This window comes from Panthera onca, chromosome D2 (genome assembly GCF_046562875.1).
Source record: "Panthera onca isolate mPanOnc1 chromosome D2, mPanOnc1 haplotype 2, whole genome shotgun sequence".
NCBI classification, from domain to species: domain Eukaryota; kingdom Metazoa; phylum Chordata; class Mammalia; order Carnivora; family Felidae; genus Panthera; species Panthera onca.
The window spans coordinates 44,902,429-46,055,861 of record NC_138349.1 but is presented as its reverse complement, the minus strand read 5'-3'; the positions used below and the strand labels follow the sequence as shown (position 1 = coordinate 46,055,861).

The window sequence follows — 1,153,433 nt, the reverse complement described above, 5'->3', positions numbered from 1 at the left end:
ATGCTTTTTTTCTGCATTTGCCTATCTTAATGCCTGGGAGGCCTGAGTGCCTAGAAGTTCATAAATTTCATGCCTTGAGCTTCCTTGGACCACTCAGGCGGAATTTGAACTGTATACGTGGAAAAGATTTGAGGCTATGACTTTTCCAGGACTTTTATTTTCTCCTTTGCTAATCAGCACCATTGCAGTTTTTCCTGTTACTTCCTGAGGGTAGAGAGTGGCAATTTTGTTTTATTTTCCTTCTTAACCTTTACCTAAAATTTGTAGTTATTTAAAGATTCAGCTTTCGGGGCGCCTGGGTGGCTCAGTCGGTTAAGCCTCTGACTTCGGCTCAGGTCATGATCTCGAGGTCCGTGAGTTTGAGCCCCGCGTCGGGCTCTGTGCTGACAGCTCAGAGCCTGGAGCCTGTTTCAGATTCTGTGTCTTCCTCTCTCTCTGACCCTCCCCCATTCATGCTCTGTCTCTCTCTGTCTCAAAAATAAATAAACGTTAAAAAAAAAATAAATAAAGATTCAGCTTTCTTGTGGAGAGATTGCACTAAAGTCCTAAACTTGGGTAAGCCTTGGCTATCCAGGGCAAAGTTCGGTTTTGCTCTGATTGATGAAATTCATTAGGCCAGAAATGGCTTTGATGTTCTGTTTACCATTTTAGATAATCTTGTTTATCTAGATATTGGCCTGATAAATCCCTGTTATCATTTCCACTCTATAATGCTTCTGAAAAAGATTTTTAAAATATATCTCAATTAATTTAATATTAATCATTTATCTTAGTATTATCAATGAGAGAGTTGGTCCAAATTGTGTAGCTCACAGTAACCCCCAAAACAGATGTTCCCTAGATAAATTTTCATGTGATATAGCATCTCCTTTAAGAGCTATACCTTTATACTTTTGACAAATAAATTAGGTGACATCTCTTGCTATAAATAGTTTTCAGCAAATAGCTATTTTAATGATTGGGGGTAAAGACTGTTGGGCAGATAACTTCATTAAAATTTCCTTTGACACTATATATTTTTCAGGATGCTTGTATCAACAACAACTTAGTATGCAAATAAATTTCTTTCTAATCAGATAATGAATATTGTTTCCTTTTTATTTTTTTTCCTTAAACTTTGGCTTTAGAAGATCACTCCTGTGTTATATGAAAACTCAAATTTATGTTTAAATTAACTCTGTAAAGCAGATGCATATAAGTGCAACTAGTAAGTACAATAATGAATTTAGATTATTCAGACCCGTTTTCCTACAGAAGAAGGCTCAGGCCTCATCTGTCCTCAAAAGATTAAGCCATTCAGTGTCAGACATGAGGTTAATGGCAGTTTTCAATTTCTATGAAAACCCATGTTCACCAAGATATTCCAAAGTCAGTGTACTTATTGAAATGGTTAGACTTATTGAGGAAGGTCAGTTTCAGCCCCTAACCGCCCACTGTTATATCCTGTAGTTGTCAATAGCATCCTGTTTAAACATTTTGTCTTCCTCCCTTGATTGAGAGAGACAATATTATTGATGATGTAGGTGGTAAATAGAATAGTGCTTAACTAAGCCCAGATAATGGAGTACCTACCTACAGGGTTTTGTGAAGGAAACTACCTGCTGAAGTCTAAGCTAAACTCTGATTGCTGAGTCTTTGGAGAACAACAAAGACTGGATCCTTGCCTTAATATTACTTTCATTCCAGTGGGGAAAAGGCGATAAGCTAATAGGTAACATATAAAATGTGAACTAGTTTCACTAGCACAATGGATAAAATAACAAGAAATTGTGCAAGAGGATAACAAAGGGGGGATTCCCATGAAGGCTCACCTATGTGATGAAACGTAGGCTGAGATGCAAGCATGAGAAAGACCAGAAGCATGAGAACCTGGGGAGCAGGAGAACTTCTACCTACATCTGTTGTAGAAAAGAGAGGAACCTGTCCTAGGAGTGAATGGGAGGGAAATGTATTTGGAGGATAATGAGTGAGAAGCAAATTGGCTTGAAGATTTTCCAGTACTGGGTCACACAGGTCCTTTCCGACCCTGGTATGAAATCCGCTGGAAGGTAGAGAGGTATCTGGAGAACAGAAACAAACACACTGATGAAAAGCTAATATATTGGGGCGTGAAAAAGTTGGTGTGGTTTTGAACAAGGGTAGTCTCCATAGAGATGCATCTGGTGAGCTTGAGCTCTTGGGACTCACGGCCTTCCTCTAAAATTACCGATGCTGCTCTGATTTCAGTGAACTGTATGCCAGTGGGCACAGGCCTGTTCCAAGGAGTTCTGACTTTGGATCAAATGTTTTAACGTGTTGCTGCTACTTCTAATGATTTTTATTCTCAAATTTGTCTTGGTATATCAGTGAGGATAAAGGGAAAAGCTGGCTCTAGTGGAGATTTTTTTTTTTTTTTGTAATCTTAGTATTAATAACTCTTCAGTGATTCTTTTTTTTAAAGTTTATTTATTTATTTTGGGTGAGAGAGAGAGAGAGTAAGCAAGGGAAGGGCAGAGAGGGACAAGCAGAATCCCAAGCAGGATTCCTGCTGTCAGTGCAGAGCCCAATGAAGAGCTTGAACCCACAAACCACAAGATCATGACCTGAGCTGAGGTAGAGTTGGACACTTAACCAACAAGCCACCCAGGCACCCCTTCTTCAGTGATCCTTAAAAATAGTTCAAAAAAATCAAACTCCTTTCTATTCTTTTGCTAGAGAACTGTTTATTTTGTTGGGTCCTGTTATGTTCTTCAGAAGGCTGGTTGCATCACAGGAAAACATCAAATGGAGGCTTCAAGCAGGTATGAGACCCAAGAAGTCTGAGATGCTCACAATGGCTCATTGCCACCTCCTTTTATAAACATGACTTTTAAGTATTTGCAGCAATGGTGATGACTGTCAAGGCCTGGAATTATGCCAGGTTGTCTGAATATTTTGACAAAACAACATTATTTTTTATCACCTTTTCTCTTTTATTTGTATTGGGTTAAATAATTGAATCTTTATTTAGTTTTTTCTGGTTTTATAAAAATTTTTACTGGAGACAGAAATTCCTGAGCTTATTCCCACATTACGCATTAGCAAAGGATGGGTGAGTTTGTGGACAGTAAACCAGGCTTCTCCTGAGGGACCCACAATGACGCGAAGAATTGCAGCTAAAAGAGGCCCCCCCTTCAGTTTAAACCTGATGATTAATTAAGACCCTTCAAAGCGCCTCTTCTTAGAGAAGGCATAAATTTGAAGATGCTGTTGGTTCACATTTCTGGAATGGGTTTTGGAGCTGTCATGTGCCACTGGTCCATAAACCCAGATTAGCTAAACAGGAGGAGAAAGGAGAATAATTAAGGAATGGCAACTGGGAATCTAAAAATAAATGATGCAACTGGGAATCTGACGGGGGTTCCAGAGCCAGGGCACAAAACTGGACGAGTTTATGTTCCTCCTTAGTTGATCATCAGTATTTCTGATACAGTCTGTTGTAGAAAGACTTAACGCATCAGGTAGAGAACCTCTGAGCCACTATTTGCTTATAACCCATTCAGTTCCTACTTGGCATACTCTCTAATCATTTTACTTATGAAACATTTCTACTCATATTCTACATACACTTGAGAGACTCAAACTCCCATTTTACTTTCAACCCTTCCTGCTTTAATGTGATGGAATTATAGCTCTCCAGAGCACCATTTGCTGCCAAGGCCCTAATTGGTTGTCAGACAAAAATGTCATGGGAGGAAGTCACCATCTCAAAATGTGTTTTGGCCTCTTGTTTTCACAAATGTTTGCAACACCTTAGCAACATTTTTTCCCCTGTAATCATGTTCAGCTTATAAATGAGATGTCTGTCAAAGCACGTGAAATGAGAAAGGTTAAAAAAAATGACATCTAATTTTTTGACTTACTTAGGTGGCATCTTGACCTATTTATTTTCATTATACTTGATATATAATAATTGCATTTTCAATAACATCAATTTGAACAAATAAAGTTTCAAGCACTCAGGAAAGGGAACTGACAGTTGTTTGTGTCTGGAGATTTACTGACATCACCTTAATACCTCAAAGAGAATAAGCAAAGTATTATTAGCTATATCTACTTAAATAAGGCTCACACACTGCCATACATTCTAGTGACATAATTATATGCAGCTAAGATTTGAACATGAATCTGTGGGACTGCAATGTAGTTTTCTCTACCCTTGGAACTTTAAATCTGCTTTAAGGGTAGCAACATCAGCATTGCCCAGGAGCTTGTTAGAGATGCAGAACCTTGAGTGCCATCCCAGACCAAACTACATCAGAATCTTTATTTTAACAAGATCCCCTGATGAACCCTATGCACGTTAAAGACTGAGAAGTACTGATTTATACACCATGTCTCCAAAACAAGGTGGATTTCTTTTCCCATTTCCTATTTCTTCTGCCAGTGCAAAGGCAGTCATGTGGCATACTTTAAACAAATTCATTTTTACTGCCCGACAAAACACATCTAATTTTTGTAGGAATAGTCTGGGATCTCATCGCACTATTCAAATTCTTCTTCTTTTTTTGCTTAAATAATCTCTTCTCACAGACCATTCCTTTTCCTCTTCATCTCCTAACATCTATTACAAGTTCCTTAAGCAAACTGACTCCCGTTATTATAAGGTGGCAGTGCAGCTGGTGTTTCCTTGTTTGTACTGTGAAGGAAGAACATTCATATGTTACTTTATAGATTCTGCACATATTTCCAATTCATTTTTCATGTACCTTGAGTAATTGCTTTTATACCTGCCTTTTGAATGTGATTATCTGTGTATATGTAGTGGGGAACAAAGCACAATATCAACTGGTTATTTTGAATAAATATATTAGAGTCTCTCTTCTCACTTTGGTGGTTTCTAGTTTGTAAAACACACTTTCTATTTACACCATTCACACTATCACAAACGTAGATCTGAATGATACAAGACTACATTAGGATCATTTTACCAAATATCACAGGAAATAAATATATGGATTTTACTTAAATCCAGCAAAGAAAATGACTCATTCCACTTTGCTATCATAAATTATTATTTTTTGGTGCTCCACATGTTATTATATGATTAAATATATGTGTATGATTAAATATATTGATTAAATATATATGATTAAATATATTATATGATTAAATACATATGATTATATATATGTGTATGTATATGTATATTTCTGTTTGGTCCAGTTGTATGATGTTCTTAGGGAAGGTATAGATGGGTGTATTATTGCATAGATGACTACGTATGTCATTTTATTAATTAATTAATTTTTTTTGAGAGAGACAGACCGAGAGAGAGCGCGTGAGCAAGTGAGCAGGCGAAGGGCAGAAGGAGGGGGAAAGAGAGAATCTTCACTAGGCTCCATGCCCAGTGCAGAGACTGACATGGCACTGGCTGTCACAACTGACTGTGAGATCATAAACTTGAACCAAAATCAAGAGTCGAACACTGAACCGACTGAGCCACCCAGGCATCCATATGTGGTTTTATATTTTCAGATAGGCTTAGAATAAGAAAATATTTAAAATTGAGCTACTAATTAAACTACTTTCTTTTTTTAAGAAATACTAATTTTTCTGCAGCAAAACCTTCACCTACTTGTGATTAATAAAATTACACATGCTTCATTTTTAAGTTTTAATTTTTTTTAAATGTTTACTTATTTATTTTTGATAGAGCAAGCACAAGCTGTGGAGGGGAAGAGAGAGAGGAGATAGAGAGAGAGAGAGAGAGAGACAGAATCTGAAGCAGGCTCCGGACTCCGAGCTGTCAGCACAGAGCTCAACATGGAGCTCAAACACACAGACCGTGAGATCATGACCTGAGCCGAAGTCAGTCGCTTAACTGACTGTGCCACCCAGGTGCCCCCACATGCTTCATCTTTAAAAGTTCAACCCAGAATTTAGCAAACTAAGGTTATTTCAAAATTATGACTTCATCCATTCAATAGATACTTGTTGATTATTATAATTTTTTTTAAATGTGTTTCTGGTCTTGTGATTCAATGATGAAAAAAATATGGTTCCTGCACTCGTGTAATTGACACTATGGTAAGTCAGACATATAAACACCAAATTACGACATGAGGAGTCAGTGGTACAATGATTTCTACTTTACAGTATAGATGTGATTTGGCTTGAGATCTGAGGGATAATGGCCCATGAATGGGCTTGGTTGTAAAGGCAAATAGTTAAGGGATGATGGTATTGGCTGGAGCAGTAACGAGAAGAAGCAATGGTGGGAGTTGAAGCAGGACAAGCAGGTTGGTGTCAGTTCAAGATAACATCCACCATGCTTGGGGCACCTGGGTGGCTCAGTCAGTTAAGCTATGGACCGTGGCTCAGGTCATGATCTCACAGTCCATGAGTTCGAACCCCACGTCAGGCTCTGTGCTGACAGCTCATAGCCTGTAGCCTGCTTTGGATTCTGTATCTCCCTCTCTCTATGCCCCTCCCCAGCTTGCACTCTTTCTCTCTCTCTCTCCCTCTCTCTCAAAAATAAGTAAACATTAAAAAAATTAAAACACACACACGCACACATACACACACACCATGCAAAGAAGAGGACAAACTATGATAAGCCATCAGAGAACCCTCAGCCTACAATACTCAATATTTATTCAATACTCCCCATTGTGCTGGTGATTGTATATATAGTCTCTAACTTTCTATTTCAATTTTATACGTGATGGGGGGATAATGGTGAATTTCATAGAGTGTTACACAAAGAATATCTGGGATGTGACCCAAGATGTGCTATTCCTGACACTTTTTCCCTTTTTAAATATGCAATGCATCATTTATTCAAAAGATACAAATTATACATATATATAAAATGTGACAAAAAGCAATAGCCTGTTTCCACCTACTCAGTTTAAAGAATTATAACATTGGTAACACTATTGAGGCTACCTTTGTGCCCGTCTGAAATCTAAACATGCTCCAGAGCTAAATAATATTCTTTAATTTGTATCTGTCTCCACAATATATGGTGTATTTATTTAATTTTGTTTTATTTCATTGAGCTAAGAACACTTAACATGAGATGTACCCTCTTAACAAATTTTTAAGTGCACAATACTGTATTGTGAATAACAGGCACTATGTTGCATAGCAGATCTCTAGAACTTGCGCCTCTTGCATAATGAAAACTTTATGCCTGTTGTTTAGCACCTCTCCATTTCAGAAACTTACTTAAATAGTATAATATTCCACATGTATTTTGGTGACTTTCTAAAATTCAATCTTATGTTTGTGAGATTTTTCTCTGTTGATAAATGTAGGTGGAGGGAGTTTGCTTTCCCAATCCATGTATGTTTTAACCTTAAAATGGCTGTTGGGTGTTCTAAATTATTGCTTTTACTGTCAGTGCTATTATAAAATCTTTATCTCTGTCTCCTCATGCACTTGTGTAAGAAGTTTTCTAGTGTATTGACTACATCTAGGGTGTTATTTCTGGGTGGTGGGAAGTATTCATATTTAATTTTAGAAGATAACATTGAATAGTTTTTCCAGTTGGCTTCACTGATTTATACTCTCATCCATACCATCTTCTTTCTATGACCTTGTCAAAAAGTACTTCTTAAAAAAAAAAATTGGGGTTAATCTATTGGGTTGCAAATGGCATTTCAAGAATCCAATTACAAGGCAGATTTTTTTTCTTATAATGTATTCACTTTTATATTTCTTCTGTGAAAAGCCCAGTCAAGCTTTTGCAAGTTTTTCTTATTGATGTATAGGTGGTCTTTTCATATTCTGGATGCTAATTCTTTGTCAGCTATGTGTATTGCAAATTATATATTTTCCCAGTTTATGGTTTATTTTATTGATTACTTTTGATAAACAGAAGTTTGTACTGTAGTTAGGGTTGCCAGACCCTCCCTCTCTTCTTTGTGTGCTTTGTGTCTTGCTTAAGGAAAGTAGCCCTAGCTTAAGTTAATGGATATGTTCTGCTCTACTTTCTTTGAAAAGTTTTAAAGATCTGCTTTTTAGATTTAGATATCCAATCCATTAAGAACTGATTTTTGTGAATGAGTGTGAGTTTGAACTCCAATGTTGTTTTTCTCCCTGTGGATATTTTGGAATATCTCTTTAGGCAGAGATGTTGCACGAGTACAATTTCGCTTGAGGATGGACTTGGTTTACATACAACTAAAGACAAACAGACCAGTAAAGAAGCTACTGCTATCATTCCAGCAAAAGATGATGAGGGCCTGAATTAGGAGGGTGCACGGGAAGATACAAAAGATAATTTGGAGCCACAAACAACAAGACTTGATATCTGATTTTAATGGGCATAAATAACATTTTGATCTTTAGAGATTTTATGATAATTCTTAAAATGAAATATTCTATTGCTCTACCATGGTATGGGGTCCTTGCGTGTCCTCTGCTTGCTCTGCTACCCATTTAGACATGTGCACTGTCTTCAAGTCTGCTGAAATTCACTTTTTAAATGTGGACTCCTTCAAGTACCCTTTACAAAATAGCAATCGTGTTATCCTGAGCTTTGGTATATGCAAATACCTGGCAGTCTCCAGTTCCTCATGATTTATTACCATCTTTGCATGATTATTTTTATAGTGCCTGTATATTTTCACTAGATTATAAGCTCTGTGAGGGAAGAAGTTTTCATCTGTTTGTTTACTGCCATATCACCAGGACCTATGTCAGTGTCTATTAAATTATTATAGTCATTGAGTACACAAACAGGCAGAAAGTAATTACAATTGACCCATGAACAATTGGGGACTTGGGAGTGCCAATACCCACGCAGTTGAAAATCCACCTATAACTTTTGATTCCTCAAAAATTGAATAACTAATTGCCTACCGTTGACAGAAACCTTATGGATGTTATAAACAGTTGATTAACACATATTTTGTGCCTGGAGGTGCACCACCTTCCCAAGGTCAAGGGAGGCTGCAGCCCCATGTGAGTGTGTGGGCTTCTTGGAAGCCATGGGGTCTGATCCCCGCTGTGGGGAACAGTGTACACCCAGCCCAGGAGGAGCCCAAGGCCTCCAGCCACTCTGGCACAGCCCTGGAGCCTGGTAGGGAGGATTTGGAGGACAGGGATGTGGAGCTCCCTAAGCAGCACTCCCTACAGTCTGGGCACTTCCTTTGCTTTAGCCCAGCCTCCTGCCCACCAGCACTGGCAGCTACACCTGACAGCCCTGCCATCACACCGGACACCTGCAGCCCTGCCTGGTCCCAGGCTCCCTGTGGGATGCTGACTGCCTTGGCAGGCCTCCCAGGGTGCTCAGAAGGCAACGGGCACCACCGTGGTGCCAGTAGCCTTGGATTTGGTCCCATGGAGACTGGGGTGGGCAGTTATAAACAAATGCCTTGTGGGTTTTGCTGTCAACTCTTTAACAAAAAAATTGCATAAAAGTGGACCTGGACAGTTCAAACCCATGTTGTTCGAGGATCAGTTGCATATGCCAATGAAATGTGTTGTCTTTTTAAAAAGAGAGACTTGTTGGGGCGCCTGGGTGGCTTGGTTGGTTAAGCGTCCGACTTCGGCTCAGGTCATGATCTTACGGTCCGTGAGTTCGAGCCCCGCGTCGGGCTCTGTGCTGACAGCTCAGAGCCTGGAGCCTGTTTCAGATTCTGTGTCTCCCTCTCTCTCTGCTCCTCCCCTGTTCATGCTCTGTCTCTCTCTGTCTCAAAAATAAATAAACGTTAAAAAAAAAAAAAGAGAGACTTGTAAAAACCTAGTGTTTTTAGAGTTGTAACAAATTTTTGCTTTTCTACAATGGTAAAATTCTGGGGAAGTGGCAGAATGAACCAGTGTGCTTAAAGCCATCTTCCTATCAGATCTCACTGTAGTACTTATAAAACAATTTAAGAATAAAAATGACAAGCAGAAGGAACCATTGTGAATACCCCAGTTTGGCCTGCACATGTCTGGGTAAGCCCATTCATCATCTTTATTTCACATTGACAGTAAAAGCAATGGCTTCTAAATTAACTGAACCTTTAGAGATAAAATGAAATAAAACTGTGAAAATTAATTGGCCTGTGTCTCAGCACCTGCCTAGATTGAGGCAATACTTCCTCCTCAGCCCTGCCCCCACCCCCCTGCCACAGGGTTGCATTTAACTGGCAGTGCTCCACTGGGCTGGCTTTGAAATGTTCAGAGTTAGATTGCCTTGTCTGTCTTCATCCATGCTTTTGAGAAGAAAACCATGATAGATGATTAAAGAAACTTGTACAACTCGTGGGCTGGAGTTTGCATAGTCTTTGGTCACATTAGAGTTTGACAAGCATCTTTTCCCCAATCCACACCTTAGAGACAGAAAATTTAAAAACTTCTCACCTGGCTTAGGGGTTGGCATCTATCCTGATATCACAGCTGGCTTAGATGACCCCCAATGTGACCAGGTTTTTCTCAAATATGTAATGTGAATATGTTTTACCTGGCAGTTTTGTAGATTTTGATTCAGTAGTGCTGGGTGAGGGTCTATGATATTGCATTTCTTACAAGGTCCCAGTTGATGTTGACATACACCGTACCAGTACCATATTTTGAAAAGCAAGGCACACTGGGAGAACTGGACAACAACATGCAGAAGAATGAAACTGGGTCACTTTTTTACACCACACACAAAAATGAACTCAAAATGGATGAAAGGCCTAAATGTGAGACAGGAAACCATCAAAACCCTAGAGGAGAAAACAGGCAACAACCTTGTTGACCTCCACTGCAGCAACTTCTTTCTTGACACGATTCCAAAGACAAGGGAGATAAAAGCAAAAATGAACTATTGGGACCTCATCAAGATAAAAAGCTTCTGCACAGCAAAGGAAATAATCAACAAAACTAAAAGGCAATTGAGGAATGGGAGAAGATATTTGCAAATGGCATACCGGATAAAGGGTTAGTATCTAAAATCCGTAAAGAACTTACCAAACTCAACACCCAAAAACCAAATAATCCAGTGAAGAAATGGGCAGAAGTCATGAATAGACACTTCTCCAAAGAAGACATCCAGATGACAAACAGACCATGAAAAGATGCTCAACATCACTCATCATCAGGGAAATACAAATCAAAACCACATTGAGATACTACCTCACACCTGTCAGAGTGACTAAAATTAACAACTTAGGAAACAACACATGTTGACGAGTTTATGGAGAAACAGGAACCCTCTTGTACTTTTGGTGGGAATGCAAACTGGTGCAGCTGCTCTGGAAAACAGTGTGGAGGTTCCTCAAACAATTAAAAATAGAATTACCCTACTATCCAGGATTAGCACGACTAGAAATTTATCCAAAGGGTACAGGAGTGCTGATGCATAGGGGCACATGTACCCCAATGTTTATAGCAGCACTATCAACAATAGCCAAATTATGGAAAGAGCTCAGTTGTCCATCAACTGATGAATAAACAAGATATGGTTTATATATATAATGGAATACTACTTGGCAATGAGAAAGAATGAAATCTTGCCATTTGCAACAATGTGGATGGAACTGGAGGATATTGTGCTAAGTGAAATAAGTCAGTCAGAGAAGGACAGATATCATATGTTTTCACTCCTATGTGGATCCTGAGAAACTTACCAGAAGACCATGGGGGAAAGGATGGGGGAAAAAGTTTCAAACAGAGGGAGGCAAACCATAAGAGACTCTTAAATATAGAGAACAAACTGAGGGTTGATGGGGCAGGGCGAGGGGAAAATGGGTGATGGGCATTGAGGTGGGCACTTGTTGGGATGAGCACTGGGTGTTGTATGTAAGCGATGAATCATGAGAATCTACTCCCGAAGCCAAGTGCACACTGTATACACTGTATGTTAGCTAACTTGACAATAAATTATATTTAAAAAAAGAAAAGAAAAGAAAATCAAGGCACACAGAACTCTGGTTACAATACTGAATATTATCAACCTAAAGCTAAAGATGAGATTTTTTAAGACAAATTATTAGAAAAAACTAAATGATGAAGATGCTTGAGTTCAGAGTAAAATCTTATTTGAAATATATTTTATATGAAATAAAATTAAATATTAGGATGAGGTATTTTTTTGTTTTAATACTATATTGGATGAAAAACCATTGATTGTGCTTAAAGCTATAGTAAAATGTGGGCAAAATAAAAATAAGATCTTTATTGTGTATGGAAAAAAGCAGAATCAGCATTGCAAAAAATCAAATCAGAGAACCAATAGGTGAATTAAAAAGAAAACATAATCAGGATGCAGAAGAGATGTCTCAGGAGATAAAATGAATACAAGAATACATGAACTATACCAAACTCAGCCCATGGAAATTCTCGTAAACCTGCCCCAGGGGGAGGGAAATGATTAGAATCAGTAATTATGTAACAAAAGAAAATCTTCCAACTATAAAGGTTTTTAAGGGCAAGAAGGCTTACTATAAGCCGGTAGAACTACTAAGCAAAAACTAACATATACACATTCCCTGGTAAGTTTTTAAACCTCAAAGCAAAAATAAGGAGCTTAATGCTAAGTACAAAATTAGTTCATTTTGAAAGAAGAGAAACCAGACTAGATTCGAAATTCTCCTCTGCAACAGTCAAAAACAAAAAGCAATGAGGAAACATCTATAAAACCATCAGAAAATTAAAATGTAAAGCAAGATTTTACATCTTGACATGTTGTCCTAAATGTGATGCAAAAGAAAGTTGCAAGAACTTGAGGAATTTATCACCAAGCACCAATCACTGAAACCTGTGTTCATATCATAAAAGGCAGACCACAGAATGAACTCCTGGATCCAAGATGTTTAAGGTGTTTCATGGCTTAGTCATTGTAATGACTAAGTGTTCTAAGAAATAGAAACACGAAGTACATTGTTCATACCTCTTTTATAATCCTCAGCACACTGCATTATAGTGTAATAGTTGCTTCCTTGATTGAGACCTTTGCTCCATAGCATGATCATCTTGAGAGCAAAGAAATTTATTTGTATCATCTAGTGTATGCTCTGAAAGTATTTGTCAGTTATGTTTGTTGTCTCTTGTGGCATAATCTCTTTTAAATCCATTCTCGTTTCCTAGAGCTGATCATGTTTAGAGCTTTTGTGGTGGGAATCATAGAAGTCACTAACAACTCCTATTTAGAGATTCTGTATTTTGGCAATCTTTTCCAAACCCAATTTTAATTTTTACAGCAACTTTGGACAGTGGAGCTCCAAGCTATGTCTGAAATATAACTTGAAATGTACACACACACACATATTGTGACAAAGGAACAGAGCTTTTGAGGGAGATGGGAAATGGCTCTGGCCCAGGGAGAGACTCCCCAGTCCCAGACACATGGAACTATACAGGTCTGCCATCTAGGAGAAGAAACTGGTACTCTGTGCAGGGGGCATGGTTTACTCCTAGGAATGCTCTTTTCATGGCAAACGATTGCTTACTACCCTCTCTATAGTCTTATCAGGATCTCCTTTGATGTAATTTGTAATATAATTCAATTGTAGCAGATGCAAGCATTTCGTACCAAGCATGCATAGGCAAGTGGTTTTCAATTATATCAATATGTAACTTTAAAGCTGGTCTTTTCAGGGCACCTGGGTGGATGGCTTAGTCAATTGAGTGTCCAACTCTTGATTTTGGCTCAGATCATGATCCCAGATCATGGAGCCTGCTTAACGATCTCTCTCTCTCCCTCTGCCCCTCTCTCTCTCTCTCTAAAATAAAAAATAATAATAAATAAAATAAGATAAAATTGGTCTTTTCATTGGATAAACTTTGGCAAACATACTAATTCACAGAATATTGTGAACTATAATTATACTGAAATACAGAATAATAAATAAAATGAGCATCCTTTAATATATTAAAGAGTAGAACTGGGAAAGTGTTTTCCCAGGATTAATTTTATAAATATTAATTACTATCATTATTAGTAAATAGTAATGTATATTATAAAAACTGGAGGCCACATGGGGCTGCTCCTTCAAGAATATTCCTAATGAGGAGGGCTGAGAAGCCAAGCTGGAAACGTCTGAATCTTTGTGCTAAATATTTCAGTGCTTTCTTGATGCCATTAAAGTTGATCGACCAGGACTGCTTCTGACCCATGAGGAAACATCTCACCCTATAAAAGCCTGAGAGAGAATTATCTTCTGAGTTTTAGGTCCAAATATTCAGGAATTTTATTTTGTGTCTTTTTCTTTCATTCTTTGACATTCCTATTTCATATTAATCCACAAGAACACAAGTCTATTTCCTTAAACTTTACAAAGCAGTATCATATATATCATTTCATTTCTTTCTTCGCAAGAAGCCTGGTTAGATTGTGATGAGTACTTAGGAGCAGTGTCATGGTTGGCTGTCTGCTAATCCCTTTACATGGGCAGCCTCCTTGGATCCTTGCAACTCTGTAGTGTGGCGTTTATGCCTTGACCCATTTCACAGAGAGGTAGCAAGGCACAGAAAGGTAAGAAAAAGTCTTGCAAATCACACAGCTAATAAATGCTGGAGCAAAAGATCAAACCCACCTTACTGATCTATTTATGGATAAGGATTTTTATTACCATTGCTCTAAGATTCTACATTACGGTCATCCTTTCCCTCCTGATTTAATTAAGGGTCTTATGAAACTCATGTAAATGAGTTGTTGGCTTCAGTCATACTATGCTTTTGATTTTTTTTCTTAATTGCTATAACATTTTGAAGAAGTTCATCACGCTTTCCTCTGAGGTTCAACAAAATGCCCAGGTGCTTCTTGCTTTATTTCCAATCTATTTGAACTCAGCCCCTCCCCTTGCATCCTGCCTTACATGACTGCACTTCATTGATTTCCCCACCATTTGAGGAGATAGTGGTGTTTATATAACAGATTACTGTAACAAAAAAGTTACAGTTAAAGACTTGACATTTTTCTTAACTCTGTGTGTGTGTGTGTGAGTGTGTGTGTGTGTGTGTGTGTGTGTGTGTGTGTGTGTGTCTATCTGACCAACCAAAATTTTCCCAGTATCTGACTTTTATGTTGGGCTCTCTGCCTGCCCCTATGTGGCTGGAACCCTCTTCCTGCTCCTTCTGATGCCCTGAGCATCTGAGTTTCATTCTCTGTGCCCTAGAAATTTCAATATTCTTCTCACTATAACATGTAGATAAATGTAATCTCTTCAATGCAGTTCTTACTCTCCCAGACCAGCCCTGAGAGGAGTGCCCCATTTTGTAAGGCATCCTGTCTAGTTTCACAGATGAAGACCCCTCTGATGGAAAGTAACAAAGTATTTTCCTGAGTGAAATTGTGCTTTTTTATGGAGTGGAAGGAATTGTATCAGGTTTGGTTTTAAACACCAAATGTTCTCCCTTTTTCCATACTGATGAGATGATCACCCCAGCTTTGGGTCTCGTATTGTGCTTTTGTCTCTTCCCCATTAATTTAACAATTCCATGAATGGCTTTCCAAGTAATAGTCCCTCCTGCATTAAGAAAGAAGGTCTCTGGAACTCTTTGCTTCTTTCTTTTCTATAGACCTTTTCTCCGCCTTTCTATTACCTCTACTTCAGCATATTGTGCTCAAATTGGCCCAAGTTTGATTCACTTAAACCTGAACCTTAACTTCATCCCAGGAAGAATTAAGATTTATGTCCCACAACACTGGGTGAAAAGGAACTAAAATGAGATGAATAGACCTGCTCTTGCTAAAAAAGAGGACCAGGATAGTAAACTAGAAGTTCAGGTTACCACCCATCCAGGGGTCTATTTCCTGGGGACTTCCAATATGAACAGACTTCCCCACTGAACTGCTTTAAGTGCCTCTCCTTTGTTCTACTCTATGCCTCAGCACATGCAGGGTTCTCTCCCGGAAACAGAGCAGGGCTGGTCCCTGGGAAGAACTACTGTAGACCTAGCTTACTCAGGTTAGGAAGACAGAGCTGTGTTAACATTCAAAGAGTAAGGACCATTTATGACGAGCAAAAAAGGCCCTGGGAAAGGGCAGTGCATCCCTTTCCCAGAGAGATAAGACAGTGTAAGACAGGATCCCTGTGAAAGAGAAACCAGATGAGATGTCCTAGTTTATCTTCTTTTAGACATATGAGTTACAACTCTTCACTATTTCCACCTCAAGAAAAGTCTACATACTGAGACCAGACCTGACATATAACTCTTGATTCCAATTTTTTAATTTTTTTAAATTTATTTGATTTATTTTAAGAGAGAGAGAGCAGAGGAGGGGCAGAGAAAGAGAGAATAGAATTCCAAGCAGAGTCCACGTTGTGAGTGCCATCCAATGTGCGGCTAAATGTCATGAACCAGGAGATCATGACCTGAGCCAAAATCAAGAGTTGGATACTTACCCAACTGAGCCACCCTGGTACCCCATCAATTATTTTATTTTAAAACATATTTATATGTATGTGTTGTATTTTACAGGGACTCTCATTTTTTCCCTCCATAAAGCTTCAAATTAATATTCTCTAGCCATTGTTTTGTGTGTGCGTGTGCATGTGCTTGTGTGTGTGTGTGTGTGTGTGTGTGTGTGTGTGTGTGTGTATTGCTGGCCTACATAGATCTATCTGAATGTTTCTGAAGGGGAAACTATACAACTCTTACTTTCCTCTTTCACCTTATCTTGCCTTGTCCTGACCCACCTACCCTTTAGAAAAGCATGCTTCCTTTAGACCAGCTTAGTGCTCTAAGTGTTAAATATGCTTCATTGTTTGTACACATTTATTTGAAATTCATTTTCTTCTTTGGACAAAAACTGCCATTGACCTGCTCTAATCACATGTCATTAGTTTACTTTGAAGAAAGTGTATATATTTCCATAATCCTTTTTTTTTACCCTTAAGTAATCATGAGAATGCCTTTATGAAAAGTTTTCAAAAGCATAATTAAGAAATTTTTTGTAATTGGGATCATTCAGACTGCCAATCTTTCAAGCTCAGACATGTTTGAAGTCACTAGGAATTTTTTTATTATCATTAATGGAGAATTTAGTCCTATTAAAATTAAACTCGCTCTTGTTTTCTCTCTCTGACTCAGCTAATGAGTTTGGTATTCACTAGAATTTATTGTGAGCTGTTGCAAAGCCCAAGCTATGTAAACTACACTGGAAGAAGACTTTATGAGGAAAACATAAACAAGCATACACTGTCAAATAAATCATCCTTAATGGTGTGGTAGAAAGTTTGGGGTTAGATGGCCTAATTTGAATTCTAGCTTATTCATTTCCTCATTCCTCCACATGTGGAGTGATAACCCTAAGTGAGGCATCAGAGAGAGGTACAAGTTCCTAACTAATTGTGCCAACTATTATATCCTCTCTGATCCTTCACTAGTTCCACCTCACAGCTCTTCCCTTACTGTTCCCTTAACAGTAACATGAAGGAAATAATATCTATTATAATATAATAATTACATTAAACTGTAATAATTTATCCAGGGTTCTTATGAGTATTTAATGAGGTGATATATTAAAATAGCTGAGACAACAGAAATGAAGGCATTTTTTAAATCCTAAGGTAATTACTGTAATTATGGTTGCTTGTGCTAATAATGAAAAACATTTTACTCTGTGTTCTGTACTGAGTTACGTAGGAAGGAAAAAACTATGTAAGACCTTGTACTAGCATTACGTGCTGGCAACATTTAGAAAATAGAAAGTGGCATGGAAGTGTATTCCCAAGGTTGAGGTCAAGAACAATAACTGGCAAATAAGGTCATTAGTGAAAAGAGCCATCCGTGGATGTAGAGGAGGGAGCATGTGAAGGCAGCAGGACCCTGGGAGGACATCTAAGGGAGGGATGTACAGAACCAAACCTGGAAAGGTGGAGAAATTCAGTGAACAAGGTGGGGCAGTTCCAGAAATGCATACAGGATATCAGTCTAGTTAGAACATGGCTTTGAGTGTAATAAGGTGAGTGGTAAAATTGAGGAGAGTTTTGAAGAGCAGAGAGAAAACATGGAACGGTTCTATTCAAAGAGTGGATCTCACTTAACATCAAATGAATGGCTTAGAATCTTGATTTATCAATTTTGCTTTCCAGTAAGAACAGGGTACAAATTGAGGCTTAGACGCCCCATCTGTGAATATCTGTTCTCAGCACTGCTTTGAGGACTAGATGAGATAAAATCCATTACAGTGTCTGGCATATATTAGAATCTTAATAAACTTTAGCTCTTTTCTTCTACTTTCCTTTTCCTTCTCTTCATCATTGCAATTTGGGCTTTTATCCTTAGATGAGAGTGTAAATGCCTCATGATGGTGTCCCTGCACATTTTATACCTTAGATGTATTTTATATTTATATCATCTGCTTCCTAGAGTCTAAGACCTGAAAGTTTATCTTCAGAACTTATCTAGCAGGATATACAGGTAAGTTCATGTTTAACTGTAGCCCTCGAATTTTTCCCTAATCAATTGCAATTGCTTCTTAATCTAAATCAAATTTCGTTAAAGCATTTGGACTAGGGGTGCCTGGGTGGCTCAGTCGGTTAAGTGTCTGACTTTGACTAGGGCCATGATCTCACAGTTTATGAGTTCGCGCCCGCGTTGGGCTCTGTGCTGACAGCTCAGAGCCTGGAACCTGCTTCAGATCCTGTGTCTCCTTCTCTGCCCCTTCTCTCTCTCTCTCTCTCTCTCTCTCTCTCTCTTATATAAATAAACATTAAAAAATTTTTACAAAATCATCTGGATTATATTAATAACCTCCAGGAGAGAAAATTTACTATCAGTTAAGTATCCTCCACTATCTGTTGCTTGTTGTCTGCTTACTGTTAAGAAACAAGCTATTTCTGAGTGTTGATGATTCCAGATTTGAGTTCATTTCGTTAAGTAGCTCAGAACATCACCTATCAGCATGTATTTCTTTTTCCTAAATAAAAGGTGACCTTTCTTTTAATCTTTTTCTTTGGTTTCTCATTAGAGAATAGATCAAGATGACAAAATAGGAAGAGTCTCCCCTTGCTTTAGTCGAGCTTTGTGCTATTGTTTTGCTCCAGTTCTTGGTTAGCCACAATATCAAAAACAGTTTTTCAATGAATGTTTAAGAACAGAGGCAATTTTTAATACTTTCAAAGAATGAGAAAATCTTAAAAATGGCTCCAATTCTACTGTCTTATTCAAGTAAGGCATTTGTTTCTTAGTCCTTTTCCATTCCTTGTGTCATGACCTCATTTTCTTTCAGTACCATCACAGTCTTGATGAGCCCAGAACTCACCTGAGCAAAGGAGACATGGATTAGCTGCCCCCTCCCCTTTTTTGTCCTCCATCTGCTCTACGGTATCCGTACCACCCACCACCCCCTTTCCAGCCCTACCACCCTTCCTTATGTGTGAGGCCTCATTTCCTCTTAACTCCATGCTGGAGACATTCTCTGAAGAGGTATGATTTCTTACATCTCCCATTCATCCTGCACACTATTCCTAATATCATCTTGCCTCTGCTCTCAGGATTTAAAAACAACTTCTGAATTATGAAGCCCTGTCACTGGGAGGGTAAGGGACGGTGGCATGGTCTGGTTAAGCAAAGTGTTCCCCATACTTAACCTGGAAAAAAAGGTCACAGACTCCTGGGCTCCCTCCAAGACTTGCTGAATCTGCGTTGATGAATGAATAATCCTGGAAATCTATATACTTAGTAAGCATAGCAGGTGATACCCGTGCATAGGCTTGTCTAGAAATCCAGCCCTGCAGAGTGCACAGAATACAAATTCGAGAGTCTGAGAATTGCAATACCACATTTAATATCTGCATAGAACTGGGAAAGGAAAGTCTTTTAACTTCCTGATGTTTTCCCCTTCAAAAATGAAGACTTTAACAACTTATGGTCATCAGTGTAGCAAGGCTAAAATATGACAAAATACATACGAAGGCTGGCGCTGTATAAGAGCTCCTTCTGCTTCCCTTTCTCATCCAAACAATTACTTTCCAGAAACTTGGTAAAAAGAATGAATGATGCTTTCTTTCCATCTCACCAAATAGGCTTGTGAGAGGCAGATCTGAGATTCCAAAACCATAGCTCTGGCTTTGGTTTCCCTGTACACATGAGTCCGTGGAGATCTGCAGGACCAAACATAAAGGGTGTCAGTGCCCTGTGAGAAGTTACAAAACTGGTAGAAACAGCTTTCCCTCACAGAGACTAGGATAGTCTGGACTTATAATGGAAAGTCACTACGACATGCCCAGGAATGACAAGGGACCTTGATTCAGCACCCCAAGTTATCTACCTAGACATAGTCCAAAAGTCTAAATCCAAATGGACCCAGAGCACAGCTCTGGAAAGATACAGTGTCCAAAGTGAGGCAGGCTCAGGAATAGAGAAGGCTAGACCTGACTGAGTGGACCAGTCAGGCTCGGCCATGAGCAGCAGTACAACAGAGATGGAGGCATGAAGCCAGTGGGTCAGTATCCCAGATCTGCCACAAAATTGCAAATGTTTCCTGGTACTGCAGTGCTCTGCCCTGTGCCCACCTTGATTTCTCAGAGGATTTGTGGGGTCAGAATGTGCCGTACAGAGTTGGTTTGCAGGCAGATTGCAGGTGAGATTTGGGAAGTGACCTGTGGCCAGCTGAGGTGATCCAGCACTAGATTCAGCCCTAGAAATGAGAGGCTGGTGCTCTGGTTATATTGGCAGAGGTCTAATGTGGAATCCAGCCTGGGGTGTGGTGAGTAGACCACAGGGCTCTCTGTCATGCCTAGCCAGGTTTGTGAAAGTCATTTCCAGCTGTCCCTTCATTAACCTGACCTGGAGTCTGGATAGCTTGATTAGGATTTGGGGGCACGGGGACCAGGGCAACTGGAATTTGACCACAGTCCTTTCTGGGAATCTGTTTCCCTGCAAACCCCAGCCTCACTGCAGTGGCTCGAAGTTCCTCTTTCCCTTGCTCTATGCCCCTAGGCTTCATGATAGTCATGGAAGGTTGAATAAGCCATTTAATTCTCCCTGGTGCTCAGTACTTTCAACTGTATAATGGGGCTGTCTGGCTGGCTGGGCAATGTAAGTGCCTAGTGCACCGGGCACATAGTGTGAGCCTCGTGAATGTTAGTTTTCCCTTCACTTTTCCTCCCTTTGCCAGAGAGATCCTCTGAATATATTTGTTTGTGTTCATTCTTCTGACACTCAGATTTTCATAATAAACTGTCACTCTGGCGTATTTCGATCCTCCGAGAGCCATGACGAGTAAAACCTTCCTTAAGGTAATCTCAACTATGGGCTGGAGGATAAGAACAAATAGATTTTCTCTGGTACCTGAAGGAGTGGTAGCTCAGAGGATGTAAAAGCACTGAAATGAAAAAGTGAGCATCCCTGCAGCCGGGTCTTTTTGAGAGGAAGGCAGTGGTTTGTAAGGTTTAGAGAAACTCTCGGAACATAGCAGCGGCAGGTTTTCAGGGCAGGGATTTGGGATCCTGACGTGGGAACAAACCAAAGAAGTATCATTCACTCATTTAACATATTTAACCAGGCACTAAATGCCAGAACGTTATGGTGAATGTGCTGGATTTGGTTCTTGGGCTCGCCTAGCTGCCACAGTAGTGAAGGAGACGGATGATAGGTGGACAGTATGTGCATCATCGTGTCCTCCACATTAGGGGACATTATGTCTGCTGATGGCTGGCAGCTGACTACCTCTCCGAGACTTGTCTTTGGCTGTGGAGCACTACCAGAGGAGTCAGCTGTAGTCCTGCAGCTGATAGATGCAGGGGCCCAGCCCTCTCGCCTCATCTCAGAGCAGTTCTATCTTCAGAGCAACCCGAGAACTTGGCTGAGGTCTTAGTTATGACCACATTATCGTACAGTCAATTCTTCTGCTCCATTCTTCTGTTAGTTATGTATTGATGTATAATTCACATATCCCAAAATACACTCCCTAAAGTGTAAAATTTAATATTTTTTAGTGTATTCACCAAGTCATGCAACTATCACCCCTGTCTACTTCCAGAACTTCTTCATCACCCTCTTCAGCCTCATGTCAGGCCCTGTGATGATAGCTCAGAGCCTGGAGCCTGCTTCGGATTCTCTGTCTCCCTCTCTCTCTACTTCTTCCCAACTTGTGCTCTGTCTCTCGCTCTCTCTCAAAAATGAATAAACATTAAAAACAATTTTTTCTTAAGGATTTACTCCTATGGTTTTTCTAAGAGTTTTATAGTTTCAGTTCTTACATTTAGGTCTGTGGTCCATTTTATATAAATCTCTGCCTCAGTGCAGTTCTGCTTATGCCGTTTCTTTCAGGTATGGTTCCCAAGTGCATCTTCTGTATACCCTCTGCAAACCTCAGGTTTGCTTCCCAGGAATCAGGTAGTTGACTCAAAAACATTAAAATAAAATAGGATGATTGAGGAAATCATGGAATCTATGAACATGGCTGTCCCAAGTGGGTTTCTGAGGGTTGACATACCTCCCAAGAGGGAGGCCAGCTGGTAGAAACTCCTAATTAGACTTCCAGGGAAGACTTCTCCATCTCCCGTTGTCTTAGTCCATTCAGGCTGCTCTAACAAAGATACTATAGACAAGTGGCTTATAAGAAACAAAGATTTATTTCTTCCAGTTCTAGAAGCTGACAAGTCCAAGATCGAAACCTCCGCAGATTTGGTGTCTGATGAGAGCTTGCTCCCTAGCTCAAAGATAGCCTTCTTTTCTCTGTGTCCTCATAGAACACAAAGAGCGAGGGAATTCTCTGATGTCTCTTTCGTAAGGGCAGTAATCCCATTTATGAAGGGTCTGCCTTCATGGACTAAACACATCTCAAGGCCACGTCTTTTAATACCACAGCATTAGGTGTTAGGATTCAGCATATGAATTTTAGCAGGAAATAAACATTCAGTCTATATAGCACTTAACTTTGCTCCAAGCCTACATTACTCCAAAGAAGAAATTTTCAATCACAGAGATCAAAGTGCAGGCAAGTAAATATTCAAAACTTGTCATCAGATCAAGTTACATATCTGTTTATTTATGTAATGGAGCAAGAGAAAGATAATAGATATTGTGTAGCAATTGTTATCGTGTAACATATAATTAAATGTTATAAAGATGGGCCCATTATATGTGGGAAAAAAACCACAATTATGTTTGGTCCAAGCTGTAAAAATGCTCACTTCCTATATATTATATGCTAATATGCAATATGGAGTGGATTTGTGCTTATTTATTTAAAAAGAAAATCCAATTCGTGTATTTAGCATACATTATGTGGTCTAGATGTTTGCAGCTTGCTGGCCACTTTGGAGATATTTTAGCTTATTGTACTGAATCATAGAATAAACTTTATGCTCAGAAAGTCTAAAGGGAAAAGGATAAGAAAGGGTAGGATTTGTTCAACAGTTTATTGAAATTGAGTATTTTTGCATTTATATATTTAAATTAAATTTTTTAATTCCAAGTTTTTTCAAGTCTTAGGATCTCATGTCAAACCATAGGCAGTTTGACATGAAGGACACTGCAATTAGCTAGTCTATGCCCTCACTTAACCTAAAAGGAAACTGAGTCTCAAAGGAGGAGTGATTGGCCCTAGGTTGTCGGTGCATTAACAGTAAGACTTTGCCTGAGCTCAGATTCTGACCACTCCCAGCGCTGAGACTTTGTTCTTACAACAAGCTGTCTGAGCATTTTCCAATGTGGCTTCATACTGTTCATTTAAAACGTGTGGGAGTTTCTGTTAAGACATCTGTGAGTGCGGACAAGCAAGAAAGAGGGCATGCAGCCCTACCCCCAGCAAGTTGTGTCAGGATCATCTAGGTATTAGCACCACAAAGACCTCTCACTCGGTTGCAGACATTATAGCGTTGGCAGTCAGAGCCAAGTGTTTCTCATACTAACTGAGGACCTGACCCAGAGCAACTCCTGGGAAGGTAGAGGATCCCAGGACTACTTGGCAGCATTGTTCAACTCCAGTTAGGAGCAGCAACCCAAGGAAAAACCCTGTAAGGTATTTTAGCAATTGCAGAAATGAAAGGAGATCCCTGTTTTGAAGCAGAGTGTGGGGTTTATTTTATTTTAAATGTAATTCTCCAAAATATTTATTATACTGACACACAAAAGGCATAGAGAACATCCATAGGCCCATTGTTACAATGAGCATCCATATACCCATTGTCCAACTAAAGAGAAACAAAATGCGGCTTTAAAATTTTTAATAGTAACTAATTTTCTGTGTCTGTGATAATTCTGCAATTCTGATGCTTTGAAAGATTTAAAAACAAAAATTCAAAATAGCTTTCATAAATCACTTTGACCTTGCCCTGAAACCAAAACAATAGTTAATTCACTTGAAGCAGAGATATAATAAGTTCGAAAATAATCTCCCAGAGTCAATTTTAACAAGATAAATAAAAAATAAAGTACTTCATATTTTCATATTAAAAGTCATTTTATGGGAGCCCCTTTGTTTCATTGAATTTAAATATGTCATTATAAACTCAGTATGTTCCCAATAGTGTTGCCCTGCAATGACAACCACTATTAATATTTTCACATGTGTTCTTTGAGCTTTTAAAAATTCTTTGCATGAGTTTTTTTAAAGGGTGTTTTAGATTCTGCCGCACAGATGAAGAGCACCTCATTGCCTGCCCCCCTGTAAAGGAGTATTTCCAACAGTTTCCCTGAGACTCTGTTACCTTGATAAAGAGAAGACTGGCTATCTTCTACATAAGGTGTCCTGAAACCAACCACAGTTGGCCAAGGTGATAGGTACAGCCATGTGAGGGATCAGCTTAGCCAAGACCTTGGCCAGTGCAAATATGACATTAAAGAAGGAAGCTTTTATAAAATGCATTTGATTATGAAACAAAAATCCTACTAGGAATGTACAAAGTTCATTGCCCATCCAGAAATGCAGAAACAAGTGAGAGATATGTACTCATTAGTGTTTTCTGACATTTTCTACTACTGCAACTGCCTAATCACAGGATGAGGAAAGAATGTAACAAGAAGCTTCTTAGATGTCAAATCCATCTTAAATCCATTTTAAGGATTGGGAAACAAGTCAGAGAATAAGCCACATGTCCTAGGTTCCCTGGTGACAGAGTGGCTGCACCTCATCTGCCTTCCTGGGTACTCTCTTGTCCTGTCTTTTTTTTTTTTTTTTTAATGTTTATTTATTATTGAGAGACAGAGAGACACAGAGCATGAGCAGGGGAGAGGTACAGAGACAGGGAGACACAGACTCTGAAGTAGGCTCCAGGCTCTGAGCTGTCAGCACAGAGCCTGATGCAGGGCTCGAACTCACAAACTGAGAGATCATGACCTGGGCTGAAGTTAGTCGTCTAACCAACTGAGCCACCCAGGCGCCCCTCTCTTGTCCTGTCTTTAGAGCAACTGCATGGGTTTCCCCCCTGGTTTTTAGTACCTTGAGTAGACGTGATGTCCCAGTAACTCATGCAATTATACCAAGGTGAATATTCTATTATGAGTTACAGACATTTGTTTGCATGTTGCCAACGCTCCATTTTTTTTTAAATCACAGGTAAGATTTTTCACTTGGCTGAAATGTTAATTTTACAAATCATGGAAACTTGTAGGGGGCTGCAAAATAAGACTGTGAGCAGTTATCTAAGGGAAAAACAGATGCAAAATTTGACTGGCAAAGGAATAAAATTAAATCCGATGCCAGCATAACCCAGGTTCTTCCTTGTCTCTTCAGATGACAGTCGTGCAGCAGCTATGCTGAGTATTTGATGGGAAGTGAAAGGCATTCACACTCTACAAAACATGACAAGGAATACATTGGATAAACAGTTCCCCCTGTAGATGAAAATTTACCGTCAGGTATAGTTCAACAGGGAAAATGAGATTTTTTTCTTTTTTTAGTAAATTTTATAAGGCACTTTTTTTTTTTTTTTAAGTTTTAGGATGTGTGCTGCAGACTTTGGGTTTTAAGCATGTGTTCATGATTTCCCTGATAATAGGATTTCAGACTCCATTTTTTCCTTGCCTTTGGTATATAGTTCTTTGATGGCCTGTATGGCTAGAAAGTCTTATGTAGTTTTCATTGACTACAGCTTCAGTGACTTTTTAAATTTTGTTTAATGTTTATTTATTTTGAGATAGAGAGACCAAGCACGAGCAAGGGAGGCGCAGAGAGAGAGAGAGGGAGACACAGAATCTGAAGCAGGCTCCAGGCTGTCAGCACAGAGCCTGACGCAAGGCTCCAACTCACAAGCCGTGAGATCATGACCTGAGCCGAAGTTCGACACTTAACAGACTAAGCCACCCAGGCACGCCTTCAGTGACATTTTAAACAGTTTTTTTTTTTTTAACGTTTATTTTTTATTTTTGAGACAGAGACAGAGCATGAACAGGGGAGGGGCAGAGAGAGAGGGAGACACAGAATCGGAAACAGGCTCCAGGCTCTGAGCTGTCAGCACAGAGCCCGACGCGGGGCTCGAACTCACGGACCGCGAGATCGTGACCTGAGCTGAAGTCGGTCGCTTAACCGACTGAGCCACCCAGGCGCCCCTTCAGTGACATTTTAAAAGGTGGAGCTGATAGCACAGTCCAGAGGGATAGAGCAAGATTTTGGAGCTCTGCACCATTTCTTTACCGTATGTCAGGTCTTTGACCTTGAACAAATCATTGAACTTATTCGAGTCACCATTTTCTTATCTGCCAGAGTAGGTCTGAATTAGTCAGAAACGTCTCATTGGGGTTTGTATTATCAGAGAAAAGAAGACACTGGATCCTACACTGGGGGAAGAACATAATCCAAACCGTAAAGATGCCTAGCAATGAGACCAGCTTGACTGATCAGATATTTTGAGGCACAGTAGATTATAAAGCTGAACAGATAAAGTGAAGTCAAGTTAAGGCGAGTCTTAAAGCAAAGTTAAAGTGCCTGGTGTCTATATGGTAAGGATTGACTCAGGAACCATGAAAGGCATTTGAGTCATGGTTTGAGAAGTAAAGAAACAGCTGATGGAACAGGTCTGGTAAACGGATAAGAGGAATTCGATTGGATTATATTCTGGAGTCTAGATAGTAACCTAGAGATTGATACCTTTAGATACTGTGGGGTGTATGTGTGATTATAACTAACACTGACTGAATTAATAACTTTGGCAGATCAGACTACTTACAGGTTACTAAATTATCCTAGTGTCAAAGCTACTCAAAAGCTGCATTTTGGTTGGTTTGTCTACAGGGTTGTGGCAAATTATAAGCAATGGGTGATTGCTATGCCCAACCAATGAGAGATTCACCTATGGGTGCACAAGTGAAGGCAGTTGGCCATAAATAAAACCGAGCCCTTCATCCACAAACCCACAAATGTGTTTGCATTTCATATCAGGCAACCTCATTCCATATTATATCATGGTGATCTTTGATCAAAATTTAAGGTGGCATAAATGTTAACAGGGTATTTTCCCAACTTTATCACATGACTTGTTTTTGAGTTGTAGGTGAGCCAGAAACTAGAACCTCTATTCTTTGGAGAGCCATAACTCACATAAAAGTATTAGAAACTGAGAATAATCCTATGGTAAGAAACCATTTAACTTTGTATCAACACTCAGCTTTCTTAACCTTCTTTGTCTACAGACTCATTTCTCTTGTAATTTCCATTAACATCTACTGGAACTGGAGATGTCCAAAACAGTGTAGAAGATCACTATGTCTAGGATATTAAGCTTTAACCAAAATTATTAACAAAGCATTTTTCCCTCTTAGGACACAGTGGCTCAATATTTAATTTTAGTGGAAATCACAGAATAAGTCTCAACATATTTGTGACCTAGACTTCGAGGTGCACAGAAAATTGACAACACGATAGTTGAGAAGAAGTACAAAATTTGGAGTTAGACATTCAAAGTTAAAATCCTTGCTTGACTCCAGGTCAGATAGTCTTTTTACTTATCCAATGTGGTTTCTTTACCTACAAATATAATATTATCCATCTATAAGCAATTATGAGAAAAAGACAATGCACATGAGGATCTAGTAAAATTGCAAAGCCTCAGTTGAATCTATATTCTGGTTCCAAATGTGCTTGTGCCTACTTATTCATGTTGTCACAAAAGTTAAAGCAATTCCTACCATGTAAGCAGAGTAGAAGGGACCCATTTAAGCAAACTGTCATGTGAAGGCTGGGTCCCTAAAGCTGTGGTATGGTTCATATTAGAATATAGGAAAAGTCAGAACAGTACTATAGAAGAAGGAATCCACATTTGTATTCAAATCTGTCAGAAGTTGCAAATGGATAGGCCCCTAGGATGACTCTGCCTGTTGACATACTCTGAGTGGAAGAGTTTTGTAAATAAATAGGATTTGAATGCCCTGTGTTATGTTAGCCATAGGACCCGTTGCTTATTTTTCTGTCTTATATCTATCCTGAGACTTACATTTATATCCCTGCCCCTCACTGGAAGATTTTGGAGGTTGCTAACCCTGCTCTAAGCTGTATGCTTAGTTAACCTCATCACTTACTAAGATCATGAGGCCATGGAGACCACATCTAAGCATTAGGTCTTAACTGACCTAGCCAGGTCTCCCTAAGCATCCCTGAGCCAAGGGATTTAACAACATTTTAGGTAAGCAAGGAGCCTATTTAAATAATAGGCGGATCTTAACTCAAGACTGCATAGCCTATAAGGGAAAACATAACCAAAAAGAAATCACTTCCACTTGAAGTGAACCTATTCTCCAGATTGATGTCCAGATAATGATTTAATTAGAAATAATAATGGAAGACATCTTAATGTATATAGCATCTTATAGAATACAGAGTTCATTTTTTTAGCATACTTTATATACTAACTCTATTAAGAAATTATTACTATCAGAATGAGAGAAGTCTCTCTAAGAGAAGTGATTTGCCTAAGGTCATGCAGACAGAATGATGTGCACGCAGGACTTGAACCAACATTGCTGTTCAAAAGCCTCATGTACACTCCATATTTCCTTGGGATAAGATGAGATTACTAATGCCATGACCTTCTTTAAGAGGGACCTATATGCACTTGTGGATATCCAAATTATGTTGTTTCCCAGTCAATGTCCAGAAAGTCTTGCCTCCTGGATGTTGCCTGACAGTTCCTATTTTTCTCCCTTTGCAATGCATTACTAGGAACAGGTGCTGGAGAGGTTCATAAGGAACATTCTGTTACAAATATGTCAATTTGGATCACTAATATTGGGGATGTAAAAACTAAACTAAACTAAACTAAGCTAAACAACTAAATTCTTTTAAAAATTGGTCCTGCTCAAGGTACAGATCCTCTGACCCTCTTTCAGCCTAATCTAGGGAGAGCTAGTCTAACCACGGAGACTTTTGTGGCAGTGCAACTGGAAACTTGAGCCAAGGTCTCAAACTCATAACTGAAATCATTTGAGCCTAAATATCCTTCTACCTCAATGCTGAGCTACCCAAGCACCCTGTTTCCCTTACACCCTGTTGAAAATTCATTCTCCTCTAGGTGCTCTCAGTTATAGGCATACCAACTGGCATACCTTTTTGGAAAGCAAATGGGCAACTTATAGCAATATTCACATACGGTAATATTAAAGGAGTTTATATCCATGATTCAGTAACTCCCATGCTGGGAAATGGAAATGTGGTCATTGATTTATATGGAAGGGGTAATAACATTGAATAGTTATTTATTATATCAACCCTTGCAAAAAGTGTGCTGAGAGGGTTTTTTTAAATATAAATAACTGTGCAGCCATATGATGGACTATTATTCTACTGTGATAAAATTATACATTTGGAAAGTGTATTTAATGATGTGAGAAAGTGCTAGAGACATGCTGTTAAGACAGAAATTAAAATGTATGTATGTAATTGTGTTTGTGTGTTGAACATTGCAGTTCTCATTAGCCTGTGGGTAAAAAGAGGTTGCATCAAAGTCCACGTTACAATGGCCTTACAACTTTATAACCTTCTCACAAAGCAAATAACAGTCTGTGCTCAGCACCAAATCCAAAGAGGCCTTTTTCCCTGTTCCCTGGCTTCCTTGTCAAGGCTCCCTCCATTGACCTAGTGTAGATGTATTTCATTACAACTCTAATATTAGCTGGAATACTTGGACTTCAAAGACACCATTTGATTTGAAAGAAGATGCTCGTCATTCTAAAACTGTGCTTAGACTTTAACCTTTTATTTTATTTTATTTTTAATGTTTATTTATTTTTGAGAAAGAAAGAGAGCACAAGCAGGGGAGGGGCAGAGAGAGAAAGGAGACACAGAATCTGAAGCAGCCTCCAGGCTCTGAGCTGTCAGCAGACCGACGCGGGGCTCGAACTCACAAACCATGAGATCATGACCTGAGCCAAAGTCAGAAGCTCAACTGACTGAGTCACCCAGGTGCCCCTAGGCTTTAACCTTTTATGCTAAAGTTGAGGTAAGAAAGTCAGGAAACAAAACAAAACAATGAAAACAAAAATGTATATAATGCTAGTATTTTATAGATAAGTACTGCACCATTCATTCAAGTTATCTATTGATTCTCAGCTATCCCCACTCTCTCTTTTTAATACGAAACTTGAACGGATCTAGATAGCATTCTGCACATTTTAGACCTGAGGTGCTATTTTGCTCCCATTGACCCTAGAAAAATAAGAGACCCTTAATCCTGACCCAGACCCAGTACCTGAGCAGGGTACTGTTGCCTACTGACAGATGCCACTAACATTGCCTGCCTGCCCAGATTTCTAAATACTGCTGCTCCTAGCGGTAATCCATCTTGCCACCTGTTTGGAAACTTCTCTGAGGCCGACTGGTCTCCTGGCCTCCCACCAGTTTCCTAATCACACTCCACTTGCTAGAACCCATGTTCCACCCACCCTTCTGGATAGCTTCCCATCCACAGCAGCTGCAGTGGAAACCCCGACACCAATCCCACCACAGCAGGCAAGTCTAATTCCAAGTCCAAAGGCTTCCCAGCCTACTGGTCCACCACTGCAGTTACACTTCCCAGCCACTGCGGTTACACTCGCTAGTTCTTACAACATTATGTGCCCTGGCATACATATGGTAAGATTTTTCAAGATTATTCCATTTTCTGTCTCTTAGCTCTTCCTGTTTCTTCAAATTAAGTCATTTGGAAGGAGTGAACAGTTGAAATTTGAGTGTATTTTTTGGAAGATTGAGGACTGACAAGAGAAAAAATATAGCTGATTTAATATTCCTGTCTTTCAGTCCACTTCACACTGGAGAATGGAGGTGAAGCCAGGTTGTGAAAAATAATAAAGCCAATTACTTTGTCTGTTCCTCTGTGTGATATACTGCACCTTTTTTTAAAAGAAAGCATAGATCAGTGAGTACAAATTGGTAGTTCTATTGCCCTGGGTCTACCATGCCCAGATCATCAATTATTATTACAGCATTGTATATTTGCTATTTAGAGAATGAAAGCTATCCTGTCCTGAATGAGATGATGTGGCTCTCAGGCTATGCTTACTTTACTGGTGTCAGCCCTGCCCATTCCTAAAAACTGAGTCCACTGATGTCTTCATCTGTCCTTAGTCTTGGAACAATTTAGGCTTATGGAAGAAAGACTTTAAATTACTAAGTTGTTTACTGGTGAAACGTACATTGAGTCTTCTTCTCACCTTTGGCCTTTTTCTTTTTCCCACCTTGGTCCCAAGGGGTACTCCCATGGAGACAATTGCTGCCCCCTCAGGTCACCACTCTCCATAACTGTCACAGGATGAATAACAGTGAATTGCAAATAAAGACAGCCAAGAATCTTTTGGCATTTGAGGAAAACCACAAGCATAAAACAGGGTCACTGAACTTAACAAAATGTAAAAGTTAAGAGAGCAAAAGAAACATCATTAATAGTCTAGCCTTCTCAGTATGGATGGTCTTTACCCCTCCTGAAGATCATCAACCACCCAAGATGCTGCCATGCTCCTCTGGTCAGATGGCCATGCTCACTTCTACCTCAAAAGAAACTCACTTGTTGCTTACCACTCTAAGGGGATGGGGTGGGCAGGGTGGTTAGAAGATGCTGAGCACTCATTTCCTCCTAGCTGCCTCTACTCAGTATCCCCCTTACTGACTTGGTCATTTTTTCTTGGGCCCCACCTGTGTTGGCCTGGTTATGTTGAAAACATCCTTGAAGTCACTGCTATGTTTTGAAGTTCTTTTCTGGTAGGTTTGAACTATCACTTTTATCTTCTGTATGATCCTGCTTCATTTTGAGGTGTTAATGATTTTTTTTAAGTGTGTGTGTGTGTGTGTGTGTGTGTGTGTGTGTGTGTGTGTTATGTTATTAAGAAGGATTTGCAGCAGAAGAGAGAAGCTGTCGCTTTTTCTCAGGAAGAGATTTTGTTCTGAAACTTGGACTCCTTCACCATCAGTGTCATTTTCACCTGATTCCCTGGAGGCCATCCTTGGCAGTCACAGTTAGAAAGAACATCTCACACAGTTAGAAAGAATATTATTTGTATCACAGTAAAATACGGTCTTGATGTACAGTTGTGCAAAGATGTTCAGAAGACATCTTCCAGTCCCCTGTGCTTTGATGTGCCCTATGCTTACTTAATGGCTTCCCTCCCAGGCAGCTGAACACAGGAAATTTGATATACCTGGATTGTCTCTGAATGGAATTAGCACATTCCAAGTTGACATGCTCCATATTCATGTTTCGTGTATTCTATTTCCATTTATTTTCAACTTCTATATTAAAAATGTAGGCTTTGAATTGAGTATAGAAGAGTATGAAATATTTGAATATTACCAAAAGAAACAGAATGAGGAGACTTAAAAACAATAAGGTTGGGGTGGCAGGGTGGCTCAGTCCGTTAAGAATTCAGCTCTTGGTTTGGGCTCAGGTAAAATGGTTTGATCTCACAGTACATGCGTCCTAGCCCCACATCGGGCTCTGCGCTCACAAGTGAGGATCCTGCTTGGGATTCTGTCTCCCTCTCTCGCTGCCCTTCTTGCTCTCTCTCTCAAAATAAACAAATAAACTTTAAAAAAAAAAAACATGGTGCTGACCTGGTATCAGAATACTGGGGTAATGTCTTAGTTCTGAATGATTAAACATTTTGCCCAGCATTGCAGAGCCACGCAGATCTGGGAGCTTCCTTCCCTCCAGAGGATGAGAGAACCTGACTAGATTTCATATATACAGAAATGCCCAAATATATTAAGTTATATACTTGGTAACGTGGGTTTCCTCAGGGAGGTTCTGCAGAGACAGAAAGAAGAGATTTTGCAGCATTCATGATGATATTTAAAGAGGACATTTTAGGGGCACCTGGTGGCTCAGTCAGTTGAGCGTCTGACTTCCGCTCAGGTCATTATCTCGTGGTTTCTGAGTTCAAGTCCCAGATCGGGCTCTGTGCTGACAGCTCAGAGCCTGGAGCCTGCTTCAGATTCAGTGTCTCCCTCTCTCTCTGCCTCTCCCCTGCTCACGCTCTGTCTCTGTGTCTCTCTCTCAAAAATAAATGAACATTTAAAAAATTAAAAAATGATAATAGTCTTGAGTTCATACTGATTTCTCTAATGCCATTCCTATGTCATAGGATTCTTTCTAGCCTTCCCCATTTCTTTATACATAACTTCTTTGTCCATCAATGAAAAACTCAGCTTTTGTTATCCACAACATATTTACTTATTTGTTTGATTCTAATATACACAAAGAATTTCAGAATCATTAACCCATACCCATATGAAAAACAAGTTTACTAGCTGGAGTACAGTGCTGGTGCACAATGGGATTGGCATAGCCTTCTATAAAGGGTCAGATAGTAACTGCAGAAAACTGGCCAACATGTGACAAAGACCGAGTTTTCCCTCAGATGCCCACATAGCTATATCCCTGACTTCCTTGGTGGCACCTTGGAGGTCTGTTAAGATTATAACCCCCTCCCTACCCCACCTAGATCCTCCTGCTCCCTCTTTTCCTACTTTTTTCCTGTAGCACTTACCACACTGTAACACACGCCTAGTTTATCCACTCTAATACACTTTACACATACACGTTTTAAATATAGACTGAAACATCTCTAAAATGTGAATATTTCTTAATCAATAACAGCTGATTTAAATGGGAGCTTAAATTATGTCAGCATTTGCAATTAGTAGTGTTTTAGATTTAATAAAGCATGGTATATAATTTACTTATTTCTTTTGTTTCCCTTTTATCTTGCCCTTTCAGAATGTGAAAGGCACAAAGCCAGAGTTACTAAAGAGGATATTCTAACTACTGTAAATCTCAGTGGATTAACAGATCAAGGGTTTATTCTTCTCTATGTCATTAGGCTTCTCTGTTTCACCAGGGCCTGAGTGTCCTCTGTTGGATCCTTTACCTCCAGCCAGTTTAAAGCAGTGAGGGTTGAGGATCACTTAAGCATATAGGAGCAAGCCTGAAATTAGTGTTTATCACTTCTGCCTGGTAGCTATTCGTGTATTAATCAGAGTGTGTTAATGGCTATGTTATTATGGGTTGAATTGTGTTTCCTAAAAGGCATATGGAAGCTCTGCTCTCTGTGAATGTAACCTTATTTAAATATAAGATCTTTGCAGATGTGATCAAGTTAAGATGAGATCACTCAGAATTAGGGTGAACCCTAAGGCCACTGAATGATATCCTCCTAGAAAAGAGAGATTTGAACAGACAAAGGAGACACAGGGGAAAAGTCCAGATGATAATAGAGGTAAGGGTTGGAGACATGCTGCCACAAACCAAGGAATACCAAGGATTTGTGGCAACAGCCCAGAAGCTAGAAGAAGCAAGGAAAGATTCTTCCCCAGAAATTTTGTAGGGAGCATGGCCCCTTTTGACACCTTGATTTTGGACTTCTAGCCCTTAGAACTGAGAAAAAATTAATTTCTATTGTTTTAAGCCACTTGGGTTTATAATTTGTTACAGCTGTCCTAAGAAACTAGTAACCCACCCCTGTACCAAAATCTGTATCAGTAAATGTTCTGCAGACAAATAGGGCCAAGAGGATATGTGTGTGTGTGTGTGTGTGTGTGTGTGTGTGTGTGTGTGTGTTACATACAGGGTCTTAGCATCCTCTGTTAGATCCTCTATCTCTAGTCAGCTTAAAAAGTAAGGGTTAAAGGGGTGCCTGGCTGGCTCATTTGGTAAGGTCTAAAGCATGCAACTCTTGAACTCAGGGTTGTAGGCTTGAGCCCTATGGTGGTAGAGAGATTACTTAAAAATTAAAAAATAAAACTAAAATGTGAGGGTTGAAGATCACATAAGTATTTAGAAATAATAAGAGATTCTATCTATTCTATATTACTGCATAGAATAATATAATAATTCTATAATATATTATTATATATAATCTCCTGTGGGTTCTGTGTGTTTCTTCTGTTTCTATATAATTAACATAATTACAAATATGTATGTAATATTAATCATATATTAATAATATATTAATCATAATCACGATTATTAATCATTAGTCATTTATATACATGATTTATTATACACACACACACACACACACACACACACACACACACATATATATGATTTATTTTAGGGAGTTGGCTCCCATGATCGTTGGAACTGGCAAGTCTGAAATCTAGGGCACGTGGCAGATTGGGAATTCCCTCAGGAGTTGATGCTGCAGTCTTGAGGAAGAATTTTTCTTCTCTGGGAAATCTCAGGTTTTGGTCTTAAGACCTTTAACTGACGGTAGGATAAGGCTCATCTTTTTATTAAGGAAAATCTCCTTTATTTAAAGTTAACTGAGAGTAGCTGTTTACTTTATCTACAAGATCCCTTCACAGCAACACCTAGATTAGCGTTTGATTAAGTAGCTGGGTACCATAGCCTAGCCACACTAATACAGAAAACAATCACATAGAGCAAAGTGAATTGAAATTGCTGCTGCTTGCCACACAAAAAAGGCTTCTCTCATGATAGTCAAACCTTGAGATTGTTGGCAGGGTGGGAAGAGTGCTGGCCTCCACATGATCATGGAGAAGATAGGGAACCCATCTAGGAATTCAGAACCCATCTAGCAGTTCCCCCCCAGAGCTGTCAGAGAGTTGTTTAAAACAGGCCAGGGGGGCACCTGGGTGGCTCAGTCAGTTAAGCATTAGACTTTAACCCGGGTTATAATCTGCATTTTGTGGTTTCGAGCCCCGCATCAGGCTCTGTGCTGAGAGCTTGGAGCCTGGAGTCTGCTTCAGATTCTGTATCTCTCTCTCTCTGCCCCTTCGCTGCTTGCACTCTGTCTCTCTGTCTCCTCCAAAAAAATAAATATTAAAAAATTTTTTAATAAAAAAAAAAAAAAGGCCAGGAACTAGAATATATTCCTTGTTTTACATTGGCCAGAGCTCAGCAGCATGGCTCTGCTTACTTAGCTGCAAGGGTGACTGGGAAATGTAGTTTTACAGTGTGACTAAGAGGAAAATTGGTTTTGAGGAACACAAAACTTTGTGTTTGTTCATTGATAAATCCCAAGAATCTAGAAAATTACACTCTGAAACATATTTAGTGAAGCACTAGTTAAAAAAGAAAATCTCAATATAAAATAAATGATAAGAATAAGACATGCCAAATGATTAGGCTTTAACATATTAGTTATTAAAATAGACATGAACCACTGAATTTTCCCACTGAAGGAGAGAGATTAGGTGAGAAGGCAAAGTGCAACTATGTGTTATTTCAAGGAAACATTTTAATGATAACTGAAGGTAGAAAATAAAGGGATGGGGAGGAGCTACTGGTCAAATACATTTTTTAGAAAAAAGAAAGCATAAAGTTAAAGAAGAGTTGCAGTATTAATGAGAGGTGAGGTGTTAAGTAAGGTTAATGGGATGAATCAGGATAAAGAGGGACATTAAGTAATGATAAAAGCATAATTTATCAATATGATAACCAGCCATTAACCAATATAAATGAATTTATATAGCAACTAAATATAAAAAGTAAAATACATTGGATTAAAAAATGTTTGGTATAATACAATTATATATTATAATGAAAACCTCCAATATATTTTTCGTCATAGTTGAAGAGATCTTAGAGAGAGATATATATAAGACACAGACCATCAGTACCATAAATGACTGAGAGTTTAGGTGCAATTTTTACATATTATTGAAGTAAAATAAATCACAGTGGCGAAAATTATAAAAGCAAGCTAGCTGGCTAATATGTTCTGGTAAGTGACTCTTTTTATGTGCCTCATTTGTTTGCTTCAGAAACATTTCCTTAAGTGTCTCTTCCTAATTAAAGCCCATTATACGCAATGATGGACTCGTGTTTAGCCTCTATTGACATAGCACTGCTACAGTTTATTCATCCGAATATAAAGAGGTCCTTGGGTGTCAGAGATCTGTTTTGGGAAAAGTGCTGTCTCTGGAGACCAAAGACTGGGTTTGAGTTCTGACCTTGTCATCACTAAAGTAATTTAATGCTTCTGATACATGAGTTATTTATATCTGGAATCACAAACTTAAGTTTAAATTCACACTGTTATTTATCAGTTATGTCATCTTGAACAATCACTTATGCTCATCAAGATTCAGTGTTCTCATCTAGAAAATGGCGAAACCATTTCAAGATGTAGTTCTGTCTATAAATAAGTTCAACAACCTGTGAAGTAATAGTGCAAATAGTTTCATCTCTTATGATCCAAAAGGCCTCTGCAATCCCCATTTGGAACAAGGAATTGTATTTATAATAGAATAACTAAAAAACCAATTGAGACATATTATGCAAAATAAATTGCAACTGTTTCCCCCTGAAGAATAACAAGGGTTAATTAAGGCAGTGTTAAATAATAGTCTGTTGCATTTGTTTATCAAATTTCCAAAACACAGGTTGGAAATTTTAAATGCTGCAAGTGATACAGGCTTTTTTTGAGTTTTGTACACACCAGTGGTAGTGTTTCATGCAGACCTTGGCTTCATAGGTGATCTTCTTCCTTTGATTCCTGAAAATAAAATTAAGGTGATGGAGCTGCATCATTGTTCCTACTGCCACAAACTGACAGTAGTCCATTGGGAGGTTCCTATTCAACGAATGTCTTCCTGATGAGGCCAAATGATTTCTCCTCCGAATGATTCCATGTAAAATGATTAAAAATGGTAAATTGCTGATCTACAAAATAAGTTGTGATGCTGAAATAAAGTGTCAGTGTGTGCTTATACATGTAAGGCACAAAGGAGAATTAAAACATTCCTCAGGAGGCAAAAAAAGAAAATGGATGTTAAAAACTGTAATAAATATAAAGGGCACCTGGGTGACTCAGTCGGTTAAGCAGTCAGCTCTTGATCTTGGCTCAGGTCATGATTTCATGGTTCATGAGTTTGACCCCCATATTGAGCTGTGCACTGACAGCATGGAAACTGCTTAGTATTCTCTTTCCCTCTCTCTTTCTGCCTCTCAACCCATTCACATATGCTTTCTCTTTCAAAATAAGTAAATAAACATTTTTAAAAATTCTAATGGATATGTAATAGAAGGACAGAAATTGGGGGAAATGGATAAACTGGGGAAAGGCAAAAGCAATAAAAGAGTAAGGAAATAATCATTTGTCTCACGTCTTTGCCATATGCAGGAAAGAAAAACTAAAAAAAGAAGGAGAGAAATTGACATGGAAAAGTATAAATATTTTAGCAAAAGGAAAGAAATAAATGCTTGAAATGACAAAAACACAACATAGTAGATGCTGTTTTAGCCATCGTGAATGTTTCTATGAAAGCCAACCACATAAAGTACTGAGAAATAATATTGATGTACCTAAACTTTTATGCTACCATAAATACATGCACCCATGCATATACACACTGAGAATTTAACATCCATAAGAAAGAATAACCCTGGAAGCTTATTAAAAATACAGCTCATAGAATTTGCATTTTTAGCATGCACTTCAGCTGATTCTAATACAGATATTCAACAGTTCACAGTTGGGAGACACCTCGTAGTTGTTCTAAACTTCATCATTACCCCTAGAGAAATGAATTTTCTACTAACATTTTTATCTTGTGTCCTTGGTGGGATTAGAACAGCTTGGAGAATTGAAAATCACTTTTTTTAGTTATGTGGCAGAACCCACTAAGATCTGAATGACTCTGGACTGAGGAGAATATTAATAAGACTTATTCTAACCAATGGATTGTGGTTACAACAGAAGAAAGAGAACAGCAGTTAAGCTTGTCACAAGATCCAGAAGGAAAGAGATGATGCATTCTGAAAAAGAAGTTAATACAGCCCACAATGAAAAGAAAATATTCAATTTCAGCATTCTGAAAATTGGGAAATTATAGCAGATGATGCTGTTGCCTTCCAAAGATCTATTAAAATGCATTTGTATGAAACAAATAGAGCTCACTTTGAAGGATTCCTGTATGAGGATTATTCTTCATTATCAAGTGGAATTAGAAGAGGAAAGCTGTTTAATGTTCGTGGGTTTTTTTTTTTTTTTCATGTTTATTCATTTTTGAGATGGAGGGACAGAGAAAGAGGTAAACAGAATCCCAAGCAGGCTCCACACTGTCAGCACAGAGCCTGACATGGGGCTCAATCTCACAAACTGTGAGATCATGACCTGAGCCAAAATCAAGAGTCAGTCAGAAGCTTACATGAGCCAACTAGGCACCCCTGTGTAATGTTAATTTATGGAGGACTGCTAAAAATTCAAAGGTAGAAGATTCTCTACTTAAAAAAAAGCAGAACAACTAGCAGAATTGAATATTAGAAAAATGTCAAAATGGTGATGATGATGATGATGACAAAGACAACTGTGTGTACGTTTATATGCACATACCATATATATAAAGATAAGGCAATAAATACTTGCTAGAAGAATTGCATATATAGGGTTGTTATGGGTTGGGTTGTGTCTCCAAGATTCATACGTTGTATGTGAACTTATTTGGAAATTGAGTCTTTACAGGGGTAATCAAGTCAAAATAAGATCCCAAGGGTGAGCCCTAATCCAATATGACAAAAATGGCCTTATTAAAAAGGAAAATTTGGACACACACATACACACAGAATATCGTGAAAAGATGAAGGCAGAGATTGGGGTGATGCATTCATAAGCTAAGGAAGGTCAAAAATTGCCAGCCAACCACAAGAAGCTAACAGGAAGGCATGAACATATTCTCCTTCACAGCCCTTAGAAGGAATTTACCACACCAACACCCTGATCCTGGACTTCTAGCCTCCAAAACTGTGAGATAGTAACTTTCTGTTGTTTAAGACATCCAGTTTGTGGTACTTTGTTATAGCTGCCCTAGAAAGCTAATACACAGGTGAAACCCTTCCCTCATTGAACATTTTAGTTTGGAGCAGGAAATGAGATAGAAAATTACCAAATAGATATGATAATACTTCATATGGTAATAGATTCTAAGGAGTAAAGGAAAGTTGGGTGAGGGAGATCAGAAGTGCTATTTTTATATAATATGATCTCTGATAAAAAGCCACTAGAATTGAAAGGAGGTGAGAGATTGAGTCATGTTGCTATCTGGAGGAAAAGCATTAAGACAGAATCAGCAGCCAATCCATGGCTCTAAGGAAGAAGAATGATCCTGGGTTAGAAGAGCTACAAGGAGGTAAGGGTGGTTGACCTGGAGTAAGAGAGAGGGAAAGTGGTATAGTATGGTCAAAGAGGAACATCGGAGAAATCAGGGAAGATAATCTCTGTACATCTATGGAGGATGCTGCAAGAAGTTCCCACTGAAGAGAAGCAGTTTAAGAAGGGGGCCATTGAATGTTAGTGCTGGAAGGAAAGATGAAGTTGATCTAGAGGAGAATTTGGCTTGCTGCAGTTGTGTAACCTTTGGGAGTCATGGGGTCAACAGCTCTCACACGATTCACTCCTCTTACTCATATCTTTGAGTGACATTTTTGGACCCCCATGACCCATTGTTACAATTTAGTCCCTACAATGAGCAAATGAATTTCATTTCTTCTAGAGAGGGCTCAATTTGAACAAGGGAGGAAATGTCATTATTTAAATCTCATATGGCCTTGAACCTTTTATCTAGGATTTACCATCCATCTATTAACATGAAGAAAAGGAAAATTACTGAAAACAAAATTCAAGCTGGTTTGACACTAAGTAAAATTGTTTGGTTTAGTAATATGAAATGCTCATAGCAAGAACATTTCAATAATAAGGGCTTAACAGCTGGAAATCCCACTACATTTGTTGAAAATTTCTTTGCACCTAGCTGCTTAAATATTTTGTTTTGTTACCATACAAATTACCTTATTTTATATTCCAATTTTTTTCAAGGGCAAGAAATACCAATTTAAAAGAAAAAAAAATTTTAAATACAGTAAAATTCATGCATAACATGGTGATATTGAGCTCAGGGCAATTGCGTCTAATTTTGCAGTACAATTAGTTAATCAATCAGCTTCTTAATCTTGTAGCAGTAACAAATGATAGTCTACAGAATATGGAGCAGATATGGATAAAAGGCCATTTGTATAGTGGGTTCAAAGAATGAATATTTGAAACCTGGGTTTGAATCCCAGCATAGTTGGTTACAGGTTGAGGAACCTAGCTAACTTCTGTGTGCCTCAGTTTCATCTCTGATGTGGAAATAAAAATAGCTGTAGATTTTCATAAAATTGTTGTAGGTTTTTAATGAATTAAGACATGTAAAGTACACAGAGGAATGACTGCCTACATTAAGCCTTCACAAAATTTAAGCTATGATGTCTATATCATTTCACTTTCCTCATTTTCTTTGTAAGTTCCATTGGGTTAGAGAAAGGCAGAATCACAGTCTACGACTGACTCCTATTCCTTGAGGTTTGTGTCGAAGCTCTGGGAAGAGGCTTGGCTCACACAGGTCCCAGACATTGGTGCAGCTGGAGGAGGGCTGAGGTTGTGGCTTCAGTGAATCCTTTGTACCCTTGCCTATCCATGCTGGCGTCTGCTGAGATGTCCTCATTACCATCATATTTTTTCAGTCCACAGACGTCTTTGCTGCATCCTATAGTCTTGCCAACTTCATAGTTCATTGATAACAAGCTCTCAGTGACGGTACCTGTCAGGTATGTGGGGAATAAACTGGTCTGTGTAGCTCTTCCTACCTGGCACATCTGAGGCACATCTGTCTGGAACCTGTAGGCATCCCATCCTTCAGTGTGAAGCTGAAGTTGGGAGAGCAATGGGTATGGGCGGCTCTGTGGTCTTGCTGCCTCCAGGGCCTATACTTAGGAAGCTCAAGACAGCTCTGTTTCTGGAACCTGTCTTACTTCCTGTAACCAGAACAGTGGGTATAGTAAGAACGGTATGATTTACAGAAGCAATGTGCATGTTTCTTTCTGAATGTCATCTCCTAGGCATTTTGGCTTTCTTCCATCTCTTCCCTTCCTAGAAAATCTTTAACATACCAAACTGTGGGAGGAGCCTGACTCTTTGTCTATAATGTGAGATCTACCAGTTTATATTTCAGTTCCTTCCAGACCAAGAATTTACAACTCAAAAACTTTCCTTTTTCCTTTTTTATTGCTAAGGCTTTTCTCCATGAAACAATGGAGGAAGGGATACAAGATAAAAAGAACTACCAGTAACAGAGACCACACTGCGTAAAACTTCAAAAATCCATGCAGTGGTATAGTTTTCCTTTATTTAACCAAATGCTCTCTCTGTGCCAGGAACTGGCCCAAAATCTATAATATAAAAAGAAATTAAACATGGTCTTTTTATTAAGTTGTGTGTAGTCATTTGGGGGAAGATGGGCAAGTAAACAACTACAGTAATAGAGTAGAGTGTGATGAAACTTAAGAACACATAAATATAAAAAAAATCTGTGAAGGACTATCTCTACTGGGGACATTATGTGGGGAAAGATAATGCTTTCCAGAGTTCACCAGAGTGTGCATGCAAGTTGAGGCATTGGAATTGGAGAGTGAGTGTGAGGGTAGGGCTGGAGAAGCAGCCTGGGGTGGGATCATTAATGTTTGATTTGCATGGCCTGCAAGACAAGGCAGAAAGGTTTTTGTGAGAGACAGAAGCATGATTTAATAAAATGAGATGTTTCCCAACTTGAGCAGATTAACCCACGTCTGAATCTTAGTTTCCTCAACTATAAAATGCGATCTCTAGGAAGGATGCTATCAGGATGAGTCAGAAGGATATCATATAGATTCTCAAGTATACATTTGTAGATGGTAGTTTAAAGGAATTATGCTGTAGATTCTGTTCATTTGCCTTGTTAATGTCTAAGGGGTGTAAAATTAGAATTTTCTAGATTCATCCATACTCGGCTTCTGACATCTGCACACCGTTTTGAAAAAAGTAATCTTACTAATAAGATGCCCAGCAGAATGATTATTTCCACTAAGTATCTAGGAAATACATATAGAAAGTTACCAAGTCTATGGAAGAAGGTAGTGGGAGGATGAGGGTAAGAACTTAGAAGTAGGTAGATTTGACTGAGATCTCAGCTAATGGTAGGCAAAATTAGATAATGGTTTCTTTCATTATTTTAATAAAGGAGCTTCCCTTGATTTTCCTACTCTACTAAGAATAATCCAGCTACTCTGGGGGAAGCCATTATTGTAAGAAGGCTCTGCCAGTTTAAATTCTATTTCTTTATTTCTATTAAATAAAGGAAGCTTACATTAGTCCTTATGTTATTAACTACTTAATGGATTTAGGAAGCAGGTAGCAAAAAAAAAAAAAAAAAAAAAGAATTGTTCTTTGCATTTAAATGAGACAAATAACACTCTCAGCTGATTATGCATTTAGGGAAAAAAGTTTCATCCTATTGCTACATTTTAAGTCTGCAAAAGTAATAAATTAATCCATTAGTGAGCCCAAGTGTGTCATATGTTGTGCTCATTATCAAGTATTCCCAGGTGTTCAGGGGTTTATAAGTATAAATTGATGTGACTTTTAAATTTGGTAACAGAAATATTCAGCATAAGGATCATAAGCTATGAAACTATTCCCATAGCATTGCTTTTTATAAAAAAAACTTATAGAATTAAATATGAAATTAAGATGTTCCCCAATATTTTAATGTGTCATCTTGTCAGAATGAAGCAATGAAACATAATTAACAAAGAACCCATAGGGTTGCCACATTGTCTTCCCAGTTGCCTGATTTTATGTATCATTTTAGAAGCACAATACCAAATATTAGGCACCATGAATTTGTACATTTAAATAAATGGATTGATTTATTCAGATGCTTATTTCCATTCATTTGTGTATTCAGTCAACAAAAATGCTTTGAGCAGTTCCTACCTGCTAGAAGATAGTCCAAAGGAAGATAAGATTGCTGGATAAATGACCACAAGGTAGAACTAAAGAACAGAGTGTTACTGGAAGGGACACCGTTGGAGGTATTGTCTGAGCTGAGTCTAAAAAGATGACCAAGAGAAAATAGGTCTTCCAACTCTCCAGAGCTCTAAAGGGCCTACTGTGTTGAAACACATTCATCCATTCCATAGGTGGAGCTTAGTTTGTGTATGGGAAAGAGGCAGGGGATGAGCACGGGAGTGCAGAACAGGATTGTCATGCATGGCTCTGGATAAGCACCTTGTGGAGGCTTTTCTCTGCAATTCTAGTGGCTATCAAATGCTTCTCTGTTTTTCAAGAGACATTAAAATAAGAAATTATATGAGTGTAAAGACCTCAATTGACTAATATGGTAAAATGGGGGGAAAAAACTACCTGTTTTTTTTTCTTTTTCCTTCCCTGAAGTTGACTCATGATTCAATGAGGAATAAACCATGTAATTCTAAATAGAGAGAGAGAGTGTGTGTGTGTGTGTGTTGGAAAATCTGGAAGGCAAAGAGAGCAAATACAGCCCAAGAGAAAGCACTATAATTTTACTTTTGTGATTTACTCTTTTTTTTTTCTTTTTTGCTTATGTGATTTACTTTTAAAAATCTCACGAAAGTATACCTTCAATAGGAAAGATAACTGGTGGAATTATGAAAAAGGAGTCAATAAATGTTTACCCTCCCTAGAAAAGCACTAAGAGAAGTGAAGGGGCCAGTTTACTTTAATAGTTATGATATAGGTATATCCCTACTAGTTACAACTTAGGGTGTAATAATCCTACTTTCTAAATACAGATCTCATTATCATTCATAGAAAAATGGAGCAGGTGATGTTATTTCTGGTAATCAGAGATGGCTTCAGGAGGAGTTGGGCCTTGAAAGGTGGAATGCGTTTGCAGGAGGAAGATTTGAGTCCATCAGTAAGGATACTCAAGGCGAGTGTCATGGCTACCACAAGACCATGTGTGTGAGTATGGGGCCTATTTGAGAAGTCCCAGCAGAACAGACTGCTTAAAGAGTTAAGGGAAAGGGGTGACTTTTTCTCTTATTTTTTTTTAGTGATTCAGTTATTTTTAGTGATTCTCTACAAAAAATGCCAGCTACCCTTTGCATTTGAAGAAATATCTATAATACTGTTTTCCATACAAGTGAACTTTGCATAAAACAAAACAAAGCCAGTCATTGACAATGGACAAGTCTGCCATCCAGAGGCCACAGTTATCTGCTACTAATTATGAGTCCAACCTAAAAAGTAGTTATCAAAAGAAAAAAACTAAGTTTCAGGTCTGTTTTGTGTTGTCCCACACCATTTCTCAGGGTATCAGGCATCACTTAAGACTATGCCTCCAACATACTTGCTTGTTTTGGCCTTAGTCCTGAAACTGTTACTCCACTTATGATAAATTGCACTTACTTTCTCAGTACTGACCATTTTCCTGAGTCCTAACATAAAAGTACCTCTTCTAGGTTATGACCTTGACTTGCCTGCTTAGAATGAATTATCTTTGCTACTTTTTTGACATGGGCTTACTCTTTTCTTACTTCATATGAATGAGACTTTTTGCCAGCCCCATTACATCACTGCATTTGGATGCTTCAGATAAATACCTTGGGAAATCGTTTCAGGACCAGGAATCTTCTACCTCACACAGGTCCCTTGGGTGTTGTTTCTCTTTGGTTCCTCTGTCTTTGGCAGGTGAGAAGCAGAAGATCCCTTTTTTGGGGATCTCCATTTTACCACAGTGGTCATATCTGTTGGGAGCTGGTTGTTAGTTGTATTCAGGAGAGTATTTCTTTTTTTTTTTTTTAAGTTTATTTACTTATTTTGAGAGAGACAGAGACAGCACAAGTGGGTGTGGGGCAGAGGGACAAGGAGAGAGAGAGAACCCTAAGCAGGGTCTGTGCTGCTAGTGCGGAACACAATGTGGGGCTTGAACTCATGAAAGCATGAGATCATGACCTGAGCCTAAACCAATACTCAGATTCTTAACTGACTGAGCCACCCAGACGTCCCAGAGCAATATTTCTTAAAATGTGTTCATTATTTTCTGAGTTACTATCCACCATGAAGATATTATACTTTTGAATTTGGGAACGATTAAAAACATAGTATTAAAACAATTACAAAGGCTTTAATTAATTAGTGTGGCAGTTATAAAAACTTGGAATACTGATTGCCATGTATGCCTTTCTTTCTTTCTTTTCCTTTCTTTTGTTTATTTCTGTCTTTTGAGTAACACTTTTCCCCATTTTACAATAATCCTTTTACCTATTAACCATAATCTCTTCTGTATGTCTTTACTGATAAATAAAATGGATTGAAGTTGAAAAGTTAGAACTCATAAGAGTGCACACAATAGCTATTTCAAAGAATGCATAAATGTTTTGAAATTATTAAGAGGTAAATCCTTAAATAGAATATAAAATAATATTTTAATTACCATCAAAAACTTGGTATCTTTTTCCTGTTAATTGATTCAAGTGAATCCTAAGTTACATACAAAAATCATGTGACAAAGATGTTGGCCTTTTTCAGAAAATAACCTGCTAATTTGGGATTTCAGATTTATATACTCATGTAATTGGTAATTAAATGTACTTTGAGTTGGGGAAATGTTCTAAAAACATTTGTGGATGTTTTTCTGGTATTGGAAGAGTTGCCACCAAAGATGTCATGTTTGTTGGAATCCTCAAAAACTGAAGTGACAGAAAACAGGCTAGGTATGCTCTGACAGAGTATGAATTTCATATTCAATGGGCAAAGGGGCTGACCCAGATAGCATTTCATTCACTCAATAAATATTTATTGAGCATCTACAAAATGTCAGACTCTATGATAGGCTGAAGTGATAAATCAGTGAGGAAAAGAAGCCACTGGCCTTCACTCCTGGGATTTAAGATACTTTTCCACCCTAAGAATCTAGGAGTCTACAAATATGATCTTTAGTCCTTCAAAGAAGCTTATGTTCTTCCGCTGTTAAAAGGGGCTCAGTAGCACTACTTTACAGGCTTATTTTTAAACAATAGGAAATAGTGTGTGTGGAAGTACCCGTGAGAAAATATGAGAAGTTGAGAAAGTCAATAAAACATGAGAAGATGCTGGGGGAATTATTGTGAGTTCAGGAGCAGGAGCCCTTCGTGCATTTAGCTGTACAAATTTACTATCATTAATCATAGAATCAAAAAAAGTAGTATGTTTTTGAATGGAGATTTCTTCTATATGATGCTAATTCTTATTCTCTGCTCAATAACTGTGAACATGGAATCAGACTTGTCTAATACTCCAAGATGTGTTCACTGGAAAATTCTACAAGCTACTTAGGCAAGATTCATCTTTGAGGAGCAAGCTAGGCAGGTGGTCACTTGTAAACCTCTTTTGTAATCCTATTTCGAGATTTCATTTTATGGAGCAGGCTGCTCATCTTGAGTTTGCCCTGGTTGAACATGCAGCACAGTCTCCACGGCCACCTTTGCTACAAATGGACTTGCTTATGCAGAGAATGAGAAGGGGGTGTGAAATGCAGGTGTCTCTTTGCTTAGCAGGAATCAGCAATAGAGCTTTTGAGAAGAAAAATAGGCCATGTTTTATAACAAGGCCCATGGAAAGGAGAATGGGTCTGTGTGCTTTTCTAGAAAAGTGATTTTGCTTCTTTATGATTGATGACCTGTCTGGTGTGAGGCTGGCCACAGTAATAATGTCAGGGCTTACTCTCAACAGTAGAAAAAGCTGTCAGTTCTGATATGATGGAGGGGAGAGGGGCATTGGGATTATAGAGCTAAAATGGCCACAGGATGTCCTCTGACATAGGCACATCATGCAGGGTGATTTTGTGTAAAATTTATCTTAACTTTATTTTACATGGACAGAAGAACTAAAAAAAAATAAACCAAAATATAACGGGAATTACTTTTTGGAGGTAGTGAGAGAGGTGTCGATTTATCATTACCATGATGTTTTACTTTCTAAACTTTATTTATGAACATGTATAGATTTTTAAAATCAAATATATAGTGCTAAAGTATAATTTAGCAAAGGCAGCATAGAGTTCAGAACTCGACCTGCATTCATCTCCTAACTTGCACTAAATAACTGGGAAAAAAGGTAATATGAGAATACCCTCTTCTTTCAGGACACCAGTGCCTAGAGAGGGAATTTCCTGCCTCACCCCGCAGCGCTGTGCTCACACTCTTGCCTGCTTGCCTCCCTCCCCACTGTAGGAACTCAGGCCTGAATGATTCGGGTCAGGCTGCCACTCTTCTCCCAGTTGTGCATTCTCTCAGTGACTGCCAAGTATCACTTCCCCCTAATGATACAGGTATATGCTCTGGGAGCCTGTGGTGAACCCTGTTCCCCTATCCTTTGACCCCTGAACCTTCTTGAAAGGTATATATGTATTCTGTGGATCCCAAGTATTGCTTCCAAACTGAAGCTTCCCTCAGCAACCACCACCAGGTCCACCCACAGCCCTCACTGTTGCCCTAAGCAGAAACCTTCAAGCCTGTCCCAGCTTTTCTTGCTTTGTCCATCTTACAATAATAAACTGGGGCATACATACCTCTGTCTCAAGATATGACATCTCATAACCATGTCCATGATCTGGGAGTAAGCAGAATACACGGACTCACTGTTGAAGTGTGAGGCAATTATATCTCTTTACAGCGATTCTAGAAATTACTAGAGAATGATAAGCCCAGGTGTTGGGGGTCAGTAAATATTCAAGACCCAGTTTACCATCTTCGTAAATCCAATTTAGTGTCACCAGTGAAGAGTCATTTGACAAGGATCTGTGGGCGGGATCCACACAGTGACAGATTTGGGTTCTGTTATTAGGAAAAAAAAAACATTTATAACCAACATGGTTTATAGTTGAGTGGCTGTTTTCCTGGACCCTTCTATGGCATCTATTTCCCTGAGAGTAGATGCCTCAGTCATTAATTCTACAGGTTGCTTCATGGTGAAGTGGTTGACATCCAGGTGGGAAATACGTTCGACTGAACCACTGCTGGGAGAGTCTCAGCACACATTTGAAGGTCTTTAGACATGTTTGCAATGCAGAAACCTGTTGAACTTGAAACCAGTATCCTAACTTTTTTAAACACAGAACAATAATTTCGTGTGGCACGTTTTTCCACATCCCATGTGACATGGTTTTAAACAATCACATTTGGGACTATTCTGTGATAGAATTGCCTTGTTCAGTTACTTGTAACACAAAAATGACACCAAAACCCTACATTCATGTCGCAGTGCCCCAGTGCTGCATTGCACTGAGTCGCTCATGGCGAGTTGGGTAACATCTTGCCTTGCCTCGCCCTGGGATTGGAATCCAGTTAAGGATTGTCTTTGCTTGTTCTTCCTCACCCTGTCCACACTGAGGAAACTGTCGGTAGCCTCTGTCTGTCACCATATGAAAAAAAAAAAAGACATTGAATTCCTTGCACATAAGGAACTGTGGACAGTTTGGAAATATGTGGGCCTTGAATTTCCGGGAGTTTTTGACTTTCCAGAATATTACGTTTGTCTCTCCAGTCACCTGCCTCGCCCTCAAATCTCGAGAATATTTCAGGTCTGCAGTGGGTTGCAGTCACTTATTAAGTGTACTGCCAATTATGAGATTATTTGGTTCAATGTTTGGCACAGATTCAGACACAACTCTTTATATACCCCTTGCTGTATGTACAAGCAAATCACTTCAATTAGAGCAGCCTCATCATGAAGAAGTCTCCCTAGTAACCAATGAAGAATATTGATGATTTGCCAATTTGGTCCCTTGGAGTGAAGGAACCCCCCTCCACCTAGCTTATATTGGTCACTTTATGAATATACTACGGGTGAGCACATAGATAAGCTGTGCTCCTACAGTGCCTGAGGATACATGAAAATAATTTGTTCTCTTTGGTAGATTAAATAACTCCTCCCTGAACATTTTATTACCTGATAGTTTCATAAATATTAGCTTTTCCTTCATAGGGAAGGCAAATGTAAACCCTGAGTGTCACTCATTGGTGGCTATGCTTAGTCTCAATTGCATTTCTGCCATTTACAGCAATGTAGTTTAGAAGTTTGTGCCCCTCCCCATGCCTCTGTCCCTCATCTGTAAAATGAGGGTAGTGACAATCTTATATGTTTCTGCAAGATAATGTTGAAAGCAGTTCCTGGCAATCATAAATGCTCAGTGTTAGGCACCATTATATCATCATAAGGGGTGACTATTCCAAAAGAATTGTAATGTTTACATAGAAAAGTTAATCAAGCTCAGCCATAAAAAGTTAATATTGCTCAGCCATAAGGAAGAATGAGATCTTGTCATTTGCAACAACACGGATGGACCTACAGGATATTATGCCAAGTGAAATAAGTCAGACGGAGAAATAAATGCCATAAGATTTCACTCATATGTGGAATTTAAACAAGACAAAACAAACAAACAAACAGAAACAGACTCATAAATACAGAAAACAAACCAGTGGTTGCCAGGGGGTTGGGGGGTGGAGGGATGGACATAATAGGTGAAGGGGGTTAAGAACAGAAAAAAAGCTAATCAAACTGTTAAAAAGATAGAAATTACACATTCTAGTACATGCCATAGCAGAAATCAAACTGTTTTTGCTTAAGCTTATATGCTTTCTCTTCCACCCCAGTATCTGTGTAATTCTTGGCATGTACTTTGTTGAGTGAATGAATAAATGAAAACTTAATTGATTAATTCTACCATATCCCTCTTGATGTTTTCATGCAGGCTTGAATATGCCCAAAAAGGCTGTTTGCTTTAAGAAATAGCCAGTGAAGGGTTATGAGAAATATTTTGGTTTATGTTCTGTGTATGACTCAATAGACAAAATTAATTGTTTTTCTATCACGTTTTTCATGGATTTTCATTGATCCTTTTGTATGAAAACAAAGCTTATCAGTAGCTTTAGACCTATAATAAGGATCACAGTTTTTAGTGCTTTAATAAAAGAAGTGTGTGTGTGTGTGTGTGTGTGTGTGTGTGTGTGTGTGTGTTTGCGTTGTTTATATGTGCACGTGAGAGAGATTTTAAATAATCTCTTTATATGTTTCAGTGGCATCAGTTTTCATGAATTTCATTATAGAAATTAATAAATAATTTCTCTTTAAAGTTCAAGAATAAAGGGGTGCCTGAGTGACTCAGGTGATTGAATGTCTGACTTCGGCTCTGGTCATGATCTCATGGTTCGTGAGTTCGAGCCCTGCGTCAGGCTCTGTGCTGACATCTCAGAGCCTGCAGCCTGCTTGAGATTCTGTGTCTCCCTTTCTCTCTGCCCCTCCCCAACTTGCACTCTGTCTCTCAAAACTAAATAAACATTAAAAAGAAATAATAAAAAAAAGAAAAATCAAGAATATCAATGCCACCTTGCTCCATAGTAATTCTGGGAATTCCAACTCTTATAATCAGATGTCACTTTTCTGCTATGTTAAGAGAAGAGAGATTTTCTTTCCTTAATATTCTACTTACCTTTCAGTGTTTAGATAAATTTCAAATTCTGATTTGTCCCTTCTACTGGTCCTGAATTCATTGTGGCTTAAAGAATTCAGATTGCCCTCAAATTTATTAAGCATGCCACTCAGTTCTTGGTGCAGTCTCCAGACTCACAAAGCCTGATTCTCCATATTCCCTGTCACATATAGGAGTGGAGCAGCCAAGGCTTTGGGAACAATTAAGAGTGACGACCATTGGTTCTATTGCCAGCAAAACAGACAACAGACAAAGCGCCATTTCTGAGCCATCTCAGCTCCACTAGAAAGTTATTGTTCAACTAGGCTGGGAGGCTGGTGGCCTTCTAACTGCCCAGTCATATCACTGACATTCTGGCCCACTATTTGAGGTGCTCTGTTCCCATATTTCTATATACTTTCTTATCCTGATCTCTTTCTTATGCATTCTATTCCGACTGTATGCAAAAAGGTTTTTTTAATCATGTGTATTTTTTTCTTACCTTTAGTCCCATGATAAGTAATCTCACTGAAATCCCCGTTTTTAAATACCACAATTCTACTCTCTCTCCAGGGACCCGAGTGCACATAATTGAGAAGTTTCTTATTCACACAAGAACCCAGACACGGTGTTACCAACTTTTCTACAACCTCTTTTCTTTCACTAGCATATTCTGTTTCTCCCAGGAATAAGCCTAGGGGTCCTTGGCCTCTCCCTCCAATGCATATGTTCTGGTTTCCATTATAGTGCTATTACAAAGAATTAAGAGACCTTTGTCTCTGTGGGCTCCTTCTGATGTCTGAATTACTTGAGAACAAAAATCCTGTCTTTCCATGAAAGTGTGCTAAGTATCTGTCATACTATATAGTAAGCAGTCAAAATTACCATATGAAGTAATGCATCTACTTTGAAAAAACTTTATTATAATCTTTCTTTACATAAAAGACATTTCTTAATTAATTACTTAAAAAATAAACTATTTATGGGCAAATTCATTATGACAGAAAGTAGATTAGAGGTTATCAGAGGATGCAAGGAGAAAGAAATGAGAAACTATTGCTTGGTGGGTGCAGTTTCTCTTTGGGGTGATGGAAAACTTTTGGAAATACAGTGGTGATGGTGCACAACATCGTGAATGTAATTAATGCCACTAAAATGTATACTTGAAATGGTTAAAATGATGCATATATATATATATATATATATATTACCACAATAAAATTAAAAAATAAATTATTTACAAAAAGGAAAGACACTAAAATACTCAAGATAACTGAGTGCATATTTTCTAAAAAGAAAAGCTTCTTTGCTAAATAGAAAATTCATAAAAGGAAGCCTAGTAATTAGTCTTAGAAACAAATACAATTGTAGCCATATTTTTTCATGTATTCTCATTTAAGAAATATGTTACTGCAACAAGAACTATCATTAAATAAAACAATGAATTTTAAAAGTGAATAAGTGAATAACTGAATGATTAAAAGGAAGCACCATTTAAATAAACCGACCTCAATAGTTGAATGCCTGGGCACAGTGGGGCCCAGTTTCTCACTCTGCTTATCACAGACAGACATTAGCACTAACGGGTCCAAATGGTCAGCTGTGCACATGCACGTAGAACAGACATGGACACATCTGTCATGCATTTTTGATAGGTAGGAAGCACTGTCAAGTTTCATCATCCTAAGACTCAAGGGTCAGACGGGGGGGGGGGGGGAGTGCGGGGGCGTGAATCAGGACCAGGTTTGTGAAGATGAAGAGGGCCTGGTTAAGGTATCATGCATTATTAACATAGAGGTCCAGGTAAATTTATATTGAACAAGTATTCTACCTAAAATATCATGAGTTCTGAAAATAAATTTAGATATTCTTTGTGTAAATGTTTGTTTTCCTCCCTTTTCTTTTTTTTTGCCAAATTTATACTTAGCATATTTGGTAATTGATGCAATATTATTTCATCTGAAGCTCCAGGCTGTTGGGAAATGCCAATCAGTGTTCAGTTTGTTGACAATCTTTAAATTATCTGTCTCAAAAAATGGTTGTTAAAGTAAAGATATATTCTTTGCCTTGAAAGGTCAATCTTATAACCATTGGCTTCCATGTGGAATTTTTTCTAATCTTTTTCTCTTTTTCTGTTTCTCTTTCTTACATGCTGACTTTGGTGTAGCAGACCACTTGGGGATTGAATTCATGGGTAAGACTACACAATTTGCTCCTTAAATATCCAGAAAAAGCTAAGTTTCATAATGTATACAGTGTATTCCTTCCCCATCTGATTATAATTGAAATGTCTCATCATCAGATGCTGTCAGTAGTAAAAAGTGTTTTTGTTGATTTTTCACTAAGTAGTGGCTCAAAATGAAAGACTTGACTACTTATTGGGAACGCAATTGAATGTTAAGTGCATCTCTGGAACCATACAGAGGTTGGACTTGGCTCCTGGTTTGTTTGCTCTATTTCTCCATTTTCTTAAAATAGGGATGACAGTAGTTCCTATTTTACTGAACATGTGAATTGCTTAGCACAATGTCTACAAGATGGCAAACAATAAATGATTGAAAATAATAGGGATGATTTTTAAATGCTGGTTTTTTTTTAATTTCTGCTCTGATTCCCTTTCCTTTTGCATGATGACTACTTTGTATACATTATAGTATCAATAAATTTTGAATAGGGGCTATATAAACACTTCCATTTACAAAATTAAAATATTTCTTGTGAAAGTACTTACAGTGAATTGTATGTTTTTAAAAGCACTGGAATGCCTTCCACAGGAATTACTATTATGTTCATAGATAATTACATTAAGAATTGAACATACTTTCTGAGTGTATATTTTATGTAAAAAAAAAAAAAAAGAAAGAAATCCATAGGGTTGATATACGCCATGGTGCTAAAATGGAAGGATACTCAGGAGTTAAAGTTAGTGAAGTTGAGAAGACCTAAACTTGAAATCCAAATTAATAATTCTTTGCTTATTTGGCTTTTGTTGAACTTTGGATTTTTGTCTTATATGATATAGATATTAATACTTCCTTCATACATGAGTATGGTTATTGCGATAATAGTTACAAATTTAATTGTATTCATTTATCTATTCATCCATTCATTCAGAAAATAATTATAAAGTGCTCAATGTAAACAAAGGAAAATAATGCAAAATATTGCAAATAAAATAGCAAAAATAGACCAAAAAACTGGTCCAATGGCACTTACAGTCTAGTAAGCTTACAGATAATAGGTAATAAACTAATAGATATACAGTTGAGGTTCTGAAGACCTATTTCAGGCAAGATGATATTAGCTTGGACTAGTGTGATTGTGGAGGATATGGGAAAAAATGATACACATTTAGGATGTGGTATCAGCAAGTATTTGAGAGGAATTAATGTTGAAGGTTAGGAAAGAGAGATTATCAAGGATAATACAGGGTATATAGTTTGCATATTTAGATAAAAGGGGGGTCCGTTTACTGAAAAAGAACACTGGAAGAAGAATAGATTTATGGGAGATGTTTTACTAGATTAGGTTTGGAAATGGTGAGTTCCAGGTACCTCTGATATATTGAGAGAACATGTCACATTTACAATTGTATTGCTGGAAGTTTTTAGCGTTAATTAGAGCTTAATGATTTAATATTTATACTAGAATTGATCTCCCCTGTTGTGTAGTATTTTTCATTAGTGCTCTATTTTCTGGGTATTATATCATAGAAGAAACAGTTCAATTCCTGCTGGTTTGGGGTTTTGGTAGAGAAATGACATGAAAAATAAGGGCAATGAAATTCAGGATAAAATTCAAATGAAACATCATGGAATGTAAAGTTGGTGTGGAAGGAAGTGACAAAAGGGTGGCTACCTGAATATAATCAATGAACACTTATGATGGGAGCACTCAAACACGTTGTTGTCATGGAAAGGAGACTGTAGTCATATGGGTCAGAAATTATAGAAAATTACAGACAGGTTTGTGTAGAAGAGTATAAATTGTTGAGAAGGATATATGGCTTGTACTTTCCTCTTTTACTAGATAGTGGGGATTAGTAGCATGGAAGTCTGAGTATTAACAGTCACTTTGAAGATAATAGGTCCTGGGCCTAATGAATAGAGAAAATTGCCCCGGTGGATTGCGGTCATTGCAGGCTTTGAGAATAGAGGCTTCAGAAGTTGGTTATGCAGAATGACTGCATATATAGGAAACACCATGTAGCTGATAGGTAGGGCTGGACTAACTTCAGACCCCACAAATGGTGTAGCCATGGTTATAGCAAACTAAATTGGTGCATCAGCGTCGACTATAATTGTTTAAAAAAAAAAAAATCCACCCGTCACCCTCCTATTGGGCTTTTCCTGAGGAGCTCCAATGACACAGTTACTTTATGGTAACAATTTGCTATGGAACCAAGATATGTATTAAAAAGTTTGTGTTAAAACATATAAAAGACTTCAGGATACTGGTAGGTGAAATATAATAGGTAATTATGTAGTTCATCTATATAAATGTCAAGACTAAGGTTATAGTGGGTCATGCAAAACTGGGTGTCAAATCAGAGGAATGAAGCCTTATAGGAAATAAGTTCTCAGTGTGTGAACATTTGACTCCAGCAATAGAGATTGCCTTAAATGGAAGGGGGTGGGCAAACAATCAGAAATGAATATGTAGTATGTATACAGGTGACAACTAATGAAGGCTTGTTTGAAATGGTGAATAGGTTAATGAATAAACTGTTTCCACTGACCTTACTAGTTCTGGACACTGTTCACTCCCACGCATTTCCTAACTGAATATGTGAAATTCTGTGTGTTGCTTTGGGAACAAATATTTTCAGATTTAACTTGTGATTTTAGAGTCCATATGGGTAAAATTATTTGTACTGAAGGTGGTATCATCCCAGTAATATGACATCTCTAGCATAAATACAGCTGGGAAGCGGAAATGTAGGCATAGTCTCTATAAACTTAATCATGTCAGTATATTGGAGTACCTACAGTGCTAAGTGCCAGTTGTGTTTTAATGAGTTCTAGAATACCTTTCTTCTCAACTTTCATCATTCTTACTTTGGGAAATGTTAATTTCATCTTTCTTGAGTTGGAACACAGATCACAAAATGATGATCTGAAGCACACAGCTCTTTCCCTAAGCCTTTGTATTCCCAGTGGCCAAGTCTATGTTATTGATCAGACTCAAAAGCTGAATACTTTATGCAGCTTAATAAATTCCTATTTAAAGCAGGAACTTCAAATCGTATGATTTGAATCATATGATTCAAGAATCCTATTATTATTTAATCAACCTATATTTCTCACACTCACTATATGCCAGATGTATGAGATATTGAAGATGCAGATATATAAGCCATATCCTTTAATACCCAAGGGCTCTGAAACGAAAAAGAGAGAAAAACTACACATAATGGAGGTGATATAACATATCAAAATGACATAGGCAAGGTACAATGAAGGAACAAAATGAATTTTAAGAAAACATCTAAATGGGTTTGGGAAATTCAGAGACAGCTTCCTGGGGGAGGAGACATGTAATCTGAGTACCAGCCAAAGTGGATAAACTGTACTGAGTGATGCCATAGTCGAGATAGTACCAGCTCTGTATTACTGCTACATTACAGTGAGCCTTGATGTTTCAGTCTATCTGGATCTATAAGCTCCTTAGTGTCACTACTCTAGGACCGGAGAAAGAATGTCAACTTCAGTAAAAACGTCTTAACCAAAAAAACTGTTCTGAGTTGATTTAATAATTTTAAGGAATAATTATCTTATCACATAAGCCATGCTAAACCTAAAGTCCATAAAGCTGTCAGCATTCAACAGGATTTGTCCTTAATTATATTCGTGAATTTTTCTTATTGATGCTTCTGGGACTGGCACAATGAAAATATCAACAATAAATACTGTCCTGGAATACACTATCAGTTAAAAAAAAGAAAGTTAACTGACGTAAATAGGGCAGGCATTTGAAGGTACGTGAAAACACAAAATTGTGTTTGTGAAAAAAATGTAAAATCCGAGTTTGTATTAAGTCAGTCATGAAAAATATTTCTGGAATTAATGACTTAACCTACTCACCATGCACGCATGAGGGAAAATTGAGATTTTTAAGGTAAGATGTCCACAGTTTTCCTCACAGGGTGAACAGATCAGGAGATAGAATAGACAAAACTTCATTGTAAGCATAAATACTCATTGAGAAACCCACCCAAACATCCAGAGAAGACAGATGGCCAAAGGGCATGTCAAATTGGCCAAAGCTTGGAAGGCACATTGATCACGAAGAGGGATTTCTCATCTGAGAAATATCTGGCTACAGTGTCAGGTGCTCAATCATGGAGCATATCTCATTATATCCATTTGAGCTATTTGTTATGCAGCTATTTCTTTGACAATGCCCTGATGCATTGGATGCTGTAGGCATCAAAGATGTTTGTATAAAAGCAGGTGCAATGCCATTTGCAAACATATTAGCAAACCACAGGGAGAGCTGAAGATTGTGTGGGAGATATTTCATGCAAATCTCTTCCATTCTCATATGGAAAAACAAAATGAACTCTCTGAGTTAAATGTCTTATTTGTGATTTGACATTGTTTTAAAGATAACAATGTATTTATGCAAATTTTGATTGAGTAAGCCCTAGTACAATTTTTTTTAAATCAAAAGACTTATAGAACTTGGGAAAAGCAGAATTTTAACTAAAATCTGAAAAAGTTATTCTAGAATGATTTGCATTTTGAAGTTGAAAAAAGAAAAAAGAATGAAATGCTGAGTTTGCTATAAGGAGAGCATTAGAAATGTGTTATAGTGAAACTGTATGGTCTAAAATATGTGTATAGTTTTAGAATTGATAAGGTCATACTTCATCATATATTGAGTATCTCTTTATTCTGTCATGTAAAAAACACTGTTTTAGGATATTTTAGTAAGTGCTGAAGACTGGTTTCTAATTCTGTCAGGATGATATAAAATGGGGATATTTTCCTAAAAGCTACACTACTTATTATAAATGATTTGGTGTGTGTTCCTTTAAAGCTAACAGGCTCATATGTCAGTCAATGAGTTCATACATAGGCCAAATTTGTGACTTGGCATTAGAGATACAGAAGTGATGATTCTTTTTCTTTATGCTGAAATTTCTGAATTAGATTTATGTAGAACAAAAATGTTTTCATTCATTTAAATATATCATGTTTTCTTATAAAACAAAAGAGCAATTTATGGATTAATGTGTCTGTATTTGTATGCGAAGAGTGTTTGCCTGTTCATGTGCCCTTCTTTGCCATATTAAGCTACACAAGAAATTAGATGTTTCAGAGTAATAAAAGTTAACATTATTTAATGTTAAATGTCATTTAATGTCAAATTTATATCATCCAATTGAACTTTTTTTTTTTTTTTGAGAGAGAGAGGGAGGGGCAGAGGGACAGGGAGAAAGAGAATTTTAAGCAGGGCTTTACCTCACAACCTGAGATCATGACCTGAGCCAAAATCAAAGTCAGATGCTTAACTGACTGAACCACCCAGGCACTTCATATATCATCTCATTGAACTTTAGAAAACAATGAATGAGGTAGGAATTCTGTAAATCCTTATCTTGTAAATGACAAAACTGAGGCCTGTTTAGCTGAAATATCTCATCTAAAGAGCCAGGAAATTGCAGGTATACAGGATTTGAACTTAAGTCTGTCTTCCTTTCGAGCTCTTGAATTCTACTGGTGACTAACTGCTGGGCATGTCACACAATGAGGGCTTCAGGATTACTCAAAGAGGTTGTACTCTGGCAGTGTTTCAAATGGTAGTGAACTTCAGTATCTAATCCTAGGGTTTAAAGGTTATGTTTTCCAAGTACCATGAGGGTACAAAAATCTTGGGTGGTAACCCATGTTATCCAAGCTACAAGAAAATGAAAACTGAACCAGATGCCAGTCTTTAGCTTTACGTGCAGAATTATAACTGCCAGGTGCACAAAAAGGCTCCCATTGGCTGATCACTGCAATGTGTTATGTAGGGTAATCTATGGAAATGTGTTGTATTTGAAGATTTCTTGGTAATTACAGACTGTGTTGAGTGACATTAATCAGGTGGTCTTAACTGTTGAATGCCATTGGGGTATAAAGGCATTACACATTCATCTCCTCTGATAAGAGACATTTGCCAAATGGAATAGTGAGTTGAACCATCTCTCCAATGATTTCCCAAGATTCTGCTTAACAAACATTTACACAATCTTACTTTCTAAGTTATTTTTCTCTTAGTAGTATGGCTACTCCCTCTCTCATTACACTATCATTTTTTATTAACATAGGTCTCAGTACAAGTGCTAATAATTCAGCTCCCTTAATCACAAACACCTCCAAGTGTTTTTCTCTTTTTCTCTTTCTTTCTTTCTTTCTTTCTCTTTTTTTTTTTTTTTTTTTTTTTTTTGAATGAAGCAATATCTCAACTTGGTTTGGTTCTTTTTTTTAAGTTTATTTTATTTGTTTATTTGGGGAGACAGGGGCAGAGATAGAGGGAGAGAGAAAATCCCAAGTTGGCTCTGCACTGCCAGTGCAGAGCCTGATGCAAGGCTTGAACTCACAAACTGTGAGATCATGACCTGAGCTGAAGTCAAGAGTCAGACACTTCACTGACTGGGCGACCAGGTGTCCCTAGTTTGGTTGTTCTAAAGTTGCCTCACCACACATTTAGAATAATATTTTGATATCATAACATTAATATAATATAATATAATATAATATAATATAATATAATATAATAAATACTATAATATAATAAATACTATAATATAATAAATACTATAATATAATATATATGATTAATCTAATAGTAGTTATTAGCATATATTTGTACCTCCAGTAGTTAGCAGAAAAGTCTCTAAAGGTCATGACTATAAGTGAAATAAGTTTAAATCTGACAGAATTTTCAGGTAAGAATGAAAACTTTCAGTGGTCTTCTTTGAGGAATGGCTACAACCAAGAGATGTACTGGAAAATATGCAGATATAATCATTTTGATTTCTACAAAGGAGAAAATGGACATTTATGTAAATACTTTTATAGATCAGATCCAAAATTGGTTAATAAAAATTCATTTGCAGACACTGATAAAAGTATTTTTTTGTGAACAAGTTGGAAATAAAGTATTGTTCACTGAAAGCAGACATAGGACTATCATATTTTTGCTAAATTAACATTATAATCTTTTAGAAAGCTGCTAAATGATTCAATTGGGAGTTTCTGTGTAGACTACAGCAAAGCCTGGATAGACTTCCATGAACTTCTTTTATAATGTGATGAAGCATAGATTATATCAATTTAGTGATAGGTGAATTTGGGGCAATGAAATCCTGTATGTAGGATCAAGATCAACCATGATTGGAGCTTCCCGTTGCTTCTAGGGCAACATTTTATTAATATAATGAATAAAGCCATAGCTTAAACACTTAAAAAATTATGGGATGCCTGGGTGGCTCAGTCTGTTAAGCATCCAGCTCTTGATTTCAGCTCAGGTTCAAGATTTCACAGTTCATAAGTTTGAGCCCTACATCAGGCTCTGTGCTTCTTGGGATTCTCTCTCCCCTTCTCTTTCTGTCCCTCCCCTGCTTGTGCATGCTCTCTCTATCTCTCAGAATAAATAAACATTTTTAAATAAATAAAAAATAAACAATTAAAAAACACTTGAACTTTTTTTGAACTTTTTATAAGAGGTGACTGCTATTTTATTAGATAAAATTAAGATCTAACAGAAAGAACTGGATTTTTGGATTGTCAAATTGGACTCCAAAGAATGTGAGATCTTAACCAGTATCAAGTTGATTACATACTTATGCCAATTAATCTAAAATATACTTACGTTCATAGTAGATTCCAAAGACCTTCTTAAGTATGTTAGGAAAAAAAAGAGTAACAAAGATGTTCAGCTTATTGGAAAGTAATTCCCAATGAGGTTAAAAAAAAAAAAAAAAAAAAAAAAAAAAGGACTGTTATATCCAGTTCTCCCTGATAACTGCTTCTGAAGTCAGATGAATTTTTGCATTGGAGAGATTGACAAAAAAAAAAAAAAAAGAATGATGAATTAAATTGTTACGGAACCTGGTCTGGATCACCTGGCCGAAGCACCAAGTGGCACTCCGAGATCTTGGAAGGTAGGCGGTTTATTTCACACCAGCAGGCTGAAAGGAGATCACTCTCCAGAGGTCTGAATTCGAGCGTCCGCAGAGGAAACAATTTATAGGCTGTTAGTTCCGCATTCCGCATTAGTAGTAATTTGGCGCCATGCAAAGGGGGTAGGGAGGCTATGGTTGGGGACTGGAATTTCCTTATCAGTCCTGTGGGTCATCTTATAACAGATTTTTCCCTATCAGAATATCTAAAGATGCAGCAAAGATAATACTGGTTCTCCCCAATAGGCAGAGAGGCTGCTTTATGGGTTCACAGTAGTGCAGTTAAAGTCAGACTGTGTGGAGCCCCTTTGGGAGTTCACCCTTGCCAAGCCACAGCCGCAGCTCAAGACAGGTAAGACAGATTCTCAAGGAGTTCACAACTCAGTGTAGGGGACAGAATCATAAACCAATTATTCCAATTCAATGCAAAAAAAAAAAAAAAAAGACTTTAATTGAAGGGTTTTTGTTCCTTTTTCTTTTACAAAAGGCCAGATGAGGGTTCCTAACCAGCTGCAGGATATCGACATGCGTTTCATACGCACAGAAATAGTTCACATCCTTGCGGGAAGTACTAGGTTCTGCAGTTTTCTGCTGAATGATTTTACAAAGCCTTCAGTATACTTCTGTCCATTCATAAAGCTTGGAGAGAAAGCTATAGTAAGCAATATCTTATGAATATTTTTTCCAGAGAAGCATATGTCACAGAACTAGGATTTCAGAAACTGTACTCTCATAAATGCTGGGAGAAAGTAACACAGAGGAAGGAGCATCCACATCTGCTTAGAACAGTCGGGGACATCTTTATGTGGAAGAATAAATAAAATGTATTCCTAAAATTGCGGGATGGCAGAAGGAAACAGGGAAGGGGACAAGGAAGAACACAGGTAAATAAGAGCCGGAAGAGAATAGAGGTTTTAGGAATGGTGAGGAGTCCCAAGTAATTGGAGAAGCATAATACACCTGCAAGGGAGTGTGGTAGGTAATGTGGTTGGTCAATTAGGTCAGAACAAATTATGATGACACTATGCCCTTGGAAAAATGTGTGATTTTATCTCCTTGTGAGAGAAAGCCTTCAGAGGTTTCAAGCAGATAATGATCAGATTAGCTTATTCTGGGCAGTGGCTGTGTGTAGAAGTTGCCTGGAGGCATTGTGTGCAAAACCCCAGCTAATGGGCCAAGCTCAAAGTTTACTTCAAATAGTCACCAAATGCTTGCTCTTTGAATAACACTGTGGGCATTATAAAGATGAATTGCCATTTAGTCTGTGTCAGGCACAGAGAAAGAGGCAAGGGCAGAACACCTGGGAGGGTGTGGGGATGAGGAACAATGAGCAGAACCAGGGGCACAGGGGACCTTGATCTGATCTTTGAGAAAAGGGTAGGATTTCCATGGGCAGAGGAAGAAACATCCTAATGAGGATGTTAAAATAAACAGGACCAGGATGAGATGATGGGGGGGGGGGGGGGGGTGGATATTGGTCCTTATCAACAAAGGCAATTTGCATTATAATTTAATTTAAATAACATTTAACTTTTTATTTAAAATTTAAATCCTGTCATTCCCCAGCATGAAACTTTCTAATGGATTTAGAATTAAATACAGACACCATATGTTGTCATGCCAAGTCTTCCATGATCTGGTACTGCCTACCTCCCTGACTTCACTTCCTACCACTGTGGTTCCAACTCACTTTTCCTGCCCTATGAGCCTTCTCTTTGTCCCTCTGTCTACCCCAGCTACAGTACTCATCTGCACATGCTTCCTTCTCATTATAAAGCCTTCAGTTCAAATCCACTTTCTAATAAACTTTCCATTGCATTTCCCATGTCATTCATATTAGCCCCTTCTGTTTCTTCCATATCCTTTATTACTAACTGGTTCATTTGTCTACTTTTTATTATGAGTCTCCCTACTAGAAAAGCTCTAGTGGGAACAAGACTTATTCGCTGTTGCATTTTTACTCCAGTGTTTAGCATAATTATAAGAACTCAATAAATATTTCTTGAGTTGATTTTAAAATGAATTTAAATGATGTATGGTTTTCTTAACTCTTAATGTAATTAAATGCTTTTTTAAAAATTCTATAAGCAAAATATCAATGAAACCCAAGGCCATATGGTTTAGTTCCAGATAACTCTCAGTCAGTCACCAATATTCTTTCTGGAGATTTCCCTCTGTTTAAACAGTGGGTGGCATCTGAGGACTTCTCAAAAGTGTAGCTTCTGGCTTACTCAGGTGTTCTATGTAGCCCTCGATGTGGTCCAGTAATCATAGAAGATCTTGACTGACCAGGTAGGTTCTTAAGGAATAATAGCTCATGAACTATTTGTTCTCACTCCTAGGTCCATGTTTTCTGTTTGTGTCATAGTTGCAGTTTGAGATACTGAGAGTAATGGGATATTCTCAAGCGGATAGAATAACAATTCAAGAGCTCTCAGCTTTTTCAATCCCAGACACGGGGCAGCTTGTTGCAAATGTCAGTTCCTATTTTTAGCCTCAGATATCTGATTAGGTCGTTCTGAGATGGATCAGGCTCCTAGTATTTAACATGATTTTGATGTAGGAAGTCTCTTCCTCTGTGGTGAGAAGGTTGGACATAAAGGGACAGAGAGACTTGGTTTAATTCTGGCTCCACTAGTTAGTGTATGTATAACATGGGACAAGGGATTTATCATCTCTAATCCTATAGTTACCAGTCTGTGTAAGAGGGATGATGGCATCACCAATTTCATCAGGTTGTCGTGCAGATCTAAACACATGAAGCATATAAAGTGCTTAGCACAAAGCCTGGTGCTTATTAAGTGCTAATCAAAATGAGCTGTTCTAACTCCTGTTCCTCCAGGGAACAACTTCACTGATGAGGATTTCTGACCCATATGCTCGCCAAGGTTTGTTTTCAGGTTGTCTACATCACTCTGATTCTTCTGGAAAAGGGAAATTGAATACTGATGTTCTCTTTACTGTGTGCTAATTTTTACACCTTAGAAAGTAAGGACTCTAGAGTTTCCTTATAGAATTTTCCAGGGCATTCCATGTAATGTCCGCTATGTTTTCATAGGGTCAGCTCTCTGCAGAGTAATGTCAGTGAAAGCTAGAGATCTCTTTTCAGAATTTGTTTCTGAAGATGTGTCTTTATATCTTCTACTGGGTTGTGTAGGCTGGCTACTTTCCCTTCATGAATATTTCCAACGAATCAGACACAGGTGAAGGGGGTCAAGTCAACTTTTCTTGTCCAGAGAAGCTGCCCACTTGGATGTTGTACTCACTCTTCTCTGGGGGATTTCATTCACTTTATTTCCTTGGATGAGTCTTGAAGCAGAAGACTGTACTGTGTTGAAAACATATCAAATATAGACTCTTTTTACTGATAAAGCTTGCTAACATTTATGAGAAATATAAAGAAGAATTCACACTTGCTAATATTAGTGTGACTTATTGGCACAGTAGGTAATTTCACATGAGTTATCTCATTTTATCTTTCGAAGTTATCAGAAATCTCAAATATGTGATATAGAAAATCACCATCATCTGGGGGCGCCTGGGTGGCGCAGTCGGTTAAGCGTCCGACTTCAGCCAGGTCACGATCTTGCGGTCCGTGAGTTCGAGCCCCGCGTCAGGCTCTGGGCTGATGGCTCGGAGCCTGGAGCCTGTTTCCGATTCTGTGTCTCCCTCTCTCTCTGCCCCTCCCCCATTCATGCTCTGTCTCTCTCTGTCCCAAAAATAAATTAAAAACGTTGAAAAAAAAAATTAAAAAAAAAAAGAAAATCACCATCATCTGAATGACTGGAATTTTTTGGTCCAGGAAAAATTGATCCTGTATTTTAGTATCCTGTGGAAATACCAGATTTGAAGAGCCACTTGGTATGTATTCAAGGAATGTATTAATTTGATAGGTGAATGGATGAAGAAGTTGTGGTGTATTACTCAGCCAGAAAAAAATGATGAGATCTCGCCATTTGTGACAATGTGAATGGACCTAGAGGATATTCGGACTAGTGCATCAATGTGAGGTTGCCATTATGAGAAACAAAGATAGGCACGCAGGGCAAAGAAAGTTAGTATACAAAAAAACCAGCACAGCAATTTGTTCTCATTGTTTCATGAAACAAGGCCAGTGGAGGTAAAAGCAATATGCTCAAGTGATACATAGTAAAGATGAATTTATAACTCAAATCAAATATCTCCAGAGCTTAAATTCCTCCCATAGTTCTGCCCACCAGCAAAATGGAAGAAGGTATGTTCTCTGCAAATGTGATCACACTCTCTTCACTGCACCTGTGCTGGGCTTCATGCATACTGAGTCAGGGAGACACATGTACTCAACTAGGGCCTCAGCTGTAGGACATGCATTGTGGTCAGGGTTGCCAGATTGAGCAAATAAAAATCCAGAATCCCAAACTGAAATTTGAATTTCAGATATACAACAAATAACCATTTAGTGTGGATATGTTGGATAAATTACAGGTGACATACTGTATAAAAATTATTTGTTGCTTACATAAAATTCAAACTAGTTCAGTCTTGAGTATTTTACCTGGTAACCCTGACTTTGGGACCATGAGCACGGTGAAGGGTAGCCCCCTTCTGACCCATTTCTATCTCACACTTCACTCCCCATGAAAACCAAATGAAAGGTGATTTGAGAAATACAGCAAGATAAGCAGAATTAATGGGGAAGATAAGCAGGAAGGACTGGAGTCAGAATGTTTTGCGTGTCTCAGGGTAACTCTGCTTGTTATGGAGAATTAGGCAAAAATAATACTAAGCTGTTCCCAAATTATCTCTTGGTAGCTGTGGATATTTAACATAGCAAATGCAGCCTCTAAACTCAGTGGTTCTGGGCTTTATAAGTCCTGCTATTACAGCAATTGATGAAGTATTTTCAAGTCAAGTTCTTGTTATGAGTGACATAATTTAACACCTCAAATATGGATGCTTCGGAAAACAAATGGTAACAGGCTAACTTAGCTTTGAGAAAGAGAGGAGCATTTAACTTACCAAACGATGCATTTCAAGGCAATATTAATGAAGTAATAACAGCTGTGTCTTTATCTGTTCACCACCCATTCATTTCCGCATTATGTTCAAACTGCTAATTTCAGTTACAAACATTTTTATGAGAATATGGGGCTTTTTGCTCCTACCAGAAAAAATCAAGGTATCTATTCTCTGGAGTCATACTATGGAATCAGAGTTGTGGTTCAATGATTCCACTTTTCTATTGTTGTGAGGAAAAGAGATGCTATGAGAGGCAAGCAGTGTGATGGAAAGCAAGTATATATTCTGCAGCCAGGCAGATATGCATCAAATGTTGACTTCACCTTTTATCTATTATGAGCTATCTGTCTACCTTCCTACCTACCTATCTATTCATGTGTGTGTAGACTAATATCTCTCACTCATGATTCATTAATATAAAAATTGATGATATAACACATAATATATGCATTTATTGGCATATATTAGGCCTTCAGATTATGTCTTCCCTTTTTGCATTCCCTTACGTGTTGCATTGTATTTGCCTAGGGTAAACTAATCTGTGTATCTGTGTGTGTGTGTGTGTGTGTGTGTGTGTGTGATTGTAAACCCTCAAGGACAGATTGTGCACCAGCTTTGTGCTTAGGCAGCCCTCTCCAACACTTTCTTGAAGACTTCCCCTCTTGCTTCCTCTGTTGCCTTCTGGGGATATTTCCCAAGGAGATACAGTCGAGAGGGGCAGAAGCTCCTCCAGATATGTCCCCCCAATCTGTCCTAAGCCCCCCATGCAAGCAAACCTTCTGCCTTTCATAGCCCTGGAAAATTAGGAATCTTCTACATAGAGAGAACAGGTGTTTGTGTGTGTGGTATTAATTCCAGGGTCGTGCAAGCTCTGTCTAAGGAACTCTCACCTTATTCTCTGATCCTTTTGTCACATTCCTCCAGGGGAGTTTTTGACTCCTGGAATGGTACCAAATACCAGAGCATCTTAGGCCCATCTTGACTCACTACTTAGCTTCATCTCCTCTGCTCAGTGCCCTTCACAACCATTCAAACTCACATTTGCTTCTTTGAACACATCTCTCTGACTTCACTGCATGTGATTTCTTTATGCCACAGAATTAAGGCCCACCACCCGTGTCTAACACGTCCTCGTGTGGATATCTGCACATCCTTTTCCTAAAGTCATTTTTACTTATATAATTATATGATGCTCCAGGATGTAGAAGACATAGTTTAAAAACTAGTTAGATGACAACATTAATTATCAGGGAAATGCAAATTGAAACCACAGTGAGGTACAACATTACACCTGTCAGGATGGCTAGAATCAAAAAGACAAGAAAAGCATGTGGATAAATAGTAACCCTCATGCACTGTTGGTGGAAATGTAAATTGGTACAGCCAGCCACTGTGGAAAACACTATGGAGGTTCTTCCAAAAAGTAAAAATAGAAATACCATATGATCCAGTAATTCCACTACTGGGTATTTACCCAAAGAAAATGAAAATACTAATTTAAAAAGACATATGCACCCCTATGTTTATTGCAGCATTATTCACAATAGCTAAGTCATGGAAGCAGTCCAAATGTTCATTGATAGATGAATGGATAAAGAAGTTGTGGTGTATTACTCAGCCAGAAAAAAATGATGAGATCTCACCATTTGTGACAATGTGAACGGACCTAGAGGATGTAATGCTAAGTGAAATAAGTCAGACAGAGAGAAATAAATACCATATGATCTCAATTATGCGGGGAATCTAAAAAATAAAAAAAAAAAACAACAAAAAGCAGAAACAGAACCACGAGTACAGAGAACATACTAATGGTTGTCAGAAGGGAGGTGGGGTAGAGGATGTGCAAAAATGCGTGAAGGGGGTGAGAGATACAGGATTTCAATTACAGAATGAATAACTCACAGGAATACAAGGTACAGAATGGGGAATACAGTCAATGGTATTGTAATAGCATTGTATGGTGACACATGGGATTTGATGAATATAGCATGATGTATACACACTTCTGGAATCCCTATGTTGTATACTTGTGTGCCAATGTAGCATTGTGTGTCAATTATACTTAAGTAAAAAAAGGAGGGGGAATCTAGTTGGATGATAGGTTGATTTATTTGGAATGTGTTATGTAAGAAGACTTGCTTTTTTTTTTCTTATTCAAAAGCAAAACCCTTGGAAATTACATAATTATAAAAAGGAAATTTTTTATGATTAATATCAAAATTATGTATTTATAGGTAAGTTTTCCAACAATTACCCAAACTCTTATTCTATGAACAAGTGATGTATTAATATTAATTATAAACTTGAAAGAGGCCTCAGAGGTCTGCTGGTTGAACCTGTCCCTTTAACAGGTCCCTTTTAACGTGGATGGTAGCCTGGTTCCCTGTGTGGCAGAGTGCTGTAAAGTATTAGATTCCTGGTATTGAATCTTCTTTTAATTACTGGTATTTCAACTTCTGGGTACATTAATTTCCTTGGGCTGCAGTTTTCTTGTAGACAATACAGGGATAATAGGAATACATACTCCAACTACTCTTGGAATCATTGAAAACAGTTTCTCTAGTCAACCTATATCTATTCTTTGATGTATTCCTTCACCCGATATTCCTTCTCATATCTCAAAGATAATTGTCATGGCCTATCTTATCAGTATCTTACTTGTTATGATATTATTTTAAACTATTTATTTCCGGTGTACTTTTTCTGGGAAAAAGCCAACAACTGTGGTTGGTCAGTATCTCTTCAGAAGTCTAAACCTATTTCCCAAGGTATTTTCAAATTTATATGAGATAAGTTATGTCTTACACTTGGAGTAGCCTATGTGCACAGTAAATTTTCCAAAATATTTTGATTATCTACTTTTATTCTTTGCACACTGTAATTTTGATACTTTAGTTGATAATATAATTTGCTTATGTTATCTCCATCCAGGGGCCATTTTTGTAGTGTGTGTGTATGTGTATGTGTGTTTCCCAGTGACTTTCCCAAATATGCACATTTTATATGGTAGAGACTATAGTGTAGAGTCCTTTTATATGTTGTTGTGTTATATTGGTATTTATTTGTTGGGATGCTCACTGGGTGTTATACATAAGCAATGAATCATGGGAATCTACCCCTCAAAACCAAGAGCACACTGTATATACACTGTATGTTAGCTAACTTGACGATAAATTATATATATATATATATAAATAAAATTTTGTTTGGATTTACCTTGCAATTTGTTTTGACTTTACATTTAAAAAAAAAATTTGTGTTTATTTATTTTTGAGAGAGAGAGACAGAGTGTGAGCAGTGGAGGGGCAAAGAGAAAGGGAGACACAGAATCGAAGCAGGGTCCAGACTCTGAGCTCTCAGCACAGAGCCTGATGCAGGGCTTGAACCCACGAACTGTGAGATCATGACCTGAGCTGAAGTCGGACACTTAACCAACTGAGCCACCCAGGCGCCTTGACTTTCCATTTGTATAAGAGACAGAAACACAATGGGTCTATGTCTAGTTTTAGACATTAACCTTTTAAAAAGCCCCTTAAAGTAACAAAAAAGGACATTTGTGTCATAAAACCACAATTGTGTAATATAGTCTTTAATCAAACAAGGCCATTTTTAGGGAACTAGTCTAAGGCTACCTTTTACCATTCTCTACTTACAGAACAGATGTACAAGGATATCCTTTCACAATGTAAGACTTCACATTTACTCCTAGCATTTGCACCTTTGTTTTAACCCATTTTTCTGTCTCACGGTTAGAAAATGCATAGCAATTTTTGTGTATTGATTGTGTCCTGTAATAATGTAGACTTTTTTGGCTCTTCTGTATTTTAGACAGGCACACTGACAAGTGAGGGCACACTGAGACAGATGGGGACATTGTCTCATATTTATTGTTAGTTGTAATAGTTGTAAAAATGGGATTGCCACCTTAGAACTACAGTGACAGATTTCAAAATCTGTCTTTGGCTTGATGTTATGACAGGAAAATGTCTTAGATTTGGTAAAACGAAGCCTCTGTCCAAGATAATGTTTTACTCATAACTTTTTCTGAAGTTTTTTTTTCCCTTCACATGTGGCACTATATGTATATATACACTGAAAATCACTGAGTTTTCAAATAGAATTATGACAAAGGATGCAAAGGATGATGTTCTAGTAGCTGAAGCATGAGTATTAAAGGAACTAACCTTGGAAAAGCTGGAGTTTTCTCTGAGGGTTGCCGCATGTCTCCCCTGGGCTACAATGGTAGCACAGTGCAGGGAGAGATTGCCTTATTATACTCAATATCGTAGGAGACTGACATTGCTGTCAATGAAACAGCAATTGAAACTGCAGTAGAATATGAGTAACATCATTCATTAAATATATTATGAACACATTGCAATTTCTGTCAGCTTATAAAGCTACTTCCACCTATGTAAAAATGAGACTCAGGATACGAACACTAAATATGAATTGTGTAGTTTCTCAAACAGTTTTTTTCATGAAATGTATATTGGAAGCCAATCGCAAGATGATCACTGAAGCATTCAGACTTTCAAGCAATAAGGAATTAGAGAACATTTTTAGGGAAAATTGACTGGATGTCACTTGGAAATGGATCCTCCTTTTAAACTTTGAAAGTGCTTAAGATCTGCTTCAGTTTGAGATTCTGTCACACACAGATGCTAACTCGTATGTATGAACATCTATTATTGAAAATGCCATAAAAGCTTTTCTATCCCTCTATATTTTTCTATCAAAGATATTTTTTTTCATGAAATAAAGATGATTTCATTTCCTTGGTTTCAAGGAAAACATTGTTTCATAGAAGAGTGGACTTTTTTTCTTCTATTATCTGTCTTCTTTTCATATGCCCTCAATTTCCCTTACCCATTTATCTTAAAAAAAAAAAAAAAAAAAACACCTCTTTTCTTTCCTTGGATCTCAACTCACCAGCAACACTTTTCATAGATAAAAATTTGAAAGCCCTTTTACAGGAAGGGGGATGTATTTTTGTAAGTCTGAACATTTTTTTAAAGTTCAAATTGGGTCAATATGTTTTGAGGTTTTTTTCCATGAAATGAAAACCATTTTATATACTTCGTATTCTTTTTTCCAACTGACCTACCGAACTGAAGTAATAATCAGACCAATGCACTGAGGGGACTTTGAGGTTTACTACTGTTAGTGCCATCAATTTATTCAGAATATTTGCATGAATATTTATAAGATCATAGTGTATCGTGGGTCAAATGGATCCTTGAGACTTTTGAGTCTGGAGTCCACATTCCTATTTATCATGAACTGAGACACAGTGATGTTAAAACTTGATGATGTTTACTCAGGCAAAGACAAAACTGGAATCAACATCAAGCATTTATTGACTACATGCTATGAAAAGCACTCTTACAATTCGGTCCTTTGTGCTTTTACCTTTCCATGGCAGGCAATTCAGATTTTCCATTCTTTTAATTCAGTGTTATTTACATGTAGGTAGCTATATAGTTGTTATCTCTTCTTCAGTGAGGATTCCGTACAACCGACCTTGAGACTTGTTAACACCTCTGTAAAACTGTCCTAATTAACAAAAAATGCTTTAGCACAGAAACTGTCACTACCTTTCAGAAATGTCTTGGAAAATGTCTCATGCACTCGGTTTTGTTCCGGCTGAAGATATGAGGTAGCAACGGTCAGTTTTTTCTACTCATAGACGCTGTTGTTGTATTCTGGCTTTCATGGAGAGTCTGTAAGCTCCACACTGCTGTGCTGCATTCATCTGTGGGTCCCCTGTGCTCAGCTCAGCGGCAAGGATACGGCACGTTCTTATTAAATGTTGTTGGAAGGTTGGGTTTTTATAAGTAACCTTTAATGCCTTTAATACCCTAGCATCATCTTCTATTACACCGGAAGTGTTATTCTACAATTACAAAGGTGATGTTTAAAATTCCTTCATATTGAAAAACAAAACTAAACAGAAAGTGTGGTTGAAAGAGTTTCCACAAATTAGAAATTGGCTCTGAATTAAGTTTTCCCGTCCCTGTTGTATAGAGCAAATCGTTCGACGCGGCGTTCGTAATTGCACTTCAACTAAAGGCTTTGTTTTACGATTTGCTCTAAGGTAATTAGAAAAATGTGCATGAAAGCATGGCACATAGAAATCACAGGTATATTCATCTGGATGTATTTTGTGTACTTTATAGCTCATTTTATAAAGCCAGATTTACTGTTTTGAAACAGACAAAGGGAAAGGGACTAGTATTTTCCCAGCATCTGCAAAGGGCTAGGCAATGTGCCAGCCACAGCGCCAGCTCTCGGTTAATCTGTGATGTAAATATTGCCACCCTTTCACAAATGAGGACACTGGACTATGTGGAAAACTGAGCATGTGGGGAATCAATAAATATATTCTTTTTGTTGAACATATGCAGGTCTAATCAAAGTAATTACAACTTATATTCAAGTTAATTTGCAGTAGAGACACAAGTTGAACCCCGTTCACCTGGCTGGCAGTGCAGTTATTTTTATAAGGGGAGTTTGCATTGTTGAGGTATTTTGAATAAGGCATGTTTATTTAGGTTACAATTTAATTTGCAATGATAATTTACAGATAATTTTTATTTATTTGTTTTTTTTACAGATAATTTGTTTAAAAAATACAAGCACACCACGGCATCATTATAAAGCAAACCAAGACTTTTTATAAAAGATCTTTTTTTGTGCTATGTTCCTTTACAAAATGAAGCCAGATGACTAGAAATTATGAAAAGGCATAGGCTGGTTCAATGAAACTGAACTTGGGAGACAAATTTAATTTTATATTCTAATATAACATTTCCTAAATTGTGTTCTCTAGAGAAATTAGGAGGACTTTTATACACACACACACACACACACACACATTCACCTTTATTCTAATATAAAAAAATAAATAAATGGTTGCATATGTACATAATGAATTCCATGATCAAATATGTTGAGGAAATGGGTTAAAGAAAATTAAACATTTGCTTTTAAATTCTATAAATTCTTATATCCATTAATACCATAATATGTGTTGTGAAACTCCAAGGTGAAATGGAATTTATTTATTTATTTGTTTATTTTTTAATATGAAATTTATTGTCAAATTGGTTTCCATACAACACCCAGTGCTCATCCTAACAGGCCCTCCTCAATACCCATCACCCACCCACCCCTCCCTCCCTCCCACCCCCATAAACCCTCAGTTTGTTCTCAGTTTTTAGGAGTCTCTTATGTTTTGGCTCCCTCCCTCTCTAACCATTTTTTTTTTCCTTCCCCTCCCCCCATGGTCTTCTGTTAAGTTTCTCCGGATCCACATAGGAGTGAAAACATATGGAATGTGTCCTTATCTGTATGACTTATTTCACTTAGCATCACACTCTCCAGTTCCATCCACGTTGCTACAAAAGGCCATATTTCATTCTTTCTCATTGCCACATAGTATTCCATTGTGTATATAAACCACAATTTCTTTATCCATTCATCAGTTGATAGACATTTAGGCTCTTTCCATAATTTAGCTATTGTTGAGAGTTCTGCTGTAAACATTGGGGTACAAGTGCCCCTATGCATCAGCACTCCTGTATCCCTTGGGTAAATTCCTAGCAGTGCTATTGCTGGGTCATAGGGTAGGTCTATTTTTAATTTTTTGAGGAACCTCCACACTGTTTTCCAGAGTGGCTGCACCAGTTTGCATTCCCACCAACAGTGCAAGAGGGTTCCCGTTTCTCCACATCCTCTCCAGCATCTATAGTCTCCTGTTTTGTTCATTTTAGCCACTCTGACTGGTGTGAGGTGATATCTGAGTGTGGTTTTGATTTGTATTTCCCTGATGAGGAGTGACATTGAGCATCTTTTAATGTGCCTGTTGGCCATCCAGATGTCTTCCTTAGAGAAGTGTCTATTCATGTTTTCTGCCCATTTCTTCACTGGATTATTTGTTTTTTGGGTGTGGAGTTTGGGGAGCTCTATATAGATTTTGGATACTGGCCCTTTGTCCAATATGTCATTTTCAAATATCTTTTCCCATTCCGTTGGTTGCCTTTTAGTTTTGTTGATTGTTTCCTTTGCTGTGCAGAAGCTTTTTATCTTCATGAGGTCCCAATAGTTCATTTTTGCTTTTAATTCCCTTGCCTTTGGGGATGTGTCAAGTAAGAAATTGCTACGGCTGAGGTCAGAGAGGTCTTTTCCTGCTTTCTCCTCTAGGGTTTTGATGGTTTCCTGTCTCACATTCAGGTTCTTTATCCATTTTGAGTTTATTTTTGTGAATGGTGTAAGAAAGTGGTCTAGTTTCATCCTTCTGCATGTTGCTGTCCAGTTCTCCCAGCACTATTTGTTAAAGAGACTGTCTTTTTTCCATTGGATATTCTTTCCTGCTTTGTCAAAGATTAGTTGGCCATACGTTTGTGGGTCTAGTTCTGGGGTTTCTATTCTATTCCATTGGTCTATGTGTCTGTTTTTGTGCCAATACCATGCTGTCTTGATGATTACAGCTTTGTGTAGAGGCTAAAGTCTGGGATTGTGATGTCTCCTGCTTTGGTCTTCTTCTTCAAAATTACTTTGGCTATTCGGGGTCTCTTGTGGTTCCATACAAATTTTAGGATTGCTTGTTCTAGCTTTGAAAAGAATGTTGGTGTAATTTTGATTGGGACTGCAATGAATGTGTAGATAGCTTTGGGTAATATTGACATTTTAACAATAGTTATTCTTCCAATCCATGAGCATGGAATGTTTTTCCATTTCTTTATATCTTCTTCAATTTCCTTCATGAGCTTTCTATAGTTTTCAGCATACAGATCTTAATTTACAAGGTCCCCAAATCTTGATCACAAAATCCTTTTCCAAGGCACATTTAACTCTCAACCCTTGGAGTGTAAGTACATTCAGGGAGATGTTTATTCATTTATTTATTTAACAAAAATGTATAAGTATTTACTATATGTCATTCATGGGATAAGCATGGGGAATGAAGAATGATTAAAACAGACAAAGATTCCTGCCTTTGTGGAGCTAATAGTCTGGTAATGGGGGCAGAATATAAACAAAACAAATAAGTAAAACAGGTAGGACTCTAATGAGTCCTGAAGAGAAAAAGCAAGTGGGAAAGAGGGTAAAGAGTATCTGGACAAGGAGTTGAACATCTAAATAGAGTCCCAGAGAAAGCCTCACTGAGAAAGTAGCATTAAAGATTGAGTGAATCAGCATGGGAGGTGGTTTTCTGGGGAGGAGTTTTCCAGGCAGAGGAGGCTCTAATTCAGGAACAACACGTCTGTGTGGCTGGATCAGAGGGAGCACGTGGAATAGTTGTAGGATAGGAGGTCAGAGAAATGTATGCAACCCAGATCAGGTAGGTCCTTGTAAGTTATAGAAGGAATTTGGTTATGAATGAATCCTTTGGAGAATTTTGAGCACTCAAAGGACCAAATCTGTCTTACGATTGATTTTTTGAGAAAAGCCAGCTGTCAAGGAGGAAAGTAGGACAACCAGGTAGGAGGTTGGTGCATGGATCCACAGGTGACATGATGGTGACCTGCACAAAGATTTCAGCAGTGGAGTAGGTGAACTTGAGTCAGATTCTGGATCTATATTGAAGGGAGAGAGTATGCTGGGTTTGTTGATAAACTGATATTGGATTTGAAAGAGCAATCGATGATTCCAGAGCCATAGACTCAGTAACCATAACAATAGTTGCCACTTCTTGGAATGAAGAAGATCTTGAGAGAAGAAAGTTTGAGGAAGGAAGGTTGGATATTAAAAGTTCATTTTTAGATGTAATTTTGAGCTGTTTTTCAGATATTCATGTGCAGGGCTTGGTTTGGCACATAGAATACTGAAGTACATAGTCAGTGGTACCCAGTGGCAAATTGTTTACATAGAGCACATGGGAATTCTAGAATTAGAATGGTCTAGATTTAAGGGAACCATCCTAATTTACAGAACCTTCAACAGAAACTAAAATCCTATAAGCTAACTTAGTGTTGTGCTTCTGACAGAAACAAACAAACACATAGAAAAAAAGGAAGGTTGGTTGAGGAGGTTGCAAAATCACTAAAGCAGTTCTCATTCATTGCTTCTTGGGAACTAGAAGGTGTAGTTAACAGCAAAACAGCAGCGATGTTGCTGGGTGCTTTGAGATGGCTCAACAATCCCTCCGATGGAATCTCAATGGGAGCTTTTCTCAAGAGTCCTGTTGAGGAGCAGTACTCTGCCCTCAACATCTCCAATTAATACAGACTTAGAAGAGTTGTTGCTGGTCTCTAGATCTCTGCTTGACAAAGATAGCTTGTGACTTCACTGTCAGTCTGAAGTACTTCTATTTTGAGACTGGTGACAGCTACTCTAAGTGAACTTAATAGACTATTGGAATGTGACCTAGGTTGCTATGGAAATCTTTATTAGAAAATACAGGGAATATATATGATCTCCCTTGTAGGCTATTTTTTTTCCTAAATCTCAGTGCCTTTATGTGTAGGAAAAACAATTTTTAATTGTGAACATATAAAATACATAAAACGTAAATGTGAAGCTTCATCATTTTATTATAAAGTACAAAGTCATGTAACCAGTCAGCTCATTTAGAAGCCAGTCATTTGCCCCTCCCAAATCACAGTCATGCTAGCCCCTCAAAAACAAAAACAAAACAAAAACAGTCAATATCCTATTATGTTTTCCATTTTCTAGCTTGCATTTGGCATTTTACCACCTGAACACTGTTGTTTAGTTTAGCCTGATTCATTGCGTATTATATATACATACTTGAATATATGCTCATTGTGTGAATATATTATTTATCCATTTGCTGTTTATCGGCCTTTGTTTTTTTCTAGTTTTAGAATATTATAAATAATTCTGCCTCAAACATTTCAGTAGCCATCTTTACATAAATGTGTATTCATTTCTGTTTAATGTTGGGACATAGGATGTGCTTATGTTCATATTTAATAGATAACACAAACTTATTTTCTTATAGTGGCATTGTTGTTTTGTCACTTATTTTCATGAAGAGGTTGAACCAATTTATACTCCAATCTGAATTGTGTAAGAATTTCTATTATTCTTTATTCTATCCCACATCTGAAATGGTCCCTAGTTTTAACAATTTGTCATTCTATTTTTATATATAATAGTATCTTGTTTGTGTTACCCAGTTGAGAATTTGAGCACATTTTGAGCATATCATGTTTTTTTGACATTTGGATAACCTGTTTGTGAAGTATTTGTTGGATCTTTTATTCATTTTTTAATGGATTTTCTTATTTTCTTATTAGTTTATTGGACTCTTTATATAACATGTATTTTGTGGCTTTATAATAAATCTGTATTTCTCATAGACCAAGTAAACCAACTTGTACTTACCCTGGAATGTCCTGGTTATCCTTGGCCATTTGCATTTCCATATATACTTTGCAATCTAGTCAGCTTTTATGGAGGAAAAAAAATAACTTGTTTTGACTTTTATTGAAATTACATTAAATCTACAGATAGGTTTGGAAAGTATTGGTAAATCTTTAGATATTAAATTTTCTAACACATGGTCATAGTATAGCTTTCCATTAGTTTGCCTTTCTTTAATTTCTCTCAGTAATGTTATAGATTTCTGTTTTGCCCATTTTTGTTAGATTTATCCTTTAACATTTAAATTTTTGATGCTATTGAAAATGACGTCGTTTTTTAAGTTTTATTTTCTCATTTTCTTGCTACGAATTCAGTTGATTTTTATATATTCACTTTATATCTGGCAACCTTGCTATACTTACTTTTTACATCTAATAATTTATCTAATAATAAATTATATTTTAAGTTTATTTATTCATTTATTTATTGAGAGAGAGCATGAGCGAGACAGGGGCAGAGAAAGAGGGAGAGAGAGTATCCCAGACAGGCTCCGCATCATTTGTGCAGTGCCCAATGCAGGGCTTGAACCTGCGAACCATGAGACCATGACTCGAGCTGAAGTCAGGCACTTAACCAACTGAGTCACCCAAGTGCCCCTATAATAATAAATTATTTTTTAATAATTTTGGATTGTCTACTAAATTATATCACTTCAACATGCACTGTTAGCGTGGAGCCTGCTTTAGATCCTCTCTCCCTCTATCTCTGGCCCTCCCCTGCTTGTACTCTCTCCCCAGATAAATAAATAAATAAGGAAAGAGAAAACAATAGAAAAAGCAAAAGAGATTCAAAAAGAAACCACAGTTAAAAAGATGTTAAAATTATAAGTAATCATATTTAATGAAAATGCACACACATGCATATATCTGTCAAATAATAACCAAAATAATGCTAATGAAGTGCTATTAATATTAGATAAAGTAAAATTTGAAGGAACTTTACTAGGTAGAAGATTCTCACTGGTTAATAATAACGTGCTCTTTTTTTTTTTTTTTAATTTTTTTTTTAACATTTATTTATTTTTGAGACAGAGAGAGACAGAACATGAACAGGGGAGGGGCAGAGAGAGAGGGAGACACAGAATCTGAAACAGGCTCCAGGCTCTGAGCTGTCAGCACAGAGCCCGACGCGGGGCTTGAACTCATGAACCGTGAGACCATGACCCAAGCCTAAGTCAGACGCTTAACCGACCAAGGCACCCAGGCGCCCATAACATGCTCTCTTAACTAAGAAGGTATAAATTTTAAAGTTATTTGTAACTCATTATACCATCTCAAAATACATGAAGGGAAAAATGTGTATATCTATATATCTATAATATTGATAGATTATAAGACAAATTTAAATATTTATACCATAAAAGGAAGTCTTAAGACACCTTCTTTGTTTCTTACATCAAAGAAACAAACAAAAAATCCAAACACTTAGAATACAATATAAGAAGTGCAATTTAAAAACTTGATTTAATGGATACATAATGGATATTATACTCAACATTTGGAAAATACAAATCTAAAAACATTAATTTTTGAAAAAGAAAATATAGCCTAGTCTCAACAAATTTAAAGATTTAATATTATGAATATTATATAGTCTAATCACAATGCAAACAAGTCAAAAATCAGTAACAAAAGAGGACCAGTTATATCTCTCATAATTAAAGATTTAACGCACTTATAATTAATTTTAGATAAAGGAAGAAAATAAAAATATTCCACGTCAGGGGCTCCTGGGTGGCTCAGTGGGTTAGGCGCCGGACTTCACTTCAGATCTCATGGTTCGTGGATTTGAGCCCTGTGTCAGGCTCTGTGCTGGCAGCTCAGAGCCTGGAGCCTGCTTCAGATTCTGTGTCTCCCTCTCTCTCTACCCCTCCCACTCACTCTCTATTTCTCTCTCTCAGAAATAAATAAACATTAAAAAATTTTTAAAAAATAAAAATTCCACATCAAAATACATAAGCTGAAGCTAATGCCAAGTTGAGAAGTAAATATATTGATCTTTCTTAATATTGGAAATCCAAAGGTTCTGTGTAATAAGCCAAACATTTGTCCATTAGAAGTTAGAAAAAACAAGCCATAATAAATCTAAAAAGGAGACATAAAGGACAGAAGAAATAAATGATATTTAAAATTATCACACAAAAGAGAGGATTGAAAGAGCCAAAAGTTTGTTATTAAAAATCTATCCTGAATAAAAATAAAAAAAAACAGCATGCTCAGCTGACTTTGGAACTGAGTTCTTTGTAATGTACCAATGACAGTTTCAACTCAGTTTCTTCGAGAATTGAAAAGAGAAAATACTCCAAAATTTAAGTGGCTAGCATAGCATTAAAGCCAAAACCTAACAAAATCAGTGCAAATAAGGAAAGCACAAACTAAACTCAGCAAACTATACAAAAAGTCCTAGTACTTGACCAATTTTTATTTCTGGAATGCAAGTTTGCTTTAATATTAGTAAATGCACTACCATAATTGACCATATTAAAAGAACAAAGAAAAACTGATAATTTTGAAAGTAACAAAACCGATCATTAAGCCTATCATGGTAAAAAACAAACAAACAAAACAAAAACAAAAACAAAAACAAAAAACACTTTTCAAACTAAGAGTGGATGGGAACTTTCTTTTTGATAGAGGGCATTTAAAAATTCTTAACATATACTGTAACTGATGGGAACTCTTGCAAAATGTCCCTTTGGCATCAGAAACAAGACAAGATGCCCATGACTTTCATTCTTTAATATTGTATTAGAGACTTATTGTCAGTGTAGTAAGAAGAGAAAAGGAATAATAAGGAAGGTTAGAGATTTGTCATTACTTGACAATGATACCATTACCCAAAATAATCTGCATATGATTATTAGAATTATTGAAAACATTTAGCAAATTTGTTGGATAAAAACATCAACATAAAAAATCAGTTACATTTATACATAATTTAAAAAACATATTTACTCTACAAGCAAATAACATAAATTACAAATAAATCTAACAAAAGATATAAAAAGATGCAATTTTTGTTTTGGGGTTTTTTTTTGTTTGTATTTTAAAGGATAGAAATGACAAGAGTGCAAAAGTAGACATAGCATATGTGAAGAACAAGTTAGGGCATTTATCCCTACCCCCACCCCTGCCAGGTATCAAGATTTAGCTGTAGAAGTTAAAACAACAGCATATTAGTGCATGGATATACATATAGGTCAATGAAAGGAAGAAAGAATATAAGCACTGACTCCAACACATATAGAAATTTGAATCCTGACAAAGAGACAACTACAGATCAGTTGGCTAAGGAAGGACTATAAAATAAATAATAGGGCAATTGGATATTTGTATGGAAAAATATTTAAATTGGACATCTCTCTCTTTCCATACCCCCAAATAACTTCATACTAGTATTAAATACTTAAATGCGAAAAAAAATTTATAATTTTTTAAATGTTTATATTTTGAGAGAGAGAATACACAAGTGTTTACGTGTGCACACATGGGAATGAAGGAGGGGCAGAAAGAGAGGGGGACAGAGGATCCAAGCAGGCTCCTTGCCAACAGCAGAGAGCCCAAGGTGGGGGCTCGAACTCATGAACCCATGATAGCATGACCTAAGTTGAAGTCAGACGCTTAACTGACTGAGCTACCAAGGTGCCCCTAAATTTATAAATTTAAAAAAATTAAATGACTGAGCCACCCACAGGCACCCAAATTTATAAACTAAAAAACAAAAACAAAAAACAAAAACAAACAAACAAAAAAACCCAAAAACACATGGAAACAAAAAATTAATGATCTGGGTAAGAAATTATTTCTTAAACAGGGCACAAAAAATCATATCCATTGATATCCTAATAAAAATTATTGCATTAAAATTAAGACCTTGTTAATGTCAAAAGACACCATAAAAGAGCAAAATCAAAAGTCAAAAACTAGGATGAGACATTTTCATTACATATAACAAATATCAGTATTCTACAGATCAATATAAAAATGGCAGAAAGTCCAATACGAAATGAACATTGATATAAAGAGAAAGTACAAATAGCCTGTAAATATATGAAAAGATGCTCAACATCATCTCATTGAAGAAATGTGCATTCAAGTCAGAATGAGATATTTCACCATCAGCCAATAAGCAAGGTAGAATAGAATAGACTTAACTAGACTCAAGTAGACTCGACTAGACTAGAATAGAATATAAATTTGGATATATTCTGGTGTTGACTAGATTTGGAACAACAGGAATCTCACACACTGCTGGCAATGTAATGTCATTCCTACTCATATACCATAAAAAAACTCTTGCATATGTGCATTAGGAGATGTACATGAAAGTTCATGATATTGTTCATAGCAATCAAAACATAAAAAGAATCCAAACGGCCATAATTTAAAAAATGGATGAATAAATTTTGGTATAATCAACTATATAATAGAGTATCATGCAGCAACCAGAATAAAGAATTGCAAAAAAGTGAGTCATCATGGATACATTTCACAGAAATGAAGTAAATGGAGTAAATAACACACTGAGAAATGTAAATATTTTATTTATTTTATTTTATTTTATTTCTTTAACTGTAGCAGTATTTTTCTAGACATGCCTCCCAAGGCAAGGGAAACAAAAGCAAAAATAAACTATTGGGAATACATCAAGATAAAAAGCTTCCTGCACAGTGAAGAAAACAACCAACAAAACTAAAAGGCAGTTCTATAGAATGAGAGAAGGTATTAGCAAATGTCTTATCTGATAAAGGGTTAGTATCCAAAATATATAAAGAACTTACACAACTCAACACCCATAAGATAAATAATCCAATTTAAAAAATGGGGAGAAGACATAGACATTTTTCCAAAGACATCATCCAGATGGCCAACAGACATGTGAAAAGATGCTTAACATCCCTCCTCATCAGGGAAATGCAAATCAAAACTGCAGTGAGATACCACCTAACATCTGTCAAAATGGCTAAAATAAAAAACACAAGAAACAACAAGTGTTGGTGAGGATGTGGAGAAGGAGAAACCCTCTTACACTGCCAGTGGGAATGCAAACTGGTGCAGCCGCTGTGGAAAACAGTATGGAGGTTTCTCAAATAGTTAAAAATAGGTCTAGTCTATGATCCAGCAATCACACTACTGGGTATTTACCCAAAGAATATAAAAACACTAATTCGAAGGGATACATGCACCTCTATGTTTACAGCAGCATTATTTACAATAGCCAAGATATGAAAGTAGACCAAGTATCCATCGGTTGATGAATGGATAAAGATGTGGTATATATATATGCAAAGGAATATTATTCAGCCATAAGAAAGAACAAAATCTTGCCACTTGCAACAACATGGATGGAGCTAGAGAGTATAATGCTAAGCAACATAGAGAAAGACAAATAACGTATGGTTTCACTCATATGTGGAATTTAAGAAACAAGCAAATGAGCCAAGGGGAAAAAGAGGGGGAGAGAAAGAAATTTAGAAACAGACTCTTGATTATAGAGAACAAACTAGTGGTTACCAGAGGGGAGTTAGGTAGGAGGATGGATTAAGTCTGTGATGGAAATTAAGGACTGCACTTGTCATGATGAGCACTGGATGATGTATGGAACTGTTGAATCACTATATTGTACACCTGAAACTACTATAACACTTGAAGTTACCTAATAAGTTAAAATAAAAACTTAAAAAAAAAAAACGTTATTTGTTTAGTTGCTTATTTATTTATTCATATATATAATGTAATTATGCATGTATAGTTTATAAAAAGGGAAAAATGAACAATATATATTTGAGGTGTAATTTCCTGGGGCTATTTGCATAGGTGGTTATTTTCTATTGATGATTGCCTGGTAAAACATACCTGGCCATGATTTATACAAATTTCAAGAAAGTGATTATCTCTGTGAGGCAGGAAAGCAGATAATATCCAATAAGAAACTAGTGATACTAAATTTCTTAAACGGGTTGTGTATGCAGTTGTTAATTTTATGTATTTTATTAACTTCATGCTTATCTTTTATATATCTTCACGTGTATAATACATTTCACAGTAAATATTTTAAGTAACTTGAAAAAAGAGAAAGATGTTTAAATTACACAATTCCTTTAGACCAATGGGGGAAGAAAGGCTAAAATCCAAGGTGCTAAATATACACATAAGCCCATTTTTGTCAACAATTCCAGTTTCCTTTGTGCTCAGCAGTAAGTTGATTTTGGCTCTCAGATTAATACGCCATTTTTCTCCTTTGGGATTTTTAATTTTTTTAATGTTTATTTATTTTTGAGAGGGAGAGAGAGAAACAGAGCGAGAGTATGGGAGGGGCAGAGAGAGAGAGGACACAAAATCCAAAGCAGCCTCCAGGCTCTGAGCCATCAGCACAGAGCCAGATGTGGGGCTCAAACTCAGGAACCGTGAGATTATGACCTGAGCTGAAGTCAGACACTAAACTTACTGAGCCACACAGGAACCCCTCTCACTTGGGATTTTTGTCCTTTACATTCTACTTGAAGCCATCTAACTTCTGTGCCGCCTCTCATCTCTTTTGTATTTTCCTTTCAGACTCCGTTTACCTATTGCCTCCCTAGAGAAAGATTCTTGAGAAGTCCATCCCCTGGGTTGCCACAACTTTTTCTCAGGCTCCACCAGTATCCTGACCTATTTCTATCATTGCATTTTCTATATAGTATTGTTCCTACTGTGTGGATATTTTTCCCAATTGACTGTGAACAGTTTGAGGAAGCCATGTCACTTGTTTCTGGACTCCCAGCTCTGAGCACTATCCTCTCACAACCTGTGGGTGGCAAATATGTCTTTGTCCAATGAAGGAAGGAAGGAAGGTGGCTATTTACTTTCTTTGTTCCTGAGAAGCTTAACCGTGAAGATGGCATAAACTTGAAAGGTTACATAAGATATTTTAATAATAGTTTAAGACAGTGTGAGACAAATATAGAAGGAAATTCAGCACTGTAAAGTTTAATTCTCAAATGAGTGCCATAAAATTAAAACTATGGATTTTTAGAGGACAAGGTGAGTGACAGCCAAGGTTTGCACCTCAGCTCAGTTATTTACTGGCTGGATGAACTTAATTTCCTTATCTGTAAAGTACAGATAATTACTGTACTATACCATAGAGTTGTTGGGAGGACTAAATGTGATAATGCTGTTAAGTGCTCAGCACAGTGCCTGACACATGGACGTGCTCCCATGCTCCAACGGTATTCTTTTTTCCAAGCTTCGGTGTCAGTAGAAGGCTATAAAGAGATGGAGTTTAAGCAAGGTTTAAGAAATGAGAACTATTTGGATAGGAAACAGTTGGGAACTTTGCAAGTATGCGAGAAGGTAAGAAAAGAATGAGGCTGGTATTTGCTACACCTTTTCAACATGCCAATTGCTGACCAGGTAACTTGCTGAGCTCCTACGACTTAATGCTCATAACCAGCCCCTAGTGAGGTCTTAACCATCCCCATTTTACAGGGAAGAAAACAACCTCAGAGAGTGTGGAGCACGTGCTTAAGATCACCCAGTTGGAGGAACCAGGCTCCAAGCTGGAGTGGTCAGGGATCTGTAGAAACTTCCCTGTGCCTGACAAAAGATGAGGCTTGGATTGTGAATGGATCTGTGAGTGTGCACGTCTTATTTCCCACGAGATGCCTGTTTACAGTTGCAGGATATCTAAAAGTAGATTTTAATGAGAGGAATGATGTTTTGATTTCCTACATAGAAATACACATGAACTTTCATATACTTAAAATATGTAACAGAAAACAGCTGCTTTTCCAAAAATCAAAAAAAATACCTCTAAATGTGGCTTGTAAGCCGGCTAAAAACCTCAAACTCGATTTAATGTCATGTTTTTACAACAAACTGTATGGGTAGTAATCAGTATGGAAGGTTGTCTCTTTCTTCCCAAAGGATTGTAGCAGGAATGAAATTCATTAAGTTTGAGAAACCATCCCTGCTGGGAGCTGAGTCGGGAGTCCCTGCCTCGGAGTGGCAAATGGAATTGCATTTTAAAGAAACCTGGAGTCTTTATTCTTCTTGGCACTAAGTCCCGCGCTTATGATTAGCAGGTGTCAGTCATCAGCTGAAATCATCCTGGTCCTTCGCTGACACTGGTTTGGTCCATTTCCATCCATCTGCTCATTCGAGATGCAATTTGCTTTAGTGAAGGGCAAATGCAAAGATCACCAGCTTGGGCAGCTTTTACCATCACAATGCGCTGTTTACATCTTTGAAAAAGGACTTGATTAAAATGCAGCAAAATAGAGTCTTTAAATGTGAGTAAATGTATACTTGTATGAATGTGTCAGTGCTTATAGAAGCAGCGCCATGTGGAAGTTCTGAATAGTTTCTTCAGAATTTTTAATTAGGCTTGAGTTAAAAAGCTTTCGAGAAACAAATGGATGTTCTTAAACCATAATCTGATGCTTGAGAGAACTGAATAATTTTTGATACAAGTAAGTTTAAGTGCTAAATGACATAAGATGGTTAAACGTCCAGATGAAAGATAAAATATATTGCTCCATGACTGAATTCACAGCATTACACAAAAGATCCATCTGGACTATAACTGGCAAGTTGCAGAAACAAACCTGAGGCTTCCTTGTTTCTGATCTCTTTATTTCTCGAATGAGTGGTGCTTTTAAGTGACTAAGATGCCTTAATGTGTAAGGTAATGATAGAAATATTTCATTCTCTAATTTTAAGCGATATAGTGATTTAAAGTATATTACCAATATTGTAATGATAGATTGTAGAGTATATTCACTCAACACTTACTATAAAAAGGGAGATCCGGTAGAGGCTTTATAGCCAGCAACCAGAGCCCTCTCCCTGGCACCACACGTCAAGGCTTCTAATCTTGTGTAGTGGACTTGCTTAGCCTTCTGAATGGGAGCCCAGAACTGCCAGACGGTGAAATAGCCAAGAGGGATCCTCGACCAATAAGAAGTGATAATTGGCAGTAAGCACCCCAACCTCTTGCCCAACAATGGGACAATCCTGAGATGCATTCCACATAGTCTGTGCCCTGGGTGTCCGCAATGGTAAACCACTTGTTAACTCCTCTCTACTTATTTCCTCTTTTCCCTTGCTCACTTCTGCACATCTTACAATACTTATAAGGTCAGCTCTCAAATCCTTCTCTCAGAGTCCAGCTAAAACATGGAGGCAAGAGGGTGTGTCTAGTAGAGCTCAGGTTTTTCTTGCAAGACTACCCTTCAGGTGTCAAGAAGCCCAAGAATCTCTATTCTGATGGCTTCAGGATGCAGGCGACCTTCTCTGTCAGGTCTGACTTCCTGAGGGCAGACTATGCACACCTCTAGGACTGAAATTCGGAGTGAACTTGGACATGCAGACTGATTGTCCATATGCTTCTGTAAGGAAGCAGGATGAGAAGAGAAAAGGGGTGGGTTCTGGGCCTGGAGTCTCCATTTACGCTCTTGTCTTAGAATTCTCAAATGTTACAGGTGGTCCTGAATAGAAGGAGCACTGAGGGAGTCATAGACCATGAGTTTTACTTTGGATTTCACCAGTTGGATGCAGTAAATTATTGGCAGGTGATCTAAGTCTTCCGGTCTTTACTTCATGAGTGAAATGAGGGACATATATAAATTTACATATAATATCTCTTCAAGATTGTGGGTTCTAGTAGTCAAAACCATTAGGAGAGCAATTCTGCCACTCATAAGGGACACTTAAAGTTCCTCATTAATTTCTGGCTAGAAACACTGAATGCTCACTCTGGATGAATTACGGTTCTCATAACACCTGCTAGGCCTCTTTCTGCTCTTGGTTTAAAGAGCACAGAGTCTGGAAGAGCATGGATAAGGTCTCTTATAATTTAGGTAAAATGATGGCAATAACAATTGTATTTGCAATATGAGCACCCATAAAAACAAAAACAAAATATATGATCAGGGAAAGTGACCTAGAAGGAAATATGTCAATATATAAATAGTGGTTTTCCTTTGATTGTAGAAATGTGGATGACAGTTTTGTCTCTGTTTTACCTTTTTCCTACTTCTGCTTTTCTTAGGATCAATAGCTTTGTTAGCACACATTTAGATAGAGCATGCAAGAGTATTCAAAAATAAAATCATCACTCTTGTAGTCATATGTATTTGTTCAGAAATTAGCATGGTACTTTTATTCTAAACAACAGCTTCAGTCATTGACAATGACTACTATTTAAAAGTGTGTATGAAATATCTGGGGAATTATCTTTATAAGTTGGGGAACTTCTATACATTTCAAAGTATCTTCAAAAAATCTTTTCAGAGGATCTGAACAAATCAGACAAACCCTCAAATCCTAACAGACAGGCCATTGCTATAATAATATAGGATGGAAGAAATTACTGAGGTCATAGGAGGGTAAATTAAAGGTAATAACCAAGCATATGAAGAATTTGATTGTATCTATAATATAACTTCTAATGATCCCAATACAGCATAACTATTTTTATTAAATGCATGCACACTTTATAGTTCACAAATATTTTTCTCAAATGTTATCCCATTTAATATGCCATTACTATACATATTATAAATGTCTTAATGATTATTAATTTTAGAATGTATGCTGTAATCTCTTTGAAAATAAACATGGGCTTCCTTTAACTGATATTATATAGATATGGGGAAAAATAAAATCTAATTCCCAGCCAAATATTAATAATAATTATTATCGAGAATATAATGAATAGTACCAATACAATACCAGATAATCTGTTAAATCTTTTACATGAGTTACCTCATTTTTTAATCACAGTGAACTTATAGGGTTGGTATATTTATTTTCCATTTTACAAATGAAGACATGAGAACCAGAAACATTATACAACTTGCCCAAGGTCACTCTCATAATAACAGCAGAATATCTAGTCATATCATAAAGGCTAATGCCTTTATTATGATAAGACTCTGAGGTTACAAGCCTTTTGATGACTGGATTTGTTTAAAGGAGTTTGTTTTTATGGATTTTGCCTTTGTTTTGCTTTTATTGCTAATGAATTGGTGTCACTGACCATGATAACTCAAAATGAGACCTTAGGTCTGAAACTAAGAGTTCTGTAATCACCAAACCAATCTAATGAGGAAAATCCAGATTTCACAAAACTTTATGGGAGTTGGTTAATGTAAATGTTGGAGATAATAAACACTACCAGAACTGTCTCTAAGCATGAATTGTAAAGTTTGTTTCCATTTGTTTACAATGAATGTATAAGTTTTTCATTCTCTCTTTCACAAAGAGCACTTACTTTTGGACACTTTGATATGTCAGAGATCTTTTACAATCTCCAGAAAATATTGTACATTTATTTAGCTTTCTTCTTTATCTTTCAAACAAGTTTTAAATATTTATAATTACCTAAAATTTGTATTTTTTGTCTTTAGCATGCCTTTCTAAAGGCTTTGAAAATCAGGGTGTGTGTGTGTGTGAGTGATGGGTTCACTGTCGTGCTGTCACTGCCAGCAACCATACCCTCTGGGATCGGTTCAGGCTCTCAGAACTGGACCTCATTTCATCTTACTTTTTTGACATCCAGCTGGTGCTGGAGCTGGGAAAAGATAAGTAAATGTGAAACTAGTGTTTGTGGTGTCTGTATGTATGTGCCTTTTACTGGCTGCTCATCCAATGCTCTCAGACTTCAGAGTGGCTACAATGTGGGATGGTAAGAGGCTAGAAAGAGGAAAGCAAAAAAGACAATTCACTAAAGATCCTGGACTCCTTCCTACACAAATGCCCAGAGGCCTCCTTATTTTCAGAAATGCCCACACTTCTCTCTATATGATGAACCTTTCACCTCTACTCCCGCCGAGCACTTGGAGTGTTCCTCAAGAAGAATAATGGGGCCTTTCATGATTCCCTGTAGCTGATAAACAGCAGCAGAGTGGTACCTATAGGACAGGTGAAAATTTCTTAAGCTCCAGCAGTGAACTGAATACAGTGAGATAAGGTCAAACAGAACAGCAGATGGCTAAAATTGTGTGTGAAAGTCACGTATAATTTTGAAGGCACTTGGCTCTGGTACACATACCCATATTTAAGTTACTCAGATAATCTAGTGTCAGTTGGCCCAGTTTGGAAGACTTGCGATTTCATGGTCAATTTAGTAACCACCAATTTTTAAAAATAGTACTTACGTTTTTTTAGAGACACTGTCATAAAGATGACTCCTAATTCGATTTTAAAGTGGACTGGTTTGTATTAGCTTTTTCATTTCACTTCAGGTCCTAACATTTGTTAGTATAGCTGAATACATAGATGGGTAGGTGAAGATATAGACAGACAGATGTAACCAACTGAAAGACACGTATAAGACCAATTCTAGTAACATTATTCTGTTAGCATATATATTTTATATATTATGTCTATTATCAAGTATTTACAAAAGGGGAGTTCTATTTTATTATTCATTATTATACGATAATATGTAAGTGTATCTAAATATATGTTATAAAGATAAACAAGATTTCAGACAAATGGAGTGAAATCTATAGTTACATATTTGTTGGCTTTGGTTTTCACACATACCTTGTCATTCCTATCCACTCAAGTTTGTCATTTTACATTGTCAGCTTGTGTTTTACTACTTTCTTTTCCACATGCAAAGCAGAATTTCTGGAATTCCAGATATGGTTTCACTGATGGTGGCATGTTGATTGTTAATCATTCAACACAGGATATGGCTGCCCTCCCTGAACTGGGACACAGAGGATGAGTAGCTCTTAAATGTGAAAGAAAGGGAGCAGGGTGCATAAGAGGTTTCATGCGAAACACATCAAAGTGATATTCTAGAGGTAGGAAAGTATGTGGAAGCAGTGTTCCTGAGACATTTTTTCATGTCAGAGGAAACAGAAAATAATATTTGTAAGGTGTGAAGGGAGACACGTTGAAGGATATTTGAGGCATATGAATGGAGCTTTCTAACAATATTCTTTTTTTTAAGTTTATTTATTTTGAGGGAGAGAGAGAGAGAGAGAGAGAGCACACAAGTGGGGAAGGGTCAGAGAGAGAGAGAGGGAGAGAGAGAGAATCCCAAGCAGGCTCCAAACTGTCAGCACAAAGCCCAGCGTGAAGCTCAACCCCCAAACCATGAGATCGTGACTTGAGCCAAAGTCAAGAGCCGGACACTTAACTGACTGGGCCACTCAGATGCCCCTGTAATAATATTCTATATATGAGCTTTATAGTATATAATTATATGAAGTAAAATGTGAAATATTAGGATGATATTAATTCCTTAGTTTATATAAAGCGTTTACCTTAATTTATTTTTAAAATGTGTAATGAGAAACTTAAGCTTGCTAATATGAATTGCTAATGAAAAATATTTTTATATTTTATTTTATGATTGACATGATTACATGCAATTCCTCATAAATACCCCTTAATGGTAATCTCTTCAAACTTTGGAATGCCACCATAGATAAGAAAGTAGTATAGGAGCACCTGGGTGGGCCAGCCAGTTGTGTCTTACCTCGGCCCAGGCCATGATCTCACGGTTCGTGAGTTTGAGCCCCACGTCGGGCTCTGTGCTGACAGCTCAGAGCCTGGAGCCTGCTTCAGATTCTGTGTCTCCCTCTCTCTCTTCCCCTGTGCACTCTGTCACTCTCTCTCTCAAAAATAAATAAACATTAAAATTTTTTTTTAAAAGAAAGTAGTATAAATTTAAATTCCATTTACAACCATTAAACAATTTATGGTAGTTGCAATTATAGTTAGGGAACTAAAAGCCCTTTCCTTTTTGTCATTGACAAATTTGGTGTTGAAATTTCCTTGAAAATATAAACTTGTCTGTAACTCAGTAAAACTTTTTCTCTATCAACTATTCTGAATTAATGATGAGGCTCCATTTTGTACAATAATTGGATTGTTAGACAATTACATAGTTAGCTTGGATGCCACTAAAAATGATTATCAGCCACAGGCAGACATGCCCCATATGTGTGAAGCCAATATAAGCCACTCCGCCTTGCTTTCCTGACTTTCCCTGACTTACCTGACTACCAGCAGTCTCATCATGGTAGCCCTTGGGGCTTCTTTTTACCTGAATTATGAACTCCTGAAACCCTTTCCCATGATTGGCTGGTGGAACATCTACTTGGGCAAGCTTATAGACCACATGTTGCTTATCATGCCAGCTCTCACAGAGCCCATAGGCATGACCCCAGTCTGATCAGGGCTCTTTCCAAGGTATCGCTAGTAATTTTGTTCATCTCAAGGCTGGAGGTGATAGGCCAGGGAGATTTAAACAACTCTCAAATCTCACCCAAGACTTTCCTATGACTTAGGTGATCAATATCTTTTGATTTGCCTGTAACAATAGTTGAGAAGCTCTGTTAGACAATAAATGAACAAAAATACTAGGGAATCAGAAAAGTAAATGGTAAAAAAAAATCTCAGAGAGTGTTGGGTGCCTGGGTAGCTCAGTTGGTTAAGCATCCAACTCTTGATCTTGGCTCAGGTCATGATACCATGGTTTGTGAGTTCGAGCACCACTGTCAGCACAGAACCTGCTTGGGATTCTGTCTCTCTATTTGCCCCTCCTCCTCCAACTCTCTCTATCTCTCTCTCAAAATAAATAAGTCAACTTAAAAAAAAATCTCAGAGAGTGTCAGTTGTGACAATGATATTAATAAAAACATCTGACCTGTTTTTCTCCTCAGGGGCCCAAAGTATTTCTGACATGTGACTCTAGGCATGGATGGAACTGATTGGGCATAGCCTAATTCTAACAGACACAAAAACAATATATGAGAACTTGAGCAATCCAAAATTTTTCAAGACAATTTTTCCTATTACATGGAAAGTAGATTTAAATTTATAGTGTGCATAACAAGTATGTGTTTGTCATTATTCTCCAGAACATAGAAAATGCATGTAATTGTGTCCCAAGCCTGAATCCTCACTTTGACTGGCTTGAATTCATTAGTGAGTAACATTTTTAAAGTTAGGATATAGATATTTATTCCCTTTGGAAATACCCACCTGCTGTCTTTCTACTAAAATATTTTTGATCTGCAATATCTAGAAATGATCTATATCATGTATTTATGTTAAATTTATTGCATTCATAACATTGATTGCATTGGCCTTATATTTTGTCACCTGTTCATATATTACTTTATTTTCTTTCCTTTAATCCATTGCTTATCCATTCTCTCCAATGCTTTAATGCCGTCTTCTTCCTTTACCCTGACAGTGATTATTGAAAGGTTTTCCTTCATTGCAACAGAATGAATAAATTTGTTCAAAAATTTGGCTTCTAAAATAGGTCTTTGGCACCAAAATTTCCATTTTTATTTAAACCTACTGTTTTATGTTTTTATTGTTTCATTTGTTCAATCGTTTTATGTTTTTATTGAATTATTGTTCCTATTAAATTCTCCCATAGTGCAAATATCTGGGGGAGAGTTCACTTCTCTTCTTTTGATTACATTTTCTTTCATAATTGGCTCTCACTTTACCTTCTTAATTTTGATTTCCCTCATTCCTCTGACACTACTCTCCTTTCTTTTTTGTATAGAATTTGAATAGTTGTTGTCTTAGGCTATTTGGACTGCTGTAACAAGTATACACTGGGTGCCCAACAACAAACATTTATTGCTTATAGTTTTGTAGGCTAGGAAATCCAAGATCAAAGCACTGGCAGATTTGGTGTCTGGTGACAGCCCACTTCCTGGTTCATAGATGGCCGTCCTCTGTCTATATTCTTACACAGGGAAAGGCACACTGGAGTTTTCTGGTATCTCTTTTCTAAGGACACTAATCCCATTCATGAGTGTTAGGGCATTCATGATCTAATCACTTCCCAAAGGCCCCCGCTTACAAATACCATCACATTGGGGGTTAAGATTTCAACATGAATTTGAGCGGAACACAAACAGTCCATAACAGTTGTCATTTTTATTTGCATGTTTAGTCATTCTGTCTGAAACTTCTGTTGTCCTGAAGCACTGAAGAAATGCTCTCCTGACCCCATCCAAGGCAGCAATAATGTCTCTGCCTTTTCCAGGAGCTGCCTTTAGAGGTTAATTTTCTTATATCCACATTCCTGTATTCCATTTCTGTATCCCAGTGGAATGGAGTAGAGGAGAGCTTAACTATGGCCTCTTGTAGCCCATGTTGGGAGTCATGACTAGACTAACTTTGCCAAAATCTTCTCAAAATTAAGCATGGCTGATAACACCAACCATGTGCTTGTCCTGCTCCTGAGGCTTCACCTCATTTCTCAAATTCAGTATATTGCTCTGGTAATTTCTGCTTGTGTTGAACTCCTCTATGTCAGGACTTCTATTCTTAAAAGCATTTCCTCGGATGTTCTCTGGAACACTTGAGTGGAGTAACTAGTACAAATCCTCAGGTTTTTAGTATTTTCTTTCATCAGTAGTGACTCTAATGGGAGGGCATGGGGTTTGAAATGTAGCACATCATGCCATATTCCGTCTTTCTTTTCTCAGCAACAATATTTAAAAATCTTGTGGCCTAAGACTTGTTCTGTGTGCAGTCCCTATATCTTGTTCAGTTGCTGCTAGTGAACTTTTGGCGTTATTAAAATATTAATTTCAATAGGTTTTGAGGAATGGGATTTACAATATGGCTTCTACTCAACCATCTTTATCAAAAAATTTGATATATTTTAAAATAGCTGAACATCTGGGGCGCCTGGGTGGCTCAGTCAGTTAAGCATCTGACTTCGGCTCAGGTCATGATACACGGTCTGTGAGTTTGAGCCCTGCGTTGGGCTCTGTGCTGACAACTCAGAGCCTGGAGCCTGCTTCAGATTCTGTGTCTCCCTCGCTCTCTGCACCTCCCCTGCTCGCACTCTGTCTTTCTGAAAAATAAGTAAACATTAAAAATTTTTAAAAAAATAGCTGAACATCTTGAAATAAATGTAGCATCAGAGTTTTAAACATTAGCATAAATATAGCACAAATTTTGTTTGTTTCTATATTAACAACCAAAATTTTGAGACTATAAGAAATCCATGAAATTTAAAGGGAAACGTATTCAGTAGGAAACATGGCTTTATCACTTAGCATATTATCAATTCTTCTAATATGCATTCTCACATTTTTATACACAAGGCAAAGCATTAATCAAATAAAACCCAAGCCTTTCCTTATCCTTAAATGCCTCTCTTCTAGAAAGGGTGAAGCACATAAAACCACCTTGTTATCAGAGGAGCTTAGTAAGAATCCTGTGGAAATCAACTTGGAAAACTGTGGGGTCTTATGCTTTGTTCTTTCATAGAATCTTTGAAAGACATGGTGGTGATTATACATGTAAAAAAAAAGCAGGAAAATAAAGAATGACTTTATTATGTCTCAGTTACAATGCAGGCAAAAATAATATAAATGAATGGTTCCTAACATTGCCCTGCGTAGAAAATTGTCAACTGAAATCAATACAAAGTCATCTGTGTCAACAATTCCATTCTTCTCAATTATTTAGAGAACTAAGAAAATGTGCTTGATCTCATTACTGAGAACAACAAGGAGTCTTCTTTGTGGGTGTCGTCCACCCTTCATGCCCAGCACCACGGGGCTTCTTTGTCTGCTTTGAGTTCCTGTCTACTAGGAGATACATTCTTAACGTGACTTCTTGTAGGGTTTGAAGTAATACCTGCCTGTATTTATATTACATTAAACAGAAAGATTTTGGAAAATCTCCTTATGTAAAATTCATATTTTGCAGAGGTGGGGCTGCATTCTGATTCCTCGATTTTCTAGAACATTTAATTAAATCCCACTTTTAACACTTTGAGGATCATGGATTCTATTATAGTTTTCTCCCTTCTGAAGTCAGTTCACATCTTGATAAATCTTGTATTAATCGGGAGATATAATGTTGATGTAGTCTGTCTGCAGGCTATTGCGAAGCATTAATGGAATAAAAGAGATATTAATTTATCATGATTTATTTAAATTATGTCTCCACTGCTTAAACCAAAGTCTGTATTTTAATATAATGGGCTTATAGAATCTTTGTAGCTGCTTTTGAATAAGAAATATGTGTGATGTATATTATACAATATACAATATATAGTATGACATGAGTCATTTCTAGACTATTCATTTTTTTCTCAGCACAGAAAGCTTCCTATTTAATTGCACAAACACTGTTTAAACACTAACTATATGTGCTGTATATATATGAATACAAAGCAAGCAGAACGGTAGCCCTTGCTGTGGAGGGCATGCAGTCTAATGTGTGGAGAAAATATATAAAACTATGAAACCATCAAACATGTGTTGATCAAACTGTGCGAGCAATGTTATACTTACAGCTTTAAATCTTAGCCTGACTTCTGACATTTATTAGACATGGTACATGTCTTTGGCCAGCCATAACCCTTCCTTGGGCTAGATTTCTCAACCTTAATGGGCTCATAAAAAGAGCTCCCTTCAGGAAGACTGTAGATATAAAGTGTCTACATGGCACCTGGTTTGGAGTAGCTTCTCAGTAACAAAGGTACCTATCTCCCTTTTTTCCCCAGTCCTGCTAAAGCATCACAAAAGAAACTTTTGAGTGTCTGTGTAGTTCACTGGAAAGCGAATTCACATTTCTGTGCAAGGCCAGAGGCAGAAACTGCAGTGAGGAGGCTGTCTCAGCTTGGCTGGGATAGGTAGGCTGTTCACAACTCACTCGGGAGGAACAAGTTGCCAAATGATGCAGGACAAAATCTCAATGATGACCAAGACATTGGCCGTTAAGTTCACAAGTGTGCCTGTCTTTATGCCCGTGATTCATATCAAAGAGTCACGAATGTTTCCTCTGAATAGAGATGCCCCCTTGCTCCCCTGCATATTCCAGTTTACCTTGACCTGTAGGGAAGATACACTGAGACCTGCCTTGTTTTATTCATTGTGTTAAATGGTAAAGCCAAGTAACTGGTGATTTATGCTGTAGATTATCATGTTATTCATTAGTGGTAATTACTGTTCAACCCTGAAAAAAAAAAAAAAACGGTAATCAATGCACTAAAAAGAGGAACATACACACTGGCTCCTTGCTGTTTGCCTGCAAAACCTTTCAGCCTGCCTCACTTTCTGGGGAAGAAGAAAAAGCCAGATGAGTGTATTGTGGAGAGAGATTATAAACTTCCAGTCCTGCTGAACCATGGCAGCATCTACTGTGAGGCAGAGGAGCTCAGCTACAATCCTAGACACCCTCTGTTCCCAAGAAGATAAGAGGGCTGTGTTTGGACTCTCTCCCAGAATATTCAGACTGTTTTCAGGCACAGGAGCTGTGGCAGCCAGGAGGAGGAGAAAAGCGGTGGAGGCAGCATGGTATGCCACATCCTGAAGGATGGCACCCCCAGTGGCTGCTCAGAGTCCCCACACCTGGCTGAGTCGCAGAAATGGAGGCCCACTGCCTGCCTCCTGAGACTTGACTTCTCACTCTGGAACAAGTAGCCAGATCATTATGAAATTTCAGCTTCTCTGTTAATGCCACACCAAATATCTGTGAAGTGTAAACTACCAGGCAAATGGATCTCCATTTCATTCTGTCTCAAGCATTGCCTGCTAGAGACAACCTCTCCTGCCAAGAAATGGATCCTTGATTTTGACATAATGGTCTCTGGTCACATTGCACACAGGCCTTCTGAAGAACGGCAGCAACAGTAGGCTTACTGGCAAGTTTGTTTTTGTTTTTGCAATGCCACGATCACTCAAGTGCTGGTGATGACAATGACATTTCCTTGCCATTTTATCGCAGGAAAAGAGAAAGAAACGCAACAAGAGTTTCAATGCCTCCTGGACAGATGGGCTGACTTTAAAATTCCTATTAGTGACAGCAGAATTAAATCCTGCTACAGCAGTGATTGTCATCCTTTTGTTAGGATGGTGGATCTCCCTACTGAATTTTCCATTTGGCATGAATTAGAGAGGTTAACTGAGATGTACGCATTATTGCTATGGTGAAAGAAATCACAGACAATTAAGATTTCTTGATGTCCAACTAATTTAGAGTTATGAATCTTTAAATAGCTCTAATGCTTAGGATATGAACCTTTTATTAATAGTCTCTAGTTTTCAGAGCACGTTTAGGTTAAGAGTAAAACTAGCAGAAAGAAAAGAGTTCTCATGTAATCCTTCCTCCACCCCCACCACCTAACCACCCCCCGCCCCCTTACACACACACAGTTTGTCCTCTGAAAACATCTAACATTGGTGTGGTACATTTGTTACAACTGATGAACCAGTATCAAATAAAATCATTATGGATCAGTCTTTGCAATGTACATTCTATGGGTTATGCCATATGCACAATGTCACCTATCTCCTATCATAATTATAATATAATATATAAGTTACTATAAACATTCACAGCAGGTTTTTGTGTGGACATAGTTTTCAACAAGTTTGGGTACTACCTAGGAGCAAAATCTCTGCATCATACAGTTAGGTTATATTTAGCTTTGTGAGCTACCAAACTTTCTTCTAAAGTGGTCATACCAGGGGCGCCTGTGTGACTCAGTGGGTTAAGCGTCGGACTTCAGCTCATGTCAGGATCTCGCGGTGTTATGGGTTCAAGCCTTGCATTGGGCTCTGTGCTCACAGCTCAGAGTCTGGAGCCTGCTTCAGATTCTGTGTCTCCGTCTCTCTCTGCCCCTAGCCCCACCCATGCTCTCTCTCTTTCTCAAAAATAAATAACCATTAAAAATTTTAAAAAATAATAAAGTAGCCATACCATTTTGCATTTCTGAAAATGAATGAGAGCTCTTGTTGCTGCACACCCTCGCCAGCCTTTGGAGTTGTTAACCTTTTGGATTTTAACAATTTCAATAGGAGTGTAGTGGTAGTTCGTTGTTGTTGTAAAATGCAGCTCCCTAATGACACATGATTTAGGGCAACTTTTTATATGCTTTTTGCGTAAATAAGTACTTTTATTTGATGAGATAGGTCTTCATATTTTTGTTCCTTTTTAATATAAAGTTGTTTGCTTTTTTATTGCTGAGTTGTAAGCTTTTTTGGAGTATATTTTGGTTCCAACTCCTTTGTCAAATAGGCGTTTTGCAAATATTTGTTTTGTTTTGCAAATGTCTTTGGTGTGACATCTCAGTCTCTTTACAATGTCTTTCACAGAGCAGATATCTTTAATTGTAATAAAGCCAAAATTTCCTATTTTTTTCTTATGGATTGTGTTTTTAGTGTTTTAGCTAAAAACTACCAAACTTGAGGTCACAGGGATTCTCTTTTGAAAAGCTGCTTGCTATTGACCCAATCTCTTCAATAGATGTAGACTTAGTCAGATTGTCTGTTTTTCCTTGTGAGAGTTTTCATAGATCATATCAAGGATTTGATCAATTTCATATGAATTATCAAATTTGTGGGCAAAGACTTCCTCATACTATCCTTCATTATCTTTTTAATGTTCAGGGGATCTGCAGTAATGGTCCCTCTTTCATTTTTTTATTATCAATCTGTGTGTTTTCTCTTTTTTTCTTAGCTAACCTGGTAGAGGTTACCAATTTTATTGATCTTTTCAAAGAACCAGCTTTTAATTTCATTGATTTTATATATTGACTTCTTATTTTCAATTTTATTGATTTCTCCTCTGATTTTTCTTTTTTTCTTCCACTTAGGTTGGATGTAATTTGTTTTTCTTTTGTGGTTTTCTAAGGTGGAGGCTTAGGTCAATTGATCTTTACATTGTTTGTCTTTTCTAATATGTGCATTTTAATGCTATAAATTTTCCTCTAAGAACTGCTTTTCGGCACCCCACAAGTTTTGATTAGTTGAATTTTCACTTTCTTTTAGTTCAAAATATTTTTTAGAATTTCTCTTGATTCTCCTTTGATCTATGTGTTATTTAAAAGTGTTGTTTAATCTCTAAATATGTTGGAATTTTCCACCAATCTTTGATTGATTTATATTTTAATTCCATTATGAACTGAGAGCATACTTTGTATGATTTTTGTTATTTTAAATGTACTATGGCATGTTTTATAACCCCGAATATAGACTATCATGGTGCATATTTTATGTGAACGTGAGAAGAATGTATATTCTCTTGTTCTTGGATGGAGTCTTCAATAAATGTCGATTGGATACAGTTCGTTCATGTGTTATTCATCTAATCTCTACTGATTTTCTGCCTGCTGGATCTTTCTGTTTCTGATAGAGGGGTATTCATGTCTTCAAGTATAATAGTGGTCTTATTTATTGCCTCATGTATTTTCATGTTGTTTCAATAGGTATATAGATATTAAAAATTATTGTCTTTTGGGAGAATTGACCTCTTTAGCATACACAGTGCCCCTGAGAATTCCTGATAATTTTTTCTTGCTCTGAAGTCTGTTGGTCTAAAATTAATTCTTTTCTTTTTTCCAGGAGTGAAATATGGGGGTGGAGTAAACAAGGAAGGAGTAAGAGTCTATGCTAAGAATTGAAAGTTTATACTAAGGATTGTTAGGTAGTTGGGCACCTCTATGGACAATAAATAATCCCATAGGATATTTTGAGAAGCCATATGCTGGAGTGCCAGAACTATCCACCTAAGAGTTGAAAAGGGAAAACATTTATTCTAATTAACTCAATTCCTTATTGTCAAGAATGGTTTCACTAGCATTAACTTCTTGCATTACAAACTTTGAAATGAGTGTATGAGGAGTCAGAGAAGACCCAAGGCAGGAAGAGGAAGCAAATGGCCCAGGGCCAACACCCAAAGGAGATGCATTGTCAGGCTATACCTACATGAAGCTGTTTGAAGCCTGGATTGACCTCATTGGCTTTATAGCAATTACAGTTAAAGGTTAAAATAAAAGGACATAAAGTGGTATATGAGAAGGATCTAGTGTAGTAAGAAATTATTCTATAGTTGGGGCACCTGAGTGGCTCAGTCAGTTAAGTGTCTAACTCTTGGTTTTGGCTCAGGTCATGATCTCATGGCTTCGTGGGTTCAAGTCCCACATCAGGCTCTGTGCTGGCAGCATGGAGCCTGCTTGGGACTCGGACTCTCTCTCTCTCTGTCTCTCTCTCTCTCTCCCCCCTTCTCATGCTATCTCTGTCCCTCTCAAAACACATAAAATTTAAAAAAGAAGAAAGAAAGAAAGAAAGAAGAAAGAAAGAAAACTTATCCTATAGTTCTAAATAAATTTGTGACTATTGCATGGGTCCACTATCTTCCCAAGGACCTCAGAAGGGCTGCCCATATAGTTCCATGAAATTGTTGACACAGAGTAAAATGTCAGGGGATCAAAGAAATACTTCTCATAAGAAAATAGTTTTTGTTTCTTTGATTTATAAGTTTGACCCTTGTAAACCACAGTGAATAAAAAAACTAATAAATTTTATTCTTTCCATCATCCCTGTATCCAAACCGGGATTCTTTTCCCAGAATTTTCACTTGTTTCTAAAATTACAAGTACCCATGGGGCACCCGGGTGGCACAGTCAGTTAAGTGTCCAACTTTGTTTCAGGTCATGATCTCACAGTTTGTGTGTTCAAGCCCCAAGTCGGGCTCTCTACTGACAGTTCGGAGGCTGGAGCCTGTTTCGGATTCTGTGTCTCCCTCTCTCTCTGCTCCTCCTCAGCTTGTACTCTGTCTCTGTCTCTGTCTCTCTCTCTCTCTCAAAGATAAATAAACATTAAAAGCATCTTTAAAAATAATAAAATTAGAAGTACCCATTTGCCCAGCATGGCTGCAAACTTTACCTCAGAGGTTCTCAAAGTGTGGTCCCAAACTAACAGCATCAGCATCACCTGGAAACTTGTTAGAAACCCAGTCCAGACTTCCTAAATCAGAAACTCTGGAGGCAGGGCCCAGCAATTAGGTTTTTTCTAGTTTATTTTGAAACAATTGACAAAAAACATAATGATTTTATATAGATGGGAATAATTATCACTATAAGTTTAGTTAACATCCATCACTACATAGTTAAAAATTTTTTGCTTATGATGAGAACTTTTAAGATCTACTCTCTGAGCAACTTTCAAATATACAATAGTTGTAGCTATTTATTTATTTTATAACTGGAAGTTTGTACCTTTTTACCTCTTCACCTGTTCCCCACCCACCCACCCCTGCCTCTGGCAATCACCAGTATGTTCTCTGTATCTGTGAGTTGTTTTTGTTTTGTTTTGTTTTTTTAAGATTACACATATACATGAGATCATACAGTATTTTTCTTAGTCTCTCTGACTTATTTCACTTAGCAAAACATCCTCAAGTTCCACTCATGTTGTCACAAATGACAGGATTTCCTCCTTTTTTATGGCCGAACTGTATGTATATATATGGTATGTATGTGTGTGAGTGTATGTATGTATATGTATATATATGATGTATATGTCATATATACATATATATGTCATACATATCACATTTCTTTGTCCACTCATCCACTAATGGACATCTAGGCAGTTTTCATGTCCTGGCTATTGCACATAGTACTACAATGAACATGGAGGTGTGGATGTTTCTTCAAGATAGTGGTTTTGTTTCCTTCAGATATTTGCCCAAAAGTGGAATTGCTGGATCACATTGTAGTTCTATTTTTAACTTTTTGAAGAATCTCCATACTATCTTCCATAGTAACTGTGTTCCCACCAACAGTGCACAAGGGTTGCCTTTTCTCTATATCCTTGTCAGCATTTGTTATCTCTTGTCTCTTTGATAGCAGCCATTCTAACAGGTGTGAAATAGTATCTCATTTGTGGTTTTGATCTGCATGTCCTTGATGATTAGTGATATTGAACACCTTTTCATGTACCTGTTCACCATTTATATATCTTCTTTGGAAAAATGTCCATTCAGTTTTCTGCACATCTTTTAGTAGGATTTGTTGTTGTTGCTGAGTTGCATAAATTCCTTCTATATTTTGGATATTAACTCCTTATCAGATATATGATTTTTTTAATGTTTTATTTTTTATTTTTTATTTTGGGAAGGGCAGAAAGAGAGGGAGACAAGGATCTGAAGCAGGCTCTGCACGAGAGCCTGATGAGGGGCTGGAACTCATGAACTGCAAGATCATGACCTAAGCCCAAGTGTGATGCTTAACTGACTAAGCCACCCAGGTGCCCCAGATTTGCAAACATTTTCTTCATAAGTTGCCTTCAAGTTTATCTATGATGTCCTTTGCTGTGCAGGAACATTTCAGTTTGATACAGTCCAACTTGTTTATTTTTGCTTTTATTTTCTCTGCTTTTGGTGTCAAATCTAAAATTTTATTTCCAAACCTGCCATCAAAGAGTTTATGATTTGTTTTATTCCAGGATCTTTATGGTTTCAGTTTTATGTTTAAGAATTTAATACATTTTGAGGGTTTTTGCTTTGTGTATGATGTAAAATAGTCCGGTTTTCCCAAATCCTTCATTAAGAGATTGTTTTTTCCCCATTCTATATTAATGGCTCCTTTGTTATAAATTAATTCACTATATATATGCATGGGTTTATTTTTTTGGCTTCCCATTCTGTTCCATTGATCTATGAGTTTGTTTTTATGTTAATACTATATTGTCGTGATTACTGTAGCTTTGTAGTATAGTTTGAAATGAAGAAGTGTGATGCCTCCAGCTTTGTTCTTCTTACTGAAGATTGCTTTGTGATTCAGGGTCTTCCTTAGTTCCATACAAATGTTATAAGTGATTTTTTTCTATTTCTGTGAAAAAAATGGCCCTGGAACTTGGTAAGTATTACATTAAATCTGTATATTGCTTTGGGTAGGCATTTTAATATTGATTCCTCTAATCTGTGAGCATGGAATATCTTTCCATTTTTTTGTGTCTCCTTCAATTTCTTTCATCACTGTCTTGTAGTTTTCAGAGTACAGATTTTTCACCTCTTTCGTTAGATTTATACTAAGGTATTTTATTCTCTTTGATGTAATTGTAAATGGGATCATTTTTTAAATTCTTCTTTCTGGTGGTTCATTGTTAGTTTATAGAAACATAACTCCTTGTTGCGTGTTGATTTTTTAACCTGAAACTTTACTGAATTTTTTCAGTTTTTGCTGGGGTTTTTAGTGTTGTCTATACATCATATCATATTATCTGCAAATAATGACAGTTTTTCTTCCTTATTTCAAATTTGGATGCTTTTTTGTTTGTTTTGTTTTGTTTTATTTTTGGTTTTTGCCCAATTGCTGTGGCTAGGACTTCCAATACAATATTGAATAAAAGTCATAAGACTAGATATCCTTGTTTGGTATACCAGATTACTTTTGATTGGTGTTACCATGGTATATCCTACTCCATCCTTTTACTTTTAAGCTGTGTCTTTATATTTAAAGTGGATTTTTAAATAAACTATGTATACTTGCGTCTTGTTTTTTTATATGTGTACTCATCATTTCTGTATTTTAATTGGTATATTGACTCCATAATATATAAAGAGATTTTTGACATTTTTAGATGAATATTTACTCTGTTTTTTGTTTCTATTCATTGGCCACCTCTCTTCCCCCCGCCCCTTTCTGCTTTGCATTCTATATTTTTCCTTCTCTGGTTCTAATTAAGTATTTTATGTGATAGCATTTTGTCTTCTTTCAGCACATTGATTATAATTCCTTGTTAATTTTGTTAGTCATTGCTCTAGAGTGCAATATACATTTACAACTAGTCTAAGTCCACTTTCACGCAACACTTTACTGCTTCATGAGTAGTACACTTCAGTTAGAGTATTCCCAATTACTCCTTCTCGTGTCTTATGATATTGCTTTCATTCTTTCATTTATTCATAAGCTATAATTACTTAAAATGCTGTTGCTATTATTTTTTAACAGATATCCATTAGTTCAATTAAGAATAAGACAAAAATGTATTTCATCTTCATTTGTTCTTTCTCTGGAGCCTCTTCTTTTTCTTATATATATCCAATTTTTTACTTCTGTTGTTTTCTTTTTCTCTGAAGAACTTTTAACATTTCTTGCAAGGGACATCTACTGAATTTCCTAAATGTTTGTCTGAGAAAGTATTTCTTCTTCATTTTGGAAGGATAATTTCACTGGATACAGAATTCTTGGTTGGTGGTGGTTTGGTTTTGTTGTTCTTTCACATTTTATTTTTTTAATTTTTTTTATTGTTTATTTATTATTGAGGGACAGAGAGACACAGAGTGTGAGCAGAGGGGGGTCAAGAGAGGGGGAGACACAGAATCTGAAGCAGGCTCCAGGCTCTGAGCTGTCAGCACAGAGCCCGATGCGGGGCTTGAACTCCACAAACTGTGAGATCATGACCTGAGCCAAAGTTGGACACCTAACCAACTGAGCCACCCAGGAGCCCCTGTTTTTCTTTCACATTTTAAATATTTGATCCATTCTCCCCTTGCTTTTATGATTTCTGAAGAAAAGAATGATAGAATTCTTATCCTTATTTCTCTGTAGGTAAGGGGTTTCCCCTTCCTCAGGCTTCTTTCAAGAGTTTCTCTTTGTCTTTGATTTTGTGTAGATTGAATATGATATACCTAGTGTAGATTTTTTTGTTTTTTATTTTCCCTACTTGATTCTCTCTGTGCTTTCCAGATATTTGATTCTCTTTGTCTTTGGTGTCCATCATTACTTTTTGAAAATTCTTAGCCATTAGGACTTTAATTTTTTTGCATTCCCTTCCTTCCTTCCCTCCTTCCTTCCTTCTTGTATTCTCATTACATGTGCTACACCTTTTAAAAATTGTTCCCCATTTTTTGGATATTCTATTCTTTTAAACATTCTTCTTCTCTCTCCCTTTCAGTTTGTGAAATTCCTATTGATAGTCCTCAAGCTTATTGATATTTTTCCTTGAACTTGGTAAGTTCAAGACATTTTTTTTTCATTTTTTTAACGTGGATTAATTTGTTTTTGAGACAGAGAGAGAGAGCAAATGGGGGTGGGGCAGAGAGGGAGACACAGAATCCAAAGCAGGCTCTGCACTGTCAGTGTAGAGCCGAACATGAGGCTTGAACTCAGGAACCCTGAGAGATCATGACCTGAACCAAAGGTCGGATGCTTAACTGACTGAGCCACCTGGGTGCCCCTATTTTCATTTTTTTTTTTTTAATTTTTAACTTTATTCATTTGTTTTGGGAGAAAGCACAAGAGAGAGAGAGTGCACACAAGATTGGGGAAGGGGCAGAGAGAGAAGGGAGAGAGAGAATCCCAAACAGACCCTACATTGGCAGCTGGGAGTCTGACATGGGGCTTGAACTTATGAACCCTAATACAGGACTCAAACCCAGGACCTTGAGATCATGACATGAGCCAAAATCAAGAGTCAGATGCTCAACCTACTAAGCCACCCAGGTGCCAAGTTCCAGGCATTTTAGATCTGTACTTTAGTGTTTTTGTTTCACAATACTTCCTTTTGATTCTTTCTTACAGTTTTCATCTTTCTGCATACATTACCATTTTTGTGCATATTGTCTATTTTTTTCATTAGATTCATTAGCATATTAATCCATTAAATTACCAATATTTCAAAAATGTCTGTCAAATCTAAGTCTGGTTCTGATGCCTGATTTGTCCCTTCAGATTGTTCTTTTTTTTCCTTTTAGCATACCTTGTAATTTTTGTGTGTGTGAAAGCTTTACAAGATGTATTAGTTAATAGAAACTGAGGTAAATAGGACTTCAGTGTGAGTTTTTATGTTTATCTGGGTACAAGTCAGGCTGTTTTTAATATTTGCTATGGTTGTGGGTGTCAAAAGCTAAAATTTCCTCTGGTTCCTTTACTTTTTGTCTCCCCTTGTTACCTTTGGGCTTCCCTATAGACTTCTTCCTAAATAAAGTCTGGCATATGTAGTACTTTCAGCTGTATTCCTCTCTTACTGTACAGGAGCCATTTATGAGTGGTAAAGTATGGGGGGAATATGCTATAATTCTGTGATAAGATCCTCCTCTTTTATTGGGTCTGTGCCTCTGGACTGAGGCCTTCATAAGTTCATTTCACCCTGAAGTGAGACAGGAAGACTGGAAGAGTCCATAATTGAATATTACTTTTCCCCATGTTAAAGGCTGGAGGGGACTGGAGTTGGGTGTTTCTCATGGTGGTTAGGCCCTCATACAATAGTTTTCTCTGAAGATGGCCTTTGTTAAGGATAACAGAACACAATAGGAATATTTAAAATGGTAACTTTTCTTTTCAGATCTATGAAAGGATTTTTCTCCAATGTGCATCATTAGAACCTGGAGGGACCCCTGGAGAGCTATCTCACAAAATTGTTCAGGGATCTCTCCAAGGATATGTTCACTAGGAGTTTTTAATCTCTCAGGCTAGTCTACATTCAGTCTCCAGCTATTAATCAATTACTGCTTAAGTGTTCTTACAGTTTCTGGCCCCAGCGTGTGGCTTTTGATCCCAGTAAGCTGTGAGTCTCTGTACTCACCCATCTCTCCCGTTTTCAAGGCAGCCCCATGACCTCAACTCTCTGATGGCTCTAAGAAGAGCTGTTCACTTTCATTTTGTCCAGGTTTTTTGTCTGTTTGAGGATGAAAGCAATGACTTCCAAGTCTTTTACACATCAGAGAGGAAGCTGAAGTTCTATGCTCATGTTTCTGATAACCAGATATTAATCAATAAAAATTAGGAAAAATGTGTTTGACAATGAGGGAGTGAAATGTCATTCACAAAATTTCAGATTTTAAATAAATATAATATAATTTTTTAAATGTTTATATCTTTTTAAATAAACTATATTCCTAGCACACAGTGATATTGCATTTGTGTATTCTCTTAAGATTTAAATACAGGCTGAAACTTCTAATTCCTATGATGCTAATTCAACTGAATGAATTTCTTTGCACTTCAAATTAAAAAAAAAAAAAAAAAACAAAAACAAAAAAACACAAAATCTCCCTGGTGGGATTTTGGCTAATCTTATAACCCTATATGTAAATATGTTATATAAAGATCTTAATACTTTTATTTTTTTTAATGTTTATTTATTTTTGAGAGAAAGAGAGACAGAGTGTGAGCAGGGGAGGGGCAGAGAGAGAGAGACAGAGACACAGAATCCAAAGCAGGCTCCAGAGTCTGAGCTGTCAGCATAGCACCCAACGTGGGGCTCGAACCCACAAATCGTGAGATTGTGACCTGAGCCAAAGTCCTACGCTTAACCAACTGAGTCACACAGGCACCCCAAGATCTGAATACTTTTAAATAATGAACGTATGAAGTCCATTTTAGGCTGCTTCTACAACTTAAATGATATTCTCTGAACCTAAAATGGAAGAATGATCATTTTTTTCATAAATATTGGCAAATATATAAATACATTTCTAATTTTTCTCATATTTCAATTTCTGCCATCTTGTATCTGTGATTAAGAAACGTTTATCTTATTGTTGTGATATAAATACATTTTTAGTAAGAAAGATAGTCATAAAATTGTAATATTCAAGATCCCTTGAATAAAGAATTTCTAATTCTAGATTACAGTGGCCCTTTTTTTTTTAAATAAAGATAAAGAAGCAAAAGAATATATAGTCTTGGTTCTATTTGCATAAGTCTTTACAACGGATAAAAAATCATTCCTAATATTTGAGCAGATCTGTTATAGTTTATTTGTTGTTATTCTCATTGTTTTTTTTTAAGAATAGGACATAAATTAGAACTTTGTGCAGCACTGTGACAATGTTCCTATAGATCTTATCTCAAATCACCCACCTTTGCAGTCAGGAAAAATTCTCCTCCACTCAGAGATAGGAGTAAACAGATGATATTTATTAAACATGATTGAACAACGTAAGGATATTGCATGACATTTTTTTAAAAAAGACTGTTAAACCATAAAAACTAACAGCACAATTGTAAATTCTCCCCCTCAAATCACTGTTGAAATTTCTCCTGTTCAAGGATCCTTTCTAACAGTGGAGCATGCTGAGGAAGTCTCCATTTCTACACAGCAGTAATGCTTATATGTTCCTCAGGGAATGTAATCATATTGCTGAATTAATTGAGCTTTAAAGGACTTTGTCAGTAAGGAATTTGATAAGGTGGGAGAAAATTAAATGTCGGCCTAATATTAGCCCACTGGAGGAGAACGGAAATAATTACGGTGCAGCTCCTGATTTTGTAATATAGTACCCGGGTGGCTGAACCAACTCACAAAGCTATCATTTCCTAACTCAGGCTAAGGTCTTAGTAACTCTCCTGAGATTATGACTTCTTGACCAAAACAGGTACCAGTGACTATGAAGACTGTTTCACAAGGAAGGCACAGAAATTAAATAGAGATGACAGTTTCAAGTAGGAATGCCACACTTGCCAGGCTCTCATTAAGAAGAGTACTTTCCAGAGGTGCCTGGGTGGCTCAGTAGGTTAAGCTTCTGACTTTGGCTCAGGTCATGATCTCGCAGTTCTTGAGTTTCAGCCCACATCTGTGCTGAAAGCTCAGAGCCTGAAGCCTGCTTTCGATTCGTGTGTCCCTCTCTCTCTTTCCTCCCCTGCTCATGCTCTGTCTGTCTCTCTCAAAAATAAATAAAGATTTTTTTTTTAATTTTTAAAAAGAAGAGTACTTTCCAGGTGCACCTGGGTGGCTCAGTCAGTTGAGTGTCTGACTTCTGCTCAGGTCTTGAACTCAGGATTGGTGAGTTGGAGCCCCACATTGGGCTCACTGCTGTCAGCCTGTCAACAGAGCCCACTTTGCATCCTCTGTCCCCCTCTCACTGCCCCCTCCCCTGCTTGTACTCTCCCCAAAATAAATATTTTTTTAAAAAGAGTACTTTCACACCCCAGTACAGAGCCTACATCAGAGCTAGATGGCTGACTTCCTAGTTAATCTCCAACAGGTAATACGTCTAACCTGCATCTACCGTAATTATGCTACCTTTCTGGTACCTGTTCCTTTCCCCTGCCTCCGATTCCTCTGATAGTCCTGGAACCCCAACTTCTTTTCTGGTGCTTAAGGTCATGGTGAGGCCATTTCTGCTGTGTTTCATAACGTCTTGGATATCCCTGAATAGCTTCCTAAATAAGCTACTGTTTATAAGCTATGGCTGAAGCCTCCCGCTGCCTGGAAGTCTCAGAGCTGAGCACTAACACTCTCAAAGCGACATTCAGACATTGGTGTTGTCTCAGACTGAGTATAACACACCTAATCCCCTACTTCTGCCTCTGGGCTAGGCTGTAAACTGGGCCTAGAGTCATAACCTTGACATTCATGCAGCTTAACTCTGTCTTGGATTGAAATTAAAGAATATATACATACATTTTTCCCTTAATTTTTTTAACGTCAAAGCAAAGTAAGCAACTGAAATTTGACATTTTCCCCCCTGCAATATACTCTAATCACCAGTGACAGAGGTGAAAATAAATGGCTAAGCTACTTAACTTGGCAAGAGTACACACTCAAAAGGAGGCTTCATTAATATTTAACTTTTCATTTCCATATGTTATACGTGGGAAACATTCACAGAAGCAGTGCAGTCCATGTGGAAAGAGCAAGGGCTTTGTATTCAGACAGCCCATGAGTGTGAATCTCAGTTCAAAACCCTCTTCGCCAGAAGACTGTCAGCAAGTATTTTCATCTTTTTGAGCCTTGTTTTCTGGTAAAGTGTGCAACAAATTCCCAAACCATAAGCTTATTTTGAAGGTTAAATAAAATATCAAATAAATACCACTTATGACAGATCCTGACATGTGAGGGTTGCTGGGAAAGGAAGTTATCTTCCTTTTTAAGGATCTTCCAGAAACTCTAGAGATCTTTCACATCCTGAATGATGCTGAGATGCCAACTCCGTTGCTGCTGAGACCTGGGCACTGAGATTTTCGTGTTACCTTTTTCCTTTTTTTTTTTTTTTTTTTTCTGAACTGAGGACACTGTCTTCATGAGGTCTGGCCCCCCTGCCTCGATGACCCCCACCCATGGGGTAGGGTGATCTGTCTGATGGTCCAGGCCTTGATTTCTGTGTAAATGATTATACACAACTGAACTCTGGGAAGGAAGTGAACTCGAACTTACCCCCCATGAAGTTGTGTAACTGCGTGGCTTTCCTTGACTGTGCGGAAGCTTCATTTCACAGATGGAAGAGGAGATAGTGAGACAAATCTGCATTGTTGTGGCAATTAATTGGAGTAGTATCATTGAAGTGCCTAGTATGGTATTTGGCACATAGTTCTCTGCAAGAGGACATTTATTTTCCACGCTTCTAAAATGCTATCCAGACTTGGCCAATAGTATTAATATAGTCTCCTAACTCACGTGCAAGTTGATTAATGAATGTGACCATTATGGCCTGCTGTTAGAGAGGGCTTTAAGCCTGGTTTTGACTGTGACCAAAGCCTTCCCCATGTGTTCATGACCCTCAGGAAAAGCCCTGTGACGCATCAGTGATTGTTTTTCAACTCCTGAGGGTCTTTTCCACAAGGGGATACTGTATCTTGATCTCTTGATATGGTAAGAAAAGCTGAATTCTTAAGAGAGGAAAACCTTACCCCCTCAGGTGGAATTGATTTACGCAAAAGAGGGCGCAGTCAGATTTAGCAGACTTCTACTAAAAAATATTCACTGTTTACTTGTAATTCAAATTTAACTGGACATCCTATATTTTATCAAGCATCCCTACCTATCCTCAGTCTCTGAAGTCACTACATTCACACAGACATGAGCCACTCAAGCCCTCGCTGGGCCCCAGTAAGCCTCATTATAGTATATGTGTGTGTTTGTGTCTGTTCCTGTTAAGAGGGAAAAATGAGAAAGCCATCTCCCTTTACTTAAAGCAGCATCAACACTTGGAATGGGAAAGCTAGCTAATTGACATAAACTACCACTGTCCTTCAGGCCCGGGTAATACACATCCAAGGTTGTACACACCCGTGTGCTGGATTGCAGTAAACCCTGAGGCTGGTAATCCACAGAGACCAGCTCCAGGAAAGCAAATCAATTTCTTCTTAAGGCTACTTCTAATCCGATCTGCTGGCTGCCCGTTAATGTTCTTCTGAATTTTTTAACTGAGTGGTACGAGAGTCAAGTACACAATGATTTAGTATATAGAGAATGTAGAGCGTATTGGAAACGTGGGAGTGATAACGGAGACCACTCCTCCCAGGCACAGTCACTGAACTGCCGCTGTATATAAACAAAACTTCTAAAGCTGTCTCTCTTAACTTTGAAATATAGTTTTCAGACCGTCTTTAGGAAAAACTGTCTAGAAGCACGAGCCATTATGAAATCCTCATTATATGTACATGTAGGAAAGAAAAGGAACCACTAAGGGCACCTGGGTGGTTCAGTCGGTTGAGCGCCCGACTTTGGCTCAGGTCATGATCTCCTGGTTCCTGGATTCAAGCCCCACGCCTGAGTTCTGTGCCCACAGCTCAGAGCTTAGAGCCTGCTTCCAATTCTGTGTCTCCCTCTCTCCCTGCCCTTTTGCTGCTCGTGCTCTCTCTGTCTCAAAAATAAATAAAACATTTTAAAAAAATGTTTTAAAAAGAAAAGACACCATCAGTATATTTGATGCTGATGTGTCTCTGGCTCTGAATGACTTTGAAATAAAGTGAAAAATATAATTTGTATTAATACCCCTTCTAGCACATTTGACTATGCTTTGGCTAGCTGAGAACCTCTTGATGTTTGCTCAGTTAGAAATGAAATTAACTTCTGGGGAATTCTAAAGTTTGCAGAATGCAAACACAAATTTCTGCAATTGCTGCCTTGAGATACTGGAATGAAAAAAAAAATGTGCAGCTAAGTACTAGATGTGCATATAAGTATGAAAGCCAAAGATGGGTCTGAATAGAAAATATAGAATTTTCTTTGAATATAGAATTTTCTTTGAAAATGGAAATAGGGAAGCTTCTCTCGTTTCAGATTCCACATGTAAAGGATTTGGAAGTTGTCACTCCTTCTAACAAGTGAAAACTAGATAAACTGCAACTCAGTGACTTTTCTGGGCTTCACTAGCCAATGGGGTGTGCAGGGCCATCACACTAAGAACTGGGGAGACTGGTAAACCCAGAGATGTGCTTCCTTGGAACCGAAGCCACTGGGCTTTGAAATACACTGGTGCATTTGATCAATTGCTGGAGGGTGAGTGTGGATTAGCATGAGAATGAGAAACTCCTGGGGGCCTGTAGTTTTAGGGAAGCCTTCAGACCTTTCCTGGGCTTTACTTCCAGAAAGCCAAGAAGGATCTGCTCCTCACAGTTCTGGTGGGGTTAGGAGAGTAATCTTTGGGGAGTCAGAGCCTTCTCCTTAACAAAGGCCTGCACCTGAGGGAGGGGAAGCTTTTACCTGACCTTTGTTTTCCAGTCTCTGAAGAGGGCTGAGGGAGAAGGGAGGGATCTTTATAAGGATGTTTGTGATGGCCATAGGCCCATTAAGAGGCTGAAATGTTAACTATTCACTTAGGAAACACTTCTCTTACCCTACACTTTACCAGGTAAACAGGGCCCCAATATAATAATAGATTACAGCTGAAGGATATGGATTTGTTTTGTGAAGAGACCTACTTAGGAAAACCCCTAATCAAGAGGGGAGACAAACAGGACACTGAAGAGATTTAAAAACCCTGGCACCTTTAATGAAAGTATTAAACAAAGTTCAATTTCTAGCTAGGGGAACACAAATTTTCACATGGAGTCCTATTTATGCATTTCTTAATATATAAGACAAAAAATTAGAAAAAATAGAAACAAAAATTAGAAAATGTGACAAAAGGCAATAAAAAAATATAATCTGAAGAGACAAAGCAAACACAAGAGCCAGACCCAGATATGACACAAATGTTGGCATTATCGGACGGGAAATTTAAAATAGTTATGATTAAAATTTTAAGGACTTTAAGTAAAAAAGTATGCAACATGCAAAAACAGATATATAATACAGGAAGAGAGAGGGCAACTCTAAGAAAAAAATCAAAAGGAAATACCAGAAAATAAACACATTGTAACAAATTTGAAGTGTGCCTTTGATAAGCTCATCAGTAGACTTGATATGACTGAGAAGAGAATCAGTGAGCTTCAAAATAAATCCACCAAAAGTTCTCAGGCTGAAATGCAAAAGAAGAAATTTCAAAACAAATAATAAAAACTTAAAAAGTATGGAATATATTTCAAAACTTGTAACATACACACATAGTTGGAATACCAGAACCCAACAGGAAACTGGAGCAGAAGAAATATTTGGAATAATAATGGCTGAGAACTTTCCAAATTTAATGACAGGCACCCAGCAAGCAGACTTGACGATTCCAATTATCTGACATTCTGGAAAAGGCAAAACTGTAAAGACAGGAAAAAACTATCATTGGTTGCCAGGGTTTCTGAGGAGAGGGAGGAACAGATAAATTGTTAGAGCATAGAGGACTTTTAGATCCATGTAACTATTCTGTATGATGCTGTAATGTTGAACATATGAAATTATGCATTTGTCCAGACCCGTAGAACTTTATTTCATAAAGAGTGTACTTTAATATACACAAATTAAAAATAATCATTTAGGAGGTTGGAGGGTCCCCAGAAAGGATGAAAATGTGAGACAGGAAACAAAACGTGTTACGAATGTGTGGAAACAATGTCATGGAAGGATGTAGGGAAATCAGGTGCAGATCTAAATAGCTGGAATTGAATAGAGTTTGTAAAACTAAAGACTAAGGAACTGTCTATGTGTAATATATATAGGTTGTGTATAGAAACCTATATATATATATATATATGGTTGTGTATAGAAATACTAATTTATTCATTCATACACACACATGCATGGGACAGTGTATACACACATATATATCTTTACTGCTTTACTGTCAGTTGAGAGAACCTAGAAGCAATGACACCCCAGTAACCATAAGCATACCCAGAACCCAGATTTTGGTTTATAATACTCTTCTCCAATTTTTATTGGAAACGGCTCCTTGGAGAAATGGCTGACTATAGGACTGAGGCAGAAAATATACCAGATGGGCCTGGAGCATCTTGTAGTACCAGGAAGTAAAGGAGGACTCAGGAAAAAAAAATCCCTGCAACAATATGAGTGTATCAAAGTGTTTCAAAAGCCTGAAAGAGTTCCCAGCTGCCAAAGCTGGACAAAGTATATAGACAAAATAAACTTGTATTGGACTATAATTCAATGTATAAAATAAAAATCTATGTGTCTACAGTGATATAAAAAAATAACTAAGTAAATCAATGTGGAAAATAGGCAACTATTCCTGGCAGAAAAATTACAAATAATTTATGCAGCCACTCTGTCTTTAAAGAAATGGAACAAAACTCCCTGCTACTTAAATGTTAGCTGCACATAATAACTTTCTTCCGATTACTGTATAGACGGGAAAAAAATAGAGTAACTTCAAAGTTGAAAAACCTGACAAACTACCCAAGTCAGGTATCAAGGTTAACATTAACGGTGATAAGTCATTTGATGTGACATGATTATAATGGTACGGTAGCTCTACAGTTTCCTCCCAGAAATAAATTTCCCCAGTGTAATCATGACAAAATCATCAGACTCATCCCAACTGAGGGACATTCTACGAAATACCTGGCCAGTAATCCTCAAACTGTCAGTCATTTAAAAATAAGGAAAATCTGAAAAACTGTCATAACCAAAGGGAACCTGAGGTAACATGACCACATGGCCTCCTGAATGGGATCTGGGAAGTGAAAAAGAGAGTTAGGGAAAAATTGAGGAAATCTGAGTGAAGTATTGTCTTTAGTGAGTAGCATTACATCAATATCAGCTCATTAATTATTGACAAATGTACTATATTAATGTAAGATAGGTAAAACTGTGTATGGAGAATACATGAACTCTGTATTACTTCATAATAATCCTGTAAATCTAAAACTGTTACAAAGTAAAATATTTATTTAAAAATTACCATTAGGATAAAGAAAAAACATAAATCATTATTTCATTCTTTTGTTGTTGTTGTTTTGTCCAGAATTCAGTTTCTTTCATCTCTTTCATTTTTTTTTTTTTAATTTTTTTTTCAATGTTTTTTTTTTTTTTTTTTTTTTATTTTTGGGACAGAGAGAGACAGAGCATGAAAGGGGGAGGGGCAGAGAGAGAGGGAGACACAGAATCGGAAACAGGCTCCAGGCTCTGAGCCATCAGCCCAGAGCCCGACGCGGGGCTCGAACTCACGGACCGCGAGATCGTGACCTGGCTGAAGTCGGACGCTTAACCGACTGCGCCACCCAGGCGCCCCCATCTCTTTCATTTTACCAAAAATAAATATAGGAAGAAAATTTAACAGTGCTCAACCAGTTTGGATGGGAAGATATTTTACTCTCCATCTTCTTTAGCTCCCAACAGAAGTAATTGTTTAGTGTAGTTTCAGAGAATGTGGTTTAGTTGAGGTGAAAGATATTATGAATGTTGATAAGCTGATTGCACATGTATATGGGATTCCCTAACATTTGCCCAAATGATCTGGAAAATAGCAACTGCTTTTGAAGTCCTATGATTCAAATATTTAAATAATTTCATGGGCATGAAGGTATTTTTTGAACTTTGGATTTCAGTACAAATGTAAAACATTATCATTATTTGTGGACTTACCAATTTATCAATTCATTAAACTTTCTATGTATTAACCAAGGTGCTATGCCTTGGTTAAAACTATACTTTTAGTTTTAAAAGTATCCTGCTGAACTATTTTATTCTTAATCCTCAGGCAGCATCATAGGGTTTTTACTGTGTTATTTTTACGTGATATTTTTCCAAATAGATAGCCTGAGAGGAGTATAGAGTGGCTCTGAAATTTCATAGACTTTAAAACCATCTGAACTGGGGTGCCTGGGTGGCTCAGTCGGTTAAACGGCTGATTTCGGCTCAGGTCATGATCTCGCCGTCCGTGAGTTCGAGCCCCGCGTCCGGCTCTGTGCTGACAGCTCAGAGCCTGGAGCCTGTTTCAGATTCTGTGTCTCCCTCTCGCTGACCCTCCCCTGTTCATGCTCTGTCTCTCTCTGTCTCAAAAATAAATAAAACGTTAAAAAAAATTAAAAATAAATAAAAATAAAACCATCTGAACTGATGAGATATTTCAATTCTTTGAACTCTTTTGGTGTTGGACTCTCTAGCATTCGATAAGTTTTGAGAAACTGTTTCTTTTTTTAAGGTTTATTTATTTATTTTGAGAGAGAGAGAGAGAAAAAAAAATGCAAGAATGGGGGGAGGGGCAGAGAGAGAGGGAGAGAGAGAATCCCCAGCCGGCTCCCTGCTGGAGCCTGACTCAGGACTTGATCTCACGAACCATGAGATCGTGACCTGAGCTGAAATCAAGAGTCAGACACCTAACTGACTGAGCCACCCAGTTGCCCCATGAGAAATTGTTTCTTTATTTGTGAAATGGTTATAGGTCCTGTGTATCAAGTTCCTGCCCAGAAGTATGACATCCACCCTTAGCTTGATGACCACATCCCGGGGATTTAGATCTAATTACAGGTGATAGAGATGATGCAGTCTTACAGACAGAGTGTGTTGTCTGGAGAACATAATCATAAACAAATCTGACCCACCTGTGTACTTGGTGTCTTGGGGAACTATTGAAGGACAGGAGGTCCTGGAATGTCACCACAGTAAAGAGTGCCATGTATAAGGGCATGCCACTTTAAAAAAAAATTTTTTTTAAAGCAAGCTATTTTTTTATGTTTGTTTCTGCAAGAGAGAGAGAACAAGCAGGGGAGGGGCAGAGAGAGAGGGAAAGGGAAATCCCAAGCAGGCTCTGAGCTGTCAACACAGAGTAGGGCATGTCACTCTCTAAGACATCTACATTCAGGTGTCCCCTAAACACCTCAAAGTCACTATGGACAAACCGAACTCACGGTTTCCCTTCCATCTTGAGCCATCCCCCTTGTTCTTAGTAAATGGAACCACCATCCATTTATTTGCTCAAATCACAATCCAAAAATGCATCTTTGACTCCTCCCTCTCTCTTCCATCCAACTTGCACATCCACTGATTCATTTGTTCTTAAACCTCTATTGAAGTTTCCGTTCTGCTTTACCTTGAAACCACTTGTCTAAACGGAGAAATGTCACTTAGCGACTGTAGCAGCTTACTAAATTTATCTCTAGTCGGTCTCCTTCTAATCCATTCTCCACAGAACAAAATTATTCTAAAATACAAATATAGTCTTTTCACTTGCTTCCACTCTAGTCATGCTCCTTGTATGCCTGCTGTGCCGAATGACTTTCAATTCTTTTAATATTGCATGCTCTCTTTCTCACGGTGGGCCTTACAGATGCTGTTTTCCTACGTCTAGAACACCCTACTGTTCCTTTTTTCACTTACCAGCTGCCCCTTCTAGTTTTCATCTTCCACCTAATCTCTACTCTCCTTTCAGAATCATCAGAAGATTGTTACTTCCTACAGAAAGTTTTCCCAGTCTTCCAAACCCTGTCTCCAAAGTTTGAATTGTATACTTAGTACAGGTCTTCACATTACACCAAATATTTTGTCTCTACCTGCTATTAGCCTGGAAAAATCTGTGAAAGCAGGGACTCTATTACTGTTACAGTTACCATTAATGCCTAACAATTCATGGCACAGAGTAGGTGCTCAAAAATAATTTTTGAATGAATGAATGAATGAACAAATAAGAAACAAATATGTAAATGAATACATACAGGTATTGGGGGGGAGGGATTGGGGGGGGGGCTCAGTCAGTTAAGCATCCAATTTCAGCTCAGGTCATGATCTCATGGTTTATGAGTTCGAGCCCTGCATCAGGCTCTGTGCTGATAGCTCAAGAGCCTGGAGACTGCCTCAAATTCTGTGTCTCCCTTTCTCTCAAAAATAAATAAATGTTAAAAAAAATTTTTTTAAAGAATGGGGGAGAAAGCAAAGGAAATATTCCTAAGTCCAGAAGATCAGGCAGTTAACATCCTGATCAGGCAGTTTTTTGTTTTTTAATTTAAGTGGGTTTTAACAGGTTTTAAAAGGCAAAAATGGATTGAGGATTAAGATGTCTCTCTTTCTCTCTCTCTCTTTCTCTTTCTGTCTATCTCCCTCTCCCTCTCTCCTCATTCACTCCCTATCTGTGTGTGTGTGCATGTGTGTGTGCACACATGCACATGCATGCTTTTTAATGTTTCAGGGAGATGGTGAGCAAAAAGTATGGGGAAAATATCAGTTTCTCTTGACTGGAAGGTAAAACATGCTGAATAAATGTCAGACAGGGACTCTGCTGAGCAAAACTAGAGAGGAACATTTGGACTTTGTCACTAACATCTCAATGGCATGGTCCAAGGCCTGGGCTGGACTATTAGCATTCTGACTCAATATATAAGCAATCAATAACTTGAGTACCTCCTAAATGCTTCCATGTGCCCTTACAAGTTTAGTTAGCATTGGTTCCCAAGCCTCAGTCAGAATTGGCCCATCACTTGTGGTAGTGAGCATGTTGTGGGGGCCTTGGGATCCAGCAGGTTCAACAGAAGGCAAAAAATGGGGAAGATCAGGCACATGTAATGTATACCAGACCCATGTCTGATCTTTAAGGTCTTCTATGTACCGAAATAGAATATCTCATACTTTAAAAATAGCTATTCAACATTCTAGGTTGAGGGGCACCTGGGTGGCTCAGTCAGATGAGTGTCCGACTTCAGCTCAGGTCATGATCTCATGGTTGGTGAGTTGGAGCCATGCATTGGGCTCTCTGCTGTCAGCATGGAGCCCACTTTAGATTCTCTGTCCCCCCTCTCTCTCTTCCCCTCCTCTGCTCACTCACGTTCTCTCTCTCAAGAATAAATAAACATTAAAAAAAAATTCTAGATTGACACTACATAGAATATTCCTTCCTTCTTCCAGACCACTAACATTCAAAGCTGCCTAGTAGCATAATTAAGATTTTAAATAATTTAAGCTTCTTCACTTTAACTCAAGACAGTTTGAAAGATAGGATTATGACTTATGAAACTAATATCCATCTTGACGGGTTCAAGCTGTTCTTTGTGGTCATGAGCACCTCAGGTTTTCAAGAGGGAATTCTTAGCTATTTAGAATGAGATTGTTTTTTCTGTGTTAGATAATAGAAAAAAAAATCTTCTATAAGAATAGAGTTAAAAGAGCTCCATTAGAGCAGAAAGGAAGAAGAAAAGCTTTACTTTTTTGAATGATTACCCGTTAAACATCAGACACTGTTTTGCAGACTCTGAATCGATTATTTTATTATGCTCACAAAACCATGCATGGAAGGCCTTAGTATCCTTATTTTACAGATGAGGTCCTGAGACTAGGAGAAGACAGGGATTTCCTTAATATTACCTTGCTTAATCCAATATAGGATTGGTATTTGAACCCAGGTCTGTCTGACTCCAGAGTATGACCTCTTTTACCATCCCACACTACTGCTACATCATTGTTTTGTTTTTGTTTTTGTTTTTGATTAACGACTGATTTTAGAATTACAGAGGTACAGGACAAAGGTGTTTCTTCTCCCCCTAGGCAGTAGCATAGGAGCCTAAAAGAATGCGCTCTAGTGCCAGACAGTCTGTGATCACTCACTTTTTATTTGAACCTAAATGCATAATTCAGTTTCTCAGTGCTTCAATTTCTTCAAGTGCCAATAGGGTTGATAATGGCCCCAGAACCTTGAAGAAGTCTAAATGACTTTGAACCTATACAGAGCTGTGTATTGTAAGTACTTAATAAATGTTCATGTTATAGTTGTCATTGCTATTGTTAGGGGGCCTTTTCACAGAGGCACCACTACATAGAATAGGGACATGGCACAAAGCATGCTTTGAACCCACATCGTTAAGTTTCAATAATGGAGAAATAAGAAGATTCCCTACCCAAAAGTTGTTATGTCTTGCCAATCTACAAAGGGATCAACCACAGTCCGAGGCTGAGAAAGGCGGGGGGAGTTATTCACAATCTGTGAGTCATTAGGAAAATGAATTCATTCCTTGCTTGGTCAGAGCAGTGAGAATGCACCTATGTGGAGCTCCATGGGTGCAGAACCAGCAGCTTGAAATGGGAATATGCCCTATTGCTTTATGCTTTCCCAGAGAGATGGCTGGTATGTGCCCCCTTTTGGAGCCAAGGTAACAAAAACATTGAGGGGGCCAAGACAGCAGGAGCAGGCTGCCAGAGCATTTCAAGGGATTCAAGCATTCAGGCAGAAATTTTAAAAATTTCTAGCTAAAAGCCATTCATCCATTTATATTTCAAGCATAGTATTGACCCCAAAGTACCATATTACAACCAAATTGCAACAGCCAGCTGTATAGCTGAGGTCTACAGGCTCTAAATACCTTACGGAACATTCTGGTAACCAAAGAAACAAAAGCTTGTTAAAAAGTGGTAGTAGCTTGCATGGCCATGAAGTATGGCACCCCTGACATCAGTCTGTGCTTTTCTTTATGTTCTTTAGGGTGAGCCATTGTGCCTTGGATACAGTTTGTGTGTCCAGTAATTATTTCCTGATAGAATGTTTTTCCCATTTCAATCTCTATGTGTTAAGCTCCTTTGATTAAAACAAACAAGCAAATGAACAGAGAGACAGAAAAACAAATCAAAATAAAAAACCTCAGGGACATTGATGAATGCAGTAAGAGGAAAATAAGAAATAAAAAAATTAAAATTAACAAAGATTTTACCTTGAGACTTTTCTTTCACAGAGACTGGGATAACATTACGGTGTCAAAACACACACACACACACACACACACACACACACACACACACACACACCATTAAGGTGTGGCTCTAGAAGTCAGAAAATACCTATTGCATGACTCGTGAAGAATTGTAGGCAGATCTACCTTTGGACTAGACATCCATTTAACATCTCAGCTGCCCTTTGTCTCTCTTTTATCCTTACTTTCTTTGTCTTTTCCATTTTTCCCCCACTTCCAATTGATCTCCATCCTCCTTCTGGTCTCTAATTTAAAGTTTTCTGGGAAAGACCTTGGTCGTCCCAACTCCTCAGCAGCATCACTACTGTAACAGAGCCTTTGTGCGTGAACAGCTGACGAGATTCCCAACTACACCTGCTCAGATGCCTTGCCAGGACCTCAAGGTTCTTGCCTCAGACACCGAGTCCCCGAGCTCTAGTCACAGAAGCCACATTGGCCTTGTCTGTTAGCAGATGCTGACGGAGTTGACTTCCACCTGGCTGGCAACCTCCATGTTTACTCAGCACAGTAAATGAACTACAATTATTCTTGTAACAATTTAAGGGGTTGTTTTCAAAATTTTAAAAATTTTTAAAAATGTTAATTGAAGACCTTATTTAAATTTTTACTGTACATCTCAGGACAAAGTGATTTTTATTCATTGAATTTCTTTTTACTTATCTGGGGATCAGCACATTTTTCCTGTTAAAGGCCAAATAGTAAATATTTGGGCTTGGCATTCTTTGCGGCTACCACGCAACTCTGCCACTGTAGTACAAAAGAAGCCACAGACAATATGTCAACAAATGGACTTTGCTGGGTTCCCCTAAACCTTTTTTTACAAAACCAAACCCGCCAGCTATATCTGGCCTGTAGACTATATTTTGCTGACCCCTGATTTTTCCCAGTGCATGCATGCATGCTCACACCCTCCAAACCCCTGCTCATTTCACAAATCCACATTTCCTTGTTAGCCATACAGCAGAGCTTGCTTATCTTGAGAAGGACTTATTTCACTGAATTGCATGGGGGTTCCTCGGTTGCGAAGGCTCGTGGGATCTCTTAAGTGGAGACAAAGCATAAATTGCCTAAAAGAGAACTGATGCCCCAGAATCATCAACAAATGCATGTATTTGGGGGAAATTTTTAGCATTATAAAATGGAATGTTTTCTCCCAGAAATGATGAGAATGGCACTTCTGTCACACAAACATGCATATCTGCTTAGGCACAGACATTTTGCTGAAAATCAGAATTATAATATTCTCTCTTGCCAACCCTGTGAGATGCTCCAATGATAATGGAGGAGGGGGGGACATGTAGGAAACATAATACGTTCTGCTTTTGACAACTCTCTTAACTGTGTTTCTCTCTCCTAAAATGGAGTTGTTTTTTGAACCATTCTATCCAATACCTGGCTGTCATGTCTTTATACTAGGGGGACACTGGTACCATTTTACCTTTCAGAAAACAAGCCCTAAAATAATCCCCAGGTAGGAGATTTCTCTTCCCAGATGGTAGGTCTATAAACAGTGCCTATGGGGTTGTTTACTGGATGAATTATATTCCAGCCATGAGCTACTTATTCTAAGTCTTCCAAAAATTATTCTTCTTCACAAGTTTGACTTCCTTCTTTGGTTACTATATGTTTTCTGTCTGTCGTAAGTGATGAGTGTGGTATTTCATTCTAGCAGAAATGAACCTTTCCTGTGTGTGAGACAACAAGATTTTGATGTATTTCAGCTCATGCAGACCTCCTCCCTGAGCTGTCTCAACCCACAGAGGCAACAGAAGATCCAGAATTTCTGTGCCTCTCTTCCTTGGGGGCATGAGCTTCCCTTTATTCTTAGATTTTTTCGTAATTGGTAGTTTCAACCAGGAATATCACTGTGTGAACTTTTTTGAAGGTAATTACATGTGTGAGTGGCAGGGACACTGAGGGAAAGAAGAAAGAGGAGAGCATCCTTATATCTCTTCAGTATTATTGTTAGAACCTGTATGTCCCTTTTTCTTTTGTTTCCTCACGTACAACAACTTCCTCGTGATATTCCAGGTAATGTTGGTTACATGGAATAGGTTCATGACACATCTACCATAAGTAGAAAGGACAGTAAAATTTAAGAAGGGGTAACTTAACAGAACATTTTAAACAGAATCATCCATCTAAGAGTAAACAGGAATACTAAGAATTCCAGGGTAATCTCTGTCCAGATATGTAAGTTTGTGTTTGGATCGGAACAAACCTAGTAATGGGGTGGGGTAACCTGCCTTTGTTGATTGTGTATGTTGCCTGTAGTTTCAAGAATACACAGTCCTGGGACATCTGGGTGGCTCAGTCGGTTAAGCATCTGACTTTGGCCCAGGTCATGATCTCACAGTTTGTGGGTTCAAGCTTCGCATCCATAGGTCTCTGTGCTGACAGTTCAGAGCCTGAAGCCTGCTTTGGATTCTGTGTGTGTCTCTCTCTCTGCCCCTCCTCCGCATCCTCTCTCTTTCTCCCCAAAAAATGAATAAACATTTAAAAATATAATATTAAAAAAAATAAAAGAATATACAGTCCTCATTTCTCAGATGCCCTGACAATCTATTGTGTGTGCCAGTTCAGAGTCCACACCGAGTACATTCACATTATGTTATTTTTCCAGATTATCTAGAACAACAAAGAACAAAACAGGAGCAAAAGAATCATCAAAGTCCAAGAGCTTGCAGATTAAAGTGAAGATAAATAGGTACCAGAGGGATTGCAATACAATGTGATAATTGATACAAGGGAGATTACTCCATTGCCTCACTCATGAAATCTGTCCAGGGTAGGAGTTATGGGAAAGCTTCCTCCTCGTGGAAATCTGAGAAATCTAAATGATGTACTTCTAGCTTGGAGGATGATATGGGAGAGGCAAAGAGGACATTCCAGGCAGAAGGAACAACATTTATAGTTACCTGGAGTTAAGGAGAACATTTATAGTTATCTGGAGTTGAGGAGTTGCTGGGGAACTGAGAGCAGGCATGGAGCAGAGCATGTACAAGGCAAAGAGAAAAGACATTAGTTCATATAGGCCTAGATCATGAAGGATGAGCACCCACCACCCTATGATCTCCTGCACTCACTGGTTTGTTCTTTCTCCTCCTGAAATGGCAATGTCATCCAGTTTTCGTTCTGACTAAAAATTCTGAAGCCATGCCTAATCTCCTATTTCTTTTCATATCCCACACCTGTTCCATCAGCAGGGATAGAAATCGTAGTGACTTGCCTTTACATATTCATCCATCCTTTATTTTATAAAACAAAGTTATTTTTGAGATACTTGCCATTCATGACTTTAAGATTTTAGTTCAATAAATGTTAACGGAGCAGATAAGGAAGCAAGACATACTTGAACTTTGGAGCCAGACACAGTTGGGTTGGATTCTTGCTTCTACCTTTCACCTTCTAACTTCATAACCTTGGGAAAGTCCCTTGAGCTCCCAGACCTTTGAACATGGGCAGAGAGAAGCTAATAATGTGTTCCTCAGAGTACCTGCCACAGGATCATTAAATATTAAGAAGAACTTTCTATCTCCTCACTTTCCATCCTAGTTTCCATTTCTCTTTTGAAACTTCTTTTACTGCATTTTTAAACATACATTGCCTCTTCTATTTGATTTTGTGCTCTTGTGGGCCAAAACTACATGTTAGGTGATTTTTTTTTTAATCTTTCAATAAAATACTTTCTTGGTTTATAATTCTACTTTTGCTTAGTTTTGGCTTGCTTGGGAGTCCTGTCCAGTCAGCTTTTGGGTGTTAGAGAGAGGAGGTATGGTTTCCCTTTCAGCTTTCTGGAGAGTGAGGATGATTAAGGCAGGTGGGCAGTGATCCAAAGTGTGAGAGCCTAATAAAGGAGGTGCCTGGGGGTGTGAGCTCTGGATTGGTTGGTTTGTATTTGAAAACCATGTTCATGAGGTACTTGCTTACTATCTCTGGGAATTGACTAACTGTGGGAGGCGAGTCCCTCAGGATGAGCAAGGTTCTAGATGTCAGAGCATGAGAAACAGAAATAGAAGAGGCGCCTGGGTGGCTCAGTCTGTTAAGTGTCCCACTTTGGCTCCAGTCATGATCTCACAGCTCGTGGGTTCAAGCCCTGCATCGGGCTCTGTGCTGACAGCTCAGAGCCTGGAGCCTGCTTCAGATTCTGTGTCTCCCTCTCTGTCTCTCTGCCCCTCCCCTGCTGGCTCTCTCTCTCTCTCTCTCTCTCTCAAAAATAAATAAGCATTAAAAAAATAAAAATAAATAAATAAATAAAAAGACATGGTTATTACAGCATATGATGCTAAACATGAATGGGTATGTGGATGAGATGACAGCATGCAGCTATCTGAATACAATTGCTGTTATAAGACAAGAACTATTCCTATGGTGTGGCTATAGGATGTAGAATAAATCTAAATACTCCACATACTTTGGGGCACCTGGGTGGCTTAGTCGGTTAAGTGTGCGACTTTGGCTTAGGTCATGATCTTACGGTTGGTGGGTTTGAGCCCTGAGTCAGGCTCTGTGCTGACAGCTCAGAGCCTGGAGCCTGCTTCAGATTCTGTGTATCCCTCTCTCTGCCCCTCCCCCATTCATGCTCTGTCCCTATCAAAAATAAATAAGCATTAAACAAATTTATAAAATAAATTAAATATTCTACATACTTTTATTGAAGATGATATGCACAGACATCACAGAGACTTAAGAATTCTCTGGAGACTTAAAAATTCTATTTAATTCGGCTATAATCAGATGCTTAAATCACTTCCCTTATGGGTCATATGTGGTTCATCTTGCTTCTGGATATATTTTTCAGAGATTCTTTGCTTGTATTTCTGAAAGAGGCAAGTATCCTCTGTTACTTCTGCCTCATTTGAACTATTATTGTCTTATCTCTTGGTACTAACCCTGTCATCTTCTTGGATCCTGTAGCTCACTCCTTGCTTGGTACACTTGTCCCCAAACCCCTGTTGGTATCACTACAGAGTAGGAAACAAATTTCTTTCATTGCTGGATGGCAACTTATTTCTCTTATGTGGGAAGGAAAGAATTCACTAACTGCAGTAAGATTATCATGTATTAATAATTATTCCCTACTGTCCTTTGTTTAGGTAAAAGAGATGAGATTTAAAAGTCACATTTTGAAATGACTAAAAGATTACCTGACCCAAGTCTTGCTGAGATTAGAGCTTAGGAACTTTTTAGGGCCCCGCAATTTCCGGTATTCAATGCTGGAAATCACAATGTGTCTATAAAAACAGGTCAGTGGTGTTTTTTTTTTGTTTTTGTTTTTTGTTTGTTTTTGTTCTTTTAAAAGTACTTCTAAGGTCCATCTTAGAGACTTAGTAATGTGAACACTTCATATTTCACTCTGGGAATTTGTCACTATGGGGTGTGTGTGTGTGTGTGTGTGTGTGTGTGTGTGTGTTGATAGGCCTGATGAGTCAGGATTTCCCATTCATATTTGTGAATTAAGAACACCTGGGGTATCTTCTGTCACTGAATAAAGCAGTATGTGTGTCAGTTAGACCTCTCCTTTCCTTGAGAAAGCTGACTGGCACTGTTTCTTTAGATGAGGCTTGTTGATAAGATTTGCACTGGGTCAAGAATTAGAGAGCTGTCAGGCTGAGGAACCCCAAATCTCAGAATGAGGAATGACAGCATCTGCTAGAACCCTTAGTTCTCCACAGGCATATACTTTTATTTATTTAATCTAACTTTCCTTTCCTTCTTCATGATCTTCTCTACATACCATGCAGTTGATCAATATTCTCTTTAAACCGTAGTCACTACAAGTACACGCAGCTGTTCATTATAGCATTGATTGTAATTAGATAAAATTGGAAAAAATATGAATGTCCATGAGACTTCACTATAATATAGGCTACCATGCAGCCATGAAAAAATGCCCACGATTTTGACTTTATTGTAAGTTTTATAAAGCAGGTCAACAAATGGTAATAGAGCCATCACAACAGGCAATTGCTTGATTGAATCTCACTAACATAGTAACTGAAAAACAAAAGCTATGTATAAAAAGGACATATAGTCTGATTTCACTCATACGAAGGCCAAAAACAAGTACAGCTAAACTTTGGTGTTAGAAATGAGGTTAGTGGTTATGTTAGTGATTAGACAAAGCAGTTAGTGATTAGGAGGGTGTATATAGGCTTCTTCTTGGGTACTTGTTATGTTCCCTTTCTTGATTTGGGTGTTTACCTAGGCATGTTCATTTTGTAAAATGTCCTCATGCTATAAATTTATGGATTATGCATTTTTATGTGTGTGTTACACTTTGATACAGATTTTATTTTATTTTATTTTAAGGTTTATTCATTTCTCAGAGACAGAGAGACAGACCATGAGTGGGGGAGGGGCAGAGAGAGAGAGAGGGAGACACAGAATCTGAAACAGGCTCCAGTCTCTGAGCTGTCAGCACAGAGCCCGATGCGGGGCTTGAACTCATGGACCGCGAGATCATGACCTGAGCCGAGGTCGGATGTTTAACTGACTGAGCCACCCAGATGCCCCAATACACATTTTATTTTAAAGGACGAGAATTTGAATTTTGCAAAAATGTGAGAGTGGGTCATTTAGCAACAGGGTCAGAAAGTGAAAGGACATTCTGAGATGGAATAAGAGATGTGGCCGGCCAAGAGCATGAGCAGCCTAGATTTCTAGGGGACCAGAAACTGTGAGCAAGTAGAGGAAGCCAACTGGTGACAGTAGGTCACCAAAGCAGAATGTCGTGGGAGGGGGGGAGCAGAGTGTCCAAAGGGAAGGCTGAGCCATGCTATTTTATTTCCAGTTCTAGTTTGCATGTGTGTATCCTTTTTTTCGGTAAAATTTTCACAGACTAAATTTAAATCAAATATTATCGGCACGAATGTTGATAAAGGAGCATGCATACTTATTATTGTTCTCATTATTTTAATTCAAGGATCTTCAGCATGTCTGTGTTCCTGAAACCAATGAGCTTGACTACAGTGATTGTTTTAATATTCCTCTTTCTGTTTTCATATGAGCACTTGGAGAAATCACTTCTTTTCAGATGGTTTAAATGCCACCTCTCAAACCCAGGTTTCTCTGTGGATTTTGCCAGCAGTCTCTCTCATGGTATATTAAAATCATAACAACAACAGCAATAATAATAATAGAAACCACATCAATTTTATAAACACTTTCAGTGAGGCAAACACTGTGTGCAGTAAAGACATTATACAAAGCATTTCCTTTAATCTTCCAGTAATCAGGTGAGGGAGGTATTATGATCATTGCCACTTTTTCACATTAACAACTGAGTCACAGATAGGTTCAATAAAACTGCTCAAATTCACATAAACAGTTAGGGAAGGAGCCTGGGAATTGATCCCTGTTGTCTGCCTTTTGACTTGTACTGTCTCATGTGCTAACCAATAACCACATGTAACCATTGAGCACTCAGAATTTGGCTAGCCTGAAATGAGGTGAGCTGCAAGTATAAAATATACACTGGGTTTCAAAGACTTAGTACCAAAAAAAAAAAAAAAAAAAAAAAATATATATATATATATACACACACACATATATTTTAATTATATTATATACTATGTATAATATTTTATTAATATTTTTATAGAGATTCCATGTTGAAATGATGCTGATCCATATGTTGGATGAAATAAAAGTTATGTCTAAGGTTAACTTTGCTTTTGTGTGTGTGTGCTCCTTTTCCTGTGTCTTGGCCATGTTAGGTAGATTTGAACAGATACCAATCTAGAGTCCCAGTGCTAGAAATTCAGATCTCCCACTCTGGGGTGGGGCTCACTTGTAGGTAAATTTGAAAAGATTCCCAGGTATTTATTTATTCATTTAATGTTTTTATATTTATTTTGGGAGACAGCACAAGTGGGGGAGGGGCAGAGAGCGAGAATCCCAAGCAGGCTCTGTACTGTCAGCACAGAGCCCAACACGGGGCTCCATCTTACGAATGTTGAGATCATGACCTGAGCTGAAACTAAGAGTTGGACGCTTAACCCATTGAGCCATCCAGGTACCCCCAAGAAAAGATTCTCAGGTGTTTCTAATGTATAGCCAGGGCAGAGAACCACTGCCTCAAGTCTAGAAACCTGTGCTGTGCCATCTGATACCCAACCTGACTCAGGGCAGCCCCTGATGGGATAGTTACAACATGGGCACGAGAAGTCCCAATGCTACAAAGCAAGCAGCCTGAGCAGCTGATCAGCAAGCAGCTAGCTGACTCTGTAGATGATGCTTATAGATCACAGTGGGTCACCCCTAAAATCTAGGGCAAAAGGAATTAGATTCCTTTAGCTTACATCTTACCTAGCTGAGGAAGGTGGAGATCCATTAGACAAACCTGGGAAGGGCTGAGTGTCACCTCCAGCCTGGATGCTTACCTGGGTGGCAGCTTGAAATGATTTAAGAGGATTAGGCTTCTACTTTATCAAAACAGGTCAAACACTCAAAGATTCCTATAAACCATTGGGCCAAATTCTCCCCATTGCCAAGAAAATAAGATTTTATCATTTTGAGTCACATGTCCTGCTGGTAGAGTGTGACTTTGCCAATGAACAGTGTATCCTAAGGGACAAAAACTGGGGTTAAAGGTAAGGATTGGGGGACAGTTATTATAAGTTCAGGAAAAATGGAATTCGCAGACCCTTTAATAATGAAGCCAAAAGCCAAAGACCAGCTTTACCTTAGCATTGAACACTCACCGATAGATTTATTTTGATGCAATTTGCTTTTTACTTATAATTTATTTGCGGGGAGAAATAGCATTTGGAAGCCCAGTGCATGTTAGAGATACCAATGAGAAGACCTAGGGCCTTTCATTTTTTTCAAAATGTGTTTTATAGCATTCACTTATCTATAGTCAGCCAGAGCTGACTGTTTGGGAAAGGAGGGCGAGAGATAAGGGATTATTACAGAGAAGGTTTATTTGGTGGAGAGCGTGGGGGAAGAACAGGAAATTACAGGTTGAGAATAAATGTGTTTATGATTTTAAACTGTTATATTCCCTTAAATATCAAATTTTATGGATAATGCACATCTAAAAGCATTTTGCATGGAAATAAGATAAAATATAATTTTGAATATCAACATTTTATGATGAAGTAATTATTTTACTTTCTCAAAGTAGTTTAAAAGATGCCCTTGCCACAGTGGACTGCACAGAACAACAGAATAAATCTTTTGGGTAAGAGGACCTCCCTCCAAGAAAGCATAGCCTCTGTTTTATTCCTCCACCAGGCAAAGAGCCCAACTGGTAAAATGCTATCAGATGTCCAGCCCAGAAGCTATTGCCTTTCACCAAGGCCTGCTGAGTACCTGTCCCTGTGCAGAGCAAGCATGAGCCAGGGACAGGGATCCAGGAATGAAGATCGTATTCCTGCCCTTGAGGGGCTCTCAGTCTGGAAGGACTGTTCCCTTTGAGGAAACAGCTACTCTGATTTTTGGTACAAGGCAATGCAGTTATGGGAAGATACAAAAGAGATATAGAAGGGAAATCTTGAGAAGAAATCTCAGACCTAACAACGTGTGTATTCTGAGTTTTTATGGATCACTGGGTATGTTATTTTGTTATGGGCACATAACAAAGGACCACAAACTGGCAGAGATGGTATTGTCTCACAGTTCTGCAGGCTAGAAGTATAAATCAAGTTTGCAGGGTTGATGCCTTCTGAAGGGTGTAGGATGAACGTGCGAGAACTTGTGACGTGCTTCTCTCTTAGCTTCTTGTGGTTTTCTCGCAATCTTTGGCCTTCTTTGACATGTGGATGCAATACCCCTGATCTACCCTCATCCTCACATGGTATTCCCCCTGTGTGCATGTCTGTCTGTGTCCAAGGTTCTCCTTTTGATAAGGATACAGTGAAATTGGATTGGGGTCCATCCTAATGACTTCACCCTAACTTGATCATCTACAAAAGCTCTAAATCCAAAGATCATATTCACAGCTATGTTGGTTAGTGCTTCAACATCCTTTGGGGGGCACAGTTCAACCCTTATGGGTGTGGGGCTTTCCAAGCAGAGGAGGGAAGGGGGCTTCCAAGGAGAAATGACACAGTGTTGAAGATATAGAGCATTTCGGTACCTCCTGGTCATTTCACTCCTTTGTACGCAAGTGGTTTGGCTGCAGGCACCCAAACAGCACTCTTGGGGTTCTTTGCAGCAAGGCTCAGGGAGTTGTTTGATCTTTCTGATATTTTTATCATATACTCTCTTGGTGCCCCACCCTGCCAGTGTATGTTTGATTTCACTGATCTCCTGGTGAATATCCATTTCATTCTCCTTCAGGGCCCCCTTTACTTTGATGAAATAATTCTTTTTTTCTTCAATAGTGTAGTTATAAGACCATTTAAGTCTTTGTTCATTTTTGTCTTCAAGTTAAAAAAGTGCACATCCCAGGTTCCAACAGTCTAAATATTCTTCTCTTTCCTGATCAAAGTTCATTTGCAGTTCCTTGTAAACTGGTAATATTTTAATCTATCTTCAGCATTTGTTGATTTTTAAGAACAAAATTCAGGAAGCCCTCTTGTTCCAAGGATAATTAATGCTGGAATAAATCCATTTAACCTTAATCCAGTTAAAATGGGGACAAAAAAAATGTCATTGGCTACAATCAGGGAGAGACTGACCTACCCAGATTATAAGGTTGACTTGATGAATAGACTCTTAACCACGGGGCCTCAGATAATGAATAGTTAGATAAGAAGGAGCCCTGATGGTATTGTCAGGTGTACTTTTAGAATGAACTATCAGAGTGATCTTGCTTTCATTTGAAACCTAGTAGTGGCACCACATAGTGTCTGATTTGCATATGTTGAATATGAGGTGGTCCAGGTAGAAAAGCTTTTGCTCTTGTATATGACTTACAGATGTGTGTGTGTGTGTGTGTGTGTGTGCGCCCGCCTGTGTTTAAGCCTCACATTACTTGGATACCCACACATTTGGGGAAATCATGCTTAAGTCTTACAGACTTAAATCATGCTTAAATCTTACAGATTTAATTTAAACTGGCGGTACAAAGAAAAATTTCCTAAGAGCCAGTGGAATCCTAGGGCCCCACACTTGGAGGGGACATGGAACTGCCTTTTAGAATATTCTCCATGCCCTCACATATACAGAAATAGTTCATCAAGGTCACCCACTCCTCTATCCTTAATATAGAGATCTCTTAAAGGAAATGGCAGAAGAAAGCTGCAACTATGATTTTCTTTTGATATTATATATTTTTTCTATGTAGTAAAGCTTAGCAAGTTTTTGTGAAGGGACTTCTAGAATTCTGAAGACAATTGCAGTTTCCAAAAGCATTCTTGCAAGTAGTTTTGCACAGTGGGACCTAAACTGTGAGCTGTTGAGTTTAGCAGACAATGCTGTAACCTACAAGTTTTCCAAGGAATCTTTGTTTCTGGGAACAAAGAGCACACTTTTCTTCTCAAAGGGTATATGTGAGGGAGATTATGAAAGGCAGCCCATGCCCCAGGGAGGATAACTTGCATTATATCCCCTAAAACATCTGGGTAGGAGATTCAGTAACACTAGCTGAAAAATTCAGTTACCAAGAGTAAAAGTACAAGGAACCAGGAGTAAAGAAAATGACATAAAAGTAAATTCATTCAGTACTGGTCTCAGGGCACAGGCAGTGGGGGCCAGAGACAGCAAGTCACTGACTGCCTATAGATAAGGCTAGTTTTCCATAAGAGAAGCAAGAATGTTTTCAGGTCCTATTTTTAACTTGAACATTGGCTTCAGAAAAAAAAGGGCAGGGGATGGAGCTAGCATTTTTTTTGTTATCAATTGTATGCCATCCACTATCCTAGAAACTTTATCTGTGCTGTCCTACTGAATCCCTAAACAAAAATGGGAGGTATGTAATATTTTCCCCATTTTATTTGTAAAGACAACGAATGAGAGAGAGTGAGAACAGTTGTAGCTGGTGTTTACAGCTAGGCATACACACCAGCCCACCATACTGCTCCCTGAGTGAGATGGGCTCAGGGAAGAGTGAGTTCGGCAAAAGGCAGCATTAATCTTCAGAGTCTTAGGCCAGGCTGCCTGCCAAAAGAATTTTTTTCCATTGGGCCAATGTCAGTTTCTGAAATCTCACCATAACATTACCTTCTTTAGTTCCACCTTTATACCTTGAAATATGATCCTATAAAAAGAGAAGAGTGAGTTCTATGCATGACAGCAAAGGAACAGAGTTGGGACCTGGAGAACAATGGAAATACCCTTACCGATTTCTTATTTAACCAAAAGTTGGTTTTGCCCTCCAAAATGACTTTTATAATCTGGCTTTTTAAAGATGGGAGTGCAGCAGTGTTGACATCCCATAGAATAATAATAACAGTTACCATGTATTAGGTAGAACCAAATTAAACTGCCAGTTACTGCCACCTATTGCCCGAGCCTCCCATGGCAATTTTGTATGGTTCAGCCTAATACTGAGTCCTCAGAGTTAATAAGTGAGGTATGGCAATGCCCTGTATATCTTAACTCATTCAGTCTTCACAACTTCTCTATAATGAAGTTAATGGGAGCCTCGAGTTACAAGTAAGGCATTTGCTGCTTTCTGGAATTAGGCTGGAATTGTAGCTTCTATATCCAAGCTGAAGTGGTGCAAGACAGGACAGGTATGGGGAAAGTACATTTGCGTTGGAGTACTTGAAAGATAAAGACAGAGACTCCAGAGAGGTAAGGGGCTACCTTCATGATTTCACCAAAAGAGCTCATTCAGTTCCTCAGTGACCTCTAACGTCACCAACTTACAGGACGTTACTTTATTTGGCCTCTCAGAAGCACTCAATAGCCTGTACTTTTAGAAGAGCTTTCTGGGGTTCCTGAATGGCTCAGTCAGTGAAGCATCTGACTCTTAATTTTGGCTGACGTCGTGATCTCATGGTTTGTGAGTTCAAGCCCCACATAGGGCTCTGTGCTGACAGTGGGGGACTGCTGGGGATTCTTTCTGCCTCCCTCCCAGCTCGTGCTCTCTCTCCAACTAAATAAACTTAAAAAAAAAATACAAAAAAAAAAAAAAAAAGAAAAGAAAAGAAAAGAAAAGTGCTTTATGTTTTCTTCCATGCTGCTATCATGTTTAGTTAATGTGGCTGTGTGGAGTAGTTTAGGTTTTTTGGGGGGTTTTTTTGTTGCTCTTTGGTTGGGGTTTTGTTGTTTTTTTGTTTTATTTTGTTTTGTTTTCATTTTGTTGTTGTTATTATTGTTGTTGTTTTTGCCTTTTTTGCCTTGCTTGCTTGGCTGCTCTTTTCTCATCAAAGCTCCCCATCTTAGACATGCTTCTCTTTTCACTCTGTATTTTCTCGTGGAGTTGTCTTATCAAAACATTCAGTTGCTGTATATGCTGAACCCCTGAATATTTATATACAGAGCCCTGTCACCTCCTGTTAGCCTAGATCTATGTATTTAAATATCTACTTTGCACCTCTACTTAGATACCTTATAGGCTTTCAAAATTCACCCAAGTCCAAAACCGAGTTTGTTACCTTTCCTTTCAGTTTTGAACCTCCTCCGATATATGCTGTCATAGTTAAGAGCATTATTGTCTAGTTCCTGAAGTATTTTCAACCTAAGTGCTTTCAACTTTTGTTTATTCCTCTCTCTATCATGATTGTTACTACTGTCATACAAACATCCATCACATCTTACCTGAGCTGATTTAATAGCCTCCTAACAGGACTCTGCATTTGTTGTATCCCTTCAGATATTTCCCACATATTGCAGAAAAAAGAAACATAAATATTATCACATCACATTCCTCTCCTTTCAAATCCTTCTGTACCTTCCCGCTGTTGTAATGACACGCTCATTGTACACCACATCCGTATTACCTCTGTGTTGCTCTGCTAAGCTCCTAAGGAAAATGACTTGTACAAAGGCCCTATGGTAGTAGATAGCTTCCAGATTCCCGACCATGCCATTCTATCTCCTACCACAGGGCCTTCTCCCTGGACCACTCTCCCCATCCCCAGGAGCCTAACTGGCTTATAATGTTATACTTCAGATCTCTGATCTCTGGTTTCTATGAATATGTCAGTTTTCCATACTATATGCTTTTGTAACATTACATACGTCCCTGTTATAACATTTATTACAGTCGGCATTTCATATCGTTGCCTTTATTCAGATTGGGATAGGAAATTGAAGTTTATCAAGGTAAAGTAACATATCTGTGGTTACCCATATTAAAAGTGGCTAAAATTAAAATCAAATCCAAAATTGCCAGACTCCTACCTAGCCCTTTGCTTCTTGCACCTTACTATGCTAGTTCTTGTGTGACACTCTATGAATCAAGCGCATTGATAGTGCCATCACTGTAACTACACCTGGGTCTATAAATTCACTCACAGTCTTTGGAGTTTTAATTTCACTCTTGATTTAAACTCAGAATTGATTTTGTGCATTTCCCCAGGCAATATTTGACTAGCTTCAAATAAGAACAAAAACAGTACATAGATTTTATGTGGAAATCATTCAGTTTGTAGATAGTCTGATTTTTTTTTTTTTGTTTTAACGGGTATAATTATCCATCATTTCCATAATTCTTTTTATTGGCAGAGGCAGGGTGGGGTAGCTCATCATATACAAGTCATGCTTATTCCATTACAGTCATCAACTCACAACAATTAAAGGAGGTGAAATTCTCTATAGTTGGTACAATTACTTATTTGTTTCCAAGTTCAATTGGAAAATTTAATGAGCTTATAAACGTGGGGATGGAAAGGATGACATTCTTTAAGATGGCAGTATGCCCAAACAAGGTCTCAGTGACACATTTTTTTATTTCTTTAATTTGAATTTTTCCAAATTAAAAATGTCAACTAAGGTTTGCCAGGGCCACAAAATTGACCCTCTCCATTTATTCAGAAATTATATTTAATTTCTGATTTTGATACTTCAGTCTGAATAAAATGGAATTAGAGCCTAAGACCAGAGCGAAGAGGGGATCATTCTTCTAAATCATTGTTTCCTAGTACACTTCTGCAGGAAAAAGGACTAAAAAATGTACATCTATATTTAAAGGGAGGATATAGTGTATGGTCTCAGGAAAGAAAAAGAAAAAGAAGAAAGAAAGTAAGTCCTCGAAATCAGACTCTGTGTATATAGGCTTTCATCCAGGTCTGGTGTGTCTGATATCCATTTGCCTAATTAAAGATGAATTACTGCAATTGACTTTGCTGTTAGAGGAACATTACAAGTCATGGGTTCATTTCATCTGGCTCTGGAAGCTTCTGGGTCATTTTGGAAGAACCCCAGAAAGTCATGGTATGGGGAATTCAGCCTAGTTTTCTGGCTGTGAATTGGCATCAGCACTGAGTGAAGCTAGGCCAGAACATAAAACCAGGCAGTGCACCAGTATAGGCAGGGGGTGTGGTGAGAACAATACTCAAATCCAACATACAGAGTGTCTTCCTGGAGCCTGACCAGACAACCTGAAAACCACCCAAAATGCCAGGGACTGGCAAATAGATGGTATGGAAAAGAAAATGAACCAATAAGAGTATCTACATGTCAGTACATCATGCTACAGTATTTTCTGAGGCCTTGGAATGCATGGCTTCACCATTTTTCCTTATGGTACTTTGCCCTCTGGAAAGGACTTTGTGAGTCTAGAGTCACAGTGAGAAGGCCAGGTTTGAATGGGGAGCCCCACTGAAAGGAGCCAGGTATAGATTTCAGGAATGCATAGTGTCAGTTACTGGTGGTCAATTTAGGGAAGGAGGATGTGTGGGAAGGCTGAGAGGACATGGTGTGGATAAAGGAGAAGTAGTAAACTTGAAAAGCATCCCCAGGTGACAGTTGATGTATCAGTTGATGCACAGCTGAAAGCAGAAAATCCCTATAAAGACAGAAATATCTACTTATTCACTAGACAATAAGTCTTGTGGTGTCAACTGTGTAAGAAGCACTGCACTAGGTGATGGGGAAATAGCAGTGAATCAAACAAATAGGTCAACAAAAACATGGTCCCTTGAACCAATGAAGCTTAAAGTACAGTGCAAGAGTTTTTGAGCCAATGACACAAAATTTGAGACCAAAAAGGTAAGTAGACATTTAAAGGAGAAATACAAGAATAATATTAAGGAGGGAGAAAGAGAATATTACATATCAAGACTCTAAAAAGTTGAATGTTAGGCATGGTAGAAGAAAGAGACTAGGTAGTATGGGTGGACAACATTGTATCAGTCATACATATCTTTTGATATTATGTACACACTTATATATTCTCTGTATTCTTTTGTCCCTCAGGATTAATATTTTGCTATTGTACTTGACATAAAAGAAACACTTATTTAAAATTTATCATTTGCTACATTTTGACATAAATATTCGTCATGAAAACCTCATCCTTGAGACAATGAACATATCTATAACTCTCCAAAGTTTCTTCCTATCACTTTGTAGTCTCTTTCCTCCACTCCTCCCTACTCCTGACTCCAGGTGTACAGTTACATGCTTTCTGCTACTACGTGTTAGTTTAAAATTTCCAGAGGTTTATATAACTGCAGTAACACAACATGCACCTTTTTCTTGTCTGACTTATTGCACTCAACCTAGTTATTCTGAGATTCAGGTATAGAATTTCTTATATCACTAACCCATTCCTTTTTATTGCTAAGTAAGATTCCCTTATATGGCTATACCACAGTTTTTTTTTTTTATTATTTTCCTTGTAGTGGGCCTTTGGATTATTCCAGATTTTTTTTTTTTTTTTTTGCTATTGCAAATAAAGCCACTATGAATTCTTATGTACATAATGAACATATGCTTTCATTAGTCTTGGGTAAATACCCAAGAATGGAATGGCTGTGTCATAAGGTAGATATGTGTTTAACTTTATATGAAACTATTTTTTTGGTGGTCATACCATTTTTCATTTCTACCAGAAGTACATGAGAATAGAAATTGTTCACACCCTTGGTATGGCCAGCCTTTAATATTAGTCATTCTATTAGTGATGCCTTATATCTCATTATAGTTCATTTTTCAATTCTATAATGACTAATGATGTTAGGTGTCTTTTTTATGTATTTACCATCTATATATCTTTGAAGAAGTGTTCATTCAAATATTTTGTCTATTCTTAAATTGTGTTGTTTGTCTTCTTCTTATTGAACAATAAGAGATCCTTACATATTATAGACACAACTCTATTGTTGAGTACATATTTTGCAGAGTTTTTTTTTTTCCCAGAATTTCCCTGTTTTTTTTTCCTTTCATTTTCATTTTTTTTCCTTTTCATAATGGTCTTGAAGATTAAAGATTGTGAATTTGGACATAGTTCATTTTATTGATTTAAAAATTTTTATAGCTCCTATCTTTTGTGTTATAGTTAAGAAATCTTTGTCAAACCCATGATTACTAAGATTTTCTTGTACATTTTCTTCTAAAAGTATCATAGTATGAAATATTATATTAAGGTCTGTTTTTCATCATGAATTTATATTTGAAGAAGCTATGAAGTCAGGGTCAAGGTTCATTTTAGTGGCTATGGGTATACTATTATGACAATATCATTTTTTGAAAATATCCTTTCCCATTGAATGCCTTGGCATCTATATCAAAAATCAACTGGCCACAAATGTTCGCATACATTTCTGGACTCTTTTGTTTGTTCCATTGATTTATCTGTCTATAAATAGGCCAACACTATATTGCCCTGATTACTATAGCTTTATAAAATGTCTTGGGATAAAGTAGTTTGGCACCTTCAGTGTTCTCTTGGTTATATATTAAAAAAATTGTTTTGGCTACTCTAGATCTTTTGTATTTCCACAGAACATTTAGAATCATCTTATTGGTTTTTACAACAGCAAAATGCCTCCTGAGATTTTAAATAGAATTTCACTCAATCTATCCATCAAATTGAGAAGGATTGACATTTTAATAATATCGAGTCTTTTAACTCATGACCATGTTTTTATCTTTCCATTGATTTCGGTTTTAAATTATTTCAATAACATAATGGCAAAGTGTATAGACCTTGTGTATCTTTTGTCAGATTTATCTCTGTGTACTTTATATATTTTTGATGCTTCTGTAAATGATACTTTAATTTCAATTTCTGATTATTTGTGGCTTTTAAATGGGCATACATTTAATTTTTATTGTTTATCCTGCAACTTTGTATCCTGAAAGTTTGCTAAGCTTACTTATTAGTTACACTAGCTCTTTGTAGATTCCATAAGCTTTTCTGCATAGATGATCATGTTGTCTGAGAACAAAGATCATGTTCCTTCTACTTTCCCAAACTGAATGACTTTAATTTCTATTTTTGCCTAATTCCATTAACTAAACCTCCAGTACAATGTTGAATAGAAATAGTAAGAGTGGATATTTTTGCTGTACCTTCCCCTGATCTTAGCAGAAAAGCATTCAGTCTATTACAATTAGGTATAGATGCTGTATAGATACTCTTCATCAGGGTGAAGAAGTTCCTTTCTAAGTTTTTGAGAGTTTTAATAAGAAATAAATGTTAGATTTTGTTAAGTAATTTTCCCCTGTATTCTGATAATTAAACAATTTTTTTTCTTGACTGTTAAAATTGTGAACACATTGATCGATTTTACAATATTAAACCAACCTTATATTCCTTGTATAAACCCCACTTGGTCACAGTGTATTACTTTTAACATCTTATTGGATTTTATTTTCTAAAATTTGTTAAGAATTTTTGCATATCAATGTAGGATATATGTCAATAAGTTACTTTCTTTTTATGTCTTTGGTTTTGGTATAAAGATAATGCTGGTATCACAAAAACAATTGTAATGTTTTCCCTTTCCTTCAATTTTAAGTGATGAGAAGACCCCGGGATGAGAGAAGAGAGTGGGATCCAAGGAATCAGTCTTTAACAAAAAATATAGTACTTTTTAAAATTAAGTCATTCTCTCTCAGGGTGCATGAGAAACACCTGAAACTTTCATTTAAGTAAAGATTTTCATTTAGAAGGTCCAATATGGATACCATACCATGTTGGCATTAACAACAACAAAGAAATCTCCCTTGTTCTTACATGGTTGATCCGTGTTCCAAAGATTTTTAGTTATTCAGTGGTTCTCAAATATGTTTCACAGGCCAGCGTCAGAATCACGTTGGAACTTTCAAGAAACTGCAAATGTTCCGTCCCCAGTTCATGCCTGCTAAATCAGTAACTCTGGGAGAGAAAGTAGGTGGCCATCTGTCCTTCAGTAGCTCTTAAGGGGACTCCAATATATAGTAAAGTTTGAGAGGTACCGCACTATGTAAAGAAACAAAAGGAATAGATACAGATGCACTTAATTTTGTATATTTTGTGTTATAAATAGAGATGATTTATACTATGCTGACTTCCTTTTCTTTATATGTATGGAAAATCTGAAAGTGAGAGAAGGGAGAGTAAGTCAAATGTTTGAATAGTATGCTGAAGTTATGGGTAATCAGGAAAATGCAGAAGCAGGCTGATGCGATCGTTAGTCACTATCAGCTATCTACTTAAGCAATGCTCTTGTCAACTATACTAATGTCCTTCTTCCCAACTGTACAATCTTCTCTCCCAATTCTGAGCTGCTCAAGGGAGAGGTATGAAGAAGGCAGTTTCTTGGATTTGTATGCAGTTATTTTGCCAAATGGGTAAAAGGGAAGAAAAAAGAGATATAGTAGCTGGGCATATTTGCAAGAGAGTGAATGACTGTAATCATGGATCATAGTCTCTATGCCGTATAAAGAAAGAAAATGAAGACAAGAGGAGGATAATTAACAGAAAGTTCTGAGATCTATAGATAAAAAGGTCTGATGAGCTGGAAGATCTGTTTCAGTAGACGTATTTCAGAAATGATCTGGGATTGTAAATGGTAATGGCTAAAAAGTAGCATGCTTATATTTGAATTCTTGTGTGTGTGTGTGTGTGTGTGTGTGTGTGTGCATGTGTGTGTGATAAGAAGCTATCAGATATGACCTTGGTAATAGAGGTTGAGATTACTGTGCCAGATCATTGGTATTGAGGAAGTCAAGAATTGGGTGAATAAATATTCACATACATATTGAAGTTGTCTGTCATTAGTGATGTGAATCATAGTAGTGAATGGATGAATGGGAGACAGACAGAGAAGGACCAAATCAGAAAATACAGTGGCATCAGTATCACATAAAATAAATTGGAAGCCATCACTGACACAGGAAAATTCTGATGGACACATATTTGTTTCTCTAGAAGATTATTTTAGGCTCCACTATAATTTCAAAAATGTATGTCCCAGTATGGGCTAAATTTGTAGAATGTCTCTTCATAATAAGATTCATAGTTATGATATCTGTACTTGATCAAAAATATACATGCATATTCAAAAAATAACCAGCTAGCCTGTAGACAATTGCAAAGAAATTGAATCATAATAACTTCCTTATGTTTTTCTATTCATGACAGGGACAAAAACGTTTGCTCTGAAAAGCTCCTACCAACTCAGAAGTACAAGGATGAAAATTATCTCTGCCGTACCCTGCTAACATCCATTCTAATTCTGTTTTTCAAATTCACAGAGAGTGAAGAAGTTTATCAAAGGCAGGTGCTGTCAATTTCATGTATCATCTTTGGAATTGTCATCGTGGGCATGTTCTGCGCAGCATTCTACTTCAAAAGCAAGTAAGACCATTTCTCTCAAGTGTTAAAAGGTTACGTCTCAGAGAAAGTACTTTGTCTTTCTTTAACTTCACAGTCTCTGCTCCAGGCAGAGGCATCTTGTGCAAATGGGCCCATCAAACATCTATAAATGACTTAGAGTCTTTTACAGACTGTGGGGAAAATATGCAGCATGTGCATACATGCATGTGTGTGGTTTGTCTTTGGTGCATATAGCAATTATTCCTTTCTGTGATCATGAACATTCTGTGTTCTTTGCATTTTTTGATGGTCTGTCAGAAGTAAAGGCTTGGTGTCTTCCTGCCACTAAGGGGTTAACACTTCTGAACAGAGAACTCACTGGTGTAGACCTAAATATTATCAACAAATATCTGTCCTTTACTGCAAAAATACTCCACACTTTCCTTTCATAGTATTTTTACCTGATACCCATAAAGATTTCAGCCAAATGTGAAGTATGAATACTGTAAGATCTACCTTGGTTCACTAGTTGGTAAGCATATCTCAAATATGCCCTATACTTCCCCTGTTAAGAAACTAAAATTTCTGGGGCACCTACCTGCTCAGTTAGAAGACCATGTGGCTCTTCATCACAAGGTGGTGTGTTCAGGCCCTACATTTGGTGCTAAGATTAGTTAAGTCAATAAATACATAAACTTAAAAAAAAAAAGAAACCAAAACTTCTGCTTAAGGTGCTTATTTTCTTATTTTTGACTAATAACATATAATAAAATATATACATGCTTAAATAGGCATACAAATATATTTATTCCGGGGGTGCCTGGACGGCTCAGTCGGTTAAGCGTCTAACTTCGGCTCAGGTCATGATCTCACAGCTGGTGAGTTTGAGTCCCGTGTCGGGCTCTCTCTCAAAAATAAACATTAAAAAAATTGAAAATATATATATTTATTCCAAACGAACTTTGATAAAGGTATTTTATTTATGGAAATTTTATTTAAGTCATGCAAGCCTTAAGAAGTTGGCACAGATTCTGTTCCTACAGCTTGTCTGAAATGCAAGCCAATGTGTAATTGCTTTTCATTGGACCTATATTTGTCTGCCCATTTGCTCTTCTAAAAATGGATCCATTTCCAGATATAGTCTCTGACACCTGTCTGCATGTTGTATATGTTGATCTTTAAAAAGAACAGAAATTATGATTTTTAAAAATAATAGAAACTCGGGTATGAATCCATAGTTAGTAACTATTATTTTTTAATAAACTATTTCAGAATAGGCTTAGATTTTTAGAATTACTGTGAAAATAGGACAGGCAGATCCTACATATCCCAGACCCAGTTTCCCCTAATATTAATGTCTTAATGTTGCATTGGTCACAATTAATGAAATAGTATTGATACTATATTACTAACTGAAGTTCATACTTTCAGATTTCCTTAGTTTTTACTTAATGTGCTTTGTTCCAGGCCCCCATCCAGGATACCATATTTAATTGTCACATCTCCTAGGCAACTCTTGGCTGTGACAGTTACTAGTGTTCATTTTTGAGAACTTACTCTTTGTCAGGGACACTGGGCTTTTCATGTATTATCTCCCAATTCTCACAACAATTCAAATTGTTCATTATTGCTGCATTGTTCAAATAATAACAGAATTTAATTTTAAAATATTAATTTGTCAAAGCCACACAGTAGGAAATTACAGATGGGGTCTTTGCATTTCTGCAGTTCTGGGTGAAATTGTATGCTCTAAGCCACTCTACCACATTGGGCCCCACAGTCCTCCCACTAGATGGTGGAAGGTGAAACTGCTAAGGGTGAATCAGGAATGTCATGCCCTGGTGCAGCCCATCATGCTTTATGTTCTCTAGGGAGCTTACATGGTGTTTGGTCAGGATTTTAACATGTGTTCACTCAGACCTGTATTCAAGTCATCAGGTTGCCACTTGCTTGTTATATATTATTGGGCAAATTGCATCTAGTCCCTTAGCCTCAGGTTCCTTGTTTTGGTAAAATATGGCCAAAAATAATATTTACCTTGTAGAATTTGTCAGGGATTCACGGGATAACACCACAAGGAGCACAGCACAGTGTTCAAAAGAGTAAGTGCTCAGTGAAGGCTTGCTATTGTTAACACCTGCAGTTTCCCACACTGGAACTTAGAGGCTGGGTAACTACAAAATGAAGAGTAGGCAGTGGCCCAAGACAGGTAATCACACTCAGCAGGGCGTTAGATAGAAGGGTCTCCTCGAAAGTGCTGCGCAGGGGAAGGAAGTTGTGTATTTAACAAGCAAATTGCCATCAAGTGGTAGTTAATCACTTATTTTTATGATTTGTATCTGCAACACATTTAGTCAAAAAAACTGATGATAGTCACAAGAACGGAGAGCAGCTGGGTAACGAGGGGACCTCCATCTTCATGGCTGTCATGTCAATCTCTCCCTCTTTAGGCAGCACGTGGGCTCTGACACAACACCTCCTCCCGGAGCTCCGAGCAGTGTCAGGGTTTAATGGAAACACTGTTCAACATCATTCATTATGGGGGACTCAGAGAACTGGCCCAGTGGAGGAACACTAATTAGAATGTTGTCTTCCTGCCTGCCCAGCTGGGACACATTTTTTATTAAAAATTAAATAAATAAGAAACTGTGAGAATAATAAAGTAATAATAAGAATTGAAGCCTTTTCCAAGTGGAGTTATATTTCTCATTAGAGACCTAGACTGGATTTCCTTCTAGCACAATTTCCAGGCAGGGTCTGCCTTTATTTTTCTTTGCCTGAGAGGAATACTATACCTCACACCAAGCATCTAATCTATATAGCTGAAAGCAATGTAAATTTTTATAACACATTGGCACATGTTTCTTTGCACTCATTCCTGAAATTCTAATTCTCATCCCTAGATCTTGGAGATAACAACACAGACTCTACTCAAAATTTTCTTACTTTCACACATACTGTAACTTTGTTGACATGTGTGTCATTTGTTTGACTTCATCTTGGACATGCCAAGTCTTCTATGATTTTATGATCTCTCCATCATTGGTTTCTAAATAAATTCACTTAAACCAGCTTTCTATATACTGGGATATACAGGTCCCAGCCAGATAAAGTCAAGAGTTACCCAAAAGCTCACATTCTCTTGGTCATTGATGTTTTAGCTCCCATAATCTCTCAGATCCCACCACTCTGGTCCTTTGTCCATTGTCTTGTGAACCCTTGGTTTGGCATGACCTCGCCACATTGAATATTACAGCAAATTGTTAGCGGATGAAAGCTTGAAGGCGGTTAACATCATGAGGTCAAAGTGATGAACACCTTGGATTTAGAGGATTTTCTGAGTTAATTGAACCACAACGACTCTAAAGGACATAATGAAAGAAATTCTCTTCTCATCACACCTAATAAGTCCATATATTCCCATAAGTGATTAATGGAACTATTAGTTGACCTATTCAACTAACAGCCAGCCCTATCTGGCTGATAGGGCTCACATGGTAACTATAAATTCCTCTAGGTTTCTTTTTATGTTCAACTCATATGGGTAAGAAGAGTGAGGCTGCCTGTAGGAGTCCTTAGTACACTTTGGAAGTACAAAACACAATTTAACTCGAAAGAACAGAATTGGGATAGGAGAGGAGATGTTCCAGCAGACAGAAGCTGAGACAAATAATGATAACAACTGAGAAACACAGAAGGAAAAAAGAGAACCGGTGCTCCCAGTAAAACCCAGCCCTAACTGTAGGTTATTGCCCTCTGAGGTCAAAGATTTTACCAACAAGGGAAGCCCATTAAGGACAGGCAGTGGATGCTCTGATATGCAGCTTCGATTCTCTTCGGCAGTGAAGATCTTTGTCCTCCAGTTGCTAAAACAAATATAATCAAAGTTGCCTTGCTCTGACCCGAGAGAGCCCACCTCCAATGACAGGCCAGTGTAAGGCTCTGAAGGCCTAGACCTTTGCCCCAATTTGGGGTACAAGGCCATGCCAATTTCAGACCCTCTCCCCCCGCCCTCCCCCCTGCCGTGGGATTTGCTGAGCTCTTCACGGAGACTGCATTATGTTCCAATCTCTCCCTCGGCCCAGTCCTGCATCCCTCCTTTTGCTTCCACAGGTGTGGATCCAAAGAGCCCCCCCCCCAATAAAAATCCTACATGCTATCTCCATCTCAGTGCCTGCTTCCCTGGGAGCCCATTCTGCAACATTACAAACAATGCCTAGACTTGTGATACCTGACATTCCACAACTTACATCTCATTGCTGAATGAACTGGACCAGAGAAACTTAAAACTCAATGAACTATAAAATGTTAACACTGACATTGTTAGGCTAGCAGGGTCCCAGTGTGCAATGCCCATATCTTGTCTTTCCCAGAGCACTGACTCTTGTGAAGAGAGCTAATGGAATTGTGGTTAGACGCTTCTCATCTCCCAGTTCCCATTTGTTGGGTGAAGGAGAAAAGAGCAGAAATATGTGTGTTTGGGGCAGAGTAGGGATGATGGAGAAGGAAGCCAGTTCAGAAAGGAAAGAAAGTCTGTGTGTCCTGGAATATTAGTGAGTCAAGAGTGAATGAGTGAGAAGCCAGTACAGAAAAGCAAATTATGAAAGGATTTAGGAAATTGCAGTCAGATATTTTTATAAGGAAAATTCCTTTTCAAGTTGGTGTTTCCCAGACACTGAATTATAGAATTACTGAAAAGATTGTTAATGTTTCTACTATTTCATCCTTAGGAGAGTAACTGAGTCCTTCCTCTGTGCCAAGCCCCCTTTTACTGCCTCACCAATGATTTACTTAGGTAGAATCACCTGATCTGTTTCCTTCATCAATGAATCCCTGGTGGGATTTTGTGGCTATAACATGCTTCATAAAATGCTGATATGATACATTTATTTTGAACAATAGGCTACAGATTAGCTGTCAGGAAATAGGTAGATTGTTACAACTAGATTAAAGCAACTAGAAGTACTGGAGAAAAAAGTCCCGCAAACAATTGAAAATAAAAAAGAAAGATTTAAACAAACAGAGCTACATCACACTGGTGTTGTAAATTCAGAAGAGTTAATGATGCTCAGAGCCTCCAATTCGGGTAGCCAATACTGTCAACTTGCTTGTGAGTGACGCAATTAATACAATCCTTTCTTTTATCTTTGAGTCAGTGTTCTAATTCCCCTGTAGGATCTGTCCATCCAACTAAGCTTGCTAAATATGAGAAGGGGAGCAGATCAGCACTTTACAGGTGTTCTCACATTTAGTTTCCACAGTGTCCGTGGAAGTTGACTTTTACAACTGCATGCACAGATGAGGGAACCAAGGCTCAGAGAAGTTTAGGGAAACAGTCAGTTTGATTTAGGAAATCAAAGCAAAAGTGGTGGGTGGCAGAGGGTCCCACCCCTGGGACAGCCAAGGTGGGGGGTCCCACCCCTCTGGCAGCCAAGCCCATTCTCTGTAGAGTGCTGCCTGCCAGGACAAGCTCACTGCAGGAGACAGTGCTCACACTCCACCAAAGGCTCTATCCTTCTCAGGGATCTTGGGAAGAGGAAAAAGTTCGGGGTGGGAGAGGGGATGATTCTGCAAAGTGTTTGTGTGTGTGTGTGTGTGTGTGTGTGTGTGTGTGTGCGTGTGTGTTGTGGATACTGAGTCTTCTGCTGATAGATAGTTGCTGTAAAGCCCTTGGAAGAGAGCAGCTAACAAGGCAGGAAATTGCTGCATCCTTCTGATGCAGCCACTGCCTGACTTAAACAACAGTCACCCCACATATGCAGGCAGGAGTACCTCACTCAGAGTCCAGAGATCGAGAGCAATCTCAGCCTTCCCACTGAGAAGCTGTGGGACCATGGCAAATGGTTTGACAGTCCCAAGTGGTGGTTGAGGTTACACAGTATGCAACCAGCTGGGCTGGACTCACATCCAGCTCCAACACTTACTAGCGATATGACTCTGGGAAAATGATTTCACTTCTCTGTGCCTCAGTTTTCTCATCTGTTGAATGAGTATAGGTTCCTGCCTCATCACACAGAATTACTATGAAGAGTAAGTGGGTTCATACACGGAAAGCACTTAAAATGATGCGTGGCACATAGTAGGTGGTCTTTCAAGAGTTAACTATTTTTGCTGTGATTTACCAGCTGGAAATAAAAATCTTCACATTTGGGACTAATGGTAACAATAAATGAGCTGTTTCTGAACTGCAAGAGAAAACATACACAATACAGTATATAAGTAAGCTATGCAATTAAGCTATGCATGCTTATAAATGTAAATATAACAAATATAAATGTAACTCTGCAAGTATGTTATATGTGGCTGGTAGCTCTAAGCTTCAAATTTTTCCCCTAGTTACTTCTTCAGAGCATTTCTAATTCTTTACAGCTGAGCACCAAGGGTTAGGGACCTCTGCATCCATGCGGCCCAGAAAAATTCATTATGCTTATCCCAGGCTTTGGAGTGCCATTGGGTGTGAATCTCCGGGTGTTTATGGATAATACCAGTTTCTTTCCAGATTAGAAGCTATCTAATGGGGTTGGCGTGTTGAAAATGAAGGAAGGCTTTCCTTTATTAACTGAGTTCATCCAGCTTTAACAAATGACAAACATACATGTTGGGAACAAATGAACCCCCCAAATACAAACAGAATAAATTTGGGTAACTATTTATGCATCTATTTATTCAAACCTGCAGGAAACAAGCTAAACAAATTCAAGAGCAGCTGAAAGAACCACAAAATGGTAAAAACTACAGTCTCAAAGCATCCAGCACAATGGCGAAGTCAGAGAACTTGGTGAAGAATCATGTCCAGCTGCAGAGTGTAAGTTACCTGTCTATACATCTGTTCCTACAACCCGTCTCAGTGTTTCCAGTTCAGGGGGGATGGGATGCTTGGGATCAGATGTGTGTGTTCTTTTCGGTATTTGTAGATTTTTCTTTAAGTCACTTTGCAGTTCTGTGTGTGTACATGTCCACATGTACAGGCTGAAACAGAGAAAACTTAAATCTCAGCCCTTGATTATATTCTGCAATATAAATTCATCTCTGAAAGCAAAAAGAGCTCCAGTTGTTTGTTCCATAATGACTTATTACATTCCTACTGTGTCAGAAATTGTGCTGGGCACCAGGGATACAATGCTCCCTACCTTATGGGAACTTATCTGTGGTAAGGGGCACAGACGCCAGAACAGAGGAGGTATGTGGGCTGAGATGGTTGATATTGCAGTAGGTTGGAGAGTAGACCAAAGAGAGGGAGGGAGATGGGTGGGTGCAATGTTCATCGTATAGTCAAAGAGCAAAGGACAAGAGACTAGAAAAAAACAGAAAAAGTAAAACCATGGAATCCCAAGAACGTGTAGTATATTCCAGCAACTCCAAGGTAAGGGGTGCAAGAGAGGTCAAAGGTAAGACAGGTGGGAAGTGAGACTTGTATTCCCACAGTCAGTGCTTCCTAATACCAAGGCTTAAATGGATACCAGAATTTGAAATACAAGCTCTTTGAATCTTACATTCTTTCTAATGTTATTATAATCATTTCTGAGATATATTGCAAAACACTTAATTAATGACAAGCACATATCATCTAAGACATACTGAAATATTCCTCTCAGGGTAGCAAATTCTTTGCCCCTGTATAAAATTGCACGTCCAGATTCCGAGACACAAAAAGAACAAAAGCCATGGTATAAACCTAGGATTTGAGTATAATAAGCAATCACCCAGGACACATTCATGCCCCTCCTAATGCATAAATCACTGAGAATTTATACATCATTTGTGATTCTAAAAAATCATTACCCAAAAGTCACCATTATGTTATGCATAACAGATGTACTTAGATGTTTAATGTGGAATTCATAAATCGGAATTGCTTCCCAGCCAAATTTTGTTAAACTTGTAATCATATTTATGTGGGGACTGTTCTCTGAAACAGAGGGAATGTTTCTGCTAATGATTTTTGAGTATTATCTCACTGCCCTAAAACAAATGCAGGAGCGGAGGCTTTCAAGTCCTTTGCAACTGGACCTGCTGAAGATAAACAAAGCCAGCCACTGGTTAAAATAGTAAGGGCAGGTTTTAATCAGGAATAGACTATTGCATTATGAAAGAAGGTCCAGCATGAACTGAACTCAACTTCAGTTTGTACAGAGGTGACTGGTTGTTTCAAAGGGAGAATGAGGGAACAGGGTGGGGAGCAGAAACCGTGGGGTCTTGGCAGAGTCAGGGAAGTGAAACAGTACAGAGATGATCAGTGTGCATGCCAGTTTCGTCTGTTAGCTGGCAGTTAATTGAGCTTAGGATTCTGTACTTTCACAGAGCGGAAGGCCAACATGCTATCCTTCCTAATGATTACATTTCAAAGATATGGCTTTCAGGTCCCTGAGAAAGAAACTCCCTTAGGAGTTAGTAGGAGATGCACACACATCTCAGAATGACAAAGGGCGGTTTACAATTTTAAGTCCTTTTAAGGGAGGTCAGTGGCCTTTCCTCCAGCATTGGCTAGAGCTACCAGCAAATTCTTTTGGAGGCTTTGAGTTTTTGTTTTTGTTTTTGTTTTTGTTTCTTAGGAAGACTTTTTAAGGAAGGTTAGGGCTATTCCAGGGGCAAAGCCTTGAACCTTTAGAGACTATATGAGAGTTTACTCAAGACTTTTGGTGCGGGGATGATTGAGTGAAGTCATTTGTGCTGGGAATCTGCAGTTTTGATAGGCCAAAGTTAAGGCCTAGTAGAAAAGAGGGCTCAGAGGAGCCTGTCTAGAGTTTGGTTGGGAATAGTCTCGGTCAGTCCTGATGGATTTTACAGGGTTGCAGCCAGAGCACACACACAATTTTGTATCCTCTGTTTTCACCAAACAGATGATCAATAGCATTTTCTGTCTGCTTTATGCTCTCCATAAACTCATTTGGGAGCAGCATAATTGTCCACAAAGTGGCCACGTCACAATGTCCTCATCCTTCCCTCCTTGTAGACATTCGTGTTCTTTCCTGTGGTTTACTATTAAAGGAATATTAAGATAAACTCCTCACTCATATGCTCCACCACCCCTCGTTTGACTGCAACTATTAGGATTAGAATAACAAGAAATTACAAAGTGTAGAGGTTCCAAAACTTAAAAGATCTTTGGGCGCATTGGCTTTTAATTTCTTTTTTTCTCCCTCTTCTCCCTTCTCCAGCCCACCCATATCCACAATTTTGTATGTTGGCACAGGGAAGCAGACCGTGGGCTCAACTGGATCATTCTCACAGGGCCTAAGATAAGATGTGGGAAAGTGTCTTTTTATATTCATCCTGTTTTGGATACAGAGAATATATATAGGACATTTTTTCCCTGAGTTGCAGTGTGGTCAGCTAGGACAATACATTTCAAGGGATCATGAGTTTTAGATTGGGCTGGGAGTGCAGGCAGAGAATAGGTAGGAGAAGGAGGCATTTAAGGACTCTGAAAAAGGAGAGTGAGGTGCATTGAAGAGACACAGGAATGCTAGCCACAGCATTCTACGCTTTGCCAGCTTGGGCCCAAGGGACTGCCTGAGAAGGTCCCTTTAACCAGACTAGACTAGAATGAATAAGTTGCTTTCCCAAAGGCACATATCAGTTTCAGTGCTAGAAAGTAACATGGGTCACTAGCAGCTTTGTTATACTTTGGTCAACATTTCTTTTGCTAACTTAATAGGAGAAAATGTTTTTTGTTTTTTGTTTTTTTTCTAATTTACATTTAACTATTTGAGAGTATAGTACAATCTCAGTCCATATATTTCTAGTCAAATTTCCAGTTTGATGAATTATGTCCATACTGATACTCTTGCTCATAATTTTGTTGTAAGAATCAAATAGCAATTTGTAGTTTTTCTTGTCATACGTTATGGGAGAAAACAGTAATGGAGAGTATATATCAATAGTATGTTGAAAAGGAACAGAAACTTTTAAGATTTGCTTTCCTTCAATGTTATGCTCAAGATATACAAGGAGAAGTATACAAGGACATCTATACAGCTGGAGGCCAGGTAACTCTAGTCTTAGAGCAAGCAGTAATCTGATGTGTGGCTCAAAATTTCTACATGAATAGTAACAAGCAAATGTATTGAGGAAAACTTAATAAAGCAGTTTTTCTTTGTAGGTCCATATTTTTTTCTTCTGGCAAGATCTAGGAGGCAATACCAATGTCGATGTTAAAAACAAACAATGATAAATGAAATAGTGACAATCATAATAGCAAATAACATGTATTGAGTACATACACAGAATAATACTAAATAATAGAGAAACATTGACTCACTTAGTCCCAACAACGACTACTTAATTTACACCCACTATGTGCAGAAGAGGAAAATGGGACTCAAAGCTTAAGAAAGTCCGTCTCTATCAGACATCCAGTGAGTAGCAGAAAGCCCATCTCACATCTTTATAACTCAGTGCTTTAACAGGGGGCAGTGTTGCCCCAGAGAACTTTTGGCAAAGACCGGAAAGACTTTGGGTGTTAAAACGTGAGAAGCATCTCTGAGCAGAGGGCAAAAGTGCTGATAAATATCCCACAATGCCCAGAAAATTATCCTTCCCAAATGTCAAGGGCAGTGAGGAAATCCAGAGTCCAAGGTCCAAGCTGCATGGTGTGTCCATTAGGAAATTCTGAACACCTAGCATAGGAATTCTATGGTTATTTCTACTACACAGAGGGTGGATGGGTTATCCAGGTACACTATAATCCTTGGGGGGAAAATTTCAGAGTAGGACACCATATCAGGCAAATCTGTCTTTATTTTATCTTGAATCCCAAGTTAACTACTTGAAATTCTTTGCAAATTGCAGTGTTTAACAAATGAATAGTCTGCGTCTGGCATTCCCTTAAGTTCATTAAACATTCATGGGGAAGGGTTTCACTTTACAGTCATTTAACAAGATGTGAAACACCTAGTCCAGTGAAGCAGCATCATACTCTGGAAACACTCGACTCAGAGGCTGCAGAACTAGACCTGGCAATGCCTCACAAGCACCTAGCGCCTTACCATCATTTACAAAATGAAGTATTTGTGACTCAGAGATGAACTGACCTCATTTAACTGTGTCCTGGAGAAGAGAGAGAGAGAGAGAGAGAGAGAGCGAGCGAGCGCAAGCGAGCTGGGGCTAGCATTATAATCTCTAGACTGGCCAAGGGAGTGACACTTCTCAGCCTGATTCAGGGATCAGAAAGAGAAGTCATTAAAAGAGAGATGATCTAGTCTTCTCTCTTAAAATCAAGAGAAAATATATGTAAGTGAAAAGTTAGGGACTAAAATTATATACCCCTTCCCACCTTTCTTTCAATAACCATCTTAGGAAAGATAGGTTTATATAGGAGGAACATTCAGTGAGGAAGAATTGGAAGATAATATTTGCATCCATAAGGAGAATAATAAGAATTTAATGCCCAACACAGCCTTGATAATTGGTAGAGAGAGGCATCCATTTATTCTGTAATACTTATTGAACACTTCTCTATGCTGTGCACTGAATGAAGCGCTTGAAAAATACAAACAGAAGAGATGGATCTTGGCCTCGAGGAGCTCACAGGATAGTGGTAGAAACAAGAGCGTAAGCATACACAGCAGTTTTTCTATGATGTAGACACATTAAGTCAATGTGCTATTAGAGAATGGAAAAGGACATCCAGAATTGTCTGGGGGAATAATACATCCTGCCCAAAATATGTAACATAGGAACAGAGTCTTGGGAGTGAGTTGAAGTTCATCAGATAGTTTCAAGGATGTTGGTCAGAAGAGGTAATTTCTTTATAGCATGAATCAAAGTTAACTTTGAATAGTTCTAGTCTAAAACCTGATGTCTTGTTTTAAATATCAAATTTTAACTTGTTGATTCATTATAGATTCATACATTCACCTATTCAAATATACATTAAATATTTAGTAAGGACTAGGCACTATATTAATAACAAGGTATACAATGATAACTCTAAATGACAATGTCCTTACTGATTACGATAAGTGATAGAATCCCACAAAAAAATGTGCCAAGGCTTCCAGTCAATAGTGAACAGTCCCATCAGAGCTTATGGAAGGCGGGTCTGAGAGCTGATCTGACAATATGGTAATAGCAAAGAGCTCTCTCAGAAGACAGAATGATAATGACACATGCTCAATTCACCTAGCTGAACAAGGCACTTGGTTGAGGTGGGATGGTGGGTTGTAGGTGGTAGGGGTGAGGAGGAGTATTTGCTGTGCCCAGTGTGTGGAAAGAGTGTTTCCATGGAAATGGGTTGAAGTTTGACTGCAATTGTATAGCTCTTCCTGCTTGGGATATGGTGCAGAAATTCCCAGCATAACAGCTGGAGTCAAATTGTTTTTAATTACTTGCATAAGAAATCACACTTTGAATTATCCCATAACTGCTGATTTTCACCATGCTCTGGGCTCCTAAGTCAGACTTCTAGTAAAGAACTTTTTGAGACAGACATAGATGACCTGGGAGCAATGTAGAGAGACAGACATTTAAAACCATTTAAAAATAACCTCCTTCCTGCCTTTATTGCCTGGGGTTCCAGACCAGGTGATTATCAGCTCTGTCATCATTGCTTTCCAACACAGACATGCTTTTATTTAACCTTCTGACTCCTGCTGCGTGCATTGGGCAGACCTGGAAACAACATCGTTGCTCTACTTCCAACATGCACCTGCTTCATTTGACAGGTCTATTGATTTCAGCGCACCATCAACAATGTGTTAGGAGCAAGGCAGGTGATGGTGCAAACAACAGTGGATGTCCTCAGCACCCAGAAGCAGCCACAAGGTGGGCTTTCAGGAAAGCCAGTCGGGTTGAGTGCTTCCCTAAGAGATAACCGTATTGACCAGGGCCTCTGTGCATGATTAAAAGGAAATTGTTTCAGCTCATGTTGAAAGGGCTAGTGAAAGGACTGAGGCATCTCCTTATGAGGTATTAAAGTGACATTTTGTACATTATACTGAATGAGATTTTAACAAAACATGTATACACACAAAAAGTCAAGATCTGCATGAGTGCCAGGAAAGAACATGGAATCAACTACCATCTTTGTAACATTGTACAGAAATGTTAATGGAAAGAACCAGACAGGTAGCTTTTTGGAGATATTATCTGATGGATAAAATTGTGCAGCCCATAACTCCTTCCAGGGATGGAAATGTATAAATTTTGGAAGGGGCCATAATAAATGCTTTCAGCATAGAGCATAAAATGTCCAAAGGCTATAATCCTGGTCAGTTAAGCTACTTTTAAGGAGGTTGGTGCAGACTAGCTGTTTTGCTGAGTGGATTATACACCTTCAGAGCCTATGGCTGAAAAAAAAGGGAGGCTCAGTCTCTAAATAATAATTCTTCTCTTCCTCCTCCTCCACCCCTTCCTCCTCCTCCCCACTCCTTCTTCTTGTTCTCATGTGTGTCTTCTGCTTTTTAAAAATTCTTTTATTTTTTTATTTTTAAAGTAGATTTTCTTTTTGGGAAAGTTTTAGATTTACAGAAAAGTTGCAGAAATAGTACAATAAGTTCTCATATACCCTGTACTCGGATTTTCCTATTAACATTGTACACCCGCATGGTACATTTGTTAAAATTAAAACCCACAGACACGCGTTGTTAACTCATATCCATAGTCTATTCAGATGTCCTCAGTTTTTACCTAATTGCTTCTGTTCCAAGATTTCATCCAGAATGCCATGTTACATTTAGTTGTCATTTCTTGTTAGGTTCCTCTTGGCTGTGACTGTCAGATTTTCCTTGTTTTAGCAGCTTTGACAGTTTTTAGGATTACTGGTCAAGTATTGTGTAGGATGCTCCTCTACTGGCATTAGTTTGATGTTTTCCTCATGATTAGATTGGGGTTATGGGGTGCAGGGAGAAAGACAACAGAGAAAAGGGCCAAATCATTTGCTCATATCAAAATCATACATTATCAGTTTGACTTAATCACTGTTGGTGATTCCGTTGTCCTCTGAGGTAATAATTGCTAGGAGTCTCCAGTGTGATGTTACTCTCCCTCCCCTTTCTATAGAGTTCTCTTTGGAAGGAAGTGACTCTGTGTAGCCCACACTTAAAGAGTAGTGCTCCCCGTTTGTGAAGGCAGATTGTCTACATACATTATGTGGAATGCTACTGCAAAGAGTTTATCTCTTGTTCCTCATTTATTTATTCCATTATTTATCTAAGAGTCTGAACTTAAGGATATTTATTTTATACTTTGAGTTATAATTCAATAAATACTTTTTTCTTATTTTATATCAACTTCTTTCAGATTTGGCTTTGGTGTCTCTTTCAGTTGGTCTTTGTCTCCTTTTGATATGTTTAATCAATTCAGTGTAGGTTTTTTGGAGGTTTTGGTTTTGAGTATGTCCTTTCTTCTAGGCCCTCTCAGCAGACAGATCAAAGATATATCTAGCAACCAGATAGTGCTTATGTGCAGTGCTTTTTACCTTTAGTCTACAGATTCTACTCATTTCCAAAGTTACTTGGAACAGCACATCCCTGATACCCACCTCCCATTAATGTTCTTTCATATGTTTGTAATACAGTTCATTTCTCTTAGTAGTCGGTATGCCTTCCTGGGATCTCCAGATCTCCTAAATGATACTTATTTTGTTAAGAGATAGATTTCTTTAATAGATATAAGGCAATTAAATTTGCCTATTTCCCCTTGTGTGAAATTTGATGACACGTGTCTTTCAAAGAACTGGTCCATTTCAACAATAGATCATGTTTGAGGGCATAGAGTTGTTCATAGAGTTCCTTTATATTAACCTTTTTCTGTCTGTGGGAATAGTAGTGACGGCCTCTCTTTCACTTCTGTTATTGAAAATCTTTTCTTTTTGTTTTTTATAGTATACTTATTTATTTATATATATAGAGAGAGAAAGCAAGTGAGGAAGGGGCAGAGAGGAATAGAGAGAACCCCAAGCAGGTTCCACACCACCAGCGCATAGCCTGATGTGGGGCTCAAACCCATGAACCGTGAGGTCACAACAAAAGCCAAAGTCTGATGCTTAAACGACTGAGCTACCCAGGCACCCCTCTTTCCTTTTTTTCTTTTTTTTTTTCTTTTTTCTTGTGTTAGACTGACCAGAGGTTTATCAATGTTACTGATCATTTCAAAGAATCAGCTTTGCTTTTATGGATTTTCTCTATTCTTTTCCTGTTTTCAATTTATTAATTTCTTCTCTAACTTTTATTACTTCTCTTCTGTTTGTTTCAGTTTTAAATTACTCTTCTTCTTCTGGCTTTTTTCAGTGGAAATTCAGATTACTGATTTTAGATATTTCTCCTTTTCAAATATAAGACTTTAATGTTGCAAATTTATCTCTAATCACTGCTTCCTTTACCTCCCACAACTTTTGATATGTTGTATTTTCATTTTCAATTAGTTAAAAATATTTTAAAATTTCTCTTGTGACATTTTCTTTGATCTTTCTGTTATTTACAAGTATGTGGTTTAATCTCCAAATAGTTTTTTGGATTTTCTGTCTTTTCCCTATTGATTTCTAGCTTAATTTCAATATGGTCTGAGAATATACTTTTTATGATTTCAATTTTTTTTAATTTCTTAAGATGTATTTGATGGCCAAGAATGCGATTTATCTGGATGAATGTGAGCTCAAAAAACGTGTAGTCTGCTGTTTTAGAAGTATTTTATGAATATCAATTAGATACAGTTGATTGAACATGCCATGTGGCCCAACTATATCCTTAATGATTTTATGCCTGCTAAATCTCTGTTACTGATAGATGTATGTTGAGCTCTCCAAGTATAACAGAGGATTTGTCGGTTTCTCCTTGAGCTTCTACCAGTTTTTGCCTTATGTATTTTGATGCTCTGTGGCTAGGTGTATAAATATTAAGAACGGTTTTATCTTTTTTGGAGAACTGGCCCCCTTATCATTAGGTAAATGATACTTTTTAAATATTTCTTTATCCCTAATACTTTTCCTTGTTCTGAAGTCTTCTTTGTCTGAAATTAGTATACCTACTCTAGCTTTCTTTTGATCATTATAACATGTTTTTATCTCCTCTGTTACTTTTACCTGACCTATATATTTAAAGTGGGTTTCTTGTAGACCACAGATAGTTGGGTTTTGTTTTCTCATACAGGCTTTTAATCTGTTTTTTTTTGTTTTGTTTTTTAATGTTTATTTATTTTTGAGACAGAGAGAGGGAGACACAGAATCTGAAGCAGGCTCCAGGCTCTGAGCTGTCAGCACAGAGCCTGACGCGGGGCTTGAACTCACAGACCGTGAGATCATGACCTGAGCCGAAGTCTGACGCTTAACCAACTGAGCCACCCAGGCGCCCCTAATGTCTGTTTTTTAATTGATGTATTTAGACCATTCATATTTAAAGTGATTAATGATATAGTTCAATTAATATCTTCCATATTGATAACTTTTAAATTCTTTGCACCTGTTTTTGGTTTCTTTTGCTCTTTCTGTTTCTTCCTTCTCTGGTTTTAGTTATTTAGTATGATTCCATTTGTTTTCCTCTCCTAACATCCCAATTATACTTCTTTTTATAATTTGTTAGTGGTTACCCAAGATTTGACAATATGGATTTACAATTAATCTAAGTCCACTTTCAAATAGCACCTTACCACTTCATGGTTCATCCAGGTATTTTATAACAGTGTATCCTCAATTCCTTTCTCCTGTTCTTTATAAAATTGCTGTCAATCATTTAATTTGTGTACATACTATATCAAAAATATATTATTATTTTGAACATTTTTCTATTTGATCTATTAATAAGAAAAATAAAATATTTTAATGTACTTTTTTTATTACTTCTCGGCATTTTTCCTTCTTTATGTAGATTTGAGTTTCTGATCTATATCATTTTGTTTCCCCTTGAAGAGCTTCTATTAAGGTCTGCTGGTGACGAAATGCCTCAGTTTTTTGTTTGTTGGTTGGTCTAGAAAATCTATATTTCTCCTTTATTTTTGAAAGATAATTAAACCAGAGATATATTTTCAGTTTGGTGTTTTTTGTTTTGTTTTGTTTTTAATTTGAGAGAGAGAGAGAGAAAGCACAAGCAGGGGAGAGGTAGAGAGGGTTGGGGAGAGAGAGAATCCCAAGCAGGCTCCATATGGAGTCCAGCTTGGGGCTCATTCCCATGACCCAGGGATCATGACCTGAGTCAAAATCAAAGAGTCAGACATTCAACTGATTGAGCCAACCATAACCCCCTATTTCTTTCTTTTAACACTTTTAGTATTTTACTATTGTCTTTTCTTGTTTGAATGATTTCTGGTTAGAATTCCACTGTATTTGTTTATCTTTTTCTTCTATAAACAAGGTTTTTATTTATTTTTTAATTTTTGACTTTGTTTTCAGCATTTTATCTTTGTGTTATTTTTTTTCTTTCTTTACTTCTTTTTTCCTTTTAAAAATACAGTTTGAATATGATATGCTATGATATAGATTTTTTTTTTGGTATTTATTCTGTTTGGTCTTTTGGTATTCTGTGAGCTTCTTGTATCTATGGTTTGATGTCTGTCAATAATTTTGGAAAGTTCTCAGTCACTATTCCTTCAAATCTTTTTCCTGCTCCATTTTTTTTCTTTTCTTTTAGGAACTCCAATTATGCTTATGTTATACCATATAAAATTACTCAACAGTTTTCAGTATTATCATTCATTGTTTCCTTTCTTTCTTCCTTTTTTTTTAATATTCAGTATTTGTTTTGTGTTTCATTTCAGGAAGTTTCTATTGATTAATAGTCAAGCTCCCCTGATTCTTTCCTCGATTGTGTCCAATCTAATGATGAGCCTATCGAGTGCATTCATTAGTTATGTTACAGTATTTTTTATTTATTTCTAGATTTCTAGATTTACTTTTGAATATTTCATAGAGTTTCCATCTCTCCACTTACATTACTCATCTGTTCTTGCATGCTGTCTACCTTTCCCTTCACAGCCCTAAGCATAGTTATCATGCTTTTTTTTTTTTTAACATTTTTATTTTTGAGACAGAGAGAGACAAAGCATGAACGGGGGAGGGTCAGAGAGAGGGAGACACAGAATCCGAAACAGGCTCCCGGCTCTGAGCTGTCAGCACAGAGCCCGACGCGGGGCTTGAACTCATGGACTGCGAGATCATGACCTGAGCCGAAGTCGGCCGCTTAACCAACTGAGCCACCCAGGCGCCCCATATCATGCTTATTTTAAATACCATGTCTGATCATGCCAACACTTTTATGGTACCTGATTCAAGTTCTGGTGCTTACTTTGTCTCTTCAGACTTCATTTTTTAAATATACGTATATTCTAGTATGCTTTTAGATTTTTTGGTTAAAAGGTAAACATGATACGTTGAGTAGACCTCAGGTAAATACATGTTTAGTGTAGGTTCTATGTTAATCTGGATAGCAGCTGGGTTTCATTTAATGTTTGCTTTAGCTATAGATGCCAGGGGCTTTAAAATCAGCTAATGTCTTTTATTTGTTTTATTTATTTGTTGTCTTGTTTTGTTTTTAGTTGTGTCTTTGGGTTCTCCTAAGAACTCCTTCTTAAATAGAGTGTGTGTCTTATAATTTGTCAGCTGTAATCTACTGTTATTATAGAGGAGTCCTACTGATGTGGTGTTAAGGAGTAGTGGAGGGGAACTCATCTATAATCTTATGATTATATTTCACTCTTTTACTGGCGTATGACCATGAGAAGTGTTTCTTCACTTTTTTCCCACTTATGTGAGACAGGAAGGGTACAGGAGCAGGGACTCAGGGGGGAAACTTCCCTCAGGTAATATAATGCTTTGATAATGTCTTTTTTCATGTAGAAACAGCCATTTCAAAATGGTTACTTTCACCCTACCCATGTCAGATATGAGATGATTTTTTTTTTCTCTTTTTTGGTTCTTTGTTCTGCTCTAGGTAAGCTGATCTTGACCATAGTTCTTGTATTGTCTTGTCTGTCCAGATTTCAGAGTGGTGGTTTGTCATGCAACTTCAATTACTGAATGGATATAAGAACAGTCATTGATTTTCAGTTTGTTCAGCTTTTTTCTTATTGTAGGGACAGGAATGACAATTTTTAAGCTCTTTATTTGTCAGAACTGTAAACTGGAATATATCTCTAAATTCATTTGAACCAATATGTATAGAATATTAGTTTGAACGATTACCAAGTGATTTGTATATTTTTAGTGTTCCATATGTCTCAACCAACCCTGGATAGGAATACAGCAACTTAAACCTGAATCTCATGTTAAGCACAGCCACTAATGAAAGATTCTCATAAGGTCTGTGTGAGAGAGGAAAAATCCAAAATAATAAATTTTGAAAATAAATTTGTGTTAATTGACCAAAATAGTATAATTGAAAGCAACTGTATGACAACAATGCAAGCATTTGAAAGAAAAGATTTAGAACATATTATCTATTATAGATACTATAAATAAGCAAACCAAGAGGTTGAGTCTATTCAAAACTTTCATCCAGGGTTTTGAAAAAGAGCCTTTTAGCTTTCATGATCAAAAATCTCATTCAAAGCAGAGGCTATATGCACCTCATATGTTTACTGCAGCATTATTTACAATAAGCAAATTATGGAAGCAGCCCAAGTGTCTGTCCATAGAATGGATAAAGAAAATGTGAGGTATGTACACACACACACACACACACACACACACACACACACACTGGAATATTATTCAGCCATAAAAAAGAATGAAGTCTTGCCATTCACAATTACATGGATAGAGCTAGAGAGTATAATGCTAATCAAAATAAGTCAGAGAATGACGTATACAATGTGATTTTTCTCACATGTGGAATTTATGAAACAAAATACATAAACAAAGGAAATAAAGGAGATAAACCAGAAAACAGATTCTCTAGAACAAACAGAGAGGAGGTTGGTTACCAGAGGGGAGGTTGGTGCCTTATGGATGAAACAGGTGATGGGATTAGGAGCACACTTATCTTGATGAGCTCTGAGTAATGCATGGAACTGTTGGATCACCATATTGCACACCTGAAACTAATATAACACTGTATTTTAACTACACTGGAAAATAAAATAAAAACCAATTGGAATTTCACACACACCCCCTAAAGGCAGAGGCTCTGAACTAATGGCCCCAACACATAATTAGTCTGTTTGGCATACATTGCTTTAAAAAAAAAAATGAATGGCTTGCTGACTTTCAATGATTCAGTGATTTCTCTAGAAAATCTAGATGCTCCGGAAACACTTGGTTGATATTGCCCCCACAGACCTCTGGAGGAGCACAGACTTACCTCCTTCCATTTGCCACAGATACCTCTAGATTATATCACTTGTTTCTGTAGCTGAGCCTTCCAAGCAAGTTTGTCTTCTAAATGAATTTATTAAAAGTTGGGATTAAAGGGGCGCCTGGGTGACTCAGTCGGTTGAGCATCCGACTTCGGCTCAGGTCATGATCTCGTGGTTTGTGAATTCGGGCCCTGCGTCCGGCTCTGGGCTGACAGCTTAGAGCCTGCAGCCTGCTTCAAATTCTGTGTCTCCCTCTCTCTCTGCCCCTCCCCTGTCATACTCTGCTTCTCTCTGTCTCTCAAAAATAAATAAATGTTAAAGAAGTTGGGATTAAAAACCAAACAATCAAACAAACCCCTAGTCAGTCTTTTATAAAACCTGAAAGTCAGGGGCGCCTGGGTGGCTCAGTTGGCTAAGCGGCTGACTTCGGCTCAGGTCATGATCTCGCGGTCCGCGAGTTCGAGCCCCGCGTCGGGCTCTGGGCTGATGGCTCAGAGCCTGGAGCCTGCTTCCGATTCTGTGTCTCCCTCTCTCTCTGCCCCTCCCCATTCATGCTCTGTCTCTCTCTGTCCCAAAAATAAATAAACGTTAAAAAAAAAAAAAAAAAAAAATTAAAACCTGAAAGTCAAATAGAAGGTCACAATGTTGGTTACATTCCAGTAACATGTCCATTCAATTCACTTTTCCCATGGTGGTTTGTAATAATTGACATTAATCAGTCAAAAAAAAAAAGCACACATGAAGGTATTTACATCATTTTTGGATCTTTAAAATTTTGGATTATTGACAATAACCATCTTTTCCAAATTATTTCCATATCTTCTTTTTTATTCTGTGTCAACTTACTCCATTTTGCAAGAAGTCTGACCAACTTCTCTAAATCCATTTTGTAGATTATGATTCAAGACATGGTTATTACTGCCACTATGTGGTTTGTTTTGGAAGTACTTAAAAAAGCAAACATTTAGAGATTGCCATCTTAAGGTTAGTTACATAACCTTGACATTTTGCCTAGTCTCAATAGCCCATATCCACTGATACACTTTTCCCCAAGGAAAACATCCAGTTAATAGTGTATTTTCCTTTTTTTATTTCATCTGTGTCCTGTGTGGTTGCATGGGAAACACACAGACATGCAAACACACACAGAAATATATATGCACATACAAAATCTATATATGTTTTCGTGTGTGTATACACACACACACACACACACACATATATATAAAGCTAAATATATGTGTGTGTTTCCATATATATATACACACATATGTGTATATATATAGATAGGTAGATACACACAACATGTGTGTATCTGCTGCATTTTTCTTATTTATGCAAATTCCTTCATATTATGCAAACTTTTTTTAATGTTTACTTTTGAAAAAAAGAGAGAGACAAAGCATGACTGGGGAGGGGCAGAGAGAGGAGGAGACACAGAATCTGAAGCAGGCTCCAGACTCTGAGCTGTCAGCATAGAGCCCAACACAGGGCTTGAACTCATGAACCACAAGATCATGACCTGAGCCGAAGTCAGATACTTAATCAACTGAGCGACCCAGGTGCCCTAGGCATACTTTTTTATACCTTGATTTTATTCTTTTCAATAGTTGTATAGTTTTTATTTGTGGGTATTTCTATTGTTTCTAACTGTTTTTATGGTTGTTTTCTGTTTTGTTATTAAAAATTGCACACACACAAAAAAAAAAAAAACAAAAAAGAAAGAAAGAAAAATGGGGCACCTGGGCGGCTCAGTCATTAAGCATCCAACTTTGATTTTGGCTCATGTCATGGTCTCATGGTTTATGAAATCAAGCCCCACAACCAGGCTCTGTGCTAACAGCCTGCTTGGGATTCTCTCTCTCCTCTCTCTATACCCCTACCCTAGCCCTCCCTTCTCTCTCAAAATAAATAAATACACTTAAAAAAAAGAGAAAATAAATAAACTTTAAAAAAGGAAAAATTGTACCACTGACATACGGTAGTGATGATATCATTTTGAACTTTTATAATTTTACTAATAATGATAAGTCTTAGGAGTAATATTCTGGATCAAAGAGTGTGTATATTCAATATTTTGGAACATATTGAAAATTTGTACCCCAACATATTTGCACCAGGTCTACTTTTCTTGGATCTGTAACTTTACTAGATCTTCTTGAAATTTAATTTCTCTATTCTGAATTTTATCCCTTTGCAAAATATGTGCAGTTGTATACCTTTTCATATGTATATTGCACATCTGTGTTAATTGTTCTTTGAAATTCTTGTTCATACATTAGATATGAATATACAGACTTTGAAATTTTCCCTGGATTGGTTAGCACTCTAAAAATGTCATTTCTTGGGATAGTTTTTATGTGGAGTTTCTGGAAAAGAAACTCACTAGCCTTTGTTGCTTGTTCAAATGCTGTGTGTCCAGAGAGTATTAAACTTGACAACGTGCTGCCTGGTTGAGATGCCATGTGATGCTTTCCTTGGGACAAAGTTTTTCTTAATGTGTCACCTCTATAGGTTTTCCGAAAGTCTCCTGAGCCTTGTATGTCAAAGGTGAAACCAAGGCTTAATAAATATAAAGAGTGAAATGCTTACAAATTTCTCTTGTTAAACACAGTAATTACTTGGTAAATGCTGAAGGAGGGGAATGGTGGAGGTTGGTGGACAGAAACTCTGAATCAATATTTTCCATAATTCTGAGAATTTTCTGGGGTTCACTCAATCAGCATTTATTGAATCCCTACTACTAGTAGTCCAGGTACTAGTTAATTTTTTTTGTGTATAAAATGTACATTGAATAAAAAATATTTGTGTTCTTGCCTGTCAGGCACAGTGTGCCATGGGTGTAGACTGAAATGAGAAGACATATTTAAAATTCTAAGTGAAGAACCCTCCTGGATGGACCTTTATCTAAGCACAGAATGTTTGGAGGGAGGGCAGAGACTACTCAGTGTGTGAGAAATGGGGTGCAAATGATTTCTCTATCATTCTCCTGCTCAGGTGCCCAGTGGACAAGTTACTGGCAAGTTCGGCAACTTTTTCATATCTAGCTATGGTGTGATAGACCCTCCTCTCACAACTTATCCTCCAGCTCAACTCTGTGCATGTGGTTTCCCACAGTATTCAAAGGCGGAAAGGCATCCAGTGACTGCATTGGAGAAAATGATGGAGTCAAGTTTTGCCGGCCCCCAGTCATTCCCAGAGGTCCCTTCTCCTGACAGAGGAAGCCAATCTGTCAAACACCACAGGTACAGGTAGTTACTCATGGTGGGAATGGGCACGTTCACACTATATATTATGCTGGACAACACATGCCAAGGAATGGCAATCTTATTCAGAAGAGATGATTGTTCTTGCTTCCCCTATAGTTCTCCATGGAGTGGATGCTCAAACAGCTCACAGCAAGTAAACCAAAGATAACAGCAGGCAGCAATGTCCCTATAAGAAGCCTGAAGGAATTATTAACAACACCCATCAAAGCTGCAGACACAGACCAGTGAATTAAACAATTGCATTCTGAAAAACTATTAAAAACATGACTTTTCCTAGCCTGCCTTATCACCGTCTGCAAATTTAATGACGAATTCTTCCCTAGGTAGCTGATGTGACACCCTCCAGGTCTTCTAACATGGTTCTCACACAAGGAAAACTTTTCAGGGAGAGGAAGCTTGGCAGATCTTAACCTTGGGTTTATAAGATCTGTTACCAATGGGGTGGCACTCTTTTGCAAGCTGACCATAGAAATCGGGCTGTTTGGGGGAGAAAGCCCAAAATAAAGTTCTCTTATCAATTATGTAACATTCTGAGGCCAAACAAGTTCTTCAGCATCTTCCAGTCACATGCTGCATTTTACATACAAGAATCTGAAAATGGAAAGTCTTTGTTCCATACCAAGTGCCCAAGTTTGGGACTAATGCTATGTTTACATGCAACTGAATCTATAGCCCAAGTCTTTGTGGACGTTGTGGAATGATTTAAGAATCCTTTTCTTAGTGAGACATATGGTATTTAAAAATTTTTTAAAACATATATGAAAAGATTTAAGAAAAGGATAAGGTAAAAAAATAATATTGATTTATTGTGGTGAGCATTGAGTAATGTATAGAATTGTCGAATCACTATGTTGTATTCCTGAAATCGATATAACATTGCATATCAAGTATACATTTAAAAAGAACCTAAAAAAAAAAGTTGTTCCCAGCAATGACAGATAAATATTGTTGACCCTTAGTTTTCACATATCTAGCCAATGTTTTGAAAACCTCCATGACAGAAACACGCATTATACAAGGAAACTATCTTCTTCCTTGACTCTCAATGAGTCCTCTAAAAAAGGATTTTTCTTGAAGCTGACCACATTTACTGGGAGTTTTTCAGTCACTCTCGATACTAATCCTCATTATTGGATGGTGATTTTTTTTTCTTATTGTACAAGAGTAGATACTGAAATACCAAAGTTTTGCTAGGTTTTTTTTTTTAATGGTTTAAATATTTTCAACTTGGAATTGCAATATGTTTGGCTATTGGATAATTGCTTTTATTAACCACCAGTTCTGGCTTATATCAATTGAGGCATTTACAGATATTTGCCTGTTAAGAGAGCATTTTAGTTCACTGGATCTAATGGAAGTTCTTTAATTAAAAAAATAAGTCCAAAATTACCAGCCTTTTATAAGATGGATATTTTCTCCAAAACAACATTTCTCCTGCTGATTATAATACATGTTGAAGTGGTGTTCCAGCCAGCCGAGTAAAATAATTATGTATAATATTACTCTAGTACTATATGATGCCATCAATGTTTTAAAGTTGAAATGAAAAAGAATTACAGTTTCTAAAAAAAAAAAAAAAAAGAATTACAGTTTCTAATGTATTTGAGCTGCAAATACCCTACCCCTACTCCTTGTCTGTTGGCATACTCTCATCTTCAACTTGGCTTCTACTATATTTCTAGGAAAGACTCACAAATTAAATAAGGTCATCTTTAAGAAGTGTTCCTTTTTGTTTGGTTCAATGGCACTGCAGTATTTGTTGTCATACATTGTGTCCTGATAGATAGGCGAGGGTTGATTTATAAAGCGCTTTTAGAACTTTGTAAATTATAGTTTAATATATCATAGCTTTTGTTTTGTAAAACATGCAGTAGACTTAAACATTTTCATGATTGATAACCTGGTCACTGATTTATATATCCTGCAAACTGCTCTATAACTTCCCAAAAGCCACTGGGTTAGAAGGCTTGAACAGTTGATTGATCAATAGGTGAGGAACTGTTTTTTAAGATGGGTCACTAGTTCATACTGGAAGACGTTGTTGTGACAGTTTGGCTGGCTCTGCATAATTAATTTCTTTTTGTGCACTGCAAATATGACTTATTTGGATAACTCATAACAAAGCTATTAATTCAAAGCCATTATTTCTCATGTTTAGTTCAAAGGAAAAAAAATCCTCTTTCTTCTTAAAGAAAAATCTATTATGCCATGGCATACGTACTACATTATATTTTAGCAATATAACTCTTTTATAGAGAGCACATGTGCAGATTTTTTTTAGAGTGAAATAAGACCAGGGTTTTCAGTGATTAGTACGAGCCTTTGAGTTGTCACTTGTGGTGGAGAGATCAGGAGAACTCATGGCTTAAGCACCTACTACGCACCAGGCTCCATGCTAAACACGTTGTATAATTTCTCTCTTTTAGCCCTATAGCAGTCTTATGAAAATACTTAAGCATGATGCTGATACCCTTCTTTTGCACCTCTCCTACCCATATCTATTTTTTACTTTTTTTTGCCTTGTCCTGTGCCCTGAAAGAGCAGCAGTTTCCCTTGTCCTCTGGCTTCTACTGGCTTGATTTGAGGCACAGACAAGAGATGGGAGAGTGGAAGGGTACAGCAGCCCCGGCCCTTATTCACCCTCCCTCGCTGATTGGTTCCCTCAGCTGCATCCCTGGTCCCTCTTCCTGGGCCACAGTGCCTGCAAAGTGGCCCTCTCCTTAGAACTCTCCTTCTCTGTCCATTCGGGTAGTCCCCCCTCCCTTTGTCCCTTCAGTTATAGGGATAGTAACAGCTTCCCGTTGTTATTTGCCCGGACATACAGAATGTATCCCATGTTGGCTCCCCCCCACCCCTTACACACTGAAGACATGTCTGTAAGTTGTAAAATCTCCCCAAATGACCCAAATTAGAGTACCATCTCTTTCCCTTCAAAATTCTGGTAGAAATTCCTCCCCCAGTATCACACTGCTGGTAATGTACAGACCTGAGAGGACCCCCAGATGCAGCTAATTCCAGTGCCACAGCCTAAGTACCCCACAGATTCCATAGTAGCTTGTGGATAATACAGATAGAGGCCGAAAGGGAGGGGGGAAATAGCTATTATAACTCTTTGAACTTGTTGGCTTGGAGACCTAACTAGAGGTCCCATGCTGTCAACATATAGGAAATATTATGATAATGAATGAAGGTATAATATGTTGCAAGGTATGACCTGGTATTTGCACAAACTCAGGAAGCTAATGTTGGCTTGAAGAGTGTCAACTTTGATCAGTCACCTTGCCTAAACTAGGAAAGGGTCGATGGGGACTCAAATGTCAGGCCTCAAACTGATCTCAAATAATATTTGAGATGTTTTGTTTTGTATCTGTACAAAACTGTTAGTAGAACTAACAGTAATGTTGCTGGATGGAAAGTTACAGAACTCCAAATCACGTAGTGATATGGGTAAAATTACTTTGGGAGTCTGGTCCCTTTAGAACTTGATAGGTTTGCTGAAATTTTGAAAATATTTTTCATCTTTTTCTGTAGGGTTTTACTGGTATTTTTAGAAGGGCTTTTTTTTGTTTTGTTTTGTTTTGTTTAGAGTTAAATGAGAATGCAGCAAGAAATTCTAAGTTCACTTACTATCTGAACACTGCAGAACCAGTTTGACCACATAAACTGGCATCTCATGAAATGTCTACAACAGAGTTTCTCTTACTGTCCCCATGGTTGCAGGGTAAATTCAGTGGGGGTGGTGATGGGAATGGGTATGGGATACATAATTGGTCAAATTAGCCACTGATTTTTATAGAGTCTAGTGCTTTTGTTTAGCATGATCTATGTAGGAATCTCACGTAAGATGTATCCCATTTATGCCTTTTGCCCTTTGAAGGCATCTGAAACGTGGCTATTTGGGTATTTGGATGTATGAGTCAAATAAAATATGTAATCAGATGTTTATTAAAAGCCAGTTCAAAAGAAAACCAATGTAGTTTCTCAAGACTGAGGAGAATCTGAGGTAGTGAACTGGGAATTTAGCACATATGGTAAAGAAACAATGCCAACTCAAATGAGGTTTACTTATTCTACCATTAACACTTTTCCCTGTGAACTTTTCCCTGTGAATCCCTTTGAGGGTTCCTGTGTTTAATTTTTGTCAGTGTCTAATAACAAAACCATTTTTATTTTTATTAGAGAGGCAGCTACTATATCCTGGATAATGAGGGTGGCTGAGAATCAGGAGCTTGAGAACTCCTTAAGCCCACCTCTTATCTTTGGCTGGAAAGCTGCAATGGTTTTAGTCCATTGTACTTCAACCTAGAAAGCCAGAAACATGGGAATTTCTCTTTGTGTCAGTTTCTGCGAGGGTGAATGGATTCACCAACTTCTGATCTCCTCCTAGCAGATATTCTACAGTCATGAATGGAACCTAGAGTTTTGAGTGTCTGGGGTGAAAAAGCAGTGTCAGAAAAGTTTGAGCAGCCACCTGTAAGGTTATTGCTATGTTGGTTTTCTTTCATCCCAGCAGGAGTCTCTCCTCTTGCTGCAGCCCAGGGCAAAGGAGTGGTATGCTCCATAGAAATGCCTTCAGGAGGACACCCCCCTCGCCCCGAAGTAGGCTGGGTGGCATCGTGGGACCAGCATATCAGCAACTTGAGGAATCAAGGATCCCGGACCAGGATATGATACCTTGTCAAGGGTAGGTCTTAAAAGCAATGGAATTTAGGGAGGGTATCATTAATGCTCTAACTTTAAACTGAGTTATTGTGTTCCTTGGGGTTATATTGATTGATTTTGTCATTAATTGTCTCTTTATGCTTACTTCTGTATTTGTTCCATAAAAGGTAATCTAACTTAAAAGAATAGGTACAACTAAAATAGATATTAGGGAAATGTTAGAAAAATAACACTGGGAGCAAGTAAGTGTATAGATACCTAGACACATGTTATATAGTTGCTAAAACAACTGGAAATTTGTCTTTGATTTTAAAAAATAGAGATTTCTTAAGAGGATTAATGTATTCCTTCATTCTTAGGTTTGAAAAAAAAATAGTTAATTCTCTAATCAACATTGTCGGGCAATACTCCATTACAGTAACCTGTAATGTATTTATATATAGTATGTGCTTCCATCCAGAGAATTCTTGAGTGTGTCTCACTCAAAGTTGGCAGCGTATTGTCAAAGCACAACCTGCTGAACTCAGATCTCTAGGTTCATTTATGGTGTAGGTGTGGAAAGATGGGCTCCAGATACCATGGCTTACTACTCATTCTTGCAGTGCAAAAGGTGCCCTTTCCTCCGAGTGGACACTGACCTCATAGGGTTCATAGCATGGTGAGTGGAGGAGGATGAATTTTAGCCCCCATTCACCTAATTGGCATAAATTGTTCAGTCAAACATGGTAGCCCTTACTTAAACTTACTGGATTTTAAATCTCATCCTTGAAAAAATTTTATCTTTTGAGCTTAAGTTTTCTCATCTATAAATTGAGCAAAATCGTACCAGCCTTCCTATGGGTTGTTGGACAGATTTTTAAACATTACATGTGTAGAGGGCTTGTACCTGACACATAAGCAGAAAAGTAGTACTAGCATTTATTGTCACAGGAACTGCTCTAGAATTATTAATTTCAAAAGCCATGCAATCAGGGTTTATTCCAGAAATTTCAGGAATCCATTCCCTCACTCAAGCCAGGTTCTTGTCGTATCTAGTTTGTATCACTCTGGATAAGGCAGACCAGGTTTCTATGCTGCTTCGGACTGGCTGATCTTTCCAGGCTGCCCATATCAAACTGAAGGCCAAAGCAGGCAGGAGACTTCTATCAGAGAGACTTTTCTTCTCGGCAAGATACACATAAAGGAGTGCCTTGTCTGAACAAACTCAGCAACAGATTTCCTTGGGAAGACATTTGTAATTTTGAAGCAATTCCCAATGAACTGTAAAATACATTTGGTACAGATCTGGGGTGACAGTTGCAAATTCAACATAACAGCCAAGTTGTCCAAAATGTGTAATGCAAGTCAAGAAGCAGTTTGCATTTCTCTTTGCCTTATATCTAGAAAGGGAGTTTGCATTTAGCCTATAATTGTAATTAATCATGTTTCATAATTACTTTTCCTCTTGAATCACTTATCACTGGTAGTGATTTTTAAGTCACTAATAACGTTTGTCACTTAAGAATGAGAACAAGTGAGGGGAAATCAAGTTCAGAGATTTTTTAGGGTAGAGACAGAACCCAGCCTGTGGTGTCTTTCTTTCCATTCATCACTGTTACAGCTATCATCCCATATGTCCCGGGTATAAGGATGCTCTGAGCCTATGCCAGGCACAGGCTCGAAACATACATATACGAATCTTCAGAGATTTCCACGCAAGTTCAGGTATTGCTTTGTCTTCCACCTCCTGGGAGACTTACACTTACTGTCTGCATAGTGGTAGTTCTGTTTTGGTTCAATCATCATTGGGTTTGGAATATTCTCTCCAGCTGGCTGGCCACATGTATTTTCCTGTGTGTGATATGCACCTGATGTTGATAAATGGTGACTCTAAGTCACTGTGTGCTCAGCACAATGAATCTCAGGGAGCAATCTTATTCTCAGTTCTTGAAAACAGCTATTTTCCACTCCTGGGGGACTGACCGTCTCTCCGGACTGGAAATGGGATTGGTAATAGAATTTCACAGCTAAAGGCCCTCTTCAAATCTGGCCCTAGCCCAGAGGGGGAGTGAATGAATTTACAAGAGCTATCAGCCATCTGCTGCTTGTTTATCAAGTGTGTGGGCACTGTCTGCTAGTTAAGACTCCTGGTATATATGACTTCCCTCCTTGGTACTTACTTCAGCCCTGCTTGAACCCAGCACATATCTTAGGGAAGCCTGATGAAGGAATGAGGTGGAGAGGACATTCTTCAGGAGCTTCCCTCCCCCTCTCTGCCCCCATCAATGGACCCCTGACGACCATGGCAATGGCTTACAGAGCTTTGAACTAGTCTTTGTCAGGCAAATCAAACTAATGTATTCATATGCTAGACAGAAAGAAATGGAATCACAAAACTTGAATCGCCACCTTCAAAGTAGAAGGAGCCAAACTGTACTGCGTACCCACCTCACTTAGCTAGCAACTTGACAGACTTAAGTTATCCTTCGGGAATTTTAAAACTGAACACACTAAGGATAGCAGAGTTTAAATGACTAACGCAAGGTAGCATATCCCATGTAAAAGAACTGAGGTTGAATACTTAGCATTTCTGACTAAATGAACCCCCGAACCTGGAAAGAAATGTGCAGAAAATCACATTCATGGATGATGTGTACATGGAATCTCTTAAGTGTATGGCCCTGGAGGGAGAAGTGGGTTTCTTCAGTTTCGCCAGTTGATTCTCATGCCATGTGCTCCAGGAACCAGGGCTTGGAGTCCCCTACAGAAACACAGATTCCTTGGCCTGGCTTCTGAAGCCCTGGGAATCAAACCAAGTGACTAACTGTTGGATTTTTTCACCTTTAAAAGGATGCTTTGGCTCACGTAGTTACAAATGAAATGCACTGTGATTTCTTTGGTGAGGGATCTGAGGAAGGGCGACTCAAACTAGTATTTTATAGTCAATGAATGACAAGCTCATGGATCAAAACTGTGAAAGAGTCTGTGACTCTTAAGGGACACAGAACTCTGAAGTGTCTTCTGATCCAGAATCACATTAGAAATTTTGCTCTTGCTTAAACTTCTGGAGAGTAGTGTAGCTTCTCTCAAATACCAGCCCTGGGACCCTCACAGCAACTCTGAGAAGGAGGAGAGGATTTAATAGTGTGGATCTGGCTGAATAGCCCAGGGGCATTACTTCAGGTAGTCTCCAGAGGAATCCCCCTAGGGATTCCCACCTCCTTTAATTAATGAAAGAAATTAAAGTGCGACTACCATTGATTTAAGATTCCAGAGCTTGTAATGGTGTTGGGACTTAAAATCATGTCAGATCTACATTTTTGGAAAGTTCTAATTGTTTGTGGTGCCATCTCCATGTTATGGTAACATTCTAGATTTCAGTTATTGCCAGCTTGTGTCCCATACCTGACTTGTGAGGTGACACATAAGTCAATTGCAATTCCTCTTTTTCACCTAAATCCTTAATTTAGAAGGCTGCCCCAGTTTGGCTCAAAGTGCCTTTGATTATTTCATCGTCATGCCAACGTAGTCATGAAGCTACAGTTTACTAAAATCCTCTGAGATATTTATGCCTTTACCCAACAAGTTTAACAAGCAATGTTTAGATGCGGGTATAAGAATTTGCACCTATCACCATCACATTTCAACCTGTTAGATTCTACCCATTGATATATCCAGAAGATTATCTATATGGAATACAGTTGTATCTCAATTCTATTTCTTGGCTCTGTGAATGCAGTAACCAGACATTCTATATCTTCATACGTATTAATGATGCTAACAGGATGGTGCTGAGGACAGAACACAAAGCCCTGAAATCTGCCCCCTTTTTTCTTGTTGAAATTAAGTCATGGATCAGAAACTTTAGGGTCAGAGTTTCAGCCATATAACACTTATGTGAAAGGAATAAGACCACCCAGGGAATTGCCTTGTACATGGCTATACAATTAGATCGTAATTGTAAGAAAGATTATACATCCCTAAAAAGGTGTCCTAGTGCATCGTGGGATGCCCACTCATTTCTGGCTTTGCTAGGAAGAATTTCAATAAGACAATTTAGGATTAACTTGTTCCTCTGCCACTTACCAAAGGTATAATTTGAGGAAAGTCATTTGAGTGCCCCTTAATTTAGTTTATTTATTCATCACTGCATGGTAATAATAATAAATAAACCCATGTTTTAAAAAATTAAATGAGGTAATTAGACATAAGCATGCTTTTTAAAAACATTTTGCAAATGTCAGCCATTATTATGTTTGAAATGGACATTAACTGGGATATAAAGGGAGCATTTACCTTGAAGGTTTGTTCATGTATTCATGCATCCCTTCGATCAGGATTTATTGATTGCCAAGTCTGTATTAGGCATAGTAAAAGAGGATGGAGCTGCAAAGACACCTAAATGTGTTCCTCATGTATTTTCACTGTCTGGTGGAGAGACAGATTTCTGAGTTGCTCTAACTTGTGTCCTTACAATAAAGACCTCTGTTTAGTATGCAAGACACTTCATTGCAATTATTCTTTCCATTTATAAACATGATTTTTATTTACATTGTGGTGTAAGACAAGGGGAATAAGATTTATTATATAAAGGGTGGATATGTTTAGATTATGCTTAAATTTTAATGTTTAATTTAACATTTAAATTAAGGACAAATAAACCAAGAGAATGGAGACTACTGTTCAAGATCCCAGACCACATTTCTGTGAATCTACAACATACCTGCCCCCACTTTCTGGCACTGGAAAATTCACTAGCTGTGAACAGGCAATTAGGGGACTAGCCAGATTCTGGCATATTATTCAAAGGACTTGGAATGGCACGTTGGCATTCTTGTCAAGCTGTTGCCCTGCACCAACATAATACCTAAATTGGCTCCAGAAACCATGTGAAGAAAGCTGCTCTATAATCTGTCTAATGGATCTCACTTCACGTTCATCCCCAGAGAGGAATCATATGCCTCCATTCCCATTTGTAGGCTCAGCAGTCTGACAGTGAGGCATTTCTATAGAGTGCCAATGAAAATTGATTTGGTCCCCCTAAAGTCAGTGTGAAGCAGTAAAACTCAGGATGAGTTTTACTCATCCTTGATGAGTAAACCTTGATGCTTGATGTCGGGCTTCCTGATTGCCTCCAACTAGTGTGGCCACAAGTCTACAGACTAAACCAGGGCTGAGAGGGTGGTCACATGGATGGAGTGGAGTAATGCCGTTATGGGTTTCCTGTTTGTCACTATGGAAAGGCCACACTTACCTGCTCAATCCCCATTTACTTTGTATTCTAGGATAGAGGTCAGGAAGACTATACCCCACCTGCCTATACAGCTGTGGTGTGTTGAAAGATCCCTGGACTTCAAGTAAGAAGATCTGGGTTTGAGTCTCAGTCTGTCACTTATTTTCTGTGTGACCTTGGGCAAGTCACTTCACCTATCTGAGCTTCAGTTTACTTCTCTGTTTAACTGGGAGCATATTATCCGTCTCATGGGGTTGCTGTGAGAATTCAGTGAGATGGTGCATGTGGAAGTGCTTTGTTGACTGAATATTGCTCTAAGAAGCACAGCCGAAAGCAGAATATGTAACACTCGGTTTCTTTTTCAGGTATTCGTCCAATGGTTTAAAAACCCAACAAAATGCATCCATAAATATGCAACTGCCTTCAAGAGAGACAAATTCCTATTTTAATAGCTTGGATCAAAAGGACCTGATGGGATATTCATCTACAAGGGCCAGTTCCGTGCCCATCATCCCTTCAGTGGGTCTAGAGGAAACCTGCATGCAAATGCCAGGGATTTCTGAAGTCAAAAGCATCAAATGGTGCAAAAACTCCTACTCTGCTGATATTGTCAATGTGAGTATTCCAGTCAGCGATTGTCTTATAGCAGAACAGCAAGAAGTGAAAATATTGCTAGAAACTGTCCAGGAGCAGATCCGAATTCTGACTGATGCCAGGCGGTCAGAAGACTACGAACTGGCCAGCGTAGAAACCGAGGACAGTGCAAGTGAAAACACAGCCTTTCTCCCCCTGAGTCCCACGGCCAAATCAGAAAGAGAGGCACAATTTGTCTTAAGAAATGAAATACAAAGAGACTCCGCATTGACCAAGTGACTTGAGATGGAGGAATCTGTGCATTCTATGCTTTGCTCAACAGGAAAGAGAGGAAATTAAATACAAATTATTTATATGCATTAATTTAAGAGCATCTACTTAGAAGAAACCAAATAGTCTATCGCCCTCATATCATACTGTTTTTTAACAAAATATTTTTTTAAAGGGAAAGAAACGTTTCAGGAGGGATAAAGCTTACAACGAAAGCTTTTGGGTAGAATTCTGAATACAATTTCAGTTAGTCCCAACACCGGCCTCGTTGGCTCTTAGTAGATGTGGGTAATTCAGACCCTTAGCCCCACAGCACCAGTGTCCTCATAAAAAAGCATTGGCAGTTACCTGGTTTTAAAGAGATGAGCTGTATCCTGAGGGCGGACGTGCCAGTGAGCAAGTGGCCCTTGCCATTTGGCTTGCCAGTCCCAACCCCTAAATTTCTATTCACTCGACAGCCTCATCACAGGTTATGTCCTGTCAACAAATGTAGTGTTTTCTATTTCATTTTTGAAGAATGGCACAAAAACTCTGTAAGGGGGAGGGTAGGAGATAGAAGGACTAATTGGGGGACAATCTTCACTACTCTTATGTGCCAGCTTCCTCTGAAATTTGAAGGCACAGAATCTCAGAGGGAGGTGTGAAATTATTATAGAAAAAGAGACGAGAAAAATCACAATGTCGTGTCACTAAAATCATGCTAATAGAAAGAAGTGTTTTTCTTTGAGATTGTTTAGGGGCTCCAAAGGAGCATTTCTCAGTGTGTGCGTGCCCTTTGTGCGTGCGTGTGTGTGTGTGTGTGTCTGTGTGTGTGCGTGCACGTGCGCACAGGTGTGTGTCTGTATGTGCTTGCTCACTTGAGCACAGGTATGCTGTATGCACATGTGTTCATTGTGTGTATGTGTGTGCATGTGTGTGCATATTAAGCTTGCTAAAATTTGTTCTGAAACATCAGGGAATTTAATATTCAGAAAAGAAATTTCCCTCTCAGATCTGTTCACTTTGAATTTATACATTAAGTGTAAAATTCAGTTAGTAAGTTCTTAAATCAAGGTCACTTGCATGGCGGGGTCCTTTAAAACTCTTGACAATGTCAAGATCATTTTCTGGTGTGAATACTTTTGAGAGGAACAACTATTGGCTCATTAATGGTATCAGTATCACAAGGCAAGTTGAGGATGTGTGTTTACTTTGAATCATGCGTACTTAAATTATTTACACAGGCCAATTATCAAACTGAAAGTTACCCTTTGCTTTCTCATCATCCTCATTATTATTTATTTTGTAGCAAGTCTACTATTTGTGGACCAAGACATTGGCTTCTGTGGTTAATATGGAAAGAATAAATTGTTGAAATCACAAAGCCCAGACTTTTCAGTTCACAGGAAGCCCCCAAAAGAACAGTAAATTGTGTTGTATGTTCATTTGGAATAAAGCAATATTTTTACCACTGCTGAGGTGAACTGAAACTTCTCCTGAAGATTCGTCTGTTTTATTTACCCTTATTTTCATGGGGCATTCAAGGAAATTAGTGTTCACCTAACCAGTCTTTTCCAATTATTGGTGGTGTTGAGTTGTTATGTTTACACTGTTTTAAATAAAAAGGCACAGTATTTGAAAGTATATAAAAGATTTCTTTTACTGCAGTCTGGGAAGACTTTGGTTACATTTCCTTGTGGAAGATTCACATTACCTTGAAAGGGAATGTAATTTCTGAAACAAATATTGAATATATACAATTCTTTCTTGAGTTTATGTTGTTTCTGTTTAAAATACATAGCAAATTGCTCTTTGAGAACGTTCTTTAATAATAGACATATGCCATGTAGGGAAAAAAATCATTGTTTTCTTATCAACACTGTTTAGTGAAACTTCAAGGTCTCAAATATTGAAAAAACACTTTGGTAGAAATGCATTTTATATTTAACAAAAGATTTTGGTATTCATTAACTGTCCTATTATACTTACATTATTTTAAATATAGAGGTAATGCTGTTAGACTCTTAAAAGATTATTACAAATTTTTAATGTCTAGATCATCTAGGTTCCCATTTAAAAAATTGTATCTTTGGGAATATTTCAGAAAGGTGGTCTTCATTTACAAGTATATAAAAAAAATCCCATAAGCTGCGTATTCAATATGTTGGGTTGAAATTTATCACTCTTATCAAACACTAACTGGAAGGCCTCACAAGTCTTTTGAAGTCAACCTTGTTTCTTCGGTTTTTCATCAAAATGTTACCTGTTGCATAACTAAAGGATTCATACAGATTTCACCTAGTTAGCAGGTTATAATTACGTGGCCTGCAGCAGTCAAGTCAAATATTATTTTCTCTGAAAAGACTGAATATTTTCAATCAAATTTGAGTCCTAATCCAGCCCCCTACTCATTTTTTTTTAAGTGGAACCATACATTATATGATTATAAACACCTTCGTGCATCCTGATGAACATGAATATCAGGCATATCCACTGGCGGTCTGATGTAGTTTAGAGATATAGTTACTTCCTAATTGATAATCAAGACAAAATATTCCATGAAGAACAGGTATTAATGGTTATTTCATTAGTTATTTGTCTCCTTTTGGAATATGAAGCTCTCCTGTATAAAGGGTCCAAGACCAAAATGCACATATTTGGGCACCACCTGACAAGTGCTGATAGCATCAAGACTCAAAGTTGATATAACATGACAAACACCTGGAGCCATCGGTACCTTGTCCTTCAAGCTCATGTGCCTACAGAGAGGTGCTTATTTCTACAAGACACCCTTGATTTTGCTTCATGTTCCTTGACTTTGTTATGTGAAGATATTCGGAGATTTGTGATTAAGTAAGTTGCGGATTAGTTATTTACTGAATAATGAATGTCACTCATTATTTTTTTACTCTGAATCATTTTCTGATTAGTCTTCTTTTGATACATAAAGTATATGTTATTCTAAGTTGCCAGTGACTGCTGTGGAACGCTGTTGTGCAAAATATATGACCAATTTTATGCTAATGAGAAATAATAGAAATGATGTTGAATTGGCCTCCAAATTTTCTTTCTGACTTTTTTGGTACGTTATTAAATGCTCTGTTTTACACTCTAATCCAAAATTTACCTTGCTGTGAGTTAAGGACTTAATATTTGTCCATTTATTCCATCTCCAGCGATTCACATCATTTCTAAGTAGCAGTAGGTCTTCTGCAAGAGGAACAGCACTGATTTTAAAACTCCACAAATTAATCTCTTTTGATAATAATAATAGCATATCAGACCTACCAAAAAGAGAAAAGGAGGGCCAAGCAGACTTCAAGAGCGTGTACACTGGCTTCCGGATTAAATGATGGCTGCAATTTAAGTGAGCCCTCTGGCGACCACGGTGAAGGCTGTCAACAATCAGGTCTCCACCAGAGTCCGCTTGTTGTATGCAGCAGTCACACACACCCATCTGCTGTATGGTGCTACAGGAAACCCTGGCTCCCTAAGTGAGGGGAGATGGTGGTTCCTTTGATTCCAGCCCTGTAAGCCAGAAAATATCGCCCTGAGACAAGAGCTGTGAAACATTTCCCAAATGAGGAAATAGTATACTTAGAAGCAGAGCAGGAGGGGCGGGATTTTTATTTGATCTTTTGGTATCTGGGAAACATTTTCTATATAAAGAATACTTTTTTATTATTATTCGATTGTATAGATTCAGTATCGTGTATTCGATGATAGCACATCTCTACTGTGTTTGTACTTTAGTCTTCAGAAATTCAGATTTCATCCAGGAAAGATCAGCACAGTGTTTCTGGGCTGTTCTCAATTTTAGATGCATCCCAATATGTCAAGGGAAATGATGCCTTTAAATAAGCTTTATCTCTTCCTCTTTTATTTTTTCTTTCCCTTTTAAAGAAATAGTGAGGGTAAAGGAAGAAATTCATTCCTTAAGATCTACATTGTTTTCTTATAATAATCTATTTTCTACTGTGACTATACACACATATAACATACATACATATCTAACATATATGTATATATAAAATATGTATATGAAACTTACATGTTTGATTATTTTGCTAGCTTTATTTTTGCTTAATTTGACAAATATTAAGGTGAAATCCAATGAAATCAAACTATGTAGAGGTCGGCCAACTTTGCAATATTTAGGTGACACACGCATTTTCCAGATCTTTCTCTTTCTGAGGTAAGCAGAAATATCCTTGGGTTGGAAAATTCACAAGACCCTGAAATAAAATCTCTGCTAGATTATCTCTTAGACCTAAAGATTAAACTATGGGTGTATATGATTGCTGTCCCTATGGCTATAATGATCTCAAATATATTTTTTACAAATATAAACATAAGTTCTCCCAAAGGTGCCTACACAGGTACCTTTGACTTCTAATGCCCACAGGCTCTAGTGAGGAGTTGAGTTGAAGACACAGTGTAGGGGGGTGGGGCAGGAAGGGTCGGATATTACACGTTAATATTGGATTCCCAGTGAAGTTATGAAGTTAATAGCAGACGTGACCAGACACAATCTTGATAAAATAGAGAGTAGGCTTCTAGTACTTTCAAAACTTCTTGTCCTAAACATCTATATCAATTGCATAGGTATTGTTGCCTACGAAATAATTGTGCGGTAGCAAACAATTTATGTTGAGAGTCATCTTTGTGAAAGCTTGTGACTTATACATACTAGTAGCTCCATGACCCCATCTGTCAAATAGGGAGGATGATCTAGTTCATCTTTGATCTCCTTCCAAATTGAATAATACCTGTTATCCAACCATTCTAACTTAGACTTTACTTAGTCATTTTTCATGCAATCATTTCAACACAACCCCTAGGGAAGTTAATAGATATGTCTTGTAAGGCTCAAAAATTATTGGAACCTGTATATCAATCTATAAATAAGACTTACATTTATAATATTCCATTTAATTTCCATAGAGAATAGACAGGATCACCTTTGTCATTTTTAAAGTATATTTCCCTAGGACAGGTAAGAAAGTAGAAAGAGGATGGCCACAAGAACACCTAACTTCAAACCTTGAGCATCAAAATTTGCCCCAGATTTCTGGAATAAATTTTGCTGCAGCTTTTTTTTTAAAGAAAGTGTATCCTTTGTGAACCTTTATCAAACCCTGAGTAAAGGGTGCTTCAGAGAAGGCATGAGACTTTGAACACGTTCTCTTCTCACAGACGCAGTGACACTCACTAGATACACAGGATAGATGTTGATATACTCAATTATTTTTGCATCTCAAACTCCTTAAGATAAACCCTCCAATTAATAATGAATAAATTATCTGGGGACACTTCCACATTATAGTTGGAAATAATCTTCCCTTTGGGGCACAATAGACCAAAAAATGCAGAGTTTACTTATTTAATTTTGGTTTTAATTACTGTTTCTGACAAATCAATATCCATTTGCTCTTCCATAGCATCCTGACTAGGACTAACATTCTTCCATATAATTTTTCTTCATCAATATCCCAAAGTCTGAATTTCTTAGTCTTCAGTAAAACAATGTAGAATTTTAAACTATGTGAATCAAAAACAATACATCTCTTTGTGTTGTTTTTAAAGTCATAAGGATTCCATTTAATTGTTTATAAAATCCAGAAGAAAATGCACTTTTTTAAACTTTTTGACGTTATTTAGACATCTGATGAACTATTCACACAACCTTGTTCCACATTACATTGATACAGTCCTTTCTGAATTCAACTTAAATTGAAGGGCTTAAACAATCACACACACACACACACACACACACACACACACACCACAACACAAACACACAGCATTTTAAAAGTCAACGTGTCCTCCTTTTCCGTAGAGTTTTCTCTTACAGCTCACCCAAATGTGTCCAAACTCTCATGACATGGATGTCCTTGGATTCAAATATGTTCCATAGGAAATGCACACAGCAAAAATATATAGTGATTCTCTTTTAAGGTTTGTCCTATACACCTGATTTTGAATCCTATCTTTATCAAAAATGTCTGCAGAGTAGATACATTTGTTCAAACTGAAATAAAGGGAAGAACATACTACTCACCCTAAAATCATTACACATTTAAGTGTCCACTGTATATTTCAAAGATAATTTGAGGGAAATACCTTGACTCCCTCTTATTTTTTCAAGTATCCAATTATACATATTAAATCTAAATGAAAAATGAATTCCCTAGTTCTTCATAATTAATATATTTTATTAACTGATTTAACCATATTTTAAATATAGTATGTAAGTCACACACAGAAGAATACATACAAAATGGTCAGCAGAATATCTTTAGTAGTTATTTAAAATTAAAAAAAAAAAACAGGAACAATCTCTTGTGCCTATGATAGTGATTTTGTTTCAAGGAGTATACATGTTTCTTTTTCCAAGAAATTACTTCAAAATGCTATTCTCTACTCTGTGAAGTAGATATGAAGGCTTTCGGAAATAATGTAGATTTTTGTCCCTTGACACCCCAGTAAAGTTTGGTTACATTTTGTGGCACTTTTTTCAAGGGAGATACACCATACTGCTTATTAAAAACATAATATTAATGATCAATTTAAAAATAATCTTGACTTTATCATGTAAGTTTTCATCTGTGGAGTGACTCCTTGACTACCATTTCCCTGTTGTATCTTCTTAAAGAATAGTCTTTGATGAATCTGGACACTTAGATTCCCTTAGGTTGGGTTTTTACTGCATGTTCCTTTTATCTCACTTCTCATTTATTAAACTGGAAATTTTCAGCTAAAATGAGAGACTAATGTGATTTTGTAGAGAAAATAGCTTTGTTCTTTTGAGTTGTGTTAGTGGAGGAATAAACTAGTAATGTTTCAAATGTAAGTGATAATAAGGTTCATGACTTTAGCCAATATCTTCTCAAATACAGACATAGCCTAGGGCCCTTTCATTTTCCAAATATCGTTAACAGACTTTTCAACCTTCTTATTGTTGTTTTTTTTACAATATTTTCTATTTTGTAAGAGAGAAAGATAAAATCATCCATTTATGTAAAATAACAAAACAATAAATAAAAGAAAATGATCATCTTTTAACATTGAATAAAAAATAAACCAATAACATTTTTAAAGGCTTCAAGTAAAATACTAACAACTAAAAATCAAATCTAAGGCTAAAATAATGTAAATAAATATTAGGTAACTGGTTTGCAAAATAAGATGGGTTTCTGTTTCATAATTCTCTGTAAACTGGACTCTCCCCATAATAATATTTCATTTTTTAGAATTTCTGTTGGGCATTAATTATGCCTACTGAGCTCAAACATTAAATATACTAAAATCTACACTTTTGCCATTTCTTCCAACTTGACACAAATTTATGAAAATCTATGTTTAAGATGGGAAAAAATGCACAGATTTGTAGAACGAATTGTTAAATATTAATCCATTCTTATTTTCTCATTGACAGTTTTCTCCAAATGTTCCATATTCTAAGCTGAACATAGATGAAGCTACTGAATCAAATACGGAGACAGATGCCAACACATTCTGAAAATTAAAATGTGTGGCATAGATATATGGAGTGGCAGAATAGGAAAAGGCAAGCTCACTTGGAATACCGGAGGGAAGTTAGAAATTCAGGTACTCATAGGATCTAAGAGTCTACTGCAGTAAGTTAATGATTAAGGCTAAGCCAAACCAACCAACAAACAAAGCCGAGTACAAAGTATGACCAGTCTTGTTTATGTGAGTCATCCTCCACTTTTTTCTTTCCTGCAGTATCATTTTTAAAGCAAAATCTTTCTTAGATCAAAAACCTAAACAGCTGAAAAGTATACCAGAGAGATTGAGAAATGGGGTATTCCTATGTTTAAAAAAAAAAAACAACATAGTTTGACTTTCAGTAAAAAAGTAGCTTGTCCTGCAAATTCCATCCATTCTAGCTGAAAATAATAATCATAATCATAATCATAATCATAAAGCATTACCATGGGTCCTTTCTGCAGTGAAAAAGGAGAGACAGGCACCTGGTGCTATGAACATTTGCACAACAGTTAATCAGATTTAACTGATTTTCTTTTGGCTTTGCTATTTTTTTCCACCTTATTTTAAAATTAATGTCACTGAAAGTGTGAAAAATAAAATAATCAGCATGTATTCAACAATACTAAGACCATGCTAAGCAATGTTTTTGTATATTTTCCACATGTGTGCATATTTCACAGTTATTTTCCTACTATGTTGCATTATAATTTTTAAAATAATACATCATACTGTACTATGGTAGTACACTGTCTTTGTAAAGATTTAATTTAAAGGCTACTTAAATTCCAGTTTATTCCTATGTTATGATTTATTTAGAAACCTTATTATTATTTGACATTTAAATTGCTTTGATTTATTTACTACCATAAGGAACTCCACAATTAATATCATAGAATACACATTAACTTTTTCTTTTTTTTGGAAGGAGAAACTGTAGGTTCATGAACAATTTTCATACGGCCTGTAAACACTCAAAACTGTAAGCTGTGCTGGTGTATAGGTCAGTATGTGTGTATTTTTGGCGGGGTGGAAAGGTCTCTGACTAAAAATGTCATAAGGTTAGTAAAGAAAATGTGTGAACTTTAATACTTAAGAAAAACTCCTTTAAGTTATTCCCCAGTTAATATTGCAAGAAGTTTATATGGCTGGAGTCAATGAATGGGAGGGTTTTTTTGTTTTTGTTTTTGTTTTACTTTATTATTTATTTTATTATGTTTTAAATAAGACTTTGTTTTTAGAGCAGCTTTAAATTCACAGCAAAATCGAGGGGAAAGTACAGAGATTTGCCATATCCTCTTCACTCCCACACATGCCTAGCCTCTGCCTGATCAACATCCCCTATGAGAGTGGTACATTTCAAACAACTGAAGGACCTATGTAGACAGACGATAATCACCAAAAATCCATAGTTATTACATGACAGTTCACTCTTGTTATTGTACCTTCTATGAGTTTTGACAAATGTATCCAGACATGTATTCATCATTATGGCATTATGCAGAGTATTTTCACTGCCCTAAAATTCCCCTGGACTCCACCTACCCATACTCTCTGTTCCTCCACCCCCAGCAACCACTGATATTTTTACTCTCTCCATATGATCACTTTGGAAATTTGTTTTAGACATTACTCAACTGATTTCTGGAAGTGGCTAATATGGACAGTTTTGACATTACTTGAACTTTCCTTTGTTTGCTTATTTACTTTGCATAGCAATATAACACATTGTCACTAGCATGAATTAGGTCTCATCAGAAATGTGCCATTTTCATGAATCTTAATTTTAATTTGTAATTAGAAAAAAATTTACATGCTTACACATAAAATATATAAGAAGAAATATTAAAGCCACCACCAGGAGATAACCACTATTAATATTTGAGTATATTACCTTCCAATATTTTTAACTGAACAAATATATAGACACCATATGTCATTTACAAAATTGGAGTCATCTAGCATTTAAAACATTTTATCCTGCTTTATTAACTTTACATATGGTCTCTGATAATTTCCTCAATTAGTAAAGTATCTTTACACATATTTTTAATTGCTACATAAGTCATTGTCTAGATGAAACACATTGATATTTTCAAAGAGCTCTTTAAATATTCGTCACATATGTTATTCAAATGATTTTTAAATACCTACATTTGATTTGTGTCAATGTTTAAATATTGTATGTACCCATATATACATTAATGTTTTTTTGGTGTAAGCATATTTCTGTGTATAGGTAGACAAAGATATTAGGTTCCCCCACAGTATTAACTGTCTTTTGGAGCAGCTCCCTTGAGGGATTTTGATCATCAAAATCATGGTATTTACTAATGTAGACAGGTGGATAAAAAGACATAAGCCCTAGAGAAACCTTTATACAGCTTACTAAATTCACCTCTTCAATCTACATTAAAAAAAAAAAATAACTGTGTGTTACAAAATAAAGAAGATGATGATTTAAAAAGTGCCATCAGCTTTGGAACCCAGGAGACATGACATTAATATAAAACAAACCATTATAATGAACTGAGAATATGCCCAGCACTAGACGTTTTACATATAACTTATTTAATCATCATAGTAACCTTATGAAGTAGGTATGCATATTGTTCCCATTTTAAAGATGAGGAAATCAAGGCATAGAGAAGTTAAGAAATTTGCCTGAGATTTTGACAGATAACAAACTGTAAGGAGCTGTATTTCAAATCAGAATTCGTGCAGACTTACCTTTATTTTCTAAGCTATAACATTATCTATCTTGAGGAATTTATTATAATTATAGTTAAAATGTCCACCATAAGGTAGAATCTCCAAAGCTAAGTGAAGATGATCCTGACCTCAGTTAACTAAACCCAACAAATGAATATAACAAGTGTTCAAAAGGAGGGCAGAGCATAGAACTATGCATCCAATTTTGTGGGTTATTTGAAATTCTCACACATGAAATATAACAATCAGATAGCTACCAAAATGACTATTTCCTCTCCCAAATATGACAGGTAGCAGTATCAGGAAGAAGATGAGAGAGACCATACCTATGGCCTTGGCTACATCCACTGTTTCCATTAAGAGAAGAATGGGTACACAATGGTGGTCCTCAGATCATCTGCTTCAGCAAAGCAAGAGTTAGTTCTTTGTTTGGCTGTATACTTCCCTATTCATTCACTTCAAGGTGCCACATCACTGAAATCTTAGTATAAATCTATGTCAGCTGTCCCTCAAGCCTATGATCTGAAATAAGGATTTTGTGTGTGCACGTACATGGTAAATAGAATAAATAAAGAAGATTCATTCAATCTCTCCCACACTCACCATTATTAGACAGACACAAGCCCTAGAGGAATCTCTGTAGAGTCAAGGCAAAGAGATTACAAAATACTCCAGCAGGAGCATAGCGAAGCCACTTGCAGGCAAGAGCAAAGGCCAAACAGAGCTTTCAATCTGTAGAGGTCATGACTTTTTTCATAATGACATTTGCTATAATGTTGCACCTTAGAAATTATCAGCTATTATATCAAGAAAATGTATATTCAGAAATGAGATAAAAGACTAAGGACAATGGGTGAGACTCAGTAAAAGAGCAAACAGTATATAAAGAAGAAAGTCAGGAAATTTTTTCTAAAGAAGAAGAAATAATGAAGGCAGAACTAAAATTTGACAGAACTAGTAAACAGGAGAACTGGATAAATGTAAATTTATGCTCCAACAGTATTGCAGCTAGAAACAGCCATCTAATTTCTTACTCTTCCTCCCTGCTGTTCCAAAATTTAAAAAAATTAATAACAAATAGAAAATGTTTTAAATGTTAAAAAAGCAAACAAATGTAATTTTCTTCTAAGGAGGAAATAAAAAATCCAGTTAAGGGAAAATTTTAAAATATGAAGCAAGACATAAAAGAAAAATACTTAAACCAGCAAAAGTTGTACTCAGTGGCACCCTCAGAGTCTTAAACAAATTCAACATTAAAAAGAAGAGACGTGTTGAATTAAGAATTCAACTGAGAAAGTTAGAGATAATATAATCCATTTTTTAAAATAAGAGAAATGAAAGGGGAGAAACTAGATATTTGGAATAAGGAAAAGTGTGGAAGCAGTAATACTCTGAAAAAAAAAAGAAGTCCATGAAGTTAGGAAAACAATTTTAAAATGAGAAATAAAAATAAATACAGAAAGTAAAAAGAAAGTACATAAATCACAAATATACGACATTTTTAAAATTATTATTGAACAGCATAAATAAGTTTCTGTTCATTGCTATGAAAATCCCAATGACACTTAGGACTTTTCAGGGAAAATAAAATGTACCAAATGGCTTAAAAACAGAAAATTTGAGTTACAGAAATATTCATGGGAAAATAAATAGGAAAAAAAATATTTTCCTTCCAAGAATTACTAAACTATTTGCAATGGGTGTCCAGGTCCAGATAGATTTGTATGTAAGTCTGTTGTACCTATATACTGTGTATATGTGTATATATGTGTGTGTATGTATATATATATATACATACACACACATATATATGTAGTATATATATAGTACAAATACACACATATAAATATGTATTAATTACATATTATATACTTAACATGTAATTAATTAATACACACACACACACACACACACACACACACACACACAAGACGTTAAAATGAGAGTCTCTCCAAATTTTGACTGAGAGGCAAGTGCAATAGGTGCCTGGTGCCTCTACTTCCTACAGTAATCTTTACATCACCTCAGAAGAATGTGCCATTAAATGTTACAGCCATTTCTGCCATGGTAGACATCATTTACTTCTGCCTATAAAAATGTGAGTTCTGAAAGGAGAGATAGCTCTTTCTGAGAGAATTGTCAGAATTCTGTGCTGTTTCATTTTTTAAATGGAGAAAGGATGGATTCCTCTCACATCAAGCCAAGTGAGAGGGCATTCAAAGAGCCTCATGTGTGGGGCGCCTGGGTGGCTTAGTTGGTTGAGTGCCTAACTCTTGTTTTTGGTTCAGGTCATGATCCCAGGGTCGTGGGATTGAGCCCCGTGTTGGGCTCTGCACTGAGTATCGAGCCTCCTTAAGATTCTCCCTCTCTCTCTTTCTCTCTCTCTCTCTCTCTGTCTCTCCCTCTCCCCAGCTCTCTCTCTCTCTCTCTCTCTCTCTCAAAAAAAAAAAAAAAAAAAAAAAAAAAGAGCCTCATGTGATCCCGAGTATGGGACCCCTTGGAAGTTCTAGCCTAGGTAACTGAAAGAACAAAATTCTGGCTGAAGGTTGCTTGCCAATTGCCAGATTGAGGAAACACAGAGACATGAGGAGAGGAGATCCATGTGTTTGTCTCAGGGTAAAGATACATGGTCCCTCTGCCCCTACCCCTGTGAAGGTCTATGGCAAGAAGGACTGCCTGAGGCAGCAATGTGACCCAACAGATTCCATGCAGTTGGTCCAGGGATAAGGAGAGGGCATAGCCAGGAGGAAGCATCAGCTCTGTCAGGTAGAGGATCTCCAGCAACCCCAAAAAAGTACTGCACAAAATAAAGCATTTGTATTTTTCCATCTGCCTCATTGAAAGGGTGGAAACTATACTTGTTCATTTTCTTTGTCCTTTTTTATTTCCTCACCATCAGGTTCTATCAGGTCAGATAACAAGTGAGAAAGATGAGCAAAGAAGAGGGAGGTCAGCCAATCTTTCCCTTTAGGCATCCAGCTCTATTTCTTATAAATATTTGAAACTCAAAATCTTTTATCAAGTACTATTGTTCGGCAGAACTATCTTTGGGAAATCTATATTGTCCAATGTCACTTACAAGTATGTGTGAAAACTGCTAAGTGAAATACTTGCAAATGAATTATACTAGTATTAATAAAAAAGAAATCGCCATGACAGTATAAAGTTTACTTCAGCAATTTATGATGTTTCAATATTAGTGTATTGTAACACAATTTATCTCCATAAATAGCAAAAATCAGATATGATTCCATTTCTAATTCGGAATAAAGCATTTATTTAATAGAGGGAAAAATTCACTTCCTTAACAAAAGTCAATCATCAGCATTAGGTATATCAATTAAACATTAGGCTCATCTCCCTCCCTTTTGAGTAAAGAACAAGGCCAGTCTTTCACTATTAATACTGTTAACTAAGTTAACAGGATGACCAATATCTAGCAATAAGAAAGGAATAAAAGAATAGGTATAACTATAGAAAATGTAGAATCAAAATGATCGAACAGAAAATTCAAGAGTTAACAGAATGATACTGTAAACGCTTTCAGTGATAAGCCTATCAACAAAATGGAGTAAATGGCTAGAGAAAAAATATGCTAAATATGATCCAATTTGCAGCATTAACATAAATATACATTACCTTGAAATAAACCTAAAGGAACTACCAAATAAAATAGCATTAATGAAGATTTAAATAAAGGAGAATATAATTTTCCTTTTAGTGGGAAAACTCCCTATTTTAAACTTATCAAGGGTCTGTAGTTTCATTCATTAATATAATGCAATTAAATAAAAGACATATTAACAATATTTTGGAGAATACATGAATGAGAACAGTCAAAATCAGCTTGAAAAATAAAATTATATGGAAAAAAAGAGGGAGAGTTTAGTGTATCATCAAAGATGTTATAATGCTTCAATTATGAAATCTTACTGAGTTGATGCAGGTCCTGAAAGCAGAGAAACATAAGTGACAGCCCAGAAACATACTGGAAAAAAAATTTAATAGAAATTCAAGACATTTAAAATTAGAATTAAAAATAAAATAAAATAAATTATAAGTTAAGTTTGCCTTATTTAAGGAAAGTTGCTAGAAAATTGGCTAACTTAAAAAAGAGAAATAAAGGTTACTACCTCATACTATATACTATGATAAATATCGATGAACTAAAGAGTTAAATGAAATAGATAAAACCATAAAAGACCTAGAAGAAATAGAGTTGGCAAGAACTTTCTAGAAAAAGAAACAAAGAGAACACTCAAAATTGAACTATATTTAGAGGAATAAATTTTACATTGATATTTACAAAAATATAAAGTACATAATGACATTAGAACAATGTTTATAGAATAGATTATTAAAGCTTACTGTCTTAAGAGGTCTTAAAAATAATTATATATGTATATATATATAATTATTTGTGGCTGGAATGTTTCATAATAGAAGTTATATATAGAAAATCACACAGGAATTCATGTATAAGAATATTTATTACACCTTTATTTATAAGAGAAAAAAGCCCAATGTTTAAAAAAATCATATTTTATGTAATGATAAAATTCTATTAAATCCTGTGAAGTTAAAATATTCTTAGATATTGTTCTTAGTATTACAGTGAATTTAAGATATAGGATAAAATTGAATTACAATTATATAACATAAGTAATACATATATATAGCGTGTGTTCCTTCCTGTCTTTTTCCTACGTGTCTATATATATATATGTATATATATACATGAGTATATATATATATATACATGAGTAAAACAAACCTAATAGCAATTGAAAGATATCAAAAAATGCAACTACAGATAAACAATCATAACAAGAAGATGGAATAATATTGAATACCATGCTTTGAGAGAATAATGATTGCTTTAGAAAACATTCTCAGTATAAGCTATTGGAAGGAAATATTAAAATATTAACAATGGTTATTTATGTGTGGTAAGATGTTGAGAATTTTAGAGCATTTTCAACATGTTCTATTTTTTTATGGTAGATATATTTTACTTTTATATTAAGAAAATTTGTTAAATATAATTTTCAACAGTCCAATGTGGGGAACCCATTTCAATTGTCCATTAAAAGTAATGGCTTTGTTCCCATCCTTACAAATCCTGATTAGTACATTGTTTTATGGTGTTTTCTTTGAAGGGATTTGCCTTTTAGTTTTTGGCATGCCTCTTTGGTTTGATTAACTGGGGCCTCTGTTCCGCTCCTCTGCATTGCAATTGAGTGTTTGTTATAGAGGAAGCAACAAGAAGCAGGACAATATTATTGTATTCTCCCTCGAGGCTTCCTATTTTCCAGAGATTAGACTATTTGCTCAACAGCACCAAGTTGCTGTAACAATTTCTTTCCCATTTCCCTTACACCCAGGGGCAAATGGCAACTTTCTTGTCTGTCACTTTCCAACTCAGGAAGCTGGTGCATAATTTTGTCTGTTATTTAATACTTGACAGATAGCCCCCAGCATCAAACCATCCATGAAAACCATTGGCCCCTGGCACGCAGAAGAGATGCATAAGCTTTTGACATTCAAGTAGCTAAGAATGGATTGGGGTGGTTCAAAAAAATTATTTTAAGTCATATGTGATACTGAGCTCGTTCATAGAATTCCATTCGTCATCAGTAAAATGACATTAATTATTGCTGCTCCTTGAAGCAAAGCTAAAATGTGTATTTATGCCCTTTGACAATGTGAAGTCTGACTCCAGAGAGGGCAGGGAGGAATCAGTCACCGAGTAGCAGAGCCCCTGTGACGGGGAGAAAAATTTTGCTCTACTAACCATGGTGCTTTCTGTGGGGTGAGAAAGAGCCCTGGCCTCACCCCATAAGCTTACTCATTTCTCCCATACAAACTGTTGTCATCAAGTTATTCCCGTGATGGGGCTGGATGGACAGAGCAGGTGAAATAATTCTCCACACATATGTCTCCCACACATTAAGAGGTCCGTGTGTTTTCTTCCTCCCTTCTCTCCCTCCCTTCCATAGGTATCTACTGGGTGCTTACTATATGTGAGATCAAGTTCTAAGAGCAGTAGATACAGTGGCAAACAAAACTGATGAGCTCCTTAGCTTCATTGGGCTAAAGTTCTTTGTGAGAGACCACCAATAAATGAACAAGCAACTAAACAATATGAATTTCAGCTTATTATTGAAAAACTTGATTAAATGGAGAGTAGCTGGGTGGGAATGGAGAGAAAGGAGCTATTTTAGATAAGGTAATTGGAAAAACCACCTCTGAGGAGTTCCACATGTGACAAAATAGGCCTGAATAGTGAAAGGAGTCATGTAAGGACAACCCAAATAGAAGAAATAGCAAGTGTGAGGCCCTGAGGTGGGGGGGAAGTCAGCATACTGGAGTAGGAACAAGGAGGCCAGAATGTCTGCAACGGTTAACTAGAATGGGTTTTTAATTTAAGTGCAATGAGGCATCTTGAGAGAGGTTGAAGGAGAGGAGGAATCAACTCACATTTTCTTTAAAGAGATGACTCTGCCTTCTGTGTAGAAAATGGCTTCTGGGTGGTGAGAGAAGATGCAAGAGAACCTGAGAGGCAGATGGAGTCACACAGATGAGAGATGGTAGTTCGTGGGGCTGGGGCATAGAAAAACAATTAGACAAGGACAGAAGAAAATGATTCACTTAGTAGCTTATATTCACAGAGGAATTTCTCATGCTTTATCTCAAATTATCTTTAAGGTCCTTTCCAACTCCCCAAATCTGGATGTTAATCATTTATGACCTTAAGGGATTTCAACAATAACTTTTTCATTCTCCAAAATCATCATAACACATGTGATAGTAGAATTGCACTACCCATACCTTTCTCAGTATATATCTATTTAAAAATGTTGCTTTCAAATTTACACTATCAGAGAATTGAGACATATTATTCATCTTTGCTGTTTGACATGTTGGAGATCAATTTTTAGACTGGAATTCATGGTTTTAACATAGTTCAAATTGTGTTTTTAATCCCATACTCTCTGGAGCTAGAATGCATGGGTGGCTTCTCAGCCAGGATAACTCTGAAGTGATGGTAATCTATGTATGATAGCTGACATGTTGTTATATGGGTAATAAAGATAATATTGAGGAGCAGAATTTAAGAATTCCTCCCTTATTGTTCTAAACAATTAATGCTTTGCAAGAATTATATGATGATCTTTGAAATTGTGACCAACATTTATTCATTCAACAACTTGGTAAGATATTGGTTAATAAAATAGAAATGGTCCCAACCTTCACTGCTTACAGTAAATTTCTAAGATAACAAAATTAATAAAGAAACAAGTGTGTGTGTGTACGTGTGTGTATGTGTGGTGTTAAGTGTCATGAAGGATATGAATAGGTCACAATAACACAGAACAGAGGTGATATGGAACCCGTTCATGAAGATGGTTATGAAAGGTACCCCCGGGAAAGAAGCATTTAAGCCCATGCATACTTCAACCATATGAAGAGTAAAGGTAACATCATCCAAGTAGAGGAAATTTCACACACAAAAGCTCTTAGATAGGTATGTACTTCAGCAGTTGGGGAAAGATAAAGGAGGCCGATAAGGCTGTAGACAAATAAGTAAGTGAATCTGAAGAACAGGCAGGAGTTAGATAACAGTAGAGTTATACATCTATGGTAAGGGGTTTGGATTTTAGTTCAAGGCATGTAAAAGACACAAAAGGCCTAAGAAGAAAACACCATGACAGATTTATGTTTGTTTGTTTGTTTGTCTTCCAATCACTCTGGCTGCTACATAAATAATACAGTGGAAGAAGACAAAAGTTGGAAAGAACTAGACCAAAAAAGAGATTCTTTCATGTTCAGAGGAGTAATGATGGTTGCTTGATTCACACTAGACATGGAATATATGAGAGAAGTTGACAAATTGAAGGTATTTTTTGGATAGAATAAGACATTTTTTTATTAATATGAAGCAAGGGAAAGAAAGGGAAAGTGGATAACTCAGGCTTCTCACTTAAGGGATGGTAGATAAGATTGTCACTTTACAAGAAAATAAAACCTGATAGAAAAGATCTAGTAGAAAAAATCAACAGTGCTTTATCATAAAAGACCTAGACTAATAATTCCAAGGTCTCATTGAATGCTATTAAGAGAAAGTGCAGTTTAATTTAAGAACCTCTTATTGTTAGCCAATGATGGTAAGAAGAGGGATCAAAGCAGGGAGAAGAAAATAAAGTATCCAATATTAGAACCTTAAATGTAAAACAGTATCAATCAGGAAAATGGACAGAGATTGCCATGGCTGAGGCAGGGAGAAGAGATAAGAGAGACAAGAGGTACTAAGAGTATACAAAGAAGAGAACAGCAGAAAGAGGGCATCACCATGAGGATGATGTGGATGAGATGATGACGATGGAGATTAGGATGATGATATAGATGGTGATGATATTGACGAGGATGATGACAACTATAACAACAACAATATCTCAAAAAATTTTTAGCCATTTTGCACTAGTTGCATGTGCTAGGTTGTGCACTAGTAATAAAGTCACCAAAATTTCAGTGGCTTAAAACAACATTGGCATATTTCTCACTCATGCTTCATGTGTGTTTTAGATCAACTGGGGGCTCTAAACTTGTCTGCCTCTGATACCCTTGATAATAGAGCAGCCACCATTTGGGGCATTGCCAATCATCATGGCAGTGGACAAGGGGGCATGACAAATTGCACCCTAGTTCTTAAAGCTTTTGACAAATCATTAACACATACGACTTCAACCACTTTTATTGACCTAAGCAAGCCACATGGCCACACCTAACACCTAATTACAGGGTACTTCAGTTATGCTTCCAGGAGAACTGAAAATTTTTGGTGAATCACACTAATTATTTGTGTACTTGCCATATATATATATATATATATATATATATATATATATATATGTATGTATTTTAATGTTTATTTTTGAGAGACAGAGTGCAAGCAGGGGAGGGGCAGAGAGAGAGGGAGACACAGAATCTGAAGCAGGCTCTGGGCTCTGAGCTGTCAGCACAGAGCCCAACGCAGGACTCAGACTCACAAACCATGTCATCATGACCTGAGCGAAAGTTGGCCACTTAACCAACTGAGCCACGCAGGCACCCCTACTTGCTATATTTTAATTGGATTATCTTATTCAATCTTTTCATAATGCTGTGAGGTTGGTACTCTTCATCCCCACTTTACAAGAAATTGACATTTAGAGTGTTAAAGGATATCTGGTTTAGACAGGGTAGAGGACACACATATTAATGGTGAGGCCATAATTTAAACTCAGAGCTTATGTGCTAAACTCTTAGCTATGCCACCTATACTGGCCATGTCAGCAGTCTTAACTGTACTCCAAAGGAATGAGGACATCCCTTAAAAATTTTTTAAAGAGTGGGATTATTAGATTTCCATTTTAAGAAATAGTAGGTACATATTTCAGTTCAAACCTCAGATAATCCCCAAAATTTGCCTTATAATTATTTCTGCCTTATAAATCAAATGTAATTTTTGGTTTGAGCCACCATTCCACTGGTAAAGTGAAAGATGAAAACTTAATCTTGGTCAATTTTGAGGTCTTATGTTCATTGGTGAGAGTTTGGTCATGAGCAATCACTGGCTTGAAAAGATTACAAGTGATTGATGTTTGCATTTGCATATTCTTAATTTTGTTGGTTCCTCTCCAAACAGTATAGGTAGGTTCCCAACAAGAATGCTCTTTTGGTCTGGGATTATCTTAGCTAACTCTAGAGTATCCACTGGCTCAGTGGATAGATATGCTGCTATCAGAAGACACTGTCACAGTGATCTCTTCATTTACATTTGTGCACCAGTCAGAAACTGCATATAGATTTTTGAAATAGGAGCAATGCATCCACAGCCACAACCACTACCACCAAATATTGCCTACATCAGGGCGGTTTTGGAAGCCTTCGTGGTGTCAGCAAATCTGATGCCTTACAGTTTTCTTCTGTATATTTAGGGTCAGATTCTTATCCTCATGCTTCCTACTCTATGAAATAATAATAATAAAAAAAACACTCCATATTGGTTAAGTCGCTTTTATTTGATATTTTGTTATTGAAGTCAAAAGCATGTTAACTAATTTAGCTTATATATGTAGATAAAAATTATCTGAGAATTTTTGCTAGCCAAGAGAAGAGACTGTAGGAAGAGAGAAGGTTGAAGATAAAAGAAATAAAAAGGAAAGCTAATGCAAAGCAAAGTCCCAGAGTAGGTGAAAAGATGGGCTTATTGGGAACAGTGGAAGTGGTGGCCTGCAGTGAGAGAATAGACACATCATTCTCCATGACTGATGAAAAGGAAGAGAGAGTGAATGTGAATGTAGATGTTAGAATGTGTTGTGGTGGTAAAATTATCTTCATAGTGAATCTAAATGCATTGATTTGTGGAAAGTTAAGTAGTTTGCTTGGGCAGAGGCCTGAAGAAATGTAGGAAACATTTCACACAGAAATTGAGGGTAATGCTGGTCAACTAAAATGATTTAAAGGCAATTCTAGGAACCAAGCTGAGTTTGTAGACCACGGACATGGGGTGGCTGTCAATTTGAACCTTCCATGGGACAGCAGTAGAAGAGAAGATAGTTGGAAAATGCATCCCATGTCTGGGTTTTCTCTCATAATTAAGACAGAAGGACTGGACTGCAAAAGAGTGGATGTTAAGACTATGAGTTATGTGAACAACTGGTGCACCCACAATTGGCTGGGGAGGGAAGAAAAACAGGAAGACTGAAGAAAAACGGAGAGAGCAATAACAACATGAGAACTGCATAGATGACTCTGTGGAGTGTCTACTATGTGCCAGGTGCTCTGCTACGTAAAGCATCATCTCACTGAATATGCTTTCCAAACCCAGAGACTGGTATGATTCCCCTTGTCTAGATGGATCAATTTAGCATTAAGACATTGACTAGCTTTATTTTAAAATCATTACATTTACACCTAAGATTAAATCCCAGATCTGTCTGACTTCAGTGTCTAAGTTTTCAACCTCTCAAGGGTCTGCAACTTACTAAGAAGGCAAAAGCTGTAGAAGTGGATGCAACACACATGGACAGGTAGGAGGTGGTGGTCTCAAGGTAGGATACTGGAAGTCAAAGCTTCATAATTTAAGGTGTTAATGCTAATGCTTAGATTAACGATGTGTGTAACTGAAGTTGAACAGAGGTGAAGGTTACTTGATAATCAATTATTGGTCTGAAGTTCTTGTTCTCACTTTACTACAAGAGTTACATGAGGGGCGCCTGGATGGCTCAGTCCATTGAGCGTCTGACTTTGGCTCAGGTCATGATCTCTCTGTACGTGAGTTTGAGCCCTGTGTCGGGCTCTGTGCTGATGGCTCGGAGCCTGGAGCCTGCTTCGGATTCTGTGTCTCCCTCTCTCTCTGCGCCTCCCCCACTCGTACTCTGTCTCTCTCTGTCTCAAAAATAAAATAAAAACATTAAAAAAATTTTTTTACAAAGAGTTACACATATTAGTCAGGACTCTTTTACTTTCAGATTCTAACTCAAACACTGTTGAACAAAAAATAATTTACTATAATCATGTCTCATGAGCCCAAGAGCATTAATGCAACTCGGCCGTAGGAAAGACTGGAACAAGGGGCAGAAGGCATGTAGGGAATATCAGTAGGGCTATCAAGCCATCTTTGAATACCCTTCCCTTTTCTCTCTGCTAAAAACTTCATCTGCTCTGGAGGGTACGACAGCTGAAAATGGCTTACCTCCATTTCTGAGATTATACACCTGTTCCATTTAGTATACTAACCTATCTTGAAATTTCCAAATTCTTGGAAAATGGAGTAATTGGGAATTAGATGCTCACCATCAAATTATATCATACAAAATGTTTGCTATAAAGGAGGCAGTGGTTATGAGAATAGTTTCCTCAGAAGAGAGAATGAGCAGATAACCCTCACATTGTTCTTCTTCCTGTGGATCTATGCTTATTATCTGGAAGAAATATCCTTCCAATTTCTAACCTCTAATTTCAGTGAGAATTTATCTCCTCATACTCTCAGCCTACTGCCTTTTATATTTTTGTGATGGTGTTCTTGCAAAATAACTTGAAGGCAGAAATTAACAAAATAAACTGGTGTCTACCAGGAAACTAAAATGAACATACTCAAGAATCTCAAACAAGTTATAATTGATATTAAAAGTTTCTAGATCTTGTGTTTGTTCCTAGAATTCCTTTTGCAGTTCCCGATTCTGATAACATCTCAATTACCTGGGGATTACAGGGTGTTAGGAAGTCATTATTTTCCTTTGAGTATTTATACAGAGATGGATTACCAAACAGGGAAATTGTTTATATGCCATGTTAGAATGGGTGGTAAATTCAAATGGAATTGATAAGTCTTTTAAATAAAGGATCACCATAAGTGGCTGCATTAATTATTACATACTATCAGTGCCATTAAGGTGACTAAATACTTGTTCTCACTAATGAATATAGAGAGAGCATTTTTTCTTTCCTAAGTATCTCCTCATTAGTCAGTTCTCAGAGGAAGCAGAAATACTTCTGGATATGTTTTATGTGCAGGGGTTGGAAAGAAAAAGCTACTAAAATTGTGTTGAATATCGACTTTATAACAGTACTAAAAGTAGAGGATAAATTATTCATAAATTATTAATTTGAGTCACTCTTGGGGGAGCAGCTATAAACTCATCAGCAAAATATGTGCTTATAGCATATAAAATTGCCCTGTCAAGAGACCATCAGACCATTTTCCCTTGGAGTTCTGGGTTTCCTTTTTCACTTGAGTAGAATTTTCAGAATCCTGGCTCCTGAAGGGATTAGGACAATCTTCCAATGGTGAGTTGGTAAGTGTTGGCAGCTTTGCCGCTAGGGGAGGAGCCAAGGTGATAAAAGGCTCTCTGAAGAAGGAAAGCAGGATTTTGGGGGTGCCACAAGAGGCAGCAGTGTACTTTTCTGCCACAGAGCACCCCACAGGAGCCAGGATTTTGGCTGAATGAAAGCTGTTTCGTTATCTATGAGGTTTCAACTTTTAACCTGGCTGTCCAGTGCTCCACATAAGGTCAGCAGAGAGGGCCTTGGTAAGGATCAGTGCTTTGAGAACACCTGAAGATCTGGCATAATGTTCTCCATGAAATCACGTAACAAGAAGCAATAGTAATTTCAGAAGTCTAAAGCCTCACCTTTCTCATGATCTCATAGATTTAATACACAGCAGGTTTCATGTATAATCCAAACAAGAGAAGGAAAACACGGAAGAGTTGCTGTGGATGGACTTCTCTTTGACCTTGGCAACAAATGATATGGAATGAATTTGGTATATTAAATATAGACATACATATGTATATATAGATAATAGAAAATATATATTATAAAAATGTCCTTGTGCTTTGTGTGTTATATAATTAATAGTTAGTATACACATATTATATTTAACATTTACTGTAATCCTATAAAGAAAATAATACTATACTCACTATACAGATAGAGAAACCAAGGTTCAGGGATAAGTCATGACTTGCCAAAGATGATAAAATGTCAAAGTAAGAATTGAAACCCACATCATTCTATCCTTCTCTTTTTCCTCTTCTTCTTTTTTTAAATGTTTATTTTTGAGACAGAGAGAGATAGAGAGCATGTGTAAATGGAGGAGGGGCAGAGAAAGAGGAAAGAGAGAATCCCAGTAGGTTCCAAGCTCAGTGCAGAGCCCAACGTGGGGCTCAAACCCACAAACTGTGAGATCATGACCTGAGCTGAAATCAAGAGTCTGACTCTTAACCAAGTGAGCTACCCAGGTGCCCCTCTTTCCTCTTTTAAAATATTTACACACACATAGAGAGATAAATGTATAAATATATCCATAGAAAGATACATACATGCAAACATAAACAAATATATGTGGCCTTTACATATGTACGACTCTTTCCTTCTCTCCCTATAATTCTCTCTTACCTTTTCCTTTTATCTTTCTCAGTATATGCCTTTCTTCTTCTCTCTATTCACATACACAGGCAAACGAGGACAGTTGATTACCCTAGTAGTGTGTACATTCACCCATGCTACATTCCTCTGGCATATTTGTAACATGAGGTGGTTATGTATATGGTTCATGTCTATTTAGAATTTGAGGGTAACGATGAGCAATTTCAATGAAGAGTAGAAAGGAAGTTTGGATTAAGTCTTGGATATTTCTAATCTAAAACCATATTAGCCATTGCTGCCACAGTAATGTTCTCCAGTGATTAAGACTCTTCTTGGCTTCCATTCCCTTCACATACTTTCAGTCCCTGCTGTCTCACTTTCTCTGTCTCTCTTTTCCCTCTTTCAATTCTTATCACATTTTTAAATCCTCCTTTACAAAACCTTTCTCTTTAATCCAAGGCTGTCTTCACAAAACTCAAAAATATTTTTCTTCATTATGCAGAGAAATTCATCCATCCTCTAGAATCTTTACTTCATATATATATATATATATATATATATATATATATATATATATAGACTATGTATTTTTCCCCAAGACAATAAAACCACCTGACTTCAACATGAATTATTCCACTTTCCTAGAAGACCAAAATTTGATATTTGTTGTTTATTTTAAGTAGCATTTTCCTTCACATCACATTCTTGAATCAATGTATAGATTACAGAGGATATTTCTTTTTTTAAGTTTATCTTTATTTATTTTGAAAGAGAGAGAACAAGCAGTGGAGGGGCAGGGAAAGAGGAGAGACAGAATCCCAAACTGACTCTGCGCTGTCAGTGCAGAGCCCAATGTAGAGTTTGAATTCATGAACTGTGAGATCATGACCTGAAAAGAAACCAAGAGTTGGATGCTTAACCCACTGATCCACCCACGGGCCCCATGGAGGATATTTCTTGAGCCCAGTTGAAAAATATATTCCCTGCAGGGGAATGTAATTTCCTCACTTCATGAACATGTAGATTTTCTTGGGAAATAGCTTTTATAGAACAAGCTCTGTGCACTTGTCTACTTATTAGCAGGCATCCAACAATAGAAAGAGCATAAAGGGCATTCTGGAACTCTACTACATTTGTAGAATGGACATTGTAGCATGCCCCTTATGGCTAGAGAGAATCTTTCCTTATTTGTGAGTCATGCTAAAATCATATTAGACCAGGGAAAGAAAAAATCATGTGACTCATGTTCCACGCTATTGCATCTTCTGCCTGATGCCAAGCCATTAGATCATTGGAATGTGGTAAGATGCCAGGTTCAGAGCCACACTCAGAAGTACACTTTGAAACTCAAGGATGCACCAGGTACCTGGGTCTTTGTTTCCTCTCACTTGTGTCTGTGGCATACTCTCCTGGCCCATTTTTTTTTTTTTTTTTTTTTTTTTAATCCAGACTCATTGCCTCCTTCCCAGGCATTATGATTCTTGGTATTTACTCCATTTCTGCCCTCCCCTCATTCAGAACTTCACTTTTACTTCACATATACATATCTTTTATGACTTAATTATGTCCTTGAAGTCAGATTTGGAATTGCATCTTGTTTTTATGTTTGCCCTGCCTTTGTTGCCTTGAGATCCCTATTCCATAAAGCATCACTGGCAGAGGCACCTAAACCTTACATGGCCACTCACATGCTAGTCCTTAAGAGTAGTACAGTATTTTGGAAAGAAGAAGTTAGGTTATATTTCTACATAAGCAATTCTGACAAATTATTTAAAGGAATCCCAAAAGAAAGGAATGTGGATATCTGAAACTCCAGTAAATTTTCTTTTTTCTCATTCAAAATGAATATTATATTTAATACCAAATTTTGCACTTGTAATTTCGTATTCCCTTTCTTAAAGAGATCCCCTTAAATTGCATAACTTTAGTATGGCTGCTGACAAAAGATCTTTAAGGACTTACATCCCTAGAATAGACTGGGTTCCCATTTTTCAAGAGACTATCACTAAACAATATCAAAATATATGAATAAAGGTGAAATGTTAAGGAGAAACAGGATTATTTGCAGAGCTTGAAGATTCTTCTCCCATGATATTTATTAATTACTTTGGTGCTTTATCATATTTTTACACATTATTTGACACTCCTCCATCTAGGAGGTAGTACTTAATTATCTTCTCTTTAGTGTGGGTGCTGGACTTAGTGACTCAGTTCTGATTAATTGATTATAGAAAGGGGAAAAAACTAATTTTAGAGTGAGATATCTGACAGATATCACCTTAATAAGTGATCAGGGTCAACATTATAAGTCATGTTAATTTCATGTGCCCTCACCCCAGGGATGTGATGAGAAAGGTACAATACCTCTATAGTATTCTTTTTCCACACCATTAACTCCAGGGAGTGGGGAAGAGGGGAGCCTGAAAAACTGTCACAGATTAGATGAAATTAAAGAGATATGATGATGAAATAAAACCTTGTGTTATGGGTTGAAATATGTCCCCACAAAATACATATGTTGAAGTCCTAATCTCCATCACTTCAGAATGTGGCTGTTTTAGAAGATAGCACTTTAAAGAGGTAATTAACATTAAATGAAGTTAGAGGCAGGAAGATGGTGGCATGGTAGGAGGACCTAGGTTCACCTTGTCCCACAAATACAACTAGATAGCAATCAAATCATCCTAAATACCCCCAGAAATCTATAACTCCATCAGAACAAACTCCACAACTAAAGGGAGAGAAGAGGCCACACCAAAGAAGATAGGAAGTGCAGAGACATGGTTCAGGGTAGAAAATGGTCCCAGGTGCTTTGGAAGGGAGTGGGGGAGCCATGGTTGCAGAGAAGCACAGGCAAGAGAGGAGCCCACAGGGGACTGCACAAGAAGGATGTTTCCCCAAAGACACTGGCTCGAAAAATGAGAGAGGCTAAATTTTGTGAGTTCTTGCAACCAGTGGGGCTTAAAGCCTAGAGTTTTAAAAGTCAGCAGGCTTGGCTGAGATAGAGCCCAGGAGGCACTGTGCTGCTCTTGCAGAGAAGGCAGGCAAATAATCCAGGGGCAGACAGTGTGGCAACAGTGATCTGATGAGTCCCTGGGGCACACAGTGAGGAGATTATTTGCTCTTCTCTGAGGGTGTCCTTGAGAGGCAGCATTCACTGAGACATCTCTCCAGGAAAAAGGGAGCAGGCCATTGTCATTTCTCTCCCTCACACCTCAGCACAAACACAGAGCCAACTGTGGGAAGCATCACATTGGGGGTCTAACTTGCTTATACCAAACCACATCTCCCTGTGCTCTGGTGGGATTGCCTTTCTCAGTCAAGTCTGCCTCTGTCCCAGAACTTCAGAATCCCCCCCCTAGAAGTCCAACTCAAACCTCTGTCCACACCACGTCTCCTGATCAGAGTTTTCCAGTTCCTCAGTTCCAGTGAAGGTGGTGATTTAACAAGCAGAACAGAGCACACTTTGATAAAACTTGCCACATTCTGGCCAAGGACTAAACACTTCCCACAGTAGGGAAGGAGAACCTCTGTAGATGACTGGCCTGAAGGACAGAACAACCAGAACACAACAGCAAAGTGCACTCTGGAGACATTCCCTTCAGCACCAGACCCTGGGCACTACATGACCTTTTCTTCAGAAGGCCATTACTCTCAGGAGCAGGAAATAAAACTGGCTTTTCTAACAAAGAGAAGCAGATAGAGACTTAGACAAAATGAGAAGACAGAAGAATTTATCCCAAATAAAAGAACAAGATAAGGCCATGGCCAGAGAATGAAACAGATATGAGTAACATGCCTGACGAAGAATTTAAAGCAGTAATAATAAGGACACTCACTGGACTTGAGAAAAGAATGGGAGGCATCAGTGAGTCCCTTACCACAGAGATAAAAGAATTTTAAAAGAACCAATCAGAGTTGAAGAGTGCAGTAAGTGAGAGCAGAAGCACATGTGATACAATGAGCAGAAGGCTGGAATAAACAGAGAAATGAATTAATGTCCTGGAAGACAAATTAATGGAAAGCAATGAAGCTGAACAAAAGAGAGAAAGAATTATGCAACACAAAAATAGACTTAGGGAGCTCAGTGACTCCATCAAATGTAATAACATTTGTATTACAGGAGTCCCAGAAGAAGAAGAGATAGAAAAGGGGCAAAACATTCATTTCAGAAAATAATAGCTGAAAACTTGACTAATCAAGGGGAAAGGAACAGACATCCAGATCCAGGAGGCACATAGAACTCCTATTAAAATCAACAAAAGGCCAATACCAAGACATATTGTAATTAAGTTTGCAAAATATAGTGATAAAAAAAAAAATCTTAAAAGCTGCAAGACAAAAGAAGTCCTTAACTTACCAGGGAAAATCCATAAGGCTAGAAGGAGATTTTTCAACAGAAAATTTGCAAGCCAGACAGGAGTGGCATGATATATTCAAAGTTTGAATAGGAAAATGTGCAGCCAAGAATACTCTATCCAGCAAGGCTATAATTCAGAATAGGAGAGATAGAGATCTTCCCCAGACAAACAAAAACTAAAGAAGTTCATGACCACTAGGCCAGCCCTGCAAGAAATATTAAAGGTAACATTTGAGTGGAAAGGAGAGATCAAAAGTGACAGTATAAAGGTAGGAAACACAAAGGCACTAAATGTAAATATTTCTGTAAAAAAATAAATCAAGGAACTGATTTAAAAAAAGATTATAAAACATAATAACACATACCTAAAACATGGGGAGGAAAGGAGAAAAGAATGGTTTTAAATGTGAATGACCATCAACTCAAGGTAGACTGCTATCTGTGAAAGAAATTATATACACGCCTAATGGTAATCATATATCAAAAAACACTAATAAACATGCAAAGAATAAAGAGAAACAAATCCAAATATATCTCTAAGGAAAATCAACAAAACATGAGAGAAAGACAAGAAAGAATCAGAGAAAATCTTCAGAAACAACAAAACAGTAATAAAATGACAATAAATACATATTTAACAATAATTACTTTGAATGTAAATTGACTAAATGTTCCAATCAAAAGACATAGGTGTCAGAATGGATTAAAAAACAAGACCTGTCTATGTGCTGCCTACAAGAGACTCATTTTAGACCTAAACCAACTGCAGATTAAAAGTGAGGGGATGGAGAAACATTTATAATGCAAATGGATATCAAAAGAAATCCAGAGTGTCCAAATATATGTTGGACAAAATATACTTTAAATTTTTAAAAAAATTTTAAAGTTTATTTATTTTGAGAAAGAGGCAGAGTGTGTGGGTGAGAGGCAGAGAGAGAGAGAGAGAGAGAGAGAGAGAGAGAGAGAGAGAATCCCAAGGAGGCTCCTGATGTGGGGCTCGAACCCACAAAACTGTGAGATCATGACCAGAGCCAAAACCAAGAGCCATATGCTTAACCAATTGAGCAACCCAGGCGCCCCAACAAAATATGCTTTAAAACAAAGACTGTAACATATATATATATATATATATATATATATATATATACTATATAATAATAAAGGGCAAAATCCAACAAGAGGATATAATAATTATACATAATTATGCAATCCACATGGAAGCATCAAAATATAGAAAACAATAACAAACACAAAGGAAATAATTGATAATAAAATAATAGTAGGGGACTTTAATACATCAATGAACAGATTATCTAAACAGAAAATCAACAAGGAAACAATGGCTTTGAATGACACACTGGACCAGTTGCACTTACCAGATATATTCAGAACATTCCATCCTAAAAAGCAGAATACACATTATTTTCAAATGCACATGGAACCTTCTCCAAAATAGATTATATAGCAGGCAATAAAACAGGCCTCAACAAGTTCAAGAAGACTGAAGTCATACCAGGCACACTTTCTGACCAGAATGCTGTGAAACTAGAAATGAATCACAAGAAAAATTCTGGAAAGTCCATAAATACATGAAGATTAAATAACATGCCACTAAACAATGAATGGGTCAGCTGGAAAATAAAAAAGGAATAAAAAATGCATGCAAACAAATGAAAATGGAAACCACAGTCCAAAACTTTGGGATGCAGCAAAAGTGGTCCTAAGAGGGAAGTATAAAGCAATACAGATCTACCTCAAGAAGCAAAAAAAAAAAAAAAAAAAAAAAAAAATCAAACAAACAACCTAACTTTACACCTAAAGGATCCATAGAAAGAACAAATTAAGCCTAGAGCCAGCAGAAGGAAGGAAATAATAAAGATTACATCAGGAATAAATGATATAGAAATGAAAGAAAAAAATAGAACAAATCAATGAAACCAGGAGATGGTTCTTTGAAAATCAACAAAATTGATAAAACTCTAGTCAGATTTATCAAGTAAGGAAAGAGAAAGGACCAAAATAAATAAAATTACAAATGAGAGAGGAGAAATAGCAACCAATAACACAGAAATATGAACAATTATAAAAGTATATTACAAAAAGTTATATGCCAAAAAACTGGAAACCTAGAAGAAATAAATAAATTCCTCAAAACATATAAATTACCAAAACTGAAATAGGAAGAAACAGAAAATTTGAACGGACCCCAAAACAGCAAAGAAATCAACTCAGTAATTAAAAAACAACAACAACAACAACAAACTAACAAACAAAAGTCCAGGACCAATGGCTTCCCAGATGAATTCTACCAAATATTTAAAAAAAGAGTTAATACCTATTCTTCTCAAACTATTCCAAAAAGTATAAAAGGAAGTAAAACTTCCAAATTCATTCTATAAGGCCAGCATTACCCTGAAACCAAAACCAGATACAGACACTGTAAAAAAAAAAAAAAAAAAAGAGAGAGAGAGAGAGAGAGAGAACTACAGGCCAATATCTCTGCTGCATATAGATACAAAAACCCTCAACAAAATGCTAGCAAACCAAATCCAACAATACATTTAAAAAATCATTTACCATGACCAAGTGGGATTTATTCCTGGGTTGCAAGAGTAATTCACTATTAGCAAATCAATCAATATGATACATCACTTTAATAAAAGAAAGGATAAGAACTATATGATCATTTCAATAGGTGCAGAAAGAGCATTTGACAAAGTACAACCTGGGTTCATGATAAAAACCTTCAATAAAGTAGGTTTAGAGGAAACATATCTCAACATAATAGAGACCATATATGAGAAACCAATTGCTAGTATCATCCTAAATAGGGAAACACTCTCAGCTTTTCCTCTTTAGTCAGGAATAAGACAGGGATATCCACTCTCACCAGTTTTATTTCACATAGTACTGGACGTCCTGGCCATAGTAATCAGACAACAAAAAGAATAAAAGGCATTCAAATTAGCAAGGAAGAAGTAAAACTTTCACTACTTGCAGATGACATGATACTATATATAGAAAACCTGAAAGAGCCCACCAAGAAACTGCTAGAACAGATAAAATAATTCAGTAAAGTCGCAGAATACAAAATCAGTGTACAGAAATCTGTTGCATTTCCATACAACAATAAAGAAGCAGCAGAAAAAGAAATTAAGAAATCAATCCTGTTTACAATTGCACCAAAAATAATAAGATATCTAGAAATAAACCTAACCAAAGAAGTGAAAGACTTGTACTCTGAAAACAATAAAACACTTAAGAAATTGAAGATAACACAAAGAAATGGAAAGACATTCCATGCTCATGGATGGGAAGAACAAATATTGTTAAAGTGTCTACACTAACCAAAGCAATCTACACATTTAATGCAATCCCTATCAAAATACCAACAGCATTTTTCACAGAGCTAGAACAAACAATCCTAAAATTTATATGGAACCACAAAGACTCTGAATAGCCAAAGCAATTCTGAAAAAGAAAAACAAAGCTAGAGGCATCACAGTTCTGGACTTTAAGTTATATTACAAAGCTGTAGTAATCAAACAGTTTGGTAATGGCAGAAAAATAGGCACACAGATTAATAGAATAAAACAGAAAACCCAGAAATGGACCCACAATTATATGGTCATTAACCTTTGACAAAGCAGGAAAGAACACCCAATGTGAAACAGACTGTCTCTTCAATAAATAGTGTTGGGAAAACTGAACAGCAAAAGAATGAAATGGGACCACTTTCTTATACCATACACAAAAATAAATTCAAAATGTGTTAAAGATCTAAATGTGAGACTTGAAACCATAAAAATCCTAGAAGAGAACATAGGCAGTAACTCCTTTGACATCAGCTGTAGCAACTTCTTTCTAGTTAGGTCTCCTGAAGCAAGGAAAACAGAAGCAAAAATGAACTATTGGGACTACATCAAAATAAAAAGCTTCTGCACAGTAAAGACAACAAGCAACAGAGCTAAAAGTTAACCTATGGAATGAAAGAAGAAATTTGCAAATGATATATCCAATAAAGGGTTAGTATCCAAAATATATAAGGATCTTATAAAACTCAACACACACAAAATGAATAATCCAATTAAAAATGGCAGAAGACATGAACAGATATTTTTCCAGAGACACAGATGGTCAACAGACACATGAAAAGATGCTCAACATCACTTTTCATCAGGGAAAGGCAAATCAAAACTACAATGAGATATCACTTCTTACCTGTCAGAATGACTAAAATCAACAACACAAGAAATGACAGATGTTGGCATGGACGTGGAGAGAGGAGAACCCTCTTGAACTATTGGTGGGAATGCAAACTGGTACAGCCACTCTGGAAAAAAGTACAGATGTTTCTCAAAAAGATGAAAAATGGAACTACCCTGCAATCTAGCAATTACCTACTAGGTATTTACCCAAAGAATACAAAAATACTAATTCAAAGAGACACATGCACCCTGATGTTTACAGCAGCATTATCTATAATAGCCAAGTTATAGAAAACATCCCAGTGTCCATCAATTGATGAATAAAGAAAAGGTATGTGTATATATATACGTATATATATATATATACATATATATATGTATATATATATATGTATATATATAATATACTTTCTAAAATGTATATATATTTATACATATAATTTAAATATATATGTATAAAATAAATATAATATATTATAATTTAAATATAATAATTTAATAATATAATTATAATTTAAATATAATAATAGTATAAATAATAAATAATATTTATTTATAATATATTTATAAATAAATTTATAAAAATTTAAATATATAGTCAAAAATTTTTTTAATTTAAATATATATATGTACTATATATAGTCAATTTTTTTTAATTTAAATATATACATACTATATATATATATAATCAAAAATTTTTTTTTAATTTTAATTAAAAAATATTACACATAGAGGTGCCTGGGTGTCTCAGTGGTTAAGCATCCAACTTCGACTCAGGTCATGTTCACACAGTTCATGAGTTCGAGCCTCACATCAGGCTTGTGCTGACAGCTCAGAGCCTGAAGCCTGCTTGGGATTCTGTGTCTCCCTCTCTCTCTCTGCCCCTCCCCGCTCACCCTCTCTTTCTCTATCAAAAATAAATAAACATTAAAAAAATTTTAATGTTATATATAATATATATGTATAGACCTGTCTATATACACACATATGTAATGGTATATTAGCAATAAAAAATGAAAACTTGCCATTTGCAACAACATGGATGGAGCTAAAGAGTATTATGATAAGCAAAAATAATAAGCGAGTCAGAGAAAGACAAATACCATATGATTTTACTCATATGTGGAATTTAAGAAACAAAACAAATGAGCCAAGGGGGAAAATAAAGAGAGAGGGAGGCAAACCAAGAATCAAGACTTTTAACTGTAGAGAACAAATAGATGGTTACCAGCAAGGAGCTGGATGGGGACAGGTGAAATAGGTGGTGGGGATTAAGTAGTGCATTTGTCATGATGAGCACGGGGTATTGTATGGAAGTGTTGAATCACTGTGTTGCACACCTGAAACTAATATTACACTGTATGTTAACTAAGTGGAATTTAAATTAAAACTTTTAAAAAGATTAAATGAGGTCACTGGGGTGAGTCTTAACCCAATATGACTAGTGTCCTTATGAAAAGACGAGATTTGAATGTTGGTCTTGGGGAGTGCCGGAAGATGGCGGCGTAGGAGGACGCGGGGCTCACAGCGCGTCCTGCCGATCACTTAGATTCCACCTACACCTGCCTAAAGAACCCAGAAAACCGCCAGAGGATTAGCAGAAGGGAGTCTCCGGAGTCAAGCGCAGACCAGAGGCCCACGGAAGAGGGTAGGAAGGGCGGCGAGGCGGTGCGCGCTCCACGGACTGGCGGGAGGGAGCCGGGGCGGAGGGGCGGCTCGCCGGCCAAGCAGAGCCCCCGAGTCTGGCTGGCAAAAGCGGAGGGGCCGGACAGACTGTGTTCCGACAGCAAGCGCGACTTAGCGTCTGGGAGGTCATAAGTTAACAGCTCTGCTCGGAAAGCGGGAAGGCTAGAGGACAAAGGGAGGGAGAGCTGCTGAGCCCCCGGACGGCAGAGCTCAGCTTGGCGGGGAACAAAGGCGCCAGCGCCATCTCCCCCGCCCATCCCCCAGCCAAAATCCCAAAGGGAACCAGTTCCTGCCAGGGAACTTGCTCCCTCCGCGCAAACACCCAACTCTGTGCTTCTGCGGAGCCAAACCTCCGGCAGTGGATCTGACTCCCTCCCGCTGCCACAGGGCTCCTCCTGAAGTGGATCACCTAAGGAGAAGCGAGCTAAGCCTGCCCCTCCAGCCCCCGTGCACCTTGCCTACCCACCCCAGCTAATACGCCAGATCCCCAGCAACACAAGCCTGGCAGTGTGCAAGTAGCCCAGACGGGACACGCCACCACACAGTGAATCCCGCCCCTAGGAGAGGGGAAGAGAAGGCACACACCAGTCTGACTGTGGCCCCAGCAGTGGGCTGGGGGCAGACATCGGGTCGGACTGCGGCCCCGCCCACTAACTCCAGTTATACACCACAGCACAGGGGAAGTGCACTGCAGGTCCTCACCACGCCAGGGACTCTCCAAAATGACCAAACGGAAGAATTCCCCTCAGAAGAATCTCCAGGAAATAACAACAGCTAATGAACTGATCAAAAAGGATTTAAATAATATAACAGAAAGTGAATTTAGAATAATAGTCATAAAATTAATCGCTGGGCTTGAAAACAGTATACAGGACAGCAGAGAATCTCTTGCCACAAAGATCGAGGGACTAAGGAACAGTCACGAGGAGCTGAAAAACGCTTTAAACGAAATGCAAAACAAAATGGAAACCACGATGGCTCAGCTTGAAGAGGCAGAGGAGAGAATAGGTGAACTAGAAGATAAAGTTATGGAGAAAGAGGAAGCTGAAAGAAAGAGAGATAAAAAAATCTAGGAGTATGAGGGGAAAATTAGAGAACTAAGTGATACACTAAAAAAAAATAATATACGCATAATTGGTATCCCAGAGGAGGAAGAGAGAGGGAAAGGTGCTGAAGGGGTACTTGAACAAATTATAGCTGAGAACTTCCCTGAACTGGGGAAGGAAAAAGGCATTGAAATCCAAGAGGCACAGAGAACTCCCTTCAGACGTAACTTGAATCGATCTTCTGCACGACATATCATAGTGAAACTGGCAAAATACAAGGATAAAGAGAAAATTCTGAAAGCAGCAAGGGATAAACGTGCCCTCACATATAAAGGGAGACCTATAAGACTCGTGACTGATCTCTCCTTTGAAACTTGGCAGGCCAGAAAGGCTTGGCACGATATCTACAGTGTGCTAAACAGAAAAAATATGCAGCCGAGAATCCTTTATCCAGCAAGTCTGTCATTTAGAATAGAAGGAGAGATAAAGGTCTTCCCAAACAAACAAAAACTGAAGGAATTTGTCACCACGAAACCAGCCCTACAAGAGATCCTAAGGGGGATCCTGTGAGACAAAGTACCAGAGACATCACTACAAGCATAAAACATACAGACATCACAATGACTCTAAACCCATATCTTTCTATAATAACACTGAATGTAAATGGATTAAATGCGCCAACTAAAAGACATAGGGTATCAGAATGGATAAAAAAACAAGACCCATCTATTTGCTGTCTACAAGAGACTCATTTTAGATCTGAGGACACCTTTAGATTGAGAGTGAGGGGATGGAGAACTATTTATCATGCTCCTGGAAGCCAAAAGAAAGCTGGAGTAGCCATACTTATATCAGACAAACTAGACTTTAAATTAAAGGCTGTAACAAGAGATGAAGAAGGGCATTATATAATAATCACAGGGTCTATCCACCAGGAAGAGCTAACTATTATAAATGTCTATGCGCCAAATACCCGAGCCCCCAGATATATAAAACAATTACTCATAAACATAAGCAACCTTATTGATAAGAATGTGGTCATTGCAGGGGAATTTAACACCCCACTTACAGAAATGGATAGATCATCTAGACACACAGTCAATAAAGAAACAAGGGCCCTGAATGATACATTGGATCAGATGGACTTGACAGATATATTTAGAACTCTGCATCCCAAAGCAACAGAATATACTTTCTTCTCGAGTGCACATGGAACATTCTCCAAGATAGATCATATACTGGGTCACAAAACAGCCCTTCATAAGTTTACAAGAATTGAAATTATACCATGCATACTTTCAGACCACAATGCTATGAAGCTTGAAATCAACCACAGGAAAAAGTCTGGAAAACCTCCAAAAGCATGGAGGTTAAAGAACACCCTACTAACGAATGAGTGGGTCAACCAGGCAATTAGAGAAGAAATTAAAACATATATGGAAACAAACGAAAATGAAAATACAACAATCCAAACGCTTTGGGACGCAGCGAAGGCAGTCCTGAGAGGAAAATACATTGCAATCCAGGCCTATCTCAAGAAACAAGAAAAATCCCAAATACAAAATCTAACAGCACACCTAAAGGAAATAGAAGCAGAACAGCAAAGGCAGCCTAAACCCAGCAGAAGAAGAGAAATAATAAAGATCAGAGCAGAAATAAACAATATAGAATCTAAAAAAACTGTAGAGCAGATCAACGAAACCAAGAGTTGGTTTTTTGAAAAAATAAACAAAATTGACAAACCTCTAGCCAGGCTTCTCAAAAAGAAAAGGGAGATGACCCAAATAGATAAAATCATGAATGAAAATGGAATGATTACAACCAATCCCTCAGAGATACAAACAATTATCAGGGAATACTATGAAAAATTATATGCCAGCAAATTGGACAACCTGGAAGAAATGGACAAATTTCTAAACACCCACACTCTTCCAAAACTCAATCAGGAGGAAATAGAAAGCTTGAACAGACCCATAACCAGCGAAGAAATTGAATCGGTTATCAAAAATCTCCCAACAGGGGCGCCTGGGTGGCGCAGTCGGTTAAGCGTCCGACTTCAGCCAGGTCACGATCTCGCGGTCCGTGAGTTCGAGCCCCGCGTCAGGCTCTGGGCTGATGGCTCGGAGCCTGGAGCCTGTTTCCGATTCTGTGTCTCCCTCTCTCTCTGCCCCTCCCCCGTTCATGCTATGTCTCTCTCTGTCCCAAAAATAAATTAAAAAAAAAAAAAAAAAAAAAAAAAAAATCTCCCAACAAATAAGAGTCCAGGACCAGATGGCTTCCCAGGGGAGTTCTACCAGACGTTTAAAGCAGAGATAATACCTATCCTTCTCAAGCTATTCCAAGAAATAGAAAGGGAAGGAAAACTTCCAGACTCATTCTATGAAGCCAGTATTACTTTGATTCCTAAACCAGACAGAGACCCAGTAAAAAAAGAGAACTACAGGCCAATATCCCTGATGAATATGGATGCAAAAATTCTTAATAAGATACTAGCTAATCGAATTCAACAGCATATAAAAAGAATTATTCACCATGATCAAGTGGGATTCATTCCTGGGATGCAGGGCTGGTTCAACATTCGCAAATCGATCAACGTGATACATCACATTAACAAAAAAAAAGAGAAGAACCATATGATCCTGTCAATCGATGCAGAAAAGGCCTTTGACAAAATCCAGCACCCTTTCTTAATAAAAACCCTTGAGAAAGTCGGGATAGAAGGAACATACTTAAAGATCATAAAGGCCATTTATGAAAAGCCCACAGCTAACATCATCCTCAACGGGGAAAAACTGAGAGCTTTTTCCCTGAGATCAGGAACACGACAGGGATGCCCACTGTCACCGCTGCTGTTTAATATAGTGCTGGAAGTTCTAGCATCAGCAATCAGACAACAAAAGGAAATCAAAGGCATCAAAATTGGCAAAGATGAAGTCAAGCTTTCGCTTTTTGCAGATGACATGATATTATACATGGAAAATCCGATAGACTCCACCAAAAGTCTGCTAGAACTGATACATGAATTCAGCAAAGTTGCAGGATACAAAATCAATGTGCAGAAATCAGTTGCATTCTTATACACTAACAATGAAGCAACAGAAAGACAAATGAAGAAACTGATCCCATTCACAATAGCACCAAGAAGCATAAAATACCTAGGAATAAATCTAACCAAAGATGTAAAAGATCTGTATGCTGAAAACTATAGAAAGCTTATGCAGGTAATTGAAGAAGATATAAAGAGATGGAAAGACATTCCCTGCTCATGGATTGGAAGAATAAATATTGTCAAAATGTCAATACTACCCAAAGCTATCTACACATTCAATGCAATCCCAATCAAAATTGCACCAGCATTCTTCTCAAAACTAGAACAAGCAATCCTAAAATTCATATGGAACCACAAAAGGCCCCGAATAGCCAAAGTAATTTTGAAGAAGAAGACCAAAGCAGGAGGCATCACAATCCCAGACTTTAGCCTCTACTACAAAGCTGTCATCATCAAGACAGCATGGTATTGGCATAAAAACAGACACATAGACCAATGGAATAGAATAGAAACCCCAGAACTAGACCCACAAACGTATGGCCAACTCATCTTTGACAAAGCAGGAAAGAACATCCAATGGAAAAAAGACAGTCTCTTTAACAAATGGTGCTGGGAGAACTGGACAGCAACATGCAGAAGGTTGAAACTAGACCACTTTCTCACACCATTCACAAAAATAAACTCAAAATGGATAAAGGACCTGAATGTGAGACAGGAAACCATCAAAACCTTAGAGGAGAAAGCAGGAAAAGACCTCTCTGACCTCAGCCGTAGCAATCTCTTACTCGGCACATCCCCAAAGGCAAGGGAATTAAAAGCAAAAGTGAATTACTGGGACCTTATGAAGATAAAAAGCTTCTGCACAGCAAAGGAAACAACCAACAAAACTAAAAGGCAACCAACGGAATGGGAAAAGATATTTGCAAATGACACATCGGACAAAGGGCTAGTATCCAAAATCTATAAAGAGCTCATCAAACTCCACACCCGAAAAACAAATAACCCAGTGAAGAAATGGGCAGAAAACATGAATAGACACTTCTCTAAAGAAGACATCCGGATGGCCAACAGGCACATGAAAAGATGTTCAACGTCGCTCCTTATCAGGGAAATACAAATCAAAACCACCTCACACCAGTCAGAGTGGCCAAAATGAAGAAATCAGGAGACTATAGATGCTGGAGAGGATGTGGAGAAACAGGAACCCTCTTGCACTGTTGGTGGGAATGCAAACTGGTGCAGCCGCTCTGGAAAACAGTGTGGAGGTTCCTCAGAAAATTAAAAATAGACCTACCCTATGACCCAGCAATAGCACTGCTAGGAATTTATCCAAGGGATACAGGAGTACTGATGCATAGGGGCACCTGTACCCCAATGTTTATAGCGGCACTCTCAACAATAGCCAAATTATGGAAAGAGCCTAAATGTCCATCAACTGATGAATGGATAAAGAAATTGTGGTTTATATACACAATGGAATACTACGTGGCAATGAGAAAAAATGAAATATGGCCTTTTGTAGCAACATGGATGGAACTGGAGAGTGTGATGCTAAGTGAAATAAGCCATACAGAGAAAGACAGATACCATATGGTTTCACTCTTATGTGGATCCTGAGAAACATAACAGAAACCCATGGGGGAGGGGAAGGAAAAAAAAAAAAAAAAAAAAGAGGTTAGAGTGGGAGAGAGCCAAAGCATTAGAGACTGTTAAAAACTGAGAACAAACTGAGGGTTGATGGGGGGTGGGAGGGAGGGCAGGGTGGGAGGGAGGGCAGGGTGGGTGATGGGTATTGAGGAGGGCACTTTCTGGGATGAGCACTGGGTGTTGTATGGAAACCAATTTGACAGTAAATTTCATATATTAAAAAATTAAAAAAAATAAAAAAAAATAAAAAAAAAATAAAACAAAAAAAAAAAAAAGTCTTTCAAAAAAAAAAAAAAAAAAAAGAAAAGACGAGATTTTAAGACACAGGCACACAGAAAGGGAAGGCCATGTGAGGACACAGGGAGAAGGTGGCCATCCACAAGGCAAGAAGAGAGGCCTCAGAAAAAAATCAACCCTGTTTACACCTTGATATTGGACTTGTAGCCTCTAGAACTGTGAGAAAACAAGTATCTGCTACTTAAGCCACTCAGCCTGTGGTACTTTGTTACGGCCACCCTAGAAAATTAATATACAAAGTGTTCTGGATTAGATTTTAAAACCAAAAAGATCATTAGTTGAAAAAACCTAGTTAATGCTATTGTGCACATGTTAATTTCTTAGTTTTGGTAAATGTACTAGATGTTAAGATGGAAGATGTTAACATTAGAGGAAACTAAGTAAAGAGTATATGAGAGCTCTCTCTAGCATCTTCAATTATTTTGCAAAGACATAATTCTTTCTTAAAAAGTAATTTTTAAAAAAAATCTAAGGACAAAGGTTTTTAAAAATGCACAAGATAGGACAATCCGGGGGAGGAGGGGACACCTAGCTTCCCTATGAAAATGTAAAATAAAAGGGGCACTTTGAGGTAAAATCAGGGAGGAGATAGGCATAGAGAAGGGTGCCAAGTAGCTATTTCACTTTTATTAAGCATTCTCTGCATGCTTAGGTGGGTGCTTTTTGTACAGCACTTTAGTTAAGCCTCAAGTAACCTTAGTTATAATTATTGGAAACTCTCCTCATTTCAGCCTTGAGAAAATGAAATCTGATTCCCAATTTTTCAAAGGATTGGTGAACAAGGGATTCATAAGGCACTTCATCTTGAGGGATCAACACATTGAACACTGATGCCAGGGTTCTTCGATTATATTTCCTTTATCATTAAAGCGACCACTCCTCCATTTTTATGCACATCCCATTCATCACCAATAAGGGTCACTACAGACTTCTAAATGTTTCTCTTGCACAAGTATTTCCCCTTTTATATTGCTACCAAGATGATGATACAGGTAGCCTCTAATCCAGAAGGCTCAGAAGGTCTGTGGAGCCTCAAGATGTGAACTCACATTTTTCAAGAAAACTAACAATAGTTTCATATTTCCGTTCTTAGAAAATGGCTTCTATTGTACTTTGGAAAAGAAAAAGCACCCCATATCCTTGACAGGGCTTGACTGCTTCTCCATTCTCATCATGGGATACACTTGCTCTCAGTTTCTAATCAAAATACATGCTCTATAGGTAAGTGTTAAACAAGTAAATAAATGAAAAATTCATAAGAGGAAGTATTTGAATGCACAGTTTAAGTTTCTACCATCACCTAGTGAGATAGACAAGTGACAGATAGTTAAGTACAACATTCTGAGTCCTATGAGAGGCATGTGAAGAGAGTCAAGGGTGAGGTTTAATTGCAGAGGTCAGGCAAGGCATGAAGAGTTTATGACTTTACACCTGAGTTTTGAAGGACATTTAGGAATTCACTTTTCATGCAAAGGGAAGAATAACGTTTCAGACTCAGGAAGTAGCACACATAGCTGTGCAGAGAGATACAAGATAAACCAAGACTTGTAGAGAACTCTGAGCCCTTGCCCTTGTTTGATGTGAGCTAATCACACTTATAACTTGCCGGCTAACTCAGCATACTGTCTTGAACCTACTGTTACTTGAACACAACACTTGAATACACAAAGTGTGCTTAAAATATAGTCTTCATACATAGCTCTGGATGTTCAGAATCTTAAAAGATATTTTCGAGATACATATATATATATATATATATATATATATATATATATATAACAATAAATTGTATATTGTATATTGTAATAACAATAAATTGTAGCTGTTATTCACCTGCCAATATTAAATCTTAAGCTCGGGTGACATTTATCTTTTACCAGAAATAGGATTGTATAAGTCTGTAGTCATAACTGTATACAAACAAAGCAAAACTCTGTATTTTGGAACTTGAACTCTAGGAGGAAAGGTGGATAAAAAGTCTGATGTATTTAACTGAGACAGCACTTACAAGATTTTTTTACTAAAGCATGAAGAGAGAACATTTAGATAGTGCATGACTTTTAAAAAAAGGATATTTTAATAGACAAAAATATCTGCTAAAGGGCATTCATGAGGCTCAGTAGGGACTCTGAACTCATGTTACCAGTAAAGAAAAGTAAAAATTGTTTTATATCTCCATTCTTAAATAGTGCAAGTGTCATTAATTGCCATAATTTAAATGTCCAATCTGACAGACATGTTCCAGAAAAAGCATGTGTGTCTTAACCATTTCAGAAATCTTCTCTGGCCCTGGGTTGATAACCACTTATCTCCATGAATAATCTTACCCTTCACAAAGTACGAATTCTGGATATTAGTAATCTTAGTGAGAATTTACATAACATCCTCTTTTGTAGAAATCCTCCCATAAGATGCCTTACAAGAATACATTATATATGACTTTAGCCCCATTATGTAGACAGGGAACAAATCAATATTGAGTTCATTTAAGAAGCAGACTCTGAGGAATTAATTTGGAGACTGTAATATGCAGGCTGAAGAAACCCAGACCTGGGGAGCACAGGGTAATGCATGGAGCAGGCCCTTTGTTATCAGGCTGACCTGATTGTCAATCAAAACTCTACCCTGGATACACTGTAAGACTTCCTCAATTATAAAATTAATACTGTAATTCCTGTAGTATACAGTTAGTGTAAAGACTAAACGATCTTAAAAATATGTGGCAAACTGTATCTTTAAATGCTAGCAGTTTTCCCCCTGCCCCCAGTATTTTATTTTATCCATCGTCTTTCTATTGCAGACAGCTAGGACATTCCACTTTTAACAAGTCAGAGAAGAATGACAGTGTAGAACATGATAAAGATACAAATACAGCCTTCCATCAGAGGGGATGTCAGGCATGGAAGAATACAGATGATATTAAGAGGAGAATTAGTTCCAGTGAAGTTAGAGAAGGTCCTCTTTACTGGGAGGAGAGAAAAGAGCTAGGAAGCAAAGGGTAATTATGACCAAAGGGTTTCTTAAGGGAATCCTGTGCCCTCCCCCATAGCTGACTCGCCATGTATGGCGGGTGGAGGAGGGGTGATAAAGCCTGAGTGAGGTGATGAGGGCACCCTATAGAGGCAACAGAGCAGGAGGATGGAGCCCAAGAGTGGGCAGAAGGGCAACTCTATGGGAGGCAGTGTTGAAGTAATGCAGGGTACAGGGTCAGAGCCTGAGAGAGGACAGGAAGCTGCAAAACAGTGGACTCATTACATACAAGGGGGACTGACTAAACAAGTAACTATTTCAGTATATTGGGAGCCAGATTCCTTACTGTTTCAAAGAGGAGGTGCATTCATGAAAAGAGAGAAAACTAGAATCAATTCTACTGTGTAGAATAGGAGCTAGAAGTATCAGTGTGAGCTCATGGTTTTCAATTGAAATAGAAATAGAAATAAATTGAGCTGTGGGCTTGGGAGTAGCCACACGCCAACAATGATGACACACTCACAGCCCAGGTTTTGGTTTCAGGGCAGCAAGAACTTGTATGATTCTTCAAGGATAGCAGATCCTGCAGTCCTGAAGCAGGAGATTGCCCTAAATTGAGTTTTGGGAAGCCGCTGCAAAGCCTCATCTGTGCAGGCTGCCCAAGCCCATGCCTGGCAGTGATGTTACAGGTGTAAGGATTCTGCCACTTCCTACTTCCAAATCTCATGGCGTTAACTCTCACTGATGGGCTGCAAGCGAGAAGGTATTGGCAATAAATTCCTGGAAATGTACTTCTTTGACTTTCATGCCAGTCCCTGAAACACACACAGGAGGGTAGAAGCAAGCGGAGAACATTGCTGGTGTCAAATAGAAACTAAATGTGCGCATACATGCATGCATGTGTGACTGATATATAATTGCTTGTGGTTGTATTTTGGCTTTGGCTTCCAGGAAATTCAGGAATTTCCTCCTTTGTTTCTTAATCTTATTTATTACATTCTATGATTATTAATAAAACCCACTGTGCTTTGAAGAGCAGAACAGTTTGTAGCATTTAAATTATTTTATAGCTAAAATGCTACCATTGTAATTTTATATGCTTGTTTGTCAATATTTAAAATTCTCATCTGTAAAATGCAAATGTTCAATTTTAGGTACAGTTTCATGATCAGTCTGCATTGACAAACTCCAGTATATGCTAAAGAAAATCATTCCCATTTTAAGGCAAGTCCTGATGCCTATATCTCTGAACTAAATGTTATAAAAACATAAATAGGAAGTTAAATGCCTAATAAAATATTTATGACATTTGAATAGGCTTTATATTACCCTTATTATGAAGTTGTGTTTGATTTTGGCTTATAATCATAGTATTTTATGAACAAGAAGTAATAGGATATGGCTGTGAAAATAATAATCTTTCCATTGTTAAAAGGCTACCCTTTAAATTTGGAATTTTCTTGAACAATTAATATACAATGTGATATTTATGAGAAAAAATGATTCCCTTTGTATGGCAACCAAAAATATAAAGTGACTGGGGATTCACTTACCAAAAATGCACAAGACCTATATGAAAAAAATTTTAACATGCTACTGGTCACAAAGAACTTAATTGGAAAGTGTGTGTGTGTGTGTGTGTGTGTGTGTGTGTGTGTCTGTGTCCTACTATGTCTCCCTTTTAAAGAAACGGTAACAATGTAAGAAAGCAAGTGGCAAACTGGCAAGTGGACAAGGGGGTGCCAATAGCTTGCAGATCTGATTTGTGGAAAGCAACACAACAATGGAGTAACTGTAGATATAGCAGGTTAGTTCTGGGAGATGAGACCACCACAGTGGGCTTGTGAAGTTCCAATAGATATCCCAGGTTGACTGAGGGCAATACACACGTGTAGCGTAGATCAGACAGGGCCCAGAGCGCTGACACATCCTTGCTGACAAAACTTGAATGTATATGTAGACAAAAAGTGAGAGAAACTGGTGCAAAGTTTTGACTGATCAAAGGTTATGATGACCCATAGAAAAATACATCTTATTATATATAATAGACTATATCACTATATATATGGTAATATACATAGCAAGCTACTGTTATGCAGGAAAAGCAGTCGAATCAGAAGTAGAATTCTAAGGACATTAAAGAATACATACTTTATGATCCATTTATATGAAATTATAGAAAAAGTAAAACTGTAGGGACAGGAATCAGATCTGTGGTTGCCAGGTGCCAGAGGAAATGATAAGGGAGTGGCTGTATCACAAGGAAACTTTGGGGATGATGGAAATGATCTATACTAAGACCATGGCGGTGGTTTTACATGACAATGCACATCCGTCAAAACTCACTCAACTGTATACATTGCATAATGAATTTTGTGGTATGTAAATAAAGCTGCCAATAATAATGTGCTAGATATATTTACAAAAGTATGCTGAGTTATTGAAACATGGATTTTCACTAAGTATTATTTATAGTAACAAAAATCTGAAAACCTAACTTTCCATAAGTAGGAAATTGCTTAAATTTAGTATGACACATTCTTAGAATGAAATATCATGCAAATATATCTTTAGGTTTGTATGTGTTCATTCAGGGAGACATCTCTTCAACATATTAAAAGAAAGCAATTGCACAGAGGAATGTTATTAAAATAGGAATACACAAGTACCTATATTTTCTTATGTATTCCCACATGTGCATAAAAAATACTTACATTTTTACTCCTAGACCTGTTTCTTTTCCAGATTTTTCCATTTCAGTTAATGGTACCACTTCCTACTAATTGCTCATTGAGTTTGCTTTGCGCATCATAAGACTTTATTGATTTTTTAAAGAGACTAGCTTTTCCTCTGGTCAAAGAAATATGTTGTGGCGAAAATGTGAAAGATTTGTATTTTAAAGTCAGGTACTAGTCTAGACTTCACCATCAATTTTTTTAGGATATTAAATCAATTTCTCTCTCTTGATTTTAGAATCTTGTCTACTATGGATTATAGATAATGGATTTAATGATTTGAGTTATCTGAGAGTTGTTATAACAAAAGAAATTAGTATTCTGTTTGGATACTTCATGAGTTGTAAAGCTGAATCAAAAAAAATTAAGTTCTGGGGCGCCTGGATGGCTTAGTCAGTTAAACATCTGACTTCGGCTCAAGTCGTGATCTCACGGTTCACGGGTTCAAGTCCCACGTTAGGTTCTGTGCCGACAGCTCAGAGCCTGGAGCTTGTTTCGTATTCTGGGTCTCCCTCTCTCTATGCCTCCCCTGCTTGTGCTCTCTTTCTCTCTCAAAATAACAAACATTTTTTTAAAAATATTTTTAAAAAATTTAAGTTCTAACTTCCTAGAAGAGCATTCAATAGTGAGTTTTTGTGTCACCGTAAATAGAATTCTTTGTTATTATATCTTCAGTGTATCTTGCACTGTACCATTTCTTCAAAGTAGATAATGAAAGTTGCGTGTGTAATATTTCTTCCACAGGTTTCTGAATAAGAGGCTGAATTTGTATTTTATTGCTTGTTGTTTGCCCTTGAGCAAATTACCTACGTTTCCTGAGTCTCAGTTTTCTCACTTCTAAAATGTGAAAAATTCTGTCTTATCTTCCTAAATTTATAAGATGTATATTTATATATATTTACACGTATAATATATACACATATATTTGGTATATGGGGTTATAGCTAATAGAATTAGCCTCTAAAATGTGGAAAATTCTGTCTTGTCTTCCTAAATTTACACCATATATATTTATATATATTTACACATATAACATACACACATATATTTAATATATGGGGTTATAGCTAATAGAATTATGTTAAAATGAACATTATTAAATTTGGAGTCAGATTCATGATTTTTCCATAACCATGAAACACTGTGCTGTTTTCTCACTTGTAAATTGACCAAAGTAATAGTTGTGCTACCCTCTGTATGGGAAGATTTTAAGCATCAAATTGAGAGGGAAATATAGTCAGTGTGAAGTTACTTAGAGGACCGAGAAACATATACAGCCTACTCTAGGAATCATACCATTGCTGCTGCTACCGTGTGGTAGCAGCATACCTTGGTACGTATGTTGCATAAAAATAGCTATGCACAGGGGCGCCTGGGTGGCGCAGTCGGTTAAGCGTCCGACTTCAGCCAGGTCACGCGGTCCGTGAGTTCGAGCCCCGCGACAGGCTCTGGGCTGATGGCTTGGAGACTGGAGCCTGTTTCCGATTCTGTGTCTCCCTCTCTCTCTGCCCCATCCCCGTTCATGCTATGTCTCTCTCTGTCCCAAAAATAAATAAAAAACGTTAAAAAAAAATTTAAAAAAAAATAGCTATGCACAAAATGTTCATCTGTAACCTGACTTTTTTTTGATAATATATTTTTCTAAGTGTGAATTTATTCAGACAATAGCATGATATAAATGCTTTGAGTGATTAAAAGGTGAGAATGATATATACTGTATCAAAACCTGGAAATATTAAAGGGAAATGAGAAAAGATATGGTTATGCTTCAATGTGAGAAGGGAAAATTCTGGAGGAAAAAGGCAACAAAATAGCCCTGAGAGACTGAGGGCCACTTGGAATTTATTGAAGAGGAAAAGGACATACCGATGCTTTTGCAGAAAACTGCTAGGTAGCACCAACAGGGAAGGTAGAAGCAACATCATAGGAATTAGACTGCAAGGCAGTGAGAGAGAAAATTAATGTATCTAGGCAAATTCATAAAGTCAGCAGGAGGTTTTACAAGAAATATTAAATAAAAACATGAGCTCACAAAGAAAAATCTCCTCTAAACTCCTCGCTTCCCTGAGATCGTTGTGTTTCGTCCACCTTCACATCATCCCTTGCAAATATATTTTAAGTACCTAAATCCTTGAAATATTTTCCTGAGCAAACCACGATTCATGAGTATTTGGTACCAGAATAGGTTCAGTAAACAGTCACCAAAAACTTAGAACCAAAGATCAATTATGTGGCAGACACATTTACTGTTCAACTACTGTTCAACTACTATCCATGTGGTCCTACATATTTCCTAGCTTCCTTTTAATTAAGAGCCCTAATAGGTTCTGACAGAAAGTTACTGATACAGTTCTTTTGGTCCGAAAGCCAGGATATTAAATGCACATTAAATCATTTTGTTCTCCAGTTCCGGTGTTCCTATAGGCAACACAGGGTGTTTTCCTCAGGGGTCAGTTGTCTTCCTGTTCCAGTACTTGAAACAACACTACAGTGAGGCCCTGATGTTAGAGCCCAGTGTGTGTCAAGGATGATTCTTTACTCTTATTTTACCTTACTTAGATGTTGAATGCAACACAAATGCAACACAAATGCAAAATTTACTCTTCATAATTACATAAGCATAGCTACACATTTAACAAAACTCAAATGTGCACAGTTTACAAAACAGCATAAGGTGGCATTTGTTAGATGTTTATGGACATGTCCTTGAGATGTGAAGTTGAGACAACTGTAGTTGTATTGACTATTGAAAACTCTCTGTGTTTATTCCTTTATTCAATGAATAATGTTTTTAGCACTTTCTTTGTATCAGGGATTGTTCTGTACCCATTAATGTATATCCACATGTATTAGTGAGCTTGGGCTGCCATAACCCTGACTGAGTGGCTTAAACAACAGAATTCTTTTTCTCTCACAGTTCTGAGGTTGTAAATTCAAGATCTAGGTGTGAGCAAGGTTTGTTTCTGGTGAGACCTTTCTCCCAGATCCTTCCAAGGTCTTCTCTCTGTGTTTTCAGAAAGAGTGAATTCTGGTGTTTCTTCCTCTCCTTATAAGGATGCCAATCCTATAAGATTAGGGCCCCACCCTCATGCCTCACTTTTTTTTTTTTTTCTTTTTTTTCTTTTTTTTTTACCTCCTTACAGGCCCTATCTCCAAATACATTCACATTGGGAGCTAAGTCTCCAACATATAATTTTGGGACAGGAATACAATTCAGTCTGTAACACCACACACGCAAAGTTATCATAGAGTTATATTTTCTCAAAAGTGGTCTATATTAAAGAAGTTTTAAAATATTTGTTTTCCAGAATAAAGCAAGTTTAGGAAGAGCACTAGTTTCTAATTTTTAAAAATCTGGTTGTCTGGGTGGCTCAGTTAGTTATGTGTCTGACTTTAGCTCATGTCATGATCTCACAGTTTGTGAGTTCAAGCCCCACGTCAGGATCTGTGCTGACAGCGCTGAGCCTGCTTCAGAGTCTCTGTCTCCCTCTCTCTGTCTCTACTCTGCTCACACTATTGCTCTCTCTCTCAAAAATAATACATATTTTTTTAAAAAAATATTCAATGCTACAGAAGGAATTTCAAACGCAGGGCTTCTGATTTTTAATATTAAAAAAGTACTTATATAAATTCTAAAAGGTAGTTTTATGAACTCAATGATACAAGGTTTTTCCAGTTTTTACTTTCCAATACTTGCTTAACTTTATTCCCAGCATTTGACCCCTAATTTCAAGATTTCAGAATGTATCTTCTAAACTGATTGTCTTTAAAATGTGAGAAGCATTCAACATATTGAAAAGCAAAAATCAGCACTTAAAAGTTATCTGAGAGGTCAGATACTTGTAATCTTTGATATTAAGCAAGTACTGAAACAAAGTGAATCTGACATTTTCTTGGACAGGCATGTGTGAAAGAAGTATCCACTCTTTTGACTTTACATATTGTATCAGTTGGATTCATTAATTACGCCTGCAGTTTGGGAAGTTTCTAGTCCACTGTTATTCTGGCACACATCAACAAATATATGGTTATTTAACTACAGTGTCAAATAGAAATTTTCAGAATAAAAATTTCAGGTCCCAAGAGAACAGTGATATTTTAAAGCAGAAAGATTTGTTACAACATGAAATGCTCCTGGCTCTAGGTGAATAAAAATAAAAATGGTTGCTTTCTATATTATCCAATGACTTTATGGCCATGTGACATTAAAACAAAATAAAAGTTTAATATTTCTCCATATTCTTTTTTTGTAAATTTTGATTCATTTATGAACCAGTTCCCTTTACTTCTTAGTCAATTTGGACTACTACAAGAGAACACTAGGGCCTGCTTGACTTAAAGAATAAATCTTTACGGGGTGACTGTGTGCTCAGTCTGTTAAGGTCTGACTTCGACTTCAGCTCAGGTCATGATCTCATGGTTTGTGGCTTCGAGCCCCATGTCGGGCTCTGTGCTGACAGCTCAGAGCCTGGAGCCTGCTTCGGATTTTGTGTCTCCCTCTTTCTCTGCTCCTCCCTGCTCACTCTCTCTCAAAAATAAGCAAATATTAAAAAATATATATTGTTTAAAGAACAAATCTTTACTTCTCCCAGTTTAGAGGCTGGACGTCCAAGATCAGGGTGCCAGCACGGTCAGGTTCTTGGTGAGGGTTGACAGCCTTGTCCAGTTTACAGACATCTTTTTGTTGTATGCTCACATGTTGGGGAAAGGGATAACTTCCTTTCATTTCTTATAAGCACATAATCCGATCATAGGGGCTCTATTCCAATGACCTACTTAACTCCCAAAGGCTCATCTCCAAATAACATCACATTAAGGCTTCAGCCTGTGAACTTGGGAGGGATAGGAGCATTTAGTCCACAACTTCTAATACAGTTTTAGTTGTGCTCATATTTTCTATGCTATACTAAATGAACATACATCATTTTCTTTTTTTTTTTAATTTATTTTTATTTTTTTTTATTTTTTATTTTATTATTATTATTTTTTATTTTATTTTTGGGACAGAGAGAGACAGAGCATGAACGGGGGAGGGGCAGAGAGAGAGGGAGACACAGAATCGGAAACAGGCTCCAGGCTCCGAGCCATCAGCCCAGAGCCTGACGCGGGGCTCGAACTCACGGACCGCGAGATCGTGACCTGGCTGAAGTTGGACGCTTAACCAACTGCGCCACCCAGGCGCCCCTTTAATTTTTTTTTAATGTTTATTTATTTTTGAGACAGAGAGAGACAGAGCATGAACGGGGGAGGGGCAGAGAGAGAGGGAGACACAGAATCCGGAGCAGGCTCCAGGCTCCGAGCTGTCAGCACAGACCCTGACGCGGGGCTCGATCTCACGGACCGTGAGATCATGACCTGAGCCAAAGCCGGACGCTCAACCGACTGAGCCACCCAGGCGCCCCATCTTTTTTCTTTTTTATATTGTTGCCAAAAGAGAAGAGAATAATAAAATTGTTTTCATCACCTATTATTTTTTCAAGTCAAAATGTGTTCCTTTTACTTCTTTTCATCTTTATCAGTATTTTGCAAACTGTACTGTACATTAGATTCAGTTGCAGGGACAGCAGATTGCTACACCCCTACCCCACAGTTTCTGATTCACAGGTCTAGAGTGAGAAGTATGTTTTCACCTATCTTCAATATTTTCCATCTTCTCTTCTTTTTCTGCCTCATTCTGCATAATGTCTTCAGATCTCTCTTCAAGCTCATTTATTCTCCATCAATTACTTATGTCATTAGTAAATATTTCTGAATGAACAAATGTCCAGCTCCTTTGGGCCTGTTTTACTATTAATCTGTACCCATTCCTTGTGCCCTTGTGCAGATAACTCAAGTTCTACATTGTTCTCGAGTCATTTATATAGAGTGTCTAGCACTAAAGTCCTTCCAGGAAAGGAGTCCCATCCATTGCCATCTTCCCGTCATGTTACTCTGTAACTGGGCCTCCTCGGTGCCCCCTGCTTCACAAATTGTATCAGTTTTCTACTGCTGTGTAATAAGTCACCACAAACTTTATGTATTCAAACGATCCATATTTATTATTTCACAGTTTCCTTGGGTCTGGAGTCCAGGCATGCCTTAGATGTCCGATTCAAGATTTTATAAGGCTGCAGTCAAGATGTAGTCTGGACTGTGTTCTCATCTAGATGCTCAATTGCATAAAATATCTGCTTCCAAGCTCATACAGGTTGTAGGAAGAATTCATTTTTTGTGTGCTACAGTACTAAGGCCCTCAGATCTTAGAAGCCACCTACAGTTCCCTGCTACATGGCCTTCTCCATAGGCATTTCACAGCACAGCAGCTGACTTCTTCAAGGCAGGAAGCTCTCCTTTTCTTGCCGCAGTCTCTTCAGAGTCTTATATAACTTAGCATAATCATGGAATTGACATCCCTTCACCTTAGCTATATAATGTAACCTAGCCAAGGCAGTGGCATCCCATCACCTTTGCTATATTCTATAGTTAGAAGAAAATAACAGGTTCTTACCAGAAGTTCAAGGGGAGAGGATTATCCAGGCTGTAACACCAGAGGTTGGAGATCATGGTGGCCATCTGAGAACTTGGCCTGTCACACAAGATTTCCTCTGATAGCATCTTTCACATATTTGGCTCACCTAATAAAATCCTTCCTCACAACAGTATGTATGACCCCTCTCTTGCTTCCTGCCCCACCTCAGGGTACATATCTAGTTCTTGTCCTCAGCCCCACCAAAAAGTGCCAGTTTACCGTTAATCCTAGCAATATGTCACAGTCTTTCTCCTACATAATAAATCTGAAGGAGTGGAAATAACTAATTGTACTTTTAAATTAGAGAAAATTGCTTTCTCATTCCAGTTTCAAAATTATGATATGTGTAAAAATTTAGAAGTGATTTGATCTCTCAATCTTGGTAAAATAATCTATATAGAGAGGAAAATAACCTAACTCATAAGGATGTGTTGATGCAATAAAAGCATTTACATATGGCACGCAGTCAATCACTGATGATGATCTTCCCTTTTATTAATATGCCATCTTCTGTGTATTAAGAAGGTTTTACCTGTGCCTAAAGCAAAAGTAGAAAAAAAAATCACATGAATACCGAGAGTTGCTTTTACATCAGTGACTTGATAATATGTTCTTTGCTCTTCACAGGATGAAATGAAAATTTGAACCCCCAACACTATGTGAAAAACATTTTACCCAATCAAATTTACCTATTATTCCTTGGTTTGTCTCTGTCTCTCATGCTCATTTGTTTTATTTCTTAAATTCCACATATGAGTGAAATCATATGGTATTTGTCTTTCTCTGACTGATGTATTTTGTTTCATTCTCTATTTCAGGAACATACAAATCCATTTTTACTAATAGATTAATAACTTAATAGGTTAATTAGTATATTTGTGGCAATGTTTTTCAAGGTAGGAACAGATGTGTATCTGGATGTTAAAAATTAATGTTAAACAAGAAAACTGCACAGGGAATTATGACCATTCAGTTGTTATTTTCATATACTTATAAGGATGGTTGAATATGAAAACTTGCTCTAGATTTAAAGAATACTGGATGCAGATTTAGTATCAGTAAGCAAATGATTTCAGTTGTTAGTAACTGAAGAGAAAGTTAAAAGTGGCTTCTCTTTTTGTATACATGAAAAATTGTCTACTGTTGGGCAGCCCCAGTGATGGCAAGATGGATTTGTTGTCTTCAGGGATCAGAGTTCTATTAAAAAGGTAACAAGAAATAATGTGTATGGTAAACTAAAGGCAAAGTTTGCCATAGTCTGTGCCTTTGGTGAAATTCTTTCTTCATACATAGACAACCTCAAAATTATATCTCCTCAATATCTGTGTTGTCTTCATTAATTTCAGTGACCCAGTGACCTGTAAGTTAAGATATAAATTATCTCTGTGCAACACGCTTTATGTACAATGATGGGGGGAAGCTAGAATTACCATATTAAAAAATGCCCTTGGAGAAAGAGAAATTGGAAAACATTCCTAGTCACTGGTCATCCAGTAATCATAGCCTGCTGGTAGACTGTGTAGACACTGCCTGAGCTAGCCCAAAGTGTGGCCTCATGCTCTACTCTCTTGAGATACTCTCTTGTTAATCATTCCCTGAATCCTCTGTGTTTGCTTTCTGGAAGTCTATATGTACGCATGCATGCATGTATATGTCAGGCATGTCCATTATCCTTTAAGCTGTCTAACCCAGTTTCTCTTCCCACTTATGAACCCTCTCTGAAGTCAAAACCACCTCATATCCTCTTATCTCTCAGGGGCTAGAATTCAAGCACATGGATATGCCTGCCTGCAATGGGGGCTAGGAAATGTAATCTTTTAGTTGGGCATATCACTACCTTCAACTCAAAACCCATTATTAAGGAAAGAACTTATTAAGAAAAGGTTAGATACTCGGAAATAATCATTGCCATAAAGCTCATTATGTCATCAAAAGTCCTTGATAAGTATAAATGGGATGTGATGTAATGCTGTGACTACAACAGGAAGTTGATTGAGACAATCAGTGTAGTTGGAATTTCCCCACCCCCCAGAACAAACTGGCTTTATTTGGAAGAATTATAAAGCTATTATGATAGTACAGAATTCCATACAATATCATAACTAAATGTCACCCTAGTGTGTATGGACCATAGTAAAACTTCATTGACATTCTTAGGGAGAGAAGAGAATCAGATTAGGAACCAGTAACTAATGTTCAAGTGGAGATCCAAGTTGGGGGACCAACACGAATCAAATTAAAATGTCTAATATATGTTGATAAAATTAAAGTTGATGCAGGTGAGTTGTGATCTTTGTATTTTTGTGAATATGTTTCACTTATATAGTAGGCTCATACTAATTCAAGTGGGGCTACTGACTGCCAGGTGATTCTGGAGATTTATCATTGAAGTCACCAGAGGTTCAAAAATGTTGAGTAAAGATTGACAAAATTGAACTAGGGTTAGCACCCAGATCAGTCAGGCAGACTGATGTCCCTGCAAAAATCTGGAATAGGCTCTGAAAGTCAAAGTTAAATCTAAGCCATGAGAACATACAAAATGAGAGTGGGAGTGGGGTATCAGCTCAGTGGTGTTACATATTTCTAGTGGCTTACCACTCAAAGACCACATATTCCATATATAATGCTAATAAAATTCAAGTCCTCTACTCTCTATGTTTCCTGCAAAGCCACCTCATAGAGGTAATATTATTTATAATACTGTTTATTTGTTTCAGAAGCATAGATGGTCTTTTTTTTTTCTTTTTTTTTTTGCCTACAGCCTTTATCCATGGTTTAGCACTCACCTAGAAAGGGAAACTATCCTAACATAATGGTAGGAAAAAAAGTAAAACCAGGAGAGAGCCAGATGTTAGGATACTTGGTTTTCCTGCTAACTATTAACTAATTTCTAATATGATTTATGTTATTACTTCTTCTCATTAGACTCTTTACTTTTTATTTGTAAAACGAAGACTTTGAATTTATGAGTTCTAATATCTCTTCTCATTCGAAACTTCCATAAATCTAGGTATTCAAAAGCCAGAAAATTTATTTTCAGTTCTTTTTTAAAAATGAGATCCCTTTACATTGCACTGTTTATATTGTACTTATGTGGTGACAGTCCATGAATAAATCCTGTGTTGGATCATGATCTCCAGGTAGGAGCCCCAGAGGCCACTTCTTCTGTGATTATATAACTGTGGTCACATCTGAAGTTTCAATGACCATGTGCACAGAGCACCCCCACACAGAGATCTTAAGGTCAACACATCCAGGCAGAAAGCCATATGGTTCTTGCTTCCTGAGCCACCCTCATTTCCATATAAATGCTGCCTACTACAAAAGACAATATGACTTTTGTACCTCTAAGAAGATAATGATGAAGTCATTTGGGGATGTCATTTATGTTTCTCTTTTGATTCAGTTACTTACAAATTAATGGAGTTCAGCCAAAGCTTCTCTGATTCTTTGACCCTTCCCCTTTTCCCATTTGAATGAACAATGGAAAACTTAAGTACTAGTCATAGCTCAAAATTCATGAGTTCAGTCACCAACTTCACATTTATTTCTACCGGTACAAAAGGGAAAAAATACTCTATAAATGTTCTCTTTTAATCTTTAAAATAGCAGTGAGATAGGACTGTTTCCCACCATTTAAAAAACGTTTTTAATGTATATTTAATTTTGAGAGAGAGAGAAAGAGAAAACACGTGTGGGGGAGGGGAAGAGACAGAGGGAGACAGAATCTAAAGCAGGCTCCAGGTTCTGAACTGTCAGCACAGAGCCCCACATGGAGCTTGAACCCACAAACTGTGAGATTATGACGAGAGTTGAAGTTGGACACTTAACTGACTGAGTCACCCAGGTGCCCCTCTTTCGTGCCATTTTAGACAGAAGTAAACTATGGCACAAGGGATAAAAGAATATGTGTCAAATCACCATTGAATCAGATTTAATTTTTCTGAGTCCAAACACACATAATGAAATGAAGAAGGGTGATAAGGGGAGGGGGGGGGGGGAAGAAAGAAACAGTTATCTGACAAAATCTGGGATTTTCAAGTTGTTGTGGAACAAAAAGTAAATTTTAAATTAAAACATGACCTCATCCTGCAAAATGTGATTACTATGAAAATCAAGAGTTAACAAAAGTTCTCTCTGAGAGCTTTTTCATTTCCTGAGCTCATTGAGAAAGTTCACAGAAACTCAATAAATGTATATACTGAATTGGGGATATACAGGATAGGTTCCATGTAGAGGGATTGTATAGATTAAGTAGCTATTCAGTGGATAAAACTGTTTGAAATGTGTAGTCAAGAAAATCACTGTTACCTTAGTGGGTATGTCTTTTTTTTTTTTTAATATAGACTTCTGGATTATTTTAAGGGTTTCTGAATAATCACATGGATTTATTGTGATTTTGTGTCTATAACACTTTAAATTTATTTGATCTTCCAAAAATTAACCAGGATGATTCCATAATTTTAATAGGGACTCTGTAATTCAGAAATTCTCTTCTGCTGGTTGCAAATAACCAAAAATAGCTCCAGTAACTTAAATAAACAGAGAGTTGCTTATCTTAAATAATAATTCTACAGTTTTGTGGCTCATGATAATACTCCAGCAGCTTCTGTTTATCAAGATTAGTGCTTATTTTAAACTCTTGGATTTTATTATATTTTTTTCCTCATGGTCACAAAACAGCATCTGCTTCTATAGGGATCATATCTACATTCTAGGAAGAAGAAAAGGGAAAAGGAAAATACGCTTTCCAAGTAATATGCCTCATTTGTCAAGAAAGCAAAATATTTTTGGAATTCTTGCCCAGAGAGGTTTTTTTTTAACGTCTCCTGGGCCAGAGACAATATTGCACATGGACTTCTCTAGTTAGAATGTGCTTTGGTAGAAGTGGGTCATAGATAGTGAGGTAACATAAAGCATCAGATATCAAATGAGACTCATATGAATAAGAAATTGTACCCCATACATAACCTTGTTAATATCAACAGTTCAGTCAAGCAGCTCAGAAGAAGCATAAAAGGAATAAGAAGTCCAAGCAACTCTTCAGCTATTTTCTTTTCTTTTCTTTTTTCTTTTCTTTTCTTTTCTTTTCTTTTCTTTTCTTTTCTTTTCTTTTCTTTTTTTCTTTTCCTTTCCTTTCCTTTCCTTTCCTTTCCTTTCCTTTCCTTTCCTTTCCTTTTTAATGTCTTCACTGGACACACACTCACTGGTCCAGAATACATAAAGTCTCTAAATTAGTTACAGAAATAGCATTTAGTCTATGAATCATCTCCATTTCATACCCTGGCTTCTTCTTCCTCTTCTTTTTCTCCCCCACCTCTTCCTCCCTGTTCTTCTATCACAAGCAATCCTTAACAAGAGACCTTCTTAGTCAATAGATAAGATTCCCTTTCCTAACAAATATTATTAGTCCATTTGCTCACAGTCCAGTTTTTGGGCTGTTACAAATATTAGTAAATTTTTAATTTACTAATTAAATTAAAGGGAGTAAACAGATTATAAGCTTTAACTTCGTCTCAGACAGAGTCTCACACAGAGACAATAAGTTAATTATATTGACTGATATGGAAGCTCTCCATAGTATTTTTTCCAGTAAAGCAGCTTTACTGCAGTAAAGCAGTTCGGATTTAATATGATTTTTTTCACTGCCTTTTAGGTTGAATAAAAATCGTGACACATGAGTGTCCCTAAGTCCCCAAGTCCCTAAAGACTTGACTTATCCCATATACTTTGTCCCTTTCCTCCCATTATTATTAAAAATATTCATTTTGCCAGCAGCTCAGTTGAAAGTCTTCATGTGTTCCCCTCTAAAAGGCTATTTACTTATAATTAATAAACTTTTTCATTCATGCAATAAATATTTACAGGGCACCTAAATGTAAAATAAATGTGACAGATGCAAGAAATGCAATAGTTAGGCCAGCAGATACAGTCTTAGCCCATCATGGGCTTTACAGTATAGTAGAGGAGAGATGAAAACATAAGTAATCACAAAATTATATACTCATGTATTTTGATCAGGTCTATAAGGAAAACATATGGTGTAATGGTAGAGCTTAATACGGTAGAGACCTCTAACTGAAAAGGTTAGGAAAATTTATTTCAAGGGATTTTTTTAAAGCCAAGATATATGGGATGAAAAGGGGTAGCCATAGGAAAAGCAATCCACGTCAAGACAATGGGGAAAGTACTGATTTATTACCTCAGGCACTTTTCTTATTTCATCTGCATAATGACTCTGCAAGTCATGTGTAATTATCCCATTTTGCAGGTGAATAATCAAAGTTTAAATAATTGGTCAATGTCAATTGGATAGCTGATCAAGGTTGCAAGTCCTTGTTTGCATACCTTCCTCAGGAATTTTGGCACATGATCACATAGGAGGAAGGTGGGATTTATATGCATAGTTTTTGCCCCTCTTACCTGAAATCATAAACAGGTTCAACCCCCACCCCATCTCTCAAGAATGGTTGTGCCTCACTTACTGAAGAAGCATAATTCAATCTCCATGTGTGTGGTAAAATACACATGACAAAATTTACCATTTATTATTTTTAATTTTTATTTTTTTTAAGTTACATCCAAGTTAGTTAGCATGTAGTGCAACAATGATTTCAGGAGTAGATTCTTTAATGCCTCTTACCCATTTAGCCCATCCCCCCTTCCACAACCCCTCCAGTAACCCTCTGTTTGTTCTCCATATTTAAGAGTCTCTTATGTTTTTGTCCCTGTCCCTGTTTTTATATTATTTTTTTCTTCCCTTCCCTTATGTCCATCTGTTTTGTATCTTAAAGTCCTCCTATGAGTAAAGTCATATGATATTTGTCTTTCTCTGACTAATTTCGCTTAGCATAATACCCTCTCGTTCCATCCATGTAGCTGCGAATGGCAAGATTTCATTCTTTTCGATTGCCAAGTAATATATATATATATATATATATATATATATATATATACATACCACATCTTCTTTATCCATTCATCCATCGATGAACATTTGGGTTTTTGGGTTTTTTCCATACTTTGGCTATTGTTGATAGTGCTGCTATAAACATTGGGGTGTATGTGCCCCTTCGAAACAGCATCCCTGTATCCCTTGGATAAATACCTAGTAGTGCAATTGCTGGGTCATAGGGTAGTTCTATTTTTAACTTTTCTGATGAACTTCCATACTGTTCTCCAGAGTGGCTGCACCTGTTTAGTATATTCACAATATGAATGCAAACATCACCACCATCAAGTTTCCGAACTTTTTAATCACCCTCAAAGCAAACCCTGTACCCATTAAGCAGTCAGTCTGCAACCCTTGGCAACCCCCAATCTGATTTCTGTTCCATGGACTTGTCTATTCTGGATATTTCATATAAGAAAAATCATATAAGGTGTGGCCTTTTGTGTCTGGCTTCTTTTGCTTAGCATAATGATATCAAGGTTCATCCATATTGTCGCATGTAGGAGTATTTCATTCCTTTTTATGGTCACAGTTTCAACATATGGATATATGGTATTTTGTTTATTCATTCATCAATTGACAGACAGCTGGGTTGTTTCCACCTTCCTTTAGTTAATAGTCCTGCTGTGAACGTTAGCGTCAAGTTTTGGTTTGAACACCTGTTTCCCATTTTTGAAGATAAATACCCAAAGGTGAACTTGTTGTGTTGTATGGTAATTCTATATTTAACTTTTTGAGGAGCTGCCAGACTGTTTTCTACAGTAGAGCTACCATTTTACATTCCCACCAGCAATTTATGGAGCTCCCAATTACTCTACATGCTAGCCAACACTTGTTAAATATTGTTAAAATTATTATTAATGCCATCCCAGATGGTTTGAAGTGGCATCTCATTGTAGTTTGATTTGCACTTCTCCCATGACTAATGATGTTACCATCTTTTCATGTGATTATTGGTCATTTGTATATATCCTTTGGAGAAATGGCTATCGAAGTCATTTGCCCATTTTTTCTATTGGTTTCTTTTGTTGTTGAGTTATTAGAGTTCTTTACATTCTGAATACTAGAGCTTTATCAGATATGTGATTTGTATATGCTTTCTCCAATTCTGTGGGTTATCTTTTTGCTTTCTTTATAGTGTCCTTTAATGAATAAATTGTTTTTCATTTTTATAAAATCCAATTTCTCTATTTTTATGTTGCTTGTGTTTTTAAAGTTTATTTATTTTGAGAGAAAGAGAGAGAGAGAGTAGGGGAGGGACAAAGAGAAGGAGAGACAGAACTGCAAGCAGGATCCACAGTGTCAGCGAGGAGCCCGACGTAGGGCTCCAATTCACGAACTTGAGATCATGACATGAGCCGAGATACTTAAATGACTGAGCCACCCAGGTGCGCCATGTTGGTTGTGCTTTTGGCATCATATTTAAGAAACTATTGGTAAATACAAGGTAATTAAAAAGAACCAGATGGCCCTTAAGGAATTTTGTTTTGTTTTTAATTTTTTTAATCTTTATTTTTAAGAGAGAGAGAGAGAGAGAGAGAGACAGAGTGTGAGTGGGGGAGGAACAGAGAAAGAGCCCTTAGGGAGTTTTTTTAATCTCCATGTTTTCTCTCCACTTTCATCGGTTTCCTCCAATTTTCTGAAGCAGAATCCCTACACCAGAGATAAATGATACTGGGGCAAAAAGCTCCCAGAGTCAAACAGAATGCCTAAGGACTGGTCTGCAATCTGAGATTAGATTACTCCACCAGGGCTATGGCATATCGTTTCCAAAGGAAACACAGACCAAATTCACTTTGTAATTGACCTCTGTTTAACTCCTGTGGCCATCTTCTTTAACTGTTTTACCACTATGTTATGTTGCCTTCCATTCTCAAAACACAGACTTCTCCTGGACAAGTCAGGATTTTTTATTTTATTTTATGTATTGTATTGTATTGTATTTTTGCCTTTTCCTAAGTTTTAGTTCTAAGAAACTGGGTTGGAAAATTATGAAGAAAACTGAGACGTCTTTGACAACTCTGCTGTTGGTTCCTTGCACTTTCACCCCTGAGCTTTATCTTGGTCTTTCAAGAACCACTGAATCAAAAGTACCTTCCAAAACACCACTCTGATCCTGTCCAATGGAGAGAATGCAGAGCTTATAGGTTTAAAAAATCAAAGCTCCAGCAACCCATTCCTCCTCTCCAAAAAAGATCTAACCAAAAGAAGAGAGCACTCTTTTCATTTAGTAATTCAGTAATTTGTTTATTTCTTTGGTTAGCGGCTGGAGGCACTTAAACTGGTCTCTTGTCCTGGACTGTGGTGTCTTTCTATCTGTTTAGTCGGAATGGTCTTTTCCAAATACAAATCGGGTCATGTTATATCTATTCTATCCCACCCACATTCTCTATATCCTTGATGTATAACACCCAGTAACTATCTTCTTAACCTGCTCTACAAGGCCTGACTTTCTGTGCTCTTATTCTGGTACTTCAAAGTGCATTTATGTTAGAATTTTTATCATATCATGTACCATTGGTAACCTGGAATGCAGTGAGGTTGCAGAGAATATAGATGCAAGAAGTGTTCTCCTGGGCATTATCCACATCTGCAAAATTGGTATTTTATTCTACATAACACATATCTAAAATTTCCTTGAGCAAATGAAATACAACTCCAAATAAGGAACATCTCAATGCTATGAAGATATATATACGTACAATGGTAATATAACGCATCTTGTTCCAGGGAGATTAACCAAAAATTTATTGCCTCAAACTGAAAAGGTCCCTTATATCTGTGACCCAAACCACTTTATATCAAAATACAATTTATATGTTATATTAAGAATTAATAATAAAATTGTTTTTCTCTCAGAAATAGAGAATGGCTCATGTATCATCTTGAACCAATTCTGTTAGGTTGGTATTGCCTGATGGAAGTACTTCATTGGGAAGGACTATGAGGGTCATTTATTTAGGAGTGACTGTCATGAGTGTAGAAGAGTGACAGCTCAAGTATTTATTACCTCTAGTTATCTTGTATTCTGCAAGTTCTTTGAAATTAGAAAGCTTCTCGTTTATTTCTCATTCTCAGCATCTAGAGACTGTAGGTGCCAAGAGCTTAGTCCATCTTGTCAAATGAGCCAGTAAAGGTATGAATGGCACACTTAAATTGGGAACAGACTCTTTTTGTTTAGATAGATAGACATATAGATACAGATATGGATGTAGAGATAGGGTATAGATATAGGGTATACATGAGATTAAAAAAAGCAAATGAAGTGCAGCAATTCATGTAACCCAGGGTGCTCAAACTTCAGCAGGTAGCAAAATCCCCCGGAGGGCTAGTTCAGACACGATTTTTGTGCCCTGGCCCCAGAGAATCTGAGTCAACAGTTTTTTGGTTAGGGTCTGAGCATTTGCATTTCTAACAAGCTTCCAGGTGATGTTGCTGTTGCTCTGGGGACACACTGTGAAAATCATTGACACAGCCAAATGGTCTGTAGATGAGTTAGGTACAACAGCTGGCTCCAGGAGGTCAAATGTTTAATGACATATCATTTCACTTTATCCATCTTTGGCTCTGCTTTCATCTGTGGTGAACTCATTTTCAGGCAAAGATCACCAGAAGCATCTTTTAGCTTATGTAGTTGCAACAGGCTGTATATCTCAGAGAAGGAGGACCTCCTTTCATATGGTTTAAGCAAAATCCCAGGGCTGATTCTGCCTTGTTTCTGTTTAGGTCAGATATTTGTTTACCTCAGTTGATTGAGATCCTCATCAGATGAAAGAGAAGCAGTACTGAAATGCTGTTGGATAAGAAGTAACATACCTAGCCTCCTCTACCCACTTTGAAAATGAGAACTTTAGAGACAGCATGTGGGACAATAACCGTAACCAACTGTGTAAGACCGGAGCTAAACACTGAATCCACAGTGCTTCTCTCCAAGCCCAGAAAGTCTCACCACTCCCCATTTACCTCATTTTCTTCTGATTCTTCTGGTTTTTTTAATTTTTTTAATGTTTATTTATTTTTGAGAGAGAGAGAGAGAGAGAGAGAGAGAGAGAGACAGAGTGTGAGTGGGGGAGGGGCAGAGAGAGAGAGGGAGACACAGAATCCCAAACAGGCTCCAGGCTCTGGGCTGTCTGCACAGAGCCTGATGCAGGGCTCAAACTCACGAGCTGTGGGATCATGACCTGAACTGAAGTCGGACACTCAATCCACTGAGCCACCCAGGCGCCCTGATTCTTCTCTAACTCTTGAATCTGTAAGAGTTTCTGGTTCTTATAAGGAAAACTTGTCATAACAAGATCTAAATAGCCAGGAGGATATTCCTTAGAAACACTTAGAATGATTTCAAATTAAAATGAGAAATATAAAAATTTCATTGACTTCCCAGAACCAAGATGACTCAGATAAATGCTGTCAAAGTGGTTAACAGAAAATTTCTTAAAGTGCTTTGCTTCCTTATATAAAAATTAATAAGTGAGAGCACAATAGAACACTTATGTTTTATGCACCTAAGGTTACTTTTGAGGAAATAAGTGTAAAATAAATCTATGTAATTATTATGAGGCAGTCCAACATTTATTTCAAGATGGATGTTAAATGTTCTTCCTGATAATCACACCTGCCATGGCAATAGTGGATAATACCATAGACATATCATGAGTGCTCAATTATCTGACTAGTGGAAATGGGTATAATAATGTCCATACATGTTGGTCCCCCCAACAATATCTCCAGTTCATTTACCCTGATAAGGTAAGGGAAGAAATAGCATGGGTTGCTGCTGTACCTTGCGGATTCCTGTGACACCTCAATTCTCTCCCTTTCCTGAAGGATTCTGGATTTCATGTTTTCTCTTCATGGCTTTGCTGCTGCTACTGCTGAGGCAATTTTTCCTCTTCTCCTTGAACTCCTTCCCTTTGATTTCTTTTTCTCTCAGCTGCTATTTGTATTACCTCCTTCACAACAACTTGTGACTCTCCAGGTATTGTGGGGAGTTTATTCCCCATGGAAAGGTATAACCACATCAGACCATCTTTGAAATACAGAGATCCACAGTGAATTGAGAATTTTACAGTGTCTAATGAGGAGGTTGGTATATTGACAACTTTCTTACCAGAGGGCATGTTCATGATCCTACACCTCTTTTATATGTCCCACCTCCTCTAGCCAACCTGCCTGAGACTGTCAGAGATTTTACTTCACATTGTGTAACATCATGAGTCCCCTTTAGCTTTCTTCTTAGATTCTTAAGGATCCTCTGAGAAATAGTAATAAAAATAGCCAACCCTCTTTACATATTTACTAGAGCCTGGCTTAATCCCTGTACATGTGTAAATGCCTTTGTTCTTTTCAACAACCATATGTGGTGCCTATCTTTATTAGCCTCATGTTCTGATGAGGTAAATCAGAGAAATCACACAACTGTCCAAAGTAACAGAAAGCATAAGTGGAGGGCAGGTTTTTGTTTTTGTTTTTCCATATAACAAAAGTGGGATTCTTCTTGTTGGTGAGATGTCCACTTCTCAATGATTAAAGATCCAGTACCCTTCATTTCCCAGGACTTATTATCTGTATCCAATTGTTAGAGAAGAAAGAACATGAAGCTTTCATGGGCCAGGCATAATCACGGCCATTCACACTCCACTGTCCAGATCTCAGGGTCTTGGTCACATCTAACTACAGGGAGAATGGAAAATGTAGTCCAGGTGCATGCTGAGAAGAGGAGACACAGCTGGCAGTCTCTATCACAGTGACATCCTGAGATCCCATATTTTCCAAAATAAGTACAAAAAAATTGAACTCTACCAGTAAAAAAAGAAAAAAAAAAGCTTTCAAGGAGGCAGAGACTACATAGTATAGTACATGATACATGTGTTGATCGATAAATATTTGTTGAATTAATGAGGGAATACAATTTTCTACCTATCTCTAAAATGATATGGGATCATGTGTCATTTCCACATGTGCTCCATTTTTAGTTTTGGTTTGAAATAAACAATATTTTAGTATTTGTGATTAGACAATGTGTCCTCAAATGTCTTGTCAATTGCAAATTCAGTGTATTCATCAACGTAGCTGTTCCCATGGGTGACAAATCAGGCTTCATAAAACAACACCCTACCTTTTTTTCACTTCGTATACCCAGAGAATTAAAAAAAAACATATTTGTGGGGATAATCTGCTTCTTCATTAAGAGATATGTTATGTTGCAAAATGAAATAATAATTTGATTTATATTTTGCAATATTACATACATTGAGCACACCAAAAGTACCATATATATTTTTTCTTCTGTGCAGTGGCCTTTCTCTTTAAATAGCTCTTAGTTTGCTGTAATAAAGGAATATTATGATTTCACAGGCACTGCCTAAGAAAGAAATTTAATTAGCACAAGTAATTTCAAAATTCATTTAAGATCTTGCAATGAAATATTTTATGGACAGTTAAGGTAGTAAATTATTGATTGGCTAATCAAATTCTCAATTACTGACTAACTGATAAGTTGTCATCTCTCCAATAACAGATATTCTCTGAATGCAATTACCCAGGCTAACTGACTCCCTCAGCATCTATCACACTCCCTTACAAATTAGGGATTTCTTAAATCTCTGCCATTCATTTCTATTCATAGCCCTGGTTTATAAGTTTCTGTTCACAGTCACACCCACCCCAGATCAAGCTGCTTTTCATGGATGTCTAACATGCCTAGAGTGTCAGCAAGATAGCATCAACAATTGCAAAGACTCTGAGACTAATTATCAACAGAGTGGTTGTTTTTCTGTCTCAGTCTCCACCACATGTTTAGTATGACAGGCTTCTTAGTGACTCTGTTCCACCAAACCTTGAGTTTCCAGACTCTCAGGCTGATGGACTACTGTGAATCCCCTTCCAGCTAGTAAGTCAAGCCTGGAATTAGCCTCCTTCTTTTATGCCCACTGTTTAATAAGTCTAGAGTTACAACCTCTTTATCTCAAGAGTGATTGATTGTAAGCATTTTTTTTTCCTTAAAGGAAGAACTAAGTCTTGTGGGGGCAGGGGGAGATTCCATGTTTTAGAAAACAAATCATGACAATTCCACCCTTTTAACTGCCTAAGTGCTTATTCATCTAAGTTCTGTATTTAATGACTCAACAAATATTTACCATATGACATTTTGAATGACATCTACCTTCACCCAACTTGATATAGGGGATAAAGATAAGTTGAGAAAGATAGGGAGACCTCCCTGCCAAAAAAGAGGCAATGGAACCAGATTTTAGAGAGAGTCAATGTTGTCTTTCTGCCAAAAATGATATTTTAGATGAGAACTGAAGACATAGAAAGGGGGAAGTATATTCTATGTCAAGATTTCTAAAACTTTACTTATATACCTACCGAGTTCATGACTTTTGCCATATTATTCATATCCATTAATATTATCTACTGACTACTTATTTTTAATCATTTTTAGAATTTAAGTTAAAATTGTCTTCAAAGACAAGATTATTTCATTTTCATAAGAATAACATTAAAATCATGTATTATAGGCAGAAGATATCTCTGAAAACAAATACACTGATATAAAACATGTAATTCAATTTTAGCTAATTACTGCCTCCTGCAGAAAGTTCTGAGCCTAAGACTTTCCATCCCACTTAAAAGAGGATATTAGCAATCTTAAGGTTAAGCAAACAAATACATTCACTTAGTATAAAAATGAGACTTTCTCATTGATGTAACCTAATCAGAAGATAAATAACTCTTCTTAACCTGTGATAGAATGATATTCAAAGCTCTGAGGATCAGTCTAAAATGGCTTCTCATACCACTTATGATACATGCCTCACATCTACAGAGACACAGGCTCGACATAAAGGACAAGCAGAGAATAGAGCCCAGAAGCAGAGCAGAAAAAGAAACATCTGAGAAGCTTGTAATCACTGTTTATAACTTGAGCATGACTGTGAGAGAACAAAATGCCAGGACTGTCCATAGAGATGTAAAAAGTGATCTGATCATATAGGGCTTTCTAAGTTATATTCCAATACCTCTTGAGGACCAATGGTGCATAGATTCATACCCCTCTGGTTGAGAACATGGTTTGGACTAAAGAGGAAGACATTTTTCCATTGCTTTTCAATGTGCCTATCACCACTCTTCCTGTTTTCGTCATGACTTGGGCCTTTGATTAATGAGCATAACTTTTGCAATCCATTTATTATGTGTCAGATGCTCAAGTTAACAATGCAGAATTATTGTATTTTAAGCCTGTTCCTAAGCAAAGAAGGATTATTAGCATCAAATCATTGAAAAATTAATGGTCTCATTTAAATATAAATTAGGACTATCAATAGGAAGATACATCCTTTCCAAGGGCAAGATGCTCACAATTCTAACTCCTAAATTGATTAAGAATGTAAATTTTAAAGAACAGTATTAACTAGAAAAACGAGTGGAGATGTGTATATAATTATCTTAAGAATATGGAATATTTATGACATATATACTCAAGCATCTCGAAATTACTGAGACACCTGTTCTTTGATCTTTGTTTAAGAATATCCTCCTACAAACAAGATAAAAGCCTTGGACTTAAGGAGAATTCTGCTAGTTTGGTTCTTGTGAATAGTGAATAGGTGCATCCCATCTGGAGGGTCAATGGTACACAAGAGACTTGCCAGCTTCAATTTATGTCTGTGAGCAGATGGCTGTTATGGAATGCATAATCCTATCCTCACAACCTTTAGGTAAAGCCGGACTGAATAGAAATTTGATTTTTTTCAAAGAGCATGTAGTGAAGCCCTAAGTTCAGGAGGGACCCCCTATTTGTAGAAGTCATCAGTGCTGAAGCCCTCAGGAGAGGTTTGTTATACATATATCAGAAGGCATATTTTCTTTTTTTTTTAATATGAAATTTATTGTCAAATTGGTTTCCATACAACACCCAGTGCTCATCCCAACAGGTGCCCTCCTCAATACTCATCACACACCCTCCCCTCCCTCCCATTCCCCCCCACCCTGCAACCCTCAGTTTCTTCTCAGTTTTTAAGAGTCTCTTATGTTTTGGCTCCCTCCCTCTCTAACCTTTTTTTTTTTTTCCCTTCCACTCCCCCATGGTCTTCTGTTAAGTTTCTCAGGATCCACATAGGAGTGAAAACATATGGTATCTGTCTTTCTCTGTATGACTTATTTCACTTAGCATAACACTCTCCAGTCCCATCCACATTGCTACAAAAGGCCATATTTCATTCTTTCTCATTGCCACATTGTATTCCATTGTATATATAAACCACAATTTCTTTATCCAGTCATCAGTTGATAGACATTTAGGCTCTTTCCATAATTTGGCTATTGTTGAGAGTGCTGCTATAAACATTGGGGTACAAGTGCCCCTATGCATCAGCACTCCTGTATCCCTTGGGTAAATTCCTAGCAGTGCTACTGCTGGGTCATAGGGTAGGTCTATTTTTATATTTTGAGGAACCTCCACACTGTTTTCCAGAGTGGCTGCACCAGTTTGCATTCCCACCAACAGTGCAAGAGGGTTTCCGTTTCTCCACATCCTCGCCAGCATCTATAGCCTCCTGATTTGTTCATTTTGGCCACTCTGACTGGCGTGAGGTGATATCTGAGTGTGGTTTTGATTTGTATTTCCCTGATGAGGAGCGACATTGACCATCTTTTCATGTGCCTGTTGGCCATCTGGATGTCAGAAGGCGTATTTTCATTGAAAAGTCTTACATTTCCCTGAATATGACATATACACAAATGCATGTGTGTAATGATCATAATTGTTTAAAAAAATTAGGTACCGAATAAGTACTGTATGCCAGGTGTTACACAAGGCTCACTACATGCATTAGCACATTTACTGCTACCTATTGTTTATATCAGTGGCTTTCAAACTTTTTTTTATCACAGTTCACAGTAAGAAACACATTTTATATACTACTAAAGAAACATACACTCATAGATCTATTTTGTTCTGTTCTAGTATATGGTGTTGGGGAAAATGTTTATCTTGATCTCCTAAATTCATTACACAAACCACTTATGGACTTGAAAACAGACTGAAAAACACTGCTTTATGTGGGTGATACTATTATTTAGGAGTTAGACATCTACCTACTTGAGTTTTTAAGTGATCACTGAATTGAAACGTGTGCTTGTGTGTGTGTTTATTCAATGCACAGGAAATATTATGTGTTCTGAGTACATGTGTATTTGTGCATACCATACTATGTTGTTATAGTTTCATTTTCAACTGGTTTAATCAACAATGCCATGAAGACACTGGCTACATTTTTTGGCAAAAATAAAGTTATTAAACAATTTCACACCTTATTGTGAAATGAAAATTAAAATAACAATGAGATACTTTTTTTTTACAACCACTGTGTCTCTGCTGGAGTGAATTTAAATGTGTACAAGCTATCTGCAGGGTAATTTGATAATGTGTATCAAAAGCCTCAACAATATGTATAAACAATGAAGCAAATATTCAATTACTAGAAATTTATCCTAAGGAAGTAATTAAGCGTATGGTCAAACTTTTAGCATAATTAACTTGCAAGGCTGCTTGCTTTACAGTTGGTTGTAGTAGTGAAAAACTTAAAACAACCAAAATTTTCAACAACTGAGAATTGGCTAGATGTAATAGTAAATATTCATGCAATGGAGGGTCCCTATGCCATTACGATGGCATTTGACAGATGATTTTGACGTTGAAATACGCTTCTAGTTTTTATTCAAAAAAGAAGAGAGAGAGATAAGTATGTAATGGTAAGAACTAGGTAGTACTTACCAGACTTAGGGATTGAAAGTGGGAAAACAGTAGGGAGGGTTTGCCAATTATATCTATAGATACTATCAGAGCAAGTATCAGAATGTGTCTCTGGGGTATTGGAAATGTGTTGAGCACAGTGATGCCAGGGAGAAAAAACGTAGGCAATGAGGAGAAAGTGTGGTCATGAGAGGTTTGACAGAAGGAAGATGAGTGGAGAAGGGAACATGGGAAGAAGAGGCTTAAGATGTTCTCTATACAATTTTGGTCTCTGATGTGTTTGCTCATAGACTTCTTAAGAAAAACTATAGGACAGCTGACATTATCCACCAAGGCTTGATGGGTTGTATTGCTGTTTACTGGACTAAAACTCTGGGCTAAGCCTGATTCATGAGGTGTCCAGGTTTTTTTTTTTTTTTGTATTACTTGCAAAATATCTAATAAAATAAATATATAATAAATGTGTAATATATTATTGAAATTTACTATTTCATAATTTTTTTTTTTTTTTTTTTTTTTTTTTTTTTTTTTTTTTTTTTTTTTGCCCATTGTAAAGACACAGCTGAAAATGAGCTATGGAATCACCTTGTTTTGTTCTGTGTTCTCTTCTGTAAAATGTGATAGTAACAAATTACTTACCATATTGTGTTGGTGCATGCTGGTTAAAAGTCTACTGGAATAACTGATATGTATCAAGCCTTAAATCTATGGCAATTGATATTACTATTATTTTAATTAATCTTCACTATTATTATATTTCTATTAATACTTCGAGTATCTTGGGGCGCCTGGGTGGCTCAGTCAGTTAAGTGTCCGACTTCGGCTGAGGTCATGATCTTGCAGTTTGTGAGTTTGAGCCCCACGTCGGGGTTCAGAGCCCCATGTCCAGCTCAGAGCCTGGAGCCTGCTTCCGATTCTGTGTCTCCCCCTCTCTCTATGCCCCTCCCCTGTTCACGCTCTCTCAATAATAAATAAACGTTAAAAAAAAAATACTTCCAGTATCTTACCATTACATCTAACTTTGCATTTAACAACTTATAATGATAGACATACCTGGCTGTTTATTCCACATTATTCTTATTATTCATGCTCATTTTTAATTTATTTGATTTTTAAAATTATAATTTTGAATTTCAAGGAAAACCCTTTTAGGTTTGATTGTGAATGTTGGCCTTAGGCTTGGGTTTTATTTGCAAAAGATTAAAATTTTCACATTTTATGTACAATATGAGTGACTGACACATTCATTGCATTACTATATTTTATGCAGCATTTTATGTCCACTGTAGTAACTCATTCAAACCTTATAAAACTCTATGAAATAGTTATTACTAACATCCAGAACTTAAAATTGAGAAATAGTTATTATTAACATCCAGAACTTAAAACTGAGAAAACTGAGGGTCACAATGGCTAAGCAATTTGTCTAACATCATAGAGCTGATAACTGGCAGAGCTGGTATTTGAACCCAGGAAATATGACCCTATGTCTGCTCTCCCATTATACTTATGCTTTCCCGCTTTCATGACCCTGATTTACTATCTTAGTAAGTATGTGTGTATTTTTCTATTCAGTTAATCACTTATATCTCAGTATGGACATTTAATTGGTATTATAGCTATTATAATTTCTTTCACTTACTTTCATTTATATGCTAGCTGTTTATTGCTGGGACACATAGTATAAACAATCATGATTCCCACATTTTTCTTCTATCCAGACACTAAATCCCTTTGATACAACCATGTTCTTAAATAATGCTTTTGCTTTTTTAGACATATAACCATATAATAAGTGAATAATGAAATTATTGCCCATTTCCCATATAACCAATAAGGAATTTATTATCTGTTTAGATATAACTGTTTCCTTTTGATCGAATTGATTAAGCAAAGTTTTGATTAATATTAAGTTATACAGATTTTGATAATTTATTTTATTAGCAATTTTAATGGGTATTCCCTGGGTTGAATTTTCCTAATTTTTTTTTTAAAGAGAGAGAGACAGAGACAGAGAGAGAGAGAATAGGTGAGAGGCAAGAAAGGGGGGGAGGCGGAGAATCCCAAGCAGGTTCCATGCCTACTGTGGAGCCCAGTGTGGGGCTTGATTCAATGACCCTGAAAATCAAGACCTGAGACAAAATCAACAGTCCAACCCTCAACCAACTGAGCCACCCAGGTGCCCCAAACTTTTCCTAACTTTAACATAAAATATGCAACTGATGATTTTGGAGGGGAAAAAAAAACTTTCTTTGTTGATGGTATGTTATATTTTATATTTATTTATATTTCCTTTTGAAATTTTATATTTTTGTGATATTATTCTTAATTTCAATGCAATTATTTCCTTTTAAGTTGTATTTATTTATTATTTTCACTTAAGTAATCTCTACACCCAACCTGGGGCTTGAACTAATGACCCCAAGATCAAAGTTGCACACTACTGAGTCAGCCAGACAGCCCCAATTATGTGTTCATGGATAACTTTTCTTTCTTTTGTAATCGTTCTATAATATTACTTTTAAAAATACAAGGACAAGCAAATTAAATTGGGGAAATCTTGAGCATAATGAATAGAGAATTTTTGTATTTATATTTTAATGGTGGTGCATACATTTTGTAAAGGCAGAAATCTTCCGTATTCCATTACTCTTTTTGCAAAACCATCATTAAGAATTAATGAGAGTACACTACACATTACTTTCCAATGGTCAATGAGACTTTTAAATGCGAATTTTGGGGCTTGAAAATCATTAAGGGGCAATTTGCTCATCATAATTAAGATGAAATTAAACTTTAAAGCACTGCATCAAAGTTTGGAGACTGTAGTCAATTACAACAGCTATAGAAAAATCACCACAAATGAAAATATGCTGAATAAATGTAACATGGAAAGAGGCTATTATACAGTTTTAGATAATTGGCTATATTTCATATTAAGTCATGTGTTCTTTGACATATATCAGTAAGGTAATTAATATTAATCCAAACAAATTTAAACTGAACTTGATAATGATAATATAAGAATTATATATTCAGTTGGTTCTCTTCTTTTTGCCAGAAAGAAGTTCACAATACAAAATATTGTTTCAGCCAACACTAACAAGGTCAACATAGCAATTTACATGTTGAAAAGTATCACCAAGGGAGAAAAATTGTCATAGATTATGAATGAGTACTTATGGTTTTCTTTGACATTTTTCAAGAGAATATACAAGGAAACATGGGACATGAAATACTGAGATCATATTATACAATCAATCCTCATTAAGTATGAATTCCATATTTGTGAATTCATCTACTTGCTGAATTTATTTGTCAACCCAAAATCAATATTCACAGAACATTTGAGATCATCCATGGGCATGCAGAGCAGAGAAAAGGAGTGAGCAAAAGAAAGAAAATGAGAGAATGAGAGAATGAAAATAAGCTAAGTTTCCCTCCCCATTTTCAGTTCTTGGATCTGTTTCCTTTGGAGGCCTATTGAACATGCTAGCTCTTGAGTTTCATGAAACACCCTAGCATCGTTGGAATAAATGCTCATTGTTTGCTTAGGATAGAGCATGTGTGCTTTTGTTACTTGTAATCAAACTGTCTGCTTTTATGCATAGACACAAAAAAGATTCCCAAATCTCTAAAAAAAATTATTGCCTTTCTTGGTATTTTCAGGCTATTATTTCCATTTATTGGTTTCTAATGTGGCTATTGAGAAGTTAGGTGTGTCTGTACTAAATTCATTTCGCTGTGATTGCTTTAACAACTTTGTCTTTGGAATTCTACAGTTTTATTATAATATATCCATTTATTTATTTACTTTTATGTACTTATTTTCATTTATTCTGACCAGTACTCACTGGTGACTTTCAATAAAGATAATTTTCATTCATTTTATTTTCAAAGAGTTATATATACTCTGTTCTTTCTATTTTGTCTCTCTGAAAATCATATTAGTGCTATGCATGCTAATTAGTGCTGAGAGAATTTATCATCCTCTCATTTATATATCCTAATTTCTATTTGAGATTTATAGGTTTTTCTTGTTGTAATCTGGATAATAAATCCAGCTCTCTGGATTTCTAATTTCTCTCTCCTTATGTTTAATCTGCTGCAAAATAGTCATTGAAAATATAATTACAACTTTAATAATTTTTTTCATTCCAAGGAAATGTGTATTTTTTTAAAAGACGTACTTTTTTCAAAGTCAACAGTGTCTCATTCATTAATCATATTTCCAATCCTTTTTTTTTCCACTATGGTTTGAATATTTATGTCTCCTCAAAATTCATATTTTGAAATCCTAATGCCCAATATGATAGTATCAGGGGGTGGGGCCTTTGTGAAGTGCTTAAGTCATGAGGGTGAGGCCCTATGAATAGGATAACTGCTCTTATAAAAGACACCCCACAGAGCTCTCCAGATCTTCTACCTTGTGAAAATAGTCTGCAACTCTGACTGGGTAGGGACCTTCACCAGAACCTGACTATGCTGGCACTCTGGTCTTGAAATTCCAGCCTCGAGATCTCTGAGAAATCTGTTTTTGTTGCTTTTAATCCTGTCCAGTCTGTGGTATTTTGTTATAGCAGCCTGCATAAACTCAATTTCTTTATATATATTAAATTCCATTGTTTTATATTTTAAATCTGATAAAGTCAATGATTCAAAATTTTGCAGGCACAATTCAGCAGGTGTGTTTTTGTTTTGTTTTTTGGTTTTTTGTTTTGTTTTGTTTTTTTGCTGACTCTTGCTTATGGGACCATGTTTTCTCAGGGGCCTTGGAATTTCCTTAAATTTTTAGCTCATTCCAATTGGTATTTTACTTAATGAAATTCAAAGAAGGCCCTGAGTATAAAGTCTGTCCTTCCATATAGTATTTGTTTGTGCTTCTGTCAGAGACATTGCCAAGTACACTGGGTCACCACATATTTGGACTTGGCTTTTCTTTCCTCATTTACCAAAAACTAAAAATGAAGCAGGTGTTTTCAAGCATTTCACTCTGATAAAAGACCTCCAATTTAAAATGCCACTCTGTAGATAGACCTAACACATTTGTCAGCCCTCTTTCTGTACATGTTAAAACTTGACTGTAGCCATCATTGATTAGCTTACATCTGCAGGGTTATTCACAGCAGAAATATTATCTCTCCAGATACAATCTCTCTGTTTCTAGCCACTGAGGAATTTCTATCTACAGATACAAATTTCTGTGCATAGACTGGATATGGAAATGATATTGATATAGATATTCTTTTATATTTTGTACAGAATTTTTATGTGTTCTCTAGCATGAATATTTCTCTGGATATATTGTCATCAACATTTCCAGAAACGGAAATAAGATTTAAGAATAAATTGTTTTATAGAGGAGGAAGCTACCAATCTTACCACCTTTGTTTTTCATGTCGCTATGATAAAAATAATTTCATTATTAAATATATACCATAGACTGAAAAATACATACATATTTGTAGAAAATACAAATACAAGTAAAATGTTATCAAAGCCTTGATGATGTTGAACTTAATTAACAAAACTTACCTGCTTGCCATAATTCCCTAGTAATTATTGGAATACATGTGTGTGTGTGTGTGTGTGTGTGTGTGTGTGCATATATATGAAAATATATATGATAAGAGTATTTAGGAGTAGAAATGTTTAAAACTTTGGTTTAAAATATTAAGGTAAAGAAGTGGGAATTTCTTTTCTTCCCCATTTTTAGTAAGCAGGAAGCAGCTGAGATTGCTTTAGGAAAAATAATACTTTGTGAACACCAGACTATAATGGCAGAAAATAACACACAAATAGAATGGGGATTTTTCACAGCAAATAAATAAGGCAACAGAAGTTAATCAGTATAAGCCACATATTGATTCCTCAAGATTACTGTGGGTAGGGTTGGAAAAAAATATACAATTTGAACACAGGGGAAACAGGAATACCAAATAAAAGATAAATACACAACAAAAAAATCATAAAATATTACAGAAAAATTATAAAATGAAAGAAAGGTGACAACCTTAGCAATCAAAACTGATATTTGAGAAAATGCAGTTAAAATGGCAGGTTACATGTATTTATAAAAGAATAAAATTATTATTGTAGATGAGGATATCACATGAAGGAAATAAAAAACTGTATTGTTCAAGTTTTCTTAAAAATGAAAAGTAAGAATCAAAGTTAACCCAGGAATGAAGTAATGGATTAATATTAGATAGGTGTAATAGTAAGCCAATGCAATTGAAGAGATTACATATTTTTAAAGCTTAAGTTACTATTTTCCTGGAGTCAGTTCTCCACTGGTCTCTCATGTTTCTGCACTCTTATGAGCAGAGACACTGACAGCTTTCATCCCAACACCTTTTCAACCATGCCAACATAGATATCACATAGAAACACAATATCTACCAGTAGAATTGCTTGCTATTCACTATATTAAAAACATAGTCTCTATCTAGGGTAAAGGTTGAGCCATTTGTTTCACATCTCATTATAAAAGATTGAATTTTCTGAGCTTAAGATTCTTTAACTGTTATATAAACTCACTACATGCATTGCATTCATCTGAGCAGCTCTATGTGCCTGGATGACACCTGGGATCAAGAGGAACCAAAGAGAATGAAGCTTCATGATGACTGCTGTGTCATGGCTAATGAAATCCTTTGTCTTTGAACCAGGACTCTTAGATCTTCTGCCAGCATCCATGAAAATGTGGCATTCTAGCTTATTAGCATGCAGGTAAGATGAAAACTATTCACCTCATGTGGATATACCACAGTTTGCTTGTTCATTCACCTATAGAAGGTCATATTGGATATATTCAATTTTTGATAATCATGAATAAAGCTGCTATAAGTATTTAGATTCAAGTATCTGCATATTTTCAATCAGTTGAGTAAATACTTAGGAACAAAACTGCCAGATCATGTAGTAAGACAATGTTTAGCTTCATAAGAAACTGTTTACTGTCTTCCAAAATGTCTGTACCATTTTTCATTCCCACCAGCATTAAATGAGAGTTCCTACCACTGCTCATCTTTGCGAGCAACTGAAGTTGTCAGGTTTTTGGAGTTTAGTCATTTATTCTTTTTTTTTATTTGAGAGAGAAAGAGAGAGAGAGAGCGTGTGCATGTAAGAGGGGAAGACTGGCAGAGAGATAGAAAGAGAGAATCTTAAGCAGGCTCCACATTCAGCACAGAGCTCTATCCCATGACCCTGGGGCTCTAACCCACAACCCTGGGATAATGACCTGAGCTGACATCAAGAGTCAGTCACTCAACCAACTAAGCCACCCAGACACCCTGGAGTTTAGTCATTTTACTAGGCTTGTGCAGGTATATATCTCTTCCATGGTGAAGTATATGTTCAAATCTTTTGTGTATTCTTAAATGAAATTGCTGTTTTCCTATTTTTGAGTCTCAAGGATTATTTATATATTTTGTATACAAGGCCTTAAACAGATATATGTTTTGCATATAATTTCTTCCATTGTGTGGCTTATCTCTTCAACTTCCCAACTGTTTTTTGTAAAGATGAAGTTTTTAATTTTTATACAGTCCAAATTACTACTTTTTTCTTGTATGTATTATGTTATTGATGTTTTACCTAAACTTCCATTGCCAAATATGAGGTCGTTTGGATTTTTTCCCCATGTTTCCTTTTAGAAGTTTTATATTTAAGTCTATGACCAGTTGAAATAAGTAATAGAATTTTATTTTATTTTCTTTATTTCAAATGTTTGTTTATTTTGAGAGAGTGCATGAGCAGGGGAGAGGCAGAGAGAGAGAGGGAGAAAGAATCCCAAGAAGGCTCCATGCTGTCAGAGTAGAGCCCTAATGTGGGACTTGATCTCACAAACCATGAGATCAGGACCTGAAATCAGGGTTGGACACTTAACTGACTGAGCCACCCAGGCATCCCAGTAATAGAATTTTAAATTCATCAGTTGCAAACAATTGGAGAGCTGGAAAGTACAAAGTATTGCCTGGATATGGAATATAGGAACACTTCTACTCTATATTTTTCACCACAGTTTTAAAAAATTATTTCTTAAAAAAATATTTTATTCAATTTTTATAAAGTCATTATATTAAAATGGGGAAAAAAGTAGGTGCTATTACCACCACTATTTTAGAAAGGAAAAAGAAAAAGAAAAATGATAAATATCAAAAAGATAAGAAAAATTACATTATTTGAAGATAAAATGATTACATTTATAGAAAATTATAATTATTAAAATGGGATGCCTGGATACTATATAGAATATATGTATCTATAATATACATTAGCAATGACCTACTTAAAAATGTGAAAGAAAAAAAAAGATTATAGCTACAATAAAAATTTAAGTAAGAGTAAATTAAAAAGAACTGTGTAAAAACGGGGCATCTGAATGCTTCAGCTGGTTGAATGTCTGACTATTGGTTTCAGCTCAGGTCATGATCCTAGGGTCATGGTATTTAAGGCTTGATCCCGTCCTTCATGTGGAGCCTGCTTAAGATTCTCTCTCATCCTCTCTGCCCCTCTCCCCCACTCTCTCTCTCTCACTCTCTCTCTCTCTCAAAAAGAAAAAACCAAAAACCAAAAACCAAAACAAAACAAAAACTATGTAAAACCTTAACAGAGAAAACTATGCTAGTCTGGTAAACAATATTATTTCAATCTCAATAAGAATCTCAACTAAATAGTTAAGAAATTAAGGAGTGCACCTGTTGGGATGAGCCCTGGGTGTTATATGTAAATGATGAATCACTGGGTTCTACTCCTGAAACCAAGACTACACAGTATGTTAACCAACTTGATTTAATCAATTAATTTAAAAAAAACCCTCAATAGATTCAATTTTTAAAAAAAGAAATTTACATGGTAATACATATGCTATATATAAAATTCTATAGATGCTATAATAATCAAGAACAATGAGGTCAGACAAGTACCATGACGTAAAAACATGTTAAGAGCTGGAGTAATTTTAACCTTCTAGTACTGGCACAAGAATGGAAAAATATATGAGTAGTACTGAACAAAAAGTAGAGAAACATAGGTGCTGACACCGAAGAATACATTATATGACAAAACTTGTAGTTCACTTCTTTGGGGGAAAATGCTCTAGTAAATGAATGACTTTGGGCAAACTTGTTAGCCATGTTATTTCCACTGTTAATAAATCTTATTAAGAATAATCAATAGGAATGAAAGAAAGTTTCACAGAAAATGATTAATATGTCCAGTAAGCTATAAGGTCAACTTCATTAGTAACCAGGAAAAAGCAAAAATGAAGGTGTATCTTTTTTTTTCTCATCAGTTTGGAAAAATAAATTATCACAATGCTGATGAATGTGATTATAGTAGGATACTCCAACATTTAGCTGGTGGGAATATAAATTATATTGTCCATGTATATAAGAAATAAAACCATAATAACATTATTTATTCTTTTACATTATTATGGCTGGATACAGCCATACAAATGGTATGGATAATGTTTGAAAAAATATACACTTTCTGCAGACACTTACATATCTAGTACCATGAAACATAAATGTGAAATTTATTAGAGAAAACAAACAGAGCATCCCAAAGAAAGGTACATTTAACCCTGGCATTGATGCCTCAGGGGAAGGAATCCAGGAGAGAGAACTATTCCCCATAACACCATAAATCTGTAGGAAAGTTGGAAGGGGTTGCATGGAATATCTAGTCAAATAATAGATCACAGTGAAAGAGTCCCAGTGAAGCAACAGTCTTGTTAGATGGGAAATTTTGGGGGTTCATCAGCTGCTGTTAATTACTTCTCTTGGGGCTGGCTAAAACCTGCTGAGCTAAAAAATAAACCTTAAGGAGGAAGGAAGCAAGTTTTCAGAGCTATCCAGATCCTCTCTACTCACATCAAAATGATAATGGTGGCCACCACTGGAGAAAGATGAGGGATAATACGTGGGGAGGTATGTGAAGATAACTTGGCTTTGTACATTATGTATTCTCTGTGGTTGGAATTTGTTTACCAGAAAATTAATATAAAATAAGACATTGCTTTTGCCTTGAAGTAGTAGAAGGGCTAAAAGCATGCTATTCTTTCTAATGATAAATGGTATGAGTTTAAAGGTATTCTAATGTCTGGGTAGATAAGGAATGTTTAAATATGAGGAAATGCATAAAGAATAAATTTAAAAACTTTCCTCAGGGCACTATACAAGAATTCTTTCAGTTGCTCTCAGCTGAAGTCACTCAGCAAACAAAAAACAAAACAAAACAAAACAAAACAAAAAATACAAAAACCCAGAACAACCTCACTTTGCTTCTTTAAGGGAGCAATCACAGTCATTGTGTTAACAGGCCAGGCCTTTTGTAACTGTTTTGTCCTACAAATAAATGCATGCTGAATATTTGGATTCTTGCCAATGGAGACCCACAACAGCTGAGAGAAGATGATGGAAAATAGCCCCTAAGCAGATAAGCAATTCACTGCTTTTTTGCATCTGACCACAGACACTAGACAGAAGTGTTCATTAAATCAGGCAGAATGTAGAACCTTTATGGCTTTTAATGGAAGCTGCATGTAAACTGAGGTATTTGCAAACACAGATCTACTTCTTCCTACCTTTGGCTCAACAAAGTAGGCATCTCCTGTTGTGTTCTGCCACATCACTACCCTGGTGCAGAAAAACATTTTTCTTCTAACTTTTATCTTTTGAAAGGGAATCTAATTAAATTGTGATTGCTGCATTCATTTTACAGATGTAATATCTGTTTTGCTTCATGGGCTCAGCAGTTGTGACAGTGGACCTGCCATCCTGCTCAGTAAATGGATCTCATGAATACTATGAAAGAGACCCAACAAAAAACCCATCACAAGTGCTGCTCTGTGGGAAAGATCCAGAATAATAAATTGTTCCCCAATTCCTACCTGGATCTCTGATCATAGTACTAACTTTCTCTTCCATTGAATCCTGCTGCTTTTTCTTTCCTTTTTATAAATGTTGATTTACAAACAAACCATTTATAAACACGAAGAAGATAAAATAAATGTGTGAATATCTGAGCAAGAGCAAGAGTGTCCCCAAGTGATTCCATTTGTTGAAACTCAAGCTTTGAAAATATCGATTACATGACATATGGGATGTGGTAGACTGTTGAAAAACTGACACTTAACTATTTCATCAATAAGTGGTTTAGCAACAAACAAAAATAATAATGGTGTGTTGTGGTAAATGCTATTGCTAATTGCTCTGCTCTAATTACCCAGAACTATAATAAAATATGGCATCTTTACTTTTTTTCCACGGGTTTTCCTGCTCTTCTCTTTTTATAAATTGTCTCTTCCTTTATTCTTCACTTATAGAACTCTTACCAATCTTTCAAGCAACAGTTCCTCAAGAAAGCACACTGAATTTCCAATCCTAGAGATGCATTCATTGATCTTTAGTGTCTACACATCTTGTGTCTGTCTCTATCACAGTAGGGATTACAGCTGGGCTAGATATCTTCTCTACGCTTCCTCCACCAGGTCTACTACTCATGCATTTCCACCAGACTTTCTGCCCCAGAAGGCTGACTTGTATAAATTACAAGGAACTGTCATAATCTGTACTTTCTGGAGCTTTGACCAATCAGAAGCCATGGCAAGAGATCAGAGGGAGAAAAGAGAATAAGGTCAGGGGTTTCAACCCCATAATTCCTTCTTGGACTGACCATATTTTTCAATCCCAAATCAGTACTTCATTCAAGATGGTCTCCTATAAACAACCACATACGACAGGGCTATACTAAATCTTCCTTCTTGTAACTCTTTAGCATAGTATTTCTATAAGTCTGCAGGTTACCAGCTTTGGGTTATGGCTTTAAATCTTATTTCTTATTTCTTATACCTTCTTATTTCTGTAAATAGCAGCCTCCTCCCTTCAAGATATCCATTCTACATAACAAACTTCTCCCAAATTTAGTGACTTTATCAATAAACATTGTACTTTTTCTCATAGTGTTTTCAGGTAGGAATTCTGGCAGGGCTTGGCCAGCCAATTCTTCTGCATCATGTAACATTGACTGGCTTTATTGGAGTATCCAAGAGGGCTTCACTAATATCCCTGGAACATTGGTAACGTCAGCTGGAAGGCTAGGCAAGGCTAGGCACTTTTCCTTTCCATGTGGTCTCAGTGCATTTCCACTTTGTCTTTCCAGTGAGGTAATCAGATTTCTTTACATGGCTTGAAGAGATCCTCTGTTATACAGCTTGATTAGTGCAAGAAAAAAGCTACTAGTCCTCTTAAAAGTGATGTTATTACCTGGCTTTATTAGTTTTCTATGGCTACATAGCAAATACCCCATCATATTCATGTGTCCTAGTCACATTCAAGGGGATGAGATTATAAGCAGCATGTACACCAAGGGACAGGAATCTTAGGGACTACATTACAAGTTTGCTTGTTACAGTCTTCCCAAGGTCCCCAGTGATTCATATCCCACTAAAATGAGAAATACATTCACTCCACTCCAAAGGTTCTCAAAAGTCTCATTATAGATCAGCTCAAAGTCCAAGAACTCATCATCCAAAACATCTAAATCAGATAAATATGAAACTCCAGGTAATAAAGAATCCACTATATTCAGCTTTGGGGGCAAAATTTCTCCCCACATGAGGACATGTGAAACTAAAGGGACACATTCTGTAGCCCCAACATTCTCAACATATAATGGAGAGACAAGTTTTTGATAAGACTTACAGATATTCCAGTTCAAATGGGGGGGAAAAAGGTGCCAAGGAGAAACTGGTTCCTGGGAGTTCTATAATACAGCTGGGCAAATAGTGAGATTTTTCTGGACTCAGTTTCAAAGATTCAGAATAATTCTCTGGGTCCCTAAGCTCTGCCCTCTGGGCTACTGTTTCCACGCTGAGTCATCCTTTCTTTTCCATGAGAAGTAGCAAGTGTTGGAAATGGAGTAGTTTTATCCACCTGCTTACTGCCAATACAATTTTGGTGATCTGGAAACCCCCTTCATTTCAAGTTCTCTCTGTCCCTTTCAGTCCAAGCTAGCAGTATGCTGCTGGAGGAAAAAAAAAAAATTCTTGAGAACATCAGAATCTTCAATGGATTTTACTGGGTTTCATTTCTTTAGGCTAAAGCGAAACCCACCGATCTTTATCTTTCTGAGACTTAGCTGAAGGTTGTAAAGTCACACTTTCAGTGTACTGTTTATATTTTTTAGTTTCTATATATTATGATGTTTTGACATCTTAAAAACCTTTCTTTGTGGGGAGAGACTTCCCTTCTTAGGGCCTGCCAATTCTTAGGGATAGCAAAGGAGCCTGCCTTTCATACGCAAACTAACCAATCCAGACCTATGACTCCTCCATCTGGCTCTTACACCCCAGGAGACAATATTCCTCTGCCTTATCATCCCGGGGCTGTGTACCAGTCAACTAGAGACCACCCCAGATAGTCCAAAGTCCACTGGACTTACTCAAGTAGCCACTCCTAAGATGTTAATTCTGTCTTGCCTTACCTATCTTTCCTGCAGAAATCCCAGTGAAGGCTCTAGCCTATTCTTTCCCCTTGCTCTTCTGTTCTGCGTCCTGACCCAAACCTGGTGCTTCCCCTGTGACTCTGTGTGGCAATGTGGTGACCCCCTTTCTAGGACCTGTGAATATAATAAACTTTGTTTTCCTGAGCCTCTTGACTCCTCTTGGGACCACACCTGATCGACCATCTTATAAAAGAGCACAGAACATTCAGCCCTTTCTTTATGCCATTGGCATATGCTATTGGCAATATTATTTTCCTTTTACATTTTATTTTTAGCGTTTTTATTATCTAGAGAGGCTGAGAATCTTCAAAATCATTAAGTTCTGTTTCTTTTTTGTTTAATAACTTTTTATGTTTATGTTTCTCACATTAACTCTAAGCAGAAAGACGAAACCAGGCAGAATTTTCCACAATTCACTTAGAAATGTCCTTAGCTATATGTTTACATCCATCACTTCTGAGTTCTGTTGTCAACATAACTGCAGGAACAATTCTGCTGAGCTTTCTGATGCTACACAACAAAAGCCCCTTTCCTTCAGTTTCCAGTAATGTTCTCATTTCCTTCTGAACTCTTACTGGTAACATGCTTACTGTCCATATTTCTATTCAATGTCTGTTCAAGGCAACTGAGAATTTCTCTCATTTGCTTCAATATTCTTCCAGTCTCTGCCCATTGCCTACCTGCAAAGCCACTAACATATTTTAGGTATTTGTTACAACAGTAACGTATTTTGATATCAAAATCTGTATTCATTTTTGACTGCTGTGTAATCAATTACTGCAAATTTATGCTGAAACAACCCAAACTTACTATTTCAGAGATCTGTAGTTCAGAAGTCCAGGCACAGCATGGCCCACTCTCTGCTTAGGGTCTCAAAATGCTGAAATCAAGATATTGGCTGGGCTGGGGTCTTATTTGAGACTCAGGGTGGTGTTCAAAGTTCATTAAGGTTTTTGGCAGAATTCACTCCTTTGTGGAGATAGAACCAAGGTTCTTGTTCTCCTGTTGACTTTCACTCAGGGACTATTCTCTCTTCCTAAAGGCTTCCAGTACTATGCCCCGTGTTTCATGCTATAGGCCCACTGACAACAGAGCTCTGTATAACTTCAAGACCAGCAAGATAATTTCTCAAATGATTTGCATCTCTTTCTGTATGAAAGACCTCTCCCTTTTCAGATTTATCTGGTTAGTGCAGGCTCACTCAGGATGGGGTCCTTTTGATTAACTCAAAATCAACTTATTTGGTGTATTAATTGCATATGCAAAATCCCTTCCCCTCAAGATGGAACATAATCGTGGGAGTGATAGCCCATCGTATTTACAGCCCTACTCACACTTACAGGAGGGAGATTACATATGGTGCATATAGAAGGAGATGCCTCTATGTCTCCTTAACCTACCAACTGACAACATAAAATGTTTATTGTGCTCTTTCAGTCAAACCAATCCCAGGGTTCAGAGGTTCAAGGGGAGAGGGAAACACCTCACCTCTCAAATGGCAGTTGTCTCAGAGGATGTGTGGCCATTTCTAATCTACCTCAGTCCATGTTCTAGCCACAATTTATTCATATTCCTACAATCTGCCAAATGTTCTTACCCTGTTCTAAGAGCCCCAGAGTTCATCCCATTCTGGCATTGGCTTAAATAGATCTCATCACCTCAATCAGGCCCAGGTAAAGGAAGCTCTTTGAGTGTAGTTCTTTGAATATGCTTCCTCCTAGGAGGAAAAATAGGTATTTTCTTCTCACATGTCAAAACTTAGAATGGGATGACAAAACAAGGATAACCATAATCAACACCTCTATTCCAAAAGGGAGGAACTGGACGGCATAAACAGTTACTGATCCATAATAATTTTAAAACCCAGCAGGGCACATCTGGTCAATTCTTAATTAGGGCCCAGTCCTGCTCCCTGGTGATGATTCTCTGTGGCTTTTGTCTCCACCCTGTGAATCATCCATCATTTTGTTGCAGCATTGTTTTTTTCCACAATACCCAGGATTCGTTGTCTCACAGCTTTGAAGAATGAAGAGGTGGACACAGAATGAGCAGCAGGCAAAATTTTATTAGAATATAAGATTAGAAAGGAAGAATAGTAGGGAAGTTCTCCTTACAGAGAGGGAATATTCAAAAATGAATGCCTGCAAACTATAGGCAAGGGTCCTTGTTTTATAAGGTTCTGGTCCCACCCCACCCCCAACCCCTGCCTTCTGCTTCCCCTTTGTTCCTTCTGAGATTCTACCCTTATTGGCTGGATAACTCTGGGTACTGGGTTGTCCATTCCTGCTTGGTTTGTTTCCATTGTATGAGGGGCAGTCAGTCTATGGCCACACTTAGATCTTTCATCAAATTCCCAAGGGAAAACTGAGGGGGAGTAGGTGGGCCTGTTACATTCTTAAGAGGAACCTTAAGTCTGAGGGAGTTTGCTGTGGTCAGACACTCCCAGCATTATTCCAAAATATGTGTTTTTCCCCACCCAGGGACCGTAGGTCCTATCCTTCCCTCTCTGCCTATTTTATCCTATCTTTTCCTATTATATTTTCCCATAAGACATGGCTGGTGTTTGTAGCTGAGTAGGTTTCTCAGCTTATTACCTGCCCCAGTAGACTGAGTGTCTCTCTTTTCATTTTGTTCTGTCTCTGTCCCTTTCAATCTAAGCCATTTAAAAAAGGTTTTGTCTTCCTTTTCTTTGTCAAATTGTAATTCACTTCATTAGACACAACCACACTCCCAAATCTCTTATAGATAACCTTTTCTATCCCTGGGTTCCCTGCGAGGGTGATGTGGGACCGTATTAATTTACTCATGCTGTCATTACAAAGTACCACAGACAAGGTAGCTTAAACAACAAACATTTATTGTCCGCTGTTCTGGAGGCCAGAAGTCCAAGATCAAGGCAGGGTTGGTACCTTCCATAGGCTGTCAGGAAAAGTCTATTCCCTGCCTCTCCCCTCACTTCCAATCTTTGGTGTTCCTGTGTGTAGGCAATCTTTGGTGTTCATGGCTTATACGTGCAGCACTCTAATCTCTGCCTTGACATTCACATGTCTGTGAGTCTGTCTTCAAATTACCCATTTTATGAGGACTCCAGCCATAATAGATTAGGGCCCACCCTACCCACATCATTTTACTTGATAAAAAGGAATCTCCAAATAAAGGCGCACTGTTGAAGTACTGCTTCAACATATGAATTTGAGGGGAACACAATTCAACCCAGAGCAGTAATACTGTGATTAGTATTCTTAGAAACCCTTAGAAACCCTCATTTATAACTGAAACCACCTACAAGGCATAACTTTAATACTCTTAAAAGCTAAGTCTTTTTAAGCTTTTAATAAGGGCCTTATAGCCACACCCTGACTTTATCTTTACTCTGGGGTCATACTTTAATGTCCTAAATTTGAACTTTGCCTTGAGGTCAGTTCTTACTTTAAGAGCCTTTTGCAAGCTAGAAAGACCACCCCTGGCTTTTATATGCTTTCTAAATTCAGCTTAAAAATGAAAACTAGGGGCACCTGGGCAGCTCAGTCAGTTAAGCCTCCCACTTCCTCTCAGGTCATGATCTCGCTGTCTGTGAGTTCCAGCCCACATTGGGCTCTGTGCTGACAGCTCAGAGCCTGGAGCCTGGTTCAGAATCCCTGTCTCCTTCTCTCCCTGCCCCTCCCCTGCTCTAGCTCTGTCTCTCTCTCTCTCAAAAAATAAACATTAAAAAAAATTAAAAACTAAAAATTCCTTTCAGTTTTTCTCTCTTCTTATATCTCTCTCTTTTCATAGGTAGCAAGAAAACACAAGTTACAATTTTCTAGAAATATTTCCAACCTCCACAAGTATGTGAAATACCTTGCACATTTTCCATGTCTCCATAGGCAAGAGTGTTACCTACTGTCACGACATAAAAATAGTCTTTTTTCCTCCAGCCTTTAATAACATTTTCTTATGTCCTCTAAGTCTTCATCAATAGGCTCCATGAAGCCCTTCTAACTTGCACAGAATCTATTGAGTTACTCTTAGCTTCCATTGGCTTGTAACTTGTTCCAAGCCAAGGCCACATAGCCATATTTTTTGCCAAGACAGCAACTAATTTCCTGGTACTAAATCTGTTCCTCTCATCTGTTGCTGCATAACAAACCACCCAGAAAATTAGTGGATTCAAACATCTGTGATGTTATACTGTATAATTTGTGGGTCAGGAATTTGGGCAGGGCTTAGCTGGCTAGTTCTGCCCCACACAACTTTAACCAGTGGCATTAACCTGGTACCTGTGGTCATCTGGAATGTCTAAGAAGGTTCCACTAACATTTCCAGCACTTTTGTTGGGATCTTTGGAAAGCTGGGCTGACTGAGCCCCCCTCTCTTTCAACATGGCCTCAGAGCATCTATGTGGTCTTTCCTGCAGGTTAGGCTTACTTCTTACACAGTGGTTTGGGGTTTGGATAAAATAAGAGGAAGCTGCTGCTTTTCTTAAAGGCTAGGCCCAGAACTCAAATAGCATCATTTTTGCCCTATTCTCTTGATCAAAGTAGTCACAGGCTAGTCCAAATTCAAAGAGAGTGGGAATTCTCTCAATGGAGTTTCAAAGAATCGATAACCCTCTCATTAAAGAGCCACCACAGCCTCTTGTAAACAGACTTTAAAAAAAATGATCTTAATTTGAATATGCCATCTGTTTTCTGTTGAGACCTTAACTGACATAGTAATGGGTATCATAAGAGGCTTCAGGAAACAGATCTCTAAAATGAGATTGTGAATTTTAATTAATCATATATTCTAGGGTACAAAGTTAATCTACTTTTTTACAGGGGGAAATGGGATATTAATTATTCAGTTCATATAATTACATCATGATTAATCACAATATCAGTGGTAGGGATACTAGATGCAAAGCAGGTGGAAGGCAAGGTGTTGGAGGATTGTTGAATATGATCATTAGTTGCTATGGCAAGAAGAGCAACTGTAAACTTGTGGAATCATACGTTTTCCAAGAACACTAGGGAGGATCCATAAGAGCAAAGAGAAAATAAAATCCATGAATAACTAAAAATATGTATGAAAACTTTAGGGCTCCATAATCACTTTGACAAAGTCCCTTAGTTTTTGCAGTCACATGACAGAAATAACTTAGATCAAGCCCAGGGTCCGGGGATAAGAGTTGCAGACAATAAGACAATAATGACGAAAGCTGCCCAATTCAATCTCATCAAGTCTCTTACACTTACTCCTTGACACAAGTCAAGGAAAAATATGAGATCCTGAAGAAAGAGATGGAAATATTTGGGCAGACATAGATAAGGCTGAAAGCTTGAGTCTCACAATTTCTTTGTAAATCCCTTGCTGGCAGAAACAGCTCTTTCTTCATTTGAGGAAAGCAGCTCTCTCTTGCAACAGAGCCTTCCAAAATCTATGACTCAGAAGTTGCATCACAAATTCACCGGTATCATCTTTTTTGTTTTTCCTTATAAAAAGAGTTTAGAACCCAAATATAACTTAGATCAAGCAGTATAGGAAGAAATAGCCTATCCACTATAAAGGTGATAATATCTGACTTAAAGAAAGTTAGCAGTAATTTTAGTTTTAATGACAGAGACAGTAGTATATGATTTTTGTCATGACACAGAGCTATTTCAACATTCCAACCTCTATGTCATACTATAGTCTGCAATGACTTTAATTTTCTTGATATCCCATAGAATTTAATGCTGGCCCAAGTTACGGATGACATTACAAACCATTTGGATCCTTGTTGTAGATTACATTATTGGCCCAAATTTTTATCCCTCCCTTTTTCTAAGCCTTTTGCCCTGAGATTTTTGTGTTCTTTCCATGAAGGTGGAATATTTTTTGCTACCTGTTGACATTAGACTCAACCATGACTCTTACCCTACTAGCATGGAGGCAGAAATGACAGAATATCTGTTCTGACCTGTGGCTTAAGAGGTCTCTTGTGCCTCTCCTTGTTATCTAGCCCATCTGCCATCACCGGAACATGCTCACACCAGCACACTAGATATCAGGCAAAGGATGAGATACCAGTGTAGCAAAAGCTGTACTACAAAGCTGACACCTTCAAGATGACACAGACTAAAGCAGAGCCACCCCAGCTGATCCATATACTTAGTAAGAGGTATTTATGGTTTTATGACCTGATAGTTTGTGGTCATTTGTTCTGTAGTGTTACTAGGCAATATTTTACTGATGGACTCAGTAGACCCAGAAAAAGTTAAGGGTGCTGTCATATTGATAACATTTCTAAGGAGGCAGTAGTCTGGAAAAAGATGGAATGTTCCTTTCAAAGTGACTGATAAATTGCCAAACCCTGCTCTGTACACCATAAAGAAAGAGATATAAATATGTGGTGGACCTCTTAATATTTTAGCAGCAACATACACGATGTTTCTGACATATGGTGGTGTATGTGATCCCAATAAAATATATGTTCTACAGAACTGTGTCCTAAATACAGCAGATGCATTTTATGTTACTTGGTGTTTCTATTCCACTTTTCTCCCACTTCTATCCCCATGACTTTTTGCCAAGAGCACCAGTAGTAGATGATTTAGGTTTCAGATATTAGCAGGACCAAACTGATCCATCTTGTAATATAGAGGCCGATGTAGGGGCAGACAACTTTTTTCTTTTCTTTCTTTTTTTCCCCCCTTCTAGGTTCTTTAGCTGATCTAATAATTAATTTGACATAAGACAGATTAGCAAGAGAGAAATTTAATTTCCTAAGTACAGGAGCCACAAAGACAGGAGGTAATCGAGGCTTTTCTGCCATCCTTAGCTAAGGAGGAGAGGGGAGAGGACTGGGGTTTCAGAGGGGAGGAAGCCAATTCACAGAAAGATGAGAAGAAAGAAATGTTTGGTAAACAAATGTTTGCCACGCAATGCAGAGAAGTTTCTGATAGAAACGTTATCTCTAGTTTTAGCCCTCTATTTAAATTCTTTCAGCCTTAAAGAGGTTAAAAAAGGAAAAAAACAAAACAAACCTAAACAAACAACAAACAAAACAAAAAAAAAACAGAAAACAAAAAAATAACAACAACCAAAAAAACCTTTTCTGAGTCTGCTGGGTCCTAATTGCCTTCAGCTCAAAAACATCCACACGCCAAGGTGGTAAAATTTGGGGTGACCACATTCTCCCTCACTGGAGTGGAAACTTATTTTCTCATTATAAACTTTTCCCAGCCAAAAGGAAAGACAGGGTGGTAAGCAGTATAAGGTCAATTATAAAAGACGTCTTGGTTCACACTGCAAATCTACTCTTCTATTTCCCACTCTTCAAGCTCATTTCCAGAGTGCTTGACATGCACAGACATATGAATGGACTCTCTTATTTTCTGTGTTCTGGTTTGCTTCAGCCAATGGGAGTCATTCCAGGAGATCAGAGGAAGAATGACATCGTTTTTATTCCTTGGCTTCCCTTCAAAGTCCTTATGGACTGTTTTGTTTGTTGCATTTGTTTTGTTTTGTCTTACTTGACCAAAGGTATTTTTTTACTGGCTGCCTCCTCTGTGGAATTATTATTACCTTCTGTTTCTGTTCCCCATTCACCTTTCTCATCTTTTTGGGTGATAACAACTATCCTGGCTGCAGGATGCTGAACTATCAGTGTTGTTTTCCCCCTCACTGCACCTTCATAAATAGTCCCTTTGTAAATTAACCCTCTTCAAATTACCCTAAACTGACTGTGCCATTTTTTTCTTACAGTAATTGGCTGACTCAACAGTCTACTCTATGTGTTTGATAAAGTGGTTGTTTGATGCCTTGACTGTAAGCTTTTTATAGAAAGTGATCCTATCCTTATGTCCTTAGTATGGAGTTAGCATTTAATAAATTATGACTAAATAAATGAAAGAAGGAATACATGATCAAAATCATCCAAAGACATTTGAAATCAATGACAGAGGGAAAATTTACATAAAAGATTACAAGCTTCTTATCTAGGGCTCTGGCTGGCATTGGCATCATCCAAATAAATATCTTTCTCTATGGTGTTTCTCTTTGGATCCCTGGTCCTGCTGGATAATCCTTAGCTACACTGTTTGAATTGCAGGAACTTACACATCAGTTGTAACCTCACAAAGGAGTGAGATGCAAACCTGAGGGGAAAATCTGGATCATTGTAATTCTAGAGTCTGCAAAAATTTCAACATTTAAGACCCCCCCCAGGTAGAAGCTTTAGCAGACCATAATGTGCCATGTGAAGTCCTTCTGGAGGATGTTAGATATAACCTTGCTTGCATTTTTGCCAAATCTTTGGAAAATAGAGAATATGTTTCCAAGCAAAGAGACTCATGTGAGGATGGAAATCAGCCAACATCTTTGGGGAGCCTAAGATATACTTAGGATGAACTGTTTAGGAGCTAGACTTTTATGCATAATGACAATGAAAAATTGGCATGATAGAAGAACAGGACATTTGCCCCAAGAAATCTCCCCTTTCTCCCTTCAAGGAGAGTGATCTTTTGTGGGCTTCTGGCATTGAGCAAGTTGACTCTAGACAACTCATCAGGCACTCAAAGATTTCATACTCTCTCTTCTAGATGGAATGCACAGAACCCATATTACCTGAATGAGGCTGTAAGAGTACAACTTTGCTCCATCCAAAACATCTTAGGAGGTGCTTCCACATTTTTTCCTTTTTTTATTTTGTCATCATTAGAGTTCAGTAAGAACAGAACAACTCCTTAGGAACTTCCCAGGTGCTTTAGAGTGCTACACAGACCCAAAACATTTTGGATCAATACTTGAGCTATTTGGGATTAAAAACCAAAAACCATCATAGAGGTCTTACAGAGTCCTTGAAATAACAGCACATATATAGTACCCCTTGTGATATGCCACATTTGTTTTCAAACACCACACAAGTACAACTTTGTGTTGGCTTTGCTTCAGAGCATGCAGAAAGAACAATAAAAGCTTTTGAGATGGTAGTGCATTCATACTACACCTTTTAATGCCTGAACAGACTAAAATCAAATCAGAATTTAAAAATCCAGAGGAAAGGGATGGTGTGGAATTAGAGAGAGAAGTAGAAAAATCTGTTAACAACAACAAAGAGAGAGAGAGACAGGAAAAAGATCTTCTCTTCCCAAGTAAGAGAAATCCAAGGAGAAAGACTTCACCAGACTCATACATTACATAATTAAGCAGTTTCAATAGCCTTTTAAAAGATCTAACGGAGTAGAGGATAAATATCAATGGAGCAACAAAGCAGCACAGCTGGGGACAGGAATTGATGGTGGGAATTCAGATGGCAGCTTGCTTGAGGGGACACAGTTAGACTGTCCCTTGTTCTCTCATTCTCTATTGATTATGTAGAGACTCTCATCTCCTTTCTTCTTTTTTTCCTGTTTAATGTGTGTGTTGCTTACATGAAATCTTTAATGGTCTCAGGTATGACTCTGATAGATAATCTCCTACTGGAATGGCAAAGTCCAAGGAACCAGCATTAGAAAATTACTAATACTCCAAGAAGATGGCCCTTATTAACAGGATAATGTGGTCTACACATGAGGGTATTCAGGTCCCCAAATAAAGACCCAAGAACACAAGATATTCAAGTCCCTAAATAAAGACTCAAGAACAGGCAATCAACCTCATAGCCAACAACAAAAAGCAATTTGTATGGAGCTTGGAGGCCTTAAGTGTACAAATTAAATTAATAAGGAACAATTCTCTCTTCTTTACAACTGTATTCTCCAACCAGAATAGGTTATTAAGTGTGGGATAGTTTAGATTGGAGATGGGAAAAGCTATGGAAAGAGGAAGAGGCAGAGGAACACAGGTGAGTTGAGGGGTTCACTGGTTGAAACATGGGAAACTGGGAAGTTGTTAATGTAGATTCCTCTAAGAAAGTTGAATGAACATAAAAGCCCAAATTTATACATGATAGTGCCTGAATTTATATGTGAGAGTATATATAAGATCATCAGAAAAGAGCTCAGGCAGTCACCTGGGAGGAGAGGAAACCAGAGGGCAATTTTGCTTGTTTATTTCAGTAATCAGGAAGGTAAATGAAGGTGTGCATATATTGAGATAGAATCAGTAAGGAAAAGATGCTGATTGCGGTGCTGAGACCATGAAAACCAGCTATCCGAATTATTTTAATAACATCTGGGAAATTTTGAAGTCTCTTGGTGGAAATGCTCTGCATATGGATGCTTTGTTGTCCTTTCATTTTTTTAAATAGATTTTTATTGGCTTCAGTTTTCAAAGAGGGCATTTTCTGACTTTGTCTTTATTTCTGCTTTAGCCTGTGGTCAAGCATAAAAGAGAAAATACCTGATTTATCCCTGTATAATTAGAATGACATTTAAAGAAAATTTAAATCACACCTGTAATTTAGTTAGAAAAACCATAATTATTAGTGGACTTTGGTTACAGATTAGTACATGTGCTGACAAAAAATATTGAATAAAAAGTATATATTTATTTACTTTTAACCAGGTAATATATAAAACACATTTTACTATGTTATCTATCTATATAACATGGTTAAAAGTAAAAGTGGTATTGCCATACTTAAAAAATAAACTTAAAAAATCATCCTGTAACTTGTTTTGACAATATTCTGCTTTTAGCCTTATATCATCTTCAATAAGCATTTCATTTACCTAATGAAAAACATATTTAAAGTAATGAGTACACAGTGTTTTAATTTGCATATGCAAATATGTTTAATCAGTAGGAATAGCTGGCAGAAGGAAAGTGTATGCATGTAATTATTTCAGTGACTGCCCACTCCTTCAAGTTTATGGGAATACTTTATAGAGAGGATTAGAGATTAATACTTTTTAAGGGAAAGAGACTAAATTCTTCAATGTGGAAAATGACATAATGATAATAATAGCTACCAATTACTGAATAATTAGTGTTATGTGCGGTCCATATATTATTTCCATTCCACACAATATCCAAACAAGGAAGACATTATTATCCTTATTTCAGAGATGAAGAAAATGAAATGAAGTGAAATAATCTGCTGAAGGTCATATATTAAGTAACAAACCTGGGATTCAAAACCAGATCTGTTTGACTCTACAGGCTGACCTCCTCCCACTATTCAAGGAAAACCTTCAATTACCAATTCATGCTACCACATGCAAAAAAGTTTTCATTTTCTAATGCTTTATATTTAGTTTGCAGGTGGGGAGATGAGAATGCCAGTGGAGAATGACATTTCAAAGAATAAGTGAATGTTGATAATACCACCTGTTTACATGGATACTAGGAGTAATTGTTTTAGATCCAATGAAATATGTAGAAAATGCCACATATGACTTCCAAATGGAACTTAAAATATGAATGCATCTTCAAAAGGGTGTTCCTCAACTTCTAGAATTTTGCTTCCTATCAGTCCAATGGAAGGAAATGAGAATCTTTAATTTTTTTTTAATGTTTATTTATTTTTGAGAGAGACAGAGACAGAATGGGAGTAGTTTAGGGGCAGAAAGAGAGGGAGACACAGAATCCAAAGTAGGGTCCAGGCTCCCAGCTGTCAGCACAGAGCCCAACGCGGGGCTCAAACTCACGAGCTGTGAGATCATGTCTGAGCTGAAGTCGGACGCTCAACCAACTGAGCCACTCAGGTGCCTTGGAAATGAAAATCTTTATGGCTCAAGATGCAACTTTTGATCCAAGACAATGCAGAAGGTACTCTGAGGATTAAAAGAATGTGCTAGTGAGCTTATCTCCCATTTGAGGAGCTACAGGGAGCCAGAAGGAGACACACGCCATGGCTCCAATACTCAGCAACTGTTTTCCTTTTGATATTTTTACGTATTATAAAAATGGGTAGTTAATATTAAAGAAAATAATTCAAAACGTGTTGTAAACATATCCTATATGGTTTCTACTTGCCTGAGAGTGTCATTTTGCCAAACCTCACCACAGAGTCTTTTCCAATCATCCTCAACGAGAAACATTCTCCCAAATTTATCTTGATGCTTTTTCTGCATCTAGTTAGATTATCACATGATTTTTTCTTAACCTATTAATGTGGTTAACGACACTGGATAACTTTCCAATGTTAATTATATTCCTGGCAATTCATGTCTAGCCATTCACCCTACCGCTCCTTCCTAATTCTGTGTCTGACAAATGCTTTAGTCTCTTTCATTGTATCTACTCTGTGCCCCTATTCAACAGTGATGTTCTTATCCTCACCCTTCTTTTTCCATGTATACACAGGTTTTATTCATGTCAACACTTTTCAGTGATCACATATACAACTATACGTTTTAACTTTAGCTCAGTGCTTTTGCCAAAGCTATAGGTTAAAACTTTTAACTGACTATATAGCACTTCTTCCTCTTTTTTAGTCTACAGGCACCTCACATTTGGCCCATCTAAAATGATGCCCATGATCACCTCCCAAACCATCACTCCTACTGTTTTCCTAATCTAAATTAATAGCATTTCCCTAGCTGTCAAAAATATGCATCTCAACATTCATCCTTCTCTCCCACCTCCTACAGGTCATTAAGTTCTGATCTTTTCATCTATTTACCTCTTAAGTCATTGATTGAATCCATGATATCGGCACACTTTAAAACAGACTCTCACCTGGTCTCTGCCTCATAGTCACTAATTCTCAAAATGTGATGCCTGAGTCAGCAGCAGCAGCTTCACCTGAGAATTTTGCTAGACCACCCGCCACCCCCCCCCCCCACTAGCCCCCAGCCACCAAATCAGAAACTCTGAGCATTGAGCCTAGTAAGCTGGGTGTCAGCTCCAGGTGATTCTGATTCATGCTACTTTCAAGTACAAGCGAGGTAGGGACTAGCAGCCTAGTATCTCAGTGTCCTTAGGATGCAGGCAACCTGGATTTAGTGCATGTGAGTATGCATAAAGATTTCACCATCTGTATTTTCATTTCTTCATCTATCAGTTAAATGGGTTCAATCAGATAATCTCTAGGATGGCCAAAAGAATGTTTCTGAATGCCTTCTAGGTAATAAGCCCTGGGCTAAGGGTTTACTATGCATTAACTCACTTAGAATTGAGCAAGAATACATGGAGTTAATTGTTATTTCATCTCCACCATATATATGAATAAACTGAAGTATAGAGAGATCACTTCCCCAAGTCATACAACCACCAAATGAATGCATGACTCAAATGAAAGCTAACACCAGTGAGGATTCCCTTAACTTTACACTCTCCTACTTCCAAGGCTCTCTGCTGTATGGAAGAGGCAAAAGGAAAGAATTGCTGAGACCAACGAACATTGAATATAATGTAGAGATCTCATATAATATATAACATGATAATTAGTATCATATATTAAAGATAATGTTACACTAATATTATTAATATACATCATATCATTTTATTTTATATATAATGTTGTATATAATAAAATGTATATATTAATTATATAATACAGAATATATTATAATAATGTTGTCACTACTATATTGTTGTCATATTATAAGCCAAACAAGCCACACCAAGCGAAATAGTCTCACGTTTTGATAGACACTAAACTGTTCAACTCAGAAGATTGGAAAATTGGACCATGGATAATGCACAGCACGAGGGGCTTGATTCCCATTACACTTCTTACAAATAGATGTACTTGGGGAGAATTTCGTCAGATAAATATATCATCCTGAATATTTAAAAAGAACATTTAATCTCTCCTAGTAATTAGTCTGCAGATATGTATTTCCAGATTAAGTAAATGAATTTAAAGAGTTTGCTAATTTTTGTGGAGAAACAGGGCAAATTTGTGATTTTCAGAGGTTGAAATATAACACAGGCATTGGAACATTTTTGTAGCTCAAAATAAAAAAAAATATTGGGTGAACAGCTCAGGAGAAGTATATTTGCAAAGTTAAATGGGTATATTTTTTTCCCACTAGCACAGCATTGTGTGTGTGTGTGTGTGTGTGTGTGTGTGTGTGTGTGTGTGTGTGTGTAATTAGTCAGTCATTTGAATGGCAGAAAATCTTTCCCTCTCAGCCTGTGCACCCTAGAGGGTACCTCTCTTCTTGGCTGACAACAGCATTCACCAGCTTCTTAAGCCTGATACCAAAGACTAATTGTGGACATGTCACTTTTCCTCTCCTAGAATATCTGATCCACCACCAGCTTAGAAGCTCTTACTTCCCAATGTTCAAATTCAGACAATTTTCTCTTTCTCTACTTCTACTACACTAATCCAAAATACTGTTACCATTGGTTCAGGCTTTTGCTATATTCCCTAATTTGCTCCCATTGAGAATTACATTATTTTTTTGAAAACACAAATTTTCCTACATAAAACGAGACAATAGCATATTCTCTATTGCTGTTTTAACACATTCTGCAGGTTAAAACTGTACAAATTTATTCTCTTACAATTTCTGTTGGACAGAATTCCTGAATTACTCAGTGTTAGTCCTCTCGTTACGGTATCTCAAGGCTGAAATCAAGGTGCTGACAGAGGCAGAAGATGCTCACAGTTATCCAGGTAAAAAACGATAGGAATTTGAATAGGGACATTGTTATAAAGTAAAGGTAAGGACTATTTTACAGGAGATAGATAGAATTCTATCGAACTTGTAATAAAATTGTTCATTACAGGTAAATGAGGCAACCAAGCAATGATGCTCAGTTTCCAAAAAAGTAGGTATGGTCTAACTAGATTCAACCATACCCCATATTCCTTATGGAATATGATATTGTCCTTTCACTTTGCCAATGCCCCATGCATCTTTCTGATATTTCCCCATACAGTATAAAATCTAACCATTCTGCACCTCTCATCATTCCTTGAAGAAATGGATAAAATGAATGACTCATATATTGGTGTGTGGTACATAGTATCCCACCTTCTCTGCCTAGAAAAATCAGAAAAAAGAGTCAACTCAGTGTCACCACCTCTATGAATCCTTCCCTGCTGATCCCTCAAAATAGAGCATCCACTTCCATTGATGGCCTCCCAAGGCACTCTGTTTATATATTTTATCACATGACTCACCAATAACAATTGATGTAGGTTTATGATTGTGTACATCTGTACTTTTCTATTGTATTAGTCAGGGTTCTCTAGAGGAATAGAGCAAATACAGTAGGTAGGTAGGTAGGTAGGTAGATAGATAATTTATTATAAGAAATTGGTTCATCTAATTATGGAAGTTGAGCAGTCCCACGGCCTGTGGTCTGCAAGCTGGAGTTCTCATCCAAGACTGATGACCTGAGAATTATGAGCGCCAATGGTGTAACTACCAGTCTGAGTTCAAGGAAAGACAAAAGTCCCAATTTGAATAGATGGAAAGAGAGAATTCCTTCTTACCTGAGTAACTGATTGGATGAGACCTACCCACACTGGGAAAGGCAATCTGCTTTACTCAGTCTACCCATGTAAGTATTAATCTCATGCAGAAACACCCTCAAAGACACACTCAGGATGATTCTTAACCAAATATCTGGGCACCCCATGTCCCAAGCAAGCTGATGTATAAAATTTGCCATCACATCTATCAACACTGATTTTCAAGTTACAGATAACTTCATTCCCTAACAGTGCAAAGTATGTAGGAGATGTTCATTAAATATTTACTAAATACATAATTTTATTAATACTATCAGCTCTCCAGCCATTTTGAGTAGAAAAAAAAAAGTACCATAAAACATGAACTTCCTAGAAAATCATCTAGCCCTGATCTCTTGCTGGTTTCAAGGCTGCACATGTTTCTCAAATATACCACAGGTGACAATCTTAAAAGTGAACAAGGAGAATAGCTACTTTTCCCCATAATATACATTTATGGAATGAAAAAATAAAACCTCCATTAAGGAAAGATCTATTAATATGCATGCTGACCTCACACTGGATTCAACTTCAGCTTCTTCATTAACCTAGTTTTGTTGTTCTCTAGAATGGTAGGTCCTTGGTGTGCAAAACCCCTTCGGAGGGTTCTAGAATCCCTCAGGAGTTTCAGTTAAGCTATCTTCTAGTTTACTCATTTACAAGGAACTTTTGAGAAAATAATAAGCCTTCTTGTTCTTGTCCTCCTCCTCCTCTTCCATTTCCTTCCTCCTCTTCTTCCTCCTTCTCCTCCTCCTCTCTCCTTCCCTTCCAACTTCCCCTTACTTCCTCCCTCCCTCTCTTATAGAGATGATTATTATAGGGTGTTATGGCAACCAAATAAGTGACAACAGAAAAAATTAAGAAACCTTTTGAGACCAACCATTACCCATAGTTCCATATTGTGCCATCTAAATACTCTCAGGAAGGTATTTCCAAGCTGCAAAGCCCTCCTTAAACAAAACTAGCTTTTGTAGATTTGATTTATAGTACGGCAATTGGTGTGCATTATGATCTTGAGATTTAGGGACATAATTATAATCTGGAATAGACATTCAAGAGTATAAATAAAATGGAAAGAGAGAGGTATGAACTGCCTCTCTATGAACTGTACATTAATATGCTAAGTTAATACACTGCTATATAAGGGAACTGCCAGCCAGGACTGTACTGAGCCCCAAACAATGAGCCTTGCATCTTCCTATACATTTGTGGAACAGAAATGTTATAATGTCCCCATAAAGCCACATCAAAATAACAAAGCTACAAAATAGACCTTGTTTGAACAATATAAAACACTGAGTTTATTGTATTGAGCAAATAATGCTAATGAATTGTCAGAATGAACTGCCTCTTCAGCAATTGGTGGCTTTCATGAAATATTTACATATACCATGTCAATGTAGCAAAGGAAGTAAAGCATCTACAGCTTTCTCACAATGTACTGAGCTGGATAGAACTTCATTTCTTGGTTGCTGAAAAAAAGTAATACTTTACCATTATGTACAGAACCATAGAACTTAGATCTAGAAGATGACTGGTAATAAATTGGTCCAAGTAGTACATTCCATATATGAGGAATCTGAGGACTAGAGCTAGACTAAAGTCCTTCTAGGTTAAAAAAATTATATATATGATATGTATATAATACATATGATCTAGAATGAATTTATATTCATATATAATATATCCATATTATATATGTGTATATATTTGTATAAATTATACTATTCACATATAATTTGTGTATGTTATTTATTCATATATATGTAGAGAAAGAGGAACTAATATGAGAGTTGGTCCTTTTGGTAAAAACCTAATGTTTTTATTCCTATACTTTTAATCACTCAATTGCCACCTTAATTTTGCTTTTCTAGTAAAAGGATGGCTATTATAGTACATCCAGAAACAAGGAATCAGTACATAGACGCTCAGGAAATTCAGGACTCCATTTCTGATAGGTTGTACCATGTTATATCTCACAGAACAGTGGTAAGGAGAAGGGCTTATTGGTATTGGTCCATTCAGAGTTGGATAAAAGAAGAATGGAGAAATCTGCTCGTATCATGTCTATTATGATAAGCAAAATAAACATCTGGTCCAACAGTAGACTGAATATGTACTACATTTTTATGCAGTATAGGAAATACACATAACAACTAAAAGTCACAAAGAGTATTCATATGCTATGTTCTTAAGGTGAACACAGTCCCGATTTCTTAGCCAGAGCTATCAAGAAAATCAGATTCATTTGATGCTCTGTTGTGATCCCCTACCTCAGTGCACAAGTTGATAGGAGTCAATAACTCATATTTAAACATTTAGGATTATAGAAACCAAAAGCAGATTATTTCTCTGTAATTTCTCTTCCTCTAACTCGTACATGACTTGGGTAGGTATTCACATAGGCTAGTTCCCTCTCAAGTATTATTACTGATCTAGGTCAATTAGTTCTTTCCTACTGTTTACAATTCCAGTATATGCATCTCTTACCTCTTTCTTCACTTCAGGACTTTGTCAGCTATTTAAAAATCTGGAAGAATGAAGATTCTGTACCATCTGTGGTGGAAGAATATGGGAAAGGATCATAAACCCTAACAATTGAGCTATTCAAAAAATTGCCTTAGCATGGGGCAGAGAACTGTGGAGCCTGAATTTACATTATAAGTATGAATGAATGGCTCATTTCGCACACCACACTGTATCATTGCTGACACTCATCCCTCTAAGGCTACATGATGGAGCCTTCCTTCTCATAGAGACAAAGCACCATTCAGTGCAATGTTCCTACGTACTGCAAGGCTAAAACAGCCTTGCTCTGGGAAGGAGATCATTTAGATAGTCAGATAGGCACAATGAGATAGAACTTTTTCCATCCCTTGTTCCAGGAGAGAGAGAGAAAGACTAGTCAAACTTCTAAAAACTACCAATATAAATTTATAAAAGGAAGGACTAAAAGAAGGCATATGAAAAGGAAAGCAGTGTAGAATCTTGGCTGTTTGTCCTCACTGGACTAAAGTGCCAATCATGGTTATAGAAGAAATACAGGAGGAACCCATCAAAGTTTGCAGGTACACACATATATGAGGGGTCTGCAGTACTGGTTACCAGTTAAGGTATGAGATTAGCAGTTTTACAGATACCATTCATACCTTTGGGCAAGAGTGACTAAGAAATGACAGCTTATACTTACATAGTATTTACTGTGCCAGGCACTGTTCAATTACCTTATACATATTAACTAATTTAGTCCTCACAACACCATATGTATGAAATTGTTATTTTGACTTTATAAATAATGGACTGGAGATACAGTTAAGTAACTCCCTTAAGGTCTCATAGCTAGTAAATGGAAAAGTTAGGAATTGGAAGCTAACCATCTTTAGAGTGAGTCCCCAAACAACTGTCCCTGTCCTTCACAGGTCTATAGAAGGGGATACCAAAGGTACCCATGAGTTGCAATTGTGAATAGCAGCGGAGAATGTGGATCTATAGTCTTTCCAGAAATGACCAGGGTATTGGCAGGACTAATACCTAGCTGGTGTGCCCAGTATGGCTCAACTGGTTGTTAAAAATGAAATCTTTCCGACTGACAGAAAAACAGCAGTTTCCCTAGGCCCTTAGTGCCTCCCATCCCCCAGCCCTTCTCTTAGCATCATTCTGAGATTTCCCATGAACCATTAAATAAGGATTAAAATGGACATAGACTCCATTCCACTGCTCTGGCCAGAATCTGCTCTGGTTGTCAGTAGCTGTACCATACCAGTTAGAGTACTGATCTGAATACAGTTCTGGGTACCAAACAAGGTGAGATTCTTTAGGGAAATGCTATGACAGGCTGCTTGTCTTGAGCTGCACTGAAGTTTCATCTCACTCAGAGGATCCCCAAAGTAGAGGTAGCTGGAAATACGTTGCTCCTGAAGAGCCTACCATTACTCATTCATCTCCACCAGCACCAACGATCTCTTGTGCTATGGACGCATGAGCTGTGGGCTAGCGCAGGGCATGATACCAGCTCTTAGGGAGCTACTCCCTCTAGAGAGCCAATCCTGTAAGCTAATGTTCCATTTCTAGTGCTCACTGTTATGACTGGCAGTGGTGGACACTTGATGGCTGGGAGGATGGGTGACTAGTGAAAAGGGAAGGATCAAGTAAGGGGAAGCATAGAACTGAAACTGATTTATACAACCCAAGTTGATATTCACTGGATTAGATCACATTACCTGGCAGTTTCAATACTAAATATCTTGACAGGAAGCAGGTGGGGTGCTAATAGAAAGAGATTACATTTGTTTCATGTTCAAGAGTCTAATTGTTGAAATAGTATTTCTCCCACTTATGTTATAATATATTGTGAAATATCAAGGGTGGAAAGAATAATGGATGTGATTTAGGCAGACCTCTGACCCTTCAAGGAAATTTTTCTATGGCATTCTTAAAACATGGCCATCTAGACACATTAAGTAATTCCATAAAGTAGGAGTCACAATTTTACAAAGAAATACTAATTTTTAGAGATAGGTATGCATTAAAAGGTCTTTCTTGTATTTGCACAATGTACTATACTTCACAAAATGCTTTCACCCACATTATCTCATTGCCTCATCATTACAGCCCATGTTGGGGCTCAGGGTCATCATTTAGGACATCTATTCCCATTGTTGGAACTTGGGAAATAGCAAATGTAGACAATTAAGTGAATTTATTCTGACCTCAGTAGAATACTCCCAAGAATTAAAAAAGGATATTCCTGTGATTATTTTCTTCCCTTGAATTTCTCACTTTGGAATAAAAGCAAGATGTACCAAAACTTGCTCCTCACCACGAACAATCCAGTTAATTGAAGGTTCAATTAAGATTTTTCTCTATTACCAGCCATTATCAGTCCATGACCTCTCATTGCCTTTTAATCCTTATTCATGTTTCAGACTTTGCTAATGGAGGAAGAGAAATATCTGTCCCCTAGACGGTGAGCGCACGCGCGCGCGCGCGCACACACACACACACACACACACACACACACACACATTCACCACACCATCAAAAAATGTTTGAAAACTATCAAGTCCCAGTACTTGAAAATCTACTGTATAGACAAGTATCTGGTTTCACAAATCTACTGTATAGACAAGTGGTCTTTTAGAAATGAAAATCATTCCAGGTATGTCATTAACCTTGCTGTGAACTTTGAAAATTTAATTAAATTTGTCTACTTTTTTTTGGTAGCGATTAGAATTTAAATAAGAATTTGGGTTAGGGAGTAGACTGGGGGGAAAAAGTAGAGAGGTGAGCTTTCACCATATAGTCCTTTGGGCAAGGGGAGACCTAATTTGGGATATTTTTAGGCTAGGAAAAATGAAAGGAGTGACAGTCAGAGTACAACATGGGAGGGGGAGAATCAGACATAATCTGCCATCTTAGCAATGATAACAGAAACAAATTCAGGGATAAAGCTTCTAAATATAGGCATTTCTCAGATATATTGGGTGTTTGGTTCCAGACCATTGCAATAAAGTGAATATCACAATAAAGCAAATCAAAAGATTTTTTTTTTGTTTTACTAGTATATATAAAAGCTATGTTACCCTATAGTGTAGTCTATTAAATGTGCAATAGCATTATGTATAAAAAAACAAGGTACGGGGGCGCCTGGGTGGCGCAGTCGGTTAAGCGTCCGACTTCAGCCAGGTCACGATCTCGCGGTCTGTGAGTTCGAGCCCCGCGTCAGGCTCTGGGCTGATGGCTCGGAGCCTGGAGCCTGTTTCCGATTCTGTGTCTCCCTCTCTCTCTGCCCCTCCCCCGTTCATGCTCTGTCTCTCTCTGTCCCAAAAATAAATAAAAAACGTTGAAAAAAAAAAATTTAAAAAAAAAAACAAAAAACAAGGTACGTACCTTAATAAAAATACTTCCTTGCAAAAAATGCTAACCATCATTAACATTTCAGGGAGTCATAATCTTTTTGGTGGTGGAGGGTCTTGCCTCAATGTTGATGGCTGCTGACTAACCAGGATGGTGGTTGCTGAGGTTGGGATGGCTGTGGCGATTTTTTAAAATAAGACAACAGTGAACTTGGCCACATTGACTGACTCTTCCTTTCATGAATGATTTCTCTGTAGCTTAAGATGTCATTTGATGGCATTTTATCCACAGTAGAACTTCTTTGAAAATTGGAGTCAATCTTTTTAAACCCTGATGGTATTTTTTATCAACTAAGTTTATGGAATAGTCTAAATCCTTTGTTGTCATTTCAATAATCTTCATAGAGTCTTTACCAGAACTAGATTTCATCTCAAGAAACCACTTTTTTTGCTCATCCAAAGATGCAACTCCTTTATTATGAGGCTGCAGCAATTCAGTCACATTCTCAGGCTCACTTCTAATTCTAGTTCTCTTGCTATTTCCACCACATCTGCAGTTACTTCCTCCATGAAGTGTTGAATCCCTCAAAGTCACTCATGAGTGTTGAAATAAAATTCTCAAACTCCTTTTGATGTTGATATCTGACATTTCTTATAAATCATGAATGTTCTCAATGGTATCTAGAACAGTTAATCCTTTCCAGAAAGTTTTCAATTCATTGAGCCCGGATCCATCAGAGGAATCACAATGTATGGAGTTTTGCCTTATAAAATATACTTCTTAATAATAAGACTTGAAAGTCAAAATGACTCCTTTTGTCCATAGGTTGCAAAGTGGATGTTGTGTTAGTAGCCATGAAAACATTAATCTCATTGTATATCTCCATCAGAGCTCTTGTGTGACCAGGTACATTGTCAGTGAGCAGTAATATTTTGAAAGAAATCTTTTTATTTTTGACAGGTTTCAATAGTGGGCTTAAAATACTCAGTAAACTATATTGTAAACAAATGTGCTGTCATCCAGGCTTTGTTGTTCCATTTATAGAGTACAGGCAGAGATTAACATAGTTCTTAAGGGCCTTAGGATTTTCAGAATGGTAATTGAGCATTGGCTTCAACTTCAAGTCACCAGCTACATGACCCTACCAAGAGAGTTAGCCTGTCCTTTGAAGATTTGAAGATAGACACTGGGTTCTCTCTAGTTATGAAAGCCATAGATGATATCTTTTTCTACTATAAGGCTGTCTCACCTACATTGAAAATCCATTGTCTAATATAGCCACCTTTATTAATTATCTTAGATCTTCCAGAAAATTTACTATAACTTCTACATTAGCACTTGCTGCTTCACTTGGTACTTTTATACTATGAAGACAGCTTCTTTCCTTAAACTTTATGAACCAACCTCTGCTAGCTTCAAACTTTCCTTCTACAGCTTCCTCACCTCTCTCAGCATTCATAGAATTGAAGAGAGTTAGGGGCATTTGAGTGGCTCCATCAGAAGAGTGTCTGACTTTGGCTCAGGTCATGATCTTGTGGTTGATGAATTTGAGCCCTGCATCAGGCTCTGTGCTGACAGCTCTGAGCTTGGAGCCTGCTTCAGATTTCTCTGCCCCTTACCCACTCATGTTCTGTCTCTCTCTGTCTCAAAAATAAATAAACATTAAAAAAAATTTTAATTAAAAAAAAAAAAGAATTGAAGAGAGTTAGGGTCTTGCTCTGGATTAGGCTTTGGCTTAAGGGAATATTGTGACTGGTTTGATCTCTCCAGACCACTAAAGCTTTCTCCATTTTTGCCGTAAGACTGTTTTGCTTTCTTATCATTCATGTGTTCACATGAAAAGTAGTACTTTTAATTTCATTCACAAACTTTTCCCTTGTCTTCATGATTTGGCTAGTTGTTGGGCCTAGCTTTTGGCCTATCTCAGCTTTTGACATGCCTTTCTGACTAAGAATCATTTCTAGCTTTTGATGTAAAATGAAAGACATGTGACTTTCCCTTTCTCTTGAACCCTTAGTGGCCATTGTAGGGTTAAGAATTGGCCTAATCAATATTGTTGTGTCTCAGGAAATAGGGAGGCCTGAAAAGAGGGATAGAGAAGGGGTAATAGCTGGCTGGCAGAACAGTCAGAACACACATATATATTGATTAAGTTTGTTATCTTATATGGGAACAGTTCATGGGACCCAAAACAATGACAATAGTAGCATCAAAGATCACAGATCACACATCTCTATAATGCTCTTGAAAAAGCTTGAAATATTGTGAGAATTACCAAAATGTGACACAAAGACATTAAATGAGCAGATACTGTTGGGAAAATGGTGCTTTTAGACTTGCTTGACTTGGGGTTGCCACAAAACCTCCATTTGTTAAAAAAAAAACCCACAATATCTACAAAGCCCCTTAAAGTGCAATAAAACAAGATATGCATATATTCAGCAGCACTCACTGGACATATCCCCCAAGGAGCTTAAGGTCTGAATGGGGAGGGGGGGTGCTAGAAGTATGAATAAAAGTAATTAAAAAGCACACAGCCTATACCATATGTAAGAACACATGAAGCAATAGTTTGTTAAAACATAACATGTTTGAATTGAAAGACATCAGAGAAGTTCTAGTCAAAAATATGAGCATATATGAACAAAAAATATATTTTGTATAAGCAACAATTCAGCAGTAAAAACTTAACTCCAATTATTCCTCCATCCTTTATTCATCCATCCAATCTATATTTGTTGAGTTCTTACTATGTGTAAGACACAGTGCTGTTAGTGTCTGAAGACGAATTGTAGATCCACCAGGAAGAAATGGAGAAAGTTTCCAGGGAGATAGTGAAAAGTCTTTGGGATCATTATTTCCACACCACCTTTGAAAACTAGACTAAACACTTTGAATTTCATCCATTACGCATTTGGAAGCCATTCCATATTTTTTCCCTCTCTTTTGAGAACAGACTCTGTACCTAAACTTCTCTTAAAAGAGACCTATTTTGAAAATACAGACTTAAGGTGGAGGCATTTTTGAAGGAACCATATTATTTCCTTCTAAAAATTTAATGTTCCACTCTTTAAATGGCATTTTCTGAGAAGATTTCAGTAAAATGAATGTTGCCAAAAGGAACCTATAATTCCCGAAAGAAGCAATATTAATTAGAGAAATATGTGCTTCTGAATTCATCCAATTTGCATTTCATTTTATGGTTTATTTTTTGCAAACAGTTTACTAAATGATTGCAGTTGCAGATGGTTAAATTATTACCATCAGATGGCTGCCATGGCTGATATTACAGAAAAGGATAGAATCTGGTTCTTCATAAATAGAAGAAAATAAATCTTCAGCTTAAAAAAAAGTGTGTCTTTCCATGATGGCTGGCCTTTGATGGCAATAAGTCCAACAAAAAGTAACAAGGAATCAATCTGTTGGAAGGTCCAGACTGGCCAAGAATGCCTGCCAAATCAAATTTCTCTTTTGTATCTAGAAAGCAGCTACCCCAGCTTTTGTGACTTCCTTAACAGGCCTGGTTGTTACAGGCTTTGCAGTTAGTTGGGTCTTATAAGAAGATTCTAGATCCCAGATCCAGCGAACACTGGCTATTGTGGCCAACCATTCCAGTTTGCCCAAGACTATCCTGGTTTTAGCATCAAAAGTCCCTTATTCTAAGAAGCCCCTAAGTCTTGGGCAGACTGGCATAGTGGATCACCTTACTCCTGGCTCACAGTCTTCAGGGACAACTAGTGACAGCATTTAGCACATTATTTTTTTTTCTCTTTTTCTTTTTCTTCTCCTCCCCCTCCCCCTCCCCCTTCCCCTCCTCCTCCTCCTCTTCTTCTTCTTCTTTTTGCGAGAGCAAAGATAAATCATTTCCAGAAAATTATGTAGATCATCTATCCTCCATGCATCAATAAAAACTGGGTTTCAGCATAATCTTTTAAAATCTAGAGTATACTGGGCTGTGATTATTATTTTATTTTTGTAGTTATGAGCAAGTGAAAGATTTTATATGTGAATGCTATCCATTAACACTATTCAGGTTAAAACATCATTTAAAAAGATATCACATATTAACAGAAAAAGCCATTTTTAACAATCTCCACTTATAGAAAAGTATTTATAACTGCAAAATGATTGTTGTGATAAGCGACTAAAGTTAGGCTTCATTCCAAATGAATGTTAATGCAATTCACCTAGACACAGACAGGACTAAATCAAGCACAGGTTTTCTCAATATTTATTAAACATTCAATAGATTCTTGTTAGACCTTTTCTCTGTTCTAGATTCTGATGGTCTTGGCAGTGACAGTGGAAAATGAAAATGTATAAAGCTTCTATAATCATAAGTATGCTACAATTAAGAGAGAAGAAGCATGTGTAACTCTGAGGGAACTCAGCAAAAGGAGCCAACTGGTTGGATGCTGATGTGGTTGTAGATGTGGGTGCTAAGGAAGAAGAGGGAGGTTCCTTGGAGAAAGCAATCTTTAACCTAATATCTGCAGCATATATAATACTACAAGCTAGTTAGGAAGTATTATCATCAGTCATTGGCAATAAATTCATTGACTAAGGATATGATGTGGAGGTAAATATTAAGTACCTTGTAAATGTTTGGTCTTGAGCACTTGGCTGTATTGTGTTGCTTGGAGATAGCATATCAATGCAGGAAGATAGTGAAGTTTGCCTTAAAATTTGAAGACTGATTGACACTAATGGCAAAGCAAGCAGGTTGGTTAAAAGGTTTCCCGGAGTAATGAAGGAGGGTGAGCTCTATTTACCTGAATAGTAATGTTCCTGAGAACATACAATATGGCTAAAACAAAATGAAAGGGTAAATGAAAAACTACTCTTGACAGATTACAGGAAAGGTGTTGGGGCTCCTTCACATGCATAAACAACTTTGTTTCTTACACTGCACTGACAGATGAATAGTGCTCAGAATGAGGAAATTAATAATATACTTTACTCTGCATTCTTAGACTACTGCTATACAAATAGTTGTTGGCTAACTAGCAGCTTTGGCATCTCAGGGCAGCTGATTAGAAATGAAGCATCTAGGGCCTCACCCTACCTAATGAATCAGAATCTGCATCCTAACAAGACCTTCCAGTGATTGGAACATTGAAAGTTAAGAAGCACTGTTTCAAGCTGTCCTTAAAATACTTCTTGTGCTTCAGAGGATGACTCTCTTAAGAAAATCACAGCCACCTGGAAAAATTTGAAGAGAATACAGTCAGAACAGTAAGGAAACTTGACATAGGAATAGAAATGTTTAGCCAAGAGAGAAGTTGATTTTTCTCCGGAGTACTAGGAATATGGGATTTTTTCCTGCAAACTACTTACGTGAACTCCAGGATTAAAAATAGGACCAATGAATAAGATAAAAACAAAAAACAGGGAATGTTTTAGCTCAATATAAAGCAGAATCCTAAGAGAAAAGTGAATCTAAAAGTGTAAATGAGAGGATGGTTGGTGATATCTATAAATTCTCTAATACGAGGGATAAACAGAAAAGGAAGGAAGAACAAATAATTAGTATTTACTTTGTCAACTAATATGACCCAGGTATTCTATTGTGCTTTGATATTTCTCATTTTACTGGATGTCTGCCTTCATAATCATCACAGAAGATAAAAAGCAGATAAAACATAATACAAACCAGAAAAGTCAAAACACTGAAAGCTTGGGTTGGTTTCATTAATCCTATTGGCTTGATTCCATGGCAATTAGAATGGCCACAGAGAGCTTTTCCCTTTCATTTTACTGCTTGTATCTGGTGCTTTGTCTTGGGCTCTCCATCCCCTCCTCCCAATGCTAATCAACACATTTTTCACCCAATTTTTATCTTTATTTCTTACATGTGGATGCACAGGTTCTCTTCCATTTTATTGGCTGGCAATTTTGAAATCCTTAAGTGGTATCGGGATTTGAGCATGGTTTATGTTGGCCATTAGGCCTTGTCTGAGTTGGAAACTATGCAAGCAAGGTGTGGGGATATCTGCAAGGTCAAGCTTCAGAGCTTTTATTAGTCTCAGGTCTCATTTGGTTTCAACCTGTTCACTGATAGTGCTTTCTTCTCTGTAATATTTCCTTTTGAAAGAAGATGCTTTCCATATTTCAGACCTCAAAACTGTATTGCATGAAATAACACAGAGAAATGAATCACTGGTTGCTGTTTTATTACCAAGACTCATTGCGTAAATAATATGGGTATTACATAGTAATATGTACAATCATGTTTACAGTGAGTTGACCAGTAAGCATGTGGACTTCTAAGTTACAAATATTCATAAATGCCATTAAAGAAGTAATGACCTTGTAAAAATCAAATGAAAAATAGAATAAGTACTGATTTTTTTTCCTTCTGCTAATACATGTTTCTGACTCTGGAACTGGGTGTATAAATTTTTACTACAGCCTGACTGAGCTAATACAACTCACGAGTGACATCTTGTCACAATTAAACAGCAAAAGAACTCAGCTCTAGGGATCCAGCATTTATTTAAGTTCCATTGCTTTGTTTTGTTTTTTTCCTCAGTAACTGCTTAATTACCTAATCACCTAAGAGGATCAAAGTTCTATCTTTTGAAGATTGAGAAGAGAAGAAAGAAAGCAACTGATACTTAATATTACCTACTGTGTACTGGGAACCTTAAGCATATTGTGTTTAATCCTCAAGTGACATTACATTGAAGCATGATCCTCATGTTATTTTATTGTTGAAGAAATTGAGCCACAGTGATGTGGACTGTTAGCTTGCTCTGGCATGTTGTATACATGTTGGATTTTTAATCTTGTCAACAGTGCTTAAGGAAAGAATCATTATCTCCATTTTATAGACAAAAAAAAAGATAATTGATATAGATGGGTAAAAAAATGTCCATTTTTTTAACCTATTTGAGTCTCAGTTACCCACATAAAAGAGTTTTTCAGTGTGCCATACAGAAGCAGAATGGCAGGTTCACAGTAAACACACACTATTTACTTTGAGTAAAGTATATAACCTAATTGGCTACACTAGGCTTCATGACCACAAACGTGCACGAGGGTTCTTAAATCTCCATATCCTTGCCAACATTTGGTAGTATGCAGCATTGAAATTTTTGTCAAGCTATTAATACTGAAATATGTTAATCTGTTTATATTTCCATTTTTCTAATTACTAATAAATTTGAGCATTCTTCCTATGATTCATAATGGGATTACTTCTAAGACTTTATTACTTGAAATAACCCAGAACATCCCCTCCTTTCTAAAGATGCATACCATTTTCATTCTACACAGTGACCAAGTGGGAAAATTCTTTCATATGCTAAGTATCAATAGCTTATTTGTAAGCAATAAATAGATGAGGCAGATTTGATGGCAAAAAAAATTACAGATTAAAGATAACTTCCATTTTGTTGTTTTGGCTTGCATAGTAAAGAGAAAATACAGAAAAAGGAACAGGTATTTCATTTCTGGGAGCATGTGCTAAGATTCTTCTGGTCATTGTTGTGGCTAAGATTCTTTAGTCATTTGCATCTCATTTATTTCCCTAACCCTATTTGAAAATGTACTCTATACCCCTGCATGGGATATGGAAGAGCCTGTGTTCTCAAATCATTCAGCCTAACAAAATTATAATGCAATAATATAAGTAAAGATAAATGAACTCCAAACTGAGACATCTAATCCAAATGGGAGACTAGGGTTCAGGGGTATTCTTGAGAGGATGGTGCTTCATATTGTCACTTCATCTTGTGCTTAATTGAAAGAAATTTAAGAAAGAACTCTTAAATCTACATTTCTATCCCTGCCTATAAACACATACTCACACTCAATCCATTTCATCATTGCCACTGACACCTGAGAAAACTACAGATGCAAGATCCAGCCTTGCGTACCATGGTCAGGAGGCTGGAATTTACTGTGTTGCTCATGGCAAGCCAGTGAAAGGTTTTAAAGGGAAGGGATTTGGTCAGAATTGCAGTTCAGTGGATGATGGATTTCAAGGAGATGGATTAGAAAAAGAAAGTGACAAGAGTAATTCAAATGACCAACAATAAAGTCCTAAATAGAATAGTGGCAAAAAGCATAGAAAAGGAAGATTGACTGAGGAAATAACATCAGCAGGATACGTGCTTGGAAGTATGAGGAGCCTAAGTAGAGACAGAGGGAAAGGGAAGAGTCCAAAATGGTCTCTAGGTTCTAGAAATCACAAATTATAGTGAGAAGAAAAAATACAAGGAGGTTGATTTTCTAAGACAGTTCAGTATTCTCCTGGGCCCATCAATCATGAAGCAAAGAAGGCTGATGCCACGGAAATAAGAGCCAAAGCTTTTAACAGCTGAACATGTCCAGGCACTGTTATAAATGCTTTACATAGAGTAACTCATTTAATCCCTGAAACAACCCTATGACATAGGTCCTATATTAACCCGTATCTTAGAAATGAGACGACCAAAGCTCATAGTTTAGATAACCTGCCAAAAATCACACAGCAGAGATGGTAGCTGAGTAGAAGCAGTGTGGTTTCAGAGTCTGGGTTCCAGAGTTTGTGCTCTTACTGACTATTTCTGCTAGGAGGAATTCTGTCCTGGTAGGCCTTGCTGAATAAGCATTAACCCCATCTCTCCACACACACCCTGGGCAAGCCTCTAGCACTTTCATCCACCTCTCCTTGATGCTTGTTTCTACTATGGAATGAGCAGCGACCTCTAAGACTGGCAGAGTGGAGAGGGTAGAAGGAGAGAGCCTCTGGGCTATGGTCCAAACATAAATGCCTCCTTGCTCTGTCACTGAAGCCTTGACTACAGTCCTCAGAACAACCATGAATGCTGAAACCGCATCTGCTGGACATGTTTTTATGGGTGCTTCCAGTGCAGTGAGTTGGTACCGACCTGCTAACTGGTCACCAACCAGGTGATGGGAGAGAGACTCAAAATCTCCTCTTTCTTCTTAGAAGAATGGAAAATGTAATTCAGAGAACTTGCCGCTGTCTGGTAAAATCTATTCTTGTATATTAGCTCAGGTGGCAGTGAAGTATGAGATATAGAGGCTGTTGCCAGTAGTCTTCTAATGTGACAAGACTGTGTACACTTCTACAACCTACTCTGTGGGGCCAGCAGATGGCATTGGGTAGCACAGGTAGAGGAACATGACCAGAGTGAGGCCCTCAGACGGTGGTACCTTCATTCCCTCAGGAGGCTAGTAGTGAGTTATGTTAATAGAATTGACTAAAAACACCTGGTGGCCACCACTTACAAGAAAGAGAAGAGGATGCAAGGGGTTATGGGGATATGATGAGAAGTCAAATTTGGATATGTGAGAACATCTGGGATGTTTATATATATTTATATTTACATTTATTTTATTATATATTATTTATATTTATATTTATTTATATTTATATACAAGTATTTGTATTTATATTTATATATTGATATAGCATATCAATGACAGATTAACCATGTTCAACAAAGACATTTGCAAAGTAAGAAAAAGCACATTGATACAGTGAAAGGGCAGGGGTGCATGGGCAGAGACCTGCATAAAAACAATGTGTGAAGGTTGCAAATGGAAAAGGAGTGAACTCTGTAGGCTACAAAAGTGTTGCTAGAGGGTCTTCCTAGATAAAAGAATGTAGAGGTTCAAGAATAAAAAAGTGGTCACAAATGTGTATTAAAGCATGGAGAACCAGTAAGATTATGACCAAAAAAAGAAAAGTCCCATTGAATGTAGAAATATTAGGATGACAGGTTTCCTTAAGCATAGCAGTTGACTGCTGATTGCTGTGGGTTGGGAAATGAAGGAGAGATGAGGAAGTGACATAATGTTTGATTAAATTAGGAGGAACAGTTTGACATTATTAACATAATTTAACATTCTTCTGTAGTTTCTCCAGTGCAATGAAATAAAACAGACATTTTAAAAGCCTGACTACTGGGTTAGCCAGGAGAAAATATAATAGTCTCTTATCAATAGAAAAAAAAGATATTCCCAGGATATCTTAGAAAGTTAAGGAAATCCTACTGAAACTATCAGGGTTGAGTAAGATGGTCGAATACACATTGTCATGTGTATGTCAACGTCATGTCAAAACTGTGTCAATAGTTTTCCTATTTAGAATAATTCATTGTGTGATATTCTGGAAAATTAGCCAAATCAGAATGGCACCATAAATATAAATTATCAAGTATTATCGTAATTAGAAACTGATCAATGAAGATATTTCAAAAAACATATGAAACTTCCATTTTCAAGATGGTATAGGCATACTTTTCCATATTCCTCATGATAAATACAATTAAAACCCTGGACATTCTTTAAAACAGACATAAGAAGACTCATAAAGGTCGAAGGAAGGAAGGCAAACCAGCTAGAAACCTCAGGACATGGAAAGTGACATGCTGGTGAATTCCCTGTATTTTCTTTTTGCCTCATATAGCCCAGACTTGGAGCTGAAAGATGCAAGCCAGAAATGTCAATGGGAAAACAAACAAACAAACCCACAAAAACAACACCTCAGCTGAAGCCTGTTTTGTCCACCTAAATAACATGAAAGGGACCACCTAGTCCTTTTTAGACAACAACTGATCTTCCTCAACCAAACCCTACAAAACTGGTTTCTCCACCCTTGCCCCCACAAGCTAAGGACATGGGGGAGCTTTGGTTTCCACCACTGTGAAGATCTGATGAGGTACCCTAATAACAGCAGCGCAGGCTCAAAGAAGACCAAACGGCAATCCAGGACTTTTATCTCCATCAGCTGGCAATAACTCCTCCCTCATACAGGTGGCAAAATAATTAGAAGCATAAATAGTGAGCTCCTTTTTGTACATTTGCTGCAGAGAAGGACTTATTTATTTTTTCTCTTTAATTTTGAATAGATAACAGATTAACATTATTCTTGATTTTAAATGCATAAAAGGGCATATATCGAGAAGTTTCTTTTCCTCTTACACTTAGTCCAATTCTCTTTCCCATAAATACCAGGGTTAATGGCTCTCTGAATAACTTCCAAAATGTATCACATGGAACGTAAGTAAAATTATACCCTTGTATTCCCATTTTTACATAAACAGAAGCATACCATTCACATGGTTTTGACCTCCTGGGTCCCCAGCCACTTAACATTTATATAGCACTAACCTATGTGTCAGCTCCTACTCTCAGACCCTTTCAATTATTTACTCATACAATCCTCACAACAATCCTATGAGAACAGTATCCTCATCTTTATTTTCCAATTAGAAAAATGATGTGCAGAGAGGTTAAGTTTCCCTTGTTCAATATCCAGCTTCGAAGTCCAAACTTTTAAAAATGTTAATGTCTTGACACCACTCCACATTAGTGTTTGAAGAACTTTTTCCATTTCTATGACTACAAAGTACTATATGGATGTACATTTATTTATAAAAATAAATAAATTTTTATTTATTTATTTTTTTCTTGAGAGAGAGAGAGAGAGACATGTGTGTGCAGGGAAGGGCTGAGGAAGAGAGAGAGAATCTTAAGCAGCCTCCAAGCCCAGTATAGAGCCAAAGCAGGCCTCGATCTCATGACCATCCAATTATGACCTGAGAGGAAATCAAGAGTCAGATGCTTAACTGAGCCACCCAGGTGCCCGGGAAAGCAGGTTCCTATTTTCAAATTATTCTTGGGGTGCCTGGGTGCCTCTGTTGGTTAAGCATCTGACTCTTGATTTTGGCTCAGGTCATGATCCCAGGGTCGTAGGATCCAGCCCAGTGTCAGGCTCTGTATTGAGTATGGAACATGCTTAAGATTCTCTCTCTGCCCCTCTCCCCCACTTGCACTCTTCCTCTCCCTTCTCTCTCAAAAATAAAAATAAACATTTAAATTATTCTTATCTTGCTCTTTTTTTTCAAGATGGAAGAGGAGACACTTTGTAGTCAATACACATTCCTACTGTTGTAAAAGCCTATGTTCAATGAAGAGATTGATACTTATCAAGGAGATAGTTCTTTTAAGCAAAACAGGGACCAAGTGGCTCTTGGCTGTAATAAAATGAGGCAAATGCCGCTGAGGGCATCCCACTACAGGGAAGGCTCACAAACTATTTGGTGGCAGCTCTATGGTAAGGGAGCAAGATTTCAGAGTCAATGACTGTATGATGGTCAGGGAGAGGTAGATCCAAGGCACAGGGAGTCCTCACATCTCCAAAGGATCCTGTAACACAAACATGGTTCAAAAAGGCAGGCAGCAGAGGCACACACTGACACAATATATACCTCAAGAGTTTCCAATAAGGAAGAGTAACCACAAAAACAGGGGCAATTCTCCAAAGTGTTGATGGTCTATTAGACCCCAGGGCATTTTCAGATCTTGGGAGGGTCTCCCCAGTAATGACAAAAAACGTTAATTTGCATTTGTTTAGTGGCTTGTAGGGGGAGCTCAGAGTTGTACTTAAAGTATTTTGCAAAGTTGCTTCATACCTGAAAGGCAGAAAACTCACTAAAAGCAGGTATTACTGCCTGCCTCTCTTTCACCCCTCCCTCTCCCCCCTCTCCCCAACAAGTGACCATTGGAGTTTTCTACCAACAGAAGACTGCATGTATGTCTAATGAAGAAACCACTGCACCTAGTATCAATTAATGATTAGACTGGTAAAAAAGGCACAAAAGGGAAAAGCTCTATTTGGAAATTATCTTCAGAGGTCGATAATTTTAATGAATAACACTTTAAGAATCTTATTTCCTGATTCTGAAATTGCTCCCTTTTATCAGTGCCATCCAAGTTGTGTTTGCACTGAGCATATAAGCTTTGTCCTGTGGGGACAGTGACAGAGTTAAGATCTTTCTTTGCTCTAGGATATTGTTCTTTTATTACCCAAAGAGAGTATTCACCAAGATAGTAAAGATTTTCCTGAAGATGTGGGGGAAATACTGAATGTGAAGATATTGAACCATTTCTCTCACCCTCTCAATGGTTAATGTGATTATCAAACCCCAGGACATGTTCCAGGGAAATCCATGTGAATTTTGTTTTCATCAACCAATAGATATTTGAGGAAGATGATTCATCTCCTCTTAGTTTAGTGCCTTAGGTCTGTCTTTAAAAAGGCATATCATCTAGTGAAATTGGAATCACTTGTGTCCTATTCGATCTTGGTTGAATTTTACCAGGAACTGCTGTGAGATAATCTTATGAAAACACAACTATTCATTCTTTGAAAAATGCTGTAAATGGATTATTTATTTTTGGTTGGAAAACAAAATGCAATGTGTCTAAAGCACTTTAAAAGGCAGAATTCCATTTAGCGAGAGGATATTAATTGAGAAAATATGTATTTTTCTAAAACACAAATAAAAAATGCTGATCTGTGACTAAATAAGTACTTTCAAGTAATGGCCATCCATGGTAGCTTCATTTAAACATCTTTATAAAAACAACAAAAAGAAAACTAACATGGTTCCAAGTCTGATTTCTGTTCCTTTTCTTTTTCTGCATTAACTTTTTCCTTGTATTTGCTTGTATCACAGTATCACATGTATGATAGACCAGAGCAAGCACACAAGACACTGTTAGTGTCCTACCCAGAGCCTGCTGACCAGGCTGGTGCACCATCTGACAGCTGCTATCAGTATTTGTTGCTAAGGACTCATAACTGTCCCCTTTCTCTGGAGAATTTCCCTCAGGCTATGGGCCTCAATGTATGCTTGAGGCATCCCACAGCTGCAGGCTGACTGCTCAGAGAATAAAAAACACCAGACCTCTTGCCTCAAGTGGAAACACAGCTCCAGGGTCCCTGTGCATCAGGATATTCTAGATTACCAGAGACCGTACCCTTGCTCAAATCCTTCCCCTTCACTCCACCACTCTTCTCACTTCCTAGCCGATTTTCCCTAAAAAGCACCCCTTTAGTAAATGATGTGCAACAAATCCTTTTCTCAGGCTGTAGTTCTAGGCTATCAGAGCGGTCATGTTGTATGTTCAAGATGAGTAGGTATTTCAGAGAACAAACTGGTGATTGCCAGAGGGCTGGGGAGTAGGGGGGGCAGGCAAAATAGGTAAAGGGGATAAAGAGGTATAAACTTCCAGTTATAAAATTAAGTCATGAAGATGAAAAGTACAGCATAGGAAACATATGATTTATATGTCAATAATGTTACAATAACTTTGTATGGTGATAGTTGGTAGCTACCCTTATCGTGGTGAACATTTCATAATGTATATAATTGTCAAATCACTATGTTGTACACCTAAAACTACTATAATATTGTAATGTCAACTACACTGCAGTAAAAAAATATTTCAAAAAAATCGTTTAAAGGAAGATTTTAGCCCACTGTCTATTTACAATAAATATTGCCATTATCAAAAAAAAAAAAAAAAAAAAAGGTGAGTAGGTATTTCAAAAAACAACAAGATGGAAAAAACATTTTGTGTAGAGGAACAGTATATACATAAATACCCACCCCCAAACTACCCCCCACTCCCCACAAAAAGAAAAAGCTTAAAGCTGCCATGCTCAAAAGTTGCTATTTGGAACTTCTTTTGTTAAATGGAAGAAGACAGAAAGTAGGGACCAGATGAGAAATAAATCTGTAAATGGATTCCAGTCAGCTTACGAGGAACCATCTATACTTCATCCTCCCTAAAAGACCATAGAGGCCTGTTCTAGGGTCTGGACTCCAAATACCCTATATCAAGGCTAAATCCTCCATTCTTTGTGATTCCCTGTGCTTTTCCCTCTTTCCTGTGTGGGTTTCAGTGAGTAACAGCAACAGTCACAGGTGTTATAGCCCGACATTTTGATATCCTAAGGCACAAGGGGTTTTTCACTTTTTTTGTGTGATATGTACAACTGAGAACAAACGCATCACTCTCCACCATTTGCTCAGATTATTTTGACACCTGTGTCTGATAGTAACATGCATGTACACAAGACAACACCAGAGTGCTGGATATAAATATAAGACAGAGGAGTCACTGTCCAGGATGTAAACAGTAAATTCTGCAAAGTACCTAAGACACCTGATTCTCACTGAACAATCCCCCAATCCGCAGTGTCTGAGCTTTCATGTTACCTGCAATGTACCCCACTCAGCGAAATTTCATGTGCTTCTCATAACCATTTCTCAAACTTGTCCTCCTGGGAGCTCTCTGTGGAGCCTGAATGAAGAATTGTAAGAGAAGCAGACCTGTGACCCTCTCCTCACATCCGAGCAATTGCCACATGTCCAGTTTGAGAACTGGCTAGAAGATTCTGTGATAGAGGCAATGAGTTTTGGAATCCTAGATGAGACCAAATTACAAAGCTTATATACTTCAACTGTCCACAGCGGTTGGGAATTGGAGGTAACAAATACTAGCCTGCATGCTAGCTTAGTCAACCTGAAGTCTCTACAATCCCCCAGTCAGCCCTATTCCAAAGAGATATTTAGGTGAATAGAGCCAGATTTGTCTCCAATTTACTTGAGTAGGTCACCCTTCAGAGTGGGGTGGGTAGGTGCTGGGGCTGCAGAGGTCATAACTCACCAGTGGTTATTCAACTATGGTATCTCTAAACTTTGTCTTCACAATCTTGCAATTTTGTGATGCATTTTTTCTAATTATGATATTAATACATGATGAAAACAAAAAAACACAAAGCACAGTACATCATAGAGGAAAGAACATCCATAATAAATGCTAACACCAACAGAGCAACTATTTACATTGACAAACTAGGACACTTTGATGTAGCTGACTTGATGCAGCAGACATTTCTGCAGGGCTTTTTTTTTTTTCTTTTTTCTTTTTTTTGGTGGAGACATTGTGAAGAACACTCTTGAAGCAAGTGTTTTGCTATAGCCTCATGAAAATAGCTACTTTAAAAATGTAAAAGTCAGGGGCGCCTGGGTGGCTCAGTCGGTTAAGCGTCCGACTTCAGCCCAGGTCACGATCTAGCGGTCCGTGAGTTCGAGCCCCGCGTTGGGCTCTGTGCTGACAGCTCAGAGCCTGGAGCCTGTTTCCGATTCTGTGTCTCCCTCTCTCTCTCTGCCCCTCCCCCGTTCATGCTCTGTCTCTCTCTGTCTCAAAAATAAATTAAAAAAAAAAAAACACGTTAAAAAAAATGTAAAAGTCAGGGTGCCTGCGTGGCTCAGTCAGTTAGCATCCAACTTCAGCTCGGGTCACGATCTCACGGTTCATGAGTTCAAGCCCCACTTCGGGCTCTGTGCTGACAGCTCAGAGCCAGGAGCCTGCTTCAGATTCTGTGTCTCCATCTGTCTCTGCCCTTCCCCTGCTTGTGCTCTCTCTCTCTCTCCCTCAAAATAAACAAACATTAAAAAATTAAAAAATTTTTCTAAAATGTAAGTCATACGTGCCATAGATAGTGCCATATAGAGATGCTATCTAGGTCACTGTTCTAAACTCCAGTTCCTCATACACACTCATTCCGAGAGATTAAGAGAGGACTGGAAAAGAAATGGGACCAGTTATAAATAGTTCTGTTTCCTACATTTCTTCAAAATACAATGTTTCTTAGGGGCAATGTGGCACTAAGTATCCATGTTCTTAATCCTATCAATTTGAAATGTGAATTCTGAGAAGAAGCATTTTTTTCTGATGGGAATGAGTCCCTAGAACTAAACTGACACTTCCTGTATATGTGGGTGTGTGTACACATACACATTTACACATTCACACACACAACCGTTTCTGTTCAGCTAGAATGTTCATAATAGTATAATGTTGTAAGACACTTAAATGGCAATCAAGTGGGGATCAATTTAACAAATTTATTGTAAAATCACATCAAGTCTGTAATAAACAAAAATATTTATACATATGAATGTGTGTATCCGTGTTATGTATGAAAAGGGAAAAAAGTTAAACATATATGCTATGATTATAATTTGTTATTTCACTTTTTCATTTAAAACTTTTATGAGACTTAGTGATACCTAATATAATAGCTAATATTTAATAGAGATTAAACAGACTTTATGAAAACACCTAAATCAAACAGAAAAAGCTTTCACTAAAAAGTATGAAACAAATTTGAATAAGACCTTTCAAATTTTGAAAGGTAATGTTCCTAAATTAAAAAAAAATTAAACTTTGTGAAAAAATAAATGATCCACCAATTGATATTGAAATTGAAATTATCTGCCATGTAATTTTTCTAAAAAATCACAATGTGTATTTTTGATTTTAACCAAATGAGTGTAAATTTCACTTAAAAACCTTAAAATAAAACCTTAAACGTATAAACATTAAAACTTTTCGGTGGCTCAGTCGGTTGGGCATCTGACTTCGGCTCAGGTCATGATCTCACAGTCCATGGGTTCGAGCCCTATGTCAAGCTCTGTGCTGACAGCTCAGAGCCTGGAGCCTGCTTCGGATTCTGTGTCTCCCTCTCTCTGCCCCTCCCCTGCTCATGCTCTGTCTCTCTCTGTTTCAAAAGTAAATAAAAACATTAAAAAAAAAACTTTTTAAATAAAATAAATAAAATAAAAAAATAAAATGTGTGTAGAATATTTACAAGTTTGGCCAAATGATAAGCCACAAATAAAGCCTCCACAAATTTCAAAGTAGAAATAATATAATATTCTCTGATCCAACTGAACTGCAACATGAATGTAATAACACAACAGAATATCAAAAAGTCCCTAAAACCTGGGGCTTATGAAAAGTTTTTTGAAACGATTTAAGGAAAAAATGTAAAGCCAAATTTTGGAATGCCTAAAAACATCAACCATGAAAGGCACTCCTATCAAAAAAAGACACTAGGTTTTAACTGAAGATAGGGAAAAGAAAACAGCAAAAAACCAGGGGAAAGCAGAAGGATGGGTTTAATAAAGATAAAAGCAAAATGTAACCAATTAGAAATAAGAAAAATGAATCTTTGAGCAAACCTTATTGGTTAGTAGAAAACACAAAATAAAAAAATAATAAATGATAAGGAGGATATCATCACTTTTGGAGGAAATTAAAACTTTGATAAGAAAGTTTATTGTTCAACTGTGCAAAAGCAAGTGAAATTCTAGGAAAAAAAAAAACCCAGAACACTTTTTAGGAATGTTCACTAGATTAAATTGATCCTAACATAAACAGAATATCTATAAACCAATCACTAAGAAAAAAATGAAGTTGTGAAAATGTTGCCTCTCTATATTAAGTCACCAAACTCATACCTATCTCAGGGTAATTTTACCAAACCTTTTATAGATCAGAAACCTACAAAACTATTAAAAAATCTTCAATTACATAAAGAAAGAAATCAAGTAAGTCTCTTTTATGAAGCTAGTCTTACCATGACAACAAAATTCAGCAAAGGATTTATAAACAGACCAAACCAAACATTGTTATGATGTTGATGAAAATGCTAAATGAATATTATCAAACACAATTCAGCCACAAATTAAAATAATAATACTATGGCATCACCAAGTGAAATTTATTCCATTACAGCAAGAATATTTCAGCATTAAGAAACCTATTAACTTTATCATATTAATGGATGATGAGAGAAAGACATAGATCATTTCATAGATGTTGAAAGGCCTTTGATAAAATTTAGTATCCTTTTTTTATTAGAAAAATAAGGATACAGAGGTGCCTAGGTAGCTCAGTCAGTTAAGTGTCTGATTCTTGATTTCAGCTCAGGTCATGATCTCACTGTTTATGGGATCAAGCCCAGCACCTGGCTCTGCACTGACAGCAGGCAGCCTGCTTGGGATTCTCTCTCTCTCTCTCTCTCTCTCTCTCTCTCTTCCTCTCTCCCTCTCTCTCTGCCCCTCCCCCATTCACATGTGCATGTGCATGATCTCTTTCTCTCTCAAAAATAAAGAAACATTAAAAAAAAATAAGGATACATGGATATTCTTTAAACATGATGAAATACAGTGATCTCAACACCAAAGTCTTTTTTTTGAAATCATTGAACAATTAGAATCATTCTCCTGAGAATTTTAAGACAAAGATGGCCACCATTACCATAATTATGATATCATTTTGAAAGTATTAGCCATTGTAGGTAGAGTACCTACCTTTACTGTAGGTAATAAAATACAAGTGCAAAAACATAAGAAAGTCAAAACATAAGTGGTCAACTACAATACATTTCACAAATCATATGACAAAGAATTAAAGGCCTAATTAAGAAAAGAATTTCTATGACTCAATAAGGAAATAACAACTAAATGGAAAAATGGATAAAGGTTTAGACAGTTTCACTCAAAGTAAAATTTAGGTGGCTTAATCCCACTGCAGACACAAGTGAAGCAAAGACTCAAAACCAATGAGGCCATGTTGAAAGGCCACAAGGACTAGAGCGAAGAAGCTCTGAAACTCCAAATGTGGGGTGATTTGAACAACAAAAGAAATAGTGGGAAGAATGAATTACTAACCATAGGATAATGTAACATTCCATGGGTCCAGACTGATATGAACAAGAGAGTCAATCAATCAGTAAGCAATGCATAATAGGAGGGGAAAGAACACTCTTCTTTAGAGCAGAATTCTACCTACTCAACGTAGAATGAATGTTGGCAATCACCGTTTATTTTCACCAACAGATTCTGAAATTAGTGACTGAATATGTGGTTTAAAATGTCTACACAGTCTCAAAGTATCTCCCAGAAAATACTCAATAATGAGAAAGGGGAAATTCCAGTACCATAGAAAACCTATCAGGTACCATCTGAAGCAAGTGATCAAATTTGACATCATAAGTAGTGGAACCAAATCTAAACCATGCACCTTGTGATACAATGAAAGACACAATGTTACTTCTGTTGTATTCTTATCACAGAATTTAGTGTTAAGGAGACATAGGCAAGCCAAAATCAGAGACATTATACAAGAAATCTGGCTAGTCCTCTCAAAAAAAAAAAAAAAAAAAAAAAAGTAAAGGTAATAAAAGGAGGGGGAAAAAGAGAAAATCCCAGATTCAAGGAGACTAAGGTATAACAGCAGCTATGAACAATGTATGATCCCAAATTTAATCCTAGGCCATTATAAACACATTAGTGGAATATTTAGTGAAATTTTGAAAAGGTATGTAAGTGCCAGTTTTGTATCAATGTTAATTTCCTGATGTTTGTAATTGTACTGTGTTTATGTAAAATGTTAATATTGGAGGGATACTCTTGATGTGTATATATCAGATACTTAGTAAATTTTTGCAAGACCTTGTGTCTATCTTTTTTAAATGAAAAGTTAAATTTTAATAATTAAAAATACCATAAAATATTTTTTTATTATAACACTAGTAAAAAGACAATACTTTTATAACACAGTGTGGGTTAGTGTGTGGAAAACAGAAACCTTAATATATTATTTGTGGGGGTAAAATAATCTCTATGGAGTGCATCAAAATTTATGGAGTGCATCTCTATGGAATGCAAATTAAAAATTAAAACGCATGTATCTTTTGACTAAGCTTTTCTATATCTGGCAACTTTTCTTCCAGTTATACTTGCCTGCATGCAAAATGGTAAGTGTACAGAGGTAGTCACTGCAGCCTAGTCACTGCAGCCTCCTTTGCAACAGGAACAGACTAGAGACCACATGCATTTCCACCCATAGAGGACTAGTTGATTCAAACAATAAAGTACATAAAACAATAAATGAAACCAAATTCAATTAAATACTTAAAAAATAAAAGAATAAGGGAATATTTTAGGCAATAATATTGAATATCTAATAATAGTTATAGGCAAAAGGCAAAGTTCATAAAACTGTAGCATTTATAACTACTCCTATATATATTTCTTTGAAAGGAGAGGTAAGAAACATTGTTTGCATTGATAGTATCTTAAGAGGTAGGTAGTTAAGAATATAGGCATTTTACTGTTGTACTCAGACTTCCTGAGTTCCAATTCTAACTCTGTCAGTAATAGTTGTAAAGTACTACAGTAAATTATGTAACCACACAGAGCCTCAGTTTCCTTATCTGGGAAATGGGCAAATAACTGTTGCTACCTTAGAGTTGTTTTGAGGATTAACGGAGTCATTTGATTCAAAAGACATATGACAGTATCCAGCACTTAAAAACAGTTCAACAAATGGTTTTTATCACTACCTTTAGGGACAGAAAGTTTGTGAGTGTGATGACAGGGTAGGAGCAAGACTTTCATTGTATAGATGTGCACATTTAAAAAAAAAATATTTTATTTAGTCTTGAGAGAGAGAGAGAGAGAGAGAGAGCGAGCATAAGTGGGGGAAGGGCAGAGAGAGAGGAGGTAGACACAGAATATGAAGCAGGCTCCAGGCTCTGAGCTGTATGCACAGAGCCCAACTTGGGGCTCAAACTCACGAACTGTAAGATCATGACCTGAGCTTAAACAGAACGCTTAACTGACTGAGCTACCCAGGCACTCCTAGATGTGCACATTTTAAATTTTGAGGTATGTGACTGTATTAGCTCTTTAAATATAGGAAAGAAGTGATGAGAAAAAATACATTCAAATCAAAAATAAAATTTTATTATTCTTTATTAAGAAAAAAATCTCAAAAAATCATGCTTGTTATCCAGTTGTGCCCCATTGGTAACTTCATTAAAAATATCTATTCCACTGGAGATGAGTTTATACTTTAATATTATATCAAATTATTTTTTTCAATATTTATTTTCATTATTGGCTTTATGTTTTCATTTTAGTTATTGTGACACTAATATTGTCTTTATGGAATGATCTAAATTTTAGACACATATTGGCTGCATTTGTTCAAAGTGAAATGCATTTCTATTTGTTTTTGTTTTGTTTGAAACTTTTATTGGCAAAAATATTTCATATTTTTATTAACTAACAAAAATAAGATTTTGTTTCAGTATTCATTCTAGTGTAAGCATATGGACTTAAGTACATTGATGGTTACAGGTGAGACATAGGCTCACAATTTTATTAAAACTGTAATTTTAATTTAGAATCATGTCTTCATATTTTCTGCACAAATTTCATTAAATTATTATCTTGTGAACAATTATTTAACATGAAGAGAATTTGCCAAGTCTGGCCTATAATAAAGTATGGCTTGATGTAATAAAATGCATTTAACTAATTTTGCTAAGTTAAAAAGCTTTATTATCCTCAATCTCTGATTCTAGAACTGGAAAATGAAGCAGGGATTTCAATTTGCACAAAAAGCTATATGAGTATGTGCATATACTCATGGGGCTTTAATCTCATAAATTCTGTACTCTCTGCCAAGACCAACACTATCACTGAAAATTAATTTGATATCAAAAGCTCTAATTGTGGTGCAATTAAAACCCATCATTACCTCCCTTTTTAGGAAGGGAAAGTATCCAAGCCCTTCTTGCCAAATTTGAGTTCTACAAGACTTTGTATTAGACTGAGTGCTAGAGACACTTAATAATATCTGAAAATAAGAGTCGCAGCCTGAAGCAACATACTATGTCTCTTTAGTTGTATTTTTAATACCCTCTCTTTGCTGCAGAACTATAAAACCACAAAACATGCTCTTAAACTTTGATGATAAGGAAATAGAATATGGCATTAATGAGATCTTATCTCCTATATGTTATGTACATTTCCACATGTTTACATATATTATTGCATTTAATACTCAAAATATTCACACGATATGGGGATTACTAACCCCTTTTGTAACATTTACATATAAGGTAGCTATCAAACAAAGAAACTGTATAACCAGGCTAGGTTAGAAGTTTAACCCAAGTCTCCTATGACTCATTTATATTCCCTAGTTCTATATGTTACATCCTCTTTTTTTCCCAAGTCTTTCCTCTGTATGCCTCCTCAAATTCAGTGATTTGATGTGAATAGGATTCATGCTTTGGCTGAGAATAGTGATTCTTAAACTGTAATGTGTGTATGAAACACGTAGAGATCTTGTTACTAAAAGGCAGATTCTGAGGGGGAGCTGGCTGGCTCAGTTGGTGGAGCATGCAACTCTTGATCTTGGGGTTGTGAGTTTGAGCCCCACGTTGAGTGTAGAGATTGCTTAAAAATAAAATCTTTTAAAAAAGAAAGGCAGTTTTTGATTTGGTAGGACTGAGTTAAGAAATTGTGCATTTCTATCGAACCCCTGGGAAGTAGTCATGCTATTATTATTCTGTGGACCACACTTTGAGCAGCAAAGTACTAGTGTCTTCTCTCCTCTCCGTGGAACATTCTAGTTGCAAGCAAAGCCTTATTAAACGTTAGCCATACAAATTACTTTTCCAGTTTCATACTGCAGACTCATTGGGCTGGCCAGTCTAACCTAATTTATAAAGTTGGCTAATATTATGGGAGATAAAGAATACCAATATCCAGGGGCACCGGGGTGGCTCAGTCGGATGAGCATCCAACTTCGGCTCAGGTCATGATCTCACACTTTGTGAGTTCGAGCTCCGCGTCAGGCTCTGTGCTGACAGCTCAGAGCCTGGAGACTGCTTCAGATTCTGTCTCCCTCTCTCACTGCTCCTCCCCTGCTCACATGTTGTCTCTCTCTCTCAGAAATAAATAATGATTAAAAAAAATTTTTTTTAAGAATACCAATATCCAAATATATTTGTCTTCCTCCATTACACAAGTAATGCATATTTGTTACTAACAATCAAAATTGAACAATAAATTGTAAAATATTTACCTGAAAACCCATTCAAAAGAATAAAGGACTCTGAAAAAGATTCTGGTATATAACTTTCCACGATTATGATGAACATACCACTTTCAATTTCTGTGGAAATTATTTTTGTGTTAATAAATATACATCTACCCATGATTAAATGATTAGAGGAACTGGCTATTTTCCATGTATGCCCACAATCTGTAAGTTACTTTCTCTCTCTGGGCCTCACTTTTCCCCCTTGTAAAATGAGTTGAACCAGGTGATCTGATAGATCCTTTTGCAGACCACTGGTGGAAACTACTATTCTTTACATCTTTATCTCAGTGTTTTAAATTGCTGTACACTCATGATTATATCCCATTTCTCGTGAGCTTTCACAAGAATAAGGTTAAGAAAATAGCAGGCATGCAATCTTCACAACCTCAAAAGGCTTACTTAGTCTTAAAGAAATCTGCATACAGCAGCAATCCGCATTTAAACCTGCAGAGTGTGAATGGTGTTCAGTATTTCCCTGCCTCAGCAGTAGGTCAGCTGTGCCTTCTACTGGAGAACACTTCTTTCTTGGTTTACACGGGTTTTGCAGAGGAACATACAAAATGTACAAACTACCACGATGAGTTTTTACTTCTGCAAAATATCTGTAGATATTCATGTACTCTTTTAGAGTTATTGCAATGGTATTTTGCACATAAACGTAGAGTGTTTCCTGTCAGAAGTTTTTCTTGTTAAACACTATTAAACCCCATGTAATGAAAAAGTGACAAGTTCTCATGTGTACTTGCATGAAGCTAATACAATCAACATTAGCAGGAAATTAACTGAAATTTGGAACAAGGGGTGAGAACAAGTAGCTGAGTGTATCTCTACCTCTCTGTGGATATTGTAGGACTCCCACGTCTAAGAGTGTGCATTGAAAGAACTTGAGTTTTCTGCAGTCTCATTTGAGAAGACATGCTTTTTGCCCATTTTTTATTTGTTTGTTTTAGAACCTCTCTCCATCATGTACCTGACTAATACTCAGAACTTTTACTTGCCATTTGAACACCAACTGCCCCAACCAACCCCATCTGGAACTACCTTCTGATGGGGTGGATTTATTATAAAACATTCAGGTGTTCATCAAAACTTAGAGATTGAAAGGAGGAGATTTCTTTTTGTCCTTCCTTCCTTCCTTCCTTCCTTCCTACCTTCTTTCCTTCCTTCCTTCCTTCCTTCATCCCTTCCTCCCTTCCTCCCTCCCTCCCTTCCTTTAATTTACTTATTAAATTTACTATTAAAACTTCTAAAATTTAGGGGCACCTGGGTGGCTCAGTCATTTAAGTGGCTGACTTTGGCTCAGGTCATGATCTCACGATTTGTGAATTCGAGCCCCACATCGGGCTCTGTACTGACATCTCAGACCCTGGAGCCTGCTTGGGATTCTGTGTCTCCCTCTCTCTCTGCCCCTCCCCCGCTCACACTCTGTCTGTCTGTCTCTCTCAAAAATAAACATTTAAAAAATTTAAAAAAAACTTCTAAAATTTCTGCCAAGCCTTGCAATTTTATAATACTAGGAATCTCTTTATTTCCTATCTAATATGCATTAGAGGCAGAATACATATCTTATGACACGGTCACTGTGCTCATGATATAAATAAAGCATCTTGTTTTCTCTTTGATGCTCTTCTACAGGGAGCCAGCAGGACATGCAGAAGCCATGACATCCATCTTATTGTTCTTCTCACATTTAGAAAATGTGGCCCCTTGTTTTTTTGAGAGATGACCTCAATCACACATTTCTGAGCATGTCCATGTGTTGCAGTAGAATTTGTGATGCTTTAGTAAAAATGTCATGCTTTTGTCTCTTCCACTACCTCAAAAATCACACCTTGTACAAGAAGAGGGAAGGCCAACCTCTGACTCTGGATACATTGCCAGGGTTCAAATCCCAGATCTCTGTGACCTTTGGTAAATTACTTAACTTCTCTGTACCTCAATTTCCTCATCTTAAAATGGGGCTAATCATACCACCAACCTCAAAGGGTTGAGTTGAGTATAAAATAAGGTAATATGTGTTAGTGCTGGAACACTTTCTGGCTCATAGTAAGCCAAATATTGGTGTGTTTTCTTTTATTGTTATCTTCACAATTTTATGAGAGAGAAATAAAGTTTCTATAAAGTTTACTGTGATGTGAGGCTATTCCTGTTCACAAAATTTAATCCTAAAGATTACCTCATTGCTTCAAGTCTATCTTTGACATTACCTTCTTTGTGAACTACTTCCAGATCCCAGAAGACTGAATTAAACTATGACTTCATTAAGCTGAAAGAGTATATTAAAATATCTCCATTAGAACTCTTAGCATAATTGTACTTTTTTCTTCTTTCTTTGCTTTTCTTTGCTTCATTTGACCCTTGCCCCATGCATACTAGTGTTCCTTTGTAATAAGTACCAGCTTACCCCTTTTGTGATCCCAGCACCAATGATAGGGTTTGGTTTATCACTGCCATTCATAAATGTTCATTACATGAGTGAGTGAATAAATGAATGCACAAAGAAATCTGTGGTCATCTAAAGAAGTACATAATCCCAGATCCATTTCTATTCAGTGTTTCTTTCTTTAATGGCTTGTTTACCTGTTTCTACTCTATGTTTACTGTTGATTAAGCGGCTCGCTCACTGAGATGTTGCTGCAGCAAAGCTAATCAGAAGCAGCAGATCACAAAATGCAGAGTGTCCATGACTGCTCATTTCTTCTTCTTGAGGTGGTAAAATGGTAGTGACCATGGCATTCTGGAGGCTTATACAATGAGGATCACTGAGAAACAAATTCTGAAAACTTTCCCCTTCTCCTTTTGAGCATGCTTAGGAGAGAGCTGATAGGCCAAGTTATTTTATTAAGCTAGATAAGCTCCACTTTTCTATATTTGTCTCTTCCTCTGAATTTCCCAATTCTCAGCCCGAGGTTGCTTACCAAATGAAGAAAGACCAGAACCTAATTTCTTTAAAATATTAAATCACTAATCCTTGCCCCCAGGGAGAGGACTTGAGATATTTATTGGCGGGGGGGGGGGGGGGGGGGGGCAAAATTACACAATTAAGGGGCAGTTAACCTTTTTGAGCCTCAATTAGGGAACAACACGAACATTAGAAATATAATGCAGGAAATCAAATATCACTTTACTTACATTCATCAATGCATTTACCTCTGCTTATGTTTCCCATATACTTATTTTATCATTTCCAATGATTCTCTCACTAATAAGGATGCCTTCGAAGATATATATTAAAGGATTTTCTTCTTGCAGTTAATGTACTATAGAAAGCTAATGATGATTGATCACCTGACATGTGCTAACTATTCTGCTAAATTTTTTCACAGGATGTTTCATTTGCGAGTCACACGGACTCTGTTACACTTTTTATGGACTAACCACTCCTTATTTTACAGCTTGAAGAAGTTAAATTACTTTTCCAAGGTCACATAATTTATTAGGTGGAGAGCCAGAATTCAAAACTATATCTGAGTTCAAATTAATGTGGCCTCATATAAAAAACACTGGCCTTACTCCCTGCATGAAATTTATCACTTTCCATCTATGCCCAAGGTCCTCCTACTAGAAATTTTCTTCTTTGGTTTGTTCCTTTTATGACTTGTCCGGGTACATTTTTATCAAGTAGATTTTACAAAACACCAACATCTTTATACCACCAAAGATTCTGTGGTCATCATATGAGCCATATAGAATGTTTAAATGTACCAAGTAGTCAAGGTGTGGGCTTTGAAATAGCAGCTTCTTTTCCCTGACAATGACTTAAAGTTCTTATAAGTGCTGCTCTTTAAGAATATAAGTGGCATATATTTATATCCTAGCCAGCTTTTGAAACATTACTGTGTTGGTATTCTGGGAATCAAAGAACAAGTTGTTCAGGGAGACATTTTACAGAGCAACAGTTGATATTTCAGGGGTAGAACGGAATATGAATATGTGACTAAGTCCATTGAGTCCCAGAGGAGGTCCATCTGAATGTAAAAAGCAAAAGCCAAATAATTCAAGAAGGGATTGAGGAAAATATGATCTGTAGCTCAGGGAGTATAAAGGAACAATTTTATTAGCTAGAATGGTTTATCAGTGTATATGCTGTTTTTTCATGTGATATATACATGGGAAGGTGTATATACACACACACATATACATACATACATACATATATATACATATACATACATACACATACCACAATATTATTCTTTGCCAAATACTATGCAGAGAGCAAAAAAAATGTGTCATATACAGATGTCATCGTAAATAAAATATGTCAGTAAACTGATGACAAATCAGGCTACTGTTCATAGATGCCCTCCTAGGGTGATGAAAGAGCTAACTTAAAGAGATTCCAGATTGCATCTGCCAGAGTTGGAAAATAAAGGTGGATATCGCAACAGGGTAGCAAGGGGTTCGTCTCCTTGGACCACACTGTAGAAACCATCAGCTCCATCCTGCAGAGTGGACTAGGGCAATAGTAATGGTCAGTGTCTGGCTAGGAAGTTGCAAGCAAGGTACAGCTGTGAATGTGGGTGTGAAAACTGCTCATTTGGAAATGAAACTAAGACCTTACTTTTCTTCTTAGTTTTCTCCAGGACAAATGATTGGACAGACCTTGTGTGGTCAGGGATATGTCAAGAAAATTGAAATACTTATTGCCATATCTTTACAGGAAATGAGTGATGATGGTATCTCATCTGAGAAGACAGCAACAGACAGTAGATCAGGCTCCTTGTGCCTTTCTTTATTTAAATAGCTTTAATTTAGATGTGCCTGATTTGATTTAATTTGATTAATTTAAGTTGACTCACAGCAGCTTAAGACAAAATTATAAATAAGAGTTAATGCTGAATTTTAAGATTTTAACTGAAATTCAGTTTAAACCAGGTCCATTAGTATCAAGATAAGTTTCAAGTAACGTAGACATGGTTTGAAATCTATGGGTCATTGGAAGGAAGGGATGCTTCAGAGGTCTGACTTTATCAACAGTAAACTTTGGTAGGCACTCGTGACTTTACAAGGATTGAACAAGGACTGAACTCAACATTGAATAAGCAGATGTAGGGAATGGAGCAAGGGAAAATTGAGAGTTATTGTAAGAGTCTGAGAGGAGTTATGTGGATTTGGGAAGATCTCAAAGGATCAGTGAAATTGAGGAAGATACCTAACAGTCTTTATAAGCCAAATTTATTAATAAGGGGCCATCTTTGTTGGTTATTCATCCAGCACCAAATTAGAACACAAACATCCCATAAATACGATTTTAGGATCAAGTGATCTGTGTATTGATTGATAGAATGGGTGCCCCAGTACTGGAGTTGGGATGTGATAACATACCAGGTTGGTGGGGTTAGTAGGTAGCAATTTTGAAGGTCTCCCCACAGTGGTCCAAGATGGCAAAAAGTCTCTAGTTTACTTGGTTCTATGTCCTCTCTAAGCAGAATGAACAGTTATCCACCTAAATATTCTCCCTTAACCCACCTTGTCAAGAGTGATAGCTCACCCTTGACAGAACACAGAACTTGAACCAGGAACAAGGAAATTAATGGAATAAAAAAAGACTCATGTACAATGATGAGCTATCTGACAAATATAAATAAGCAAAATCGGGGCACCTGGGTGGCTTAATTTGTTAATTGTCTGACTCTTGATTTCAGCTCAGGTCGTGATCTCACAGCTGGTGAATTCGAGCCCCACATCGGTCTCCACACTGTCAGTGAGAAGCCTGTTTGGAATTCTCTCTCTGCCCTTCCCCCACTTGTGCACTCTCTCTCTCTCTCTCTCTCTCTCTCTCTCTGTCTCTTCAAATAAATAAATAAACTTAAAAAAATAAGCAAAAGGCCAGCAAATACAGCAGCCAATAGTAATTAGAATGCTTTATGGAGATCTGAGGATTCCTGGTGAAAAATAACAACATTAATGATGTTTGAGATGGAGCCCCAGATCTTATTGCCTTGTACCCTATAATCATTCAGTTATTCAACAAATGATTTACTAGAGTAAAACTGGCTGCAGGCATTGTGCCAAATATGAGGGTATAACAATAAAAAAAAGATAGTAATTACTCTCAGGGAGCTACACTCTACTAAGGGATATACACAAATGGATTGAGAACCATATGCTGATTCATTCTTGGAAAATTACAAGGTTCTATGAGAATACATTGAAAGAGCTCCTACTTCAGCCTCCGAGGATGGGCATGGATGAAGGAAGAAAAGACCAGGAGAAGTAGACTGGAGTGAACAGTTGACCTCAATACAAGAGGGAGCCACTGCTCCAGTAGGCTGGAGGGAACCTCACGCAGTAGACAGTATTACATAATGTGAAGAAAAAGGTGGTCAAGAAATATGGCACAATGGATGAAGATGCCAAACTCACTTCTCTATTCCAAATGATTGCAGGTGTGTCTATTTGCGAGCACAAGAGATCTATTTGCGAGTGCATGAGATCTATTTGCAAGAGCAGGAGAAGGATGGCATCTTCCTGGAAGATCTTTTCTAAAGGCAGGGAGTTAGGGAAACAATTCTATGAGAGACTGAAAACACCAGGGAATGTTTTTGCCACATAGTAGTGGGTTCTAGGAGTAGAAGTGATGGGTATAATAGTTAGATGACAAGAAAGAATTATCAAGCATAATGAAGCTGAGGTCATCAGAGAGAATATCTGAACCAAGATACTTTTGACTCAGAGCAGTAAATAATAATGATGAAAATCTGCATAATCATAGGTTAACTAATTATAAAATTTCTAGATACATTTGCTCCTACCGACTGTTATACTGTGGGATTGTACCCTCTCTGGAAGAAGTCATCCATGCCCTGAATATACTATGCCTCTGAGGGACTATAATCCTCATGCTAGGCTAGCATATTACAAACCTTGGAAGCTGCCTATGAGTTGTAAAAACCCAATGTTTTTCATAAAGTGTCTTTTGAGACTTGGCCCTAGGGCCCTTGATTAATTTCTCTTTAAGAACCACTTTCTCTATGCAAAAACAGGAGCAATGGGAGAGGAAGAAAATTGCATGAAAGAGTTAAAGACAATTTATACACATTTACTTTTAAATAGGCTAGCTGTTCTAAGCAGATTCTTTTCACTTCTTCTCCTATTACATTTTTGGGAGGATATTTCAGGCTTGACCTTCATACACATTTTTTGGGTTCCTTCTATATTTTTTCTCTTCTTTTTCCAGAATTTCACATAGCTTTTCTTGAGCATCTGTTACACGGCAGGCATAGTGGTAAGTAATGCAGATGTGAACAAATCAGGGACAATCCCGGCCACTGAGGGATGTTTCAACAAATGATTCTAATGTATTATGATAATTATCCATTGATCCTATGAGAACACATATTTATCCACCCATCCACCCACTAGGAACTCAACACACATTTATTTATTTATTCATTCATTCATTTAAAAAATTTTAATTTTTTATTTTGAGAGAGAGAAAGAGTGCAAATACAGGTTGGGGGGGGGCAGTGCAGAGAGAGAGGGGAGAGAGAATCCCAAGCAGGCTCCGCTCTGTCACCACAGAGCCCTACATGGGGCTCAAACTCACCAACCGTGAGATCATGACCTGAGCTGAAATCAAGAGTCGACTGGTTAACCAACTAAACCACCCAGGTGCTCCACAACACACATTTATTTAATTCCATCTGTGTGCTACTGGAAGCCACTGAGTGAACAGGACAAATAGTGACCCAGCCTTCAAGGAGCTTAGATTCTAATTAACTAAGGATCTTCTGTAGTAGACAAGGGTCTGCTTGCTTTTCCTAGGCCACACAGTGGAGGTGACAAATTGTTTTAGAAGGACAAGAAGCACTGTATTGGGTAGATAAAAAAATATATAACATGTGGGGCACCTGGATGGCTCTGTCTGTTGAGTGACCTACTCTTGATTTCAGCTCAGGTCATGATCCCAGTGTTGTGGGATCGAGCCCCAGTCGGGCTCTGTGCTGAGCATGGAGGCTGCTTGGTATTCTCTCTCTCCCTCTCCCTCTGCCCCTCTTTCACTCTCTCTCAGTGCCCCTCTTGCACTCTGTGTCTCTCTCAAATAAATTAAAACGACAAGAATGACAACAAACAAACAAACAAACAAACAAACAAAACACCCATATCAGCAAGGGCAAAACATGAAGACACAATAATTCATGAAATGTTTGAGGATGGACAATGAGCAGGCAAAATATAACCAGAGTGGTGATTGTGGAGTGGGTTCAGAGCATGCCAGTTCTGTGGGTACTTTATTAGGAGCTCTGAAGTAAAAAAAAATCATGAAAGAAGAAAATTGGGAAATAGTTAAATAAAAATGGAAGAGGTTTACTTACTGCAGAATTTCTTGCCACATTTCATAGGAAGAATGCACATATAAGAGAGGCCTATAAGTTACATAGTTATCAAGTTATTTGACCAGGAATAACTTTGCTATTGAACCTTTTTCAGGACTCCCTTCTATGGAATATAAGGCCAATGGTGGGCCAGAGCAGGGCCAGCAGGGCCGTGTGTGGCTGCAGATGTAGCTAGATATGGAAATTTGAGTCACACCACAGAAGGCTTTGGGCACTATGAATTGGACTCCATTGACTAGACAGGAATTGAGGAGGGACACAGATTTTTGTATTATTTGTCTCTGAATTAAATCAATTCATTTTATAAAAATGTTGAGTCCTCAAGCATTTAATATAAAGAAATATATAGGAAATAATATACCAGATATGCATGTGCTTTCATTTCAAATTCATCAGCTGTCAATATTTTGACGTAGTTGCTTTAGATCACATTGTAAAGAGCTAATTATCTCAGCAAATACAAATCTCAAAAAAACAATTTTCAGTACAAACAGCAATCAAGTTGCACTGTGTATTCTATGGTACCACATATAGAGCTTAAATACCTGTACAAATTACCACGTAATGTTTATGAATTCGTAACTATATACTAAAATACCAAAATGTTCCTGGGAATTATAAACACTGAATTAAAGATGAGGATTTCTGTAGAGATGATGAGAGGGAAGAGTTTTCAATTATGGCTAAAATATTTAATTCCTCAATGAAAACAAAAATCCTATCTACACAAACAAGAAATAATGCTAATTTATAAAGCTGGGTGAATGATTGTCTTAGGTACAGCTCCATGAATATAGAATTTGAGACAGTGATTGGTGGATACTTGAGAACAATTCCTAGAAGAAATGAAAGAAGGATTGGACAAAGGGAAAAACTGACCTGCAGTTCAGTTACAACGGGATGTCATCTGATCCCATTGGGAACTGTGGAACTGAGATGACTGTTGAGAGATTTTTCAAATTAGGACAAAGGTGTTGGGTGTTAGAACCTTCTAGCTGGAACATGACTGTTTCCCCTGAAGTATCAATATGAAGTGATTCTCAAGAAAAAAATGGTTATTCTCATTATTGGATTATAGTATTCTTTTCTATAATCATCTACATTTTCCCTCTCTCTACTCCAGGATAAAAAGCTTCAATTCCATACAAAATTGTGTCTTTTCAATTTAATTTTTTTTAAGTTAGTACCATAAAGTCCATATATTTGCTAAATCAGGGTCAGCAAACTATGGTCCAAGGGACAAATCTGGATCACTGCCTGTTTCTGTCACCCAGCAGTGCTCATTCATTTACACATTTAATGGTAGTTTTGTCCTACAAAAGCAGAGTTAGTAGTTGTGACACAAGCTATGTAACCCACAAAGCCTAAAGTATGTACTGTCTAACCCTTTACATAAAAAGACTGCCAATCCTACTTTAAAAGCATCAGCCATTTTTAGATTTTGCTTTGAGAAAATCCATACGTGGTAACATAGCAGTGGATAGGGGCTAACATATCTGGCTGCTTGACCTTTCTTTACTGTTTTTCTAACAGAAAATTAAAAAAACTAAAGCCAGTTGACAGGGGCAGTGCTTTCTTGCATCTCTGCAAGGAAAATAAAAGTCCCCTGTGGTGAAGTCATTTCTTGCCCTAAAATATGTCTCCACAACAACACGGAACAAGTCAAGGAAAAAATAGTGTTAAGATCTACTTTTATAGTTTGTAGGCAACTGCAAATTACTGACTTGGGCAATAAGTAACAGTGGTCTTTCTGTCTGTTTATCTATCTATCTATCCATCCATCTACACACATGTACATACAAACACATGCATGACATTTTTCCTTCATGTGAGCTAGCTGCTTGCCTTCTTCCCATTGGAATGTCATCCAGGAACAACTTGTTTGATACTGACATGTATTTGTCTCCGTATTTTTTATTTATAGTCTTCAAATTGTGTTTCATAACTTCTCTAATACAGGCTAGTTTGATAAATCTTATCAGCACACAAAATCTGTATAAGGCAACCAATGTTTATATATATATATATATATATATATATATATATATATATATTTATAGATCTACATATATATGAAAATATACAAGTAAACATAAATATGGATGTGGGAACAGAGATGCATATATGCATATGCATTCTTTTGAATCTTGCTAGTTATATATTTCACCTTCCAAACTGATGTTGACTTTTCCATGGGTGTAATGCCAGTTTTTGTTTATCTGATCACTCTGAATGAGGGGATATCCAACCAGGTCACCTATGTGTTTGTCCATAAATTGAGTGGATTTGTTTCCTTTATTATTTTTTTCTCTCAGTACAACTTGGTTTCTGTTAGTATCCTTTGATCAGACCTTAAGCTCAACAGCAAGCTGTTGCAAATTTATGTGGTGAGTTCTGAGGTCCAGAAACAGTGTCTGTAGGCTATGTGGGCAGCCCAGTTGGGACATTTGCCTCTATTGTTATGGAAAAAGTCTCTGGGCTGGAATGATTCCTCTACATGCCTTTTTTGTTTGACTAGAAACAGTGTCTCTCCTGGTCTGTTGCCAGCACTAGAGAGAGAAAATCCCCATCTGAGGACTGTTTCCTGCAGCTGAGACTACAGCATGAACCCTGGGCTGCCCCAGAGTAAGGACGTGCCAATATTATCCATCAGCAGTGCCAAGAGGAATTTCAAGTTCTTTTCTTTTCCACCGGCCCTCTCCTTTGGCCTCTTGCCTTTCTAGATTAAAAACCATACCAAGATTCTTTGAGAATCTCCTCTATTTAGTTCTTGGTAAGTTGAAGGTGTAAATTAGCCCTTGGTTAAAGTTATCCCTCCATTAGATCTCTGCTGTTGGGAAAATATTTGAAGTCTTGGCATGTACAATATATCCAGTGATGGGATAATTTTTTTCCTTTAACTGTAAGTGGAGTTTAATGGGGGTAGGGTAGGGAGGCACGTGGTTAGATGGTTTCTTTATATTGCCATCTGTAATACAGATTTTAATTGGGAAGTTTCCTCCTGTTTGTGCCATGTAAGCCCAGTAATTTTCAAAGAAATAATCTCAGATGAGAACACAAAATTAAACACTCACAACTTACATTTTGCTAAAGGAAACAAGAAAGAAAGAAAGAAAGAAAGAAAGAAAGAAAGAAAGAAAGAAAGAAAGAAAAGGAGGAAAGAAAGAAGAGAAAGAAAAGGAGAGAGAGAGGGAGAGAGAGGGGAAGGAAGGAAGGAAGGAAGGAAGGAAGGAAGGAAGGAAATGACCCTTTAAAGCCTTTTTCTAATTTCTAATGATAATATAAAATATGGTGGCCCCTTTTTGATAGTCAGTTTGTGGGCGGATGGTTTGAATATGTGATGGACTGGGAGACATAAATAGAAAATATATTTTCTTGTGATTCATCAATTCCCTGCGCTATTTTAAAAACTCACATTTTTTATTTTGTGTTCTCTTAATTTCTTGGTGTGACAAATAACTCATTCATGGTCTTTTACACTGATTTTAATAAATTATGAATAAAATGTTTGCAGTATGAACATTTCATCTTCCATAGTCTCGATATTCAGATGTTTGTTCTTACTTAGACACAGCCTTTATTTTCTATTTAGATCTAGGTGACGCAAATGAGTATTTGCTTATGAATACGAAACATCCATTAACACTTATTAACAAACAAAAGTATTCTGCCCCACCAGATGAACATCTGAAAACTGAGCAGGCACATCCTTCTGGTTTTCAGGTAAAATTTAAAGATTATCGTATTCATGATTATAAAAATTTGAATTCTACTTCTTAAGCATTTGTTCTGTGCCAGCACCACTCTAGATGCATTGGATGTATTTTATGCTATCTTTAACTTATCTTGTTAGATAATGTTTATCTTCTCCATTTTCGTGGAAAATAATTGAGATTTAGAGAGCTTATATGACTATTCCAAGGTCACTTAAATGGAAAATGGCAGAACTAGGATTTCAGTTAAGGTCAATGATATTCCAAGTCCGAAACTCTTAATTACTAGAATACATGATATTACTCAGGGAAAATATGCTTAAATTTACCACAAAGAGATTCCCTTCAAGATTTCCAGGTGTTAACTCCTCTATAAACACCAAAAAACCTATAGCTTCTTCATATTACAACCATCATGAGATGTCAATAATGCCCAAACCTGGCCATTTCAGATGTTTATCTCAAATATGAGTTGCATTTTATTTACATTCATTTCAATCTCTTTTTCTTTCATTTACCAAAAAAACTTTCAGAATTTCATATTATATGATGCCCTATAAATGCCATTTGACTTTAAAATTCCTAATTACCCTTTACATGGTATTCATCTGTGAGCATGGACTCTTGCATATAAGGAATGTCAGACAGAAGTTGGATCTCCCTCAACCTAAGATATTATTTTTGATTTTTAATTTAATATTTGTTACAGAATACTAGGTCGATAAAATGTCAGTGTCAGTAAGCACATTTGAGCACAAACACACTCACAAAGCAGGCAGGTCCATCAGGACTTTTGTCACTGCAATTTGGAAATGTCATTTTGCTCAGTGTTCTCAGGCAAGGAGTAGTGGGGATAGGAAAACTCATTCTTTGCGTGGATGCGGACACTTAGAGCATCTCTCATCTAACAATAAGATCAAAATATGAACATGAGGGGAGTGGTCTTGACCTTAACAGACATTTACTACAACTGTTAGAGCTGGATAAAATCTAAAAAAGAAATTAGTAGACACCAGCCACTTTTGAGTCCTCCATGGGAAATTACATAGAATTACTAGCTCTAAGAGCATGAGCTTCCTTGGGAACCTGGAAGAAAAGTCTGTGTAGTGTTCAGGGAGGCAGAGAAGCAGTGCTTTTGGCCAATCTCTTTTGTTGTGCTCCAATTGTTAATTCCTTAAGGCCTATTAAAGTTTCTTATGAAATACTCTAACTTTAAGGGATGAAAATCTAATCAATAAGTGTGCGATAATACATCTTTCTTTGCTTTTTCCTTTTTTTTTTTTTTTTGGTCAGGTTTATTATGTTATAATTTACATAATAAAATTCACCTTTATATTCAATTTTAATTTGGCAAATTTGACAAATACACTTGATCTTAGCCAAAAGGCCGAGAAGCGATACAAATTTGACAAATATATACAGTCATGTAAATACCACCACCACAGTAAAAATATAAAATATTCATCACTCCCCAAAATTCCCTCCTCCCTTTTTCAGTCAGTCCCCTTTCCCAACCTCTTGTTCATAGTATCCACTGTTCTAATGTCTGTTCCAATGGTTTGGTCTTTCTTGGAATGCTGTCTAAATGGAATTGTATAATATGTATTGTTTGTATAAGAATTTTAAGATTAGGTCATGTTTATTCATGCACTAGTAGATCACTGTGTAGTATGACTGAGCAGTATCTTGTTATATTGATGTAACACCATTTGTTTGTCCTTTCAATAGTTGCTGGACATTTTGAGTTGTTTCCAATTTGGGGCTATTATAAACATTCCAGGACAAGTTTTGTGTGGTCATATATTTTCATATTTCTAGGAGTTAGATTTCTGGGTAATGTGCTTATCTTCATAAGAAACTGCCAAACTGCCTTCCAAAGTTGTTGTGCCATTTTGCATTTTTGCAGGGGTGTATTAGAATTCCAGTTGCTCTACGTTCTTTTCAACACTTGGTATTGTCAGAATTTTTTTTTCGATTTTAGCCATTCTATAAGGCATGTGTTCATCAACTTGTGGCTTTAATTTGCATAAGGTGACCTGACACCTAAATGCAATGTGGTATGTTGTATTGGATTCTGGAAAAACAACACAGGAAAAATACATTATTTAAAGATCTTATGAAATCTGAATAAAGTCTGTCATTGAGTAATAGTTTTGTACCAATGTTAATTCTTAGCTTTGATAAATGTTATGAAATATAGTGATATGATTATGTAAATTAGATGAGTTATAATTAGGGAATTAGTTATTATAGGGAAATTTCTACGCTATATTGCAATAGTACCATGTGTGTAAAAGGTGCAGTTAATAAAGGTGTCATATGACATTTATTAAATTCACCAATAGAAAAATCACAGACCCTTTGGGATCTGCAGCAAGTTCCTGTTCTGCAGAGAACTATACACAATTTGAGAAACAGCTGCTGCTCTGCTACTACACCCTGGTAAAATGTCTGACCATGGACATCATTTGACCACATGGCCATAGCTGCATGCTGTCAAATTCATGAAGCCCTAAGCTGAATGAGCTCAATAGTAATTCACTGCAATATGAAAGTGGTATATCCAGGTATAACATAAGTAAAGTGGCATAGCTACCAGAGCAGATAGGCCAGATCCCAGTATCACTTGCTGATGTTGCACCTGTGCTTCTTCCCTAGCATCTATCTGCAACCGTATGAGGGAATTCCTTTTGATCATCTGTTAGAAGTAGAAAAAGACCAAACCTCAGACATCTGGCTGACCACTTCGTGTGGAAAGAAAAGCAGTCCAAGATAAGAATGCAAATGGACTAACGGGCAATGGCAATGACTAGCTGGATTTCTGTAGGCCAAGAAGAAATTTGGAAGATTATTGTTGAAGACTTTATACTGTATACTGATGCCCACTAGAAAACAAACTCAATAGAATAAGTGCTGAACCACCAAGCAGTCAGGGAATCAGTCGGTCCTTGCCATCCACCACCTCACTCCTAATACCATGACTTTGTGAGTAGAGTATTACATTAGAAATGCAAGACACATATGGTCCCAATAGCATGTATTGCAACTCACTAAGACTGAATTAACTACTGCTTCTGCTAAACGTTGAACTTGCCACAACATAAACCCACATTAGACCTTAATAAAATATCTGCCAAGAAGGCTTTTTGGTGGCAGGTTTATTACATTGGATCCCTGCTACCTTGAAGACAGCCATTCATTCTGACTAGAATCAGTATATATTTTGGGTATGGATTATTCTTTCTTGCCTTTAGGGCCTCAGCTAATACACTATCGAAAGGATCGTGTCAGAATATCTGACACAGCAACACAGACCAAAAGACCAAGCTATCAACTTCACACCAAAAGAGATATGTCAGTGGACACATGACCATTGATGTCATATTACATATGAAACTACCCCGAGGCTGATGTCCTGACAGAGCTGCAGTACCAGCTTGGAGACGTGAGCACATGAGGTTTTTTTTAGTAAGTAGAATTAATAAGTATAGGAACTAAGGGGATACAAACAGGAGTAGCTAGTTTTAATTACTATAATTTGCGATTACTCACGTAGGTTATTTGTACTTCTATTTTATATTACCTTAGACTTTGAGAATCTAGAGCACTTAGTTCCCAGAGGAGTAATACTTCCACCAGAGGACACAGATAAAGTCCCATTCGAATCTATTTTCAGACTTTCAGCCACTCTCTTCTGGTCCTTTGTGCCATGAGAACAGAGGCAAAGAAAAGAGTCAACAGTCTGCCAGGGGTAATTTACCATGACTATCAGTAGGTGATAAATTTATTCATCCATCAGTAGGGATAAATTTATTTATCCCCGAGGGCAGGGATAAATAAATTTAGTGTCTAGGTGATCCATTTGGGAATCATTTAGTATTCCATTACCTAATTCTGATGGTAAATGGAAGTATAGCAGCCATGCATGGAAAGAGCTCTCTGTTATGGAAATATGCCTCTTCCCATCAGTCATGCCTCCTAGACCATCAGGCATAAGGGGAATTTACAAGGGATTATAAAAGAGAAAGGGAAGAAGATGAGATGTACAGTTTGTGGCTTCAAAGTCTACTTAACTAACCTTTATTTTCTAAGTTACTCAAGGGAAAAAGACCACCCAGAATTCTGAAGACATCTCTCCTGTGGTATGAATTTACTACAGAAAGCACATGACTCTGGGTGACAAATGCTGTAAACCACAGTGTATGTCATGCCGCACTGCTCAAATCTCCCCTTTCATGACTGGAATACTCATTTCCTGGCTTCTGGGATTGTTGCTTGCTAATGGCTCATAGCTGAGTACTTCTCTGGACATTACTTTCTGCTAAAGAAAACCACCTTGCCCAAGGATACACCCAGTATTGTGCTGGTAAACTGGTGCTCCAAAAGCAAAGCCTTGAAATAAATATTCACATGATGGCCAATTTTAAGGTATCAACAGTTCAATAACCAGCTTGCAAAATTCTTGGACATTTAGCAATTTGCTCTCTGGAGGCACTACAAACAGATTCCATCACTCTTATGGCTTACAGGCTGACATACCCTTCTTTGGAGGCAGCTTGCCTCTGATGACTAGTCAATGAAAGGTTATTAGGACAAATAGGAAGAACCAATCCAACTCCAGAATGCCTCTGCTACCCTGCTTTGCAGTTTAACCTCCCTTTAACCTCCCTATCCTGATTTGCAGTTTCCCTTCCCCTTCGGGTAAGTTCCTGGAAAACCTCTAGTAAACTTCTTGATGTCTTCAACACAAAATCTGTTTTCAGGGACTAAACCTGGGTCATGTAGAAACACTGTAAAGGTATTCATTCTTTTCTCTTGTTAAACATCTTTTTCTTAACAATGAAATTTATATTTTAGGAAGCAAAAGTGAATGATCATAATATATTTTCCACAAGCTTAAAGTACCAGTGGAAAGTAGAAGAGAATGGATTAGAAAAGCAATAGGCATAAAGGAGAATAAAAAGTAACTCCAACATCCATGTTAGAGGTGCGAAGGAGCCATCCTCACACGGTGGACACACTTGCCATTTCAGATTCAGAATGTTACCCTGACAAGGTGATATTTCTCTTTCTATGAAAGCTGGTATGAGAAAGATTTAAACATTTTTTTGAGCCCACTTTTTTGAAAATGTAAGCATCCCTGTCTAAAATGGAATTTGTGATGTGGCTGTAATGTTTACTTCACAACAACATAAGAGACAGTTTTATAGAAATCTCATTCCAAAATTCTAAGGGAGTCAAACAAGAATAATTTCCCTGCATTCTCCACTCAGCAACAGGAACCTAATTTTGCCAGCACGCTATGAAACGTGAGATCGTTTAGTCTTTTTGAAGCATTTGACTGGCAGATAAGGATGAAAATTGTCAGATGCCTGGTGGTCAATCTCAGATTTCAGCTAGACAGTATTTCTAAATGTGACATTAAATAATTTCTGAGGAAAATACATTTTTTACCCATCTGCTCTGAATAGATATCTTCTAACTTCTCATTACTTAAAAAAATTCCCATGATGTTATACTTAGAAAAAAAATATACCACTGAATAGAAATTTTTCAACAGTCAGACAGAATAATAATGTACATGAATAATACTAAAAGTAAAACCTAAATCATTCTGTAGCTAAGTCTTTCATATGCCCCTTCATTAGTAACATTTCTTGCATATAATTTTAATAGATGCATATTTTGATAAGAATCTTTTATTGTCCTTGGAAAATGGGCTTTGTAACATACCGCTTTAAAGGGAAAAGTAAATATGTAAAAAGAGCAGAGTCAACCTAATTCAAATTTAATTCTGAAAATTTTATACTCTTCACAATGCTTCTCTGAACATCTGAGATCCTGTCCTGCTAATGAAAATGAAAACCAAAAACTATGGTAAGTAGGGTATAAGGAAGGGAAATACTAATTAAGACTCTATAATGTTTCAGACACTATATTAAATACATTGCAAATGTTATTCATTAATCTTCACTCACATCACCGTAAGCTGTTCCATCTCCATTTGATGGATTGGGAAAATAAATGCCAGTAATTTTCCAAAATTATGTAGTTCTATCTTCTCCTCCCTGTTCCTGATAAACACCAGGAGGCTTCAGGTATCACTTTTCTGAAAACATTACTTCTCTACCCACCTTTACTTTCTAGGAGTAATCCCCAGAGCAATGGCTTTGAATACCACTGTAGTAGATATCTATTGCTGTGTAACAAATTATCCCAAATTTAGCAGCTTAAAATGAGAACTATCTACTATCTTTCTGAGAATGAGGAATTCATCAGTGGCTTAGGGGGATGGTTTTGATTCAAGGTCTGTCATGAAGTTGTAGTCCAGCTGCCAACTATGCTGGAGTTTATCTGAAGTCTTGACTAACATTAGCAGATCTGCTTCCAAGATGGCTGTCTCATGTGATTCTTGGAAATAGGCCTCAGTTGCTTCCTGGATGGTAGAAGAAGCCTCAGTTCCTCTTGACTAGGACTACTACACAATGCTGCCTGAGTGTTGTCATGACATGACATCTGCATTTCCCCAGATCAAAGACCCTAAGAGAACTAAGCAGAAGCCACAATGTCATATAACATAGTCTTGGAAGTGACATACCAAGACTTTTGCCATTTTGTATTGTTCAAGCAGACTAATCTCAAAATAATGTGTGAGAGGTCTAAACAAGGCTGTGAATACCAGGAGACAGGAATTTGGCTCAGGTATAAATGGTGGTCTTTGAATTTAATTCTTTAAGTACATCTCCTCAGGTACAATTTCTTTCTAAATCTGAAGACTTGTGAAACTAAAGAGATAAAGAGATCCTGTCACACATTAGACAAAAGATACACCTAAACACCTCTTTGAGGTGAGATAAGCTCTTTACATTGGGCTTATCCTGAGCCATCTGAGGAACAAGTGGTATCTCTAATACTTGGGCTTCTTTACATCACCCTTCTTTACATCACCCAATTCATTAGATACATCTCCCACTTTCTTCCGTATTGTAGGGAATGGTGTTGCAAAATATTCTGCCACTATACAAAAGGATCTCCTTTATTCTCATTTCCCAGATTTTCCTCACTTTTGTCAATCACAGCCTCCTCAAGGGCAATGATGTTTCTACAAAACTTCCTTAAGGCTCTTTAGGCTTTTACAGACACCCTCATCAGCCCTCCTCACTTCTATTCACGGACTTACTCCACAACCACTGCCACATTTTTAAGTAAAATCTCCATTAGTTATGAAGTGCTACATAAAAAAACTGTCCCAGAATGTTGCAGCTTGAAAACAACATTTATTATATTACACATTTTCTGATGGTTAGGAATCCAGGAGCCTCTCAGCTGCTTGGTTTTAGTCAGGCTCTCTCAAGTGGTTGTAGTCAAGTTCTGGACTACAGCTGACCTATCTGAGTGTTTGAAGGATGTGCTCTGAAGAGGCTCACTTATATGGCAAAAGGCTCTGTACCTCACCACATACGTTCTTCCATAGGACCGTCAGGTGTCCTCATAACATGGCAGCTGGATTCCTGGAAAGAAAGTGGCCAGAGAGAGCAGAGAACCAATATGGTTTTTATAATTGTGATGGTTAACTTTATGGATCAACTTGGCTGGGCTACAGGGCCCAGATATTTGATCAAATGTTATGCAAGATTTTTTGTGTTTGAGGGTGTTTTCGGATGAGATTAACATTTAAATCAGTACATTCTGAGTAAATCAGACTGCTGTCTAAAATGTGGGTGGTCTCAACCAATCAGCTGAAGGGCTGAATATAAGAAAAATACTAACCTCACTAAACAAGAAGGAATTAATGCCAGCAGACAGCGTCGGACTTCAACGGCAACATTAGCTCTTCTCTGGGTCTCCAGCCTACTGGGGCTCACTATTCAGATTTTAGACTTGCCAGTTTCTATAACTGCATGAGCCAATTCCTTAAATGAATTTCTCTCTCTCACCTATTTCTCTAAAGAACTCTGACTAATACAACAACCTAATCTCAGAAGTGACATGCCATCCTTCTGTATATTCTACTAGTCACTCAGATCAACCTTGATAAAATGAAGAAGGGAACCAAACAAGGCCAGGAACTATTTGGGGTTGTTTTGGAGGTTGGCTACCACAACCATCTGCAATTTAATGATACCCAAATTTATATTTTCAATGACAACATCTCCTTTGAATTATGGATTTAAAAATCCAACTGCACGGCTGACATCTATACTTAGGTGTAAAGTCATAAAATTTCATAGAACTCTTGACTCACTGCCCATCACCATCACTTAATCTGTTCATCTGTCAGTGTTCTCAGTTACAGTTAATAGCATTAGTGATCATTGTTCCTCAGGTGAAACTTTGAGTTCAATCTTGGTTCTGTCTGCCTCACACTCCACATCTGATCATGAGTGTGTCAACTACTTTCAAAAACACCCTGGTATCAATGATTTTTCACTTTCACAGCCTTTATAACTATTGCTGTCATCCAAAACACTATTATTACATGGAAATGGAATCACAGAAAAATAAATACTTTCTCTTCTTCCTTCTATCATTAAGGACCTAAATTTGCCAATCCACTTTGAAATACAATATTTTTAAGATATAAAAAAAATTTGTCTATGGCTGCATACATACAATGCATATTGCCTACGGTCTGTGGTGAGGGGGAGGGGGGAAAACCCTGATTTGTATTGCTTGGTAAGAGTTTCTGAAAATGGCCCCAGCATGTTCTGATGGGGCATCAGAAATATTTTTACAGACTTTTTCCTTTTGCTTTCAGTCCCACTTGAACTCTTTGTCAACTACTACTTGGCATTTTGAATGGGAAGGTGTCACCATTCATCAAATTAACATGCACATACAAATGCATTTTAATGTGCAATGTACACTAAAAGGCCTCCCTCAGATATTATATGAGCCAGCTTTACAATGTAATTTTAGCATTAAGACATTTTATCACAATAGAATTACCATCTCTAATTTGTTTATTTCTTTTCCCCTATCAATGAGTCTTCTCCCAGACCAGCAAGTACTTTTTTCCTTTATTAATGGCACAATGGGAAAATAATTACTAAGATGAGTATGGTTTGGGCCTCTGAGTTTTCAGTAAATAGAGTAAATGGAGTAGAAAATGTGTCTTATGTACCCATATCAAACTCTGTATGGGGCATGGATAAAGATACTCCCGGGGGGTCTTTATGTAATTGCAGACTGATAAGGACCTCTTCTAGGAAGTGAATGTTCATACTTTGTGATAAGACTAAACTGATCAAGGAGGTGAAAAAAATCAATATTACAAAAAATGCTGCCTTCTTTCAGTTCCTGTTACACATTTCCTTTCCTGGATAACTTAGGTCAGTATATTAGTTGTCTATAGATATGTAAAAATTACTCCCAATCTTAGCATCTTAATACAATATTGATTATCTCACAGATTCTATAGGTTAGGGTCTGAGAGCAGCTTAGATGGACAGCTCTGGCTCAGGATTGCTCAGCGGTCATAGTCCAGCTTCTGGCCAGCCCTACAGTCATGTGGAGCCGGAGGACCTGCTACAAAGCTCACTCATGTTGTTGCAGGAAGGCCTTGGTTCTTCACCATCTGTTGGCTGAATATCTAAGTTCCTTGTCTTGCAGGTCACTCCACTGGGCTATTCACAACATGGCAGCTTGCCTCCCTGAGAGCCAGTGATTGGAGAGAGAGCCCAAAACATGAGCCACAAAAGTACAAATTCATCTCTTAGGTGATAGACCATGATCAGTGCTCTGGGTTCCGTCTGTAGAAGTGATTCACTAAGTCCAAACCACACTCCAGTTGAGCACAGTAAAGCTCCACCTCTTGAAGGGAGAAGCACCAAATAATTGCTGATTCGCTTAAAGCCATCACAGCCAGATAATTAATCACTCATTTCAGGTCATCCCTGGCCCAGATCTGTTTTTAGTACTGATGCACTTGCCAAGCCCTTCTCCCAGAGACTGGCACCCATGCTGGAAGCAGACAACCTTCTTCTTCTGGCTGTACTGTCCCTATAAAACTTGCATAATCTCATGCATTGTCTTATTCTGAAGGAACAGAAAACCTGTAGAAAGGAAATGAAACTTCAGACTTTGTCTTGGACTCATTTTCTAGTGGTTTTGAGAGCAAATTCTAGAGCCAGACTCTTTCATTCCCATACTAACACTGCCACTCAATCGCCATGCAACATTGAAAAATGATTTAAACTATATGCCCTTAAAGTTTTCATCTGTAAAATGCAGAGTATCAATGCCTACCCAGTAGGTCCACTCAGATGATTAAATGAGGCATTATATATAAAGTGCTTAGAATATTGCTGGGCATATATTTATTATAAGTATTATTTTCATTAATATCATTATTTTTATTACCATTATTTTAATTGAAATCATATCCATCCCCTAGTCCCATTCATAGTCTATAAAAAGGGCATGCATTCCATAAACATAAGAACTTGGTAATGAGCCAGACTTTGTTTTAGGCATTGGAGATTCAGTAGTGAAAAAAATAAGACAAAAATCCTGCTTTGTGGGAGCTTCTATTTTTGTGACTTTTGCTCACATCACTCATGATCTTCTCCATAGCTTTTCTAAAGGTTTATTTATTTTTGAGAAACCAAGTACACGTAGGGGAGGGGCAGAGAGAGAGAGGGACACAGAGGGTCTGAAGCAGGCTCCTCTCTGACAGCAGCAAGCCCAACATGGGTTCTGAACCCACAAGCCGGAAGATCATGACCTGAGAAAGTAGATGCTCAACTGACTGAGCCACCCAGACACTCCTACTCCATAGCTTTACTAAGATGAAATGGGGACAACGGCAATTAGAGGGTATGTAGAGCAAAGCTGAAGATGGAGAGAAGATGCTGGTTGAAGGCGTATACCTTAGTTATCAGAAGAATATTCTGCTACCCTGCACTATGTGTTTCCAAGAAAAAAACAGAACAAGCCTTGGCTTTGTCAGTAACTTGTCAATCTGACCAAGTCATTTATCCTTTCCCAAGGTGTTTCTCACTTGCAAATGAGGGTGATGGAGTTTTTACTGCATTCATGTCTTTAAAAAAAATTTTTTTTAATAATGGTCTTTCAGACAAGATCAAAATTCCTCAGAAATGCTTCTAGGATTCTGCAGCATTGTACTGTAATTTGACCTAATTTATTCCTCGATATTTTATTCTTAAAAACTTCAATACAAACCTCATGCAATCAAATGGGCCATACCAAATATAGTATGCTAGAGTCCATATGGATTAAGATTTTTCTGAAGTAATTTACTCACTAATAAAAAAATCATAATCTGAACTTACAAAATAGAAACTAAGTTTTACTTGGTTTTACCTATTGCAATACTGTATAGGAGATGAATTGAAAATAGGGTATCATAAAATGACTGAAATTTGTTTGCCTACATAATGACTAAAATTCTGAGCCACTATCATTTGCCAGAATCTTCCCTTGTGTGTTCCACATTTTTCATTTAAATTTAAGAACAATTCTATGTTGTTTGCATTCATATCTTCTTTTCAAAGAGTGAAGAAACAGGCTAGAAAGATTAAGTAACTTGCCTAAGGTATGATTGTGGTGGCATGGCCAGAATTTTAATTTAATTTTAATTGTAATGTGCTTTTAACTACCACAGTATAATTATTTTTAGGATCTCTGATTACGATCACCACCATATTTGTCTACCTTTCCATTCTGTTACATGGAAAACCAGCTCTGAATATTGAAGGGTGAGTGTCAACAGACAAGTCTGATGGTAAAAGTTTCAATGTAAATAACTTCCCAGGAGACATGTGGTATGTATGACTGTGATTCCAAACAATAATATATTCATCTGTTTCTGTTGCAGTGTAATAATCAGTTGCAAAACCATTTCGCTTTCATGTTGGTGATGGCTCACCAAACACACGGTCACTGTTTCTGTGCTATGCCCCCACTGTAGCCATGTACTTCTGCCTCCCATCTATCCAGTCTCATCCCATACCACTGCGGCATCATTCAAATTACATCCAGAATGACATTTCTAGGGGCGCCTGGGTGGCTCAGTCACTTAAGCGTCTGACTTCGGCTCTGGTCACGATCTCACCATTCATGGGTTCAAGCCCCGCGTGGGTCTGTGTGCTGAAAGCACAGAGCCTGGAGCCTGCTTTGGATTCTGTGTTTCTCTCTCTCTCTACCCCTCCCCCACTCACGGTCTGTCTGTCTCTCTCAAAAATTAATGCACATTTAAAAAGTTTTCAAAATGACATTTCTAAAGCATAGATTATCATGCCCCTCTCCTGGGTGTTGTCTACAGTGTCTCCTTCTATATTTACATCCCTCGGCTTTACATTTAAGGTTTCTCACAATCTAGTCCCAGTCTACTTTTCTAGAAAATTTTACCATTATACTTCTTGCAGCTTAAATTCTGGTCTTGCTTTAAAACATATACACAGAATTCTGAAATTACCATTTGGTATTTCATAGTGCCTAGAACAGCACTGACATGGCAAAAGCACCAATCAATACTTGTTGATGAAAACTGTCCATGACTAAGTCCAGTCATTGTAAAATATTGAATCGTATTCCCTACTTTAACATACATTTATTTATTTATTTATTTATTCATTTATTTCAAGCTCCACTGTCAGCATGGAACCCTATGTGAGGCTCACAAGCCATGTGACTCACAAGCCATGAGATCATGACCTGTGCCAAAATCAAGAGCTAGCTGCATAACCTACTAAGCCACCCAAGTGCCCTCTTAATTTAATTTTTAATACATTAAATGAGGGTACAAAAACACAACATTATAATGATAATGTTTTAATGATATACTTTATAATGATATAATACGTTATAATGATAATAAATCTCAGTCAGTGGCCTCAAACCTCTTTAGAAGTTTACTTCATTGACGTGCAATAAGTAAACATTCAGTAAATCAGGAGAATAAAAGAATTTCGCAAATATTCCTACGTCCAAGATTTCAACTGAATCAATGACCAAAAATCTGAGGGAAGTGGATTCCTAAATTGTAAATGCCACATTTCTTGTTTTCTCCAGCTTGATAAGTTTATGGTTGAGCAGCACAATTAATAGCTACTATTTTTGTAAAGCACATGGAAAGCAGTATTTTGTCTAGCTCTGTGGGTGGCATTAAGCTAGCAAAACATTCTACTTGGCATTATCCTGACACCAGTCAATGAAGCCATCAGGCAAATGAAACTGCTTTTGTGATAAGCAACGCAGTAATTGAAAATTGTCATTTTTTTTTCCCCAGGAAAATTTGAAACTTTCATTTCAACATTTTTCAAATCACCAGGAAGGAAGGAATATTTATAAAATGAGAAAAAAGGGCACAGTCAGGGTGTCATTTTTCTCGGTGAATTATACACAATGAAGGAAGATAGTAAAACAATAATTCAAATTTAAACCCGAGTTGGTGCAGTAGCTTAATTGCACAGGCATTTATTCAGTGCTATAGGTAAATGTGTAGGCAATGATTTGCCACAACATAGATGGAGCTAGAGAATATTATGCTAAGTGAAATAAGTCAGCCAGAGAAAGACAAATACCATGTGCTTTCACTCCTATGTGGAATTTAAGAAACAAAACAAACAGGGGTGCCTGGGTGGCTAGTTGGTTAAGCGTCTGAATCCTGCCCAGGTCATGATCTCACAGCTAGTGGGTTTGAGCTCCTCTGTGCTGACAGCCTGGAGACTGCTTCAGATTCTGTGTCTCCCTCTTCCACTGCCCCTCCCCCGCTCACACTCTGTCTCTCTGTCTCTCAAAAATGAATAAACATTAAAAAATTAAAAAAAAAAAGAAACCAAACAAAGGGAAAAACAAAGAGGAGGCAAAGCAAGAAACAGACTTAACTACAGAGAACAAACTGATGGTTACCAGAGGGGAGGTGAATGCAAGGGAGGGTGAAATAGGTGATGGGGATTAAGGAGGGCACATGTCAGGATGAGCACCAGGTGTTGTATAGAAGTGTTGAATCATTATATTGTACACCTGAAACTAACATTATGCTGTATGTTAATTAACTGGAATTTAAATAAAAGCTTTAAAAAACTATTACCAAATATTTCAATTATTAAAAAAATGTGTTGGCAATGATGTCAGAGCAAAACGCATCCTGGTACAATTGGTGGTGCTAGAGGTGATGAGGTTTTGAAATGGTGGGGGTTCAAAGCTGATGGCCTAGAAAGAATTCTTGAAGATGCCTTTGGTGCAAACATGTGATTTTATTAAAGCACAGGGACAGGACCTGTGGGCAGAAAGAGCTGCACTGGGGTTGTGAAGAGTGACTGGTTATATACTCTGGAGTTGGGGGAGGTAAAGTCAAAAGGGAGGCCTCCAGAAGGACTTTGATATGCTAAAGAGGACTCCTAAGAGAGTGAGGCTTGCTATTATCCAGCTAAGGTTGTGTTTCCTCTAGTAAGGCATTAACATTAGGACAGTAGGGGGTTCCTAGAGAAATACAGAGAAATACTCTGTAATTGCCTCAAGTATTTGTCAATGGCGCAGATTATAAGGAAATTTAATTTTACCTGCTATTTCCTTCTTGCCTTTCTTCCCCACATCACTATGGAGGAGAGGGTGATGTTAGGGGATCCAGGAAATTGAGTCTACAGGTTTCTGGGGATTAGGCTATTGACAGGATTACCTTTTTCTTGTAATTTACTAAGATATTTGGAAACTGAAGGACACTCATGTCCTGCATGACTGTGATCTCTATCAGTTAACCATTTGTTTTCTTTCATTTCCTTTGTTCTTGGGCAGCCAGGAGTGCCTGAGGAATATCACCCATATCCCACAGGAGGTGGGGAGGTGGGGTGTACTAGCTTGTACTTTGTCCTCAGCTTTCCTTACTCCCTCATCAGTGGGGCATCACTAAATTGAACTGGTAGGTGCTCTCTTTTCATTAGAATCCAGCAGTTAACTGGTTAGAGATGATAACTGAGGATCAGGTGTAAGGTCTGGACCAATGAGCTGGAACCATCAATCAGTTGAGGATAACCCTAGGTTACAAAACAGGATTAATTTCACCTCAAAGGAGTCAAAAGCAAAATTCTACATCAAGATAGTAAACTGAGCAAACAAGTTGAACTTTGTTCTCTCCCGACATCACACTGGATCAAAACAACAACAACATACTATTGGAAGAAGAATAAATTCCCAATTGTGTCAAAAACAGGAGAAGGTAACATTGAAAGACCAAAAGAAAAAAAAAAGTTGAAGAATTTCTATATGATATAAATCAGATGATACTGATTAGTGAAAAAATAAATCAAAGATCAATTGATATTTAAGAAAAGCATAAATGAACAAACACCTGAGTCTGGAGGACACAAGAAATTCTGCTAAGAACAAATGGGATTTTAAATAAGTCTGATTAGTGTCCTTGATGAAGGAGAGTAGGGCAAGCTGAGGGCAAAGTATAGGTTAACAGCACCACATCCCCCCCCCCACTCCCATCCCGGGATATGTGTGATATTCCTCAGACACTCCTGGCTGCCCAAGAACAGGGGAAAGGAAGGAAAGATGATTAACTGATAGAGATTACAGTCATGCAGGACAGGAGTCTCCTTCACTTTACGGATAATTTAGTAAACTGCAAGAAAAAGGCAATCTTATCCATAGCCTAATCTCCAGAAACCTATAGAATCCATTTCCTAGAGCCCTAATATCACCCTCATCAAGATGTAAGGGGGTTTAAGTGCTTGCCATGGTGATGTGGGAAACAAAGGCAAATGAAAAATTAAATTCCCTTACTGCCTACAGCACAGTGACAAGTCCTTGAAACAAGCAATGTGACCTTCCTCTAGGAGCTCAGCTGCCTCCATGATGACGCTTTGCTAGGGGCAAAAGGGAATTATCCTGATCCCCCCAGGATCCTGTGAGTCTCCTTAAACACATAGAAATTCCTTTGCAAACCTCCTTTATCTTTAACCCCCAAGTATATGCTGGCAATTATAATCCAAGCATATGGCTCCTGATATACATCTGAAGGGTCTCATGACTGAGGTTTTACTAAACAGTAATACATGATGTTTTCCTAATAACAGCTAGCCCCTCAAGGCCCTGGAAACTTTGCTTCCAAAATTCCTTAGAGACTTACACTGTCCCTAACCCCCTCCCAACCTGAAGGTATGTAATCAGTCACTCTTCACAACCCCAGTGCAGCTCTTGCTGCCCAAGGGTCCTGTCCCTAGGCTTTAATAAAATCACCTTTTTGCACCAAAGATATCTTCAAGAATTCTTTCTTGGCCATCAGCTCCAAACCCCACCATCACCCCAAAATCCCATCATCCTCAGAGAAATTACAAAAGGTATTAAATTCACAAAATGTAGTAATAGTCTGTTAAAAAATAAGAGGGGGTAATAATAAAAAGAAAAAAAAAATTAGTTCGTGGAATTTAAAAAACCTCTATCAAAATTTTGAAATCAATAAAAATATGTATTTATAGTTTGAAAGTGAGTTTATTTTTTTTAAATGTTTATTTTTGGGAGAGAGAGAGAGAAAGAGAGAGAGAGCACATGAGCAAGCGGGGGAAGGGCAGACAGAAGGGAGACACAGAACTGGAAGCAGGCTCCAGGCTCTGAGATGTCAGCACAGAGCCCGGATGCGGGGCTCCAACTCACTAACGGAGTGATCATGACTTGAGCCGAAGTCAGACACTTAACCCACTGAGCCACCACGTGCCCTGAGAGTGAGTTTAGATCCAATTAATAAGCTCATAGAAAGTCAAGGAAATTTTCACATTGTAGATAGAAAATATAGGAGGAAATATTAGAGACCTGGCAATCAGATTCTGAATAGTCTATTTATATGCTAGGCTAAAATCCTACATACAATTTATTTCTACTTTCTCTTTAACAGAATAGGGACTGTGTTTGAGATTAAATTTGTTGCCTTTGATTTTAAATTTCTAGGTAGTTTTTTTTTTTTATTTTTTTAATGTTTATTTATTTTTGACAAAGAGAGAGAGAGACAGAGCATGAGTGGGGGAGGGGCAGAGAGAGAGGGAGACACGGAATCCGAAGAAGGTTCCAGGCTGTGAGCTGTCAGCACAGAGCCCGATGTGGGGCTCGAACTCACAGACCGTGAGATCATGACCTGAGCCAAAGTCAGACGCTCAACAGACTGAGCCACGCAGGTGCCCCTGTAGGTAGTTTTTTTTTTTCTTCCTGGGCTTGTGAAGTTGTCCTTTTCTATTCATTTGTTTACTTTTTCATTATGGTCAGATGATATTTCACAGATATTTATAATGTAAGTTATATTTTGCACATCCAAATCTGTCTGATAGGCAGATAGATAATAAAGCTTATGCTGTTTTATTCAAATAGTTTTTCAATTCTGAGAGCAGGAAGTGTCTTAGCATTAAGCTAAGCTATGGTGAGGTAATAATTTCTTACTATTTTCTTTCTTATTCATGCCACATATTTAATATATGCTATATGTGGGAAGGATTGTGTCTCAGTTCCACACAGCCGCTCAAGCCCCAGACTGAGAGGCCCTGCCTTCTTGTGGCCACTCCATCTAGAACATGTGGCCTTCTCGGTTGGTGGAATAAAGAAGACATTGCTGAAGAATGATGTGCAGCTCTTCCATACTTCACCCTGGAAGTGACATCCAATACTTCTGCCCTCTTCGAGTTTGCTGGAACTAGTTACACAGTTCCACCTAACTGAAAGAGGTCTAAAGAAGGTAAGGGAACAGAAGAGATCTTTGGTGAGCCCTACTGTTTTCTACCGCAGTGTGTTGAAGGGTTATGCAATGACTGGAGCATAACACAGTGGCTAAGACAGCAAGTTCTGAAGTCAGACTGGCTGTTGTCAAAATCCTACAGTCATCAATTACGTTACCATCTCTGTGCCTTATACTGAAAATAGGAATAAGAAAGATCCTTACTTCATGGGATTGTTGGGAAGACAAAATAAGTTTACAAACTTAGTACTTAGAATGGGGTCCAGCATTTAGTAAGCACTCTATAAATATTAGCCGTTGGCACAATTATCATCTTTTTTGTACGTCAGGCAGTGTAGGTGTAGTAGAGTCCCCTCCCTAAGGAATGTGGTGAGAGAGAGAAAAAAAAAACCCTCAAGATAAGAGAAGGCAACCTGGCTATACGCATATGTGACATTCTTCAGGACTCTGTATATCTGTACAGAGACATTCAGGACTCTGAATGTCATGACATTCCTCATGACCCTGTAACATGAGACCACCAAATCAGAAGGCATGTCTGCGTGTTACCATGTATGAGAGACAAAGAAGTAGAAATTTATAAAAGTCTACACCTCACTGTGCTTGGGGCTCAGTTTTTCAGGTATAAACCCAATTGAGCCTGTGCCAGCACAAATAAAGCTGCTTCCTGGAAAGAAAAGCCTCGGTGTCACGACTCATTGTGCGATCCTAGATCCCGTTACATAGGCTTTCAATGTTGTTATAGATGATGTTGTTAATTACATTAAGGTTTATGACTGTCATATTCTTGGTGTGGGTGATCAAAATAGAAATTTCAAATAAATCCCTTACTTATCAGTTGAACTGAGGGAGGGGGATGCCAGAGAAGTGTCCATTTCAATAAAAGATTGAGGAGTCTCTGGAGAAACAACTTTACCCAGCAGTAAAGAGAGCCAGGCGTGATGACCTTGACACCATAACTATGCCTAGAGAGGACAGGGGAATTCCAAATACAGCATGACAATACTTGACAATCAGCTTTGCCTCCTCATTGATCTCCCTCAGATTCATGTACCAACTGTATGCATGCATAAGGGGATTTTAACTTGAATATTAAAATACTGCTTTGCTAAGTATTCAACACTGTAGCACAATGGTAACATATTTCCAAATACGACACACAAAAAGCAGAGCATCAGTTCACAAAACAACATATTCCGGCTTTGCTCCCTTGGGTACTTGCTAGTTCCAGAGGAGGCATTCCCAGTGCGATACCTGGAAGCGTGGTGGCCACTGAAAGTGTTTTGTGTATTTACATATTTGTCTGCTAAATTGGTTCTTTTCCTATTCATTCTCTGGCTATGATTTTGTACTGAAAACAATAAAATAATAGGTAATATTTAGTGTCTCTCTATTGGGTGCCAGGCACCTGGTTTGACACATTCCATAAATTACAACATTTTCAGATACTTTTACCCTACCTATAAATTTTTTTTTTCTATTTTAAGGTTGAGAACACTGAGATTTGATTTTATCTTACAATTACATTTTATATCATGATTTGGAATGAGTTTTGATGCCAAAGTCTTCATCTTTCTCTCTAGGCTGCTTTGCCCCAGGTGTATTCAGGTAGTACCTATAGCCAAAAACAAAGTGCCATATAAAAAGTATTTCAATGTTTTGAACTCATAGAATCCATTCTTTAATTTTAGTTGTTCTTAAGGGTTCATTTTGATTATTTTTTAAAAATTTCTGATTATAAGAGAAAACAAATGAATAAAACCCAATGTGGATTGTCTTTATGAATTTAGAGAACATTCTTCTTGGAGCCATATCTATATTTTGATCTATCTAGATTTCCTCAGTTAAATACCAGTAAGAGTCTTCTCTGGTTTCCTCACTCCGGGTGCTTGTCTTTGAGATTAAGTTTTACCTCTATTGGCAGCAAGCCCAACATCCCAACATTATCATATTGTTTATTTTACTTTGTTTGCTAATGCACTGTCACTGCGAAGAAGACTTCACAACTTTGAATATGAATGTAACATCTGGTTTAGTTTTAATAACATTTCATGCTGCAAATGCTAATATGATTTTTTTTGTTTGTACTTCAACAACAACAACAACAACAAAAGTCTCAGATTGTCATTCTAATGAAGGCTGATTTACACATTCCACATTCCTAAATGCTATGGTTTTGCAGTATTTTTTCTTTTCTTTCTTTCCCTTTCCTTACTTTTCTTTTTTCTTTTCTTTTCTTTCAATTTGGAAAGACACATGAACCTAAGTTGCAAGTGTATCCCATACTGCTATCTCTATTTTGTCATGACTTTAATCTGCAACTTGCCACGTCCTTCATTTGTCAGATTTGGGGCATTCTAGGCAATAGGTAAAATACCTCCTTTTCCTGATCTTATATATCCTACCTGATCTTATATATTAAGACAATTCTGTGAAATTTTATAGCATATGATTCACTTCTTATCCAGAAAATCAAAACCACACATTCTGAATCAAAGTCATACTGGAAAAAACTTTTGATCACTCATGTACACTAAACATTTTCAGCAGATAGAAATTTTAAAAAGCCCCTTGTGATGTTTATTGGAACAAGGATTGAGGGCAGGGTTGGTATCCACATATGTAGTCTAGACCAGTTACTTCCATTTACAAGTAATGATGCAATGATTCATTGAAATATTCTTCACACACAGCTATAAATTCAAGGTCATGAGATTCTATTTAAAATAACATTCTCAGGGTGCCTGGGTGGCTCAGTGAGTTGAGAATCTGACCCTTGATTTCGGCTCAGGTAACAATCCCAGGTTTGTGGGATCCCACTTTGGGCTCAGTGCTGAGCGTGAAGCCTGCTTAAGATTCTCTCTCCCTCCCTTTCCTTCTTATCTTCTCCCCTGCTTGCACACTCTCTCTCTCTCAAAATAAAATAAATCTCAATAAATAAATAACATTCTTAAAAAATTTTTATGTCTGCTATAGGCTAAGGTTCTATGAAGAAGTCAAAGATGTGTAAGCACAAGCTTTCTTTTCCTCCAAGAATTTTATTTTGTTGGGAAAAACAAAATATGTATAAAGAAGATAAATAAAAACTTAAGTCAAGATATGAGAGTTAATTAGTGATATGTTTGCAAATACTGTGGAAATTTAGAAAATGAAGAAGGCATGCATGTTTAAGTATTCAGGTAGAAACACAAAAAGATGAAAATTGGAGTTGGGATTGTGGATATTAAATCGATAGGCCGTGGGTGGAGGGGGACAGTGTAGGTAGAGAATAAAGTGATCAAAGGCTTCCGGGAGGAGAATTTCAAGGTATTCAGAGTGCAGTTTTCTATCTGGCCTGCCTCAACCTGCTAGAAACCAGATTTTCAGGTGTGCCCTGATCCTATTTACATCTACTTGGGCTTGGCCTGGGGCATCAAGGCTCTAGGTCCTTCAGGACAATGGAAGCCTTGTGTATGTATCCTAATATGCCTGGAATATTAGCGCTATACCGTCTTCTAGGTATGCCATGGTTCTAATAATATTTTGAAACAATGTTTTAGGTTATAGCTTCTAGATCATTTTCACTAGAGTAGAGTTTCAAGAAAGATAGTAATTAAAGAGATTCCAAAGCTAGATTCTCTTCTTATTGTTTACCATGTATACACTATATATGAATACACTTGAATATATATGATATATATGAATATATTTTATGTATATACTATATATGATACATATATATTATGTATATATGATATTCATTTCATCCTCAAAACAAGCTTACGTGATAGCAGGAACAAAATATTTTTCTTGACTAACAGCCATGAAACTATGTTGACCAGCCTTACACTACTTGTTCATGGCAGGATGTAGGTAGATTTCGCTAATATTCTTTGGAAGGAAAGGAAATGCAACAATAACAATGTAATAACTTTATAGTCATATTAGACTTTCTCAAAATCCCATTTCTGGAACTTTCTAGCCATGAGCCTAGTAATTCCAAATCTCTGAAGTAAGATAGATAAATATCAAGCAAGGACTTGGTATAAATTAGGTAATTAGGGGCTAAATTATAAAAAAGGTTTATTTACTTTTCATCTGTCAATCTTCTATCCATCTATCCATAAAATGCATACATATACTTATATATGTGTGTATTATATATGCTCGCTAGCTATTTTAACAAACTATTCTTGGTAATCTTTATTTCTCTCTTTAAGAAAAATGCACAGGATTCCCAACCTTTTTAAAAGCTTCCTTCCACATAATTTGATTTTCAAAAAAATCTTGAATTCTAGAAATATTTATTAGAATGTGTTTCACTTAATTTCTCCAAATATATTTTGTATATACTTTTTAACACCTGTGTCAGAAAATACAAATTCTTTTGTTATTGAAATATTTGAGCACTTGAAATTTCATATGCTTGTGGGAATTGGTTATAATTCTTTTTTCAAAGAGTTTTAGATTTCTAGAAAAATTGAGAAGATAGTACAGGGAGATTTCATATACCCTGTACCCAGTTTCTTCTATTATTAGCATCTTTTAGTAATAAAATACATTTGTTATCATTAAAAACCAATATTGATATATGATTAGCCAGAATCCCTACTTTATTTAGATTTTCTTAGTTTTTATCTAATGTCCTTTTTCTATTCTTTCCTGCCATTACATTTACTTGTCATGTCTCCTTAGGCAACTCTAGACTGTGACAGTTTCTTTCAAGATTTTCCTTGTTTTTAGTAACCTTGAAAAATTTGAGAAACTTTGATCAGGTATTTTGTAGAAATGTCCCTCTATTGGGATTTGTCTGATGATTTTCTTATGATTAGATGGGGGTTATGGTTTACCATAAGACTACAGAGGTAACATGCCATTTACATCACATCAAGAATAGATACTCTCAGTTTGACTTATGGATATTGATGTTAACCTTGATCACTGAGCTTGAGATAGTATTTGTCAGATTTCTTCATTGTAAACTCACTCTTTCTTCCCTTTTTATATTGTATGTACATACTGTCACTATGTAGGTCTCACAGTTAAGGAATGAAGAGTTATGCTCCATCTCTGAGCAGGTGCAATACCTATATAAATTATTTGGGATTCTTTTGCATGTGAAATTTGTCTCTTTTCTTCAATGTATTTTTATGTCATCACTTACTTATACCTATATGGGCCAATGGATATATAGTTTATACTTTGGATTATATCTCATTCTCCTTTTACATTTTGTTACTTAAATTGTCCTAACTTTTCCAATGGGAACTCTTTAATTTGGTCCCTGTGTCCTTTTGAAAAATTCACCTCATCATGGATTTTTTTCTTTTTGAACACTTCTTTAATTTCACGCACTACAAAATATCCAGGTTTGTATTGCATATTTCCTGCCTCAATGCCAGAAGAGTCATTTACCCAATGATCCTTAGTTACTTTTATTGGGCAAGGGTATTAGAAACCAAGATCTGGGCAACAGGTATGCTTGTTGCTACTAGGCCCTCTCAGTAACAGAGCAAGGAAATATATGCGTGCATACTAACTTGTGTATCTACTCATATCTATAACATTTTTATATGTAACTGTAATCATATTTAGCTAGACATAAGTTCATATTGATTATAACTCTAATCCATTAATAAATGGACCAGTCTAGCCTCCTCCCCTTGCTTATCTGTAAACTCCTATTCCAACAGTGAGAGCCTGGCTCCCACCTTATTCATCCACTTACTTAATTGTTCAATTCCAATATACATTTATAGCAATATAGAATTGTTAACCCATATCCCTATGGGAAACAACTCTATCAACTAGGGTACAGTCTTCACCTACAGTTACTTTTGCCTTTAGTTGTATAGACTCCATCATTTCCAAAGTTAGGTCAGCAACAAACCTCCCTACTCCAACATACACCTCCTTAAGTAGGATTGTTTCATAAATGTGTAACACAGATTATTTTGTCAAATTTTCCCTGAAGTCCGAAATGGTTTTTTCATATTTGTACACATTAAGATTTGCTCTTTGTACTCTACAGCCCTATAGATTCTCATAAATTCATGAGACCAGGTATCTGCAATTATAATATCATAGAGAATAGTTTTATTGCCCTAAAAAAATCCACTATGCTTCACCTATTCAACTATAACTCCTACTTCCAAACATCTGGCAACTACTGATATTCTTACTATCTCTATACCTTTGTGTTTTCCAAAGCGTCGTATAATTTGAAATACATAGCATATGTGAAATACATAGTTTCACACTGGGTTCCTTCACTTAGTAATATATATCAAAGGTTGATCTGCTTTTTTGTGCCTCAAGAGCTCATTTCTTTTTATTTCTGAATAATATGTCATTATATGGATATATAACAGTTTTCCTATTCATCAATTCAAAAGCATCTTGGTTTTCAAGTTTTTGGCAATTATAAATAAAGCTGTTATAAATATTCATGTACAGGTTTTCATGTGTGCAGGGTTTTTCAAATCAGTGGTGTAAATACCTAGGAGTACATTTGGTGAGTCAGATGGCAGTATTATGGTTTGCTATGTAAGAGACTGCCAAACTGCCTTTCAAAGTTGCTGTATCATTGTGCAATTCTACCAGCAATCAATGAGAGGTGCTGTTGCTTTTCATTCTTGGCAGTAATTGGTATTGTTAGATTCTTTTATTTTAGCCATTCTAATAAATGTGTGGTCATATCTCATTGTTGTTTTAATTTGCAATTCCCCAATGACAAATTATATTGAGAATGTTTTCATATGGTTATTTGCCATCTATGTATCTTCTTTTGCAAGGTGTCTGTTCATATCTTTTGCCTACTTTTTTTAATGGAGTGGTTTATTTTCTTACTGTTGAGTTTTATGAGGGCTTTGCATATTTGGAGCATAATCAGATCTGTGTTTTGCAAATATTTTTTTGCCCTTTATATAGCTGGTTGTTTCATTCTCTTAATGGGGACCTTCTCTGAGTAGAAGTACTGACTTTTAATAAAATCCAATTTATCAATTTTTAAAAATTTCATGTGTCATGCTTTTGATGTTAAATATAAAAACTCATCACAAAGCTAAGTGTCACCTAGATTTTATCTTATGTTTTCTTCCTGATTTTTCATATTTTGTGTTTTGCATTTAGGCCCATAGACCATTTAAGTTAATTTTTGTGGAAGATAAAGGTTTTGTTACAAGGTTAATGTTTTGTTTGATTTTTCAAGTGAACGTTCAATGATTCCAGCAATAGTTGTTAAAAAAAACTACCCTTTCTCCATTGGATTACTTTTATTCCTTTGTTAAAGGTCATTTGGCTGTATTTTTGTGGGTCTGTTTCTGGGCTGTGTATCTGCCAATACCACATCATCTCAGTTACTGTAACTTCAGAGTAAGTTTTGATATCAGTTCGTGTGATTTCTCCAACTTTATTATTCTCTTCAGTATTATGCTGACAATTCTAGGTCCTTTGCCTTCCCAAATAAACTTTAGAATCAGTTTGACAGTCAGGTTAGTAAAAATTAGCTTACAGAGATATTGAGATTGCTCTGTGGATCAAGTTGGGAAGAAATGAAATGTTAACAATAGTCTTCCACTCCATGAAAACAGATTACTGTTCACTGTTCACTGTAGTTTTGACTGTCAGTGTTTTGTAGTTTTTTGAATATAGATTCTATACCTGTTTTATGAGATTTATAGCTATATATGACATTATTTTTGTGCTCTTTTAAGTGGCATTGATATTTTTTATTAGTCTCCAAAGCCAGCTTTTCATTGCAGATATGAGAAAGCAAAGGATTTTTGTATGCTGATGATTTATCTTGTGACTTTGCTATAGTCACTTACCAATTCCAAGTATTTTGTTATTGTTGTTGATTCTTTGGAGTTTTCCACATTGACAATCATTCCATCTATAAGCAAAGCCATTCTTATTACTTTCTTCCCTGCCGATATAACTTTTATTTTTCTTGTATTATTCCAGTAGCTACAACATCCCACACATTATTGAAAAAGACTTGTAAAGGAGGTCATCTTGCTTGTTCCTGATCTCAGGAAGAAAGCACCCAGTTTCTCAGCATTAAGTGTGTGTTAGCTATAGATGTTTTGTACATGTTCATTATCAAGACGAGGAAGTTCCTCTCTATCCCTACCTTACTGAAGTTTTCACTGTGAATAGATGTGATCCATGTTTTTGGTATTTCGTTAAATTACATGATTTTAGCTATTTGATATGGTGGATTATATCAACTTTTATTATTATTTTTTAATGTTGAACCAGCCTGGCATGCCAGAAATAATTTTCACTTGATCATGGCATATAATTATTTTTAAATATCCTTGATTCTATTTGATAATATTTTTTTGAAGATCTTTTATATTAATGTTTGTGAGAAATAATGGTTTTTATCTTATTTTCTTATAATATTGTTATCTAGTTTTGGCATTAGTATGCTGACCTCATCATTAAAAAGTACATAGAAAGTACTGTCCTTGCTTTTATTTTCTGGACAACATTTTAGACAAATTGCATTTTTTTTTTCATTAAAAGTTTGATAGAAATCATCAGTGAAACCATCTGGGCCTGGTGCTTTCTTTTCTGGAAAGTTATTATTGATTGATTCAATTTATTTCATAGATAGAGGTCTATTTTGGTATTTACTTATCTTCGTGCGAGTTTTGGTAGTTTTGTATATTTTAATGAATTGGTTCATTTCATCTAATTATTAAATTTGTGGGCATAGCATTCTTCATACTATTTATTAGCCTTGATATGCACAAGATCAGTAATAAAGATTCTTCTTTAATTTCTGATACTGGTAATTGTGTTTTCTCTCTTTGTTTTTGATTAGCCTGACTAAAAGCTATCAAATTTGTTGGTATTTTCAAAGGATCACCTTTCAGTTTCATTGTATTTCTCTTTTGTTTTCTTGTTTACAATTTAACTAATTTCTAATATTATTTCTTTTTTATCTGTTTGCTTTATGCTGAAATCATCTCCTTTCTCTAGTTCCCAAAAGTAGACATTTAAGACATTGATTTTAGATCTTTCTCTTTTCCCCTAATATACACATTTAATCCATTTAATTGCTAACCACTCCTTTAGCTGCATGCCACAAATTTTGATAAGGTTCATTGTCATTTACATTTGGCTCAAAATGTTTTTTTTAATGTTTATTTATTTTTGAGAGAGAGAGAGAGAGAGAGAGAGAGGGAGGGAGGGAGGGAGCATGTAAGTGGGTAAGGGGCAGAAAGAAAGGGACAGCGAGAAACCTAATCAGTTTCCATACCATCAGCACAGAGCCCGACATGGGGCTCATTCCCACAAACCAAGAGACCATAACCTGAGCAGAAATCAAGAGTTGGAAGCCCAAAGACTGAGCCAGCCAGGTGCCCCTGGCTCAAAATATGTTAAAAATTTCTCTTGAGATTTTTTTTTCTTGCCAAATTGTGTTATTCACATATGTACTGTTTCATCTGGGGATTTTATAATCATCATGTTACTGGTTTCTAGTTTAATCTTCTTGTAGCCTGTGGGTTTATACTGTATATATGTTATTCTAATACAAAATTTAAAAATTTTGTTAAGGTGTTTTTTTTTTAACCTAGAAAGTGGTCTAATTTGGTATGTTTTATGTGAGCCTGAAACAAGAATGTGTATTTTTCTAATGTTGGATACAGTTTCTATAAATATAAATTAGATCATGTTGATTGATAGTGCTGTTTATCTATTTATATATAGATATGTATATAGATATAGACATATCCTTAGGTGATTTTCTGCTGCTTGAACTGTCAATTACTGAAAGAGGAGAGTTGAACTCTCCAACTAATCTGTTTAGGAGACAGTCTATGGTTAGTGTTTTCTGTATCTGGAGGAACTAGAAAATTCAAATTTCCCTAGGGTCTTTGTATTTCTCTTCCCTGTTAACTTCAGGATCCCCAAAGAACACCTTTTAAATAGAGTTTGCACCTTGAAGCAATTTGGCTATAATCCACCATTATTATGCTAGAGGCTTGTTGTTGTGATGGTTACATGTGGGGGAGGAGATGTTCTATAACTTAATGACTTAAACTCCATCTTTTAGTGAGCTGGTGTCCCTGGGCTGCGATCTTTGCAAGTGTCTTTCCCTCCTTCCCTCTTAGGTGCCTAGGAAGGCTAGAGGGGGATAGAGTCATATAAATGCCCTTTGCCCCAGTGGGATAAGTTTCTGTGAAGTGTTTTTCCATACAGAATAAGTTTTTACTATGAAGAATATTCTGGCTTATTTCACAATGATTGTTGTGAAACAATGATTCTCCTCTCCCTATCAGATCCAAGAAGGGATCTTCTTCAAATCACTGTGAGAACAGGGTGGGAGTCCTGGAAATAGAGCCCATAAACCCCTCCTAGGACTGCAGTTCTCATGAGTTTCTCATGGTCACATTAGTTTACACTCAGTATCCAGAAATCCATTAAATGTAATATTTAAGTGTTCCTGTCGGTTTATAGCTCCAGCAGCTCTTGCTCTAAAAAAGTATATCTCACTTGTGTCCCTTTGGATGAAATTGTCTCTCCAGATTTCAGGGTAGCCATTTGCCCTGCAATGGCAGTTTTCCAATGGATCTAAGAAAGTCATTGGTTTTCAGTTTATCCAGCTTTTCTTGTAAGGACAGGAGTGATGACTTCTAAGCTTCTTACAAATCAAAGGTAGGACTGGGAGTCTCCAGTCAGAAACGTTTTTTTTTTTTTTTAAATCTTTTTAATGTTTATTTCTGAGACAGAGAGAGACAGGGCATTAGTGGGGGAGGGGCAGAGAGAGAGGGAGACACAGAAACCAAAGCAGGCTCCAGGCTCTGAGCTGTCAGCACAGAGCCCGACACGGGCTCGAACTCACAAACCGTGAGATCATGACCTGAGCTGAAGTTGGTTGCTCAACTGACTGAGCCACCCAGGCGCCCCCAGAAACGTTTTTTTATAATCCTTTCCCCTAGACTTAGTCTAGGAGTCAGGAAAAATATGTTAATTAAAACAATGTCTCTGGAATTCAGCTGTGGTGCCACAAAGATAGGACAGACATAGAGGAAGACTGTTCTTCAAGAGCTGGTAGAGTTTGACCACCATCATATGAAATGTTCTCATGGTTGTCAGTTCCACCCAGCAGATATACCATCTACATGAATCCTATCTCCAGTCTTTTCTTTTTCCTGGTTTGGAATCTAGTCTTATTAGATGTCATTTACAGTGATTGAAAGCAATTACCTGCTGTCAAGTACCAGAGGCAGACCAGCACTATCTGTTTTGCTAAGACCTGTATGCATCACCATCAATGCTTTCAATAGTTAGAAAATCCAAGCTTCATATTAGAAGGGGGAAAAAAAGTATGATATTTTATTTTTTTTTTTTTATTTTTTTTTTTCAACGTTTATTTTATTTTTGGGACAGAGAGAGACAGAGCATGAACGGGGGAGGGACAGAGAGAGAGGGAGACACAGAATCGGAAACAGGCTCCAGGCTCCGAGCCATCAGCCCAGAGCCCGACGCGGGGCTCGAACTCACGGACCGTGAGATCGTGACCTGGCTGAAGTCGGACGCTTAACCGACTGCGCCACCCAGGTGCCCCAAAAGTATGATATTTTAAATGGAGTGTGAGTCAGCTTTGAGGTGTGGGTAAGGATATGTTATATGCTAGTTACTTGCCCACTGTCCAGAAAAAACAGACCTGTATTAGAAAGTCCTGAACTCCTCCCATGACATACTCTTGACATAAGATTGTAAGATAAAGCTTTGGTTCAATTACTCTTCTATTTCATTGGATTAGGGCTGTCACTGTCTTAAATAGTTCCTCCTTTTATAACTGTCACCTAGGCACTGCAAAAATTCTTAACCACATCCTCACTCTCAGGAAAGGGGTCCTCTTCAGCTCCCTTCCTTATTATGTTCCCATTGTGTCCACAGATAGAAGAAAGTATCTCTTGCCACGTGCATTTCTTCTCTCCAATTCCTAGTTCTCAAACAAATTTGAGCCAGAGGAGGGAAGTTCTTTGAAGCATTTCTAAGTTTCAGGTGTAGGGACAGAGCCCTCACAATGATATTTCAAGAATTCTGGTTTGGTTTTGTTTCGTTTTTTTTGAGAATAGATTCATCTTCCTCACCTTAGGTCCCTTATTCCAACAGCAAGGTCATTGTTCATAGTAAAAAAATCAATCATCCAATCACTATGAATGAAATAATTTATGATAGAGACAAAGCTGGCATCAGAGGTCATGGTGTGCCAGTCATACTGGTATAGATTCCTGCCAGGCTGTCAAACCCTCATTGTGTCAGTCATGGCATATGCTGTATGTTGAAGTGTTTGCCCCCTCTTTTCCTTCTAACCTATAATTATGTTGCCAGGAGCAATTTCTTCCCGGCAATAAATTTATATGGTAAAGCACAGTGCACTTGAGAACACCATTCATAAAGCTTTTCCTACTGTCTGATGCCATGAACCATGTAGTTAACCTACAACTGACAGGAAGTATGTATTTAATTATAACTGGCCTGGTGTGCATCACTAATTAAGAACCAGGATGAGTCCTCATTTGCTCACAAGAGCTCAGACTGCTGTTTTATAAGACGATATAAATTTCAGTAAGGAGGAGGACTCCCCTTGATTTAAATGGCAAAAAAGAAAAAGAAAATATTTTGTTTGCATTATGCAAAGCAAGTTCTAGGTACTTTTATACATTTTTATTCAAATTAACTTTACATGTCATAATAATATTCTAAGATATGTATTATTATCTCCATTTTACAGATGTAAAGAACAATGAATGAGACAAAAGAAAGAAGCAATATATAAATGATAAGATATAGTTAGCAAGCTTGCTGTCATATATAGTGGAGAAAACAGAATATGTTGTCAAGGGCATGTTCTGGGGAACGAAATCATTTGCTCATGTGTTCCCCATCTTTACTCAGCAGATACATAGCTTTCTGTTTCATAAGAAAAGAACAACTTTGAGAACTTCCACAGGTCCACCTCTACTCCTCCTCAGTCACAGGGGTCTGTGCTCATGCCCTCAGCTTTCATTCGGGTTACTATCAACATCTTTACAAAAGGTTCCCAAAGGTCAACTTCTCAACTTGCACATTAGGTGTCATTCCGTGTAGATTTTCTCCTTTCTTCCGTACCACCATTTATGTCTTCTCCACTTTTTACTTCCCATCAACACATGCGTGCTATTGTTTTCTCATCTAAGTTTTTAAAGCAAAACCCTTTCTTGGGCACCTATCTGTTTAGCTACTTCCTCACATTGTTTCCTCTCCTTTACAGTAAAACTCTTGAAAATTGTCTTTATTCTCTTAAATTTGTCTCTCCTTCTCTCTGAAATCTACTCTGGATGGGCTTTCATATCCAACCCTCCCCTGAAAGTGTGCTGATTCAGGCCACCAATGATTTCCACTTTGTTATACTATAATCAGTTTTCTCTGTTGTTATCTTACTTACCATTTGACATGTTTCATGACTTCCTCTGTTTTAAAACACTTTCTTTATGTGGCTTGAATCCTAGCTCCAAGCTCCCTAGTTTGCCTTCTGCCTCAATGGCCACTCTTTCCCAATTTCCTTTGCTCCTTCCTCTCTTCTTCCTGATTTATACATGTTGGCATGGAGCAGAGTTTCCACTTGAAACTTTTTCTTCCTATATATTCTTTCTGAGGTGATTTTTTTCTATTATCAAGGCTTTACATACTATTTTTATGGTGATGGTTCCAAAGTTTATGTCACCACCTCAATGTGAGATCCTTATATCCAAAACCTACAACATGCCTACTCAGAGGTCTAATAGACATCTCAAATTAATAGATGTAAAACTGAAATTCTGACTTTCTCGCAAAACCTGCTCTCTTTTATCATTCACCATCTCACATACTGGCAAACCCATTCTTTTATTTGCTTAGGAAAACATAATTTTAGATTTATCTTTAATCTTTTACCTCAGAAACTAAATCCAATCTATCAATAAATCCTATTGGCCCTACCTTCAAAACATAAATTCTTTTTTTTAATTGATTATTTAATTGATGTATTTAAATTTACATCCAAGTTAGTTAGCATGTAGTGCAATAATGATTTCAGGAGTAGAATCCAGTGATTCATCACCTACATATAACATCCAGTGCTCATCCCAACAAGCGCCCTCCTCAATGCCCCTTGCCCATTTAGCCCATGTCCCCACCCAAAACCCTTCCAGCAACCCTTAGTTTGTTCTCTGTATTTGTCTCTTATGGTTTGTTCCTCTCCCTGTTTTTATATTATTTTCCTTCCCTTGCCTTATGCTAACTTGTTTTGTATCTTAAATTCCACATATGAGTGAAGTCATATATTTGTCTTTCTCTAATTTCTCTTAGCGTAATACACTCTAGTTCTATCCACATTGTTGCAAATGGCAGGATTTCATTCTTTTTGATTGCCAAGTAATATTCCATTATATACATATGTACCACATCCTCTTTATCCAGTCATCTGTCGGTGGACATTTGGGCTGTTTCCATACTTTGGCTATTGTTGATAGCAGCTGACTGCTATAAACATTGGGGTACATGTGCCCCTTCAAAACAGTATTCCTATATCCTTTGGATAAATACTTAGTAGTGAAATTGCTGGGTTGTAGGGTAGTTCTATTTTTAATTATTTGAGGAAACTCCATACTGTTTTCCAGAGTGGCTGCACCAGTTTCCATTCCTGCCAGCAGTGCAAAAGGGTTCCTCTTTCTCCACATCCTTGCCAACATCTGTTGTTGCCTGAGTTGTTAATTTTAGCCATTCTGACTGGTGTAAGGTGGTACCTCATTGCGGTTTTGATTTGTGTTTCCCTGATAATGAGTAATGTTGAGCATTTTTTCATGTGTCTGTAAGCCATCTTTGGAAAAGTGTCTATTCATGCCTTTTGCCCATTTCTTCATTGGATTGTTTTTTGGGGTGTTGAGTTTGATAAGTTATTTGTAGATTTTGGATACTAACCCTTTATCTGATATGTCATTTGCAAATACCTCCTCCCATTCCGTCAGTTGCCTTTTAGTTTTGCTGATTGTTTCCTTCACCGTGCAGAAGATTTTTATCTTGATGAGGTCTCAATAGTTGATTTTGCTTTTGTTTCCCTTGTCTCTGGAGACATGTTGAGTAAGAAGTTGCTGCAGCCGAGGTCCAGGAGGTTTTTGCCTGCTTTCTCCTTGAGGATTTTTATGGCTTCCTCTCTTACATTTAGGTCTTTCATCCATTTTGAGTTCATTTTTGTGTATGGTATAATAAAGTGGTCCAAGTTCATTCTCCTGCATGTCGCTATCCAGTTTTCTCAACACAATTTGCTGAAAAGCCTGTCTTTATTCCATTGGGTATTCTTTCCTGCTTTGTAAATGTTAGTTGGCCATACATTTGTGGGTCCATTTCTGGGTTCTCTATTCTGTTCCAATGATCTATGTGTTTGTTTTTGTGCCAGTACCATACTGCCTTGATGACTCCAGCTTTGTAATACAGCTTGAAGTATAGAATTGTGATGTCTCCAGCTTTGGTTTCTTTTTCAGGATTGCTTTGGCTATTCGGGGTCTTTTCCGGTTCCATACAAATTTTAGGATTGTTTGTTCTAGCTCTGTGAAGAATGCTGGTGTTATTTTGATAGGGATTGCTCAAAACATAAATTCTAAATACTTTCACAAATCACCCTTTTTGAGTGATCTCTTTGTAGTCAGGATACTGGCCAATTCAAATTTAGTTTTGAATATTTCAGGGATCATAGAGGGAAAAGAAAGTAACATTTGAAAATATTTAGAATTTAGTAAAATTGAAATAACTCCAAATTTTAATTTTTCTTATGCAGATATATTTCATATATTAAAGTTATCAATAGCTATACAGTCCTCTGTAAAAGGCAATTACTATATACATATTCCCCAACATTCTAGAGTCAGCACTATTACCTCCCTATATTTTGTTGTTATTGTTTACAGTTTGGCCTGGTTTGCTATGGATATACTTTATATCAATTCTGAAAACATGATATAAATTATAAGACCAACTGCTGTTTTATCTCCTAAAATTTTTAAAATGTTTTTTATTTTGAGTAAGGGAGAGAGAGGAGAGAGAAAAAAGCTGGGGAGGACCAGAGAGAAACAGGGACAGAGGATCCGAAGCAGGCTCTGTGCTGACAGCAGCAAGTCATGACCTGAGCCAAATTTGGACATTTAACTGATTGAGCCACCCAGACACCCCTCCTTCTAAAAAATGTTTAAAAAGTGCTTCCAATTAATCTACAACAGTACCTTTGAATAAATGTTCCATGTGCCTCTTAGATTTGAAATTTCTTACAACATTTTGAGGGAACTGATAATCTCTCAAGCCTCATTTGCACTCTTATATAGTCAATACTTATGAATGCAACTCAGTAACAAAAAATAATAAAATTCTGTTAAAAAAGTCTTAACAATAATTTAAAAAATAATATAGTTCCATCTACTAGTGAACAACTTCCTTTCTTATGTCCTGTATAGCTCTACCTTGCTGCTTTGAAATAGGGAAATATGAGATGGCTATCACTCTTCCAGTGACAAATATTGGCTTTAAGGCCATCCAATTTTTAAGTTAATGCTGTATTTCTACACCTTTCCGCATAAAACTTTTCACTTTGTCTTCAAATCATATTAGTCGTTCTCAAAGACATTTCACACAACAATTTAACTCCACTTATGTATCACTAACAGCGCACTTAGCTAACTGATATGATGATGGCATGAACAGCTATGTTCAAGTTGAGCAAAACCTAGCAGGGACAACTACATCATGGCTGTTTCCTGGCTAAAAACAGTTATGAGATTCATTTAAATTTCACAAGTTTTGATACGTGGAAAACATGGAGGTTGTAGTCCATAAAATATGGTACTTTTCCTTATTTCTTTCCTTCTTATTTCTTATAGACCATTAATTTACTGTTTGATCACCAATAATTCCTAAATCTTTTCTAGCACTCGTAATTGCAATCTCTTTATTGGAGTCATTCATCTAATAATATTTTTAATTTTGGTCTCTATGTGACAAAATTTATGTAGTATTATATGTATATGTACAAAGGATACGTTTGTTGTTCCCCCATATTGAGACAATATGTTTCTTATTCAAAGAATAATATATAATATATGTTATAATGTTATATATAATATATATTATATATAATATCATATATAATATAATTCTGGATGTTTAAATTTCACTGTAATTGATCTAGGGTTTTTTGTTTGTTTGTTTTTATTGTATCATTTGGCATTCTGAATAGGATGACCACAAAACCTATTATAGCTTTTGAGTAAACGTTCCCATGGATTTTAAAGAAATCGCAGCCACAGTATGGAGGGCCGATGTACAGAAAATGGTTCAATGCTATTTAAAGAGATTTAGATTGATTTAAAAAGTTGAGTTTTAAAGGTTCAACTGATTTTAACAATCTGGTGATAATGGGCAGCACAGACAGAAATCATGTACTGCCATGCTAATGTACATTTGTATATTCATCATTTATATCATCATGAATGCTTATGGTTACTCTAAATGTGTGCATATAAAACATATGTAAATTTCTACAATTATACCTTATATTTGGATTGGTACAAGTTTGAAAATTGATTGGATACCAATTATGAATTATATGTGTCCCATAGCTCATTCCAAAAATGGTTCTGCTGTGAAGGTTTCTTTATTAGGTATCAGATTTCTCTGTACCATAACACTGTGCTCCACCAAAATTTGTGTCTGTATCATCATGACAAAAAACAATAATCTTCAAAGGAGGGCTATTTAACCTTCATTTGCAATGGCATAAACAATAACGTCAGATGTTTCCTATTTAACGGAATGGAATTCCAGACCTTCCTTTGATACAGCATACTGAATGACAAATCAAACCATCATTAGAATTAACCTAATTTTTTATTCTAAGTGGCTGCTGACAGTGCTACTGTCACCATTATTGCCAAGATCCCATTCTGTTAAAGGAACCAACCCCAGAAACACCCTCCCCCCCACCATTTGTTGGCATCTTACTAATAACTCACCCCTTAGGAAATCTCCTTTGCACTCTTTAATCAAAACAGCACTGGAGATCATCAGCTTAAATTATGGTCCATTAGCCCTTGGGATGTGGGTAGGAGAGGAAAGAGGAAAGGGTGCCCTAGCAATCTATTAGTCTACTCATTTTTTCCCTCATAATGATAGAAAGCATTTCTGTCTTGAATTCTAGTAGGAATTCATGAAATATTTTATCATTAATTATGTTAGTGGCTATTGGCAGAGTTACAGATCTTTTATCATTGTGAGGAAATATTCTTTTCCTGGCCCATCAAGTATTTTTTATTCTTCACATGGGCATCAAATTTCATCAAAATGTTATCAGAATACATGGATATGATACTGTAGTCTTCCTTGGCTCTTGAACTATATTGTTTATTTTAAATTTTTTTAACATTTATTTATTTTTGAGATAGAGAGAGACAGAGCATAAATGGGGGAGGGGCAGAGAGAGAGAGAGGGAGACACACAATCGGAAGCAGGCTCCAGGCTCTGAGCCATCAGCCCAGAGCCCGACGTGGGTCTCGAACTCACAGACTGCGAGATCGTGACCTGAGCTGAAGTCGGGCGCTTAACCGACTGAGCCACCCAGGCGCCCCTATATCGTTTATTTTAAAACTGTTGCTTCAATTATTCCCCTCCTTGTGTGTATCCATCTTTTAATGTAACAATGTGAGTGTAAGCACAAGGAAGAGTCTGGACCAGACTGGAGCTGGGCAATCTCCAAACATGCAAGAAAGTCCCACCAAGTTCAGCAGAGCCCACCCTACTGTCATTCCTCATTGACATTACTCATTGATTCCCGAGCAATATTAAATGCATATTACTTTAAACAACAAAGTTTTGGAGTGGTTTGTTGCACAGTAAAAGCTAAATAGAGAATAATTGACCATATACTGTTATAGACACATGTACACATGTGGATAGATGTATGTTGCACAGAAAATTATCTAAAAATATAAAAGCAAATTGATGTCAGTAGTTACCCCCAGGATAACATATAGATGTTTTAAATGTGTATGTACCGAAGTCTCTTAATATCTTCAGGTGTGATTTATTTTTAATCTGATGCTTACTTCTTTTGGATACCAGGTTTATATAAATAGCTTTAGTTTCTTTAACCCTAAACTGTGATAAATTATATTACAATAATAGACTAACCAGTATCAAATCATATGTTCATTCTCTGTATATTTCTCACTATTCTTTCAATATAATGCTGGATTATGTTTGATATTTTCTTTTTTAAGATTTAGGGTCTTGATATTAAAGGATACTGGTCTTGGGTTTTCTTATTTTATGCTACCTTTGTCCCCTTTTGGGTTTTAGAGTTCTTTAGAAAGGAACTGGGAAATGTTGCATCATCGTGTGTTTTACGTCTGCTTACTCCTCCTCCTTAGGGCATTTATATTTCTCTTTTTTGTTGTTCTTTGTTTTGAAATGATTGCTACAGATCTGTATTATTCAATTTTGCAAATGAATAATTTGCAATAATAAAAATATATCTGTAACTTTCACTACAATTTTCTTTTATGATAGTCTGCATTTAAAATGTATAATTTCCTCCAACTTTGTTTAGGCTACTTTTATTGCTCTCAGATTTATGAGGATATGTTGCAGTTTTGTGTTCAGAGAGAAGACCTGAGTAGGAAGGCCTGAAATTTCACACAGAATAAATGCCTTAAAATCTTTTTTATTAAATTTTTTTAATGTTTATTTATTTTTGAGAGAGACAGAGACAGAATGCGAGTGGATTAGGGACAGAGAGAGAGGGAGACACAGAATCCGAAGCAGGCTCCAGGCCCTGAGTTGTCAGCACAGAGCTCGACGCGGGGGTCAAACTCACGAGCTATGAGATCATGACCTGAGCCGAAGTCAGATGCTTAACCGACTGAGCCACCCAGACGCCCCTTAAAATCTTTATGCACATATGAAGGTGGATGACCCAGGAAGGAATAATCAGAATATCTTGTAATCTAAGCAGATGATGTTGTGTAGGAGTGCACCCAATGTGCAGGGGTGATTATTAACACTAAGAACAGCCATAACACTAATAAAATGATCAATGTATACCCATTATACAAATACATGTCAACTACCTAATATGTTTTAGTCTTTTTCATAGCACCAATGATAAAATTCCAAGATAAAAAAGTAGTCTCATTCAAGAAATATATATTTCAGTAAGGCAATTAAAAGTTACCTTGTCACAAATTTTCCTATGAATATGTACTCTACTTATACACAGATAAAACCTAGCATGAAATGTTTATAAACCGCATTCTAATAGGAGTTTCCATTTAAAGAAGCTGAAGTCCCAGCAGTTGGTCTCGGTTGAAATAACAAAATCTTAGTATCTGTCACTGATATTTAGGAATGCTATATGAGGTTTTGAACCCTCAAAATATACTACTTAGAGGTTGATGGTGTCAGTAGTAATTGTAAAAGATTCGTGTATGCAATATCTCCGTGGGATCCTTTCAGCAAAGAAGGATTTTCCTAAAGAGGGAAGATGCAGAGGCAGGAGGTAAGGCTTCATATCAACAGGTTCTGTGCCTGGGTGATAAGCATTAAAGCAGGATCGGGTGTTCTGAGGAGGTATACAAAGCTATGCATAAGCAAGGCCATGATTTTCACTCATGTGGTGATTTGTAGGCTGGGTTTCACCACAGTATCAGTGAGGGCATCATGTCTGGTCCAGGTGCTGATCCCACCAGGCCTGGTCCAGGCTCCACCTGGGTTCCATCCACGTATCCTATTAGTCATGCAGAGCTTGCTCCTCTGCAGTTCCCCAAGCCCACTTCCTACTATCAGAAGCTGCATTGCCAGCATCTCCATGTGAAATGTGACAACATATCTCCACAGAAGACCTGCCAAGCTTGAACCTCGTAAATACAAAAATCAGAAGGGGCCTATAACAAAGTCTAAAACGAGATGGTTTCACAGGTGAATTTTACCCTTTATTTATTTTCATTATTAAAACATTTTTTTTAATCTTTTATTTATTTTTGAGAGAGAGACTGAGTGAGCAGAGGAGGGTCAGAGAAGGAGACATGGACTCTGCAGCAGGCTCCAGGCTCTGAGCTATCAGCACAGAGCCCAATGCAGGGCTCAAACCCATGAACCAGTAGATCATGACCTGAGCTGAAGTTGGATGCTTAAGTGACTGAGCCACCAAGGCACCCCAAATTTTACCAAACATTTAAAGAAGAGTTATTCCCTATTATTCTCAAACTATTCCAAAAGGACAGAAGAGAGAGGAAAGCTTCCAAATGTATTCTATGTGGCCAGCGTTATCCTGATATCAAAACCAGATAAAGACACTACCAAAAAAAAGAACTACAGGCCAGTATCTCTAATGAATATAGATCCAAAAATTCTCAACAAAATATTGGCCGGCAAACCAAATGGAACACTATTTTAAAAAATCATTCACCGCAATCAAGTGGGATTTATTCCTGGGATACAAGGGTGGTTCAATATTTGCAAATCTGTCAACATGATATATCACATCAATGAGAGAGAGGATAAAATTCACATGATCATTTCACTAGATGCAGAAAAATCTTTAAGTAGGTTTATATGAAACATAGGTCAACATAATAAAGGCTATATAGGAAAAACCAACAGTGAACATCATACTCAATGGAGAAAAACTGAGAGCTTTCTCCTAAGGTCAGAAACAAGACAAGGATGTGCACTCTCATCACTTTAATTCAACATCATACAGGATAGGCATCCAAATCAGCAAGGATGAAGAAAAACTCACTATTTGCAGATGGCATGGTACTATATATAGAAAACCTGAAAGACTCCGCCAAGAAAACTGCTAGAACTGATAAATGAATTTAGTGAAGTCACAGATTACAAAATCAATGTGCAGATCTGTTGCACTTGTATAGCAATAATGAAGCAGCAAAAAGATAAATTAAGGAATCAATCCCATTTACAACTGCACCAAAAATAATAAGATACCTAGGAATAAACCTAACATAAGAGGCAAAAGACCTTTATTCTGAAAGCTATACAACAGTGATGAAAGAAATTGATGACGACACAAAGAAATGGAAAGATATTCCATGCTCATGGACTAGAAGAACAAATATTATTAAAATGTCTATACTATCCAAAGTAATCTACACATTTGATGAAATCCCTATCAAAATACCAACAGCATTTTTCACAGAGCTAGAACAAACAATATTAAAATTTGTATGGAAACACAGATGACCCCAAATAATGAAAGCAGCCTTGATAAAGAAAAGCAAAGTTGGAGGCCTTACAATTTAGGACTTTGAGTTATATTAGAAAGCTGTAGTGATCAAAACAATATGGTATGGGCATAAAAATAGATACATAGGTCAAAGGACAGAATAGAAAACCCAGGATTGAACCCATAACTGCATGGTCATTTAATCTTCAATAAAGCAGGAAAGAATATCCAATGGGAAAAAGATAACAAATGGTATTGGGAAAACTGGACAAAAGAATGAAACTGGATCACTTTCTTACACCATACACAAAAATAAACTCAGAATGGATTAAAGACCTAAATATGAGCCTTGAAACCATAAAAATCCTAGAAGAGAACACAGACAGTAACTTCTTTGACACAGCCATAGCAACTTCTTAGTAAATATGCCTATGGAGGCAAGGGAAACAAAAGCAAAAATAAACTATTGGGACTACATAAAAATAAAAACTTCTGCACAGCAAAAGTGAAAGACAAAACTGCACAACAAAACTGAAAGACAACTCAACGAATGAGAGATGTTTGCAAATGACATATCTGATAAAGGTTAGTATCCAAAACCTATAAAGAACTGATTCAAGTCAACACACACAAATAATTCAATTAAAAAATGGGCCAAAGACACGAACAGACATTTCTCCAAAGAAGATGTCCAGATGGTCAAGAGACACATGAAAAGATGCTCAATGTCACCAATCATCAGGGAAATAGAAATCAAAACCACAATGAGATATCTCCTCATACCTGTCAGATGGCTAAAATCAAAAACACAAGAAACGAGTGTTGGTGAGGATGTGGAGAAAAAAGAACCTTCTTAGATTCTTGGTTGGAATGCAAACAGGGGCAACCACTGTGGAAAATAGTATGGAGGTTCCTCAAATAATTAAAAATAGAATTACTATTTGATCCAGTAATTCCAGTAGTGGGCATTTATCCAAAGATTTCAAAACACTAATGCAAGAAGATATATGATCCTCTATATTTAATGTAATATTATTTACAATAGCCAAAATATGGGAGCAACTCAAGCGTCCATGGATAGATAAATGAATAAAGAAGATGTGGTATATATATGTACGATGAAATATTACTCAGCCATTAAAAATAATGAAATCTTGCCATTTGCAACAACATGGATGGATCTATAAGGTATAATGCTAAGAGAAGTCAGTCACAGAAAGACAAATACCATATGATTTCACTCAAATGTGGAATTTAAGTAACAAACAAGCAAAGGGGAATAAAAGGAGAGGGAGAGGCAAACTAAGAAACACTCTTAACTGAAGAGAACAAACTGATGGTTACCAGAAGGGAGGCGGGTGGGTGGGGATAGGTGAAACAGGCGAAGGGGATTAAGAGTATACTCACCTTGATGAGAACTGAGTAATATATGGAATTGTTGAATCACTAAACTGTACACCTGAAATTAATATAACACTGTTAACTACACTGAAATTTTTTTAAAAAAAGCTTATTATGAGCTTTCAGAGGAAAGGAAAAATGAATTACTGGTGTATTTAGCAGTCTATGAAACACAATGTACTCTGTACCCTCAATCTCCTTCTAAGCAGAGTCCCTCAGAGGGATTCTTATACATAACTTCCCATGCTTTCCGTCACATGAATCTGTTAATCCGCTGGGATGGATTGTACCATCTACATCTGGGTCAAAGAGGACTAGTGATGGGTCAGTTGGAAGGGAAAGTTTAAGAAATAGTTTGGCACAAGAATGCCCAGTGGGGTGTGCTTTGAAAATGGATAGTGAATAATGTGCCTCATCAGATTCTCTTAAGGAATGGTGGTCGGAAATGAGTGGGAGAAGGAGAAGAGGGTGTGTGTGTGTGTGTGTGTGTGTGTGTGAGAGAGAGAGAGAGACAGAGAAAGAGACAGAGACAGAGACAGAGAGAGAAAGATCAGTCAGAGTAGAGAGAAAGGAAGAAAAGCAGTAGAAACTAGGACAGGGTCTGAGAAAATAAAGTTATAAATATAGATACATTCTTCTAATAGTATGCCAAAATGAATGACAAGGTCAACAAAACTGCTTTTAAATTCCTAGAATTTCTGTAGTTAGTAGTATAATGCCAGCTATTGTTTACTGAGTTCTTTCTCTGTGCCAGGCACAGTGCTATGTTTTGACATACATCATTATTAAATTCTATAGCAGTCACTAGTTTTGCTGTTGTTGGAGCTGTTTTGGTACTTGAAAGGTGATGAGCACCATTTCCATTAATATAAGGCCTGACCTTGACACTATTGAAAGAGATCCCTGAGCTTGACGACTTCCTAGGGCATTCTTACAAGTCTCCATCATCTGAAGGACAGAAGGGTGTCTCCACTCCTAAAACCTGAAATCTCCTAACATACTGGAAATTGATGTTTTGAAAGAAAAGTAAGCCAAGGCACAGGATGCTGAATTGGTTGTTATCACTGTTCCTTACATGAGTAATGAATCAGTTAAATCCTTCACTGTCTCAAGAAATCACCATCTGTTCATTAGTCTTTAATTGATGTAAGAGATGTTTCAAGAAATCTCCAATGGGAAACAATTCTGGCATTCACAAAAACTCGATGTCAGATTAGTGGGTCAGCTGAGCAGACGGTGCCAGGGCTATTCAGCATCCAGGGCAGCTGCTGTCCTATCTGGGCAAGGTGGCCATTCCCTCCACTGTACGAATCACAAATCTGCCAGGAGCACTCAAGCTCCTGATGTCTCTGCATCAGATAGTTTATTCTGGAGAGGAGGTTTGGGAGGTGGGAGCTGAATGTAGCAGAAGGCACAATACATCTTTCAACTTCCACAGTACTCAGCGGGCACAGGCAAGGGTGGAAAAAGGTTTTGGTAAAACAAAATAAAATCCCATCAACTAGCTACAAATTCCAGATGGCAAGTTTATACCTCTTTGTAGGCATTTAGGTAAAGTCAAAAGGCCAGAGACTTGATTACCATGTGTAGAAATATTTTATTTTTGTCAAGAAATTTTACTTCTTGAGGGGAAGATCTAGGTCCTGTTTACTTCATCTCATTTCTTGGTTCTATGGAGCAGTGGAGGACATTTCTTGATTCCCTATTGATTGTTGCTCAGGAATTTCAGAGTCCATGCTGAAAGCACTAAAGCAATTCTTAGAGTAGTTTTGACCCCAGGCAAAACTGTGAAGTAAATAAAGCTGGGTTTAAAGCTGTTTATATTCCCTGTTCGGCTGCCTCATTATGAACGTGTATGTGACTGTCGGCATGTGGGCATCATGGTTATTACAAGGTGGTACCATGGGCCCTTGCTCTCTCTCACCCTGCCTCCATCAACATGTAAACTGCATGCCAATAAATTTCATATATTGAAAAGATAAATAAATAAATAAATAAATAAAAATTAAAAAAATATAAAAAAAAAAAACGAAAATAAACTGCATGCCAGTCATTGTTCTACAATCTGTGGATAAAGGTGCGGCAAAACCCAGACACTGCCCCTTCCCCTCGGACAGCATGGATTCTAGTGTGGGGACAACACATATTAAATAATTGATCTTACACTGAATGGGTAACTCTAAACAGAGATGAGTCCTCTGAAAGAAAGAATTACAGCTCAGGGAAATAACAAGACACTGGGAATTGCCTTCTGGCAACAGAAAGGGGGGCAGGAGGGATGGAAAGGTAGAGGCTAAAGGAAGGCTTACCTGAGGAAATGAAAAAAAAATGACACTTAAGCTGAAATAATGCAAGGCAAATAGGGAAAAAAAAAAGTAGGTAAAGCTTTGCACAAAACGTCATTCCAAGCAGAGGAATGGACATTTTCAGAGTGCCCTGAGAAAGCAGCATGGTATAGAAAGGTTCAAGTAAAACTGTGCAGAGTAACAGTACAGTTAGAAATTGGAGATTCCAGAAAATGTCCTAATGCACCTGTCCCATACCCTTAAAAAGCAAGCAGGCTGAGGCGCAAACTAGCTATATTGACTTACTAGTGTGCAAAGCATTTTTACATACTTATATTATGCCCTCTATGTATTGGTGGTCAGAAGAAAGGGAAAGGATGAAGCATTTATGAAGCAACTACTACATGCTTGGACTTGATGTGCATGCCCTCATTTAATCTTAACAGCAATGTGAGAGGAGAGTGCTATTCTTTGTTTCCACATGGGAAGGCATAGCCAAGGCAGTGTTCCCAAGGTCTTGTCTAGGAATTTTGCACATGTATCTATATGATGGTGAAGATTCTTGCAATATCTAGTGCTAGAAGGAGGAAGAAGATATACAGCAGTGGGGACTTGTCAGTGAGTCTGAGAGATCTTGCCATGAGCTTGAAAGAACTTCTACTTTAAGCAGGATTAAAAATAAAGGCAAGAAACAGCACAGGAGTAAATATGTGTTATGTTCTCTGTTCAATACATAGAAATACTGAAGCTCATAGCATAACATTTCTGTTCTGGGAAATGAAAACAAAGCAAACAAAACAAATCCTTTGAGCAGCAAGGAGAGATGCGTGCAGAAGAAACCGTCCATTTCACAAATGTCCTGGAGGGAGGCGGCTGGGGGATGAACGAGCTGGAAGGTGCATGCTGGAAACACTGCCTCTGCCTTGTGAGTTCAGAAGTGACACTGTAGCCCTAACCCACCACACATTGACGGTCAACAGTCACATTCCAAGATGTGTTAAGGAGCAGGACTTCGGGTGGTAAGCCAGTATCCTAGAGTAAGCCCAGAATGAACACGTTCTAGGCAGCAAGGGGCATGTTTTTAGGTAGCTCTCAAACACAAACATTTTCTTCCTGAGAAAGAGCAGAAAGGTCTAGGCGACTTGTTCCCTCCACAGTGCTACAGCCCACAGTCAGGGACACAAACCCTGACAGTGACAATGACCTACCTGCTCTGTACAACCAACATTTGCATTTGCTTAGTGTCCAGATCCCAGAAGTGTTTGGGGAGAGCAGTGGCTAAGTGCTATAGAAAGGGGGTTATTTTATAGTTTGGGTTGCCAGATTTGGCAAATAAGAAAATACAACTAAATTTGAAATTCAGGTAAGCACCTCATCATTTTTGAACAGTGAATTCTGTTTTCGTTTTTTAATCTGAAATTCACATTTAAATGGGTATCTTTGTGAGTTTGGGCTACTATAAGAGAACACCAGAGACTAGGTGGCTGAAACAACAGAAATGTATTTCTCATAGCTCTGGAGGCTGGAAAGTCTGAGATCAGAGTGCCGAGGGTTGGGTTCTTTTGATGTCTCTCTTCCTGGTTTGCAGATAGCCAGCCACCTTTTTGCTGTCTCCTCACATGGCCAAAAGCAGAGAGAAGAGATGCAAGCCGTCTTCTGTCTCTTTATATAAGAACACTCGTCCCATCAATGAGGGATGAGTTTGGCCCAAAGGCCTTATCTCCAAACACCATCATACTGGAAATCAGAGTTTCAACATAGGAACTTTTGGAGGATGAAAACATTCAGTCCATAGCACTGGCATCCTGGTTTTCCTTTGCAACTCTATGTATAGTTCACTCGGAGGCAGACTGAGAAACCTCTGTACAGGAGTGAAAAACCTCCCATGGATCAATCCAGAATACGGAATGGCAGAGGCTACAGCTGATGGAAGATGGGAGGGTATCTTCCCATTTGGTGCCAGCAAGAGGCAAAGCCCTATGTGGTGGTTTTCAGGGAAGAGATTAAGGGGGGAGAGCATGACATATATTGAGGAGTGTGGAAAGGGGGACCAAAGGCTAAATCTAGGCCTTAAGTTGGCCAGGTGGCAGGGCAAAGCTTGACTCTGCAAGAATGAGAGGGCAGCAGAGAACAAGAACGGGATCCACAAAAAGGCATTTGGGAGCCAGAACCTGGGAAGTGCCTGGATGGAAATCGACATGTAGGATGGGGAAATTTTAAAATCAGCCTGTTATCTAGCCCTGAGGTGTCCTCGACATTCACTGAAGTTTTGACAAGAAAACCCGAATGTGATCATTATAAAGGAATTTCCCTGCAGTATTCCACAATCTCTAAGTGAGGAGGGATCAGAGCTAACACTTAGCATCACCTGTGTTTAATGATTCATTGTTAAAGCAGCAGTTAACTGAAATTCATTGCAGCCACTGAAGTAGATTGCATCCATTTCATCTCATTACTTTGGACTCAGGCATTAAACAACTCATGCCTGGTTTGTCATTCTAGAGTTTCTAGACACGAGGGTACTTCCTGGTGTGGCCGAGGAAAGGAATCTAGAACATGTGCAACTCAGAAGCCAAAACTGTTCTGCCAAATTGGTCAAGCAGCTAAGGGATTTCCGTACTGAATATGCCCAGAGTGCAGAGTGTGTGGTCTGTCTGTTGCATACCACCTCTACTTCCTTGTCTGTTCAATGAGGCGCAGGCAGAGGGACTTTTATTTGGTGACTTGTGACACGTGTGTCATGGAAGGAAGATTTGGGATCCTAACGCCATGATTTTTTTAAAGCAAAATTTATATGTGGATGACAAGAGCTTATTGAGTATTCAGGGGATTTGGAGGATAAGGATAATAAATTTCATCACTCAAAACAATTATATGGGTAATATCTCGCCTGTTGAGAGCAAAAATTATTTTACTTCTATTAATGCTGGCATTACTCTAACTGGACATCTGTCTACTTGTTAGCTATAGTCTTAAGGCCACTGGAGAATAACTTTTAGGAAATTCATTAACAAAACCTGCTAGATGTGGAGACATCCTCGCAGCAGCAAAGGTGACATTCAGAGGCTGTCTAAAGTTTTCGAAGAAGACAAAAGCTCTCTGTAGAGTGCTTTGTCCTTAGTGAGAAGTATCTGATTTAAATGAAAATGAGTTCTGCTAGAAAAAAATATATATACATGTAGGGCAGGGTCCAAACAAATGTTGTGACAACAGCAAGGTTGTCACCTCCTACACTATCGTTCAACATTTACCCATGTAGCACACTCCACAGCTTATAAAACGAATTAAAAATGTTCTTTATTTCCATTTACTTCCAAAGTAAATCCAAATATCAAAGTAAGGTGAAAGGTTAGAAGAAGAGAACCAGACTTTGGATCAGAACCTGGAGTCTTAGTTCTAAGAACACTTGTTAGTTGGCCAGGCAGTTCCAATGCATTACACAGGACTTCAGTAACTGAACCCCTCTCACAGTCCTATAGGTTAGACACTATAATGTTCCTCATTTTAGAGGTAAGGAAACGGATCTTCAGAGAGGTCACATTGCTGATAGATATTAGAACTAGGAAGGTTTCTCATCCTTTCTGAACCTCATCTCCTTTATCTATATCTAGATAAGAATAATGCAAATAATAACGACAGACTTTCTTGCATAGCAATTTAAAGGTTTCGATTTGCTGCAATGGGGGTAATGAGAGGTACGTATTATTCCTTGATTCTGAAGAAATTCAAGGGAAGTCACTAGGTCGCAAACTAAATGACACAGCTCAAAATCAACTGCAAGAGACACAGACATGGAGAGAGATACATGGAACTCAAAGAAGAAACTGTGCTCAGAGACCACCACTGCAGCACCAACCTTCACACTATACAAGGTTCTCTGAGGCTCAAAAAGAAATCAAAAGGAAACACAAAGCGAAGTTTCTAACTTGTCCTCATTGTATCATTTTCTTTTTATTCCATCTGCACGTTATGTAACAGAATATTTCTAAAATGTGTGGGACATTACTGGTGCCTTTCATTAGATCTAGTGCCAATGAAGATTTTCTCATTTTTCTATGTATTACAATAATTTTAGTATACGTAATTTATTCTCTTACAGAATTGGGGGTGGTAAAGCCATCAGATAAAGAACACCAGAAACAGAGCGGGGTTTAAGTTGCTGCTACAAGAGAGAATGGACAAGAGGAGCCATGGGGCCTCTCATTAGGAAGGAGGAAGATTTTTATGGGGTTTGAGCTTGTTCTGGGTGATTCTAAAAAAAGGTAAGTGAGGATCAGCTCTGAATTGGTACATTCCTAAAGGAATTTTACAGCTACAGTGTGGCCTTGGAAGAAAGTTCTTTTTACGTTGGCTTTGCCAGTGGCCTGTCTTTGCTACAGTCTGATTATCAACAGGGCTGATTTTTCTCTTGGCAATTCTGGATGGATTTTACTCTTTCAGGTAAGGGTATTGTTATTGAACTTGTTACCATGTTGGTCATGGCTCCACCTTTTTAGGTATATTTCAATGTCCTGTTGCATATGTAACACTAATTCCATATTAGGGCACAAATAAAATCTCAATCTATATAATTAAATAGGACTTTTAAAGCCATAGTCAATAATCGAAATGTAATGAAGTTAGGAATATGTATAATAATTTAAATAAACCGATTGCAATGATTGTTGTCAGCAGATGTATCACAAAGAAATTTTGAAAAAGACAAAAATTATAACTTTTTCAGAAAATGAAGACAAGAGGAACACCATGTATCACAATATATTTATGCCAAATTTTCTTAGGTGGGTAATCCATATGTATAAATGATTTATGATTAAATGAGAAAAATAAATTAAAATTGACTAGAAATTTGATGCAAATTTTTTTTTAAATTTTTTTTAACGTTTATTTATTTTTGAGACAGAGAGAGGCAGAGCATGAACAGGGGAGGGGCAGAGAGGGAGGGAGACACAGAATCTGAAACAGGCTCCAGGCTCCAAGCTGTCAGCACAGAGCCCGACGCAGGGCTCAAACTCACAGACCGTGAGATCATGACCTGAGTCGAAGTCAGACGCTTAACCGACCGAGCCACCCAGGCGCCCCGATGCAAATCTTTTTATAAAATAAAAATAATTTTATGAAAACCAGAAGAAAGGGATCCATAAGATAACAGCAGAACGTAATGAGTAAGAAAATAAATATTGAGTAGCAAAATATGAAGGTCCAAGAGTAAGTTCTTTGGATAAACAATAATTAAAAAAATTAACTTGCAAGCCTACTTAAAGGAAAAGATAAGATTATACAAACTTTGAACATTAGAAAATTCATTAACTGATAATAAAAGAAAATGTTCCTAATATTATAGAGAATCTATAAATATTCTCTTAACATGGAGGAAAAATTTAGATCCTCAGAACTGCCTTGTACTTGAGATACTCTTCTGGAAAGTTGATTTAAATTTTATAGTTCAAGCCTATATTTAGGAACTGAAATGTTTACTGTTTATTTTATTCATTTATTTTTAAATGTGTATTTATTTTGAAGGAAAGAGAGAAAGACAGAGCGTGAACAGGGAAGGGGCAGACAGAGAGGGAGACACAGAATCCAAAGCAGGCTCCAGGCTCTGAGCTGTTAGGACAGAGCCTGATGCAGGGCTTGAGCTCAGAAATGTGAGATCATGACCTGAGCTGAAGTCAGATGCTTAACTGAACGAGCCATCCAGGCACCCCTATTTATTTTATTTTATATGTCAACATACATGTATATGTATTTGATATATATATGTTTGTATATGTGTTGTTTCAAATAGGAATTAAATTGTATGCTTTACAACCTGCTTATCTCATGAACGTGAAAAGATGTTCATTGGGTATAAAAGCAGGATGTAAACTGTACAACTTACACTTTACAATTCAGTATATTGTAAACCCACCCTCTACCTAGGGCTGATTCCCATGCCACCCTTTTTTTTCTTTCCTTTTTTGAAGTTTTTATTTGAATTCCAGTTAGTTAACATACAGTCCAGTATTAGTTTCAGGTGTAGAATTTAGTGATTCATCACTTACATATAACACCCAGTGCTCATCACAAAAAGTACCCTCCTTAATCCCCATCACCCATTTAGCCTGTCCCTGTCCACCTCCCCTCCAGCAACCCTCAGTTTGTTCTCTATAAAGGTCTGTTTTCTGGTTTGTCCCCTCCCTTCCTCCCTCCCTCTCCCCCTCTCCCTCTCTCTCTCCCTCTCTTCTCTCTCTCTCTCTCCCTCTCTTCTCTCTCTCTCTCTCCCTCTCTTCTCTCTCTCTCTCTGCCCCGCTCTCTTCTCCCCCCCGCTCTTTCCCCCTCTCCCACTCTCTCTCCTCTCCCTCTCTCTCGCTTTTTTCCCCTAAGTTCATACTCATGTCACCCTCTTAAGACACCTGAATGATCTAACATGACGGTGCTAGTCACCCAGCATTTGCCAATCACTGACAAGATACTCCTGAGTTGCTGAAATGAGATTTGGCTTCACAATGTCAGAGGTGGGGTCAGGCTGGATAAATTGCTAGGTGTTGTAGTCAACTTTAAACAAAGAGCCAACATGAAAGTAACAGCGAAGCCTTTAATGACCACCATACTATAAATTATTGGCTGAACCTGGAGAAAGTAACAACTTCCCCCATTTTAGTTTCCTCTATGTTAAGGGCTCACTAGTAGAGGGTCAAGGGGCGTCAACTAACTGTTGAGAGAGTCCCAAACATAAGCACCTGCAGTTTTCTGGACCAGAGGCCAGGGTTTGCGGGGGAAGGGGATGGACTTGGAGTAAAAAAGTGCTGGGTTTCCTCTTCCTCGCTCTCATAAGGAGATCTCAGCAGAGGCACCTGAAGAGACTCTCTGCCCAACGTCTCACATGAAGGGTCCTGGGAATCCCTGTGGCAGGGATGCAGACAGAAGAAGAGCCTGACAAGGCAGAAGGATCTGGGTCCTTGACTGCACCTCCCTTCAAGGACTGCATTGCACTGGTGTGCAAGTGCACAAGCCTGGGGTCAGAGAGCAGCTGGTCCCCGAGGCCTGCCAGATAAAACTTTTGTGTAGCCTACAGTCAGGCCTGAACAAAATCACACATAGGCTTTTCACAGGAGCTGGGCTTCTCAAACACAGCACTGCAGGAAGTGGGGGCTAAACCATCAGGGTTGGCACAAAAAGCGAAACTTCTCTACCACCCTGTCCCAAGGAAAATTCATATATGAGGGAAGTTGCAGTCTTCACAATCTCATATTTTGTCTCATTTTAGACCCACATTAATGTGTGCTCTTGTCGAATTCTTCCTTCCTCGTAGACATTTCTGTCATGGTTTTAGGCTTATTTAATTATTAGGTACTGTCTTGATGAATTTCACTTTTTAAATTAATCTGTGTGGTTTATAATGTCCCTGATGATTCTAGTTACTGAATATGATGGTTGGCATAAATAAATAACTTGTGTATGAGACTGTGGTATAATTAGGCTTTTTTTTTTACTTCATAGTGCTTGAATTTTCATAAGGTTCGATTGGAACGCATCTGCCCTTGACACAATGTTCCCACAAGAGTGGATGGTAGAAACTGCTGGCACAGTGATGCAGAATTGTCACCAACCACTATATTAAATATATTACATACTTCTTTATTTTCTGTCTCCCACCATTAAAATTTAAGTTCCTTAGGGGCAGAGTTGGGGTGTGTGTGTGTGTGTGTGTGTGTGTGTGTGTGTGTGTGTGTGTTTTGTCTTGTTTTAACCATTGCAGTATCTCTAGTATCTAGAATAACATTTGGCACATTGTAGGGATTACATTCATGTTTGGTGAATGAATAAATGAACAAAGTTGGCCTTATATAGGAAAAAAAATTTTTTTTGCTTTCCATAAATATCTAAAGCAACTTTTAAATAGACATCACAGTTTAAGTGAGACATATATCACACTCGTATTGTAGAGTGGTGTTTAAATGCAGAAGAAACAAATTCTCTGAGAAAGAGTCATTTACGAAACAGCCTGCACATCACTGGTTCTTTTAGATTTCCAATGGGTTTGGTTTTCCTGGGTTCTTGCCTTTGAAAGCTGCTCATGAAATTCCTAGGATAGATCTTATTCTAATCAAAATTTCCATTTAATGTGTTTGATTCTAGGGCCAAACCCCTTTTCCTCCATTACTTTCTAGCGGACTCTATCTTAGCCCAAACTATTCTGTATTCAGCATCCAGAAGCTCAAGCTGTGACCATGGCTCCCAGTCCTGCTGGAAGTCAGTCCCTTCCCTAGATTTGGTCATCCTCCTCCCCTGGACATGCATCTAGGTTTATCACCAGATTTCTTTCTCTTACAGCATAGGAGAATCTTATCTTTCTTAGAAATTAAACCTCCTTCAAAGTCACAAGCTCCAAACATCTGATAAGAAGACTTTTTAAAAGGCCCATAAAATTTTGACATAAAATATACTTTATTTTGGATAAAGTATAAAATTAAATATCCATATATTTCATATTAAAAATGAAAGGTACTTTTTAATTGAATCTAGGATCCAGGAACCTCTATAAGAATTTTATTAAGGTTATTATACAGCCCCATCTGTTTTAAGATGTGAGACTCACATGATGAAAACATAAAAATGATAATGAGAAAACTATAAAAAAAATTGGTAACCCTAACATTTCTTTACCTTTCATTTTAAACCCTTTTTCTATAAACCTCAAACATTATTCTGGAGGAAAAAGATTTAATCAATTAGGTACTTGTCACTAGTGGGGAAAAAAAGGTTTCAGTTATAATTTGGTAGATTTAGGAATCTACAAAGATGTGAAAATATCTGTGCTCAATTTAGTACAGAAACAGAAAAGTACAGAGATTTATCCAGGAAAACATGCAGATTGCAGCATATAAATTTTCTTGATTCACCAGTTCTATTTTTTTAAGTTTCTGTTCCAGAGACAGGAGTTTAACAACAAAAAAAGTTTCCCTTTTAAAATTCACAGAAAACACATGCATGTATGTATATATTAGCCTGGGCACATGCTGACTCGTATAGAATGGGAGCACGTAGCCCTATCCTCAACCTGAAACGTGAATGCATCTACCCACTCCATTAAGAGCCTGGAGTTTCTTTTTATTAGCTATTAATTGTAATACCTTCTAGGCTTTAGCTATTTCTTCAACAATGGTTTAATAATCTTGACAATAAGTTGGTCTAAAGATATTTTATTTGGTCATGTGGTATAATAAAAAAATATTTGGGGCACCTGGATGGCTCAGGTTGAATGTCTAACTCTTGGTTTCAGCTCAGGTCATGATCTCATGCTCCGTGAGTTCAAGCCCCAAGTCAGCTCCATGCCGACAGTGCACAGCCTGCATGGAATTCTCTCTCTCTCCTACTTTCTCTGCCCCTTCACCCCACCTCTCTCTCAAAATAAATAAATAAACTTAAAAGAATATTTGCTATTTGTCCCTGGTCCCTGGTATAGAGCTCCTTGAAAGCCCTTGGAATTTCCTGAGGAAAAGGATTTTTGCTATATAATGAGTACCTTCCAACCATACCTGAGTTTTTGCTAATGAAGTGATCATTGATGGACCCTGGGTAGCTCAAGATGGGGACTAGTTCCAGAGGAATCAACCATGTGATTACAGGGTTGGAATTTTCATCCCCACCCCTGGCCTCCCGAGAGGGAAGAGGGACTAGAAGTTGAGTTCATCACAACATCAGTAATTTAATCAAGCATGGCTATGTAATGAAACTTCCATAAGAACACTTATGGGATGAGGTTCAGATTGTTTCTGGGGTAGTGAATACATCAAGGTGCTGGGAGGGTAGTGTGTCCAACAATGGCATGGAAGCTTTACATCCCTTCCCCCACCAACCTATACCTTGCCCTAGGCATCTTCTTCATCTGGCTGTTGTATCCTTTAAAATAAATGGAATTGTATCCTTTATGATAAATAGTAATTGCAAATAAAGGTCTTCCCTAAGTTCTGTGAGTTGTGCTAGCGAATTATCAAACCTGAGAGGTGTTGTTGTGGAAACTCCTATATTTGTAGTTGGCCAGACAGTAATGTGGACAGCTTGGACACCTCATTTGTAGGATGTCCAAATTAGGGACAGTCTTGTGGGACCGAATCCTTAACCCATGGGGACTGGGCTAACCTCAGATAGTTAGCGTTAGTCTTGAACTGAATTGTTGAACACCCAAGCTGGTGTAGGAGAATCAGAGAATTTGCTGGTGTAAGAAAAAAACAAAAACAAAACAAAAACCTCAAATCAACAACTGCTAAATATTTCTAAAGCACATAGCTGAATAGCAATATTATTTTCTACTCTTTCCAAAGGAAACTACTTCCACTATTTTTTTAAATTTAATGTTTATTTATTTTGAGAGAGAGAGGGAGACAGATCATAAGCAGGGGAGGGACAGACAGAGAGGGAAACACAGAATCCAAAGCAGGCTCCAAGCCCAATGCAGGGCTTGAACTCACACACTGTGAGATCATGACCTGAACTGAAGTTGGATGCTTAACCAATTGAGCCACCCAGGTGCCCCTCTATTATTCAGGGTTGATCATTTAGCTTACTTTGCCTCTGCACAAATTTTAATTTTTTCCCCATAATTTGTTGTTACATTAGCTAACATATAGTGTATACAGTATAGTCTTGGCTTCAGAAGTAGATTCCCATGATTCATTACTTATATACAACACCCAGTGCTCATCCCAACAAATGCCCTCCTAATTGTAAATAATTTTTAATGTTTATTCATTTTTGAAAGAGAGAGAGAGAGGGAGAGGGAGAGAAAAGGGGGGGGGGGAGGGGCAGAGAGAGAGGGAGACACAGAATCAGAAGCAGGCTCCAGACTCTGAGCTGTCAGCACAGAGCCTGACACGGGGCTCAAGCCCATGAACCATGATTTCATGACCTGAGCTGGAGTTGGACATTTAACCAACTGAGCCACCAAGGCACCCCTCAAATTTTATAAAATCTGTTGACATAGAAAAGAACAAGTGATGTGAAAAGTTTATTTTCAGTGGGAAATTGGTAAAATATCTAATTGAGCATATAGCATTTATGTCCAAATTACTTTATCATGCTGTGAAATATTAACTTGTTTATTGGTCTTTACTCAAAAGATCATGTATATACTCCTTGAGGTCACAGATAGTGTTTTTATATCTTTGCCATCCACTAAGGAGCTTACCCTTGTCCTAGAGTACAGTAGAAATGCAGTACATATTTATTGATTGACTTCTTATGGGATTTATATAATGGAAAGTGTTGTCTTCTCTTATTGTCCTGTTTTCTATAGTCTTAAAATGAGTTTCATCTTCTGGATCACATTGCACTGAAACTCTTAAGGTTTCATTTCCATCCTCAGCTACAGCTGGATTTAGAACATTTTCCTGATGGTGGGTTGAGGAGAAAGGGATCCCTGAGAGCTAAGAGACCTTGGTTAAGTTACTTAACCCCCTGGAAACTCAGTTTCCTCACCTGTCACTATGATATTCCTTAATAATGTCAAATTCATGAGCTCTCATTAGAGCAAAATAAAAATCGAAAAATAAATCTTCTGAAATATTTGGTAGGTATTAACTACACCTCTCTTTTCCCATTGGGAAAAGAAGTCAATCTTAATGCTGTGGAGGTGTGCTGATGACCAGCAAGATATAAATTAAATAATAAATTTCCAATGCTTTTCTATATTTATACTGCATAATCATTGCATTATTCAGGTAAATAGGTATATTTACAAATATTAAACAACTCTAGAAAACATAAACCCTCAAATTTCTTTCCAAAGTTCTTCATGAGAGGATTAAAAATAAAGTTTATCTCACAATCAGTATTTGTTTTTTCCCTCTTATGGTTAAAACATTGCAGAAGAGACATAAAAACAAATTATAATGATGCAAATAAGGAAGTTGTAAATGCTGCTAAAGTTAGGCAGATCAGTTTTGGAAGAACAAAGGTTGTAAAGAAAGAACTTCCAAAGGGGTGAAGTAAGTGTAGTGGTTAGTCTTCTAAAAACTTACTCATACTTTTCAGACTTTAATTTCTGAAATCAAACGTACTTTGTATAACATATCAAACACCAAGGACAATAGTTATTTAGAATTACTATGAGGGATATGTAGAATATAAGCTCTGTGAAGTTGATAGAGGTCGTGTGTGGCTTACTGAAAAGACTGAAATATTTACCATCTGGCCCTTTACAGAGAGTTTGCTAGCCCTCCTTTTAGAAAATAACATGTCAAAAATTTGCAAAGACCTCCCACATTTGTAATATATAAATTTTTCTGTCTTTAAAGTTATGACACTATACATTTGGCATAGTTCCAAACAAAACAAGGGAACTTAGGTCCTTAATTTTATGTCATCTTAAATAGCAATGTTTAGATGTTCCAAAATAGCCTGGTAATGTTGGCATTACACTGGGACTTGATTAAATCTCTTGCATCCCCTAGAATTGTGTTGAGATTTGTTCTCTGTGACATGCATTGTACTCTATCAAATGAGCCTACCACATTGCATTTACCTTTTGAAGAATATTAAGGAGCAATGATTGTTGTTGTGCATAGGTTTTAGGGTATGTAATTTTCAATTTTAAGATAATCACTAAATTATTTTACAAAGTGAAATAGTTCTATAGTCTCAAAATTAAGCATAAAATTTATTACAGATTTTTCATAGTCATTATTATGCCAAGGGAATTCCGTTCCTACTTAAGGTAGAAATTTGATTATTATGCCTTTTCTAGGCAAGTTGAGATAGCTACATACTTTTTATTTATTTTAAATTCCATTAATTTATTACTGAGATAAACCATATTAATTAATTTCTAATTTTAAATAATTCTTTCATATCTTAATAAATTAAATTTGGTCATAAAACCCCAATACAAACAAATCTCTAATTCATGGGTCATATATATTTTATTCTATTGGTCATAATTTATTTTACATGTGATATAGGTTTCATCTAGTAGTCATGATGTTTAAACGTTTTTTTATTGTAAGTAACAAAAGTATAATTACTATTTGGATCCATGTATTAATTTAGATCTGATTATATGTCAATGAAATATTTCTTGAGAACATGGTTTTTATTTTGTAATACCCATCTTCACTACATATACCCATATTTCATTTGCTGCCTTTATCTCTAGCTTACCTTCATCTGTCTATTTCAGTATGTATCCTAAAGTTAAGCTGGATGTATTTTTTTACATAATCACCTTAGCTATTGGTCATATGTCCTGTTGAAATCTAAACACAGGAAATCCTTTATAGATATTCCTAATATAAGAGTCTATTCTGTGCATGAGGACAATTAATATACACAACAGTCCTTTGATTAAGTTCCATTATCATTTTATCATTCCCATTATACTGAAATGATAGCTGAAGCTCCAATAAACTATACTAGCAGTAAGTAGTATTATAGCTCTGGGTCCATATCCATGATCAGGAGGCACAGTGTTGTAACAAGCTAACATGAAAGATACAATGGACTAGAGGTTGGAGAAGGTTGTTGCCTGGACATCAGGGTCCAGTGGCCTCTAAACTGAAGTTGGGCTGCTGTGTGTGAGAAGGTGAAGGAGTTCTGATACCCAAGACTCAGGAGATCTTGGCTGTTGTCTGGATGGTGTCTAGTCTTCTTTAAGTGGGTAGCTGGACCTCTATCCCCCACCCATTGGTTAACCTGGATGGGTGGACAGAGCAGCAGATATTTCATATTTGGCCTATTTAGGCATATTTGTCTGCTGATGGAAATGACTTAGTAGCAGGGCAGAAGCTAGTAATCTGGCAGAAGACTGCATAATTGAGGAGCAATGTGTTTAAATGGGCTTAAGCATGAGAGACAAGGTGGCCTTAGATGTGAATGGTTGCAGATAAGCAGGATTCAGATTTTACCTCACAGTGAGTATTCCTAAAGACAATATATATTGGGAGTCTTTATAGTAAGTAAGTAAGAAGTATGGTGTCTTATGTTAGAAAAAGAAAAAGATATACCATGAGGTTGATAGCATGAAATTTATAACTCCTGACAACATTGAAACTTTTCAAAGTGGGGTACTTGGTAAACTTGAACCAGTAAAGTTGAAAAATAAGATAGTTACCAGAGTATGGCATACCTAAAATCCAGATTCTGGAAATTATGTATTTATTGGTGATGACAGGCCCAGGAAATATCTGTGGGAGGTGACTGAAGTGTAATGGAGATACAGATGATTGCAGCTGAAAAGTTCAAGGATCTGTAAAGCCTGATTTCATATTGCTTCTTCTCTTGGTTAAGACTACTCCATCATCTCAACTGCTCAGGTCAAAACCCCTGGTGTCATCATTTTCTCCTCTTTATTGCACACTACACATCATCCCATCAATAAATCCTGTCTTTTCTATCTTTGAAAAATATCTTGATTTCTACCACTTTCTCCATTTGGTTAAAGCCAACATTTTCTCTTAACTGAATTACTTCATAAACAAATAGTAGATTTCTCTCTATCCCTACCCTTTATCCTTTTCTGTCTATTATTAATAGTGTAACAAGAGTGAACCTGCTAAAACAGGATCATTCAGATCATGTCATCTTGTATTTCCAATTCTCCAATGGCTTTACATCTAACTTAGAAAAAAGGACAAAATTCTACTGTGTATCAATTAGGTTGTTCTCACAATAATGCTACATAATAACCTATGCTAAATCTCAATGGTCTAAAACTACAATATTTTATCTATGCTCATATCTGTGGAATGGTTGGTAGTGGTTTGAGGTGGTACTCCAGTCTTGGTTGTGCTTGGTTCAAGCTACCTTGGGCTACCTTGGGTCCAGGTCTGCTCATGTACCCCTCATCTTTGGTCAATGCATGCCATATGACAAGCTAAAATCAAAGTGAAGAAAGTACAATATAATAATATGAAGCCAAGTCAAGTGTGTTTGTTCAGACCCCCTAAAAGCAGATGGTACAAAGGGATTCGACATGCAAGAGACTCAGCGGGGGAAGGCCAGTGAAGGACAAGAGAGAGTGGATAGTAATAGGCAGGAGGAACTTTCAGTGCAGAACTGCAATGCATGACTGACAACTGTATAAGGAGAGGGGGAAGGAAGAAGAAACAGGTAGGGTGAATCTCAGATCACATTGCAGTACTAAGAAAGTTTCAGCTAAACTAATGTGGAATCCTGGAGCCAAAGTTCGTGTGCAAGGGGCCTTACATTCCACAAAAAGGTACCAGTGTAGACGCAATGTAATGCTCAGTTATTGGCTGAGAAGACCTCTGTAGAAGTACAGCTTCTGGGTGAACATGGTGACATATCAAAGAGACAGTGCTGGAAGCTCTAGGTCCAATCATGATGTCCAGAGTAGCTTTTTTGAAGGAGATCTGAGTAGCATATTTACTTGGATATAAGGTCAGTTACACTGGCAAGTTGACAAAATTGGGGCAAGGAAGTGTATCCCTCCCATGGAAGTATGAACGAGAGTATGAGTGAAAAATAATCTAACACCAACAAGACCTACAAGTCTATATGAATCAGGCCTCTTTTTATCTCTCTGTCCTCATTTTTCACCAGTCTCCTCTCATTAATTCCCCTCCAGCTACACTACTTTGTTTTCACCAGAGTGAAAGAGCCATGCTCCCCCATCAGAGGAACTTTTCCTGGAATGCTTTCTGCCCAGATGTATACATGACTTTCCTTCTCATTTCCTTCTGATGTTTATTCAAATGTCAACTTGTCAGTAAGACTTTTTCTGATCACCTTTTCTAAAATCTCAGTCTCCATCAACATAAGGCATGCTCCACAAAATGCTTTCAGAGCTGATCCTATTTCTATTCCCAAATACAGTCTAGTTTAGTCAAGGAAAAATGCACAAAAAATGTTGTAAGTTCTCAAATGTTGGTACTATAGTCTCCTAGCTGATGTAGGCAGAAGGTAATCTAATTATTCTCACAAAGTAGCACTATGAATAATTTAACAAGTGTTTTGCCTTTAAGAAAATATTGAATTCAGGGCATTTTGTAAATAATTCAATAAGAAAAAACAAATACTACAATAGTTACTTTTTAGGGAAAATGTGCAGACACAAGGAAAAGCAGTGCCTCTACCCCCATTGGTTCCCCGAACCCCCTAAAGATAATCTACAAAATACTAAGAGGCTGGGTCTTTGATTATCAAATATGATAAAATGATTCAGGCAAGTTTCCAGCTGCTGCACAGTTTAACAAATACGTGTGATGGATAGTTTTGTGTGTCAGTTTGGGTAGGTAATAGTACCCATTATTTAACCAAATGCTAATCTAGGTGTTGCTGCAAAGGTATTTTGTACATGTGGTTAATATGTGCAATCAGTTGACTTTAATGAAGATTATCCTCGATAAGCGGGGTTGACCTCATACAACCAGATGACAGACATTAAGGGAAAAAGCCAAGTACCCTAAAGAAGAGGAAATTCTGCCTATAGACTGTAGATCACACACACACACACACACACACACACACACACACACACGTGTCTCTTTTGTACAACCCTGACTGGTACATGCACCAATTAAAACCTTTAAGTTTAAAAAATATATATATTTAAACTCTCTACTTTCCAATGTTAAGTGACCATTGGGAACTTTGATGGTCTGCTCCTCAGCACTTTGGTTAGGTAATTGTGTAAAACAGAAACAAGGATTCTCAGTAAAGAACAACAAGAGAAAACTTCCTAAAATATGCCAGGCGCTATACTAGATATTTTATACATGTTATTTAAAATCAATCCTTTTATGTAGTCCCATTTTACAGAGACGTTAGTGGAGGGTTATGATGCTAGGAGGGGGCACTGCAATATAAGAGCCATCAGTAGGAGTCATGTGGATGTGAGTTTATATCCCACCAACTCCCCGGATATTAGATATGTATTTTAAAATCTTCAGTTCTCTGACCCTCTGTTTCTTCATCTCTGATGGTTTTAAGGATTAAATTGGCAAACATAAATGTTTAGTGAGGCATCTGGGTGGCTTAGTTGGTTAAATGTCCAAGTCTTGACTTTGGCTCTTGACTTTGGCTCAGGTCATGATCTCACAGTTGTGAGATGCTGAACATGGAGACTGCTTGGGATTCTTTCCTCTGGCTCATGCTCTCTCTGTATTGCAAAATAAATCAATAAACATTTTTTAAAAAGGCTTAGTCATGTGTCAGGCACATCAAGGACATTCAAGACATCATACCCCAACTGTATTCAGCATCTTGTCTATTCCCTTTACAGCCTTTCCCATGATGCTGCAGAAGGCACAAAAATAACTGGGTAGCTGAATTTCACCCTCAGAATAAATGGATTCTCCATCTTAAATGAGCAAGGACAGTTGGAAGAAGTTCTGTCCACTGCTATGTCAAGAATTGCCTTACCCTCTGCCTTTCTAAATGCAGGTTTATGAAGGACTGAATTAATTCCTTTGAGATTTTGACCAAATCATGACAAGAAAATAACCTACAAGGTCTCTGAAAAAAGCATTCAGTTGAATTCATATTGGGACTTCATAACAACTGAGGTTGAATTGAAACAAAAGGAAACCAATCTATCACCGTTATTTGATAATAAATCACTTTTGTCTTCTTTGTTATGCTCTAAACGCAATCAGATTTTACCTTTGACATAGTTAGCAATGTTTTTTTCTTTTCTTTCTTTCTTTCTTTTTTTCTTTTTTGGCTTTCATTTCTCTGAGTGGGGAAAAGAATCCAACAAGAGCCAGATTTTTATTTGTTTGCTTTTTTTCCTCTCACCAAAATAATTGGATTTGCTGGTGAAAGGAGAGTACTTATGAATTGCAAAAGCATGCCTTCTGATAAATACTTCATCATTTCTGGAAAATAAAAGCAATGAAAAAATGCAATACATTTTGTTTTTAGAAAAAGAAACAGACTAAAACCTTATCATATTAACCCCAGAGACCCATGCTGGGGAGCTCAAGTGGCCAGCCCCTGCTTATTGTTCTAGTTATCTTAGAGGTGGGCAGGTATGTGGTGTTCCTCAGAGCTTTGGGGGTTCTAATAAGAATCTCCACATTCAGCTTCCCCTACCATTACTCCCCCTTCCCCACCAGCAGCAGGGAATACACACTGAATCCCTTAGTAAGGAGAGGCCTCTTGGCATTAGTCAAACAGACAATTTTGTGTAGTGTTGACCCAAGTTTTAAGATGGGTTCCAGGTGTGCTAGTTGATGGATTAACTTGTATGGATGAGCTGCTTAACCTCTCTGAACCTCTACTGTCTCATTTGTAAAATAAAGATAATACATGAATCTAGTAGGGAGTTACAAAAATGAACAGAAATAATGTATGTGAGACATTAAACAAAAGGCTTGGCATGCTGTACAATGTTAGTTATTTGTATTATTAAGATAATGATTGTTTTTGCAGTTGTTAATATACTCCTTGGGGACCTGGGCCATGGTGTCACGCAGACCTGGTTTCAAATCCCAGATCTAGTTCTGTGTGACCTTGAACTAATTCTGTAATCTCTTCATGTTTTAGTTTCCTCATCCATATGATGGGGATAACGTCACTTCCCTTACAGTGTTGCTGTGAAAATTAAGAGGTCAAGAGAGTTTAGTACAGTTATGATTATTACTTAATTTGAACCCTGAGGATACACTATGTGTTAAAATATAATTATCACTAATGTACCTTTAGAAAAAGCAAGGCTCATAACCTTGAAGAAAATCATCCATGGCCACTCAACTTCTAGAATAATTTGAATCCGGTTCTCTCTTTTTCCCCAGCCTGAGATGGTTCCATGATAAAGCTCAAGGCAATGGTCTATAGAAGAAAACTGAGAATCTTAATTTCTTTATTTTTTTTCATACCATACCCAATCCATAAGGGGATGTCTCAGTTCTATCTCAGGATGAGTCCAGAATCTGACTAGTGATATCTCTACCACACTTCTCTAAGCCAACCCATCATCATCTCTCATTTAAACCGTATAAAAGGCCTCCCACCTGGTTCCTCTGCCCCAAAGTTTGCTTGTGAAGCTCATTCTCATCATAGAAGCCAGACTGATCTTTTGAAAATGAGAAATGAGGTAGTTCAATAACCTTGAATGACTTTCAGAATAAACAGCAAAGCTCTTACCGTGGTCTACTGGGCCCTAATGACCTACCCCTTATTGATCATCTGACCTTCTCTTCTGAAATCCTGGTTCTTCATCATTCTGTTCCAGCCATACCAGCTTTCTTGCTGTTCCCCAAATATATCAAAGACACAGCTGCCTCAGGGCCTTTGTACTCTGTGTTACCGCTGCCTTGAAAACTTTTCCCCAGATACCAGCCTGATTGATTTCTTTGTTTCTTTCAAGTACTGCTCAAATGTCATGTACCAGAGAGAAATTCCCTGTCTATTGTATATATGAAATAGCACTTTCTCCCTCCCTCTCTGTTTCTACAACCCCAACTGCTACATGCACCAAATATTTTCTTTATTTTCTTCGATGGTACTTGGTACCATTTGATCTTTATCAATGGAATTGCAGAAGCAAAGTCTTTGTTTGGTTAATTTCTCATTCCTAGGACCTGTGACAGTACCTGACACAGAGTAGGCACTCATAAATATTTGTTGATTAAATGAAAGAGTGAATGTGATAATTATCTGATACTCTGTGTGATCCTATAACCAGGAGAAAGGACAGACATATTGGATTTTCCCTGACTCCCCAAAGAAACACTGGAGGGAGATTGAGGCAATAAAAATGTGAACTTCTCAAGGGGATGACCAGACAGAATTCTATTCTCCTTCCAAGTAATTCAGATAGTTAATGAAAGTAACTTTGTCCTTCCTGGAAACTTCCCAGAGGCACAGAAACAATGTAAGTCTGTCTCCACTTAACACTTAGCTGGTACTGACAGTGTAGTTCCACCAGTCTAATTCCCAATTATGACTAAAAAGGAATTGCAAAGAATGAGAAATGTGATGCATAGAATTAAGGAATTTGTAATCAGTTGATTAATTTAGGGTTATTCATTCTAGGCTGTAAAAAGATAAATGAAGTAGATGATGACCGGTTGCAGTAAATTTGGTAAAGTCAAGCAAAAATAAATAACAAAGAGAGTTCTTTATTAGAGTTTTTATCTACAAGAATTTTATAAGCAATGACACAGAAAAAAAATCCATCCACCAGGTGTCAATTTGAGCACATCAGATAGCAATGTTTTATCCACCAATCACAGCTTCCCTACAATTTGCTAATCTCCTGAGATGCATGCTGAAAGTTGCATTAATCCAGACTGTCAACTCAGACTCTTGCCATCAGAATATAAAATGGTATATGCCCCAGGATTTCTTTAGTAGGAGAAATTGAGAAATCTCTTGTATGTGGAGCCTGTGGTCTTCATCGGCACAGTTCACAAATAGTCCAGTATAACCCAAGTCATTTATTTTAATTTTTTTTAAGTTTATCTATTTGAGAGAGAGAGAGAAGAGAGAGAGAGAGAGAGAGAGAGAGAGAGAGAGAGAGAGAGAGAGAGAAAGCATGAGTCAGGGAGGGACAGAGAGAGGGGACAGGGAATCCCAAACAGGCCCAGTGCTGTTAGCACAGGTGTAGAGCTCGAACTCACAAACCACGAGATCATGACCTGGGCCGAAGTCAGATGTTTAACCAACTGAGCCACCCAGGCTCCCCAAAGTCATTTATTTTTAAAAGTAAAAGAAAGAATTGTAGACATTTTTCAACAGGAAATATGTTCTACCAAATAGTATTCTTTTCCTCCTGAAGAATTCCTTTCATCAGAAGACTTAGAAAATGGGCAAATGAAAGCCGTGTCTATCCCATCCCATTTGCCAGATAGTCATGTTCTCCCTTCCCCCTCCCCCCACCCGCCACCCCCACCCCTCGCCAAGACTAAAATCAGTTCTGGAAACTGAAGGGACTTCAGCACTGTGTCTTTATATGAGGAAAATATTGCTTTTAAAATGTTACCTGATTTTACCAGTATATATAGGTTGATATTGCCACATATCATGAAAATGAGTTAAAACATTAGGATATGGTTTGGTAACAAGTCAAATTAGAAGGAAATAAGAAAGTAAGTGAAGGGTAAAATAAAAGTGCGGGTGGAAAGAAATAAAAGTTGAATAAAGACCATTTGCACTGAATTGCATGGAAAGGCTCTTGGGAATTGGCCAGAGTAGTAGTATTAATCCTGGCTTCAATTAGAACACCCTGGGGGATACTTAAAAAATACGTACTTAGGCCTCTCCCACAGAGATTCTTACCGAATAACCTGGGATTGGGCAGGTAATAGCATATTTCACAGACTTTTATGGTGATTGTGATATACAGCCAGAACACAGAGTTCCTACATCAACCCAGCTTTGGAAATCCAGAGAATTTGAAAGAAAGTCCAGAGTAATACAAAGTCAAGACTAAAACCCAGTTTTAATCTATTAATTTAAGGTTCTTTTTCCCTATTCAATGTCACTATCTCTCTAGATCTAACCTGAAATCTTGATTAGGATTATATAGTAAAGTTAGGCTGCCATGACATTTACTCTGTCCTCTGAAATCTGGAAGAAAGCCCCAAAGAACAAGTACACCTGGGTACATCATTCAATCATGAGGGGCATCATTCCTAAGTTGGCAAACTGCAGGTACTCTAAATACAAAGATAAACCCATCAAAAATCTTAGTCTTAAGGACATGAGGCCATGTTATTCTAATCATCAATATATAGTGCCAGTCACTTCTTTCTATAAATTCCCACAACGCTAGGCCTGTGTGTTGCACCTAACAGTAACTCAGTAGAAAAACACAAAATACAGGCCAACTGACAGTGAGAATAATCCTAAGAGAGGGCAGGCACTTTCTGTTATAGCCCTGGACTTGTACTGCCATGGTCCTGAGCTTTATTTGAAATGAATTATAAATCCTCATTGGTATGCACCTACGCACCCCCAAATCTGTTTGGAAAGTCAGATGATTCAAGTCACAGTCAATCTTAAAATGTTAACTCAGAAGCAGAAATGTGTTGGAAACAAATTTGATCTGCTTGCAAAGGCACAACAGAAGATAGGGTTGGAACATTAGTCAAGGGAGCAGACAGGCAGCTCCCCCATGCCTCCCACCTGTGACTTCTCTTATCTTACATTGATAAACACATTTTTGTTCTTTTACCGTAGTAACATAGGATTTTCTTCTCTACACAACCATGGTAATAGGGCATTATTGTTATGTGATTTCCCCCCTTTATAAATGCAGTCATTTTCCATGGGCTATCTATTTACAATAACATGTATTTATATTCATGACAATTTAGAGTATAAAGAAATACTTTTTTTCTTATTAACTAATATATAAGGTGCTCAGAGGAAATTTTAATGGGAGAGTTTATGTAAGTGTTGCTCTAGAGGAATGAATATTGAATCCAACTATAATGTTAGTCATTTATCTTCTTTAAGTATTTCACAAGATTTGTTTTAACCTCTCTTTACAAATCCTGACTTTAACATTACCTTACAAATGTATTCCTGAGGGGTACTGATTAGCTATCTTTACACACGTTAAAGAAAATGTGCACTAAACTCAAGGACTTTGAGTAAACAAAAATATCAGACCACTAAATTTAGGTAATAGTTGCCAGGGATATAATGCCAGATGAGATATATCTTGACAGCACTTTGGTAACATGTGTATTCTCTGTGCTGACAATGTGAACCACTCTGCATGTGATACTCCATAAAAGGTATGACTTAGCAATACAGAAATCAGTATCCCCATTTTACAGGGGAGAAACCAAAACAGAGATACTCTGACTTCAGTGTTGTCCACCTAATAATTGAGTTTGTGGTTTTAATTTTATGAAATCATATGTTTAACTTTTGGCAAAACATTAATTAACTAAAACAATACCTTAGCTACCTGTAAAAGGGCCTAATAAGATGTATCTAAAAGACAAAAACAATAACAAACAAAAAACACTGCTCCCCATAGTTATCCACCTACCAAAACACTGAATATTCAGGCTAGAAAATAGGTCAACTGCTTTATGTTACAGTGAGGGCCAGGAAACATCATAATTTACTCAAGACTTCACAATTATTTAGTACTAAATTAATGTTGATGACGACTTATCAGTGTAATGTTATGCTTACCTAACACTTTCTCAGTTTAGATATACTTTCTAAACTGACTCATGGTTTGCTTTAATAGGTAATTCGAAAGTTGACTTTGGACGTTTCACTAAGAGGCAAAAAGATAAATTACAGTTGGATGTTATTTTCACTAATATTCATTACAAATTATAACGTGTGCAATGAATACTATCAATTGTTTTATCTCTTTGTACAGTCCTCTACCTCCTTTTTTCATTTTTTTTATTATTTTTTTTAAGTTTACTTATTTTGAGAGAGAATGTGCACAAGTGGGGAGGGGCAGAGAGATGTGGGGTTTAATCTCAAAAACTGCAAGACCGTGACCTGAACTGACATCAAGAGTTGGACGCAGGGCGCCTGAGTGGCTCAGTTGGTTACGTGTCCGACTTTGGCTCAGGTCACGATCTCACTGCTCCTGAGGTTGAGCCCCACCTCGGGCTCTGTGCTGACAGTTCGGAGCCTGGAGCCTGCTTCAGATTCTGTCTCCCTCTCTCTGTGCCCCTTCCCTCCTTGTACTCTGTCTCTCTCTCTCTCTCTCTCAAAAATAAATAAAAACATTAAAAATAATTTTTAAAAAAAGGAAGAGTTGGACGCTTAACCTACCCAGGCACCCCTCCTTTTTTTGTTTTTATTGTTTAATTTTAATTTCAGTGTACTTGACATACAGTGTTATATTAATTTCAGGTATATAATATACTGATTCAACAATTCCATATATTACTCAGTATTCATCAAGCTAAGTGTATTCGTAATCCCTTTCATCTGTTTCACTCCTCCTCCCCACCTCCCTTCTGGTAACAATCTGTTTGTTCTGTATAGTTAAGAATCTGATTCTTGGTTTGTTTTTCTCTTTTTTTCTTTTATTCATTTGTTTGTTTCTTTTTTTTTTTCAATTTTATTTTTTAAATGTTTATTTATTTTTGAGAGAGAGATACAGCATAAGCAGGGGAGGGGCAGAGAGAGAGGGAGACATAGAATCTGAAACAGGCTCCAGGCTCTGAGCTGTCAGCACAGAGCCTGGAGGCTCCAACTCACAAACCATGAGATCATGACCTGAGCCGAAGTTGGATGCTTAACCAACTGAGCCACCCAGGCGCCCCCAATTGTTTGTTTCTTAAATTCCACACATAAGGGAGATCATATGGTATTTGTCTTTCTCTGACTTACTTTACTTAGCATTACACCCTCTAGGTCCATCCATGTTGCTGAAAATGGCAAGATTTCATTCCTTTTTATGGCTGAAAAATATTGTACTGTGTATATATGTATATATGTATATATGTATATGTATACACACACACACACATATATACATACACACACACATACCAAATTTTCTTTAAATTCTCTGCCATTTTCAAAAATTTTTTAATAGTTTATTTATTTTTGAGAGAGACAGAGACAGAGTGTGAGTGGGGGAGGGGCAGAGAGAGAGGGAGACACAGAATCTGAAGCAGGCTCCAGGCTCCAGGTTCTGAGCTGTCAGCACAGAGCCTGATGCAGGGCTCGAACCCACAAAATGTGAGATCATGACCTGATATGAGGTCAGACACTTAACCAACTGAGCAACCCAGGAGCCCCTCCTCTCCCTCTTTTTAACTTTCTTGTCCTCTCTGTAAGTGAATAAAGGAATGTATTCATGAAACCATTGATACAAATGCTCTACAGTTTCATTATATGTACAGGTAGAATAGTTGGTTTCCCAGTGTTGGTTATACAGGCTAAGAGGCTCAAAGAACCAACATAGCACCACAAGGAAAAAGAGTTGCAAAGACTGCACAGCCACTAAGATCACAGATATGAGTTTAAATCCCACTCCCCCTACCATACACATGGACCACCCTCAAATGTGTGAACTTGGGTTGTTTCACCTTTTGCTATCTTGGTGCCATTTCTGAAAAACGTAGATGATACACCTCATAGGATAAGGGTGATCCAAATGGAATAATGTAAATAGAGCAATTATCACAGTAATGGGCATATAGGATTGAGAATAACTATTTAGTGTGTGTTTATTATATGCCAAATATCCTCCTAAATGTTTTCACTCATTACTTCATTTAACTATAGATTCTGTGCCCATATTTTTTACCACTATATTAAAATGTCCCCAATTGCTATCAACTGTAGCTCAAGAGTCTACTAGGTAGATTCTTATATGTGTAATGATGTGAGAAAGGGGCTTCTGATCCTTACTTATATCTGCAAAATGTAATTATCTACACTTCCAAGAGTTCTTCTGAATTTACTGCCTACCATAGCATAAGTACATAATGAGCATTTAACGTGTGTTGTCAAACCTATACAACATCAACAGCAAGAGACTATTATTTCATGTTCCACAGGAATAAAAAATGCCAATTAAAATATAATACAACACTTTATTATCACATTGATCATAAAACACATTGGAACTTCAGAGATGTTAGAATGTGAAAAAGAAGTATGCATCTTAGAATCAATGATATGTAGTAATAATCACTAGTTTCCTTTATAGGAATTGAAGGCCATAACCATTTCCCATGAAAGATTTTTCTACATTATTTGAAAGGAATTTTTAATTTATTATACACTGATGATCAAATTATGCATCCAATTCTTCACTACCTTGTGACAGTATTATACATCTACACCCTTCCCACCAGACTACTGGTGGGTCTTTCCTAACCCCTCGACATTGGGCTTGTCCATGGGATTTGATCAGATTAATGCAAAACTCTTCAATGTCAGCACTACATTGAATTTTGGCTGGATAGTTCTTTGTTGGGATGGGCTGATATTTAGCAGCATTCACAGACTCTACCCACTAGAGATCAATAGCACCCTGCCTCCCCTCAAGTTGCAACAACCAAAAACATCTCCAGATTTTGTAAAATGTCTGCTGGGCTGGGGACAAAATAGACCCTGCTGAGAACCACTGGGTTAACAGGATGTTAGCTGACCTGACTTAAATAGAAGATTGAAACATGTTTATATGATGGATTTTTCCTCTTGCACTATGGTGCATGAGGTTTTCTTCCTTCCAACTGCTCTCCCTTCACCCTGATCTCCTGCCTGAGGCAAAGTCAGCTTGCTGAGCCCAGCCTAGGTCAGCCAATCCTACTGCTTTCAGTTTCTTGGGTTTTCCCCTTGTTTGTTGAGAATATATCCTCTGGTAATATTTTAAGAAAGGCTATGTTCATACTTTCATCACCAGCTATTTTTTCATTCTAATTCTAGGTAGGAAATCATTTTCATCTAGCATTTTGAAGGTACTGAGCCATCATCTCCTTTTCTGTGTTAGGAAACAGACATGTCCAGTGCTGAGCAGCCTTCCACAACCTCCGAGCCTTTTCCTTCCTGTTCTGGGACTTCTTGAGGACGTTTCATACCCAGGTGTCTGAAATATCATGATAATAGGCCTGGGGTGCTATTTGTACCTTTACTGAGCTAGACAATTTTTGAGTCTTTTCATGGTAATCATGAAAAGACATGATTGTGGGACATAATTTTGTCTTTTTGTGGTACATATTTTGTCTTTTTGTTCCATTCTCTATGCAACTTTTCCACTTACTTTTCAATCTTTCCACTGCATTTAAACATTTTGCATATCTGTATATATTAATTTGCAATTAGTATTCTTTGGTTTTTTAGTATTCTGTAGTTTTAGTATTTTTAGTGTTTTTTTAGTATTCTTTAGTTTACTTCATGGATTAAATATATTTTATCATCTCTCTGAGGATAATTTACATAGTTATATGATAGAAATAGATATATACTTAAAGCCCTCTTGTGTTTTCTGCTTTCTTCCAGTTACTTTTATTTCATTTTATGTATGTATATATGTATTTTACATTTATTGGTCTCTGTCTTTCACATTGTTGATTTCTTTATATTCTTGTTCAGGCTTGGCTGTTTCCTCATATCTGAGTGAGGCATTAGAAAGGTCAATGGACACTTTATGTTTCACAGTCTCTAAACTTTTTCTTCTGTGGTAGTCAATGTTCTAGAGAGGAACCTCCTAATCTTCTGGAGGGGATAGAAATCTTGCTACAACATTCTGAATCTGAGCAAAAAAGTGGTGATGGTGGGTATGGTTTCACCATTCACTCTGACAATTTTAACTGTATCCTTCTGCTTTTAGTATGGCACCTCACCTGCACACTGAATTTTCACTGGTATTCCCAAATCCAGGACCTCTCTGATTCAAGTTTGGAACCCTTATTTAATTTGGAATTGGAATTTTCTCGGTCATTTACTTTAGTAAGTTACTGATAAACTGGAGTATATACAGGGGAGGAAGAGGACAAAATGGCTTTAGAACCACATATACCATACAGGGTTAACCATTGGGATGGATAAGATGAGGAAGAGAATCCAAAGGTCAAAATCATCCTTTTGTAGAATTTACATGATACCCCTGTTTTCCAGCCCTAAGCCTGACCACAGCTTCTCAGGGCACCTGGTACTTCCAGAGCCTAAGATTCTACACAGGAATAAGACTGTTTCTTATTGGCAGCCATCTCTGTAAATAGTTAACTTTTTTTCACTTAACTGTCATTTGAACAGATTTTCAGAAAGGAGCAGAAATAAATAATTCTGTTTAATTCATCAGATATAACTGGAAGTTGAGAACAACCTTTATATAAACAACATAATAAAGAGACCTGGTATGCTTATAACTTTTGATGATGACACAAAGGTGGGGAAACTATATAATACCGAACGATCAAATTAGGGATCCAAAATTTCTCAGCAGGTTTAAAGATAGTGGAGCTGAATATAATAAATGCAATTGAGCTAAGTATAAATCCAGTACGTAACTTCAAAAAAATCAATTGCCCAAATGCAAGATATACAAGAATACTTTAGAAGTTTAGGTAACTTAAATCTCATCATCAGTATACCAGGAGTGCTGAAAGGTCTATATGCTTTTAGAGCACATTAATGGAAGCAGAAGTTCAATCACATTGTGTATTTTTTAATTAAAAAACAATTTTTTAATTTATTTTTATTTTTTGAGAGAGAAAGACAGCATGTGTGCAAGCAGCAGAGGGACAGAGAGAGAGAAGGAGGGAGAGAATCTTAAGCAGGCTCCATGCTCAGCGAGATCTTGACTTGGGGCTCAATCTCACAATGGGGAAATCATGATCAGAGCTGAAATCAAGAGTCGGTCACTTAACCGACTGAGCCTCCCAGGCACTCCACATTGTGTATTGTTAAGCATGTTTAGAATAGTCTGGATGATCCACTTTAATAAGGTACTGATAAACTAGAGTATAGATAGAGGAGGAAGAGGACAATACAGCTTTAGAACTTGCTGTTTTTTGAATAGCAGGTTAATTTACCATGGAAGGATGAAAGTTCATGGGGAAAAGGATAATTGCCTTCAGATATTTTGAAAGCCAATATGTGGAAGAGAGTAAACCCTTACCAACCATGACAACTGAGGGCAGAGTTCATGAATGAACTTAATGAAAGGCAATGTTTGGTCCATGACAAAAGAGAAATATTGGCCAAATCTAAATTGTGGATGGATTAATGATGGTTAAAATAGAGGCATACTTCTTATCACACACACACACACACACACACACACACACACACACACACACACAATTTTGTAACTACATATGATGACAAATGTTAGATTTATTGTGGTGATCATTTTGCAATATATACAAATATCAAATCATTATTTTGTACACCTGAAACTAATGTGCTATATGTCCATTTTACCTCAATAAAAAAACAGAGGTATGCCATTATTACTGTATTTGACATACATTAGAAAGTTATATGACAAGAGACTTTCCAAGAGTGCTTACTTTTACCAATAACAAGGCTAAGTCTTTCCAATAAGGCCATCAGGCAGGAACTTTAATTATTCACATTTTACATTTGAGGAAAAAAGAGGTTAAATAATTTACCCAAGGTTATATAACTAGTTAATTAGAATTAAAACCAAGACACGTGATTCTGTGTTTTTTGCTTTTAATCCTAGCTTGCAGAGATCTCAGCTTACTATAGAGCTTTCCTGACCATTCTCTGTCCAGCCCAGACCCCTACTTGGCCCCAGCATTATCATCCCTTCTCCCTAATGCCTGTGAGCTTTGAGTGCTCAACAGCTCTCTGATAAGAAACTTCTTCTAAATGTTGCTCATTAAAACAATATCTGGAAAGGTGGAAAGCAGATAGCCAACTGTTAATGCCAGCCAGAGAGGATGGAGGGAATCAGTCTCAAAGAGCACAGGCGGCAGCCTGAAACACCAGAGTCACAGCCTCCAACAGAGCCAAAGGGTGAACAGAGCCACAGGCACCAGAGTAACAGAGAGATCCCCATCTGTGGTAGACCTGAGAACATCTGGGAACCCTACAAAGGTAAACATCTGCCCTACCATCACACACATTTCCTCTAGAGGGAAACATGAGGGAACAGGGTCTAGGAAAAGATTGGATTTCTTGCTAATCAAACAGAAAGGCATTGGAGCATTTACATGTAGAGCTTTGCAGCAATTTTGATATATTCATTCTCATTGGTGACAAGGGCCATCAGATATGTATTTATATGTTGCAGCTTTAGTCGACAGAGAGATTCAAATTTTCTTTTACCGAGAAAGAACTTGAAACAGATCAAAATTTGTGCTGTGGAAGCTTCTGCTGCAGTCCTGTTGCATTCCATAAAGTTAAGAAATGTTTGCATATTCTGCATTTAGAGCTGATCCTCCCAGGACACCAGAAGTTCTCTGAGGCAAATGTTCCTTAACCCTACACTCCAGCCTGCGGCTCATCTCTGCCCTAGGCCAAAACAGTTCTGTTAAAAATGTATGATGACCACAATCCAAGCAATAGTTCTTTCCCATAACCATTTTCAAATCTACTGAATCTTTTCTGCTCATAATGAAATGTTTATATATTTTGTGAAATACCAGTTCGACATATAGTATCTTCTGCCATTTTCTAATCACTAGAAAGGAGACCTCGGTGAATTAATGTCTTTTTTAAAAAAAAATTTTTTTAACGTTTATTTCTTTTTGAGACAGAGAGAGACAGAGCATGAACGGGGGAGGGTCAGAGAGAGAGGGAGACACAGAATCTGAAACAGGCTCCAGGCTCTGAGCGGTCAGCACAGAGCCCGACGTGGGGCTTGAACTCACGGACCGCAAGATCATGACCTGAGCCGAAGTCGGCTGCTTAACCGACTGAGCCACCCAGGCGCCCCAATGTCTTTTTAAATTCATGACATGGTTGCAAATAGTAACCCAAGATTCATGTTTTTCTTAGTCATATCCTGCCACTCTCACAACCTGACGTATTTTATAAATCACTGCGTGCCTTTGTTTGGCATGAAATGGTTAATCTCTAGCTTTTGCTACATGAGGATAATTAAAATTATGACATAAGAAAGTATCATTGGTATTCAGTGACAACTGCCTGGTGGCATGTAAGGTAGAGTTCCTTTCCACTGAAAGCTAGAGCAGCCCAAGTGACCTTCCTGACAGCCACATAGCAGAAGAAAAGCAAAAAAGGTGCCCTAGCTAGTCTCTGCTGTCTCAGGAGATTGTTCTTTTCACGCTGAAATAGAATATACGGTTCTTACAGGCTGCCTCATCAGCATTTATTCGCTGCCTTCTGGAAAAGGCAATGTTAGAGATACTGAAATACAGGCCTGTGTGACAAACCCCTCCCTGCCCCCACAAAAACACAGTCTCCCTCTACACACACCCCTGAGGCTATGACTTGCATGAAAATTTGGAGAGGCCAGCCTGTGGTGTGGGAGCGGTGGCATGCAAGGAGAGAAAATGAAGCCAGATGGAAAAGGCTTTGGGTATCATATGGAAGACCAGGCCCTATGTGGGGATCCCCTGCAGGGTGCAGCACAGATAAACAGCATGCTTAATGTCAGATCTTAGAAGCATCGCACTAGCTTTTTGTCCCATGCTACAGACTGTCAAGCCTGCATGCGATCAATTGTAAAATGGTTACTTAAGAGTCTCAAGAGCTCCCTGGGTTAACTCCATGCCAAGTAAGAATTCCATTTGATACGTGGGGCATTGCTTCTTGATTCTGGGATCATTATGAGGGATAGTTTTGTCACAGCCTCTAACTGCAAAGAAATGAGCAGGTGTTTTACAACAGCCACCTCAGTGCCTTTCTTCCATTAGCAATTCTGAAGTACTCTTAGGTCATTCACATGTCAATGGAGAAAGTGAGACTGAGTGATGAAAAAACATGGGTGGCTAATTATGTGCTTTAACTTTCCCCTCCTCCTCCAAAGAGCAGCACTTTGACTTTGTCTTATTAGGACTATTTTTCCAGAGGACAGTATCAATAATCCACTGGGAAGTTTTCTTGGGTTCATTTGATTTCAAATTATGGTATTTGCAAACATGCTTTGGATTTTATTTCCATGCATTTATTCCTTAAACCAACTGTTGGTTGGTTATGTGTGATTATTTAGATTTTACAAAAGGTGGAGGCACAGTGCTTCCAGGGATAAATTCCTCTTTATTAGATAAATGTAACTAGTCAACAGAAATTGGACTTGAACAAACCTATCTACTGACCACAGGGCCCATACTCTTTCTTCTAAAACTCAGTGGCAAAAAGCACACTTTCTATACCAGGTGTTTATATTCGTATGCAAGGAAATGATGTTTCATGTTAATTGGCAAGTACACATGTTTTCTGAGACACCAAGCCCTGTCTGCTGTTTTCATTGGCTTAGTTTCTATTTTTTATCTGATAAATCCTTGGCAGTACAGTCGCACAAAGACACTGAGGTATCCAAAAGTGGGAAATAAACAGACACTTTCCAAGGACAAACACATCTCTGTAATAGGAGGCAGTGTACAGGAACAGCATGAGGCATTCCATGGCCTTGTCAGGCCCCTGGTGTGTTTATCCAATTCTCTCTGCTGCCTCTGAACTCCAAGTGAGGATATAAATATATCACCCTCACCAAAGTGGAAGCAGGAGGAAAATGCACAAATGAGCAAAAGATAAGAGTTTGAAACATAAAATTACACAGATATAATTTTACAGCAAGGAATGATTTTAGGAAGCAGATAGGAAGATTTTTATTTATAAATGTGGAACATTCTGGGTGCAGAGGGACCTGTCACACATAGTATATTGTGATGTGGTCTCTAAACACTTAATGGTGTTCATTTTATTACCATTTTCCTCTGGAGTAGAATGACATAGTAAACTGATCAATAGAAGGCTTTGGCTTCCTCAAGATGTTTACAGAGATTGTTGAAATTGAATCACATGGAATGTTCTTTTATTTTTCTGTTGACTGTTGCACTGTCTGTTTTAAGACTTGACCAGAGTTTACTTCCCAGTTCTGAACTGCGAAGTCATGAGAAGCAGATTAATCGCTTGTAGATCTGCACAATGTCACAGACATTAAGAAAAGGTATGTAGTTGTTCAAAGGGGGGAAATGTATGGACTTTCAGACCAGGAAAATAATCTAAAAGACTTGATTTTCTATTTTTCTTTAACAGCGTAGGGCCTGATTCAGGTGAAATTCTATTAGATCCCAAATTAGGACATACACAACAGACCCTTTCATGGAGCACTAAAGGCAAAACAGGCACTTTGCTTAGCGGGTCTGGGGTTTCACTTTGCTGCCTTTTTAGCAGGTGGGTGGAGAGAAGTGAGGAGAAAAAGGGAGGAGGTAAGTCATTTCTAAATGCTATTACAGTCTATAATTATACATCAAGCCAAGAATTTTTCTCATCTTTTCTCTAATGTGCTGGTGTTGTTATTATCATTTCACAGGAATGCCTATATATAAATCCCCAGGGTGAGAAGCAGGTCTCAAATTCATCTTCTGATTACAACTTGGATGCCATTATTACTTGGGACTCTGGTTTTGAAGTCACATAAACCAAATTCAAACCATTTTCAGCAAAAGGGAATTGATTTGCTACACAAGAGATGGAAATCTGTATGTAACTAGGTGGCTGGGACTCAGAAACCTGAACAGATGCAGGACATTACTTGAGTCTCATCCCTTCTCCTGGCTTGATGGCATTAGTTGTCAACTGGATCCATCCACAGAGCAGGCAGTGAGGCCACTGATAACTCCTGTGCCTCACATTTCCAAGTTTCATCGCTAAAGAGACTGGGGTTGAAGCTCTGCCTTGAATGTCCTGAGCAGTTTCTGACTGGTCTTGCTTAGACTGTCCATGCAGTAATGAACTGTGCATATCAGGTGAATTATTATGACTGGCCGAGCTTGCTTACAAGATGCCCAATGATGTAGAAAAGGCAATGTCTGCTGCATGAAACAATTGGGACCACACGATGGCAGGGGATGGGAGTGGAAGTTCCATCTCCTATGGTATACATGTATGTAATCTGACAAGGCTGCCACCATTTGAAGCTTAGAAGAGCCAATACTCTTGGAATGAAACCATGACTTCTGGCTTTACTGATAATGTACCACATCCCACTAGAGTGCTCTGACCAAACTGCTCCATCAAAAATCACTAACCACAGGGCACCTGCATGGCTCAGTCGGTTAAGCATCTGACTCTTGATTTCAGCTCAGGTCGTGGTCTCACAGTTCATGAGATCAAGCCCCACGTTGGGCTCTGAGATGACAGCTCGAAGCCTGCTTGGTATTCTCTCCTTCCCCTTTCTCTACCCCTTCCCTGCTTGCTCATACACATGCTCCTCTCTCTCTTGCTCTCTCTCTCAAGATAAATAAATAAACATTAAAAAAAATCACTAATCACAGTTTTCTTAGACTTTGTGAGAGCAACCACAGCTATTTGCTGACTCCCAGGCTGGCACTAAAGTGAAAAAGATGGGAGTGAAAGAGAGGAGCCTTCAATGGCATTAGCAAAGAGGAAATCTTAGCAGCCATGTACCATAAACTTAAAGAATGTTGACTAACAAGTGCAGGCAGATTAAATTGAAGAACGTTCCGCAACTTTCCCTAAAACCATAATTACAGTCTGGAACAGCTTCTCCAAAGCAGCCCAAGATAAACACTTGAGGTTAATAACCACGCCACACACACTCTATACAAGAAGACATAAGAAAGGGGCTCCAGTGCCCTTCCAGTAGAATGGGTGTCTTAAGCTTTTCCCAAAGCAAAAATGTGGAACCATCTCGGCCTCAAATTATCAAAGAATTAAGTGGCTACGGGCCTGGTAAAACTCATACTTTGCAGTCTGGAAGAGATACCTGATAGATAATAAAGAGGAAGTGAGAGGGGGAGGTGATGGTAGACTTGGGGAGGGGGAAGCATAAAGAAACAACTGTTTGTGATCTGTCTAGACTTAGAATCAATTCTTATGCCCATAGCAGTGACAACAGAAAGCCCCTGGTTTCCTTGCGCTTAGGGTGGCAGTGCCACGCAATGGGCTGGTGGTATGTACACATCCTTGTGGAAGGCAAAGTGACAGTAGGTGAGACCTGGCCACACTGACAAAGAGCTAAAAACATGCAACTTCCTGCTTTCACAGAAAGCACAAGAGAAAGTAACTCTTTGGAAAAGAAACAGAGCCCCCTATTGAGACTACACTGTGAAATTTATATACATCCTTTTTCCTTCTTTCTCATAATGTGAAAGATTCAAACAAGAGCAGATCAAAGTCCAATAGAATCCACCTGAATTCCTAGGTTTAGCATTAGCTGCACATTCAAATCACCTGGGAAGTTTTCAAATTCCCAGGGCCCAGGCCACCTCCCAGTCCAATTAAATCAGAATCCCTGGAGGTGAGACACAGGCCTCTGCAATGTCTTTAAAGCACCCTGGACTCCAGTATGTGGTCATGGTTGAGAACTACTGTCCTAAATAAACACCAGGTAAATAAATCTCTCCTTCTATAGGAATAAACAGAGCAAGAAAAGTCACCAAATTAAAAAAAGCTACTGCAACACCAAACTATAGAGACACCTGGAGGAAACACAGAAAAAGGTTACTGAGAAGGAGTTCTTAAAAAAAAAATATGTTTAACTTTTATTATAGCATTCTTTAAAAAATTAACGCATTGTTTGCTCTGAAATGCCATTCTCAAGGCAATTATGGTTTTCATTCTTCATCTGATGATAAAAACATGGAAATATTTCAAAGTGAAATCGCCTGTTTGCCAAACATACATTTTAGCAGCAGCACTGTTGTCTTTATCTGAAGAATAATATTTTTTTCAGTTATTTGAGAAATTATTTTCATTTGGACCTGATTAATTTAAAAAGTGGAAAGAGAAAAACATAAAGTTACCAAGTCATAGGCAGCACAACTCTATGGAATGAAACTCAGGCCAAGATGGAACCATTAATTGTGTTTAAAGAGATGAGTCGTTAGCCTCAACTAATGATTAGATAAACACAGTCAACTGTGTGAGAAACCGTGAAGAAAAATAAGTTTAAAAATTAAAAATAAGTTTAAATATTTAAAATATGCTTTTGAGTTAGTGAGTTAAGGCTAATGTCAGGAGAAATTTTAAATGATATATTTGGTTCTCTGAGAACTTATAAAATGTAAGCCTATCTTCTCAAATTATACATATTTAACTTGTACATGTTTTCAGGAATGCATTATGTATGACATTAACAAACTGGGTAAAATTCAAGGAAGCAGAAAAAAAATAGAAGATAGCATTCTAAAGACTATTTTAGGCAATGACACATGAATTGAGAGTAAGGAATTTATTTGAGAGATAATACCAGGAAAACACTGAGAGGGAGCAGGGAAGTGAGACGGGGAACAAAAGGAAGCTGTAAAGTATGTACTATCTGGTCGCCTGGGTGGCTCAGTGGGTTAAGCATCTGACTCCTGATTTCAGCTCAGGTCATGATCTCACAGTTCATGAGTAAAAGCCCGGCATCAGGCTCTATGTCGAGAGTGTGGAGCCTGCATGGGATTCTCTGTCTCCTGCTTTCTCCTCCTCTCCCTGCTCGTGCTCTTTGTCTCTCTGTGTCTCAAAAATAAATTAACATTAGTAGTATCAAGTATGTCACTGCTGTAGTCAACTGAGGTTGATCACTTTGGGGACTCTGGTATAGAATATATCCTTAGAGCTTTCCCACCTGAGGAGCAAGGGGGTGGATGTTTATTTACTAGTAAGGGCTGCTGCCGGGGGCATTCATGCCTTTGCACTCAGATCCTGCTCCAGCCACTGGGCAAGGAGAATGGAACCACTCTCCCTAAATCAAAGAGCCACATGTACGGGCCTTGGATAAGCACAGAGAGAACATAAGTGGGCTGTGACAGCATCTGCTAAAAGTGTGTTTGGAGATAAAACAGAGCAGGGGTCAGCAAACTTTTTTGTAAAGTACCAGACGGTAGATATTTTAAGTCTTGTGTGCTACATATGGTCATTCTCGCATATTTTTCTTTTTCCGATTTTGTCTAACTAGTTAAAAATGTAAAAACATTCTAGCTCATACAAAAACAGGTGTTGGACCACATTTGGCCCACAGGTTATAGATTGCAGACTTTTGAAATAGAGAATAATTTTTTTAAGACCAAAACTAAATGAATAAATTTTCTAAGATGAAGACAATCTTTGCATGAAAACATTTATTTTGTGTTGTTTATATAATACACTTAAATAAAATGACTACCTTAGAAAAACAGTTGTGCAGACCTATCAATCAAAAACAGATCTAGGACAAGAAAGAACAAACAAAGTAGAGTTTAAGGCATTAAAGATGATGAGTTATTTTATATTTGTAATGCAGTAAAGTAATGTAAATGTAAAATCCTCAGTGAAGACATCGTAGGCGCAGTCTTTAATTTGACAAGTAAGATAATAGCAAAGGACAAAACAAGACAAAAAACAAAACTGTTGAAAATACAGATGAACAAAAATACATTAATGTAGTGGAATTTAATTCATTATTCCAAATCTTCAATATATCAAGTATTAACAAAATTCAAAAGAGTATGAAAGGAACAGGGTTATTAAGTTATAAGAAAATAGTGGTTCAGTGCATAGCTTCAAATTTTCAAAAAATATTAACCCAGTTTCAGTGAATTAACCACCTGTGATCCCTGGCCCTAGTCTGCATAGTGAATGACACAGGCAACCTCCAATTCCCACTGGGCACCTGCCTCTCAGGGCACAGTATTCTGGGAACTTACCTACACTCACTAAATTAAGAAGACTTCTCTGGTCCTGAGGTGTCAGTGGGCCTGGCAACCATGACATGTAAAATTTCCCTAGGTCTAATTTTTCACTGAAGCCTCTAGGTTCTCTGCTTGAGGCAAGAGGCTATTTAGTCAAAGCCAGAAAACTCATAGCTATCCTTTTCTTTAGGTCTTTTTACCTTTTTTAGCATCAGACAGACAGCGGGATATACTTCCCCGTTTGAGGAATCCAGGGACTTCTCTTTCCCCCTTCACCCAGGCTCCAATTATCTCTTTCATCTAGAGGAATCTGTCCACATCTATTCCAGCCTCCTTACAGACACTCACTCTGTCCTGAATCACACCTGGATATTCAACATAATCTGATCAGGTTTAAGATTTTGAAACAAAAACAAATAAGCAAAAGAAGCATTCTCACAGGCAAATTCTGCTCTCTGCCCAAAACTGTTTTTTGTGCTGCACGAATTCTTCCCTATTGTTCATACTCCATTAAATACACAAAGGCAAAACTGTATAGACCATTCTCTCTAAGGACAGTTACATTGAATTAGAAGTAAAATACAAAAGAAATAAAGCAAAATCAAAACATTCAACCCCTCATATTTTTTCCTGAGTTAAGAATCCTAACTGCAGTTATTATTTTCAAAATAATGATTCTGAGAAAACTACATATTAAAATATAGAGGATGTGTCCAATGAGGTACTCTGAGAAAAATGGAGAGACTTATTCTGTGGTTTTGACATAGCCATTCTTCTACATGTTACATGACCTATTGTGACCTATTGTGGAGTTAGGGAAAAACTTGAAGGATAGGCTTCTAAACAATTCTGTAAGTAATATAAAGGCTGGGGGGGGGGGGAGGGGGAATGGCAGGACTAGCAATCTTTTCTTTTAAATATGAGTCTTTTAATTAATCAAAAAATATTCCACATGGAATAACGTGTGTGCAATATTGCATAAAAAAACAGAAAGAATAACAGTTCTCCATTAATCAGAGACCTGAGAAATTGCTAAATTCACCATACTAGAAATTAGGTTGCTCTTTTAAAGCTTTCTGCTAATTCTAGTTAAAAAGAAAAATAAATATCAACTAACAAAGTGGGAAATCGCAAATGACAGATGAGAAAGAGTTTCATCTAAACTAGAAAACTATCCATTACAAGCCTACAAGAATAAGACTGGCAAGTTCGATGTAAATATGCAAAATAATAATTACAAATCAGTAATCAAATAATTTTAAGATTTCTCACACTCATTTGTAATTATATTTCAGCAAATTCAAACATTAACAATTTGCAATTTTTCCCGCCAAATAAAAATATTTTTTAAAAATTCTGAGAATTTTCCATCATAGGATACTGACACTCTCATACATTTATAGTGATAATAAATAATGTTATACTTTTCAGAGGCCCAAATGGTAAGATATATTAATATCTTTCAAGTATTCATCCTCATACTTATGATTATTATACTCAACCCAAGGAAATAGTCAATGTTTCAGGTGAAGACATATGAACAAGTATATTCTTTATGAAATAGTGAAAAGAAGGAAATAAATTAAAATTATTGGAATTTAGTATTAATAAAATAATTTTCAGGCAACAGAGGATCACATATAGAGGCTAAATAAGAATTGTGGGTATTGTGATAGTTAATTTATATGTCAACTTGGCTAGGCTATAGTGCTCAGTTGTTTGGCCACACACCAGTCTAGATGCTACTATGAAGGTATTTTTTACATGTGATTAACATTTAAATGAGTAGACTATGAATAAAACAGATTACTTTCCATAATGTGGGTGGGCCACATCCAATCAACTGAAAGCCTTAAAAGACTAAGGGTTCCCAAACAAATTTGGCTTCAACATTGCAATATAGAATCCTTGCCTGAGCTTTCAGTCTGCCTGGCCTGCCCTTCAGATTTCTAACTACAGACTGTAACATTAATTCTTACCTGAATTTCTACCCTTTAGGATTGCTCTACAGATTTAGGTCTTGCCAGCCCCCACCATCACAGGAGTCAAATCTCTCTCTCTCCCTCTCTTTGCTATTGGTTCTGTTTCTCTGGAATACCTGGTAGCACACTAAACAACAATGATAAACAAATGGAACCTAGACAAAAAAAAAAAATTATGGCACAATCACTTGCAGGCATTGGACAACAGGCAGTGCAGAAATTCAATCCTGAGCAAAGGCAGACTCACGAGCTGAACCGCATGAGGGCCCTAACTCTCAGCCTGAGGACATTTTGTTACCTAATGCAGTGAGCAGAAGAGGCAGAGATCAAGGTTGAGGCAGAGAATAGGACTATGAAGGATGGGTCATTGGGATACTGCTACTCCCCTTTGTCTCCCCTCCCCCCCGACACACACTCTTCCTCTCTCTCTCAGAAATAAACATTAAAGAAAGAAATTGAATCAGTAATCCAAACACTCCCCCCCAAAAAAACAGAAGTCCAGGACCAAATGGCTTCACAGGCAAATTCTACCAAACATTTAAAGAACAGTTAATGTCCATTCTTCTCAAACCATTCCAAAAAAAAAGAAGAGAAAGGAAAACTTTCAAAATCATTCTATGGGGCCAGTATCACTCTGATACCAAAACCAGATAAGACACCAGGAAAAAAAAAAGAGAGAGAGAGAGAACGAACTCCAGGTCAGTATCTCTCATGAATATAGATGCAAAAAGCCTCAACAAAATATTAGCAAACTGAATCCAACAATATATTTTTAAAAAATCATACACCACAATCAAGTGAGACTTATTCCTGGGATGCAAGGGTATTTTAATAATCCCCAAACCATCATTGTGATATGTCACATCAATAAGAGAAAGAATAAAAACCACATAATCATTTAGATAGATGCAGAAAAAGCATTTGACCAACAACAACATCCGTTCATGATAAAAAACCCTCTGCAAAGTAGGTCTAGCAGGAATATATCTCAACATAATAAAGTACTTACATGAAAAGCCCACAGCCAATATCATACTCAATGGTGAAAAATTGAGAGCTTAAGGTCAGGAACAAGACAAGGATGTCCATTCTCACCACTTTTTTTCAACATAGTACTAGGAAGTCCTAGCCACAGCAATTAGACAACATAAAGAAATGAAAGGCATCCAAACTGGTAAGGAAAAAGTAAAACTTCCACTATCTGCAGATGGCATGCTATATACGGAAAACCCAAAAGACCCCACCACAACACTACTAGGACTGATAAATGAATTCAGTAAAGTCACAGGATACATAATCAATGTACAGAAATCTGTTGCATTCCTATACACTAATCATGAAGTGGCAGAATGTAAAATTAAGAAAACAATGTCATTTACAATTGCACAAACAGTAAAATACCTGGGACTAAGCCTAACCAAAGAGGTAAAAGGCCTGTACTCTGAAAACTATAAAGCACCAATGAAATAAATTCAAGACAATGCAAAGAAATGGAAAGACATTCCATGCTCATGGGTTGACAAAACAAATATTGTTAAAATGTCTATACTATCCAAAGCAATCCAAACATGTAATGCAATCCCTAGCAAAATATCAACAGCATTTTCCACAGAGCTAGAACAAACAACCCTAAAATTTAGATGGAACCCCAAATAGCCAAAGAAATCTTGAAAAAGAAAAACAAATGGAGGTATCACAATTCCCTATTTCAAGTAATTAAAACAGTTTGGTACTGGCAAAAATATAGACACATAGGTCAATAGAACAGGACAGAAAACTCAGGAATAAACCTACAATTACATGGTTAATTAATCTTTGACAAAGGAGGAATGAATATGCAATGGGAAAAAGACAGTCTCTTCAACAAATGGTGGTGAGAAAATGAACAGCCACATGCAAAAGAATGAAACTGGACCACTTTCTTTCACCATACACAAAAATAAACTCAATATGGATTAAAGACCCAAATGTGAGACCAGAAACTATAAAAATCCTTGAGGAGCACACAGGCAGTAATCTCCGACATTGGCTGTAGCAACATCTTTCTAGACATGTCTCCTGAGGCAAGGAAAATAAAACAAAATAAAAACAAAAATAAACATTGGGGATTACATCAAAATAAAGAGTTTCTGTACATAGTGAGAAACAACCAACAAAACTAAAAGGCCACCTACTGAAAGGAAGAAAATATTTGCAAATTACATATCTGATAAAGGGTTAGTATACAAAATACGTAACGAATGAATACAACTTGACACCCAAAAAACTAACAATCCACTTAAGAAAATGGGCAAAAGATACTTACAGACATTTCTCCAAAGAAGACAGACAGATGGCTAACAGACTTGAAAAGCTGAACATCACTCATTGTCAGGGAAATGTAAATCAAAACTACAATGAAATATCACCTCATACCTGTCAGAATGGCTGATATCAACAACACAAGAAACAAGTGTGGTAAGGACGTGAAGAAAAAGGAACCCTCTCATACTGTTAGTAGGGATACAAACTGGTGCAGCATTGTGGAAAACAAAATGGAAGTTCCTCAAAAAGTTAAAATTAGAAGTACCCTAAGATTCAGGCATTGCACTACTGGGTATTTACCCAAAAAATACAAAAACACTAACTGAAAGGGATACATGCAAACCTATGTTTAGCAGCATTATTTACAATAGCCAAACCAGGAAGCAGCCCAAGTGCCCACTGATAGATGAATGGATAAAGAAGATGAATATTATTCAGCTACGAAAAAGAATGAAATCTTGTCATATGCAACAACTTGGGTAGAGTTAGAGATTATAATGCTGAACAAAATATGAGTCAGTCAGAGAAAGACAAGTACCATTCGATCTCACTACTATGTGGAATTTAAGAAACAAAACAAATGAGCAAAGAAAAAAAAAAGACAAACCAAGAAACAAACTCTTAACCATAGAGGACAAACATGCTTACCAGAGGGGAAATGGGTAGGAGGATGGGGAGAGTGGGGGATGGGGATTAAAGTGGGGATTAAAAACATTTATGGGGGGGATAGGCTAAATGGGTGAAGGGTATTAAAGAAGGCACCTGTTGGGATGAGCACTGGATGTTATACGTAAGTGATGAATCATTTTTTTAATGTTTACTTTTGAGAGAGAGAGACAGAGCATGAGCAGGGGAGGGGCAGAAAGAGGGGGACACAGAGAATCTGAAGCAGGTTCCAGGCTCTGAGCTGTCAGCACAGAGCCCAACATGGGGCTCAGACCCATGAACCATGAGACCATGACCTGAGCTGAAGTCAGACGCTTAACCAACCGACTGAGGCACCCAGGTGCCCCATGAATCATTGCATTCTACTCCTGAAACCATTATTACACTATATGTTAAACAACTTGGATTTAAATAAAATTAAAAAAACAGCCAAACCGAAATCAAACAAACAATAACAAAACATTGCATCAGCTTGTACAATGTTATTAATATTTTCAATAAAATGTTATTGTCACAAATCTCTCTTTTGTTCTTATTGAGCAGTGAATTTAACAAAATAATATGAAACCTGAAATTTCACTGCTTTTTCATTGCAAATATACATGTTTACTATGAAAACGAATACAGATAAACAAAAAAGTACACTTATAATGAAAAATGAATAACATTCAAAAAATAATAAATGTTGAAGCAGCTATAACAAACCTATTGAAGGAACTAAAGGAAGATATGGCTAAAGAACAAAACAAAAATATATTCAAAATTTAATGAATGAACAGAGACTCCACAAAAAGAAAACTGTATATTTATACAAAAATGTTTTAAAAACTACATACATATATAAAACATAGAACTAATGGAAATTATAGAACTAAAAATTATAATAACAAAATGAAAAACTCACTGAACGGCCTTAAGAGCTGTTTTGATATGATGAAGAAATAGTAAATCAAACTCAAGGGCAGAATGAGTCAATTTGAAACATGGAGAATAAAATGAAGAAAAATGAATAGAGTTTATCAGGGAATGGAAACACAACATCAGATGGTCTAACATGTTTGTAAAAAGAGTTCTAGAATTTTAAAAGATGTTGGTGAAGGGCATAATGAGGTAAATAAAGGTTTGAAAAAATAATGGCTGAAAATTCCTAAATTTGATGAGAAACATTTATTTATATATCCAAGAATCTCAGAATACATCAAGAAGGATAAATGCACAAAACCCACACATAGCCACATTGAGGTCACAGTGGTTATAACCAAAAGAAAGAGAAAATATTGACAGGATTCAGTGGAAAACAACACATTATATATAGGGATCAGTGATAAGAATAAATGCTGACTTCTCATCATAAATAATGGAAGCTAAAAGATATTGGAACAATTTTCAACTGCTAAAAGAATAGAGAAAAAGAAATCTCTACTGACAGTACCCTTCAAAAAGGAAGGATGAGATAAAGCTAATTTTTTATAAGAGCTGTTTTTAGATAAGTACCTGCAAACCCAAGTTATAAGATAACCTAAAGGATATTTGCCAGGTTTAAGGTGAACGATACCAAATGGAAACTCTGACCCATAGGAAGTAACAAAGACAATCAGAAATGGTAAATGAGAGTATAAATATAAACTATTTTTTATCTCTTAATTCTCTCAAGGTACCACTCACTGTAAAATACAAAAATAGTAACACTTTAAGGTGGGTATTATAATAATACAAGAGTAAAATATATGACAACAATAACATAAATGAAGAAGAGTTAACAAATGCAAATATAATGTAGTAAAATGATTACATCCATGAAATAGGAACTGTCAAGTATAAAGTGAGAAGTGGAAAGTGTTGATATAAAGTGTTTAGAGTCAGGTGTTAATTGGTATAGTATTGACTGTAAATAGACTTTAATAAGATAAGAATGCATATTTTTAGCCCTAGAGACAATATTTAGAACCATAAAAATTGTTATGGCTAAGAACCCAATAAAGAAATTAAAATGGTATGCCAGACGTAGTCAGTTAACCCAAAATAAAGAAGGAAAGGAGCAAGAGAGATACAAACACAAAAAGGAAACAGGGGAAACACAAAGAAAGATGGCAGACATAAACTCAACCATACCAATAATTACGTGTAAATGTCTTGTAAATGTTGACTAGATGTACCATTTACATGCAAATGTTATCTAAACCACAGTAATGAAAACACAAGGCTCGATATTTGCTGTCTACGAAGGCCCAACTTCAAAATTAAGACAAATAGTTGGAAAGTAGGACAATAAAAAAGGTATAATATTATGTAAACAATATGCCTATGAAAGCTGGTATGGTATATCAATGCCATACAATCAAGGCAAAGAGATATATGAAAGCTAAAGAAAATCTACATAATGATAAAAAGTACAAAAAAAAAAAAAAAGAGGGGCACCTGGATGGTTCAGTTGGTTAAGAATCTGACTGTGGCTCAGGTCATGATCTCATGGTTCCTGAGTTTGAGCCCCATGTCAGGTTTTGTGCTGACAGCACGACACCTGCTGCAGATCCTCTGTCCCCCTCTCTCTCTACCCTTCCTCTACTTGCATTTTCTCTCTCTCAAAAATGAATGAGCATTAAAAAAAAAAAATAATGACCAAAAAGATGCAGCAATTCTAAATGTGTATGCACCTAATAGCAGACTATGTTTTCTTTCTTTCTTTCTTTCTTTCTTTCTTTCTTTCTTTCTTTCTTTCTTTCTTAATATGAAATTTATTGTCAAATTGGTTTCCATACAACACTCAGTGCTTATCCCTACAGGTGCCCTCCTCAATGACAATCACCCACTTTCCCCTTCCTCCCACCCCCCCATCAACCTTCAGTTTATTCTCAGTTTTTAAGAGTCTTTTATGGTTTGGCTCCCTCCCTCTCTAACTTCTTTTTCTTTTTCTTCCCCTCCCCCATGGTCTTGTGTTAAATTTCTCAGGATTATGTTTTCTGACCATAATAAAAATTCATTAGAAACCATTAATAATGAACATAAATAAAATCATAAAATATTGAGAAATTTATTAATACTGATATGAAAATAAGTTTTCATAGAATAAACTACGACAATTAGAGCAATCTTTAAATAATGGCAATGAAAAGGTAGCATATAAAAATTAATTTGATACAGTAAAAGCAAACCCTATTTTTAAATATTAAATTCTTAGATTTAAAATCAATAGTGTAGGTTTCTCTATTAAAAGACTAAGAGGAAAAATAAACAAATTAAAACCAAGATTTAAAAAGGGAAGAATTCATAATGATCAGAGTATAAACTGATGAAATAGAAAACAGACTGGCAGAAGAAAAAAAATCAACAGAGTCCACAATTTTTTTAAAAGATTAATAATATTGATCAAAATCTAGGAGAAATAATCAAGAAAATAAGAGACGAAAAAATACAAAATACAAATGTTAAAAATAAAAAGAGGACTATTACTATAGGTCCTATAAGTATTATTAAGAGGATAATAAAGAATATTATTTAAAAATTTGAAAATGTTACAAAATGAAACAAATTCCTTAAAAAATGCAACTTGCCAAAATTAACACATGAAGCAACAGAAAATCAGAACAGCTTTATATCCATTAAAGAAATCATAATAAATAAATCTCACAAAGAAAACTCCAGACCCTGGTGGTTTACTGATTAATTTTACTACATAATTAAGGAAGATATATTATCAGTGTTACTCAAACATTTTTAGAAAATAGCGAAAGGGAGAATGCTTTCCTAATCATTTTATGAAGCCAGTACAACACTGATACCACAAGCTAACAAAGAATTTCTGGATTTTTTTTTTTTTTTTGGAAAGTTTAAATTAGACCACTATTAGTCATGATCATAGATTCAAAACTCCAGATCAAATATTAGCAAATGCAATCAAGACATATACATAAAATAATCTGGAATGATCAAATACAGTTATCTCTGTAATGCAAGGTTGGTTCAACATTTGGAAATGAAATATGTTTTGCCATGTTAACATATAAAAGAGGAAAAATTGCATGATCCTCCTCACATCTCAGTTATCTCAGTAGAGACAGAAAAAAAAAATCTGGAAAAATTCAACTCATTCATGGTAAAATGTAAGGAAGGAAAAAAAAAAACTTTGAGCAAACTAGAAATAAAAGGCATCTTTCTCAAATTAGTAAAGATATCTACAAAATACCTATAAATAATATATTTAATGGTGAAAAATAGAATAGTTTATTCAGAGTATCCGTAAGTAAACCATAAGCAGATGAATGGATAAAGAAATGGTGGTATATCCATACAATTAAATATTACTCTGCAGCAAAAAGAATGAACACATGTACACACACACACACACACAAATTCATCTCAAAAACAGAATCAGAACAAATGAAATCAGACATAAAGAAATACTTACAATATGGTTTAATTTATATGAAATAGAACCTGTAAAACTAATGTTTAACACTAATGTATAATTGATATACAAAACTAATGCATAGTTTCAGTTTTGCAAACCAGTAGTTGCCTGAAGCAAGTAGTTAGAGATGATTGTATGCAAAAGCCACAAGGGAACTTTCTGGATGGAAATGCTCCATATCTTGAATGGGCTATGCTTCACAAGTGCATAAATCTATCAGTACTCAACTGTCAATTTCAATGAATTTTTAAAAAATATAAATTATACCTCAGTAAAGTTGTTTAAAATGTATACTATTAAAGAAAGCCTAAGGTACAGAACAACTCTTTCTGATCTATATTGTGGTAAGTTGTGACAGACTGATTGATCAATACGTAGGTAGATAGGTAGGTAAGAGAGATATCAAAGAAACAGTGAAAAGCAATACATAATATTAGTTATGCTTTGGCAGGGATCTCAAGTAATTTTTGTCTTTGCAATTATAATGACAAATGCTATAATATATAAACTTGCTAAAAATGAGCAAGTATTACATTTGCTGTACGTTTTTTAAAAAGGTTATGAAAAGGAAAAAAATATCTAAAATATATATGGTAGATTTTCAGGATACATTTGGGACTTCCTTTCAGCTCTTTCTTTCCTTTTTTATCCTCTTTTACCACCTCACTCTACTTCCAGTCTCTTGTGCATTTACTGGCTTTCCTTTATTCACACTGTATTACACATTCCTCTATATCCAGATCTGATGATGTTTGATGAAAACTTTTTCCTCAGTTTAATTCAAGTCAGTACCAGAAATCTCCAAGGGACTAATTATCAAGTTTGCACAATACTGAAGCCAACACAGGTATACACAAACATAAGATGATAAGAAAATAGAATGTGACTCCAAAGTAATTGCACGTTTTCATTTCTCCAGACCTTGGCCAGCCAAGATCAGTTTTTTCACACACCTCCAGGAATATCAAAGTCAGTAAGCCTCCAGAGAAACTCTGGTTATGAACTCAGTGGTTAACTTACATTCCAGGGGCCCTCTCAGAAGCAGGCCCGAAAGAAAGCACTGTTTACACAAACTTGCAGTCATTGGCCAAATCTATCTGTTGTGTTCTCTTCTAGAGGCCAGCTGGGAAAGCTCCCTTTTTCTCAGCTGCCCTCTAATAAAGGAAAATCTTTGCAATCCTACCTTTGGCAATCCAGGAAACCAGTCCATCCATCGTATCAGACACTTTGGTCCCTACGAGGTAAAAGACAACAATGGGCATGCTCATTGACCACAGTCACTGTTGGTTGATATGGAAAAGCAGCTAAAAATGCAACAGCAATAAAATACTTGCTTCTTACTTTTAACGTTATGAAGTGGTTTTCACTTAAATTTTTATAACCCTTCCCTCAGGAGGATATTGCACAAAGATTGGAAAGCATGTTGCCTTTATTTGCAGACACATGATGGTTTAGATTTAAAATCCTAAAGAACCCATCAGAAAGAAACTGCCGGAATTACGGGACACCTGGGTGGCTCAGTTGGCCATGGTCTCACGGTTCACGAGTTTGAGCCCCACATCAGGCTCTGTGCTAACAGTACAGAGTCTGCTTGGGATTCTCTCCCTCTTTTTCTTGCCTTTCCCCTTCACTTTCTCTCTCTTTCTCTCAAAATAAATAAATACACGTTAAAAAAAATGCCAGCATTATCATTGAAATGCCAAAAGTTACAATGTCAATATAGTCATATTAATTGTATTTCTATATACTAACAACAAACAATTGGAAAATATAATAAAAATGCCACTTTTTAAGGTGTAAGAAAACTGAAATTCTTATTGAGGAATGAATTTAATAAAAAAGGTAAAATATTTGCACACCAAAAGCCAGAAGACATTGCCAGAGAAATTAAAGAAGACCTAAATAAATGGAGAAACATATCAAATGCATGGAACAGAAGACTAAATATTTTTAAGGTTCTCTCCACAATGATCTAAAGCATGTATTCTCAACAGGGGCAGAATCACCCACAAATAGATAAAAATTGCTTCCTGGGGGGAAAAATATTCTTACATACACAATGGCTTATTACCTTCCAAAGCTCAACCCTATCTAATAGAATCTTATTATTTATATATAATATTTCTTATTTGAGAAAATTTAAGTAGATTTCTTTTTTCTCCTTGTGTTTGGGAGGGTAAGAATAAAAAAAAAAAAAGGTTGAGAAACAGTGATCTAAAAATTCAAGAGAGGGGTGACTGGCTAGTTCAGTCAGAAGAGTATGCAACTCTTGATCTCAAAAGTCCTAAAATTGAGCCCCACGTTAAATGTAGAGATTACTTAAATAAATAAAACTAAAAAAATAAAATAAAATAAAAATTCAAGATAGTCCTAATCAAAACACCAACAAGTTTTTAATAAATTGACAAGATAACTCTAAAGCTTATATGGAAATTCAAAGACCTTAGAATAGTTAATAATTCTGTGAAAGAATAAAAGACTAAGGACAGGGTTGTGCTGGATTAAGATAAAAAATATAGACTAAAAGAACATATTAGAGAAATAAATTCACAAAAATAAGGCCAAATGATTTTTGATGAAGCTCTCAAAGTAGTTCCATGAGGATAGTTAGTTTTTAAAGAATGGTGCTGAAATTACTAGGTATCTTTATGAAAAAAAAAAAAAAAAAAAAACAAAACAAGTTGACCTGTACATGACATAAACAATAAGTAATTTGAGATTTATAATATAAATAAACATAAAAGCTAAAGCAATCAAAATTTTAGAAAAAAACATCAGTGACTATTTTTGTGAGCAGGGAGTAGATAATGATTTTTGGAATGGACAAAAATGCCTAAATACCCATGAAAAAAAAGTCAATGAATTAAACATTATTAAAATTAAATAGTCTCTTCAAAGACACCATTAAGAAAACATAGGCAAACCACAGATTTGGAGAAAATATTCTCAATACATACATTTGACATCCACACACCATTACACCCACTCGTATGTATGTGTATGTGTGTACATACATACTTATGTGTATATACGAGCTTTATGTATGTCTGCACATATGTGTGCAGACACAAGAGTGTAGAAAGCACTCCAATATAAAAATAAAAATATCCAGTATCCAATTAAATAGGAGAAAACTTGAACAGACAAATACATGTCCCCAAAAGGTACGTGAGAAGATGTTTAACAGAAGGAGTCACCAAAGAAATAAAATAAACCACAATATGATAACACCACACATTCACCAGAGTGCTTGCTATAGCTGACAATTCAGTTGTTGGCAAAGATATGAAGCGATTGTTATGTTCGTGTATTATTGGTTGAAATGTCAAATGGTACAAATGTTTTGCAAAACAATGTGTTTCTCATAAAGTTTAACATACGTTTACTATATAATCCATCAGTACCATTTTTAGGAACTTTCTCAAAAGAAATGAGAACATATTCGCAGAAAGACTGGTATAAGTATGTCCATATATACATTTTTTTAAGTTTATTTATTTATTTAGAGAGGGAGCATGAGCAAGCAGGGGAGAAGCAGAGAGAGAGGGAGGCAGGGAATCCCAAGCAGACTCTGTGCTCTTTAGGCGCAGAGCCTGAAAACTGCATGTCTGTGAACAACAGAATGGATTCAAAAATAATACAGCATATTCAAAAAAGGAATTCAGCAGTAAAAGAAAACAAATGACTACTACATAAAACAGCATTATGCCGAGCGAAAGAACCTAGAGACAAGAGTACACATTGGATAATTATCTTTCTATGACATTCAAGAGCAAGAAAAACTACGGTGATAAAGATCAGAACAATGGTTTTCTCTGGGAGATAGAACTGACAGAAAAAAACTTGTTCTGATGATGACAGGGATAGATACATTTGAGGCAATGTATTGAATTGTACATTTAAAATCGGTCTTTTATTTTACGTGTTATACTTCAATTAAAAGTAAAACATAAGGAGAAAAGGACAGAAATAGAAGCTATATATCAAAATCTATTGGAAAGATATAAACAAAGGAAAAACAAATGGACAAGGCTGAGGCAAAGGGTTTAGGAAGCTACACTTGCATGATAAGATTAAAGCAATGCCAGGAAGTGATTGCTGAAACTTGGAAGAATATTTGCTTCAGGGGAATGGAAGAGATTTTGCTGGGAACGAGGCATTGTGAGCAGCTTCTAATGTGTCAGGCAATATTTCTTGACCTGATCGGTCACGTGTTAATAAAGATGTTGGCCTCATAATAATTAATTAGCTGCACATTTATTTTATAGCAATTGTCTGTATCTTTATTTTATTTTACAAGTAAGGGATTAAAGAAGTCTTAAAATAAATGAAAGGACTTCGCTTTTCATAACATGTTTGAAGAAGACCCAAAGAGTGTAAGATTTAAGTTGAGATATGCCGAGTGAGAAGGAGCAGGCTCTGTGAAGAGTATGGAAAGACAGAGTTAATGTAGGTGGGAAACCTGAAAGCAGGTCCCTGTAACAGCAGCATGATGGACTTGGAACACAGAGTCGTGAAGTTACATTGGTGAGGAAAGCATGAGCCACAGCATGCCGGACTTAGAGGCTAAAATAAGGAGCTTGAGTTTTATTCTACATGAAGAAAGAAATTATTAAAGAGTTGAGGTGCACAAAAACACTTCCACTGACATTTATAGGACACTGCTATGGTTTCTGTGTTAGAGGACAAGAATGAAATTAGCAAGAAAAGTTAGGATGATAAAATCTAGATCGGGTTAGAGACGCAGACCTGGCTTTGGGCGGTGACAGTGGATGGAGATACAGAGAAGTGAATGGCTTAGCGGGTAACAAGAAGGGAGACACTAATGCTACTGGATTGGTTCCCACCAGGACTGACTGAGTAGGTAAAAATGTCACACAATGAAATGGTAGTAGTTTAATACAGGGAAACGTTTTGGGGAGGAAAATTCATAGCTAATTTTAGGGGTTTGCAAATCAACGCTCCTACCAAAAACCTGAAAGCTCATGTCCACTCCCTGCTACCCCATCCCTCACTGTGACAAGAGCTCATCTGCTTAACTATTAACTCTCACTTCCCAGACTAACTTTTGTTCCAGCCACACTATCCTTGTTCCTTCTCCTTCCTGTCACCTACACTAACATTGGTCCCCTTAAAATACACTTTGTTTTTCCAGTAGAGAAAAACTTTCTCTACCATACACACATGATTAAATTTTTATTCATCTGCTAAGGCCCACCTCAAACTTTACTATTTTCTTAAAAGCTTACTAGGAGAATTCTTTTCTGTATAAGGTGCAAACCTTGAGAAAATCTATGTGCTTCAAGTTACCTGGTATAATATGTACCGATTCAATTCACCAAATATATGTTGATCACCTATTATGTTCCAGAGTTAAATATTAGGACTAGAAAAACGAATAATCAATGGTGCTCTGTTTCATATACTCTCAGCTTACTTGGAGTATAGCATTTGAACAGGAAATTAAAATAGATGTGGCAAATGTCATAATGTAATGAGCAAAATGTTAGAAGAATGCAAATGAAGGATAATACTATTCTGCTCGATGGGGTTTACCTTAAAAAGTCACCTTTGATCTGACCCATGTAGTAGTCATTTTATTGAGTATTATTAAAAATTAAATATATCCACGAACTGAGTTTCTCTCAATGCCTTCAGGCTTTGCAACATGCAGTCACTGTTTTTACCTTACACACACCTTGCTCAGGCACACTGTGAGTCTCGGGAAGCTTGTTGGAGCCACAAACAAACCCTCCTACACTCAATCATTCCCCTCTTATTTGTCTCAGAGAAAAATACCTGGATGGGAAGAATCCTCAGTGTGCTTCAGCCCTGCATACATCACTGCTCTTCGTGGTTTCCTAGTTTCTTCACCTGGAAAACAAGAGGAATAAACTAAATCTGTGCTATCCTTTTTTGGCATCAAACTCCAGTAAAATGGTGGATATAAAAACTGTATTATAAGAAATATAGGTAAATATTTATTAGAGGGAATTAGTTTCAAAAAAGGTATAAAGTTATAAATAGGAATTCTGGTTTCTATTTCCACGCATAAGGAGCTTAGATGTTGTCACTCCATCCTAACAACAAGTATAAAGCTGAACAGACTGAATAATGCTTCTTGGATCCACCAGAGAGGGGAAGACACAGGTCAAACCACTGTCCCCAAGATTAGAAAGACAGCCAGCAAGACGTGGGGTACCTCAGCAGAGCCTCAGCAGCAAAAACCACTGCAGAAACCAGTGCCACAATGGGAAAATCTGAACTGTAACTGACAAATTGCTGGAGGCTCAGTACAGGCAAAACTGAGAGTTTAAAACTCTGGGAGGAAACTGTCATAGGAGAACCACCACAATATTGTGAGATTTATCTCCAGGAGGTCAAACACATTTACAAAATAAACATCAGAGGAAAATCCCTTCCAGCTTCTGGCAGTGGGAGGGGAAAGAAACCATATTAAAATATAGCAGATCACTCTGTTTTTCTTTACAAGGCCGGCCTTCAGGGGAAACTAGTCAACTAGAACCTGAAATGCTGCATTACTATCAGAGTCTAACTAACCAGGAAAGGGAAATACCCAACTCCAACCCATTCTACCCAATCTTTTGCAACTTAAAGAAAAAAAAAAAAATGCTAGAAATAAAAAACACTCTAATAAAAATGAAGAATTCTTTTGATGATCATATTAGCATACTAGACACAGTTGAGGAAAGAATCTCTGAGCTAGAGAATATATTAATAGAATCCTCAAAACCTGAAAAGCAATGAGAAAAAACACTAAAAGAATATCCAAGGACTGTAGTACAATTATAAAACGTGTAACATACACAGAATGAAAATACAAGAAAAAGAGAAAGAAAAAAACAGAAGAAATATTTGAAACAATAACTGAGAATTTCATCAAATTAATGCCAGACACCTACCTTAGATTCATGAGGCTCAGATAATAGTGAGAAAAATGCCAAAAAAAAAAAAAAGGCTACATGTAGGCATATAATTTTTAAACTACAGAAAATCAAAGAAAAAGACAAAATCCTAAAGGATTCCAGTGGGAAAAAAGCACCTTATCTATAAAGGAAGATAAAAATTATATGTGATATCTGATTTCTCCTCAGAAACCATGCAATAGAAAAGAGCAGAATAAAATATTTAAAGTGTTGAGAGAAAAATACCCATTAACCTAGAATTCTATACTCTGCAACATTATCCTTCAAAAGTAAAAGATAAATACTTTCTCAGATAAATAAAAAATGAGGAAATTTATTTCTTTGAAAGAATGCTAAAAGAAGTTCTTTAGAGGGAAAGAATATGGGTCAGAAACTCAGATACCCATAAAGAATGGGGGACTAGTGAAAACGGAATAAGTAAAACAACAACCAAAAAAAAACCCTTTTTTCTTACTAATGATCTAATAAATAACAGTTTGTTCAAAATAATACCAACATAATTTTAGATTATGTGTACACATGCATATATCATATATATTTATTTATATATACACACATATATACTTACAACTAAGGAAATGAATTGCAGTAATGATATGAGAAATGGAAAGAAAGAATTAGGATTATTTTGTTATTGTAAGGTATCCATAATACTTGTACAGTGGTATAGTGGTAACTGAAAGTGGACTTGATTAGTTGTGTGTGTATATTGCAAACTCAAGGTCAATCACTAAAAAAAGGAAAAATAAAGTATTATTGATATTCTAAGAAAGGAGAGACAATGAAATTATATATGTTCAATTAAAACCACAAAGGCAGAAAAAAGAAGAGACAAAAATAACAAAGAACAAGGACAAATAACAGAGAACAGTAAATAGGGTAAATATTAATCCAACTAGATCAATAATGCCAATTGAATGCCAATGCTCTAAATGCACCAATTAAAAGACAGATGTCAGGGTAGATTAAAAAACAAGACAGAACTACATGTTGCTTATATGAAACTTGCTTTAAATATAAAGAAATATATAGATTAAAAGTAAACGAAGAAAAATATACCATGCTAACACTAATTAAAACAAAGCAGAAGTAGCTATATTGATTTCAGACCGAGCAGGAATCAAACCAAGGAAAATTATCAGGTATATACTTACTGATAGAAGGATCAACTCTCCAGGAAGACATAATTCTTAAAGGGCATGAACCTAACAAGAGAGCATCAAACTGTGTGAGGCAAAAAAATTGAGAGAACTGTGAGGAGAAATAGATGAATCCATTCTCAGTGTTGGTGACCTTAACATTCCTCTATCAGAAATGAACAGGATCATGAAGTAAAAAATCAGTAAGGATATATTTGAACTCCACACCACCATCACTCAACTGGATGTAATGAACATCTGTAGACTAATCAGTCCAACAACAGCAGAGTAAACAGTTTACTCAAGCTCACATAGAACTCAGCAATACAGACCACATCCTGGGCCATAAAACACCCCTTAACAAATTTAAAACTATAGAAATCATACAATGTCTGATCTTAGACCACAAGAAAAGTAAACTAGAAATCAGTAACAGAAGAAGACTGAAAAATCTTAAAATGCATGGGCTACTTCTAACTAACACATAGATCAAATAAGAAATCTCAAGAGAAATTTAAAATATTTTGAACTAAATGAAAATGAAAATACAACTTATTAAAATTTGTGGAATGTAGCCAAAGCAGTGCTTAGAGGGAAATTTACAGCATTGAATGCATATGTTAGAAAAGAAGAAATTTTTCAAATCAGTCATCTAAATTTCTGCCTTCAGAAACTAGAAAAGGAAGAGCAACTTAAAACCAAAATAAGCAGAAGAAAAGAAATAATAAAAATTAGAAAAGAAATAAGTGAAACAGAAAACAGGAAACCAGTAGAGGAAATCAATGAAACCAAATACTAATTTTTTGAAGAGACTAATAAGGTTGATAAGCTATCTAGCCAAGATAACTAAGAAAAAAAGAGGACACAAATTACTTATATCCGAAATGACAAAAGGGCTATCACTAAAGTTCCCATGGAAATTAGAAAGATAACAAAAAATAGTGTGAATAACTATAAGCCAACAAATTTGATAATCTAGACAGATCAATTCCTTGAAAGGCATAATTTGCCAAAGATCATATAAAAAGAAATAAGGCAATCTGATTGGGTCTTAAATCTATTACAGAAATTGAAACAGTAATTAATAATCTTCCAAAACAGAAAGTATGAGGCCCAGGTGGGTTCACTGGTGAATTTTACCAAATACGTAAGGAAGAGATTTTATCAATTCTCTACTATCTCCTTCAGAGAATAGAAACAGAGGGAATACTTTCTAACTCATTTTATGAGGCCATTATAATCCTCATAATAAGACCAAAGACATTATGAGAAGAGAAGACTATAGGCCAAGATCTCTCACGAACATAGATGCAAAAATCCTCAACAACAGCAAGTCAAATCCAAAAAGGATAGAAATAATTGTAATCCATAACCAAGCACAATTTAATCTGGGTTTGCAAGATTAGTTCAATATGCAAAAATTCAATTAATAGTAATTCATCCCATCAATAGTCTAAAAAAGAAAAAAAAAACATTTAAATCAGCCTCCAAAAAGCTGAAATACTTGAGTACAAATCTAAGAAAATTTGTACAAGATCTATGTGACATAAACTACAAAACTGTGACAAACAAAATTGAAGGGTCAAATAGATAATCCACATTCATGGATAAGAAAACTCAATATTCTCAAGAAGTCAGTTCTTATCAAATTGTTTTACAGATTTGATGCAATCCCAATCGAAATCCCTTCAAATGATTTTATGTATATCAACAAAATGATTCTGAAGCAAAAGCATAAAACTCCTAAAAGATACCATAGGAGAGGGGTATCTGGGTGGCTCAGTTGGTTAGGCGGCGGACTTTGGCTCAGGTCATGATCTCATGGTTTGTGAGTTCGAGCCCCACATCAGGCTCTGCGCTGGCAGCTCAGAGCCTGGAGCCTGCTTCAGATTTTGTGTCTCCCTGTCTCTCTGCCCCTCCCCTGCTCATGCTCTCTGTCTCTCAATGATAAATAAATGTTAAAAAAAATTTTTTTAAAAGATAGCATAGGAGAAAATCTACATAATCTTGGGTATGGTAGTGCCTTTTTAGATATAACATTAAAGACATAATTCATGAAAAAAATAACTGAGAAGCTGAAGTCCATTAAAATTAAAAATGTCTGCTTCTGTTAAGACAAAGCAAGGAAATTGAGAAGACAAAGCACAAACACACCTAATTAAGGACGGTTATCCAAAATAGACACTTTTAACACTCAACAATAAATGTATATAATAGTTTACTTTTATGATCCAGAAATCAACAAAATAAAATTCACCATGATGTAAGAAAAGTTGGAACAGGTGATAGAGTAGCAACAGTTTTCCTTCCTTTTTGCAATTACCTAAATTACTTGAAAGTGTTACACCACATGGTATAAAAATCAAATTTAATGGGCACCTGTGTGGCTCAGTACATTGAGCACCCAACTCTTGGTTTCGGATCAGGTCATAATCTCAGGGTTCATGGGATCGAGCCCCACATGGGGCTCTTATTCTCTCTCTTTCCCTCTCTCTCTCTCAAAATAATAAACATTAAAATTTTTTTTAACTTTTTAAATTCTGCCCTAATATCCTATAAATCAACTCCCCTTTGTTGGCTTATTATGCTAACATTCTAAAAGAAGACTTTACAAAAACCCTTCCCCTCCATGTGTTAACAAGGATGGTGAGACAGGAGAAAGTGCTTCTGGAGCTAACCAGCTGGTGCAGAACATAAAGGAACCCAGGCAGAAACTGCACCCCTGTAGTTCGAAATCTCTTCCTAGTAGGAAAGCCCTTCTACCAATTTGAATGTATATTCAGTCTTTGAATGGAGCTCAGCAGGGCCAGCCCAGAGTGTGATAATGACATATTTGCAGGTCTTAATCTTGAGAGCCTGTCTCAGCCTGCTCTTGCCTTCACCCTAGAGGATTTCCTCTGCATTCTTCTCAGATGTGTACTCTGAACTCTAATTTGTAGTGAATGTTCCCACACATTCATTTACACACAGCTTGCTTGGAGAAAAACTTGCTGAGACATTTTGAAATGGAAACTGAGAAGAGGAAAACAAGCTGGAAATTTCCCTACAAATGTAGACTCTGAAGCCTAAAGGGAACTGTATTTCCATTTGTAAAGCAGAAAAAAAATGGCCAGCTCTAGGGAAGCATAACAGGTGCTTTCCTAGGCTAGAGAAGTTGGGAGGAACAATTTTTTATAAAAGCAGAAAAATCAGAAACTTTCTAAACCTTGCCCCTTCGGCCAGATAAAGTGCTGGCTTTCTGTTTCCAGCCCTTCCCAATCACAGCAGAACTCTCAGGTGAAGTCACAAATACACACAGACATAACCTCTGTCAGCAGGAATCACAAGACTACAGGCTACAGGGCACTGAGCCATGCTCCATGGGCAGGGAATCCCCCCCTCCCCCAATGCCTTCATGTGGCCACAACCAGTAGCTGGCAGGAAGAGATACTGGATGTTGTGATTTGTTGTGAATGCTCCAGAATTGCTTTTGATGATTGCCTTGAAGCTGTGATGCTCTATGTTAGTAAGCAGCCTCTTGACCAACTTCCAGGTTTTCCTGTGGGTGCTGCTTTCCTGTCCTTGATCCAGGAAAAGGGACAAGACTGAGAGAGCTGATATGTCCCCTTTCACAGAGAAGGACTTCAATGCCCCTTCTTCTCACCTACTCATTTGCCTCTCCCTTCCACCTCCATTTTCACATCATTACCAGATCTGGGCATGCTGTGGTACCATGTGAGATATATGAGAAATGTGTGCTCCTTTTCCCATATCCCTGCATGTATTCAGTAAGCACATTCTGTGTGTCTGGCATCGATATAGGAGCCATCTTATGTATGTATGTATTTATTTAGAGAGCATGCAAGCAGGGGAGGGGCAGAGAGACAGGGAGAGAGAGAATCCCAAGCAGGTCCTGTGTGCTGTCAGTATGGAGCCCAACACAGGGCTCCTGTCTCACAAACCAGAAAATCATGACCTGAACTGAAATCAAGAGTCTGACGCTCAACCGAGTGAGCCACCCAGGCACTCTGATCTACGAGCATCTTAAAGAAAGATGTAGATAAAAAAAGGTGACTATTCTCAATGAGCTTATCTTGTATTGTAGAAGATAAGCAAGTGAAAAGGCACCAGAAGTGAGAGAGCTATGAAACCCAGCTTTATCTTAACTTCCAGAGCTCAGGATATGCAAAGACCCCTTCCAGAAATTTGTTCTTGAATTTGGATCTTTATGAAAAAATGGTACATCGAGCTAAATACCAGGAGTATGAGATGTCCAGGTTTCACAAGGTCAAAGAATATTTATTTTCTCTACATCCAGTGATTTAAGGTTTTGAGACAGAACTTTTTGCACTTCATGTAAGTTTTTTAAATAATGCAAGAAATCAACTAAATTATCCTAATAACTGCACAAACACTACTGTCCAAGAGGTTGATACTGGTAGAGTTTGTTTAATAGATATCTCTGCATAGTGGACCATGGCTTTAGTTAGACCACTGTTACAGCAGTGTGAATTTGGCCCTTGAAATGCAGTTTAAGGGTAACAGTATGTGGGGGGAATCAATATGCTGAAAGTATACAAGACCAGAAAATCCCGATGGGGTTTAAAATCTGTGAGAACAGCTCACACTTCATTATTATATTATTAATTTGATATATGATTATTCTACAGCATTTATTTTTAAAAATGAACTTTAGAACTGTTGGTTCCTAAAAAAGAAAAAAGAATCCTGATATAGTTTTCATAGATAAGTTTGATTAGAATTTATATCTTACATTATGTTTTCTAAGTCTACATCTTTTCATTACATGAGTTAGCAATTTGTTTGCTTTCTTCATATAGTCATTATGATTGTCTTTTCTTTTCATTTTTTTATCACTTATTACTGGTACACACAGAAAGTGGTTTTGTGTTCTTCACTTATAAGCTGACATCTTACTGAAATTTCTTATTGTGGTTAATAATTTTTGTCATTTTAGGACACCTGCGTGGCTCAATCAGGTAAGCATCCAACTCTTGATCTCAGCTCAGGTCTTGATCTCAGGGTTGTGAGTTCAAGCTCTGTGTTGGGCTCTACGCTGGGTGTGGAGCATACTTAAACAATAATAGGAATCATAATAAATAATAATAATAAAATAATAATTTTTTCATTTTATGCTCTTAGGTTTCCATGGCAGAGCCATATAATCTGTAAATAACGATGAATTTCCTAGTCTTTTCCAATTATATACTTTCATTTCCTACTACTTTGTAAAGTGGATTGATTACAATTTCTAGAAATCTCTTAAAGAGTGGTTTACGTAAGACATGTTATGGACCTGATTTAATGGAGATGTTTCCAGCATTAAAGTGATGATATAATTTTTATCTTTATTATTATTATGGTTTCAGAGTGACATTTATTGTCTAAAAGGAGTGTCATTCTAATCTTAGTAGTATTTGCAGAAATAGATATTTTACTTTGGGTAAAATATCTTTATCTTTACTTTGGTGTTTTCACTGCAAAACCATATATTTATTTTCTTCTAGATATATTAAAATATGATTAGTTGTTACCAGATTTCCAAGTTAAACCATCTGCAAATTTCTTATTTATTGGATAAACACTACTTGGTTATGGTGTTTTAAAAAAAATCTTTGGCTCACTGTTATACAGAAACTTGATCTATAAAATAATGAGAAATGTTTTATTCATGACTATTTTGTGTTATTTTTGTATTATTTAAAGCAGTATGCTATTTCCTTAAAATTAATTGATAAGTATTCCTTTTTGTGTAATCTATAATATCTATAAAAGTATTAGAATCTTTGTTCATCAAAGTTAAAGGCAACTTTGTCTGAATTAATTATTCGGACTGGGTCATTTTTAAAAAATGGCCTTATTTTGAAAATTTTAAGATTTACTCTCATGGATTCCTGGTAAATTTGAAAAAAAAAAATGAGCTGGTTGTTCATCCTTCTGTCTCCAAACATGTAATACTTCTGCATAATTAGAATAAGGTATTTTGGTGTAGAAAGTAGCATCAAGAATTAAAAGTTGGATGTGCCCAGTGTTATAAATGAAGAGGAATCTCAGAACAAAATTTAAAAGCTGAAGCCACACTGGTTCACAGACTTATAAAATTTGAAACTACAGAAACTACGGGGATTGATTTGCGGAGAAAAATTAAATAAATTTAGATAATCAAAAATGTTAAAGAATAAACACATTTTTCAAAGACAAATGTAACATTAAAAAATGTTGACTTATCAGGTTACCAATAAAGTCTCAACCAATTTCAAAGAATCAACACTATACTGACTACATTTAAAAAATTTTTGTTTAAATTTTATTTATTTATTTTGAGAGAGAGAGAGACAGCACAAGTCAGGGAAGGGCAGGGAGAGAGGGAGAGAGGGAGAGAGAGAGAAACTCAAGCAGGCTTCACGCTGCCAGCTCAGAGCCTGATGTAGGGCTCAAACTCACAAACTGTGGGATCATGATCTGAGCCAAAACCAAGAGATGGATGTTTAACCTACTGAGCCACCCAGGTGCCCCCTGACTACATTTTTTATCATAATTAAATTAGTTAGAAATCTTCAATTAAATGATAAGCTAATCCCTATATTATAGAAACGGACTAAAAAAAGGAAACCTTGGGGATTCCATGGTTTAAGAAGTGTAACAGAAGCTATAAAATACTCCTTTTTAAACAGTCACAAAAGTAACATGTGCTAAAACATGCAACTTGCTGCTAAAGCAACACAGAAATTTCAGCATTAAATTCAGTAATAATAAGAAAAAAGGAAACAGTACAGCATTTAAAACAAATCAGTTAAAGAAGACTGAAAAAGAGGTACATTCATCACCCACCTTATCTCCAATTCAAAAAGTAGAAAGAAAATAATAAAGAAAAGAGGAGGACTTATAATACAAAATAGAAAAAAATTGTAGGAATCAAATAAAATCATAAAAATAAAAAATGGAAGTGAACACAAGGAGAAAATATGGTTTGTGAAAAAGACTGAAAATTACAAACACCGAGCAAGTCTAAAGAAACAGAATTGATATAAAGAAAATATTGTGAATGAAAATGGAATCCAAAACTGTGTAGAATGACCACTGCATAGATTCTGAAATATAAAAGTAGCGTAATAAGTTTAAAAATAGATTGAACAGAACAGGTTTTATGAAAACATAAAGAGCAAAAATTGAATTAAATTAATAAAAAATGTGAAAATTATTTTAATAGTTATTTTATTTTCAAAAATCCTTTCTCATTCTCCTATAACTCAATGTGCAGGTGGGCAGACACACACATAGACATAGAGGAATGTCATTGTGTTCAAATAATATTTTATTGAATCTTCGTAAGTAAAAATGATCTAAGGGTAGAAAAATAAGGAAACTGTCCATCTCATTTCACAAGCTGGTATATTTGATGTCAGAAGAGGTTAAGGACTATAATAGAAATGGATATTTTCATTATAACAGAATAATTGTACTTATTAACAAAGTTGAAACAAATCTAAATAAAACATTAACAAATGAGATTCAGTAGTGTATTTGAAATAAAGTATTATGACCAAGTTAAATTCATAACAGAATTATAAGGATGGTACAATACCAGAAAAATTGATGTAATTCACCTCACTAAAATTTAAGAAAATAAATTATGATAACCACAGAAAGAGAACAGGATGTTAAGATATAAGAAAAAAACAATTTTACGGGACAAATTCATGTTCACATAAAAAGAATCAATTTTATCCCTTGTCTCACACTACACACAAAAATTAACTCAAACTGTATCATAAACTTAAATGTAATAGTAAAGCTATAAAACTTTTAGAAGAATATGAAGGAGTAAATCATGATTTTATTCATTAGATAAGGATATCTTCATTGTAACACCAATAGCAAAAGTTCTAAGATTGTTAAGTTGGACTTAATTAAAATTTAAAAATATGCTTTATGTTTTTAAATGTTTATTTTGAGAGAGAGAGAGAGAGAGAGAGAGAGAGAGAGAGAGAGAGCGCGCGCACACGCACACGCACAAGAGGAGGAGAAGGGCATAGGGAGAGAAAGAGAATCCCAAACAGGCTCCATGCTGTCGGCACAGAGCCCAACATGAGGCTCAATCCCAGGCACTGTGAGATCATGACCTGAGCCCAAATCAAAAGTCAGACACTTAACAGACTGAGCCCACTCAGGTCCTGAAAATGTTTGTGCTTTAAAGAATACCATCAAGAAAGTGAAAAGACAACCCACAGAATGGGAAAATTATTTGCAAATCATATACCTAATAAAATAATTACATCTAGGATATATTTATTTTTAAAAAATCAATAATAAAAATCATTCAATTAAAAATCGTCAAAGGATTTGAATAGACATTTCTGCAAAGAAGATTTTAAAATGACAAATGAGCACATGAAGATACTCAATACCATCAGTCATTAGAGAAAAACAAAATGAGATACTCCTGCACAAATACGAAGATGGCTCCTAATAAAAAAAGACAGACAACGATAAGTTTTGATAAGGATGGGGAGAAATTGGAACACTCATACATTGTTGGTAGGAATGTAAACTGGTGCAGCCTTTTGGAAAACAGTTTGACCATTCCTCAAAATGTTAAACATAGAGTTACCATATGACCCTCCAATTCCACTAACTCCCTACTCAAAAGCATTGAAGATATATGTCCATGCAAAAACCTATACACAAATGTTCACAGCAACCTTAATGACAACAGAAAAAAGGGAGAAACAACCCAAATGTTCATGAATGGATGAATAAATACACAACATGTGGCATGTCATAATAATGGGCAGATGATGAAGTACCGAGACATGCCCCAACAGGAATGAATCTCAAAAACATAAAATGTGATAGGCAAAAAAGACAATCACAATTACATGTTATATGATACTGTTTATGTGAAATGTCCAGAATGGACAGATTTATAGAAACAAAGTATATTAGTGGTTGCTTAGGGCTGGGTGGGAATTGTGTGGGTGGAAGAGGAAGAACTTGTTTAATTTAAACAAATTAAAATGTTTGTTATTGGATACAAAATGACTAGGGGAGTGATAAAAATGATCTAAAATTACTATAGTGATGGTTATACACAACTCTGTAAATATATTAAAAAGCATTTAAAATCACTTTAAATGAGTGAACTTTATGGTATGTAAATTATATCTCAAAATGCTATTTATTTTTAATTAAGATATATTTGGGGAAATGTGTTACATAAAGATAGTACTTATTAATAATTTTTGGTATAGGAGACTGAAAATGACCATTAATGGTGCTTGTATTTGAGCTAACTTCTGGTTTTCTTTGTTACAATAATAAAGTAACATAATTTAAAAAGCCCAAAACTGGATGTGTGTGTGTACATATATGTGTGTGTGTGTGTATGTGCGTATACATAAATTTAAGGGACGCTTATGATTGCAAACTACTCTCAGAAAAATAGGAATAGGAGAGTAATTCCTCAACCTGATGAAATATTTCTTGCAAAACACACTGCAAACCTAACTGGCAAAAGGAACATCAATGCAGGAACAGGTAAATGTGCTATATTCATAAAGTGAATAAACCTAACAATTTAAATACACTAACGCCTTGATTGTAACTTGTTCTGCAATTGTTCCGCATCACAAGCAAACATTTCTAATACACTTTAACTTGATAAATGAGCAACGTGTTGCAATACAAGTAGTACATGATGCTGAAAGTCACATGATCACAACTGAGCCAATGGCTCCCCTCCCTCCCTCTCTCTCCCTTTCTCTCTCTCTCTGAGGGATTGTGGGTGATCATCTCCCATGCTAGGATGCTCAGGTTGCAGTGTTTGGCAGAAACCAGTGATTTTTCAGAACTCTGGAAGGTGTCCACACCGGCACTAGTGTATTTTTTGGCACTTCAAAGCACCTGTGGACAGTCCTTTGCTTTGCCATACAAGAGTAAGTTTAGGAAGGCTTTGCTTCATTCCAGGTCACGCTGCCTGCAGATATAGACCCTTTCCTCTGCTGCCTTATTGCCAGTTATATTAAAAAGAATATATGACAAGAGTTCAATATGGTACTGTAGTCAATATCAGTGTGAGCGCATACAATGGCCCCATGCAGAAAAAGGTTGAAAAGAAAGGCATTAAGATAAAGGAAATTATTATGGTGGAAGTTAAGAAGGAAGTCATTAGGAAGTACGAACAAGGTATGCAAGTGGCCAAAACTGCAAGATTTTATAGGAAGTCTATGTCTGCATCTCATCTGCAGAGGAGGAGAAAAAGGCAGAGGAATCCCTCAGTTCAAATGAGAATAGGGAGATGTGTAAAATGTGGGAAACAGTGCAAAATTTTGTAGAAAAGCACCACCTGAATAAGGCTATAGCAGTGTGAGAGATGAATCTGTTTAAGGACAATGCAATGTCACATCTCTGCAAAATCCTCAAAAGGAGGCAAAAGCAAGCATCATTGGATAGGTTCCTTGTTAAAGGTGCATGAAAAGAAAAAGATTCCATTGAGCCAATAGATGGCAATGATTCCATTAGTGATAGTGAGAGTCATCCTACACAATAACCCTCCTCTCTCTTGTCTGCCTCACAAGTGAGGGAGCCATGAAGGTTTTCAAAGGTAAGTACAGGTTAATTTATTTTTCTTTATATTTTGTATTTTATTATTTTGTATCATATTGCAGTATTTCAGTATTGTAATCATTTTTACATGAATATTTCTGGGTTGTGGAATGAATTATCTGGGTTTCCACTGTTTCTTATGGGGAGATTCGCTTGGATATACAAGAGGTTTGGATTACAGGCATGTTTCTGGAACGAAATTATGCTCGCAAACCAAGGTTTTACTGAAATTGAAATACAAGTGTTGCATTAACCTGAATGTATCTCAAAAACATACGATTAAATGAAAAAGGGAAGTTATAAAAATTACATGAATTAAAACATACAGACAAGTTTTTGTGGATAAAAAGTGTACAGTAATGGCTTTAAAACATGGACCGAAATTATGCAAAACAAGTACACAATTTTATTTTGAGGAAGAAAAGGAAGGGGGGACTAAAGAGAATAACAAAGAGGATTTAGATTTATCAGCAATATTTTATTTTTTTAAATGTTTGTTTATTCTGAGGGGCACCTGGGTGGCTTAGTCGGTTAAGCATGTAACTTTCGGTTCAGGTCAACATCTCACAGTTTGCAAGTTCAAGCCCCGCGTTAGGCTCTGTGTTGACAGCTTGGAGCCTGGAGCCTTCTTCAGATTCTGTGTCTCCCTCTCTCTCTTCCCCTCCCCTGCTTGTGCTCTCTCTTAAAGTAAAAAAAAAAAACAAAAAACCTTTAAAAAATGTTTATTTAAGAGAGAGAGAGAGAGACAGAATATGTGTGCACATGAGTGGGTGAGGGGCAAAGAGAGGGAAAGAGAGAATCCTAAGCAGGCTTTCTGCTACCAATGCAGAGCCTGACACAGGGCTCAATCTCACAAATCACGAGACCATGACTCGAGCAGAAATCAAGAGTCAGACACTCAACCAACTGAGTCACTCAGGTGCACCCATCTGCAATATTCTATTTATTTACTTAAAAAAATTTAAGATACAAAGATAAAAAGTCAACATTTGTCAATTTTTGCTGTGGATATGTGATTATTATCTGTAAGTCATTGTGGTTTAAAATTTACATATTAATTTCTGGGTGATTTTAATATTATTAAAATGTCCTCTCAGATTGCTAAATTATATTTTTAAAGAATAATGTTATTTAAAATTATTAAATTTCTATGTTGGGTGAAACAGGTGATGGGGATTAAAGAGTACACTTACCATGATGAGCACTGAGTAATGTAGAAAATTGCTGAATCACTATATTGCACATAGGAAACTAATATAACACTTTATGTTAATTATACCAGAATTAAAATGTTAAAGTTTTATTGATCAGTACTACAAAGTAAGTTCATTATCCATTTCCTCCTATAAAATCTAAAATTCATACACATGCTATTTGTTAACATGAAAGTGCTTTCTCAAAAAATACACCAAATGGACACTCTTCTTACATAGATCTTGATGTGTTCTTATAATGCAAAATTGACCTCATTTTCAGGTTATGCATTAAAAAAAAATTTTTAATGTTTACTCATTTTTGAGAGAGAGAGAAAGAGACAGAGAGATACAGAGACAGAGACAGAGTGAGTGAGTGGAGGAGGGGCAGAGAGAGGGAGACACAGAATCTGAAAGAGGATCCAGGCTCTGAGCTGTCAGCACAGAACCCAACATGGGGATGGAACTCACAGACTGTGAGAAATTGGATGCTTAACGGATTGAGCCACACAGGCGTCCCTCAGGTTATGCATTTTAAAACTTTAAAACACCGGTCTAGGAAGGCTAATGCTAATCGTGCTAAAACTATTTCATTTCCTGCAAGGAGGGCTCTAATACAATATCCAATGTAAAGGATACATCTGTATAGAATCTTAACATTTGTTTTCTGTGAAAGTAGAAAAGGTTTCCTTTTTTCTTGGCGATGATTCTTTGTTCAACCTGGATGTATCAGCTTTTAAAGTTTTATGTAATATGTAAGTCCTATTTTAGAACAATGGGAGGAACCAGGAGTAATTTTTAAAAATCAGTTAACATGTGCTTGGAGCGGCACATATTTTTATTTTAGCTTTATCACAATAAGTCACAAAAATATTCAGAAATTATAGAATATTGTGCCACAAGGGACACTGATGACACAGCTCTGTTAAATCATGGGAAATTAAGTACACCGTGTTTATTAAAGAGAATTTTTTTCATGGCTGTTACCCTGCCAAGTGTTCTATTTTTTTCCTGAGAAAATGTCCTCATATTATACATTTGAAATTTACATAGTGTTCTACTATTATTATCATTTAATTCCAATCTTGTATTAAAATGTCTTCCGTATAAGTAATATTTTTTCTTCATTCAATTCTGTATCCAAAAGATACACAAGAGAACCTAAAGCAGGTGTAAGGTGCAGAAGCCTTAATAAGTATCTGTTAAATTGATGAATTAATAGAGTCCTAGAAGCAATTTCTTTCTTGTTATTATGCATTTTTATCGGTATATAGAGAAATTAAGCTGTTCAATGCAAAGTCCTCCCTCTCTGCTATATTCCAGGCATGCTTGCCTTTCCATCATACCCTTCTAAATTTGGCATTGTTTACTAACATTATTTGTTCAGGATGTTTTCTACCACTTCCCCCAATCTCTGTTGTTTTGCACAGACGTGAAAATGCATGAGCCCTGGGTCTATCCCAACATATTCCCCACAAAAGCACTATTTCAGACAAAAACATTTTGATACTTGTGTCATATGCAGGCTTTAAAAAAAACAAGATAATGCAAGAAAGCATTTTCTAAGCACTCGGCCTATAATAAACCATCAACGAAAAGTTTGTTGCTATTACCTTACTAGTTGTCTAGTGAAGATCAGGGAGGGGGAACAATATTCCATGTAGTCCACGTTCGTTTGGAGGGAACTCTATACATTATTTTAAGGTAACATCCATAGCATTGGTTATGTGTGGTTGTTCAAGTTTTAAACCTTGTTCGTCTAAAAAATGTAGATAATGCATACTTACTTTATATACTTGATCAGAGCTAAACTATAGGTAGATACAGATTAAAAACTGAAATTCACATAGTATTAGGAGTAAGACTGGAGACTGGATTATATGGAGACTGGAACTGGTTTCCAAATACCTTAGGATTTAGGAATAAGTAATTTTTTTTTTAATTTTTTTTAACATTTATTTATTTTTGAGACACAGAGAGAGAGAGAGAGAGAGAGCATGAACAGGGGAGGGTCAGAGAAAGAGGGAGACACAGAATCTGAAACAGGCTCCAGGCTCTGAGCTGTCAGCACAGAGCCCGACGCGGGGCTCGAACTCGCGGACCGCGAGATCATGACCTGAGCCGAAGTCGGCCGCTCAACCGACTGAGCCACCCAGGCGCCCCAATAAGTAATTTGTATTTATACAGAAATTTCATATTTTAAATAATGCCTACATGTAATTAATCTCCAATAAAGTATATAAAGTATAGTTGATCACATAAACCTAGGTCTTCTGGTACCTTCCATTACATCTCACTGGCTCCAAATATAACTACATTCTTTCATTCTCCAAAAGAATCCAAAATGATCCTCCAGAAAGACTAGAAAACTCAGGCTCTGTTGTTTTACTTACCGCTTTGTACTTGCCTTTGTACTTTTTACTTACTACTGCAGTACTTTGTACTGTATTGTGGATATTTATTAGGTAAATCAATGAAAAAATAGAATTTTGCAAAGAGTATTAGATTTGGGATTTAAATATTTTTTTTGAAGTTTATTTATTTATTTTGAGACAGAGAGCAAGCAGGGGCAGAGCAGAGAGAGAGAGGGGGAGAGAAAGAATCCCAAGCAGGCTCCATGCTGTCAGCGCAGAGCCTGATGCGGGGCTCTAACTCACGAACTGTGAGATTGTGACCTGATCCAAAATCAAGAGTTGGAAGCTCAACTGCTCAACGGGCTGAGCCATCCAGGGGCCCCGAGGACTTAAATACTTTTAATTTTTTTTAATGTTTATTTATTTCTGAGACAGAGAGAGACAGAGCATGAGTGGGGGAGGGGCAGAGAGAGAGGGAGACACAGAATCAGAAGCAGGTTTCAGGCTCTGAGCTGTCAGCACAGAGCCCGACGTGGGGCTCAAACTCACACACCGTGAGAGTAAGACCTGAGCCGAAGTCAGTCGCTCAACCGACTGAGCCACCCAGGCGCCCCAGGACTTAAATACTTTTAAAATTGCAACTCTGTGTTTAAAAACGTTGCTGGAATGTCAGCAGCTCAGTTGAGAGTTTCTAGGGAAGAGGTTTTACAAAACACACTCAGCTATGTGCAGCCATGTCCAATTTGACTTCTGTCCAACTGCTGTATGTTGAATATAAAAATCCCAGTGTGTCACTAACATATCTTTAAAAATAAAAGATATTCTGCATATGTTGAGTATATTGTTCCTGAAGTCAAGTCATCAAGAGAGGCCCTAGTTATTTCTGAGTCCTGTTGTGGAGGCCTTTTCAAAATCCTTATGTAAAATTAACGAAATGACTGAGGTAAAGGTACACACAAATGGAATTAAATCATGTGCCAAGAAAGGGAAGAGGTTTGATTACTCATTTTTACAAGCACTTCTTAGGGTTCTTCGCATTTTCCCTTTTATGTCCATTTCCAAGATATACTCACAGAAGGCTTGTAATGCAATACAAAGCAAAGTGATTGAAAGCAAAACCCCTTCCTGCCTTTTGTTTTACTAAATCTGAATTCTTACACGAAATTATGTATGGTGGGGAGGTAGGAAGAGACAAAAGCATCGAGGAAAAATGGCAGGCTAACCTTGACCAAAAAGAGAAGCCTTGGGGTCCTTGCCCATGAGGTGTCTGAGCTCCACAAATTGTGGGGTGGTATACATTCTCCTGCACAGACCAAACAGGGTGTGTGGCTGCATGTGCACCAAGGGAGAAAATAACTGCCAGGGCAACACGGGAGCCACAAAGAGCTGTGCTCGTAATTCTTCTTGTTAATTACTTACGCATAGAAACATTAACGTTCATGTTAAGCTAAACCGAACAACTGTTGAGAATAATTATTTAAAAGGTGAATTTAGAGTTGATTTTGTGGGGGAAACCAGAGACAACAGAAAAGGAATAAAGCTTATGCAATGCAGTCATGGAAAAGGCACAGAAAACTGAACCAAAACTCAACCAAACACTGGAGATTTGAGTTCAGGTGTATGTGAAGACTGATTGACCCAGGTTGGTGTATCTTGCTGAGGTCTAATGGGCCAGAACAGCACATGTTGATGTGGAAGTAAGATCCGTCTGTGTATAGAGAATCTCCAGATATGGGCTGAGCTAAGAAGGTTAAATTAAGTTTTCCTAAACCTCTTTTCCCCTGTCAAGGACTCAATGTACTCTGCATTTCTTAACCAAAGAGTGCCTAGAACGCAGGCAAGAAAAAAAAAATAGTACAATACAATAATTAAAATTTGAGGTCAAAAGAACCTCTCAATAAATTTACTCATACCCCTACCCAAACTGAGAGCCAAAGCTTATTTTCCAACTCTTTGAAAGTTTGTTCTGCGTTGCTGTTTGGGCTGGTTTTTCTTGACCTCTTATGGTCATAGCGATGAGGAAAGTGGTGATGATATCCTAGAATCAACTTAAGTGGGGCTTAACAGAGGCCCTGAAGGCATTTCTTTTTCAGTTCTGAAAAGTCTCTGCATTAAACCTCTATATTTCCCCAAATCATATTGCCCCCTTACCTTCTTCCCTGTCAAAGCCACACTTTATCAGCAGTATCACTCGCTTGGGAACTGGCAGCTGAAACCAGAAAAGCAGGAGACTCTAAGCCCCATTAGCTAGAGCAGCCAGACATTTAATAAATATGTCATTCTACCTTTGTTCTGTGATTCTCAACATGTCAGACTTAAGAATATAGTGGTGGGATGGAATTGTAACATAGACAAGTATGATGTTTGGTACAGATACTGTGGAAGTACAGTGCACCTGGCTTGATTTCTCCTGTAAAATTTCACTTGACTTTGTAAAGTCTGACCTAAAAAACCCAGCATCACCACCAACAGAGCATCAAGAATGCACCATTACACATGCAGAGTTCGATTTTGCAGTTTGGTTTGCACTGCCTGATCTTTAAGAAGAAAATGATAACACTTATTAACTGAGAATTAAAAATGTTGAATAAAAACACAGATGACAATAAACTCAAAAGAAAAGGAAGAAAAATAGAATAATTTGTCTAAAGCCCCAAGGAATTTATATGAATGTGTCAAATGATTATTTTAAAAATCGTTAACTACATGACTACATGACTTATAAACACTTAAAAAGTGCATGAGTGCTATTGTATGTGAGAAATTAGCATACAATGAATGGCAAAATATATTGTTGTTATATGTAAGAAGTTTGTACCCATCAATGCACTATTTTCACCATCACAAACTTTCATAAGGAAATAATCAGAGATACTCACAGATTCAACATTTAAAAATGATACTTATAATAGAAAAACAATCATAAACTTTTAAAATTCCAAGTTAAAACAGTATGATTATATCTTGTAAACACATAAACATATGCACATATGTTAAACATTGGAAGCACACTAAAGTTAAGGGTACTGATTGCTAGATGATAAATTACACGTTGTTCATTATATTCTTTACACTTTTAAGTATTAAAAAAAATTTTTTTTTAAAGTTTACTTATTTTGAGAGGCAGGGAAGGGGCAGAGAGAGAGAGAGACAGAATCCCAAGCAGGTTCCACGTTGTCAGCAAAGGGCCTGACACGGGACTCAAACTCACAAAGTGTGATATCATAACCTGAGCTGAAATCAAGAGTCAGACGCTTAACCAAGCCACCCAGGCATCCCTAAAAATTACTTTTTTTTTTTTTTGAGACTTCCATGTGTTTTATTGGATAATATTAACATCAAATGCATTGGCAGCCCAAAAGTTCACTAGACTCTCCACAACACAGGTGCTTCCTCTATAAAGACAGATAAAATTTCCCACCCTACTTTTTTTTTTTTTAATATATGAAATTTCCTAAAAATTACTTTTAATGAGCATAAAAAAATCTATAATCAGAAAACAACGCAAAACAGAAAATGCACCATATAGGTAATGAAAAGACATTTGAGTGGGTTTTAAAGAATATATTCTATTTCTTAATTGGGTGGTTGTTACTTGGGTCTTTGTTTTTATTTTGCTACTGATAATGATTTTTATGATGTACATGTATTTTATAGTGTGCTTGAGGCAATTTATAATATTTTTCAGAAAAAATAATTTCATGAAAGTTATCATTCTTTTCTTATTTAAGTATATGTCCTAAAGTGATTATGAAAATTAATATATTAAGTATTATTTTTATACTATTAACTACTTTTTAAAATAATAAATTATGTAGGCTCTCATTCTAAAAACAAGTTCAGAAGAACAAACAAGAATGACTATTGTCTTCACTAATATTTCACATTGATCACCATTTCAAGCAGATAAAAATAAAAAATGAAAAATAAAAATATTGAAAAGGGGAAAATGTTCATTACCACAAATGCTACTGATATGTATCTTAGAAATTCAAGAGAATCGGTTGAAAACTTCTTAGAAAAGAAAAACTGTATGAAAGTTGAATATGTTGGTTAAAATTCTAATATCATAATATTGATGGCCTCTCTGTATATCAACACTACCCAGTTAGAAAATCTGGTACAAGGTAGCAGACTTCTTGATATTTGAAATTGATCATGACAAACACGGTGCTAATTTTTCTGAGTTTCTTGGTTTGCCTTGACTTCTGAGAGAGGAATGGCAAGAAAGCAAATGCAACTGAAATTTTAGCTGCTGGAAAGTCCAGAGACAGGCAAAAAGGGAAGACACTTTTTTAAACATGCAGGTAACAAAAAAATTTTTGTTCACTTTTAGAAAATCATAAGGCATTTTTCCTTCTTTTACTACCTCTACTGAATTAGTACGCCACACTACATTTGCATTGTGCATTTCTTTACTTATTTCTATATCTGAAAGAAAATTTCAATTATATGCAAAATTAGATCTTCTGGTCTAATAAACATCCATGCACCCATCACCTAGTTTTATAATAATTAAGTCCTGGCCAGTTTTGTTTCTTTTATACCTCTATTTATTTTTCTATGAAATGATTTTGAAACAAATTCCAGATATCATGACATTTTGTTTTTATTTTAGTAAAAGATAAGAACTCTTTTAACATATTCTCCAGACCACTACTCAACTAAAATTAAAATAATCCCTTTATTTCATCAAATATCCAGTTAATTTGTCCTATTGACTCATGTCCTAATTTCTGTAGTAATTTGAGTAAGAATCTAAATAACAAAAATAGCATTACTCAATTGGTTAATAGAGTTCTCATATCTCTTTGAATCTACAGGTGCTCCTCTCCAAACTTTTCATTCTCTTGCAACTTTTTAAAAAAATTTTATTGTAGAGATTGTCAAGTGATTGTATCATGAAGGTGTTATTGGATATGTTCCTCTTCATCTGTGCTTCCTCTAAGCTAACAGGTTTAGAGGTTTGTCCTGACTCAATTTTGATGTTTCGAGAAGGAAAAATATTTCATATTCATAGAGAGTACTATACTCCTCCATCAAAGCATATACAACATCTAGTTATGTCTATTTTTGTGATGTTACCAGCCACTGAGAAATAATGCTTACATCCATGAATTAAGTGTGACAAAAATAGCAATAATCCAGTTCTATTATTTTTCTTCCTGTATTACTTGGAATGCTTGTATGAATAAAAACTTCCCCTAAACTTCTACTTGGTTATCCACTGGTATATTTTTAATAGAAAAAAGTAGACAATTTTTATTTTTTCCCATCAATTACTTGTCTTTTCAGAATAATAATTTGATTCACGAATGTCTTCCCAAACTGACCAGTTGGTTTTCATTTATATTTATAACAATACTTTTCAAACTCTAATGAATTGTGTCTATAATTATTAATATTCTTAATCTGAGTTAATAGTTGGAAGTTACCATTTCATGTCCTACCCTTTTCCTTTAATATGTTGCAACTGTTTGTCATTATTTATTGAAACCAAGTATCACTATAAAATCTTCACCGAAGTAGATTTAGTAAATCTATCCATGTTGAATATTTTCACAAGTTTTCAAGATTTAATTATTAAAAGTAATGTTGTAATAAAAATGATTTAACACAAATCCCTTTGGTCATTTCTTATCATTTCTTTAGAATTAATGAGAAGAATCTGTTTCTGAACCAAATAGTATAAGCAATTTACACAAATGTAGTATAAATAGCCACATTTCCCTTAAGAATGTTTGTACTTTTTGAAATTCTTAGCTGTAGTGTCCAGGAATTCCATGCTTCCCAGTACCATGATTATGGTATGAAAAATCCTATCACATAGTTAATAAAAACTTTGATTACTCAACTAGCTATTTTTTCTCAGTCTAAGGATCTGAGCTCTGATTCTCTTCTGTCCAGAAATGTCTGTAAACATTCAAGACAATTAAGACACATTCAAGTTGTTACTAGAGAAATTTTAGGTTTTCCAGCCCCAAATTTCTTTATGCCACATCATGACATGGCTTTTTGAAGAAATGTTCTCTGTTCCTTCTTGTGTCTTGCCAATGGAGAAGTAGCTATTGGAGGAATTTTCAGGTAGTTCCCAGATCAGATACAGATGGAGAAGGAACAATAACAGAATGTTATTAATCATAGTGGGAATTATCAGCTGGTCTAACAAGTTATGTATTTATTTTATTGGAAAGTATGAATGGTGGACGCCTTTCCCTAGATCTCTGTCAACATACATCTTCGTAGTATAAGGTTCTTCTTGCCTGGTTCACTCTAGTTGGGTTACTGATTAATTTAAGGACTGGATCAATCCATTGGTGCTGACACAAAGTGCTCATTAGCTGCAGACAGACAAAAGCCAGAGAAGATTGATTCTTGCTACATATTCTAATCCCCTTTGTAAGCAACTACTCTCTAGCACATTCTATCTGTTATTGTCCCAGTAGAATGCAGATGGCAAAGTCAAATTGGATACTTGAAGAGTATCTAATAAAAAGATGGTTAGCAAAGGTGTCACAGAGTTTTAGGGAAAACCAGTAAAAAATGGTGTGATATCCCAGGGCTAGTGACAGCAAAGACCTACTATCATTTCCTAAACCTGAGGGAGTTTCCTTTTCTCAGTAATAGGAGTTAGCAGTTCTGAAACTAATTTGCATATATTCTGAGATTGGACAAACAAATAAATATATTCTAAGAATAATGACAACGAGGTGTCTGATGCTTCAGGAAGGGAATTGAACATATGGAAAGGAGAATATTAGAAGGAATCCTTCAGTGTTAGATGAGATATGCAGCTACCAAGATAAACTGGTAGACCTTCCCTTGGTCTGTTTGCTGAGAGGTCCCAGAAGCAGCATCACAAGCGAAATGAGCATACCTTAAGCCACGAAGAGGAACCAGAGCTCTAGGAAGAAATGACTGATTCTAGTGCTGGGGCAGTAAAAGTATGAGAGGAGCCTAGAATATTGTGTTGAACCTCAAATGAAAGAATTGGTCAAGGAATGACGGGACATGTCAAGAGGACATTAGAGCCAACTTGAAGTGCCCTCTATAGTCAAGACTGACAATTTACTTGAAAATATGTGATAGTAGCAGATTATAACCCCATCGAAAAAAACTAAAATGCTTGAGTCCATGCTAACGTAAACAGAGAATAAATAAATAAACGGGAGAGAAGGAAAAGGAAGAACCGATCACCCGAACCTAAAGAAAGCCACACAGTGGGAGCTGTGTGACCTTTGATACAAGGATGCAATTCACCAATGGTGACGCACTAGGGAGAGATCTGGAAGACAAAGAATAGCCCAGTCTCCTGTCTTCTACCCCTCAGGTCTCTTACTGGTGCCTCCCATTGATGGAGCCTTACTGGAAGCTAGAGGTCAAGGAAGCACATTGATGCAATCTATGCAGGTCATAGTCCTGAAAAATAGAGAGTAGGATTACGGAATGGTTTGTGAACCTGGAGAAGTAAAAGGTGACAAGGAGCAAACTCTTTTTGCCACAGAGATTTTTCCAAAATAACAATTTGGTCTTTTTGTTTGTTTTGATGAAACATTTATTGCCGGAAAAGCAGGGCTTCATGAAATTCAAAGCTCTTTACAAGTTGGTCTCAACATATCTTTTTGTATTTTTCCACCACTGTCTTCCTCTCCTTCATAAACTAAACTCTAATAAAATCAGACTGTATGATATCTTTGAAGCCACTCACTCATACCACTGTGGCTTTACCCACCTGTTTTTTCCCTCGATTGGAGCACTCTCTTATTTCACTTATATATGAGCTTATAAATAAGCTCACTTATAAATAAGCTCACTTATTTCACACAAAATTGCCTACAAATTCTTAAAGGTCTAGATCAAATATAACCTCACTTCTATTCTCTAGAACCATCATTAGGCAAATAGAGTTTCCCTTACTTTCATTAGGCAGATAGAATTGATAAGAACTTTGTGATCCAAGAGCACAAAGCTCCCGAATTTAAAATTGGAATATCTACAAAAATCAATTAGCAATACTATATAGTATTACATCCATTTTTATTTTTTAAATTTATTTTTAAAAGTTTATTCATTTATTTTGAGAGAGAGAGAGAGAGAGAGAGAGAGACAGACAGACAGACAGACAGTATGTGAGCAGGGGAGGGGCAGAGAGAGAGGGAGAGAGAATCCCAACAGGCTCTTGCTCTCCATGCAGAGCCTGATGTGGGGCTTGAGCTCAGAAACCATGAGATCATGACCTGAGCCAAAATCAAGAGTCAGCTGCTTAACCGATTAAGCCACCCAGGCACTCTTACACCTATTTTTTAAAAAACTCCCACTTAAACTGAGATCTTCTGACAGAAATCTGATTTTCACACTCTTCTTCAGGAACCCCCACATTTAGTATTAATTTTTGAAGAGTCCATTTTCTTTAAAAAGTTCATTTACTTTGAGAGAGAGGAGAGAGAGAGAACACAAGTGGGGAACGGGCAGAGAGAGAGGGTGAGAGAGAATCCCAAGCAGACTCTGCACTATTAGTGCTGAGCCCAAGGTGGGGCTTGATCTCACAAACCATGAGATCATGAGCTAAGCTGAAATCAAGAGTCAAATGCTTAACCAGCTGAGCCACTCAGGCACCTCAAAGAGTTAATTTCTTGTATCATCAGGTACCTTCACCACCACATACCTATTTCAACTATTCCACCAGTTCTTTTATTCATTTAATATGTATTTTTTTTCTTTTAGAGAGAAGAGAGAGAGAGAAAGATAGAGTGCATGCAAGCTGGGGGTAGGGGCAAAGGGAAATAGAGAAACTTTTTTTATTGTTTTTAATGTTTATTTATTTTTGAGAGCAAGAAAGACAGAAAGAGTGCAAGCAGGGGAGGGGCAGAGAAAGCAGGAGACACAGAATCCAAAGCAAGTTCCAGGTTCTGAGCTGACAGGAGAGAGTCCAATGCGGGGCTTGAACTCACAAACTATGAGATCATGTCCTGAGATGAAGTCACATGCTTAAACAACTGAGCCACCCAGGCACCCCAAGAGAGAGAGAATCCATGCTGAGCATGGAGCCCTAGGCAGGTCTCTATCCCAGGACATTGGGATCATGACCTGAGCTGAAATCAAGAGTAGGATGCTCAACCGAGTCACCGAGGCGTTCCTGTAATATTTTCTTTAAACAAAAAATATCACTGTTAAAAAATATTGACAAAGCACTAAGATACCACAGAAACGTTTAGGAATATCTTGCATATGTGTGTGACACATATTGTACACATATGTAATTACTGATATAAATATAAAAAATATATATACATATACATACATATAAGATTTGTTTGGATTTGATTATGGCATAACATCATATAGGAGGAATAACAGGGCTTCTATGTTCCCTGATCATAAAGCAATGGAGAAGCAGCAAGGTTAAATAACTAGCTCAAGGTCAAATATCTTGCAATGGGTCAAGACAGAATATTCACCGTAGATGCTACTTTCTTTGAAGTTATGCAAACAAAAGATAGAGGAAATGTCAATATAAAGGGAGATTTTTGTGGAAAGGTTTTGGGAAAAAGCCAAACCTCCTGGATTTAAAATTGGAATATTTACATTAGACTGTCTTTTCCCTAGAGAAGAACCAGCAAAGATTGTTGATTCTGATTATAAAAAACGTGGACAATTTTCTCTTGACAGGTCTTCTTTCTTTCTTTCAGGTCATGAGTAAATGTCCCTTTTCTGCATAAGGAATGCCATCCTGCTAGCCTAAGGAGATTAATGCATGTCCTAAATGAGAGTGATCTACTTTTTCCTCACTGACCAGCCCTAGCTGCAGGAAATGAATTGTGGCTAATTTTATGCACAAGAGAAATTGTTGCTCTGACTAGAATTACTGGATTGGAGATTTGTTCATGTTAACTCCTTGGTGATTGCTACTACAAGAAGTGTTTTATTTGGCAATGTTTGTTGTAGGAAACAAAGAATCTAAAGCTGGTTCCAAGATAAGGACAGTTTATTATGAATATCTACATGAAAGACTTGAATTTTATAAAAATTTAAGAACAGAAACATTACAGAAGGGATCTAAATACTTGGAACTGGAGGGTGAGTCTACACATGGGATAGCTCCCAGGTACTTTTAGTAACAGAAGTCACGACGTTTCCATTAAGTAATTGGCTATGAAAATGAACACAGTTATCCCCTATCAGTGTTTCTAGTCTGACAATAACTCCTGTATTTTCAGGGTTTCTTAACTTAAAATCTTCATGAATCAGACCTGCTGGGCTAGAGTTGTGCTTCTTAAAATGCAATACAAATATGAGTCACCTGGGAATCATGGTAAAATGCATATTGATTCAGGAGGTCTTAGATAGAGTCTGAGAGTTTGCATTTCTAATAAGCTACCTGGTAATGCCAAAGATGGTTGTCCATAGACCCTGATTTTGTGGCTAAAAGTAGAGTATCTTACCAAGTTAGGCAGTAGGTGTACTAAGTCAGTTTAATGGCTTGATTGTCCTTAGGTCATGTGCCCATCATTGGTCCAATCACCTGCAGCCAGAGTTTGGGAACAGATTCCTTATAGTATCGAATAAATAGGGGTTATGAGAGGGAAAGTTCACTAAAGACAGGCCTGAGATTGGATTGGCATTCCAGTTATGCCTCCTATAAGCAGTTATTTTCCACTGAGTATTGGTTTTAGTTCAGTATCTTTTTCTACTGGCAATCACTGAAGATCAAAGGAGAGTCAGACACTCAGAGTCTCTGTACTCACCATATTATCTCCTCCTTTAATTCTAAAACATTTAGAAATAACTTCATTTTCCTATAGCCTACTGGATAGTGGGGATAATTGTATTTACCAGTAATTTCATTAAAAATGTGTCCCTCTTTTTAAAAGCAACAACTTTGGTAATTGATATATTTTAGCAAAAACTGTGGTCTCAAACATTTTTTCTACATATTGTGGAAAAATCTAGAAGCTGGAATATTTAATGCAGATTCTCCATCCTGAAACAGGAATGATCGTCCTAAAATGTACATTTCATCTGATCACAGTCACTGATGATTCACTTCCAGGATAAAGACCAATCTCTTCAGGGGTCTTCAAAATCTGATCTCAATTTATCCTCCTCTATCATCTGCCACAATTTCTGCCACATGTTATACCTATGTCTTTCCTGTGTCATACTCAATTGTTTGACATTACCTATTTCAGAGAACCTTCTAGACTCCGTGACTTTATGCCAAGTCTGTCTTCCTAAAATGTGGTTCCATATATATTTGCAGCTCATATTTCTGCTCATCCATTGGTTATTCTACCCACAAATAATTATACCATTCTCTGTTTCAACAGCTATCAGTAGTTACCCTAAAATAGTTCTTAGCACAGTATATTTACTTATGCATTTGCCTAGTATAAATTAAATACTGTGTCTCCATAGATGAGCACAGTACTCAGTAGCCACTAAGCAAATTTTAAATATTTATTAGATGATTGAAGAGAATGAAGGAATCACCACTTGATCTGAAGAGGCAGAGTTGGAAAGGCAGGGGTGGAAGGAGTTGTGGGGAAAGTGGGGGAAGAACAAAGCAGATAACCTAGAGGCAAGCCACAGATCCGCCACAGGCTCTGTATACCCAGGGGCTGGACTCACACAGGCATTGCTGCCATTTGCTTCTCACTTGACTGTATGCTAGGTCTGTTTGCTCTCAGCAAATTGGAATGATTTTTAAATCCCGAGTTCACAGCTACTGAATATTTACTTCTCCTAAGTGAAACCATTCTTTTATTTCCTCATCATTCAGGATTCTGGAGCTACAACAGCAGCTGAATTGAAGATCAACACCAAAAGGTGACTCATTGGAACAGTAGGGAAAGTAAATCAAATATCAAATAAAGTCAATTCCTTTACTCTCCCAATCTGATTATTGTTCCTTTGAAGATAAAAATATTTAATCCATCCTAGAGGTTTGGAATCCACGGGCCCTTGCCACTGAAGAGCTTTATTGGAATATGTTAGATATGCTCATCTTAACACTTTATAGTGTTTGCCTGGAGAGCATTTATGCTCATGAGGTCATTTGGCTGAGCTTTATTGGCTTATATTTATTCCAGAGAAAAGAAATTTCTTTTCCTTTGCAGAAGTAACTAAGTGCTTTCCTGTCTTCTCATGCCACCCTTGATTTTAAGTGATTACCATTTAAACCATCTGACCCAGAGATTTTTGTATCTATATGCTTCCTTTTTGCACCAGAGGGCATGATGTAAATGCATTTACTATGTAACCTGTAGTCTATTATAAAGAATGGTTTATTCTAGTCAGCTCAAAGAAATGCTAATAGATATTAGGACTTAAAAGCAGGATGTGAGGAGAGAGAAGAGAGATTATTTCAACAGAACCATCTCCACATTCCCGCAAAAAAAAAAAAAAAAAAAAAAAGCAAAAGAGAAGGAGAGAGAGAGAGTCAGGGGAGCATAGGGGTTCCCAGGGGAAGCATACTAGTCCAATCTCTGCGGTCTCTCCCAGGTCCGGGCAGAGTGGCTGGCCTGACATCTACGGCCACCCTACCTCTCATCTCCCTGGTGGCTCCATGGCTTTAACTCCGTGGTTATTTTAGAGGCAATGTTTCTGAAGGCCATGGAAGTGCTAGATATCCACATAAGTGGAAAGCTTTGAGAGACCTTTGTGGCACTTTGCATGCCTCCATCTTCCCCTCCAAGTAGTCCTTGTGGCCCTGGGAGCTGTGAATGCCGAGCAGCCTGCCTTTTTCCTTTAGCTGGCAGGGTAGCTGTTTGCATCCAAGACCTTATACATGTCCCAACAGACTCCATGGAGCTTGTGATCTTCATACTCCATGTAAAGTAAAGTACAGTGAGCACTACCTGGCCTTTAGAAATTATTTTATCATTGCCTCTGCTGCCCACCACATGAGGTTTCAGCCTCTCCACTAGGTCTTTACTTTCAGGCTCATTCAGGTTCCTGAATATGCCTGAAACACTGATGTCTCTGTAAACTTGAAACTGAACTTGCCGAAGCAGTTACCGCTAGTTCCCTGGTAGCCCTGACTGTTGCCCTATGGAGAATCTGAGTTCTTCCCACAGGGCAAATGCTGCTGGTTATGAACATGTCAGAGCTGCTTGGTGTGGAAGGAGTTTCCTGTCTGGGGCTCTAGCAACTGTTGCTGATATGTGGGCAGAGCAGGAAGGCACAGGGACATGCTGACAGGGCTGTGCTAAGGCACTCCACCATTAATATCTGTGGAGCACAAGAAGCCTGACTGGGCTGTACCAAGGCTGTCACAGGTTTCTAGGATAGGTGGGGACAAGTCTGGCCAACTGTAGCAGAAGCAGAAGCCATGGAAGCCCCAGACCCTGGCAGAGTCACTTTGCATTCGGGATAGAGGCCTGGCCAAGGATAGCACTGTGCAAAAGTGGGGAACTCATGCTTTGATTTGTGCTGGTGGAAGGGTTCCTATTTGTGAATGGAACAGGAGTGATCTTCTTCTTCAGAACAAGGAGGGAGGGAGGTAGCAGGCACACTCCTGGCCTCTCTTCTTTTTTTTATATAATTTTATTTTTTATTTTTTTTAAATTTACATACAGGAGTACTGATGCATAGGGGCACTTGTACCCCAATGTTTATAGCAGCACTCTCCACAATAGCCAAATTATGGAAAGAGCCTAAGTGTCCATCAACTGATGAATGGATAAAGAAATTGTGGTTTATATACACAATGGAGTACTACGTGGCAATGAGAAAGAATGAAATATGGTCCTTTGTAGCAATGTGGATGGAACTGGAGAGTGTGATGCTAAGTGAAATAAGCCATACAGAGAAAGACAGATACCATATGTTTCCACTCTTATGTGGATCCTGAGAAACTTAACAGAAACCCATGGGGAAGGGGAAGGAAAAAAAAAAAAAGAGGTTAGAGTGGGAGAGAGCCAAAGCATAAGAGACTCTTAAAAACTAAGAACAAACTGAGGGTTGATGGCGGGTGGGAGAGAGGGGAGGGTGGGTGATGAGTATTGAAGAGGGCATCTTTTGGGATGAGCACTGGGTGCTGTATGGAAACCAATTTGACAATAAATTTCATATATTAAAAAAAATAAAATAAAAAAATAAAATGAAATTTACATCCAAATTAGCATATAGTGCAATAATGATTTCAGGAGTAGATTCCTTAATGCCCTTTCCCATTTAGCCTATCCCCCTTCCCATAATCCCTCCAGTAACCCTCAGTTTGTTCTCCATATTTATGAATCTCTTCTGTTTTGTTCCCCTCCCTGTTTTTATATTATTTTTGTTTCCCTTCCTTCATGTTCATCTGTTTTGTCTCTTAAAGTCCTCATATGAGTGAAGTTATATGGTATTTGTCTTTCTCTGACTAATTTCACTTAGCATAATACCCTCCAGTTCCATCCACATAGTTGCAAATGGCAAGATTTCATTTTGATTGCCGAGTAATACTCCATTGTGTATATATATACCACATCTTCTTTATCCATTCATCCATTGATGGACATTTGGGCTCTTTCCATACTTGGGCTATTGTTGGTAGTGCTGCTATAAACATGGGGGTGCACGTGTCCCTTTGAAACAGCACACCTGTATCCCTTGGATAAATGCCTAGTAGTGCAATTGCTGGGTCGTAGGGTAGTTCTATTTTTAGTTTTTGAGGAACCTCCATACTGTTTTCCAGAGTGGCTGCACCAGCTTGCATTCCCACCAACAATGCAAAAGATACCCTCTTTCTCCGCATCCTTGCCAACATCTGTTGTTGCCCGAGTTGTTAATGTTAGCCATTCTGACAGGTGTAAGGTCATATCTCCTTGTGGTTTTGATTTGTATTTCCCTGATGATGTGTGATGGGCATTTTTTCATGTGCCAGTTGGCCATCTGGATGTCTTCCTTGGAGAAGTGTCTATTTATGTCTTTTGCCCATTTCTTCACTGGATTATTTGTTTTTTGGGTGTTGAGTTTGATAAGTTCTTTACAGACTTTGGATACTAACCCTTTATCTGATATGCCATTTGCAAATATCTTCTGCCATTCTGTCAGTTGTCCTGGCCTCTCTTCTGATTCCTAGGCCTCCTTCTAATACCCTGAGCATTCTGAGAATTAGAGATGGGAATGGCAGGAACAGCATGATCTCTGAAAGCCCACTGGCTGAGGTTGGCAAAGAGGCTATACTATACAACGTGGGACGGGGAAGGAGTGTTAAAGACTGGGGCTTTACAGTGATTGTGTAGCCCTCCAGCTCTGATCCCTTGTGTACAAGGAGTGGATAAGTGATCACCACCTCATAAGTCTGGCCCATCAGTGAATCCTGATCTCTTTCTTTACTTAACCTACTGATAGCATCAACTCAATCCTCTAGGGGTCATTATAGTCAGACAGTAGCTCCAGACAGGCTTTAGTTCATCTTCATGAACTACACCCTCCATAAGATTTGTCTGAGAATAGTTCTGTGGCAGCAAAAGAGGAACTGCTACAGAGAATATCCAGGTGGTTGCCAAAGGTGAATTTGTTGCTAAAGTTAGTCTACACACTTGATATTCATGTCAGCATCCAAGAGCAGGTGCCCTTAAGTCTTTATAAACAATCCACTTCTGGTGGCAGTACTACACAGCAGACACTTCCTAATGTAATTTGCTTGAGGACTTTTTCCTTTCATAAGCTATCTCCTCGACATTAATTCTGACTCTGAAGATACTTCATTCTGTGGGTACTGTACTGTATTTATCCATCCATTGATGGACATTTGGTTTATTTTCACCTTTTGGCTATTTTGAATAATGCTACTATAATTATCCTAGCACAGGTTTCTGTGGGAGCATATGTTCAGATTTCTCCCAGGTATACACCTAAGAGTAGAATTACTGGATCATATGGTAACTCTGTGTTTAAGCTTTTGAGAAACTACCAGACTGTTTTCTAAGGCAGCTGAACCATTTTACATTCCCTCAGGAAGTGTGAGTGTTCCAAATTTTCCACATCCTTGGCAACACTTGTTATTATCTGACTTTTGGATCCGAGCTATCTTAGTGTAAAATAACATCCAATTGGGGATGTGATTCACTCTTCTATAATGACTAATGATGTCAAGCATTTTTTCATGTGCATGTTGGCCATTTGCACCTCTTCTTTGGAGAAATGTCTATTCGGATCCTTTGCCCACTTTTTAATAGGGTTATTTGTCTTTTTATTATTGAATTATAAGAGTTCTTTATATATTCTGAATACAAGCTCCTTAACAGATACAAGATTTGTCAATAGTTTCTCCCATTCTGTTTTCACTTTTTTGATGATGTCTTTTAAACAATAAGAATTTAATTTTGGTCAATTCCAATGAACACCCCCCCCCCCCGCCCCAATTTGGCTTCATCTAATTTGGTATTATGTCTAAGAACACCTTGTTAAACCCAAAGCAATCAATGCTTACCTCTCTGTTCTCTTTTAACAATTGTTAGTTTAACCTCTTACATTCAGATTTTTGATACTTTTTGAGGTAAGTTAAGTATATGGTGTGAGACAGGATTCTAACTTCATTTTTTTTTTACATGTGGTTATGCAATTGTCTAGGCATCCTTTGTTTAAATAATTATTCTCTTCTCCACCTTATGGTCTTTGGCATCCCTGTAAAAAGTCAGTTGATCATAGATGTATGGGTTTATTTTTGGACTTTCAAATTAATTCCATTGATCTGTATGTTTACCCTTGTGCCTGTACCACACTGTTTTTGATTATTGCTTTGTATAAGTTTTGAGGACAGGAAGTGGGAATCCCCTACTCTCTACTTCTTTTTCAAGATTCTTTTGATTAGTCTGGGGCTCTTAAAATTTCATATGAATTTTAAAAACAGCTTTTCAGGGGCGCCTGGGTGGCTTAGTCAGTTAAGTGTCCAACCTTGGCACAGATCATGATCTCACAGTTCATGGATTTGAGCCCCGTGTGGGACTCTGTGCTGACAGCTCAGAACCTGGAGCTTGCTTCAGATTCTGTGTCTCCCCCCACTCTCCCTCTGCCCCTCCCCGGCTTATGCTTTCTTTCAAAAATAAATAAACATTAAAAATTTTTAAAAAATACTAAAAAGAGCTTTTCAATTTATATAAGCAAATCAGCTGAGATTCTGATAGAGATTATATCTGAAACTGTAGATCAGTTGAGGAATATTTCATCTTAATATTAAATTTTCTAATTCATGAACATGGGATATTATCCCATTTATTTAGATCTTAATTTCTTTTAACAATGTTTTGTAGGTTTAGAATATAAGTTTTGCACTATTTTTTAAAAGTTAATTGTAAGTATTTTATTCTTTTGGATGCTATTATAATTGAAAATTTTTCTTAATTCCATTTTCAGATTGTTCATTGCCAGTGTATGGAAATACAATGTATTTTTGTACATTGTTCTCATACCCTTATTTTATTCTTGATCTAAGGGGGAAAACCATATATCTTTCACTATGAAATATGTTGCTAGACTTTTGTAGATGCCCTATATCAGATTGATAAAGGTTCCCTCTATTTCTAGTTTGTTGAGGGTCATTTTTTTTAATGGTTATTTATTTTTGGGAGAGAGACAGAGAGAGTGTGAGTGCAGAGGGTCCAAGAGAGGGGGACACAGAATCTGAAGCAGGCTCCATGTTTCCGAGCTATGAGCACAGAGCCCAGTGTGGGGCTCAAACTCACAAACAGTGAGATCATGACCTGAGCTGAAATGGGCCGCTTAACCCACTGAGCCACCCAGATGCTCCTGTTTGAGTTGAGAGTCATTTTATTATGAAAAAGTACTGAGTTACATCATGTCATTTTCCTGCATTTTTGAGATGATCATGTTTGTTTTATTCTACTGATATGATAATTTGTAGTGATTGATTTTTGGATCTTAAACCAACCTTTCCTTCCTGGCATAAACTTCCACTTGGTCATAGAGTCTAATTCTTTTATCTGTTACTAGAATCAATTTGTCTGTATTTTGTTGAAGTTTTTACATTCATATTCATAAGAAATAATGGTCTGTAATTTTATTTTTTAGTTATATCTTTATTTAGTTTTGGTACAAGTGCGATAATGGCCTTATAAAATGAGTTGGGAGATTTTCAGGGTGGCAGTATCATAGACTAAGAGGTTTATTCAAGGTGTGATTATTGCTAATTGAAATTAAGTAGAAAGTGTTTACTTCTATATTTTTTGAAGCATTTTTGAAGAACTGTCATTAATCCTTCTTAAAATGTTTTGGATAATAGAATTCATTAGTGAAGCTATCTGGGTTTAGGCTTTTCTTTGTGGGTAGTTTTTGATTACTAAACTAATCTCTTCAGTTGTTACAGATTTATTTAGAGGTCTTTTTATTCTTAAGTCAATTAAGGTGATTTGTGTCCTTCTAGGAATTTGTCCATTTCACCTAACATATCTAATTTATTGGCATACAATTTTTTATATTTTTGGTTTATAGTACTTTTTTTATTTTTGTAAGTTTAGTAGTAGTGTCCTTTCATTTCGTATTCCAAGTATTAGAATGTTTCTTTTTTTCTTAGTCTAAATAAAGGTTTATCAATTTTGATGCTCTTCTCAAAGAACCAGTTTTTGGTTTCATTGATATTCTCTGTTGTTTTTACATTTTCCATTTCAAATATTTCAACTCTCTTATTCTCCTCCTTCTGTCTACTTTACAGTTTGTTCTTCTTTACCCTGAATTATTGATGTGATACCTTCTTTCTTAATATACACATTTATAGCTACACATTTCCTTCTAAGCACTGATTTAGCTGTATCTCATACATTGTAGCATGCTGTCTGTTCATTTTCTCTAATCTCAAAGTATTTCCTATTTGCCTTTTGATTTCACCCTTGGCTCACTGATTATTAGAAGTGTATAGTTTAATATGTATGTATGTGCACTTCCAAAATATTTCCCTGTTAATTTCTAATTTCATTTTGTAGAGAAGATATTTTGTATTTTGTCATTTCAAATTTATTGAAATTCATGACCTAAGAATATAGTCTATCCTGGAGAACATCTCATGGGTACTTGAGAAAAATAAATATTCTGGTGTTTGGTAGAGTTTTCTCTAGGTGTCTATGAGGACAAGTTGCTTTATAGTGCTGTTCTAATCTTCTATTTGATGTTGATCATCTATGTAATTGTTTTATCAATTATTGAGATGGTGTATCAAAGTCTCTAACTACTGTTGAATTATTTCTTCATTCCTGTCCATTTTTGTTTCATGTATTTTGTTTCATGTAGGTGATCATATGGTTATCATTATTCTATCTTCCTAATGGATTGACATTTTTTTTTAATTTTTTTTTTAACATTTATTTATTTTTGAGACAGAGAGAGACAGAGCATGAACGGGGGAGGGGCAGAGAGAGAGGGAGACACAGAATCGGAAGCAGGCTCCAGGCTCTGAGCCATCAGCCCAGAGCCTGACGTGGGGCTCGAACTCACGGACCGCGAGATCGTGACCTGAGCCGAAGTCGGACGCTCAACCGACTGAGCCATCCAGGCGCCCCTTGGATTGACATTTTTATCATTATAAAATGTTATTTTACGTTACGTAATATTTTTTTGTTTTAAAGCCTATTTCATCTGGTGTATGTAGAATCAATCATTACAGTTTTCTTACAGTTGCTATTTACACAATATATGTTTCTCATCCTTTTACCTTTAGTCCGTTTATATGTTTGAATGCAAGATGTGTCTCCTCTAGAGGAAGATGAACTGACTTATTTAGATAGATTGACAACTATGAAGATGCTCTCAGTCTCTCAGCCATTTAGATGGGCTCCCTTAGAAAGTGGCACTAATGTAAATTTTAGAAAGATATTAAGATAGACATATTAAGTGAAGGATGTAAGGCAAGTAAGTTTTTGAGGCAATGGAAATGTACAGTGCAAAAGCAATGAATTATGAGTGGACTGAATGAAGATTGACACGGCTAGAGCATAGAAGGCAAAGTAGGTGAAGTGAAATGAGATGGCAGACCTCAGAAGGCCACATAAGCAAATTTTCTGAGGGCGTTAAAAGGTTCTAAGGAAGTACATCCCATGATCACATATGCTTTTGTTGTTTTTATTGAAGTATAGTTGACACACAATGTTATATTCGTTTGAAGTGTACAACATAGTGATTTTAAAAAATCTACATGTTATACTATACTCACCATTAACTGTAGCTATCATCTGCCACCATACAATGCTATTATAATACAATTGACTATACTCCCGATGCTGTACTTTTTTTCCCTGTGACTTCTTTATTCCATAACTGGCAGCCCGTCATCTCCAACTTCCCTCACCTATTTTGCCCATCTTCCCACCCTCTTCTCCTCTGGCAACCATCTGTCTGTTTTCTGCATTTGTGGGTCTGCTTCTGCTATTTGTTTGCTTATTCATTTGTTTTGCTTTTTAGTTTTCACAGAAGTGAAATCATATGGTATTTGTCTTTCTCTGACTTATTTCACTTAGCCTAATACCCTCTAGGTCCATCCATATTATCACAAATGGCAAGATCTCATCCTTTATATGGCTAATATTCCCCTTTGTGTGTGTGTGTGTGTGTGTGTGTGTGTGTGTTGCATTTTCCTTATCTATTCATCTATCAGTGGACACTTGGGTTGTTTCAATATCTTGGCTATTGATAATCACACATTTTTAAGAGAATATACTGGTGGGATCCTTCCCAACCTAGGGAAATACCCACATTTTTAGAGCCCCACCAAGCCTTGTTCATATTTCTTCAGAGGTATCTTGAGTTTGTATTTTAATGTTACAACTGCTAGTAAAAAGGCAAGTTTCATAACAATATGAATAGTTTGATATAATTTATACAAAACTTAAAATTTGTGTATATGAATGTAAAAACCATCATAGAAGATATATACAAAAGTGTTAACATTGATTTACCCCTGGAGTAGTAGGCAACAGGAAAAGGAAACTCTTTTGCTTTTGTGAGGATATTTTTCTTTAATTAAAATTTTAACAAATAATTGAAAAATACTTTTCAAAGCCCATAAACTAAAAACTTCTAGAAAGAACATATAAAGAAAAACAAAGAAGTGCTTCTCAACCACTCACTCTCAAACATGCTGGTACCAACTACACCTGCATTGACTGGTGTCATCTCTACCGTGAAGCCAGTAGAGAATCATGACTGCTTCTGATAGAAAGCCAAAGTTGCACAGTGACCTCCCAACTCACAAATGCCTAATTGATGAACACCTGGCATATAAAGAGAAAGGTTACTGGCCCAAGCTAACTTGCCAGGGGATAGTATTGCAGAGTGAAAAATAGTTGAGCTTTGCATTTTGAATTCTGCTTCTCTATTTACCAGCTATAGAATATCAGATGGGTTATTTAGCCTTACTGCACCTTAGCTCCTCATCAATAAAATGTGCTAGCAATGATTCTTAACTCCTAAGATTGCCCTGAAGTTTAGTAGCAACAATACCCAACAAAGTCTGGCACACAGGATGAACTCTACCTATGCAGGTGTTAGCCATCAGTATTATTAGAGGGTAGCTTGTCTTCTAGGTGCTCAAGATTTCACTACATAACTGTAATCTTTCTCTAATGGCAAGCTTGGTATCCGTTACCAGGTACAGACAGCAAATCCCTGGGAGCAATGATTTTCCTGTCATGTTGACAAATTTCAACATGTTAGAATCAATTTTCTCAGAATTAATTCTTCTCCCAATATCTACACATCATTTGATTGGAGCAAAGCTACCCTATGTTTATTAAGTTCTTAACAATAAAAACAGAAAGGTTGGTCTAATTTATCAATGCTCTTTCAAAAATTCTAAGATGCATATTTTCCATATAGCACAAATCCCTGAAGTTTGATATCCCTTAGAGTGGATGGAGCGTCTTAGTATGCACCAGTCAGGCAGCAGGCCAGGAGCTACTTGTATTGTAGGTTGTTACTGCCTGATAGGGGCAAGCTCATCTGTAGCTGTTCATAGTATCATGGCTTTGACTATGTATTATTTGCACTGTAGGTACTAGATGTGTTGAATTTGGTTGCCATTTAAAATGTCTTCAAAAATAACATGCCATGGCCAAGTAGTAAAACAGAAGGTACTGTGTGTTCAGCAAGTTATAGAATAGATCAGCCTGCTCCATATTAAAACTGTGTATCTAAATACATTTAAAATAAGATTTCTACATGAGAAAGCATGTCTTGAAAGCAGACTACACTTTTTCCTCCTTTGTAGTTCGTAAAATAATGGGACTGTAATAGAAGGTAACTTAGATTCAAATAAATATAGTAATTCACATCAAGAAATATGTAGCCCTCTTCACCCTCAGGGTTTCTCATTTTGCTCTGGCCAATGGTCCTGCAAGGCGGTATCTACTGACCATACACTATGTGCCAGGCCTAGTGGTGGGTACTGTTTTTCTTCTGACAGAGGTCAAAGCCTTTCCTACTGTACTTTGTCTAACACAAAGACCTTTCTCCCACCATCATTTTCAGTGGCTGTAGTTATAACAGTGAGAAACTTAGCATGTCTGACTCCATATTGCTTCTATTTCCCTTGCTGCTGTGACCTATACGTTAGAAACTTCTGCTTAGCCCTGCACATAGCCACGCTAACCATTGAAGGAATTTTGCTTACAGCTGAGATTTGCAAAAACTGCTTTCTTACCCAAAAATTACCTGACCCAAGGAGGAAAAGAAGTATGTACAGAAATGACAATGTTATGTTTAAGATTTACAGGAACAACATGATCAGATTCCTGTACACTTAGATTCACTTGACCAAGGACAAAAAAGTTACACGACCTTCCTCAATGTCTATAAATGTCAGTCAACTTTTGATTCCACCCTGCTTCTGCTTCCCCTTTTTGCTAACATACAAGAAGCTCAAATTTTGTTCCTGGGGGAGATGGTTCTTTGGGACGTTAGTCTGCCATCCCCTCGGTTTTCTGGCTTTCCAAATAAATTATATTTCATACCCTGACATCTTGGCTCTTGACTCCTTGGCTTATCATGTGGTGAGAAGAACGAGGTTAGGGTTGGTTACAAAATGTTTGCTTGTAATCCCTAGACTTTTGCTGCTGTTATGAGCAAAGGGATTCAGTTATCAAGTTAGAGGTCTGCTTTCAATACGAAGGCATTTGCAAGGAGATCCGGCCACTGAGGTAGAGGAGTTGATTTCTAATGTTTATTTACTTATTTTTGAGGCAGAGAGAGCATGAGTGTGGGAGGGGCAGAGAGAAAGGGAGACAGAGAATCCCAAGCAGGCTCCTTGCTGTCGGCTCTGAGCCTATTAAAGAGCTTGAACTCACCGGTCCTGAGATCATGACCTGATCCGAAATCAATAGTCAGACACTTAACCGACTGAGCTACCCAGGCACCCCTAGGAGAGTTGATTTCTGAGGACCAATGCATTTACTCTTAGCAAGGATGTTACTTATTGTGAGTTATAAACTTCATCCAGTCCTCAAATATCCTTTAAACTCACAATATAGATGCAGTGCTAATATCAAATCTGCAGTTTTAAGATAGTATCAATTGGGGTGTATTGGTAGAAGAAAGCACAGAGGAAAGAATGGGAGAAAGAAAGAATGCCCGCTGGCTGCTGTCGCTGAGAGGGGAGGTACAGGCAGGACCTCTCAGGGTTGCCACCGCATTTCAGTTGGACTAAGAATCCAGAGTTGGGAGTCCAGGCATTTGGATCATTGAGGAGGGAAGTGAGAGTCTTCAGGGAGAAACAGAGAGATATTCTCATCTCATCCCATTATCACTAGAGAAGAAACCAATAATTTTCAAGAGCTAAATCTTAAAGACAAAATCAGCTCCTAAGAGATGGAAGCGTTGTGGCTACCATAGAGAGATCCCCCCATGCTCCCAACTCAAAAAGCCTTCTTTGTACCTTTAACTGGAGAACCCCTTTTTAGCAGAGATTTTAGCATAATCACATTATTAAAGGCAGCTCTCTGAGAATGAAACCCACTGAAGGCACCACCCTCTCATGCCAACACCTCATGTTCACTCTTGGACATAATCTTTTTGAGCGAAATGTCAGATGGGACCGACATTCGCTATTTAAGGCGTTTCTATTTCTGCCCCATTCCAACTTTTCTCCTACTGTTGTTTAGTTGAACTTCCACAGTTAAATGCACCTTCACTATAATCCAATTAAGGCAGTATTTCTAAGCCAGAGCCCTTGGGACATCACGGGAAGATTCATTGCCTACCCATAGTAGCACTGGTAGTTTTATTCCCTGCCACATTGGGGATTAATGAGGTATTTATGGAGAAAACATTGGAACTATTTACCATGCATAGCATTGTGTTTTTGAGAAAACATGATTTAAGTTTCACAGAATTTATAACCCAGCTTTGTAATTGATCCTTATTTTAAAGTGAGTTCTACCTGTGTGAAAACAGTACACCTGGGGAAGCTTAAGAACCTTAGTGACGTCACATCCAGGGACATCTGAAAATAGATTCAAATTCCTGAATTTCCCACATTTGTGTCAGGCCTTTCCTCTCACACTAGAATTTTGTCTTTCCCCATTCCTATTTTTCCTATCACCCAACGCCTAACAAAAATTTTTGAAATATCTATGAGTTTGCATAAAATCGATTTTCAAATTTTATTTGTTGATTAAACAAAGAGATGCATGAGCACGTGAATAAATGAAGGAAAAAAAACCAAAGAGTTAAAATTGTGATTTTCTGATAATTTAAAATCTAGTCTCTTAATTCTAAGCACTGACAGAGTTATAATGACCCCCTTGTGGTCAATGGGTGACATTTCTTCTCCCTTCATCTCTTTGAAATGCGCAGTCACACCCTCCCCACCAGCTTCCAGGATTCCTCCTTCCTAAAGTTTTGTCTCCAGAAAACTGAAATCAGGTCACCCTTCTGTCAGTCCCTCCTCCACTGGCTTCTGGATAAACATGATTTTGCATCTTTCCCTAGAAAAAGAAGGCATGGAGCATGACTAAATCTGGCAAAATCAAAGTCTCCTCTCTCACTCTCCCTCTCTCTTTTTCTGCCTCCCACACTCCCCATCTTTCATCTTTCTCCTAATTCCTCAATACAGGTCCTGAATCCTACTGCTGACTTCTCAACTACAGCCTCATTACCTCCTGGTGATTAAATCACCCACCTCTCTGGCAACTTCTTCCTGAATTCTGGGGATGTCCTCCACATCCTCCTAAATCTCCTGGCTACATTTCAAAATCTATTTGTATAATATTCTGTGTTACAAATGAACTTGCACTTAATGCCATTAAAACACAGGAAGCCTTGGCCACTCACTTGGCTGTTTATTGTTATTCAACTGTTTTCATTTCCCTGGTGAGATGCCCAACTCCCAAGGGGAAGGCACTGCTGGGAGACAATTGCTGGAGACTTAATGTCCAACCTGCTTACCAATTCCACTTTAGGCTTCAGGCGCAGAGCCTAGTAGCTGAAATGAACCGACAGAGACGAAACACCCATTTTGTGGTAAATGATACACTCACACACATAGTTTGATTTTATCATCATGACAACCCTATAATTTTGATACTATTATCTCATTTTCCAGTGTGAAATTAAGCCTTGAGAGATGTCATATGCAGGGAGCAGATCTCAAGCTTAGAAGGGTAGGGTTAGATCTCAAGCCTCTTCACTTCTACTTTACCTTGCTCTTTCTCAAGACAAACCTTTGTCTAACACACACACACACACACACACACACACACACACACACACACACAATTACCTAGTTCCAGAACATTTTTGCATGCCAAATGGAAACCCTGAACCACCATTTAGTATACGCGCTGCTGAAGCTAACACAATCCTGTAACCATTTAGTAGTTCCTTCCCATAGTGGGGTTGGTTACATACTGTGAATATAATTAATGCCATTGAACATACACTTCAGAGTGGTTAAAATGGTAGATTGCATGTTATTTGTATTCACCTCAATAAACCCCCACACACACACACACATTTAAACAGCCTTCTACTTTTTCTTACAACTCCCTTTCTTTAAAGGTTATGTCAATAATTACAGAGTCCAGGATGAAATACCTAAGTCAGTTTCATTAAGTTAAAATATTGTATACTGTTTTTTTATTATCTCCATTATGACTTTTCCTGGTTAAATATAGATTTTATGGCACAGGGACAGAGATAGTATTATCACTTATCAAAAGCTACACTTCACGGGGGACTGTAGTGAGTACTAAAACACTAAAGTTTTCCTACTATAGGAATGGCATTCTTCAGAGAGAAATGCACCGTCTGCACAAAGAATTTCCTGGTACTTTATTGGTCTGATGGATATAAAATGAATCTTGGAGCTTTCACTTGAGTTTCCACTTGACAAGCCCTTGACATGATGTTGATGACTTCCAAATCTCTTTTCCAGCCCACACCTCCCTCCTGAGCACTAGACCATACATCCAACTGCCTACTGGACATCACCTTGATATCCCTCCGACACCTGAAACTTAACTTGTTCGAAGACGTACTCATTATTTTGCACTCTCAGACAGGCTGCTTCTCCTGTATTTTTGATTTTGCTGAAAGACAGAACTGTCCACTCAGATGTCCAAACAAGACATCTAGGCATCATTCTCAAATTCTCCTTCCCCATCCATAGCTCATCAATCATCACACCCTTTAGAGTCTATCATAGTTCCTCTCAAGGCCTGTTCCAAAGGATCAGCCTACACACACCTACACAGGCATGTTCAAGCAAAGCCTCCCATTTTGATTATTCACTATGACACACTGAGCTATCTGTTTGCTCTGGTAATATGATCTCTGTAGTCACTGAAGTGACCTTGCATTTCAGTCCAAAGAAAACTTGGGAATACAAATCAACAGGAGATAAAAAAGAAAAATGCATCACTTCTCCGGAGCCCTTCTACAAATTTTAATTCTCTAATTTGTTTTTTTGCTCTTGTGATGCCAATGAATGTTTAAATGGCAGCAGCCAACCTGGTGGTCTTTCTGCCCTAGATCAGGCCTAGACAGATTGCTTCTCCTCAACACTCTTGTTCATCTCCTTTTGGAGAAGCAATTATAGACCACATGGAGAAATTATTTTAAAGTACAAACAGATGTGTTTATCTGATATCACATTCGCTTTCACCCATAGGCTGAAGGACCATTCCATGCCTTTTCGTAGCATAGGCAGGATATTCAGAGAATCCAGAATACAACAGTATCAAAATCTTGACTTTTCCATTGCACAACCTGTGGTATGAGTGTATTTGTAAGAATACAGGATCTTCCCCCAGATTTGTAAATTATCTTTAAGAACTTTTAACTTAAAGTTGGACATGTGAAAGATAGCCTTCCTTTATGGTCTAATGGGAAATCATGCAAAAATAAGAAGATTGATGAGAAATAGCAACAATATCTTCCAAAAATGTTGACATTTGTGGAAATGATACCAAGAAAAATGGATAAACGGGCAAGAGTTCATGACCAGTTCCCAACTTCCTGCCTATCGCCATTTTCTAGTGAGATACAGAAGCCAAAAGTAGCCACATGTATTATCTTCATTCTAAAGGAACAATGACACATAGGCCTGGCTTCTCTTCCAATGAACTTTGCTGAAAGTTGTTTCAGAAAACAAATTGCTTAATTCAGAAATATTTAATCACAAACAAAACTCCACCAGTTCAAAGATGACATGAGAAACAAACATGAGTAAACCAAAGAGCATAGGAAGCATACTCACCATAAGTAATATTAACAATAACAACAACAACAGTAACAACAACAGCACAGAGAGTCTTAGGTATCTCACTATGAATTTAAAAATGTAACAGTAAAAATGATGAGACAGGCAAAGGTATGTAAGTTTAGATAAAATGATAAGACTGGAATATGATGAAATGCTAAGAAAAGAGGTGAGAGGACAATACAAACCACAGAAATGAAGGTGAAATTGTCAGAGATAATAGGAGACTACACGTTGCTAAATATTTGATAAAGGTCATGAAGTCCTAAAAAGGAAGCAAAATGAAATGGATACAAATAAGTCTTCTGAAAAAGATTATGAGAAAATAAAAGGCTAGGGAGATACAAAAATTGTGTAAGTTGGGTAATTAAAAAAATATTGGAAAAGAATCTATCTTTAAAGATATTATTCAAGGGGCACCTGGGTGGTTCAGTCAGTTAAGCATCCAACTTTGGCTCAAGTCATGATCTCACAGTTCATAAGTTCGAGCCCCACATCAGTCCCTGTGCTGATAGCTCAGAGCCTGGAGCCTGTTTCAGATTCTGTATCTTCCTCTCTCTCTCTGCCCCTCCCCTGCTTGCACTCTGTTTCTCTCTCTCTCTCAAAAATAAACATTAAAACCAAAATTAAAAAAAAAGATATTATTCAAGAAAACTTCCCAGAAAAAAGGTCTTAATATAGAGACTAAAATTTACTCTGTGTCCAATGGAAATGTGACACAGAATGTCAATGCTAATAAATGTCCTATTACCTCTGGCTCTGGACAACTAGATAAAGATCAGGTCCCTTCAACACAGAAAAATTATGTTGACCTCAAACTTCTCCACAGCCATATTCAATGCTAGAGGACAATTGAACACTTAAAAATTCAAAAAACCAAATTTGGACTCAAGAGTTGTGTACACAGTCATTCAAACATAAAGGAAACAGAGACAATATTTGAAATGTACAAAAATTCTGGAAATAATACTTTTAGCCTTTCCAAAATAAATCACTAGAAGATGTATTTTAGTTGACCAGGAAAATTAAGGAAAAATAGTAGCAAAAAGATAGGTAGAGAGCATTAATATATTTAGTTACAGAGAAAATATTTTTTTAAATGTGGAAATAATGTTTGCAAAATAGAATGAAATGTTATAAATACTGAGAGTGCAAAAATAATAAAACTAGCATTAATTTGGATGTTTCTGGGCCATTATTTTTCAAAAATGTTTCTATGTCCACCCTTTGTCCCCTCTCCTTCAGGAAGTCCTATAATATATAATTTACATGATATATATATATATATATATATATATATATATATACACACACACACATATATATATTACATAAATTATATATAGTATTATATATTATATATCAGGACTTCTGTGAGTCTCTTAACTGATATTCTGTTCATTTCAAACTTTTTCTCAAGTCTCATTTTAGTGTTTCTATCACCATTTTTCTCCATTGCTCTTTTTTTCTCTTCCTTCTGCTGTTAATGTATCCAGTGTACTTCTAATCTAAGACATTGTAGTTCTTACTTCTACAAGTTCTATTTCAGCTTTTGATTTACTTCCTATGTCATTACTTAATTCTTTGAAAATACAGGGGCGCCTGGGTGGCTCAGTTGGTTGAACTGACTCTTGATTTCAGATCAGGTCATGATCTCACTGGTGTGAGATGGAGCTTGGCTGTCAGTGCAGAGCCTACTTGGGATTCTCTCTTTCCCATTCTCTCTGTGCCTGCCTCTCTCTCTCTCTCTCTCTCTCTCTCTCTCTCTCTCTCTCTCTCTCTATATATATATATATATATATATATATATATATATATATGGCTATAAAAATTGCTTTAATGGCTTTGTCTTCTAATTCTAACATTTAGGTCAGTGCTGGGTCCATTTTAATTAATTGCTTGTTCTTACTATGGATCACATTTGCCTGCTTCTTTTTATGCCAGGTAAATGTTTTCTCTATTTAAATTATATTTATTCTTCTAAGTTATATAACATTTTATTTAAAATAATCAAGTTAATATATATAAAATAGAATGCAAGGGCAGGCATAAAGAATAAAAGATTTCTGAAATGCCAGAGTTTTATATTTATATACTTTAAAACAGCAGGAATATACCAACAGCCATTTTAAAAGTAAGCTGGCCATTGATGACTATTTTTATAAATTAAAAAACTGCATCTTCCTGGGGCGCCTCGGTGGCTCAGTCGGTTGAGCATCCTACTTCGGCTCAGGTCATGATCTCATGGTTTGTGAGTTCAAGCCCCATGTCAGGCTCCGTGCTGACAGGTCAGAGCCTAGAGGCTGCTTTAGATTCTGTGACTCCCTCTCCCTCTGCTCCTCCCCCACTCATGCTCTGCCTCTGTCTCTCAAAAAATAAACATTAAAAAAAATTAAAAAATAATTTAAAAACTGCATTTTCCTAAATTATTTAGGAACATCAGTGGTACTTAAATAATAATCTTAGATGCACACAGTTCAACTTTTAGCTTTTGTCTTAATTTCATGTCAAATTACTTTTCACTTTTTGTAGTAGAAATGGAACCACTGAATTTTAGAATCCTTAAGTGACAAGATAATACTTAGAAGTCATAGACTGTCAACTATTAATTTGCCTCATAGGGACCTCTAGCTCTACATGCGTATTTATTCTACACAATTTTATCACATATGTAGTCTCATGTATCTATCATGACAATCAAGATAGTGAACTTTTCTTTTACTGCAAGGATCTGTTGCATTGCCCTTTTATAATTGCACCTGTCCCCCTCCCCATTGTCTCTAAACTCTGGCAACCTTCAATCTGTTCTCCATTTTAAAAATATTTCTAATTCTAATTCTGCATGGAAGGAGTTTCAAAGCCAACACTCCATCCTAACAAACAAGTAAAAAGCTAAACAAAAATTGACTACTCCTCTAGGTTCCTTAAGGGAGGTAAAAATACAGGGAAAACTGATGCTACCAAAACTGGGAAGATAGACAAGTAGAATACAGGGAGTCATGACCTACCTGAGCACAGATTCATCAGCAGAAACTGCCGTGGGAACTGGTGCCAGGGTAGAAAAACCTGAGCTGTAACTGACAAATTGCTGCAGGCTCATCACAGACAACTCTGAGTTAGAAACTCCCGGGTGACCCATCCATAGTGGGGCCTACACAATATTGTGAGATTTATCTCTAGAAATCTGACCAGGTTCCCAAGGTAAATATCAGAGAAAAAAAAATTCCCTCCTGCTTCCACAAGCTGGGGGGGGGGGGGGGAGTAAATTATTTTGAAATACACCAGAGAACTCTGTTCATGAATAGGTCTGTCCTGAGAGGAAACTAGTTAACAAGAGCCTCACTGGCTGAGATATCATCAGAGCCTAATGGACTTGAAAAGGGAAATACCAAACTGCAGCCCACTCTAGCCATCTTGTGTCATCTACCAGGGGGGGAGAAAAAAACTGAGAAACACTTGTGAGGTTAACAACCCAGAAACATAGGGTAACTAAAATACTGAAACCCAATCAAAGGACTATAGATCACTTCCGCCCACATCTCACTACCACAATACTAAAGATCTGTTTATAACAGTTCTTTCTACTCCAAACATCATGTCCAGCCATCAAGAAAAAATCACAAGGCTTATCAAAAGACAAAAACAAAAACCATGATTTGAAGAGACAGAGCAAACATCAGAACCAGACATAGAAGGGATGGCAGAATTATCAGACTTGGAGTTTAAAACAACTATGATTAGGGGTGCCTGGGTGGTTCAGTCAGTTAAGTGTCTGATGTTGGCTCAGGTCATGCTCTCACAGTTTGTGGGTTTGAGCCCCACATTGGGCTCTCTGCTGTCAGCACAAAGTCTGTTTTGGATCCTCTCTACCTCTCTCTCTCTCTCTCTGTCTGTTTCTCTCTCTCTCTTGAATATAAACATTAAAAAAATAAAAACAACAACTATGATTAATATGCTAAGGGCTCTAATGGAAAAAATAGGCAGCATGCATGAACACATAGGCAATGTAAGCAGAGAGATGGAAATACTAAAAAAAAACAACCAAATAAAAATGCTAGAGATAAAAAGACAATAACACTGTAACAGAAATGAAGAATGCCTCTGATGGATGTATTGTAAGACTGGATATGGCTAAGGAAAGAATCTTGGAGCCAGAGGATATATCAACAGAATTCTTAAAAACCAAAAAGCAAAGAGAACAAAGACTGGGGGGGAAAAGCAGACAATCTAAGGTTTGTGAGACAACTACAAAAGGTGTAACACACTCCTAATGGGAATACCATGAGAAAAAGGAACAGAAGAAATATTTGAAACAATAATGACTGATACATTCCCCGTATTAATGTTAGACACTGAATCACAGACCCAAGAAGCTAAGAGAACACCAAGCAATATCAACAAAATTACACCTAGGCATATAATTTACAAATTACAGAAAATCAAACACAAAAAAAATCTTGAAGGAAGCTAAGCTTTCCTACGGAGGAACAAAAATACTAATTATATCTGACTTCTCAGCAACCACGTAAGTAAGAAGAGAATGAAGTGAAATACTTAAAGTGTTAATATACAATATAGAAAAGTTGACATAAAAGTTAACATACAAAAGTGTTTCTTTCCTATACACTGGCAATGAACAAGTGGAGTTTGAAATTATAAACATAACTGATTTTAAGTTAGCATCAAAATATGAAATACTTTGGTATAATTCTAACAAATTATATGCAAGATCTATATGATGAAAATGACAAAAGTCTGATGAACAATATCAAAGAACACTTAATAAATGGAGAGATACTCCATGTTCATGAATAAAAAGACTCAATATTGTCAGGATCTCAGTTCCTCTCAACTTAATCATAGCCTGTTTGATGACCTATGAACTTCATGAACTTGAATATCTGAATTTCTCCCGATATTTGGGAATTTCTCAGACTTTAATTTTCGCAATAAGCTTTCTGCCCTATTCTCCATTTATTCTCCTTCTGAGAGTCTAATAATTATTTCTCTTGATGGATTTCTCTAGGTCATGTTAGCTTTCTTCATTCTTTCTAATTTTTTCTCTTCTGACTGGGTAATTTCAAAGGTCCTGTGGTCACTTCTTCTTTCCTCTGCTTGACCCATTCTGTTGCTGGTGCTCTCTATTACAGTTTTCATCTCATTTATTGTATTCTTCAGCTCCAGAATTATTGCTTGGTTCTTTCTAATTATTTCTTTTTGTTAAACCTCTCATTTTTGTCTTTATTTATTTATTTATTGGTCTTATTTATTTATTTATTTTCATCTTGCATTATTTTTCTAATATTTTGAATTATCTTTCTCTTTTTCCTGGTAGCTCATAGACCCTCCTTGAAACAACTCTTTTGAAATATTTATTAGATAAATTGTAGAACTCCATGTCTTTGTAATCAGTCACTGGCAGGCCAATGTGATCCTTTGTTGATGTCATGATTCTTTGGTTTTTCATGTTGCTTGAAGTCTTGTATTGCTCTCTTCACATTGAAGATGTAGTCACCTTTCCAGTTTTTACTAGCTGACCTCAGGAAAGCAATATCTTCTGTCAGCCCTGCTAGGGTTTCTAAGGCTTTCTCAGACCTGCTATGGATATACCTGTGCCAAGCTTCTTGCTCTTGCCTGTGTCAGAATTTTAAAGCTTGTACCCCTTCGTTTGCCCTGCAACCACCCATGCCATGTGCTGACAGCCTCCTTTTTGCTTTCCCAAGGGTAGAGCTAAAGCTAAATTTTGTGATCTCTTCTTGGCCTTTACATTCAAGCTGGTTTTCTGCACAAGCTTACTAGCCATCTGCTAAGGATGCTTTTGCCACTGTTCAAAGTGCCCAGGGGTGCCTGAGTGGCTTATTAAGTAGAGCATGTGATTCTTGATCTCAGGGTCCTGACTCTGAGGCCCATGTTGGGCACAGAGCTCACTTAAAAAAGTTTTTTTTTAAAGTGCTCACAGAGAGCTAGCCTAGAGAGGGGTGGAGGTATATATTAGTGAGGTACATGGAGCATCAGGGGTTCCCATGGGCCAGTTGGAGGGATCTGTAGGTAAGGCATCCTCAGCAGCTCACGGGTGGGCTTCATAATGGAATATGTGACACAGTAAGATCCATGTCCCTTTAATGCCCTCTCAGAGTCCTGTCACTTTCCTAGTTTCTTCCCAAATCCAGTCATGCAGATCATGACTCAGGACTCTGGGTAGACTGAGAGTGAAATAGGCCTCTTTGACATCCTCTTGCACATCTCCTTGCTGGAGAAGCCAGGCACTCACTGACATGCTCCCTTTCCCCTGAGGGAGAAATCATGGGCTGAGAAGATCTCTGTTGGCACTGAATGTACCACTTTAGGGAAGTAGTGACATAGATAAAGCCATGTATTTTTCACACCCTCTCTATGCATCCAAATTCAACTTTTTGTGCCCCAGTGGAGTACTAGAACTTTTCTTTTGGAGACCAGGACCTCCACAAAGGCTTTCTCATCCATGGGATGAGAGTCAGTGTTTTCCAGGAGCTTCCAGACCATAGTTTAGAGGGTAAAAGAACCAGTTCATAAGCCACAGCAGGACCCATGGCCAGACCTCCCCCAGATTTCTTGGCATATGGTGCTGGATGCCACAGCTGTCACAAAAGCAGCATCATTCACAGATGGATGCCCAACTATTATTGTTGAAGGGGGGGGATACAAACATGGGAAATCATATGCACCCATGCTGCTGACACCACTCAAAAAATAAAATCTTCATAAAAATGAAAAGAAAGCGATACCTTGGTGTAGAGAAAATTAATAACTTTGCAATGTGTTCATTGTTTACTTATTTAAACATAATATATATGAAAATCAAGCAGTATTCTATTTCTTTGATTGTTTATTAAACAGGTTTACCTTTGGTGATAAATCATTAAGTTCTATACTTAAACTTGTGCATTTCTCTGAAGGTATGTTTCACCTAAATAAAATATTACTTTAGAAAAAGGCACTGGGAGTAATGTCAGAAAGAGGGGAGAATATGCAGCCTCAAGGTCTCATTCCCCACCACCCCCAGAAATATCACTAAAACAAAAAAAAATCAGTAAAGGAGTTCATTAGCTAATTGGAATAGGCAGAAAGATTCAGTGAATTAGAAGATAGGACAATCGAAATTATCGAATCTCAGGAACAGAAAGAAAAAAAATGAAGGAAAGTGAACGGAGCCTGAGGGACTCATGTGATACCAGAAGTGGAACAACATTTGCAGTATCAGAGAAAGAGTATTTAAAATAATGACGAGAAACATTTTAATTTTGATGAATTACATAGGTCCAAAATCCAAGAAACTCAATGAACTACAAATATGTCTAAGAGAGTCATATCAAGACACATTATAATCAAACTAGCTAAAGCCAAAGACAAAAACAGAATCTTAAAAGCAGCAAGAAAAAAAGAAGAAACTTATCAAGCTATCAAGTGCAAGAGATCCTCAGTCAAATTAACAGCCAATTTTCTCATCAGAAGCCTTGAAGACAGGAAGGCTGTATGATGATATATTTAAAGTGTTGAAAGAAAAAACTGTCAAAAAATAATTCTATATCTATCCTCCAAAATCTATCCTCCAAAAATGAAGGAGAAAATAAAACATTCCTAGACAAACATAAATAAATAAAAAGCTAAAGGAGTCCATTGCTACTATACTTGCCCTATAAGAAATCCTAAAGGGAGTCCTTTAATTTTTAAATTTATTTATTTATTTATTTATTTATTTATTTATTTATTTATTTATGTGATAGAGAGAGTGCACAAGCAGGGGAGGAGCAGAGGGAGAGGGAGAGAATCTTAAGCAGGCTCCATGTTCAGCACAGGGCCTGACATCGCAGGGCTTGATCCCAAAACCCTGGGATCATGACCTAAGCCGAAATCAAAAGTTGGAGGCTCTGTCAACTGAGCCACCCAGGTGCCCCACTTCCCTTTAGGGAATCCTTTAGATTGCCTTTAGTTTCCCTTTAGGGAATCCTTTAGATTGAAATAAAAGGACACTAGACTTGCAGCCATATGAATAAAAATCTCCAGTAAAGGCAATAACATGGGCAAATATAAGTTTTTATCACTGTATTGTTTGTAACTCTATTTTTTATTTCCCACATGATTTAAAACACAAATGCATAAAAATACATTATGCATACTCACATTATTGAGCATACAATGTATAAACAAGCATTTATTCAAAGAAGATACACAAATGGATATCACAAGAAATGATAATCTCAATAAATATGATAATCTCAGTAATCTTTAGAAAAATGCAAATCAAGATCACGTGAGATAATACTTCACACCTGCTTGGATAGTTATAATTAAAAAAAAATAACAGTAAGTTTTGGTGAGGCTGTTGGCAAATCTACAAAGAAGAAAAGTCAAACCCCATGGAGTGGAAATGAAGGAATGGCCAGATACAAAGTATCACCTGTAAATGATCAGGCAATGAAATCTGGACTGTAAAGGTCTATGAACACACACCCACAGTTGAATTATTCTTTCCTTGTCTATTATGAAGACTGAATTAAGCCATTATCATCTCATGCCTGCAATGTTGCCAATATCCTTCTATTCTCCCTGCAGCCAGGCTCCCTTCCTTCTACTCTTTGACACTACATCAAGAAGAATTTCTCTAAAAAACAAGTCTCATCATGTCACCTCTCTGTCATATATGTTCATATATCTGTTCGTATCTCTCTGAAACAACAGTAGCTTTCAGTGTCACAGCATGACCAACAAACAAACAAAAAAACCCTTCCATGACTTGGCCCATCCAAGAACGATCCACATGGTTGGTGCTTAGTAAATAAAAACTTACTCAGTGGAGGATCAGTGGTTTTCACCAAGGGAAAGAAAAGAAACAGCAAGCATAATGGAGGTAGTAAATTCCATTACTTTATCCTTATCTTCTGAGCATTGCCTCTGCGCAGGACATTGAGAGGGGTAAAGGGAACATTTTCAAACCTCACATATGTGCCTTCTCTGCCATGTCTCTTGCCTCAACCTTTAAGGACCTGAGAATCTATCTGGAAATACTAGGCTTGTACAGAAACTTCTGTGTGGCCAGGACTTGATAAATGTGCTGAGGGAATTCAGTAGGAAGAGATTCGTTTTTCACCTTGGGGACTCGGAAAGCTACAGACAAGTGATCTGGGCCTTGATGAAGGAGTCGGGCAGGTGAGAGGAGACACATCTCCAGACCCCGGAGAAAGGCTCTCTGGCATCTGAAGGTCAGCGAAGACACCTATTTTCATGTTACTTGGCTAGGACACGGGGTATGTGAGATTTAGCAATAAGGCTGGAATATCAGTGTGGCTAGCGTTAGAGGGTCTTAAATGCTAGTAAAAGAAAAGTAAGTTGAGCCTTTTCTATGAAGACTCTTAGGCCCCAGCTAATTCTCTGCAAAGCCTGATCCCTGGCTGCCTTCTCCTCCCAGCCTGCCCTCCCTGCCTGTAACTCATTCAGACTCACCCTCTGCTCCTTGTCCACGCTCCTGCCTCCAACCATGACAACAGGTTTCAGTCAGCTGCTTGCTCCCATAGGAAACTGACTCCCCACGTTATTCTTCATGTTTCTTTCTACTTCCCTACGCCTGGGTTTTTCTCCCCAGCAGGCTAGGAAACAGGAAAAAGATCACTGGCCTATAGACAGATACACATTCTAATCATGGCTCTTCTCATAGATATGTGACCCTGGGCAAATTACTTAACCTCTCTGAGCCATCTGTGAAATGCTGATAATAATTCTTATCTTGGAGAGATGCCAGGAGGGTAAAATAAAATGTTTAAGCCTCTAGTTCTTAGAGGCTTCCTGAAGTGTTTCTTGTCTTCCTCACTACAATCTCCAGGCTCAAGCAGGTCAAATCTGGGGCCCTAACTTCCCTCTCACCCCAGCCCTCAATTAAGGCAGCTTAATGAATTCTCTGCTGTGATCAGTACCAACTCTCTTGGTTTCTTGCTCAGAGGCCAGGAGACAGCATTATGCAGCAAGGCTTAAAGGCTCCTTTTTAAACTTAAACTAGGCTCCTTGGGGGAGACTAAAAGCTAAAGATTTGACCTGGTCTGGCATTTGAGCTGATTCACATTAAAACGGCCTGTGTAACAAGTGGAGGGGAAAGAAGAATGCTCTAATCAGTCCAAGCCTGGAGGAAAAGTAATTGCAAATTTACAGAGACAAAAACAGGTGTGTGAAATGGTGTGTAACAGAGCTTGCCACAATCTCTCAGGATATAGTTCCTGGTTGGGAGCCCTCATGCTAGAAAAGAATTAGGAGTATCTTGGCAAGTCTGTGTCACAGGAAGTGCAATATTTACTCAGCACAGAGGTAGCCCTCGGATGCCCTGACAATGCAATCCAGGCTTTCTGATTGCATTGCGGCTGCGGTGTTACATAGAGTCTTAACCACGTACCGCCCAGTGGCACCAAGTACCCATGTGCATCTGACTGAAGTCTTTGCTCCTGGTCTTTTCAGGGTGCAATGACTGAGAGCAGCTGGCAAGAGAGCATGAGCTTCCTCGAATCAGGAAAAGGTGTCAGTTCTTGGCTGGTGAGATTCAAACCACAACGCGAACCTCCTTGCAACCAGGCACAGAAAAGTTGCTGGACCCTGCAGATCTCATCATCCCTTGTGGCAACCGGGTATGGACCAGCCAGAGCCTAGGATGACACCACTCTTTCCTGCCAGGGTTCGCTGGAATCCGCACTATTTCACAAACTCTCAGAATGTGAGAATTGAAAAAAAAAATGTGTCCAATCTCACTTTGGAGATGAGAAAAATGAGACCCCAAAAGGTGTAGCTTATCAAGACAGTTATAAAAAAAAAAAAAGGGCCTGTGTGAGAACATAGGTCTCCTGATTCCCAGAGTTTATAATTAATGAAATACAGTAGACAATAATGCCAAATTTATTCATTTTTCTTCCACTGAAATATTTTCCTATTTACTCTAAAGTGCTAAATCAGGTGTGCATAAAGCCATATTGTCACTTTCTAAATTCTGCCTGTACTTGAAAATTTCAATCCTTCAATGGTTATTTGGTCCTTTATAGCTTAACTTTAACAGTTAATAAGAATTAAAGGACATGAGAGGGTTTTGATATTTACTGAGGAAATAAGCATAGGACTCTGTCACCGACCCACCTTAATTCATAAAATGGTTAAGAGGAGGCCCAGAAATATGACTAAATTCTCAGCACAATAAAATATATAAGAAATCAATTTTAATTATTTTTCAAGTAATTGAAATTCAAAGTCTTTGGTTATATCCCTAATCATCTACTTCCAAACTATATTCAAGCTTTCAAAAGGTAAGGGGCTCTTATGGGTCTATTCTGATGAACAGACAATTGTTTTTAATGATTCTTTAGTCAGATAACTCTGAAATCCTTCCTTTTACATTCATCAAATGCTTCTGGCTTGCCCGAGCTTATCTCTCCTCAAATTACTTTTTAGTATAGCCAAAGAAAAATCCAATAGCTTTGAATATGCTTAGGTATGAAGAACTTGAGGTATTACAATCTCACATGGCTTCAGAGATGGGTAGAAAACTGGGAGTAGGGTGAGGGAGGCAGAGGGCAGCAGTATGATTCCAATCCTCCTTTCTCCTTGATGTCTGCTCAGTAAGTATACATCTGTGTGTCCAATTAGCTACTCATCACTATTTATTTTGCTAATATATTTCCATCTAACAAGAAACTATGGACAGAGAAGGAAGAAAGTAGCCCATTTCTTGTAGTCATGTCCATCCACGGTCCCAAGAAAGGATATTCCCAAATACCAGGCACTTGCACTTAGTGTGAACGCAATATAGTGACTACTTGTAGATCATTGGTTGCCGATCTTTCGGCTCAATTGCTTTCACAAGACAAGCTGCTGAGACAGATATTATTGCTTATTTCAGATGAGCTGGATATATGACAGGAGTCCTGTCTTTGAGAAATCTGTCTTATTGTGTTCTCACCCTTCCATTTCGCCCCACCCATCATGAGAAGCAAAGAACTGGTCCATACTGGTTCAACTTTTCCATGGAGGTAATGCTCTGCTTGCTTAGCTATCCCCTCATAACATTGCTACATCACAACTGGAAGCTTATTTCTCCTGAATTTTAGCAAACTGCAATTAGAAATCAACACAATTTGTAGTTCTGTGAGACTTACTTTTGCTTCGAATGTTACTTTTATAACTTTTGTATAAATACACCCTGTGTCTTCCTAGGTGCCTCACAAATGTTAAGTGCTCATTCACTGAGTGAAGGCCTGCTATGTGCTCACATGGTCCCATTTGCCAGGTTGAGGTCACTGCAGAAGAATTCAATAACTTGCCTTAATGAAAATTACGTTATTTTATAACTTCTGATTAATAATATCACTTTGTATTCCCACTAGAAGTTTTCTGGCAGCACTTCCTCACCCAGGGTCATGGCATTCACTCTCATTTCTATGACATTTAGGTCTTTATCTTGAGCTAAAACGTCAGTCTTCATCTCCATGACTGTGTATCAAGCTGCCTGTTGTTCATCTCTGCCCAAAGGATCCATAGGTATCTAAAGCTAACATGTGCAAAGGGGAACTCATCACCGTATACCTTCTCCTTCACAAACACATACCCACGCTCTCAACTGTTCCTTGTCTGATGTGTCCCATCTCAAAGTATGCCACCATAATCCATCTAGCTGAACAGCTTAGAAATCAGAAAGCTTTCCTATCCTCCATCTCTCTCTCTCAAAATCTAGTGGAGGCTCTTCTCCTAGTGGCCCCAGTCTCTCCTTTTAGAAGATGCCTATCTCTCTGTCTTTAAGCTAATGTGTCTCTTGAGGCATTTCCTCCAAAAATCAATTCCATTTCCTAAGTATATTATGTTCTAGTACATCACTTCCTTCCACAAATGTTTTCTTTCTGCCATCCAAGTGTTGCCCTGTGAACACAGAAGATTTAACTCAAACATCGTTTGCTCTGAGACTTTCCATTTTCAATTGTCCTGGTTTCTTGCATGTATCTCTCTTGTAGCACTTTCACATGTTATGTAGTGATCACGCATTACTTTTTCTTTCTCTTGAATACATGCAAGATGTGGAATCATGTAATCATGTCCCTTCCCTCCAACCCTATTTCTCCAAGCCTAGCATGTTTGTAGTAGGTATTCAGTAAACATTTACTGATAATCAAATGAATAGATAATGTCAGGTAAAAAGAGAGCCCTTGGAAAAATAGTCTAGTGGGCTATCCCTGGGACAAAGAGTAGGGAGCCGTCTCCTTAGGATGAAAGCTCTGATAGACAGACTGAGGGGCAGAATTAATTGGAAGCAATATGCCCGAGAGGATCACTCACTCATGCAGTCACCTAATAAATACTAGATATGCCCTACTTAAATGAAAGTTGGCTCCATGATTCTAGTATAAGAAAAATTTGACACCAATATGTGGATTAAAATAATATGCGCTGGTAAGTTGTAAATTAATATGTTGCATCAAATATGTGTTTAATCTATGACATGAACATGATTTAAAGGAAAGCTTGCCTTTGATCCAGGGAATTTAAGATGCTAAGTGATAGATACCCAATGACCTCTTTCCCTTTAAGATCCCATAATATTAATATCCATGAGTTCATATAAACTCTTTAAAATGTACCTCTATTTAAAATTTTTTTGTTTATTTTCCTTAAGTGTAATGTGTAATTCTCTCAAGTTTCAAAGCTGTGGGTTGGGAAGAGTTCATACTAGTTTATTATTCTGGGATTGGGCAAACTAGTCACACCATTCACCTCATTCACATAATTATGATTTTATGACTTACATCATATGGCCCTTCCAATTAAATGCTGGGCCCAGTGGTTTCTCAATTTCATCCCTGAGTACCTTCTTAATTCTTGGGTGGATGCTACTTTATTTTCCCCAGTAATTTTTTGATAATTTCTTTATTAGTTAGATCCAGGATATCTGGAATGCTAACATCAGGTGAACAAGTATTATTTGAAAAATCAAAACAAGGGTGAAAATCTTATGTAAAAGTGATGAGTCATCCATTTAATTCCTGCTTATTCTTTTATTACCCTTGTGCAATTTTTATTTGTTGTTCCTTGTTTTAATTACATATTGATGTGTTCTATAATTTTTGTTTTCCTCTAAGGAATAGGTTGTTTAAATGTTTTGCAACTTTTGGAGGAAGAAATTGGGGAGACAGTAATAAGCGTGTTTAGGAAGGATGGAAAAGTTGAATCCTTGACTTTGCTACTTAATTCATTTCTACTCTCTGCAAGTAACTGTGTGAAAATATGGATATAAAGTGGGGAAAAAAAACACATGTGGACCCTTCCCTCACTAAAAAACACAATAAACATGTACAGAAATGTATAACTACTAATTATATTAAGTATAATGAAAAAAGCAGGGAATCCAGAAAAAGAATTAAATGTGTCTACTTGAGACTCGGTATTCCAGGAAAGCCTCCATGCAGAAATGACATTAATTAGAGATATGCAATGGAATAACAAATTTAAGGATAGAAAGGATAGAAAACAGAAATCTCATGAAGAATTTAATTAATTCTCCTTTTTTTGGGTAATGTTTATTTGTTTGAGAGAGAGTGAGTGAGTGGGAGGAGGGCAGAGAGAAAAAGAGACAGAGGGTCCAAGCAGACTCTGCTCTATGCTGACAACAGCGAGCCTGATGCGACACTTGACCTCAAGAACCACAAGATCATGACCTGAGCCGAAGTTGGACACTCAACCAACTGAGCCACCCAGGCGACCCTCATGAAGAATTTAAACATGAGAATGACATAATTATATTTACGTTTTAAAAGATCAATCCAGATGCTTTGTAGGCTGATACGCTGGTAAATAAGGGCAGAAAAAGACCAGTCAAAAGACTATTGCAGTAATGAGGAAATAAGTGATGGTAGCCTGGACCAAAAACAAAAACAAAAACAAAAAATTAGGTATAGGGGTGCCTGGGTGGCTCAGTCGGTTGAGCATCTGACTTCGGCTCAGGTCATGATCTCACAGTTGGTGGGTTTGAGACCCGCATCCGGCTCTGTGCTGACAGCTCGGAGCCTGGAGCCTGCTTTGTGTTCTGTGTCTCCCTCTCTCTCTGCTCCTCCCCTGCTCACATGCTGTCTCTGTCTCAAAAATAAAGATTAAAAAAAATTTTTTTTTGATTAGGTATAGAAGAGATGGAGGTGAGGCCTTTAGCAAATCACTCCACTGTTGAACATGGATATTAAAAGTATCTACCTCATGAGATTAAAAAAAATCACATAAAATTATGCCTTTAAAGCACAAAGAACAGTTCTAGCACATAAAACATTTGTTATGAATAAAACCACTAATATGACTGTAAGTGTTATTTGGTTATTTGGTTTGATTTTAGGGTGGTGTTTGGATGGCAGTGAGGGACAATTGATTCATTCGGTGTGTTATGATTCACTGACTTAAAAAGAAATTTGGTAGACAAGTACATTATGGTATGCTGTCTAAGGGGATGTTATTTAGAGTAATGATAGGTGATGTTTAATGGGTAGTAAAGAGGAAAATAACACGTCTGACTTTTTTTTTAATCTAATGATTAACTGTTCCAGGGTCCAATAGGGCCTCACCATCTTTCTCTTTACCTCTCTTCCCTCCAAGAAGTTTCTTCAGTACTTCTAAGTCTTGAAGCCTCATTCCCTAAGAATAGTACAAATATAGTGATAAATCTCCACTGATGTTAGAACCATCCCTTTCATGGAAAGTGTCCTAGAACCTCTTAGAATATCAGAGCTAGAAGGGAACTGGGAGGTAATTTGGCCTAATTCTCTTGGTTACACATGTCGAGGCAGACAATGAGAGAGGAGGAGTTGCCCTGACTCTTCAGAGATACCAGGGGGTGTGTTGAAAATGCCCTGGACTGGTTATCCAGGTGAACGAAATTCAAGCTCTGTATCTATCTTCACCGTGGGCAAACAGCTTAACCTTCTGAAGCTTGATTTCCTCACTGTAAAAGTTAGATCCTAATATGTGTTCTGCCTAGCTAATGAGTCAGCATGAAGAGTGAATAAAATAATGCACATAGAAACATATCATGAACTATAAAGTATATTTGTTCCCATCACTTTGCCATGTTTACAATCACCAAAACAACAGATGGGCATATTGATTCAATTGTTTGCTTAGATGTAGTTAGTGTAGTGCATGGTTCTAATGCTCAAAAATTCCTGAGGCCAATTTATCGTCAGACTATGTTCTGGGTTTATGTGTAACTTACAAAGGTAAGCTGAAAATCTTCGCGTACTTACTGAATAAATTATTAAGATGTTGAAACCTCAACACAACCTTGGGATATAGTATCATGATTTACATTTTTCTATAAAAAAAAAAAAATAGGCCCTGTTTAAGTAATCAGAGTAATCAACAAAACCAATATAAGGATACACAACCACTAGGCAACAGAGCCTGATTTCAAACCTTGATCTGCCGTGTTCAAAAAGCCATAAAATTTTAAGTACTAACAGGGAGGCTATACCACAGTCACACAGATAAATTGATATCGCTTCTGTAAAAAAAGAATCCTTCAATCGACCAAACTTGATTAGGAAACCAAAGGCACATTTTTGTTCTCCAGCATGTATCGAAACACAGCTGATTTGATATTGCAATTGAGCAACTGGGTGTAAAAATCACTGGTGAAAACACACTGCAGATGGCAATTAATTACCACACAGTCCCTGCTCTATTACGCAGCGAAAGATTGACAAAGATACTGCAGCAAGACTGAACCAGGAAATGACAACATACATAAGAAACTGCCCTCTGCTGGTCAAGCCAGTGCCCTGTCCTTGTTAAACAGGGACGTTATTCAAAGATGCAAATGAGATATTTTGAGCACTTTTATATTTATGACTTTATTACTCTGAGATGGTTGGGAGTTTTAATTTTGTGGTTAGCCCACCTGCTGTTTCTTTATTAAAATCTTAGTTCTGATTAATCAAAAATGCTTTTTGCAGTCAGGTCACATAGATTCCATAAAACAGGATGCACTTGTTCGCCCTGGATTTGGTGTGAGATTTATCTCTTAAAGATGCACACTGATTTATATATGTGCTCACAAGTATGGCAGCGAATTAAAATATGATAGTAAGTGGGAAAGGTTCATGGCTTTCTGAATGTGATTATAAATAAGGGGTTTCATGACCAAGTTGCTCTGTGTCATAGTCATGTCTCTCCTCACCCATGGGTGTAATGGGGACACTCTATTGGTGGCAAACATGGGGAACTAGCATTGGTTTTGCCGAGCTTAATGAAATTGGCATCAAAATCCACAATTCAATTAGCTGCTACAGTTTTTTATATACACGGCACTAAAACATGAGAATTCTCTGAAGCAACAGAAATGATAATTATCTTGCCATCATCACCCAGATTTTTGTCCTCTGGCAGTGTCCGAGAAAGCCAGCTTTGAGCTTTCTTCTATGGAGCTTCAAAAAGCAGCAGAAACATCGCCTGCTATGAGATTCAGACACAGGACAGCACAGCATTCAAGCTGTTTAATAGAGAGAAGGGGAGAGAGTATCTAAAGGTGATTTAAGTAGTATTCTGCTATATATATATATATATATATATATATATATATATATATACACATTTCTATATGTATACATACATATATATATACACATAGACACACACATATATATATACACATGTATGTGTATATATGTATGTGTATATATATATATATATATACACACACAGAATCTTTGGATTCTATTTTATATATACATACGCATATGTAGATGTATATAATCTTTGTATTCTATTTTATCCTCAAATATTATTTATTAAAGACCCACATGAAAATGATATTCTCTTAGAGATTGACCTGCCAATTTAATACACAGTCCCTTTCTTTGGCAGCTTCTAATAACCCCCCAAAAACTAATATTATTTCAGACATATACATAACGAAATATAATTTAATATCTAGAAGTATGAAACAGATGAGACAGCCAAGGTCAAAAGAGTGCTGCTATTTACACTGAATGTAAGAATTTCTTTATGAAATAACCTTCACTGCCAAGATGCCAAGAGACTCTCTTAGGGAAGGGACTTCTGTAATTACAGACAGCAGCAAAGCAAAGTAGACTAATATTGTTCAGGAATGAGATCTCTGTCTACAGTGTATCTTTGGGCAACTTCTTGACCTGTCTGACCTCGGGGTGTTATAGGGATAGGACCTACCTCAATGGATTCTTTAGAAAATTAAACTTCATATGTAAAATGTCTCTCACACAATAGGCATCACAAAATGTCAGTTCAAGTCTCCATTCCTGAACAAACTTAGCTGGCACTACGGACTTCATTTCTTCATTATCCCTTTCCCAAACATATGCATCCTTAAGAACCTCTGGTGTCAAATGGTTAACCATACAGCCTCTCCATGTAAACGTCCCCTGGCTTCAGGTCCCTCACATAACTTGATTCCTGAGTGTCCAAATCCCTGAAAAAACTACCACTGTCTCAAATAGTCCATTAGGCCCCTGGGAATGTTTCCCATGTGCTCTGACAAAGTTTGTCTTAATGGAGTTGCTAGCACTATCCTGGGGACCCGCACTGGCCTGCTCTCACTGTGCTTTCTCAGCAGGGGCCCCACTGCCACACTCTCTTTCTCTCTCTCTCTCTCTGAGTGTGTCCCTGCATAGAGTAGAGCCCTCACTTACCAAAGCTTCAAGGCACTTATGGGGTAGAAGAGGCTGAAGAGACTTAATAATAAATGGCCCTCTTATCTTCGGTTCATACTGGGTGAGTAGGTCCCAAAACATGGCTTTTTGTGCCCCTATCTTCTGCAGAAGCTCCTGGGTATCTTGGATTAATCTTAAATTCTTCTCCCTTCTCTGAATGAAAACTGGGTTGGAGTGTCAGGCTTCATGCTGTGTTACTGTAATACATGGAATTAACAACCAGTAATCTTTTAATGAAAGGCACTTCTTTCTTTCTGGCCCAGCCCACTGTGCCTATGATAGGGCTTTTCCTTAGAGATTTCTTGAGCCTAATACTGCCCTGATACCCTGGCAGAAAGGGCCTCGACCCTCAACCTCATATTTTAGGGGTCCACACTCTGGTCCTTGGCTGGGCAACCACATTCCTTAGCCATGGTGCTAAAGGGATGTGCATACCCAAAGCCTACCATGACTGTCTAAACTAGCCTTTGGGTAGCTCGCTACCCAGAACTCACTGTCCACATGTCCCAAGACTACTCCATTGTCCTGTTTGGTCCTCTCCCCATGTCTGCCTGCCTGAGATACTATCAGCTATGACTGCATGCACCCTGAGGCCCTAGTAGAGTCTGAGGGGCAGTTGCTATGAGCAAAGTAAATGGATATGCTCTCTAAGTTGTCTACAAGCTCAAGACCCTGTCACATGGGAGAGAGCTGGTACTGAGAATAAAAAGAGGAAAGCCATTGATTTTTTTCTCCATTTGCTTGTGCCCACAGAATTCTGAGGAGTCCGGTTGAAATCTGCCCTTTCAAGTCATTGTGAAGGAGTATTTGTCAAGATGGAAGGAAAGATCCTATTTCATTTAGCAGTTTTTTTAGTTGGATTTATAGCTTCAGATATTTAGACCCAGGGTCTATGGACCTTTATATAGTATAAGAGAGTCTAAGGGGCAAGTCTGCCCTTAAGCCCTAAGTAGAGATTGGTCTGACTTCTCCTGACAATTTTGCAAGCATACCAAGGCCATATATAACAAATTTTTTGGTGATTGAGAATCTCTTGAGTTTTGTGTTTTTTTCTGTAGCTAAGTTGAGGTGCTTTAATGCAAGCACAGGGAAGAACAAGCTAATGAAGGACTTGTAAAAATATGATTGTGATGATGAGCCATGGATTCTAAACTGTGTGAGTGAACCCAAGAGCCATCCTGTGGAAAGCAGAGACATTAAAGGAGGAGTTGCTATGAAGTTAAAGCAGAGTTTGATACAGCACATTGCAGCAACTGAGCTGGAAGGCAGGAGTTTGTGGGATGAAACTGTAGTTTAGAATTGGGGATAATGCAGTTGGTGGCTGAGATGCGCACGAAAAGGAGGATATTGTTGACAATCTGCACCAGAGTTCCAGGTTTCTAGAGTGACTCTAAAACCGTCTGTTGAAATCACCCTGGGTGAGGATAAAGGTTAGGGCTAAGAGGAAGCTGGTGAGCTAGTTGATAACGTGTAAGAAAAAATGAGAAGCAACCATAAGGAGCTTGGTAAGTGACAACTATCTAAGGAAAAAAAAAAAAGAGAATGATGCAGTCAGAGATGTGAGCTACAAAGGAGCAAAACTATTTATGACATGGGAGGAGGGATGCTTTGGAAGCATCCTAGGACAGTCACACTCCACCTTTCTGGTTTTTTTTTTTCTTCCTATGTTTTTGGGACACCTTTTCCACCCAAAAGTCCACTTTTCCTTCAAGTCCAAATCAAATCCCCATTTCTCATAGTCTTCCTTTCCTTCTTCAGCTTACTCTGGTTTCAGTTTCCTGACTCTTTAAAATGGTTATTTTCTGTAAAATCTGGTTTGGCCCTCTGTGGTAAAGCTTGCCTCCTGCCTGGGTAGTTCCCATTTAATCCTGTCTTCCCAAATAGGCTACCAGCTCCACGAGGATGGCAGTCTTAGCTTCCTGTCCATTTATATCTCAGAGTTCTAAGCACAATTTTTTTCTTTTTCTTTTCTTTTCCTTTTCTGAGACAGAGAAAAAGAGAGAGAGTGTGTATGTGTGTGTGTGTGTGTGTGTGTGTGTGTGTGTGTGTGTGTATGCACACACATGCATGAGCAGGGGAGAGTCAGAGAGAATCTGAAGCAGGCTCCAAGCTCTGCACGGAGCCCAGCACACGGTTTGATCTCACCACTGTGAGATCATGACACGAGCTGAAATTGAGAGTCTGACGCTTAACCAACTGAGTCACCCAGTTGCCCCCTAAGCATAATTTAAAGTATGTTTGTGATATCACAAACGCAATTCAATTACATTACCAAATTATCTTTTTTTATGAAAGATCACCCTTAATTATGAATGTGACCTGTATAGCCACCACCAGTTTGGAGTGTACAGTATAAAGGTGATTGAGTTAAGCTTTTGAGGGCCTCCTTTCTAAAGTAGGAAGCAGTGCAAGAGCTGCGGTGTCTTCTCCTCGCATTCTAAGTTGCCCTTCACAATTTGTCCTAAAACCTTCAAGGTAAAACCTCAGTTGGCAAAATCTGAAAAAATTAGAAGCCTTAGGTTTTTCTAGTTTGTAAAATCTAAAATTCTAAAATTATGGCACCAACCTTAAAATTCTGATTCTGAGATGAAGAGGATAAAAATGTAATAAACCAAATGATATAACATGAAATCTTTATCTTCCTCTCTTCTTTGTCAAGGGGTGTTAGATACATTGCAAGTATATTTAAAACAAGTTTTTCTTTGTTCAACATACAGCAAGAAACGCTCCTGAAGCAGAGCATGCAACAGGAGCACAAGCTTACTTTCTTCTGACTTTCATTACTCCCTGTATCTGAGAACTCTTTTGGTCAAGCAAATGCACATAACAATGCCTGGTCTTTGAATGTTAGGTTGTGTGTGAAACTACATTTCAACTATGCCTTAACTAACATTCAGAAATCAATTTATGCAATCCATCATACCCACAGGCTAAAAATGAAAATAATCATGATTATATTGTTAACTGTAGAAAAAGCATTTGACAAATTCCAACACTCATTCATGATAAAAAAAAAAAAAACAAAACCTCAGCAAACTAGGAATAGAGGGAAAGTTCCTCAAATGGATAATATCCACAAAAATGTATAGGTAATATACTTAATGGTGAGAAATCAGATGCCATAACACTAAGATCAGGAATAAGGTAGGGATGTACTCTCTCACCAGTGCTATTTGACATCATACTTAAAGTTTTGACTAGGACAATTAAGTAAACAAAAAGCATATAGATTGGGAAGGAAGAAATAAAATCATCTTTTTTATAGATTACCTGAAACGAGTAGGTGATTATAGTAATTTATAGGATGTATGTTAATATATAGGAGACAATTACTTTTCTATGCACCAGCAATGAACAATTGGAATTTAAAACTAAAAACATAATACAATTTATATCAGTACCAAAAATTAAAAACTTAGGTATAAGTCTGAAAAAATATGTACAGGATCTATATGAAGAAAATAATAATACTCTGAATAAAGAAAGAAATCAAAAAAGACCTAAATAAACAGAGGGATATTCCATATTCATGGATGGGAAGACTCAATATTGTTAACATATCAGTTCTTTCCAACTTGGTCTAACAAAATACTAATCAAAATCCACCAAGAACAACAAACACAACAACAAAGAAGAAGAAACTCAGAGGAATGACATGTTCAGCTTCAAGACTTCCTATAAAGCTACAGTAATCAAGGCAGTATGGTACTGGTGAAAGAACAGGCAAAGAGATCAAAGCAACAGAATACAGAGTTTAGAAACAGACCCATGGAAATCCAGTCAACTGATGTTTGACAGAGGAACAAAGGCAATTCAATGGAGAAAATATAATATTTTCAACAAATGGTGCTGGAACAACTGGACATCCACTTGCAAAAACATGGATCTAAACAAAGATTTTACACCTTTTACAAAAATTAACTCCAAATAAATCAGACCTAAGTGTAAAATACAAAACTTCTAGAAAATAACATAGGAGAATATCTAGGCAAGTTGGTGTTTAGCAATGAGTTTTAAAATACAACACCAAAAGCATGATTCAGGAGAGAAAAAAAAAATTAGTAAGTTGGATGTCATTAGAATTTTAACATTCCAGGGGCACCTGGGTGGCTCAGTCAGTTAAGCATCCAACTTCGGCTCAGGTCACGATCTTGTGGCTCGTGAGTTCGAGCCCTGCATCGGGCTCTGTGCTGACAGCTCAGAGTCTGGAGCCTGCTTCAGATTCTGTGTCTCCCTCTCTCTCTGTCCTTCCCCTGCTCATGCTGTCTGTCTGTCTGTCTCTGTCTCTCTCTCTCAAAAATAAATAAAACATTAAAATGGAAGATACACCTAAGGGAAACAAAAGACAAACCACAGAGTAGGAAATAATATTTGTGAAATACTTATCAAATAAAAAACTTACCCAAACTCAACAATAAGAATAAAAACAACCCAACAAAATAATAGGCAAAAGATCTGGACACTTCACCAGAGGAGATATACAGGTAACAAAAATGAGAAGTAGGCAACTGCAAAGTAAAACAGCAATGAGATACCATTACATACCTATTAGAGGGGCTAAAATGCAAGTCACTGACAACACCAAATACTGATGAGGATGTAAAGCCATAGAAACTGCAATTCATTGCTAATGGTGAGTGCAAAATGACACTGCCATTTTGGAAGTCATTTTGGCAATTTTTACAAAACTAAACATGGGCTTACTATATCTATAATCATGCTCTGAGGTATTTGTCCGTGTGAGTTGAAAACTTATGCCCACAGAAAAATATGTACATGAATATTTATAGTAGTTATTTTTTTCATTATTTTCAAGAACTGGAAGTAACCAAGATGTCCTTCACTAACTGAAATCATGAACAACCTATGGTACATCCAGATAATAGAATATTTTTCAGCAATAAAAATAAATAAGCTATCAAGAAATGAAAAGTCATGGAGAATCTTAAATGCCTATTGCTAAAGGAAAGAAGCCAGTCCAAATATGCTCCATTTTATATAATTATAACAATAGGACATTCTGAAAAAGGCAAAACAATAGAAACGGTAAGAAGATCAGTGATTTCTAGGGGTTGCGTGGGGAGGAGGGATAAAGAGGCAAAACACAGAAGATTTTAGGGCAGTAAAACTTCTGTATGATACTGTACTAAGTGAATGTGTGACATTATGTATTTGTGAAAACTGAAAGAAATGTACAACACAAAAAATGAAATTTAATATAAAGTATGGATTTTGGTTAAGAATAATGTATTATTATTGGCTCATCATTTGTAACAAATTACCACACCAATGGAGATCCTAATAATAGAGAAAATTGGGGAAGGGTGGTAATTAGGAGAGAGTATATGCATTGCCTGCTCAATTTTTCTTTAAACCTAAAACTACTTTAAAAATGTAGCCTATTTAAAAATGAAAATGTCTTATCTCAAATGATCCTTTGAAAATCTCTGGCAAATAAGGTTTATAATATCATATTACAGATGGTGATACTGAACTAAAGCTCAGTAATAGAAGGAAGAAATGAATGTCTAAGTTGTGCTGAAGTACCCATTTGAGCTATAATGTCTTACAGATGGTCATCTAGTAAAGGATAAAAGCCTTTTAGTGTACGGGCAAGCATGTTCTGAGATTCCAGAGATATTTTCTCCAATATAATAGCTACTAGTCACATCTTTATGACCTGTCCTAAGGTGGTATCAGAATGCAGAGGTCAGACAGGCCTCTTAGGAATATAGTTGAAAGGAAGAAACTTATAAAAGAGTTAAGAACATAGATGGAGGATACTAGCTACAAGGCTGTGAAAGATTAAGAGCATTTGTAACTTTCCCATTATGCTATTTCTGTTATCCCTCTAATTGCAGTATTTCTCAGTTCTGAAAATAACTTGAATTAAATCTTTCCACAGTACTGTAAAATATGTATATTTCTGAGTCTCAAATGAAGACCAACATAGTCTCATTCTCTAGGAGCAGATTCTAGGAATCAGTTGTATTAACAAGTTCCTCAAGTGATATTTACATATAGTTTAAAATTTTCTCCTTTAAGTGGAGACAAAAAAAAACTTTAAAATGTGTACATTTGTTTTCAAAGTCATTTTGGCAATGAAAGGATGCCCATACACCAATGGGTATACAGTAGATGATAGCAGCAGTAATGAGATAAAAAATGCCCGGGTCGCTAGAACCTGCCATAACGAAAGAGAATGTTCCATTTTGCAATTGTGGGGATAAGCGGGGATGTATGAAACAGAAAAGTGAAAAAGGACAAAAGCCTTTGGAATTATATGATAATATATGCTAATGGGTTGCCCAACATTTCTTTATAACGTATTATTTTTCACAGTGACTTCTATACTCATCATAAGGTGGAGGAAAAAACAGGAAAGAATCCTGTTTTTATTACTGTTCTGTCCCTTCAAAGTCAGGTAATAATGGCCCAATTATTTAACCTCACTACATGTCGACCTGAAATGTGAAATCAGTAAGGGACACCTTCACTAACTCACTGGGTTAGACTACTGAGTTCAGGTTAGGTAAGTGGTGGGATACCATCTTAAGAAGTGTAAAGTGATACCTGAAGATACCATGTGAAAGCTATTTTCAGTGCTGAAATAATGCCTTGGGTTGGGAAATGGCAGTGAAGAATTTGAAAGTGGATGGTGAGTAAATTTTCAGCATTAACTACATCCTTCAATCCTTGGTGTTGTTGGTGACTTCTAACTTAATAGCCATATTACAGGGAATAAAATTATGTCTCTAATTACCTAAGACTTAATAATGCAATCAAATCATCTGCCTCCATTCCTAATTACCATTTGTTTCCAAGGCAATGACTCTACCGTGTCATAATGCCTGCAGTACAGTGGGGTAAATGAAGCCTGGAGAAGACATCCTACAGAGTTGCTTTTCTTTCCAAACTTTCCATGGGTCTGAAGCTTTCTAAGGATTCAACAGAAAGCATCTAATCAGTGCTGCTCACAAAATTGTGGATTTCATCTAAATGACCCATGAAGCTGGCTTTACATTAAATGCTCTCTTATGTAGAATCTGTTAGAGGACACATGATGGGACCATTTACATCGCAGTTATTTCTAGTCAGGTGCAAATAGTAACTTCTTGTCTACTTTAGGAAATTGTTATGAAATTCATTGCTTCCCCCAACCACCCATACCCTTCAATATGAGTTAGTACCTCAATACATGGATACTTTGTACTGATAAAATCTTGGAGGACTATGACTGTCTTTGGAGGAAAAAAGAAATGGTATTCCCAGATAGGAGGCTGCTAGAATTTGCATTGTGGGTCAGGTGGTATTCTCAAATATTTTTCAGACATACTAGCATTTATCCTCCCTGGGCTTCAGAGCAGACACTGAATATTTTCATTGAATATTTTTCATTGTACTTTTTCTCACTGGGATGAAGTGTGGCCTCAGAATCCTCCTCAAGACTATATTTTATAATGTAGTCACTAATAGCCATTAATAGTCAATCAACATTGGCATGATAGGTGAAACCTCCTTCCTATTTAGGATTGTGGAAATATCACAGGATTTAGAATTAGGCAAATCTCTTTTAAACAATGGCTTTGAATGTCTATATAACTACTTTTATTTCCAAAATGGATAATACTATCTATAATATGAGGATTTTGTAAGGAGATGAGTGTGTACCATGCATGTACATACACACAAACCCATGCGCACACACACACATGCCCACACAGAAACAGACTCATACATGTTGAACCACATGTAATAGTAGGTACTTAGATATTACTTCATTTAAACTATGCACATCAGCATAACTCCACTGTCAGTATGGTCATTGGAGAAGAAGAATCCAATACATTCCTAACATACTCAATAAAATCAGGCCCTGGTACTAATCACTGTGATGGTTACCAAAGACAACCTTACATTTTAAAATGTTATCCATTCTATTTAAGGGTAAAGAATCAACACCATTTTTTAAAATGACTGTTTCCTGGGTAAATGATTCAACTCGTGGAGCCTAAAGAAGAGGAAAAGGGACATAGATAAAACCCAGGCTTTATAGAGGACCCATTTACACAACACCCTGAGAAAATGAGACAAATCCAGAATGTGGGAAATTCAATAAAACAACTGGCATGACTGCTTCTAAAATTCAATATTGTGAGATAAGAAAAAAAGATGGGAAATTTTTCTGTTTAAAAAAAGACTAAGGAGACATAAGATCTAACATGATGTGTGAACCTTCACTGAATCTTGATAAGAAAACAAAACAGCTATAAAATATATTTTTAAAAGCAGTTGGGAAATTTTGGATATGGACTGAATATTGGTTATGAGATACAGTCTTAATTTTCTTTCTGCCAATGATATTGGCATCATCATTCTATTGTAGAATACCCTCATATTTAGAGGTGAAATGTCATTATGGGTGACATTTATTTTCAAAATTTTCAACAGAATTACCCACAAAATAACTACCTGTGGGTATGGATGTTCACTGTATGATCCCTTCATTTTTTCTAAGTGAAATTTCCCATGACAAAGTTAAAAAATAGTATTAGACTTATACCGCCCTAATTTGAATGCTGGATTTACATCTTCTTATGTTACATGGCCTTTGCCAAATGACTTCACCATTTTGTGTCTCTTACTCATCATCTTTAAAGTAGAAATAATAATGGTACCTTCCTCAGATAATTACAAATGTCAATGATCTAGTACATGTGTAGTTCTTAGAACAGTACCTGACACACAGTGAGTACTTAAGAAATGTTAGCTGTTACTGAAGCACAGAGAAAGCTTCAAGATGTTCTGATCTAGAGTGGAAAAGTAGACAGGGCACATTGGGAATACCATAGCTTCCCCTTCCTCTCTACCCTGTTTACCCTGAATCCCAAGCAATTATGCTATCCACCCCAATCTACATTTTTCAAAATTTGCTAGTAATGCCTTAGTTAAATTCAGTTCCAACTCACCTCTTTATAAAAAAGGCCTTCTCCTATCCACATGAGACTGTTAGAATGCCAGCACCTTTGTTACTGAGATTGGCAACACTCTCCCCAGCTCCATATTGCCAGATGTGTTGCCTGCTCCTGCACTGCTCTAGTTTTCTATGTCTTCTTTGCTTTTTACCCATGAAGTTTTTCATCTTATTGGGAATTCAACTATGCATTTAAAATTTTGTTACAGTTTACAAAGCTTTACAATGTGTTTGTAGTGGAAGCATATCTCACCTGCCATGTTGCTAGAAATGGAATATAGTAAACATCAAATAACAGAAAACTTTTCCAATATCTCTTTATTTGGGACATTAAAGATAAAAACAGGAACCCCACATGTATGTAATCAAAGTCATATCAAGTCTCAAAACAGGATAAACCAGAAGCTTTTGCTGTCAAAAGAATAAGAATATTAAGGAAAATATTCCTGAACTGGGAAAATACTAATTTAAAGGAAACGTGGAGATAAATATCAGAACAGTATCAGAGTATAAAACATAAAAAATGCCAAAAGGATGGATAAATTAGTCTGGGAAAACCTTCTAGAGAGGAAAAGAAAACATGGGGACAATTTTGGAAAATTCCAAATTTAATTAGCAGGAAGGGGAGCTACTATTGAGACTGGAAAAGAAATACATATACGCATATATGTATATATATACACATATGTACATAAATGCATTATACAGAGTAAACCTCAATATAGAAGAGGAAATTTAATGTTAAAGCCAAAAGAGTTTTGTGTTTCATAAAGAAGGGACACCTCAACATTTCCAAATGCAAAATAGATGTTAAGGTAAAACTTGAGAAGCAGTCACTGAATTTAATTTAGGAATTGATAACCTCGATAAAATGGATTTCACTAGAGTGATGAGAGAATCCAGAATGTAGTAGATTGATGTGAGTAGGAATATAATGTTACAGAAATTGTGGGTTTCTCACCTGTTCTTTCCTGTAACCTAGAAACATGTATACAAATCTTACTGCATATATCACCTTTGGAATTCACATAAACACCTCAAAAGTCAATATATCCCCAAATAAACTCGCTGTCTCTGCCTTTCTCCCCTCCTCTCCTACCAAATTTCCTTTCCCTCATATTCCATATCTTAGTTAATATCACTACTATCACATTCAGCTTTTTATATAAAAACTGTTCAGTCAGAGGTGAAACTAGGTGGTGAGGTTTTGATAACCTTTAAAGCTATCATTCATGCAAGTAGAGAAACAGCTGTTCCATTTTCTAGTTGGTACAAGCTTCAGGTTTCTGGAAATAAAACAACTTGTGGGGACAGAGAAGAGGCAACACATTATTTTGTTCCATTTTTCAAGCTAGCATTGTTGCCACACAAAACTGGTATGAGACAGTGATTGCAAACCTCATCTTAGTTTCACAACCTATAGAGTCAATACTCTGCCCAGATTTAGGCAAGCAGTTAGGTCGTGGGGACTGTTTTGTTTTTATCTTTCTCTGGTGTTTCCTAAATTTTGGACTAAAATGTACATCTATGGTCAGCTAGCTAAACTAGAAGTCGTATCTCTGATTTATTTTTTTTTTCTCCAAATAGAATTGTTATTTTTTTTAATGTTTCCAAATAGAGTAATTGGGGTATTGATTGGGATTGTACTATATCATAATTTTGGAATGTGCGGTTATCAAAATAAACTGATGATGTCTTTGAAAAAAATCAACAGCCCATATTATAATGCCATTTTCTTAATGGTAATAGGATAAAGAAACGTACGGAAGCAATTGCATAAAGCATAGCGTGGTCTACAAAAGGATACGGTTTCCCAGGTCCCCACCTATAGAATGGCCACTGTACATTTGGCCACTCTCCTTGCTGACTGTTCTGGTGACTCAATAGCTGCCTGTCTGCTCAGCAGTTGTAAAAAATAGGTTCACAGCAACCCCAGCCAGTAATCCCTCAGGGCTCCCTGGGAACCAAAAAGGGAAGGTTAACTCCTTGGGAGCACCTTCAACAGCCCAAACTCCAGTTCAAGCGAAGATCCATTCCTGAAGGTATCATGTCCACTTTAAAATATCTAGTTTTCCTCTCAAATCTGTGCATAAACTTTCTCCTTAAGAAAGTTTGTTTTTGCCTTCTTGTAGGCTCTTTATTTCTCACTATAATTGTAACTGGAGAATGCATGTTTTTGTTGCAATTTCCAAGGGATTATCTTTTTCTAAATATCTCATAAGAGAATACTGATTTTGTTTATAAATGCTTACCAGGTGTAAATACCCCCTTTCCTATCATTATATGACACATGAAATTATTAACAACTGACTCTCCCCTCTGTCAAAAATCTTCACTGTAATTGTTTTTACTATCTCTCCTCCCAACATTGGAGGTAAGACAGAGACTAGAATAAGCAGTAAAAATGGGAATTGTTTCTTGATTAAAAATGGAATCCAGATGGTTTAAATAATTGGATGACAGTGGCAGTGAGGTATTCAAAGAGGAGGTAAAATGATAAAGGAAGAAGCTTGAGTACTGTTAAAATTTATGTTTTTTTTTCCTTAAGTTTGCTGTCACGAATTTTTTTTGTCATGAATTTTTAACACTGAGGTGTACTTTTTTTTTAAACAACAGCTATCAAATATTTTGAAGAGTTTAATTACCTTAGAGTCTCATATAAACTGAATCTTTCCAATTATACACAATAATCTGATTCTAGAAATACTTCAGAATTCTGTCTAAACCCAAATGAAGAACACTTGGTTTAAAACTTTACCTTCTTGGGGTGCCTGGCTGACTCATTTGGTGGAGACTCTTAAATCTCAGGGCTGTGAGTTCAAGCCCCACCTTGGCTGCAGAGCCCACTTAAAATAAAAATAAATAAATAAAAAGTAATAAAACTTTACCTCCTCTTTGTCCTGTTACAGATAACTTCTAGCCAATCTTTCTGGTTCTGCCCTCTCAAACTACTAAGAGAAATTTGACTTATTTTTTTCTAGCATTAATATATTCTGAGGCAATGATCATGTCTTATGAGGCCTCCCATATCCCAGTGACACCCCTGCAGTTTAAATGTTCTTAACAACACTTTGGCTTGAGTTTCTGCCTTGCAAATGTTTAAGGATGTTAAATGGACAATAAAAAGCTATTTTAATATGTTCAAAGAGCTAAAGACAATGATGTCTAAAGAGGTAATGGAAAGGGTGAGAAAGTTGTCTCACCACTTAGAGAAAAAAATGACGCAATAGAAATAGAAGAGGACGAGGAGGAGAAGAGGAGGAAAAGAAGAAGAAGAAACAAATTTTGGAGTTGAAAAAAACAATAACTGAAAATAAGAAATCACTATAGGGACTTGTTATGTAGAGTGACTACATTAAGAATCAGCAGTTCCAAATGATAAGAGAGGGAAAAACAAACCACAAAACGACCAATGTGAGGATACTGAAATTTAGTTAGGTAACTAAGGATGAAGATACTAAATTTCCAAGCATTAACAGTCAGAATTTGGACATACGGATATATCAATGACTAAAATTGGACAAGTATTATGTAAAATTGCTAAGGTCCATAGGCAGATTTATCTGCACGTGAGAGGTGTACATGAGCAGTAGATGTAGTGTTTCCAAGGCGAGAGAATGGTAGCGGAGCTTATATGTGGAGCTGCCTAGTCAAATCTTCGGTATCTCAAAATCAGTGAATGTATGCCACAACAGCCACACTTATGGGGGCTGCCACTGAAGCCTGGAGGCTATGACCAACAAAAATGACGTCCTGAGGTTAACTGTACGTCCATTGCTAGCACATCCTCCAACAGAGGTTTCAAAACACTTGCTTGGGGATTAATTAGTGAAGTAGGTGATCTATTAGTATCTATAGCTTATCATTATGTCCTAATACATGGGTCTTAACACATGGTCAAATTTTATCATTTACATATTAAAGTTCTCTTCAATACTTGAAACAAATATTAGAGCAATGTACATAGTTATAAAGAAAATCTGGAAAACACACTGAATAGCCTTCAACTTTAAAACTGTTGCTGGCTAAAGCAGCTAGGAATATGTCATCCGCCCTGCCTTTAAAACACCTGGTAAATTAAAGATGGTATTGGAAGCTCAGAGCAAAATCAGGAATACTGAGACTGTCCATGTCAGAATCTGGGAGGAATTTCCACTAAATTTAGACAATGAAGTTGAATTCAGGAAAAAATACTGGCTTTTTTCCAGGGTATAATTAGGATTTACTTCACAAGAACTAAATTTAAAAATTAGGAAGGTAACATGTTTTTAATTATCTTCCTTTCATGTATTAATTTTTTTTAAAGTTAACATTTTTATTTCAAAATTATTTTAAATTTATAGAAAAAGCATTTTTAAATGTTTGTTTATTTTTGATAGAGACAGAGTGCAAGTGGGGGGAAGGGCAGAGAGAGAGGGAGACACAGAATCTGAAGCAGGCTCCAGGGTCTGAGTTGTCAGCACAGAGTCCAACACAGGGCTTGAACTCAGAGTACGAGATCATGACCTGATCAGAAGTCAGACGCTTAAACAAGTGAGCCACACAGACACCATGGTATCTGACTATTCGAGGATACGGATATGCACAATAAAAACGGTCCCACCCATTCCTTCTATTCCCAAATTCCAAAGGGTAAACACCCAAATTCTCACTGTGTGTGTGTGTGTGTGTGTGTGTGTGTGTGTGTGTGTGTGTGTGTGAAAGAGACAGAGACAGAGAAACAGAGAGAGAGAGAGAGATGGCGAGACAGAGTTAGAGAAGAAATCCAAGAAATTATGTTATTCGTTGTTATTAGAAATATTTCCTAAAGTCTGTACTTTCAAAAATAAATGTAACAATATATTAAAGTACTTCCTTGTAGGAGTTAGGGATCCATGTTATTTATCTGACTAATTTTATATCATTCATCACATGAACATATTTAATTAAACAGTACCATTGATTTTTATTATCAATATTAATGCAGTGCTGTCTATGCACATAAAGTCTGAAACTGCACTTTTAAATCTTGAGATGTAGCACAAAATTGCTTTCTAAACCAGTTTCCATTTCCACCTATACGTATGATCCACATCCTCACCTACAGTGAGTATTGTGGCTTGAAAAAAGTTTTTAAAAATTGCCAATATTGGAAGATTTCCTTGATACTAGGAATTGGAAAAGAATGCTTGTTCGACTATGTTTATTTAACATAGCACTAGAGATCCTGGCTGCTGTAGTAAAGCTTGAGAAATAAATACAAGGCAGTGGAAAATAAAAGGAAGAATAAGACTATCATTATCAGCAGATATCATGATTTTATCATAACAAATCCGTAAAAATCTACAGAAAACTTAATAGAATACGTGAATGTAGCAAAGGTCCCTGAAGACAATGTCAACATAAAACAAAGTATATCAATATAGCAGATAATTTAAAAAACTAAACTTACACTTTTAAGAAGCATCCTGGAAAAAAAAATGTCTAAGATTAAATCTAACAAAGCTATGCCACATATCAACATTAAACAATGTAAAATATAATTGAGAAAAGTTCAAGAAGCCATGAATAAATGGAGGAATGTACTATTTTTGTCATTGGAAAACTGTATGTCTTCAAATTCTCAATTCTCGTCAATTTGATTTGTAAATTCAACATAATTACAATCAAAATCCCGGGACACATTTTAAAGTCAAATTGACAATTAATTCTAAAATTTACATGGAAATGTAAGGTCCTAGAATAGCCTAAACAGTATCTTGAATGGAAGGAGCAAATTTGGAGAATTTATACTACACCACTACTATCAAGATGTTCATAAAGCTATGAATGAAGATTCTATGGGACTGGAGAACAAAGGACAAAAGACCAATGGAAAAGAATAGTCTGAAAACACACACACATATAGTTACCCGACAATGAAACACAATGGGGAAAGGTCAGGTTTTTCAATAACTGGTGCTTGGTCAACTGGCCACGCGTATATATTTTTTTATCTCAACCTCACACCTAAACGTAAATCATTTGCAATGGGATTGCAGAGTAAAGTATGAAAGGCAGTACAATATTGCTTTTAGAAGAAAATATAGAAATCACTTTTAAATGGGTACATATTTCATTTTCAGGACACAAAAGTACAAACTACTAAAAAAATTATAAATTGTACTGTATCAAGTTTAAGAACTTGTGTTCATCAAGGACACAATAAGAGATTAAAAAAGCAGGCCACCGTGCATATAGTGCAAAGGGAATGCATCCATGATTTAAAAGTCCTGATGCCAATAGGAAAAAGAGAAGATAGAAAAATGGACAAAGAACTTCAAGTATTGACTGAAAAATGGATAGGGAGGAGATGAGTGTAGTATTGTGTTTTGAATAGGGTGCAGTTGACATCTGTGTGTTCACTTTGAGAAAACTGAAGCCTGCAAACTTGCCATTTGTGCTCTTTTATGTATATGCTTCATTTCAATATAATGTTTATATAAAAATATAAACAGAAATGAACTTTGCCTCTTCTGAAAAAGAACATGAAAGCTACATAAATGCCCATTTGTTTTTTTTGTGTGTGTTTTTGGTTTTTTTTTTAGTGTTTACTTATTTTTGAGAGAGAGACAGAGACAGATGCAGAGACAGAGACAGAGTGTGAGTAGGGGAGGGGCATAGACAGAAGGCAGAAGGAGACACAGAATCTGAAGGAGGGCCCAGGCTCCGAGCTGTCAGCACAGAGCCGGACGTGGGGCTCAAACTCAGGAACTGTGAGATCATGACCCAAGCTGAAGTCGGTCGCTTAACCAACTGTGCCACACAGGCGCCCTCACCCATTTGGTTGTCATTTGCCATTATCTGACCAAGCTGAAGTAGAATGTATTTTCATATTTTTCTTAATAAATTTATATTTCTTCTAGAGCATAACTATGTTCTTTATCCATGGAATAATTATCCTTCTCCTATGGATTTGCATAAGTTATGGATGGATATATATATAATAAGTATATATATCCATAAGCATAAGATTAGTACTTTCCTTTGAGAGCTGCTATGAAGCTAAATTGAGAAAAATTTGTTGAATTGAGAAAATTTTGTTAAGCACTTAGCATTTGTATTGTCCTTGATAATAATAAATGGTAACTGTTACTGTTACTATTACTGCTTTAAAAAATACTATACATATATACAAAAATCAGTCTGAAATGCTGTACACATTTAAGTGTTAAAATGGAAGTCTCAAGGAGATATTCACATGAGATTATATCTTTTTGTTCATCCACATTTTCTTCTCATTTTAAGTATATCCTGCATGAATTTATAAAGATATAAACATCCTAAAAAATAAGGCTCCATAAAAATAAAGCAGATTTTAACAAAGTTAATATGAGAAGGGTACAATGATTTTGTTTATACTTTAATATTTTTCCTTTTGCAATTATAGTGCATAAGATGGATATATATGTCTATTTCCAAAAATATGTTTGATATAGCATTGTATAATTAAGAAAACACTGTTATTGTACTTATGTATAGAAAAGAGTGGGGGCGCCTGGGTGGCTCAGTCGGTTAGGCATCCGGCTTCGGCTCAGGTCATGATCTCGCGGTCCATGAGTTCAAGCCCCGCGTCGGGCTCTGTGCTGACAGCTCAGAGCCTGGAGCCTGTTTCAGATTCTGTGTCTCCCTCTCTCTCTGCCCCTCCCCTGTTCATACTCTGTCTCTCTCTGTCTCAAAAATAAATAAACGTTAAAAAAAAAATTAAAAAAAAAAAAAGAAAAAAGAGTGTAAACCATCCTCTTCAAATTTGTTGCTACGTTAATCATGATTCCAATCTCCCAAATGAACCATTTTATGAAACTCGACAATGTAATTATAAAATCTGTCTGAAAGAAAATACTGTTTAATTTGGTCAAGAAAACAAATTTTAAAATATACAATAAAAAAAGAATTTTCCGCATCACATATGGAATGGAAATAAAACAGCTATGAAAATAAGAACAGAAATAGCAATACATCAGTGGAACAGAATAGAGATTTTGAAAACAGATCCTTTCTATGTGGGGTTCAGTATATGACACAGAGGCTTTTCAATGCAAGAATAGAGACATTTTTCAGTAAGTAGTTGGAGACAACTAGATAAACATTTGGAAAGTACAAAATTAGATAATCCATAACATAAAAAAGCTTTTAGAAATATTTAAAATATCTATGTAAAAAATTAAACATAATGATTGGGGTAAAAAGGACCATCTGAATCAAGAAAACCCAGAAACCAGGAAAGTGAAGACTGATAAATTAATTGTGCTAACATTTCAAAATTTCCAGAATAAAGTCTATTTTAACAGAATTATAAAATTAAGCAACCAATTTGGAGAAAACATGTGAATCATCTAACTGGTAATCCCAAGTTTGTGTATCATAATGAAAAACGCGCATACACAAATAATAGAAAAAAAGGGACAATTATATAAATGTTCAACTCAGGGAGTAAAACGAGTGGTTCATAAACCTAACAAAAGATGCTGAATCTACTTAGCAATCAAGTAATTAAAGTTAAAATAGTCTGGCAAAAATTAAAAAGTGATTGATATTACTCATGGGAAGAACAGCTATCAGTATTTAAGATATACATATGATTCTCTAGTATAAGTGCTGTTCAAACTTTAATATGAATCACTGAATTTCTTGATAAAATGCAAATTCTGAAACAGCAGGTCTAGACTGTGGCATGGAACTTTTTACTTCCAGAAACTCCCACGTGATGTCAATGCCACTAAGTCCACAAACCACAATTTGGTAAAACTCTAAGATATACTTCTAAACACATGTCCTGGAATGTCAATTTTGACATGTACATAAATATATATTTGCTAGGATGTCTATAGTGGGATTTTTTTTAATTGTGAAAAACTGGAAACCACTCAAAGATTTATCAAAAAGGAATGTCTCTGTAAACTAAGGTATAATCTCATTCTACTGGGATATTATACCAAAGTATAAGAAGATGAAAATCTTCTACCTATACTGATATGAAAAGAGATTTTCATTATGAGAAAGGACAAAGTTGCATAATCCCACTTATATATTTTCTGCTTAAGACGGGGAGATGCAAATTTGTATAAATCAGGAAGGATACCTATGTTGTATGTGAGTGTTGAGGAAAAAGGTAGTAAGTTCTGAGGGAAGCTTCTCTGACCATGGCTGTCAAGTTCCAAGTCAGGAAACACAGTTGATGGTATAAGGAACTCACTCATTTGGAACAATATTAATAGTTACAAAAATCACTTGAGTGTCTCTATTTCCCCCGGTCCCAGAGTTTATATTTGATGCCTCCCTCCCCTTTTTTTCTTGGTTTAGTTTTTGGTTGTTGTTAATAAATCTTGCCATAAAGTAAATATGTGTGATATAGAATTGGTCTTGAAATTTAAAAATTTTCTTGCAGCTAAGTAATTATTATAAAAATATTGACTTCACTCAGACTGCGTTAGAACTTAATCACACTCATACAAGCTCTGTGATGAATCAAATGTCAAGTTGAACATTCTAAGAAATCAGAGGAAGAAGTGAAACTGAATAAAAGTTAGTATTTTCCTTATTCTAAAAGATAATCATTTTTAGAATCTCAAAATATTGGTCTCTCAAAACTAAAGGGGAGCTTGAGGATTTCCATAGTAGTCCTATATAGGGTCTGACTTCCTTCTATAATATTATGACCAACGAAAACAACACAACACTGTTCCTGCATTTCTAAACAGGTGATGGGTGAGAATTTATGGTCATTAAGATATTTGAATGCCTGGTGGTTAATAATAGCACTGTGCAATAATCGGACTATACATATATCAAAATTTCACATATAAGGTATATTATGTATAGAAATATATTCAAGATATATATGGCAAAGAGAGGAAAGAATGCATTAAAACTGCAAGATTGGAGAGTCATTCTAAAGGTGATATTAACAGAAATTAATGGCTTACATTTGTCCTGATAAAGAAGCACATGTAATGTTATATTTAGTGTAAAATTGAGTCTAATAATGTGGATACTTAAGTTAGCGCTCTCTTATGTTCTTCAATGATCTGTTTACTAGCTTCTAATAAGAAAAGCAACAAATGAACGAGACATGTGGGGGAGGCCATAATGTTGGCAAATATCTTTGAAGTACTAGACTACACAAAGTACTTAAAAGTACTTTAAGGGATGGTAATCTAGTTTATATTCAATTTATTTCATTCCCCTACAAAGCCCTGAGGAACATATTCCATTTGTTGCACAAAAGCCAATTACAGTAATGGGCTGTTCATAAGAGTTTCCAGCTTTCAGAATTAGTTCTTACTATTTAACAGTACATTTTCAGATGGCTGTGAGGCTAATCATTTCTAATTCTTCAGTAACTATGTTTACAGGATTGACATAAAAACTACACCATTCTTTTAGTATTCAGTGTAGACTAACTTGAACAAACTAACAGCAAAGGAGAATAAAAAGACCGGTGTATCATGAAAACAGAATCACAAAGAATAATTTCGTGGTAATAAGGTCCCCTGGCAGGAATATAAATTGGTCAAATGCTTTTATAACATTTCCATTGGTAGAACAGCTCTACTTCAAAGCTAGTTCTAATAGTCAAGAAACACGGTCCAATGATAAGTTCCCTTTATACTCTGGGGTTCCCTTTTTACTTCTTTAAATGAAACTCACCTAGAAATTAAGTGTTAAGTAGGGCTGCTCTGGTTGAAAGGGGATGGGAAGGTTCCAAAACTCTGCCCATAGGTCTCACCCTTTCATCACCCTAGGTATGATAGTATGCCTTTGTTTTGTACAGGATTCAAGCCTTTGTTTTATATTTCTTTTATCCAAAACATTTAGGCATCTGACATTTTTTAAAAAAACTTTCAGTTATATATTATAATTTTTATTTGGTGCACCACATTAAAATTTCAGAGGTAATTTGGGACTCAAAAGCTAGAATTTCTAAGTTATTCTGTGCATTTCACATAATAAAGCTGTTAACTGGGAGCAAAGTATTGTATACTAACTAATATTTTCCATATCTGTCTAGTATATGTATTTTGGGGTATCGAGATTATATCAAGTTTTGTGTCAAACATGCACTTAACGGGTATTTTTAAAGGACTTTATTGCAACTAAAATATTTGGAAACAAGCGAACCACATTTCAACTTGTAAAGATTAAAAAACAAAACAAAACAAGCAAACAAACAGAGGGCTTGAACTCATGACCCTGAGATCAAGACCTGAGCTGAGATCAAGAGTCAGATGCTTAAGCGACTGGCACCCCACCCTCTTTTTTTGTAAAGATCTTTTTAACTCTGTTATGTCATGAAGATGTTTTGAATAATGTCAAACCATAGCTACAGAAGCTAAGTTTAATAAATATCAAATAGGGAAAAAAAAGAGGTATCTATTAGGTCTCTGCCCTTGGGCAAGTTACTCTCTTTTGGCTTCAGTTTTCTTGACTGTAAAAGAGGACTATCTCCCTTTTCTCATAAAGTCATTGAACAGATGGAATTATTCAAAGTGGAAAAGTCACTCAATATATGTCCAGGGGATGTTCATTAGATGTTCCTTTCTTTTCCTGAAGTCTGGGTTCCTGAAGCCCTAGATATAGAAGGTATTTTACTCTCTGGGCCCAATAATTTCTCGTCCTGGTCTTTGGGCCATAATTTTCTATTATGATTTGATCGAACGAAGCACTCCTTTGGCCCGTGAGTTTTCTTAAAACTCCCAGTTTTTCTCCATGCGGGCACTATGGGCATTTGAGGCAGAAAAATTAACTATGTAGAGCTGTCCCAAACACACAGGATGCATGCATATCTAAATGCTTCCCACGAAATGCGAAAAGCAAATCATCATTGTAATGACCCCAAAATAAGCAAATCAACAAAATGCACCTACATATTTCCAGCAATCCACAACTTCTCCCATAAAAGACCACTGGACCCTTCAAACTCCTACAAGAGTCTTTTCGACTTTATCCATGCTGTCACACAGTTGAATAAAATATATTTATTAGCTAGTTTTTGTAGGCTGGATTCACTTTAAGTTTTAAGATAAAACGAATCTTCTTCACCTATTATTATAATCAAGATTTGGTCCAGGTTAACTTGAACGTGTGTGAACCCGTACGCATCATCAACTCTTCCAGCTGTTGATATTTAATTAGCTTTGAGAAAAAAATAATTTAAAAAAATCACATGATGCACACCTGGGAGAAAGCTGTAAATTCTTCTCTAGCAGGATGTGATCCACCTGTATACTTGAAGTTTCAAAACTGAAAACAGAAACCCCACATCCACATCTCTTTGAAATGTCTGTCAAATTTAACCAATCAGCTTTTTTAAAATTAGAATATAATCAGAACTCTTTTTTAATTATAGTGACTAAATTTTACACTCCCTCATCCCAAATATCCCTGCACTTCATTTTATTTAAAGGTTGCCTGCTGTCCCCCCCCCCCACCCCCCACTAAATCTCTCAATTCCTGCAGCTAGAAACTGGAATAAATTCAGTTTTGGGCTCTTCAGATTGAGTAATTAGTGCTTTCCTTTTAGCAGCTCCCTCCTCCTTGCTGAAGCTGATTCCGGTGTCTTTCTGTTTCACAGTCCAAGTGACCTATTTTGCTGGTGCCTAATTTTCTATTTCTGATCTTGTGAGGCCTCTATTTCCCAGCTAGTCTGAAGAGTGGATGACTGACAAACTTCTCTGAAAGCAGTGAAATAAGCACAACTTCCTGACTTAGTTTATCAGCCCTGCCACCTCCCCTTGTTGTCTCTGAACACATATGGGCCCCATCCCCCAAGGACTTTAATACTCCTGAACTGAACTCTTTGTATTAGAATAACTATATGTCTTCACATACCTTGGCAATCATAATGGAAATTTTCACCTATAAGATGTGGGTGGTTGGTACATGGAAAGTTTATTGTATCCTCACTTGACAAAGGAGTCTGCCTCTCTCCTTGTACCGCCAAATCAGAAGAGTGGGCAGTCCCACTCTGGAGAAACCTCACCGCTAGGGCGCAACAGCCTGAGGCAATCACCAAGCAGCTGTCAGAGGTAATCACAAGTGCTTTCTCTTTGTTGCTCTGGTGATAGTGGATGTTCTCTGATTTGGCTTTTGGTAATACAGAGCCACTGAGAGCTTTTAGACAGATCTCCAAACCTCCACAAATGAGTCCCTGCTGACTCAAGTAGGATAAATTGCTACAGTTCCTAACCTAGACAGACAGAAAATGAAGAAGCCCCATGGCTGGCAGGCTGGTCCAGCAATTCCATGGACCCAAAGAATGGTATTCCCTTCCTCCATCATCTGGCTCCCACTTCTCAAGGAAAAAGAGGGAGGCTGTTATTGAAACAAAGTAATGTAAATAGGCAAACCAAAAACCCAAAACAAAACCAACCACATAGACTATAATGTTAAATAATTTCTAACCTGGGTTAGGACAAGGACATATAAATTTCCCTCTCTACCATGATTCATGATCAGATAAAGTGTGTTGATAACTGGGTTCTCAAAGAGAAATTTTGTGGCCTTTTGCCGCAAACAAAGGGGGGAAAATATCAATATGCCTCATGTCATTCTCCAGGCTTTTATGTTTATTAATGAATTTCCCATTTGCATGAATTGTCTTTCTCCTTCATGAGAGGGTTTTATTTTTTAAACCTGGAGGATGTGATGTTGATCCATTTAGAAGGTAACAAGTGAGACGAGTCCCATGATCCATGGGAAGATACAAGTCAATATGGTCCTTTCAACCATTTGAATAACTGCTCCTCTCATCCAATGAACCTGTCACAAAAAATGCAGATTCTTGCCCCACACCAGCAGGCCCTTGCCCTATAAAAGAGGTTGGGCAGGTATTATGGGCATTATTAGTCTGATAGGAAGCCAAGGATCAGCGAGAGGGAGTAATGTGGTGTTTTCAACCATAGACGTCACAGCACTCCATCTCTTGTCCCAGCCCATGCAAACAGTAGCAATACAGCCTCTAACCTTGGGGCTCATGAAAAGTGATTATGCAAATCTAACAAGTATCAACAGAATTAGCAGTTGACCATTCAGACCCCTTTTGGTCTCCGGTCTCCAGGTTCCCAGCGCTACTCAATGTCCAGCATGTCCTTGGAGCAGAATACATTCCCAGCAAGAATATCACTCTCCTGGCTGCTAATCTATTGCCTTAATCTTCCAGACTCTTCAACTATTGTTTACCCCCTCCCCACTTTAGCACTAATTCTTGCCAAATTCTTGTCACAAATTCTTATCAGAATGATAACATTCCTTTGAGTTCTCCCTCATCTCTATACCTGTCACACCTATAGCATCTCCATGAGCAGCCCTGATGGGGCATATTTCCACCATGCATTCCAATCTCAAACAATTATTGTGCAGAGAGGTGTGTAATAACTCACATATGAACAGAAAGCTACTGACTTTACATTTAGAGAGATTCTGAATTATATTCCTAACAGGAAGAAGGATTTTCATTCAATCATCAACTTTGCCAGTCTTGTTTCCTCTTGTTATGAAGAGATTATATGTGAAAAATGGTAAAGGAAAGACAGAGAAATTATATACATTTATCCATAACACAGTATTTTACTACACTTGGGGTTTTCCACCTTTGTTCTTATTCCAAGACCCAGCCCTGTGGAAGAGAGACAAATATATCTTGAAAAAGCTACTCTAGGTTTCTAATAGACCCTACCCATTCCTGTGTGAAAATCATTCTAGTTCATCATGTTGCCGTTGGTTGACGTTTTGCTCTGCAGACTATAAAAATATGATTTAACGTTTTGATGAAACAGAAATATGTTGTGTTTTTCTAAAATTATCCTTGGAGAGGTTTTGTCATAATTGACCAAAATGTGATTATTCCTAATTTAAAATGTACATGAGATTGGGTCAACGTTGAAATCAAAATGATTTTGAAACTCAAAAATTATCTTCAATTGTTAGAGTAACACCAAAGAACCAGCTTGTAAAATTCATATCATTTCTATTGCTACCTTTTTAATGATTTATAGATTATTTTAAGAAAATATTTTAATGTATCACCATGACATTTTACAAAAATACACAGGGAAGGGAAGTGTTAATTTTTATATAATATAAAGTTATACTGTCACCGAATTTTAAGGGACTAAATTGAAAGGAGAAACAAAATATCATCATCTTTCAACTTAACACTCTCCAGCACATAGCAGGTATTTAAAAACAATTTTTAAAATTTGCCTAAACTAGGCTGTGTGTGTGTGCGCACGCGCACACATGCATATGCGTATGTATTGTTCTGCTTCTGGCTATACTTTTTGAGAAACTTAATATTTTTCTGGAACAGTCTCTCCAGCAGCTCTTGAGGGATATTAACCCCATAAACTAAATATTCTCATACATAAAACATGTTTTCCCTAAAACTCAACAGAAAAGCTGGCTCTATCGCTTAATTGTTTCTAACTCCACAGTTCAGTTAACTTTGACCTCCTCCGTAATTCCCACCTAATTTCATCTCATTAGCTCTAATTATGTTGCCATATACAATGCCACCCACTTTCATCCACTTGTTGTTTATATCAACATAGTGTTTTGGATCCCTTAACAGGTTCCTCTTTTAGTTGATTCTTAGGCAAGTGTTTGTTTTGATTATATTAAATGTTGTTCATAGCTCATTTTGTACTCTATTGACCAAGGCCTCCCTTCCCTTCTTTCTTTTTTCTTTTTCTTAATCTATGAAAACTCTGAAATGCTAAAAGCATTAATTTCTATACATATCTTTGATAAATGGTTCAATATTAGCTTCCTTATCCTAATACAGGGAAAATATTTTCTATCTTACAAATGTTTTTGTCGCAAAAGGGTGTAATAATGCACTTGAAGTAACTTTATAAATGTCACTGCCACAAACAATGCAAAATATTAATATCATGATCATTCTGGCTTCTGATAGAAATTCAAAGTATATAAACAATAATCTAGTTCCTTGAATGTTAAAAACTTGTGGCAACCTCTAATCTTCGTGTAAGCCACTCCAGCGACATTGTCCAAAGCCCTATGAGCAGAGAATCAAGGTGGATTCTTAAATTTGCAGTCATTTCAGCCTGAAACTTTGGCCCAGTCCTCAGAGCCATCTCCTGCCTATTGAGCTGATTTGTACTATTAAGAGTAAAGAACACAGTTTCTTCCCAACATCCTAAAAGCATCCTTAAGCACTTATCGTACTACTTCTTTGTATTCTTGTTATGTTTCCTGTGTAGAGGAGTGGACTAACACGACCAGATTTCAAGAAAATATAAATCAACAGTAATCAAGAATGTGTTGTATTGGAGAGAAAATAATAAAGAAGAAAATTCCCAAGTAAAATCACACAAACATGGTAGATTAACTTTTGACAAGGTGGCAATGTGAATACAATGGAGAAAGAATAATCTTTTCAACAAATGGTGCTGAAACAATTTGACATTCATCAGAAAAAAAGCAATTAATAAACCTCCTCATATACCCCTTACCTTACATAAATATAGTTCTAAATGTATCACAGGCCTAAATATAAACCCTTAAACTATACAACTTTATAAAAGCTTTTCTCAATTTTTGTACTGCTGATTTTTTTAGTAGGAATAATTCCTTGTTCTGTGGAACTATCCTGTGCACATGAATCCATGTGCCTATACCCACTAGATGCCAGTAGAACCCCTAAATTTTGCCCTCTTTTGAAAATGACTATTCTGAATCTGTGTGACCTTGCATTATACAGAGTTCTTAGATAAAACATCAAAAGCATAATCTATTTGAAAATAAGTTGAACTTCATTGAAATTAAAATGTTTGTAATTAAAATGTTTGCCCTTGTAAAGACTCTTTTTTATAGAGGTAAAAAGATAAAAACACATACTACAGACTATGAGAAAATAGTTGAAAATAACACATGTGGGAAAGATTTGCATCCAGAATGTATAAAGACCTCTCAAAACGAAACAGAAGAAAATATCCACATATTAAAAATAAGAACCTCATAGTGTCTAAAGCACAAGAAGCAAAAGACAGAAGATTAGTTTTGGAGAACTAGCTGGAGGCAGATAATACAGAGTCTTATCATCCTTGGTTTAGGTTTTCATTGTGTTTAAGAACAATGAGAAATTGTTTATGAACTTTAAAGAAGGGAACGTAACATGAAATTTGGGTTTTAGAAATAGGTCTCCAGTTTCATGGGACTAAAGAGGGAAAAATATATATGTTGGAGACCAAATAGAAAACGATGCCGCAGTTCTAAAGAGAGATGATGGCTTGTGCTAACAGTGAGGTGGTTGCAGTAGATATTGAGACAAATGGACTGAACAAAGGTGCATTTGGGAAGAGAAATTCATGAAGTGTGAGTATAGTGAAGTGGTTAAGAGTTCTGTGGCTCCAGTAAAACAGAGTTCGGTTTTCTTTCATGTGTGGGTCCTGATACTTGGAAGAGTACATTAGAATCTCTCCCTGATGAAACAAACATTTTCCTGCTGGAAATTACTATTTTTAAAATTTAATTCACTAGCAATTCTCCTTAGGGCATACAGCAAATGGAAAACTATTCAAGAAATCTAGCAAGTCTTTGAAAAAACGTTGACAGCATGTGTTATGTGAGCCACAATCCACACTTAATCTCCTCTGTCAGCCAATTCGTTGTGATTGATATTATACAACTATAATTTCACCCTGATGGCGATAGGCCACCTGTATCTTTCAACCACCACCTCGGCTTATTATTACAGAAGCTTTATTCTAGGAAAGTTCCAAGAGGACTGGTCTACCTTTTCCTACCAAGCCCTCACTCATAGAGTGGAAATTCAACCTTCAGCATGGTAGGCCTAGAATACTGGTTTGGAAGCCTCCAAACAAGCTCACTTGTAGAACAGAGGTTTCACACTAGGAAGAGCAAACAAAGAAGAGGAGCAGCTACCATCCCCACCCAGGGTCTTGTTTGTAGAGAAGGGGTGTCACTCTAGAAGAAGCCATCTGCTGTCCTCACCTTGAGAAACTCTCAGTGGCAGTTTCTTCCCAGGGAAGGAACAAGACTTAAAACAAACTGCTCCACGTTGGTTCCTGAGGAGACTAACTTTCTTTGAAACAGACTGTGAGGAAGTTCATGCCTAAGGATTTTGTCAAAAACAATGGAGCTTTAGATGTGGGACAATGAAAAGGAGACTGGTAGGTCTATGGCACTCATAGCAAGCGAAATGGTAGGCCAACTAGAAGTTTAACAGAGAGAACCAAGGAAAGAGACAGCTATGAAAAGACCTCTAGGTGTTGAGCCAACTTCAATATTGGTAATATTCTACCTCTGCAAAAGGAATCTACTTTAATCAGATGAGGCTAAGGGACAATTTATGTCCAAGGTCATTGCTGAAAACAATAGACTGAGTGGAGGCTAACATCTGGGTGTGATACCAACAGAGATAGACCAACTCATGCCCTCTGGGAGACTGAGCTCATGCTGTAGGATATGTCCTCTGAGTAATGGCATTAGAGGCTAGGCACTGCAGGGTAAACAGACTTCAATGAACTTGTCACTAAAAAAATATAAAAGCAAATAACAACAACAAATCCCAAAGGAGAATCAGTTTCTATGGTTGCTACAATGTATTATCTAAAATGTATAGTTTTTAACAAATAAATATGATATCCAAAGACACACTAATATGTAACCCATACACAGGAAAAAGATCAGAAAATAAGGCCAGAATTTGAGAAGCCAAAATGTTGGACTTAGCAGACAAAGAGTTCAAACTAGACATTATAAACATTTAAAAAAACTAATGGAAGCCATTGCAAAGAATTAAGAAAAGGCATGATAAATACCTCATCAAATAGGTAATATTAATAAACATATAGATATTATAAACATAACATAGATATTATAAATAGAACCAAATAGAAATCCTGGAGTTGAAAAGTACATAACTGAAATGATAAATTCACTACAGGTCCTCAACAGAAGATTTGAGTTGACAGAAGTACTCAGCACATCTGAAGATACATCAAAAGAAATTATGCAATCAGAATAAAAGAAGGGAGATAAATGAACAGATACTGAGAAATACATGGGACGTTAAACATATAAAGACATGTAAAATGGGGATATCAGAAGGAGAGAAAGGAGCAGGAAAAAATATATTTAAAAAAAAAAAAAGGGCTGAGGGGTGCCTGGGCGTCTTAGTCTGTTGAGCATCCGACTTCAGCTCAGGTCATGATCTCGCAGATTATGGATTCGAGCCCCACATCGGGTTCTGCGATGACAGCTAAGAGCCTGGAGCCTGCTTCAGATTCTGTGTCCCTCTCTCTCTCTGTCCCTCCCCCACTCACACTCTGACTGTCTGTCTCTCTCTCTCAAAAATAAACAAACATTAAAAAATAATGTCTAAAATTCTCAAGTTGGATTAAACTATTAGTCCACACTTTTGAGAATCTCAGTGAACTCCAATGAGGAAAAATGCATAGACAGCTACAGCCAGACACATCAGAGTCCAAATACTGAAAGAGAAAGAAAATATTGTGAATGAGATATGTATAAGAGAACTTGAATAAGATTAACAGCTTACTCCACATCAGAACAATCAAGGCCAGAAGGCGGTGATATAAAATGTTCAAAGTGCTGGGGAAAAAAACACGACTATCAAGCAAGAATCTTATATCCAACAAAACTCTCTTTCTAAAATAAAGATATAATAAGGACATTTCCAGATAAATAAAAACTGAGATAATTTGTCACAAGTAGGACCTCCTTTCAAAAATATTAAAGGCAGTTTTTCAAGCTGAAAGCAAGTGACACCAGACAGTAATTTTAATCTGTATGAAAAAGTAAAGAGTACCAGTAAGGTAATTTTGTAGAGAATTATATACCTCTTTCCTTTTCTCTTAACTAATTAAAAAAGCAATAGCATAACATAATATGCATGCAGTTGTATTGCTGGGACTAAAACATACAACAGTGTAATATGTTTAAATTTTTTTTAAAGTTTATTTATTTTTGACAGAGAAAGAGTGCGAGCATGAGCTGGGGAGGGGCAGAGAGAGAGGGAGACACAGAATCTGAAGCAGGCTCCAGGCTCCGAGCTGTCAGAACAGAGCCTGATGTAGGGCTGGAACTCACGAACTGTGATATCATAACCTGAGCTGAAGTCAGATGCTTAACCGACTGAGCCACCCAGGCGCCCCTAATATGTTTAAAATTAGCAGCATAGAAGGTAGCCGGGAACAAAGCTGTCCTGCAGTAAGGAAATGACATCAGATAGTAATCCAAATCCAGAGGAAGAAATCAACCAGAAATAGAAAATAATAAGGTTAATAAAACAAACTCTGTAAGTATATACTATTTCTGTTTTCTTCCCTTCTCTTCTATAAAACAACAACAACAACACAAAAATAATAATTATCAGAATTGCATGGTTAGGTTTATAATATAGATATATGTAATACTTATAACAATAATAGCAAAAACAAGAAGGGAAAGATGTTAATATAGAAATGTGAAAATTTCTATATTTCACTGTATTTAAGTTAGTATAAATCTGAAGTAGATCTGATAGACTAATATTAATATCATAAGCTCTAGAGAAACCATAAAAAACCTGTTTAAACATTAAAGTTATTCAAGTTAAATTATTAAATGTTACACTAGAAAATACCTATTTAGTGTAAAAGAAGGTAATAAAGGACAACAGAGGAACCAGACAGGAAACATATGAAATGTAACAAAGAAGAAATACAAATTCAACAACATCAATAATAACAGTAAATGTGAATGAGTTAAACAATCTAATCAAAAGGAAGATACTGTTAACGTAATTTTTAAAATATCCAACTAAATACTGTCTAAAGGAGAAACACTTCAATTTCAAAGATACATGCAGACTGAAAATAAAAGGACAGAAAAAGGATATACCATACAAACATCAACCTTAAAAGAGCTGGAGCAGCTAAGAAATATATATTAAAGGGGCTCCTGGGTGGCTCAGTCGGTTAAGCGTCCGGCTTCAGCTCAGGTCACGATCTCGGGGTCTGTGAGTTCGAGCCCCGTGTCAGGCTCTGTGTTGACAGCTCAGAGCCTGAAGCCTGTTTCAGATTCTGTGTCTCCCTCTCTCTCTGCCCCTCCCCCGTTCATGCTCTGTCTCTCTCTGTCTCTCTCTGTCTCAAAAATAAATAAACGTTAAAAAAAAAAATTTAGAAATATATATTTAAAAAAAAAAGATTCTACAACAACAAAAAACATGTACCTAGACATAAAGAGGGACATTTTATAATGATAAAAGTATCAATCCATCAGGAAAACATAAGAGTTATAAGCAGATATGTAACATAACTCTAATATATATATATATATATATATATATATATATATATATATATATGTCAAACTAAAAGCAGAAATAGAAATGTCAACAATAGTAGTTGGAGACTTTAATACCCCACATTTAATAATGGATAGAACAATGAGACAAAAGATTAACAAGGATATAGAAGATGTGAACAACAGCATAAACAAACTAAACCTAAAATATAAAACATTCGAGCTGACAATAGAAGAGAATACGTATTCTCCATGGTAGGCCATAAAATAAGGCTCAGGAAATTTAAAAGGACTGAAATCAATAACAGTATGTTTTCTGACCACAGTTAAATTAGCTATTCATATGTAATTAGTAATGAAATTACCAATGATAAAATAGTAATGATAGACCTGTCAATCAATAGAATAGAATTGAGAGTTCAGAAATAAATTCATACATTTGTGGTAAATTTATTTCAACAAGAGTGTTAAGACAATTCAATCAGGAAAGGATTTTCACTCCCCCCAAATGGCACTGAGACATTCTATATCCACTTGCAAAAGAATTAATTTGTGCCCTTCCTCACATCTTATCCACCTTGCAAAATGTAAAATAGATCACAGACCAGTGTAAGAGCTAAAATTTTAAAACTCCTAGAAAAAAAATTACAGCAGTAAAATCTTGTGACTTTGAGTTAGGCAACAGTTTCTTTTTTTACATCAAAAGTACAAGTTACAAACTAAAAAAGAGATACATTGGACTTAATTAAATTTAAAACCTTTTGTGCTTCAAAGTATTCCATGAAGGACATGAAAGACAACCTGTGCTTTTTGCATAATATCAGGAACAAAGCTTAATGTTCTCTCTTACTGCCTCTAGTTAACATTGTACTAGAGATCCTAATGTGTACAATAAAGCAGGGAAACTAAATAAAAGGCATACAGAAAGTAAAACAACGACAACAACAACAACAAAACCTCTTTAGTTAATGACATGATTATATACACAGGCATTCCTAAAGAATCTATCAAGAAGCCATTAAAACTAGGGGCTTCTAGATGGCTCAGTTGGTTAACCGTCTGACTCCTGATCTCAGCTCAGGTCATGATCTCATGGTGAAGTTAGCAGGACCTCAGGATACAAAGACAATATCAAAAGTTTAAGTGTATTTTTATTTGTTTTTAAACAAATGGAAAATGACACATTTAAGACTGTATTTTCAACAGCATGCAAAAAAAATGCTCAAGGATAATTTTTTTTTTTTTAATGTGTAAGGCCTGTACCCTGAAATGCAGAAAACACAGAAAAAAGAGATTAGAGAGGGCCTAAATAAACAGAGAGATATAAAGTTATCATGAATTGGAAGACTGGGTGTGATTAAGATGGCAATTGTCCCCAAATTGATTTATTGATTGATTGAATGTTATCCCAAACAACATATTAGCCAGCTTTCTTGAAAAAATTGACAAGATCATGCTAAAATATATATGTTAAGGCAAAAGGCCTAGAATAACCAATGGTGCAAAATAAAAGCAGCTTGAAGGACTTACACTATCTTATTTTAAGACTTACTGTAACACTTCAATTGTCAAGAAAGTATAGTGTTACTACAAGAATAGACATATAGAACAATGTAGCATAATGAACAATTCAGAAATAGCGTTTAAAATTTTTTTGAGTATTTATTTTTGAGAGACAGAATGTGAGCAGGGGAGGGAGGGAAAGGGGAGACAGAGGGAGAGGGAGAGGGAGAGTCCAAAGCAGGATCCAGGCTCCGAGCTGTCAGTGCAGAGCCTGATGTAGGGCTCAAACTCATGAACCATGAGATCATGACCCAAGCCAAAGTTGGATGCTTAACTAACTGAACCACCCAGGCACCCCACAAAATAGACTTAAAAAATGTTCACTTATTTATTTACACCCAAAAAACAAATAAACCAGGGAAGAAGTGGGCAAAAGACAGGAATAGGCACTTTTCCAAAGAAGACATCTGATGACTAACAGACACACGAAAAGATGTTCAACATCACTCCTCTTCAGGGAAATACAAATGAAAACCACAATGAGCTACCACCTCACACCTGTCAGAATGGCTAAAATCAAAAACTCAGGCAATGACACATCATGGTGAGAATGTGGAGAAAGGGGAACACTTTTGCACTGTCGGTGGGAATGCAAACTGGAACAGCCACTCTGGAAAACAGAATGGAGATTCCTCAAAAAATTAAAAATAGAGCTACCCTATGACCTAGCAACTGCTAGGTATTTATCAAATACCTAGCAACATGCTAGGTATTTATCAAATACCTAGCAACATGCTAGGTATTTATCAAATACCTAGCAACATGCTAGGTATTTATCAAATACCTAGCAACATGCTAGGTATTTATCAAATACCTAGCAACATGCTAGGTATTTATCAAATACCTAGCAACATGCTAGGTATTTATCAAATACCTAGCAACATGCTAGGTATTTATCAAATACCTAGCAACATGCTAGGTATTTATCAAATACCTAGCAACATGCTAGGTATTTATCAAATACCTAGCAACATGCTAGGTATTTATCAAATACCTAGCAACATGCTAGGTATTTATCAAATACCTAGCAACATGCTAGGTATTTATCAAATACCTAGCAACATGCTAGGTATTTATCAAATACCTAGCAACATGCTAGGTATTTATCAAATACCTAGCAACATGCTAGGTATTTATCAAATACCTAGCAACATGCTAGGTATTTATCAAAAGGATACAAAAATGATGATTTTCAGGAGCACATGCACCCCAATGTTTATAGCAGCACTATTAACAATAGCTAAATTATGGAAAAAGCCCAAATGTCCATAGACTAACAAATGGATAAAGAAGATGTAGTGTGTGTACAATAGAATATTACTCAGTGATCAAAAAGAATGAAATCTTGCCATTTGCAACAATGTGGATGGAACTAGATAGAATATATTATGCTAAGCAAAATAAGTCAGAGAAAGAAAAATATCATATGATTTCACTTATATGCAGAATTTAAGAAACAAAACAGATGAACATACGTGGAAGGGAAAAATAAGATAAAAACAGAGAGGGGGACAAACCATAAGAGACTCTTAAATACAGAGAACAAACGGGGGGTTCCTGGTAGAGTGTTCTATGGGGAGATGGACTAAATGGGTAATGGGCATTAAGGAGGACACTTGTTGGGATGAGCACTGGGTGTTACACGTAAGTGATGGCTCGCTAAATTCTACTCCTGTAACCATTACTACACTATATGTTAACTAACTTGGATTTAAATAAAATTAAAAATAATAAAATGTTCATTTATTTATTTTGAGAGAGAGTGAGCACACACATATACAAGTGGGGGAGGGGTAGAGAGAGAAGGAGAAAGAAAATCCCAAGCAGGCTCCATGCTGTCAACGCACACCCTGATGCAGGGTTTGATCTCATGAACTGTGACATCATGACCTGAGTTGAAATCAAGAGTCAGAAGCTTAACTGATTGAGCCACCCAGGTGCCCCAAGAAATAGACTTTTCACTTAAATGATCACTTGCTTTCCTAGAAAGGCATTAAGATAATTCATAGCGGGGTGGGGGGTGGGGGTGAAGAAGATATATTTAACAAACAATGTTAGAGCAAATAGCAACCCATATAGGAAGAGTAAACATTGACACTTACCTCATACCAAAGATAAAATTAACTTGTAATGGATAGTAGACCTAAATGTAATTGCTTAAGTTTGTAGAAGAAGAGAGATGATTTCTAGACACTGAATTAGGAAAGTATTTTTAATCAGGATTCAACAAGCATGGAAGGACCATAAAGTCTTTTTAAAATGACAAAAATAAACATCAAAATTTAAACCTTTTTACTTTGAAAGACACTTCAGTCACAAAAGTGAAAAGTCAAGCTACAGACTGGGAGAATTACATATATTTCTTCCCCTCCCTCACTCACACTGTCTCTCTCTCTTAAAATAAATATTTTTTAAAAAGTACTAAATAATGTTGAAAAATGAACACATAAAACCCTCCAATATTCACAATTTCATTACACATGAATATAACATTTTAGCATTTTAATTCAGGCTTCTTTAGGATTTTCAGTGCTTACATATGCGCAACTGCATTTCTCTTTATAAAAATGTTATATAAAACATAATATTTTAAAACGTACTTAAAAGCAAGGAATACTCACTAAAAAATCCAAAATTGCAAAAATAGATAAATGAAATAAAGATAATTTTCCTATGATTTATTTCAGCTACCTGACTAATTCATTAAAATTAATAATTCAAGTATATGGAATTCATGGTATACCCACCCTTTCTTTGCCAATCCTGGAACGCTAGAAACAGTGTGGTTTGTAGCATAATCTTCACTACTCAATTATACTTCTTGCTCAGCTATATGGCCACTTAAAACAATACATGCTGTCTCTGTCTTCGGCATTTATTAAAAAATTCAAACTGTTTATGTACTTAGCAGATTGTGCCAGTAAAATGACCAACTCTAAAGAAATGTGTTTTCCCAGCAGAAACAACTATGCAAAACAAAATAATGGACATCATCATTCACAAGAAATTGAAAAAGTGGTTAAACTTCAGATTGAGTGACCTGGATTAATTTTACTTTTACGTTGTAAATTTATCATCTGTCAGCAGACTCCTTTTTCGAAATTTTTCTTTAAAGGACTGTGATATAGTAAGTTTTAACTATGAATGTAAGAATGAGACAGTTTGTATGATATATTTCCAACTACTATATTAAACAAAATGATTGCATGGTGGGGCACCTGGGTGGCTCAGTCGGTTAAGCGTCCAACTTGGGCTCAGGTCATGATCTCACAGTTTGTGAGTTCGAGCCCCGCGCTGGACTCTGTGCTGACAGCTTTGATCTGCAGCCTGCTTCAGATTCTGTGTCTCCCCTTCTCTCTGCCCCTCCCATGCTCACGCTCTGTTTCTCAATAATAAACAAATATTAAAAAATGTTTTTTTTTACAAACGATTGCATGGAAAGTATCCAATTAAAAAAATCTTGAGTTTCCCGGATGACATGTTAAATGCCAATGAAGTATGAATCAACTCTATTACATGTTGGAATGTACATTTTACTTAGTAAGAATGTGTGTCAGTAATTCTGAACTTTAAGGAGCTCTTTAAAAGTTTTTTTGTATGTAAGGAGCTCTTTAAAATACCACTATTGAGGTATTTCATGTAAAGTCTATCAGAAACCAAAATACATTTTTCTTCCACTACCAGAACTGTCCATATCAATAATTCTGCCTAATCTTTCAAGAGAGAGCATTGTCTAAAGTGGCTGTCAGTTGGCTCTCTGACAAATGGCCTATGCCCATACAGAGCAATATACTGCAAAATACCCGACTGTTCATTCACCGTTCAAAAAATCTCCCTGACAGGTAGCACCAAAACAGCATCAGAGGCCAAACAGGAATAGACATGTCTTTAATAAGCTGAGGGAGAAGCCATGATTCACATCCAAGGTCTTTCCGCATCTTGCCTCTTTCTCTAACAAGGCCTAGGACTTGAGCTACTCCTCAGGAATACCAAATACATGAGGATGGGGACCCTGCTGCACCTCTCATCCCTGTGCTTAGATTAAAGCTGATCTCAGTTGTCTGGACGTATTTATACAGGATGGTCAGCTGCAAGGCAGCCTACCTGGTAGAGGTCAAATAGGCACCTTTAAACATCTATTCCAAAGGAAGAAAAAAATCTTCCATACTACAGCCAATGAAGGAGAAACTGCATCTTTGTAAAACTGTTGTTTAAACAGGTACCTCTCCTGAGCCTGGATGGCCACTCTGGAGCAAAGGTAAAAGCTAGACAAAAGCAGGTGTTACCATCTGGGCCTAGAGACCCCGTCTAAAATTTGATGTTTGGTCAATGGAGTGATTTCAGAAATGTTACTTTTTAGTTCTTCCAAGACTGAGTTTCCCACTGGATTGGGGAATTTTTTTTGTTGCTATATCACTTTATATTCATCCCATGCTGTGTGGGAAATGTCCGTGAGCTACATCGGTGGCAGAAATGGGAAGTCATCATATTCATGGGTTGGAGAAATAGCTTGTAGTGAGGTTCAAATCCTGATCCTAAAACCTTGGAGTCTTCTCAAAGATTTAGATTTCTCCCTCTTCAAAATGAATTTAAATATTGAATTTACACACTGATCTTAGAAGGCTGTTGGAGGAATTAAATAAAAGATTTGGTGTAACATCTTTATCAAATACTCTCACACACCCTCAGTGTTAGGCCATTTCTCTTCTCCTTTTCTTTTTCTGAGTAGAACAGACTCTAAGCCCCAGATAGTCAAGTTGCAGTTCTTCTTCCTTGGTTACATAATTTAGCACCACTTTTTGCTTTTGTCTCATCTACTTGATCTATTTAATCTTTTATATCCTTTTTTTTTTAATCCCATTTCCATACACAAAAACAAATGCACCCATCACACACATACCAACACATATACTCCTACCAACACATAACAACATGCAAATCTATCTAGGATACTTGACTTAACGGTTCATCTTTCCTGGAGTGCCTGGCTGGCTCAGTTGGTAGAGCATGCAACTCTTGGTCTTGAGGTTGTGAGTTTAAGCCCCATGTTGGGTGAAAAGATTACTTAAAAATAACATCTTTAAAAAAAAAATTTCATCTTTCCCATTTTCTAGCCAAAAGCCTACCATAGTCAGGAAGTAAATAAAGAGTTCATGCCTGACTAGTTCCTACATTCTATTGGCTCAGAATCAAGTTATATCATAACCAGTTGCAGTAAACTCCATCATTTTTCACATCCCTCCAGTTCTACTTTCTTTATGATAATTCTATGTCCCCCATCCTGTTGAACTTAGGTCTGCTGTTTGATACGCCCTGACTAATGACATTTGAGAAGGAATGATATATTTCACTTTCTGGAAGAGGTTTTAAAAGCCAATGCTTATGTCATGCTTTTTTTTCTTTCCTCCTTATGACTAAAAATGTTCCAGAAGGTAGCTGCTCTGTTAGCCTGGGTCCCAAAAAGAGGACAATCATCATAATAAAGATCATGGTTCCCAGCCAACTTTCAGTGGAAATGGGGTAGGCAGTTAGAGAGTTGGGTGAGGCCTGGGTCCCATAGGAAGGAGCAGGGGGAGGGAGGGCAAATCTTGGGTGGGAGATAGCTAAGACTTGCAATTAGGCATATGCTGCCCAGATGGCCAAGGGGTATTCCAACACAGAAGCCACCAGATGCACATTAGCATTGTGGTTTGGCCTGCCCCCAGGGGCTTTCTTTGCAGATGGTAGGTAATAAGTAAGACAAAAGAACTTCACACAGGGGGCACCGCAACAAGGAAGGAACCTTCCTACTTGGCCAGCTATCAGGAAGGAAGGTCAGAGGCCAATCCTGGCAATGCTCCACAAAAAGCTGGATCAAACCAGATGGGCCCAAGGTGGTGAATGCCATTTGTTCAGGAACCCCCTACCAAATTAAAAATAAAAGGTGTGAAACCCTGCTTCCAACCCCCCAAGTTATGAATATTCCACCCGCCTAGTTCATAAAAACCCAGGAGCCAAATCTGTTCAGGGCACTTGAATCTCTTTCTCTCAAGCTGCCCACTCACTCCTCTCATGAGTGTACTCAATAAACTCTGCTTGCTTGTGCTTTCTGGTCTCTTGACTGAATTATTTCCCATGAGAAGACGAAGGACCTAGATCATATCATTCCAGGCGGTAACAGAAATGTATCATAAACAAGAAATAAGTATTTCTAATGAGGTTTGGGAGATTTTATTACTACAGCTTAATCTACCCTCTCATGGCTAATATACTACTACAGCCTGAACTAGATTATTTTAAGAAATAGACTTCAGCCTTATTTTTTGTTCTTGAATATAATTTTTGTAAACCTATTTAATATGATAGTAATTTCATTTGACTGGATTAGTTTATATACTCCAACACCACATTAAGAGACTATAGCTCTGTGCTCGATTCTCTAGTACCTACTCACATTACTTGATAATTTCTTGGATTTCCATATAGCATTTTCCCTTTCTCCTCTGTTGCAAAACCGATTTTTTATCTTTAGTCCCTTACTGATGATTGCTTTCATGAATTGTGATCTGATAATTGCCATGGCTCCTTGTACACCAAACTTTATATCCTTAGTGTCTTTTATCGGTACCAGTGCTTGGATACAGTCCCTTTGTTGTCTACTCAGCTGTGGCGAAATTTGGTTTCTACGTTACTCTCAGTCTATAATATTAATAATTTTGATGAAGCCACACTTTGATCAATAATGAAATACCCACTCTGTGAGCTACTGACTTTGTGGCATTATTGTTTTAAGTTTTAATTCTGACTCCTCTTACGATTTTTTGTGAAAATTTAATAAAACACGTTACCAAAGACAGTTTGACTAATTGTGTGTGCCAAGTTCATTTACCTATGGGACAGAGAAAATTATTCAGAAAAGTAAATTTGAATTTTCTACCACTCCTGTGTGTATGCATACACACATACATACATTCATTGCTTAGAGCTAAGTGAATTGCCTTGTACATTTTTTCATAGATCCTGAAGTTGTTAAAAAATAAAATATTCCTTTTTTTTTTTTTCAAAGAATGCTGTCACATGGAACTCACCATTAGTTCTCTAGGGAGCAAGCTTGGACAGGGGCCTTGGCACAAATTTAAAGTGAGCAATAGAATGTTAGGGGAATATTTGGCCTAGGATACGGGTTAGGCTTGGAATTAATTTAAATGTTGGCTGTCTGACATATTTCATATTTCCCCATCTGACTAGTTGCAGAAGATATAAAATGAACAAGTGACACGCTCACACGGGGGAAACAGCCTTACTTCTGATCTCTCCACCTCAGTGGTCACCTGCTACATCGACTGATCAGACTTTGATGATGACACCAGTGAGCTAAGAGAGAACAAATCAACAACATAGGGTAACACATAAAAAAGGAGAAGTTTTGGGGGGTGCCTGACTGGCTCAGTTGGTAGAGCATGTGACTCTTAATCTCAGGGTTGTGAGTTTGAGCCCCATGTTGGGTGTAGAGATTACTTAAAAAAATAAAACCTTAAACAGAAGAAAAGGATGAGGTTTTTTAAAGGACCACTTGGGTTCAAACATTTCCTTCCTGTTTATCAGCCGTGTGACCTTGAGTAAATCACTTAATCTTGGTAAATCACATTTTACAACCTTTACAACAGTGATGTATAGTAGCACTTAACTCAAAGGATGGTTGCAAGAGTAAAACGGCATAAGATATGAACAGTATTTATCCTAGTGTCTGATCCATAGTACAAGCAAAGTGAACTGTCACCGCCATTATTATTAAGTCAGTATACAGTTGTAAATTTTACTCTTGCTACTCGTACCTCCTCTCACTCTCCTTACAACCAAATCATCCCAGCTATCCCAAGTTTCGGCATAGCATACTCAGGATTCTCTGTTTATTCCTGTTCCTCCATTCCTTCAAAGGTTTTCAGCTCTGTTTGTCTGTGTTTTTGTATGAAAACGGCACTCTGCGAGTGTAAACTCCTCACCTCTTCCCTCCTCCGTGCCGCCTTTGCCTCGCCAGATGGCTTATCCCTTCAATGCCCAGCAGGTCATTAATTACCGAGTAAGGAGTGTGCCACACTAACCTACCTCTCAGATAACTATAATAAAATATTAATACCAAAGCTAATGAAAAATTAAACTGTGTGATCTTCCTGAGAATTATGCAGCAGTAACTCCGAGAGTAAACTGTTGTTGCCCAAACAAACTGTTCAAGTAAACTGTTGTGGCAGCTCAGAGAGGCAAGAGGCAGCCATAGTGAGGGTACATATTCTTCTTGTCCCTCCCTTTTTGTTATTTGGCAGGAGATGCTCTTAGCAGCTAGCTCTGGCTGGTGAAAAAAAAAATGGCAGGAACTTGTTGAAGGATTTCTTTCTCCCTGTGAGAGGGGAGGACAGGGTCTGAATGAGGTCAGTTTTAAGGCAGGGTGCATCACGTGATGTTCCTACCCCCTTTGCTTGCTCTTTTACAGATGAGAAAACCGAATCCCAGAAGTATATCTGCTTGGCCCAAATCTTGTATTGAATGGCATATTAGCCTGTTTCTCTACATCATCCATTTCCTCTTTATTCTTGAGTTTCCCCAAGTGTTCCTCCTGCCAGGCACTAGCCCCTGGCATACAAAGTGTTCCTCTAGTATCTCTTTTTCTTTCTTATTTTATTTTCTGTTGCATGCTTTCTCTCTTTTTTTTTTTTTGTTTTTTTTTTCAGTATATGAAGTTTATTGTCAAATTGGTTTCCATACAACACCCAGTGCTCGTCCCAAAAGGTGCCCTCCTCAATACCCATGCATGCTTTCTCTTATATTCCTTCTGAAAACCCACAATGTCAGAATCACAGTGAAACCTTCCCTCTAACTCACTAACCAGACTTCCCTTTATCAATGCCAATACAAAAGCATATATTTTGTATTTGTCATTCTTGGGTTCCACGCTTTTATTTCCAAATATATTATGCACTCTTTGATGAAAAGGCCCACATCTTTTTTAAAGGAGATTTTTGAAATTATGAAGTAATTCCTGTGTCTACGTCCATTGTGTGTCAGTCTAGAAGGTATACAGAAGGATAAAGTGAAGTTGGGTGCTCAGGGCTAGCTTACAGAATAGAATATTACCAGCCTCGTAAAGCTCCCATTGACCTCTCACAGACTGAATATTCTTATCCACAGGCTTAATTACTCCTAAGTGTTTATTTTTCCCTTGATTTTGACTGTATTTTCATTATGGATTTGCATTATCCTTAAACATCCTATTGTTGATCTGACTGGTATCACACTGAATAGGCCCCTTGTCTTTTTTATTATTCTGCTGTTAGGATTCAGCACAAGGCCTGAGAAAGCAGAAATAGTGGTTTTGTTTGTTTTGTTTTTAGTATTATCTGGATAAGCAAAAGAAGTCCCTGTCTCACTGAATATCCATAGCTTCCCTGTGAGGTGTCTGTGAAGGAACAGTATGATCTCCATTTGATGGATGGGGGACATGAGGCTCTGGGAAGCTTCGCTGATGCAGTTTTACCCCTGAGTTGGTAAACAGAGGGTCAGAGATGTTTTATTCCTGATTCTTCCTCCACTGCCATTGCTGGCACAGTAGGCAGCCTTGCAGTGTCACTTTGGTTTTACACCTGTAAGAACCATTTTTGAGATTTCTTGAAATTTGACCATTTCCACACGTTTATTTTTCTCACCCCCCACCATGACTGTCATGCTGAATTCACGTTTGCTAGAGGAAACAGAGAATCCAGATGCTGATGAGGGTTGCCTCTTTCCCCTTTTCAAGTGGTCATTTTCAAATTACCCCACTGGTGTAAGATTAAAAAAGTTGTGGTGGGGGACGGGGAGAGGCTGGTATCATAAGGGCAACAAGACGTGGCTAAAGCACTGTCCGCTTAATTTAAATTAGTGCCCTATGAACTTCAGCTAATGGCTGATGGTGTTTGCCTTTATCTTTGTGACTGGGCAGAGTGATCTCCTGTTTTCCCTCATCTTTGCTGTGGTGGAATCCTCTCTCATGATTTTGTTTTGCTAACATGTAATTCCATTCAGATCCAAACTACACTTTGTTGCTACTGTCTAGTTTTTCCTCTTGTAAGATCAAGGCTAGAACGGTCTCTCTGCTTGACATTTTGTATCCCACTTTTCTAGACTTTTCTATTTTATCATCTTCCCAAATGGTTATGACATTAGTCAAAAATCCTAGGTGATAATAAGTGGAAAGAAAGAGAAAAAACAGTCCATTTAAAAAGTGTGATTTTAGAACTTAGAAAAGGGATTTTAACATCTAGTTGCTATCTATTAGGGGCTGTGTTTTCTTGATCAAATATTTACCATCTGTGTAATGGAAGACAGATAATATTTGCTTCCCATGGTTACTGTTATTTTTTTCTTTTTCTATGATGACATGGTTGAGTGATCTGTTTGAGCTCTAAAGGCCTAAATGATTATAAGTTTTTAAAAAAATAATTCTTAGAACCTGAAAAAGATGAGAAAAGTGTGTAATCAAGCAGTAGTTATAGTGAGGTTGTTGACACTATCATTTTAATAATTTTCTTGTAAAAATGAATGTATATATAAGTGAATAATACATCCTAAATATGGAGAAACAAAATATATTAAAAGGATCTGAGAAGCAGTGAAAACAGAATAAATACATTTGTAAAATTTGCCTTTAGGCTTCAGGTAGGCAATAAAAAGAGGAAATATACTAGGTTCTTTGTCTTTTTTGGTAACAAAGCAGTCTTACAATTATGTCTAGAGAGATTTCATTGAGGGACAGACATCAAAATTTCCAGTAGTTATAAAATCTCCCTTTTTGTTAATGTCATAATTGTGCTTCATGTAAAGGTACTCATTTCCTACTCATCTCTGTTATACTTCCTGTAGATTTCTACACATTTAAATATATATAGCAATATGCAAATATTTGAAAGTGTCTCTGACATTGAGATCAACTGTCTACTGTTTTACAATGGCAAATTACAATGGAGGAGAAACCCAAATGTCAAAATCGTGAATTCTTACAGCTGGGATCTTGACTATTCCAATGCCACTGGGAACAAATTCACTCTAATAAAATTGTTCAACAAGACCAGGAGGAGCATGGTGTTGACTAACCATGTTATGTAAATAAAAATGACTATTTTGTCTCAGTCCAATGACTTCATCATATAATTTTTATTTGAAAATACTGAATTATTCCTGGAGTATTTATCAGGGGTAAATCATAGTCATTTTATTTTTCTGATTCAGAAGCTATTTTTTTCCTGTCACTCTAATGATACCTATGTGAGTTCACCTTACATTTGTCAAAATACTTTGAAAGTGTTGCCAAAAAGATGCCTCCTCTAATGAAGCATCATATTCTACTGAAATGTTTGCTCCTCGTGACTTTATAGTCTCTTTCTCCTTCTGCTCCCTGAAACTCTTATCTTCTTCTACATTTAAGTTTCTTTTTAAGCCTATGATTCTAAAAATAATTTATAGCACACTTGGTTTAAATATCTTCTTGGGACTACTGTTTTGAAGTAGATTTAATGGAATTTATTCTTTCCCTTGAGAAATCTTATCTTCCTACCAAGTGCTTAATTTATTCTCTGTGTGTGTGCGCATGTGTGCACACACACAATTTATCTATTTTATATTCCCAGAAAATTAAAGCATTTTTACTCATGGAAAAAAATGAATTCAACAAATGCAGCCTGCTAGTAATTCTTGATTCAGCTTTCCCTGCTTTTCATGTAATGATGGCAAGAGAAAAATACACGAAGTTATCTAATATTACTGGAAACGGAGAGGCATTTGTTTCCACTAACTGAAAGATTATGGAACACACTAAGGAACTCCTTGTGCAGCCTATATGTGCAAAGACATGGGAAAGAACATGGCCTGGTCTAAAGGAACACAAGAAGATGTTTCATCCTGTCTTCAGTCTTTTCCCTACGCTCAGAAATGCAAGATCCCATTGAAGAGAAAACATGGTGGCTAGAACCATACTGCAAGGCTGATCCTCTGTGAGGTGGACAGAGTACTGTTCTCCCTTGAGTACCTCTCTATATATATCCATATAGTGACCATGATATCCAAAAACAAACCAGAGCAGTGGGAACTGGTGGTGGCACATCTAATGCCGGGAGACATAGTCTCTCTATCAGTAAAATGTGGCAAAATAGCATAGACAGAAAGAGCCTCAGATGCTGCAAGCTAGGAGTTTTAGTTTTCTTATGCATTTAAAATGAATTCAGAAAGCCAGAGAACTAAGCACAAAAGGCAGCAGAAATCTCTCCTCAGTCCAACAGAGCCACGTATTGTGAAAATACAATACAAATCTGCTTATATGCAGAAGAAAGGAGTTCATTAATGAGTTAACTGACCTCTAGATTTGTAAAGGGGAGTTGGCCATCCCTCTAGTGAATTATACAGACAAAAGTAATTCACTCAGGTATCAGAGGGAAGTTATCTAGGTTTATTTTTTATCTTTCAAAATGACTAACTGAAACAAAAGCAACATTTGACATATATAAAATTTATGCATCTACTGTGTGTTGTGCCAATATTTGTTCTTGGCTCTCAGGATGCCTTTAAGGAAACAGGAGGCAAAAATGACAAGGCAAGAGAGATTAAGAAAGGGTGACCCAGAATAAAAATTTTAAAAAGCATTAACAAGAAGAGGATCTTCATGAAAGGAATAGGGTCTTTATCAAAGACAATAAATAGAAGGTGTGACATGACCCTCTGCTCTATTATTCCTTCCAGATACTCTTTTGCTTGTCTACTCATTTGCTATCTTTCTTCCAACCAAGTTGGTCCTGTGGAAAACTCTCCCCAACTCTCATTTCTGGAGAGAGCATTAACCCCACCAATGACACCTTGTCAAGACTACCAACTCTGATGCTTATCTCCATTCTAGATCAGCAGCGAAATACTTCTGCTTTCTGATCAGCTTGTTAAGTGGATTTCCTTCAGCAGAATTGGTGGGGTCTTAGCAATGAAGGGGAAGTTTTCCTTTCTGTGATGGGTTGGATTACATCCTCCTCAAAACGGATATGTTGGAATTCTAACCCCAAATACTTCACAACATGACCCTTACTTGGAAATAAGGCCAACATAGATGTAATAAGTTAAGATAAATTCATACTGGAGTAGATCCTGTCCTTAATCCAATATGAGTGGTGTCCTTATAAGAAGCAGAATGAGACACAGAAGGAAGATGGGTATGTGAAACAAGGAAAAAGCCATGGGAGGATGGAGGCAGAGATTGGAGGTTCTTAAAGCCTCCAGGACTTTAAGAAAATTTCTGTTACTTTAAGCCACCCAGTTTGTGGTGCTTTGTTACAGAAACCCTAGGAAACAAATAAGGATCTATACCTGGAACAATGGCTCCTTCCTACCTAAAGTCCCTAGTGATCAGTCTTCACCACTGTTCCAAGTTTCTTGTTCACAGTAATCTCCTTCCAAGGACTCCAGTGTCTTTTCTTCTGATCTATTCCCCTCTAGGCACCCTTAATCATATATATGCTTCAAGTTCTTCTCCATAAGAACAGAGACCTCATTGAAAAGCAAACCTTATTTGGACAACAGTTTCAATATTCATGACAATAAGGAGCTACAGTGTCCAGAGCAGACAAATATCTTCTGAGTGCACATGCTTAATACCACATAGCAGTTTAACAGAGACACATCCCTGATTCAGCCAAAGGATTTACTATATGTATTCTTTTTTTTTTTTTTTAACATAGAGAGAGAATGCACGCAGAGGAGAGAGGTAAAAGGAGAAGGGGGGGAGAGAGAGAGAATCTCAAGCAGGCTCCACATGCAGCGTGGAGCCTGACACAGGGCTCGATCCCATGATCCTGAGATCATGACCTGATCAAAATCAAGAGTCAGATGGGTGGGACGACTGAGCCACCCAGGCGCTCCTATTATATGTATTCTTAAAATATGTATACATATAATATGCATAATACTTTTTATATATTTTCACTACAACATATATTCAAAGATAATATTTTTTTATTTCTGTTTTCCATAATGCTTAGAAAAAGAAAATTATGATAACTTAACATCCCAGAAATGAAAGAAAGTTTCATGGTCTCATGTATAAGAGTTTAAATAATTTCTTTCTTACCTTTTACATTTACTTTTGGATCTGTGTTCAGTTTTCTTAAGTATCCCAAATATTGAGACAGGTAATCTTATTCTTTTTCTCCCAAAGTGATATCTGAACATGACATGATATGAAAAATTATAGATTATCCCTCCAAAAATTTATTTCAGTTGAAATTGGGTTCAGCACACTGACCCCACAAATGTTAATATTTCATGGCAGCAGCAAGGAGGGAGAAGTGTTAGCAACAAGGCTGCAGATGTGAGCCATGACCCAGGTGATAGAATCTCTTACTAGATGTGTAACCTAACAAGTTTCATTTGTATCCTGGCTCTTTCTTTGTTTCAGCTTTGTCTCCTGTTCTACCTCATATAATTAATTCTGCATAAGCCAATGGTATTTATTATGATTTCTATCACAAATTTATGGGCTCAAATATAGAAGCCCAACAGTATATTCTGGCACCTACATGTCACTTTTAGAAATTGGGTTGCATGTAAAAAAGAAATGCTAAAATACTAAAAAGTAGTCTTTAGTGTTAAAAGATGTGTGTGTGTGTGTGTGTGTGTGTGTGTGTGTTAAGTGTCTTGCTTACATGCCAAGATACTCAAATTTTATCTTAAAGATGCTGAATATTCATTAAGGATTTTGTAGTACAAAATAAAATAATATCAGATGTCTAGTTTTAAAAAAGTCTTTGGCGAATGGGGACAAAGAGTATGAATCACAGACAGAGGATTCTAGCTGTTAGCTATGAATAATTGCAGTTAGTTTCAAAGTAAAAATTACAGTGGACAAAGTGAATCGGGCAAAGACGACTTTATTCAAGACCATCGCAATAAAGGGAGAGAGACTAAGCTACGCTACGGTGAAAGAAGTTGGGAGGCTTTTAAAGCACTGGGGTGAGCTAGTGAAAAAGTTCTAGTGCATGCTAGGGTGGACGTTGATCAATGGAATGTGTCAAACACATTGTATTATTCCTGAGTTTGTGATCTTTTCTCTGTGATTAGGCCATCTGTGTTTGCTAATTGGTGTGTCCGTCAAAGTAAGCCTCCTAGCCTCCCCTCCCACGGAGGCTGCAAAATAGAGGTGCTATCTCCTTCATGTTCTCATTTAAAAGAGATGGTTTCCAGGTCCGTGCAAAATACGTTTCCTGGGTTGTAAAACTGGCAAGAGGCTAGGAGAAGATTTAAATATTTCAAAAGGGCAGAAAAAGAATTTACATTTTGCAAATTTTCTAAAGTAAATGCTTTAAGCAAAGAGAGGTCTGGGAGCTAGGTGGGGCAGAAAGAAGCCTGTTTAAAGTTTGTCAAGCTGAGGAAGTCATTAAGGACATCTTGGTCATCAATCATTAACCTTAATTATATTCTTGTAATTGTGTTAAATTCTTCATTCAATAATCCCATTAAACTTTCACAGCAGCATTATAAAGAAAGTATATACTTATCCTCATTTCAAAGATGAAAGAACTAAATCCCACCTGGGTTAAGTCTTGTGCACAAGGTCATTCAGCTGATAAAGAGCACAGCTATGATTTCAAGTCATATCCATCTGTCCATCTGAAGTTCATACTCTTCATCACTAAGATATATTGTCTCAAGACATGAAGACCACTATGGTTCTATTGTTGTGTGTAAGTTGAACAACAACAAAGTCCTGAGGTTGTGGCAATGAAGATGAAGAGATGAGAAAAGATTTAAGGGCCATTTGGTACTTAGATTCAATAGTCTTTGTTATCATCTATATGTACTAGATGAAGCCTATATTCAATACCAGGTTTCTGATTTAAAAAATGAATAGATAATGGTAACTTTCATGAAGACAGCAAAGACCTAAACAGTAGTCTGGAATATCAGATGAATTAGGTTTGGGACAAGGTGAATCCAGTAATATTGAGGATTAAAAAAACAAAACCACGGGGTGCCTGGGTGGCTCAGTCGGTTAAGCGTTGGGCTTCGGCTCAGGTCATGATCTCAGGGTTCGTGAGTTCGAGTCCCACATCAGGCTCTGTGTTGACAGCTCAGAGCCTGGAGCCTGTTTTGGATTCTGCGTCTCCCTCTGTCTCTGCCCCTCCCCTGCTCATGCTTTCCCTCCCCTTCAAAAATAAACAAACATTAAAAAAATTAAAACAAAAAAAGAACAGAGGATTAAAATGTGGTATAGGCTCTATGGTCACTGACAAGGAGTTGAACTGAAGCCATTAGGATAGGAGAAATTGTTCAGGAATAGTGAGTAGTGAGAAGATGAAAGGATGAGCCAGGGTATTTCAATCAGGAACAAGAGATGCTTGAATTAGGTTAGCTCTGAAGAAGCATGCTATCAACTATGGAAAGTGCCATAGAGATCACAGTGCCATGACTCCACATAAGTGGAGTCTGTAAAGTGTGACCCAGCTTTGCACTAAGAGGGAATAAAATGGGTTCTCTGTGTCAAACAACTTCTAGAGAAATTCAAATACATGTGCAGAAGAAAATCTATGTAAGATTTTTGTTGCAACATGGTTTATGTAAGAAAACTAACAAGAAAAAAAAGAAACTATCAACAGGGGTACGGATTTAAAAACTTATGGTTTAGCCACAGGTTGAAATATTACATGTATTTTCAAATGAATGACTAACTTTTCAGAAAAATACAAGGTATGTAAGAAAAAAGTATATTACAAAATTATAGGGAGAGTTTTATAACATTTGTGTAAACAAAAAGCATAATTAAACCCTATGTATATGTTCAAAATGGACGACTAAAAAGCATAAAGATATAGATGGGAAGGACACACATATAAGTTGTTCATGAGATGGGAGGCAAAAAAATGATTGGGGAAGGTTAAAAGAACACTTGTACTCGCACTGAGATATTACTGCTGATAATGGGAAATTATTACTTCAAACCAAATCTGAGGCCGATGATAAAAAAAAAAAAAATGTCCGGAGGAAACTGACAAAGTTTACAAAGCATCACACAGCTACCAAGATAATGAGGCATGACAAGACAACGATCTGAGATGATACAAGTACAACAGATGATGGGGAATGAATGGCTACCACTCGGAGCTGCTCTTGCTCTGAGAGCATTTCCCAATAAGGAAGAAGTGGTAGAGAGGCTGAGTTGTAATGCTGGTAATGCATGAAGGCAGCAAGACAAAAGTCAGAATCCAGGGCCTGCCAAGGTTAACAACGCTGGTAAACACCTACCTCAATGAGCAGCACTCAGGAGGGTGAACTGAATGAACTCTGAATTCAGTTATCAATCTGAATGGGACAGATTTTAAAAATACTAGACTTATATTGTCCAAGGAAATTAGAGCCAATCCTACCAGGAGGCAATAGGAAATATTAATATCTTAAAAAAAAATAAACAGAAATTTTAGAAACAAACAGTAAGCAATATAAGATTTCAATAGATGAGTTAAATCAGGAGTTAGCAAATGATGGCCTGTAGTATAAATGCAGACAACAATTTGTTTTTGTGTGGCACATGAGCTAAGAATGGTACTTACATATTAAATGACTTACATCTTAAATGTTTATATGATAATCTATACAGTAGACTTGATTTGCTCCTTGACTGGCAAAGCCTAAAACATTTACTACTTGGGCCCTTAAGACAAGGTTTCTCAGCTCACGGAAATGAATTATCTCCAGATATATCTAATTTGGGTTAAACTTAGAATTAAAAATGTATTTTGGGACACCTGGGTGGCTCAGTTGGTTGAGCATCCAACTTCTGCTCAGGTCATGATCTCCCGGTTCATGGGTTCAAGCCCTGAGCCGGGCTCTGTGCTGACAGCTCAGAGCCTAGGGCCTGCTTCATTCCTGTGTCTCCCTCTCTCTCTGCCCCTCCCCTACTCGTGTTCTCTCTCTCTCTCAGTAAATAAATAAATAAACAAACAAACATTTTTAAAAATGTATATATTTTAAGGACAGAAAGTTCAAAAATACTCTCTGGAGTATGAACTTATCTGGAATGAAGCCAGGAGGATAAAAAGAGAATAAAGAATAGAAGAAACACAAAGAAAAGCTTAGGGGAAAAAAATGAGTAGCAAATAGGAAATATTTAATTGGAATTTTAGAAAGATAGGCAAGAGAGAACAGGTAATGTTTCAAATGATTATAGATAAAAAACTTTCCACAGCTTATGAATGACAGCAATACACAGATTCAAAAACCACAATGAATCCAAATCCATATTTAAAAAAAAAAGAAGTCCACACCTAGATGCAGCATAGTAAAACTTCATTAAAACAACTTTATAAAACCAAAGATAAAAGCAAAAATCTACAAGTCAGGCAGAGGGAAAAAATAAATAATTTTCCCTTCAAAATAAATGTTAAGGCTGACAATTGACTTTGAAAAGCAATACAGGTGATAGTGTGGACTTAATTGTGCCCCCAAACTTTATATGTTGAAGAAACTAACCTGAGTGTGACTCTATCTGGAGATAGGGTTGTTAAGGACATAATTAAGGTTAAATGAGGATGTAAGAGTGGGGCCTAAGAAAAGAGACACCAGAGACCTATCCCCCACCTCTGAGCATGCAAAGAAGGTCATCTGAGGACACAGCAAGAAGGCAATAGTCCACAACCCAGGAAGAGTCTGTCTCTGCAGAAACCAACCCTGATGGTATCTTGATTTTGTATTACTTGCCTTTGGAACTGTGAGAAAATAAGTTTCTGTTGTATAAGCTATACGGTGTGTGGTACATTGTTATGGCAATCCTAGTAGACTAACACAGTAACCAAAAGGTAGAGAACTTCAGTCAATAAATTGAGGAAAATATTTTCCAAACTAGAATTCTATTATTTCTATTATTAGCAACACCGTTCTTCAAAAATAAAGATAAAAATATAAAAAAATGTTTTCACCTGGAGATCCACATTACAGGGGATTTTAAATAGTGAGACAGCAAAGAAGATTAGCTAACCAACAAAAAGACGCTCTCCTCTAAAATGAAGAGCTGTGAATGAAAATCACTTCTCAAGTCAGAGTCTATTTTTGGTCCCTTTTCATCTGATGGGATGAAGTTGACTAGATATAAGCATTGTGAAATTTAAACAAATTATTCACACCAAGATTGTTAAGTATCTGTAACAGCTTCTGCAATTTCTATTTCCCTTCTTTGGTGACTCACAGGTTATGTTTTGAAGATGCAACTATCATCAATTGGAATGATTCTGGACCCCAGAGTCGTCAATTTTATAACTTGATGTTTAGGGTCTCCCCAAATAACCATGGACTCATGAAGATTTTCATATTTACATGAGCAAAATCTAAAATCGCATTGTTAAGAATAGGTGTTCAGATTGTTTGCCACACCATTAAACCTATGCTAATTAACTAGGTTCTTGATTAAGCAAAAAAGAAATAATCCGAAAGTCAGGTTAAAGAATACAGGAAGAAAGTTTGAAAAATGGGAGCAAAATAAATGAGCAGATTCCAGTGAGACAGAAAGAAAAGAAACAATAGAGAATATTTTTAAAAGACAAACATTGCTTCTTTGACAATGTTTTTAATATTAAAAAATTCTTGAAGAGCTGAATCAAGAAAAAAAGTGAAAAGATCAATAATATCAAGAATGAAAATGTGGGGGCACCTAAGTGGCTCAGTTGATTGGGCTTCCGACTTCGGCTCAGGTCATGATCTCACGGTTTGTGAGTTCAAACCCCACGTTGGACTCTGTGCTGACAGCTCAAAGCCTGGAGCCTGCTTCGGATTCTGTGTCTCCCCCTCTCTCTGCCCCTCCCCTGCTCATGCTCTGTCTCTATCTCTCAATAATGAGTAAACGTTAAAAAAAATAAAAAGAATGAAAATGTGACTATCACTATAGATTGACAGACATTAAAAAGGATGGTAAAAAGATTGGAAATACAGAAATTCCAAAGAATCCACAAAGAATTAATGAAACAAATGAATTTAGCAAGATTGCAGGATACAAGGTCAATATTCAAATATAAACTTTATATCTATATATGGCAATAAGCAATCATAAAATAAAGTTTAAAAATATCATGTACAATAGCACAAAATACATCAGATATTCAGAAATATGTTACGCAAAATATATGACAATTATCTACAAAATATAGCTTTCAGAAATTAAATGAGACCTAAATAATAATACAAGATATTGCTATAAAAAATGTAAAAGACATAAAATAAATGGAGAGCTCATAGATTGAGGAATTCAAAAATTTTAAGATTTCCATATTCCCTTAATTCATCTAGCAAGTCAATGCAATGTGAGTAAAAATCCCACTGGGATATTTTGTAGAAATTGACAAGTTTATTCTAATATCCCTTTAAAAGCACAAAAGACTTATATAATTGTGAAATGAAGGAAAAAAGTTAAAGATATTACCCTACCCAATTTCAAAAGCTAGTATACTATAAAGCTACAGTAATTAAATGTGACATTGACATAAAGATAGACAAAAATATCAGTGGAACAGAAAAGAGTTCAGAAATAGACCCAAACATATATGCTACCTTGATTTTTGACCAAGGTCTCAGTTCAATTCAAGAGGAAGCGGTACTAGAACAATTAGATATCTGTATGGAAGAGTATGAACCTTGAATTCCAACTCACATAATAGAAAAATTAATTCACATCATACTAAAATTAATTCACATTGTACCATGAACCAGAGATCTAAATGTGAAAACCAAATTTTAAGCATCTTGAAGAAAAATATACAGAAATTGGGGCACCTGGGTGGCTCAGTTCGTTAAGCGTCTGGCTCTTGACTTCAGCTCAGGTCAGGATCTCACAGTTTGTGGGTTCCAGACCCCCATCAGGTTCTGTGCTGGCAGTGCACAGCTGGCTTGGGATTTTCTCTCTCTGCCCCTCCCCGACTCATGCACACACACGTACACACACACACACACACACACACACACACACACACACACACACACACTTTCTCTCTCAAAATAAGTAGACATATACACATGTTCTATATATATATATATATATATATAACATATATATATATACAATATACACACACACAGGAATATTTCTGTGACTTTTGTCAATAATTTCTTAAGGACACTAACCTTAAAAAATAGATATCATGAAAATTTAATTTTTCTTCTGAATAAAAATAATTTTAGGGAAATAAAAAAGCAAATTAAACACATGGAAAAAATAATAGCAATACATATTTCCACACAGAAATCATTTCCATATATTATGAAGAACTCTTTCAAGTCAGTGGTAAAAGGACAATCAAGCCAATAAAAACACACACTTCACCAACAATCATCATAATGGCTCTTAACAATATGAAAATCATTATTAGGGTAATACAAATTAAAAGTGCAATGAAATAATATATCCTCAGAATGGCTTTAACAAATAGGTAGTATCAAGGGTTAGCAAGGATATGGAACCAGTCACGTTCTCACGCATGGCTAATGGAACTATCACAACCAATATAGAAAATGATTTGACAATTTCATAAAAGGTTAAATACTCATTAACTTATGATCTTCATATTCTTCACTTATGTAATCAACAAGATACTAAAAGACAGATCTAAATTAAGTATTCATATGACTTTTAAAAGGTCTGACATATTAACTGGAGTAACAAACAAGAATAGGAAAAAATAGGAAGAAAAAATATTGGCAAAGATAATGAAAGTGAATTTTCTAAGTGTGTTAAGAGATATTAAACAACAGATTCAAGAAGTCCTTTTAAGCTCCAATGGAATACATTGAAAAGAAGCTACAATGTGCACATCATGGTACAAAAGCTTAAAATCACCCTATGAAATCATCTTACTTTTAAATAGGTTAAAATGAGAGAAACATCTGATTTATTAACAGAAAATAAATGAATCTTTAGACTGCTAAAATAAATTAATTTCCAAGCAGATTCTATACCTACCTAAATGCCCTTCCAAAATATAGCTTTAGAATAAGCCTCAAAAGGATCAAACACATTTCAAATAACTACATTGCCTTCCAGAGCAATGTCTGACACTCTTTCAAGGAATGCCAAAAAATGCAGCCCTAATAAATGTAAAATGTCTGGCATCTAATCAAACATCACTAGTTACAAAAAGGGCAAGGAAATTTGGCCCGAAATGAGAAAAAAATAAAGTAGAAATAGGGTCCAGAAATAACAGATAGTGGGATTTTTAGAGGCGAACACTAGAAAGGTTATCACAAACATGTTCAATATATACAAAGGTTGAAAGGAAAACATGAATATAAATTAAAAACGAAGGCTGTAAAAAGGAACTACCTTGAATATTTAGATATTTTTAAGTGCAATTTTTGAAATAAAAATTTTAGCAGATTAGATACCCCAGAAGAAAATAAGTGTACCAAAAATATAGCTATATATACATGAAGACAGAGACTGAAAAAAGGACTGAAAAATAATTAAAAAGGGCCTTGGAAATCTGGAGAGACATAACAAGCAGTCTAATGCATGGGAACTCCAGTAGAAGAGGAATAAAGGTCACAGAAAAAAATACTTGAAGAAAAAAATACTGAAAACTTTCCAAATTAGACAGAAGCTCTAAAGCAGCAGGTCCAGAAAGCTTCACAAATTTCAACTAGAATAGTTACACAGCACACATCAAGGTACATTGTACATCATACATTGCTGAACATTAAATATAGAGGGAAGATCTTAAAAGATAAGAAGGGCATGGGGGCGCCTGGGTGGCTCAGTTGGTTGAGCTTCCAGCTTCAGCTCAGGTCATGATCTCCCCATTTGCGCTTCCAACCCCGTGGGGCGCTTTGTACTGATCGCTCAGAGCCTGGAGCTCGCTTTGGATTCTGTGTCTCCCTCTCTCTCTGCCTCCTCCCCTGCTCATGCACTCTCTCTTTCTCTCTCTCTTTCTCTCCCTCCCTCTCTCAAAAATAAACATTAAAAAAATTTAAAAGATAAGAAAGGCATCATATGTACAGAGAAATAAAGAATGTGAGCATATTTTATATCAGAATTATGAAAGCCATAGTTTAATGGAATGCCACGTTTAAAAAGCTAAAAAGGAAAAAAAAAGTATTTATATCTAGTGAAAATATCCTTCAAAAAAAGTATTACAGAGACCTTTCTAGATGAGAAAAAGCTTCCTGATGATAAGGAAACTTGGACGTATCCCCCAAAAAAGCAGAGAACCAGTAATGGTAAATAAATGGGTCATGAGATATGTTAAAAAATTTTAGAAGGTAATTTAGGGTGTGCAGAAAAGGTAATAATAATCTATTGCATGGATTAAAACATGAAAGAATAAATAACAATGAGCATAAGAAAGGAAAGGGTAGCAGAAGGAAGTAAACTATTGTAAGGTTCTTACTTTATTTGTGAAAGTGCTATAATGCTATTTGAACATAAACTGTGCTAAGGGCACACATTCTAAACACTACACATTGAGATACCTAATATGTCAAACATGGAGACAGAATGGAACTCTAAACTAATTAATTAAAAGAAAGCACGTGGGATGTCTGGGTGGCTTGGTCGGTTGAGCATCCAACTTCGGCTCAGGTCATGATCTCATGGTTTGTGGGTTCGAGCCCCACATCGGGCTCTGCGCTGACAGCTCAGAGCCTGGAGCCTGTTTCAGATTCTGTGTCTCCCTCTCTCTCTCTGCCCCTAACCCATTCGCATTCTGTCTCTCTCTCAAAAATAAATAAACATTTAAAAAAAAAAAGAAAGAAAGCACGAGGATGGGGGGAAGGTCACTAGAAACGATACAAAAAGCAAAACAAAACAAATGGTAAGAAAATAGACTTCCACTCAAATCTCACAAGCTTTATGTTTAATATGAATGGTAAAAACCTTCCAATTAAATGGCAGATAAAGCCAGACCAGCTAAAAAACAAAAATCAATTATGTGCTATGTATATACAATTGGCTTTAAATATGAAGGCTCAGATAGGCTAAAACCATAAGAAACTCTTAGACAAAGAGAACAAACTGAGGGTTGCTGGAGGAGAGGTGGATAGGGGGATGGGCTAAATGGGTGATGAGCATTAAGGAGGGCACATCTTGGGATGAGCCCTGGGTGTTATATGTTAAGTGATGAATCACTGGATTCTACTCCTGAAACCAGTACTACACTGTATATTAACAAACTTGAATTTAAATACATTAATTAAAAATAAAATCTTATAAAAAAGTAAATGGATAGAAAAATAAGTAACATGAAAATCCTAATCATAAGAAAGTTGGAGTTACTGTATTAATGAGACAAAGAGATAAAGAGTGTTATTTCTTAATGATGAATGAAGACATAAAATTCCTAAATGCCCATCTTATAGCTAAAAAATAGACCATTAAAATACATGAGGGAAAAACCTCATAGAACTAATAGGAGAAACATACAAATCCACAATTACAGCTAGAGATTTCAATAGCTGTCTCTCAGTAACTTAGAGAAATAGTCAGAAAATCAATAGGTATATAGAAGACTCTATAGTATCTAATTGATATTTTCAAGGTCTGTCCAACAAGAGGGAGCTACACATTTTTCCAATTTCACATGGAACACTCAACAAGTTATACTCTATGTTAACCTCTAAAATGAGTACTAATTAATTATAGAAAGGATGTTTCTGACCTTAAAAAATAAATTAGAAGTAAAATATAAAGAGATACCTAGAAAATCCTGAAATAATTGAAAATTAAACAAAACACAGCTAATATAATTACTGTTTAATTAAGAAATAATACATGAGAGGCGCCTGGGTAGCTCAGTCGGTTAAGCGTCCAACTTCGACTCAGGTCATGATCTCGTGGTCCGGGAGTTCGAGCCCCATGTAGGACTCTGTGCTGACAGCTCAGAGCCTGGAGCCTGTTTCGGATTCTGTGTCTCCCTCTCTCTCTGACCCTCCCCCCATTCATGCTCTGTCTCTCTCTGTCCCAAAAATAAATAAACGTTAAAAAAATTTTTTACATAAAAAAAAAAGAAATAACACATGTGAACTGATGAAAATCAAGGCATAATACATCAAAGTTTGTATAAGTTACAATAAATAGTCAAGACAATCTGGTATTGGCATAACGATAATAGGCTAATATTACATAAGGGAGTTCAAGAATAAACTCATATAAATAGTTGCTTGATATTTTAAAAAGGTGCCAAGGTAATTCAATAAGTAAGAGATGGACTTTTTAACAAATGGTGTAGCAATAGCTGAATATACATAAGGAGAAAATCTGACCTTTATCTTATCGCTTACACAAAAATTAATCCTAAATATTTCAAAGGTCAAAATGTAAAAGATAAATGTCTAAAACTTCTAAAAGAAAACGTAAGAGGGAAATTTCTGCAGTTTTGAAGTTGACTTTGTAGGTCACCAAAAGCAAGACACTAAAAGAAATATGCTGATAAATCGTACTTCATTAGAACATCTGGTCTTCAAAAGACTATTATAAAAATGTCCACCTCAGGATAATTTGTTAAGTTTTACTTTTATGTTTTAAGAACATAAAAGTTCTGTTATGTTTCTGTGTTTTTCCCAAAATTAGAGTAAGGGGTAATTTCTATTTTATGTCCAAAGGTTATTTAATATTTATCTGAAGCAACATTATAAAAAATCTTACTATGCGTCAACACTATCTCAGCATGTTTGTGGTTACATTATCACTAATTTTACTGGCATTCTCGAAATGTTTCATAATCAAAACACATATGAAAATCATGTGGCATAATTAATTCCATGTGAAATTATTAAGAAATTAGTATAGTATAGTATAGTAATTGCCCATATAATTGTGGGTGTATTTCTGGGCTCTCTATTTTGGTCTATTGATCTATGTCTCTGTGTGCCAGTACCATACTGCTTTGATTACTACAGCTTTGTAATATATCTTGAAATCTGGGATTGTGATACTTCCAGGTTTTTCTTTCTTTTTTTTTTTTTAAGTTTATTTATTTATTTTGAGACAGAGGAAGAGAGAGAGCAGGGCAGGCCAGAAAGAGAGAGAGAATACCAAGCAGGCTCTGTGCTGTCAGCGTGGAGCCTAATGCTGGGCTTGATTTCACAAACTGCAACATCATGACCTGAAACAAAATCAAGAGTCAGATGCTTAATTGACTGAGCCACCCAGGTGTCCCCAGCTTTGTTTTTCTTTTTCAAGACTGCTTTGGCTATTTGGGGTCTTTTGTGGTTCCATACAAATTTTAGGATTGTTTGCTCCAGTTCTGTGAAAAATGCTTGTTGGTATTCTGATAGGGATTGTATTAAATCTGTAGATTGCTTTGGATAATATGGATATATTTAACAAAAATTTTTTTGCAATCCATTTATGTAATCTTTCCTTCATCAGTGTTTTATAGATTTTAGAGGATAAGTCTTTCACCTCCTTGGTTAAGTTTATTCCTAGGTATTCTATTATTGTTGGTGCAATTGTAAATAAGACTGTTTTCTTAACTTCTTTTTCTATTACTTCATTGTTAGTATATAGAAATACAATGGGTTTCTGTGCATTGATTTTGTATTCTGCAACCTTACTAAATTCATTCATTAGCTCCAGCAGTTTTTTGTAGTCTTTTGCGTTTTCTATATATACTATCATGCCATCTGCAAAGAGTTGAAGTTTTACTTCTTCCTTAGTAATCTGGATGCCTTTTATTTCTTTTTGTTGTCTGTGGCTAGGACTCCCAGTACTATGTTGAATAAAAGTGGTGAAAGTGGAAATCCTGGTCTTGTCTCTGGCATTAGGGGAAAGCTCTCAGTTTTTCACCATTCAGTAATAGGTTATCTGTATGTTTTTCATATATGGCCTTTATTATGTTGTGGTATATTCTCTCTGAACCTACTTTGTTGAGGGTTTTTATCATGAATGGATGTTGTACTTTGTCAAATGCTTTCGCTTTGTCTACTGAAATGATCATGTGGTTTTTATCCTTTCTCTTGATGATGCCATGTATCATGTTGACTGATTTGCAAATATTGAGGCACATTTGCATCCCAAGAATACATGAAAAGACACTCAACATCACTGATCATCAGGGAAATGCAAGTCAAAACCACACTGAGATATCACGTCATAGCCATCAGAATGGCTAAAATAAAAAAAAAAAAAAACGTAAGAAAGAACAAGTGTTGCCGAGGATGCAGAGCAAAAGGAAATGCCATGCACCGTTGGTAGGGCAGCTACTGGGGAAAGCAGTATGGAGGTTCCTCAAAAAGTTAAAAATAGAACTGCCATATGATCTAGTTATTCCACTACTTAATATTTACCTGAAGAATATAAAAACACTAATTCAAAAGGATGTATGCATCCCTATGTTTCTTACAGCATTATTTACAATAGCCAAATTATGGAAGCAACCCAAGTGTGTCCACTGATACATGAATGGGTAAAGATGCGGGGGAGATTTATATATATATATATATATATATATATATATATATATATATATATATATATATAATGGAATATTATTCATATAAAAAAGAATGAAGTCTTGCCATTTGCAACAATATGGATGGAGCTAGAAAGTATAATGCTAAGTGAACTCAGTCAGAGAAAGACAAATACCATATGATTTCATTCATATGTCAATTTTTTTTTTTGAGAGAGAGAGAGCGAGATCTCAAGCAGGGGAGGGGCAGAGGGAGAAGAGAGAGCTCCATGCCCACCAGGCTCCATGCCCATCACACAGCCTGACCTCATGACATGAGATCATGACCTGAGCCAAAATCAAGAGTCAGATGCTTAACCGACTGAGCCACCCAGGAGCCCGTTCTATGTGAAATTTAAGAAACAAAGAAAATAGGAGACAAAAACAAAACAAAACAAAAACCCAAAAAACAAAAATTAAAAAAAAAAAACCCAGACTCTTAATTATGAAGAACAAACTGACAATTACCAGAGGGGAGGTGGGTGGGGGTGGGGATAGGTGAAACAGGTGAAGGGGATTAAGAGGACACTTATCGTGAGGTACATTGAGTAATGCATAGAATTGGTGAATCACTATATTGTACACCTGAAACTAATAACACTGTATGTTAACTATACTGGAATTAAAATTAAAAGCCAGAAAAAATATTTCAAAAAGAAATATGGCATTTAAAATTATTTCTATGCTATTATTACCAGCTTCATAAAAACAAGAGATGTATATAAAAAGATCTAGAAATGAAAACACTACCAGTTTATTTTTTCTGATGGTAGGAGACTACATAATTTTTCTTTAAAACGCCTGTTAATTTTTTGATAACAGTTTATGTAATTAGTACATATTACATTTGACATACTCAGAAAAAAATAATCTAATGAGCATCATAATTATGGTATTTCAGATGTGTTCAGAGTAGTGACCCATCCTTAAGAAAACCAGCCCTATGCATTTCAGAAAAGGCCATCTTAGAGTTTCTAAAGCAATGGCCTGTCTTTGGGATTGAGACAGGCAAACAAGAAACTCCTGTTAAGACAGAGTCAGGCTAAGGAACTGTTCTCATCAGCAGATCTGCATGTTGCTAACAGTCAATTAATTCAGTGCTCACTGGTGGCACAGCGTGGGTGTTATTGAACTATTTTTAATGTTTCATACAGATGGCTTTAAATCAACAGGTTTAAATATAGTGGGACTCATATTTATGTTTGAGTGGCAGGTTGTCACCTACTTCTAATACTATTCTCATATTTTTTTATTCAAGTGTCAATTCATAAAATGCACAGATGAATAAAATCTACTTAAAAATTTTATTAAGATACTCACTACGGATGTCAAGTTGAAACAAAACAAAAGCTGTGGTCAAACAAAAAGAAGGAGCCCATTTAATTTACTATAAAATATGGGTTTGGGTTACAAAACAATACCTACCAACCTGTCTCACAAGGAAATTTCATTTAATGCAATACAAGGTTTTACCAGTACCGATGATTTAGCAGCTACTGTGACAGGAGTTGTGCTTTGTGGTGGAGATTCGGAGAGAGAAAATAAATGGCCCTTCCCTTGGAACACACCCCTGCACTTGCATTCTTTGTCATCTGTGATGAGTTCCTATTGGAACTACCAAATTTACATCAAGTACCCATGCCATTTATCCAAAATGAAATCCATTTCAGCCCAGTTTAGCTTCAGGCACACACCAATCTGAGCTGGGTTAAATTTCCCAACCCATGCAGAAAGGACTCCAAAGTCACCTGTCCTTGCTTGACATTAACAGGCTCTTTGAGGAACAATCAGGGACCGATATCCATTACCAAATCTAGTTTGTTGAATTGATGGACAAACCGTCTGACTGCTGGGACAATAGGGTTCTATAAATTGAAGAAGGTGAGGGGAAAAGATTGAATCAAAATCTTTTGCACTATAATTAGTTAAAAACAAACAGGAAGTTTGTATTTCTGGAAGGATGGAGTAGACATATTTTCCCTGTTCCTTCCACTAAATACAACTAAAACAAACATAAAGACTCTGAAAGATGGAGAGAAGGAAGACAGGCTAAAGGACTTTGAACTTGAGGAAAAACATGGTGGTGAGTTTTCTGGGTTTTCTTTTGCCTTATGTGTCCCAAACTCAGAGCCTGAAGAGGCTGCAGAAGCCAGCAACCAGAATATGCCAACAAGTTCAGAACAAAATGAAACAAAAACAAAAGGCTGCTCTCTGTGTCCAAAGGGCCCAAACAAATCCAACACAGCAAGATAGAAAACTTTGAGGCAGTAACTACTCTACTCCAGCCAAATGCCACAGAAATAACTCTGGTTTCTCCTCCATCCATTCCCGCCAAGACTAAGTGAAGAGCCTAGACTTCCACCCTCTGATGACTGTAATAAGGTCCACTTCCCCGCCAGAGTAAGGTTAGACAAAGATGAGAAGAGAGTACTTTCATCCTTGATGGGTGGTAACAAGCCACTAATCCCTGAGGAGATGTCAATGAAAACCATCTGAGGAGCCTGGACCTCCGCCACCTCCCAACAGTCATAAGGACCCCTTAATTTCTCTCTTGGGGTGGTGTCAGAGGAGGCCAAATGGGGGCAAGGGCTTTCACTACCATTCAGCTACAAGACAAAGCCACCCACCACACTGTCAGTAACAAGGCACCTGCATCCATGGAGGTATCAGAGGAGGACTACTGGGAACCAGCATTCCCACCCCCACCTAGCTTTAATAAGGATCCCTGCTTGGGCGTTGATAGAGGATAAATGGGGAACATGGTCTTTTATCCCCACCTGGTAGTACTGAGGTAGTGCCCTTCCTTTCCCAAAGCAAGGCTACTACAGAAAACAGAATAATTTTCCCCAGAAAATTAAAATAGAACTAGCATATGACCCAGCAATCCTACTTCTGGGGACATATCCAAAGAAAATAAAAACAATATTGAAAAGATATCTGCACTCCCATGTTTATTATAGCATTATTTATAATAGCCAAGATATGTAAATAACCTAAATGTCCATCAGAAGATGAATAAAGAAGATGTCACTGACATACAATTCTTGGAATCAAGAATATACATATCCCCAATGGAATCTGAATCTTAATTCATCCATGAGAAAGAAGGAAATCCTGCCATTTATGACAACATGGACGGATCTGGAGGGCATTATACTAAGTGAGAAAAACAAGGAAAGACAAATACTGTATGTTATCACCTAATATGTAGAATCTAAAAAGCCGAACTCATTGAAACAGAGTAGAATGGTGGTTACCAAAAGCTGGGCAAGGGGAGGAACAGGGAAGATGTTGATGAAGAACACAAATCTGCACTAGAAGATGAGTAAGTTCTGGAGAGCCAATGCACAGCACAGTGACTATAGTCAACAATACTGTATTATATACTTCAAAGTTGTTAAGAGACTAAATCTTAAATATGTTTACCACGAAAAAGAAATTATAATTATGTGACATGGTAAAAGTTTTAGCTAATGCCATGGTGGTAATCATATTGAAATACTTAAATGTATCAAACCAACATACTGTACACTGTAAACTTACACAATGTTATATGTCAATTATATCTCAATAAGAAAATTAAAAATTAAAAAAAATTAATAAAGAATCAAGTGGGAGGACCCGTATACACCAGATCCTTAGATGTATTATATAGCAAAAGCAGTCAAGACAATGTGACAAAAACATAGATAAATGCAGAATTGAGAATCCAGAAACAGACCCATATTAAGTATCTGCAATTAATTTTTGACAAAGGTGTAAAAGAAATTCAATGGAAGAAAGATACTTTTTAAGTAAATGGTTCTTGATCCATTTGATATCCATAGGAAAATAAACAATGTTGACCTAAGTCTTTCACCTTACATAAAATTTAACTTAAGATATATAACAAACTTCAATGTGAAGTGCAAAACTATTTCACTATTAAGGAAAAAAGATACGAGTGGGGTGCCTGGGTGGCTCAGTTGGTTAAGCATCTGACTTCAGCTCAGGTCATGATCTCACAGTCTGTGAGTTTGAGCCTGCATCCGGCTCTCTGCTGTCAGCAGAGAGCCTACTTTGGATCCTCTGTCCCTCTCTCTCTGCCCCTTCCCTGCTTGTGCTAGCTCTCTTTCTGTCCCAAAAATAAATAAAACATTAAAAATTAAAAAAAAAAAACAAAAAAAAAAAAACAGGATAAAGTCTTTGGGATCTAGGACTAGGCCAAAAATTCATTGTTTTGATACGAAAACCATGATTTGTAAAAGGAAAAACTGATAGATTGGGCCCTGTGAAAATTAAAAACTTGGTTCTGCAAAAGACCCTGTTAAAAGGATGAAAAGACATACTACAGATTGACAGAAAATGTTTGTAAACTACATATACAAGAAAGTCTAACATCTAGAGTATATAAAGAATTCTGAAAATAGTTTAAAAAATGTAATTAGAAAATGGGCAAAATACATGAATAGATATTTCTCTGAAGAAGATAGATGGCAAATAAGAACATGAAAGGACACTCATCCTCATTAGGCATTCAGAACATGCAAATATAAACCACAGTAAGTTATCATTACCCAGCTATGAGAATGCCTAAAATAAAAAAAACATAATAATGATACCAACAAATGCTGAGGAAGATGTGGAAAGGCTGGATCTCTCATACTTTGACAGTGAGCATATAAAATGGTACATTGTGACAACACTTTGGTAGTTCATTAAAAAACAAAACACACTACTACAATAAGACCAGATAATTGCGCTCTTGGACATTTATCCCAGAGAAGGAAACTTATGTTCTCTTCAAAACCTTGACATTAGTATTTAGAACAGCTTTATTCATAAAAGCCCCCAAATGGGTAATTGCCCTTGAATGGATGAATGATCACATACACTGTGGTATATCCATACATAGATACTGCTCAAGGAAAAAGAAAAAGAATAGAGTACTCCTACACACAACCACCACAACCTAGATGAATTTCCAGAGAATCAGGCTCAGTCAGGAAAAAATCCCCCCAAATTACATACAGCACGATTCTGCTTATACAGCATTCTTAAAATGACAAGGTTACAGACATGAGAAAAGATTAGTGTTTGCCAGGGGTTAGGAAGGGGTTGGGGGTGAAAGGCAAGTATGGCAACACAAAGTATCTTTGTGACAACTGAAATATTGTGCATCTTAACTATGTCAATGACCATATCCTAGTTGTGATGTTGTATTATAGTTTTAGTAGACTTCACTATTGGAGAAAAGTGGATAAAGGGTACACGGGAATTCTATGTATTATTTCTTACAACAGTGTGGAAATCTACAATTACGTCAAAATAAAAAGTTTAATGAAAAAAATAATCGGGACAGCCCACGTAATAAATTAGAAGGCAATGTGTGGTGGTGAGGTGACTATATAGGCAAAGCATTGATGGGCTGAGGAATACAGTTACACACAATAGATGAGGCTTGGGGATGGCGTCTCGGAACAGCTGGTGTACAGCTAGGCCCATGGAATTAATAGGGTCCTGAGAGTCCTGAGAGACTCGTGGCCAAGTGATGCCGAGAGCAGCATCAGAGGAACCTAAGGACTGTTGGAGACGTGAAATGGTAGGGGTGGAATGGGGATACTGTCTGGAGGCAATATGGCATGGAGGGGGAGAATAGAAGGGGGATTTCTGGGATGTGGCTTCCACAGGATCAGAAAGGACAAAAACTGGACATTTCACAAGAAGAACGTGTTCAGTGTTGAAAGATGCATCAGAACTATGATTTGTGAATTCCTTGAGGACAAGGACATCACTTACTCAATACTTTGTCACCAAACCGCTGTGTCATACCGGGTACCCAACAAATGCTTCATTAAATGTTGTTGCTGATCATACTGAAAGCAATTTTGGTACCAAGATGGGAATAGGAGACTTACTTCTGTGGGCAAAAGGGTCAAAGGGAAGTGAGAAAATAACTCTTTTAAAAGACTTGGTTCTGAAGAGCAAAAAATTTTTTTAAAAATGATAAGGCAAGGGCACATTTAATATTATGTGCTTCCTGTGGTTTTTAGATGTAAGAAACTGGAATATACACCTTTATTGGAAAAAAGAGCCAAAGAAATGGTGAGAAATGGAAAATCCAGGAGAGAAGATGCAAGGTAGATATGGAAATGAACCTCAAGGAAGTAAAACAGATGCAGATGTTAGTAGGTGGAGAGGTAGGAAAGCATATGCCAGATGGCCTCTATTTTTCACTTAAGTGGGAGGTTCACTGTGCTCTGCTAGGAGGGTAGGGAAAGAATGCAGGCTGAAAGAAAGCTTCAGGTTTGGAATACATGGAAAATAAGAGCAAAACTGAACTATGAACATAAACTCACATCTCACAGACATTTGTCTCCACTTGAGCCACACCTTTGTTCAACAATGTATGCTTCTGCACTTTGAAACTAATAACCCCAACCCCAAATGATGCATGTCTCTTCTGAACCAGTTTTCTGCTCACAATAACTGAAGACCAAATGGGCTATGTATAAATGTCTGGAACTATATAAACATGTTGTTTTTTTCCAAGACCTATTTAAGCATTATGTTATGTTCAAGGACAAAATAAATGGAGGAACCTAGAGATAGATTTGGTCACTTACCTTTGTAAGTGCCCTCTATTGAACCCAAAATATCTTATGAGTCATAGGACAGCATGAGCTATTTTTGGACAAATACTTTTGCAAATTTCATATGCAATGGCAGAAGAGTATTTTAACTCCTAATTGAACTAAGCCATCTCATTACCTGGCTATACTGACCGATGAGCGTTGCCATGGTGATGAGGCAATCAAGTTAGCAGGCCCTACTGTGAGAATTTTCAATTCCAGATGCTTTATCAAGTTCCATCTTGCTCATCTCTAAACACTTTATAATCAGCAGGGATAGAAAGAAAATGATTCAGTCATATGGAAACAGGCACCAGAAACGAAAAGATGGTTTTTTTGAACAAATGTAACGCCAAAGTATGTTGACATATAATTTACAAAGAATTTTTTTTAAGTTCTAATGCTTTAGGCTTCTCAACAAATTAAAACTTTTCAAGATATATGTATCAATTTTGACATAACTTACCTATATAATTCCAGGTAAAAATCAAAGCTTAAACAATCAAATGTTTTACTGTCTGCACAATCGATGTCAAAGATAATTATAGCTTGTGTTATCTACTGAATTGTGTCCTCTCCAAATTCATACAATGAAACCCTAACTCCTAGTATAATGGTATTTTGGAGATGGGGGGATCTAACTGGGGGATAATTAGGTTGAGATGAGGTCATGAGGGTGGGGCCCCATAATGGGATTATTGCCCTTAAAAGAAGAGGAGGACCAGGGGCGCCTGGGCGGCTCAGTCAGGTAAGCATCTGACTTCAGCTCACATCATGATCTCATGGTTCGTGAGTTCCAGCCCCACATCGGGCTCTGTGCTGACAGTTCAGAGCCTGGAGCCTGTTTCAGATTCTGCGTCTCCCTCGCTCTCTGCCCCTCTGATGCTCACGTTCTATCTCCCTCTCTAAAAACCAAATAAACATTAAAAATTAAAAAAAAAAGAAGAGCAGGACCAGATGATTTCCCCCACACCCCCCCTCTCTGTTTCTCTTCCCCTTTCTCCCTTCATACTGTGAGAACACAAGACATCCGCTCTCTGCAAGCCAGAAATAGGGCCCTTACCAGGGAAGTGAAGTGGGTAGCACTTTCATTTTGGACTGTCCAGTTTCTAGAATTGTGAGAAATAAACCCCTAATATTTAAGTTACCAAATCTACGGTATTTTGTTAGGGCAGCCACAGATGAACAATATGGATTCTTTAAATGAGAGTTTTGGGACCCAAATACATCTTACAAATTGGTGGAGGTCGGATATTGACAAAGGATAAGTAACTTCCATGCTCAAAAATAAAATCCAAGAGCAAGAGTTCAGAGTGATTTCAGTTTTATCTCGAAAAGGGAGTAGAGAACTATAAATCTGTGTTTGAAACAATAAAATTTTTTTAAAATTTTATCACTTCTATATGTTTGCTACTGTTAAGTTCTTAGTCTAAGTGGCAATAAAAAATTTCAAATCCTCAAGTATTATAAAATTGTGTTTAGAAGAAAGAGGAGGAAGAACCCAAAAAACTATATTCTTTTTTTTCTCATTTGCATTATGGAAGGAAAATGACATGGAATAAAATCCTTATGACAGGAATTAATATGAAAAATTCCAGATAAAAAAGGCAATGGACTAACCATGCCAGTAAGTGTCCTCTAAATATCTCATTAAAATTTCAGTAAGGGCATAATAAAATATAAGACAATGATAAACAATTACACTGTAAACCAAAAGTAATACAGGACAATATGCCTAAATCTGGAGTTCATTTATACTAACTGGATTTTATGTGCCACAAAGGTAAGTATCATCTCTGTTTTATTTCACCAGTGGATGCCCAGAATCTAGGATGGAACCTCGGCATGAGGTTCTCCATAAACATTTGTCATCATCATTGCTAACTAGACAGTCACTGGGAACTGGTTGAGAAGAATCTTTTGAACCACATACTATAGGCTTCTCCCTTAGAAAGACAGCATCATGGGCAGCTTCTAAAGAAAGTAGGCAAACCCAAATTTCCCCATCTCAGTCATCTTCAGTGACAAGGTGGTTACACTGACCAGAGGAAAACCCACTACATAAGTGCAGTCATCCAAGCCATTCACAAGAATAACCTCCATATATCCTTTTAACAATGATTCTTACATATATTTGGCTCCATAACTCCCAGGACTTCATAGTGCAGTAACAAGAGAGGTGTGTGAGGCAGTATGCTGCGGTATGGTAAATACAGATACCTAGGGGAGCAGAGTTTGAGATAACAAAATTTAGGAGCAATTAATTCTGGGTTATTTAGATTTTCACATCCTACATGATACAATAGGAACGATAAACAACATTTGCTTCTTTGGCTTATGCCCAGAATTGAACTGTCAGAGGAAGGTAGGTTCCATTGGAATTCATTCCAACACACACACACACACACACACACACGCACCCACAAATACCCATTGACATGGCAAACCAGAATGTAGGGGAATGCTTACTCATGTAACCTTCTCATCTAGATGTGAGTGGAAAAGGTGACAGCATGAACACTGAAGCTAAGGTCACTCCATCCATGCCTTCTGGAGGCCAACATCAGAACAGCAAAGTATGAATTAAACAGAACATTGACCAAAGCAAAGTTAAAGGGGACTTGTGATACGCTATTTTGAAACTTGGGAAGAGTCTCAGGGAAAACATGTTTGAAAGTAATTGTTCTCAAAGGAAAAGAAGAAACTATAATGACTTCACATTATTTTCTTCATTCATGCACTAAACATAGATGGGTTTATTCAGTATTAAAATTATAAGCTCTAATATAAAACTGAACCTTCCTCAAAATATGTTAGCAAAATAATGTAGTATAAATGTGCAAAACACAGGTTCATTGGTCAGTGATGAAACACCTCATCACTGTCTAATTAGCAATGCTTTTATTCTAGGGGATTCTGATAACTTTTTACAGCTTTTGACAATCTTTTAAATTTGTTTTGCTCATTTCAACAAAACACCTTTAGAAAAATGTGGTATGTCTTAAACAAAGAGAAGCAGAGGTCTCGGTAAGAAACTGAAGTTGGTAAAAACGTTTGTATCACTAATGTATGTTGCCAACAACTGGCCCGTGGCCCTGAGTGGTACATATTAACCCCCATAGCCCAACTGATTTTCCATTCCCTTTCTCTATGACAGTAACTGTGTCATGTTCTTTCTCCTCTTCTTCTCCCTTCATTTCCTATCTCACCAACCAAACAGAAAGCCCATTTATAGTTTGGATTAGGAAATATTGATATAACTCATGTAAAGACGAATGGAATGTTAATTAACCAAGTGATTCAATAGACTCTTTGTTCTCTGATCTTTTCTATTTGAGCTCCCTTTCTTCCCCCTTCAACTCATACCTCCTCCAAAATTATTATACTGTAAATTCTTATCAACTAATTGGTTTTTTTTTTCCTTATTCTTTTCTCTACCTCCTCATAAATCTCTATAACCTGGTTTTCTATTAGGCTTGCTAGTGTTTTCATTTGGACGGCCATATTAACACTTGAAGTAACCTTTTCCAAAAATTCCTATAAAGAGAAACCAATTTACTAAATTTTCTTAGGATATGGGATAAGACTGTTTTATTTTTCTTGTTACACTCTATTAAGTATCAAAAGATTCCTGCAAAAAATGTGAGAAACAGCTAAGTTATAGAAAGTTCCATTTTTCTACTTTTCTTTATTCTTTTCCCCTATATTCAACAATCTATTAGGCTGAGTATCTCTTACAACAACAGATACTAATACTGAAGTAAATAAAATTTTGAAAATATTTCTGGAATTAGTTTTAGGAGACATAAAATTTGGGGCTAAGTGCTTCTTTAGAATCACTATGGCTAGTCAATATTTCTGATTTAAGTCTCATGATTTAAAGTAGTAACTTTGCAGTAAGAGCTGACAAATACCCAATTATCCCACTTGTCATAAATGTGTTCTGTGGACAATCAAGCATGTCAACTTTACACAGACTTACAGAGATAGAGGATAGGACTTTAAGGTATGTGAATCCATGGAGGAATTACTTATGAGACTGCCCATTGCGTTAGAAAAATGCAAACAAATCTTGCTTATGACCCAATAAAATCTGTGAAGCCATATTTCTGACTTGCAATAAAATCCTTAATTCTCACACTTCTTGTTTTCCTATGAATACTCTTCTTTCATTCCTGGTATTAGCAAACTTTCCACTATATCACAGGGTGGCCTGTACCAGGCAGAGCTTTTTCAAAGCTGTCTCCTTGCTGATTTGTCTACCATGAGTAGATTCAGTTGGCTTTATAAAACACTCTCTGTACAGTTTTGAACTTGATCAATTTCCTTAAGACACAAGTTCATATTAGAAATGCATTTTTCCAGATGCTGAAGCACATGCTTTCTCTTTCTGGATCCCTGTGAGGCATGAACTTTGGTGACCCAGTTTTGCAGTTGGAGTTTCTGAAGCAATATATCACTAGTTTCCATCAAATCATGGCAGTGTGAAAATGCTTAAGCATTTGTTTACCAGAGCAAATGAAGAAATTTCCTTAGACCCACCTCTATGCTATGATGTCACTCACCAATGATACTTTTTCTATGGACAGAAAGAATAGTCTAAGTCCCATACTGGGCCTCTGGTCATCACGGAACCGCACGTGATCATGGCAATTTTCTTCCATCAGCAACAGCAATTTTCTTCAGGATCGCCATTGTTTATTAAACTTGATACATCCTAGTATTAGCAACTTGGCAATTATCAACATATGGATGATGGAAAGAACATGATTTTTTTTCTTCCATATATATTATACTTTCAGTATAGTATATAAGCCATATATCCATGTCAATACATTAACATCAATGACTTTTGGGAAAAATTATGATTTTTTTTTTACAAGTAAAATCTCAAGGTTTAATAGGGCTGATAACTTACTCATGACTATACCACTCCTCACTCTGAATATAATTTCATTAGGTTTTTACCATTTTTAATGCTCCATCATCCTCTCCCAACATTCATTAGGGACTTTAGAACCCCATTAACAGTTTTCATTTCTACCTCGATCCCTGCCATCTTCTTAGAAATTCATTAGTTGTGTCACACCTGGAGGTGTCCCACTTTCAAATTTCAAATTCTGTTCACATTTGGCCTTGACCTCCTATCCTGCCCATTCTCTTTTTTCTTCACTCAGAAACATGTGCTCATAACTGCATTGAGCCCTCCAATACATCAAGTCTTCTACTGTCTCCTAGTCTTCACAGTTCTAGAATGGCCTCACGTTTTTAGCTGTCTCTCCCTAGAACTGCCCCTTCTTGAGCCCTGTCACCTTCTTTACACACCTACACCTGTAATGCCCCTGCCATAGACCCCATAAATCAGTCCTGTTTAACCCACAGGCTCACTCTTAATCTGAGGTATAGAGACTTAACTAGGCAGCTAGCCGCCAGTTATGAATCCATGGTTTTCAAGTCTCTTGAATCTTAAAGTTAGATTATCTTGTTCTTTCTTTTGTAAATTTATCTTCTCTCCTTTAATACACCATTCCAACTGGCATGTAAATATGTTCGTGTCTCTCCCTTTTAAAAAAACACCCACAAAAATATCAGGATCCTATAATACCTTCTAGTCTCTGCTATTTCTCTCCTCTGTTTTGCATCTAAACTTCTTGACTAGTTATCCATACATAATGTATTCACTTGTATTCTGGATTTCACTCTCATTAAAACAGCTCCTGATAATGCCACTTTATTGCTGAATCCAGCAGAAATTTTCTATCCTCATCTTGCTTGACTCGTCTGGAGAATTGTATACAATGAACTATTCCTTTTAAAGTACTCCTTTGGGCATCATTCTATCTGAGTTTCTTCTTAGCCTTCAAGCTTTTCCTTCTCTATGTCATTTTAGGCTAACTCTATTTCTCCTAGCCATCAAATATTTGCATTTCTCAAAATAAGGCCATCTTCTAACTATACTTTCTCCTAGCAAGCTCATCAATGACCAGGTTTCAATTTCCGCTTTTATGTACTTGACTGATAAATGAAACCACTATTCCAGAACAGTTCAACAGAACATTTTGCAGTATTGGAAATTTTTAAAAATCTGTACCATTTGTACCATCTAATATGGGAGCCACATAGCATAAACCTTTCAGTTTCCCATAGTGCTTCTAAGATGAGCACCTTAGCATATATCCAAGACTCCGCAATGTCACCTCTGTTAGGTCGTTCCTTCTTGCTCTATCATCTGATGCATCTTGTAGAATCTTAACCTTTTTATTCTGCATTATCACATTCAATTCTCCCACTACAAGACTTCAAACACTTACTCAGAAAAGCTTTCCTGGACTTCCATTATTTTATCATTTCTCTCAATTGACTTCTGGAAATTTGTGTTAATTTGTGTGATTCTTTGATTAATATTTGACTCTCTAACAAGGGTCTTTACTTTTTGTAAATGTTTTATATACCATTTTATTTCAAGTGCCTAGTAAATTTACCAGAACATAATAGGTATTCACTAAATATATACTGAATGAGTACATGAATAAACTGTCACTAAGTTCAAGATTTTCAAGATGTCTCAAATTCTTCCAAGATATCCTGAACTGTATGCCCCCAAAGGCATCTGAAAATGATGTCAGTGCTTTCTTTCACTGCTATACACACACACACACACACACACACACACACACACACACACACACGACAGCATCTTGGACCTTGTCATTCAAAACCAAGATCTGGAAGTTTACTTTAAATCTGCTTTTGCTTTCCCTTTAGGTCTCTACAGAGAAAATTATAAGACATTATTGAGAATTAATGAGAATTATTAAGTAAAGAATTATTAATGAGAATTATTAATGAGAATTATTAAATAAAGAAGTGAAAAAATATACTGTATATGATTTAGAAGACCCTTGACGTGCCTGGGTGGCTCAGTCAACTAAGCGCCCTACTTCAGCTCAGGTCATGATCTCACAGTCTGTGAGTTCAAGCCCCACATTGGGCTCTGTGCTGACAGCTCAGAGCCTGGAGTAAGCTTCAGATTCTGTGTCTCCCTGTCTCTCTGCTCCTCCCCTGCTCACTCTCTCTCTCTTTCTCTCAAAAATGAATGAACATTAAAAAAAATTAAATAAAAAAAGAAGACCCCAAATATAAATAATGCTGTATAATTTTTCCTAAGTTTATCCATAGATTCAATGCAATTTTCCCTCCCCCAATTATAATAGTTCTGTATTATGTTTGGAATTGCATTGAATCTATAGATCAATTTGGGGGTTTATACAGTATTATTTACAATACTGGGTCTTCTAAATCATGTAGATAGTACATGATGCTGGGGGAGGATTTTGGCAAGATAATACCCAAATTAACACTGGAATACAAAAGCCAAAAAAATATTCAGAAAAAAATCTTGAAGAACAAGTTTACAGGAATTACATAAGCAATTAGGTAATTCAGATATAAGCTTCTAGAAATTAAGACAGTGTAGTATTGGCACATGGGTTGGCAAGTCATTCAATGGAAGGAAAAGACAGTCCAGAAATATACCTACATACACTCAATCCCCTGATGTGTGACAAAGATGTCATTGCAGAGCAGTGGGAAAGCATTGCCTTTCCAATATATCATTTTGGGCAGGTGGTTATGCATATTAAAAATCTGTGACCCTATACACACAAATCAATTCAAGGTGGACTGTACATTTAAATGTAAAAGTTGAAACAATAATTTCTGGAAGAAAATAGAAGAGCTTCATGACCTTGGGGATAGGGAAAGACAGTTTAAGCAAAGCACAAAAAGCAATAACCTTAGGGGTAATAACTGATATATTGGTCTACATTAAAACTGTTTATCAAAACATACCAGCAAAGAATGGAGAAGCAGATCAAAAAATGGGAGAGGGTATTTGCAATGTTGTAACTGACCAAGGGATTCTATACAGAAAATACAGAAAGAAATAAGAAAAAAAGAGACATGCAGTGGAAGAATGGGCTAGATACTTAAGCCTTTAAGTAAAGAAGATATTCAACTCATAAACATATCAAAAGAGGTTCAACTTCATTGGTCATCAGTAAATGCAAATTGAAAGCACAATGAGATACCACTATACTTCCCTCCTAATCAGAATGGCTAAAATGAACAAGATTGAGGACATCAAGGGCTGGTGACCATGTGAGGCAACCCAATTCTCATAGAATGCTGAAGGGTGGTGGAGGGATATACTGATAAAACTTGAGAAAGATCTCACTGTATATAATGCAGCATATACACACTCTAGGACCTACCACTTCTATTTATTGCTATGTATTTTCTAAAACTGCACATTTATACCAAAAGACATATATAAGAATATACATATCAGTACTTTTAGTAAGAGCTCCTCAAATGAAAAGTACCAAATATGTGTATCAAAAGTAGAATGGTTATCTATGTTGTGATGTATACAACAGGAGCGACTATAAGTGGAAACTATAACAATGCAGAACAAAATGCTTGTGTTTGTCAAACATAATTCTGAGTCAAAGAGGTCAGACACAAAGAGTATAATATGACTGTCTTCAGACAAGCACAAAAACAGTGAAATCTATGATTTCAGATGGTGAATTTATGGATAGTGACCAGTGGGAGGCATGAAAACACTGCTAGGCAGCTGGAATCTTCTATTTCTTGGTCTTGGTGTTATTTACAGGAGACTGTGCTCACTTTGTGAACATTTATTAAGCTATTCACTTAGGATTTGTGTGCTTTTTACTATATATGTATTACTAAAATAGCACAGTTTATTAAAAGAAAAAATTCAATCCTATTTTTCTCAATTTTATTGCATAAGTATCAATTGAGCCCACAATTTTTCATCCTTCTCTCATTGCCTTAGTTCAGTCCTTCATCAGCTCTCATTTTAGAAATGGCAATAGCTTGCATGGTCTTGCTCCACCCAAAACTATCTCTACTCAATCATCTGTGAAAAGCCTCTAATGGACTCCAATGGCCTATTTGAAACGCTTTAGTGTCTACCTATTTACAGAATCTAGGATTCAAGCACCTTGCTGGAAAATCTCCTGTTATTTCTATTTGCCTCAAACTGCATCTTTGTCCAGAGCTCACTCTCCTGTTTGTATCCTCAGTGTCCACTAAGAATTGACAATATACTATTTTATAGTGTTCAATAGATAATAATAGCCAAGTGGTGTCTGAAACCAGGTCTGCATGGCTCCATAATCCATAACATCAGAATACCCACTACTGCATGTATGGGGAACGACTTGCTTATTACAGAGTAAATGTTCTCTAATAACATCTAGCTTGGACGAAGGAAGAAAGGAAGGAAGGAAAGGAGAGAGAGGAAGGAAATAGAAAAAGAGAGAGAGAGAAAGGAAAGAATGGAGAGAGAGAGGAAGGAAAGAAAGGAAGGAAGAAAGAAAGGAGAGAGAGGAAGGAAGGAAGGAAAAGAGAAAGAAAGAAGGGAAGGGAGGAATATAAAGGGAATATAAAGAATCAAAACTATTACAATTTATTTTTATGGTTTTCCCCAGCTGTTCTTCCATCTCATAGTGTACTTAAAATGGCAAAAATTTTGACATTGCCATTTATCCTAACGGAAATGACAAACAAATGAAGAAATTTATCGGGGCAGAAAAATAACAATCATATGACATTTTTCAAAACTCACAGTGAAAGTCATGGTGAGGTAAATTAGAAGGCGCAAGACTGAAAGTTAGAGAGAACAAGTGGAATCTATTTCATTAACACAGATAAAAGCCACTGACAGCTTGAAGACAAATTAAATTAGACACAAATGATATAACATTTCAAAGATCATGAAATTTACATTCTTAGAGGTGATGAGAATACTAGTAAATCTAAAGGATATTAAATAATCACTTCCTAAAAATGATCTTTTGAGCTATATCATTCAAGTGTAAGATTATAAAAAAAAATCCTTCAGGATCTCATAATCAGGAATCTATCACACCCATGAATGATGACTGAAAATACTATTCCTAGATGCTTTGCAACTGACTAGTAACTTAAAATATTTATGGATTGGGAACTTAGGGTAAAAAAGAAATAGTGGAGAATCATAAAATGGGAGAAATCAATATTCATAATATATGATTGTTAATATGGTGAATGTGTTGATTAAAATATACAACATAATAGTTATTTATTATGAATAATTATAATCCACCCGTAAAATCCCACCTTATTAAAACTTCAGGCCAAGGGGAGGAAGGAAATAACATGCTCTCCCCTACTATGCAGTTAGTGTACATCACATACCGTCATAAATAGATATTGTTCTTCCTTAAGGTGATAAGGAAATAAAAATTTCAAACATGTTTACTTTTTAAAGTAAAGATAATCATACTTGGTATAATTAGTATGTGTAAGATGCAAGTCACTGAAGAAAAAAAGCATAAAGAACTTGTTTGATACAGACTAATCTTGAGCAAGAGGAGTAATAAAGCCAAAATTAGAAAGCATAAAGAGGGCAACATTATAATAAAAAATACCAGTTATTACAATTATTCTAAAAGAATTAAATTCCTCTTGTATTGATAAAATAACCAAACCAATTATATGATGTTCACAACATATACAATTAAATGAAAACAGAAAAACTAAACATAAAAAGATGGACAGTTATATACCAGGCAATTACAAGTGAAAGGAAAGCAGCCTTGGCAATATCAGTATTACAGATGTTAAGGCAGAATCATCAAGTGGGAAAATGACTATGCTCTATATGAATAATGAATGAATGAAGAATATGCATATATATGGCAATTATTAATATTTATGTTTTAAATAATTTGACATGAAAATATTTAAAGTAAAAATGTAGAAATACAAGATAGAGTTGATAAAATTACAGTCATAGTGAAGGAGTTGAGTATACCTCAATATTTAACACAGAAAACAGAAAATAATTAATAAAGATCAATTACCTGGTGATAGTACAATGAAAACTAATACCTATAGTGTTCACTATACGTTAGGCACTGTTATATTTATTATTATACTTATTAGCTCACTTACTACTCCTAACAACTCCCTAGGAAGATATTATTATAATTTCATTTACAGATGAGGGAATTAATGCAATCACGACTCAGTAGCCACTATTACACAGCTGAGATTGGTTGAGTTAAATAATGAACACAAGCAACCTGTCTCCAGAGTGCTAGCTCTTAACCACGTGGCTATAGTTTCCTAACTAGTAAGTCAAACTGAAAAGGCATAAATAGGTTTTGGGCCTAGATACAGATTGTATGCATTCTTTTAAGTATTTATAATGCATTTATATACGCAAACAATAAATTACAAAACACAGACAATATGTAAACTTAATTCTTTTGCCTCAAAGTAATAAGGATGAAATACAATGAAACTAAAAATATAAAATAGAATAAAAATATGCTTTGATAAATAAGTTTGGGGCAAAAATGAAATTAATACTGGTATTACAGGCATTTTACAATAAGAAACCAAAAAAACTTTGGGGAGTTTGTCAAAAGTGTACACAGAAAAATGAATAAACTTAAATAAATATATTATGAGATGAGAGAATGCCAAGAAAGAGAGTGAAATACAAATAGTATATGTGTAGGAAAAGAAAAAAAAAAAAACAGAACAAGGCTTAAAGAAGGAGTATTTAATGATTTAGAAAATACAGAATAATAATCAGGTAAATTTGAAGAATATACATAAGTCTATAAATTCATGATCCTGGCTGTGTTTTTTAGATTTAAATTTTTTCTTTAATGTTTATTTTTGAGAGAGAGAGAGAGAGAGAGAAAAGCATGAGCAGGAGAGGGGCAGAGGGAGAGAGATGGGGACAGAAGATCTGAAGTAGGCTCTATGCTGACAGCAGAGAGCCTGATAGGGGGCTCCAATTCATGAACCGTGAGATCATGACCCAAGCTGAAGTCAGATGCTTAACCGACTGAGCCACCCAGGTGCCCCTGGCTGTGTCTTCATAAGTAAATAATATAAAGAGATTATTTTTTTAATGAGATAAAAACATACTAAATTCACTGTGGTGATAAATACTATTAGTGGAAGTATCAGTAATTTTCATTTTTATGCTTTAAAAGACATTTCACATGTTCTACCATGAACATTGTCATTTCATTTGTATGTAGAGTAACTACTACTTACAGAAACAGTGATTGGCACTGAGATATACAACGATAAACAAAAAGGACAACCAAAGCTAGAATTCAAAGAAACAAGAAAACCAATAAACTTTTTAAAAAGTACACCTGCAACAGTATGGATCACCCAGAAAAACAGACAAAAGAGGCAGAAATTAATTTATGATTCTAGCCAAAAATATACTAAAATGATTTACAGTGCTAAGCATCAGAATATGGCTTCTTGAAGGAATGTAGAGTGGTAGGAAAGAGAATCAACAAGAAAGGGACACAGGAAAATTTTCTGGATTGATGGAAATGTTTTATACCTTGTTTGAAAGAGGACTGCCAGAGAGTATACAATTTTGGGCAGAACATTTAAGAAGTCTATTTTCCCAGTCTTTGAATCTGAATAGGCTTTGTTATTTGCTTTGGCCAATAAAATAAGATAGAAGTGATACTGTGCTACTTCTGAGCCTATGCTTCAAGAGGTATTGCTTGTGTCTTCCTCTCACAACTGTGTTGCTGCCATCTGAACAAGCCTAGATTAATCTTTTGGACAGCGAAAGATCATTTGAAGCAGAACCTAGTTTTCTCAACCTTTCAAATAGTGGCCTTCCTACACTAAATTGCCTTCAGTCAACTCCAAGCCTACTATTATTGCTGAGACCAGAACTATGCAGAAAACTAATACGCTAGTGAACAGTAATAAATGCTTATTGTTTTCAGCCACTTAACTCTAGGTTGGCTTGTTATGCAGCAAAAGCTAGCTGATACATATGAGAACAAAATATCTTGTTTTTTCCAGTTTTCTTGTGAAGAAAAGGTGACTTAACAGACTTAAAGGAGCACTGAAAATTGAAAAATACTATAAAATATAACAAACTGATCACTTGTCTCTTTTACAATTTTCTCTGGGCCAACAAAGGCACTAAGAAAAATAATCATAAAATATTACAGCTATATTTAAGATCTATTCACATGCTATTCAGAGATGAGACATGGACTTTATGTCTTATGTAAAAGCTCATTGAGTAGCAATCAATGACTGAGTGCTGAGGCATGAAAGATTGTATAGTTATATATGTATTCAGGAGGAAAAAGGACTTACTAATGCCTGCATTAGGCATGGGACTCACAACTGGTTTCTATCCCTGATTTGTCCAATCTCCTCATTTTGAGATGAGAAACTGAGACCTTGACAGGAAAAACATCTTAAAAAGTCGTTAGTGGCATACGTAAGTTTTAACCCATGTCTTTTTTTAAGTGTTTATTTATTTTTGAGAGAGAAAGAGCACAACTGGGGGAGGAACAGAGACAGAGACACAGAACCAGAAGCAGGCTCCAGGCTCTGAGCTGTCAGCACAGAGCCTGATGCAGGGCTTGAACCCACAAACTGTGAGATCATGACCTGAGCTGAAGTCAGACGTTTAACTGACTGAGCCACCCAGGCGCCCCAACCCATGCCTTTTGAGTAGGTCAATCCAAACTTCACCTCACCCATGTGTAGTTCTGAAATACTGCAGTCCAAACAATGGTTAACTAATTATCTAATAATTTTAACAAGAATTCTTGGGTAGTAAAGATACCATTACAAAGAGATTGAAGTTTTGTCAAGTAATCAATAAGCTCTCCTATGACTTCTCAACTCTATGAGTTAAGGCTTTGATAGAAAAAGATAAGTAGAAATAAGGAATGACCATGCCCTCTTCCCTCCCCAAGTTGATTGCATCAATACTATGCTGTTTCCGAATACTATTAACCTAAGATCTACTATAATAAATACATTGTTAAAAAGATGGAATATGTTTTCTTATCTCTGATGAATTCATTTGAAAGGAATACTGGGTTACCACAATGTCCCAGCTGCAGACTGAGCCAAGTTTTGACCCTGTAAGTAGTAGGGTCCACAGCAAGCAGTAACGAGAGTGACATGTGAAAAATCATGGACTCTGGAGTAAGTGGAAACCGAGGAGAGTCCTATGGGGAAATTCAGTCAGAAAAATCAAGCTAATTTGGGGAGAGACAGTTTTACATTTGGAGGAAGATGTCAATTGTACATGCATCCTTTGTGGTGTCCTCAAAAGATATGCAATAGAAAATATCCTTGTTTGGCCAAAAGACTATGTTATTCAAGCTCCAGAGTTACAATAGTTGATATAACATACTACCCTACTCAACAAATTGGATATTATCAAGGACATACCATCTCATTTATTTTGAATGTGAACAACTTTTCACATTAGGGGTGACCAGAGAAAACAGTGGCAGGGCTCAGTGAAGGGCTCTTCATATCAGAGAACACAATGTCCTGTTGGGCTTCCAAATCTGGACAGAATGAACTCAGGAGTAAAACATTTGGGCACATTATTCTCAGCTTTCATTTTAATCACAGGTGAGAAGGATCAGGACTTTTGACCCTTTATGTAGTCTCACATGGGGATACCTCATTCATCAAAGTTATAGATTTCATATATGAAGATATCAAAGGGAATTTGTAGGCAGAGCCATTAACATATTGTGTCTAATGGATCTGCCAATAGGTGACAGATGTGTCCAGTGTCCAGCCCTGGCTTTCTTGCTTGGGCCCTAACAGGTGTTATATGCTTCTCCAGAATGATGTGATACAACACTATCGACTTGGGATCAAACAGATGTGGATTTAATTCCGGCTCTGACACAAACTGTGTGACTTTGCTCAAGTGTATTAATCTCTTAGAACTTCAGTTTCCTCATTTTTACAATATGGAAAGTACTTCATGGGTTGCTTTAAATGTCAACCTTACAATTAATGTATATGTATAAGGAAAGTGTCTAACCTGTATCATGGGCTCAGCAAAGTCGGTGCTCTTCCACCTAGAAGGCAAGGATCATGCCTCCTTCCTTATTGTCCTCACCGATTGATAGAATGAAAAATATCCAAAAAATGATAGTAAAACTGCTATCTCTATTTCCAACATTGACACATTCATTTGAACATGGGAGGTTTTTAACTTTCATCTTCCTGAATCTCTTACTAATTATAAAATCCGTTGGATAGAGTTTCACCTTTAACTCTAATTTGGTGGCCAAACCTCTGGACCTTAATCACGCTTTATGTAGCCAGGGTATTTGTTTCCATTGAATACTAAAGTTGTCAACTTACAAAAACACTATGTATGTTTGGGGTGTAAATCAGATATCATCTTGTAGTTTCCAGGGCAGACAAGCAAAGGCAGAAAGAAATGATTTACAAAACTAAAGGGAGTGAATTTTTATTTCATTAGCAATCTTCTGCATGCTGTGAAAAAACAAACAGGATTCACCCTGTCATACAGTCTCACATTGTGACAGTCTCGTTTATCAAAGTTACAGATTTTGGATACGAAGACATCGAAGAGAATTTGCAGGCTTCTCAGTAGAAGCCAACGGTATGTTATGTAGTCACGTGTATATGGTAGAAGAAAACCTCAGTCCAGCTTCAGGAAAAGAAGCAGAGCTGAAGAGCAGCTGAGCTAACCCCCTGCTAAGACCCAGGCCCCCAGAGACCTAGCATCTTCCTTTCCTTCCCACCATTATAACCTCCCCTGACTCCTGGCCCTATCCTCTTTTAATAATAGCTTGGAGTATAGCTGCTTCTTTCTGACAACCACAGACCTTTGGCAATTCTTATTAATCTTCCATTGTTATAATGATTTCAGAGAGAAGGAAGGGTGATTTTAAGCACAAAAGTCAGGCTAGATTTAAGATTTACTGACCCCTCTTCTCAATTCTGTAACTTTTGGGGTCACAATGAGTAAATCAGCTCATGGGACCTAGAGCATATCAATTCGCTTCTCTGAGCCTCAGTTTCCCCAATGTAAAGAAAGGGAGGAGACTAGATGAACTCTTTAGTGTTGGGTCAATTCTAAGGCCTTTTCTCATTTATTCTAAACTCCTTTCATAGCTCCACATTCTTCAAATGGAACCAATTCATTTATCTACTAGAGCAGCCACAGCTTCTGGCCATGGACAAACAGCTGGGGGTACAGCACAGAAAAGCAGTTCTAAGACTATTTCTCCTTGTTATTGGCTAGTCAGTCACATAGCAAGAACTCCCAGCTACCGCATTTTCAGAACCTAGATACTCTTCTTCCCTTTGGTACTTTGGTACCTCCTGTGGGTAAGTTCAGTCTCCACTCTGAAACTCTGGATTTTGTTCACACTTTCATTGTCACTTCGGTTGGCCACGATTTTTGCCCCATGCTCTTTACTCCAGGTTGTGCTTTAAAACTCTTGTGAGAGGGCTCCTGCCTGGCTTAGTCAGAAGAACATGTGACTCTTGATTTTGGGGTTGGAAGTTAGTGCCCCATGTTGGGTGGAGACATTGCTTAAAATAAAAACTAAAACAGACCCCAAAAAAACTATTGTAGGCCATGTTTCAGGAACAGCTGTTCTAAGTCAAGGTGGTTTCTGTTCCACGGCAGTGATTCAGCTCTGAGTAACTTTTCTCCCTGTGATAATGGGCTTGCTTCAGTCATCCTGTGGGACCTATGTCTGGCAGGGGATAGTAAGTAGGCAGAACGAGGAAAGGATATGGAACCATGCGGCAGCCCTGGATGACAGGTCTCCCCAAGAGAGCATCCCCCAGCTGGAGCCAGCCAAGCCTAGCCTTTCTGCTGACAGATGTTCCTGCTTCCAGCCATGTGTCTGTCGACATGTTGTTTGAAAAGGTCTGCAAGGTAGCTCTGTGGCCTCATTTCTCTGAGGATCTCCAGGGAAGCCAGCTTTCTTGATGACTACATAATTTATACCAAAGTCCCTTGCTTAAAAGCTCTCACAGGCTATCCTCTAACGAATAATATGTAAACTTTTTGGCATGACTCATAAAGCTAGCTTTCTCATCTGTAAAATGGGGATAATCATATCGTACTCACAGGGTTGTTCTGAAAATTACATAATCTCCTAATATGCCCCAGTTATTGCATGGTAAGTGGGGGTAGTCAAAACTACCAGTTTTCTTCCCTTTCCTACTTCCTGATCTGCTCCTGATCGATTTTATAGATACATCTCCTATTATGTTCATCCCTCACTTTAGTTAAAGAAACTACTTGAATTCTTTAAACTTTTGAAATTCTGGGTCTTTTCACATACAACCAATCTTGAAACTGACACTGACCTTTTTTTGCTTGGGAAAACCCCCCTCGCACTCCAGCACTTTAGTGAAACCCTCCTTCACACTCCCTCTCAAAGAACACTCACTCTCCCTACCCCTCCCAGGCCACCACTGCCTTGATATAGTTCCACTACTGCACTTAGCATTTTGTCATTAATGGTAATGATAATTATAATCTTTTAAGTATCTATTATTTACCAGAAACTGTATGGTACAGTTTATAAACTATCTTTACTCTTCAAAATAATCCTATAATTGTTGCTATGTAGCCCATATTTTAGATAAGGAAAATGAAATTGAAAGGAGATTGTGTTGGCCTCATATACAGCCTAGTTGCTTATGTGTCTTCTTGATTGGACTGTATTTAAATAATTGTGTAAGAGAGTTAGCCCTCAATAAATGAAGACCAGCAAAGATAGGAAGGAGTCTGAAAAGACTACCCCTTGGCCTTTGATTCTTTTCTTACTCATATCAGGGGCTTCTCTTTTCCATTGAAGACATTTTTCTTTAACCCAGTTTTGTTTCAGTATATGCTGTCAAAGAATTCCAGAGGAATTTGATAGATCAAGCAAAACATTTCTTGTTTTACAGATGTGGAAAAGCCTTGGAGATGATGTGCAAACAGCCTTAGAAACATTCAAACCTTTCCTGAGGTCAAAATGGAAGTAGTGAGGGAACGGGAATTCTAATGACACGCTCCTGTTTTCAAGCAGGTTTTTTCTGCCCAGCACTGTTTAGCAGGTTTGCGGAAATGATTTCCTTTCAAATCTATAAACTAGAAATTGTGGGCTTCAAAACCCAACATAAACATCACTTCCTCTGTGCAGATCTGTTGAGAGCTAATCTAAGTCAGGTTGGCCATTTATAGTTAGAATCTTTGGTAAATATTGGCACCTTCCCCCAAATTAGAGGTGGGTAGAAATTATATGTCTGCTCTCCCCACAAGCGCAGCTGGGTGGTATACAATGAAAGCAAGTTCCAGACTAAATACTGCCACCCGAAGGACATTTACTAGCTAAGCAGGCATATAACAATATTACTACCAATGCTTTAAGCTTGGTGAAGTCCTCTGTCAAGCACAGAGGGTTTACATGAAGTCACTGTATTAAAGGCTTGTCTGAAAGGCTCACCCCAAGGCAAATGTGACAAATATGATGAGAGCATAGTCAACTATTATAATTTCCAGTGGCAGGATATCTTGTCACTTGGAAAACACCAAATAGAATTCTAGTTCCAGGGTAATATAGTGTGAGGGGTTAAATTATGTAAGAGTGGATATAAGCACACAAAGTTTTCTAGCCAAATAACCAAGTACATATATTAAACACTGTAAGTTTTCACTAATAAAATTTTTTCTAATGTATTTGTATATTGTAATAATTATAATTATATTACATATTGTATTATAACTATATATTATACATAATTATAATTATATAATTAACTATTATATAATTGGAAACTCCCCTAAACATAGTCTGATACTAGTATTAGAAACACACATTTCTAGAGTGCCAACCTCTCTGGGTAAAGGTAACTCACCACACCTAGAACCTGAAGTTCTTATTAGAAATCTTTGGGTGTTAACCAACCTTCCTAGCTCCTAACTTAAAGTGATTTACATACGTATGGGTCACCTTGTCTACAGACAACTAAACTGTAGACAATATAACACTACCTCCTTTGTGATTCTACTGGAAACTTCATACGTCTCTGTTGGAATCTTTAGTGCATGAAGTAATTGTTCTAGGTAATATGCCTGCCTCTGCAGACATGCCAGCAGAAACTTTAGTTATTTCTATCCTAACGACCCATGTGGCATCATGATTGGCATAAAATAAACATGCAATGAATGCAAAGGATCTTTGAATGAATGACTGAAATAATGAATCATACAGTGAATAAATTAGAATAAGTAGCTTTTGGAATAACTGCTTGTATTCATCAGCTCAGGCTGCTATAACACAATACCATAGATCAGGTGGCTTAAACAATGGACATCTATTCCTCACAGTTCTAGAGGCTGAAAGTCCAAGACCATGGGGCTAAGCAGATTCAATTCCTGGGAGAACCCTTTTCCTGGCTTGCAGAGGGCTATTTCCCTGTCCTCATGTGGCAAAGTCCAAGAGAGAGAGAGCTCTGGTCTCTTTTCCTCTCATAAGGACACTAATCCCATCATGGAAGCCTCACTCTCATTGATCCCATGTAAGCCTAGCTATCTTCCAAAAGTCCCACCTTCAAATACTGTCACATGAGGATAGGGCTTCTCCATCTGAATTTGGGGGTGGACACAAACATTCAGTCCATAAAGGCACTCTAGTCTGCCTCCTCCATTGTGATAATTCTGAAAAAAACAGCAAAAATGGTAGGGAAGGCACTCTTCTCTCTGAAACAATGACAGCCAATGACACAGAACTGGATGAAAAGAACTAGAGTTCTGTATCAAATTAAAATCCAACTGTACCTGAACTTCTCATCCATCTGAGGGGCCAATATGTTCCTTGGACAGCCAGTGTTTTAAGGCAGGCTGGCCTCACTAGGGAAAGCAGAATCTTTGGGGTCAGGTGTGATATGCTGTGGGTATGCAGGGGCAGAAAGAAGTTCCAGGTTAGGAGACAATTTACCATTCTAAAACCTGCTTTGTTCACTCCTTCTCTGTTTGCTTTACTTCAAGAGGCTTGATTCTAACGTCACCCATTTGAAAATGGCCTTCAGACTTTACCGCATATACTGAAATGAAGGGTTCTCACTGTCTAATTTCCAATCAAATAGGCGCAAAATCGATTGACACAACCTTGGTGCTGCTTAACAGGACAAGTGAATCATTTGCTTCCCAAATTACAGGGAACTCTGCAGTCAGGCCACCTGGGTAACCACAGAGCCTCTCCCTCAAAGACAGAGGAATGCAGACAAACAGTCCGAGTTTGGGAGCCATCTCCACTCCGAGTGGTCAGTGTCTTCATCCTCAGGGGATCAGGGTATTAGCATGCCCAAGCCAGCATATGGTGCACATCTTACTAACTTAATCATGGGACACAAGCAAGCTGTTTTCAAGATAATTTGGGGCCCTGTGAGTAGTCATTCCTCTTCCCAGCCCCCGTTCAGCTCTGAAAGGGATGATGCATCCCCATCTCCTTTGCCCAAAAGATTTCAAAGAAATCCTGCCAGTGTTTGTAATATCCGCAAAACCCCTCTGTAAGTAACACCCAGGCCACACTGAGCAGACTGAGGCCAAGAAGCTCAGTTCTGCCTGACAGCTTTCCCCCCAAGTTGTTATTTTTGCATTGTGGAAGCGAAGAAAGACCCCTCAACAGAAGATTCACAGCAGCCCTAACTTAGACTTTTTAAGGCTGCTTTATGGAAGGTCAATTTTCATATATTTGAAAGATAAAAGTAAATTCAGCCTCTCTATCTGGAAGCCTCTTTTTATGCTGATCAAAGACAAGGTGATTTTTTGTTGGTTGGTTGGTTGATTTGCTTGTTTTATAAAACATACATGAGACTTGGTCTCTACTCAGGCAAGGACCTCTCTCTTCAACATCCATCCCTGTCTCTTCAATCCTTCCAACCATGATTACCAAGGTTTGCAGGGGATTCTTTAGCAAACAGTGTCCTGGGAAATATCTGGAAAATGAGAAATTATTAGAGATAGATCTTTAAGATGAAATGAGAGACTTTGTTCAACCTTCAGAAGTATTTGTAACTGATTCCTTGAAGTAAAAGGGAAGATCAATATGGATATTTCAGTACCCACAGATAGAAGAGAAAGGGGGACACAAGGGAAGAAATGAATATTTATTGCCTACTTAGGGAGATAAACAATGACCACCGAAGTGAAAAGAAGTCCAGGCTATTTATTCAGAGCTTGTTAAAGCAAAGCGAATTAGCCAACATCTCTTGTGGTCAGTACAGATTCAAAGGCAGGCAGAGGAGTGGGAAAGATTCACAGTGAGGGAAAAGGGAAGGTCTCAGGTGGGCCCTGATTGAAAGCTATTGGTGTGGAAACTGGAGATTGCTACCTAGAAGGGGGTGCATCCTATGGGATTGGATTGGAAAGCTTATTTGGCTTTCTCCAGTTGGTTCTGTGTTAGAAGCAGAGGAAACAAGGAGGGAGTCATTCAGCAAGCCCCCACCCTTCTGGGCAGATGACTACGAAGGCTATGGCTTGGCTTCCTGAACTAGTTGCTAAAGAGCTTCTGAGTCAGTGTTCAATTGTTTTGTATTTTGTCCACTTGTCACATTGTGTCAAGTCACATTTTCTAATTGTTTATTTAATTTCTCAGATGGTAGGTACCCTAATTTAATCTCCACAACATTCCTGTAAAAAAAGACCTTGTTTCACTATCTCCCAAAAGAAAAAACTGAGGCAAGTTGTTCAAGGTTACAGAGCTGGTAAATGGCAAGTCTAGGTCTTGGATGTTGGGAAGTCTGACTCAGAAGCCAATGTTCTTTCTGTAATTCTATGCAGCCTTAGAGATGCAGATGTCCACTCCTAGAGGCCACTACTGAGAGCATCTGTAATCTGGGAGATTTAGGATGTAACCAGTTTTTCTTTTTCTATGATGTTAGGTCCAGCCTGGCTTTAATATGGCCTTTCCTTCCATCAGCTAATAACTAGAGACTGTACTCCAAAGATTATGCTAAGGTATCTTTCTAAATTATAAGGAATCTATAGCCAAGTAGAGGCCTGAGGTCATTATCCCAAGTAACATGGGCCATTACATTTTTTTTAATTGAACTTTTATAAACCAAATCATGCTTTATGGTGTGTTAAGAGAAAACAATATTGAAAAACGGTGTCCCCTACTCAAGATTAAGGGAACTTAAAGTGAAGTCCCTTGACATTCTAATTGCATACCTGGGGGACTAGAAGATACACCTTAAAGATACGAAAAATATGGTGGTTATAAACATGTGTGCATCTTGATCCCTGGGTAAACTGTTGCACTTTTAGAACATTTTGGCAATGTTCGTTGACCTCCAAAAACAAAAGTCCTAACATCTGTAATTTAAACAAACCACAACAAAAGCATTCCCATCTGTGGTGATGTGCAGTCAGGACTGAGAACTGCTCTGAAGAGAGAAGACTTTTGTTTTAAATATGGTTAACTTTACCATGTCTCTGCTTTGTTCATATTCTGAGTAGAGTGTGTTCACCTCCAAGATGCCCATGGGAGAACACCAGCCATACACTGCTGTGGGCACTGCTGAAAAAGAAGCAGCTTCTTCCTGCCTCCTGTTAGTATTCTTTTCTTAGATACCAGGAATATTTATTGGTCTCATGATCTCATGTAAGATTTCTTTTGAAAATGGGCTACAGTGCAAATAAAAATTTTAAAAACTACTAAATGAAATGAACTTTAAGGACTCTTTTAACTCTAAAGCATATTACATTTTATAGGTAACTCTTCTTCAGTGTCACCCATGAAAGGATCGGATAAAAGGCATTCCCAGAAAAGAATACGCATGGCATGCCCATCCATCCTCTCTCCTCCGAATGGTTTCCACAGCTAACCTAGTCCCATGATTAGAAAGGGGAAGTTGAGGGTTAGACTCTGCCACTGGATCCTTTTGGTTTAACAAATGTCATGTAACTATGGTTCTCATGGACAGAACCAGTCTTAAAATTAGGGAAAAGCAAATTATGCCTTTTATGAATTTACCTCTTTTCCCCACATACTTCCCAAACCAGAACCACCTGCCTTCCCAATATGCAGATTATCAGTTAGATGTGATAACCTCCTGGGAGGTGTAAGGGTATCATAGGACCCCTCCTCCAAACCCCATTACTTTACACATAGTTTCCACAGCTGCTATTAGACCTACACGACCAACACTTAATACTTACTTTAAGGTTTCTTTTATTTATTTATTTATTTACTTACTTACTTATTTACTTATTTACTTACTTAATTTTAGGGAGAGAGAGTGAGTCTGCATGGCAGAGAAGGGCAAAGGGATAAAGGGACAGAATCTTAAGTAGGCTCCGTGCTCAGCATGGAGCCTGATGCAGGACTCTATTCCACAACCCTGGGATAATGACCTGAGCTGAAATCAAGAGTTGGTACTTGACCAACTGAGCCACCCAGGCACCTCTGTTTTATGATTTTATCTTGATGTTTTGACATCAGACTACATGACCTTTAAACACTGGTGTTTCTCAGGACTTTTCTCTGGACTTTCCCTGGGTCCTCTTTCTCTTCCTCTCTCCCTCCTTCTCCTCCTCTTCTTCCTTCTTCAACAGATTGAGTGAGATATAATTCAAATACCATACAATTTTCCCACTTAAACTATACAATCAAAAGGTTTTTACTATACTCACAAATATATGCAACCATCACCACACTCAATGTTAGAACATTTCATCACCTCAAAAACAAATTTGATACCCTCTAGCTATTAACCTCCCTCCCTCACTCCCACCCACAACCCCAGATCTGAGCAACCACTAATCTACTTAACGTATCTATAGATTTCCCTATTCTGGACGTTATACAAACAGAATCATATAATATGTGCTCTTCTGTGACTTACTCCTTTCATGTAAAATGTTTTCAAAGTTCATCCATGTTGTAGCATGTACTGACTACTAGATTCCCTTTTTATGGACAAATAATATCCCACTGTATGTATTGGCATATTTTGTCTATTCATTTGTGAGTTGATGGGCATTCGCACTATTTCCATCTTTGGGCTATTAAGGACAATGCTGCCATGAGCAAATGATTCTGTGTGGACACAGGTTTTATCTTGGGTATAAACCTAGGAGTGTATTTGCTGGGTCATACTCTATGTTTAACAGATTGTTAATAGCCAGACTGATTTCCAGAGCAGCTGCATCATTTTAAGATTCCCACTAGCAGTGTGAGCTCAGAGCCTGGAGCCTGTTTCGGATTCTGTGTCTCCCTCTCTCTCTGCCCCTAACCCACTCGCATCTTGTCTCTGTCTTTCTCAAAAATAAATAAACATTAAAAAATTTTTTAAATAAAATAAAAAAAATGTTTTTATAAAAAAATAGAAGTGTGAGTCTTCCCATTCATTGTTAGTTTTAATAATTATTTTGGTTATTCTGGGTCCTTTGCAAGTCTTCAAAAATTTTAGAGTCAGCTTTTAAATTTACCCAAAGAAGTCAGTTGGGACTCTGTTAGAGATTGTGTTCAATTTGTGAACTGATTGATGGAGTAGTGCCATCTTACAATACTAAGTCTTCCAATCCATGAGCATGAATGTTTTCCACTTACTTAAACCTTCTTTAATTTCTTTCAAAGTCTTGTAGTGTTCAGAGTACAAGTTTGGCACAACTCTTGTTAATTTAATCCTAAGTATTTTGTACATTTTGATGCTATTTAAAATGTAATTGCTTTCTTATTTTCAGATTGAATATTGCAAATGCACAGAAATACAAATGACAATTGATTTTATGTATTAATCTTACATCATGTAACCTTGCTAAACTCATTTTTTTTTTTTTTAAATTTTTTTTTTTCAACGTTTTTTATTTATTTTTGGGACAGAGAGAGACAGAGCATGAACGGGGGAGGGGCAGAGAGAGAGGGAGACACAGAATCGGAAACAGGCTCCAGGCTCCGAGCCATCAGCCCAGAGCCTGACGCGGGGCTCGAACTCACAGACCGCGAGATCGTGACCTGGCTGAAGTCGGACGCTTAACCGACTGCGCCACCCAGGCGCCCCGCTAAACTCATTTTTTAATTCTAGAAGTTTTTCAGCAGCTTCCTTGGGCTTTTCTATGTATAAAAATCATGTGATTTTAGTTCTTCAATTCCTCCTTTACTGATATTTCAATTTCATCAAGTTTTCTAATGTAGTGTGTAACTTAATTACTGCTATTACCATTATAGTTTTTCAGTTCTTTTTCAGTGTTTGCTCTAGGATTTACCATATACATCTATCAGACTCAGCTTCAGATTTATACTAGTTCAATTCAAATGATATAAAGAAATGCTACTCTGATATAGTTCAGTTCCCTTCTCTACCTCTTGTGGTATTATTTTTATACACATGATATCTATTAATATTACTAGTTCACTTGGGCTGCCATAACAGAGTACATGAATTAGGTGGCTTAAACAACAGAAATTTACTTGCTCACACTTCTGGAGGCTAGAAGTCGACTATCAAGGTGTCTTCAGTTTGGTCTCTCCTAAGGCTCTCTCCTTGGCTTGCAGATGGCCACCTTGTCACTCTGTCTTCACATGGTCTTCCCTTCTGGCTGTGCATACAAATTCCTAGTATTCTCACAAGCACTTGGGGTTTAGTTTGTATTTCTTTAATGACTTATGATGTCAAGCATCTTTTAATATGCTCATTTGCCACTTATATACCTTTTTTGGCATATAAATATACCATCAAATATCTTTTCTATGTTATAAATCATGTTGTTGCCTCATTTTTGAGATTTGAGAGTTCTTTACGTAATCTGATATATGTTGCAAGAATCTTTCGCAGCCTGTGACTTATCTTTTTTTTTCTCTTAACAGGGTCTTTAAAAGAGCAAAGGTTTTTGTAATTTTGATAAGATCCATTTTATTGAATTTTTTCTTTTATCCATCATGAGTTTGGTTTTGTATCTAAGAACATTTTGTTCACCCAAGGTCATGAAGTACTTTTGCCTGTTTTCTTCTAAGAGTCTAATTATTTTTAAATTCTACTCTTTTATTTTTCAGATCTTAGGTCACTCTTTCAAATTAGCCTTCTCTGACTGCCCAGACAAGATCAGATCCCTGTGTTGTTCATCTTTAGAGCATTTTATACATTTTCCCATATCCATCCAAATTTATAATTATATATGTTGCATGATTATTTGCTAAATGTCTGCCAATCCTCTTGATTGTAGCTCATGGGTTCTATTTTTGCTTATAGTTATATCCTTGAGTCTAGTACAACTTACTCCATAGAAATTGAATAAACTAATGAATGAAGAATAAGCAAATGTATAGGTGCCACTATACACCATGGAAGACTATATTAAGAGAAAGTGTTGTTGTTCTAAGTCCACTTGATCTCAACAATTTGTCGTGAAGGAATGAGGTCAAGGTGAAGTTATTAGAACACTTCTGCCCCAGGGCCCATTGTAGAGGGGGAAAAAAAAAAACATATAGGGAGATCACAAAAGTAAAGGAAAAGGGCTAACAATATTTTAAGGTTTATTAGGTCTCAGGCACTTTGTATAAAAATACATCAGGCTCAAGGGTGTTAACCTTGACCTTGACCAAGGTTACTCTTCTAATAAATTCAGAAATTGGGACACGGCTTGAAGCCTTAATCCAAACTCCAAACTCAATGCTTTCTTCCTATTCTTGTGCTACTTTCCAAAATAAAAACTTAAGAGTTATCCTTTAAAAGTCTATCGGCTAGATGGGTGATGGGAATTAAGGAGGGTACCTGTGGTAATGATCACTGAGTGTTGTATGTAAGTGATGAACCACTGAATTTACTCCTGAAACCAATATTGCACTGTATATTAACTAAAATTTAAATTTAAAAATGAGGTCTATGTAGTTGTCAGAATGTACCAATATGAAGCATCTTGATAATATCGATTTCTTTTTTTAGATATTCCTTGAGAGAACAACAAAGCATCTTAAAACAAAAATCACAGCCTTCTCTACCTTGTAGGCAGAATGCTACTGTAGTCACCCTGGGTTGTCTAATGACGAAAGAACCTGCAAGTCATATCAGAAGATGAGGGAGCCTAGAAAACCTGCTCCTACTGGTGGGAACAAGGAAGATCCCTTCAATCCTTTATAATTAAATCAGGTAAAGAAAGCATAATTCCTTACACATAATAGAGTGCAGCAAATGGGAGTTTCCTGTTCCCTTTTCCCACCACAACAGGGACTGCCATTACTGATAAAAGCTCACAAGAGGGGAAAAAAGGCATTGCCCTGACTTGCTAGCCTCTCAGTCAACTCCTAAAGATCTTGTGGAGAATCTTTGTTAAGAAGACTCACCTACAACCTCAGGAGTATAGCTGAGTCTAGCAACAAGGAGCCTTTTCTCTCTGACTGGAATGAAATTAGTGCTCGGGAGTCTTTAGGCCATTCCAGTGTTCCATGCCAGGTTTATATCCTAGGAACGAGTAGGATTTATAGCCTAGGAATGAACAGGGTTTGTAGGTCTTTCCAGGTAAGGTTTTTAGGCTGGAGGCTCAAGCACCAGCTCAACAAGGGCTCAGTTTTGTTCAGGGCCACGACTTCCTCAGGTGGGAATACATCCAGGTTCTCCATATTGTTGATTCTGCAAATACTTCATGCTTGAAGGTACTACCTATAGTCTGACATGAACATTCTAAGCCAATGCTTCTCAAACATTAGGTACACAGGATTCATCTGCGGATACTGTCAAGCAGATTCTGATTCAGGCCAAGTCTGCATTTTTAACAAACTCCACAGATCGCACTTTGAGTAACAAATTTCTAAGCCACTGGTTCTCAAATTTTAATGAGCATCAGAATCACTTAAAGGCTTGTTAAGCTCTGGCCCCACCCCTGGAGTATGTGATTCAGTTAGCTTAGGGTATAGCCCCAAATCTTGCATGTCTAGTAAGTTCCTAGGTAATGCAGATACTGTTATCTTGAGAACCTGATGCAGAACCTCATATCCATGTGATTCACTAGAACCAATAGGCCAACACTTGTGCATTGATCTGGCTTCCTGAGACCACTGAGCTTTCAGTCCCACACTTTTTCTTATATGACCTTTGTCTTCTGTTTTAGTGCTTCAATTTCCTGACTACTTCAGCTTCTGACTGAGAGCTTCATTCCCTTGCCCCATATCAACAAAGTGGGAAAGACTACACAGAACATGGAGACTGGATGGTGTGGTCCACTGGAAGGCTGTCTTTGCGGACCAGCCACCATATTGTTCCTTTATCTCAACAAACTAGACCTGACAATGTAATTCAGAAGAGACACTTCTTAGAGAAAGCACCACCTCACTGTTCTAAAGGAGTGATGGAAAAAACTCCTACAAAAGGGAACAGAAAGTTAATTCCATCTACCACCCACTAAACACTCTATCTTATGTCCCATCACCACCAGGGTGGCCCAGTTTTTACATTTTTTTTCCTTCATTGTATCAGTAATCCCTGAGGGAGGTGGAATGTGAATATCTCATGTCCATTCATTGAATTGAAGCAAAATTCTTTCCCTTTAACCTTGTCCATTCTCTGACCTAGAAGGGCCCCTCTTGAGCCCAGTCTACAGCTCAACTCAGAAATGCCCAGAGACATGTCATTGCAGCACCAGACAGCTGCTGGCAACTATTGAGAGAAGTGACAGACATTTCCCCCCTAGGCTTTTAATGTGGAATCACTCTTTTCTGTCAAATCTGTCTGTCTGCACTTGACCTTTCGGTGAAAAGCATGTAGCTGTTAACAAGCCTCTTCAGGATAAGAAGCAATAAATCCACTCACACTGCTCCAACTTCTTCCTGTCCTGTGGGTGCTCTACTTAGGATACTTCAAGATATCATACTGGGTTCCATTTCAGGCATACTAGGAGGCCAGCTTTCTTCACACTTCCACGTGTAAATTCAACTGGAGGTGGAGTTCTCCATATGAGAAGTATTTCAAAGTGTCATATTCAGTTCTCTGCTACCTCTTAACAATATTAATATGTTCCCTGAAGAGCCAAATGGAGTTGATAATTATAGAAAAGAAAACGATAAAGATCAACTATTTTCCCAACAAACTTTCTCAGATGACCAATTAAATCTTTACTGGGATCTTAGACTCATAGTGTCATCTCATCAATTTTGAAGGGATTATAGATTAATAAAATATATGCTAATAATTTCTATGATTTATTAACATTTTGTAATAAAATGGCAAATGCCTGTATCTCACCTTTTATGTGCCAGGTAATGTTCTTAGTGTTGTATGTATAATAATCTAATTTTCACAAGAAAGAACGAAATTTCGCATTAGTCTTAGTTCGATTTTACAGAAAGATGAAGTATTCTACCAGGGTTTATTGAGTGCTAAAGGCAGGATTCAAACTCAGGCTCTCTGATTTTCTGCTTTCTGCATTTTACATTTCCCAAATCACTTGCATATAATATGCCTGCTTTGGAAAGCAGGAACTAGTTTTACATTTTGCAGACAAAGATGGTGAGATTGGAAAAGGTTATGCGACATCTCTGAGTTTTGTGCAGGGCATTTCTGGAATTAATTTCAACCCTGTCTTTAAGAGCCATTTTAAGGCAGCTCAGATTTTTTTTCAGTACATGTTCCCTCTCCTTTCCAGTATAGAAGTCATGAGACATAAGACCCGACCAAAGCACAGAGCTTGCTGTGAGGGCTGTACACAGTCCCGTGCACAATTGGACCCAGGGAAGCTCAGCAGAGTAACAGGAGTTTACCTGATAGCTTTAAACTTTTGATCATCCAAGGTGGGTGGATAAATCCATCAGTGAGAGTTTCTCTGCATCCTGCCACACCAGGCTCCTGGTCCCTGGATCTCTAGCCACTCATTCATAATGTGATTCCACACAAAGTTTCAGAAGTCTAACTTCACCATTATATTCTACTGGGTGATGTCAGTGAAAAGCACTAGGAGAGAGTGTGGCCTCCTTGCCTCCTCCCGTCTGCCTGCCTGCCCTCACTTCCAAATAGCTCACTAATAACCCTTCAACACTGTAGGCAGCTTTCCTGGAGGACCAGAAAAACCAGTGGGAGCCAGCAGCGTCTGGTCTCAGAGCCCACTCAGCTGAGCCCACTCAGCTGAGTGGGCACGTCTGCCAGGGTCAGGCCCCATGGCACAAAGGCCCTACTTTCCATAGCACTAGCTGCTGCTAACCTACCAGATAATTTACTGACTATGTTTGTTGTTTATTTTCTCCCCTCCAGCTAGAATGCAGGCTCCACAAAGGCTGGGGTTTGGCCTTTTTTGTAATTAATGCTCTGACTTAGAAGAGTCCTTATCCCATCCCAGAGGCTAAATAAATACAGGAAACTGATGAGCAAATGAAGTGCCTTCTCAATATTACCTGAATCCTCCATAAGCATCTCATACTATTAAAAATTAAACTGATTTCGTTTTTGCAAAACTACTCACGTCCACTTATCCAAATCAGATGGTAGAACAGGCCTGTATTATTGTAGTCTTCCACTTAGCCTCCCTCTCATTTTACATCCTCGCCATACCCACTGTCATCTCCTCTAGACCAGCAACTCATTGTCTGGTCTTTGCTCGAGTCAATGCAAAGTTTCCCACGTGCTTCTTTGCCCCTGTTCTGGCACCTATTCAATGCTTACACCCAGCCGCAGGGACATTTCTACAACCTAGATATCTCTTCACAGTTTTGCTTACAACCCTTTCATGATAACTTACACTTTCAGAATCATGGACACCTCCCCCTCCTCCCCCCTTGCAATATAACTTTGTCTATCACCTGCACCCATTCTCCCTGCAGCTGCACTTTTCAGCTTTGGTTTCTCTCTCCAGCCACACTGGACCACCTGCCTGGTGTCCCATGAGTTCATGACTGACCTTTGTTTTCTGCCTTCCACACTTTTTCCTTGACCTGGAAAATAGCCCTTCTCCACCAGGCTGCTTCCTCTTCTTAAAGGCACAATTCCTGTTTTATCTCCTCAGACTTAGTTTTATGTCCTCCTTACCTGCTCCCATAAACCTATCGTGTATGCCTGCACTTATAAATTTTGGTTATTCATCTGTCTCCTCTACTATATTGTAAATTCCTCAGGGGCAAGAGATGTGTTTCAAGTCTATGTTACTAGAGTCCAGCTCAGGGTCAGGGGTAGAGTCTTCACTGGAGAAATGTTTAATAAGATAATTCAGAAGGAGCAAAGGGAAATGCTTGTGCTGGTCTCTTCCCCCATCTTAGGATGATTCTCATGGGTTGTGAAATAGCTTAGAAAAGAAGTGCTTTCAGAAATTAGCCCCAGTGGAGACACAGACTAACTCTAGGGTCAGCTATAACTGGGTGAAATTGTAACTCTTGCAGTTTGATATTTTAGTGATTTGCACTAGAGCCAGACAGGTGTTTGAGTTTTTTATTTTTGTTCTTATTTTTTTTCCAGCTAGGCCTTAACCACTTATTTTCAGACATATTATGGAAAATAACTTCTAGGTAACATGGAACATCCTAGACTTAAATTTTTCAATCATTACAGAACAGGTATGAGCTCTTTCTTCTTCTGTCCCTCCAGGCCCAAGAGCCTGGATGCAAAGCCCATTCTCTCTTGCTAAGGTGGGAATGTGGAGGCATTGATCTAAGCTTAACCCAGTAAAAAGGCAACATAAATATATTTAAACATTTTACAAAGACTAAAGTTGCGACTTATGGTTTCCTAACCCACATCAGGAATGGTCTGGACTAGAGGAGGTCAGAATGGTGAGAGTCAGAGGAGAAAGTCAAGGGTGACTACCTCTTCTCTCCCTCCTCTGGACTCATGTCCTCCTGCGCTGTCATCCCTATACTTGGAAACAGAGGCCACAGAAGTCAGCATGCATAGTCATAAAGTGTAGGGGCTTCCGCATCCTAGTCATGGGCCCAGGAAATTTCGTACAGTTCATTCTGACTCAGCACATCAACACTCAGACAAGTCAATTCTTTCTCCAGTTGAGTCAAAGAGCAAAGGACATGTGAACAGAGGACAAGTTAATAAAGATTTACGTATTTACAACTGGGGATAGATAAGAGCTCATTGAGGCAAATGGGAAAGGGACAGCTACAGGCAGCAGTGGGTGTCTTGCTGCTTCTGACCCAGACCTTGGATCTGCCAGGCTAACAGTCAAAGCCAGGGAGGGCTTGATTAACGATACGTACAGAGCTCTTTCCTACTTGAGTCTGGCGGAACTTCTCAAGTCTAGTGTGTTGACACGTGGCTGGCCTCGTCTGCTCCATTCCCTCTAACACTTGCATATACACACACACACTCTGAGGTGTTCAACCTCCAGCTTACTTTAGGAAGACAAGGAGAGGTTAGGTTTGTTTCACATAGCCAAAAGATATTGAGCCTCTGACCAGCAAAGCAAGGTCCATTCATGGGGTATTGTGGTGGCCTGCCATTCCTAGAGGAAACCTTTCCTGCTTAGTTGCTGAGATCCCGGATCTTGCACTAGAGGAATACGAATGGAGGCCTAACAGCTGTCTCCAGTGAAGCCCTGGGCTGGTGATATGGGTGGCCTAAAAGCAAGACAACTGCTTGCTGTGCTCATATCAGAGGCACAGTCACTCTGACCTAAAGTATTTCCAAGCACAGGTACTTTCTCAGTAATGCTGGCTCCCCCAAAGTCAAAGGGGGTACCCTGAATGGATGGATCGCTGGCATTCTGACAGAATGTGAGACTGGAAGTGTCCCCCTAAAACTGTAGGGTTTGGTGTGCTCTGAACACAAACCCCACACACGTTCCAAATATTGGTGGGAATGGTAGTGTTTCCAGACACAGATATCATATCGGCCCCTCCTCTTATATCACTTGTTCTCCGGACAAGGGGGCCCCAGGTGTTCTGACAGAGACAGGAATACAGGGGCCTCCAGTCATAGGTACAAATCTGTCAATTCCCACTGTACCGTGAGTGCTCTGGACAGGTGGGCCTTAGGTACTGTGAATGAAGACGGGAGCAGAAGTAGCTTCAAGCCCAGGTGTGGTGCCATCCCCCCATACTGCAACACCTGTGCTCTGAACAGGTAGGCCCCAGGGGCTCTGACTACAGGCAGGAACAATACTGGCTGTAAGTGCAGGTATGGCACCAGGCCCTGCATTGCAGTACACATGCAGTGGTCAGAGAGCCCCAAGATGTTCTGGGAAAAAGGCAGAAGTATCTCCAAACACTGATATGCTATTGGCCCTTCTGCCTACAGATGTGTTCTAATCAGAAGGGCCTCAGGTGATGTGACCACAAGGAGTAACTGTCTCCTGGCACATGTCTCTTCTCAGCAGTGCTGTCTCCTCTGTTAGTAGCAGGAGTGCTCTGGATGGTCATGGATTGATGAGAAGGAAGACCCAAGCACCTGACCACTGGCAGGAAGGAAGGTGTCTCCTAAGACAGGTTTGTTTCCATCGAGCTGGCCTCTCCAGCTGCAACCGGGCCATGACTTTGGTGCTCGGTTAGGCCTTCGCCAACACCAGGGTATCACAAAAGGCCAGCTGAGTACCGACAGGGATGCCAAAGATCTAACAGAGGGAGGTCAAACTGACAAAAACTGATAGGGCCACACTTCCACTGGGTGGCTGGGCTACAAGAGAGGCTAAGTCTGGAGCCAGTGCTGGGGCTGCAAAGATTCCAAAGGGGAGAGAGCTGTCGCAGTTGGTGGCTTTAGGCTCTAGCCCACCAGGAGAACAAATGTTGGCTGTGTGATTTCTCCCACGTCAAAGGAAAGGTGGAAGTTTGTACGTGGGTCGCTGACTGAGGGTGTAGTCAGCTGGTGAATATCAGAGCTGAAGCAGTGCTGCCACTGGGCGGAATGTTCTCGGAACAAGGAAGGGCCATAAAAAATGGAAAATGGAAAACTCTCATTGGAGATAGGGAAGATGGGGAGATGGCAGCCAGGGAAGGAGTCATGGCGTCCATATCAATTTCATCAGAGTCAAAGGTGGGTTTGGATGCTGAGCCTGCAGATGTGCTGGCTACTGGAGGGGAAGCGGCTATGGTAACAGTGAGACAGAAGCCAGTATGTACCGGGGCACTGAGGAGAGCAGCTCCTGGCTACTGCTCAGCAGGGGCCCAAAATGGGGGTTGAGAGGTGACCCATGGGCCAAAGAGGAGGTTGTGAGTTGGAGTGAAGCTGCTAACCATAAATGTAGGTAGGCTGGGGATATCTGCTGCATACTGCAATGTGCCTGGACAAGCAGGAGGAAGCTTATCTCTGAGTCTGGGGGAGACCTGAAGATGAAAGCCTGGGATAGGGACGTGGTGTCCAGATTAGCTCCACCCAGGTACAAAGCAGGCAGGCTGCCTTTCTGCCCGTGGACGCCACCGAGTAAGCATCGTGAAAGTCTCCCCTCCCACAGCCGTCATGTCTAAGTCAGAGTCTCCCAAAGAGCCTGAACAGCTGTGGAAGCTTTTCATTGGAGGTTTGAGCTTTGAAACAACTGATGAGAGTCTGAGGAGCCATTCTGAGCAATGGGGAACGCTTACGGACTGTGTGGTAATGAGAGATCCAAACACCAAGCGCTCCAGAGGCTTTGGGTTTGTCACCTATGCCACTGTGGAAGAGGTGGATGCAGCCATGAATGCAAGGCCACACAAGGTGCATGGAAGAGTTGTGGAACCAAAGAGGGCTGTCTCGAGAGAAGATTCTCAAAGACCTGGTGCCCACTTAACTGTGAAAAAGATTTTTGTCGGTGGCATTAAAGAAGACACTAAAGAACATCATCTAAGAGATTATTTTGAACAGTATGGGAAAATTGAAGTGATTGAAATCATGACTGACCGAGGCAGTGGCAAAAAGAGAGGCTTTGCTTTTGTGACCTTTGACGACCATGACTCTGTAGACAAGATTGTCATTCAAAAATACCATACTGTGAACAGCCATAACTGTGAAGTAAGGAAAGCTTTATCTTAGCAAGAGATGGCTAGTGCTTCTTCCAGCCAAAGAGGTCGAAGTGGTTCTGGGAACTTCAGTGGTGGTCGTGGAGGTGGTTTTGGTGGGAATGACAACTTTGGCCATGGAGGAAACTTCAGTGGGCGAGGTGGCTTTGGCGGCAGACGAGGTGGTGGTGGATATGGTGGCAGTGGGGATGGCTATAACGGATTTGGTAACGATAGAAGCAACTTTGGAGGTGGTGGAAGCTATAATGATTTCGGCAATTACAACAATCAATCTTCAAATTTTGGACCCATGAAAGGAGGAAATTTTGGAGGCAGAAGCTCTGGCCCCTATGGTGGTAGAGGCCAATACTTTGCCAAACCACGAAACCAAGGTGGCTATGGCGGTTCCAGCAGCAGCAGCAGCTATGGCAGTGGCAGAAGGTTTTAATTACTGCCAGGAAACAAAGCTTAGCAGGAGAGGAGAGCCAGAGAAGTGACAGGGAAGCTACAGGTTACAACAGATTTGTGAACTCAGCCAAGCACAGTGGTGGCAGGGCCTAGCTGCTACAAAGAAGACATGTTTTAGACAATACTCATGTGTATGGGCAAAAAACTCGAGGACTGTATTTGTGACTAATTGTATAACAGGTTATTTTAGTTTCTGTTCTGTGGAAAGTGTAAAGCATTCCAACAAAGGGTTTTAATGTAGATTTTTTTTTTTGCACCCATGCTGTTGATTGCTAAATGTAACAGTCTGATCATGACGCTGAATAAATGTGTCTTTAAAAAAAAAAAAAAAAACAAAGCAGGCAGGCTGGTTGAGTCACATGTGCTGGCTGCAACAGTGGAAGTGACTGGCAAAGAGATGAGCTTGAGGGCAAAGAATGGAGGAGGGGTCCACAAGAACAAGGGAAGAGAATCCACACACATAGGAAGAGGTGACTCCATTCTGCAGGGGGAAGGCCTGGAGGGGAGGGTTGAGATGCTAGCAGGTGAGAGTATTCAGAAGTATAAAATGCTACAGCTATGACTGGGGGGAAAAGAAGGGGAGTAGGCACTGTACATCTCATTTCATAATAAATATCTGGTGTGGGGAAGGTGCAGGGAGGCAAACAGGACCTGTTGCGTGGGCCAGTCAATGGCAACCAATAACACGGTTGTGGCCAGCTTCTACAAAGCAAGTGGGTGAGGGCTGGGAGCCTGCAGACCCCTGCACAGGCCAAGAGAAAGAGCAGGCAGGCTGAGTGGCACTTTAGTCTGAAGGGGCTTTAGTTTGCTCCTCCAAGACCTCGTGGTTCCACTGGAGTTCAGCTTTCTTCTCAAGCCTAGAACTCCACCAATGGCTATACAAGGAAGCTTGGAGGGAGTGGGGCAAGGAAGGAGAGAGGGCTAGTTCACCTTGACCCTACAAAGCGGCACTGGCAGGCAAGGAAGCTTTGGTGACATTGAACTTTTCCATTTTGCGGGTGGAGAATTTTCACTGCACAGTGTCTTTGGAAACTTCTCTCCTTGTGTCTTTTTTCCTGACATCAGGGAGGCTGGAGAACTGGGCCAATGGCCTGATTTTCACCCAGCACTTTCCGCCTCTTTTACAGCAGGGATCAGGATGTGGCTGGCTAGAGAGACCTGCTTCATCTGGTTCACTCCTGCAAACAGGCAGGACACCTCTGGCTGTAACGAGCTACTGATGGCAAGGACTTCAGGGAAGCAGCTAAGAGACACCTGGGATTTCTTACCTCAGTTGTCTTCTGGGAGCTTGAACTGAGGTTTCCTTTCACAGGCCCCAGACTGCATGAAAGGCAGTGAAGACTCCAGAGGTCTGCAGGAGCCTAGATGCTGGTGATACATTCTCACTGCTCTGGGGGTGGGGGATGAGACGCAGTGGTGGCAGGGCTACTTCTCTGGTTGTCTTCCTCTTGTGCTCTGCCTTTCTGGCACTTTGCTAAAGCCCTGGGCTCCGTCTCTTATAGTAAAGGAAAGTGTGGGGGGGGGGGGGAGGGTTGTGACTGGATAGCACTGGCCCGCCTCCTAAAGAAGTCTAGCAGCTCACAAGGCAGAGGAAGCCTGCCTGGGCCCCTGTTGGAAGACTCCACCATTCCCAAGGGGCTGAACATCATGCAGTTGCCAAGAGAGGGAACCAGCTTCTTCAAAGAGTCCAGCCAGGACAGGAGCAGGGGGCTCCCCCAAGAGGGGCTCTGAGTTGTGGGATGGCACACAGCCTTTCAAGGGTGATGTCAAACAGAGGGGTAAAGACAGCCCTCTCGGTACAACAATGGCTTGTGAACAAGACCGAGGAGAGGTTCAGGGCCAGCAAATGACCCCAGAGCGGATGAATGGGCGAGTGGGTGAAAGGGCTGGCGATGTCCAGGCCGGAGTGCAGCCGGCTGTAGGAGTGGCCCTTGAAGCTCAGTTTGTACATTATTACTACATGTTCAGAAGCCTGCAGAGGCCTCCTAGCTGCCTCCTCCTCAGAGGCCAAGCACTCACTGATTTGTCGCATGCTTGTGACACATCCTTGGACGTACGACTTGAAAAGCGCACGAGTGAAGGGCATGACAAAAATGCGCCAAAAGGCAAGCTCAAGGTCAGCGGCCCAACCTCCGCTGAACTCACCAGTGCTGCCAACTTCCGGCTCTCACAGGTGTCTGGCACTGGATGGGCCCTGCACTGAGTGGCGAATGTTCAAGACCCCTGATGCCCAAGTGGGCAGGTTTGGCACCAGCAGGGTCTGCCCACTCCCTGGCCACCGGCCCTGCAAGGTATCTTTGCTGGTCTGTGTCTGTGCATCAGATGGTCCTTTCCCCCCAGAGGTCATGAGAGGGTAGACAACGCAAAGCCAGGCCACTCAAGCAACTTGGAACTTATGGAGGGACAGGGCTCTTGGCAGAGCCATCTGGGACAGGCAGTGTCTGGAGAGGGGAGTGAAGAGGTGCCAGGATGGCCACAGCAGGGCAAGTGCTAAGGTGCGAAGGGAGGTCAAGCAGCACAGGGTCATGAGATTCCTCAGCCTCTTCCCTTCTGAAGCCACCTGGGATGTCACTGATCCCCTTCTAGGATAATAGCAACGGTTATATCTTAATTACATTGGTGGGTACTTGAGTATGTACACTTGTCAAAACCTACAGAACTGTATACTGTATATACAGAACTGTATATAAATGGATGCCTTTATTTTATGTAAATTTTACCTTAAAGTTGATTTGAAAACCATTTCATGTAAGAATATACAAAGCATCATTTCAAAGCCATTGTTTTATGAGTAGATCTTGCTACACAGATGAAATAGACAAAAACGATGGCAAAGGCTGTTTGTTCATAACCGTTGTAAGAATTTATAATACATTTTAGAAAACTGAGTCAGAAAAGATCGTGTTAATGTAGTAGAATGGCAAGCAATGGGAAGGCAAGACCAGTGAGGGTGAGGAGTGAGGGGGGAGGGGAAGCAAAACAAGTCAAGGAGGGAAGCAAGGCATCAGCAAGCTGGTGCAGAAGAGGCTTGCTGAACATATGCACAGGAGTAGCTATCCCTTCTTATGGTGTCCATTCCAGCATCCACCGATGAGAAGACCATAGGCTGTGGGTTCTCAACTCCTGAGATACATGCCTAGACTGTGAGACCCTAAGTCAAGCTGTTCTAGTCAGACCTTCTCTGCCTGGATCAAGGCAATCAGCACAAGGAAAGAATAGCTCAGCCCTTAGAACCTAAGTGAATCATTTCTGAGTGGGGCTGTCCTGGTTCCTATCAGCTAACAAATCGCTGGATACCCTTTGACCTATGTAACACTATCCCCTTCTACCAATACTGGTGGGTCAGAACTTGGGACACTGACATCTCCAGATTGACAATCTGTTGACCTCAAACGAGAATCAGTATTCTCAAGAAGATTTTTTAATTTTTTAAAGTTTTTATTTATTTTTGAGGGAGACAGAGACGGAGACAGAGACAGAGACAGAGTACTAGCGAGGGAGGGGCAGAGAGAGAGGGAGACACCAAATCCAAACCAGGCTCGAGGCTTTGAGTGGTCAGCACACAGCCTGACACAGGGCTTGAATTCATGAAGCCCGAGATTATCACCTGAGCCAAAGTTGGAAGCTTAACTGAGCCACCCATGTGCCCCTCCAAAAGATTTTTAAAGGACTCGGGATCTCATAGCATATTCAAAATGTCCAAGACATAATCTAAAATTACCACGAAAAGAAGAACCAAGACCTGACACTCAGCAGGTGCAAACCCTGAAAGGACACGATTGTTGGTATTATCAAAGTCTATAGTGAAGCTACCATAACCATTTCCGAGATGTAAGGGCAACCACTTTCGAATACAATAGAAAGACACAATTTCACAACTACAAAAAAAGAGCCATATTTGAGAAGCATAATAAAATAAACTTTAAAATTCCTAGTGGTTCAGCAACAAAATGGAGATGCCAAAAAAAGAAGAGTTATTGAACTTGAAGATAAATTAACAGAAACCATTCAATATAAAGAGAGGAAAAAGGAAAAGAAAAAAATTAACAGACTCAGAGACCTATAGAAAAATACCAGAATGGCTAATAATCAAGCTATCAGAGTGTCATAATGAGAGGAAAAGGAGGCATTGACAAATAGGGAAAAGTGGAAACTTAACAGGAACCAATGGGGGAGGGGAAGGAAAAAAAAAAAAAAAAAGAGAGAGGTTAGAGTGGGAGAGAGCCAAAGCATAAGAGACTCTTAAAAACTGAGAACTGAGGGCAGATGGGGGGTGGGAGGGAGGGGAGGGTGGGTGATGGGTATTGAAGAGGGCATCTTTTGGGATGAGCACTGGGTATTGTATGGAATCCAATTTGACAATAAATGTATTTTTAAAAATTAATATATTTTAATTAAATTAATTTTATATTAAATATATTTTAAATTAATATATTAATATATTTTAATATATTAAAAAATTAGACCTATAATGTTGTATTAGAAATGGAGGTAAATATTTAGAAATTTAATATAGATAGCTAACATGTATGGAAATAGAAAAGTGTATTTGCGCATGGGTTTATGTATTTACCATTTCTGCATACTAAAGAGGGTTTAGCAGCAAGGACACCCTAACAGTAATGAGTATATTTAGCACCCAGTTCTTAGTTTCTAAATGCCATTCTGCAATATACGGACCCTGCAATCCTCACTAAAAATGGTTGCTTTCAGACTGGGCTGGAAACTCATGGATGAATCTGAAACACCTTGTGCCATAAAGTAAGGAAATGCTCAGAGAACAGAGAGGTGTGTCAACATAACAACAGAAGCCAGAGTGAAGGGGCGCCCACTGGACAAACCAGTAAAAATGTGACGATTAGAGTAACAGTTATAGATTCTTACTCATTAGATAAAACAATCCAGCAGTCTGTGGTGATATAAGCAAATAAATACAGAAAAACAGAAATGAATTAAATAGAAGGGAGATCTATTCCTTTCACTAGAATGCCAACGAATAAATGTAGAGGAAACGATGACACTAGAAAATCATCATTTCATAACAATAATATAATTAACTTAGGCATGAATCATGAATAAATTCTAAAATCCGTGGGTGATAGTGATTAGGATTAGAATATTTACATCATTTCAAAGCTTATTAATTATCAAAGGAAAAAAGATACTATTCTTACAGTAAGAAATCTAGCAGACATGCACACTAATCAGGTATCTAAGTTATGTTCAGTAGTGGGACAAGTTGACAGCACGTCCTCACTGGTATGACATACTGAAAAGTATACTCACTACATCACCACTATGATGTTCCTGCCAAAACTGTGTAATTTTAACCTAGTCATGACAAAATCACAAAATGAAAATGAAAGATGTTCCAGAAAATAAATGGCTTGAACTTTTAAAAATGCCAACCTCATGAAAATCAAGGAAAAATTAAGGACCTGTTCTAGATTAAACAAATCAAAAGGAATATGACAACTAAATACTAAATGCAATGTGCGCTTCTGGAATGAGTGTAGGACCAGAAAAAAATTAATCTTCCCCCATCTTTGACTATAAAGTGTATTATTAGGACAGCTGGTAAGATTTGAGCAAGATCAATAGGAAATCATAATAGTATCCACCAATGTAAAATTTGTAAACTTTCAATTTCACTGTGATTATGAAAGAGCATGACCTTGATTTGTAAGACAGACACGGAAGTGTTAAATAAAAGGGACATCATATCAGCATTATCAAATAACAACTACAGAATGTAACGGAGAAAAATATACCACTTACAATTGCAAAAAACTCTAAGATATCAAGAAATAAATGTATATGTGTTATAAAACGTAATAGGAAAGAATATCTGAATAAATAGGTAGATTCACTGTTTTCCTAAGTAGGAAAAATCAATATCCGAAAATTTTAATTCTTCACACAGTAATCTCTAACACCAATAGAATTCCAACAAACATTTTGATGGGATTGTAGACAAACTTATGTTAAAATCAATTTATACCAATAAGGAGAAAAAAATAGATAATCTAAAAAGAAAGGAACAGAATGGGGTCTTCCTTCACAATTATTAGCATGGTAATTAAGACAATTGGGTGTTAACACAGCAAACAAAAAAGAGATTGTATTAGTCTGCTAGAGCTACCATAAAAAAATACCATAGGTTGGATGGCTTACACAAGAGATTTTATTTTCTCACAGTTTTGGAGTTAGAAGTCCCAGACCAGGGTGCCAACCAATTTAATTCCTGGTGAGAGCAATCCTTCCAGCTGGAAGAGAACTGTCTACTTAATATAGCTTTACATGGCCTTTCCTCTGTCAAAAACATGGAAAGGGGATGGTGGGGAACCAAGAGTTCTGGTGACTCTTCCTCTTCTTATAAGGATATCAGTTCTTTTGGATTAGGGCTCACCTGTATGACCACACTTTTCTTTTCTCCCAATCTCCATCCCGTGGCATAGGGAGCTAGGACTTCAACATATGAATTTGTTGGGGGGGGGGGGGTACACAACTCAGTCCACAACAAAGATCAATACCATAACACGGCCCAGAAACAGGCACACATGTATGAGAAGTTGGTTTGGGGTGACAAAGACCCTTTGACCAGTATTTAGCCAGACTCCTTTGAACCCTCTTCATCAGGCCGCTGATACCCTCTTCTTCAGACTGCTGAGCCATTTTAGCAAAGATCTTGCACGGCCAGTTATGGAGCATCTCCTCACCCTTGATAGTTAATCCCACTGCTGTTCCTACAACATTAATGTCTAACCAAATTCTTCTTCCCTCCCACCCTTAATACCTAAACAAGTTGCTCTTTTTTTTTTTTTTTTTTTTAAGTAATCTCTATGCCCAACGTGGGGCTTGAACTCATCACCCTGAGACCAAGATTCACATGCTCCACTGACTAAGCCAGCCAGACACCCCCTAACCAAGTTATTCTTACTAATGTTCCATTCTCTCCCTTTCTCTCTGTTCCCTGGCTATAAATTTCTACTGTTCTCTGTTGTATACGGAATTGAGTTCAGTCTCTCTCCCCTACAACAACAGTCAATTCCCCCTTCTATTCAATAAAGTCTGTCCTGCTATTTTTAACAAATGTTAGAATAATTCTCAGATTTAAATGGAAACTTAAATCTTGGGGGAAATGGAATATTGAAAAACCAGAGGGGATGTAGACAAATGGCATCACACATTCACACCACAAATGATGATGATGATGACAAAAAAATTAAATGCCTTTTATTTTATACCATAGATTAAAAATAAATTTCAGATGAAATAATTACATGAAAAATACAAACTTCAATATTTTAAATTCAGTACTAATTAAAACCTGGTTGAGCAGAGAGCAAAAGTTTTGATATTAGGAGCCTTGAAAGGCTGTAACACTGTAGAGAATGTAAAGCCCTGGGTTAAGTATTAGCCTCTGCCTGAGTAGATAAGAATATCAGTAATCATTTCCATACCAGTTACCATGAAATATACTATAACTTGTTACAATAAAATTTAGTTTCTGCTTAAGCCTACTTCTTAAAAGAGGCAAAGTACTTTCCTAATATCAAAAAATTCATTTTTAAAATGCCAAGGACTGATGAATTCTGACTTTACCATTATGAATATTTACTGTAATAAACTATGTGTCAGAATGTTTCTTATATAAAAATATGTTTGTCCTCCTAGAATTATAAATTACTTTCCTTGGGAGCCTACTCTTATACATCTTCTGATAAGTTGGCTGATTATAGACTCACTTATCTTGATAAGAGTATCTCAACCAGTATAAAAAATACTGTGGGTGCTTATAAAATCAAAAAAGTGTATAAAGACATTTCTCCTTTAAAATATCCTTTTACAAGTAAATTCTAAACAGATTAACTCCAAAATACAATGCAAAAACTTGATTTTTCATGACAACCAAAAATAAAACCTTTTGAAACTCTTAGAATGTATAGAACATTTTTGTATCCTACAAGAAACACACACACACACACACACACACACACACACACGTACACACACACACACACACACAACCTTGAAGAAAAATATGATAAAACAAAAAAAATCTTCCTTTTAACAAAGGCATCATAAACAATTATATTTGAAGAAGGTATTTATAACATATACAACAGTTATTGAGAAGATATAGAGAATGCTTAAATTTCAATGTAAAAAGACAAACATCATATAGATTTTTTTCATATTACTTGAAGAAGCTCAGCATGTGAAATTAAAAGGAGGAAACCAAATCACCAAAGTGAAAAAATCTTGACTGCATCTTCAAGGTAACCCTTCAATCCTACAACTGGTATATGCTTTTGAGAAATTCTTGTACGTGAATGATAGCAGACATGTCAGGAATGTTTGTTGTATCAGGGTAACAATAAAAAATTCAATTGCAGTTAAATGTCCATCAATAAAATAAATAAACTGTGGACTATTTATATGCTGAAATATCATATAGCATTTAAAACGAATGGATTTGATTTATATACAGCAGTATGGAAAGAACTTAAAAACCTAATGTTAAGTTAAAAAATACAAGTTGCATGGGGCGCCTGGGTGGCTCAGTCGGTTAAGCGTCCGACTTCAACTCAGGTCACGATCTCGCGGTCTGTGAGTTCGAGCCCCTCATCGGGCTCTGGGCTGATGGCTCAGAGCCTGGAGCCTGCTTCGGATTCTGTGTCTCCCTCTCTCTCTGCCACCCCCCCGCCGCCCCGTTCATGCTCTGTCTCTGTCTCAAAAATAAACGTTAAAAAAATTTTTTTAAAAATACAAGTTGCATAAAAAATAATTTCTGGGAAATTTAAAAATAGAAATACAGAAAGCAATTTATATATTAATTCTTCCCAAATATAAAATTATACAGCATATGTGCTGATTAATTTTATGTGTCAACTTGGCTAGACTATGATACCCAGCCAGATGTATATATATCTATATATAGAGAGGGAGAAGGAGGGGGAAAGGGTAGGAGAGAGAAAGGGAGGGAGGGAGAGAGAAACAGAACCCTGGTAAATATAATATTCAAGTCTCAAACATTCACAGGGAATGTGTGAAGCCAACTTCAGGTTGGTAGGTATGTCTAAGGAGGGAGAGAGACAAATGGTTTGGGGACAAGAATTAAAACTTTGCCTTTACCTATGAGGTTTCATTAAAATATATACCGTTATATATAATTTCATATAAATGTGTGGATTCATATCTCACACAAAAATAGCAAAATGTTAAAATTAGTTTCCAAAGGGAGGAACTAAAGGTGATTTCTATTATTCTCTCTGCTTTCCTATACCTTTAAGCACAAAATAAACAAACAAATAAGCACTGCATGAAAGAACAGTTTTATCCCAATCATTAAAATGGCGCTGTTTGGAATGGAGTTGATTCACATGGCCTGTTTGAGTGTTGCCTCAGTGAAATGTCCCTGACACTTCCCTGCAACTGTGCTTTCATTTTATTTTAGTCAGCGACATTAAGCCTCCTAACCCAGTCTCTAACACTGAGGGAAACATGCCCTGGATTGGGGAGAAAAAGTTTTGACAACTAAAATTAAGATATGCCATTGCAAATCAATAACTTAACTCTAAGTCATTCCTCGATCTCTACCACCATCTAATTGATGAATCAGTCTCCTAGGCTAAAAAATTTTCAGTTTTTTAATATGAAGAAAATTAATTCGTTTTTGATCCAACAATGCTAAGAGAAAAGCAGAGGCTAGGCTACTTCCCTTCTAACCTACAAGTTCAGAGCTGGAGTTACAAACCAGGTTTCCTCCACCCCCTGAGCACATATACAGGAGAGTGTCTCACACAGCTTGTTTCCTACATTAAACAAGTGCTATGTACAATGGGATACAAATCCAAGTAAGTGTGGGAATTATTGACTAAACAAAACTAAATGGATTCTCTTACAGCACAGCAGTTTGCATATGAATATACTTGATAAATTTCCTAAAGGAGGATATAACACACAATGTGTCACCTTTCACCCATGCCATTTTAGTTCATAAAATGTGTCATGGGACTACTAACTAATGTTATCAGAAATGCCAATATAAAGACCATCAGTATCACTGGGGGCTGAAGCATTGTAAAACATAATTGTCTCTACATATACGAAGGAAGGATTTTAAATATGTGCAATTTTCCCTTATTTCTTGGGGCAGGGGGAAGAAATCAGGTCTACCTGACATAATGACAGAAGCCAGACACCATTCTCTGTTTGACAAGCTGTCAAGAATTTGAGGTCACTATTAAGTCCCTCACTCTCCTCCTCTATTGGGTAAGTGATTCAGTGGACGTTCTCAGAGAAAGATGAGCCAAAGACAAGTAGAATATACTGGAAATTCCGGCTTCATAGAAAAACATGTGTGACAGGCATTTTTAGAAGCACGTTTTTTTTTCCCTTCTGACAACACTAAGACAACACAGTTTTTCATATTTGTGGAAATAATGAGCTGTGTCCTCCTCCACAACTACAACACATACACACATACACTTGCACACACACCCCTCCTCACCCCATCGTAACATACAATAAAGTTATGAGCTTCCCAAAGAGTTATCTATTTTGTGAAAGACAGCAAGTTACCATTTATTCCCCTGAGCAGCTGATTTTCATGCTTTAATAGCATTACAGAAAATCCATTCCTCACTCTCTATAATACAAGGGCATCTGACGAGTTCATCAGTCCTGTCTTTGTTTGATGCCAGTCAGCATCTCCCTAGCTCAGTACAGCTGCAAAGAGCTTTCCAATCTGACCTTCTGCATGCCAGCACATAACAAGCTAGTGAGTGGCAGGAACAGGAAGAAAAGGGCTAAGAAAAATAAAAGTTCTTTTCAAGTAAGCTTCTCACTAGGTTTTGAATAGGAAGCAATGGTGAAAAAGAAAAAAATAATTTTGGAATGTTTGAAAAAAGTTTCATTTTTCTTTGCCAAGCTTATTCACAGGTGGTTTTCATTACCAACACGCAAGAAAATCAGAGGCAACTACGATGCTGTCGGATGGTGAACCTGAATTTAATTTCTGATCCCCAAATGCCTCATGTCGAACCTCAGGAGAGCCACAGATTCTCTGAATTCAATTTCTTCATTTTCAAAAGGAGGAAATAACTGTGGCAGATTCCATGAGTTTAGTTCATTTAATGCCCGCTCTAAATCTCTCTCTTGGATCATCTTTTATAGCCTGGAATGCCCAAACTAGACCTTCCAATAGTGTACCTTTGTGCAGAGGTGGCCATATGATATGATTCTGGACAAGATATAAGAGGATTTCTGCAGAGTTTGTAAGAAAGGCTATGCTTTTCTGACCTAGATTTGAGATTCAGTATGTCTAACAATCTCCCAGGTGATGCCAGTGTTTCCATGGATTATACTTCAGCAAGGGTCCTGAAGGCAATGTAGTAGGACAGGTGCATCAGAGGGATGGTGTGCAAAGCAAGTAGGGTAATGAATTACTATATATACATAATTTATATAAAAAATGAAAATATGGGTTATGTTAATTATATTTCTTTTGCTTCCATAAAGGGAGGGGAGAGAGAAGAATGGAAGTGGACCTAGTCACTTGGCTGAAGTCTAGAACTCTAGTTGGTGTCAATTACTTAGAAACTTTTTGAAAGACCAGAAATGCCTAATATTGTTAGTAGCTTTCAAGTGGTCTCTAAACATTACTAAAATTGTCTACACACCAAAAGGTCTTTGGTTGATAGAGAACATCTGCGTATTTGTTTTAATGTAATAAATGGGACCACACGCACAGATTTTGAGTGGACTCATACATTAACCTAATAGAAGAATCAAAAGGTGTGAGCTAAAGGCCATGAAACATGATTCCCTTAAAAATTTCAAAATCTTTCAATGGACACTGGACTTTTCACAAGTTGTGTATGTAGTATGGGCACTTGAACCAATAATATTTATGCATGCATTAAGGGACAGAAAGGCCCCCTGCTCACTCGGAAGTTACATTTGTACCCAATGCACATGCGAGAAGAAACAAACACTAGAAACAACTAAATAAAAGTACTATAAGCGTGTTTTCCAGTCTGGCATGCAAAGAGTTTGGAAGTATTTACTTTCATCCAGCAACAAAAGCTAAGCAAACTGAAAATCAACAACTCTTCTTTGATTCACCAGATAATGGGGCTCACGGGGAAAACCAATGCCCCCCACCCAGAATTGGAGATACAGACAAGCAGATTCCAAGAATTACAACTTACTAGAGCAGAAACCCAGGAGAAGAAAACTCTGTGGGAACCAATAACAGGGAAAGAAAAATATAACTTATAACTGAAGAGTTGCTGGTAGTTCAATGTGTTCAAATCTGAGAGTTAAAATCTCTAGCAGCATCCAGACTTGGGGGCCCTACAGTTTGTGTTTTACTTCCAAGAACACTACCAAGTTCTCACAGTAAAGATCAGAGAAAAATTCCCTCTTGCTTCCTTCCAGCAGAGGAAGGGAAAAGCAGCCATTATGAAATAAGCCTGAAGCATTCTGCTCTTCTTAACAGGCCTGCCCTCAAGAGTCTATTTTATGAAAGCCTAACTCTCTAGGGTTTTGTCAGAGTCTAAATGTTCTGAGTTGGGGGAGGAAATACCCAACTCCAGCTGTCTCTGGACTTCCACAAGAGTGAAGGAAAATACCCAACTCTAGCTCCCTTTAGCCTTCTTGTCTTACCTAACTGTAGCAAAGCAAAACAAAACTGAGAAGCACTTGTAAAGGCCACAGCTGATGGCACAGGCTCCCTGAAAGACTGATGCATAGTCACAGTACTTTAGAATGCTTTCCCTCCATCACTTCAATAGGGCTTCTGTATAATAACAATAGAATCCAATCAGAAGAACTGCATGATTCAGACTCTATTTAAGAAGGAGTCCCTAGGGAAACTGAAAGCCAAGAGATGAGAGGGAAACAAGGACATCAGAGGAAATGTTAACCTGTGATACCTACAGCTACCATAGGCAGTAAACATAGCCTAACCCCAATCCAGAAATACAAAAAAACCTTACACTAAAGGACTACTTAACCAGTACATCACGTCAAATTTTCAAAAAAAAAAAAATTACAACTCATACTAAAACAAACAAAATTTTGAAAAGAACCAATATCAGAACCACACTCAGATATAGCAGAGATGTTGGGATTGTCAGGCTAGAAATTTAAAAACAACTATGATTCCTAAGCTAACATGCTAATGGAAAACGTGGGTAACATGCAAGCATAAATAGGTAATATTAGCAGATAGATAAAAGCCTAAGAATGAATCAAAAGAAAATGCTAGAAACTAAAGACAAAGTAATAGAAATGAAGAATGCCTTTAAATGACTCACCAATAGAAAGGAAAGAATCATCCAGAAAAGGATAAGTAAGCTTGAAGAAATGTCAATAGAAACTTCCATAATTGAAATTCAAAAAGGAAAAAAAAGGATGAAAGGAGCGGAAATCAAAGAACTACTGACAATTATAAAAGGTATTAAAACACACACACACACACACACACACACACACACACACACACACACAATGGAAGCACCATAAGGAGAAGAAAGAGTAAGAAACAGAAGAAAAATTTGAAGCAACAGTAATAGAATTCTCCAAATTAATGATATACACCAAATCACATATGCAGGAAGCTTAGAGAACATAAACCAAGATAAATATTAAAAAATTGATACCTGTGCATATCATATTCAAGCTGCAGAAAATAAACTCAAAGAAAAAATATTTAAGGAAGCCACAGAAAAAAATACCTTACCTATAGAAGAGGAGAAATAAGAATTACATCAGACTTCTCTGCAGAAATCATACAAGTAAGAAGGGAATAGAATAAAATATTTAAAGTGTTTACAGAATCGCCGACACGGAATATTTTGTTCAGCAAATATCCTTCAAAAGTAAAGGAGAAATAAAGACTTTATCAAGCAAATAAAAATTCTTAAGAAGTAAATGAGAGAGATCAGAAATTCAGATCTACATAAAGAAAGGAAGATGTCTATAAAAAGAATAAATGAAGATAAAATATTTTTTTTCTTATTCTTGGTTGACCTAACAGGTAGCAGTTTGTTAATAATAGTAACAATGTGTTAAGAGACTAGTGCTTAGATGGGTGAAATGAATAATGGCAATGCTGTAAGAGATGGGAGAGAGGAGTTACATATATTCTGTTAAAAGGTACTTGCACTACATATGAAGTAATATAGGGTTCCTTAAAAGTGACTTGTGTTAGTTGTAAATGTATATTGCAAACATAAGAGTACCACTAAAAAAGAACATACTTTGCCACCTAATGATCACCGCTTTATTTTTATTAGGCTCGCTCTCTCTTGCGTGCATGCATGCTCTCGCTCGCTCTCTCTCTCTCTCTCTCTCTCTCTCTATATATATATATATATATATAAACACACACACACACACACACTGTATATACGCACTCTATATATACATACATACATACATATATATCATATATATATACACATATATATGTATACATACATATATATATATATATATATATATATACACACATACATACATACATACATACACACACGCACAAACACTGGTTTTATTTGAGCATTTTGTAGGATTCCATTTGTTTTTCTTGTCTTAGCATACATCTGTGTGTGTGTGTGTGTGTGTGTGTGTATAAACACACTATACCATATAGTATACACACACACACACACACGTATGCTAAGACAAGAAAAACAAATGGAATCCTACAAAATGCTCAAATAAAACCAGAGAAGGCAGAAAATAAAGACCAAAAACAAAACAAAATAAAACAAAACAAAAAAAAACCCCACAAAAGCAAAGAATAAGGACAATGAACACTAAACAGTAAAAATATGGTAGCCATCAATCCAAATATACCAATAGTCCTTTAAAATGTCAGTGGTATAAATACCCATAAATACCCCCACTAAGGGACTATAACAGTGGAGTGGGGGGGGGGGGGGACAAAACACCATGATCCAAATATATGTTGTCAATAAGAAACCCATTTTAAATATAAAGACACAGATTCACAGGAAAGGAATGAAGGAAGATACACCACATTTTTTCTGTTTGCCTACTAGAGAAAAGATTAGACTCAAATCAGCAATGTTCTTTCTCCCAGTAGACATGATATGTTTAAGATTAGGGGTGTTCTGTGTTTCTTGTTTTAAGGTACATACGTATGTACATAAAGTCTTAAATGTTTTATTAGTATACGTCTAATCAGTTTATTATAATTGTATGTACTATGAGATGGATGTTTTTTATATTTTCATCCTTTGTGAGTTAAAACTGTCACTTGTTTTGAGGCGCCTGGGTGGCTCAGTCAAGTTAAGCAACCATCTTCAGCTCAGGTCATGATCTCATGGTTCATGGGTCTGAGCCCCACATCAAACTCTGTACTGATAGCTCAGAGTCTGGAGCCTACTTTGGATTCTGTGTCTCCCCTCTCTCTCTGCCCCTCCCCTGCTTGTGCTCTGTCTCTCTCTCTCAAAAATAAACATTTAAAAAAATTTTTTTAAATAAAATAAAATTGTTACTTGTTTTTGTTTTTAACAAAACCAGTACCATTGTCCTGTCTTGAGAACTTGATTTTTAGTAGAAAATATACATTAGTAGAAATAAATTGTCAAAAATGGAAATACATGATCCATGATAGAAAAAAAACTGATAAATTGGGCTTCATCAAAATTAAAGACTTCTGATCTGCAAAAGACACGTTAAGAGAATGAAAAGCCACAGACTGAGAAACTACCTTTGCAAAACATGTATTTGATAAAGGGCTGATACTCAAAATATACAGATTTCTTAAAACTCAATAATAAACAACCCAATTAAAAATGGACAGAAGATCCAAAAGACACTTCACCAAAGCAGATGTAATGATGGTAAGTTAGCATATGAAAAGATATTAAACATCATATGTCACTAGGGAAATGAAAATTAAAACAATGAGACATCACTACACACCTACTAGAACTGCTAAAATCTGAAACATTGATAACACTAAATGTGGGAAAGGATGTGAAGCAACAGAAAATCTCATTCAATGATTATGAGAATGCAAAATGGTACAGTCACTTTGGAAGAAAGTTTGGCACTTTCTAGCAAAACTAAACATGCTCTTACCCAGAAAGGGGCATATGTTCCAATTTATCATTTGAACAAGTAGTCTTTCAGAGTGTGAGAGAGGCACTAAAAACATGAAAATAATATAATTTTTTAAATGATTGGCCATTGATAATTTGATGCATTAATTTAGAAAACACACTATGGAAAAAATATCATCTCTGTGTGTTGAATTTTTGGTCATTCTTTCCCTTCCGGATTTAAGGATCATCATTGCTTTGAATTGGCTTCTACAATTTGCTTTGAGAAGTCAGCTCTCCAGTGAATCACTGCTCCTTTCAAATCTAGTGTCTATACTGGAGAAACACTGCATAGATCCACATGGAGACACATACAAACTGTTCAAGGCAGCACTGTTTATAACAGGACAATTTTGAACTTTTACATAAAAGTTTTATAAAAATCTACTGAAGAAACAATATTGAATAAACTATGGTATATTTTTATCATGTTCTGCTTCACAAGATATGGAAAGTTATGATTTCTATATAATCACATGAACACATTTTTTTTTCAATATATGAAATTTATTGTCAAATTGGTTTCCACACAACACCCAGTGCCTATCCCAAAAGGTGCCCTCCTCAACACCCATCCCCCTCTCCCCTCCCTCCCACCCCCCATCAACCCTCAGTTTGTTCTCAGTTTTTAACAGTCTCTTATGCTTTAGCTCTCTCCCACTCTAACCTCTTTTTTTTTTCTTCCCCTCCCCCATGGGTTTCTGTTAAGTTTCTCAGGATCCACATAAGAGTGAAAACATACAGTATCTGTCTTTCTCTGTATGGCTTATTTCACTTAGCATCACACTCTCCAGTTCCATCCACGTTGCTACCAAGGGCCATATTTCGTTCTTTCTCATTGCCATGTAGTACTCCATTGTGTATATAAACCACAATTTCTTTATCCATTCATCCGTTGATGGACTTTTAGGCTCTTTCCATAATTTGGCTATTGTTGAGAGTGCTGCTATAAACATTGGGGTACAAGTGCCCCTATGCATCAGTACTCCTGTATCCCTTGGGTAAATTCCTAGCAGTGCTATTGCTGGGTCATAGGGTAGGTCTATTTTTAATTTTCTGAGGAACCTCCACACTGTTTTCCAGAGTGGCTGTACCAGTTTGCATTCCAACCAACAGTGCAAGAGGGTTCCCGTTTCTCCACATCCTCTCCAGCATCTATAGTCTCCTGATTTGTTCATTTTGGCCACTCTGACTGGCGTGAGGTGATATCTGAGTGTGGTTTTGATTTGTATTTCCCTGATGAGGAGCGACGTTGAGCATCTTTTCATGTGCCTGTTGGCCATCCGGATGTCTTCCAGATAGAGAAGTGTCTATTCATGTTTTCTGCCCATTTCTTCACTGGATTATTTGTTTTTTGGGTGTGGAGTTTGGTGAGCTCTTTATAGATTTTGGATACTAGCCCTTTGTCTGATATGTCATTTGCAAATATCTTTTCCCATTCCGTTGGTTGCCTTTTAGTTTTGTTGGTTGTTTCCTTTGCTGTGCAGAAGCTTTTAATCTTCATAAGGTCCCAGTAATTCATTTTTGCTTTTAATTCCCTTGCCTTTGGGGATGTGTCGAGTAAGAGATCGCTACCGATGAGGTCAGAGAGGTCTTTTCCTGCTTTCTCCTCTAGGGTTTTGATGGTTTCCTGTCTCACATTCAGGTCCTTTATCCATGTTGAGTTTATTTTTGTGAATGGTGTGACAAAGTGGTCTAGTCTCAACCTTCTGCATGTTGCTGTGCAGTTATCCCAGCACCATTTGTTTAAGAGACTGTCTTTTTTTCCACTGGATGTTCTTTCCTGCTTTGTCAAAGATTAGTTGGCCATACGTTTGTGGGTCTAGCTCTGGGGTTTCTATTCTATTCCATTGGTCTATGTGTCTGTTTTTGTGCCAATACCATGCTGTCTTGATGATTACAGCTTTGTAGTAGAGGCTAAGTCTGGGATTGTGATGCCTCCTGCTTTGTCTTCTTCTTCAAAATTACTTTGGCTATTCGGGGCCTTTTGTGTTTTCATATGAATTTTAGAATTACTTGTTCTAGTTTTGAGAAGAATGCTGGTGCAATTTTGATTGGGATTGCATTGAATGTGTAGATAGCTTTGGGTAGTATTGACATTTTGACAATATTTATTCTTCCAATCCATGAGCAGGGAATGTCTTTCCATTTCTTTATATCTTCATCAATTACCTGCATAAGCTTTCTATAGTTTTCAGCATACATATCTTTTACATCTTTGGTTAGATTTATTCCTAGGTATTTTATGCTTCTTGGTGCAATTGTGAATGGGATCAGTTTCTTCATTTGTCTTTCTGTTGCTTCATTGTTAGTGTATAAGAATGCAACTGATTTCTGTACATTGATTTTGTATCCTGCAACTTTGCTGAATTCATGTATCAGTTCTAGCAGACTTTTGGTGGAGTCTATCAGATTTTCCATGTATAATATCATGTCATCTGCAAAAAGCGAAAGCTTGACTTCATCTTTGCCAATTTTGATGCCTTTGATTTCCTTTTGTTGTCGGATTGCTGATGCTAGAACTTCCAACACTATGTTAAACAACAGAGGTGAGAGTGGGCATCCCTGTCGTGTTCCTGATTTCAGGGAAAAAGCTCTCAGTTTTTCTCCATTGAGGATGATGTTAGCTGTGGGCTTTTCATAAATGGCTTTTATGATGTTTAAGTGTGTTCATTCTATCCTGACTTTCTCAAGGGTTTTTATTAAGAAAGGGTGATGGATTTTGTCAAAGGCCTTTTCTGCATCGATTGACAGGATCATATGGTTCTTATCTTTTCTTCTATTAATGTGATGTATCACGTTGATTGATTTGCGAATGTTGAACCAGCCCTGCGTCCCAGGAATGAATCCCACTTGATCATGGTGAATAATTCTTTTTATATGCTGTTGGATTCGATTTGCTAGTATCTTATTGAGAATTTTTGCATCCATATTCATCAGGGATATTGGCCTGTAGTTCTCTTTTTTTACTGGGTCTCTGTCTGGTTTAGGAATCAAAGTAATACTGGCTTCACAGAATGAGTCTGGAAGTTTTCCTTCCCTTTGTATTTCTTGGAATAGCTTGAGAAGGATAGGTATTATCTCTGCTTTAAACGTCTGGTAGAACTCCCCTGGGAAGCCATCTGGTCCTGGACTCTTATTTGTTGGGAGATTTTTGATAACCAATTCAATTTCTTCGCTGGTTATGGGTCTGTTCAAGCTTTCTATTTCCTCCTGATTGAGTTTTGGAAGAGTGTGGGTGTTTTGGAATTTGTCCATTTCTTCCAGGTTGTCCAATTTGTTGGCATATAATTTTTCATAGTATTCCCTGATAATTGTTTGTATCTCTGAGGGATTGGTTGTAATAATTCCATTTTCATTCATGATTTTATCTATTTGGGTCATCTCCCTTTTCTTTTTGAGAAGCCTGGCTAGAGGTTTGTCAATTTTGTTTATTTTTTCAAAAACCCAACTCTTGGTTTCGTTGATCTGCTCTACAGTTTTTTTAGATTCTATATTGTTTATTTCTGCTCTGATCTTTATTATTTCTCTTCTTCTGCTGGGTTTAGGCTGCCTTTGCTGTTCTGCTTCTATTTCCTTTAGGTGTGCTGTTAGACTTTGTATTTGGGATTTTTCTTGTTTCTTGAGATAGGCCTGGATTGCAATGTATTTTCCTCTCAGGACTGCCTTCGCTGCATCCCAAAACGTTTGGATTGTTGTATTTTCACTTTAGTTTGTTTCCATATATTTTTTAATTTCTTCTCTAATTGCCTGGTTGACCCACTCATTCTTTAGTAGGGCGTTCTTTAACCTCCATGCTTTTGTAGGTTTTCCAGACTTTTTCCTGTGGTTGATTTCAAGCTTCATAGCATTGTGGTCTGAAAGTATGCATGGTATAATTTCAATTCTTGTAAACTTATGAAGGGCTGTTTTGTGACCCAGTATATGATCTATCTTGGAGAATGTTCCATGTGCACTCGAGAAGAAAGTATATTCTGTTGCTTTGGGATGCAGAGTTCTAAATATATCTGTCAAGTCCATCTTATCCAATGTATCATTCAGGGCCCTTGTTTCTTTATTGACTGTGTGTCTTAGATGACCTATCCATTTCTGTAAGTGGGGTGTTAAAGTCCCCTGCAATGACCACATTCTTATCAATAAGGTTGCTTATGTTTGTGAGTAATTGTTTTATATATTTGGGGGCTCCGGTATTCGACACATAGACATTTATAATTGTTAGCTCTTCCTGATGGATAGACCCTGTAATTATCATATAATGCCCTTCTTCATCTCTTGTTACAGCCTTTAAAGTCTAGTTTGTCTGACATAAGTATGGCTACTCCAGCTTTCTTTTGGCTTCCAGTAGCATGATAAATAGTTCTCCATCCCCTCACTCTCAATCTAAAGGTGTCCTCAGATCTAAAATGAGTCTCTTGTAGACAGCAAATAGATGGGTCTTGTTTTTTTATCCATTCTGATACCCTATTTCTTTTGGTTGGCGCATTTAATCCATTTACATTCAGTGCACATGAACACATTTTTAAACGAAATATGGTAAGTGGCATATTGTCTCTCCCTTCTGAAAACGTTCTGTTCCTCCCTAAGACTGGATTATGCATGATTGCTATATAACACCTCTTCTTAGCTCTATCCTATCTTGAAGTTAATTGTCTAGTTATTCATATCTTCCAATAGATGTTAAACTCCACAACTGCAAACAGTAGTTTACACTTAGCTTATGAAGACTTGACTTTCCGTCCTATTCAGTCCTTCTTCTATCAGTTTCAGTTTCTTCCCTCCTGATCTGTTTTCTTCATAGCCCAGCCACTTAGGTACCACAAGTCACCATGGGAATCATCAAGAGATCATTAGTTGGGGCCTCAGTTTCCTTCCTAATATGGACACTGATCATAGCAACCACAGATTTAACATGCACAGAGCTTTGAGCACTCACAGAGTTGCTCCAATAGTGGGGTACCTGTGCTCCTTATCAGAGGAAAAAATTCTTCTCTCCTGGGAAGCTCACCTTGTGTCCTGAACCACATAGCATCACCTGGTCTAAGTCCACCTTCTAATCAGGCCACTGAGATCTCAGCCCAGTCAGATAAAGAGTAAGCATTTTCCCTCAAGGAAATTTTACCACCTAATGATCACCAATTTATTTTTAGCAGGCTCCAGGCTTGACCAAGGACAGGAAATTAAGGTTTCTGAGTCTTTACAGTACAGCAGATGCTGAGTGTGCATTTTACTTACTTTGTATAATTTAAGATCCCCATGAGATAGGCCATCCCCATTTTAAAGAGCAGGTGATCGCAGCACAGAGGTTAAATGGTTTGTCCATAGACACATTACTATTATTGATCAGATCCATGATTTAAACTTAGAGCTGTCCAATTCCAAAGCCTATGTTTTCTCTACCAAGCCACTAAGATCTATGTATGACTAAAAGACAAGTAAGTTTAAAGCCTTGTTACGCAAAGTATGATCTAAGGATGTGTTGTGTGGCACCACATGAAAGGTTGTTAGAAATGTAAACTGTCCAACCCCAAGGCAACTTAATTATCAGTTTAAAAAGAATCCCCACCCAAGTGATTTTTACGAACATTAAAGTTGAAAGAGCATCCTTCAATGATATATGACAGATTTGCAGAGTAAGTGATCAAATTGATGGCGATTGGGTATACAGTGTGTAACCACCACTGAAACAGGGCAAAAAGATGAAAGAGCAATTTGGGAGAGGGGAAGAGCAACCCATTTTGGGATACTGGGAATTTATATAAAAGACATTCAAGTACAGGTATTCAGGGTGTGTGGGGGGGGGATCGGATATTCAGGCTGGATTTGATAGTTGTCATGCAGTGTGGGATGTAGGGCCATGAATGTGTGTGAGGCTGAAGAGGGAGAACATATCGATAGAAAAGAATCAAGGATAAAAGTAGCCCAGATGCTATCATGTGAAAGTCTGAACTGTTTTTCTCCAAGATTTAAAACTACAAACCTTGTATTGGGATATCTTGTTAAAAGTTAAAATTTTTCAGTATGAGGAAGAGCTCTTCCATGAATGAATGGACTTCCTGGAGAAATAAAGAGGAACCTTCCTGTATCTCATCCAACAGACATACACACACACACACACACACACACACACACACACACACACACACGTCAAGGGTGCTACAGAAATCATTTAAAGGGACTCTTCAGTGGTTCAGTCGATTAGGTGCCCAACTCTTGATTTTGGCTCAGGTCGTGATCTCACAATTCATGAGACTGAGCCCCACAATGGGCTCTGTGCTGACAGCATGGAGCCTGCTTGGAATACTCCCTTTCTCTCTGCCCCTCCCCTGCTCGCTCGCTCTCTCTCTCTCAAAATAAATAAACATCTTTTTTAAAAAGAAAGAATTTAAATACTGAAGCTCTGTAACTATTGCAACACTCCACCATTACCCCATTACCAAGGCTAAATAGTTATGTGAATAGTAAATGTCACAGTGAGTTCAAATTCCAGCATGGTTAACTGAAACTGCAATAAAAGGCCATCAAGTTTTGATGTTAAGAGTGTGTGTGTGTGTGTGTGTGTGTGTATGTATGTATGTATGTATGTATAAAAATAGCTGCCTCAAGTTTTATATATCACAAGGATTTCTTACAGCCCTTGAAAATTGCTGTTGTAATTTTTCTGGCACTGTCACAATGCAGACTAGGGTTATATTAGGAAAATATAATGCAAAATACAGTAAACTGAAACTCTTTGAAGTCTATATAATCCCTTTTCTCCATTTTCTCCCAATATATCATCTTTCCACTACTCCACTGCTAGAATTGTCCAAAAGCAAGATCTGAACATGCCAGGTCTTAGGTGGAATAGTGGAAAAGGTATTACTTTCAAGGAAAACCTGTTGTCTTCAATAAAGAATCCAACTTCTTGGGCTTTATGAATGGTATTTCACAGACTGACCCAGACCCATCTCTAGGCATCTACTGTTCACAGTTTTCTAAAATGGTTTTTATTCTTCACCTGGAAGATTATTCTCATCTTTCAAGATCCAATTTAAATGTTCTTTTCTCACTAATGCTTTCTCAAGTAGATTGAATCATTCCAAAGCAACCTGCACATACTTGTAACAGAGCAATTAAGACACTTTTCTAGTGATGGTGGTCAGCTGTGTTCCCCAGACCACTGAATTTAGAAGTTTCTGTTCTTTTCATCTAGTATCCACAGCATTGACTGGCTCTAGAATTCCCTAAGGCCTTAAATGTTTATCAAAGAAGTGCCACCCTGATAATGTGCAGGTCTGCAAAACTGTGTGCATGCATTTGTACACAAATTTGCACACACACAAATAAATCCCAAATTGCCTTTCTCTCTCTCTCCCTCTTTTTTTTTTTTTTTTGAGTGTGCAAAATTGTAATTCTAGTCTGTAAATCGCTTAAGTGGACTCTTATAAAGTATACAAACAAAATAAAGGTCTGCTTCCCAACATTAAAGAGATTCAGGTAAGTTCTAGTATATGTGCTGCCGAAGCGAGCACAGGTAAGTTCTAAAAGATATATGTAAAAGGGACTTGTCTTGATCACCTACTCATTGGATGATATGTGTTTCTCCACTGTCTTTATTTCCCTCATCTCCACCAGGCTTATATGTTGACCAAGGATACTGAAGGACAAAAATAGTAGCCAAAGCCTATAAGGGAAGACTAATTGATAACTAAATTTGCCCCTTTCATTACCTGTTCACAACTCAAACTGGGGATTTGGAGGCCATTTGTGAGTAGAATTGGTAAAAGAAATCAGAGGGCTATTTTTGGATTAGCAGTTAGTGATGAGGCAGCAAAATACAATCCCTAGACAACGACTTGAAACTTAAGTCTTGGGGCGCCTGGGTGGCGTAGTCGGTTAAGCGTCCGACTTCAGCCAGGTCACGATCTCGCGGTCCGTGAGTTCGAGCCCCGCATCAGGCTCTGGGCTGATGGCTCGGAGCCTGGAGCCTGTTTCCGATTCTGTGTCTCCCTCTCTCTCTGCCCCTCCCCTGTTCATGCTCTGTCTCTCTCTGTCCCAAAAATAAAAAACGTTGAAAAAAAAAAATTAAAAAAAAAAAAAAAAAGAAACTTAAGTCTTAGTTAATAGATATCTGGTTCTGGAAAGTCAATCCCTTAGATTTCTAGTTTCCCCATTTGTAAGTGACAACGTCTCCCATCATGGTTGTAAAGATTATGAAGTTTCTTATATGTAACCCAACAGTATGTGAAGAAAGGATAGCATGGTAAAAAAAAAAAAAAAATGATCTTAGTATTGGCTTTAATATAGGTAATCCTAGGAATCTCTCTGTATTAGTCTGAGTTCTCCAAAAAAAAAAAAAAAAAAAAAAGAACCAATAGGAGATACAGTAAAACCTTGGTTTGTGAACATAATTCGTTACAGAAACATGCGTGTAATCCAAAGCACTTGTATATCAAAGTGAATTTCCCCATAAGAAATAATGGAAACTCAGATGATCCATTCCACAACCCAAAAATATTCATATTTTTGAATATAATATTTTTGTATTATATATATTATATATTATATATTAATATATAATATATATTATATATTATATAATTATAATTATAAAATTATATATTTTATATAATTATATAAATTTATATAATTATATAATTTATTTATATAATTATATAATTATAATAATATATAATATATATTAGTATATATTATATATATATAAATTTTTGTAATATTAAAGTATTACAATAATTTAATATAAATAATAAAGAAAATACAAAATATAAAGAAATATAAATTATCCTGCACTCACCTTTGAAAACCTTCATGGTTGGTGTGAAGGAGACCAAAGCGAGGAGGGTTATTGTGTAGGGCGACTTGCTCTATCACTAACAGAATCACTGCTAATTACTGGCTCAATGGAATCTTTTCTGCGTGGAGGCCACTGTACACACTCACACAGATGTTAATTACAGTACCGTATTAACAAACTCTTGTCATATACTTTATTTAATATAACTGGCAATAAGGCAGCAGAGGCAATAGGGTGGTCTATATCTGCAGGCAGCCTGATCTAGAATGAAGCAAAGCATTCCTAAGCTTACTCTTGTATGGAAAAGCAAAGGACTGTCCATAGGTGCTTTGAAGTGACAAAAAAAAAAAAAAAAAAAATTCACTGGTGCCCATGGCGGGCACCTTCCAACGTTCTGAAAAATCACTGATTTCTGCCAAACACCACAGCCTGAGACCGAGCTTCTGAGCATGGGAGATGATCACCCACAATCCTGGAGAGAGAGAGAGAGAGAAGAGAGAAAGAGAGAGAGAGAGAGAGAGAGAAGAGAAGAGAAGAGAAGAGAAGAGAGAAGAGAAGAGAGAGAGAACACGCCACTGGCTCAGTTGTGATCATGTGACATTCAGCATCACCTACTACTTGTATTGCAAGACATCGTTCATTTATCAAGGTAAAATTTATTAGAAATGTTTGCTCTTCTTGTAGCACACTCACAGAACAAGTTACTCACAATCTAAGATTTTACTGTTTATCTATCTATACATAACTCATGCATGACATTTATAAGATACAGGTTCATGTAATTATAGAAGTTAAGAAGTCCTGCAATCTGCAGTCTATAAACTGGAGGCCCAAGAAAGCTGACAGTGTAGCTCCAGTCTGAATCCTAAGGCCTAAGAACTAGAAGAACTGTTGGTATAACTTACAATCAAAAGACAGCAAGCTGAAGACTCAAAAAGGGCCAATGTTTAAATTTAAGTCCTAAAGTAGGAAGAGACCAATGTCCTCGCTCAAAGCAGCAGACAGAAGTTCTCTCTTCTCAGTCTTTTTGTTCTATTTGGGACTTCCACTGACTAGAGGAAGCCCACCCTAATTAGTGACGGAAATCACTTTAGTCTGTCTACTGATCCAAAGGTTTATCTCATTCAGAAGCATCCTCAAAAACATACTCAGAATAATGCTTGACCAAATATCTGGGCTCCCTATGCCCCAAAGTGACACATACAATTAACCATCACACACTTATTACTCCAAATTCAAACACTGTATTACAATGCTTCAGGAGTTCCTATCATAGCAACCATTCAGGTGTGTATCTCTAATCAGTTACTCTAGTCTCCATGACCCATCTGTTGGCATTAAACCCTGAGTTCACCAGGCAACCACCCATTTCTGTTCATATCAGCATAGTCTTGGGGAAATGTCATACAGAACAACCCCTTGTCCTGTTACTATGCTTTTGGTCTACTTATTCAACATGCTGCTAGACACAGTGTGATCATCCTTAATATCTAGCCTCATGAGCATTTGGACAGACTTTTTCAAATCCTAAGGGTAAATGAGAGGAAGAACAGAGATCCTCATGGTAGAGAATTACAAATAAAACCATTATCTTTGGCCCTTTAAGCATGAACTGCCTTCTAATCTTTCCCTGTACCTTGATGAACTGGGATGGGTGAATAAGAGGATTGGGGAGGGAGTGTGTTTCTTCTCAATGGCCAATAAAATAAAACCTTTGTCATTATCCAGGCATTTTTAGGGATCAGGCTCCCAGGGTTCTTCCCACCACACTAACCGGAAAGGCTCAGTGATTGTTGGGTATCTGCCCAGTTTGTTTGAAAGTAACCATTCACCTCTTAAAGACCTTGAGCTTTTGGCATCACAGACTCTAAACTGTGTTACACAATTCATTTGAAGAGGCCCGTTGGCCAATAATGCTGATCTATTTTTTTCCACTCAGCAAATAGATGATTTGATTTTCTCCTCCTCCCAATTAGTATCAATGGTAGATTTCCTAACGGTGTGATTTGAGCTTGAAGGTTAAACACGGCATGCCTGTCTGTTGTTCAAATCAATACTGCTCTGACATTGCTATTCCTCACCTTAACTTCCATCAATGATTTGATTTAAACCAGCTGCTTTTGCTAATTCAGTAATTAGTGACTTGGCAAAGCACTAATCATATTGGGAGGTAGAAAAAAAAAAACCCTCAGATTTACATATGTAATGAAATTTCAGCATGAAAAGGTTGTTCCAAAGAATGATACTATCTAATATGAAACCCGAATTTAGGAAAAAAAAAAAAAAAAAAGGGAAAAAAATTACTAAATTCTCTAGCACCTAAGATCCATACAGTTGTATTTCTCCATTCTGTGAATACCAAATGTGTGCCAGGCATTGTGCCAAATGCTTTACATACATTACTATAATCCCCACATCGACCTTAAAAGATAGTTATTATCAGCTCCACTCTGCAGATGAGACACTGAAGCCCAGAGACACTCAAAGTTTTTCCCAATATCACTCAGCCAGGAAATGAAAGAGGAGAAATTCAAAGTTCTAACTCCAAATTCCATGTTCTTTAACCTTTTGTCACAACTCTTAGATATTTTCTTGTATTCTCAATGGGTAAAATTCTGTGAAAACCACACCCATACCAATTCAAGGAAACTGAATGTGCTGTCCTGATTGTTTATTTGAATGGCTTGGATGTTGTATTCAGTGGCTCTACAAAAGGAGCTGGGTATATGGAAGTTAGGTCTCCATTCAAAGAGCCCAAATTGTCTGTGTTTGGTCCTGTGTTAGAATTACTTAGCAATGTTGGCATTTCTGCTATTAACTGTCTATATACACCAGCTTATATTATAGGTCCAGAAGTGTCGATCTGTATGCACTGACCTAATGGTAGGCATGAATGTGTATTCCTTTGTCCTCAGGCCTACTGGCATTGTCTGGATTTTATCCCAAGAAAAACTTCTAGACATTAGGAAAAAAAGTGACTTTTTTTTCTATTATCCTATGCAAGCTTTGGAAATAAACAGCTAGGTGATGACTAGATCTATGATATTCTACATAGAAAATTGCTTAAAACAAACAGGTCAATCCAACAAAAGAAAAAAAGTATGTTTATTGAACGAACTATTCTCAGACAGTATGGTTTTACATGCATTATCTCTATCTAGGAACTCTGTCAGATAGGGTTTTACAAAATGAGGAAATTGGGGCTGGAGAAGATCAAGTGCCTCGCCCATTGTCGCAGTGTTGGTGAGGATGAATGCTTGTACATCAGAGCCCCTGTATTCTATACCCATGAAAAACACAGCTATGTTTATCTAATTAACCAGCACTCTCTTTTGCGCTAAGCCTGAAAAGTTTTCAGAACCCCCTCTTGGCAGTGGGTGCCCCCCACCGAACACACAGACATCTCAGTAGTCACCAATGGATTGATAAGAAGTAACACACTTTTAAACCTGGTTCTAACCTTACTGCTAAGATATTAATATACAGGTAGAGCCATGCAGACATTTTAAGGAATGAGAGGCAGGCACCCACATCCCGCTGCTGCCTCGCTTTGGTCAGTTAATACATCACGTGTGGTGGATCTGTGTGCCAGCCTCTCTCATAGGTCACTGAGGCTCATAGGAAGGAGGTGATTACTTAGGCCAACTGCCTTCCCCAGAGACAAATGCCAACTCACCCAACACCTTATCATTCTGGGAGGTGACTGTTTACAGAGTTCAAGTTTCATTTAACTAAGAAAACACATTTTAAAATTGATTTTCTCTCAAAATGCACTTGGGTTTTGTAAATGAACACAGAAAACAGTTTTCTAAAGTTCAACAATTCCCTAGGGAGAGTTTGTAGAGCAGCCTCCAAGTTAAACATACATATATAAACTCTCTTCCTTTCCACACCAGGCAACCAGGACTCTATCATTTAAATTAGGTGAATTGAAGCATACATAGAGCCTACACAGTGCTGGGACAGGGTGTAGACACTCAAAACTTCCCTTTTTATTCTGACCTCCTTTCTAAGTGTTTCTTCCCTCAAGTGCCTCCAAAAGATAGTCAAGGAAGATTTTGACCCCATATAATCCAATCTTCTAATTAAATTACAGGTAACATAGTGAAAAATATTTTTAACAGAAAGTCCAAAAATGGCAAACATCATGATTTAAGTTATCTGAAAGTAATCCTTCATTAGAAGGAAAAAAAAAAAAAAGCAAACTCTTTGGCTATTCACTAATAGATTAAAAACAAGAATTTACAAAGGAAATATATTCTTTTCAGAGTGGCAAAATGTTGAGAAAGACTACAGAAAAAGAAAAAGAAGGTAGAGTCCATAGAAGGTAGATTTCTGTAATTCTATTTGTAAAAAATTAGAAGTTAAGGGCAGTAAAGAAATGGTGAAACTGACCAAATCATTCTTTTACAGAAATAAATGTTTGCTACATAATTTTTAGTAGAAAATTTAAGGTTAAGAATATAACTTTGCCTGCTTATTTAATATCCAAATCTCCCTAGATTTGAGTGTTTCACCTTTATAATTCTTAATTTTTGACTTAATGCATTCAATACAGCTAAATATTTGATAATATTCATGCAATAGATGTATACTAGAATTTTTGAGACTTCCTTTGATATGATGAATTTTAAGTGAATTATTTCTGGTGTCTTTAGAAAAATAACTTTATTCTCTATGTTTTTGCTATAAGGCACTATTTTATCTATTAGATAAGTCTTAACAGCTATGTTATTTAAGTCCTCCATATTCTTATTTTTGTCTGTATAACCTATCCATTCTGAGGAAAGTGTGCTTTTAAAAATCCACTCTAATCATTAGTTTACTTTTTAACATTTCTAACAAATTCTGCAATATACATCGCATCCCTATGATATTAAGTCTAAAATCTTGATAGATTGTATATTTTGTCACTATAAAATGTCTCTTTGTTCTTTTTTCTGTTTTTTGGTTAGCTTTGGAAATACCCTTCTTTTTCCTGTCTTTTAGTTAGCTTTGGATTTAAATATGTTGTTCAGTTTCTCAGATTTTTAAAACAGCTTTATGGGTGGGAGGGACTTGCTAGACTAGTATTTGATAGTGTCTCACAGGCGTCTTTACTTACTGTTCAGATTGGATAATTTTTACTGATCTACTTTCAAGTGCAATATTTTCCTCTGCCATCTTGTAAGGGAATATAACCCTTTCAATGAATTTTTAAAATTTAAATTATTGTACTTATGAATTCCACTTTAAAGTTATTCGGTTCTTTTAAAAATAATTTCTATTTATGAATAGTTTCTCTTTTATGATCATTATTGTACTTTAATTCCTTATTGTGGTTTTCTTTAGTGCTTGGAACATATTTATAATAGCTGCTTTAAAACATGCATCTGCTATGTCAACTATACTAAAAATAGAGCATAAACAACAACAACAAAAAACCACAGGCATCTGCTAGGCACATCTAATCTCTGAACTCCCTCAGCTTTTACTGACTGTTTTTTTCCTGTGTATGAATTAAACCTGTTGCACTTTTTTGTTACTTTTTATGTCTCACAAGTTATTTTGTGGAAAATGCATCTTCAGATCATATAGCAATTCTAGATTTTGATCCCCCTTGGGTATTTATATTGATGCTCTTTATGGGATTTTTTTTTTCCTGTGACTTGCCTAGTCTGATGCTATACGGTCTCACACTGTACAGATACTGAGTACTCAGGTCATTCATATTTATTTTCATTTTTATTTTTTTATTTTTTTTTAAGTTTACTTATTCACTTGAGAGAGAGAAAGTGTGAGCGCGCACACAAGCCAGTGGGGGACAAAGAAATAGAGGGAGACACAGAATCTGAAGCAGGCTCCAGGCTTTGAGCTGTCAGCACAGAGCCCAGAGCCGATGTGGGGCTCGAATCCATGAACCATGAGATCATGACCTGAACCAAAGTCGGACACTCAACCAATTGAGCCACCAGGCTCATTTTTATTTTTATTTTTATGCATAGCTTCCTAGGGCTCACACATAGGCAAATCCTAGTGGTAAGCCAATGACTAGTCAGATGTTTTACTCAAAAACCTTGAGTCAATGAGCCTTACGGAACACTAAGTGCTCCATAAAATATTCACATTTTGGGAAGTTTAAGAACATGCCCCAGGTTGTTCTTTTTCCCATGGGCTTTCTTGTATCTCTTGGGCACATGTGCAGGACCTCATACTCAGCCAAGGGTATGTATATAGGTATAGCCCTCTCTAATTTCTCCTGTACATGCACACAGTCTTGCAAATGCACGCTGTCTTCCAGACAGCTGGGCTTTGTGGGAATTTACACACAGGCACTATGACTGTTTCAATCCTTGGCATGTCTGCCAGTCTGCTTGACCCAACCAGTATTATAACTCTACACCAATGTTGACCTTGCACATTCTTTTGCCACCAAGATCATTACTGTTTCAGACTCAGAGATACATGGGGTTTTTCTAACTTCCAAATCAAGTCAGCATCCTCCAAAAAAGAAAAAAAATGGATCTACTGTTTTTCAAAACTTTCCTGGCTCTTGTAGAACTATCACATCTAATGAAGATGGGAGAACAGAAATATGAAACTAGTGTTCCCTTTATTTCATGCATTCAGTATTGTATTCTGTGGATTCTGGTGTCAATACCATTATTTATTGCTTTGAGATAATTTTTTTTTCTTTTTCTTTTATTGTACATTTTGTGTAGGTAGTCCCTACAGGCTCATTCTGAAATTTTTCACAACTTTCCCAGGGTGAGGTTAGATATTTTTTTCAGTCTTCTCATCACTCAGTGAGGCCTGTCAACTTAAAGATCTGTATTTATCACAGTCCATGAAATATTCTGCCAATTCTTTAATTATTTCCTTCCTGTATGTTCTCTAGACATTTCTTCGGGAACTCACAATAGAGGAGTGTGGAAACATCATGTTCCTCAAATTTTTATTTAAAGTTTCCAGATCTTTTTTTATTGTTGTTTTTCTTTATTCTGGAAGAATTTCTCAATCCATCTTTCTGTTTTAGTGATTTGCTCTTCAGCAGTGCTTTGCTATTTGTTATAACTATTGATTTTGTAATGTTTATAATTATAGTTTTCCTGTACAAAGTCACTACTTTACTGCATTTAATGACAAGATAAACATTTTATGACAAAATATCATTTCTTAAATTTCTTTACTTTTTGAAACTCTCCTTTTCATTATTGTACTAAATCTGCTTGTCTCTGTTTAATTATATCAGTTTTTCTCACGTTTTGTGTGGGTTCTCATCTTTGGTTTTTAGATCCACTAAAGGCATGTATGTGAATGTTGTAACTTAGTGTAACTATCTCCTTTAGTAGCCATGAAGAAGTCAATATTCAGCAATATACAGAAATACCTAGTTTTCATTGAGTAGTGAGGACCATACATCTGTAATTTCCAGCCTTCCAGGAAACCCCCAATCTTTCTTTGTCACTGCCCGGTACAAATGCGTCTAAACTCTGGGGCTTTGCACAAAAGGCATTAGAGGCAAGAGAACAGGTAGTCTGGACAATCATGTATGGTATTGCAACCACCCAGCTCTGAGTGCTTCCATTTGATCCCCCCATTTCTTAGCTTGGAAAACCTTGCCTATCCTTTCGGGTTTTTATCTAATCCTTTCCTGAGTCTGTTATGGGCTATTTTTTACATCAGTAAAATCTTATCTGCCTCTGTCCTTCAGGTAAGTCTCACAATATCTGGTCTACTAAAGCCACATTTTATCACTGTAACATAACTGTCATAAATTAAAAAAAAAAAAAAAAACATTTTCCATCAGTTCAAGTGTTGGCACGGATATGGAGACAAAGAAACTCTCATGCACTGTTGAGAATGTAAAGTGATACAGCCATTGTAGGAAACAGTATATAGTATCCTCAAAAAATTAAAAACAGAAATACCATATGATCCAATAATTCTAATACTAGGTATTTACCCAAGGAAAATGCAAATATTAATTCAAATATATACATATATATATATATATATATATATATATATATATATATATACACACATACATACACACACACACACACGCCCCTATGTTTATTGCAGCACTATTTACAATAGCTAATATACGGAAGCAACCTGAGTGTCTATAAATAGATGAAATAGAGAAGTTGTGGCCCATATATACAATGGAATATTATACAGCCATAAAAACTGAGATCTTGCCATTTGTGACATGAATGGATGTATTCTGCTAGCAGGTATTCTGCTAAGTGAAATATGTCAGACTGAGAAGGACAAATATCATATGATTTCACTTACATGGGGAAATCTAAAAAGTAAAACAAATGAATAAATATTCCTATATCATTCCTATATACACAGAGAACTAATGGTTACCAAAGGGAAGGGTTTGGGGAATGGGAAAAATGGGAGAAGGGGAGTGGAAGTTACAGGCTTCCAGTTATGAAATGAATAACCCAGTTATGAAATGAATAACCCAGTTATGAAATGAATAACCCAGTTATGAAATGAATAAAAGTTACAGCATAGGGAATATAGTCAATGGTATTATAGCAGTGTTGTACGTGGAGAGGTGCTACACATGTGGTGAGCATAGCATCAGGTAGGGCTGTTGAACCACTATGCTGGACACCTGAAACTACTGTAACACTGTGCCAACTATACTCAAAAAATATTTTAATAAACTTAAGATTGTATGAAGTAAAAAAAAATTCTGTCAATTCAAAGCATGATATCTGTCCCAACTACTTTTTTTTTTTTAATTTTTTTAAACATTTATTCATTTTGGAGAGTGAGAGAGAGCATGAGCAGGGGAGGAACAGAGAGGGAGACACAGAATCTGAAGTAGGCTCCAGGCTCTGAGCTGTCAGCACAGAGCCCGACGCGGGGCTCGAACTCACAGACTGAGAGATCATGACCTGAGCTGAGCTGAAGTCGGACGCTCAACCGACTGAGCCACCCAGGCGCCCCTCCAACTACTTTCTATTAAATAGCCATTTTTCCCCCACAGGATTACTGTGGAAAGGGTTTTTTTTTTCCCATTGTTATACCACACTGATGTGGAGTTAATAAATGTTGAATGAATTATTTCTGGGAATGAGTCATTTTAGAGATTGCCTAACTCTTATATGTATTTAAAATATAATATTTTATAATTTGACATTTATTTAACTTTTTTAAAAATTTCATTTTTTTTCTTAAATTTCAGTATAATGCTCCAGTCAGTGCTTTCTCTTTGTCTCTCTGTGTTGCCTTTTAAATAATTTCTTTTTAACTTTTTCCAATCACTAACTCTGTTTGCAACTTTGCCTAATCAGCTATTTCTTTTTCTTTTCAATATTTAATTGTTTATGTCCAAGAGTTATTTTTTACTCTAATTTTTCCTTTTCATAGTCTTTTGCTTGTATAGTCTTTACTGTCTTTTTAAGTTATTTAAAAAATAGGAAGAATATTTGTGTCTATTACACCTATTCCTGAGCCTTTGAGGGTGTGATTCTACCCCCTGTTGATTTTTCTCATTTTTAGCTACCCATTTGTGTTATTTTTTTTTAATGGGCTTCGAATTATGAGCTACTACATCCTTAAAACTTTGCTTGTAGGGATTCTTGGGGTATTGGATGAAGGTGGATTATTCTTGAGAGTGTTTACATGTGCCTCTTCCAGGCTTTTGGGGACAATACTAACTCAGAAGCACTTTAACCTAAATTATTAGTTTACAGTTTTAATTACTTCCCATGCAGTGTAAATGTGGGCTGTAAACTCATGTGAGTATTGGCTTATGTCTACCAAGTCCAAAGAAAAATTACTTTCTGCTATATCCAGCACAAAATGACCTAGATACAAATTCCTTCTCTGATTTAAACATAGTAGAAGTATGTGTAATTAACTATCCTATTCCTGAAGTCCTTCAGGGAGCAGGCAAAGCTGACTTATTTCTAGTCCATTTTGACAACCTTATGTCAGCTCTCCTATTAAACTCTCATTTGAGACTGAGAATAGGCTTTTGTCTGTTTCTTCAAGCCCTTACTCTAGACCATAAGGTCACCAATACTAAACCCAAGGTCACTAGGATTCAGCAGATGATTTATATGTAAAAGTTGCTTATTGCTATGGATTTCCACTCTGACATTGTTTTTGACCTCTACAACTTATTTGTCTACTAAACATTTTTTTTTAATCCAGCATTTTTAACTATTTTTATTAGAAGGGTCTGCCAAGGTATTTACTTTGCCATACCACTAGAAAGAGAAGTTACCATTAGTCTAATCTGCAAAAGACAAAACAGTATTAAAATCAATTATATAATAAGGAGCCTGGATGGCTCAATTGGTTAAGTGTCTGACTCTTGATTTCAGCTTAGGTCATTTTATGGTTATGAGATGGAGCCCCACATCAGGCTGGTTGTGGAGCCTGCTTAAGATTCTCTCCCTCTCCCTCTCCCTCTACTCCTCCTCCCTGCTCACACTCTCTCAAAAAATAAATAAAATAAAATCAATTAAATGACATGCTTCTAATGTACAACACAGTTCACGAAATACAGCATCAGTGCACCAACTCGTATATTGTTTTTCTGCTCTTCCATTCAAACCATCCTTTTCATGCCTTCTTCCTTAGTTTAAATAGCATCTTCAGTGTTCAAGTTCAACCTCCAACTTAAAACCTGTCTGAATATTCTAGCCAGTATTAATCTGAAATGCTTCCTTCTCACATATCAGAAACATAAATATGTTATATTCCAAATTAAATGATGAATTATCTCTATTTTCTATACTGGGAAACTGAGCTTAAGACTACATAAGTCAGGAAGCACTGAAATTGGTGTTTCAATCTTTCTGCTGATTCATCACCTTGAGGCTGCCAATAACAGAGAACACCAAATATTACTCCTTCACAGCTTGCAACTGTATTCCCAGAATGTGAGCAGTTGTTGCTCTTAAGGGTAGCTTGGGATGGAGGCCGTTTTAACCACCAGATTGTATTTATTAGTAGCTCCATCAAAAGGAATCCCAAAACATGCAATCTAAGTAAAAAGTAGGCCTGTCTCACATCCTACTACAACTGTGGAAAAGAAACAAGTGTTACCCAAAGGGATCATAACAGGCCCTTGGCACTTTATGGTTCTGAACAGCCTGTCCTTTAACTACCAAGGCTGATTTTTTTTTTTTTTTTTTAAATCTGTGCCTCACCTTCAGGAACAGCAGCTACAACTCAGCTCCATCCTCCCTCTATCTCCCATCCTTGTTCCCTGAGAGTCTCAGCAGAGCTGAGATGATATACCAGCTCATGGTATAGTCTGGTTTTGGGAACCCTGCTCACAGTCCTATTAGTACCAGTGATACTGTTTTTAAAAATCAAGAGCATGAAAAGCATCTTTTTAAAGACTTAACAATATGTACATTGTAATACAATTCCACATGTCTCCCTACGATAAGCAAGATGCTACTGTTTTACCAAATTACCTTGTACCAATTGAAAATTCCTCTTGAACCCTTCCTCTCTCTAGGTTCACATCTGCGCTGTACCATGAAAAGATTATCACTCATAACCCCAGAAATCTCCTCCAACTTAATACCTTATCGCCAAGTCATTTCCTTTCCCCTGTCCACACATACTTGGTTGAGTTGTAGCTTGATTTTGTCTTTTTCAGGTCTGTTCCTTCCATTACCCTAACATATGTCTGCAACTTGAGAACAGAGAGTCTGTCCCTTGAGTCTGTCCCTTGCTTGCCATTCATTCCCCATGGCAACTATAACAATAACAGCACACGACAGGCACGAAGGGATTGTGTGTCGAACCAACTTCCATGATGGGCCTGAGTTGTGGGCCACTGTTCCCTTGAGCCCCTCACTCAACCTCAGACCCCATATTTCAGTGTTCCTTGGGAAGGTAGACCACATCTGGCTCTCTTGTCACATGTGCCCTGTACTGCCAGAGCTGTGACTTCACCTAGTGCGGTGAACTCTGACAACATGTGTGGTGGGGCTCCATATTCACATGCCATCCACAACAACCAACAAAACAGCACAAAACTAACAAATACCCACCTCCATTCCTTCTTTTCCATAAACCCACTCTACTAATTGCGCTGCTTAAAATTAGTTAAGTATCATCTATATACCCTGTTACAGCTTACAATTCACTTAACCTCACTTAATAACAAAGCTGTGTTTAATATTTATGTGGGAACTGGGGCACAGGAAAGATGAATCGATTCCCGAGGTCACACAGCTATTTAATAGCTGAGTCAGCTCTGGCATCCCATGCACTCCTAATGATCAAAACATCACATTACTGTCTGGAATACTGGGCAACTCATAGGGTCTTGCTCAGGAGAAGGATGAAGAGTAGGTTTCCACATCTTCCCCCAGAGCAGCCCTAGCAGCAGGTCTGTGATTTCTGTGGATGATGAGGATTTGGCATCTTAATTCATAGGCTTCTGTGGGAAACAAGGAAACTCATGTGGCTGTATCTATACTTATGTCATGGTTTCAGGTATGGTCGTGGTTCAGAAGACATGTTGTAAATGATGAAATAGAAATTTGTCTGTTCTGGGGCACCTGAATGGCTCAGTCAGTTAAGCATCCAACTTCGGCTCAGATCATGATCTCACAGTTCATGAGTTCAAACTCTGCATGAGGCTCTGTGGTGACCACTCAGAGCCTGAAGCCTGCTTTGGATTCTGTGTCTCCCTCTCTCTCTGCCTCTCCCCTGCTCACACTGTCTCTCTCTAATAAATATTTAAAAAATTTTAAAAAAAGAATTTTTTTCTGTACTCAAGGATCTCACGATACAAGCTTGACTTCCAGGTATTTTTGTTCAAGATTCAATTTAGATACAGTCAGAGCCCTTGTCTCTAATAACTTCCCCACATTCTGATCCCCAAGAAATTACCCCAAGTAATATTTGGAGCCAAAGGAATCTCAAATTTGCTTGTTTGGAAATTTAAAAAGGGCCAGAAAAATTTTTTAAATACATTTTTTTTCATATTAAAAAAATCTCGGGGCTCCTGGGTGGCTCAGTTGGTTAAGCATCCGACTTCGGCTCAGGTCATGATCTCACAGTTTGTGAGTTCGAGGCCCGCATCAGGCTCTGTGCTGACAGGTCAGAGCCTGCAGCCTGCTTTAGATTCTGTGTCCCTGTCTGTCTCTCTCTGCCCCTCTCCTGTTCATGCTCTGTCTCTCAAAAATAAACAAACATTAAAAAACAATTTAAAAAAGTCTCTCTAATGACCTCCTGTCTTAGCCTGTTTGGGTTGCTACAATAGGATACCACAGACGTGGTCATTTAAAAGCAAAAGAAATTTACCTCTCACAGTTCTGGAGACTGGGAAGTCTAAGGTCAAGGTGCTAGTAGAAAAACCACTGGTAAAAAACCACTTCGTGCTTCAAAGACACCCATCTTGTGTCCTTACCTGGTAGAAGGAGCAAGGGAGCTCTCTAGGGTCTCTTATTGTAAGATCACTAACCCCATTTATGAGAGTTCACTCTTATGACCTAATCCTTTCCTAAAGGCCCCACCTCCAAACACCAGCTCATTGGGGATCAGGCTTCAACATATGAATTTGGGGGTAGGAGGGGAACACAAACATTCATTCTGTAGCACCTGCCTTATTTGGAAAAACAACAAGAAAAACTTAACACAAAATATATTATGAAAACCAAAGACACAATTATTTTGTCATTGGCATTGCTGAGAAAGGCAATTTAGTGGGACTAAGAACTAACTAGAAAATCACAGAGTGACAGCACGGCTTCATTTTCTGGAGTTTGTCTTATTACCTTGTCTTCAGCCTATTTGGTTTAAGGAGGTTTCTTATATGTTATTTCTCATCTCCCCCTATCCTAATAATCTTGAGTTAGCCCAGGAATATTTTTGTACATTTACTAGAGGCCATGTATTATGTCAGGGACTCGGCAGTCAGTTACCGAATTTATTTGTCCCAATTCCAATGAGGCAGGTGTTATCTCCAATGAGAAAGCAGAGGCTCAGAGAGGCCAAATTATTTGCCTAGGGTCATGGAAACAGTAAACAAGAGAAATGAACTCTACCACACTGAACCAGAGTGCCTCTCCAAGACATCAAGCTATGCCAGTTGTCAAACGGTACCCACTCCAGCTCTCACAAACTAGAAATTTTAGGAAAATTAATGGGCAACAATCAGTTGTGCTTCCTGTTTGCTTTCATCATATTTACTTCTGAACTATTTTTAGGTACCTCCGTTCTAAATATCAAAAGAATATTATGCCTCAATTTAGCTGATTGCAAGTTAATCCTTACCTATGAGGTATGCATGCATACACACAAAGTACTTTTGATGAGAATGTAAATCAGGTCAAAGAAGGTTCAATATCACTTGTTCATACTCTTTCAATTTAATGAAACCAAGAGCTCACATTTGTTAGGCATTTACTATGAAAGACAGCAAGCAGGATGATAAACATCTTTTGCGTGTTTTGCCTCATTCAAGTCTCCCAACAACACTACCATTATCTACATTTGACAGATAAGAAAGTTTAAGGGTAGAGCAAGACACAAATTAGCTTCAATCCAACTAGAAGGTCTCCATATAACATTCACCTCCTTGCAAACAGTGGTGATCAGGATTCATAGAACATGCACATATTTTATTACTGACCTGGGATAAGAACTCAGGCCTCTATATGCCCACCACCAAGTATGCTGTGCCTTCAGGTATCTTAAGGTTCCTAGGTATATCTTTATGGTTAATGTGCCAAGTGCAAAGAACTAGCCTATAAAAGAGGCGCTTCAAACTTACTCGTTTTCAGATTCTGACATTTCCACAAGCCTCTTGGGCTAGTTATTGTTTAGAATGACCTCTTCACAATTTCTGGGCTAAATACTAATAGTAATGAATAATAAAATGATTGATGATAATGATGATGATGCTATCACTGCAATTTCCATTATAAGAAGCCTCCTTTGTCAAAGAATGAGTCACAGGGAAGAACAAATCTGAAATCTGCAATGAAGAGACTTAGCTGGTAAATTACCATATATGAATCTGCTTTGATTTTTGCATTTGCTGTAAGACAATATGAATTATAAATGGCACTTCAACCCAGAAGGTGTGAAATCTGAAATCTGCACTGTTAAAGTCATATAACTGAGCTCTGATAAATAGCCTCGAGTAATTGGAGACTTAATGCACCATTAAGACTGTTTCTGTTCCCGTCGACCTGTGTGGCCAATTTTACTTTTAGTAAAGCCTGGGACCATCTTCCAGCCCTCAATGACAGGCCTAGACTGTGAGATGCCAAAGCAAATGCCATCTAGCAGCAGTAGAATGGTGACCATTTTTAAAAACAGTATTAATGGAGCTCCTCATTTGATCTTATTTAACTGCCACGTTTTGTAAATCAGTTAACTGTGCTAACACATGGTGGTGGAGAGTAGCTATGTGCAAGTTCCCTCTGCTTTCTGTACCCTTTCTCAGGCTAAATTTCCATAAGGGATGAATATTTATTCTCTGGGACATTTTATAAGCAAAATAGTCCTGCCTCAGAAGAAGGAATTAATCCTAAGAAAAAAAAAGCTAATCTCTGATAAAGAGGATTGAGACCGAGGGGTATGATCCTAGGCATTGAGTCAGATATCGTATATGGAATATTGTCACAGCTGAAAAAAAAGCAAAATGTCTTTTCATAAAGGGATATTTCTTATCTCCAATTTCATATCACTGCTTAAAAAAGGCAGTATCCATGTGGCATGAAATAGCTCTTACACGTGCAAATTTTCAGAGGATAAAATGTTATTTTTTTTCTTTCCAAATTTTTAAATTCCAGCTAGTTAACAGAGTGTAATATTAGTTTCATGTGTAGAATTTAGCAATTCATTACTTACATACACACCCACACCCGGTGGGCGTCACAAGTGCCCTAAATAATCCCCTATTTAACCTATTTCACCCATCCTCCCTGCCCACTTCCCCTCTGATAACCATCAGTTTGCTCTCTATAGTTAAGAGTATGTTTCTTGGTTTGCCTCTTTTTCTCCCCTTTTGCTCATTTATTACTTAAATTCCACATATAAGTGAAATCATATGGTATTTGTCTTTCTCTGACTTATTTCACTTAGCATAATCCTCTCTAGCTCCATTTAAAATGTTATTTTTAATCATGATCCAAAGCTACACCTTATAATAAGTATAAGGTTTCACTGAGTAAATGTATATAAAATAATTAGTGCAGGCTCTGGTATACCTAAGAAGTGTTATCCTAAGTGTCTTTACCCTTCTGTTCCAGGCGAGACACTACTGATTTCCTGAGACAACACACAGGGATTCTATACTATATGTCAGAGCAGAGCATGTGGCTGCTGGGGCAGGACACAGATCAACATAAACCTATGTATGGGTGGAAGAATTCTTCAGGGCTCATACTCCAGCCAGGCTCCAAGTATATGAACAGCATCTGTATCACATATACACCAACTTCTATTCATGTCTCTCCGAAATCCAGAGCTTACACTCACGCGAGGTCAATGTATATGACTAATAGATTAGCTAAAACACATCAGTACTAAACTTCCCAGAGGTGACCCACTACTACCTCTTAAAACCACACATAGAAAGCCCAGTCCTTCATTTATATATGGAAGACTCTAAAAGGTTACTTAGACATTTGCCACCTGAGATAACTTCTGGTACTGTCAGTTACTATGGTCTGAAGATTCAGGAATAGGAAGGTCCACACTGGAAGCTTTGACCATATCATTCATTCCTTGGGCAGCTGATCAATGAAATGGCTACTTCTCTTAAGACTTTAAATGAGACTCTTTTCTAAATGATCCTCTTAGTTATAACTAATATTTGTAGGTATTCTAGGCTTTGACATAACTCATTACAACCTATACAACTTACAGCTCATTAAATTATAATTTAATCTTCACAACAACCCTATAAAGATGACATTCCCCATTTTACATGTGAAGGAATAGTGGGTTATCGTTTACTAACTTTCTCAAGATCACTTAATTATTAAGTTTCAAACACACTCTTGACTAACTGCAAATATATCCACAATAATACTATTTTACTAGAGCCTAAAATTCCCCTTCTTTTCTCATCTATTTTTGAATCAGTCATGCTCTCTAAAAAGCCCTTGTTCATTTGAACATATGCTATCATTTATCCAACAGTCCATTAATGGACTCATTAGAAATGGATCCTCAAAACAAGGTTCAGTGAAATAAGGCCCAAGACAAGGGATGAGGAAAGAAGATGACAGCAGTGATGCTAAGGCAACTGCGGATGCCAAAGCACCCAGAGATAAAGGTACTCTTTGTAGGACATCATAAAATGCTCACAATTCTACCATACGGACAAAGAATCATTTTAGAGGCTTAAAAGTTGACTTCTGCATTTGCAACATAAAACTGGCCACCAACATAGATTGGCTTTCATTAAAATTTACTTCATATATACATATATTTATTCACTTGAAAATATTTTTGACCATTCTCCATGTATCAGGCATTGCTCCAGAAGCTATGGGGATAGCTAGAAAAGGTAAAGAGGAAAGTCATGGCCCATATTCTCACAGCACTTAGGAAGATAGAAAACTTAATAGCTATGTTAAAATGTGGTAGGTAGTAGGATAGCTTCTATTGGAGAAGTAGCAGAGTCCCTAAGATAGTCTAGGAGAGTCAGGATGGCTGTTCTCTGATGATGACTAAGAACTAAGAATTTTCCACATGAGCGGGAAAGGGCACATTCGGGAGTAAGCATCTATCCTATGACTGAAGGTCAGAAACTAATGGGGAAAAGGCGACATATGAGGCTAGGGAGGTTAGCAGGGAGGGGACAGACTAGGAAATATTTCAGTCACATCCAGTCAAGACAACAAAAATCACTCTAAATACTTCCAATTGAACAGAATGTGACACAAGGAACTGATTTTACTGGGGATGAAGAGCTGGAAACAGAAGACATGGAGGGAACCTACAGCTTCAATAACAAGGAGGCTCCGTGCCCTCTAGGCTGAAGGAGCATATGGAGGTGGTGGTGTCATAGAAGCCCAGGTATTAGGGCCAGCACTTCCTGGCAAGAGCTAGAACCACACAGCTGCTACCAGAAATGCCTCAGGAGGCAGGAAGAGAGAAGTATCCTGGCTTCTCCCCTTCTTTTACTTTTCAGTCAACCCTAGCTTGAAGCCCAGTGGTAAGGAAGCCTGGGAGATGCAGTCTTGCGGAACAAAGAGAAGGATTGGGAAGAGGAGCAGTCTGAGAACAAATGGAATGGGTAGCCCTTGCCTTTGTGCAAGAAAAGTCTTTGAAGGGTCATCCTTTTTCTGCACTGCAAGTACTCCTAACAGAAATTAGGTCCAAGAATCAATGTTTAAGCACAGTTACAAATGAAAAAATTTAAATTGAGACAATTATATCCATTACCCTGCTTTCATTAAATGAAAAGTAAAGATGATCTTTGCTCAATGGAACTCTGTGGCAAACCCGAGTAATAAATTGTATTCCCTGGGAGGGGAAACATATCACTGGACCAGAGTGTGGGTCCTGAATGCAGAACTCAAGATGGTTGTCATGGAAAGCAGGGAGGAGATAATCAGGACTCAGGGTACTTGGTGAGGAACGAGGATTAGAAAAAGAATTTGAAAGAAGAGAAAGAGATACTGAAAATAAAGATTACTTCCCCTTAACCTGGCTGATTCTTACTTTCTCCATCGTAAGGTGTTTTCTAACCACCCCACAATGGAGAAAGTAAGAATTAAAGTCCGTGAATCTCTAGACTTGCAGTGTTGTCCAACGGAAACTTCTGAGATGATGCAAATGTGCAACATTTGCACAGTCTACTACTTCAGCTACTAGCCACATGTGACCACAGAGCACTTGAAATGTTGCTAGTATGACTAGTTTCTAGTTGTATTCATTTTAAATGGACTTGAAATTTAAAGTTACATGTGACCAATGTCTAGTGCATTGGCCAGTACAGCTGAAGCACCTACTATTGATTTTGTGGTAAAGATTTGGACAGTTTTAAAGTTATATAGACCTGGAGCATCTGGGTGGCTCAGTCAGTTAAGCGCCCAACTCCTGGTTTAGGCTCAGGTCATGATCTTAAGGTTCGTGAATTCAAGCCCCACATTGGGTTCCACGCTGACGGTGTGAAGCCTGCTTGGGATTCTTTCTCTCTCCCACTCTCTGCCCCTACCCTGTTCCCTCGATCAAATTAAATAAACTTTAAAGAAATTTAAAAATAATAAAGTTAGACAGACCCTTCCATTCCTTCTCTTCCTCATCCTAACTGCATACTTTAGCTAAATTACAGAACATTGCTGAACCAGAGTTTCCTTATCTTTAAATACTGGAATAACAGTAGATTCCCTGCCAGGATTGGAAGAATAAAACAGAAAAGTAAGTAAAGTAGCCAGCAGTAAAGCATTCTAAGAAGTTTCCTATAAAGATATGTACCCTTTTCCCCAGAATTCATGCCCCACCCCCCTTCCTCATACATTGCTGAGAGTGTCTTTAGATCAATAAAATGACAAGATAAAATTAAAATAAAACAAAATATGAATTTTTATCTCAAAACTAGAAGAACTACTGAAATCACTGTTGTACTATATGCTAACTAATTTGGATGTAAATTAAAAAAAAAAAAAAAAAACTAGAAGAACTCCTGTGTGTAAATGACTTTGACTCTTCCAGTTTAGCTACGTTGTTTAAATACCACTGGCATTGCTTAAATAACTCCAGGCCAACTCTTTCTCAAAATTGTTTCCAGAGTCATTTTCCAAGCCATGCAAGAAAAACACTTCATTGGCACTTAGTTGCATTTCCAGTTTTTGAATCATTTTTATATTACCCTCTTTTTAAAACTATACATTTTGTATTAAAGCATAGAAGATATAGGAAAATAAAAATGCCCTACAAACCCACTGACAGGAATTAAGAAGTATTAATATGTTTCTATAAATCATTATAAGTTTTGTGTTTCTTTAAAAATAAAAAAATCATATTTTATATACCATTTAGTATTTTCACAATATTCTCACAGAAGTATGTGTCATTAATCATTAAAATATGTTTTTTAATGGTTGCAAAATATTCTTTCATTTGGCTATATCAAGCTATATCAACTATTCCTATGTGGCTGCTATTTGTTTTAAAATAAAAAAATACTTCCTAATTTAAGTCTTGACTTTGAAGGCTTTTTGTTTTTTCCAAAATATAACCTACTATAAGAGATATGGAAAGATAAAAGAGTAACAGTTATCAAATATCTCTATATAACAAGCTTATTGTATATACTATCTCATTTAGTCCTATAAAGTTTTAGATATGTAATGTTATGCCCCTGATTTTTAGCCTTTCAGGTATAAAAAGTTTAAGTCGTTCTACCACATATTTAGGAAGGGTCTGAACCAGAATTTGAACCCAGGAATATATGATTCCCAGTCCATACCACTTTACATTAGCATACAAAAGATCCTGGATGGTCTCAAAAGAAGTCTAATGGCAAATCCAAAATGTGTGTCATTTCTGAAAACTTGCTCAACTCTCAGAATATTCATACAGGTTACTTTGGCAGAAGAGAGGCAAAGGGTTAAAAGTAATTTTGTTCTTGCTAATTAAAAAACACAAAACCAAAAAAAAAAATTTTTTTTAACTTGACTTCTTCAGAAGATTGTCCCTGTCAAATATGCCTGAACACATCAGTCAGAGTCGCTGTGGCATTTCACTCTCCCTGGCAACCAGGACCTCTCTGCAACTGCCCAAAGTGACAGTTTGAGCGGTTTTAATTAACAGGCACGATTAGGCTGGAGGAAATTACTTCCCTAAATGCCAATCAGTCTCACTCACCCTTCCACGGGATCCCAAACAAAGATTGCAACTGGTAATACTGCTGGCAGTGGGATACGTAGCCCTCAGCCTGCAATAGCCAAGATTTCAGACTCTACCTGGCCGTAAACCAGACGGGATCCGGAATGAACTTGGACAAATGGTACAGAAGCCCTTTAATACCTGCCCAAGAAACAATCACAACAGGAGGCTTCTCCAATTCCTGGGATTTCACTTCTGGGAGTTGGGGGAGCTGGCCAGTTTAACAAAAGAAATTGATCTTTGCAGGTTTCCAGCTCTGTGAGGTTTGTAGGGCTCAATGCATTCCTCAAAGGGAGAGCCTTTTAAGATAGTAATATCAGGGCAACCAATGAAAGACGGTGGGGGTGCGAGTGGCACAAACTAATTTACACCTCTGGGAAAATAAGGATGGATTTTTTAATAAAATGCAGTAGTAGATTAAGACATCATCCACTAAGCACATACAAAATGAAGTGTTTTGAACAACAACTCCGGGATTTTCTGGCAGATACTGTGTTTCTTTCTGTTCCCTGTGGCTCAAACTAAAAAGAGGTGATCTGCCTATAAACTAAGACGGAGATGTTTTAGGATGCAATATTCAGATAAAGGCCTGAACCTTGGACCTTGTCTTGGCAAAACAGGAGATAATATATTGGGCACCATTTTTTTTACTTCACTGAGACACAGAATAATAGATAAGAACACCCACTGTGGAACTCTATGTCTGGCTGGGTAAGAATCCTGGCTCTACATGTACCCACCGTGTGACTTTGAGTCTCTTACTTGACCTCTTTGTGTCTCAGCTTCCTTGTTTATAAAGATTCTTGCTCTGCCCCAATTTTCTCCCACCTTTCAGTTGGTCCATTAGGCTGAACACCCTCAATTTCTTGCCTCTACTAAGATGCTAATTTGTGCTGGCAACAATCCCTCCTTTGTCCAGAAGCCTGGTAAAATAAGTAATCTTTTCTTTTGTTCAAGGTGAACCCTTTGCCCTTCCTTGTCTCATGTCTTTTTTGGAGACTTTGCTATATTCCAGGGTCCTGTTCCAGCAACTCTTCTGCTCTTGCTGCTTTCAGTGTATAAACAAGCTCAAGTCACTATAGGCTTAACAACCCTCTTCTGCCCCCATGCTTCTTTTTTTGATGCTTATTTTTGAGAGAGAGAGAGTGCAAGAGGGGAGGGGTAGAGAGACAAGAGGACAGAGAATCTGAAGCAGACTCTGCACAAACAACAGCAGAGCCCAATGTGGGACTGGAACTCAGGAACCATGAGATCATGATCCGAGCCGAAGTTAGAGGTTTAACCGACTGAGCCACCCAGGAGCTGTCTAAACCATCTCTAATTCCCACCACAACCATATTCCAGGATAGAAAATTTTCTTTTTTTTTCCCAACAGGAACTTTGGACTCCTGGCTCCCAGATGAGAAGGGACTTCTCTTCCTCACCCCATATAGTTATTAGGAAATTATTTTTCTTTAAATAAACAAAGATAAGAATATAGCATATGGTGAGTCACCCAAAGACTTGAAAAACAGCAATCCATGGTAATGCAAAGAGTATATTCCACAGAAAAAAATTAAGGTTTTCAACACGAACTAGAACAAAAGCTCTTTCTTATAGAAGTCTGAAAGTAAAATCTCGAAAGAAATTCAAAAGCTAAGAGAGAGGGACCCTCTTGTTCCTCAGATAAGGAGGGAGAGGCAGTGGTAGGAAAGAAGAAGGAATAAATCTCTTCTCTATTCTAAGCCAAGCTCATTCTCAGCCTCTTTTCCTATTGTGCAGTATGAATACTAGAAGGAAGAATGGAATAGCTATGAGTCTTTTCAAGAATATTAAATACCTGTCTTAATTTCTTACGGTAGCCAAATATGTAGGAATTGTGGGACTCTATTCTTTCCCCCCAAAAAAAACATTTTTAACAAAAAAAAAATAGAAAAAATGTGGGGTTTTTTGGTTAACTTCAATATATCCTGATTATCCCATTAACCAAATTTTGATACTTCCTAAACTTTCTTAATGAATGAAATTTTACCCTGATTCACAAAACCTACTCATGCCTGGTGAAATTAAAGAAATAAAGAGCCAACAAATCACCACAGGGAATATGAATTATTTTCCATGTTTCTTGTCATGGTTTGGAGATATTTTCATCAGAGAACCGTCAATTTTATAGATTGTTGAAGATTTATTCTTGAGACATCCATTATTCAACTGGAGAAGAGGTGAACAGAAGTGTCAGATGGATTGACCAATCTCATTACACAGGTAACATTATCAACAAGTCAAAATATCCTAAAGTCCTGGGTGACTGGTTATCCTACTACAGAAGCTAAAGGAAATGAGTAATCAGAGCATTACTTTTCTAAGATAGTAGCAATGGTTCTTTTGAATTTATGTCATTATAAACATAATGTTTCATGGATAGAATTCTCAGAGCTTATCTTAGCTCTTAAGGAAGTCAGAGGTGAGATGGACCTATAGCAATACTCATAATTCTAAGCGATACTAAAAACAGTTATAATTTTATGTGATTTTGGGTTTCATTACACTATCCTAAACCTTATTTCATCTGATTTACTCAGGACAATCTAAACATTGTGCCTATTCTGCTCCTGAATCTCTCTTGTAGGTTTCCTCGGTGGGGCTTTTTTTTTTTTTTTTTTTTTTAACCACAGCTACTTTGAATCTTGCTAAAGTCAGCATTACAGATCTCTTTTAATGATTTGATCATAAATCACCACTACTAGTCTCTTAGACTCAATCCTCACCCCAAGCCCCACTCAATTATTCAGATCCTCTGACAATAAGAATAGGACCCTTCACTCCACCATCCAAAAAGTAGAATTCATTACTTATTCAACCATGTATTTCAGCAGCATTACTGTGTGCTTCCCAGGTGCTGCTTGCTGCTGCATCAATATACCATGCAAGAACAAAAAAGGAAAAGGGTAATGACTTACACCAGAAGACTGCTGTAAAATCTATAGGGTGGAACTTGGAACTCAATTTGAATTACCTTTCCATCTGGCAGGATGAGCAAAGCCTGTTTAACATTATGTGCATCAATTTCCTCCTAGTGCCTTTAAAAACAGAAGCCTATCTGAGCCCAACTCCTATAGGTCTGAAGATAGTGTCATGGTACAGGCCACATCCACATCTCTTTTTCCACTACCACCATATTTCGACACACTGGAATTTGTCTGTTATGACAGCAGACTGCAGATCTGTTTAGTTACAAGTTGGAAGTCCTGGCTGGCTCACTCACACAAAGAAGCGTGACCTACGTGAATCAAGTACGGCTGTTGAAATTAAAAATTCTCTCCTGGTATGGCCCACATTATACCTTTAAGCCATAGAGGAGGATTAGCCAAGTTGTGCAGGAATTGGCTCATAGAAAAATATCAGGGACAGTTCTGCTTTGGATGCGCTAATTACAGTATCAGCCAAGAGCCAGGGAAAGTGAGCATATCTCTGAGATGAGGGAGTGAGGAGAAAAAGGTTTGAAGGCTGCAGTGTGCCTTGTGAATTTCTGAGTTCATGGCAAATTGTTTATAATAGGCTGTATCCCAGAACACAAAACCAAAACATGGGCTTGAGATTCTCTTTCTGGGTGCCTTTTATCTAAGTTATTTTGGTGAATGGAAACATGTTCTCATATGGAAATTTTACTACTTACTTCCCATAATCTCTCTCTTTCCCTCCCCCTCCATCTCCTTCCCCCTCCATCTTTCTATCCTTTACCTTTTCCTGGAATCTGTATCCTGAATGATGAGATGGCTCTTCTGCAGGACTCTAGGCAATATTTGATTTCTCTCCACAGTGACTTACTGGCTTCTTTCATAATTCTTAAGTTCCCAAGCTCAGTTCCTCCTCCTCCTCACTTTCAGCTAAGAGCACACCTCTTGTTTTAGTGACATAACCAGAGTTTGGGGAAAACAGCCAGTGATTATCTGGATCAGAGATCACTATCACCTCAGACTCTGTCCTTACCCTGAGCCCCCCGCCCTCACTTAATTCTTCCTATCATTTGACAACTGATTTAACCCAAGTATGGAAATGAATGTGCAGATGCCAAATGAGGTCACTCAACATTAACCTGCCCTTCCTTCACATCCCTTTTCTCAGTGGTGCAATAGGGAATTGGGGAAGGAAATTTAAAGACTTTTTTTTTCTATATTCTCCCCACCAAGAAATGCATAATATTTGCTAATGCAATTTGTGGTCAGCTGGCCTTGGTTCAAGTACTGGCTCTGGTATCTTCCACGTGTGGCATTACCTCTCTAGCCTCTAGTGTTCTCATCTTCAAAGTGGGGTTGATCATAACCCTCTTTCACAAGGCAGTTCTTTCACACTATGTATGTTTATTGAGCACGAACCCTGTTAGGCATCCTGCTCTCCTTACTGAGTTTTACTCAACTTTCAAGGGGGGGATACTATTATGATTCCAATTTTGTCAATGGGGAAATGAGAGAAAAGGACATTATTAAAAGCTGGCCCACTGGCAAATGCTGCAACGCAGGACACTTTAGTGAATCTGGGCTTAACTTCTACATCTAAGCAGATGCTCTGACCTCTCTGAATCTTGCATCTATATCTTGGGACTGCAGCACTCTCCAGCAGGCTGCATGATTCTGACACTGTGCAGTGGAAAATATGCTGAAGTATGCACTAGGATAGTTTAATGTACAATGATTTCTCCGTGGCCCAATAAATACTTTCCAAGCTAAGCAATCATTTTAGAAATGGCTACCCTCTTGCAAGGGGAATAAAGAGTGGACGAAGGAAGAGACAATGCTGCCAGATTCTAATCTCCCTTCAAATCAGCTTTTGCATAGCAAGGAAGGGACTCTCACATACAGCTCTGCTGGTTGGCTTATTCTCTCAAATTAATTAGGAAAATACCCAAGACTCTAAAGTGGTCAATTAATTTTCCCAAGGTCACCAGCAAAAATCAGTAGTAGTTACATTTCTATTTTTTTCTGACTCCAAAGACCAAACTCTTTATTGGAATACCTTATATTGTTGTGGTAGTCTTAAGGATGCTGATTACTTTTAGCTCTCCATCTTATAGCACATGATAGGTCTGCCCCTATATTCAGGTGGGGCTACCTTTATTTCACCTCCTACTTCTGTCTTCCTCAGGCTGTTATTATTATTTAGACTTCTGGGAACAGAGGAATTGGCAGTGAGGAGGAGGGGGTGTGCTAATATGTGAGCATCACATAATTTATGACAGATGGTTTACATTATACAAACCACAGTGTGTTTAGTACATTCCCAAATGAGTAAGCATTGATTGTGAACCAAATGATAATGGAAGAGCAAAGTAGAATGATAAAACAGGAGGATCACCAAATCTCTTAGGCAGTCTCTAGAGTGAGTAGTATCATTAAGAAATCTTGTAACTTTGAGTAAATCACGTCATTTCCCTGAGTCACCATTCCATCAACTATAAAATGAAGTTATTTCTACTTCTTATGCCAGAAATCAGTATACGAAATGGAGGGGGGTGGGTTAACTGTTATAGAAGAGGCCAGTATTAAAAAATTTCCCTCTGCAGTAATTCATTTACCATTAAGTTTGTGGACTAGTCCACACTCCTGATATTGCATTCAACTTTCAAAAGATGCAACATTTTCTGATCTACACGATCAGAGAAGACGAGACTGTGATATCAGTGATTAAGAGTATAGTAGACTTTCCGTACTGGTTTGACCATTTAATGTATCCATCGATATTTGTGTTCATTTTTGGGGATTTACGTTTTCCAGAGCCTCATTTTCTTAAACAACCACCTACTCTGATCAGCTCTGAATCAGCATCAGGGAACTATCCAAACTAAGTAGAATTCCAGGATGAAGGGTCAAAACCTTCCAGCTGCTAGCTGTACTTTTGCTCAGTGCAATAGGCACGAACTCAGTGATTCAGATGTGGGTAAGGCAACAAGCTGTTAGGATCCTCAACCCTTGTATACTTCACACATCTCACAGTAAATTCAGGCCAGAGGAAAAAATTACGTCCCAAACTTCAAGAACCTGTTGTTCTAGCATATAAATCACCTCTCTGTAATGAATGAGGAAGTTTTTAAAGACTAACTCGGCATCCTTCTCACTCCTTTAGAACACTAAACACAACTGGAGAGGGCTTAATTAATTTGCTATTGACCTAACTTCCATTGACCTAACAAAAAGTCCAGAAGGGTAGTGATTACAAATGTCTTGTGTCTTCAGAGCATACTAGAGTGCCTGGCATTCACCCTCAAAAAACTTTGTTATGAATAAAAATGTAACATAGTTAAGTATATACCAACATACATTTTTCAGTCATTCATTTAGCAGATATTGAGTACATACTGTGTAGCAGGCACAGTGGGGAAACAATGATAAGCAAATTAGATATGGAACTTACTTCTTGGTGGGTGAAATGGACAGTAAATGATCATTTACACAATTAGATACTGGATTTCAGGTGTGGATAGTTCACTACAAAGGTAAATACAGTTTGCTAAGAAAGCATATTACTTTGATCCAAGCTGTTGTAAGGATGTTCCAGGGAAAGATTCCCTGATAAAAGGACACTTGAGGCAGAATATAAAGAATGATGACTAGTTACTATGACAGATCAGGGAGAAGAAAAGAAAGGACATTCTAGAAGACAGAATAGGCTTCAGGGCCTCGAAATGCAAAGGATAAATCTGCATTCAAGGCACTAAGGGAAGCCCAGGGTTGCCATGGCATAAAGAGCTAGCCAGAGTCCTATGTTATACATTCAATGAAGCAGGCAGGAGGTAGCCCCTCTGGGGACCCAAAGGCTATGCTAAGATTATTTTTTTCACTAACTCAAGAAGAAAATTAAGCTCTTGAAAGGTTGTAAAACCAAGATTTGTTTTTATAAGATCATTCAGGCAGCACTAATGATCATAGATTGGAGAAAAATAACAAGGGCTACAAGGAGATGAGTCAAGATGGTAGAAAAGAAGAAATGCAGAGGACTTGTTATTTCGGGAGAAATTAACTGGTGAATCTGGTGGAATATAGTCCCTGAGATGTGCTGATGGAAAGAGGACGTGTTAAGAGTACATCCTCAGTTTCTGGATTGTACTCTTCAGACTGATTCAGGCAAATTCAGTCCCGATTTATGCATTAGGCTCACTGGGCACAGTGTCCAGGGCCCAAAATATTTGTAGAGGCTCACAAAAGTGTTTTAAGGCTTTTTTAATGATAGAAGAAAAATGAACTTTTAGTTCAAAGGAAGGGCTTACATATATAATAACATATCCATCTTTACCAGTACAGTAAAATGCAATCTTTAATATTTTTATGGAGGAAGTTGAAGTCCCCAGGGCCCATGAAAGTTACAACATGGCCTTGAGCCATTTGTCACTGAAACAAATGGAGAAAGACCAGGTGGGCATGCGGCTGGAGGGTTATAGTAGCACAGTGCAAGTCAGTTATGACATCTGTTGAAGGTTTTGAGGTCCCTGTAAAACATTTAAGTGCAAATGACAAGAAGTCTTTTAGACATACAACTTAAAAATTATGGTGGTGTTCTCAATGTCCAAAAATGTTGAACTTGGAGTCAAGAAGTATGGATTTCAGTTCCAGCTCTACCACCATGGTGGACTTTATTATTTTGATTGCCTAAAAAAAACATGATCTTTCTTCTAAGAAATGCCTCAAAACACGTGCATGGGTGAATGGTGACACTTACCTTCAGCTCTAGTAAGTGGCTACCCACCCCAAAATGAGCCAGTGAGAGCCCACCTTCGGACTTTGTATCTGAGATGGTTGAGAACCCTATGTGCCCTCCAGTAGTAAAGCCATTGGAATACGCCTTAAGCATTGCCAGGGAAAGGGTAAACTACCACATGGAGAGACCTGCTTGAGAAAGCAAAGCCAACTTGCAGAAAGGGACAGATTCAGTGCAGAGAAAGTCCTGATGACTTTAGTGCCCCTATTTCTAATCGTCTGTGGCACCACATCTACCCTGGTACTTTTCAGATAGTCGACCAATAAATTGTCTATTCTATTTAGGTTAATTCCAATTTTTATGTCTATCAAAAAGCAAGAGTGCTGACCAATATAATCACAAAATGCCCATGTGATCTTTGGCAAATCATATAATCTCCCAAGCTTTAATTTCCTGTTCTCTAGGATGAATATAGTAAAACTTTGTTACATCACAGTTTGAGGATGATGATTGCATGAGAAAATTATATAAAAATGCTTCAAAGTTCAGTGTACAACATGCCCATATTATTATCATTGTTATTATGAGAGAGAGGAAGAAGGACATCTCGAGTTGTCAAAGGGGGATTCCTTTGACCCCATAATGATGTGGCTCAGTTACTAGAAGCCATTAGATATGGTTTTAAGAGCCCCCCCCCCCACTTAATGTCCTATTAGAGTGAAAAAGTCATTTTTCTGCAGTGCTATGTCATGTTAATATTTACTAATTCGCCAATATTTGCCACAATCAGCTTGCTCTGTAAGAAATTCATGCAGGGCTACAGTGAGTCCCCCATCTACCCCATTCCAATATGCACAATAAAAACGTCCTCTCTGCCTTCAACACACTCTACCCTACCTTTATTGACCTTTCTTCATTAGAGTATGAATTGTTTATATCTATAGATCTTGAAGTCTTCAAGGGCAACTTCACAGTCTCATTTATGTGCATTCCCAGCACTGAACGTACAATAGGTACTCAACAAATGTTAGTTCAATAAATGGATGAATTCAGTTATATTATATCTCTAACTCACAAAACACACATTAGTATCTCTAAGGCCAATAATCTGTGTTCCACACCATAGAATCGGAAATAAAACCCAACCAGCTGGATCAAGATTTGAGAGTGTGTTTGTGAACAGGTGGTGCTGTGCTTGAAGATGGCCTGGAGCCCCTTTATGAGAAAGCAGCACTGTGTGTCTACATGTAGATTGTCTTTAACTCAACCTGTGTCAGGATGAGGGCCCTTCTTAAGAGAATCTGAAAAAAAAAAAAAACCACCACATTTCAATATAAGATAATTCGCTGCTCAGGACACCGCCACCCATAGCACCCGATGCCTCCTCTGAAGGCATATCCTCAAGGCATCTATATTTAATTTCTGTAAAAACGGATATCTGAGTCAGAAACAGCCTGTGGTGGCAACAAACTATTTGTAAATTATATAGGCATAAAAGAGCATCATAAAGACTAGAACTCCTATTTTTCACATTCCAGTAAACATAGCATCAATTAAAAGCTGAAGGCCAAGAAGCTTAGCCAAGTTTCCATCCAGATGGAATTTATAATAAGTGTTATAAAGCTCTGAAAACCAGAGAGTCCAGCCAAAGCAAGGACAAGCTATAAAAGGTGCACACCTCCTTGATGTGACAATAATAACAACATAAACATGGTTCCTAGCTTGCCAGAAATGCTGCTCTTTTATTCTTTGCTCACTAAACATTTATTGAGAGCCTACTATGTGCTGAGGACTGCTTGAAGCCTGGGGTGATGAGTGGGCCCCCCTGAAGCTGAGGAGAAACATCTATACAGACACAGATACACATATGCACAAATACCCTGTGAAGTTAGTAATGCAAAACCAGTCCATCTAAAGCACTCGAACTGATGACTAACCTCTTCAAGCCTATAGGTTGAATGTGTCACCCTAAAATTCATATGAAGTTCTAACCCCCATTACGTCTAAATGTAATCTTATTTATAAATAGGGTCACTGCAGATGTGATTAGTTAAGATAGGTGCTGCAAGAGTCAGCGGGGGGGGGGGGGTACTTTTAAAAAGTGGGAATTTGGACAGAGACCTACGCCCAGCAAGAGCACGTGTGAACTCTGCTGCCACATCAGAAGGTGGTAGAGAGGCCTGGAATAGCACCTTCCCTAGTGTCTTCAAAGTGAACATGGCCCTGCAAATACCTGGATCTCAGACCTCCGGCCTCCAGGACTGTAAGACAATAAATTTCTATTGTTTAAGACACCCAGTTCGTGCTAATTGTTTCAGTAGCGCCAGGAAACTAATACATCTTGGCCTTCCCATCTGTATGATGAATACTATGAAACTTGTATATTAGTGTTGTACTGATTAAATGAGATAGTGTGTATAAAAAGCTTTTTATTTTATTTTTAAGAGGGAATGCTTATTCTCCCTCAATGCCCATCACCCACACTTCCAATTCAGTGTATAGGACACACAAAGAGGTGCAAAGATGTGTCTTCCACAGAGATCGTTTGCATAGCCCAGACCATACTGGGTTTCCAAGCAAGTATGAACCGCAGGTTTCAGATTTTAAGAGTAAACTAGGGAGTCTAGACTTACACTGTCCAATACAACAGCCACTAGCTACATGTGAGCACTTGAAATGTCACTAGCTCGAAGTGAGATGTGCTACGTATATAAAATACACACTAGATTTTAAAGACAATGAAAAAAAGAATTTAAAATATCTCATTCATATTTCTACACTGACTCCATGTTAAAAATACACTTTGGATATACTGAGATAAGTACAATATATAATTAAAATCAATAAATTAACTTCAACTATCTTTAGTTAGTTTTACTTTTCTAATATGGTTACTGGGAAATCTATAATCACTCATGTGGCACACATCCTATATATATCGGGCAGCACAAATATAGAGGTAAAATGCATCCCCGTATTTTCCTGAAGTCATGTTCTATTTCCCATTCTAGTTATTTGTTGGTTACAACAGACAGTCTTCCTTCAGATCATCCAACCAGAGCACATTCATTGCAGCTGAGAGCATAGTAGAGTTTGCCTGCCAGAGGTTATCTGTGGCCACATCATCAGGGGAAATTTGAAACGTTCAGATATTTGATACCCTTCCTCTGTTTGTCTCCCAACCCCACTTCCTCAGGACTTCTACTCATGCTGCTCATGGTGCTGGAGCTTAGATTTCAATTCACAACCAATTAGTAAACCAATGGCCTTTACCTTCAGGTAAAGGAGACTGAATATTTGAGAAGTGACTTCTCCAAGGCCAAACAGAAGAATCTAGACATTCTGACTTTGAGGTCATGCAGACTATAGTGAAAGTTCTAGCCTGCCATTTATTTTCTCTGACACTTTCAACAAACACTTACTGAGGGCCAAGCATTAGTCAGGTGATAGAGATACAGATAATTATAAAACGAAATCAGCCATGAAGGGACTCAGACTCAATTTGGGAAACTAATATTTACCTCCAGATTTACAATGAAAATTGAAAAACATCCCATCTAAAAAGTGCCTTGTTCTATATGGATATAATATCTATTACCAGAGTTATCACCCCAGACGACACCCTGTATGAAACATTTTTAGTGCTGTGTCTCACACATGGGAGTTGTTGACAGTCCTGTTTTTTCCTCAAACTAAGTGAGCCTCCAGTGCCCTCCAAATGTCTCCCAATGTATTCCCTTTATATATATAAAAATTAAAGTACAGAAATAGATGTGATATACACTCTCTGATCACACAAATTGTTAGTACTTTTATGACTTAATTTATTGAGTTCTTCTGGCTTTGAAATCTAACTGTTCCATTGTTTTTACCTTGTCAGTATCAATAGTCACTGAACAGCCATATGTTCTTTCCTTCACACAAGGAATGTAAATACCTCATCTTTAGCAACTATGTGCCATAATATAACATATATTATCCTTCCAGAAATATAATTAGCTTCCCATGTGCAGGTGCCATATTTTATCTTCTACCCTACAGCCTACTATTGCTCTCTGTGCACAGTTGAAACTTGGTAAATATTTTTTAAGCTATTATTTTGAGCGATAAGGAAAATTCAATATCTGTAATACAATTTATACCACTTTGTGTGGTATGATAAACATCTTCTTTTTTTAAAGGATCACCTCAGGGACCTAAACTTCCACGTGAAGGCATCAGTGACTTTAGCTGCCATCTGTCTTTTAAGAACAACAATCTCTGAGGAAGACAAGTCAGCGTTTGGCTATTGTCTACATAATTTTCCAGATGTTCAAGAACAAGTTCCCCATTGGGCCCATAGGAAGATCTAGGCAGAAATAACTATTCTACCACTTCAAGTCAGCCTTCAGAGATGGCACAACTCAAAGGGCTCCAAGGTTTCTTCATTCACTATGATTTTGTTGTTTCTCCCTTGAGTCTTTAACATTGTATTTCCCCTTTGGATTTACAACTCTGTGCGCTTGTGTCCATGCCTGTTCCCATCACCAGCTTCTCTGTTGTTCTTTGCTCTCCTTTGATGTGATGAAAGTCACCCAAGAAAACCCTCTACAAAGCATGTGTGCCACAGTAGTATGTATGATGAAGCAACACAAAGCCAGCAAAGATTCTAAAATCTTAAGAAACTGAGGAAGGTTAGTGAGGAACTGGATAGAACTACAAAAGCCAGTTCTGGTGCAGGAAATGCAGCAGATGACTTTGTGGATTCTGCTCCAGTCCCAAAATCTTGTCCACATAAGACAGAAGTCTGCCAACTGAGGCTGTGAGACAAAGTTTCAGTCCTCAGTGAAAGGCTGCCATGAACTAGATAGGACATCCTACTGGGCAGGGATTAATACAGGACAAGAACATTATCCTTGAACTGAGGATGCATGACAAATTCAGGACCTACAAAACTCTAAAACATCTTTGCAAGGAGACACTTTTGATATCCTTCTAGACACTTCCTATAAGCATCTCCTTGCATAGGGCTCTCGAGGAATATCCCCTTCTCACCTTATCAGAATGAAAAACAGGATTTGAGAAATACAGAAATCTAACTGTAGCCTACTTGCTACAAGAAACCAATATTAACATCATAAATATATTTCATTTACATATGCTTATAAACTTTATATATATAATTGGTATCATACTCCAGAAGCAATTTTCTATCCTGATTTTTCATGTATATTATGTAATATAAATTAGCTCATGTCATAAAATGTTCTTTAACACTTCTAGTGAAAGACCAATATTCCATTATATGTAGTTTGCGACATAATTTATTTAACACTTTTTGTTAACATTCTTTATAGTCATTATTTAGTGATAATGAAAATACGTGATATGGTATAAAAATACCTGACATGGATATCGTTGGTCATAAATTGTTGAAACTTCCTCAGATCACATTAATGCACATGAACATTTTGAAGACATGACTACATATTGTCAAACTACATTCAAGAAAGTCTTGACCACTTTTCCCACTAAGAAAGCCGGGAATGCAGATTTCAGCTAAACCTTCTCTGATTAAAAATTACTGGTTTTTAACTGGTTGCTAACTAGATATGCAAAATAATAATATCTAATTTCTGTTTAATATGCTTTTTGGATAATAAGGAACATTGTTTTTAAACTTTACATTAAGTATGTGACTTTCTTTAAGAAATGACTAGACACATTCTTTGCCCATTTTATTACTACCTTAGGTGCTGTCTACTACTACTTAAAATACATGTGTTAGTCCTGTGTACACTAAGAATATCCACATTTCTTCATTTTTTGGTCAATAAGATGCCTGGCTTTCCTTTGTTTTTACCTTTTCAAACATCTTTTGTTGTTTAAATCTTCAATGTAATCAAAGCCATCATCTTTTGTCTGGGCAAGTGTCTCGACAGTGTTTATGTGTGGCTAGTAAGTCTTTTTCCTCGATACAAAACACTTTCTTCCTTTTTAGAAATATCTTTTTTAATATTTTGTTCAATTGATCCACCTATAAATCATATTAGTGGGCAGTTATCCATGTCCAAAGGCCATTTCTAACATCAAAATAATTGTAGATTATACTGAAATAAAAGAATGTCATAGGGGCACCTGGGTGGTTCAGTCAGTAGAGCATCTGACTTCAGCTCAGGTCATGATCTCACAGTTCATGAGTTCAAGCCCCATCTCGGGTTCTGTGCTGACAGCGCAGAGCCTGGAGCCTGCTTCAGATTCTGTATCTCCCTCTCTCTCTGTCCCTCCCCTGCTCACTTACACACTCTCTCTCTCAAAAATAAGTAAGCATTAAAACAAAAAAAAAAAAAAGAGAGAGAACGTCATAAAATGACCACATGTAGATTTGATAAAAGGAAATTCCATGTTGTCTTAAAAATCTTTTTTCTGGAGACTATGTTAGGAATCAGCAAAATGTTTATAACATAGTATTAACTGTAAAAACACAATTAAAACAATCTTTATGCTTTAATCCCTATTTTATAAATATAACTACATTTACAATTGCAACTATATAAGCAGCTATAAACATGAAATGAATAGAGGTAGAATCTAAAATGACAAATGGTTGTTTCTAAGTTGTGACATTACTACTGATTTTTATTTTATACTCTTCAGTATTTTCCAAATTTTCTACAATAGCATTTATGTCTTCTAAAAATTAAAGTTTCAGGATAGGATGGTTTGAATTGAAAATAAGGTATTGCTTTTTCCATTAACATTCTAATAAGAATAAACTTTTCCATAGTTCTATTTTTCAAAGCATTTTATAGCAAGCAGTTTTCCTTTATTTCTCTCAATGATAAAAGAAAATAGAAAATAGTTCTCTTGAAGCATAAAGGTCTGAGGTTGCAGGCTACCACCTCCAAACTAACCCCGCATTTAGACTGTGTTGTTTGATTTCCTATGATGTTTTGTATCTTTTCACCCAATTCATGCTATCATAGGTGATGCTCTCTTGCTTTACAATGCATTTCTGCCCTTCTGTCCCCTTCTTCACCGGTTTCTAACTGTTGACAATATTTAAACTCCTTAGGATGTTTTTCTTGGCCTTCTTGGCTACCTTCCCTCCACCTGCTCTCTTCTGCTTCCTAACACCTTGCAGCGTCATGGTCTGTCTCACTTCTAAATCATGAGCTTTTGTGGGTAGCATCATGATTTATTCTTTGAATAGCATGAGTCCTGATCATTTGTAATACCCAATTTAGTGAGTATGAAATATCTTCACTTGGCTGCAGTACATGCATTTCAATAAACTCTAAAAGGAAAAACTAGTACATCTTCAGTATTAAAAATTACACTTCGGGGCACCTAGGTGGCTCAATCAGTTAAATGTCTGACTTTTAATTTCGGCTGAGGTCATGAACTCAGGGTCATGGGATCAAGCCCTGTGTTGGGCTCCGCTGGATATGGAGCCTGCTTGGGATTCTCCCTCCCTCTCCCTTTGCCACTCCCAGCTCATGCTCTTGCATTCTCAAATAAATAAATAAATAAATAAATAAATAAATAAATAAAACAACTTAGATCTTCAAATGCTAAACACAGTTACTATGGGACACACTAATTCCATTCCTAAGTATACACCCAAGGGATATGAAAACATATGCACACACAAAAACTAGTATATGAGGGTTCACAGCAGCATTATTCTTAAAAGGAAAAAAAGTAGAATAAAGTACTGATGACGCCCGTGACGGCATGGATGAACCTCAAAAACATCAGGCTCAGTCAAAGAAGCCAACCACAAAAGATCACGTGACATGATACCATCGACAAGAATCCCAAATAAGACAATCTATCAAGACAGAGAGATTACTGGTTGCTCAGGGTAGGAGGGAAGGGGATGTGTGTATATCTGTGTGTGTTTTGTATATGGGTGTGTTAGATGATGTGACTGCTAATGGGCATGACATTTCTTTTCGAGGTGATGAAAATGTTCTAAAATTATGGTGATGAAATTACGGTAAAAGACTATGGTGTTAGTTGTACATCTCTGTAAATATACTAAAAACCACTGAATTGAACACTTTAAATGGATGAACTTTGTGATACGTAAATTATTTCTCAAAAATCTGTTAAAATGTATATACAGTATTACATATATTATGTGATGTACCATAGTTAGAGGCATGAAAATCCGCACCTTATCCCTGGGTTGCAGCCTGTCCTCAACCTCTAACCCTCGTCTTTGCTACTACCCACCACTGAGGGAGAAATGTAAGGATATGGTCGGGGATAGAGGCAGAAAATACAAGATTTAGGGGCATCTACTGTGATCAGTAATATTTTTAAAGCATTTTTGCATTTTGAAGCTTCAAACTGGCCACATCAAATTGTCCCAAAGTCAAAACAACCTCATCAATTCAGCTATATAAAAAAAAAAAAAATGCTACTTCTCCACCTGCTAGTTCCCCAGGGCTCAGTGGTCAGTAGTTTGCTACTCTGACCTTCCACAGACCCCTATTTACGTCTGCATTATGTTGTAGTTTTGTTGGATTTTGTATACATTCCTCTTGAAAGGCTACTCTAGCTAAACTTGGAGCCTGTAGACCATACTGGATTTATCACAGAACCCTGTCTTCAAAACACTACCTGGAGAATGATAAGAGTTAATTTTTATGTTTGCTGAATAAAATAAAGGTGGGGGGTGGGGGCAAAAAGAGATGACTTCATCGCTGACTTTAAAAGTGTGTATTTTCCACCTCCCTGCCCTGAGAGATGTTTGGCAATTTATTTGATGCTTTTCAAAAATCCTCGCTAAAATAAAGCAAGAGAAACTGTGATCAGATATCAAAGTGAACCTGCTGCACAGCACTATGAAAATGTGGAATTAAGAAGGAAGGAGAGTTTTAAGTCATGTGAGTGGAAGCAAAGCAAATATCCTGGATGTTCTAATTTTACCTGAATGAAATCAAGGGCTAGGCAAGTTGAGCTTGAGGATCTTTCTTGCTAGCTTTTATAAATCTGAAATTTATGAGCAAGTCTTCTTGGTGCTCTGCCCTTCCAGACCCAGTACCATGCTTTCCACACCCTACATTTCTACCAACTTCCAGAGAGATGACAAATGACTATGAAAGAAATTGTCAGGAGACAATGGTCCCTATGAGGTCCACATATTTACTTGCTTGGAATTAAAATGCTCAGACTGCAGATTCACTCTCATCCTCCGTATTTATGGTTCCCTCTGCCTTGAAGCAAGCACAGTGAGTGCAGTGATAAATCGGCTGAAAGTCTGTCTCATTTCCAGGCAGACCCTGTAAATTCCTGAGCTGTTCTTTGCAACCCTTCATTCTGATTTGTAACATTCAACAACACTATCAATGACACACAAAGGGTCTGCAGGCCCTTTTCCTCCAGCTGAGCAGTGGCCAAGGGGCCCTGGCCTCTCACCACTTCCAGAGTGTCACACATCATCACTAAACCACAGCATTAAGCCCTCCTCAATGAAGATGATGTGCTTGTCCTCCCAGTCAAGACCTTGGTCTAAAATGTGGCCAGTACTGAGTGGGGCATGACCTTGTCTGGATGTGTTTGATGCCGGAGTAGACAAACGTTGAGAACAGTACAAGTCCTAGATACAGAGTCCTCTCTCTACTTAGGAAAACACCCCAACATATCAATTCTCTTGGGAAATTTATAATGTGTCTGCTCTCTGCCAGCGCTTTTATAGAAGTTGGGGAAACAGAAGCAAACAAAACAGAGTCCTTGATCTCCTGGAGCTTAGATTCTACTGCCCCAGTTTTATTCACTGAGTAAATGAAGGGATAAATTAATGATTAAGCATAATCCTCTCCCTCATAAAAGGTTAGTTATGCCATGACTGTTTAAATTGTACCTGCCCCTCCAAGCCAGGCTATAATACTACTTTTACAGCACAACTCAATTAGTGAAAGCAAGCCAAATGATAAAACAGGTTTCTGAGATTGTATTTCTGTAGCTTTTCTTACATGCAGGGCTTGGCCCCCAAATCCTGGCTTTCGTTAACAACTCTAAACCTTTTCTCTGAACCAGTACCGTCTTATCAGGCCTCTATACATCCTGCTTACTGGAACCTCAATGTTCACACATAATTTTTCAGCTTTATTTTCTCTTTCCATTTTTGTTGTCTATAATAATTGAGTATAAATCAAGTCTAACTCAGGGCAGCACAGAAATTCACCCACCCCCTAGTCAAGCATCCACCTTCCCCTCTGCCTCCCCTCCTGGTGGAGCCAGACCCATATAAAATGAATGTTTGCTTCCCTGGAACCTAGAAAACAAAACAAAGTGGGAAAATAAGAACTCGCTTTTCTCCTATTCCCTAAACAAGGGCACGCTTTGTTTCTAGGTGTTTACTTACAAAAACTGGACAATAAAACTATTAGAGGCAATATTAGCATCTGTGGTAAAGGAGGCAGAGAAGCTAGATTTGTACTCGAGGAGTCACTGTTCTAGCAGTGTTTGCTGGGAGGGGAGTCCTGTTATCGGCCTGAACAGGAGCCTACCACTCAGGGGTTCTGGAAAGCTGAGCCTTACCCAATCCCCACAGTATAGTGGGGGCCAGAAGCATGGGAAAAAAATCAGAAATCAAACACCAAATACTTCAAAAGCAATGCATGAATAAGAAACATCATCATGGGCACAGGTTCATTAAAATGCTAAGGGATAGGTAGTGAAAAAAGGACCAAGGGTAAGAAGGAAAGGCAATACCTAGTCCTGTGCCATGTGTTGAGCACTTTTACATACTTCATATAATCTCCATAAGAATTTTTGTGAAATTTATATTATTAAAGCCCATCTTGAGAGGGAACAAATCCCCAAGGATCTTAGAAATGAACCAACATATATAAAATCACCCACATGATAACCACAGAGACGGGATTAGAACTCACAGTTCTCTGACACCAGGAGATCCACGCTGCACTTTCTGTAGATTTACCATTAGAGCAGAAGAACAACATTGCTACTTTACATGAGGAACTTCCATTTTCCTTTACTCTTTTTTCGCTAATCTGATGAGACACTAAATTATTTGACCCATTAGAAGACCGTAAGGGAGGGGGGAACATAAATTACTACTTACTGTTCATAACTATATACCTCATAACAGAATCAAATTAAGCCAAAGTGAAAACATTGTAGGCTAAATATTAAATGATCTTTTGGGTTCATCTCCATGTACTGTCCAACAGCCTATACTAAAACTGATTTGCCAGTATGATCTGTCCTTTGTCCTTCCAGAACAAAATCATCACTAGCTCTCTGCACATCTATTAACAACTGCTTTTAATGATGTTTTAATATGGTGCTCCTGTCTGAAACACATCTTTCTAAAATTATAAGACCTTAGAATTGTAGTAAAGTTGGGAATTCTCCCATCCTCAGGAAGGCAAGTATCCCACCTCATATGCCAACTTCCATGGATGGAAATGGCTTCAGGAACAGTGTTGAGGAGTATGATAAGGACAGCTCCCAGCTCCAGAGATGTGGTATGCCTTGGAAGATGGGGGATGCCATCAAGGAGTAGGAGATATTTGCCAACCTTCAACTGGCCTGATATTCCAAAACTAGAGAGGGTTCCTCATGATAAAATATAAGTATTATTTCATACACACTACCTATTTTCATCTTCCTAAGCTCTCAATGGTTTTGGTGTCACTATTATTGCCATTTTATAATAAAGTTAAGAAAACTTTTTTTATAAAAAAGTTAAGAGGCCCAGGAAGGTTAAAGCTTTGTCCAAATTCTTTTCTAATATTGAACTAATTTGTGACAAGTCAAGTGTGGTGGATCAAAGCCACACTTCTTCCTAGAAATGACTCATTGTCTCAGATTTTATTTGAGCTGAGAGTGTGGATGGGAATGTATGCATCGTGTGTGTGTGTGTGTGTGTGTGTGTGTGTGTGTGCGCGCGCGCATGCGCACACACATGAATGTATGAGTGTGTTTCCCCTTAGAGGACTCACTTGTGGATCCCACCTGTACAATCACATACTGGATCCACCTACCTCTAGGCTAATCTACACCATGTGCAGACTCCCATTCAAACCGCATCTCTGACGCTTCCTTAGCTGTATCGTGATGATCCCCATAGACAGGATAAATATACACACACAACTATTTAAGATCTTTGGTGGCACTGCTTTAGAAATGTTAAGTATGCTCTTTGAGCTTATAGTGTTGACATATTTATACATTTTTTTTTTCTTGGCCCTGACTTTTTTCTTCTACTTTGACTTCATTTAGTATTTGATACACATATACATACACATATATATGGTGCTACAATATATGAGATATTATTCTAGGCAGGAATACAAAGTGAACAAAACGGCTAAAAATCCCTGCCCTTGTAGAGCTTACTTACTGCCCTTGTAGAGCTACAGCGGGAGTCAGAGAAGAAACAAAGTAATAAATCCTCTGGTGTGTCAGGAGCTGAGAAGCACTGTGGGAAGTAGAGCAGCAGAGGGAGATTTAAAGAGATGTGGGTGGGGATGCAAGTGTTACTTTTAATCAGGACCGTCAGGGCAGGCCTCTTTAAGAAGATAAAACCTGAGCAAATACTAAAAGGAAGAAACGGAAATAGCATGAAGACGTCTGAGGAAGAGGAAACAACCAGCACAAAGACCCTAAGGCACAGGCATGCTTGACACACATAACACACAGCAGGAAAATATATTCATGTAGCTGGAGCAGAATCTAAAGGGGAAAATAACAGAGGGCAAGGTCAGGGGGGTTTGAAGGCTGTAAATCATGCAAGGTTATTAAAAGGACTTTGTCATGTACTCTGAGCAAGACAAGGAAATACTGGAAGAATCTGAGTAAGGGAATGACTTCATATGACCTGCTTTTTACAACTCAAGATGCTGTGTTTAGAATAGATGGTGTAATGGCGGTAAGGTTTCGGAAGCACGAAGTCAGTTTGAACACTACTGCAGACATTCAGATTACAGGTTATGTTGACTTGGGTTAAGACAATACCAGAGGAGGTGGTAATGTGTTGTCGCATGCTGAATTCATTCTGAATAGAAATCCAGTAAGATTTCCTGACACTTCAGATGGAGAGTGTAAATGAAGGATAGCAGTCAAGGAAGATTTCTAAGTTTGGCCTGAGCAACATGAAGGAATTAGTTGCCAATAATTGAGATGGGGGAAGTCTGCAGACTAAGCAAATTTAGGGAAGGCGAGCAGGATTCCAAATTTCTGCTTAGGCATATTAAAGTTGAGAAGCCTATTAGATTTCTAAGTGGAAACTTTAGTTGGACTTGAATGGAAAATATAGACGAAGTAAAGGCTGAAAGTATAGCTCTGGAATTTATCAGAATACAGATGTTATATAAGCTTTGTGGATTACACCAAAAGAGAGGTTTCAAAGAGAAGACCATCATTCCCTGGGAAACTCCAACATCCAGAATTTGGATAAAGGGGGTGAAATGTGAACAAAGAAGACAGAAGAACAACAATATAGCGTGCTACATCACAAAAGTCAAGCAAGAACATGGTTTGTAGAAGAAGATTTTGTGTTTTGCAGTACTGACAAGTTGAGGGATTTGAGGAGGAAGACTGCATTTGGCAACATGCAGCTCATAGGTCACTCTGAAGACAGGAGGTTTAGGTGGAGTTTAGGTTTAGTGGAGTCATATGAATATGAACCAGATAGGATTCAGGGGAAGATAGGGAGATGAAGAAATGTCACCTTCAATGGAAAACTCTTTGCAGGCAAAATAAGATAAAGGTGAGGATTGTAAACTGTGAAGTCAGTGTACTGTACCTGATTTCAAATCATGGCTCTGTCGCTTGTCACTTTGAAAAGCTGGGGACATTATTTTGCCTGCTAAGCCTAAGTTTCCTCATCTGGAAAAAGTTCAGCTATTAGTAGTACCTATTTCATTCATGTTCTGTGGAAATTAAACAAATACATGTGAACTATTTAGCAAAGTACCCTGCATATACTAGCTTTCAATAAATGTTAGCTATTATGACTATTTCTATTATAATCATTAATAGTTTTACATTGAGGCATTTTACTGTGAAGGGGAACGCTAAAGTGGGAATTAAAGCTGCATTTAAGTAGCTTTAAATGTAGTTCTAGTTCTTGCTACAAATATGCATACAAAATAGCATGCAAACATCACGTCCCACAAACATTACTTGAGATAGGAATAAAAATACCCATGGTGCACATATTCTGTAAACTTACAATTGCTTTCCTTTTTAAGATTTGAATATAACAGCACTTGTGATGTCCCTGGAAACATCATTAAACAAGATTCACCTGTATAACCATTCGGATCACAGAACATAGTTCTTTGGAGAGAGCTTTCAGAAGCACAGAGCTTAGGTCTTTATAAGCTACTAAACTGTCAGATAATTCAGACTGTCATTGACACATCATTCCTTAAAATAAGTATATGATGTTTGCCTGGAAACTATTTCCCTGTACCTGCCTTTCTTTGGGTTCATGATGTTTCTGATCCAGAATTTTACATGAGGGTCAACTATCATTTATTTCTCTACTATGAGAGAGTCTAAAATGTCAGTAACTTCAACAAAAAACAACACAATGAACTGATCCCCAGAGCCACGCAATACAAAAACTGGATTGCAATCCAGGGACTGAGCCACTTCATTGCCAAAATGAACATACAAACAAACAAACCTGAGGAAATGTCTAATTTAAAAACTGAAGTTAAAAAAAATCAAATTTTCCTTATTTCAAAGCCAGATTTCACCACATTTTATTTCCTGCCCCAGGCAACAGCATCTACACACTCTTTAGGCCATTAGCTACCACTGTAACACTGAACTCATTAACTCAGTGATTCCAAAAGATATTCAGGGCATAGAGTTGTTCAGATTCTGGATACTGTGAATGAGGGGAAGATGGATTTAGTGATGACATCCATAAGAAGGGGATGCAGGAGAATGACCAAAATTGAGGAACAAAATCATGAGTTTGGTTTGCAACATAATGAATTTGAGACTCTTGTTAGATCTCTAAGATGTCAAGAAAGTATTTGGTTACAAGAATAAGTTGTTCAAAGAACAAGTGTGGGCTAGTGATAAAAGCTGGGGAATAACAGCATGTAATTTACCACTTGCTGCCTTAAATCCAGGAGAAACGAAGCAGAATGACAAGAGACTAGACTAAGACTCTAAGCCTAAGACTAGAGCCTGAAGAGCTCTCACATTCAAAACTCAAGCAGGGTAGGCTGAGCTGGTTAAAGTATCTGGGGAGAGCCTAGAGTAATACAAGAAGGACAAGAGAGTGGTTATTCAAACAAGTGTCAAGAAATGGATCATATTCAATTTGTGGAATTCCTTGAATGATTAAGTAAAATGAAAACGGAAACCCACTGGAATTGGCTCATGCAGGTCACTGCTGATCTCAAAGGAGAACTTTGATGAAATATAGGCATAGGTCAAACTAGAAAGTGTTAAGTGTGAGGGGAAATTGAGAAAACACATACCTCCCTCTTCTGATAAATTGGAGAATGAATATAAGGAGAAAAATATCCTTTTCAGCAAGATTGTTGTTGGTAAAAGGAATCACTACTACTTTCTGTACGTGGATTTTGTATCCTGCGACCTTACCAAAAGGAAATCAAGGAGACAATACAATAGCATCAAAAAAAGGAAGAAAATATTCAGGAACATATATAGGGATAAATTTAACCAAGAAGGTGAAAAGTCTGTATACTGAAAACTATAGGACACTGACAAAAGAAATTGAAGAAGACACAAATAAATGGAAAGATATCCTATTTTCATAAACTGAAAGAATTAACTGTTAAAATGTTCATACTACCCAAAGTGATCTATGGAATCAACGCAATCTTTATTAAAATTCCAATGGCATTTTTCATAGAAAGAGAAAAACAATCCTAAAATTTACATAAACCATTAAAAAAAAAAAAAAAAACCTCTGAATAACCAAAGCAATCTGAGAAAGAACAAAGCTGAAGGCAACAAACTTTCTGATTTCAAATGATATTACAAAGTGATAGTAATTAAGCAGTATGGTACTGGCACAAAAACAGACACGTTCACTAGAGGAATAAAAAAGAAAGCCCAGAAATAAGGCCAAGCATATATGCTCAAACAATATTCCACCAGGACTCCAAGAATACACAATGAAAAAAAGAATGTTCTGCTCAATAAATGTTGTTGGCAAGGGCACCTGGGTGGCTCAGTCAGTTAAGCATCCGACTTAGGCTCAGGTCATGATCTCATGGTTCATGAGCTGGAGCCCCACATCAGCTTCTGTGCTGAGTGCTCAGAGCCTGGAGCCTGCTTTGGAGTTTGTGTCTCCCTCTCTCTCACCAAAATAAACAAACATTAAAAAAAAATTTTTTAATGGTATTGGGAAAACTAGATATCCACATTCAAAAGATTAATATTGGACCATATGTTGCACCATAAATAAAAACCAACTCAAAATGGATTAAAGGCTTAAAAATAAGACCTAAAGCCATAACACTTCTAGAATAAAACCTAAGGAATGTTTTGGCAATGTTTGTTTTGGCAATGATGTTTTTGAATAGGACACAAAAAGCATAGACATCTAAAGCAAAAATAAATGTGGTACTACACCACACTAAAAAGCTTCTTCATAGCAAAGAAAAGTATCAACGAAATGCAAAGGCAATCTAAGGAAAGGGAGAAAAGATTTGCAAACCATGTAACTGATAAAGGGGTTAATAACAAAAGTATGTAAGGAAACCAAACAACTCAATGGCAAAAATCCCCAAATAACCGGATTGAAAAATGGGCAAATTGCCTAAATAGGCATTTTTCCAAAAAAGACATACAAATGGCTAACAGGCATATGAAAAGGTGCTCAACATCACTAATGGTCAAGGAAATGCAAATCAAAACCACAATAAGATACACCTCACATCTTTTAAGATAGCTGTTATCAAAAAGACAACATACAACAAGGGTTGGCGAAGATATGGAGAAAAGAGAATCCTTGTGTACTGTTGGTGGGAATATAAATTGATATAGTCATTATGGAGATTTTTTGAAAAGTTAAAACTAGAACTACCATATGATCCAGGAATTCCACTTCCAGGTTTTTAACTAAAGGAAATGAAATCAGTACCTTGAATAGATGTCTGTGTTGCCATGTTCACTGGAGCATTTTAGCATTATTCACAATAGCCAAGACATGGGAACAACCTAAGTGTCCATCCACTGATGAATAAAGAAATAGTGATTTCATATTCATCAGTGGATGGACACACACATATATAATATGTACATGTATACATATAACTCTTTGTCTTAAATGTTTATTTTTGAGAGAGAGCACACACGCACAAGTGGGGGAAAGGGAGAGAGAGAAGGGAACAGAGGATCTAAAGCAGGCTCCCATGCTGATAGCAAAGAGCCCGATGTATGACTCAAACTCAAGAACCACGAGATGACCTGAACCAAAGTCCGATGCTTAACCAACTGAGCCACCCAGACACCCTAGATATCACCCTTTAATAAAGGAGGAGAGCCTGTCATTTGTGACATTACAGATAAACATGGAAGACATTATGCTGAGCAAAATAAGCCAGGCACAGAAAGAAAACTACTACATGGTCTCATATGTGGAACCTAAAAAAGTCAAGTTATAGAAACAGAGAGAAGAACCATGGTTATCAGGAGTAGGGAGGTGGGGGAAATGAGATGTTGGTCAAAGGGTACAAAGTTGCATCTATGTAGGATTTAAAAGCCCTAGAGATCTACTATACGTCATGTAACTATAATAATATTTTATCTTATGCTGGAAATTTTCTAAGACAGTAGATGTCAGGGGCTCTGGACACACCAAAAAAAAAAAAAAAAGTATGTGAGGTGAGAGACAGATATGTTAATTAGCTTAACTGTAATAATAATTTCACTATTTATACCAAAACATCATGTTGTGTTATTTGTCAACTGAAGTTCAATAAAGCTGAAAAAAATTTTAAGCCCCCCAAAATATCATGTTAAAGAACCTATAAGACAATTTTTATTTTTAAAAATAAGGGGAAAGGTAGAACACAGCTAAAGTAGGGAGTGGACTCTAGATACTTTGCTTTGGCTTGGTTTTATATTATCATCTGCCCTGATATAACAGAGTGTAGATACAAAAAGGATGACATGGGATAATATAGGTGAAGTTTCCTGAGAAGGGAGGGAGCAGGGACTTGGAAACAAGATGCCCAATGGAGTAGCCATAAATAGAAGGATGGCTATCTCCTCAGAGAGAGAGGGAGAGAGAATTGGTGCATATAGAGGTTGGTTTTATAGGTCTATGGCTTAAAATTGAGGAAGGTTCCATCAATGGCTTCAGTCTCCCATCTGAGAATTAGGAAGAAGGTAGGAGGATCAGAATTTTGAGGAATGTGAAGCCCGGAAACAACCTTGGGAGAGGGAATTAAGTGGAAAGCAATGGTCATGAATGGAGTGATTCTAACTAATTTTCATCAATTGCCTAGAAAAAGGAAGATAACTAGAAAGTTGTGTTTATTTAGAGTAGATAGTTTACTAGCATAAGACGGGAAGGCCAAGATACAAGCATTGAGGACATTAGGACAAGAAAGCATTGGCAGGAAAACAAAAACAGATTTTAATAAGGAACCAAAGAAGACAGGTCAAGATTCATGACTTACTCCTTATTGTATCACCAGCAACCATCACATCCATAGTCTGTGGTTAAGGACTTACAAATGGTCTGTTGAAAACAACAACAACAAAACAACACTGTAGGGCAACTCCTCCTCTCTTGAAAATAGCTGTAAACTCCAGGGAAAGTAGAGTGTCAAAACAAGAAGATGAGTAAATTTACTTCCAAAAACTTTGGAAACTCTGCTTGGACAATCAGTATCCATTGATTTTAACATTATAACCCACACCCATTAAACGAACTTGGATTATAAATGTAAATGCTATTCTATACAAATATACTTGTGGAAATAATTTAGGAAAACATTGTACTAGAAACCTTAAGTCAAGGAAGAATGATTTATTATAAACTATTAGAGCCATTTTAAAATTATTAGTTTGTATTCCTTCCCAATTTCTTAATGCTTAGTATCTTTATAAGTGGTTGTTTAGTCACGTAGTTACTGTGATTTCATATTCCAAAACACTGGGAGCACCTGGGTGACTCAGTCACTTAAGCTTCTGACTCTTGATTTCAGCTGAGGCTCAAGTCATGATTTCCTTGTTCAGAAAGTGGAGCCCCACCTCAGGCTCCATGCTGACAGCAGGAGCCTGCTTGGGATTTGCTCTCCCTCTCTAGTTCTCCCCCAATCATGCTCGCTCTCTCTCTCAAAATAACCATAAAAAGAAAAATCTAAAACACCAGATTGGTCTTTCTTCATGAGATAAATGTAAACATTTTAAATACAGAGCTGCTAATGGTAAATTATGTGGAGCCTGAGAAACTTACCAGAAGACCATGGGGGAGGGGAAGAAAAAAAAAAGGTTAGAGAGGGAGGGAGACAAAACATAAGAGACTCTTAAAAACTGAGAACAAACTGAGGGTTGATGGGGGGTGGGAGGGAGAGGAGGGTACCTTTTGGGATGAGCACTGGGTGTTGTATGGAAACCAATTTGATAATAAATTTCATATTTATAAATCAATCAATCAATCTCAGGTATTTTCACATGTCTGTTGGGTCTTCAAATGTATTCTATGAGGACTCCCCCTCCCCAGATTAAAAACAAAAACAAAAAAACAGTCCAAATAATTTGGCTTAACATTCATGCCTTCCTCAAGTTGATCCCAGCCAAACTTTCTTACCTTGTCACTTTCCCCCCCCTCCTTGCCCTCTACTGCATTCTTTCCTTTCAGCAGCTTCAGAACCCTGGGATTTCTGACTCCCCCCCCCCCCCCCCCACCAATTCCTACTTGGCTCCCACGCCTGGGATACTCCCTGCCATTCTCTACCTGTTGAAATTTAGTTCATCCTAAAGAGTGAGTTGTTGCCAGCTCAGGGATGTCTTTTCACATGTCCTCTACCCATAAAAAGGCATTCCTCTTCCTTAGCGATTCTCTAGTGTTCTCTCTTAACATATTGGACCTCCCTACAGTACTTTACCAGGATTTGCAAAAACAAAAAACAATAACAAAAAATAATTCTATAATAATCATTATTTGGCAAATTGGCATCAAAACAGCATTTTGTATTGAATTCCAAAGAGAAAACAAACAAATGATTTGAAGAGGAAAATTAAATTTTGTTTCCTTAAACTGAAAGTTCTGTCTTTCCTGGTGGCTAGGAAAAAAACTGGAAGATGCTTTGCATCTTCTCTATTCTAAATTTAAAAGCAGCCATTGCTAAAGGTATTAAAAAGAAGGAACCCATGATTGCTGAGATGACTTTGTGTATTATAACCACAGTATCTTTGAAATGTAACAATTGGTTTCTAGGATTCAAATACACTCTTCCTATAGCTTAGTAGCAAAGGTCCAAAAGAATGCATTATTGCTGGAATATCCCAAATGTAACTGGGAACTTGTAATTCATGGTCACTTTCACATCACTGTTCTTATTTGTAAAACTATTTTTATTGAAATACACCAAGCATATAGAAAATGGCACACATGATACTTACATACCTAGATGAATTTTTTTTTTAATGCTCATTACCATGCAGATCAAGATCTAGATAGCTGGATCAACCATCCAGATCAAGATATATGAGTGCCCCTAAAGTCCTTTTTGTGCTTTTTCCTTGCTACTGATGTTCCCAAAGATAACCACTATTTTGGGGGGGTTGGGAGGTTGAGCTTTGTATAATTTTTTGAGTTGCATACAATGTTGCATTAGTTTCACATGTACAACATAGTAGTTCAACTTCTCTATATATTATGCTGTGCTCACCTCAAGCGTAGCTACCACCTGTCATCATACAACGCTAGTACAATATCATTGATTACATTACCTATGGGTCTGCTTTCATTCCCATGAGTTATTTATTCCAGTTATTCCATAACTGGAAGCCTGTGTCTCTCCCCTTTCCCCATTTTGCCCACCACTCCCCTTCGCTCTGGCAACCATCAGTTTGTTCTCTATTCGTGATTCAGCTTTTATTTGTTTACTCATTTGTTTTTAGATTCCACATGAGCCACTATTTTGATCTTTAGTAACCATAGATTAATTTTGTCTGTTTATATATTTAATAAAATGGAGGCATACGGAAAACACTTTGTGTCTGACTTCTTTTCCTAAAAGTAAACTCGTTGCACACAGCAACAGTTGTTTTCATTGTTAACTAATATTCTATTATATAAGTATACCACCATTCTTTTCTCTTTCCATTAATGATGGACATTTGAGTTGTTTTCGTTTGGGGACTATTGTAAATAGTGCTGTGATGAATATTTCTTTACATGTCTCTTAATGAACATATTTATGAACATTGGTTAGATACTTAGGAATAGAATTGATAGGTCACAGGATATGCTCAACATACAGTTAGCTTCAGTAGATACAGAGAATTAGTTTTCCAAAGCTGTACACTTTACACTCCCATCCTGTGTTAAAACTCATGCAACTACACATCCTAAGAATGTCTTTTTGTACATTTTAGAAATTCTCTGTGTGTACACTGCAAATTTTCTTTTTAATTTGCATTTTCCTGTTAAAAAATGAAGTAGAGCTACTTTTCAAACAGGTATGTCCTTTTCACTTGGATATCCTTTTTGTGAAGTAGCTGATCAAGTTTTTGTCTACTTTTATTTATTTTTGTATATTTTAGATTGGATTTTCTATTTTTTTATTGATTTGTAGGAGTTCACTTAACGTGAAATATGTGGATTTATTTTTGACATGTTAAACCAACTTTGCATTCCTGGAAAATTGCTAAGTTAGTCACCCTGAGCATACTTGGCCTTACTATATGCAACCGTTCATAATGTTTCACTAATTATCTGCTTTTGTTTAGGATTTTAGATATTTCTACGTGAGAGAGACCTTTTTTCTTCTTCATTCTAATATCATTTTCATGCTGTTATACAAGGTTATTCAGACTTTATAAAATAAGTTCCTAAGTGGGTTCTCTTTCATTTTATTAGAGTTTATACACATTTGAGTAGTATGCCTTCCTTACATATTTGGAAAAAGTCACTAATAAAACTATGTGGAAATAGAAATTTCTTTGTAGGGATGTTTTCAAACTAGAGTTTCTATTTTAGAATTTTATATAGTTTATATAAACTATTAAAGTATCTTTTGCTTCTTGTGTCACTTTTTAGAAATAGTATTTCCTAGGGATGTGTTTTTCGTATTTGGATTAAAAAGTTATTTTAATAATGCTGCTACAAATTTTTAATGCCTGGACAATCTATATGGATGCTCCTTTTTATACCTGATATTGAGGGTTTACCTTCTCTCATTATTTCTTATCAATTTTTGCAGGAGTTTGTCAAATTTTTTTCCTTCCAAGAAGACACCATTGATTTTCTTCACTCCCTCTGCTGTAGGTTGCTTTCTATATCATTAATTCTTGTTCTTATCTGCTTTGCTTTCTTCTTTGTACATTATTTGAATTTAATTTGCTGTTCTTTGGCTCCTTGAGATCAATATACAGAACAATGATTTTAAGACTTTCTCTTTTGCAATATATGTTTAAGGTTAACATGTCTTTTTATTGTGGTTAAATTAATACCCCTGAAAGTCATAGATCTTAAGTGTGCACTTTGATGAATATTGACAAATGTATTTATCCATATAACTATCATCGCAATTGAAATATTGAACATTTTTTTCTAACATATCAGAAAGCTCCCTGATATTTTCCTGTACTTCTCTAATCCCTAGAGACAACTGCTGTTCTGATTTCTAAGCGCATAAATTCTGCTTGGTTCAAACTTCAGACAAATAGAATCATACAGTATATATACTATTTGTTGTCTCTCTTTCAATGTGTTGTATTTTATTATCTTTTAAAATGTTCTTTCAAAATTAAATTTGCACAGAGTGAAAAAGACACAGACCTTAGGTGCATAATTCAATGAATTCTGACAAATACATAGCCTATCTTCTCAGTCGAGATACGGAACAATAGAACACATCAAAAAGTACCCTAATGTAACCTAGACAACCACTTTGCTGGTTTATATCCTGCAGATTAGTTTTGCCTCTAATTTCATGTAAACGCAATATACAACATTGTGTGTACTATGTATATAGACCTCTTTGTATCTAGTTTCTTTTACTTGACTTAACAATTTGGAGACTCATTCAGGCTGTAATATATTTCAATAGTTCAACCTCTGGTAGTAGGTTAACACACCATACATTCCTCATGCACTGTCCTGTTAATGGGCATTTGGATCTCCTCCTCCCAATTTCCGATTATGAATAAATCTACTTTAAACATATTTATACAAATCTATTTGTAGACACATATTTTCTTTTCTTTTGAATAAATGCCTAGAATTAATGGGTTATAGAATAGATGTAGGTTTACCTTTATAAGAAAATGTCAAACAAGGGGCTCTTGGGTGGCTCAGTTGGTTGAGCGTCCATTCCTGATTTTGGCTCAGGTCATGATTCCAGGGTCATAGAATCCAGCCCTATGTCAGACTCCATGCTCTCTCTCCTTCTCTCCCTCTCTCCCTCCCCCATGCATGCATGTGTGCATGCTCCCTTAAAAAAAACGTTGTCAAACAAGTTTTCCAAAATGATTGAATACTTCACTGACCTACTAGCAATGTAGGAATGTTCAATTTGCTCCACCTCCTTTTTAACATTGGGATTGTCATCTTTTAAAAATTTAGTCATCATTAAGGAGTATGAAGTATTATCTTAAGGTGATATTATTGCATTTCTGATGATATTGCATTTCTGATTACTAATAATATGGAGCACTTCTACATAATTATTAGGCATTTGTACATCTCTCATGAAAGTTTGTGTTTAAGATGACTGAAATTCTTATATTTTTGTTATTACTCATTTAGAGAGATTATTTTCGATAAAAGTCTGTCTCCAAATGCTTTTTCTACCTCCACTGATAATAGGTTGTTTCCCCTCGTTATAACAATGTGGGTATAGAGGGCAGAGCTATTTTACAGCTGGTTTAGGATACAATGCATACACGTAAGAGTACCTGGAAATTTGGCACTGATTCTTGACCAAGGGCAGTGGAATCAGTAATGATTTACTATGTGAAGTTTAAGATTTAAAACTTCCCCAGCAACACCTGGAGCTGGTTTGTTTACTAATGGTGTATATTTGACATAATCAGCTAATCTTGTTTGGCCACATGGTCAGAGTTCCATAAAACACTCTGCTGGAATGTTTAGAAAATTTTCCTGCCGCCAAGTTTCACTGCACAAATTTTAGTTGGCTTAATCCTTACGTTAAGCATATCCTTGTACAAATAATAGAGACCCTGGTGACCTGTGCCTGCAAGCATCTTGGACCCTGATATTTGCCTGCACACTCTTTCCCCTGCTGTCCCATATTTTTGCACAGTCTAACTGTAGTCTGTGAGGTTGGTGGGCCCTCTGCTTATCCATCACTGCTGAAATCTTTGCAGTGGGGATTACATTAGATTGATGTGCAACTGCTAAACTAAACTTGTAATGCTAGAATTAAGCCTACCTGGTATGTTGTGCTTTTGTTTCTATTGTCAGAACTTGGCTATTTCATCCAAATTGTTAATATCTTAGCATACAACTGCTTGTAATACTTTCTTATTATCCTTTTAATATTGGTAGGATTTATAATGGTAGTCTTTTTTCCTTTCTCAGGTTGATAATTTTCTCTGTGTGTGCACATGTGCATGCAGGTGTGTGTGTCCTCTGATTAATCTGGAGTTACATCAATTGTATTCACTTTCCCAAAGACCAGTCTGGACTTTAATTTTCTCTATTTTATGTCACCCATTTTATTATTTCTGCTCTCATCGTTCTTTCTTTCATTTTATGTATTCTACAATAATTTTTTCTAGGTTCTTAAGTGAAAAAATGACTTTAAGCCTTCTTCTTTTCCAAAAAAAAAAAAGAAAAAAGCATTTCAAGTTATAAGTTCTCCCCTAGCACTGTTATAGCTGAATGCCTCAAATTTTGCTATGTTGTACTTTCTTTTTTACTCAGCTCAAATCTTTTAAAAATAAATTTGTGATTTCTTTTCTGATTCATGTGATTAGAAGAGTAAGGTTAATTACAAACTACATGGGATGTCCTACATTTCATACTGATATTTATTTTTCATTTCATTCTAAGAGAAGAAACTATAAGATTTTAAACCCTAAAAATTAATACCTACTCAAACACCATCCTATGGCTTTCTTTGAGAAACCTGTGTGCACTTAAAAAGGATGTGTAGGGGCGCCTGGGTGGCGCAGTCGGTTAAGCGTCCGACTTCAGCCAGGTCACGATCTCGCGGTCCGTGAGTTCGAGCCCCGCGTCAGGCTCTGGGCTGATGGCTCGGAGCCTGGAGCCTGTTTCCGATTCTGTGTCTCCCTCTCTCTCTGCCCCTCCCCCGTTCATGCTCTGTCTCTCTCTGTCCCAAAAATAAATAAAAAACGTTGAAAAAAAATTTAAAAAAAAAAAAAAAAAAAAAAGGATGTGTATTCTGCAATTGTTTTGTGTGGTTTTAAAAATAGCAATTAGTTCAAAAGTTGTTCATAGTCTGGTTACTGAAAGAGGAGGTTAATATCACCAACAATAATTACAGGCTTGACTATTTCCTCTGTTTTGCTAGTTTTACTTCATGCATTTTGAAACTTGACTGTCTTAGCATTATGTAGTATCATTTTTAAGTCTAGAAGTATTGCTTTTCCTGAAGTCTATTTTATTTAATATTAATCTAGCTACTCCAATTTTACTATGCTTACAGTTTTTATGGTATATATTTTCCCACATTTAATTTCAGATTTTCTACTCTTTTTTTGTTAAGTTTATTTATTTTGAGAGAGAGAGAGAGAGAGGCAGAGAGGGAGAGGGAGAATCTAAGCAGACTCCGTGCTGCCAGCACAGAGCCTGATGCGGGAATCAATCTCACAAACCATGAGAGAAGACCTGAGCCGAAATTAAGAGTCAGTCACTTAACCAACTGAGACACCCCAGTGCCCTATCTAGTCTTTATAACTGTGTCTCCTGTTGAAAATACACGGTTGGAAGACCTTGCATTTTTATCCAACCTAAAAAATTCTCCTTTATTGCCTTTTTAGTCTCTTTACATTTAATGTAATTGTATACATAGTTACTCCATTTTACTACTTGTTTGGTTCAGTATTTTTGTAGGCAGAGTTTCTGATACTTAAATGAAACCATTTGGTCCCTGCCACTCCAAGCTACCATGATTCTCATTGAGTTCAGGGAACCCTATTCAATAGGATAAGCTCCCACTGTCATTCTTGGCCAGAAGAATGACCACTATAGACCACTTCAAGAATGACAGTGCTCCCCTACCAATGTACTTTTTAAGGCTTGATAAGTGGCATGTCCTCTGCATCTTTCTGTGGGACATAGTTAGAAATGGATGAGCAGATCTTTCATAGTAAATTCACTCCAGCATTTCAAATTCCCTTAGCCCTTGGATGCTTTCCTCTACAAGATCAGGCAAATTTTGGCATCTCACCTTTAGTCACTGTAGACCAAATTTAGGTTCATGTTTCAGTCAACCAACCAAGTACATTGTTAGAGCCAGCTGACTGCACTAGAATAATCCCTTAAGAACCTCTCCTAAGGACTCCAACATTAATAAGCTCAGTCCAACATACTTACATTTATTCCACCTCTTTTCAACACATTTTGTACTTGATCTCTAGGACCTGTTGGGGATTAAGCTCCGCTATAAGTCTAGGAACAACATTTCTAATAGAGGCATTGGAGGTAGTATCAGGAATTTCTCTCAAGACAACTCCAGGAAAGGCCATTTAGGTTTTTCTCAAACAAGGGAGGGAAGGTAGATTCTATTGGCAAAGGAAGTTCAGCAAAATATGAAAGATCAAGGTCTTTAGCTTGATAAAAATCTACCCAGATGTTATCCTTCCAATTTACAAGGTCCCGCCCCTTTATAATCAGTGCCTTAACTTTAACAAAAGAGAGCTTCCAGGAATGTGAATTCATTTAATCTGTAATCTGGCAACCCACAGGTTTAGTCTTTGGGTTTATTTCTCACAGACTTCAGTCTTGTGGCCAGCAGAGATAAAGTTTCTTTCTGGTTTATTACCCAGAATTTGAGGTGAGAATTTAAAGTCCTGTACTCAAAATTTTCTTTGCACACATTTTTCAGTAATTTAGAAACATCCAAACAAACCTTTAGTCCCAATGTTCCATTTCCATGAAACGCTCTATGGCATTAAACTTATTAGCACTTAATTCCTGTTGACCACAGGTGACAATTTAAGTAACTATCTGCCACAACATGCATTAGGCTACTAATATATATACTACTGGTATTAGGGTCATTAATCCCTCTAAACTTAGATAAGAGAACAAATCCAGACTCCAGTCTCTAAGGTTCTGTCCCCCTCAAACCATTTCTGATACTAATAACTGATCAACCAGAGATCAACTGGTAAAGCAAAGCCTCTGTAAGTACTATGAAATAAGGGAATTGTTAGAGGAATTGGGTCTTAATTTTGATGGAGCTGAGAACAAAAGTTTAGACAAGAGAACTGAAAGAACAGAGAAAACACATGAAATTAGTCCTCCTGAAGCACTGATGTGAACATATCAACCGGAGCTTAGGAGAACCTGAGAAGTCACACCTGATCAACTGCCAGTGTGAGATCATGAGAGGGTAATTTGTAGGGAGGTTGATGGGAAGCTGGGAGTTACTATGAAACTACTGCCTCTATGTTTGCAGCCACGCATCTGGTAGTGGACTGAGACCATGTGTTAGTGGCTTTTGTGACTGCTTGACCAGTAGCTTAATGTGGCTGCTGAAGCTAGTAAAGGTCCCGCCTGGCTCTGTCTTAGTGTACTTACCCTGAGAACCAAGTCACCATGCTAGGAGAAAGCCCAGACCATATGGAGACAAATCGAACTCGTTGGCCCTTGGGCCCAACTAAGATCCCAGTCAGGAGCAAGCACCAACATGCCAGCCAGGTGAGTGAACCAGATCCTCTAGCCTCTGCTAAGACTCCCCAGCTGACATTCAGTGAAGAAGAGATCAGCTCTCCCCCCAAACCATGCCCAAAGAGCAGATTTGCAAGCAAAATAAATTTGTCTTATTTTAGGCCAAGGACCAACTAGCAGATATTTTAGGTTTGGCATTATTGCCTCCACAACACACACCCGCCTTTTTCTTTCTTTCTTTCCTTCTTTCTTTCTCTTTTGTTTTGCAGCATTTTAAGAATGGCAAAAATCAATCCTAGCTTATGGGCCATACACAACAGGCTGTGGGCTGGATTTGGTCCATGGGCAATAGTTTGCTGACCCCTCTTTCAAGCCACCAAATTTTGCAGTAATTTGTTACATGGCAATAGATTAACAGAAAAATCAGTTAAATAAATTGCGCAAAAGTGAAATGGCAAAGCTAGGAGAAAAAAAGGAAATAAAGAATCACACATGTATGTATGCTTATGTGTGTGCATGCTTACACACAAAGTGCACTTAATAAAAATTTTCATGATAACTTCATCAGCTAGGCATAGAATATCAAAAAACAAATACAGCAACAGCAATATACAAAATTCCCCATTTAAAATATATATCATTGAAGAGAAGAGAACAAATATCTATTGAAAATCTGCTGGGGGCACCTGGGTGGCTCAGTCAGTAAAGTGTCCAGCTTTGGCTCAGGACATGATCTCAGATTGGTGAGTTTGAACCCCACATCGGGCTGTCTGCTGTCAGCACAGAGCCTGCTTCAGATTCTCTCTCTCCCTCTCTTTCTGTTCCTCCCCCACTTGCTCGTACTCTCTCAAAAATAAACAAACATTTAAAAAATTTAAAAACAAAAACCCTGTTGAATTCCAGGATCTCTGTGGTACAATGATTGACAAGCATTATTTTACTTATCTTCATAAGAATCATATGAAGGAGATATTATCTCTGTTTTACAAATAATGAAACTCAGCTTCAAAGAAGGCAAATGATTTTCTCAAAGCTTCCTGGCGAGCTTGAATTCAAATTCAGTCCTAGCTACCAAACTCTAAACCTATAGTTTTAAGAATCAGCCAGAGTGAATCATTAATAAAATGCCACCTAAAGTCCTATCTGCAGACTCCACTAACCTGTTTTACAGGTGAGGAAACAGGTTGACGGTTCACTAGAATCCCAGAACCTCACAAAAGGTCTGAAAGCTTAGTTTTCCTCTGCATATAACTCCCTCACCTCTATACTTAGCTAATTTTCAGCTGCAGTATATTTAATATGCACACTTAAATTAATGGCACCATTTTAATCTCATCAGGGATCTAAAATTTTAGATTTTGAGATCTTAACGCTAAGCCCATTTTCTTTGAAATTTATGAAAACATCTAAATACTTCACCAAATAACATGTGTATGCACCCTGTTATGAAACACAAAAGGAGAACTGTTTCTTTTGCCCCATGTTATTTTTTAGATGGACAGAATCCTCTGGGAATTAGTGCTGCTTTTGGACTATATTTTTGTCATACATTTAATTCATGTCCAGCATTATGTGAGTTCATGATACAAGGATCTGTAGGCAAGTCCTTTTGGAAATACATACCCATCCCCTGCTGCACCTGATCCGTTTTGAGCTCTTCTGAGCTTGCTCTGAGGGGCTCACACTGGAAAACCTTTATCTAGTGCTTGTAGGACCTGAGCTTAGCCCCCTGATGCAGGAGCAAAATCTGCTCATCAGAAGGTTCTTGTGAGCCATGGTAACCTACTCTGTCTCCCCCAGTAGAAGGGCACACAGTTCTACAAGCCCCTAAAAAGATTCTTTGTAAAGCAATAGACAGGGACCAAAAACCCGCCCATCTGAGCTGGACTCCATTTGAGCCCTGGCATTACGGAGAAAAGTCATGAGGGAGCAAAGTCAGAGACATGGAAACTTGTATTTAGTCCATCCCCTCTCTACAAAAGTGGGCCAAGACAGCGGAATTTTCATGACTGGAAAATTATCTTCTGGCTACATACTCTTAAAATTTTTAATGGTCACATGACTGCGTCTTGTCAGCAAAATTTGAGCCAAAGCATGCATAAGCAGGGGTACTGTTATCCATTTTTCTTTTCTTCTTTTCAATAGTTGCAGAAACTTGTGTTCACTGGAGACATTCAAAGATCAAAGCATGCTGGAATGTGAGTACCACATGAAGGACAGGAACTCTACAAGAGCTCCCAGACATGCAGCAGACTTTGGGCAAATGGAGGAATAAACTGTGACATCATCAAGCCACTGAGATGTTGATGTTTTTGGTTTTGATGCACAGCCTAACCTACCCTGATTAATACACCCAGCAAATCTGAGGTGTTGCATTCATCAAGATTTGGCTGAAGGTGTTGCATTCATCAAGATTTGATTTTCTAATGGGTTACTGGATTTGCTGTCCATGGTTAGCACTTCAGAATACCAGTATAAAAATATATAAATTTGCTGTAGAACCTCACCATCTCCTTGCCCTAGTGGTTCTCCCTCAATGCCATTTGGTTACGAGGCAGAGACCAAGTATCCACTGAAACTCAAGCTCAACTTTCTTAATATCCAAAATTATAGGCAGCATTGTTAAAGAGTCCTTTCTTAATTATAGAAATATTTACCTTATTATGTTATATCAAGGATTTTTGGTTGTTTTCTTTTTCAATTCTCAATTTTCTTCCATTGCATTATATACGGAAAATTCAGTAACACTAAGCCATGCCTCCCAAGTCAATACTGTTGATAAAATATTCTTCAAAACCTCCCATTGATGTTTTTCCAGATGAATTTTAGAAATATTTAATCCAAAATTATATTTGGATTATAAGTGCAATTGTGCTCATTGTATAAGGTAAATTGGGAGCACTAAACATTTTTGCAACATTGAGCCAAAGTGTCCAGGTACATGATTTGCTCTATCAATTCTACTTCTTTATTTGTCCCAATAAAATATTATAGTTCCCTTTACAAAGATCTAATACAATTCTTATTAAGTTCAGCCCTTATTATTTTAGATAATTTAGCTCAATTATAATTGGAACCCCTTTTATAATTTTATAGTTAATTGCTGCTGGTTTAATGGGATGATTTTATCCTTGATAGTTTTGTTTTGGCCTCTTTATTAAACTCTTAATACTTATAAGAATGTTCATAGCATCTGTATCGTAAAAATGAAAAACTGGAAACTCAAATGTACAACACAGAAAAAATGGATAATTAATTGTAGTACATTTATGTAATGGAACATTACAGTTAAAAAAAAAAAAATAGAACTAGTGACCCACTCAACCACATATTGAATGAAGATGCCTGACCAAAAGAGAATATCCTGTATGATTCTATTCACATGAAGTTCAAAAACAGGTAAAACTGTTAATTAGGATGAAGTAAGTCAAAATGTTGATTACCTGGGAAGGAAATGTTGATTGGGAAGGGACAAGAAGGAACTTCTAGGATGATGGAAATATTCTGTTTTAATTTGGATAGTGGTTACTTGGGTGTGTACATATGAGCTATATATTTGTCTTACTATATGCAAATTATGCCTCATTAAAACAAACACACAACCAGAATGAACCTAATGGACACAGAATTCAGAAGAGGGTGGTACTTTCTGGGGAAGAGCATATGGGGAACTTGTAGAGTTGTGAGAATGTATAAAATCTTGATCTGGGTGGTAAATGTGAGTGTCAGTGTCAGTTAAAATTCATCAAACTGGACACACATGTTTTGTGCACTCTGTGTATACTGCATCTAAATGAAAAAACTCTTAAACCTAACAACTTATTTTTTCATTTGATTCTTGAATTTTCTTAGTATGCAATATTTTGCTTTATTTTCTCTCATTTTATTTGTCTTAAATTCAAATTACCAGAATTTTTAAAAATACTACCTTTTGTTTCTGTTTGTAAAGGTATATACCTAGTCAATAATATTAAATGGCTTCTGATTAAAGACAGATAATTTATGATATCAAACTATATTTTTCTCCAACAATGGATATTGTAACCAACTTAAAACGCAAACAGACAACTGGGATAAATAGCACAGAGCTTAGAAGCAGTATGAAATGGACAGTCCTCTCAACAGAATATTGGGAAATGAGTTGGAAGTACAATTTATAGAAGTGAAAATATCCAATTAAAATATTTTAAAAGTTTGGGGTGCCTGGGTGGCTCAGTCGGTTAAGCATCTGACATTGGCTCAGGTCATGATCTTGTGGTTTGTGAGTTTGAGCCCCACGTAGGGCTCTGTGCTGACAGCTCAGAGCCTGGAGCTTGCTTTGCATTCTGTATCTGTAGTACGCGCGCGCGCTCTCTCTCTCTCTCTCTCTTGCTCTCCCCACCCCTGCTTACACTCTTTCTCTCTCAAAAATAAACTTAAATTTTTTCTTATTATTTAAAAAGTTTAATCTCACTGATAAGTCAAGATAAATTAAGACATCATTTAATTAAATTGGTTATAGCTAAGTAGTTAATGGTCCCCTTCTGGAATCATACTGATTCACTCCTCTGTATAATTCAATTTCCTTATATATGCTGTAGAAGTAACGTAAATAACATGTAGTGTTTATAGAAGGATCAACTTTGTTAATATTTATAAAGCACTTAGTGACATATCTGGAAAAAAAATCAGTGCTCAATAAATGTCAACTATCCTTATCATTACGGCTTATTATTTTTGGCAAAAATGAAAACTGATACTACTCTGTAATTACAAAGATAGGAAAACAGTACTGGTGAGTGTCTAAAATATTTACCTCTTCCCAGAGGGCCAGTTTGTGACTATGTATCAAAATTTTAAATGCATATACCTTTAAACTCTGGAATTTCACTTCTACAGATTTATCTTTTCCTAAAAAGAAATAATTATGTAAAAAAATGTAAACAAAGATATGTCCATTCAGTATTTTTATTTTCCTAAGAGCAAAGAGAAAATCAAACATCACAAAGACCATCCCTAGATCCTTCAGTGATTATTGAATATACCAACTATGTTATTGCTGGAAGGCCTCGGTCCTACCTTTAAGGCCACTCTGATCATCCTATTAAATTACAGTCATCCTCTTCCCCACCAGCTTCCCCAATGCTTCTCATTCATATTAATTAAAATAATGATGGCTGCTCAAAAGGACCAACAGCCATAAGAAGTAAGCATCAAAACCTGAAGGGGTGAGCGCAATAAAGAATAGTTCTTATACCATAGTGCTATACACTCAAGCCCCCCACCCCCGCAACCACTGCATTTATGTATTAAAATCCTCTCCCCTAATGGATGGTATTAGGAGGCAGGGTTTGGGGGAGGTGATTAGGTCATGAAGATGGAGTCCTCCTGAATGGGATTAGCATCCTCATAAGAGAGACCCCAGAGAGCTCTTCAGCCTCCTCCTACATTGAAAGGACACAGTGAGAAAACAGCCATCTATGAACCACGAACCAGGCTCTTATCAGACATAAAATCTGCTGGCTTCTTGATTAGTGAGAACAAAATTTCAGTTTATTTCTATTTATATTTTGAGAGAAAGAGAAAAAGAGCAAGAGAGCACATGTGAGCTGGGGACGGGCAGAGAGAAACGGAGAGAGAATCCCAAGCAGGCTCCATGCTCAGCGTGGAGCCCAACATGGGGCTCAATCTCACAAATGTGAGATCTTGACCATGAGATCATGACCTGAGCCGAAATCAAGAGTCAGTTGTTCATTTCTATTTATTAGCCACCTAGTTTATGGTATTTTTGTCATAGCTTGAACAGACATAGAAATTAGTACCAAGAATTGGGTGCTGCTGTAACAAATACCTAAAAATATGGAGGCAGCTCTGGGATATGTCATCCTGAAAATAAAGGGCCATAATGAGAGAAAAACAAGTTTAGTAGAGATCAAAGAATTGCAATTTGGGGAACAGAGATTCAGGTAAATACTCCAATAGTCTTCCCGCTTACAGCATGAAAGTAAATGGGATTTATGAGGAAAAGGATGGGAGACAATTCCATTACTTGGATAAGAGAAAGAAAAAAATGGTCAACTGACAGATTGAGTCACTTTTTTGTTGCACATTGATGACTACCGCATTGGTGTTCACAAATGAAACAATTTCTGCTATGCGTTAATTAACTGTCTGGTTTTCAGAAAGTCCACAATCCACAGTATCATGATCAGGGTGCCCATTGTCCTGTTGACTTTTAGGAACATTTGCTTGTAAAACAATTGCTGTTTTACCCATTCCAAAATTTCTGGCCCAGTTCAAACAAGGGCAGGCAAGGCAATTTCTCTGCAATGGCTTAAATCTATTTTGAAATGGCTCTAGCCATGTCAATTTTTCACAAACTGATGATGGGTAGAGGCTGGAAGAGTTTTGAAGGACATGCCAGAAAAAGCTTACATTGCTATGAATGGACCGTTAAGGGACCATCTGATAAAAGCTTAGAAAGAGGCGAGCTACAGAGAAAGCTTCAAGCTTCTTAGAGAATACCTAAGTAATCCTGAACAAAATGTAGGAATACAGAAGATAAAAGTCATTCTGATGAGACTGCAGATGGAAATGTAGAGCATATTACAGAATAGTGGCGGAAAAGGCAGCCCTTGTCATAAAATGGCAAGTAACAGGGCTAAATTATGTTCATGCACTGTTTTGTGGAAACTAGTATTTGTGGGTGATGGAATTGGATATTTGGCTGAGGAAATCTTTAAGCAAAGTATTGGAGGAGCAGCCTGGCTACTTCCAACTGCTTAAAATAAAATTTGAGAAGAAAGAAAGAACTTAAAGATAGAATTGTTAAGCAAAAAGGAACCAGAATTTAAGATTTGGAAAATTCTCAGCCTGTACTACAAAGAATGAAAAAGCCTATTCAGGAGAGATCACTAAAGGTGCAGCCAAATGACTATTTGATAAGAAGATTACTCAGCCATCTCAACAGAAGCCAAGAGCAGTGGAAGAATGGTCCTAAAAGCAACTCAGAGATCTTCACGGCGGCCATTCCATCGTGGGCCCAGAGTGCAAGGGTCAGGTTGACAATGGATTAAAAGGAGGAACACCTGCAGGCCCAGTGTACTGCCCAGAACCACCTGACCTTAAGGGATCCACTCCCTGCATTCTAGTGTGGCTCCTATGGGGTCCAGTGCATGTGAGTCATGGTGGCTCTACCTCCAGAAGGTGCAGGCAGCAAGTCTGGCTGTAAAGGCACAGTGCTAACTCCACCAGCACCAAGAGCGCACTAGGGGGGCATTAATGCTTCCACCTCAATTTATTTCAAAAGATTGGGTCACCTGCTAGAGCAGGTGTATGCCTAGGTGTACGCCTAGTTTTTTAATGCATGCATTTTAAGATACCAATCTTCCTCTAAGAATAGTTTTAGATCTATTCCTCCTGTTTTGATATATTTGTGCTTTCCATGTTACTCAATTTTAAATATTTCCTAATTTCTACTTTTTCTTATTTCACCTGTTAATAATCTGGAAGTATGTTCTATAGCTTCTAAATGTATGACAACTTTAGCCATTGATTTTTATTTAATTGCTTTTATGTAATCAACTTTGAAAATATTTAATTTGTACTCAATAAAAGGGAGGTACTTGTTTTTGAATGCCGGGTTTGGAGAAATGACTCAGAAAATTCCACATGTGCCTCTGCTGGGACCCTATAGGTTTAGCAAACTCGGGGACAATTTTTATGTCAATTCTTCCTCCTCGTAGTGTGGAAATTTGACCCATCCCTTCCCAATAACACACACATATAGTACATTGTTCATATTCTAACATTTGTAGGTATCTGTTCTAAGTTATGGCCCCTTGCAGAGTGCTTATTTGCCTGAGTTCCTCATGGTAGGATTTTTGTGTCCCCTTTCACTAATCAGTAGACACATCCAGGTTTCTGCCTTTAAGAAAGGAACTTGGTTCCAGCCCCGCCTGTACAGAGAGTGGTTTTTATGAGGCATCTTATTTCTGTGCACAGCTAAACTTCATTCTGATTATTATTACAGATTTGAATTTCCTTTTCATGTAGCATTATTTCCTTTTCTTGCTGTCAAGCTCAGAAAGATTTTGTTTTTTCAATCATTTGTATGTATTTAGATGGAAGTTGGGTTTTATGGATCTTCTGTCTCCTCATTGAGAAACAGTGAATTCTGGGATAGGCTATCTGATACTAAGATCTAGCATATATTGAGTGTTCTATAGCCATAGAGTCACGGAGAATAAGAAGTACAAAAGCTAACATCTGCTAAGCTATTGTTGAGGATTCTGGGCCTCAAGTCCTGCTTCTGTGTTGGGTCAAAGTAGTATGGTATAGTGATTAAGATTGCAGACTCGGGAGCCAGACTGCCTTCCTTCAAATCTCAGTCCCTTGATTAACATATGACCTTGGGCTGATTACTTAGCCTCTTCCTTTCAACAAAAGCAGTTTATAAGTATAAGGTAATTATAACAATGCTCAGCCACAGTAAACACTGACGACCTGGCTATTATTCTGTGTCAACGTATATGATTGTTATGCCTTTTAATCCTTGTTACATTACTCCTATGAATGATGTATTATTATGGTCCCTTAACACATTTCCTGGCACACAGCAGGCTCCCAATAAATGTGTTATTTAAAAGATAAAAGAACTCTCAGTATTTAAATACAGAAACAAAAATTTACCCTGTGCAGATAATCAAGCCTGTGTCACATAGGTAAGTTAGCAGTAGAGTGGAGTTTTGATTGGTGTCTTTTTTACCATTAATCATAAGCCTTTCATCAGCACATGGAAACCTCACTCTAACCAGCTGTACCACCACAGAAAAGGAAGGTTGCTCAGCTATCAACATCCAACATTTCCCTCCGCCCTCCCTACCCTTTTCCGCCTATTCTTTTTTTTCCACTCCTCGTTCCTGGGAAGTAAAAGACATTCATTATCTTTCATTATCTTCCTTCTTCCTCTGGACTTCTAAAATCGCCCTACTCTCTTGTTTTATACCAGTGCCTTTGCTAATGTAACTTCATCAGGTGATGTTTTTTTCTTCTCTCTTCCCTAGATCAATAGTCTCTGTCCCCCTCACTTGATAATTTTACCAGCTTTCACTTTCAAGTCTCTTAAAGCCCTGGGGTGGGGGGGGGGGGTGGAGAAAGCCATTTGAACCTCTTCCTTTTATATTGTTTTGTTTTCCTCCACAGCAGAGCAGTTTCTTTTACTGTGGTGGCAATTTTGTCCTTTCTGATACCCTTTCTGCCAACGTTTCACCATCTGCAGAGGCTACTACAGCCCTTGGCCAGGTTCTAGGATGTTAAGAAAATTAAAAGATTCTATTAGGTGGCCAGGTTGGTGACTATCTAATATGAACAGTGCCAGTAACCTCTGAGATTTCTACTGCAAAAACTTCCCGGTCTTTTATTATTAGGAAAGTTCTGTCTTTCTCTGGATCCCCTTCTGGTTGTTTTGATAGATATGAAAGGTGTGCCAATCCCAAAATGCCCTGACAGGGGAAAGATAGGAGAATCATTTCCTTTGTGTACTATAACAAAAGAAAGAATCACAAGGTGAGAGAACCAATACACAACCAATGCCCCATGTGATCAAGTCTAGCATGGCAGGTGCCATCCCTACCTACCACAGGATAGCGCAACTTTTTCTGTCTGTCTGGTCTTTATAATTCCTTAACCTGTGAAATCAAATCATAGATGCTAATAATCTCCCTCTCCTAGACAGAGGAAGGAACATTTCATCATCAGAAAGGAAAACCTAATGGCCAGGCATCATGTGTCTAGTATTATGACCCCTGGTGCATGTGTCTTCTGTTGAAACAATCGTCTAAGAGGTGTGTGTGAGGTCCCCATTTTATGCATGAGCCTCACCAACATGAAATCATTTGCCTTTTAATACCAGGATAGAATTAAAAGGTCAAGTTTTCACTGGATTTGAAGCATATTCTCTCCCATTCACACCCTGGAACAGAAAATCAGGGGTGTAACTACATTAGAAGCCCTTTGTCTGAGGAGCTCCCTTTGATTGGAGACCCAGGCTTGAAAGCCCCCCTGCCCAGGCAAACATCAACACAGATTAGAGTGAAGTAACCAGCTTTTCCGCTGCCTGAGGAAGACTTGCTTTACCCTGGGATCAGTCTTTGCTGACACTAGAGAAACTCTCTGCCAGGTCTCAGGACAGCAACTAACCTTCCCCTCGGACCTCATCTCTGCCTGTGCCACGGGGCTTGCCATGAAGCATCACTGTCCACACCACCGTTTTGGACCAGGGGAAAATGAGAAGTGATGGTACTCTGTAGCACAGGGTTATGTTTCCGGAAGCACTTGCCCTTCTCACCCACCCACGAGAGCAGCATGCAAACAGGGGCAGCCACCAATAATGTAATATGAGCAAGGATTCACGTGACGTTTTTTAAGCCACAAAGATTTGTTCAGGCTTATTTTTGTCACAATAGTGAATCTCAATACTGTATTTGCACCACGCTAGTCACACCGGCCTTCTCGCTACCCTTTAAACATACTGATCCATGCTGACTGAGAAGCCATTCCCTTTGGTCTACACATAGTTTTTAATTTTCATTATTCAAAACTTTTGGCAACTAATTCCTTTCTCATGGGTAAATTCACAGACTATCAAGGTCGCTAGATTCATCTCCCCCTCTCTAGCCTCTTATCGTTTTCTAGTCATATTTGATGCCCCTTGAAATTTTATTATGTATGCATTTATTAACTTTCTTATTGTCTGTCTTCTGCTCCAGACTGTAGCTTCAGGAGGACAAGTGTAGTGGTTAAGACTCATGAGCCCAATCACCTGGGTTATCATTCTGGCACCAACACTGGCTAGCTGCCTGATCCTGGGTTATTCAATTTACCGGACATTTTCACCCTTATTTGTAAAATTGGGATAAGAATTTAACATATAACTCATAGGGCTGCAGTTAGGATTGAGTGGGAGAAAATGTAAAGCACTTACCATGGTGCCTTGCACACACTAAGCACTCAAAGAAGTCTGGTATTATCATTAGTACTGAACACCACTGCATTCCAGACCCAAGAACACCTCAACTAAGGCAGTGGCTTGATAAGTTTTATAAATGGATAGATGAACGACTGCCATGAAGATTTAGCAAATCCTTCTGATAAAAACTAACTTACTCCAGAGTTGAGTTGAGAGCTGAGGGCTGTCAATGGGAGTCAAGGAACAATGTAAAAGAAAAGGCTTAGCTTCATTCCGGGAATTTACTAATGATGATCATAATAATATTAATAACAGATATCCATACTACCCTTTAGCAGTTAATGGTTTTTAGCTACCTACATGACTACACAATTGGAAGACAACTATCCTTATTTTAGGTGGGAACACAGATTTGAAGAGAAGTAACCTGGCTTACTAGTTACTGTTCATAGCTTACTGGAACTGGGTTTTACTTCACGTTTCTTCCACTACATTATGTGGCAGAGTGCTTACTAAATAATTTCTACGTCCTTGTCTTCTCCTAGTCCTAATTCCTATGATGGAAGTTGGTGATCTGCTCTCCTCTTTAACAGGTGTAGCCAAGAGTTCCTTCTGCTATCAGCTTCAGATTTAATACACATTGGGCTTCAACTCCATGGCAATCATGATGCTGGGCTGAGGGTGTGGGGAAAAACAACAGAGGAATTAGCTATGAACCTGGCATGTAAGGAGTAGAACAATATATGTAACTACGATTCCTAAAAGGAAAGCAGGTAGAATGTGCTCTATTACTTTCTGTTCTAATCATCACAACCATCTGTGCTTTACAGACAGACAAAGCCACAGAGTTTCAGGAATTTGCCCAAAATCATGATGCTAAGGAAACCAAAGGGCCAGGATTCAAATGACAGATGATCCTGGGTGTTCTCCACAGTCTCTCTGCTATAATGTATGATAAACACCCTGTTTTTATTTGCTTGTTTTTCTCTTAATTGGTGAAGCCAATAGTAAGGGCAAAGCTGGCCAAGGATGTACACAGTGAGGAGCATATAACAAATGCATCTATAGCCAACCATTTCCCCCAGAGGTATAGATCACTGCATAGAACACATCTACAGCAACCACAGGATCAGCTGATGCCCTGATCTTCTCAGTAACCCCAAATTTGGGGGTTTTCTTACTTGATATCGCAAGTGATCAGCCAGGTGTGGCCTGGGCATCCCTTATTAGGGGTGCAGATCATGTATTCCAAGTGCAATAGTATCTGCATACCCTTACTCAACACCTGCTTCTCCAGCTCCTCCCTCCTTGTTGTTCCCAAGATGTGGTTTGTCAGAAACACAGCATGGACTCAGGGCTATAAATCACAGCTAACTTGGTAGAATTAGCTCCCCTCCAAAGGTGGATACATGGCAGGCACCCCTCTGCTTAGCAGAGAGCCCACGTGAGAGTCATAGTGCTTCAGCATATAAATCAGCACCAGGCATGCGACAGCATCCTGACAGCAGGACAATTATTGTCCTGAAAATAAGAAATGCAAATTTCTCTTCCCTCATTGCAAAGGCAACCACCAGACTTATTCTATGATGTTGATCAATGACTTTAATCTATGTCTGCCCACAGTTTATAAAATCCATGTACCACCTGTCACCTTTCTTCCTCTCGGCCCAGGATCAAGGCAGTATTTGATTTCCCTGGGTGTCATGTGAGTCATTTGGACTACCTTGAAAAGGTGGCTATTAAAATAGGAAGTTTTAGAGAGCAATATTTAATAGCTATTTTATTTGTAAACTGAACCCTGGAGGCTTCAACACTTAGGAGCTGTGTGACCTTGACAAGTTAGTTGGCCTCTCTGAACCAATTTCTCAAAGGACAGATATAGACAAAAATACCTACAGTAGAGGCTGGCTCTGAGGGTAAATTAGGAGAAATTCATATCTTGTATTTACTAGATTTTATTTAGTATTACTAGGCTGGAGAACTAGGTAATGGTTAGGTAAAAAGAGATGTAAAAGCTAATCCATACTAATGGATTAATCGAGGTACAAGAAAAATAGGAATGGTTGCTTTCCTATTTATTTTTCACATGGCAATTGACAGAAGATCTTGCTAAATAAAAGATGGATGATAATCACCAGAGGAAAAGGAGGCCAGCATGGATTGAATATCTGTTGTGTTTAAGTCACTGTGCAAGACCCTCACCACATGTAAATTACATAGATTATTCTGTATTCTTCTTCAATCCCAAAATAGTGTCCGGAACCCCCCCACACCCCGTGGAGGGGTTGTTTTAATAGCATCATTAGTAGGGTACAAAAAGATGTATTCTAATTTGTAAATTATGTGGGATTTACCTAAGATTCTGATTTCTGATGCAGAAATTCTGGGTATTGGAGGAAGACATATGGTTGAAGAAATTCACACGAGATCCTATGTGGAACCCAGATGCATCTGACACTTAAGACTAACCAGAGGTCAAGAGACCATAAAATGTGCAAACACATCAGGAGGAGATGACTTACATAAACCTCTCTGAATGGGAGCACAACTGCAATTGTTGTTTCACCACCTCATCTTCCCAGATAACTCCACAGTCACTTGTTAAGGAACACAGGTTATGAGGATGGCAAAAGGACCCTGAACTATGCCGTTCCAGGAGCCTTCCACTCTCTCTCCATGGACATCACCAAGTCAACATAATTTCTGAAAACCAGAATGGTGTATCTTTCTGACATTAGCCCCAAAACCCAAGCAGCCATTGCAACAAGGAAATCCTTGCAGGGCCTGAATTTCAGCTGCAACTCATTCCAAGGAAGCGCATGGGTGTGTATGAGGCCTCACACAGCTATTAAGACCAGAAATGTTCTGGTTCTGCTGGGTGACGGATGGACTAGTTGATCACAAAGATAAGTGAGTATGTGGAGAGGTCTGATCAAAGCCTTGGAGTCTTATGAAAGAGCCTTGTCAAAAGAATGTTCATCTAAAGTGACGCCTGGGTGGCTCAGTCGGTTTGGCATCTGACTGTGGCTCAGGTCATGATCTCGTGGTTCGTGGGTTCGAGCCCCGCGTCGGGCTCTGTGCTGACAGCTTGGAGCTTGGAGCCTGCTTCGGATTCTGTGTCTCCCTCTCTCTCTCTGCCCCACCCCCGCTCATGTTCTCTCTCTGTCTCTCAAAGATAAATAAACATAAAAAAAAAAAAAAAGTTCATCTATGAATACTTCTTCCATAGGCAACTGTCTGGTCATGGCAATCAGAGCAATAAATTGTAGGGGTATATATGGGAAGGGAGTAGGAATGAGAATAAGGGGCTTTCCTTGAATCTGAGATAAGAAAGTAATGTAACTGTTAGGAACTGAATGTCTGTGTCCCACCCTCCTCTCCCAACAAAGTCATATGTTGAAGCCCTAGCTCCCAGCATGATGGTATTTGGAAACGGGGCCTTTACAAGTCATTAGGGTTAGATGATGCCGGAGGTAGGGTACCCACGATGGGATTACTCCCTTCTGAGAAGAGACACAAAGAAGAGGTCATGTGAGCACACAAGATGGAAGCTACCTCCAATCCAAGACCAGAGGCCTCAGAATGAAACCTGTCTTGCCGGTTCCCTGATCTTGAACTTTCTAACCTCCATGATGGCAAGAAATAAATTTCTGTTATTTCAGCACTTGGTTTATAGTATTTTGTTAAGGCAGCCCAAGCTAGACAGTGATCACTAGTGCTACATTTACAATCTTTGTTCTAAGTTATTGCCCTTGAAAAACTAAATTTATGTTTCAGTTGACAATGGCATAGAGCAGGTTAATGGAGAATGCAGTGAGCACTTAGCCAAATGATCAGATATGTCAAAAGACAGGTGTGTCACTTCAAAGATTTAATCCGAGAAATAGTCTTGGCAGGAGGTCTGAGAGATGTGATGCGGTGGGAGTTGAGGACAGCTCCGATTGTGACAATCACCAGTGGTTCTGCCCACACAGAATCCCTGCTCACCAATCCCTCACTCCTGACTTCAGTGGGTTGGCCTGGATATCTCAGTCATGCTGCTTGGTAGCTAGTTCCATGAACAGGTGTGGAGGGAGTTCTTGGAAAGAGGCTAGGAAAACAGGGTCAGAACTTACTCAGGCACCCAAACTGGAAATTATAGGTGTTTTCTTCCAGACATGCATTCAGCCACTACCATCAGTTGTTTCTTCTACAAAAAAGCTCTTGAATTCTTTATCTTGTCTCCCTTTTCATTACATTCAGCGAGAGGCAATATCTTATTGTCTCTGAGTGTGAAATTATTTCAGTAATTCCTGCCTGCATAGCCATGCCTCTTGCTCCTCCTGAAAACCACCCTCTTACGTACACTTTTCCTCCAACACCAATAACAAGCTTGGTTCACAGATCACCTGATGAACAGATGATGGCTCCCTACCACCTGAAAATGCTCTTGGCTCCAGCTTCAACTCCAGCCATTTCCCTCTCTAACCCCTGGGCAAGCTCCATCATTATACTACCCACATTTCCCCGAACAAGTCTTCGACATCCTCACCTGCAGGAATGGCCTTCTTAAACTTGTCCCTGTCCCCAGTGCCCTCACCCCATCGTTTATCATCAGAAAGTAATTACTTCTTCCGACAGGCAGAATAATGGCTCCCCAGAGATGTCCACATCCCATTCCTGTGACCCTGTGAATGTGTCGTTACGTGGTGAGGGAGAATTAAAGTTGCAGAAGGAGGCAAACTGAGCATTTATCATTATTATTCCCACTTTATAGACGAAGAGAGGCTCAGAGAAATTTAGAGATTAATTCGCGATCCTTCAGTTCACGAGAGATTGACAGATTTGAACCCCATCATTTTCCCTAACATGCACTCCCATTCCATTCTACCATGTTGCTATATAAGGAGTTTGTTAGACATTTAAACAACATTGCCTCACAAAGGTGGTAAACCCTATAAAGCTGAACAGCAGGGCAGATGCTGTTTGCTGGAGGCTAAGCCAGATCTGGCTGCAAGTGCCAAATTGCTGTCTCAGCACTGAAGCTGATGCACAGTCTGCTTGCTCACTCCGGGCACTAGAAACAATGAGGAGGACCTTCCATATGGCACAAAATTCCCCAAAGCTCTAGGAGGCACAGCCGTGTGATTCCACTGAACTTGCTTTAATACTTAAGCCAGATACAGCTAGGGCTAAGGGTCTAGCTTTGGGCAGGATGCACTGAGAGACTGCCTGCAGAGTTTACCTGAGGTCTAGGTCCAGGGATTGCCTTCCTGGTAAATGCATTCCTCAGTTAAGCAAACACAGTAAGTATACATATTGCAGTTTTGATATTTTATTAATGACTGAGATTGCATGAGGTATTGAAGGACATCCATGAGCATATGCATAGTCATGCCATGAAAGCATTTTGGGCTTACTTGCATCTTGGTACTGCAGGGGCACAGTTGGTATTTGGCAGCTTAAAGCAAGTAAAATGAAATCTTTCCATTTTACAATTATATAAAGCTAAGTCATGGATTAGGGAGGTAGCTCTAAAGTACCTCATCTATTACTTTTGTTTATTTTTAATGCCTTTAATGTTTTTTTTTATTTTTGAGAGAGCGTGCACAGATGTGCACACGAGTTGGGGAGGGGCACAGGAGAGGAAGACAGAGGATCTGAAGCAGGCTATCGGAGCCAAAAGCCTGATATGGGGCTTGAACCCACAAACCACGAGATCATGACCTGCACTGAAGCCGGATGCTTAACCAATTGAGCCACCCAGGTGCCCCTATTACTTTTGTTTTTATAAGTGAGGAGACTGAGGCGTCTGGGGCATTGATGGAATTTGTTTGTGGTCACAAAGCTAATGCATGCAAGGGCCTGGATCTCCTCCATGATTGGTGGCCTTGGGTTTCCATACTCTTTTGTTTTGAGGCAAAGTCACACATTTATAAGATCTGACTTCTTTCTCTTCTTTTTCTCCTTTCCTTTTGCCTCCTTTCAGAAAGAATAGGGATGTTCTTCAAATTGTGTGTTCAAGATGAAAGAGTGTCTGTTTTCAATGCTTGTGAAATGGAAACTCAGGGAGAAGTTTCTAGACCAAGTTTATGCAGTGATCCAGCTACACCACAGGATTGAAACTCAGCTTCCTTCACTGTCAATCTCATGGTGTGTTATTTTTGAAACCATATTACATTTCTTCCCATTGTAGTTAACACTTGGGACGCATGACTTCTGTCCTACTATTGATAATATGACAGCAATTTTCTTTCTTTAGTACCTACACAAACTTACATAAAGTTTTAGTTTTTTTCTCTCAACTTGCTAACATTTTAAACAAAGGGTTCACACAAATTTACTCAATGGGACATTATGGCAACTAATTTCGGCATCTACCAAAGGTGTCTACAAGGCAGAGCTCTTGTTGTGATGTCTCATAAAACAAATACTATCCTAATTAGAAAAGCATAAAAGTACATTTGCAACAACTATTGACGTATGCAGGAACAGGTATCACTTCATTAGCACATACATCTCAATTTATATATCCTTGAAAATCTCATTTATTGAGTTCCTTCATGTCTTTATTTCAAGGATTACCAATCACCACCTTGATTAGCTTAGATCCCCCAAAATATCTTTTAAGGAAAAACAATCAATTTGAAGTTCTTCTGATGTAACAGGTCAAGCACATCTTAATTCAGTCCCACTGAGTGTATCTAAACTAGGTTTTCCTGACCTCATCTCTTTCACAGTCACCCACTGTGGGACTCCAGAAATGCCTGGGAAGGTTAGTAGGGTAGGTTAGCTGATTTTCTGTTTGCTTGAGGGGTAATGGATCTTGTGGACTGTTAAAGAGCAAATGAGTTTACGCTAATGGCTGCCAAGGTTGAAGACTGCTGCACTAGAACCTGGTTATTTACGCTACTTGCCTGCTCACACTCCTTCTAGAAGAATCTGCCTGTCCTTCAGTCATAATACGTCCTCTATATGACCCATGATCTCCACTCTTTACAGCTATGTGAACCAAAGATGAGCACTTCATTCAAGGGCAGTAATATAATAGGCTGGACAGTGATTCATGATTTGACATGAAAAAGTGAATGTGGTCAATTATAGTCTTCTTCCAGGAAGGTGAAATAAGTAATGATGAAATAGTTCAAGGTTAGGGAGACCTATAATAGAAAGATGAAAAAGCAAGACTGATGCCTTGCCCTGCTTCCATATGAATAAGATACATTATTTAGTGTACCCATGTATATCACACATATAAAAACTTTGCATTAAGAGAAAAACTGCAAAATACAATACCTATATCTACCTCTATTCCCCAAAATAAATACTGCCTTGAGCCCCGTCCTCTATATTTCTGATCCCCTAATGAAAACAACTTTATCTCAGACTTTCACAATAGTGATATCCATGGACATGTACCAACTCTTGCTATAGATTATAACTTATAGATTATATAATCTACAACTATTATAGATTACAATTATTAAAAGAGGCAACTTGTGTTTTTCTACCAATGAGCAGACTATTTGCAACTTTATTTTCCTCTAGAATCTCACTATACTTTTTCCTCAGAGAACCCAGTTCTTCTAAAGGCCAGACTTTCTCTATGGCAAACATTTAAAGTAAACATATTTTTTCATTGGCATCCTCAACATTTTCTTTGATCTCATATTTTTTAATGTACAAAGATCCTGAGTGAGGTCCCGTGAAATAAAGAGAGCTTATGATTTCCAGGTCAATATCAGTTTCAGCACACACGTTTACTCAAAATCAACATTCTCTTTTGGGAAATAAAACAAGTGACCTGTTCTTTATAACCAAAGAATGAAACTAACATATCCCAATAAATTGAGAAGGTGTGACCATCTTTAACACTGAGGGGAGTATATGGAATACTGTTGCTCATGGAAGGTCCCCAGCTAAACTGATGATCTTTGGTTAGGAATCATGAAAGTGAATTATGAAGTGCCACAGTGTAGGCATATGTAAAATTGCTATATACTCTTCTAACCAAATGCCTTATGCATTCCTAGAAATATACAGCACTGTCTCCCAAACCCTTCTTCATGGATCAGAGTTCATTTGTGAAGATTTGCATAAAAATGAGGAAAAAAGTATTGTGTTGTTACTTTTAATAAAATACATTTTATGAAATGTAAAGAAATAATCTTCATTTAAACACCACACCCTTTCTATATTCTGGAAATCAAACATCTTTTATGAAAAGATGATAATACTAAATAGTGTTTCTTTCTCTGTATCTTGACTTGGCCTAGTAAAATATGGCAATCTGAAAGTACCTTTTAAATTTTACTAAAGTTTAAAGTTAAAAAAAAAATCCACACTACTGACATATAGGGCATGGACTGAAATAAGCAGCTGTGTTTTAGAAGCTTTGGAATTAATTTCCAAATGAAGAAACTTAACACCAGACATAGAAGCACATATTCCCCAGTTCAGTGTGGGGACTGCTGGAGTAGAACCAAGACCTGCTAGGAAAATACCAATGCACCTGAGCCAGGAGGCCAGAAGAGAAGCCAGTGGTATGGCCATGAATAAGGCATCAATGAAACAATCAGAGACTCTACTGTGAGCCCTGGTGCAACCGAAGACAAGAAGGCGCTAACCACAGTGAAGGTGAGGCAAAGGTGTCATTGCTGCTCAGAAGCCAATGATGTCACCATGGGAGCCTACAGATTATGGGAAGGGGGGTGGAGGTTGGAGTTCCAGTGGTTTTAAGAAGAAGGTAGGCATCAAAGACTACAATTTTTACCATCACTAGAATCTGCTTCCTAGAGGATAGCTCCTGATCAGTGAGGGCTAGGGAAGATGGATCACATAGAGAAGTCAGAACTAAGTGGACTGGATCTGAAGGAAATGAGATACACAGAAATCTTTTGAACACACACATCTTTTCTACATCTTTGACTGGTTTGCCTTTTCCATCTAGACCTATGGTTCTGATTCTTGGCTGCATTTTAGAAATACCTGGGGAATTTAAATAACTTTCCCAAAGAGCATACAATGAGTTTAAAGGCCCTGACCTCATTTCATCCTTGTAAAAGTCACTTCATTCTAGTTCCGGATTACAAAATGAAATCATTGAAATAAATGATCTCTTTCTAGCTCAGATGTTCTATGATTCTATTCTCTTACACACTTCTGTAGGTTTTTTTTCTCAAAAGCAAATGCCATGTCTTGATCCCATACAGAAAAATTGAATTAATTTTTAATATATTTCCATTCATTTAAATTTCAATTAAATAATAAGGCTGACCTCAAGTATCTGAGTTTTTGTCTTAAAAGGGGAGACGGTAGAGAATAAAAGTATCTTAATTCTCTTCTGTTGGGGAGGCACAGCCACAGCTCACTGAAGGGCAGACAAGTCCCATGGTGACATATCCAAAGAACTTTCTGGAATTCTACCCTCCAAATCTTTTCAGAAAACTGTTCACAGGGAGGTGTCGCATTAGAGGCATCTTCTACGTAACTACTTGAGGAGAGCTTGAGAGGGAATTCAGGTGTTGCTGTCTGCTATACACTGCAGGACTCAGTTGCTGGAGAAACTACCCACAGCTGGGGACATCCCATGAGCTATAGGAGCCAGACTTGGAAAAGCCATGCATTCTATAGCAGTCTGCCCAAGTTGCATCCTGGAACCAGGAGGTAAAACTCCTTTCTTTCCCCTGCAATCACTCTCTTTCACCCTCCACTATCAAAAGTTAGCATGTGTTTACTAGTAAAGCAAAAATATTCAAAGATCCCAAATCCATTTTCACAGGCTACAATAGTTAGAAGTTGAGATGCAAAAAATCCATAACTTGCATATGTGTCCCTTAAAGGATACATGTCTATTCAGATTTCATTCTGCCTGGGGGCTAAACAGATTGCAGAATATTTTGGGGATCAGCCATGGATGTATATACACCAATTGTTGTCTGTGTGCTGCCCCCAAAGTCCCCACTGTGTGAGAGCTCCCCAAGCAGCTGATTTTGCTGTGACTCCTAATCTGTACCTCTCTTTCACTGCTGTCCTGTTTTACCACTGGGACTAAACTCTGGCTGTGGAGCTCTGACCCCTGAAGAGTTCCCTCTAAACTCTTCTTTAATACTCTTTCATTCCACAGACTTTAAAGTGCAGGGACTTTCACTAAAGGGTATGTCCATCTTCATATGTAGCAGGAGACAGGATGGGTACAAAGAGGAGCCAATGATTTAGGAAAGGTGAGCTCAGCATTGCAGTCTCTAGACTGCAGTCCTATGGGGCCAATGCTATTTGCAAACATTTTATCAAAAGTGCTGTGGGGCTCTGCTGGCATGAGGAAGGAGTCAGGGCTCCAGAATCCAGACAGATCATGATCAGGTCCACAGAGTCAATGAAGGCAAATGTGGGATTCAATATTTCTTCTTTACAATGATGCTTCTGACTTTAGTTATTAAATAAAGTCATTCCCAATATCACAGGGTAGGGTAAAAATGACACAGATAAATATAGAGCATGGACAGGTAAAAGGTGAAACATTGAAAAGTTAGAATTTCGAGGTTAGAAACAACTGATAATAAGCATAACTGAATACTAAGAACTGATCAAATACTAAGCATAACAGTATAATTGACCATATTCCCTCATTGCTTTTCATGATGGGATTTTTCACTTTGCCTATTTGTTGTTCAGTAGCATTTCCTTAAGCAGGATGGCTAAGGCATAGACAAAGCATCACTGGTGTGATATTCCCCTGTTTCCTGCTGACGGAAAGACAGTGCTTAACATTTTGAAATTTGAGAGAACACAGCAGCATAGTCAGGGTGAATGGAGACAGTGTACACTGAGTGTATTTTTTTTCTTTTTACTAAAGTTCGATATCGTTACCTACATATCGCAAATGTTCTCCCAACTGAAGCACCAATGGCCCCACAAACAAGAAGTACCTTCAGTCCTGGGCTTTGTTCTGTACTTGGACAGGGGTTTCTGAAGTGATGAATACAAGTGCCCCATACAGGGTCCCACAGGTAAAGATTCTGAATGTGCCAAGTTCCAGAATCAGCCTTCATCTCTCCAGGTCCTGCAACTAAATCACATTGAAATAACATCCATGGGGCCAATGTTAACAAAGAGCTCAGTACCAACTCATTACAATACCAGTCAAGTCCTTCCTGCTGTCTATTTAAACTGATACCAATCATGTGTCTCATCTGAACATTTCACTGTGTGTGTGTGTGTGTGTGTGTGTGTGTGTTTTCATGCTGTATTTTTAACAGAAATTCAGTATTTTGTTTTTTTAAAATACAGCTTGTATTTATAATTATAAAATCTTAAGGAAATTCAGAATAACACAAAAAGGAAGATCAAAATGTCCTATAGCCCCACTGCATAGAACAATTTTATTCTAGAGGTCTGCAGATAACTGAAATCTACTGTTTCGGTAAGAAAGAGGAAGAGGTGAAGGTGAACCAATGCACATGTCCGTTTTTTGTTTCTTGTGGTCTTTCTCACTTCCCAGTAGTGCTGTGGGCCCTTACCAAATTTAAGCCAACAGTTGACAAGCAATAATTTTAACTCTGGCATTTTGGCTTTCAACTAGTATCTTAACCTCATGAGTCTCTGTTTCCTTTATTCATATATAATGATCTTGTTTGGTGGATAGAGACATCCTGAGATATTCATCGCAGGACAAAGTAGCGGTCTTCTATTCCTTCTCAGTCATGGGACAAGTATGGCCATGACACTTGAGCTTTCTAGACTAGGTCCTAAGGGAGGAGCAGACAGGGACCAAGGTTCACAGGAGAATTCCACCAGACAGTGGAGGAATGGCAGTTGGTAAGAGTAAACATCATAGGGGAAATGTTCATAAACTGGAGACCAAACTTACAGTACAGACAGAATCTGATGGAGCTGGTATAAATTCCATTTTTGTTCCTTAACCAAATTTGTGCCTTTGGACAACTTACCTAACAGCTTGTTACTTCTGCTTGTGTGTAAGTAATGGAGGTTAATAATTATACCTTCCTCACTGGATTATTTTCAGAATTACATTAAAAAACTAGGCAAGCCCCTAGCAGAGTATCTGGTACACGAGAGGTTTAATAAGCACTGTTCCCTCCCCTTTCCTCGTTGCTGCTGATTTACAATCTACTAAGGTCTGGAGTTGAGGGGAGGGGAGTGGTACGTTTGAAATCATTTTTTTCCCCTTAGATTTCTTTTGGTTCAATACATCTGTCTCCTGCTTCCTACCTGAGAGTTTATAGCGCCAGGTTAGCAATACTGAAGGTGTTGCTATGGCTACCGCTATCCTGTGACTTCAGGTAGTGATAAAGCAGCAGGAGACAGCATCTGTGCTTTTAGGCAGATGTCCTCAGATTCCCAGAGAAGGAAAGGAGAGCCTGGTAAGGACACTTGGGTATGGGATTCTTGGCCTCCAGTGGGCAAGGTTGAAATCAGGCCTGTGTATCAGGCCCACCCTATGCAACATGATCTCTGAAGTACCAGGCCCTTCTGAATGAGCAACTATCACATCCGGGACACTCAGAACACAAATTCAATTTTCTCTGTATTTTTATCTCTTTTTCCAATCTCTTCTCTACTTCTACCGGACATCCTCTCTTTCATTCCTTGAAAACAGAGCCTCCTGATTTTTTATTCTGGGTAAAGAGAGAGAAGAAAACCTTTTTCCTTTCATTAAAGTTAGTTACTGAATCCACTCAGTGTATGGAAGGCAGCAACATCCAGGCACATCGCTCACCTCCCATTCCATGTCATATGTTGTGGGGTGTGAATTCTTCCTCTTTTTTTTTCCCCAAACATTCTAACACAAGCTCACCATTTGAACAGCGCTGGTCTATCAATCCAGTCAACTTGAAAGGCAAACAAAAAAAGAAACACGAGGAAAACAACAAATTACCTAGCCACATACTGCTCGAGCCATTTAACGCAAATTATTCCATTTCATCTTCCCAGCTCTTCTGTGGAGTAGCTGACATTTGCTCATTTTATAGAAGAACTTTGCCTGAGGTCCCAGAGTCAGTCAGTGTTTAAGCCACTAGATGAGCCTTGCACCATCTAATTGCAAAGCCAACTCTCTTTCTGTTTAGTTGCCTTACAATGACATCGATGGATTGTGCCCAGTGCTGAGCATCACACCGGTGGAAAAGCAGACATGGCATTAAAAGCTGCTGGTTACAACTGGCCAATACTGTGTCTGAGATTTTTTTTCTTACTAAAGTATTCATCAACACAACCTATTTTCAGGATTGCTGGTCTTTGAAATATATGTACCTAGGGAAGCAGAGGAAAGGACTGATGTTGCCTGTAGCATTTCATGCCTAATGCATAGTACTGTATCCCTCAGCTCCTGGAAAAGGGATTGCGGTCTTTTTCTCACTCTCTTAGAAGGTTTGGTCACTATTCACACAACGGAGACAAAGTACATGTTGTTCTTTTTCAATCTGACCCCCACCTTCTCCGTTAAGCTGTAAAGAGGCAGGAGGGCATGATGGGGGGTGGGGAACTGGCCTTAAGCCCATGAATAACCAGGGTATGAGCACTAGGCACCTTCAGGAACCAGCCCCAATTCTTCATTTCTAAAAGAAGTGAGCAAGTCTCTCTCCTGGCAAAGACTGAAGTCGCACGTGGGATGTGAGGTATGTGCATGTCAGGCTTACTGTATACATGCTCTGTGTAGTATCAGGCGATTTTGAATGAACTATCATGTTCGGGAGACCCAAGGCACAAATTCATTTTTACCTGTCTTTTTGTCTCTATATTTCATCTAATCTCTATTTCCAAATATATATGCCCTAGTACTATTGTGAGGATTTAATGAAATAGCTCATTGAAGGTCCTAACTGGCATATAAGAGATGCTCAATAAAATGAGTTCCTTTGCCCTCATCCTCTTTCTTTCCAAAGTTGAAGACAATCTGTACCATATTTGGGGACTCCAGATTAGGACCTTGGGATGTGAGCATAGTGAGCCTTCTTTAACTTGAGGCCAAGTATATCGCTCACGGTGGCATTTTACTCTCCATGAGATGTACAATCCTACAACTCCTCCAGGCTTCAAGATGAAATAGAGCCTCCACTCTTGAAGAGAAGACTGAATGTCCCCCTCAGAAAAGCCTGTTAGCACCCTGATATCCAGAGTTTGCAATCAAGAGAAGCAGTCCGAGAATCAGCTGATTAAAAATTCTAGTTCCTAGTGAATCGTCTTTCAATATTGGACTGTGACCCAGAGAAACTCTATTAATACATGCAAGCAAAACATCTGTCTACACTCTTAAGCTGCACTGACATGGCCCAGTGTGAAACAGAAGTTAGGCAAATCCCTCAACTGTTTGAGAAAGGAAGCCAACCCAATTTCACAGGTCAAATATTGGATTAGGCTGGCTGTCCTGATGATCCACCTTCCCTTCCAGAGACGTCCCCAGAGTCTTCTCGGAAGGAACTTTCTCCATAGGGAAGACTGTGCTACTAAAGAGATCTGGGCAGTATCTTCACTTCAGAACCTTTGCTCTAAACACTAGGCACCTTGGCTGGTTTGTTTTTCTTCTCTCAAGTGAGAAGTTGAGAGAAAACACACATTGGGAAACAGAGGAAGGGAGCCAACATTTATTCAGCTCACATTTGAGGTCAGGCCCTGCTCTGTCTGTTCATCTCACATCAACCATACAAGATGTCATCAATCCCATTCTGCAGGTACAGAAATCACACGGCTAAAGTGACTTGCCCAAGGTTACTAAGCTGGTAAAAAGTAAGACCGTATTCAGACACATGACTCCCTGAATAAAAAGAACTCATACCATTTTTCATTTGACTACACTACACCCCTTGATAGGAAAGGATCCAGTTGCTGCCCTCTCTGTTCCTCTTAGTCTCCCTTCCCATTTTTTTCTTAGTTTCCTCTCCCTCTTTTTCTTCTTGCTCATCCCTCACTGTTGGCTGAATATGAGTGGCATAGAGGGCACACTCGTTAACAATGGTTCATGTTGCCCATTGCCCATCATTTCAAATACAGTCAAATTTCTATCTAGGGGACAAAGATCTCAATGGAAAGTTGGAACACAACACTGTGCCTTACTGTCAAATTACAAGGATCATTAACTTTCTGGTGTTCTTCTCTATCTATTTTTATATATTTTTGGAGTTATCGCTTAAGACATCAGTTTGTCGAATGACACTTCAGTCATTGCTCCTAAACATATAAGGCAGTTAAGGGGCCATGTGCTTGCAGGCAGTATAAAATTGTCAAAGAAAGATGAACTCTTTTCCCACAATTTAATTCTATAGAATATTTTATTGTGTTCATACTTGTTGTTTTTAGTCATGATTCATTTACAGTGGCTGATAAGCATTGTGGCTGCCTTTCATTTGCCAATAGTGTCCAGGAGAGTATTTTATTATGATGAAATGAAATACAAGGTTAATACCAGCCAACAGGTCACATGCACCATTTGCTGTCCATCGTAAAGAACTATGATTAAGATTTTAAACAAGTCAGCTGTCAGAGGGAATGTACATTGCTTTTTAAAGGCACAACTTCGGTTTCACTGAGGAGTCTAAATGGCTGCTATCCCCGTTAACAACATCATTTATTTGAGAGACTGGCAGCTTTTTAAGCAGCTGTTGGAGCACAAATGTAGGTCAATGTAGGGAAATTATGCAGAAGAATTTGCTTCAGAACTGGGCCCTGCCTCCAGGTCAGTACAAACATAGTAACGTCAACATGTCACTCTATACACACCTGCTGTGCCTCCTGGCTAGCCCTGCCCAACTCCTGTAGGCAGCCATTTCCAACTTTATGCATGCACTGAATACATGGAAAACAAAACCTACAAATCATCCTAGCTCTGAACTGCTCACCTTGCCCTGGTCCTCAAGCCTGGATCCCCTTGGTCCTGGCTCTCCTGGGCAATAGCTTTTGTTCCAGCTTTGTCTTCACATCCGCCTCTGGGCAGACCAGGGCTGGGTTCCCCAGGATTATTAGTATGGAGTCTTATGTGGCTCGATACTTCAGGATCTGCACCAGGATATATTCTCCTTCCTTACCACAGGTTAAAAGATGAGGATGTAGAAAGTCAGAGTGCAAAATACTAATAGTAGCAAGTAGATGAATGTTCTAGTTATCTAATAGGGATTGGCAAATCACTCCAAAATTGAGTAGCTTATAATCACTACATTTATTTTGCTCACTGATCTGCAGTTTGGGAGGCTACAAAGGAAGGGGAAGCTCATCTCTGGCTCACCTGGTGTTAACCATTTAAAAAACACTGGTGCAGTCTACACAGGTGAGCATCTGGACTTCAGACAAGGGTGATGATGGGTGGACAATGGAACTGGAGGAGAAAATGCACAAAGGCCTCAAAGTCATCAATAGAGAAAAGGGTAAGAAAGGAAGAGAAAATATTCACTAAATAAACACATAAGTGAGTATAGGAATATCTAACGAAAGGCACCTAGTTGAATAAGGACTTACTAAGGGTTATTGGGACAGCCAGCAAAAGAGCAAGAAAGTCCTTGCTAGAGTCTACCTAGGACATGAATTTGAGAGAGCCTGTACTTTGTCCTTGAGACTGTCCTTTGACAGTCTATCAGCTCTTTACTGTTACTCTCTTTACTCTTAAGAGAACAATATAACACCATTTATAAACCATACCATCATTTTGTTTTTGTGGTTTGAACATTCTTTCCTCTTAATAAAAGGGACAGTTTAGAATTGCCTAGCTCTAATTAGTTTTGTTGACAGAAACTTAAAACTGTGGGGAGAATAACTTTAGGGGAAAATACACATATAAATATATGTTGGGAAATATATGTGTGTGTGTACACACATGTGGACACGTATTTACATCGATACATTTGTAGCTTATATTCATCTACGTGGAAAATTTCTTTTTCTACACAATGAAGACAACAATTTATATTTACCGAACATTTCCCCCCAAAATTGTTCTCTTTACTGTGTGTGTGTGTGCGCGCGCGCGCACGCGTGTTGGGGTGACAGAATATTAATCTCAATTTGAGGTCTCTACTACCTGCTTCTGAAGTAGTATGTACATTGTAATTTAGGGTGGGGGAGTGTAGGGGAGATATTTATTCTATAATGCACACCATGGTATCCCTGATGATGTCTTCCATTGACAAGCCATGCATACCCCTGAAGAGGTGATCCTTGTTTTGATATTTAAGGATCCTTTAGTTACAGTACCACTTCCCAGTATGTCTGAACTCTCTAGAGCACACATAAACTTTCCAAGGCTCCTGTACCACCTTGTAACAACAAAACACTTCCCAAGGTTTCTAAGATCCTATACGTTAGGCTCAGCAACATCATTTCTTAAGAGCACTGTTTAGTTCTCACACCTGTTTAGCTTAGCCCCTAATTTTACTCTGCCTGCTTAGAGACTAGAAAAGTGTGAACCAAATGTTCAGTGCAGTGGTCCAAAAACTTGAAGATAGAGGGGCGCCTGGATGGCTCAGTCAGATGAGCATCAGGCTCTTGATCTCAGCTCATGTCATGATCTCATGGTTCATGAGTTCAAGCCCCATGGTTGGCTCTGTGCTGACAGCACAGGGTCTGCTTGGGATTCTCTCTCCCCCTCTCTCCAGGTCTCTCCCCTGCTCATTCTCTCTCACTCAAAATAAACTTTAAAAAACTGAGGATGGAAAACATTTAAAAATTCAAAAAACACAATAAATTGAAAAGAAAAAATAAGACTATGTCTGACTTCTCAAAAGAAGTGACAGCAGCCAGAAGAGAGTGGAAAGATAACCATGAAGGGGTGAAGGAATTCAACCGCCAAACTAGGATTCTATGCACAGGGAGAACATCGTTTTAAACAGAAAGTGAAGTAAAGGTATTTGTAGGGAGAAAGAGAATTAATTTCTAACAAACTACCATACAAAAACTACTGGGGAAGAAGCAAAATAATCCCGGACAAATCCATGGAAATACAGAAGGAAATGATGAACAATAAATGGTTTTATATGTTAGTACTGCTAAATGAATATTAATATTATAAAACTACAGTAACAATATTTTAGAGGTTTTAAATGATATTCAGAATTAATAAATATGACAACAACAACAGAGACTGGTGGGGGCTATAAATGAAATAAAAATGTTTTATCAAACTTCCATTATTGGGATGTGGTAAAAAGAAACTTCTATTTTAAATATTTATTTTTGAGAGAGAGAGAGAGAGAGAGAGAGAGAGAGAGAGAGAGAGAACGTGTCGGGGAGGGGCAAAGAGGGAGGGAGACAGAGAATCGGAAGCAGGCTCCGTAGTATCAGTGCAGAGCCCAATGTGGGGCTTGAACCCATGAGCTGTGAGATCATGACCTGAGCCAAAGTCAGACACTTAACTGACTGAGCCACCCAGGCACCCCAAAACCAATTTTGATTAGGCTCGAGTAAATCAAAAGTATTTTACCTTCTAACTACTAACGAGATAATAAATGCTTGTTTAACAAAAGAATAGCTAAAGGAAGAGACATACCACAAAAAGAACTTGATTACTAAATACCAGAAAAGAGTAATAAAAGGAAATTAGACTAGCTGTAACAAATTGAAAGTACATATTAAACTGATAGATTTAAAACCTAATATATCATGAATTAATTTAAGTGAACTAAGCATTTTAATTAAAAGAAAAAACGGTAAGATGATTAAAAACTGTCTTAAAAGATAAATTGTAAAAATTGGAACAAAAAGGAGTAAATGGTTAAAAATATATAAATGCAAAAACCAAAACATAGCAGATATAATTATATTAATTTCATAAAATTTGATATATAAAAAAGCATTCCTAGAGTTAAAGAGCAGTCAGTTTTGGAGCACCTGGGTGGCTCAGTCAGTTCAGTATCTGACTCTTGATTTCAACTCAAGTCATTTTCTCACAGTTGTAAGATCAAGCTATGTGTCCAGCTCTGCCCTGATCATGGAGACTACTTGAGATTCTCTCTCTCCCTGTCCCCCTGCCACTCTCCTGCTCTTGCTCTCTCTCCCTCGCTCTCATAAAAAAGGGGGGGGGCACCTGGGTGGCTGAGTCGGTTAAGCGTTGGACTTCGGCTCAGGTCATGATCTAGTGGCTCATGAGTTCGAGCTCTGCGTCAGGCTCTGTGCTGACAGCTCAGAGCCTGGAGCCTGCTTCAGATTCTGTGTCTCCTCCTCTCTCTGCCCCTCCCCTGCTCACACTTTGTCTCTGTCTCTCAATAATAAATAAACATTTAAAAAGTTTTTTTTAAAGTCAGTTTTGTAATGATAAAAAGATCAAATTCACAAAGGTCATTTTTCAATTCCAAATCTGTGTGTGCCTAACAATATAGGATCCAATTACTTAAAGCACAAATTAACTATAATAAAAGGAACAATAACCAAATCACATCCCCCTCAGAAAGTGATATAATAAGACGACAAAATTTTAAAAAGCCTATAGAAAAAAATACAGAAAATTCTTTTGAACTTGACCTAATTGATATGCACACCACATTGTAAAAAGCAGCACATGAATAAATATTCAAGTATGAATATTTACTAATATTGACTGATGCTGGATCATAAGGAAATTCAAAAAATTTTAAATAACTAATAGTATGTTCTCTGAGCACAGCAGAATTAAACTGGACACTCACAAGAAAAAACTGGAGTCCCTCTATTTCTGGAAATTAAGAAAGAAGAACAAAATTAGAGAAAATATACTCTTGGATATCAAGATTTTTGTCATTCTATTAAGCTTAACATGGTATGGTATTGGTATCGAAAAGAAAATAGAATAAAATGTCAGAAAGAGATTCACACATAGATGGTCAGATGATCATTTGATTCATGACAATGGACAAATTGAACGAAGAAATGATATTTCCTATCAATAAGGAGTCATATAAAAATCTTCATCCCTAATTCACATCATATGCAAAAATTAATTACAGGTCAATTATAGATCCAAATGTAAAAGATCAAGCAGTAAAGAAAATACTTTCATGAATTTGACATAAGAAAGATTTCTTTAAAAGGATACAAAACAATTAACAAATATAAATAAAAGATTGATAAATTGGACTACATTAAAATTAAGCATTATATTCATCAATGGGCACCATTAAGAGAGAAGCCAAATCACAGCATGAGAGAAAATATTTGGAAAGTCCATAGCTGACAAAATATTTATGTGCAGAGAACTGACCAAAACAATAAGAACCCAAAGAAAACTTGGCAAATACCTGAAATGGCATATCACAATTAAGATCCAAATGTCCAGTAAGCATTTCAAAAAGTTCTAGCTCATCGATCATCAGAGATATGCAAATTTTTAAAAGCCATATAAAATGCCACAATTAAAATTTTTTTTAACCATTATTTATTTTTTTTTGAGAGAGACAGAGCATGAACGGGGGAGAGTCAGAGAGGGGAGACACAGAATCTGAAACAGGCTCCAGGCTCTGAGCTGTTGGCACAGAGCCTGACGTGGGGCTCAAACTCACCAACTGTGAGATCATGACCTGAGCCAAAGTCGGATGCTCAACCGACTGAGCCACCCAGGCACCCCCACAATTGACAATTTAAAAAATACTAAATATAACACTTGTTGGGGAAATTTGGGAGTTAGAAACTTTCCTAGTTTTCTGTTGGCAGTGTATGTTGATAAGGCCACATAAGTACACTGGCTGTATTTATCAAAGTTCATCTTACATATATACTCTGACACTGCAATTCTCAGTGTGTTCCATATTTTTCTTTCTAAGAAAGATATTTGCAACAACATTTGTGACAGTAATGTTTATAATAACCTCATAACGACAACAATGCAAATAATCACCAACATTTGAATGCATAAATATATTCTGTCATATTTGTATAATACAGTCTTCCATGGAATTGAAAATAAACTTCACACACCAAACGTGAACATGGAGAATCTCTGGATAGTTTTGAGCAAAAGAAGCCAAATAAGAGGAGACATACTACATACATTTCAGCAACAAAATTTTCCAATGGCGTTACAAGTCAAGATAGTGATTACTTTTGGAGGGGAAGTGACTGAGAGAGGAACAGGAGCTTTAATTTATGAAAATTAACTGACCTTAATTTTTTTTATCAATTCAGCCTTTCACTCTAATTAATCCAAAATATTAAAAAAAAAAATCCAGCTTCATACTCATGCCTTGTGCGTTCTTCTGTACGTAGATTTCAAGTTCCTTTAAAGGAAAAATAGCTTAAGACAAAATTTAAAGGATTCAATATAATCTTGCTGGTAACTTTTATGTAATTCTACATGATTTGCTCAAGTTATATTCTGATAAACAGCGGGAGATTTGAGAGTTATTAGATGATTTTAAGCCTACCCTTCTTCCTATTCTTCACTTTCCTCTTGGTTCCTGCTCTCCTGAACGTCAACCACTATATGCAGAGCTTGATATGAAAGCTGGTCAGCCCTTGCCTTCTTCCCTTAAGGAAACCTTTCACAGGATTACAGGGTGAGACTATTAGGTGAGGAGTGAAGGAACTCTAAAAGCTGTTGTTTCTCTTCGGCAGTGCCTGCAAGGGCAGTCAGTCTCAAGAAGGGCTTCATTGATTCAGGAGTCCCTTTTATTTGGGAAGCATCTTTGAACAATGAAAATTAAAAAGTCCAAGATGAGCCCTGAGGAAAGGGAGCAAGGCTAGCTGCTTAGTAGTGACTCTACCTCTGGAACTTATGAGAATGCCCTTGGATCAGATCCTAAGATCTCAACCTCCTGGGCAAGAAAGCAAAGACAGCATGCCTTGATTCCAGTTCCTGATTCCCAGAGGGTGAAGAGTGATCATCCAGTAAGCTGCAAACCCAGATGAAGAGGACAAACTCCCACTAGCAGACTCCAAGAATTAGAGGAAGAATAGCTATACTGATTTGGGCCTCACCATATTGTACTTCCCTGCATAGATGCCCTCCTACATCTAAGTCATATCTCCAGGTGACCTGGAGACCTGAACATTAAAATCTGGAAAGTCTGACTGAGGTTCATTTTTCTCATGCTAGAACAAAAACCAAATATCAACATAAAGAGTTGCCAGTACTTGTAAATCTCTTGACCTCCTCCATCTTGAGTTTATAAATTACTTAATCTAATGTTAAGTGTGTGAACAACACCCCTGCTTGAATGTCTTGGCTCTCTGGTGGGGTTACAGCAGACCTTCCCAGTTCAGTGACACCACTTTAACTGTATCCACCCAACCTCCTTCCCTCCCTCCCTAAATCACAATAAAGAATTCCTAGTAGGCGTTCTGCACAATGTGATCATGTCCCCAATCTTGCCCCTATCTACAGTTGACTGGGCCACATGACCCGCCCAAGGTGGGCCAATCAGAACGTTAAGTACTTTAGTTTAGAGCTGAATCCCTATCTCATTGGGTAATACCAACATGTGAAAGTCAAAAATGTAGGTCCACTTTTTTTTTTTAATTATGTGGGCTTGGAAGTGGAGAAAACTGGTCTGCAGGTGAGAGAAAATAAGGTATATAGAGAGAAACTCTGAAGCCTCACTACATTGCTGCCCTTGGGTTTCAAAAGACACTCCTCTCTCAAGAAATGTCCCCACTTATGCCGAGTGACGAAATGTAACATCTTTGTCTTTGCTGTAAACAAGCCCTAATATATAGGGTACTACCACACTGAAAAAGCAAAAGGGTAGGTTTTCCAGCTTGGCAAGAGCACTGCTCACACAAAATGTCTGCCCCTTTAAATCTATAGCTTGGCTTCAAGTGGGTTTTCTTTTCTGCCCTCTCTCAAAGATCTCTCCCATCTTGCATGAAAAAGTGAAGACCTGCTTGCCCTCTGTTTTGCAATTTCCCTCTGGAGCCAGATGAGAGCAAGACACTTACTTAGTTTTGTTTTATAACTGCCTTTCAAGATGATGAAAATTGTAATTTTTTGTTTATTGAATTTTATTTTCTTGCAATTTGTTAATGTTTTCATTTGACAACATCTTATGCTGTAGATGAGAGGAAGGACAGCACCAAGTTATTTTCTAGTATTGTGTGTGGAGATCTGCCAGTAATTCTCATCACCAAAAGAACAAGCATTCAGGGCCACCTTCCCTTGGCAGAGGAAGGAGAAACAGCTTCCGCAGGCATCCCAGACAGCAACAGAGGAAGTATACACATCATGTGCGGACTTGCCTTCCAAAACCATGCTTATGTGATCAAGATCGATCTTCCAGGCAGCAATTACAGAATCACCAGGGAATCAATGCAGCTAAATTTACATTGACCTCAGAAGAATAGTTATAGTGGAGTAAGTACCTTCAGGCTCTTGTCTGGGAAAATTCAAATAGATACAGACATGAATGTTCCTCGGACAATCTTTTTCTTGGAACACATGGTTGACCAGAAGGATAAAGATAGATCCTGGGCCACATGGCATCTACAAGACCTTAATTTTTGTGGTTTAGTTTAAGCAGGAAAAAAGAGAGGGTCGTGAAGTAATATTAATAATAGACTAGCATTTGCAGGCTCTTTAGCATGTGCTTAGCATAGTGCTAATGACACATTTCACAACATGAAGAAAAGTCTTACTATCCTCATGTTATTGGTAAACAAACTATAGTCACAGCCCTGAGTGTCAGAGGTGGAACTCAAGGCAGGTGGTCTAACTTGAGTGGATTGAGAGCTCTGTGTGACCCATTCCCTCAACCATCCCATCAAACTATGGGGCAATCTGCTAAGTTTCCACTCCCCAGGTATAGGCAAGGGCTGACAGAGAATCCCAGGGCTGAGTGTAATCTTAACAACAGAGAGAAGCCTGGCATATAGGCCTAGGGAATCATGTTAGAAACTGAATACAGGAAGAGCAAGTAGCCAAACTCCTGGGACACAGAAAACAGTTCAGTTCATGGTCAGTTAAGATCATGGGGAGCAAGCATGTCCACGTCCCCTTGAATTAATGCAAGGGCCAGGAAATGGTGCTTAAGAAAGTCTTCACTGCTGTGTGTACACGGAAGGTGCTCAGGCACCCAGCGCTTTCACAGACAACAGGAGAAAGCAAGCAACCTCATACAATCATCAGTCCATTCAACTATGCAGGCAGCACCTGGCTCAGAGTCAGAGCCCACGGCACAGTTCTGGCTGTGTCATTCTGCCTCACCCAGGTCACATGACTTTCTGAGTCCTTTCCTATGAGAGAAGAGAGAATCCTTATTTCTACTGCATTCATAGCTAAGTCACATGAGGAGGAGGAGGAGAATTAGTATTTAAATCCAAAACTCCAAATCAGCAGAACCTTTCTACCACAACTCTTGGCATGATAAACAAGCCTGAATGGCTTTGCTTCTCCCGTGTATCATTTAGCCCACTTTACTCTTAGGGCAGACTGCTCTATGGCTTCTTCCTGATTTCTTCTCTCCTCTCTTACCTTCAGCAGGTAGTTTCTCTCCCATCCCTCCCTCCCTCAGCAGCTAGTTTCTCTCTGTTCCAAGCTCCCTAGAACGCCCAGGGAAGTATCCCAAAATATTCTAGGGACCAAATCCATGCCTTTTTGCAACTCACCTTGAGCTTTGGGCATTTCTGGTAGTTCCTGGTCTTTTTCAACAACTTTCTGTGACTTTTACTCCCTAACAGCTAGGAAAACCCTGGTTTTATTGTCCATGAGAGGACTTGGGGAGACGTGGATTTCCCAGAAGTTAGGACTCCAACAATTCAACAAACAACCATCCCAGAACCAGGAGAGTGGAATGCGGAAAGAAAATGAGGAAAATGAAAGAGGTTAACATTTCTGGGGAATAGAGATAACAGTGCACCATTTTTCATGTGTTAAAAGCTGGAGGTGAGCTTCTGCTCAATCAGGCTAATTATGAAGAATACCAGTTTGGCACAAAAGTTAGTCAATCAACTGTTGACTTTGGAAAATCACAGTTCCCAAAACTGTTGTTCAAGCACTGACTAACCAGCCAGTACAGCTTCCATTTTGGAAGAAATGTTTTACTGTGGATGAAGGGTTGCTTTTTTGTTTTAATTTATTGTGGCGCTCTGAAGAGCATTCCAGATTGAAGGACAATAACAGAGCTGACGCAATGGCTGCACACCGTGTAATTCACAGGTGAAGACGCTCACTGGAAACTTCCCATTTTTCAGCTATAAGTGGCTTCAGGTGAATGCAATCCAGAACTTCCACATTGCAGCCCTCTAAAGAGTGTCTCCAGAGGAAGAGTCAGGAATGATTTCTGTCCTTGTGGTAATTGCCTCAAACATGAGGAGAGGGGTCTCTCCCTCGGATTGATGTCACCCACCACTTCTGCTTCCCGAGTGCACGGCTTTACCTTCAGAGCTCTGACTCAAGGGACTGAGGAACTTCTTAGTAGAGGGGAGACAGCCTGGTATTTTCACGAGGACTTTCTTAAATTCTAATGGTGATCAAAAATGAACAAAGTGCCCCAACACTCTGGCTCATCATACAAAACTGACCCCTATCTCAGCTTACTCCTACCCCAGACTCATGGGCCCTGGATGATGGCACTCTATCTCCTAACGTACAAACTCTTCTCCCCAAGAATCATCTGTACTTCTTTTGTTCCTTCTTTCAAGTTTCCAGCCCCATTGGCACATGCAGAACACCAGCTAACATGTGTGCTTTTTCTCCAGCACTCTTTCTGGCATGGCCAAGAGAACATTCCAACCCTGATGTCCACTTCATGCTTAGAGCCTGCCCACTCAAATCCCCATCTCTGGCTGGAAAGACCTTCAGCAGGATAGAGTCTTTGAATAAGGTTTCTCTGTAGGTATGATTTGTCCCTCACACAGGAGGGACAGAGCCATTTTAAGAGCCACTCTAAGATAGGAGTATTATTACTGTACCCACTTTACAAATCAATACACTGAGGAACAAACAGATTAAATGATTTTTCCAAAGTCACACAGCTCACAAAGGGTAGGGCTGGGGTTTGAATCTCTATAAATCTGCCTGCTAAGCCCCGGTTATTCTCTGCTGGCTTCAGCAGTCTCAAGTCTCTAATGCACATCTTATATTTCATGAAAACAAACAGTCTGTCATAACAAACTCCAAACCTGCACTGGTATGTTTTGAAGCAGCCAACTTTTATTTATTAAGATCTCTGGGTAAACCTGTTTAGGCTCACTATTTATTATTGTGCTTCTTGCTCTGAAATGGGACTGACTGGCTGGGAACTTGAAAAATGGATGGAGAATGCTATCATTGCATTCTGCCTGGTTAAAACCCCTCCTTCCAGGCTGAAAGGCTACTGTTCGGTATCAGTTGTTCCAGGCATTCATTCTGGAATTGCAGTGCAGACCATTAAGCTTGGGGATATTCTCAATTCTTTGTAATTTTGTAAGCTGTGGAGGTCCCACTGAGCACAGAAGGCTGAGAAGTGAATGTGTATTGTTAGTAGAATGCTTTGTGCTTAGAGAATCCCCATAGGGAAAAGCAAAGGGAGGGAGAATGCTAAACTTGATTTAGACCAGAAAGGAACTGTGACCCCTCCTACTTGCCTTTACCATACCTGTTAATGCCTCTTCTTTTCCAGAGCCACTGGCAGCTGTGCGCTAAAACTCCCCGAGGCAATGTCTGCTTCTCCAAGACCTCCTGGGTAGTGCCTGGGTCCCTTACACCTCACCAGGTCCTTCCAAGACCTCACTTCAGCTTCCTGTTTCATGCTGACCCTTTGCTCCCCACGTTCATCTGCAGTACCTTCAGACTTGTGCTTTAATTTACCTTCTTTCTCCCTGTGGCTGGACTTTGTAGCATCAATTTGTAACAGGCTCACTATAGACAGGAAGCTGGACTTTGCCTTCTAGCCCTCAGTTCACTACCACCAAGCTTGTCTCCCCGAATTTCTCTTTCCCCATTTGGACAGACTACCCTGTAGCTACCTGGCCATGAGGGCCACGATGGTGTGGCCATTCCTAGAGACTAGGGCTTCCAACAATTACAGTCCTCTTCAAATCATTCTATCAATGTGTTCATATGTGTATATGTGTGTGCATGTATAGGCATGTGTGCAAGTGGGAAAGGCAGAGAGAATGGAACCCTGACCAACTTTTCATTAACATTCCTTGATCCAAACAAGTAATTCTAGATAGTGAAGCCAGGGTCCTCATGTGAATTGTGCATCCTCCATGTGTGATACTATAGACTAGTTTTCACCACCTTCTCACACTGAGAGAAGCTCCTTGGGAAGCTTGTGGCTCCTACCCTCTGAAGTGCACAGGACGCTGGTGATGGAGAGGGAAAGGAGGATCCGGGCTGGAGGCCTGAGGGCCAGGATGGCCCTCAACAGGAAGTGCTTGTGGGTCAGAAAGAAACATATCAGAAGCAATTGCTAGTAGACATAAGAGATGATGGCATATTAGAAAATCACCAGTGTTCAGGAATTTGTGAAAGTCAACATAGGACAGTGAGTGAAAAACCATTTTTAGAGTTGTTTGGCCACACTTTCTCACGCTTGCAGGCTGACAGGGGAAAAGAGGGAACACAACCTCTGAGTCCACTTCCTGCACACTCCTTGCCCCCTTAAGATTCATTTTGGCTCTTAAGGGATGGTAGGTACAGTGACCGTAGTTCACATGGTTCATGTCCCCAGTTCCTAACTTTGGAGATAATTCCCTATTAGATCTTTCTCCCCTCTCTGAAATGTATCCTCCCTCCCCCGCCCCTCCCCGAGAAGGTTTTTTGGGGATAAGATATGGTTTACGCATGCCCAGGGCACAGGCAGACCAAAAAGGTGATGTGTCCCCTGCTTCCCTCAAAGTAGGAGGACTCACTGCCCCCTTATCCTACCTGCTGACCAGGACTCCTGTGCTAGGGCATACTCAGGTGAATCCAGGCCTCCCCAGGTTGTCCGATGTTATGTCACACCCCCTGCTGAGGACCACATACCTTGTTATTGTCTTTGGCCATGATACCCCCCCCTACACTCATGGCCTTTATGTGCCTCCCTAGGCCTCTCTAGTCCACTGGTCAGTGGTATTATACCACTGAGCACTGGAGTCAAATTGGGAATGAAGCCATCAGCTGAGGCGTTCCCCAGCCAGAGGCAGGAAGGGGAGTCTGCACTCTAAGAGAAAGAAACACCAAACTTAGTTCTTTATGCAGGACAGTTGGTAACAGCATTTTCGAATGCCCGTGAAGGTGCAGGATCACAGGAATATCTTTAGACTGTCCAGACTCCCGGTCTAGCAGTGACAATGGTCTCCTAGATTTGCCGGCAGCAATAGCAGCATATTGGCACAATCCTGGACCCTGCTTTATCTAGTAGCTGTGGTCTAATTAACCAGCATCCAGAGAGCATTTCTGAGGGCTGACTTAAACAACACTGTACGAACAATTAAGGACAGATCATTTGGGGTCTAGGGCTTATTATAGGAATATGGATCTGAGAACCAACGAAAGAAATCCTCACCATAGCACAGTCAGTAACTCTAAATAACATTTACTAGGGGTGCCTCGATGGCTCAGTAAGTTAAGCATCTGACTTCAGCTCAAGTCATGATCTCACAGTCTGTGAGTTCAAGTCCCATGTCGGGCTCTGTGCTGACAGCTCAGAACTTGGAGCCTGCTTCGAATTCTCTCTCTCTCTCTCTCTGCCTCTCCCCCACTCATGCTCTCTTTCTCTCTCTGAAAAATAAACATTAAAAATATTTTTAAAGTGACATTTACTACACATTCTTTCAGCAAACACTTTTTTGGCAGACACTCTCCTCTGGCTGTAGATTCAAAGCCAAGGGCCTGCCATTGAGGAGCTCACAGTGCAATGGAGGAGAGAGAAAGCAACTCAAATGTGATATAGTCACAGAGTGTTCTGCAGGAACTAGATTTTGGGGATGAGAACTGTCTACATAGGCTCTCCGGAGTTTTAATTACTATGCAGTGTTGTGTTTGATATTTTGATTCAGACAAACTTTTATTATGACACTTTCATGAAATAAAAATAAATTTGGGTTCAGGTAAAGATAGACTTTATTCCAAAGGATTATTGCAAGAGGAACTACTGCAATAGTGGGGAGGGCCTATTCAATAGGGAGAAAGAATGCACCATGAGATCCACAAATGTCTCAGAGCTTAGGAAAGTGTTTTTCTTATGCAGGAAGGAGCAAAGGGGGACAGGAAGCACTGAGTGTGGGGAAGTGAGATGGGTAGATGGAGGTGGCAGGTGGCCTGGTCTGGCAGAGGGCCAGATCAGAGGGTTTTACCCTGAGAATCCACTCCTGGGAAGGGTGGTTAGGGAGCAACTGTATGCTGCCTAAGTTTGAGGGCAGATCAAACTCTAAGGGCATGGGGGAAGGAATGAAGTTTAAGTTTATTCAAGTCACAATAGCAGGTATTCTGTCCATACTGGTCAATGGGTACAAACAATACAGCTAACTAATCCCTATAGGACAAAGAATGAGAATCTGGAGTATCTGTGTCTGGCCTTGTGACAGGTAAACAAGAAGGATGTCTGTGAGTCTTGTCTAAGTCATAAGACAAAGGGTGTGTGTGTTTGTAGTAAACCATTTCCTAGAACACAAAAGAGAAGGGGAATTTCCTAATCATCACTGTTCTCTAGAACTATAGAGCTCAGATAAAATTCAACTACTTTCTATGTGAGTTTGAGCCTCAGTTTCCTCATAGAGAAACTGGGGTGAAAATAGTTTCTATGTCATGGTGAGGACCTAGATGGAAACTTAGGTAAAAGAAGCTAGCATGGTACCAAGCACATTGTAAGAGTTCAATAATAGTAATCATTATTATTCAGGCTATGTTTGTTATTATTACTGCATCCTGGGCTCTGTTGTTATTAAAGCAATTTTTATTATCTATTTTTAAATTGAATGCAAATCATTAGAGTCTTCAGCAAAGCATTTAGCAAAAAAATAAGTATGTGATTAATTTTAACATGACCCCTTTATTACCCAGGAGGGAGCCAATGGCACTGGAAGCATTTGACCAAAAAAGGACATAATAGTGAGATCTTATTAAACTGAATTTTAAGTATGATTTCATTCAGCTCCTTCCCTGGAACCCATGCAAAGTGCTGTTTGCAATCTAAATGAAACCAGGCCCTGGGGTGTAGAGGCTGGAGGTTTCTTTGCTGGCCTACTAACGAGAGGCCAACTCTCTGAGGGTTACTCCTCTGGGTGTCAATGTGTACTCAGACTCATGCTGATGTGGCCACAGCAGCTCTTTCCATGAACATTTAGAATTTTCCAGGTCTTTCCAACACAGGGGAACGGCGCTTCCCCTAACATCTTCTTATTGGTTTAGAAAGGGTTCTTTAAAGACTTTACACAGGAGCCTTAAATATTTCATGGGCTCATCTGCCTGTTTAATTATGTCTACATGCAAAAAAGCCTTCCTGGCTGGGCATACATTTTGCAATACTGTTATATAAATATTTAAACAGCTGGGCTTCTTTGCATCCTCAAGAAAAGTACCAGTCTTTGCTTGGGAAGAGAGGCTCCAAGGGAAGAAGTGTGGAATTGCACACACACGTAGATCTCCACATAGAAGTCGGGTGACTAATTTTGTTTTTTAAAGCTAATTGAACAACAAAAAATGTTTGCCCTTTTTCGCCTTGACTATTTGCCAGGGTAGCTTATTAATATGCTATAGTGGGGCTTTGGAGCAAGAGGCTCAAATGAGAGCCCTGATTTTAGTGTTTGCCACGGAGACAAAACTATCCAAATCATTTAACCGAAGTCTTATTTTCCTCAATCAAAAAATGGAAGGAATAATGGCAGTCACTGTGGAAAGCAGTATGGGTGTTCCTCAAAAAATTAAACAGAGGGGCACCTGGGTGACTCAGGCAGTTAAGTGCCTGACTCTTGATTTCGGCTCAGGTCATGATTTTACAGTTCATGAGATGGAGCCCCACATCAGGATCTGCACTGGCAGTGCAAACTTGTTTGGTATTCTCTCTCTTCCCCTCCCCCATTTACACTCCCTCTGTCTCTCTCCCCCCACTCACTCTCTCTCGCTCTCTCAAAATAAACATAAAAAATATTAAACATAGAATTACCATATGATCCAGTAATTCCACCTGCAACTATATACATAAAACAACTGAAAACGAGGACTCATATTTATACACCCATGTTCACAGCAGCATGATTCACAATAACTAAAATATGGAAGAAACCATGATGTCCATCAACAGATGGAAAAATAAAATGTGGTGTGTAGATGCACACAGAGACATGGACATACAGACACCAAATGGAATATTATTCAGCCTTAAAAAGGGAGGAGATGCTGACATATGCCACAACATGGATCAGCACTGAAGACACTGTAAAAAGATGTTTCAAAATGGAGCAAGCAAGCCTAGTTAAGAGAGTCTCTTTTTAGAATAGGGTTAGGAGGCCATAGGGTAGAGGAATGTACACATGAGAAACCATGAATTTTTTTTAAAACCTTTCAGCCAGCTGCAAGCCCTCAGCCTGAGACTTCACTTCCTCCTCCTGACACACGAATCTTCCACATTTTTTTTAACATAATTTACTGGCAAAATGGCTTACAGACAACCCCCAGTGCTCATCCCAACAAGTGCCCTTCTCAATGCCCATCATCCACTTTCCCCTCTCTTCCACCCTCCCCCCATCCACTCTCAGTTTTTTCTCTGTATTTAAGAGTCTCTTGTGGTTTACCTCCCTCCCTGTTTGTAACTATTTTTCCCCTTCCCTTCCCCCATGAGCTTCTGTTAAGATTCTCAAGATCCACATGAGCGAAAACATCTATCTGTCCTTCTCTGACTTACTTCACTCAGCATAACACCTTCCAGTTCCATCCACGTTGCTGCAAATGGCATTTTTCACTTTGAAAGAGGTCAGTGCATCTAAACAAGTTTCAATCCTTTATTTGTGTATTATTACCTCAACCAATCATAATTAACCTAGCTTCAATCAATCCCTGTTCATGAGAACTACACCCATAGTGACTTGCCTATATAACTCTGCCCTCTATTTGTCTTCCTCAGAACACAATTCAGGTTTCTACCTGAATCTGTGTCTCCCAAGTTGCAATTCTAATTGCCCAAATAAATGCCTACTTGCTTTAATTTTCAGTTCTTTCTTATTCGACATTATACCAAGTGAAACAAGCCAGACCCCAAAGGACTAATATTGTATTATTCCACTTGTATGAGATAACTCGAGTAGTAAAATTCTTAGAGACAGAGGTAGAATTATGGTTGCCAAGGGCTGGGAGGGAGGGGGAGTTTCAGCTTGGGAAAGATGAAAAACTTCTCGAGGTAGATAGTACTGATGGCTGTACGTCAACATGAGTGTAATTAGTGCCACTGAACTGTGCACTTAAAAACGGTTAAAAGTAGTAAATTTTGTTATGTGTATTTCACCACAATAAAACAATGGGAGTAACAACTGCATTTTCCTTAAGGAAGCTTTTCGAGTGCTAAATAAATCACATACATTAATATGTGAAATCCTTTGTGTAGTAGATGGCACTTAGAAGCTACCCAGAAGATAATAATGCCTTTGTCATCCTGGATTTAGCATTACACAGGTGAGGGCTTTGGAGCTTCATACATTGCTTGTGCCTGGGAGGGCCCGTTAGGAACCCCCATCACAGGTGAACAGTGATGGTTCCAACATGGACGTCTTCACGATCTCAAAAGGAAGGCTTTTCATATATATCGCAGGTAAAGCAAATAGAATTTTAAAAAACTAACCTTTTCCATGTGCGCATATATTTTTAATTAAACTTTTAAGATGACTGTGGATTCACATACAGTTTTCAGAAATAATGCAGAGAGATCTCATGCACTTTTTTATCCAGTTTTCCCCAGTGGTAGCATCTTGCAAAATTTTAGTACACTCTCATTAGGATATTGCCATTGAGATCCACAAGATCCAGAACACTTCCATCACCACTTTTTTTGCTTTTTATTGCTCTTTTACGGCCACACCAACTCCATCTCACTCCGCTCTTTTTTTTTTTTATTGCTCTTTTACGGCTACACCAACTCCATCTCACTCCGCCCCCCCCCCCCAATCACACAATCATCCCTAACTACTGGCAATCACAAACCTGTTCTCCATTTTTATAATTTTGTCATTTTAAGAATATTATATAAATGGAATTATACAGTATGTAACCTTTGAAGATTGGCTCTTTTCGCTCAGCATAATCCCTCAAAATTTATCCAGGTTGGCACTGACATTTTTAAAACAAAAGCCTAACTGACTAAAGCAATGGAGGTCCTGATAAGAGATTTAATTCTCTCCCAAGGGTCATACAAAGGAACCTTAAGGAAGGCACCAGTGCTAGAGGCAGGAGTAACAATAAAGGAGCCAACAAGGATGTTGACACATTGGGAGGATCAACAGTGCAGATTCGTGGCCACTCCTAAAACTGAAGCAGAGAAAGAAAAAATCCCATTACCAGATCCCAGGAAGAGGGGTAGCATTGGAGGAGGAGGAATGTGTGGAAGAAGTGGGGATCAGGAAGAGATATGGCTACTGCAGAGGGCAGCTGGAAAGACATGCCCCCACACTCCCACTTAACATTACACCGAGCCCAGCAGGAAGCCAGTGAGCCAGTAATCTCAGGAAAAACAGCCTCTAAAAGCCAGCTTTGTTATGCTTAGATAAGGAAAAAAAAAAAAAAAAAGTCACAGATGGATTTAGGACCAAACAATAAATAACCAGCCCAACAAATAGTGATAAAGTTGTTTCCACTCAGTATTTCTTGAATGTTGACTACTGCAAAGGTCTGTTTTTAGCATTGGAGGAGCATAGTAAACAGAAACAATGAAGTCTTTGTCCTTAATTTCAAGTAGGAAAAGAGAACCAGTATTTTGCTGAAGTGATGCTTTCAAGCAGGGAAAAGTTGATGGAAGCTAATTTGTAAGACACATGAGCAGCAACCCATCCATGATACCAGCTGGGGATAACAGAATAAATGGGCCCAGATAACTATAGGTTTTTAGACACACAACCAGAGTATATAGAAATTCTCTTCTGTTGGTTTCTATTTTCTCAGTGAGAAATGAAGCAAGCTGAGAGGGAGGATAATTAAGGAGGAGTCTGAGATGTGAAGGAAGAAATCGAACACGTCATCTAGGACAGCTGGAGAATAAATGGACAAGATCACAGGTATCTTTCAAAAATTTAGCCCAGGCTATATCCCAGACCAATTAAATCGCAATTGTTGGGAGTGGGACACAGGCATGAGTATTTTTGTTGAAGCTTCACAGTTGATATCAATGTGCAGATAAATTTGGTGAGCACTGGACCAAGGAAATGGGGCATGACTGCTGGATAGCACTGAGGTTAGAGATCATGGTATTAACATGACCAGTCAGCATGGTCATTTCCCCCACCAGCTTCAGCAGCCTACGTGTACATATGAGTTACAAGTTATATTGAACCAAGGTTGGGTTTAACCAGATGAATACAATGGAGGGAAGAAAGAGAAGGGGACTGAGGTGTAGGAGAAAAGGTAATTAGTATGCTGGATCCTGGGCTCTCAGCTGAGTAAGGAAGGACTTGAGGACTCAATGGTTGTAACCGTGAAAAGTCAATAAAATAAGACTGTAGGCTGTTCTGTGGTCAAATTTTGGGAGGTCACTATAGGAGTGAGCTGGAAAAGTGGAAGGTAGCCACCAGATTACAGTAAATTTAGAGCTGAGATAGCAAAGAGGGTGCAGTTACTGGTAATACTAAATTCTACAGGATCACCATGGGCATGAGTGACTGATAAAAGCTAAAAGAATATCAGGGAGATGAGGTTAGAGAACTGGAGTCCAATGTGCTATTGAGGTCCCGTGTGTGGGTGGTACAGTCACCAAATAATATGTCACAGATGGTGTTAGAAAGAATGGCATTAAGACAGATACAAAAATTATAGTGGCACCTGGGTGGAATGGTCAGTTAAGTGCCTGACTCTTGGTTTCGGCTCAGGTCATGATCTCACAGTTTGTGGGATAGAGCCCACCACCCCCCGCCCCCTGTGGGCTCTACACTGACAGGGTGGAGCCTACTTTGGATTCTCCCTCTCCCTCTATCTGCCCCTCCCCCTGCTAGTGTGAGCACTCTCTCAAAATAAACATTTTTTAAAAAGATACATAAATTATAAAATATTTAAATGTAGTATGCATTAAAGCAAATCTGAAATGGGGGAAAAACAGACTTTGGGGGCAGATCCTGGCTTCCCCATTTCTCTATATGCAATACTGTGCTGATGACTTCACCTCTCTCTGACCCACTTCCTTCATCGATCAACGTAAACTATGATAGTATCTTCTCAATAGTTTTGTTATGAGAAGTTAACCGATGCAGAAACTATAACATGCTTAGAACACTGCCTGGAATTACCACACTTCTCAGTGATCCCTGACAGTTCTTAATATGAAGTGTTCACAATCCCGTGACTTACTCTATTGGAGCAGCTCTCAGCTGCTTGAGCATGCATCAGAATCATACTGAGGGCTGGCAAACATATTGGGCCCCAACCCCAAAGTTTCTATGGAAGGTAGGGTCTGAGAAATTGCCTTTCTCGAAGTTCCCAGGTGAGGCTGATTCTGGCCAGGAGCACCACACACATCGAGAACAACAGCTGGGGATGGGGGCCAGAATCTGTGTTTTTACAAACCTCCTCACCAAGGGGATACTTGGCATGAACAAAAGTTAAGAGAACTACTCTAACACTTAGTAAAACATACACACCCACACACCCCCCCACACACACACACCCCTCCCCCCCCCACACACAAGGTCCTCTGGTCTGGTCCACCTTAGCATATCTGTAAGTCCTCAGGCCATGGTTGCATCAAAACTCTTCTTTTGCTCCAGTAAAAATTGATTCATCTATTTCTCCTCAGGATCTTCCTTGCTTAGTTGCCTAAATAATTTTCCACATGGCTTGGTAAAAATTGAAAAAGAATGTTTCTCACCAAATGGGTTGAAATGATATCTGACTTTTGAAGGAAACATACTCTTACCTGCAATCATCTTTCTAGTGCTAGAAATGGTAAGATCAATCATCGAAGGCTTTCCCATGGTGTAAACTGTTTAAGAGGCTTTTCGTTATCAGAAAAACCATCTAAAACTTGAAAATAAGGTGGGCCTCACATCCTTCTAATATCATATAGGGGCAAAGATTCAAGGATTATTTAGGAGAATATACTTAGTTCATCTCATTGTTTAAGACTAACATATTTTCAGTAATGCAAATAATTTCTATCAAACAGATTACCCCCACAAATTTACAGTCTGTTAGACATCAGTTTATACTAACTTAGCAATGGTGTCGTAACATTTCTTTGTTAAATTGCCTGTTAACACTCTTGCTTCTTAAATACTCTTTGAACCAGTCACATTTACTGATCCCCTCATTAATTAAGGAGTTAAAATCTATGACATAGGCTCATTTTATATCTGCCTGAGAGTCATGATTTTGCATTCTTGAAAATTAAAACTGTTCACTGAAGAACTCATTTGAAATAATCTCCCAGAGGACTGGGCTTGAAGCTTGGTGAAAATGATCACTCTGTTGCATAAATCCATGACTTGTAATTAGTTCAAAGATACACTGCAACAAAGGATATCAAAATGTGTCAGGATGGGAAAGCTAAAGAGCCATGTTTCTTTGATCATTCCAGTTTCCTCATGGGAGAAGTACTATGGTGATGGCTCTTCAGGTATTCTACCTTTCCAGAATACAGTCCTGCCAGAACACAAGAACCCTTGACCATGCTACCTTGAAACACTTTTACAAAGCTCTGCTACCTGGAACTATTATCTAGTTCCGGTATAGTTTCTGACTATGTCACTCACAACATCTCACTGTCCTATCCGTAAGTTCTATCTAATAACCATGTATGACACATGTGTGGTCATACTATAACCATGTTATGCCCAGTCAGGGCATAAACTAGAAACTCCTACATTACAAGGCAGAGAGGAACCGAGCACAGCAGGTCTGACCACATCTTATTTACTCAATCTTCTCTTAATTGAATCCAAGGTTCCCAGAAGGAATGAGCATTTTTCGAAAATATGAAATTATTTTTCCACAATGATGTTCACTAAAACCTCATTTTCTGAAATGCAAATTAGCTAAGAGTTCAGAAGAGGAGAAAAAGCAACCCCAAGAAAATGTGAGGGAATAAAATACATGGAAATGCAGAAAAAGTACAGAACTAAGTGAGTTAATGAGTAAATTCTAAATACAGTTGTTTAAGAAGTCCTAAAAATAGAAAAACTAATAAGATGTCAACATTAGAAAAGAAGTATCATAATGGTTAAGATGATTAAGTTGTAGTGAATCACTACCACGATTTTGTAATAAAATAAAAAATGTCACTGAAAGACATTTTCTACAAAATAGATCAGGTACTAAAATAACAGAAAAGCTAACACTAAAATTAACACGGTAAGAAGTAGAGAGCCTAAACAGAGCAAAAGAGGAAACAAAATTGTTAAAGACTACCCACAGCAATGAAGGTCACAGTCTGAGAGGGGTTTCCAAATTATTCTTTAAAGATTTCATATTATCAGGTATTCCAAGGCATGGATAGAGAGGAAAGTTATCCAAGATAACTCTATAAGGTAATGAACACCAAAATCCTGAAAATTGATAAAGTTTTCACAAAACAAGGTATGAACTGAACACAGCTAGCTATAAATATGAAAATCTAAACAAACTACTGGAAATGGACAGTAATAAATCAAATTGAGAATTCAAGCTTGATGTAATATGAAAAAAATCACATATATCACATGGCATATACCAGTAGTTTAAAGAAAACAGGTATCAATTTTATAGGTATAGAACAAACTTGGTTATTTACAAACTCATACCAATAAATATTTCTTTAAAAGACAGATTCTTCAGGGCACCTGGGTGACTCAGTCAATTAAGTACCTGGCTCTTGATTTTGGCTCAGGTCATGATCTCACGGTTCTCGAGATTGAGCCCCACACTTCAGGCTCTGGGCTGACAGCGTGGAGCCTACTGGAGATGGTCTGTTGTCCTCTCTCTCTCCTCCTCCCCAATCGCACATGCCCTCTCTCTCTCTCAAAAAAAAAAAAATATCTTTAAAAAATAGGATTCTTCCTTTCCAAGTTATTTTTTGAAAATGGAAGTATCTTTATTTTATGAATAAAAACATAGAAACATTGTTTGTATGAAACATTATACTGAAAGAGATGTGCAAGTGGAGTAGGTCCACAGCTTATGGGTCTTCTCGTTGGTGTTTGACTCTCTACAAGTGACTCTCTACCTATTCATCAGCTCCTCATGTCAAGTGGTTTAATTACCAGGGAAAAACCAGGCAGTTACAGATAGAAGCTCATGGAAGAGACTGTGGAAGTAAGAAAAGCCCCCAAGGATAAGCAGAGGCTGAAAGGAGAAAGGTAAGCTCTTTTTTTAATGATACTATTTTGCCACAGCAAGAAAATAAATGAACAGAGGCGACTGGTCTCTTCGTCTATTGAGGATCTTGTCAGAAGAATGAACAGTAGTGACTGGCAAGGCCAAGTCCAAGTTACCCAAACTGCTAGTAGACTTCCTCCTAAGGAAAATTACACCACCCTCTCCATGGAAGGCATAAACTAGACTGGTTTGATTCCAAAATGGTGTGCGTGTGTGTGTGTGGTGGTGGTGTTGGCAGGGTCTGGTATTATTCCATTTACATTCGCTTAGGCACTTCTCAAGCCTGTAGAGGATGCTCTGACAGCATTCTCTGTTCTAGGATATCTCCTCAAGCTCACATCAAAGAATAAATAACCTGGACTTCAGGAAATACTACAGGTGATGGCTAAGATTCTGACCTGGTTATCAAGTATGTGTCAATGGATCCTTTCTCAGATCTACTTATATTTCCTTAGACATCACCATGAAAGTGGGATTATGGTCTTACTTAGGTATTTTTAAATGCTGGTTGCAACAAAACCACTGATCTCCCATTAGGAACTGTTAAGCAGTGTCCTTTTTAAGTCTCCTGTATCTAATAATAATTTTTAAAAATTTATTGCAAATACATACCCAGTAATTTCTACATTCATGATGGTCCAAACAAACTAACTGAAATAGGTTTGAAAACAAAAGTAAAGGCACCTGGGTGGCTCAGTTGTTTAAGTGTTCAACTTCGGCTCAGGTCATGATCTCACGGCTCCTGGGTTTCAAGCCCTGCATCGGGCTCTGTGCTGACAGCTCAGAGTCTGGAGCCTACTTCAGATTCTGTGTCTCCCTTTCTCTCTGCTCCTCCCCCGCTCGTGCTTTATCTCTGTCTCTCAAAAATAACCGTTAAAAAAAAAATTTTTTTAAAAAAAGCTCTTAATTAGTGAGCTCCACGGATCTATGGAATGTTTAAGTCATAGGAAATACTGCCACTGAGACCAATGAACAAACTCAGGTTGTATTAGATATAAAACAACCTAGAGTATTTCCTAGCCAATTAACAAACTAATATCCAGAAGGAAGCTGGGTGGATGTCTAATATCACAGCTGACTATCAAGATCAAATCCAGTGAGTTGTCAGCTATGAGCTCATTACCCAATAATGTTGAAGAGAAGACTTTAAGAATGACATCAATTTTCAAGCAGAAGGAATATATGAACAAACTGTATGTTTTGTCCACAGATGCACAATTATGCACATTAGTAAAACCTTGTATCTAAGAAAGATATTAAAGTTGTTCTGATAATTACAGACATCATTCAAGTTGCTGAGAAAATAGATGAAATTGAAGAGCATAAAAGAGCAGACAAAAATGAAGCCCTTCAATCCATGAGAACAAGTTTGTATTAAGGACTACGTAAGACAGATTGAAAGCATTTTTCTACAGAGGGAGAAGGCAGTCAGAACAACATGGCTACAAACTAAGATTTTTGTAACCAAGGTATGAAGTCTTCAATATAAAATTGTCCAACTAAGATTTAATTAATTTGAAAAAAAATGAAAGAATAAAAAAGGTAGCTTATAAGGAAAAAAATACAGAAGTTTAAAAATAGAAAATAAAAGCACCAACTTTATCTCATCTGCACTTCAAAAGAGCAATTTTGTTTCATTCACATAGTATATTTCAGAGATGTTTACGTTTCATTTACATTATATATATTTACATCTTTGTACACAATATACATCCCTTGTATAATATGGTTATTCTATTTTTTAGTTATTTTTACACAAAAATGGACAAATATCATACATACTACTAATATTACTGTATATACTTTAAAAATATATCATGGAGGGACACCTGGTTGGTTCAATCAGTTGATTGTCCAACTCTTGGTTTTGGTTCAGGTCATGATTCCAGGGTAGTGGGACCAAGCCCCATATCAGGCTCTGCAATGAGCATGAAGCCTGCTTAAGATTCTCCCTCGCTATCTCCCCCCCCGCCCACTTGTGCTCTACCCAAAATAAAAAAAACAGTAATAAAAACATATTACGGACTGGTGCACCTGGGCGGCTCAGTCAGTTGAGCATCCAACTTCAGCTCAGGTCATGATCTCACGGCTCGTGAATTCAAGCCCAGCGATGGTCTCTGTGCTGACAGCTTGGAGCCTGGAGCCTGCTTCAGAGTCTGTGTCTCCCTCTCTCCCTGCCCCTCCTCCACTTAAAATATAAACAAACACTTAAAAATTTAAAAAACAAAACACCTTATCATGGACCTCTGCTGGTAGCAATATGGAATAATACACTTTTCCCTATTCCTCTCACTAAAAACAACTAAAATCCCTGAACATTATATATAAAACAAGACAAACACTCTAAAAATGGAAATGAGAATGTAGACTGCCTAGGGACCTCAGGACACAAAGAACAGCAAGGTGGTTTTTTCTCATTTTTTTTTTTTTGCTTGCTTGGCTTGGTTTTTGGTTTGGGGGAAGTTTTGTTTTTATTATTTGTTTTGCTTCATGTAGCCTACACTTGGAGCTAAAGAAGCCAGGCAACCTGTAGACCCCAACAAAAACCTACTCTCTTTAGTTAAGGATCAAGAAAGGAACAGCAGAACAAGATGAAAACCTTTTAACCAATAACTGCTCTACTTTGGCGGCCACACACCACAGAAAAACCTGTAGCCCTACTCCTACTTTCGGCAGCAAAAGCTGAGCTTAGACATCACTCTTGCAAGGCTGCAATGAAGCACCTCAACACCACCTCTACACGTGTTAATTTGACAGAAAAATGGACCAATTCCTTGAAAAACATAAGCTACCACAACTTACCTTATATTAAACAGATTATTTTAATAGCTCTATGACCATTCAGGAAATCAGATTTGTCATTAGACATCTCCCAAAAATGAGGGGCACCTGGGTGACTCAGTCGATTAAGTGTCCAACGCATGATTTCAGCTCAGGTCATGATATCACAGTTCGTGGGATCAACCCCACATCAGGCTCCATGCTATCAGTGTGGAGCCTGCTTGGGGTTCTCTATGCCCCTCCCCTGCCCACTCCCTCTCTCTCTCTCTCAAAATAAATAAATAAACTTTAAAAAAAAATCTCCCAAAAAAGAAATCTCCAGGATCAACTGGTTTTATTGAAAACTTCTATCAAATGTTTAAAGAATAATACCAGTTCTAGACACTTTGTTCCATAATCAAAAGGAGAGAATACTTCCCAATTCATTTTATGAAGTTAGTATTACTTTGATATCAAAACACACAAGGACAGTTCAAGAGAAAACTTAGACTCACAACTCATGAATATACATAAAAAAAAAATCCTTAAGAAAGTATTAGCAAATCCGATTCATCAATATACAGAAGGACCAAGCAGTGTTCTTCCAAGGATGCAAAGTTTGTTCAATTATTCAAATCTCAATCAATTTAATCCCCACTAATAGACTAAAGAGGAAAAAATGTCACATGATAGTATCAATCAATGCAGAAAAGGCATCTGATAATACCTGCTCCTGATAAAATCTCTCAGAAAAGTAAGAAATTGAGATAATATCCTCAACTTCATAAAGACCATCTTAAAAAAAACAAAACTAAAACTAACATTATATCTAATGTTGACAGACGGAATGCTTACCCCCTAAGACTGGGAAAAAGGCAAGGATACCTACTCTCACCATACTTGTTCAATTTAGTGCTTAAATTTCTAGCCAGTGCAATAGAACAAGAAAAGGAAATGAAAGGCACACAAGTTGGAAAGGAAGAACTTTTTAATTAGCAGATGACATGACTATCTACATACAAAATCCCCAGGGATCTACAAAAAACTTCTATAAATAATAAGGGATTTCACTAAGATCCCAGGATACAGATACCTATACAAAATCAACAATATACAGAAATACTAACACTGAACATGTGGACATTGAAATTTAAAAATTATAATGCCATTTAAAATCCCAAAAAAATATGAAATACTTAGATGCAAGTCTAACAAAACACTTTCAGGACTTGTGTGCTGAAAACTACAAAACACTGATGAAAACATCATCAAATGTTTACATAGAGAGAGATCCATGCTGTATTCATGGGTTGGAAGACTTCGCATATTAAAGATGTCAATTCTCCCTCAAACTGATATACAGATTTGGTACAACTCTATCAAATTACCAACAAATTTTGTTTTCTACACACACACGAAATTATCCTAAAACTTACATGGTAAGGCTCAGAAACTAGAATGGTTAAAATAATTTTGAAAACAACAATAAAGTGAAGGGGGCCAGTCTACACAATTTCAAGACTTATTTTAGAACTATAGGAGTAACATCGTGTGGTATTCTCAGAGGCACAGACACACAGATCAGTAGAAAAGAACAGAGAACCCAGAAATATTCCTACACAAAGAGGCCTGTTTTTGAAAAAAGCACAAAAGCAATTTGAAGGAGAAAAGGTGGACTTTTTAACAGATGGTGCTGGACTGAGTGGACAAACATAGGCAAAACAGGTCACCTTAAATCTCATACCTTATAAAAGTTAACTCAAAATGAAGCATAGATTTATATTGAAACCTAAAACTCTAAGACTTAGGAAAGGGGCACCTGGGTGGCTCAGTCAATTAGGTGTCCAAATTTGGCTCAGCTCGTGATCTCACAGTAAGGTTCGTGAGTTCGAGCCGCATGTCGGGCTGTATGCTGATACCTTGGAACCTGGAGCCTGCTGCAGACTCTGTCTCCCTGTCTCTGCTGCTCCCCTGCTTGTTCTCCCCTCCCTCTCTCTCAAAAGTAAACATTTAAAAAAAAAATTTAAGACTGTTAGGAAGAAAAGGAGAAACTCTGGGATCTAAGATGATACAAAAATTCTTTTACTTGAAACCAAAAGCACGACCCGTAAAAGTAAAGTTGCACTTCATCATAATTAAAAACTTTTAATCTATAAAAGACCCTATTAGTACAATGAAAAGGTAAACTAAAGGGTGGGGGGAAATATTTGCAACCCATATAATCAACAAAGGATGTGTATCTAGAATATATAAAGAACTCTCAAAACTGTTCAGTAAATACAAAACCAAACCAAAAATACAATGACACAAATAGGGCAAAGGATATGAAGACACATTACACTGAGAAAGATAATAAGCACATGAAAAGGTGTTCAACATCACTAATCATTAAAGAAACGAAAATGAAAACCAAATTGAGATATCACTATATACACCTCTCAAAACAGCTAAAGTTAAAAAAAAAAAAATAGTGACAACACCAAATGCAGGCAAGGATAGGGTTGTAATAAAACACAGTACAGCCACTCTCGAAAACAGTTTGGCAGTTACTTATAAAATTAGACATGCAACAACCACGCAGCCCAGCAAGCTCCCTCCTTGGCATTTATCTTACAAATATGAAAACTTGTGGTCACACAAAAACCAGTACCTGAATGTTTATAGTAGCTTTATTTTTAATAGCCCAAGATTAGAAATGCCCCAGATGTCCTACAACTGTTGAATGGTTAAACTAAAGGTAGTATATCCATCCACAAAATACTTACCCAGCAATAAAAATGAACTATTTAAACATGTAATTGCCTGGAGGAATCACCAAAAAATTATGCTAAGTGAAAAAAAAAATTCCAAAACATTACATATTTTATGAAGAGATATACATGTACGAATTGGATGGAGATATACATATATGAATATCAACTTGAAGTCACAAAATTATAGAAATGGGGAACAGTTTAGTGATTGCCATGAGTTAAAAATGGGGTGGGAGTGAGAAGGGACAAAGGTGGCCATAAAAGGGCAATATGACGGATACCTGTGATGATGGAAATGTTCTGAATACTGACTGTATCAATTTCAACATCCTGGTTGCAATATACTAGACTACTTTTACAAGATGTTTTCATGCTGGAAACTAGGTAAAGGGTACAAATGATCCACTGATATTATCCTATAACTGCATATGAATCTAAAATTATTTTAAAATAAGTTTAATTTAAAAGGGGTACCTGGGTGGCTCGGTTGGTTAAGTGTCCAACTTCAGCTCAGGTCATGCATGATCTCACAGTTCATGAGTTCGAGCCTGCTTCAGATTCTGTGTCTCCCTCTCTCTCTGCCCCTCACCCACTTGCATGCATGCTCGTTCTCTCTCTCAAAAATAAATAAATATTAAAAAGATAAAATCTTCAAAAAAAACTCAATTAGGGGCACATGGGTGGCTCAGACAGTTGAGCATCTGACTTCAGCTGAGGTCATGAGCTCACGGTACAGTTCATGAGTTCAAGCCCTGCATCAGGCTCTGTGCTGACAGCTCAGAGCCCGGAGCCTATTTCTGTTTCTGTGTCTCTTTCTCCCTCTGCTCCTCCCCTGCTTGCTTGCTGTCTCTCAAAAATAAACATTAAAAAAATTAAAAAGAAAACTCTTATTAAAAAACTCAATAGGCAGAAAGTCATGATCAAGAGGTGAATTGTAATACTAAGTCTTCCATACGTGTCTGGGACCCAGTGATGGGAGCTCCCTCTCATATCATCTCTCTCATCTCTTGCAGAGAGACATTCACAACTGGGTCATGTAACAACTACGACAATATGTTGTTTCCCAGGTTTTCCTAATATCTTTTTTTCCCTTTTGTATTCATTTCATAAATTTATAAAACATTACATTTTCTCTTTCCATTTACTCTTACAGCCCAGGGCTGACTAGAAGAATGTGAATTCTCTCTTGGTTCACAGACACCGATATTTCCTGCCAGCTGGCTCCACAAATATTTCTCTGCATTTCTCTATCTCTAGTGGCCTGCAAGCTCTCAGGAACCCAAAAAGAAATATTATGATAGTTTCTAAGAACTGTTTCCCAAAAGTATTCCTCAGTGTTTGGTTGTTGTTGTTTTTTTTCTTTGTTTGTTTTGTAATTCTCTAACATTTAGTTTAATAAGTAAAAACACCAAAAGAAGTATTTTTTCCAAAAAAATTATTTCCTATGATTTATTTTCTTGATGCAATCAGAGTTAACTGTTAAGAATCTGGAATGAGTATTATACCCAAACCCTGAGATCTCCTCCACAAAAATCTTGGGGAAGATACCCACAAACAGTAATAGCCAATGAGAAACAAAGTACTACTTTATTCAGCATTGAAAAAACACTTTGTGCGTTAATGCAATGCTCTGTTATATAAGGTATTTGGTAAAATATGGCAGAGGCCACAGTCTTCAGCCATATTTGTTTCTTCCCAGCTAGGCCTTCAGAAAGAATGTGACCTTACACATCCATTTACCAGAGATAGAGAAGCCATAACTGAGAAGTTAGGATGGTAGTACCCACTTTGAAGAGGCAATGAAATGAGCTGGATATGGGGCATCAAAATTTCATCTAAAGTCATCATTGACTTGTTCTCTTAGCTGTTTAATTTTTTCAATACCAAATTATCTTCCCTCCTCTTTATGTAAAAGTAATTAAATGAACAAATTGGGGCTATTAATATATTCCCCCCCAAGAAAATGGAGGTAATGCCTGTTGCTACTTGACCCAATTATCAGTTTACACTTAGCAATAATTAAGCATTTTGAAAATTTCCAAATGGATACCATTAGAGATGATAGAATTTTTTTTCCAAATTATAATCCTATGTAAAAATACTGTGTAAAACTTTTAGAGAACATTTTCAGCACCACGTAAGACAAAAATGTCCACTTTGACCACTACTCTTCAACATTGTACAGGAAGGGCATAAAATGTATCAGAATTAGAAAGAAATAGTTTTCAACACTTTTCAATATTATTGTATTTAATTCTGAATAATTAAAAATCACCACGGTTCAAAATTCAGGTATAAAACACTATATAGTGAAACATCGCTTTCCTGTTCCTATCTCTATTCTCAGTTCCTTTCCCTGGAGGAATTTATATTAATAGGTTCTTTTGTATCTTTCCAGATATAATTTACATACACATATACAGGAACAAAAGATTAATGATTAACTTTTTATCTGAGCAACAATAAGTTTTCTCTCTGTAGCCAATTTCAATTCAAAGGGAGCTGGTGCTTAGCATTATTCTAAGGAGGATATTTCAAGTAATACTAGGTCTCAGCTGGGAGAAGTGATTTATCTGATTAACAATATCTGCTATGGGCAAGATATCCAATGTGTGGCAACCTGTGAAATATTTTGTATTCCCGAATTGTCATTCTCTAGTGGTCGGGGGAATTAAACAAAAATACAACAATTCCAAGAAACCAACCCACATCATAAAATAGTTAAGAAAAACTTAAAACCATAATATAATCTATGATAAAGCTAGATAAACCCCCATACCTAAATAAATTCCTCCTTCCATTACAGAAGCTAGGAAAGGGAGAGCAATCAGAAATGATTGTGGCTATGAATTGCCTCATGTCTATAAAAAGAGAAGAATGAGGAGAGGGTATGGAATATCCTCCTACCCAGGATTTCTTAGTATTTATAGTTAGTAACAGTTAAGCAGTGCTCTTCCCCAGTTCCAGGATTCCTGCCTTTGTGAAGCTGCTGCCGCCCCACCCCCCACCCCACAGTACTTAGCAGTACCCCTTGGATCTTCCTGACCCACTGAGATGGGCAGTTTAGCTATTGTCCACAAAAATCTCTAAGTAAATTTGGAACCATAAGGTAATTAAATTTACTTCAAGGTCTCATGTACCCTGGAATTTCAAGGTACCTCAAACAACCAAAACTTACCACAAAGTTATCTGCTAAGCAAGAGTTCAGAACTGGCATCAAACAAACATATAGACTGAGGGAATAAAGATCCCATAAATAAATCCATCCCATAAATAAATCCCATAAATATATATAGTACCAAGACCATTCAATGGGAAATGGAGAGTCCTTTTTATGGTGCTAGAAAAATTGGATACCCACATGCAAAAGAATGAAGTTGGACCCTTACCTTATATCATATACAAAAATTAACTCAAAATGGATTAAAGGTATTTAATCCATTTTTAATTTATTTTTGAGTATAAGAAAGTGGTCCCTTTCATTCTTCTGCATGTTCCTATCCAGACCTTAATGTGAGACAGTGTAAACCATTAAAATCCTAGACGAGAAAACAGGTAGTAACCTCTTTGACATCAGCCAGATCAACTTCTTACTAGATTGGTCTCCTGAGGCAAGGAAAACAAAAGCAAAAATAAACCATTTGGACTTAATCAAAATAAAATGTTTCTTCACAGCAAAGGAAGCCATCAACAAAACTAAAAGGCGACTTATGGAATGGGAGAAGATATTTGCAAATGACATATCTGATAAAGGTTTAGTATCTAAATTATATCAAGAACTTATAAAACTCAACACCCAAGAAAAATAATCCAGTAAAAAATGGGCAGAAAACATGCATAGACATTTTTCCAAAGAACACATATAAGTGGCCAAAAGACTCATGAAGAGATTCTCTGTGTCATTCAACCTCAGGGAAATAGAAATCAAAACTAAAATGAGACATCCCCTCACACCAGTCAGAATGGCTAAAATTAACAACCAACAAACAGGTGGGGTGCATGGGTGGCTCAGGTGGTTAAGCAGCCAGCTCTTGATTCTGGCTCAGGTCATGATCTCAAGGTGTGTGTGTCTGAGTCCTGCTGACAGCACGGAGCCTGCTTGGGATTCTCTCTCTCCATCTCTCTATACCCCTCCCCTGCTTGCTCTTGCACACGCACTCATGCTCACACTCTCTCTCTCTCTCATAAATAAACTTAAAAAAAATTAAGTGTTGGTGAGGATGTGAAAAAGGGGAACCCTCATCCTGTTGGTGGAAATGCAAACTGGTGCCGCTACTCTGGAAATGGAGGTTGCTCAAAGAGTTAAAAATAAAACTACACTCTTATCCTAGTAATTATATTATTAGGTATTTATCCAAAGAACTACAAAAATACTAATTTGAAGGGATACATGCAACCACTGTTTATTAGCCCATTATCAACAATAGCCAAATTATGCAAAGAGCCCAAATGTCCATCAATTGATGAATGGGTAAATAAGATGTGGTGTGTGTGTGTATACACACACACACACACACACACACACACACACACACACAATGGAATATTACTAAACCATCAAAAAGAATGAAATCTTGCCATTTTCAATGACGTGGAGGGAGCTAGAGTATATTATGCTAAGCGAAATAAGTCAGAGAAAGACAAGCCAAAAACAGACTCGTAACTATAGAGAACTGATGGTTAACAGAGGGGAGGTGTTAAATAGGTGATGGGGATTAAAGAGTACACTTGCTGTGATGAGCACCTGATAAGTCATATTTTCTACTGCTCATTCAATTTCTGATAAAGAAAAAGAGAAAATAGGAAATAAAGATAAATAGGTATAAGAGGTAATGAAAGGATAGGAAAAAATGGGGAGAAATAAGTAAGTGCTGAATCACTAAACTGCGGGTGTTATGTGTAAGTGCTCAATCACTAAATTGTACACCTGAAATTAATACTACACTATATGTTAACTAACTGCAATTTAAATAAGAACTTTAAAAATGGATCAAAGGACCAAAATGTAAAACTATTAAACTCATAGAAGAAAACATAAAGGAATATTTTCATGACACTGGATTTGACTATGAATTCCTGGATGAGACACCAAAGGCACAAACAACAAAAGCAAAAAATCAATTGGACTACATCAAACTTCAAAAGACACTAGCAACAGAGTAAAAAGTCAACCCACAAAATAGGAGGAAATATTTTCAAATCATATTATCTGATAAAGGATTAATATCCAGAAAAAGAATTCCTAGAACTCAACAAGAAAAAGACCTAAACAACCTAATTAAAAACTAAGCAAAAAGACTTGCATAGACATGCCTCTAAAGAAGATACACAAATGGCCAATAAGCACATGAAAAGATGCTCAACATCACTAATCATTAGAAAAATGACAAACCCATAATTATGATGGATATGATTTTTTTAAAGTTGGCAATGAGGTAAAGAAATTAGAACCCTCGTGCACTGCTGATGGGAATGTAAAATGATTCAGCTGCTATGGAAAACAATAAGGTGATTCTCCAAAAAATTAAACATTAAAGGTTAAACATATGATACAATGATTCAACTTCTGAGTATATATCCAAAGAATCGAGAGATGGCTCCTGAGCAGATATTTGCACACCATGTTCATAGAAGCAATATTCCCAGTAGCCAAAAGGAGGAAGCTATTCAAGTGTCCATAAATGTATGATTCATAAACAAAATGTGGCCTATACATTCAGGAAAATAATATCATTCAGCCTTAAAAAGGAAGGGAAGATAGGCAATATTAAAAATAAGTAAACTCAGAAATGGCTACATAATCTGCAGCTGTAGAGCCTCTTGTTCAAAAGTTATTAAAAATTTCCAAGGGCACCTTGGTGGCTCAGTTAAGCGGCCCCACAATAGAGCCTCATTTTGGGCTCGGCACTGGGCTTGAAGCCCACTTAGAAAAGAAAAATGATTAAAAATTTCAGGACCTTGATAGCAGAGCATAAAATCAAGCATGGGACCATGAAACTGCCCTGAGCAAAGTGATATGTAGTGTTAGAGTATATATATTAAGTTTTATAAAGTATGAACAAATAAATGATGTAAAGTAGCAGGTTTGAGGTTTTTAGGGAAGGTGAAGAGGAAAAGGCTCTCTGAGAAAATTACTTCTAACTAAAGATTGGAAGTATGGAGGGATGGTGACATGGGGCCATCTGGAAAAAAGCCTTCCCTACAAAGAACAAGAAACCCCAAAACAGAAGCATATCTACACCCAGCCTACTGAAGAAACAATGATTGGAGTAGAGAAAGGGAGAGAAAGAGTAGAAAATATGAGACCAAAGACTAATAGACACGGGGGAAGGATATACAGCAGTTATCATGTAACATCTCTCAGGTCATCCTAAATGCTTTGACCTTTACTATGAGTGACATCACATAAGATCCCACACACCCAGAGTAGTTTTATACCTTTGCTTATCACAGTAAAAATGAAAATACTTCTCATAATTATCTGTTCATGTATCTTCTTCCTTGACCTTGAAAGAAGAGGAAGTGGGATACATATCTGGAGCTCTTCTTAGAAACATAAAATTAAACAATGAAGGGAAATCATCAAGGCCTGTCCAAATACTATAATTTGTATTTTACCATATCTACTTTATGGGGTGTCTCAGAGCCCAGAGGTCCTCCTGGATTCCATGACGATGGTCATTCTCTTCTCCCATCCCCACCCAGTACATTCATTTAGGGCCTACTATACCTAATGACAAACACAGTGATTACTCTGATTCTAAACTCATAATATCTAAATAGTATTTACTAAAACAGTGTTTCCTTGAAAATTCATCCTTAAAAATCTTTTAGCAGATTTTTGAGAATATTAGCAGAATACGGAGATCTATTTGTAGAATTTTCTTAGCAGATAGAAACTTGCAACTTCTGATCACATGTTAAGTTGCTATATTAACCATTTTATATATACAGTTGGAAATATTTATTGAATAAATGTTTCTACCAATTGCAATCCATTCTGCTAAGTTTTATGCAGGAGACAATCGTGGGAAAGACCTCATCCTTTCATACAAGGAGCTTATCCTGTGATTCAAGGACAGAAGACAGGCATTCTGATAGCTAGCAGGAGGGAGGAAAGGACAAATCAGAGATGGACCAAGCGACAGGAAATTCCAGGGAAGCCAAAGATCACTTCTAACTGCAAAGTAAGGTGAGGCTTCCTGAAGATGTGGCAAACACCAGGCAATCATAGTAAGGCATATTTTCTACTGCTCATTCGATTGCTGATCAAGAGAGAGAAAATAAGAAACAAAGATGAAAAGATAGAAAAAATGGGGAGAAAGAAGTGGGGAAGAAAGGAACAGCAGACTACAGAAACCTTGGAGAGAAACTGTAAGAGAAAATATATACAAGGGAAAAAATGGGGGGTGGGGGGAGAAAGAAGAGGAAATAGCAGGAGAGGAAAGGGGACAGAACGTGAAAAGGCTGAGGGAAAGTGAGACATAGAAAACTCTCAAAGTGAAGACATGCCCTATAAAATGATCAAACTATGGCATTAGGCTGTGGGTCTCTGCTAACAGTTCCTCTGAATACACAGCCTTGTGTCAGACACCTTAACCTCCATGTTGTTCTAGATCCACTCAGCTAAGCATCCCTTTACATTTCACTTCTGTTCAACGTAGCAGCAACAAACACTCTAGCGCGTGTTAGACAACTCTCAGGGTCAAATCTGAAAATCCCAATCTGAGAAGCACCTGGGTTTTTGTTTCATGGTTAGTTGTTTGAGAGCCACAGAGCTTCTGAGCAAAGACCCTCACAGACAGCTATGAATCGAGAACACTTCCACGTGCCCTGAAGCTACCCAGCGGGTCTAGAACTAAAAGTGAAACTTTCCCAGCTACTTTGTCATATACAAATAGTGTTAAATTTGAAACCGGCAGCTGTGCACTTTAACTACTTTCTCTTGCGTGATTTATTCCAATTGCACTTCTTAAATAAAACTTTCATTTTAGATATGGAAATAGATTTCCTTCCTGAACAACTTGTTCTTCTAGAAATAAGTGTTGAGTCAGATATGTGACAATGATTCTCCCAAAAGAAATATGCACCATAAACAGCATCTTCCTATTTGTAGTTGACTCGTGTTCCTCTGCGATGGGAAAGCTTCTTCTTCATCCACATTTTGGGGATGAAAAGGAAGTATCTCATGGAAAGAGAATCAGAGATTTCTGAGGAATCACAATTACCTCTGGGGCAATTTAAAATATCTTTCAGAGTCAGGAAAATGCAATTTAAGGTATCGGTAGGTATTCAAACAGGTACTTCCATACACCACTTCTCACAGACACAGAAGTAAAAATATATTCTATAGTCATTAGTATGGAAAGAGCAATTTTCATATCAGAATTTTCCCTGTTATGTTTCCTAGAAGAATCTTTGCTTTTACTATTTCATAATAACTGAAAGCCACTCTCAGGGAACACTTCCCCTAAAGCTCACATTATGGTAAGTACTCTAGGTAAGGGATCTCATTTTATCCTTACAACAAGTTTAAGAGGAAGGCGCACTGATACCCATTAAACAGACCAGGAAATTTACATAAGGCTCCTAGATCATATACCGGCAAAAGTCAAGACTTGGATAAGCACCAAGCCTAGATTCCTCCAAACACCAGGCACTTCACCACTCTCCTGTGTGGCCTCTAATTGAAGTTTTCTTATCTCAAGATGTGTTCAGAGTGCTAGAGTCCCAGTGGGTGTGCTAGGACAGGAAGCTGGGCTCTGGAGGGGTCAACATGAGCAGGGCTTGTTTGGTGAAGCAGGAAAAAGGTGAAGAGAAAAAGTTCAAACAAAGCCCTTGAAAGGAAGGCAGAGAGGGCAGTTGTGAGGGCCAGATGGGGAATAAATGTATTATGACCAAAATCCAAGTTTCAAAACTATATATGAACTTGATATAAATAGGAAGAGGTCAGAAATAAGTGAGGATTTTCTGGGAGATCTCGTTTAATGCCATGTAAGCGGTCCCTGGGTTTGTGACAAATGGGTGAATGAGGCTAGTTTAAAGAATACTGTCCTTTATCAGATAGAAATTAATTCAAGACAGTGACGGGTCTGGAAGCATCAAATAGGCAGGAAGTGCTATAAACTGTGGTGCTATTACCATAATTATGAGAAGCAATATATGGAGTTAGAAATAGGCTACCTACATAAAAGGTGATATTGGAAACTAACATTAAATCTACCTCATGCCCCAAACTGCCTATATATAGTATCTTTTCTATTGCCTTCCAGATTTCCAAATTATACCTAGTATTATAATTTTAAAATATTTTTTGTAGAGAATATATCCTAATATTAAAAAGAAAAAAAAGCAAAGAATACAATTATCTTGACATTCATAAATCACTATTAACATTCGGTACATATCATTGCAGTTACCTCTCGTATTTATGCATACACAGAGGAAGAAAGAGAAAGAGGGAGGGGAAAGAGGGAGGGGAAAAAGGAAGGAGACAAGGAAAAATAAAGAAATACAGAAAAGGTAGGAAGAAAGGGGAACAGGAAATGAAAAGCTAAATTTAAAAACATTACATAAGTCTATTCATACTAAATATCTCAACTTTTATCTCAAACCATAAACTGGTGTTAATTTTTCTGTATAAAAATCTTCTGGGGACTGATATGCCTTTTTACCTGACAGATAACAATGCTCTTTATTTCAGAAGAAATTTCTTTCAAGCATGTATTTCATTGTTTTATATTGTACTTGGCCTTTTCCAAGGATATCATATCTGCTGACATATCTCCTCTCATCTATATCAATTATCATTTCTATAACAAATGCTTTTTAAGTTTTATTCTATGTCGTGTTTCTATTCATATGGCTTTCATCTTTTCAAAAAATTTTGTTTTTCTCCCATTTTTATCTGCTTTTTGACCCCTGCGTCTCAGTTCACTTCACGGCTCATTTTTCTTCTTTTGACCCTTTTATTTCTTTTTTGAGGCCCTTTGTAAAAGAGAACATGTTGGCTACCACATCCTAGAGGGAAGAAATTTAAACATCCAAAATCAGGTATACAAAAATGTAACCTTTATTGTGTATAGGTGGTCTCATAGTGGCTTAAGCCTCTCAGTGCGCCTAGGAAAAACAACATATTCTATATGACATGCTCATATGTTTTCTTAACTTATTGATTTTAAACACAACTGATATTCTGTTAGGGTTATTATTTATCTCTCTTACAAATTCACCGTAGGATTTTTAAAAAATAATTACTTATTAGTGAATGTAAAAAGAACCAAATTGATACACTCCTTGACCAAATCCAGGCTACTTTGAGCTCACTTCTCATCTAGGCTGTGCCCCTAGGATGCCACACGCACCTTAACTTCCTGCCTGGGAAAGCTTAAAGCTGCCAGAAGAATTGACTGATAGTTCCAGCCAACACCTAAACATAGAGTTCCTGTGTCCTAGTCTCTGTGGGAAAGTAGAAACCTCCTATCAATATGCACCATTTAGCAAACCTGGATGACCTAATCACACTGATCGGCCTCTCAACCTGCTCTCTCTATAATCTTCTATTTTTCTGACTTTGAGGGAGGATGAATTTTCAGGGGTTCTAGCATTCTCCCACTTAATATGCCCAGTCACCTCTTCACTGACTGAAATTGACCTCAACTTTACATTCCCCTCTCTCTTCCCCATTGCAGTAGTTATTACCTAAAATCCACTTCCTTTAACAAATGTCTGGCTTTCTTTTCAACAGAGGCATCAAGATATACCATGTACATAAATTAAAAGACAATATTATCATTACCACCAATTCTGTCCAGATTACTCCACAAATTGAATACAATCCCAATGAAAATATGAAATGTGTGTGTGAAACTTAATCAGATTCTAATATGGAAAATAAAAAGTTCAAGAATAGCCACTATAATTTATCATAATGTATAAGGAATTGCCCTATAAAATATCAATGGTGAAACCAATGGCGTGGATGCGAATTCAAGCTCAAACACACACCTGTAAGTAAGCTTGATATATGATTGAGATGATAAATCAATGACAAAGGATGGATTATTTAATATATTGTTCTGAGACAATTTGTTTTCTACATGGGAAAAATTAAATAAGATAGGCGTTAACTTCTAGGGAAGGTAGGTGAAGGCAGTCAGAGATGGGACAGAGCTTTGTGCCTGCAATGGTTTCTTTATATATTTTTTTAATATTTATTTATGCTTGAGGAGGAGAGAGAAAGAAAGAGAGAACAAGCAAGCAGGCAAGGGGCAGAAAGGGGAACAGAGGATCCAAAGCAGGCTCTGCACTGAAATCAACAAGCCTGATGTGGGGCTCCAACTCCTGAACAGTGAGGTCATGACCTGAACCAAAGCCAGACGCTCAACCAGCTGAGCCACCCAGGCACCGGCAATGATTTTTTTTTTTTTTAATGTTTATTTATTTTTGATGGAGACAGACAGAATGCGAGTGGGTTAGGGGCAGAGAGAGAGGGAGACACAGGATCGGGTAGCAGGCTCCAGGCTCCGAATTGTCAGCACAGGGCCCCACGCGGGGCTCGAACTCATGAGCCACGAGATCATGACCTGAGCCGAAGTCAGATGCTCAACCGACCGAGCCACCCAAGTGCCCCTGCAATGGTTTATTTTTTTTCTTTTTTTTTTTTTTTTATTTTTTAATATATGAAATTTACTGTCAAATTGGTTTCCATACAACACCCAGTGCTCATCCCAAAAGGTTCCCTCCTCAATACCCATCACCCACCCTGCCCTCCCTCCCACCCTGCCCTCCCTCCCACCCCCCATCAACCCTCAGTTTGTTCTCAGTTTTTAACAGTCTCTTATGCTTTGGCTCTCTCCCACTCTAACCTCTTTTTTTTTTTTTTTTTCCCTTCCCCTCCCCCATGGGTTTCTGTTATGTTTCTCAGGATCCACATAAGAGTGAAACCATATGGTATCTGTCTTTCTCTGTATGGCTTATTTCACTTAGCATCACACTCTCCAGTTCCATCCATGTTGCTACAAAAGGCCATATTTCATTTTTTCTCATTGCCACGTAGTATTCCATTGTGTATATAAACCACAATTTCTTTATCCATTCATCAGTTGATGGACATTTAGGCTCTTTCCATAATTTGGCTATTGTTGAGAGTGCCGCTATAAACATTGGGGTACAGGTGCCCCTATGCATCAGTACTCCTGTATCCCTTGGATAAATTCCTAGCAGTGCTATTGCTGGGTCATAGGGTAGGTCTATTTTTAATTTTCTGAGGAACCTCCACACTGCTTTCCAGAGCGGCTGCACCAATTTGCATTCCCACCAACAGTGCAAGAGGGTTCCCGTTTCTCCACATCCTCTCCAGCATCTATAGTCTCCTGATTTCTTCATTTTGGCCACTCTGACTGGCGTGAGGTGGTATCTGAGTGTGGTTTTGATTTGTATTTCCCTGATAAGGAGCGACGTTGAACATCTTTTCATGTGCCTGTTGGCCATCCGGATGTCTTCTTTAGAGAAGTGTCTATTCATGTTTTCTGCCCATTTCTTCACTGGGTTATTTGTTTTTCGGGTGTGGAGTTTGATGAGCTCTTTATAGATTTTGGATATTAGCCCTTTGTCCGATGTGTCATTTGCAAATATCTTTTCCCATTCCGTTGGTTGCCTTTTAGTTTTGTTGGTTGTTTCCTTTGCTGTGCAGAAGCTTTTTATCTTCATAAGGTCCCAGTAATTCACTTTTGCTTTTAATTCCCTTGCCTTTGGGGATGTGCCGAGTAAGAGATTGCTACGGCTGAGGTCAGAGAGGTCTTTTCCTGCTTTCTCCTCTAAGGTTTTGATGGTTTCCTGTCTCACATTCAGGTCCTTTATCCATTTTGAGTTTATTTTTGTGAATGGTGTGAGAAAGTGGTCTAGTTGCAACCTTCTGCATGTTGCTGTCCAGTTCTCCCAGCACCATTTGTTAAAGAGACTGTCTTTTTTCCATTGGATGTTCTTTCCTGCTTTGTCAAAGATGAGTTGGCCATACGTTTGTGGGTCTAGTTCTGGGGTTTCTATTCTATTCTGCAATGGTTTATTTCTTAAAAAAAAAATAGGGGCGCCTGGGTGGCTCAGTTGGTTGAGCGTCTGACTTTGGCTCAGGTCATGATCTCACAGTTCATAGGTTCGAGCCCCGTGTTGAGCTCTGTGCTGACAGCTCGGAGCCTGGAGCGTGCTTCGGATGCTGTGTCTCCCTCTCTCTCTGCCCCTCCCCTGATCGTGCTCTGTCCCTCCCTGTCTCTCAAAAATAAATAAAAATTAAAATTCTTTTAATTAAAATAATAATAATAATAAATAATAATTTGAGGCAAATTTAACAAGGTATTACCATTTTTAAATGGCTGTTGTATTATGCTCTATAACTCTCTGCATGTTGGAATTATTCTAAGTAAACTGGAAAAAAGAAAATTAACATTCATTGAGCTCTTAGTCTGTACCAATCATTATGCCAAAAGCTTTTGTTTACAATTTCATCTATTCCGCACAAAAACTCTACTAAATGGTCATCATTTAGGTCCATTTTATTTACAAAGAAACTGAATTTCAAAAAGGTTAAATTTCTAAAAGGTTAAAATATCCAGAAATGTCTGATTCCAACACTGCAGATGCATTTCACTAAAGCATGAATTTTTAAAATGTGTCTCTGAAGCAAAGCATGATAAACCAAAAGTTCTTATCCAAGATTCATTTGTCTCCATAAGTGCCTTTAGTATTAATATAACATGAAAATATATGATGTTTCCAACTTTCCATGGTGCCTTAGTACAAGTTTTCAATACAATCAAAGATTCTTTGCTAACATAAAAATTCTACCATGTATTGCCAAATGATATGGATGGTGTGACACAGAAAATGGGAATGATTTCTGAAATATCTTCTGAAGTTATTTGCCATTCTCTCTCTCAATGTAATTAACAGAAAAATTGCCTAGGTGCAAGTTTGGCTGTGATGCACACTATTTTAATTACTCAGTTTCTGGCTAGCCTACCCAGACATTTAAGCCTAGAACAAGGATTTCAGATTGGTGAAAGAAAAGGGATTTGAATAACTGCTTTCCTTTGATTTCCTAGGTAAAATCAGCCAGTAAAGAGGAGTACAGATAATAGGAAAATCTATTACATTTTTTAAGCAATTTATTTCTGTTCCTATTTCACAATTTCTCTAAGATGCATGCTTTAAAGTTGAAATTGCTGCTGTGTCACAGAGAACACAAATACGTGATATTTTCAAAATACTCCCTAGAATGGTCATACTCACTGATTCTACAGTAACAGTATATGAATTTTCCTTTTTTTCCAAAATCTAGTAACACATGGAATTATCAATTTTTTTTTAATTTGAGTGAATCTATGAATCTGGTTAACATGAAATGCTATTGCTGTTTTAATTTGTACCTCTTGATTCCTGAAAGATTAGAAAGGGATCTTAATTTCTTCTGTGAATTGCCTATTCATATTTACTTGTAAAATTTGTTCATTTATAATTTTAATACTGATTTCTTAGAGTTCTTCACTTCTGTTATACATTGGATACCAATCTTCTGTCAGTTATATATATATATGTGTATATATGTGTATGTATATATATACATACATATATATGTGTTTACATATATAATTTATAGAGGGGGGAATTATTTTCTCTAAGCTAATAATATATTTGACATTTTGTTTACCTAGAAGTTCTGCCACATTATCTTGTTAAAATAAGGTGCAAAATACAGGCACTGAGGGGGTATGATTGACAGATACATTCATTCTAGGTGCTCCAGTGGCTTAATTAAAAACTAAAGCTCTCAGTACTATAGCCCTCTCTCTGACAAACTTAAATGACCAATGGTGGAGCCCTCTGAAATGTCTATTTTTTAAGGCTTCCAACCCTCTGAACACCGCCTTTTGCCTGACACATACTTTCTCTCAATTCCTTTGCATTTGAAAATGTTATTTCATTATAGAAGTTACAGTCCTTATCTATTTTCTCATGTATTAACATAGGTACTTTAATATCTACTCTACATAATGGTAAGGAGGAGTAAATAAGACATGATTGAAAGAATTGTGATTGATAATTTTACATATTTGAATAATCCTGCCCCTCCACCTAAAGAAAGGAAAAGAGAGCCTATTAAGTTAAAAAAAAAAAAAAAAAAAAAAAAAAAAAAAACCTGTGGGCACAAGTTTATGAGAATAAGCAAGCACTAAGATTATCAGGGACATGTTCAAGATCCAGATCTCCTAGTCTTCTGTGAATAGGACACAGAGGAGAAAAGCCTTGAATTTGACCCAAGCATAAAGTCTGATTGGAGATACTACCACATAAATCTAATACTCAAGATGGCCCACCCCTTCAAAGAGAGTAAACACAAATTAAAAATATTTTTCCAAAACAAACACATTAAATGTAAATAGTCTAAACACACCAATTAAAAGACAGAGGTTTGCAGAATAGATTTAATTTTTTTAAATGACCTGTCTATAGGAAACTCACTTCAAATATAGGGTAGATGTAAGAGAATGGAAAAAATATACAACAGGAAAACACTAATCAATGGAAAACTGGAGTGATTATATTAATACATAAAATAGGTTTCCAAGAAGAGAAAATTAACAGGGACAAAGAAGTATACTAACAGTGATGAAGTAGTCAATTCATCATCAAGAAAACAGGATAACCTTAAGTATATATGTGTGTATAAACCAAACAATAGAGCTGCAAAACAAAAATTAAAAAAAAAAGATAGACCTAATAGAGTAATCCACAACTATAGTTGAGGACTTCAATACCAACCTCTCAGTAATTGACAGAACCACTAGACAAAATATGTTATAACAGAGAAGAACTGAGAAACACCATCAATCAACAGAATCTAACTGACAATCTATAACACACCCTACAACAGAATATGTATTCTTTTAAAACATGCATGGGACATTCACTAAAACAGGCCATATTTGGGTCATAAAACACCACAACATACACAAAAATCAAACATATTTTCTGAACATAATAAATTCAAACTAGAAATCAATAAAAGAGCAGAAAAATCTCTGAACACTTAGAAGCTAAACAACATACTTCTAAATAGTCTATACATCAAAGAAGATGTATTAGGAAAAATGAAAATATAACTTGTCAAATATGTAGGATGAAGCTAAAGCAATGCTTAGAAGAAAATTTAAATAAGTATGTATACTAGAAGAGAAATATCCAAGTAATAACTAAGTTACCACCTGAAGAAACAATAAAAAGAACAATGAAGAAAGAATAATAAAGACCATAAATTAATGAAATATAAAACAGAAAAAGAATAGGAAAATAAATCAATTTTTGGAAAAAATTGATAAAATTGATCAATCTCTATCAAGATTGGTAAAGTAAAAAAGAGAGAGAAAGAGAGAGGGAGGGAGGGTGGGAGGAAGAGGGAGAGAGAGAAAAGCCTGGATGGCTCATCAGTTGAGCATCTGACTCTTGGTTTTGGTTCAGGTCATGATCTCAAGGTTCATGGGATCAAACCCTGCATCAGGTTTTGTGCTGACAGAGTGGAGCAAGCCTGCTTGGTATTCTCCCTCCTCCTCTCTCTGCCCCACCCCCACAGGTTCCCTCTCCCCCCCAAAAAAAGTAAAAATAAACATTAAAAAAAGAGAGAAAACACAAATTACCAGCATCAGGACTGAATCAGACTGTATCATTACAGATTGCACAGACATTAAAAGGAAATAAAGACACATCATGAAAAACACTCCACACATAAATCTATTTAGATGAAATGAATCAATTCATCAGAAACCATAAACTATCAAAACTCATCCAAGATGGCATAGATATAGAATTAATCCTACAAGTAAAAAAAATGGAATTCATAGTTGAAAACTTCTCAAAATAGCAATCTCCAGAATAATATGGTTTCACTGGAGAATTCTATCACATATTTTTTAAAAATCCTACACAATTTTGTGTACAAAAAAGGAGAACACAACCCATTCATTCTATGTTGCCAGCACCAATACCCAAATCAAAGATAGTATTCTTAAAAAGACCAATATCCTTCATGAACAAAAACTCCTAACAAAATATTAAGTTGAATCTAAAATATATAAAATGGCCATGTACCATAACCAAGTGGAGTCTTTTACTAACAATGCAGGTCTGGTTCAAAATTTTTTAAGCCAATCAATATAATTCATCACATTAACTTTGTAAGGAAGAAAAAAACCATATGATTATATTAACTGATACAGGCATTTGACAAAATTTTTTTAAAAAACATCATTGACAATTTTCAGAAAATTATATATAGAAGAGAAATTCCTCTATTTGAGAATAAAATCTACAAAACACCTACAACTTATATACTTAATGTTAAAAAACTGAATGCTTGCCACTTAGACTAAGGCAATAAGAAGAAGAAGGAGGCAACAGTCCACTGTCACCACTCATTTAACAGAGTACTGGAAGTCTCAGCCACTGTAATAAGGCAAGAGAAGGAAATACACGTTAAAATGACTAGAAAAGAAAAAAAACACAAAACAGTCCTACTCTCAGTTTAAGGGTCTATGTGGAAAATCATAAGGAATACACACAAAAAAACTCCAAGAATAAGTGATTTTGATAAAAGTCACAGGATACAAGGTTAACATATAAAAATCGAACATTTCTATATTCTAACAATTGGACAATTGGAAAACAAAATTGAAACACTATACCATTTATAATCACTACAAATAAAAAACACTTAAGTATGTATTTTAAAATGTATAGGACCTACATTATAAGAAAGGAAACCTACAGACCAGTATCTCCCATAAAGACATGTAAAAATCCTCAACAAAATATTAGGAAATCAAACACAACAATGTATAAAAATAATTATACACCATAAACAAGTTAAATTCATTCCAGTTATGCAAGGTTGGTTCAACATTTCGAAATCAATTAATGTATTCAAATACATCAACAGGCTCCATAGGGAAAAAACACACATATGATTATGGCAACAGATGCAGAAAAGACATTTGACAATATCCAACATCCATTTGTCCAGCAGAGTAGTCCTTGGCGTGGATACATGGCTCTTCCTCTGTGAGGCCAATGGTCCTTACCTTGCCAAACTCACAGAGGTATTAAAAAATCAACAGATTTTAAACTTTTTTTCATACGTCTATATGATAACAGATGCTATTATCACATAAACATATAACTGTATGTTTATATTGTATAAACCTTGCAATTTTTTATAGGACATTTCCTGGTGTCATTTTCCTCAATTTCCTCTATTCCTGGGAATACTTGGAATACAAAATAATAATAATAATCTTGTCAGATATAAAGGTAAAGATGTAGGTTTTAGCAAAAGGCCCTTAACATTTATTTACATCTTCTTAGAGTAAATACAGAATATTTCAATGTGAAGTTAGAGTAGGAAATGAATTATCCTGACCCACATATCCTGATGCCAAAGTCTTTTCCAGAATAGGTAAATGAGGTCTGGAAATATGTTCCACTGTTTGCTTCTCCAGGGACTTGAATGCACATGCTCAAGAGTGAAAGCAGATAGAAACTCCCTTTCAGCTCTCCCTCAGAGTTGAAACTGAGACCAAAGTACTATCTCAGAGGGCAACTGCAAAGACTTAATGAGTAAAGGGCCTAGAATAGGCCCTTGTTTCAGTAAGTGCTCAAGAAGCATAAATTCTTATCACCATCCTTTCCACCAGCACAAACAGTACTATTCAGATGCCTTGTGCTAGGATTGCCTCATTCCCAAGGCTCAAGTAGTAAATCTAATCTCCAACCTGTCTTTACCCAAGACTCTCAGATACCAAAGAATCCCAGAAGGTCTCTCAAGCACCACCAAGGGAAAGCCCATTTAGTTCTACTTACTGGCTCTCATGACAACGTTTCTCTCCTATCAACTGTTTCTTCTGGCCAAAGAATCCCTTCCTGTGTCATGTCTCTCTGAAAGCTACAGTGATTTGATTACCATTCATTGTTTTCATTGGTATAGAAAGTATATCATAGTGCTTCAAATGTGATAGTGCTAAAGAAATGGTAGAGCACTTTCCAAATGTAACATATGACCACACCTGCCAATTTTAGCAAGACCCCTTTTCTTCCATGGAGAAGTAGTACCCCTTGGTGTGGCTGCCCAGATATTCTCATGCTCTGAAAAGGGCATCCAGTACAAGGGAAGGCCCCACGTGACTATGCCTCTGCCACATAGCCTTTCCCCCTGAACAAGCTGATGACTAGTGGCTCTCCTAAAGAAGCTCAAAACCGACAGAGGCACAGATACCATGTCATGTGAAGTAAGTCACACTCAAGGTAGTGCCAGGAAAGAAGGTGTATGAACTTCTGCTGCTGGGGCTCCAGAGCTCTCCTGATTGCTCCTTCATGATTCAATATCCAGCACTGTATGCCAGGATACTTCCTATAGCATTGCTTAGCTTCCCTGAGCTAATAAGCCGAGTTGCTCTCTGTTGATTACAGCCAAAAAAATAACAAAACAAACATATCTAATCTTTGTGCCTGGGAGAAAAAAATATATTAGGGAATTCACTGGAGTATTACATGGTGAAGAAGACAAGTTTCATCCATTTTGCTAAGGTCTGGCAATGCTTTGGTCTCTGGGGTAATCATGGAGATTTGGGATAGAAAAACAGAATTTAGGGATTTTTAATCCTATGATTCTTCAGTTGGCTATGAAGCTCTGTCCTTTGATTCACCTTCTCCACAACTCACTATTACTGTATCTGTTTTCCAATGAATAAAGTGGGTCATGAATAATATTCCCGGCAAAGTGAGTACATTCATTTGCTAACCAGGAAGTAATTATTGAAGAACTTATTGTATGGTAGTTGGAGTTTATAAATTAATTTCAAATATATTACTTTCAATCCACATGTACTCTTTAGGAGATAAATATTGGTAAAATGAGGATAATAAATATTTTCTCATTATATTTATTATTTCATAATTAATTAGCCTAAGCAAATTCTAACATTTAAAGCTTTTAGTAATAACCTGGAGGCTCCTATGAATTAGAAAGGTAGGAAAGGCAAAGAATAGACATCTAACTCTTTTTCCATCCCCTCAACTCTTTTCCTATTGAAATCATCCCAGGAATAAGAATAGAGAAAAGGCTGAAGCAGAAGTAGGTACATCTATCTTACTAAGTGAAAAAATCCAATCTGAAAGGAAACATACTATATTATTCCAACTATGTGACATTCTGGAAAAGGGCAAAAAATGGAAACAGTAAAAACATCAGTGGTTGACTGGGCTTAGTGGACTGGGAGGGATGATCAGGTAGAGCAAAGAAGATTTTCAGGGCACTGAAACTACTGTGTATAAGGATACATACATGCCATTATAGATTTGTCCAAACCCCTAGAATGCACAGCACCAAGGTTGAACCCTAATGTAGACTATGGACTTTGGTGTATAATGATGTGTCAATGAGGGCTCATCAGTTGAAACAAAGGTACCACTCTGGTTGATAATGAGGGAGGCTATGCATGAGTGGAAGCAAGAGAAATACGAGAAATCTCTGTACCTTCCCCTCAATTTTTCTGTTAACCTAAAACTGCTCTAAAAATTAAAGTCTATTTTTAAAAAAAGAACAAAAAGAAATAGGTGCACCTGAAAGCCAGCAACTCCTATAACATTTTGTTCCCTGCAGCATGAGTATTATCAGACTAAAGACTGAAGTTAAAAAAAAATTTTTTAAGGCAAAAGATAAATGTATGAACCTCCTTCCCAATAAAGTAGCCCATGCTCATAGAAAGAAAATTGAGAAGATACTGATGGAGCTGCACCTGAAAACCACGTCAAATTGGAGATTCAGGCACTGAAAAGAGGAAAGCTAGGGAAGTTCCCTCAGAATCCCTCCCATCTCTACAGATGCCCCAGGGTTCACACACTGGTGTACCCAGCAGAAAACTCTCTGAGTCTGGCTATCGGCATCACCTAGAGTTAAGCCAAGGTTACTAGACTTTTATCAGGGGGAAAAAAAAGGATTTCAATTTAAAAGCCAAGAATCATTGGACTGAATAATATATGGGCACCAATGGTTTTGACTGTCTTCACACTACACACTGACAGTGAGTGGTCACTGCCATAGTGAGCGCACACAGAAAATGAGCTCCCTTCTCCTACTCCCAGATAGCCCCTGAAACCTACAGCAACTTCTGCCAAAAGCCCTGATAAACATGCAAACATGCCCTGATGATAGAGAATCCCACAAAGGGGAAGGGAACCATGCATTTGACAAAGCAACAAGGCTCTAAAATGTCATCAGAATGAACACACTACCATTCAGTTCACTAGGCTTTTGTTTCCTTCAGCATACTAGATCCAAGGGAATTGTATCTGGCAAGGGCCACTTGCAGTACAGCACTTGAGTTCCTGGTAATATCCCCAGGTTATTCATTCAGCTGTGGCTATAATGTAGTTGGCCCAGAAAGGAACAGTTATTAAAGATCTGCTAATTTAAAAATAAACAAATAAGTAAATCTGTTAATTAAGTCAGTTTGATTTTCAAATTAATTCAATATTCAACAAATATTTGTATTTACTGCAAATGACATACTAGGCGATATGCTTTTTTCTGGGAATGTAATAGGCAAAAATAACTGATTGTGGGAGAACTACAGAAATAAAACAACTGCATAAATATGCACTTACAAAGTACAACATAGCCCAGAGTGGAAAATGAGAGAATCTACTAGGAAGACCAGGTCTGGGGGGGCAGGGAAGGTGGTGTTAAGGTCCAAATGATGAACTAGAGGCAGCCCCCATATGCGCACCATGGCAAAGAGCTCACAGTGGGCACGTGTACTAGACCTTGAAGAATGGAAAGACATTCAAGGGCAGAGGACAAAGGAAGGGATCTTCCAAACCAAGTACAGTTACGCCACTTCCTAAAAATGTTATATTTGAAATACAAAGAAAGGGAACAAGCTGGGAGCAGGGAACATCTAGCTCCCACCAGATAGGGAAAATCCTTCCCATGTTACATACCAATTGTGCCTGCTTGAGGCACAGCCAAGGTCAGGGCTCACTTACCCGTGTGCTTTGTGTTCTTAAACTCAGATAATTTTATCCTGCCTTATGTGGAAACAAGTAAAGCAAAGGTTCTTGAAGAGATGCTGCTCTTGGCTGGAGGAAGGGGGGTATCCAGAATATCATGACAGAAACCACCACTACTGACCCTTTAATCAAGATTAGCATTTTCACAGAAAGGGGGAGATTATCACAGACCTACTTTTGTCAGCAGACCTAGCTATTGTTCACAGGCTTCAGTGTTAAATTCCATTTCTTTTCAGTTTTTATTCAGGAAGTCAGATATGCATCCTGTAGTGTTGTATAAAGGGGCCATTATGGCAGGATAAATTTAGCCTTAACAAAGGACTGTTCTTGAAGGCTGTCTTAATCCTGATTCATTTTACTGCTTCCTTCCACAGCCTGATACATGGCACTAGGAACCTACTGAGAATGACTGTTGGTTAGGAAAGCTGTCCTTCTGTTCTGAACATAACTTACATCTTTTTTTGTTTGTTTCATATATAATTACTCAAAAAAAAAAAAAAAAAACCTTGTAACTGGACTATTTATATACATAGCTCTACAAAGATCTGTTGTTACCCTCTCCATAGCCAAGTGGGACCTCAAACACCTTGATGGTGATCAACTTTCTTTCATCTTTAGATTATATGTGGAAAAAAAAAACAGAAGTTTCCCCTTCTCATGCCATGTTGAAAAGCTAGTTTTATCTGTGGGGCATCTTATTTAAAAGGTGTTAATTGTGTAACAGAAGAATATAATCTCGAGAGACGTAGAAAAAGGAGTATGTGAAAAATGAAAAACGTGGTGCCCAGGTAAAAAGCATTTCTCCATTTAGGAAGCATATCTGTGTCTGTGATTCAATCTCTATCTTTTAGATTTGGGATAAATAAAATGAATCCATATGATAAACATGGGTGCTGAGTGGAAAGCTATGTTTATTATGAATTAGTGGATGTTTTCTATTAATATCTCTTTTAAAATTAGCATTTAGGTAGAGAAAACAGATCACAGAACTGGGGCTTACAGAGACCCTAACTCTGAGTCCTAACTCTGTTATATGTAGCTGAGTAACCTTAGGCAACTATGGACATTTTCTGGCTATTATACTAAATTCAGTCGCAGGAATTTAGATCCAAGCAGTAGGAGATTGACCCATTTCTCCTGGTTCCCCCTGCTAAGCCAAACTGTAAGCCTTTGTATAGCTCAAAAGACAACCAAAGGAGAACTCTGAAAAGTGGTTTGGGACCCCAAGATTAGAGGAACACCACAATGGCAGGGCATCTTGCAACCCACACACATCAGAAGGCAGCAGCCCCGAGGGCTGTGTTTCACAACCACCAAGCTACCTATTACTATCCCTATCCCAGGTGGGCTCATTCCTCCCTCAGATTGACAGGAGTCCCTCAGACATGGTGGTGAGCCCAACACCATCAGCAAAGGGGACCCATGTGGGACCACCACCAAAAATAAACAGCTTGAAGGGCACTGACCTTCTCCATCAACCCTGAGGACTCTACTTTTCCTCAAAGAGATACCAACAGGCAGAATAGGACAAAAGAAACCCAGCCACAACAAGTGGCGTGGTCTGGGAAATGTCTTTGTCCATGCATTCTAAAGTCACTCCGCACCTGTCCAGAGGCACATGAGCAGTGTGGGGGAAGAAGCTTGAGAGGGAACCAGCAGAGGGATTCCCTCCACACCATCCTCCAATAAGAGATACCCAGCAGATGGGCCTAGAAAACCCCTTTCACCTCTCAGGTAGCACAAACAGGACCAATGGGAGCCCCCATGGGCACCAGATACACCAAAAAAACAAAAAACAAAAAACAAAAAAACAAAAAACAGCACTCCAAAAATTCTGCATTTTAAACTGCCATTGTTACCACAGTGCACACGCCAGGACCTGCATGCTAAAACTAAACAGAGTGACTACATGCAAAAATAAGATTTAAGACCAGGAATCTCCTAAGACAACAAAGGGTCCAAGGGCAAATCGAAAATCACTCATGCAAAGAAGTAGGAAAATCACAACTAGAACGAGAAGTCAATCAACTGATGCCAATACCAAGATGGATTGATGAACTATCTGACAAGGATTTTTAATCAGCCATCATAAAAACGCTTCAACAACCAATTATGAATTCCACAAATCAAAAAGTTCTCAAAGAATTAGAAAATGTTTTAAAATATAAATTATAGAATTGAAAACTGACAGTATTAAATTCAACCCCAGGATTATGTAGGTTTGTTTTTTGTTTTTGTTATCAAAATGCAGAGCATGGTCCTTATCACACACTGTAAGCCAAATGAACCCTGAAATGGTTCAAGGAAGTCTTACAATTTTTGACACCAAGAACTCTATATCATTATAGCCAACCACATGTTGAACCAAAGAAATAATTTCAACATCAACCCAAGCAAAATATTTTTCCTTGACTATGCCCCTTGTTGCTTTCGAAAGGTAACAAAGTTAATCAGCAAATAATGAAGAAACTTACAGGATTTTATTCATCCTTAAATTCATAATTTAATATTATCATTATTTATTTGGGGGGGAACCAAATAAATACATTCTATATAAACAGAAGCAGGGACTCTTATACATCCATCGTGGTTAGCACTGAGAAGCTCATTGTACAACCTCATGGTTTCTTCAGAGCCAGGTTTTCCCTGCCCAACCCCACCCCCACCCCCTCTACCCTCTCTCCCACCAATTCCAAGCTAGAGCCATCCAGGGAGGCTCAAAAGCCATGGCTCTCAGTGTCCTGTTTAGTAGCCCTGTCAGCCACATTCTTCCATTCAAAAATGCTGAAGGTGTCAAATACAGACGTTATACAAATCTGTCACCTTTCCAGTATTGGAAAATCTGGTCCTCTCCCAGTGGGACTAAACCAGTTGTTCTTTCTTAATTGCCAGCATTTTCTGTGAGCCTAAAATTCCAAATCCAAACTCTGAGTATATTATCTGACCTTTTTGGATTTAACACTTATTAAAATTCAAAAGGGAATACGGGATCAGACTCTGTTATCTGAGAGCAGACATTGGTGAAATACATAATTATATTATAATCTGTGATCATCTGAATTAAAGCGTCAAGTGAAGGCAAAATTTGGGGAGACTGAATAGCCATAGCCACACCCCAGTGTAAGAGGCATAAAAAAAAATCAAGTGTTATGGGATGGAATGCTTATTATTAGCAGCAGCAGATAGGTTTATAAAAGAGAAAAGCCTAAAAATAATTTTCAACTGAAGACACATACTGAAAATTTGGGACGTTACGAGTAGACTCCAAAAGTAACATTTGCAGTTAGGATTGAAATAGCTGAAATTCAACTAAGATTTTTGAAGAGGGGTTCGCAAATTACACTATCAGGCAAATCCACAGTCTCACCAGATCTTTCACGTGGACTTGAGTACTTTAGTTGAGAAAGCATGGATCAACCCAAACCACCTAACACTGCCTCCTAACTCAACCTCCTAACACTGCCCGAACTCTCTGTGCCATGCCTGTCTGATGAGTTATTCTTCAAGAGCCTGTAAACATCCTCACTCGCGGTGCCATTTTCACTGCTTCTCACATAACCTGTCTTCTCATTCCATTCGATCGAATATTCTTCACTGTGTGCAACCTAGACATAGAGTGACATGTCAGCATTCCCCAGGGGCCAATAATAACATCAGACCTAAGATAGAAAACTTATCCTCCAAAAGAATTGAAAGGCTTTGTTTATCTCTATCTGCAAAATTCTGGGAACAAGTGCAGGAATGGATTCTGAAGGTGCTAGACAAAACAAAAACAAAAAAGAGCTTAACTTTAAATTTCACTTAATATGTCTATTACACACTTTGAAGCTTTTATGTATTCAATGTGTTAGCCCAAACAGCAAGGAGGTAGTTCTGACTGGTTGCTTGGTACTAACTGAAACATGGGTTCAACAAAGGCCTGCACTAAATAAAAATGCCAGCAATTTCTTAATGTGCTATTAAAAAAAGACTCCAGAGGCTTGGGGAGATGCAAATATTGGAGTGGATTGAACATGTGCAATCCTCTGTCCAAACTAAGCTCTTCTCTTAGGGTCAGGAAGGCTGCTAGTAGCTACTATGACTGAAACAGTTTCCTTAATTTCAGTGGGAATAGCACAATCATGAGTGGGTGACACCAGGCAATGGTTACCAGACTCAGGAGGGTGTAGAGGCCAAAAATGCAGCATAGACATCAGAATGACCTTCTGTGAAATGACCTTCATGGGGGATAACTAACAGATGGGCATCCCACTAAGTTCCCCATGTAACTAGGGAGAAAACAAAACAAAGTAAAAGTCCTATGAACATAAGGCAACCAAAAGAGAGACATAATCCCTTATCTAATATGCTAATCTAAGCCACTTCAAAGACTCCAAGGCTTACTGGAAAAAGGGGAGGCTGGGTAACCTTGAAAAAGGGTCTCCAACACCATCAGCAGCAAGAACTCTGGATCTTACTCCTAAAGATTGCCATAAAGGTGCCTGTGGCCACGTTCCAGGTTAACTACACAGCGGGGAAAGGGAAATACTCTCTTCAGAATTTATTAAACACTGGTGCCTGGGGTAATACTCATTCTTTGTGTTCCTTAATAGCACTACATTCCACCATTCAGAGTATGGAACTGGTTCTACTATTCTTCTCAAACTATCTATATATACTCTGTTATAGAAATGGTACAATCGTGTACATGTGTCAGGTACAGAGTACTTAATAGGAATGGCTGTCAAGAGCTAGTAAAACCTACATACTTGACACGTCAACTAAGGGCCAAGTGGAAGCATCTGATCATAATGTAATATGAAATCCAAATCTACATCCCTAGGTAATTGCAGAAATGTGTTCTACCTTGGAAAACTTGGGACATGCAGGAAGTAATGATCCAGGGTGTTCTTAAAGAGTGACTGTACCAAACATTATCAGATAGTGGTTATAATTATAGCTATTTTAAATGCAAACTATTTTCTAAAACATAGCTATATAATTCCTGGATCCTGATATTCAGTTATTGATCTGGAGGCTATTTTCCCCTATTACAATTCCAAGGGAATTGAATTCAATAAGTCGTCCTCATTTGTTCTAGAATTCAAGGCCAGGCAAGAAATTGATGACATATTCAAAAGACGTAGTAAAAGATGATTTACCGATGACGCCATTTACAAAGGTCTAAAAAGGATTAAAAGACACCACCAAGAGACACTGGAGGAACCTGAGGTTAAAACAGCAGGAAGTCATTATCATCCCAGATCTGAAGAGGCAAATGGAGGTAGAGATTAATCAGACCTGTAGTTGTATGAGCAGCCAATCAGTGGAAGTTGTGATCTTCAGTGGAGTAATACTGAAGGTCTCGTGGGACAGAGTGAGGGGAAAGTAACACACTATAATCTCTTTCCTCCCAACCTTCAATACACTGCCAGTACATTCTGGAGGCTAAACCCAGCTGGAATACAGACAGCAAAGGAGACTTAGAGCACAGCCTCAAAGGCCATAGATCAGGGTGAAGAAGCAGAGAAATTTTATTCATAAAGAGACAGTAAGAAAAACATCATACTTGTCTGCTATAATGATGACATCTTGGGAAAGGGCTGGGAGAGCAGGAAGTGGCACATTTCCTAGATCACATGGTAAGAGTCCCACATGCCAGAGGGTGGGAAACAAAGTCTACAACCAGTACAAGGGTGGCCACCTCAGCAGGGTTGTAGTGTCCCGTGAACTAGGACTTATCAGGGTACGTTTTCAAAAGCGAAGGACAAATTGCTACACACACTGCAACTTCTGTCAGCAAGGAAGTGGCATAATGGTGAGGCCATTTTATTTTTTGATGTGACACATACGCATTTAGATGTGCTGTTCTGATGAATTTACCGAGAGAATAGAGACTGCCAGCTTAGAGAAGGACCTAGAGCAAGGCAGGGTTCCCAGATGGTCCGCACTATCAGTCAAATTTTATGACCCAGAGGATCCAATGATGCTTAAAATGTTTGTACAAGATCAAGAGGCTTCACAGAGCCCAGGTCAATCCACTCCAGTGGGGATACCATGGGGCCACAGTGTCATGGGGCAGGGACCCGGGCCCAAAATGGCAGATGTGGCAGCTGCATCACCATGTGTGATGGGATGCAGTGGGAGGTCACTTGTCATCTATCCCTGGAGACATTCACTGCAGCCTTGGCACAGATATTAACTCTGCCCTCGGTATAGGCCAGGAACGCCAGTGCTGAGGCAGGAAACTGTCAGTAAATTACCACAAATTAATAGCATATACATGGACACTACAGTAAAACATATCAGGAGTTATTTAGATTCTTCAAGGAGTTTAGAATCTCCAGTTTGGAAAACTGCTGCAACATTGAAAAGCAAATAAATATTAAATTTAAAGATCATGGCATTCCACAGAAAAGAACACTATTTCCAATAGAAGCTTTGATTGAGCCAATTATTAATGAGGAAGACGATTTCAAAATGGATGTTTTCTTCTTAATTGAAAATGTAATGATAGACTGCATGCACAGGCATTCTGAATTACAGACAAAGCATGAAGCCACTTTCAATTTCTTGTCCAATCTCCACATGCCACAGAAAATGTCAGAGGAAACATTAAAATGCCACTGTACAAATTTACATTTAAAATTCAGACTTACACAAAACTGGTTTTAGAAAAAGTGTTCCATGAGAATCAACTTGAGACGTACGAAAATTTATATTTCAAAATAACTTATCAAACAATCTTTTCCATGTTGTCACAGTCTATAAAATACTCTTAACAGCTCCACTGACAGTAGCACTAGTGGAAAGATATTTCCCGAAATTAAAATATTATCAAAAACCATATGTAGTCTAGAAGGGGATTAAGAGGACACTTATGATGATCACTGAGTAATGTACAGAACTGCTGAATCACTATATTGTCCACCTGAAATTAACATAACATGGTATGCCAACCATACTGGAATTAAAATTTAAACAAAATTATTTGCAGTCTTGCATTTGCCAAAAGTGACTGGTGTTGCTTTCAATTCTCGTTATTCAACATGAACTTACTATTAGTATAAACTTAGATTACAAATGAAGCTGCAGAAAAGCCAAATAGTATAATCAATTAAGATATCACATTAGTCATTAGTATTTATTGCTTTATATAAATTTATGGCACCAAAACAGTTATGTTTCCAGTTGGTAAGTTTATGCTGCTCCTTGTATGTTACTGTTATGTTTTATAATAGAGATTTTTAAAGGAAAAAGCTTTATTTTTTTGTTAGTATCCCTAAACATCACTTCTTTGCTGCTTTATGACTAAGGGCTCCACAGTTTCCTTTTTCACTGCCCTTCTCAATTATGTAGCCAGCCCTGACACACGCGGCCATTTCCTTTTTGTTCTGAATTGAGTGCACATGTGATACCTAGAGGTACAGGAGTCATTCTGAAATCATGAGGAAAAAATCCAACATATTAAAAATGAATGAGCGGAATAAGAGGAGTCTTGTTTCTGATACTGCCATTGAACTGACACATTGGTGCTAAACTGCCTACCTCTAAATATCTTGAACATGTCCAAAGAGAAAGTAAAATGCCAATAATTTGAGGCACTGTTTGTCTACTTTTCTGTAATGTCTGTGCATCACTCAGAAATCAGTTCATATGTCCCTATTCAGAGAGAAATTCCCTGATTCCTTAAAAATTTCTCCTCCCACGTCATATCAATCCCATTACCATGTATAACATACATCACTAACTTAAATTATCTCATTCTTTGAATGACTGTTTTCCTTAAATTATGAGTTCCATAAGGGCAGAAGTATTTTGTCTTAGTTACCACTATGCACCCAGTCCCTGACACAAAGTACCTACTCAAGAAATGTTTGTTGAATGAATAAGTGAGGGAATGAATTAACCCAAGAATTCGTTCAACAAAGATACCAGGCTCAAATCACAGAATAGGAAAGGGAAAAACACCACACAACCATTTCTTCGGCAGTGAGAACAAAAGAACATTTTTCTTCAAGTACTTACAAGTGTAAGTTATTGTGGGATATAAAATACCTTATCCTAGTTGGTGAGAATATGTGTTGCCTAAGTACAAAATGTACAAAACCAGGTTTTCGTGAAGGCAGAGGAAGTCTGTTCTCTCTCAAGAATAGGACCTGTTGTCATCATGCCACCAGAAGGTACCACTCCACCTGCCATGATTACGAGCCCCCCCCCCCATGTGTTCTAAATGCTCAGCATCTGAAAGAGCAGCCCAGAGACACTAAAGCCTCTGAGATCTTCGCTTGACTCTCATTTGTCAACTGTCGTAGGTACAATCACATACCAGGGAGCTAAACTCATGATTCAGCAACAAAAAGCTGATTATTAATGCCACCCTTTCATCCCTAAAGCATTAAGTGCTCTCACAATCCATCTTCCCGAACATACGTGTACAACCTCTTCTTTATTTCTCCACCCCAACTAGTCCTTGAGAGTTTTTTCAGTTATCTTCCTTATTACTCAACATTGGTCTCTGCTTTGAATACATGATCCATTTCATCTCCACGTTGCACCAGTACCTCCTTGCCACTTCCATTTCATTGAGTTCACATTTCTCTTCTTAAAAATTTCACTTTCCCTCATTCACATTGATACATTTTCCTTTCCAACCTGAGGACCAGAGTCTCCTGTCCAAGTGACAGGATTGTATCACCACATATCAGGGATGTGCCATTGAGCATTTTAACCATATGAAGGCCCAGGAAACCATGTCAGGGTAATCAGCATCCTTATTTAGTAGTTAGAGATGGCAATATAGAAATGCAATCTAAAGTCCTGCAAATAGGAGCTCGTGGGTGGCTCAGTCTGTTTAGCCATCCGATTCTTGGTTTCAGCTCATGATCTGGGGGGCTCTGTGCTCACAGTGTGTCTTTCTCTTTCTCTCCCCCCCCCCCCCACCGGCTTGTATTCTCTCTCCCAAAATAAACATTTAAAAAAAAATTTTAATGTTTATTTACTTTTGACAGAGACAGAGCATGAGTTGAGGAGGGATGGGGGGGGGGGGGGGGAGAGACACAGAAGCCAAAGCAGGCTTCAGGCTCTGAGCTGTCAGCACAGAGCTCGACATGGGGCTCAAATTCACAAACCGTGAGATCATGACCTGAGCCGAAGTCAGACGCCCAACCGACTGAGCTACCCAGGTGCCCCAAACATTTCTTTAAAAAAGTATCTAAAAATCTTGGGGCACCTGGGTGGCTCAGTCGGTTAAGCATCCAACTTCATGAGCCCGCATTTCATGCGTTCAAGCCCCACATTAGGCTCTGTGCTGACAGCTCAGTGCCTGGAGCCTACTTCAGATTCTGTGCCTCCCTCTCTCTGCCCCTCCTCCACTTGTGCTTGCTCTCTCAAAACATTTAATTTTTTTAAAAAAAGTATCTAAAAATCTTTTTTAAAAAGTCCTACAAATATATTCTTTGATGCTAAACTTTCAAAAAGTACACAAACATTAATGATACTAATAATGATCAAGATATTAGTGTTTCAACCTCATATATTCAATATTTCTAGGAAAACAAGATTTCTAAGACAAAGATATCTTTTATTTCTTCACCACAGACGTTTATGGAATGTGGGAAAGCATGTAGTGGTGCACATGTATTTTGTAGGGTGATACACAATTTCTACTTCAAAGTTTTTTTAAGTCCCAAAGCTCTTCCCTGTCCATTTTATTCTCAGAATGCCCCTGTAAAGGGAACAGATCATTATCAACCCAGCTGTACGATGAGCAAGTTGAGATGGAATAAGTTTAAGTGACTTGGCCAAGTTTCTTTAAGCCCCTGTCCCCGCTCCGCCATGATGATGGAATGCCTTTCTCAGTTTAAAATCTCCCTAGGATAGAACATTGAATTTGGTTATCGTTGAGTTCTCTGAGTTTTTTGCCTAATTTGAAAGTCTTTTTTGGTGGGGGGGGGGGGGGGGGGAGGGCGGATCTGGGTGGCTCAGTTGGTTAAGCGTCCGACTGAGCATTGGGCTCAGGTTATGATCTCGTGGTTCATGATTTTAAACCCCGTGTAGGGCTCTGTGCTGACATCTCAGAGCCTGGAGCCTGCTTCGGATTCTGTGTCTCCCTCACTCTGCCCCTCCCCCAGGTGTGCTCAGTCTCTCAAAAATAAGTGAAAAAGAATTCTTTTCAAAGAAAGTCTTTTTGTAGAATAAAACACTCTTCCACTTGAGTATGTGGCAGTATCTGTGGGAACACAGAAAATGGAAAGTAGCAATAAGACAAAGCATTTACATGTCTCTCATTTCTCAAGACTCAGAAGTCTAGAGAGGACCCCTGCTGTTCCCATACATTAATATGCTATATTCCTATTTGATGGATTAGGTCCAAAAGTTTGTGAATGTAAAGAAGTGACACCAGCTATTTGGTGACAGAGCAAAATGCAGAGTTCTAGTCAAATACATCATCCAGTCATGTGAGTGGATGTTAATAGCAATGACAAATTTGTTTGCAGTGTTATTCAAGAAAACAAAAAGGCTGAAACTGCAATATAAATGTCCTAATATATCAAATTCCTGTCTTTAAAAAGGCAGAAAACCAGCAGCTGAATGAGATCTCATGGTTGAGAGGAGGTTTTTTTTAAAGCTCTAATGACTCTGAGACCACTAGAAATACTGACCTGCAGCCCAAAAGTGTTACTTGATGAAGAAAAACACACCAGGATCAACAGTTTTAGGTGGTCAAATCACTCACTCATCAATTCATTTAATACTTTCTGAGAACACCATTTTGTTGTAGGAATTGAGAAAGGCATTAGATAAATCAGAGAAGTTTGCTCAAGGCAAATAAAAAGAGAAGTGCACTAGACACAAAAAGGGGATGTATCCATTTGGAATTAATTTAGCTGCAAGAAACCAAAAAAATTACAGTAACTGAAAGAAACAGGGTTGCTTATTCTCTCTATAATAAAATACCCAAAGAAGGTAGTCACTGGCATTGATTAGGCTGACCAGTGATACCATCTGGGACACATAGTTTTATTTACCCCTCCGTTTCACAACATTGATCATTGTAGCTGTTGGTTTTTACCACACAAAAGGCCTCTCAAAACCTAATGGCTTAATCAACAAGTGATTATGTCACGTGTGTGCAAGTCAGTTGTGACATTCTGGTTAAGAGCAATCCTACACCTCAGCTATTCTCAGTGGGATCCACTCAGGTATTCACAATCACGTACACGTCAGTTGGAAAGGACTGGCTTTGCTGATGTTAACTGAGAACTCTTACATGGCTAGGGTCTTGCCCAGAACACCTGGGCTCACTCTGGCCCTTGTGATTTCTAGTCACCCAGCAGGCTATCTTGGATCTGTTTTCATGGGCAGGCAGGAATTCAAAAGACTGAGTGGAAATGTGTAAGCCCTGGGCTCAGAATTGGCCCACTGTACTGTGCTGAATTCTACTGGGAAAAGAAAGTCACAAGGACAGCCCAAACTTAAGAGAAAGGGAAAAGGACTTCAAACTTTGATGAGAAGAACAATGAGGTGTGAATACAAAAGGAGAATATTGACCTTTTTGTAAATAATCTACCAATCTCTCTTCTGGCCAAAATAATTCATAACCTTCTCATATGAAAAAGATATCCATTCCCTCCTGACATCTGCAAAAGCTTCATGTAATCACATCGTCATTTTTTTTTAAGTTTGTTTATTTTCAGAGAGAATGAGACAGCGCACACAAGCAGGCTTTACACCGTCATCACAGAGCCCAAAGCAGGGCTCAAACTCATGAACTGTGAGATTGTGACCTGAGTCTAAATCAAGAGTCTGATGCTTAACCAACTGAGCCACCTAGGTTGCTCCAATTACACCATCACTCTTAAAAGTCTGGATTTTGAGGATCTATACCCAGTAAAGGTTATTTATTGAGTCCAGAGACTCAACAAATGAGACAGAGAATGGGAAAAACCACAATAGATGGTATTATTTAAAGAGAGGAAATGAGGGGCACTCGGGTGGCTCAGTTGGTTAAGCGTCCGACTTCGGCTCAGATCATGATCTCACAGTTTGTGGGTTCAAGTCCCTCATCAGACTCTGTGCTGACAGCTCATAGCCTGGGACCTGCTTCAGATTCTGGGTCTCCCTCTATCTCCACCCCATCCCCCGCATGCTCTTTCTCAGAAACAAACATTGGAAACAATTTTTTAAAAGGGGAAGTGAGAGTACATGGCATTTTCTGGTCCATAGCAATTTTAAATTCCCACCCAACAAACGTTGCCAGATCCTCAAATATGGGAGCAGGAAATGTTTCTTAATTACAGCTCAGTTCTGTTCTCTGGGACTGGCCTCCAGTCCAACAACCTCTATTAATTCTAGGAATGGCTCAAAAAACCATTCTCTATGCAATTCACTTTTCCCTCCAGGTTCTTGATGTCACCTTCTGAGATATCCTTTCTTTCATATAATAAATGGCCTGTTATTGGGACGCCTGGGTGGCTCAGTTGTTTAAGCACCTGGTTCTTGATTTCAGCTCAGGTCAGTCTTGTGGTTCTTGAGGTCAAACCCCACATTGGCCTCTGTGCTGACAGCATGGAGCCTACTTGTGATTCCTTGATTCCCTCCTTCCTTCCATTCTTCCTTCCTTCCTTTCTCTCTCTCAAAATAAATGAATAAAAATAAATTTAAGAAATAGCCTGTGCTTGCATCTGAGTAACCTTTTTCAACCTGCATCCTTCCAATGTACATAAAATCAATTGATAAACTTATAAAATCTGAGTCCCTTTGAACACAGCTAGTGATATGCTGCTATTACAAGACCCTTAAAAACTTTGTGAGCTTTCTATATATCGGAGTATGTTCTCCACTTGGGAAAAATCCACACCTAACACTAATTTTCAAATATGCCTCTGTCTTAACTCATAGCACATTGGGCACGGCAGTTTCCTGCAGGACACTGCACTTAAAGATTCCTATAAAACATTTTTCTAGCTGAGAGTTTCTTCTAAATACCTCCTTAATTCTTTCAGACATCTTTACAAAGGGTCTTAGAGGAACACTCCTTATTTTCTCTGTACACTTAGGCTGTATTCCACCTTAAGAAACTGTTATTAGCTGAGAAGAACAGAGATAATAGTTTCATTTTCTATCCCTGCCAGGTCTCCTTCCTCCATGTTCCCTGTAAATTCTACTTGTAAACTTAATAGTTCTTATTTTAGCTTATGTATCCCTTGTAGCTCCTTATTACCTGCAGTAAAAAAATGAGGTAACTGACAAGCTGATTAGGTACATTTTTTTTTTTAACTTTCCAAGTTACTAAAGGCAACATTTGCCAATGATTTCACAACTACATAATACAGGGCTTCACTTTCCAAGCTCCAGTTTTCAGCTTCTGTTAATTGCTCATTATTTTCACAGCTTTTTGTGACTCCCTGGACCCAAAGCCAATGTTCGTACATGCATAAGCCCATTTGGGAATCAGAATTTGCTTTGTAACAAGCCACCTCACAATCTGGTAGCTTAAAAGCAAGGAGTGTACAGGTCACCTGGGCAGATCTTCTGGGTGTGCTGGCCTTAGGTCTTTTCGCAAGACTCACTCATGCACCTGCAGACAACTACAGCTTGACTAGTGCTAACTTTGCTGATCTTGGCAAGGATATCTCCTATGTCAGAGGCTTTCTTTATAACAGCTGGACCAGCTCTGTGCTTGTGATCTCTTATCTTCCAGCAGATCAATCCTGATGTGTTCTCATGGTGTGGCAGAAATCCAATCAAGTGAGCAGAAACACAAGTGTCTCTTGAGACCAAGGCTTGGAACTGAACAGCATTGCTTCTGCTGTGTTCTGTTGCCCAAAGGAAGTCATAACCAGATTAAAGCGTGGGGAAACAGACTCCATGTCTTGATGGCACTTTCTGCAAAGCCATGTACAAAGGGAAAGAGACATGAGGAAGGGAGTAAAAGACTGTTTTTGCAAACAATTTCACAGAAGCATGTAGAGTTTTATTCTGTTATGTATCACTTCATTATTCCAGATAACTTCAGTTATCCAATCCAGGTGATCCTTTGCCACCGTGTGAATAACCTATTTTATATACTTTCATGCAAGGAGTTTAATATTCCTTGATAGTGCATGCCTTTAAATTATTACACTAGAGTTTTCAAATAACGATTTTTGAATTATACTATGTTTACTCCATTTACAAGCTTGTAGATTTTGGTAAGAGGGCTTTCCTTTTGTTCCTTTTCACTCTTAGTTCCTGTGTGACTGAATACATGGATAACTTCAACGTGTTATAATGAGTCACGATTCTTTTAGATGTTCAAATTGTTCTAAATCTGGCTAGTGGGAAGTGAATTAGCTGGCTCTTTTGTAATTCTGTCATGACTCATTGGTGTTTGACACCTCCTCTTTGTCATTACAGTGCATCCCACCAAAAAAGTACAGTTAGAGTACTCTGTTCAAAATTGAGTTATCAATTTGATATAAATAGGTTCATTTGTTTTTATTTATATTCAATTTAAGGGTTTGATTTTTTCCATTTTATTTTTTGAATACGTAGAACATTTACATGGCTTATAAGCAAATATAAAATGTAGCTGTGACCACTAGATATCACTTAGAAAAAGATGAATTGACTCTGTATCTCAAACTATACTCAGAATGAGCAAATGTAAAAATGAAACCATACAAGTTACAAAAAAAAAAATAAATAAAAAAATAAATTTTTCTTTATAATCAAGGGTAGGGGAGGTTTTTAAAAATATGACTCAAAATCTAAAACCAGTATGATAAAAGAGACTGGAGGCTGGGATGATGGCAGAATGAAAGGACCTTAAGGTCATAAAGATACTCACTGGACCTGAGAAAAGAGTGGAGGGTATCAGTGAGACCCTTAACAAAGACATTAAAAAAAAAAAAAAAAAAACTAAGCAGTGATGAACACAATAAATGAGATTAAAAAGATAGACTAGAAGAATCAGAAGAATAAATTAGCAACATGGATGATAGATTAATGGGAAATAATCAAGCTGAGGTGAGAAAAAATTACGCAAAATGAGAAGAGACTTAGGGAACTCATTGACTCCATCAAGTGTTAAAAACATTAACTTTATAGGGATTCCAGGAGGAGAGAGAGAGTAAAGGGGGAGGCAGAACATTTATTTGTGGAAATAACAGCTGAAAACTTCCCTAATCTGAGGAAGGAAAGAGACATCCAGATCCAGGAGGTACAGGCATCCCTCATCAAATCAAACCAAGGAGGTCCACACCAAGACACATAGTAATTAAACAGTCAAAAAAAAAAAAAAGTAGTTATAAAGAGAGGATTTTAAAAGCAGCAAAAGAAGACAGTTACATATAAAGGAAAACCCATAAGGCTATTAAAAGATTTTTCAGCAGAAACTTTGCAGGACAAAGTGGCATGATATATATTGTCAAAGTGCTGAAAGGAAAAAAAAAAAAATCTGTAAAGAATACTCTATCCAGAAAGGCTATTTATTCAGAATAGAAGGAGAGATGAAGAATTTCTCAAACAAAAACTAAAGGAGTACAAGACCACTGAATCAGCCCTGTGAGAAATGTTAGAGGGGAGTTTTCGAGTAGAAAGTAAAGACCAGATGTAAGAATATGAAAAGTAGGAAACACAAAAGCAGTAAAAGTATATCTGTAAAAATCAGTCAAGGGATTCACAAAATAAAAGGATTTAAAATACAACACCATATACCTAAAATGTGGGGAGGAAGGGTAGTAACAAATCGATTCAAACATAAGTGACCATCAAGTTAATATAGACTGATATATGCAGAAGCTGTTATATATAAATAAATTGGTAACCACAAATCAAAAACCAGTACAGACATGCAAAGAATAAAGAGAAAGAAATCCAAGTGCATTGCTAAAGAATACCAGCAAACCAGGGGCGCCTGGGTGGCGCAGTCGGTTAAGCGTCCGACTTCAGCCAGGTCACGATCTCGCAGTCCGTGAGTTCGAGCCCCGCGTCGGGCTCTGGGCTGATGGCTCAGAGCCTGAGGCCTGTTTCCGATTCTGTGTCTCCCTCTCTCTGCCCCTCCCCCGTTCATGCTCTGTTTGTCTCTCTCTGTCCCAAAAATAAATAAAAAACGTTGAAAAAAAAAAATTAAAAAAAAAATAAAAAAAAAAAAAGAATACCAGCAAACCATAAAAAAGAGCAAGAGAAGGACCAGAGAAAAACAAAAAAAGTAACAAAATAGCAATAAATACATATCTATCATTACTTTGAATGCAAATGGACTAAATGCTCTCATCAAAAGAGAGCAATGAAATGGATTAAAAAAAAAACCAAGAGCATAAACAATCTTTACACTAAGACTCGTTTCAGACCTTATGACACCTGCAGATTGAAAGTGAAGGGATAGAAAAACAGTTATTATGTAAATGGATGTCAATAGTAAGCTGGTACACTAATAATTATATAGGACAAAACAGACTTTAAAACAAAGACTGTAAAAAGAGATAAGGGACACTACATGATAATAAAGGAGACAATCCACAAGAAGATGTAACAATTGCAAATATTTATGTACCCAACACGGAGGCAACCAAATACACACAACAGTTAATAACCAACCTTCTTTTCAGTACACATATTACATCCTCCAGAATAGATCACATATTAGGACACAAAACAAATCTCAAAAATTCAAAAAGATCAAAGTCATACCATGCAACTTTTCTGACCACAATACTATAAAACAACACTTAGAAATAAGCAAGAAAAAAATCTGGAAAGAGAACAAACATGTGCAGGTAAAACAGCATGCTACTAAACAATATAAAACAGATCAATAAGTCAAAGTAATCAAAAATTACATTTAAAGAAATGAAAACAAAAACACAATGGTCCAAAATCTTTCACATGTAGCAAAAGCAGTTCTAAGAGGGAAGTTTTTAGAAATACAGACCTACCTCAGGTAGCAAGAAAAATCTCAAATAAACAACCTAACCTTACAGTTAAAGGATCTAGAAAAAGAACAACAAACAAAACCCAAATCCAGCAGAAGTAAGGAAACAATAAATATTAGAGAAATGAATGATGTAGAAATTTAAAAAACGAAAACAAAAAACAGTAGAACAGATCAATAAAACCAGGAGTTGATTCTTTGAAAAGGTAAACAAAATTGATAAACCTCTAGCCAGACTCATGGAAAAAAAAAGAGAGAAGACTCAAACAAGATCACAAATGAAAGGGGAAAAATAACAACCAACATAACTGAAGCAGGAAGAAATAGAAAATTTAAACAGACCGATTACCAGCAATGAAATTGAATCACTAATCAAAAAACAAAACTCTCGGATCAGACAGCTTCATAGGTGAATTCTACCAAACATTTAAAAAAGAGTTAATACCTATTCTTCTCAAACTATTCCAAAAACAGAAGAGGAAGGAAAACTCCCAAATTCATCATGAGGCCAATATTACCCTGATACCAAAACCAGATGAAGACACCACCAAAAACAAAGCTAGAGCCCAATATGTCTGATGAACATGGATCCAAAACTCCTCAACAAAATATTAGCAAACTGAACCCAAAAATACATTTAAGAAGTTATTCACCATGATCAAGTGAATAACTTGGGATGCAAGGGTGGTTCAGTATTTGTACATCAATCAGTGTGATACATCATATTAATAACAGATGCGGAAAAAGCACCTGACAGAGTACAACATCCATTCATGATAAAAATGCCTCAACAAAGTAGGTTAAGGGGGAATATAACTCAACATAATAAAGGCCATATATGAGGGGCGCCTGGGTGGCTCAGTTGGTTGAGCGTCCGACTTCGGCTTAGGTTACGACGTCATGGTTCATGAGTTCAAGCCCCATGTCAGGCTCTGGTGCTGACAGCTCAGAGCCTGGAGCCTGCTTCAGATTCTGTGTCCCCCCCTCTCTCTCCACTCCACCCCTGCTTGTGCTCTGTCTCTTTCAAAAGTGAATAAACATTAAAAAAAATTAGAGCATGAGCAGGGGAGGGGCAGAGAGAGGGGGAGACACAGAATCCAGAGCAGGCTCCAGGCTCTGAGGTGTCAGCACAGAGCACGACACGGGGCCTGAACTCACGGAGTGTGACATCATGACCTGAGCTGAAGTCAGAGGCTCAAATGACTGAGCCACCCAGGCACCCCAAACATAAAAAAATTTTTTTAAAATAAAAAATAAAGGCCATATATGAAAAACCTACAGTTAACATCATACTCAGTTAGGAGAAACGAAGATCTTTTCCCTCGAGGTCAGAAACAAGATGGCTTTTATTCAACATATCAGTAGAAGCCGTAGCCATAGCCATGACACAACAAAAAGAAAAAGCATCCAAATTGATAAGGAAGAAGTAAAACTTTCACTATTTGCAGATGACATGATACTATACAGAGAAAACCGAAAGACTCCACCAAAAAAACCTACTAGAACTGATCAATGAATTCAGTAAGATCACAGGATATGAAAGTGAAATCAAAACATACAAATAAACAAAAAAAAAAAACAAGCACATTCACAATTGCATTAAAAATAATAAAATACTTAAGGAAAGAGATGAAACACCTGTCCTCTGAAAACTATAAAACATTGATGAAAGAAATTAAAGATGACACAAAGAAACGGAAAGACACTCCATGCTTATGGATTGAAAGAATATTGTTAAAATATTGTTAAAATATTGAAAGAATATTGTTAAAATGTCTACACTAGCCAATCTACAGATTTAATGCAATCTGTATCAAAATACCAACAGCATTTTTCACAAAACTAGAATCCTCAACAATCCTAAAATTATTATGGAACCACGAAAGACCCTGAATAACCAAAGCTATCTTGAAAAAGAAAAACAAAACTGAGAGTATCAGAATTCCAGACCTCAAGTTTCATTACAAAATTGTAATAATCAAAACAGTAAGGTACTGGCACAAAAACAGATCAATAGAACGGAATACAAAGCCCATAAATAAACCCTCAATTACACAGTCAATTAATCTTTAAGAGGCAAGAATACGCAATGGGGAAAAGACAGTCTCTTCAACAAATGATTTTGGAAAACCTGGACAGCTACAGGCAGAAGAATGAAACTGGATCACCTTCTCACACCACACACAAAAATAAACTCAAAATGGATTAAGAACTTAAATGTGAAACCTAAAACCATAAAAATCCTAGGAGAGAGCACAGGCAGTAAGGTCTCTGACACTGTTCATAGCAACATCTTTTTAGATAGGTCCTCTAAGGGAAATAAAACCAAAAATAAACCATTGGGACTGTATCAAAAAAAAAAAAAAAAAAAAAAAAAAAAAAAAAAAAAAAAAACTTCTGCCTTTGAAACAGCTAATAAAACTAAAAGCCAACCTAGTAAATGAGAGTATATACAAATAACATATCTGATAAAGGGTTAGTATCCAAAATATACAAATAACTTATACAAAACCAAAAAAATAATAATGCAATTAAAAAATGGGAAGACACGAGCAGTTATTTCCCCAAAGATATAGAGACGGCCAACAGACACATAATAAGATGCTCAACATCACTCCTCATCAGGGAAATGCAAATCAAAACTACAATGTGATATCCCCTCATACCTATCAGAATGGCTAAAATCAAAAACTCAAGAAACAAGTGTTGGTGAGGATGTGGAGAAAAAGGAACCCTTGTGTATTGTTGGTGGGAATATAAACTGGTGCAGCCACTATGGAAGGCAGTATGGAGATTCCTCAAAAAATTAAAAATAGAACTACACTATGACCCAGTAATTCCACTACTGGCTATTTACCCGAAGAATTAAAAAAAAAAAAAAAAAAAAACAAAAAAACACTGGAATTAAAAAAATTAAAGAATTAAAAAAATATATGGTGAATGGCATACTGCATAAACACATTTACAACCCATACCACAGAAGACTAATCTGCTAAATACAGCAAGAACTCTTAAAAATCAAGAACACCTAAATGAACAAAAATGGAAAAACCCATAACAGAAAAAATAGACAAAATACATTATTAGATATTTAGAAAACAAAATAAGTCAAAGAATGTATCTTAACTGCATAAAAAGTCACTCAACTTCACTTATAATAAAGAAAAAAAATGACAACAACATGAAATAGTATTTCTTAACTAAAAGATTGGCAAAAATCCGAAAGCATGAGGTTGAACTCAGTTTTTGTGAGTGTGGAAAGTAAGAATCTCTTTCATATCTGGCTACTGTGATTGGAAAAGAATATAAACTTCCATGGAGTAGAGTTTGGGATTATCCAGCAAGACGACATGTGAATTCATCCTTGACAATGCAACCCACTTCTAAACATGTGGAATACATACCTCCCGAAATATGCCCAAGATTTATTTATTGACACACTGACTGTAAGCATAAGATTAGAAGTTAAAATATCCATGAATTGATGTCTATTTAATCCACTACATTCATGCAATGAAGTAACATGCAGTTATAGAAAACAGAGCAAAAGGTCCGTATTAATTGATATGGAACAATATCCAGAAAAAGTGAGAAAATCAGCAGGGAAATTTTATAGTGCACTGTTTTGTATGCGGGTCAAAAAAGAAAAGAAGTGGTTATGTTTGCCCTTTTTATTTTTTTTTATTTTTTTTTTTTTTAATTTTTTTTTTAACGTTTATTTATTTTTGAGACAGAGAGAGACAGAGCATGAACGGGGGAGGGTCAGAGAGAGGGAGACACAGAATCTGAAGCAGGTTCCAGGCTCTGAGCTGTCAGCACAGAGCCCGACGCGGGGCTCGAACTCACGGACCACGAGATCATGACCTGAGCCGAAGTCGGCCGCTTAACCGACTGAGCCACCCAGGCGCCCCTATGTTTGCCCTTTTTAAATGAGTAGTTTAAGTAATAAGTATACGAACAGTAGGTCACATTTTTTGCTTCATACCCAAAAAGGGACAAATTGGCATGGAAATTTGTTAAGGATCCAGGTTATAATAAGACCTAAGTGTGTGATTTTAAATAAGGATGAAGACTGATTGAATCTGAACTTCAGGGAGATGTCCCCTCACACCACAAGTGGTGATTTAGGAGGAGACATGAGCAGTCTAAAGAGACCAGTTAAAGACTGTGACAACAACCTAGGATGGATGGTTAAATGGAGGAATCTGAGAAATGTCTTCCAGAGAAAAATCTGAGAAAATACCGCAGAAAGTCTTCGGCTGTAACTGGGAGGCCACATTGAAGGTAACTAATTTCTTACAGTTGGGTTACTAGACAAATGTTCAAAAAATTACAGATTTACAAGTAGTAGTAGTCACTCTTATTGTGGTATCATGACCAAGTGAGGCTGCTGACATTTGGGTTAAACTCAAGAAATGGTCCCACATTCTAGAACACTCCTCAGCTGACTGACAAACCTTCTCATACTGCATAGCTCAACCCGCCCACCATACATCTCTGCCTGCTGGGAGGATTTCTGACCCAGTGTCTCTTGGACTTCTTCCTTGAGGCTTCCATGATGCGTTGTGCGTATTTCTACCACCAAATTTAACACATTGTTATTAAATCCGCTTCTCTCTTACCCATAAAATATGGCCATCTTAAAGGGAAGATAATTTTACCCATCCATGCTTTCCCTGTGACAAGGCAAGTGTCCAGCATGTACAAGGTGTTCAGGAAGTGTTGGTTAAATGAATGAGTGAAGGACTGAATGAGTTCAATTTGGCATGAAAAAAAAATGCAAAATCATCTTTTTTTGTTAAAGAATGAACAAGTAGATTGATTTAAATCATCAAGCCTGGTGGAATGCTTTAACCTGGAAAAGATGTGAGCATTTTTTAGATTTTCTCTGGAAAATGAAAATACTAATTATTTGTAGACCTAGTCACTGAATCCTGCCTCCTAATTTTCTTACTGATAGCTTGCTTAATGCTAGTCATGAAGACAGTCCCCAGAGATCCAAGGGAATTATCCAAACTTCATCAGTCCAAAATCTTAGTAAGGAGGATTAATTAGATCAGGCTGCTGCCTTCACTTTGGATTCTTTCGGAATGAGCTAACATCAGGCCCCGGAATTATATGCGCTGAATTCTATCCTATACACAGCCACACACAATCCATGTAAAACACTAGTGGTGTTGATACCTCAATTTTAGGAACTGAAAGCTTTGTGAAACCGAATGCAGTAATTTACACCAGACTGTGTATCGTGTCCTTTGCTGCATTCTCAGCCAGGGCATCACTATAAGATTTTCTCTGTTAATTAAATTTTAACAGTGAATACTTTCTTTAAAAAAAATTTAGAAGTAATTTTTTAAGGAATGAAAAAGTACAAAAAGTAGAAAACATTTTTTTTTTCTAAATCTGATAATTTATGCTAAGGAAATGGCCACAAATAGAATTATTTTGTTGCTAAGACTGTTCAACATCACTTTTAAGTATCAGAAAACAGGGAATATCTTACATGCTCAAACAATGGAAGCATATTTAAGAGAACTACCAATTACATGGTGTAAGTTTCTCAAACCTCAGATTTTTCTTCTCTCCCTACCCCAAAAACCTACTGCCCACTGGCAGTTAATTTTTTTGTAGTCTTTCAAAAAGAAAAATAGAAGTTCTCACAAGCAAATACCTCATCTTATCAAACTAACAAACTCCCCACACTTGCCATCACCCTTGCCTTTCTTAGAACTACAAAGGACAACGTGTCCAAAAAACCAAATTCCCCAGATGACTCTGGTTTCATTTTCTTAGGAGACTTTCCACTCTACTCTTCTGGATTATTCTGCTCACTCATGTTTCTTCTAAAAAGGCAAACAAATGCGGCCAAAGCTTTATTTTCTGATCCTTGCTGAAGGAAATCTTCTAATCACTATGACTGAATGTAACCTTAAATTAATGGACACAGACCTTAGATTGGCTCTCAACACTGATTAGCAACCCTAGCAAGTTTCTCTAGTAAGCTTGCTTTCTTTTGCCCAAAGTCAGTCCTTTGTACCTTCTTCCCTCTCCCCTAGACTGCTCTCACATCCCTCCAGACTTCAACTAATTCTCTCATACATCATTAGGAAAAAGCCAAGCACACATATATCTTCAAATTCCCTTACCAAATTTATAAACATACTTGAAGCCATCTTCTTCTTCAGTCCTGTTACAAATAAATAATTTCCTCATTCCCATTAAATACCATTTATCAACCTGTCCTGTGGATTTTACTTCTTGCTGTCTTCAAGAATTTTTTTCTTCAGTTATCCATTCTCTGTTGCATTACCCGTGTCTCTTCTCATTTACATTTTTTTTAAATCAGCATACATATTTGCTTATGAATTTTCATTTTAAAGTTAAAAATAACTCTCCATTATTTTCTAGAAACCTGGAAACTATACTTGGTAACTTCTTCCTCAGTTCAGTATAGTCAATGCCATTGTTGGGATAGGTCTTAAATCTACTGAATCTCCTTAAATCATTGTATCATTTCTGCAAGCAACTATCATTTCTCCACTGAACTATTGTTCTAGTAACCTTCTAAATGAACACCCTATTACTAGTCTCTGATCAAACAATTCTTCATGAATCTTCTAGGAAACATTTTAGATATGGCCTATACTTCTCATTGTAAAGTTGTACATAATCTGATTCCTGTGCACACCTCCTCCTTCACATCAGGACACTCTTCGACTTGTCTATTATGTACCACTCACAATAACCTTCTTGAAGATATTTCTGCCTCTATCCAATCTCTCAAGCAAATGAGAAATTCAACTTCAATAATCCTTGGGAATTCCCAACATGAACATTTGTTATGAAAAATCTTACGGTACTTATACAGCAAAAGGAAGTATACAAAACTCATTTGGTTATTGACTACCTTTGCACATATGTTAGTGTTGAGATGCTCATTACCCAGGTGCACGTGGTCCATGCTTTCTAGTTACAGACAGGACTACTACTGTGCCATGCTGGGGCCCAAAGATCCCTGGAAGTACTTTCCTACGTACACCATACTTTGCTCTGAGAACTTGCTTTTAAGTCCCAGTATTCTAGGACTCTTCATCCTTCTCTTCTTTTCAGTCAAGACTCTCACTTCTCTACTTCATTGCTTCTCAGGGTATTCTCTCTTTTATCTCCCCATTAAGGTTGCCTACCATTCCATTTCTCTTATTCATTTCACTGCCAAACCTAAATGCTCTGGTTTTCTAGATATACTGCCTTTACTTACTTACCTCACATTAATACCTCGTCCTGCATCATCTTGGGTTCTTCCAAATAGAAATGCTCTTGTCAAGATCACCAAAAAAGTACATGTTGCCAGATTTAATTGACATTTTTTAAAGTAGGTTTCACACCCAGAGTGGAGCCCAACATGAGCCTTGAACTCAGGAGCCTGAGATCAAGAGACTGATGCTTAACTGACTTAGTCACCCAGGTGACTATTTTATTGACATTTCTAAACATTTTCACTCCATCTCTCAGAATCCTTCTACATATTTTCTCCTCCTCAAAACACCCTACATTTTTGCTTTTATAGCACACTCTCCTAATTTTGTTCAAATCAGGCCTACCCATGTCTTTTTAGTTACCTTTTCAAGTTCCTCGTCCACCAGATACATAAATATTTAATTTTTTCAGGTTCTAGGAAGAAAGGCATTATAAAACCCATTTGACTGACTTTCTGGACCTACTTCTGTCTAGTCAAGAAAGGTATGGGTTGTTCTGGGGTTAGAACCCCAGGTAATCCTAAAGTCAATTCCTTTATTAGTGCAATTGATTTGGACTCTTGGCCCATTCTGAAAGGACAGATTTAATCATCAAGTTTCTTGATTCGCAGTCTAGGGGCTACTTAGGGGCATTACTTAGCTCTGCCTCAAACCTGCCCTGTTTGGGAAAGACTGGTATATCCAAGATAGCAATAGGGTCCATTCCTTAAGAGGGAAATTTCACCTTCAGGGATCTGTTTCTTCCTCTATGGCCCTCATTCTCTGAAAGGCCTTGAGTTGAGCCCACTAACAGCCTTGAACAGACAAAATAAATGCTAAATTTAGTTCATTCCAGCGTAGATAACCAATTTTATTGGATAGATACTTGACTTTTAATATGTTGACACTTCCAACCCCTAAGGCTATTAGGCAGAACCTTCCTGCTAAAGCCTGAATTCTAGAGTTGCAGGTATGGGTATGCCTCGGTGATGGTCCTTCTGGAAAATTTGACCCATTCAGTACCACCTATAGTAACAGGGCTCTATTGAATGCAGCAAATAAACACAAGGGTCCCTGTGTTCTGCTCCAGATTATTTCCAAGGTCACTCAGGAAGAGAGCTGGGAAAGGCACTATTTTGGGAAGTCATATTCCACCTGTCAGTCAAGGGGATCCAGGAGGCACTCTTATCCCAATGATTCAGCAGCACCCCACTGGCCTTCACTTTCCATGGCTGTTAAAATATGTTAAAAATATGCAGGTTCCAGTTAAAAATATGCACGTGACCCTAGGGTTCCTGGTAGTCCCACATTAAAATAACAAACACCTACAACACCTCTTCCATAGCCACAATGTCTCCAAGGCTGTTATAAACTCTCCCAATCCCTTGAAATAACTAAGAAACAACTGCTCTGAAATTTATCTTCCACTTGGCAGCTAGAAATAACAGATTCCAATTGCATGGTACTTACTGGCTTTGGGATTTTTGATGCTAGAACTGGCAGGAAAGAATGAATGAATTTTAAGTCCTGTATTTGTTTTCCTTTACATATTTGAAATTTTTGTATTCAGTTTCAGGGAAATACCTGAGGCAAAATTGACCTACACATTTTTATAGCTTAGTACAGCCTCCTCTGTGGACCTCTGCACTATGTGTGTTCAAGTTAATTCAACCAATATATGAACAATGAATGATGGTTGTGGGTCACAGAGACCCAAAATATAGTTTCAATCACAGTGAAAGAAGAAATCGCCAACAAATGTGTGTGAGTAGGGCAGCTGAAAAATCTCAAAAATAAAATGAGAGTCTTCAAGATTTAGTATTTAAACGATTAACTATCACTTGGGGCTTTGGAACTGAGGTATCAGAAACTCAACGAGGATAACAAATAATGTAAAGAAAAAGGCTTTGCTTTGTGTTCAAAACCATGGGGAAGAGAAAAGACCTTCCAACCCAATAAATATAAGTATTGGCCCCTACATACAGGAGATGAGGGAAAAGTTTAACCTGGGTTGCAGACTTGAGTTGTGGGTTTAACCTACTTGAAAGAAGAAAGCTCTTGACAGAGGAGAATAAAAATAGACTGTAGAGGGAGAAAAAGTTGTCATGAATATAACTTGCAGAGATTCAGGGCTACAGTGGAGTAGCAAGACTTGCTCAGATCTTGTAGAACATTAGAGCTGAAGGAAGTCAAAGTTCGGGGAAAGAAGCAAGTGGCAGAGCTCACACCAGCTCTCACCAAGAACCTAAGGGTCCAGTCTTTGGGACAACAGCAATGTAAGTTAATACATGGAGAGAGAAGACATTTTTGTACCTAGTTTTAGAAAGCATTTTCTCCTAATATCTTGTGATTTTTTCAGTTAGGCTTTAATTTCTCTTGGAAAAATAAGTTGTTTTTACATGGGGCAGGGGCTCACATAATTTTCAAGTGTCACAGCAAATTTGAGGCATGTAGCATTGATGACAATTCGTTATTTGAATAATGCTGTCACCTGGTGTCCATCGTTCAAGTCTCTGGTGAGCCTGTTTATCAAAAGGCTACAGCTAATTTGAAATGAGAAACAGAATCATAGATGAATCTCAGCCTGATATACCTATGGCCCTGTAGTTATGTGATGTCCTCAAGAGATCTGTGTCAGAAGTTTCTAGGGCAATAACTAGACAGGCTTCTAACTATCTTAAGAAACTGAACCACAAAATCCTCTCAAGTGGAAGGTAACAAAGAAACGGGTAAGGAATGGCATAAACCGCTGGATTTCTCCAACACCCAGGCTCTTTCTCTAGAGCAATACCCTCAGGATGATGACAGAATTGATTCTGCAGTCTATTAACAAGAAAAAGAAGGGAAATACTGGCCCTTCCAGGAGCAGTTCAAGACTTTTCTTTCCTGTTCTTTAGTTCCAAGGGCCACAGTGAAGGTTAGATTTTAAGATAACTATTGGCTATGGTCACAGAGCAAAATGTTGGTACAGTCTTATGTCTATGATGTGGAGGTATGTGTAGTTCAAATATGGGGTTGGTGTGATCAGATGTATATTTTGTAGGTATATCTGGAGTTACAGTATGAAGGGTGGGTTGACTGGAAAGAAAGAATTTGGCAGGGAGATTAATAAGATAGGATAAATCTCTGAATCAGAAAGTTCATCCTTTGTGAGTGCACATATTTCAAGGAGTTGGTTCTAAAGTTTTCTCAAACTCTAAAATTGTCCCTATATTTACATAGAGCGAGGTGAACAGAATTCACGCTACTCATTGTTTTTGTAGACTTCAATCACATGCACTGGGCTCCTCTGCTGCCCCAACCCAGACCAAAGTCCTGTCCTGGGTGGTTTGGTTTCTTATGCAAGTGCCTCCATCCTCTGGTTCCTGTAGCACTCCCGCAGTCTCTAAGCTTCCTACAACTCATCTGAAATCTTTCTTTTAGATACAGAACCAGTGCAGCAGGTAGAGCACAGCCATTAGAGAAAGCATGTTCTGCTGGGTTTCCAATACCTTTTGTAATACTTCCTAGAGATCAGTTGATCTTTAGGGCTCCCTAACTATATTCTCGAGTCTTTCATGGTCATCTGTCACATGAGTCTATTAATCAGGGTTCTCCAAAGAAACAGAACCATTGGGATATATAGAAGTATACATAAATAAGAAATTGACTACAGGAATTGGCTCATACAATCATAGAGGCCAACAAGTCCCACAATCTGCCATGTTCAAGCTGAAAAACCAGGAAAGCCAGCGGTGGAATTCATTGGAGTCCAAAGCCTGAGAACAGGATGGATATCTCAGTTCAAACCAAGAGAGAAAATCTACCCATCTCCCACCTTTCTATTCATTTCAGTCCCTCTAAAGATTGGACGATGCTCACCCATATTGGTAAAAATCTTTTTTACTCAGTCTGATTAAAAAGCTAATCTCTTCTGGAGACACCCTCACAGACACATACAGAAAATATGTCTTACCAGTTATTTGGTCATCCTTTCGCCAAAAAGAGCAAAAGTAATGACACTCATTAACTTCTCATATTTCTGATGTTCTTTACAAATTACTTAGCATTTTCAAATGAATTATATTATTTGTTTCCCAAACAACCTTCTGTCAGTAGCTTCACTGATCTAGAAACTGGAACTCAAAGAAGTTGAGTTATCCACCTAATGTAACACGGTTGAAGGTGGCAAACTGGGATTGTTCAGTGTCTCCTGGACCCAATCCCAGTTTTTCCCCTTCTCCAACCTGGATAAATAAGTATGAAGTCAACTGACCCTGCTTTATCATTTTGAAAAATGAAGAATCATTCACTTTGTCTTACCACTTTAGTTTTTCCTAAATTCTTTCATTAGCAAACACTCTGCTGTGCAGAATTTACCAGTCTTCCGAAGCTTGTTACACTCAGTATTCACACATGATTTTCCTGTAAAACTGAAGAATCTGTGTATTTAGTATGCTCACGCATGCTGAGTTGGAGAGATAAAGGCGTATTTCAGTGTGTCACATTGCTGTAATTCTCTTAGATCATGGCTATTGAAGTCCTCACATCTATAAATCAGCTATTGCATCACTGTGTCCAGGGATTCTTTAAGTTAAAAAAATTACAGCTTTAATTTTCATATCTAGCATCTGAATTGAGAAGGAGGTGGGTACATTCTATCATCCAACTGCTGCTACAAAATAAGCAAGTTTGCTAGAAATTTTACGTTCTGTGGTGTTTTGTTTCCTGTAAAAAAAAATATTACTAGAAACCATACTTGCCTGGAACCCCTTTTTAGAAACAGCTATACCATCCTGCAGCTTGACTTTTCTCTGCCTGATCATCCAGGGATTGAAGTAGCTGTAGAGCGTTTCATCCAGCTGGTCCCTTCCCCCATCTCCAACCAAACATTGTGGTTGGGAACATGTAAATTTCTTTCTCTCACTCTTGCCTTTTTCATGGAGTTTTTAACAAAATCTTGAGTCCTGTCTTGGAATATGGACTCTACACTTAATCTGAGCACATCTGGACCTTGTCACATAGTGAGAAAAAGAAGTGTTTTTATTTCTTAGACACACTGTTAGATAACAACATGACATTAGCCAAGTCTGTTAATTAAAGAAAAGTCTCGGTTAACCAAGACAGAAAAACAAAATTATATAAGTACTGTTCTTCTCAGTCTAGATGCAAAGTCATGTTCCTCCCTCCTCTTCCTTGGAATTTCTCTTAGAGATCCTTATTACAGACACAGTGGGGCAGGCACATTTGGAGGCTGTGAAGGGTAAAAACGTATGAAATGTGAGTTCATTCCATGAGGATGTTTGTTTTCCATAGATCTCTCAGACATCCGTTTCAGAGATCCTGAGCAAGGGTTTATTCACATCTCTCAAAGTATAGTAGATAAAACAAAATCAACTTTATCTGTTCTGTATATCACCAACAACTCACCCTGCCAGATCCTGATACCACAAGAAATCCTTGAAGGTTTCAATAACTTAGATTAAATTATATTAGTGGTATAATGTGTGAAAAAAAAATCACAAAGGCCTACAAGAGTTCTTATTAATTCAAATCTTCTACAGGATTTTTTTATTGCTTCTAACATTTTAAATATTCTACATATTTCTGCAGCACTTTGATTTGGACATTAGAAGGATATGTTGGGGAAGTAATGACTCACCACCTACAAAATCAAAGTCCAAGCCTTGGCTTGACTCCAAATACTCTCTGACACTTCCAAAGTTTGCCCACCAGAAGAGCAGTGAGAATTCCCTCGTTCTGAAATCGATGGAGACATTACTATTGAGAGTATCATGCTCTTAGCACTGTTTATGGAGGGTTTGCTGCCCACCTGTAGGATACTCTTAATGATGAGGGACATCAGGAAAAAGACGAAGAAAAACAGGGGCAAAGAATAAGGAAGATGGTAAATCACACAGGACACCGTAAGTTACACTGCTAGTGGAGGGGGGAAACACAATCTCAGTGGTTTGAAAAACCAAGGTTCGTTTCTTTCTCATACTACATGACCTTGTTTGATAGGATGGAGGCTATGGTTGTATCATCACATCTTCACTCAAGGACCCAAACTGAGGGAGTGGATACCATTTGGAACAATGTACTTCTCCATTACCATGAGAAAAGGAGAATACACTGATACATGCTCTAGTTATTGACACTTTCACTGGGAAGTGACAAGTGTCAGTCATGCTCACATTTTATTGACCAAGCACTAGTATATTCCTATACTGTGCCCAGAAGGGAAGAGCTGAATATTTATTATAATCCCAATGATTACCCTAGTTGTAAAAGAAAGAAGCAGGGTTAGTGAATACCCCTAGGTCTGAGCTGTGGGCATCATGTGGGATAAGAAAGGGCAGTCTCTACACCTTAAGTAGGATGCTTATGCTTCTGGTAGGAAATCCAGCAGACATAAGTAATTTTCCCAAATTCCCACAGGAAGGAAATGGTATAACTAGGCTCTTTGGTTTCCTGTGCCCATGTCTGTTGTCTCTCCCATACTCCAAACTGTCCCATTGAATAACTGAACATTTGATTTCTGCCTTCCAGGTACTTCCAGTGAAGCAGGGTAAAAAGACCCAATAGAGGGCACACAAGGAAACAGTGAAGCTTCCAAGTCAGTATAAATTAAAGTTTCAGTTGTATAACACAGATCTAAGAAGAGTTCAGAGAACCAGTGTTTGGTACAGCCAGGGATCAACTGGGAAGCCTTCCCGAAGGGGACAAGATTTATAATAGCCCTCCAGAGATCAAGAGGATTTGTTTAAGGGAAGAAGAAAGCAGAGAAATTTCTAAAATGAGCAGAACATCAGGAGAAAAGGCAAAAGGGAAGGAGGGAGCCCAGCACAGGTGAGAACCCCTGGGGAGGATGGAAACAGTATGCATGCTGGGACACAAGCTGAATGGGCCTACTAAGCAAGGATTACCCAGCAGGGGAGCTGGCTTCCTGCACACATACACAGAAAGATGTGAAGGGCTCCTGAGCAAAGGCACCATGGTGAGGGTACTTAAGAAGGTTGTTTAACAGCAAGATGATTTGGAGGTGGGCAAGATAGAGCTTCAAGGAAACTCCCACTCCAAGAAACCATTACAATGATCCTGCTAATAGGCAGATTTGGAGTTGGCCTTTAAGATGCCCAAACTCATCATCAGATCAACAGTACTTTAAGTCTTGAATTCAGTTCACTGATGTGGATTGGTGCTCATTTTTAGGATACAGTGTGTGAGCCACAATCGGGGAATGGATCCTCCCCTTGGTCTCCAGGGTAAGAAAGAGTTAGTAGGGTGAATTTTTGGCACGGTCAGGGGGCAGCAGCTAGCCAGCTATCCCTTGCATCAGGGAGATGAAGAAATCTCAGCCCCTAGGATACTGAGCTCACAGTTTAGCAAGCCTGAGGGTGACCTCCCTGCGCTGAAAAAACTAGACAATTCTAGGACTGTCATTATCTCTCTGAACCTGAAAATGAGCCTTGACCCAGACTCATAGCTCCAGCTCCTTGCCATTAACTCCACCAACTAGTACAGCTTTGCTAAAGCCAAGGAATCTTACATGCATCCTTGAGAGAACTTAATTGCCTACTTATTGCTATTACTGTGATTAATGAGGGCAAGCCTGCTCTCAGCAATGTCTTGTAAAAAGAGTGGGCAGCCACCTATCAGAACATAGGAGCCAGGAACCATGAACTGCTTTCCGGCCAAGCATCAGCACATTACCCCCAAGAGACAGACACACACACACACACACACACACACACACACACACACACACGTATCCATGAACATGCACACACACTTCCAGAGACCTTCTGTGTACTCACATTGCTAGGACCGGGCCTGTCTCCCTCCCTCCTCTCCATTCCCAGGCCCTCCAGGCCAGTGCAACCCAAGTGACCATTGTGTCATTAGGCTCCTGGAAGTCCAGCCACTGAAGCAGCTGGAGGGGACAGAGGAGTCAGGCCATTTTCACCAAGGTGCAATAGCAAAGCTGAGCTGGGACTCATTCAGATTCAATTTATACTCTGCTTCCTTCTGATTTTATGGTGCTTTTACTTTCATGGCTCTGAAAAAGCATCTTTGTCAAAATACACATCATAGTATTAGGCCTGCAGAGGCAGCACTTTATGACACCCTCCCCTGTGAAGGCATAAATGGGGAGGGGTGTAACATAACTCCTATTTATCTGTTGGTGACTGGCTCCCACTGTAAGGCAGAAAAGATCTTGCTGCTTCCATTAGGAAGCTTTCTCTTCCTGAGGACGGTAATTAGCTAAATGCTCTTAAACTCCAGTATAGAAACAGCTGGGTGTATTTTCAGGTGATGGTTCAAAGCTTTATGCATAGGGATCTCTGCCTTTCTAGATGTTAATTGCAATGTGGGAAAAATAGGAAAAATATCTAGTAAATAACAAGCTAGAGACTCAGGCAGGAGGCAGCTGGTCACAGGAGCACATGCTGGGAGCAGAGGGGAGTGGCAGTGAGGGCCAGTTCCTGATATATGGCCTGCCCAGGCAGGACAGATCCTGGGGAAAATTGGCTGGTTCTGAGCTGAGCCCAGGCCAGAGCCACAGAAGACTCAGAGAATGAATGGTGATGGTCCAATCCTCCTCATAGGGTAGTCAAAAGAAAATTTATTTTTCAAAATGGCATTACCTTTATGTACAGGCTGGATTAAAAGAAATTTTTCTCTAGACTTTGTAATTGCAAAGTTACAGGTAAATTTATTAAAACTGAACTGTCCCCCCCCCCTTTTCTGATAGGGTTGCTGCTCCTCCTTGACTCTAAGCATCTGCTTGCTCAGTCTCTTGAATATTGGGGTTGACCTGGATCCTGGACACAGTTGTCTTGGTGATGAGTAACTGATCCGAGTCAGGAATGCCATCAAGAGCTTGAAGCCAATGACAGGAAATCTGGACAGTGCCATGTGCTTCTCTCCAGGTAGGAGGCTGTTGCTCATGAGGAGATCTCAGCTGTGGAACAACATTTGGGGTACACTTGAGTCCTAAAGCCCCTACTCAAATGTCACCTCACCAGCCAGGTTCTCCCTGACAAATCTCTCACTAGAAGAACTCCTCCCATCCAATCATTCTCTATATCTCTACCATAATTTATTCTATTTATAGCACTTATCTAAACATATTATATCGGATCCCAATCTTTTACTGTCTCATTTACTGAATGAAGGTATGGTAGGCTAAATAAAGGTCGACTGAAGATTCTCACATTCTAATCCATGCAACATGTGAACAGGTTACCTTACATGGCTAAGAGAACTTTTCAGATGTGAATAAATTCAGAATTTTGAGATAAGGATATTATCCTGGATTATCGAAGTGGGCACGATATAATCAGAAGGGTTCTTGTAAGAGGAAGGCAGGATGTCAGTAGAAGATAATGCTACAATGGAAGAAGGACAAAATCATGTGATGTGAGGCCATGAGCAAAGAATGCAGGTGACCTCCAGAAGCTGGAAGAGGCAGAATGGATTCGTCCAGAGGTTCTAGAAGGAACAAGTCCTGCCAACATTTTGGTTTTACCATTCTAAGATTCATTTTGGACTTTGGCTTCAGAAGTGTAAAATAACAGAAATGTATTGCTTGTAGTTTGTGGTAATTTGTTACAGCAGCAAAAAGAAACTAATAAAGGGTCTACACTGTGTTCCTAACTCCTAGACTAAAGCCTAGCACAGAGAGGGAAATAAATGTCACTTGTTGAATGAAAAATGAATGAATGAATTTATTCCACACTTCCAATATGAAACTATAAGATTTTTGAGGGTAGAATCCAGGCCAGATCTGGCTTTGTTTTCTCCCAAGCTCTTGGCCCTTTATACAAAGTAATTAGTCAAGGAAAAAAAAAAAAACTATTTAATGATTAAAAGGTTCCCCATAGTATTTCCAGCTGTATTCAGGCATCAATTTACAGAGAACCTGAGTGTACCATACACTAATAAGCATTAAGAGAAAGACCGGGGCACATGGGTGGCTCAGTCAGTTAAGCATCTGACTTCTGCTCAGGTCATGATCTCCTGAGTTATGAGTTTGAGCCCTGTGTCAGGATCCACGCTGGAGGTGCAAAGCCTACTTGGGATTCTCTCTTTGCCCCTCCCCCACTTGCATGCATTCATACATGCTCGCTTGCTCTCTCTCAAAATAAATAAATTTTAAATTAAAAGAAAAAAGTCAAAACCAAAAAGACCTCACTTGGTCACAGAATTACTTACAGCTTAGTCAAGGACAGAAGGATAGAAACCAAACACTCCCCACTGCAAGAAGTGAGGGGTAACCTCAATTGTGTACCTACTATGGAACAGGCACTATGGTGGGATATCTTTGAATAGAGTTTTTTTAAGAGAATGGGATTTGTAGTCTAATAAATCCTGAATTCAAATCTCAGTCTTATGCAAATTACTTCATCTCCCTGAACCTCAAATCCCCACTGTGAGTCTGAGAAAAGAATACCTGCCCTCAAAGGGTTGATGAGAGAGTTAAATGAGCTAATGTACGTAACCATTGTGATGGTTAATTTTATGTGTCAATTTAGCTAGGCCATGCTGCCCAGATATTTAGTCAAACATTATTCTGGAAATTTCTCCAAGGGTGTTTTAAGATGAGATTTACATTTAAATTGGTGGGCTTTAAGTAAAGAAGATTGTCCTCTATAATGTGAGTTAGCAATCAGTGGATGGCCTTAACAGAATGAAAACTGACCTCCCCTGAGCAAGGAGTTTTCCTAGCTGATGGCCTTTGGACTTCAACTGTAACTTCAGCTCCTACCTGTAGCTCCAAGCTTTGGATCCACTCTGCAGATTTTAAACTTGTCAGCCTCCATAATTCAGATAAATCTCTCTCTCTCTACACACACACACACACACACACACACACCCCTGTTGGTCCTCTTTCTCTGAACAATCCTAATGAATACAAGCATAATGCCTAGCCACATTGTAATGTACTGTGTCTCATTTAATGCCCACCCACAACTTCTTTAGGTGTGGTTATCTTCATTACTCAGAACAGGAAATTATGGATTAGTGAGATTAAACATATTTCCGTATGCCACGCAGATGATAATAAATGCCAGAGGCATGATTCACATTCAGTAGTACCTGCCACCTAAGCCCAGACTCTCCATCTACAAGGCCGGCCCCATTCTGCTTTAAAAGCTGGCTAGGCAACATGCTAACAGAATTGCACATGTCAAAATTTATTGAAATTCCAGAGTTCTTAATACCTTCCCAAGCATAAACAGATGCCTAATCAATATGTAGTGCTCTAATCCACTGCATTGCATTAGACCAGTTAGGCTCTTTGGGACTGCTAAGATGAGCTTCAGAAAGATGCCATATATCAAGTAGAGAATGCTCTGAGAAGCACTGTCCCCTTTTGCCCTTGCACTTTAATTCTGTATAATCTGTACCCTACTACAATCACAGACCTACTGACTCCATTATCTAAATTTACTATGATCATCTCTAAAATACAGAGATTTATGGTGTGCTGGTCAACCCTTCCCCTACCCTCAGTAAATATGAGTAAGTAAACAGTTTTCTTGTTTTCAAAAGGAACTACTGACAAATAATTTAGGGAAATAAGATTTGTGAATTGTTAACACTCGTATTATGCCAAATTAAGACTTGCAAGGATCCAAACATTCCTAAATGCAGTTACTTCTGCCTCCAGTGAAGATGGATTAACTGGGATTATATATACCCTCCCACCTGGAACAACAAAAATATAGACATAATATATGAAACAATGGCAAGACATTAGACATCAGGAAAGGAGAACACTGATCTTTGATAAACAGGAAATGAACTAGACGGCCCTAAAATTGCTATGGCATACATTCTTGACAGTTTCCAGACCACAATGCAGGGAGGGGAAACACAACTCCATCCTGAACTGAGGAGACTGAACTAAAAGTCTAGGGACTTCAAGGCAGCTACACTTTACAAAAAGTACTGGTGAGGAGGGAGCTGTGATATGACAAAACCCTGGAGGTCTTCAGAGAGTCAGTCCTGAGTATTTAACCAAATACTGGTGAGCACATGCATGTGAGGAAACCACTCAAGAAATAAAGAAAATGACCTTAAAGGGTAGAGGTAACAGTGCTAGGCTTCGCAAGACTGGGAGAAATTCCTATTCCCATGAGCCAGAATGGAAAACCTCAAGAACCATGGGACACTGGGTAGAGTACACAAAGGGTCTTAGATCAGCAATGGGGGATAATTAGCCCAGATAAAGCATTGCTCTGATCATGCCTAACAAATACTTAAAGCAAGACCTAAAAGGATTAAACTATTTCCAAGTAGCTATATCACAGATTAAAAAAAAAAAAAAAGCACAATATCTACATGAATCAAAAAAACAATCTAGCATTCAATTAGAAAAATTTATAAGATTGGCCTCAATTAGAAAAATTTATAAGATTGGCCTCACATAAAAAGGCAGGCATTTAAAGAAACTTAAAAAAATACAACACATAATGAAGACGCAAATCAATGGAAACTGACCAAGAACTGACACAGATGTCAGAATTAATAGAGAAGTACACCATAGTCATTGTAAGTGTATTCCAAAGACTGAAAAAGTAGAGACATAAACAAATCAATCTTCAAAACATAAAATCTATAAGGTTTGAGATGAAAAGTACACTAAATGAGATTTATAGATTAGACATTACAGAAAAAAAAAAAAAAAAGACAGTAAACTTGAAAACCTAGCCCTAGACACTATCCAAAATGAAACATGGATGCTAAAGTAAGAATTATTAAAGAGTATTAGTAAGCTGTGGAATGATCTCAGAGGACTAATATATATATATGTGATTAAAGTCCCAAAGAAGAGAGAAGGCAGAACATCTATTTCAAGAAATAATTTCAAGAAATAGACAAAACCTGTCCAAATTTGATGAAAACTATAAATCCACAAACCCAAAAAGCTCAATGAAACACAATCATAAGAAAAAGTGAAGAAATACACTAAGACCCATCATAATCAAATTGCTCAAACTCAGTGATAAAGATAAAATGCTAAAAGAGGACAGAGGGGGAAAAAGACACATTATGGGCAGAGAAATATTTAAGCCAGCAGATTTTTTTAAGCTGAGTTATTTTTTTGAAACAATGCATGTGAGAAGACACTAACACAACAGCTTTAAATTAGTCAAAGAAAAAAACCCTATCAGTTTAGAATTTTGTATCCAGCAAAAAAATTATTTTAATATGAAGACAAAATCAAGTCTTTTCCAGACATCTAAAACCTGAAAGAATTAATCACCAGTGGACCTACACTACAAAAAAAATGTTAAAAGAAATCCTTCAGGCAGAAGGAAAATACCAGATAGCAGTATGAATCCACAAAAGGAGTGAAGAACACCAAAAACGGTAACTCGATGGATAAATACATGAGTTTTTCATATTATTTAAATGTCTTTAAAACACAAGTGTTTAAACAAAAATAATAATGTAGTATGGGATTAATAACAACTCAAGTAAAACGTACAAAAACAATAGCACAGAGGAACATAGGTGATGACCTTGCCCTTAACAGCCACTTCTCTACTTGTTTCAAGGAGTTTGACTTTTTATTCAGATTCCACATATTAGTGATACCATGTAGTATTTTTCTTTCTCTGTCTGGCTTATCTCACTTAGTATAACGCCCTCTCTCCATTCATGTTGTTGCAAATTACAGGATTTTCTTTTCTTCCTGGGACTGAATAATAATCCATCATGTGTATGTGTGTATAACCACACACACGTATATATAGTATATATATAATTGTCTATATATAACATATGTTGTATGTACGTGTGTGTGTGTGTGTGTGTGTGTGTATTCTTTACCCATTCATCCATTCATAATTAGACTGTTTCCACATCTTAGCTATTGGGACAATGCCACATTGAACATAGAAGTGTATATATTTCTTTGAAATCCTGCTAATTTGTAGTTAAAAACTTTCCTACAAAGAAAACTTCAGGACCTGATGGCACCACTGGTGAATTCTGCTAAAGAGTTAGGGAAGGGGTGCCTGGGTGGATCAGTTGGTTAAGCATCTGACTTCAGCCCAGGTCATGATCTCACAGTTCATGGGTTTCAGCCCCGCGTCGGGCTCTGTGCTGACAGCTCAGAGCCTGGAGCCTGCTTTGGATTCTGTGTCTCCCTCTCTCCCTCTGCCCCTCCCCCGTTCATGTGCACGCATGCATGCTCTCTCAAGAATAAACATTAAATTTAAAAAAAAAAAGAGGGAAGAAATAATACATTTATTCAAACTCTTCTGGAAAAGTGAAAATTAAAGACTACACCCCAGTTCATTCTCTGAGGCATTTCCCTGATGTCAAACAGACAAAAACATTGCAAGAAAAAAAAATTACAAACTAATAACCTGTTAGATTATTAATAACTTCATTGATATAAACATAAAAATTCTATTCAAAATTTTAACAAGTCAAATACAATGCACAAAAAGGAAAATATAACTCTGTGGGATTTACTCTAAAAATATGGGTTGGTTTTACATTTAAAAAGCAATAAATGTATATTGTCATATCACCAAAATGAAAAATAAAACGCATATGATCATCTCACTAGATGCCAAATAAGCATTTGATAAAATCCAACATTCACTCCTGATTTAAAGAAAACAAGAAGTGCAAGATGAAAAGGAGAGAGAGGAAAAAAACAAAAGCACTTCAGTAAAAAGGAGTAGACAAGCATTTTCCAAAACGAATAAGATCAAAAAAACCTACAATACACTAATACACATCATACTTAATAGTCAAAGAGTGAATGAATGTTTTCCCTATACTACCAGAAACGAGATGTTTTTTGTTTTTTTTTTACTGCATCTACTCAATACTGTACTAGAGGTTCTATCCAGTTTGAAATAAAGAAACCCTCCAAATTGGAAAGGATATATTTGGATCTATTCTCTATTTACAAATAATATCACGTATGTAGAAAATCTGATGGAATCTACAAAAACTAAAAGCTAAAGTTGAGTTTATCAAGGTTGCACAATATAAGTATACAAAAATCAATTGTTTCTACAATTGATCAAAAGATCAAAAATCAAAATCATGGGCACCTGGGTGGCTTAGTCGGTTACACATCCAACTTCAGCCTCGGTGGTGAACTCTCTGTTCCTGAGTTCAAGCTCTGCGTTGGGCTCTGTGCTGACAGCTTGGAGCCTGGAGCCAGTTTTCTATTCTGTCTCCCTCTCTCTCTCTCTGCCTCTCTCTCTTATTCCTATCTCTCAAAAATAAACATTTAAAAAAATTTAATAAAAAAATAAAATTGTAAAAATACTGTTTACAAATGCTTGAAACATTTATAATAATTACAATTCTGTTTTACAAATAATATATAAGAAGACATACATTGCTGAGGGAAATTGAAGAACTAAATAAATGGATAGATGTATTATGTTCATGGGCAGAAGACTCATTACAGGTAGGATGTTAATTTTCCCTAAATTAATTAAGTCAATGTTATTCTAATCAAAATAACACAAGATTTTTAAAATAGAAATTGATGAAATAAATCTAAAATTCATATGGAAATTCAAAGGATCTAGGAATGTTGTACCAATTTTGAAAAAAAGTTGGAAATATAATACTACCTAATTTCAAGACTTACTATATCACTACAACAATGAAGACTATATAGTATTGATGTAAAGATAGGCACATATCAATGAAACAAAAAGTACACAAATAGACCCACATACATATATGGACAACTGATTCAATAAAGGTACAAAGGCAAGTGGAGAGGGATACATAATCCTTTCAACTAATGGTGCTGGAACAATTGGCTACCCATTCATTTAAAAAAGTGAATTTCGGAGCACCTGGGTGGCTCAGTCAGTTAAGCATTCAACTTTGGCTCAGGTCATGATCTCACAGTTTGTAACTTTGAACCCTGTGTTGGACTCTGTGCTCAAAGCCTAGAGCCTGCTTCGGATTCTGTGTCTCCCTCTCTCTCTGCCCCTCCCCTGCTCATGTTATCTCTCTCTCTCAAATAAACATTTTAAAAAATAAATAAAAATAAAAAAGAACTTCAACCCCTCAATATTACCATGTACAAAAAATAATTCAAAATAGGTCATAGACCTAAATGTTCAAGCTAAAACTAAAATTTCTAGAAGGCAACATAGGAGAAAATCTATGTGACCTTGGCTTAGGAGAATATTTCTCCAACACAACACCAAAAGGATGATCCAAAAAAAATTGTACAGATAAGAGTTAACATAGAAGGACTGAGACTGCTATCCTTGAAAAGCATGCTTGAAAGGTTGGCCCTTTATGAGTGTCTGGAAACATGAACTTCAGGAGGATTCCCACCATTCTCAACTGGTAAGTGTAGCACACTGAGCCCAAACTGTTCTTGCAAACAATATGGCTTATGCTGAAATCATGTTTTCCTTCTAAGAGTCTGGAATTTTTGATATATACTAGGAAGAAGATGCCTACAGACCAGCTCCCAGTAACACCCTAGGCACAGAGTCTCTAATGAGCTTCCCTGGTAGACAACATGTTGACCACGTCATCACAATTAGATGCTAGAAGATTGTGCATCCTCTGTGACTCCACAAAGAGAGGACTCTTGGAAGCTTACACTTGATTTCCTCAAGACTACATCTTGAGTGCCTTTCCCTTTGCTGATCTTGTTTTGTGTCCTTCTGCTGTTATGAGTTTGTCATGAGTATAACAGAATCATGTGTCCTGTCAGTTTTCCTAGTCAAGCACCAAATGTGGTTTGATGAATTTCTCACATAAGAATAAACTGGTAATTTGGACTTCATCAGAATTGAAAACTTCGACTCTTCAAGAGATATTAAATACAAGCCAGAGGATGAGAAAAAAATACTTGCAATATTTACCTATATCTGGTTAAAAAAAAAAAAAAAAAAACGTATCTAGAACATATGAAGATCTCTCAAAGTTTAAATGAAAAATGTCAATTTTTCAAAAAGGTATACATATATATACACACACACACACAAAAAGGTGTATGTATGATAAATAAGCATATGAAAAGATGCTAAATATTACTAAGTATTAATATTATTAAAGGAAGGTTCATTTTTACCAATGAATATGGGTATAGTGAGATCTCATTTACCAATAAGATATCACTACACATATATTAGAATGGAAAAAACAAGTCGATCATACTAAGTGTTGGATAGCTTAAGTGTTGGATGTAGAGGAATTGGGACTGTAAAACAGTACGACTACTTTGGCTAACTGTTTAGTTGTTTCTTCCTAAAAAATTAAACATACACCTACCAGATCATCTATCCATTCCACTCCTATGTATTTACCCAAAATAAATGAAAACATTATGTCCATATGAATGCTTGCACACATATGTGCATGGCAGATTTTTTTTTTTAAATATTTTGAGAGGGTGTGCATGTTAGCAAGCAGGGGAGGTGTAGAGAGAGAGAAAGAGAATCCCAAGCAGGCTCTGCGCTGTCAGCTCAGAGCCTGATGCAAGGCTCGATTCCACAAACTGAGGTCATGACCTGAGCCAAAATCAAGAGTCAGACACAACCAAGTGACCCATCCAGGCACTCTGGCAGATCATTTTCAATAGCTAAAAACTAGAAGCAATCCAAATGTCCATCAACAGGTGAATGCAATGTAATTACACTGACCATAATACAAGTGTAATTTTATTGAAAACTTAATTCAGTATACATTGTAGATGGTATAGACTCCTAATAGGCTAAAAGCTCTAAGAGTTGCATACTCCATATTCTGTAATGTGTATCTGTTACTCTAAGTATAATCACATTGGAGATGTCAAAGTCTAAATTTATGCTCTTTCACAAACATGAGGCTCCTGCCTGAATGGACTTCCTAACCAGCCACACAACACCATCCTGATCTGCCCCACACATTTCATTTGTGGTAAAACTTCCCTCATTCCTAGGCCTAGGGCCCCCTATTTCTTACCGTTCCTTCAAATTCCTCTCAAGACCATGCACAAAACACCCATATTTATTAAATTTCTACTTCATCAAAGTTCTGCATGAGACACAGTGAAGACTGACCTCTATGGAATCTGTCCTCTAGTTTGAAATATAAAGATCAAAATGTAGTAAATGCAACAACAAATGCACAAATGATGTCAATGTATAAAGTACCAGTCTCCAGCTGGTAACATATGGTACAATTACTGATGCCCTTGATGACTCTATGAGGTGATGAATGACCGTCTCACCTGTTAAATGTTAAAGGTCATCAAAGGAGAATAAAATAGGGGAGAGGGGAATATCAGGATGACCCAAATGGCAGGGAGCATAAAAAGAGGGAATAAAAAAGACAACACGAAGAATATAATAGGAAAATAATGAGACTGGCTTATCTTGCCTTTTCAAGGAGATTCTTGGAGCACCACTCTTACTAACATTTTCTGCAATAATACTTTTTATCCTTCAGAAAACACATCCAGAATCTGAAATGAAAAATCTGTCAAGCATGTGGTTGTACCACAGAGGATGGTCTGCTGGGGAATGGAAGAGCTGGCATACTGAGAGAGCCATGACTTTCTGGAGTCTGGAAGTCTAATTTTTGCTACAGGCTGCCCTCCCTTAAAAGGAACTTGGAAAGAAAAGCAGAAATTGGTTTCAATATTCAGGAAAGGATATTTCTCATGAACTTCCAACTTAATGGAAATCTATGTGTTTATTTAATTACTGTATCAAACTTTTTCAAAGTTTACTTTTATTAATCATGTAAAAATATTCTTTATCCCTTTCCTTTTGTCCACTTTTTTTTCTTTTACTGAAATACATTCCTTTCCAACCAAGAAAGGTCACCCAAATGACCCTCATGCCCACCAACCTTCCTCAAAGGCACTTCTCTGGTTCTTAGACAAATAAGTCAAGACCACCTTGTATCTAAGACAAAGGCACAACATCCGAGAGGGGTCTTTGTCTATGTAAGATAACTCAGGCAGAAATGTCCTGTCTCTCAGGCTATGCTTGCTCCCCAGCCTTTTTCCCATCTCTGTTCCTAAATGATTCCCACCTTTAAATCCAACCCACTCCTATGTTATAGAACCAGGTAGGATCTTAACAAAAGAGATTTAAGATACAAACTGGTACAGCCACTCTGGAGAGCAGTATGGAGTTCATCAGAAAGTTAAAAATAGAACTACCCTGGGGCACCTGGGTGGCTCAGTCGGTTAAGCGTCTGACTTAGGCTCAGGTCATGATCTCGAGGTCTGTGAGTTTGAGCCCCGAGTTGGGCTCTGTGCTGACAGCTCAGAGCCTGGAGCCTGCTTCGGATTCTGTGTCTCCCTCTCTCTCTGGCCCTCCCCCGTTCATGCTGTCTCTCTCTGTCTCAAAAATAAATAAACATTAAAAAAAAAAAATAGAACTACCCTACAACCCAGCAATTGCACTACAAGGTATTTACTCAAATAATACAAAAATACTAATTCAGAGGGATACGTGCACCCTGATGTTTACAGCAGCATTATCCACATAGCCAAACTATGGAAACAATCCAAGTGTCCATCAACTGATGAATGGATAAAGAGGTTGTGTGTGTGTGTGTGTGTGTGTGTGTGTGTATATACACACATGCAATGGAATATTACTCAGCCATAAATAAAGGCTGAAATCTTGCCATTTACAATGACATGGATGGAGCTAGAGAGTATTATGCTAAGTGAAATAAGTCAGAGAAAGACAAATACCATACAATTTCACTCACATGTAGAATTTGAGAAACAAAACCAATGAGCAAAGGGAAGAGAGGAAAAGCAAACCAAGAAACAGACTCTTAACTACAGTGAACAAACTGATGGCTACCAGAGGGAAGGTGGGATGGATTAAATAGGAGATGGGCATTAAGGAGTGCACTTGTGATGAGCACCAGGTGTTGTATGGAAGTTTTGAATCACTATAATGTATACCTGAAACTAATATTACACTGTATGTTAACTGAAATTAAAAACTTAAAAAATAAAAAAAAAAATTAAGAGATTTAAGATGCAACAGTAATTGCCTGATATATATTGATTTGGGAAGTTGTCCACAACATTTGTGAAATAATAAAGCAAAGCTGTTCACCAAAATGCATAGGCATGCAGCAGTATCTTTATAAATTTCTATTTAAAAACTTCTGAAAAGGAATAAACTGTTTTAGGTGGGATGGAATGGAAAGAAGAGAATTACAATACTAATTTATGAAATTCTGAAGTATTGGTGTTATGGTTATTTTTACTCATTTTCTTTTACTTGTTTTTTTCACATAAAAATTTTATGTGAAATAGAATATGTTGTAATATAATATGTTGTTTTCATGTTTCCCTTTGATATTTTCCATCACTTATTATTGGACTAACCTAAGTACACCATGTTGACAGAAACCATGTGTGTCTTGATCACTGATGCATCCCTTATACCTAGAACAGTACCTGGAATATTGGAAATATTCAATGACTATTTCTTGGGTAGATGGGTTAAACTGATCAGTCCCATCACCCTTTGATCTGATGTCTTTGCTCCCAAAATTAAGTTCCACTTTGTTTGGACATTTTCTCTTTGTTAGATTGGCCATCCTCCCATGTTCAAAGGGTGGGTCTGTTTTCAGAGGTCCCCCTGCCCCAGGGAGCAGGTCTGATTCCAAGCTCTGATCCCATCAAGTCTATCCCAGCCCCACTGCAGCAAACTAGGTTATCTGTAGTTAGACTGAGAAGTGATACCCATTAAGATGTTTTATGAAAACCCAGCAATATCCAATTTTCCACTATCTTTTTATATAATATAAGCACTTCCAGGAAGAGATATACATTTTTCTGAAATTTTTTATCCAACTTATTCACCTGAAATAAAAACACATCACCACATAATAGTCTACAAGGACCTTTGCTCCCTTCTGGCCCAGCTCTGTGTTTCTTCCTGCTTAAAAAAAGTTACTTTCCCTTTGATTCTCTGTTCATAAATAGAAATCTGTGAGACTGTACCTTTGGTTCTAGTCACCTCTAGAGACACTCTAGAGTCCATGGGTTCACCCTAATCCTTTGCAACCTGAATAACCACAACAATGAAAGTGCTTTGCTGAAAAGGTTGTGAGTCTAATAAAGATTCAGAATATATTGTCAAAGATTAAAGAGCCATTTACAGATTCAAGAGAATTCACTTGGATGTGTGTAATGACAGTTGTTAGGATCCTGCCCAACACAATTTTGTCTATTAAATGTTACATTTATCAGAAAGCAGCTATTATTTACCAGGAAATTCATACAGAAAAAAAAAAATCAAGCATAGTATCTATAAACACAGCTAGATTAAAGTGAGTATTTTGCAGGTAAGGTCATGGACCCAGGAACATCTGAATCTAGCTCTCAAGTCCTCTTCTTTTAAGATCTCAGAGAAATTCAGGATCAGAGAATAACATAAAGAACATTTGATATCTTTTAGAGCTTAGGTCCTGAGGCATAATAAAGTGGGCTGTCTGACATGGGCCACAGAAGGGAAAGGACACTTTCTGCCTAAACTAAAGAATCCCACAGAATCTGGAAAGATGTCCTCCATCTACTTCTACTGCAAGGCCCAAGCTGAGTCACACGTTTCATTGCTACAATGGGGGAAAACACACTGGCCAACCAAAAGCAAGAAACCCAGTGAAGCCCCAGGATGTTTGCTGCAGGCCTCAGTAAACTGGCCCTGGGTCTTTCACAATTCAAAAACCATACATATTGATTAGTTATTTTGGAAAAGAAATCCTTCAGAATGAGGCTGTAAAGAGAAAAGCACAGATGGTTGGGCTTTCTCTCAGAGAATCAGTAACTGAAAGGCTGTCTCCTCCCAGTTATTAGAAAAAAGACTGCCCAAAAGTCCACCTAAAAAATTAAAAAAAAATCCTCATAGATCTCCACTTCCTTTGAAAGCTATAGCACTGGAATTGAGTCCCAGTACAATGTCCCAGAATCTGGCCAATTCAGAAAAGCAGCATTTAAGGGTAGAAAGAAGTGGGCAATAGTAGGTATGAGCTTCCCTTGACTAACAGTGTGCTTTATTTCAATTCCAGTTATCCCTCCCATAACTCATCAGATCACAAGAGCTCTACACCACAAAATGAGACATTACTGCCATATCAATCAATGATTATTGACTCTGTAGCTCTTCAACTCATCACCAGCACATGGAGAATCTATATTCTCAGCACCAGCCTAGTTCTGCTAACAGGACCAAAACCAGAATTGTGTCTCTAACGAAAATAGTTTTCAGATTTCCTCTCCTTCTGACAGTAGATACCTGATCACATGGTCAAATCACTTTCACCAAGAAAGTTTCTTGACTATGAACTATCATAATGTAAGATGTTTAAGGTCACACATGATTTATCCTTGAATAAAGTCATGAGACAGAAGAACTCTAGATTTCAGTTGCACCGAAGTTTCCCTGCCCCCATATGCAAATTCTTAAGAAATTTAAAGAAGGAAAAAAATGCTTAAATTGTACGTGTTTTTAAAATCATAGTTACACCAAAATGCAAAATAGTCTTCCCACTGAGATACATTATCAAGGGGCAACACTGACCCATATCAAAGGCAGGAGTATAACCCAATAAAGACCATTCAAAATGAAGGAAGGGCCCCAGCCAAGCATGCCAATGAGCTCCATTAATCTTCAGCTAGCCAACTCAATCATATCAATGCTCAAGCCAATCCCATAAAATGGTCATAGGGCTACAAAATGCTTCTCATCCACAATAAAACTCTGCAATAGTGCAATTGTCCTGAGTCAGGCAGCAAATGACCTTCTAGATGCTCTGGGTGACCATTCTCTGACCAAGCTACCGCCTTCATGCAAGACTCAAATTTTTCAGGTTTTGTCTACATTACGAATGAAAGTGCTACGCTATCTCTACTCTTCAGCCCCACTGGACTTCTAGTTCCCTAAAGAAGACCAAGAGTGTATTTCCCCACACACTATTGTCTGTTTTATCCTCATTTTCAACAAAGATACTTCATAAGGGACACCTTTCCTGTATCCCCAGATACCTCAGTTCCTGCTGACACATGTTCCCAAGGCACTTCCCTTCACTGCAATTGTGTAGGTTGTGTTCAATATCTGACTCCCCACCAGACCACACAGTCTACAAAACCCAGGGACTGTGCCGGTCTTGGTTATCTCTTTATCCCAGGCTTCTAGCACAGTGCCAAACAGGGGGTATTTGCTTAATAGTTTTTTTAATGAATGAATGAATTCATAATTAACCAAGAAAGTATAGTCCAATAGAAAGTACATGAAAGACAGTAAACTTCAACTTCTAGAGAACTACATCTCAGCTGGACAAAGGTCTATTCATTCTTAGGTCAAAAAAAAAAAAAATTCAATCAGTTTTAAATAATTCCCCAATCTTATCATCTCTGTGCAATTTCTGCCTTGATGTCTAGCTAGGCTTTGTCAGGAAGATTCAAATCCATAAATGTATGCTATAATAGAGCAGTAGAGGTGAAAAAAAAATTCAGCCCTCATTTCTTGGCAGTGTGACCTTAAAGAAGCCATCTGACCTCTCTGAATTCAGTTATTCACGTATAAAAAGATAACAATGATTCCTGAGGTATCATTTATGAACGAATTTCCGAAATTACAAAAGGCTAGGTGCATGTAAAATACCACTGTAATGTTGAAAACATGTCATAATTTCAAACAGAAAAATACAGAAGCGTGGGATTGGGGAGCCCAAACATATTTCCCTCACAACCCGATGAATAAATGACAAGGCCAGAGACTGTGAACATGTTGCCTGGGAGCACTCCAGTCACCCTGCCCACCAGACAGCACCACTATTCCTGCCAAAGAAGAGGCTGGATTCTGATTTTATTTAAATAGATTCCATTCCATCAGATTGTCTCATGATAAAAATATTTTCCCATACTCTCCATGAATTTGCAATGAAGTTCAACAATGTATAAAAGCCACTGAAGCACAAACCCAAGCTAAATGAATCTTGGTTTATGAGTGAGGATGGCCTCACACTTGTAATTCAACCACTGCCTTCTGAAAAGCTAAGCTGACACGTTTTAATATCAAGGTAAAATGGTTACATTAGGAAAAGCTAAGAAGGTAGTGTTACAGTGCCTAGAGATGACCCAGTTTTGATGTAATCAAGGACACTTTACTACCAATGAGAACCCTGAGAGCAGCACTCCACCCCATACCATGCCAGAGTGGGACAAGAGAATGGGGAGCTGAAGATTCAACATTTTTTGCAGTTTACCTTGGAACACTCATTAATCTCTCCAAGAATTTGCAACGGTTATATGCATGCATAAGAAGCAGCAGCACATGTAGTCATAACTAGAAGTTCAATCTGGAGAAGGCACTGATGTGGGCCCAAGGCAGCAAGCACTTGAGGAGAAGCAGATTCTAATTCAGGACTATGAGGGACTAGGCCACCATCACAGTGAGAGCAAAGAGTCTGGGGTTAGCTACCGTAGGTCACTGCAGAACAAAAACTGGCCCTCAAGGCTAACCTTCCATTGGTAACAACTCCTTCAGAAACTTTGTAGAAAAGCCGCCAGTGGAAATCCAGAGGCTTCCCACTGTGAGCCCTTCTCTCAAATGATGAATCAGATCTAAACCAAGAGACCTGTGGATCCCTTATTAAAGTATACCATGACAGGGTGTCCCTGACTCCAAGCTCTCGCTAACTGCTAATCAATTCCTGTATTTCTCACCTCCCTACTGGAGTCAGCCAGGAAAGAAACCCAAAACCCACTCAACTCTGGTGCCTCTGCCTTTGAAGTGATGAAAGTTTAAGTTAGACACTAATGATGTAGCTATTACCAAATACACAAAATTAATGCAAACGTTCACAATCATATATGTGTGAGCCACCCCAAGAACTTCAGAGAAATTCACTCTGCTGTCTGTACATTTGGTTACTGAAGAAACATCAGAGGAAGAAGCTGTTTAGCTTTCAGAAGCAAATCCTCTAATAATCATGGGAACTGTCAGCTTTGAAAAATGGAAATTTTGTGCAACTCTTGTGGGGTCCCCCCCGTGTTTTGCATATGGTTTCAGAACAGGGATCTTTATCGGTATTCTGCAGAGATTCCAGCAAAATCTTTCCAGGGTCCCAACTTTCTGCAAATCCTCCTAATGAATCCCTAGGCAAAAGAGAACCGTTAGGATACTCCCAGAACAGGCTTCTAACCAAAACATTGACTGTTCTCTGTGGAAATAGAAATAAATCCTAATATCTCCATGTGCTATACACACTTATTTTTCTGGCCTGCCTAGGAGAATTCATCTGTCAAGATTAGGTGACTAGTTTTGGGATTCTTGAAAGAAGCTTCTGCTGTCTGTCTGATGCCTGAACCCTAAGAAAGCCTATAAGAATGAAATGGCCCAACTGAAAAGAGGCTTTGGGTTTTCTTCTGAACTGTGCACACAGGCCTGCTGTATTCTGAGGGCTCTGAGCCCCGCATGCAAGGCTTGAATGGCAGGAAACAAGAACAGGTCATGGGTAGGAAAGGGCCGCAAGCCTGAGTACTTCTAAGTCCCCATTCCAGTTCACTAACACACTTCAGCAAAAAGCATTTTGTTCCTTCCAGCTTTTTTTTGTTTTGATAGGATCTGTATCATTTAGACTGTATCTACTTTGATATTCTATGAATTGGTCCCATAATCTCCCCACCTGAAGTTGTTCTTATTAAGGAAAAAAGGGGGTGGGGGGTAGAGCAAGGGGACCTAACAAATACATGCAGAACATTCCACCCAAAGCAGCAGCATATACATTCTTCTCAAGCACACATACAGCTGTCTCTTGGATAGATCATGTGTTAGATTTCCTAACAAATCTAAGACTGAAATCATACTATTTTGTCTGACCACCATGGAATGAAACTAGAAATCAATTACAGAAGGAAAACTGAAAAATTCAAAAATCAGTAAAAAGTAAACAACACGCTCCTAAACAATGAATAGATCAACAGAGAGATCAAAAGAGAAATTAGGAACTATCTTTAAAAAAACTGAAGACAAACAGATAAACCAAAACTTACAGGGTGCATCAAAAGCAGTACTAAGAAGGAGGTTTAGAGCTCTAAATACTTAGACTAGAAGTGAAGAAAGATCTCAAATCATCACCTCACTCTGCACTTTAAGGAATGAGAAAAAGAGTAACAGAGTCCAAAGTTAACTGAAAGAAAGAAAAAAATACACTGAAATGGAGAATAAGGAAATTTTCTTAACTGAGTTGTTTAAAAAAAAAAAAAAAAAGACTAATTTGAAAAACCTGTAATAAAAAGTGAAAAATGAAAGAAGAGACATTACAACTGGAAACATAGAAATACATAGGATTGCAAGAGACTACTATGAATAATTATATGCCAACCAACTGGACAACCTAGAAGAAATGAATAAATTCCTAGAAACCTACAACCTACCAAGACTGAATCAGGAAAAAAATAGAAAACCTGAATATACCAACAGTGGGTAAGGAGACTCAATCAGTAATCAAAAACCTCCCAACAAAGAAAAACCCTGGACCAGGTTGCTTCACTGGAAAATCCTACTAAACATTTAAAGAATAAATGACACCAACCCTTCTCAAATTTTTCCAAGATACTGAAGATGAGGGAACATCTTCAAACTCATTTTATGAGGCCAGGATTATCTGATACCAAAGACAGGAAAAGACACTACAAGAAAATAAACTACAGGCCAATAATCCTAATAAATAATGTAAAACCCTCAGAAAAACATGAGAAACCCGAATTCAACAGGATCATTCACCATGACTATTATTTATCTCTAGGATGCAAGGATGGTTCAACATATAAAAATCAACTGAGGTGATCAACACACTAATAGAACAAAAGATTTAAAACATGAGTTTATTTCAATAGATGCAGAGAATGCATTTGTCAAAATTCAACACCTTTTCGTGATAAGGTGAATAAGGTGTTTCCACTCAACAAACAAGGTATAGAAGAAAATTAGCTCAACATAACAAGGCCACATATGAAAATCCCACAGCTAATTTTATACTCAATGGTAAATGCTTTTCGTCTAAGAACAAGGCTAGAGTGCCCACTATCACCACCTCTATTCAATATACTGCTGGAAGTACTAGGCAGAGCATTTTGGCAAGAAAGGGAAACAAAAGTCACCCAACATAGAAAAGGAAGATGTAAAATTACCTGTTAGACCACATTTTCATATATAGAGAATCCTAAAGATATCATAAAGCAACTGTCAGAAACAGCTGGTAAAGTGTTTTGGTAAACAAATTCATCAAAGTTGCAGGTTACAAAATCAACATACAAAAACCATTTGTGTTTCTGTACACTAACAAACAATACAAAAAGGAAATTAAGAAACCAATCCCATTTACAACAGCATAAAAAAGAATAAAATAGGAATAAACTTAAGAAGGCCAAAGACTACACCAAAAAAATACAAAACATTGCTTAAAGTAATCGATGAAGTAACAATTAAATGGAAATACGCTTTGTGTTCATGAATTGGAAGACTTAATATTGTTAAAATATCCATACTACTCAAAATGATCAATTCAATGCTATCCACATTGAAATCCCAATGGCATATTTTGTAGAAATAGGGAAAAATTCCCAAATCCATTTGGGACCACAAAAGACCCCCAGTGAATAAAATGATCTAGAGAAAGAATAAAGCTGGGGATCTCACACTTGCTGACTTCAAAACATATTACAAAGCTACAATAATCAAAATACTATAGTACTGGCATAACAACAGACATAGAGATCAATGAAACGGAAGAGACAGTCCAGAAATAAACCCACACAAATACAGTTAGATAACCTTCAACACAGGTATCAAGAATATACAATGGGGAAAATATGGTCTTTTCAATAAATGGTGCTGGGGAAAACTAGCTATCTACATGCAAAAGGATTAAACTGTATCCTTATACCATATACACAAATCAACTAAAATAAAGATTTAAATTTAAGACCTGAGACTATAAAGTTTCTAGAAGAAAACATAAGGAGAAATCTTGACACTGATCTATGCAATGATTTCCTGTATATGGCATCAAAAGCATAGGCAAAAAAAAAAAAAGCAAAAATAGACAAAAACAACAGAAAGAAAATGTGGTATATACAAACAATTTAATATTCAGCCTTTAAAAGGAGATCCTATCATATGCTGCAACGTGGATAAACTATGAGCACATTATAAAAAGTGAAATAAGTCAGGCACAGAAGGAAAATACTAATTCCACTTATATGAATTATCTAAAGAAGCCAAATTCATAGAAGCAAAGAGAATGGTGGTTAGCAGGGGCTGGGAGTAAGGGAAATGGGTAGTAGGTATTCAATGGGCATTGAGTTCAGTCATGTAAGAAAAGTTCTAGAGATCTGATGTATAACAATGTGCATATAGTTAACAATATTGTAGTGTACATTACAAATTTGTTGAGAGGGCAGACTTCATGTATTTTTTTTTAGCATTGAAAACAAGGAAAATAAAAAAAAGACCATTGTTTGAACAGATGTAGTCTCGCATCCAGTGAGAATCACAGAGTTCCAAGACTGCAAGTCAACAGCCTAGTCATCTACACAGAATTCAGGTAACTACCCTTGCTTTTCCCAGTCTCACTCAACCAAATATGTGATACTTCTCATCACGGACTTGGTCTTACCCAGTGTCTGAGCCATTTGCAATCAAGGCTACCATATCCTGGCATCAGACAGGCTCAGGAATCTGGGATTGCTGCCCTGAGCTTCCTGTCTATGACGTTTGAAATGAACTTGGGGTACCTGTTTGCACACTTAACCTAGTACAAATTGTATACTTATTCTTCCAATGCTGGGCTTGCAGTTTGCTTGCATTTTTCATTATTACAGTAATGAGCCTGCTAACACAAAGTTACTGTGCATTTCTCTAATGTTCTTAGAAAACATTTCAAGAAATTACTGTGGAGACAGATATTATCAAAATTGTTTCTAGAAGTGTTACTATCAGTTTACACCCTCACCAGTTACCTAGAAGAGCCCAGTTCATCTTGTCCCTGTCAACATTGAGTATTATATGTTTTAAAATTATTTTCAAATTTGAGAGTTAAAAATATTTTCTACCTTTTATTTATACACACACACACATTTTAACATTTATTCATTTATTTTTGAAAGAGAGAGGCAGAGCACGAGCCGGGGAGAGGCAGAGAGAGAAAGAGACACAGAATCCGAAGCAGGCTCCAGGCTCTGAGCTGTCAGCACAGAGCCTGATGTGGGGCTCGACCCCACGAACTGTGAGATCATGACCTAAGCCAAAGTCGGACACTTAACCAAGTGAGTCACCCAGGTGCCCCAATATATCTTTTTTATTATTGAAAAGATTGAACTTTTTTCTACATGGTTCTTAGCCTTTAATCTTAGATGAATTTTCTCATGTCATGTGATCATTTTTCTATAGTTAGTAGCTATTTCTAAGATTTTTACATGTTGAGAATATCAAGTCTTTTCAGAGTTTTAACAAAAAACAAATCCCAGTGTTCGATTAGCATTTCATTTGTGATTTCTGAAGAAAAACAGAAAATACTTAGTTTTAACGTTATTTTCTTCTTATTCATTTATGGTTGTTTTCATGTATATCATTAAGATTTTCCTTATATTGTGAAGTGGCCTTGCAGATGGTCAATTGTTTATAAATGATTCATGTATGTTTGAAACAAATCATATTCTCATTCTGAATGGTGAAATGTGGCTATTTACTGTTGATAGCTTCTATATTCCCTCATTTACATGACCACAGAGAACTGATCATTTCTAGCACTGTGACTACTAGTTATTTCCTATCATCTTTATATTTGCCCTATACTATGGCAATACATACAAATTAAAACCTGCTTATACTTCATTACAACTTGTAACTTCAATCAATATAAAACCATGCTGCCATGTAATAGTCCCTTCTGTTCTTTGTGTTAATTTGATTTGTAAATATTTTTTTAATATTTTAATATTATACATTCGAAGTAACAAATCTTGATTGTGGATTTAACCAAACTGTAGAATTTGAGTTGATAGGAGACTGAATTAACCTGTTCTACTCTGTTAATTCATATGTATATTCTTGTTATTTTGTTTCATGCTGTATGGTTTCTAAGTTTTTCTACCACTTCTCTTATTCTTCATCTTTCGTGTTATAGACTGTTACTTTTACATTCTAAGGTTTGAAAGATAGAAATAATGCTTTTAATCGTCAATACTATAATACATAAACTTCCATATGATAATGAAGAACAAATTGTAACTTCCAAATTCTCCCAACCTCACCAAGAATTTTTGTGCACACATCTTTCCTGTTCATGCTACCCCTCTATTCACAGCCGTTGATAATTTCCTCCTGAATGACGTAATGGGCTGATATTTGGCCACAGGCTCCCATACATCAAAAGGCAGGTGTCCATTCTCATCATTCAGTTTTCCTAACTTACTGGTTGCAAATATCACTGACTGTGGGCCTAGATCATTACTATATAATGACTGCATTCAGAATAAAAGTCATCTTTGTTAAGCAATAGTTTGGGCTTTTATAATGCAAATATGTAACCATGCTTTTAAAAATTCCTTATACATAGATCATATATTCAATGTTGTTCTTTCATGCTGTTAAGTCTTTCATGCAAAAACTGAAGACTGAAAAAAACTGGATTATACCTTTCAATTACTTGTTTTAGAACAGTTTGATAGTTGGTTACCTTCTAAGATAAAGAAGAATACTTTATAGCTGCCTTCTGACATGAGGAAAACTTTAACTTAGCATGGAATTCTTTTTAATATTTGGGAAGACAACTGTTAGAAAAATAAGCCTGATTGCAGTTTCCTTTATGAAATTGATTTTTAACAATTCTGTGCTTCTTTCTGCTTAGAAAGAAAATCCTTGACAGCCTGACTAGTTGACCACTTTCATTCATTTTATCCACTACTCAATAAGTTCATTTGAATTATAGAGTCAGACTTTCTTTTAGTCCAAAGACTTCTGTGTTACCTTTGGCAATTATTACTCCTCAGAGGATTCAAGTTTATTCCCTTGGAACTAAAAGCTACCTCTATATCTATCATTTTATCTCCTTGCTTTTTCCTCTCTATTCCAGGACAGATCTTTTTTTCTTTTCAGTTTATTATTGACGTTGCTGAATTTATTTTGTACTCTATCAAATTCTACACTCTGAATCTCAGTGTCTGTTACCACGGGTGCAATTTGGGTTCTTGAAATAGTTTTTTTTTTTTAATATTTATTTATTTTGAGAGGGGGAGAGATAGCGAGGGGGAGAGATAGCGAGGGGGAGAGAGAGAGAGGGAGAGAATCCCAAGACGACTCCTTGCTGACAGGGCAGGGTCCAACACAGGGCTCAAACTTGCAAACCATGAGATCACGACCTGAGCAGAAATCAAGAGTCGGATGCTTAACTGACTAAGCCACTCAGGTTCTATTTTCTAAATTTAAACAAGTTTCCTATACATCTATGCCTCAATAAGTAGCCTTTTATTGCATTATGATTTCCAGTATCTCTATTAGAGAACTCAAAACTTTCTGAAAATGCCAAGAGATGTTTTCAATGTTTTCTTCGTTGAAAAAGAAAACTCATCACTTTTAGAGAGATTTTCTTCCTTTGAATCTAAAGGGTCATACTCTTTTTATATTGCATTGCAATATATCTCTACAGAGCCTATGACTTTTTTCAACTGAAGTATCATTTACACATAATAAAATTCATCCACTTTAAGCATGCAGTGCAATAGTTTGGTAACTGTATGCAAGCAGGTATCCTCCACCACAATCAAGAAAAACAGTATTTGTACTATCTAAAACGTTTTCTCTCACTCTTTAATAAGCAATCCTCTTTGCCATCCCTTGTCCCAGGAAACCATGAACTGATTCCTGTGCCTATAGTTTTGCCTTTCCTCAAACTTCATATCAATCGAATAATGTGGTATCTTTTTTAATGTTTTGGGGTTTTTTTATGTTTATTTTTGAGACAGAAAAAGACAGCACGAGCAGGGGAGCGGCAGAGAGAGAGGGAGACACAGACTCCAAAGCAGGCTCCAGGCTGTCAGCACATAGCCTGACACGGGGCTTGAACTCATCAACAGCAAGATCATGATCTGAGCCAAAGTCAGAGGCTCAACCAACTGAACCACCCAGGCGCCCCGTTTTGTTTTTTAGAAAGAGAGCATACACACGCAAGTGAGGAAGAGAGGCATGGATTGGGGGGGGGGGGGGGGGAGAATCTTAAGCAGGCTCCACACTCAGCTCGGAGCCCAACACGGAGTTCAATGTGCAGCTCAATCCCACAACCCTGGAATCACGACCTGAGCCAAATTCAAGAGTCAGACACTAAACTAACTGAGCCACCCAGGAGCCCCTAAAGAATGTAGTGCATTTTCGTGTGTTGGACTTCTGATAATCATAATATTTTCAGGAATTATCTATTTTGTTCTGGGTCTTAAAAAGTGTCTTTTTATCGTTTAGTAGTATTCTAGAATTGTACACTTTCTCTAACCATTCACAAGTTGATGAACAGTTAGGTTTCCAATTGTGGGCTATTACAAATAATGCTTCTGTGAACATTCATAGACGTGTGGACATACATTTTAATTCCTATTGAGTGAATATGTAAGAGCGGGGGTTCTGGGTGACAGGGTAAGTACATTTTTAGCTTTATAGAACACTCACTGCCATCCTATTTTCCGAAGTGGCTGTGCCATTTACTGTTACCACCACCACTGATAAAGTATGAGAATTCCAGCTATTTCATATCCTTGATAATATTTGGTATGCTCAATCTTTTTAATTTAGCTATTTTAGTGGGTTTAGAGTGGCATCTCATGTGTATTCCCCCTATCACTAGTGATGTTGGCCATCTTTTTCGTGTACTTATTAGCCATGGCTATATCTTTTCTACAGTTTCTCTGAGGTTCCCCTCCCTGCCCTTTTGTTTTTGCTTTGTTGCTTTGGCCTTTCCATCATTGAGTGGAAGAGATTTATGTTCTGGATAGAAAGCAAGAATGTGTTTTGCAACTATTTTGCATTTCCCTCGCCTTTTCTTTTTCTTAATTATGTCCTCCAAAGAGGAAAAGTCTTTAATATTGATAAATTTTATCATTTTTATGCCTCATGTTTTTTGTCTCAATCTTACCCAAAGTCACAAAAACTTCCTCCCCCTATTTTTTTGTTCCAGAAGTTTTAGAGGTTTGACTCATATATTTAAGTCTATAATCAAGTTATTTTTTGCACAGTGTAATATAAGGTCAAAGTCTGCTTGCTCCATGAACATATTCAGCTTTTCTAAGACCTTTATTGAAAAGAGTATCTTTCACTGTATGTTAGCTTGACAATAAATTATATAAAATTAAAATTTTTTAAATTTAAGAAAATACAGATAAACAAAAGACTACAATAAAAATACCCAGTAGTCCTAGCATCTAGAGATAACTAACCTTCATACTTTTTTATATAAACTTCCAGCCCTTGGACATCTGGGTGGCTCAGTCAGCTGAGCATCTAACTTAGCTCAGGTCATCATCTAGCAGTTTGCCAGTTCAAGTCTCACATCATGCTCTGTGCTGACAGCTCAGAGCCTAGAGCCTGCTTCGGATTCTGGGTCTCTCCCTCTGCTCCTGCTCCTCCGCTGTTCATGCTCTGTCTCTCTCAAAAATAAACATTAAATATATTTTTTTAGTTAAAAAAAAAACTTCCAGTCCTTTATATATGTATAAATGTATATATTTATACGTGTATAAATGTTTTCAATTCTATACATAGTGAATTATCTCTTAATATTTATAAACGTCTTTTGACATTACATTTACATATCTGCAACATCATTTAAGTAGCTACACAGTATTCTGTTAGGCGTCTATTCCATAATTTATCTCCTACTGTTGAATAAGGTTGTTTCTAATTTTTCCACTATTAAAAATAAGATGAAAATCTCTGTGTGTACATTTAAAAAAAAGAAAAAAGACTATCTTTTCCCTATTTAATTACTTTGACACCTTTGGTGCAAGTCTATTGGCCATACATTTATTTCTGACCTCTCTATTCAGTTGCATTGACCAGTGGTACCACCCTGCTGTGATTACTGTCCTTTTTTAAATTTTTATTTATTTTTATTTAAAGTCAAGTTAGTTTATGTACAGTGTAGTCCTGGCTTCAGGAGGAGAACCTAATGATTCATCTCTCACATATGACACCCAGGGCTCATCCCAGAAAGTGCCCTCCTTTATATCCATCACCCATTTAACCCATCCCCCACCCACCTCCCCTCCAGAAACCCTCAGCTTGTCCTCTGTACTTAAGAGTCTCTATGGTTTGCCACCCTGTTATTATCTTATTTTTCCTTCCCCTCCCTTATGTTCATCTGTCGAGTTTCTCAAATTCCACATGAGTGAAATCACAGGATACCTGTCTTTCTGACTTATTTTGCTAAGCATAATACCCTCTAGTTCCATCCACATTGACACAAATGGAAAGATTTCATTCTTCTTCATTGCCGAGGTAGCATTCCAGTGTGCGCACGAGCGTGTGTGTGTATATTACTGTCCCTTTAGAGCCTATCTTTACATGAGGTAGTGTAAACACTACATGAGGTAGTGTTATCTTCAACAGATCTTCAATCTATTTTGTGTTGTTCAAAACTTTTTAACCTATTACAGGTTCTTTGGTTTTCCACTAAAATTTTAAAATAAACTTGTCATTTTCTACAGAAGCTGTTAGATTTTGGTGAAAACTGTACTGAACCTACATATTTGGAGTGAATTGACCTCTTAACCATACTGATGCTTGCAATTCATAAACAATATACTGCGCCCTTTATTTACACTTTCTCTAAATTTATTTTGCAATATTTTGAAGTTTCTAGTGTACATATCTTAGACATCTTTGATTTATCCTTAAGTATAATATTTTGAGTGCTATGGTAAATTGAATTCTTAAATTTCATTTTTGGATTATTCATTGCCTGTATATAGAAATATAGTTGATTTTTGTATCTTCAATTTACCTTATGGGTTTTAATAGAATTAAGTATGTGGTCTGCAAATAATGAGTGTTACCTTTTCTTTTTCAACCATATTCATTTATTTTCTTGCCTTACTTCACGGGCTAGGATCTTCAGTATTGTATTAAATACAAGAGAGCAATTCCACTGCTGAGAAGAGAGTTTTAAAATTTCCAACTATGGTTGTGGAATTTTTGCCTTGTGTATTTTGAAGCTCTGTCATTAGTTGCCAGAATTTTTATGATTATTATGCCTTCCTGAGGAAGTGACCAACATAAATGATAAATTTTCCCTTTTATCTTGGGAAATATTTTACTCTTGAAATCTATTTTATCAGATATAAATATAACTATTTCAATCCTTTAATGCTTACTGCTTTCATGGCCTATCTTTTCCTATTGTTTTACTTTCAATTTTCCTGTCATTAGCATGTATAATGCATTTCTAAACAGGATTGTATGCTGGATTTTATAAAACTTACGGAGATTGTTTCTACTATTTTTCCCTAGTGAATGCTATTTATTTTGTTTTAATAAGCAATTATCTTGGGTGAACTTTAACTACGAAGTCTTTCTCTGAACCTCAGTTCAGATCATTTATCTTTATCTGAGTCACTTTGAATTCCTGGAGGAGATTTGGGGATTTCCTATCTGGGTCTTTCCCTCAAGGGTCCTCCCACTCTTTTCAGTGGTCACAGTGTCCCTGGCTTAATTTTGTTTTTTCCCCCAGGCCAAAAGTTTGTTTGGCTCACTAAAGGTGCTTGGGCCCAAGCTAAAAACCATAAATACAGGAACTCATTTCATGCAACTCCCCTCCTCTGTGTACTCCATACCACCCAGAGATATTCATTCTCTAATGCCTCACAATGCTATTTTTTATATTATATATACTTCTTACAGTTGTTTTCTGTGAGAGATTCAGTCTAGGAGAATCTTAACCTATGATTATTATCAGATCTCTGCATATTCTCCATTAATGACTTTTTTCCAGTCACCTTAAATTGGGAGATACTGATCTACATTTAGCATTTGCTAAAATAGTAGGCACAGTGTTCCCAGACCATTCTTCCTGCCCGTTTAGGTTCTTGAAGCATCTTCCTTTCTTATCCAGTTAAAGAAGAGGTTGAAGTATGCAGTCCCTGGTTCAACTGCAATGCCCACCAGACATGGATCCAAGGTCTCCTGCTCCAAACATAGGTTTACCATCCAAACCAACAACTCAGTTACTGGTCAGATACTGTAGTTCATGAAAGCACTGCTACTTCCTGCAACATTTTATGCTTCTGTTCCTATTTATACTTCTTTTCCCATTTGCTATGAAATTAGCGTATGGCATTGTTTCAAAGCAGTTTGTCCTGCCCTTTGTTAAAAGATCAGGTATGTTGGGTGCGTGGGTGGCACAGTCAGTTAAGCGTCCAACTTCGGCTCATGTCATGATCTCAGTCTGAGCTCGAGCCCCACCTCAGGCTCTGTGCTGACAGCGCAGAGCCTGGAACCTGCTTCAGATTCTGTCTCCCTCCCTCTCTGCCCCTTGCCTTCTCTCTCTCAAAAATAAACAAACATTAAAAAAATTTAAAGAAGATGAAGTATGCAACATATAATAAAAATATGGTCAGGCACCCAGGAGACCCAGTCGGTCACTCTCTCTCAAAAGTAAATAGAGGAACCTGGATGGCTCAGTTAAGTAGCCAACCCTTGGTTTCAGCTCAGGTCATGGTCTTGTGACTGAGCCCCATGTCAGGCTCTGTGCTGACAGCATGGAGCTTGCTTGGGATTCTTTCTCCCTCTCCCTCTGCCCTTACCATACTTGCGCTCTCTCTCACTCTCAAAATAAATAAAATAAATAAGTAATAAACTTTAAACAAATGAGTCAACTTTTATATATGCATATATACATATACAGTCTTGGGGCTGGGTGGCTCAGTTGGTTAAGTGTCCAACTCCTGATTTCAGCTCAGGTCATGACTTCACAGTTCATGAGTTCAAGCCCTGCACTGACCTGCTTAGAATTTTCTCTCTTCCCCTTTCCTGCTCATGTTCTCTCTCTCAAAATAAATAAAACCTAAAGAATTTTAAAAATATGGCTCTTCATAACCCATACTCCCTAATGGTTTAGTAAGTAAAAGTTCTACCTTGTTGACCTTAAAAAATAAAATAGTTATCTTATTGGCAAAATGAGTTTATTCAGAAATAGTAAAGGAATTGCAGTTTGAGATAAGCAAACTATGATGAACCACTGTTAAGTTCAGAGAACAAAGGAGAAGAGTGTTCCTTTTATGGAGAACAAGGAGTTGGGAGGGGCTGTTTGGAATGAGAGTTCATTGGAGGAGAAAGAGTTCAGGGGGGGTGGGGGGGGCAACTTCTCATGGCTAAATTGGCAACGTCTCATTGGCTAGGCTAGGCTGTTGTTGATGGGCAAGGAGAAAATATTTCTCCTTCCCGATAGGGTATGTAAAGTATGTTTGTTCCTACTGGAAAATGTGAAACAGGATTCTTCCCGCTCGAGTTTGTGAATGGCTGCAAGTGGTCTGCACAAGAGCTTCCCTGTCAGGGCTTCCTAACTCCATTTTAAGTAAGGTTTCCTTTATTCATTTTCACAACCCGATGTTAACGCATCATATTTCTTATGTTTGAGAGAGTAGTGACCAAAATATTTGTCTTGTTGTCAAATGTCATTTGTATTTAATGGGAAATCAGGAAATATGTCAGGCCCGCGTGGTCTGCCATCACATTAACCCAAGATGATCAGGAACCTGATTTCTAATTTAAATGCTCTTTCAGGCTTAAATAGGTCTTCCAGTTAAGGTCTTAGACTGATTCCCAATGTGACCTTGGCCAACGGCTTTCTAAATGAGGACTGTGAAATTATTCATCTAGGATGAGAGTAGGAAATTATCCCACAATGTAAACCAACATACTGTTCCATTCACCAAAGGAAAAAAGGAAAAAGGAAAAAGAGAGACCAAGAAACACTCTTGAGAACAAACTGATGGTCAACAGAGGGGAGGTGGGTGGGAAGATGGATTAAATAGGTGATGGGGATTAAGAGTACACTAATCATGATGAGCACTGAGTAATGTATAAAATTACTGATCACTGTTATACACCTGAAACTAATAACTGTATGTAAACTGCATTGGAATTAAAGACTTAATATCTCCCCAAAATATTACTACCAAAAAAAAAAAAAAAAAAAAAGAAAAAAGCCTTCGTTCTGATGGCTTTTTGCAAACCTAGCAGACAAGAACAGCATAAACAGGCTTTAACTTAGACTAGTGAAATCTGAAATTTCAAACTTCTTCAGTAATGCTCTCCATACCTCTAATCCTAAATTGATACTGAGGGAAAAAAATCATTCTTGGAACTCAGGAGAATATTTATTCATTCAACAAATATTTGAACACCTACTATGTACTTACTACAGATATAGAATTGTTACATCAGCAAACCAAAAAAAAACAAAAAAAATCCCTGTCCTCATAGCGCCCCCACTGAGTGGAGGCGATGGAGCACAGATAATAAATAATAGACATAATACATTGTATCATGTTTTAGAAGGTAAGGTTTACTCTGCATATATTTTAAAAGAGCAAGAAAGGTGGATGAGAAATAAGAGCAGTGATGAACAACAGGTCACAATTTTAAGGTAACCAGGAACACCCTCATGAAGAGATGAACAAAACTTTTAAAAAGATGAAGACATTAGCTATGTGAATAGCTGGCTGAAAAATGATTCCAGAAAAGAAAACATACAGCAGAAAAACCTTAAGAAGGAGATATGCCTAAAATGTTTGAGAAATCACAGCTGCCAGTGTAGCTGGAGCAAAGGGAGTCAGGTAGGGACTAGAGGGGCCACCAGTAGGGGACCAGGTCACATAGGGCCTTGTGGAGACTTGGGTTTGTGCTAGGAGTCAGCTGGAAAACTTTGGAGGATTTTGAACAGAGGGTTTATGCAATAACTTTAATTTTAAAAGGCTTGATCTAGTTGCTAGGAAGGAAATAGCCTGAAGCAGGGCAAAAGTAAAGTTAGGAGACTTTGGTAACAGTCAGGGCAAGTGATGATGGGTGGCTCAGACCAAGGTGGTTAAAGTAGAGTTGGTGAGATGTCGTTGTACTAGGAATGTATTTTTAAGACAGAGTCAATAATATTCCATTTTTTTTTTTTAGATCAAGTGTGAAACAGACAAGAGTCAAGATGTCTACAATGAATTCCCAGGGAGCAAGAAGAGAGATGGGCTGCTATAGCGGGTTAGGGAACAAAGTGGATGAAGACATTTGTGGGTAGGATGGCAAGGTTATAAATTTGTTTTTAACATTTAGGTGGAATTGTCAAGGAGGGAGATCTGGAGTTCAAAAAAGAGGTCTGGATTTGAGATAGAACTCTCGAAGTCATCACTATATAGGAGACATTCAAAGTAATGGAAATTATTTCGTGAAATTTTTCAGAAATATTTTAAAGCAGAAATTCTCATTTTTCTCCATTTTCCACTCCAAACAATTTCAAACACATTCTACAGAGAGATGCTGCTAGTTTACAGGCTTTCAGGGCCCTGGCTCTGGCACCTGGCCTGGATGCACCTGCTGATGCTAACTGGCTGGCAGGTACTCCTCACCAGTCATCAGGCAGTCATGGAGATGACAGATTTGGCTCTGAGTATCTGAAGCAATTATACACACCCTAGTCCTGGCAGCTCCTCCAGAACAAAGGCAGGGATCCTGCCAGGATCCCACCTTGATGGTGTGAATACATAACCATGCATCACCTAATGAGGAGGCTGCATGCCAATTAAAAACTTTATACCCTAAAGAAAAATAATACCAACCTCAGACTCTAAAAAAGCAGCTTGGATAAAGAAGTCACGCACCCCACAAATAACTAAATATTAATTCTTATAGTATTTTCCCCCAAATAATGGAATAGGTATCTATGGAAACAAGAAAAGGCAAAGATGATTTAAGGCTAAGAAGGACCGGAGAAGATCTATGTTCAAGAAAAACGAAAAATAGCTGTGGCATCACCTACACAGCCTTTATGAAATCAGAGAACTCAGATATATTTTGGGGAAAAAAGAGTAATCCAAGAGCAAGTAGAACTAAGATTGGAAGCACTAATTGAACTCTCTGGGTGGCCTCCAAACGGGTAGCCCAAAGTCCAGCAGTCGGTGCTCAAAGAGGTGCCTTGAAATTGGGCTTGCTTTAGCCTAATATCCATCAGCTCTGATTTTAAAAGTCATCAAAAGGAGACTCTGAATCAGCCATCTCCAACGTCCCATCAAAATGTCCATAAAGAAGCTCAGAAAAACATGAAAAATCCAAAGTGGACTGAAAACAGTTTTTAAAAGTCAGCCAATTGTCAGAAGAGGAGAGTAATGTAAATGTCAAAACTGAGAAAATGACACTCAAAAAGATACTCTGTGGCCCACCTGGGCTATTTCCCTGGTGATAAGTACCATGACCTCTCTCTACCACAAGCTGCCATGAGCAAAGGACTTAAAGAGACATTTCTTCAAAGAAAACATACAAATAGCCAACAGATATAGGAAAAGATGCTCCCTATCACTAATCATCAGAGAAATACAAATCAAAACCACAATGTAAGATCACCTAAAATCCGTTAGGATATTTAAAAAAAAAAAAAAAAAAAAAAAAAAAGGTAACAAGTGTTGGCAAGGATGTGGAGAAATTGGAACCCTTGCACACTGTTGGTAATGCAAAATGATGCAGTAGCCTGGAAAACAGTATGGTAGCTCCTCAAAAAATCAAAACTAGGATAACCATACTCAAAGTCAGGATTTTGAAGACATTAGAAAATGGGCAGAATACATCAACAGACATTTTTCCAAAGAAGATGGCCAACAGAAACATGAAAAGATGCTCAACATCCCTAATCATCAGGGAAATGCAAATCAAAACCAACCACAGTGAGATAGCACCTCACATGTGTCAGAATGGCTAAAATCAAAGATGAGAAACGAGTGTTGGTGAGGATGTGGAGAAAAAGAAACCCTCATGTACTACTGATGGGAATGTAAACTGGTGCAGCCACTGTGGTAAACAGTATGGAAGTTCATAAAAAATTGAAAATGGAAATATCATATGATCCAATATTTCCACTACTGGGTATTTACTCAAAAAAAAATGAAAACCCTAATCCAAAAAGATATATGTACCCCTATGTGTATTGCAGCATTATCCATAATAACCAAGATATAGAAGCAACCTAAGTGTCCATGAACAGATGCATAAATGTGATACACATACACACACACACATACACTGGAATATTAGCCATTTTAAAAAAAATGAGATCTTCCCATTTGTGACAACACAGATGGACTTAGTAGGTATTATGGTAAATGAAGTAAGAGAAAGACCAATACCATGTGATTTCATCTATATGTAGAATCTAAAAATCAAAACAAATGAACAAAGCAGTAACCATAAATCAAAGAACAAACAGGTGGTTGCCAGAGGGGAGGGGTTGGATGGGAAAAATGGGTGAAGAAACAGAGGAGATACAGACCTCCAGTTATAGAATGAGTAAGTCACAGGAATAAAAAGCAGTTTGACTACAGACTGGGGCTGTTGGATTTATCAGCATGTGGGAAAAAAAAGGACTTGGGGACTAGGGCTTAGACTTTACCCTGCCTGCCTCTTTGATCTCAGGCTGTAAATCTTTCATAGAAATTCTCATCCTCACCCTCAAGGCAGGAAGGTGACAGGTGCAACTGGCTGGCATTGAGGTATGCTTATAAATGATGACAAGAACTGAGGGCTTGAAAAGTGTGACGCTTGGGTGTTATTTTTTAACTCCAGGAGACAGCACCTACGAAATATATTTTCTGATTTTACTGCCTCCATGCGTAAATAAATAAATACGAGGCAATTTGATGTAGTGGAACCACCATAGGCTTGGTTTCACAGATGTGGCTTCAAATTCTAGCTCTACCACTTAATGAGGAAGTGAGGTGATAGGTTTTAAAGCTGTAACATTATCCTTTAGCCCACAGAGCTGTGAAAATCATTGACAAATCAATGTAATATGCCTAATTCTGAGCTGGGTTTCTATTAGACACCCAGCTAATGTCTATCCCTTCCTCCAGCATCAGGGAGCATCCCCCCACCTTTGTCAGATTCTCCTCTAGAGCCTCAGAAATCTATGCATCCAGAAAAAATAACTTTTAACTTCAAAATAAGTATCACATAATACCAGAAATATGAGGAAGTTCCTTGTATTTAAGGTTTCCTGTTCAGCTAAATGATCTGGAGAACCACCAAGGAATTCTGGAATCCATTGGCTGTGTCCGAGGACAGAAGACTTTAATGTTTCTTCCAAATCTAAAAATGCTGTGAGATTCTTTGGTGCCTATGGATCCCTTTAACCTTGATATCTAGGACAATGAAAAATAACAACTGGTCTCACCTCCATAAGGACTTCAGCTGCCCATGCACTGGACACGGCCAGCACAGCATCCTCCCTCGCAGCCATACTCCCTCATCAATCCTTCACTGGGAGTTTGGGAGGTTCAGAGACTAAAACAGGGTACAAGCTGGACAAGTTTGAGTACAAGACATGTAGGGACCTCAGAGGCTTAGGTATGCAGAAGAAAAGGGCTTAGGTATACAGAAGAAAAGCAGCTATGAGTAAGTCAGAGATGGAGAGGATCTTCCAGGGGGCATGCTGGCCTGCAAATCTGCACTATGTCTAAGGGTGTGATTAAACAGGTTTTACCACCAGCAGATCTTGCTCTCAGAGGAGTTAAACCTGATGGCTGCTGAAGTAGTACTGCAGCGGGGGGGGGGGGGGGGGGGGGGGGGGGGGGGGGGGGGGGGGGTGATTCTTAAGCCAAGTGCAATGACCAGGGTGAGGGGTGCAGGGGATGGGGTCAAGCAGCTCTGTGCCTTTCACAGTCCTAATTCTGAAATGCTTAACCCAAGCTGACCTCTTCATTCCTTCTGGCTATACTGCCTGTGGTTGCTCTCTTTCCTTCCACTCTGTGTTCCCATCAGTAACACTGACAGGAATTACTATCAGTACGCAACGTCTGGGAAGGTATTACCGCAGTTTTTTGAACACAAGCCGTCTCCCTCCTGGTAAGTAGATTTCCACTGTCTTGGAGCAATACCTCTCTCAATTTAAGCTGATGCTTCAAATGCATCCCTGCCCTCCTCCTCCTCTCTTTGTAACTTATTACCAGATGACCTCAACATTCTGTGCAATAAGCCCTGAGGTGGGCTGAGGATATAGTGATGGGCGCAGCCCTGTAGGTGGTGGAGTTAAAGGTGTAGGATAAGGTTGGGGCAGGGCTCTCACTGAGCAGGAAGTGGAGGCTGAACAGATTTCCAAAACTGGCAAACCTGGAAAGTGGAGCATGTGGGGTCCTAAGAGTACCCTGAGCTTCCCCCAAGATACTCAAAATATCAACTATAAATTGATTAATTTCCCTTCCACTAGGAGGAGTGGGTCTCCTTTCCTCACAGAGATTGATCCAGACTGGGATGATCATATAGGAGGGAGCCCTTAATGACTTAAAGCCCTTAAGGTTACTACATGCCCCCAAGCTCTAGCCACACTGGCCTTCTCGCTCTCTCCCTCTCTCTCCCTCCCCCTCTCTCTCTGTCTCACCCTCGTGGCCTTTACACAGCTTTCTTCTATTGGAAAGGAAGTTCTTTCTGCCCTTGTCTCCATACAGGGGCTTCCTGGGAATCCTTTAGCTTTAAGCTCTCCCTAAGCCCCAGACTAGACCAGGCCACCCTATTGTTTATCATAAGGATGTCATGTGCTTTTCCTAGATAGTCCTTCTCACAGAGTCCTTCTCAATCTCTGATACCACTCGATTGTTTGTTTCCTCAAGGTTGTAAGATCCATGAAGCAGAGACAGTATGGATTTTATTCCTGACCCCAAGTGCCTAATAGATGTACCACAATTATTGCTTGAGTCAATGCATTAATGGATTTGTTAAGCACTTCTCTGGTAGCAATATGCTCAGAACCTTCACGGTGTCGCCTCATACCATCCACATGAGGACCGAACATGGTTGCTAATCTCATTATCTTCACTTTAAAGGTGAGGGAGCTGAGGCCTAGAAAAGTTAGCTAAGGTGTCAGACCTAGGAAGGGGTCGTGTTATGTGAACCCAGGCCTGCCTGATCCCAATGCCTGAGCTCCAAGACAATGACCCACACGGTTTTTGCAAAAGGGACAAGCACGGGTATTAAGGCTAAAGTCCTTGCACTGGCTGTGGTCTTACTTGCCTTAAGTGCACAGCTCTGGCAAGTCACTCCTCCACACTCCCTAGGCTTTAGTTTACTTTTCATACAGAGACAGCTGGACTAGATCTCTCGTTATTTGGAACCTACTAGGACCCTCTGGGGCAAGTGCAAAATATCTCCTGGCCAAAGAGGGGAGCTATATGGTCTTTATATCCCTGAAGAGAAATGCTCAGGACACCAGTGAAAGAATGGCAGGAAATAGGGCATTAGACACGGAGGTGAAGGGGAGCTCTCTTCAGATTATCCCAGTCATAGGCAAGTTCTTCCATGGCCCTTAACTTCAAGACCAAGCCCCTCAGCCTGTGCTCTGCCTTCTCTTTGTTCTCTGCCTTCACCATGTTTCAGGCTGTGACTCATATCTTATGGGTCCCCAAACACAGGGCTCCATCCCCTAGAGACACACTCCCACCTTTTCAAATGCTATTAGATGCCCACATGTGCGTGGTAACATCAACTTCACAAGGTTTCAAACTATACTCTTCGTCTTTCATTCTAAAGTGACTCCTCCTCAAAGTCTTCCTATCTTTTAGGGGCCTAACAATGCTCTTGGCACATCAAAGCTAAAAACAAAACCGCTCCAAAGAAAAGTCATCCTTCGCACCTCTCTTTGTCCCATCCCCTGCGTGCAGCCAATCCCCAAGCCTTACCATCACCCTGTAGTATTTCCCAGAGTGATCCCCATCTGTTCCTAGCCATTTCAAATCCCTCAGGGCAGGCCCAAGTCATATTATACCTCAGTTGCTGTGGAAGCCTTCCCATCAGCCTCTCTGCTTTGGTCTCTCCCATTTCAACCCACATTGCCACCCTGCATCTGGTTCCAGCCCTTTGGTATCCCTTTAAAATCAAAGGTCAGTCGTCTGTAGGGGTCAGAGGTAGTGCGAGAAAAATAAATCAAGAATGTCTGGTTTTGGTTTGGATGACAAGATCAATGGTACTTGCCTTGGACATACATGGTTGAAACACAGCAGGAGCACATTCCTACAACATGAATTTCCCTAGTGGTACCATGCTACCTATACAAGTAACTGTTGGTTTTTTTTTTTTTTAATTATTTAAAATTAAAAGGCATTCAAAGCCTTATCTTACTTGTCACCAATGTAAACTTCACTCTTCTTCAGTCCATAACCAGTAGTTCTAGCTGAGCTGCTCTAGCATAGTCCCACCCACACCACACGTATTGCTGCCTCTCTCATGTAGTTTTCTTCCACCTATAAGTACTTCCCCGATTTTCCACACATCCAAACCCAAGCATACTTCAAACTTATTTCCCTGCCTTAAGTTTCTTCCAACTTTTCCAGGTCATCCCAGAACCCCCCAAGCACACAGATGACTCTCATAGCTCACTTAGCCTGAGCTTGTATCTCCCCAGTGGGTTTTTAGCCACTTCCTAACCCATTTATTAGTCACTTCAAGAGGCTCAAGTAGTAGTAAACTCCTTAGGCATGGGAACCCTGCCTGCACCTTCCTTGCCTATTCCCCAGGCCCTTGCACAGCTCCGAATCTATATAAGCTCACCAAAAGTTATCGATTGGTTGTTTATGACAATGGGTCAGATAAGTTGCCCTATCTGAAGCTGTGTGCACAGACCCACAACCAAGACATCCTGGAGATGTTGGGCAACAGGTTTCTCGTTAGCTCTAAAGCCAGAATCCCCACTTTCATCTGGATGGTTGCAGTTCTGGTCCTTTATCTCAGAAACAACTCACAGTTGTCTAGATCACTGAGCGCCCAAATTGCAACACCCATAACTTGGATGGTGTTCAGGGATAGAAAACCCCCAAGTGACACATCTATGTAGGTATCACCATTGAAAACTCTACCTGGAGAGCTATTTAAGATTCAAGTTCATCTTGCAACAGCCTGCAGTATATGTATATTCTAAAGCTACATGAAGGACTTACCCTTTTAAGGAAACAGAGGGCTCAAGCATGGCTATACTTATCCCTTTTTAAGGGAGCCAAGAAAAGTCACTGAAACATACCATGCATTTCTAGGGACATTAAAAAGACTAAAAGACTATTAAAAATGAAGGTTACAATAGAAACTGAAGTATGTTCGTATTCAAGCTCAATATGTGAACCTCCCCCAAGCTCCCAGACCTTCACCCAGATTAAGTATGTCCTTGTCCTTTATCTGAAAATGTTTCTGAGCCACTCTGTTCCTGAGATATGAATTTCCTCTTCTTCCTGAGGGGAAAAATACACTCCTTTCCTTTTTCTTATTCAGTGTCCTTTAATACAACACCAGCTCCAGTGCTTATCATCCTCAGGCCCAAGACAGTGTCTAGGTCGACCCCCATAAACATCGTCTAGCTGGACAATGTGCCTGAACATCACAGCCTGCATTTCTGCTCTGTGGGGCCATCAGGCAATTCCGATGGCCTGTGTGTTGGGCTGAGGATGCCTGTATCACAGAGACATCTGCTGGAGCCAGCCTCACACCGCAGCTGTAGGACATACAGCCATCCCCTGCCCAGGAATCCATACAACATGTGCCCAGAGGCACAATGCAGCCTGATGGCTTCGAAGTTAGCTTATGCCTATATGTCTAGTTGACCCATTTCCTTCCAGCTCTGAATAAAAAGGAAAAAAGAATATTCACTGGGAATCCCTTATGCACAGATACGATGGTACGTGTTTTCTATCTGCCACTGTAAGACCCTGTCATCACCCCAGAAACAGCTGGTATAATTCCCGTCCAAACAGAAAGGCCCACGTAACCCAAATGCTGCTATCTGACTTTCTGTGTCTACAGATCTGAATGCTCAAGGTCTATATAGGTAATGTCCTTGTTTATTGTTCTGCTGGAGTATTATAAACAATTCATTAACCTACATCATCACCCATGGTTTGACGTTTCTTTCCAAACACACATAAGCATTATCGCACTGGGTAGGGGGAAAATGGGGCCTTTGTGAAGGGTTTACTAAGAGTTAGGCCCTTTTCATATGCTATCAAATTTAGTCCTCAATCAACAAGTTGCTGTCTCTGCTTAGTAACTAAAGGTTCAAGAAAGCTGATTAAGCTGATACAGATCGTATAGCCGATAAGCCATGGGCCTGAAATTAAAAACTCAGCGCTCTTCTCCCAATCTGCTTGAGACTTGCCCTTTCTGCAGCCTAATGCTCTGCTCACATTTCTACAAAGCTGACCCTCAGTATGTATGGAAAGTAATTTTTCAGAAGCAAAGGCAGCTTAATAGTGAGGAACAGAGCCCCAACATCAGCAAGAGTCAGAAAGAGAAATGGAGGCTGAAATTCCATCTAGAGTCGAATTATAGATCAGCTGAGCACAATCTTTCTTATAACTAAAATGCATCACTACCTTTTTGTATTTCCCTGTGAAACATCTTAATAAGCAGGGGGTGGAAAATATAGCGGAGGCCATGCTGCGACCATCTAGTTTGCAAGAAATAACAAATGAGCTCAAACCACCAGGAGATAGATTGATGCAGAGGGAGAGAAGCCCCTGATTCTAAAGTCAGGACTTAAGTGGCTTCGGCACCTGAAACAGGTAGACTCCCCACAGGGATCTCTGATGATGAAGGGGAGAGCAGCCAGGCGGGCTGGAAGGAGCAATCACAACAAGGTCAGAGGAGAGACAACCTGGGAAATTCAAGGTCACAAAGGAACTGTGCAATGAAGATGCAAAGGAGACCCGAAAAGAGGAGACTATAGAAAGCAACAGAGAAATCCACTGATGATGGCAAAGGTGGTGAAATACCCTTCCACAAGAGACCAAAGAAGCCAGGCCTGGGATATACACATATGTGCATGTGTTCATACGTAACATGAAAAGCCACGGTCTACATTCATGGAAAGAATCTCTGAGCAGAAATATTGGCTACAGTTACCTGAGCCTGCCCAGACTTGTAAGCAGGATGGTCCAATCCCCAAGACAGATGTGCACCACACTGAGTACAGATACCCAGGGAATGTTTATGACAGCACCATGGCCACATTACTGGATGCCCATCCTTCCCCAAGCCTCTCCATTATGGCTCTATTAGGAATCACAACAATGAGGTCCAGTAAACTGACCCATAGTCTTCAAGGCTGAACCACTACCCTTCTCCAAGTGGTTGTGACCACCACCACCCCAACCTGTCTGTAAGTCAGAAGTTAATCTTTCTTAGAACATCACAGCTCACATAAGTGCCTGAGTACTTATTGGTGAGTGTTCCAATTGGGTTGTTTTCCAAAGGGAACACTTGTTCATAACTGTGTCTCCCTGGGACCTATCATTTTAGTACGAAGGATAACAGCTTTAGGAGATACCATTTATTTGTATTACAGTGTGAACCATGATCAGATTTTTCCTTCACTTTACCAGCAAAGAGCAGTAAACTGCCCAAGGAGATCGAAGCTCAGAAAAGCTGAGACTTACTCTTGCCCCATCTGCACTGTATAGAACCTTGACTTCTCTGAGCTTCAACTGTTTTACATATAAAATGAACATTAAAAACGTTTTCATGAGGTTTGGGATGATAGGGTGGTATCATGAAGTAAACATACAGATGTCAATTGGATATTATTCTATAAATGTCCCCCCAAATTTGAACCCTATAAAAGAATTGAAATGACAATTACAAATCTGAAGTTCCGTCTACCAGCTGGAACAGATTCCAAGCTTGGGAAGAGCTAGAGGCCAGTTCCTCCTCCTCCTCATCTTTTATTGAGCTTGCTATGTGTCAGAGCTAAATTTCATACAGTATCTCATTGAAACTCTCAAAATAACATCCTGAGGTAGACATTTATATCCATTCTTGGCAGACAATGAAATCAAGGCTCAGAGAAGTGACTTTGCTTTGGCAAGACCTTTGGGTCTCAGCGCCAGTATGTGACCCAATCAGAATATGAACTCAAGTCTCTGAGACAAAGCACATTTATTTGTAATGCCTTTCAGCAAATGGCCCACGGGATGGAGTCCTTGATGGGAACTCTTGGCTAATCCTTCACAGGCTAAATTCCCTAACTTCTCAGCTAAATGGTTTGACTCCTAACATCTAAGAATTATTTTATGTGTCTTATGAGTGCTCTAAACCTCAAAGCCACTGAACTGGAGAAAACAAATCATATTTCCTTCCAAGTGCTAGCACTCCAGGTGTCCCTAGTGCCAGTCTTACTGAGAAAGGTATTGTCTCCAGACTGAGGTGCCACCCAAGCTGGGAAATGTCAACATTGAATTAGCCGATTGGATTCTTGCCTCATAGCCTGGGGGCAGACACACAGTGCTCTTCTTCTGTGAGCAGAGAGACCAACTAAAATACCTACAGCTAAGGACATCCCCTGTTCATTGATCTGCTGTGGTTTGCAAATGACCCCTCTGATAACACAAGTTTCAGTATCCATAAAGAAGCCATAAAATCAAATATCCACTAGAGCACTAACTCTCTGCCAGGGGCTTGGTCAGGAGCTCTGGATGAAGCAAAGAGGAGGATACAAAGCCCTGCTTCTAAATTGGTTCCAAGCCTGTGGATCTTGTTTCATTAAAAGATATATTGAGGGGTGCCTGGGTGGCTCAGTCAGTAGAGCATCCCACTCTTGGTTTCAGCTCAGGTCACGTTCTCACAGTTCATGAATTCGAGCCCCGCATCGGGCTCTACACTGACAGTGCTGAGCCTACTTAAGATTTCTCTCTTCCTATCTTTCTTTGCCCCTCCCTGGCTTGCTCACTCTTTCTCTCCCTCTCTTAAAAAAAAAATAAACATTAAAAAAAAATTTTAAGGTATATTGAAAGAAAATGACAATACAGTGTGATAAGTGTATTCATCAAGAGATGAGCAGATGTATTTAGGACAACATTAACCTATTTGCTGATGACCTGGTAGACTTCATAAAGGAGGTGTCACATGAGTCAGACCTTAAGGAATAGTACAATTTCCACTAGAGATCACTTGGAGGTCTAGCTTGATGTTGCCACTCTCTCCTTCCCTGGAGTCCAGAGTGATTTATCACAAGCAGAGAGAGCTGGACAGCAACTTAATATGTCTCTATATAGCTGTTGAAGAGGGAAAAATTGGTAAAAGGCGGCCTAGAGTAAGAATCCAAGGCAGAAAGGACTATGTCAGGGACTGAATGGCCAACAGCATCCCCAAGGACCAGCAAAGTCCAGATTAGGACCGAGGACACTGTCTTCTAATGACACTTGGGGAAAAGGTCCTTCACTGTGCTTGATAGGAAAAGGGAGTCTGTTCCAACGGGTTTTTTAAAGTCTACTTCAACACACATAAATCACGTACTTGTGGAGGGTTGTTCAAAGGGCAGGAAAAGAAAACACGGACCGGGAAAGGAGTGTTGCTGTCTCCACGGTGATCTAAACAACAGATGCAGCTGTCCTTATTCCTGCTTCCAGTGTGGCTCTTGCCACCAGCAAAAAGATGAATTTTTCAACAAGAGCCTTGCTGATGCTTTTCTCTGTTCAAGCCCAAACAAGAAGAATAATCATCTGTTAAAACAAAAGAGAAAATAAAAACTATCTTCATTTACAGATTTTTTTTTCATTAACATACAAATGCCTTAAAGGGAAGGAAAAAAAAAGCTTGATAGGATTAAATAAGGCAATTCAAGAAGAGAGCAGTTGAGGGAAAATGGAAGGAGCTAGGAATTCACCAAGGCCCAGGGATTCTGAGCCAATAATGATGGAACTGTTCCAAAGCCAAAGAAGGAAGGTGGAGGCTGCCAGTCTGAGTTACTCAATTACATTGTGGGAACCAGGAGGGCTCTTTGGGCAATAGTTTCCATCCTCTATGCCTGATGGAAAAGCAAAAGCACATGGGGTTGGCTATCTTCATAGTGCCATTGACAGGTCCCAGAGAAGCCTAGTTCAGTGATGACAATGAAAACTAAGCTTGTTTCCCACCGTACACTTTTCAGGTAGCAAAGCCTCTCTAAACCTACCCTCACTCCCCAATTCTCTCACCCATTCACAAGCTCCAAGAGAACGTTATTTATGTGCCTATCACAGTACCCACTATAGTGGAACATCCTCTGCTTGTAAGTCAGCCTTTCCCACTGGGACAGGAGACCCTCCCTGGGGCCCTGGTTTTATTCCATATCCCCTGCACCTGATATAGGACTTGACACAGAACAGGAGCTCTTTTCATGGTGGTTGAGTATCATAAGAGCACGTGCTGAGTCGTACAGTCAGAGCATTAAACAGGGTTAACCAAGCTATGACACAACCAGTGCCTCTAAACCTCCAAATCCACTCCCCTAGGCAATCTTCAGCAGCATCAACTGGATACTAAATTGTTCAGAATGTGCCAAATGAACTCAAGGATTTCTTTTCTCAATCTGCTTCTTTCTTTTTAATTTTTTTTTAACGTTTTATTTATTTTTGAGACAGAGACAGAGCATGAACAGGGGAGGGGCAGAGAGAGAGGGAGACACAGAATCAGAAGCAGGCTCCAGGCTCTGAGCCATCAGCCCAGAGCCCGATGCGGGGCTCGAACTCATGGACCGCGAGATTGTGACCTGAGCTGAAGTCGGACGCTTAACCGACTGAGCCACCCAGGCACCCCTGCTTCTGACTTTCCTCATGCAGTTGGTGTCTTTGATTTTAGCTCCTTGGACCCACTACTAACTCCTCACTCTCCCATGCCTCCCCGATAGCTCCATAGTAAAAAAATGGTCAGTAAGCCATTTAAATCAGGCAACGTAAGGGGCCCATCTATCTTCCATTTCGTGGTGCACGTGGATTGAATGTAAGCATACCCTCTCACCTCCTGAGAAATTTTGAAGATCACATCCTCCTGTCCCCTTGAGAAGAGAGAAACAAGGTTTGTAAGTGGTCAATGACTAGGTTCTGGGTTTCACAAGCCTTCCAGATCTCCTACAAAAGAACTGGAGGATAGGGTTGAGGAGAGGAGAAAGCAAATAAACTAGATAGAGCAGTTCTGAAGAAAACACAACTCGACAGGAATTTTCCTGAGGTTAAAAAAGAGAATGTGGAAAGGGAGAAACAGGGAGAGGTGGCTATGGGAACAGTGCTAGGGATCCTGAGGCTTCTCCTGAGCAAGTTGGCTGCAAAGGGACAGGGACATCAAGCATGGGACTCTAACAAAGGGAGAGACTTTGCGCAGGCTCCTGGGAGCTGAGTCATCACTAGAAGACACTGCCATCTACACTCAGTCTCCCTTAGGAACAGTGGACTTCCTCTCATCAGGATTTAGCCCATTGCCGGCTGCCCGGCACAAGGGAGAGACAGTCATCGACGTTCTTAGGCTTTTCTCTAGCCCTGCATAGTAGCCTGCCTCCAAAATGGCCCCCTATGATCCCTGTCTCCTAGTATTCATACCTATGTGCAGTTCCACACAAACACACACTGTACTGGGGTAGGTCTGTGTGACACAGAATCCAGCAGACATAGTGTGCAACTCCCAAGACTAGGTTGTAAAAACTGCAGCTTCTGTCATGTTTCCTCTCTCCCACACAAATGTTACATGCTATACTTGCTCTGGGGGAAACCAGCTGCCATATCATGAGATACCTTAGGCAGTCAATAAGGAGGCTGGTGCAGCAAGGAACTGGGGTATCCAGCCAACAGCCACTGAGGAACTGAGGCTTCCTTCCAACAACCACCTGAGAGTTCTTGGAAGCAGATCTACCCCCAACCGAGCTTTGAGAGGACTACACCCCCAGCCTGGAGTTTAGCTTTTACCTCGTAAGACTCTGAGCCAGAATCGCTCAGCTAATTTGCTTTGTTAGAGCCCCACGCTCTCTGTCTCTGTCCCTGTGCAGCCAGCTTCCTCAGGAGAAGCCTCAGGGTCCCAAGCACTGTTCCCATAACCACTCAGCAAATCCTGGCCCTCACAAACTCAAATGGTACCTATTTTGTGTCTTAAGTTATTTGGGGGTAATTTGTTAAACAGGACCACACACCATGAGCTCTATCCTATGTGGACAACCCCAGTTTACTTCTAGAATATTCAAACACCCAAGAAGCACAGAATGGATTGCTGGATAGTCAGTGGGGTACTGGCAAGAACCCCTGACGCAGCTCATAAGCACAGAGTTGAGGGAGAAAAGTTCAAAGGTTACACCTGTTTTGTGGGGCCTCACCTCGCTCATTTGTCTCAAGCCATACTCACTGCTCACCGCCACGTGGACTGAGCCAGAGTCTTTTTTCGGCCCCCCCTTGGCCTCCATCACTTACCTCTCTTTCTTCCCACACGTCTACCATGCTTGCACAGAGCTCTGAAACACAGTTCGATCATGGCACTTCCCTCATGATCTTTCATGAATTCCCCTGATTTTTACAGAATCATGTTTAACTACAATTAGGGTCCAATGCCCCCCTACCCCCAAGGTAACTTCCACATACTCTTCCAGCTGTATTTCCATTTCCCCTGGAGAGGAAGAAGGTAGAAAAAGAGAGGAGATACAGTGTCTTTGTTTTTGTTCAGCTGCCAGGCTAGCTTGAGGGGAAAGTAGCATCCCCACTCAAACACCAGCCCAGAGGGGAGGGGATGGCTCAGGCCTCAATTTCAGCAGGTGTCAGTGTCCCTAGACATCGGATCTGGCACAAAAGGAAGTATTAATGAGAAAGGGGTGGACAACCACGGGTGTCCCCCAGCAGAATCCTGGCTCTGAGGAACACAGTTTCTGTCGGGAACACAGCCAGGAACCCAGGCTGGAACTGTCGGGAAGTATGTCAGTCGAGCAGGCTGGATCAGCCTGACACTCAAGCTGGAGATCTAGCAACCTCAGCAAGGTCCAAGTGGAGCAGCCTACAGATGCCGGGGATTTAGGAAGAAGCTATGCTCCTGGCTGGGTGAGCACTGGCCTGGGCACTCAGGCGGGCTGGGCTGAGCCGACAAGGAGAAGCTCCACAGGCACAGCCCTTCTTGAACAGAAACTGGACCTCACATAACATTTCCCCTAAGGGAAGTCAGCCCATTAGAAATAGCATTCATCCCTTCAGCTGTGAGTTTCAACCAACACAGAGCTACAAGCAGTAACAAAAGTGATGTCTTCAAGTTCACGGGCAAAGGATGATGTCTGGCCAGCAGGTGGAGATATATTCAGTCATCACTGAAGCCTGAGCAGCCAGTATCTATAGACTATGTTTTTCTGCTCTTTCTCTCCTTGTTTTGTTTCTTGTGGTTATTTCCTTTCTCTTTCATTCTTCTCCCCTCCTGTCATTGTTATCCCTCCCTGTCCCTGCTGTTCCCAAGACACGCCCCCCACCCTGGTCCCCATCACCCTTTCACCTCCTCTCTCCTCCAACTCACAATCTTCCTGGGTCTCCTGTCCCCCTAGGTCACGGGGCCCTGCCCTGCGGTTTTATAAACTAAGGATGTACAAGAGGGAAGGTCGAAGTGTTGTTGACATGGATGCCCTTCCCCATTCTTGTCAGACTCTTCAAACACGCTTCCCTATATCTGTCTTCTCTTCTCCCAGGTGACTTCTCCAGTAAAGGCCACCTCCATCCAGACCACTCCTCTCCACACCCTCCTTGGAACCCAGCCAGGATACAGTCTTGTCCCCCGTTTTCTAAAAGACATTGGTGATCTAGCAGCAGTTAGATTATTCAAAGGTTAGTGTGAGAGAATGATACAACCAAGACTTTAAGACAGCAAGTCTTGGGGGCAGCTGGGTGGCTCAGTTGGTTAAGCATCTGACTTTGGCTGAGGTCATGATCTCACAGTTCATGAGCTTGAGCCTCGTGTTAGGCTCTGTGCTGACAGCCCAGAGCCTGAAACCTGCCTCAGATTCTGTGTCTCCCTCTCTCTCTGCCCCTCCCCTGCTCACGCTCTGTCTCTCAAAAATAAACAAAAAAATAATAAGCAAGTCTTGGCTTCAAATGCCAGAATGCCGGCTGTGCCAAACCTCCAAGCTGGGCAATTTGGGCACATTACCCACCCCTTCTCGCCCTCAGTTTCCCAATCTGTAGAACGGGTTCCTGGGGGTCCAGTAAGATAATGTACTAGTGCTCCTACCATGGGGCTTGGAACATTGTAAATACCCCAAAATTACCAGGCATTTCTTTCTTCACCATATCCCTTCCTTCACTTTCTCGTTTTCCAAACTGAAAATCCCATAAGAACACATACCTTAAAATTGAAGGCCTTTCTAGCCTAGCCCTACGGTAATGCTCCCATATGCTGCTGGTGTCAGAGAAGGTTAACATTTTGAGGACGATTAGAGTAGCAGTACTGGAGACTCACTGTAAGAAAGGGCTGTGGGGAGTAGGTGGTCTTATGGACTCACTGTTGGAAAAACAACTCAGAGTTTATCTATGGCAAACATCTCCCCGTGTGACTGGCCAAACCAGACCAGGCAAGCTCACCTATGAGCTCATCTTCCACCTTTATACTGGGAATTCCACACGTCAGAAAACCTACACTGCCAGCTAAGAAGGCCTCAATACCCACACATCACCCTCAGGGCCGGCATGCCTGAAGCTGCCAACGATCACTGGATTCGCACTGGCATGAGCTTTGTGCCATTTAGTTGCCAGCTCCCAAGTGCCTCCCACCAGGTTCTCACCAGACTTGCAAAATCGAACATGAAATATCTGAGAATTATTATTTACTTGTGTTTTTACTTCCTAGTAATTAAGAACCGGCCAAAGGAAGCTAGGCTGTCCTCTTTAAAGTAGGCAAGCCTTCAGGTTAAAGCCCCCAGCAAATGTTATTTAGGACCAAAGAGTACACTTGGGTAACATGATACCTAATTCTGCCCAGGCCAGTACACTCAGGATGCCTTTATTTGGGCCCCAAAGAGGATATCCGTTACCTTTTCTGGGATGGAAGAGGTTAGGGAATTCAGTGTCCTACTAACAACCTGGATCTTCATTGGTCTCTACCAGAGAATAGCATGCAGAGTTCAGAAAGTATCAACATGAGAGTCAAAGAAAGAACAGCAAAAACACAGAGCTTTCTCTCAGGAAGAGTCAGGCCCTAAAACAAAGAGCTCGGGTTCGAGGCATTTCTTCTTCTGGTCAGACCCACGTGCCTAGATCTGCCCAGATTGTCAGCAGCAAAGCTGCAGGACCCCTACTCTGTACAGCCCTCTTCCTAATGAGTGCCCTGCCCACTGTTCACCAAGACACAACCAGGGACCCTGTAATCCTGACGGTCACAAGAGCACTGTACTATTCCCAGCCATAGGAACCCCACTATTTCCTAGGTAACTGGGACTCAGAAGTTTATAGGCTGCTTTTGGAAAGGCCAGTGAATCAAAATGGAAAACTCCCCAGTTCCCCAACAGAGCGATAAACGCAAGGAAGTCGGCAGGTGGCCTTTTAAATGTCTCAAAATTCACTTGTTTCAGAAGTATAGGTGGGAAAAAAAATGCCTTATTCTTTTCCCCTTGTCCTTTCACTTAAGAAACTGCCCATTTTAGATTTTTATTTTCCTTTTCCATACGAGGGACAGAATCATTAACAACCCTTGGGCTTTCCCAGGACCAAGTTAATCTGATTTGGGGTATTTCCCTTCGGTTAGAAATGGTAAGCAGTGAGCCAGCTCCAAGCTCCTGAAATTGAAGCCTGTGTCACTCACTCCTCATGCAAAGCCCCAAGGCTCCCTGGTGGAATCAGAGACTCAAATTGGCCTTGTTCTTTTACCCAGGCAATTAATAATGCATTTGGAAGAAAAAAAAAAAAAAAAAAAAAAAAACATGACTCCTTTGCTAGGCTCCACAGACAGCTGCCATCGCTCCATAATTGAGCCCAACCTGCTCATCTAAGGTGCTTTTCTACAGGATCCACTGGGTGGGAGCTGCAGGGGCCTTGCCAGTGATCTGCTCTCTCTGGGAACGACATTCTGGCTGATTATCTGCATTATCAGACCAACTCCCCCAACACCTGTATGGATGGCACTTTGCAGTTTACATAATGTTTTCTAACAGTTACTTTGGTTAATAGTTACTGCTCCTACGTCACATTTACATTTCCAGAAAAGATGGACACTATATAAGCCCCACCATATCTTCTCAGGTGGGATCTGATTTCATATAGGATGGCTCAATCCAATCACTGTTAGGTTTTCTCTGGGCTTTTTATCCTGTTAACATTCCAAAGCTGTGGATGCCTCTTTCCATAGAACACTCACCAAAAAAATGACTCATCTCCAGAAACAAGTTTTAGGCATATGTGATTCCTATTTAAAGTCCTCTGGACTCTCTATTCTGCAAAAGATATACAATCCTTAGCCAGATTCTATGTGTTGAAGCACGTAGATCTAAGCGACTCATTTAAACCACTATGTGGTAGTGTTCCACTGGATGCGTAAGCCACAATGTATGCATCCATTCCCTTCCTGAGGAGTGGTTTTCGGCCATGACAAACAGTGTTTAAATGAAGGTGCTTCTACAGGTCTCCCGTGTATTCAACCAACAGTTTCTGCAGACTGGAAGTAAAACTGCTAGTTTAACAGGAAGAAATTTCGCATGTCTGACTTCTGACTCCATATTGCTTCTACTTTGCTTTGACCTATAGCTGAGAAACTTGTGCTTAGCCTTGCACATAAGCAGGTTTAGCTAAGATATGCAAAAGCTACTTTTTAACCAAAATCTACCTAATCCAAGGAGATGAGGAAGTACATCCAGAAAGGACTCTACTATGTTTAAGATTTACAAGAACATGACCAGATTCCTCTAAGCAAAGATCAACTGACCCAGGACAAAGCAGTTATGCAACCTTCCTTGATGCCTACAGACATCAGTACCTTTTGACTCCAACCCCCTGCCACTTCTCCCTCTTCCTAACATAAACTCAAAATCTCATGCTTGAAGACATGGTTCTTTGGGACAGTAGTTCAACATGTCCTCAGCCCAGCTGGCTAGCCTTCCAAACAGTCGCTTTTCTTGCCCCCAACATCTTGCCTGTCAAGATTTTTGGCCTGTCACATAGCAAGTAGATGAGCTTGGACTTGGTTACAACTTGGCAAACGAGCCAGGGGCCAGTGCCAGCCAGGTTGCCAGCCGGGCCCAGCCCAGAGATTTTTCAGGTGAGACCCTGGAAGCAGCTAGGACCATCTGCTGGGGAGTCTTCCTCTTTGACTTCCTGCAGTGGCACTGGCTGCTCCTGCACCAGCTGTTGGGGCAAAGAATGGACAAACCCTACAAGCAGACAGACTGGGAAGTAGGGTCTGGCATATACAACCGGGAACTCCCTTTCCCTTTGGGCTTTTCCTTCAAAAGAAGTCACATTGTCTACACTTGTCAGGGATGCCCTGTCACAGAGGCAAATGGTTGTTAGACTTTTACCCAATTTGTTTGTGAACCACTTCGTCTGCATTTGGTTTGCTGCAGCAGCTCTTGGCATCTTTAGACAAAACCAGCCGTGTTAGGTTTGTTTCTTAAAAGGCCTTTCATGTTCTCTCCACAAATGTTAGTCACCCTTAGCTTTCCTCCTCCCATTCAGTTGCCTCCAACCAGGAGGTTGTGGTTTGGCTCTCTTGACTTGTCTAGAAAGCCGTCTGGTTCAGTTGGCAAAGCTTCAGCTTGTGGGAAGGAACCAGAAACTAAGAAGCCATTTGGTTCCATTGGTGAAACACTAGCATCTGGGGAAGAACAGATACTAACAAAGATGCTTCAGGCTCCATTTAGTCATAGTTCCGTTTCTCCGGCATTCTTTCTGAACTTTGCCTACGAAGATGAGGAATATCCCTCCTGTTCCCCAAGGAAGTCCCTTGGTACAAATTTTGAATAAACGGTATAGAGGACTGAAAAGCAACCAGAGATAAAGCCTATTTTGCAGGAAGGAGAGAGAGAGAAGATGGTGATAAAGGAATGTCAGTCCAAAGTTCGAATCTGCCTCTGTCCTTGCCAGCAGCACCCTCATGCCTCCCTCCTCCACGTCCCCCTGGTCCTGTGCCACCCACAGTACAACTAACCTAGCTGGCTCCTGTACCGTCCATGGTGCCTCTGGTGCCACCGGCTCTTGTTCCTTTTACCCTATCAAGGAGAAAAAGCACCCCAAGCTGCTGGGCCATCTCCTTGTGAGGATCCAACTGAAGCACCTACCAAATCAGCATGAAGGGGCCCAACCACCACCCACCTCAGATTTCCCCACAGAAGCCCTGGATAAAATTGACAGCTGGGAACAAATTGATTGACTGTTTAGTGGACACAGGTACAACATATTCAGAATGAAAGCTAATTCAAGGTTGTTAACCTAATTAAAATAAACACATCTTTAGAGTTATCAGCATCAAACATAAAACTTTTATTCTACCAAGGTTTATTAAAGGCCAACTAAGCTCATGTTATCTCTGTTGCATTTTATCAGCAAAAGGATGACTTAAGAGCAAGCAGGTTAACAAAAAGGTTTATAAACTTTTAAACAGCTTTCAAAATCTTTGGTAACCTAAAACTTTGAAGTCTTGCTAAGTTAAATGGTAAATGCAGTTTAATTGGGTATCTAAGTCTTTTCCAAGTAAGTTAAAATACTAAAACATTAATTACTAAACACAGTTTTGCTAGCTTTTATTACAGAAAAACTAAAAATACTTGAGTCTGTTAATAAACTTGTTTTATACTTTATTGAAAGTTGTATAATGAAAAAACATGTTTCTAGAAATTATGAAATGTGTTTATCAATTTGCCAATCTAAGGAATTCTGGTTTAATAGTTCACAATTGGTTACTACTTAGCTTTTATTGGAAAGTGAAGTTTATAAGGGTTAAAATTCTGACAAATATAATTAAGACCGCTAGAAAGGAGAAGGAAAACAACTTTGCGTGTAGGGAAAACAGGAGATGTGTAGCAAAGGTATAAGGAATGAGAACACGTTTTTGTTGAGGGACAAGAAAGTAATTTTGTCCCAAAATCAGACTGGTTGTTCAGAGAAGAAAAACTAAGGACAAAATATGAATGAAAAAAAGTTGTACAAGGTTTGTGAAGAGGAATCTTTGGAAAAAATGTTATGCATGGCCAGGACTAAGATTGGAACAAATGAGTTTTTAAAGTGCATCAGTTTAAGATTGAAGTTTGATTCTTTTTTCCCTTGTTAGACAATCTTCTTGGATTGTTGGTCTACTCTTGACAAATTGTCAACAATTTTTTTATTAATGAGAAAAACTAAGTTTCAATGCTTTGTCTTAAGACATTTGTTAGAAGTTAAAACTTCTCCATTAAAGTTTTCCTAAAAACAATATAGCCCTTTATAGAATAACTTATTGCCACATTGGTTAAATAGAGGAGATTAAGTTTTATAATAATCTATAACCCTATTTAGGCATGTGCCTTAGAACCATCTGAGGTTTTTAACAAACTTCCAAAAATTCCAATTTCTAAAGTCTTTTTAACTAAGTAGGCTTATTTCTTAAGTTACATAGGAACCACTAACAAATGATCAGCCTTCTTAGGTAATATTGTGTAGGCAAATGCTAGAACTTTTCCAGAAATTATAGAAGATTCCTAAAGTTTTAATGTCATTGTATATCATCACATGTAATTCTGATTATTGAAATGTGTGCCACAAAAATAACTGAGTTTCCTTGTCAAACTGCATTATAAACAACTCTCATCACATATTTAACTATGGCCATTTTGAGTCTTTTGTCATTTACAGTTACTGCTTCACACCAATGCCCTTGTAAATGTGTTTCAGCTTCAAAGAGATGCATGAAAACGACTTTTGACAAATACGCATTTCTGATATCTTTGCAATCATAAAACTAAGAATTTCCAGAACTAATGGAAAAACTGCTAACAAAAGAATTAGTAACGTGGAATTGAGTGAATTGAGGAAGATGATTATAGTTTTCATGACTCTTGTTTGAAACACTGCTGTTCCTCTAATGTTCGCCCTTCCAGATTTAAGGCAACTTTTTCTCTTAGGTTATCTAGGACTCAAGAAACAAAAAAAAATTCCTTTGTATACAAATTGAAATTTATCTTTTCTCCCTACCTGAATCCTCCAGAATTCAGAAACACTGAGTATTCTTTCTTTTACGCCAATTATTTGCATAGGTTTAAAAACAATCTTTTCTAAGAGGACACCACTGAAGACATTGGTTATTTGACCAAAGCTTTGACTAGAGGGCTGTCTTTGAGAGAGACTCAAGATATCAACTCAGCTGGGGGGTTCCGGAAGATGGCGGCGTAGGAGGACGCGGGGCTCACAGCGCGTCCTGCCGATCACTTAGATTCCACCTACACCTGCCTAAAGAACCCAGAAAACCGCCAGAGGATTAGCAGAAGGGAGTCTCCGGAGTCAAGCGCAGACTAGAGGCCCACGGAAGAGGGTAGGAAGGGCGGCGAGGCGGTGCGCGCTCCACGGACTGGCGGGACTCGGGGCCCCCGAGTCTGGCTGGCAAAAGCGGAGGGGCCAGACGGACTGTGTTCCGACAGCAAGCGCGACTTAGCGTCTGGGAGGTCATAAGTTAACAGCTCTGCTCGGAAAGCGGGAAGGCTGGAGGACAAAGGGAGGGAGAGCTGCTGAGCCCCCGGACGGCAGAGCTCAGCTTGGCGGGGAACAAAGGCGCCAGCGCCATCTCCCCCGCCCATCCCCCAGCCAAAATCCCAAAGGGAACCAGTTCCTGCCAGGGAACTTGCTCGCTCCGCGCAAACACCCAACTCTGTGCTTCTGCGGAGCCAAACCTCCGGCAGCGGATCTGACTCCCTCCCGCTGCCACAGGGCCCCTCCTGAAGTGGATCGCCTAAGGAGAAGCGAGCTAAGCCTGCCCCTCCAGCCCCCGTGCACCTTGCCTACCCACCCCAGCTAATACGCCAGATCCCCAGCAACACAAGCCTGGCAGTGTGCAAGTAGCCCAGACGGGACACGCCACCCCACAGTGAATCCCGCCCCTAGGAGAGGGGAAGAGAAGGCACACACCAGTCTGACTGTGGCCCCAGCAGTGGGCTGGGGGCAGACATCGGGTCGGACTGCGGCCCCGCCCACTAACTCCAGTTATACACCACAGCACAGGGGAAGTGCACTGCAGGTCCTCACCACGCCAGGGACTCTCCAAAATGACCAAACGGAAGAATTCCCCTCAGAAGAATCTCCAGGAAATAACAGCTAATGAACTGATCAAAAAGGATTTAAATAATATAACAGAAAGTGAATTTAGAATAATAGTCATAAAATTAATCGCTGGGCTTGAAAACAGTATACAGGACAGCAGAGAATCTCTTGCCACAAAGATCGAGGGACTAAGGAACAGTCACGAGGAGTTGAAAAACGCTTTAAACGAATTGCAAAACAAAATGGAATCCACGATGGCTCGGCTTGAAGAGGCAGAGGAGAGAATAGGTGAACTAGAAGATAAAGTTATGGAGAAAGAGGAAGCTGAAAGAAAGAGAGATAAAAAAATCCAGGAGTATGAGGGGAAAATTAGAGAACTAAGTGATACACTAAAAAAAAATAATATACGCATAATTGGTATCCCAGAGGAGGAAGAGAGAGGGAAGGGTGCTGAAGGGGTACTTGAACAAATTATAGCTGAGAACTTCCCTGAACTGGGGAAGGAAAAAGGCATTGAAATCCAAGAGGCACAGAGAACTCCCTTCAGACGTAACTTGAATCGATCTTCTGCACGACATATCATAGTGAAACTGGCAAAATACAAGGATAAAGAGAAAATTCTGAAAGCAGCAAGGGATAAACGTGCCCTCACATATAAAGGGAGACCTATAAGACTCGTGACTGATCTCTCCTTTGAAACTTGGCAGGCCAGAAAGGCTTGGCACGATATCTACAGTGTGCTAAACAGAAAAAATATGCAGCTGAGAATCCTTTATCCAGCAAGTCTGTCATTTAGAATAGAAGGAGAGATAAAGGTCTTCCCAAACAAACAAAAACTGAAGGAATTTGTCACCACGAAACCAGCCCTACAAGAGATCCTAAGGGGGATCCTGTGAGACAAAGTACCAGAGACATCACTACAAGCATAAAACATACAGACATCACAATGACTCTAAACCCATATCTTTCTATAATAACACTGAATGTAAATGGATTAAATGCGCCAACCAAAAGACATAGGGTATCAGAATGGATAAAAAAACAAGACCCATCTATTTGCTGTCTACAAGAGACTCATTTTAGATCTGAGGACACCTTTAGATTGAGAGTGAGGGGATGGAGAACTATTTATCATGCTCCTGGAAGCCAAAAGAAAGCTGGAGTAGCCATACTTATATCAGACAAACTAGACTTTAAATTAAAGGCCGTAACAAGAGATGAAGAAGGGCATTATATAATAATCACAGGGTCTATCCACCAGGAAGAGCTAACTATTATAAATGTCTATGCGCCAAATACCCGAGCCCCCAGATATATAAAACAATTACTCATAAACATAAGCAACCTTATTGATAAGAATGTGGTCATTGCAGGGGACTTTAACACCCCACTTACAGAAATGGATAGATCATCTAGACACACAGTCAATAAAGAAACAAGGGCCCTGAATGATACATTGGATCAGATGGACTTGACAGATATATTTAGAACTCTGCATCCCAAAGCAACAGAATATACTTTCTTCTCGAGTGCACATGGAACATTCTCCAAGATAGATCATATACTGGGTCACAAAACAGCCCTTCATAAGTTTACAAGAATTGAAATTATACCATGCATACTTTCAGACCACAATGCTATGAAGCTTGAAATCAACCACAGGAAAAAGTCTGGAAAACCTCCAAAAGCATGGAGGTTAAAGATCACCCTACTAACGAATGAGTGGGTCAACCAGGCAATTAGAGAAGAAATTAAAACATATATGGAAACAAACGAAAATGAAAATACAACAATCCAAACGTTTTGGGATGCAGCGAAGGCAGTCCTGAGAGGAAAATACATTGCAATCCAGGCCTATCTCAAGAAACAAGAAAAATCCCAAATACAAAATCTAACAGCACACCTAAAGGAAATCGAAGCAGAACAGCAAAGGCAGCCTAAACCCAGCAGAAGAAGAGAAATAATAAAGATCAGAGCAGAAATAAACAATATAGAATCTAAAAAAACTGTAGAGCAGATCAACGAAACCAAGAGTTGGTTTTTTGAAAAAATAAAATTGACAAACCTCTAGCCAGACTTCTCAAAAAGAAAAGGGAGATGACCCAAATAGATAAAATCATGAATGAAAATGGAATGATTACAACCAATCCCTCAGAGATACAAACAATTATCAGGGAATACTATGAAAAATTATATGCCAGCAAATTGGACAACCTGGAAGAAATGGACAAATTTCTAAACACCCACACTCTTCCAAAACTCAATCAGGAGGAAATAGAAAGCTTGAACAGACCCATAACCAGCGAAGAAATTGAATCGGTTATCAAAAATCTCCCAACAAATAAGAGTCCAGGACCAGATGGCTTCCCAGGGGAGTTCTACCAGACATTTAAAGCAGAGATAATACCTATCCTTCTCAAGCTATTCCAAGAAATAGAAAGGGAAGGAAAACTTCCAGACTCATTCTATGAAGCCAGTATTACTTTGATTCCTAAACCAGACAGAGACCCAGTAAAAAAAGAGAACTACAGGCCAATATCCCTGATGAATATGGATGCAAAAATTCTTAATAAGATACTAGCAAATCGAATTCAACGGCATATAAAAAGAATTATTCACCATGATCAAGTGGGATTCATTCCTGGGATGCAGGGCTGGTTCAACATTCGCAAATCGATCAACGTGATACATCACATTAACAAAAAAAAAGAGAAGAACCATATGATCCTGTCAATCGATGCAGAAAAGGCCTTTGACAAAATCCAGCACCCTTTCTTAATAAAAACCCTTGAGAAAGTCGGGATAGAAGGAACATACTTAAAGATCATAAAGGCCATTTATGAAAAGCCCACAGCTAACATCATCCTCAACGGGGAAAAACTGAGAGCTTTTTCCCTGAGATCAGGAACACGACAGGGATGCCCACTGTCACCGCTGCTGTTTAATATAGTGCTGGAAGTTCTAGCATCAGCAATCAGACAACAAAAGGAAATCAAAGGCATCAAAATTGGCAAAGATGAAGTCAAGCTTTCGCTTTTTGCAGATGACATGATATTATACATGGAAAATCCGATAGACTCCACCAAAAGTCTGCTAGAACTGATACATGAATTCAGCAAAGTTGCAGGATACAAAATCAACGTGCAGAAATCAGTTGCATTCTTATACACTAACAATGAAGCAACAGAAAGACAAATGAAGAAACTGATCCCATTCACAATTGCACCAAGAAGCATAAAATACCTAGGAATAAATCTAACCAAAGATGTAAAAGATCTGTATGCTGAAAACTATAGAAAGCTTATGCAGGTAATTGAAGAAGATATAAAGAAATGGAAAGACATTCCCTGCTCATGGATTGGAAGAATAAATATTGTCAAAATGTCAATACTACCCAAAGCTATCTACACATTCAATGCAATCCCAATCAAAATTGCACCAGCATTCTTCTCGAAACTAGAACAAGCAATCCTAAAATTCATATGGAACCACAAAAGGCCCCGAATAGCCAAAGTAATTTTGAAGAAGAAGACCAAAGCAGGAGGCATCACAATCCCAGACTTTAGCCTCTACTACAAAGCTGTCATCATCAAGACAGCATGGTATTGGCATAAAAACAGACACATAGACCAATGGAATAGAATAGAAACCCCAGAACTAGACCCACAAACGTATGGCCAACTCATCTTTGACAAAGCAGGAAAGAACATCCAATGGAAAAAAGACAGTCTCTTTAACAAATGGTGCTGGGAGAACTGGACAGCAACATGCAGAAGGTTGCAACTAGACCACTTTCTCACACCATTCACAAAAATAAACTCAAAATGGATAAAGGACCTGAATGTGAGACAGGAAACCATCAAAACCTTAGAGGAGAAAGCAGGAAAAGACCTCTCTGACCTCAGCCGTAGCAATCTCTTACTCGGCACATCCCCAAAGGCAAGGGAATTAAAAGCAAAAGTGAATTACTGGGACCTTATGAAGATAAAAAGCTTCTGCACAGCAAAGGAAACAACCAACAAAACGAAAAGGCAACCAACGGAATGGGAAAAGATATTTGCAAATGACACATCGGACAAAGGGCTAGTATCCAAAATCTATAAAGAGCTCATCAAACTCCACACCCGAAAAACAAATAACCCAGTGAAGAAATGGGCAGAAAACATGAATAGACACTTCTCTAAAGAAGACATCCGGATGGCCAACAGGCACATGAAAAGATGTTCAACGTCGCTCCTTATCAGGGAAATACAAATCAAAACCACACTCAGATACCACCTCACGCCAGTCAGAGTGGCCAAAATGAAGAAATCAGGAGACTATAGATGCTGGAGAGGATGTGGAGAAACAGGAACCCTCTTGCACTGTTGGTGGGAATGCAAATTGGTGCAGCCGCTCTGGAAAGCAGTGTGGAGGTTCCTCAGAAAATTAAAAATAGACCTACCCTATGACCCAGCAATAGCACTGCTAGGAATTTATCCAAAGGATACAGGAGTACTGATGCATAGGGGCACCTGTACCCCAATGTTTATAGCGGCACTCTCAACAATAGCCAAATTATGGAAAGAGCCTAAATGTCCATCAACTGATGAATGGATAAAGAAATTGTGGTTTATATACACAATGGAATACTACGTGGCAATGAGAAAAAATGAAATATGGCCTTTTGTAGCAACATGGATGGAACTGGAGAGTGTGATGCTAAGTGAAATAAGCCATACAGAGAAAGACAGATACCATATGGTTTCACTCTTATGTGGATCCTGAGAAACATAACAGAAACCCATGGGGGAGGGGAAGGGGAAAAAAAAAAAAAAAAAAAAAAAAGAGGTTAGAGTGGGAGAGAGCCAAAGCATAAGAGACTGTTAAAAACTGAGAACAAACTGAGGGTTGATGGGGGGTGGGAGGGAGGGCAGGGTGGGTGATGGGTATTGAGGAGGGCACCTTTTGGGATGAGCACTGGGTGTTGTATGGAAACCAATTTGACAGTAAATTTCATATATTAAAAAATAAAAAAAATAATAAAAAATAATAAAAAAAAATAAAATCTTTCATAATTAGAATCTTAAAAAAAAAAAAAGATATCAACTCAGCTATGGTGAGACAGCTTGAAGGAACTAAGGCTGACTTTATGGAGCCAGTAAAGCCCTTTGAAAATGGCGGCTTGATACTTTGTTTAAAGAGTTCCCAGCAGCCTTATCAGATGAGTGAAGGATGTCACTTCCTGGCAGGTGCAGGAACTTCAGAATATTTTGGGGACCTCGAAAAGAGAGGAATTTACCCAAATATACAAGTATCACAGGAAATTTGATGGCAGGTATTTGGCTTGGCCTCTAGTCTTGAAAGGCTAGTGAAAGTTCAGTCAGAAATTCCTCATAAAAACTTCAGCAAAGCAGGCTTAAAAGAAGCTACATGGTCAACCACTGCACTTATGTAAATAATTTGGCCAATTTGTTAAAGCTACAGTTATTTTACAAACAAATTGGTCTTAATTTGGGTGTCTTTCATAAAAATGAGTGACTTTACAGAGAAAAATTATGTTTCAAAAACACATCTTTGTGGATGTTAGATTCTAGTCCTGAGTAATTGTCTTTGAGCATTTGTCGTTTGCCAGTAGAACTGGGTTGGTTCCTGAATTCTTCTGGTTTCCTTGAATAGCTGGCTCTAACTCTCCAAACTAAGGTTTCCAATCTTCTCCCATTCTGCTGACTTGAAATCACAGAGAACTAAAACTCCCCGGTTTCCTGAACTCCTGCAAATTGAAGCTAGATAACTTGCGGTAAACTTGAGAGAAATTGCCACAATAGTTCATTTACAGACCGTCTTTGTGCCTCTGTGGGACACTCAAAAGGATCACCAAAGACATCTGAACTACAAAACATAAAAATCCATCAGACTGCCACTGATTGCTCCCACTCCATCTGAAGAAGCTTCGAGCCCAACATCTAGAAATCTTCTCCCTGGCAGCGCCCTTCTGATACTAGGCTTATAATTTGCTCCAACCATTAACCTATGTTTTTCTGTTGTTTCCATAGAAAGGCCTATGGTTACCTCCAAGATCCCAATGCCAAAAAGAGGCATTAATACTTCAGAAGTCAAACACTCCCATTCTGCCATTGCCCCTCATCAACGCTGTCCAGCAGGAAGTAGTCAGAGGAGAGAGAACATGTTCCTTTGTCCCTGATCCCACAGGATTGTGGAATGGACCTTTCACGATGGGGAATTGTAACAGGGAGAAACTTAGCATGTCTGACTCCATATTGCTTCTATTTCTCTTGCTGCTGTGATCTATATCTTAGAAACTTCTGCTTAGCTAAGCATGTTCAGCTAAGATTTGCAGAAACAGCTTTTTTATCCCAAATCTACCTCATCTGAAGACATATGGTAGTATGTATGTACAGAAATGACTATACCATGTTCAAGATTTACAGGAACGACATGACCAGATTCCTGTAAGCAAAGATCAACTGACCTAGGACAAAGAAGTTACATGACCTTCCTTGATACCTACAGACGTCAGTACATTTTGACTCTGACCCCCTTCCCACTGCCCTCTCTAACATAAAAGAGGCTTAAATTTCATACCACGGGGAGGTAGTTCTTTGGGACCTTTCTCCTCAGTTTTCTGATTTTCTGAATAAAGTCAGTTTCTTTACCCTAACATCTTGCTTCTTGTGTGGTGAGCAGATAAGCTTGAACTCAATTACACAAGGTCATAGGATATGCATATTTTCAGTGTTACTAGGAATTGGCAAACTGTTCTGTAAATTGATTAATTTGACCCCCCCCCCCCCCCGAGCAATGTAGGAGTTCATTTTCTCTAGACCTTCATCAAACTTGTTACCCATCTTTAGCAATTCCAGAAGTAGGAAATAATCTCATTTTTGTTTTAGAGAGATTGATAATCTTTTCTTTCTTTTTTGAGGAGGACATTTGTATTTATTCCTCTGTGAATTGTCCATATTTTGCCTATTTTTCATCTTATGAAGGGTGTATTTTCCTTATTGATTCATATATATATATACACACACACACACACACACACACACACACACACATATGTATGCACACACATGGCACATTTTTGTTTATAATTTTTTAAATAGGCTTCACGCACAGCACAGAGCCCAACTTGGGGCTTGAACTCACAACCCTGAGATGAAGACCTGAGTAGACATCAAGAGTCAGATGCTTAATTGACTGAGCTACCCAGGACCCCTATATTTAAATTTTATACCTGCTCTCTTTTCATGTCAGGTTGTTGGTCAAAAATACTTGAATATAATCAATTTTACATGGTTCAGTCTATATTAGTATACTTCCTCAAACTTTCATTGGAATACTGGATAGAAATGGTAATAGAGGGATATTCTTGATTTACTGCTGACTTTTAAGGTAATGCTTCTCTTATTCACCATCAATTGAGCATGATAAATGCTGCAGGCATTTAAAAGATACCAGTTTTAGTTAGGAGACATTCCCTTCCATTTCTGTTTTAAAAGACTTTCAGTTACAGTTTTTCAATTAAAACCAACCAGGTATTCCTAGGGGAACCCATGCAGCATGATGCCATGAAACACATGGTATCAACATGTTTTGATGTTCTCTCTCTCACACACATACTACACACACTCCTACATGTATTACACACACATATCCCCAGACTGTTTAATAATTCACTTAGGATTTTTACCTCTGATCATAATTAAGCTGCAAGTTTTCTTTATGTTGCCTTTGTCTGATTTTGTAATCAAGATTATAATAAAAAATTCACTGAGGTGTTTTCCTTCTTTTCTATCCTCTGAAAATACTTTCATAAGGTTAAGGATTATCTGTTCCAAAAGGTTTGGAAGGTGCCTGTAAATGGTGTGGATCTATTTTTCATTAGTACTGGGGATCAACTCAGTAAATTCCTAATAAGTGATTTCTCCTTTAAGGGGAATTTTATATTTATAAATAATTTTCTAAAAATAATTTTCTATTTAAAAATGGTTTTCTAGAATTCTATTCTCTTTCACTAAATATTGCCAATTTTTCAGCACATAGTCATTCATGATCTGTCTCCATAACTAACCATTTAAAATCTCTATTCCCTTCAGCCTGAGGGTCCCTGAACCAACTAATAGTAAAAATTAGAACTTTAACCCTAGGTGGGCACAGACCTATGGTCACAAACCATCACAGGGACCATTTTTCCCCACCCAGGGTCCAGGTAGAGGCAGACAACTTTCACTGTGTGCCTCTGTGTGTCCAAGGATGTTTGTTCTGTTTTGTTTTTTTCTGGACCACTCTTTCATGCTAGCTTACCCTCGCGGCTTCATGCAGAGATCTCAGTTCCAACCTGCTGCCTTGTACAAATAGCATGGCTTCCATTCCACATGCAGATGTTAAAATTCACACCCCCAGTTTGCTGAGAGAGACAATCTCCTACCACCAAAAAGCCACTGAAGGATTAGCTCTCATCCTTACCAGTCTGTTTCCTGGAAACCTTTTCATTTCTAGGATACACCAATTATCTGCTCCTTCTTGCAAGTTTAATTCTGCATTTAAAAGGATGTTAAGGGGCACCTGGATGGTTCAGTCAGTTAAGCGTCAGACTCTTGATCTCAGCTCAGCTCAGGTCATGACCTCAGTTTGTGGGTCCACGTCAGGGACTCCACGCTGACGGTGTGGAGCCTGCTTGGGATTTTCTCTGCCCGTCCCCCCACTTGCTTGTCCCCACTCTCAAAATAAATAAACTTAAAAAAATAAAACAATGTTAATTTCATAAAGCATTTCTAGTGCTATAACAACAGCAGAGTCTTCAACTATATATTTGAGGTGTTATGGGAAGAGGAGAGGCTATTGGTTTCTAAGGCTGCAGAGTTTGGGGATCTGGGGAAGTGAAACCAGTGAGAAATTAAGACCTAGGCCTATCCAGGGAGGCTTCACTGAGGAAGAATCATTTTAACTGAGACCTGATGGAATTGCAGGATTATTTATACAGAGCTGGAAAAGAGAAAGGGGCATGCTTAGTGGTAAACAGATCTTCACAATACGAATTTAAGGCAACCTCAAATGGTAACAATTTGAAAAAAAAAAAAAAAAAGCTAAACAAATTCTGAATAAAATGGAGTAGACATTAAATGAATAAGAACTAACTACTAAATGAAGGAAGGAAACTTCTTTGGTTGAGAGCTCCCAAATGAAATAAGACTATTTACTTAGCTATGTTCAAACACTGAAAGCATCAACCCAGAAAAGCCATTGCCAGAATAACTGGCCCCAGACAGACACTGCTTTGAGTCTGTGTAAGTGGTGCTGTGATAAGAGGCTGGTGGTGAAGTGGCTGGAACCTAGCTGGAAACGGACCACTTCAGTGTAATTGGAGGAACAAGATGTCCTCAAACAGAGTCCAGTATCTGAGTCATAAGGGCTGTACTGAGGACATAAAGCCCGAGGTGAAATGAACCACTCTAGTAAATGACACAAACATTGGCTCAACTTCCATCTCACGCTAAGTACAAGTTCAAGCCCACTTTCCTCCTTGCAAAGTGAATCAGAGACATTTTTATTCATGAAGTGAATAAAAACCTTACAGTTCCAGTTGTAAAGGTACCTTTTATAGCTGGCCTAAGAGCTATGAACAAAGTGATAAAAAGGGCTGGGGTAGCTGGACTATCTCCCCATTCTTGTTAGAACAAATTCACACCGACACTCAAGTGTTTTGTCTTTCTCTCACTTTGGCCCAAAATGCAAGCAGGCGCTGAAACAGTTCATGAGCTAAATCCACTTTGAAAAGGGAATGTTAGAGGTGCTTCCTGGACAGATAAAGGGATGAGAGCCTGTTCATATTAAACAAACACTAGTTATAACCAAGCCCTTTGAATTTTTGCATCTAGGAATATTTGAAAATCTTAATTATCTGACAAAAGGCTGTTTAATCACTAAGGGCTGAGCAAACTGATCAGGTACTGAAAACCTCCTGCCTGCTTCCCTTTTTCTCTCCAATTTGCATGTAAAGCCATCAGTGACCTTAAGGAAGAAACTGGAGTTGTCTTGTTCAACTGTGGACCCTCCAGTACCCTCAGCAATAGATTCTTCGAAGGGAAAATGGTAGATAAATTATATTGCAAACAAACATTTCTCCATCACTAGGAAAATTTCTAGATTCCAATATGGAGTTTTCTTTTTGCTCAGTTTTCTACTTCTCCCACCAACTTTTGGGCTAGGATCAGAGTTCGTTCCAAATCAGTTTGTCAGTCATTTAAGCTCAGACTCGATTTCAGATCAGGTCTTTATCTCTAGGTCATAAGTTCAAGCCTCACACCAGGCTCGATGCTGGGTGTGATGCCTACTTAAAAAAAAAAAAAAAAAAATTCAGGAGTTCCTGGGTTGCTCAGTTAAGCGTCCTACTTTGGCTCAGGTCATGAGATCATAATCCATGGAGTCGAACCCCGTTGTCGGGTTCTGTGCTGACAGCTCAGAGCCCAGAGCCTGCTTCAGAGTCTGTGTCTCCCTCTCTCTCTGCCCCTCCCCTGCTCATGCTCTCTCTCTCAAAAATAAACATTTAAAAATTTGTTTAGAAAAATCAGTTTGTCAGATTATGTGGTAGAGATGCAATTGTATCAGCTTTGGTAAAACAGGAATGCAATACCCCAGGCTTTGTGATGGGTCTTACCTACAAGTATATAGGCAAATTAGCAAGAGCAAAGTTCTAAAAGTTAGGAGGGAGAGGGCAGGAAGAAGTTGCAGTTCAAAACGATGAGGACCCCTTCCAGCTCAGCATCTTCCAAAGTAACTTCCCTCACACTCTAGGCCTTATGGGAAGTTAATAAAGGTTAGGTTTTAAAAAGTGAAATAAATGTGGAAAACACTGGATAAAAAATATTTAATAGATTTCTTTTCAGGAATTCTCAGAACTTTAAATATTTAAGTGTGCATTATAGGCCTCCAAAAAGGGAATAAAGTATCACTTGCTTTCTTGTATGATTTGCATATGAAACCCATCTTCATTGACGTTTTAATGTTACATCACTTACAACTAGTGCTGCAGAGAACACCATTCCAGCAGCTCTTCATACAAGTGCTTACCTTTGTATATAAAATGAAGCAAGAGGAGGGGTACTTGGGTGGCTCAGCGGCTAAGCATCTGACTCTGGATTTCAGCTCAAGATCCAAAAGGATATCATGGGAGGATAGTAACCTGAGCTGGAAGGGAAGTTTTGCTCAGGATGTGGTAGGAAGGAAAGGCAACAATACAGACAAAGCCTATACCCGGAATGTAGAGTAAGAAATTGAAGTACCTAATTCAGCTGGAGTAGGAGAAAGAATGAGCCAAAAGAAATTATGCTTACAATGTTTTATTAAACTGTGTTCCCTCAAAATCCATGTTTAAACCTGAGTTCATTGTATTTTTCCTGAACTTCCTAAATCAATAAATTGAGTATTTCGCCAAATTTTGCAACTTTCCAGCCTTTACTTCAAGTATTAGTTTGTCCCATTGTCTCCCTTCCTTATGGAACTATAATACTTGTTAGCTTGTTTGATGTTTTCTGTATTTATCTGAGGTTCCCTTCATTTTTGTCTTCAAATTAGTCATGATCATTATGCCTTTTTATGAAGTAGGATCTAACTCAACCATGAAGATTTTATCCTGAATCCTAAGGTATGATGTTCTCACTCCTAAAACCAAACATTTCTGGGTTTTCCACTGAGGTCTAAGGTACTTAAAGGCATCTCCTCACTCTGATCTGGAACTCCAAGGTCTCCTGTCCTGTTCTCTGATACCACCATTCAGCTCCTGACTTACAGTGGGAAATTTGTATGAGGCCCCATAAAGCCTTTCCCTGGACACATGCAGCTCAACCTTTGACCAAAGACACATGCTGTGACCTCAAGTAGATTACCTAGGTGATTCTCCACCCATTTCCACACAACCGCCTCTCCTCAAGCTCTTGCACTCCACAAATTACAACAGCTTCACATCCTGAGACTTTATCTTTGAATGCTCAGCTCAGAGAGAATGCTTCTCCACTTGGGACCACCTGCCTTTGTGTCAGGAAAGGGACTCCGGACAAAATGCCAGAGCAATCATGGGGCTCACCTTGTTCCCCTTCTCTCAAAGGTCTGCATTCCATACTGCCTGCTGCCCAATGCTTCATTTGTTTTGTCTAGGTTTATAGTGATCTTCAGAGGAAGGAAAAACCCAGTATCACTGTCATGGCTGGAAGCAGATACACTAGAATTTTGATAGCACATTCATTACTCTTCAAAAGTCTATACCCAGTCACCATGTTATTTACATATCAAGCCAGCTGAAAGTTCTACACTTGCTATGGCTCAGAAAACATACCACCCCATACAGGTTTCCTGAAAAAGAAGTACTTGATATTCTGTAACCTCCAAAAATGTGTAAGAAGTCAGTTATATTTAAGATGCAACATAAAAGAAATTATGGGGAAGAATAAAACTGGTCACATTTGAATTAGTTTCTAAATAACTATTGATGTAATTATTAAATATAAGGCAAATGGGAAATACTTTAAAAATATCAAATACATTTTCTAGATTTGTTTTATGCAGCACCTCAAATTTTGCTAGATTCGGTGTATATAACTTTTATCTAGCTTTCTGACTGGACCAACCATAACAACTACTTGTACTTTTCCAGTGGCCAAGGACCCAGATTGTTGGTGTAGTCACCACTGTGGATTTAAGAGGTCTGCAGTGATGACAGCTTCTGACTCTTCAGATTTCCAACGCTAAATGCCTTTCTCATATATTTGTATCTGTGCCACATGCACCTTGCTTTCTCTCTCAAGGTTTCCCTGCAGCCACCGGGGAACAAGAAACCTAGGGACTCAGCCAGCACCCACAAATGGACAACCCAAAGAGGTCAGTGTTGATGCTGAGTTGAACGTTGATAGGATAGAGGAGTCAAAAGACACCATTCTCCCCCTTTCTTCTGAATGGATTATTGAGAAATGCTGGATTTTCTGCCAGCTATACAGAAAATGTCTTGTAAGAAAAAAGCAGGCCACTTGACATGAACCAAGACCAGCTCAGCAACACACCCCCTTATATATTTGCTCGCCTTCCTTCCCCACTTCATTCGGATTCTCTCTCAAGTCCTGCTTCCCTGGGATTGCTTTCTCATGCTGAGATAACTATAACAACATGAATCGAGAAGTTGAGGCTCTATTCAAGTAAGAATATTCTGGGAGGGGAAAAAAATGTAAACAGATATTAAAACATGGCATTAAAAAAACCCGTCATAATGGAGAAATCAAACACTTTCAATCTTGCTATTGAAGAAATAAAGTTTTAAGGGTAAAAGTCATTGGTATAAAAATAATGTAACTTCTGGTCAGTTGGGGAAAATAATCTCAAATAAAATCTATAAAATATAGAAAAACCTAGGACAAAAGGGGAAAAAAACAACCATCAGAAAGGAGGGAAAAAAGAAACCTAAAATACAATCAATATATCACAACAGGATTTTTTTTTTTTAGTATCACCGTAATGCAAGCACTGATTGAAACTATGAATAAATGAATCAAATCAGATATGGACTCCAAAATACTTCACTGGGGGAAACATAAATTAAGCAAATAAATAGACATACATATAATGGCACACCATGATTGCTAAGAGTGAAAGCCACACTTCATGTGAGTCTACAGCAGATGTGACTAGCCTTAGCTTAGGGTTGGAATCCAAAGTACAGCTCAAGTTCTATGCTTGACAACAGCCTAAACAGGGGGCACCCTCTCCGAACCTATCCAAGATTGTTTTCTCTCCTATAAAATGATGGCACGTGATCATTCCTACCTGACAGGTTTTTTTTGAGAACCAGGTAAGATGCTCTTGAGAACATCCTGCAATCTGTACATCACTTCACCTAAGGATTTTGTGACTTGGTTTCTAGTCCCCTTAACAACTAGCATAACACTAAATGTGTAGTAGGTATGCGATAACCGAAAATTTCCTCAAGCTTCTGATGGGCCTAAATTGAGCCAAAGCCTAATAAATAAAATGACGTAAAATCAAGTTCTTGATTTTTCTGTTCCTGTTCATTCTCTCGTGTCCCCTCCCATCACCAGCTCACCCCCTCAGAAAGGTTTATTTTATGGGAGAATTTTTGACAAGAGATTTAAAAAAAAAAAAGTGCACACGTTGCTCTAAGTATGAGAGCTAATAGAGTAGCCTTTGCTATAACATATAGGTGAAATAAGGCATCTAGGTACCACAAATGATTGGGTCTGCCTCAATCCATTCACTTAGATGAATCATGAATTGCTTTCAATTCTTGCTTCCCCTGAGCTACAGAGGTTTCCAAACAGAAATCCTGCTACTGTGTTCAATAGGTACAGATGATGGAAAAGCCATTTCTCTAATGAGAATTTGGTAGGAAATAGTTTCTTTGTGATGCCTCCTCCCTCATGAGTAGTCCCTAGAATTCTAACAGAATAGGGGACTCACTCCTATAATTTGTCAAAACTAAGGTATCTTGAGATGACAGATCATGTACAATTCGCTTTTCAGAAATAGAGTTCTATCTCTTGAGTTCTCAGGAAGGAATAACTGAATTGACTTGTGAGAAATCAAAAGAGAAAAAACTTTCCAACCTTCCAGCAGCACAGGAAAAAATATTTAACCTACTGCAAAACCTGAGCCCTATCACAGTTCATACTCAGAGCTCACCTCAAAAGTAACAGGTAACATTCTAATCTGATTGCCTTTTCTAAGTTTTTAAAAAAAAATTTTTTAACGTTTATTTATTTTTGAGACAGAGTGACACATCATGAATGGGGGAGGGTCAGAGAGAGAGGGAGACACAGAATCTGAAGCAGGCTCCAGGCTCTGAGCTGTCGACACAGAGCCCAACGCGGGGCTCGAACTCATAGACTGCGAAATCATGACCTGAGCTGAAGTTGGGTGCTTAACCGACTGAGCCACCCAGGAGCCCCATCCTTTTCTAAGTTTTTAGACAGTTTTGATTCTAGGCCTGAATGCGTTCATGGAAATGTTGGAAAATAAATGGGATCAGCTCCACATCTTGCAAACCAGCCTCAATTTTTTTTTTTTATTTTTTATTCTGAGATAATTATAGATGTTCATGCACTGGTAAGAAATAATACCAATATATTCCCTCTTTACTCCATTTTCTCCAGTGGTAGCATCTTACAAAACTGTAGTACAATACCACAACTAAGATACTCACGTTGATACAGTCTACAAATCTTATACTTCCCCAGTTTTACTTGGGTGTGTTTAGCTCTATGAAATTTTTTCATGTGTGAAGATTGATGGACCTAACATTCTATCACCACAAACATTGTTTGTGTTGGTGTTTTATAGGCAGGCTCTCTCATAGCACGATTTGCTCCCACTGTAACCTTCTGGGACTGTTTTCCCCTCACTCATCAAAATTCCCTTGATATTTCCAATTGTTGCATGTATCAACAACTTGCTCCTTTTTATCGTTAAGCAGTATTCTATGGTGTGATATGCACAGCTTAACCATTGAGCCATAGAAAAAACAGATTATTCCACATACTGGGATATTAAAAATAAAATATTTCAAATATTTGTATAAACAGATTTTCATTTCTCCAGGATAAACGTCCATGAGTGCGGTTGCTGGATCATATGATAACTGTGTGTTGATTTTCACAAAATACTGGGGAACTGTTTTCAGAGTGGATGTAACCTCTTACATTTGACAGATCGACATGTTGATATTTTCTATTTTAGGCCTTCTAATATATATGCAGTGATAGCACAGTGTGGTTTGCTTTTGCATTTCCCTAATGACTAATGGTGCTGAATGTCTGTGCATGTACTTATCGGCTCTGTTTTTCACTCCTCTGTCCCTCTTTTCTCATCTTCTCATAGGTGGCTTTGGAGTATTTTAGGATTTCACCTGGACTCTTATTGTGTTTTTACATATGTTACTACATATAGTTTTCTGTGGTTGCTCTGTGTTACAATACACACATAGGACTTTGCCAACTGGTACCAACGTTATGCCACTTGGATTGAAACGTGGAAACCTTGCTTCCATCTAAGTCACTTTGCGTGCCCCACTTTTAAAGATCAGGTCTTGAGTATCAGTGTTATAATTTACATTTTAATCACTACATAGTATTTATAAAACTCATGAGAAGGGTAGTCTGTTTACCCATATATCTGTTCTTTTCCTCTGTTCTCCCTTTCATCCTCATGTTCCAAGATTCTTTCTCCTATCATTTCCCTTCTTCTATCTGAAGAAACTCTTCTAGCTACTCTTTAAGGATAATTTTGCTCATGATTTTTTTATTAGTTTTCTTTCAACTTAGGATGCCTTTACTTCCCTTTTGTTTACGAAGAAGTTTTGCTGGATATGGAATTCTTGACTAACCACTCTTTTCTTGTACCACTTTAACGATGTTATGACATTTCTAGCATCCATAGTCTCAGATGAAAAACCCAATGTCATTTGAATTCATGTTCTCCTACAGGTCATGTGTCATTTCTCTCCTGCTTTTTCGTTTTTTTGTTTTCACCTTTTACTCCCCGCTTTACCCATTTCTTCTCCCACCCCCAACCTCTGCCTCTAGCAACCAGAAATACGTTGATTCTATATAAACTTGATTTTTTTTAGATTCCACCTATAAAAGAGATTATATATTAGTCTTTCTGATTTCACTTAACATAATGCCCTTGAGGTCCACCCATGTTGTCACAAATGGCAATGATTCATTTTTTTATGGCTAAGTATTTGTGTATGCAGGTGTGTGTGTGTTCATCCACTGATGAACACTTAGGTTGTTTCCATATCTTGTCTATTGTAAATAATGTGCAATCAACATGAGGGTGCAGATACCCTTTTGCATTAACATTTTCACTTTTTTTTTTTTTTTTTTTTTGGGGGTAACATTTTCACTTTCAAGTAAGGACCCAGAAGTGGAATTGCTGGATTATATAATAATTCTGTTTCTAATTTGAGGAACATCCATACTGTTTTTCATAATGGCTGCACCAATTTACATTCTCATCAATAGCGCACAAGTGTTCCCATTTGCCATCCTTGCCACTATTTGTCATTTGTCTTTTTCAATGTTTGTTTATTTTTGAGAGAGAGAGCACGCGCACGTGAGCAGGGAAGGGGCAGAGAGAGGGAGACACAGAATCTGAAGCAGGCTCCAGGCTCTGAGCTGTCAGCACAGAGCCCAATGCGGGGCTTGAAGTCATCAACTGATGAGATCATGACCTGAGCCAAAGTCAGATGCTCAACCGACTGAACCACCCAGGTGCCCCTGTTATTTGTCTTTTTGATAATAGCTATTCTAACAGGTATGAGGTGCTGTCTCATTATGGTTTTGATGTGCCTTGCACCGATGATTAGTGGTGCAGAGCATCTTTTCATGTACCTGTTGAGCATCCATAGGTCTTCTTTGGAAACAGTGTTGATATCTTCTGCCAATTTTTAATCAGTTCTTTTTCTGTTGAGTTGTAGGAGCTCTTTATAGATTTCAGATATTAACTCATTATCAGATACACGATTTGCCAATATTTTCTCCCATTCAGTAGATTGCCTTCTATTTTTATAATTTCCCTTGCTGTGCAGAAGCTTTTCAGTTTTCTGTAGTCCCACATATTTATTTTTGCCTGCTACCTTTACTTTTGGTGGCAGATTCAAAAAGGCATCACCAAGACCTAGGTCAAGGTCTTAGAAGGCTTACCACCTATGTTTTCTAGGAGTTTTATGGTTTTAGGTCTTACATTCCAATCTTTAATTCATTTTGAGTTAGTTTTTGTGTATGGTAGGAGATAGTGATCCACATTTTGTATGTGGCTGTCCAGTTTTCCTGGCACCCTTTATTGAAGAGACTGGCCTTTCCCACGTTGTATCTTCTGGGCTCCTTTGTCAGAAATTACCACATGGCGGGGGGGGGGGGGGGGGGGTTCTATTTCTGGGCTCTCTATTGTGTTCTACTGACATATGTCTTTTTATGCCTGTAAACCATACTATTATTACAATTGCCACAGCTTTGTAATAGAGTTTGAAACCAGAGAACTTGGTGCCTCCAGCTCTGTTCTTTCTCAAGATCGCTTTAGCCACTCAGCGTCTTTTGTGAGTACATACATATTTTAGTTTTGTTCTGTTTCTGTGAAAAATGTCATCAGAATTTTGACAGGGATCACACTGAATCTGTAGATTGCTTTAGGTGGTTATGGACATTTTAACAATATTAATTCTTCCAAACCATGAGCACAAAATAGTTTTCCATTTGTTTGTGTCTTTAATTTCATTCCTTAACCTCTTCCAATTTTCAGTATAGAGGACTTTCACCTCCTTGGTTAAATTTATTCCCAGGTATTTTATTCTTTTTGATGTGATTATAAATGGGATTTTCTTAATTTCTCTTTCTGATAAGTTTATTAGCATATCAAAATGCAACCAACATTTGTGTACTGATTTTGTATCCTGCATTACTGAACCTATTATTTCTACCAGTTTTTTTAATAGAGTCTTGAGGGTTTTCTATATATGTCATCTGTAAATAGTGACAGTTTTACATCTTTCCAGTCTGAATGTTTTTTCCTAATTGCTCTTGCTAGGACTTCCAGTACTATGTTGAACAAAAATGAGAGTGGGCATCCTCGCCTTGTTCCTCATCTTAAAATAAAGTTTTTAACTTTTCACCACTGCTTTTAAAAAGTTTAATTCTCAGAAGATGAGTTTGGGCATAAATATATTTGGGTTTATTCTATTTGGGCTTTTCCCAGCTTCTTAAATCTGTAAGTGTGTGTGTCTTGCACTTCAATTTGGGAAGTGTTCAGCCATTATTTCTTCAAATACTCTTTCAGTCCTGCTCTCTGTCTCCTCCTCTTCTGGGACTCTCATGATACATTTGGGTATTTATTGTTCCTCGGGTCCCTGAGGTTCTATTCATTTCTTTCAGTTTAATTTCACTGGGTAAATTCTATTCATCTGTCCTCAAGTTCACAGGTCCTTTCCTCTATTATCTCTGCTCTTTTTTCAGTTACTGAATTTTTCATTTCTATCCTATTACATGGTTTTTTAAAAGATCTATTTCTTTGCTGAGATTTCCTGTTTTTTCATTTCTTTTATGGGCATTTATAATTATTGAAATCCTTAATCGTTGTGAGATCATTTCAACATCTGGTTCATCCTGGTGTTGGCATCACTTGTCTTTCCTAATTCCAGTAGTAACTTTCTTTGTTCTTTGTATGATGGGCAATTTTCTATCATATCCTGAACATTTTATTATGTTAGGAAACTCTTGATTCCAGCTTAAATGATTTTAATAGGCAGTCACCCTGTTTCGGGATCAACACATGGATTCCTGGTCTATTGTATGGGCGTTAGTTCCAATGCATTGTAATTTTCAGAGCCTTTGGGGTGCTATTTTGGTCCAATAGGTTTATCTGATGCTGCTGACCACATGGGGGGGGGGGGGGTTTCCACTGTTCCCTGCTGATGCTGCCTGAGGGAGAAGGAGCTTCCCCAGATGGGCCACCTGATGTCCCTGAGTGGAAGAAGGAAGAGTGTTTCTTGGACCAGATACTTGTTCTGTCAAGATCCCTCCTACCAAAGCCACTACTTTCTTCAAGTCTCCTGTGGGGGGGAAATGACTCTCTGGGCTGCAGGATACAGAGGCTGCTTGGGCCAGATGCTTGTTTTTCCAGGAACTTCCTGGCAAAATCTCCTGGCCACCCCATCTCTCTATGTTAAGAAGGGAAATTTCACATCCAGCAGGGATGGAAAGCACTTTCTGGGCCAGGCCATTTGTTGTGGCAGGAACCACCCCCTCACCCCCATACCTGCAGACACTGCCTGGCCACCTGATGACCCTAGGTGGGGGAAAGGAGTTTCAGGTCTAGTAGGAAGGGAAAATGATTTCCCTTAGCTCCTCAGCAAAAATCCCATTTGAGCTTTATTAGTTCCACTACTCTTGGAGGCCGGACCTCTCACTCAGTTGAGCAGAGGAATAAACCTACCTAAGTCACACCTTCTGTAGTTAGGTCGGAGGTGGGGGGACACTTAGCCTGGGTCCCTTCCTGCCAACAGGTGGAGCGCACTAAGGTGTCCTCTCATTAGGTTGTTCCTTCCGTCCAGTGTCCCTAATCACTCCATCCTCCTCATTTCAGACTTCTTTTGGTTGTCTCTCATTTCCAAGGCTTATAGCTACACAAAGTAGAGTGGAGCAGGGAAAAAATGTTTTCATGTCATCTTTATGCCTTCGGCTTTATTTCTGAAGCCAGTATTAAATCGGTAGCGTGTGGCACAAAGACAATTTGCAGAAGTATTTTGTTTATTCCAAGCTAATTTTTAATGTGTGTCTATATTTAGTCAATAAGCAAACATTTAAACATCAGAAGGGTCGAAAACAAATTGTGCAGCTCTAAATTCTCAGAAAAATCAAATGTGGCCACCTGAGCCTGAATTGGCCAACCAGCTGAAGCAGTACAGAAGCAACCCTCTTCAGACACGGCACTTGTTACTCCCTTTTTTCTAGGCCCAGCTTTTTCAGTCATTTAAATCACCAGTCTGGCTCCTTGAGTTAAGAACTCTGACTCAGCCTATTAATGAACAATCACAAACCTTTTATAACTGCATTTTACAAACACTTTACCATAAACCCTTTCATTTAATTCTTACCATAAAAAATGGGCACTATTTAATCCTAATTCTAAATAACAGTCTCTATTACTCTCATTTTATAGCTAAGGTTTTAGAATGAGGATGGGACATGCCAAGGTCATAGCACTATTTAGTGGCAGAGTTGGGATTCAACCCTCATCTTCTCTGTATTCACATTCGATATGCCTTACTTTCCCCCTATAGCAGAGAAGGACATGAAGAGGTTCCAAAATAATGCCACACATCATAAGGCCACATTGCTCTGACATGTGAATGTTCTTTTGAAAAGAGACTCATGGGGGCACCCGGGTGGCTCAGTCAGTTAAGCATCTGACTTCAGCTCAGGTCATGATCTCATGGTTCTTAAGTGTGAGCCCTGCATCAGGCTCTGTGCTGACAACTCAGAGCCTGTTTTGGATTCTGTGTCTCCCTCTCTCTGCCCTTCCCATTCTCATGCTCTCTCTCAAAAATGAACACACTTAAATTTTTTTAAAAAATGAAGAGACTCATAGGTTCCTTCAGCTATCATTCATTGGCACCTAAGTTGTACACTTGCATTGTCAAGCCAATTAGACAAAACAAAAATCTGAATGACCCCAAAGCAAACTTGAGCATGACCTTTCTAATCAATTCTATCAAGCTTCAGGCAGATTGCCTTCCTGGTACTCGGGTTGGCAGGATGGGTATGAACCAACCACCACACATGTCCTGCCACCCCTACAGATCATAAATACAGCCTAGGAGACTAGACCAAGATACTTTTAAACAACCAAAAAAAACCTACATGTTGCCATATATAATAAAAATCTCAGTTGTGTAGATGTGCATGCAGAACAGCTATTATAAAGCAGGGAAAGTTGAAATACTTAAGACTTAATGATTTATTCTGTAGTCTCTATTTCCTATATAAGGGTGACCTTTGATAAAACTACTGGGAGAATGGAAGAAACCAGAAATGTCATGGAAACACTATGAATAATGCTTCTTTGTGAATGATCTTTCTGGTGTCACTGCTGCAAACTCAGCCAAATGACAGGTTTTCCTGAGGGATAGATAAAGAATAACCCCATCTCTGCAACCATGCAGGAAGAACAAACTGTAAAAAATGAACAGATAGGCTCTGACGAACAAGAGTGAGTGTGTGTGTGTTGCCTGAATAGGGAGGCAGCCTGCTTGCATGGAGAGGAGAAGAAACAGGTAAAGTATTAGAAGAGGCAACAATAGAGCAAATACAAAGTCCAGAGGGCATAGTGATTTTAAAGCATGGCCTCAAATTCTAAAATACTCTTTTATTTCCCTCAAAGTTGGCAGGCTTATTGCCACTCAACCAAGAGAGTATGGCAGAAGGGATGCTGTGTCATAGTGGCCATGTTCCAACACGTGTTCCTGGAGCCCTGAGCTGCCACGCTAGATGGGATTCATGTGGGTTCTCCAGATGAGAGTTAGCAGAGTCCATCCAGCCTTCCTGCCATTCCAGCCCAGGTGGCAGACATAGGAGTGAAGAAGGTTCCAGACAAGTCCAACCCCATCCATTCAAATCATCCCAAATACCAGTGAGTCTTCCCAGCTGAGGCCCCAGATGTCACAGAGCAAAGACAACCACTGCTGTCTCTAAATTCCTGCCCAATGAAATCCAATAGCACAATCAAAATGGTTGTGATTTTAAGTCACTAAATTTTGAAGCTGTTGGTTATGCAGCAGTAATCACAACAGAGTAAAAAAAAAAAAAAAGGCAAAAAGGGAGCAGAGAAAGAGGGAAGTTTAATACAGAGCTGGTGCAGGAGGCAGAATTAAGCATGGCCAGAGAATGAAGTCAAAATGTGAACAGGAATGCGAAATGGAAGAGGAAATGTGAAGAGAAAAAGTCAGTGGTAGGAAACCACATGAGCTTCTAAGGACTATTAGTCTCTGCTGCAAATCCAATTCTGGGTGCCAGCAACACACACAAAATCCTAGAATTGCATTCATTAATGACAGCACAAGATTTGTCCCCAAGAAAATGCCACCTGTCTTTTTTCTTTCTGTATAAAAAGGACAGCTCTTGCTTTTACCAGAACCTGCCTACCCACCCACCCCCCCGCCCACCTCAGCCCGCAACACCAGGTCTCACAGAGCTTGGTGGCAGATGTTGCCCAAGGAACAACAGCCTCAGGAAGCTGGAATTCACCAGCACTGGGGGTGGGGGGGAAGAGGGGTGTTGGGTTCCACGAGTCTTGTGTCCCAGAGCTGCTCTACAACTAAGGGCTCAGTCTGCCTAGTATCTTGTCCAGCACACCAGCTTGGAACCACTGCCATCATGTCTTGAACCACAACATTCAGCTAGGATACCAGCACCGCCTTCACCAATTTGGGCTGGACTCTGACTCACTTTAACTCCTGGCTAGCATCCTACACCCACCAGGCACACCACCTGACTTGGATGCTTCCACAATTAGACCAGAGTCCCCATACTCCTTTGAAAGTCTATAAAGTGAGCAGCTGGCCATCCTTTGGGGAATTTTCTTGAAGCTCTGTATCTATTTCCTCAGCTCCACAGTGGCTCCACCTACCTTGCAGATAAGCCACCTAAGTTGTGACCACTCTTGCAGGAAGTATAGCATTTTGCCAATAGACCAAACATAGCCTACTCGGATCCACTGTGAAAACTTTTCTTTTAAGCACTTCCTCTGTGATTCCCCAAACACCACTGAGGAAGGTCAAAGATGTATGCCAGCTCAGTGCTTCCTTGATTTACTTGTGGCTGACTGCAAAGCAAGCCCTCCTCCCCGGAGCTATTTGTCTAAGTAGCATACTTAAGTTCAGATTTCCAGTTAATACCTGTGGAGCCAACCCCCCGCTTACTCAGCTTTGAGACTAGAGGAAAGACTTAATGGACCTCAAAGTCTCTCAAGTTGTCAATTTAAGCAGAAATTCTGAAATTTTCCCAAAGCAACTGTTTTCCTGCTTCAGTGGCTAGAAAGGAGAAGAGAACTAGAGAAAGTGACAGTCTAATGACCTCCCTGCCAAGAAAACTGGACTGCAAGGTGATGGGGCACCACCTCATAAGTCACAAGCATTAGCAGATACCTCCTGCCAGCCAATGCGAAGCATCAGAGAAACACCCAGCAATGGATTCATTCTTTCTCCCAGAAAGAGGGAAGCAAGAGCAGGTCCGAGGGGCTGGAAGGAGAAGTTCTGAGCCTTGATTGAGCCTCATTGTCAAGCTGTCTGGGAAGATTGCACAGCTGGGATAAGTGTTGTATTCAGCAAAACACATGATGGACACTGCTTTTGTGCCAGGGACACTCCAGTCAGCACGGAGCCTTAGACGGCTGTGAAAATTAAAGCCTTTCCAGGCCCTTTCACAACACACCTGATTTCTGTATTAAGTTTGAGGGTGGTTGGGCATTGTGTTGGGTAATTGCCAGCTCTGAATGTCACCATAGGTGACAGGCTGGCTCTGATCTCCGACAACGGGGAAAAGCCAGCTCCCCTGATACTCAGGCAGCCCTAGGTGTGAGTGAAAACATGCAGGGCTGTGAAAGAGAGATGACTGGATTCTGGTCCCATTAATGTCCAGCCCCACCCCATATTGTATACAAGAGTAGGATCTATGTTTCTGACCCCCAAGTCACAAGACTGGGCTGGCAGAAAAGTCACCTGTTTTAACAACACAATTCTTCCCAGGCAGTAAGCATCAAACACCAGGCAGAAGAGAAGGAGAGAGAGAGTGTCTGGTATTATATATAGGAAACAGCCAGGTTGGCCTTGGAGCCCACATCATCACATCCACAGGATACAGAGGATTCATATCCTCATCAATTTCTCCATCTTCCGTGGGGAAATGGAGACATTCTCAGCAATTAGCAGGACAGGCCAGCTCTTAAGGCAGTAGCCAGTCTGTGGCAAGTCAAGTGGAGTACAATCCTAGAGAGGAGATCTGTGTGCTCGGCATAAGACTAGGTGGCTTACACACATTAGGTAACTCGATTTCTTGGAATCCTTACAGTAATTCAATTTACAGAGAAATACATGGAGATTCTGAGAAGTTCAGTGACAGTCAAGGTCACACAATTATAGAGATGGTATTCAAACTCAGGTCTCTCAAACTCAACAGTATCTGGGTCATGTAAGAAACCAAAGACAGACTGTGACACTTAGCTCTTGCCTGGGCTCAAGACTAAAGAGACATACCTGGAGTGAGGTAGCAAGGAGCCAGGCAGGAGGAAATCTGGCCTGACAGATACATGCTAGGGAGGACACAGCCCAAGCTCCTGCACATCCCCTGGGGCCTATTTCATTCTGACACCATAGCACAGTGGGGAGAGAACAAATCTCAACTCCCCTCATCTTCTATGATACCTTCTGCAATATAATACAAGATGGGGTCCTCCTTGGCTCAGATACCCCGCCCCCCCTCTGCTGCTCAAGTGAGCCCTCTGAACATGGCCTCCAGTACACACAGCAAACTAAGACCAGGAAGCAAGGTCTGATAACCACTCACTACATGCTTCAGAAAACTGAAGCATTCATGAAAATCCCTCAAGGGCATGGTCTCTACTCATCTTTGAGTGTTCTACTCATCTTTGGGTGTTCCAAATCAATGTCAAAGGGAAAAAGTCACAGCTCAATTCTTTGATGACCTTCTCAGAGAGGAGACCAGTTGGTTTTTCCTTTCTTTTTAAATTATCTTTGTCTAGTTATCGCTTTTGAGCAGATATGTTTGAGACAGAGTCCCAGAAGGGATGCAATATCTACCTCACACCGTATCTGTGAACCCCAATACCTAGGACTACCTTGGGGCTCTCATCCTAGCACTTGGATTCACAGCCCAGGTTTGGGTTGGGGAGACACTGTAAGCCGTAACCATCATCACAGAATTGTAGGGAACACCAAAAATTAAGCAATGGAGTCCTCTAGGCTCATATCCTACACATGCACAGCTAAGGACAGGGGTTCCTGCAGATGCCATGGCTGAGATCCACCTCAAGCTTCCCAAGCTCATTCTCTCAGAGAATTTAAACTTGCTCTTTCCTCTCCCTGGACCATTCTTTCCAGATCCTAGCTCAACTGACTGCTTCTGTTCAGATTATAATACAAACATCACCACTTCAGAGGAACGTTCCCTGAGCAATTGAAGCACAAGACCCTCACTCACCGTCACATCATTAAACTTCAATGTTCCTTCTTAGCACAGTGACCTTCTAAATTATCCCATTTGTTTTGTACATATACCCTGTCTTTCCTCAGAGAACATCAATTGTATGAAAGAAGAGATCCCATCTCTTTCCTTCGTGACTGCCTCACCAGGGCCAACAATGCCTGCCCAAATTGATACATAGTAAATTCATGGGGAATGAATTCAGGGTGGCCTGAGAGTCACTGATGGTGTGGAAATTCGACTTCTTCCTTTGGTCATAGGAGTGGAGATGAGGGCTAGATCAGCAGAAGGTTCAGGGCTCATCTTCACACAAAGGTGGGTGTGCAACAGGTGGCGTGGCCCTGGCATCAGTGGATAAGCCTGGGACCAGAGGTCTAAAAACAGGTAAGGCCATGAGTGAAGCTCTTACCAGAGTCCACACGTGGAAAACACTACATTCCTGGGGCAGATGAAGGTGGTTGTCTTAGTCCACTCAGGCTGCTGTAACAAAATACCATAGACCAGAGGCTTGGGGAACAGAAATTTCTTTCATGCTTCTGGATGCTTGAAGTCTGGGCCAGGCTCCGGCGAGAGCTCTCTTCCTGGCTGGTAGAAGGCCACCTTCTCGCTTTCTGTTCATATTGCTGTGTGTTCACACAGCCTTTCGTCAGTGCATGCACATGGGAGAGTGAGCAAGCTCTGGCCTCTCTTCCCTGGGGGATCAAAGCCCTACCCTTATGACCTCATTCAATCCTAATTACTTCTGTGAAGGCCTTATCTCCAAACACTAGTCACAGTGGAAGTTAGTGCTTCAATATACAAATTTGAGGAGACATAGTCCGTAAGAGTGGTTTTGATTATCTGGTTATGATATCCTGCATATGCTTCTCCAGCACTGACTCCCAGCTAAACTGACCCTATCAGGGAAAGGTGAGGCCCAACGCCCCCCGCCCCAGAGGCAGCTGTCACCACCATGTGTGCTGGGTGACACCGAGACAGAGGCAGCCACTAAAATCCCAAACGTATGCACTGGGCCTCCTGACCTAGATTTACTGCAGTTGGCCATCATGTGTCTAACATCAGTGTCCACACGCAGTGCATTCTTTACTAAGGATGAGGACTGCTAAGACTCCAGCTGGCGGTACTGGACGGGCTCTAGCAAGCCTTCACCCAGAACACTGACCTGCTGGCACTGCTGGAGTCTGCTTTGCTTGCAACAGGAGCAGGGCAGGGCCATGAGCCACAGAGAATGGTAGAAGTCCAGGGAAGTCTTGGCTTCTCCAGTCACGTTCACTTATGGCAGCAGCAAATCAGTGATAGGGAAGACTTTGGGACCCTCCAAAACTGCCCCACAGAAATGGCACCTCCTCGGGCATTTCCTGACAGAAGCCGTAGGTGATGCGGGCAAGAGAAGCAGTGCCCCTTACCCGGAAGTGCCAGTCTGCATTCTTCTGCCCAAGCCAGTTCCTTGGCACCAGTGCTGGGATGGCAAGACTACCATTGTGCAAAGTCACTTTGAGTGAGCCAACAGAGATCCCCTTTCTTACATCTGAAGACCCTTAAGCTGCCCAAAATGGGATCCATGGAATCCAGAGAGAAAGGGAATTTCTCAGCCATAGCCCTATTTTCCTGTGGACAAAAGGTGCTGTAGCCACACTCTGAGGAGTCAATTTCCTGTAGGCCCTGGCACATCACCTCCAGAAAGGGTGGAGAAACCAGATGATGATAATATCAACATCCTCCTCCTTCTCCTGTGCCCCTCATCTTTTTGACCTGATAGTTAAGACCAGGGACTCTTGATTATGTGGGCTCAATGTCAGCTCTAACATTACAGTCAGATGAACTGTAAAAAGTACATAACTGCCTCAAGCTTCCTCATCCTAAAATGGGACTGGTAATGGAGCCTAACTCACAAGCTTGTTGGAAGGTTAAAGGAGTTAACACATGTAAAGTCTGACAAAAGTACTCAATAATATGGAATATTACTCACCAATCAAAAAGAATGAAATCTTGCCATCTACAACAATGTGGATGGAACTAGATTATATTATGCTAAGCAAAGTCACAGAAATAAGATTTCACTTATGGAATTTAAGAAACAAAACAGATGAACGCAGGGGAAGGGGAGGAAAAATATGATTAAAAAAGAGGAGGAGGCACGCCATAGAAGACTCTTAGAGAACTGAGGGTTGTTGGAGGAGAGGTTGGGGGTGATGGGCATTGAGGACACTGGGAAGAGAACTGGCTGTTATTTTAAGTCATCAATCACTAAATTCTACTCCTAAGATTATTACACTGTATGTTCACTAACTTGGGATTTAAATAAAAATTAAAAAAAAGAATCAACAGGTTTAGGACTAGGTACTATACTAGGGACCGTGTAAAAATTATCTTGTTCTCAACCAATAGCTAAATGAAAATAAATAAAATAAGGGTATATTATTTATATAGGTGTGTGTGTGTGTGTATTTATCGATTGAGAAGTAGAAAATGGCCCTCAAAAGGTATTAAGATCACCCAAATTTACTCAAGTAGGAAAGCAAGGCTTTAAGCTTCTATTTGACTCCTAGGATGGAATTCACCACAACAGAAAAGAAATGGATACTTTCTTCATGGCTTGGACAGCAGCTTGGTGCCCCAAAACAGGTTCTCTCCCCCAGGTCATGGCCCCTAATGCTCAGTGCATGAACACAGGGGCTCTGCAGGAATGGGAGGGCCCCAAAGCCTGGTCCTTGAGCATAAAGCACATCTGGAAATGACAGGTACCATGCTAACCATGCTGATACAAGCCGTAGCCACACTCTGAGGAAACAATTTTCTGCAGGCCTTAGCACATCACAATGACAGAGAAGCAGCACACAGAGCAAACACGTAAGACCCCCCTTCCCTTGAACCTCTAGTATCTGCACCAACACTCTGGTAGTAGGCCCTCTGCCTGCTCTTAACCTTGTCTTCTAAGTAGCTGGAGTAAAGCTGGAAATTCGGGAAGCTGAGACAGGAGGAATGATCTGGAGATGAAGTTGGCTCAGAGGCCACTGTGCTAGTCAGAGTAGACTTAGTGCTTTGACCAATAGCCCCCAACCCTCAGTAGCCCAATACAACAAGGGTTCACTTCTTCCATCACAGACCACACTGTGTCAGCAGGGAAGAGGAGTGAGCAAGAGTCTCCCTGCTGCGTGCAGCCCTCCAGGGACCCAGGATCTTTCCATGTATTGGTTCCTCACCCTCCTAGATGCCTCAGAGCCTCCAAGGCTATGGAATTCTACACTGGATCTTCTGCCTCCAGCTGGCCAACAAGGCCAAAGAGAGCCACAAGACAGTACTTACCCCACAGAAAAAATTTTAGATGCCAGGCCATAAAATGGCACACAGCACTTCCACCCACATTCCACTTGCCAAAACTCTAACCTAACCACAAGGGGGTACTAAGAAATGTATTCAAGCTATCATCGGTGAGGAGGGGGGGGCAGGCAGGGAGGAAAGAAGGAAATGGAGTTTGTTGAAAACCTAAAATCCCCTGTTGCAGTTGCCATTTCTTTAAAAATCCGCTGGGTACAATTCAAAGGCTGGCAGGGACTAACTTGTCCAACATGAATTCCCCTTGGCACAGTCCAAACTGCCCAACCACTTAGAGGTCTGACACAGAGACTGGCAAATCATTCAATGTCCTACTCAGCTCCTCCAGATCCCGGGTTCAGGATGGGAATGCCGATAACCTGCATGTGGGTTCCCACTACACATGCAAGGCATTTGGATGTCAGTCCAACCACACTCAGGCACTCTGCAAAGTGGGGTTCACCTAAGAGACCCTGCTGTCACATGCCCTCCCTTTTCCAGGCACACTCCAGTAAGTCCTTGGACACACACTGGACTTTCTCAGCTCCCTCAGGAGGTTGTGAACCCTTCAGGTGAACAGCCCACTCACCTGAGGGCTGTAGAGCCAACAAGAGATGGACAACCTCCAAAGTGCTGCCATTTTCCTGGGGCAAATGCAGCAGCCAGCAGGGTGACCACACACCCACTATTCCCCCTGTGATTCTGCAAGCATTTGTTGAACACCAGTTATGTGCCCGGCACATGAGTAGGCCACATGCTCCAAATAAAAGACAATTAGAAGAAAGCTCCTGCCCTAATAGAACTTCCCATCTTTTGGGAAGGTTGGGGAGTGTAACACAATTTAAGCACATACAACTCAACGGGACACCTGCTGTCATGGGGGAGGCAGAGTATATCCACAGAGTTCAAAGACGGTACCAAAGCTAGGCCTCAGGGACCAAAGGCAGCTTTCCTACTAAACTAATGTGTGAGCTAAGACCCATAGCATGAGAAATAGCTTCTCCTCCGAGATGGAGAGAGGCAGATCAGACAGTGCACAGAGCATACATAAAGGTGGGGAACACCGAGTCATTCCATGAGGCTAGAATAAAGAGTCTGAAAGGAAAAAGAAACGAGGTAAGCCCAGAAAACACAGAGATATACGTCCACCCCAGGCATTTTGGTATTACCCAAAAACCTAAGGGGCAGGCTCCGAACGAACTGAAGGAAAGAAACATGGCCAGATTTGTGTCGTAGAAAAGTCACCCTCTAGCTGACACCTGGGGATCAAGGAGTGTGTGTGAGGCCGAAGGCAGAATAGCAGCACAGAGGCAGGCCACACAGCAGTGCCAGGGGCCAGGGAGTAGGGCTGAGGCAGGGCAGCAGGTGCTGGGGGGCCCAAAGGCACCAGAGCTGCTGCAGCACCAGCAGACTGAGCTGGCCCCAGATTCTCGGAGAGTGCATCCAGCACAACCAGAAGCTATGCATGCACTGTCTCAGCAGCCACAGTGTTCTCTTACCCCTGGGGAAACCCTGAGGGTGGCAGCGCCACCCCTGGGGAAGGAGAAGGGGAAGGATCACATCCTGAGTATCAGCAGGCCTCAGTGTTGGGGTGGGGGGGGTGGGTCATGAGGCTGTACAAAGCATACCTGGGGATGTGAGAGCAAACAAGACACCAGCCTTGTTTTCCAGACGGAGCTCCACAGGAGGACAGCCTCATAGGGAAACAGTCTATGCCCCTGCCCGGCTCACTGGGTACCATTCCCACCACTGCTGTGGGGACTCTTGTGTGCAACAGGTGAGGAAAGGGATACAGCAGTTAAACAGAAAAAGGGTGGGCATGCCACGTGAGCTTGGGGAAGAGGTGCTGAGTGGGTCAATGAGAGGACTGGAAGGTCTCTGCAGGCCTCTGTGATGGCATCTGACAGCCCCTCCCCCAGGCTTCCTGCCCTTACACTTAGGTGTGGCTCTGAGGAACTCCCAAGGGGCCCACAAGGGTAAGGCTTTGGATTGACTTTAGTGATCACAAGCAGGCAGCACAGGAAGCTGTTCTACAGGCGGGTTGGCATCTTGGAGGGGCATGGGCAATGCAGGCAAGGGCCCTGTGAACAGGGATTTGGGGACGGAGGCAAGTGTCTTTGTATCTCCAGGCTGGCTCCCTTTCTCTGGTTCCATCTTGCTGCTTTGATTCCACCTCTAAGGGAGGCATTCCTACAGCTCATTTTCTTCCTCAACTAAGTCATATCAAATGAGTTCATCTACCCTCTCTGAAGGCTTCCCTGATTCCAGGACAGTTCGGGTGACAAGGGCCTCTCCAGGGTGTGTGCCTATTTCCATCATTTTCTTCTCAGAAGGTGGTGACTCACATCCCGATCCCACCACGTTGTGTCTGGCACAATGACAGTCACCCAGAAAACTTTTCATAAATGATTATGATTAATTTGTGAAATTTTTCCACGTGTGCCAAATTCCTCATTTTCTAAATAGAATATAATTGCATTTTTAGGTCATCTTTCATCCAGTAGTTATTCATGAAATTTATTTCATTTATTATGGACTTTAATTCTATGGTATCCCAGTCAGGAAATATGGCTTGGGCCATCTTATGTTCTTTGGAACATACCAAGATTTCCTTTTTGGTGTATGCTATCATCCGCTTTTGAATGCCTGATTTCTCTCCTAGTCAGCTGGAATACATCTTAGCACAGTTTCTAGGAAGAATAAAAAGTGGCATACTTTCTAAACCATTGCATTTCTGAATCTTTTTATGGATTCACACATGAAAGACAATTTAGCTGAACACAGAATTCTCAGGTCACAACCTTCTTCATTTAAGCCTCTGGAGATGGTGGTTCTGTGCTGGAGGGGAATCTGAGGTGAGCAGAGGTTTCTTCCTTTGTAGGTACCCTGTTCGTCCGTTGAGATGCTTGCAGGTTTGTTTTTTTTTTTAACTCCTCTAAAAATTGTGTTATGTTCCCTTATCCTCTGTAGCACCCCTGGTGGCTCCGGAAACACAAAGATACCTCAGAAGAGGTGAAACATCACATAGAGATGTGTTGGGAGACCCACAGCTGGTGGACCAAAGTAAGAATGTGCAGATTATAACCCACTGAATGGGGCAGCGCGAGCTACCCACACAGGGAGTCAGGAGATAGTTCCCCAGCATCTAAGCTCCCACTTTGGGGGAAGCAAAACCAATAAGCTCGCTTTGATTAAAAACGCAGTTTCGATATGCCTGCACAAAGGAAGGAGAGTCACAAGATTTCTTACTTACAGATCCCAGAAATGGTGAGGAGGAGAGAGTGAGCAGGGGACCAAGCACCTATTACTTATGAGGTAGCTGGGGTTGAGGTCACTAAATTTTCACAGGCTTAACTCTGGTTATTTTAAAAGGTATCCCCAGGAAAAGTGAAGTGAGAACTTATAGCAGGCTTCCTGAACTCAACTCCTCATCTGAACATCCAGACTCGGCATGAGCAGGGTTATCATCCAGCAAAATGCCTAGGTAGCAACTCAAAAAAACAAAAGTTGTTTTTCTCCTCACAGTGGGGGGCGGGGCTGATCCAAGCTCTGTGGCTTCTGGGAACTGTTCCACATGGGGACATGAGGGAGGGGGGGCAAATTTCCCACAGTAATTTCCCAAGTTCTACCAAGTACTAGTGATAAGCACAATAACTCAGTCATGCACTCCTGCGCACTCATTTCCCTTCCGTGAGCACAGCTTTATTATAAATCAATAGGATTTCTACAGCAAGGGCAAAAGTCACACATGTGGGACAGAGGAAATAATAAGTTGAACCTTGAAAAGGATTTTCCTAGCTGTGTGATATTTTCTCCTCTGGGCTCTTGTCTCAATGACAGATGCCGCTGTTCACATCTACTCCCTGCTTCCCTCTGAGTGCTACCTCTGTCTTTGCCTGAATCCAGCACATTCTATGTCTCATAACTGAAGTGTTGATTCCCTGAGTCATTCCCCCACACCCTGAGTAACTCTTCTACTAAAAGGCCATGTGACTGTACTCCAGGAATTAGAAAACGTATTCCAAGCAAACTAGAAGAGAAAATGGCACAATGCTGGTGGAGGTGGTCCAGCTACAAGTGGAATTAGCCTCAAGATGCTGGCCAATAGAATCCCAATACAAGTACTGGCATATGAGAGCAAGCAGGACATCTGCCTCATTTTCCAGAAAGAGCCTCACAGGGCAGGAGGACATATCTGCCCATCCCCAAGGGGTACCATTCCCACTGCTGTTCTGTGATGCTCCACAGTGTGCTCCCACAAGAAAATGTATGGAAGCCCCTTTTAGAGGAAGTTCCCAGCCCAAAATGGTGAGTTAGATCAGACCTGAAATTGTTACATGGCATACCTAGTTGGAGAGGCAAGGATGAAAACCTTAAGCTTTATTATAGACTGTGTCCCCCTAAAATTCATATGTTGAAATCTAATCCCCAATGTGATGGTGTTTGGAGGCAGGGCCCTTGAGAGGTTATCAAATCAAGGGCAGGGCCTCCCATGATGTGACTGGTGCCTCTTATAAGGAAATTTAGAGCCCAGTGTGTTCTGCCCTTTACCACATGAGGACACAAGATGACAGCCGTATATGAAGTAGGAAGTGGGCCTTCACAACACACAGAATCTACCAGTGACTTGATCTTGGACTTCCCAGCCTCCAAATTGTGAGAAATAAATGTGCTGTTTAAGCCACTCCATATATGGTGGTTTGTTATTTTGTTGTTGTTTTTAACATTTATTCTTGAGAGAAAAACGTGACCAGGGGAGGGGCAGAAAGAGAGGGAGAAAGGATCCGAAGCAGGCTCCACACTGTCAGTGCAGACCCCAATGAGGACTCAAACTCACGAACCTGAGCCAAAACTGGACTCCGCTTAACTGGGTGAGCCACCCAGATGCCCCTATGGTGTTTTTCTTAGAGCAACCCAAACCCAAGGCAATATCTCTTCTGTATTATCCTACCACCTATTTGTGACCAAAAAGCACTGCTGACATACTAGTACAGGGAAGTATGCTCCAAAAATTCGTCTATTCCCACATGTACCCAGAAATGCTAGGCCTAACAGATATTCATCAGAAAAATATTACCATCAAATATTATTTGACCCCAAAGAACCCTTTTAAAGTAATACTCATTAACATCACAGACTCCAAAACACCCTTGGAAGAATACTGTGCTAAGAAAACCTTCCAGATCAAAGGATTTGACACACTACCTCCTTGCCACATGCCCTCAGCATGGTCCCAGCCGGAAATTAACAAAAAAGGAAGCAGAGTGAAACCTGTTTATTGAATTAGCTAGACTCAGTAGGGGGCCTTCTCATTGGGTCTCCTCTTAACCTGCTCAGCCAAATCGAACATGTCTGTCCCTGAATGAAATCCCTGGCAGGTCCCAGAGCTTTCTCAGTCATTCTCAGATACTAACAAGTAGTCTCATGTTCCAGAGCAAAAACAAAAAACAAAAACAAAAAACTATCAGCTTGAATACCATAACTTCCATCTCTTATCCAACTTAAAACTTCTCTCCCCAAACCATAACAGGTGATGGTTTCTCTGGACAGGACAAAGAGCCTATAATAGGAAGAGGAGGAAAATTAGTCTTTTTCTCATGCATCGCCCCAGGCTCTATCATCCTTCCCCCATGCACTGTATTGCTCCTGGCTGCTCTGACATTAGGGAAGGGAGAAGAGCCATGGGAAAAGAATATCAAAGTATCTGATATGCCTGGTGCTATTCCCAGTCCTCTCTGGGTTTTTTAAAGCCCTTTGTCATAGCAGAGAGTCAAAAACTGACTCTTTTGTCCTATTAGAGCTCTTGTGGGTTTTCTTCCAAGGCCCTATATGGCAGGGACATCCTGCCTGCACTCCCTGGCACGGATATTGCCTTTTCTAGCTAATAAATAGAACCATGCCCTGGCATCCGGCAGTCCATCAGAGAGGGGTCATTTCACCCCTCCAGGCCAGCCTCTTGGGTAAAGAACCTTTCAAGGTGCCTGAAGTCTCTTTCCCAAGGAACCCATACCTGCTACTCACTCCCACTCCTGTCTCCCTGCCCAGCTGTCAGATCTAACCCCAGGAAGTGTCCCAACTGAAGACCGTTCCAGGTGTGGGTTAAGTCTCCATATCCACGTGCTCAAAAATCCAGGGAACACATTTCATGCTCTTTTTGGGATTCTCCAAAGCTCCTCCTCCCTCTCAACTTGATGGAGGAGAACTTGCATCATTCCCTCATAAGAGTGGGTGATGCCCAGCTCATTGATATCTCTGTGTAGGTTGGGTTCTGGGGGAATAGACTCTGAAATAGAGATTTACACCAAGAGCACAGCCAAGAGCAACTCCAGTAAAGAAGGAAAGGGACAGACTAGAGAGGGAGAAGTTCAACTTCCATACAGTTGCATCAGCCCTCAGCTTATCTCCCAGGAAGCTCTGAAGCTGGATCAGCCTTTCTCAGATGACAGCAAGGGGGTCATGTCTCTGTACCTTATAGCTAGATATAGGCTGCCCCCATGGAGTGGGGCACAAATTTGGGCAAAGGTAACTCCCTCAAAAATTTCCCAGGGAAGGATGCTGCCGAGAGTCATTGGAGCCAGCTCTTCCAGCAGCAGGTGGCCCAAGGGACTCCATCCTGAAGGATGGGACTGGGTGGTACACCACAGCAAAGTGCCTTCATAGGTCCCCACCAAATGTCTAAGACAAGACCTACTTAACATCCTCTCCAGAAATGAATGATTATTTTGTGTCGATTTGTGTTGTGGCTTTCCTCCAGTCAAGAGGAACATTGGGTACTTGTTAAGCCAGTCAGTTAGCAGCAGTGTGATCCCCAGGAGGGACAGCAGTGAGTCCCAACTCCTTCCTGGCTCTGCCCTTCACTGTCTTGGTCCAGCTCACGTCATAGTCTTGTCTTAACTTCCCTACCTATAAATGAAGACAACAAAAACCACCCTGCCTACCTCACTTGACCATGGTGACTGACATACAGATGGAGACATCTGATACACATGACAGGCTTCAGAATCTGCTACAGAAAGACTGGAACCTCTTCAAAGTATTCACATGATATTAATAGATTTGCTGAGCCTTTTCTGCTCAAGCCCCATTAGAGTTTGGTATTCAAGTGTCCTAGGAAATAGCATTCATGAGGGAACATTTATGGAGTCAGTTTTCATCCCAGCAGAAGCCACCAGGTACCATCTTAAAGGATATGGACAGAATATGTAGGGCTATGTGTCAGGGTAGGTCAGATGGCAAAGCCACACCACATAAACCACTGTAGAGGCTGTGTCACAGAGAACTGGGATGATGACCTACTTCTGGCTCTCACAAAGATATGTAAGTTAGCCCCCATGCTGGAATCCACTGCATCTATAAAATGAAAGTTTTGTCTCAGGGCAGGATTTTGAAACTTTTCAGTTAGATTTTTTTTTTCTTTTTTTTTTTTTAAATTTTTTTTTTTTCCAACGTTTTTTATTTATTTTTGGGACAGAGAGAGACAGAGCATGAACGGGGGAGGGGCAGAGAGAGAGAGGGAGACACAGAATCGGAAACAGGCTCCAGGCTCCGAGCCATCAGCCCAGCGCCTGACGCGGGGCTCAGAGCCTGACGCGGGGCTCGAACTCACGGACCGTGAGATCGTGACCTGGCTGAAGTCGGACGCTTAACCGACTGCGCCACCCAGGCGCCCCTAGATTTTTTTTTTTCAAACCCTAATAGATGAAAGCATTAAATAAGATTCTCAACGTGTTTAAATACAGGCTAACGATCCCAATCTTCAGATTTTGTTGTCTTCAGAAGCATATTAATGCAATCACTCAGAAAACAGTTCCTATGTGTCAACCATGCTCCAGGAACAGTACTAGGCAGGATGTTCAGTAATGTGTAACAGGCTGGATGGCCAGTACAATCCCTGCCCTCCTGCCATTCATGGTCAATTGGGTGGGCCAATCCATGTGTAATTACACCGCAGAATGATCAGTTCTCAGGAGAATTTTAAGCACATCAGAAATTTTAAATCCATGTTTGGCCTTGTGGGGATGTCATGGTTGATATTTCAGAGAAACTGGGTCTAAAGGATGTGTTACAATGACTAGCTACTGGATGTGAGGGTGATCTAGTCACTCCATTGATTTCCAGTGCTGACTCAGCTGGTCTGGCTGGCTAGGCAGGTGTCCCCTTCCTCCCTCACCACTCCACGTGCATCCTTCCCAAAGCTGCATGCCCAGCTGAAAAGCATGACCTTCCCAGATCGAGAAGGACCATTCTTCAGTCAAGAGTATAGGAGTAACTTTACTCCCCTGCTAGATCCTCAGGGTCCCTTTGTAGAGTTGTAGTTGAGCTTCCAAGACTCCAGACACATTCAAATGAGGCGCTGCATGTGGCAGTCTGCCTGGAGAGATGGAAGAAGAGAGGATGGATGGATGGATGGATGGATGGATGGATGGATGACTGGCTACTGAAGAGAAAAGATTCTTCCTGATAGAAAGCCTTGCTTTTCTAGAGGCCCAAAATAGACACACAGACAGGTGTGGGTATGCTGACTTTTGAAGAACTGAATAAAGATTGGCTGATATAGAAGAAAGAATTAAAGGTAGGAGACCGTACAATTAAGCACTGTATAGACCACAAATGGTCATTCACGCAATACTAAGAAAATTGGGTTTTATCAAAAGTGCCATGAAAAACCGATGGATTTTAAGCAAAGTTTAAGAATCACTAGTCTAGGTGACCTCTCAGAGTACCTCCAACACTAAGGCTTCCAATAAAAGATTTCATTAAGCCCAACCAATAAAGTCTTGTACATTAATTAAGCCGTTCAACAAATATTTGTTCAATGTAATTAAAAGGTGGTTATTTAAATCAAAGACTTAGTGAAACATCTCTGGTGGGGAGTAGATAAAGTAAGTCTATTTCTGGAAAAAAACCTAATTTATACTCTCAAAGGACATCATCACATCTCCAGTGGGAAAGAAAAGGAAAGGAGAAGACTGAGAAGGATACAGCCAAGGAGAAGAAGAAAGTCACTGCCTAAAAACAATGCAGGTCAAGACTGGGACACTTAGGGGCTGAGAGAAAAAAGAATGAAGAGCCACAAAGCACTCAGGGAGAAAATTAATTTGGATGCTAAATCAGGGCTAATAAGGTGAGAGCTTCCTATCCCCCACCAGAACCCGTTAGTAGGTGACAGGGATGGTCCCCAAGAACTAGACCAAGAAGTGTGCACCCCTAGGAGAAGCTGGGCAGTGTTTCTCAGGCAGGTATTAAATCTCTGAACAAAAATCTTCCACTTAGAAGACGAGCTATCAGCACCCCAACTTTGATTGACATTGCTCACCTCCAGAAAACCCTCTCAGTATTTAGGTCCTTGTAGAGCACTTTCCCACACTGACTCAGGCTTGGCCGTGTGACTTGCAATTGTCCAATGGGACATTATCAGGGTTGATGCAAACAGGGGCCTATCCTCTTAGAATGCCCTCTTGAAACCTAGCTGCCATGTTGTAAGGAAGTCCAAGCTACCTTGTTGGAGAAAAGGGCCACATGGAAAGGCTCTGAAGGATGACACCAGATGGCTACAGGGAAAGAACCTGGGTACCCTTGCTAAGTTCCCAGGTGAATGCAGCCACATGGGTGACCCCAGCCAACACTTCACAGAGCAGGATCACAGCTTCATCAACTCCAGAATCATGAAACATAAGTTGTTGCCATTTTAAGTCACTAAATTTTTTAGTGGTTTGGGCAGAGATTACTGAAACATGGGGAATATACGTAAAACTTCTAGTGTCACAATTCAATAAAAGTTGCAGAAGGAAAATGCAGAGAGAACAAACGGGATGAAGTAATCAAAAATTTCTCAGGATTGAAAAAACATTACATTCAAACTAAAGATTCTCACCAAGAAGCACACCGAGAACACAATGGCAATGGTTTAGAACACCAAGGATAGACAGAAAATCCCCAAAGGGTTCCACAATTCTTTTACTCAGTAGAACGAAAATCAGAATGGCATTATACTTCTTGTCGGAAACACTGGATACCAAAAAGGTAAATCTTCAAAATTTTGAGGAAAATTATTTTGAACCTAAAATCCTATCTCCAGCCAAATTAATATTCAAGAGGGGGAAATAATATAAACATGTATGGACATACAAGGATTCAAAAATTTATCTCACTGAACACCTTTGAGAGAATGGAGTATATACTAGAAAAATGTTACAAATAGGAAAATTAAATGCAAGAAATAAGGAATCACTAAGACTTGAAGTCTAAGTAACCCTTGATTCCAATTTTTTTAAGCGAGACAATCTCAAAATGTGGGGCATGTAGGAGAAGAGGGAAATCAAAGTATGCTGGGGGTAGAGGTAAAGATTCTGAATGACAAAACCCCAAAAGAGGAAAAACAAAACCAAGAATGTTTGATCAATTCAGGGGAGTAAAGGGGAGCAGGAGAAAGAGTAACAGAAAACAAAATAAGATGGCAAGAATGAGATTAATCATTGGAAAGCATAATAAGGGGGAAAAAAAAGACAGTTTGTTAAAGACACAGAAAACATTTATACCAGGCAAATGCTAACAACTTTATCAGCCTGGGGGGTCTCTAATGATGCTGTAGAAAGTGCGAGTGGAATGTCAACTACTGCCAGCATTCTGACTTTACCATATTTGTTGTCACAACACCTAGGTATATAAACAAAATATCAATAGGTGTAGTATCAAAATTGATGACACACATGGTGCTATTTCACTCAATTTGGAATATTCTAAAGAGCATGAAACATGCCACAACACCAGAACCTCCATGTGGCTGGCTACATCTTCTTTCTGGCTTCTCCTGACAAAGAGGGGAGAACACAATGAGGACCACAAAAGGGCACTGTTACGGTTCCTCCCTCAGCATCCACTGGATGTGTGCGCCACACAGCCTGGAGATCTGACAGGAATCGTGGGTTTGTCTGAGAAGAACATCAGTGATCAGGGAGGCCTCTTCGCGGTCCAGCCTGGGTGGTCCCTACACCAATGTTTGCAGCTTGCTGCCTGAGACCAGGAGGTGTCAACAGTGAGCTTTATGTCAAATCTGGTCTGAGAATATTTTGTTAGGCTCTTAGGGTGTTTTTAAAGTTTCGCGTTGATCACCAATATTTAAAACTTGGAAAATTCCACTTTAAAACCATGGCGTTCTGGCTTTTCTTGAGAAATCAGAGGAGATCCACCCAACATTGGGTCAACATTCCCACAAGGGGGCAGTCAGCTCCATTCAGGGAAAGGATACCCCCCCCCCCCACCAGAGAAGGGGTGTGCACTCACCCATCTATCATCACCCCAAACTCCCTGTGGTCTCATAGTCAGGCCTGACAGCTACTGTGTGACTCAGGTCTCCAGTGAGTCCAGAATCCAAACCCAATGACTCTAAAGAACCCCCAGCCTTAGGTGTCTCATGGAGACAACAGACTTTCCAAATAGGAAGGGGTCATAGATACCCTATAGCCCAAGCTCCGTTTACCAACAAGGAAACAGAAGCCCCAAGAGAGAAGGGAATGTGCATGGTCTTACCATGCACAGCACCAAGAAGGGACAGAGCCCTGGTCTTCCCACCATAGCTCCATGTTCACTCCCCCTTTGAGTTAGCAACTGCCTCAGCTTGTCAGCAAGCCTCTACAGCAACAGTCTACTTGCTACAGGCTTTTTATCACAAACGGAATTATCAGGATACACACTGGATCTGCTGACTTCCTTTCCTTTCCCCTAGATGAAGAGGGAAATCTATCTCAGGTGCTCTTAGTAATCATTAAAATTGCCCTGTTTCAGTGTTGGCAAGGATGCAGAGAAACCGAAGCCTTGTGGACTGCTTATAGGAATGTAAAATGGTGCAGCCATTATGAAAAACAGTATGGTGGCTCCCCAAAAGTTGTAAAGAGAATTGCAGTATGGTCCAGGAATTCCACTTCAGGGTGTATACCCCAAAATTTGAAAACAGGGACCCAAACAGCTAGTTGTATGCTCATGTCCATAGCAGCATTATTCAGTCCAAAGGTAAAAGCAACCTAAGTGTCCATTGACATATGAATGAAAATATCACATATTACAAAATGTGATATATAATATACACACAATGGAATATTATTCAACTTTGAAAAGGAAATTCTGACATATGCCACAACATAGATGAATCTTGAAGACGTTATGCTAAGTGAAATAAGCCAGTCACAAAAGGACAAATGATGTATTATTCCACTCATACAAGGTACTCAGATTAGTCAAATTCATACAGAAGATAGAATGACAGTTTCCAGGGGTTGGGGGCAGGCGATCGTGGGGTTATTGCTTAGTCAGTAAACAATACCAGTTCCACAAAATGAAAGCGTTCTGCTGATGGGCGGTGGTGATAGCTGAACAGTGTGAATGTACTTAATGCCACTGAACTGTACACTTAAAAATGGTTAAAATGGTGGGGCACCTGGGTGGCTCAGTCGGTTGAGGGTCTGACTTCAGCCCAGGTCATGATCTCACAATTCCTAAGTTTGAACCCCTTATCGGGCTCTGTGCCGCCAGCACAGAGCCTGGATCCTGCTTCGGATTCTGTGTCTGTCTCTCTCTGCCCTTCCCCTGCTCTCTCAAAAAATCAGTATTAAACGTATTTAAGAAATGGTTAAATGATAAATACTATGTACATTTTACCACAAGAATAATTTAATTGCCTAGTTTTTTTATTTTTTTAATTATTTGCCCAGTTTCTACACACAGGAGATGCTTGCTTTTGACTGCGTTTCCCCTTCTTTTAGGCACCATGAAGCACAAATTGTGCACTGTCCTCTAAAGGAGGATGCAAAAGGGATGGAGGAACATTCCAACCTACTGTGCACCAGGTGCTGATTGGACTAGGTGCATTCCATGAATAAATCCTTTCAAAACCCCTGGGGTCAGTTTGAGGGTCCTCATTTTACAGAGGACACCATTAAGGTTGCATGACCTACATAAGACTCAGAGTCAGGAGCAGGAAAGGAAACACTACCCAGTGGTTAAAACACAGACTCCAGGGGCGATTGGGTGGCTCAGTTGGTTGAGCATCCGACTTCGGCTCAGGTCATGATCTCACAGTTTGCGGGTTCAAGCCCCACGTTGGGCTCTATGCTGACAGCTTGGAGCCTGCTTCTGATTCTGTGTCTCCCTCTCTCTCTGCTCCTCCCCTGCTCATGCTCTGTCTCTCTCTCTCTCTCAAAAAGAAATAAATGTAAAAAAAAAAAAAATTTTAAAGAACAGATACTCTAAAATTTTTTTAATATTTTTGAGACAGAGAGAAACAGAATGAACAGGGGAGGGTCAGAGAGAGGGGGAGACACAGAATCTGAAAGCTCGAACTCACAGACTGCGAGATCATGACCTGAGGTGAAGTCGGACACTTAACCAACTGAGCCACCCAGGCGCCCCTAGGACAGAGACTCTAAAGAAAGACTGTCTCACTTCAAATTCTCTTTCCCCCAGATAGTCTGTGGACTTGGACAAGTTGCTTAACTTTTCTGGGCATCAGTTACATCTAGTTGTGAAGATTACAGGAGTTCAAAGTGCTTAGAGCACATGGCTGATAGGAAGAACCATAGAATAATGCAGGGGGGTTAAGGGCACTGAACCCCATGCAGCTGAAAATCCATGTAGAACTTTTGACTTCCCAAAATCCTACTACTAATAGCCTACTGTTGATCAGAAGACTTGCCAATAACAAACAGCTAATTTTTGTATATTGTATTATATACAAATTCTTAAAAGCTAAAAAAAAATGTTATGCAAATCATAAGAAAATACACGGACAATACTGTACTTATTGAAAAAAAATCTACATATAAGGTGGACCCATGCAGTTTAATTCCATGTTGACCAAGGATCAATGGTATGTAAGCTTTTATTATTGATATGATCATTTTTGTTTTGTTGTCAGAGGTCTCTGATACACTTCCCCTAAAACAGAGCTATCTCTAAGGAAAAAAAAAAAAAAACACTTATTCTATGCCTAAAATCTTAACTCTATACCTCAAAGCCTATTTGCCACATATGCAGAAACATGTATATTAAAGGAAACCGTAGGGGGATGTTATGACACACTGTCATGATGATGGCTTCAATGACATTCTTTGAAACCATCAGCTCAGCATACTGAGAAGGGACAAGAAGGTTCCAAGTGAATGTCCCCTGAGGACTTAGTTTAGAAAGGCTGATCACCAATCTCATTGGTGCTCTTCTCGTTTCTATCTTCCAAGCCTGTCTCCAGGTGTCCCTCTCCCATCATGACTGGCAGGACTACTCACATTTCCTGCCTCCTCCTCTCAATGCACCCTAAAGGGTGCATGCATCTTTTCCCAGACAACCTGGAGTCCACTTAGCCCTTTTCTCAAAGACAAGCTAGGCATTGATGCCCACTAAATTCTCCAGGCCATTCCCACTGCCACCCACTTACCCCCGTGTACTGCCTTCTCCCCTGATTTGCATTACCCTAGTAGCCAGCTCTGTACCTGACTGAACAAGTACCCAGGCAAGGCAGTTGTGCTGACCTGCCATCAAGTCAGAGCTCTGATTTGTGAAACAGAAAGACTAGGGACATGGATGACCCCACTCTTCCTGGAAGACAGGGATGGAGAGCCTACTCATTAAGCCTGCTATTCATCCCTAAAATGAACAGGTTTTCCTGTAGTGAGTTATAGACGTAAAAGGTTCCTCCTCCCACGGGCTCTGCAGATAGGAAGGCAAATATATAGAGCATGGCCCACTCTGGCCTGCTCCCCTCCTGATGTGTGCCTACAAATGCAGGCAAATGAAATCTGTCTGAACCCTATGAGTAATCTTGAGTGAGTCCTGTCTCTCTACCCTCAACCCAGTCTCATTCGAATTAAAAAGCCTCAGAAAACAAGAAGCAGTCCACCACAGAAAACAGCAGAGCTACCAAGCAGCAGCCAGAAGGTATTTACGTCCTCCATATCCAGAGTGTCTAGGCAGAGTACAGGTGTAGTAACATCTCTAATCCAGGTCACAGATTGGCTTGCAAATGTACTTTGTCACAGCTCTGCACATTTCCCCTGGAATTCAGAGCTATTTCTTTGTGTTCTTGCTGAGTGTTCACGCAGATATTGGCTCTATTACCTGGATTCCCAGTCAGACCCAGGCAGCCATGGCTGCAGTGTTTCTGCCTCAACAGGGAGGCAAAGCAGGTTGATGGCCACTTGCATTAATCATACCTATAACCTGATAGCCAGTTATAATCCTTCATATAATCCTTCATTGGAGATGCCCCCAATCCAGCCTGATGTTCTACCTCTGGTTCCCTCTGCCAGAGCCTGCATGGCTGGGGTGGGATGGAAGTGATTTTCTCCCACTCATCAGCTTGACAGAAGTCAATCAGCTTCTTAGGAGAGGTCTAAGTATAGTAGTTTAAGCGAATTGTAGGACAACCTCCAGTATCTTTTCCAACCCCAAATCCAAGAGAATTACTCTGCCAGGAGTCCCCCTCCACTCTTTAATATTTCCAGATAGTAGGAATCATATCAAACTTGGGAAGCCCACTCTGACCATAGCTAAGAGACAATGCACTTATTCCAATGTCCCATCACTTCTACTCTGATCATGTGCAAAATAACCATGAGGAAATATGAGTAAACAGAAATGAAAACACTGACCACAAAGTTTTATTTAGGAATAATGATCAAAAAAGGAAGGGAAAGTGAAGAAGCCCAACACCTGAAATGGATCTCCTATCAAAAATAACTTTTTTTTTGAAAGTTATATACAATTATGCATATCAGGTAACTAAGAACTAAGAACAGTATCATAAACCATAAAACTCAAAGAATTAGAAGCAATAAATAGCATTAGAGCTAAAGAAAAACAGATTATTGAACTAGACTATCCACTCAAATTGTGAGAGAAGAAAATATTAAGAGGAATATTTGATTTCTTGAATAACTATCACATAGGTCAGCTGGAATAGAATACTGAAAGATAGAATTGAAGAAAATGGCTATTGAACAAACATTGAAAATTAAAGTGATTTACTGGTTCTGGGTAAATTATGATACAGAAGTCAGCAGCAAAATATAGAATAATTAGGTCCTTCTCTTAAGAAAAAATGAATGAGCCAATATTATAATATCGAGCCAAATTTTCATTTATGTGCAACAGCAATGAAGGTATTCTTGACATGAAAAGCTGCATAACAATGAAGAGGTTATTCTCAGTAAAAGCCATAGTAACTAATACTCACTGAGCACAGCCCTATTGGCCCCAATCTGTGCCAGTCATTTCTCTATGACCCATCATGGACTAACCCATTCTATCCTCACAATCTAGCAGGTAGGTACTATAATATTATTTGGGGCACACAGGTTAAATAATCTCCCCAGTGGGATACAGCAAGTTAGTGGTAGAGCCAGGATTTGAACCCAGTCATCAGATTCAAATCCCAAGGTCTGAACCACTGTCTGATGCTGAATCTGAAGGTGGACAGCATGACATCCAGCACAGTGGTTGTTATGGGTTCGGGTTGACCATCAGACCCAGGAGACACGATGGGCTTTCACCAAACACTAAACTGGAAAGTTTATCGAAGGACGCAGGACAGGAAATGCAGCAGATACTCATCTTCAACTCACTGGAAGAAGGCCCAGCAGGCTGCCCAGACTAGCGAACAATACAGTCAGGATGGCTAAAGGTGATCCCAAGAAACCAAAGGGCAAGATGTCTGCTTATGCCTTCTTTGTGCAGACATGCAGAGAAGAACATAAGAAGAAAAACCCAGAGGTCCCTGTCAATTTTGCAGAATTTTCCAAGAAGTGCTCTGAGAGGTCGAAGACAATGTCTGGGAAAGAGAAGTCTAAATTTGATGAAATGGCAAAGGCAGACAAAGTGCGCTATGATCAGGAAATGAAGGATTATGGACCAGCTAAAGAAGGCAAGAAGAAGGACCCTAATGCCCCCAAAAGGCCACCATCTGGATTCTTCCTGTTCTGTTCAGAATTCTGCCCCAAGATCAAATCTACAAACCCTGGGATCTCCATTGGAGACGTGGCAAAGAAGCTGGGCAAGATGTGGAATGATTTAAGTGACAGTGAAAAGCAGCCTTACAACAACAAGGCAGCGAAGCTGAAGGATAAGTATGAGAAGGATGTCGCTGACTATAAGTCTAAAGGAAAGTTTGATGGCACAAAGGGTCCTGGCAAAAGTTGCTGGGGAAAAAAGGTGGAAGAGGAAGATGAAGAGGGGGAGGGGGAGGGGGAATAAAAAAAACTGTTTATCGGTCTCCTTGTGAATACCTTCGAGTAGGGAGCGCCGTCATTGACACCTCTCTTATTTGAGGCATGTCTGTTGCCCTCGTTAGGTTTAATTACACAATTGCGTCATGGTCATATTGTAGTCTCTTCAAAGTGCTCTAGAAATTGTCAGTGGTTTACATGAAGCAGCCATGGGGGTCTGGAGCACCCTGAAACTGTATCAAAGTTGTACGTATTTCCAAACATTTTTAAAATGAAAAGGCTCTCGTGTTCTCCTCACTCTGTGCACTTTGCTGTTGGCTTGACAAGGCATTTAAAGATGTTTCTGGCATTTTCTTTTTTGAATTTGTAAGGTGGTGTTAACTCTATGGTTATTGGCTAGAAATCCTGAGTTCTCAACTGTACATATCTATAGTTTGTTTTAAAAAAAAAAAAAAAAAAGAAAAAAAAAAAAAAGGACAGAACCACCAAGACAAAATCTTGATTGATGCTCCTTGCGTGGCTTGAGGCTGTGGGGAAGATGCCTTTTGGAGGGGCTGTAGCTCAGGGCGTGCAATGTGAGGCTGGGCCTGTGGACACTGCAGTGGGCATCTGTTTAGCTCCAGGTTGTCTTGTTTCTGTATATAGTGACCTAGCATTCTGCTGGCATTCTTAGCTGTGGAAGGGGGGGGGGGGGGGGGTCAGCTGGCATGAGAAGTGTTTGGATCTTTTTTTAGTTAAGTGCAGTAGTTTTAAACTGTTTTGAAACAAACTGTAGAACCCTTCATTGTCAGCAAAGCGAAGAGCCACTGCATCAGTGAGAGTTCAAGAACCTTCTGTACTAAACACAATTTGCAACGTTCTGTTATTTTTTTTGTATGTTTAGAATGCTGAAATGTTTTTGAAGTTAAACAGTATTACTTTAAAAAAAAAAAAAAAAAAGGCCCAGCAGCTATCTTCATGTCTCATTTACATGACACAAGTACCATTGCCCAAGACAATGGCTAAAAGCTGTGTAGAAGTTACCTTGACACAGAGCCGCAGCCTCAGTTTCTCACCCATCTTTCTACTCACCTAGGCCGAGGCCTGCATGCCAACTCACAGGCACACTCCCCCACAGCAGCAAAGGCAGCTACAACATTCCACATTTATCCTGTTTGGTTTTTAAGAGAATCATGCTCGGAGAAGACAAGCTCCGAGGTCATTCTCCCAGGCAGGCATAGACCCACCCAGGCCAGAGATGATCTCTTTGTTACAGCTAAGTACTTTGTATAAGGGAAATTGGAGTTTTTAGGTTTTTTTTTTTTTTTACTTTTATTTGGGACAAAGATAGCATGAAGGGGGGTAAGGGGCAGAGAGAGGTGGAAAAAGAATCCCAAGCAGACTCCACACTTTCAGTGTAGAGCCCAATACGGAGCTTGAACTCAACAAAACCGCAAGATCGTGACCTGAGCCGAAACCAAGAGTCGACACAACTAAGCCACCTAGGGGTCACAGGAATTTGGAGCTTCTTGTAGAATGCATAATTGCTCGCTCAGTTCATTGTTCTCACATCATGTGAATCCAGTTTCAGCTTCAAATGTAAAAACAAATCCCAAAGAGAAGGAACAGGAAGAGTCAGGTGTCTATTCCAGTTATAAAGACCAAATCCTTTCTCTAGGTAGCACTCCTTCTAATGGTACCATGCAGTTTTTTTGTTTTCTTTTAATTCTGTAACTAGCTGGAAAAGCATCAGTACCCGAAAAGGCTGAGGCTCCTGAGTCATTAGGCCAGTGAGAGAGACCAAAGCAGGCTGTGATGGAAACCAGCAGACCAAGTCCAGGAACTCACCAGGAGACTAGTTCTGATTTGGGGAAGCAAAGCACATACAAAAAAAAAAAAAAAAAAAAAAAAAAAAAAAAAAAAAAAAAAAAAATATATATATATATATATATATATATATATATATATATATATATATTTTCATTCCACATACTACAAAGGCCTCCCTGAAAACTCAAGAGAAGTGATAAGACATGTTCTTAGAAAGTCAACAAGAGCTAATCAAAGGCTGACAGGCTTCTGAAAGGATCCCTGTGTTTATTTCCAAGGTGGTCTTTGAAGGTGTTTCAGAAGTCAAGGACACTAACTAACTGGAGTTAAAAAAGAACAAACAAAAAGGCCTGTTTTGTCTTCCCAGAGGTAAATGGGAAGGAACAGCATGAGAAGTGCTTAGGTCAGAACCCACTGCTACTGACCTATTAGCTTCCGGGGCCAGGGCCACCCCTCTCCAAGGGACAATCCTAGATCAAGTATCAGTATATGGACTTTCAGCCTAGATATGGAGAAGTTCAAGGATGGCTGAATAGGTAAATCCATAGCATGAACCCACTCACAACCCTCTTGGGTCAAGCAAAGATACATGCTACTATGTCATTCTTTACAGCTGACATCAGCAAACTGGCCCATGGGCCAGACCCAGCCATCACCTGTTTTAGTAAAATTTTACTGGAAATACAGCCAAGGCTGACCTCATGAGCATGCAACCTGCAGTCACTGAGGAACCACACTTAGGGCCCCATATTTAGTTTAATGGGCCACTATAGACTTTTTTAAATTCTTAATTTTTAAACACAGAGCCACAAGTCTTGATAGTGTACTGGGCCCTATATACAATGTAGTGGGTACTGAACATAGCTATGTTTATGAATAGTCTATGGCTGCTTTTGTACCAAAAAGGCAGAGTTGAATAGTTCCAACAACCAAAGACATTATCTGGCCCTTTGCAGACAAAGTTTGCTGCTATTGCTTTATATGATACTACATTGTGCACACCCTATATAGAATAGAGAGGAGCACGGTTGTGCTGTAACAGAAACTGCAGGCTTGGATTAACACAACCTAGAGATAAGCCGGGCTCTGCCTTTGGTAGGCTCATTGGCCCTACTTTACCTCATTTCTCACCCTCAACTTCCTCACCGTTATGTAAAAGTTGTATCCTAGTATTACCAACATTTTAATCACAACTGTTCTTTGTGTAAGAGATCTTATACCTCTATAAAGAAAAATGATGTAATAAAAACTTAGGAACTTGTCACGAAGTGTGGAAAGTAAGAAAACCCAGCTGGTTGCTAGTCATTTGACACATCTTTGGAAAGCCGATAGACTCACTGTGTCTTGGAACATCCTTCAGGAAGGAGGAGGATTAATTTATTGGCTGACTCCTTGCCATCTTCTGTTGAATGTTCTTACTGGTTAAAGCTACCCCCAAATGTGATTAACTTTCTCCCAAGTTGTATCACTCCACCCTCTGAGCAGCCAGCTGTGTATCAAGTCAAGCTGAACCTGACACTGGAGCTGCCATATCAACAATGGGAGAATGCTGAACATCTGCTTCTGCCTCTAGGGCCTGAGCCCAGCTGGGACCTCAGGAAACAAGAAGCCAGAAAATAATTCACAATATTAATTCTTCTAATCCATGAAAACATGTTTTCCATTTATTTGCATCTCCTTTAATTATTTTTATTTGCATCTTCTTTAGTTTTATTATTTTTGTAGGGTTTCTTTTAATCTCTTTTATAGTTTTCAGCATACTTTGTAGTTTTTATTCTTTTAACATTCATCTTTGAGAGACACAGAGTGTGGGTGGGAGAGGGGCAGAGATAGATGGAGACACAGAAACTAAAGCAGGCTCCAGGCTCTGAGCCATCAGCACAGAGCCCAATGTGGGGCTCAAGCTTAAAACTGTGAGACCATGACCTGAGCTGAATTCAGACATTTAACTGAGCTACACAGATGCCCCCAATGTAGTTTTTGGTACAGAAGTCTTTTACCTCTTTGGTTAGGTTTATTGCTATTTTAATCTTTTTGATGCTATTATAAATGGAACTGTTCATTTCCTTTTGGGGTGGTTCATTATTAGTGTATAGAAACACAACTTATTTTTATATGTTGATTGTATGCCCTGCCATTTTATTCAAATAAATATTTTAAGGCTTTGCAGTCTATATGCAAGTCAAACAGTGTAATACACCACACCAACAGAATGAAGGCTAAAAAACACATGATCTTCTCAGTACACAAAAAGCACTTGACAAAATTCAACACCCTATCACGGTAAATAATGCTCAAAAAAACTAGGTGTGAAATATACCACAACATATTTTAAAAAAAAAAAAAAGCTATGTATGACAAGCCTACAGCTAACATCATACTCAATCATGAAAAATTCAAAGTTTTTCCCTCATGACTGGGTACAAGGCAAGAAAGCTCACTCCTGTCACTTCTATTCAAAATAGTACTGGAAATCCTAGCCAAAGCAATTAGGCAAGAAAAATGAATTCAGATCAGTAAATGATCTATTAGCAGATGATATAATCCTATAGAGAGAAACCCTAATTGACTTGTTATTTATTTTGAGAGCACATGCGAGTTGGGGAAAAGCAGGGAGGGAGGGACAGAATTCCAAGCTCTGACAACGTGCAGCCACATGCAGGGCTCGACCCCACAAACCACGAGATCATGACCTGACCTAAAACCAAGAATCGGATACACTCAACCCAGTGAGTCACCCAGGTGCTCTGCTAATTAACTTTTAATCATGAAAAGGTAACCTCTCAAATTTTAACAGTTGGAACTTCAAAGACCCACTGTATATTCTATCTTTTAAATTAAAGAAAAAGAAAAGTTTTGTAGTTCCCTTTAGTGACATCTTAATACTCTTTTCTCTGCTTAAACTCTTAAATGCTTCTTACAGTCCTAGGGGAAAAACAGGGACATATGAATACAAACTGTCTGCAATTAGATCTGCTTATCAACAGGGGATTTGAGAACCAAGTGACCAGAGTATTTCAGGAAGACACACAACATGCTTTCCCAAGATGGATGGCCCCAGAGCATTCCCTCCCCACACCCCCACCACACCTGTACCCTATGTACACAATGCCTAGAAGCCAGACAAGAAGTTGGATTTGTGCCAAATTGAGAATAACCAAAGTATACTGGGGCTTCTGGAAGTAGAAACTGGGTACATGTAGAAATGCTGGAGGAAAAAGTAGGCTTTTCCAAAAGTATGCTTTTGGTAACATGCTGCATTATTACCAAATAACAAAGTTCTAAAATGGCTTTGGTATGTGATTCAAAAAGCTCAGTTAAAAGGGTGGATCCCTAGGTATTCCACCCATGACAGCCGGCCCATTTCACTGGAAACTTAAGCTCAAGGAGTCTTAAATTTTGACTATTGTTCACAAACAAAATTTGTTTTATAGCAGGGTGAAGTTTCATCTGAACTGTTAATTCTACCTGAAACCCATCAACATTTCCCTCCCCCATGATATTTACAACTTGGGAATGAAACAATGTAAGGCAGGAAGTCAGCAAACTTTTTCTGTAAAGGACCAGATAGTAATACCTTAGGCTTTGCAGGCTATAAGGTGTCTGTTGGAATTACTCAATTCTGTCCGGGTAGCATGAAAACAGCTATAGCCAATGTGTAGATGAATGAGGTTGGCTATAGTCCAATAAAACTAAGTTTTACTTTAAAAACCAAGTAGCTACCAGGATTTGGACCATGGGGCATAGTTTGCAGACCCTCACTATAAGTAAGTGAGAAACCTCAATCTTAGCACTGCCTTCTTGGAAGGCCTAACTATCCTAGCCTTAATTGCAAATGTGGCAAAATTTCTCATCCAAAAGATGTGCTGCCCCACTTGGTCCCGAGTGCCCTCTTCTTCTTTTCCTATATAAGTTCTTTGTGCTATCAATCTGAACTCATCAAGCAAAAGTGTGCTATCCCCAGGCTAATAGCTGCCCCATTTCTGACAGTGGGTAGTCAAGCCTGCTCTGGTCTAGCAGCCAGCTCTCCCATTTCCGGCAATGACTGATAATAGGAGGGAGCCTTTGCACAAAGAGAGCTGGCTCAGCAAGCTCGGGAGAAAATGATTTTCTCTTTTAGTAGGAGGAAAAAAAAAAAAAAAAAAAAAAAAAAGGTTAAAAATGCCAATGTTGTGTTTGCACTGTAATTATTCTATTAATCCTGACCTTGAAAACTGAAAATCAACTACCATATAATCATAGCATAATTGTCTGGTAATATCTGTCCTTGAAACTACAACACTGGAATCCATTCTCAGAGCTGGAATTCACACAGTAATTAATCTTAAACTCTTGGAAAAACTCAGACACAGCAAAATATACGTTCCTTAGTCAACTCTGGATGAAGATACTGTACATTATTAAAGTGTCTGATGTATTTGGGCCACAGAAGGTTTACAGTGAAGGAAAGTAAATATGTACTTTTAGATGTGTTTATAACAGGCAACATTTCCTGACAGCTATAAAGCTGGTAAGGCAGAACTTAGATAGAAGCCCTGTTTTGTCTCTTGTGGGCACCAAATTAATCAATCTAATAAGTATAAAGGAGCCAATCAGATAATTAGTCATCTGTAACAATACTGGAAGGCTTTATGGAGACCACAAACAGTACCAGTTAACCCATGACATGACTTACATGCAATTGACTTGAAGAGAAGAGCCAATGAGTGGTATCTTATTCAGGAGCTCAGTCAGTTAAAAAGACAGACTTTAAAAGGTATGAGGGGTGGGGAAGGAGGAGTAAAGTGAAGGTATAGAGGAAAGAGATATACTCAGCCAGGAAACTGGTACAGCAGTTGTAATCATGGTCTCACAGCTAGTCTAGCCAAACCTATTTCCTAGCTTCCTTCCAACTTTTATTCCAAGTCACAGATCCCTACAAACCTTTAAGTCATGAAATATTAGGACATTACCTTAAACATTGTCTCTGGGGAAGAGGAATGTTACATTTCTGAGCCTGCTTTGTTCTACTTTTCCCTGACACCCAGGAAGAGGGACGGTCTGTTCAGAGACTCCTCAGGCAACTAAAAAGCCAAGAATCCAAACTCCACTAATGCTCACGTTCTGTTTACTAAGTGCTCTGCCTCTCTGGCCAAACTGAACAGAAATGAATGCTGCACTCAGTCCCAGCATTCTGCCCGTCTGACAAGAGCAGCCAGGAAGACCTTCCACCAGCCTCACAAACTCTTCATGAAGGCATTTCATTAATATTTCCTGACATCCCCTCTGGGGTTTTACACTCAGATATCTCCCTGGCAGCCAGTTCTGGAACATCTGAGGGGGCTCTGTTGCTGGGCCCCTGTGAATGGGCAGACCAGGGGATTTGTAGCCATACATTTAAATAGCTTATTTATCTGTGCATGTTCCCCATTAATTACTCCTGCCTTCAATTGGATTTGTGCTTAGTAATTTTTTCCTTACACAGATAATACAGATAAAAGCTGATGGGCTGTACTGGCCCTGGGCTGGACAACTGCAAAGCCTTGATGCATTGATGCTGATACGTGCAGAGGAAAGGGATGCCACGGATCACAGCTGGTGGGCTTCTGTGTTCCAGAGCAGGAAGCCTGGTCTACCATTCATGCATATTCCTTTCCACTTCTGATTTTTTCAGTGACAGCCAGTAAGACCTACCGACCAAAGGATAACCCTCCAGAATCTTGCTTAATGATCTGTCATGAGGGACACAGGGTAACTCTTTTCTGTTACTTTCTCTTTAGGTTCCCTGACCCTTAAATGCTTGAAGACACTATCAGAGCATTTCACCAGCCCTGGAATTTTGCTGCCTGCATGCACTGTAAGCACTTAGAAGAGTTAGCAAGTATTTTCCATTGAGAGGACTTACACAAAACAAAACAGGAGTTTGTATTTAGCAAGAAACCTTTTTCTCCTTCATGCCATGTCCTGGTTCTACAAAGTTTTAGAGTTTCTATTCTATCTGTTCAGTGTTTGGCCAGCCAGCCCATATCTGTCTGCCTTGCTCACCATATCTATTCACCCGACAGGTGCAGACCAACTCCCCCAAGAGAACATTTTGGCCAGGACATCGTCAGTGTTCTAATCACCAGTGGCAATGCCAGGCTACCAAAGAGTGCAAATCATCAGGGGAGAGTCCACATAATGGCTCTGCACATTCAGCTTGGACTTACAAGCTGCTGTAGGTAGCTTTTATGAATACTGGGGGACAATGCTGAAATTAACAGTAAGCTTTGGCCTGATATCACGGTCACATTGCATTAAAGACAGCTCTGGCTTGCCATTCAGTCTGAGCTGCAAACACCTCCTTTCTGCCACTCACAGATCTGATGCTGTTGACTGACTTTGCTTGCACAGAGAATTCAAGGATGACACAGCTGTCTACATAGCAGTGTCCTAGTGAACTTTGAAGTTCAGTGTGAAAGGGAGATCTCTCCACTGGCATCACCTTGGAATAAACTGGTTCTTCATTCAATGTTATCAGTGCTAAAGAAGGCAGTGCCTCCAACAGATCATGTTCCTATCCTCCCCTCATCCTTTTGACAAACTTACCCCTCTTCCTGTGTTCTTTGCCTTAGTAAAGGCCACCACTATCCCCTCAGTTGTCCAAACTAGAAACCGGGGGGCTGTTGCTAGCACTTTGCTCTTTTCCTAATCCCACCACCTATACAGTAACCAAGTTCCACCCATTCAATCTCCACAATGTCACTGAACAGATTACTCCTTATTCTCATCACAGACACCTAAGATATTTGGCTAGACTACTAAAATATCCTCAGCTAGGGGCTCCTGCTCCCTAGTCCCTCCCTCCCCATTCAGCTCAGTCCACCCTCTATACATCATTAATTTTTATCCTAAAATAAAAACCTGCCCATGGCACTCCTATTTAAAACTTCTGATGCCTCCCATAAACTAATAGGATAAAATTCAGACTCTCTACACCATTTTTGCTTTTAAGGTTTACAGCCTTCAAACCGGCCACACATTTTTTCAACTTCACTTCCTCCTGTTACCTCCACACCCTGGTGCTATGTGAGCCCAACCACACCTTCCCAACCAAGCCAAACCCTTTCACATAAAACCTCTTCCTTCCTCAATACCCATTTCTCCTGCCTTCTCAGTGGGGAAAATTCATATCCACTCTCCAAATTTTCTCAAAGATATTATTGTCTTCTGGAAGACGTTCTTGGATACCCTTTACCTATCATGATATAATGACTTTTACTGTGTTGCAATCAGTATTTCACATGCCTATTATCTAAGCTCACAGTGGGTTTCTTAGTCTCTGAATTTCTAGCCCTCAAAGTATATTCTGTACACACTGATAGTTAAGGAAAGAAGGAAGAACAAGAGACCATTAGTGTGTTGCTTAGAAAAAACATACAGAAAGCAAAAGTTCTATCTTTTTAGTATTACAGGATGTCTACCCATATAAGAGTCCAAGCTTTAGGGGGAAATGGATGTTGTGGAGATATAACCTCTCTTTGGAAAGCAAGTGGAATCTCCACCAATTTGGCTAACTTCCCTGTATGTATTCAAGCCAGGTATTTTACTAGAAAATCACACTTGCAGGGGCCCCTGGGTGGCTCCGATGGTTAAGGGTCTGACCTCAGCTCAGGTCGTGATCTTGAGTTTGAGCCCTGCATTGGGCTCTGTGCTGACTGTTCAGAGCCTGGAGCCTGCTTTGCATTCTGTGTCTCCCTCTGTCTCTGTTCCTCTCCCGCTCATGCTCTGTGTCTCTCTCAAAAATAAATGTTAAGTTTAAAAAAAAAAAAAAAAAAAATCACACTTGCCCCTCAAAATCCAAGGCTCTCAGCCAACTCCAAGCCCAGATGGATCAAAGGTCACTGGCATGATACTACCATCCCTGACATGCCCAGATGCACTCCTGTTGTGCAACTGAGTCAAAGACAGGCTGCTGGAAGATCATCACAGCAATATAAACATGGTTCTAAAACTTCAGATCAGGCAGAGCTGGACAGAAGAGGTAAGGGAGTACACATAATCTGTGGGAGACAGGAAACAAGATTTTAAGAAAGCACATTTTTTTCCTTTCAGTATTTATCCACAAAGGAAAAACTAAAAGGTTAATATACAGGTTGGGATTTACCCTTTTGCTGGAGAATGACAATTTTAACACCTGTAGTTGAAGTGCTAATCTGCCAAATGCTAAATATCTTAACTCTTATTTTCATGCTTCATGCGTGCACACGTGCTCACACAAGTTACTTCCCACCAGCAGGCTGAGAATAAAAGCATCAGAACATACCTAGGAATTGGACTAGAGACAAACAGGGAATCCAGCAGGGCAGAATGCATCAAACATGAGTCCTTTAAAAGGCCAAGTCTTCTCCCCACTGGTGTCCAAATGGACACCAGCCCAAGCATGCACCTTGCCCCAAATGACCAGAGGACCTCCAGTTAGACCTTATTTCAACATCCATTTTCATTGTAGAACTAGATCTTTATGGTTCCACACAGCATGGTCCAGAGTATGAAACTAGAGGATTGGAAAAAGCACATGCTTTTTATTTCTAGGCATGCTTGGTTCTGTCAACGACTTCAATGCAACAGCCCAAGGTGTGGTTGGGCTCACAACATCCTTAATGTGTGTCAGCTTCCTCATATGAGAAATAGAAAATAAGCCCCACAGCATTGTCATTTCATCTCAAGTGGCAAAAGTAGGGAGATGACAAGTAACAGTAAGTGTGTAATAAATTCCAATGAGGGGCGCCTGGGTGGCTCAGTCGGTTAAGTGTCCGACTTCAGCTCAGGTCACGATCTCACGGTCCGTGAGTTTGAGCCCCGCGTCGGGCTCTGGGCTGATGGCTCAGAGCCTGGAGCATGCTTCTGATTCTGTGTCTCCTTCTCTCTCTGCCCCTCCCCCCGTTCATGCTCTGTCTCTCTCTGTCTCAAAAATAAACAAACGTTAAAAAAAAATTTTTTTTTAAATAAAAAAAAATAAATTCCAATGATAGGCTAATTCTGTAAGCATCTTCATTAGAAATCTGTACTCTTCTGAAGAGAAAGCCCTGGTATTTGGCTGAGCCAATGACATTCAAAAGTTCCCACGAATCCTCCTCCTCCTCCCATACGTAACTGTCACAGGCTACACAGGCCACAGGGCAGGTTAGAAGGCAAAAAGTATTCGATTTTCATCCTCCTTAGGTTGAGATAAAAGGTGAAGAATGACCAGGATAAATAAGGTCATTCCCCTTGTAGGTCTTGCTTATTTAGATCTCATTTTGAATGCACAGAAACTAATCTCTGCTAGTTGAGATTTTTTTCCCCTCACACAATGTGAAATACAGCAGTAAATTGATGATGTTGGTATTTGTAAGTATCTGTAGTCAACAGAGGCAACAGGTTACATAGAGGGAAGAGAATAAATAAAAAATTTCTTTCCAGAAGGAAGTAACCCATTGATACTATATCAGTTGCTGCTAGGCCAACCCTAAGTTCATTTTTGTATAGTGAATAGTTCTTTTATTGCATTAATAGTTGAGCAACAATGAGTACTGGCAACTTCCCAAAATTATATTCTAGAGTCATCAGCTACGTCTAATGATACAAGCATCTCTTGGAGCAAAGAGGACTTGGCAGATAAGGATATATGCCCAGATACTTTAAAAAGAGTTAAGAAATAACTTATTAAGAAAGAGAAAGTAAAGCCTTCTCTTATAATGACAATTTGGACACATAGAACTTTTTCTTCCTCGTTGCACCTCCTGCCCCATTCTCATTGAAAGACCAAAGTTCATAAAATTAGAGGAAAATTTGTAATCAGTAGTGGAAACAGAGTAAATAAGGATACTCTCAAGTTAGTAACTTCTATAATGCCTCCTATAGAACTGTCTGGGTTGAAGAAAGGTTGATGGCTCATTCCTTTTCTCACCAACTACTCACAAAGTTAGCATAAGAGACACAAGCAGGAGATGTGTGGGAAGGAAGTGGTGCTGGGCCTTGGGACAGTTGATTGACAAAACAGTTTACACCAGCACTTCTGGGAAAGGAAGAAAGTTCTGGCAAAATCTTGACCAGTCAGCCCAGCACACTCACAGTACCAAATACAGTATGGGGACTACATGGTCCTCCAAGAGATGGTCATACCTAAACCCCATCCCAAGACCAACTACAAAACTCAATTCATGGGTCTCTTAGCAAAATGAAAATGCAGGGCTCCTTGTTCAAAAGGCATCAGAGGCACCTGGGTGGCTCAGTTGGTTAAGTGTCTGACCTCGGCTCAGGTCATGATCTCACGGTGAGTTTGAGCCCCGCGTTGGGCTCTGTGTGACAGCTCAGAGCCTGGAGCCTGCTTTGGATTCTGTGTGTGTGTCTCTCTCCCTCCCTCCCTCCCCCTACCCTGCTCGCACACATGCACTCTCAAAAACCAACATTAAAAAGTGCATTATAAAATTTAAGATAGCAACAGCAGAACCTTACACAAAGCATAGAACCCTTTTAAACATGGGCCCCTGTGTGACTGCACAGGTGACATGCCCATGAGAAGAGCCACACCTATTTACCTCAGTAACTACTCAAAATTTTCTTGGTCATTCATCACCCTAGTATTAATCTGGGCACCCTCCTCCACTCTAATCCACCCTACCTCTACCTCTCCACTACATTCTCTGGAACACATGGCCTTCAGCCAGAAAATTCCCCCATTGCTCTCTGAACTCGTCCCCTCCCCTCTTCCTCTCTAACCTGGCTATCCCTGACACTACTGTCTACCCTAAGCCTTCCCAAGCAGTTGCTGAGGCCTTTTCAATGTACCTCTCAGTGAGATGATGGTAGGAGTCCTCCTTATTCTTCACTGTGCTTCCAAACAGTCCTCCCCCATCTTACTCAGAGGCACTCCTTGTCACCCATCCACCTTTCACAAATTTGTCATCTACTGGCCACCAAGTCAACCCTGCACTCATTCTAGACTCCCAAAAGCAGCATCTGCCTTTCCACCTCTGGCATCCTCTTGGCCAATCTAACATCACAGTGGATAACCTACCCCCAAACTTAGCTTGCTGATCAGCAACCTGACCTCCATACCATCCCCCATTCCATTCCAGCACTGCCCCCCATACTGTAGGCATTCCTTAAATGAAACTGAACCACCACAGAATCTTTTTCAGTTCTTTCAGGTCCTTCTCTCTTCTAGTCAGTTTACTTTAGCACCCCCAATAAGACTATTATTTATCCTCATCGAGACCTCCAATGCATTGACTTCCTCCATTATTGCATTATCCATTACTCCCCTGCTGTCTTTACTTTTCGCTTAGTCTAATTTAGATTCCATTGTTCATCGTTATAATTGCTCCCTTGCAGAGTCATCATCTCCTTTACTGCTTTTCCTGCTGTATATTCATGTGGGAAAACCCCAACTAGCTGCCTGCTAAGGGCCAAATGGAGTCAAAAAAAAAAAAAAAAAAAAAAAAAGGATCCTGGAGTCAAAGTCCAGGCCAAAATAAAATGATAGCCACACCTTATTGACCCTACTACCTTTTTTTTTTTTTAATTTCAAAGCTAAAGAACAAAATTCTAAGCACACAACAAGATAAGGCACACTAAGACAAAGGAACAAAAATCAGATTAGGTGATAAACGTCTTCCCTAAAATCCTACATCAATTAATTCTATGGGATTTTTCATAGTAAAGATTGTGGCTTCAGAATTCTGATCCTTGTAAACTCTCATACATGTTCAAGGACAACAGAAGCAAGCTCTTCCAAGTCGGCTCACCACATGTATCATCCCCAAAATAAACACACCCCACATTGTCAAAAGAGGAATCAAAGCCAGAAAATCAAGTGAGAAGGTCCCCTCAATAAGAATAAAAATGAGCAAAATAAGTTGTCCAGATAATTGTTAATATTGTCATAAAATTTACTGTAAATATTAAAAATAAGTCCTCTTGTGAGGATTGAATGTAAACTGTTCTGACCAGTGTCTGACATACAGTGGACTACCATCATTACAAAGAAATTTATTTGTAAACTAATCTCAATCTCCGGTCCCAATCTCTATGAGACAAATTCAAGTAAATTGATGGGAAAGGATGAAGCAGAAAATGTAAAGAGAAAGGAAATTAAAAAAAAAAAATCACATTAAGTTTTCCTCCTCTCCCAGATTAAGTCAGAAAATACAGTATTCTACGAAGCTAATAATTAGTAGATGTGGGAGTATGTATGCACGCATGTGTAGCTGTTGTTTCATCTAATGCTGTGATCCTCATTCTACAAGCATACACCCTATTTACTCAGCAAAGTGTTTTGTTTTGTAAATCCACAGGGCCACCATGGAGTGATGCAACTCAGTGGCCCTATACACAGCCCAAATATTCACAGAGTGTGAGTCTTCCTTTGTGGCCCCACAGAAGATATGGCTAAAAAGAGAGCAGACCCCGCTAAAACTGGGAAGTGGCCTTCTACGGCCTTGGACCCCAAGGCCTCTTGCACAGAAGCTGGTCTACCTCAACCCCCACAGCTAGAGGACAAGCCATTCCAGGATGGAGCCAAAGCCTTGTCACCAGTCCTAAGAGGACTTCAAGATTCCCAGTCCCCGAGCCCAAGACTTCCTGTGGCAGAGTAGTAGTCTACACTCTTTGCCTTCTGTTATCCTGACTACCCTCACCCCTCCTGAAGAGGTCTTTCAGCACAAGAACATTAAAACAATGCTACATACAAGGCATCTTTAACAGCAATAGCAGTTATTTGAATTGAGAGTGCAAATTGCCAGAACCAAGCAGCAGAAGGGAGACAGAGAATCATGAGACCCCAATTAGATGACACAAGATATCAAAAGAACAAAAAGGAACTGGAACCAAGAGGATACCGATTATCTTAGGGCCAATTGCTTAAATTTCCATAATTTCACTCATTTTGTGTATATAATCATACTCACCTTGAGGGTACGTTTATAATTTCCATGTAAGCTGGGAGACCCTTGTCCCAGACCCATTTGCTATGATTCCCAAACGTGACATTTGGTCTCATTTACTCAAGTGTGTGTTTGCCAAGTATCCAGAACAGTTATTCTAACAAAACCTGCCTGAGGGGATGGGATGTGGTTCTCTAAAATGCTATGCCCTCACATAACATTATCAAAGGAGATTCTATTTTTTCTGAATTCACAGTATTACTGGGGCTTAAGGGCTGTTTGGCAGGGAACAAGATATACCCCCATGAACGTGAATGGCAGTACAGCCATGGCAGCCGGATAGATGGAACCCATATACACCTGCTCGCACTCTATCTATAGCACAGGATAATTAACACCCTGCTCACAGCCTTCCACTTTCCATTTACTTTGCCAATGCTGCTATTACATACGACTGACTTTCCCAAATTGGATATTAATGATTTACCCTGAAATCTAAGGGTGCTTACAAAGCCTGATAGTCAGGAGTTACAAAATAGAAAACACTCCCTTCTCCCCACCTGGGTGAGGCCAGGCTGAAGATTTATGGGAGGAGGTCTCCGCGAGCTGTTGACAATGAAGGCAGAGGTGGGTAGAGGAAGAGGGGCTGGCTGCTCATCTGCTTCAAACATCTCAGTTGCCTACTGACAGCGTGGGGATCGATTGCAGGGTGAGAGCTCTGTCTGCATAGCTGAACTAATAGAATTCATTCATATTCTCTCATAAAAAGCAAGAGGCACTTCTGTCAGCAGCAGAAAAGCACAAGGATCAGATGCCTGGGCTCTGTCCCCAACCACTCAGGTCCACTTCCAGCCCTGAAGAGCTCCTCACACATTGTCCCTGCAAGTTCATGTGGATTACCACCTCAGAGACCCGGCCTGGGGCTCACCTCCCCACAGGAGCTGTCCCTGACACCAATTGTTAGTTTTCTCCATATCCTGCCACCCTCCTGTAGGGAATCAATGTACTGGTCAACTTAGAGAGTTGACTGCTATTGCATAAGTACTGGGTCTCAAGTGAAATATTTTTCAAGTAAAAGGCACACTGGTATACAATTACAGTAATACTCAGAACTTATACAGCAACTTCATTTACAAAGCTTTGCCCTATAGATGGTCCACATTTTACCCTTATATCCTCTTACAACTTATGAGGTGAAGGGGTGGACACAAAACACTATGCTGACTTGTCTGCAACATCTTTAAAGCTACCATCTGGATTAAAAGATGCTTCAACATAGTTTTTTTGTTGTTGTTGTTTATTATGAGAGTGAGAGCAGGAGCGTGAGCGCACACATAGGGGAGGGACAGAGAGAAAGGGAGGGAGAGAATCCCAAGCTCCTTGCTGTCAGCACAGAGCCTGACAGGGGGCTCGAACCCATTAACTGTGAGATCATAACCTGAGACAAAAATCAAGAGTCAGATGCTTAACCAACTGAGCCACCCAGGTGCCCCTCGACATAAAGTCAAACATAAAGTCAAAGATATTTCAGTTTTAACGTTATGTGAACAGAGATTCCCCCCCCCCCACCGCCATAGCTGAGCATTACCACATAGGCAATAACCTACAGCCTTCTTCCCACTCTCAAAGCCCCCAACCCCAGGTGCGCGCGCGCGCGCGCACACACACACACACACACACACACACACACACACACACACACACACGGGAATCTGAGAATGGGAGAGACGGGAAGGGCAGGATTCAGAAAATGATTTCTGTATACATTTCGCACTAAAACCTGGGAGGAATTTTATATTTTGAGCTTTATCATAATGCTTCATCCAAGTAAAGCGTACAGTATTTCATTTCAGACATAAACAAGAAACAATAAGCAAAGTTGTTTGTCCAAGTTCATCCAGTTGGCAATGACAATGCTATGCTTGAACACAGTGCCTTCGAGTTAATATCCTGAGTTCTCATCACTCTGAGGGGGTGGAGTTTGCTGGCTGGAGAAAGTGTTGCTCAAGCATTTAAGGGGTACAAAGGGAATAGCATGTATGGAGTTACCAGGTACTGCACCAGTCCCTTCAGATCGTTATCTCAATAGTTCAAGGCAGGCACCATTGCCATTCAGAGGAAGAAACCTGGCCAAGACCAGATACCAGAAAATAGGTTAAACTTAAGGCCTATGTGATGGTCAGTCTCACTCCTCAACTTGGAAAACCATAATTCCAACTCCCAATCTCTCCCTGGTTTCTATTCTGCCTCACCCTTTCACTAATAACCTTCTCTGGGCACAATTGCTTCCACTTCCTTGGGCAACAGAAACATTTCTGGAAACGTTGACAGAACCTCCCGAAGCAGGTGGTGAAAACAGTACACCCAGTCTCAGGAGTTCAGATGATGATCGCGAGGGGACAGGAAAGGGAAGGGGGTGGTACATGCTCATTACAGTATGGGCTCTGCCCCTTTTGGCTCTGTCATTGTGGACTTTCCACCAAGACACAAGGACCAAGACAGGGTAAAAAAGAGCAGGAAGACAGGACTAGAAGCGGCAATAAACTCAAAAGGCATGTGTACTGTTAAGAGGGAGCATGGAAAGGGGCTAAAAGCAGGAGTTTTCAAGGTTGACCAAGTTCCAGATCAGCCAGATACTTAACTTCTCAGCTTTAGTTTCTATAGTTGCAGAAAAGGGATGATTATCAGTGCTATGGTGATAATTAAATGAGAAAGCCTAAAACCTATTTAACCCAGTGGCTGATTCATAATAAACATCCAGTAAATGTTAAATATTCTTACAGGTTTTTCAGTATGAAAAATGACAGACTATCCAGAAGAAAAGGGACCAGGCAAATGTAGGACCATATCAACAAACAGGTATGACTAACTTTACAACTGGCAAGCAAAGCCACATAGGGGAGAAAAGCTTCTTAAATCTTGTTTTCAAAAAGAAGCAAATATACTAGGAAAAAAGAATAGAGGAGGTTTCCTTCAATCTGAACAAAGTTTCACAGAGACCACTGTACTCACTGGCATCAGTGGCTGAGAACAAGTTTGGGATCAGGGCACATCCTCTTCTATCCTAAACCACAAATGTGAAACTGACCAACGAACAATTTTCAACAGATGTACAAACTCCCCAGAGCTGTGCTTAATGCTCATAACAGAATTGTAGCCAACAGTTGCTGAGAACTCATCCATGCCAGGTGAGACTCTATGCACTAATACATATTGTCACTACACTAAGCACATACTATCCCTTACCACACACCTATTATTATCATTGTATCCTAACCGGGGAAATGAGATACAGGGAAGGAGGAATTTACCCAAAGTCACAAAGCTGTTAAATTGTAAACATGGTTGCAATTTCAAAGAGACCAACTCAAAAGCCCAAGCCCTTAATGGTGGTGCTGACTTTAACCCATAACTAAGCATGATTTCTGAGACTTGAGGGATATAAATATCTTACAGTACCAGAATTCCAAAAATCTGAATTGCTGCAGCCATTTAAGATACCCCAAGGGACATAGAAAGCAATAGGAAATCCTGGTTTAAGAATGAAGATTAGCAACACAGTTGGCTCTTCTCCTTGAAGGAGAAAAACTAGAATTGTTAATCAAGAATTAACACCTGAATTTTGGAGCTTTCAGAAGCTGACCTACCCTAGTTTATTCTCTGATGCTCCACCAACCAACTCTCAGTAAATGATAAGTCCATCATTTGAATTTGGTCCAACCAAAACCTTGAAACCATCCTTGACTCCCCCCTCTCCTCCTACATGCCACATCTAATCCATCATCAAGTCCTATCAGCTCTACCTTCAAGCTATATTCAGAACTCAACCACTTACCACCACCATTGTTGCCACTATGATCCAAGCCAACATCAGTTCATAACTGCTTAAGTGTAATACCCGCTTCTGCCTATGCCCCCTATAGTCTATTCTCCCCAGATCAGCCAGCATGAGCCTTCAAAGCATGTCTGTTTAAATGGCATATCTCTGCTTAAAGTCCCCAGATAGTGTCCCATCTCAATCAGAAGAACCAAATTCTTACAGTGGTCTAAAAGACTCTACATGACATGAGCCATAATCTTATACCCTCTCATGCTAGGTTCCCTCCAACTTAGCCACACAAGCCTCCTTTCTCTTGCTGAAATAGGCCAGGTGGCTTCAGAAGGGAAAACTTTGTAAGTAGCATGAAGCCTTCTTCTAAGACAGACCATGGTCCACTTCTGTGTATCCTTTGGGGGGGGGGGGGGGGGAGGGGTCTGCTCAAATATCATCTTGTCAGAAAGGTCTTCTCTGACTACCCTTTTTAAATTAGCATGCTGCTAAACTCAGATGTGCCCATATTACCTATCATTATCTACATATTTTACTTTTTTTTTACTTGTACACTTTATTGCCTATGTTCCCCTGCTTCACCATCAGCTCTCATGAGGGCAAGAATTTAGGTCTGCTGTATCTCAAGTGCTTAGAACAGTGCCTGCAACATAGGAGGTATCTAGTAAGTATTTTCTAAATGATGAATGAATGAAGAGATTGAAAGCAGATAATATGGTTTATTCCTCTTGGCTTCCCCAACAATCCCTGCCACATAGTAGACACTAAATAAATGTGGGGATTGGAGAGGTTAAATGAGTATCTTTATTAGACATAGTTCTCCAGAAAAACTGAACCAATAGATGAGATGTGCATATGTATAGAAAGATTGATTATGGAAGCTGGCTAGTTCAAAATCTTTAGGGTGGGCTATCAGGCTGAGGGAAGAGTCAATATTGCAAGGAAAGTCTGAAGGCTGCTGCAGAATTCCCTCTGGCTCAGAGAAAGTCATTCTATTCAAGCCTTCAGTTGATTGGATGAGACCCACCCACATGACAGAGCATTTTGCTTTATTCAATCTAAATGTTTCATCCAAAACACTGATCAAAAGAAACACTCAATACTGTGTGACCACTTATCTGGGGATTATGGCCCAGCCAAGTTGACATATAAACCAAAATAGCATCCTATAAGATGAATCAATAGGATGTATCAGATCGTAACAAGAATCGACTGCTTTGTAAGTAAAATGTAGTGTCTGTTCTGTCATTAAGCATTTAATAGAAACCTGTAAGTGCTACACAGTGTGCTAAGCACTGCAGGGGACAAGTCCAAGTCATCCTCTTCAAGGAACTCATCACTTCATACACATCTATCATCCTGCATGTGTTATACCTGCTTCATGTCCACCTAATCAGGTATGGTCCCAAGAGATTGTACACCTCATCAGCCAGGCCCTTTCTCAACGAACTAAGCATATACGTATCAGTAAAGGGTTTGGCACCTATAGAGAATAACTGAGCAAATGTTAAGAGCCATACTTTAAAAAAAGGTGAAAAGCGGCCTCTCTCAGGGTATGTGCCTAGTGACTCTCCATTCCCTAGAAATTGTCCCTGGCAACAAAGCTGGACCTCAGCAGCCATGTCTGTACTGCTGGCACTGGGCCTCTGGCCCCCCGATTTCCTCCTGCCCCCCGATTTCAACTCTGGGGAAACCTACCTATTAGTTTGTAAGCTCCATGAGAACAGATTTGTCTAGATCATTCACCTAGCCTGATAAATTAGTTATAACTATTATTACAATTATTAATACAGAAAAAGGAAGTCCTTTCATGAGGCTGCCCTGAGTACTACCATCGTGTCTCTGACTCAGGTGGGAGTTCACTTTACACACTTATCTCTCCATAGCAATGCAAAAAGGACTTTTTCACTTCCAAATTTATGATGAAGCCATAAGCTCGTGCCAAAGCTGACTAATCCCATGCTCATAAAGAGCACTATGAACATTTCACCATACACAGCTGACACCCTGTAGCACTTCAAAATTTCCATTGTTTACCTGCATGATGATTTGAAAAATCCGCATCTCCCTGACTAAACTACCACTCCACAGGAACTACGAGTAGTTTTATTCATAGCTGAATCCCATCAGATAACACACTGCCTTGCTGAATTAAGCAGAATAGACTAGATGACACCACGGAGCCAAATCTCCAAACTGCAAATGTCAGTGATATAACACAATAAATGCCCGTTTTATTATTCGTGCTATATGCCCATCATGGATTGGTAGGGGCTCTGCTCCACACAATCACTCAGGAGCTCCACCGTTCTATTGTAGCTACATGATCTGGAATGTGTAGCTTCCTCAACCACTGGGTCTGCTCGTGTATAGAAGTGTTGTACCAACAATTCACTATTTTTGCCCCACAGGGACGTGGCCACCTACAGACCCTTGGCCAACAGTAGCCTTCAGGCCCAACTAACTGAAAAGGGTCTGGGAAAAGTAGGAGACCAAAGAAGAAAAGATTCCAGGTCAATGTGGATTCTTCTTCTAAGCCCTAAGTCATTTGCTTAAGCTTCCATTCAGGGCTCCTAACACCCTGTCACAGGTAATTAACTGACTCTACCAGAGTTTTTGGTATTTATTTGGGAAGTTCTTCAATGGGCTGCATTGGTTTGTCCGTAATTGCCAGTAAACTAAATCTTTAAACGAAGACAAAATCCTGCCTCCAGAATTTATGAATGATGTTCAGGCCACGAAAACGGCAAAACAGGTAAGAAAGCAATTTTCTCTAAGAAAATCTTTAATGAAAGGTAATGGCAATTACATCTAAAAGGTCTAAGAGACTGACAGAGAAACCTCTCAACATCGGCCCGCTCAATGCAGAGTCTAAAATCCCAAAAGGGCACTAAGGCTTGAGACACAGGACAGACCCTTCTTAAAACGGGTCCAAACACATGAAATTACCCTTCCCTGCTTTTTCTACTAATTCATCATTTCTGAGGAAATGGTTTTCATCACCTTGGAAACTTAATTTTAAAATTCTTCTCCTTTCGGGCACCTGGGTGGCTCAGTTATACATCAGACTTCGGCTCATAATCTCACATTTCATAGGTTCAAGCCCCACATTGGGCTCACTGTTATCAGTGCAAAGCCTGCTTTAAATCCTCTGTCCCCCTCGTGCTCTGCCTCCCCAACTCTCTCTCAAAAATAAAATGTTTAAAGATACATACATTTAAAAGAATAAAATTCTTGTCCTTCAATAAGCCAATCAATAACCTGTACCCAACCGAAATTACAAAAACACACCAAAGGAAAAAACCCAAATCCCTATTCTCAACCTACTTGTCTGCTCGCCTCACCCACTGTGCTTCATGAAGAGGGCCCCTAGAGCAGGGAGTGAACCCCATCCACTAATGAAGACATCCATTAGTTTGCTGGCCTTCAACTAACAAGATGCCTATTAATTCTCAATTAAGTCCTGAGAATCTATAAGTGATCGATGGCATGTGCTTAGGATAAAATTGCATTCAGACTCAGGCCTAACTAAGCAGACTCAACAGAGTGGAGCAAAAAGGTAACAGGACTCTGATCAAGAGAATGATGGCCCAGATCCAAAAAGGGGAGTAGACAGGAGGATGACATGTGGCCCCAGGAAAGATGGGAAAAAAAAAAATCTCAATATCTGACTTTCCAGTCAGGCTGTTCTTCATAGCTTTGTAAAAACCCTATCCTCTTCATGTAACCTAAGTTGAGTGATATCTGTCCATGTCAGCCAAAAGCGGCTTGATTCTACAAATATTACCAATAATTAGCATTTGTTAAGTGCTTATTTTGTATATCTGGCATGACATTGAAACTTTTATACGATCATTTCATTATTCCTATGAGAGCAGTACTATTTTTATCCCAATTTTACATTTGAGGAAATTAAGGCTTTGAGAGGCTAATTTGATTAAACTCCCAGCTGAGGCAGGAATTAAACACAGGTGGATCTATGCTTATGCTCTTAACTACCATACTAGACTTCTCCTTAACCCTGGAGCTGGACAATCTTATGAATCTGAGGACTATAGGAGACCAACTCACTCCTCAAAAAAAAAAAAAAAAAAAAAAAAGTCTGCCACCTGGTTCTCATTCACAGTGACCCTACAATGAAGTTGGAAGACATTCAGGGTAGGAGTTGTATTTAAATCCTGGCTTTATACTTTACTTAACCTTTCCCCACCCTCACCTTCTTTTACCTATAACAATAAGGTCTAATGTTCAGAGTTGCAAATGGATTAAATGGCAAATGAAAGAGACAATAGGTAGCACCCAGCAGAGCACCTAACATTTACTATCAGTTCCCTTCCCTATCTGTGTGGTTTAGAAGATTACAGAGCTGGGGCACCTGGGCCGCTCAGCTGGTTAAGCATCTGACTTCAGCTCAGGTCATGATTGCACAGTTCAGGAGTTCGAGCCCTGCTTTGGGTTCTGTACTGACAACTCAGAGCCTAGATTCTGCTTCAGATTCTTTGTCTCCCTCTCTCTCTGCTCCTCCCTGCTGGCTTGCTCTCCCACTCTCTTCCATACACACGTGCAAAATAATAAACATTAAAAAAATAGACTACAGAGCTACATTTGCTAAGTACAGCACACAGTAGGTGATGCATGTACATTACATCCCTACCCTCCCTCCAGTCTACAATTTCTAAAATGTCTTGGCCATCAGCTGATGCCAGAATCACCTCAAGGCATCCACAGAGCCTCAGAGCTCAGGGATTTTTACATGAGGGCCACTGATCTCAAAACAAGACTTTTTTTTGTTCTTCTAAAATGTGCAACTCTTGGGGCGCCTGGGTGGCGCAGTCGGTTGAGCGTCCGACTTCAGCCAGGTCACGATCTCACGGTCCGTGAGTTCGAGCCCCGCGTCGGGCTCTGGGCTGATGGCTCAGAGCCTGGAGCCTGTTTCCGATTCTGTGTCTCCCTCTTTCTCTGTCCCTCCCCCGTTCATGCTCTGTCTCTCTCTGTCCCAAAAATAAATAAAAAAATTTAAAAAAAAAATAAATAAATAAAATAAAATGTGCAACTCTCAGGGAGCTGAGAGAATAGTCTGTGAAAAAGCAAGAAATGCCAGCGTGCTTTTACTTAGAGTTGTCACCAGTGAAAAGTGTTACAGTAGGTTAATGAATTTTTCCAAAAGAATGAACTGTCACAAGGGGGAAAGGAGAACAGGAAGAGGGTGATTACCTGTGTGACTCTAGCACAGGCTTCATTAACACTGCTCGCTATAGACAACTCCAAGTGAGCTCAGTTGGACAGAGATTCACGTCCGCCCAGAGACGGATTCTAAATATGAGAAGGGTGTCTCTGTTCGGCCACCAAATATCAGTAAACACCCAGCTGCTGGCTTTCTGTGGGTGCTCTCTGGATTTCCTCTTTCTTCAGACAAAACAAGAAGCTTGGAGTCCACCTCAGCCACCTTCTTGCAGCACCACCACCCATGCAGGGTAGATGACCACCAGCATAAGGAAGGCAAAGTGGGAAGCCCCCATTTCACATAGCCACTGGAAAAAACCTCACTTCGTTCAGGGAGAGGTTGAGCTTTGGACGTTGGCGTCCCCTACTCAAAGTGTAGTCCCGTAGATGAGCAACGCCTGCCTCACCTGAGCACTGTTAGAAACAATGCACATCCCAAGACCAGATAAATTGGAATCTACACAGTCGAAGTGTGTGAGATTGTAAATACAGATTCTGACTCCGAAGGTCTGGGGTGGAGCCTGAGATTCTTCATGTCAAGCAAGCTCCTGAGCGAAGCCAGTGCTACTGGGGCTACGGAGGACTTTGAGCAGCAAGGCTCTGTATAACTGATTATCAAGCCACTGCCCACTGTAACTGACCTGGCTACTATTAGCTTTGTCCTAAGGCACCTATGTCACCCCAGACTGTCACCTACCCAATACCACTAGAGCAGAGAAAGCTAACTGCTCACAAAAAAAAAAAAAAAAAAGAAAGAAATGGGTGTACCTCCAACAGTGTGCAGTTAGCCTGGAAGGGAGCTCCCACTTAATCACTGATGAAGTTCCTTCCTGGTCATCGGGGTGACCATGTGACCAATTCTCATCAATGTGATGTGGGCAGGAATGCCATTGATTACATCCAAGCCAAGGCTCTCAGGAAGTAGGAACACCTTGTCCACCCTCTTCCCACTCTACTGGCTGTGGACTCTGAAGTCTTGGTAGATCCTAAGTCAAGATGCATACAGCCTGGGTCCCTGAGTCAACACAGAGAAGAAACCCACCCTCTCACCTTCAGCCCTAATTGGACAGTTACACATCCAAGAAACAGATTTCTATGGTTTTATGTAACTAAAACCATGGGATTTCTTTTTTCCACTAGCTAGTGTTAACATTAATACCATCACGACCATTATAGTCTCCCTAAAATTATAGTAGTTACATTTCACTTGGTCATGGCTATTCCCTGCCAGGCACTGTTCAGGATGTTTATATGCATGGTCTCTTAAACCCCACAGCTAAAATGACCCTCATTTTGCAGACACAGAAACGGTAGCTCCAAAAGGTATTAAATATCTTGCTCAGGATCCCACCTCTGTCCAGCAAGTGCAGAGCTGCCGTTGAAACCAGGTGTTTTACTATCAACAAGAGCAAAGCTGGGACTGTAAGGGGCTCAGTTCCGTGGAGATTTGTCCACACAATGAAATGAGATTTCCTTCCCAGGCTACTTATTACCACATCACACCACTGCTTTTCTGCACCTTCTCAAAAGGCCTTCCCTGCTGCCTCTGTCCTTGGTACTCTCCCTCACAAGGTAATTACTAATAAAAATCCTGATGGTATGCAAGAATCCTCCACCCCTCTAGCCTTAGACCTCTCCTGCAGCTGCCGTCTCTCCAGTGTCTCTCTGTATTTCGCAGCACAAAATGGTTGCTGTCAAGATGGTTTAATGTTTCTTGTAGGTCAAGGCTATTGGTTGTTGCAGCAATGCCTTTATTGCTGAGCTGGCCTCCTTCACCAGCTGTTTGTTTTTTGTGGGGTTTTTTTTCCCCTTCTCCTCCTCGCCCAGATGTACACACAGCACTGTCAGAACAGTTGCACTAAAGCCTCCCCAACCAAGGGAGGGCACAAACATACTGGGAGTGAGGTGGTAAAGTCAGCCCTGAAAGCCACCACACTCCCTGCTCACCCTCACCAGTGCAGGGAGCCTAAGGTCAGAATCCTTGCCCTCGCCTTGCTGAGTCCCACCCAGCATGGCTCACGTGCCCACCTTCCTGGGCTTCACCTCAGTACCTCTGCTGCATCCACACAAGACTTTGACCAGTACACACATGGCTCCTTCAGCCATCCTCAGCCATGTGCAGGAGTTAACTCCAGAGTGAGAAGAGGGGTAGTGGGGAGCGCAGGGAAGTCTTTGAATTGGGTGCAGAAACAGAATGAGGCACTCTGCTCAAGACAGCCAGGAACCAAAAAATGCCAGGGACAAAGAGAAACCAGCTTCCATGCCTGGTGCCAGAATCTTGTGCATAGTAGGTGCTCCCTTACTACCAACATAAACAATTGAATAATTCGCAAGTAGGTGTTCCATGCATGTAAAGAATGTCCTAAAGTGGAACTAGGGGTTTAATATATCTACCATCAGGGAAAGTTTCACAGATGAGAGCTCTAAGCTGGGATGAGGAAGGATGAATAGGAGCTTCCTACGGGGACACAAGAACTCTCACTTCTGGGATACTTCCACCCAAGCTTTATAGCTATAGAGGTGAACAGAGACTTATGGTAATGCTACCTTGGGTGTGTGTGCACCAATAATGAGCGTCTCCTTTTCCTGACTTGTTTATCCATCTCTAATTAGATCCTCATGGGCCTCTGATTACCATGCTAAAGCAGCTGATGAAAAGAGCCTGGGAGGCAGGCTCATTGGCAAAACACTGGTGACTTATTTGAGAAGAGCCTTCAGGCAACTCTCCCAGTACCACCAGCAGACACTGAGACCCGGTGAGGCCTGCACTGTGCATGCACTGCTTATTTAATCCTTTCAATAACCCCTGGAGGAAAACTCCGGGAACACAGGGTAATGTGGCTTATTCCTGGTTGAGGTATTAGAAGAAACAGAGGCAGAATTCAAACCCAGGCTGACACAGGGCACGTGCTTTTCACTATAGTACCAAGACACCTGTTCGTGACAACAAGCAAGACCCATCTCTGACTACCACAGGTGGAGGATCCAGGAGAAACATCTGGAAACAGACGGCAGTGCACAAGTGCATCTGGACAGTGGGTCAGAATTGCAGCCCACACCTCAGGGTAGCACTGTACCCTGGGGATGGAGAGAAGGATGCCTTTGCTCTCCCACCAGGCTTGGCTCTGAGCCACGTCTCAGGGTTGTACTGGAAATGCTTCCTTTTTCTAATTTCTCATGCCCAGCAAAGACACTTTTTCTTAATTTCCTCAAAGGTGCTGTATAGGGCAGCCATAATCTGCTTTCAGGCTTTCTGGCTCCCCCGTGGTGCACTAAAGTAGATAATTTGGAGGGCCTCTGGGTCAACCAGGCAGAGAGCCAAATCCCGGTTATGCAACTTACAGACTGACCATGCCATGTGACCTGGAGCAAATAATTCAACTTCTCTGCATTTCCCAAGTCCTCATTTACAGGTTCAGGGTACTATTACAGGTCTCAGCAGGCAATTCTGAAACTTGAGTTAAAGATCAAGTTGCACGTGTAACACAGTTGGCTTGGATCCTTAACAAATTGTTAACTCCCAAATAACAATCTGGGAATCAGAAGAAGTCTAGGCAAAAACTCCACTGTTTCCCAGAACAGAAGGACTTGCTCAGTGGGGACATTTCACTACTCTATTTGCGAGTTCTACCCAAGGTTTTACATTTTCCACATTGCAAGAGTGGACGCTGAACCTTCCTGTGTCTCAGGCACCAAAACACACCTCCCCAGCCTGCTGATAATAGGCTGGGGAGTGGGTAGGGGCCTTCCTCCTGAAATAACAGAAGACGGTGCTTGTGTTCTAAGACTAAGGAAGACAGCTTATTTCATTTATCTGAGAACTCAGTTGAGTCCTGGACAAATAGGGCACAATCCCACCTATCATAGGGTTATTGCCTAAGACAATATCTAATTATCACATGATAGCGATAGTGCCTAACACATACAAGCACAGAATAGTTGCTGAGGTTTCACACTTCATCTTGCACTATTTTAAGAAACAAGTGCAAGCATTTACATGTAAATGTTCTGCAAGCTGGAGAGCACTTGCTAAATGATGACCTCATTAGTAACACTTGACGCCTCTGGCCTCAGTTTCCCCATGTTTAAAAGATGGATCATATAGCCAGTCTCCAGTGCCCCCATCCCACCATCTCACAGGTTGATAAAGAATCAGATTAAGAGAAGAACTGGAAGGTGTGGCTGGAATCCAATTCACTCTACAATAGGTGTCATCTGTGGTCCTGTTAACAGGATACAAGCCAGCAGGAAACTGCTTACAGGGAAAAAGAAACCACCCTTTTAAAAAAGTTCATTCCGATGACCCTCCCTACAAGGAGTCCTGGGGCCATTCTTACTAGATTCCGAAGACTGAACCCTCTGTCAGATTACTACACCAACATTTCTCAGGTCTCTGAAAGTGAGAAAGCCCTCAACTCTTTCTCCGAGCCTCTAGAACCCATGATAGAGTGGAAGTATTAAGAGCCCCCTGACCCTTCACACTGCTGTCACCAGCATCCTGAGCCACAATGGGACAGTTGAGATGCCTGGAGGGGAGAAGCATCCGGACAAAGTAGCTCAGGAAACAAAGGTCCTGGCTTAATTAATGGCTTGTCTCTGTCCACACAGAGAGCCAGGGAAGGCAAATGCTAGCAAGCAGGCAGGGTGAGGCAAGGCAAAACAATCCTGGACCTAACTGATGTTTCCTGCTGTCCAAAGCCCCACCTCCCCACTCCCCACCCCCTGCTAGGAACCTGGATCAGCTCAGCTTTCCTCTGATAGATAACCAAGACCCTGAATAGGTCAAACCCTCCTGGGACATGTGTCTCCATGTGGCTCAGAAGTGGCATTTGAGGGGAGAAATGTCAGAGAGAAAGGTCTTGAAATAAAGATCCTGATTTCTGTAGATATTTAAGCCTCTGAGCCCTGCAGCTCCAAAGGCTACCCTAGGGGCCCTTCATGCAGATCTGCTGGTGTGAAAGCTCTGAACGTTGGCCTCCCAGCACTCCAGGACGACTCCACCCAGCTCCCGGGCCCACCTCCACACTCCCAGCTCCTTAGAGACCCAGACCATGGCTGGTTGCTCTCTACTTGAATGCAGAAATACAGACATGTCTAGAGCTTCCAATTCAGTGGAGGAACGGCTGCAGGTAAGTGCGTTGTAGTACAAAAGGGATACCGAGCAAGGACTATGGGAGCTCAGAAGAACTTACCCCATCCTGTGGAGCAGCAAAGTGTGAGAAAGCAGGTTCTTGAGTGGGGTCAGAAAAGGGGAGAAAAAGAGCCAAGTGTAGGGATGGGTGGGGTTTTCCCGGCAGGGTACACGTCATGAGCAAATCCATGGAGGCACAAGCTGGGAGATTTCAAGGACAGGTTCTAAGGGACTGAGGTTTCTGGGGAATGAGGAAAGGATGATGCCAGAAAAGGTGGCAGGCTGGGTATCCTGGAGGCTGGGGGTCCCAAAGGTGGGCAAAAGTTACAGGAGGGCAGGAAGGAGATGCTACAGAACGTGGAGCAGGCAGCAATGGGCTCAGAGGTGCATTAGAACACCCATTCTGGCAGCCACATAGAAACAAAGTAGGCAGAAAAGGAGGTCCCGCTTAGAACGCAGAGAGGATCCAGGTGAGGAGTGAATGATGGCCCAATTAGACAAGAGTCCTGAGGATTTAAGCAATTCTCCAGGTAGAACCCCCAGGATCTGTAGCCTGCTGAAATAAGGAGTTTGAGATCTGAAAAAGATGGATGGAGAGGGACAGGCAGGCCACTGACTCAAAAGAACTTAACGACAGTAGATGGCACCATCAAGCAAACCAGAGCTGTCTTTGAGGACAGCCATGGTTGGTGGGGGGTGGGGCATGGCAAGTCTGAGGGTTCTGGGAGACTTGCAAGTGGAAATGAAGAGTGGAAAGCTAGATTATCAATCTGTAGCTCCTTCCTGCCATCACACTGCAGGTACTACACCTGTCTGATCGTTCACATTGTACAACAAATGCCAAGTGAATGGATGCTGTGAGGTACAATGAAAATCACTGGGGAACTCATGGGACACAGGGAAGGGAGGGGGTAAGCATATGAACACTTACTGAGGCCATGACATATCAGAAGATCTACCGATCTCAGTTGGATTTGTACAACAGTCTGGGAAGTGGAATTATTTCCATTTTGCAGAAAATGCTGAAGACACGAAATAGGCTATGCTTGCCTATACCTCAGCGGTATCCCTCCACTTCAAACCCCACTCAGACTCATGGCACAGGGTTTCAGAGCTCCAGCTATAGAATTGAATGAGCCGGGCTAACACTTTGGCTGTCACCCACTGTGTGGCTTTAGAGAAAGGTACTTAACTCTGAGGCAATCTCAACTATAAAATGCAAATACACAGAATACACATCCCCTGGAATGGTTTGAGAACTGAACGAGCTGTTACAGGTAAGCCTGGAACACAGCTCCCAGCACACCATGAGTGTTCAGCAGCCACCAGCCGACACTGCTCCAAAGCTCCTCTCCGGGTCTCAGCACAGCCGTCAGAGCTAGCAGAAGGTGGTGGGGGGGGGGGGGGGGGGGGCTGTGCTTGTTATCTTGTTTTTCATCTAAGATAAACGTCATTTCATCCACTTGCAGGTAAGCAGCCCCAGAGTTAGAGGCCACCCAAAGGCACTTCATCTTTTTTCTTGAGAAGGGTATCTAACACACTGATAAGGAAAAAGCCAGAACCTTCTCCATGGTGTTGCTTATGCCTGAGTTCATTCTTCTCTACCTTTGGTAATATACTGGCTCTTGTATCATACATGCATTGTAGCAAGGAAGTCAAAAGCCTGTTTTCAATAGATCATTTCTCCCTTTCCCCTCTGCATGCATGTGCACACGCATACACACACACACACACACACACACCCTCTTTTGCCTTAAAAAAGAAAAAAAACTCGCTTTGGCCTCGAAAACTTGCACTGGTGTTTGCTCAGTGTCATCCCAGTTCAGCCACCTCGGCATCATGAGAGCTTGTCAGGAATGCGAGTTCTCAAATCCTACACCCTAGAACTATTGAATCAGAAGTTCTGGGACACCGCGGTGGCTCAGTTGGTTAAGCATCTGACTCCTGATCTCAGCTCAGGTCATGATCTCACGGTGTTCAAGCCTTCCCCCCCATCAGGCTCCATGCTGATGGTGCAGAGCCTGCTTGGGATTCCATCCCTCCTTCTCTCTGCCCTGCACCTGCTTGTGCATGTTCTCTGAAATAAATTAAAAAAAAAAAAAAAAAAAAAAAAAAAAAGCTCTGGGCATTGGACCCCACACACACCACTTGTGACTAACACAAGTCCTCCAGGTGACTCTGATGCTCTCACTGCCTTAAAGGCACAAGAGTCCCCAACTCCCCATTCACTGAGTACAGTTTAGAGGAAGCCATTGGGGTCAATCCTCAACCCCTCTAGCTTCAGCAAAGATCCTACTGTCCCCTAACCCCTTTTTTTCATCTCCCACACCCTGGGCTACAGAAAAGAGCTCCTGACCACCTGGCATATCTGGCATCTTGAAGAGGCAGGCCCAAGCAACAGGGCACCTGGTCTTACCTACCCTAAGCCAAGGAATCTCCAGCCCTAAACCCAAAGCCAGGAAAAGAGAAGATCTTCCAAAACAAACCACATATCACTTTTTCGCCCAAATCACCCCATCACTCAAGAAGCCTGAAACAGCAGTTAATTGCGTATGTGCTTTCATTCCAAGAAACACATATGGCAACAAGTGTGAACAAGGGAAGGGACCAGAGTTGGGGAGTGGCCAGGAATAGTGGAGCCTGGGGAAAGTGAAGAGGGCAGGACAATCTGAAAAAGCAACAGACAGTCATCTTTGCTGCAGATTCACAGAGTGTGAGTCTAATGTGGCCAGATCTTCCAGTATTTCAGGAGAAGCCAGAAATCCAAATGCTTGTGTGAAATCCCCTCCAATGTAAACGTTAGCACAACTGTTTTCCAAACACTGTCACACAGCTGTTGGTCAGACTTAACTATAGGCTGACTGTGACCTCTGCTCTATGGAAACACATTTATTTTTTAAAAAAAAGAAAAGAAAAAGGGCCATCAGGGAGGGTTTTTTGGTTTTTTTTTTTTTTTTTTTTTTTTTTTTTTTTTACTACAATTAACATGGTTGCTGATTGCCTTGTCATTTTGGATGACAACTTTTATTAAATGAGACTTTGAATCCCCAGGACCAAGGAACACCTCTCGACAACACTGGTGAGCCAGGTCTGACCACCTGCAGTTCCCTTCCTAAAAATCTGTCACTCCTCCCAATTAGAAGGGAAACACTAATACAGGGAACGAGGACACATTGACTGCTGTGTGGATTTGTCCCTGAATTAGACAGTCTCCTCCAAGGACACCCCTTGAGTAAACAGTGACCTCCACTGGCTAAAAATTAGGTCCTGCGTCATATTCACAGAGGAAAAGAAACCTCCAAGATAGTATTGATCCAGGCTGGGGGTTTTCAGGTACCAACAGTCAGCTAATAGGAATGAATCCAGAACAAAGAGAAATATTTGGGGGACAAACACGGATTTTCATAAGAACAAGAAAGAAATGTGATGCCCAGTACATGGTGGCCTGCTTTGCATTTCAGAATTACAGAGATCTTAGTGTGCTCAGGATTAGCTGTCAGATGCTAGAACCAGAAAGGACCTGTGGTTCTGTACTGCCTAGTACAGGCTCCTCAACCCTATATGGCTACTGAGCCCTTAAAATGTGGCTAGTCCAAATTGCCAAGTGCTGTAGGGGTAAGCTACACACTACTTTTAAAGACCTATTAAAGAAAAAACAAGGTATACAATATACCCACAGTTTTTATATAGAAAACATGTTGAAATAGTATTAGGTTAAGTAAATTAAAATTTCACCGGTTTCTTTTTACTTTATTGTCACTATCAGAAAATTCAAGGTCACATATGTGACTGGCATTCTAGTTCAGTGGGCAGCACAGATCACTGAGCAAGCACAACCATCCTGGCACCCTGCTGAGTACCAGAAACTCCTGGGGAGCTTGCAAAACATACAGATATGGGGGCCAGATTAATTCAATTGAGAGGGGTGCAAGGGGCAGAAACATCATAGATGTACTCTCCTTCAGTTTCCTTTATCATTTCTACCTCTAAGCTTTCCTTTATCTCCCTGAATTTTATCGATCTGTAAGTCCTCCTTAAGCACCATCTTTATCCTGTACTTCCCTGCTTGCAAATCTATAATGCCTTTATTCATTTAAGAGACATTAGGCACCTACCTTGTGCTCCAGGCACTAAGAACACAGAATGAAGAAGACAAACCATTTTCTTCTCTCTTGGAGCTTATATTTGGGGTCAAGTGGGAGAGATCAATCAAACCAGTTAATCAAGAAAAATATCATGACATTGGTCTTAGCAATAATTTTCTGGACCAGTCTCCTCAGGCAAGGACAACCAAAGCTAAAACAAACAAAATGGCATTACATCTAGCTAAAAAGCTTTTGCACAGTGAAAGAAACCAACAAAACGAAAAAGCATTCTACTAAATGGAAGATATTTGCAAATCATACATACTATAAGGGGTTAATATCTAAAACTAAAGAACTCACACAACTTAATATCAAAAACAACCCAATTTAAGAAAAACGGGAAGAGAACCTGAATAAGCATTTTTCCAAACATATGCAGATGGCCAACAGACACATGAAAAGATGCTTAACATCATTACTCATTAGGGAAATGCAAATCAAGACTGCAATGAGATCACCTCACACCTGTCAGATTAGCTATTATCAAAAAGAGAAAAAATAACAAGTGTTGGGGAGGGTGTGAAGACAAGGGAACCCTCTCACACTCTTGGTGGGAATGCAAATTGGTGCAGCCACTGTGGAAAACAGTATGGAGCTTCCTCAGAAAATTAAAAATAGAGCTACCCTATGATCCAGCAATTCCACTTCTGGGGATTGATCCAAAACACCAAAGACACCAATTTGAAGAGAGATGGGCATCCCTAGATTCACTGCAGCATTATTTACAAGAGCCAAGATGTGGAAGGAACGTTAAGTGTCCAACAATAGATGAATAAAGCCGCCCCCCACCCCCCTCACTCTCACACACACACACACACACACACACACACACACACACACACACACACACACACACACGGAACTATTACTCAGCCATAAGGGAGAATAAAATGTTGCCTGTGCAACATGGATCGACCTAGATAGTATTATGCTAAGTGAAATTAGAGACAACTCCCACAGGATTTCACTTACATACAGAAAAAAATTTTTTTGACCACCGGAAAAAAAAAAAAAAAATCATTCATATAGGAAACAAACTGTTGGTTACCAGAGTGAGAAGGGTTTGAGGAACAGGCAAGTAGGTGAAGGAACCTAAGAGATACAAACTTACAATTAAATCTATGTCATAGAGATGTAATGTACAGCACATGAGATATAGTCAATATTATTGTAATAACTTTGATAACTAGACTTATTGTCAGGATCATTTCATTTTATACAGAAATACTATATATCACTAACATATCCACTTAAAACTAATAGGGTACTGTTTGTCAATTATATTTTAATAAAATTTTTTTTAAGAAACACATCAGCAGAGAACTAAAATTGACAGAAGATAAAGTGAGTGATCATTTTAGGTTAGATGGCCATCAAAGGCCTCTTTGAGACACAGTTCAGCTGAGGTCTAAGTGATGCCAGCCATGAGGAGATCATAAGTAAGAGCATCCCAAGCAAAGGAAATAGTCAATACAAGGTTGTTGGTGTATATGAAGAATCTAAAAGCAGCCATGGTGACTGTAGCCAGGCAAATTTAACCAGGACTGGAGTGGATAAGAGAGGGGGAGTTGAGGCTGATAAGGAAGTAATTAAGGACAAATCAAGGACTCTACATCTGGACTAGGTTAAGACAAAGCAGGGGTGGGAGAAGGGGCATTCCAAACAGAGGGAATAACACGTATGAAGTTTCTGTGGCAGCAGGGAGAATGCCCAAGAACTGGAGGAAGTCCCATGTGCCTAGGTCACAGTGAGCAAGGGGGTCTGTGGTAGGACCCAAAGATGAAAGGCGAAGCCAGCGGAAGAAAGGCCTCAAAATCCCAGTCAGGAATGCAGGCATTATCCCATAGGAAATGTTTTTAAAAGGGGGTGCACTCATACTTCAAAAAAAAATAATCAAGTTATATATACATACATGTGCTTGATGATGCTGGGACATCTTTGGAATGATGTAAAATAAACTGGAAATAGGAAAATATACTTTTCATCGCATACCTTCTACATTTATTACTATGTTCAAAAGGTAAAAACCAAGTCGATAAAGAAAATTTATTACTCATTGTATAGTTTACCCTGGTTGAAATGTTCTACCCCAGGACTTACATATGATTCATGCCTTTACAGCATTCAGGTTTTGCTCAAGGGTTAAGTTCATCAAAGACCCCTTTACTGACCACTCTAGGAGGGCACCCCTGTCTCTATCTAGCTTCAGCTTTATTTTCTTCATATCACTTCAAATTATGTTGTCTCCACGAACACACACTAACAGGAAATTTATCTGTCCCACTCACCAATACTAGACATGTATCTTATAACACGCCACTGTAAGTACTAGGTACATATTTGTTTAAGGAACAAAGAAAACATGATTTGGCTGTAACAAGAAAAAGAGGACCAGAGTAAGGGAAGAGCAAGGTATTCAGAAGACTATTGCCCCAGTCAAGATAAGAAACAGTTGCTTGGAGTGGGTTGTGACAGAGCAGGAGAATCCAAGTTATATGTATGAGTTAAGGGAGCTCAGCGATATACAGAGAGAATGAAGAGAAGACATTTATCAATAATAACCCTTAGGATGGGTGCTGGAGATAATCATTAAACTGGAGAATATTAGAAGACAACCAATTCTAAGGTAGAAGATCTTAAAGCTTGACATACTTTTGAGAAAACTAAGTGGAAATAATTAGAAGGTTGTTGGATTCTGACATGTTTACAGATGAGAAGGCATGACAGGTCTGATATTTGCTTTAAAGTGTACAGCCAAGAGGTGGAGAAGGAGGGAACAGGGATAGACCCACAGCATGGCAGAAACTGTTTTTGAAACTGGATTGTTAAGTATTGGTGGTTCATCATTCTAATCTGGTAGGTATTTGAAATTTCCAAGAGAAAAAATGCCTAAAGAAAACAGTTGGATGTACAAATCTGGAGCTAAGAGTAAAGGCTCATACCAAGATAAAATTTGGAGGACACATATTTAGAGGTAGTCATTGGACACAGGCAAAACCTCCTAGGCAAAAAAGATAGAATGCTAAAGGATTCAAAGAGACAGCAGACCTCATCTTTGTAGAAATCTACAAAGAGGTAGAGGCAGAGAAGCATGAAGAAGCTAGATGGAGTGGCTATAGGAGAGAAAGAAGCAGGCATGACTCCACAGATGTTCATTTCAAATCAATGCTGTCTGAGAAGGAAGCTCCAGTATCTTAGAGAAAATTCAGACCAATAGGATCAGTCTGAGTGCCTAATGGAGGGACAGGTGAAGGTGGCCCGATTCTTGCGGCCCTCACATAGGGCAATATGGGTCAAGAAAACAATCTCAGATTTCAACATGGAAACAATTTCTCAGGAATGTGAGAGTCACTTGTTAACAAAGGTTCCTAGTGAGATACAATGTCAGACACCAGAGAGACAGAGGGAAAGGAAACCCCTGGGAAGGAAAAGGTATTTGCAAAAAGAGCAGGTGAATGAATTGGGAGAAATAAAAATGATGAAAGGGAATGGGGCACCTCTTCAACCTCCAAGCTGCTCATCAGATGCTTTCTTCACATTATCATTGTTCTTGGAAGACTTTTCCTCTCTACTGGATTTTAATTTATTTCCCTTTGCTTTTCTGTTTCACAGCCCCTGGCATAGGAGACTGGAAAATCCTGAGTGAAGAATGAGAATGAGGACAGGCGTGAAGCCCCAGTACCACACCCCTGCCAGCCTCCATTCCATTTATTCTGCCCCTCCACAAACTTAGAAGTCAGACCACTTGGGCGCCAATCAAGGCTCTCCCTCTTAGAAGCCGAGTGAGCTAATTCAACAGTCACTCATCTCTCCATAACACTGAGGAACTATTAATTCTTATTCTCCACTTTTCCTGAATGCCTCCCCCCCACCCCCAACTTCAGGTCTAGTCTCATGCCTTCTAGAACCCTGCTTTTAGATTTTGTCTAAAAGCTTAAAGTGCCCTTCAACAGCTGAGCTTGGCCACTTAGCAGGCATCTGGGCATCTCTCAAGAGCCAGCTCCCTGTGCCACGACCCTGCACACAGAGCCAGGCACATCTTCCTCACTGAGCTTTGTGTGTATAGACCAATGTGTTCACCATCCTGCTGTGGGATGGAACACTAACTTTATGGACTGTTCTTCACTAGACAAACTCCTGAAGGCCAGAGATGGGAGTCTTACCCTCTCCACACAACCTGTACCTAAGTCACAACCTGGCACATGGAGGATACTTGATGAAGGCTTCATGAGGATGTGAACACTGAACCTGGGAATCACAGAGACTGGGATTTATGTCCAGGCTCTGCTGTATGGTTTCCAAAGGCAAGTTATTCTATGTTTTGTGCCTCAGTTATCTGGAAAATGGTACTTGCAACGCCTGCCTTATAATAAAGCTGTGATGATTAAAATAGCCAAAGGAATGAATTACTACTAAGAATGAATTACTATGGCTTCTGCATATCCTTGAGGATTCAGGTGCTCAGTAAAACATTTCAACATGCACTTAGCCCTCCACTAACCAACCACTAAGCCTGCTTTTCTTGTTAGACTGTTTTCAGTTTCTTCAACTAAGAGCTAGCTCCTCCACCTGGATGTTAATGCACAGAGACCTGGAATTTTCCTTCTATCTCTTTTAATAAATGCAGGCACAGCTTTAATGGGCTGTCAGTGGGCAGTAAGAATCTGGACGGTACCCTTATATGAAACAAATGCTTGGTCTCTCTGCTAACTGCTGTGGAGCTCAGGAAACCCTCAGGTCCTGAGAAACCAGGATTCCAGAGTCTGTATGTTAAGAGCACAGCCCAATGCTGTTAAGATAGAGCCTTGTTCCTGTGCTAAGCCTTATTTTCCTCTTAAACTTGCGAGTTCACACAGCAGGGTAGTATGGCAGAGGGTAAAAGGGATGAGGGCTGCTCTTTCAAGAAATAACCTGCAGATTATTGCTACTGTAGACGGACAACTTTGCCTGGTAGACAACAGCTACCAGACCCCCACAACACCTGCGCCCCTTTCTGCACTGCTTTCAATGGCCATAGCTCAACCCCCACAGCCCATGGTGGAGGCCCTGTGGAAGTGAGGTCCTATGGAACTCAGGCTTGATGTGATTCCAGTCCTAGGTGCTGCCCGCCCTAGCCATCCAACTGCCCACAAAGCCAGTGTGAGGTTGGGGGAAATGCCAAAAAAACAACAACAAAAAAAAAAAAACAAAAAAAAACAAACAAAAAAAAAAAAAAACAAACACACAAAACACAAAAAAACAAACAAAATCTCTGCCAGGTTCCTGGAAGGTCACCTGGGCCCACTTTGCTGCATATCAATGCAAATCCACCTGATATGTGTCTTAATCCAAACCAGAACCCACTATTGGTGGCCCCACTTATCCCAGAAACAAAGCCTTGCATGAATACAAGTTCTGGACTCACATGACTAGGGCATCTTTCAAACACCCTGTAAGAAGTTTTTTGGTCATGCAAGCTCAGGAGGAATTAGCATTAACTGTAGTTTATGCTTTCACATTCTGGGATAAAATATAGAACATTTAAAACAGGGGGTAAGACCTGCTCTTGTGAGGACAATCAGTAGTATTTATTTAACCAGTATTTACTGGGCACCTACTTTGTGCTGGTTGGGAAGAGAGGCAGTTAGCCAAATCAGAATGTATCAGGTTTCTGGGGTGGATGGCTGAGACCAAGGAAGACGGTAGAAGCAGGCAGCTTGGAGTGTGATGTATGGTGAACTCTGTCACAGATCCAGGGAGCAAATGGAGCAGAGGCCCAGCGGCGAGTTCTGGAAATAGAGCAGGCCCAAGTGCCCTCTCAACCTGCCTCCATTATCTGGGAGGCTGAGCAAACACCCCTGAGAATTTCTCAATCTGAGGTCCCACATTCATACAATGGAGGGCACGATCCCTCTTTCAGGGGGGTTGACTGTGACTTAAGAGGCATTCAATAATATTAGTTCCCTTCCCCTTAAGCTAGCAGAGGAGAGGCTGGAGAACCAGTGGGCTTTGGAACCAAATCTGAGTTCCAGTTCTGGAGCTTATTTGCTGTGGGAGGCTGGGAAAGTAACCTACCACCCCGGCACCTGACTCCCTCTGCTCTTAAAAGGAGATTATAATGCACGCTTTGCAGGGTTGGAAAGGAGTTAATGCACCTCGAGGCCTGGCAAGCATTGGGGACTGCCTAGTCCAAACCCTTTGGTCTAGGAGATTCCCATCCTGAAGAGGCAGGGGCTGCATGTGAACTTGCTCACCAGTGTATCTCTGGTGTTTGGCCCCAAATCACCCAATGCACAGAGAGTGAAGAACCATCTCTGTCAAAGGAATGAATTGCCTGATCTTCCTATGGCAAAACAAATACCCAAGAATGTTAACTAACTTAACCTTTCAAGGGTAATTTTGCACAAGGTCAAAAAGTAAGTTGGTGACCAAACCTGGGGAATATACCAAGGTTACAGGAGATGGTAAGCAGCAGAGTGCACCCCAGGGACTCCAGAATAGGGGGGATTTGACAGGCAAACCTGAATGCTCCTTCTACCTCAAGCATAAGCCCCGAGAATTGCACAAGTGCATCAGGGCCGAGAAAAAAAAAAAAAAAAAAGACTTTTTACAATTTGATTAGAAAAAAGTAGCTCAGGGTTTATGGCTAAATGGGGAGAGGACCCAGCATGCTATGATTCTTGGGGTCCTTTTAGCTTTATCGGCAAGATTCAGGGCAACGTGCTAAACTACAAGAACTGAATTTTCACCTCCCCGTTATGTTCTGATAAATGCAAAATGGGAGCAGGTCTGAACTTGCTTAGATGAACTGAAAGAATGATGAGGCAGAAGCTTAGGATATTATGGCCTTTCTGAGCTTCATTACATGTGACACTATCTCATCCTCTACATGCCAGAAAAACTATGGAAATCACCCTTTTTATCACTGAGCCAGTGACAGGAACACTTAGGAGAAACTGTCACACTTTGGGATAGAAAATCTATCTCAGACAGCAAGGGTATGTGCCAAGATGCATGGAGATCCACTCAGAAACACTTTGTAAAGCAGTTGCCAGGGCCTTGGCCACACCAGGCACTTATGTTCCCAGGGGAGCCAGCCGTCTGCTCTCCAGGATCCCAATAGCCAGTCTATGGATCGTTCGAGGCAGCCCTCAGTCAGCCAGTTCTTTCTGAAACACCCCTTTCTGGATGTGATGCCTTTTAAATTCTAATTCCTTTTAGGACCCTTGGGTAAATTAGATCATCCCTCTGAGTCCATGTCCTCATCTATAAAAGAGGACAAGGACCTCAATTAGGTTGTCGTGAGCACTGAATTAAGTAAGGCATGTAAAACATTCACTCAAGTGCTTGGGACGTGCCAGGAGCTTGTTGGTGCTGCTGTGGCTGCCATTTTAATGTGCATTATCTCATCTGCCAGCAAATCAGCCAGAGCAAGGAAACTTCAAAATCCAAGTCAGATGATATCTTTGAGTTTATTACTTTGGATTTTCAAAAACAAAACAAACTGTTGGTGAATGTACAAGCATTTGAGAAACTGGATAGTGAACTGCCTGTCAACTGGATGGGGCTCTCACAGCCTTCTAGAACTGAGAATAGACAGACCGTCAACTCATGACTTGCAGAGTCCCTCCGTAACCCAGTTACCATAACCTAGGTATACAGCTAATTCACATTTATCAATGAATTATACATATATGTGAATTTTATACATATATACACACATGAATTTATATATATGTAGGTATCTATGTAAGTATTAGCTCTTTCCTGCCTCTCTCTAGTGGTTTTTAGTATCTAAGAGTAGGATATAATATCCCTAGCTCATCCAATTAGGTGCTGCCCCTCACTTCAGCCTGTCCTAATTTGACTAATATCCAAAAGATACACAAATTCTCCTATGAAACCTGCCTCTATCTTTATCCAACCCACTAATAAAGTTGGTATTCAGAAAAATATGTTGCAGACAGGAGAAGGGAACAGTAACATTTGTGGAACACTAACAATGCCCAGAAGTTTGGTAACAAGCGGTGGAGTGTGAAATCATGTGCCCTAGGGTCAGACTGCCTGGCATGATACTCCCTGTGTGAGCTCGGACGAATTACTCAACATCTCTGAGCCTTAATTCCCCCAACTGGAAAAAGAGGGAGAAGATCAACCTTGGAGGATATGTTGGGGCAATCAATCGAGCTAATACAGGTTTCTGAAATGTAGCAGGGCTCAATAAACATGAGATTTCATGTAATCTTCACAACAAGCCTGTAGGTGTTACTAATCTTCACATTTACAAATAAGGAAACTGAGGCTCAGAACGTTTAAGGTAACTTGTTAGTAACCTTGACAGCAAAATACACCTGGGAAGCCAGCCCAGGCTGCCTATCCTAGAAGTCCCAGCAGCACAGGACTGCCACCCGAGAGTGTTCCATGCACATTTCCTGATGAGCGTGCTTCTCTCATCCATGGTTCCTGCCATTGCAATTCAGTCTTCTCCCCTGGACTACCAAGAGAAAAAAAGCTAAAGTAGGTGTCAGGAAGTAGTAAGAATAACAGCCCTGAATGTATCCTTCCTCTGTTACTTTCCACAGAAGCAGCAACTTATCTGACAACAGTGAGTCCTTAATGAGCAATTCCTATCCAAGGCCCCAAGTGTGAACTTCTGCCCATACTCACAGCATGTCACATCAGACAGCAAAATATCCCTGGCTTTAGACAGGAGTAACCTTAGAATGAGGAGGTCCACAACACACATACACGATCAGCTGAGATGCAAACAATAGGTATCCCTTCCATGGCTCACTGGGTGAGATCTTACCTAGCAAAGATTCTCTACTTTCGAGAACCTCCTCAGTCCAAACTTCAGATAAATATTAGACTACCATCCTAGCCTCTGGGTTCAAGGGTAATAAAGGAGGACTCCATCAAAGGTTTGGGGTGGTAAAGGAGCCAAGCCATGGCAGAGGCCTTTACAGCACCTAGGGGAGATCACCAGCTCAGAATGGAATTCTTGGAGATAAAAATAGATACAGGCACAACACCCAGTTCACTGTATTGCACTTTGCAAATATTGTGTTAACAGATTGAAGGTTTGTGACTACCCCGTCAGGCCAGCACTATTTCTCCTATAACATTTGCCCATTTCATGTCTCAGTGTTATATTTTGAGAATTCCACAATACTCTAAACTTTTCCATTATATTTGTTGTGGTGATCTATGATCAGCAAGGTTACTATTGTTAATTGTGTGGGGGCACCATGAACCATGCCCATGTTAGACCATGAACTTAAGTGATAAACCTTATGTTCTGATTGCTCTACCAACCAGCTCTTCCCCCATCTCTCTCCCTGTCCTCGAGTCTTATTCCCTGAGACACAATATTGAAATTAGACCAATTAACAGCCCCACAATGGCCTGTAAGTGTCCAAATAAAAGAGTCACACATTTCTCTAAAGGGGAAAAACAAGACCTAATTAAGCTTGGTGAGGAAAGCGTATCAAAAGGCAAAATTTGCTGAAAGCAGAGATAGACTGAAAGAAATTAGAAGTGCTACCCCAGTGAACATGGAAATGATGAGAAACCTCAACAGCCTTATTGCTGATATGGAGGAAGTTTTACTGGTCTGGACTGAAGATCAAACAAGCCACATTCCGCTAAGCCAAAGCCTAATCCAGAAGATGACACCAACTCTCTTCAATTCTAGGAGGGCTGAGAGAGGTGCAGAAGCTGCAGAAGGGAAGTTGGAGGCTAGCAGAGGTTGGTTTGTGAGGTTTAAGGAAAGAGGCCATCTCCAGAACATAAAAGCACATGGTGAAGGATCAAGAGCTGATGTGGGAGCTGCAGCAAGTTCTCCAGAGGATCTAGCACAGATCATTAATAAAGATGGCCACACTCAACAGATTTTCAATACAGAGTAAATAGCCTTCTGTTGGAAGATGCCATCTAGGACCTTCAGAGCTAATGAGAAGTCAATGCCTGGCTTCAAAGGACAGGCTGATGCTTTTGGTAAGTACCAATGTAGCTAGAGACTTGAAGTTGAGGCCAATGCTCACTTGCCATTCTGAAAAGCCTAGGACTCTTAAGAATTATGCTAAATCTACTCACTCTCCCCAACTCCATAAATGGAAGAACAAAGCCTGGGTAACAGCACATTTGTTTACAACAGGCTTTACTGAGTATTTTAAGTCTACTGTTGAGACCTACTGATCAGGAAAAATAAAAAGATTGCTTTCAAAATATTACTGCTCATTGGCATGCACCTGGTCACCCAAGAGCTCTGCTAGAGATGGACAACAAAATGAAGGTTTTCATGCTTGCTCGAAACTTCCATTTCTTCACGCTTGCAGAACATCCATTCTGCAGCTCATGGATTAAGGAGTAATTTTTACTTTCAATTCTTAATTTTTAAGGCTGTAGCTGCCATAGACAATAAAAAAATCCATCAGGGGTGCCTGGATAGCTCAGTCGGTTGAGCATCCGACTTCAGCTCAGGTCATGATCTCACAGTCTGAGTTTGAGCCCCAGACGTCAGGCTCAGAGCCTGAAGCCTGCTTCGAATTCTGTGTTCCTCTCTCTGTCCCTCCCTGACTCAAGCTCTATCTCTCTCGAAAATTAATAAACATCAAAAAAAATTTTAAACCCATCATAGGAATCACTACATTTTTAAACTCCAGTGTAGTTAACCGATAGTTAACATTAGTTTCAAATACACAATATAGTGATTTAACAATTTTATACATTACTCAGTGCTCATCATGATAAGTGTACTCTTAATCCCCATCACCTATTTCACCCATCACCCCACCCATCTCCCCTCTGGTAACCACCTGTTCATTCTTCACAGTTAAGAGTGTTTCTTGGTTTGTCTTTTTTCCTTTGCTTGTTTTGGTTCTTAAATTCCACATAGGAGTGGAATTCCTCCAATGGATTTAGACAAAGTAAACTGAAAACCTTCTGGAAAGGATTCACTATTCTAGATGCCATTAAGAACATTCATGATTCACAGAAAGAGGTCAAAATATCAATATTAACACAGGAGTCTGAAAAAAGTTGGTTCTAATCCTCGAGGAGTTTGAGGGAGTCAAGACTTCGGAGGAAGAAGTACGTACAGGCATGGTGGAAAGAGCAAGAGAACTAGAATTAGAAGTAGAGCCTGAAGGTGCTCCTGGGTGGCTCAGTGGATTAAGTGTCTGACTCTTGATTTCAGCTTCAGGTCATGATCTCACGGTTGGTGAGTTTGAGCCCCACATTGGACTCTGTGCAGTGATCACAGAGACTACTTAGGATTCACTCTCTCCCTTTCTCTCTGCCCCTCCTCTGCTCTCCAAAAAAGAGAAAACAAAAACAAAAAAACTAATAAAAAAATGTTAAAATATGGAGCCTGAAGACTGAATGGCTGCCATCTCAGTCTCACAGCAAAACCTGAATGGGTAAGGAGTTGCTTTTCATAGATGAGCAAAGAAAGTGGATCCACCTTAGGATCTCTTGTAGGGCTGGTTTAGTGGTGATGAATTCCTTCATCAGTTTTTGTTTGAGAAAACCTTTCTCCTATTCTGAAAGACTTGCTAGATAAAGGATTCTCAACTGCATAATTTTTCTGTTAATCACATTGAAGATTTCCTGCCGTTCCTTTCTGGCCTGCCAGGTTTCAGTAGATAGGTCTGCTACTACCCTTATGTGTCTACCTTTGTATGTTAGGGCTCGTTTATCCCTAGCTGCTTTCAGAATTCTCTTTATCCTTGGATTTTGCTAATTTCACCATGATATGTCCTGCAGAAGATGGATCCAAGTTACACCTGAAGGGAGTTTCCTGTGCCACTTAGATTTCAATGCCTGTTTCCTTCCCCAGATCAGGGAAATTCTCAGCTCTGATTTGTTCAAGTACACCTTCAGCCCCTTTCTCTTCTTCTGAAAGTCCTATTATATGGATATTGTTCTGTTTGATTACATCACTTAGTTCTCTAATTCTCCCCTCATACTCCTGGATTTTTTCCTCTGTTTCTCAGCTTCCTTTTTCCATAAGTTTATCTTCTAATTCACCTATTCTCCTCTCCACCTCTCCAATCTGTGCTGTGGCCACCTCCATTTTATTTTGCACCTCATTTATAGCATTTTTTAATTCTTCATGACTATTTTTTAGTCCCTTGATTGCAGTAGCAATAGATTCTCTGCTGCCCTCTAGATTTTTCAAGCCCAGCGATTAATTTTATGATTATTCTAAATTCTTTTTCAGTTATATTGTTTAAATCATTTTTTGATCAATTCGTTAGCTGTTGCTACTTCCTGGAACTTCTTTTGAGAATTCTTCTGTTTCATCATTTTGGCTCATTTTCTGTCCCTTATGCATTTTAAAAGCTTGTTGTGTGCTCTGCACCTGCAAGCACTGCTATATTAAAGGAGAGTCATACACTGTCCAGGGCGTGGCCCTTCAGGAGGTGTTTTTCTGGAGACTGTTACTTGCTCTCTGTTGTTGTGACTTTTGTTATTTTATTACCCTATTCACAGTGCTATTTTGGACTCTCTACCAGGCATGCTCTGATTTGCTCCTTGGAGTAACCCTGTGTGGCAGGGCAAGTTTTCTTTACCAAATATTTCCTTGTCTCATCGTCCTATGATCTGCCTTCTTACCTTTGAAGCGCCCAGACCCCCTCTCCCTTTCCTTAGCTCAGGATGGTATATAAGGCTCAATTGCTTGGCTGTCTTTTTGGAGTCTCCTATCTTTGTGGGGCTCCTGTACATAACTACAATGGCTTTTCTACCATTAACTTGACTATTATGTTTCATCTGTCGAAAGTGGTTTCTTAAGAGTGAATCTACTCCTGGTGAAGATGCTGTGAAGACTAAGAATGTTCCATAAACCTAAGCTGATAAAGAGACAGCAGGGTTTGAGAGGATTAACTCCAATTTTCAAAGTTCCACTGTGGGTAAGACCCTATCAAATAGCATCACAAGCTACAGAGAAATTGTGCAGTGAAGAGTCAATGGATGGGACAAACTTCATTGTTGTCTTATTTTAAGAAATTGTCACTGGTGTGCCTAGTTGGCTTAGTTAAGCAGCCAACTTCAGCTCAGGTCATGATCCATGGTTTGTGAGTTTGAGCACTGCATCAGGCTCTGTGCTGACAGCTCAGAGCCTGGAGCCTGCTTCAGATTCTGTCTCCCTCTCTGCCCCTACCCTGCTTGTACTTGGTCTCCCAAAAATAAATGTTAAAAAGAGAAATTGTCACAGCTGCCCAACCTTCAGCAACCACCCTGATCAGTCAGCAGCCACTACCATGAAGACAAGACCCTCCACCAGTAAAAAGATAACTTGCTAAAAGCTCAGATAATGGACAGTATGTTTTTAGCAATAGTGCTATATCTAGAAAAAAAAAAAAAGTAAAAAACCTATTACATACCTAGTAGACCACAGTATAACCATGATTTTTATATGACCTGGGAAACCCAGAAAAATTATTTGACATGCTTTAGTGCAATATTCACTTTATTGTAGTAGTCTGGAACCAAACCTTGCAAGAACTCCAAGGTAAGCCTGTACTATTTCTGTATACAAAGCAGCCCAGACAGGATGATGGATGGGGCTAAATATATTCCAGCCCTGCATAATTCCTTTCTTACTGGAGAATTCAAGCCAACCCAGAGCTGGTCTCTCCATGTGATGAATATAGACTGGAAACTGCCCTTCCCTTCCCCAAACCAGGTATCTGGTCAGCCATGGGCAGCTGGAAGCATTGGGCCTGACGGCTTCTTTGAAAGCTTAAAGAAAAGGAGAAGCTGATTGGACCAGAGTTTGAGTTTAGACTAGAGACTGTACATTACAATCACCTGGGGTAGCATTTAAACATTTCAAAGCCTGGGCCACATTCCAGGTCAAGTAAACCACAACCTGCTGAGTGGGACATAGGCACCATGAATTTTGAAGCTCCTCAGCCAATTCCAATGTGCAGACAAGTTTGGGAATCACGGGTTTAGAGCCACGGTACTTACCCTGGGACCCATTTTGCCCCCTGGGTGGCATCTGGCATCCTCAGGAGGTATTTCTGTTATCACCCTGGGGGTGGTGCTACTGACCTCTAGTGGGAAGAGGCCAGGATGCTGCTGAACATCCTACAATACTCAAGACAGCCCCCACAATGAGAAATTTTCTGGCCAAAGTATTACTACTGTCCAGATTGAGAAATCTGGTTTAGACTCTTGCTACTCAAAGTGTAGCTCATGGACCAATAGCATAGCATCCCCTGAAGCTTGTCAGGAAGGCAGAAGCTCAGGTCCCACTGCAGACTTACAGGATCCCCTGCTGACCCATATGCACATGTTAGAAGCACTCAGTTATTTTAAGGCCTCTTTTGCATAGTAGGAGGCCCCTCAGTGTAAACTGCGCTCTGCTGGGTTTTTTGTTTGGTTTGGTTTTTACACACAGCAAGGATTTCTTTCAGGAAATGCAAGATTCTACTAACTCCTCAAGCTTATAGACAGGAACAGCCTCAGGCTTTAGAATCAGACAGATGCAGGTTTGGATCCCAGCTCAGTGCAGGATCATCTTAAATTACCTGACCAGGTCTTCATTGCCTAACCCATACAAGGACAAGATGGACATAGACACACAAAGCCGGATTCTGAGCTTCACCAACCCTACTTAAGTGTTTGACCCTGAGCCATTTACTTTCCTTTTTTCTACCTCAATTTCCTCCTCTATGTGAAAAAAAGAGCAAAATTGCACTGGATCATGGAGATTATCCAGATGACGGATTTTAAGAAGCTAACATGGCAAAAAAGAAAAAGAAACTAACATATTAAAGAGAAAAAGCTAATGTGGAGTGGGTGTTCACATGCAGTCATCACTTGCTTGCTTCCTGAAATACAGTAGGAGCTCCATAAATGGGATAGCCTTTAATTCAAATTGCACACTAAAGAACCATAAATCTCTTCCCTATATCAATCTGGTGGGGCATATGTTCACAGTCATAGACTCCCCCTTCATCCATTCTGGGGCCAACACATAAGGAGGATGTTGTCATCTGCTGTTTTGTCTCATTGCTTCTGTTGAGACTGCAGCTCAAGGGTGGGCGTCACACCTCGCCTTTCTCCCTCAATCCCACAGCACTTTGCAGTTTGGCAATGTGCACAAAAAGTCCTCATCAAATGTTTTCTGCTTGTGACTCGAAATTCAAAAAGCCCTAACCAATAAGAAAGGGGACTGAGATGTAAACCTGGTTCCTCCAGTCCCAGGCTGCCTTTAGGTCATCATCATACCTCTCCACAGCAGGCGTTCCTGTACCACTCACACACACACGCACGCACACAGCAATCAATGAACAACTGCCTCATAGGAATTTCTGTAGGAACATGGTTATTCATCCTTTACTCCTCAACTGGATTGTAATTGCCTACAAACAAGAGCTATATCCTTTCCTTGTCCTGTGTTCCTTGGGCACTTAATACATGGCTGAGCTCACATCAGAAGCTCAATAAATTTTTGTCATCCAACTGACGAGTGAGTCAGTTGATTAGATCACAACTGACTGGAATAAAGACAACATAAGCATAGAAGACACATTGCAATTATATAACCTCTCTTTAGAAAACTCCTGGAACTTTCTAAATATTTTACTACATTTGGGATAGACCTACTCATCCAGCCCTCAACACCTACTCCAAGAAAACAAATTAGATGTTCTACAAAGGGAGGATAATGGGAGGGGTAGAGAAGGTATGGAAAACTCATACCACAAAGCTTCTTAGCTTCTCTTACCATGTCGGGAAAGCCCAACAGGGCATTTCAAAAAACAATCACATGAGCCTGAAGCTAGAGAAAGGACAGGAGCAGCTCCATGAAGGAGAGGTGAAAAGTAGGGCCTTGGTCAAAAAATAGCCATCAAGCGAAACTGTGAAGAATTTTCTGGATGGGTTTGCAACAGGACTTCCAGTGCATTCAAAGGGGTAGGACAGGTAACTCTGTGACTTCAGGGGCCATAGGGAACATAACCAACAGTGACAGGAGTGTAATTGCTACACTAGATAAGCCAGAACCAGCTTCAGTGATTCTGGGCAGCCAACAATGCCACTGAATCCAAGCACCATGGTTTTAGCCCAGAAGCCATGGAGAAGTTTGGGGAGGCTCCAGTTCCAATGACAAAGCATATTGGAGCCACTGGACTTGAGCAGAGATTTTCAATTCTACTTTTTGCCACACAGACTAAGCACCTGCTATGTGCTAACTCTGGCAAAGCAGCCATGAAAGGCAACAAATGCACATTGACTTTCTCCACACTAAAGGTACACATGCTAAGTGGCTAATTTCTCATAACAGAAAATGAGCCAATTACTGCTGCTTGTCACCCTCTGGCTCCTATAGGTTTTTTAGAGAGCCAGGGAGTTAGAGAAGATCATCAATCAGTGGGTAGAATAAGGATATTCTGGGTCTTTGGTGGAGCTCAACCTACCCAAATTCCTCACCTCTCCTGGGGGTTTGGAGGACAGCTGTGGGATCATTCACAGGGGCAGAATCAAACATTCCTAGACCTCAAGCTGCAGGGATCCATCAGCCAGAGAGCCAAAAGAAACTAAAGACATAAAAGAGGACCAAGTGGAAACTCACATCCAACAGCACAAAGCTGCTAAGGGCTCTGAGAGGCTGGTGAGGAAAGCACTGAGTGTAAGATAAGCTATCTATTCTAGAGGCCTTTCTCTTAAGGGACGAAGATTTTTCTGGGCAGGTGTTTATGTGCCACCCACAGGTCATTCATGGGATCCAAACAGGGCAAGCTCTGCCTGAAGCCTCATGATCTCATTTCTTCCTTCTTAAATTAAAAACAAAGCAAAACAAAACACCTCACTCTTCTAGTTGAAGAGCAAAGTCTTGGAGTCTTGGATCCATCTGGAGCATTTTTGTAGGTTACTCTGAACGTGACATGAGGAGAGTAGACCCAGCTCTGGAATTATGGGGAAATGGCCTGGATCTCAGATTATCACTCTCAGGAAGGGAAAGAGGCTGCGTTTAAAGGGATAAATAGGGGCACCTGGCAGGCTCAGTCAGTGGATAATTTGACTCTTGGAGTTAGGAGTTCAAGCCCCACACTGGGTACAGAGATTAAAAATAAAGTCTTTTTAAAAAGGGATAATATGGAAGCAGCATTCTTTATTGTTCGTGAAAAACAGAAAATACACTTGAATTTACACACATCCACACTTAACACCTGTTCCTCAAAACCAAGTTTGTTTATGGTGATACTAAACAGGGAAGCAACCTTTCTTTCATATAATGAAAGGATGCTCCTCTGTCCCTGTTAGGACTTTGCAAAGAGACATTTTCACAAATGTTTGTAGGAATGAAGTATGGTCCTTTGATTACAAGAATGGAACAAAGTTCTGACCACCTGACTGTGTTCCAAGGCCAGCAACTGTCCCAGGTAGGTTCTATATAATTTATCTCTTATCCTTCAGGACAACCCAATGAGATAATGCTCTTATCTTTCACTTACAGAGGACAAAACCAAGATTCAGAGAAGTGTAATGTTCAAGATCTCTTTGGTATTAAGTCCATGATTTAATCAAACATTTGCAAGCTGAATCCAATACTGACTTCTGCCCCCCTTCTCCCCACCACCACCACCATCCCAACACCAAACCGAACCATCCTTGGGAGGGATACTGCATCTCCCCTGCACATCACTCTAAAGGTAATTTGGTTTTAAGTCAATCTACCAAATAACCAATGAAAATTCTCCTTTCCATAACAATCCCTGATTCCTGACAGGGGTAAGAAAATGTTGTACCTTTTCAGAATGCATTGATATTCATCTCGATTACCCTCCTCCTTCTCCATTCCCAGCAGCACATAAATTACCAGCTCTGTTGTCAAATGCAGCATGTAATTGTGCTTAGCATAACATCCCAAGGGAGAAGAGGAGCCATCAGCTCTGCTATGGGCCGAGACATGCCAGGGTGCCCTGGAATGAAGGCTGAAGTGTGGTGTCCACCCTCTCTTCCCACCTCTCCCAGAGCCTGGCAGCCCAGGCCTGTCAGTCGCCACAAACCGGAGTACAGAGATCAAAGCGTGAAGCGGGTAAACAAACCAGTAAAGAAACTACGAGCCTCTTCCTTGTCAAACCATGCAAACCTAGGTAAGAAAAAACATTTCTACCTCCTTTTCGATGGCCAAGGGACAGGTCCCTCTCTATGCCTATTTCAGTAAATTAGTGCAAAGAAACATTTGGATAATTACTCTAAGCCATGTTACGTAATAATTATCTCACTTAAGAGACGCAGCAGGAATTAGGTAAAAGCCTGACACATAAGGATTGTCATCAGACTTGCCCAAGGTACCACAGCAGGTAAATACAGAGTTGGTGGTATTTTTTTTTCCTGGACTACCCCTTTTGGAGCCACATTTTTGCTCTATCCCAGCACTGACCCATTCCCTCAGGACTTTGCTCCAGCTGACTGGCCCAGCTAGAAATCAGCCAACCAAGAGTGCAATTTTTGGGAAATCCCCAAATCAATGCAGGTCGTTTGAAAAGACAAGGAATGATCTTCACCATCACTGTCAATTGGAATTAGGCTTGACTGCAGATAAAACTCAAAAGTGTAAAAACTAGGACTTAGAGACACACAGTGGTCTCACCTTGAAGTTCTGATGAAGAGCTCTGGATGGATCAGGAACCCAGGCTGTTTTTCTATCACCCCCAGATCATGGTTTCCATTCTCAACATCACTTTAGGGTCTTGATGGCTGCGGGCACATTTGCCATCATCTCTGAATGCCATGCACCAGGGAGGAAGCAAGGGAGGCCACTGGGCTGCCCCTCCCTTGAGGAACCTTACTAAGTTTTCTACCCACCAACTGCACGTCACATTGCAGCCAGAAATACTAACGTGCTTTCACCAAGCTGCAAGGGAGCCTAGCTTATGTAGCCTATGCAGGGCACATTGCCACCCTGGTCTACACCAGGACTCTGGACATCTTAGATGACAAAATAAAGATAACAGGGTACAAACAATTCTGACGTAATCACCGGCCATCCCACCATCACCACCAAATCTAATGAGGATTTCCCAGGGCACACATGTTAGCTCAGTGTATCAGGTAGGGAAATGGGCTCACAAAGACTAAGTAACTTAAAGTAAGAATTAAGCTGTAAACCTGAAAAACAGATTACGGAGTTTGACATCAGAACAAATTTTAATCAAGTATCCACCTGACACAAATGTCTAACATGATCAAAGTTAATTGAGAAGAACTTCGCTTTTTGGCTTGAAAGCAACTGTTTATCCAGAGATCATATGGCCAATCTCTGTCGTGCTCCAGCCCAGGATTCTAACCACTACACCTCACATCTACCATCCCATGGTAATTTCATCTATTCAACACTTAAAGAGAAATTATGGAATCAGGCGATCCTGGAATCAGCCAGGGAGGAAGCCACCTGTCATGCTGGAGCATGAACCAACTATAGTACCCTCAGAAACCCCATCCTAGAAGAGGAAGCACCATATGCATTTTGCTGAAGGGGATGCCAGAAAGGCTAACTCCATGATCGATTGCTCTCACATGGCCTTAAACTTTCCATACATCAATCAAGTGGCAAATACCATTCTACTCAACAAATAGCCAGTTTCAACCTTCTTTGTCCTCTAATTATAACTGAAGATTCATTTCTCTCAATTTGTTCTTATTTTTTCCTGAAACTGCCTTCATACTTACTTCACTTAGGAGTCCCTTTCTTAACTATTTTGAAAGAAAGGCTGACCTGGTTACAACCCCACTCCTTGGTCTGCACATCCTCAGGCCTAATTGGATGCCAAGTTTCCCAATGGGGTAAGAAGGTCTGCAATCAAGAAAAACGCAACCTCCCAACTGCTAGAGAAAAGTAAACATTCTTATGAACTCGTAAGCAAATGTCAAACTATGAAAAGCCTTAGCCAATAGCATTCTTGCATTAGATGGCTCAGCCAGGAAAACCTGAAAGCTGCCTAGAACTGCTCCCTTTAATGTTATACATTAGGATTACATGAGTACCAGCAGCCAACACAGCTGAAGACACCAGGTATAGAACTGGATATGGCAACTCATTTCTACCACTTCCTGGACACCTAATTCTAGGCCTACTAAGCACTACTCAATACTGGGGATACCGGAGTGAGAAAGCCCAGCACCCTGCCTTCAAGTAATTCAATCCAGTGAGTAAGCCAGACACATGACTCAACAATCCCAGGTCATAGATTTAGAGTTCTGCCTGATGAATAAAACACTTTCAACATTCAGAAGAGGACATCAGATCTATCTAGGGCTATCACGGGGGACTTCCTGGAGGTAGCACTAGGAGATGGACCTGGACTCCTTAAGTCATTCAGAGGTAGTCAGTTACCAGTAGTCCTCAGTTATCACTCTTGAGCCTAGAAGGGCTTCGTCCCAGGCTCAGGAGCAGATCCACCTCCACCTACATTAGTGACTAAAATTGATCTTTACTAAAGATTTACTAGAGAGATAAGTAAAATGATAAATCATGCAGTAAAGACCAGTTTTAAATCCTTAGGAAATGCTTTTTTCCCTTGATCAAGGGATTCCCCAGCTTTCAGATGCCCCATTTCACCCCCACTGCCCCACATACCCTCCAATCTCATCAGCTTCCGAAGTCACCAGTTCCCAACCTCAGCCTCCATGTCCAACTCAGCAAAAACCGGGAGTTCAAAGGTTTGCAAAGAGCTTCCGGAGGAAACACTTCAGGGAGTCCTATCTTGTTATGCAAGAAAGCCCTTGGAGAATGCCCTCCCACCCCAGGCTGCTAATAAAAATGCTTACCCAACAAAAACCAGGGCTGAGGAAAGAGGGATCATTCTTCTTTTAAGAAAATGAAATGTTCTCTGTATCACTGCACTAAGAAGGACTTCCCCCAGGTGGGGGAGAGAGAAAAGGGATTTCAGGAAACGAAATCACACAAGAGCAAGGAAAAGAAGCTATGAAAGTGTATGCCCATCCAGAGTTCCATCCAAGTGGACATCTCACCCAAGTAGCAAAGGGTCTGGAGTGGTTAGAACAAAAGGGACCGAAGACAGGAGTCTGGAATGACAGAGAAAGATAGAAATGTTAGATCACCTTCTTCTAGTTGGACTCAGTCTCAACAGGGCTGTTGGCTTTCTTCTGAAGCTTAGTGCCACATTACTGCAGTACGTTCCCCACCTCCATTTTAGCTTCTCAAGGTGGCACGGACATTCCTAAAAGGAGTAATTCCCCTGTCCCTTTATTGCAAAGTGAAGAGCACTGGTAAAGCTTGATTACAGCTTTAAATTTAATGTTGTAGTAACTTGGGGATTATATACATGTACGTATGCACACAGTTGACTCTTACACTAAAAAAAACAAAAAAAAAAGAATAGTATGTTTATTTTTGAGAGAGACAGAGCACTAGCAGGGGAGGGGTAGAGAGAGAGGGCAACACAGAATCTGAAGCAGGCTCCAGGCTCTGTCAGCACAGAGCCCGATGCAGGGCTTGAACTCACCAACTGTGAGATCATGACTGGAGCTGAATTCAGACACTTAACTGAGCCACCCAAGCGCCCTCGTTTCTAACTTTTGATTTCATTATAGTATTCATTTAGACTGCCTATTGCCAAATAGAGAATTTGAAATAGCTTACCTTAAAAGAAGGACTTCAAGTTAGAAGGCAATAGCCAAATACTTTTAAGTTTCCTATTTTTCCTAATTGCTTTCTAAAGTTCTGGTAAAGGAAAGCTACCACTAAGTAAAAATGGAAGGCTTAGCAGCAAGCAGGTTAAAGACTTGTATGTGATGGATTTTAAAGAATAAGGGAAAGGATTTATTCCATGGATATTCTTAAAAGTGAACAGTCTCGGGGTGCCTGGAGTTTCAGTCAGCTAAGCATCCCACTCTTGATTTCAGCTCAGGTCATGATCTCACAGTTCAGGAGATTGAGCCCCATGTCGCCTCAGTGCTGAGCATAGATTTTAGGATTCTCATTCTCCCTCTCCCTCTGCCCCTCTCCCCCTCCTCACATATGCACATGCATGCTCTTGCTCTCAAAAAACAAGTGAACAGTCTTTATGGTTAAGAAAAATACTGAATGCTTAGATCCATATCTTAGTAAATTATGAAATAGACCAAGAAGAACAGAGGAAATCTCTTTCAACACTGTGTTGAATCTCAAATTCCAATGTAATTTTTTCTGGTTTCTTGCCCTATATCCTCCTTAAATCATATCTGAGAAACAAAAAGCACACCCCTAACACCAGCTGGTTCTTCTCTCCCAGTCGCACTGGACAGCAATGACAAGCTTCAATTTGCCCACAGGTTCACATTCAACTCAGACTGAAGTGTCATCATGTGATCTTCTAACCAAAGAAAGCTAGGTGGGGGTTAGTGGATGTCACCACCCCACCCCCCCCACACACACACACAATGGGAAAATTAAAGATTACTACCTCTCAAGCCTTCTTAGCATGAAAACATAATTACACATTTTACATTTTTCAGAGGCAAGGGTCATGCCTGTCAGAACACCTATCATCTTGCAGTCTTCTCACCATCACTTAAAAGGAAAGTACCAATTTATTTGAACAGCCTTGGTCAATGTTGGTCAGAGAGTGCTCCATGAAACAATGATTAGTATTAAATTAGTAATAGTTACTGATCATGGAGTGTTTCCTAAGTACAAGTACTTTGCAAACAGTATGTTAATTCGTACAACAATCCTGTGTATTATCTTGGTTACATTAATGAGAAGCCATAGTTCATACAGGGTAAGTAACTTGCCTAATTCAAGCTACTTCCAAGCCAAAATTCAAACCCATGTGTATCTGACTCTGTGGCTTGTGGAACACAATGAATGATATCCTCAATAGAAATTTTACCCCCATAAAGAAGAGCCACACAATATAGGGCACTGAAGATCACCAATGGCATGACAATAAAGCTTGGTTCTGTAAAAGCAGTTTTTATAGAAAGAACACTGCAGTGGAGGTGTCAACCCAACCCTTCCTATAACAACTGTCCATCACCCTCTCAATTCACATAGACACAGCTGAGAATCCTGGCTTCATTTTCTCTAAGGTGATCCAGTATTCCTTGGTTCTAGACTGTCCAATTGGCCCATGAGTGACCCAAATAAATAAAACTTTTTCCATGAGATTTCCATTTGGGATTAAGAGATTTCAGTCTGCCCAATCTACTGAAAACAGATGAAAATTCAGGTGCTCTTCTGTGGGTTTATCATGGTTTCTACCACGTGGCTGGGAGACATATATGGACTCTATAAAGAGAAAGGGGGTGACCTTCAGAAAGGAAGATGGGTGAGGTCTGGAAAGGCTATGGGTAGCCAGCTTCTGGTTCCATTCATTCCAAAGGGTCAGCTGCCTTCCTCCCCTATGCTCCCTGAGACCAATCTATGCACTTTTAACAACAACCCCCACTTCCCCCCCCCTTTTTTTTTTGTTGAAAGTAAATCTTGTAGATTCCTTCTCCACAGAACTGAAAGAGCCCCAACTACTCAGGGTAATCTGATCAAAGAAGGTCTGGAGTTCCCTGGTGGTCTAGTTTAAGGATTACAGTATGAATCCTGGGGAGATTTGAGGGTTGAATAATAAACACGTCCCTCAGATTTCCCCTTCCCAAGTGGCAGTAATCTCATTCAGTTTGAAAGAGACTAAGAAACTATTCTCAAGTAAGGGTCAGGCAATCTTCAGAATTTGAAGAGCCAACATTCTGTGTTCAGAATATCCATATCCTAGAGCTGACAGGCATGAGGTCAAAGATAGTGTGTTTGATATGATATAGACTAATAAGGTGACAGCCTTCACCTGAGTGCCCCACAGGAGGTAGTTTAGGCATATCAGTAAGATTCAACATTAAGTACTGCCTTGATATATAATAAAACAGGCAGGCCCTCAATGGCCCAACCACAATTCCCCCTCTCTGCTCCCATGGAGAAGGTTCCCTAGTCAAACAACTGTCTTTATCTCTTTCAGTCAAAAGTGAAGTTCCTGTTTGTCTCTATAGGTTTTCTTTCCCTAATAGCCCGTGGAATTATTCAAACCAACCAACCCATCCTACCACTGCCTCCGCCACCCCTCTCACCATGAACCTGGGGCCACCATATCCTCTTGATACCAAACCTGCCTTCCACAACCCATGGCTGTTCATTCTGCTCCCAAGTTATGTGGTCCTGGGTGGTGCAGGGCCTTCCTACCCTGAGACCTGAAGTATGTGTGATGAACACACTGCTCTCAATCCCCTCTGTTCAGTGTCCACGTGTTGTGTTTGGCCATCTCTGTAACCCCAGGATGATTCACCAGTGGGGTGAACAGAAGGTGATTAAACACATCAGCACAGAGATCGGTCAGAGGAGGGCCTGTATGGGTAGCACGTGCCTATGGAGGCAGGAATATGGACCAGTAGGTCCTCAAGGAGGGAATGCCCCTCCAAGCTCCCTTGGGAACATGCAAAGATTCACTGCAAGAATAATGGAGTATACCTGAGCCTTCTTGCCAGTTTTATGATCTGCTGGGATCTTGTACTAATAATGACAGGGTCCAACCATCATTAACTTCAGGATAACCCATATAGAAAAGATAGTACCAGAACCTCAGGGTAGGATGGTTAACTTTCAATCCTTATGTACTTAAAATTTAAATTAAGAAACTTAGCTAAGTGGAAACAGGCAAATAGCTTCTGTTCTGCTTAGAACCACACGGATCTTCTCCATTTTTCATGGTCCCAGCTCTTACGATCCTTCTTCCATCATCCTCTTCACTCACCCTGAGTGTGCTCATCTGTAAAATGGGGAGAATATGGTACCTACTGCACTGCACAGGGTACAGAAATGTCTGCACAGCACTTAGAGCAGCTTCAATGCACATAAGTTCTTAGTAAGCATTAGAGCAACTTCAAAGGGAAAAACCACTTAATGAAACCTCCAGAGCTACAATCCAGAAAGATGTGAATAACTCAAATGAACCTGAGAACAAAGACGCACAGTATGTGATCTAAAGCATTAAAATCTGTAGAATTGACCACCTTTCTAAACAGCCATGGGAAGGGAAGGATTAATGTGGGCTAGATCTGCTAAGTTTTTGAGGAGGAGAAGCTGATCTTGGCTTCAAAGATGCACAGAACTGCTAGAGGAGAATGTTACTGCATAGCAATTTCTCCCTAAACACGGGATTATGGTCCTGGAAAACACTGTAATTAGCTAAATTGCATTCAGCAAGGTTTTTTAAAAAAATCGAAGTATCCCGGGGCGCCTGGGTGGCTCAGTCGGTTGAGCGTCCGACTTCGGCTCAGGTCACGATCTCACAGTCCGTGCGTTCGAGCCCCGCGTCGGGCTCTGTGCTGACAGCTCAGAGCCTGGAGCCTGCTTCGGATTCTGTCTCCCTCTCTCTCTGCGCCCCTCCCCACCTCATGCTCTGTCTCTGTCTCAGAAATAAACATTAAAAAAAAAATAAAAAAAAAAAAATCAAAGTATCCCTAAATCTGTACTTATCAATCCCCACCCTCATGCCATATCTCCCTCCAGAAAGGTGACATCATCTCAGGATTCATCACTGTTTCCTCTGGGTTACTGCTATACCAGGGTAGGGCCCTCAAGCTGTATTGTGTAACTTACCTGTTTACTAGGCTTGAATCTCAATCCACAAACTGAGGTCAAGTGAATGCAACTCTCTAGCTTTCTCTATGCTACTCCAGCTCAAAATGACAGAATTACCAGGGGGGGCTTATATAGTGCCCAAGCAGCCATAGGAGTTGAATATCATGTCCTCAAAATTATCTATACATGTGGGGTTGACCTGTCCATCACCCTGCCTGGTCCTACATTTTTGGACCATGTGAGTTGACCCAGTCTCAGAGCCTCTTTCCACGACTTCCCTCTCATTTTACACATAAAATCATCCCACTGCTAGAGCCCCTGATGGATGTGCTGCCATTTCTTCTCCAGGGTCCCAGAAGATTCCCAGATCTACTAGAACACTCTGTAGGATCCAGCAACATCAGTATTACTTCTCCAACTCAGTCTCTCTCCTCTAAGCCAAAGTGCTCCTTTTCTAAAAGCTGGAGGAGTTGGAGGGGCAGGAGGTAAGAGGAGGAGGTTTGGCTTCTCCAGTATTTTTTCTTGAGGAGTCCTTTCTGTTCCCCATGAAGAGTGAAATTTCTCAAGCGAGAAGCCAAAAAAGAACTCCTCTTTTCTATTATCACATCACTTCTTTAAGTGGATAACCACAGACTGGTCAAGTTGCTTATATGGGAGAAAGGTCCATGGGAGAAAAGAAATGACCAAGGACAGAAATTTTTAGTGTAAAATTATCATCTCACCTCATCTGCCTCCCCTACCAGTGTGTGAGCTCCATAGTCATACGGACTGGTGTTCATCTTTGCCTCCCCAGCGCACATCACGGGCCCAGGAACTCAGCACCCAGAGAGGAAGTTGGTGCTGAGTGAAGGAGTCAGTCAGGACTTGGACTTGCCCTTCCAACCCATATATCTTATTTCACCATCCTGAGCCGGACTCCCCTCACTCTCCACATCCTCACACCTAAAGAGGATACATTTTCTTTTTACAGGATTTGGAAGGTGTTCCTTTCCTTTCCTAAGCTGCAAAGTAAATGCATAGGCTTTTAAACTATTTTCAGTGGCTACAAGAGTAAGAAAATATATATGCACGCATGTATGCCTTTATAGATTTATTCACTAATTTATGTACATATGCTAACAATGAAATGGGCTTTGTTCCAGGAATGAAAAGACCTTGCCCTCTATCAGTATTTTTAGAACTCCTCAAACTAAATATAGCCATCATTGTGCCTCAGAGTCCACCTCTGGGTGAACCCAAAGTATGACAATTAGGATGGCTTCCTAGTAGAAAAGATGACTCTGGAAATTATTAAGAAAGGAGCAAGCAGGTGAGAGAGAAGGCGTCTGTGAGCAGTGGATGCTTTCCAGGTGCTTTCTGACTTCTATACCTCCACACCTGTAGCCAACACACACGGACACTAAACTGCTTTGTGAACATGAAAATAAGTCTTCAAAATGAGCCATTAAATGGTTTTACACCCTGGAAAGGAGACTTCCTGCATACCAACAGTTCTCCAAGTGTAGTCATTGGACCAGTATCCGTATTACCTGGGAACTTGCTAGAAACGCCAATCCTCAAGCCCATCCCAAACCTTAAAGTCTGGAGACAGCTACCAGCAATCAGGCTTTAATAAGCCTTCCAGGCAGTTCTGATGCATGCTTGAGAACCACTGTTTTGTGCAATAGAAAGGTGACAGAATAGTAAGCTGTGTGACAAGAAGGCCAGATCACAGGCAATGGGGCTTTCTGCCACTTACTCTTGGGCATGACATTTACCCAGAGGCTTCCTCCTTTTGGCCTATAAAACAGTTAACAATACATACTTCTCATGGGTTTCCAAGAGCCTGAAATGTAGTAATGCATATAAAAGGTCTCCATAATTGTTAAAATGCCATAGAAATATAAGGCAGGCAAGCAGGTTATAAAAAGCCAGCAGCAGTAGCAGGAGAACAGCTTGATTGGAGGTTCTAGCACATTCTGAACAGCCCTCTGAGGGCCTGAACAGCTGCTGGGATCAGCCCCACATCTCAACAAATTCAACAGCCATTTGTCTGCCCATGCCAACACACGCAAGAGCCTCTTTCCTCCTTCGCCAAAAGCCTCCTGGGACCAGTCTCTCCGAGCAAGCCGCGACTTCTGTCTGATGTCCTCCCCTGCATTGTGACTACAGATGGTGATGATTCACAAAAAGCATGTTTTAAAGATGTCTGGCTCTGGCATTTTCTCACTGCACTGTCTTTTCAAATGTACCACTGAAAGAGCAAAGAACCAGGAGGGAGAGGAAGGAGTGGAGGGCCTGATCAACTCTCTATGTCCCACAGGCTCCCTTCTACTGATCTCCTTTTGCTTCCTAGGAGCCTTGCATCAGAAATGAAGGGGTAATTAGGTCACAGAGCAGGGTGTAGGATCTACAGAGGAGGCTGGATTCAGATCCGGGCAAGCAGTTTGCTCACACCCCTTCCCTGTTTACAGAATAAAAGCGTGAAGCATCCAAACATCCTGAACCCTTCTGAGAATTGGCTGTCAGCAAGCTCTGTCAGGAGGAAGGGCCACAGCACATGAATATCAAAGTGTTCTCCCTTCTCTAAGTGGACGATCATGGTTCAGCTTCATTTCCTGAAGTCCCTATTGGCCTTTGAGGCTGAGAGCTGCAGAAGAACTGAGGAGCATAAAAAAGACAATACAATGGGGCTGTGATAGATCCAGCACATTTCCCTGGCATTTTATGCATCCTGGAGAGTAGGCAGAGTCCCTTACTACCTGTTATCTATCATGCTACTGCGATTTTCTGGCAAAGGAACAAACTAGCAAGAATGGTCTTAACGGAGATTTTTGTGTTTTCAAGTATAAAAGCTGACAAATGATACCAGTTTGCAAAAGGGAGAAATTTTTCTACAATTGGGGTTTTTTTCCTACAAACTCAGAGATGACGACCTCCAAGTCACTACCAATTCTGAGATTCAAGCATCCTAGCAATTCTATTTGCTAGAAAATCTAGAAAACCATAGTCCTTGGACACAGTTACAACTCAAAGCATAAAATTCTGGTAACTATAGTTGCCTAATGTCTAAGATTATTCTCAGGTGTTTAAGCTTTTCACCTAAACAGTACAGCCTGTCCAAGTTCCTAAAGCAGAATTTGAAATGGTTTTACACTTTTAGCTCCCAGGTTCTGACAGCAGGCCAAGGGGAAGAGTGTGTGGATACAATGGTCACCCAAAGGAGAAAGGATGAATGATTTCCTTTCTTATGGCTCTAGACAAATTTTGTAGAGTGATTTAGAACTTGTAATACTACCAAGAAAGGAAGGTGGGAGAGGATGTTCTCCTGGCCCCCTGGCTCTGTACAGATGGCTCGCAAATATCACTGGCCTCATCACTCCAGCCAAGCGAGACATAGAAGTGAGAGAAAGATCATACAAGGGAAGGGCGGCTCAACCCTGTGGCTTTATAAACACAATCTCCTTCTTACTAGTGTTCCCCTAAGCCTGCAGCTACAGTTTTTCACATTTTTTGTTTGTACAGATGCCAATTTAGCTCAGGGAACAAAATAAACCACAGCTCTCAATTAAATATACTCTGAAAACTGGAAGTTCATGTTTGGCCAGGGTTTTACCCACATTAAGCTGAGGTCTACAGCCAGGGAATCCCATTTAACTTTTGTGTTTTACTTCCAGTGTAAGAGGATCAGGACTGACACATTAGCTTCAATTTGAAGGATTTTTGGAATCCATGTGTACAACACCACAATGTGAAGCTGCAGAAATTCAGTACGGACCATCTCACAATAGGACCACACATAGAAACAATTCTGTGCTTAAGACCTCAAAGCAGATCACTGATGGGTATTAAAATACCAGTGATGTATGATGCTCTTTAACCTCTCTAGATATTCACCAGAGGCCTGTCCTTGGGCAGCCCTGTGTTAGATCCTCATGATAGAGGCAGGGATTGCTCAAAGTAGAAAGTTTAGGTTTGACAAGTCTACCCCACCTCCACATCCAAAATTCAGGGTTGGCTGGCAAGACAGCAGGTAAACATGCCCAAGAGCACAGAGCATCCTGAGAGAGAAAAGGTCTAGACCTAGGCTCCATTCCCTTTCAAGATTCAGGGTTTTTATTACAAACCTATTATGCCCTTGACGTCGATCAAGAGTGGGATGGTAGAGCCTACATCCAGGAAACGTTAATGACTCATTGCTCAGTGAAATGCCTGGAGGCTGAAGAATGAACAGGGTAGTTCTGGCAGAGCAGCCTTCACAGCCCATGGACATCTCCCAGGCCAAGCTCTCCTTGCTGACTCTTGCTTTCTCTTACCCCTGTGGTTGCCCTATTTCCAAGGGCCACCTGCTCCTCTGCTTATAGATTCCCCCTGTAATGGAGCCTTTCTCGTCTTAAATTTCCTTGTCTCCCAGAACCCTGAGCTCCCCAAACACACACATACACACGCTGCCTTTTGTTTCCCCTCATCTTTCAGCTGAATAAGGTCATTACTCCATCATGCCCACCCATCATTTTCCCAGAAGGAGCTAGGGGTGTTGGGATCCAGACCAAAAAGGGGATGATGTGAAAGATTTACAGCACCAAGATTCTCCAGGAGACAAGTACAGCAGCCTGTGCATAAATGATGGGGAGCTTGGACAGTGTTGAGGTAGTGGAGATGGCTAAAAGGAATCCGACTGAGAAACAAAGGTTGACAATGGACTGAATGTCAGGTGGGAGGAATATGGAAGAGTCCACAGTGATCCCTACATTCTTGTTTTGAGCAAGTAGGTGGATGGTGGTGCCATTCTGAGAGAGAGAGGGAGGGAGGGAGGGAGGGAGAAGCGCCTGGGAGAAGGTTTAGCAAATGGAACCCATGAGGAGGTCATGTTCGAACATAAGTCTTGCATTGTCTATTGCACATCTAACCAGAAATGCTTGAATAGGTAGTTCAATATATAAATGTGGATCAAGAGACAAATCTGGGAATAATCATGCATCATACCAATTTTGTACCCTTAAGCTGTGAAGTGGGACATTTCCGTTAAATATACTTATGGACATGGGCAAATCAAGACCCTGAAAAAATAAGAAATTTGCTCAAAGTCCTAAAGCTAAGAAACTGTCCAACTCCAACATATGTCACCTATTCTTGTATCTAGTCATCCATTGAACATTACCAACCATGAGCCAGATACTATGGGATCTGAAAAATACTATAATCAGAGATAATTGGGACAGAATACATGTTACTCATATTTGAGGAACTAATGGTCTAGTGAGGACTACAAAGGCATAAACAATTATAGAAATCTTTGGAGGGGTACCATCAGAAACGGCATAGAACATGGTGGCAATACCAAAGAAAGCTGCCTAACCCCAGCCAGGAGCTCTACGGGTCTCTTACCAGCCCACACTCTTTCTGTCCACTGTACTCATAATTAGGCCAAGGACACCCAGCCCGGCTATGGCAGAGCTAAAGCTGTAATTCAGTTACAAGATTCCCAGTTGGGACGTTATACACTGGTGATATTGCTTATAGTAGTATCAAGCCTTCATTTCTTGATGAAAAGTGAAGATCCAGGCAACCCCAGAGCTATTTTAATGACCCAGGTTCTCCATTTAGGAATGCAGCATGTTCTCCACTGGTATGTTGGTGTCTGCATGGCTGTCACTCGGTGACAGACAAATCCAGGACTTAATTCTGTCTCATTAGAGGAAGCAGAGTGAGACCTTAGTATAAGGGTACCTGTACATCTGTATCATACAGGATATAAAACACACGAGATGTAGATAACCACAATAGTAACTTAGATGCATGTTATGTATCAGAAACTGCTCTGAGTACTGTTCATACATAATCTTACCTTCACAACAACCATGTGAGGTAAACCAAGTCAGCAGCCCTATTTTACAAAAGACAGGGTTGCAAGTGGTAGGTACTAGATGGGAACCAGGCAGTGCAGCCACAGAGCCTGCACTCTTGATTACGATGTTGACCACCAGGTGATGATAAACAGACACTTCAGAAGTGGCATCATGTTGACACTCATGGCCTTGTGTCCCTCTGCACACCAGCACTTACATCCAGGGCAATGTCTACCCTACGGGGAAAAAATCCTCCTGCCATGCTTACACCACCACCATCCCTCCCTCTCACACTCTGCAAACACTCCCCATCAAGCTGTCCCAATTTACATAATTGCTTTGTTTCACTGCACAGACCTGATTTACACTGTCCAGAAACCTGCATAAAATGGATTCCTCATAGATACTAGCAACTCTTTCCATTTTGCTGCCAGTTTTATGCTGTTAAACTGCCCACCCATCTGCTGATAAAATACAATAATGTGATTTATCTCCAAGCACACAGAAACAAGTTGGATTTATCTTCTCAAAAAAATATATTGTTTTGGGTTTTCCAAGTTTTCCTTTTCATAGCATCACCCTCGTGATAAGTTGAGAGGACTTTGAGGAAAAAAAAGGGAAGAACTTCATTTATACTCACTTTTCCATCTGATTCTGAGAAAGATTGGTCTGCCCTTACTTTCCCTAGAAACTTTGCTAAGCTCCCAGAGAGCAACCCTTTGTTTTTCTCTGCTGTCACATCTATCTTCACCATTGGTCCTGCTTCCTCAGAGAGGGACCCAGAGGCCAAGTGACAAAGTAGGCCCTTTTTTTTTTTTTTTTTTTTTAAAATGTTTGAGAGAGAGAGTGAAAGGGAGGAGCAGAGAGGGATGGAGAGAGAATACCAAGTAGGCTCCACACCGTTAGCACAGAACCCAACGTGGAACTCAAACCCACAAACCATGGAGACCATGACCTGAGCCGAAATCAAGAGTCAGACACTGAACTGACTGAGCCACCCAGGCTTCCCAGGCCCTCCTCACCCTTTTATCTTGTATGCATCACCTTTAGAACAATATGGACAACAAAGTTCCAGGACCTCGTGTCATTTATTTCCAGTCTCTCACTCTACCCTCATCCCCCTGCAGCTTAGACCCTCACTCACTTGCCCAGATCCTAATCCTTTCTGGAGAGCCCATTAGAATTTTAAGCCAACCATACCTTCACGGTCCTTCTAGGTCCTGAAAGGTTCCTAAACTGTCTTTACTCGGCTATTCCTAACCAATACTGCTTTCTCCAGAGTCTATCCCTCAAGGGCAAGATGCTCTTCTGACAGTCCTACTCCTTATTTCAGGGTATATTTTACACTTTGTTTACAGGGCTGCAGGATTATAGATGTAGGTGAAGAGAATTATTGTTCTCTTTGTACTTCTTTGCCTATTCTCAGATCCTGACTCTTCTAATTCAATCAAAATGCCCTCCCCTAGGCCCCCCCATTCCAATCAAACCTGCCCATTATCCATCTCCTTGCTATTGTAGCCTGGTTGTTCTAACGTTGCACTGAAGAAAGCTTAGTTTGGCTCCCTGTATCCTCCCGGATCCCAAATCTGCTATCATCTGGATAACTTCATCATCCACACAGATGCTTCAATCTCAACACACACCATCCACATGGACAACTCAACCCAACTGAAAACTCTGACCATCCTGTAAGATTTCATTTTCTTCCTACTTTGGGGATCTCCTCCCATAACCACATCTTGGATTTTCTTCATCTAGAATTGTGCTACCTTGGACTCCTAAATTCAGAGATCATATCCTTCTTGCTTAGTCCTTCTCCCCCTAAACAAGAATTATTCCAGGCTTTTCCTCACAGCCACTCCTTTCTCTCTTGACCATCACCTTACTTCACTCTTACCCTGGACCATGGGGCCAAATTTTTAGTGGAATTCTTCCCTTTATCTTCATTCTTACTCTTCCCTACCCTTCCAATGTACCTTCCAGGTCAACAAAGTCCTACAGCTGATGGACATTGGATATGGTGGGGATGGACAAACTGAACTTCTATGTAATAAGGAGAACTAAATTCTTGGCCCTTCTAAAAGAAACTGCCCTACTCACAGCATCTACATATAAAGCCACAGTCCCTCTCCCCCAACCCTCAGTCATGGTCTTTTGTACGAAGCTGGGCTCCTGAACCAATAACAAATTCATAGTCCATGAATTCTAAGTCCAATACCCAGTAGATTATCAATGAGGTGACCTAGTACAAACCAAATTGCCAAAACCAAGAAAAGCTAAGCTAATCAGATTTGTACTCAGGAATTTGAGTTGCAAACTAGAGAAATCAAACAGCTCATAATGGGAAATTTAAAAAGGGATCAAAGAGAATAAAATAGATAAGTCCCTGGGGCGCCTGGGTGGCGCAGTCGGTTAAGCGTCCGACTTCAGCCGGGTCACGATCTCGCGGTCCGTGAGTTTGAGCCCCGCGTCGGGCTCTGGGCTGATGGCCCGGAGCCTGGAGCCTGTTTCCAATTCTGTGTCTCCCTCTCTCTCTGCCCCTCCCCCGTTCATGCTGTGTCTCTCTCTGTCCCAAAAATAAATAAAAAACGTTGAAAAAAAAAATTTTTAAAAAAATAAAAAAAAAAAAAAAATAGATAAGTCCCAAGGTAGATGAAGAGCCATGAGGAGCCACAAGATGCCAAGAGCAAGCCAAAAATTGTAGGAAATAAAAGTAATGACCAGACTCCAAATATACTATGCATTGTTTATACTGTAACATTCAAATTCATGTTTAACCCCTCTCCCGTATATACCTCATATCCAATTGGCCACCAAAATCCCACCAATTCCAACTCCTCCTTCTGTGAATCCAACCCCTCCTTCTGTCATATGCCATTGCTCTACCAAGTTTTTCAGACTAACTTCCTTAATAGTCTTTTAATTGGTCTCCCAATCATAATCTCTCTTCCATATCCTCCACACTGCTTCTAGAGTTGGTTTTTGAAAACAAATTGGAATCTTCTTCCATCCTTAAACATCTCAGTTGGTTCTCCCTCTTTCCTGACAATGTCCAACTGCCTTAATATAGAATGTTCAAAGTCAGAAATAAGAAATGCACAATGTACAGGAAACTCTATTCATATTATCACCCTTACCATACTATCATTTATCAATACCATGATCATCATTACCTCCCTCATCTTTTTTCATGCTCCCTCCACTCTAATATACTGAATATCTTATTTTCCAAACTTGGCAGACTCTCTCACAGCACCATGACTTAATGCTTCTTAAATGTCTGAGAACCCTTTACCGCCTTCTGGAATTGACTATTACTCTGAGTTGATACCTACCCTCTCTAGGTTTCCACAGCACATTGTCCATAATTATACCTACGTACATTTTGCACTTTCTATAATCAATTTCTGTGGCAAATTAGAAAGAATCACAAAGGCTTTAACATTCCACCTATTGAGTAGGAGAGGAAGGGGTTAATTCCCCCTTCAATCAAGATGAGCTTGTGACTACTTTGGTCAATGAAACAAAACAGAAGTAACTCCAGGCCATAAGCCAGTAGCTTCAGGAAACCAACAAAGCTAAAAGACAACTTACTAAATTGGAGAAGGCATTTACAGAGTATGTACCTGATAAGGGGTTAATATCCAAGATATATAAAGAACTCCTACAATTGAATAGAGAAAAAAAACAGCAGAGGATCAGGACAGACATTTTTCCAAAGACAACATCCATATAGCCAACGGATACACAAAAAGATGCTAACATCACTTATCAGGGAAATGCAAATAAAAACCACAAGAGTTCACCTCACCTGTTAGAATGGCTAGTATCAAAAAGACAAACAAGTGTTGGCAAGAATGTGATGAAAACCTTTATGCACTGTTGGAGTACAGGCACTATGGAAAACAGTATGAAGTTTTCTCAAAAACTTAAAAATAGATTGGTCTGGGAAGATAGTGGAGTATGAAAACCCTAAGCTCTCCTCTTTCCACGGTACACCTAGAGAACAGTCCCATCAGTACAACTAACCCAGAAAACCCTAAGACTGACTAGCAGAACAGACTCTACAGTTAAATTGTTGAGAGAAGGCCACATGGAAAATGGTAGAAGGGACGGAGACCTGGTCAGGAACCAAACTCCTGACAAGACCACAACCATGAGGGGTATCACAAGCACAGAGAACAGAGAGGAACAGACCCCAGCCATGGAGGATCTGCAGGGGGAAAACAAGTCCCCAAAACATGAAAATCAGAGGATCTTAACTTCACAAGTTTTTCAACATCGGGGCTTAACACAGGAAAATTTTAAGATCAGTGGGCGTGGCTCTGGGTGAGCCAGAGGGTAAAAGAAAACCGATTCCCCACCCTTAAAGGGCCAGCATAACCCTGCTGAGATACAGTACAGAAAGAGCAGTTTGAAAGCACCTGGATATGAAAGATTTATTCACTAATCTCAGAATATGTGCTGGGGGAGCAAGTATCTTTAAGAGACTTCTCTAAGAAGAAAAGAGCTGTTGGGCAGCATTTTTCTCCCCAGTACCCACAGGCTACACAGCCAGACACCTGTGGAATCAATGCTAACACTCAATATAGCTTGCTAACAGTACTCCCTGCCCCATCCTACCAGCCCCACTCAGCAGGAATCCCTCCAAAACAATGCCTGACACATCTCATCCTTCAAGCAGCCTTGACAGTGACCAGCACCACTCCAAAGGGACACTTGCCCTAGAGAGAGGAAAATAACCACACACCAGTGTGACCACAGCCCCAGCCATAGGCTGGGGACAGACATCTGATCTGCCAGTGCCATGCACCAACAAAAGCCTCTCAAGGGGCAACACAGGGAGAATGCCCTACAGTTCCATTTGACCAAGGTTCCAGCAACCAGGCCAAGGACAGGCATCTGGTCTGACCCAACTACAAGGCCAAGGCAGCCTTATACTGGCCCTTTAACATTACAGGGACCAAACCTTGCCCACAATGGGCAAAGTGGGCCATTGCAGCTGACTGGACTGAAAGCGAATGCAGCACAACTACAATAGTAGGGAGCATGTAACACATAGACACCCCTGAAGCACCTGATTCTGATGAACAGGGGAACATGGCATTACAGGGCACTATAGGACCTCTTCTTCACAAGGCCACTACACCACCACTAAACTAGCCTTACAGGAAACATTAAAGGGAATTCTTGGAGTGGAAAGAAAAAGTCATTATCAGAGGAAAATTTGGAAAGGAAAAAATTTCACAGATAAAACACAAAAAAAAGATTAAGCACTTACAAAAACAGTATGGAAGTTAATGAACAAGAGTATTAAAGTCAACTAGACATTGAAAAAAAAAAAAAATCAGTCAAGGGGGGCCTAGGTAGCTCAGTTGGTTAAGCATCTGACTCTTGATATTGGCTCAGGTCAAGATCTCATGGTTTGGGAGTTCAAGCCCCACATTCGGCTCTGCACTAACAGTGTAGAGCCTGCTTGGGATTCTCTTCCCCCTCGCTCTCTGCCCCTTCTCCCCTCAAAATAAGTAAAATTTTAAAAATTAAGTCAAGGAATTCACAAATTAACAGTGTGACATTATACACATAAAACAAGCTGGAGACTGGGGGTAGGGGAAAGGATAAAAAATGTAGTCCTTTTAGAACAGGTTCATACTTAACCATCAACTTAATATAGACTGTTACATGCATAGGATGTTATATATAAACCTAATGGTAACCACAAATCAGAAATTGGTGATATACAAAAAACTGAAGTACGAAATCCAAGCATATCCCTAAAGAAAGCCATCAAATCACAATGGAAGGACAGAAAAACTACAAAACCACCACAAAACAAGCAACAAAACAGAAGTACATACTTATCAATAACTAGTTTGAATGTAAATGTACCCTACAAGCAACATACTGGCAATAAATTCATATCTTTCAGTACTCACTCTAAACATCAACGGACTCAGTGCTCCAATCAAAAGACATAGGGTAACAGAATGGGTAAGAAAACAATATCTACCTATATGCTGTTTACAAGAGACCCACTGTAGACCTAAATACACCTTCAAATTGAAAGTAAGGGGATGGAGAACGATCTGTCATGCTAATGGTCAAGAAAACCAGAGTAGCCATACTTACAACAGACAATCTAGACTTTAAAATAAAGACTGTATCAAGAGATTCAGAAGGGCATTATATCATAACTAAGGCGTCTATCCCCCAAGAAGACCTAAGAACTGTAAACATTTATGCACCAAATGTGGAAGCACCCAAATATATAAATTAATCACAAACTCACTGATAGTCAACAACAGCCAAAGTATGGAAAGAGCCCAAATGTCCATCGATGGATGAATGCATAAAGAAAACGTGGTATATATACACAATGGAGTATTACTCTGCAATCAATAAGAATGAAATCTTTCCATTTGCAACTATGTGGATGGAACTGGAGGGTATTATGCTAACTGAAATTAGAGAAAGACCAAAATCATGACTTCACTCATGAGGACTTTAAGAGACAAAACAGATGAACATAAGGGAAGGGAAACAAAAATATAGAAACAGGGAGGGAGACAAAACAGAAGAGAACTGAGGGTTACTGGAGGGGTTGTGGGAGGGGGAATGGGCTAAATGGGTAAGAGGCATTAAGGAATCTACTCCTGAAATCATTGCTTCACTAGATACTAATTTGGATGTAAATTTTAAAAAATAAAAAATAAAGTTAAATTAAAAAAAAAAGAAACTCATTGATAGTAATACCATAATAGGAGACTTCAACACCCCACTCACAGCAATGGACAGAGCTAATAAAAAAAAAAAAAAAAAAAAAAATCAACTAGGAAACAATGGCTTTGAGTGACACACTGGACCAGATGGACTTAACAAGTATATTCGGAACATTTCATCCCAAAGCAGAATATACGTTCTCTAGTGCACATGGAACGTTCTCCAGAATAGACCACGTACTGGGACACAAATCAACCCTCAGCAAGTACAAAAAGATTGAGATCATACCGTGAACATTTTCAGACCACAATGCTATGAAACTCAAAATCAACCACAAGAAAAAATGTGGAAGGGTAAATACTTGGAGACTGAAGACTATCCTACTAAAGAATGAATGGGCTAACCAAGCAGTTAAAGAGGAAATTTAAATGTATATGGAAGTCAATGAAAATAACACCACAACCCAAAACCTCTGGGACGCAGCAAAGGCAGTCATAAGACGAAAGTATATAGCAATCCAGGCCTTCCTAAAGAAGGAAGAAAGATCTCAGATAAACAACCTAACCTTACACCTTAAGGAGCTGTAAAAAGAACAGCAAATAAAACCCCAAACCAGAAGACCGGAAATAAGATTAGAGCAGAAATTAATGCTATCAAAACCAAAAAAAAACAAAAACAAAAACAAAAAACAGATCAATGAAACCAGAAGCTGATTCTTTGAAAGAATTAACAAAACTAATAACCCCCTAGCCAGTTTGATCAAAAAGGAAAAGGAAAGGACCCAAATAAAATTAAGAATGGAAGAGACCACAACCAAGACACCAGAAATAAAAAATGAGAAAATTATGAGCAATTTTATGCCAATAAAATGGGCAATGTGGGAGAAATGGACGAATTCCTAGAAACATATACACTACCAAAACTGAAACAGGAAGAAGTAGAAAATTTGAACAGATCCATAACCAGTAAGGAAATCAAATTAGGAATAAAAAATCTCCCAAAAAACAAGAGTCCAGAGCCAGATGGCTTTCCAGGGGAATTCTACCAAACATTTAAAGTTAACACCTATTCTCTTGAAACTGTTCCAAAAAATAGAAGGAAGGAAAACTTCCAAACTCTTTCTATGAAGCCAGCATTACCTTGATTCCAAAACCAGACAGAAACGGCACTAAAAAGGAGAACTATAGATCAATTTCCCTGATGAACATGGATGCAAAAATCCTCAAGATACTAGCCAACTGGCTCCAACAATACATTAAAAAAATTATTCACCACGACCAAGTGGGATTTATACCTGGGATGCAGGGCTGGTTCAATATCTGCAAAGACAATTAACGTGATTCATCACATCAATAAAAGAAAGGACAAGAACCATAGGATCCTCTCAATAGATGCAGAGAAAGCATTTGACAAAACATCGCATCCTTTCTTGATTAAAAACCCTCAAGAAAGTAGGGATAGAAGGATTATACCTTGAGATCATAAAAGCCATACTATCAATGACCCAAGGCTAATATCATCCCTCAATGGGGAAAAACTGAGAGCTTTCCCCCTAAGGTCAGGAACAAGACAGGGATGTCTACTCTCACCACTGTTACTCAACATAGTATTGGAAGTCTTAGCGTCAGCAATCAGATAACACAAAGAAATAAAAGGCATCCAAATTGGCCAGGAGGAGGTCAAACTTTCACTCTTCGCAGATGATACTCTATATGGAAAGCCCTAAAGATTCCACCAAAAAACTGCTAGAACTCATTCATGAATTCAGCAAAGTGGCAGGATATAAAATCAATACACAGAAATGGGTCGTATTCCTATATACCAACAATGAAGCAACAGAAAAAAAAAAAAAAAAATCAAGGAATCAATTCCATTTATGGTTGCACAAAAAAACCATAATACCTAGTAATAAATCTAACCAAAGAGGTGAAAAATCTATACACTGAAAACTATAGAAAGCTTATGAAAGAAATTGAAGATGACAAAAAATGGAAAAAGATTCCATGCTCCTGGATAGGAAGAATATTGTTAAAATGTCAATACTATCCAAAGCAATCTACATATTCAATGCAATCCCTATCAAAACACCAACATTCTTCAGAGCTAGAACAAACAATCCTAAAATGTGTATGAAACCGGAAAAGACCCCAAATAGCCAAAGCAATCTTGAAAAAGAAACCCAAAGCAGGAGGCATCACAATCCCAGACTTCAAGCTATATTACAAAGCTGTTATCCAGACAGTATGGTACTGGCACAAGAGCAGACACTCAGATCAATGGCACAGAATAGAGAACCCAGAAATGGACCCACAAATGTATGGCCAACTAATCTTTGACAAAGCAGGAAAGAATATCCAATGGAATAAGGACAGTGTCTTCAGCAAGTGGGGCTGAGAAAAACTGGAAAGCGACATGCAGAAGAATCAACCTGGACCACTTTCTTACACCATACACAAAAATAAATTCAAAATGGATGAAAGACCTCAATGTAAGACAGGAAGCCATCAAAATCCTTGAGGAGAAAGCAGGCAAAAACCTCTTTGATCTTGGCTGCAGCAACTTCTTACTCAACGTGTCTCTGGAGGCAAGGGAAACAAAAGCAAAAATGAACTACTGGGACCTCATCAAAATAAAAACCTTCTGAACAGCAAAGGAAACAATTAGCAAAACTAAAAGGCAACCAACAGAATGGGAGAAAATATCTGCAAACGACATAGCAGATAAAAGGGGTAGTATCCAAAAATCTATAGAGAACCTACCAAACTCAACATCCAAAAAACAAATAATCCAGTGAAGAAATGGGCAAAATACATGAATAGTCTTCTCCAAAGAAGACATCTGGATGGCCAACCGACACATGAAAAAATGCTCAACATCACTCATCACCCAGGAACTACAAATCAAAACCAAAATGAGATAACCACCTCACACCTGTCAGAATGGCTGACATTAACAACTCAGGCAACAACAAATGTTGGCGAGGATGCAGAGAAAAGATCTCTTTTGCACTGCTGGTGGGAATGCAAACTGGTGCAGGCACTCTGGAAGACAGTATGGAGGTTCCTCAAAAAGTTAAAAATAGAACTACCCTACAACCCAGCAATTGCACTACCAGGCATTTATCCAAGGGATACAGGTGTGCTGTTTCAAAGGGACACATGCACCCACAGGTTTATAACAGCACTATCAATAATAGCCAAAGTATGGAAAGAGCCCAAATGTCCATCGATGGATGAATGGATAAAGATGTGGTATATATATACAATGGAATATTACTCAGCAATCAAAAAGAATGAAATCTTGCCACTTGCAACTATGTGGATGCAACTGGAGTATTACGCTAAGTAAAATTAGTCAGTTAAAGACAAACACCGTATGACTTCACTCATATGAGGACTTTAAGAGGCAAAACCGATGAACATAAGGGAAGGGAAACAAAAATATAAAAACAGGGAGGGGGACAAAGCATAAGAGACTCAAATATGGAGAACAAACTGAGGGTTACTGGAGGGGGTGTGGGCTAAATGGGTAAGGGGCATTAAGGAATCTACTCCTGAAATCATTGTTGCACTTATATGCTAACTATTTTGGATGTAAATTTAAAAAAATAAAAGTAAAAAAAGTAAAAAATAAAATAAATAAAAAATGAATGTAAATGCACCCAATGCCCCAAAAGACTGGATAAAATAAATAAATAAATAAATAAGACCCATCTACATGCTACTTACAAGACACTTCTGACGTAAGGACACATGCAGATTAAAATGAAGGGGTGGAAAAACATTCATCATGTGAATGGAAGTAAAAAAAAGTTGGGGTAGCAATCCTTGTATCAGACAAAACAGACTAAAATAAAGACTGTAACAAATGACAAAGAAGGACACTATAATCCTAAAGGGAACAATCCAACAATATATTAGCAATTATAAGTATTTATGCACCCAACATTGAGGCACCCAAATACATAAAACAGTTAATCCTTAAGAAAAAAAGTAATCAACAATACAATAGGGGGCTTGAATACCCCCACTTACATTGATGGGCAGATCATCCAAACAGAAAATCAACAAGGGAACAGTGGCTTTGAATGACACACTGGACCAGATAAATCTAATAGATATATTCAGAACATTCCATCCAATAACAGTGGAATACACATTCTTTTCAAGAACACATGAAACAGTCTCCAAAACAGATCACTTATTAGCCCACAAAACAATTCTCAACAAATTCAACGAGACTAAAATCAGATCCTACATCTTTTCAACTACAACGCTATGAAACTAGAAAACAAGTCTGGAGAGAACACAAATACACGGAGGTTAAATAACATGCTACTAAATGATAAACGGGTCAACAAAGGAATGAAAGAGGAAATCAAAAGTTACACAAACCAATGAAAATGAAAACAGAACTATCCAAGATCTTTGGGATGCAGCAAAAGCTGTTCCAAGAGGGAAGTTTTAATACAGGCCTACCACAGGGAAGAAAAATCTCAAACCACCTAACCTTACACCTAAAGAAGCTAGGGGGGATAAAAAATGCCAGTAGAAAGAAGGAAATGATAAAGATTAGAGCAAAAATGAAATGGAGACTAAAAACAATAAAACAGACCAATGAAACCAGGAGCTGATTCTTTATAGAAAACAAATTTGGTAGACCTTTAGCCAGGAAAAAAAAAAAAAAAAAAAACCTCCACCAACACCCCCCCTCCCCCCACCCAACCACCACCACACAACACACAGAAGCCTCAAAATCAGAAATCAAAGAGGAGACGGGTAGCTCAGTTGGTTGAGCATCCAGCTCTTGATATCAGCTCATGATCCCAGGGTCAATGGAACAAACCCCCATCCCCTTCCATGCTGAACATGGAGCCTGCTTCAGATTCTCTCTACACCTCCACCCCCATTCCCTTGCGCTGGAAGAAGGGGGGAGGAGGCAAAGAAATAACCAAGACCACATAAATACGAAGAATTATTAGATAATATTATGAAAAGTTACATGCCAACAAATTAGACAACCTGGAAGAAATGGATAAATTCCCAGAAACTTAACTTTCCCAAACTTAATCAGGAAAAAAAACAAAAATTTGAGCAGACCAATTACCAGCAATGAAATTGAATCAATAATCAAATTCCCAACAATTCCAAGACCAGGCATCTTCATATATGAATTCTATTAGACATTTAAAGAGGAGTCTGTACCTATTCTCAAGCCATCCCAGAAAAAACAGAGGAGGAAGGAAAGATTCCATATGTGTTCTGAGTTCAGCATTACCCTGATACCAAAACCTGGTCAATTCCCCATGGAAAAAAAGAACTACAAGAAAATATCTGATGAACATACACATAAAAATCCTCAAAGTATTAGCAGACCAAATCCAACAATACATTTTTAAAAAATCGTTCACCACAATCAAATAGGGCTTATTCAGAGATGCAAGTGTGGTTCATTATTTACAAACCGACATGATATATTAACAGAAGAACCATATGATCATTTCAATAGGTGTAGGAAAAGCATTTGACCAAGTAGGACAGCCATTCACGATAAAAAACCTCAACCTAAGTAGGTTTAAAGGGAACATACCTCAATATAATAAAGGCCATATATGAAGAACCCACAGCTGACATACTCAATGGGAAAAAACTGAGAACTTTTCCACGAAGGTCAGGAACAAGACAAAGATGTTCACTCTCACCACTTTTATTCAACGTAATACTGAAAGTCCTAGCCACAAACATCAGATAAGAAAAGGCATCCAATGTGATACGAAAGAACTTCCACTATTTGCAGATGACAGAATACTATATATGGAAAACCCTAAGAATTTCACCAAAAGACTACTTGAACTGATAAGTGAATACAGTAAGGTCATAGGATAGAAAAAAAAAAAAAATCAGAAATCCATTGCATTTTTCTACACTTAATGATTAACTAGAAGGAGAAATTAATCCATGTACTATTGCACCAAGAGTAATAAAATACCTAGGGATAAACTTGATCAAAGAGGTGAAAGACAGGTACTCTGAAAACTATAAAACACTACACGGCACAAGTGGAAAGATATCCCATGCTCATCAATTGGGAGAACCAATGTTGTTAAAATGTCCACATTACCTAAAGATTTAATGCAATCCCTATCAAAATACCAACAGCGTTTTTCACAGAACTAGAATAATCTTAGAATTAGTTTGGAACCACAGAAGACCCTGAATAGGCAAAGCCCTCTTGAAAAACTGAGGTATCGGGGCGCCTGGGTGGCTCAGTCAGTTGAGCGTCCGACTTCAGCTCAGGTCACGATCTCACGGTTCGTGAGTTCGAGCCCCGCATCGGGCTCTGGGCTGATGGCTCAAAGCCTGGAGCCTGCTTCCGATTCTGTGTCTCCCTCTCTCTCTGCCCCTCCCCCATTCATGCTCTGTCTCTGTCTCAAAAATAAACATTAAAAAAATTAAAAAAAAAAAAGAAAAACTGAGGTATCACAATCCCAGATTCCAAACTATACTACACAGCTGTAAGTAATCATAACAGTATGATACCGGCACAAAAACAGACCTGTAGATCAATAGAAGAGTCCAGAAATAAACCCATGTTATGCCACATTGTGGCCAATTCACCTACAACAAAAGTGGCAAGGATATATATAATGGGAAAGTCTCAACAAACGATGCTGGAAAAACTGGACGGCTACACGCAAAAGAATAGAAGTAGACCCCTTTCATTACACCACGTACAAAAATAAACTCAATGTGGATTAACGACCTAAACATGACACCTGAAAACAGAAGATTCCTAGGAGAAAACATGTATAGCAATCTCTTTAATATCAGCCACAGAAACATTTTTCTAGATAGGCCTCCTTTGGCAAGATAAACAAAAGCAAAATTGAACTACTGAGAGTATCCAAAAATAAAAAACTTCTGAACAAAGGAAAACATCAACAAAAAAAAAAAAAAAAAAAAGACAACCTGAATGGGAGATATGTGCAAATGATGTACCTGATAAGGGGCTAATATCTAAAATATAGATGTTTACACAGCTGAACACACACCCAAAATAATCCAATTTATAAATGGACAAAAATACATGAGCAGACATTTCTCCAAAGAAAGCATACAGATGGCCAACAGGCACATGAAAAGATGCTCACCACCACTAATCAGGGAAATGCAAATCAAAACCACAACGAGGTATCACTTCACACCTGTCAAAATGACCAAAATCAAAAACACAAGCAACAAGTGTTGGTGAGGATGTGGAGTAAAAAGAACCCTTATGCACTGTCGGTGGGAATGTAAACTGGTATATCCACTGTAGAAAACAGTATGGAGTTTCCTTGAAAAGTTAAAAATAGAATTACCATACCACTAAATAACTGCACTACCAGGTATTTACCCAAAGAATATGAAAACACTAATTTTAAACGACCTCTATGTTTACTGCAGCATTATTTACGACAGTCAAGGAATGGAAGCAACTTAAGTGTCCATCAATAGATGAATTCATCAATAGATGAATGGATTAAAAAAGATGCAGTGTATATACACCATGGAATACTCAGCCATAAAAAAATGAAATCTTGCCATTTGCAACATGGAAGGATCTAGAGGGTATAGTAAGTGATTAAGTCAGAGAAAGACAAATACCTTAGGATTTCACTCATACATAGAGCTTAAAACAAGCAAAGAAAAACAAGAAGAAAAAAAGACTCAAATACAAAGAACCAACCGGTGGTTGCCAGAGATTGGTAGAGGTGTGGATGAAATTGGTGAAGGGGATTAAGAATATACTTATGACGAACACTGAGTAATGCATAGAATTGTTGAATCACTATATTGTATAGGTGAAACTGCCATAACAATTACAGTTGAATTTTGAAAGATGAATAGAACTACAATGATCCTGCAATGTCACTTGTAGACCTCTATCAAGAAAATGAAGAAACTCAGAGATGTCTGCACCCCTTCGTTCGTTGCAGCTTTACGATAGCCAAAACATAGAAACAACCTAGCTCTCCAACAGATGAAGAAATTACGATGTATACACAATGCAATATTATGCAACCATTTAAAAAAAAAAAAAAGCTTACCTTTTAAGACAACATTGATCAATCTTGAGGGCATTATCTTAAGTGAAATTAGTCAGAGAAAGACACACACCTTATGATCTCACTTACACATAGAATCTTAAAACTAGCTGATACAGAGAACAGATTGATGAATACCAGAGGCAGAGTGGAGAGTGAGAAAAATGGATGAAGGAAATTGAAAGGTACAAACTTCCAGTTATACTTAAGTCACAGGAATGCAATGTACAGCATGGAGGCTAATAGTCTACACTTCAAAGTTGCTAAAAGTAAATCTTACAAGTGCTCATCATAAAAAAATAACTATGTTGGCAGACACTTATTGTGATCATTTTGCAATATCAAACCATTACGTTGCACTCCAGAAGCTAACTTAATGTTGCCTATCAATTATACATCAGTAAAAGAGATTTAAGATTTTTTAAAAGTGTTTGAGAGAAAGAGTGAGAGGGAGGGAGAGAGCATGCATACACATGCACGCGCAAGTTGGGGAAGGGCAAAAAGAGGGAGAAAGAAAATCCCAAGCAGGCTCCATGTTATCAGCACAGAGCCTGATGGCGGGCTCGATCTCACAAACCGGGAGATCATAACCTGAGCAAAAAAATCAAGAGTCGGATGCTTACCTGACTGAACCACCCAGGTGCCCCAATAAAAAAAAAAAAAAAATCTTAAAAATTGGTAGCTGCTGTTTTCTCTTGAACACCCTCTGTGGTCTATGGAAGTTTTAAGAAGCCATATAAGGAGTCTGGACTACTCTGAGGCTATCATTCTGGAGAAACTGTAGGTACTCTAAGCAGACACAGCTCTAGGTAAGCCCAGCCTTCCACCAATCCCCAGCAAGTTTCCAGCTATGTGTATCCAGCCAATCCACCAACCCATGGTCACTGGAACCAGTGATTTCTGTAGATACCACATGGGAAAGAACAGGTTCTAAAAGCCCTGCCTAAATTCCTGTACCACAAATTCAAGATGTACAATTAAATGACTATTAGTTTAAGCTCCTAAATTTGTAGCTTATGATTACATAGCTATTCAGATATTTGTATCTGAATTTTGTGAACCACCTGTGAATAACCAGTGTGTGTTAAATGCCCAAATTACCAAAACCCACTTTAATGCTGTGATCTGCTCTTCACAGCCAACAAGGCTTTAAGACATGTACTAACACACTAAGAAATTTTAGTTTTGAGAGAGAGAGAGAGAGAGAGAGAGAGAGAGAGAGAGAGAGAGAACAAACGAGAACGAACACTAGCAGAAGAGTGGCAGAGACACGGGGACAGATGATCCAAAGCAGACTCGGCACTGACAGAGAGCCCAATGAGGGGCTTGAACTCATAAATTGGGAAGTAACCTGAGCCGAAGACAGACGCTTAACCAACTGAGCCACCCAGGTACCACCATAAACTCTACTTCTAATGCACGTGGGCAGTAGCATAAATCAACTCAGTCAAAAGGAACACTGTAGTTCTGGAAATCTACTTTCAACCTACCCATTTTTAGATGGCTCCTAATAAAAATAACAAACTACAATCAGAAGACTTGTTTTTAGGGGTGCCTGAGTGGCTCAGTTGGGTAAGCCTCAGACACTGGATTTTGGCTCAGGTCATAATCTTATAGTTCCAGGAATTCGAGCCCCAGTACAGCTCCAGGCTGTCACAGCATGCACCTGCTTGGGATGTGCTCTTCTCCACCCCTCCCCTGTTCACACACGCTCAAAAAAAAAAAAAAAAAAAAAAAAAAAAAAAAAAAAAAAAAAAAAAAAAAAAAAAAAAAATTAAGTTTTTAAGGTTACTTAAGTCCCGACCTGTACAGATCATTTCACCAAATCCCTATGCTCTAGAGGATCAGATGAACAAACTTTTCTCTGAAGAACCAGCTAAGAAGTTTCTTAGGATTTTTTTAAGGTCCTAGCAAACACACAACTCTTCCATCGTAGTCCAAAAGCACCTATAGGCAACATATACATGAGTGGATGTGTACTATGAACTGAACGTTTGTGTTTCTCCAGAATTTACATGTTGAAGCTCTAACCCAAGTGTGATAGTATTTAGGAGGTAAGATCTTTGGGAGTTAACACACGAGGGTTAGATAGGAGGACAATAATCCCATTATGCCTTAAGAGGAAAAGACTATAGCACACTGTCCTTAAGAGGAAAAGATTACAGCACACTCTCTGGAAGAGAGCCCTCACCAAATACTGAATCAGCCGGTGCTTCCATCGTGGACTTCCCAGCCTCCAGAAGGGTGAGAAATCAACGTTTGCAATTTAGCCACCTAGTCCACGGTATTGTTATAGCAGCCTGAGTTAAGACTGTGTGGCTGCACTCCCAATAAAACTTTATTGATAAAAACAAACTGACGCCAGTTTCGGCCCTGAGGCTGTAGTTTATCAGTCTCTGGCCTAGACTATTACACGAAGATAATAAAACCACACGGGATATCTGTGAGCATTAAATGGATAAAGGTGTGAAAGTCCTTTGCAGATAATAAATCAGGATACAGATGAGAAGTGAGGACAGCTGAGAGGGAAGGCAAACAGCAGTAAAGATAACTTCTGTCATTTGCTGAAGGGCTTACTGTGGTCATGATGTAGGAGGTGGCACTGGAGAGGAGCCCTCTGGAACAATCTGCAGTCCTTTTTGTACAGGCCAAATTTGAGAGAGTATTGAAAGTCCTATTTCCTACAGCTTGAGTTATTTTTTAAGATTTGGTTTATTATTTTTCAGGGCCTAAAGACCAGGATGCAGTTTTCAAGACTAGATTAAAACATCTCCTACCATTAACCATGCAAAAAGTTTTAAGCAAGGAATTCCCAATAGCTCTGTTCTTTTAGTAATCAACAAAGAATTACTGCTATGTCGGGAACCATGCCAGAGGGTTGTGGATACAGAAATGAAGACATCACCTTAACCCAAGTCTATGATCTAGCAAGGGAAGCACACATGTTATCATTAAAGGTAATGGTAGTAAAACATAAGAATGGCTTTTTAAAAAGAGACTCCATGGTAGGGGTGCCTGGGTGGCTCAGTCAAACGTCCAACTTCAACTCAGGTCATGACCTCATGGTTCATGAGTTCAAGTCCCACATCATCAGGCTCTGTGCCAACAGCTCAGACTCCAGAGCCTGCTTCAGATTCTGTGTCTCCCTCTTCCTCTGCCCCTCCCCTGCTCATAGTCTCCCTTGCTCCCAAAAATAAACATTACAGGAAATTTAAATTAAAAAAAAAAAAAAAAAAAAAAAGGACCTCGTGGAACTTGGTCATTCGTGCCACCCCTTATCTTCTATTTTTACATTTTTATAAGTTATCCACATTTGTAATTCTGCCTTCTCATTGTAGAATCAAAGAGGAAAATGTCCTGAGCCTCCATTGCTGCTACCATGTAGCTATGTGGCTTCAGTTCTCCCCAAACACATCTACACAAGATCTGGATTTGAGAGGCAGACACACCTACTTAACCAGAACCAGACCATGAGGTCATCCTAGGAGCTAGGCCTAGAAAAGGAGTCTAGAACCTATTTTCCCAGCCCCTGAAACAACCCAGGAAGCACTAGTAACTTCCTCAATTCATCCATTCCTGCATATGCTACCTACAGTGGATTCTGTTATCTGACACCTGAGAATGTTCAGGGTTACCTAGGGTATAATGGTGCAAGGCTTCGCAGACGGAATGACATTGAAGAGGAGTCATTCTAGAAGTATGTTCTAGACTGAACTCCATCTGCGAAGGTCTTGCAACAGAGCCTGCTTTGTTCAGGAATGAGGGCAAGCGTGGCTAGATTATCCGGAGCATAAGAAGGGACCAGCGATAGTACTGTAACTGTAGGCAGGGATCAGTGAAGGTTTCTCTAATGTGTTGAAAGGGCATTTCTATACTGAATAAATGGAGCACCATTAGATGAATTTAAGCAAGGGATTGTCAATACCATATCTGCATTTTAGGAAGCTCCCTTGGCAGCACAACATGGAGAAGTGAACGCAGGGAGGAAGAAAGACCAGAATAGAGCTATTAGGAGGTGGCTGCGTTCATCCAGGTGAGCGGTAAGAAGATCGAAGTTGAATCAGTGGTGGCTTAAATGGGGGGAAAAAAGCAGATTGATTTATTCTGAGATTTTGATTTAATCAGGAAAGAGGCAACAGCAGATTCACCAATGTCTCTCTACTAGAGATAATATTCCTTTAAAAACAACTGAATTGCAGCCTCGGATCTCTATTTCCCCAGGGCACCACTGCACAGAGCCAGTGTGTGCAAATCCCTGTGGATACTCTCGTGAATGTTTATGTATCTCTAGAAGTAGACTGGAAGCAGGGAGATAAAAAGCTTTATTTTATGACTATTGCCCAGAGCATTTTTTTTTTTCCCCAGGAGGAGAGGTGCCTCTGGGACAAGCTGCAAGATAAATCTTAGAAAGGTGACATGGTTATTCTTTTCCACAAAGTCTCATTTTTCACTGGGTTTCTACATCCAACTTCCATCCCCTCGTCTAGGGCAATGCCTCAAGAAATTAACTTACCTAAGGAAATTGGAGTTACTAAGCATATATGCCTTCTAACACAAGGGCTCCAGATTTCTGAACACTTTTCTTATTCGAAGTAGAGGAAGTAGGGATGGGAACACGAGTGAAAGGAAGAAAGCAGAAGAGCCAAACAAAACCTCCTCAGATGGCCCTCCGTGCTGCTGCGCCTTCATGTGAAGCCTGCCCTACCCCTCATTGTCCTGCATTCCTTCCTGTACCTTACTTGTAAAACTAGAACATTTTTCCACTTCCCAGCTTTTAAACCTTGGGCAAGGAACATCACTTAGCCTTCTGGACTTAAGGAAAATGCTAACATCTGATACAAAGGTTTGGAGAGGATCGAATACTTTGTGGAGAGGTATACAGCACACAGGAAGCACTAAGCAAATCAAAGTTAGCATGATTATTGGCGTTCAGTTAATCTTAACTCTGTTGACACCTTATCTTCCGCCATCAGAAAGCCTGAATATTCTATTCAGGGGACAGTTGCATTATTTTATCTAACAATCTCCTACTTGACATAAAGGTTGTTGCCAATTAATCACTATTAGAGACAATGCAGAATGAACATCTCCCCCCATGTAGTTTTAGTAGAGAGTGGTTTCCTTAATTTCCTTAAAGGATCCAAGAAACTGTACTGCTGCATCACTTGATTTGGACATCCTCACGGCTGCTATACTGTCCTACCTAATCTCCCAACTTCCTCTCTGAAACAATTATGAGCCCCTTCTCTCAAGGAAAAGGGCTATCAACCAGATCTGGCAGAACTTCAGTTGCTTTCTTACCTTCGCTCAGGCAATATTACACCATCTTTGTACTCCAGTATAAATTTATGAGACAGCAAACAAGCTGAAGTTTTGTTTGATCTGGATTCAGACGTGTTACATACACAGGTTCAGAAGTTCAAACAATTCACAATTTTGATTTCCTAATTGTATCTGTTTCATAGTTCCCCATCACACTAAAATTTATGGTTCTAGTTGCCCTGTCTTAAGATACACAGAAGTTTAAATATTAAGTGGGGAAAGAAATTGTTTTAAAACACATTACCAGAGAAAACCTGAAACATAACCAAGATTAATTGTATTAATGGGTATAAATTCTGGATAATAGGATAATAGGTGGCATCATCTTCATACATTTTAGTGCAAGTTTTCTGCAATACACATTCTTTAAAGTACATGTTCACATCCATTTTGTAGAGAGAATAAGACAGAAAAACTCGTGGCAGGTGTCAGACACATCAGTACAAGACCTGTTCAGCAACCTACTGGCTGGAAACTCCTCTGAACCTTACTTGCAAACTCACGGGGCTTCTGTGAAGACTAAAAGAGGTGACAGCAAATGTTAACTATCCCTAGTGAGTAGTAGGCACTCACTGAATAGCCCCCTCAGCCTCTAAACAGACGTAAGGAAGGTGCCACCCAGTGGCCTCTGCAGGTATTAGCCCCCTCTTCCCACTCACCATCCATTGTGGCCACCTCTCAGGCTGCACCTCAGACTAAGATCAAAGAGCAGTTATGAACTACTGGGACCTCATCAAAATAAAAAGCTTCTGCACAGCAAAGGAAACAAGCAAAACTAAAAGGCAACTGACAGAATGGGAGAAGATATTTGCAAATGACATATCAGATAAAGGGGTAGTAACCAAAATTTATCAAGAACTTCTCAAACTCAACACCCAAATAATCCAGTGAAGAAATGGGCAAAATACATGAATAGACACTTCTCCAAAGACGACATCCAGATGACCAACTGACACATGAAAAAAATGCTCAACATCACCCATCAGGGAAATACAAATCAAAACCACAATGAGATACCACTTAACACCTGTCAGAACAGCTAACATTAACAACTCAGACAACAGATCTTGGCGAGTATGTGGAGAAAGAGGATCTCTTTTGCATTGCTGGTGGGAATGCAAGCTGGTGCAGCCACTCTGGAAAACAGTATGGAAGTTCCTCAAAAAACTAAAAATAGAACTACCCTACGACCCAGCAATTGCACTACTAGGCATTTATCCAAGGGATACAGGTGTGCTGTGTCAAAGGGACACACGCACCCCCATGTTTATAGCAGCACTATCAACAATAGCCAAAGTATGGGAAGAGCCCAAATGTCCCTTGAATGAATGGATAAAGATGCGGTATATATACACACACAGTGGAGTATTACTCGGCAATCAAAATGAAATCTTGCCCTTTGCAACCATGTGGATGGAACTGGAGGGTATTATGCTAAGTGAAATTAGAGAAAGACAAATACCATAGGACTTCACTCATATGAGGACTTTAAGAGACAAAACAGATGAACATAAGGGAAGGCAAACAAAAATATAAAAACAGGGAGGGGGACAAGACAGAAGAGACTCAAATATGGAGAACAAACTGAGGGTTACTGGAGGGGTTGTGGGAGGGGGATGGGCTACATGGGTAAAGGGCACTAAAGAATCTACTCCTGAAATCATTGTTGTACTATATGCTATCTGAGATGCAAATTTTAAAAAAATATTTAAAAAATAAAATTTTTTTCAACTAAAAAAATTCTGTTCCATTCTCTTCCCTATTAGAATTTCATATAGTTTTTGTGAACTTTCCTGATTCTCCCCCAATGAACCCAATGAAAACAATTTTATTCCCCACTCCTGAAGGTTTTTAAAGTCCATGCCCACTTCCCTGCTCTCCTACCCCCAACACACACAATTCCACACAGCCAGGCAATGATTACCTGATAGCAGTAGACAAATTCTCAAGGAAGTCTAGTGCCAAGGGAGGTAGTCAAGACCACGTGTTCAGCGAACCCTATTGGAATCTCGCCCCAAAGCAATCCCAGCAAAAACTGCAGTGCTTTAAAGCTTGTTTCTCACATGATGGGCAGGGTTATGTCACTATTCCCAACAAAAATATAATGGCTCAAAAATTTGAAGACAGTAGCTAGAGTCCAAATTACTATCTGGTGCTATTTTAAGTTCACCAGGCCTTTGCAAAGATATTCACATGAAAACGGAGTGAAGCCTCTCTACCGCCATGGGACCACCTCATTACTGGTACCTATAACATAGTGGCCTGATGCAGTTTCTGAGAACTTAAACTGGGAACCAAGGCATTATCTTAGTTAATGGAAAACCTGATTGAAATGGAAATTTCATGTACCTCCCTATCTAATCACTGAACAATTCTGGGAGAGTTTTGCAGGCATTTCTGCTTTCATTTCCCACTTTCTACTTCCTTTGTATGTAGGAAAAACCCACTTACACAAAAATACATTGAGGTTAAATAAGCATTGGGATAGGCTTAGCAAAAGGCAAGCAGGAAATGTACAATCTAAACAAAGGACTGCAAGACCTTAACCTGGCAACAATCTCGTCATCTCCACTTTCAAATACACAGGAAACCGAAAACACATTGGATCACACTTTATGCTCATAATTTTGAGTTTGATAAACTTTCAGCACAGCTCATTCCTTCCCCTCACAGGGGTAAGAAAAATGGCAGCAACATGAACCCAAGGAGTTGGTCAGCACAAAGGAAAGATCATTTATAAGGAAAATCACTCTAATTCCCTAGGCAACACTACATTGGAGACCTACCAGCCATTTCTCAGTAATTCTAACCTGGACAGCTTATCCTCCAGCTTTGGAAAAGACGGACAGGTCTTCCACTGAATTTGAAGGTGAAACACATGGCTTTCACATAAGGGCTATGTTGTACAGAAACTGTATTTAAATGCTAGGATCATGATTCAGTGAGAGCCTTCTCCCACGACACACAAAATCCTACCGAAGGAACAGCTATTTCCCATTTTTTATTTCTTATTCTGGGTCTGGATCACATGTTCATTGAAAGGAGTGATGGGCTGAACTGCCTGCTCTATTCTATTCATAGTTCTCCTCCTCCCTCACTCTCCCAGGCTCAAGTTGGTGAATTCCTACAATATAAATACACAGATGGTACAACTCCACTATATTTGACCTCTTTCTCTCTGGATGTCTGACAGCTTTGTTCCAAGTTTTAAGAGGCAGTATGCTAACTGGTTAAGAGCAAGGGTCTGACGGCCTAGGTTCAAACCTGACCCCTCCACTTATTCATCTGCAGTCTTTACAAGACATTTAATACCTGTGCTTAGTGTTCTCATTTGAAAAATAAGTATTCCTCATAAGGTTCTTGTGAATGGAAGATTTAATACAGTTCTTGATCCATGGTATGCAGTAAGTGCAATTGTGAGTAACAGTAGCCTCGTTACTGGTGTTATGGTTATTACCACAAATCCAATTACAGGCAAATCTTGGCTGGGCCACGCCTGTCCACAGGCACGAAGAATTTAAGAGGTCCCCTCTACTGGCTCACAGCCCACAATGTTGTGCACCACCACCCCCAACCTTAGTACCTCAGATGCCTGTTTTCACATGCTCGATTCCACAGTGCAGACATGGTCTTGCTACCCACAACAGAACCCATGCTCTCCGCCCCCCCCCACCCCCCCCCTCCCGGGGTCAGGCTTTCTGCCTAGGCTTCCAAAGGCACATCTCTATCAGATTGTGACTTCTGACCCCCTTTTTATCAGGCTCTCAGAGCCTCCTTCCAAAGTCTGTAGCCAGAAATCCTGCTCACTTCATCTACTCAGCTTCTTGCATCACTGACTGAACTCACTGCTGCTCAGGATGACCCGTAATCATCCATATTGGCCCTGCACGAACCTGGCTTCCAACTCCCCAGCCCCACAAAATGACAGCAAACAAACAGCAATTACCGAGCACATACCAGGCACTGTTTCAAGAACTCTCCATGAAATAACACCTTTCTTCACACGAACCCTATGAATAGGTACAAGTATTTGTACAGATACAGTGACTAAAGCACTGAGAGGTTAACCTCCCTAAGAAAATACAGCTACTAAACACTCAGTGGTGCCAAGATCAACTCTGTTAAACTCACTCTGGCTCCAGAATCTACACTACAACATACAGAAAAGCCCTCCTCAAAAAAGTATGTGTATGAATGCATGTGTGTATACAGGACATAGATGTACCAAAGGAAACAGATGTTGTATCACACATAGTTATAATGAATATGCTGTGTCGCATACATGATACACATATGTACACATATAGTATACATTATGTGTACGTATATAACATAGTACATGATACAGCATAAGGAAAAATACTTTGAAAGGGTCTAATTAAATGTAAATTTTCTCTTATCTGAGCATTTAACAGAGCCTTGTATACAGGAAGCAAAAATATGTAAATATTTATTGAACTAATCATTGAAAAACCTCTTCTTACCCAAAGACAAGGTTTCTGCCTCGGCAGCTCAGTCCCTTCAGGGACTGGACTTCCTGGTGCTCAACACCCTTGTTCTCTGGATTCAGATCCATAAGGTTGGAAGGGAGACTTTGACACTGACATCACCTACTAGCCTCCCAATCTTTTGCCCCACCTCCACATAGAGCTATGTTTGAGATCTGGGGCTTGTTTCCCCTCCACACTTTGAGATCTTCACATGTAACAGAATTTTAAGGTATACAGGGTGATTTGATAAATGCACATATTGCAAAATAACTACAGTAAGGTTAACTCCCTCAGGACCTCAGAGTTACCATCCAAGATCTACTCTTAACTCCCAAATATACACTACAGTAGTATTAATTGTGGTCACCATAGAGCTGGACTAGTAGCCCTCATACTGGGTCTCCCTTTCTGGAGACCTTACACAGAATTCATACGCATATCATTCCATCTCCCAAATTTTGACCTTAGCCTTGCTCTCATAGTTGAGCCCCAGTACCTGTCTGGGGTTCAGGTATCTGCCATGTTGCCGGTCCAGCTATCCTTAAGACTTTGAAAACCACCATATGTGCAACCTGCCATGTTTTAGGAGCTCCTTGGAAAACACCAGGCCATTGAGTGCCAGCCAACCCTTCCTACTGCCGTTCTTTGGGAACTGGTGAGGTCCTTTTTACATGAGTACACAGACATCAAAAATTAGAAGTTCTCATTAAACACTGGCCGCATTTACTGAGGCTTCAACAAGAGAGATCATTCGATCTTTCCTTCATAAGGAGATCTGGAAAGCATTTGTGTGAATACTTAAAAGGCACATTGAAAGTGCATCTTAACATGTCATGTGATTAGAGCGCAGTTTAACTTCGAACTAAAATAACACAAATAGCCAAAGTGTACCTTTAAGAAGAGATACAATCTTACTATCATTTTCTCAGGACTGTACCAGTTACGCCATGCTGGGTAGAATCTAATCCAAAAATCGATTCTCATCTAGAAATCATCAAACGGACATAAAAACTGTCATCAGGAGGATAAATAATTTGAGCAGAAAAAAAGATACATGGAAATTGTACAGCTTCTCTAGGAGAAAGATAAAAGTGTGTTTCCAGTTGACTGGGTCTGCCTGGAATCACCCAGAGTTGGGATAAAGATGCCAAGCACTATTCAGCTCAGTGAACATTTATAATAACAGTGATGAGAAAGTACAATTAGAAAACTCTTTACAAAGAGTGAATAATCTCACTTAATCCTACAACAACACTGACATCAGTATCATTATCCTCATTTTATAGTTCAGAGAACAGGTGGTTAGAAATTGAGGCTTGCCCAATATTACATGGCAAATTAGCTCATTGACTTAATAAACATTTATTGAGAAATCATATGTCAGGCACTGAAATACAAGCTGAGGAATCAGATGAATAAGACATTTTCCCTGTCTGAATATTATTTTGATCTATCAAGCTGTGGAATTTCTTCCTAGGTTTTCTCCTTCCCTGGCCTTCCCATTGCCCTTCATACAATACAGTGGTGAGCTCTGGGCTCACAGTCTCAGGGAAAACAATGGCCAGGGTGAGGAAAAAAATTTTTTTATGTCTTTCTGATTCTGATATTCCAAAAATCTAAATTCTGAGAAAAATTCTCAGACATTATAGGAAGAAGTCTTGAAGTAACTCAGTGGAAGAATTTGTCCTAGATTAGACCAAGACTCCCTTTGTGCTCTGACAAAAACTAGACAAAGAAAGGGGTCTGGGGCCCCTGGAGAAGGAGGGCCCATAGCTCATATCCAACAGTGCCACCACGGAACTGGATGACCCTAGAAAGTCAACAGTGGCTTGTTTCTAAGCATCTGGGAGCAGAAGTAGCCTCGTATGTGTAGTTAGCAGAAGGGAATAAAGTGATCTGATGGAGCCACATATGTACACTAAGATCGCTGCACAGTGACCCATTTGACCAATGACTGTGTCAGGTCATAGGACCCTGGGACTGGGAAACAAGCCAGGAAGAAAGTAAAGCCCAAGAAGGTTTGAGGTCTCTAAACAGAAATAAAGTTACATTATAAAACTCTAGTTCTTACATACCTGGGTCTGTGAAAGGAGATCCATTCTCACCACCCGGACAGTAAAAACAGTGGGTAAGAGAGTCCTATTTGTTAGTTGAGGTAATTTCCTGGCTCACAAATCCCCTTGAAATTTTTATTTTCCTCAGAAATATAAATCCTGGACACAATACTAAAACACTACCCAAATCTGCTCTGGAGTGAGCAAAGGCTGGAAAAATTTGCAGGGGAGCTGAAACTTGGAAGAAGCAATTGGCACCAGGTGTTCCCCATCTTTGTGGCTGTGGTCACATGGCATGGAGTTACTCCTGAGAGAAACCCATCATCTCAAGTCTAGAGGGAAGAAGAGCCCAGGGCTGCCACCAGTAAGGGGGGAGCGGGCATCCAGAAAGAGAGTCAAAGAAAGGGAACCCAATGCTTTTAAACTCTGCCCCAGTCTCTGGCCGACTCCTGAATCACAAATGGCAGGGCAGGCTACAAACATTCCACCTCAAAGAGGGCAGTGAGGGTGGAGGGGTAAACTGACATTTGGGTGAAGTCCAGCTATTTATAAACTATACTCAAAAAGATAAAGGAAAATACAATGAAAGAAATGTTACAAGACAAAAAAAAAAGAAAGAAAGAAAAAGGAAAAAGTAAACCTTAAAAGTGCAGAATAATTAAAATTAAAAATCCCCTGCATGGGGTTAATATCAGAATGAATATGATGAAGGGGAGATGGGGAGATGGGGAGATGGAGAGAAGAAAAACCCAAAATTTGAAAAGAAAAAAAAAAATATATGAGAAAAGAGCCTAGTGATCTGTGGGAAAGTTTCAAAACAGTAGAATAGACCTCTAGGGGGGGGAAAAAAAAAAAAAGTGAAGGGGGGGGGGAGGGTGCAGAGAATAATGGATGACATCACTTCCAACTAGCATTCCTGTCATTTTTTGGTCCCACCTCCACATGGAGGGAGGACTGGAACGCAAAACTTACTTTCAAGCTTGCTGAGCCAACTCCAAATGGCATAAATACAAAGATAGCTATATTTAGGTATATCACAAGAACACTACCAAAAAGCAAAGATTAAAAATAAAAACTGAAAAATAAGAACATTGGTAAAAACCAACATATGACATGTAAAGAGGTACATGATTCGAATAACTGAAAGTTTCTCATCAAATCCATAGAGGACAGAAGACCATGTCAACCTGGAGTTCTATATCCAACAGAAATATCCGTCAAGAATGAAAGCAACATGAAGACAGGTACAGGTAACACTGAACTTAGATAATCGGCCAACAAGGACACCTGCACTATAAGAAATGCTGAAGTTATTTAGGCTTAAGAGAAAGGATACGGGGAAAATTCAGTTACTTGGGTGAAAATAAAGAATATCTGGGGGCACCTGGGTGGCTCAGTCGGTTGGACATCCGACTTCAGCTCAGGTCATGATCTCATGGTCTGTGAGTTCAAGCCCTGCATCGGCCTCTGTGCTGACAGCTCAGAGCCTGCTTCAGATTCTGTGTCTCTCTCTCTGCCCCTCCCCTGCTCATGCTCTGCCTCTCTCAATCTCAAAAATGAATAAATGTTAAAAAAAAAAATCTGAATAGTAAATAACTAGGTAAGTGTAAAGAACTTATTTTCCTCAGGATTTCTCTTGAACAGATAGGTTCTAAACCCAACAAGACAATGTTTTAAGTAGAAACATTATATGGCAATTGTAGTACAAAAGATGTTAAGTAGATGCCCCCGGTTGCAGAGTTTCTACATTAGCTTAGAATATTGTAGCATTTACTACAGTTAACTATGGATTTTGTATCAATCAGGATCCAGTCAGGAGACAAAAACCATGCCCATTATGTGAATGGAGCAAATTTAATAGAAAAAAATTGCTAATTAGGAAAACATTATCTACTTAAAGGGGTGAGGACTCTAAGCAAGAGCAAATATAGAACACAGCTACTACCCCTAGAGCTGAGAGAGAAAACACAAGGCAGGAGCAAAGAACTTGGAAGAGACCTAGCTCCCTCTGAAGGCTGAGATGAAGACCTCGCTAGAGAAGTTGTGGCTACAACAGGTACACACAGCCTTCCAGAGACCAAGAACTTTGCCAGCATATCTGAGAGCTGGTCTTTGAAGAAACAGCCCTTTGGGTGCCCCAGAAACTCACACGAGGGCACAGCAGGCTGGAGTTGATCTCACAGAACATGACCTGGTGAGATGCTGGTAGGCCTGAGTTGGTCAGCAGGAAGAGTCCCTTTGGGTGACAGAACCTCTGGAGAGTGAGCACGCCCTGGACCTTCCACATACTAACATGTGGGCAGTTAGGGCACAGGAGGAAAAAGAACCCAAGAACCAAGAGAAGAAACCCTCTCCTTGGCCATACACTTGCAGCTTTCTAGTGCCCTCTATTGGCAAAGCTTGCCATTGCACTAGCTGGCAATGGCAGAGGACTATGCAGATTTTAGCTCCAGGGTCAAAACGGGGAGGGAGGGGTAGATTTGGAACTGAGAGGCAATTAATTGATGACTAACCCAGAGCTTTAGTCTTATCCCTAGAAATGCCACTAAGAAATGCAAAGAGCTTAAGAGCCAGTAGATAAATTCAGACAAAATTCTAAAAAAATTAGACAATCCAAAGTCAGGAGGAAAGGAAAACTAAAAGGAACAGAAAATAAAAGGGATAAACAAAAAAAGTAGTAGGCTTATATCTCAAGATCATTCTGAGTAGGGGAGGAAAGGGTCAGCCAAAAGGCTGTTTGGAGCACTGAAAGGTAAAAGGTACAGTCAGTAGAGACAAGAACACTGAAGTCAGAAACTACGTTTAGGGATAGGACTATAACAAACATTCAACTTCCTTTCCCCCTTTGGAGGTCTTTAAAACTCAAAGCAAATAAGTCTGCCCTTATGTGCTTCACCACTATGATAAGCTTCTCCCATGCCTACCAGCTTTGGAGAGCTTGGAATTGGATGATGGGGGGGGGGGGGGGGGGGGGCGGCGGGAAGGAGAAGGGTTTTCTGAGTCTAATAAAATAGACTGAGAATTTCTTCAGAGGAAACAAAACGGAAAACGCTTCATAACAAATAGTCTTTTTAAAATAACATTTTGCACATATAAAGCACTGAACTAATTGCTAAGTGATAATGGAAGGCTTTTGAAAGGACTGACCTTTCAAAACACAGTGATCTGCTTACAGTAACATAAATAGAAGTATGTGAACTGAAGCCACAAAAAGGTTTTTCTTTTAGCAGATAGAATGTTAAAAGATACAAATGACTGCCATTTCAAGGTCATCATCTTGGCAAGCTGTGCATTTATTCCCAAGTCTGTTGAGAGATTCTATTTTAGAATTATCCAATCATCATCTTGAATAGCCCTGATATCCACAGGGCCTCTATATGCTACCTGAAATCCAAACACAGACATTCTGGAGCAAACTATCTGTACGTGTAATGTTGGCTGGTCCACTGGACACTGTACAGATTTTAAACCACAAGCCCAATCTATTGGTATCTGTAACATTCACCAACTTCGATTTCTCTCAACCTAGATATCCCCTTATGTAAAAATACTAATGTCAAGAAGTGGATTTTTTTTTTTTTTTTAACATGAAGAAGTATGAATGTTAGGAGTCCTAACTCCCCCCTCAGTGAACTTTTCTTTTCCCCCCAGATCTTTTTTGGCAACAGAAATTATTCAGAATCGAAATCCTTATGTTATTTTGAGAGTGTGTATACACATGGGGTTGCGGCAGGGAGAGGCAGGCAGAGAGCAAGAATCCCAAGCAGGCTCTGCACTGTCAGTGCAGAGCCCAATGCAGAGCTCGAACTCATGAACAGTGACAGGAGATCGTGACAGGAGATCATGACCGGAGCCAAAACTAAGTCAGACACTCAACGGAACCACCCAGGCACCCCCAAATCGTTTTCTTTTGGTTTATTAACTCCACTAGATTTCAACAACTAGTATAAGCTTAGGTAGGACAGAATGGCCTGTTTTAGAGAGTTCCAGAACCTGCTCTAGCAGGGTCACCTTGACCAAGCCACCAAACATTTCCAGATCTCCATTTCTTCATGTGCAGTAATGAAGATCAGTAATGACCTCAAAATAGTTCCCTTTAGGATGCTGTGTCTTTATTCTAGAATATAAAGGTATTTGGGGCTGAAGAGCATTCCCCCTAAATTTGTTCCCCCTTAGGTTCTGAAGCCCTAAGCCCCAATAGCACAGAGAGAGACCACATTTGGAGATAGGGCCTTTAATGAGGTAACCAGGATAGAAGGAAGTCACATGGGTGGGCCCTAATCCTGTCTGACTGGCATCCTTAGGAGGCAAGATTAGGACACTGACACAGACCAAGGGAAGACAACCATCTGCAAAGACAAGGAGAAGGGTCTCAGAAGAAACCAACTCTGATGAACCTTGGACTTCTAGCTGACAGACCAGTGAGAAAATACATTTTTTTTTTTTTTTACACCACCCATCTGAAGTATTTTGCTATAGTAGCCCTAGAAAACAGATACAAAAGGATATTCTAGTCCTGAATGCCCCAATGAGACTACTCCTCTCCAGCTTCCCCACTACCATTATAGGCAAGAGGGAAAAGGAAACCCCAGTGCATTAACTGTCCTGACAAGATCCCACCCTTTTCGAGGGAAAGCAAAGGCTTCCAGAACTTGAAGCCTCACCATACAGTCTCCCCTGACTCCAACAAGGCTGATCCCTTTTGCCATCTCTTATTGCAAAAAGGTACAAACAGACCCCTCGTCACCCAGACTCTCTTCACAAGGCTCTGTATCCCTAGTTTCACCCCAACTCCTAAACCTTTTCCTCTAGGATCTATAATATTACAACCCACCATCAGTAAAATCCCCATATCAATCTTTTTTCAAAGTTCCCTTTATTCTCCTGTTCCACTCAAAGTTGGTTTTCCCCCCAAGAGCGTGGATTTCTCTGCAACCCTATCAAGTGCAGATTATTTTCCCAACCACTGAGCCTAGCAAGGAGGTAACCCATCCTCTTTGCTTTACACATTCTCAACCAATTTTCCCTTCTGTTCCCTAAAGAACTTCAGGCTTGGAGTGCCTGGGTGGCTCAACTGGTTAAGCGTCTCTTGGTTCCAGCTCAGGTCATGATCTCGCAGTTTCATGAGTTTGAGTACAGAGCCTGCTTGGGATTCTCTCCCCCTTTCTCTGCCCCTCCCACATGTGTGCTTGCTCAAGATAGCCACACACAGACACACACACATGCACACGCACACAGAAAAAACTCCAGCCTTGAAACCCACCCCATGAGACAACACAGCATTCCCTCCTGTTGCAATTAACAGACCTGTCACTCCCGGATTTTATCTTTTTGTCACTCTAGCATCGTACTGTAATTTCTAGTGATTTTGAAATTCTTTGGAGTAATCCAACTTCCTCGACCCCCACCCCCCCCCCCGCCCTTCTCCAGCGACTTTGGTTTTTTGGTTTTATCTTTTTTAACCACCTACCTTCAACATCATACCCTAGGACAATGTCATCCATCACCTACAACTGTTCCTCTCCAAGCTCACTCTCAAGCCTTACTCTGTTCATCATCCCCTGAATTTATTCCCTCACTTAATAAGTACTGTGTCCCAGGCACTGTTCAAGATGCTGCCCACCTAGAACAAAACGAGGAAAAATCTCTACATTCCTAGAACTCACATGGGATTGATAGGAGACCTTAAACCAAACATCCAGTGTTTAGTTTCTGATAAGGCAAAGATCTGAATGGGAGACTGAGCCATACAGATTATGTAAGAGGGCTCTTCACAGAGGTAACAGCAAATGCACAGGACCCAGGATTGGAGTTCATTAGGGGTGTTGGAAGAACCTTGAATAGACGGATGTGTCTGAAGGGGACTGATGGAGAGAACAGTAGAAAATAAGGCTGGATAAGTGGAAACGGGCTGGGGAGAAGACCTCAGAATTCCAGAATCCTTCAACCCCACCAATCCTCTGATCTCCTCTCACAGGGACTGTCCCTAACACCACCATATCCTTACTTCCTCTTTTACCCACCTTCAATGGTCCATCCTATAATTCACTTGGTAGTTTTATCAACTCCTTTGCCACACTCACCCTGTGATATTCACCTGACAAAAACCATCTCCAGTCCAAATCTCTGCCTACTCTGTACCTGCACCCACACAGTTAACCATGGCTAAAGACAAGCACACACTATAGGAATTAGTCACACCTTAAACTCACAGCCACTAATCTAAAATGAGCCCTAGGGTGCCCCAGCAAGCTCACTACATTTATCACTTTATAAGACCATTTCACACCCTATCCTCCCTTAGCAACCATCCACCACCTCCTCTCCCTCCTAACAGCTGATGACCTTCCTTCCATTCCCTGACAAAAACAGACAAGAGCTTCCACACCATGCCACTACCATGTTTACCAGTATGGCTGCCTTCCCTGCAGTTACCATGGATATGGTGCTTTCATCTCTCAAGACCCAGGTTTCTGCTTAGGCCATGGACCATAAACCCTCTTACCTGCAAAAGGACAGCTCTCAAGCAATTACCCCCCTCTATCTTTAATCACCAATTCTTCCCTTATTCGACTGGGTCATTCAAACCAGCATACCAACACACTCTTCATTACCCCGTCTTTAAATACACATACATGTGGATTTTGACTCTACATCTTCCAGACAACTCCAGCTCTTTGCTCCACGTAAGGCTTGCCTATACTTATTATGGATTGAGTGATTACTCCCAAAGACCATATGTTGAAGTCTTAACCCTACCTCAGAATGTTCCTTATTTCCAAATAGGGTCTTCACAAATGTAGTTAAGAGGAGGTCATACTGGATGGCATAGGGCAGGCCCCTATGCCAACATGACTGGTGTCCTTTTTAAAAAGGAGAAATTTGGACACAGAAGCACATACGTGGAGAGAATGAATGCAAAGATAAAGGCAGAGATAGTGGGCTGATGCAAGAAAGGCCAAAGAAGGTCAAGGATTGGTAGCACACCACCAGAAGCTAGGAGAGAGGCAAGAAACAAATTCTCCCTCACAGGCTTCAAGAGAGAAACCTGCCAACACCTTGATCCAGACTTCTGGCCTCAGAACCAGGAGGCAATACATTTTCATTGTTCAAGTCACCACGTTTGGGGTACTACGTTTAGGCAGTCCTGGCAAATGAGTACAGTAACTACCTCAGATTTTTCTCTGGTCTTTTTTCAACCCACTCCAATCAGGTTTTGCCAAAGCAATTCAGGTCTGCGTCTCCAATAGCATCCACACAATTGAATCCAGACATAGATATTCAGTCTTTGTGTTAACGTACTTAACAGCATGTAACATTTGTTCATCTTTGACGTATTTTCTGGACTTGCCTTCCAAGACATCATTCTGTTTTCCTCTTACCACACCAGTCATAGGTCCTCAATTCTTAACTGGATTGCTTATCTTTGTTTTCATTTGTTTACTGTTTTTATAGTAACATGTAATATACCCACGAAAAAGTAATACCTAGGTTCAAGAAATTGTGAAGTCTAGGACTATGTGAGCACTACCTAGACAAAGACATAGAATATTCTGTAACTCCAAGAAGCCCTTTACATACTACTTCCTAATGAAAGCTTCTCTCCCCCAGAGGTACCACCAACTCTTATAGTAGTCCTTCCCTAAGAGACCTTTAAATCTCCCACTATGGCTGTAGGTTTTCTATTCTCAGAGATAGAATTTCACTTTATAGGTTTGGAGACTTAGAACCACAGCAAATTTAAATTTTCATGTTCTCTTGATGAACTAAACCTTGTATCACTTTGAATGGATTTTCATTACTTCTAGTAATACCTTTAGTATGGAAGTCCATTTTTTGATGATTTAGTTATACTAACTTTCTTTTGGTGTCTCTGCGTATATTTTTTTTCCTTTTGGGACTTTTTTTTTTGGTTGGCTTTACACCCAGCATGGAGCCCAACATGGTGCTTGAGATCACCACCCTGAGATCAAGACCTGAGCTGAGTTACTTAACCAGATAAGCCACCCAGCTGCCCCTGAATTCTTATATTTTAAATAGAGGCCTTCCAGGGGCACCTGAGTGGTTCAGCCAATTTGACTTCAGCTCAGGTCACGATCTCCGGGTTCTGGAGTTTGAGCCCCACATTGGGCTCTCTGTCAGCACAGAGCCCACTTCGGATCCTGTCCCCTCCTCTGTCCCTCCCTACCTCATTCTTTTGAAACAAACTTTAAAAAATATATAGATCTCCATTTAATAGAATTGAGGTTTATAAGAGCTTTAAGATCCAGTCTGATGATCTTTGCATTTAACTTCAACATTCACTACATTTAATGTAACACTCAAGTTTAAATCTACCCTCCTATATTTTGCACATTGTGTTTGCTTTCTTTTCTGCCTTTTCTTGGTTTGGATGGACAATATTTTATTTCTTTGTACCTTTTGAGAGACTGCCTTAGTCTAGTCTACTCAGGTTGCCATTTAAAAAAAAAAGATACCATAAATGAGGGGACTTAATAGAAATTTGTGTTCTAGAAACCAGGAAATTCAAGATCAAGGTGTTAACAGGGTTGGTGTCTGGTGCAAGCGCTATCCTTGGGCTGCAGATGACCGCTTCTCATGGTGTCTTCACATGGCCTTTCCTGGGTACATGTTCATGCAAGGGGAAAGAGCACTTGTTCTTTTTAAAGTCTACTGAGCCCATCTAAAAGGCTCTACCCTCATGACCCACCCTAACTCTAATGATTTCCCTAAGGCCCACCTCCTACCACTATCACATTGAAATGTTGAAGCCCTAACATCCAGAGTGGGGACCCAAACATTCTATCCATAAAATTATTCTAAAAGTTATAACATGCACTCTTCAATTATCAAAGTCTAAAGTTTATCAAAACATTTACATTGTTCCCAAATATAAAAACCTGAGAATACAGAGATCTTACCATTAGATTACTGTTTCATACACCTGACATTTATTTACATTGACCCCCCCCCCCTTTTTTTTTTTTTTTTTTTTTTTTTTTTTACTTTCTTCGCATGCACTTCCTTCTGTTCCTCGGTCCTGAGATCACCTTCCTTGCACTTGAAGTACATCTTGTAATACCTGCTGATAAAAAGCTCACTTCTTTTGTACTTGAGAACAGCCTGATTGTATTGCCATTCTTGAAATGGGCTTTTGCCCATCAGATATTATAGTTTTCTTTCAGCACATTCAACACCTTTTCTGACTTTTATCCTTGCTCTTGAAAAGTCCATTGCCAGTTTATCAGCCACTCCTTTGAAGACCCTGTGATTCTTTTCCTCTAAGATTTAAGATTTGGTTTTTACATTTTCCCCTCTGTTGTGTTTAGGTGTATAGTAGTCCCTCTTATCCAGTTTTGTTCTCTGTGGCTTTAGTTACCCAGATCAACCAAGGCCCAGAAGCAGAGGACCCGCCTCCTGACATGCAGTCAGAAGGCCAAGAGTAGCCCAACACTACATCATGATGCCAAGGTCCTTCACCTCACACTTCATCTCATCACGTAGGCATTTTACCATCTCCATTCATCCTAGTGATGAGTACACCACAATAAGGGATTTTGAGAGACTCTACATTCACATGACTAGTTACGGTATATTGTCCTAATTGTTCTATTATTAATCTCTCACTGGGCCCAAATTATAAACTTTGCCATCAGCATGTAAAGCATAACGTATAAAGGTCTCAGTGTTATCCACTGTTTCAGGCATCCTGGGGTGGGGGTGGGGGGGGGGGGGGGGGGGGGGGAGGGTCTTCGAATGTATTCCCAATGGATGGGGGTGGGGCAGAAGGAACTACTGAACTTTCCATGTATCATGCACCTTCAATGGACTCCAAAAAATTATCAGTCATGACTTCAAGTATTGCTTCTGCCCCATTCTCTCTGCTCTTGAAATTTTAAACTTTAACTCCATCCTCCAGGGATCTTTTTATCTGCATTTTCCATCCACCCTCTCTCTGCCCACCTTTTTAGGTTACATTTTGAAGAATTTCTGATATATATGGTAGTTCTTTAGTTGTCCGAGGAGTCTAATCTGGCCAAATAACTCCATTGAATTTTTAGTGTTCCTGAACTTCTCACTTTTAGAAGTTCTATGTAGTTTTTTTTTTTTTTTTGCAGATCTGTCATTTAATATTTAAGGTTGTCATTTCTTTAAAACCAGGAAGCATAATGGTCTCAGAATCTATCCCTGATAATTCTATTATCTGAAGTTTGTGTGGTCTATTTCCGTGTGTGTGTGTGTGTGTGTGTGTGTGTGTGTGTGTGTGTGTGTGTGTGCGCGCGCGGCTGGTTCTCACTACATTGCCTTGTGACCTTACTTACCTGTGAACACTGCCTTTGAGAATTTTGTAAAGAGTGTCTAAGACCAGGGATGAATGTACTCTCCTCCAGAGATGCTCTTAGTTTGCTTTTGCCAGGGATCTTGGGGATAGAAGCACTTCCAGCCAGTGTCTCAGCTTGAGGTGACCTGGCACACCGAGGGTACACATTTATGGAGGGGGCACATCTATGCCAAGGCCAGTCTGCAGTCACAGCTCAGGAATGATAGGTTTTATTTTCATTTCCTGCACTCTTTAGTAGAGAGGCAGGCTTCTCCACAATCCCCTATTATTGGGTGGCAGAGAGGCATTTGGATTTAGTTCTACTTCACCTTAGATTTAACCCATGGCAGCCTCTGCTTAATGTGTAAAGACTCGAAGACATCCCACCTGAGGAAGGTCCTGGATGTCCGTCCCCTTTGCTCTTTAGGCCATTTAACTGAAGCCCAAGCATGTGATAGCAGCACATACCCTCCAGATTTGGAGATTCCAATAACCCATCTATCTAACTTCAGTTTATTCTCCCAAAATTTAGACCATCTTTCTAGTCTTGCTCTTAAAATTGAGGGGGGTTACCTTATTTTATCCAGTATTTTGGATGGTTTTCAGTACAAGTATTAGAGTAAACCAAGCTTACTGTAAACAATCTCCATGACTTTTTTTGTAAATGTTTATTTTTGAGAGAGAGAGAAGGCGGGGGGAGGGGGAAGAGGGGGAGAGCAGGGGCGGGGGTGGGGGAAGAGAGAATGAACAAACACAAGCAGGGAAGGGGCAGAGAGAGACAGGGAGACACAGAATCTGAAACAGGCTAAAGGCTCTCAGCTGTCACAGCCCGCCAGGTGGCTTGAACTCACGAACCACGTGACCATGACCGACGCTAAAGTTTGATGCTTAACCAACTGAGCCCCTCAGGCACCCCCTGACCTCTTAATCGTACAATGTTCCCCATCTTTGAGCTTCTTATCTACATTTATTCCCTAGGTTATCTTATCCAGATCCATGGTTTTAAAGATCTATGATTGTATGACTATCTCCACAATTCTCCCTAAATTCCAGATATATGCATTAGGCATCCAAATGAAGATGCAAGTTTACTCTACATCTTACTTTACCACTTACCTCCAGATCTTTAACCCATCTCCTCCTCCTCCTCCTCCTCCACAAGAACTCTTATCTGATCTCCCCAAACTCCACTTGAAGAGCCACTTACACAGTCAAGGAAAGATTCCCTGGGGCATTGGTCTAGATTGGGTGTTCCTCCTCCTACTTTTCCATAGCATCCTGTATATAACATCTACTACATTTATTAAATCCATAGCGAAAGCACTTGGTTTATGGTCCCCCATAGCTGCTAAAAATCCTGGATCAACTTATTCATCATTACTTCTCAAAATCTAGCACCCTACTCGGCATTGTACTTTACATATAATTCATCCAGTTAAAAAATTTTAAGAATATTTTTAATTTTTTTAACATTTATTTATTTTTGAGACAGAGAGAGACAGAGCATGAATGGGGGAGGGTCAGAGAGAGGGAGACACAGAATCTGAAACAGGCTCCAGACTCTGAGCTGTCAGCACAGAGCCCGACACGGGGCTCGAACTCACTGACCGTGAGATCATGACCTGAGCTGAAGTCGGTCGCCCAACCGACTGAGCCACCCAGGCGCCCCAAGAATATTTTTAAAAACTTAAAAGCAGCTCTAGAAGTCTGCAACACAACAATCACATTTAAGTATACAGTCTCCAGGGGAGATTCCTTTGAAGAGAACAGATATACAGTTGCTTACAGGTGTCTTCCAATGTTTTCAATATAAGTTTCCCTCTCTTCTACAAACCTCCTCTAAGGTTTAATCCTTAGTACAGAGAAAAAAAATAAAAGCAGCAGGGGTCATAAATAGCAGTGGGAAAAGTATTGGTGACTTCCACTCTTCATCCTATCATTTTCCAAAGACAAACAACTGGATTGCCAAATAAAATAATTGCCATCCTTCCACTGGCCCTTTGGATACTGTGAGGGAGTAACAACCAGGCCTCAGGGACATATCTCCCCATCATCCCATCCATCAATTTTGGCATTGCCTCTGCTTTCCTTCAAATGGAACCCTCAATGGACACCAAAGATCATAGACTTCCACCAAGTGCTCAAACAGAAACAGGCATACTAAAAATGCTGGTTTTCTTTACGGGAAAGAATACATCATTTAATGAAGTTCCTCCAAACACAACTTTTGTGACTTACAGGGAAGGGTTAAGAGCAATGAGAAAAGGGGAGTTGAGACTGTATCTGAAGGGACACTGGATCTAGACCGGAATTAAGCCAATCATTTTGGCATTAAGGAAAACCATTCGTAACTCTCCTCTGCTCTCTTTCCAAACGTCTATGTCCAGGATCCACTGGCTCTTTCAGAGTCCCTGCATCCTGGGAAGAGACCACACACACACACACACACACACACACACACACACACACACACACACACTAAAAGTCAAAAGCACATCTATTTCTTGTCAACAGAGGCACTCAGGTCAGCCAAAGTACCCCATCCAACATGTTCTATAGATGCCTCAGAAGATTTAAAAACAGGATTCTAGCAAATTACTTTCAGGAGGAGTAGAAATGTATTTACCCTGGAAAACTTGATTTTCAGTGAGTTTCAGTCAGGGTAAGCTGCAGTCCTAACCCCCAAACCGTAGAGTTAACACAACAAACATTTCTTGCTCACATCGCACATCTACTTCAGGTCAGGGGCAGAGGGCACCAGGATTATTTTAGTCACTCCAGGACCCTGGCTAAGAGAAAATTCCCCTTCACATACACTGCATGACCACAACAGGAAGAACAGAGTGTGGTAGGTCACTGGTTGGCTGCTCAAGCTTCTGCAGGAAGTAGCACACATCACTCCTCTTCACACAGCCACACCTAACTTGGAATGAGGCAAAGAACACCATCCTACCATGTACCCAAAGAAAGAGCTGGGAGATTAGTGAACTGTATTATTTTCAACCACAGGGACCCTCCCCATGTTTTCACATGCCCTGCCCGAAGTGCCTTTAGTGAATATCATCATCAGGCACCCCTCAAAGCTGAAAACCACCAGTGTGAGCTTTGGGAGGGAAAGGGCTGGTCCACAGCAGAGGACTACCAAATGAGGATGCAGCAGAAAAGACTGAAGCATTCAATATAGAACTAAACCACCCAGTCATGGCAGTTGGTCCATTCAGGCTATGATAACGCAAGTAAAACCAAAGTAGAGATTTTAGTGCCCTGAATTATCCAGAGAAATTATCCTTATGCTTAGTAATTCACCCAACAATGAATGAATTACTAAATGCCAGTGAGGTAAGCGTGAGTACAATTATGATAGGAAAATTATTAAGTAGTTATTCATAAGCCCTGATTTCTAAGGCCAGTGGTGTGGATAAGGATCTTGGATTTTGTTGATCCAGGGTTAAAAGTAGGGATGCCAACTGTAAAAGAGGAAAAGGCTAAGCCAAACATAAGAAAAATGATTAAGAAATATAGACAGGAGGGTCAAGAGATTGGAATACATGTAACCAAGAGAAGGGCTGGCAGGGCAGGGGTGGAGGCCAGAGAAGGGAGAGCAGCAAAACAGGACAGCTTCCCAGGAGTAAGACATTTGGAAAGCACCCAGGACATTAAAGAATTAGAAATTAATTTTTTGCTGTTTAGGGTGTAATAAGCCTTTCTGCCTAAAGCCCTCCTTTAGGAAGCATCAAGTATATCTCAGTATAGGACTGTATTTAGAGAGGAATTGACAACAGACCTCAACTGGCCCCATGGATCACTCAAGAAGACCTAGGCCCTTGCAGGCTCTTTTGTAACAGCAACATGGATAGAAGAAGGCAGAAACACAGATGCAGGGAAATCCAACTCTGTTGAAGGGGAATAGGGAACAATTCAGAAAGGAGATGTAATGGAAGGAGGCTTTTAGAAACTTTGGGATGAAAGGAGTGTATTTTGCTTGTGGGAGATTAGGAATCATTAACAGCCACACATCCCGTACAGTAACTCCCAATGAGTCACACCCAAGTGTAACCTCTACCTTTTAAGTATGTGTAGAATCTGCCTTGTTTCTATGCAACTTAACTTGGTAAAGGTGGTAGGATAGCCACCCCCGTGATTGTGTTCTGTTATCCAAGACTCCATCCTAGCAGCCTTGAGGGAGAGCATTTTCAGCTGGCCTTAAAGATGTAAGCTGCCATGTTGTGAGGAAGCCACATGGCAGGAAACCACAGGGGCCTCACAGATCTGAGCGTGGCCTGGCTGACAGCCAGCAAGACCAAAACCTCCATGCTATAACCACAAAGAACAGAGTTGTGCAAACAACCTCATGAGTCTAGGGGAGAACCCTGAGCTCTGGAAAGGAATGCAGCCCAGCCAACACTTTGATTAAAGCCTTGGAGATCCAGATCAGAGGACTCCACTAAGCCATGACAACCCTACTGTCTGATGAAACCTGTGGAATAAGGGTGTGTTCTTTTAAGCTAGGAAGTTTGTACTAACTTATTAGGCAGTACTGGGAAGCCCATACAAGAGGTAAGTGGCAAGGACTAAATCCGAGCTCACCAAGTGAGAAAAGTGCCCCCAGGCAGAGGAAAGAACACAGCGGCATAGAAAATTCTGGCTGAGAAAATGCTCAGTTTGGGTGTAGTCAGCCTACAGGAAAATCCAAGAGTGGGGGACGGTGGGCACCAAGAGGCACGGACAAGATCATGACAAGTCTCTTTTTCCAGAAGGGGAATTTAGGCTTATTAGGTTATAGGGGGCTCTTACCAGACTTGTGCTGTGTTCTATTTCTGGGACTGAAGACAGAAGACAAGCTATGTATGGATCACAGCTACCCTGGTTCCATCAGGTCTCTCAGTCTCCTGCCATATTCCATTGAGCACGCATTCATTCGAGCACAGGATGAAAAACTGTTCTAAGCTCCTCAGTAGTAGATAACACTTTCTTGAGTCCAACACCTGGAGTCCATTTACTGTTTATTCATTTACTTGATATACCTTTTTGGAATAGCTATTCTGCAGATCCAGCACCTTTACATATTCTGGGTACACAACCACTAAACAAGTCCTGACCTCAAGGCTTAAATTCTATTAAGTTACGTTAGTAATCAGTGCATTAGCTTTCAAATAGCAATTCCTCACCCTATGGAGAACTTGGCAGTTATTTTTAAGTACTTTTACATAGAAATTCAAGTTAGCACACCCATATCCACTTTTGAGTGAAAACTGCCAGCTCTGTAAACAGATAGGTGGGGGTGTTATGTGACAGAAAACCTAACAATTCCACCACAGCTGATTGGACCATGTGCAAACACTGGTTCAAGAGCAGCAATTTCATTGGCTAACCAATAACAAAGGACATGGCATGGTCACAGTTGGGCTAATAAGATGGTCTTAGAAGTCTTAGCTGAAGGAAAAATAGAACAAGGCAGTTAGCAAAAAGAGCTGAAACAGATGTCAAAAGGACTTACAGTAAGGATGGCCACATTTGTCATCTGAACTTTTTGATACTTTCAATAGTGAGAGCATACCAGAAGTTTAAGTTAAAATGCTTTAAATTTTACAGTTATAGTTTTACAATTATAATTACCGACAATTACGGAAGTGTTACAAAAAATAACGAGTTATAGATTAACGCCACACTATAAATTACAAAACCACCGCAGTAAGAACACTCAGAACATCACTGATGGGCATTATGCCAGGATTGCCCAGCCTCTGTTTCCTGCATTCCATTCACATACTTCACCCACAAGATTTCAGAAGTTTCTTAATGAATTCGTGACAACTTTGTGCATCTCAGGCTCAGGCCACAGCACAGCCAACTGGTAGACCAAGTGGCCAGCAGAGGCAGTACTGGGATAGTTCTCCCACAGCCAACCAGGCCAACAGGTTAGCTCCAACCATCACTGAAGTGCATACTTTACCAGTGAGCACCCCACGTATTATCCTTGAAGTGGGGGGTATTAGCTCTATTGCACCTAAAAGGGGTCCAGAGAAGAGAAACTGATCATCATGCTCATCTTTCAGATTTAACCATGTGTTAAAACAATACCACATTCACTGCACTGTCATCTCACATTCCCCTAGACAAAACCATGATAAGAGCTCAAAGCACAAAGTAAAGGTCTACCAAGCCTGCTCTGGCTTACTTTAATTCTACTATCAACATTCCATTAAAAAGAACTCCAGAAGAGCCCATATGTCCATCAACGGATGAACGGATAAAGATATGGTGTATATATACACACAATGGAGTATTACTCGGCAATCAAAAAGAATGAAATCTTGCTATCTGCAACTACATGGATGGAACTAGAGGGTATTATGCTAAACCAAGTTAGAGAAAGACAAATATGTGTTTTCACTCATATGAGCACTTGAAGATACACAACAGATGAACAGAAGGGAAGAAAAGCAAAGATATAAAGACAGGAAGGGGGACAAAACATAAGAGACTCTTAAATATGGAGAACAGAGGATAACTGGAGGGGTTGTGGGAGGGGGGATGGACTAAATGGGTAAGGGGCATTAAGGAATCTACCCCTCAAACCATTGTTGCACTATGCTAACTTGGATGTAATTTTAAAAAATAAGTTTAAAATAAATGAAAACTCCAGGACAAAGGCTAAGCCAGAAGGGATGCCAGGACAAGACCTATCAAATGGACCAGTCCCGTAAACAGGTAACACGAGGACCCCAATATAATGGTTGGGTACAAGTCAAAGTTCTGACTGACATAGACATCAGCAGTGCAGTAGAAATAGAAGAATGTGTGAGACCATGAGAATATGGAGAGGGTTGAGAGTAACAGACAGCTAGAGTTGTTCCTTGCTGGATTCTACTTTCACTCCAAGCAAATCTTTATAATTCACTTCCATGTTCATGAGATACCTTCACTAGGTCTTGCATTAACAGACCCCAATTACAGTAGCATACCACATGGAGAATTATTTTTACAAGCAACAGAGAACTCAACCGAAGCCAGATGAGGTTAAAAGGGAATGTACTGGGTCACATAACTAGACACAAGGTGCCTTCTGGATCCTTATCTCAAATGATATCACCAGGACTAGTCTCTTGGCTTTGCTTCCTCTGAATTGGCTCCGCACACAGGATCCTAACCACGGTTTCCCATAATGCAGGCTCCCTCCCCATGGGAAGGGCCACTCTATACCTTGTGTCATTACCTCAGTGGACCAAGTCTGTGTCCTAGCATTCTCTTTAAAAGTCCTGAGGTTTGCTCCAGTCAAATCAGCTTAGCTTATTTCCCCAGCTCGGAGTTAACTGTGATGTTCAAAGAAAGGAGAGAAGCTGATGGATCAAAACCACACTGGGCCCTCTGCTGACACCCTGGGTGGGTTCAATCCTACATAAATCTCCTCAGACAGGCTCTGGCTAGTTGTCCACCAAAAGGTTTTTTCACCCAGAGGCATAGTTCCCTGGTGACCAAGCAACTGAGCTCCAGACAATAGATTGGGACAAGTGCGCCCCTCCCGGACTGGCCCATAAAACCTCCCATGTAATCCTCCAAGTTCTAAACAAAGTATTTTAATACTGAATATTCTTACATTTTAAGTTTAAAAAATTTTTTTAATGTTTGAGAGAAAGAGTGAGCAGGGGAGGGGCAGAAAGACAGGGAGACCCAGAATCTGAAGCAGGCTCCAGGCTCTAGAAACATTTCCTTGCCTGCACTAGCCAGATTATTAAACGCTCAAAATCTAGGTGTTAAATTTTTTATCTCAATTCTGGTATTTCTCTGGTGATGCAGTGGCCCCAAGTGTATCATGCTCAGTTTTAATCATTGCCCTGAGTATTCAGATCTGAGGAGGTGTGAAAACTTAGAATAAGTTCTAGATCATACTTTGTTCTAGATCATATTTTGTCAATATCTAAATTCTACCATAGTTATGGTCTCGGTGTACAGTTAAGGAGAAAATGATCATTAAGGGCATGCCACATAACGTGGAAAAAGGATGAGCTCACTAGAAGGTAAAAGAATTAAGTTCCAATGTTCCCTGTGCCGCCTAGCATTTACTGTCACTGAGCTCTAAATCCAACCCCCTTCATCGCCCAGCCTAGGATGCTAGAATATTTCTCCCTTGCCTACCCGCACAATATTAACCTGTGTCAGTAGGGGCGCTGGAGAGACTGGCAAGAGGACTGGTTTTGTGGTTTTGGTTCCACCCCCGCTCCGGGTTCCTGCAGGTTTTGTTGCCTTCTTGCTCCTGTGGTGCTGAGCTGGTGTGCGGGACAACAAATGAAGCTCCCCGCTAGCAAACTGAAGTGGCACTTGTGCAGACAGAACCCCAGTGAGCTCCACAGGTGCCCCAACCCAAACACAGGTTTCCTGGTAATGAATTGGGCAGCACTCCTCCACAGGTAGCTTCCCGGGAAATTTCATCAGCCCCACAACAGGCAGTTTCTGGTCTAGGACTGCCAGCTTCCTGGTGCCAGAGCTAACTATAGACCAGCTCTGCCCCCACCAGCAACCTGGTGAGTTGGTCTGCCATCTGTCACCATACCCCCTTCTAAGATGGTCTGAGTTCCAGGCAGAAGGTCCCCCTTCCCAGTTACTTCTTGAGTACTCTGAGCCCTTAGAGTTCTCTATCCCCCGGCCACAGTAAAGTTCCAGTAAATAGTTAATGACTCTTTACATGAAGCTTCCGCGTTCAAATCACTGTTTGGTTTCTGGCTCCCAACCGGATCCTAACTGCTAGACCTTTGCAATTCTTTACTCAGGTGACATTGGGTGAAATGCATCCCTTCCCCAGATCTTGAGTCTTTTCTGGAAAAGTTAGGGTATCTGATTAGCTCAAAGCTAGGGAGCTAAGCTACAATCCGTGGAAGGCCAGTTGAGAAGCAACCTTGTTTTTTATATTAAAACCACCAACTTCTTGGTTTGAGAGAAAATACAAAAACTATCACAATCCAGGTTTTACATGGGAGTTGCAGAAGGTCTTGGAAAGCAGACCGTGAATAAAACATTGTCCCACTCGCTAGTCCACTGGCAGATTTTTTTCTATAGTATTGTTGAATGGCATTTTCCACCAGTATGGGCCTCCAGGGACCATCCATCGCTTAAGAGTCATTCCATACAAGACTAAAGCTGACCAGTCTTCCTGTGCTACTGGGCAGTCAGCAAGGCTGGTATCTTCAATTATTCATGCTGGCTTTTCTGCAAGACAAATCTTATTCAGGCTACTAAATCTGTCCATCTCAAGGCCCAATGTGATGGAAACTCTGAAGGGACATGGTCTTCTCTGGGCTGCTGGGGCCTGAATGGTGCTTGGCATCAGGCTCGGGGCACTCTGCTCTATGAGACTTCCAACAAATCGTATTGGGGTAAAGCACCATTCATTTGTTGTTTTTTTTACTCAGTTGTTATTTCCTTCACTGCAAACCCATCAATCATTCCAAACTTAAAACAAACCCACAGAAATACAGTTTAAAAGTGAAAATGAGTAAAAGGAAATTTTTCTCAGGCTAAAGAAACAAAACTGTATCCTGCTGTCAGAAGGTTTTAAGAAAAGTTTTATAAGAGTAGAAAGACTGGTACATAAAAGATGCTGGTCTCTTCTGCTCCTCCCAGCTCCATGAGAGTTCAGTGGTTTACAAAACATGGGAGGATATGGTAGGTATGTAAGCCTGAAGTGAACACCACAGGGGTGTGTGCAGACTGGTGGGGACCACCCTTCAAAAGCAGAAGGGAAGGGACTATTCACACTGCACTGCAGTCCCTTCAGGGGCACCCATCACCAGGATGAAGGGGGAGTAGTCTGGGTTCTGGAACTGGTGACTGGCTTACCTCATGGAGCCCTCTGCTCAGCTGCCTGGCATCCTGATCCCTGCACCTTCAGTGTCTGGCCTCAGACTGGCAGGGATTGCATCATTTATTTCAATCACTTAAGAAGATGAATGTGGCATCACCAGTGAGGAGCAGAAGGAGCCACAGGCTTTGGAGCCCAGCAATAGTCCAAGCGGCTGGCAGGTCCTAATCACATCACTTTGAATCAAGATTCCACGTGGTTCCCTTCCTTTGCCCAGTTTGGAGTTCGCTCCCAACCACCATGCAGTCTCCCCACTCCCACACACACTTCCATACACATACTCACACCCACGTGCACATCCACACATAGTCCCAGACACATTCACCTTCACATGCCAATGCACACACCAACAAGCAATGTACACTCACAAGCAACATCTAGAATAGGCTGCTTCTAGGATGCTCTGATCCTGATAGGTATAGGTTCTAATTAATATCAAGTTAGTCCCGGGGAGAGGGGAGGGTGGAGAGCATCGCTATTCATAGGGAGGAAAATACAAAAGAGATCTTTTACAGTATGTGATTTCAGGGTGCTGCTTTAAATGGCTTCCTGACTTCACCACAGCCTTAACCGTTATGTTAATAGATTATGTTAATTTTTGTAAAGGTGACACTTTGGGGGGGGGGGGGGAAGGTTCTGGAGAGATCATTTGCTCCCCTACTTCACTCCTGGAGCCCCAGATTTCTGGGCCTGTTTATAGCACCAGTTTGTTCTGGCAGATGGCAGCAATTAGACCTTCCTAATTTAGGATTTGCCAACATTTCACTGCTGCTGGTCAAGACAGAGCTGGAGAAAAGGTAATTTTATGTCATGATTGACATGGATAGAAGTGAGGACCACAAATTCTACCTTCTCGCATCAAGACTTAGAGTCTAGGTCCCTTTTCCCTTGAATACAGACCAGAGCCTTTCTCTGATGCAGAAGAACATAGCCTATGTGACACCACACCAGCTCCAGGCCTAGGCCCTAAGGAGCCTGGTAGCTTCTTTTGCTCTCCTAGAGCTCTCCACCACCATGTAAGGTAGGCTACTTAGTTGGAGAGATCACATGGAAAGAGGCACCTAGCCAGCCACCAGGTTTTCCAGTCTTTGCAAAAGAGGTGCCAGATATGCAAGTAAAGCCATTCAGTGTCTGCTCCAGCCAAGCTCCCAGTACATGCAGCCACACAAGTGACTCCTGTCCCCACCACCTGGAACAGCAACGAGCTACCCCTACTGAGCCCTGCCCAGGTTATAGAATTCTGTGTTTTAAGGAACTAAGTTTTGGGCTGTTTAGTCACACATCAACAGAGAGCAGAAATAAAATGCTTACTGGGACTAAAGGGAGTCCCCAACAAAGGATCAAGGTGCACACTGACCTCTGGTCTATGTGACACAATATGGTGACACCTTAGATCTTAAGCCCTTACAAGTGTTTTAGGAGATAAATGTAGGTCTTCCAAAATATCCCCAAATCAGGTGTAATTATCCCTATTTGATAGCTGAAGAAACTGACATTTAAAGACTAACCTACTCACCAAAATCCACACCTGGGAAAAAAAAAAAAAAAAAAAAAGAATCCAGTGAAGAAATGGGCAAATGACACGAATAGACACTTTTCCAAAGAAGACCTTCAGATGGCCAACAGACACATGAAACGATGCTCAGCATCTCTCATCAGGGAGATACAAATCAAAGCCACACTTAGATACCACCTCACACCAGTCAGAGTGACTAAGATGAACAACTCCAGAAACTATCAACACTGGCCATGACGTGGAGTAACAGGAACCCTCTTGCACTGTTGGTGGGAATGCAAACTGGTACAGCCACTCTGGAAAACAGTGTGGAAGTTCCTCAAAAAATTAAGAATAGAACTACCCTACGACTCAGCAACAGCACTACTAGGAATTTACCCAAGGGATACAGGAGTGCTGATGCATAGGGGCGCACATACCCCAGTGTATATAGCAGCACTTTCAACAATAGCCAAATTATGGAAAGAGCCTGAAGGTCCATCAACTGCTAAATGGATAAAGAGGGGTTATATATGCAATGAAATACTACTTAGCAATAAGAATTAAGTCATGCCATTTGCAGCAATGTGGATGGAACTGGAGGGTATTATGCTAAGTGAAAGAAGTCAGATATCCTAGGTTTTCACTCATAGGTGGATCATGAGAAACTTAAAAGACCATGGGGGAAGGAAAGGGGGAAAAATAATTAACAGAGAGGTAGGGAGGCAAACCATAAGAGACTCTTAAATACAGAGAACAAGCTGAGGGTTGATGGGGGGGGGGGGGGGGAGTGGGTGATGGGCAGTGAGGAGGGCACTTGAGATGAGCACTGGGTGTTGTATGTAAGCCAACTTGACAATAATTTACAAAAAAAAAAAAAAAAAAGATTCCAGGCTACCTTTGAAAGGCCCTCAAACTAAAAAAGAGGAAATAAAAAATAAAGACTAACCTAGGGTCACAGGTCTAAAAATATAACTACTGAACCCAGACCTGATTCCAAAGCCTTTATGCCTTCTGAGACAGCATGTTACTCCTTAATTGTCCTAGGATTCTTCTGGTACCCAGCAGCCCGGCAACGTTTCTAAGATATGAAGTGATGAATGCCAAACAAAAGAATTAAATAAATGTTTCGCAAAATCCATAGGGATACCCTCACCAGGGTCCTTTGCTTTCTTGCTGCAGAGCACATTGCAATGCCCTGAGTAGTGCTTCCATCAAGAACTAATAGTGAGGCACCTGAGTGATTCAGTCAACTAAGCCTCTAACTCTTGATTTTGGTTAGATCTCATGGTTCTCATAGTTCAGGAGATCAAGGCCTTGTGTCAGGCTCTGATGGTGCAGAATATGCTTGGGATTCTCCCTCTCCCCGTGTCCCTCCCCTACTGGCTTGTTCTCTCAAAAAAGATAAATAAATAAAAATTAAAAGAACCCATCAGGGTCTCCCATGTGGCTCGGTCAGGTTAACCATCTGTGCTGACAGCTCAGCCTGGAGCCTGCTTTGGATTCTGTGTCTCCCCCTCTCTCTGCCCCTCCCCCACTCATGCTCTGTCTCTTTTGCTCTCAAAAATAAACGTTAAAAAGAACCCATTGCAAGCATGCATATACATACATAAGGCTGATCTTTCACTAGCTATTACAATGTGAGGTTTTGTATTTTCCGATTTCTTGGTTTCATTTTAATGGAGCACACCCTAGGTTTTAAGCAGTGTAAAGTCCAGCAAAATTAAGATCTTTCCCCCATTGTTTTGTACTGAAATTTAAGGGGATAGAAACTTTACAACAAATTTATCTGGGCGGTGGGGGTACGGGAAGAAGAGGGACAGAGGAAAGAAAACTAGATTCTGGAAGATGAACCACTGCCTCTTTCAAGATGGAAGTCAAGTCGTTTCTTCAACACTTGGTAAAGTCCTTCTTCTTTTGACTTACAGCACCCCAAGAGAATCTTCTGGAGCAAAAGCCCCAAGTCCTAGAGTCTGGTTCATTTGGCCAATATGCACCTGATCTGCCACTAGACTAGCAGAGGACATTTCCACAGCAATTTACCTGATGCACACGTGTGCTTTTAGATGGCCTCACAGACACACAACAGGGAGCCTTCCTGTCCACTCCGGGCAGCAGCTTGCTGGTGGTGAAGAGAGAAGGCAGCTTTACTGTCAAACTGACCTGGACTTAAATCCTAGCTCTATCACTTACTGTGTCATCTTGGACCAGGTACTTAGCATCTCTTAAGTTTCTCATCTGCAAAACACCTCTAAGTGTGGTTTTAAAAGAGGGAGCCCAATCTTTGTCATTGTCTACCAAAGAAGCACATAAACACACTTTGGGTATAGTGGTCCAATGTAGCTAACCAGATTTGCTAGAGAACAAAGGGAAGGGATAGGTGACAGACTACTAATTGCCCCCAAGTATCCATTCTCCCTTCTTCCTAGGGAAAGAATACATTATATTTGAGCACATGAAATGTGGCCACCACTGCTGCTAGGTACGGCTTAATGACAAAGCTCTGAACACTGGAATGTAAGTGTTAGGTAGGACTCTCAGACTCCTTGAAGGAGGCCTGCCCTTTAGTTCTTTCCTCACTTCTGACCACTGGAATGTAGATGTGGTGACAAGCCTAAGCAGCCATCTTGAACCATGGGGACAGAGTCCTAAGGGTGACAGAGCAACAAAGAAATCAAAGGCTTATTGACTTGTCAAACATGCCAGGTTCCTTTAGTAAAGGGGAAACAAACTTTTCTATCACTATTTTGTCTATTGCCCACAACTCAACTTGAGCTTTATCAGTACTAGAACATGATTTGTGGTAAATCTGCTGTTAATGCACACTCAAGAAGAGGTTTTCCAAGAATGTTTATTCTGGATTCCTTAAAAATGGAGTCTCTCCTGTTGCCTGAAATGTTTATCTTTAAGCAACATTTTTGACCCCAATCTAGCGTGCTTGTCAGCAGAATCCATGGTACTCAAAACTCTTTACAATCATCTAGGAATCCCAGTGGCTTCTGAACTGAAAAGTTAAATTCAAAGTGAAAGGCACAGCTTTGGAGAACTTGCCACTTCAAGCCACGTCATATTCAATGAAAGTAATCCCATCTACAGGTTTCAGTGTTTACTATGGGCTGAGTACTAGACACTGGACCTAGAGGATCACATTTAACCTTTCCAACCAACTTGTGAGTACCTATGGTCATCCTTCCTATACTACAAATGAAAAAAACCAAGGCTCTCAGCCAGGTCACCAGCTGCCTTCCCAAAACACCATGTTAATGGATTCAGACAGGACCAGAGAGCTCAGGCCCCCGCTTCCCCACATTCTCACATCTAAATCTGAGGGTTAAGGGGGGGGGGGGGAACCTTTCAACACTATGTAGATAGAGATGCTCCTCCATAGACAGGATTCCTGAACACAATAGGCAACACTTAAAAAGTCTTTTCTCATGGTGACCTTTTACACCATCATCCAACTTCTATCTAACCTCCCAATATAGTGACAGGATTTGGATTAACATCTGCTTACTCTTGATTTATGGGCTTTCATTTCAAACCCTATTGATCTATCTAGCATTGATAAAGCTTCAACTTTGTGTTGGCTCCTAAGATTGAGGGCATGAATGCATGCTTCAAAACCAATCATCTTAGAAGACCTGACTGCAGACTCCAGGATAAATTTAGAGGACAGCAGAAAACTTACCACCAACTGAATTCGGAATTTATACTCGTCTCCTCTTGAGTTACCTGGACCTCTACTCAGATGCCAAAGTCCAGACTGATTCAGGTTCTGCTCCTTGAATCCCGTTAAAAAAAAAAAAATTCTGGATGCATAAAACTATCGAGTAAGGTAAACATTTGGCCCTTTACATTGCAGTCTAAGAGGATTTGATGTTCAGTGAAATTTATAAGTGTGTATAGACTTTCATCCTAAAGTAACAGATTCTCCTGAAATACAGGACCTCTCTCAAAACAGTACTAGTAAATAAGACATCCAAGCAGAAATGGTTCTTACGTGGAAACCAAAGTACAGATGGAATACACTGGTGTCGTAAGTGGTTAAGGAGTAGAAATTCCTGAACAGCTGAGGGTTAGGAGACACTGGTCAGAGAAGAGCTGCATTCCTTCAAGGAAGGCTATCCACCCTGGGTTTGCCTTCCCTGGTCAGAGACATCCCCCACTGGTAGTTAACTAGGCCCAGAGAGCCTGGGCCAGGACAGGTGTTATGGGTTGCTACAATCCTTGAGAAATGAGCAATCTCAAACCTTATGTTTGTCAAGGAGTATTAAAAACTGTGTTCTGTCATACCCTTTCAGAGCTGACACATACAGCTAATTTAAAAGCTACTATGGCCTGCTCTGAACGTCTCAATGCTCACCAGCTCAAGATTAGGGAGGGAGACCTCTGGAGCCCAAGAAGTAGTAACACCAGGTGCACCAAGGCCATTGGTGCACTTTCCCTAGGACTCATGGGAAATCCATTGATTTGCCAAAAATGAATCGAGCATTTTTCTGGCTGCAGTCTATAAGCCAGACAAAAGCCCCCTGCCCTCATAAAGCCTACCTTCTAACATAGAAAGGCAGGCAATACGGGAAACAGGAGTAGCTACAGTGTAGAAGTAGTGGCTGCTGCAAATACTTTGCTGCACCCAGATCCACAGAGCACTCACCATTCAGTACAGAGGGCTTCTCGTCACAGGCCAATGAATTAGGAGCCTGCTCTAGCCACAAGAGTTGGACTCGCATTTTTAGAACAAAGCCAAAAGTGCTGGTGAATTAATACCCCAGAAGGAACCCTCAACCATAAAGGAACAGGGGTTGCCCCTCAGTTCCAGGTAGGTCTTCCACTGGCTTCCCAGAATACCACAACATTCTCCCCTTGCCAACTTGCAGGAAGTTAAGCTTCACTGGTAGAAGGTGCTGGAGAGATGCTGAAGAAGGAAGGGGCTTCTCCTGGTTCTGGTGTAATCTTCTCTGCTCACTCCTCCAGCACGGCAGATGGTATTGAAAGGACACCATGTGAACTCAAACTCACCACCACCTCCACCTACCACCCCAGGGGGATTCAGCTACACCAAGCTCACAAGTTGCTCCCCATGGAGTTTTGCAGCAGGGCATATTCTTGGGGGCTACTTCTGCTAGCACCCTAGTGCCCAGAGAGAACCAGAGGTGAAACACCTCAGCATACTTGACCAACCTGTTGGCCTCAGCCATGCCCTCTCTAATTAGAGCTAGATTTTTGCCCTAAGTGGGGAGAGGGAGAACCCCTATCAAGAGTAATTCCTTCCCTGGTGCTCTGCCACAGCCCTAGACACAGGGACCACTCCCTCTACCTTCCTGTGTTCTTTATGGTGCTTACACATTAGTAGGTAATACCCTGGCATAGTTAATTCATTAAAATTATTCCCATTCAAGTCACAGTATGGTTGGTCTAATTGGACCCAGAGTGTTATTTCAGTGACTATTTCCTTTAATTCCTAGCTCAAAATATTAGAAACACGCCCCCAAGCATCCCAAACTTCTGAATAACCACCCTCACCTGAGACACCTGAATAGGTTTCCAAAAGCTGGAAAACAAGAACTCTTTCCCTAACAATTCCACTTTTAAGAATCCAGGATCCTCTGAAGATTAAGCAAAACTTTAAGCAATGTTTGTTGCAGTATTTCTAGCTCAACCACCCTCCCTTTTATAAACTTATAACTTGTATTACTATGGTCTATTCTTTTGCCTTTTGAATTTCTAATCCCAAATGGGATATAAACTCAAGAACAGTACCATTTCAATCCTGTTCATTGCTGATCTCCCCACAACCCTCACCACCATGAGACTGGATGAGATGACCTAGGGATCCAGGCTAGATCTAAATGGGAAGAGAAAAAAAAAAACAAAACAAAAAACAAAAACAAAAACAAAAAAAACCACAGGAATGGAGAGAAAACACAAGGGAGTGTGAAAAGGAGCCTCTGCATCCACCTCCCATCCATTAGCAGAGACCGGCGTTGTGAGACTAGAAGGGGCTTCGCTGAGCAACAACCCCCACAAGTGCATCTAGTACCAACAACGTAGAAGAGAGAATAGTGGAGAGGCACAGCCAAGCCCAGACCCCCTGGGGTCCAACAGATTGCATTGGCTTAGAAGAGCTCCATAATGCTCTAAGGATCCTGGAAAAGCAAAGAACCTGTACTTATTCTGCATGTGAATACCCGTGGCACAGGGTTGGGGGCGTGGGGTGCACACAGTCTATGCTGCCAAGTTGCACCTCCTACCTGCATCACAGGCCAGACCGAGTGAGGTCACCCACCGGAGTGAGCAGTGTAGAGAAGGCCCTGGCAGGGAAATATTGGAGGTCCAGAAGAAACTTGCTCTCCTCTTGCTCATAATCAAACACCAAAGGGGCCTCCTGGGAGGGGGGGGGGGGCGGGCAGATGGCTAGCAGGGGGAGAGCCACAGCTGGGTACCATAGGGGGATGAAGAATCTTGAAACTACCCAGGAAAAGCCCCTGGATCATGTTTACTGTTTGTGAAAGACCAAGGACCAAATTCTCCCCTATTTGTGGAAACGAAAAAATTCCTTCACAGTTATGAACTGTGGGCTCTGCTGTTGTGCTCAGGTTTTGAGGACCGTTTTAATAGTTCAATTTATACCCATTACATGTGGCCTTGATGAAGGGTGGGCCCCCGAACTGTACTTGTGTAACATTGGGGAATCACTGTTCCAATTTTTGATAAGTCTGGTTACTTATATTTCTCAAGTCACCTTGCTTTTATATTTAGGTCCATTAAGTAATGTTAGTGTTTTTTTTTGTGCTCCTGTTATTGCATATATTAAATACCTATACCTATTAAAAATGTCTGATCTTTCTACTACTTAAAAATCATCTCCTATACCATTGACAAGTGTAACACATTTGGGAAATCGTATTACTACAAAAAGGTGTAAGGTCCTTAATTATTTCCAAATCACAGTGAAGGACTTGGAAGTTCTCTGGGAAATGTCAGAAAGGCTAAGAAGGATTCTGTGAGCTGTTGGCATTTTCCTGAAGAGAAAGATCCTCCGCCCTATTAAGCTTCTCTTCAAAAAAATGCTCATCAATGGAGACCTTCAGAAATCTCAAGAACAGAATGCTATAGGTTTCCACTTCCCTTGTAGGATATCCACATCCCAAGGGGTGTCAACTTGTACAGAAGACCCATCATCTTTGGGGCTATCTAAAGAGAAAGGAAGAGATTAAGGCAACTACAGTATGTTAACAACTTTCAGAATCTGAGCACATTGCTGTGTTTAGTGGAAAGGACACCAAAATAGAGAACCAGGAGCACCTGGGTCCCCCATCTCATCCCTGCCACTTACAGGTGGAGCTGAGGTCCTGCAGGTAAATGGCTCCCATCGCCAGAACTCCATTTTTCTTCTTAAAAAAAGGGCTGGGTCAAACCAGAGCCTCTTAGGCTACCAATGGATAGGCCTTACCTAGGAATATCCTTACAAGAAGGTAAAATAAGGAGTAGCACTTTTCTAAATTTGGTTATTCTCCAGGGGGAAAAAAAAAAAAAAAAAAAAAAGACAGCAACCACTGGACAGTGTGGTCTCTAAGGCATATTCAGAGGCCGACATTCCTTCCACAGTTGGGAGTCCACCTTCCATATAGAGATGCCCCTCTGAAGCCATCCGCAGGGAAGAGCTCCCAGGGAAGAGAGGAAGAACCAGGAGCAAAGCCTTAAGCTCACCCAAGACAGAAGTGATAGGGCCCTTCCCCCTTCCCTGGGAGGGGAAATCGCCCTTGAGTGTAAGGGCACTAAAGGCTCCCCTCAGACAGTCCCACACCCTTGCTCCCATTCTCACGTGTCCCCTGAACCCTGGGGCTGGCTTCCTCTAGGGACACGCAGATTCAGCCCAGAGGCGCAGTGGAGGTCAATGCCTCCAGTCAAGCATGGTCTGACCCAGTGAGCTGCAGCCCTTATGTTCCAGGGCACTAGTTTTCTGAGGTAATCTTCCTTTTAGGTTTTCTGCTCTGAAAAACTTGTCCAAAACAGCAATGTAAGGCTTTGTATGGACTAAGGCAATGCATTCAAAATTCAGAGAAATGGCTCAAAGATTTATAGTTGCCTGAATTTTCACTTCCTACTCCTTTAGCCACAGTCTTGGTCTTTTAAGCTTGACAACTATATCTCCCTTTGCATGCGTTTGTACCCTGTAATCCTGTTGTGTGAATTGCCTTAGAATGGAAGCTTCCCGGCACAGGAAGGATCCTTAGTCGCCCTTATATGTCGCACCTGCAATCCACAGGAGCTGCTCACTGATGGTCACATGTCATTTCATTGTATGACAGGCTAGTGCAGCTACAGTCACATCGGGGCCACACCAAGACCTCTTCTAGGCTGGCCTTCAGGAACTACAGGAGGACGACCCAGTTCCCCCAGCAGCAGCTAGAAGGGTAGTGAAGTTAGCCCCTGGCCCCTTGAAATAATTTCGAGCTCAGAAAGGAAGACTCTTATCCAGGGCAAGCCCAGGTGTGCCAGCATGCAGGGCTCTTGCTGTAGACTCCTGGCCTCACTCTCAAGGCTGCACATAAAGCATCCCAGCACCCCTCCCCAACTCAACCCCCCCCCCCCCCCCCCACACACACACACACACACACACACACAGGCGCGGCAGTGGTAGTTAGCACTCCATAACACCGCTACAAGCTCTTTATACCTAGTAACTTATTTGACACAACCCTGTAAGAACAGGGCAGCTACCACCATTTTACAGGTGGGGAAATGGTAACTCGCCAGAGATCAGATTTCTACACACTGAAGCCAATATCCAAACCCAGGGATATGGCCAGCTCCTTCACACAGCGTGGAAAGCATTCACACACGGAGTGCTAGACCCTGCTCCTGCAGATTTTAGCACAAATCCACAAGCAAGATCCAAATGCAAAGGACTGGAACTCCGTTCTGGTTTAAAGCCTTCCTCAGCTGGTGAGCAGCAGGCCAAAACACCACCACCAGAAAGTTATCTATGGAAGACCAGGAGAAACATGTCAGAGGCCTGCTCAGAGAGCCAGGGAGCAGTTGTCCCCAGGGGCACCTCCCCCTAGGCTGTGGGCCCATTGTGTCTGCCCAGTCCTTGGGACTGGGGCCAGCTAGGGCAGTGCCCTTGCACTAGATCTCGTGAGAGTACTTATTTCTCCAGGTAGTTTTTGTTACTAAGTTTTGAAACTTCTGCTTCTAGCCTTTGCTAATGAACTCTGAAAGGCCTGGTTTTCAGTCAATCTAATTGCAGGACAATTTTTTACACTTGCTTACATACACACACAAACCAATTAAGCTGGGCAACTCCTAGTGCCTGCCTGTACTTTGAGTTTCCATGTGAAATGCCCTTGAACTAGTATTAAAACTCCGGCTCAGGGGCGCCTGGGTGGCTCAGTCGGTTGGGTGTCCGACTTCAGCTCAGGTCATGATCTCGCAGTCCGTGAGTTCGAGCCCCGCGTCGGGCTCTGTGCTGACAACTCAGAGCCTGGAGCCTGTTTCAGATTCTGTGTCTCCCTCTCTCTCTCTGACCCTCCCCCATTCATGCTCTGTCTCTCTGTCTCAAAAATAAATAAACGTTAAAAAAAATTAAATAAAATAAAATAAAAAGAACAAAAAACTCCGGCTCAGATGCCACGTATACCAGAAAGGCTTCCTAGATCTCTCCAAGCAAGATTCTTTGCCCTCTCTAAACACTGAGGGCTTTTTAGATTTCATCTCCTTTCTGATACCTTCATCTTATAAAAGTGTTCTTCTAATCTCCCCTGATCCCTTGGAGGGCCAAGTACCTTACTATGCACTCCACCTCTGTGATGAGTAGATCAATAGATACTTGTTGAGTTTTACAAACTCTGATCCCCAGTGATGGCAAAGGTTAGAAGTTAGATTGTAAAGAACACCTGGGTGGAGTTAGAGGCCCTCATCAGGCTCCACACTAACAATGTGGAGCCTACATGGGATCCTCACTCTCCAGAGCTCTTTCTCTGCCCCTCCCTCACTTGCTCACATGCTCTTAAATTTAAGAAAATATGATTGTGATCACTCATGATCTCTGGTGAGGAGGATTAAAAACAGTGAGACCATAGGAAGCACAAATAAAGGTGAACATTTGGTTTATGACAAGTTATGCATCCTACTTCTCGAAAAGGAAGATTTGCATTAAGGATTCTACCAGATCAAGCCAAGAGCCTACATCTTACTACCAGAAACAACCTTAATTCTCCTGGCATAAGAACATTCACTGACCAAGTTTATCAACAGGGAAATTTTAACATTCTTTCCAACCTTGCCACCCTCCAGTAATATTGGCCAAGGCCTTAAAATATGTAAAGATATTCAATGCTTCGATTATCCTCTGGGAATTTTAACTGTTGTTTTCATGTACATTAATAATTTCTTGGTGTAATTTTTCCCAAGAGAACGTATCAAAAGAAAGTTGCATAGATTTACATGTTACTGCTAATAAACCTCCCAAGAAAATAGCCTTCCATCCAGGTGGAAACCATATCTCTTTAAATCAAAGCTTAATGACAATCAAAGTGTTTTTATAGAGTTATAGAAGAACGCTAGGCTGGAAGTCAAAGGCAATTGGGAAATTTAAATTGCAATTTTGACAAGTGGCTACTCATCTGATGGCCGTGTGAGCATGTTCTGATCTCTAGTATGCTTTATCTACCATTTTGTCTGCCCAGAATGTATACACCCTTCTTGTTAAGAAGTAATTCCAGGACAGGTGGGCCTGGGGGGAGTGGGTGTGGAGAATGGCTTAATTTTCTATCATGGATACCAAAAGGATGAACATTCCCTCCCCAGCTATGAGGCTGCAAGGGTGTAGGCATAGGATGATGAAACTTAAATAGAAAAGATTTACCAGTGAGCAGAATCCTACACGAATTTATAGGAAAGACAGCATCTCAAGTTAGGGTAGTATCGTGGGTAAGTTTTGTTTTTAAAAAGTCATCTGGTAAAAAAAAAAGATAGGAAGTATTTGTAAGTGACTTATTGTGAGGTCTAAGATTGCTTCAAAACACTCCAAAAAAAGTTAAATGGAAGACAGATTAAATAAAGTTAGCAGAACTATAATAGGGAATGTGGGAATTGATTCATGGAGATTCGTCATGCTTTATTGTGTAGGCTTGAAATTTTTAACAAATTAAACTTTCCACAAGTCTGAGAATGTTGCAGGGAAAGTCCCAGAGCAGTTGTGGGGTCCATACAACAACCAGCAACACCAGGGATCCCCTGCCTAGGGCCATGCCCAGCTGATCTTGGTTACCGCTCATTTTCTGAGCTGGGTTCTCCAGTCTTCCTAGAGACTCAGTCAACTACCCAATATCCTACAATATTTTTGTTTTCTGCTTAATTCCCTTGGTTTGCAACCAAGAACCTGAACAGTGAGATCTGATAAATTTAGAACTCCACCAGACTTCGTGGAGTCCTCTCAGCTGAGGAGTACGACTAGTTAACATGAAATTGGCTCAAGGATGGCAAAGAGGTTTTACAACCACAGCTATTCTCCCCTCCTAAACCCACAACTAGTTTGATAGGGTCATACTAATTACCTTCCCGTTACACCTGCTTATGACCTCAGACTCCTCATCACAGACCTCCCAGCAGCCCCTGCATAACATAGGTGAGGCGTTCATTATTTGACATTACCAACCAAAGCAGAACAGTAAACTGTTCTCTTCCCGAAAGAGATTTTAAATTGATTACAAATGAGCATCAGATTATGGACTCTGCCTTCCCTTCTCCACCTTCCCTTTCGAGGCTGCAGAAGTATAGATGACAAACATTTAGTATAAACATCAAATTCAAAAGGAAACCATAAGGCAAGATCCCTACACCTGAAGGGCTCCATAATCCTTTTTGTTCTATCTCCTCTCCGCACATGTTGATTCATAGGTAACTCCGGGACTTCCTCAGGTGAAATTTAAAACTGGTTCCAAACACAGAAAGCAAAGAGGCCAAAGAAAGCAACTTTGCCACAAACTGCTCCAGACCTCAACCCAGAAGGACTGCACCCTCCTAGTTCTGTAGGCCCTTATACTAAGCTTCCCAACTCCTCCTGCTCTCCTACCTAGCCTACCAGTCTTGATGCCAGCCACATAGTAAACACCTACCCGTCCTTCTTTCAACCTCTGCTCTTCTTCCAACTTTCTAACTCAAGCTTCAACCCCTACCCTAGTTGGGCATCGGCGGCTAAGCTACCCACAGGAGACGCTAGACCTCCGTGCGCCACATGCTTCCTTTCTCCACCGGGTACTTTACCCAGCTCAACAGAGCGTCCCTCTGTTCACACAACGGTCCGCAAGCACCAGGGGTACAGGCCACCCCTCCCCCCAGAGAGACGCGGCACCCACCTGGGATTCTCTCCATGGCCGCCTCTCTGCCAATGCCGTTTTTTTAGTCTCCGGGTAGCTCACCTATTGCCAGGTCACAGCTCTGGGAGCTCCCCTAGTGAAACCTGAAACTGGCGCGAGGACACAGAAAGCGAGGAGAGATCCGAAAAAAAAAAAAAAGCCACTCCACGTAGGTAAGTGACAAGTTTTACAGCAAGGATAACTTACCAACCAGACTTGCAGAAACCTGAAACTGGCCCAGGGACGCGGAGAACGAAGAAAGATCCAAGAAAGAGACCACTGCAGATGAATAAGTGGCAGGTTTAACGGCCAGGTAAACTTACCGACCAGGCTCGTCCCTGCGCCCATGAGCGAAACAGACCTCCACATCTACCGGCCCCAAGCTTAACGGTCTTTATAGAAGTCTCGCGTGGGTTCAGTCACGTGTCCCATCCAGGTGGTCTCAAGGCTGTGCACTTGAAACAGGTTGCAGCCTGGGAAGGCGAGCGGAAAGCACGTGCCAAGCACAGGGGAGGGGGTGGGAAGCCCCTGAGGGGGTCTGATTGCCCCAGGCAGCTGGCAGGTAAACCCAGGGTCATGTCCTCTCCGTGACCTCCTCCTGCAACAGTATTTTCTAGTTATTTGCCACAACCACAAACCCTTCCACACACACACACACACACACACCCCTCATGCACGTTTCACAGTAGGGCTTTTTAAGCCCTCTGAAGAACAGAAGGGCACAAGATCTGGCATTTCCCAGCACCAGGGGATGTGCTAAATTGAATACTACTAATTCTGGCTTCTGGAATTTTCCTCCAGTAGAGACAGAAACGGGTAAACAGGATCAAGGCTATCCCACCCAGGCCATGAAATTCAAGGAAGCCCCCGTGAACAGAAAATTTCTCATTTCTTTTTCTATTTGAGCTAAAAGTCTAATTTGTTTAAATAAAAAAAAATCACTTTTCCTCAAAAGTTCAAGAAGGAACCCCAGCTTCCTGACCCCCTCACTCACCCCTAGAAGCTCCACACCCTGTGTTGGGTTGGGCCATCTATCCATCAACTAACTCCCGCCCCAGTGGTTGTTGGTTATTGGGGGGACACTAACTCCCTCCCACTTCCAGGCCTGAGCCTGTGTACTGAGCAAGCTCCTTGCACTTTGGAGAAGCACCTAAAACAGAAAGCTGAAAATCTTGGGTGCTGGAGGTGGGAGGTGGTCGCCCGAGAACTCCCAACACACAGCAGCTGAATGCAGAGGTAAGCTGAGGGCATGGAGCATGAAATACCAACAGCATCTGCTTCAAGCCTCCTAAATAATCAAGTGTTAACAGGTGTTAACTATTTATGATGTTCCATGAATGCCTCAGGAGACAACCATGATATCTAATCACAGAACAATTTTATAATTTAAAAGGGATTTGAGTCTCTTCTCTGTCTAGACAGAAAATAAGCTGGGAGAATGACTCAGACCCTGTATATTTAAACAGAACACTTCATGTGCACCTTAAGTTAAGATATGTTAGTCTCTAGTGTGGAAAGTCAGATTAATACACATTATTTTGCAGGGAAACTAATTAAATTTTTCTATCTTCCTTCTTGGCCTCTATCAATTAACTGTAATTTAAACTTTACCTGGGTCTTTCCGTGGAGGAAATAAAGCACACAACCAAAGTCCTAGAAAGCAAATACAGTGTTCTTAGGGGGAAACTCGTAAAGTGTGAGATAAAAGCTGAGAAACGTGGGTAGTTTGCCGCTCAACCAATTTCAGACTCTATTATTCAAAGAGAATAAGGCCTAAATGGTACAAAGAATTTCACAAATATGCTGGCCCACATCATCCATTGCAAGGAGATACTAATGAAATTTGTATTTCCCAAAATAAAGAAAATCCCACACAGGGCAAAGGAACTATCGCACATAATATTGCTCCCTAGGCTTTTTCTTATAGGAGTTCTGGATGTTTCTGCAGGCAAGGAACCATCGTTCCTTGAAGGAACGATCTGAATGAGAGAAAACAGAAAACTGTTCTTGAGAGTTAGTGCGACTTTAGCCAGCCCTGCACAGCCTGTGGGAGCCAATGGGGTGACATCAGCAAAAATAACTCATTTTTCTGTGGGCCACGTCCCTACAGGGTGCTTTAAGTATTTCTTCGAGTTCCCAGGTATATCTCAGGTGTATTTATGGACATGTCCACCCCGTGTGAGTGCTGCTGCTGTCCCTCTTGTCTCCTGCCAGATGTCCCCTTTCCCATTACAGCTGAACTCCTGGAACCCCAGGAGTTCAATGCTGCACAGCGGTCCCTCTCCCTTTATTATATGCTCTGTTGCAGGAGTGTCAAAGCTGTGTAGCTCATGCCCTAAATCTTAGAGAAACAAGCCTTGTCACTCCTGAAATCAGCGTTGCACTATATGCTAACTAATTTGGATGTAAATTTTAAAAAATAAAAAATAAAAATTAAAAAAAAGCAAGCCTTGTCAGGTTTTATGTAAGGCACAGCTGTTTTCCAAGGGACTCCCCTCTTCTGTGAAACCTAAAGGAGTAAGGACAAGGACAAGAACTGAAATAGCAAATGCTTCTAAGTCCACATCCAACCACATCCCCATGGCTCTGGATGGTTCAGGACATCTTCGTGGTCGCTTCTTCCTTTGGGTATCTTTCTTTCCAGGAGGCACCATATTCCCACCAGATATAACCAGGTAGTCCTAAATCTCAGTCTAGGACCCCCTTGATAAAAATACAAAAATGATGGTTTTTATTTTCTTTACTCAATTTGTAATACATGTTTTCCTTAACAAGCACTTTCTCTACGCAATTGCTCAACGAATTTTCACTTAACATTCTCAGGGGATGGTGTTAAATTGCAGATTCAGGGCACCTCAGGTCATGATCTCACGGTTCAGGGTCCGAGCCCCATGTCAGGCTCTGTGCTGAAATCTCAGAGCCTGGAGCCTGCTTCGGGTTTTGTCTCCCTCTCTCTCTGCACCGTCCCCCCCACCACTCTCTCTCAAAAAACAAGTAAACATTAAAAAAAATGTTTGTTTGTTTGTTTTTAAATACAGATTCAGTAGATCTAGGATAGGGCTCAAGAGTCTACCTTGTTAACAAGCTTCCAGGTGATGCTTATGCTTCTGGTCTTGGACCAACCCTTCAGGAGCAAGGCATAAAGTATTTACAGATAAATGTGACACACCCTGGCCTTCAGGAGGTTATAGTTTGGCTAGAAAAATAAATTTATCCCTATACAGTCATCAGTACAAGAAAGCATATGTCTGAGAATGAGTACCTGTTCTTGATGATGCCCAAATAGTGATCCATGACCAAACTCATATAAACAGGTGCCACAGCAGAGGTTCTCAAACTTGAATGAACATCAAAAAACCCTGGAGGGCTTGTTGAACACAGATTACTGGGCCCCACCCCCAGAGCTCTGTTTTAGCAGATCTGGGTTGGAGCTCAAGACTCTGCATCTCTAACAGGTTCCTAAGTGATGGTGATGCTGCTGGCTCAGGTCCCACACCTTGAGAGCATCTACCCTAGAAACCCCAGGACCAAAAAGCCTCCTGCCGAAGGGAAAGATGCCTTTCAATCATCAGTGTGAGGATAAATTACCCCTGGATCCCTGCCCACCCCCTACCCCGAAAAAAGCTTTTAAATACAGTCCAGACCTCCCTACACATGCTTCCCTGCAAACATATTCACAAGAGCCTTTCAATATTAATCTCCATCCTTTTATCTTTTTTTAATTTTTTTAAATATTTATTCATTTTTGAGAGACAGACAGAGAGAGACAGAGCACGAACAGGGGAGGGGCAGAGAGAGAGGGAGACACAGAATCTGAAGCAGGCCCCAGGCTCTGAGCTGTCAGCACAAAGCCTGAACTGTGAAATCATGACATTAGCTGAAGTCGACGCTTAACCAACTGAGCCACCAAGGCACTCCTCCAATCTTTTAAGTGGAGCTTTGTGTTTACAGATTTTTGTGTGTGTGGATCACTTATAGACAACATACTGTTAGATCTTTTGTTTTCTAATACACTCCACTCCAACAATCTCTGTCTTTTGATTGGTGTACTGAGACCAACTAAATTTATTTTTTTATTATTATTATGAAATTTATTGTCAAGTTGGTTTCCATACAACACCCAGTGCTCATCCCAAAAGGTGCCCTCCTCAATACCCATCGCCCACCTTCCACTCCCTCCACCCCCCATCAACCCTCAGCTTGTTCTCAGTTTTTAGAAGTCTCTAACGTTTTGGCTCCCTCCCTCTCTAACCATTTTTTTTCCTTCCCCTCCCCCATGGTCTTCTGTTAAGTTTCTCAGGATCCACATAGGAGTGAAAACATATGGAATCTGTCCTTCTCTGTATGACTTATTTCACTTAGCATAACACTCTCCAGTTCCATCCACATTGCTGCAAATGGCCATATTTCATTCTTTCTCATTGCCAGGTAGTATTCCATTGTGTATATAAACCACAATTTCTTTATCCATTTGTCAGTTGATGGACATTTAGGGTCTTTCCATAATTTAGCTATTGTTGAGAGTGCTGCTATAAACATTGGGGTACAAGTGCCCCTACGCATCAGTACTCCTGTATCCCTTGAGTAAATTCCTAGCAGTGCTAGTGCTGGGTTATACGGTAGGTCTATTTTTAATTTTTTGAGGAACCTCCACACTGTTTTCCAGAGTGGCTGCACCAGTTTGCATTCCCAACAGTGCAAGAGGGTTCCTGTTTCTCCACATCCTCTCCAGCATCTATAGTCTCCTGATTTGTTCATTTTGGCCACTCTGACTGGCGTGAGGTGATATCTGAGTGTGGTTTTGATTTGTATTTCCCTGATGAGGAGTGACAGTGAGCATCTTTTCATGTGCCTGTTGGCCATCTGAATGTCTTCTTTAGAGAAGTGTCTATTCATGTTTTCTGCCCATTTCTTCACTGGATTATTTGTTTTTCGGTTGTGGAGTTTGGTGAGCTCTTTATAGATTTTGGATACTAGCCCTTTATCCAATATGTCATTTGCAAATATCTTTTCCCATTCCGTTGGTTGCCTTTTAGTTTTGTTGATTGTTTCCTTTGCTGTGCAGAAGCTTTTTATCTTCATGAGGTGAGACCAACTAATTTTCAAGTGACCATTGGTATATTTGGATTAATTTCCACCATGTTTGTAACTGTTATCTATTGTTGCATTTGTTCTTTGTTTCTTTTTTGGTCCCTCTTTTCCTTCCTTCTCTGGTTCTAATTGGTGTTTCAGGTTACTCAATTTTATCTTCTCAGTGTATCAGTTATATGCTTTAAGAAAAGCATTTAGTGATTGCCCAAGAATACACAATACATATATTTAACTAATCTAAATCTATGCTGAAACAACACCATACCTCTTCATGCGTAGCACAGGCACCTGATAACAGTGTTCCCAGTTTTTCTCTTCTGTCCCTTGAGACATTGCTGTCATTCATTTCAATTATCCATATGCAAATAATCACCTGATCATTATTATTGCCTCAGATATCTTTTAGATCAATCAAGAATAAGAAAATAAATTATTTTCTTTCATATTTTTTATTCTTTTGCCAATGCTCTTCCTTTCTTTATGTAGATCCAAGATTCTGAACTATATCATTTTTATTCTGCCTAATGAACACATTTTAACATTTCTTGAAGGACAGGCATGGTAGTGATGAGTTTCCTCAATTTTTGCTATCCTGAAAAAGGATTTCTTCTTCACTTATGAAGTAACATTTTACTGGATATAGAATTCTTAGTGGGAGGGTGTTTTGATCAACACTTTAAGTATTTCATTCCATCCTTTTCTTACTTGAATAGTTTCTGATTAGGAATGTAGCAAAATTCTTATCCTTATCTCTCTGGAGGTATATGATTTCCCACAATCACTGCCCACTCACTAGTTTCTTTCAAGATTTTCTTATTGTCTTTTTTTTTTTTTTTTTTTGTCTAGAACTTAAGATATGCCTAGATGAAAGTTGTTTTGTTTTTGTTGTTGTTGTTGTTGTTGTTGTTGTTGTTGTTGTTTGGGGAAGGTTTTTTTTGTTTGGGGTCAGGAGGAAGTTGCTCATTTAACCTGCTTGATGTTCTCTGTTCCTGGATCTGTGGTTTGGAGTCTTTTGTTTTGGAACATTAAATAGAATGTTATCAGCCATTAGTACCTCAAATATTTATTCTATTCCATTCTCTTTCTTTCCTTCTGATATTCCAATTTTGCCTGCATTCAACCTTTTGAAATTATCCCTTAGTTCTTCAGTGTTCCGTTCTGTTTGGGTTTTTTGTTTTGATGTGTTTTGTTTTCATACTTTTTCTCTGCATTTCAGTTGGGGAAGTTGCTATTGACCCATGGTTAAGCCCATTGATTCTTCCTTTGGCTATTTCTAGCCTGCCGATGTGCCTGTCAGAGGCATTCCTCCTCTCTATTACAGTGCTTTTGGTTTTCTAGCATTTCCTTTTAATTCTTTTTTAGAGTTTCCAAACCTCTGCTTACATCACTTCTCTGTTCTTGAATGTTGTCCACTTTTTATATTGGAGCGCTTAGCATAGTAATCATAACTACTTTAAATTCCATGTCTTGGGGCGCCTGGGTGGCTCAGTCAGTTAAGCATCCGACTTCAGCTCAGGTCATGATCTCGTGGTCCGTGAGTTCGAGCCCTGCGTCGGGCTCTGTGCTGACAGCTCAGAGCCTGGAGCCTGTTTCAGATTCTGTGTCTCCCTCTCTCTGACCCTCCCCCATTCATGCTCTGCTTCTCTCTGTCTCAAAAATAAATAAACGTTAAAAAAAATTTTTTTTTTTAATTCCATGTCTGTAACTCCAAAATTTGTATCATATTTGAGTCTGGTTCTGAGAATGGCATTTTCTCTTCAGTGTATGTGTTTTGTTTTGACTTTCAGTAAGCCTTGTAATTTTCTGTTGAAAGCTAGACTTGCTGTATCAGATCCTAAGAACAGAGGTAAGTAGGCTGTTAGTGTGAAGATTTATGGTCACTGCGTAGGAGTCAGGTTATGTTTAATGTTTGCTGTAGCTATAGGTGCCAGAGACCTCAAATTCCTCTCACATCCTTATTGTTGTCTCCCTTCTTGACTTTAGCCCAATGTGGCCAGCACACTGCAATAATAAGTCATGGCCATGTTCCCTTTAATTTGTAAGGAAGGAATATCTACAATAAATAATAGCCACATCTAAAGAGATTTAGTGTTAGACAAACATTCTTAAATTTAAAAATGGAGGGGCACCTGGGTGGCTCAGTCAGTTAAGCATCTGACTTTGGCTCACATCATGATCTCACAGGTCATGAGTTCGAGCCCTGTGTCAGGCTCTGTGCTGACAGCTCAGAGCCTGGAGCCTGCTTCAGATTCTGTGTCTCCTTCTCTGTCTGCCCACCCCCCACCGCCCCCAACTCACACTCTGTCTCTCTCGTTCTCAAAAAAATAAATAAATAAATAGGTCAACATTAAAAAAAATTTTAATTGGGGGCGCCTAGGTGGCTCAGTCGGTTGAGCGGCCGACTTCGGCTCAGGTCATGATCTCGCGGTCCGTGGGTTTGAGCCCCGCGTCGGGCTCTGTGCTGACAGCTCAGAGCCTGGAGCCTGTTTCGGATTCTGTCTCTCCGTCTCTCTCTGACCCTCCCCCGTTCATGCGCTGTCTCTCTCTGTCTCAAAAATAAATAAATGTTAAAAAAAATTTTTTAATTCAATGCCTTCACTTAGTTTTGTGCTGACTCAGTACTAATATGGAATATGCTCACCTCCTTGTCTATGGGCACATTTTTCAAATCTGTAAATGATCCTGTTGTCCACTTCCCTGTTCTTATATTAAGTGTCTTAATCAAATACTAAACATGATTAGAAACTAGAAGCGGAAATTAAATAAAGAGTATGGCATATTTGTGCTCACACTGTGTTCACAAAATTAGAAGCCAGTGGAGTGGAGAGCATGGCAAGGCAGAGCCCAGGCATCTGGTCACCTGACACAGCTGCCACTGTGTCATCTTAGAAAAGTCCCTCATCTGCTCTTCTCAAAGTTTTAGCATCCTTGCCTGAAATTGGGAGCAATAATATAGTACCTGTTAATGCAGATTCACCGGTTGTAATGGAGACTGAATCAAGGAGTCCGTGAAAAATGTAAGACATTGAAAACTAAATCAGTTTTCATTATTGCCAAGTCCCGTGTCATTGTGCATGTCTGACACACTCCTAATGCGTCAGTTCTGCACACGTACAGCCTCTAATACAGGCTCCAAACCTAAGTTCTCAAATTGCCTTGTACTTTATGCCCCTTTTGGCTTTTCCCACCCCACAACTTCTTCAGTCCTTGAACTGTCTACCAGATTTTGACCCTTTTTTTTTTTTTTAATTCCTGTTTTGTTTCTCCTACTTAGAATTCCACCTCCTGGGGCACCTGGGTGGCTCAGTTGGTTGGGCCTCTGACTTTGGCGCAGGTCATGATCTCACACTTCATGAATTCGAGCCCCACATCAGGCTCTGTGCTGACAGTGTGGAGCCTGAAGCCTACTTCCAGTTCTGTGTTTCCCTCTCTCTCTGCCCCTCCCCTACTCATGTGCGCTCTCTCTCTCTCTCTCTCTTTCTCTCTCTCTCTCTCCCAAAAGCAGATATTAGAATTCCACCTCCAGTTGGAACTTGACAAAAGAATGTCAGCTTCCCTAACGTTTATTATCAGCAGATCTCTAGACAGAATGTGTGTTGGCCTTCCACGTCTTTCCCAACGGGAAACCCAGTCCACCTGACCTGGCTCTGGCCTTTGGATCTCCCACCCACGTGGCAAACCTCAGTTGGTGACATGTAATCTGTAAATTCTTTTAAAAAAACAATATGAAAGTACATATGGAGAGCTTAAATATTCATCCCTCAGGCTTAGTAATCTTGGTTTAGAAAATCTATCCCAAGAAAATAATACAAAACATAGGGATAAAACCATGGCGCACAACATTTTTCAATACAGCCTTATGTATTAAAGTGATAAATTAGAAACAAAATGTCCTGCAGAAGAGGAATGCTTAATTAACTTATGGCACAGACACTCCACGGAATATTATATGGTCATTAAAAAAGAATAATTAGAAAGAGTAAAAAACGACTCAGAGTAACGCTATGAGTTAAGTGAAAAAGCCAGGCATAAAACTATATATTCTGTATGATTGCAATTATGTAAAAACATTGGGTGCATATAGAAAGAAATGAGGAAATACTCAAAAAGCAGAGTAACTATGTTAATGAGATTAGTAATGGTTCTCTTTTCTGTTTTTTCCCCTTCTGTAATATTATTACATTGTTTTTAAAATGAAAAGAAGTTCCTTATAAAATATAAATAAATAGTTACAAGGCCAAACTCAGCTTCCAGAATATCTTGTACTTTTAGCTCAAATGACTCATATTCCAGGCTTAATTTCTCATGCTCAAAGGATATTCTAGAGGCAAAGATTATTCTTTCCAGACAGAATAAAGGAAGTAATTTGGTTTACTGAGGAAAATTTGACCTCTATGTTGAATTAATGTTATACAAAGATAACGCTGTTGCTCCTCTGTGAGTAGGGCATGTGTTTTCAATTGTTTTTCCCTCATGGGGATAGATTTGAGCTGAACCATTCTGTCTCCTTTCACCTTGCTTTCCATTCAGCTGATGATGAAGCATTTGTAAGGCTGGGGACTGGGGACACTCGGGAACCTGGCCAAGCAAAGCAAATTGACATGTCCACTGAGCACACTGAGACCTTGGCCAGATACTCAATCCAAATGAGCTGAACTGAGATATAATAATGAAATGTTTTTAGGTGATTCTGTTCTAGCCAGGTGAAGCACATTCTTTGACAATGGATTGATGCATTGTCTTGGATACCACCAGATAACATTTTCTGTGTGTGTGTGTGTGTGTGTGTGTGTGTGTGTGTGTGTTTTAATATAAAGCACTAGAGAAATAAGGGGAATTGCTTATCATAATGTACAAAGAATAAATATTATACTTAAAACCATAGTCTATGATTATGAGAAGGGGAGCATATCTAATAATAATCTAAATTAGTTCCCCTCTCCTCCTACCATCCTGTCTCTTTCCCAGCTCCTTCAAACCCACGAACCCACGGATAGGATAGTCTATACACACAGTCTCTCCTCCACTTCCCATAGGAATCTGAAGGGCCTGCCCTCATCACTATGGGGAAATCGCTCTGATTAAGGTTACAAATTAACTTGTAGCTGTCATACTGTTTCAGCCTTTTCCTTACTTAACTTTTCTATAACCTGCAAGCCAGTGAACATTCCCTCCTCCATGAGACCTTTTCTCACTTTACCTAAGTTTTCCCACTGTGTGGATTTTCCTCCTACTGTTCCAGGTACACATTTTCATTCTCTATGTATGAGTTCCTTTTCCCCTTCCTGCCTTTATGTTGGTGTTCCTTAGCTCACCATGACTTCTCTGTCTTCACTTACTTCTCCTAGGCAGCTTCAGGCTGCAACGTCCAGGAATGCAACTCTGACCTACTTACTGAGGACTTAGAGATCTATGCTTCTATGGCAGACCTCTCTTCTAAAATCCTGGCTTTTGTATGACTAACTTCTTAGACAATGCTCCATGGATGTTCCCTGGGGATACCTCAACTCTGCATGTCCATTCCTGAATTTGTCTTGGCTCTCTTCTTCCAAAACCATTTATCCCTCCAATATTCCTGATCTCCAAGACAGATGCCTGGTGCAATGCTTGACGCCTTCCTTGCTGGTTCACATCTAAGAACTCACCATGCTCTCTCCATTCTGCCTCTTAAATATCCCTCATATCAATTGCTTATCTGCTTTGTCCTTGCCTAAGTTCAGGCCCTGGTCATTGCTCCTAAATTATTTCAACAGTCACCTAGCTTCTAGTCTCCCTTCCTCCAGTCTTGCTTTCTTCCCATCTCTTATCCATATATTAATACCATGGTAATCCTGTCATTCCTGAAAATAATTCAGTGACTCTTCCTTACAAAAGAACTCAAATTAATAAGAGTAGAAGAAGTGATGGAAATTAAAAAAATCACCATTTGAACACCACAGTAGTAATGGATCCAGGCAAATCCATGGGTATATGCTAAAATTAGTGGGCAGAAAATTAAGGAGAAGAAGACATTTGTATAGTGTCAAAGAATGTCCCTCCAAAATACTTAATAATCACAAAGGGAAAATAATAACTTCCCAGTGGATAAGCCTGGCATATACCCCCTTAGCCACATGAAAGAGGTTAACATCACCAATAATAAGCATGTCGGCACCAAGTACCACCTGATATAATACACTGAGAAGGTCAAATCACTTCTGTAGTGTTCTTGCCAAAACACCATAACCTCAATCTGATCGTGAGGAAACTTCAGACAAACCCAAATCGAGAGATATTCTACAAAATAACTGACCTGTACTTTTGAAACATGTGAAGGTCAGGAAAGACAAAGGCTGAAACTATCACAGATTATAAAATACTGGAGACATGACAGCTAGGTGCATGCAGTGTAGATAGAATCTTTAGGATCTTGGAAGAGATTTTTTTTTTCATTTAGTGGGAAAACTGGTAAAAATCTGAATAAAGTCTATAATTATTGGGATTGAACCAATGTCAATTTCTTAGTTTTGATAAATATACAAATTGTTGACATTAGAGGAAGCTTGGTAAATAGCATGTTGGACTTTACACTATTTTTGCAGCTCTTATGTAAGTCTTAAATGAATTATAATTAGAAAGTTAGAAGAGTGTTTCCCAAGTACTCTTATAATAAACTTTAATTTCTTTAGCATGACATTTAATGTCCCTCATGGTCTGACCTACTTGTCACCTCTATTTCCCACCACTGTTCATAACACACCCAACGTTTCAGCTCTACTACACTTCTTACCTTGTACCACTTTTAATAAGCACACACACATACACACATACACATATATACTCTCTCAGCACACATGAAGCCCACAGGCAATTGTCCAATTTTGTCATTAATGGACATAGGGCTAAATTCAGGTTCCCTGATTCCTACACTGCTAGTCTTTATTAAATGAATATAATTCTAGTCCGCTGAGTGGGACACCCAAGTTATGACATAGGACATGTCATAGCTCAGTCAAGATAGTCAACTTAATTTTTCTATCAGTTTAATTGAACCCTTTGATGGGGAGTAATTCCATGTATGTCATGCATGGAATTAAGGACTTTGAACTCATTCATCTCAAATGCAAACACTGCAATCAATTCCATGCAGGCAAAAATGGGCACAATTACACACATTTACAAACTGCGTAGTTCTGCTTTTATCAATCCCATCACAGTCCTGTCTAAACCCTAAAGTAAAAATGAACGTCGCAGTGAAAAAATTACCAGTGCATATAAAACAGCCTGATCTAACTTTTTAATATATTCATAAACAGGGATTTCGTTCTTTTATTAGTAGTTAGGAAAGGTTGCATTAATATTCAGTAGTTAAAATGTGCCATTCTAAATTTTTCGTAATTTCCCATGGGGGAATGAATTTTTTTGAAAATATTCCCCTTAGGTGAATGACTCTAATAACACAGTGTCTATAAAGATGGCAAATAAAATGGCTCGTAGATCTATGCTTAGGCAAACAGTTGAAATAGCTCTTCCTTCATAGACAATTGTCAGCCCTGCTCATCTAAGGTTGATTGAGATTGGTTAGATTGGTACATAAGTGTGTATTAACTTTTTGGGTCCCCAAATCCTTTCCTGAAATCTTTCAAAGCTGATGCTTTAATAGAAAGAGCAGAAAGTACAGGCAGATGGGCTTGAGGAAACTGAAGGATTCTGAAATAAAAAAAATGAAGATGCTAAATAAAACTCTGGGTTGCCAATCTCTCTCTTTTTTCCTTTCTCTCTTGGTTATGGAGATAAAGACTGACCAACGTCTTTTTTTTTTTTTTTTTTTTAAGAATAGCAACTTGATGTAGCAGAAGGGGAAATTTCTTACTCAAGTGAGGAAAAAAGTTACTAGAAGCCACAGGAATAGACAGGCAATCATAGCAGGACAAAAAAGGACCACAGTCATGTCAAAAGCTTTTCTTCATGGGGTGCTGGAGAGAGGCATGGAATGCTCTGCAATTCACAGGCAAAACCAGATGCAACATTGCCTGGCCAGAAAGAATCACAGCAACTACACACAAGGCTTGTGATGGACTCTTTTCTAGAATTTGCTCACAATCAGGTAAACAGCCTTTTCCTTGAGAGTCCCATGTCTGAGGATTCCAGCCTTTTGAAGTAGAGCTACTTTTCTGTCTCCCCAAGGTCTGAAGTCGATTTGTAGATCTGGATGCAAGGGGCTGGCAGTTCCCAGGTAGGCTCACATTCATGGACAAAAACATCAGAGATAGTAGAGTTGGTGTGAGGGGAAGATTTAAGGAAGCCCCACCCCCAACAAATCCCCTCTCTGATGGAGAGGACAGCAAGAGTACATGAAAACAGCAACTGTCCTAAAAGTAGTAAAGTGAGATTATGGACACACACATATTGGGGGAACATGAAGATAAATCAATAAAAGAGATAGATGTGGGCAGCTGGTGGCTCAGTTGATTAAGTGTCCAACTCTTGATTTGGGGCTCAAGTCATGATCTCACAATTTGTGAGATCAAGCCCCTCATCTGGGCTCTGCACTGACAGAGAGGAGCCTGCTTAGGATTCTCTCTTTCTCTCCCTCTCTCTCTGGACCCTCCCCTGCTCTCTATGTGTGCTCTCTTTCTCTCTCTCTCTTTCTCAAAAATAAATCAATAAAACCTAAGGGAAAAAAAGGCGACAGATGGAAAGACCAACTAATCTCATTCATAGGAAGGTTCTAGACTTCTATAACTATTGTATTAACAGTGCTCATCTCTGACCACTGGAATTACGGATTGCTTTAATTATTTTTTATTCTGTCAAGCATTTTTTACATGTCTCTCAGATAACATTGGCCAGTCATTGGAAACTCTTGGAAGCATCTTTTCTAGGAAAAAGATGATATCACATGATGAAATGTTTCTCCTGCATCTAGGATTTTGTTACAGAGAACTAAAGAGGGAACAAAGAAAATCAAACAGGGATCTGTGTACCTTGCGAAGTACTTTTATTGAAAAGAAGAATAAGCTTTGAGCATGTATTTCTATAGAAATACTAATTTTATTTGACAATTACCTTCCAAATATTTACATATGGACTTCCTTTATTATTTTAATCACTCTTTTAAATGAGACTATAAAAATTACAAATGAATTGCTTTATTGTAAGAACAGTGTTATACCTTATATTAATGGAACTCTAAATAAGGAATAAGATATTAACCCTAGTTTTATTTTAGAGATATTTGTGAACTTACATCTGAAATTAAGTGAAACCAACTGTTGTTACAAATTACCTTTACTAACCTCAAACTCTAAAAAACGTATAATTAAGTACCATGATCTCTTGTAGAAAAGGTAAGATAAAGAATTGCTTTATGGTCAATTTATTCAGAGATCCGATTCCCCACAAACAGTGTGTGTCATTCCTCACAAATAGTACGTGTCACTTGAGATTCTGAACAAAAAGCCCATCTCTACCACCCAGAGGCAAAGGCTCATGAGTACCCATAACCTGGCAATGGGAAATGAAGGCTACATTCCCACGATCTTAAGAATTCAAATTTTGTGGCAAATGTGCTAACGGTTTGGCTCCCATCTGCTAGAAGGAACTTATATATAAGGAACTGATATATATGATGACTTATTTCCTTGAAATTAGCCTCAAAGGAGGTTACATATTTCAAGTGGTTACTAACAAACTGATAGCTTTGAAGAAATCCCTTCCTGTTTCTGGAACGGTCACATAACAGAATATTAAAGGTCTCTTGAGCTCGGGGACCCCAGCATTAGAGTCTTTGCCCAGTGTAAACCTGGAAGTGACAAATTCCTATTCACTTCTAAAGCAAAAAACAAAAATAAAATAGTAAATAGCGATAAATGTATGAATGGGTGACAAACATAAGTGCTTCTATCTAAGAAGGGTTTGTATCTAAATATCCTCCGGTTTCTCCTGAGAACAAGGCTCAGGAACCCCAGCATGCTAAATATCCAAGAGTATTCCCAGGCACTGTGCTCCCAAGTCCATGGTGATATGGATTCTGTCTCCATATGTCCCTGTTAATAATTTATTGTAAAGACTGAGACAGAGAACTTTCTCTTCTTAGACACAATAATGTAAACACAAATAGGTGTACTAGGTAAGCCCCCAAACCCTATAAACTGTACCAGGACAGTTATCTGGAATACACAGCAGGAGGCAAAGCCATAGCATGCTCAGGTTTTTATCCCAGATCTAAGTTTTAAAACTTCCAGTGCAAATTCACTCCAGGGAGAAATTGTATTAAGCACAGACTCTTATTTTCTGCTGATGAGCACAGCCATGTGAACAGCTGATAAAGCCATCTCTCCCTGCAAAAGGGTGCCCGCAATATAGTTATGAGTTTCAGCTCCAAAGTTGAAAACCACCCTGTTTGCTAATCCAATTGTAGGTCTGTTGCCATTGCACTAGGCTAAATATATAAGTGTCTTAGTTCTATCTTTTTTTGTCTTACTTAGCAGGAATGGCAAGAAAACGTGCTCCGCCTACCAGAAAAAAAATGTTTCATAGGTCCATTCGGGAACTGAATGCAATGTGAGGTGATATGAGAATTTCTGGAGAAGTATCAAAAATCCTTAACAAACTCAACAAAAATCGTTAACAGTTCTCAGCATGAGGATGCTGAGTGTGTGTTTTGAAATCTGGGTGAGTGAACACTGGCAGGCACCTACTGAGGCTCTACACAGAAGGCTCTTCCGTGGCCCATTGGCAATGACCCTGGGCTGGGACCATTTTCAGGGATTTCTTATTGATTCTCCATTTCATTCAATCTCAAAGCTTTTAAGATAGTCATATAGGGCATGGCATTTATTAACAAATTTCTGTACGTTAGCCCTGCAATGGGTTTTAAACATATTAAGCCTACAGGCAGGACGGCATACATGATTGGCCAGGTCCAATGCAAAATGAAATTCTAAATAACTTTTGAACATTTTTTATTTTTAAAAGTTTGTTTAAATGTTTATTTATTTTTGAGAGAGAGAGAGACAGAGAGACAGAAACAGAGCATGAGCAGGGGAGGGGCAGAGAGAGAGGGAGACACAGAATCCTTAGCCAGCTCCAGGCTCTAAGCTGTCAGCACAGAGCCTGAGGCCAGGCTCGAACCCACAAGTTGCAAGATCATGACCTGAGCTGAAGTCGGAGGCTTAACTAACTGAGCCACCCAGGGGCCCCTCTTTTGAACATTTTTTTAACAGCAAAAGCAGAGCATTAAACCAAGCACTGGATTCTTCTAAGCAGAGGGCCCTATGTGACAGCTTACATCACACGCTCATGAAAATATCTCTGCCTTCTCCTGCAATCAGTGCCAGTTACTGGCTATACTTCTGCCCAAGAATCCATTGTGATTTCTCTGATTTTACTCCCCTCTCAACTTCTCCTACATACAGACGAATGTGTGTTCACACACGTATGTATATGTTTGTGTGTGTGTCAAGAACCCCAGGAAAAGCGTTTTGAAAAAAGAAGCAGAAAACACTGACTCTCACTTACTCAGTCTCATTGAGCTCACTGCTAGATTTCTTTAGGCCTTGGACTCCTAAGCCAAAGTACAAGATGCTCACCTTTAAATCCTTGTGGTAAATTATTTTTCAAATGTAAAATATGGCCTTAAGCATAATAATATCAAATATTCACATTGATAATACAAAAACAATATTGAAAGGAGAAATGTCAGCATTTTTACTGAGAGGTATAATAAAAATACAGGGAGGTTAGGCATGAAATATTATAAAATATGAAACGCTACAAATACTTTCATTAATATTAATAATTAGCACTCTGCATTTAACCAGGTGTTATTAGTAATAGCATTTTTTAATTAATGCTTCAGCATAATAGATTCATAATCACTATAAATAATGTAAGTTTTTTTATTATTGATATTTTCTTTAAAACCTAAATTATTCAAAGATGTTGACAATGATCCCATGTTTACTGGACCTGGTTTTAATGAGGAGTATCTCCATAATATTGCTTAGGGAAATTCTCTAAGAGTAAATAAAATACAAGGAAGCAAAATGCCTGAGAGAAAGAATGAAAAGCAAATGGACATTCAATTATGTTTGAGCAAGGTTAATTTGTAGCCCAATTTGTGGCTTTAACACGCACAGCTAGCGCCACCTATAGAAACAACAATGAAAATCCGTGCCAACAGCAACTAGCCTGTTTCTGCAACAATTGAACTGGATCAAACATCAGCAAGGAATGAGTCAGCATTTTAGTGAAAAACTGTGGTCTTTGTTCCGTAAACAAAGAGCACTTCTCTAATGAGCCTCAGCACTGAGCTACTAAAGATTTATTGGAAATGTAAAACGTGGTGTATTACCAAGACTGCCTCTAAGTCTTATCCCAGCCTGTTACAAGAGAAAAACAAAAGTGAAACGAGCATAACAATTCTACTGGAGAGGGAAAGCATATTGAGCCTTTTATTGCAATTAAGATACCACATGGCTTGTCCTTTTCTTTTCAGACTCATTAATGTACACTAAAAAGTACTAGGGGGACATTTACTTTCTGCCAAGCTCTTGAAAATAAAATACTCTGCCCTCAAGGTGCTTCCAACACCTAAATAGAAAAATATATGCATATGTACATCGATAATGGAATACAGGATAGGAAGTTTTAAGTGTCATAAGATGGCTCATATAAAAGTTGTATTGCACGGCAGAACTACTTTCAACTGGAAGATCAGAGAAAGCAGCCTGGGAAGTGGTGCCTGAGCTGGACTTTGAAGGAGGAGTTTGATTGGGACAGAAGGGAAAGGTGGGAAGATACAATTTGTGTATGAAAGAAAGCGGGAGAGACACATTTGGAAGGGTACCATGGAGCCAGATCATAAAGAATTTTGAATAGCAAAGTAACAAAATCGTAAGCACTTGCATAGTATCTACAATGTGCTGGGTACCAGTCCAGAAGCTCTCTACAGATTAACTCATGTCATCCTCAGAACAGTCATAAACAGATCAGTACCATATTTCATATCTCAGTTTTACAGATAAGAAACTGAAATACAGCGAGGCTACCTAACTTGACAGAGATCACATAGCTAGCGAGTAAGGTTTGACCCACGTTCGTAACCCACTACTATCTCTTGATAATAAGGACTTTGGACTCAATTCTGTGCAAGATGAAGAAAAAGGAAACAGTGTTCTTGTTCTTGTTTTTTTTTTAAGTAAATAAATGCTTTCATGAAAAAAGGAAATAAATGTCCACTATAGAGAACTCAAAAGACAAAGAAAAAAGAAGGGGGGGCGGGGATACAGTTTTACTTCCCAGAGACAAACACTGTTAACATTTTATTCTATTTTATTCCCATGTGTTTTAAAACCTCCTGATAACAAATTTAAAAAATAAGAGAGTTTAGGCTGAAAAGAAACAGACTACCCCACCATCCCTGCTCCCCAGCCCCCACCCCCTTAGACAGCCTTTTTCTAGATATAACAGTTGAAAGCAATATCTATGGAATTCAGATACGCTACTCCTCTTCTCCTAATGTTTGAAAATTACAATATTGCTTTTACATCTACTATTAGTTATCTTAATCATTTCATTTTTAATAATATAGTAGTCCTCTGCTTATTCTATCAGCTTGAGTTGGTTCATTCTTTGCAAAATGAGAATATTAATGCCTCATTCATCCCTTCAACTTGCCTCCCTTGACCTTCGGCAACTGCACTTTCCAGTACAAGGCTGTTAACATTTATATTCTCTGCCGCAACCACAGTCAAGTCTTTTATTCTTTGTATTTAAGTTGGCTTTAAGACCTAAAAAAAAACAAACAATAAACAGCATTTACATTAATATGACTCTAAATATTTTTTACTGCAAGGCCAAGTGTAACGCTAGGATTATGTTTTCTTTTTTACAAGCCCAATGTCACAACACCTGGGGCCATGGAGAGGAGAAAGATCCTTGCATCAAGATGAAATGGGTTCTCTTACACTCTATCAATTGTGTTTAAAATCAATCCTTGCATATTATATTTAAATTAGGACCACCACAGCTTGTGACCTTATTGTGATTTGGGGGGTTTTTTTTGGGGGGGGGGCGGAGGGAGGGTCTTAAACTGCCTTTTTTGGAGCGTTTCATAGCCTGTTTTCAGCTGAAATGTTTATCTCCAGGCCTGAGGCATAGCTCTTATCCTGGATTTGCCTTCACTCCCTTCTTGGATTGGAACCACTGTTCCCTCTTGCCCTCTCGAGGTAGATCCAGCCTTTCTCTTGAGTTCCTCCCTTGTTTTTCTAAACTGTATTATGGTGAAACTTCCTAAGAAATGAGATAGGAAAACTGAAGGATACCATAAAAATATGCTTTTTTGCTTCTTTTACTGATTCTATTTTTGCTAGAACAAGCACCTCCACTTTATATATACAAATAATGTATGCCCTCCTTGTAAGGGACAAAGACTTAATGATTTCTTTGGAGTCTTCTCCACAATAGATAACAACTAAGAAATGCCCAGGCAAAAATGACAGGTGAAGCAATCCCATGAGTATTACAAACTGCCAACACTAGACATCTCAACGCCAAGACCCCCTGGCTTTAAGGAATAAGTGACTTATGGATGACACCTAGACCCTTGCCCTTGTTCTGACCAATTCCTGGATGCCTGAGAGCATACATACACATACATCAGACCATAATTCTCATTAAAAACCCCAAACCCCAAGCAAAGACAAGACTCATTCTACTTTCCTTTCCAAGCCTCCCAGATGATCTATCTGTACCTGCACTCTTTTTATATTTTCAATAAACTCTGCTTTCACTTCCTCCCAGCTCAAGTTTGATTTCTGTCCTATGGAAGCCAAGGACCCTCTTGACTAGTCCTTCAGGATCCTCCTTTGGGTCCTGGGACCCAGCCTGCCTACATCAGAAGGAAGGTGATAAGCTTTCTGATTCCATGAACTCCAAAAATGTCTTTATCTTATTATATATATTACTCAGATTCCTAACAGGAAAAATGAAACTACTATAAGCATTTAAACAGAGGGAACTTAATGGAGAAAATTGGTTACATAAATAAGGGAAGAACTGAGAAACCAAACAAGGGAAAAGGCAACCCAGATATTAAAGATAGTAGACATTCACAACCATCCTTAGGCTGGAGGGACAAAGCAAGAAGTGGTGTTAGCAGATCTCAGACCTCAGCCTGGTCATCCAGAAGAAACTGGAGCCACAGAGAAGACACAGCAAAGGTCAGATTTCACTAGAGGCGTAAGGGCAGTAGGAATTATACACTGGTTTCTTCATTCCTTCTATGCTCTCACTGCTCGAACCCACCAGCAGCCAAAGAAATAAGAGCTTGAGAAATCCAGCCCACAGAGCCAGTGCCTTGCAATATAGAGCAGAGCAGAGCAAAGGCCAGGAATCCATCCCAGAACAAACTCCCTCACTCACACTTGATTTGTTTTCTTCCTTGGTATAAAATTCTAGGTCCTCAGTCCTATTCCTTCAGAGTTTTGAAAACATTACTCCACTGCCATCCAGCATCCAGTGTTGTGGATAAGAAGTCTGATTCTTCCATTCTATGTGCCTTGTCTTCTCTCCTTCCCATCAAGCCACCAGAGAAAGAAGTCTCAAGCTTCCTATTCAAAGTAAGATACTCCCATCAACATCTTTTCCTTCTCATCTCCCCTCAACCTTCCAGCGTGCCGTACTACTTTGCCTCCAGAACAAAGAAAGAGCTTTGGGAACAACTCAAATTCCTGGCATTAGTCCCTGGGATTCCCCAGGAGGATGCATTCACTTGCCCCTACTCCACCAAACCACTTGTGACCATGTCAGAGCTTCCTCATAGGTGTTCAATAAATAAATTAAACTCTCTGGAAATAAGAGACCCTCAGGAATCTCACTTCTCTTCCTTGTTTATCCAAGTGCCACCAGAAACTGAAACTCCCCAGGTTCTCCATCAACATATCCGTGTAATCATCTGGGCCCACCCAAAAATGATCCTATTTCCTACCTTTCCCAAACCTTCTACTATGACCACTGGAATTCATGACGCATAGCCTGTAAAATTCCTTCCTCCTTCTGAAACCCCAGCAACATTTGAACGTGGGCATCAGGCATTGCCTCCTTAGTTCTCTCATTTACCACCCTACCTCTTACCCACTACCACCACTCTCCTTAATTTGTTAATGACTCTAATATTTAGAGGTTTTTTTAGTGTTTTAGTGTCTTAATGCTGTTATAACAAATTACCACAAATCCATTGGCTTAAAACATCAGAAATTTCTTATCTTACAGTTCTGGAGTCTAAAATAATTTCAGCAGGACTATGTTCCTTCCAGAGGTGCTACCTTCTAGAGGGGAAAATTTGTTTCCATGCCTTTTTCTAGCTTCTAGAAGCTACCCACATCCTTGGCCCATGACCTCACATCACTTGAAACCCTGCCTCCATCATCACATCTCCTGATCCTATTGTCTGACTCTTATAAGGACGCTTGTGATTAAATTGTCCCTCACTCTGTAATCCAAGATCCCCATGTGAAGATCTTTCACTTACTCATATATGCAAAGTCTCTTTTGGCACATAATGTGGCACATGTGCTCACAACTCCAGAGATTAGAGCATGGGTGTTTCAGGGAGCCATTCTTGTGCTTACCACACCACCTTCCCTTCCACCCCTAGTCCTATCACCATTCTTGGGGCATCTTCATCCATTGGAAGATCCATCCAACATCTGGACCTCTCAGCTCCTTATCACTTTAATCATCTTTTTTTCTACCACACCTCAGTCACCTGTCCCATGCTCATACTCATGAACTTGCCATTACCAATAACCCACTTTCCTCCAAAATCTGAGTTTCTAATCTTTTTTACTACAATCTCATTTCAGTGAAATTGCCAACTCTAACCATTATTCAAATTCAAAAACTTCCAAGCCATTAACCATACCACTTTCTTAGTGTCTCTCATTTTTCTCTCATATCTGTTCTGACCCAGCCTAGATCCTGTGGTCCATGATTACAATCTCTCACTTGAAAACTCTTAATTTGTTTGCCATTTTCACCCTCCTACACACTCTTCTGAAAAACTTCATCCCCTGGTTAAATCGAATCAAATGATTTAAATTCTTCTAGAGGTAGGATAACAGGGGAAAGGGCAGGGGCAAGCCTCTGATAGCATCTTACAAGAGTACACAATAAAATAAATATATAAAGGACCAGCAACTAGTAATGTCTGCCCACAGTAGAATTCAATAAGCCATAGCTGTTATTAAACTATTCTTGGGGCGCCTGGGTGGCTCAATCAGTTAAGCATCCGACTTCAGCTCAGGTCATGATCTCAGAGTCTGTGAGTTCGAGCCCCACGTTGGGTTCTGTGCTGACAGCTCAGAGGCTGGAGCCTGCTTCAGATTCTGTGTCTCCCTCTCTCTCTGCCCCTCCCCTGCTCATGCTCTGTCTCAAAAATAAATAAAAACATTAAAAAATTTTTTAAACTATTCTTTTGGCCTACTTTCTGTATTATTGTTAAAAGAGTATAATCTTGGGGCACCTGGGTGACTCAGTTAAGGGTCCAACTCTTGATTTTGGCTCAGGTCATGATCTCACAAATGTGAGATTGAACCCCGTGTAGGGTGGGATTCTCTCTCTCCCTCTCTCTCTGCCCCTCCCTCACTCCTCCACGCACTTGCTGTCTCTCAAAATAAATACATAAACATTTAAAAAACTTTAATATATATGTATTATACATATATAATACATATATATAATACATATATAATACATATATATTATACATATATATAATACATATATATTATACATATATTATATATATATATATATATATATATATATATATATATAATCTTAAGCTAACAAACTATCTCACCATAGTTATCCTTTTGTAAAAGATCTATGTGGGCATCACACATGTGGGTTTCTTATCATATAGCCCAGTACTGAAATATTTGGATTATAGTGCTTTATAACAAGTATTCCACCATTTCAGTAAACCTAAATAAGTCCTAAAATAGGATTTTTTTTTACCTGAAAGTCTTTTCATTGTTTTTTCAAAACTATCAGTGTGTTTGATGCTTGAAACTGACATATAAAATGAGTGCTTTCTGCCCACAAGCATTTATGCACTAAAAAGACAAGCAAGGCAAAATGTAAAACACAGAAGGTAAAAATTAAAATATTGTTGGGTCTGCTATTTGACAAGAACAGTTTCAGACATGGCAGGTGAGCTTCATCAGGGACTAATACAAAGTAATTCACACAGAAAAAAATATATATATAATCTATATTTATAGAGTAATGAGCTCAGAACCATCTGTTATAAACCAGTAAAAAAGACATTATAAACTACTAAAATGAGACACTAATCCAACATGCTACAGAGGTGGGAGGAAGAGAGCAATACATTTTAAAAAGCAGATTGTAAATAGAATGTAAAAAGGTATCCTAAACCACATAGTATATGTAATGTATGAAGACCTATTTGGTTCACCTCAAGGAAGATAACTTAAGCTCAATAAAAACCATACAGAGTGGCATCTAAAAATCATAAAGTGAGACTCTCAGTGTTTAACTCTTAATACCAATAATAAAAATAGTAAAGAGCCATCATGCATCCATTCAGCTCAGAAACTTCATGTTACATCACTCAGTCCTCGCAGGAACCCCATGAGACACGTTACAATCTGCATCCTGTAGGTGATGTGTTTGGCTGATCGGGCTACAATTACAAACTACCACAGAGTGGAGGACATAAACAACAGACATTGACTTTCTTACAGTTCTGGAGGCTGGAAGTCCAAGATAAGGAGCCAGCAGGCCTGGTGTTAGGTGAGACCTCTCTTCCCGGCTTACAGACAGCTGCCTCCCCACCTTGTCTTCAGATGAGAATGAATAAAAGTGTCTATTCCTCTTCTTTTAAGGACATTAGTGCTATCAGGTTAAGGCCACACACTTATGACCTCATTTAACTTAACCTCCATAAAGGCTCTATCTCTAAATACAGTCACATTCAGGGGTTAGAGCTTCAACATATGATTTTGGGGGGACACAAGTCAGCCTATAACAAATGAGAAAGTCAAGACCCATTCTCCACACTTTTCCACCCCACCATGAGCCCTGGAAGGCTAACATCTGGGACTGCATTGTCCCAGCTCCCTCTGGCTTAGAGCTGGGTTCAGCCATTGGGAGGCACCAGCAGGTGATCAGAGGGTGGGAGGTTGGAGAATTTATCCCCCTGGCTCCTGCCCCACCACGCTATGGGTTTAATGGTAGTCACACCTCCTGTTTGGTGATCCCTCTCCTATACCAGCAATTCTTGCCCCATCCACTATGGCCATTTCCTCCCCCTTATCCCTCCAGACCCAAGGTGATAACAGCTTCCCATGCTGCTAATTCCAGCGTGCTTTACTATCCCCATGTGTATGTTATCCCAGTACACACATTTGCAAATAGTGACTTCATTAGACTCTCTTCAATTGTCTCTTTAATGTGCCATCTGTCTCCTACTGGATGCTAACACAGTAAGTGGTACCCAGGAGACAGACTCTCAAAACATGATTCTGAAATGGCTCACATATTTGATGAAAGCACAGATAACCTCTTTTTCAGTCATAAGGTGACATCACAATTGTTCAAATTATCACTGGTAGTGGCAAGGGATGGAGTATGAGTCCAGGGACAGGAGTTGAGAGATAGTTATGGCATTTAGTTGTTAAGACAAAAATTTGGCATTTATTTGTTAAGGTAAGTGAGGTCATTATAAATATTGTGGGGGCAGCTGGTTATTTCTGACCATCCTACACAGAAAAGGGGACACTGAAACTTCGAAATCCAAATTCAAGTAATAGATGTAAAATCAAAATACCACTATGAAAGGAATCTCCAATCTCCTATAACCACAGAACAGATGTAGTTGAGGATCAAACCCAGGGACTGATTGGAAGGATTATGAAGTAGCAGCATGTATTAGTTGAAAAAATCTGCCAAGTAAGGGCATTGGTGCAGAGAGAATGGTGTGGCAACATTGGGCCAGATACTAATGAGACTGAGAATTTTGAACTCCAAGTGCCCCTTAATCTTTTTCACTGGTAGCAGTAGCCACAAACACACACACACACACACACACACACACACACACACACACACACACTCACACACACACACACAAATACCTGACCCTCATCTAAAACCAGCCTTTGCACCACTTAAAAAAAAATGAGATTCAACAACTATACTGAAAGCACTTGACTCACTAGAGATACAGAACCTCATCAACCATGCCATCCCTCATTGGCTCTTGTCCTAAGAGTTAGAGTTAGTCCAGACAGAGCAGTATAAATCCTGCTCCTAGAGAGACATATTACATACCAAAGGAGTGATGGGATCTCACCAATGGTATCATCAGGAGTCCAGTTAGCATGCATGGAAGTAGTCGTCACAGGTATTACACTATCGAAAATAAAATACATTATTTGATTTTCAATATGGATGCACTTACCTGGAATTCGGGGTTTAAATGTGTTAGTGTAAGCTTATGAAAGTGGCTGTATAGGCTTCTAGTTGGTTGACTTAAGCTTAGACTCAACAACAGCCTATAGTCTATAAGTATGAGATGCCAAAATTTCTCTGGCATACTGTAGAACAGTGATTTTTAAATTTTAACATACATCAATATCCCATGGATATCTGGTTAAACGGTTTCCTGAACCTGAGACCTGGAAATTCTGGTACAGTAGGTTGAGAGTGGCCTTTAATTTGCATTTTTAATGAACTGATGGTTGATGCCACTGCTACCAGCCCTGAGACCTGAGACTACACTTTGAGAAACACTACTATAAAGACTACTATAAACACTACTCTGAAGACTCAGGGGAAAAAGAACACTGGAGTATATCCATTATGTGCAACTGCTGGACCACCCTTTAGCCATACTCACTGAGCATGTATTGGTAACAGGATAACCAACATCCTTACAGTTTCCAGGTGGCTGACCTCTGCAGGTTGAAGATGACAATTTCGAGATGCCAACATGGAATTGCGCTCCCTGGTCTCAATGGGAATAATGAGATCCCAGTGCACTAGAGGGCAGATTTTGATCCTTAACAATAAATGAATAGGTAAAGATGGGAATGATTACTATAATAAATCCCAAAGACAGAGTAGTACTCAGAGTATTTTGCCCCATGGGCAAATATGACTAACTAAATGGACCACCCAGTCCTTGGAAATGAGATAAATAAGTAGCCTAATGAAGTGCTGTTCCATAATATATAAATAGAAAATTTCTTGGTCTGATAAGCAGACACCAGATTTAAGTTGCCATAGTGAAGATTCATGGCTTCTTATGTAGTTTCCAAACTAAAACCAGTAAACAGATTCAAAATCTTTGCTTGAGATGGAGACTGGGTCCCTCTAAAGAAGCATCTTGAAATATAGCCATAAGCATGGACTATGACTCTCCTTCCAAGTCTTCTTTGGAACTATCTATGACCATTTAGTATAGAAACAAAAATGCCCAGCCCTTCTGAGGGTTATTATAATGCCCCTGAAGTGTCACTAATCCTTGAAGAATCACAACATTGTTGTCATCCACTGTTAAGCATGAAGACTTATGGAGGTCAGGAGTCTGTCTCTCTGTGAGTCCAATGCATCTATAGATACATTCTATGGCCAGAACATACAGTGAAGAGATTACTTATAACCAGAAGAATCTCCACATTGCTTTTCTGATCATGCAAATTATGGAAGGAAGGGTCAAGTGGAAACCTCTGGAATACTCCTTGCCAAAATAGTAAACACAAAGCAATATGCATTCCCACAGAACTGCAAAGATTAATGTCACTTTCAAAGACTTGAAACATGGAAGTGTGGTTGGGGAGCCTGGGTGGCTCAGTTGGTTAAGTGTCCAACTCTTGACTTCAGCTCAGGTCATGATCCCAGAGTTCGTGAGTTTGAGCCCCACAACGGGCTCTCTGCTGACAGTGTGGAGCCTGCTTGGGATTCTGTCTCCCTCTCTCTCTGCCCTCCCCTGGTTGATCTCTATCTCTCTCTCTCAAAATAAATTAAAAAATAAAGCTTAAAAAGTAAATAAAATAGAAAGATGGAAATGTGGTAATTTCTTCACATTTCTATTTAACCTGCCAAGATGGCTGGTGTAACAGTATTCTGGGTCTTGGAGATGACTGTTAATTATCATAAATTTAATCAGGTGGTGATGTCAAGTGCAACTGAAGTTCCAAATATAGTATCTTTTAAAAAAAATTTAGTCCCTGTATAGCCAACGTACAATGTTATATTAGTTTCATGAGTACAATATAGTGATTCAACAATTCTATATATCACCCAGGGTTCATCATGACAAGTGCACTCTTTAATTCCCATCACCTGTTTCCCTTAACCCCCCCCATCCATCTCCCCTCTGGTAACCATTAGTTTGTTTTCTGTAGTTAAGAGTCTGTTTCTTGGTTTGCATCTCCCTTTTTTTCCCCTTTGCTTATTTGTTGTTTCTTAAATTCCACACACGAGTGAAATCATATGGTATTTGTCTTTCTCTGATTTATTTCTTTTTATTACACTGTCTAGCTCCACCAAATATGATATCTTTACTAGAGCAAACACCAAACACGCTGGTATCTGGTATGTTACAGTTACTGTAGGAAATGTTTCCTTTTCTATTCCCATCAATAAAGATCATCAAACAAAATTTGCCTTTCATGGTAGAGTGATTAGTCCATCTCTGACTTAACTCAGTACTATGACAACTTGACTGCTTGGGTGTAGTATACTCCAGAGCTGCACTGTCCAATATGGTAACTATTAGCCACTTGTGGTTGAGGACTTGAAATGTGGCTGTTCTGAATGGAGATATGCTGTAAGTATAAAATACACACTAGATTTCAAAGACTTAGTACAAAAAAATGTAAAATATCTCATTGATAATTTTGCATTCTGTATGTTGAAATGATATTTTGGGTATGTTTGGTTAAATAAGGTTATAAAAATTAATTTTACCTGTCTCTTTTTACTTTTTTAATGTGGCTACTAGAAAAATTACAATAACATATGCGGTTCATAGTATGTTTCTAGGGGTGCCTGGGTGCCTTAGTTGGTTGAACATCTGACTCTTGATTTCGGCTCAGGTCATGATCCCGGGGTCATGGGATCAAGCCCCATGTCAGGCTCCATGCTGAGTGTGAAGCTTGCTTGGGATTCTCTGTCTCCTTCTGCCCCTTTCCCTGGCTCGCTCTGTCTCTCTCCCTCTCTGTCTCAAATAAAAAAAGAATTTAAAAAAACACAGTATATTTCTATTGGGCAGCACTAGGTCATTGAACCTGGTGAACAGAGAGGAGCAAGTACCCAAGATGCCTTAGTAAGATATGTGGATGCCAGAGAATAAGAAATAAAACCTGCCAGAGTACAGTGGCTGCCATATTGGTCATTTCTACGAGTCTCAGAGGTTGACTAGGACTTGTCAGATACCCACTCTAGAATGAAAGACAAGTTACTGCACCTTCTACTACCCATCACAAAGAAGCACAACACTTGGTGGGCCTCTGAAATTTGGAGGCAACATATCATATTTGGGTATGTTGCTCATGAAAATGTTTAGGCGTATGTTGTCTGTAGTTTTCCCTTATTATCTCTTTAACATCTTCAAAATCCCCATTTTTATTTATGATAATGATAATTTGGGACTACTCTTTTTTCTTGTTTCTTGGACAGTCTGGATAATGCTTTATCAATTTTATTGATCTTTTTGAAAAATCAACTTCTTATTTTATCAATTTTCTCTATTCCTTTCTAGTTTCAATGTCACTGATTTCTGCTCTTTACAGTTGCCTTCTCTCTGTTTTGGGGGGAGTTTAATTAATCATCTCTTACTAATTTCTTAAAGTGGGAGCTTTGATTATGAATTTGAGACATTTCTTCTCTTCTAATATAAGTACTCAGTGCTATAAAACTCTCTGAAGTATTGCTTCAGCTGCATCACACAAATTTTCTTTTTTTAAAGATTTTATTTATATATTTATCTATTTATCTATCTATCTATTCACTTATTTATTTTAAAGTAATCTCCACACCCAACTCGGGGCTCAAACTGAGAACCCCAACATCAAGAGTCACATGTTCTTCTGACTGAGCCAGCCGGGCACCCCTGCATCACACAAATTTTCTATGTTGTATTTTTATTTTAATTCAGTTAAAAAAATATTTTTTTATAGTTCTTTGAGAACTATTCTTTGATTCCTGAATTATTTAGAGATGTATTATTTAATTTTCAAATACTTGAATATTTTCCATATACACTTCTGTTCCTGTTCCTCACTGAAGTCCATTATGGTCACAGAATATACTTTATATGATTTTAACTCATCTAACTTTGTTAGGGTTTATTTTATGGCTTAGAACATGGTTCATATCTTGGTGAATCTTCCTTGTACGCTTGAGAGGAATGTGTATTCTGCTATTCTTGGGTGGAGTGTTCTATCAGTATCAATTAGATTAAATTGATTTTAGAGTTGTGCGGGTCTCCCATAACTTCTCTTGATTCTCTGTCTGTGTCTTCTGTCATTTACTGAAGGGGAAGACTTGATGTTTCTATGTATAACTGAGGATTTGTCTTTCCATATCACTTTTTGCTGCATGTATTTTTGAATCTCTGTTTTGTAATAGGGGCACACACATTGAGAACACTTATGCCTTTTTGATGAATTTAACCTTTCATCATTATGTAATCTCTTTCTTTATCCCTGGTAATTTTCTTTATTCGGAAGTCTACTTGGTCTAAAATTAAAAGTTACTTCAGCTTTCTTTTGCTTAACGTTTGCAAGGTATTTCTTTTCCCATCACTTTATGTCTAATCTACATTATTTTATTTAAAATAGGTTCCTTCTACATGGCATGTAGTTATTTCTTTAAAATCCAATATAAAAATCTGTATATTCAATTACTGTATTTAGACCATTTATATCCAGGTTAATAATTGATATGGTTGTATTTAGATCTATCATTTTTTTTTTTATTCGCTGTTTGTCCCTCTTTTTTTTTCCTGTTACCCCTTCCTTGACTTCGTTTGAAATATTGACTCTATTTTGGCATTCCATATTAATTTATTTCTTGTTTCTTCAGTTATATATCCTTGTATGATTTGTTGGTATTGTTTTGGTTTTATTTTTATTTTTGTTTTGGTGTGGTTGCTCTAGGGTTTACAATATATACATACCGAACTTTCACAGTTGACTCAAACTTAATATTTACCACTTCAAGCAAAATTAAGAAGACTTGCCACATTATAGATTTCTTGATATAACCCCTTTATGTTAGGATTGTTGTGAATTGTGATTTGTAACAAGAAATATATATTTGGTGGCACATAGTTCCTAAAACCCTTGGAATTTCCTAAGTGATAAAAACAAAAAAGGTGAAGGGGTGACTTTTGGTGTTCATAACAAGCCCCTTCCAACTACACCTGAGTTCATGTTAATGAGGTGGTTTTTGGAAAGCCCCTAGATAACTAAGCATGTGGACTGGTTGCCAGGAGAACCATGTTGGTTTTAAGAAAGGGTTAAAATTTTCAGCCTAACCCTCCCACCCCTGTCCTCCAGGGGAGGGTACAGGGGCTGGAGGTTGAACCTACCAGCTATGGCCAATGATTTAATCAATCGTGCTATGTAATGAAGCTTCCATAAAAACCAAAAGGACAGAGTTTAGGAAGCTTCCCAGCTGGTGAACACGTGGACGTGCTGAAAGGGAAGTACATCCAGAGAAAGCATGGAAGTTCCATGCTCCTACTCTAATTCCTTGCCCTATGCATCTCTTCAGTCTAGCTGTCCCTGATTACATCCTTTTACAATAAGTCAGTAATACAGTAAGTAAACTGTTTTCCTGAGTTCCATAAGCCACTCTAGCAAATTAATCAAACCTGAGGAGGAGGTTATGGGAACCACCAGTTTACATGTTTTGTGACTTTCCAGTGTTTGACTTGAGTCACTGTGACACAGCTATACTTCTACCCTTGGATTCTGTGACATGTCCCCATTGAGTATGCTTGTTACCTTCCTATGTTTTCTTAAGCCACTATCATTTGAGTCTTAGTGTCTTCTTTGCAATCTGACCAGAAAGTGTGAGATTATTCTCAAGAGTCCTCCAACGTTCCACCCCTTAACAGATACTATCCATTAACGAACTTGCTCTTTTGACATCCACATACAGCATTTGGTTGCATCTCTGTTAGGGGTATACATTGAAAAATTCCCAGTAAAATAAGTACAAAAATGAACTACACTTTTTGCTTATTCTAGTATCAATGTTGCCTGTGAGCCCCCAGTCAGCCTAAAGTGCATAGCTTTGTTTATTCCATTCTGGCAAGCTCAGGACAGTCTGACAATTCATCAGTCAGATTTAGGACTTCTCACAATCAGTTGCCTTGTAGTTCAAAGCCCTTTCTCCTCTTCCGGGGCCCCATCTGGCTTAGAAACATTATGTAAAACAAGAGGAAACAGGTGTGGCCTGCTTTCTATTCTTCCACTCTACTCTGGTCAATGTACCAGCTCCCAAGTAGTGCCTTCAGCAAGACCCAGAGGAGGGAGCAGTTTCTTCTTGGCTATAACTTCATTTTTCTTCAGTTGAGGTTGGCACTGTTTGGTCTCTCACTCAGACAGAGTCAGATACTGTCTCTGTTGTGTAGCGCACACCATGGTCTGTTGGTGCCCATCTGAGTATCTTGCTCATGCATATTTCTGGTGACTCCCTCACTACCTGGCAATGTCTTGAAGGGTGCAAATGAGCTAACTGACACTCACAGCTATATTCTTGGGTTTATCCAGGTCTCAGAGATTCCAGGAATCTCTGACACGGCAAATTTTAAATGCAAGGAAAAACAAGGAGGGGAGGAGCACCTTCCATTTGTTGGGAGAAACAGTGAGGACATAAGATCCCATTGGGGAGGACAGAAGGAAAGCCCTCACAAACTCCCCTTTCAACTCTCTTTCATCAACCCCATATCTCCTGATGGAAAAGCTTAGTGGGGCAAGGTAAGGGAATTTATTTTAACTAAACAGAAATAAAATAACTTTCTTTAGTCCTTGGTGCTGATTTTGCTCATCTATAACCCAGCACTTTCCACTTAGCCAGCAGGTGGAGGATAAGGAACAAGTCAGCAGCCTTTAATAAACATTGTGGTGGGCATTCAGCATTAGGAGTCATGATTCATGTCTTTTTCTGTTTTCTGTCCTATGCTCCGAGGCCTTAGAAGCAGAGAACTTACAATTTAACACCTCATATTAATGCCAGCAGGCCATGTGCAGGGACCTAGAGGGAGAGGGGGTCCTGCAGAACCAGCCAAGAAGATCCTTGGCTTTCATAGGATGGAAATCAAATGTGAACCAGCAGGAAGTGAGAGCAGTGTTTATGGAAGATACAGAGAGCAGATATAGACAGAGTGTCTAAGAGACTCCGAAAGGAAAGGAATATGAGTCTCATCTTTGTTCCAGGTCTTGGGGATGATGGTCTGGTATACATGTCCCCTCAGGCATCCAGAAACCGGTTAGAACAAAGAAAAGGGCCCAGGTGTTATTACTTGGAGCCAGGGAGCCTTGATGTCTGGATGTCTAGTGCCAACGGTCTGGAATATGCATATGATAGCTTTCTCCAGTCTTTCTCACCTGGTCCTTCCTTAGATATTATCTGAAGAAACCATTAACTCCTTGCCCCTTACAAGAAGGACATTATGAAGCATGTGTAAAGTGGGGTGAGGGTGCAGGTCCTAGCAAGAATAAAAGCAGAAAAAGGAGCAAAAACAGATTTTCATGGAGTCTTTCAGTGTCCCTGTCTCAATACTAACTTTTATTTACCTACTTCCTCCACATCTGTATCTCTTTCTGTATCCTATCTCTAAATTAATGGTGTAATTATCCACCCAATTTCACTCGATTCAGAACACTGGGATTAACCTGGGTGCCTCCCTCATCCTTATCAGCTATATTCAATCAGTCATTAAATCCTCTAAATTCCTCCTTAGTCATATATCTCTGTCATAAAGCCCTTCTCTGTCCCTCTACTACCTTAATTCCAGCCTTCAACACCTTTTGCTTAAACAATTGCAATAAATTCCTAATTAGTTTCCAGTCAATGAAATCTCTCCCCACCCTACACTGAGCATATCTTCCCAATGATGTGACAAACTCTCCTTTTTGAAAACATTTGACATCTGTGGAAACAATCCAAGTCCCATACTGGAGAGAAGAAAATATGCAATCAGAAATTTATTTTCCTTTATGAAGATCATAAGCTTTAATTAATAAGAACCTTATCAATCACTTAAAAAAAGGCATATTGTTTATTTAGGTACTAAGCTGTGAATCCCTTCTCTTTGCTGATAACAGAAGCTGTAGGGAGAAAAAATACATACTAAGGGAGCTAAACAAAGAATCCATTTGCTAGCTAATCGAATTGGGGGAAGATCTAAAGATTAAATTGATCTTGCCTGACCTGTTCACTGTCATAAGTGACACATTTCTCTACAGTTATTTTCCTGCCATTTCCAAAGTAAAGACAAATTGTGTGCTGCCAAACCGTTTTATTACCCACATAAAATGTAAACCTTTATGTTTGTCAAGATTTACTTGCTTAGCGGATTATCATAAATCACAATTAACAATAGCATAGGAGATAAGGCTCATGAGTTTTACATGTTGTTAATCATTTTATCTAAAACAGCACCCATCCAGGGCTTCAGTCAGCTTTATCTTTCTCTATAGTACTTACCACCAAACATTTTCTCTATTTTTTTGTCTCCACCAGAAAGTAAATGCTGTAAAGGCATTTTGTTTGTTTTGCCCAAACAACAGTATTAGTTGTGTTTTATTCATTTGTAAATATCCCTAGTTTAGTGCTTGGTACAAAGTGAGCCTCAGCAAATATTTGTGTAATGGATAAAAGGAAGTAAACGAAAAACAAAACAAAACCTCTGTCGTGTAGCTGAGAAATGGTTTTGCACTTCAAAAATTACGAGTAATGAAAACATCTTCACAGTTCTCAGGACAAGGTAAGAGGTGGTAAGAGGTCGTTACTCGCCCTACTCTACATGTACATGTATGTATACAGTGAAGCTTGAAAACGTGCCGTGTGGAGGTCACAGAGCAGTGGTGGTACAAAACCTGCTAAAATCTGGCCCGGTGACCTTGGGTGATTTAGACCCTTTCCTCGATTTCATTAGCCAATTTTAGGTGTCAGACCCAAGAAACCAATTTGCTCCCCTTCGAAACTACCACGTTTGGCACACTATTTATCTCGAAATACATTCTTGAGAAGGCGAAAAGGCGACATGAGGAAAGAACGGGCAAAGGAATAATTTTTAATTCTCACACTTTTTCTTTTTTTTCAATATATGAAGTTTATTGTCAAATTGGTTTCCATACAACACCCAGTGCTCATTCCAAAAGGTGCCCTCCTCAATACCCATCACCCACCCTCCCCTCACACTATTCTTTTTCAATTTTTACGTAATTCTTGTGACTGCCGCTAGTGAAAGTGTTGAGACAGAAACGTATACTAGCTCCGCTACCCATAGCTGACATGACCAAAATGCTTTCACTGCCCACACCCAAAATGGACGCTGACTATGACGTTCCCGGCAACTCTCTACTGGCCCCGCCCCTCTAGCCCGGAACCCCTCCTCCCTACCGTGACCGCCCTTCCGTCAGAGATCTGCTCATGATTGGGTGTCCCTAGTGTTTGGCGATTCTCCGGATGTTGCGTCACGCAGGGAGTAGGGGAGACTGCGCGCGCACAGACAGTAAAGAGCGGGCGGAGGACCAGGGAGGTGTACGCGTTTGCGTATCGCCGGCCCGGAAGGGTAACTGCGCGGTTGAGGTGACCGGGGACTGAGGTATGGCCACTCCGGGCCGATTGTGGCACCGCAGATCCACTGTCATGATGGCTAGCTTCGCGGGGCCGCTGGGTGCATCCGAGGAGAGCTGAAGGCGGCGGCACTGCTGGCTGCGTCACAGCCTGGCGGCGCGTTAGAGTCACCGTCCTGTGGGTGACCGGGTGAATGGGGGCGACGGCTGCAGGGCCTGAGATAGGCTGGCAGGGGCTCGCCCCCCGCTGCCCTCTTCTGCAGGGGCAGCGAGGTGCTGAATCACCCTGCGGCCGGGCCGCACAGCCACCGCTCTCTCAGATAAGGGGGTGCTTGATAAGGATTGTGCATTGACTCTGGGAACTGGAGGCTTGCTGCCGAGTCTAGCCTAGAGAGCTGGTTGAACTTTCTCAGGGGACCAGGCGCTTGATTGCATCAATGCTTACGGGATCGTTTGGGGTTTGGAGTCGGTGATACCTTACCCATTTTATAGCTAACTCACAGGAGTCTCAGAGGGTAAACAGTGTTCCGAGGCCATTTCTAGCATGTGGCAGAAGCAAGATTTCTCCGTTCTGTTACGCGACGTGGTGGCCACTCGGTTGGGCCTCTTTCCCAGTCCATGTGTCGATGACTGAGGAGATAAACAGCAACAACGTACTGAGATGATGTAACGACGTGAAAGTATTAGAAGGACTCGGTGTTTTCCCAGTGTTGTACACCCTCTTATAGATTCAGTGGTAGAGCTGGAAGTACACTCGGTTAAGTCAGTTTTAGCAAAGATTCTTAACTATTGGTGTGCTAGGTAAAACCTATTCCTGGGTCCCATTCCTAGAGATTGAATTATTAGGACCGGAGTTAAGACCCAAGATCTACGTTTTAAGACACATCCTAGGTGGTTTCAGTACCTTGGGTATTTTTATCACATTTTGAAAGAAAGTACTATTTGGCGTGTTTAGCAAAAAATTCATAATGCGTCATTACTGTTGTTGTCTTGAAGCCTTACAGTGCAGTCTGACCTTGAAGAGTTATTCAGCTCTTCCTTGGATGACGTTTTTGTTCTGCTCAAAAGTTGTACAGAGTCTTGTTTTAAATTTTCCCATTGAATTCTGGTGTAAATCTTAAAACCATATCTATAAAAGCCATCACACACCCTGTAATTGTCTTAAGAAATTAACATTCACTTTGTATTACATACATAACTTCTACAGAGTTAAACACCTTATTGTTCAACCTAGGATTTAATTCTGTTTTGGTGAACCATCCCATACTGGATTCTGGGATAGATTTCTTGAAATAACGGGGAATAAACAGAGAATTCATCTTTATCATTTAAAAATGTCACTTCCATTTTTCTCCTAAAATAGGATTGGTCCTTTCCTATCTCTGTATCTTCTGTGTTAATTCCCTCAATTAGTTAGTGGGTTATTTTTTGTCTGTGTCTAACTGGCATTTCAGATCTGCCTGGTAAACCTGGTGCACCACCATGCTGGCCGCAAGACTTGTGTGTCTCCGGACACTACCTTCCAGGGTTTTCCAACCAGCTTTCACCAAGGCCTCGCCTGTTGTGAAGAGTTCCATCACGAAGCATCAATGGCTCTTAACACCCAGCAGGGTAAAGATAATCTGAATGTTTTTATGTTGTGTCTCTGTGCACTAGGACCTTTTTTTTTCTTTTTTTTTGGACAGAGTATGAAGTTCCCTATTTTACCATTAGTGATGCGCTGAAACAGCCCTGATAATGCCCCAAATGAGTTCTTTCTCCCCATTAGTTTTGTATCATTTTGTTCCTCCTTACCACGTATGAAAGAGCTCTTATAACTTTCTCTTACAGCTTTTGGAATTTCATTCAGAGAATTTACAGTGATTTGTGAGAGATTGAGAGCTCTTACGGCTCAAGAGATTGTGGAGCCTGTAGTAAAAAGCTGAAGAACCCAGGAATATTACCAGTTGGCCAGTAGCTAGAAATGTTACTAAAAATGTCATTTCACCTTTGATTAGAGAGTGGTAAAATCCATTAGGTTAGGGATGCCTGGGTGGCTCCATGGGTTAAGCGTCCGACTTCAGCTCAGGTCATGATCTCCTGGTTTGTGAGTTTGAGCCCTGCATCCAGCTCTGTGCTGACAGCTCAGAACCTGGAGCCTCTTCAGATTCTGTGTCCCTCTCTCTCTCTCTGCCCCTCCCCTGCTCGTGCTCTGTCTCTCTCTGTTTATCAGTAATAGACATTTTAAAAAATCCATTAGGTTAGAGAGAAACCCGTTTTCTTTTATAATAGATTTACCGTTCATCGTTCACATTAGAAGTGTAAGTTTTGAAATATGAGGTAGATAAGGAAATATATACAGGCTAAAAGAGACAGCTGTTTTCCTCTTGAGTTAACTGTTCCCTGTTGAAAACAGCTAAAATAGAGGTAGTAGTCATCCCGCCCTTTCTTTGGCTTTGTGTTCAGCAAAGATAACTTTCTTGAGCCCCATTCCCCAGATTTAAAAAAAATGCAGCTAATACATATTGAATGCAGATTTTTTAGCAGTTAGTCCTTGAAATACAATTCTAGAGATATAAATCTGTGGTTTTTTAAATAAACAATTATTCTGAAACTTTAAGAAATAAAGTTGTGAACTAAGGAGTTAAGTGAATCACTTCAAAGATAGACCATAGGTAGGGTCTACATTGAATTTTTTAGATTGGCTAACATACCTTTATAGTGAAAGTACATACATAGAAACTACCAAATTAGTATAGAGTTTTCTAATGCAATGAGATTTAATTTTATTTTACTGATAACATTCTGTTTTGGTGTATGTGCTATGTGTCTTTGTTTTCGTGTATATCAGGAATATGCCACCAAGACGAGAGTTGGGATCCGGCGTGGGAAAACTGTCCAAGAACTTAAGGAGGCAGCAGTGGAACCATCAATGGAAAAAATATTCAAAAGTAGGCAGTAGTCTTTAGTTTTTGAGCTGGAATATGTGAATACATTTTACATGCATGAACAGCTTCCTAAACATATGTACAAACTTACGTATATGAGCATTTCCTTGGAAGAAAGGCAATCCATCATTCTTCAGGATCTTGTGGCCCAGAAAAGATTAATATTTCACACTGGGTCCATTGGTTTCCATTCATATTTCTTCCAGAGAAAATGTTATTTTTACCATTTTTTAAAAAGGATTAGTAGTATGACATGATATAAAAACATATAATCTGTTAAGGAAGTTCATTTGAAGTTGCATAGAATCTTCAAGCATATCATGTTTGTGTATGTTTCAAGTCAAGAGAAAATCACTAAAACAGATACTAATACAAACCTAAATGTTCAAGAAGAGTCCTCTTAACTGGTTGTTCATATATGGCCTCCCTGGAAACCAGACCTAACAAAGTCAGTTTGGATTTCAGCTTTGCAAGTTTAACCAGATTGTTCATCTAGCCACGTATACTCAACACTATTGCTTGTTAACAACTTTACAGAATGTCAATATATTATAATGAGAAAGAGTTGTAATCAGTGTCCTTCAGGGCATTTCTTTCTGATAAGTAAGTTTGCCCTGAAAACCAAATTGTATGAATCCTACAGCTACAGCATAGTAATAATCTTAGCAAATATATACTAAAGGGGGTAAGACGCTGTTTATGAATACTTCCAGCCAATTAGAGTTGATAAGCTGTTTGTTTCTCTTGCTCTTGTTTTAGAGCATCCTCTCCCTTGATTCCACTGCATAAATATTGATTACACTTTTGGTTCCTTTTTCTTTCTCTTTGTAAAGCATCATCTTTGTTAATAGCACTTTAGACACAGCGTGATATGATTATTAACATTCCTTTTTCATCTTTCTAAGAATATCTTGAGAACATACCCCTGATTCTTAGGAATAAAACACTATTACAGAAGTATTCCCATGTCCACAGGTATACTGCCTCCTTAAAGTTCATTGGAGTGAAATTAAAGGCCAGTCAAGTCTGATCCTTTCTGTATTATTACACTTAGTTTAACATTGTCCTTTTTTACTGGTGCCCTAATTTTAAGACCATTGCTATACCCCTATATATTCTAACTATGGTTTTACAAAGAAGTATGGTATATAGTTTGATTTTCCTCGTATAAATATTAGAGCTTACCATCCCTTTTCAGTTTAGTGAAGATATGACTGTATTAATGTGCATTTCCTTCTGTGCTCTGCAGTTGATCAGATGGGAAGATGGTTTATTGCTGGAGGGGCTGCTGTTGGTCTTGGAGCATTGTGCTACTATGGCTTGGGAATGTCTAACGAGATTGGAGCTATTGAAAAGGCTGTGTAAGTAAATTGTTCCCAAACATTTCTAATCTTAAAGATTCCAGTTTGGTTTTCATCCTTCCCTTTTGCCACTTTTGGAATGTTTTATATCCAGTCTTCCAACTATATAGAAATATACATGAATAAAAATGAAATCTTTTGGCATCTGTTCAAACTTAAGTAAAAATCTTTTACCAAGGTTATATGTGTTTAGGCAAGGAGAAAATGTGTTTCTTTGTAGATGTGCCAAGTGCTTATGTTTTATGTTTTTTTTTTTTTAAACTTTATTTTGAGAGAGGGAGAGGGTACAAGCTGGAAAAGGGATGAAAGAGAGGGACAGAGAATTCCAGCCAGGCTCTACGCTGTCAGCACAGAGCCCAATACTGGGCTCTATCTCACAAACCGTGAGATCATGACCTGAGCTGAAATCAAAAGTCAGATGCTTTTAACTGACTGAGCCACCCCGGTGCCCCAAAGTTCTTATGTTTTATATCATTTAATTTTTATGATAGCTCCAATCCATGCATCATTATTTCCATGATAAATGAAGTGAATAAGATAGCAGTGAATTGATATTTCCTAAAGTTGCCCAGCAAATAAATAATTGAACCAAAATTTATATCCATGCTTTTATAAATGAACCATGTTGTGTTTCTTACAGAATTTGGCCTCAGTATGTGAAGGATAGAATTCATTCTACCTATATGTACTTAGCAGGAAGTATTGGTTTAACAGCTTTGTCCGCCCTGGCAGTGAGCAGAACTCCTGTGCTTATGAACTTCATGATGAGAGGCTCTTGGGTGGTAAGTCAGCTTGTTTTTGTTTTCCTTTTCCACTAAATACCAAAAGATTAGGCAAAAAATACTGGCCGGGGGTAGGGAGGGAGTGGATTAAATGGAAAGAATCCCTTACTATATTGACAGATTGTTCAAATCTGAATTAATAGTGCAGCTGGGACAAAGTAGGAAGTACATTCTGAGATAAATCAGCTATCATTCTTAGTTGAGTGTATATTTAAATACTGGCAAAGGGGTTGAAAACCAAACATACAGGAATATCCTACTTACCTAGAAGCAGCTATCAAATAGCTTGTATTTTATAGCAATTTTATTAAAAAAAAAAAAAAAGACAGGACAAATGCAAAGCCATCTTAGAAATCAGTGGAAAATATGTATTGCTAACATTCTGAACTTTCCTGACCCTGCGTAGGGTTTTACATTCAGTGAGTGTTTCTTGAGCATTTGTTAATTTTTCTGGATAAAAAAAAATAGTGATTTCAAAAGTGGTAGCTATTTTTCTACTGTCTGGTTGAAGAGATGAACTTGAGTAAGTGGTAAAGGATGTGCAAGGAGAAGTAGAAAGTGTAAAATCAGTTGAAAGACTGTTTTTGTCTTGGACTAGTAGGGAAGTTCCATGAAAGAGACGTTTATTTCACCAGAACTGTTGGAGGCTATCATTTTTTATTTTAGGAGAGAACAAAGGTAGTCTAGGTTTGCAGAACAGCTTGAGCAAAGGAGACGAGGTAGTCATTAAAACTGGCAGAGTGCTCACTCACTCTCTCTCTCAAATAAACAAACATTGGGGTGGAGGGCAACACCTGGATGGCTCAGTCGGTTAAGTGTCTGACTCTTGGTATTGGCTGAGCTCGTGATCTCCTGATCTTGGGATTGAGCCCCCGCGTCAGAATCCCTTCTTGGAATTCTTTCTCTGCCCCTCACCCTCGTGCGCTCGCACGCTCGCGTGCGTGCTCTCTCTCTCTCTCTCTCTTCTCCAAATAACATTAGAAGAAAACATCAGAGTGGAGTTCAAGTATCTGAGGTCTAGAGTGTAAAGAAGACACAATCAGACAGTGTCTGGTTGCCACACTGAGGAGCGGGTCTAATCAGTGAGAAGCGGTTACAGATACTGGAACAGCAGAAAATATGATTTGTCTTTGAGTTCTAAGAAGTCAAATGGAAGAGACAAGAAGCAAGTATACCAGTTGGGGCTTTTCAAGATCTGAAGTGGAGGATTATAAGAATGTGAGCTATGAGTTTGAGACTGGAAGGGAATGGGGGATGGGACCGTTTATATCATACAGATTTCCAAATCTGTACTTTCCAAAGAAGAAGCATTTAGGGTAGTGTGGCCATTTGGACACTTCAGTATTCTTAGAATCTTACTTCTCAGATGGGTGTCCTGAATCTCCTAGCCTAGAACTTCATGAAGGCACAGAATAAGCACGGTGCATTCTCACCAGGAATGTACATTTTAATCAGGCAAATAATTTAAAACAATGATTTTTAACAAAGCAACATGGTTATAAGAGAAAAATTTAAGTATACAAAGAGTTTAGCCCCTAAAATAAGACTTCAAAGAAGTGTTTGTGCTTGGGCCATATTCTCAACTTACTTTCGGCATAAGATTACTCTTACCTGCTGTTAGAACTACTTAGATTAAAAAATTTGGGAAGCCAGGCAGGTGCTACAGAGAGGAAGATGAAGATTTTTGGTGGGGGACAGACATACACACAAATAATGTCAAAGTTGACACCAAGTGATTTTCGAACAGAGGAGAGGCTTCTGACACTGCTCATGGCAGTCAGGGTACCTCCCAGAATAACTTTCCAGGGGACGAGATAATCCTTGAATAACTCCAATGAATTAGGCAAAATAAACGGAATTAAAGAGGCACGAAATGGGGTCATATTCGCATCCCTACTGTTTCATTGTAGCTGGAGTGTAGAGTATGGAAAGGTGAAAGGCAAAGAATGGAACTGGGTCATGAACATGAAGGACCTTAAAATAAAAAAATACAGTTGTGATAAATACCCTGAAAGTGCCTTGCATTTGTATGAAGAAATGCATGAAGTGGATTTTAGTAATTATTTCTTCATTGGAAAGTGATCTAGTAGAACTCTGTGCTTTTTTCTGTTAGTGAGTAAAAGCTTTGCCATTCTCAGCAAAAACAGCTGTTTTGTTTTTATCTGTACTTTACATCTGAGGTTGAACATTCACATGCCTGTGTTCAGATGGATAATGCAGAGGAGGGAGGCAGGCCTTAGGTCACACAAGGGATTAGTGACATCTAACCAAAAGCATTCACAATCTGTTGTTTTTTGAATAGTTGGGCTACCAGATATCTGCTGTTTTCTGTCCAAGAGTAGCAAATTTGCAGTTTCTGTTTCAGGTTTCCTAAAGATTCATTACAGTCTTCTCTATTATGTACATTTCTTTGTATATGCACAGGAAGTATTTAAGTGTCATAACAATGGAAATGTAAGATAAAAGGGACGGAGGACCAAGTCAGCTAGAAAACTAAGAGGATAGAGAAGTAGAATCTTATTCTCTTTTCCATGTGCTTCTGTTTTTTAGGTTTTTGTTAAGCAAATGATGGAGTTCAAGGCAGTGTGCTATGTATATATTCTAATTGGTGTATCATGATAAGTTTTTTTTAATGTAGTTTGCTATGCAAAAATAAATACAATTAATTATTTTGGGATTCTTAAAGAGGTTTTGTTAGGTCTCTGTCTAGGAAGAATACAATTTTTAAAAGGTCATGTTACCAATCAGAGCTCAACATACTCACTTGAAGAGTCTGCAAAACTTTGTGTGACAGTAGGGGACACTCTTGTCCCCTCCTAGATCAGTTTTCATTATCCTTAATCTTTTTTTTTTTTTTTTAATTTTTTAATGTTCATTTATTTTTGAGAGAGAGTGAGAGAGAGCACAAGTGGGGGAGGGGCAGAGAGCAAGGGAGACACAGAATCTGAAGCAGGCCTAGGCTCTAAGCTGTCAGCACAGAGCCTGACATGGGGCTCGAACACACAAACTGCAAGATCATGACCTGAGCTGAAGTTGGATGGTTAGCTGACTGAGCCACGCAGGCGCCCTTATCCTTAATCTTCTTAAACAAAATTTATTGGAGGGACTAGCTTAACTTGGAACTTGAGGGTTTTCCCTTTGTTGTTGTATATAAGGATTGATTTTTCTCAGTAACGTGTGTTTCAGACAATTGGTGCAACCTTTGCAGCCATGATTGGAGCTGGAATGCTGGTACAGTCAATACCATATGACCAGAACCCAGGCCCAAAGCATCTTGCTTGGTTACTACATTCTGGTATGTTCTAACTTTAAATTTTTATTAAATAACCTTCATTACTGTCTTCTTTGGTGGTTCTTTACAATTGTGAATGACTTGTGCATAATTTAATAAAGACTCATGTTTAGAAAACGCTTATAGTTTTTTGTACTTAATACTGGTTGTATTATTGCCAGATCTCTACTCTGAAAAAATAATTATTCAGATACTAAGACCATGGACATCCCCAGTATTATACTTGGCCTCCTGTGACAGTCTAATACACATAGAGATTTCCTTTATGTATTTTGCCTAATACTGGAAGCGTCTCAAACCTGATACACATTACTTGAGAATTATTCTTGTGTATCTTTAGAAAAATTTTAAAATGAGGGTGGAGAAGGAAAGGAGGAGGTAAGTCACAAGAAAGAATAGGAGTACAGGATCTTGCAATGGAGCATTGGAAGAAAGAAAACAATAAGAAAGACCTTTGGAAGTGTACTTTGTCTCTGATATGGTTAACTGGGTCATTATTTAGATGGGTCTTAGCGCAAAGTTACCATGGACAGGGCAAAGGCTGTCCACTCCCTGGTATTGCAGGACAGTTTTAATATCCTTTTAGGTATATGTTGTGATATCTCCCTTAATTATGGAGACACAAATATTTTAAAGTTTAGGTAAAGTGTTTCCATTATCTGTGGGTTGAATAAAGAACCAACTAGACCTAGAAGCAAAAGTGTGTCTTAGATACAAGTTCTCTACCTCAAAACAAGACAGATTTTTTTCTATATATTTTTTTGAGTATAGGTGATAAACAATGTTACAGTGGCAAGTGTACAACATAGTGTTTCCAGTTCTGTATACATTATGCTATATGCCTCACAGTGCAGCTACCACCTGTCACTTTATAGCACTATTACAGCGTTACTGACTATATTCCCTATGCTGTGCCTTTTACTCCTGTGATTTACTCTGTAACCGGAAGCCTGTATCTCCCACTCCTTTCACCCATTTTGCCCATCCTCCCACCTCCCCTCTGGCAACAATCCGTTCTCTGTTTTTATGGATCTGTTTCTCCTTTTTATTTTTTTATTCACTTAAGACAAGTTTTATGAGCATTTCCTTGAAACTTTCTTGGAAGCAGGCTCTGAAATGTTTCTTACGTGGGTCAGTAAATGGAAATTAGGTTTTTGGCACCCAGTGAGCCGGATTTCCAGTGCGAACTATGTCATTCATATTATTATGTGCTGTTTTTGTTTTGGTAAACATGAGACTTCACATGACTTCACAATCTCAGTTTTCAACTCTCTTCCATTAGGCCTGAGGTTATTCAACCATAGATTTTGTCTATGGAGTTTTACAGGACAAAGCCCTTGTGATGGAGGGAGGTGGTCCAGTATTTTCTAGTACAAATAACCTGCTTTAAAAAAAATTTTATCCAAAATATAATATGTGTACTTCTAAAAATGTAATATCTCTTGAGTGCTATCTGTAAATATTTAAGGATTACTCAGCTTCGGGACAACTGCATATCACAGTAGTATACAGAGCTTTTTGTTTTTAAGTATGAAGTGTATATCCTTTCATTAAAACACCAAAATCCTCACCATCTGAGTTTAGCATTTATGTTACAGTTACAATTCTCTGGATTATAGTATCTTGTCCAGTAAATGGACTTTTGCACCTGTTTCCATTTTAGACACTTGAGTTCCTTGAGAAAACTGGTTCAGTGTTTTTACCTCTGATAAGTAGTAGATATTTAGTGACTTATTGAATTAAAATAGTCATGTTGTTTCAATTTGAGCTTAGAATTAAGGGCTTTCTATCTGGGTTGCTTAGAAAACTCCTTCTAATCTGATACTGTAGTGTATAAATTACTTGAGGTATTCAATGTATTGGAGGGGATCCCCAACACTACCCATTTGTTCAGTATTTTTTTAGAAGGAGTCATAGGACTCAGCATATAGTTGTACTCAGAGCTAAGGACATCAAAAGGACACATGACAGAATCTGGAGAAATCCATCCACAGGCTGTCAGTGCTCCCTCCTTCCTTTGAGGGGACATAGCAAGGATGTGTAACGCGCAGTAACATACATTGTTTCTGCCCAGGGAAGCCCGTTAGAGACTTGGTACCCACGGGCTTTAATAAGGGCTAATCATGTAGGCACCCTCCTAACAACTACCAAAATACAAATTCCAGAAGGAAAACAATTTCAGCATAACTCTTAACTGTTTGCACAAGTAATCTAACCCTGCCAGAGAATGATTTAAGTGCCAAGTTCTTAAATTCTAGCCAAGGACCAGCCCTGCAAGCAAGTCTTTGTAAAGATAACCTTAGGCCTGCTATGCTAAACCTTCCCTGCACAGCATGAATGCCAATTTTTGCTTTATGCTTCATATATACCTACCTATTTTAAGCTATGCAGGCAGGCATTAGTATTCCTGTTTTGTGGATGAGGAAGCTAAGTTATGTGAGGTCAGTATGCCAGGAAGTGCTGTATTATTTCTTCAAGTCTAGCCCTGTATCCACTTTTTTTTTTTTTTTTTAAGTGTATTTCTTTTGCAAGAGAGAGCATGAGCTGAGGAAGGCTAGAGAGAGGGGGAGAGAGAAAGGATCTGAAGCGGGCTCAGTGCTGATAGCAGAGAGCCCAATGTGGGGCTCGAACTCATGAACCATGAGATGTTGACCTGAGCTGAAGTCAGATGCTTAACCAACTGAGCCACGCAGACACCCATGTCCACTCTTTCATTCACTGGAATGATTGAGCTGAGAACTAAAGAAAGCTTAGGTGACCCAAGGGCACCCCCTCGCAGTATTAAAGGGACATCAGAGTTGGCTTTTGACCAATATTAACATCCCAGTGCATTCCATTTTCATTTTTCATCCAGATGTTTAGCACTATGCAGATACAGCTGTGGTCTTAATCAGGACTAAGTGATACTATGCAGGAATTACTGAAATGATCATTGGAAAACTATTCTAATTGTGTTTTTCCCCCAGCTTTATCAGGATGTGATTACCACGTAACACTGTAAGTTTTCAGATGTACAACTGGTTGATTTATACATTTATATATTGCATAATGACTACCACCATAGCATTAGCTGACACCTCCATTCCATATTTACCATTTCTTTTTTGCGGTGAGAGTACATTTAAGATCTGGTCTCTTAGCAACATTCAAGTAGATGATACAGTGATAGCTGTAATCACCATGTGTATATTAGGTCCTCAGATTTGTTAATCTTACAACTGGAAGTTTGTACCCTTTTACCAGTATCACCCCATTTCCCCTACCCCATCACCCCTGGTAACCACCACTCTATGCTCTGTTTCTCTGAGTTTGACTCTTTTAGATTGCACATAGAAGTGAGATCATATGGTATTTGTTCTTCTCTTAGTTCACTTAGTATCATGCCCTCAGGGTCCATTCATGTTGTCAAAAATGGCAAGATTTCATTTTTTTTATGGCTGAATACTACATTGTGTATATACACCATGTCATCTTTATCCATTCACCCATCAAAGGACAATTTGGTTTTTGTATCTTGGAGATTATAAGTAATGCTGCAGTGAACATGGGAGTACAGACATCTGTATAAGATCCTGGTTTCATATCTTTTGGTTATAAACCCCGAAGTGGGATTGCTAAATCATATGGTAATTATCATTTTAATTTTTTAAGGAACCTCCATACAACTGGCTGTACCAGTTTGGTGAATGTTAGTTTTTCTTCACAATAATAATGGTGAGCTATCTTTGTGAGTTTTGTAATTAATAATGTCCTTAAGCAGCAGACATCTATTACCATTTAAGATTTTTATGAGAAAGTATCATTGAAAAATCTCTGAATAAACTTAAAAGTTTTGCTAAAGCTACAGGGAGGCTGGGCCACAGTTCCCCACACCATCAGATAGCCAGGCCTTAGAGAACAGGCTCACCAAAGAGCCAGACAGTGGGGAACAGACCTTTGGAGGGACCTCCCTAAAGCTGACAAAAAGTCCTGGAGGACCAGACCCCCAGAGGCCTCAAACTTAGGGGCTACTATTCTGAAAAGGCCAAGAATCAGGTGCCCACACTCTTTGAGGACCCAGATCCTGAGGATAAGTCTCCCAGAGGGCTAGAACACAAAGAGCCTGATTGCCAAAGAGCTAGGCCACGAGAGTTGTATCTCTCAGAGGACCGTGGCATCTGGGATGAGACCTTGGCACAGCATGGTGGCCAGGATCTCTGGAAGACCAAGCCACCAAGGGCCAGACCCCTCAGGGATAAAAGCTCCAGAGATAGAACCTCCAATGAACTTGTGGGAATGCAAACTGGTGCAGCTGCTCTAGAAAACAGTGTGGAGGTTCCTCAAAAAATTAAAAATAGATCTACCCTATGACCCAGCAATAGCACTGCTAGGAATTTTCCCAAGGGATACAGGAGTGCTGATGCATGGGGGCACTTGTACCCCAATGTTTATAGCAGCATTTTCAACAATAGCCAAATTATGGAAAGAGCCTAAACGTCCATCAGCTGACAAATGGGTAAAGAAATTGTGGTTTATATACACAATGGAATACTACGTGGCAATGAGAAAGAACGAAATATGGCCCTTGGTAGCAACGTGGATGGAACTGGAGAGTGTGATGTTAAGTGAAATAAGCCATACGGAGAAAGACAGATACCGTATGTTTTCACTCTTAGGTGGATCCTGAGAAACTTAACAGAAGTCTATGGGGGAGGGGAAGAAAAAAAAAGAAAAGAGGTTGGAGAGGGAGAGAGCCAAACCATAAGAGACTCTTAAAAACTGAGAACAAACTGAGGGTTGATGGGGGGTGGGGGGGAGGGGAGGGTGGGTGATGGGTATTGAGGAGGGCACCTTTTGGGATGAGCACTGAGTGTTGTATGGAAACCAATTTGACAATAAATTTCGTATTAAAAAAAAAAAAAAAAAGAAAAGAACCTCCAATGAACCTAACCATGCAGAATGACAAAACCAAAGAAGTGTATCATTGCCGTTGAGGCCACTCGAGAAACTGTCTTTGACAGGGTCAGCCCACACAGGAGAGGACCATTTGAGGGGCAGGCCATGGAAAACAGGACCACCAGGCTAGACCCTGGGGAGCCAGGGGAGGATTGGGCTCCACAAGGGGGTGCTGTGAAAGCGTGATGAGGGAGGCAGGGCCTCATTCTTGCTCCCTGGTACCAGCTCTACCTCCTGCTCCTGGCCCCCTCCTATTCCTGGCCATTGGTGGCTAATGGGGTCAAGAGAACCTGGAGCAGAGAGCTGGCACCAGTATAGGGAGGGGGGTGGGGGGAAGGACACTTTTTCATCCTCTGCCTGTGGCTTAATCCAAATTTGGGGACAGGGAGTTAGTTACCTGGGGCAAGTAAAGTGGGGAGCATGATGGAGAATAAAGGTTTTTTTGTGGATTCTGCACAAAATTTGCTAAAAATTTTGCTGTCAGTTGCAAAACTGATGGGAATCCTAATAGAAATGTCATAGAGGAATTTTTATTCAGTATTTTTCTTACAGCAAAAGGTATTTTTAATTGTTCATTATCATGTGATAATATCTTATTACTTGATCTAGAAATGTTACTTTCACAAAAGAGACACACTGTTAAAATTATAGGATGAAGATAGCTCCTCCTATTCTGAGTTAAACTCTGCACATTTAATGTGTAAGAAGAGGGCAGCTTGTTCTACTGAGCACTGAAATAATGCCTTATCTGAGATTTATTTTTTTTAATTAAGGTGTTCTTTAACCTTTGCTGATTAAATTATTGGTGCCTTTCACTAATTTTCCTGAACTTGTTGATAAATATCTGACAACTAAAATTACTGTTTACAAACTGAGCTGACATTCCCTTCTACCCAAGGAAACAACGGTGTCTGTCCTTGAAGTTCCTGCATCTTAAGATTAGCATCATATATGCGTTCTCTCATTTTACTTTGTTCCCTTTTGGCAGCAGCAGGTTTGACCTTGAGTTAGTCATTTTAAGCCTTTTTGTCTCAATTCTTACATATATATGAATTTTATGAAGAATACCAGTAGGCTCACACACAGATAATGAGCCACGTAGAATTTGATAAAGTTACTAAAACGCCAAATTAATGTTTGTGTTTTTGAGTTGAGACTGTTTAACTAGGTATAGTGTTGTGATTTTGAATTTGGATAGCCACAAGTTTGGGGTGTGGAATTTGGGGGTAGTATCACCTAAATAAGGGAGAGATGTTGTAGTCCTGTTGTTTAACCATAAGGTACGTGATGTTCAGATGGTGTGTTAGTTACAAGTGGTGTTTTCTTTCTGGTTCTTACTTAGTCAATACTTAACTGCTTGCTCTTTCTCCAGGTGTAATGGGTGCAGTGGTGGCTCCACTGACAATATTAGGGGGGCCTCTTCTCATCAGAGCTGCATGGTACACAGCAGGCATCGTGGGAGGCCTCTCCACTGTGGCCATGTGCGCACCTAGTGAGAAGTTTCTGAACATGGGAGCGCCCCTGGGAGTGGGCCTGGGTGTCGTCTTTGTGTCATCACTGGGTGAGCTACTGCGCTTTGACATTCACTTCTTGGTATCCGAAAACCGTTGATGTACTCAGCTATCCTAATGGAGGGAACTTATTAAGAGTTATTAAAAAAATTTTTTTAATGTTTATTTATTTTTGAGAGAGAGAGAGCATGAACAAGGGAGGGGCAGAGAGAGAGAGGGAAACACAGGATCTGAAGCAGGCTCCAGGCTCTGAGCTATCATCACAGAACCTGACATGGGGCTCGAACTTGTCAACTGTGAGATCATGACCTGAGCCAAAGTCAGATGCTCAACTGACTGAGCCACACAGGTGCCCCAAGAGTTATTTTAAAAAGTTTAAAAGACAAACACTAATTAGACTGCATTTTATTATTTGGCATCCTGGTAAACTATTTTGGGTTTTACACAATACATCTAAAATGGGAAAGTTGGTCTGGAGAACATGAAAGAGCCTTTCTGTAATGTGGGCAGGTGACCCATTACAGGAATAAGTATCATGGGTTTGGACTGAATGTACATAAAATTACACGGTGCATATAGTCAGTCTTTTTCCTATCTGTGCAGTACACTAAAAGGTTTTTTTAAAGAAATGTTAATCATAAATCCAGTTAGAGAAGAGTCCTTTTTTCTTTTTTTCCTCCCAGGATCTATGTTTCTTCCACCCACCACTGTGGCTGGTGCCACTCTGTACTCAGTGGCAATTTATGGTGGATTAGTTCTTTTCAGCATGTTTCTTCTGTATGATACACAGAAAGTAATCAAGCGTGCAGAAATAGTGCCACCATATGGAGTCCAAAAATATGATCCCATCAATTCGTAAGTAGTCTTCAGTGTCTCGTCTCTGTTACACAGGACATTTGTGTTATTATGGTCTGTTTTGTTTTATGGTCGTATTAGTTTCCTAGGGCTACCGTAACAAATATTACAAACCGAATGGTTCAAACCATGGAAATTTACAAGAAGCTTCTTGTTTTGGCCAGGAATCCTTGACATTCCTTATCTTATAGGTACATCACTCCAATCTCTCCCTCTGTCTTCACATGGCATTCTTCCCGTATGTCTGTCTCTGTCACCTCTTATAAGGACACCAGTCATTTTGGGTGGAGGCCCACCCCATTCCAGTATTAACCTCATCTTCCCTCTATCTTGATTATATTGGCAAAGACCCTCTTCCCAAATAAGGCCACATTTACAGGTACAGGGATTAGGATGTCAACATATCTTGAATTCAACCCACAGTAATGGGTTTGTCAAATTTTACGATCTCTGTTGTTGTTTGGTCTATTTTATCTTTTTAGTAAGCTATGTATCCACAGAACATTTGATTATATCGTAACTAAGTTTAATTTAGATATTCAGTTAAGTCCAAATATTTACCTACTTTTGTTAATTAGCTTTCTGGTGCAGTTGTTATATAACAATTTTTTTCTCTTTTCTTGGCCTCTCCACCAAAGTAGGTTATTTTATTTAAACAATTTTGTTGGGTTTCATGTTTTCTATCACATTTTTACAAGTAATTTGTTTTTTGTTTCTTTGAAGCTAAAATTTAATGTTTTTTTTAAAAAATGCTGCTGTAACACAGATATATAACAGGTTTTGGTTGGTGGTGGGGGGTTTCCTTGAGGGGGCATATTATATTTAAAAATGCCAGACTTGTGTCTAACACATTTTTATGAAGGTGCTACTTTAGTTTTGTTTTAATTATTTCTTGGCCTATCTTACAGGGTGTTTCTGCAAGATACTACACTCATAAGAGAGGGTCAGAGGGTAGAATAATGATTTTTAAAACTGCCCTTTAACATTTCAAAGATTAATCTGCCAAGGAAAATCGTGACTGTTTTCAGAGCCTTCCTTAGTTGGCATCTTTTCTTTTTCTGATTTCCATTTCATATGCTCTACCTATGACAAATAGTATTGCTTTTCTTTTCTAGATTAAGAAATGGTTCTTTTAGAGTTATTATTAGAATTACATCATCTATAATAGGCCGTAATTTTCTTTTCCAGGATGCTGGGAATCTACATGGATACGTTAAATATATTTATGCGAGTTGCCAGTATTCTAGCAACTGGAAGCAACAGAAAGAAGTGAAGCAACTCAGCTTCTGACCTCTCCAGTACCTCGGATATCTTGTTTGTTTAATAGGGGCAGGTGTTCACGGAATAGTTTGTATAAGCAGCTTTCACTGATGTGTAGAAGATAAGACTTGTCAGCAGGTTTCAGATGTTTGGTGATTTGATGCCTCAGGTCTGCTTTCTCTTCTAAAGAATAAATTCAGTTGTTCTCTTCCAAATAAGCACACACATTTCCAGTTTCTCAAGTGTGAGTAATTCTAAAACGTTTTAATGAATGTGAAAACTAAGGTTTGTGTTGTGAGGATTTAACTGTTCTGTTTTAAAATTTATTTAAGTGAAAATTAGCAAATTTTGTTTTGCTGTACATTTTTTGAAATGCAGAAATATTAAGTAATGTCATAAGTGACGTAGAAGTTTGGTAAAGGGACCAGAGAGAAGCAAAGGATCACCTTCAGTCTTTCTTTGCATACTTAGCACTTGTGTCGGTGGTGAGCCAGTGAGAGGGGTCTGGCTCTTTGGAGACAAATTAATCATTGCTGTTTTCACATTCATCTGTTGAACTTAATCAAAAGCATTGAGCATAAACAAAGATCTAGGTGATTCATTCTCCCAATGTTCCTTTCTTTCTCAGTGCTATCTTTACAATGTAGAAGTGATCGTGTTTGAGTTTTCATTGTTTGACGTTGTTAGGACAGTTGAGAATGTTAATCATCTGGAGAATTCCTGACATGTAGTTAAATATGTTTAAGTTTTACTTTTAAACCTTATGGAGCAAAATATCCTTAAAACTCTTCTCAGGATGAAACATTCAAAGCATGAAATCTGTTGCATTTTCAAATATACAAACACAGTATTCCTAATTGCTGAATTTTTTTTGCATATTTATTGAAATGTTTAAGAGAATATATGCTTGCCTTTCTTCATCTCTTCAGGCTTTGAAGCTTTTATTAGAAAAGCCTGTTTGTGGCTTACACTTAAGATTATGAAAGCAGTTTTTCTCTCAGGACTTGGTTTCTTGCATTCCTCTCAGATTAAGCACTAAAAACACAGGAGAGCATGGCTAGTCTTTCTTCATGAACTATATCAATCAAAACTATAATGGGCAAAGTGCTTTGTTAGAGTTTCCCCCAGCAGACTTTTCCTTCTCTTCTGCATGGGCGGTTACTTGACTGTTGTGATATTGGTAAGTTTTTTTGATACAGAAGAGTTATTTTTGGAAGTTCTTAATGAATGAAATAAGTGTGTATGATTATTGAGATGATTGGTGTTTTTGACAAATATTTATTACAGTAATCCAGAAGTAACTATTCTAACCACCTCAAATTACATAGAATGCTTATTTCTGAATTAATAAATGTTCCAGCCAGGTGGTGATTGGTCTGTAATTTTTCCAGCTGAACCATACACATACTATTTGGATAGAGGATTTGTTTCATGTGCTGTCTTACCCTAGTATGTAGAGTACAGTGTGATTATGACCACAACACGTACAGCCAGACTGCCTTTAATTGAACCCCACTTCTTCCACTCATTTCTTATGTGACCTTGGGCAAATTACTTAATCTCTCTGTGCCCATTTTTGAAGATGGTAACAGAACCTCCCTCCTAGGATTGAGGTTCTGAAATGTGTGGGCATTTAGCTCTATAAATGCTTCAGCTGCGGGTTAGGGGGTCAGGATGAGTGTTGTCTTGAGAAAAATCTTAAGTGCCAAATTCTGTTTTTTCCCTTCTCTACTTTAGTTCCTATACAATGTCAGTGTGGTCTTAAAGGTCTTGTCTTCAGTCACATTTTAGAATCCAAAGTTTATATCCCTATGTTAGGGTGGTATCACATAAAACAAGATGCTATAATTTCAACAATGGGTATCAGGCAGAAGTTTATTTAGAAAAATAAGGTACGTGTTTTTTTTGTTTTTAGTTTATTTTTCAGTTTAGTTTATCACAGCACTTTTTCTGACTTTGCTAAGACAAGGAAGACTGCAGCATAAAAAGTGAGTTATATAAAATGTGAATACTTACAAAATAAAATACTATGATAGATCTAAAGTGATTTAAAAAAAAAAAAAATCACTAGTTCCTGGACTCCATTAACATGCCATCAAGGTCTTTACTTCACATTCCTAACAGGGAAGAGTGAAGACCTGCACATGGATAGGCTTTAGGCAAAAAAGAAAAATATCTGTTCTTTATGTTCTAAAACATCCCCTGAAGCGTTACAGGATAACCGAGATATATATTTAAAAATAATCACACAGGTGGCACCTGGGTGTCTCAGTTAAGCATCTGACTCTTGATTTTGACTTAGATGATGATTTCACAGTGCGGGAGATAGCATGGAGCCTGCCTGGGATTCTCTCTGCCCCTCCCTGCTCCAAATAAATAAACATTAAAAATAATAATCACCGTGGATGGAACTGGAGAGTGTGATGCTAAGTGAAATAAGCCATACAGAGAAAGACAGATACCATATGGTTTCACTCTTATGTGGATCCTGAGAAACTTAACAGAAACCCATGGGGGAGGGGAAGGAAAAAAAAAAAAAAGGTTAGAGGGGGAGAGAGCCAAAGCATAAGAGACTGTTAAAAACTGAGAACAAACTGAGGGTTGATGGGGGGTGGGAGGGAGGGGAGGGTGGGTGATGGGTATTGAGGAGGGCACCTTTTGGGATGAGCACTGGGTGTTGTATGGAAACCAATTTGACAATAAATTTCATATATTAAAAATAAAATAAAATTAAAAAAAATAATAATCACAAGGCACTTGGGTGACTCAAGTATGTTAGGCATCTGACTTCAGCTCTGGTCATGATCTCACAGTTTGTGAGTTCGAGTCCCGCATCAGGTGGACTTGAGCCCTGCTTCAGATGAGCCCTGCTTCTGTGTCTCTCTGTCTCTCTCTGTCCGTTGTCACTTGTGCCCTCTCTAAAAAATCAAAAAATAAAGGCCCTTTTGGTTTTAGAATGGTATCCTAAACATTCAGTCAGAAAACAGGAGTGTGGTGGGGTACCTGGTTAGCTCAGTTGGTTGAGCATCCGACTCTTGATTTCAGTTCAGGTCACGATCTCACGGTTCATGGGGTTTCTACTGACAGCATGGAGCCTGCTTAGAATTCTCTGTCTGCCTCTCTCCCACTTGCGCGTACACTCTCTCTCTTTCAAAATAAATTTTAAATAAACACTTAGAAAAATCGTGTGTCAGGTACCATGGTGCCTGAACCCAGGGGAAACATGGTCCATTAGTGAACAAAGCTTTTTGTTTCTAAGGTGTGCCAGGAGGAAGTCTTCCAAGAGAAAACAATTGTTTCAGCACATAGTAAAGGGAGGGTGTTTGACACAGCCTGAGTATGATGGAGGAAGAGTAGGAAAGCAGGGAAGGATGCCAAGAAATGGCAGTTCCCTGGAAGCCTGATTTCCTGCTCACAACAGGTGTGTGTGTTCTGTGCCAGGACCTCGAACCCTTGAATGTTTTCTACATACTTGAAAATATTAGAACGTGGGAAGAAAGGCAGGCATGTTTCCTTTAAAATTGTTCATCTGGACAGAGGGTGTGTGTCCATGTTAAAGTTCTCGAAACTGAGTGATACCCAAGATTTGTATCATTCCAGTATGGCAGGAGGGTACAGATACGCTGTTAATTGCCAATGATTCAGTTGTATTATTTACTTATTGTATGCTAAGTCCTTTGCATAAATCGTAAGATTACTTTGGGCTAGGTACTTGATATCCCCGTTTTCCAAGGAGTAAGCTGAAGCCCACAAAAGTTCGATATTTGCACAAGGTCATATGGCTGGCAAGAAGGGGTAGAGTCGAACATCTTAGTCAAGCTGGAAAGTTCGATGGATGCCACAGGGCTGAAATCCTGTTTGAGAATCAAAAGCGCTGTACTAATTAAATAGGTTGAGATTTTGCTAAAAATGCTTAGAGTGTTAGAATGTTAGTGTTTATCCAAAAAAAAAAAAAAAAATTAAAAAAAAAAGGGGGCACCTGGGTGGCTCAGTCGGTTAGGCGTCCGACTTCGGCTCAGGTCATGATCTCACAGTTCGTGGGCTCTGTGCTGACATATTAGAGCCTGGAGCCTGTTTCAGATTCTGTGTCTCCCTCTCTCTCTGACCCTCTCCCGTTCATGCTCTATCTCTGTCTCAAAAATAAACAAACATTTTTAAAAAATGAAAAAAAAGTTAGTGTTTATCAAAAGGGATTGGTTCCAGTATCTGAAGAATAAATGGTAATCATGTTTTACTTCCCCAGATCCTATTTGTTATATCTAGTACCATAAACTCCTTTACTCAATTGCTTGGTCAAACGATTTTTTTAAGGTCAATGTAATCAGTAAGATGGAGTTCTCCCTAAATACACTCAATTTAGCTAGCAGTCAGAATGGAAGCCATTTTTCAGGAAAAGATGAAAGCTATCACCTTGAAGACTTGGCCTTTTGTAAAGGAGTTCAGGAAACTGGAGAAAGTTCCCCCAGTATAACACTTGAAAATTGCAAAAGGAGCAGCATATTGTGCCAGAAGCAAAGATGAAATCAATTAGGGAAGAGGGATTATATGGGCCATTCTAGCCAGTTAGCCTGAGGGCAGGTGTGCGCAGTCTGTCCCCCTCTGCCTCAGCATTTCATTCTGCCTCACTCCTAGCTTGTATTTGTATTGCTTCCTCACTGGTGGGGTGTTCTCCTAAGGGGCCACCGAGTCTCATAGGTGGTGGGGGTATTGCAGCCTCACTGGATCTAGAAATAGAGAATTGATATTTTCTAGCAGGACCAAATTGACATTCATGCTCATACATGAGCACACAAGTTTAGGAACAATTTTTGAAAATTTAAGACAGATGCTTTCCACTGAGTACTTTGTAAAAGTTGCCTAATCACCTGTATATGTCAGCTAGCCACCATCATACGTCTTTCCTTGTGTGTGAACCACCTGGGCTGCTCACCTGTATGCCCCAGAGTGGTTTTACATAGCATCACTGAGCTTCGTGAAACAAGATTTATGTGATGATTTCATAGGAAGGGTGTTTGTTCTAGGTCTTAATTTTTATTTGCTCATTAGTCATGTTGCCTCAATACCAAGAGCTTTGTTTTTTATACTTCATTTCTGAATTAATATGGATTTTTTGCAAAACTAAACGATCTTAAAATCAGTGGCATTTTAGAATTAAAAAACGTTCCAGTAGTTGATTTACCCATTTCTAATAATTCATTGTCCTATAAGAACGGGGAACTGAAGGATTATCTTTCCATAATTGTAGCGACTTTTACTGATGATTTAGAGGAAATCTTCCACAAGAGGATACAAATTAGCCCCACCCAGTTACGTAAGTCATGCAGGTTGAATGGACTGATTTCCCAGCAATGCAAAAATGCTTCCAAAGCAGGACTAGTGGGAGTTGAGAAAGCATTAGTGGTTTGATGTGATCTAACTTCATAAAGGAGAGTGAGGGATTTGATAGGTTCAGTTTGCTATTCTGAAGGAATTAACTCTACCAACTGTGGGGGGGAGCAAAGATGAATGAGAAACTTTCTGCCCTGGCGTCATAGCTGGGCTTGAAAAATCTGTAAAACAGCATCTGATGGACAGAAGCAGTGGGTAGTAGCCAGGAGAAATCTGCGAGTGAAAGAAGGCCACTGGCCCTGCTGACCTTTGAGCAGTGAATGTTGGAGACAGAAGGTCTCCAGTGGGAAATTTAGGGCCCAAACACAAGTCACTCTTCTAGGAGCTTAAGTCAACAGAGCCCTCTATTAGGTACCATGTAGGTCAAAAGTGAGAAATAGCGACAAATGACCCAAGGTAATTGTAAAGTCATCTAGAAACTACAAAAACGTTATCCAGACTAATTGCTACAGGAGTTCAGAGAAAGGGGGCAGTTGAGTGCGTGCCCACAGGAATGTAGGTGTCCACACACACCAGCACAGAGCTTGGTGCCTGGAGGAGGCTCCTTGCTTGAGGGAAGGGGGATGTTTGGGCAGCCCCGACATGCAGCATCATGGGAGGTATCCTGCCCTACTTGCTGGGAGCCCAGCCTTCTCTGCTTGCAAACCAAACGTGCTTGTGACTCTGCTGGTGTGCTCACAAATTGTCACCCTTACCATACTGGGTGCCTCAGGAAAGATGGGAGTATTGTCACCTACTTCACTGAAGTAGAAGAGTCATGTACAAAGAAGTTGGGGAAATCATGACAAGATTTTCACAGTTGTTAATTCTGAGTAGGAAAAAAATGGCATTTGGTAGGAAAATGGGGTGTTGTGTATCTTTGCCAATATATTATAGCTGCCCCTAAGCAATTTTTTTTCAAAAGGAAAGTACTTCTGGAAAGAAAATACATTGGAAAACCCTAAAAGAAGCTTCTCAGATTTTAGGAACTTAGTGGAAAGACCCAGAAAGCAGAACATGTCTCCACACTGCGGCCTTTGGCACGTCTCCTTTCAGACAAGCTGGACCCAGAGCCTTCGAGGTCCCTGTAGCCCTGACACGCTGCGTCCACAACAACAGGCTTGAAGCTGATGCCAGGATGACAGCTCCGGCTGCACCTCGAACACCCGCCCTGTCCCGGTGATGCTAGATGGGGGGGTGAGAATACAGAAAGGTGACACCTCTCTTCTGGGAAGCCTGCTGCCAAACCTGCAAGGCGCAGAACAGACGCTGACAAACAGGATTCATCCCAACTCTGCGGTTCTCTCGGCTTTAAGCACTGGCAAAAGTGGACAACCCTGGCATTGCCCTCCCTCCTGCCGCCCAATTCTCTCACAATTGTTTTCCCGGTCCTCACCCTCTTGGTCAAATTTCACGTTTGTAATGGGCCTGCTCTCAGTCATTTAGACCTGAATTTCAGTGTCTTTTTTTTTTTGTTTTTTTTTTTTTTACCTGAATCGAGGCAAGAAAAGACAACCATTGTTCCGCGTTAAAAAAGCGTCATACATACTTGAACACAAGTGGGAGGCTGGTATTGTTTTGGACACCGGATGCTGTTGACAAAGGGAAGGAAAGCTATGTACCTGTCTTCTGGTAATGGTCCACCTAATCTAACAATTATTTTCATGTAGAACGACACTTTAGCATTACCCTCTCATCCAAAGAATCTGTTTCTCTCCAGCTTCAGCTACTCTTTTACTGAGAAACAGAGAAGTTGAGCAATTTGTCCAGGTTCGCACAGGCTAAGACATGGCAGAGCTCTGGTTAGAGCTTGGACCCCGAGGCTCTAGAGTATAGAGGAGGTAGGAAGACAGAAATTGTGGACAGGGGTTCTGAGTCCCCGGCTCCAGGCTGAAACCACGGGGCAGGTGTGAGGTGATGGGGGCAAAGGGCCCGGAACTCCAGACACACAGAGACAGAGACAGGAAAGCAGCCAAGGGATTATTCCTATCAGGTAGTGGCCTCACAGTTATTCCTGTACCCACATGAGTGGCCACAGGATAAAAAAGACCTTGCCTTCTAGTCTCCCCAAGGTGCCTTTGTGGTGTGGAAAAGGTGACATTCCAGCATAACTCCCACGGAAGGGCCCGAGGCCTGCTGACAGCCACCGTGGTGAGGTAGGGTAGCCCACAGTCCTGGCTACAGGGAGATAGCCCACCCCCAGAGAAAGGACGGTGGGAGGATGCACAGCATTGGTGAGAACCCAGAGGACCAGTGAGGGCAGAGGTAGAAGGAACACTGCCTGCATTTACCGGTCTTATTCCAGTAGCAAGAGGCAGTGAGCTGGAGGCTTATGAGGAAGTTCGGGTTAACTGTAAAAAATAGAGGGAGCTATTGGTTTCTTGTACAATTTGCGGGCGGCAGGTAAGCTAAATAGCAACGTGGGTTATTTTCGACTACTTGTGAGCTCTCACGGAACCAACGTTAGGAAAAAAACCTCAGCTTTGGAGTCAGGCCGAGCTGGTTCCAGGTGAGAAGTTGCCATGGGTGTTTTTGTGAGGGGAAAGAAAACCTCACTTTCCCTTGTTGCAAGATGAAAATTCAGTGCCTGCCTCCCTGGGGTTGGTGGGTGGGAGGATTAAATAAGACAGCTGAGGATCACAACAGTGTCTGGCTCCTTCCTCTATTGTAAACTGATCTGCAATTTGCTAAGCAAATAAAGGAGGGAGAGTCATTTCTGATCAATTACAGGATTCATAAAACACGTTTGGAAAAAAAGTGTGGCAACCAAGAGTAAAGTGTGGGACACAGGCCAAAAATGTTCTACCTGTAAAGGGTGGGGACGCGCCAGGCATTTTCCTAATTGACCTTAGAAATCACAAATTTGACTTGAAAATTTTTTCTTCCTTGTAAATTTCCCTGAGTGTCGGATATGTCTCCGGAGACTTCTCAGGAAGGCTTCCAAGTGTTTCAAAATCATCTTTAGGTAATTTATTCAAAGCCTCAAATATTATTTTTTGTACCCAAACTGCATATGCTTAAAACTAACAGGCGTTCCTGTTAAAATGCTTCTCATTTTCACTTCTCACAACCCAACATGAGATTTCAAATATTCTAAAGAGCCAGAGGTGTTTCTTCCTTTTTTAAAGTAAGAAGTTGACAACTATCCTTGAAATGTTAAAAAAAAAAAAAAAAAAAAAAAACCAGCAGCTGAAAATTTGCGTACAGTGATGGTCTCTGGGGAGTGGGGTTTGGGGGGAAACTGATACTTTATACCCGGTGTTATCTAAATTAGTGCGGGCATAGATAGATTGCTTCGGCAATTTTTCATAAGCATTCAAAAATCAGGGTGGAATTCTGACATCTGAATCTATTCTTCCCGTTTAAACATATGTTCCCAGGAATAGCTGCAAATCTCTGAATCCTATGTGTGAGTGGCTAAGGAACAGAGCCCTGGAGACAGCCAGTTTTGCTGGCCCTTAGCTGTGTGGTAGGTACCCTTACAGCTCTGATCTGTGGTGAGAAAAAAGCTGTGTTGAGAACCTAACGTCTTTCTCTGACTCCGCGGCCGAGTGGCAGAGGGTCCTGAGAAATCCAAACAAACCTCCCTCTTCACTAGCCTGAGAGTCTGATTTCTGCACCACTGCTAAGCAGTTAGAGTTCAGATTTGGCCTAATCCCTGTCCCCTTTGGCAGATAGGTTGCTCTTTTCTCCTCTGATGACACTTTGCCAAAAGCAAACAGGAACCATGCCAATGCAGAGACTACCTATTACAACAGGTAACAGGTGAGTGGTAGCCAAACGTAAGCTGTTGACCAACTTGGTGGTGACCCCCCAAATGACCTCACATAAAAATAAAACAGTGGCATTAGTCCTTGATGTAGACCATGGATACAATCCTGATTACAGGAAGCATCGTTGGGAAACCGCTGACTTTATGGACCTGTACCATGGCCTTTGAGAACAGTGTGCTGGTTGTCAAATGCAGGCTGAGGACAAGTCCCACCCTCTTCCTGGCCCTTTCCAAAAGTGGCTGCTCCAAAGGCTCTCCTAAGGCACCTGGAGTTGTCCCTGGTAGGCCCCACGGGGTCTCCCTGACCGTACCCTCTGCTATGGCCACTGCATGCTCAGCACAGCCTTCAGGATTCAGAGCACAGCTTGGAAAGGGAATCAGGCAGGGGCTGGGCAGGTGCCTAACATGATATGACATGTGGTTCTTAAGCCCAGCAGCCCAACCAGTTTCTTTGTGTGGATGTGAATGCATAAAAGCTGACTTTAAAAAGATATCCCCAACTACTGATTTGCTCACCAAACTGTCCCAACGCATGGTCTAAATTGTATCTCCAATCTCTAGCAAGAGAGGAGGGCCAGTGGAGCGCAACTGTTAGCCAGTCTCAGGCAGCAGGGAATGTCTCGATTGGCTGCCAGGAACCAGCAAGATCCTGGGGGAGCTGAACCAGACACTGGCATCTTCCCATGTGCCCTTCAAAGCTGGAAACCAGACAGCCAGTTGTCTAGAAGGGCACACTCATTAAGGCAAAGGACAGATGGCCATGATACCACAAGGGCAAACACAAATTCTGAGTATCTGCATGGCTTGCCTCCACCAACAGAAGCTCCCTGAGGTCAGGCCCAGCATCTTCCATGTCTCCCGGGCCAAGTGCATGGCCTAGCCCACAGAATACGTTCAGTGAATAGGTGACAAGCAGCCTTCTGCACCCACTGGCAGACTCTTCCCTATGGCCACCCTTGTAAGATGTTTGCTTCTCCACACATTTCCTCAGGCTGATCTTCTACCTGAAGTGCCCTTTCACTTCATCATAAACATCCATCAAGGTCCAGCTGCAGCCCCACCCCCTTAACAGCTATATCGATATCCACCACGTCGCACATGGCCTCTCACACATGCCCTCGCTCATGCTTGTGCCCATTTCATGGATGGGAAGCAGACTCAGAAGCATTCAGTGGCAAGTTCCAGGGTCACACTGCTGATAAATCCTGTGCAAAGCAAGAGCTCAAACCCACGTCGTCTGATTCCAGGGTCTCTGCTCCCTACATTTCACCAATTGCTTAGAAGTCCTCCCTGAGGTTAGCAGAGTTTTATGGTCCTCCTGCCCCATCTTAGGAATGAGCAGGAAGATCTGTGTGTGATGGAATTATTACTGACACTAAAAGTTAACGTTCAACACTGGGAAGTGGCCCTTCCCTGGCAGGGGTTTGCCACTCTGACCACTGAAGCCAGCTCTGGGAGCTCCCGTGGCCGGGCATTTATAGCTCTGTGTGTTACAGTTCACTAAATACTCTCAACTTCTCGAAAAGCTGGTTTTTTCCTCTTGGGAGCGGCTGACTCTACCCTTTATGAGATTTGCAAGCCTGCTGGTGCCCTGCCCATTGGGAAACACCTCACTCTGTCACTCTATAAATGTCTGAGGTGGCCCCAAGGGAGGACTTGTGCGGCACCGCTGTCTCCCCAGGACGTGAAGTTCCCACCACCCCACCATGAGGTTTCTAGTCCTCTCCAGATTGCTCTGCATCTTGCTCCTCTGCTTCTCCATCTTCTCCGTGGAAGGTAGGGCTGTCCCCCCAAAGTGCTGGTTCCCAAGCAGGGAATGCAGGGCCTGGGAAGGTTGGAATCAGAAAATGTTGGGGGGCAGGCCCCCAGCAGGCAGTCCTGGGCCTGGGAAGACAGGCTCTCACTCCTGAATCTGTAGCACCTCTGTATACAGTGGCGGCACCAAGGGGTGGCCTGGGAACTTTAGACCCCACAATCTCCATCCGTAGCTCCAGTTCCCCCAAACCCACACACCAGCTATGTGAAGGTGATGTTTACCATGCAAACATGCAACCTCCTGGCAAGATTCTTGCACCTAAATCCTACCTAGCTAGAAATTCTAGAGCCACTCTCTTGTACTCGTACCATGCCTGTAGTACAGTGAATTTTGTGGAGACTGTGTGAGTCTGAGCATCCCAGCAAACAGCTGCAACAGATGATATGAGTACAGTGTGGTGGTGGTTGGGGGGGTGGGGGAGGCATGTTTGTATGTGTTTAGAAGTGGGGGAGATGTTCCCTGTACCTCAGTGGATATGAATGTTTAGCACTCCTGCCTTTGTTTCATTCAGGTTAGCTATTTTGAGCTTTTTCTCTTGCCTAACTCTCTAGACACCGCCTACTTTTATTATTTTTTTAAGGCAATTATGGTTAAGAGACTCTTAAATACTGAGAACAAACTGAGGGTTGATGGGGGGTGGGGGAGAAGGGAAAGTGGGTGATGGGAATTGAGGAGGGCACCCCTTGGGATGAGCACGGTGTGTCGTATGGAAACCAATTTGACAATAAATTATATGTTAAAAAAAATAAAAAAATAAAAAAGTACCATCCCTATCAAAAAAAAAAAAGCAATTATGGTTATTTTAACATTTATTGGAGTTGGGAGCATAGACAAATAAATAGATAGGGTTGAAAAACACCCATATCTTCATGACTCAGGAATATAGCCATGTTTAACATTTTATTTCTTTTCAATATTGCAGACAAGCATTTTTGGTAATTGATATATCTCTATATATTAAACATTATATCTTTTTAAAATCACTATATTATTATATAATCACCAAAAATATTTACTGTTAAAATTATTCTGGAAGCATTTACACCAAAATGTCAACAGTAGTCATCTCTGAGCAGTAGGATGATAGGAAGTATTTGTTTTCTGAACTTTCTGCAGTGAACATTGCTGCATATGTAATACAGAAAACAGTGATTAGAATTCCTCATAAACACAGTCCAAAGCAATGCAGTTTATCAGACCTCTATTTGGGGGCATGCTAGATGTTGCCACTGTTACCTTAATGACAATTCAGTGAATATGAATACCTTTCCCCATAAAGTTTCTAAAACATTTAGGAGTATTTCTGGCATATTCTCCAAATAGTATTATTTAAGTAATATTTTTAGGTATAACTTGCCATCAAGTGTGCTATGATGAATTTCATGCTTAGACATGTAGATGGTTCATAATTTTGCACTATTTTAAGTATGTGGTAAGAGCATATGCGTATGTAAAACATTCCTTGTATTTAAGATTATTTTCTTAGGCTAGATTGCCAAAGGGAGAATATCAGGTCAAAGGGCATAGATACTTTGAGTGAGGATGCTGTGTTTTGGACAGGGACATGAGGAAGAGAGTATCTGCCCACAATGACTTTGTTATTTCTGAAAAATAAATCACCTCCAGGCCTACCCTTTCCCCTGGCCCTCCCACAGCCTGGCTCTTCCTGAGTTTCCTTCAATAAATATCCCTGACCTTTGTACCTTGGGAGTGGAGGCCGACTCAAATCCTTTGTACACAGATCCAACCTCATGGTGTCCCCAACACACTAAGGAAGGGTCTCTGCCCCTCTGTGTCTACCCTCAGGGAGAAGGCATTCTAGGCATCTTGCCAAGCCCCGGAAAGGAAAGCTTTGCTGTTCCCGAGTTCCTAGTCCTGTCCCGACGGCCCAGAAAGGTAAGCACCCTGTCCAGATGGTAAGAGGCTCTGGGGAGGCCATGGGACAGGCCGTATATGTGGATCAGCCCTCACCTGTGCCTGGCACAGAGGGGCCACAGCAGATGCGATCTTGGCCTCATGGAGCTTCCGCTCTAGTGTGGAAAAATGCAAAATTAATCATTTTGAACTGAATACGTTCTGTCAAGAGAAGAACAACATGCAATTAGAAAACGGTACTGGGAACACCCCCGGCCTGGGTGGGAGGCATCAGAGGAGGCCGCATTTGAGACCTGAAGAAAGGCAGGGAGACAGAGGGGAGGGTTCAGGCAGGGGAAGCAGCAGGCATGGAGGCCTGAGATGGGCAGGAGGGAGCCACGGAAGACAGAGAGGCTGGTGAGTTGCAAGGTGTTCATGGAAGCTACTACCCAAGGTAGGGCTGGCCTCGTGAGCTGCCACATGAGGAAAGGTGACCAGGGGGTGGATGGGACTCCCAGGCTCAGAACATCCCAGAGATGAGGGCAGGCAGCATGCGTCCCAGGAACCAGGCTGGAGGTGCAGAGCCAGGGTGAGGCCTGGAGGAACAAGACTGCCCTCTCCCACGAGGCCCCTGGGGGCCCCGGCTGATGAGGGAGACAGCCCCGAAGGAGGCTGCAGGTACCCAGCTCCCAGCACCGGCCCAGGCTGAGGGCCAGCTGGTGCATGGGAGTGGCCTGGGTGTGAAGTTAGCACTAGGAGACTTCTGCTGGCCTTGGGTAGGAGGGCCCCACAGCCTGGTGCAGGCAGCCCCCCAGGGAAAGCTGCAGAGCCTAGAGCCAGCCAGGCCTGACACTAATCCAAGGGTCCTGCCCCCGATTCTCCGCAGCTAAGGTCTGAGAAGGCCCCAGTCCTGCTGGCACCTCTGAGACCATGGCCCAGGGAGCCCATGACCAGAGCCAGGTCCTCCCACCCATCCCCCAATCCCACCAACTACCAAGAGTCCTGTGCACAAAGCGGGAGCTTGGGTATGAAGGACCGGGAGAGAGAGAGAGACAGCACTCCTTAGCCTCTGGCCACCTCTCCAGAGAGGCTGACAGCCCCTCCCTCCAGACTGGCATCACATCCAGCTGCGGTAAAAATAACCCGTTCTCACACCCTGCACCCAAGTGTGAAGCACCCGCCCAGGAAAGGTGAGAGGAAGTGCACTGACAGGCTGACTGCAGCTCTGCTCTCCTCTGAGGCCCCAGCCTGGTGAAGGAGGAGGAGTGTTTCCATGAAAGAAATAAGGCAAAGCCAAGGGAAGGGAGAGGTAAGAGTCCCTCCCTACTGAATGAGTCCATCCCCAAACCCTTCCCCAGGATGGATGCACTCACAGGAAGTAAAACGACATTAGGGATGTGCGTGCACATACACACACATGCACACACGCACACACAGATCCTAGGAAACACAGCCAGTTAACTCCTTGTGCCCAGTACAGGGCAGCTGTTTTGTTACTCACTCAACACTTTAGAATAATCGAGGTGCACGGATTCCATGTTGACTCTGGATTTCTTTCAGTGTACGTACATATTTTTAATTCTGTTGCAGAAATTTGCAAACGACTTAGAACAAAAAGAGAAAAACAAACCTTTTTATCAGGTCCTTATTGTACAATCTCATTTAAATCTTTGGAACCACATCAGGGAAACATTGTCACCATTTTACACTTTGGGAAACTGAGGCTCAGAAAGAATCTGAGGCAGAGCCAGGAGCCCGGATGTGTCTACCTCTTTCCACTACAACAAACTGCCTCCTCCATAGAGAGCAGGTCCTGCAGCATGCTTGTGAAGACAAGCGCATTCCCAAGACCTTAGACTTCCCCAAAGCAAAGCGCCATCTGGGTTGGAATCCCAGCTCCACCACCTGCTAGCTGTGTGCCCTTGAGCAGGTCGCCCAGCTCTGCTAAGCCTCAATCTCCTCACCTGTGAAAGGGTACGATCCCAGACTCTACCTTGCCAGGCTATGGTAAGAAGACAGTGAAGTCATGACTATAGCCAGGCATTACCCCCATAAACATGCCTGCTGGGGAAGTCAGAGCCCTGCCAGGGCTCCTGAAGCAGGAGGCCAGAAATTTCAACACTGAAAACCAAGGTCCGTGCCTTCTTGCCCAGGCTTGGTGGTTCCACCCACCATTTTCTGGGCCTGATCCTGGGGCCGGGTCATCAACAACAGAGCTGCTGAGCGTGCCAAACTCTGGGAATGTGGCCTCTGTACTCTGGGCCCCCGGTGTATAAGAGTGTCTGCCTACCTGTCCAAAGAGAAAATAACCAACGGTGTCTGGAGGATGTCCCTGGGCTGACAATACCAGTTAGACATACACATGCCAGTGTGGGACTCTTCAATGTAAAGTGTCTTTCCTGAGCCTTGGTTCACACATAAGTGCAGTGCCAGGCCTGTGGGGATGACAGGACGTGGCAGGTACAGGATCTTGGGTCGGTTCGACAAAACCATCACCAAAAGTCAGTGGGCTGAATTTACCACGTTTACTGATTTGCTAAACAAAGCTTTCTCCAAAGTATTTGAAAAGTTTGTGTCAATCTGTGTAGCAGCGTGTCATAGCAACATTTTTTTCGTGGAGTGTTCAGTTCGTTAACTCTTAGTGCTGGACAGGCATCACGCTTAGGCGGGGGGCAGAATGACAGACCCCACCTAGGACCTCTGTCAGGCCATCCTCCTTCCAGGTGTCCTGAGGTTGTCGGTGAGGAAGCTCCTGGGCAAGACTGGGGAGGTCTTGTTTGAAGACCCCTGGAGCCTGAGAGTGTGCCCGCCCCTCCCACAGACTACCTGGGACCTGAGAGCTCTGTCCCACCCTCCCTGTTTTGAAGACAAACAAAATTACTTGACCCACAGTGGGAGGTGGGGGAGAAGGGGCCCAGAGAGATTCCTCCCCCACCATGGGGTTATCCTTGTCTTCAGAAAGGGGCCCAGACTACAGAGACAAAGACTACCCATTGAGGACCACCAGCATGATTACTTGAGGGTTTTGGAAACTTTGCATGACAGCTGGGTTGAGACAAGAGCCAGTACAATGGACCCTGGAAGGGAAGAGGTGAAGAGGGTGCCCCACCCATCCTATCCAGTGGACCAATCAGAGGGTCTCATATCTGTAGCCTTTCTCCTCCAGGGTTATATCCATTAGCCGTAGCTGTGTAACTAAACACTCCCAACTTCAGTGGCCCAAACTACATGTATTCTCATTTTCCATGAATCTGCAGGTCAGCTGAACAGGCTCATTTATTCTTCCAAGGGTTGGATACAGCATCCTGCTGACCTTGGCTGGGCTCTCTCACATGTTTGGGGGCCAGTGGTCTGTAAGTCTTGGAGGGTCTCAGTTAGGCAACCGGACCTTCTTCCACACGGTCTCTCATCCTCCAACAGGCCAGCCCAAACTTCTTCACAGAAGCTACAGGGTTCCACCTATGTGAGTGAAAGCACCTAAGTACCTCAGAACTGGCCCACCTTTACCTCCGCTGCATTCAGCTGGCCAAAGGAACTCACCAGGGCAGCTCAGATTGAAGGAAAGGAGAAGCAGACCCCATATTTTGGTGGGAGGAGCTACAAAGTCACATTGCAAAAACAGGGTGGAGAATTGTGACTATGTGTGCAATAAGTCAACCACAGTATTTATTGTAGGAGCCAGAGAAGAGAGTCCTGGGGATCTGAGGAGGGTGGACAGAAGTTGCAAGCAGTGTTCAGGAAACCATGGTCCCCCATCAGAAATTCTAGTGGAAAATTCTCATGACATTATATTACTAGAAAAAAGTACTTTACACTGTACCATGATAGTACCATGACTATCACTGTTGGAAGATGAAAGCACTTTCAAATAGGAAGACAAAATACAAGGACAACTATACCAATGTTAGCACTTATTTATGATTGAGACATGAGGCTATGGATAAATTATAATTAAATTTATTTTTATAGCTGGTGGTTATATAGCAATTATTGTCTAACACTTACATCTGGTAACTCATTTAATCCTCACAATCTTAAGAGTTAGATAACATTACTACCCCCATTTTTACAGATGAGGAGCCAAAGCACAGAGAGGTTAAGTAACTTGTTGAAGGGCACACAGCTAGTAAGTAAGTGGTAGAGCTGGGGCTTTGAATCCCAACACTCTGGCTCCAGATTCTATGTTCTTTTTTTTATTTTATTTTATTTTATTTTATTTTATTTTATTTTATTTTATTTTTTTAATGCTTATTTATTTCTGAGAGAGAAAGACAGAGTACGAGTGGGAGAGGGGCAGAGAGAGAGAGAGAGAGGGATACACAGAATCGGAAGCAGGATCCAGGGGATCCAGTGCTGACAGCACAGAGCGGGACTCGAACCCACGAACCGTGAGATCATGACCTGAGCCAGTTGGACACTTATCCAACTGAGCCAGCCAGGCGCCCCCAGATTCTATGTTCTTAACTATCATACCACCTTGCATATAGTAATAATCTGGAAACAGAAGGGGGAAAAAAAAAGAATAGTCTCATCACAACAATTTAGTAATCTTCACATTCATTTGTGTTTCTTTTTTTTTCAGGCAACCATGTTTATCCAGTTTTATTTTTATTGTACCTCATTTTCTTACTTTTAAAATTAATGTTACATTGTGAGTATTTTCTTTCCTCTTGCTACAGTCTTCATAATCACAGAATTTTCTCACATTAAACATTTCCATCATGATGAGATACCATAAGATACCATACCTAACTTACCATTTCTCTACCAGAGAATATTCAGATTGTTTCCAGAAATTGTTTTTCTGGTATTAAAAACAAAACTATGAAGAACAGTTTAATGCATGCCGGTTCTTTTTTCTTGTGGATTATTCCTCCCATAAGTGGGACTGGTTTGTCAAGATGCAAACATAGCTTTGAGACACACATTGCCTGCAACTCGAAGTCCAGAAGGAAATAGCCCAAGGAGTCTGAGGGCCTGCAAGTGACGTGGGCAGACCCTCCTACTGTGGCCATCAGAAACCAGACCCTTCAACTTTAGTGGACTCTTGTTGACAAAGCCAGTTTGGCTCATAAGCCTCCTTCTCTCCATCTGATGCCAGAAAATCAGATTTCTCCCTGACAGGACTGAAATAACCTGAGCTGGTCATGTTTGCCATGAAAGGCCTTCCTTCTGGGTCTCCAGGAAGGAGATAAGATCTGATTCTTGCCTTGATTTTTGAAAACACTTTGCGTCTGGAAATGAATGTTAATTGTGTTCTCCCCTTTCTCCTCCCCCACTCTGCTTGGCTCTTGTCTTGTCTTACCTGCCCATTGCTCCTTCCCAGGGCGCCACGTGAGGATCTGCAGACAGTGCAAAGTCAAGCCAGGGTCCCGCACTTGGGTAGTACCTGGGGCTCTCCCGCAAGTGTAATGCTGCCCAAACAAGTCTGCACGCAAGTTGAGACCCTCATGCCCAGTGCCTGAGGCACCCAGAAGTCTCAGGTTCTCTCAGGATGCTCCTCTTGAAGCTGGGGCTGAGGGCAGAGATGCCAAGAGCCTTGGCCCAGGGAAGCTTCTGCCCATGAACCATAAGCCTCTTCTCTTAAAGACACAACATTTCTTCCCTGCTATGTTGGAATGTGCTCACGCTGCCTTTTTAGAAAAGCCTGAACCAGAATTTTCTGAAAACCACAACCTGGATACAAAGATCAAAACGCTGGAATGCCTGTCTTGCTGTGTGGCCTTGGACTAGTAACTTAGCCTCTCTGGGTGCATGTTGGCTTCAGAGATGTAAAGTTCAGAGACCGAAAAACCCTCTAAGGAAGACCATCAGTCACTGGCACCAATGGGTTTCACTATGCTTTTCAACCTTCCCGGCAGTGAACTGGGATGTTGTGGGGCTTCACCTTGGTCAGCAAGGGCCCTGAGAAAGTTCCGGAATTCTAGATGCTAGTCCCACTCATGCCCCCCACTTTCCGAGTTATTCAGGCTCAGCCCACCTGGCCTCAGTCCCCTCCTGGCCTCTACAGTGTTGACAGTCAAGATTCCACTGTGACTTTTGACAGCTACAAACTCAGACAATTCTGATCCTGCTAGGGAGCAGTGACCAAGACTGCATCCTGAGGTACACACAGCCCCTAACCGTCCCACATCCGATGGCCTCTGAAGGAACCCCTTCCTAACTTCCTGATGTGAATCTGCTGGAAAGAACATTGAAACAAAACAAACAAAAAACCCCAAATAATAAATAAATAAATAAATAAATAAATAAATACCCAAAATGCACATGCAACATCCATGTTTAAGAAAGTCAGTGATTGGGAGGCACTGGGTGGCTCAGTCGGTTAAGCGTCCGACTTGGGCTCAGGTCATGATCTCAGTGTTTGTGAGTTGGAGCCCCGCATTGAGCTCTCTGCTATCAGCACCGGGGCCTGCTTCGGATCTTCCGTCTCCCTCTCTTCTGCCCCTCTCCCTCTCTCTCTCTCTCTCTCTCAAAAATAAATAAACATTTAAAGCAACAACAATGACAAAAAGAAAAGTCAGTGATTGGTGTCCCCGGGTGGCTCAGTTGGTTAAGCATCCACTCTTGGTTTCAGCTCATATCATGATCTCATGGTTCATGAGATTGAGCCCAGAATCAGGCTCTGCTCTGTCAGTGTGCAGCCTGCTTGGGATTCTCTCTCTCTCTCTGCCCCTCCCCTGGTCACATGCACTCTCTTTCTCAAAATAAATAAATAAACGTTAAAAAAAAAAAAAAAAAAAAAAAGAAGTCAGTGATTGGGCCTGAGCCACAGCTTTCTGCTAGAGGAAACCCATGCCCCAAAGCCTCTCCTGAAGGCCACTCCTTCATCATGAGAAAATCTAACTAGAAGAAGGGGGGTGAGGACTACTGACAATAACAACGCTCTTGGTCTGAAACACCAGGACTCAAACCCCAGGCCTACCCAGAATTGTCTGTGTGACCTGGGCAAGTTGGTTCCCTTTTCTGTAAAATGGAGACCCCAGCACCCATCCAGAGGACTGAAAGGGCACGGTGGGTGATGGAAAGTACCCACAGAGGGCATGGCACACAGAGGAAAATGGTTCAGGGAAGTCCCTGCCTTCCCTGTCCTCGCTGGGGGCTATGCTTCTACCCACAATGAACCGGGGTTGTGACTCAGAAGGAACAGATGGCCAGGTCTAAGAGGCTCATCTCTCCGGTAAAGCTCCCTTCTAATCTGATTCTCCCAGGAAGGTGAGAAGCCCTCCCCATGCCACTCCACAGTCTGTGTCTGAAAGCGCCAGGCCCACAGCTTCGAGGATCGATGGGTAGGAGTTCTCTGGCACAGGGCTCTGGGGACAGTGGTCCCAGGGCAAGCCAGAGTCCTTACCTTGTCCTAGGCCAGACCTTTCAATTCCATACAGAGGCTGCATTCATGGGCTGGTCCCTTCACTCACTCACCCGTTCCCAGGGTAGGCAGTCGTCCCATCACGCCAGCTTCTGAGGCTCAGACATGAACAAATGCAGTCCTTGAGGGCTGAGAAGCAGCAGGGTGTGAGCCCCGGGGCATAAACAGAGGTCCGGGCACAGGAGGGAAAAGATGAGCTGATGCCTGGGCTGAATTATGGGAGCATTCCAGCTGGAGAAGGGATATGTGTGTGAGCGTGCAAGCATATGTGTGCGTGCGTGCATGCATGTGTGTGTGTGTCTGGATGAAGAAGAGGAGCAGCGAAGGCCAGGCAGAAGACTTGAGGGTTTCCCCTGCAGGGAATGCAGGGAGGAAGGGCTATTAGGAGGAGGTGGAATGAGCCGGAACTAAGGCAGGGCCGAGGGCAAGGCACAGAAGAGGAATTTGAGGGGTTTCTGAGCAGCAGTGGTGTGGCCTTATAGACTCGGTAGCTGGGGCTATGGAGACAAGTCCATGGTGAACATTCCTGTGCTGTGTCAGACCCTCACCGGGAACGCCCTTGGCGAGGTGAACCACTCAGCTACTAGCACTGTGACAGCTGACTGTTCAACATCCTTGTTCCCAATCCTACCCCTCTCCATCACCACCAAACTCCTGCCCCCTAACACACACACACACACACACACACACACACACACACACACACACACAAGGTAAAGAGAACACTGACATATAACTAAACACATGTACTTGAAAGTCAACAGGAAAAACAATTCAGAGGCCATGTGTCTGGCCACTGAACCAAGTCTAGCCTTCTGCTCAGGAAAGCACAAATGCCAGGAGCCTCAGCTTCTTTTTCAGGTAGGAAAGACCAGTCACTTAATGTACACAATTAAAAGGACACAGCAGAATGTTGGGGGAAAGAGGAGGCTGTCTCTGTGGGGCAGGAATGCAGTGTCCATGGCTCTGAGCCACTGGCGTGCAGGAGACCAGCCTTGGGTAGGTAGGGCAGTGACCCCATGGGACCTTCCAGGGATGCCAGCCCCTCAGAGCAGCCCAGACCAAAGGTGGGAGGCACAAAAGGGAGCTGAGAACTCTGTTCCCACCCTCCCTGACTCTGGAAAGTAAGGGGAAGTAAGGGAAAGCCTGAGACTGGTTCCCAGAGATTCCTGTGCAGAGCTAGAGGCTGGCCAAAGGCCAAACTCTTTCCTTCCCACTCACCTGTGGGATGTCACCTCCAGAAGTTGCAACATGAGATTTTAAATTTGGTGGAAGAACTTCACTCTCAAAGGGTAGACTGAGCCTTCAGGGAAAGTCTGACAAATAAGGTGATTCAAGGCTACTGGGGATCCCATGAGGATTCCAAACATCCACAAGGGACTTCAATTTATAAAACTTTAATTCTTATTTTGCCCTTACTTGACTCCTTAAGAACCTAGACTGATTGACAGTTTACACTAGTGTCATTAGAGAAAGTGTGCGGTCCCCATGGCAACTAAAGGGGCTCACACTCTGACTAGGTGGGACATGTGGTATCTTTGACAGTGCACAAGCTTCACAGATTTGGGTTCAAATGAGGGTTCTGTCATATGCCTGTTGTGTGACATTAGGGAGGTCAGGTGACCTTTCAGAGCCCCAGATTCCCCACCTGTAAAATGAGGCTGTCACAGAGGGCTATTAGGGAGACTAAATGAGACAATGAGAAGCGCCTGGCTCTGAAATAGAAGCCAAATGGTGGTCACAGGTCTGTTTCCAGCACATTAGACAGATCCAGGTGTCTCCCCGCTCCCCAACCCCACTCAAGATTAGGTCCCCCTGGACCCATTTCATCTCCAGCTATCATCGAACCTCCAGTTGGGCACCACAAGCACTTTACAGCCTCGTGGACTCACCCATTCTGCTGATTCGTCTCTGAGCTTATTTTTGGGTAAACTGTCCAGAGTAGACCACTTTCTGGAGCCTTACAGGGCCATGCCCTAACTGGGTAGTTCACACAGGATCCCACACATGACTCCCCTGACTGGCTCCGCAGCCATTTTCCCTGCCTTGGACGCGTCATAAAACTTCTAGGGTGTGAATGTGTCCAGGGCTCTGACCTGGTCTCCCAAGCAGTGGCTGCACCTTGTCTGTTTACTAGCAGCCTTGTAACAGGCGGACAGGTCCAGAGGCAACCGGCAGACTTGTTATCAACAGCCCCATCTCTGGAAATAGTCTTTGACTCGTCTGCTGTTTAATCTGTCAAACTGCACTGCCCCTCAGGATTTGCAAAGTGTGAACCAAAAGGTGGGAAGTGTCAAATTACAAGATATCGAAACAGAAAAAAAAGTTCTCTTTCACATCAAAATGCAGCCATTTTGTTTGTTCAAATCAGCCTGCCACCTGGCTCAGCGGGCATTTCAGCTTATACCCCCGGGCTACTCCAGTCTATCAACTTAAGGATGGATGGAGTGGGGAAGCACATGTCAAGGCATGAAGAGGATTAGTTGTTGACCATGACCAGGAACCAAGACTTATGTCATCGTCAGGTACCTCTTCATTCATTCATCCATTCAGCTGGTCAACAACTACCCATTGAGGACCTTCTATGTGACTGGTCCTGTGTAAATACTGAAGAAACCTATGCATGAAATGGTCTCTTCCTTAAGTGGTTCACAGCACTCTGGGGGAGACACCAAAGCAGACAGATTATAGTACTAAAGTCTTTTAAGGATCCTGTCAAGGTCTCAAGTAGGGACAAATTCTGCCTGGGGCAGAAGATGCCAGAAAAAAAAAAGGAAAACATTCCGGAGGAGAAGATATTATTGCTGTGTCATCTACCTAGACTCAACCATGAGGCAGGCTGGATAGCAAAGGAGAGCACTGCAGGGTGAAAAACAGGCAACATCAGGGTTAGAGCTTCTGCCCACTTGTGTGGGTGCCGCAGTGACCAAGAGCCAGCATTGCAACCCAGGAGGTTGATTCAGTGGGTACTAGTACCAACTAGATGGGTACTGGGGAACAGGTGACAACCCCAGACTCCTGCATAGTACCTCAGTTAGGGGGACAGGCAGGGCCTTAGACAGACAGGGGAGGAATCCCAGCTCCATGTCAGAGGAGACAGAGACAGCCATCTTACACATGGCCTGGACACAGCAAGGGGACAAGTGAAGGGGACACATTTCAGAGTAGGTGGTGTCCCAGGCTCCCCAAGCCTGCTAACCCCAGAGCCCGCTGCTGTGGGAACGGACTCCCGACTTCCAGCCAGGTGGGTCCACCCTGGCCCACAACCACAAAGGACAGTCATCAGGACCTCCCCTGGGCTGGGATAAATAGGGCCTCACAGTCATGTCCAGAGAGAGTACATCCAGGCCTACTAGGATCCCTGGGCCCTATGCCTTCATGCTCAGTACCAAATTCTGCCCTGAACAAGGGCTTCCCTATCATGAACAGTCATTGTTCTGGAATTCAGCAATAGGACCGAACAGCTCAGGATGCCCAATTGGTGGGCAGAGGTCAGTCTGCAAGATGGTCTTATCACAGACAGCTAGGGTGGAAGCAGGGTGCTAGGACCAGTCCTTTCCCCCCTCCTAGGTCAGGGTCCTTAGGAAGGTGAGCCCGAATAGCAGACAACTGCTCTTCACCACACCCTCAGCCCTGGGAGGAGCCTGGAGAGCTGCTTGCCTAACCTCTCTCGGTGTAGGTGTGCATGTGCTGGGCATGTGTGTTTATACAAGGAGATGGGAATGGATTCACACATACAGGGTACACATGCATGTGTATGCAAATGGGAACAGAACTTGGTTGGGGGGGGGCATCTGTGTAAACATGTGTGCATGGAAACAAGGCACCGTGGGTTAGCCCATTCAGGTATATCAGATGGGGGCAAAGAGGTTACAAAAGCCTGGGTTGGTGTGCTGGCAGAGAGCTAGAACATACTTGCATGCCCAGGAAGGCAGCTAACACCTGAATCCGCATTTACTGACAGCTGGACCAGCTGCTGTACATCTACCTGAGGAAATGCTGTCAGGACTTAACCTTGAGATGAAACGGATTTGGTATTTCACAGCAGGTGCCATGGTGAGGAGGCTCTAGAAGAGAGGGAGCTCGTCACCCTGCAGGGGTGATAGACATGTGGAAGACAAGGTGACGTGTGTCCGGGGCTACCCAGGGTCTGCAGGTGAGGGTCAACCCCTCTGTCTCACAGCAGGCGAGCCCTTCCCAGCTATGATAAACTGAGCCTTTCACATAGCCTCCCATTCCTCCATACTAAAGGTCAAGATCAGGGTCCATGGTGAGAACCTCCATGAGGAACTGTTCTTTTCCCAAGTTCTCAAATGCTTTGAGGACAAGGGCAGATCTAATGTGACCAGCTTGTCCCAGTTCATCCCAGACCTTCTTAGTTTTACCACTGAATGTCCCACATCCCTGGAAACCCCCTCAGTCCCAGGCAAACCAGGACAGCTAGTCATTCTAGCAGATCTGAGCCTGTATAACTGAAGAGGGGGGGTGGCCTCTTTAAGGAAAAAAATATATATGTAAACTACAAACACAAAATTAAGGCTACGGAAGGGACATGTGAGCAAGGGGCCCGGAGCTGAAGCATCAGTAGCTTCAAGGTCATCTTCCTCTGTTACAGAATGTTTCAGCTTTTTTTGGAGCCAGCCGAAACTGGATGTGACTCTAGGCCCTGTCCTTCCCTGGCTGTGTGAGGTTGGGCAAGTGACTTGCCCTCTCTGTGCTTTACTTCTTCATTTCTAAAGCAGGGACAATCACACCAGAAGTTGTGTTGGTTACACAAGATAATATGGGTGACCACACACACACACACACACACACACTACAGCATAGGAGGGGATTCCTTCACTATCCCTCTCCGGTGCAAGTCTGTTGACTGAGTGAACTGAGGAGAAAGAAGTCAAGGCACCAGAACCACGTGATGAGGAGATAGGCAGACAGGACACGGAAAGCTGGTTTTTCTCAGCACACTGGCAAGATGTTTGCCCCAGGAAACCCTGGCTCTGCCTCCAGCACACTAGGTGATCTAAAAAAAGCCCCAGTCCCCTCATCTGTATGTAGGATTTGTAGAATGGCCCACCTTGGCCTTGTCCCAGCATTTTGAGACAGAAAGATGCAGAAATACCTGTGAAATTTAAAGTGCATTTTCCAGCCAAGGGCCAAGCCTGAGGGAATTCAACAAGAGGAGTTCTGGTTAACTGGGCCTGAAAATAGCCCAATACTCTGGGACTACTGATTTATCTTCTTGTCCGGAATCCCTAACTCTTGCTACCTGTGGATCAAGGAGGTCTGGCCTTGGGGGTGGGGGATGTTCTGCTCCTATGAAGGTCCCTGGGGAGAAATATTGAGACCCCAGCCATGGAGGCCTCTCCAGGAAGCACACAAAGGGGTCTCCTATTTCTGTAGATATACCCCTCCAAGGCCATCCTGGGGAGTGACGAAGCTTGGGCCTAACGTGACCTCCCTGTACCCCCCATGAATAGAAGGGGGACAGGCACCTTCTCTAACTGAAGTCCAATGTCAGAGCAAGAGAATGAGGGTCCAGCCTAGGGAAATCTCCCAACAAGAAGGCTCCTGAGTTTCCCTGCTTTTCCTACTTATCAGCATCCAGGGCCCTCATAGCAGTGCCCTGCTTTGCCTAAATGTCCTTCAGGGATATGGGGCTTGCTACTCCTGGGGCCCTCCATACCTGTGCTGGCCAGCTGTGTTAGCAAGTCTGTCCAGGATGGGGCTTGATTCTGTCTTCAAGCTGTTCACCCTTCCTTACAAGGCTTGAACGGGTCTGCTGTTTCTCCATGGTCACCCATGGGGACAGGGAGTGAGGCCAGCCTGCTATCTGGTAACTTCTGCCTCCCACCTTAGTGGAGACTTGTATGCCCTCCGTGCTGCTTACCACATATACGGACCCCCACTAGTGTTCACACTAGTGACCCCACCCGCTGGGACAGCTGGCCTGGCCTGGCCTGGGGGAGAGGGCAGGAAAGATTTGAGATCCCAGAAAGGTGGGGCTGATAACCCCTCCGCATCTGCCTCCCCTCCCTACCACAACCCTCCTCTTTGTTTTTCATCTCACCCCACCCCAAGTCTTCAGGGGCACCATCCTAGGAATCCGTTTGCCCCTGGAGGGCAAACCTGCCCCCTAGCCGATACACCACCTTTTCTTCCCTGCTCCTTCCTCCTCTTGGGAGGGAACCCTCTGGTCTCAGGCTGGGCTGTTCCTTGCCCGCCGCTGTTCTACAGCCTGGAACGCTCAGGTTCAGAGAGTGGCAAACCCCCTCAAAGTCACAGTGCAAGTTCAGGAAAAGGGATAACTCCAACAGAGCCCAGGCCCTCCAGAACTTGGGGACCGCGAGAAGCGCCAGCTTCCAGTGCCGTGCTCAGGGCAAAGACCTGGCCCCTTCCCCAGTACTCCTAGCTACAGAGCTGGGGACCCCTTGGCGCCTGCGCTCCAGACCTGGGCGAGGGGGGCGTGGTAGGAAGAGGAGTTGGCAGTAACCCCTCCCGGCCCGCCGGCGGCTGGAAACCGGTACCCTGAGCTTAGCGCGCACTAATTGGTCTCTTCTGGCGGCGGCGGGAGCGCTCCAGCTGCGCGGGGCCGAGCGGTGTCATCCGCTTAGCGCCCTCGCGCCACCCAGCGCGCCCGCCCCGCGCCCCTCCCGCCGCCGCCCCCACCGTCGTCTCTGCACTCCGCGCGGCCCGGGGAATGCTCCGCGCTCCCGCGCCCGGCCCGGCTGCGGATCGCGACACTCTCTGCCCGCGGAGACATGAGGCGCGGCCCGCGGGCCGCCCTGGCGCTGGGGCTGCTGCGCCTCTGGCTGGGTGAGTGGGCGCGGGGCCCCGCGCCCGGGGTGGGGGGCGAGGCGTGGGTACTGGCACTGCCCGGGTGGGCGCCGAGACCGAGCTCCGGGCCGCTCACTTCCACAGTGGGACTCGGGCTAGGGGACCCGGTGGGGTGGGATGATCCTTCCAGCTGTCCGGGCTCGGCAGGTCGTCTGGAGAACGCAGACTTGGGGCAAGGACCCCCGCTGCCCTCGGCTTTTTCAGAGCAGGGTGGGAGGTTTGGCGGCTTCTCTGAAGGCTGCTGGGGCAGGGGAAGGTGTCCCAGCTCCCAGTGTGACCTTGGCCAGGGCACCGTTCCTCTCTGGGCGCGGGTTCCCCGTCTGTCCCTTGATGGGTTGAGATTGGCCGCTGCCTGGGTTCTAAGTGCCCGCGATGGTGCGCGTCCCTGACAAGCCAGAGCAAACCCTGGGCGTGAGGGAGGTGGCGGTGGCGCTCTCCGGAGCTCCCCAGCCCCAGTCTGTAGGCGTGCTGCCATTGGGGAAAAGACTACCAGCCTGCCCAGACTGGGACCAGACGGGTGACCACACTGGTGCGAACCCTCCCTTCCGTGTGTCTGTTCTCCTGTCTGTTGTCTTCCTAGCCCAGGCCAATTTTGCCCCGCACTTCTTCGACAACGGGGTGGGCAGCACCAACGGAAACATGGCCCTGTTCAGCCTCCCGGAGGACACCCCTGTAGGTGAGGAGCCCTGGCGCCAGCCCCCTGTTGGTCTCCCGGAGGGTGGCCCGCGTTCCCCTGGACACAAGGACTGAACCCATGATTCCTCTGTGCCTGTGGAGACACCCAGTGCCAGGCTGTGGGCCCTCCTGGGGCACCCTGTTTGTGCTCCGAACTCCCCAGGGCAGTTGCAGGAAAGGAGGTCACGGCTGTCATGGAGACCTAAGCCAGTCCAGTCCTAGAGGCCCGGCTGCAGGCCCAGAGACAGGGCTGCCCCAGACAGCAGGCAGTAGTTGGTAGCGTGATGATAACCCCTGGGGTTGGCCACAGCACTGCCCCTGACTCACTGCGTGACCTTGAGCAAATATACTTACCTCCCCGAGCCTCAGATCTTTAGGCTTTAAAGATGCCTAAGAACATCCAACTTGCTGGGATACTCATGGGAAAGGGGGAAAAGCGAAAAGAGGAGATTCTCCCTTCTCTCTCTCTCTCTGTCAGGGCCGAGAACTCTGAGCAAAAGGATAGCAGTGTGAAAGAGGCACCTATTCAGAAATCCCCGAAGAGCTAATCCAGGCATGGGGGCACAGTGCTGCACAGTCCTGCCTTAATGGCTTCTCCCTTTTCTCCCATTCGCCATACCCAGGGAACCCCAATCTTGGCTGCTGGCCCAGTCATCACTACCAGGCAGAGGCCCTGGAGTTAGGCACAGCAGACCTGAAGCTCCTGTGTCATCTGTATTATAGATTACAACCCGCACAGTGGCTGATACTCACCGACAGTTATAAAGAATTATCATAAAGAGTGGGAAGCAGCCAGCAGGGGTGAGGCCTGCAGCAAATGCTCACTTCAGGGCAGTACCTTTGGCACTGAATTGAATATCCACTTTATAAACAGTTGAATCCTTGGTCCTGAATAGATGCCGCTTTTAGCAAGAGTTGGGTCCCAGATTCTAGTCTCCTCTTCTGTGTCTCTTTCCAGGTTCTCATGTATACACCCTAAACGGGACAGACCCTGAGGGAGACCCCATCTCCTACCACATCAGCTTTGACCCCAGCGCTAGAAGCGTCTTTTCTGTTGACCCCAATTTTGGAAATATCACCTTGGTTGAAGAGCTGGACAGAGAGGTATGGGGAGGTGTGAGAAGTGATGCCTGCCAGGTGTGCAGACAAACCTCTGTGGGCTAGAAGGTTCCCTTGAGCTCATTCCTGGAGCGGTCTTGTAAGCCGCAGAAAACTGACAGCACATCAGGACTGGAAAGAGTGTTTTGGTTTGGTTTTTAGTGTAAACTTTATGCCCAACATGGGCATGACCCTGAAATCAAGAGTCGCATGCACTACTGACTGAACCAGCCTGGAAAGAGTGGTTTAGAGAGTGGGTCTGAGTTGGGTAAAACTCTACCCCTCCACCCCTCTGCATCGTTCTGAACCTACAGGTGCCAGGGCATGGGCTCCCTTTCTCTTTTGAGACCCCTCACCTGGCTGGTGGGCCTAGCTGACCACATAACTGGACCTCCACCGTGGGGTTACTGCCAGCTGCTGTCCAATGGCAGACTCCACCAGCCACAGGCCAGGGTAGAGAACAGAAATGTTGGTCTCAGAGACTTCTGCAGGGACACAGAGGTGGAGGTATGACAGTGCACCCCTCCCTTGCATCCCTGGGGACCTAGTGACCTCAACATTCTTCTTCACTCAGGTCCCACCATGGACTCAGGAGTGCTTGAGACACTGCAGACCTGGGCTGTAGAATATGGAGAGGTGTAGAAGATAAGGGGAAGAAAGAAAAGAAAATGGAAACATCAGCTCCCTGGAACTTCCAGCACACTAGCATCTGTCCTCAGTCTAGCAGGGGAGCATTCTCTCTTGGTGCCTCAATAATACTGAGGGTTTAGGAGAACCCCTGATGTGCCAAGACCTGAAACAAGGTCTCAAGCATGGCCAGAGGCAGCTTTTGGCCACCCTGCCTTGCACCAGGACTCCCTTGAAATGCCCAGGTCTGCTCTGGTTGGCTCAGTGGGGGCAGGGAGAGCTCCCCCCAGCCTCAGGGTCCCCAGATACATCAGATTCCCATACACTCACTTAATCTCTATGCTTTACAGAGAGAGGATGAGATTGAAGCCATCATCAGCATTTCTGACGGTCTGAATCTGGTAGGTGCCCCCGAGCTGCCCCCCCCCACCCCCATCAGCACTAGCACCCTGGGCTTGACCACAGTTCCCCCCTCCAGTCTCCTAAGGGCTCTCTGGCAATCCCAAGCCCACAAGACAGGGCTTCACCGAGTGAGGCCAGTGGGGAGGCTTTCCCATCTGCCTCTTCCAACCAGCTCCTGCCCATTCACCCAGGATTAACACCTGGGTACCCAGACTCTAGCTTCTCACTCACCTCCTTCCCCTCAGCCGTCACTTTTGCCCAGCCCTCACCAGTGCCTGCCAAGATGATCACAGGGGTTTCTCAGCTTCCAGGCTACCTGACCCCAGTCCATGTCTGAATTTCAGCCAGAGCTATCACTGTGAAATGTTAGACCTGGCCACAGCCCCACTCGGGAAGCACTAACAGTAGGCCACTACCCTCAGGATGAAATCCAAGCCCCAGTCTCGCATGCAGGGTCTCTCCATCAGGCACTGTCTGCCTCGCCCACCTTCTCTACCACATTCACCCTCCCAACCATCTAGCCATAAATCTGCTTATATTCTCTGAACTCTTTGCCTTTGTATGTGTTGTTCCTTCTTCCTGACATACTTTTCCACCTCTTTCCCTCTCACCTGACAAACTGTTGCAGAGTTTAAATCTCACTCCTGCTGACGTGAAGTGAAGCCTCCCTGCTGTCCCCTACCACAGGCTGAGCTAGATGCCCTCTTTTCAGGGCCTCTGGGGTCACCCTCCTATACCATGCACCCACAACCCCACAAAAAGGGGGGGGGCATTTACCTAGGCCGTGGTGTACATGTTGCCTCCAGAGTCACATAATGCATGGGCCCTGCCTACAGTACCTGGCATGCCACTGTTATCACCCTGAACAAGATCACCACCTTTCTTTTTAATATGAATTTTGCCCTGCCATCGCATCCTGCAAAACACACACCATCAGACTGTGTCTTCTCCCTCTGGGATGGAACACAGTGCTTGGGACCACATGGTTGCTTAATAATATTTGTTACAAGAATGAATAAAAGCAGGAAGGAAGGAGGGGAGGAAGAAGGGGAGGAAGGGAGAGAGGGGGAGGTGAAGGAGAGACAACGGGCAGAGACATACACCTGGGGCATTAGAGGCCACTGTCCCTTTATTGCCCAGAAAGTCTCAACTGCCCCAGTTCCTGTCCCTTTTGTCTCTTCTCAGGTGGCAGAAAAAGTCACCATCCTGGTGACTGATGCCAATGACGAGGCCCCCAGTTTCATCCAGGAGCCCTATGTTGTCCAGGTTCCTGAGGTAAGCAAGGGGCCCCGAGGCAAGGCCAATGCACTCCCACCCCAGATCCGTGGCCTGCCCTTTGGGCTGCCCTGTGACCTGACCAGGGGGACCCGGCCCCCGAGTGAAGAGCACCCATTGCTCCCTACCTTCTGGAGAACACTTCCTCTACATGTCCCCCCACCTCTGTTGCCATCCCTCCCACATTTATTTTTATCCCAAGGAATGTCCATTAACCATTTTCCATTATAATCATAACGTACATTTATTGTAGGAATGTGAAATATGTAGAAAAGTAGAAAACAAAGTCTCAGAAATCACCCTCAATCCCTCTAGCTTGAGACAACATTGTTAAATTTTGGTGCAGTTCTTCCTAGTCATTTTGTGCTTATTGGATTTATTTTGTTTGCTTTATTTACATCGCTGTGACTCTATTAAACATACGCTTTCTGTATACTGTTTCTCACTTAATTTACAACATAAGCCTTTCCTCAGTAATTGTAAAGTGTAGGTAACTATCATTTTAATAGTTTCCATTTAGTGCACATTCCATCGTTTACCAAAGTATTCCTTTATGTTTGGATATTTAAGATGCTTTAAAATTTTGTTGTCATAAGAAACATCAAATTCTGAACATAAAACGTCCATATAGATAATTAGAATGATTTCCTTAAGAAATGGCCCAAGATTTGAAATGCCTAGGTTGAAAGCAGGAGAACCTGGGAAGTTCTGGCTGCCAGATTGCCTTTCCAGAATGGCATGTATTTGCTCTCTCTCCCCTAGGCTGTGGGAGAGGGTTTGTCTCCCCATCCCTCACCAACACTGGGGATTCTCCAATTTTTTTAATGTTTGCTAATTCAGTAGGAGGAAGATATTTCATTTTGGCTCTAAATGATATATATGTGATCCCTGGTAATGCTGAATGTCTCTATTAACCATTTCCCCATTTTGTATTTAAGCCCTTTGTCTGTTTGGAGTCTTAGTTTTGGACGATGTTTGCTTGTCTTCTCCCCTTCCTTCTTTCCTGCACTCACTTGGACTTTGGCCTGTCTTCTCCATGGGTGCTCTCTGGTTAATCATCACCTTTTCACCTCTTTTTAGCCCTTCATGCCCTAATTGCACCTTTCCATGGCTCCTTTACCCTCAGTCCCCTGAGCATTCTGTCACTGCCTCGGGACTGACCCTCTCCCCCCCCCCCCCCCGTCACTGTGACCCCTCAGGACATACCTACTGGGAGCAGTATCATTAAGGTCCATGCGGTAGACAAGGACACAGGTTCTGGAGGGAGTGTCACCTACTTCTTGCAGGTAAGGAGGGGCATACTGGTCATAACCAGAGGCCTGGACTAGAGGGGGACACCTGGATGGCCTCCGCCTCCCTCACCAAAGCACTTAGGTCCGGGTCTCCACTATTCCCCAAAGATTGTCAGAGAAGTCACATCAGACTCACAAGGACATGAGAGGGGCCTGAGTGGGAGCCATCTTCCCCTGACCGGCCCACGCTGGCTCCCTCTGAGTTCCCCTGCCACCCTGTCCCTGAGGGACCTCCGGGACCCTCAGCTTTCCACCCTCAACCTCTTCCCCAGGAGAGGCACTGGGCACACTGCACCCACACGGGGTGGAAGAAACCTGCCTGGGCCTAGAACTGTGGAAATCTGAGCTGTGACCCCCCCATCCCACCTCTATCCATCACCTCTCCACCCCACCAAAGGCAGAGACCCCTTCCTGAACCTCCTCCTTCTCCCTGGGTTCCACAGGAACCAGCTGTCCTCCACACAGCCGCTCCTTCTGTAACTGTTCCTCTTCTTTCCACATTTAGTCACTTGCTCTCACAATTGTCAAGGCAGTACACCTTGGTGGCTAACAACACGGGTATTTGAGAAATCCCCTGGGCTCCACATGTACTGGAGAGATCCCACTGCCTCCTCATGGGCTCTTCAGCCTGTTATCTAACCCTCCGAGCTCACTTTCCTCATGTGTAGAATTCGAAAGACGAAAGCACATCTTCGTGGATTCTTGTGAGGACTAAATATGTGCACAGCTCTGATAAATAGCCTGTGACACACAGTAACCCTTTTCCAGATTGAGGATCATCTCTTGTCCCCACCCACCTTCAACCCCCACCCCACCCCCACCCCAAGCTTCCTGGAACTGGCCCATTGTCACTTATTTGCTGGGGTTGAAAGATCCTGAAGGCCCTCTCCATCACGGTGGCTTCTGAGCCCCACTTCCTCTAGGTTACAGCACTCTGCTGGCCATTTCTACCTGCTGGAACCTCCAGGCCAGAGCCTAGCTGGAAGCTGAGCAGCAAGAAGTGCTAAGGTGCTGCTGGAAGCATGCTGAGGGGCAGGAGGGGGACCCTAGGGGCCAGAAAGGCTGAGTACCCTGGAGGTTAACCTCAGCCCCAAGGCCAGAGTTCCTGTGACGAAGGCCAATGAAGACACCCTTTCGGTAAAGCAAAACAGGCACTTCTGGGGCGGCCTGGGTCCCTCTCCGAGGACCAGCCTTCCCTTCACTCTTACAGAATATGCACGCCACCAAATTTGCCATGGACCGCCACAGCGGTGTGCTGCGCCTCCGGGCTGGGGCCACCCTGGACTACGAGAAGGCCCAGGCCCATTTTGTCACAGTGGTTGCCAAGGTAACAGGGCGGACTAGGGAGCATCTGGTTTTTCTTCAACCTTTGTCAGAGGAAGCTGCCCTTGGATTGGAAGAGTTGGGTCCTATGAGGGAGTGGGGGAGGTTTGGAGGGCTGAAGGTAGGATGGGGATGGGGTAGGGGTGCGGCTGCTCAAAGCCTCTGTTGAGTGGACCCTGCCCAGACAGGGACATAGTCTCCAGGGAGGCTGGAGTCTTCGGGTTGCAGAGGGCATATTCCCTCCTGGAAGAGGGTGTATGCCCCATCAGGACTGACGAGCCAGGGTCCCCTCTGGAGGACTAGGTGGCCATGGCCTGGACACCCATGCTCCCTCACATCTCCCATGACCTGGCCTCTAGGCACTTCCCTCTCTCTGCCTGGGCTTGCTCACCTCACCTGTTCCTCTTTGTGTGATCAGTGACCCTTCATGAGCCTCGGTTTCCTCATCTGCCCACCCGTGAGGCTTAACTGAGTTTCTCATACTTCTAAAGTGCATGGTGTGGGACCTGCAAGTCGGCAGGTGCTCAGCCAAAGTGGCTGCTCTGTCCCCTGAGAGCAGGAAACCCTAGCTGTCCCTCTAGACCCAGCATTTTCTTTTCCAGGAAAGGAAAGGCCCCTGCTAGTCACATATTGGCTACAGGCCATCCCACTGCAGCCTGCACCACCTGCCCAATACTCCACCGAGGGCTGGGCTCACTGGGCACACACCTTCATCATGTAGACTCAGGCACGGGCCCAAATCGTGTCTTAGTAGGTCCTTAGGTGTTGGAGGCTTGGTTCCTAGTGGGAGGGGGAATTTGGCTCTGACCCCCCTCCTCTTCTGCCATTGTTGGACATGATTTCCCTGGAGAAAGAACTCTCTTTTCCAAAGGAACACTTTTGAGTGCCTAGTGCATACCAGGCACTGACTAAAGACCTCCATGCATCATCTGATTTAAATGATCCCCTTATGAGGGGGAATTATCTCCAGGTGATACAGGAGCAAACAGAAATCAGAGAGGGCAGCTGGTCCGGAGGCCAGTAAGAGACAGAAACCAGATTGTACCAGGAGTCCAGAGCCCAACCTCTCTTCACTCTCTGCTTCTTTCCCAGGATGGTGGAGGGAGGCTTCGAGGGGCTGATGTGGTGTTCTCAGCCACCACCACGGTCACAGTCAATGTGGAGGACGTGCAGGACATGGCCCCTGTCTTCGTGGGCACACCCTACTACGGCTATGTGTATGAGGACACCCTTCCGGTGGGTGGCTGTCCCCTCATCCCAGTGTCCCCTCCAGATGCCACTACCCCTGGATCCCCTGTGGCTTGGCCCTGGGTCACCCTCTTCACATGGATGGCTCTGGACTGACTCAAGCTCAGCCCATGAACATGTCCTTTTGCCTGTGGGAGTGTAGGGGGGAAGAAGCAGGGGCAGTGTGTAGAGCACCTGCCAGGAGCCAAAACTGTGCCACGCCATTTCTTCACTCATTCAAACTTACTCAAACCCGGCTGCAAAGGTTCAGCCCCTCAAAAAGGCTGAGAAGAGAGGCTGACAGGTGGCCCATGGCTGTGGTTTGGGTGGAGCCTTTTCTACACCTTGTAGGGGCATTGGGGGTTGGGGGGTGAGATTCCTTTGTGCCTCCCCAACTCAAAGCCCATAGCTTCGGGTCCCTCAGACCAGTTCTCCTACAGTTTGATGCAGAGCTCCCACAACCCTTGTCAAATGTCATCCACAGGTGTGGCTTGTCCCGCAAGCCAGGCTCCAAGGCCGGCCTCAGCTTCCTCCCCCTCAGTGCAGTCTTTGTCCCTGGTGTTTGGGCTACTATGCTTGTCTTTGGGTCTCTTAGGAATGGCATTCCCCCTGGGCCTGGCACCTGATGCCCGGCATCCCCTCCACCCCTGAGCCCTCACCAGCCCCCCAGCACCCAGCCCATCTCCCCACTATGCCCTTAGCCCTCTGCCTGAAATGTGCCTGCAGACCCAATACACCCCGCCTTTCTCAGGTCAGCCCAGGCGCTGCTTTCCCTGACATCTTTGGTCGAGATGGGAGCTCCCCTTCTCTGGGGGACGCACACCCCTCCTTGGGGTACCTGCATGTATTTACATGCCCCCTCAGCTCAGCCAGACCATGAGCTATCTGTAGGCAGAGACCAGGTTGGGGCCAAACCCCATACAACCGCAGCTCAAGGACTCTGGAACTGAATTGCAGTCTGAATTTTTCCTCCCCAGGCTCTGAGTATTCTAGGATCTATGAGACAATGCAGATGCTCACTGAGGACCCCTCACGCACTGGGCCCAAGCTAGGATACCGCTGCTCCCGAAGCTGGCAGCCGAGTAGTAGAGATGAGCACAGAGTGGAGGGAGAAATGCCGGGCTCCTCTAGGGGGGCGCCGAAGACAGGCCAGGGGGAGGCCAGCTGTCCTGCTGGAATCTAAGGACGGACAGAGTTGCTCAGGGAGAGCAGGCAGCATGTGGCAGTCAGGAAGCAGCCATGAGTGTGGACAGGCCGAGGAGAAGTGCCTGAGGAGGAGGCTTAGAAGGGGGCGGCTGGCTGAGATGGAACAGGCTTGCTGGCTGTGGCATCGCTGCCCAAATCTGTCAAATGGCACCCCAGCCAGGGCCACAGGAGAGCATCCTGGTTTCTGGGGGCTTTGCATTGGACCCCTCTGTGCCCGGCTCCTCTCTCACCTGTCTCTGACCTCTCCCCACCATGTACCTCTGCAGGCAAAAAGTGAAGGAGGCAGGGAGGGTGAGGCTCGAAGGTAGGACAGTAGAAACCAGACTTGAGTGTGGCATGTAGGAAAGAAAGGGTATGAGGAGGAGGCCCACTCAGGAGGCCTGAGTATCCCTGGGCAGCCGTGTGCTACCCTATGTGGAGGGGAGAAACAGGGCTTGGGCTGTCTCTCCCTCCAGCCTGGGCAGGTCAGTGGGTGCTATGATCTCTCTGCAGAGCAGGTGTGGGGCCACACAGAGGCCTGGCCCTTTTCTTGGGTGGCAGTGGGGCCTCCTCTCTTATGGGGGCAAGTATCTGGGGAGGGGGGAGCCCTATCATCACCCAGCGACCTCAGGCAGCTGCTTCTGTTCCCTCAAGGGCTCGGAGGTACTGATGGTGGTTGCCATGGATGGAGATCAGGGCAAACCCAACCAAATTCTTTACAGCCTCTTGAATGGTGAGTCTGGGGAAGCTTTGGGGACAGGCCCATCACTGGGCTGTGGCTTCTACTCCCTGGGCGGCCAGAATGAGCTTTCCAGACCTCTCTGGTCCCTGTTTCCTCATCTATAGAACCAGAAGTTCAAGATGCATGAGACGGGCTGGGTCCATCTAGGAGGTGATGAGTCTCCTTGGGCATGTGCTCCAGACCCTGCCTTATCACTCTGTCCAGCAACAAGGAGAAACATGGGGTTGGATTGGGGGACTGAGAGCAACACTGTGAGGTACCAACTCATGTCCCTTCATCCTAAGCACATGCTGATTAACAAGAGGGAGTGGCAACATTTCTTACACTTTTAAGTTACTGTGTTTTTTATTGGCATACTTTAAAACTTCTGGCCTAGAGCATATAGTTGAATTAAAAGAATTAAATGCAATGATGATATGGTATTTCCTACTAACTAGCTCTGTATATGGATGAGCAGATTGAGGCTCAGAGAAGCTAAAGGGCCATCCCACATTCCCACTGGACTTGAACCTAAGTCTTCTGGCTCCAAGTCTGTGCTCTTTGCACAACTGAGCAGCAACGGAGCAGGTCAAGCCGGCCCAGGTGGGCTCTATAGCCCCTGGTAGCTGGTCCCTGCAGCACCAGGCCCCTTGGTGGGATCATCATGCCTGGTGCCTGATTGCAGACATGCATATGTCTCTCTGTTCTCACTCAGACACCATTGCCTTCCCAACCCTTTCCCTTAGGATATGCCTGGTGCACACACTCCCTCCAGCATGCCTGAACATGCCACCATCATACACAGTCTCCTTTCCCCAGGCACGTGGACCCTTGACTGCCTTCTGTCCCCTCCCCTCCACTTCTGCAGCCTTTACACAATTACCAAGCACCCCCCACCCCCACCCCCATCTCTTCTCTTCTCTCCCTCTTCTGCTCTTTATCCTGTAGCCTCTGGCCTCTTTCTTCCATCCCTCCCTTTCTCTCCTCTCTCTCCCCTTCCTTATTTCCCTTACTCTGTATCCGTTTCTCCCTTTCTCTTTCTATCACATACACACACATGTGCATACACACAGCACAGAAGAGAAGGAAAGTTCTATGGAACCTGAAACCAGACTCAGAAGTGAGTTTAAGTCCCAGATCTACACTCGCTGTGTAATCTTAGACAAGTTACTTAGCCCTTCTGAGATTCAGTTTCCTCATTGGCAAAATACAGATGATAGAATTACGTCCTATAGAGACTTCAGTGAGGTAATGCCCGAGGAGCACAGGGCCGGCTGCCTGGCATGGCTCCCCTGCGCCTTCCCTGGCCATGTGTGGAACTGCAGGACACATCTTTCCTCCTTGACAGGGAGTGACGGAGCCTTTGAAATTAATGAGACGTCTGGAGTGATCTCCGTCATGCAGAGTCCTGCCCAGCTCAGGAGGGAGGTGTATGAGCTGCATGTACAGGTACCCTCCCTCTAGCTTGGCCTTTCCTCCTGCCCTCCGGCCATGGTGATGCGAACCAGTATCCCCACCACCAGTCCACCCTCCACCCAGGGAGGGAGCTAGATGTTGCTCCAAAGAGTACCACGTCACATAGCCTGCGTGAAGGCTGCAGCGGACACACACAAAGTCTCTGGAAAGGGGAGACATGAATTCACAAGGAAGTAGGACTGAAGCAGCAATGCCTTGAGTATGGGTAAGACCCAGCAGGTGGACACTGGAGGAGGACATCGCTGGTGGGAATGGGGGCAGAGTGCAGGCACTGTGGACTAGGAAGCCCTGTGAGATGAGGCTGAAGGTGATGTGCACATGATGTACTGGGGAAGCAGCAAGGAGTCATGGGACAGCAGCAAAGTGTTTAGACCACATGTAGACAGAGAAAATGGTTGGATCCCAGGCTGGGACTGGAGGAGCAAAGGCCCCAGATACGAAATATAGGTTTCTCCCCAGAACAGAGCCAGCTTTGTGGGCATGTGGCCTGTGCAGTTACACAGGGACCACCGTTAGAAGAGTCCCATGCTGGGTGTAAGGCTCTCCTCTTGCTGTCTTGAAATTCTTAATAATTTTTTAACAAGGGGCCCCATATTTTCATTTTTCACTGCACGTTATGTAGCTGGTCCTGCCCAAGAGCAGTAAAGAGCCATTGAAGGGTTTTGAGCAGGATCAGAGAAAAGCTCACTCTGGCTTCTTTAGACCAGGATGATTCTCAGATTTAGAGAGTTTGGCAAACAAAGATTTCCAGGACCTAGTCCTGGCAACGGGAAATTGGTGTGTCCTGGAGAAATGCAAGACTCTGCATGTTGTGAGCCCCCAGGTGATTCTGGTACAGTCCCAGGAGAGGGTTTGAGAACACTGCTCCCAACTTGAGTTTGGAGGGGACTGGGTGAGAGGCAGGGAGGCAGAGCCATTCGTCAAGGTGATAAATGGGGGGACCTGTGCATATGAGGGGAGGTGGAGTGGCATAAGGAGACAAACTGCAAAATATGGAGGAGGCAGACTCCACAGAATGTGACTGTAAGGAAAAGGAGTGACTGTAGTGACTGTCAGGAAAGGAGAAGGATGAGGGATCTGGGGTGGTACCGTGCTATCAGGGGTGCAGGAAAGGAGGCAAGTTGGGTCGGACAGACATGGGGCATTCTGCTGTCTCTGGGATGCTCAGATTGAAACACACAAACTTGTGTATACAGGTGTGGAACCTGGGGAGACAGTGTCTGCATACAGGTAGCTGTGGAAGAATGGGTTTGGGGAATGGAATCACCTAGGGGGAATTGGGGAATGGATGGCTGTGGGGACAGAGGAATCACTGGCCAAGAACATAGCTGTGGGAGCATCAGAGGCTGAGTGAGGCAGGAGCAGGTGAAAGAAACCTAGGAGAGATCAGAGAGGTGGAGGGGAGCCTGCAGAAAGCAGAGTCCCATTAGCAGAGGGCTAGAACACTCAGGAAGGCAAAAGAAAGTGACAGTGCTACACGCAGCATGGAAATTAGTGTGAAGTGTCTCAGTTGGGGATGGGCTGAGAGCTGAGTGGGAATTAGGAAATGGAGACAGCAGGTGTAGGCTTCTGAGAAGGGAGTCATGGTAGCAGCTGGGGTGTGATGAGTGGTGTCCGGGGAGCATAGTGAGACCAGAGCATGCTTCTAGAACAAGGGAAGGGAGGTTCTTGATTGTCTCTGTCACATGGAGTGGTTCACACAGAGCCTGTGGATTCTCAGCCCTGGCTTTGCAGCCTGTATTAGTTATCTGTTGCTACATCTCCAAACCTCCCCTCTTTGCAGCCTCCACCCCTGGCCAAATGGACACCAGGACAGAATGTGGCAGAACTGGGGTTTGAACCCAGATCTGTCTGGCTATAAAGAAGGGCCACTATGGTGAGATGGAGAGACTGCTGATTAAGAAATCAGACACACCTGAGTTCTTCCTAGTCCAGTCCTGCCACTCACTAGTGTGTGGCCCCAGGTGACTGCTTCACCCCTCTGTGCCTCATCTGCGAAATAGGATTAGTAACAGCACTATATTGTTGCCTATGGCTGTTGTAACATTACCACAAGCTTAGTGTCTTAAAACAACACACATTCATATCTCACAATTGCTGTGGGTCAGGATTCCAGGCTCGGCGTAGTTGGGTCCTCAGATTCAAGGTCTCTCGTTGTAGCTGCCATCAAACTGTCAGCTGGGACTGGATTCTCATCTGAAGGCTTGACTGGGGTAGGATTGTCTTCCAGGCTTACATGGTTATTGGCAGGATGGAGTTCCTAGTGGGCTGTTGGCTAGAGGTGACGATTAGCTCCTTGAAACATGAGCCTCTACAACATAGCTGCTTGTTTAATCAGAGCCAGCAAGGGAGAGAGTCTGCTAGAAAACAGAAGTTACAGTCTTTGTGGTCTAATCACCAAGTATATCTCATCACCTTTGCCATGTGATATCAGAAGCAAGTTGCTAGGGCAGGCCATACTTAATGAGAGGGAATTACACAAAGGCATGAATACCTCAAGCTGCGAATCCATGGGGCCATTTGGAGTTGCCTGCCACACAGCAATAGCCACCTGTCCCTACCCCAGGTGACTGAGGTCAGCTCTGCAGGGATCCCAGCTGCCCAGGCCATGGTCCCAGTCACCATCAGGATCGTGGACCTCAACAACCATCCGCCTACGTTCTATGGAGAGAGTGGACCCCAGAACAGATTTGAGCTGTCTATGTATGAACACCCACCTCAGGGAGAGATCCTGCGGGGCCTTAAGATCACTGTCAACGACTCAGACCAGGTGTGTGGTCCTGCCCTCCACCCTGTCTTCCAAGAAGCCAAAGCTGAGAGAGTGCACCAGTCTTCACCGCTTATGTCCCAGGGGCCTTGCAGGTGTTAAAATGAATGAAATGATGGTGTAACCAAGAAAGAGATGTGGGAGAGTAGCTAACCAAAGACCTTTAGGTTAGCCTAAAGACATTTATAATCAATTAAAAAGTAAAACCAGTCAAATAAAAGCCCCTCTATATCTGATCTTGTAGAAAGGCATTTGTGAATGCATCCTGTCACCTCCTATGCCCAGCAGAGGGCCAGGCTGTCAGTGTTTGGGACTTTGCTTAGTTCTCATAGTCTGCTAAATCCTTCTGATCCTTAATGGCCTGACCTATAGAAAGAAATAATAATACTCACCTCCCAGGGCTAAGGGCATATGAAGGTTTCTTGCTTAACATGACTATCTAATGAGTTTCTATTCTCATTCATCTTCCCTGTTTCCTCTCTCCAAACACTATTGCCCAGGGAGCCAATGCCAAATTCAACCTGCGGCTAGTGGGACCTGGGGGCATCTTCAGAGTGGTCCCACTGACAGTCCTGAATGAAGCCCAAGTCACTATCATTGTGGAGAACTCAGCTGCCATTGACTATGAAAAGTTCAAAGTGCTAACCTTCAAGGTAGGTGATACTTTGTACTGTCCTGAATGGGGGGGCAGGGGGTGGTCCTAGGAGCTCATAGCAGCTCCTGGATTCATTCCTGAGGGGTCCCTGTCACCCCCTGCCCTTCCTGGCCCTCCAGTTTCCCTCAGCCCCTCTGCCCTTCTTGCTGACTGAGGGAGCAGGAGTGTGGGAGAAGAAGGTGCAAGACACTGCTCCCACTGCTCACACAGACTCACCGCGTTCCTGGTTCTAAATTACGACTGTCCAAAGGAATGCAAAGGTGTTCAATGTGTCCTGTTCATAGATTGAGAGAGAAAAACTATTTGATTATCAAGATAAACATATTCCTCATATGCATTGAACATCTGTCACCAATTCTGATAAACATTTTAGCAGAAGATGAAAAAAAGACTCCTTTGTATCTGTGATTATTTAAAATGATACACATATATAACTAATGCATATTATATATAACTATATAAATAATATATATTAATAAAAATGAAAAACAGATACCTCTTTGATATCTAAACTGTTATAATTACTTATAATTATACACACATAACTCTATAGCCAACATCATGCTTTATGTTCTAAAACCAGTGTGTGAAGTCAGAAACAAAACATGGATGCCTGCTACCACCACCATTATTTAGTACTATTCCTGGAGTAATATTATTCCTGAATAAAGAAAGGAAATAAAAGGTATGAGTATTAGAAAGGAAGGGACAAAATTATCATTATTTGTAGGTGGTGTTATTGTTTGCTTAAACAAATCTAAGAAATGTTTGAAAAACAGAAAACATCAAAGCTGCTAATGTGATTGATTACAAACTTAATACACAAAATTGAAGAGTGTTCCTACATATGAATAATAGCAAAGAGAATAATGGGATAAAAGTTTCTCCTTTATAATAACAACTAAAAGATAAAATTCCTAGGAATTAGGCAAACAGGAAATACACAGCACCTAAATGATAATGAACACAAGAATTAAACAAAGGGATATAAAGAAGGCAAGATATGTAAAGGTGCACCCTGTGTAAAAAATGCAAATTCTCATCAAGTGAATAAAGAATCCAATGTCGTTCCAACTAAGTCTTACCTGGAATTTCCTTTCAGGTGGCGAGAAGGTTTGATATAATTACATGGGTTTTTATCTGGAGGAATACATTTCTAAGAATAATCAGGAAAACAGAAAGAAAGAATATAAGGCAGGAACTTCCCTAACAAATGTTAAATTATATTATAAAACAAAGTAATTTTTGAACTTGAAACTAAAAAGGAATATGCAAATCAATGGGACAAAAGAAATTGGCCCAAATACAACTATAAGAACTTCAAGAAAGCAGGCTTTTCAAGACAGTGGTCCTTAGAGGCTCCCCTACAGGTGATGTCAGGCGTCGCAGGCTGGCGGCTGACAGTAAGGCAGGGCCAGGCAGGTGGGTGCAGGACCAGTGCTGAGACAGGAAGTGGGAAGGCTTTCTGCCCACTGACTGCCACCCAGACAGGTCCTTGTTTTCCTTCCTTTCCCAGCTCCTGGCCATTGAAGTGAACACTCCGGAGAAATTCAGCTCTACAGCAGATGTTGTGATCCAGCTCCTGGACACCAACGACAATGTCCCCAAGTTTACCTCCCACTACTACATTGCCAGGATCCCTGAGAATGCCCCAGCGGGCTCCAACGTGGTGGCTGTCACAGTGGGTTGGGGACTGGCCCAGGGATTGGGTCTGGGGTGGGGAGTCCCCACTGAAGGGGGCCTGATGAAATCAGACAAACCTGGGTTCCAGTTTGAATCGCAAAGCCCAAACTCATTAACTGTGTCCTTGGACAAGCTACCTGAACTCTCTGAGGCTCAGTTTCCACTCCTGTACAATGGGGACAACAATACCCAGGATTATAAGGAGGACATAGGCATAAACCCCCAGCTCAGGGCACAGGATTCATCTCCTTCTCTATCCTCATTTACAAAGAAGGGATACATGTCTTCCAGATCTAAACCTTTTGTTTCCTTCAATAGTTGATTTCCTGGGCAGATAACTAGGGCTCCAGAGCAGACCTCCAGATCAGTTTCTCCCCAGCTGGATAAACCCCAGTTCCCTTGTGTTGCCATTGAAAGCAACCCTCAGGCATATGAGCTGCCAATATGCCCTGACAAAGAGCAGGTGCCACTTGGAGCTCTCTCTCTTCCAGGCTGTAGATCCAGACACAGGTCCGTGGGGTGAAGTCAAATACTCCATTTATGGGTCCGGGGCAGACCCGTAAGTACATCCAGAATGCTGAACAGGGCTTCGGGCAAAGGATTTGGGAGGCAGGGGGGCAGAGGGGATCTGTGTGGAAGGCAGGAAAGGACAGGACCTGGGTTGGAGAAATGAGCAGGAGGGCCATGGGTGAAGGGAAGCAGTGGAGAGCCTGGGGCAGAAGTTCTGGGATCTGAGAGAAAAAGGGTCATCATGATGGCCTGGAGCTAGGGAGGGCAGGCCCTGGGAGGAGAGGGAAGGGCTGTGAGTCGGGTTAAGTTCAGGGTTAATAGGTGGATGAGTAGATGGGTGGGTCAGCACCCTCAGTCAGAAGGCAAGGTGGAGGAGAGGAACAGGTGGGCCACCTTGGAGAAGCTGCATAGTGCATCGAAGGCAGCTCATTCCTGCAGTCCACTCTGTGTGTGTGTGTGTGTGTGTGTGTGTGTGTGTGTGTGTGCGCGCTTATGCACACTCACGCCGAGCTCCCTATGCCCTGCAGCTTCCTGATCCACCCATCCACCGGGATCATCTACACCCAGCCCTGGGCCAGCCTGGATGCTGAGGCCACTGCCAGGTACAACTTTTATGTGAAGGCAGAGGACATGGAGGGCAAATACAGTCTGGCCGAGGTGTTTGTCACTCTGCTGGATGTCAATGACCACTACCCTCAGTTTGGAAAGAGTTTCCAGGAGAAGACCATGGTGCTGGGGACCCCAGTGAAAATTGAGGTGAGCTTTGAAGGCAACTAAGCTTCCCTAAAAGCCTTGTTCTAGCTGTTGCAAGAGACACTGTGGTGTAAGAATTTATTTTAATTTATTTAATTTAAATAAACTTTAGGGGCACCTGGGTAGCTCAGTTGGTTAAGTGTCCGACTTTGGCTCAGGTCATGATCTCATGGTTCATGAGTTCAAGCTCTGCATTGGGCTCTGCACTGACAGCTGAGAGTCTGGAACCTGCTTCGGATTCTGTGTCTCCCTCTGTCTCTGCCCCTCCCTTGCTCTCTCTCTCTCTCTGTCTCAAGAGTAAAGTTTAAAAAGTAAAATAAACTTAATTGGCTTCCCCCTGTGAGCAGGGGATATTAAGGTACCTTATATATCCCCATCCCCACCTCAATCCAGAAAAAACCTCTAAGAAAAAAGATATTATTGCCACTTTACAAAAGAAATAATTGAGGCTCAGGCAGGTTTTTTTTTTTAAGTTTATTTATTTATTTTGAAAGAGAGAGCATGTGAGCATGATCAGGGGAGAGGCAGAGAGAGAGAGAGAGAGAGAGAGAGAGAGAGAGAGAATCCCAAGCAGGCTCCATACTGTCAGCTCAGAGCCAGACATGGGGCTTGCACTCATATACAGTGAGATCATGACCTGAGCCAAAATCCATAGTCAGACACTTAACTTACTGAGCCACCCAGGTGCCCCAAGGCTCAGGCAGCTTAACTGTTTGGCTTGCCTTTGTTCACACAGCTGGTCAGCCTGCTTTCAAAGCAGTGCTATGCTGCACTGTCTTCCCAGTATGGAAAAAACTTGAACTCTGAAACCCAACATACTTGACTTTGAGCTTCCCCTCCTTTGATGTATCCATCCTTAGACAGGTCACCTATCATTCAAGCTTTTGTTTTTTAACAATACCTACTGCCCAGGCTTGATCTGAGAGTGGAATGTACTAATGCATGTAGAGGGCCCGGCACAGACCCTGGGTCATTCAGTACTTCCCCCAACTCCAGTCCACTCACAGTAGGGTTAGGACCATTTCCCGTCAACCCAGCAAGCCAAATAAGACACACTGGGTTAACCATGGCACACAAGTATCATTCTCGAGTCCCAACTCTGTCTGTCCCTCCTCACATGCAGGCCACGGACCAGGATGCCGACGAGCCCAACAACTTGGTGGACTATTCCATCACCCACGCGGAGCCAACCAACGTGTTCGACATTGACACGCACACAGGGGAGATCCGTCTCAAGAACTCCATCCGTTCCCTTGATGCCCTGCACAACATTACACCTGGTGGGGACTTCACGTGGTCCCTAGAGGTGCAGGCCAAGGACCGTGGCTCCCCATCCTTCAGCACCACGGCCTTACTCAAGATTGACATCACAGACACAGAGGTGAGTACCAAGTCTGGGTCAGAAGAGGGTCAGAAGACCAGCTCAGGCCTTGCTGAAACATGGTTAGAGGAAGAAGGGACCATCTGCAGCCTTCCTCTAAAACGCACTCAACGCTAGCAAAGGCTGCCTGTGCCATCAGGCACATAAGCTTTGGAATCAAGTTGAAAGCCTAGTTTCAACACTTATTAACAGTGTGACTTTGGGCTTTGCCAAGCCTCCACTTCCTTTCCTACAAAATGGGAAGAGTGATGGTTCCTTCACATAGGGGTTAAAAGGCATAAGTAAAATCATTATGTGTAGTTCTCAGCTCAGTATCTGGCAGAAAGTCATCATTAAGGGGTTCCTGATATATTTGGGCAGATGAAGCCCTCCATAACTAAAGGTAAGCCATACCCTAATCTCTCAAGTAGAGAGTCCAGCTAATGTAGGAGTTTTAAATCTGAAAGAGGTTGTTTGCATTATGCTCTCTCTCTGTGCATTTTTCTGGAGAGCTGTATGCATCGCATTTTCTCTGGGTGCATTTTTTCTGGAATGAAACCCATGGTGTTCATCAGATTCTCAAGAGATGCTTGACCCCAGAAAGTTTACACACCATCAGGCTTAAGGGAGCTCATGACCCTTGCTCTGTCCTCCAGGGACCAGGAAGGAACAGCAGAATGCAGTTAGGGGGGCTTCTCTCTTCCAGATGCTGTCCCGGAGCCCCATGGCCGCCTTCCTGATGCAGACCAAAGACAACCCCATGAAGGCTGTGGGTGTCCTGGCTGGCATCATGGCCATCATTGTGGCCATAACCGTTCTCATCTCCACCGCCACCTTCTGGCGCAATAAGAAGTCTAACAAGGTCCTGCCAGTGCGGCGCGTGCTCCGTAAGCGGCCCAGCCCAGCACCCCGTGCCGTCCGCATCGAATGGCTCAAGTTCAGAAGGACCAAGGCTGCTGCCAAGTTTGTGCTCAAAGAGGATCCTCCCAATGAGAACTGCAACAACAACAGCCTAGGAAACACACTACCCCCCAAAGCCCCAGCTCCCCCTCCACCACCCACAATGGCGCCCAACATGGGCACAGCCCACTGGACTGTGCCTACAGTCTCCGGCTCACTCACCCCTCAGCAACCCCAACGGTCACCAAAACCCAAGGTGGGAAGCCCCATCCAATCAGCTCTGGTCTCTGAGCTCAGGCAAAAGTTTGAGAAGAAGAGTGTGGGTAATAAGGCTTACTTCTAGCATGTGTCTTGTGGGCCCTAATTTCCCAACCCCAACTATCCCACTACTTGGGCCATGCTCCCCACTATCTGCTCCCTAGGGTCACCTGTGTTTTGTACAATGATGTAAGCCCCATATCCACGGCTCTGGACATGCTTTGGACAAGGGATTTCTCTGTTTATGGGATGCAACTGGCAAATACTTCCTCATCACCCAGATTGTTGGCACAGCTGTGATGATCCCCATTCCACAGAGACTGGGAATAGACAAAGAGCCAACTCTAAGGTGTCTACTACTCACCAACCTCAGACCTCACCGTCCCTCAGGTCCTCCTGGGGCATTAGCATCCTCAGTTGAGGAAGAGGGCCCTGGCCACATGTGACAAGGCCAACCAGAATCTGGATCCTGAAGCCTCCAGCTAAGAACAGGAGCAGGAAAAGGAGGTTCAGTTCTGGCTAAGGTTGTGATCAGTTGACCCTTGCAGGCTGTAGGAGAGCAAATGCCTCAGGGCAGAGTGGTGATGCACTGAAAACTGATGCTGACTGTGGGGCTATTCCTCAAAGTCATTGGAAAGATGTAGGAAGGTGTCTGAGTAAAGACCGTGGGCCCCTGCTATACATGTGTGGGACCAGAGACACAAAGGTATGGGATGGCCCCAGCCAGAGCTGTCCCAGGCAGGCCCAGAAATGTCCAAGCTAGCACCACAGTGGTAGTCCTAGAGGCATCTGGAAGAGCCTCAAGACCCCTCCTCAAGGTGCTGCCCCTGCCCCCCACCACCCAGGAGCCCTTGAAGAGACAGTGCAGAGCTGAGATCTGGAGAGACTTTTGTTTTTATCCAGCTCTTTTGCTCATGTGGTATAACCTTGGGAAAGCTGTTTAAATTCCCTGATCACTTCCTTCCTCATTTGTAAAATGAAGAAATTAAGTCCTGGCTGACTCACTCACAAGTCCAAGATGAGGACTGAAATAAATATGTGGTGACAAGGGCTTTAACCAAGTGCAAAGCAGCACAAATGCAGAGTATTTTTCTGCAGGCCAGTTCTCTGGGCTGCAGCTCCTCCAGAAAGTATTAGGAGCCCTTCACGCCATTCTGCCAAGCACCCCCAGGAGGTCCTGTGCAGAGTTTGAGTGCAGCCCCTGACCTGTGGCAGCCAGAGCTGGATGATGTCATTGCCCTTGACTCAGGCTCCTCCCGTCCAGTTATGCCCCACCACACCCCATGCAGCCCTGGCCAGCCAGTCAGAAAGGACCAAAGCCGGGCGGTACATCCATTTTGCCAAAATGACAAAAATGAGCTTCCATGACAGGAGCAGTGCTGGAGGCCACACAGCTGGTTAGTAGCAGAGACCTGGTCTGAGGGCTCCTGACTCCTTGACATTTTCCTTTGGCCGGGCACACCTCGTCAACTTGTGACAACCTCCCCCAGGAGAGAAGACATGCAAGCCTCTATGTTTAATGCAGAGAAGTTCCGCCCAACTTTAAGGAAAGCTGCTCTATGAGGAATCTAGACGTGTGCAGGGAGAGGGAAGTAGAGCGATTCTTTGCATCTTGCTCCCCTCACTAACAACCGCTCTAGAGTATCGTCAGTGATTTTATTTAAACAGACTATATGCACATGTGGTTTTCTTGATTTCTGAGTCTGTGTTTTGAGGTGTTACTCAGTTACGCTGGTGTGTAAGCTCCTTGCTGGGCTTTCTGCAGTCCCCAACCCAGAGTGTATTAAGAGGTGATTTCTAACAAGCTGGGAGCCCAGACTGAACCAACAAGCATTTTGCAGCCTATATTTCAGGAGAGGGCTGTGCTGGCTTATGTTTTCTCTCCACAGGGAATACACCATCTTTACATTTTGCATGCAATCAACCTCTTTTGTAAATGGTGAATAAAGTCTGTTAAGCAAGGGCCCAGCTGACCTCCTGTTCCCTGCTTACATGGACATTAGCTGACTCATAGAGACCAGTCTCCCTGGCAGCCAAGCTCGGCCTGCCTCCTGGCTCCTTCAGTGGGTGAATCCATCCAGCCTCTAACCCCCAGATCTGACTCTCTGGGGGGATGCAAAAGTTTGTCCAAATGGCCATGCATATACCTCTAGTGGTAATACATTTACAGGGTTTGTCTATCTAATCATGCCCCATCATGGGCCTGGAATGGGCTTTTCTCCTGAGCAGCAAAAGCCCCAGCAGGGCTGCTTGGAAAGGAATGGGCTCTGGAGCCAGAACTAATTTATCCCTCAATCCAGCCCAGAGAAGGCAGGGATTGGGCCTGGTGTGGATGTGAAGGCCTGGGAAGAAGTATAGTCTCTGGGACAGCAGTCAGGAAAGCCTCTGGGCTAGAAGGTCAGGCCAGCATTCAGGCTCTGGGAGGCCATGGGCTCCTGGACAAATCCAAAGCTTGAACCAAGGTAGAGGCACTCTTGGAAACTGCACCTGTGGGCAACCTCCTGCACTGGGAAGTATGGGGAAAGTACCTAGTTGCTGGCAAGAGCCATACTGAGAATGAATAGGAAGGTGTGGCTAAACCTAAGGTTCCAGCAAATGTGGAGATACTGGAAGTGACCCCCAGCCAGTGGGAGTGAGCTGGGCCACGTTCTACTGCATTAGGGAGTGATGGGGGCCAAGGGATTGCCTGCCCAGCCACAGGGGACAGACCTGGACTACAAGCAGGCACAATTTTAAGCCTCCAGCTAATGAACTGGGAGGCAAGGGGTGACAGATTAGGCAGGCCTTCCCACTTCTGGGCCCTAAAAAACGGAGTGGACGTTCAGCAGATGTGTCTCCAAGGAATCTTCAGAACAGCGTGTGTTTTTCCTATGGTTGAGGTCAGACTTTTTAATTGTACGAAATAACATGGCGCTTTACAATCTGACAGCCCTGAGTCTGAATCCTGGCTCTGCCACTTAAGTGTGACTTTGGGCAAGAGACCAAGCCTCCCTGGGCCTCACTTCCCTCATCAATACATGGTGTGAAAAATGATTGCTATGAAGTTGCCAAGGGCTAATCTATGTAAAGCACCTCGCACCAGCTTTGTATGCGCTGATACGAGCTCAGAAGATAGACTCTGTCCTAGAGGTACTAGAGGACGTTGGAGGATGTCCACATGCTAGAACACCATATCCTGGAGGCGAGGACTCCTGTGCATGCTTACCCCCAGGTTGCTTCTGCCCACTGCTAGGCGTGGGAGCCTCTCCTCCACACTAGGAGAGGAGAGGAGAGTGGACTGGGAGAGAAGTGGAGGATGGCAGGGCAGACGCAATAGCTCTGTGACCTGTGCAGCTGAGCATCTGCGTTCTGAAGGAGTTAAGAACTGATAAGACTGTCCCTAAGAGAACCTGGGGGACTCTGTACTGAACAGCTGTCCCTCAGAACCCAGCTGGTAAAATGTGGCAAGAGCTGGGGCACAGCCAGTGTCTCCTGCTTCTATAAGGATTTCTGCAATTCTGCTGCCCTGAAGCCTGGAAGCTTTGAAAGAAGCCGGGGTCAGCCCACCTAGCACGGATGTTGGCATCTGTTGGCTATGGTAATGCTTCTCTGATAGTCTTCAAGGGCCCTGGCCATGGGAGGATGGATGGGGAGCATGGGGAAGATGCCATCGAGGAGTAAAGCTGCCAGGCTGCCATGTGGACACAGGGAGGGTCCCTTAGGAGATTCACAGAAATAACTGGGTGGGGGGGGGGTGGTGGTGCTGTGAAGGGCCTAGTTTCCAGAATAAAGTGGTTATGACTTCACCAACCATAAATTGATTAATAAAGTAAGCGATTTTATTTTGTAGCAACAGGCTGGTGATGTTGGGGTCATCTGTGTGACATTATGAAATTGTGCAAATGCATGTTTTTAGCTGAACGAGGTCCAGCCATTTATTTATTTACCAATAATTTACTCAATCATTCTTTTAATAACACATGTTCTGAGCATACTGTCAGTGCCAGGCCGGATATTAGGTGTACAGGCTCCAACATACCAGAAGAAAGGAAGAAAAAAGAAAAAGGACAAAATCCCTTCCTCAGGTTGACAATAGCAGATGCCTGGGGCCAGCAAAGGCTTCATTCTAAAAGTAAGTCACCCTGCTTACAAATGACTTCTGATCCAAAAGCACTCACCTTAAAATTACTTGGCCTAAGCTCTAAATAGATAATATTCCCAAGAGCATAACAAATGAATCTGAAACGATAGCATCTTTTAAACATTAAACAGAAAAGAACACTAGTTAAACATTAATTGAACAGAATGTGAAGGGTATTAGCATATATATCGTATTATTACATATATATTTATACATATACACACACACGTAATCCTAGTAAGATCTGATGTTCCAAATGGCCCAGTCTGTATATTGAGTCACGTTGAAAGAGAACACAGACGGACACGGATGCTTTCAATGGTGTTAATGTTTATTGTGATGACATTTATTGTGTGCCAGACATTGTTCTGAGAGCTTTCCATGTGAAAAGTCATTAATCATTGGGAAATACTACCCCTATGAGGTAGGTAGTATTATTATTCCCAATTTACAAATGAGGACAGTAACGCACAGAAAAAGAGAGTAACTTGCGTAACATCACAAAGCCGGTAAGAATTTAAGCCCAGGAAACTGAGTTCCATGGTCTGTGCCTTAACGTGTCCCCCTTCTGCTGTCACATAGCCTGATCGATCTGAATAATACGCATGTTTACCCTCGGAATTTTTAAAAGGTCTCTCCAAGGGTGTTAAACTAATCAGATTCCCAGAAATCCTCTCTAGACCTTGTTCCCTCTGCCTAAATTTCCATGTTCATAGGAGTGGCTGAATGAACACTGGCCCTGCTCACTGAGGTACTCCTGATTCTCACTGCTGTATTATACTTGTCCTCCATGGCCCCTTCCCCCTTCCTGTCCCTTCTGTCCCGTACCTGCCATGAAGATTTCTTTGCTAGGAGTGGAGGCCAGAACACCTACTGCTGCCTTCATGGTAGCCCCAGGCTCCTTCATAATTGCTGTACCCTCCAAGACCTGTGGACAGCCTCTGATGCTGTTGGAAGAAAACACACAGAGGCCAACAGAAGTACAAGCTCTTGCCTTTTGCTCTGACCACTTTTCTTCAAAATTTGTCACGGGAAATTTCTCATGAACAAATTCTCTTCTGCATTACATGTATGAATTTGTTTATATACATATGTATATATAACTATATATGCACATATATAATTTTAAAATATATGTTCTTAGGTGTGATAATGTCTTTGTAGTTATGTTTTTTGAAGGCTTGGAGGAAGTGATACTCGAAATGGACCTGGAAGAAAGAGTAAGAATTGGTGGGGAAGGTGGGAAGGAGGGAGGAAATATTTCTAGGGATGTCACAGGGAGGCCAGTTTATACTCAACAGGCTCCAGGGGATTTTCCTGTGGCTAGCGGAAAAGCTGCAAAAGACAGATGTGGGTTCAAACCCTGGGAAAGATTAGCAACAGCAGGGCTGCCCGGAGGGACAATGAGCTATCTCTGGGGTTCACGGGGAACCCTCTACCCCACGTACACCCAGATAAGAGGAGACAATCAGCTCTCAGGGCTTTAACAGGAGAGCTTGAAACAATAGGGGAAGGGAGTGGGGGTTATGTCATCACTCATGTAGCAAACATTTGTTGTGCTCAGCGCTGAGATGCTAGGGACATGGGGCTAAAAAAACAAGCCTGAAACTCAGGATGTCACAGACTAGGTACAAATCGGGATTCTGTAGCCTCCCTTTGTAAATGATGACAATAATAATAATTATATAGTCATATGATTTTTACATAGGTTCTATTCCTTCTGGGACTACAACTCTACTTTCTAACAATCACTGGAGCATGAGCCCTGGGCTACAGCCAGTTTCCTGTTCCTCAGTGCTGATGGCCCCAGGCTCTCACAAACACCAAAGGACTGGTCACAGGAGCACAGGCACCCACAAATAGAGAGTCACATCACCCACCGGGCTCTCACTGCCCCAAAGGGCAGATCTTTGGAATATCAAACCTATGTGATCTCATTGGGAGTTTTCCAGTAAGAGGAAGAATAATACTTTTTGAACAATGGAAGACACAGGAATATTGCAAAATAGACATTTAGAGGAAACAATGGCATTCGAGCTCCCGTCAGGGGGTGCCTCCACCAGCAGCTAGATGTGTGATGGTACACAAGTAACTTTCTGGGCTTCAGCTTCTTCACCTGTGAAAAAAAAGGGGGGGTAGAATTCTACCTTTCTCCAGTAGGATAACACATGTGAAATGTTATGTGTAAATGTTACGGAGCTATATATATGGAAAGAGTAACATTTATTGATTTCCAGTCACCATGTATAATAAGATAACTATTTGGACAGGACAAAGCTCCATTGCCATCCCTTCTGTGAAGAATTGTGTCAAGTTTGGTGCCTGGAACAGAGTAGGTGCTCAATAAATACTATTGAATGAATGGGTCAAGCCAAGTAGAGTTGCCACAGAGGGTGGGTTTAGGGATTAAAGGACCATGCTTCCCCCCACCCCTGCCCCCAGCCTGAGCTGTTCAGCCCTTGTCTTCCTCTTCATCTTTCTCTTCATCCCCTTCATCGTCTCTGTGCCCCAGGCGGTCCTCACAGACAGCTATGTGCTCTCTATAGGAGCAGTCCCTGTGCTGTGGCACAGCACGGGGGCACCTGGGAGCCTTCCTGCGGTGAGGACAGCAGTGCAGCCCCCACTCCCTGCAGCTGCAGGGGGCCTGGGCTGCCCAGACGTAGGCGCCCACAGGCACCGCCAGCAACACAGCGCACAGGACCACTGTAATGTGCAGGAGGCGCTCCCGTCCCTCCAGCTCGCCATGGTCTCTGCCCGTCACAAAGACCACACACCGGCCCCTGCGTGGGGGCTGGCCCCCCAGGCTGAGGCATGCCTCATACTTTGTGCTGGGAAGGAGGTCATCCACGGCGTACGTGTTGATCCCGGGGCCGATGTGGACCACCTCCTTCTTGAGTGTTTCATCTGATGCAATGTAGAGGGTGAACCATTTCTCCTCAGGGGTGTCAGCCACCGCAAACCACTCCAGCAGAATCCCATGCACTGTCTGCTTGACGACCCTCAGGTCAACATAGGCATTGCCATCCGAGGGGAAAAAGGCAGAATGGGGCACAGACAGGGTCTGGGCAGGCTGGACTTGGAGGGAGATGACAAGGGTGCTCCTGCCAATGGAGTTGGAGGCCACACAGGTGTAATTACCCCTGTCCACCAGGTGGGCAGCAGGTATGACCAGCTCCGACAGAGCAGTATCTTCTGCAGTATATGAGGTCAACACTGGGTGGGGAGAGAGCAAAACAGTTCCAATAGATATTTCTCTGATAGAAAGCTGGACAGCGTTCAGCAATGCTAATTATTATTATTTTTCTGAGCTGAAGGTGACAATTTATTAAGCATATGTTTGGTGCCAGGTGTTTGCCTCTCAGCACCCCTGTAAGGTAAGTACCCCATTTTTACACATAAGAAGTTGAGGATTGGAGTGATTAAGCAACTTGCCCCTTGTGAGAAATGATCAGAGGTAGTGACTGATCTGGAACCTTGCTCTTCTGCCTACGGAAACCACATTGTCAACTTCACTAGCTGCTCCCACCAAACTACTAGAAGCCTCACTGAGCCAACAGCATGGTTTCTGGGAGATCTCTTGCCACCGTGTGATACTGTGAGCTTCAAGAAGGGTCTTTTTTTGCCTGCCAGGTATAGAGAGGCTCAGAGTCTGGAGCCAAATGCCTGGGTTCTATCCCTTAATAAGTATATGGTCTTGGACAAGTTGCTAAGATTCTCTTGGCTTCAATTTTCTCATCAGTAAAACGGGATGATAATAGTATCCTTTATGTAGGTTTGATGCTAAGTGCTTAGTGCTAGCTGTTGTTATTACTGAGAGGATACATATAATATGGTACCAAAGAAACTGACTTCAAAGCATTAAAAACGACATGCATGCATCTCATGGCTCTTAAAAAGGCTACAACAATAAACCCTACATTTCTCCTTCATTGGTATTTAACCTCAAGCCAATAAGATGTGATCAAAATGATGGGAAAAAATCAACCGTTCAGTTAGCTAGGTATTTTTTAATCTTCCAGTGGTTTTTCACTATGCATAACAAATATCTGGATAACTGACTATATTTCTCAAGTTTTACTCAGATATTTCTAGTTGTCTTCTAGACTTCAGGATATCCGTAGGGAAGCCACCTCTGGCCTGTGATATGTCCCAGTGTTGCAGGGTAGCATTAAAGGTGATTCCATCTAATGTATGAAAGCAGACCATATAATTTCAGAAAATGAGAGGCAGGTTTGAATCCCAGTTGTGAGGCCCATGGAGGTCACTTCCTCATCCAGGGTCCCAGTAGTACAACTTTAAGCCGATAAGGTCTGAACAACACAGTGGTGGGAAGTGTAAAATTCAGTCTATATGTAGGAATTTCCAACCTTGCCCAATGGTAAGAATTAGTTGGGGAAAGAAAGAGGGGAGAAGAGGGAACTCTTGTTAATTTACATTATTCTTAGGTCCTCCCCTGGACACAGTAAATCTGAATCTCCAGGGCAGGAGCCTGGAAATCTTGTTTCAAACAAATACCCCAGATAAGTCTGCTCCAGCAAATTTAAGAAATAAGTAATTGTCTCTAGAATGAGTCCTAGTCAGAAATTCTATGATTTAAAAATACATAGTATCATATTTTGCATCTAGAAGACTCTCAGAGAATATATTTGTTCATGTATAATTTTATAATATTTATATAATATGTTAAGCCAGCTCCAATACATATAGTTACATATATACATGTATATCCTATAGGGATCTGTATGCAATCACTTAAAATCATGCCAATAGCGGAACTATATCTTGGAAACTTTCCTGTTGTGGTGAGTATAATTTAAGGCTATCCCAATCTTCCCCACACCTTTATTTCATGATTGACCCAGTTTAGAACCTCTCTACTGAGGATAGGGTTGCTGTAGACCTCAGTCTTTCCCAAGACACATTGAGAGGGTCCATGTGGCTTACCATCAAATTCTCTCCACATGCTCAGAGGATAAGTCCATACAATGGTTGGTGAGGGACTGGCCTGTGCCAGGCATCTCAGGGTCACATTCTGTCCCATCTGGATGGTGACACTGGCATTAGAGGTTGAGATCTGTGGCTTCATGCAAACACTGAGCTCAGTTTCATGAAAAAGCTGCCCTGCTTTGGAGAGAGGGTGTTGGCACACCAGGTAGGAATTCACCAGGATGACCGGAATGCTGTTGGACTTTACAAATTGGACAAGTCCCCTCAGGCGACAGTCACATAGCCAGGGGTTGTCGTGCAGTGCCAGCACCAAACTGGAGTGAATCCTGGCTCCGCAGCCAGGCTGATGGGGTTTCTGGTAGGCCAGCCAGTTCGAGAAGATGCCCTTGGATACAACTGTAAGCCTATTGGAGGATAGGTCAAGGTAGGTCAGATTGACCAAGAACTGAAGAGCCAGCTCAGGGAGCACATCAATCCTGTTGTGTTTGAGATCTAAGACCCTCAGAAGAGGGGTGGCTTGGAATGCTGTCCATGGCACTGAACGAAGTTTGTTCCCCTCCAGTCTCAGCTCTTTCAGTTCTGACAGGTGCTCCAGGGCTCCTAGGTGTATCACAGTGATGTTGTTAAAATTAAGCCAAAGGTATTCCAACGTGCTCATGTTGATGAAGGACCCTTGGGGCAGTTCGAATAAGGGTGAATTTTCAATTCTCAACCGCTTTAACTCTTCAGGAAGTTTCCTTGGGATCATTGCCAAAGAGGTAGACATGCACTGCAGAGCCCTGTACAAGAAACCACAAAATCTTTAAGACGAACATCAGGGAAGTGAGATCAGGTTTATTCTGGCATTAGATGTATGAATTAGAAGAAAAAATATATATGCCATTCACTTGAAATAAAAGAGACCCATTTTGGTAAAAGTGCACAATTCTCCAAAGTTCAGCACCAACTAGAGATTTGCTGATTTCCTGCCAAATCTAGGCCTGTTCCCACTCCACAACTTCCCCAAATAAAACCCATCCCCTACAACCTTCTGGCATCTTGTTAGCACAGCGCACCTGCTGAAACTGTCCTCTGAGCAGGTACATCCTGGTAGACAGGATGGCTGAGCTGCATGTGAATCCAGAAAGACCAGAACTAGCAGGCAATAGTGAGAAACTGAAGCCATATTCCTCTGTAAGAAACTACCTTGCAAGTTTTGAGTAAGTATAGTCCAAGCTTCCGAGTGGCAAATCCTATTATCGGTAATCCATGGTGATGTAGGTCAGCACAGCAGTGGCAAAGTCCCTGGATGCTCTGAGGTCTGTTATGGCCCAGATCACAAGCTCAAAAAGAACTCATGAAGAGAGAGCTATGTGTCTTAACTAAGGTCACAAAATTTATCCTTTTTCTAGTTCTCAAGTCTAGAAAGCAAACTCTAAGCCAGTTGTCCTATTCAGCACTGATACTGTCTTTCCTCAGTTTCTTACAAAAAGATCCAAGAAACCAGCAAGTAATACTATCCTGAGCACTATGGTTCAAGTTATTTGGCCAGAATCCATCCAATACTTCATCACAATTGGCTCCCGAAAGCTAGAATTTTCAACAACTCTCTAGAAGTGAATGCATGGTGGGTAACAAAGATGTGACCACTCCCATCTCTGGCTTTCTCTCCACACCTGGTGTGATGGATTCATTCCTCTACTGTATTAAGGCAGCTGTTCTTGCCACTTGGATGACCAGAGTCAGAGAAGCATCATGCTGCAGAGGTTAAACCACAAGATTGTGTTTTCTGATTAAACCAAAGTGTGTTTCTTATCCTGGATCCTGAATGCTGTGTATGTCACATGATAAAGGCTTACATTTTAAGGTGAGATATGTGTGATTTGGGGTACTTCGTTACTCAGTAATCATTCAACAAACATTGGCCATGTGCTCTAAACCACACAATTTCTAGGTGTCAGGAATTCACTGGTGGACAAAACTTCATAGACCCTGTGGGGTCTTCTCTCTAGCTTATGTTTCCTTGTCTTGAGATCTTTGGAAAGTCACTAAGCTCCATGAATCTCAGTTTCTCCTCTGAAAAATAGGGAAATTAATAAACACGTCATAACATTTCTAGGAAAATTTGAGGTTATATAGAATAAAGTACCTAACATACAGTAGATATATTGATTCCCTTCCCACACCAACAGACTCTTGAAAAGCAGAAAAGTCTACTTCCCTATTACTTGGGGTATTTTCTGGTGAATATTGAAATTCCATGAGTTCCCTTAAGACTCATGATATACATTGTACCCTACAAAAGGCCTCAAGGAAGAAAATCCGCTTAGCAGTTAACCAGTGAGGGGGGAAATGGGTCACCAACTAAGCTGATTACACTCCAGGCTTTCTATCCAAGCCAGATATATTTGCTTGAGTTTTTTGTCTAGCTCTACAATCTGGATAGATCTCTGAAGTTCCTCTCAAGGTAGAAATCAAAACAAAGAGAGTGAAATGGGTGCAAAACTTGTGCTAGACATGGAGATGTGCTGCCTAGAGCCCCTTCAAGGAATAAGTTGATGCTCAGCTGCAAGGATTGCTTGCATGAGGTCATGCCCTTCCCAAAGAAAACCACATATAGCAACTGAGGGTGGGGTGCCCAAGGGCCCAGCCAGTTTGGCCTGATGGCAGACAATTCTGATTCTCACTCCAGAGAACTTGTACCAGGTTGGCCAAAATTTTTTCAAGCTTGTTTTTTGAAAAAAAAATGTGATTCAATTCACTGCATCACAACCCACTAGTGAATTCTTTTCTCACCTCAAAATGTAAGGGCCTAAAGAAATCTTCATCCCCCACAATTTCTTCCCTGTTCATCCCATGCTATCCTCTTCAAATGAATCCAGCTGAACCTAACTTTCCAGTGGTTTGATGAAAGCTTGAGAAGAGTATCCCCTGGCATGTCATTTCTGGACTCATGCAGGCCACTTCTGCACTGCTCCTTCTCCTCTCCTGACCCCTTCATCTCCTGGTTTCCTTATTTGGCATATGGGCACAGGGAACACCTATATTTTCAGTTAAGGCAAGAGACTGGGGCAATTAAAGCTGGGTTATGTCATTTACCTTAAATTACTAGTGGTTAAGTGGTGTCCCTAAAACTCAAGAGAATTAACCACAAGGGGAAGGAGTTTGAGAATATGATACCCTCATCTCCCTTCCAGTAGGATGTGTTCAGGAACTTGGCTGTTAGAATTATTAGTAGAGATAGTCATGAGAGAAGAGACATTCTGTTTATGAAATAATTAGATATAAATAGCCTCTGTGTGGTGGCTCCCTGGCCAGTCTTAATAGAACCTTAATAAGAGAGTTTTCTATCTATTCATTTGGAAAATGGCACCCTGATGTTAGTAGAACTTTGGGATGGCTCAGACAGAGAACTAGGTGACATATCCAGAAGCAGGCATGCTGTTTTCCCTCTTTTCAACCTAGTGCTCTCAGTCTTCCATCTGCTGCCAACCCCATCTGAGATGTCTTGCTGGCTACCCATGCTAATGGCATGCCTGTGATGGACATACAAATGACTACATTCCCAAGCTCCCTTGAATAGGTGGGCTATCCAACTAAAATTCTGGCTAATGGAATTTTAGAGGAAATAATGTTTTAAAAGCCCCTACATGACTCTCCAGGTTCTCTTCTCCCTTGGTACATCAAGTGTTAACATTCCAGGTGGTGGAGTCTTCATTAGCCTGGGCCCCTGAGTGAATAAATGGAGCAGAGCCTACCCTCCATCCACATTTACCACAGACTCAAGAGACTCTGTAAAGGCAGGGATAAACCTTTCTATATTAAGCCACTGAAATTTGGGAATTGTTAGCATAGCATAAGCCTAACCTATCCTGACTACAATACCTTTGCAATCAAATAACATGTTCAAGTACTCTTAAGTTTGTTTTTGTCTCCACTGGATTATATGATAGTTAAAGCAAACATTTCCAGCTCTAGGATCTTTAAAGGCACTGGTCACTGAATAATTTCAATACCCTACATCAACTTTCTAGGATACATTTTCTGTTACTTGCCTTTTATACCTTGCAACTTACACATGCTACTTGAGATAAGTGACATTGGACATACGCCGTGCTTAGGTTAAAAGAAATAATTATGTTGTAGTTAGAAAAAGACATGATGGAGATGCCACAATCTCATTCAACCTCCAAACAAGGCTTCCAAGGATACCATGCTGTGGGACCACCCTGGTGTAGGTTGGTCTTCATCACTGGGAGACAAGAAATTATTTTCCCTGCCCTCTAAAAGGTTTTCAGGGACCAACTTATACTAATCAGACTCATATACCAAAAGATCAATATATAAACCAGACATCAGTTTATTTTTTAGAGCAGGAATTAATTTTTTTCCAGTTACGTGAATATTTATGAACATAATCCAGGATGGTTCCCCTCTACAAGAACAAACCAGGGAAGACAGAACACACAAAGGAAGACTGACAAGATGGAAATTGGGAGGCTGACTATCTTTGGAGTCATTCCTTCCAGACCCACTAAAGCAGGTCTTAATGAATTATTGATAAGTTTGAATTCTCTCTCTCTCTCTCTCTCTCTCTCTCTCTCTCTCACACACACACACACACACACACACACATTCACATGATGTTGAATAAATACTAACAAATTCTTGCTTTCAAGTTCCTGAATTTTCTTCAAACAAGGTTTAATAAAACTGACTGGATGTTTATTGTCTTTGGGCCAATAATTGTTCAATCTTAATTGGCTCAGCCAATCATTTAGAGAAAACATCTTAATCATTTCAGTAGATGGCTGCTTTCATCCACTTAATTTGTTCTGATTTGGGGAGTGCCTATCAGTCTCATATATCAAACAATCAGAATTGAGTCTTGGGTCTCAATAGCAGAAATGTCTTAATGAATCTACGTTGGGGTTTGGAAAGCTACAGCCTGAGAGCCAAATCCAGCCTGCCACTTGTTTTTGTAAATAACATTTTATTGGAACACATCCATGCCCATAACTTACATATTGTCTGTGGCTGCTTTCACACTCCATCAGAAGAGCTGAGTAGTAGTGACAGAGCCTAAAATATTTACTATCTGGCTTTCTTTACAGAATATGTTTGTTGACCCATGCTGTAGACAATGGTTTTGTCATCTTCCAACCAAATAATTTCTCTTACCAATGGCTATGGCCCATAAGTTATAGTCAGATGTACCCTCCGAGTGATGGGCAGAAAATATCCACATATGGAAATTCCATACTCATGTGTACTGGTGGTCTTATGGTTCCTACAGTTTTCAATGACTTGAAAAAATCCATTCCCATAATGAACTTGCTGTAGATCACGTTGTAGAGATCAACACTGAATAGTGACCTTCAGCTTGGCCAGAAAGTTATCAAAGACTTAGATCCTCCAAGAAAATTGATCACTACCCTCTACAAATCAGTCAACTCTTTGGGCTTCAGTTTTTTTCATCTGTAAAATCAAGCAGTTCATCCTCCATAATGGGTTGTTGTAAAAATCAAATAAGAGAAAGCAAGGAAATATGTTGTAAGGTCAGATGTTGTAAGGTCTTTTGTAAATGTGAGAGGGAGTACAGTAACTTTAGGCGATACCAGCAGGATAGTTCCCTGGGACTGCTTGCTGTACCCAAATTTTCTCCGTTGTTGTCTAAAGGCCTTGGTACCAAACACCCTGAATGCTCCCTTTATGAAAGCCCGGACTTGTAGACAAGACATTGACCCTTCTGCTGGAAACATTCATCTTCACCCGTTCACAGAGGTGTCTCAGAGGCTTCCCAACTTGAGGCAAACTGAACAGGAATCCCACCTTGAAGTGGCTCACTGAGTAACTGGGAAAGCCCTGAGACACCCTCAGGAATGCAGGTAATGTCAGTAATCCTAACAAAGACTGCTACGTGGGAACAGAGGTGAGCTGTGTGCCAGACAGCATTGGGTGCACTGTGTCGCCCACCACGGAGGGTCTCTCAGATTCCTCCAGCCTGACATCTGAGAGTAAATGAGCAGTGGTCTCTTGAGCATCATCCAAACCAAATTTATTGCAATTCACTGAATTTATTGAAATTGAACAATTATCTCTAGGCAGAATGGCACCCATAAAAAAAAGGTTAGAATCCTTAAGTGTACACAGTGAGGGCACAGCGTGGGTCTGTCTGTGTGTGTGTGTGACTATACAAATTTGGCTAATGCATCAAGGGACTGCATGTGTGAGTGCCTATGAGTTAGCATAAATGTAATCAAGATGCAGAAGAGGGGCATGGTAAGGACTGTCAATCCTGGAACCAACTGCCTGATCCTGACTCCAGAACTGCCACCTTCTAGTTGTGTATACATTGTGAGCAATAGAGTGAATTAGATCACTGCTCAGCAAACTATTTCCTGCCCCCCATCACCTCCCTGGCAGAGCTGTCCTTTGATGCCACGTGAAAGTTGGGTTTGGCCATGGGACTTGGCTTTGGCAGAGAGAATATGGGCAGAAATGGCAATGTGCCAGCTCTAAAGCCAAGCACTTAAGAGACATTGCCTATCTTTGTTCATTCCTCTGATATCATCTGACCTATCCTAGAAAGACTTCCCCAAGTAGCCACTGACTCTTCATCCTGGGCCCCAAATAGAACTCATGAAGCAGAGACACCCTGGTCAACCCACAGACCTGTAGGTTGGGTGAAAATAGTGCCTGTTGCTGCATACCCCTGAGATTTTGCTTTTATTTGTTACATGGGAAAAACTGACTGATACAAGCAAGTCGGTCAATCCCCGTTTCTTCTCCAGGAAAATGGGAGGGCCTTCTGCAAAGGGCTGTTATAAGAATTAAACAAGTCAGTGTATGTAAAGCACTTAGAACACTTCCTGGCACATAGTAAGTGCTTAATAAGTGTTAGCTGCTGTCACTGTGTGCACACGTATGAGTAAGCAGGAACCCAAGTGGGCAAGAGTGGGTGAGTGTGGGCTCAGGTGTCAGAGTAAGCAGGTGAGAGTGGAAGACAGAAAGTGGACGTGGCAGGTGTGTGGGCACCTGGAGGGGAGCACCCCCCTCAGCAGAAGTACTCATTGATCCGTCTGCCCCCCCTGCCCACCAAGACCTGAGAGTCCAGGCTGGAACGGGCCGAGAGGAGCCTGTCGGCCTCACTGAGGCTGTGCTGGGACAGCTCCTCAGAGCCATCCTCGCTGTGGCCCAGCCTCTCCAGGTTGACGTAGGCCTCGGCGGAGCCCCCAGAACGGCACTTCCGGCAGCGCCTTCGCAGAGCACCGCAGCAGACAAGCAGGGTGAGGGGCAGGGCGATGACAACAGCCACGCTGATCACCACCACATTGATGAGCCGCTGGGTGGCCTCGGCGTCTACCACCTCGTCCGTGGAGAAGATGACACACTGCTCCTTCTGGGGCAGCAGGTCCCGCACACAGACACATGCCACGTACTTGGTCTTGGGCACCAGCCCACGGATGGTGATGCTGGTCTTTCCAGGCGGCACAACCACCCTCCGCATGCTGCGCTGCCCAAAGACAGCATAGAGGACACTGAAGGTAGTTATGCTCCCAGCCTGGGGGGCCTTCCACACCAAGGTCACACTCTGGTAAGTGTCTCCCACCACCTTGAGAGACCTCACCATCTGGGTCTCCTGGCGTCCCGCCTGCCCGTTTGAGCGTTCTCCTGGGATCCCCATCTGGAAGTGCTGGAGGGTCAGCTCCTCCTTCATGTTGGACACAGGGGGCCCAGTGGCCAGGACAGCAGGCCCAGGAATGTCAGGGACATGCCTGGCCACCATCTTGTTGTACGCGGCAGCTTCCGCCCCGTCACCTGTTCTTGCCCACAGTGCCCCTGGGCTCCCACCATGTTCTGTGGAAGCCTGGGGCTCAGTGATGGCCAGGGAGATGACAGTCTCAGAGACTCCCAGGAAGTTCTTGGCCTGGCATATGTAGTCTCCTGAGTCAAGGTGGGACACAGCAGGCAGGCCCAGCAGCGTCCAACTCGTGCCATCTCTGGCAACTTCCTGGTGCACTGAGGGGAAAGAGGCATAAAGCAGGAAAATGAGTGGGCCCATCTGCCCCAAACTTCCTCCTAGGGTCAAGTTCATGGCCCCTGGACTGTGTATGCTCTTGTATACATAGGAGACCTTTTCATCCTGAGAAACCACTGGGAGTTACTCAACTTTTCTTAGACTAGCCAAGGGGATCAAGATCACCTGGGCTCAAATTTGGGGAGACCTAGGCTCAGGCTGAGTCTCAGGATGATCTGCCTTCTAAATCTGTATTCTTCAGGGCCCTGGAATCCTATAGAACGGACTCCTTAGGGAAGCAGGCTGTGCTCTGTGGGGGAAGGTGGGTCAGGGTGAACACGAGACAGAGGCCTAGCCGGAAGCACACTGCCACCCTGCCCAGACACACTGCCACCTCCATCAGAGCGTCTTCGACTTTGTGTTTTACGTAATGAAGCTCCTTATACAATGTTTGTTTGTCAATTGATTTCAAACCCACAATCCCAGAGCAACACTCGCCAGCCTAGTTGAAGGAGACCCCGAAGAGAGCTGCGAGGACATGCGGTTTTCTGGTCATGCACTAAGAAACGATCCCTCCTCAACCCCTTGTCTGCACGCAGGTAGGCTGTGACTCTGGTAAACCCCACCATCCTGTGCCAGAGATAAACCATCTCTGTCTACACAGCAAAAATAACATGGGAGGCTGTGTGCTGTAGGCCAAGCTTTTAGCCTCTCAGAGTCGGTTGACTTACAAAACAAAAAGGATAATCAGGTTGTTCTTTAAAGTTCAGTGACATTATGCACATAATGTACTCAACACCTGAGGAGCTCAATAGACGGTAACTCATATTGTTAATCACTCCTAGTGAAACTGGCTTAACATTCACAACTTGGAAACTTACTATAAATATCAATACACTAAGAGTATCTTCCACCAAAATGGCAGCATTTTGTTCCTCCCAGGGTGGGCCCTGATCAGAGTGTCTTCTGGAATATGTAGGGCAGGTTGACAGCTATTGTCATCATGGAAGCCACTGTCCCATGTTCTGTCTGGGCAGAGCCTGTCTACCTCCACTCAGCCACAACAGGAGTAAACAGCCTCGCTCAGCTGACCTCCCTCTCCTCGGCAGACCTGACCTCCCACCAAAGATGCTGACATCCCCACCCTCCCCCACCCCTCACTCCCCGCCCCCGCACCCAGTCTGCAATCTCAGCACCACAGTCCCTGTAGCTCACAAACCTGTGCCGTTGAGCGCATACCCGTTGGCTCTCCTCCAGCTCATCTCCGGCCCAGGGACCCCGGTGGCCCCACAACGTAGCAATACTGCACTGCCCAGAGGGGACCTGAGGCTGGCTACCCCTGGACGGATCTCCGGACTCTGGCACTTCCTCAGTTCCAGCTGGCTGAGGGCTACTCCGGCCAGGCTGCGCGGGCTGGCACACTTCAGCCTGGCCTCTATGAAAGCCAGGTTTGGGGCCCAGCCTTCCAGGAAACGGGCTAGGTCATAGAGGCGGCAGTCACATACCCAGGGGTTGTCCTGCAGCCCTGCAGGGATGAGAGGGCAAGTAAGAGGTGAGCCCCCGATATTCATATCCCCATGCCCAGCCCCCCTGCCCCGTCAGGGAGGACAAGGCATATCCTGAGCTCAGAGTCAGCAGACCTGGCCTCCAGGTCCAGCTCCTTGCCTCTCTAGCTGTGCAATTTTAAGGCTGGTTCTTCAACTTGAATGATAGCAGTACTTCCCTTTCAGCGTTGCTATAGGCATAAATAAAAACAAATCCTGTTAAGCATTTGGGTAAGCCATACAGCATACTAACAAAATTGGCAATTACTGCTGCCATTCCTGGACTGACCCTTTCAGGCTACTGGTCAGGCAGCAAGGATTTCAGCAATACCTGCAATATGCCAAAATAAATTTCTCAAAATTCTTTGTGACCCCTGACTCTTGATCCCTGTCCTCTCAGTTCAGTGTGGAACTCTCAGCATCACCCCAGTAAGGAGGGTGGCTCTGACATTGGTCCCTTTGATACAAGCTCAAAAGGGGAGGAGTGAGGAGGCCAGGAAATCAAATCCTATGTCATATCCCCAGCCCTCTTTACTTTAAAATTGGACTTATTTATAAAGATGACAGTAGGTCACTGCACCCACCCTTCTACATCCAAGAACCTTCTACAGATACAGGCGTATCATGTGTGTTCATTCCTAAAGCACAACTCCTTTTTACATGTTTGCATTTCTGAAATATGGAATGAATTCATTTCATGTGGTGTCTTTTTACCCCCAAAAATTGTTATTAAATTTGATAGTATGTCTAATAATCAATGGCATATTATTTATTTGCATGCATATATTTGATATATTTGATTATTTATTTGCATGCATATATTTGATATATTTGGAAGGGGAAATGTAAGGTTTGAGGAGGTTGCATATACATCTGCTTGTAACACGTGACTCTCAGGTCCTTCTGAACACCAGTTGGGAGGATACCAGTACCTTCTTCCATCCATCCTCACTCCATCCCTCTCATAACCGCTACCCTGTGTCACTGGTTAAATGCATTTAATGATACATCTGCACCCCAAGAATCATGAGCGCCCAGCTCTGGTGGTGAGCTGCCTGGCTTTCACTTCTTACAATTGAGCCCCCAAAGAATGAATGCAAATAGCAAAGTTAAATGACAGGGAAACTTTTACCCCAAGACTGGCAGAAGTTAAATCTTCCAACCATTTAAATTATTAGCCTCATGAGGGAATAGATTTTCATCTCTCTTCTTCCCTGCTATATCCCCAGCACCTAGAACCAAGCTTCCACACTGATAGGCACTCAAATAAACTTGCAGAGTGAACACCTGCATTTGTGGTCTCACACAGCACAGGTGTGAGGTGAGAATTGGCCCAGCCACTTGGAGACTATTAGACTGATATTAAACTGTCTAATGTGCACACTCCATGACCTATTCCATTTTTCAGTTCCTATCCTAGAGAAACATTTGTCTACATGCACAAGAATGCATTGTCAAGAATGTTCTCTGTATCATCATAGCTGTTAATAAAATAATGGAAATGATCTAAGGGGCCAGTAAAGGGAGAATGGTTAAATTAACTGTAGTATAATGATACTATTAAAAATTATGCAGTAGTTTATAAATAATGAAGCTGATCCATTTGTAGCAACTTACAAAGACTTCCAAGACCTATTGTTGAGTGAAGAAGTTAGTGCTGGTTGATATAAACAATATGATATATACAATATGAAACTTTATGTAAAACACAGATAAAATTTCTATGTGTATGTATGTTTATATATGTATGTGTATGTAAATGCATTTTTTAATTTTATTTTTTATTTTTTTATTAAAAAAATTTTTTTTAATGTATATTCATTTTTGAAAGACAGAGAGAGACAGAGCACAAGCAGGGGTGGGGTGGTGAGAAAGGGGGACACAGAATCCAAAGCAGGCTCCAGGCTCTGAGCTGTCAGCACCAGGGCCCGACGTGGGGCTTGAACTCACAAACCGTGAGATCATGACCTGAGCCAAAGTCGGATGCTCAACAGACTGAGCCACCCAGGAGCCCCATAAATGTATTATTTTTAAGGAGGCTTCACACCCAGTGCAGAGCCCAGCGCAGGGCTTGAACTCACAACCCTGAGATCAAGACCTGAGTTGAGATCAAGAGTTGGACGCGTAACTGACTGAGCCACACAGGCACCCCTGCAAATGCATTCAAAAAGAGAACATGCAAATGAATGTAACAGTGGCTACCTGTTAGAAGGGGGAGAAGGATTCGGGATCAGAAGAGGGAACAAAAGGGTCTTTAGCTTTTTCTATAATATTTTAATTTTTTGTAATGTTTTTATTTATTTTTGAGACAGAAAGAGAGCATGAGCAGAGGAGGGGCAGAGAGAGAGGGAGACACAGAATCCGAAGCAGGCTCCAAGCTCTGAGGCTCCAGGACTGTGAGATCATGACCTGAGCTGAAGTTTGACGCTTAACTGACTGAGCCACCCAGGCACCCCAGCTTTTTCTGTAATATTTTAAATGTTTACATATAATCATGTGTGAGTTATGTAATTAAAATTAATATTAATTTTCTGTAATGAATTATGCCACCTGTCACCCTCACGGCTAGGTATGAGTTTTAGGCAGGAAAAGAGATGGTTCACCTGTTAAGACATTGGTTTATTACAAACAAGAAGGAATCAAAGAGAGGGGGTCAGCTAGTATAACCATTCAACTCTGCTTTGGGAAACTGAGTCACAGGGGGCCTTTTCCTGGCTGCATGACCTGGAAGATCGCTTGTACTTCATTTTCCTTATTTGTAATACTGGGTGAACACTCCTTGCCCTGGCTGCCTGACATGGTCATTGCAGTAAAGTTAGCAGATATTTCATATATATATATGAAATTTATATAGCATACATATATTGAAAAGGGCATTCAGTTAAATGTTATTTTCAAATAAACAATTTTTTTCCCTGTGAGTACTATCCTATATATTATCCTTTATCAGATGAGAAAGTCTGCAGAGAGCTGGAATGGGGCTTGCTGTTCCCTGCCCTGTTTGCAGGCAGTGAGGCTTCTAAATATTCCCTCCTTGAGAGACTTTCCCGGGCCTTAGGGCAGGAGCTGCCCCAAACCATTCTGAGACTGCTCCAGCCCCTGGTGCTGGACCCTATATGAGCCAAGGTATGTTCTAGGCACATGCTGCTAGGAGGGCTCTCTTCTGATACTATCCACCCACTCCCCACTACCCACCCTCTGCCACAACTCCCCATCCCCTCACAGGACAGAGGAAAGAGAATCAGTCTATCTGACATGAGCCTTGGGCCCAAACCACTACTTACTAAACCTTAGGTTGTGTTTGTTCATCTGTAAAACAAAGGACATTATACTTGCACTATCTACCCCCTGGGATATGGTGAGGGTCAAGTTCTGTGAGGGAGCAAGAAATTTAGGGAAGCTTCAGTGCCACACTAATGCAGATGGCCAGTAAGGACTGACCAGTTAGCAAAGAGTTAGGACCACCTTCCATCCATGTATGTGTACCTAGTGCTTAGAGGAGACTGTCAAGGGGGTGGGGGTGTTCACATGTTTTGAAGATTGTTGGAAGTTGGGTTTCCTGGAAGCAGACTCTGAGATGAACATGTGCAGCATGTTCATTAAGGAGGAAAGGAAGGAAGGAAGGAAGGAAGGAAGGAAGGAAGGAAGGGGGAGACACAGAGCTGAGAAGTGGGCCTGGTGAATCCCTGGGGGACTCGGGAGCTGAAATAACCCATCAGAGTCATGCCAAGCAGCTGGGTCCTTAGACTCCCACCTGACAGGTCTTTGGATAGGGGCTGTGTCCGGAAAGGATGGGTGGCTTTGGGCAAGGCTGCTCTGCAGCTAAGGCTGTCCCTGACAGGGCTGGCAGCTGAAGACCACTGCTGACAGTGCCCTCAAAACCTGGGCAGCCAGCTCTACCTTGACAGGGACCCAGGTGGCACACCACTGTGCCTGCCACATGTACCTACTGTGTCCTAAGAACTGTCTTTTACTTGCAACTCCAACCTTTTGAGATAGATGTTATTGCCATTCTCTCTTTACAGAAGGGGAACCAAGGCACAGAGAAGCTAAGCAATTTACCCCGGGGACACACAGCTAGTAAGAAGCAGCGCTGGGATTTGAACTGGCAGCAGCTTGAGCTCCAAACCTGCCAGTGTGTGCCTCTCAGTCTTCACTCAGATCCAGAAGGCAGGCGTGATTTCTATTTTTCGGGTAAAGAATCAAGACTCAGAGAGGATCAATAACTTGCCTAAGACCCCCAGGCTCCCCAAGCTGGCTCCAAGTGAAGGATACCACCCCTTACCTAGCACCAGCCTGGTGTGGTGGCCGGGAAGGAAGGGCCCGGTCTGCAGGTGAGCCCAGGTGGCCAGCAGCTCCTGCGGGAGCCTCAGCAGCTGGTTGCTGGAGAGGTCGAGGAAGGTGAGGTTCCCCAGGAAGCGCGCGGCCTCGGGCGGCACGGCCGAAAGGCGGTTGGCCTGCAGGTCCAGCAGCCGCAGCTGGGGGGCGTCCCTGAGCGCCGCCCAGGGGAAGGCGGCCAAGCGGTTCCCGGGCAGGCGCAGCTCGCGCAGGCGGCGCAGGCCCCTCAGCATGAGGCCGCTGAGCTCGCTGAGGGCGTTGTAGGGCAGCCACAGCTGCTCCAGGCGGCCCAGCGGCCTGAAGGCCTCTCCGGGCACCTTGCGAATGGCCGTCCGCTCCAGGCGCAGTCTGGAGGTGTCCGGAGGGACGGACGCGGGGGGCAGGGTCATGTCGGGGTCGCTGCACACCACCGTCCTGGTCACAGAAATGGGGGACATTTGAGCGAGGGTCCTGTCGGGTCCGCGATCCTACCCCGCTCCCTCCCGGACCTTCCTTCAGGAGGCCTCCCGGTCTGCACGGGAACCGGGACCGCCAAACCCAGGCTCCAGGCTGAGGTGGGCCCTGGAGTGGCGCCGGGGACGAGCAGACCCCGGATTTCCCTTTGAGGGGTTCTTGCTTTGAGAGCCTTTCGCAGGGGTCCCAGAGGGCCATTTGGTCCTGTCCCTGGCTGAAGGACCTCTGTGTCCCCTTACAACTCACACCACCTACAGTGCATTAAGAATGAAGGGTATTCATAAATCTTGAGATCATTTTGAGCACTGCAGCACTGCATATATGTGTTAAAAGTGTTCCTTTGTTAAATTATACCTCAGTTTTTGTGATATTACTTATATGACATATAATATATGTAATATCATATCATACAATTATATATATAACTTGGGCATCAGAAACGAAGCCATACACTCACTGGGTGCCTCAAGCCTCCCCTGACCCGGAGGGACCACGAGGTGATTAAGGTGTTTAAGAGCTAGGACTTGGCCCCTGCAGTTGGATTCATATCTGGGCTCTCTGCTTGCTGGTTGTGTGTCCTTGAGTATATTATATAACTTCTATTGTCCTCAGTTTCCCACAACAGACTCCACCTCCCCGGGGTGGTTTCAGGGTTTAGGTGAGGTCCTGCTGTGTACCAGTTCTGCAGACCTGTCATCTGGAGGTGTGCAATGCTATTTATTGACCACTATCAAAAATTCCTGCATCCCAGCGCTGCAAAGCTCCTTGCAGTGATCCCTCTGCCCAGACAGTGACCTCCTAAACTTTGTTCTATTAAGTTTGGCACTAAAACAGAGGATAGAGAGATAAAAAGAAGCAGGCCTTGCCGTCCAAGAACCTACAGTTCAAGGCTGTGTTACGTGCCATCTCGGAGAGAGCAGCACACTCACATAAGGTAAAAAGGGAAAGATTCTCCAGGAGATAAAACTTGGAGGCTAGACCAGAGGGACCCAGCCCTTGTGCAGCCTATTTCATCTAGAGGGCTCCTCTGCTCACACTGGAGCAGGTGGGGGCAGTGGTCACGTTTTGCTTTGCTAGGGGACCTTGTTCTTTTTGTACTGCTCACATCAGGCCTTCCTGATGTAACACACACTCTGACAGCATCCATCAGTTCAGCCTGAATACTCTATTCAGAGTTGACTGGCTGAACTTGACTTGCTTTTCCTTGTCAGTGGCACAGGGGCTCCCACCCACTCACATTCTTCAGGTATACATGGACGCCCCTACTGAGGGATGGGTGCTGTGGAGATTCAGAAGAATATCAGACTCATAGCCCCTGTCCCTATACAATAGCTTACAATCCAGCTAAGGAAGATATCACTGGGGGCAGTGATATTTTCAATGATAATGGAAGTTTGACTGTTGCAAAGAGGAAGGTCTGGATGTAGGAGGGAGGAAGGCAGTTGACCGGAAACATGCCCTGAAATTCACCAAGGGAGGGATCAAAGAAACCACTAAGAAGCCAGCAGGAGCCAACAGCACATCTGGTGGGGCAAACTGGGCATAAAGAACATGGGAACACTTCTGTCCAGGTGCCCAGACTGGGCCCCCCAAGGAAACCCCAGTATCCACAAGTACCCACAAGTTCATGATTATGGGAGCATGGAGCATAGGCAGGTCACCCAGGCTATCCAGATGTAAGGATGGAACCCTCTGACAGTCCCTGGTTGGAGGTGGGCTGAGGAAGGCATCTGGGATGAGGAGGAAGCCTCCGTCTGACTTTGCTATCTGCTTGTGGCCATTGGGGACCTCAGGGCCTCCTATAGCCTTTCCTGGCATCGTTGCCCTCATAGATGCACAGCTCCATGCACAGCTCCATGCAGATGGGCTGGTGCCTATCAGTCATGGGACTGTCAGGCAGGTGGAACTGATGGTAAGAGCTCTGGCTTCAGAGGAAAGATGGCTACTGGCTGACATTAGAGCCCTGGAAACTGACCTTGGAATTTTATTTTCTATCTTCAGGCTAACCTGGTATCACAAGCCCTCCCCTGGTCCCTGCCCATGACAGAATTACCAGTTGAGAAGAAATCTGGAAATGGAACTAAAGCCGTGGGTTCTAGGACCAGGTCTGTCACTGATGCTGTGTGACTCTCAGCCCTGTGCTTTCTGTAAGTAGCAGGAGAGGCTCTTCATCACCCTAGTCACACTGTCCTTGGCCAGAGGCTATTTCCTGGCTGGCTCAGGGCTTAGCCCTGGCTTTTCTTGAGGAGAGAATCCTTACCTCTGATGATCCATATGAATTGGACCATCAGAGACTTGGGTCAAAAACGGAGTTCTTGTTTTTCAGACCACACAGGGTATCCTTTCGTGGGGGGTGACTCTCCATTCTTTGCATCCCCTCACACCCGATCAACCCAACACCCATTGCCAGGATCATTGTAAGTGTCACACTGATAACACTGCTGCCCTGATCAGAAATCATCAGTGGCTCCCAGCACCCATCTAAGACAAGGGAGAAAGGGAGAATGGAATTCTAAAATGTTAAAAAGATGGTAGGAAAGGCCCTGAGCCAAGGACTGAAATTCCTAAGCAAGTTGGGAAATGCAATGGTCACTAGTGGATAAGTTGAAGATGTCAGAGAAAAGATAGTCTAAAGACTGCCAAAGAGAAAAGGAGAGGGGGCCATGGTGGGAGAGCAAGGGTCCACAAATCACAGTGGCTTTGGAACATCCCATGGAAGGGAGGAGGAGAGGATGGAGGTGCTCTCAGAGCTCAGGTAGGGCTTGGGGAAAGTCAAAGAAAAGGCTGAGGATATAGGGGTGCTTGCTTGCAATGGAATGGGCACTCCTGGGCTTTTGGAAAACCCATAGAAATATGTTGAGGCCGAGGCTCCTGGGGGATGGGCCAGAGGTGCCCCAAAGTGGGAAAAACATGAGGAGGCAGGTGGTCACATTCTGGGTGGGGTGGTAAGAAATACCTGGGCTGTACTGGGTAACCCCAGAAGCTGAGGCAAGAAAATGGAAGAGGCCTGGGAGAAAAGGGGTAGGGAGATATAGAGAGAATGGTGGAATAGAATGGAAGGAAGGAAGGAAGGAAGAAAGGGAGGAAGGAAGGAAGGAAGAAAGGAGAGGAAAAGAAAGAGGTAACAGAGAGACTTCTCATGCCCTTTGGAGGGTTTCCCTCCACCAGGATCCTGGAGGAGGACTCAGGATGGATCTCCAGGAGTGGGCACACTGTCCCACCCCTGCCCCCACGTGTAAAGAAAGGGACTTGGTACTTCTCATGCCCTGCTGGCTGGAAGACAATGCAAAGCAGACCAGCCCCCTAGGGCACTTGGGCCTCAAGGGCCTGGAAGATAGAGGTCTCACCCAGCCATGTTCTGAGGGCCCTGCATACAGCCCTCCCAACCCAGCCAAGCTGCTAGAGGGAAGCGGCGGGCTACCCATCCCACACACCTGGTGACATACCTGGCCTTGCTGCCATCACCCAGGATGTGGAGGCTGCAGCTGCATTGAGATGGGCAGGAGCCGTGGGCTGGGGGATGCCCCCAGAGGGCCAGGAGCCAGAGCATGCCCACTGCCACCCTCATGGCTCCTGGCTCCTCTGTAGCCCAGGCAGGGGCCTGTCCCTGGACTGCTCTGTCATCCCAGCTCAGGAAGCCCAGCAGCTGCCCACTGGCTCATCAGCTCCCCCCCACCCCCCGCCCCCACCTGAGGCCATGGGATAAACACAGACAGACTGGGGATTAGGGAGGGGAGCCCTGGCCACAGCACTCAGCCGCTTATTACTCCTGGAATCACCCAGTCCTAAGGGAGAGGGTGGAGGATCCTCTTCCATGGCAACAGCCCCAGACCCAGAGAGGCCAGGGTGTGGCAAGGTGAGGCCAGGGTGTGGCAAGGTGTGGTGAGGTGAGGGGCAAGTGGCTCCTGCACTGGCCAGCTTGGCTGTCCACCTGCGAAGTCACCTCATGCCAGCTAGGCTGTGGGCTACATGGACCCTGCCAGGGTGCCTGGGCTCAGAGAGGATGAAGACAGACCTGGCCTCTGATGAAGGCCATTGGAAATTGTCTCCTGTGACACTGTTTTATAGGGGAAAAGCAATGAGATGAAGGTGATAAAGACACTAGAAAGAGACCAAGCTCAAGGACCAGGCCAGCCTGGGTTCAAATCCCAGCTCTTCCATTTATAGGCTGTGACCCTGAATAAGTTACACGGTCTCTCTTGGACTATGTATCCTCCTCATTTGAAAAGGGAAGTAATATTACTGTAATCAGGGTGTTTATGAAAATTAAACCACCCAAGTTTCCCAGTTGTTGATGGCCTGTGGTAATAGAAGCTCCCTCCTAAGTAGTAAGCCCACAATTTCACTGGCACTTAAAGTCACATGCTCTTAAAGGAATTGGAAAGATTCGGATACTTGATACGTTTGACCCCCAGGCTCTGCTCTCTTGTCCAGCATGCCCTACCTAGCTCCTTCAGCTTTTCTAGAAGGTTCCCTAGTGCCTGGTGCTTATAGACATAGGCAGACCTAGACCAGTGAGGTGTGACTGTTATGCCCAGAATTCGTGATCCCCAAATACCGCCAGGGAGCCGAGTCCGATGCAAAAGCAAAAGAGCCTTTATTCGAGCTAGCTGGAGTTCAATCCCCTACCTGCACCGACGCAGCAGTGATATATCAGGGAGAGAGAGTGAGTTTCAAAAGCACAAAGGTTTTATAGGGGTCTAGGGGCAGTTGGTGAGGTAATGGCTGTGGCCTCAGCTGATTGGCTGGGGAAGGGTCGGAGTCCTGTTACGCAGGTCGCTGGGCGTGTTTTGATCAGGAAGTTTGAACTGGTGAGGGGGAGGTTACTCAAGGGGAGGAGGCATGGTCTAGGTGAAGGACACAGAACAAGATGGAGTCGGCTGGCGTAGGCCCGCCCTTTCAGCAACCAAGGCAGATACCTAGGGCCCCAGCGCACACATGAAATGCCTAGCTCTGTGCCAGGCCAGTTTTGACAATCTTGGCTTCTAGGAAATGTTGGTTCCCATCTCTTCCTCTCTTCCAATCCATTGGTTTTCTCAATGCTTGCCACCTGTCCCTTCTCCTCCCCAAGCCAAAAAGGGTGACCATTCCCACATCTCTGCCTTTTCCTCCTTCTGTTGGAGATGCCTTCTCATCTCTGTTTGGCCTAACCGAGCTCTGGTCTTGATTCCTGGCCCTGCTTGATTCCTGCTTTCCCGTCTCCCTTGAAGTCTTCTGCAGTCTTGCAGGCATGAAAAAAAACTTGACACATGTATGAACCAGTAATGCAAGGTAGAAATTAGGAAAAGGGGTAACCGTTTATCAAGAAAGTTTTCCAAGAGGATGTGGGCAAGCACTGTGAGGTGGTTAGGCTTGATTAGATGGGGGTGGGGTCCAACGGAGGAAAGGCATGGGAAATTAACATTTACGGAATAGAATGAGCCGCTTGACCGGATCCCAGGGGACAGGAGACCAGGCTTCTCTTTCAGCTGAACTCACAAATTACTACATGACCTCAGGTCAATTCTAAACTGCTTTGAGCCTGTTCCTTCACACGAAATGCAAAGGATGATGGTATCTAGTTCATGGAATTGCTGTAGGAGTCGTCATAAGGTCAGTTAGCATAGTGCCTGGCTCTTAGTGGGGTCTTAACATTAACTATATTGCTGATAGAGCTCTGGGCCTTGGTTTCTTTATCAGAAAAGGAGTTAAATCACTCTAGACTAGTGTTTCCAAATGTTACACCATTGGCCAGTGTAACTTGATAACAGGACCTCATTGTAGAAGCCAAAGCTCTTAGCGGGGTCCTGGGCCACAAAGACAGTAGTCCCTCTGTCCCAAGCTAATGCCTTTGGGAGATTTTTATGCTCCTATAGCTTAAATGCCCTGTGGGAGTTGGGCAGTGCAACCTGGAGGCCATATCCATGATGTATTTTTCTGAGACTTAGAAAGGATATTTCCATTGCAAAGAAGGAAACTGAGAAGACCCCAATGGTCCCACCCCAGTCCTGATAGCTGGTTAATGTCAGGTTCTGAAACACGACCTCAGTCTCTAGTCCCAGTTGGGATTCTTTCTGTGACAACAGCTGACCTGCCAAGCATCATCCTTTTCCCAGTCGCTTGTGAGCACACGCATGGAAGGACCTGGCTCCTGACCCAGTCTCAAGCACAGCTGCCACTCAAATCCCTTTTTCTGCTCCCCACCCTTCCCTTGGTTATGCAACTCTTTTCTAATTTGGCTCTCAGCCACACACCATTTGGATTCCAGGACTTTAATCCTGCCTGATGGGGCTGAAATGAATGAGACAGGCTTCCATTCCTGCTTCACAAAGGCTGCACTGTCCAACTGGTGAATGGGTTCCTTCTTTTGGGGCCAAAAGCACAGTTTAGGGCAGGGGGCAGCAAGAAGGAGCCCAAGGTCTAGCATAATCACCTGCTTGTGCCAGCACGTGAAATGGCCCTTTAAAAGGTGGAGCTTGGTTTTGGTGCACCAGAGAAGAGCCAGGCTGGCAGGGAGAAGGGCCGAGCATGGCAGAATCTGGGTCCTTGCCCACCGGCTTCGGGGAGCTGGAGGTGCTGACTGTGGGGATGGTGCTGCTGGTAGAAGGTGAGCCAGGAAGGACCTGGGGTGGAGCGGGCACCCAGTGGGCTCCCAGAACTCAGGTCACAGCCATGGAGCTGACAAGGAGAGGTCCCCAAACCCTGCTCCTCTGTGCCTCCACCCATGGGGCTTCTGATGGGTGCACCTGTAGGATGCAGGCCGCGGTCTGGGAGATGAGAGAGAGCAAGGCCCAGGGAGTGAGGGACATCTGCCCAGAACATGACCAAGAACCAGAATTCAGGCCTTTTCATGTCCCACCGGCCGGGAAAAAATTTAATCCACTCCCCAGAAATCCTGCTAAGAATCTCATATAAGCTCAGGCCTCTGGTAGGCTCTGGAGACAGACAGCTCTGTCACCTCCTCTTTGTGTGACTATAACCCAGTTCAGCTGGGTTCTCTGACCCCAAGTGGGTGGTGGTGAAGGTTAGATGGGGCCATGGGTGTGAAGCGCTGGCCTAGATAGACACTCAGGATTTAAGTTCATTTGCCCCCATCCTCTCCAGCTCCACAGTACTCCTGCCATCTCTGTTCCCAGCCCTACGCATTTCCATTCCAGGGGCCACAAGGTGCCTGCCTCAGCCCAGAATCCCTGAGATGCTCCCTGAGGCCAGAGTTAGGACTGGAGACCATGGTGCTGGGTCAGTCCACGACTAAGTTATTAGGGAATGCGGCCCTTTTCACAGCAGATCCAGAGAAATAATCAGCCCATTTCCTCACCCAATGAGAGCTGATGATGGAGAGGGAGGGGCAGCCACCAGGCTGGTCCTGGAAGTTTGGGACACCATTGGCTGGGGACCCTGCCCCTTTTCCTCTCTTCTGGGAACCCTACAATCTAGCATGCCTCTCAGTCCTTAAATGGACCTGGAAATTTTACCACATTAAATCTTTGCACATGCTGTTCCCTTTTTCTAGAATGTTCTTCCACACCCTACTCTCCTAGTAAACACTTGCAATTTTGAAGACAGGATTCTCCCAACTCCTCCCTTTCAGTGGGGAGGCAGGGTTCAGAGAGCAGCAAGTGGGTGACCAGGCTAAAACTAGAGATCTGGTCTGCCTGAGGTCACCCTCTCAGACTCACCTCATTGCCTGCTCCTCCAGGAAGCTCCCAGATCTCCCCTCAACCCACCTCTCCCAGGCTCTCCCTGACATTGCTGAACAGCCTCAGAGTGGCATTTTGGAATTAAACAGACCTGAGTCTGAGTCCGGCTCTGCCACTCCAGCTGTGTGCTTAGGGCAGGTTAGTTAGTGTCCCTAAGCTTGCTTCCCAGCTGTACACGGGGAGGACAGCATCCAGGTGAAGACTGAATGGGAGGATCCACAGAAAGTGCTCGGCCTCATGCCCAGCCTACAAGTGTCAGCAGCTGTTGGTAACTGTGACTGTTCCAGCATGAATCATGCTGTACCTTATTGGTTTCTTCCTTATCTTTGAGTTGGGGTGGGGCAGGATGTACATCTTATGGCCTTTAGGGTCCGAGAGCCAGCGATGTCTGACGAGCTGCACCAGTAAGGTTGCTGAGGCTCCATCTACCCCAGGCCCCCTGTTCTGACCCCAGGCAGCCTCTCCAGCCCTGACGTCAGCCATCCCTTCTTTTCAGCTCTCACCGGCCTCTGCCTCAATAGCCTCACCATCCTCTCTTTCTGCAAGACCCCGGAGCTGCGGACCCCCACCCACCTGCTGGTGCTGAGCCTGGCTCTGGCGGACAATGGGATCAGCCTGAATGCTCTCGTGGCAGCCACATCCAGCCTCCTCCGGTACCAGCCCCCACCCCCACCCCAGTCTCTGAGCTCAGGGGCCCAGCCTGAGCTGGGTGTCGGACAGCCAGGACAGAGGCATTCTTCCCATCTATAGAACACTGTAGGGGAAAGGGTGGGCAGGCAGCACAAGGCTAAATCCGAGTTCCAGACTATCCCTGAAGAACCAGGGCTGATTTCTAGAGTTGCTCAAACCCCACCAACAGAGCTGGATGACTGTCGGGATTAAGAGCATGGGCCCTATAACCAGGCTGCCCAGATTTGAGTCCTGGCTTCAGTGTTTCTATCTCTTGGCTTCTTCTAGAAGTTGAATATTATTGCCTAACTCGTACAGCGGCTGGAAGTATTAACTTGTTATTATGTGGAAGTAACCTAAATGATGCGTGGCACCTAAGAAGCCCTACCTAAGTGTTCGTAAAAGCAAACAGGATTTTGACAAGTGTCTAAAACCTTATGTGCAAACCATGATCTTTCAGTATGGTGTCAGGTATTTCCAAGATTGTTTTCTTAAGCGAACTGAACATTCCTGCTCTGGTTTCAGGCATTCAAATAGAGGCTGGAGCACACCTGAGTGTGACGCTCAGGGCTGACCAGTCTGTGGGGTCTGAATCAGTGACAATTCCTTATCCTGATCTCCGCCTGCCCCTTCCCAGGCTTAGGGAGGAGAGCAACAGAAGCTGTTTTGGTTGCTTGGCCCATGGAGCTAAGAGCTGGAGCCCTCGGGTCTACCCTCTGGCTTAGTCTTCATCTGCTGTCTGACCTTGGTTCAGTACCTTTTCCTCTCTGAGCCTCAGTTTTCCTATCTATAGAATAAAGGCATGGGCTTTCCTCCTGACTACGATGTTCCATTTCCCATGCTGGAGGCTTCTGGCCACACAGAGAGACCCTTGGGTCCTACTGAGGTGCAGCAAAAGACACTGAGCCCAGGGTATTTGCACTGGGCTCCACCCATTCACCTTGGGGACTTGACCTCTGAGGCTGCTGTTTCCTCTAGTTAAAACAGATCATGAAGCCCTCTTCTGGGGAGCTGAGCCAACATTCAGGAAGGTGCCCTCCAAGCTTCTGAGGGGCAGGTGTGGGAGAAGGGCAGGGACAGAGGGAAGGGGTCACTTGTCCCAGTGTCTCCCACAGGCGCTGGCCCTATGGCTCCAACGGCTGCCAGGCTCATGGCTTCCAGGGCTTCGTGACGGCGTTGGCCAGCATCTGCAGCAGCGCAGCCATCGCCTGGGGGCGCTATCACCACTACTGCTCGCGTACGTCTTTGGGTTCCTGGACTGAAGGGACATCTACACAGTGAGGGTGGTCAGGACAAAGGTCTACACTGTGTTACCCAGTCCAGGGGAGTGTGGGTGGGTGTCTGTCTGTGAGTGTGTGGTGTGGGCATTCAGGAAAGGAGGGAGGCTGGGAGAGTGGACTTGAAAGGAGCTGAGGCACCTGCCGGAAAAGCTGCCTGTGCCCTCAATGCAGCCTCAGGCAAGTCAGGAGTCCTCTCTGAACCTTAGTCTCCTCTAAGAGCAGATTTTTGTAACCAACCTCCCAGTTTTTGGATATCAGATGAGATCATGGATACAGAAAATGCTCTTGCAGACAGGCCCTGTTGGGGGCAGAGAGGCAGTGTGTGTGTGTGTCTGTGTGTGTGTGTGTGTGTGTGTGTGTGTGTGTGTGTAGCTGGGCATGTGTCCCTGCACCTCACACTTCCCTAGGGCCTCTGCCATGCCAGGGCATCATGAAGCCTAGTCTGGCTCTGGATTTCCCAAGCTGTATTGTCAAATATCACCTTCATAATTGGCCACATCCATGTACCACCTGCTCTGTTATTAACTCAATTTTTTTTTCTTAAAAGTGATTCACTTTGAAAAATTTAAACACCTGCTTTAGTTTCATCCTCAACAATATCTGTGAAATGACAACTTTGATGTTCTTATAATTTTAGCACACAAAAAACATGTTCACCCACAGACCATCTAGAATCCCACTCACCTCCAGGGATATGTGAACATACTTTGGGGAGCTGTGACTCAGCTAACCCTCATTGTAAACCCCCAACTTGCAGACTGGGAAGCGGAGGCTCAGGGAAGTTAAGTAGCTTTCCCAAAGTCACACAGCTAGTAGAGGCTGAGCTGGGATTGGGTATGGCCTGGATGCCTCCCAGGGCGGGTCACACCCTTTGTCTCCTGGGCCCCAAGTTCTGAGCTGTAGCTCTGACTGGCATGGGGGCTACTGTGGTGTCCATGGCCAGCATGGCCCGAAGCATGGGGCATGGCCCCTTTGGAATCTGCAGATCTGCTCCCGCCACACACACATAGCCCCCTGCCCTTGGCAAAGTCACACACCTCTCTCCAGGCCAAAAACTGCCTTTGTTCTTATCATTTCTAGTGGCAGGTTAGCCCCACCTGCCCCAGCTGACCATGGAGCTCCTCCAGGGCCACTCCTATCCCAGCCCAGCCCCCAAAGCTCCCTCGGGCCATCATGTGTGCACATGCATACACATACATGCACTCACACATGTGCACATACACAATGCGTACCTTCTCAGACAGCAACAGGCTTCTCCACCCCAACATAGAGCAGTTAGTCCCTATCCAGGGGTCCCTAGAGAAAAGCCTTTCCTGTGCTGGAGGGCACCCTGGAGCACTATGGAAACAGGGAAGGGGAAAGGAGGGTGTTGGAATTTACCTACTCCATACTGGGTGACCCTGGGCACGTCACCTTGGTCATCTGTTTCCAAAGCCAAAAAAGTGACACATGGGTCATGGTAGATATTAATTATTATGTCCACAGTTAAGGGGAGTGGCGTTTTAGCTCAGGCTGCCATGACAAAATACCATATACTGGATGCTTAAACAACAGAAGTATATTTCTCACCATTTCTGGATGCTGGGAGTCAGAGATCAGGGCGCCAGCACAGTTGGGTTCCAGTGAGAGCCATCTTCCCGGCTTGCAGACAGTTGCCTTCTTGGTGAGTCATCACATGGAGAAGAGAGATCATCTCTCTTTGTCTTCTCTCTTAAGGGAAATAATCCCATCATGGGGGCTCCACCCTCATGACCTAATTACCTTCCAAAGGCTCCACCTCCAAATACCATCTCCCGGGGATGAGGGCTTCCCCATATGAATTTGGTGGGAACATTCAGTCCACAGCAGGGGATGACACTCAAGCAAATTGCATCTGGGGCTGTATCAATGGAAGTGAAGTGTCAAGATGAGGGTGGTTGTAGATCTGCTCTCTGCTGATCAAACCCCACCTGGAGTCCTGCCTTCTGCCCTGAGGTCTTGTCTACAAAAGAACATGACAAATAAGCCATATAAGGAGGCACCTGGGGAAGGCATTCTGAAGCTAGGTCCAGGAGGAAGCACTGGATGGGAAGGGCTGGATCAGGCTGCCACAGAGAAGGGACATGGAGGAGGTCAGGTCAGTGGGACTGGTCATGGCAAAATATGCTGCCAGGACCAAGTGCAGTTATTGGCACTGAGATAGGACCCTAAGGCCCAGGTCAAGAGCCCTCTTAGGGTATCTTGGAAGCAGAGACAGTAGCCTGCTTCTGAGTAACAGCTAAGCACGGTGATACATCCAGCCTTCTGCCTCCCTCCCTCATAACCCTCATCTGAACCACTACCTATGCTTCTTTACTAAGTTGGTTTTGGAAAACACACCTACTTCTTTGCTACTCCCTCCTTTTCTGTCCCCAAAAAAGATGGAAAAGAGAGTCTGCCAGGAGATCTTCACCACCCATTATCTCTTTTATTCTCCATAACAATCCTCTGAGGTAGGGGATTATCATTCCCATTTTGTGGAGGAGCAAATGGAGGCTCAGAGAAACTTTTAACTTGCCCGAGGCACTAAGCTATCGACCTTCAGAGCCAGGATTTAGGAATATTCTGTGTGATCATGAAGTCCATTGTTTTTCATTTTGCCTAGCTATTACCTCCTCTCAACCCTCCTCCTCTCTCCCATTCAGGCAGCCAACTGGCCTGGAATACGGCCATCTCCTTGGTGATCTGTGTGTGGCTGTCTTCTGCCTTCTGGGCAGCACTGCCCCTCCTGGGCTGGGGCCACTATGACTATGAGCCGCTGGGGACGTGCTGCACCCTGGACTACTCCAGGGGGGACAGGTGAGGTGGGAGGAGCAGCTACAAATCTCCCTTCCTTGAGAACCTTTCTGTGAGTCCTTTCAACAACAGTGTCACAGCTGAAAATCCAAGTGGGGAAATGTCAACATTTGCCAGTCAATCTCAACTCCTTAGTTATGACATCCACTTGCAAGTGGACAATGGGACTGGGGAAAGTGCATTCTGAAGACTGACCAAGTGATGGGCATGTTATACAAGCTGGGGTGTAGAGTTGTCCCAAGAAGGGGCATTACCCAGTGAGCTGTTGACCTGTGTCAGTTACAACAGCAACTGAGCCCGTGACCCCTTTGCCATCTTCTTCATGGTTAGTTGTCCCAGCTCTGACCTGATCAGTTTCTAGGGTGAGCCATGTCCTTTTTTTTTTTTTTGTAATTTTTTTTTTAATGTTTATTTATTTTTGAGACAGAGAGAGACAGAGCATGAACAGGGGAGGAGCAGAGAGAGAGGGAGACACAGAATCTGAAACAGGCTCCAGGCTCTGAGCTGTCAGCACAGAGCCCGACGCGGGGCTCGAACTCACGGACAGTGAGATCATGACCTGAGCCGAAGATGGACGCTTAACCGACCAAGCCACCCAGGCGCCCCGCCATGTCCTTTGTTCAATAGATTCAAAAATGTCTTTGCATTGGGAGGGACCTCCTTGGCATAGAGCTCAGTTCTTGGAATTTCCTGAGCATCTACTGTGAACCAACCCTTGGACCTAGTCCTAGGAGACAAAATTGATGCACGATGGCCTCCACCATCATGGAGCATACGTCTAGTACTGCCCCATCCACAAGGCTCTGGGGACACCAGGGCTTACACCCTTTAGGGGACAACTTGGGGAAGGGTCTAGTGGGCTCCAGCCCCCCTCTTGCTTCTACTAGGGTCATGTCGCATTCATCTGCTTTCCACGTTTACTATGTTTACTCATGAAGCATCTGCCCCTGATGACAGTCTTTCCAGGTGAAATGTACTTGAGGACCCTAGGTCTGGCCCAAGTGTCTCTCCAGGGTGCTCCCTACAGATATCTCCCCAGCCAGTGTCCAGTCCTCTGGCAGCCTTTCCTCCTACCCCTCCTTAGTGGGCAGCACCCAGAATGGGTAACATTTCTCCCCTTCACAGAATGGGAATCTACCTCCTTGTGACTCCCACCTGTTCCTGGTCAGCCCTCCCACCTCCCCATGACCCTACCTAGGACACCAGGCTCTCCTGGCAATCCTTCAATGTTTTCTTCAATGACACAGCATCCAGTCTCTCTCTTATTTGTAGACCCCTTTCAAATCCCTCTGCCAGGAACACTCTTTGAATGATCCTTCCTCTTGGTCCATTGACGTATCTTCCATTTGGTAAACACATTTTCCATTTTCCATGCTTGGGGCACATAATGTGAACACGACTGAGCACTTGAACTGCCCAACAGCAAGTTGAAGGAGGACTCTCCCTCATTTCAGCTCTCTAGCTCCTAGAGGCAGGTTCAAGGAGGGCCCAGTGGCTCCCTGTCTCTAAGGGGAGTCAACCTGGGACCCGGGAACAACCATACTCTGAGCACTTGTCTGATGAGAGCAGTTCCCTACCTGTGACTGTCTAGCACAAACACTGATGAGCCTTCCCTGAGAGATGGTCTTGACTCCTCTACCTACTCTGCCTGCAGAAACTTCACCAGCTTCCTCTTTACCATGGCCTTTTTCAACTTCTTTGTGCCTCTCTTCATCACATTCATATCCTATCGGCTCATGGAACAGAAACTCAGGAAGACTGGCCACCTCCAGGTAAGGACCAATTCCCAGAGCAAAAGAAATCTCTTTGTCTCTCTCAGGGAACATGAGTGATGTGAGAGACAGTAGTGAGGGCTTTTCTGTGTTTTCAGTGATCAGGAGAAAATTCAGCTTTCTCAGAGCTTTGCGGGGGTTAGAGCAGGAATGTACCCTCCCCATTGCTGGGCATCGTCAAAACCTGGGAGGAAGGGTCAGGACTGCTTGGACTCACCAGACCCCATAACCTTGAACCGGGTCACCCTGTTGGACACCATCCATGCTGTCACCTTTTGTTCTTTCCAAGGATTTGAGGGTTGGCACAAAGTTACATGTTTTTCAAAAGCTTCTTTTAAATTGCTCCCAAGATGTCTAATTTACCCACAACATAAAATCACACCTGCAAGCACATTTTTCCAAGAAAAATAATTCTTCAAAATAAGCTCTCCTGGCCATTTCTGAATCTGTGCATTAATATTCCCTTTCCACAATTTTCTTTTGTCACCTGGACAACCTCTAGCAGATGAGCCTTAACAAGCACTGAAATTTCAGGAAAAAATCAGATACTAATACTATTTTTCTGTGCATTCTGCCATTCCATCTTTGCAACCACTCTCAAAGGAAGGTTTTGTTATCACTATGTCACAGGGTGGAAAATTGAGGCTGTGAGAGTCTGTTAAGTAAGTAGCCACAAGCTCCGTAACTAGTAATAACAGAGTTGGATCAAACCCAGGTCTGGGACTCCATGACCCAAGTGGTCATAGAGTGCACAAGAAACACTCAATCTTTGTTGAGACACTCAATCTGCCCTGATTTTTTTTTTCCCCTGTGAATTGGAAAAGGACGGTACAAATCGATTTTAGCCAGAGATCTAAGTTGCCCCCAGTCAGCAGGAGGAGGAGGAGGACTGAGGGGGGACCAGGATTCTGGCTCTGGGCTGTTGCTCCCCTGCCCTCACCTCCTCCAGGCTATCCTTCACACTGCCCGCCCAAGCCTTGCCTGGGTGCTCAAAGTTGCCACGTTTATCCGAGGTTCAATGGGCCAAGAGACAGGGCTGCCACACCGATTTTCTTTTTTCTGGCTTGACTTGAAACCATCAGTTCAGGAAGCATCAGCAGAGGTCTCTGTGCATGGGCCCAGGGACTTCAGCCAAGAGCAGAGCAGTTTCCAAGTGACACTGTCTCCGCCTCGGCCCCGCCCCAGGAGGACTGTTTCTCTTTTCTTTTTTCCTTTCCTTTCGTTCCTTTCCTTTCGTTTCCTTTCCTTCCCTTCCCCCCCCTTTTTTTTAATGGGGGGCAATTCAAGAGAAAAAATGTCTCCCAACTAACATATTTTTATTCCATGAAAAAAAGTGTCCTCTTTCAACTTAAGTCACCTCCTTTCTTAAAGGGAGACACGGTCAAAGAGAAAATAGGCACTGATTTTGAGCTTCAGCTTTTTAACACCTGAGTGTATGTGGGAAGCAGGCAACTTTCCTCCTGAAGTTCGATCGCAAGTCGTGCGCCTCCCTGTGGCCAGAGATGGCAACACAGGCCCTGCTCCCTGGTTGTGTCTCACACCTTGGAAAGCCGCTTTGAACCCAGGACAGGTTGGCACACCAGGTGGCTGCAGCTGCTGATGGCTGATGGGAGGTGGTTCTGGGACTGAGGTATGGGGGCAGCTCATATGGGGAGCCTCCTTCACACATCCACACTCCCAGAGCCCGGGGTTCCTCAGAAGGAGTGCAGACCAGAAAGGAAACTCATTATCTGTCCCCTAGTCCCCTGCCTCCAGGTAAGTCAAGCATGATCAAGCCATTTTACAGAAAAGGCAAATGAGGTCAAAGCTTACTTGCTTAGATGACAGGCTTAGGGTCCCACAGCTTGCACGCCAGAGAGGTCCATGTGGCCCCACAGCCTGATCACACGGCCCCGCCCTGCTGAGTGCCCGCCTGGTCCCTAGGCGTGTGGGGCTGCAGTCGCCTGAAGCAAGTCAATGCCTCCCTCCCATGACACTCTCTCCCCAGGTGAACACCACTCTGCCGGCCAGGACACTGCTGTTTGGTTGGGGCCCCTATGCCCTCCTGTACCTATATGCCACCATTGCGGATGTGAGCTCCATCTCCCCCAAGCTGCAAATGGTACAGACACCTCCCACACCCCAAGTTAGAACTCTCTCCATGTCTGTGTCTCTGTCATGCCCCATCTCTCCCTCCTGCTTTATGGCCTTCCGCTAGTCTCTTTCTCTCTTCCTTTGAACACTCATAATGCATCGGGAATTTGCTTGTCTCCTGGGTCACACGGGGCTGCTGCTTGACATTGCTTAGGCCTCATGTGAGATGACGGGGGCAGCCAGGCTCTGGGACCAAGGCTGAGACCGGTGCTCGGGAAGGAGGGCGTTTGCATGCACCACCCGCCCTCTGGTCAAGGAAGCCTTAGGAATTGCAGAATCAAGCCACGGACAGAGGACCGGTGGCTGCAGTGGAGTGGGGGTGGGGGGAAGGGCGGGGCAGGGCCAGGGTCGCCACGTGGGACCAGGGAGAGGAGCCGAGGCTGTGAAGCTTCTTCCCTGAACTTTTCTGTCACGCAGGTGCCGGCCCTTGTTGCCAAAACGGTGCCCACGATCAATGCTATCAACTATGCCCTGGGCGGCGAGATGGTCCACAGGGGCATTTGGCAGTGCCTCTCACCTCAGGGAAGTGGGCTGGACCGAGCCCGGTGAGGTTCTCCGTGGAGCTGCTCAGACCCAGGCCCACCCCTGACATCCCGGACTGAGCCCGGTGTGACAAGGCTGCCCTGGGATCCTGCCCGGTAGCCTCAGAAGCTAAGCTCCACACACTTGCCCGCTGACTGCCCCGACGGCTCTGTTGGGCCTGGCCCTAGGTCGGACACGAGGGATTCAGAGAGCAACCAGGCCGCGTGGGAGGAGCTGGGACTTCGGAGCCAGCCAGACCCGAGTTTCCGTCACAGCCCTTGAGACAGAGGCCGAGAGACCTTGGGAAAGTCACTTCCTCTGAACCGAGCTTCCTGACCTAGAACATAAGGCCTCCATGGGGCTGCTGTGAGGCTTAAGCAAGATAATGTGTACTCACCATGCACACAGAAGCTCATCGAAACAGTTGTCGGGGCTCAGAGTCTTACATAGAAAGGGGTGAGAGCGCCAAGTCGCTTGTGGGAGGGCAACCCAGGCTGTCTGCGTTCAAATGCCGCTTATTAAATTGAGATCTGGTGCCAGTGACTGAGTCTGTCTGTGCATCTGCTTCCCAACTTGTAAGATGTGATGACAGAAATGGTGACTTCACCATGCAGAAAGCACCGGAACGTTACCTGGCACATTCAGGGCTCGCTGAGAGTTAGCCACCAGCACCTGCCAGTCAGAGACAGCTAGCTGCAGGTTACTTAGTTGCCAACATTACAATTCAAGACAATTCATTTAAAAGTCCAGATGTCCGAAGATGAGGCCCCACCAACCTGGAGGAGGCTCCATGGTGACAGTTTGTAGAGCTCAGGGCAGCTCTGTCCCATTGCCCAGGGTTCGTTCCCTTCCACCAACTGTAGCTTTATATTCCCTGCAGAGCCTGCAGGCATCTGGGCCTGTGACAGTGATGCCGGGGTCCCCTCCGTGGATGTACATCTGCACCTCCAGCAGAGTCAGCATTTCAGGGACAAGGTGTGGCAGGTGCGCAGACCCGGGTGGAACCCGTTGTCTTAGAGGGAAGTGGAGAAGGTTGGCAGGGTGACGGTGGGCTCTACAGAAGGTCTGATGATGGAGAGCCAGCTGCCCCAGGCGCCTCGGATGCAGGAAGGACGAAAGCTCCACCTCCGGACGCTGAGCAGGGAAGGGACAGGTTCCCGGAGTGGGGGTGGAGGGGTGGGGGATAGAGTGGTCATGAGAACAACATCTGGGGTCCCTGTGCACCAGGACGTGCCTCTCAGCTCTGCAGATGCAGGAGATCAGACCACATAAACATAACTCACAAGAAGTCTGCTCCAAACGGAGGCCAGTTCGGTCTGTTGTGAAACCAGGTGGAGTGGGGAGGGAAGCAGCCTGCCCACAGCACTGTTTCCTAGACCACGCCCTGTGCCCAGTGCTGTAGAGACAAGATGCCACTCAGCCTCATTCCAGCGACCAGTCGGGGTCCCTGTCATCGGCCCTGGAGTGGGGACTGACAGGGGAAATCCTGGGGCCTGAGCTGTGCTCACACACAGGCTGAGCGGGTGGCCGCAAAAGTGATCGTGTCCAGAGCCCAGAGATTCTGACCCTGCCCCCACAGCCCATGGATCCTTAAATTGTCTTTACTGGGGACCCGCTCTTCACTCCACACCTTGTAAGGTGGGACAAGGGAACACAGAAGAGAAGGGAGGTGACTCCCAGATTCAGAGAGAGAAGGAAGACAAAGAGGCTGAGGGTGCCCAGCAAGACTGGCCAGTGTCCCCAAACAGATCCTGTCCCACCTGTGCTCAAAGAGCAGGGGAGGAATGCAGGTTGGATGGGCACAGTCAAGGACACCTGTAGCTCAAACCCTGCATCCCGAGCCTGTGTAGAGGGGGAAACGTGGGCTCAGGGCCTCTCCACCCTGCACTGGGCTGGCGGGAGATGGCAGGGCTGAAGCAGCACCCCATGGGGAATGACCAAAGCCCCAAGTCCACCCACACCCGAGCCTCTCACTCACGGAATGGGTTTAGGGAGCTTTGTCACCTTTGAGCTTTTTTGCCCATGTCCCAGAGCACTTTCAGGGTCTCGAGTCCTGGTGGACCCTGCGTGCAGAGCCTGTCCTCTGCCCTCCTTGCCACCACCCTCCAGCATCCTGCCCTCAGGGACCAGAAGGACAAGGGAGGTGGGTCCTGCCTCACGCCCATTTCCCTGCAAGCCCCTGGCACCGTCACTGGGAGAGGAATCAGAGCCAGGCCCAGAAGGCAGTCAGCGCCTTAAAAATGTTAGAGCACAGCCCCTAACGCCCTGGAACCTCCCGAGGCTCCTTTCACTCTGCCTGGCCCCCACCCAGGCCCATTCACAGCCCCCAGACTGTCTGCTGATTTTCTAGGGTGACCATGTGTCACTTTTACTATCAGGAAAACATACGAAGAAAGCAGTTACTTTTGTCTCCTTGAAGTGTTTGTTTCCTGGCCCCTTCCGGTCGTTGATTTTGGTGAGAATCCTTCCCCACCCCCTTCGCTCTCCTGCCCCCTCAGGCTCCGTTGAGCAGTGTCTACCCCAGGTCTCTTTCCTCTGTTCACTTATGTGGCCCCTGTTGCCACTAGTAGGGACAGTGCCCTGCTCCCCCCACACAGACACCATGGGCTTTGCGGGACATGCCAGCCTGGTCCCCCAACCCACACCATCCACCACTGGTGCCATCATGCTGTCCCCAAGTTCCTACATGCCAGGGGAACCGGACCCCATGGTGGCAAGGGAAACAAGGGCAAGGAGACATTGTGTCTGAGTCAGACACTGTGCTGATGGAGTGATTTGGGCCTGAGATCCTTTCCAGTCACCTCAGCCCTCATATCTCTTCCTGGCCTTTGTGAGTAAAACCTGTGCTAATGTGGCTAAGATGTCAAAGTAGAGATTAGGGCCCCGCTGTGTCCAAGTAAGTGGAATCAGACACAGTAATAAGCATTCCCAACATCACCCAGAAGTTTTTCTCAGAATCTCTGCAAGTCTGTATGTCAAAACTAAACTCTTTTCCCTCATTCTAGACAAATTAAACATGTCCTCTGAGTGTCACTGTACACGTGGTTTAATCATGTGTTTCAACAGAATTGAAATGGGGAGCATTTCAGCCCCATTCCGTATTTTCTAAGTTTCTGTGGCTTGACTTGGTAACCCACGTGCCACCATTATTTTTAAAATGTAACCTACAGGGGAGGAGAGCCACATGCGTGCCCTCGTGTGTGGTGACGAGGCTCCAGCCCTGCCATCCCCTCCCTGGGTGGCCCTGGGTCAATCACGAGCCCTCTCTGGCCTATCCGTTCCAATCTTCTCAATTTGAGCAGGCTCTGACAAGGGCAGAATATTTTCAGACACTATCCAAAGTCTCTTTTTCAAACAAGATCGTGTTAAGGATCCTATGTTTTTGGTCCTCCCTAAAATTCATATGTTGAAGCCGCCCCTAGCCCCCAACGTGACTATATCTGGAGATAGTCTTCACAGACATGATTAACTGAGGTCATAAGGGTGGGGCCCTGATCTAACAGGACTAGTGTCTTTGTAAGAAGAGATACCAGAGATTTTTCTCTCTCCTCTCTCCTCTGAGCACATGCATCAAGGAGAGGCCGTGTGAGGACACAGTGAGACGATGGATGTCCGCATGGCTAGTGGGGAGCTCTCACCAGACACCAGCCCTGATGACACTTTGACCTTGGACTTCTACCTCCAGAACTATGAGACAATAAATTGCTGTTGCTTAAGCCAGTGGTATTTTGTTACAGCAGCTATAGCAGACTAATACAATGTTGCAAGAAAGCTCATTGTTGGAAACAGATGACAGCAGAGGGGATGGAGTGCCTGGCTGGTGCCACTGCTCCCCAACACCCAGAGTACTCACCCAGTCTCACTTCTGCAGAACCTGGAATTGTATGAAACTCAATTTATAAGGCACAAAATTTGTTTTCTAAGATCATCTCCATTCTCAGATCCATTTATTTGAGTTTATTTTTGCAAAGGAATATAAGTACAGTAGAATAATATCCCCCAACCCACCCCATCTGGGAAAGATGGCTCTGCCTCCTGACAAATGGACTTACATTAAAGTCACAAACAAAATAGCAAGTTATCTCTGAGGTATAGGAATGTACAGTCTCTGGTCTCCTCCCTCAAAGTCCTCACTGGGACCATTTTTTTTTTCTGGGGAGGAGAGGGAATGTGTGCCTGATTTGATTAGTAAAAAAGGAAATATGATTATAGCCTAAACTATGGTCTATATTTTTGCTCAAAAGTAAGGGGATTTTTGCAAATTTTCTACAAAGAGAAATAAATTCAATAGCAAGGTAACAGGCCTAATTTATGTATATCTTTCTCCTTGCCATGGAATCGATAGGATTTCTGTTGTTTTCCCTGTTAGAGACACTCCTGGTTCAATTTGCTCAAATACAAGCTTACTCTCCCTCCCACCAAACTGCCTCCAGTATTATTTTCCCTATCTCTATAAATATCATTACTATCTGTCCTGTCATATAAGCTAAATGAAAGGAAAGGGAGGGCGGGGGAAAAAAAGCAAAGATCTGATATGCATAAATCCTGGGCAGGTTAGGACAGCGCAGTGCTTAGCTTCTACCACAAGGTGGCAGTGCTAACTCAATGATAAATTGATCCTGCCCGACAGCCCTGGAGGTGCCTTTCTGAAGACCCTGGGAGTTTCCTGGTGAGGCCACGTGGGTGAATTCTTGATTCCTGCAGGATCTCAGGCAAGCTTCCTTTTCTGCTCTTGGTACAGAAGCCTGATGTGTAGCTGTTTTCTACCTCAAATGATGATATGATTCCACATCTCTCCTTGAAGGAAAAGAAATTTCATGCCTGTTGGCCAGAGCGCGCCCAGATGGCCCTAGCAGAATTCCCCTTTTCTTTGCTTACAGAACAGTGACTGGGAGTCTAGCAAATGTAGACCTCCAAAGTCTTCCTGCACATAGGATTTGGTTAAGAGGTCTCGCTCGAGGTTTTGCCTCTGTCTTATAATTTCTCACAATAACTCACAATTTCTATGCCCAGAGAAGCAGCTCAGGCCTCAGCAAATGTGCTGTAAATGGCAATTGGTGATGGTAATATTTCTAAGGTAACGAGTGCTGGAAAAGCCTTGCGTGAAGGCCAAAACCACAATCCCTAAATGTTCTCTCTCCTCTGGGTTGAGGTAATTTGCTGTTTCCCCCTTAAGCTGTTCCCTGGCCCTGACACTGTCCACCTGTTCTTTCCTCCATCCATCCAGCTGCTCCTACAATGGCCTCCATTGTCTCCCTGCAAGGGCTCCTCAGCCCAGCTGCCCTTCCCTCTGCAGCTGTTGAAACGCATGCAAGTCCTTTGCTCTTCTAGGTGCGAGGCAGCAAGGCAGCTTGAAAAGCAGTAAAGTTTGAGTATTGGAGAAACCTAGGCATGAATCCAGGATTTGCCTTTTATTCAGTGTGTGACCAAGTTGGAGCAAGGTTCTTACCGCTAAATTGTTCCACTTCCACCAAAATGGACTCACCAGGGTGGCATAATTTAAAGCACATGGCACGCAGTGGATGGTCAACAAATATTAGATTCCCTCTGTCAGGGACCTTTCAGCTATTCCCTGCTATCCCCTGATTTTTCTTATTAGTCACTCAACAAAGGGGTACACTCAGGAAAATTATGATGACTGTGTGACGATTATATGCAACATGAATCAAACCTACTACCTCATTTAACTTCCCACACATCCTCAGAAACATAGGTCTCACACTTGTCTGCACATTTGAATCATCTGGGGCTTGGTGATTCATCAAAGTGTGGTCCCTGGATCAGAGACATCAGTTTTACCCAAGTGCTTGTTAGAAATGTAGACTCTCAGGCCCCACCCCAGACCTCCTGAATCCAAATATGCTTTTCAACAACCCCCCCACCAAGTGTAATTTGTGTGCACTTAGAGCTTGGGAAGCATGGTGAAGCTTTACAGACTGCGGATGTCTGGGTCTCTCCCACAGAGACAATGATGTAATCGGTCTGAAGAACTGGCTGGTCTTGAGACTTTTAAAAGCTCCCAGGTGATCCTAATGCGCAACCAGGATTAAGAACCACTGATGGGGGAGGGTGTTATGGATATCCCATTTTACAAAGAGTGATTTAGCTGAGATTTACTCTGAGTCATCTCTGAGGCCATTCTCTCCTGTTATATGTGCACACATAACATACTACACACATAGGCATATTAGTATATACACACACGTAATTTTTATACAAATATGCATGTAATATATACACACATGTACATGACATATGCATATTACCATACACACATGTGCATGTGTAATGTATACACATGCATATTGATATATGTGCACATATGTATATTAATACATACACACATTCACACACATTTTTTTCCTTCACCTCCATCTTGTCCTATAGCTTGCTCTCATCTTTCTGTTACTAATTCCCCAAATGCCAAAGATCATAGACCTCAGCAGGAGATCCTCAGCCCAAGGCTTTTTGTTTTATTACCATGATCTCGTTTATAAGATAATAGGGTCAGGTCTTATAAGTAATTGAGAAACTAAGGCATAAAAAGGTTAAACAAACTGCTTAAATTCATACAGTGCATGAGGAAGCTTCCTGGATCAGAGACTTTCAGATTTCAGTGCTGGCAGTGCATGTCAAGGTGGTAGAGAGCCTGGTTTCTGAAACCATAAGGTGCAAACCACCACCTGGGATCTTGTTAAGTGAAGACTGGTTGAGGAGGTCTGGGGTGGGGCCAAGATTCTGCATTTCTAACAAGCTCTCAAGTGAAGCTGTTGCTACTGAAGCTGTGCTGTGTTCGGCCAGAGCAGAGCACGATAACGTGATCCCAACTGCCTGGCCTTCCCTTCCCAGCAGCTGACTGGGGTGGATGATTGAGACCCATGTTGAAAGGCATGCCAGTGACTGTGGAGATCCACTGACCTCCATGCCAGACCTCAGCCCACCACTGGGTGGCGCTCTGGCAATACGTCCCTAAGGGTTTCAGGTTGCTGAGCAGCTCTTGGGTGTTGATTGAACAAATGTTTATTGAGCCTAATTATAAGCCGGGACACAGTTTAAACAAGACAGGGTCCTCACGAGCAGCTTACATTCTAGCAACAATAAACAAGTAAGTGTGTAAGATAGATCATTACAAATTGTGATAGGCACTCTGTAGGAAATAAACAAGGGATAAGATAGGAAGGTACTGGGAGAGTGGTCAGGAAAGACACCTCTGAGGAAGGATATTTGAACAAAGACTTAAAGGATGAGAATAAGGCACTCAGGTGGGGGGGGGGGGGGCATTCCAGGCAAAGGGAACAGCAAGTGGGATAGGGCTTGGCTGCTCAAGAAACAGAAAGATTTGTGAGGCTAAAGCAGATGGAATCAAGGAGAAGCAGTAGGAATGCAGGGACCATGTCTAGCAGGGAGGGGCCCAAGGTAGGATGGGTGGAAGGTGGTTGATAGAAAGGATGGCTTAGGGTTTTGTTTAAGAACAACTTAAAGTCTTTGAAAGGTTTTAATCCTTGAAAGTAGGAAAGTGATGGTGGTAATGTTAAGAAGTGAACAGATACGATGTATGGTTTTGGAAGCAAATATAACAATTTGCTAGTGGCTTGAATAAGTCTATTAGTTTGAATTCTTTTGATTTTAGGTAACAATCAAACCCAATCTTAATTTTCTTCAGAAAATAGGACCAATTTACAGACTTATAAAAATGAAAACTATGATGCAGGTGGGCTTAAGGCAAGCTTTGATCAGGGCTCTAGCCCTATTTTTCTGATTCTCAGTCCTGTTTCATCTGTCCCCCACCCTTTGTGTGTCCATTTATCCTTATGCTGACTCCATACATGTTTGCAAGAGCAAGACACATACATGGTTGTAAGATGGTTTTATTTGCATGGAGCAGAGGCAGGCATCATTTCCAACAACTGTAAAACAAAAATCTTGATCTTGGGATTGACTGATTGGGAGATCAGAGAGTCGGCTTAATACCCCCACTGTACCTCCACTGCCAGTGGACTGATTAGCTTAGATGGGAGTTACTGGAAACAATCAGCATGGATAAGGGATGAAATTATCTTTGTTGTCTTGGACCAATGAAGGTATGGGTGTGATCAATCCTACCCAAATGGCGTAGGTGCTACATAGTAAGGAAGAACCACATGGATTTTGAGGAGCAATTTGTAACTTCTGTTATTGTAAACCATATTGGGTTTGAAGGCATGGAAGAACATGTGGATGACAACTAAGTTTTTGGAGGTGTCATGCTAAGATGGGGAAAACCAACAGACTTGGAGGGGAAAAAAAACCAGATGCCTCTTAGATACTCAAGTATCTGAGTCCGGTGAACATTTGTAAACATGAGCAGGAACTAAAGGGAGTTGTCCTGGGTGGAGTCACTCACATCACATGACATCCCCTAGGTGTGGGACAGAGTGACGAACTTCAAGTCAGTGTTACAGTCTCTCCCTAACTCCTAGCCCAAAGATTAGCATGAAGAGATGGGTGGCCTACGATTCTGATGAGAGGTTTAGGGCTAGTGATTCTCCAAACCAAATAAAGCCATGGAACACCAGTATTCTGCTACTAAGGGGATAGATGGAGGACCTCAGTGAACAGGTGAATGAAAAAATTTAGAATGAAAAATCTTGTTCACATCTTTTATTTCTGTAATACTTCGAACAATCAGAGGAGGGAGATAGGAAGGGGATTGGAGCCCCAATTTTTAGATGAAAACAATGACATTCACACAGGTTAACTGATGACACCAGATCTTATGTTTGAATCCCACCCTCTTGATTCTAAATTTAGCCTCTAAACTCTATAGATCCAAGTATCTATGATCAGGTAAATTATTCTTAGAGATAAGAGATGTACATGACTTCAGACAGCACATGCTTAGGTGTCTTTTTCAATGAGTTCTCTGTAAGGTGACTTAACAGGGTCACAGCAGATAAGATGCAAAGAACCCTGGGCTCCCAGTCAGACCAACATTCACCTTGGAGCTCTGCTGCTCCCTCTTGTCTGACCTTGGGTGAGTCATTGAATTTTACTGGTCTGCATTTTTATCTGTCTAATAACTGGTTTGAGTTATGTTAGTTGTTTTCAAACTTTAAAAATAGCGTCTTTTTTATTCTTTTTAAAGAAAAGCCATACTAGGAAGTGTAAGTAAATTAGAGAGATCCTAGCATAACTCGTCCCCTAACCGCTTCCCCCAGGACCATCATCCTGGAAGTTCTAGCGACCGCTCTGTTTTGGTTTTCAGGAATCTGTGGGTTGCCTCCCTTTCTAAGTAAGTCCTGGGTTTTCCTACCTTCCCCAGCTTTAAAACCTCCAGTCCTCCAAGAAAGCTGCGTCACAGTCTGTCTCCACAACTGGCCAGCGCTATAAGCAGCAGATGTTTTCTGTTCATAGCTCTGTTAGTGCTTGAGCTCCATGGAAGAAGTGCCCTGGTTGTTCTGCCTGCCTGTGTTTCAAAAGAGGCTTTTGTGGAAGCTCCGGCATGAGGGAGCTGAAGAAAGCATTGTTCATTAGTTGTTGATAGCAGGTGGATTTGCCAAACCCTTGCTCAAGTTAAACAGGAAATGATTAAAGTTTCCTGGAGTTGGGACAGGCAAGAATCATAAACACTCATAATCATGAGCAGCACTGCCTGATACTATATGATACTATACTATACTATGGGCTTTACGTGTGTCATCCCATCTAATCCCCTGAACCATACTAGGATCACAATATTATGATCTTAAGTATTATTATCCTCATTGCATATATGAAAACTAAGGCTCTAAATGATTATGAAAACTGCTTCAGGGCACTATTAAAATGTGACACAATTTGGATAGAAATTCCCAGAACTGTCTAAATACAAACGCAAAATGGTTTTTCCAGGATACTCTAGGATTAAGAGATAAAGCCATAGCATTGCAAGTCAACATAAAGTTTTTCTCAGTGGTTACCTTCTTTGGGGGTTCAATCACTCATCCTTCAACAATAGCCTGCTATTTATCAAGCATCCAGATTTACTCTGGAAGGGAAAGATAAGAAGGTGAATAAGACACAGTCCTTTCCCTCTAGATGCTCATAGCCTAGCAAAGAAACAAAGTAGTTCATACACACCACTTGTTACAAGTGCTACAATAGAGGTTAATTCAAAATGCCATGGTGTGTCAGCAGGAATGATGGAATTAAGGGCCACTGAAAATCTTCTCCTCCACAAAAGCAATGAGAACACCGGCAAAAAATTAGAAAATCAGTGTTTTCATAACCCTGGATTAACTAAAATCGTCCAACAATCCACGAAGTGTTTATTAAGGAAACTTCCCTGAATCTCATTTTCAATGGGAAATTATAAGGCATGCAAAGAAACAAGAAAGTATGTCCCATACCTAGGCAAGCAAGTGATCAATAGAAACTGAGAAAGCTCACATGTTGGATTTACTAGACAGACTTTATTTATTTATTTATTTATTTTAGTTTTATTTTTTTTGAGAGAGAGAGAAACAGAGCACGAGCAGGGGAGCAGCGGAGCAGGGGAGCAGGGGAGGGGCAGACAGAGAGGGACACACAGAATCCGAAGCAGGCTCCAGGCTCTGAGCTGTCAGCATAGAGCCTGACGCGGGGCTTGAACTCATGAACTGCGAGATCATGACCCCAGCCGAAGTCAGATGCTCAACCGACTGAGCCACCCAGGCACCCCACTAGACAAAGACTTTAAGTCATATATTTCAAACATGTTCAAAGAACTAAAGGAAACTATGAGATTAATGTCTTGCCATGTATAGAATATCAATAAAGAAAAATTTATTGGGGCGCCTGGGTGGCTCGGTCGGTTAAGCGTCCGACTTCGGCTCAGGTCATGATCTCACAGTCCGTGAGTTTGAGCCCCGCGTGGGGCTCTGTGCTGACTGCTCAGAGCCTGGAGCCTGTTTCAGATTCTGTGTCTCCCTCTCTCTCTCTGCCCCTCCCCTGTTCATGCTCTGTGTCTCTCTGTCTCAAAAATAAATAAACGTTAAAAAAAAAAAGAAAAAAATTATTTAAAAAGTTAAATAAAAAATTCTAATGTTGAAAAATACAGTAACTGACATGTTACTAGAGGGGCTCAACAACAAATTTGAGCAGGCAAAAAAAAAAATCAGTGAACTTGAAGATAGACCACTGGACATTTTGTACTGTAAACAATAGAAAGACAAAAGAATTAAGAAAATGAACAGAGCTTTAGAGACCTGTGGGACACCATCAAGAATATCAACATGTTCATAATGGGAGTTCCAGAAAGAGAGAGAGAGCGAGGAGGGGGGGGGGGGGCAGGAAGAATATTTGAAGAAATGATGGCCAAAATTTTCACAACTTTGATGAATAACATTAATCTACATATGATAATCTTTTAAAATTTTTTTAATGTTTATTTTTAGAGAGAGAGAGGGGAAGAGTGTGAGTGGGAGAGAGGCAGAGAGAGAGACAGAGAATCCAAACCAGGCTCCATGCTATCAGTGCAAAGCCTAACATGGGGCTTGATCTCACTAACAGTGAGATCATGACCTGAACCAAAGTCAGACACTCAGCCAACTGAGCCACCCAGGAGCCCCCATATCATCATCTTAATAGACATAGAATAAACATTTAACAAAAAGCCAAGATCTTCTTATGATAAAAACACTCAATGAACTAGTAATAGAAGGGAACTTCCTCAAAGTTTATACTGATAAAGTATATCTATGAAAACCCACAGTTAACATCTTAGTTAGTGGTGAAAGGATGAAATCTTTCCACCTAGGATCAGGAACAAAGCAAGGATGTTCACTCTCCCAACTTCTCTTCAACATTGTACTGGAAGGCAATTAGGCAGTTTAAAAAATAAAGTGCATCCAGATTAGAAAGGCAAAAGTAAAACTATCCTATTTGCAAATGACCTGATCTCATATATAAAAGTTCTAAGGATGTCACACACATACACATACACACATACACACAAATAAAAACTATCAGAGGTAGTAAACAAATACAGAAAGTTTGCAGAATACAAGATCAAAATAAAATTAGCAGTTGATTTTCTATATACTAACAGAAAATAATACGAAAATTAACTTAGGAAAATAACTCCAGTTATAATAGTATCAGAAAATTTAAAAAAATGCTTAAGAATAAATTCATTAAAGGAAGTATGAAATGTATACACTGAAAACTATAAAATATTGTTGAAAGAAATTAAAGAGGTCCCCTTCTCTCTGCCTCTCCCCACTCATTCTCTCTCAAATAAATAAATAAACAAATAAATAAATAAATAAATAACTTTAGAAAGAAATTAAAGAGGACACAAGTAGATGGAAAGACAGGCAATAATCATGGATTAGAAAACTTAACATTGTTGAAGTGTCAATACTTTCCAAATTAGTCTACAGATTTGCTGCAATCCTTATCAAAATCCTGGCTGACTTTTTTTGCAGAAACTTATAATCTGATCCTAAAATTCATATGTAAATGCAAAAGACCCAGAACAACGAAAATGATCTTTAAAAAGAACAATGTTCGGAGCACCGGGGTGGCTCATTCGGTTAAGTGACTGACTCTTGGTTTGGTCTCAGGTCATGATCTCAGGGTTTGTGAGGCTGAGCCCTGCATCAAGCTCTGCTCTGACAGCACAGAGCCTGCTTGGGATTCTCTCTTTCCCTCTTTCTGCCCCTCTGCCACTCTTTCTGTCTTTCAAAGTAAATAAGTAAACTTAAAAAAAAAAAAAAAAACCACACAATGTTGGAGGACTCACATTACCTGACTTCAAAACTTACTCTAGGGTGCCTGGGTGACTCAGGTCATGATCTCATGGCTCATGAATTTGAGCCCCTCATCAGGCTTGCTTCTGTCAGCACTAAGTCCCCATTTGGATCCCCTGTCCCCCTTCCCCCCTCTGCCCCTCTCCCACTCAAGCCCTCTCTCTCTTTCTCTCTCTCTCTCAAAAACAAATAAAACGTTGAAAAAAAAACTTACTCTAAAGTGACAGCAATCAAAACAGTGTGCTACTATCATAAGGGCAGACATATAGATCAATAAATACGATCAAGTCCAGAAAGAGATTTTTACATTTATGTATGATCAACTAGCTTTTATTTATTTATATTTTTACATCTGGGAAGTGTCGAACTTAGGTCATGTGATTGAAGTATGCTGTCCTGTTTAGTGATAGGTCGACCTCAGCTTAGAAAACCTCTAGGTTGAAAAACCTGAGCAGATTAAGATGTTCATTTGGTCATGCGGCCACCACAGGTAGTCCTGGGTGCTGAGTCTGAAGCCAAGTGAGCATGGTCATGGGCCCTTGGGCAAAGGTTGGTGCAACTAATGACTTCTGCAAAGGTCATGAATTCCGCTGTCAGTGTCAAGTGGCCATTTGAATCTACATTTATGATCAACTAATTTTCAATAATGATGTCAGAGTAATTCAAAAAGGAAAGAATAGTCAATAAATGGTGCTGGGACAACAGGATGTGCAAAAAGAATGAAGATGGACTTCTACCATACTCCATGTACAAAAATCAACTCAAAAGAGGCCATTGACCTAATGTAATAGCTAAAACTATTAAAATCCTAGAAGAAAACATAGACATAAATCTTTGTGACCTTGGATTAAGTACTGTTTTTTTAGATAGGATACCAAAAGCATAAGCAAAAACGACAAAAAATTGACAAATTGGACTTCATAATTAAGAACTTTTGTGCTTCAAAGTATACTCTCAAGAAAGTAAAGTCATCTCGCAGACTAGGATAAACATCTGCAAACCATATATCTTATGAGAGATTGGTATCCAGAATATATAAAGAACTCTCAGAATCAACAATAGAAGGACAAAAAAACCCAATTTTTTAAAACAGCAAAGCATTTTTATAGACATTTCTCCAAAGAAGATATACAAGTGGCAAATTATTCCATGAAAAAATGCTCAACCTCTTTATTTATTAGATAAATTAAAACCAAAACCATAATGAAATATCATTCCACACCTACTAGGATGACTATAATAAAAAAAGACTGACTACAGCAAGTGTTGACAGAGATGTGCAGAAATTGGAACTTTCATACATTCCTGGTGAGAATGCTAAATGGTGCAGCATGTTGACAAATAGTTTAGAAGTTCCTTAAAATATTAAACATATAGTTATCATGTGACCCAGCAATTCTACTCCTAAGTATATACCCAAGAGAATTTAGACATATTTCTACATAAAATCTTGTATGTTAATGTTCACAGCAACATTATTCATAATAGCCAAAATGTGAAAACAACCCAAATGTCAATCAATTGATGAATGAATAATGTAGTATATTCATACAATGAAATATGCTTCAGCCATAAAAAGGAATGAAGTACTGATATATGCTACAACATGGATGAATCTTGAGAACATTATGCTAAGTAGAAAAAGCCAGACACAAAAGACCATGCTATGTATTACTTCACATATAGGAAATGTCCCGAATAGGCGAACACAGAGACACAGAAAGTAGATTAGTGGTTGCCTGACCTGGGGGGAAGCATGGAATGGTGGGTGACTGCTAATGGATACAGGGCTCTTCTGGGGATATTGTAACTGCTCTGGAATTAGATAGTGTTATTGATTGCACAGCTGTGTGAATATGCTAAAACCCACTGACTCCTACACTTTAAAAGGGTGAATTTTATGGCGTGTGAATTATATCTCAATATATATCTTACCATACATCCTAGTTTTATGGTATGTGAATTGAAAGTGGTATGGGAGCTTAGAGGAGAGTTACAAGTTAAAGGGGGGATCCAGGAAGGCTTCCCTGGGGAAGGGACACAAGTTGTCCTTTTCCTAGCTCTCCAGTCCCTGAACATAACTGGTTCACAATCATGTCCCAAAGCAATGCCTCTCCAGAGCAGTGACATGCCACTTTATACTCTTATACTCCTTCCTAGTGTCTTCCTTTCCTCTACAAAGGCTTCACATCATGTTCACACAATCCAAGCCCCATTCGTCCATCCGTTTTTCAGTGCAAGTTTGTTCTACAAGTGAACACATTTTTTTCACAGTCATTTTTATTTTCTGACCTTTCAGTGTCTTTTTTTTTAGTTGAAGTATAGTTGACATACAATATTATGTTGGTTTCAGGTGTACAACACAGTGATTTGACATTTACATACGTTATGAAATGATCACCATTGTAAGTCTAGTTGCCAAAATTATTGCAATATTTTCTAGCCAAATTTATAGGAAAGGCATAGCCTAGCAAAACAGAAAACGTTTAGACAAACTGCACCCCTTCAGTCAAGCACCATGGAAAAAATTATGGGCCCCTTCCCCACCCACACCAGGAAAAACTGAGAAGTGAGGCTATACTTTCACTCTTGTGAGGCTGTAACAATGTACTTTATTACCCCCCGCCAAGATGGTGTCAGGGAAGATCGGGTAGGGAACGAGGACTTTCTTCCTCAAATAAATCAACCCCAGAGTATCAGTGGAGAACATGTTAGGAGACTAAACGCCAATCTCTACACAGCAGCAATGTAGAGCCTTCTCCTCACTTTGGACATCAACAGAGGCCAGAAAGAAAACCTGTACTCCCACCTATAAATAATGAGGAGGTGTCACCATCCTCTGCTAAAGAAAGCCAGATAAAACAGATTTAAGTAAGATCCAGAGACTCCTAACATAATATAAAAACGTCCAAGTTTCAGTTGAAAATTGCTCATCATACAAAGAACTGGGAAGATCTCAAATTGAATTTAAAAAGATAATCAATAGATGCTGATACCAAGACGAGAAGGAAGTTGGGATTATTAGACAAAGATTTTAAAGCACCAATGATAAAAATGTTTCAAGAAGCAATGACGAACATGCTTGAAACAATAAAAAAATTAGGAAACTTCATCAAAGAAACAGAAGATATAAAGAAAAACCAAATGGAAATTTTAGAACTGAAAAATACAATAACTAAAATGAAAAGTTCAGTGGATCGGCTCAACAGCAGAGTGGAGGGAACAGAGGAAAAATTAATCAAAGGAGTTCAGGAGTGGCTACGTTAATGTCAGATGATATAGATTTCAGAGCAAAGAAAATTACCAGAGTTAAAAGAATTTTACTTCATAAGAAAAGTATAAATTCCCCAAGAAGACACAGCATTCCTACACTTGTACACCAAACAACAGAGCTATAAAATATGGCAAGCATAAACTGATTAAACTGACAAGAAAACTAGAAAATACACAATTACAGCTGGAAACGTCAATGCCTCCCTGTCAATAATTGAGAAAACAATGAAATAGAGTATTAGCCAGGATATAGAAGAACTCAACACCGCCGTCAAACAACGTATCTGGTCAACACGTGTAGAATATCCCATCCACCGATGGCAGAATACATATTCTATTCAAGTGGCCACAGAACATATACCAAAGTAGACCATATCTTGGGCCATAAAGGAAGCCTTAACAAATTTAAAGTAATTAAAATCATATACAGTGTGTTCTCTGACTACAATTGAATCAAATTAAAAATCAGTAACAGAAAGATAACAGGAAAATCTCCAAACACTTCGAAACTAAACAGAACATTTCTAAATGATCCATGAACCAAAAAGGAAGTCTTTTTTAATTTTTTAATTTTTAATTTTTAATTTATTTATTTTTTAAATATGAAATTTATTGTCAAATTGGTTTCCATACAACACCCAGTCTTACGGGAAATTTTAAAAAGGCATGTAACCCAATACAACATATGAAAATGTGTGAGACACAGCTAAAGCAGTGCTGAGAGGGGAATTGAGAATATTAAATGCATTTATTAGAAAAGAAGAAATATGGAGGTCCCTCAAAAAATAAAAAATAGAACTAGCATATCATCCAGAAATTCTGCTTCTGGGTATTTATTTAAAGGACACTAAAACACTAACTCAAAAACATATCTGCACCCCTATGTTCATTGTAGCATTATTTACAATAGCCAAAGCATGGAAACAATCTAAATGTCCATCATGGATGCATGAAGAAAATGTGGTATATGTACAATGGAATATTACCTAACCACAAAAAGAAGGAAATCTTGCCATTTGCAATTCCATGGAGAAATCTTGAGGGTGTTATGCTAAGCAAAACAAGTCAGACATAAAGACAAGTACCAAACAATCTCAATCTCATTTATATGTGGAATCTTAACTTTTTTTTTTTTTTTTTAGAGAGAGAGAGAGAGAGAGAGAGCGAGTGAGAGAGCATACCATTGGAGGAGGGGAGCAGAGGGAGAGATAGAGAATCTTAAAGAGGCTCCAAGCTCAGTGTGGAGTCCCATGCAGGGCTCTATCCCACAACCCTGGGATCATGACCTGAGCCAAAATCAAGAGACAAATGCTCAACTAACTGAGCCACTCAGATGCCTCCCCTTATATGTGGAATCTTAAAAAACAAATTCTAAAAGAAAACAAACCAAGCTTGCAGATACTGAGAACAGACTGGGGTGTACCAGAGGCAGGGGAGAGGGGTGGGCAAAATGAGTGAAGGTGGTCAAAAGGTACAAACTTCCAGTTATAAAATGAGTAAGTTACAGGAAATTAATGTACAGCATGGTGACTATAGTTAAAAGTATTGTATTGTATATTTGAAAGTTGCTGAGAGAATAGATTTTAAAAGTTCTAGGCAGAAGAAAAAAGTCTGTAATTGTGTGTGGTGATGGATGTTAACTAGATTTATTGTGGTGATCATTTCATTGTATATACATATATCAAGTCATTATGTTGTATATCTGAAATGAGTGTAATATTACATGTCAATTATGTCTCAATTTAAAGAGAGAGGAAAGGTGTTAGCTCACTTATCTAAGCTCTCACTTCAAGAATCTACAAATAGAAGAGCAAAATAATCCCCAAGTAAGCAGAAGGAAGGAAATAATAAAGATAAGAACCAAATCAATGAACTGAAACAGAAAAATAATATAAAAAATCAATAGAACAGTTTAAAAAAATTTTAATGTTTAATTCTGAGAGAGAGACAGAGCATGAGTGTGGGAGGGGCAGAGAGAGAGGGAGACACAGAATCTGAAGCAGACTCCAGACTCTGAGCAGTCAGCACAGAGCCCAACACAGGGCTCAAACTCATGAACAGTGAGATCATGACCTGAGCCGAAGTCAGTCGCTTAACCGACTGTGCCACCCACGTACCCCCTAAAACAGATTTTTTATATCAATAAAATTAACAAAACTCTAATAAGAGTGACAAGAATAAAAAAAAATAAGGCACAAATTATCAATATCAGGAATGAAACAAGGATATCACTACAGACTCTGCAGATAGCAGCAGTAATATGTGAACACTACACACAACTCTATATAAACTCTATATAAACATAAATTTCACAACATAGATGGAATGGACCAATTCCTTAAAAAGCATGCCAACTACCACAACTCATCAAATATGAGACAGATAATAGCCCTACAACTATTAAGGGAATTGAATTTAGAATTTAAAATCTCCCAGAAACAACATCTTCGGACCCAGAGAATTCTACCAAATGTTTAAAGAAGAATTAACACCAATTCTATGCAATCTCTTTTAGACAATAGAAGAGAAAGGAAGACTTCTCTGTTCATTTTATGAAACTATCATTACCGTGATACCAAAACCAGACAAAGAAAAAACAAGAAAACTGTAGACCAATATATCTCATTAATGCAGATGTGAAAGCCCTTAGAATATCAGCAAATAGAAATCAACTACACATGAAAACAATTTTACATCATGATCCAAGAGGGATCCAGAGATACAAGGCTTGTTCAGTATGGGGAAATCTGTCATTGTAATCCACCAGATTAGACTATTAAAGGATAAATATCATACAATCTTATCAGCAGATGTAGACAAAAAACATTTGATAAAATTCAGCCCCCATTCATAATAAAAACTCTCAGAAAAATAAGAATAAAGGAGATCTTCCTTAACTTGATAAAGAGCATCTAAAAAACTTAGAGCTAATGTACTTCAAGGCAAAAACACAAATGCTTTCTCCTCAAGATCATGAGCCAAGCAAGGATGTCTGCTTTCATAACCCTATTCAATATAATGCTAGAAGTTCTAGCCAGGAAAAAAAAAAAGTTCTAGCCAGTATAATAAGGGCAAGAGAAGGAAATAAGCAACATACAGGTTGGAAAGGAAGAAGTAAAACGGCCTCTATTTTCAGATGATAAATTTTCTACATAGAAAATTCCAGCAAATGTACGAATATACTCTTAGAACTAACAAGCAAGTTCAAGCAAGACTGTAGGATAAAAGGAAAACATACAAAAATAAATTTTATTTCTATACATCAACAACTAGCATGTGAAATTAAAATACAATACCATTTACAATTGCTCAAAGACAATGAAATACCTAGGTGTAAATCTAACAAAACATATATAGGACTTACATGCTGAAAATTGTGCAATGATGATGAAAGAAATGGAAAAAAAAAAAGATCTAAATGGAGAAACACATCTTGTTCATGAATTGGAAGACTCAACACAGTAAAGATGTTCATTCTCCCCAAACTGATACATAGGTATAATGCAATTCTTATTAAAATCCTAGCAAAATTGCTTCTAGATATAGATTTTTAAAAATTTTATGTGGAAAGGCCTTAACATTTTTGAAAGGAAAGAATAAACTGGAAGAAATCCATTTACCCAATTTCAAGGCTTATTATAGAGCTACAGAAATCAAGTCTGTGTAGTATTGGCCGAAGTATAGTCACATAGATCGGTGGAACGGAACAGAGAACCCAAGAAAATACCCACGCTGATATGCCCAACTGACTTTTATTTTAAATGTTTATTTTTGAGAGACAGTGAGAAAGAAAGCGGAGGAGAGGCAGACAGAGAGGGGGACGGAGGATCTGAAGCAGGCTAGGCGCTGACAGCAGAGAGCTTGAACTCAAGAACTGTGAGAGCATGACCTGAGCCAAAGTCGGATGCTAACCCACTGAGCCACCCAGGCGTCCCTGCCCAGCAGATTTTTGATGAGGATGCAGAAGCATAAATTAATGGTGCAATCAGATGCCCTAGGCACAAACAATAAATAAAAATAACGCTTGACCTAAGTGTCACTTTCATACAAAAATTAGCCTAAAATGGATCATGGACATGAAGATAAAATGTAAAACTGTAAATATCTTAGGGAAAAAAAAAAACAACTTAGGAAAAAGTCTATAGGATGTAGAGCCAGGCAAAATGTTCTTAGACTCGACATAAAAAGGGCAATTTATAAAAGGAAAATCTTATAAGTTTGACTACATCAAAATAAAAGCATTTGCTCTGCAAAAGCCCCTGTTAAAAGGGATTTTGACAAGAACATATTTAACAGTTTCTACGAAGAGAAAGAGAGCTTCACTTTCAAGTCAATAGAGATTGTCATTTGGGACCCTTTCAAAACAACCAATTATGACTATCTCTATGACATTGCCATCCAACCCCCATCCCTCACTTCTGTCTTCGTGGTAATTAGGAGGTATTCACCTCATGCCTTGCTGAAGTCCAGACAAAGCAGTTCTTTAATCTGCCTATCTAGTGATCCCATCACAAATGGCTCAATGGAGTCTGGCACATCTTGTGGATGGTGTGATTTTCTACACAGTACACTCATTATAGGTGGATAGGACAAATGATCTAATTAACAAAGACAGCTACTTTCAACGCATTCTGTCCCAGACCCAGCTATATCTCTATTAGGAAGAAAACACATCACATTTTCTATTTGAGAATCTTGGGATCTAAGTCTTCAATTTGGGTGTTGGAGGGAATAAGGAGAGGAATCGTGGCACCTGCTTTATCCAAATCTTTCTACAAGGTGAAGATTTATTAAACACATATTGTTTTGAGCTCTTCATATTAAAGTTTTGAGTGAAAAGCACAGATGTGATGTGAAGGGTACAATACCTTCTTACCTTGGAACTCA

The 1,153,433-nt window shown here is 39.5% G+C and overlaps 10 protein-coding genes, 1 long non-coding RNA gene and 1 pseudogene across 31 annotated transcripts in view; 8 read left to right on the top strand and 4 right to left on the bottom strand.

Moving 5' to 3' along the window:
• Nucleotides 1-178,227, top strand: part of NRG3 (neuregulin 3) — a 1,060,434-nt gene extending 882,207 nt beyond the window's left edge. The window contains exons 4-10 of one of the 10 annotated variants that reach the window (XM_060642319.3): nucleotides 53,739-53,762; nucleotides 142,173-142,275; nucleotides 148,912-149,038; nucleotides 165,574-165,707; nucleotides 170,236-170,409; nucleotides 175,652-175,723; nucleotides 175,965-178,227. In XM_060642319.3, coding sequence (XP_060498302.1) covers nucleotides 53,739-53,762; nucleotides 142,173-142,275; nucleotides 148,912-149,038; nucleotides 165,574-165,707; nucleotides 170,236-170,409; nucleotides 175,652-175,723; nucleotides 175,965-176,472 — 1,142 coding nt within the window. In that variant the 3' untranslated portion in view covers nucleotides 176,473-178,227. Of the gene's footprint in view, nucleotides 1-53,735; nucleotides 53,763-142,172; nucleotides 142,276-148,911; nucleotides 149,039-165,573; nucleotides 165,708-170,235; nucleotides 170,410-175,651; nucleotides 175,724-175,964 lie in introns of all 10 variants that reach the window. The other 9 variants (XM_060642320.3, XM_060642318.3, XM_060642322.3 and 6 more) reach the window with 9 other exon arrangements.
• Nucleotides 148,867-157,745, bottom strand: LOC132685236 (uncharacterized). The gene is made up of 2 exons (XR_009613005.3): nucleotides 155,863-157,745; nucleotides 148,867-149,202 (listed from the first exon to the last, which is right to left on the bottom strand). It is a non-coding gene; the product is annotated as an uncharacterized LOC132685236 (long non-coding RNA).
• Nucleotides 178,228-278,106: 99,879 nt separating the features above from the next.
• On the bottom strand, nucleotides 278,107-993,620 carry LOC144613236 (uncharacterized). Of its 6 annotated transcripts, none has more exons than XM_078435070.2 (8): nucleotides 993,528-993,617; nucleotides 810,099-810,304; nucleotides 680,385-680,524; nucleotides 431,635-431,692; nucleotides 413,045-413,119; nucleotides 408,429-408,479; nucleotides 379,356-379,487; nucleotides 378,324-378,532 (listed from the first exon to the last, which is right to left on the bottom strand). In XM_078435070.2, exons 3-8 carry the CDS (start codon nucleotides 680,505-680,507, stop codon nucleotides 378,426-378,428), a joined length of 546 nt encoding a protein of 181 aa, XP_078291196.1. In that variant the 5' UTR covers nucleotides 680,508-680,524; nucleotides 810,099-810,304; nucleotides 993,528-993,617; the 3' UTR covers nucleotides 378,324-378,425. The 6 variants fall into 6 exon arrangements, with proteins under 6 accessions (XP_078291200.2, XP_078291196.1, XP_078291195.1 ...); XM_078435069.1 differs by lacking the exon at nucleotides 993,528-993,617 and adding an exon at nucleotides 811,581-812,030; XM_078435072.1 differs by lacking the exon at nucleotides 993,528-993,617 and adding an exon at nucleotides 811,581-812,030 and having other exon boundaries at nucleotides 810,099-810,273.
• On the top strand, nucleotides 576,042-577,394 carry LOC132685233 (heterogeneous nuclear ribonucleoprotein A1-like). The gene has a single exon (XM_078434482.2). The coding sequence runs from the start codon at nucleotides 576,075-576,077 to the stop codon at nucleotides 576,621-576,623; it is 549 nt and encodes a 182-aa protein (XP_078290608.2). The 5' UTR covers nucleotides 576,042-576,074; the 3' UTR covers nucleotides 576,624-577,394.
• On the top strand, nucleotides 576,630-577,394 carry LOC144613168 (heterogeneous nuclear ribonucleoprotein A1-like). The gene has a single exon (XM_078434483.2). It carries the CDS (start codon nucleotides 576,630-576,632, stop codon nucleotides 577,035-577,037), a length of 408 nt encoding a protein of 135 aa, XP_078290609.1. The 3' UTR covers nucleotides 577,038-577,394.
• On the top strand, nucleotides 867,504-868,287 carry LOC132685234 (high mobility group protein B3 pseudogene; annotated as a pseudogene).
• Nucleotides 993,621-1,028,020: 34,400 nt separating the features above from the next.
• GHITM (growth hormone inducible transmembrane protein) lies at nucleotides 1,028,021-1,048,238 on the top strand. 2 transcript variants are annotated; one of them, XM_060642314.3, is made up of 9 exons: nucleotides 1,028,021-1,028,161; nucleotides 1,029,587-1,029,743; nucleotides 1,030,963-1,031,062; nucleotides 1,032,309-1,032,420; nucleotides 1,033,061-1,033,202; nucleotides 1,036,389-1,036,497; nucleotides 1,042,802-1,042,990; nucleotides 1,043,624-1,043,795; nucleotides 1,044,984-1,048,238. In XM_060642314.3, the coding sequence occupies exons 2-9, from the start codon at nucleotides 1,029,615-1,029,617 to the stop codon at nucleotides 1,045,066-1,045,068; spliced, it is 1,038 nt and encodes a 345-aa protein (XP_060498297.1). In that variant the 5' UTR covers nucleotides 1,028,021-1,028,161; nucleotides 1,029,587-1,029,614; the 3' UTR covers nucleotides 1,045,069-1,048,238. The 2 variants fall into 2 exon arrangements, with proteins under 2 accessions (XP_060498297.1, XP_081646644.1); XM_081790518.1 differs by having other exon boundaries at nucleotides 1,029,579-1,029,743.
• A 7,432-nt stretch (nucleotides 1,048,239-1,055,670) lies between these two features.
• On the top strand, nucleotides 1,055,671-1,063,502 carry GPR15LG (G protein-coupled receptor 15 ligand). Its single transcript, XM_060642315.3, has 3 exons — nucleotides 1,055,671-1,055,970; nucleotides 1,057,817-1,057,906; nucleotides 1,063,191-1,063,502. Exons 1-3 carry the CDS (start codon nucleotides 1,055,901-1,055,903, stop codon nucleotides 1,063,274-1,063,276), a joined length of 246 nt encoding a protein of 81 aa, XP_060498298.3. The 5' UTR covers nucleotides 1,055,671-1,055,900; the 3' UTR covers nucleotides 1,063,277-1,063,502.
• Nucleotides 1,063,503-1,071,695: 8,193 nt separating this feature from the next.
• On the top strand, nucleotides 1,071,696-1,094,220 carry CDHR1 (cadherin related family member 1). Its single transcript, XM_078434485.2, has 17 exons — nucleotides 1,071,696-1,072,046; nucleotides 1,072,648-1,072,743; nucleotides 1,073,701-1,073,846; nucleotides 1,074,818-1,074,868; nucleotides 1,076,055-1,076,144; nucleotides 1,077,344-1,077,430; nucleotides 1,078,647-1,078,763; nucleotides 1,079,852-1,079,995; nucleotides 1,081,826-1,081,904; nucleotides 1,083,241-1,083,341; nucleotides 1,085,935-1,086,138; nucleotides 1,086,636-1,086,788; nucleotides 1,088,307-1,088,471; nucleotides 1,088,965-1,089,032; nucleotides 1,089,511-1,089,739; nucleotides 1,090,860-1,091,117; nucleotides 1,091,803-1,094,220. The coding sequence occupies exons 1-17, from the start codon at nucleotides 1,071,992-1,071,994 to the stop codon at nucleotides 1,092,337-1,092,339; spliced, it is 2,580 nt and encodes an 859-aa protein (XP_078290611.2). The 5' UTR covers nucleotides 1,071,696-1,071,991; the 3' UTR covers nucleotides 1,092,340-1,094,220.
• A 4,451-nt stretch (nucleotides 1,094,221-1,098,671) lies between these two features.
• On the bottom strand, nucleotides 1,098,672-1,106,414 carry LRIT2 (leucine rich repeat, Ig-like and transmembrane domains 2). Of its 3 annotated transcripts, none has more exons than XM_078434486.2 (3): nucleotides 1,106,325-1,106,414; nucleotides 1,101,319-1,102,100; nucleotides 1,098,672-1,099,587 (listed from the first exon to the last, which is right to left on the bottom strand). In XM_078434486.2, coding segments are annotated over exons 1-3 (1,545 nt in total). In that variant the 5' UTR covers nucleotides 1,106,327-1,106,414; the 3' UTR covers nucleotides 1,098,672-1,098,826. The 3 variants fall into 3 exon arrangements, with proteins under 3 accessions (XP_078290612.1, XP_060498295.2, XP_078290613.1); XM_060642312.3 differs by lacking the exon at nucleotides 1,106,325-1,106,414 and adding an exon at nucleotides 1,102,377-1,102,520; XM_078434487.2 differs by lacking the exon at nucleotides 1,106,325-1,106,414 and adding an exon at nucleotides 1,102,349-1,102,450.
• On the bottom strand, nucleotides 1,105,637-1,119,292 carry LRIT1 (leucine rich repeat, Ig-like and transmembrane domains 1). Of its 2 annotated transcripts, XM_060642310.3 has the most exons (4): nucleotides 1,119,102-1,119,292; nucleotides 1,115,150-1,115,616; nucleotides 1,110,540-1,110,845; nucleotides 1,105,637-1,109,322 (listed from the first exon to the last, which is right to left on the bottom strand). In XM_060642310.3, exons 1-4 carry the CDS (start codon nucleotides 1,119,221-1,119,223, stop codon nucleotides 1,108,358-1,108,360), a joined length of 1,860 nt encoding a protein of 619 aa, XP_060498293.2. In that variant the 5' UTR covers nucleotides 1,119,224-1,119,292; the 3' UTR covers nucleotides 1,105,637-1,108,357. The 2 variants fall into 2 exon arrangements, with proteins under 2 accessions (XP_060498293.2, XP_060498294.2); XM_060642311.3 differs by lacking the exon at nucleotides 1,110,540-1,110,845.
• Nucleotides 1,119,293-1,122,107: 2,815 nt separating this feature from the next.
• RGR (retinal G protein coupled receptor) lies at nucleotides 1,122,108-1,136,217 on the top strand. Of its 3 annotated transcripts, none has more exons than XM_060642308.3 (7): nucleotides 1,122,108-1,122,241; nucleotides 1,123,831-1,123,987; nucleotides 1,125,107-1,125,240; nucleotides 1,127,947-1,128,100; nucleotides 1,129,752-1,129,869; nucleotides 1,131,857-1,131,970; nucleotides 1,136,087-1,136,217. In XM_060642308.3, the coding sequence occupies exons 1-7, from the start codon at nucleotides 1,122,163-1,122,165 to the stop codon at nucleotides 1,136,111-1,136,113; spliced, it is 783 nt and encodes a 260-aa protein (XP_060498291.1). In that variant the 5' UTR covers nucleotides 1,122,108-1,122,162; the 3' UTR covers nucleotides 1,136,114-1,136,217. The 3 variants fall into 3 exon arrangements, with proteins under 3 accessions (XP_060498291.1, XP_060498290.1, XP_060498289.1); XM_060642307.2 differs by lacking the exon at nucleotides 1,136,087-1,136,217 and adding an exon at nucleotides 1,132,420-1,133,067 and having other exon boundaries at nucleotides 1,122,110-1,122,241; nucleotides 1,125,119-1,125,240; XM_060642306.2 differs by lacking the exon at nucleotides 1,136,087-1,136,217 and adding an exon at nucleotides 1,132,420-1,133,067 and having other exon boundaries at nucleotides 1,122,110-1,122,241.
• The last annotated feature ends 17,216 nt before the right edge of the window (nucleotides 1,136,218-1,153,433 follow it).

Excerpts from the sequence above, each read along its gene's own strand:
- LOC132685233 (XM_078434482.2), top strand. The coding sequence starts at position 576,075 with ATGTCTAAGTCAGAGTCTCCCAAAGAGCCTGAACAGCTGTGGAAGCTT.
- LOC144613168 (XM_078434483.2), top strand. The coding sequence starts at position 576,630 with ATGGCTAGTGCTTCTTCCAGCCAAAGAGGTCGAAGTGGTTCTGGGAAC.
- LOC144613236 (XM_078435068.2), bottom strand. The coding sequence starts at position 993,573 with ATGTGGAGGTCTGTTTCGCTCATGGGCGCAGGGACGAGCCTGGTCG. Across the intron at positions 413,120-431,634 it reads TGGCTTTGACAGGGAAGAAG|GTGAAGAAACTAGGAAACCA; the intron begins GTAAGGGGGCAA and ends CTTGTTTTCCAG. Across the intron at positions 408,480-413,044 it reads TGAGGATTCTTCCCATCCAG|GGACCAAAGTGTCTGATACG; the intron begins GTATTTTTCTCT and ends TTTACCTCGTAG.
- GHITM (XM_060642314.3), top strand. The coding sequence starts at position 1,029,615 with ATGCTGGCCGCAAGACTTGTGTGTCTCCGGACACTACCTTCCAGGGTT. Across the intron at positions 1,029,744-1,030,962 it reads GGCTCTTAACACCCAGCAGG|GAATATGCCACCAAGACGAG; the intron begins GTAAAGATAATC and ends CGTGTATATCAG. Across the intron at positions 1,036,498-1,042,801 it reads TGCTTGGTTACTACATTCTG|GTGTAATGGGTGCAGTGGTG; the intron begins GTATGTTCTAAC and ends CTCTTTCTCCAG.
- GPR15LG (XM_060642315.3), top strand. The coding sequence starts at position 1,055,901 with ATGAGGTTTCTAGTCCTCTCCAGATTGCTCTGCATCTTGCTCCTCTGC. Across the intron at positions 1,055,971-1,057,816 it reads CTCCATCTTCTCCGTGGAAG|GGAGAAGGCATTCTAGGCAT; the intron begins GTAGGGCTGTCC and ends GTCTACCCTCAG. Across the intron at positions 1,057,907-1,063,190 it reads TGTCCCGACGGCCCAGAAAG|GGCGCCACGTGAGGATCTGC; the intron begins GTAAGCACCCTG and ends GCTCCTTCCCAG.
- CDHR1 (XM_078434485.2), top strand. The coding sequence starts at position 1,071,992 with ATGAGGCGCGGCCCGCGGGCCGCCCTGGCGCTGGGGCTGCTGCGCCTC. Across the intron at positions 1,081,905-1,083,240 it reads TCTTTACAGCCTCTTGAATG|GGAGTGACGGAGCCTTTGAA; the intron begins GTGAGTCTGGGG and ends CCTCCTTGACAG. Across the intron at positions 1,088,472-1,088,964 it reads CCAACGTGGTGGCTGTCACA|GCTGTAGATCCAGACACAGG; the intron begins GTGGGTTGGGGA and ends TCTCTCTTCCAG.
- LRIT2 (XM_060642312.3), bottom strand. The coding sequence starts at position 1,102,486 with ATGGCTTCAGTTTCTCACTATTGCCTGCTAGTTCTGGTCTTTCTGGAT. Across the intron at positions 1,102,101-1,102,376 it reads TCAGAGGACAGTTTCAGCAG|GGCTCTGCAGTGCATGTCTA; the intron begins GTGCGCTGTGCT and ends TTTCTTGTACAG. Across the intron at positions 1,099,588-1,101,318 it reads CATGTGGAGAGAATTTGATG|TGTTGACCTCATATACTGCA; the intron begins GTAAGCCACATG and ends CTCCCCACCCAG.
- LRIT1 (XM_060642310.3), bottom strand. The coding sequence starts at position 1,119,223 with ATGAGGGTGGCAGTGGGCATGCTCTGGCTCCTGGCCCTCTGGGGGCAT. Across the intron at positions 1,115,617-1,119,101 it reads GGTGATGGCAGCAAGGCCAG|GACGGTGGTGTGCAGCGACC; the intron begins GTATGTCACCAG and ends TTCTGTGACCAG. Across the intron at positions 1,110,846-1,115,149 it reads CCACACCAGGCTGGTGCTAG|GGCTGCAGGACAACCCCTGG; the intron begins GTAAGGGGTGGT and ends TCATCCCTGCAG.
- RGR (XM_060642306.2), top strand. The coding sequence starts at position 1,122,163 with ATGGCAGAATCTGGGTCCTTGCCCACCGGCTTCGGGGAGCTGGAGGTG. Across the intron at positions 1,122,242-1,123,830 it reads GATGGTGCTGCTGGTAGAAG|CTCTCACCGGCCTCTGCCTC; the intron begins GTGAGCCAGGAA and ends CCTTCTTTTCAG. Across the intron at positions 1,131,971-1,132,419 it reads TCTCCCCCAAGCTGCAAATG|GTGCCGGCCCTTGTTGCCAA; the intron begins GTACAGACACCT and ends TCTGTCACGCAG.